A 1,105,349-nucleotide genomic window follows, 5' to 3' on the forward strand; every position below is an offset into this window, starting at 1 on the left:
TCCAATCCCCAGCCAGGCCTGGCTCTCAGGGTGAAGCCTAGAGTCTACATTATAAAGCTTATCAAGTGATTTTTATGAAAACTGATGATGGTGAACCCCAGCAATGGCAGACAGCCGGTTTATATGCATGAATAGTAATATCCAGAAACAGAAATGATCATGGGTCACATAAAGACAGTGACAGGGGACCTTGAGTGAGTTCCTAGTCACCGATGAGTTAGTCAGCCGTCCATTTTTACAATAAAATATATCAAACAGTCAGCCTGCAATAAAAACAAAGACTTATTTGGACTCAGAGTTGGAGAAGGTTTAGTTGTTGGGTGCTTAGCTCTATTTTGGGGGCGGGGCACATGGTGAGGCAGAACATCATAGTGGAAACACAAGGCAGAGAAAGCCATTCCCCTCATGGTGCCCAGGAAGCAAAGATACAGGAAGAGGCCTGAGTCCTCACATCCACTTCAAGGGCTCATGTCAGATAACCTAACACCCTTCCCACCTCCTGTATGTTCACACACACACACACACACACACACACACACACACACACGCACGCACTATAGTTCCATAGGCTGAGAACTAATCTTTCAATACATGAGTCATTAGGTGGTGGACACATCCAAGATCTACATTCTTATGCTGAAGTTTTTTAACCATTTCAAGATTTACAAGAAAAGAGCCTATAGTTACATACAGATTACCAAAGCAGACTTCTGTCACAGAAAAAAAAATCCAAACTTGCAAGAGCAGCACCAGAACATAAGAATAAAGCAAAAGTTTAGGTGACATCCAGATGTTAATAGTGAGATAAACCGGCTTCACAGGCAAACTGAGTTAGGATTGGGCCAAATATGAGTCACAGGATTGGGCCAAATATGCTTTGGAGTCAAACTAGACTGATGTTGAAAGATGGTTTCTACAACTAAAATATCAGGAAGGCTCATATATCTTGGGTCAGCTAGTACAGTGTGTGGTGTGCTGGGTCATGCTATACCTCGGTATTCTGACAAATGATTGGGTCTGTTTTTACTAATATCATTCATGGTTCTTATAAATATATAACTCCCAATAGTTCAATAGTTGACTCTTGTATAAATAGGTGGAAATTGTCCGTTATTTTGTTTTTATCTATTTATCTTTTTGTTTTTACTAAAGTTTCCCACCTAAAGGTTTCCCTCCCTCCTCTCCTCCCAGTTCCTCCTTGTCTCCCCTGTCTACTCCTTCTCCTCTGTTTCTCTTTAGATGTGGGCAGGCCTTCTATGGACACCAGCCAGCCAAGGCATATCAAGTTACAGTGAGCCTAGGCACTTCCTCTTCTATTAAGGCTAGATGAGGCTACCTGAAAAGAGGAATGGGTTCCAGAAGCAGGCACCTGAGTCAGAGACAGCCCCCGCTCTCACTGTTAGGAGTCTCACAAGAAGATCAATTTATACAACCACAACATATATACAGGGGGCCAGGTCAGGCCCATGTGGAGTCCCTGGTTGTCGGTTCAGTTTCTGTGAGCCCCAGTGACCCAGGTTAGTTGGTTCTGTGGGTTTTCTTGGGGTGCTCTTGACACCACAATCCTTCCTTCCTCTCTTCCACAGGATTCCCCGAGCTCCGCCTAATGTTTGGCTATGGGTCTCTCATCTGTTCCCATCAGTGGCTGAGGGAAGCCTCTCTGATAACAGGTGGGTGAGGCAGGAATCTATGAGTACAGAAGAATATCTTCAGGAATCATTTCATTGACTTTGTTTTTTTAAATTTTTTTGTTTGTTTTTTGTTTTTCTTTTTGTTTTTGCCAGCCATGTTTAGGTCAGTCTCCAGCCATCTCCTGTAACCAGGCAAGACTTCCAGTGGAGGAACTGAAATGCCAGCCACAGTCCTTTCGACCTACAATTTGTCCTATCTAGTGAGAACAATGTCACCAGCTAGGATGCACAGCCCCTCTGTCCACACAATTCCACCGTGGCTCCTTGCACTGAACCAACATAACTATTTCTGAAAGATACTAAGGATGCTCTTAAGGCAAGAAAAGCCAGCTTCCTTACTATGGTAGAAGTAGAAGTTGTCATACGACAGCATATGTATAATCCCTCACCAAAATTGGGCATACTATCACCCTGTTCTTGGACTTCCCATCCCTCAAAACTATAAGAAATAATGTAAAGCCCAAGCCATTCTGTCTGTGATAGTTGACTGTAGTTGCCCAAACTCACTAAACACCACAGCTTGAGATGAAACTAAGGTTTCTGCCACTGATATATCAGAAATGTTTCTACACATGTAACTGTCTTTTCTTAATGGCTACTGTGGGCACAACAACTGTTAGAATAAAAGCTTTAAATATAAGATTAAATGATGAGAAAAATTATATAAAATGTGCATTCCAAAACTGGTAAACAATTGTATCCTGTGTAAAATTTAAATACTAGGTTTATAAAAGATGCATTCCTTATTTTATATAATCTTAGCACACAATCAGATTAGATAACTATTACATACCTATTTAATTATAGTTTTAAAGTCATTGTTTCTCCAAGAACTGTTGCCTTACTGAAAAAGGTGAACCAAAAAATATGTTCACATAAATACATATTAAGGAAGTTCAGCCTACAGCAGCAATAATATTTGTATAAATAAAATGCTGTTTAACTGTTGTAATTTAACCTAATCCCAATATACAGCAATTGCATGGAGTATGGAGGATGTCATTTCTGTGTCTTGGATAAGAAGACTGTATGTCAGAAAGAATAAATAAATCAGAGAATCCATGCCGCTGGAAGCAAGTAGCCAGGATTTCAGTCAAAAGCTTACCCAATCCCATACCAAAGCTCATTTGCTGTGATATTGCTGATTAAATTTAAGTATTGGTGTTGTGCTTTTACAAGTTTAGATTTTCCTCTCCACCATTGCTCTCCAGTTCTCCAAGTTCATTCACCAAAGCACATTCAGTGTTGCACAGTACAACCCCAAGTAGCATCGGGATTCCGCATCTTTCTGTTGCCTCTTTTCCTGCCTAAAAATCGATTACGAGCAAGCAACCAAGGAAGAATTTTCAAGAAAGAGCTAGAACTGTTGTTCGTGGCAATCACTGGTGTCCTGGGCTTTCCAAAATTCCTTAAGAAATTTGTGAGAAAATAAGCCAAAGATGGAAACTAAGGCAGAATTTTCTCTTCCTGCGCCAGAGATTCTCAGCACTCATTGCATCTTAGACACAGATTAATAGCTGTCCACAAGTGAAGAAATGGAGCCCCACCCTACGCCAGTTCAATCCGACTCTCTGGAGGTTGCAACACCTTACAGCCAAAGTTACAAGTGTTACAGGTTACAACAGGTTACAAATGCTTCCAAAGTACAGCCAGAGAACCAACTACCAGATCTCAAAGACCAGAGCAAGGCGGAACTTAAATCAGCTCACAAAATATGCGACCATTACTCCTTCGAAGACCTACAGAAGAACTGAGCTGTGCCTAGTGCGGGGCTTGTGGGGAGGGGTAGGAGGATGGACAGTAGAATTAATGGACAGCCAGCCCAGATGCTTCACATCAGGGCTGGCAGCAAGTAGCGCATGGCGGAAGCATCCTTCCCCCCCCCCCCCCCCCCCCCCCCCCCCCCCCCCCCCCCCCTAAGTTCTCCAGTCCTGTTTCCTCCTGAACTCAAATTTCCTCATGCCCGCCATGGGTGAACTGCAGAGACACTGCTTGTTGAGGTGACTGGTTTATTGCCATCAACACCCCCCAAAAACAGTGGTGCAGTAATTCAAAGTTCATCATCAGTAAAGAATCCGAAAAGTAAAGCCTAATAACTTCATTCTTTCCATTCTATATTTAGATTTTTTTCTCTCTGAAATTTTCTTTTAGACATGTATTATTTTGTAATAATTAGCCTTCTTTATGTGTATAGAATACTTCAGAAATGCACATAACAAGCAAATACTGGTTTTTCACTTCAATTTTAGCAGTATAACTATAATTCTATTTCTTTTATCCTAACTGTGAATAATTGCAATAGCATAGAGATTGGAACATTTATTAAACTTTATTTGAAAATTTAAAAACTGACCTACTGGTTCTTGCTCCATTATCAACTCTAACAAAGAGGAAAGATCGAACTTTGTTCTTGATTTACATGAGTAAAAATATTGTTAAATGTAAAATAATTCTTTAGATGTTTGCAGTATTTCTCAAGTGAAGTTGTGGTTCTTACCACGATCCCAGGCATGTCCCACCCTTATAAAATATAAGTTATATATTTGAAAATCTCCATAGGAATTCTTTAACTCTGTGTCAACAGACAAAGAAATCATTCCTGAAATACATCTGATGACATGATAGACTGGTAAAGTCAAATCTCTCCAGAAGCAAAAATTAACTATGATTACTTGATGTAAGACATCACTCAAACCAATCAAATGTTATTTTGGGAAATCATAAATTTATATCCAGCGTCAGTTTGTCACTCATTAAGTTCTTATAAGAATGATTAGGAAATTATCTTAATAAGTAAACGTTACTCTTAATCTCTTCTTACTTTGATGGCTTAAAAATATAAGTTTATATCAATTCATTGAGTCTCACTAAAAGTCTCTGCTTGCTTGAAAGGTTATTTATTCTCCTATTAATAAACTTCACCCAGGTTTGTAAGGAATCCTTGCCTTGCTGCAGTCTGTGACAAATGCCTTCCATGTGTTTTGACAAATATCTACCATGTGCATGACTTTCAAAAGATGGTTTCACAATTAATATTAATAAATATGTATTGAGCACCTACTGTGTTCCATGAAGTATGTGAGGTGCCAGGGACGTGTGAGTCTCTAGTTACCATGAAGGTGTTCTCACACAGGCACACCCCAGGAGCAGACTGCAGTCTTGCCAAGGTGTCATTTTAGTGACTGACATGGATCACCACCCCCTGGCAGTCAACAATGACAGCAGGCAAAGCTGCTTAACAGGGAGTTACTGATCCTCCAGCTGTATTTGCTTGTCACTACTTTGAAAGATGCTTACTTTGAAGAACTCAATCATATGGAAGGGAACAAATCACAATGCAACTTATAAATCAAAGAGCAGAGAGGCTTTGAAGCCACAAGTAAATAACCTTGTCAGAGACTCAAGAGCTCACAGAGAAGGGGGGGGGGGTGAAAATACAAAAGGATTCCACAAAGATGATGATAAAAAAATAAAGCCACATTATCCCTCAATATGTATTTTCTAAACTAGAGTCCCTCTGCCATCCCTTTCCCAAAGGACCTAGGTGAGAAGAAGGAAGTCTTTGAGTTGTGTGGGGTCCAGGGAAGGGTTATAGTGACAGCCTCCCTTCAGTGGAAGGTGTGCCCTCCAAATTGCTCCCAGCATAAATGCCAGCACCCTTTTCCATCTTCATTGAGATTAGGAAATATGTCTGGTGTGTCACTGATAACTTACCAGTTCCCTGGACTGACAGTCACAAACATTCTCAGGTAGACAACAGATATCCATCTCTGGAAAGAAACGAATGCTGGCACCTATGAACTCTGTCCATGCAGCCACTGCCTCGTCCTCCATAGAAATCATACAACACAATGAGAATGTGATTCAGAAATTTACTCCATGGGGACAATAAAGACTTACAGTCAGAAAATACCTAAAAATTAAGATATTTATCCACTTTTAGTTTAGCTCAGTCCTTTGAAATTACATTAAAACCTCAATGATTTTGACACTATTTTGAATCCACATGGCGACACTGATATGTGAAATTATTGCATTTTGAATGCATTCTAGACCAACCGATCAAACTGCTGACCTCCCTTTACTCATCTGTTGAATTGGGACAGTCTTCTTACCCCTCTACCATTAGGACTCTGCTCCAACCCACAAGCATCTTGTTGTGAAGTAATAAGGAATAATGTGAAATTCCACTTACTAATTTGTTCTTCTGCCTCAACTTCCATTTCACCTGCAAATCCAGATTGTTATCTACAAAAGACCCAGAATGATTTTGTTAAAAATGAAGTAAGCATATATCACCCCTCTAATGACTTCCAACTTTACTCAAACATATGAACATCTTTTCATGTATGGTAAGGTCCACACATGTACTCCCATGCCCTGTCACTACCACAGATCCCATCAAGGGTCTCTTACTATACTCCTGATTGATTATTCCAGGGCCTCTACTTCCTCAAAGAGTCCATTCAAAGTCTGCCCTTCTTCCAAATCACATGACTTCTCTTCCCCATCTCCATTCAAGTATCACATTCTTCAATCAAGTTATTTAAGTAACAGTCTAGCCTGAATCTCACAGCTACCTCTTTAGATAGCTTTATCACACTTGTTCTTTATCACACTTGTCAGAATATGACTGAAAATATATCTTTTGTTTAATATCTGCTTCCACCTCCAATAGTTAATATCTAATAATCCAGATTAAGGTTTTTTCTGTCTTTTTTCACTGCTGTATCCTCCACATGGATAATAATGCCTGGTACAGGTAAATTCTCAGCAGGTATATGTTAAATGGGTGACTTCTTCTACTTAGTGATGTCTTTCATAACCTATCTCGGTTACTTAAAAATAATTACCTTATTAAACACCTAAAATTCAATGTTTTCACTCACTCAGATCTGATCTATGTTCATTTAGTCTGAATGAATGCAACTCCATCTTGAAGGATAGCATGTAGCCTTATAAAGACAAAGGTATTGTAGTTTATCTTTTTAAAAATCTTATAAGTAATATATTTTCTTAGAAATCAACCTAATTTGTTCTTTCAGTTTTATTTGAAGTCTGAGAAGATCCTAATTATGATAACATTGTTTAATAAATACAATAGCTCATATAGTTATCTAATACTGAAGTTTCAAGTTCCATTAAATTTATATTAAAGTTAATCACCAAAGTTAGATGTAGCTTTGAAAGGTGGCCACGAGTGTTGGGACACTCCTGTTGGAAGCCAGAGTTCATGGCCCACTTTGTTTGAATGTAGGAATGTGGAAGAACTTGTGACTGTCAGACTACTGACTTCTCAGGTCACAGTAGTTTATGCAACTTCCCCTTGCTTCCTGGTTGCTTCCTCTGGGGTCTGATTACTCTGGGACTGCCACAGTGAATCCTAGCGAAGTTTCCATCTGTCCTAGATTTGTTTCCTGTTGATGTGATAAAATATCCTGACCAAAGCAACTTAGATTTTAGATTACAGTCTGTCACAGCAGGAAAGTCAAGCAGCAGGACCTTGAGAGAACTGGTCACATGATGTCCCCAGTTAGAGGAACAGTGCAATAGATACGTGCATGTTTGTGCTTAACTAGCTATCTCCAAATCCAGGGAATGGTACCAGCAACTTTTAGGTTGGGTCTTCCCTTTTCTTTTTTTTTCTTTTTTTCTTTTTTCTTTTTTTTGGTTTTTTTTCGAGGCAGGGTTTCGCTGTGTAGCTTTGCGCCTTTCCTGGAACTCACTTGGTAGTCCAGGCTGACCTCGAACTCACAGAGATCCGCCTGGCTCTGCCTCCCGAGTGCTGGGATTAAAGGCGTGCGCCACCACCGCCCGGCTTTCCCTTTTCAATTAACATAATCAAGACAGTTTTCCTTTATCCACATGTCCATGGGCCATCTTGATCTAATCAATACTTCATTGATACTTTCTTTCAAGATTATTCTAGATTGTGTCAAATTGACAAGACTAACCATCACACCATCTTACAGCCAACATATACGGCCAGTCATTCCAATGTCACATTCCACTCCAGTCATCAGGTGGTGGCCTCAGCCTGGCTACCCTCAGGCTATGACCTTCCCTAAATTCCCAACCCATAGATAGCAATTCATACACCAGAAACATGAGCCGGGTTCCTAACATGTGTCACATTTATTTTGTTCATGGTAAGACATGATCTGAGTAAAAATGTAGTGGATTTTATAAGCATTGACTCTGTAAGCAGAGAACAGCTGATTTGAGTGTGCTGAAACACAGTGCCTCACCATTTGAGGGAAGTGACACGAGTCACAGACGCAGAGACCCAATCCATACTGCCAACTCACAGTTTATAGCAAAGTATATTTGGTTTTAAATTCAAAATGAATGCCTTCTTTTAAAAAATATTAGTGTTTGCAGTGTTAAAAGCAAAGAGATGGACTTTACCAGAGACTTAAAAATAGAGAGAATATTTTCTTTGTTCCTAGGATACATAACTTTTGGTTATATAATAGGTTAAATGAACTGACAATCAACTAATTAAACATTACAAAGTGGTGGTGTAATGTTTGTATGAATATATAAATGTGCATAGATTGCAATAACTATAAAATGCAAAATGCCAACAGTATGGCATTATTCTCAGTCATTTCCATTTAAACAATAGAGACTTTTGAAGCATTTTCTTTGAAAGATCATAAAATTATCCACATGTGAAAAATCCAAATTGCCATAAAGAGTAAAAAATTATCCTATTTCCACCTACAGGTAATTCAAAATTGCTGTGTAAATTTTCTTCAAACTTTTTGAAAATGAATTATCCAGAAAGGAATGTCTCTAAAGTTTCACAGTAAGAAGTGTGGAGACAGAAGACAGCTTCTCTATTCCACAATCTACAGAGCACTCACGCACAAATCTCCTACACATGGCCTCCTCACACTGTGTGTGCTTGTTGATTGGTCTAATAAGCTTTATTGCGTACAATTAGTACTATAATTAGTTGGAGTGTGATTTTGTGTACCATTATATGTATGTGGCCATCCTACCTGACTGTAGGGTAGCAAGATAATACAGCTGTGAGAGAAAATTTAAGAAGGCCTTAAAAATGGGACATTTTCATGTAAGAAAACACCAACCACATGACATCAGCAGAAACTGTCCTGTAGAGCAGGTTACAAATGTGTGTTGCTGTTAGAGATAAGAACAGGAATGGGAGGTGAGACCAGATGGATTCAACAGTACTCGCCTCTAACACAGAAAAATGTCGCTGGTGGTGGATAGCCCGCCCAGCGTGGGAACACACAGGAGAGAAAGATGGAGTAGATAAGGTTGGGTGACTAATTGAAAGTAATTACTGAAATTCGGAATTCTCTGCATACTTCAGTTTATCATTTTAAAGTAAATGATTATTTTAAAATATTTCTGAAGTTGCCTGGAAGGCTGCTGAAATTTGTGGCTGTTTCAGCTGTAATTAACAGTGGTTGGTGCTGTTATTTTAGTTCTGATGTAGAAGAAATTAGAGGCCTCACCATTAACTTTTACCCTCAATTGCTGGCAAATCTCTAGTTCCACTGTCCTTTAGAACCCTGAGAAAGACACCGTATTGATACAGTAGAATTGCAATGTCTCCAGGTAGAGAACAGTTCACCTGTGTGGCAGAAAGAATAGCCCTTCCGTACAGCAGTCCTCTGTGGAGGCCAGTGTGTGAGTTCAAGTGAGATGTGGCTACAGTTACCCTCAGAGGGTAAGGAAGGAAACTTCAATATGGCTTGAATATCAAACCATCAGTTCTATAGAGATGAAAATGATTAAGTCATGGGTAAAGCCAAGCCCTAGGTTTCCAAACCAATAAATAGCCAGCTTTTAATTCTGGCCTGAAAATGTGACAAGCATATAGCACATAATAGGGGCTGCTTATTTCAAAAGAAAAATACTTTTTAAAAATTTCATTTTTAGGTAGAAAGGATGGCAAAATACAAGATTTTAAAAAAATGGTAAAATACAAGATAAAAAAATAAAACCTACATTCATTCTATCGCTGCTTTCAGAGAGAGTAGCACTAGGCTTTCACACTGGCTATGACCCACTAGAAAAAACAAAAACTATAAGCCAAAGGAACCAAAAAGATCCAACTGCTTGGTACCCACAGCTCTCCCCAAGGCTCAGAGACCTGAAAAGTGAAACCTGGTCAGCCAAGAAAGGCACCTGACAGACAGGACAGAGGATCAGACTCTGGTGATTCATTAGCTTTAACTCTGAGCTTCCCTGGAGCCATCTAAATCCGAACACTGGGAATCCAATACCTTCTGCTATGGACATGGAGCCAGACAACCATACTTACATGATCCATTATCTCATCACAACCATCTCAATAGTTCAGTCAGAAGATCCAAGGCAACACCATCTGGGCCTCACCCCCAGCCACCCTCTGCTCCTTGCCTATAACGGAATTTTCCCAAGTACAGCCCTGAGAAAATCCCTCCCAGAGTCCTAGGGAAGACGCTACGTCCAGCATGGGGTATCTGACAGAAAGGAATCTACATATACCACGTCCTTTTGTCCATTTACTTTATTCCTTTATGACAAAACTCTGTCTACACAGCTTCAGTTCCGTCCCGAGTCTCAGCTCCTCTTTTTACTACATTTCCTGTCCCCTCACAGCCCTGGTGATAACTAAGTCCTTATGCTTTCGGTCTCATCTTCGTCCTCTGTTCCTTCGTCCTCCATCTATTCTTCCTGGCTCCTTACACCTGGCCCTGATAAACTCTACCAGAGATCTGCCTTACCCTCTACAGAATCTCTGTCTTCCTCTCTTCTCTCTGGCCACAGGATTCTGTATCCATCTCTGGAACTCCGCTCCAGTCCTTACTGCACCTGGTTATGCAAAAAGCCCCATTGTCCTCAGTCAATCTCTCTGCCATGCCCCTAGGCCTGGAGGAAGGGTATGGTCTGAGCTTCATTTGCACAAGAAACAAAGCTATGCATGTAGGAGCCAGGTTAGTTCAGGGGCTTCAGGCACCTATCAGGTAGTCTGATAGCAATTCTGTTCCTCACTTGTCCTTCAATGCTTTGTTTGGAGCTAGCCCTATCTTTGGATATAGCTAAAAGGAGATATTCGCAAAAGGCGGATACCCAATTCAAATGCTAAAAAGGGAGCAGGGAGCTCAGAGACAGAAGGCCCTGCCTAGTGACCTTGTCCAAGTATTGGCCCGAGCAGGATGCTCATACATACACGTTCTATGGAAATTATGAGCACAAGAAATTCATAGCAAGGCACAAGTGAATATTAAATCTGTATAACACCAAATATTCCATGATAAATGGCTTCACATTTGATAGACCATTGGTCGGTCAAAGCATAGCTTATATAGACAGCTGGACTCCCTATATCATTTCCTCGTGGCTCGCCATAACCTAGCCCCAACTCTACCCAGCCCAAGATAGGTTGGGTCAGCAGAAATTTTAAAAGAGGAAAATAATGACCCTTTACCTTCTGACAGGTTGTTAATTTCTTGATAGGTCATGTCATGTGTAATAATATTTTGGTTAAATACTGTGCATTAATGCACAGTTGTTTCCAAGTCTTTCCCTTAAAATGATGGTGATGATCAGAGTGACGACGATGACAATAACAGTCTTGTAGAACAATGTCCTCCTTCACTATCTTCATGGGGACACTGTAGCTCTCCTGGCTGCAGAAGTGAGTCCTTTCTAAGAGACTCGCCAGCTTTCTTATGTCATGCTGGAATTCACTGAGTGCAGCTCTGCTCTTGCCTCCAACAGGCACAGTCCCCACCTTCTCCTCCAGGGGCTGCTCCCAACAGCGGCCACCCTGCTCAGCCACCACCCACTCTTCACCCACAGACAACTTAACTCAAACTTCCCCACACCACACCCAACATTGCCAAACAAGGACCTTTGTTCTCAGTGTGTTTGATCATCAAAATAGCATTACATTTTCCCAAGAGAAATGCCATCTCAAGTAGTCTGATGTGTGGTAATGGGGGTGGGGATCAAATTTTGAACTTGAGCTTTCTGTTGTGACTAACGTTAATTTAAATATCCTGCATCAAAGAGCTATGCTGTGCCTCTGAGCTGCATTAAAACCCACCATGACATTTCGTTGTTTCTGAAAGCCACAACGCAATCTGCAAAGCATTATAAACTTTAAGCACAGAATCTTATCTCTATTTTCTTGTATGCTCCAAAATTCTCCAAAATGCTGATCAGAGACAAGGCCCACATTCCAAGACTAGTGCCACAAGTTTGGTGTAAATTGAGGGAGGGAAGAATTAAAGTAACAGATGTTTGGGTTGCCTAGTCCTGTTATTTTCAAAATTTCATCAACAATGCGAAGTTTTAAATTAGAAATGTACTATGGTTCTATTGTTCCCTATGGAAATTTATAACTAAAACCAGAGTCTAGGAATTCATTTTCAAACAAAAATTCTAACTTTGGTTTTGAGCAGGGAGGAACACATCCGCTTAGAAGAGAGGAACCTTCCGTCTGGTCAGACCCCCACCCCCACCCCTCACTCAACACGGCGGCAGCAGGGAGAAGATTCAATGGGTGGTAACTGCTCCTACAGACTTGATGACTCCACCAGGTTGCTTCCCAGGCTTCAGCTGTCTGAGGAGAAATCGCAGGGGCTGTTCATAGTCCAGTGACAGCTAGGAGGTTTCTGTGTCTGGGCCCATCAACCCTCAGAATAGCTCCACGTGAGGTATTCTTCCTCACTTCAAAGGCATAAGTGCTTGAGAAGCCCCCCCAGAAGGCTTGCCTGCATCAACTCAGCGATCCAGACTGTTCATCCCCTGCCAGGTTTTTCATGTCCTGTGAGGAAAGCTATTAGCTCCCTCCTGGCCTCAAAGGGAAGTGGGAACAGAGTCCTCACTGGCTCTCAAGTCTGTATCGCTGGTGGCTGTTGGCACCCATATTATAATATTTCAAAGTAGCACAATACGCAGAGCTTGAATTATATCGGATTGGGGAAGAGTGCTGATGAGGTCATAGGTGGAGTAAATGCTGATGAGGTAGAGCCAGGCCTTGAATGTCAATACCTTTTATTGCCTTGGTGCCTATAGTCCTTTTTGTACTAGAGCAGCCTTGGGATCCTTCGTGGGAAACCACCCCAGAATACTCTGGTCTCAGTGGTCTCTCCATTTTCTGTTCACTTAAAAATACATGCAGTATCTTCTGCCAAGTCAGCACTCTATTGTATATCTACCTGTTTTAGTCTCGGGACTGTATTTTTAATTCTGACTCCACAAATTGATTTTGAGTTTCTCAAGGGCAGACAGAATGTTTTCTATTTACTGCTAGGGCCTATCACAGGAGACGGGATCCAAGAGGACCATTTGGCACATGCCTTATATTCAAAACAGATCTCAAAGTTAGAGGGTTCCTTTTAAAGATTTTTGATGATATAATCAAATAAGGTTACATCTATACTTTTATCAACATACTTTCAGGAGTTTTAAAGAGAGAACTTTGTCCAAAACCTGTATTTTTGCACTTATTTGGTGTGTGTGTGTGTGTGTGTGTGTGTGTGTGTGTGTGTGCATGTGTGCTGGGGTGGGTGTGTGTACTCATAAGTACTTGCACAAGTGTGGAGATAAGAAGACATCTTGCAAAAGTTGGTTCCCTTCTTCTACAATGCAGATTCTAGGAACTGAATTCAGGTCATTAGACTTGGCAGCAAGGGACTTCTAACTGCTGAGCCAACTCACCAGCCACAATGACTTTAAATTTAACAGTTACCTTGACACTGTTTGGGCAGGATTTTACTGAAATTGTCTTTAAAAGCCTTAAAAATGTGTCTATCTTAGCTCACCTGTAAGTTTTGATGGCCCCTAGTACTGTACTGTTTACAAAAGATATGCTCAGAAAATCCTCCTCAGTGGTCAGCTAATACCCTGCATGTGAAAGAAACTCAAAGCTGGCATGATGTTTGGCCCGAGCACAATCAGAAGTCGGGTTTTTTTTTGCCTTGTTCTTGATTTTTGCTGATAGGGAAGTAATAAGTTCTGTTCACTGAACGTGTGGGATTGTCTTCCTTCTGGAACGTGGTGGAATAAATAGCATCCTCCTGTCCTTTGAAGTTGGGCAGAAACTTGCATCTTGTTTTGGCCAATGATTGTGATTGAAGCAGGAGTCCATCTGACTTCACTGTTCACTTGCCTTACCATCATGGGTCGTGAAAGCCCAGAGATGGGGCCTTCCTCCACCTCGACCCAGAACAAGAACTAAGTTCTGCAACTGAACACTGAGGGCTTTGCGCCATAGAGAAGAAAAGAGCCACCCACCCTCTTTTGCCTTTGTTCTTTTAGGTCACTGAAATCTTGAGAACATATCACCATGAAATCTACCTTATTGTTGATAAGAACTGTAATTAACTCATGATGTTGAATCTGCTCCTCCTCCAGTGGAACTTCCTTTGGGGATGCATTTTTATATCTCAGAGGATTATTGAAGCCACGGGATAAGAGAAGCACTTATTACCAGATTATGAAGCTTTACGGTAAAATAGAAGATTTCAAAGCATATCAGAAGCACAGGTGAAGAGGATACAAAGTATTCATCAAGGAGCTGGAGAGATGCTCAGCGATTAAGAGCACCCTCTGCTCCTGTACAAGGCCCAGCCTCTGTTCCCAGAACCAATATGGCAGCTCATGACTATCTATAACTCCAGTTAGGGGGAATCTGATGCCTTCTTCTGGATTCCATGGATGCCAGGCACATGAGTCGTACACATTCATGCAGGCAAACATTTATACACACAAAATAAAAATAGAAGTGGCCTGTGAAAAGAGCTTCGAAGAGAAGAGGAAGCTAGGAGTTACCCAGCCAGCTGACACAAGCCAGGATGACTGCTGACCAATCCGGCTCTCCCGCTTCACTTCAGACTGTACACACTGATGGCCTACCGTTCCTTCCTTAGGCTTCCAGGGCTCACAGTCATGAAGGAAGAGAGCTGGCCTCCGCAAAAACCACTCATCCTGACCCGCTGTCCACTTGCAGGTGATTCCTTAGAGGGCTAGCAATAAGGAAACTGACTGCTATCAAAGTGTTACCTAACTAAAGAGACAGACATCTAGCAAATATGCTCCTTTTCCTTCCCAATGCCTTAATTCATGTAGGTGGGAGAACACAATGATGACCAATATGTGCCCTTCCCCTCTGCATCCAGCTGCCATTTTCTGTATTGATATTCAGTCTACTCAGTTGTTTCCGTATTGAAGTTATTAAATATAAACTCTCCAGTACATATGTAGGAACACACACACACACACACACATACACACACACACACACACACACACACACACACACACACACACACACCTCAAAGGAAGCTTTCTGGTGTTAAACTATCTCTTCATACATCATATGGAACTGGTTGGGATCTGAAAAATAAATTCTCTGGTCAAGTTTGGGCCAAGTCATTCCTCCAAACAATTATCTAAGCAAAGTTTAAAAGTCACAATTATGTTTTCTTTTTAAAACTGGGACTTGGTCTTTTCAGGCTTCTTTGGAATTGTATGAACCCAATTTTTCAAGTTGGAGAATTCAAAGCAGATGAAAAGCAACCAGATTTTTTTTAAAGCAAAGAACATGAAAATCATAACCCACCCTCAGTCTTCCAGAGCTAATTATATGAATTTAAGATAGCATAATCTGAAATTCTAGAAGCTCTCTCGCCAACAATCTTTGTATCTATAAAAACAGCTTATGATAATTTCAGATCAATAACGTATAAATGTCAATACATAATTTCTAAGAGTTCTAAGCATGGCCAGTTTCTGGTGTAGTTCTTTAACGCACAGCACTGGGAGGCATCAGACCCTGTGAATTCTGTGTCACTCAATGCCCGAGGGCAGTAGTTCAGCCTCTTGTTAGCTCATTTTCTGTGCCCACGCTCTCAGAAAGCAAGCTCCTCCTGCTCTAGGGCTGCTCATCTGAGGTGAGGACAAAGCCCCAGAACTACATTTTTGTTCTCTTGTTATCATAACAGAAAATAATGTTTTCCTGGAATGTCCTTTGAGAGAAGTTTGTTCTTAGGACATGATCTGCCAAAACTCAGATTTGGGAAATTCTCTTATCTCCACTGTAAATGGAATACCCCCAGGCTGAAGCTCCGGGCTAGTCCCCACCTTTACCTGTCAAGTCTGCCCCCAAACACTACTCACCAGAGTCAAGGCTTCCTCCTGAGCAGCATCCTCAGCTACTTCTGCCTCCAAGCTGTTGCTCACATGGTTTTAGCATGTCTGTGACCAAAGTCTGTGGTACACAAATGCTTCTCTCAGCCCATCTCAATACTGTCCAGTTGTCATAGCCTACACTGAGACCCAAAGTCTCCCACAGCACTTTCCATATTCAGTTTACACTCAGTATTAACTCCCTTTCAGAATTCTAACAGCAGCTGTTTTATTGGCCTTCATTCCAATATGTAGCTTGAGTGCTTTGCAGCATCATGTAATTATTTCAGTGGGTATGTCGTAGGTCTTGGATCTTCGGTTTGGTCCAAAGTTCACAGAGAGGAACAAACGGATACAAAACAAAGAATAAAACACTCAGTTTTGTGTACAGAGAGTTTTGTTCAGACTCATCCTCTAGAAGAAGCACCCCAAAAGCTATTTGCCTTTAAGTTACATATGAAAGTGAAAGTTAGGACTTTTGGTCCTCCAGACCGTCCTAACAGGGACTCATCCACCAGGCTATTGAGCATCAAATTATTTTCTACTTAAAGGAAACTTGGTCAGCAAACGCAGCTGAAAGCGCCATGTGTGATACAACATTGCTATCTGCTGTTTTGTCTGATGCCTACCTTCTGACAGTGGCTGATATTTCCACTCAAGAGCCTGTATCACAATAAGGGCCACATGGCCCAAGCTTCTTTGACACATACGGGGGCCGGGATCTTGAAATGGCACACATATATCGTAACAAAATGCTCAATATAAATAAAAGGACAAAGCAGAAAACATTTTGAAAGGAATGAGATAGGATAGCTCTATCCACATCGAAATGATTTGACTGTTGGCCCTTATTGTGTTTCTGTGTATTAGATAACAATATTGTTGAGAGAAGAAGTCATTTAACTTTTTCAAGCATTTTCCAGGAAGGCTGATGCACGCATATATACACACATGGACACACACATACATAGGCACACACACTAAACTCACATAGTCTTCCAGGGACTTTGTGTTTGGTGTTGACATTGCAGTTAATATCCAGGACAGATGTTCATCCACGTGGAAGCAAAAGGCTACTTCAGAAATTGTCTCCAGTTTGTGCACGTTGTTTTCGGTCACCAACTATTCAGCAGCGATGATTCTTTGGGACAAATACGGAGACATTTCGATTGTCATGGTGGGAGTGAATATGTCACTGGAGTATTGTTAAACAATGGGTGGGACAACATGACGCAACAGGGACCGATTAGTTCAAAATGGCCAAAATTTCCAAAATTGTGCCGAGCTTGAAAATCCCTGTTCAAAAAGAAAATGAGGTATATAATTTTAGGGTTGCTTCTTGTTTGATGAAAATAACTTTAATGATTTGTGGTGGGGGAGCTTATTCCTGAAAGCCAAAATATTATTTTAAGATAGATCATTCCAGTCTCAAGGTCTAATGACAACTTGCATTAAACAGCATCTCTGTGGAGAACAGGATAATGTTAACTTTCTTTTAAATTCATCTGTTGGTGTGAAGAATTAGGAAGGGAGCCAGACATAGTGGCACATGCCCTGAATCCCAGCACTCGGGAGGCAGAGGCAGGCAGATCTCTGTGAGTTCAAGGCCAGCTTAATCTATATAGTGAGTTCCCAGAACAGCCAGAGCTGCGTAAAAGGAAGGAAGGAGAGAAAGGAAATGAAGGGATCAAGCAGTGGCCTAGATTTCCAAGGACTTTCCAAGGAAATTCCCTTCTGAAGGAGACAAGATGACCCCGGCAATAGATAACTCAGTGGGCCACAAGCTAAGTAGCAACGGACAAAATCAGCTTCTCCACAGTAAGCGTCTCAGATGGCGTTAAGGTTGGTAGGACTTGATCAGGTTGGAGTTTTCTTTCTTCAAATTATTCTCATTCTCTTATAATACTTTCAAGCCTTCAAAGTTTTAAAAAGTACAGCCTCCTGCCTGCTGTGTTTAAAAGTTGTGGATTCTGCACTCAGGAACTTCACTAGAGACCATGTAGATAAAGTGAAAACTCCAAGGGACTCAGGGAGGGGGCAAGAACTCTGTGAGGGGCACACTGAGTGAGTCCGGGGAAAGGGGCTGGGTAGCAGCATCTGGAACACCTCATAGTCTTCGGATGGTCTCGCAAGACAGTGCGGAAGTCTTCAAGCCCATCCTGTCAGAGAATGAGGGTGTCACTCCCAGGAAGGAGCCTTCCCTGGTATCCTGACTCCATCTGGGCCCTATAGCAAGCAGAAGGACAGATTTCGAAACACAGTAGCTCTTCCCTTGTCCGGTACAGTCCCTTTTTGTATTTAAAGGTCTGCCTGGTATGTTCTTTTAGCCCCTCACAAGATGCTTGTGTGGAGCTATTTCAGTGATGAGAGGACATGTTTTCTAGACGCAGGCTCAACCCTACTGTGTCTTGACAAGTCCTTTTTTTCTTGTCACTTGCACTCAGTCCTCTGCTTACTTGTTCACATCTCAATAAAACAGCTGCCACTGAGGACAGAAGTAAAGCAAAGGGTGACCACAGCAAGGGGAGAGAGCAGGTAGCTTCAGACACTGACCAGATCAAGAAGCACTTCATCCGGATGATAGCTTCCCCTGGCAATGGCCCAAGCCCCACTGCTGAGAACCCTGCCTCAGGGTACTTTGGCATGTCGCCAACCTCTGTCATGTAATGACTGCCAGCCCTTTTCCAGACTTAGAACTACTTTGTTAGAGACCCATCATTACCCACGAAAGAATGTCTAAGGGAAAATTGAGTTGAATAAATTATTAGCAATTTCATAATAAACTTCAAGTCATCTTCCATACATTTTCTTCAAACTGCCAGAGTAATTTATATATTAAACATTTAGATAGTACTATCCTTCCTTGTCAGCTCTCCCTGGTGCAAGATTCTTCAAAGTAGACCATTATATTCCAGGAGGGTTGAAGCTATGAAAGGCCTTGAGGCAGACGAAGCTGGAAGTCTTCTCAGAAGCTTGCCAGCTCTGAGAGTTTATGGTTTTATGGTAATGATGAAGACCTGATAGCATTCAGAAACTTTCCCCACAAAAGAAAGGAAGTCATCAGGGGAGCCAGCCTTAGCGATAGCTTTACAACTTGGGCAACAGTCCTCTAAAATACAGAAGATACTTTTAAACCCAGATAGTGGTGTTGGGCCTTTATTTCTTTAGTTATTTTGCAGGAAGTGGTCATTGGAAGGCAATATTTGTTTGCATTTGTATTCATTGCAAAGGCAGGGTGCAGAAGGACAGCTGAGCCTCAAAAGAGCATCATGAGAATTTTGGTTTGGATAATAGACAGAATTTCAAACATGACCAGCAGCTATTTTTCTAGTAATGACATAGAGTGAAGTTCATTTCTCTCTCACATCTTGCATGTATGCTTGCCAGACCAAATCTGAATAAGTAGAGTAACCTCCAAGAAAGTTAGTATGAAGTTTTCTTAAAACACCAGGGACATGAGAAATGCCCCCTCAGAGTGCTCTGCACTCTAGTCCATGTGGCTTTTGGTTGCTCTGAGAGTAAAATTACTGTACACATTGTTCTCATCTTCTTTATGAAGAATAGTAGAACACAGACATGCCATTAAACTCACAAACTGTGTGCATGCAATCTCTCTCTCTCTCTCTCTCACACACACACACACACACACACACACACACACACACACACACACACACAAATGCTCAGCTTGTCAACAACTTCAGCAAAGTAAAATACAAATGATAATTAGAAACATGTGTCCCTAGCAAAGAGGCCCAGAAACTAAAAGGTCATCTTTTTCCAAATGACCTAATTAGAAGAGCCTGGAGTGCTGGCTACAGTATAATGGTTTTACACAGCTTTTAACTCAGATTTCCTGTTTTAAAACAGTGCAATTTACTGCCCCTGCAGCAAATATGAATTGTCACTTAATGCCAACAAAATTAGGCCTCCCAACAACACCTGCCTCCAGCAATCTCCTCATTGTTAGGCCCATCGGCTGAGGATTGCTGATTTGCCATCCCAGAATGACCATTTAGAATGTAATGCTAGGATTACTGCCAAGTTGTGAACAACGATTTCATGTAGAAGAGAGCCTGCTTGGTACTTTACATTGATGCCAATTGAAATATGCATGAATAGACCAAAGGGAAAAGCAGTTGTTCTGAATCACACTGTTAGTGAATGCTTCTTCGATTCCCTTTTCTGGTCCCAGAGCTAGGATTTTGATGCTGAATAATTTTAATTGCCCAGAGACAACAGATACACAGTGGTTGAAAATGATGCATGGTGAGAACTCAAACAGACACCCAAATAGAATTGTCAATTTAAATAGATGCCGCGGTAAATTTGTATTTAATCTCTCTCATATTTATTCAATATGTTGTGATGTTTCATTAAGGATTCATTTTGCTTGTCTGTTTTGTTGCCTCGGTACTCCCATCTGAACACCTAACTAATGCGTTGTACAGTGATGTTTACCCAAAGTCACGAAGAAAAAAAACCTCAAGAGCAGCAATAAAGACCCAACTCTGCCCATATTTCTCAGCTACCTTTGTAGCTCAGCATCGCCATAGGACTGAGTATGAATCTGCAAGATAGAAGAATAAAGAGCTTCCAAGATGCTTTTCTGGAGACGGTCTACTTGCAATCTTTGTCTGCCTGTTGTTGGCTCTACACTGATTATTCAAGAATAGCCGTGGGTAATACACCTTACCCTTGAAAACCCTGGTTGACTTACATACATAGGTGCTCTTTCATGGGAGAAATTAAGTATCATTCTTAATATACTAGAGATTAAGCTCACTTTGGTATAGTAAGTTAACCTGTACCTTAACTAACAAACACAAAAGGGACATCAGGACGTTGACTCTGTCAGTGTGCAGTCACAAATGCATCACGACACAGCGAGCCAACAACAAACTGCACACTCAAGAGTGGCTATGCTGTGTCGGCCAGATAGGGAGACTAGATCATCACAGGTGTCCTCTGTGCTTCTTGAGCAATGATGAAAGTGCCCAGCTGAATACATCTTAAACTCTATCTCCACCATTAAGCAATGCATGATAACTACACCACTTCCTTAATATTTGTGTTCTGGCATGACTTATTTAGACATTGCACAGTTATTGCCCCTCTCCCATACATCGTGAAATACACAGATTAGGATACAAAGCATAGCACTTGAAGATTCCCCACAGCTCTGTAGTATTAGACTGTTTTAAAGAATCTCCCTGACTTTCTCTTGATTTCCATGGAAACACATCATTATGCTTCCCACCCTACTGCTCTGATTATTCTGTTCATTTACTAGGTTGATGTTGTCTCTCAGTGCTCCCTGATAAAGGTTTCCTCCGACGTTCAATACCAGGTGTTCTCTCTGTGTGTTTTCTCCTTTTGAAATAACATTAGATCTCTCAGCTTCAAAGACTGTCTTTGATCGAAATGATGCTCATCCATCTTTGTGCATGAACTTTCACACTGACTTCAGCTTCATGGTCACCTTTGTTCCTGATTGAGGCACTTCCTATAAAATCCTAACATGTCCAGAATTAAAATAAATTTACTTTCATTCTCATAACCCACCTAGAATGTTCCCCTGATCTATTCCCAAGTCTATGCACAAATGTTCTTATCTCTCTTTATTCCTGGACAAAGATGAAAGCAGAAGTTCCATCTGATATATAATAATATTTTATTATTATTGTTGTTGTTGTTGTTATATCTCCGTGGCTGCGTTAATTCCTCGAAGTTCAATCATGAAAGGAAACAGTCATTTGCCTTCTCTCGGAGGATGTTTTTAAATTTTTTTTTATGCAGGGAAAGGTAGGCAGGCAAGGGATGGAAGAATAACATAACCTAACATACCAGCACATCAGTTCTGACAAGTTGGAAGGAGGGCTGGGGATGTAGTTCTGCTGGTAGATTGCCGGCCTGGTCTGAATGAGGCCCTGGGTTCACATGAACCATATGTGGTTGTGCTCACCTATGATGCCAACATCTGAGACACAATGGCAGAAGGATCAAAGCTTCAAGGTCATCATTGAGAACATACAAGCTGGAGGCCAGTCTAGGCTATATGATACCTCCTCACAAAGAGAAAAAATTAGAAGTGTCAACAACAAAGTTCCCTTTCTTTTCAAGGCCTCTACCTTCCACACCTGTTAGTTATGTCAGACAGATTTCTTCAGTGTAACCCTTCTGCACTGTTACCCTGGAGCAAAATCAGTGCAGTATTCCTGGATACTTCCATTTCTGTTACTATAAAATGGGACACTGTAAGTTTCCTCTCCCAGCCTTGCATGTGGTTAATGTTAAGCCAACTGTCTATTGTTCTATTTCAGATTCTAATTTTAGTTCTTGGACTGTTTCTTATACATGCTTACACGTTTCAAAAAAGATACATTACATTTGTCTTCTTATGCTTCAGTTCTCACTCACAAACTTTTTCTGATTTGCTTCCTCAGTCTAGGTTCTCAGGTGTGAAGAGACATAAGAGGAAAGCGTATCTGCTGAGTCTCTAAGACTGCTTAGGGGTCAGGTTTAGCGGCCACTGAGGAGCAACGCTCACACCCTGCTAACACACTGATCAGCACAGAACAACATATACTGCCAGGGAACTCATGAGAAGGCATCAGAAATTGCTGCCCTAGAAGGCCATTTATCTCTGAAACCACCTTCACCAGGAAGTAGCTACCCATTGTGGAGCTTCTTTCTGTTGTCACTTCTGAAGTCTCCCTCAGAGCTTCAGTCGGTGATGACTCAGGTACATGACGGCCCCGCATTTATCACGGAAGCTGGAAACGTAAGATACTATCGTCAGGCCTAGAGACTGTGTCTTTCAGTCACGTCAGAAGTTACATCCATAAAGTCTCGCCAACATGACTGCCTAAATGAGACCTGAACAGGGACAACACTAGACAATGCCACAGTGGGCAGGGACGGCCTGTGAGCCCCAGCCTACGCAAAGTGGGCAGGGATAGCCCGTGAGGCCCCAGTCCTACGCAAAGAACTTCAGGCCACCAAGGAAGGCTGAGAGTGGGAGAAGCAGTCGTCCTGAGGGAAGAGCACACCAATTGGTTATCCAATACCAAATGGCCAGCCCTGAAAACATGCATATGAGTAACACTATACAGACTGAGCTTGTTATATTTAGGAATATATATATGTATATGCATGTAATAACAATTAATATAAAAGAGGCCGTGAACTTGAAAGAGAAAAAGGAAGGGTATATGGGAAGATTTGGAAGGACAAAAGGAAAGAGGAAAATGTTGTACGTGCATTAATCTCAAAAGCAGAAATATTATAAAACTAGAAAGCATATTAAATAAAAAGGATGGAAAATATCCATCACGTTCACTCCCTTTCTCCCCTTCCCAACATCTTTGTCTTTTCTGAAATTTTTGTCTTTTTGTCTCTCTTATCAGAGAGAAAGTATGTGTATCTTTTCTCTCCTTAATTTCCTGGCTTCAGCAACAGATACTTTGAAGTTGTCCACTGCATATTCAGCATATTACTGATGTCAGAAGGTTCCAGGAGAAATATAAATAGTGATTGAGCTGAAAGTCTTGAAATTGACATGTAGAGGTAAATAATTCTAGATATGTAAGGAATATTTAAACTAAGACCTATAATTATGTGTCAAGAAATCACAAAAGGAGAAATTCACAGATGAATTTAAAATTCAACTGGGATTTGAGTTTGGACCCAAGATGTGGATCATATACGTGAGTTTATCTTGAGCTTTGCTCAAGCCCTCACTAAAAAAGTAGTAATAAATGAAAGGAATGAACTGTAGTAAGTATAAACAGAGCATCGATGCACAGTACATAGGCACATGTACTCTAATATTTTTCCACTGAGAGAATGACCCACAACAATCCCATTTAACTGCTCAGGTAGCCACCATTGAATCTGGAGACTACATCAGCAGAAGAGACTTCAGTGAAACTATGGAAATGTTTAGCAAGCAGAGATGTGACAGCTTCGACAGAAAAACCCACAGAGGAGAGACTGAGGAACGCAGCTAATGACAGTTAATGATGTAGAGGACGACCTACTCCAGCTGTAGACCGACATCCCATGGGCCTTAGAAAGCCCAGAAAGCAGCTCTCTGGGAAGGGGATGAATATCTTTCCTGTGGAAAATGGAACAAGCTAGAGATAGGCTATCCACATGCAGGACTTCTGGGATGAGTGTCATAACTGCAACTAATAACCACAGAATCCCTCCCAGCACATAGGCCACAAACTTCTCATCCAACTTCTGGAAATTCTACTTTTAAATAATAGACTTGACCATCAGACCTGAGGAAAATGTTCTTCATGTGACAGAGTTAAGAATAAATGAGATATGGAACACCATAGACAGAAAAGTACAGATATTTTTCAAACCATGTAATGTATGTACTGCTTTTTCACATGGCTAAGGTGTTTTGAAAAAGTTAAGAAGAAAAAACAGAAATTGATACATAATAATGAAACAAAAACTTAAGCATTGGGTCAGAAAACAAATGCAAACTATAAAAAGATAAAACAAAAACTAGAAAATAGAAACACTGACAAAAATGTATAAAATATAAAGCTGTGGTCCCGGATATTCAATACTTAATAATAAAGAAAACAGAAAAATTGGGAAAAGGGAAATTACCAAAGAAAATAAAGTAAAATTTTCAAATATTATGCAACTGGTCTCTAGTTTCCAACACTCCACCAAAAGAACAGAAATATTATTTAAGAAATGAAAATAACCATGCTGAAGGAAGTCCTAGGAATTTTTCATGGCACTATGAATAATACATTGTTATGAATAAATGCATAGTACATATGCACGTGTACTCTAATATTTTTCCAACATGAAGGAAGACCCTTGTCTCTTACACAGAAGTTAAAATTATCAACACAACTCCCACACCTAGGGCTCAGGAAACACTACAAAAGAGGGGGTGGGAATCTTATCAGAGCCAGAAGAACAAAGAGTTTTCTGTAAGATTGTGTCTCTTAGTATTGTCAGAATTTACACCCATGAAATTTCCCCAACATGACTGCTTAAACACGAGCTGAACAAGGACAACACCAACAGACATGGTAGCTCTGACTGGAGGGACACCAAGAACTGCTGGCACCTAGGGTGTGCTGAGAGGGGAGGAACAGTCTTCCCCAAGGAAGAGCACACCCATCGCTGATCTAATAGCAAATGATCAGTCCTGAAAATACATACATATGTGAGTAGCATTGGACAGAGTGAGCAGGGTGTTAGGAGTGTGTGTGTGTGTGTGTGTGTGTGTGTGTGTAATAACAGTTAATGTAAAAGAGCTCATGAATTCTAAAGAAAGCAAGGAGGGATATATGGAAGGGTTTGGATGGAAGAAGAGGAAGGGAGAAATGAAATAATTTTTTTAAAAGAATGCCAATTCTCAACAGCACTAAAAAAGAAGGAATAAAAATGCTTCAAATTTCTGAGGCAAAGCAATGTCAAAACTAGTTTTTCTAAATGCAAGCCAAACTAGAAATAAAATATTTAAATATAAAGATTCTATCAGGCATGAAAGACAAATTCAATTTTCCTCAAACATATCTATCACAGGAAGTTGCTTGAGAAAGAGGAGAGGATGTAAAAGAAGCAACTCCTCAAACCAGGAAGGTAGCAAGAGCAGCCTGAGGTCACGATCTCATCCTAGGTTGGACAATAACCCTCCCACATAGAAACAAGATGATGAGTAGTGAGAACGCCAGCAGAAACAAATATCTTTTTTTTAATTAATTCAAAATTCATACAATATATTCTGAGTACGGTTTCCCCCCCGCCCCAATCCCCACCTCCCCACTCATCCAACTCCATATTTTCTTCAGAAAACAAACAGGCAAACTTAAAAAACAAACGAACAAACAAAGGTTTTAAAACCAGAATTAAAAATAAAACATAAAACAAAAAACAAAAAAGGGTGAGAAACACACATATACACACACTAAAATAAAAATCACAAAATTGGAAATCGTATTATACAAGCAAAATAACAGTAAGATAAAAAATTACCAAACAAAGCAATATGAGACAAAAAAAAATAGACAAAAACACCGTTGAGTTCATTTTGTGTTGGCCGACACGATTGGGCATGGGGCCTGCCCTTAAGTGTACTTTATAGACCTAGTGAGACTCCATCCATCGGAGAAAACTAGTTTTTCCTTTGTGAGTGGTTGTTAATTGGAGAGAGCTTCTTGGTTGGGGATGGAAGCTCATGTCCACATCTCTCTCAGCACTGGGACTCCATCTGGCGTGGACCCGTGCTGTCCCTGTGCATGCTGCACAGTCTCTGTGAGTTCCTGTGTGCGTCAGCCCTGCTGTGTGTAGATCACACTGTTCTCTTGGCGTCCTCCATCCTCACTGGCTCTTACATTCCTTCCACCCCCTCTTCCACAAAGCTTCCGAGGCCTGAGGGGAAGGGTTTGGTGGACGGACACACGTTCCATTTAAGACTGAGGGTTCCAAGCACTCTCTGATGACCATCCTTGTTTGTGAACTTGACTACATCTAGAGTTAACTAAAACCCCAAAATAGAGAGGATATCTGTGAGGGATTTTTGCTTAATTTGAAGTAAGAAAACCCACGTTTAATCCAGATCTTTGAGATAGGAAGATGCACCTTGAATCCAGATCATTTCAGCTGGGAAACCTCTAATCTGGGCCACACCTTCTGCTGGAAGTCTAAATAAGGACATGGAAGAAGGAGGCTTTTGTTCTTTGCCTTATTGTTCTCACCTTGCTAGCAAGTCCATTCCTTCACTGACATGAGAGCCCACTTCTTTGGCATTCCAGTGTCTACTGAAGACCAGCTGAGACATCCAGCCTCAGACTGAGCGACTACTGGGTTCTTCGACTTTCGGTTCATAGTCAGCTGTTGCTGGGTTAGCTAGACCACAGCCTGTAAGTCATTCTAATAAATCTCCTTTCTATATATAGATACTCATTCTATAAGTCCTGTTACTCTAGAGAACTCTGAGTAATGCAGTCTATCACTCTCAGCACATTGTTCAGTTGTGGGTCTCTATATTAGTTCCCGTCTACTGCAGAAGGCAGCTTTTCTGGCCATGGCTGAGAGAGGCACTGATCTATGAGTACAGCACATAACAAAATCTTAGGAGTCACTTTATTGCTATGTTCATGGAGCAGAACAAACGTATTTGGTTTTCCCTAGGCCTATGGCCTATCTAGTCTTAGGTTCTTGGCTGCCTAAAAGCAGTGTCAGGCATGGGCTCCATCTCTCATGGAGTGGGTCTTAAATCCAATCAAATAGTGGTTGATTAGTCCCACAATGCGAAACAAATATCTTAAAACATTTTTTAAAATTCCTAATTTGGTGAAGGACTTTTAAAATAAATTTAATGTCATTAGAAGGAGGAAGTAACAGAAAAAAAAGATAGGTAGGCAATAATAACCCATAGAAGACTGTAAACCGAGAACAACACTCTTTAGGGACCAAATAATATTCATATAATAGCAACAAAAGCTGATTTTATAAAATACGTTATTTTTATGGAGAGGAGGTAGATAGATGAGGGAAATGAAAATATACAATGCTTTCTATCGGGGCAGGAGGCAAATGAGAAATCACACTTACACAGCTTCACAGCTTCTGTGGTAGATTATTTTATCTGAGAAGGAGTGCTGAGGAGTTGGGGAATCAGGGAGAGATGAGATATTTTTAATATTTTTAACTAGGTTTTTGTTTGTTTGTTTGGTTGTTGTGTTTTTGTTTGTGTGTGTGTGTGTGTGTGTGTGTGTGTGTGTGTGTGTGCTATTCCCACTAGTACCATGTGTTTTGGTTAATATTGGTCAATATTGTCAACTTAACAAGATCTAGACCACTGTAGGAAGCAAGCCTCTAGGCATGCCTGTGGGGGATTATTTAGACTGGGCTCATTGAGGTGGGGAGATCCACTTTCACTATAGGTGATACCATGCCATGGTCCGGGATCCTGGACTGAGTCAGAAAACAAGCTGACTGCTCATCCATCTGTTTCCTGGCTGTGGATGCAATTTGACCAGTTGATCCCCTACTCTTATAGCCATACCCCGCCCCCATGCTGTGATAGACAAGTTCCCTAGAGCTGTAAGTCAAAATAAACCCTTCCTTAGATATTCTCTTGTCAAAAACTCTGCTCCAACAATTGGGAAAGTGACTAATATGGAAAGTTGGTGAGAGTGGGCCCATTCCCGTGATAGACCATTTGTTCTTTGGAATTAGCTTGTCAGAAAAACATGGCAGAGTTTGAATCTTTGGACTAGAAAAGCCTTTGTTTTTTTTTTATTAAGAAATTTTTATTCATTTTACATACCAATCACAGATCCCCCTCTTCCCTCCTCCCACCCCTCCACCTTCCCTCCCAACCCGCCCCCCATTTCCTCCTACAAGAAGGTAAGGTCTCTCATGGGGAATCAGCAGAGCCTGGTACATTCAATAGAGGAAAGTCCAAGCCCCTCCCCCTGCCTCAAGGCTGTGCGAGGTGTCCCACCATAGGTAGTAGAAAAGCCTTTGAATACTGTAAGCACAGTCTCTTGGGCCATTGTAGTAGGAAGGACAGGATACTGGGAGAAACGTCAACAGAAAATGTCCAACCCAAGAAGTTTACAAAGAAAACAAGGACTCCATAAAGAACTAGAACAAGGGTGGGCCTTTTGTGTGATATTCTGGCCAATCATCTAGCAGCATTTTGCCCATGCCCTGAGAACTTGAGCAAGAAAGAATTTTAAAACAACAAACTAATTTACTTGGTGGAGAAAATTTCAAAGTCAGGCAGTGTTCAATTAATGTTGTGATTCCTGCTCACTGCTCTCATCCAGGACTATGTGAGAGAGCCACAGACACTGCAGAAAGGTAAGAAAAATATGAAGTTTAGCAAGGAAAGGTGTGAGAACAAGCTTGAAGTTGAGACAAGAAGAATGCAGATGAAAAGCACCTGTAACTGTTAGAAAGATGAGTGCCTTTAAAAGGAAATTTGGTGTTTTAAACTGGCATAAGAGGAAAGGTGGCCTGAGGGGAAATTCTGAGCCATCAATGGTGACATCATTTAATGAATGAAAGATTGAGGATGGAGGACGAGGTCATAGGGTCTTGTACCATGGATCCAGATAGCTGCGGAAGCCAGCCAATATGTTACAGGGTCAGAGGCTCTCAATGAAGCTCTAAGGAGCAAATGAGTGAAGCTATGAAAGTGAAGTTTAAGATGTAATGGGGATCCCAGGATCCAAGAGATGCTAGATCAATGGGACGTCTGCTGAGAAAAGCCACAGTCATAGAAAGGAGTTGCCGGCATCATAGCTAGAAGAGGGGTTGGAGCCTGCTCCCACCTTTTTAAGGGTTCTTAGATGGAGGAGAGAGGAATGAGGAAATATCAGATAAAAAGAGAGAACTAGCTGAATAGAAGAAAGACAGAAACACAGGATATCTCCCGGAGGGCCTGGATCAAAACCCAACAGTCACTTCATTTATTCAAAGGGCTTTTTATAACAATGCCAAGGGGAGGTGCAAAAGACCTCCCCCTTGCAAGATCAAAGCACACCATACAGCCAATTGTAGACCCTTCCAAACACGTGGTAAACACACCCGTGGCCAAATCATCTCCTTACACAGCCCTGCTGGGTAAAGCAAGCTCAGATTCTCTGACCCTGAATAATTTCTCACTAGGAAGCCTCTGTGAGCTCCCACAGAAGAGGACTACTCAAGTGCTTTGGAGTCCAGATGACTCCATCATGAGTTCCAAATACCGGATATGAGGCTGCAGCATTTGGTGTCTTTCCTGCAGGGTTTTTGGCCTTGCTTTGGTCTGATCATTCCTTGCTATGCCTCATTCTTCCCTTCTGAGATGGGAGTGTTTATTCCATGCCATTACATATTGGTAGCATGTCACTTGTTGATATAATAGGGGCTCACAATTAAGAGCTTGCCTGTATCTGAGGTGATAGTCTGCTCTTATAACTTTTAACCAGTGTAGGAATTGTTGAAAAATAAGAGAAGTTGTGAAGTTGGACTGAATGAATTGTACATTATGAGATGACCACAAACCTACGGAGATTAAAGGTGTCAGGTTATGGCATAAGTATGGTGGGTTTGAATATCAAGTTGACAAAGGGTGGACTTGTGATAGTTAATATTGACTGGCAGATTGACAGGCTCTAGAACCAGGTAGAAGGCAAGTCTCTGGGCATGCCTATGAGAGGTCATCTAGATGCGGTTGATTGAGATGGGAAGACCCACCTTAACTACAGGTGGAGGAGCCATTCCATGGGCTGAGGTCCTGAACAGAGAAAAAAAGGAAGACAGTAAGCTGATCACCAGCCATGGTCATTCTCTGCTTCCTGCAGATGCAAGCTGACCTGCTTCTGCCACATGGCTTCCCCGCCGAGACAGGATGTGTCCCTTGAACTGCAAGCCAGACTAAATACTTCTTCCTTAACTTACTTCCCATCAGGTATTTTGTTCCAGGATACAAAAAGGAGTTCATATATCCTATGAGGACTAATTTTACCTCCTAATGTTTGCAGTAAACAAATGAGCAATGTGACTGTGATTCAGCAAGGCAGACAATATGAAAGCACACATCAGAAAAACTGAGAAGGCCTGAGAGGGCAAAACACTCTGGAAGTCTGGCCTGGTGCACAAACTTGGCCTGCCAGAATAGGGCTGTGGAAACAAAACAGAGCTTGATAGAGAAGGCAGCACTAGGTTTCTGAGGTCAGTAGAAGACTAGAGGTTCTGTAGACAGCCAAGTAGCACTTCCAATTTTCACAGAAACCATTTTAGAAGATCTGATTTGTTAGCTGGGTGTACACAATGCCAAAGAAGGAAAGATACAACTTTGTTTGTTGGTAGTTGGCGTGGGGGGTCATCCATGCACATGCACATTTGTGTGGAATCCAGAAGTCAACTAACTGTATTAGGGTTCTCTAGAGATATAGAACCAATAGAATGAATATATATCAAAAAGTGATTTATTAGGTTTGCTAATACAGTCTGGTAGTACAATATTGGCTGTCTTATATCTGCCATGTGTTCGGTTCATACGGCTGCATGCTTCAGAAGTCTCAATCCAGCACTGGAGGCCTGGAAAATTCCTGGATAGTCACTGGTCTTTGGTCCATGCTGGAAGCTGGAAGAAGCAGATTCTGATGTCAGCAAAGAAATGCAGCAATAGCAGCAATATAGTAGATGAAGTTATCAACATGAGTGAAGGCAAGCAGCCAAAATTTAAAAAGAAGAGAGAAATGAAGAAAAGAAAGAGGGAGAGAGGGAAGGAGGGAAGGAGGGAGGGAGGGAGGAAGGGAAGGAGGGAGGGAGGGAAGGGAAGGAGGAAGAGAGGGAGGAAGGAAGGGAGGAAGAAAGGGAGGAAGGAAGGAAGGAAGGAAGGAAGGAAGGAAGGAAGGGAGGGAGGAAGGAAGGAAGGAAGGAAGGAAGAGAAAGACTCTCTCATCTGCTTTATCTGGGTTGACACTGGAAAGTGTAGCTCACATTCAGGGTAAATTTTCCTACTTCAAATAATTCGACCAAGACAGTTCTTCTCAGGAGTTTCCAGAAGCTTGCCTTTTAGTTCACTCCAGATCCTCTCAAGGTTACAACCAAGATCAAACATCGCATGAACCTGTGGTTTCATCCTTAGGTGCCATCTGCTTTGTTTTTTGAAACGAAACCTCTCACTTACATTTAATGGAAGACTGGACTAGCTAGAGAGGCTAGGAGTAATAGGGTCTGCCTCTGTCTCCACAGCACTGGGCTGACAAGCGTCAACCACCATGCTCAGCTTTCACACGGGTTCTCAGGTCTTTATACTTAAACAGCAAACACTTTACCAGCCAAGCTACCTCCAAGCACCAAGACACAACTTTCAATATCTCCCATTCTCTACTACAACCAGTCTATCAAAGCTGCAAACGTATATTTCTCTCAGAACCATAAAGTACCACCATCAATCATTACACTCCTATCATTTCTGAACTGAAGCCAAAATAAGACAGCATTAGCAGCCAGGGATCCCCACAATCCAGAGCTGTGGTTGTCAACACCAGTTAATGTCACCTGTTACACGTTAAAAATATGTGACTTCTAGTCACACTTGGCTTTACTTCCTAACACTGTGTCAGGCTGGGTCTTCAGGGGACTCTGCCATTTGCAAAACACAGAAGAGCTACCTACTCTGCCATGTATCAGTTACAGATGAGACTTCAGAGTCAAGCAACTGACTGTGTGACGTAGTCAATCTAAGCCTCGATTCCCTTTCTGCAATGTAGAAATCACGCTTGTCTTGAGGGTTTATGGGAAGGGTGCACTAGAGGAGTAAGTTTGGCATATACAGGCTCAATGCAATACTTTCAACTTTTATGCTTTGAACTGATAAAAGAGAAATTAAACTCTTTGTTCCAGACAAGCCAATCTACTTTCCATTTCATACACCTATGTCTACATCATATTAATGATTACTTAAGTAGGCCTTTTCTCAAGAAACTCACAATTTAAAAGAGAACTAGTCATGGGTAGAAGCCAATAAAACTAATAAATGCTGGGAGCCACATTTTAAATTAAGTATTATCATGGTGGGATTAAGTTTTCCCAAAACTGGGTTGAAGAGAAGTTTACAGAGGATCGTAACTCGACCTTCACATGGGCATCACCACGCTCTAGCCTCAGCCTCCACTGCACTTGTTCACCCTACCTCTTTCCCACTCTCCACTGTTAGCCTCTCACTCACTTTGAACTCTGATCCATCAAGCGCCATGGCTTTTTTCATCAATATTTTACTTCTGGTCAAAATATCCTCTCCACTTGAGATCATTAGTTATTCTTAATTTACAGCAGCCTAGTTATACATAATATCAACATTTGCCTGTACTTTAGGCCCTTTGGCAAAGATGTGGCTTAATACAGTTCTCAGTATACTTCTACTATCTTGATGAGACTCAAAAAATGTGGAGACTAGATGTTGTTCAATGTCTACGTCATTGTGGTAACCATCTTATAAATGATCACACTTCTTATTAGCAGAATTGAATTAACTACTACACAGAACTCTTTATTACTCTCATGTTCCTATATCAAGTCACACATCCAAATCTTACCATTTTATATCTGCATAGTGTCCATCCAATTTAATTTCTTATTGAACCCAACTCCAGCATGCCAACACAACTTGAATCACACCTGTGGTGCCACTAAATTTCCTGCAGAACTTGAAAGAAATCCTATCATCCAAGTTCCTGTAGCAGAGATTATAATGCAATTGCTCAGGTGAGTTCTAAGCATCTGTATTTTGGGAAAGCATTCTAGAAGATTGTGGTATGCACCTGCTGTCCGGCTGGTCTATTTTCCCGGATTTCTGTGTCAGGGATTTATTTTTTATAATAATATTTTCACAGTCTTCTACTTTCTTGTTTTAGTAACTTGGACATACATTCATTAGTACAGAATATAACTTAATCTCTCCTTCAGGAAATTTCTCTCATTGTTCCTTTAATCTTCTCTCAATTTTCTTTACATTATTTGACATTCTCATGTATTGACACTGAACTTTGCATTACAAATGCCTCCAGGGAAAGCATCTGACATAAACTGTGTTATCTCCTTAGTTTAATCATTGTTTCAGATGAACACTTAACACAAATGAAGTCAAATTAATTTAAAAAAAAAACTAAATACATAAATACATACCAAGTATCCATTCCACAGAGTGTGAAGGGCCCTGGAGTGACGCAGCTTCCACACAGACCCGTGGGCATTGCTGGGGAGTTGTTTGACCTACCCGACTCTCGGTTCTCTGATATAAGAAGTGAGTAAGAACAAACCTGCCTCATTACACTGCTGTAAAGATTAAATTAAATAAGGTGTGTGAGAGACTCTAAAAAGCACCCGGTGCATAGCAAGCATCCACTTGATAAGTTTAATTATTTATTGCTGAGTATTTTGCCCATAACTCCTTTTAAATCAACTCTTTCTTGAAGAAAATTTACCTTTAAGTTTTTGCTTCAGAAATAACATATTCCTTTATGCTTTGTTTGGTATATCTAAAAATATTTCCTATAGAACTCTAACTTTTTATTAGTATATTAGAATATTCATGATATAGAATGTTCTGTGTATCTCTATGGGTTATGGATGTATCATTACATTACATGAAGTTGCCTACAATTTACAGATTTTTAATTTAGTTACTAGATACTAGGAAATTCTGATTAAGAATTTGCCAGAGGGGAGGAAACCAAATTGAAGGGGAGTAAAATTCTTATCAAGCCCCATTTAGCTGAATTAAAGTCAGCTTCCGTGGGATGGTTCTGAGAATGAGCAGACAGTTCTTCTCCAGTTCCTACAAACATTGAGCTGATTACCAACCAATCTACAGCTCCACATTTTCCTACTCACCAGCCATGACTTCAGAGCATTTCAGTAATGAAGCTCTATAGGGAGAAAGCATTCTTGATGCTTTTCCTTCACCGTGTGAAATCTCCCTCCACTATCCAGCACACACTGACATTGCCCCCAAATGTCACCACGGAGAAATACAGAGCAAAGGAAGCCTGAAGAGAAGGAGAAAGGAAGTGGGGATGGAGGACAGGAGACGGAGGAAAGATCACAGATCACAAATCATGTGACTATAAAATCAATACAAAGAATCCAGTGTAAGATAATATAGAAATATGCTTAGATTCATTTACTTTGCTCCAGAGTCTACCCTTCACTGAACTTTATTGTTTTGCTATTTAGAAAGTGCTGAGAGATTTCTGTAATGGAAGTACTTCATTGCTTTATTAAAGATTACTTTAAAATTGCATTGAGTAACATAGAAAAATGCATACTTTTGGGTCCAGGCAATCCATCCATACCTGTTAAAGGCTCAGTAAGTGATTATTGCTTCATATTACCAACTGCCACTGTGAAAACCAAACCATAGCAGCTTCCTGTTGCCATTGGCTCATGTTTCTCTGGGCGCTGTTTCTTGTCTCTCTTGAAAGCTGTATGCCCCCTTCCTTCTCTTGCCCAGTGCCTCTCTCTGCACTGTGAACCAGAATGCACTTCCCATTATGGACACCATGTGTCACATGTTTGTGCTGTGTTTAGCCACTGAAAAAGATTAAATATGCTTTGATAGTTTGGATTTTCGAAGTTCAGTTTTACATGTTTGCTCAGCTAATGAAACTTAAGATGTAAAAGTAGCCTAAGGTCCAAAGCTGTGTTCACCTCATCAAAGCACACAGGAAAGACTTGAGTTATGGCCTGTGATTAAGTTATTGTGATACCTTTGACACTCTAACTTTAAAAGAAGAAATAGCAAATATTTCACTGTTTTAAATCTTGGGGAGTTTTCTTAGGAATTTGAAGTAAAAATAAAAATAGCAGTGCTTGCTGCTTCCACCTGATAAGTAGCAGAGGTGTCAGCACCGCAGAGTTGATGCAAGGACATCACTTGTTGCTGCCCAAGTCTGGGATCATGAGAACACTTCAGTGTAAACACAGTTGACAGGACAAGGAGTGTGTGAACCACTGAACATGGGTCCTATGCAGGTGTTCTTTGGCAGACAGAAATGTCCTAAACTTTGTTTATGCCTGGAAACTTAAAAGAGACAGAGAGACCTTCACCTTTTAAAATGTGAGTTTAGGACACTTGGGTCATCATAGGAAAAGAAAGAGAAAGAAAAAAAAAAAAACCAAAGGAATTTTATTTGTTCCAATTGGCATGGAGTCCTCAATTTTCCCGTCATGCAAACAGACACAGCCAGTGGAAGATCCTCCTTTTACTTTTTAAACACTGACTTACCAGCAAACAACCCCTCCAGGCCTGTTTTACCCAGTGGCAGCGTTTGACCGTAGGATGCAGTATAGACATACAGGTTAAGGTTGTTGAGGGACCTACTTACCACAGAGTGACCAGCTAGTTTGTGTAGAGTTAACTTTGGTGCTAACATAGCAACACCTACTGGTACATTTATGAAGTAAAGTTGGAACCAACATAGCCAGAAATCTATTCCTCCATCTTAATGAGGAAAGGGGCAACACGGGGTATAACAACATAAAAATGATTGTCTCTAAACCAAAGAATTGGAAGGAAAATTGTCTATGTGGAAGAAAAGTAATGCTTTATGTTCCCTAAGACAACTGTTAGACTTCCCTGCAAATTGAAATTTCCATTCAGCCTGCTCCTAAAAACTGTGTCATAATAGTTCATGAATGAAGCACACCCACCCACCCCACCCCACCCGCTTTTTATAGGAAACAATTCCGGAAAGTACTGAATGGATTGAAATAAGCTGAGAGGCATCATGTTTATTTTTACCACAGATATGAAGTCTAGTCACCAAACAATGAATAATACAGCATATAATGTCATAGTCTGCCAGCTCCACTGTTGTCTAAACATCTTGACTTAGACAGACATTCAGGAAGAGTGAGCAGCATTTCAAAGCGGAAGAGGTGAGCCACAAAGAGCGTTACACCTGCCAAGAGAGGGACCCTCAGATCACTACAAATCCTGAGGTTCACTGGGGTTTTAGAACCATGAGAGTTCCTGCTTGGTGAAACTCCTATGCTCTAGAGTAATGCCTTTGGGGGCTGGGGCTGGGGACTAGCCCTTAGAAAGTAAATAAGAAGCGACATACAGCAAGTCAATCGAGGTGTTAGCTAGGAACATGATTGACCACCCCTCAAGAAAGTCACCACAAAGTCATCAGCCATGGCAAGCAGCCCCTGGAGAATGTGAGAGTTCTGTGTCATTCATGGTAAGTCAAGGCCCGCAGGAAAGCACAGAAGTCCCAACCAAGACAAGCCTTGTTAGTCACCCAAACTGTGAGATGAAGACCTGTTGTCTCTTAGAAAAGGTAGTCATTTTTTCCTTATGGCCTGAAAGGATTGTATTAAGCATCTGCTATTCTCCATTTCAGTTAAACTGGCCTCCATAGTCATTTTATTTCTTTAGTTACCAATGGGGATACATATGCATTCCCTACAACTGAAACTTAAGGGTCTCATTTTTTTAAAGCAATTGAGATTAATGAATTTCTGTGACTGCCCGGAAATTTTGCATTTCCTGATAGAGAACTATGTAGATTTTTGCACGTAAGTCTTCACCTCCCACAGCCTGAATACCCAAAGGCCTCCTCAGTGGCTCTTTCTGATCTTCAGTTTTCCTCCTGTTCTGCATGTAACTACTTCCTGTATTTGTTCACAATTTATCCTTCAGAATCGTGATCATCCTCAGAAACTTTAGTTCCTTTGCCAAGAAATGCCAGACTCTGTGGTTTAACGTTCCATTTTCCAGAGAGAGACTCCCCCAGCCCCAAATATCTTCTCTGTCATCTTCTCTGTCATGGTTCTCCCTATTCACTGGATTCTGATCTCATGATGCCCTGCCTGCCAAACTGATGAGTCACCCTAATCCCCCTCTGCCTGTGAAGGGCACATTTGTCTGTATTGCTGCCCTGTCTTAAGTAGTGCTGTCTGCTCCTCCACTCCTGTTACCGTCATGTGACCTACTCACCCACCTGCTCACCCACCCGCTCACCCACCCTCTCACCCACCCACTCACCCACCTGCTCACCCACCAGCTCACCCACCAAGCATATGCCTCAGTGTTTTATCCTCTATCAAAAGTCTTCCATCATGATGGATTTATTACTAAATTCTTACTGTTTTGGACATACACTATCTTGCAATTTGATTTTTTTCTATTTACATATTTTCTCCCTAACATAGCAGCAAACATGTCTAGCATAATTTTGTATGTTTGTTCAGCCTTTATAATGGTTATAATTAAGCTAAAAACATGGCACATGATATGGGTTAGAATGAAAAATAGTTCATATTGCTAGGAACTTTCATATGCATTTTCTTGCTTGATAAAGTTATTAAAATCTTAACATAAACATCAATGAATGTATAGTTCCCACAAAAGAGAAAGGACAAAAAGAAAGAAGAAAGGGAATGTGGGGAACCTATGACATCTTGCAATAACTCATCAACCCTCAAGAAGAACGCATCTGCTGAGCCTGTCATGGCATATCTAACTTAAGGTGTAACTGCCATGAGTTCTTGTTATTCTTAAAAATTTGCATATGCATATGTGTATATCAAAGATATATAAGAGCTGTTATGCGTTTTTGAGTGATTACCTTGTAATTTAGACTTCCTAGTTTTTCCTCAATGGATGTTCTTTGTTCAATTTTTCCAATAATTCTTTGCTTGGACCTTGATACTTAATATTAGGGACACATTGAGGATAGACCTATGAAGTCTTTTTATGACAGCTTTAGAAGTTATGGAAACAATACATGTGAAATATACTCTGATACATAATTCTCTAGTTTTATTGTTTGTTTTCATTACTGCTACAGTTGTTTCTGGCTCTTCTTAAGGAGTACATTTTTCTTTGGGGGTTTAGCGATTAAGCTATCTCATAATGAACTTTCCTTTTAAAATACAGAGGGTCACACTGGTGGGATTACCCAGTGGATAAAGGCACTTGCCACCAATCCTGCTGACCTAAGTTTGATCCCCAGGTCCCACATGATAGAAGGAAAGATCAAACTCCCTCAAGCTGTCCAGTGACCTCTGCACCTACTCCTCGACACACAAGTGCCCTCCACATACACAGTAAATAAATGTACTAAAATATGCTGATCACCCTTAGCCTAAGTTTTTCTGTCGTGACATCTCGGATTGTTGCTAAAGTGAAGCAAAACATTACAAATAGGCTGAGCATGTGTTGAACTTTCTTTTGGGTGTTCTTTTAATGTGGTGTTCCCTTCCAGTCAACGGTTTAAAACTAAAACACTTGGAGCTAACAAAGGGGCAAGAAAAAGGAGTGATCCTCAGAGTACTGAGACCTGAGGCCAGCTGCTCTCCCTCGAGTTTCCATAGACAGGGTTTATGTGCGGCGAGAGTGTTCACACCACTTAGTGTCTGCATAGACTACCGCCACAACAAAAGTAATATATCTAAAAGCTGAACGAAGTCAATACAAACGCTGTTTAGATACTTGGCATTGCAGAAGATAAATAAGCTCCCTGGCTATTGATCTAATGTCTGTCTGCCCTTCAGTGCTCACTTGACACACTACACAGTGCTATCTCCCTTCCTGATCCCAATGTCTTGATAGGAAACCTAACCAGTCATTTCCCACTAAAGGGTAGAGAATAGTTTTGTTAACATCTGTGTTTTTTTTTTCTTTTAAGGTTCTTTTATTTTTAAATTCCTGTGAAACTTTCTTGACCTGCCTACCAGGGAACTGGGGCATGCGCCGAGCGTCTACAGCCTAAATCTCTTTTGTCTTTATTTGTAGTGCAGAGTATTGATTTCGATTTTGGCCTATTCACACTCCTTTAAGCTTTCAAACACTAGCTATAATAGCTAGAGGAGATGCTTTGCTGAAGCTAGAATCTTCACCCAAGAGAACATATTCGGAAATCACATAGGCCAGAATTAGCCCTTGGCTCTGAATATACAGCTCCCGTTGAAGCCGGTGGAAGCAGAGCTCAGAGGATTCGAAGACACATTTTTCTTTACATTGAACATAAAAGCTGTTTGAATGGGTTGTGCTTGTGAGAGTTTCTGTTAAACACGCTGAATTAGCTCTTTGTCACATTACCAAAAAAGAGGCAACATTGCTTCTCCAATTTGTCTTCCAAAGGGTCTTTTGATATCAAACAAAATTGCACAGACACTCTTTTTTGTTTCTGTACACTGATTGTTTAATATTACAAAGGAGCGGGCACCATACCAAGAGCTTTGAGCCATATACAGCCCTACAACATTTTACTATAACAGTTTCTAATCCTTTACAGCCAAAATAACAATAAAACAGAATGATGTTTAGGTGGAGGAAATGGCGTTAAACAGCTACCAGCATGACTATGTGATGACTGAAAACACTGTGAGTTCTGGCCTCACCCAGTTATGCTCAAGCCTCTTCAGGTTCTGGAACATTCTTCCATTCTATAGTACATAGCATCACAGAGCAAGATCAGAATTATGAATGTTTCACTATGTATCTGATGTCACTACTGAATGTTTGTTTAATTTGAATCAACTGGCATCTACTTGCTCTTACCATTTAGATTTTGTGTGTTCTCAAAGCTGTAACTGGAGTAGGTTTGTTAAGCACAGAATATTGCTGTCAGCAGCACATGGGAGTCCCTCCACAGGATGCACAATAGTAGAGCACATGATAGCCCATCTTCCTGCTAACATCACTTACGAAACTAGTTAATTTCAATTCAGCCCAAAAATGGGATAGCTCCATCAAATCCCTCCCCTCAGAACTTGGAACTCTGGGGAAAAAGTGTAAGTGCCCGAAGGGATGGAGAGCACCAAAGGAACAAGGCCCCCTAGACACAGCAGGACCAGTGCACACATGAACTCAGAGACTGAGGCAGAGTGCGCAGGGCCTGCATGGGTCCACACCATATGGGGTCTGAGAGCTGAGAGGAGAAGCAGAGACACGGTCCCATCCCTAACCCAGACGCTATCTCCAGTTGCAAATGAGAATGAGTTTTCTTCAATGAAGTCTCACTGGGGAAACAAACCACTCTTAAGGGTAGGCCCCATGTCCAGCAGTAGATGACCAACATGAAGCTCAGCAGCGTCTTTGGAGGTTCTGTGTCCCGTGATGCTGTGTCACTGGGTTTTTTGTTGTTTGTTGTTTGTTGTTTGTGTATTGTTTTGTTTTTGCCTTACAGTATTTTTTTGTATATATTATGGCTTCCAGGTTTTTTTTTTTGTTTATATGGAATCTCTGAGTGTAAACGTGTGTGTCTCTGCATCTACATGTGGTTCTTATGCTTTTCCTTTGGCTCTTTCTTCTGTTTGTTTTGTCCTGTTCTAATTTGTTTTGGTTTAGTCTTATTTTATTATTCCTTAGATGCCTGTTTGTTTTCTAAGGAGAAACAGAATGTGTGTATTTGCATGGGAAGAGAGGTGGGAAGGAACTGGAAGGATTTGGGGAGGAGAAACTGTAATCAGAATATATTCTATAAAAAAATATATTTTTGGTTAAAGACAAAAAAGAAACAATTTACTCAATAGAACTTGTGCTGCTTTCCCACCTGACATCAAGTAACAATGCATATTATATAGCTTGACACAAAGAAAGACAAACCATGATTCACTTACAAATATTGCCTGTCTGTGACACCACCCTATGTGGAAGCAACTAACTAGTGTTTAACTTGAGTAAGTGAAAAATAAGTGATGTTAGATAGCATATCTTCTAGGTTCATTAAAAATAAATCTTGAGGGACTTTGAGATAATTCTATCTATTTGTGACGTAAGAATACAATAAAACCAAAGTTAAAAAATAAAAGACCTATTTAAGAACCATAGAAAGGAGAAACAGGCCTAATCAAGGCTCGGCGAAGGTTTCCTGGAACTATCAAGTCTTGAGTTGAGTCTTCAAAGTTGTAAAATAGTGTATATGTCTGTGTGTAAGGACTCTAAGCAAAGATCATGCTCAGGTTGAAGGACAGAGCATGAATGATGTCATGGATCTGGGAAGCTGTACCATCTACGAATCAGGCCCTGGAGAAGGATTAGCCTGAAGCGGCTGGCACAGATCAGAACATCAAGAACGTTACTTGGTCAAAACATCAGGAAAGTCCAGTTTGTCCTGTAATGTATTAAAGGCTGTAATGTATTAAAGACTTTAGTTTAGAGATGATATGGTCAAATGCATTTTAGATAAGTAACTCTGACTATTTTAGAGTTTCTATTGCTGTGATAAAACACCATGACCAAAAGCAACTTGGGAAGAAAGGGTTTATTTCAGCTTACATGTCCCTATCACAGTCCATCATGAAGAGAAATCAGAACAGGAACTCAAGGCATGAACCTGGAGACAGGAACTGATGCACAGGCCATAGAGGAGTGCTGCTTACCAGCTTGTTCATCCTAGCTTGCTCAACCTACTATCTAATAACAACAGAACCACCAGCCCAGGGGAGGCTTCCCACATCAATCACTGTTACTTGGATTCTAACGGCTCCCTCAGGGGAGGATGTGAAAAGGCATGTTGTCAATGGCACAGACACCAGGAGTCCATTGAAGGCAAATAACAAACTCATTTATTCAATAACAGGGAAGGCCTTATATACCCTCCTCCCAGCACCCAGTCTGTGTAGTCATTCCTCATTGGCTGGGCACAATCAGGAACTCTGGCATTGATAAGGAACTCTGACAGAGACTGTTGCTAGACCCTCAGGCAGACTTCAGGTTGGCTCATAAGGAGTACGTACGTATGTGCATGCCTTGGCAACTTGTCTGAGCCAATTTCCTCACCGCTATGGGCCAGTCCTACTACAAATCATCAAGCAAGAAAATGCTCTAGATGTTTCCAATGGACCATTCTGGTTGGAGCCTTTTCATTTGAAGTTCCCCTTTCCCAAATGACTCTTGCTTGTGTCAAATTGATATAAAAGTAGCCAGCACATTAACTCCATATCGGAGGATGGAGAACCAGCCTCAAGGTAAGTAAGAAGGTGTGTGGGATGTGACATACATTAATTCATATGAGAGGAAAATGAAAGTAATACAAAGGAAGTGGTAGGTAGAGGAAATGCTAAAAAAAATAAGGTCAATAGAATATCATGACTGATATATGATTACATGGGCAAGGGCAGGAGCAGATGGGAAAGAAATTGATACAAATGAATCAGAGGTTTATGATGAGTGAGTAGCTGGTGGCCACTGGTCCCATACGATAATGATGAGAATCAAACAAAGAAAGCAGTAAAGAATTTGTGGGAAAAAAATGTAAGTAAAAGAAGAGGGAATCGTGTCATGGAAAGCAGGAGAATAAAACAAAGACAGTATTGCATGCAATGAGCAAACCGGTCAAGCAGTCGCCACAGAGAACCAGTCAACAAGCCCCTTGATTTTGTCTCTGACTGTTCACTCAAGCTCACTCACAGACCACTTTCATTCTTTGCAAAACTCAGGAATCTTATAAATTTCCTTGTTTTCTGGTATTAGAAATGATAATCACTTTAGGTCATAAACATTTTAACCACCAACACTCAACTGGAAGACATTCCAAGTTCACTTCTCCTAGTTTCTTCATAATAACTCACTACAACAAATTCCAAAACTATTAAATTAGTATTGGAATAATATGTATACACTGTCCTATATTATTTTATCCCACCTAAGCTTATCTCTAAATAACCATTATTCTGCCACCTACCTCCGAAACTTTGTAATTGAAAACATTTTCATGTCACTTACTAAGATTGCTTTTTTGTCCCACCCAATGCAATGTTCTTATGCTCTATGGAAGAAGGGTTGCAGATGTAGTTTGTTCTCTCTTATTGATGAGCAATATTACATAATATGGATAATTCACAGTTTATTTAATCATTCACTCATCAAGGGGCTATTTTGGTTGCTTCTGGTTTTCTACTGTGACAAATGGAACTCATATGAACAGTTATATTCAAATATTTGTGTGGACACAAGTTTCCAGAGAGCTGCTGGGTCACATAATAAATATTAGTAAATGGGTGTTCAGTTTTTATTTCATGTTTTAATCTTGTGTATTCAGTCACAACCATTGTGAGTTCATATGTTCCTTGCTGTACCCCAAAACTGTGTCCTTATGGTAATCTACCACCTCTAAATCATACGGTCTTCCCAATCTCTCTTATGCAATGATCTCTGGGACTTTGAAAGAAAGGATATGATGGAGACGTTCCATTTAGGGGTGAGTTTTCCGCAGTCTCTTATACTGTGCAGTTTTGCTAGTTGTGGGTCTCTGTATTAATCACCATCAACTAAAGAATGAAATTTATGAGGGATGATAGATGCTCTCTAAGGATAAGTCATTATGAATCAATTTAACACTGTGCCCATGTAGCAGAATATTATACTAAGTTCTCTCCTAGACAAGCCTATGACTTGTCTAGCCACAGGTTCTTGGCTTTGATAATAGTGCCAGGTACACATTCCATCTTGTGAAACAAGCCTTAAGTCCACTCAGAAAATAGTAGGTTACACCTGTAACATTCATGCCATTATTGTACCAATGGACATGTCTTCCCAGGCCAGTCGTTATGGTAGTTCTTAGAGTTCACAGGTAGATATGATTGATGATTGCTTTTCTCTGTTGTTGTACATTGCACCTTCCATCCCCATGAAAGACAGCCACTAGGGACGGAGCTTCCAGATGAGTAACAAAATGATTTCTACATGTTCAATGACTTATGTGTATGATGTCTTGAGCAATCGGGTCTTACCATCAAGTTCTAAGGGAAGGAGGATAATCAACAGCAGGGTCAATAGCCTGTAATGGTTGGAGGGAGGTCTATGTAACCTCAATAACCAACAACTGCAAAAGAGGTGACTGATTCCTAGCCCTGAACTTTGTATTGGTTAGCCTGTGGGGGTCTAATAGGGACTTTGTCATCTCATTGTAAGGTAGATCTACATAAATTCTTTTTTTTAATGTATGATCTATATATTGAGGGAGCTCCTAGACTAACAGATTTCCATATGACTCTTTCAAAATATCTTTAGTGTTAGTTATGCCTCCCCATATTCCTCTGCATTACCCTCCCATCTCTACGCTGTTGAAAGCCCATTCCATGCCCCATGGCTCTTTGCTAATTTACTTATCTCCACGGATATTCCAAATAAAACACAAATATCTGAAGATTTAAAGGTAACATCCACAAATTAGAGAAAACTAGTGACTTCAACTTTCTGTGTTGGGATTACTTCACTCAGAATGATTATTTCCAGCTCCATCCATTTACCTGAAATGTTCATAACTTGGTTTAAATTAATAGTTGAGAAGCCAGGCAGTGGTGGCACATGCCTGTGATTGGGAGGCAAAGGCAGGTAGATCTCTGTGAGTTCAAGGCCATCCTGGTCTATGGAGTGAGTTCCATGACAGGCTCCAAAGCTACACAGAGAAACCCTGTCTCAAAAAAACAAATAAACAAACAAAACAAAATAAAACAACAACAAAAAACAGCTGAGTAATAGTCCTTTGTGTAATATGTGTTTATTGTCCATTTCTCAGTTGACAGATATCTAAGCTCTTTCCATTTCTTGGTTATGGTAAACAGAGTAGCACATTAAAAATGGATTAGAAAGTATCTCTATAAAGAGAGAATCCTTTTGGTAGACGCCGAAGGAAGATAGAATCATGAGGTAGATCTATTTCTAGACTCTTGAGGAACCTCCACACTAGTTTCCACAGTGGCTGAACCAGTTTGTGAAATGAAAAGTGTTTCTCTTTCTCTAGACCTTTGCCAGCATCTGTCACCATTTTTTTAAATCGTAGCCATTTGACTAAGGTAAGATAACAATCTCAAAGTCGTTTTAATTTGCATTTGCCTGCTAGCTGAAGATGTTGAACATTTGTTAAATGTTTCTCAGTAATTTATATTTCATCTTTTGAGAATTTTAGGCCCATGCCTCAATTTTAATTGGGTTATTAGTTTCCTTGAAGTTTAGTTTTTTGAATTCTTTGTATATTCTAAACATTAGCCCACTGTCAAGGCTACAGCTGGTAAAGTTGTGGTGTTTTTTTTCCCCATTCAGTAGGCTGTCTCTTCACTTGAATGATGGTATAAGATGATGTTCCCCCCATTCAATAGGCTGTCTCTTCACTTGAATGATGGTGTAAGATGATGTCCCCCCCCCACGTTCAGAAGGCTGTCTCTTCACTTGAATGATGGTGTAAGATGATGTCCCCCCCCCATTCAGTAGGCTGCCGCTTCATTTGAATGATGGTGTAAGACGATACCCCCCCATTCAGTAGGCTGCCTCTTCACTTGAATGATGGTGTAAGATGATGTCCCCCCACATTCAGTAGACTGCCTCTTCATTTGAATGATGGTGTAAGATGATGTCCCCCCCATTTCAGTAGGCTGTCTCTTCACTTGAATGATGGTGTAAGATGATGTCCCCCCCCCACGTTCAGAAGGCTGTCTCTTCACTTGAATGATGGTGTAAGATGATGTCCCCCCATTCAGTAGGCTACCTCTTCATTTGAATGATGGTGTAAGATGATGCCCCCCCATTCAGTAGGCTGCCTCTTCACTTGAATGATGGTGTAAGATGATGTCCCCCCATTCAGTAGGCTGTCTCTTCAGTTAAATGATGATGTATGATGATGTTCTTTCTGTACAGAAGGCTTGTTTTGTTTTGTTTGTTTGTTTCTTTGTTTTAAGTTTTATGAAGTCCCACACAACGTCTGGTATAGTCATTGCTTTTCTACTTTTCTGATGAGCATGCAATGGTAGTTTGCTGCAATTTTCCTTTGTATTTCACTAATGGCTAGTAGTGTTGAATATTTTTCATGTATTATCTAAAAATCTGTCCTCCCCAGTGGATTCTGTTTGTGCTCTTGTATATAATTGTGCTCTTTGTATATTTGTATACAATTGTGCTATTTGTATATTTGTATATAACTAGATTGTTTCATGTTTGTATTTTTATTCTTTTTCTGGGTATCAGATGTGGAGATGTTCAAATCTTTTATTGGGAATAGATTTTTAAAATGTAATATATTCTGATTATGGTTTCCCTGACCCCAACTCCTCCCAGATCCTTTCTACTTCCCCACTCACGAAAACACATACCTTTCCTTCCTCCTTCCTTAGGATACAGACAGAAATCTAGAAAAATAACAATAATAACAAAATAAAATTAGATAAACTAAAAACATACCAGAATAGGACAAAAGAAGCAAACAAACAAACAAAGCCCAGAAAAAAGGAGCCGAAGGAAAAGCTCAGGAAGCACACACAGCTGCAGACACACATTCACACACATAGAAACCCCGTGAGACACAGAACCTACGAGGAAAAAAAATCACTGAGGAGGCATTATGAGACAAAGAACCTCCAAAAATACCATGGAGTTTGTTTTGTGTTAGCCATCTACTGCTGGGCATGGAGCCTTCTCTTAAGAACTGTTTGTATACCCAGTGAGTCTCCTGGAGAAAACTAAGTTTTCATTTGTGAGCAATTCTCAATTGGCTACAGCTTCTATGTTAGGGATAGGGGCTTGTGTCTACTTCCCCTCTCAGAGCTGGGACCCCATCGGGTCCAGACCCATGCAGCCTCAGTCTCTGTGAGCTCACATGTACATCGGTCTGCTGTGACTAGAAGGCCTTATGCCCATTGTGTTCTCATCCCCTCTGGCTCTTACAATCTTTCTGTCTTCTCTTATGCAGTGATCCCCAAAGTCCTGAGGGGAGGAATTAAATGGATACATTCCATTTGGAATGGATGTTCCAGGTTCTTTCATTCTCTGCACACTGATCAGCTATGGGTCTCCATATTTGTTTCCATTTATTAAAGGAGGAAGCTTCTCTAATGATGACTGAGCAAGACATTGCTCTATGAATATAGCAGAATGTTGTTGAGAATCATTTTATTGCTGTGTTCCTTTAGCAGAACAGTAGTATTTGGTGTACTCCCAGGTCTCAGGTTCTTGACCACCCCAGGTCTGTTGGTTCCATCTCATGAAGTGGAACTTCAATCCAATCAGATAGGACTCATAATCTTTGTGCCCCTATCGACCAGCACATTTTGCATGAAGGGCTCCATTGTACACTGAAGGTTTTACAGCTGGGTCGGTGTTTACCTTTGTCCTTTGGTAGTGTGAAGAGTACCTCCCAGGACCATGAACTCTAGCCAGCAGAGGTGAATGCTCTAGGTAGGCACCAACTCGACTTCTCCTTGTTCAGTGAGTTGTATACCTGTTGTCTTCAGCAGTAGGACATTGCCATCAGTCTGTGGAGAGCAGCCAATAGCCTTAGCAATAACATTCACTGTTTGGGGGTTCCCATGAGGCCTATTTGGTGAGTAACTCGATTGTATGTAACCAATTCCTGGTACGGGAGGCTTCATTTGGTGATGACAGGTGTCCATTTGGTGTTCTATCTCCCTGCCCCATTATTTGGCAATTCCTAGATCATCTTCATATCTGTATGTGTTTAGGAAGCTTCTACTGTGTTGGCTTTCCATACAACCCCTCACATGGCCACTGTTTCAGCTGTTCCTCCTCATACTTCCTCCCTCACCTTCTTCACCTCCTCTTCCTTCTGCCTCCTGATTTAACCCTTCCATCTTAGTCCCCCACCCCCAATCCACCTATAACTATCTGTTCTATTTCCCCTTCCTAGAATGATCAAATCCTTTCTCCCAGTCCCTTGCTTTATACACAACCTGTGGATTTATATGGACTTAAGAGCAAAATGCTCATATAATCAATGACATACCGTACTTGTCTTTTGGGGTTTGGGTTATCTTACTCAGAATGGTTTTCTCCTAGCTCCATCCATTCACTTGTGAATTTCATGATTTAATTTTTAACAGCTGAGTGATATTCTTTAACGTAAATGTCCAATAGTTTCTTTATCTATTCATCCACTGATGAATATCTAATCTTTTTCCAATTTCTGACTGTTATAAATAGAGCATCATTTGCCTGCAAACCTCATGATGTCATTGTTTTTCTCTGCTGAGTAGTATTCCGTTGTGTATATGTACCACATTTTGTTTATCCATTCTTCAGTTGAAGGGCATCTAGGTTGTTTCCATGTTCTGGCTATTACAAACAATGCTGATATGAACATAGCTGAACAAGTGCTCTTGTGGTATGATTAAGCATTCCTTGGGTATATGCCCAAGAGTGGTATAGCTGGATCTTGGGGGAGATTGATTCCCAATTTTCTAAGAAAGCGCCATATTGATTTCCAAAGTGGTTGTACAAGCTTGCATTCCCACCAGCAGTGGAGGAGAGTTCCCCTAGCTCCACATCCTCTCCAGCATAAGGTGTCTTCAGTGTTTTTGATCTTAGCCATTCTGACAGGTGTAAGGTGGTATCTCAGAATTGTATCATCCTGAGTGAGGTAACCCAGACTCAGAAAGACAAACATGGTATGTACTCACTCATAGGAGGATACTAGATGTGGAACAAGGATGACTGGACTGCTACTCACATCACCAGGGAGGCTACCTGGAAAACAAGACCCCAAGAAAGACACAGGGATCGCCCAGTGATGGAGAAATGGAAGAGATCTACATGAACAGCCTGGACATGAATGGGGGTAATGAAGGGCGAGGGTCGAGGGAAAGAGAGCTTGGGGGAGCGGGAGATCCCAGCTGGATCAACAACAGGGAGGGAGAACAAGGAATAGGAGACCATGTTAAATGAAGACCACATGAGACTAGGAAGAAGCAAAGTGCTAGAGAGGCCCACAGAAATCCACAAAGATACCCCCACAATAGACTGCTGGCAATGGTCGAGAGACAGCCCAAACTGACCTACTCTGGTGATGGGATGGCCAAACACCCTAATTGTCGTGCTAGAAACCCCATCCAATTACTGAGGGATCTGAATGCAGAGATCCATGGCTAGGCCCCGGGTGGAGCTCTGGGAGTCCAATTAGCGAGAAAGAGGAGGGTTTATATGAGCGAGAATTGTTGAGACCAAGGTTGGATAAAGCACAGGGACAAATAGCCAAACGAATGGAAACACATGAACTATGAACCAATGGCTGAGGGGTCCCCAACTGGATCAGGCCCTCTGAATGGGTGAGACAGTTGATAGGCTTGATCTGTTTGGGAGGCATCCAGGCAGTGGGACCGGGTCCTGTGCTCATTGCATGAGTTGGCTGTTTGAAACCTGGGGCTTATGCAGGGTCGCTTGGCTCGGCCTGGGAGGAGGGGACTGGACCTACCTGGACTGAGTCTACCAGGTTGATCTCAGTCCGAGGGGGAGGCTTCGCCCTGGAGGAGGTGGGAATGGGGGGTGGGCTGTAGGGAAGGGGAGGGGGGCAGGAGGGGGGAGAACAAGGGAATCTGTGGCTGATATGTAGAACTGAATTGTATTGCAAAATAAATAAATAAATATACAGAGCATCAATGAACACAGTTGAGCAAGTGTCTCTGTAGTAGAATGTAGAGTTCATGGGTATATGCTCAAGAGTAGCATAGCTGGATCTTGAGGTAGATCAATTCCTATCTTTCTGAGGAATCACCACACTGATTTCCACGGTGGCTGTACAAATTTGTACTCCCACCAGCAATGGATGAGTGGTCACCTTACTCCACATCCTCAACAGCATGAACTGTCACTTGTTTTATTGATCTTGACCATTCTGACTGGTGTAACATGAACTCTCCAAGAAGTTTTGATTTACATTTCCCTGAGGGCTGAGATTTTGACCATTTCTCTAAAGTGCTCCTCAGCCATTGTGTTGCATCTTTTGATGATTCTATTTAAATCTATACCACATTCTAAATTTTTTTACTTGTTTTCTTAATATCCAGGTTATTTTTAGTTATTTATATATTTTAGATATTAGCCCACTATTAGATGTGTAGCTGATTAAAAACAAAAAAACTTTTGCCATTGAAAAGCCTGCCACTTGGTTCAAATGACAGTGTCCATTACCATTCAGAAGCTTTTCAGATTCATGAGGCCCCCTTTATTAACTGTTCTTAGTGTTTGTGATGTTGGTGGTCTATTCAGAAAGTCTTTTCCTGCGCCAATGAGTTCAATATTTTTCCCCACTTTCTCTTCTATCAGATTTATTATTCTATCAGATTATTGAGGTCTTTGATCCCTTTTCAGGTGTGAAGTACAGATTTATTTTCAGTCTTCTACATACAGACATCCAAGTTGACCCCCACCATTTGCTAAAGATGTTATCTATTTCCCCATGTGTATGTCTGACCTTTTTACCAAAAATCATGGGTCTATAGATGTGTACACTTATATCTGGATCTTCAATTCAATTACATTGATCAAGGTGTCTGTCTTTGTGCCAATACCATTCAATTTGAGATCATGGATGGTGATACCTCCAGAACTTCTTTTCTCATTCAGGATTGTTTTAGCTGTCCTGATATATATATTTTATATATATATAAATATATATATATTTCTGTATGAAACTTAAAATAGTCCTTTCAATTTCTTTAGAGAATTGTGTTAAAATTTTGACCGGGATTATATTAAGTCTGTAGATTGCTTTTGGTAGGATGGCCATTTTAATATGCTAATTCTACCAGTCCATGGACATTGGTGATCTTCCTATCTCTGATACCTTCTTCAATTTCTTTCTTCAATGATATGATACTATCATATCATCTTCAAGTAATGATACTTTGACTTCTTCCTTTGCAATTTCTATCCCCTTAGTCTCATTCAGTTATCTTATTGCTCTAGCTAAGACTTGACGTAGTACATTGAATAAGACTGGAGAAAGTGCACCTTTTCTTATTCCTGATTTTAATGAAAATATTTAGAGTTTCTCTCCATTTAATTTGATATTGGCTATAGGCTTGCTAAACTCCCTTTATTAAGTTGAGGTATGTCCCTTTTATCCATAATCTCTCAAGGACTTTTGTCATGAGGGGTGTTGGATTTTGTCAAAGGCCTTTTCTGCATCTAATGAGATGATCATGTGTTTTTTGTCTTTCAGTTTGTTTATATGGAGGATTACTTTTATTGACTTTTGTATATTGAACTATCCCTGCCTCTGGGATGAAGCCTACTTGATCATGGTGGATGAGCATATTAATGTTTTTTAAAGTATATCCTTATAATTGTCTAGATTTCCTCAGTGTGTGTTGTTACATCCCCCTTTTCTTTCTAAAGTTGTTAACTTGGATATTCTCTCTCTCCTTTTAGTTAGTGTGGATAAGGGTTTGTCAATCTTAACGATTTTCTCAAAGCACCTCCTCTTTGTTTCCTTGTTGCTTTGTATTGTTTTCTTTTTGTTGTTGTTTCTTTTTTTTATTTCAACCCTGATTTTGATTAATTCTTGATGTCTACTACTTCTGGGTGTTAATTTCTTCTTTTTGTTCTAGAGTTTTCAGGTGTACTGTGAAGTTATTAATATGAGATCTCTCTAGTTTTTTGTGTATAGGTGCTTAACACTATGAACTTGCCTCTTAGAATGCCTTCATTGTGTCCCATAATTTTAGGAAATTTGTGATTTCCTTTTCATTCAATTCTAAATTTTTTTAAAATTTTTTTTCATAATTTCTGTGTTGACCCATTTTTCATTCAGTAGTAAGTTAGTCAGTTTCCATGAGTTTGTAAGCTTTCTGTTGTTTCTATTGTTGTTGACATTCAGCTTTAATGAGTAGTGGTTTATAATGTTGTTTCTCTCTAGCATTTTCCTGTTTAGTTTTTGTCTGGATACCCTGTCTATTGTCTAGAGTGAGGAATTGAAGTCACCCACTATCACTGTGTGAGCGTTAATATGTAATTTTAGTTGTAATAGTGTTTGTTTTATGAACTTATTTGCCCTTGTGTTTCGTGCATAGATATTTAGAATTGCAAAATTCATCTTGGTGTATTTTTCCTTTGATGACAGAACATCTGTCCAGCCCTTTTGGTTGTTAGAGTCTCCACTGAGAAATCAGTTGTTATTCTAGCAGGTCTGTCTTTGAATGTTACTTGGCCTTTTTCCATTATAGCTTTTAATATTCTTTCTTCGTTCTGTATGTTTATTAGTACTATTATCATTATGTGTCATGGGTATTTTTTTCTGCTTGCTTGAGTCTATTTGGTGTTCCGTATGCTTCTTGTACCTTGGTAAGTACCTCCTTCCTTAAGTTAGTGAAATTTTTTCTATTATTTTGTCGAAAACATTCCCTGTGACTTTGACCTGTGTTTCTTCTCCTTCCTCTACTTCTATTATCAATTGATTTGGTGTTTTTATAATGTCCAAGATATTCTGGATGTTTTGTGCCCGAATTTTTTTCGATTTAACATTTTCTTTAACTGAAGTACCCATTTCTTCTACCTTGTCTTTAATGCCTGAAATTCTTTCTTCCATCTCTTGTATTCTGTTGGTGAGGCTTGATTCAGAGGCTTTACCTCAGTTTGTGTTTTCTTTATTCTTATCTTATGCTTTAGCAATATTCCATCTTGAAGATTCTGCTCTGCTAGGACTGCTGAACTATAGTGCAGAATATTGTCCTGGTTGTTACTGATTATGTTTTCATGCTGGCTTCTAGGCATCTGGATTTGGGATTATTGTCATTCTAGTTGTTGATGCTTGTTCTTGCCTTTGCTGTGTGGGTTTTCTGTTCCTAGGTTTTTGTTGCCCACTCTTGATCTTAGGAGTGTGTGGTGGCTGTGGGTTGCCTGGCAGGGAGTGCTCCTGAGTTCCTGACAGGGATCCCTGCAAGAACTTGTTTCTCGGTATCAGGAACAAGAGCCTGACAGAAGTGAGGAAAGCTTGGCCTGGGGTGAAGGTCTGTGGAGTCCACAGAGAATGAATGAAGAGAAAGAAGACAGATCCTGCAGGTGTTCTGCTACAAAACTAGAGATAAGAATTGGAGGAATTGAAATTGGAGGATGGGAAGAAGAGTGACAATCATCTACATGATTCTCTGGACAACATGGCCAGCCAGCTTCCAAGGAGCATAGTTTTTTATTCCTGAGTTTCTACATTCTTCATACATCCCAGATGTACATCATTTGTCAAAGGCACAGTTTCCAGATATTTCTACCAAGCCTGTCTTGCCTTGACTTTTCACCGTCTCAACAGTCTTTCACAAAAACAGAAGTTTTTAATTTTAATGAGTTTCAATTATTTTCTTTTATGGATATTTGTGGTGCCAAATCTAGAAACTCTTCACCAAGTCCAAGGTCACAAAGATTTCCATCTATTTTACCATCTAAATTTTATAGATTTAAAATTCACATCTAGGTTGGCTTAGTTGGTTTGGTTTTATAAGATGTGAGGTTATTTCCGCATTTATGGGTAGCCACTGAACCAACATTATTTATTTAAAATGACTCTTCTTCCTCCACTGCAGAGCTGTACACCTTTGTTGAGTACCTCCCAATCTTCAGACTAATACAGGATAGTTCTGAGCTGTTTATTCTATTGATCTGGAAGTCTGCCTCTCTTCCTGCCCCATATCCTCTTCAACTCTAAATACTGTGATAACGCTTCACGTCAGTTCAATCCTTCCTCCCACTTCAGCCTCCTTTCAAAACTGTTTAAGTTGTAATAGTATCTCTGCCTTCAATATGTTATAAGATTTTTGCATGTAGATAAAAACATAGAATTTGATAAAAAAAAATTTCACAGAGCTTTATAGCAGGTTGAGGAGAACCAGTGTTTTGCTGGGTGGAATCTTCCAGTTCATGAACACACTATTTCTGTTAATTCATGCTGAAATTTTTGTTCATGCTTTGATCCTTGTAACACAAGAGTCCAAAGCATGATTTATGGTATTCACAAAGTGTTTATTTTTAATAGTGTTTATAAATGCCATCATATTTTTAAATTTTGGTTTTTATGTGTTCATTCACAAGACTTGGACATAGGGCAGAGTCAGGTATATTGATTTTCTTATTTTGAACACTACAATCTTGCTAAATACCCTTTAGTTATAAATATCTTCAGCTTTTTTTCTTTTGTATATTGCTCACACTTATCTATATGACCTTTGCTAATGGGGAAGAAATAACAGTTCCTCGTATGCCACTTGGTTGGCTAGAATAGTCTTAAGACTCAGTCTTTAGACTGTGCCTTACCTGTGCTTTTGTGCAGACACTGGCATTTCTCTTATAGGGTAGAGCCATCAGAATCTACTGTGGAGTGTATGAGCAGAAATGGAGCCCAAGGAAATTATCACTATGGCATTCCTCAGGTCCAAAGTCCTCCACCGGTTTGGGTTTTCAGACATTCTTAGCATTATTTGGTGGTTTGGTTTTATAGACTGATTTTTTTTAACTTTAATTTTTATTTGTGTTTAGCATATGCATGTGGTGGTGTGTGTGTGTGTGTGCTTGTGTGTGTGTGTGCTTGTGTGTGTGTATGCGTGCATGTGTGTTAGAGTGGGAGTACAGAGGTGTCATAGACTGACCAGAGGACAGCTTTGGGAAGTCAGTTCTCTCCTTCCACCTTGTTAAGATAGGTTCCTGCAATTGTATCTGCTGTGTACATACCCCTGGCCACTGACTCACAAGCTTCCAGGTACTTCTCTTGTACCCACCTCCCAGAGGAATGCTGGGATTATGATGCTGGTCACCACATCTATATTTTTACCTGGGTTCTAAAGCTGAAACTCAGGTCTTTAAACATCCATAAGAAGTGTTTTAACCCACTGAGCCATTCCATCTTCCCAAATTGGTTCATATTTTTAGACAGTTTTATTATGTACCACTTATTAGCCTTGAAATCACTACATACCTCAGAGTGGCCTCAAATTGGAAACAATCCTCTTTCCTCACCTTCTAGAGTGCTGGAATTATATCTATAGCCTACCATGCCTGTTTATTTTATACCCAATGACTAGGTGATAAGGTGTTAGTCCTATTCAGTAAGATGAAAAGGGATAGTATGTCCACTCCATCTTTCAGAGAGCAGAGGTTCTTTAAGCTACACACCTTGATGTTTCAAATTTTTCAGCATTGTTGTTTGTTTCGTATTCTCCTGGGGGGCCCACCACCTAGCTCCCAAATAAATCACACAAGGGTGCTTATTCTTAATTATAAATGCTTGGCCTTAGCTTGGCTTATTACTTGTGAGCTTTCCTTAACTTTAAATTATCCTGTCTACCTTTTGCCTCTGGGATTTTGCCATTCTCTATTTTTATATACCTTTCTTTCTTACTCTGTGGCTTGCTGTGTATCTGGGTGGCTGGGCCCCTGGAGTCTTCCTCCTTCTCATGTGCCTTCTTTCTTTACCTCCCAGCTTTCTCCTTCTGTATATCCTCTCTGCCTGCCAGCCCCACCTATCTTTTCTCCTGCCTTGCTATTGGCCATTCAGATCTTTATTAGACCATCAGGTGTTTTACACAGCCAAAGTAACACAGCCTGCAACACAAACAAAAGTAACCCACCCTAAAATAGTATTCCCCAACAATTCAATTTGTCTTTCCTTTCCTTTTCTTTCTCTTTCTCCCTTCCTCACCCTCTCTCCATCCCTCCATATTGCTCTCTTCCCCTCTCCTTTCTTCTTTCTCTCCTTTCCCTCTGTTTCCATTATACTTTTCTTCCAGCTGAAAAACTGCAACCTCAGCTCCTCTGTGATATAATGTGTTGGGATTAAAAGAACAATAAGGATGGCTGAAACCATCATAAAGAATCATAATATTAACTATCTACCTAAAATATATATATATATATATATATATATATATATATATATATATATATATTACATAAGCCTGTGTAAAAGTATACATATATAGTTTAAATGATCTTATCTGGCTGACAGTACTCCCTCTCAGAGCCATAGACTATCTGACAAAAGCCCCAAAACCAGGCACAGGAAGCCCTCTTTTGAGTTGTTAGTCAGGGTTGCCCAAGAAATTCCCAAAACATTATAGGCTATTCCAATTGTCCTTAGCTGCCAAGCAGAGGCAGAAGGTAAGTCTTTATTGTGGAAACATTGCACAGTTCAGACACAGGACTCAGAAGACCTGGGCTGGACCTGACAGGACAGCTTCCTCCCTAAGGACTAGCTTTCATGGTACCAGAAGGCATTGTGCAAGATTCCAAAGGAGGGAAGCCACCAAGAGTCCCACCCAGTTATGATGCCTATACCTGTGAACCACAGTGACCACCACGACACCATAACACTAAAGGTGCATTGGGGTCATACATACATTAGTAGTAACCAGCAGCTCGCTAATGGAGATGGAGTAAATACCTACTCAGCAAGAGGGAAATCATGCCTGGTATTGGAAACTAAGCCACATGCACAGAGCTAATGAAGTCATGGATGTTGGTGAAGAACCTACAACCACTACTTTACTCAATCAGCACAATTTGTCCTTGTACCCACAGATTAATGTAGTCATCACCCCTCATCAAGGAAATTTATCTTTGCAACAGACAAAGAAAACAAATCAAAATGCAGTTGTAGTACTCAATCCCAGTGGATACATCTACAACACAGCTCCTGCACTTGAGACAAGGCACCATTGTATAAACAGGGCAGTAAGATTGTAAGAACTAGAAGAACAAAGAGTTTGCTGTGAGATTGTATCTCCTATGTATACCCATGAAGCCTCACTAATATGGCACCTAGACGTGACCTGAATAAGGAAGACATTAATAGACATGTTGAAGTGGATGGAAAGGTGTAGTGGTTTGAATAGGTATGGCCCCCATAAATTCATGTGTTTGATGATTGGCCCATAGGGAATATCACTATTAAGAGGTGTAGCCTTGTTTAAGCAGGTGTGGACTTGTTGGAGGAAGTGTGTCACTGTGGGGGTGGGCTTTGAAGTCTCATATATGCTCAAGCTACAAGTAGTACTCAGTTTTCCCTTCTGCTGCCTGTGGATCAGGACATAGGACTCAACTGCTCTGATGCAGTCCCCGCCAGCCTACAGGCAGGTAAGATACTTGCCTGCTGGCTGTGCCCCCACCCGCTCCACCCACTGGATGCAGTCCACCTGAGACCCACTTCATGATTCAACCCCAAGCATGAAAACACCATTCCCATGGCCAGCCTTTCAACACAACCCCTCAAACTGCAGAGGCACAAACCACACCAGTTTGAAAAACAGGTGAGTGACTGGCCTCTCAGCTGGACTGCCCCAAAGTCCAGATCCTAACCAAACCCCATGGCACATTCTGTGCCCCTCCCTGTCCCATCTCAGCACTAGCAAGGCAGCTGGTCCCTGGCCCCAAGAGGAACTCCACTGCTCTGGCGCAGTCCCCACCAGCCTGCAGGCTGGAGAGCTACCTGCCTCCAGGCTGTGCTTCTACCCCTGCCACCCACTGGACTTGTTCCTGCAAAGACCCTCTCTGCTGCCCAACACCAAGCACAGGAACACCCTCCTCAGGGCCAGCCCTCCCCAGTAAACCCAGTAGACTACATAGGAACAGGCACAAACCAAACGAGCTGGAAAAACAGCAGACTACACAGGCACAGGTTCAAAACACAACAGCTGGAAGAGCAGGAACAAGCACGAGCCACGCCAGTGGAAGAAAAGATGAGTAAACACTGCCATAAGAACACATTCAACAACCGGAAGAGCAGTATGGCACCACCAGAACCCAGCAATCGTACAACAGCAAAGCCTGAGCATTCCCATGCAGCTGAAACACAAGAAAATGAACTTAAAAATTACGTTATGAAGATGATAGAGGCTCTTAAAGAGGAAATGAAAAATTCCCTTAAAGAAGTCGAGGAAAAGACAAGCAAAATATTGGAAGAAATCAAAATTCCCTTAAAGAAAGCAAAGAAATCCAAGAAAAAACAATCAAACATGTGAAGGAAACGGTTCAAGAATTGAAAACTGAAATAGAAACAATAAAGAAAACACAAACTGAGGGAATTCTGGAAATGGAAAAGCTGGGGAAGCCAACAGGAACTACAGATGCAAGCATCACCAACAGAATACAAGACATGGAAGAGAGAATCTCAGGTGCTGGAGATATGATAGAGGAAATAGATTCATCAGTCAAAGGAAATGTTAAATCCAATAAATTCCTAACAAAAGCATTCAGGAAATCTGGGACACAATGAAAAGACCAAACCTAAGAATAATAGGGATAAAAGAAGAAGAATCCCAGCTCAAAGGCACAGAAAGCATATTCAACAAAATCATAGGAGAAAACTTTCCCAACCTAAAAAAGGACATGCCTATAAAGGTACAAGAAGTTTATAGAACACCAAATAGGCTGGACCAAAAAAAAAAAAAAAAAAAAGTCCCCTCGCCACATAGTATTCAAAACACTAAACATACAGAATAAAGACAGAATTTTAGGAGCTGCAAAGGAAAAGGCCAAGTAACATATAAAGGCAGACCTATCAGAATTACACTCAACTTCTCAATGGAGACTCTAAAAGCCAAAAGACTCTAAAAGCCTGGACAGATGTTTTGCTGGCAATAAGGAACCACAGATGCCAGCCCAGACTACTATACCCAGCAAAACTTTTAATCAACATAGATGAAGAAAACAAGATATTTCATGACAAAATCAAATTTAAACAATACCTATCCACAAACCCAATACTACAGAAAGTACTAGAATTTAAACTACAACCCAAAGAACTTAGTTATATCCATGAAAACCTAGGCAATAGATAATCTCACTACAGCAAAACCCAGAGAAGTGAAACACACACACTACCATCATCACCACCCAAACCAAAAAATAACAGGAATTAACAATTATTGGTCAATAACATCTCTTAATATCAATGGACACAGGCTAACAGAATGGATATGAAAACAGGATTCATCCTTCTGATGCATAAAAGACACAAACCTCACTTTCAAAGACAGACATTACCTCAGAATAAAAAGTTGGGAAAAGATTTTCCAATCAAATGGACCCAAAAAGCAAGCCAGTGTAGCTATCTTTATATCTAACAAAATAGACTTCAAACTAAAAATAACAAAAGAGATGGAGGACATTTCATATTCATCAAAGGAAAAATCCATCCAGATAAAGTCTCAATTCTGATCATCCATGATCCAAATACAAGGGCACCCACATTTGAAAATGAAACATTACTAAAGCTAAATCACACATCAAACCCTACACATTAATAGTGGGAGACTTCAACATCCCACTCACAGCAATGGACAGGTCTGTCATACAGAGATTTAACAGAGAAACAAGGGAACTAACAGATGCTATGACTCAAATGGACCTAATAAACATCTACAGAACATTTCACCAAAACACAAAAGAATATACCTTCTCAGCACCTCATGGAACCTTCTCTAAAATTTACCACATACTTAGTCATAAAACAAATCTCAACAGATACAAAAAATTGGAATAACCCTTGTATCTTATCAGACCACCATGGGCTAAAGTTAGAGTTCAACAACAACAAGAACTACAGAAAACCTACAAACTCATGAAAACTGAACAACTCTCAACTGAATCACCTCCGAGTCAAGGAAGAAATAAAGAAATTAATGACTTCCTAGAATTCATTGAAAATGGATGTACAACATACCCAAACTTATGGGACACTATGAAAGCAGTGCTAAGAAGAAAGTTCATAGCACTGAGCTCCTACATAAAGAGTCACACAAGTGACTTAACAGCACACCTGAAAGCTCTAGAATAAAAAGAAGCAAACTCACCCAGGAGGAGTAGAAAGCAGGAAATAATCAAACACAGGGCTGAAATCAATAAAATTGAAACAAAGAACAATACAAAGAATCAATGAAACAAAGAGTTGGTTCTTAGAGAAAATCAACAAGATAGACAAACCTTTATCCAAACTAACCAAAAGGTAGAGAGAGTATATCCATATTCAAATTAACAAAATCAGGAATGAAAAGGAAGACATAACAACAGACATTGAGGAAATCCAGAGAATCATCAGGTCATACTTCAAAAACCTATACTCCACAAAATTGGAAAAAACTAAAAGAAATGGACAATTTTCTGGATAAGTACCACTTACTAAATTTAATCAAGACTAGATAAACAACTTAAATAGACTTATAACTCCTAAGAAAATAGAAGCAGTCATTAAAAGCTCCCCCCGCCAAAAAAAAAAAAAAAAAGCCTGGGGCCATATGGTTTCAGTGCAGAATTCAACCAGAATTTCAAAGAAGAGCTAATACCAATTGTTCCACACAATAGAAACAGGAGGAACACTACTAAACTCTTTTTATGAGGCTACAGTCACCCTGATACCCAAACCACACAAAGACTCAACAAAGAAAGAGAATTATAGACCAATCTCTCTCATGAACATTGGTGCAAAAATACTCAATAAAATACTGGCAAACCGAATCCAAGAACACATCAAAGGAAATCATCTACCATGATCAAGTAGGCTTCATCCCAGAGATGCAGGGATGATTCAACACATGAAAATCTTTCAATGTAATCCACCATATAAACAAACTGAAAGAAAAAAAAAAACACATGACCATCTCATTAGATGCTGGAAATGCCTTTAACAAAATTCACCACCCCTTCATGATAAAGGTCTTTGAAGGATCAGGGATACAAGGAACACACCTAAACATAATAAAAACAAAATACAGCAAGCCAACAGCAACATCAAAGTAAATGGAGAGAAACTCAAAGTGATCCCACTAAAATAGGGAACAAGACAGGGCGGTCCACTCTTTCCATATCTATTCAATATAGTACTCAAAGTTCTAGCTAGAGCAATAAGACAACAAAAGAAGATCAAGGGGATATAAATTGGAAAGGAAGAAGTCAAACTTTTGCTCTTTGCAGATGATATGATAGTATATATAAGTGACCCCAAAAATTCTACCTGGGAACTCCTACAGCTGATAAACACCTTCAGCAATGAGGCGGGATACAAGATTAACTCAAAATATCAATAGCCCTCCTGTATACAAATGACAAATGAACTGAAAAGGAAATTAAGGAACATCACCCTTTACAATAGCCACAAATAACATAAAATATCTTGACATAACTTTAACCAAACAAGTGAAGAACCTGTATGACAAGAACTTTAAGTATCTGAAGAAGATATTACAAAATGGAAAGGTCTCCCATGCTCTTGGATAGGTAGGATCAACATAGTAAAAATGATAATCTTACCAAAAGCAATCTATAGATTGAATGAAATCCTCATCAAAATCCCACCACAATTCTTCACAGACCTGGAAAGAACAATACTCAACTTCATACAGAAAAACAAAAAACCAGGATAGCCAAAACAATCCTATACAATAAAGGAACCTCTGGAGGCATCACCATCCCTGACTTCAAGCTCTACTATAGAGCTATAGTAAATAAAACAAGCTTGGTATTGGCATAAAAAATAGAAACATGAATCAAGGCATCGAAGACCCTGACATTAATCCATACACCTATGAACACCTGATTTTTTACAAAGAAGTCAAATATATACAATGGAAAGCATCTTCAACAAATGGTGCTGGCAAAACTGGATGGCAGCATGTAGAAAAATGCAAATAGATCCATATTTATTGTCCTGAATAAAACTCATGTCCAAGGGAATCAAAGACCTCAACATAAATCCAGTTACACTGAACCTGATAGAAGAAAAGGTGGGAAGTAGCCTTGAATGCATTGACACAGGGGACTATTTCCTAAATAACACCAGTAGTACAGACACTGAGAACAACAATTAATAAATGGAACCTCCTAAAACAGAGAAGCTTCTGTAAGGCAAAGGACATGGTCAATAAAACAAAACAACAGCCTACAGAATGGGAAAAGATCTTCACCAGCCCTACATCTAAAAGAGGACTGATCTCCAAAATATGTAAGAACTCAAGAAACTAGGCATCAAAATACCAAATAATCAAATTTAAAAATGGGGTACAAATCTAAATAGAAAATTCTCAACAAAAGAATCTCAAATGTCCAAAAGACATGTAAAGAATTGCTCAACATCCTCAGTCATCAGAGAAATGCAAATCAAAACAACTCTGAGATACCATCTTAAACCTGTCAGAATGGCTAAGATCAAAAACACTGATGACAGCCTATGCTGGAGAAGATGTGGAGTAAGGGGAACACTCCTCCATTGCTGGTAGGAGTGCAAACTTGTACATCCACTTTCTAAATCAGTATGGCAGTTTCTCAGAAAACTGGGAATCAATCTACCTCATGAAACAGCTAAACCATTCTTGGGCATATGCCCAATGGATGCATATTCATACCACTAGGACATTTGCTCAACTATGTTCGTAGCAGCATTATTTGTAATAGCTAGAACCTAGAAACAACCTAGATGTCCCTCAACTGAAGAATGGATAAAGAAAATGTAGTACATTTACACAATGGAGTATTACTCAGCTGTAAAAAGCAATGACATCTTGAAATTTGCAGGCAAATAAATGGAACTAGTTCCTGAGTAATGTAAACCAGACCCAGAACTAGTTTGTACTCACTCATAAGTGGATATTAGACAAAAAACAAAGGATAACCAGGCTACAGTCCACAACCTCTGAGAAGCTAGGTAACAAAGAGGACCCTAAAAGAGACATGCATGGATCTCCCTAGGAAGGGGAAATAGATAAGATCTCCTGAGTAAATTGGAAATGTGGAGGGTGGGAGGTAAGAGGAGGTGGCAAGGGAACATGTGGGATGGGAAAGTCAACTTGGGGGAAGGACCGAGAGAGAACAAGGGAAGAAATATCTTGATAGAGGGAGCCATTATGAGGTTAGAGAGAAACTGGTGCTAGGGAAATCCCCAGGAACCCATGACACTGAAGTTTATGTTTAATAACCTACCATTGGCTTCTAGGAGCAACGTTATCTAGTATCCAGAGTACCGCCGTTCAAACTCCTCTTTACTTTTAAAAATTTGTTTATCCTTGTATGTATGAGTGTTTGCCAACATGGATGTGTGTGTACCCTATGCATGCTGTGGCCCTGGATGCCAGAAGAAGACAATGGATGTCCCAGGACTGGAGTTAGAGACAGTTGTGAGACACCGTGTGGGTGCTGAGATTGAACAGCAACCAGGGCTCTTAACCACTGAGCCGTCTCCCCAAGCCCTGCTTCTTTCCACTGTTTTTGTTAAATTATATTTTGTGGTTAACTTATAAAACATATGATTTGTTATGCTTCCTTAGTCTTGATTGACTGACCCTACTCCTATCTTTTTGCCTATCCTCTGCCCCGTTCCCATTCAAACCTTTCCACACCTATCACTCCCGCCTTGCTCTCACATTACGTGTGCTTTACTAGCCTCACCTTAAGGCCTCTCCATTTCCCCATCAACATGGCTCTTCACTCCAATTTAAACATAGAAATAAAAAAAAATATCTGACACTACAATCTACATGTAAAAGAGAACATGTGACATTTGTCTTCCACGCTCTGGCTTACATCATTCAGTATAATATTTTCTGATTTCATCCATTTTACTGAAGTTTTCATAATTTCACTTTCTTTGAGTGATGCATAAAATTCCATTGTGTATATGTACCACACTTTCATCATTCATTCACCACTTGATAGACATCTAGGCTGATTCCATTTCCTAGTTATTTGTAAATAACTCGCATCAGTTAACATGGATGTACAAGATCTCTGTCCTTTAGCAATATATCTAACTAAGAATGATATAGCTGGGTAATACTATAGGTCTATTATCAGTTTTTAAAGAAACCTCTACACTGACTTCCGTAGTGATTGCCCAACTTTACATTCCCACTAAAAGTCAACAAGCCTTTCCCTCTCCTGTTATCCTTGCCAGCTTTTATTGTCATGTTTTCTTGATGACGGCCAAATGACTAGAATAAGATGAAATCTTAACAACATTTTAATTTTATTTCCCTGATGACTAATGAACACTTAAAATTTTTTTTAACTATTTGTATTTTTTCAGATATAAGAAAGACCTAGTCTACTGTGTCTCTCTCAGCTTCAGAAAGAATCATAAAGCACTTGTCGGTCCTCAGGGAGGGGGAAGGGAAGAAAGCAGTAAGAACTCAGTTTATTCAGAAAACTTCCACTCACCAAATCCTCTCTGTTGTACTAATCCAAAATTGTCTTATAATAAAAACCCAGAGCAGATATCAGGGTAAATGCTGAAAGACTGGAAGAAACAAGCCACAGCCACTTCTTGTCTCGCCAACTCCTCAGCCTGAAGGGGAAGATGCTGTCTCCACAATCCTCAGACTGAATGCCCCCTGAGTCCTCAGCGAAAGGACTGAGTCCTTGTCTCCTCCCTTCTTATACGCCTTTCTCCACCCAGTCATATTACCTCCTGCCTCAACCTTCCTAATGCTGGAATTAATGGTGTGCTTCCTAAATACTGGGAGCAAAGGCATTCGATCCCAAGTGCTGGATTAAAAGTGTGTGCCACCACTGCCTGGCCTCTATGTTTAATCTAGTGGTTGGTTCTGTCTTCTGGTCTTCAGGCAAATTCTGTTTGTTAGAGTACAAACAAAATATCACCACATTTCCCTTTTTTGACTAAAATAATAAAAGAAGGTGATAACTAATATAAAAAACTGTATATAAAAAGTACAATAACTATATATGATATATACAGACATGAATTACATTAACAATGTTTAGTCCATAAACAATTGACAAATTCAGAGAAAATACTCCATTATTTATTCTATTTTGGTCAGTCCAAAGTATTTTACCTAATTCACTTTCTATCTAACTTGTGCTACCAACTGAAAACTCTCTTTTGATGTCTTTCAAACCTATACACTTTATACCTCTTTAGTGAGTATCTTTCCTAAATTTGTTAAAAACAAAAACTATAACTATAACTGTCTAGTTTTCAACTCCATCAGAGACCCGAGAAGGAAATAATATTAACCAAGTAAGCAGAAAGTGCAAACAAGTGACTTCCAAAAAATGTGAGAAATGACAGAAACAGCTGGCTGCCTGGACAGTCACCCAAGGTTTTCCTGCAATGCTGCACATCCACCTTTGGCCTACAGGCCTAACATATCTGATAGACTTTTCTATGAAGCAGGATGTTCTAAAGGGCTGTCCTATCTTGTCTTGGCAAAGTTTGGCAGTCCTTTATTTTGCATCCTGCTTGTCCATTTTGGACAGCATACTGTCAGCAGTCAAGGTAAGGACATTTTCTTGCCCATTGTCTAACTTTTGCCACAAAGGAAGTAAACTCCATATGAAGTTTCTTTGATGCCCATCATCTTCTCTGAAGTAGATTGGTACTGCCAGGAGCAGACATGTCTCATAGTCATAAAAAAAATCTATATTATAAAAACATCTTAAATGCCATATTCTACATGTCTCTGAAGTGTCTGAAGATGTCCTGTTTAATCTAAAATATCTGTTTGACCTGGAAAACATGCCTAACCTGACATGTTCCATTGTAATAGGTGACTACCAACTAACCTGCCTTTCTTTATATCCTAAATAGTTTGTAATAATAACTTTCAGGGACTAGCAATTTGCACTCCATTGTTAAATGAGCTGCATAGGTACAAGACCTTGAAGAAGAGTAGAAATATATATATATATATATATATATATATATATATATATATATATATATATAGTATATTTTAACAAAATTAATCTCAACTTTGTATTGATGTACATAATTTGCATACAATAAACAAAAACCCAATCCAATGCAAAATATTTAAAACTAGTAGTTGCTTTTTAAAAGTAGATTCAATAATCTACCTTTTTATCTTAACATATCCATATTATCCCTTTTAACTTTTCAGAGTAGATTCAATAATCTACCTTTTATCTTATCATATATATATATATATATATATATATATATATATATATATCCTTTTTTTCTTTTCAAAACAAGAACCTTGAATCTATTCTCCTTTCTCCTTTGTTTAGCTTTTTTTCCTGAACATTGCCAATAACAACTTGTAATCAACCACCAAAACAGTGACAAATATCCATAACTCATTGAACAACCAAAAACCACCCACCCCACCTCTTGGGAATGTGAGCATCTTGTTCTTAAATTTACTTCCTGTTGTTTGGGAGTGACAGTATCTTTAGGGGATCCTGAAATTAAAAATTTGGGTTAATTGTCAAGTCCTGGGAGAGGTAGCTATATCATTTGTTGTCCAGTCTCTGCATAATGGGAAAGTGCAGGGCTTGTCTCAAGTCCTGTCTAGAGTAGTCTGTGAGGCTGGATCATCTCAGCTAGTCAAATTGAAATTGTCCTAAGCAATTTGTAATCCAAAGCTGATCTTTTGGTGGTGTTTGTCAGCTTAGTGGCATTATCATAGTCCATGTGCTGTCATTGTTGTGGGGTTCCATCATCTTTTTGGAGATATAAGTGCTGTGGGATGTTCTGTATGGCAAATGTGTTGCTGATTAGTCAATAAATAAAACACTGATTGGCCATTGGCTAGGCAGGAAGTGTAGGCGGGACAAGGAGGAGAATAAAGCTGGGAAGTGGAAGGCTGAGTCAGAGAAACACTGCCAGCCGCCATGATGACAAACAGCATGTGAAGATGCCGGTAAGCCACGAGCCACGTGGCAAGGTATAGATTAATAGAAATGGATTAATTTAAGCTGTAAGACCAGTTAGCAAGGAGCCTGCCACGGCCATACAGTTTGTAACCAATATAAGTCTCTGTTTTTACTTGGTCGGGTCTGAGCAGCTGTGGGACTGGCAGGTGAGAGAGATTTGCCCTGACTGTGGGCCAGGCAGGAAAACTTTAGCTACATATAAGAGACCACATTAGGTCAGATTATTCCTTTTCTTGGTAATTTTTTCAGGATAGTTCTCCCTTCTTCTATGGGATGCTTATTTGTTCAAAGGTCTTTAAATTCCTCAAGATAATTGTTTTTATTTTCCTGGAAATACGGAAACAAAACCCTGACCCAACCCTAACTTTGGGGAAGTTCCAATTTAATCTTTATCAATTTTGATTTATGGTTTCTCCTGAAACTTTTGTTCTTTCTTCTATAGCTGTTTCATCATCCAGAGTTGTATGGTTTTTACAATAGGCATTAGGTTCTTTAATTGCCCTGGGAAGGAGTTTCTTCCATGATGACAGGAAAGGACTGAATGGAATTTGACATGGGTGCCTGCTGGAGGTCCCTCTAAGCATTTCCCAACAACAAAGGCAAAGGATTACCTTCTCTGTCCCTTGTTGATCTAATCTACATTTGTTAGTCCAATGTCTGCCTTTGCCACACCTTCTGCATAATCCAGAAGGGAGGGGTATTTGGTTGGGATTATTCTTAGCATAAACATTGTTTCTAGGTATACCCTGTTTACAATTCCTTTTTAGTGACCTTGTTTACTGAAACTGAAACACCTGACATTTCAATATTTCTTCAAACCTCTGGAAATCTCCTCTCTTATCCAAGCATCATCATGGTCATGAGATTCAATATAGATTATATCTTGGATCCACTCCTCCAAGGGTGCTGATCTTGCATTTAAAGGCCTAATTACCCTTTTGCATTGTGAATTAGCATTTTCAAAAGCCAGAGATTCAATTATTATGTGTCTAGCTTCTAAATTTGGTACCATTCTATTTACTGCTGAAGTCAATCTTTGTAAGAAATCAGTGAAGGTTTATTTTGGGCCCTGCATAACTTTTGTAAATGACTCAATTTTCTTTCCTACTTCTTCAATTCTGTCCCAAGCATTTAAGGCTGCTGTGTGGCATAAAGGCAAGGTGTGGTCATCATATAAAGATTGTCTTCCTACATTAGCATAGTCTCCCTCCCCAAGAAGTTGATCTTGGGAAATTTCAATACCTCTAGCCCTACTCCATTGTTCAATAGTCTTAGCCTCATCTTTTCACCAGGTCCTCCATTGTAATTGGGGACCAGCCTCCAAGAGGTTATTTGCTATAACCAAATCTCTCCAGTCTTGAGGGATAATTCTATTACAAGTCAACCATGAGTTTAAGAACTGCTTTACAAAAGGTGAGTGCATGCCATATAGAAATATAACTTCCTTGAATATCCTCGAATCTAACATTTGCACAGGAGTCCATTCAGCTTGTATACAGTCTGGGAGATATGTATCATTTGGCAGTTCCTGTAAGGTTCCTGGATAAATTAAGGTTGGCATTTGAAAGCCTTAGGTTGTTTCTCTGTAACCTTATAATGCAATATTGAGATTTGTTCTCCTTTAAATTCCTCTATCTGGGTCTGAATATCTCTATGATAAGTTTTTCTAAGACTTATACCTTGGCACTCATATCAACCAACTTGGCATTCATATAAACCAACTTTTTTAGAGATAAAACAAGAATGATCAAACTGATAATATTTATAATTGACATTATGTAAATCTCATCTAAGTTAATTATCCTCTCATTTAATTGTTCAATTTTCAAACTGTTTAGTGTATTATCAAACAGAGAGCAAACTCCTTCCATTGTAGTAGTGTTTCCCATTTTTAAATGTCAGAAAAAGCTCTGACTTTTTTTTGTATAACTAATTCCCCTTTTTAAGAAATCCCAATTGACTCACCAAATCTGCTGATAATGACAGTTCAGATGTTGGTGAACTGAGACAGTTACCTAGTGTGGCAGCAGCCTGAGGAATGACCCAGTGAAAGCCACAACCCACCAGGAGTTGTGAAAGATCCAGCTGTCTACATGAAGGAACATGCAAAAGCAGCTAATTCCTGTGGCTTTTGGAGCCCCAAAGCCTGTGGAGTCTGCTGCAGAGAGGATGCCACAAATCTTAACCAGCAGGGTAGGGGCTCCAGCCCAGGTAGGGTGGAGACTCCAACCCTGCATAGCTCTGGCCTGTGCCAGTGGTAGCAAAGCCACAGGCAAGCAGCTTTTTCATGAATTTGTGTGCCATATTGGGCACCAGATGTTGCACGAATCCTAATTGGTTTTATAATAAAAACCCAGAGCCAGATATTGGGGTAAATGCTCACCTCATCAATTCCTCAGCCCAAAGGGGAAATCCTGTCTCCACAAATCCTCAGACTGAATGCCCCCTGAGTCCTTAGTCGAAAGGACTGAGTCCTTGTCTCCTCCTGCCTTATATTCCTTTCTCCACCCAGCCATATTACCTTCTGCCTCAACCTTCCTAATGCTAGGATTAATGGCATATGTGCTTCCCAAATACTGGGAGCAAAGGCATTCGATCCCAAGTGCTGGGATTAAAGGTGTGTGCCATCACTGCCTGGCCTCTATGTTTAATCTAGTTGCTGTCTCTGTCTTCTGATCTTCAGGCAAATTTATTTGTTAGAGTACAAACAAAATATCACCACACCCCTCAAATTTTCAAATTTGGTCCTTTTTAAATTCTCAAAATAAGTAAAGAGTGCATAAGTCACAAAGCTAATCCTCAATAGTTCTGTTGAAAGCACTCTTAATCATACAGTATTTAAATCAAAATTTCCAGTTAATATCTTGTTACATAATCACAATTCAGCTGAATGAACATTATGCAATTATATCATTGACAACAGTTCTTTCAACTGATTAAAACAAAATTGTGAACTCTGGGAAGTTTCATTCCTTTCTGATCCACCCTAAGCTATCCATGCACAGGACACACAGTAGGCATTCAAATCATGAGTTGTGAAATTGAATTAGATGGAAGTACCTTTGTTGAGCTGAAGTTCAAGTAGCATGTAATGAATTGGCTAGCACACAGTAATCATGTGTTATTGAAATTGGTAATAATTTACTTAATATCTATGGTACACTTCTGAAAAATATTTCTCTTCACACTAAAAATTTCATCTTTAGCATTTGCTTGTCAGTAAAATTTTTACATCATTAATGTAACTTTTCATCACAGGCAGAATTGAATATTCATGCCCTACTCAAATCACTATTATTCTGGCCTGGTAGTTTCTACCCCACACACTAGATAGTTAACCCATGGTTTATAGGAAAATTTTCTCACAAGTTTCCCATTTATAGACTCCTTTACAGTCTGTTCTTTGTATGAACTGAAAACTTAGTAAGAAATTGCACTAAGTGGTTATAGAAGGCAAGGACCTTAGACATATATGAGTCAGAACTATATGCTTTCCAGACACTAAGAAAATGATTCTATATTTGCTATCTTGAATTCTTCTTTTCAGTGTTCCTCTAATGTTTTTCTACTACATGAATGAAGGACTTTAAAAAGAAAATAAAATTGGCCAGGGTAAGAATTTTTATGCATGTGTACAGGACAGACTGCTACGATGTCATACGAAAATATTTCCTCACCTGATAAATAGATTGGTACTTTAATCTTTTATTCAATTATGTTGTAGTAAATAGACTAGGAATTCTACAGCAGTATCTTTGGCGGAAGTAATGAAGTCTTGGCAATATGAGATTTTATGACAGTTCCCTATTAATAAATTTTACTGAGAATGAGAAAAGACTGCCAATGCTAGCTTGAAAATTATTGGATCTGCAGATTTGTGAGATGAATAAGTTGAGTTCTGCTATATCAAAAATATTTCCCATAATAATTTGTATGCTAAGTAGTTTATAATGACTTGGCCAGGAGCACAAGAAGCCACCATTAATTCATACTGATAACCCAGAGCTGGTGTGTTCCTTTACCAAGCAACTTATGAAAACAGGCCCAAATTCCTGTCAGTGTTTAATACTAATTAGGTCCCCTTGCCCTGTGGCTTCCCCATGTAACTCTCTGATGGTAAATCAACCGTTAAATGACTAAGTGTGGCCTGCAAGGATAAGTGCCCCACCACCGAGTGATACAAAAGGAGCTGGATTAACTGAATTCCATCAATACCCAGTTCTGCTTGCTGCTTACTTACTTCCATCCTCGATTCCAGCATCCATCACTGACATGAAGTGTTTTCAAAGAAGCACCTCCTAAATTGTTATTGATTGTAAATTATCAAGGTAGCCCTCCTTATGCTTTCATAGAAAAACAAAACTATATAATTCCCTGGCAAAATGTTATTATATTGTTAACCAAATAGTTCCTGCATAAATCCTCTAGACATGTAGAGGCTTAAGTCCTACACTCTAATCCACAGTGTCCACTTTAGATGCTTCTGTTTGTACCATTTCATCTCTATAACTTAGAACTCCTTCTCAGTGGTGATGCGGTTCTGCAGTCTCTCCTGTTGCCCAAGACCATTTTCCTGAAGGGCCATGACAAATCTTGTAGTCCCTGAAATCCTTTTCCTCCTCACTAACACTTCAACTCCTATACTTCATGGACCTCCTTCCTCTAACTCAGCCCTTTAAAAGTTCTAGCAGTCTCTCTCTCTCTCTCTCTCTCTCTCTCTCTCTCTCTCTCTCTCTCTCTCTCTCTCTCTCTCTGTGTGTGTGTGTGTGTGTGTGTGTATGCATCTCTGTCTGTGTGGTGGTTGAGGTGTGTTCTTCCTGAGGAGATGGCAGAAAGCTGCCTTCACTGTTCATAACTTGGAGTCAAAGGGATACAATACAATGAGACTTTTAAAACGCCAAGAGGCATCCTGAGAGCTATGATACAGAATCTTTGTCCCTTTCTTCCTTTTGTACTGTGTTATCCATGGCCTCCAACTGTTTTTCCTACTTCAGTCTGAAGCTGACCTGTATAAAAGCAATGACTCAAACCGGAGACAGGACCCAAGAGGGACTACACCCTGCTGGATATTGGTTAAGGAACATGTAACAACCCCTGGCCTCAAAAGAAAGCATTTGAAGACTACTAGCTTTGTAAATTTTGATCTTTCCAAAGGAAGGTAAATAATTTCCAAATAGTCTTACAATCTTTATGGTTAAAAGGTCTTGAGCTGTCATCCGGCCTACATTGGCCACTGAAAATACTCTACAGTGTCTTCCGTGGGTGTAGGGGACACTAGAGTGATCATCACCAGACAGTGCTACTCACCACGAACTGCAGGGAGAGCTGAGATGGGATAGCTCTACAGCCTGAAACACTACCAAGGGTTAAGCAAATAACTAACAGAACAGAAAGCTACGTGACTTTCTGGGACCTGGACAATTAAAAACAGAAATGACTACCAATGACAGAAAAAAAAAATGACCCAGTGTATGTAAACTTCAATTCCATCTCTAAGCCAGTGAAGCCTTCAGGAAATCTTGGCTGTAAAGTGATGGGTTAATAATCTACACTTTCAGGGATGAAAAAAAAAAAAAGCAAGAGGCCAAAATAACAGTGATTTGAGTGAGGCATGAATATTCAATTCTGCCTGTGATGAGAAGTTACATTAATGATGTGAGGATTTAACTGACAAGTAAACGCTGAAATGAAATCTTTAATGGAAAGAGAAATATTTTTCAGAAACCCATTGCAGATAATAAGTAAATTATTACCAACTTCAATAAAATATGATGATGAACGTGCAAACCTTTAATGTCTAACATTAGGCATTCGTGAACAATGGAGGTTTTAAGAAGATAAGCACCTTTAGCGCTGCTCCTTTTATTTTGAAAGTATCCACCTCTCCTCAAGATTTCTTTCAACTACTAATAAAGAAAAGCTGTTAGAGGGTTTTAAAGATAATCTTCATTATTAAAAGAATGAGGAAAAGTCAAGGCATCCTTTTTTTAAATTTTTTTTTTAATTTTTATTTTGCAATACAATTCAGTTCTACATATCAGCCACGGATTCCCTTGTTCTCCCCCCTCCCGCCCCCCCTCACCTTTCCCCAGCCCACCCCCCATTTCCACCTCCTCCAGGGCAAAGCCTCCCCCACAGACTGAGATCAACCTGGTAGACTCAGTCCAGGTAGGTCCAGTCCCCTCCTCCCAGGCCGAGCCAAGCAATCCTGCATAGGCCCCAGGTTTCAAACAGCCAACTCATGCAATGAGCACAGGACCCGGTCCCACTGCCTGGATGCCTCCCAAACAGATCAAGCCAATCAACTGTCTCACCCATTCAGAGGGCCTGATCCAGTTGGGGACCCCTCAGCCATTGGTTCATAGTTCATGTGTTTCCATTTGTTTGGCTATTTGTCCCTGTGCTTTATCCAACCTTGGTTTCAACAATTCTCGATCATATAAACCCTCCTCATTCTCGCTAATTGGACTCCCAGAGATCCACCCGGAGCCTAGCCATGGATCTCTTTATCCAGATCCCTCAGTCGTTGGATGAGGTTTCTAGCACGACAATTAGGGTGTTTGGCCATCCCATCACCAGAGTAGGTCAGTTGGGGCTGTCTCTCGACCATTGCCAGCAGTCTATTGTGGGGGTATCTTTGTGGATTTCTGTGGGCCTCTCTAGCACTTTGCTTCTTCCTATTCTCATGTGGTCTTCATTTACCATGGTCTCCTATTCCTTGTTCTCCCTCTCTATTCTTGATCCAGCCAGGATCTCCCGCTCCCCCAAGCTCTCTTTCCCTCGACCCTCACCCTTCACTACCCCCACTCATGTTCAGGCTGTTCATGTAGATCTCATTCCATTTCTCTGTCATTGGGCGATCCCCGTGTCTTTCTTGGGGTCCTGTTTTCCAGGTAGCCTCCATGGTGATGTGAGTAGCAGTCCAGTCATCCTTGTTCCACATCTAGTATCCTGCTATGAGTGAGTACATACCATGTTTGTCTTTCTGAGTGTGGGTTACCTCACTCAGGATGATTTTTTCTAGATCCATCCATTTGTCTGCAAACCTCATGATTTCATTGTTTTTCTCTGCTGAGTAGTATTCCATTGTGTATATGTACCACATTTTGTTTATCCATCCTTCAGTTGAAGGGCATCTAGGTTGTTTCCATGTTCTGACTATTACAAACAATGCTGATATGAACATAGCTGAACAAGTGCTCTTGTGGTGTGGTTAAGCATTCCTTGGGTATATGCCCAAGAGTGGTATAGCTGGATCTTGGGGGAGATGGATTCCCAATTTTCTAAGAAAGCGCCATATTGATTTCCAAAGTGGTTGTACAAGCTTGCATTCCCACCAGCAGTGGAGGAGAGTTCCCCTAGCACCACATCCTGTCCAGCATAAGGTGTCTTCAGTGTTTTTGATCTTAGCCATTCTGACAGACGTAAGGTGGTATCTCAGAGTTGTTTTGATTTGCATTTCCCTGATGATTAGGGATGTTGAGCAATTCCTTAAATGTCTTTCAGCCATTTGAGTTTCCTCTGTTGAGAATTCTCTGTTTAGTTCTATAGCCCATTTCTTAATTGGACTGTTGGGCATTTTGATGTCAAATTTCTTGAGTTCCTTATATATTCTGGATATCAGTCCTCTGTCAGATGTGGGGTTGGTGAAGATCTTTTCCCATTCTGTAGGCTGTCGCTTTGCCTTATTGACTGTATCCTTTGCTCTACAAAAGCTTCTCAGTTTCAAGAGGTCCCATTGATTGATTGTTTCTCTCAGTGTCTGTGCTACTGGTGTTCTATTTAGGAAGTGATCTCCTATGCCAATGCGTTCAAGACTACTTCCCACTTTCTCTTCTAGCAGGTTCAGAGTAGCTGGATTTATGTTGAGGTCCTTGATCCACTTGGACTTAAGTTTTGTGCACAGTGATAGATATGGATCTATTTGCAGGAAGGCATCCTTTTTTACCTTACTAGCAAATATTATTTTTAAGCAGTCTTTGGTTTTTTTCTTAGACCTGAGAATAAACAGATTTATAATTGCAGAACAATATTAATAAACAATAGACCTTCATCACATTAGACATAGACTAGAATTTATGTTACCTTATTTTAAATACAAAAGTGTCCAATTGCTACATTTGGCCAAAGGCTGTTACTGTTTTGTTCTCAGGGACAACAAGTAAAGAGAAATAAGCCTTTCAAGGGTACCTTGTTTGCAGTGCTAGTTCATGATGCAAAATTTGTTTGGGATCCACAGTGAGCTGTTCTTCTGGAAGAATAGTCAAGTAAAGGATTGGTTGGTCAGCTAGCTAGCGGGATGAGTTTGGGAGAAAAGCAATGCCTTTTTCTTCCATTCAGGGTACTGTATTGGTCTCTAATGAGAGTAGAAATCATTTTACCCGTCAGAATGAAGTTACAAAAACCCTTGCTGAAGGAGATTGGACAGGAATGTGCAAATGAGTAAAGAACCTAATTCCCAATATGCCAAACCCCTGAAATGGAATGGTAATAAAATATAGTTCTAAAGACATGGAACCTTAAACCTTAGGTGAGAATTATCAGGTATTTCTGGCCCCACAGCCTTTGAACACACAATCAGAATGGTAATAAAATATAGTTCTAAAGACATGGAACCTTAAACCTTAGGTGAGAATTATCAGGTATTTCTGGCCCCACAGCCTTTGAACACACAATCAGAATGGGTTATTCCCTCCAAATAGAGATCTATCAGCTCAGTAGAAGCCAAGGTCCTCCACCTTTGAACCTTTGTACCTAGTTTTCTGATGCCTCCATCTGGAAATAATGATCTGGAAGAGGTGAAAAAAATAATCAGGAAAATGGGTTCTCACTGGGCCCTCCAATGAGCTAACATGATTCTAGTACCTCTGTTAAATTTTACTATAAGAGTCACATCCAAAAATATATTGTTGCAACATGGAACATCATAGCATTATAGTCTTATATTAATGGATTTTAAAAGTCCATTTTAAAAAATGTTTACATATCTGTGTGTGCTTTATAAATGAGTACTTTAAATATATTTGAATATTGTGCCAGACATACTTTATTAAATACTGTTATGAGAAATAGACATGAGTTCTCATAGGCAAGATGAGACCTGTGTCAAGCTGCTGTGTTTCTGCTCACTCAGGATATCATCTGTTTTCCCATTGAATATTGCCATTCAAGTTGAATTTAGAAAGGAAAGGAGGGATTCTCAATAAAAAAATCAACTAGAATTAATGAATGGAATGATGGAGTTCTTGTTTTGTTGCTTGGAGTTTATTTTGGTTTCATTTTGCCTTATTGCTTGACTTTTGTTTGAGTCCGAGCTGTGTTATGTAGCCCAGACTGGCCTGAAATTCACTGAGCATCCAACCCAAGCTGCCCTACAATTCTCGATCCTCCTCTCCCGATTCCTGGGTGTCTGTAATAAAGCTACGTGCAGCAAGTCCATTTGAATTGATTTAAAAATGGAATTATAAGACAGATTATTAGTCTTGTTTTGAAAGATGTAAAAGCTGAATTGAAATGACAAATGTTCATGACAGCAGAAATGTGTTCAACAACCAGCAGGACATGGTGAGGATGGGTTCTTCTCCGTGATCACCATGTACTTGCAACTATATAAACCAAAAGCCCAGTTGATCTCCACATCATTATACAAGAAAGCCTCCTATTCATCCTCTCCACTGTTCAGCTGTCTCTGTGTTCCAACTTCTCAGTCAATTCCTCCTACCCTGCACTCTCTTTGGCTCTTGCCTTCCTAAACAAATGCCCTGGTTGTTGACTGCTTCATCCCTGAACTACAGCTACCTAAAACAACACCACCATCATACCATTCATGAACACAAACAGTATTTCTTACATTCATATCCACATCTCAATTACCTTGATAAATCAGAATAAATCAAATAGAATTCAGGTGGCTCTCTGTTCTTTGCATTAGATTCACTGTGGCCTCTTCAAAGAGCAGTCTTATTTATCTTATAAAGAAACACATTACAGCTGGAGCTCAGTGGTAAAGGTGTGTGCTAACCATTCAAAAAACCCTGGAGTCAGTCCCCATCATCAGCAAAACAAAAAAACTAACAAAAGAAGACATATGATCCCCAGGAGGCACAGGGGAAGGGGAACTTAATATAGCAAAATAATTTATTTCCTTTATTGGATCTCCAGGTAGCCTAACATAGTACTAATTTAAAAACTAAACTACTTGTCAGTCACCTTCATATCATAACTCCAACTCTTATACTCACCAGGTTGATCTCATGCAGTTACCTATCACACATAAGTAATAAGCATTCTTGCACAAGAGAAGTTACAGTTAGAGTTTTGCAGATTAGGAATAAAATGACAGGGAAAGTCATGCATATTAGAAACTGAGAAACTGAAGGAATATGAACTCAAACAACCTTAATTTCAAGAGAAATGTCATTTTGAAGCAACAGCTCTTTGTTCTACTTTATGTAAATTTATATACAAATATTCAAAGATTTCAAACTAAAAAGTAATTGATTAAAACAGCACATCCTTAAATTGTTTGGCTTACTGTTTTTATCTTATATCATGTCCTGTAAGGAATTATACAAATGAACATCACAGACTTTCAAATTAAAGATGTTTATACTCTGAAGGACTGTAATGGTGGCTCAGTGGTTAAGAGCACTACCTGCTCTTCCACAGGACCTAGGTTCAATTCCTAGCACCCATATGGAGGACCACAACCCCCTGTAACTCAAGTTCCAAGGGGTCTGGTACCCTCTTCTGGCATCTGCAGGAACTGCATGCACATGATACACAGATATAAACACAAACAAAACTCCCATTCACATAAAATAAAGGTGAGATAGTGCTCTATAAGTAAATACTATATTATGGATGAGAGGACATTTCATTATTATAGTTTCTAATACACTTGTGGGGCAAGGAAATAAGTGCATAGATTTTAACTAATAAAAATTCCACAAGTCCTTTATATATTACTGGGAGAAAAAAAAAACAAGCAATGTATTTCAGAGCAATTACTGGAGGAGATTTTCTACTTCATTCCGGTAAACGAGTCCTGTGCCTCTTCCAGTGATGGCTGCAGGGTTGGAAGGGAGCAAGCCACGCCGTGAGAAAGATGGGATATTACAGAAGTTCAAATCAAGTTCTCAGTCCAAGTTCCCAGCAGTCGCCCCAAGGCCCAGGTAGCACAAACGCTTAGACACAGGTGAATTTCTTCAGTGTTTGTTACCAGGACAAACACAATTTTTTAAATTTTGCCTGAATTATTGAAGTACTGTGAGGTCAGTGGAATAGATGAGAATGAACATTTGCTCTTTCCATAAAAGCAGTGTCATCTGCCGGGCGGTGGTGGCGCACGCCTTTAATCCCAGCACTCGGGAGGCAGAGCCAGGCGGATCTCTGTGAGTTCGAGGCCAGCCTGGGCTACCAAGTGAGTTCCAGGAAAGGCGCAAAGCTACACAGAGAAACCCTGTCTCGAAAAACCAAAAAAAAAAAAAAAAAAGCAGTGTCATGTAAGGAATGGTGAGGACTATTCTGACACTTTCTCATATCGGAGGATAGTTTCATTGTTTATTTTATAACAACTTTTGCCATTTTATTTTTTTATAAATTTGAAGGTTTGGTTAGTGGCACCCCACTGCCCACCCCAGCCCATGTCCTTGTTCTGGCTGGTTTTTGTCAACTTTATACAAGCTAGAGTGACCTGAGAAAAGGGAATCTCAGTGCCTCCATCAGATTGGCCTGGGGGTCATTTTCTTGATTCACGATCGGTGTGGAAATGCCCAGCCCTTTGTGAACAGTGCCACCCTTGGGTGGTGTCAGAAATCAGGCTGAACAAACCATAGAAAACAAGCCGGTAAACAGCATTCCCCCACAGTCTCTGTTTGAATCCCAGGCTCCAGGTTTCCACCTTGCGTTCCTGTTCCGGCATCCCTTTGTGATGGAACATAGGCTGTCAGGTGAATTAGTCCTTTTCTCCCGGAGTTGCTTTGGATCATGGCATTATCACAGTTGTCAATAGAAAGTCAAGTCGGTTAAAACCCGCCCCGCATTCCCTCTTCCAAACCAGCTATGCATCGAAGTGCTAGCTCAAGGGCGGAGATCTGGGGTAACATGAACTTTTTGTTTTCATTTGGCTTTCCTGATTTTTTATGTATACGATGCTTCCTGCCAAATAGCTGGACCATTAAAACCGTAGCCCTCGCCTGTAACACTGTAGGCTGCCCTTGAGTTGACCGTCTGCGCCAGTGAAAGGCACTGTTGTCAGCGCATGCCCCCTTGCCCTGACTTGCCATTTCGTGCCAGCGGACTGCCAGGGGTGAGGCTATTGGACTGCTGCAGCCACTGTGTTCGAGCATTTGAGTCATATTTTGGCTGAAAGCCAAACAGAAGACACAGTCAATACTGAATTCAGATGATTTTATTCTTCAATATTTCTAAAAGATACTTTTATAACAAGGATCTCGATGCAATATGTATCAATGTAATTAGTTATAATATCAAATAGCATAACACATGGCATTTGGTTTAAGTAATGTATTACAAGAAAAGAAGCCCTATGTAAAGTCCATTTCTTTTAACTTGCCATTGATGTTATTCCAAATTCATATGTATTTTCTGCTGGCAAAATTCTGGCCACTGTACATAGTAGTATCTATAATTAGGAACCTGGTAACTCACATAAAAATCAAGTATTTAAAAGAAATATAATATTTTCTTGTATGAAACATTAGCCAAGCCTTCAAAACTACAATAATGCAACAAACCAAAACATTTTAAAATAAAACTGAACAATTAACTGTGATATGTCAAGGGAAATCAAATGTGCTGTGTGCCTCACACATTACCATTTCTAAAGAAAAGGGAAGCTGTAATCCTCGAGAATTCCCCAAACCAGAGTGAGTGCTGCAACATTTCAGCGCTACTTAAATTTTTATGTGTACTTTAAACACAAATTTGAGAAATTGGTCTCTAAGCATTTGCTTTTCACAGACTTTACACTAACAGCTGCCTACTTGCTGTGTTACCTTGGAGCTCATTTCAAATCTCTGATCTGTTTTCTCATTTATATAATTGTTTTCACTTCATGTCCTATAGAGATGATTCAAAGAAAGCAAGAAATAAGTCCAATTTTCTTCCATTATCTATTCAGGTCCCAGAGTGGAACACCATGGAAAGACGGACTGGAGAGGCTTTGGAGCTGGCTTCTGGACATCTGAAAGGGACACAAAACTGAAATAGAAATGGTGTGTCCTGCACAAAAACAGGCAAAACTGAAGTCCTTTCAGCACAGATCCTTCCAGACAGATCACGTCGGTTCCAAAGTCTCACTGGATCAACCTGTCATGTTCTTCTTTTAAAGATTTTTCTGTTTGCTTTGTGCTCGGAGGATGATGATGACAACGACGACGATGACGACGACAATGATGATTTTAAATGGCTCATGGACACAACTGTGCGTGAATTTTATGTTGATCAATCACAGGCCAAACCCATAATCATCTTTGTCTGTGAAAACACAAGCAGTATCTTTAATATGCCTGGGCTTATTCACCTCATAAAGTTACTGGGGTTCTCAGCACAATACTGGATATATCAGATAGAAAAGGGAGTGGCCAACCCTGAGAATCTCAGGAACTCTGTAATTCTTCAGTAACACACATTGGTGTTATTTCCTTTGTGGCTCCATCTTCTTCACAAGTCATCTCTGTCTCGCTCTCTGTGAAAGTTGGTGTCGTTGTTTCATGTCCTCGTAATTAAATGCATGATCACAAACGTGGTTCATGTATGTCATTCTCTTTCTGGCTAACACTCCTCTGTCATCCCATGCCTCCCTGCAGGACTGGTCTGGAAATGCTCAATCTTTCTTCTTCTGTTATAAAGAGCAATCTATTTTAATGTAAAACATTGCCAATAGCTATTACTCATAACTTGATGGTAGGAAGCTGACTTTCTCATCCACAGATTGCCTGCGTGTGATTTCCAACAGCCACAGGAAACACAATTCTAAAATCTCCTAGCAATTTTGATTACCTATCCAACATTTATTCCGTCCATCTCTCATGTAGTCATGCTGTTTAGATTTTGATAAGCCTTCTTACTCAAGTGTGGTTCATGGGCCAGCAATTCTCAGTATCACATGGGAATTTACTAGGAAAAGAACAGAAAAACACAAAGCCAGGGCCTGTTCTGGCTAAGTCAGAACTACAGGTAACCCATCGAATAATCTTCAAGAATTCACATGGCATAGGGATAAGCCAGTCTGAGTCATAATTTCTTATTCTCAAAAATCAGTTTCAGAGCTGGCACAGTGGAACATGCCTTTAATCCCAGCACTCAGGCGGCAGAGGCAGACAGATACCGTGAGTTCGAGGCCTGCCTTGACTACAAAGTGAGTTCCAGGACAGACAGGGCTACACAGAGAAACTATGTCTTGGAAAAAAACAAAAACAAAAACAACAACAAAAATCATTTTCAAATGTGCAAAATCACAAGATGATTTGACCAGTGATACCTGGGATATGCTGTAGGGATTCACAGACATCCCTCCCAGCATACATCAACTAGGTACAGGGAGTCAAAGAAGCCTGCCCCTGACGCTGTCTTAAAATGGTGGCCAACTAAGCCAGAGCATCAACCTAGCACTGATCCATTGCTTATTGGATGCTGGGAAATAATGTTTCAGGTCGGAGATTTCTTCAGATTGGGAATATTTGTCTAGATTTTCTTCACTGAACACCACTCATCTGAACAGCTGGACTCCTGAGTTTGTTTTGGTTTGTTTTGGTTTGGTTTGGTTTTCAAACCAACAGTGCTCAAAAAAATTAGATTTTAGAACATTGCAGAGGTCAGATTTGTCAACTGTGAATGTTCAACTGTATCATGAGGCCTCAGAGGGTCACAGAAGCATGAAGCCAGACCCAGTGATCCACTGCCTTCCCAGACCATCTTAGCCTTTTAGAAAGCAAGTTAAATGTATTGTTTGATGTAGATGGGAACATATGACCAGATGAACAAATCTATCTCAGACCTGTGACTTCTCTCTCTGAGTCAAGAAAGGATTTGCACATTTTTAAAAAGTAAAAGGAGACAAGAAAGGATTCTGGGGAGAAGCTAGCATGAGAAGTGAGAGGGCTGTCTTTCTCTGCCCGGACCATCTGTGCACTGTTGAGTCCATTCAGTGTAATGTCTGTGGACTGCTCCAAGATATTACAAGCCTAAACTTTCCAGGAGAAGCTTGGAAGGTAAGCTGTGTTAACTGTAGCTAATTTGAGCTCTTAGCATAATATCCATAGCTAGAACATTAATAACTACATTTATAGGGAAAAATAAAAAGTAGCCATGTGCACCCATGGAAAGGGGCAGGCTCAGAAGAGAGCTGAGAGTGCCTTAAAGTTATACTGCAGACTTATTCTTGGTATAGAAGGACCCTCTAGCAATCAGGAAGTTTTAGCATTTTTTTTTTTTTTTTTTTTTTTTTTTAGTTTTTTTGTTTTGTTTTGCTTTTATGGGATTTTTTTTTTTTTTTTTTTTTTTTTTTAGACATGAAGTCTCACCAGTGTGGCTCCTAAACATGATATGAATAAGGGCAGCACCATAGACATGTTAATGTGGAAGGGAGAAAGCTCAGGAAGCCTCAACCCTAGACAAAGGACTACAGGCAAGTAAGGAATGCTGAGAGCTGGAGAAACAGTCTTCCTCAGTGAGAATCACACCAATTAGATACCCATTACCACAGTGATCAGCCGAGAAGTGAGTAGCAAAAGTCAGGTTTAAAAACAGTAAGTTCTAGGGAAAGAGGCAAAACCTGGTTTACATAGTTAACCTACTACTAGATTTAAATGGCAGATTATAAGCAAAAATGTTGCAATGACTATCAGTAAAGTTTACATCATTCAAAGAAGTAACACGAATCCCTGGCTACTGTATTTGGGAGGGTTGATGTAGATTTCCAGTGTGAAGATAAAAACAAACATCTTAAGGATGTTTGAACAATCACAGAAGGAGAGAATCTCAAACGAAGTGTATGAATAAAATGGAAGTAGAAAGGTTAAAAAAGAAAAATCCAAAATAAATTTGAGCTGAAAAGCATAAAAACAGATGGAAATTCACTAGAATATTCAAGCACAGATTTGACCCATCAGAAAATGAAGACAGGTAAATCAAGGGACACTATGAAGTCTGCAAAAATAAAAGAATACTGAACAAAAGTGAACAGAGCTAAAAGACCTGTGTGACAATAAATGGGTCAATAAATATACTGCGCGAATCCCAGAACAGACAAAGAACAGCGAATATTGGAAAGTTACTATAAAGGTCACACAAATACAGGGAAAGACTTGGATATGAATGCTAGTACTCAAAAAGTTCAATGAATTCCAAGTAATGAGAATGCAAGGAGTCCAACAACAAGACAAGTTATAATCAAAGAAAAGTAAAAAAAAAAAGATAAGGAGATAAGATAAGATAATGAAGAGTGTTGTCAGCAGTTAAAAATAAAACTATTCTAAGCAGAACACTGTGGTCTAACATAAAGAGAGCTATATGGATGGACCAATGAAATGGAATGGACACCCCAGAAATAAGAGTTCACAGCTACAGTCAGGTGTTTCTTCACAAAGGTGCTAAGACCATTCAAGGGGGAAGGCAATCCTTTCAAAAATGGTGTTACAAAACCTAGATATCTAAATGCCAAGGAGAGAAGTTAGATGCTTACAAATATCATATTATCTTCTGCTTAATTGAGCAAATTATCTCAAAATGAATCTGAGAACTAAATGTGAATTGTAGACCTACAGAGTTCTTAGAAGAAAATATATGGGGTGGGGAACTTCACAACATTTAATTTCACAGTAGGGCTGGAGAGATGGCTCAGAGGTTAAGAGCACTGACTGCTCTTCCAGAGGTCATGAGTTCAATTCCCAGCAACCACATGGTGGCTCACAACCATCTGTAATGAGATCTGGTGTCCTCTTCTGGCCTGCAAGGACACATGCAGACAGACTATTGTATACATAAAAAATAAATAATTTCACAGTAATATTTCTGTAACTGACATTGAAGAAATGGACAAATGGGACTCCATATTTTTTAATTGGTATGACAAAGAACAGTAAAAAGTAACTTATTAAACAGAAGAAAAAAATTAAATGTAGTAAAGTATTATTATGCTAAAATACATAGGTAATGCACAAAACAATAACATAAAGCCAAGCAACCTAATTTTAAAATGAAGGAGGGGTCCCTAAGGATATAGCAGGTGAAATAATTCTTGCTTAGTGTGTGCAAGGTCCCCAAGGTTTAATGTCCAGCCAGAAAACAAACAATAAAAACGTGAGACAAGATTTTAACACATATTCTGAAGAGAAGATGTACATGGGCAATAAGCAGTAATCACTAGGAATATGCAACACCTAGCAATTCTGCTTCTGAATGTATAACGAAACTTCAAAGCAGGACCTTGGTTTGGATATTAGAGTAATACTGGCTTTGTAGGAGTTCAGAAGTGTTCCTGTTTCTTGTTTGTTTGTTTGTTTTATTTCTTTAACATAAGAAATATTGGTTGCAGATTTGCTTTGAAAGCCTGGCTGAATTCTGCTGTGAATCTGTCTACGCTTGGGCTTTTTATTAGCCAGAAGACTCTCTTTCACTTTTTGCATCTACTTCTTTGTTATATTTGTACACACATGTACATAGCAGCAATTTCACAACACTTAAATCCTGGCATCAACTCATGTCCACAGACAGATGAACAGGTATGTAAACTTTGGAATACACGTTCAATGGAATATTACTTGGTCTTAAAAGCAATGGAAGGTTTGACAAATGCTCTAAGTCGAGACCATTCTACTAAGGGAAGTCAGCCACAAAATGAAATAAAAAGCTTTATAGAACCACTTATGTGAAGTGCTTAAAATAGCAAAAATCATAGAGACAGAAGGCAGGATGACATTTTCCAGGGGCTGAAGGTATTTGGGGAATGAAAAATGTTATTTAATGGGTATAGGGTTTCAGTTTGGGAAAATGAATAGTCATGAACATGATGGTGACAATTTCACATTTTATTTTTGCTGAAGAGGAGAGACGGTCTTTCTATGGAGCTCAGGCTGGCCTGGAGACATTAGATAGCCCAGGCTGGTCACAGGTTTGTAATTCTCCTGTCTTTACCTTCCAAGTACTAGGATTACATGCATGAGCTACCATGGCCAACACTGATTATATATTTTGAATGTATTTATAAGAAGGTAAATTCTGTGGTCTAGAAAGATGACTCATCAATTAAGAGCACTGTCTGTTCTTCCAGAAGATCTGGGTTCAATTCCCAGTACTCACATGGTATCTCACAACAGTCTGTAAACCAGTCCCAGGAGATCCAATGCCCTTTTCTGGCCTCTGAAGGCACCAAATGCATGTGGTGCACAGACATACATGCATTCAAGACATCCATACTCATAAATAAAATGGGGGAAAGATGTGTTTTGTTATGTGATATGATACTTAACACAATAAGAAGGACAAAACAAAGCGAGTGAAGGAAGAAGATGAGCAGGAGGCCGCAGAAGAGGAAGGAGGAGGAACAGGAGGAAGAGGACAGGACCCATAAAGTCTAAAGTATTTACTACTTAGCCCTTTTCCTGACCTAAATTTCTCAAAGCACACAAATAGATGGAGAGAATAAACAACTCTTGTAGCTGGAGTTTTATCTGTGTCCACCCGGCTCCTGCAGCTGCTCAGATCCAAGCAAACACATAGGGATTTATATTACTTATAAACTGTATGGCCATGGTAGGCTTCTTGCTGTCTAGTTCTTATATCTTAAATTAACCCATTTCTATTAATCTATAAGTTGCCACGTGGCTTGTGGCTTACCAGTACTTTTACATCTTGCTTCCTCTGTGTCTGCCTGGTGACTCCTGACTCAGCCTTCCTGTTCCCAGAATTCTTCTCTCTCTTTGTCCCGCCTATACTTCCTGCCTGGCTACTGGTCAATCAGCACTTTATTTATTAACTAATCAGAGCATATAGAGCAATATCCACAGCAAACCCTCTCCACATTTTTGTGCATGTAATTGTCCTAGCATTTCCTAGGCACTAAATGACAGTGTTTATTACTACTTAGGTTGTATAACACTATAAATAATGCCACATGCCAATCATACTAGTGTTGTTTAATATCATGTTTTTGTACCCACATTTTTTACACCAGAAAGCTGCATTGTACAGTCTAACAGGTATGAAAATAGGGCTTGGCTGCCTAGGACCTGATCCTGATCTACCCTTCACTAGCTGTGAGAATGTGGCCAAGGCAATCAACCTTCTATGTTTTATTTTCTATCTATGAGGATAATTTTAGCAGTATGGAATGTATTATGTTCACAAGACAGTGAGATGTAAAGTGTTTCTTATAGCATCTACTACATGGTTTAGAACAAATTAATAAAGATTATCATTTGTGTATCTCTCCTTTAAATTTTCTAAAATGTTCAAATATCAATCAAGATTCATATGCATGTAAGATAAATATGAGTAATTGTTTTTAAAGTGTCTACAACTTTGAGAAATAAAAACCAGATTGTTCCCATCTACAAAACTTCATAAGCTGTTCTAGGATTCCTTTGCTCAATGCTGTGTGCACATTATTCTTTGTTCCTGAGAATTTAGGGTTGGTGACCCCAAAATAGTATGACTATTGGGGAAGAAACAAGAAGAGAGACTGGAAAGTATCTGAAGAAATCGCTGTTCTGTTTTTTTCCTTTGCTGGTTTAAATGCTAATCAACCATTTCTGAGAACAAGAAATATCCCTGGGCACATTCTTTTGGACCTTTTTTAACTTCCCTTTTCTTTCCTGCTGGCTTTGTTTTCAGATGGGTATCGAACAGGAAATTCCAGTCCACTAAGAAATGGTGAACTTTTTTTAGAAAAAATCAGAGGGAAATCAATAGTGGACTGAGCTGAGGAAGGAGGAGTGGACAAATGGACTGTGGAAAGGATCATCTTGTTGCCATTTTCCCTCCGAAAAATGAAACGAGGAGCTTTCACGTGTACCTAGGCACATCTTCTAAAAACCACATACACATTAATTAAATCACAATTTCAAATCAAAACACCTGCAAGGCTGCAGAACACATATAGCCACAAAACTATTCTAATGCCTCAAAACCGGATGAACAAGGGTGTGTAAAGGAACGGAGGGGCAGGAATGGTTTCTCCACTTACTGCTGGGTGTTGCCAAATGTGTGTTAAGTACCTCATGTACTGGAAATACACTGCAAATTACCTTTCTTGTGTTGTGGATAGGAAGTGAAGCCTTTTCTTTTGTTCCTGTTTATATTATGTATTGATCACTGCATATTCAAACCTACCTCTTTTGCACTGTAAGCAATTGATTATGGGATGTACTCTATCACAGTTTGTACCTTTCAGATTTGAGACTAAGATGTCATACACTGTGAACATTCTGATGAATTTATTAGCCTAAATGTACTCTCAGCTTACTTTTTATAAGTTCAGAAAAGCTATTAAACAGAAAAACAAGAATGGCCTCAGACCGAGCAAAATCACAACCACCGTGATACCAACCGCAGCAGCGACAGTCATGGCAAACATGTAATGTCATCATGTAATGAACACAGACCTTGAGTTAGTAATGAATTTAGACTAAAGCTGGAACAGGCACCAAGATTTTTGCAACAAACTTTAAGGCATTTGATGACAACATACATTAAGTTGATTCTCAATCACCAGGTGAACTGTGGACTTCATTTTACAGATCAATGTTAGTAAGACTCTCTAGTACTGAGTTCTGTACGTTAGGTGATCAGGAAATGGGCTGTGTTGAAGGTGACATATAGCAGCATACAAAACTCTTATGAACTCCGTTGTCAAACTGGCATACTCACACAAGAAAAATAAAAATGGTCTATTAACTATAAAGTAGGTTTTATAAAATAAGTATCCTGATGGAACACTATAAAAAGATTTACTTATTTACATTTTACTTTATTGACTCATCAAATAGTGTGCAATTTTAGTACATCTTCTTCATTACTAGTATTTATTCAGAATAAAGCCCTTATGGTACAAAAGAAAGGCATCTAAATGTGATTCTTCTCTACTACAGACATCATCATAGAGGATGCTATTGCCAATAATTTATTGTGTCATGCCCAAACTTTTCAATACAATGGAGGGCGTGTGTGTGTGTATGTGTGTGTGTGTGTGTGTGTGTGTGTGTGTGTGTAATAAATGGAAGAATTATACTTTGACATTTTCTTAGTATTATCTATAAATTTCTGCCTGGTCATAGTAACCATACTAACTTTTCATTGCAGTGATCACTTCCTAAAATCTGCATACCTTAACAAAGGCACAAGTGATTACATTTGGCTATGTCTCTCACTGTGCCTTCAACTTACGTTGATGTATATTAAGGAAAAGAATACTTGTTCAGATGTGTAGGAGAAACACTTGTGCAGAGGTTTATTTAGAGGATTCTGCAGAATACTGCATTTCACAAAATAGTGTAAGCAAGGAGTTTTCTTACAGAGGATCATCTTTTGGGGTTGCTATTCCAAATAACACACTCTGGGAATTGTTAAGCTGCAGAATCAAGTTTAATCATCCTAAGAACCCTGTCAGAGAGGCTGTATTATGCTCATTTTACAAATTAAGGAAGCTAAGACATAGGAAGTTTAAGTGACTTTCCTAAAGTCACCAGCTGGTAAGTGACAGAATTGGCATCAGTCCCCAAATCTCTCCCCTGCTCCCTGCACCACACGGAGCTCATCATCCTTCAGCATCACTAACACTCACAGTATTAAGGAAATGTTCCTGTCTTTAACTGAAGAGGCTGAGCTCTAAAATATTTTGACAGTACAGATCTGAATGTCGAAAGGGCCAAGAGCGTGCTACATGGAGATGTGCAACAGGATTCCAGAGAAGGAAAAAATGGTGTGGCCTCAGGAACACAGAGAGGCCTTCATGTGTGTTCACCCACGCCACTCTGCACTTAACTACAAGTCTTCCTGGTAGGATTCCTATGGAGATAAACAAAATGCCATTAGTGCAACCACGACCTCTCAGCCGGAGTTGCTTCTTCTGGGCATCTCTAAATCTTTCCAATCTCCTCCCTTGGAAGTTTGCATTACTTGGAACAGTTACTCCTCCTGCAGAATCATGCCTTTCCCCGTGATTCTCAGAACTCTGCAGCTTCCTAGCATGGACACACACATACTCTTTTTGACAATATCTCCAAAACTGAAAAAAAAAATCTTGAAGAACTCTAAATCCAAAGTATATTTTTGAAATAAATACCTATCCATTTTAGTTTTTCTTCCTAGAATAGAAAAAAAGAGATGATAAATTGAAACCATTCATAGAAATGCGTGTCCTGGGCTTCAGAGGATGAGAGAGGCGGAACTTACAGGGCTAATGTCAGGAGGTGGGTCAAGGAAGACGAGGCAGACACCTTTTCCAGCCCTCTCACAATGAGCTGGGAAGCGATTCTGTGGGCAGAGGAGGTGAGGGGACAGGAAGAGGTGACAGGAAGGGGCACGGGAACGGCAGGCACTGCGTCCCGGTTCAGCATCAGCGGTCACGTGCACTGCCGTTTTCCCCGTGTAATCGTATTCACAGCCCCAGGCATGCATAATCTCGGGACACCTGCTTTCACTTGCACCCTGATTGTGAACAATTTTAATGACGTTTACCTCTTGAGTAGTCTTGATTTCTTACCTTACCATACTCTTTTTTGCCAATTACCTATGACCTCTTGGCTTTAGTAGAGACGATGACATTCCTCGAGCTAGTCAGCTTCTCACGCCAAGAAGATGAACTACCGCCTTCTAGTGAATTCCAATAACAACATGCCTTAACATAGTATCCGTTGTATACTACCTTGCTTGATGCTTATTTTACATAAAACTAATCTCCTGTCCACTCTTGCCAACTCTCAAAGTAAGTATCGAGGAAACCAACTTATAGCTCACGCATTATTAAAGTACTATTTAAGTTCTACGACCCTGAGTTCAGCTCAATTTTTACCTATTAAAAGAAAATATTTTAAACATCATTTTTTTCCTTATCACTATTACATTAATTCCTTGAGAATTTCATGGAATATCTTTAGAACACATCTTAATAGTTAGACCGAACACCTCTTATGCCCCTGTTAATTAATTTATTTATGTTTTTATTTGTTTACTCTGCTTCATCTTCTATCCCAGCTCCTGCTACAGCAGTGGTTCTGCAGACAGTTCAGCCGTGTCCAAACCAGTGCAGTCAGGACGGCCCTTGCTCTGACCGTCTCCGTGGAGAGGACCGCATGCTTCATTCCTCTCCCTGGTTTCACCGTGTTTCATATGACTCCAGAGAAGGTCCTCAGGATGAGCATGTCCTGCCCACGGGTATGACCAGCTCTGCGCCTCACCCTTGCGTTGCTTCTTCCTCCATCCTGTTCTTTCCTTGTCTTCTTGTTCTGATCTCTAAGATTACATTCCCACACACATGACTCCAGAGGAAGGCTTTTTGCCTTGGGCTCCGCTTTTGAAGGCAATCTGGAATATTGATCAGAGTCTGGTGAGGAAACAGAAACCACACAAGTAATTTGAACCTAAAAAAAGTAATATAAAGATTATTAACTAGTAAGGGAAGAGGATAAAGTACAGCGGACAATGGGGGAACACAGGTAAAGACTCCGCTTCCACTTCAAGGGCTAAGACAAAGTATCCAAAATGGAATGACCTTGGAAGACTCTCTTCACCCACAGCTGAGAGTCCGTTTTATTTGGGCCACTATCTGTAAAATACTTGTTGGAATGCCCCAAAATTCAGTAAGAGTTTGCCATAGAGAGTACCAATAAGGAATTTGAGAAAACCCCAACTGGGATTCCAGCCAGACTTCCTAGAAATCACTTGTTAGGGTGCTGCTCAAATATCCAAAATCCTACCTTGAAGACTGCTGGGAAATTTTGGTACTCCACCATTGTGGGCAAAACTTGGCAGAGAGCTGCCGTGGAGCATTACAAAACACGCTGGAATGTAGCCTCGCTGGGTGCCCGCAAAGCCAGCACTGGGGTGGGCATTCCATGTGCTAACTCCACACACCGCAGGATCAGTAAGGAACAAATATGCCAGAGAGGCCGAGAGAAACTCGGTTCTCCTGCAGTATCCTCCCAGCATTTCCTACTCATGAAGGTTAACTTGCTGTCTGTCAGCCAGTTAACCAGGCAAGTTTCTTGGTCCCAGTTGAAGTGGTACAAAGCAGAGTAAAGAGAGCAGATTAAGAATGGAGAGGCCGTAAGTGGAAAACCATCTCCCTGGGCTAACAGCCTTCTGTCAATAGTGTGCAAAAGGCTTTATTCCCACCTGCCTCTTTATCAACACAAGTAATGGTTTGGAAGGGAAATCTCAGCCATAATTGGCAGCAACCTTACGCTGGGAGCTGTTCAAACCTCCGACGGCTACTCTTTCCTCTCATTTGCTCAAGGTTTCCCAGTTCAGACATCATCCTCCCACAACCTCATCTGCAGTCTGAGCTTTCCTGGCTCTCATGATTTTGCTGTCCATGCATCAGCTCCTCAGATTCATGGTATGCTCTTGTGGGGCTTGGCAATGGCTTGGTTGGTAGAGAGTTTGCCGTGCAAGTATGAGGACTTGAACTTGCTTCCCCAGCTCTCATGTGAACGTCAGGACAGGATGGATGTCTGTAACCCCAGTTCTGGGAGGGTAAAAAAGAAAGATCCCTGGGACTTGCTGGCCAGCCAGAATAAACAACCAGTGAGCATCAGTGAGACACCGTCTCACACAAATGAATGAAGAATGATTAAGACACCCAACATCAATCTTTGGTCTCCACATGAGTATACATACACATGCAGGTGAACCCACATGAATACATACAACAAGAGAATTTAATATTTTTTAAAGAAAAAGAAAGTTCTTGTGTTCCCTCTGTGACCTTAAAGACCCACAGAAGCCATGCCTGCCAGCTGGCTTTTCCAGCAGGAAGCATAATTGTATAATTTAACATGCTTTTCATCTTATATGTTCATTGAGAAGCAGTCATTGTGCACATGGCACTAAGCAGCCCTTGAGCCCCAGTGTAGAAGAGTGCATCACGTCCCCTTCTTTTTCACTCATTAAAATGACCATAACATTTGAAAACTCTGGACTCTGCAATGATAATCTGTATTAATCAAAATACTTTGTTATGAATCCCTTTGTTATGAATGTTCATTTTAGAGTAAGACAATCAGTCCTCCAGTTTTGGCTCTGCCACCTACTAATTGTGCAGTATTGATAAAAAAAATTCAGATTTGTTCAAACCCTTCTGCAAAATGGAAATTTTGTTTGTTTTAAAAAATGATACTGAGAAAAAAAGAGAAAGAAAGAAAGGAGGGAAGGAAAGAAGGAAGGAAGGAAGGAAGGAAGGAAGGAAGGAAGGAAGGAAGGAAGGAAGGAAAAGACAAGTACATTTGCTCATCAAATAATTTGTTAAGCCCTACTATGTGTCAGAATTTTCCCTAAACACTCAGAAAAAAAGGTAGCATATATGAGACTATGGATCAATGGCAGGAGTCTAGAGTAAGAGGCCGGAGAATCTATGTCAATTTGAGGCCAGTAACACCTGGTCTACATAGTAAATTTACAGTGCCAGGCCTCCTGGCGATACTCAGTGAGAGCTCTCTCTCTCCTTTTCCTTTGTGATTCTTGACGTCAGTGAAAGCACAAAAGAAAAATTCATTATCGACTGCATTCATGCACTAACATTATTAAGGCTTGCTCCTATAAGGACACAGAGGTGACTTGCCTCATAGGAAGTTTCAACTTCTCATTATTGATTTAAGAAAAAACTTACCAGAGATGCTCTTCTGTGCAGTGATCATTATGGCTGTTAGTAGGCAGATAAGCCCTGTGTTACTCATGATAAATGATAATATGAGTGTCAAATGTCTTTGACATTCTTATTATTTCAAAGTTTTTTGTAAGCATGAAACAGTAACATGTGGTATATTGAAGGTCAACCTATTTCTCCAGGGACACTCAACGCCACGACATAATCAAGTAGCCCCATGGGTGTCTGGAGTGCTGGCCCTGCTCCTACTCTCCCTGGGAAAGTATTGTCTCACATGATGCCTACTTGCCTTTAACTGGTATTTTAAGAAAGCACACTGAAAAAAAAAACATATTACTTGCATTTCCCTCCAAATCAAATTAATCAGAAAATAAAATTAAAGTACATTTATTTAGCAGAAAGCTCTTCTTTCCATTAATGAGAATTTTATTAAATATAATAAAATATTTTGGGCAATTCCTTTCTTCCTGGTGCTTTTTTTGCTCCCTCTTCCTTTCTCAGATTTATTGAAAAGCATTTTTATTAGTGCAATAATAGGCTCCAGGACATGCAATTATATTGAGGTGCTGACACTTTTCTGTTAGTTGCAGCCTCTGGCCTGAGGCCAAAAGCTGAACCCTGGCATCTGAGTTCTCTGCAAGCAGCCTGGCATGCCACTCGCTCACGTTGTCCTCATTGCAACCTCCCATTTCTACCCTCCATAGAGAGGTAGCTGATTTCTCCTTCCCATTATCACTGATCCAAATAGATATTCCCATCTCTTTTATGAAAAAAGAAAAACAAAAAATCCTTAAGAGATTTTTGAGAAATACAGAGCCAAGGACAGACCTGATTAGAAGCTTCTGCCTTTAACAGAGTTCCATGCCATTAGGAGCTGTTTACAAACATGTAATACAAAAGTTATGCCTTGGTCATGAATTTTCCTTATAGGTTTCATTTCTGTACATTTTTAATTGTGAATCACCTTCTTCTTATACCCCACCCTAAAACATTTCATGATAAAAATATAGATGCCAAGTATAAACAAATACAGATCTACACCTCTGGAAATTTTTTAATTCTTGAAGCAGAAGTAAACTATCCTTCTATGGGGAGAGAGATGTCACTGGGAATGCTTCTCTATCTCCTCCTTACTTTTTGCTTAGAGTCTGAGTTCCAAAAGTTAAAAAGTTAGCTCTCTGGTCTTTGTTAGGTTCTGTGTGACAATTCACTTCCTGGAACCATTGTATGTGTTGTTAGAAAACTCACATGCAAACTTCACAACTTTGTAAGTTGGATAAGTGCATGCAAGTTGGATAAGTGTATGCATACACACATGCAAGCATGCGTATAAATGGAAGTTTCTTGTCACAACCGCCTATTCCCAAATAACCACTCTGAGGCTTATATGAATTGTAAATGCTTAGCCAATAGCTCAGGCTTATTACTAACTAGCTCTTACATTTAAATTAACCTATATTCCCTATTTACACTCTGCCCCATGGTAGTACTTTTAGTAGCATGACATGATCATCTCCTGCTCGCTCGACATCTGGCTGGTAACCCCTGATTCTGCCCTTCTCCTTCCCACCATTTGGTCACCATACATATACTTCCTGCCTGGGCACTGACCAATTAGCATTTTATTAAATTAATTTAAGTGACACTCTTTAGAGTGTACAAGAGGATTATTCCACATCATTTCCCCCTTTTGTCCAATAAAAAGGAAGATTTTTAACTTTAACATAGTAAGATTATATACAACAAAAAGAGTTATCAAATAAGAATTACATTTACAATATCTAGTCTATTTGTATTTAACAAAATCAGAGAAAACATTTAATTATCCATCCTATCTTGGTGAGTCCAAAGTTTTATATCTAATTTACCATTTTACCATAACTAAGAAAAATTATCACTATGACTATCTAATCTTCAACTCCAACAAAGACTCCAAAAGGATAAAATGTTACCTAATGACAGGGACATCAGGCTACCTGGAGAGTCACCCAAATTTTCTCTGCAATGTTGGGGCATCCATCTTTGGCCTACAGCCTAGCATGTCTGGCAGACTTTCCTATGGAAATGGAAATTTGAAGGACTGTCCTACCTTTTCTTGGTAAAATTCAGAAGGCCCTTTTTTGTGTGTCCTGCTGTTCCAGCTTCGACAGTAACTGCCAGCAATTGAGGAAAGAGCATTTTCTTTGCCCAAATGGCTAGCTTTTGCCATAAAGAAAACAAACTTCCTATGGAGTTTCTTTGATGCCCATCATCTTTTTTGAAGTAATTGGAGCTGCCAGGAACAATGTGTCTCATTGTTGAGAAAAGTCTAAGTTCTTAAGACATTTTAAATGCCACTTTCTGAAAGTCTTTGAAGTGTTTAAGGTTACCTGTGTCTCCGAAATATATCTCTGTATATCTAGAAAACCTAACTAACATGATTATGTTTGACTATTATAGGTGATTATTAACCTATATTTCTTAATTATGCATTACATTTTTAAATGAGTTGCATAAACATAATATCTTAAACAAGAGGAGAAATATACATATTAGCAAAATTAATTTTAAATTTGTATCAATAAACTAAAATCCATATCAATGTAAAATATGTAAGAATAATAGTTGTTTTTTGAATTAAAGTAAATTCAATAATCTACCCTTTTATCCTATGTCTATATCTCCCTTTTTCTTTTTAGAACTAGATCCCTGAATGTGATCTCCTTTGTTCAGCATATTTCCTGACCATTATCCATAATAACTTGTACCCAATGCCCCATAAAATAATAATAAATATCCATAATCCATTTTTTGGGGAAATGTGGGCATAGTTTTCTAGACTACTTCCAATTGATTGAGGGTGCTGGTAATCTTTAGGGGACTGCTGTGGAATGCTGTTCTGTATGTTGTGAATGTGTGTTGCTCTGATTGGTTGATAAATAAAATGCTGATTGGCCAGTAGCCAGGCAGAAAATATAGGTAGGATAAACAGAGTAGGAGAATTCTGGGAAGAGGAAGGCTGAGTCAGGAGTCGCCAGCCAGACACAGAGGAAGCAAGATGACAAGGCAGAACTGAGAAAAGGTACCAAGCCATGTGGCTAAACATAGATAAGAATTATGGGTTAATTTAAGTGTAAGAGCTAGTCAGTAATAAGCCTGAGCTAATGGTCAAACAGTTATAATTAATATAAGCCTCTGTGTGCTTACTTAGGGGATGCAAGTGGGAGAGATTTGTCCTGACCCCCAGCCAGCCAGGACACAGGAAAACTTCTGACTACAGGAGACCCTAAGAAAATTCAGAATTATGGTCAAGTCCTGACTGGAGAATTCTGTGAGGCTGCCTCATCTCAGCCAGCAGCCTTGAAGCTGTTCTGGATGCAGAACTCAGAGGAAACTGCAACAGAGGTACTCTGAAATGTTGGGTCATCTGGGCCATCTAATCAGAGATTTTTCAGGGGGTCTTCCTTGATCAAACCTGATTTTTCTTAACCTGGAATGAATCCACAGCTTTCATTTCCTGTGGAAACAAAAGCATAACCTCTCCCCCAAAGTAACATATATTTGAATTAAATTTTAAAGTCAAGATAATTTTTTAAAATACATAGGTTGGTTTAATATAGCAGTTTTCATAATCTAAGTTCTCCTAGCAGCCAAAAATTTTAAAGACAACACAATAATATACATAATCCACACTTTCTGTGTATGTTCCATCTTTATGTGGCTTATTATATTATTTATTACTCTGTTCATTTTTTTAAAACCTTCTCTACCCTTCTTCTTTTCTCTCCAAAGCCTACATATATATTTAAACACACTGTAACCCATTTAGAGAGGGTTTTCTTGTGTGTCTGAATCTGCCTTTGTTGCATCCCTCTACCTTTTGCTGACCACATGAGTCTTTAAACAGCTAAGTGGCATGGCTAGGACCAAAGAGGCTGGCTCTGCTCATTTCCTTCATTCCTTGAGAGCCTAGTCTTATGTTGGAGGTACGAGTTTACCACCAGCTCTGAAAGCCATTTTTAGTGCCCCAACTCTGGGTAGTTTTTGAGTCCATGCTGTCACCGAGGAGTGTGCCACCTGCTGCTCATAAACCCCAGTTAAGTGTTTGGTAGCAGGGCCTCTAAAAAGAGCCACATGGTTTTTGCCACTAATGCTGAGTCAGGAAGCCATCTCTTAAAGGAGTCATTTCTCTGCTCACTGCCAGCAAACAGAGCCTACCAGAAAAAAGACAGTTACCAAGAAGCTGCATTTGAATCCATTTGTGTGTGTAGAATCCTTTAATCTTTGTGAGGTTTCATGTGGAAATTTCAGCCTCATATTGGAACACCATGTGTATATGGAAGTTTCTTGTCACAACTGCCTATTCCCAAATAAGCACTTTGAGGCTTCTATGAATTGTAAATGATCAGCCAATAGCTCAGGCTTATTACTAACTAGCTCTTCATTTTAAATTAACCCATATTGCTTATTTACGAACTGCCACATGGTGGTACCTTTATTAGCGTGGTATGATCATCTCCTTCACCCTCTGTATCTGGCTGGTGACCCCTGACTCTGCCCTTCTCCTTCCCATCATTCTTAATTTGGTCACACCTATACTTTCTGCCTGGTTACTGGACAATCAGCATTTTATTAAATCAATTTGAGTGACAAATCTTTATAGTGTACAAGAGAATTATTCCACAGCACATGCACATGAAGAGACTGTACTCTCTAAATTGACTCCGTCTCGAATATATATAAAACAGTAAAGCTCATCACTCTTCTGTGGCCTGAACCAGCACAGTGCTGATGATCTTCAATTGTCATGGGTCCTGTGACTGTTTATGCTTGGAGGACCTCTTATGTGACACTTTCCCAGAAGGGAAACATAGCTTAAAATAGTCATCCTCAGCCTGGGCGATGGATCAGCAGGTGAAGACACTATCCATGTGAGCATGATGACCCTGGTTAGATCTAGTAAAAAGCTGGATATGATGGTTCACATCTCTAATCCCAGTTCTTTGGTGTCAAGATGGGAGTAGACAGGAGAATCAGCAGGTAATTTCAGACAAGCAAACCTGATGTATAATAGCACAGCAGCAGAAGCAAGAGAAACCCTACCTCAGCAAGGCAGAAGGAGAGGACCAGCTCCCCAAAGTTGTCTTCTGACAAACACATTTGTTCTGTGGCACACACACAAACACATGTGCACAGAGAATCAGCCAATAAGTCAATTGAGCAATATTATTTTTAAAAGAAAGAAATAGTAATCTTTCTGACATAAATTAGTTTTTTAATGATTTCATTGTTTATTAATTTTATTTATTATTTTATATCCCAACCAAAGTTTCTCCTCCCATTCCCCTCCTCCCCTTTACCACTCAATCCATTCCTCCTCTGTTTCTGCTCAGAAAGGGGCAGGTTTCCCATGGGTATCAACAAAGCATGGCATATCAAGTTGCAGTAAGACTAAGCACCTCCCCTTATATACTGGGCAGGGCAACCCAGTATGAGGAGTCGGCTCCCAAGAGCCAGACAAAGCATTAGAGACAGCTCCTGTTTCCATTGTTAGGAGTCCCACAAGTAGACCAAGCTACACAACTGTCACATATATGTAGAGGGCCTTGGTCAGTTCCTTTCAGGCTCCCTGGTTGTCGGTTCAGACTGTGAGTATCTATGAGTCAGGTTAGTGATTTCTGTGGGTTTTCTTGTGATGACTTTGACCCCTCTGTCTCCTACCATTCTTTCCTCCCTCTCTTCAGCAGAATTCCCCAAGCTAGACCTAATGCTTGACTGAGGGTCTCTGCATCTATTTTGATCAGTTACCAATAAAGGCTCTCTGGTAACAATTGGGGTAGTCACCAATCTTAACACAGGAAATGGCCAGTTAAGGCTACCTACCCATTGTTGCTAAAAGTCTTAGCTGGGGTCATCCTTGTAGATTCACGGGGATTTCCCTTACACCTGACCCTGATATACTCCTCTCTCCAGTCTTCTCTTTCAGTACTAGCCTCCTCCATCCACTCCCCAACCCAATCCCTCAAGTTCCCATCCCCACAGACCTCCAGTCCACCCAGGAGATCTCTTCTATTTCCCCTTTCCAGGAAAATCCATGTGTCTCCCTTGTGCCCTCCTTGTTACCTAGCCTCTCTGGGTCTGTGGATTGTAGCATAGTTATCCTTTACTTTACAGCTAATAACCACTTATGAGTGAGTACATACCATGTTTGTCTTTCTTGGTCTGGGTTACCTCACTCAGGATGATTTTTTTCTAGTTCCATCCATTTGCCTTTGAATTCCCTGATGTCATTTTTTTTAATAGCTGACTAATACTCCGTTGTACAAATGTACCACATTTTCTTTATCCATTCTTCAGTTGAGGGACATCTAGGTTGTTTCTAGTTTGGGGCTATTATGAGTAAAGCTTCTATGAACACAGTTGAGCAAATGTCCTTGTGATAGGATGGAGCATCTTTTGGGTATATGCCCAGGAGTGGTATGTCTGAGTCTTTAGGTAGATCGATTCTCAGTTTTCTGAGAAGCCATCATATTGATTTCCAAAGTGGCTGTACAGGTCTGCACTCCCACAGCAGTGCAGGAGTGTTTCCCTTGCTCCACATTCTCACCAGCTGTCACTTGTGTTTTTGATCTTAGCCATTCTGACATGTGTAAGATGGAATCTCAGAGTCATTTTGATTTGCATTCCCCTAAGGCTAAGGATGTTGAACATTTCTTTAGGTGTTTCTCTGCCACTTGAGATTCTTCTGTTGATAATTCTCTGTTTAGATCTGCACCCCATTTTTAATTGGATTATTTGGTTTGTTAATGTCTAGTTTCTTGAGTTCTTTATATATTTTGGAGATCAGCCTTCTGTTGGATATGGGGTTGGTGAAGATCTTTTCCCATCCTATAGGCTGCCATTTGGCCTATTGACAGTGTCCTTTGTCTTACAGAAGCTTTTCAGTTTCATGAGGTCCCATTTATTAATTGTCTAAGAGTCGGTGCTACTGGTGTTCTATTCAGGAAGTTGTCTCCTGTGCCAACGCAGTGAAAGCTATTTCCCACTTTCTCTTCTATCAGTATCAGTATAACTGAATTTATATTGATTTATCCACTTGGACTTAAGTTTTGTGCTTGAGTTTTTAGAGTGATAGATATGGGTGTATTTGCATTCTTCTACGTGCCGACATTCAGTATGACAGCACCATTTGTTGAAGATGCTTTCTTTTTTCCATTGTATAATTTTGACTTCTTTGTCAGAAATCAGGTGTTCATAGGTGTGTGGATTTATGTCTGGGTCTTGGATTGGATTCCATTGATCCATCTGTCTGTTTTTATGCCAATACCATACAGTTTTTATTGCTATAGCTCTGTAGTAGATCTTGAGATCAGGGATGGTAATACATTTGGCAGTTCTTTTATTATATTTTGCTAAAAATGTTTATCAGCTTAGGAGTTCCACAGTGAAATTTTTAGAGTAACTTATGTGTACTATCATATAATCTACAAGTAATGATACTTTGACTTCTTCCATTCAAAATTATTTCCCCTTGATCTCTTTTAGTTGTCTTATTACTCTAGCTAAGACTTGAAGTACTACATTGAATAGGTCTGGAGAAAGTGTAAACCTACACAATGTGTGTGTGTGTGTGTGTGTGTGTGTGTGTGTGTGTGTGTGTGTGGCACACATGCATGAGGTGTAGCACAGTGTCCATTACAATTTTTCAGCTTCTTCATTTTATTCTCATGCTCCCCACCTCTTAACACAAATCTACTATTGTACTCTTTTGCTGTTGTTTTTGAGACAGGGTCTCACTGGCCTGGAAATGCTATCTAGAGATCTGGCCTTGAACTTGTAGAGATTTACCTGCCTCTGCTCCAGTGTGTTGGGGTTAATGGGATATACTGCCACACTCAGTTCTCATAAGAATTAAGCAGTTTTACTTGAGTCCAATTTTTTCCCATGCACACCCACACCCAGGCTTCAGATATTTCATTTTTTTGTGTATTCTGCCCCACCCTCTCTTCTAACACTAGTTATTCCATGTGTCTTTGATTTGACTTCCTCCTTCCTAAACCAGTGTCTTAGCCTCTTTAGACTTCAATAGCTTGCCCTTTTCTTTAAATATTCTGCCAAGATAATCCCCATGTGATTCTGCCTTCATAACCCTCAATAAAAATACACATAACTTTCTCAAATTACTTGTGTTTTTCTTCAAGGCACTAAAATGACATAGACAAAAGCAAAATACATGAAAATACAATTAGCACATCCTCTCTTAATTTGTGATTTGAATAAATATGTAAATCATATTTAACTTTCATATTATAACAGTATTAATTTTGAGGCTGTAGTCAAAGAATTGTTGGAGGCAAATTGCAAACTATTCCATTTAAAATACTCATTTCATGGAATCTAGTTATGTAAAATATAGACTATTCAAACATCTGTGATATATTGTTTCTATTATCCATTAATTTTATGATGCTTAAGAACTATACACTGGTCACATTTTATATAGAGTATGAATGAAAACTTTGCCTAATTCAACACTCCTGCAATTCACAAATGACAAAGAATGGCAGCAATGCTCTCTTTATTTAAAATGTCATGCCCATGTAGAAACAAAGAAATAATTGCTTGGTCTACTTGACCCGTCATTTCACATTAATGACATGTTGGCAGAATATTTATTTTTAATTCAAAAGGAATCATTACTTTCTATTTTGAACATGAAGTGAGACTTCACTGATATTTGAGTAAATGTTCATTTCCCTGTGACCCTCAAATGAACAAGAAGGGGGCAAAGCCAAGGAAAGGAAGAGCTCACTTCCCTCAAACTTCAAAAGGGCTTTTCATCCCAGTAGACAGACAAGTCCCTTCACACTGGAGGTCAGTCAAGAGGACCCTACCGAGGCTACCTCAGCCTCCTATCTCCGGCTGTTCCTGCTCCATTAGCTGTGGCTAGTAGGAAGGAAAAAGAGTTGTTGAGCTCAGTACCCCTGTGAGAAAAGGCTATTTCAGCTCCCTTTGGGGAAGGGAAAGGGAGGCAAGCTTTCCTTTCACCAGACCTAGAGAAATTCAAGAAAATCACACAGGGGCTTCAAAGAGGCTAGAAAAGGGAGGCAAGCAGCTTGTCCTCCATGGACTGGTATTCTTGATCATTGACCTCTATGCCTGTTTAAGAAAGAAACAGATCTGCTCTGAGATTCAAGGGAACACTGAGGAGGACCAAGGCAGAGCTGATAAGTCTTCAATTCATGCTGAAGAGAGGCTGCTATCAAACCTGAACCCATAAGCAGGAAAGAGTAAGTGAGGCAACACCCACTCCTGGAGCTATTTGATTCCGTCTGGTGCCCTTAGAAGAGTCAGTGTTCAGGAAGCTTCAGTGCTGGGCCACTCCAATGTAAGCCATTCCAGCAGTGAGAGCTAACTGAAATCCAGATCGAACACATTTCACCTTTTCCTTCAACTTTCGTCTCACCCCTCTCAAAGTCAGGTGGGATAGACCTAGTACAAGAAGAAGCTAAATAAGACATCTTGGTGACGCAGGCTCTCAGTATGAGATCCTTCCTAAATGCTAGAGTGAGGACACACCTAGATTTCTTCTTCACTACTCTTCAACCATGGTAGAAAGAGGGTAGAACTACATTGTAAAACATCTGGAGTATTTAAACCTCAAAATGCAATGGCCCAAATTAACCCAGTAAGTTGTAGAAGTTGGTAGGATTGTCTTAGGATGCCATAACCCAGACAGAAATGGCCATGACAATATGTTTGTTTGTCAAAAATCAGGTGTTCGTAGGTGTGTGGGTTAATGTCAGGGTCTTCAATTTGATTCCATTGGTCTCCATGTTGGTTTTATGCCAACACCAAACTGTTTTTATTACTATAGCTCTATACAATGGAAAAAAAAGAAATAATCTTCAGCAAATTGTGCTGTCATAACTGGATTTCAACAGGTAGAATATTGCAAATAGATCCATATCTATCGCCATGCACAAAACTCAAGTCCAAGTGAATCCAAGACCTCAATATAAAACCAGTTACACTGAACCTGATAGAAGAGAAAGTAGGAAGTAGTCTTGAATGCATTGGCACAGGAGACCACTTCCTAAATACAACATCAGTAGCACAGACACTGAGAGCAACAATTAATAAATGGGACCTCTTGAAACCGAGAAGCTTCTGTAAGGCAAATGATCTCCAAAATATATAAAGAACTCAAGAAAGCAGACATCAAAATACTGAACAATCCAATTAAAAATGGACTACAGAGCTAAACAGAGAATTCCCAACAGAAGAAGCACAAATGGCTGAGAGACATGTAAGGAATTGCTCAACATCCTTAGTCATCAGAGAGATGCAAATCAAAATGACTCTGAGATACAATCTTACACCTGTCAGAATGGCTAAGATCAAAAACACTGAAGACAGCTTATGTTGGAGAGGATGTGTAGCAAGGGGAACATTCCTCCACTGTTGGTGGGAATGCAAACTTGTACAGCCACTTTGGAAATCAGTGTGGCAGTTTCTCAGAAAATTGGGAATCAATCTTCCTCAAGACCCAGCTATACTACTGTTGGGCATATACCCAAAGAATACTCAGTCACACCACAGGGACACATGCTCAACTATGTTCATAGCAGCACTATTCGTAATAGGGAGAACCTGGAAACAACCTAGATGCCCCTCAACTGCAGAATGGATTAAGAAAATGTGATACATATACACAATGGAGTACTACTCAGCAGAGAAAAACAATGACATCATGAAATTTGCAGGCAAATGGATGGATCTAGAAAATATCCTCCTGAGTGAGGTAACCCAGACTCAGAAGGACAAACATGGTATGTACCCACTCACAAGTGGATACTAGATGTAAAGCAAAGGATAACCAGACAACAAACACAACTCCAGATAAACTAGCTAACAAGGAAGACCCAAAGAGGGATGCATTGATTGCCCTGGGAAGGAGAAATAGATGAGATATTCATGAGTAAACTAGGCATGATGAGTGGGCAATGGAGGGTAGGGGATAGGAGATGAGAACATAAGGGGATGGAATGGTTGAGCTGGAACAGGAATAGAGTAGGAAAGCAATGAAAGAGATATTGTAATAGAGGGAAATATCATGGGGATAGAGAGAAACCCAGTGCTAGGGAAGTTGCCAGGAATCCCCAAGGATGACCCCAGCTTGAACTACTATAAATAGTGGAGAGAGTGCCTGAAATGAACTGGCTTACCCCAGTGATCAGACCAGTGAATACCCCAACTGTCATCACAGAGCTTTTCTCCAATGACTGATGGAAGCAGATGCAGAGATCCACAGCCAAACACCAGGCAGAGCTCTAGGATTCCAGTCAAAGAGAGAAAAGAGGGATTCTATGAGCAAGTGCATCAGGATCATGATGGGGAAACCTGTAGAGATGAGAAAACCAAACTAGTGGGAACTCATGAAAGTTGGATTAATGGCTGTGGAGCCTGTATGGGACTGGACTAGGCCCTCTGCATGGCAAGACAATTGTGTAGCTTGATCTGCTTGGGGGGGAGGGGCTGGCAGTAGGATCAGCATTCATCCCTGGTGCATGAGTGGGGTTTTTGGAGCCCACTACCTATGACGGTACACTGCAGCCTTGAGGCAGGAGGAAGGGCTTAGACTTGCCTCTACTGGATGTGCCTCCCCATGGGAGGCCTTGCCTTCTTGTTGGGGGGAGTGGGGGTGAGTTGGAAGTAGGGAGCTGGGGGCAGGAGAAGGGAAAAGGGAGATCTTTGATTGGTGTGTAAAATGAACGAAAAAATTTCTTAATAAAATTTTTTTAAAAAGCCAATATGCTTGAAGGCAAATTTCTTAAATGCTAATAATTTAATTGATTGAATTTCTGTGATGTAGTGCAGAGATTTCTTTTTAGATACCAAACATAAATTTGCTAGTTTGGATTTATATTAAATTCTTCCTAGGTATTTTACTTTAATGTGTGTGTGTGTGTGTGTGTGTGTGTGTGTGTGTGTGTGTGTGTGTGTATGATGCTTTAGAATATATGTTTGTGTGTGATCCTTGGGAACTCTATAAGTTACCACTATGTCTTGAGATATGATATGACATATTCTAGGCCAGCCCTCTACAGAGAAGTCTCTAGCCAGACCAGGTGACAGCCTAGCCCAGCTTGCATACAGTAAACTAAAGCCAGGCCTCAGCATGTAAGTAAAACTCTCAGAAGAATAACCAAGTACAATGAAAAGTTCCACTTAATATTCTGATAAAATCTGTCTTTGCTGCAACCAAAAGGCACTAGCCCAAGATTTTTCTTTTGTGAATTCTAGGCCAATGTCCCATTGATAATTCAACTGTGAGCTGACTTTGGAATAATAGAGCTACAAATAGGATCGCTGTCTGGCACAAACATGATTATTTTGGCTCTATCAACCTAACCTTAGATTCATGTCCAATTTGCTCAGATTTGGAAAGAATGATACATAAGCTCAATACCAACAAAAACAAGTGCTTCATTGTGACTGACTCTTGTGCTTGTGAAGATTAGGAAGCCTGCTATTTGAACCAGGGCCCTTAATTTTCCATGGTGTTAATAGCAGACAGTAGTACTATGAACATAGTCCATGAAAGCACCCTGCTGCCAGGAGCCACATTAAAACAACAATAGGTCAAGTAGAAAAAAATTAAACAAAGTACATTTGTCCAGGATTTCTTTCTTGAGCAGAAATCAGGAATGTATTTGTAGAATAGTACATATTGCATCAGCCTTAGAAGCAAAAATGAAAATTGATATGCCAATCTACTTAGAATATTGCCTGTGTAATTGTATTAACACAGGAACTCAAAACACAAAACTTAAAACACTATACCTATGTTTTATTTGGTAATAAATGTGTGATACTGTAGATAACTTATTACAAAGGACTTATAAGAATACTTATATATAGTAAGAAAAACTACACATCAATAACATTTCTATTATTCTAAAAGCAAAGACATCATGAAATGGCCATAATTGTTTCTTGTTTAATGTCACTTAAATCATGCCTTTTTACTATAAACTCATAATTTAGATTCATATGAGTAACCTCTATGCCTTAGTTTTAACTTCTTTTGTCTTTATTTAGAAGGAATGAAAGTATTGATGTGAATAATTTAACCCATTTTTTCTCAAAATAATAGAAAAAATGTTTTTTTACTTGCAACATTCCAAGGGTAAATTGCCTTATAATTGACTTATCCTATAAAACTGCTCTCATCAACTTTGTAAAGATGACAATGTGACTGTCAATTTATTCTAATGACTCATGATGTGAGCCAAATTTAGAGTTCAGCTTTTACTGTACACATACCTTATTTTGAATTAATCAAAAATAGAAGAGAAATCTGTTGTCCTGCCCTAAGCAGATACAACTAATTTACAAAAGCCAAATATCTAATTTAATGTGGAGTTTATATGCATTTAGTTTTCATGTACATTTATCTTAACACTGGCAAACAAGTGGGTTACAATACGTAAAAATTGTTCCTTCTTTCTGCTTTGATAAACCCAGGAAATATAAAACTCTAGAGGATACCCACTGTCATAAAGTTTGTGGTTTGATAGTTTTAAGAAATGTAGAGCCCCCACATTATTTAATTATTTAACTCAAAAATCCTTTCCACATTTCAAATGGAGGAAAATGAAGCAAGGGAGAGAGAGGGTGGAGACAGAAGAAAAATGTGAGATGCAAAGGCTAGAGTAAATTGTTAAACTAGGTAGTTAAGTACTGCCGATAGTAAATGCATATGTAGAAAAAAGAGAGGAGCTGTTGTTCAAAACATAGAGCCACTATAGAGAAATTCATGTTGTTAACAAATATTTATAAAGACCCTTCAGTGAGTCAGAAAGTGGTCTAAGGTTTGTTGAAGCACCAATCAAGCACCTAAATAAATGTCTTTCATTCCAGAGTTGACAAAATCACGGGAGAGGCCGATAAGGAGCTACATAAAGCCATGTGCACTTCAGTAGTCCGTAAAAATAGGAGGTGGGAACACAGACTTTTATGAGAAGGTGGGTCAGAGAAGGATTCCCTCAAAAGGCGAACCATTTGCAGAGATGAGGGGATATAGGGGATGAAAGAGCAAGTCTGGAGAAGATAACACCAGGAGGAAGTGGAGAGTCCCCACAGGGGTTGCCGTCTGCTGCTCACACTCCAACTCCTGGGTCAGAGTCTGCCAGATCTTCTTGATGCACTGATTTCTTATTAGCTTTTTAATAATTTCTTAGTAAAGAATAACTATGATGTCTATGCACTAAAATCCTACATTATATAAATATGTCCTCTTTCTAATAACATATGCTTAGAGACGAGGAAGAATCTTGGAAGCAAAGAGTCCATGTTCTCATTTTACAGACATAGAAACTCCCTACAATAACTGCTTACACACAGAACAAGGAACGGAACTAGATATTGCTCATGACCTAACTTGTCTCATGAATATTTGTATTTATCTTTTTTCTCCTACTGGACTCTCATTTCTTGGTATGTGTCCCTGCATCAGGGTCTAGTACGGTGTGTTACATGTAACTGGGAGTGATAAACATTTAGTGAATGGACAACCATCCTTCTGTGGCGGCCTTTCTCCTAGACTCTTCTTCCTTAAGCAAGCTCTTCTAACTTTTCTAATTCCTCCATAAGTTGATGGTACTTTAACAATTGTTCTTTAAGAACTGGCAGATTTAAGTGTAATTTTTGTCAAACACAGGTTAGAAAAGAAGGCAAAATATGAACACAGAGAAATTTGGCAACATTTTCACGTCAGGCTGGATATACTGCTGAATGAAATGAAATTTCCATGGGAATCATCTAAGGAAGAAAGGTTATGCTTCTTTTAGAGTTTTGCATACACTGTTGACTTGGTATAAATAATCAAGATTGGTACCAGCCAAAATTTGGACAATGTGTTCCCAATAAAACATCTCTCTCTCTCTCTCTCTCTCTCTCTCTCTCTCTCTCTCTCTCTCTCTCTCTCTCTCTCTCTCTTCTCTCTCTCTCTCTCTCTCTCTCTCTCTCTCTCTCTCTCTCTCTCTCTCGTGTGTGTGTGTGTGTGTGTGTGTGTGTGTGTGTGTGTGTGTATAATTAACTAATATTTTTACCAACAACATGAGGCTCACTTTTTTTATGCTGGCAACATGCATAAATCCAAACCAAAGCTAAACAGGACACAGGAATGTGTTCCCAATAAAACATCTCTTCATTCCTTCTGTATACTTTTCCAATAACAAGGTACAATTTTACAGCATGGGAATTTGTAACTGTGGAGCTGACAACATTTAAAAGAAAGTAAATTTCTCCTAAATTTCTTCTTTCTTTGCATAAACGATTTTGGAAATAAGAATTAATTTCTTACAGAAATGCAGCCAAAAAAGAAAAGAGAGAAAAATTGCCCTGGTTGTCCGTGCCTGAGTTCCCAGTACTTCTCAGAGCATAAGCTGAACGTCTCAGCTTTTCCACCGTGCCATTCAGAGAATGTGGTGGGAACAGGATGCAAACGCAACTCAGCTGGGAAACATCTTACATGAAATATTTTCGTCAAGGACTTTTCTCATGTGAATTTGGCCCTCGTTTGGTCTATACCAGTCACCAAGGCATGGCATCCGTTTTCTCTCGTGTCCTGGGGGCTTTAAAAAAAGAAAGAAAGGAAGTACACACGGGTCAGGAGAACAAGAGCAAAGGCAAAACAGCCATGTTTAACAGGAGCAGCCTCTGTCGGGAGGTCAGCAGATGAGAGTCGAGTTGTAATGCCCTCCAAGGTCCTTTGCTGTGATAAAACGACAGTAGGAAAGTTGCTTAAGGCTCTCTTCCTAGTTTCCTTTCTTCACAAAAACAGACACATTATTACACACAAGGATTCACTTCTATTTTTTAAAGATACAGGTCAAGTTTGATAGCTTTTTATTCAAAGTGAATAATAACCTAAATATTGAAAGTTTGATCTTCCCCAGATGTACCAATGCTCATCAGGTCTTCTTTTATATCAAGGGGAACAAGACACACACACAACTGCCTATCAGATTTCCATCGTAGAAAGTGGATATCCTGAACTAAACATCCACCGATCCAGTGTCTATCATCTGATCAAATATATAATACACACATACATACATACATACACACACACACACACACACACACACACACACACACACACACACACGGAAAAAAGGGAGCTAAGAGAGCTATATGAAAATGTACTGGCAGACAGTAGTCAGCCAGAAGTGAGTTAGCTCCTCAAAGAGTACCACCATCAGACAGTGAAAGGAGCTGGAGTAACATTCCAGACTCTCGCAGTAGGTACCACATATAGCAGAAAGATGCGCTGCCAATGTCAACAAATGACAATAGATTTTATAATTTGTATTGTGGTGACATTTTGTTATTTGGCTGTGCTGGTTAACTCTAACAGCTCTATGCAGCCTATAGGGATTTGAGAGAAAATCCTCAGTGGAGGCATTGTTGAGACTACCTGGCCTGAAAGCATGTATGGAGAGGCTTTTCTTGATGGGTCATTGAGGTAGGAGGACACGGGCCACCCTGGGCAGTACTGTTCCTGGGACAGGTGGTCTTGAACTATACAAGAAAGCTAGCTGAGCGTAAACCTATATGCTAGTTATCCAGCAGCGCTCTCTAGGCCCACTGACGTGCTTCCCTGGCTGCCAACTGAGCTCCTTGTTAGGAAGGAATGCTGTGTGGAGCTCCAAGTAGTTCTGCCTTCAAGTTGCTGCCTTGGGCGCCTCCTTGACTTTCCTTGATGGACTATGGGTTGGAATTGTAACCCAAATAAATCCTTTCCTCTCTCAGCTGCTTTTGGTCAGAATATTTTATCACAGCAACAAAAGGACACTAGAACAGTGACCCTATGGAATTGTTGTTAAATTGCAACCAATTGTTTAATGCGTAAATTAATATACTTTATATAAAGAAATCAAATTTTAACAAATTTATTTTGAAGCCAAGGAGTCCTGTGGATTTTATGTTCCGTTAGCCCATCTTGAATGGATATTGGAGAAACAACAAATGATAAGAAAGGAAACTTAATAGTCTGTAGGTGTAGCTGTATCCGTCGCAGTGTGCGGCAGCTTCTCACAAGGTCTCTTGAGTCTCTCCAAGGAGAAAGATGAGAACAGAGTGTCAAGGGGATGGGGAGTTTCTCACCAGGATTTCACATAACTTCTCGGTCATTTTTCTCTTACCGAATATGTTGAATCATAGAGTGGAGGAAGGAAGACTTCATTCACCCACTAAGAGATCAGAGAACACTGGGTGACAAAATCATTTACCTGCACCCAAGACTTATGACAAAGCAAATACCTGTCATTGCATTTATTTGGAGAAAACTATGTAGTTCAGATAGTGGATGATTTTAGGAAGTGGGAGTGTATCTGTACCGACTTTCAGTGAGTTATTTAATGATCGGCTGACTTTTCAAAAACACGGTTGCTGGGACATGGTTACTGCTAATCGTTTGCAAAGTGTTTGTAACTTACTTTATGGTCATTGTGTACAGTTTGGAGCTAGGACCAAAGAATATCCATTTTGTAGTTTTTTACCATTAACTTGAAAAATAGCAACATTTAGTTAGGAATAAAAAATCATGAATAGTGACTGCTATGTTTAAGTAAAATTTTTGAAAATGATGTTTTTAGTATTATATTTCATAAGAAAATATATGTATTGGGTTAATAAATTAAGTTTTATTTCCTTAGTAAATACTAAATGTTACTTGTAAAATTGCCAATAATACATTATACTTTATAACTAATCATCAAACAGCTAATGACTCAAACATAAAAGATTAAGTCTAATTTTAATAAAGAGAATATGCCTGAATTACACATCAAAATTATTCACAGACTATTGCATATGGTAGTTTCAAAACTTTATGTACCATTTTTAATCTACCTCTAAATATGGAAATTTAAGGTTCAGTTCTGTGTGTGTTTAAAAACAATCCTGTGTGGCTATGGAAAAATAGCTATATTTTCTTAATTAATAAGAATGGAAATACTTTTCAATATCTCAGAAACACCATATAAGAAACTCTTTGTATTTATATATAACTTACTGCTAAAATTGTAAGCAGAAATGGAACATAAGATTACTAAATGATAATCAATCTTCCATGTCAAAAATCACTACTAAATAATAATGATGGTTACAAACTTATGTAAATCTTGTATTGTACTTCATAATTTATACACAGTCTTTATATATTTTCTTCATAATTACATCACAAGTTGTCTTACCACTTTTGGGATACTTAATGATTTCCATCTTTGCATTAATTATACCAACTTTATGAAGCCCACATTTATTAAGGCTAATAATGCCAATCTACTTTTTTCTATTTTTATCAAACAGAAGAAATGTAATAGAATACTGAATGTAGTGATCACCAAGGATGACCAAGGAGGCATCACTGCTAATGTAACCTTCAACATATCCAGTTACGGATCCAGTGTGGACACTACAATTTGTCGTGAAATAGATGTCACTTTCTTATACAGTGACCATCAGCCATGGGGGACTCTATAAATATAATGTGAAATCATTAACCACTGTTAAAAATTCTAAGTCAGTTCCTTGGTCTCATTGGCCACATGGCAGTCCAGTAGCTAATGTCTACAACACTGGACTGTGAAAAGAGCATGTCTATCACAGAACGTTCCATAAGCGGAGGTGGTTTATAGATACCTCCATGCAGTTTAAAAGTGCAGGTATTTCCTCACTCTAGCCAATTCTTTGTCTTTATCATTATTTGTACATATTGTTTTACAAAGTAATCAGTTTCACTGTGCTCTTTCACGGGAATATAACATGCTTCAGTTCCTGCTACCCCTTCCCCTTCTCTCGTTCTCAGAACACCCACTGGCCTCCTCCCTCAAATAGTTCCCATTCTACTTCCATACCTTTTTTTAAAACCTAGATCCTGGATATGAGAAAACATTTGCTATATTTGTCTTCTTGTTGTTGCTTTCTGTTGTGGTTTGGTTTGGGTTTGGCGGGAAGAAAAGACTTTTATGTAATCCATACTCACTGGGTAATTGAGGCTGGCTTGAATTCCTAATCACCCTGTGTCAGTCTACCATATTCTGGAATTTGATATTTGTCTTTCTGAGTCTTGTTTGTCTCTCTGTGAGTTCATCTTTGCTTCTGTTCAGTGCCAATGCCATAGCTTTGTTCTTTTCTGATGCCAACACTGCTGTGGGATGGTCTGTATGTCAAGTGTGTTGCTGATTGGTCAATAAATAAATCACTGATTGGCCAGTGGTCAGGCAGGAAGTATAGGCGGGACAAGGAGGAGAATAAAGCTGGGAAGTGGAAAGCTGAGTCAGAGAGACACTGCCAGCTGCCACGATGACAAACAGCATGTGAAGATGCCGGTAAGCCACGAGCCACGTGGCAAGGTATAGATTAATAGAAATGAATTAATTTAAGCTGTAAGAACAGTTAGCAAGAAGCCTGCCACAGCCATACAGTTTGTAACCAATATAAGTCTCTGTGTTTACTTGGTTGGGTCTGAGCAGCTGTGGGACTGGCAGGTGACAGAGATTTGTCCTGACTGTGGACCAGGCAGGAAAACTCTAGCTACAAATGGCGTCCAACGTGGTGGCAAGAGTTTCCACCTAAAAACTTGAGAAAAGATTCTAAAATGGAGCTAAAAACAGCTTCCTAATTGTCTCTCTCAAATGAGCAGCAAGCTGCCTGTTTGAGCTACTGGTGGGTTCCTAGCGTGCACTCTCCACCTGCTGTATGGCGGGAATGAGGCCTCTGCAAGTGGCACATTAAGCTGCATGGTGGATTTAGCCTTTCCTAGAACAAAACAAAAAAAGAGGTTTCTGGGCTACACGCTGCTTGGATAAAAGCATAGACCCACGATAGCTCCCAGAGCTGGCGGAAAACATACTACCGCCATGTTGGGAAGCTGAGGTGGGCGGAGCCAACAGCCACAGCTGCTGCAGTTTAAAGCAATAGATTCACAATAAGACAGATTCAGATATAATAGTTTACAATGTGTGTAAAATATACGTTGGCTTGAAAGAGACAAAAAAAGGTGATATATACAGTTATATAAACAAATACATAGTTTTAAAAAATAAAGTCTTTAAAGAGATAGTAAAATTAATATAAAAAATAAGCCACATAAAGATGAATATCACACAGAGAATCTGGATTGTGTTGTCTTTGGGATTCTTAACTGCAGAGAGATATTTGATTGTAAAAGAAGCTGAGTTAAACCAATATGTATATTTTAAAGATACCTTGACTTCAAAATTTGGATGTAAGGATGTGTTGCTTTGGAAAGGAGACTCTGCTTTTGTTTCCACAGAAAGCCAGAGGCTATGGATTTGTTCCAGATTAAGATACATCAGGTTTGACCAGCCAAGACCCCCTGAAAGGTCTCCGATGACACCATGGCCCAGATGATCCAACATCCAGAACCGTTTCAAGGCGACTGGCTCAGACGATACACCCTCGTGAACTATTCCATAATCCTAAAATTTTCTTTGTGTCCCCATAAGATACAACGCCCCCCTCCATCAGGAAGTAGTAAGAGAAGCTACGCCCAAATTTACAAATTATATGTAATTTTACTTTGTTAAGGTTAAAACCTTCCTTTCTGAAAAAAAAAGGCGGGGGAAGTGCTGTGGGATGGTCTGTATGTCAAGTGTGTTGCTGATTGGTCAATAAATAAATCACTGATTGGTCAGTGGCCAGGCAGGAAGTATAGGCGGGACAAGGAGGAGAATAAGGCTGGGAAGTGGAAGGCTGAGTCAGAGAGACACTGCCAGCCGCCACCATGACAAACAGCATGTGAAGATACCAGTAAGCCACGAGCCATGTGGCAAGGTATAGATTAATAGAAATGAATTAATTTAAGCTATAAGAACAGTTAGCAAGAAGCCTGCCACGGCCATACAGTTTGTAAGCAATATAAGTATCTGTGTTTACTTGGTCGGGTCTGAGCGGCTGTGGGACTGGAGGGTGACAGAGATTTGTCTTGACTGTGGGCCAGGCAGGAAAACTCTAGCTACACAACACTTTGTTTCCATTCTCCCTAATGTTACCTCTCCAGCTGGAGATCCTACAGCCTGGGAATCCTAGTAACACGTAAATACTGTTACAAATTCTAGTCCCTCCCTTCAACTAACCCATCCGCAATCTGAGCTGGTTAATTTTCCTCAAACAACAGGCTACTGCCATCCCAGTCTTTGAGGGTTCTTTCTTGACAATGGATTCATGCCGAAGAAGAAATTCAGCTTCATAACGATCAGCCATCAGTTGGTGCCTTTCCTTCAACCAGATACTCACACCTATCAAATACCCCTAATTTCTCACAAGTATCAATTCATTGGTTGATATTTATCTTTTGCTTACTTCCGTGTCTGCTCATACTATTTTTACATGTAAAATTATTTGTAGATTCTATTCCTATACTTAGATGCTGTGCTATAATCCCACAAGGTCAGGTCCAAGTTAATCTTAATGCATCATACAACTATGTCCAAAGCTGGCAGTACTTCTTTGTAACTCCAAAAGTTCCCATTTGTTATCATGTTTTCTGCTATTCTTCATAGCTATCCTTTTTTTTTTTTTTTTTTTTTTGGTTTTTTCGAGACAAGGTTTCTCTGTGTGGCTTCGGTGCCTGTCCTAGAACTCGCTTTGTAGACCAGGCTGGCCTTAAACTCACAGAGATCCTCCTGCCTCTGCCTCCCGAGTGCTGGGATTAAAGGCGTACACCACCACCACCTGGCTCATAGCTATCCTTGTACTTAAGGAATGCATCATTTTCTTCTAGAGAGCATTATATAACCACAAACAATATTCAAGACCTGTGGGAGTTTTAATTATTGTTGTGTGTATCTCTGTTTGTCCCTCTGTATCTCACATTACTTACTGCCCATATTGCATGAGATATTTTTGACTGAGATTTTTATCTACAAAATAGTATGAAGGTGTGAAAAAATCATACACTTATTATAAAAACTAGCTGGATCTTCACAAATATTAAGGTTGAATATTGTTCACTCCATTTTACAGATTAGGTTCTGTGAAGTTAAACTGTTCTAGGTGCTAGCTTTAAAAAGAAAAACGAGGTGCCAGGCAGTGGTGCTGCATGCTTTTAATCCCAGAGCTCGGGGGACAGAGCTACGTGGATCTCTGTGAGTTCAATGCCCGCCTGGTCTACAGAGCGAGATCCAGGACAGGCACCAAAACTGCATAGAGAAACTCTGTCTCAAAAAATAAAAAAAAAGAAAGAAAAAGAGGCAGATTTAAGATTTTAAGACAATTGTGAAGTGCATACTATTTTAGCTCAATGGCAAATCCTTTTCAGAAGGAGCACATCATCTTCTTTCCCAGCCACGCTGCAGCCTGGTATTTGTTCCAGCTAACAGGTCATGTTCAATGTCCTCTGCTGAGACATAAAGATCTACTTGGTTCTCCCAATGAGTTTAATGAAGTCACCAATGTCAAGCAGATCCACAAAAGCTTATTAAAGATGGGAGGTCATCAAAAAGTCCATGGCTGCCCATTCTGTGGTTCACCACAAGGAAAACACAGGTCATTTGGAAGGGCAGGCACACGGGCTGTTGTGGAATGCTCTCCTTGAAGTATAGCATGCTCCTTGCTGCCTTGAAACCACAGCTGCTGTTATTACTCACACGGGCAGCACCAGATTAGACCTATTAACACTCCCTTGTGGAGGGGAGGATGGTGCTCATAAGGCTCATGGGGCAGTCCACAAGAGACACAGGAGGAAATTCACAAGATGTCTCTGCTACTCCCTTAAGATATATAAGCAATAATAATTGATGAAAGGAGAAACTTTTCAATAGTGTATACCTGCCAGAAGATTGTCCATGCTCCTGTGGATAAATAAAGTCATTTGTTCTCCAAGGTAGATGGGAGTGAAATTGTTTCTCTGATCTGTTGGTAATACTGTATCTGGGGTGAATAGACTTTTATTCATTTCTCCCCAAGAAAAACTAACTCAACGTGGACATAGGTGAGCGAAATGTTGGGACAAGGGAAAAGGTAACATGGATGAGGTAGATGCTGGTGCACAAGTGCACACATATAAATGAAGAAGGAATTTAAATTTTCAAAAAGCAAGAGAGCTCTCCCCTCCTGTCTGTACACAGTGGCCTCAATGATTATATCATCCAATCACGGAAGCAAAACAAACCTTTATCGGTTCTTCTGCCTTCTCCTGTGAAGCCTGTACTTTGGAATAATACTCACCATATTTCACGATTTCTATCTTTCTCTGTCTTTCAAGCCTGACCATAGGGAGAACATTTATCATGTCACTGCGTTAAAAGTCAGACAGGCCCTGTAACTTTCAGTCTCTTGTCAATAACACAAATTCCTTATATCTAAAGGATCATGTTAGCCTTTCATTCAGAAATTGTAATATGTAATCATATTAATTAACATTTCAGGTGTCAGTCACAAGCAAGTCTCCTCACTGTTGTCCGCTAAGCCTACAGCACACATGCCGCCTGCCTTCACTTGAAATCTCTCCTTTCTTTCTCTCTCCCACACTCAATAGACACTAAATGTGTGACGTCATGACAAAAGGACAAAAGAGACAGGACAGGTCTTACTTAACCACACTGTCATGCAAAGGCCCTATGTCCTTCCATCTTTAATAACAACAGAATTGTCTGCTTCCGGTACTTTTGGAGATTCTGTGGAAACTTTCATTCTGGGAACCTCCAGCTACCCTTGCCTTGACTGAGGCAGTACGTTACCCATGGTTGACCCATGCTATTCCTTCTGCTGCCTCTGACCTCCATGGTGTAGCCTGTAGCCACTTATTCCAGGGTGCTCAAATAAGGTGCAGCATCCTTGTTTCCAGAGCCTCTCATTTAAATGACTCCAGACTAAGATTTCTGCTGCATTTTTCCCCACGGCTTTAGCTAATGAACCTTTGTTCCCTAGGCAGAGTCACATGTAGAAACATTCCCGGTGTGGTTGTTTCCCTTAGACACTCTCTGACTCCAAGCAGAGCATCTGAAGCTCTCCGGGCTTCTGAATCTGTAAACCTTTGTTGTCGGACTGAAGCAAAGATTCCTCTCCAAGACACTCCTGCATTATCCATAAAGAAGGCTGCCCTCCAGGGTCAGAGATCTCTAAAATCTTTCCACAAATTCTGCTCTCTCCCAACTTTCTTCATCCTCAATAAAAGTTTCAAGGTTGTCTTTTGGGTCTTTAGATGAGGAATCAGCCTCATAATCCATTATTGCATGGAGCCCCAAGCATCTTCATTTCTCATCCAAAACTGAGAGGGAGTCCTGTTTGCTAGGAGAATACAATTGCCTCTGGCTGGGAGCGTCTGTGTCATGCATGTAGACCGAGTTGATCAAAATGTGTAACTTCTCTAAAACACCAGTTTTCTATGTGACAACCCATTCTGCATGCTTTCAGTTCCCAATCACTTTCTCTCATGGTGACAGAATTTCCTCACTGCTGTCATCACTGAAATCATGTATAAAGTCTTTCAAGTACTTAATTATGTTTTGTTTTACATCTATCTCAGGCATTCCCCCTTCCTTTCTTATTCTCTCCATCCTTCCTTTTTACCTAAATGACACCGTTTCACAAAATTCCTCATCTCTGCCCAAGCAGAAGCAGCATAAATGAGGCACCATTTTCTCTCCGCATCTGACTTCAGATCCGTTCCTAGTCTCACTGTGGAGTAATCTTCACTCATCCAGTTGTCTTTCACAAACAGAGCAAAGCAGAATCTGCTTCTAAGTTAAACAAAAAACAGAAATCAGAATGTCAAATTATAATTGGCATATCCCAGACATAATCAATATTGCCTTTTGCAAGTTCCTCCCACAGCTAAAGCAAACCCTGGTTAACGCTGGCCAAATCTTGACTAATTTGGCTTCAAGTTATTACCATACTTAATATCTCTGAATCAACAGTGATGACTAAGATGAAGTGAACTACAGAAAATGATCAGTCTTCAATGCAAAAAGTTTCCACTTTGTGCCAACGATTGCTGGTGCACCTGTTTTATGTTCAGAGTGGGAAAAGTATCAAAAAAGATGTGGCCAATTTTGAAAGAGACGGAATGTTTTCAGTATCTCAAAATAGCTCAAATATATAGCATTGCTTCTACTACTTATTCAAACTACAAGGCTGATTAAGCATATGTATAATGGGGCATAGAAATAGAAATTACCTGCTCGCATCTCACCTCACCCCCTCCCCCAAGGATTCAGATTGTTGCATGAGAATTGATGTTGCGTCCAGTAAAGATGAAGAAAGGCAGCCATTCGGCTACTATTTGTGGGGTGTACAAAAAGAAGTGACTCTGTAAGACTTTCAGTACTGCTGATAGCACACTAGCAAGAGGCTCTAGAAGTCCTTAGTCCAGTCCCTGCTTTCCAGATGGAGACCTATTCTGTTAGCTCAAATAGCCACCCTGTATGATAGAGCTGCTCTGATCCAAACCCTGAGAAACAGAGAGGAAATCCACTTCATATTTATTAGCAACGGACTATTCTAAGTCATGTTTGAGATCCATGAGAGGCTCACCAGTGAGTGATGAAAAGCTTGTTGTCCAGGTCACTAAAGTGAGTGACCAGACATTGCCTGGAGAGTCTGCACTGTGAGACTGGAAGCATGGAGATTCCTGTAGATTCATAGGATTCATGTTCTGGAGGAGTCTAGCTTCCCATCCTCCTCAGACTCAGAACAAACAGAGGCTTCAAGGCTTGGTTTAAGGAGGCAACTTTCCTCTGCGCCAATCAGGGAAACCGGTTGGTCAAGAGAGGGTAGGGGCAATGGAAACCGTTTAAGGGATGGACGGTGGCAGGGGGTCTTGGGAGCATCTATATTATTACAATAAATCCTTAGGAGATTTAGGACAAATAGCTGAAATCTCAAACTAAGCTTGAGATCTCAAGTGTGTACTCAAGACACATAGGGCAGAATGTGACTAGAGCCTCAGTGTAAGGCTACATCCTCAAAGACAATTCCACATCAACTTTCAGGGCAGTGAACGAGATCCTGAGGGTAAATGTAAGACACTGTCCCTCAATCAAATTTTTCATTTTGTTTAATCTCCAAGCAAAAGATTTTCTCTAACTGATATGCCATTTAAAATAATATGCCAATGTTTTCTAGAACTATTATGTCTCATTTTTTTAATTATTAGATCAGTGTTTGGGGCAACTTATTTTCAATTTCCAGTTATCTCAAAGGTCTTTAATGCAAAGTATTTTCCAAATATTTAGAACTAGATGACAGAGTGTAATTTTGAACAAGACACAGAATTATCCTAATAAAATTCATGACAGTGAAACTATCCCTCGAGCAGTTACAGATGTGTACTAGGGAGCTTCCCACAGATGAAGTTCAGCCTACTGTGCAGTCAGGAAAACTCTCCTCGAAAGCCAGCACATACGCTGATTTAATAAATAAATAGAAGTTACTGAGTCGAAAGTTTGAAGGTGGAGAGGGTGTGAAGATGCAGGAAGGTCTGACTGGCTCTCCAACAAATTTCCCAAACAGGGGACAAACCAAGGGGAGTAGCGAGCCGCTGCTGACGTAAGCCCTCGTTCACCTTCTGAGGATCTGTTGCACCTCGGCTGCGGTGAGGTGCTGGCGTGCTGATGGTATTACATGACCAACCTGCACATGACGCGTCTCAGAGCCTGCTTATTTTTCTGTTTCCATGAAGTAAACTTATAACTACTTATGACTGAGTTGGACAAACATTGGGGAACGTGGCGGGAGGTCACTGCAGTTGCGCTGCCTTCAGAACAACCATACCTCAGACAGCAGCATCCCACAGAGTGACGGGGACCGGGTCTAACACACCTGGGCTGGGTAGCATTTATCAAATTCACAAGGAAACCCTCAAACAGGGACACACATCTTTCCTCACGTCTTCCTCTACCGTTTTGGCAGAACCTCAACATATGGAATTTTTCCTTCTCCTTTAACGTGCAGTATGTTATCTGGGAAGTTCACTTGGTTAGAATAGAGGTAATATTTTCACTATATTTTGGGAGAAGAAAACTTCGGTTCTGAGATCATTAACTTACACACTAATTAAACAATGTCCACAAAAGCCCATGGAATTCCTAGGAGCACTTTTACATGTTGGCATTTTTAAAGAATACAACTGATCATTTCTCTGTTTGGGGATAATTTTCTTTGTATCAGTGTATATGTGACATATGATGTATTAAGTTATGTATATTAAAGTTTGTGATATTGATAGGCAGGGTTAACATATGCCGTCCACACGGCATGCGTCAGACCCACAGAGTAAATCTCTCACATTTCATCTTCTTCCTCCAACTTAAGGGCAGAATCACGTACATGGGGCACTTTGAGTCACTGGGAAAGTCCAACCTTCTCCATCAGGGTTCAGTCAATTCTTCTACAGAACATCTAAACTGTCCTTTTAGCCAGGTGTGATTGGCATGTGCCTATCATCCCAGAGTTCAGGAGGTAGACGTAAGAGGATTATGAGTTTTAATGCAGACTGGGCTGCAGAATGAAATGTTATTTTAAAGAAAGGGGACAAAGCAAAGATAATAGCCATGAAAATATAATGTCGTCTTTGAACAACACAGCCCTTCATCAGCAACAGGCCTGGACTCTGATCACATGTGTTTCTGTGTGAACCTCTCTCTTTTCCTCATCTGTACTCACTACTGTACCTACTCATAATTGCATATGATGTTAAGAGGTCTAATCCATCTTGAAATTTCTCATACTACCCTTTTTATACTGCCCTGAATATACCGTGACTCTCTTTCGACCCATTCTCCTGCTCGATAGCTCACTAATGGAAACAATTATTGCCAACGTACAATGAGACGATCAGGCGTAGAAATTCAAGCATAGAAATTGTGTAATAGCAAAGCACTGGACAATAATTTCACTATGGCAAAGAGTGACCCTTTAAGTGTCCTGGTCGGGGGAAAGTAACTAGAAAAAGGTATCTCCTTCCTAGGGACTGATATAATTGCACATCCCAGTACACTTTCTAGTCCAGAGCTTCCCGTGTAAACAAACTATGTATGGCAGCACTCAACACAGCATCCCATTGCATAATTCTAAGCAACAAAGCACATTTAATATTCTGCATCCACAGGAGCACTATTATATGACTCCAGGGTACACCATACATACGAAAATTTATAATGGTCCCCCTGGAGTCATGGCATGTAGAGGTATCTCTCCTCAAAATATTCTACCCAACTGTCAAATAACCTTGTGCAGAGTTAGTATAGTGGCATTTACTGACAAATAAGACTTTTTTCAAATCCATACCAACTCCCCATTGTTTGGTAGGCATCTGTCTATCAATTCTATCTCCAAATTCTGTCCCGAATCCCTGTCTTCTCTGTGTTCACTTTCTATTCTAGGCACCACACACTGTCCACCAGTCTGGTGTTGCTGTGGTTCCATTACATTCTCCATACCAGCACTTCTTCCACAGATAACAATGACATTATTCAAGCAAAAATCCTAATTAGTTCATACATTCTTCCTAAAAACCATCTGTGGTTTCTTACTGTCTTTTATTGTCTTGAAATGAAACTGATTCTCAAGGCCTGTAAAACCTCTATACAGGCTTTTCTTTTCCTCTATGGTCAAAATCTCTATCTTCTATCTATCTATCTATCTATCTATCTATCTATCTGTCTGTCTGTCTGTCTGTCATCTGTCATCTATCTATCTATCTATCTATCTATCTATCATCTATCTATCTACCTATCTATGTATCTATCTCTACCTCTATCTATCTCTCATCTATCACACACACACACACACACACACACACACACACACACACACACGCACACGCACACGCACACGCACACGCACACGCACACGCACACGCGCACACACACACACACACACACACACAAAGGGAAACATACCTACTTTCAGGTTCTTTAGATTGTCAAACTCTTTCCCGTGTCAAGACAGTTGAATGTGCTGATGCTTTAGGTGTTTAGTTTCATTCTTTATTGACTTTCCCCACCCAAATTTTAATACTGCTGATACAGGAGCTATGCCTGTTCTACTAACAAATGGAACCTATGCAATTGCGTGACACCTGTTCTATAAGGTGGCTGAAAAGGCACGTAAATAAGTTCCGAGGGCACAATGCTAGAGATAGTTCTGTAGAGGGTTTTAATATATAGTAAACAGATCAATGGCTGTAAAACATTTGTAGAAAGGAAAATATTCAGAAGCAATTCCAGAAATAAAAATCTCTACATGTGAGCAGGCTGTGTCCAAGCAAGTCAACGCCCCTACTTGCAATAAATTTTTGAGCATGTAACTATAGTGATGTTGGTGGCAGAGGCTTTGAAGGTAACAGTGACATTGGCAATAGTGATAAAGAGGAATCCTTATTTATTTGCTACTTACCATCCATCATATAATTTAAACACATTATTGTGAGTTCAAACTTTATCACAGCTGAACCCTGCTTCTCTAGCATAGAAACTGTGTAGAACATAACATCCTCCTCTTTGAATTCATAGCCAGCTTTGACAATATATTTGAATTCATTAACCTCTTAACTCTGGTACAAGTCCATATTCACAAGTATGACAATGATTAAGTTAATGAGTTAATCATTCCTTCCTAGTTACAGCCTTTCTTAATTAGTTGATTTAAATTGGGGAGTGGGAGGAGGAAGGGGAAGAATCTTCTGTAGAGACAATATTAATAGTGCCAGATAAGGTTTCTGAAGACTTGGATTTTTCTTTTTGTTGCATAAATATAGATATGTTTTCAATGTTAGTTATAATTTTTAATCCATCAAGTACCACTAAACTGATTATGGTATTTTAACAGAATAAATAAGGTGGCAAACACTACGTGTCATTTCTACTGACACCGTACCCTTAAATGGGCCCCACGGGGACAATGGAGAGGAAAACGACCTGGTCCACACAAACTGTAAGCTGGAGCTTCCTTAGTCATGGACCCAGAAGATGAGGGTAATAAGCCACACTTTCAGGATCACTTGAAACCCTTCATAAGCTTTTATTTCACATGCAGTACTTTGTTCCTAGATTTGTTTTAAACTGTCAAAATTTGCTCAACTTTCCCCACATGAATTGGATGAGGTCCCAACAGAGAATTACTAATTGATGCAGACATTGTTCAGATAATGTTCATAACATTTTCTTTTCTCGCCTATGACTTCATATTTAAGCTGCCTAAAGAGCTGGCAATTTTGTTTATCTTTTAAAAAACTGAACTGCTTCATTAATCTTTTGTGATTTTGTTCTGGTTGTTTCTTTGCTTGTTTGTTTGTGGAGATCAAAACCAAGCAAGGATACTGTAAAAAGAGACTATAAAACTCCTGGTGAACACAGGCCAAAAGTATTACCAAACTAAATTCAGTGGCACATTATAAAGATCATTCCCATGACTGAGTAAAATCCTTGCCAAGTAGGGAAGGATGCTTCAATATATGCAAATAAATAGAAACAGCCCTTCATATCAACATGACAAATGTCAGATGCTCATTTCAGGAGAGGCAGGAAAAATGACAAAATTAAACCTCTCATCATAATGACAAATTAAGTTTACATGCACCATCTTTCTCCCTAAGACCTAGAACAAGACAGGAGTGCCCTCTTTGATCATGTTTAGCAACACACACTAGAAGTTTTAGGCAGAGAAATTTAGCAAGAGTAAAAATAAAGGCATAAAAATTAGAAAAGGAATAAATTAAATAGTCTTTTTTTGCAGATGCATCTTATACTTTAAGAAACTGGAAAGAGTCCATCAAACAACTGTTTAAACTAGTTAATAAACAATTTCTGTAAAACTAGAAAGTACAAATCAACTCAAATCAGAAGGGTTTCTGTTAATAGTAAAGTTGGAAAAAAAAAGTCAAGTAAGAAATTCTTTTTTTATATTAATTAAATTTATTCATTTATTTTATATCTCTACCACAGTTTCCCCTCCCTCCTCTCCTCCTACTTCCTCCCCCCACCCCCACCCCAACCCACTCCTCCTCTGTTTCTGTTCGGAAAGAGGCGGGCCTCTCATAGGTATCAACAAAGCCTGGCATATCAAATTGAGGTAGGACTAAGCTCTTCCCCTTGTATGAAGGTTGGGCAAGACAACCCAGTATGAGGAATAGGTTCCTGGAAGTCAGCCAAAGCATTAGTTAGGGACAGGCCCTGCGCCCATCACTAGAAGTCCCACAAGTAGATCAAGCTACACAACTGTCACACACATGTAGAGGGCCTAGGTCCATCCCATGCAGGCTCCCTAGCTTGTCGGTCCAGAGTCTGTGAGCTCCTATGGGGGTGGGGGAGTGGCATTTGGAGATCAGGTATAAACCTGGTGCAAGGGGAAGTCCCAGAAATCTACAAGGAGACCCAGCTAAGACTCCTGGCAATAGTGGAAAAGTAGCCTGTACCAGCCTTCTCCTGTAATCGGATTGGTAACTACTCCAGTTGTCCTCAGAGAGCTTCGTCCAGTGACTAATGGAAACCTGGAAACCGATGCAGAGATCCACAGCCGAGCACTGGGCCAAGCTCAGGGAGTCCTGTTGAAGAGAAAGAGGAAGGATTGTACCAGCCAGGGGGTTCAATCAAAAGAGAACTTTTGTGGGTCATCAAAAGAGAACCCACAGAAACAGCTAACAAGTAAGAAATTCTATTTGTAATAGCTACAAAAGTTAAATACTTACAAATAAATACAACCAAGGAGGGCAAACTCTAAAACATTCATTAAAGAAATTGAAGATGCAGATGAATAGGAATAGATCCATTGTTTGTGGATTTGTTAATGTTTAAATGTGTATATTGCTGAAATTGCCCTGTAGTTTCAATGAAATGTTAGCCAAACTCACTATATTCTATACTGAAGTAAATAAGAAAAAATAAAAGCTGGAAGCATCTGACTCTCTGCTTCAAAACACACTACAAAGCTTGAGGAGTCAGCACTGCACTGTGCTTCATAAAAACAGACATGCAGAAAAAAATCTAGACATTGACAGTCAACTGGATTTTAATTTAAAAAAAAAGATAAAAATGCTCAATAAGGAAGAACAGTCTATTTAATAATGTTGAGAATGCTAGACAGCTCAACACAGAGCTACATACTGAAAGGAGACCTGGGTGTGGTGGTTTAAGTCTGTAGTACAAAACTAGAGAGGCTGAAAGAGATGATCTAGGAGTTCTGAGCAGCCCGGGTACGGGCTGACATCCTGACTGAAAAGCAAGGAATCTACGGGAAGAGGACCCATGAGCTTCACCACAGGCAGGAAAAACACAAGCAAATGAAAGTCTTCAATGTAAAGGCCAAAGCTATACAAAATAGTAGAGAGAGATATAAGCTTAAAGCTCCATGATGTTTGTCTGAGAAATAACTTTTTGAACATGACCGTTAATGTACAGGCAACAAAACCAAAAGACATAGAAAGTATAACTACATCCAACTACAAAGCTTTCGTAAAGCAGATTAAACAATCAGCAGAGTGAAGTAACAAGCGACAGGACGGGAGAAGGGCTTTGTGAACCAGTCATCTGGTAAGAGGTTAATGCTCAAAGTATGTGGTGAACTCTATCCAGTAGCAAGAACAGAAGGTACAAGATGCAAATGGGCAGAATATTCCAGGCTAAGCATTTCTCAAGACAGAAACAGCAAGTGATTTTTTTTCAGTTCAAAATCTCTAAATCATTGAAAAGACACAAATCAAATCCACAATGAGCAATTACCACATTTCATTTAGAATTTTTAGCGTGGAAAAGAGAAAAATAGATCGAAGTTGGGGGTGTGGCTAACTAGAGTGCTTGCCTAGCATGTGAGAGGTTGTATTCCATTCCCAGCACTGAAGAAGAAATAAAACAAGAAAAAAGACAGAAATGGTAAATACTAGTGAAAATGTGACCTACTACAGATACTATGGAAACCATATGGAGAGTCTTCAGAAACCTTAACAACTATCATATGATCTAGCAAGAACCCTGAGAATGTAGCCAAAAGAAATGCAGGGAAAGAGTATTGCACTCTCTTGATCCATGCAGCAATGTTTACAAAAGCCAGAATGTAGAACCTCAAGTCCAACGTGAAAAACATACATAAGCCAGGCGGTGGTGGCACACATCTTTAATCCCAGCACTCAGGAGGAAGAACCAGGCAGATCTGAGTTCGAGGTCAGCCTGGTCCACAGAGCAAGATCCAGGACAGGCACCAAAACTACACAGAGAAACCTTGTCTCAAAAAAAAAAGAAAAAGAAAAAAAGAAAAAGAAAAATGTACATAAGGAAACACTATTTCACCATAAACCCAAGAAATTCTGTAATTTTTGCAATATGGATGACTATAGAAGACATGAAATGCAATAACACAGGCACAAAAAGAAAAATGCAGGATCATTTTGTTCACGGGAGGGTCTGAAAGCCTTGACCTGACAGAAGCAGAGTGCGAACACGGGTGGGTGGACAGTGGGGAGGGTGGTTGAAAAAGATTTAGGTCAAAGATTACGTCCGTAACCCAGAGTAGAGGAATGAATCTAGAAATCTGGTGTGTGACATGGCAGCTATACATGAGTGAGGGTGTGTTCACTGGCAACGCATTGCCGATGGTGAGCACTGTCCCCACAGACTTGATCATTATGTGAAGCATTTGTTAACTAGAGTCAACAATTTCAGAATGTATACAAATATATAATGCTTATATCGTAAGTGTATAAAACTGTATCTGTTAACTCAGCATGTTAAAACTTTTAATTACAAACTACAAATTTTCTCATGTGACCTAAAAGTACTAGATCATAATCCCAATCTTCTCACTTTCACTATTTTTTATTGTAAGCACTCTTAGAAGTGCAAAGACGTTAAAATTGTTGCCTTTCTTTTTACACAATATACACAACTCTAATGATGTACACTCATTCTATACCTTGGGGGTTAAGAGACTTTTCGATTTTCCATTCTCATGTCTATGTCAGAAAAGCAAGTTATTCAATATCAGCGAACTAGCTAAGAACTTGGAATATAATAGCAAACTTTACTGACTCTCAAAAGAAGTTCCAGCAGACTTGCTTCGTGCTTCCTCTGCCTTGGGCTCCCTCACACATCTCTCCAGGATCAGATAGGTAAGAAGGTAGGTAGTATGTAGGTAGGTAGATAGGTAGGTAGGTAGGTAGGCAGGCAGACAGACAGGTTATAGATAGACAGATGGATGGATGGATGAACAGATGGATGGATGGATGGATGAACAGATAGATAATAGGTAGGTAGGTAGGTGGGTGGATGGATGGATGATAGGTAGATAGATAGACAGACAGACAGATAGATACAAGTATATCCTTCCCTTCTCTATTTCTTCAAGTCCTAAAGTAAAAATCATTTTCATTCCCACTATTTGGATGGAAACTTCGTACTTGTACACAGTGTGTTCTGCTCCACCCCACCCCATTTCCTTTCTCCCAGTCTATGCCCTATCTCTCCATGACCACCTTCCCTCCCAACCTCACTTGCTTCTTATTTAAAACCCACCAAGTCTGCTGAGTGCTTCCTATATGTTAATGGGTATAAGATCATCTGCTGGCGTGTAGAAACCTCTCTGGGGCTGCATCTCTGAAGAAAACTGACTCCCCCTTCCCCAGAAGCCCCATCAATTACCAAGAACTTTTCAACTAAGGGTGGGGCCTCATGAGCACCTCCAACATCCATGCTGGGATTTTGGCTGGTTTGATCTTGTACAAGTTTTGTACACGCAATCACAGCCACTGCAAGTTTGTGTATGTGATGGTGCTGTCGTGTCCAGCAAATACTGTTTTACTGCAGACATCTACTGTTCTGGCTTTCACAACCGTTTTCTTCAATGATTCTTGGGTCTTGGTGTGAGGGTATTACAATAGATGTCCATTGAGAACTGAGCACAACACAGTCTCTTGTTTGCTGAAAGTTGACCAGTTGTAAGTCTCTATACTAATAACTGAAAAAAAAAAAAAAAAAAAGCTTCTCCGGTGAGGGTTGAGAGATGCACTAATACTATAGAAGTATAAAGACAGGAACTTAGAGGGCAGTTTATAACTATGCCCGTCGAGCAGAAAAGCAGCATTAGAGCCTCCTGTAGGGCCTATTAGTTAGCAAGACACAGGCTTGGGGGATTTTCTTTGTTTAATGCTTATTTATTTTTGGTTGGAAAGATTGCTGTTTTTGTTTTGTTGCTAAAGGGACATAGTATCAAAATGGACTCTGCATTCTTCCCTCTGTTCCATAGATTATCACATTTCTTAAACCTCCTCAAAGAAGTTTCTTGGTGGAATGGATGCAGGGTTGTTGCAGAAACTCACATCTCGTCAAAGTACAGAGGACAAGTGATTATGTAATGTTCAGTCACAAGTGGCATCCCACCCCTCCCCAAACTCAAGGACAATCACAGAAAATGGAACAGGAAAGTTTTAAGAGCCACAGGTCAGGGAGGACTGTATTAAAACAGTGTCTTCTGGGTACGGGAGGACTCAGGTACTCACAGCACCTGTGGCTGTCCGAACAGGATCAAGCCAGACTACCTTCTAGCATGGGGTGGAAGGGGAGTCATGAGCTCCCACTCATAACAAGGAGCCATGGTTAGCTGGTGGTTTCTGGGGAGGGAGAGTCAGTTTTCTTTGAGGGGACGGCTCCTGGTAAATCAACCATGCTCCACTGAACAGCATCATACCCAGAAATATATGAACGGCACAAAACAAAGTTGATAGGTTGCTACATTTAAAAAAAAGGATATAAAATTAGGAAAGGTAGGGAGGCAAGTTGGGTCTGGGGAGAGTTAAGAAAAGGAGTCGGAGTGAATATTATAATATATTGTATTAAATTCACAAAAAAATAATAGAAATATTTATTGAAAAACTAAAATTTCTTTTTTCTACCATTTGGAAAAATAAAAAAATCATAATTTTTACTTGAGAAGGGATCTTAAATAATATCTAATTGTTTACAGATTCATCTTCACTCTGCGAACAGGAGTGTTTTGTATCTTTGCAAGTAAATCACCAGGTAGGGCGTGGTGGAGCACACCTTTAACCCCACCTCTCAGGAAGTAGAGGCAGGGAGGTTTGTTTGAGTTCAAGGGCAGTCTAATGCAAATGCAGAGTTCCAGGCCTACCAGTATGGCACAGTAAGACTTGGTCTCTTATCAGTTCATTATCATCATTCTATTTAGGAAGTTTAAGCCTGTTGTAATGAAAGACGTAAGCTCTACAGTGGCAAGGACTGACTGACAGCTAAATCCTTCCTGGAAAGGCCAGTGTTCCCACGATTTCCATCTGAGTCTACAAAAACGGTTATATGGTTTGGCTTCTGCTTGGTTAGGACCCTGGCCATGGCAGTGGAGAGGAATTTCAACATAACTCCTAGGACTCCTACAGGCCAAGGGAGAGAAGAGCAGGTGTAGAAAAGAGATGCTAGACACCAGACTTACCAAAGGGTTCTGTCACTTAGTTTCTCCTTTGAATTTTTCTATGTTCTAAAAAAACAACAAAGTAAGAATTATACTTAAGAATTCAAAAACACACTTACGAAAGGTAAGTAGCACCTAGTACTGTTCTCCTCAATGCAAGAGAATAATTACATTGTTTGCAGTTTTCTATTTATTTCTAATTACACTATGTGGTTCATGGTGCTCTAATCCTGTTTTTGTATCAGTTACAGGTGTCTTGAAGGCAGAGGCCTGGGCACAATCCTCACACTCACTCTCTAGGACTCAAAATGCACAAAGGATATAGGATCTCACATGCTAGGATGTAGCAGAGGCAGTTAGCAAAAGAACCTGTCCAGAAGGAGAGAATTAGATATGTCTTATTCATTTAGGAAAGATTAAATGTACCTACATTTCAGTAAATAATTTGAAAATCTGTTGAAATTTTTTTGATAACATCACACCACTCTTTCTTGTTAATCTATAACTTTAAAAACTAAAAATAACAGTATGATAATTCCAGCCTAATTTTGTGTGTGTATATACATAGTTATTCACATATCTACATATGTAAACATATGCACATATACATACATATTCATAAATATACATTCACTTATATAAGCATGCATATATATAAGGGAGCATGCAAAACTAGAGAATGTATGCCTATGTGCTCCTGTTGTGTTTGAACATCTGTCTGTCTTCTGTCTGTCTATCTGTAGGAGCAAGGGGAAAGAAGTGTTTCTGACCCCCTGTGCAGACATGTGGATAAAGGCGACTACAGCAGACCCAAGTTTCTTTCCGGAATGTCAAATAGCCACTCAGTCCCTGACCTAACACTTGACAAGTCACAATTCTATTGATTTGTAGCCTCGTGGTGACAGAATGCACTCTTGGTTGACACAGTGGTTGGCAAGTGGGGGAACTCATAGTCATCAGGTAACAATCCCAGCGGGGGGTTGGGGTGGGGAGTGGACCCACTTAGAAAAAGGCCATCACTAGACTTGGAACACACAAGAAAATTCAATCTTTAGGGAAAGCAAATTGTACTGTAATGCATCTGGCATGATCAAAGAAAGAAAAATGGGTCCCAACAAATAACAATCCATAACTCACAAAGCAGCTCCTGGAGAACACAGGATGGAGAATGACTCATCATTGCAAGAAGGCCATCAGAGCCACATGAGGAGTCAAAGTTCAGACCGACATGGGTATTTTTCATCCTGCTTTGTGTGGTTTAACAAATTCCACTATTTGAACCAGTTGCTTTAAGCAGGATGATTAATTTTACCTCCTGAATTCTTCTCAGATGTGTTAAAAATCCCATGCACATGGTCATTTCATAGATGACTGAATAAAATGAAATTTTTATTAAAAAAATAAAATGATTGAGTAGGGGGTTGGAGGTAATGTATGTGGTTTAAACACTGAACATGATCTTTAAGATAAACATGTCTATCTGCTTCTTTAGAACCGTCTCTGTGGTCTTTCCATGGAAGGGGTAGGGGCAGGTTATCTGGCCCATTGAACAAATCCAGGCTAGGAAAGGGACTCCTGGCCACAGCATCCTCACAGGATGTGAGAAGTCATTCCCAGTGAGAGGGACCACATTGGAATCCGATTGACAGTTTCGACTGAAAACAGCTTTCCAAGAGAGGAATCTTATAAAGTATTGCAAATGAGTCAGGACAACAGGGGGAGGCGCTCACCTGCCAGTCTCTGCTGCGCAGGATGAGAGCCTGTCTGCACTCACACATGCGCCGTCTTTAAAAAAAAAAATCACATAAAAAACAACATCTTTGCTACAGAGACGTTTTTAACAAGTATTACAGAAAGAGCACCAGCTACCAAAAAGAGTTGCCAGGGCCAGAAGGAGCCATCAATCGAAACAGTTTACATTTCAAAGTTTTTCCAAGAAGAGTGAAAACGTCTCCCCTCCTTGATGGGAAACGGAGGAGCTACAGCTGAGGAGGAATCCATGAGCTGCCTTCTCCCCCAGACTTCCGTCTCCAGAGCAGCCCTCTAAGCCTGAGCCCGGTGCCCACAGGTACAGAGCGGGCCAGCAAGACATACCTCTCCTGGGGTCAGTGCGTGCCCTGAGCAGCTTGCAAGGCCGAAGTGTTAGGATTAAATTCTTCTTCTTCCTGTGAGTTTCATTGTTCAGAGAGGAGCCTTTTCATTCTGAGGACTCTGTAGGAATATCGGGTCCCTTCATTTCTCCTGCCATGCTTCTTAAGTCGCTCAAGGGGCTATCCTACCCATTTCTACTTGACAAAGTCCAGGAATTGACCCTTGTCTCTGCCTTGTTTATGTCCTGGGAATGGATGCTACCAATGCTATATGTTAAGCAAAATTTATGTGTGTGCTTTAATTGTTATAAGATAGTAGGAAAAGTTTGCATACTCGTCTCTGCTGGGGAGGAACCATACCTCCTCCAAGATCAATTTTCAAAAGGTGGAAAATAGACACATACTTTTGTTTGAGATTTTCAATTTTTTATTCATTTTTTTCATGTTATTTCTAAGCACAAAATCTGATTTTTTCTGAATACACTGGAATAAAATGCCCATTTTTTTTTTACATGCAGTAACTAGAAGCAGGCAAATGCAAGTACAAAACCAAGAAGAAAATCAACTTCACAGTTAAGTCTTGAGGCAAAGGATAAGAACAGTGCAACGCTTTGCCACTGACAAATGTTATTGTGCATCCTCCTCCATACAGCATGCCCAAGATGCCGGCAACCCACCACATACCCATGACCAACAGGAAATTTGTGCAACCATAGCGAAGACGCAGGTGCCCCAATAACCCAGAAGTACTAGGGGCCTTTGTCTTCAGTTGCAATATAAACAGGACAGACGTGAGAAAACAAAAGGGTGGGCCTTCTATTTTTTGAGCATACAAATGCTGCTCATCATGTCTGCAAAAAGTCCAAGCACTTTCTTAGATTGACTTATTGATATAAATTACACAGTATCTCTGGAAATTGTCGACAATTTCTGTATCAACATCCTTTGCAAATACCACCGGGTCTGGGTGAACTCACTCTGACCTTCTGGTCCGAGGCCGTCACTGTGTGATGTACATAATTCTCTCAACACTGATCCATTACTTCTGCTCGGTGTTGGGGGTCAGGCCAATAGTGTAAAGTCAAAGATAATTAGCAGCCCTATCAATAACCAGCTGCAGGATTGCTGCCTAAGTGACAGGGCAGAAAAGCCAAGAGGAGGTAGCGATATAAAGTGGAAGGGAAGTGCCGGCGTATTCTCCGGTTCGGGCGGCTGCTATGGACTATCAGCATCACCAGGAGACCTCATTGCATTAGCATAAATTCAAATGACAAATGCACAGTGCTATTCAGAGACTCATTAATTTGCAGTGGGTGCAGTGCTCATGACATATTAGTGCAAAATTCAAATGTCTTTGTAGCAATGCGAATTTAGTTGTGAGACCAAAGTCGCTAAAATGAAAATGTGTGGGTTTTTTTAGCAGTTTATTAAATTATGAACTGTGATGACTATATCCGTGCATCTTTTTAAGCAGATGAGGTCCAGCGTGCTCCAGCGGCAAAACGCATGGTTTGTGTTGATATTTTCCTGTCAGACAATTTCCTAGCCTCGGATAATATACCAGACAGCTCTGAGCTCTGCTGCATACGGACTGAGAGCGCCCCCTTCTGGACAAATGGCAAGGACACTCGAAAAAGCGGACCAGACCATTTATTGTTTTTCTTTACGTATTTTTAACAGGTTTTGATACAAAGAATTTCAGTACCCACCTCAAACCCAAAGGAAACGACTTAGAATCACCTACTGTAAGTAGGAGAATGCGACAGCTTTCTATAAAATGTCAAAACATGACCACTGTTGAAACTGATCTCCAGTTATTTTTAACTGGATTCTTTTTAAAAATAATTTACTGATCTACATAGGATAAGAAAATAAACAACAAAATACTGTTGGTCACTAGATTCTTGCTGTTGCACAAAATCGTGGGGAAGTTTACAATTACTCGGAGTTGGTTATATTGGGGGGAAGCATATTCACAGAGTCTTTTCAACAAAGCAGCCAAGTACGCCTTGTATGCATCTCAGTTAACAAGATGATGAGCAGACAAGAGGATGAAAGGCTGGACCACACCTGGTCTACATGTGGATGAGGAGCTTTTTCTGTTTAGCAGAAGGAACCATCTGCCTGCTCACTTCATTTCTCAAAGCAGTGAGTCTCAAATACTAGCATATCCCACACACATAAAAAAAAACTACTCCAATTAGTAAAATAATGAGGTGAGGACAGTTAATTTTGTCTTCGTGGTTAATATAACAAAAACTTACAATATCAAACGGCTGTCTTTCCCAGGGCTCTGGGCTCTTGTTACAGAAGAGTCATACCCCAGGCTTATGAAGTAAACACTCAGGTTGATGTCTAATAGTAAGAAATATACACAGATAGCATTTCTCAGTGGAAACTCTAACTAGCCAAATCAAGTGACACACTTTTGAATAAATTGGAACTCATTTTACTACTTGAAAATCGCTTTTAGAATAATAAAAAGTCCAGAAAGATACTATCCAGTCATTTAGGGTAACTGACCTCCACTGGTATATAGAAGTCTGTACTACCAGACACTTATGAAAAATAAGCTTATCACTTCTTAAGCTTTAAATAAATTGCATAAAGTGAAGAGGTAGTTATGGCAAACTATTAGTGCTTACAGGCATAATAATGTACTTTCTCGGCATTTGGTTTATGATAAATGTGGAAAGAAAACCTTCCAAAGAAAGCTGTATACTTTTAAAACCCATTTTACAATATCATTAAAGCTGTGCACCATTTTCAACAATTAAAAGTAAGATCCTGGTAATTTATTCTACTTACTTGCAACTGAATTGCTCTTGAGTTATTTAGCAGGCTCATTTTATTTTATATGAGCTGCTACAAGGAAGATCTGAAGCTAATGAGGATTGAGAAGGATCACTGTGCATTAAACTCGTGGATGTGGCGTGTGGCTGAACGGTATTAGATTATCACTGTGACCAGATGTCTAGGCATTGCTTTTTCCTAATGAATTCTCTTTTACAGAGTAATTAGAATCCTAGACCCTGGGAATGTCAGAGCTGGAAGGCTCACTGTTGAGCATCCCTCATTTTCTGGATGTGGGAACCAGAAACTCATTGATGTTAAGCAAATTTAACAGAACATAATGACTAGTGGTGGATAGGAGGAAAGAATCCTTTTCTTTAGAACCATTCTGAAACTTGAACCCATAACAAAATCATTCAAAGGGTTGTGAAAGGATTGCTGGTCCATCTCCAGACCTCCTGACTCTTTACAACTGAGATAGGGCCAAGGAATTTGTATTTCTAACAAGTTTCAGGTGATGGTTTCCAGGGGATGCTGCTCTTGATGGCACCAGGACCTTCAAGATGTAAGAGTTTTTCTGATACCTTGTTTTTTATATATAAACAAAGAAATCTCAAGTTTCAGAGTCACCACACCTTTTTGGTGTCCTCTCCTCAACTCTCCAAAAGGACTGGGGTAACATCTACAGCATGAAAGACTGGAAGGGTGCAGAGCAACAGAATAAAAGCACAAGAGGCGAAGCACTTGTGTGGAGGTCTTTGGGAGTCACGGTCATTCCCAAACATCAGTGTTTCTAAAGAATAACACAACCCAGCTAAGTGCCAAGTACAAGGAAGTCGGCCTTGTCCTCCACTGCCTTTCCCCGTGAGCAATCAATACTTAGGTTAGTATGGGAGTTTGAGGCCTCGGCCCATCTCTAAAGTAAAATAGCATTTCTAGACCTGACAAATCAAAGTGCAAGTCATCAATGTCTATGACATCTTAGCAAATATGTCTTAAGAGCAGGGGAGAATGAGTGTCTGTGTAAACGGACTTGATTGAAGCTTTGGCTCATAGGAGCACGCTGTTCAAGATGGACTTCACCAGGGCACAGGCCAGCTTCAACCTACAAAGCAGAGTCTGGCAAACTTTTTCAGCACTCCAGCCACATGTTAGAAATCTGATTTCTTCCTTCCTTTCTTTTTCTTCTGGTTTGGAGAATGATTGTAGAAGATAACAACATATATATATATATATATATATATATATATATATATATATATATATATATATATATATATATATATAGTTATATAGTTATATAGTTATATAGTTATATAGAATATGATTATGTATAACATATATATTGGTATCACATGTATGTTTCTAGCAGCTTAAAAAAACAATTGACTGACATTGAAATGAATTTAATCATGTATGTCAACCCTGATGTTTTTGTGCCTTTTCCCACAGAGACATAATTATTTTCTTAAATTCTCTTGTATCACTTTCCCCCACAGATTTGATTTCACAGAATAGGCCATAAATAAAATGTCATTCTTCTGAACATTAAGAAGATATCTCCACAAAACAAAATTCCTATTTGGGGAGTTCTTGAATAAGTTGGTCCATTAAAAATGTGATTTGTTATGTTCGTCATTTCTACAAAGGACAGCTTTTTCACTTAAAACCAGGTTCAAATAATCCTGGGTGGCAAGCAGTTTTGAGATTTTCCTTTTATTTGGTTTTGTACTATTGTCCTAACGTGTCGACAAGCCAGCCTAGTCACATGAAGGACCACCATTGCTGAGGGAGCAAATGCGTGGTTGCCCTTGTGCCTACGACAAAGACCCCGACCTAACTTCTTCAGCATCCCCGCTGCCTCTCCAGGGGCTCCCATTGATTAGCTCCTGATCCAAACAGCTTTCCTAGCTTTAGGTACTTGCTCTTTCGAAAATTTCCCCTTCAGTTCTGGTAAAATAAATCTTACTGCTTGACACTTCGGAATTGTAGCGGAAGTCTTGGTTTTCTCTGTCTACATAGAGCTGTGTTAACTGCTCCACTCATCACTATAAAAGAACCATGCATAGCAAACATACAAGTGTCTTATTCAGAATGAAAGCCTATGAGAATGAGCCTTCTTTATAGGCAACAGAACACTTTGTCCTTTAAAAAAGTGATTAAGCACTATCAAACATTGTAGCAGCTTATTTGGTATCAATGGATAGGCTAGTCTCCTGTGAATAGAGTCAGAAAAATAGTAGCCTGCTAATTCAAATTATCTATTCTACAATTGGATTTTTATTTATACCTTTTCATCTGAAAATATATGCATATGCACTATTTTTATCCCTGGATAAAAATAAAGTGAGGTGTTTTGTGGTGTTTTATTAAGCAAGTCTATTTCACCTGTTTCTAAAACCTTCTCTGATACTTTTAAGACAGTTCTCTTAAACTAAGGCAATAAAAAAGGAGTATTTTTGTCTTGAAGAATCATTAATTAATGTGAACATTCTCTGCCCAATTTCATGTTCTGCATCCACTCATAAAATTGTACAGACAATTGTATTTTTGCATGTGAATCAAGTGGTAAATTTGATTTGAAGAAGAATTAGTAAAATATGCATATTATAAATGAAGAGCTTTGAAGTTTCTGGTCGCCGTTGGTAGTGTGAGCTTAGATTTCTGGGCTTGCTAACAAGCCTGCCTCTGAAGAAGTCACTGAAACAAGCACTCTGCTGCTGCAGGCAGTTTTGATTTTCAACTGCCTTTTCTTCCCCGCCCCCCAAGAGGGGGACAATTTCAGTAAAATTCATGATGCTTTCTCAAGGAAGGATCCCGTGTAATCTGGCCACCTAAACAGATCCAGATTTCCAGGAGTGAGTTGGTAAAGTGCAACATGCCCTGTAAAATTATGGGTTGGAGCATTCTCTATCCATCCGTACCACAAGAAGCACAAAAACAGCTTGGTGCAATTGCTCGGTGTTTCAAATTTAAAGAAATACCGAGTTGTACAGGGGTGGAGTGCAGTGGGGGTGGGGTGCGGTAGGAGTGGGGTGCCGTGGAGGTGGGGATAGTTCCTAACTCTTCTTTTCTCCTACAGAACACTGAATGTCTAAAACATGTTCAATCCTGTTAATGCTTGTCAAATATTTCACAGTTCAGCTTTGTTCGGATTTTTTTTCCTGACTATGAAAAATCAATTTGGTGGGATTCAGATTCAACGTTGGAAGCCTTGGGAGAGACCTTAAATAACCTTACTGCACCACATCTGTAGGTGCACGGCAGAGCCCCCAAGACACTGAGGTGACTTGACCAAGGGTTTTGCAGCAAGTCCAGCTTCAAGTCAACTCTGTGATGTCCCTTCCCACCACTCACTCTATTTTTTTCTTTCGTAATTAAGCAATTGAAATGCACTATACAATGTGATTTTACAATTAAGATCAAGCATCACAGGCAGGGTTACCAGGAGCTTCAGTGGCAAGGCCTTTCACTTGGCGGTCCGTCATTTCACTCCAATAGTATCATTATCTGTCCATTTCAGAAATCAATTTTAGTTCATTAGCAAAATAAAATGCTTGCAGGAAGTCCACACAAACTCTTCAAAGCCGTGAACTTCTAAATGTCAGGATACGTTTCATAAAAAAAACAAAATGTGACAAAAAAAACACTCGAGGTCAAACCACAGCTGTGCAAGACGTGGTGGCCTGCATGACCAAGAGCTGCTAAAAAGGCACAACTCAGAGGAAAGAAACTCTGTGTCATTGCCAACTGATAATTGCCATTTCTTGTTTCATGCCTTTTGGAACTTTTCCAGGAGACATTTGGATCTTAGAGTATTGTGGCACAAATATCGAAGCCTGGGTGTGTATATTCAAGCTTCGATGGCCTTGGGCTGCAGGACGGGAAGAGTAAATTAAGGTTCAGCCCTAAAGAGGATGACTATCAATGGGCAAAAGCAACAACCAGACCATCCAGTCCAGAGGAATGGTGCCAAGGTTTCCTGGCTCTCCAAACTGAGTGCCAGCTGAGCAGAGCTACAGGCAAAGGGTCACGATATTATCACGTCCTGGATGAAGCTAATGTCCTCTTAAAGCAACTCCGTTGATACATCTTGGAGGAAGTTACTGCCCTTAACACATTTCACTATTAGGAGGTTAACATTTAGAGTTTCTAAAATTATACAAATACGTTAGTGTTAAATTTTTGGAGTATATAAACTAGCAATATGGCCTATAGCTTTTCAACATGTTTTGACAAACATTTAAATTATTTATTGTCATTAAATTGCAGCACCTCAATGTACACATGAAGCCTATTTTTAATTGTAGTCACATTTTTTTCTAAAGAGGACAGAATGGTCTTTTTATACAGGATATGACCATACTGATATCACACAGGCATGAACACAGGTATTGATCAGGTTTTGATAAAGTAGGGTTTTACCAATATGGTTATATGTAAACCAGAATTTTAAATTGTGATTGTATATGTGAACCCTTTTCAATATAATAAATTTTAATATGTAATCAATCTTCTTTGTGATTGCTTTTCCCCTAGGACACAATTCTTGGAGTTATCAATTGCTAGAAATTCAGAAAGCTTGCCTTGTTAAACGGTTTGCTGCTTTAATCGAAAGACTAGATTTTCCTGCATCATACTAGACAAAGGGTAGCTGTAGTCAGAAAGCCTGGATAAAAAATAAAGCAGTCAAGAAAACAGGGACTAGGAGTGTCGTGAACATGAAGGGAGTCCACAGAAGAAACCAAAAGAGCAGAAGCAGACGAATGGAACAATCAGAAGATCCCTAAAAGATCAATGCAAGCCCTATTCCAGAGAGCAAGCTCCTGACTCAGAAGTGGAGCAGCCCTGTCTGACAGGAAGGAAGGGTGAAGAGGTAACTGTGGGATCGTTGCTAAGTAGACGCTGGAACAACTGTGGACTCCACCAAGGAGGCTTCCAAGAGAACTGTGGAAGCCATTTAAAAGGCCAGGCACTGTCAACCCCGGGAGCCAGCCCTGCCTCTGACAGCCCGAGGCATCCTCTAAAAGACTGCTAGAATAAGCAAGCCCACTGCTGCCCGGACCGGCCTATGAGGCCACAGCCCAACAGCAGAGGAACCCATCAAATGAAAGCAAACTCCAGCAGCAAGGGTTGAACTGATGCAGAAGCTCTTGTCGGGAGGGCTGGAGAAGAGCGTCCCTCTTCCTCGGCAGGTCAGTCTGCAGAATCCCTCCAGTTCCTGCGCAGTCTAGGAAACTGCTCAGCTCTTTGGTATGCACCATTGTACTTCTCACCAAGCTGCTTCGTGGAGTCCTGAGCCAGTTCTAAATTAACCCAGCAGAGAAAAAGCTAGTGACAGCCCTCGCAGGCCGAGCCAGAGGGCTGGTTATCCCAGCTACATAAATACAGTATTGTCTTGCTTTTGTTTCTGTTTTAAAAATACCATGAAGGGATTTTTAAAACGTGCAGGCGAAGCCTGAATCCCCACTGTATGGCTCTCTGTCCATTTTATGTCTCTCACTTGCAGACCTCATCGGTTAGACTGTGCTATTTACCACTGAAAGGCCTTATACCGCAGAAAGGAGTGTTGTCCAAGCTTTTGTTCTGATACTTTATTCCATAAGTGAATCCGTGTTATGAGGGATGCTGATGGTCAAATAGTCCTGAACGCTGCTGCTACATCTTGGACATCTTCAGCAGCATCCTTTTGCTTCCTAAAGCTTCCCAGCACTGCCCGTCATTCTTCACTTATATTCATCTTTCACAAAGAAAACAGAACTAAGGAAAAGCTTCGAGATATTTATGTTTTCTTTATTTAGCTTGGAGATAAAGGAAAAATACAGCGTTGGAGGGGGGCGCACTAGAGTGACTAGGAATAAAGTTCTCCATCAATAAAATCTTTGAGAGGAAAATTAGCAGGGCATCCGGAATAGCTTCAACATTCTGTTTAAGGGCAAGGGGCCAGAAAAGGTAACTTCTTTTTCAAGTGATTCTAATTTTCAATTTCTCACATGCCACATTTATGCATTCGCATTAAATGGCAAACATTAAAAATAACTCCTCTCAGTTGATCATCACCCCAATCCAAACCCAGATCTGCTCCGAGCAGAGAATCACTGTTGGCAGTTCCCAGTTCATTTTTCTAAACTAGTCCCCGTGTGTCTACAAAGATACATGGAAGTGCACATACATAATTAGTGCATCAGAACACCAGAATATAGTATAATTATAATTTGTTTGCTTTTCCATGAACTTTTAATTCTAGGGTGGCATAATTTAATTATTCTGAGCAAAATAAAACATTGTTTGGAATTATTGGCCTTTACCCTACCATTGAGTTTTGCTTTTGAAACAACAGACAGAACATACCTAGCTTCAGGCTTGCCTGAAACAAAAAAACCATACCATTATTTACACTCAGACTCTTCATAAATGTGTGGCTGACGACCCTCAAGTTGAGTGCACACAAGCCATTGAAAGGGTTGAACCCTGTACTGTCCTGCCAGGGCTTGCTGGGAAGAGAGCTGTCAGTATTGCTGTACTTGTTAAGTGAATTTGTGTTGCAGCTATTTGTGTGAGTCCCCTTGGAGGTCCTTGACCAAGGAGGTTTAGTCCATGGAAACTTCAAATAAATGGTCAGTCACTTGAAGACCGCCACAGTCTTGACCTTTTTTCAACTTCAAATATTTGGGGACCGCTCAGTATGATGGTTAGATTAGAAATGGGAAGACTTAAGGGAATGGTTGGAAAGGAGAGTGGATGGCTGTGTGTAGCAATCTTGTTTTCTTTACATAATGTAACACACTAATAGACGACATTTTTCTTTGCTTTCTGCTGTTAACTTTGAAAATAAGCAAGTTACTGTCCAAATCAGAGCCAAAAACACCACAGGATTTCTGGCTGTGAAGGGACACTTCATGCACAAATGTGGGAAAGGAAAAAGTTGATAAACAGCCAGTTGGGAAGTGTGAAGAGATTATTTTTATTTCATGGTGTTTTCAGTGTATAGTAGCTCAGATGTTCAAAAATGCATCACTGTGCCTGCAAGTTTACAGTTCCTATAGTCGATACAATCCAGTGTAGTAGAACGTAAAATGCTTATGGCGGCCCCTCCACCTTTCTCTCCCCTTGCCCACCTTCTCTGATCCTAACCTAATTGGGTTAAAACAGTTTCACCGAAGTCCAGCTTAGACAGGTTGAGGTTTTAATGAAAGAGTCTGTGACACGTGGTCCCTAAGACAGATGCTGAACCTCCGCTGCTCTCTCTCTCTCTGGTTATTTTTGTTTCTCCTCTAGTCAAAAGAGAGCGGCAGGATAATGTCTCCCTGACTGACCATTCTCCTCCCCACAGTGACCACCAAAGTATTACGATCAGACCTTGAGGTTTACAATGATAGTGTCTGAACAGGGCAGAGGGGGGAACTGAACAAATTACAGTCTGCATTCCCAATGATGATTCTGTTATCTGAAAAAGAAAAGTTGATATAAATGTACTCACGCCTTCTGATGTAAATCAGGCTAGATCTCTAAAACAGTAAAATATAAGGGCTGGCAAAAGACTTGAGCGGCGGCCTCTTTGCAAGGATCCTGTACGTGGTGGACAGAGATTTAGAGGAGCCCGACCTGCACCCGTCCTGGTCGACCGTTCTGCCTCTCTTTGTCACCGCCCCTAATTATTCTGTTAGTTAAGATATTGGCTTTATTACTAGTTATAGTCTGTGGTGATTTCACAACACAGAAAGCTTTGAAAATTACTGAAGGAAAATTACAATTGTCTTGATTAGCAAAGGTATGTTGCTTGTGAACCTAAAGGGAAGTAAATATTCTTACAAAACAAACGCCACGATAATGGGAAAATACTGGAAATAATCAAAGTTCTCCTTGTAAAGAACAGTAAGTTTCTTCTGATGTCCCAGAATGAAGGTGTATAGAAATATAATAAACCGAACTTAGGATAATCATGATCACAGATTGCACTTTTTATTATATTCCAATATTTTTGTATATCCAGCACCACTAACTCAGCCCAAAAACTGCTTTAAGCAAAGAATGTCTCACAGATGATATCAAAGGCGTTCAGATATATAGAATGTAGGCATATATTCTCAAAGACACTGTCATTTTTGTAAAGCTGGAAAACAATGTTAAAATCTAAATATGGATAACAATTTCTCAGATAATTTCTGTAGGTATTCCATGTTTGTTCATTGGACGACAAGCAAGAAAACCACCTTGTTTCTTGGACCCTCCACTGAAAAGAACCTAAACAAATTACAGAATTACCACTTTAAATCTGGATACTACTCAACCCTCTTCAAGCTTCTGCCACAATATTGATAAAATAGCCAGAATCCCATCTTTTCACTTTCCAGAGACATGTGGCTCTCCTGTTCCTAGGCAAAGGGGGCTTATTTCTAGTAGATAAACTATCTCATAGAAAAATAAAACTAATTTCACAAAAATAAGAATACTGTTCCTAAGTGGAGAAAGAATTGCACCAAAGCCACATTTTATCTAATATAATTTAATTAAAGCAAAATTATCATTGCCCCTTTTCCTTTCCTCCGTCCAACCCCTTCCCTTCCCTCCCAGCTCCCTTTCAGCTTGGTGACCTCAGTTTCTTTATTTTTGATATCGTTTGAGTCAGTGGACTCACTGGAGAAGTAAGGGACTGGATAATCAGTTTGTCTTCCAGGCTCTGCTTAGTGTAGACACAGTCAAGTCTACCCTGGTGGCAGCCTAGAGTGGCAGCTGCTTGAGGACATGGCTCTTCACGTGGACAGCTATCCCCACTCTCTGCCTTCATGACCTGCCTGAGGACACCATTAGAAGTATCCTACTTAGAAACTAACTCCACGCTTCCTCAGAAAATTAACTTAACATTGCTATACATGGACTAATGATCTTTTTTTAAAGCCATGTTTTTATTAGTTAGAGGTGGGACTTCGTGTCTACTTTCCCCTCTCTGTGCTGGGATTTTGTCTGGTTTGAGATTGTGTGGGTTCTATGTGTGCTGTCATGGTCTCTGAGTTCGTATATGTATCAGGCCTCTTGTGTCTGGAAGATACTGTTTCCTGGGAGTCATTCACCAGCTCTGTCTTGTAAAATCTTTCCACTCCATTTCCTCTTCCATATAGATCCCTGCACCTTGAGCAGTGGGGTGTGGTAAAAATACTTCATTTAGGACTGAGTTTTCCAAAGTCCCTCACTCTCTGAACATTGTCTAGTCATGGCTCTCTGTGTTAGCTCCCATCTACTGGAAAAAGTTTCTCTGGAAAGTTCTGCGCATGTATCAGTATGGCATTAAGAGTCACCTTGCTAATTTTACAGATATGGATGTTTTACTGGTGTGTATTTCTGGTACCTTTAGAGGTAAGAAGAGGGCAACAAATCCCCTGGGACTGGGGCAATGGATTCCTGTAAACCACCATGTGGGCGTTGGAAATCAGACCTGAATCTTCTGCAAGAGCAGCTGGGCCTTCTCTCCACCCCTTGGACCAATAATCTTACCCCTAGGTATATAGCTCCCAAAGTTAAAAATGTGTCCAAAGAACTCACACACAAAACATTCATAAACAAAATACTCAAAACTGACAAATGACGGAAACAAAGCAGAAGTTCATCAACAGATTCATTGGCAGCATGAAGACGGAAGACGCAGTGACGTGTTATTCACCCTGAAACATAGTGGAGTACGATGCATAATACGGACGCATCCTGCAAACAGTATGCTGAGGAAGAGTCGTGCATGCATAGTCACGTGGCATATGTATTCACTAGTACACAGAATAGGAAAACACATGGAGAAGCAAATTTAGTCATTGTGAGTAGCCGAGTAGCATGAGATACAGGCGACAGTTTCCCACTGCTTTAAGGTGATGAAGATGGCTTGTAACTGTACTGGGGCTGGTAGTTTCTCAGGGTTGTAGAGTCACCAAAAGCCACTGGAAATTATTAAAGTGGTGAGAATTTTGCCTCAACAACAGTAAAATGAAAGAAAGAAAGAAAGAAAGAAAGAAAGAAAGAAAGGAAGGAAGGAAGGAAGGAAGGAAGGAAGGAAGGAAGGAAGGAAGGAAGGAAGGAAGGAAGGAAGAAAGAAAAAGAAAGAAAGAAAGAAAGAAAGAAAGAAAGAAAGAAAGAAAGAAAGAAAGAAAGACTCATTCTAACACAAAATCTAATCGGGCCCAGAAAGACCAGCTGCAGAGCACCTGGGACGTGGCATCGGAGATGTCTTGCAAACCCTGACCTGCTGTAGTCCCTTGAAGCGGGATTGCAGGGCCAAAGTACATCCATCCATCATGACCCTAGACATAAACATGCTCCTATGAGGACTTTTATTAAATAAGGAGGAGGATTTCAGAATATTCCTTCCAAATCCAGAACTTTCTACCTTCTAGCTGTTTGGCCAACGTTCAAAGTGCATTTTACAGAGCAAGTGCAGAAGGGCTTCCTTATAAGGTAACAAATGATTCCGGTTTCCTGCAGACTTCCAGTTTGCATCCACCCACCTCATGTTGTTATCAGTAGTTTCCTCGTCACTCTCCTAAGTATCCCAGTATGAACCATCAGCAGCACCGTCCCTGTTCAGGGTGAATACTGCCACTCTCCCTTCCTCATCTGTGTGACGGGCATCTTGTCTGAGCAGGCTGTAACCCGCTTCCTAGCATGTTACACGCACTGTGTCCTCCTACGTGCTCCTGGTCCGGGCACCTGTCGAACCTGTCTGCAGTCTCACTGTGACCTCTGCTCTTAGTCATCCCCATCCCAAGGTAGAGCCAATCACTTACAAGAAACAAAATGTTAGAAATAGGTAACGTGCTAGGTGAAGTAGGAAAGCAGGCTTTTCTACAGAACATAAGTTGAACATAATTTGATCCAAACATTAGCTTCAGTTTACGTCGGGCAAACTGTGATGTTGCAACAATAGTTAATTTGTGAAGCAAATCAAAGTGATAACTTCACTCACATGTATGTGCTGCCATGAGTGCCGATAGAGATTTCTCGCTGCCTCCTGCGAGCAGGAACTTCATTCTGGGTAAATAGAAGTCATCTTATTCCTTTGACCCTATGTGCAGTCTCAATCTCATCTTTACAGTGAATGGATGAAAGAAAAATGAGCTGAGAAGGCTGAAATGGCCTGAGAGGTTCCCAGTGGAGACTGCCGCTGAACACATACCAAATTAACACATTCCTCTTAAACAGGAATGTGCCACCTGCTTCTTCCACCTGCCTTCTTCCTCCTGCCATGTCTCTATGTACTCAGATGTGGAATGATGGCAAGTGTCCATATTTGACCATCAAGTAATCCTAAGCAAAAACTAACAGTCAGTGTTTGAGCTGGACGCCTTCTGTTGCAGCTGAGGTTTACACAGGCCATGGTAAGACAAGAAGAGTTTGCTATGAGATTACCCATTGCCCAGAGGCTGGCTCCCTCTCTCAACCTCCCCTGAAGTGGGTGGTCTAAATCACTGCCCTTTGAGCTTATTCAAAATGTATGAATCTTCCAGCCTTGGCTTCCATACAGCTCACCCTTACGCCATTATTTCACCCTAGCATCCTATTTCTTTTTACTATCTTAATTCAAATAACTAGAAAATGTCAAATGGGTCCCACTGATCAACACGATTGTGTTTGGTGGTACCAAGGTCATGGCATCAACCATGGAATGCTGTCATTGTTTCAGATTCATTGCTCCTTCTCAACAGCCCGGTCTAAGACAAGCATCTCTTACCCATTCACAGGGGAGAAAGGCTGATCCTATAGTACAACAGAAATTCCTACCAGTCTCTGCCTCTCAAACAAGGGAATCTTCCTCTGAAGGTGAGATTTGTATTCCTTCTCATTCATTCCGTTCACTCCCATGAGAATACCTTTACTGTTTCCACTATAATTTATGTTGAACCAGATTGTGATTCACTCTTACTTTCAGCTACATAAAAAAGTATTTGGGACACCTCTCGTGGATGGTCAACTTGATTCTGCCCCCAACAGATCACATTTAAATTAGCCATCAGTCCTAGCTGATGGAGACAAAATGGGAACCTATCTGGCCTAGGAAAAGCAGGTGTGTCTTTCAAGCACTCCCCCATCCCTGATTACGTCCTGTTTCCATTCACTTGGCCAGCTCAGGATTTTCATGCTTCTCCATTCAGTTCAAATGAATACTCAGGCAAAATGCATTTCACGTTTATGTTTCCATAACATGCAGAAATTTTAAAAACTCTGATGTTGTGACATTTGCAAGTGTTGGTGCAGGCTTTCCTTTATGTTTTTTGTTTGTTTGTTTTTTCGGGGGTGTTTTTTCTGGTTTGATTGGGTTTTTCCTTTCTTTTTTGTTTGTTTGTTTGTTTTTAGACTATAAACAGGAAGATGCATCTTAAAGTTCTTTCTGTGGAAACAGAGGCCAGCCAGCTATCAGGGACAAAGCACATAACAGATCTGCCATCTATGCCTCACAGCCAGAGGGATTTCCATGCAGCTAAATACTAATTTACCACCTATCATAATACAGTACTGCTGAATAATGTTTCTTTAATTTAAAAAAAAAAAAACTATCGTTGTTGACCTCAAAGAGCCTATATCCAGTTGCTAGATTTCCCATTTGTTCAGCTTCTGAAGTTTTCAAGTGAACAACTCATTTGGAGACTGACAGAAAAAAAAAATGTGCATGAGCACCCTAGAATGCTTCTCTAGGCAGAAAAGAAATCCTATGAAACAACATTTCTAAAAATTCTTTTTTCCTATCTGTCTGCTTCCCCGGCAAACTTGTTGAATTCTCTGCCTTGTCTTTGTGAGGACTGTGTGAGCAGCCCAGGTTCAGGAGCGTGGTGGAGGCACAGGCCTCTTCTGAGACAGCGCAGAAATGCATGCACAGTGATCCAAAGAGTCACGTGTCTTAGTTCTTTTGTTCTCTGCTTGTGTTCCAGGTAAACATCATTTGGAAGATGAAGGTCTAGAAAACAAGAGGACATGACAGACACCAGACAAAGGACGGGAAGGGAGGCAGATACACAGCCTGGCACCTCAGAATAGTAGGCTAGCCCTTTTCCGAAATTCGAGGAAATGTCACACCTTCAAACCTATAATTAACTTATTAGCACTTGAAAATAATTCTGTGTGGAAGATACTGTTCAGGCACAAGCCATACACAGCTCCCAAGTTTATAATAAATTAAATTCTTAAAAAAAAGCTAGCTATCAATTCAAATGATATAATTGAACTTAGAATTTTCATAAAGGGACCATGATGGAGATGGACAGTGTCTTCTCTAAAGGCTGATCATAAACATTGTGGAGTCGAAGCAGAACAGTGTAATTCTCCCCACACACACACACACACACACACACACACCCCACAACCTGCTTTATATTTTTGCAGATTGAATACTTCTACAGTAGGTTGGATTTCATCAATATCAAGTATAAACGCCAGATTGAGATGCTCCAGACATGTGATGTCAACCACATTATCATCTCACAGTTTTCTCATCTCTAGAAAAATGGCACTTTTCTTCTGGAATATTGTAAGAATTTAACTAGACAATCTAGGTAAAGCACTCAGCAATGGCCGTCAGAGTCAACACACGCACTCAGCTAAAGTTTGTTGTGGTTACGACCATCAGGTGTGAATAGTAATAACCAGGTTTTCTCCTCACCCTCCCCACTAGTCTGCAGACATCTGAGTCATCACTTTGCATTCTACATGTCCCAGACAAAAACATCATCCAGTGCCTCCTCTACATCCTTCCAGCCATCATGTTGGCTCGGTCACTTCTCTGCTTGGCTTAAATCAATTCCCAAAACCAAAAGTTCCCTTTCCGACTTCAGCCTTTGTTCTGGCCCTGTCATTTAGCTAGAATCTGCAAAACCCGGGACATCCTTTGCACCACCTTGCCACTTCATTTAAAGGACTGGATTACTGGATTGCCATAACCCATCACCTAATTTATTCTTAGTATAATCCAGACATTAAAATGGGATGCCGCCGGGCGGTGGTGGCGCACGCCTTTAATCACAGCGCTCGGGAGGCAGAGCCAGGCGGATCTCTGTGAGTTCGAGGCCAGCCTGTTCTACAGAGCGAGATCCAGGAAAGGCACAAAGCTACACAGAGAAACCCTGTCTCGAAAAACCAAAAAAAAAAAAAAAAAAAAAGGGATGCCTTCATAATTTTCCATGGATTTAATTTACTACTAATTGCTGGATACTGTCACCTACCCAAACCTGTGGCTTCCCGAGGCCTCCCCACTCCCTTGGGTAAAACCATCTCTGTCACCCCAAACTCTGAGTATGGATGGAACTCTTTCTTTTTCAACGCCCCAAATTCAATCCATCATATGCAGGGCCCATCACTTCAACTTCAAAATACATGCCAAATATTTCCCTTTTTTTTCTCCATTGTGACACTCTTTGACTTTTGTAGAATCAACATCAGCATAGCCTTCCCACTTGCTTCTAGAGATACCAGATCAGGAACCCACTAGAAGAGTGCAGCTGAGGTGCACTTGTCTGTATTCTAACAGGTCCTTGGTATATTCTGCACCTTTCAGTCTGAGACCTACTGTTCCCTTCAAACCATCCCCTCACCCAGAACATCATAATACCATCTGACTCATCTGTCTGGCTCTATCTTGCTCCTCTATATCCCATTTCCATATGGAAGTGGGGAATATTTATTTTACTTAAAATACTCCAGTGACTGTCTATGTCCATTAAACTAAACTAATTCCTGGTCTACTTACAAATCCCCACGTGAACGGAGTGTCCCCTACTTTTCCATTCCTGTCTTCCTCCTATGACTTTAGGGTTAGTGGCACTGGTCTTTCTTGTTCCGTCACTAGAAAATGTCCTGGTGATGTCTACCCCAGGACCTCACATCATGTTATTCAATGAGATGCTTCTGGGCTCCAGAAGCTGATAGCCAACAGTCATTGTCTGCTCAGCACTTACAGCAATATCCTAGCTCTCCTACTGGACTGTCCAGACGGTAAGGACACTTTTGGTCATATTTGCCCTAAAACCAGAACACTCACTAGCAGATAGATACACAATTATGGACATGGCTAGTTAAGTATAGCAGCAGTAGCAGAAATACCTTTCAGTGGTGTCAGGAAGTTTACAAAATCTTCCTTGAAGAAACTGCGTCAAGTTACTCTGAAAGGAGATAGAGTAAGCCATCAGATCAAAAGTCAGATTCAGCAGCCTTCAAATTCCCGAACTGCCTCTCTCAGACTACCAATCTCTTCATCCCTCCCTCCTTCCCTCTTCCTCTCCCCTTTTCCTTTCTCCCTTTCCCTCCCTGTCTCCCTGCTCTCTCTCTCTCTCTCTCTCTCTCTCTCTCTCTCTCTCTCTCTCTCTCTCTCATTCTCTCTGTGTGTCTGTCTCTCTCTCATCTGTGTGTATGTGTTATTCAACTTATAAATCAAATTTTGGTCTTTTGTTATTAAGTGGCTGTTAGTGTTTAAATGTGAAATGTCCCCGACTTGGTCCCCGCTGGTGGCAATGTTTCAGAAGGTGGAGCTTGTCTGGAGAACTCTGGGTACAGTGAGGTGAATCTTACACCCTGCCCCTGATTCTAGCAGGAGGTCTCTGTTCCCTGGTCCATGAAAATGTAAGTAGCAAACTCCTGCCATGCCTCCCCCACCTTGATGAATGGTATTCCTGAATCATGAGCCAAAATGTACCTCTCTTTCCCTTTCCTGTTGGACACTTGGACACAGTGATGATAAAGTGATACGGTAGTTTGCTGTCTTCCTCTCAGAACTGTTGTTGAATTCAGTGATATAAAAAGGAATTTCATCTGTAGTAAACATGCATTGGAAATTATACCTTGTAGCTTTATAGACTATTTGGCATTCTTTAAAAAGCAAGTTCTATATTACCTATGACAAAACAATTGTAAATCAAAACAAAATAAAGAAAAACTTACTGTAATTGTATTACCTCAAAACAACAACAAAAACCTACTCTATCTTATCACTTTTCTTCTATATTTATAAAATAGTTTTATATAATAAAAATCCCAAAGGAGATTGAATTTTGTAATTTCATGCCTCCTTTGAGACTCTAACTCAGAAATGTCTGTTTTCTGTTTCCCTTTTTAATTTTCCACAAGCAGAGAAGTGATCACATTTCTAGTCTCCCTTGTTTTTGAAACTTGGGTTGTATTACCTGCCACCTTTCACTACAATCCTTACACTAGCAGTTTCTTCTTGCATTGGGAGATTGTGAAAGTCATATTTTTAAAATGCATGAACTAACTCCTTTTTTAACAAAAGCTCCTGGGTTTTGGTCATTTTTCCCAAATCCTTTTTTCTCAAAAATAGCTGATCTATGACTTGATTAGAATAGCAGTCATCTCAAAGGCACACACATCCATGGTTGATAATGAGTCTACAAAACCAAAATTCTTTGTTACCATTTGGGTAGGAATTGCTTGTAGGAGGGACAGGAGTAAGTCCTGGAGACAAATGGAAGTTGGGACACTCAGTAATGTGACAGTTGTTCATATCCAAGAGACACTGAGTTGTATGTACTGTTGAACCGTATGACGGTTAATCACAGTTATTAACTTGATTGGATCTGGAATCAACTTCTTAGTTATCTACTCTGTTACTACTTCTGCTGTTGCCATCCTTCTCTGAAGCTGGAACCTAGCTTGTTCAGCCTTTGGTGATCTTACCAGCAGCTCTCCAGGAATCCTCCTGGCCTTCGGCACCAGATTGGGACTGTTAGGTTGTCCAACCATGTGGACTGAGCAAACACCAGGCTCTCAACCTCACTAGCATGTAGACAGCCATTTTTTGAGTGCTGGGGTTATATATATATATTCAGTCAGTTCTCTTTCCTTCAAGAATGCTGGCTAACACCAAGTGCTGAGCGCTTGAAGTGACAACATAGATGAAGGAAGAGATGCGTTATAAAAGACTGTGCAAAGTAGACAAGTATAAGCCTGCATGTTTACACTCCATACAAACAATGGAAACTGATTGTTTACAGTACAACATGCTAGCTACTGGGGCTATAACAGTGACCTAAAATAAATATACAAACAGAGGTCTGGGTATGACTCAATGTCTACTAAATTTATAGTAGGAAATAGTAATGAATTAAGTAAGTGCAAATAAACATGCAAATTTATAACCAAAATTCTCATTAGGGAGAAAAGACCAAAGTAGCGTAAAATCCCAAGATATCTAGAATTCCTCTGAATCTAGGAATCAAAGAATGTCTAAGAGAGAAGCTTTTGAAGTTAGGCAAATTAACTCATATCTGTAATCATAGCCCTTGGACATGGAAGCAGAAAAATCAAGGTAGCCTGGGCTACCTGAGACACTGCCTCGAGCTTTTAAATATTTTTAAAAGGAGCATTTGAACTGAGATATAAAAGCAGACTTAAATTACACAATCATATGTGAGTTGGGAGTTGAAGAAACTGGGTATAGCAAGTATTTCAGAGAACAGCACATTCCAGGCCCTGAGTCAGGAGTAACAAAGTCTACTGGTAGAAATTGTATAAAGCCCATACAATGTTGAACAAAATATAAGATGCCACTTGGGGCATGTATACTCAGACCAGGAAAAGATTTCTAGTTCATCAGGATTAAAGGAAGTAGACGAGCTAACTCTAGTAAATCAAGCGGCACAGTGCCCAGCACAGAAGAGTCACTTATAAGTACTGCTCTCATCTGTTACTGTACCTTCTCACCCTTACAGTAGCTATTTTCCTCTTTTCTGGTACTATACAGAACCGAGTCAGGTCACTGATGTTCTTCACATGTATCACTGCCATTGCTTCATTCAAATCTGTTCTACACACTGAGTAATTTTCTTCTCACATGAAAGCATGCAATGATGTCACCTCAGGTTGGTTGTGTGATGTGATTTTGGAAATGTTTTATCGTGTTATACTATTAAAGGCCAGATGTTAATCTTATTCATCAAATATATAGGAAATATATCATTAAGATAGTGGTAGGGCTGCTGGAGAGATGGCTTAGCTGTTAAAAGCACATATTGCATCACAGCGACCCTGGTTTTGATTCCCACCACTCCCATATATGGTGGTTCACAGCCATTTGCAACTCCAGGTCCAAGGAATCTGATGCCTTTGCCTTCTTCTGACCTTCATGGGCACCAACCACTCACGATGCATATACATGTCTGCAGGCAAGATGCTCAGACACACAAAATAAATAAATCTTAAGAAGACGGTGGTAGGGATGGGTTATACAAATACGAAACGTAAGGAAGAGTTTAGGATTTAACGTAGAATTAAAAACCATCCAGGGTTTTTAATCAGCTAATTATTCTCCAATCCCACCAAGAGCTGCATGGACAGGAGAAAACAAGACCACACCTGCCATGCTGAAGATCATTGAGATGCTAGCTGGAACCATGGGCCATTTCAAAGTAAGCAGCCCTCAGTAAAGCCTAGCTAAAGTGAAGTGGCACAAAAGTCAAGGCTCTCCACTTCCTCTGGGTGTGGAACTCCAAACTAATTAACTCTTTTCTTCCCAGTTCCAAGACCTCAACCTGTTCCTCAACAGGGTGTGAGGGGAGAAGAAAGAAGCAGGCAGTAGAAAAAAATTCTACCTAATAACTCTCAGATGTCTTCTTGTTTGGTTCTCAGCTTACACCTGGATGTTCTGCAGAAGAAGAAAAAATGAGTGTCTAATACAAGGGACTCTAAACGCAGGAGTCTTCAAACTCAAGAGGAGAACATGCATGATGGAGTAACCACCTGACTCTACAGTCCCCCTAATTCCTCATTGCCTCCGAAGAAAACACAAACTATTCGGCACTCTATGTAGGGTCTTTCATGGTGCAGACCTTCCCTAACTCTTGCAACCTCATCTCTCACTGAACCGTCTATTCAATCAGCACTCCAAACAGTGAAAGCCCATGAAGTTCCGCTTACCTGTGAGCAGCCCTCCACCTGTGCCCTTTCCCACAGTCTCTTTTCTTCTCATTGCCCACTCAATTTAGAAATCACCTTCCCAAAGTGCCCTGTCCTGAATGCTACAGCCTGGGGGCTGTGTCCCTGCAAACTAGTCTCTCAGCACCTGACATCAGTGTTTGTCACGTTGGGCCATTGTCTGCTTCGCTGTTTTACCTTCCGAGCTGGATTATGACCTTCCTGAAGGAGAAGACAAAGAGGGAAGTCTTCACAGGTTTCTTTTTGACTCATTCGCCACACTAAGTGTTTTCCTTGTGGTAACAAGAAAAAGTGAAGCCCTGTCCTCATGAAGCTTATGTAGCTTGTTTACCTTGCATTTTTAGCAGGTGGCAGAGGATCTGTCAATACATGAGCAATTAAGTAGTAGCTGTTATTATCCTTCATTGACTGGGAAACCACTGCATATAACTGTACTCAGGACATGAAAGTTTAAAACCTATTTTAATCATAATATTTATTTGTTTACTTATTTATTTGTTGTCTGATCAGTGAAAAGAATACTCAGGATAGAAAATTCAAAAATATTGAAAACAATGAAATGAGTATTTAGTCAAGAGTACTTGCTCACATATATAATCTTATCTTATCACTCAAAAAACTAGGCTGGGAAGATTGCTGTGTGTTTGAGGACAGCCTGGGCTACACAGTGAGGATGAGGACAGCCTGGGCTATAGAGTGAGGATGAGGACAGCCTGAGGTATAGAGCGAGACTGTCTCAAAAGAGCAAGAAAAAATGTGAGTAGCAGGCCATTTATAAACATAAAACTTTTTATTCATGTCTTAATACATATTCTTACGGTAAGTTACTGTGCACGTGTACATGCAAAGATATACATACTTTCCATGGGCTCTAAGATAGAATTCGTGTACCATAAAATTCACTCATTTAATGTGTGTAATACATCTATTGGTGAGCCCACAGGGTGGCTCAACCATCATTGCGTTCTGATTCAGAACAGCTTCAGTGTTACAGGAGGACTCTCCTCAGCATTCCATTTGATTACTAAGTCCTCCCCACTCCACAACAGCCCATCTACTAATCTACTTTCCATCTCTATGGACTTGCAAGTCTGGGCATTTTATACAAATGGAATCAGATATTATTCAGTTTTCTTCACCTATACGCTGACTTGCTTTGTTCGCCTAGGGTAATGTTTCCATGTATCAGTTCATCAATATTTCATTGTATACATCTATCAGGTTTTATTGAGCCACTTATAATGTTATGAACATTCAAGTCATTAACAATATTTGGCTGTTTGAAATAATGCTTCTATTGCCAGGTATGGTAGGTAACACATGCCTTTAATCCATGAACTTGGAAGGCAGAAGCAGAAGGATCTCTGTGAGTTCAAGGCCAGCCTTGTCTACGGGTGAGTTCCAGGATACCCAGGGCTACACAGAAAGAATGTGTTTCAAAAGAGAGAAAGAAAGAAAGAAAGAAAGAAAGAAAGAAAGAAAGGAAGAAAGGAAGGAAGGAAGGAAGGAAGGAAGGAAGGAAGGAAGGAAGGAAGGAAGGAAGGAAAGATAAAAGAAATAATGCTTCTAGGAACATTCATGTACAAGTGTGTATGCATTTCTATATCTCTTGAGTAAATTCAAAGAATAGAAACGCTAGGTCTTTGTCAACTCTATGCTTAAGATTTTGAGCATAGGCCAGATAGTTAAGCAATTGTGTGTTATTCATACTTGTATGGGCAATGTATGAAAGTTCTGGTTTCTTCACTACCTTTTAAATTAAGTTCTCATTACGCGTAGTTTTTTGTCTTGCTTTGTAAACTATACAAATGCTTTCTCTTTAGAAGACTCATTTCAGTAGCTGTCTTGGTCTGTTCAAGCTGCCACAACAAAATACTGCCTAGTACGTGGTCTAAACAACAGAACTACGCTTTCTCAGAGCTCTGTAAGCTAGGGACTCTAAAATCAAGGTTCCAGCAGGCTTTCTGGTATGGTCTTTCTTTCTGGCCTGCAGATGTACGCTTTGTCCTTAAATGGCCTTTCCTGTGACCATCTGCTGAGAGAGGGAATGCTCTGGTCTCTCCTCTCAAAGAGTCTCCAGTCTCTTCTAATTTCATCCTATCTCCATAGGTGCATATAATGTTTATACCAACTTACTGACTTTGTGTCCAAATAGAGTTGCATATGGGTTAGGGCGTCAGTAGATGAGTCTAGGGAGTGTGGGATACAATTCAGTCCACAGTGGCAGATAAATGGTGCTCTATTGCAAAATCCTGCACGAAAATAATGCTCCGAAAGCAAGATTATAAAGTTAAGAAACTTTTTTCCTTAAAATACATTATTTGCAAATTTCCTTTAAAATTCATTTTGTTGTGTTAGCTACATACCCTTCACGTCCAAGTGTGGATAAAAGTGTCTTTCTGAAATTTCTCACCTGCATCTACTTGCAATCTGGAAGAACAGACTTCACACTCTTTCAAAAGATATTTAAATTTTCTGTGTAGCTCAAATGTTGTTGTCTCTAACTCCACTTCTCTGCTAGAGAAAATGATGCCTTTTACACCACTGAGAGCTGTGTAATCTTGAAAGTTTTCATTTGAACTGATGAAGGAAAAGAGGCCATCCTAGAGTTAGCTTTATTGGACGCTTCTACTAAGAAAAAAAAAAAAACCTTTAGATTTCCAAAGAAAACTAATTGGAACCCTGAAGCAGATGGGAAAAGCAGAAATTTTGGAACACCTCGGTGACCTCATTACAAGTATAATGAAGAAGGCAACGATGGAGTTAATTAGAAGAGAGGCAAGAAAAAAGATTAAATGAGAGTACAAAAACAACAAATGTAACTCCGAGAAAGAGAAGCATTCAGCAAGAAATAGAATATGCTGATCCCTGCAGAACTATTCAGAATGGAGGGAGATGGGAGCTGGAATCAAACAAAAGGAATACAAGCCAGGTGGCCACTGGGATGATAAGTCTGTAGAAAACAGAAAGAGCAGGCACCTGGGAAGGAATTACTAGATATCCACGTCAAGCAGAAACTGTACAACTGGTAGGCAGAGGAATTTAGCTGCTGATGCATGAGGAGCTGCTCTCTGGAAGTTGACAAAAATTAAGCACCTCTGTATGTGACAGATAAAACTCAAGAATGTAATGGACACAAGAAGCGTCCAAATTTGTCCTTTGCCATTGAAGACTACCTTAAGCAGTTCACATCTTATATTTGTTTTTGGTTTTTTTTGTTTTTGGTTTTTTTTTTCTGTTTCTGTGAGACCAAGTCTCACTCTGTAGCCTGAGCTAGGCTGATACTGTGTAGCCCAGGCTGGCATCAAATCCATCGCAATACTTCTGTGTAAGCTTCCAGGTGCTGATGATTACCAGCATGGGACACTCTGCCTGGCTAACTGTTTACATCTTGACCACTTTCTTCCACTTAGAGACCAAAAGCTATTTCATAGGATCATTATTTTCAGCAGCAGCATTTGCTCTTCCGTCATGAGCTATAGATTGTAAATTTTAAAACCAGTTCGCAAAAATACATTTCAACCTGCACTTTGCCCATTTATCTGCAACTCAGGTTCATATTGAGAACAGGAAGACATTTCCATAACCCAAAAAATTCTGGTAAAAGTTTATAACAAAGAGGATTATTTTGTTTTTCAAATATAGTGATGCCCACTGAATAGATTGATGGTTTTAAAATGTGTGCAATCATTAGAAAAAGGATTAAGATATTATTTAGTGGACACAAACCAACTTTTAGGAAGTCCATTCCCAAATATTATTTCTGAATTATGTAGCTTGACTAGTTACAGTGAACTCATGTACTAGAAACTTCTCATATATTTTCTTTGTCTGTATTTGAAATAATGCATGTCTACATGCAGCAGTTGAATTGAGCATGAAACCATAAAATATGATTTGATAGGGCTCATCTTAACAGCCCGACAGTGATCACTGTAAAGCCTCATATTCTCACTCACACATCCTTAGGGATGTAACAAGCATCAAGTTGTACTGACTGGTCATTTTTGCTATAGTCAAACAGAGCTCTGTATCAAGACTATAAAAATTCTCCAATCCCATGATTATCTCATGAAAAATGCAGAAAGTATATTTCTCACACATACCATATCTTTAAATCTCTCACAGAACCACAGTACATTATAAGGGTAAATGAAATGTTAATGCTACCCAATGTCTTTATGACTTAAAAAGAAAAAAATAAAACTGAAATGTAAGTGGATAGAAGGGTCAAATTACTTTGAATATCATTGTTGGAGGGTGGATTCTAAGCATAAAGAAAGCAAAGCCGCATCAGTACTTATTTAAGAGTTTATATTATTTGGGTTGTGGATGTAGTTCGATTAGTAAAGTGTTTGCTATGCAAGCAGAAGGGCCTACATTCAGTTCCCAGAACCCAAGTGAAAAGGCCTGGCAAGGTGGTGCATGCCTGTAGTCCCAGCTCTGAGGAGGCAGAGGCAGGTGGGTGGATCCCACACAGACAGGACTCTTCTGCCAGTATGTAACTGAAATGACCAGCTCTGTTTCCAGTGAGAGACTGTGTTTCCAATGTTAAGACAGAGAGCTATTGAGAAAGACATTAGACCATGGTCTCACCTCTGACTGGCATCTGCACATACATGTACACATGGGATACATGTACACAAACACATACAAATTAAACATAGGTTAAAAAATGATGCTGTAATAACCTACATCATTTACCTCCCTTGTGATGATTATTCCCTAGCAATTAGTCTCTGCTGCTAAATCAGAACCTCATTTCTTCAGCCATTCTCTTTCTAGTTCACTAATTTCTTTAATCACTCCAACTCAGCCACTCCAATTATCTGCCAAGCCAGCCCTCGAATCTAAGCCTGCTAATTGTTTACTTTCCTCTGCTTCTTCTGCCCTGAGACTGTTCAAGATTTCTGAACAGAAGTCAGATAACCACGCTGATTCGCCTCTACAAATCACTACCATATGTCTTTCCCCCAATTGTTTGTAACTTCCAAGACTGTAGTCAATGAATAAACACCAACAGCTGCCCACTTGTCAATCTGGAGTCTCTCCTGCCCCATCCCTTGATAACTGTTCCTCCCCTCTTTCTCCATTGTGATTTTTGTTCATTAGTAACCTTGGTCGTTGTGCAGATACTTCCTCTTCCTGGACTTTCTGGACTTGAGCTGTGGGCTGAATTGTTGTTATCTGTGCTTGGCATCTTTGATGAAATTCGTGTTTTACCCTGTAAAGCTAGGTCTCGGTCACTTTTGGTGCTCCATACTCATTGTGCTCGGAGGTAATCACTCAAAGGTATTTTGCACTTTTCACCAACTGGTAAGTTACTTCTTGATCAGGTGTGCTTTCTTCGTGGCTGTCTTCAGATTTCAAACATGATTCAGTCTAAGGCTTCAAAACTCATTTGGAAACTTTTACCAACCTGTTTGGATTTTACTAAGGTTCATCTATTTTCTCTCCCAAATAAATTCTTCTTTGGTCATCTTCCAAAGACTCTCTCACCTCTCCTTTGCAGTAGATGACCTAATTTATCAATCAGTCTCAAGTCAGTTCACAATGGTAAGGCTTTCACCTTCTTAAGAACTCATAGGCACACATCCCTTCTCTATAGTTGGATTAGGACCAGCATTGTGCCAGACCCATGCATTGTCCTGGCACTTGAAACCATCACAAGGTCCTTGGAATTATAACAGAAACAGAAATTGGTTCCAAACCTCAGCCATTTATCTGGTGATTTTAAAAATCAGATGGAAAACCTTAATGAAGGAAAGCATATGAAAGATTGAAGACATGAGGAAGGTAGATGAAGGGTACCAAGTTGTGCTCATAAGAATTCTCAAAAACTTTTAAAATACCAGTCAAGGTGTGAAAGCCACAATCAGTCACTCTGGAAAGACCGAAGCACACAAGCACCAGTGAGCAGAGCACAAATACCGAGGAGGATGACAAAGCAGTCGGAGGGTGGGAGTGGAGGCATTCCTCTCCTTATATGGGATGCACTTGCAGGCAGAGCAGAGCCTGTGATGACAGGGTAGAATGGATGGCATCGACTGAGCCAGGAAGCCGGAGCCAAGGCCTTTGCTCTCAAACACAGAAGAAAGGAAATGCCACCACATTGTTAGCAGAGTGTTCTTTTTTAAAAAGCAAGTCTAGGATTCCGTTGTCACACACACACTCTTATGCAATTCTCGCTGTGTTACCTCGGTGTTACATGCATGCAGCAGCATGCATTGATATTATCTAGGAAAGTTCTCCCACGGTAGGTACATTTGGTAACATGCGGGGCAGGTATGGGTAATAGTACAATAATAAAACTACTATTATATCTATCATTTCATCATAATGTTTATTGACAAAATGAGTGTTTAATTGTATAATGAGAAAAATTGGTGATACACAGTGTTTTATTATTATGTAGCATAATAATGAAAACTGTAAAATGCATTTTAACCTAATGTGATAGTCAATACTATAAAATAACATTTTTCATGAGCCGGTCAGTAAATTCCTTGTGTTCTCTTCACTCCTAATTCGTGACTAAGGTTCTGCATTGCTGGCTTCCCTCCTTGTGGCTAACGAAATTGTACCTAACCTACTCTCTTTAAGAACACTTTCCCCTCCGCCTTTGGCAATCTTGTATCCTTTCAAATTTTCAAATCTCAACAATTACAAAGTGGCCACATAAACAGAGACTAGGGATCTTAATCTTTTCATTCGGCTTCCTCAGAGCCACCCACTAAAGAAAGATAGGCTGTGACATCAGCAGTGCAGTGGTCCAGTATGCTTGAGATACTAAGATGACCAAGAAAGACCAAAGCAGAGCTACCAGAACAGTCTTCAGTTACAACAACAGGGGTGTTGGCATAAAAAGGAAATGGGCAAAAGAGGAAGGGAGAGTCCGACCGTGTTTACTTTGAAAACACGTACCACCTGTAAATAAGTGATCTTTACAAGAGAAGATGTTTGAAAGAAGGAGTCTTACATAGTTACTTCCCAAGTTACTTCTTCATTCTCATAGTCTTCATTTTCAACTGAGCTACGAAGATCTAAGTTGTCAACTAATAACATGAGCTTACCCAGATGCCATGTAAGGTCTGAGTCATGGAAAAGTACTATGTTCTATATTGGAGGATTTATCAAGGCAACTCCACATAGTTAAAAGGGAGGTTTATTGTGGGGGGGGGTAACTTACAGCCAGTAAAGGGGTTGGTTACAGGATCCAGGAGAGGTTAGGTGCAGTCCACCTGGGTTTTCTGGAGAATTATGCTGGGTCTACCATCCAGCATCCAAGATCATCAGGAACCAAGAGAGCTGGCAATCTGGATCTTGGGTCTTAAGGGCTCCCCTCTCAGCCCCACAGTTACCGGAAGCCTCACTGGGGGTAGAACTTCCAGGTCAAATGGAACAGCTACCCATTCTGGTCTGCTTTTCAAGGCTCTGGGTTTATTCAAGCAATAGGTATCTAACACAAAAAAAGTATCTGATGACTGCTCTAATACTACAGAACTATTGATCTTTTAGCATATAATATACCATAACTGTGAATTGATTAATGACTCTATACCATTCAGAATATGATCTACCCTGTAAAATGTTTCATATGAATATAAATGTATCTATGTAAATATAAGCAAATACATGATCTGTCTTCAGAAATATTATTGCTTAGTATTTTGAATTTCCTAATAGTAGGCATGGATTATATATCAATAGGACAGTTCTTTTGCTTTAATAAATTTTTGTTTCTGTCTTTACCACCTGTGGTGGCTTGAATGAGCTTATATGTTTGAATTCTTGGTCCCTAGTTAGTAGAACTATTTGGGAAGGATTAGGAGGCATAGCCTTGTTGGAGGAAGTGTGGTCTTGTTGGATGAAGTATGTCACTGGTGGTGAGATTTGAGGATTAAAAGCTCACACCAGGCCTTGTCTGTCTGCCTGCAACTTGCAGATATAACATGAGCTCTCAGCAACTGCTCCCACACCAAGCTTGCCTGCCACCAAGTTCTCTGTCATAATGGTTATAGACTAATACGCTGAAAATGTAAGCAAGCCCACAATCAAGTACTTCCTTTTATAAGTTCCCTTTGGCATTATGTTTCATTACATGGTAGGAAAGTAACTAAGACACGACCTTACTATCACATGATGTGTACAATTAAAACTGGAATAGCACTAATTAAGGAAGAATCGTATACTTCAAGAATAGTTAGCATGGAGCTATGACGTCAGTATCTCAGAAATATCAATGCAGAAACCATGGGAAAGCAGTATAGAAATGGGTTCAATACAATATTGACTTATGGGATTGCTGAGTTCAGAGTGAGTTCCCCTCTTGGTCTATCGATGCAGTCTCCATGTTCCTGGGACAGATACACATAGTTTAAGCAGAGTTCACTGAAGATCTAACATCACAACTTTTAACCTTAATAACTACAAGATGCTTTACATGTAGGTCACCAACAATGGCAAGACTGAACTCATGGGTGTCTGTAGACCACCCTGCATCTCCCTCACCATGAAGCAACTGGACCTGCTCTAACAGTCAGGTAACTAGATGCCTGTAATAAAAGCAGGTCAAAACTGAGATTGTCTGTCAACGCCTTTCACTAAGACAGCAGCAGAAGCTGTTTTACAAAAGCAAGTCTCAGTTTTGCGTTCCTTCCGGTCAGCCTCTTCCCACCACCAAAGCAATCCCTCCTGCCATGCTGCCCCTGTGGAGGGCTGCCACCCTGAATTCTCTGAGCAATTCCTGGGTCTGCTGGAGTTTGAATTTAAAATTTTCTAGAGGCCTGTGTGTCTTCCCGAAGAACTTATCTGTAAACAGACAGTAAGTTAAATCGAGGCAAAACTGTATCTCTCAGGAGGTTTTGTCTTAAACAGTTTCTACATGTTTTATTCTTGATAAAACTGCTTTGTCAGATACAAGCAGTAAAATTTTTAAATAACAATTGCAGACGACTGTAAATAAATAAGAAACAATAGAAACAAGTTCTTCCTCCAAATTAATAAATACACTTCGTGTTCCATTCCATCAGTTTAGTCACAGCTAAAAGATGCAGTGTCCAAGTAGCCATGAAAACAATAAGCATTCAATCTAAATGTGAAGCTTTTTATTGGCTACTTAGGGCTTTTTATTTCTTCTGGCTAATAAAGTGAAATTCAAATATTACGTTTGAAGCTAAATCATAAATCCATCAGAGAAGTTATTTCCCAAAATTCTAGCTTCCAAAATATATGGAAAATTGCCTAAAGGTAGACAAAGTTGTTGCTTTTATCACACTGAGCGTCTGAACCCCCAAGATGATTGATTTAACGAGGTTTGCACATTAGAAGCCTTTTCTTCTGTTACAATAAGAGGAAATCACAGGGAAGATTAATGCACTCCACATGGTGCCACTGTATTAAAATGTCTTTGAAATGTCTTCACTCCAGGAGCACTTCTTACTCATGCCAGTCGTCAGTGAAGTTGGTCTCAGGGTAAAGAATTTATTAGCTATGGCCGATGAGGCTGTGGTGTAGGAAATGTATACCTGCGATTCACCGACTTTCCAGAAGACATACAAGCCAATCAGTTTCCAAACAAAACTTGATTTCATGACTTGTCACAAGGAGAGCTAGCCTTTGAGATCCTTGCAAGTGAGGACACCCACTGGCCTACCACAATGTCTAGGATCTTGTCATAAACCGTACTGTTAGCAACTGGGAAGCAAAGTCCTACATCCTAGAATCCAAAGTCCTACATCGTGAGGATCCTCTCACACTTGAATCCTCAGGGACTCTGTCTCTGCTGTGTCAGTTTTCAGGCCTTGAATTCCCTCTTCTTCACAGGCAGAGAAAGAAATCATCTCAACACCTTATTTTAATAGCTGGGATGGTAACATATGCTGATTATATACCTCATTATCTATACCTCATTATGCCTGGACCTGTTCTTTCCCATAGCAGTCTGATTATATAAAAGAAGCAACTCAGAATATTTTATTAGCATACATTAGTTGTAACAAAATAATGGGCTTCACTTTGACATCTTCATGCATGCTTTTCACATGCTCTGATCACATTCACCCCATCATTATTTTCTTTTATCCTTCCTATCTCTGGCCCTCTTACTCTTCCCAAATAACCATCTTCTACTCTCATTCTTTTTTCCCATAGATTTTCCCCGTGAGAGAGAACACATGATATTTGCCTTTCTGGCCTTGCTGATTTGCCTAACATGCTGATCTCCAATCATTTCCCTACGAATAACATGATTTTGCTCCTTAAGCCTAAATATGCTCGCTCTCTCTCTCTCTCTCTCTCTCTCTCTCTCTCTCTCTCTCTCTCTCTCTCTCTCTCGTGTGTGTGTGTGTGTGTGTGTGTGTGTGTGTGTTGAGCTGTTTAGTTTGTGTCAACTTGACACAAGCCAGAGTCATCTGGGAAAAGGCAAGCTCAAATGAAAATAGGCCCATGTCAGATTGAGCTGTGAAGTCAAATCTTGGAGGCATGTTCTCAAGTAATGGTTAATGTGGAAGGACCTAGCCCATTGTGGACAATGTCATCCCTGGACAGTTTTTTTAAAAGTCCTGGGCGTTTTTTAAAAAGCAGTGTGGGTAAGCCATGGAGAGCAAGTCAGTAAACAGCAGTGTTCCACCACGCTGGTGAGTTTGTTGCTGCGGTGGTGGTGGCTGCTGTTGTGGCTGTTGTCGTGGTTGTTGATGTTGTGGTGGTTGTTGTTGCTGTTAACTTGAACACAAGCTGGATAATCTGAGAAGGAACCTCAGTTGAGAAAATGCTCCCATCAGATTAGCCTCAAACCTGCAGAGCATATTCTTGATTGACAGTTGACATAGAAGAACCCACCCACTATAGACAGTGCCATGCCTGGGCAGGTGGCCCTGGGTTGCATAACAAAGCAAACTGAAAGACAGGAAAAGCAAGCCAGGAAGCAGCATTCCTCCATGGCCTTTGCTTTACTTCCTGCTTTCATATTCCTGCCTCAACTCCCTACCCTGACTTCCCTTAAAAATAGGCTATGACCTGAGATCTGTAATAGGAAATGAACCCTTTCTTTTTTCCTTTGGCCATAGTGTGTTTATCACAATAACAGAAAGCAAGATAGAATATATATATATATATATATATATATATATATATATATGTGTGTGTGTGTGTGTGTGTGTGTGTGTGTGTGTGTGTTAGAATGCATACATTTCTGTGATATATATGAATATATATATATATATAATTTTATTTACACACATCCATAAAGGTCACATTTTTATGCACTCCTCCATTGAGGGGCATCTAGGCTGATTGTATAAATTAGCTATAGTGAAAAATACCACAATAAACAAGGATATTCAAGCATCTTTATTATGTGATAATGCTCATTTCTTTGTTTATATACCTAGAAGTATTGGATCTGGATCATATTATAGTTCCATTTTTAGTTTTTGAGGAGCCTTCATACTAATTTCTGTGGTAGCTTCTCTAACTACATTGCCACCAGCAATGTGGAAAGTGTGGAAAATTCTGTTCCATCCTCCACTCTCCTGCTTCCTACTCCCAACCACCACACCACTATATCTCCCCCATGTCACCCCCATGCCCATCCTGTGCCATAGCCTCATAAGTATTTGTTATTGTTTGTTTTCCTAAATATAGCTACTCTAACCTGGGACAGATGGAATTGCAATGTAGATTTGATTTTCTGGTGCCTAAAGATGTTAAACATTTTTTCATGCATTTATTTCCTATTGCGTGTCTTTTGAAAATTGTCTAATTTATTTGACAATCTAAAAAAAAAAAAAACCTTAACAACATGCATGAGAAATATTATTTTGAGTTGTAAGTCAAAGTTCTCCAAGAGACTCCCCAAACATCAGTCTGTTGCTATAGCCCTGGGTTGCCGCCCTCCCTGCCCCGAGACACGGAAGGTTAAGTCGCTGTTGCTGAAGACACCATGAACTTCAGACACAGGAACCAGGGGCCTTTGAGCAGAATTATTTTTTAAATCTATAAGGAAACACAACAGAAAAGTATGGTGATTAACACATAAACGAACACAATGAAAACAAGAAGTTGGAGAGATTGCTCAGTGGCCAAGTGCTCATGTGTGTGTCAGCACATGTATGTGTAACGCAAGGGATTTGTGTACATACATGTGGAGGCCTGAGGCTGCCGTAAGGAGTCTCAGTCACTCTCTACCTTACTTATTAAGGCAGGGCCTCTCAACTAAACCCTGAGCTCATTGATAAGGCTAGCTAGCTAGCTGGCCTGTTGGCTCCAGACATCTCCCCCTCCACCTTCTAGGCACTGAAATGATAAGCAGGCTGCCACGCCCACCAGACCTTTATTTGGGTGCAGGGAATCCGGACTCTGGTCCTCATACATGCATAAGCAACAAGTACTTTTACCATGAACCCATATCCCCAGCCCCACACGCAATTTTTTAACTACTTTCAAGGAAAAATCGCTACATCACAGACAAAACTAGTGTGTTAGCAGAGAAAGGCCATGCGAGCTATGTAGATCCTGAAATCACCTCATCTCCTTTTCCTTCATACGGCATCCCAGCCTTCCCCTTTATACAGTTATTTCTTCAAGCATTGTTATTACTTTACCAAGGTGTCCTTGCTGCCTAAGGTCTACCTCCAGGTATCATTTTCATGTACCCATCTGTGCTCATTGCCCCTGAGAAAACAGAAAGCAAAAATGCAAATAAAAAAGTATTGTCTTCTGTGTATAATAAAATGGACCATACGAAACTGACATGTTAGTGTGGGAAATACAGATACTTATTTATATTTAGATGCAGTGTGTATCACATATATGATTCATAGTGTATTTGTGTTTATCTTAGACTATTATAAATATATTTTAACTTTCTTTTATTTTGAACTTTGAGACTTCCTTTTGGCACCATGCAAAAGCCATATTCAAGGAGCCTGGAAATTTCTAAAAGAACCATAAAAGTGAATGGATGTGTGGATGGATATGCAGTTAGAGCGCATCAGCTGAAATCACAGAAGATAGCTCTTAAGCATAAGAGATAATTTACTGGAACTGGAGAGATGGTTCAGCGTTCAAGTGCTTACTTACTGCACAAATGCATGAAGCAGAGTTCCAACCCCCAACACCCGTGCCTGAGACCCCAGCACTTGGTGGCTGGATGGAGAGAACACCTCACTCTCACATACTCACAAAAAGAAGTAATTTACCTGAAGATTATTATACAGCATTTTGAAAAAAAATCAGAACAATTAGATCTTAGAAAAAGCATTAAGACAACTTCAAGATCTCATGAGCAAAACTGGCATCCTTAGAGGCCCCCCAAAGCATAGTAAACCCTGCATTCCCCTTTGAGATTTGAAGTTGAGATAATCTGACTAGCCTAGTGTAGCTCCAGGTTCTGTGAAACTCCATGCTCTTCAACTCTTCAAAGGCCTAAAGGCTAAACACCTAGTTGATCTATGACTGAGCCAATGTGAATGATGCCCTTGAGTTGAAAACTGTGATCTGATATTGGAGCCTGATGCCTGTTCCAGTAGAAAGAAGGGGTGAGATGAGGGTTCCCTCCCAAAGCTGGAGGCAGAAACAAAAGAGCACCCCAGAGCATGCATTTGTGTCTAGTGTTTAGGTGATCATGAGGTGATTTCTATGAGTAAAAATAACCAGGGAGACACCTATGTTCTTCACACTTACATTTTTTTCTCTTTGTGAACCCCACAAGAGAACATGCTTATAAGATCACTTCAGAGATGATTCTTACAATTTTTGTTTGAAGTATGATGTGAATACTAGCAGTCAGATCACAGGGATATTCACTATTTGTGGGGAAAATTATTCTCAGTGCTAAAAGGCAGCTCACATGCTTGTGTAGAAAAGCACTGGTCATATCCCCCACCGACCACATCCATTCATCAGTTACCAAGCTTCTCCCAGTCATGTATGTAAAACATGTACCCTATAGTCCTAACACTACTGCAGAAACCCTACATTTCAGGTAGATGGTGCCTGCCAGGGTAAAGTAGCTTTTATGAAGCTCCCACGCCTCCATGTCCACAAGTTTCGTCCAAACACTTGACAATGATAGGGGACCTGGTTTCCTGAACTTTCAGATCTGCCAATCCTTACCCCACAGTTTGTGAATACAACTAAAATAACCTAAATGGCTTAGGTTCAGACTATGATTTTTGCCTCTGCCATTGGATTACTACTTTTATGACCCTAAATATGTCATTTTTTCCTTTTGATATTGAAATTCTCTTATATGAAGAAGTGGTGGGAATAATGTTCCTGTCTCTCAGATTTACATGATTAAATAAGTTAGCATATACATACAATAGTAAAAAATCAACTAGATATCCTCCCAGATTCCCTGATATACATCAATGATGTATTTTACAATTACAGTTTTCACCCTTATCACATGTATACATATGCATGTGTATATTATATGGATATATGTATATAAGTTTCTCAGAACTTGGATTTTTGTCTTTCCCCCAAAATTGCATGTTTTACTGTCTTCTCCCACATAACACAACACATTCCCTTTGTTTAGATCCAACTTTTTTCTTCCTCACATACTTGCTTCACAGTCACTGTGATCTTTCATAAGCCAATCTTTTATAAGCATAAATATGTGAACAAACCAATGAAGAATCTGGCCTTAGGCTCTCAAGACATAACTCTTACATTGTGGCAAAAGGAACATCAAAGCATTAGGAGCATAAACTCACCCATCCTTTGAAGCTGTATGTAACTAGGGATTTAAAAAAAAATCCCTTATTCTGGAAAAATGATTTATCTATGCTAAAATTACTTTTTATGTATTCTTCTATGCTTACATCATATTATACAATTACCACAAAGAAATGCAAGTCACAGAAAAGATGACTTTGGTGTCAAGAGCTCTTCAACACATTCAGATGGGTCCTAGGGACAGTGTCATGAAAGGCCATTGAAGCAGGAGAAGGCAGTGACATGTTGAAGTCATATACAAGTCATAGTGTTGAGGTCACATACAAGGAATAACGGACTTGTATGAAATGTAAAAATACAGACTTAAAGAAACTTAAAAGTGATCAGAGTGCCAGTAAAGCTTAAAGTTTATGTGAATAAAGTCAAATAACTGATTAATGATCATAAATTAATGAGATAACGTGACATGAAGGTGGACAGTCCTGTTCCTGCTTCTTCAGTACAAAGAACATCTGAATTCATTTAAAAAAAAAAAACTAGTTTCTTCAACAATATAAATGAGAAGGTATTGTCATAGGTAAAAAGATATTTCAACAAATGTAACAAACAAAAATAGTGTGTTAACTGTGTCTTAGTTACTGTCCTATTGCTGTGAAGAGACACCATGACTAAAGGAACTTGTGAAAAGATGCATTTAAGTGGGGGCTTGCTTATAGTTTCAGAGGGTAAGTCTATTATCATCTTGGCAGGCAGCAGGAGGCAGGTATGGCACTGGAGCAGTAGCTGAGAGATTCCATCCTGATTTCACAGCAAGAGACCGAGAGAGAATTGTGTGATGTTTTGTTTGTGTTCTAACAGATAGAGCTCGCTTGGAGTCAGAGGGCAGACTAGCCACTAGTTAGCCATAGAGGTTTGGAGGACTGTAGAGAGAGGGACAGGAAGTGGTAAGGCAGGGCTGAGACAGAGGAACAAAAGAGGTAGGAAGCAACTGGCAGCTTTTCCCAGTTCTCAGATTTTTTAGGCTTTTACCCCAATATTTGACTCCTCATTAATTTTTTATTAATAAAGATTAATTAGATTAACGCTTCATCTGGCACTCAATGTGGATTGCCATATGTACACGGACATTTCCTGTCCTGACTGCCCTGTCCAAAACAATGAACTCAGAAGCTGAATATGAATTATAAATGCTCTGCCAATAGAATAGCTCAAGCTTGCTTCTAGCTAACTCTTACATTTTGAGTTAACCCATATTCCTTATTTACTCTCTGCCATATGGTGGTACCTTTATTAGCATGGCACATTTATCTCCTGCTCCTTCTGCATCTGGCTGGTGACTCCTGACTTCACCCTTCTTCTTCCCAGAATTCTCCTAGTCTGACTCTCGAGTTCAATCTCTTCCTGCCCAGCTATCAGCCAATCAGCTTTTTATTAGCAAATGAGAGTAATGCATATTCACAGCATACAGAAGGATTATCCCACAGCAGAGACTGGGCCTGGCATGGGCATTAGAACCTCAAAGCCCACCCCCAGTGACACATCTACTCCAACAAGGCCACACTTCCTAATCTTCCCAAACAGTTCCACTAACTGGAGACCAAGCATTCAAACATACTGGCCTTTAACAGTCATTTTTATTCAAACCACCACAGACTGAAATTTTTTTCCTTTAGCTAGTTAAAGAAAATTAGGCACATATTACTTCATAAGTAAGTCTAAGAAGCTGTATTTGACACGTGACAATAGTATTGTAGCTTTCCTTAGATGATAAAATAGCACCTTAAATATTATAAAATATAATACCTGATTTAAGATCCTCATGCAAAATAAAATTATAAAATAACTGTTGAAGCTGGATGGCGGGTACATGCTCAAAATTTTCTAAAACTGGAGGATTGTAGAGAGATGAAGAACACCTGAGATGAGAAATAATGTTGGCTCTTCTCATTTCACCTCACAGCATTGCTAAAGGTGTGAGGCACAGCAGAGAATGGAAGAGTACGGCAGTGATCCCATCCGGGCACCGCGTCCAGAAGTGTGAAGTACCCTACCTGGATTTTATTGTGCCGAGTAACAAGTGTCCCATCAGTTCATCTCATTTTAACATAGGCATTCTATCACAGCCAGTTACCACTGATACAACGTTAGAGAAATTATTTTATTGCCCTTAAATTATTGATTTTTAATTTAAAAAAGTAATTACAAGCCCTTTGAAACAAAATATTGTATGTTCACTATAAAGCAGAGTGGAGGGAACATATGGTCCAACTCATACTTTTCTTTCATGTCCCCATTTCCTCTTCTTCTCAAAGGCTGCCGGTATTAACACACATTTTTAATTATTTGGGCTTAAGTGTTTCTTGAACAGTTCTATTTTATATGGTGTTATTTGGAAGGACTTCTTAGTGAGTTTGTGTGGTGATGCATTTATTTGTACTCTCGTGTGGGACCTAATCCTTTTGGAAAAAGGAATTTTTTTTTATTTTAACCTCTATTTCACCAGACACTCCGTAAGCACTTATTTGTAGGTGACACTGATATTGATAAGAACAGCTGGACTCACAGAAACCTTTCCTAATTGCTCGCAAACTAAACTCCAGGTCTGCAAAATGTAATATTTTACCTTCCCCACCCCCACAGAAAATAACAATGGAGCACAAGCAAGGACACCAGCAGGTGTGCAGCATGCAAATGGCAAGCATGGGAGCTGAAGTGACTGACATTCTGAAGACATTTTCCAGCAAGATAAATTGTCAAAGCTGAGAACGTTGGAACAGCAGGGCACAGCAAAGAGGCATTACATCTTCACATTTCGAGTCATTTGGCTGTGCTCGGCAGAGTTCCTTATAAAACTTAGTAAAGAGAAATCTACATTAACCGTTGAGCCATCCATAGGGCTGCGTTTGGGAAGGAGAGAGGGCATATGTGCCCATCTGTTCCGGATCTAGCTACCTTCCCAACCTTGCCTCTCTTGTCATTTTTAGAATGTAAACATTTTGAATGTGGGGAGGAACCGGGTTCTGTGGTGTGTTCTGAACGGTTTCCAGCACTTTGAGCACTTAGAACATTTTTAAGGAATAACAACATTTTGCATTGGACTGGAGGGAATAGAACTTCCCCTTCATTTTCTAAAATGAGAATATCTTTTATTCACCAAAAGCTGTTCTTTGGCTGACCAATTTAGCAAAAGAATAAAGAACTCCCCCTCTCATGCTTAGAAGGGACCTGTTCTTAAACAATGAAATGGTAATTCAAGGAGACATGCAGTAGCAGTGAGCCAGTTTGTAAAAGGACTTTTCTGGACAAGAAAGAAGGTTTCAGAATGTAGGGGCTCAATTGGAAGCAGCCCTGATGCACATTCAGTGGGAAAAGTGTGCAGCTGGGCCAGGCATGGATAAAAGGAACAGAAATTGTTCTGGTTCCATATGCCTAAGTTTAAAAGTGGGCAGAGGTGTTGGTACTGTCTCCTGCAGTCTTCAAAGAAAGAGTTATAGTCGCTTCATTAAAAGAAAGTCAAGGTTTGGAAAGTCTCACTTGGCATTTACCCTATAGTTCTTGTCATTGAGATGTAAAGCAAAGGCAAGAAATAAAGTGACTGTGCATGGTTACAGCCAAAGACTGGAAACAATTCAAGTGGTCCCCAAGAGGGGACCAACAGAAGACTAACCTCATCCGTAGAGTAGGATGCAGTGGCAAAAGAGGGGGAGTTCTCTTCATAATCCTGGGACAGTGCGAATAGTGTGTTGCTAAGCTTACAAAATGGTAAGTGTAGTGGGAGGCTGGTTTCACAGCAAAGAAATATAAATATATTTCCACACATTAAATCCCTTCAGTAGCTACATGTTCGGGGTAAAAATTCAGGGACTGATCTTCAGGATGCAGTTATTCATAGCTTCTCGTTTTGGATTATGTTACCAGTAAAGTGTTTTTAATTAAGTCCCTTGTAAGCATTTATTAAAACTTGAGATTCATTAAGCAGGCCAAATTTCACCTTTAGAATAACTTTTTTAATGTCCTCTTCCAAGTCTTAGGAAAAGAAGGCAGTGCTATCTAAGCTGACTGCCTCTAAATAAACAAATAAAATAAAGCAGGTTAAAAATGTATATGTGCAATACACTACTTTTCCTTAAACAGCCAATAACCTGAATATATAAATATTTGAAATGGTGAGTTGCTAATGTAAAATGAAAGCTGTAACCTCAGGACTAGGGCTGAATCCACAAGGGAATGACTACAATTTGGAGGAATACAGTCCAACTAATAGGCAAAAAAAAAAAAAAAAAAAAAAGCATCTCCGATTGTGCCCACAGAGACTGTAAACAAGAAGTCAAGTTGAATGACAAACATTGTAAGCCCTCCACAGTGGAGGCTGCTTTATATGCTGCACTCCATTTGTGTCAGTAGCAGTCTTGTGCACAGAACATAGGGATGCTTCACCCAACAGCCCATTTCCACAGAAAATAAAAGTGTGGGAAGAAGGGCAGACATGCCAACTGCCGCTGGTTAAAATAAAACTGTTGGGAATTACGATCCAGTCAAAGAACCAGTACTACAGGCCTCCCGGGGAAGTTTAACCTAATCACTAAAACCATTTGTTGTCCTGTTTTCTGTTACTTCTCAATTATTCTGAAAGTCTGTGACTGCAGGAGCTGAGGAAATCATGATGTGTGAAGACAAAAGCCGTTCTCTTCCTCAGTAACAGAACACGAAATCTTCATAAACGTTCTTGCTTTCTTTTTACTCTATTGTTTTTAAAAGCTAAGGAGAGGACACTGCCTTTTATTATTTAAATGAAAACAATCCAATATTGTCCAAAAGAGTAATGGACAAATGATAAACACACTGGCATTATCGTACTGGTTATTTAATTTGTAGATGTTCGTCATGAATGTAAATCAGTGTAATATAGGCACTGTATTGTATAACAATGCATAATTCCATATTGTGGCCCACATAAAGCCCTTTCAGTCAGAAATAGCCTCTTTTAAAATTCAGGCAAAAATACCACTGGGAAGGTTGGAGTCTCTCCAAATGACTCACAGAAACATAAACACGCAATAATAATCTAAGTGTCACTTCAGCTCAGTGTCTGTGAGGTAGGAAACGCTAGAGTAAAAACAAGCAGAAAATGTGCTTTAACAAATTATTGTAAAATATCTTATTTTCTATGCACAACTTTTGGGCTTATCTTCAATCAATGATCTTTTATAGCATCCAGGCTAAAGCTCAGCACAGATGAGATCATTTCATTTGTGACATCATTATGTTTCGTATCAAAGTGCCCATCAGTAGTTACAACTCACAAAAAAGTAAAAGCATCGAGGTCTGGAGAGATGGGTCGGCTGTTAAAAGCACTGGCTGCCCTTTCAGGGGACCCCAGCTCAATTCCCAGTACCTACATGGCAGCTCAGAGCCGTGTGTAACTGTCGTCCCAGGAGGTCCAACACCCTCTTCTGGACCACTTGCACACTGCACACGCACGGTCCACAGACATACATGCAGGCAAAACACCTATGTACATAAAATGATATAAAAAAAAAGAGAGAATATTTTTCAGTCACCAAAGACATTTTTGTGATAATTTTGGTTATACTACTATAAGTGACAAAAAATCCAACAAAAATCCAATAAAAAAAAGTCAATGAGCAATCACACATCTTAATAGTTTGTTAGGACAATACCAAGTCCAGAACGGTAATTCTGGAGGGGATTTCTCCTTCAACACTTGCCGAATTCAGCCTGAAACAGGAAAGCTCTGTCAATGTAGGGGCATTAACAGCCCCTCTTTGTTGAGTGGCCCTAATTACTATGACTAATTACTCTTGCAATGGGTTTCTGCTTCCTACAGTAAGCCCCAAGCTACTAACAAGTGTTCCAAGGGAGTGGAGGATCAACTTTTCCAATCTGACAGTCTTCAAAATATCCAAAACATTGCTACCACAGGCCAGGGCTTAGGGGCTCCAAATCAAATATTTCACATCTTCGGAGTGTTTTCTTACAGCGTGCTTTATAGACTCCACAACCTCTCGAGTGCTTTTTAATTCTGTGTCCCAGTTAAGTTGGGACATTCAGGCCTCAATACAATACGAGTGTGGTCTAAGTGTGGGTAATGCCCTGCGTCCCTTGAAAGCCTGAATTTATATACCTTGAAGTCACATGACTTTTCCCCATGTTTAATTTATGATTAGACATAATGTGATTCTTTTTGTTTTTAGTACTACTTAACTCTCATAGGACTTTTTACATTAACACCTGAAAATTTTAATTGATTGTTTTTAGTTTTTTTCAATCAGCATTTATTCTATTTTTAATATAATCAGAAAATCATAAAGATATAGTACATATATTTAGGATGTGTGATCCTGTTTCCACAATAATAAAAATAATGTATCACAGAGTAAATGGAGTATTATGAACATTCACTAGCATTCTGAAAATTGATATTTTTCTCTGTCTTAAGTTTCACAGTAGTGTATAATTACAATTGATTATCACCAATTCCATGTTTTATCTTTTTTGTTTGTTTGCTTTTTGAGACACAGTCTAATTCAGTAGTCCTGAGCTGGCCTAAAACTTACTATTTAAGTCAGGCTGGTCTGAGACTCACAGTAACCTTCACGGCTCACCCTTCTGAACATTAGGATTTACGGGAATGAGCCACCACACACAATTTATCTTTTTTTAAAAAAAAAAAAATGGAGGTTGTGTAATAATCACTCGCTCTCCACTGAGCAATTATTCTCTCCCCCACCCCATGCAGCAATCCATGAAAGGAACAGAGATACGTTTAGTTGGGAAGGGCCTTCTGCTGTTAAAGACACGTCACTCCCTGGAACCTGCATTCTGGCTTTCCATGTCGTGCCCTGGACCACTTTGTCTCTGCTCAAAGAAAAAAATTTCCTTCTCCATACATGTAAACTCAGAATCTGGAATCCAACTGTCTTAAAAACAAAGTTTTTAAAATGTTAACATTGTTAAAGTTACTAAGGGTGGCCGTGGAGCTACACAGAAACCTAGTATAGTTTTTGAAGCCCCAGGGAGTATCTTCAGAAGTTGTTTGTTCTGTGATCTTTCTCGGTGTGCCTTCTTAGATCTTCCCCCCTGACTTTTAGAAAGTCACTGGGCTTTTTTTTTTTTTCACTGTCACCTGAATGGCAGTATTTACAGTTCCTGCCTCCTCTTACTGAATACTGTGAGCATCACAGAATTGCATTGCTGTTCCTGTTTTTGAATCACTTCCGGAACAACATGCAGGACTTTCAACAGAGAGTTGTTTGTGTTTGTTGTTTGTATTTCTTGTCCTAGCTCTCCTGTTCTGTTCATCAAATGTGACATCCTTAGTCCACCAAGGGCCAGGATGAGAGGTGTGTGGGCATCTCGAGCTACGGTGGCTCTTGAGGTCTTAGGATCTTTAAGGATTCCACTTCAATACCTTAAGTGACTCAATGATGCCCAAGATATCAAAGTCATACGTCGCTTCTTCATTTGTCCCTGGGAAAACAACAAAAGGAGTATATTTGTTACGAAAATCTTAAGGAGTGGTGCTTTAGAAACTGAATCTCCAAAGACCTACAATGTTCCCTGGGATCCCGTGGCAGAGTACGGTGTCTACAGATTTCTTCCCTTAAAAGGAAGGTTCTTTTTTCAGCTCTACATTTCTACTGTACCATACCTGCTTTCCATGTGGATGAGGGTGTGTGATAAGTCTAATTATTGCTCATAGAAGAGCCAGAAGATAGAACTACTAAAAATACTTTTATTGTACCAGCTTCAAACATGTGAGCGTGAACTGGACTTATGTCTGGGGATGCAGCCTGCAAAAAAAAACAAAAATATTTTTAGAAAGTCCTGTGCATGCTTCTAAGCATACCAGATTTGGAAAGGCTTTTACTACAGTGTTACAATTAACTCACTGATGATATAATTTAACGGTAAATACTGCTTTGAAAATAATCTGGATGTTCTGTTATGATCATTTGTAGTAAATTCTCCAAGAATATTCTCAGACTATCATTTCCTTAGAAATAAATAGGGAGAGGGTGATACGGGACCAGAGAAGCTGAATGAGGCAACACTTACGCTCCTGGGTGGAGCAAGCTTCTCTGCTCACCTTGGGTCTTAAAGTTCAGACTACAGGACCTTGGGCATCAAGACGTACCCAGAGGGTGATCCTGATTGTAGAAGGTACTGAAGTATATCAACACACCTGGAGCCAGACTGTTGTGCACATGGGATGGCCTGGGCCACGCAGAGAGGGGCAGGGCACTGGGCTGCACCTCCTCTCAGCAAATGGATTACACATCATGCAGTGTGCACTGAACTGTCAGGCTTCCTTCTCGGTGCACAAGCACGGGTGTGTGTGTGTGTGGGGGGGGGGGTGTTACAGTCTGGCGAATTTGGCCTGAACTGCAGTGCAATGATCACTCCATTTAAGATCCTGCATATCATCATTTGCCTCTGGTACAAGCAAATGGAGCAGAGAGGGTATAGCCAGCATCTCTTAAGTTTCATGTTTCTCCATTAGCTGCTCACGATGGAGCCAAACTGCCTGCATGTGGCCCCAGCCTTGAGAGAAGGGAATGTACTGAACAACCAGTGCTGTTTCTGTGTGTGTGTGCAAGGAAAGATGTACCAGATTCATAAGATTTAACCATCTTTCTGACGAATGACAAATCTCTGAGTTTCCTAACTCACTGGACTCCCCTATAAGCTACAAAAACACATTCTAATAATTTGTTAACATTTATCTCTCTACCACTATTGTGAAAAGGATCTAGTCTTCATATCCACCTTCTATTTAGTTGGCTTAAGTGATTTATTTGTGCATATTAATTTCATATTCTAATACCTTTCTGAGATTTCTAATTATTTTTCAATAGATTATTTTGGAATTTTCCAGTTTCCAGTGAGTGTGTGTCTGTGTGTGTGTTTCTGTGTATGAAGATGTGTGTGCATTTCTCTGTGTGTAGATGTGTGTATATACATACCTGTGGTGATCAGAAAACAATTTTGGGTGTTATTCCTCAGGACCTACCTTCTTCCTTCCTTCCTTCCTTCCTTCCTTCCTTCCTTCCTTCGTTCCTTCCTCCCTCCCTTTCTTTTTTCTGTCTTTCCTTTTCTTTGTGGGGAGGGAGGCCGAGAAGTGGGACAAGGTTTCTCACTGGCCTAGAATGGAACTCACCAAGTAAGCTAAGCTGGTTAGCCAGCAAACCAGGCTTCCTCCTACCTCCTGCTTCCCTAGTCCCCACCCCCACTTGCTTGTGACCATGCCCTCCAGGCTTTTCCGAATGAGTTAAGGAAATCTAACTCAGGTCCTTATGCTAGAAGGGCGAGCATTTTACTTACTGAGCCGTCTCCCTCGCCAAGAACTTTCTAGGTACTCAAATCGTTGCTTGTCTTCTCTGTTCCTAGTCTTACAATTTTTTCTTTTTTTTTTTGGTTTTTCGAGACAGGGTTTCTCTGTGTAGCTTTGCGCCTGTCCTGGAACTCACTTGGTAGTCCAGGCTGGCCTCGAACTCACAGAGATCCGCCTGCCTCTGCCTCCCGAGTGCTGGGATTAAAGGCGTGCGCCACCACCGCCCGGCTAGTCTTACAATTTTAAATCTTTTAGTTTGTCTTATCTCGTTGTTCTAGCTATTGCTTCCAATGCTAAGTGACAGTGGTGAAAATGAGTATCATTATAATTTTGTTCCTGACGTTAGTGAGAAAATTTACTGATTTTGTAAAATTGTATTTGGGTGATTGTGACACACAAACGTATGCTTATCTGTGAATACATGTATAAATATCTGTACATATACATCTCTACACACAGATGCAATGTATAGTTAATGCATCAATTCCCCCCTTTCTGATCTCTTAAAAATGGAGATTGGATTTTGTCAAATGCTCTTTCAGTGTCTATAGACATGGTGTAAGTTATCTCCTGAAATCTATATAAAATTTTACATGTCATCTTAAATTTATACTACGAATATCAGAACATCTTTGGGTAATAAAACATATTTGGTTATGATGCTATTCTTTTACTAAGTAACAGGGCCCCAGACCTTAGCACAACTGACTCCATGATGGAAGGACTACTCAGGCCATAAGACACAACACGTAGACAGCACCACCAGCCGAAATAGAAAACAAAGACCTAATTCCTTCAAGGTCTGTAGTTCTGGGAAAGTCTCTAGATGTACTGACCTGGTTTTTTTACTTCTGCTGCTCCATTTCTGGCTAACTGTTCTTCTCAACTGAAGAATATCAACCCAGAACATGGTTTTGTGCTCAAAAGCTCACCCTAAAAAAGGCTCAGTGCTACACTGGGATCCTGAACACCCAATGTAGTCACTGGCTGGCTAATAAAGACTTTTTATTGACTTAAATCCATGTCCAAGCAGTCTTCTCTGGAAGATACCCCACAACCCTATACTGCTAAATATTCTTTGCTTCTATTTCATATAATATAACTGTATCAGTATTTAATAGTGAAACTGGTCTGCACTTTTTTTTAGCTTTCATTGTTTTGATATTGCTATTGTACCCACTTCATAAAATAAATTTGGACATATTCTTACGCTTTTGTTACTGAGTTATAATAGTTTAAACAGCACCAAGTAGATTCTATACAAACGGGCAGTTTTAAAACCAGGTCCTGGTGACAGTTTAAGGGATACCTCCTTTTGAGAATTTTTTTCTATTTCTTCTCAGCTTCTCTTGTTTCCTCCATTTTCTCCACCATCCAATTCTAATCACGCGTTATTTTATAGTGCTTAGATTTGGAGTCATATAGAGGCTTACTTCTCTACTTCCCCATTTGCCGCCTTAAATGTTATTATTTTATGTCAGGACTGCTTACAACACAACTGTCAACCTTGTTTTCCCTTCGGCCGTCCCCCTCTCCTTCCAGCCCATGTTTCTCGGGTGTTCAGTAATAAGCATTTACAAGCCACACGTCATTACACACTGTTCCACTCTCATCCTCTCACACCTTTTCCTTGTTGCTCTGTTTAATCTGTGCACGACTTATCTTCAGTCATTTACCACGTCTTTCATCGTCTTCTATGAGAAGTGCATCTTCAAGATCAGAGACTTTCTGCTTCTCACCTGAAACTTCTGCCTACACAAGAGAGTTTGGCTCCTTGACTCTACTCTTAAGAGTACGAAGTTACACAGCACCCTGTAGGCATTGACTGTTACTATTTAAAAAGTAGGTCAGGGCTTTATTTTTTTTCCTGACCAATTACTTTGGTTTGCTTGGGCTTTTGTTTGGTTTGGTTTTGCCAATTTAACCAGATGATCTCACTTTATTCTTTGAAGTTTGTTTTACTGGTTTCTTTCCTTATGTTTTTTTAAAATAATTTTTTATTGATTCTTTGGGAATTTCCCGTCATGCACCCCAATCCCACTCATTCCCAGTCCCTCCATGTCTGCCCTTCACCCTTGTAGCATCCCCCACCACCAAAGTAAAATTGAAAAATAAATAAATAAATATAATATCTTAGATAGAACATATTAAGTATTAGATTCAGGTTCTTTAGGATAAGACACCTTTTAAAATGATCTTTGTAACATACCATTTACCTACACTCTAGACTTCTCTGGATTTTAGTATGTGTTTCTTGCTTAATATTGTTCACATTGATTGTAGTTCCATCTTGTCTAGGTCATTATCCCTCATTATTCCTGGACAATATTTGATAACCATTCCTTTGTATACAGTCTTGTATTAAGTTAGAACTTTCTTATTTAGACAAAAGGGGGAGATGTAGTGGGTAGCCATTCCAGCTTTGATCTGGAAGTTCCAACCCCCATTGAGGCTTCGGTAACTGTCACGCCTACAAGGCAGGGCCAAGAGAGGATTCTAAAGACCCAAGATCCGGATGCGCTGCCTTCTCTTGGTTCCTGGACCCTGGACACTAGAGGTAGACCAAGCAGAGTTCTCCAGAGAACACTGTCGGACTGCGCTACATCTTCCCCAGACCCTGCAACCTACCTATCCCTTCATTTGTAAGTTATGCCACTAAATAAACCTCCCTTTTAACTACGTGGAGTGGCCTTAATAATTTCACCAATAGACTCTGTCTCAAAAAGCTAAAACAAAAGCTGATTCCTGAGAGAATTGAATTTTTTTCCTCTTTCCTGAATTCTAGGGAGAGACGAGTAGAGGGAGAAAAAAACTTTCTACAAAACTTATCTGTTGTCGTTTGCTTTTGCTCATCGGTTTGTGGCTTTGTTTCTGGTTTTCTTGTCGTGAGAACACGTTCTCCAGGGGACTTTCATCCATCTGTTAACTCCTTCCTTACACCGTCTTTGCTTGACTGAGCATCACTACCTGTTCACAGTTAAGCGAGTCTCCTTCATTTGTGAGACTCACTTCCCGCAAAGACAATCTGGAAAATGGGAGAGAAGATGAGTCAGTTCTTGGCCTGTTTGGGCTGCAGTGACAGGGTACCAGAGGCTGGCATTACAGATGAAATCTGTTCCTCACAGCTCTGCAGACTGGATCTGAGACTAAGATGCTGTCAAGCTTGGCTCTTCAGGCAAGACTGCTCCCACTTCCAAGGAAAGAGCACCACACACACCCTGTGGTGGGCAGAATCAGAGGGCAGAGGCAGACTCCCCACTGCAAACCTTTTTGTAAGGAAACAATCTCATTTTTGAGACTTACTCAGCCAGCTCCTGAAGGCCACACTCTAATTGTTACATTACAGACTGTGTTCAAGCATGAATTTGGGTAACTCCAGAGACACTCCAATGCAGTCATTCCCTTCCTGATGTCTTAGTTCAAGGGGTCTGCCTTCTGTTGTGTCTGGACCTGGTCTACTTTTTACTTACACTTCTGAACCAAATAGATGGAGCTTTTTCTCACACAAACTAAAATCCAACTTCTCAAGGCACCAACGGGATGACCGACAATTGAACTCATCTCTGACACAAACTACCAATTTCCGCATAGATCTCAAATATGAAGGAGCCCAGTGTCACTGAGACTGCACACAGTATAGAAATCCTACATTCCCATAACCCCATCTCAGTTTTATTAATTTGCTAGAATTGCTCACAGACCTTGGAAAAATCCTTTTGTTCACATTTGCTGCTTCATTATAAAGGATATGACTTCAGAAGAGCGGACTGGAAAGGATGCGTGGAGCCAGGATGAGGGTGGAGGACCACACAACCCTTCTGTGCCCTTTCCACACAGCGCTTTAGTGTTCGCCAGGAGAAGCTCTATGGCGCCATCTACAAAGCTATGTAACAGTCTCGCTAGGTAGCCGAGAGCAGTCTAGTCCCTGTCCACTATCGATTAGCTCACCCTCCAGCTCCTGTCACCCTCCCCAGAGATTGATTAGCAGTTGGAGCTAACAGTTCCAAACCACTAATTATGCCTTGGTCATTCTGCTGGCTGCCTATAATCTCAGTGGCTACAAAAGACAGTCTTGCCAATCAAGAGAATCCAAATACTTTAGGAAAAATGTGACAGCATTCAGGGAAAAAAATGTGTATTTTTTTATGGCACCACGCTGTGATTGGTTTCATTTCTATCCATCTCTAACACCACTAAGGAATGATGCTCTTCCCTGTGAGTGTCCACGGACACAATCACAAAACTTCCCTTGTGGCTCAGGCTGCTGCCTCTGCAAGGTTAAATGTTTCCTGACTGTTCCTTGTGCCCTGCCTCTTCTAGCAAACCGCACCCTTACTTCATTCCTGTGCCTGCCACCCTGCAACACTGACACCCCATGCCATCCTTCCCTAGCTCGGATTTCACAGTGCGGGTGGATTGTGATCAGTCTCCTCTTTATTGAAGGCTACAGAAAGTTGAGATTTTGTAATTGCTTTTGTTGTTTCTGTTGGAACCCAGAACTCCTTTAGTACTAATTTCAAGTTATTACCTTTGTTGTTCTTGGTTGATAGTGTCCACGAGCCTTCAGTATAGTTTCATAGAGTAAAAAAATCTCTGGCAGTTATGAAAAGTTAAAGAGGCCTCTGTGATCACCCATGGATCCTATACAAGGCTTGGAGGGTCCAAGGCTCCTCTGTGACCACCCGTGGATCCTATAGAAGGTGTGGAGGGTCCAAGGCTCCTCTGTGACCACCCGTGGATCCTACAGAAGGTGTGGAGGGTCCAAGGCTCCTCTGTGACCACCCGTGGATCCTATAGAAGGTGTGGAGGGTCCAAGGCTCCTCTGTGACCACCCATGGGTCCTACAGAAGGCATGGAGGGGCCCTGGGCTTCATGGGGCAGGTCAGCCACTTCAGAACTTGAGTGTAAAGAAGATAGTATCTGCTCTTAGAGCCAGGTGGGTAAAAAGAAAACAGGATTTATTAATTATGAAACTAGGGAAAAGAAGAAGGTAAGTTGCAGAGATGTAGGCATTCTTTGTATCTTGACAGTGCTTATTTACATGAACATAGTTGTCAGTTCTAATCTAACTAAACATAAAATCTGCGGCTTTTACAGCTTAAGAAACAAGCCTCAGTGAAGAAAAGGGGGCTTGGGAGAAGACTCAGTTGGTAAAGTGCTTGCTGACCGAGCAGGAGGACTTGAGTGCAGACCCCCAGCACCAAGGGAAAAAGGTGGATGTGATGATACCTGTCTGTAATCTAGCGTCTCCTCTAAGTTGCAGCTTGAGACCCTTCCCTCAATGATGGACTTCAAGCTGTGAGGTGAAATAAAGCCTTTGCTCCCCACATTGCTTTGAGTTATGGCTTTATCACAGCAAACCAGGACAAGTATCAACATAATCTGGGTTTTGACATAACTTTATGTGAAATCACTTGATAGGCCATGAACTGGACAGCCTAGCCACACTGAAGTGACTGTTCCTCCCAGAATCCATCAGCTTTAACATGAAGATGCCTTAAGGTGATGGTATCGTAGCAAACTACCAGCTCAAAAGTAAGTTTGGCTCTCCCCTTAACAGAGGACTATAAAAACAAAAACAAAACAAAACAAAAAAAAAAACAGAAACTTTGCTAAGATCAGCAGTAACTGGTGGTCACTGTGAGTGGCTTGTGACTCAAAATATGCTAGAAACTCACTGCAGTTGTCTGGAGGGAAAGGAGAGGTTTATAGTATGATACTACCCCGCAGAGTTGTTACTTCATTTGCATTAAATATCCAGAAATTCATAGACGTGAAGCACAGTGTTTCCTTGGCATATCCCCACAAAAAAAAAAAAGTATGACAGATATTTGGCATAAAGTGAGGCCACAGGTCACCCTCTTGAGTGAGGGATGAAGTGAAGTAACACAATAATGGCCAACAATCACGAGACTTCACCAGATCCAAGCTGTCATAATCTTCCTGATACCAGCTGTGTTAGGCGTCATGGAGACCAAGGTACAAAGGAACAAGTCATTTGTCCAATGCTAACAGCTGGTAAATGACAGAGGTAGACCCTGATCACACAAGGTAGGTCCACAGCCTCTCTCAAACATCATATAATTTGGCGTCTTTATAGCTGGCCACTGAGTTTTCAAGACAGAATCTAGTTTGAAAATGGATGGTTGGTGTATCTTCACAGGAAGGAGAGGAGCCTACGCAGCGAGTGACCTGTTTCTACACAAGTGTTTGCTTAACACTCAGGAGATGCCGCGGGAACATGGCTCTTTAATGTACTGGTCAGTTTCTCTGCAGAACCCCAACGCAGAACCTAGTGAAATCCACAGCATCTCGCAGAACCTAGTGAAATCCACAGCATCTCGCAGAACCTAGTGAAATCCACAGCATCCATCAGGTGTGTGGACCTTAATCACTCACACTCACGAACAGGATTCGCAGGTCCTGGGGTTTTGTGTGACTGTTGATAACCATGCAGAGATTAATCTTGGTGGGAGGAAGGAGAATTAAGGGTTCTGCCCTTTGCTTGGATGTCTTGTCCCCTAAGCCAACATGGACATTTGAGAGACAGCTGAAAGGCTTGCATACTGTTAAGAAATGCTGCCTGGCTCCCTAGGCTACATCTAGGATTGATGAAGTCCAACACCCAACAACGCAGACCAAGAATACAGCCCTAGTTTCTGATTTCTTCAGTAGAATGACTATATTGCCTTGGGTCTTGTGTATTTCCTTCTGCAATTCTGAAGTCATCCATCTATTCCTCTGGTCAGTAGCTGAGTATTAAGAGAAAAAAACTGCTGTTTGTTAATTAGACAAACGCTTAAGTTTTCACATTGGCAAATGAGACACTTACATAAGGATTAAAACTAATTGCATTTCCATTTATAAATATACCCCAGTAGATTAAAATTAGTTGACCTAAACCCACACAAATGGTCTACCAAGATGATATCCAAAGTGTACCCTATTAGTAGCCTATGTTTACAAAAACCTAATTTGAAAGTGAATTAAATAACTATGATCTTTAAATCTGAACAGAAACATTATGTAAACTGACTAAGAAAGTCATCACTTATTAGGAAACAATGCATTTTGTTTTGAGAGAATTATATTAGAACAAGACTTTATTAATATTTTATATTTTGTTTTTCATGAGATGTTTAATTTTTGAGCATTTTGTATGTGAGTATTGTATTAACGTGATTTACACCCTCCTTCCCATACTTCCCACTTCTTAGATTCATGGCTGCTTACTCTTTAATTAATGTCACTATGCATATACAAATAAGTTTATGAATTCAACTTGCTCGGTCCCTTTCATGTTGCCTGTATGAATGTGTTTTTGGTCTAACCACTTGCTTTGGTTAATCAAACCACCTGCTATAGCCTGTATTGTTTTGGGAGTTGCTTGGACTCCACTGACCAGCCACTATAAATGAGGTTTCCCATGCCTGGCACTGGGGGTTTTGTGAGATATTCTATGGTGGTTTTTTTTTGGGGGGGGGCATTGTCACTCCAAGTGAAATAATCTATACTATATAACTATAGATAGCTACATATATGAATGCAAGTTTCCTTATGTCCTTTAAGTAAACATAAAATATCTGACTCCCTATGGCTTGTTCAAACATTCTTGTGTTATACATCCCTCCTCCCAGCCTCTCCCTCTATAGTTCCCCCCTGCTGCCTTCCTAGTTAAAGCACACCAAAGTGTTCCATTTCCCCTTTCGTAGTACCTCGGTCCTACTATCCATCTTTCTAGAGTTCTACCCCTCTCGCTCCTCTCACAACTCCCTTCCAGTGTCCTGGAGTCAGTGGTTACTCCAGGATATAGCTTAAAGATATAGATCCAGCCGGGCGGTGGTGGTGGTGGTGGTGGTGGCGGCGGCGGCGGCGGCGGCGGCGGTGGCACACGCCTTTAATCTCAGCACTCAGGAGACAGAGGAAGGCGGACTCTGTGAGTTCAAGGCCAGCCTGGGCTACAGAGTGAGTTCCAGGAAAGGCACAAAGCTACACAAAGAAACCCTGTCTCAACCACCCCCCCCAAAAAAAGATACTGATCCAAAAATAAGAGAGAACACGTGGCATGTGTCTTTTTGAGGCTGGGTTACCTCGCTCAGTATAGTCTTTCTGGGAGCATCCATATACCTGCAAATTTCATTATTTTATTTTTCTTTAGATCTAAATAGTATTCCATGGTGTGTACATACCATATTTTCATCACCCATTCATCAGCTGAAGGACATTTATATTGTTTCCAGTTTCTAGCAGTGATGAACAGAGCGTCAGTGAACATGACAGAGCAAGGATCTGTGGGGCAGGATGTTGAGAGCTTTGCGGAGATGACAAGGGGTGGTATAGTTGGGTCATGGGGTAGAATTTCATTTCATTTTTTAGCTTTCTGAGACTTCTCCACACTGCTGCCCAGAGTGACTGCACCAGCTTACAATCCCACCAACCACAAATGAAGGCTCCCCTTCCCACTCGCCTTCACCAGCTTACAATCCCACCAACCATGAGTGAAGGCTCCCCTTCCCACTCGCCTTCACCAGCTTACAATTCCATCGACCATGAATGAAGGCTCCCCTTCCCACTCGCCTTCACCAGCTTACAATTCCATCGACCATGAATGAAGGCTCCCCTTCCCACTCGCCTTCACCAGCTTACAATCCCACCGACCATGAATGAAGGCTCCCCTTTCCACTCGCCTTCACCAGCTTACAATCCCACCAACCATGAATGGAGGCTCCCCTTCCCACTCGCCTCCACCAGCTTACAATCCCACCAACCATGAGTGAAGGCTCCCCTTCCCACTCGCCTTCACCAGCTTACAATCCCATCGACCATGAATGAAGGCTCCCCTTCCCACTCACCTCCACCAGTTTACAATCCCACCAACCATGAATGAAGGTTCCCCTTTCCACTCGCCTTCACCAGTTTACAATCCCACCAACCATGAATGAAGGCTCCCCTTCCCACTCGCCTTCACCAGTTTACCATCCCACCAACCATGAATGAAGGTTCCCCTTTCCACTCGCCTTCACCAGCTTACAATCCCACCAACCATGAATGGAGGCTCCCCTTCCCACTCGCCTCCACCAGCTTACAATCCCACCAACCATGAGTGAAGGCTCCCCTTCCCACTCGCCTTCACCAGCTTACAATCCCATCGACCATGAATGAAGGCTCCCCTTCCCACTCGCCTTCACCAGCTTACAATCCCATCGACCATGAATGGAGGCTCCCCTTCCCACTCGCCTTCACCAGTTTACAATCCCACCAACCATGAATGAAGGCTCCCCTTTCCACTTGCCTCCACCAGCTTACAATCCCACCGACCACGAATGAAGGCTCCCCTTTCCACTCGCCTTCACCAGTTTACAATCCCACCAACCATGAATGAAGGCTCCCCTTCCCACTCGCCTTCACCAGCTTACAATCCCACCGACCACGAATGAAGGCTCCCCTTCCCACTCGCCTTCACCAGCATTTGTCTTCAGGTGTTTTCTTGACCTTAGTTATTCTCATGTGGTAGCATGAAATTTCAAAGTAATTTTAATTAGCATTTCCATGATAACTAAGGATAATGAATACTATGTGATAATTGGTTAGTTGTTTTTATTTCTCCTTTTGAGAACTCTCTGTTCACATCAGTTGTGCATTTTTAATTGGGCCATTTGTTTTCTTGACTCCATTATTGGAGTTCTTCATACCTCCGGATATTACTCCTCTACCGGTTGTATAACTAGACAGTGTTGCCTCCCATTCTGTGGGCTTCCTCTTCACTGAACTGATGGTTTCCCTCTGCTGGGCAGCAGCTTTTTACTTTCATGAGGTCCCCCTTGTCAGTTGTTGGCCTTAATTCCTGGGCTATCGGAGACCACAGCCTCCGCTTCCCCGAATGGCACGTTCTGATGTGGAAGCTACATGGACTTTTTATAGTCATAGGACAAAAGAAAGTCATAGTTGAGTGTCTTTACCAAATACTCTGGAGGACAGCAGGTAGCTGGGTTATAGCAGGGTGGAGAAACCTCTATTATAGTTTTCTTATGCTGTCAGCTGACATGCTAAGCTTTGGAGATGGTGGAAGTTAGTGACCTGCTAAATGAATACATTTAAAGAAGTTCAAACTGAGAGTTGAGAGGACGCTGTGTCAGATATAGAGGTGGGTAATACAGGACCACAGCAGGGACTAAACAGAATCCAAGGTAAGTTCGGCACTTAATCTGTAGCACTCCAACGGGCCATAATTGTGAAGTTCTAATCCACCTTGCAGACGCTTCAATTTAGGTCTGGCTTTTTTTTTTTTTTTTCTTGAGAAAAGCTTCAGTTCATAATATCAAGCACCTGTATGACTAGACCTGCTGTGAGAAAGATGAGAAAGAAAGACAGCCAAGAAGGAAAGACACCATTGAAGAATAAAGCAGGGGAGCCAGGGGAGGACCCCAGGATGTGCTCAATGATCTCAAGAGAGGCAAGAATATTGGCAATGATCCCAGCCTTTTCGCTGGAATCTGATGGTCCAGTCCTCCTGCCTGGACTTTCCAGATAAACCAAGAAGGAGAACAGGACAGAGAGTGGAGTCTTTGGTGAAACGGAGACAAAGGATGAGCCTCACCCTGAGAAAAGTTTCCCGTCCCAAGTGTTTCCTTTTGGGGTTTAGGGGTGACTGCTTTGAAGTCTCTGCCTGTTTTTCCCATCTCTCCCCTCTTGCCTGATCCTGCTCAGCCAGGCGCCTTCTGTTTGTTGACAGCCCCGGGTTTTAAAGTTAGTACTACCACCAGGCATTCCTGCTAATGGAAGAAGTCCAAACTCTATTTGGCCACGAACACACTCACACCCACAGAAGTGTATTTTTGCTCGCAGCTTTACTCCTCATTTTGCCAGGCAGGTAATTTATACAGAGCTAGAAAAAGATTGTTTGGGGCAAGGATACAGTACATCGCCACTGAGAGACGCAGCCTCTGTGTCTGAGCTCAAGACAATGAGCATCTCACAGAACTGGTCCGCTTTCCATTTTCTTTGGAATCTAAATGAAACTGATACTTCTTGGTCACCTACAGGGCAAGAAAGGTGTCATGAGGAAATTCTTAAAAATTCTCTCCAATATCCAAGTCAAAGATGGTTTGTGAGTACTATGTCAGGTTCTCCATGAATCCTCAACCTCATGAGACGTATTTGTGTGTGTTTCTTATTTTCAACAAACATAACCTTGAAGTGCAGCCATGGTCAGCTCCCTCAGGAAACTTGCCAACTAGGTACCGTGTTCCCTCAGACCACTCATCCACATGGGCTGGTGTCCATCAAACAAACCGGAGACTCTTCCTGTTTCCTTTATTTATTTATTTATTTCTGCTGCTTTAGTTGCAGACAAATTAAATTATCTCTCAGATGTTATCAGCAGCTGTCAAAAATTATCTTATATTCAGATTTCTATTTTGTATTCAGAAAACATAAAAGCATATCACACAGCCACTTCCACCACTTCAGTCATTTTGTATGTTCTTCGCTTACAGGTAAACAGGCAGCTACATGCCGATCATCAGTTTTTCAGATTATATCTGAGGGTGTTCCAGGAGTAGGTAACCGTCAGGTGACACACAGGATTTCAAGGGCTCTCACCAATCCCCTTTTCCCTAGCTGTATTTTCCTAAATGAATTCCCCGACGAATGATGTGAAAGGGCCCACTGAGCAGCTTAAGCGCACCCTGGTGCTCCACGATGGAGGAGAGGTGACAGTGACATTAGATTGGGGGAGGGGGAACTCAGAGCATGAAACCAAAGATGAAGGGAATAGACTCAGGGCCGGGGACAGACTAAAACGAGGCATGTGAGTTGCCATCTGATGAGGCAGCAAACGAAGAAAAACAGAAACAGTCCATTTCCAGGGTCCTCTACAGTGTTTGCCATTACCCTTCTTCTCGTGCCCAGCTGCCACCAGCAAGACCTTCTGACCCGGGGAATGTGCGTTCTTCAAAACCTGATAACTCGTGTTTAGGGTAGCAAGCGGCTTTCCTAGTTTTTCTCTGTGTTTTCCTTTCTTTTCTTTTTCTTTCTCTTTTTCTTTTTTTTTTTCCTCTTTGAGAGAAGGGAAAAGGAGACAAATGTTTTATATTTTACTGGAAACCACACAAGGGAAAAGAAAAAAAGTTCGATTTTCTGAACCTAGTTTTCATTTAGAATAAAGATTCTTTATTTCCTAATCAGTGAAAAAGTTCTATTTCCGATCTTCCTTCAGAGCAGACTTACTCAACCGCATGAGGTAATGTACACAAAATACTCTGAAAAATACAATACTGTGCAAGCACTGAGTGAAAATTAGTGTTTTCTATTTAGACTTTTGCTGTTATTCTCCCTGTGTCCATGAGGGTTGCCTGAACAGACTTCCAAGACAAATCTTCTGCATGTGTTTATACAGTTACCCACTACCACTTCCATAGGTGACTGTGTTCATCTTTGCCCGGCCTCTGGCAAGACATCACTCCATCCTGTGTGGCCAGAGGGAAAGAATAGTTCTGAATAAAAAATAAGGGTCAAGCATCCAATTGACATTCATCCCCCCTGGTCCAGTCATCTGTCTGGCATAAGCCTCCAACTATACTTGGTAGGAAGCACAAAGAAAAATAAACAGTCAGGAGAAGAAAAACCTGAGCAATCATTGAACAGTTTTTTGGTTTTTGCTTTTTTTTTCTGTGAGGGAACATTCCTCAGTCTATGTTTCAAGAAGGTATTTTTGTTAAGGATTTTTTTTGTAGCTTTCCCAATATATAACCTTTTGATGATGTAACCTGCATCTCTATAAATTATATACCATGTGTCAGAATCAAATGTTCTTAAAATATTATCAACTGTTGCTAAATATACTTTGCACATTCCTTCCTAATTCTATGTTATATAGTAATTGATACACAGCCCACAAAACATCTAAAAATACTTTTTACAGCAAAATAAATGCCTCCAGTTCCTTTCTACTCTATGGTAAATGTAAGCCGCAGAAACCAATGCAGGAATTTGTAACTACAGTTCAGGAAGGGAAGAGAGGGAATTATGAAGCAATGGTTTCCACAGCTCGGCATTGACTTCGTCTCCCCCTAATTACCGATGCACACACAGTTCAAAGGGCTGGAACTCACTGAGACCATGCCCTTTCAGCCCAGCTGTTGAGGCATTCCTTCTCTGGGTCAAGATACCGCTTTCCACTTGAAATGAACAAGCAGGAAGAAGCAGACAAGTTGTTTGGGCACACTGTTGTCTGCCTGTTCAATATCCACTCCCCTCCGTCTGTCCAAGTAGGTATCTACGCTGCCTTTCCAAGCTCACCACACTCTTTTCCAGAACTTCTTCACTTAGCAAGAAACATTAAGTAGGTCTTGCCTTTGGTCCTGGGTAGGACGTGCCAAGTCCTAAGCTGAGGGGATGAACTGGTTTTGTGCTGTGATAGAGGTTCACACTCTCTCCTGATGACTATGAAAAGGAAATCCCCATTATCTCACATATGTGTGGAATCTTGCAAAGTCAAATCAATGAAAGAGAGAACAGGTTGATATTGTCAGGGCCTGAGAGTGAGATGTACATAGAAAAAGGAGACATTGATAATGGAATGCAGTTTCTTTAGGACCCGACGGTTTGTTGTTGCTGAAATGAATTCAGTCATCTTCTACAGTGCTGTGGTGTTCATGGACCCTCAGACTGGAGAATTCTCTTGAGTAGTTTGAATATAGGTAAATGTACTGACAGTTTCATGCTCAAGACTCCACTGCACAGAAATAGCAATTTCCATTATACATGGAACTTTCAATAATAATAATAATAATTGCCCTTTTAAAGTTACATTGAACTGGAATACAGACCATTCCAGAGATTGATTACTATTTGAAACAGAACAAGGGACTACCAAAATAATATCATCACACCATGATTTTTTGTGTCAAATAATAATCCCCAAAATTCAATCACCATTTTAAAATGCTGCTCTAATATAGGACTTTTTAAAAATAGAATTTCTTGTGTGCCATTAGAAAATGTCAAAATTTTAATAGTATAAATTATAACAGAAGGATTTCATTTTGCCTAATTAAAGCCAAGAAGTTTTTGTTTTGTTTTTAAAGTAATATTTTTATTCATGAATACCAACACCCTAAAGAGGCAATAAAGGGTGTGAAGAGTAGACTTGATGAGATAAAGCAGAGCACTTATACTGTATCTCCAGCATATGCATGTGTCCTTTTTTTTACTTGATGCTTATTTTCACTCATGTCTATCTACTTTTCTAGTGATAACAAGATTTTCCCAGTTTGCTTCTGCTGAGAGATAATTATTGCTGTCACAAATTGCAACATAACACTTACTGAAGTTTTTAAAGGCCACTCAAGGTGCCCCTAAATAAAGACTCTCCAAGTAGAATTTATTAAAATAGCAGGCAGACAAACAAGGCAGGTGAACTCAGCTTCTCTTACACACTACTATTCCAGTTTACTCAGAGCCTGTATAATCATCACTCTGCCCCTGAAGAAGACCAAACAAGCAATAATTTGACTTTTATCTGGTATCCTAGCATCTGGGGTCTTAGCTTGTAACAACAGAAAGATAAAAAAAAAAAAGTTCTAAGATGGAGAGACACAGTGTTAGTAGCTAAGGCTAACCTCGTATAAGCCAGGATTGTGGGGATGGTCACATAATTACTGGGAAGATTTGAGGCACATTTTTAAAGATTTATTTCTATCGTTTTTAATGATAGGGGGATGTGCCTGAGCATAGACACCTGAGGTTCATAAACAGGTTGAATCATCTGCAGTTGGAGTTATAGTCACTTGTGAGCCACACAGCCGAGGTACTGTGAGCCAAACTTGAGTCCTTTGAAAGAGCAGTACTTGCTCTTAACCACTGAGCCATTACTCCAGACTTGCTGTTGTTGTTGTTGTTGTTGTGCATGTTTATGTTACATGGGAGGGAGTCACCTATAGAGGCTAGAAAGGGCATTAGACAGCTAATGACGCTGGAGTTACAAAGGCTGTGAGCCATCGGTAGTGAGGGCTGAGAACCAAATCCAGTCCTCTGGAAGAACAGCAATTACCACTGAGCCACACACACCCCGGCCCCAGTATTAAGCACACACACACACACACACACACACACACACACACACACACACACACACTTAAGCCTTCCTTAACTGGGATAGCCTATGCTGTCCTTGGGTACTTCTCTTTGTAGATTGACTCACTGAACTTTCTGATGGTGAACGCAGTAGCTTCCCTGTTTCCTATACATTGTGATGCAGCCAGCTTGTTGCTCTAATACTCCCAAAATAAACACTACGGCACGTGGGAGGGAGAGGCAGGATCTCTGAGTCTGAGGCTAGCCTAGCATACAGAGCGAGTCTCTGGACAGCAAGGATTGCACACAGAGAGAGACTCTGTCTCAAAATAAAATGGAATAAAATAAATATTATATATGAAACATTGGCCCTAGATTTATAGTTCTCCAATTCATTTTTAAAGGGAGAATAGATAGAAGAGAAATGCAGAAGTAGCCACTAGATTATTCCAACATAACAGAATGAAAGGGAGCTTCAAGATCACCCAACTGACCAACCTGAGAATGAGACCCAAGACAGGTGGCAGCTGAGGCCTATCTATGAGACCAATTTCAGTGTGCACCACATAACCCAGAAAGGTCATGTGGAGGGGGGAAATGGAAGTATTCGAAAGCTGACCTTTAAAAAGGAGAAAGGCAAGTTCTGATTACACTCCAGAGGGTAAAGGGGAGGGATACACCACTGGAATGAGTGGAGAGGAAGCTGAGATTAAGTGCTATAAGGCCCATCACTTCTGCAAAAGATGGATATTGTGGGAGCAGGCGGTAAGATGAAGTCAAAGAAGAACTGATTCAAAGATAAGCAATGCAAAGATAACCAAGAATGGAAAGAACAGTAGAGGTAAAACTTAGGAGATGGGAGGTATAAATGATAGCATTGGGTATATACAGGATGGAGTGTATAATACTCAGCTGTCCATGTGGATGGAGTGGTTTGCTTTTTTAGAAACTGAGTGAGGAAGAAGAAGAAGAAGAAGAAGAAGAAGAAGAAGAAGAAGAAGAAGAAGAAGAAGAAGAGCTTTACCTCAGGTCCTTTTCAGTGAGTAGAGGTGAGTCTTAGAATCAAGCCTCCCTACGCTTGCTAAGACATTAATGTCAAAACCTAATATTGATATTAAATAAATCACCAAATCTTTGCTAGAGTCTGTAATGCATAACTAGAAATAATTCTCTGAAAACGTGTGGATGAATGTGAATACTCATAACAGTGTGCTGTGAGCGCTGCTATAAGCACTCCTCTTTTGATATTTCAGTATCCAGCAGTGTGTAATTATATAATGTCAACCTGTTATGTTTGGAAATAATACCCCCACAGGGGTTGGCTTATATCACAAGATCTTTGAATATGAATGTAGTTACAAGAATTTTCCTTTCGATTATACCTGTGTTGAGGTAGTATATTGCTATAGGTTATTGTAATAACATTTCAAATTCTATGGCCCTTTCATCCAGGGATTGGGGGACATGTTACTAAAAACAGGAGAGCCAAAATCCAACAACTCAAAAAACACAAAACTGTGATTCTTTCTTTACTTATTGTGGAACATATTAAGGATAAAAACTTTTTGTTGTTGTTTTTCTTTCTCAAATTTTTTTTGGGAACACAGAGGATTATGTTAATATGAATATAATGACAATTACTTAAAGCATACAATTACATAATGAAGTAAAGTATATATAATAAGAAAAAAGCATATCTAGAACAAAGAAGGGCAGTAAGATTGCTTTGAATTGTAGTAAAAACACATTGCATTTTAAACGTGACAAAGGTGTGCTTCTTTCTTGATTGCTTTCTCAATATATAACTAGACTTATTTTTGGAGAAGAGTAAGCTATGTCTGACGGCCAGGTGAACTCACCACGAGCAGATGAATCTACAACTAGTTTGTCAACATTCCCCCACTGAGCAAAGACAGCACATTTTCAAGGCAAGGGACAGACAGAGGAAAGAGTTTTATAAATATATCAGAGAAAGAATGTGATCTAGTCAGTCAGGGTACAAATTTACTGCATAACTTGAATCAGTATATTTATTGATTATAATGAAAATTATGATGCTAGAGTATTATAATTATTTTAAGGAAAAAATACAATGCTATTTAATATCAACATTGATGCATCATAACTTGAAACTGATTATGTAATTACTTGTCAACCTAAAATATTCTTGTAACCCTGTAGGCTAAGGGCTCACCTTTGCATAATGTTTTGTTTTAATAATACATTCAAATAGAAGAAAATTCAGAGTACTCTAGGATCATAATTTCTTATCCATCCCATGAATTTTTGTCAAGACCTAGTGTGGCCCAGGTATCAGAATAAGGGCTGGAGTGCATACTGTGGAGATAGGCAGGTAATCCTGTGCTTCTCATCCAGACAATGTGGAAAACACACTGGAAAATCAAGTCCTGTACTCAGGAGCAGAAACGCTGGACACATGAGCTCACAGAACAGGATGGACGGAGGGGGTGCTGTGCAAAATAAACTCTGAAGGAGCAGTAGGAGGTGGGGTTAGCTAGGCAAAGGGAGCCTTCCCAAGAGGACCACCGGCATAGTCAAGAATCAAGAGCTGGGAAGTAGAATACCAAATTCAATGTGTGTGCTGTTGGGGTGGGATTCCTTTGCAGCAGTGAGCACATGAGCAAAGGAACTACACCGGTTTGGGGATCATTGTTCCTGGCACACAGTAGGTACCCAGGAATTAGTCACTGGATAAGTGTGCATGAAAGGCAGCTTGCGGGGCAAGTAGGGCAAAATGTTTCTACAACAGTAAGCAAGGAACAGAAGCTACAGGAAGTTATGGACATGTTCAGACAGTTCCATTTTATTCTTGGAACAATGGGACAGTATTAAAGTTTTAATGCGTGGCAGCCACACATTCATCCAGAAAGATGATTTCCTGTTATCCCATTTCATATCTCATGTACTATAAAATGCACTGGCCTGTGCAACATTAAAAACAAATGCCTCTCAAACTGTATTGGAAAATGGATTGTAAGGTTGTGAGGGATGACTCAATGGATAACATACTTATTGCACACACGTATGAATCTAAGTTTGGGTCCGAAACCCAATGTCCCAGGTACATTGTGATACCACATTGGTAATCCCAATGGACCTAGAGAGAGCAATTCGGCCAGCAGATCCCCGGGGGGTTGAAGACAGCTAGCCTATGTTATTCAGTGGTGAACAACAGAAGAGCCTGTCTCAAAGACCGTAGCAAACAAAGACCAATACTGAGGTTGTTTTTTGACCTCCCCATACACATGTTAGTACACATGCCCACACTTACACTTATAAACACACACACACACACACACACACACACACACACACGAGAGAGAGAGAGAGAGAGAGAGAGAGAGAGAGAGAGAGAGAGAGAGAGAGAGGGATTTTAATTAATTTTTTAAAGGACTGAGCTCTAGCTCATTGGTAGTGTGTCTGACCCAGCCTGTCTGAGTCCCTCAATACAATCCTCAGAGGTTATGGCTTTTTTTTTAAAGGGAGGGGGGGTCGACTGTAGAATATATAGTCTGATTTCAGAGATATTAAAATGCAAAAAAAGGTATAAAACTTTGAAAAATAGAGATGTATGGAAAGAAAACAGAGTAGAAGTGAAAGCCTGAGTAAGCAGAGAGTGCCTAGTTAGTGGGCAACTCTCAAGGTCACCTTGGTGTTTCAGTCTATTGCAAAGTATGACACAGCCAGGTTAGCGGCTGTTAGAATGAAAGTAACGACAGAAGTCAGACTGTCTAGGAAGGGCGGGGTCAAGTGAGGAGGTCAGAGACCCTGCAAAGCTACTGGTGGTGTTTACTGAGCTGGAAACACTGTGGAAACTATGAATCCCGCAGCAGACTGAAATTTGCAACTTATCAGCATTCAGGTGGTGAATGGGTTTGTGGGAGCAACGAGATTCCTTTCCCTAAGGGCAGCAGTTCTTCAGTCGAGGGTAATGAGTCCAGCTGCAACCTGAGGTTGAGCTGAAGAGAGAGGCCAGCGATGGGAAATGAGGAGGAGGAGGGTCTGACACAGACATCCTCAACAGTCACAAAAAGAGAGTCAGACAGAGGAAATCTGAAAACCAAGAGCTCAATGATCCAGCCACAAATGGAGGCAGAATCACAGGGTCTGGAGAAGACCATGGTGCCACTAACTACAATGGAGGGCAAGGAGCAGCAGAAAGAAGTGATGGACACGGAAGGAAATGAGCTGGGTCCAGGCTTTTTCCGTGGACCGTGCATGGGCTGTGGGATGTGCACACAAACTTGTCTACTCGTCAGGATACCACTCTGAACCCTCCCTGCAGGAACCTAGCACCTCCTACACACAAGTGGGTGGAGGGGCATCCTGACCTTTCAGGGGAAGAGGAGCAGCTCCCTGCCTGAAAACAGAGATCTACAGAAAGATCAGAATTTCAGTTTTTGCTCACTGGTTACTGACTGAAAGATCTTGGACAAACCAATGTATATATAATACCATTATATGACTGGCAATAAATATTAAGATATTTTTAAAAGATCATTTAATATTTCTGTATCTCGGTTTTCCTAATGGGTAAATTGAGAGAAGAGCTGGTTTCGAAAGGTGTTTTATGACTTGGAACGGTGACAAGGGCTTCACAGAGGCTGGTTATTTTTATTACCTGTCGGGGTGTACCCATCAACTCTGGAACAATTTCTTCCAGCACTCATAATTATATTTTTTTCCTTCTTCCATGGAGTATTTATTGGACCCTGCTATGTGGGAGGTGCTCGCAGCCATCTGCTGACACTGTATCTTTCCATTTCTTATTCTAAACATCTGAGCTACAGGTTGCTTGCTGTTTTCCTCAGCGTTTCTGTTTCCTGGAGCATTCATCTCCCTCTCCAGTGGGAGTTCAGCTCTAAGAAATCTTCACGAGCTCGTCCGCAGAGGGTCACTGTGGGCGTTTGAAGGAAAATGGCCTATTAGAAGGTGTGGCCTGTTGGAGGAACTGTGTCACTGTGGGGGCGGGCTTTGAGGTCTCTTTTGTTCAAGTTTCCCTCAGTGTAACAGTCAGTCGGCTTCCTGTTGCCTGCAAAATATAGGACTCTCAGCTCCAGCACCACATCTGCCTGCCTGTCATGATGATAATGGGCTAAACCTTTGAACTGTAAGCTGGCACCTCAGTTAAATGTTTTCCTTTATAAGAGTTGCAGTGGTCATGGCGTCTCTTCACAGCATTAAAAACCCTAAGACAGTCACACAAACTTTTTCCTGTTAGACTAAATGAAGAAGCCCGAGGGAGACGCCTGTGAGGTAAGGAAGAACAGACTCAAGTTTGAACTTGTGTTTCACAGAACTTGTGCATTTACAAAGAGGAAAGTTATGTACGTATCAGGGACAGCAGTCCTTCAATGTGACTGGCTCTCCTTCTTCTCTGGCATTTCAGGGGGCAATCACACCAGTAGCTTCCAGTCCTCTTTTTCTAGCATTTGCAGTTTTAATCCTTACTGGACCCTGCTTTGGGGACAGGCAGAATTCAATCCTCTTAAAAGCCTTGAAAGCAAAGTCATTTTGAAGCTCTTCTTGCCTATGTTTTTATTTACTCCCGCTTGTTTTTAACAGCAATTTCTAAATTCTTAGCCAGAGCTGGCTGTTGGAAATTGCCCTTACTGGAGAAGAGGTCGCTGCGATTTATAATAGATCTGCATGCGTATTCTTTCATGGTTTGAAGATTTCACTTTGCTTACTTGTTTTTAGAAAAGTCCTCGGTCTGTTCTTTCTGCTAATTACTCACTCGGCTGGTATGTCACTATTTTTTCTTTGAATCGGTTGCCTTTTTAAGAACTTTTGTCTTCTGGTGTTTACATGCCACTAGGATATTACAGAGACTATCCCAAATATCAACACCCTGCTTTGAGACAGCACAGCAAAGCCATCTGCTGCCTCAGGATCTGGACTGACCACCAGGCTCTCCTTCAGCCCTAATGCTTTCTTTAAAGAGCACACATTGAAAAATGAAAATATTAATGTGTATCTTCCGTTTTCAGGAAAACAACATTTATTTGGTGTATTTTTACATAAAGTCAGCATTTTAACTATAAGTACTAAAATCAATCTGGAAGAAAGAGAGTGGAAAAGAACTATTCAGAGATCACCAGAGAGAGACAGAGAGACAGGGAGACAGAGAGACAGGGAGACAGAAACAGAAAGAGAGAGAGAACAGAGTGTAAGTGTGTAAGAAAAGTCAAGCAAAATGAATATACAAAGTATTCAGAGGCAACAGAGTGAGTGAATGCTTTGATTTGATGGGGTGAAAGAAAATTCCTGGGGATAGAAATTTGGAAAGTAAGTATGTATAGCAAAACTCTTGTATACTGCTAACAAAATAAAATTAATTTAACTATTTAAGCAAGCAATAATGTAGAGGTTAAAGAGAAATGAAAAAATGAAATACTAAAAACCAATTAAACAAGTGGGCTGGTGTATAACTCATTCTCGATTTAAACATTGATCTCTGATTATCTGGGTATTTTTCTTGTAATGTTAATCCCAAAGATTCAAGGAGAAAGACCACTGACTCAAATCATTGCAGTCAAATTAATTAAAACAAACAATTAATTAAAACAAGCTTTTTTATTTGTGTAAATGGGCTGTCTCTCCCTAAGGTGAAGTTTAAGAGATCAGCATTGGACAGGAGGAAGGAAGCTTTTTGTAGCTCATGGGTAGGGGTTTCCAAGTGGGGGCTTTGGCAAGTAATATAGACGGGGTTACAAGAACAGAATATAAGCATAACAAAGTAGTCATAACCACCTTCTGAAACAAAGACATGATTGCAAGGTGGTTATAATAAAGTAGTCATAACAACCCTTTGAAACAAAGGTCGGGTTGCAAGATGGTTTTAAAACAAAGACGTGGTTGCCATTTCTTGGAACAGGCAGTACAGAACCCATGTAGTTAAAGTTACAGGTGGGGCATAGCTCAATCCTTGAGAAACAGAGGTTTAATCATAAACAGGAATGAACCTAGTTTGTCTTTATTATAAGATGGCTTTTAAGCCTAAGATGGAGGCCGGGGCATTCATTAGGAACTGTTTAGCAGATACAAACTATCCTGCCCCTTGAAAATAGGAACAAAGTACAAACAGAAGTTCTTGCCTAAAAGTAGATTATAGCTAGAAGGATCAGCATGTTCCTTTTTAGTCTCATAGAATGAAAAGAAATGTTTGAAATGACTGTAAATAACCATGAATCCCCTTCCCTGCGTCTTCTAGGTAGGGATCCTTTTCCCTTTCTTTCCCATACAAGATGGACATTCTTGTACAGAGATATTTTACAGAAACTCCCCAGTCTTTAAATACCCTGTTTGTGGCAGACGGTATAAGCTGTCTCTTGCAGCAGCTCTTAACTTGCTTCACAGGATCTGACTTGTTCCCTATGATAAAGACTGACTCATTGTGTGTGAGGATGCTTTACCAAGGATGTCCAGAAACCGGCCTGATGGTCTGCCAACAGGAAGCAGAAAGTCCTTCTGGAGAACCCAAAAAGAAACATATTAAGAAACTTTCTCCACATCTTCAGATTCTAGCAACAAATAACTCAAGGTTAAACAAGAAACTTCATTCTCTATAAAACAAAAGAGCTGCAATATTTTAGGAGGTAGAATCTTGACTTAAAGAAAAGTTTCAATTAGAACAAATTTTCTTCAGGCTAAGCTTAGTAATTTCAAATACAAAACAAAAAGCTGTAAAATTAAAATAGGCTTTTAAAAATTATAGTTTACTTTTGTAGGACAAGCACGTAAGAATTAACGGCTAAACAGAGAGAGTGAATGAATGTATATTATTGTGAATTTTTTTAATTTCAAGAATTATTTGGCTTTGAAAAAACTGAATTCTTCATACTTGGGGACAAAACTTAGATATTTAAAGTAAAAAGAAAAAAAAGGTGTTTTCCAAAATGAGGGCCTTTGCGCCAGATAGAATGAATTTTAATTCTAACTCTGTCATTTCCCATTTCTTCCACATTTCCCTCATCTATATTAATACCTGCTGTGGAAGTTTCTCTTGATGTACATAAAGCACCTGAAAATTCCAGTGAGGTATGGTGAACTGAACACACCTGCTTTATGTTTCTTTCCCTAAAATTCTAGGTTTTTTTTTAAAAGAACAAAAGTAAGAAATAACAAATCCACAAAGACAACAAAAATGGGAAAGAAAAACTCTGGGACAAGAGCTGAAGACATGGTTTAGAAACAAGTGTACAGACTGTCTTGACAACTCACAACTCGGAGAAACTCAAGTGTACGGGGTCAAGCCTTGCTGAAGGATGATCTGGAGTTGGCGACATCAGGCTGTCTTCCTCTCTAGTCCTGCTGCTTCCTGGAGATGGGACTCAGGACGCTCTGTAGTGAGGACGGAAGGAATGGCTAAACCGTGGACACGCACCAAGGTGAAGACAGGACTATTGCTGAGAAACCGCAGTTTGAACAGCCCCCACCACTGAGACACACACACACACACACACACACACACACACACACACGTACACACACACACACACACACACACACCTTTCCTCACTTGACTGTCAGAGAATCAGTACCTATACTATGGCTTCAGGACAAAAGAGTGGAAGGTTCTTCTCTGAATAAAATGAACCAGCTGGCCCAGGGGGAAAGGAAGACACAGGCGTGGAAATGAGAGAGGACAATGTCAAAAGTCAGGGGATCCATTCAGGAGGTCCAATATCAAAATATCAAGAGCTACAGATAAGAAAAAATGCAAGAAAACTCCCTAAACCCTGAAACTTAGGAGCTTGTGAACTATGTCATGAATGAGAAATCTTTACAAAGTTTGCCTCTATGAAAACTTAGCATACGCGACCATCAAGACAAGGAGAAGATATCACTAGCTTCAAAAGAAAAGAAAGTCCACATAAAGTGACTGTCAGTGTCCACTATTGTGGACACATCTTTCCTCACAAGCATCCCACCTGAAACATCTGGAAGCTGGATTACAGCAGCTGTTTCACATCACTAGACACAGTCAAGGCAGCCAGGGCTGGCCAACCACAGCGGAAGGGGAGATGCTTGGAGACAAACTACACCTTCACCAAACTGTACGCCCAGAGCACCTGCCGCTTTGCATTGTGGGGCACCGAAGCTATCTGAAAGGGTGGTCCGTAGATTGTGTTCAACTTTCGGGTTTAGGAAAGTCAAAACAGGGTTGGAGAGCAGCCCTGTATTTTCAGCAAGAACCACCTAAGGGTAAGAAAAGTGTGAAAATGGACTACTACCAAATGGACAAGATAAGGAATCTCTTCCTGCAGGGGGGAGGGGGATCTCTCTGGAAAAACATAAAATCTCTCAGAACCTCAATTATTTTTAATTTACCAAGTCCAGCATTCAGCAATACATTATCAGACAAGCCATGAATTGAACTGACCAAAAGCAGAGAAATGCAAACAGAAAATAGAAACACACTCATATTAGAGTTGTCAAAATAGTTTTTAAATAACTATAATTACATATTCAGGGAAAAGGATGGCAAGATGAAGAGTTTCATCTAAACTGGCATCTATATTTTCAAACACATCAAATGGAAATTCTAGAATTGACAAAATAACTGAGTTTAAGAAATCAGAAGATGAGTGTAATAAGAGATCAGATAAGTGTAAAAAAGGATTAATGACTAGGAAAACGGCTCATTAGAGAAAATAGTCAAAACTGAAACATGAGGCTGGAGAGATGGTTCAGCAGTGACGAGCACTACCTACTCTTGCAAAGTACCCAGGTTCGGTTCCCAGCACCTACATGGCAGCTCACAGTAAGTAGTAACTCTGATTCCGGAGAATCTCAAACCCCCTTCTGCCCTCAACAGACACTGCACAGAGGTGCGTGCTTACTTGCCAGCGAAACACACACGAAATAAAAATAAGTCCTTGGATATAAGGAAGATACAAAAATCAGAAAAGCAGAAAAACCTCAAGCACCAATGGGACACAGTAGAGAGGTGTGTGTGACAGATGAGTGACTGCCAGGAGAAGACCGTGTGGCTGCGTGACGAGCAGCCAGGAGGGAGGGAAGAGTACAGGCCTTGCTGCCACCGAGGACGTTATCACAGGTCTTCGGTGTCAGAGCAGCGGCTCGTAGAGGCTTGTAGTGACTTAATAATGTATGTGTGAAAAAGTAAGAACCAATAAAAAAAGAAAATTTTTTTCAGTGTTGGGGATTGAACCCCAGGGATTATGCCCCCAAGGAATTTTTTTTTTGTTTTTTGTTTTTGTTTTTTGTTGTTGTTTTCGAGACAGGGTTTCTCTGTGTAGTTTTGGTGCCTGTCCTGGATCTCACTCTGTAGACCAGGGTGGCCTTGAACTCACAGAGACCTGCCTGGCTCTGCCTCCCGAGTGCTGGGATTAAGGGCGTGCGCCGCCGCCGCCGCCGCCGCCGCCGCCGCCGCCGCCGCCGCCGCCACCGCCGCCGCCACCACCCTATCCCCCAAGGAATTTTTTATTTCAGAGAAAACAGTCATATTAGAAAGTAAATGAAACATAAGATAATATGTGGTTTCATTTATCTATGCTAAATAGGTATATGTTCATAAAAATGTGAACAAACTGATTTAAAACGATAATATGATTTCATTAGAACGATGAGAAAGGGTAATTTCCTTTATTAAAAACAAGGAAAGGAGAGAACTATACTATCTCTTTTTTTCCAATAGGAAGTAGGAATGAATAATGTTTAGAACTGACAAATCAAGAAATAGTACTAGAAGTTGTTACTTAGATAAAAACAATTATTAGAGTAAATAGCTAAAAATAGAGTGGTTGTCTCCAGAGAGAAGGAATTAGAAGAGAAATAAAGCAGATCTAGCTACTGTCTAATGAGTGTTGAAGTCTTGTTTGATTTCTTAAGCATATGCAAGTAAGGCTTTAATAAGAAAATTTTATGCTGAAATTTAAATGTAAAAATACTCCCTAGCAGCGACTGGCACATGACATGTTTAGTGGAGAGACTGTGGGACCTCAGGGTATGTGGTGAAAGAGAGGAGAGCTCCATTGTGGAACGGGGTCATTCAGGACGAACGAAGCCTGGCTGAAATTGTGCCCTTGAATTTTTTTTTTCATTTCATCCAAGGTCATAAATAGTCCAGCTCCTAGCCTATTGGTGAAGTCCCTTGGTTTTCTTTAGTTGATTATGAAATCCTCCAGAAGCTTCAAGCCCTAGGGTTTCATTATGCTGAGTGGTCCAGGTTGTGATCACAGTCAAGGAAGACTCTGGAGAGAAGCTGAGAAAGTTTATCAGAAAGGACCAAAACAGCCACAGTGCTCACAGCTCTCCTCAGAGTCACAACTGCGGCTGCTTAGGTGATTATATATCTGAAAATATATATTCATAGTACGGCAATGTACAGTGTCAAATGCATGCCAAGCCTGATAAGTACACTTAAAAACAAAGCCAGCACCCAGAAGAGACTTTGTAATTCACTGCTAGGATGGATGGGCTGATGGATGGGGGAGTGGGCGGCTAGATGGGTGGATACACAAAGATGTATATTTATTCAGGGGACAAAAATTATCATACAAAGAACAACTTAAGCATAGACATGCAGACTCTCAGATCACGACTGTGACAGGATACCTCGTGGACGCCTTCCTCCCCTTTCTGGATATAACTGGATCCAAACGGAGTTACCTTAGGTAGCCCCTGATCTTAGAAACAGCAGGTGGAGATGATTCAAGTGTCATTAATTGATAAGAACATAAAAGTGTTAAGACAGGGAGAATCTGGGGAGATGGTGATAACAGATGTGAGTTGTGAAATCCCCAACCCCAACTCCACCCTCAAGTTCCAACACAAAAACAGTGAAGAAATTAAAGAAAACAAACCCCCAAACCCACAGACAAGATTTAAAACAAGAGGTGATGAGTTAAATGACAGAAGTCCCCATTTAAACACACAGGACAAAGGCTCATCAGCGCCAAGGCTGTGTGGAATCAGCATTTGCGTATACAAAAGGGTAGAGGTTGTCAGTTAAACCGGAGGAAAGGGTTCCAGGCTAGAAGGCGGCTCCCTAATGAAAATGAAGTGCTGCTTTGACGATCTTGGTAGAATTACTCAACACCACAAAAGATGGGTGAGATGCTTATGAACCCTGGGTCGCAGAACACTGTATAGAGGTAAGTCAAAAGTTATAACACTCCATCAAGTTGGCAGTACTTTAAATTTTAGTTATAAAAATAAAAGAATATGATTGTATATGTGTAACCTTGTCTACATCAACATTCTCAAATAATCTTTCATTTAAGCAATTATTTTCATACTTTTGTCACAAAATATAGTGATTCTAGAAAATCAGTATATTGTAACTTTAAAATTGGCACAATGCAGCTGACCTTTCAAAATACAAATGTTTCAGCTAAATTCTCAAGTGCCCTTGTAGCATCAAGAATATTCCTCTCATCTTGGGAATATCAAAACTGCTATTTTTCCCCCTCAAAATGCATTAGAAGACCGTCTGGTGTACATTGATATGGTGCCCCGAGGATGTCTCTATTTATAATGGGAGACATCGCATGCACAATTCTGGTTCCAGGCAGTTGTGCTCAAGGCAGAACAGAGTGCTTTGTCCCCAGTGAGTTCCTCAGGTGGCCCCTACAATGCAAATTACACTGCCCTCGAGGTATCCCATAAATTAATTATAAAATCTAAAATAAATAACACAACACAACAAAAAAAAGTTTGTCTTACTAAACTCAAGTCTATTCCCCTCACTCAATGTTACTTTTAAATAGAGCCGAGGAACAGTTGCCAGAAGAAACAATGAGAAGGTTCACCTGGTCAAGGCACTTGCCACCAAGCCTGATGCCAGGAGTTTCATCCCTGGAACCCACATGCCAGAAGAGAGAACTGCTTCTGTAAGTTGTCCTCTGACTTCCACAAGCACGGAGCTGCCCATGTGCATGTACACATGTGCACGAGCATGCACACACACAGAGAGCATGCATGCACAAATGTTTTCTTTAATATGGAAAAGGTGGACTCTAGCACCCTGTAAAGCACTTTCTTGTGTACATCTCTGAGTTCTACATTAAGATGTTAGCAGAGCAATGGAATGGTGTAAGGATGGGTTTATCTGGTGTATCCCTGTTATCAGGGGACACATGACTATAGTTACAGAGAATCTCAACATACCTTTTCAATTCCATTTCTTTGAGACTTTGCTTCTGACTTTCACATTACTAATGAAAACATACTGTGAATGATTGTTTTCATATATTCCACAGCACAAAAGTGTGATCCTTAGGAGAAGAAACATGGCCTCCAGCATTTGCCCAGCTTACTATTCACAGCTCCTACTAGGCTGCAGTTGGGATATATCACCAGCAGCCAGAGAGGAAAGGATCTGGTAATATGAGAATTAAGACGTCTCCAGGCAGGCACTACCTCAGCGCTTACCTACACGCTACCCTGCCCAGCAATATTCAAGAGTAGGCTCCAGAGACTGTGATCCCTAAGCTGGGACAAGATGCAATGTTACTCAAAGAAACACAAGTCTAGAATCCAAACACAACTACAATATTAAGTATCAACTCTTCAACTGTAGTCACAGAAGGACGCGGAGGATAGAGGTGAGGGAATTAGAGAAGTGAATAAGAGGAAGAGAAAAACAGGAGTGTTTTTAGAATTGAACTTTGCTGAAATAAAAAAAAATAGCACCTGAAATCTACTGGATGGACCTAAAAGCAGAATAGACACCACATACAAAAATTAATAAAGGAAAGTGTGATAGTGTCCACACAAGTGAAGAATGCCCAGAACCAACTGGGAAAAGTCCAAACTACCTTTGAGACACCGTCAGTTTGTCCAGTCAGTGGTCTAGACCTGAAATCCAAGGAAGAGAAAAGATACTGAGGAAATGCTGGCTTGAACATCTCCAAATCTGACTATTGTTCTTGTTGTTTGTTTGTTTGTTTGTGTGTAATATCTACAAAAGCATTTCACTCCTGTGTTGGGAGAACCTAGTCCTTGTGGGCAGACTGAAAGTCAAAAACTCAAAGGCGATACTGGAAAATTCACATGACATCTGAATATTTTACCCAAAAGAGAGAAAGAAAAAGAACAGAAATAACAATTTTTAACTCACAGAAGTGAATTAAGGCTGAAATGCCATGTGGTATTTTAACCTCATTCTGAATTTCCTTGTTCTAATCAATCTAAATCAGACCTTAATGATATTTAAATGTAGCTACTTGTAATTCCCATAATAGGCAAACAAAAGAGAGGTTAAAATAATTCTATTATTTCACAATGATGAAACAGACTGAATATTTCAATTATTCTACTTATTATAGTACACATAGAACAACACTCTGTAATCTGCTTCCATATATATAGGCTCTTTAACCACACCACAGTGGGACTAATACAGTCACTTTGCTTGAGCTGCGCTAGCTGATTCAGTGTTGGAAAAAAGTACTTCACAGATTAGCTTAGTCTGCAGCGCTTAAAGGTCAGGATTTATTGTAATGTAAATCACAAAGCAATTTTATCTTGACAGAGATTACATACTGTTACAATATTTCTCGCTGAATCTAGTGATGCGTTTGCTTTTTCTTTGCAACTGCTGTGCAAATTGGACCGTAGCCCAGAAAAGAAAAAGAGATGGCAGGCTGGTTTGGCTTTTTAGAAACAACTTAATTCTCTCCATTTTTCAAAGTTCCACAAGGAAAAAAAAAAAACACTCTGAAAATACACATAAAATCCTACACAAATACTTGTAAACCTTTACAGAGCCTGAGCTCTAGTGCACACAGGCACCCATTGGTGGTCATCTCTCAAATGTTTTGGTGCGTTTTAAGAAAGGAAGTAATTGCTAATAACTGATTTCTGATTATCTTGCTAAACTATGTAAATCATCTCCATTTTCAGCAAATAAACAAAACCAATAGGAAGAGCTCCGCTTTCCATGGAAGAGATGGCAAACAAAAGAGGAATCGAGTCTAAACAAAAGAAGGTGAGGGTTCGGGAGGGCGGCGCTGCCTCCAAGACCAGTGACGAGAGATAGACGTTGGCTGGACCCTCCCTGTGCTTCCCTGCTGAGGGTTTGCCCCTAGCGTGAAAGAGGCTGGACCAGATATCAGCAAGAAATTTGATTTCCAGGGATCTAGAACAACGCAGACAGTGTGAGGACTTATGTCCCCAGATTCTCAGGAGCATGTCACTGTGTGGATTGAGCTGGTCGGTCCAGACCACTAGGACAAGTCACTCACTGACTGCGCATTCTTGGGACCCACTTCTGCTAGGCAGGAGCTGGCTGACTTCTTCACCCTTTCTTAGGACCAAGTTCCTTTCTAAAAGCTCACCATTCCACCATCCATAAATTCAGTTTTCAAATTCATGGGCCAAAGGGGCCAGAAGGCAGTGGCCCAGGGTGCCTCGGTGGCTGTTGAGTGACCAGGACCCAAGCTCCACAAGTCATGCTCATCTGAAGAGGGGTTCGCCTCTGTCACATTCCAGGGAGTCCTTTGTCCCTATCACAAACAGGCACTGACGGGCTCACTTGTGAGGTGCCTTTGTGTAGGCTGAGCATGTTTGATTTACCTAGAAAAGTTCTAGCTCTATCCTCCAGTAATTATCAATTACTCCTTTTCTCTCCCTCAAAATATCCCGGTTTGGATGCTACTCAAAAGGCTATATCAAGTCATTCTCTGGGAAACTGGACAGTGGACACGTTTCCGACTAGCCTTATTCCTGTCCGCTAGAGAGCTCTTCAGCAGAGAAAAATAATGTATTTGACCTGAATGGCACTTTAGACTTTATAACGTGCTGTCTTATTTAATCTTCTAAACAACTGTGGCTCTAAACTCAGAACTCTAAATTAGAAATGAGGAAACACAGTGAGTCAGGGAGACTCACGTGGGGCTCTTACAGCTACTCACTGCCAAATACGTTACAGCTCCCATCTGAGTCTTTGCTCCATATCACCTTTTTACGGAAAATTGGGGGAAGTGGGGGTCTTCAAAGGAAAAGAATGGGGTTAGAGAGGTAGAAGTAGTCTGATTGTTTGGGGTTTTGTTATGTTTTGAGAGAGGGTCTATGATGCTCACACTGTCCTTAAACACTGGATCCTCTGTCCAAGGTTCTAGAACTACCTGCCAAGAAACCTTCTAAGAGCCCATTCCCTTTCAATGATGTTACTGAGAAACTGGGACAAGAAATGGACATGTATGAAATGCTACTGTTGCCAGAAACTTTGGGGAGCCCCACACTGGATGTCATATGCTACCAGGGAAATTATGGATTTTCCCTTTGGGTTTTTAGTCTCATAAGTGGATTCAGTGGGAAGCTCCAGGTCAATTTTATCAGCATTTGAGAGAAAACAATTGGGCAAGCAAGCTACACCTCATGGGAGCTGCTGGGAGGAGGTATATGTCAGTGAGAAAGACAGTCATGGCTTTGGCTTAGACTGGCATGCTCAGTGATGGAGGTCAACAAGCCACCACATGGCAACAAGCTGCAGAAAGGGGGCAGCCCCCGAGAAGGAGTGAGAAAGCCCCAAGTACCAAAGAAAGTAGGTTTCGATTTTGGCCAGCATCTGAAGGAAGAAATGGAAAAGGGAAAGTTATGCTTTTCTGAGTTAGGATGCAGATAGACAGGCAGAGTGAAAAGAATGCATGAAATCTCTGAGCAACTGAACCAAAGGCAGCACTTCCAAGAAGGGAAGTGCATTGTCCCGTTAAGGGGGAATTATTCCTTCTACCTCTTTAGTGCAGCTTTAGGTGAGTCAGCCTGCTTGCAGGGTCATCTCTTGAGCAAGTGATTGACAGGCCCAGCTCGATTAACTGTTAAGGGAGGAGACAATGATATGTAATGTTCCAATCTTTAGAGCATATCAGAATGCCATGTCTCCACCTAGGGCCAGAGATATTCAATTAGGGAGTGCCCATCCTCCATGGCCTCTAAAGCTTCAGCCACATACCCCATCAAGAGTGGGGATCCTGAAATAATTTAGGAGAAGGGCTGAAATTTGGGGATAGTTGTGGCTGATTTACACCATCAAAGCCCAGAGGTCCAGTTCCAAAGCTCTTCACCAGCAGGAACTAATCTTGGACTAGTGTGTCCATCATATTCTCTGAAATAGCTTCTAAGCAGATGTGCTCCTGCAGGAGAAAATCAGACAAGGAACCAGAAAACAGGATCCTCTCCTGACACCCCTGGCTTCCAGCAAGGCCATTTCTGGAACTGCTGCTTTTGAGGTCCCTGTCCAAAGTTGACTATTTTCTGCCCTGTCTTCATTGTCACTCCCCTCCCAGGTCATGAAAAAGACACGTCTTCCAACTAACCCTGCTATAAATACCACTTTAATTACCAGAACTAGTCAACAGGTCTGTGAGTTAAATCAGCTTTTTGTTTAGCCCTGAAAATATAAACAAATTCTTCATTAAAAATTACATTTCTATCCCAGCCTCCCCTGCAGATGGAAAGGAAAGCGTGGGGAGGTGCAGGCTGCACCCTTGCGTAGTCTGGGAGACAGGAAGAGAAGGGAGAAGGACAGAGAATAGCCTGCCTCTCTGCACGCCCCTCCCCACTCCTGCGCCACCGCCGCCAACGCCACCACCGCCGCCACCGCCACCACCGCCGCCACCGTGAACATTATGCCAAACACGTCTACCCTCCCTGCTCACATGGGGGAGGGCCAAAAGCTTTACATCACACCACTGGTTTACACCCTGAGAAACGTCTTGTGAGCTGCAAAATACACTTTGAAGCAACTTTCTAAAAGGCAAATCTATATTTACCAATGTGTTCCACATGATTAAACTGTGAAATTTGTCTCCAGTTTGGCAATACCTTAGAGAGATGTTGTGAGGTTTAGAAAGAAAATGCCTGTGAAGTGCCTTAAATTCCACGGAAGGGAAGCACGGTAGACTTCCAAGGTGCTGTTACACTCCCCGAGGCTCCGTTGGAGCAACAACAAGCAAAAGCTCGTAAGTTATGATGTCACAATGTTGTCGTGCAGCATCATCCACAGTGAGACCGGGAAAAAGCTGTTTTGTAAGAGCCTCTGGCCCCTCCTCGGCTTGCTAAAGCATATGGTCTTCAAAACTAGTTCACAGTGAACTTCATCTCTGCCACTGCTGTAAATGAAGTTTCTTCTCAGGCAGATGTCAGTGCTAAAAGTTTGGTGCTCATAAATACCAAATTTACATAAAATCTATATAGCTTTTCGCAAAAGTCTTTTTGGTGGGCGTAGGCTGGTCGGCTGGGAAGCGTAGTTCACTTGCTTCTTCCTGTAGTCGTCATACATCTCACTAATTGGAAAAGCAATAACTTTGACTGATCCGGAGACGCCATTCCTAAAGCCCTCTCTGGCTTTAATGCCATCTGTCACACTGAAGGAAAGAAATGACAAGGAGCACCGACAAAGATTCTTGGACTGTTAACTTAGGCCTGTGGCTTCAAACTATGGGTCACTATTTATGAAAACTGCTTTACAGAATTCAGTGAAAATTGACCACATAGGTATTTTACTCCCATGAAAACAACTTCTTGATTAAGTAAACCAGAGTTAGCTGCTTGCAAAAGCAGGAGCCGCCACCAACTTAACTGGAATTGCTGTCTCAGAAAACAAAAGGAAACGCAAAGTATTTACGAATTGAGAATCTGGCTGAAGCTATAAATTGGGTGGGGCTTATAGAAAAGAATTTCAAACCAATTTTTAAAGAATAAACAGTTATTTGGTGTTGCCTTAATTGGCATAGTGTGGCCCCAGGCATGGTGGTATAAACCTATAATCTCAGAACTCTGGAGGTATTAGAAGGAGGATCATGAGTTCAAGTCCAGCCTGGACCTCATAGCTGGAAAAATTATGGTGTAGTCTAATATTTATAGAAGTTGGTTTTCAGAAACAGTCTGACATGAACAACAAAATTACTGACAACTCCTAACTTCCCAGGTAATCGTTTCCAGAATTAATAAAATGAAGTTGATGAAGAGGGTGGCGTGACAAAGTGACATTAGTGAAATAATGAAGTGACTCTGTGGATGGATGGGATGGCTGCCGGCTGCAGCACATGGCCATGAGTCCTCCTCACATTTGGAAAAGCAAGGCGCATCAGGAGCCTCAGGAAAGGATCCTCCTCGGTTGACAGTCCTCAGGGTCTCCCTCTGTGGCACCACCCTCCTTTACACCTTGTTGATTTTGCTGACTACCTGTAGATCACAGTCAACTCCTTGCCTGGTGAGGGTCCCTCTTTTTACTTATGGAGCACATCTTTCTATGTACAACATAGTCTAACACCCTTTGAGGAAAACCTCAAGTTGTTTGGAAACTTTCCAGGGTCATTCCCACCACAAAATGGGGTCAGAACACCACTCTGCTGAAATCTTAGGAATGCCTCTTTTGATGTCTGGATAAAGTTTAAACTGCCGAATGTCCGTCCTTGACAGTATTTCCAAATCCCACTCTAATGAGAGCACACATGGAGGCCATAAACTCTGCAGTTCCAGGTACTTGGCTTTCTCTTCCCTCAAGGTCTTGCAAGGCAGTGCTGTGTCTATTTGGACATTTTTTTCTATTGTCTTTCTTTCCTTCTTCACTGACTGAGAAGTTTAGAAGCTAAGAAGTCACTTCCCCTAGGAGATACCTTCCTATATTGGAAAACAAACTCTTTTGTCTCTATTTAAATAATTAACGAAGAAGATGTATTTGCTCTAAGCAGTAGCTCATGACTTGAAGTGGAATAAGAAGGCGGTGTACACACCAATGCCATGTAAGTGAGAAGTTCTTGGCGATAATCTTCGAGGCAGTTTCCAACGTCCCCTCCCAAACCTTACCACAACCCCTAAAGCACCAGGGGGAATCTAGGAAGAATAGCTCCTTTGAAAAATCTCCTGTTCATTTTATGAGATTGTTTCTGTCTTATTTCTCTTCTTCTTTTGTTTTTATTTTTATCTTATTAAATACAATTGAATGAAACATGCATTTAACAAGAGTTTTACACACACATACACTATACATATGTATGTATATCTATATATACACACATACATATATATTAACCAAGTGTGGTGACATACTCCTTTAATTCCTGCACTCAGAGCCAGGTTGGGCCAGCCTGGTCTACATAGGGAGTTCACAGAGACAGCCAGGGCTTTATAACAAGATCTCATCTTTAAAACAAAAAAATCATGTCTCTTTCCTGTCATTCCCTTATGAATCACACCCCCTTGTGGTAATAAATGTTTATAACTTAACCCTTCATATTTCTCTGTCAGAGTTTCTACAACCACAGCATAGAAATCACACAAAAACCTAAGTAAAATAAAGAAGGTGGAAAACGCGAAATTTTAAAAATGTGCTTGTGGCAAGAAAGAGCAAGAAGAAATAAAATCTGACAAATTCAAACCAATGTACATTCAAAAAGTCACCCTTTGCTTATGGTCAGATGATATTTTGAAAAATGCCTCATTAGGTGAGGTCTCCCATTGTGTGGACAGCTCAGCACATACTCATGCAACCCTACCTGCTCCAACAAACTAACAAATGTCACACCAGACTGACATGGAATGTTCATGGCATCGCCTCATGCTCCTGAGATGGCAAAGAGAAAAACAACAAACTTAAGAACAAGAAAGACCTAAGCATCAAGAAACGAAGGAAGCATGGATGTATAGAGCCGTGGCGTGTGTGATACAGCACATCCACAATAGAAAGGTTATCGAGTAGGAGCACACTCCAGAACAAAGATAAAAATACATTAGGGACACAGTAACTCACCAAGTATTGTTCCAGGGTATTTGATCACACTGTTCGAAGACATGTCTCTGTCCTTCCTCACTTGTCTAAGGCACCTTCTGATTAGTTTAATAAAAAGCTGAATGGTCAATAGCTAGGCAGGAGAGGATAGGCAGGACTTCTGGGCAGAGATAGGAACTCTGGGAAGGAATCTGATTTCGCCAGGAGATGCAGAGGAAATCGGACATACGGTAATGAGGAGAGGTAGTGAACCACATGGAAGAAGATAGATTAATATAATTTAAGTTTTAAGTGTTAGTTGGGAACAAGCCTAAGCTAAGGCCAAACTTTCATACTTAATAAGAAGTCTCTGTGTCATTATTTTGGAACTGGCAGTCCAAAGAAAATCTGACTAGAAAATATATACTGGTAATACATAATTGTGGACAGTGTACTTTTATAGGACTAGTAGGCTTTGTTTTCAGACCAGTCACCACCTGTAAGGAATGCATTGTGCTGTGTTCTTATGGTAGTGAGAAGACTTTTCAGCTCAGTTATAATCTTATGAGATCATTGTCATATATGTGGCCTGCCATTGATCAATATATCTTCATGCCTTTTATGACTGAAAGTTAACTTAAGTTGGAATTTTCTTTTAAGCACTCTGTTACTGAACTACTCACATCACCAATTTTGTTTGGTATTCTATTTTATTGTCCCTGATAAAACACATCCAACAATCTCTTAATGACAATTAGAACCAAAGCAGAAATGATTATTTTATAACATGTAACCTAATATCATGTGGTAAAAAGGAAATATTATTTCTAATGATATTCTGCTATACTCATAGATCAATGCATTGTCAAGTTGTCATCAGAGAGACTTCCTCCAGCAGCAGAAGGGAGCGAGTGCAGAGACCCACAGCCAAAAACTATGCAGAGAGAGAGTCCAAACTAGAGTTCTCCATCAGGTCCCTCCCTTCAGAGATTTAGGAACCCTGTGGAAGAGGTGGGGGAAAGACTGTATGAGTAAATAGGTATGGAGGACTCCAGGAGAACATGGCACACAGATTCAACCAAGCAAGACTCACATGGGCTCACAGAGACTGAAGCAGCAAGCACAGGGCCTGCATGGGTCTGCACTAGGTCCTCTGCATATATGTTATAGCTGTTAGCTTGGTGTCTTTGTGAGAATCCTAATAGTGGGAACAGGTGTATCTCTGACTCTTTTGCCTGCTCTTGAGACTCTTTTCCTCCTATTCAGTAGCCTTGTTCAGCCTCAATATGAGGGCTTTCACCTTGGCTTATTTTATCTTGTTTTGCCCTCTTTGGCCATTGTCTCTTGGAGACCTGCTCCTCTTTTCTGAAGAGGAAATGGAAGGGGAGTGGATCTGGAGCAGAGGGGGAGCTAGGAGGAGTAGAGGAAGGGGAGAATCTATTTTCAATTAAAAAAGGAAATAATTTCATAATTTTTAAAGATTTATTTTATTTTATGTGTATGAGTGTTTGCCTACATGTATGTAAGTGCCCACAGAGTCCAGAAGAAGGCGTTGGATCCCCTAGAACTCAAGTTACAAATGAATTATATGCCACCGTGTGGATGCTGGGAACCAAACTCAAGTCCTCTGCAAAAGCAGCAAGTGCTCATAACCACTGAGCCACCTCTTCAGTCAATTTCATAATTTTAATCAACGTTCTGTTTGCCTATTATAAAGATTACAAATAAATACTAAGTACTATATCCTCCAAATTTATTAACAGGAACAATGTCCAATACTAGAAAGGAAGGTTCCTGTGTTACTTTTTCCATTGCTGTTATGAAAATCAGTAGAACAACTTAATTAAGGAAGCATGGTCTCACAACTCCCTGCCTTTGGCAAGAACGTCATATGGTGAGAACATGAGCTGGAGTGCTTTCTTAACTTCTTGGTCAACAGGAAGCAGACATTAGAGCATACAGGAAGAGCCCAAGGTAAGATATGGTCGAAGAGTATGCCCCACCCCCAGTGACTGACTTCGAGGCCCAAGTTCTACTCCCCAACCTTCCAATAATGTCACCATATTATGAAGCCTTAAATGATTAATCCATTGACTTGGTCAGAGCTCTGATTATCTCACTGTCTCTTGTATATTGAAGACACACCCTACTATGCCTTATTAATCTTCTGGGACTGTCTTAGCATAGTGGAGTTGACCAGATTGGTCATCACTGTCCACTTGATATCCTATGACTTGGTAGTAGAGATTGGTAAATATCTAGGGGAAAATGAGCATTCTTTCACTTATGGCCTTGGACACAGGAGCAGGTCATGCTACCTCTCTGTGATCCTGATGGAAACCTTTATTTCATTTAAAGCTGACCATTCTCCAAGGAGGTGCATTAGCACACATTCCTGGCCTGACAATCTCATGGTATACTTGCAGCAACTCTTCTAAAGTTGCTTTGAATGCTCCTAAACCTTCTGATTTTCTTTACCTTTCCGGTTGACAGTGTCTTCCCACTGAGTAATCTAAGATACCTGAGGGTAAAGATATGTCTGCTGTATCCTGGGACGAGACTGAAGCATTTGTTTGAAGTACATCAGGAGTATAATGACTTGAGCAAGATTGTGTCTTAGTTTGCTACTTTGATGCATGCGTCCTTGCATAGAGAGATAGATTAGTACTGTCTGCTATGAATAGAAAGAACAACAAACTAAGCAGAAAAACACCTTTACTCATCGTCAAACTCTCTCAGAAAAACGTAAACACAAATGGGAATTGGAACATGACAAATGTCTTAGTCAAGTTAAATCCATCTCAAGCAAACGTTAGTACAAATCATAAAAGAAAAGAGCAGAAATAGGACTCGAAGCCTCTGTGTTGCATCCTAATGAAAACCTCATAGTTCAGGCATCATCTCCATTAAACAGATGAGGAACTTGAGACTCACACAGTTTTCTGAATTTGCTGTCATGATGCACCTATTGTGGCAGAAATGGAATGTACATTCAGGTTGATTTCAAAGCTAGTGTTTTTTTCTACTGTGCCACAACAAGAAAAACACCAAATAAAATCTGAAAGTACCAAAGTCAAAAAAGTTAGATGGAGTTTTAATTAGAACTAAAAGCAGAGCATAAAGACAAAAACAACCCTTCAAAGGCCACACCAACACTCACAACTACCAGCACTGGAAAAGGAGACCTGAGCCTTAGAATGCATTGTACTCCTTCATTCCTAATCTTGAATTCTTTTGACTAAATTTGCCTCTGAAAAATTTCCCAATTCTATTTCAATAAGTATAGATAACTTTATTGTATACAAAAACCACTTTGGGGAACTTGCTGTAGTGTAGATTCTTGGGCTCTGCCCCAAGACATTCCATGCTAATTTAGTAAGTATGTCCAATAGTAGATTTCCAAGACTACTCTGATTAAAAACATCCTAAACAAAAGTAAAAGAATCCATACCACCATGCTTTAATTGTTACCTTAGCATTCACACCTTGGAGTATTGGCCTTCTTCTCTGAGAAAAAGCATTCCATCCACTGAAAGATGGGTCAAGGAGGTGGATCGATGTACAGTGAGTGACCTGGTACCATATCCGAAAATTAATCAAGTAATGATTAGATGAATAGATGGTAGATGAAAGGTTTTCTAATAAGATTTTCTTTCTAGGAAGGTATATTTAGGATTAAGTAATTAATTTATTTCTAATGATGGTAAAAACATAGGTTATTGGCAAAATGCTGGTAGGTATGACAGTGGGTGTCTATGGAGGTCTCCTTTAAATTTTTGATAAAGTAGTCATAGAAGTTATTAGCTACAAAGAATGGACAATATTGTATTATATGGGGGAGTAGTTATTAGTTGATAAAAGGAATGCAAAGTATTCGAAGTATTATATGCAAAGGAAAGTGCAGAGATAACATCCATTTGCTCTCTCACCTCCTAGATTAGATACAACTATATATATTCATATGTATCATGAGGTCCTATAAGAGATTTGTGGTCTGGGAACCCAAAGGAAACTAGTCAGTTAGGTTGTGTGTCGTCTACTAGCCACATTCAGCTTCACAGTTGCAGGTCTGGAAGCTTGGATTTAAACAGGTCTATGGTTTTGACTCAGTAAGAACCATGAATCAAACAGAAAAAGGAAATTCTATGAAAGGATTTTCTAGGATGCATTATTGTTGTGGAATATTATTTTAAGATGTGTTAAATTTGTTTATGCTGTAGAACATTTATTTTAATGATGCAAAGATGTGTTTCATTCTTTTATGTTGCATTTGTTTAACTCTGTGAATCTGTGTTACTTTGCCTATTTAAAACACCTGATTGGTCTAATAAAGAACTGCATGGCCAATAGCAAGGCAGGAGAAAGGATAGAAGGGGCTGGTAGGCAGAGAGAATCAACAGAAGGAGAAAAAGAGGGATCAGGAAGAAAGAGAGATCAAGGAGCAAGAAAAGAAGGGGCCAGCCACACAGCCAACCATGGAGTAAGAGTGAAAGTAAGGTACACAGAAGAAAAGGAAGCCCAGAGGTAAAAGATAGATGGGATAATTTAAGTTAAGAAAAGCTGAGTAGAAATAAGCCAAGCTAAGGCCAGGCATTCAAAAGAAAGAATAAGCCTCCATATATATTTATTTGGGAACTGGGCAGTGAGCCCCCCAAAGAGTGTAAGAGTATAAAAACAATCAACAACAGATTATGGTGAATCTAAGTAAATTAACTGAGGGAAGAAGAGTAGCTGCCAAAATGATGTGACTTGACATGGTGGGAGAGTCCATGTCTTAGTGATATTAAAGGACTATTACAGTTATAAAGAGAAAAACAAAACAGAAAAAGGATGGTGTGTAGTTGAAAGTTTTCCTGTGACCCAGCTAGGCAGAAGTTGGCACGAATCTCTCCCACTCATGTCCCCCAAGTAAATACACAAAGGCTTATATTAATTATAACTGCTCGGCCATTAGGTCAGGCTTATTACTGACTAGCTCTTCCACTTAAATTAACTCATAATTCTTATCTATGTTTAGCCATGTGGCTTGGTACCTTTTCTCAGTTCTGCCTTGTCATCTTGCTTCCTCTGGGTCTGGCTGGCGACTCCTAACTCAGCCTTTCCTCTTCCCATAATTCTCCTTGTCTGCTTATCCTGCCTATACTTCCTGCCTGGCTACTGACCAATCAGCATTTTATTAAACCAGTGCACAAAAGCATTATCCCACAGCAATGGTGAGTGATGGTCAGAGAATGAAATTCATGAAACTGGTTTGCCATTATTAGTCAAGATCTAAGCTTAACTGTGGGAATTTTCTAGCCTTTGTCTTCAATTCCTAGAGGGTGGTCCTGAAAATCTCCTAAGTGGCAGGAATAACCTTGCTATTTGTCCATGAGTCCTTATGGCTTATACTAACTAGATGTGGTGGTTTGAATAAAATTTGCCCCCATAGGTCCATAAGGAGTGGCACTATTAGGAGATGTGGCCCTTTTGGAGTAGGTGTGGCCTTGTTGGAGGAAGTATGTCACTTTGGTTAGGCTTTGAGGTCTCAGATGCTCAAGCCATGCCCAGTGTGCTACTCTCTTCCTGCTGCCTGAAGATCTGGATGAAGAACTCCCAGTTCCTTCTCCAGCACCATGTCTTCCACAAGCTGCTATTATGTGCCATGAGGAAGGAGAGAAAAAACACTTAAGGGTGCCAAAGATTTTAATAATTCACCAGGTCACTGATTGATCAGGGCTGCAGGACAAGGACTCGGGAGCCTTGTTTCTCCTGACAGCTGCAAGCAGGGGCAGAAGTGGGGTTTATAAGCATAAACTTCACAAACATTTTTTTCCAAGTTACAGTTATAATTTTCACCCATCAGGATTTAGAGATTGGGGGCTTCCTTGAATGTTCCATCATTGTCAACCAATATATAATGCAATCCTTTCAGTCCAACTAGTCAGATTCACTTGTTCCTTCTGTGGTTGGGAACAGCCACGATGTCTTAGAGAACTAAAGATGCATAACAACTATTTCTATGGTTTAGGGAGGAGATTGATCAGCCATTGGAAGGTTCTCGACTTCCCTAGGGCTTGGGAACCTGAATTTTATTTCACCCTGAGGGAAAATTGAGTCTAAAGCCAAAATGGCAGTCCTCAGGCCAAGGTGTGTTTGCCTGCTCCTTTCACTGCCATGTCCCACCATGGTGATAATGGACTAACTTTCTGAAACTATAAGCCAGTCCCAATTAAATGTTTCCCTTTATAAGAGTTACTGTGGTCATGGTGTCTCTTCACAGCAATAGAAACCCTAACTAAGACAGGAGGTGACTGATAATCTATACCAATGAAATGATACAGAATTAGGCCTGCCTATTCCTCAAAAATCAATCCTGTAACTAGAGAGTTGGGGTTTTGAGACATGTGACATCAGCCTGATGGAAACAGACCCAGAGACGAAATTCAACCAGTGGTCAGTGACTCAATCACTCTGGCCTACATGATAAAACCCTAGTAAATCCTTTGAACACAAAGTCTTGGGTGATCTTCCTCGGTAGGCATTTTTCTGCCTATGTCAGTGAACATCATTGTGCCAAGGTGGTGGTTGTGTTTTGATTCCATGGGGTGAAGACACTAGAAACCCCCCACATGGAGGCCTCCCTACTGTGGAACAGTACCCTCCTATGCATCTACTCTTAGATGACTCTGTCTTTTTTTACTGCAATTAAACTGTAACCATAAGAAAAATCAAAACAAAACAGACCATAAAAATTCTAAGACTTTGAGATAACCCTTTGCTTGAAAAAGAAAAGAAAATGAAACCAGGGAAAGTAATAAAACAAACACACCAAGAAAACATGTGCAATCATAGAATGTCACCCCACAATTACCTTTCTTTGTAGATCGTCTATCACATTTGCTGATTTTGTGGCGTGTGTGTGTATGTGTGTGTGTGTGTGTGTGTGTGTGTGTGTGTGTGTGTTGTGTGTGTGTGTCATGTGTATGTGTGTGGTGTGTGTGTGTGTGTGTGTGTGTGTGTGTGTGTGTGTGTGTGTATGTGTGTGTGTGTGTGTGTGTGTGTGTGTGTGTGTGTGTGTACACCACAGTAAGCGTGTTGAGGAAGGGGACACCTTGAAGGACTTGGTTCTTTCCTTCTATTGTGAGTACAGGGATCAAACTGAGATTATCAGGTCTGGTGCCAAGGGCCTTTACCCACTGAGCCATCTTGCCCTCATAAATATATCTTGCCTAAGAGTTAGGAGTGCGACGTGTCTTTGTATATAGATGCCTTAGAGGTAAATAAAGCAAAGTATCTTCAGTTGGTCACAACTTACCTGAAATATAAGGATGTTATAATTTGGTGAGTAAACTGAGATCCATAGAATCACACTTAGAAACTGCTAGTTTAACATTTATTATTTAAGTAAATAAATAAAGACACTAAGCAGTCTCTATTTTCTTGGCCAAGGTTTGGAAGATTCTCCACATGATTTTTTTTTTTTTCTAAACTACAAAAGAACCCAGCAGGTGCTCTTCACCCAGACATGGGCAGCTTCATTTACAGGCTTTGCTGTCACAATTCTGACTGCAAGGATAACTCATGTAGCTGATAAGGGCCACAGAGAAAACTATGCTTGGAACTTAAAGATGCTTCCTGCCCCAAGAAAGGTAGTTACCAAAATGATAATCTGTTTGATTTGGAGATTTTAAAGATCAATAACTCTTTCTGACTCATTATTATATAATAAGCAGTTGAGTTTTTTTTAATTATTATTAAACTTACTTTAAAGAATATTTTGTTTAGTAATGCCTTGTGAATAAAAAGGTGTGTTTTTATAAATATCAAAAATCATAATTATAGCCTTAATTTTTGCATTGGAGTATATGAAAATAAAGCACTTACAAAGTACAGCAGTACAGAGCTGGAGTGGCGATGTACATCTGTAGACCCAGCACTTAGGAGGCAGAGGCAGAAGAATCGCTGGAAGTTCAAGATCAATCTGGTCTACACAGTGAGCTCCAGGCCAGGCAGGACTGCACAGTGAGAGCCTGGATCAAAACAAACAATGACTATAGGAAATAGCAGATTGTTTTTGAGATAGAGATAAAGACAGGAAGTTGGGTGGATAGGGAGCTGGGAGGATTTGGGAAGAGTTGGGAGAAGGGAAAGAATATGATCAAAATACACTATATGAAAAATAATAAAAAATAAATTGCAACATAATGCAACAGATTTAATTACTCCTGTGATAATTAATATGTAAGTTAATTGTAAAACCCTAAGATTGCCTTCTTCTTTTTCCTTGAGATGAGGTTTTACTTTACATAGGTTAGTCTAGCCTAGAACTTGCTTTGTAACCCCGTCTAGTCTGTAACATGTGATCTAATAGTCTCTGCTTTCCAAGTGCTGGGATTACAGGTGTGTGTCACCATACCTAGGCTGGGATTTCAATCTTAAATTACAAAGACATCCAAGCTTAAATGGGGAAGATGTATCCTAACAAATGGAACTTGATAAGTGACCCACAAGCTCTTGAGACTCAGTCTCACCTCGGGTTGACATATTGCTCTTTTCAGATGACATTAGTTAGAAAGTAAAGGGACTTCTGTCCTGCTACGTGACTGGAATCAGAGTGGAAGATGACTTGTAAATACACTATAGCATAGCTTGCATTTGCACACCTTGTAAATACACTACAACTTACATTTGAGCACTTCATTTTTTTTAAACAAGGTCTTGCTATGTAGCCCTGGCTGGCCTGGAACCAACTCACTATGCAGACCAGGCAGGCCTTGAACTCAGAACAATTTTCCAGGCTCTGCCTCTGAAGTCCTGGAATTAAAGGCATGATCCATGATACCTAGCCTCATGTTTCATGATAAGAAACAGGAAAGCATTTCTTCCTTCCCAGTTGTAGCTCAAATGTGGCTCAAATACACAGCACTATCTAACCCACATCTCAGTTAACTCAAATCAGAGACACAAAACAATCTACTGAGGTGCTGAGGTACAAAGGCAGACAATCTTTGAGAAGTCAGGCAGTCAGGGTGTAAGGAAGGAGACAGGCTTGCTTTTTCACAAGTTCCCACCATTTTCTGTCAGTTTTACATGTTTAAGTCAAAAAACATGTGTGCTCAGGAATTTCAGAAGGGGACTGAAAGTTTCAAGACAACTGAAAGTATTACAGACTCTTCTAGAGGTGCTTATTTATAGAAAAGTTGAGATAAATGTGGTAGGCTGGAGGTGAAGCTCGGCTACAGAACATGTGCCTCCTACGTACAGTACTTGGGGTAAATTTCCATCACTACACACATGTGCGCACACACAAATATATTTAGCACATAATATTTCCCACTGATGTGCATATAAAGAGACTATAGTTTAGAAGCATTGCAAACAGTTGCAGAGGCTGGAGGGAGGGCTCAGTAGTCAAGAGTACTTACTGATCTTTCAGAAGACTTCGGTTTTGTTCCCAACATCCACACGGCAGCTCACAACAGTTCATAACTCTAGTTTCAGGGTAACTGACACCCACAGTCCTGACTTCTGTGGACACCAGGAATATATGTGGTATACATATAGACATGTAGGCCACACACCATACACATAAAAGTCTTTTTATTTAAAATAAGATTCACCGGGCAGCAGTGGCACACACCTTTAATCCCAGCACTCGGGGAGGCAGAGCCAGGTGGATCTCTGTGAGTTCAAAGCCAGTCTGGGCTACATACACAACGAAATCCAGGACAGGTACCAAAACTACACAGAGAAACCCTGTCTCAAAAAAACAATAAAAATTAATAATAAAAATTTAAAAAGATTCAATGAAGACATGCATAGATCAAATTTGTATAAATATTTAAGGATTTAGAATAGTAATTTAGCTTAAAAACCTAATAATTACCTCAAAAATTACTAACATTTTTAGCATTCCTATGCTGTGGATATCGTTCTGTATAAATAAAACACTGATTGGCCAGTAGCCAGGCAGGAAGTATAGGTGGGACAAGGAGAGAGGAGAATTCTGGGAAGTGGAAGACTGAGTCAGAGAGACACTGCCAGCCGCCACCATGACAAGCAGCATGTGAAGATGCCGGTAAGCCATGAGCCACGTGGCAAGGTATAGATTTATAGAAATGGATTAATTTAAGCTGTAAGAAGAGTTAACAAGAAGCCTGCCACGGCCATACAGTTTGTAAGCAATATAAGTCTCTGTGTTTACTTGGTCGGGTCTGAGCGGCTGTGGGACTGGCAGATGAGAGAGATTTGTCCTGACTGTGGGCCAGGCAGGAGAACGCTAGCTACATTCCTATTTATTTTTTATTTTTTTAAAGATTTGTTTTAAACTACGGATATATGTGTGGGGTGTGCAAATCTATGAGTATGCACCTGCAGAGGGCAGAAAAGGGTGTTAGATCCCCTGGAATTGAAGGTGCAAGCACCCAACTTGGTGATGGGAACCAAGCCCAGGTCTTCTGCAAGAGCAGTGTGCACTTTTACCCCTGAGCCGTCTCTCCAGTCTGCATCTGCCGAACTCTGTGACACAAGTTACTCGCTTGTGACATGCACTAGGCCAGAACTTTATCTCGTTTGTCTGTGCATAACACCATCAAAATGGTGCCCGCACACAGGATGCGCTAGCTGAACGATGGGTACATAGCCTAAGCACTTTTCAAAATAACAGCATCAAAATGGTGCCCGCACACAGGATGCGCTAGCTGAACGAATGGGTACATAGCCTAAGCACTTTTCAAAATAAAAGTTTCTTCAAATGCAATTATTTCTATAGGAAGCTAAATCTAGTACCTATTGCCATGTTGGTGTGATTCAATGCTTAGCTGATTTGTTTCTTAGCAATACTAAAGGACTAGGTAAGCTTAATAGAAGCCCCTTCCTGGGAAGCAGAACATGGGAAGACACAAATTTGCTTTTCTTTCCAATTCCCCAGAAGCCTTATTCTGGGACATTTGGATTCCATGTTTTATTTGATGATGTTGAAGCAAGGAGAAGAAATCCACTCAACAGGCAGCACAATTATGTTTTCTTAAATCCTGGATAGGACTCAGATGCTTGTAAAGGACTGCAAGTGATACAAATATGTGTGTGCACATATGCATGCGTGCCCTATTAGCCACAATGACATGTCACATTTTGTCTCAGATTAACAATTTCTCATATTCTTCAAATTTCCTCATCCAAAATGCACACTATTTCCCATTTCTATGCAGAATCCCAAATGGCCTTTGACAAATCCTTTGGTTTTCTGGCTCCCTTTTCTCTAACAGCCCAAACACAGTATATATGTAGTAGTTTGATATAAAGCTTCTATGTCCCAGTTCCTAAATTAAGGCCTTTCACAGAGCTTTTAATAATATGGTCCATGCTCCTGGAATTATAGGCAAAGTTAAAAATCATCTCCCTTTGCCTTTCAACAAATTTCAGTTCTCGCCTCTAAACGGGTGCATGTAAATTCTATTAATGTTAATGGAGGCAAAGCTACTGCATTTGGAGTGGAGTGTGTCTCTAAATCACACTTTAATCTTTAGCTACATAACTCTGGCGTCTGTTCAAATGATACATGTGCCTCAGAAACATACTGTATGTCTGTTTTTTTCTATCTGTATATTAAAATTTATTCATGTACTTTTAGTAGCTATTACAACATTTTGGCCAACAAATTTTCTTAATATTGTTATACATGCATTGAGTTTTAACTGAGTACTACATGGGACCATAAATATCCTTGATTTATTGTAATACAATTAGAAAATAAATCTCATCACTGAGCAGGTTATATTTGTTTTAAATGATAGAAAATTTCTGTTGTTTTCAACCTGGTTGAAAATATATATAGTAAGGAAAAAACATAATGCAAACAAAATAAATAACAGTGACTTGGTAGATTGTTTCTGTGTGAATCATGGTTACATAATAAATTTTACATAATGAAAATGCATTGTAATGCATGCATCATAAAAACCCAGCTAAATGAGCTCATACTTGCCTTTTAGTATTCTAAAAATATATTCACTAAACATTTAACTTGTTAGGAGAAAATTGACTAGCTAAATAACTTTATTTTATTTTTACACAATCCTAAATGATGCTCTCTGAGAGCATGTATATCTAGTTTTTCTTGAAGGTTCCACAGCCCTCCATCTTCACATTTCTTTCTTTTTTCCTCTTGCCCAGTTACCCCCCCCAACAGTTAAAAAGACAGTAAAATGCATAAAATATGGATGATTCAAATATTTTGTAGTAAGGAAAAGATAGTCAACTCATTATGTTAGTGACCTCTGATTTTAAAGCCCATGCCAGTAGAAGAAACTCATTGGTTAAATGAACTCAACTTCCTTGTGTTTAAGCTCTGCATATTCAATCAAGGCCAAGTTCAAAGCCTTTGCTTTTCACTTCCTTGCCCCATTTCTCTTTCTTGAGAGAACAGAGTAGAGGAATTTTGATGTTTTCAAGCTGTACAAGTAAAAGGACGCCATTGTGGTTCCATGTGTTCTGTCAAATTTTGCAGCCTCTGCCTGTCTCCACACAGTCTGTGTTCTACAGGAACTTCAGTTACCTTGGATCCACCCACCTGGCTCCATCCCTTCAGGAACTCCAGATACCCCAGACCTACACACCTGGCTAGACCCCTCAGCCATCCTATCTCTTCCATGACACAGCCAGATGTGTTTGACTTTGGTCCAGTTCCCACACTGCTTGGTGAGCAATGCCTTCTAGAAACTCAGAGTTCCTGTCAGCCCGTCTGGCCCATAACACTCCTCTCAGGCTTGAAACCAGAGAACTGAGAAACTCATTTCCGGCCCTTCCCTTTTTCTCTCTCCTCCTCACAGTGAACGGATTGTTTTATTTCCCTCCTACCTGACCAGAACTGTCTCTATGACATATGTCTCCTTTCCTTTACCATGCATGCCCTGTGGTCTTCTCCTGGCTTCCTCTCTGACATGGTCATGATTTTGTCCTCTCTAGGGAAGCAAGGTTGTTCAGAGGGACTTGAGTCCCTATCTAATTTCAAAGAGGGAGATGTGTTCTGTCTGCATATACACCTGCAGGTCAGAAGAGGGCACCAGATCTCATTACGGATGGTTGTGAGCCACCATGTGGTTGCTGGGAATTGAACTCATGACCTCTGGAAGAACAGCCAGTGCTCTTAACCCCTGAGCCATCTCTCCAGCCCCACTCAAAGAGGGAGATGTAATTTGGTTTAGACAGACAAAACAATTGTATCACTCCGGTCAGCTGCTGTAAGAATGACCATAAGAGAAGGCACGTGGCGGGTGAGTGCTATAGCTTCAGGCAAATCGTTCCATTCTGTTTCATTTGTGTGTGCTAACTGTATAAAGTACTGTATTTCATTGTGATAGCTTCAAGAAACAGATCGTTCCATTCTGTTTCATTTGTGTGTGCTAACTGTATAAAGTACTGTATTTCACTGTGATAGCTTCAACAAACAAACAAACAAAACGAGGTCTCACTGTGTAGCTCTGGCTGGCCTAGAATTCACTATGTAGAACAGGCTAGCCTTAGTTATGTACCTGCCCTGGCATCCCAAGTGCTGGCACTAAAGGCATACACGATCCACCTGGCCTACAATACTTTCATACACGTTTATAATGGGTATAAGTTTTTACTTTTATCAAATTTTCTCCCTGCCTGCTCCATCCCATCAGTCCCCTTCCACTTCCCAAACACTTCTCTACTTTCCTGTCTTTCTTGACTCCACAGTGCCCATGACAAAAGACACATGATGCTCGTCTTCCTGGGTCTGGCTTATTTCATTGGACATGATAAACGCCAATTCCAACAATTTTCCTAAAAGTAACATGATTTTGTGCTTTATGGTTGAATAGTTCTCACATACATTTTATTAATTAATATATACATCTTCACATCGGTTCACTATTAGTAAGCACTGAGGATGTCTTGGCTGCTGTGGAGAGTCCTGTAGAACACACGTGTGTGCAGGTACCTCGATTGTATGCTGACTAAGGTCTCATCACGGACATGCAGACAGTGTGCTCCTCCCTGTTCTGTGTTGTAAGGGAAAAGACATGATAGCACAAATGAAAAGCCTCAACAGATTAATTAGAAGGGAATGTCGAGATCTCAGGAAGTAGAGAGCTAAAACAGAGAAGAGAATCATGTCCCATTCTTTCCTTGTAAATTCTCACTATGAAGGATGGCCAGTCACCCTTTCAACTCTAACACACACACACACACACACACACACACACACACACACACACACACACACAAACTGTATCTTCCTGTACTGTTTCATAAAATTTACTTAAATCAATATTGTGAGCATTTTGTCCTGTTTATTACATGTCAAACAATACAAAACATTATTTCTCACGAGTTTTCATTCCTCGTAGTTAATTATAGTCTTGTTTTTATTCTTGCAAAGTATTTTTGCATAACTGTTATTGATTTAACCTTAAACCCTCTGAAAATTATGAAATCTCCACTTGATCCTGCCAAAAGGCTAAGAAGCAATTGGAAATTTTTTAATTCCCCCCCATATTTCCTCACATCATATATTCCAGTAACTTTGTTTTATTGAAGTAATTTTTGTCAGAGCTTTCAGAGCATCTCCAGTTTGGACAAGTTATTCTCTAAGCCTAAACACAGGCATTGTCTGGTATCTTGCTTAAATATTATGGAAATGTTGGGTTGGCCTGGCTTCGCTTTGAGTTATAGTCTTTCAGATCAGGCACAGTACTGCATACCTATAATCCCAATACAGAGGAGTCTGAAGCAGGTAGACCATGAGTTCAAGGCTAGCCTGGGATACAAAACAAGACTCCTTTCAAAAAATTTTTCATAAACACTCTAACATTTTGGTATGTATGTGTCAGCGTGCACACGCACACGTGTGTGTGTGTGTGTGTGTGTGTGTGTGTGTGTGTGTGTGTGTGTGTGAAGCAAACCTAGGTCATTCAGCCTAGCTTGGCCTTGAAGTCACTCTCCTTGATCCTGATTTCTAATTCAGCACATGCAACTTATCTAATCTCTGGATAACTGCGGGTTTTTATTGTGACTACTAGTATTCTAAACTTTTGCTTTGAGGTATCATATCATGACCCATCATTGGGTCAAGCACTCAATTTGGAAACTTACATTCTCAAGTTCTGGAAATGTTATTTAGTTTGCTAAAAACTGCTTTCCTGCTCACATCCCCCATGACAGCCATTTCTCCGTTCATTTTGAATCTCCTTTATACAGATGCCAAATATTTACATCCTAAATGTTTTTTTTGCCCATCTTATCCCCCTATTTCCTAAGATTTCCTCAACTTTAGCATCTCCTAATTTATCTGCTGAGGTCTGTCATCCTACAATCATTTCTTTTCATTTCTGGAAGGTTTTATGTTATTTGAATGCTGATTTCTTGTTATTCTTTGCTTTTCTATTATGGATGCAATATAGTCTCTTATCTAGGGTCATTAATCTCTTTTCATCCTACACATTCTCTTTCTTAGGAATGAATTCTATTGTAGGTAGTTGCTGTGTCCAAATTTTCAGGCAGATGATTAATTGGGGAGTGTCCTTGAGAAAAATACCATTTTGTCATTGCAAAACATTTATTAAATCTGTTCTTACATAACTTCACACATATACACTGTGCATACTGACCATCATTAACTTCCACCTCCCTAGCCCACCAGTCACCAGATCTCCTCTCCATAAATTTCTCTTACATTCCTGTCTAAGGAATATTATTAAGGAAATGAGGGAGTGTGCCAGAAACAAATGAAAACTTAAACTGTGATGCAGCTGCCATAGCTGCCAGTGGGGGTGTTCTTGAACCTGACTTTCCTAATGCTCCCTAATTAAGACAAGCCAGGGCCCTGTGTTCCTGTCTCTGCCCTGCACCTCAATCAGGCAGCTTCTGAGGAAGGAAGCCACTTTGAGTGAGGTAGCACCATTCACTGTGAGCCCTCAGCTGCCAGCCTCAGCCAACAGCTGAAGGAAATACCTGGTCCTGGAAGAGCAGATCTTCACAATGCAGCATGTCCTCTATGGTCAGTCTTCTGTGTCAGATCAGATCTTTTTGTCAATTGCTTAGTGATTTTTGGTATTTCATATTTAAGTCAGGCATCCTAAAGTGGTTTTGGAAGCATTCAATACAAGCTGGCTGTTAGTTACCAGCTACTGTGATCTCTACTGTGGAGTGAGTAGAGATCATTTCATTGGTTCTCAGATACCTTTTCTCTAGACAGGCCAGATTCCATCAGGAAGCCTCTTCTGCCTGGACTGGATCACACCACTCTGGTAGTGAAGTGGATGGATGTGAGGCAGGGTCTGAACACTTGGTACACAAACACACAATCCATCACATGGTTTTCAACTCAATTTCAAGGGACTGCCCTTCTTCCCTGCCACTGTGTGTATGTTTCTCTTTTTTTTTTTTTTTTTTTATTTAAGGCACAGCCAGATGGACTTCCCTAGAGTCTCCGCTCTTCTTAATGTGATTGTTGTTTTGTCTGTATGTATGTCTGTGTAAGAGTGTTGGATCGTGGAGTTACAGACAGTTGTGAGTTGCCACATGGGTACTGGGAATTGAACCCAGGTCCTCTGGAAGAGCAGTCAGTGCTCTTAGTGCTGAGCCATCCCTCCAACCCTTCGTGTGTTTCTCAATTCAGAGAGTTTTTGCTTTTTCAAATTTTATCTACTCTGGAACTTAAACCTCTGATATTCTATCAGGTTAAAGAAGGAAAGTTGTCTGTCTATGCAACTGAGAATTTATTTAAATATTTCATATGATTTTCACCAATTATCCTAATTTTAGTTCTATCTTCAAACCCATTTCCACACATACCTGGAAATGCCAATTCCTGAACCGCATGGATATTTTGCAGTGTGAGAACATCTCAGATTTTCCCACTGTCAGCAAAGAATTTTGCTTCCTAGGCCTGCTGAGGTCAGTACCATTCATTCAAGTGCTTTCCAGCTTCCAAATTTTGCTTCTTTTCAACTCCTTTTGTCCTGTGGGTGTATGCTTTTTTGAAAAATCTAATATTATTTTAGGGAGCAAACATATAATCTTCTACTTTAGAATTAGTAAAACAATGATTTGCATATTCTCCCCTCATCTCTCATATTCACATTTTAAATAAGTAGAATGCTCTCATTGTTCTAAAGAAAACATTGTCTCTCACACCTCTCAGTTGCCTCTTTTGTCCCTAATCACAAACAGGGCCAGTATTTCTTAATCCTTTGTCCTTCAAGAAATTAAATACATATCCTATTGCTCTTTTTGTGTGAAAGGCAGCTTACAGTAAGACTGTTCAGCATGTTACAGTTTTCATCTAACATTGCTTGACACTCTACATGTCACCACAGAACACAGGCTTATTCTTTTTAGTTCCAATATGGTGTATTGTTTAGGCAATTTTCTATGGCAGGGGATCTGATTTATTTCCAATCTTTGCTCTAATGCACTTTCAATAAATAATCTTGGACAAGACTTATTTGACATGTATACAAGGGCTGTTTCAATAAACAAGTCAGGTCAAATGGTCTGTCTGTCGATCGATCGATCGATCGATTGATGTTGCCAATCCCTGCATGAGGGTTGCACTGATTCTTATACCTAAGAGGAAAACTGTATGTGGGTAGGTTTGTTTAATTTTACCTCCTTCCTAGCACTGAACAGAGTATCTCACAAAAATAAATAGGAAAAAGTGGTTTCCAAAACATTTTCATATTCCCTTATGAAATTTTTTGTCTCAGGATATATTTAATTTTGCTTTGCTTCAGTTAACCATTAAGGAAGGTGTATATTATGAATGTTGTGTATGAGTATAAGCGTTAGTTCAAATGTATCATTCCAACATTGTTGAGTCAAATATAGAATTACAGTATGTAAAAAAATCTCCACTACATCTAAAATACATGTTTATATTTAGTAAGGACAATGAAAATAATCAGAAATAAAGCAGTTACCAGAGCAAGGCATTTCTCATATACAGCGTGTCTGCAACAGCATACACACTCACATTCTAATTACAAGTTCACTAGTTAGCTTGGTTAGGAAAGCATGCTTGGATCAATAGTTAGTTTATATCTGGAATATGTCATTAATCAACTGTATACTTTAGAAGAATGCTGGCCTTAAAATCACAAGGCAGAAAATGTCACATTAGTCAAATAATGTGATCATTCTCTGCCCCATTTCCTTATCTGAAAAGTAGGAAAAGGAACATTTTGTTGTGCTTGCAAATTGTTCACCAATGAAACCACAACATAAATTTCTAATCAATAAAATCAGGATGGAAATAGCCACATGAGTCAGGTAAAAACACCTGTAATATAAAAGTTATAGTTTTCTCAAGAACAATATTTGAACAAAAAAAAATGACTGTTAAGAAAAATGAGTATAAACTAACAGAGTACTTGATGTTGAGAAACATGTGTAATCTGAAATCACAATAAAATGTCCTCATAACCAAGTGTGTGTGTGGGGGGGAGATGGGTTTACTCTTTTTGTGGTTACAGAACTTTCCCATTTTAGTCAGTATAAATGTTATAGTATGAAAATGTTTCAGAAAAAATCATCTTTGCATGCCAGACAAAAGGAAGAATAAAACATAGTGAATTAGGAATTTAGAAACAAATGTTTTATGAAAGATATTTTTTCTTGCTTTCTACATGTAATTATGTAATATTTTAAACATAAATTATCCTCAAAAGCTTACTATACCTCAATTATTCTACTTTAAAAGATTAATATTAACAAATAACAAAAGCCTCAGATTATTTGTATATCTAATTATATATTTTGTAGGGTAAAATAACATGAAATACCATTATGTGGAATATAAAGGTTTTTTTTTTCAAACAGGTGCACACATTTTTTTAAAACTAACATCTGTAGTGCTGTGCACTTGCCTAGCACACACAAAGCTCTTATTTCAATCCTCAACAACACAAAACACAAACAAAATAAAAACTATAATAGCATAAAACTGTCTTGCAAAATGCCAAGTTTTTTTCCTCTGATTTTTTTTTTTTAAGTTGCAGCAATAGGTCCCCCTGGTGGACATTAAAATATATGTGGTCTTTTTCTGCGGTTCCAAATAACTCTAGTGTGAGCATTTTGATTAAGTGCTGTTCATCTTTAACAACTGTATAGTGAAAGTTGTCAGAAAAAAGTACCTCATGAAAGGGCAGTAGGCAGGATACATGTAGATACTTAGCGTCTCTACATGTGAATTTGTACTTACAACCAATAATTGCAGAAATCAAACCCCCTTTGGCCTAAAAACTTCCCAAAACATAAAGCTGCAATTGAGAGTTAACACAATCTGCAATATACAATGATGCCTTTTAAAAACTAGATTTACAGTTTATGAAAATCTAGCAAAGATTCATTGTACTTGGTCTAACTCTTGTACATATAAGACAAACGATTCCTGAGGTGAGAAAGAACTATCATCATTCACCGAGAGCTCCCATGATAATCACCAAGAGATTGTGTGCGTTCTTAGGTTCCACTAGGTTGTCCTAAGAATCAGAGATGCATGTGCCGACATCTATGGATGAGGGGGGGAAAGTTCTGGAAGTGAAATCAGAAGCACATGTTCCTATTCAGTTTCATCAGTGGGTGCCCACCCAGAAGTTCGATCGCTTCAAAGCACCATGTAACTCAGGCTTCATTCTGCACACTTCTGCAAATCAACATGTGTGGCCAGCTCAGAGAAACAACAGACATTCCCAGGGCAGAATGAACTGCTTCTTGTATCCTAAAAGGTCCTGGAGAACCCAAACAGCCTTTATCTGTGTAAGGAAGTGCAAATCACTTGAACTCAGACCAGTAAACACTTGGCAGTCCTTTCTCAGCCACTGTCCTATTGTTGCTCATTACTTGCCAGCGGCTGCTACTACATCAACCCTAAACCTTCCCTTAGTCAGAGAAGCAGCCCTGGGAAGCTAATGATATAGTCAATCTGGAGCTTAACCCACCAGAAGCCCCAAGTCATACTTAAAGACAGGAGGCCAAATAATACATAATCTTAACCTATTTGGAGAGGAAAGGATTGAACTACAGTCAACCCTGTAGCTCAAGTTGGCCTGAAATTCACTATGAAGCCCAGACAGATCTTGAACTCAGCACTCCTGCCTTGGCCTGAGTACTGGTATCACCGGCATGAGCCACCATGTCTGGCTTATGCTCCAGTTGGTTTTTGAGGTATATCACTGAGCCATGAGTATGTGAATTGCACCCTACATGCATACTATAGGTCATATTCTAAACTAAGCTCTATTATCTCTAGGCTCTCACCTTTTCCCTAAATTTGGAGTACTGGAACAAGCTTATGGGAACACTACACCGCAGCAGAAAGGGAAGAGGAGCCCTCTGAAAGTCTACCGTTTGATTCTCGAGATCTGAAACAGATTTCTCTACCCTGAGGTTAGATGGAAGATTCCTTTACCTGACCTCAAATAACCAGTCTGTATTTGTTCTTCTTATTCTAGTGGGAATTTTTTAAATTCAATAATCCTAATACATTTGTGAAATTTGTCACTAGCCTATTTTTGAAAAAATAAATGTATAAATTATAAAATAGAAAATAAGTTAAGAATTTTCTTCATCTTTTTCATCTCAATCTTTTAAAAGTGGAAACCCTGATAGATGGTAGGAAGCAATAGGAGCTTGACAATTAAAAAGAAAACCTTTGGGCCTTAGTAACTACAAGTAGCTAGATATACAGATCCTAATTTTTAAGTTTATTTCAAATGGCTGTTAACACCATACGATTTATAGGGTTCCTCAGACTGTACTTCCTCCAAATGAATGGAGCACTTGTATGAATACTCAAAGAGATTCATCTAAACTTAAAATTCTTACCTCAAGTGCATCAGGGACCTCTGACACCAAGGTCAGATGCAAACCACTTGAGTCCACAGGCCTGTAATGACTTGGCAGCCCTTTTTCTGCTATCAGAGTCCCACCAGGCCTCCATGTTTCCCTGTGACCTCTACCAGTTCCCACTGTATCAACCCTCATCGACAGCACAGCGGTACAGCACCTACCTAGCGTGCACCAGGTGCTGGGTCTGGTCCCTAGTATGAAAAGAAAATAATGATAATAATAATTTACCTCTAAATAATATCCCAGCTATTCTGGGTCTGTATATTTAAAAGGTTCTGAGAGGCCCTGAAGATCCCAGACTTCCCAAGACAATTACAGAAATATAATTACAGAATTATAGGCAGTTGGGCTCATGAGCCAATAATTTAAACTACAGAGTAAATTAAATTATAACAGTTTATATTTGCATTTGTCTTTTCAATTCACAAAACATCTTTGACAATACAATTTTTATTCCAAATGAGATCTAGTTATTTTCTAGTTTAAAAACCTCTCGCTCTCTTTTTTATATTAATCTTTAGCACAGTGGTGGAGTCAACTAGATCTGAAATCTTACAATACAATCTTTCACCTTTTTCCCCACTAACTTTAAGAGAGTTACTTTGCTTTTATTGCCAATGTTGAAAAGGATCCCACTACCCCTTGGGACTTAGGTTCCCAACAATTATCACCCAGCAAGATTGCTGCAGAAGAAATCTCCCATAAAGTGTAGTCTGAGCCAGTTACTCAGATTTAATTGAACACTTAATCTTCATAGAAAATGAAAAAGGAAATGTAGATCTTGCTTAAAATATGGTTGCATCTACCTGTTTGGCAGAGACTTTAAATGCATGAACTTTGAGAATAATCGAAATGCACATTTTATAATGAAAGATTACTCCTCAGCAGGCCAACCCTAAACCTTTACCCTGCTGTTAAATTTGAGGTGCTTTCAACAGTAGAAAATCTGATTTGGAAATATTTTTATCACTCAGCGTTTAGTTGATGTACACTGCGTGGTTTTTATTCTCAAGTGCCACCTATCAGAAGTAGGCTTTCATCAGTAAGTCACAGGAACTCAGTTCTACAGCACACATATTTCCTTGCTGTCACGGTTGCATGGAGCTTTTGGAAGACCCTGGGGACAAGTAGTCTATGGTAATACCATACAGAGAAAATGATCGCTTTTTTTAGAGTACACAGTGGTGTGTTGGACAAATGTTACAAGCATATTAAAATAAAAAATGTCGACCTCCAGGGGTTCTATTAAGTATCCCTGATTTCTTTTATTATGGAATAAAGAAAATCTATTCTAAAATATTGTTAATTAAGTATACAATGAAGGTAACCTGCTGATCTTTGATTCTATAAAATGTCATCTTCCGAAAAATCACTGCATACTGAGAAATGGTTATGTAGTCTCAGTATAAAATTTGTAATTTCTGAAGTTCTAATAAAAAGGTAACTTAGATTTTAGATGCAATTACATAATACTAATTACACTTAATATTTTGAGTGTTCCTCATTGGGGCAATTTTCACACATGCCTCAAAGAAAATAAAGCCCTGGCTTTACTTGTTTGAACTACTCTAGCAGGCTCAAAGTATTTCAACTATCTCAAATTGTAATGATTTTCTTTTTGTTTAATTTAAAGAAAAGTTGCTGAAATTAACTACTCAATTTTCTTCTTAGGAGAGCTCATATAATCAGAACTGGATCACTGAAGATGTGCTAGGATACCATTTTTCTGTTACCTTCCTCTCATAATCCTTTGTTTACTCCTAACTTCAATAATGCAGAATGACTCATTAATACCTGGAGAGTCTATCTCCACTGTTTTTTGATACATCATGGGAAAACAAAGCCCACAGTATTTTCTAGGGCTTGCCACTTTCTCTTTTCCTCATTATCTTACCACATCAAAATCCAAAATTTAAATCTTTCATTTTGCCAAGAAGTTAAATGATTACAACTGTATTCAACTAGTTTAGTGAGAAAATATTCAAGCTCAACTTGTCATTACAAAATCAGATTTCTAAAACACAGTACAAAGGAAAGATGGGCCTATATGCACAGTCCATAATCCCTCCAAACCGAAGGACAGCAGCACTCTTAGGAAGGAATAGGAAGGAAACTGACCTATACTAAATTATCCTGTATTAAAATGTAAAATGTCAAGCTTGATGAACCCTTAGGTGATGCCCAAATGTTCTATGCTATTGTTATTTATATTTTCTGATTTATTTTCAAATACAAGTGAAAGTGTAAAGACAAAAGGTTTAAAATGTCTTCTACCAAGTATTAACAGATATCAGAAATCTAAAATAGAAAATTTACCAAACTTAAGATACTAATAAGTACTTTATTAATGAATGTCTAAAAAATATGTGCACCAAAATAAAAGCAAATAGCTAATGCTAAATTTAGAAGCTGCCAAATAATATATACCACATGATTTGAAATTTTTAAGCTTTATATAAACTTGTATTAAAAACATAAAGATAAAACTATTAATGCTAACAAGATTGCTCATACAAAGAAACTTAACAGCAGTGAAATTCAAATACAAAGGATGCTTAGTTTGGGTCCTTTTGGAGAAAGGACTAAGTTGGAAGTTTTTATTTGAAACAGGACTTCAGTCACAAAAAGGAAATATAGATGGTAACTGCAACATTTTGGTGTTGATTCTCATAATCCTTTATATGTCACCAGTCATAATAGCAATGAATTCCTCTTGATTTACTGTGACAAGAAAGACAATGTAATGGTCAGAAACACAGAAACTTTCTTTCCCCAAATATATAATCATTTTATAATATATTAAACTTTACAACACATGAAAATCTTACAAGTCAAAACATAACTTCTAAAATAAAAATATATGGATAAGCATTATAAATAAATAATATCATCACCTTAAGCAGGGACAACATATATGACATATCATTTGTGCAAAAACAGTTTAAAAAGTGACAGTTCTAGTGTAAGTAGTTTAACAACCCATCTTTATAATCTTTCCTTTACTAATACATTTAGTAAGGCTTCCTTCATAAGTAAGTCTGCCTATTCCATGAATGTGAACTAACAAAATTCTAAAGAATGAAAATACTTTGAAACTAGAAAAAAATGGCAAATTGTTGATTTTAAAGCTTATTTTGAAGACAGTAATAACTAAAACCAGTTCATGTAACCTCAAAAGGATCAATAGAAATACTAAATTGATAAAATATAAATTATTATATGGTCACTATAAAATAAGAAAAAATACAGGAAATAGTCACTTATAATTATTTGACACATTACTAAAATTATAAGTAAAATTTAGTAAGAAACTTTAATGTATAAAGTATATTCAAGACAACAATCTATAATAAACAGGACTGGACAATTGTAAATATGATTTTTTTAAGGGTCTGGATTTATTACTTCCCAAATATGATTTTTAAGAACTATACATCCCCTAACATATAGGAATGTTCAGAAAAGAAAGTTTTCTATATAAAGGTGAGTATATGCACATCAAGACTTATCAAGTCCTTTAAGGCACAAGCTATGGATGGCAATTTTTATGACAGCAAAAAAATACCACATTGAAAATAAAAACCTGGTTTCTAGTCACAGCTCTGTACAAACCAGTTCTGCATCTCGTCTTCTTCATCTGAAAACTAAACTGTAAGAGGACGTTTTTAGACTGTTTCTCTTTAAATCCTACACAGTGATTTACTGAATCAAACACTTTCAGGTTTCTAATGAATGCCAACACCACACAAGGTACCGTATAATGCGTCAAAACATATACATGGTTCCTATCCTATACCTTTGAATCAAACAGAAGAAGTGAATAGGTGTCACTACAAGATTATTGCTAATTGAAAGAAACAATGGTATCGTAAATCTGAAACACCTTCTTAGTCATTGCTAAAATATTAGAGAGTAATGTTCTTAATATGTGGACAAAGTAAAGTTACTTTCAAATGGCTTAGAAAGAGTAATCCCAGAGTTAGCTCAATAATTATGTTAGGTCTGAAACAGAGAACAAATGCTTGAAATATAAGATAATCTATTATAAAATATAGATCAAACAGTATTAGAAAATACTATTGTAGAAGAAATTATTAATGAGAAAATTATAGATATAAGCAAATCATGAATTGGATGGTAAAATACAGTATTTAGAAAGAAACTGGAAAGAAAGCCAAGGTGGAGAAATGCCATCACAAGCACAGAAAGAGAACACATACCTAGAAAAATAAACTGTGAGTTAGGATGAATGGGATGTTCAGAAGCAGGCAGACGCCCATGAACTCCTGTTCAGTCCTAAACACTCACAAGGCACTCAGGGAGACACAGAGAAACAGGATACAATCCTACACTACTCTTAAACTAAGTCAAGGACCTGAGAAATTGGGAGTTGTGACCTCTGTGGCTAAATAACAAGTCTGAAGAGCTTATGAGAAGAGGAACCACTCTTCCCCCAACTAAGAATTCAAATAGACAAGAATCCTACACCAGCGGACCCTTATCTAAAAACTCTTGGTTTAAACCATCTACACTGAGGCTTCTAGACCAAAACAGAAAGTATTGTCTTCTTAAGAAAGCAATAAAACGCCGGGTGGTGGTGGCGCACGCCTTTAATCCCAGCACTCGGGAGGCAGAGCCAGGTGGATCTCTGTGAGTTCGAGGCCAGCCTGGTCTCCAAAGCGAGTTCCAGGAAAGGCGCAAAGCTACACAGAGAAACCCTGTCTCGAAAAACCAAAAAAAAAAAAAAAAAAAGAAAGCAATAAAAGGAGCCTCAAAATGATTTGATTATAAATCACTGTAACAGAATTATGATTAAAAGACTCAAATTCTAAGAAGTGCTTGTTTTATCCAAGATTTTTACTTTTCTTAAAATATAAAATCTCAATAATCAAATTTCAAATTAAGCTTCAAATAGTAGTTCTGAAATCACAAAGTTTTTTTTATATTATTTACATATACTTTAAAGTATAAAAGCATTTAAAAATATTTTAACCTATTTCATGATTTAATGTCTAAAAACATAACACTTAAGTTCAAAGAGTAAAAAACAGAAGGTAACTAAGGGAATCCAACTAGCTACTTGACTACCAGAGAGGCTTCAGATGGTAAGCCAGTTCTTCTAAAGCAATCTTTCTGATAATCGAGCATAACACCGAGCTCAAAAATAACACCTAAGTGGCCAAGAAGATGGCTCAGCAAGTAAGAGTCACACAAGCCTGATGACCAGAGTTCAATCCCAGAACCCAGGTAAAAAGCTGGATGGGATGGTGCACATCTGTAGTCTCAGCATGCCTACAGAGACTGGCACCTCCTCACAGGCCTGCTAGCCGGAGTACGTAGTCCAGGAGCAGAAACAGGACAGTCATTACTCAACAAGGAAGGTGAGAAATCACACACACACACACACACACAGAGACAGAGAGACAGAGACAGAGACAGAGAGACAGAGAGAGAGAGACAGAGACAGAGACAGAGAGAGAAGTTGGAGAGGCCATCTGGCTTCAGGAGGAAAAAACAAAGTTTATCATCAGAAGCGCCAGTCAATACATTAATACACTGTTTCCCATAACAGGAGGTCTAGTTAACATTTTACTTTCTATCTCAAACAAAACAGTATGTTCTCTGTCATTTAGAAAACTGAGTTTGAATTCTCGTACCACCATGAATTAGCTCTGTGATAAAATTGGGCCTCATACCTTCATCTACCATATATGCACCATCGTATGTGTGTACAGCTGTAAATCTATATCCATTTTACGAAAGCTATTATGAAACTTGAGTAACACAGTTCACAAGCTAAAAACTACTTATATTTGCTTCTATATAGTAACTGCTAAATAAACACCGACCGGGCTGGCTAGTTTTATGTCAACTTGACTCAGGCTGAAGTCATTTGAGAGGAGAAAACCTTGACTGAGAAGACACCTCCGTAAGATCGGGCTATAGGCAGAACTGTAGGGCATTTTATTAATTACTGATTGATGTGGAAGGGCCTAACCCATGGTGGGTGGTGCCACCCCTGGGCTGGTCATCATGGATTCTATAAGAAAGCAGGCTGAGCAAGCCATATGGAACAAACCAGTAAACAGCAATCTTCCCTGGCCTCTGCATTGGCTCCTGCCTCCAGGTTCCTGCCCTTTTTGAGTTCCTGCTTGGCTTCCCTTGATAGACTGTGACTCAAGATATGTAAGTTAAATTCCTCCCCAACTTGCTTGGGTCATGCTATTTCATCACAGCAAGAGTAATCCTAAGACAGAAAGTGCTACCAGGATAGAGGTGTATTACTGTGAGAGCCCTGACCACAGCTGTTTTGGGAAGGATTGTGGAAGGACTTTGGAACTTTGGGCTAGAAAAGCCATTGAGTGTTCAAAGCTTGGTAAGCTATTCTGTGGTTGAATGAAGATAAGCAGAGGATGGAAGCCTGGCTTATGAAATTCCAGAGGGAAGTCTGAGAATCACCTGAAGACTCTAATGCAGTTGTTGAATATTTTGAATTAAGAATATGTGGTTCTGGTTAGATGGGGCTGGAGAATCAGCCCTGATCAACAAGATACCGAAACCACCAAAGTGAAATCACTAGATCACGTTAGTGAAACCTTTGCTCTGCTGGGAAAATAATGCTGGCCAGTTTAGTGGGGATTAAGAAGAGACCAGCATCCTAAAGTAAAGACTTCTAGAAACTGTTTCCTCAGAGTTAGCACACAGAAGCTGTGGTCCAGAGGTGGCCACGGTTGTACCTTATGCTGGCAGGCAGGCAAACTCGGACCGATGTAAGATCATCCAGGTGGTACAGGTTTTGAAGGTATGAAGGGGACATGGAGATCAGCTGGGGATTGGCACTGTGTGGCAGGGCTGGAGTCCCTAAAGACAGCTCAGAAGAGGCAACTGGTGAAATGTTGCCCAACTGCAGTAAAAGACCCCAGAAGTCTGAAGATGCCAGTATCATGGGAGGACCACCAAGAGCAGCCTTGGAGTGGAGCTGGCTTGAGCTTAGGAGACAATCTGTGTGGCTGACGATGATAGAGCAAGAGAAGTAACTCAGGCCCTTTGGAGGAACCCAGAAGATTCTAAGTGGATGGATCCCAGACATGAGACACTGAGTTATTGTACATAGTTGGGATTTTGGTTTGCTTTGTTCAGATTTTGACCGTGCCCTCCTAGTTCTTCCCCCTGGAAAGCAATTGAGCATGCCCTCTGCATCAGCTCCTGCCTTCAGGTTCCTTCCTGGTTTGAGTTCCTGCCCTGGCTTCCCTCAATGGACTGTGACTCAGGATATGTAGGTCAAATAAACCCTTTCCTCCTCAAGTTGCTTTTGGTCATGTTGTTTCATCACCGTCATAGGAACCCTAAGACACCAACCACCATTACCATCATTATTTAAAAAGTGGTCTACTATGGCTTCTTAAATGTTGCATTCGTCTTCATAAAAGCACATACTACATTTTGTTTTATATTACTTATATTGAGAGACTGGGGTGCTATTACTTCTATATTATCACATATGCCTATACATTTATGCCTACATTGTAGTATATATTATTTATCTTCAAATCCACATATACTGTCTTTATTACTTTAAGTCCATAAAGTTGAAAAAATAGTTATTCTTAAAAACTGGATAGCATTAAACTTTTATAAGAACAAATGAGTTACTAAAGGTCACAAAAAGGCAGCCAAGTATTTTTATCCTCAGCAGTTTAAAATGCAAAAAAATACAAAACTTGGTTTGCAGCCAAGAGGATCCATATTAAATATATTAAAGTATCAAAGCAGCTTGCTCCTCTAAATGCTGGAAGCCGTGGTGGAACCCTCCCCAACCACAGGCACCGTTGTAGAGGCTTTGAGAAAACGATGGTGCTTCAAATGCACTTGGTTGGGAAGTGGGTAACACTTCCACAGACAAATGGACAATCACCCTAAGACGAAGAAACAGCATGAGGAAAAGCGAACACAAACTGTCTTCAGGACACAGTGTTCTGTATGTGAGAGTTAACATAGCAAAGGACGACACAACAGAAATAAACGAGTACTAAGTATAGGACTGGCGTGGGGCGGCTTGGTACTTTACTCTGCAGGTAGTAAAGACTCTCTCTGTTCAGTGTCTGAACACAGAATGATAACATTATAGCCCACAGTTTAGGAAAAAAATGTTATCAATGGAATGAAGAAAGAGACTGGAGATTTCTAAGTCCAGAAGACAATGGGAAGGCTGTAAGAGACACCAATACAGCTGTGCGGGGCAGGTGCACACAGAACACAGGCAGCCAGGGACAGAGTACTGCAATACTTTAAATAGAAATCAGGGCCTGAATCAGAGCAGCAGAGGACAATTTAAAAAAAAGTGGTTGAAAGAAAATCAGCTAATTTAGTAATAGTTCAGAAGTGCAAGCTGGTTGAGAAAGAAAGCATTAAAATCTAAACTTTTAGTAAGTAGCTAACTTTTGGTGTTACTTCATCTTCAGAGAAGTGTGTAGATTTCATATTATAACTTATGTAGTTGTTTTAAAGACCTGCTTAGGTATAAACAGAAGCTCACAGAGTCTGACACCCAACTGGACTCCCATCTATTCAGGAGGTTGAGGCAAAAAAAAAAAAATTGTAAGTTCAAGATCAAACTTGAAATAAGTTCAAGAAAACATGAAGCTCATCTTCAACACAAAAGAGAATGAAATGGAGGGGAGAGAAAATTTGCTTGGAGTCTTGAAAATCAACATCAGATTTTAGAACAAAGTAAGGCACAACTTACTTTCTCCATCACCATCCTTATCAAATTCTTCTATCATAGCCCGGAGTTCTTCGTCACTCATGTTTTCACCCAGTTCTCTGGCAACACGTCGCAAATTCCTCAAGCTTATTTTACCTGAATCATCATCATCAAATAGTTTAAATGCTTTCAGGATTTCTTCATGTGGATCTCTTTCCAATATCCAGTCTGTCACTAGAGTTAAAAGAAACTTTTTAACAAAGCCTGTATAGTCAGAGAACATTCATTTGTAAAAATCAGTTCTTAAATGAGGTAACAGCTGTGAGTCTGACAACATTCCATCTAAGAATTAAATGTCAAGGTAGATCACTAAAACTCCAGAGATAAAACGTGAATTCCAAATCCAGACTTTAAATGGTAATCTTTTAGTGTCTATAAATATCATAAATGTAGGCAAAACTATACTGTACAAAGGCCAAAAAAGAGTACACACACACACACACACACACACACACACACACACACACACACACACTATTTAAAGCCCACTATTACTAAGCTAGGGACAGAGATATGGTTCAGCAGTTAGAAGCACTTGTTCTTACAGAGGATATGAGTTCAACTCCCAGCAACCACATGGCAAATCACAACAGTCTATAACTCCAGTTCCAGGGGATCCAATGCCCTCTTCTGACATAGGTTCCATGCACACATATGGTACAAAGACACATGTGAGCAAAACATAATAGTAAATATAACACATAATTAAGTTCATAAAAACAATTTTTGAAAAAGTGACTGCTCCACCTCTATCAGGCCACTGAGTTGAAGTGAACAATGAGCGCTAACCAGATGAGAGCTCTTAGCCAGTGTGACATCCTGATTCTTCCTCAAATTTCACCCAACTTAGCCATAGGGATTAATCAAAGATACTGCCATCACCAAAAAAGCTAACACAAGTTAGCACATGCAAACACTTACAGCATCTTTGTGATTAAGAGAGCCAGTTGACTTTCAGCAACACTGGAGATGGGCTAAAACAACTAAACCTCATCACAGTAAATCACAACCAACAGCTCTGGAAGGGGTCTAAATCATGTCTTCTTCTTCTTCTTCTTCTTTTTTTTAAGCAAATTAATAATTCTCAAACTAGTTCAATAGAAATGAGTCATTTCAGACTTAAAATATTAAATAAAGCCACATATCAATAAAGTAAGTATATATACTTTAACAACATAGGCCTTTAATCAGTAGTCAATACAAATTAATGTCTATAAAATTTTATGTTGCTTGATAGAATTCTCAAAATATCTAGGTAAACAGTTCTGAAGCAACTCCACATGCTGTTCTGCTACAAGCAAAGGCATTTATTATTTTCATTATACTATCAAAAGTAATTTGGTCTTATTGGGATCTATAGATTCATTTGAAAATTTCAAACGCCTGTAGCCAGAAGTACTGGAATGTTTAATGAGCCCAAAGTGAAAAAATACAATCTAAGTCTTCTACAAGTTGTTGTCTATTGCTATTTCATCTGTATTTGGCTGAATAAGCACCTAGTCAAGCTAATGGTCCATCAACTACACATATATCCAAAATTATCTTTTAGCCATTAATTTTATCCAAAAAAAGGTTTCCAAGAAACTAATTGAACTATATTACTATAAGTATGCAAATCAAAGCTCATAAATATTCAATAAAAAGAATTGGCATACCTACAGCCATAACACCAAAATAAAATACCACACTTAACTCTATGGCACACACTCAACTTATTTTGAAATCAGTCCCAACAAGAAAGCAGGACAAGAAAAAAGTGTTATGAAATATCTTCATCGATTAAGTAACATACATGACAGGTAAACCAGAAAGGCAGACTGCCGAAAATACTAATGCACTTAAAGAAACAACAGATGGGACGCCAAGATGTACCAACACTTACCCCACTGACACTCCATTAGTACTTCAGATAGATGAGTCTAGATCACCTACCAACACTCTCCCATAGAATGCAGCTTTCTTAGGACTTGTAACTGCCAGCTGAAGCATTACCCATATAAAGTATTTTACAATGACATTCCTCCACAACTTCACCTCCATTTCTGTTCTACAAGTACTATTTCTTCGCAGAAAATCTTCTCTCAATGGAAACAAACCAGGCATGGTGGCTCACACCTACAATCCAGTAGGACTTGAAGCAACTAACACACATGCAGTCAAGGAAATGTAAGGAAACAGCTAATGCATTCAAAGTAAATCAAAAACCATGAGAGACAATGTTAGAAAGTTCCTAGGCAAACATCCAATACTTACTTCAAACTCACAAATACTGAACCTTCACGTCCGTCCTTCGCTAGCTCCCTTCGGCTTTGCAGCCTCCTTGACCTCCACTGACTGGGGGGTAACTCATCCTTTCCTTACTCTGAAACAGTGGGAACATTTCCAAGTCTGTGAGGGTCACTCAGTATTGGATACTCCAGTTCTGAGGATACCATCCGTTTCACTCTCAAACAGAACCCTCCTTCTTTTCATCCGAGCAATCCTGACCATAAAGTCTACAGCTTTCTGTCTTCTCCAGACTCTCTTCGGCTCATCTTCAATCTTCTCATCAGCTACTTTTTTAAAAAAAAATTCTGCTGACTAAAGCAAATTTTAGTATGTTACTTAAGACTATCAGTCTGACCCAATTCTACCTTCTCTGTGCTCTGACCTTCTGTAGCCGAGGGGACTACATGACATCAAACTTCTCAAACATGCTGTACATTGAGTACCACTCTGCCTGGCTGCTTTCTCTGCCTGGACTGCATCTCCTCTACTACAATCCTGGCAATCTTAGATTCCTAAAGATTTAAACTAAAATTCCCCTTTGCAAGCACTTGGGTTCTCTGGATGAAAACCTGAGAGATACTTCGAGGAAAGGGCCAGCTAGAGACCATTTTAGGTTTTCGGAAGACTAAACCCACAGTCTCAGCTACTCCCTCAATCACAGTAGCGGAAGGCAGCATGAATAAATGGGTGGTAGAGAGCATGTGCAGTCAAACTCAGTCCCAGGGCTACAGTTTGACAACTTCAGCCCTAGCTAACAGTCTTCCCTCCATCCCACAGAACCAGTTTATTGTCACCTATACCTAAGTCCTGAGGACTTGACAACAATTCCTTGGTAATTTTCACTAACTCTCATTCTTCCCACCAAATGCAAAAATTCCAGTGTCAGATAAATAATCAAAATGAAAACAATATAATCTTTTATTTTAGATAGAATTTAAAATGTAAGTAGTACAAGCCAGGAACAGATGAGTATAAAAACATCTCACTTCTAATCGTACCTTAAAGGCAGCAGCTCCTGACACACCTGCTGCTCACTAGCCAGACGCTAACTATCCTGCACTGAACGTATTTAATGCTTCTTTCTTACAACGGGGAAAGCTCAGCAAGTGCCAGGCTCATCTGGAACTATCTGGAGGACAGTGTCTTAGGCAACAACAAAGAAAGCTAAGGTCTAAGTAGTATGGAACTCTGTTCTTAAGTACTAAAATATAAAAATTACAATTCTTAAAATGATGTTTATGTAAAAGTTGTTTTACAAAACTATGAATAATGTTTAAAGTAGCCTTTAACAATGAAAAATAGAAAATAAGACAATGCAAATATATTTCCAGCTTCTGAATTCAGCAACAAATAAAACAAAGGACTCATTGTCCGCCCTCTCTCTATGCAGACCAGGTTAACCTCAAACTCACAGAGCATGGACCACATCTGCCTCCTGAGTGCTGGGGATTATTCTTAATCATAATAACAGCATTTAGTAGCTCTACTGACATACTACAGCATGTAACATTTCCCATGTTACTCAACTGATATATTACACTATCCCCACTTTATAGGAGAACATGAGGCACAGACAGGTAAACTAACCAAGTTTCACAGACATTTAGAGTCAGAACCAAGATGGGAAGCCAGGGAGGGAATCTGGTTCCAAAGTAGTCTGTGCTCTATATGTGCCTCCATCACAGCTCTGTCGTAGACGCATCATTTCCACTATGTCCTGACACCTGGCTTCTATAAATGTCCCATGTTAACGCCTGGGTACTGTGATCAACCTCAGGAGACTACCTAGACTGAGGGAAAACAACTCTACAGATTAGAGGGGGAAAAATAAATCCACTTCTAAAGTGGACAATCTGTGTCTCTAAACAGTCGGACACTGGTTCCTAAGCTGAGGATCTTCTGTGTTGTGGGAAATGTTTCTTCCTCTTAGATTTGTCACTTTACTTCTGCCTCCTGTGCTTTGGGCATGAGCTCTTCAATGAGAGAGAAAGAGAGAGTATGAATCTATCTTCTCTGTCTTCTCATCACCTGTTATTTCTCCTTTAAGATTTAACTACTAAGGGTTTTGTGTGTATGTATAATTGTGTTAGTTTTCAAGTTTTTTTAATATATGAAAATAACTGCGTGGCATGCTTACATTACAATCCCTAAAGCAGTATCATTGGTTTAGAACAGTAGCTTAACAAAACTGAACCTAAATATTTATATAATCTACGTATAACATTGTAGGCAATATATTTAATTTACAATAGCCAATTCCTAGACTTGCAGAATCCTCTAGTGAAAAAGCCTTTTCTGTATATGAGTAACTCATTAAAATCAAATATCCAAAATTTCAGCCACATTAAGCTCATACCATCTCAAGTTCTCATGCTTCCAAACTGCCAAAGATCTCCCTTACAACGGCCTGTCCATCGCTTCAACTTCACAACAGATGGCGTGCAGCACAAAGATTGAGGTGTTAAAAGAGCAGAGCCTCATAAACTGTCCACTTAGAAGATGTATTCATCTCCCCATCTCCCACCAAGACACCCAGTCCTACTACTTCTGTCTTCTCCCACTTTACCAACAAAGTCACACAGCGCAAAAAAGTCTTCAGAAATATTTCCTCAACATTAGGATACTAAATTTTTTGCTTTACTGACAAGAAGTATTTTTTGGTCACCCTTTCGACATAATATTAATAAACCAGAAAAAGTAGCACAATAATTCCTTGTTAAAATCATCACAACAAAAGTCAAAACTAATTCTCACAGCATAGCTCAAAGTATTTTTTCTTAGAAAACAAATAAAAACCTTGTAATTTCCCAAAACTATGGGTTACAAAGACTACTTAAGTACACACCAACTTCATTAAAATCTTCAAAGGTGATTTTGCCTGTGGCTTCTCTGTCATAATCTTTAAGAATCTTCAGTACATCGGCTTTTTTCACATCAAAACCCAAGGCTCTCATTGCCACCTTTTGGATTAAAAGGGAAAAACAAATTATAAAACACTCCTTACAAAAGAAGCAATCACTGATTTCTAAGAAAGTTTTTCATCTTAAAAGATGACAATGAATTACTAAAGCACAATTATTTTGCATTTTATATCTCTAAAATAACAAAATGATATTATATTGGTTTTTCATTTTGAAATTATATAGAAATTTTTTTAATTAACATTTTGCTATTTTATATAACCAACTAATTAAAGAAGAGTTTACACAAAATAGATAAGACAGTGCACTACATACACAGATGACAATTCATTTGTTACCAAGGCATTAAAAACATGTCATAAATATTAAAAGGCCAACCAAGAGAACAAAAGCAGCCTGCCACGGTGGCGCACGCCTTTAATCCCAGCACTCAGGAAGAGGCAGGCAGAGCTCTCGGAGTTGGAGGCCAGCCTGGTCTACAAAGTGAGTTCCAGGACATCCAGAGAAACTACACAGAGAAACCCTGTCCCAAAAATTAAATATAAATAAATAAATGCAGTAAAAAACATAAAATTGCATGAACTTTATAATCTTACCACTCAGGAGACTGAGACAGAAGGATTGTCATAAGTTGAAACTAGTATGGGATACAAAAAGAAAAAGAGCCTTTCTCAAAAAAACTAACAAACAGCATTCCCATCGGAGCAACCATGATTAGCTATCAAGAAATTAGTTGGGAGTAATTTAAACAGAAGCCATTTTGCTGTTAGGAAAGGAAAGGAAAGCTGTGTCACTAGTTAGTGACGTCTTATGGAATCCAATCGTTTCTTAATCAGCAGGTAAATTGGTGGTAAGAATGTGGGATTACAATGAATGCCCAAACAAACACTGGGACAAACTGAGCTGGTTCCTTCTCTAGGTGGGAAGAGTCCGGGTAGAAGTCATTAGCAAGTGAGAAAAGCAGAGGGAAAAAATCCAGCATTCCAAAGAACAGGCAGGCAGTGGGAGCTCCACTCAGTGTGCATGAAGCAGCCAGTCAAGGTTCACAGCAATGAACATGCTCCAAGAATTAAAGATGCAAACTTAATGGGCGTTTGAAAGAAAGGCGAACCAGAAGTGAAGAAGCTCCAGCTGTGAAATAAAGTCCCAAACCATGGGAGTCAATGACGACGAATGGCTATGACACTGTACAGGAATAACTCGTGCTCTGTGGGGGAGGCTGGCGGCGGTGGCGGCAACAACAGAACATTGCTATGCTATGCGGAATGAGCTAAAGAAGGACCTCAAGAGGGCCAGGCCTACCACTACCTTTAGACAGTCTAGCCTCTCACTACATCGTTCCTGCCCCTACTTGGATTGCTTCAAAATCTCCTATGATGCTGCTAAATTTAAAACTACTAAACAAACATTTAAGGCTACTTAAAGACCTCAAAATGTTATCTTTCTTACTAGGCTGAACATAAGAATGTAAGACCAATTTCCCCTTCCATCCTTATTAGTAATTTTAAGTCTTAAATTTGATATGGTCCCTCAGCATGTATCAGCATTAGGCATCAGACAATTTACATCCTTTGTGGCAAAGAAAAGCAAACTAAGAATGTGTTAGTATTATCTTAAAAATTAAAAGCTCGAGCCAGGGCGGTGGTGGCACACGCCTTTAATCCCAGCACTGAGGAGGCAGAGGCAAACAAATCTCTGTGAATCTGAGGCCAGCCTGGTCTACAAAATGAGTTCCAGGTCAACCAGGTCTATTACACAAAGAAACCCTGTCTCAGAAAAATAGAAATAAATGAAAAATAAAAGCTTGAAAGACAACAGTTTCAATCTCACAAATGTCTGAGCAAAGGCAACATTCTCTGAATCTCAAAATTGTCTATGCTGCACTTAAGATAGCTCAGTGGGTACGAGGGCTAGTCCTGCAGTCATGAGGACTGGAGTCGGAAGCTCACCACCCACATAGACAGGCATGGCTGCAGGGGCCGGAACCCCAGCCCTGAGGGGTGGACACAGGTGTGATCCCCATGTTCACTCTCCAGCCAACCTAGGCCAAGTGATGAGCTTCCACTGTAGCGAGGTGATGAAAGACACCCAAACCGCTCTGCCCTCCACACGGAAGCTCTACACACTGTGGTGTGTGTGCCTGCACAAGCACGTGCACGTGCACACGCCACATACATGGCTTTTTAAAAATCGGAACTACACTGTCCTCCAAAAGAAACCAAAAATGGGAAGAATATGCTAAGAACTGTTTGTTCTTAACTAGGTGAATGAAAAAACCATACTTTCCACCAAAATGTGCTTTTACATTTAAATTCAAGTTTCTAAAAGCCATATTAGGGGTTTTTATTCAGTTTTATTTGAGCACCTGTAGGTGGGTGCTGAAAACAGCCTCCTGGTTCTAAACCACGCTTTTAAAATACTTGAAATCAACAGTCAAAAATGCATTCATTGAAACAAAAGGGATGTGTCATGAAGTACACTGTTACCTTTAATTCATGATAATCTATGGCGTGGTCTTTGTCGCTATCAAAGAGCTCAAACGCGTCTTTGATTTCTTGCTTCTGTTCTTCAGAGAGCTCTCTTCGTTTTTTCCTCTTTGTTTTGTCTACTACAAGCTCACTTCTATGACACAGAAAAATGGGTTTAGTCCACTTCAACCCAACTCACTTAGGACAAAGAATGAGCTTCTAAACTCCAAACAAAGCATAGTAGAGTAGTCTGGAGAATAAAGAAACTGTCCCTAAGTCAATGTCCCGTAGTCCAAATGTATTTTTATATACCAAAGGCCAAAGCACCATAGTTATTATTCATGTCACCTACCAAGAGCGTGGGGGTGGGGAAAAAAAAAAACCTTATGAAAGTAAACTTCATAAATGACAACCGCGATGTATTTGGTTTGCCTTGGACGGCTTATAATTAAATTCTCACAATTACTACAAAAAATTTTAAAAGGTAAGTTACTTTAGCACTGTAAGTTCAAAATGCTTTTAGAGTATACATTTCTAACAGTGCTTTTGTGGTTTTATTCCACGGATATTAACCAGGCAAGAATATAAAGGCACCTAAACATAAAACTACTAAACGCCCCAAGTAACAGCATCTGATGTTTGTGCTTATGTCTATGCGCTGTTTAAGACGTGTTGCAACGCTCCCTTCACAGATAAACGCTGGGTTAAAGGTCTTCATTGAAAAACTCTGGAGAAGCCTAAGAGAGCATCTAAAAAGGGGGCCTCTGGAGCCGAAAACGTCTGCCTTAAAGGCTGCCAGCGTGCAGGCGGCCCAAATGTTAGACGAGGGCGCAGCACGTGTCTCCTCCGCACGTTTGGAAAGAGGTAGCTCCGGGGCAGAGGGCGGGCTCGGGGCTGAGCAGGCCGGGACGGTGGCCGGCCCCGGGCCCCGCCACAGCCCGCCACAGCCCGCCACAGCCCGCCGGGGGCGTCGCCCGACGGACGGGGAGCCAAGGGGCGAGGGCCGTGGCCGGAGGAAACCGCGGACAGCGGTCCGCCCGGGTCGGCACACGCACAGCGCGCCCCCGGACCCGGGAGGGAGCCGTTCCGGGACCGTCCTAAGGACCGCACAGGCAGGAGGAAACCTCGCGAGACTTCACTCCCGGCGCGGCGGCGCAGTGCGCAGCCCAGGGCCGCACCGCGGTGGTGGCGGCGGCGGCGTCCGGGAGGCGGGGACGGCCGTGATGCTCGGGCTCCGCTCCCGGCCCGGCCTCCCTTCCACGCCCGCCCTGCCCCTCTGCGGGACGGAGACGCGGCCTCCGCGTTACCGACCTCAAGGCTAAACTCATGTTCTCTCCCGACAGAGATGGTCCGCTCGAGGACTTTTCCACGAGACCCGCTCAACAGCCGCCAACCTCCACGGCCTCGGGGACCGCCCACCCAACAGGAGGTTCCGGCCGCGATTGGCTGAAGACGGCCAAGGGTCGGCCCACTGGGGCGGAAGCCTCGCTGGCCCTCGGTTTTCATTGGTCACAGTTCCTGTCAATCAAGTTCACCTTTCGGGCTCCGCCGCCTCTCCGGCCCCTCGGATTGGCCAGATGCTGTCCGGGATCCTTTGCCTGTGTCATAGTCCCCACGCTGGCGGTCAAGGCCACGCTCCACGCGTGACACGGTGTGCTAGACACGCGCGGACAGCCTCGAGGGAGGGAAGGGGGAAGGCGTAGCACAGGCAGCCGGCTCTAAAAGAGGGAGCAGTCATTGGGGATCCAGGTCCGCGAAAAGATCCGCCGTTTTGGGTGGCCCGTGCAACTCAGAAACGTCAATCTGAAAGCTCTGTTCTCCAATCTTATTTCAGTAACTACCAAGCTCCTAAGCGTGCCCCCCCCCCTACAACTTTTCCGAGTGACTCCAAGAACTCACTCTGTAGACCAGGCTGGCCTCAAACTCACCGAGATCCACCTGCCTCTGCCTCCCAAGTGCTGGGAATAAAGGCGTGCGCCGTCAAGGCTAGGTTTTCCAAGGCAAACTGGACTAGGCTTATAATTATGTTGGTTTGTTGGTTATTTGCAATGAAACTACCTAAACCACCGTTTTCTTCTTTTGTGCGATTTGAGATGGATTTGCTTGCTTCTGCTCTGTATTTTCTGGTGCTGTGCACTGTTTTTTGTGTGTGTTATCTTCATTACCCACCAAGCCTCTTGACGCTCACTTGAATCATTCAGCTACTAAGCTGAATGTCTTCAAGGTCAAGATTCTACTTTCCGTTTAGCCGACTATTTGTACCAAATAAAATATCTGGTATTATTAAATATTAAATTATTAGATAAAGCTGAAAATAAACCATTTATATGAGGATGTTTGAAACAAAGGACAAAATAAACTAAATGAGAAGGAATAAATTACTGAAAAATAATATGAGATAATTTTTAAAGGAACTTAATAGAATAAATAAATTGGTGAAAGTATTCTCATTTAATATTAAGCTTATTCTTGCAACACATAAATTTCACAGACTTCTAGGAAGTAAAATAGGAAAGAAACAATTATTACTTAAAGTTAGTACTTCAAAGGGGAGGTTCAAATAGGCCAACAAGATAGTGCATTGGTTAAAGGCGTTGCCCATACAAGCCTGGTGACCACAGGGGGATCTCCACCCCCTGCAACCCTGCTAGAAACTCATAGTGAATGAGAGAGCCAGCCCCACGAAGTTGTCTTTGAGCACGTCACAGGTGCCATGGCTGTGGCAGACATTCAAACACACACACACACACACACACAAATTATAAACTTGATGCTTCTAATACATAGAATCAAAATGAAATCACTTCAAGGAAAACAACAGTAACTGAAAGTTGGAAAACTGAATTTAGTCAACATAGACAAAACTGAAAAACAAATTTTTGTGTCTGCAACTAAAAATTATTTAATCCACTTGGATTTTTATACAACACATTTTAAAATTATTGAGCTAATTCCTGTGCTTTAAATTCAATGCGTGGTGATTATGGAATTTTTATTTTGTAGCCAAGGTAGCGAGCAAAAGCCTTCAGCATTAAAAAAAAAAAAGTTTGCAGTCACTCAAATTCAGTGGTGTTGACAAGCAGCATGGTGTTTTAGCTGCTTCTCTCATCTTCTCTGGGAAGCTACCAAGACTTAGAACTTGCCTACCATGTTGTCTTTCCTTTAAACTAACAAAATTGCCTTCAAAAAAAGCAGGGAAACCTCCATCCTAGAAAGGCAAGGAGCTGATTTGGATTAACATTCTGAACAAGCAAATTCATCTACAAAGCCTCCAGAAAGGAGTCTAGCCTTGCACATACCTTTGTAGGAATTGCAAGATCCTAAGCAACAACTTACTTCAACCTACTAAAAAAGCTAATCCACAGAAATGTGGCGTCACCAGTAAGATTGTTTTAAGCCACCAGGCTTGTAGAAACTTGTTCTGGCAGCAATATTAAGTGAAAACATTTCACAAGTCAACAGAGGCAAAGGAGGATACAAGAAGCCTAAAAAGCTGTTGACCTAACACAGTTTACCTAGAGGAAAACTCTCAAGAGGAAAAACTGAATGGATTCCAAGCAATAGAGATGGAGAAACAGAAGGTGAATGCCTTCAGTGGCACGGTGAAGACAATATTTATTTTTCTGCCATAAAGGAAACCAACGATAATTAAAAAGTCTTAAAAATACAATTTAATAAGAATGCCATTTCTTCAAAAAGACATAATCCAAAATGATGCTGTATCAGGGCTACAGTAATGCAATGGAGTACCACTTATATTCCCTTTTTAGAATCAAAAAACTTATTCCTCCAGATTCCGAGAGTCCTGGCTATTGAAAACTCACAGTCAATTCCTCTTGGGAAATTGTTGTCCACAAAGTAGATGCCTTGAGCAAGAGCATACAACTTCCATGCAGGCAAAATGCATCCAAAGATTTTTGAAGGGGAGGAAGGCAATTGTTTTTGCTCATACAAGGAAACCAAGAGACTTCTCCAACTTTATGGTTCACTATGCAACCCTCTGACGCATCTGACTTAATTATCTCATGGTTCAACTTCTCCTTCTGCCCAATCTGCTCTGCCAGTCCCTCACAGAACTTGTTTCTAAGAATCTTTGTAGTCAACCTCATTTGCATAAATCACTTTCCTACTGTCATCCTTAGACAATCTATCTAAGCTACAGAAATCTGATAGAATATTTTTAAAACAGAATAAAAGAAATACATTGTTCAAGTAGAGCAAAGTAGTTCAAGCTTAGTCATTTATATGTAAAAGTGAAATGGTTAACTTACTGTGATGCTTAATTTTAATTGTCAGTTTGATAGGATTTAAAGTCACCATGGAAACAAACCTCTGTGTGTGTCTGGGAAGGAGTTTCTAGATTGGGTTAATTGAGGTGGGAAGAGCAGCTGTGGTGGTGTGAAGGAAAATGGCCCTCAAAGGGAGGGGCGCTATTAGGAGGGGAGGCCTTGGTGGAGGAAGTGTGTCATGCTGGGGGCAGGCTTTGAGGTCTCTTTCTTAAGCTTCCGTCAGTGTGACAGTCAGTCGACTTCCTGTTACCTGCAAGATGTAGGACACTGAGCTCCAGCACCACATCTGCCTGCACACTGCCATGCTCCCCATCATGACCATAATGAACTGAACCTCTGAAACGGTAAGTGAGCCATCCTCAATTAAGTATTTTCTTTATAAGAGTTGCCGTGGTCATGGTGTCTCTTCACAGCAATAAAAACCCTAACTAAGACAGCAACCATAAATGTAAATGGCACCATTCCTTGGGTTTAAGTCGTGGACTGGAAAAGAAAACCAGGAGCTGAGCATCGTTATCATCTTTCTCTGCCTCCTCACTGTAGATGCAGTGTAACATTTGTCTCCCGTCATGCTCTCCCTGTGGACTGTTCCCTCAAACTGTGAGCCAAAAGGAGTCATCCCTTCCTCTCCTAGTCACTGTTCTGTTGCCGTGAAGGGATACCGTGACCATGGCAACTCCCATGAAAGCCACCACACGTCCCTAAGATGCTTTCCTCTGGCATCTTGTCCCAAGGACAAGAAAAGGAACTAAGATACATTAAAGAAAGTGTATTACTCGGGAGGCAGAGCCAGGCGGATCTCTGTGAGTTCGAGGCCAGCCTGGGCTACCAAGTGAGTTCCAGGAAAGGCGCAAAGCTACACAGAGAAACCCTGTCTCGAAAAACCAAAAAAAAAAAAAAAAAAAAAAAAGAAAGTGTATTACATGGCTGGAGAGATGACTCAGTGATTGAGCACCTCCTGCTCAAAACTACCATGAAGTACCATTCAGAAATGAAGTATTCAAAGAGTTTAAATGTGTTACCAGATGCTGTGAAGGTTGGTGGGTGGGACAAATAGACTGGTCAATGGGCACAAAGTCACAATTACCAGGGAGGAGAGATTTCTAGTAATTTATTCCTTCCAAAGTGGCTATAACTAGTCATAATTATTGCACATTTCAAAGTAGATAGAAAGGGGGGATTTCAGTATGATACAGACAGAAATGATAAATGTTTGGAATGATGGAGATGCTAAGTACCCTGAGTTGGTCAAAATACTGCACATATGAACAAAAACATCAACTTGTACCCCCTTTTATTTGTAAAATAATCATGTCAACTAAAAGCAAAATGACTCTGAAACACACAAATTAACAACTGTTGATATGGATGTGGGACTGCAGGAAAGTTAAAGGATATAGTTAGACAAGGAAAGAGAAAGTGGCCCTAGTCCCTGAGATGCTGGTTTTTTGGTCACAGAAGACATTATGAGGAGAGACAGTAGAAAGGCCTATCTGAACAGGCCCAACAGGGGGAAAGGAGAGGACCCGTGGGCCTGTGAAACACCCAAACCAGCACCTGTTTATTACACTCCCAGCTTTAGGCTTGTACCAACCTGAAGCTAAAGCTCTGATTTTCTCATAGATCGTCTTCTGTCTTTCCCAGATGGTCAGTTCTCTGTCCATGCCAGGGAACAAACTGAGTGATCCCCTTAGACAGGCACCAGCCCCCTGTCAAAGGATTGCAGGTGGGAATATAAAATATTACTGTGAAAAACCATGGTGATTCTTAAAATAAATAAAAAATAAATCTACTTGACATGCCTCAAGGCTGCCCAAAAGAAATGAGAGCAGAAATTCAAACAGGTGACTGTACATCCATATTCATAGTAGTAGTATTCATATTAGTCAAAATGTGGACAAATGAATAAATAAATAAAAGAGAGCACATATATATAATAAAATATCATTTAGCCTTAAGCAATGAATCAATATATATCTAGAACATGGTTGATACTTAAAATCTTTGTGTTAAGTGAAATAAGCCAGGCACACAAAAAAGATATGTTTTATAATATTCTGCTTATGGGAAATACCTAGAAGAAGTAGTTCATAGAGACAGCAGATGGGAGGAGTTAGTTATTGTTTTACTGGCACAGATCTTCAGTTTGAAATTAATGATAGAGTGTGGTGGTTTGAAAGGAAATCCCCCCTCCCCCATAGGCTCACAGGGAGTAGCACTATTAGGAGGTGGAGGCCTTGCTGGAGTAGGTGTGGCTTTGTTGGAGGAGGTGTGTGTATCCCTGGAGGGCAGGCTTTGAGGTCTCAGGCACTCAAGCCAGGCCAGTGGCTTATTGTCTCTTCTGCTTTCTGTAAGATGTAGGACTCTCAGCTCCTGCTCCAACACCTGTCTGCCTGCACGCCACCTTGCTTCCCACCATGTTGATAATGGACTAAACCCCTGAATTGTAAGTCACCCCAATTAAATGTTTTCCTTCATAAGAGTTGCCGTGGTCTTAGAGTCTATTCACAGCAATAGAAACCCTAACTAAGACATAGAGGCACTATTCTTTTAAAGGCACTGTGAGGAAACAATGAGACAAGTCAAGCAAGTTAAGCATCCTTTAGGACATCTGTCATTGCCCCTCACCAAAGCAGAGTAAGAAAAGGGGATTGAGTTTGATTTTAAAAGAGTTAGGGACTATTACAACTCGAAAAAAGGCCTTGTCCTGGCTTAGATGCGAATTTTGACAAAGCAGCTGTAAAAGGCATTATGGAGATAATTGAGGAAATTTGTATATGAATGGGGAATTCAATTATACAAAGAAATTATTAATTCTGTCAGGCATTCTAATAATATTTTTGTCCACTTATGAAAATGTTCTTTTTAGAGACACAAACTGAGGTTTTTCAAGGTAAAAATGTTTAAAATGTCTGTGATTCACTTTAAAATAGCATGCAAAAAAGTAGTTTAAGAATTAAAAGGTACAATACAAGAAAACGAAATGAGAGAAGAGATGGAGATGAGCAGGGCCTGAGTGGGATAGATTTGTGAGTGTCTGGCAAAGTGGTACCTGAGGTGAAAGAATGACCTGAATGATTGCCACAGTGTCACACTCAGCCCCTACCCCAGGGGCATAAAAGAGGCCAAGAAATACTTGTGAAGGGGTAAGATAGAGCAAACAAGAGGCTGCTTGACCTCCAGACACAGTGCTGTTCTAAGACATGTGACAAAGGAAAGCAGGAAGAAATATTGAATCAGAACTTGGATGAGTAACAGGGTTATAAGGAAGTCTCAGTCCACAGCCAAACATTAGGTGGAGAGCGAGCCCAGATTAGAGGTCTCCATCAGGTCCCTCCCCTCAGAACTCGGGGAACCCCATGGAAGAGGGGGGAGGAAAAAGTGTAGGAGCCCGCAGGGCAGAGGACAGCAGAACACAGCCCACAGAAGGAACTAAGCGGGGCTCACTGGGCTCAGAGAATGAAGTGGCAATCATGGAGCCTGCACGGGTCTGCTCTGGGACCTCTGCACATGTTATGGTTGTTAGCTGAGTGTTTTTCTGGGACTCCTAATAGTGGAGTTGGAGTTTCTCAGACCCCCCCCCCTTTTTTTTTTCAAGACAGTGTTTCTCTGTGTAGTTTTGGTGCCTGTCTTGGATCTCACTCTGTAGACCAGGCTGGCCTCGAACTCACAGAGATCTGCCTGGCTCTGCCTCCCGAGTGCTGGAATTAAAGGCATGGGCCACCCGGCTATGTCTCTGACTCTTTAGTCCGCTCTAGGGACCCCTTTCCTCCTGAGTTGCCTTGCCCAGCCCTGATATAAGGGTATGTGCCTGGTATTATTGTATCTCATTGTGCCCTGTTCAGTGGATGTCCCTGGGAGGTCTGCGCTTTCTGAAGGGAAATAGAGGAGGAGTGGATCTGGGGAAGAAGAGGGAGATCTGGGAGGAAAGAAGGGAGAGGAAACTTCAGTCAGGATGTATTGTGTGAGAGGAATAAAAAAACATATAATGGGCAAAGTTTTAAAGTCTTACAACATATGTTTTGGTATGGTAAAAACATTTTATTCTGATTGTTTGACTTCAATTAGTAATATTATATTGTTATAAATTAATGACAGTTTATTCTATAGTATTACTATAGAATAAAGTGTATCATGCAGTTTAAAAAGAAGAAGAAAGAAAGCCTTAGTTCAGAAGGTGCCCCCAAATAAAGGTAACCCTTAGAGGAGGCGCACACAGGACCCATTGAGTTTTGACATCCCAGAGGACCACGGAAGCATTGGCTTATATTGTTCTATAATTAAATAAAACATGGGAGTCAGATATCAGGGTTAAAACCTAATTATCAGAAAAGTGGCGGTGAGATGACCAGTGACTTCCTATCTGTCTGTCTGTCTGCCTCTTTATCTATCTATCTATCTATCTATCTATCTATCTATCTATCTATATCTCCTTCTCCAATCCAAAAGGGCCACAAATTTTCTAAACCCCTCCCTAGTACTTCCTGTGTCTCTCTATATGTATCCTGGGTCCTCCAAAACCTCTATGGCTAATTCTGGTCAGCTAGTTGCTAACTCCGCCCCCTGATTCAAGATTAAACTTCATTATAGGTCTCCGAGTGTCAGTGGGAATAAATATCCTGCAACAGCCCATACACAGTGAGTCATCTATCACTGCCAGTGCAGGGTTGAATGTGGGGTGTTTGTGACCCTATGGATGCTAGAAGGCATTTCCTCTGCTCCTCACAGTGGAGTCTCATGAGGAAAGATCTGAGCAACATGTCTTCATTGTGCTCCCATTAACCTCTGGAAGGAGGCTATATCAAAAGGCAAAGACAAAGCCCTGAGACAGGAAAAGGAAGAAAAGTGTAAATAAAACATGATGAGCATAGTAAATGACACAGGAAATCAAACTGATAACTCAGTTCTTTTCATCTGGATCCTAATAGACAATGATGATGGAGGGAACGTGGATTTCAACCTGTTGTTATATTTTAAATTTAGGTTTTAAACCTAAATTTCCTTAAATGGCCATCTGTATCTCCAACGCTCTCATTTCCTCCCAACTCATGGCAAATCGAGCCTTTCCTTTTATCTGGAAAGTTGTGCTAGGGTATTGTGTATTGTTAGTTGCTAATCAATTGCTCCTTTTCAGTTTGCATCCCTGGGTTACACCGATGGGCTCCTTTGTCATTGTTGTTGTTTTATTCTTTTGGGGGACCTGCCACCCAGCTCCCAAATAAACACATGGAGAGTTATTCTTAATTATAAATGTCCAGCCTTAGCTTGGCTTGTTTCTTGCCAGCTCTTCCTAACCTTAATTATCCTGTCTACCTTTTGCCTTTGGGCTTTTGCCTTTTTCTGTTTTGTCCATCTTTCCTTCTTACTTCATTGCTGGTTGTGTAGCTGGGTGACTGGCCCCTTGCGTCCTCCTCCTTGATCCCTCTTGTTCTTGTTCTTTCTTCTCCCAGATTTCCCCTCTCATTTATTCTCTCTGCCTGCCAGCCCCTCCCATCCTTTCTCCTGCCTTGCTATTGGCTGTTCAGTTCTTTATTAGATCAGTCAGGTGATTTAGACAGGCATAGTAACACAGCTTCACAGAGTTAAACAAATGCAACATAAAAGAATGCAGCACATCTTTGCATCATTAAGCAAGTGTTCTACAGCATAAACAAATGTAACATATCTTGAAATAATATTCTACAACACTCCTTGCAACTGTTTTCCCAGATGCTTCTCATAGCTTTCCCTAGTTTCTTTTAATGTTGATTTTCCCATATCAGTCCCCCAAATGTTAACTCTTTTTCTTAAGTATCACCTATATGCTAATGATGACAATTTTTAGATATTTTTTTATAACCCTCTAGTTAGTTCACTCTTGAAACTTAGATTTCTATCTGTGGATCATATATTTGTACCTCAATAGAACCTAATATACCAAAACAAAACCTGTCATGTTCTAAAATTCCTTATAATGTATTCTCTCTTCTTTTTCCCTCTGTCATGAATAACAGCAACACCAGTCACCCAGTTCATGTAACCCCTTTGAATGAGGTTAAGTTCTCATAATTGTCAAAATACAATTTTCAAAATTTAAAGATATGTCAGTCATACAAATATAGAATGAGTGTTTCCAAGATCTATTTAACTATTTTAGAGGGAGACCAGAAAGCCAGAGCAGCTGATTCGCAGAAAAGGTAGTGGAGTCACAGCCAGTTACTGAAGGTCTGGAATAATTTTAAGCCTTAATGTCCTGTATCTTAACACTGTGCAGTCAAATGAACAAATATTTAGAGCTATAGTTTTTTTTAGTAGACAAAAATTCTTTGCAGCTCCTGGTCTACAGAGTGAGTTCCAGGACAGCCAGGGCTACACAGAGAAACCCTGTCTTGAAAAACATCTCTAAGCTACCATTTCACCAGCCTGAACTCTAACAAACAATAAATAACAAACCAAACCAAGGTGTGTTAACAAATCAAATAATGACATATTTCCTATAGAATTAAATAATAATTGAGTACATATGTTAGGCTATGCTTCATCCTTTGGCCTTATTTTTAAGTTTTAAGTAGGTTTTCTTCACTCCTTTACTTGCATCTGTAGTGAGAATGACTTTATGAAAATATTTTGCACATTCAAAGAGATTGCAATTTTTGCTGGATCTCACAGTCAACTTAGTAGTATACTTTGAGGTCTTTTAAGACTTGACCTGATATCCTGCTGTGTACTCATCCTGTTTGTTTAACACCCCTTCAAGAGAACAATGCAATAAGGCAGGGCATGATGGCACATGCCTTTAATCCCAGCACTAGGGAGGCAGAGGCAGGTGATCTTTGAGATGGAGGCCAACCTGGTCTACAGAGTGAGTTTCAGAATAGCCAGGGCTACACAGAGAAACTGTCTTGAAAACCCAAAACCAAAACAAAATAAAGTAAAACAAAGGAGAACAATGTAATAGCCCACCTTACTTGCTTTGGATTTTCCATGTAATCAGCTTTTACAACCTAAGCTATACATACCTTTGGTTTTAAGTTATGTATTCTTCCATGCCTCTGTCTCAGAACAATATGTGTGTGTGTGTGTGTGTGTGTGTGTGTGTGTGTGTGTGTGTCCATTATGGTAATCATTTCCTTAAAACAGCCAACAGGTAGAGAGCAACCTTATGCAGCAAATATCGACCATAAATGTTGAATACATCATATGGACATAGTGGATAACAGTTTATTTGTAATACTAAAACTTTGGGGTCAGTTAGACTCAATAACTTTATCCTTTGTAAAACTCTGTTAAATATCTCTGTAAAATATCCCTCATTCCTTCCCCGTATCAAGCTTTCTCTGCTTCTCAATAAATACAGAGCAAACCCCCTGAGTAAGCACACAGGTTACAGGGACAGATCATATTTAGAGACAGACTACAGACAAAGTCAGGTACCAAAACTTGCACACAGATGGAAATACAGGGAGAAAGGAGAGAATTCCCTTGGTCAAACTAACCCAAGGGGAAGTGCTGAGCTTTCTTTTGTCTAGTGTAAACTCAATGCATTCTGGTGCCTCTGAGATTATCTTTAATGCATTTAACCTATGCTGATTCCATGTCAGTATTTATGATGAGGAGTCTGCCCACTGCACTGCCCACGATGTTCTCCACAATGTGTGTGAGGGGTTGACAAGTTCGTGTAACCCACAAAAAAATGACTAGAATTATGAACCACGAAGATGATAGTTAAGAGAGTATGGCATTAGAGAAAGTGAATGAAACCATATCCATCATGCAGATGTGCTTAAACAACTACGTCACTGCAAACTCACCAATAGAATTCAATAAGGAAAAACAATGTAGGCATCAAGTACTTGTGATCTTTAGTGCTAATGGTCAACTTGACACAATGTAAGATTGCTTGGGAGAAGATCCTCTGTGCATACCTGTGGAGGGTTATCTTGTTTTCATTAACTGAGGCAGGAAGACCCACCCACTGTGGGTAGCTCATTCCCAGGGCTAGGACCCCTAACTGTATAAAACATAAAAAAAAAAAAATGAGCTGACTGCTTGCAAGCTTTCCTTCATCCTTCCGTTTCTGGATCGTGTGTGTGTGTGTGTGTGTGTGTGTGTGTGTGTGTGTGTGTGTGTTGACACTACTTCCACAGAGGCAAGAACAAACAGCTGTTCAACCCAGATAGGGAACCCTTGACAGATCAGATGCCAAGTTCAACTTGATGAACCAATGAGTTTTGTTGGGGTTACTTACAGAAGGATGGGTGAGAGATTGCTTAGAGGATCAGGAATGACTCAGGGAGACCTATATCACCAAAGCCCCCCTCACCATGGTTGATGAGAAGCTGAAATGACTCCAGACAGCTGTATCACCAAAGCCCCCCTCACAATGGTTGATGACTGGAGTACCTCTCAGTAGTCCTTACAGCTTCTCTAGGCATAGGGAAGGAGGAGCCAGTGAGTCTGTCTCCTGAGTTATTTGCTCCATCAGTCTAAGGTGCTTCCCTGTGGATTGGAGTGTTTCTCTCCTCCTCCTCCTCCTCCTCCTCCTCCTCCTCCTCCTCCTCCTCCTCCTCCTTCTTCTCTCTCTCTCTCACATACACACACACACACACACACACACACACACACACACACACGCACACGCACACGCACACGCACACACACACACCCTACTTAGAACAGTGATTCTCCACCTGTGCATCACAACCCCTTTGGAGGTTGAATGGCCCTTTCACAGGGATCACAAACCCTGCACATCAGAGATTTACGTCACAACAAACTGTTTCTTCATTAAGTTGCTTTTGTTAGAGTATTTAATCAAGAGGAAAGGAAATTACAATAGCTGAGAACACCAGTGATGTGAAGAGAGCCCGACCAACATTACCTTCTCCTCCCTCTGCCTGTCAATCATACTGTACATGAGTATGTACATGAGCCTCCAGTACATGCGTTTGGATCTTCCATTCTGTAAATCCAAGCTCCATTTCACTCGTGGTCACCCTTGGTTGCTGGAGTGCACACCCTATGGCACAGTCCTTGACATGTGGACATCTGAGAGATGACTCAGAGCCATATGGGCAGAGATTCTAGGTTCAAGAGTTCAAAGACAAAAGGTGTGAATTCATATTTCAGGTCCCCTCCCTCTTGTGAGAGGGTATGGGGCAGAGCACTCAGGGGCAGACCCCAAAAGAGACCACCGAAGCCGGGCCACTTGAGATCAGACTGAGAATAATTTAGCTAGTCACATTTAGGTTTATGATTGTCAGCACTTCTGGTTTCCAACAGTAAATGCAAGTAAACTCTAGTAACACTTAGACTAAAAAGAACACACACTTCAGGACCAGAATATGCTACAAAGTAGAACATAAATTAGAATATCTAAATCCTTATCAAGGGGTGTTTTTAATTTTTAAAGAAGCATTTAACTGTTTGAGTTTTTAATTTATTAGCTTTGTATGTATAAATTGTATACTGCTTAAATGGGGTTAAATTCATCTATCTCCTTGGCTATTTGTTTTTCTTTGTAGTGAGAACATTCAAAATATTTCCCTCCATTTTTTGAAATATAGAGACTCTTCATGTCATTCTTAGTGCCCCTACTGTGTAAGAAGTATTGCCTAAAACAGAAATGGCATGTTAATCTCAGCTTTATTCTTCAAATCAGACCACTCTGTAGCTAACCTAGGCCTGAAACTAGCATTTGTGAGGCTTGGATAAATAAAAAGAAATTCCATATCCTCTGTCTTTGTCTACTTTATATTTCTTACAATCAAGCAAGTTGTATTTAGATATTCATGTTTGTAGATTCACAAGATGTCTTTGAACTCAAATTGTGCTCTTATTACAACCATCAGAAACAAAGAATTCTACATTATTTTTTGATGAATTCTCATTAGTAACGAGGCACTAAACATGCTAGTGAATACAAGGCAGAGGAGAATATTAACAGGGTTATTTTTAGCTGCCACCTACACACAACATCAAGACAACATCTAGAGCAGGAACAAAATAATGGTTCTTTTAGTTTAATAAACCATAATGTTCCTGAAAAATCCTTCTCTTTGCTCCCCAAATTGGGGCATCTAATTATACAAAGTGATTGCTGTGGCAACAGCTTAGATGAGTCCAAAGGGTGAGGGGTAGAAAAAAAGAGAGGAGGGAGGAAGAGAAGAAGACAGACAGGGAGAGAAAACAGGAGTACAGAAAAAGAAGAGAGACTTCAGCTACCCAACAGAATATCAAACTTCAAAAATATTTTTCTGTAAAGTATGAAAACTTATTAAAGAGAAGAGAAACTCCAAAAATCTGGGGAAAAATTCTTTAAGGGTTTAAACCATCCATATTTGAGTATCAGAGTTAAAGTGAACGTACAAAAATGAAGCCATGAATCACAGGAGGAACTTTCATGGTTCATGATGAGAAAATACATAAATGCACTTGGAAAATTATGTAATAAACTCTACAAGAAAGATTCAGTAAAATGCAAGGTATATTATTTTATGAAATAAGAGGATATAAAGATTAGCCACCCTACATAATGTACACATACATATCATGTACTGCAGTGATACCAGTTTACAGATAACAGAATCTAGACTAACAGTACAGACCACTTAGAGATCTGTGACTAGCTTTACTCACTGAACCCTAAAAATAAGACAGATGCTCAAAATAAAACTACAAGACACCAGTTTTCACCTACTGGGTTTGCAAAGATATAACTTTGCTAATTAAAATGAACTGTGGTGGGGTAGTAGAATGAGGCTTCCTTCAGCCCTGTGCCAGCTGGACAACAGAGAAAGTTTTTTGGGAAGCCACGTAGGCTGGTAAACATAAAAATTGAAGTGCACACACCTTTTGAACCAGCTTTTAAAAAAATACTTAAAAATGGTGTGTGTGAGTGTGTGTGTGTGTGTGTGTGTGTGTGTGTGTGTGTGTGTGTCTGCCGCCTGGATGGAGGTGTCTCTAGAGGTGAGAAGAGTGTGTTAGGTCCCTTGCACTGCAGTTACAGGCATTGTGAGTCAGGCGTGGATGTTGGGGATGAAACTTCTGGAAAAACAACAAATACTCTTAACCTCTGTGCCATCTCTCCAGCCCCTGACACAGTTTCATACTTCTCAGGAACCATCTTTCAGAACATAAGTAAGAAGTTCTATATGAACTAACGTGCAATATGTCTTGAAAAGGTCATTAAGTGATCCACAGGCCCTCCTGATGCCATGCGGCTCAGATGGGCGGAAGACACCCATGGGGCAGCCTGGGTCCTCAAGTTTCAACCTGCTTGAAGCATCCACAGGCCCACCCAGCTCCTTGTAACACTGGGCAGGTGGGTGCCATTATGATGAGCAAGTGTACAGTGGAGAAATGGGAGAAAAGAGAGGCGGAATGGTTTGCGTGCTGTGGGAAGAGGCAGTCCTGAAGAATCAAGGGCTGTGAGGAATGCTGATGTTGGCAGCTGCTTCCCACCCTGGATCAGGGTGATATCCGGGCCTGGGCTGCTGCTGAGGACCCTGTCTGGGTCCATGGTCCTGTTGCAGCAGGGTTCTGTGTTAACTTTCATGACCCAGGTTGCCACCAAGGCCACAGGGATACCTGGGGTCTGGGCTGCCACCTGTGGCCATTTTGGTGTCTGAGGGCTGTGAAACTACTGGGGCTATGTTGATCTCAGTGGCCTGTGCTTCAGCTCAGAGCCATGGTGACATCTGAGCCCAGGCTGCAGGGTAGGGCCATATCAGGGTCCATGTCCCTACTGTAGCCAGGGTCTGGGTTGATGTCTGTGGTTCCTGATACCACTAAAGGCTGTGCAAATACCTGGGGCCTGGGTTGCCACCTGAGGTCATGTTGGTGTCTGAGGGTCATGCTGCAGCCAGGATCATACAGAGTGGCCTGCATACTACAAGGTGCCATAGTGACGTCTGGGCCCGGGCTGATGCTGTGGGCCATGTCTGAGTCTGTGGCCCAGTAGCAGCCAGGATCTGGATTGATGTCTATGGCTCCTGTTGCCATCGAGGACTGAGTAGATGCTCCGGGTCTGGACAGCCACCTGAGACCATGTTGGTGTTCTAGGGCCTAGCTGCCACCAGGGCCATACTGATCTGTATGCCCTGTGCTGCCAGTGGGGCCATGGTGACATGCAGGCCTGGACTGCTGCTGAGGGCCATGTCTAGGCCCATGTTCCTGCTGCAGCTGGGGTCTGTGGTGACACCCATGGCCTGTGTCACCACAGGGGGTCATAGTAACCATGCCTGTTGAAATCCGAGGGTTGTGCTGGGCTGGCCCTGCCCCTCACTGGTCTTGGGATATCTTGCCCTACTCCTGGGTGGACACTGCAGCAGGAGAGCTGGCCCCCCACACCCCCCCCATGGAATAGTTGGTCCCCCCACTCAGGAGAGCTGGCTCTGCCCCTCACCTGAGGGGGCTGTCCCAGTGGCCCAGACTGACCAGCTCAGCTACCACCCAGACCTACATCCTGGGCCTTGGGTTGGCCTACCCTAACATCTACTCCATCTATGACCTGCTGGAGTGCGTGAAGGGACTGGTCCTGTGGAATGATAACCACAGGATCTCCATGATTAAAGGCAACAGCAGGATCCTAGAGCTCCAGGATCGATGAGGGCCCAGTGATGATGGTGTGTCAGAGGCCTTGAACCAGACCAGTGACTCACTGTAATAAACATTTTGTGGGTGGGCTGATTGGACAAAAGGGCATACTGTGTGACACACCACAGCTCCCCATGCCACTAGGATGAATGAGGAGGTGTTGGAAAGACGGAGGATCGAGGTGAGTTTTTGTTTGTTTGGGTTTTTTTTTATTTTTAATTAATTTGGGGGTGGGATGCTGCAGTGGTAATGGGTGGATATGGAGGGACTGGGAGGCAAGCAGTTGGGGAGTATGATGTGAAATTCCCAAAGAATCAATAAGAAATTGTTTTTTTTTAAAATCATTATGCAAATAAGAGAAAGTAAAACAAGTAGAATGTACTAATCAAATTGAGTAAAAATTAATAGTAATACAAGTTCATACTGTCAAGGTTCCTTAGCCCAAATCCACCAGAATTACTTACAGATGAAGATGCTGAGTATGTATTTTGTTTGTGTTTGTAGGGCAAGGCTGCAGACATACCATGGAGTAACCACACAGTGGTTGTCTGTAGGAGTACGTGGCAAAAGAATTACCAGGTAATTGGCTTTGGTTGGGTGAGGGGAGAAATGGGCACAAAATACGATTACGTATGTAATAAACTTTATCTAAAGGAAGGCAGTCTATGAGGGGATAAGCTGGGGATTCAAGTACCTCCACCAGTCCCTCTGGCCAGGGTGAGGACGAGGCCATGACTGCTTTTGTAACAGTCAACTGGTCTTTCCTGGAGTATCTTGTTAGATTGATCTCTCTCGGTCCTTGGTTCGAGGAAGCTGGCTTTTTAAAAAACGCATTTTATGTTTTTGTTATTTGGGGTTTTGTTGTTATTGCTGAGCTCTGCCTGCGGGTGGCCAGCTTCTCCATCACGCATTCAGAATCTTTGGAACAAAAAGAAATACGCAGGGAGCTCAGCACCAAGTCCTTCCAATCCGTGAGCCGTTCACACTCCCGCTGCCTTTGCACAAGCTTGTGTTATAGATCGAAAGATGCCCAAGTTGTGTCTAGTCCAGCCCTCAGGATACGGAAGTGCCAAGGGGGTATACCGTGTGTGTGCATGCACGTGAGTGCATGTCTGTGTGTGTGTTTACAAAGCACAAATCATTCATTCCAATAAGGGACACCATGCTAATGTTCTATAGAGAGGATAACTGAAAGTAACAGAATAGACAAACAAATAACAAAACACAAAAGTCCTCTTCTGTGTGGAACCCCAGTGGAAACTGGACTTGATTAACTGGAACTAGTTCACAGCATTTCCCATGCATTAAATGCATCTTGAATTTTTTTTTTCTAATAATGAGAACCATAGACTAGGATACATTTAAAACCCATAGATTAACCTGGAAATGTGAGGAATAATTTCCTCTTCTAACCTACGTCTACTCTTATAATTCTATCCCTTCCTGCTTTCCTGTTTCTCTTTTATTAACAATAGTAGAGTTGCTGGGCCAGGGGAGTATCTCAGTGGTGCAGCACGTGGCTAACATATGAGAGGCCTTGGGCTCAATCCCCAGCATACACGCCCCAAAAGAAGAGTAATTAAGCCCCACCTTGGTCTAATATTCAAGCTTCGCAGTATGTCTGACACAGGAGTTCTAATATGGTAAAGCCCGGGAAGAAAATATTCTCGTCTTCCCGGGATATATGCAACCAGGCTGTCCCTGTTGAGGGTGGCTGAGCCCACAGGGGTTGAGAACACGATCTGCAGGTGGTCGGAAGTTTCCAGAAGGGATGGCTTTAAGACTGTAGTAGAAAAGGGAGACTGGCGTTTACCATGAAGAACTTATAACTTGAGAAGGTACATTTCCGAAGGAGCCCAACCCTGGGAGGTGATGGGGAAGCCCTGAGCATAAGCAGGGAGGGCGCACCAAGATGCCGCACGATGGCTCAGAAAGTCAGGCTGCCGCCTGCTGGGACCTCCAGGGAATACAGCTAATCCTTTTTGTTTCATGGTGTTTTCCCCATCCCGTGTTGCATATACACAATTTAATATATTTATTTATCTCGTGAGGTTTCTATCATAAGGGAAAGGAGACGGGAGGAGGGAGGAAGGAAGAGAGAGAGGGAGAGGGAACAGGAGAATCTGATGGACACGTGACCCAGTCCAGTTCGTTTTCCTGGTCACAAAGCTGGTTTAGGGCACCTTTGGGGTGAATTAGACACTTTTGGGAAAGCCACCCTACGTTGGACTGAAGAAGAGATTATCATAGTCTAAGAGGCCACCCACTGCCAAAGAAGACCTTAAAAGGGTATTTTAAAATACTTGGCTTTGTTGCTAACATTATAAAATCAGGAACAAAGAACAAAGACTCAGTTTTTGGCTTTTCTTAAAGAACCAAGATCGGCCGCACAGGCGCTGCGCCCTCACAGCCGAGGTGCTGCTGCCCCCTGCAGGTGGGAATTATGGTTTCCTTTTTGCGAGTCCCTTCTCCTGCTGCAAAGGTACTGTTTCATTTTGTGCATTACCGAGTATATGGGTATTTGAATTCATTTATATACTAATTATCCTCAGCCTGCAGTGTGTGGCGTGCTAGCATGGGTCTGATCAGGAAGAAAGGAGCACAATCTTAGGTTAGCGGGTCTCAACGTGATTTTTCCACCACATGTTGAGAACTGCACTCCAAACCATTTCTCCAGCAATTAATACCATAGTCTATGCCTACTGTAGAGTCTCTTGCAGGGTTTTCTTGTGCTGTAAGTGCTAATGCCACATGCATCAGTGGTGCGATAATAAATACTTAGAGATTCAGAGGAGGGCCCAATTGTTTCTGTAGTCATTAAGAATTTTAAAAACTGGTTTGAACTTTTCTCGGAGAAGGGAACACATCCTGGGCGGCAGGCAAGGCAAAGACAAATGTGTGAACTTAGGAAGCTCACACAGTTCCCACAGAGTGCAAAGTGGGATACCAGAGGCCACGCTGATTCTCCTTCAGCCACGATGCTGGCTATCTCAGGAGTGAGAGACCCACAGAAATACTAAAATAGGAAAAAAAAAACTGCATGTGAAACTCTCCCCCACCCCCTCAGGGGACAACAAAGACCCCAAGGAGTGAGGTAATTTGCTCAATTTCACACAGCCACTTAGTGAATCAGCTGAGATCAGATTTGCCTTCCAGTGTTTGTCTGCCCATGTGGAGGCATGGGAGTCATGGTCATGGACAAGGAAAGGAGATTCTGAGCTGCCAGTGAGTTTTAGATGTAATTTTTCTTCTTTTCCACTTCTTTTCATCACTCACTTTCATTTCATATTATTACTCAAAAAGCAAACAAAAAAAACCAAAACCAAAAACAAGAAACTGTTATGGGAGATGTGTGTGTGTGTGTGTGTGTGTGTGTGTGTGTGTGTGTGTGTGTGTGTGTGTGTGTGACCAGTATAGGCACAGATTAAGAATACTTGGTGAGTCAAAGCACTTTCCAAATGTGATTGAAGTTGACTGCCTGCAAAAAGTGATCTGCTCGGCTTCTCAGTTCTCTGTGACCGCCCTTCTCAGCAAAGGGGAGAAACCACAAGATGAGTTTTCAGCCGACTGAAGTGGGCAGGAGGAAAGGCATACGGAGCTCGCAGACACGCCTCTGGTGCAGCATTTATAAAAATGAGGGTCAGAATTTGAAAATAATAGTCAGTTTTGTGCTACCTTAAAACAAACGGACAGACAGACTGCCTCTGGCTTTCACACCATATCCACAAGGCCTACTTTACATCTTGGGATTTGGGCCTGGCTGTGTAGCTCAGTGTTAAGATCACTTGATTTGGATTTGAATCCGGGCTTTGGCATTTACCAGTTAAATGATCCAGACAACTGAATTAATCTTCCCAAGTATCCATCTGCACATGTATAAAATGATGAGAAGTTGCTTTTTACTGCTTTCTTTGGGTTGTTAAGAGATTTGCTGCCTTTATTTGAGGTTGCCCCAAATCAGATTCCAAGACAAGATTTGAGTACAAGTAGGTTGTTTGACATAGGCCCCCAGGAAACAGCGAGGCCATGTTGACGTGCGGCAGGCAAGTTCCACTAACAATAACAATTCCAAAAAACTAATAACAATAATGGCTGTGTTCACGGAGGCATCATTGCTTCCTTCAAAGGGCTAGGAATCAACGAATGGTCCACATCTCCAAATGGCACTCATGGGTCGACAGTAGTTCTGCGAGTCATCAACACCTGGACACTTCTTCCCTGCCCCGCACTGCCCTGGCTACAGGTTTGGGACATGTTAGAGTGCAGAGAAACCCTCCTACACAAAGACCCAGGCTCAAGGTTGAAAGCTTTGAGTTTCCATGGCAAGTGCCTCGTAAGGCTGCCAAGGACTCCTGAAAGGGCCCAGGTGGGACAGTGGTAGCCTCTGTTCTAGTGAGACGCCGTATTTATTATAGCAGGGCCTAGAACATTGCAGCACCCAACAGAGGATATCGCTCCTTAAACACAAAGTCCTTAGCTTGAAGATGGCGGAAGGAGAGCTCTCCACAAAGGGAGGAAACGCTGTTTCTCACGTGAGTGGATCCGGCAGCCACGCTTTCGTCTACCATCTTCCTTTCCCTCCCAACCTCCCTTTTTCTCTAGAGCCTTTTACCTCTCCCTTCACACCTCTCCCTTCCTTCTTGTCTTCTATGTTCTTGTCTTCCTCCTACCTTCCCCTTGACTCCTGAATCCCAAACCTAGAAGAGTGCTTGATATGTTCCACACTTTCTCATCATTCAGAGCCCTCGTCCAATTCTTTCCTATCTTTCCTCAATAATAGTTTTTAATTCAGAAATTCAAGGCACTATCAGCATCTGTGAGAAGGGATCCCAGGTGTCTTCCTTTTCTTGTGGTCTGACCCATGGTCAAGTAGTGTCTCTGTAAATGTCTTCACATTTACCACTTACATCAAGCATGGTGGCACATGTCTGTAATGACAGCACTTGGAAGCAGAAATCACTGCGAGTTCTAGGCCAGCCTGGGCTACATAGTAAGATGCTGTCTCAAAACAACAGCAGCAGCAACATAAACCTTACCACTTGCAATATAAATATGCATTTATAGTGTCTTGCTAATTACATCATTATTCTTTTTAATTAGAAGTTGAACATTTGCATTCTTTTTTCCCCACACTTAATGTTTATTAAAAATTGACAAACAAACAAAACCTGTACAAAAACTATCCCCCAATTCCTTATCACTTTGAAACAGTAATCTCGAAAGACATTATCGCCTAGGAACCCCTCTTCCTCTGCCGCGACCACGTCCTCTTCCTCAACCTCGGCCTCGACCTCTTCTTGCAACAGCTTCCCTTGTCTTAGACTTCACCTTAGGTTCCACATCCACAAGTAATGTGTCCAGAGGTAAGCTGTCTGGTAGAATAAAGTACCAAATGTTATTTCCTTGAATGCTCAAGGTTTCCAACTGTACAGGTTCTCTGTTCTTCAGGGTCATTTTCACAGCTTTAAGATGTGTATTCATGCTGACATCTACACCTGTGATTGTTCCATGGACTTGTGTTCCATTCTTCAATTCAGTGGTTACAGTTTCATGACTCAATTTCATCAAAAATCTCACGAGCTTCATCCTAGCAGCTCAGCCTCCTTCTGGTCTGACTGGACACGGAATTCAGGATCCCAAGACTCACAGAGTAGGCATATGAATGGCCAGAAGAGTGCACGGAGGCCCGCGGATCGAACATTTTTAGCTACAAACCTTCTGTGAACTTCTCAAGAACATTGATGTTCACAGAGGGTTTGTAGCTATGCTGACCTCTAACAGTCATTTGGTTATGCAACATGTTTCCTATAGCAGAGAAACCTTTTTTTGGAATTCTGGTGCCTGTCATCAATCCTACCATGCACTTGGTGCTCTATGGGTAATGTTTTAGGTAATAAAAACTGTGTTTAGAATATTTCCGCTATTACACAGTGCTTTTTACCAAGTTGCCACCTGTAGCAATAAAACACATTAAAAATTCATTTCCCATACAGATGGGATTGTAAGTGTTGAATCTTGTTGGTGATCTGCAAGTTCTGTACCTAAGTGGCCATTAAATTGGACCAGTTGTTCTATTTTTTCACCCTGGGTTGCCCTAAAACCTCTTCCAAAAAGGTCTTTAGTCTTATTATTTGTAGCCTGGAAGATTGCTTCTCAAAATCAGATGTTAGAATGGCCAGGGAGAGCTTTTCACAAACAAAGAGGCAGAGTGCTAATCCTCATTGTTTGAGGAAGGTCAAAGGTGGGAGGTGCTTTTGTTTTGCTTCTTTATTTTCATGGCACTGTGGGCTGAACTGGACACCTTGTACAGTGATGCCAGTGTTCTCCACTGAGCCTCATCCCCAGACTAAAGTTTAGTATTTAAAATAAGATCTTCAAGAAAAAAATTCATAACGAAAATATCTACATAGCATACAAACAACCTGGAGAAAGGCATTCTCCAAATGGATGCCACCCCTTATGTGCATTTCTACTTGACAGGAAAGTGACCTGTTTGAAGAAGTTATCAGGACACTTCACAAACAATTCTTAAGGTTTAGCAGTGCTTTCATATTTTAGTTTATCAACTTTCTAGTAATGTAGTACATGTAAATAAAATCTGTTGTCTAATCTTCTTCCTCCTCCTCTTTCTCCTCCTCCTCCTAGTCTTCTACTACTAGTAGTACTGCTACTATTGCTACTACTACTACGTTGATAGGAAAGTAGATTGCATACATGTGCTGTCAGCCACTACAGGGCATGTGTGCCCATGTGACGCCCATTCTTATCTTCTGCAACAATCTTAGCAGAATCTGCGAGGACAACTGAGAGGCCTACAGGATGAAGACTAGAACATATCTTTCTAGTCCATGGAAGCTACCCAGGAGTGTCAGGGCCTCTGCCCCAGAACTGTCTTCAGAACAGAAGGTACAGCTGTTTTGTGCAGGGTCCATAAACTGAGCTCTCTTACTCTGTTCAGTTCTTTATCTACTCTAGACTCTCAAGCCTGTCCTAGAAACTGTCATTAAAAAACTAGAATGTGTCCATCCCAGGCTGAAGTGGTACTATGGCAGTACTCTATGACTACAGTACTCTATGATTGTGACAATACTCTATGACTACAGCAGTACTCTATGACTGTGGCAGTACTCTATGACTGTGGCAGTACTCTATGACTACAGTACTCTATGACTGTGACAGTACTCTATGACTGTGACAGTACTCTATGACTGTGACAGTACTCTATGACTACAGCAGTACTCTATGACTGTGACAGTACTCTATGACTACAGCAGTACTCTATGACTGTGACAGTACTCTATGACTACAGCAGTACTCTATGACTACAGCAGTACTCTATGACTGTGACAGTACTCTATGACTATGACAGTACTCTATGACTGTGACAGTACTCTATGACTATGACAGTACTCTATGACTATGACCATACTCTATGACTACAGCAGTACTCTATGACTGTGACAGTACTCTATGACTACAGCAGTACTCTATGACTGTGACAGTACTCTATGACTATGGCAGTATTCTATGACTATGTCAGTACTCTATGACTGTGACAGTACTCTATGACTATGGTAGTACTCTATGATTATAGCAGTACTCTATGACTGTGACAGTACTCTATGACTACAGCAGTACTCTATGACTGTGACAGTACTCTATGACTATGGCAGTATTCTATGACTATGTCAGTACTCTATGACTGTGACAATACTCTATGACTACAGCAGTACTCTATGACTGTGACAGTACTCTATGACTACAGCAGTACTCTATGACTGTGACAGTACTCTATGACTATGGTAGTACTCTATGATTATAGCAGTACTCTATGACTACAGCAGTATTCTATGACTATGGTAGTACTCTATGACTACAGCAGTACTCTATGACTATAGCAGTACTCTATGACTGTGACAGTACTCTATGACTACAGCAGTACTCTATGACTACAGCAGTACTCTATGACTGTGGAAGTACTCTATGACTATGGCAGTACTCTATGACTGTGACAATACTCTATGACTACAGCAGTGCTCTATGACTGTGGAAGTACTCTATGACTACAGCAGTACTCTATGACTGTGGAAGTACTCTATGACTATAGCAGTACTCTATGACTGTGACAGTACTCTATGACTACAGCAGTACTCTATGACTACAGCAGTACTCTATGACTGTGACAGTACTCTATGACTACAGCAGTACTCTATGACTATGGCAGTACTCTATGACTATGGCTGTACTCTGTGAACATGGTAATACTCTGTGACTATAGTAGTACTCTATGACTATGACAGTACTCTATGACTACAGCAGTACTCTATGACTGCAGCAGTACTCTATGACTATGGCCGTACTCTATGAACATGGTAATACTCTGTGACTGACTGACGATGGCTGAGAAAGAAGCTCTATCCTGACTAATCCTAGGTAAGCTAGTATGCTTCCCAAACCCTAAAACTTGCTTGGAAAGTAGAGCTAAGGGTCTGGAGAGATGCTCAGAGGTTTAGAGCACTTGTTACTCTTGCAGAGGACCCTGGTTCAATTTCCGATGCCCACATGGTGACTCACAACCACCTATAACTTCACTTCCAGGGAATCAGATGCCCTCTTCTGCTGTGGAATAATCATGCTGTACATTGTGTAAATATATGACGGGTTTAATAAACAAGCTGACTGTCCAATAGCTGAACAGGATAAAGTTAGGCAGGAAAGTCAAACTGAGAATGATGGGAGGAGGAAGGGCAGACTCAGAAGAGTTGCCAGCCAGACACACAGGGAGCAGGAGATGAAAGTGCCATGTTAATAAAGGTACCACCATGTGGCAGAGCGTAGATAAGGAATATGAGTTAACTTAAAATATAAGCCTGAGCCATTGGCCAAGCATTCGTAATTAATATAAGCCTCAGTGTGTTTACTTGAAAGTGGCTACAGGACAGGAAATTCTACCTACAAATGGCACCCAAACGTTTGGCAAGAATTTCCACATAAAACCTAAGAAAGTTTTTTAAAAGGTTCTAAAACAGAACCACGAGCAGCTTCCTAGTCTCCTGGCTGCTGCCTGAGGGCTTGAACCTCCAGCACACTTCATGGAAGGTTCCCACAGACTCTCATGCCAGCCACAGTGCAGAGAAAACATCTCCCAGACCCTGCCTGTGGGTTTGAGCTGCCGCCAGAGCAAGCTCACCAGCGTACCATGAACGAGGCCTCATTGTGGGTTTAGGTTTTGCTCATGCAGACAGAAGTGGTTACAGATGCACAGTAAGGACAGATTGAGACAAAAAGAGCCTCTAAACAGACCACAGTGTGTTAGAAAATGTGCATCGGCTTGGGAGAGAGAAAAGAAAGAGTATATACAATCTTAGATTTAAAAATATAGTTTTAAAATAAAGTCCTTAAAAAAGAAATAGAGTAATAAAAAATATAATAAGCCATGAAAAAGATGGAAAGTACACAGAGAGTCTGGGTACTGTATGTTATTGTGTTGTCTTTAGATTTTCTGATTGCTGGGGAAGGAACAGCAGCTGCTAACACACATGGGATTATGACAACTGTTAGATTAAACCGACCAATATATATTTTAAAAATATCTCGACTTCAAAATTTAAGTCAAAAGGTGTATTGCTTTGGGGGAGAAGTTATGCTTTTATTTCCACGGGAAATGAGAAGCTGTGGATTCATTCTGGGTTAAAGAAAATAAGATTTGATGAAGGAAGAACTTTGGATGACTGTCCAGGCTGCCAGCTGTCTCTGTCTACCCTGCAAGACTCCCAAAAGTTGTTTGCATCCTTCTCCCATTTCTCAGGTAGTATTATATCCTTCTGAGATCTTTGATGTAGTTGAAGACTAGAATTATAATTTCCTCTGTTATGATAAAAGATAAGTTAGATATAAAACCTTAGACTCACAAATATAAGATAGGATATCTTCTTTAATTTTGCCAAATACAAATAGACTAGTTATTATAAATAGATTAGATATTATAACTGTAATTCTTGCTTGATAATCGTTTTGTTATCTATAATTTTACTATGTGAAAGTTAAAACCTTCCTTTTTGAAAAAAAAAAGAAAAGGGGGAGTGCTGTGGGATGGTCTGTATGTCAAGTGTGTTGCTCTGATTGGTTAATAAATAAAACACTGATTGGCCAGTAGCCAGGCAGGAAGTATAGGTGGGACAAGGAGGAGAAGAAATTGGGGAAGTGGAAGGCTGAGGCAGAGACACTGCCAGCCGCCACCACAAGAAAGATGTAAGGTACCGATAAGCCACGAGCCACATGGCAAAGTATAGATTAATAAAAATGGGTTAATTTAAGATATAAAAACAGTTAACAAAAAGCCTGAGCCATTAAGTCAAACAGTTTAAATAATATAAGCGTCTGTGTGTTTATTTTATAAGTGGGCTGTCAGACTGCCGGGGCTTGGCGGGACCTGGAGAAAAAACTCTCCAGCTACACCAAACACCACTGAAAATGGATGGCCCTGGTGATCCAACATCTCAAGGTCCCTCTCTGTTACAGTCTCCTCGGAATTCTGCATTCAGAACAGCTTCAAGGCTGCTTGCTGAGATGATCCAGCCTCACAGAATACTGCAGTCAGTACTTGACCATAATCTTAAATTTTCTTAGGGTCCCCCAAAGATTACCATGGGGACTACTTCAATAGGAAGCAGTCTAGAGAACTACACACACATTCCCAAAAAATGGGTTATGGATATTTATTATCATTTAAGCGAGGTTGGTTGCAAGTTGTTATTGGTAATGATCAGGAAAAAAGCTGAACAAAGGAGGTTAGATTCAGGGATCTCATCCTAAAAAGAAAAGGGGGATATAGAAATGATAGGATAAAAGGGTACATTATTGAATCTACTTTAATCCAAAAAACAACTATTAATCTTAAATATTTTACATGGGTATGTATTTTGGTTTATTGATACAAATTTAAAGTTAATTTTGTTATTCTGTATGTATATTTCCACTCTTGTTTAAGGTATTGTGTTTATGCAGCTCATTTTAAAATATAATATACAATTAAGAAGTACAGATTAATAGCCATCTGTCATAGTCAAACTTACAGTTATGTTAGATATGTTTTCAAGGTCATACACAGATATCCTATAAGAGCATGATAGTTTCCTCCACTAGAACCCTTGGTTCTGATAGGTTGACCTTCTGAACACTAGTTGTCACCTGCTGTATACTCCCATGGCCTTTTGCTACCAGCAGTTCTCAATAATATACTTAGATAGATGGTCTTCAAACACATCAAAAACCTACAGAATATGGTATTTAATATGTTTAATATTAAAAGGCTTTTCATGACAGTGAGACACGTCTGCTCCTGGCAGCACCAATCTACTTCAGAGAAGATGACGGGTATCAAAGAAACTCCATATGCTGTTTGTTTTCTTTATGGCAAAAGCTAGCCATTTGGGGGAAGAAAAACTGCCCTTGTCTCCATTGTTGACAGTTACTGTCCAAACTGGACCAGCAGGACACAAGAAAGGCAACTGCCAAACTTTGCCAAGACAAGGTAGGACAATCCTTCAGAATTCCCTGTTTCACAGGAAAGTCTGTCAGATATACTAGGCCTGTAGGTCAGAGCTGGATGCCCCAATGTCACAGAAAAACTTTGGGTGAGTGTAGGCAACCTGATATTCCTATTCTTAGGTAACATTTCATCCTTCTGGGGTCTTTGATAGAGTTAAAGATGAAATAGTTAAACATATAGTTTTCTTTAGTTATGATAGAAAGCAAATTAGGTATAAAACTTTAGACTCACCAAGATAAGATAAATAATAGAGTATTCTCTCTAATTTTGCCAAATACAAATAGACTGGATATTTTAACTGTAATTCTTACTTGATAACTTACTTGATATGTTTTGTTGTACATAATTTTACTATGTTAAAGTGAAAACTTTCCTTTTTAATTAGGCAAAAAGGCGGAAATGCTGTGGAATGATCCTTCTGTACACTGTGTGAATATATGTCACTATGATTGGTTCAATAAACAAGCTGACTGGCCAATAGCTGAACAGGATAAAGTTAGGCAAGAAAGTCAAACTGAGAATGATGGGATGAGGAAGGGTGGAGTGGAAAGAGTTGCCAGCCAAATGCAGAGGGAGCAGGAGACGAACGTGCCATGCTAATAAAGGTGCCACAATTTGGTAGAGTGTAAATAAGGAATATGGGTTAACTTAAAATGTAAGAGCTAGTTAGTAATAAGCCTGAGCTATTGGCCAGCATTTGTAATTAATATAAGATTCAGTGTGTTTATTTGAGAGTGGCTGCTGGACAGGAAAACTCTGCCTATACTCTTCTGACCTTCTCAGGCACAGACATACACATGTTGCACATAATACATGCATGCAAAACAGTTATACACATAAAATAAATCTTCAAACTTCTTTTAAAAAGAGAAAGAAAAGTGAAGTCAAAATGCTCACAAAGTGGGGGAAAGATCTTCTACTGAGTTAAAGATAATTTTTGGCTTTCAAGGGGAGTCTGAAAACATCTCCTTCATGTATTATGTCTCTGTGACTCCATCTGTAGGAAATTTTGTCCTTATCTCCACTCTCCATTAGAAATGAACTAGATCTATACAATGATTCTCTTTAATAGAGGGAAAATGCTTATATCCATAAGAAAGTAAATAATATTATCAGTGATTTAGCTGGACTTACATATTAGTATTTTATGGAAATATATATATATATATAGTTTGTTTTTTCAAGACAGGGTTTCTCTGTGTAACAGTCCTGGCTGTCCTGGAACTCACTGAGGTCCACCTGCCTCTGCCTCTCAAGTACTGGGATTAAAGTCGTGCGCCACCACTGCCCAGCTATATGCATTATTTTTTAAGGCTTACATGTCAAGCTTCTTAGTTACAGAGTACCTCAGAAGTATTTTATAATACAATTCAATAATAATATAATATTCAATGGAATATTATTTTATATTCACTCTTTTTTTTTTTGTTTTTTTTTTTGAGACAGGGTTTCTCTGTGTAGCTTTGGAGCCTGTCCTGGATCTCACTCTGTAAAACAGGCTGCCTCTCGAGTGCTGGGATTAAAGGTGTGTACCACCACCGTCCGGCTTTATATTCACTCTTGTTGCAATGAAGAATTTTAAAAATGTTTGTGTATCTCTGTGTATATGAGTGCATACGTACATGCATACATTCATGCCATGGCACTTACATGGAGGACAAGATGTGGGGATCTATAATTTCCTACTATTATGTAGGTCCTGGGGATTGAACTCAGGTCATCAAGTTTTGCAGCAAAGTGCCCTTACTACCCGAGCCATATTGCCAGCCCTAAGGAAGGTATTTAATAAAAATCAAAGTACCTTAACTGTGGAATTTCAGGAAATATTAATACATATATAATTGTTTGTATATCATATATTTTTATGTAATGTTTTAAAATTCTGTAACTATTCATTTGACCAATTTATTTTTTGTTTAATTTCCATCTTAGAATTTCTTCAGTTAAACATTATATTTTGTTAGTATTTTCAAATGTGAAGACTTTGTGTGTTCTGAATCATATCCTACTGAATTTAATAGGGAGTAAGGCCTGGAAATGAAATGAATGGTGGTCGTGTCTGAAGTACTGATTTAAGAGCTGTATTGATACTTGCTTCTACAAACATATGCTTTCATATTCAAGTCCACATTGAGGAAAATAAACCAAATTTGTGGGTGAAATAAAAATTAACGGAATTTCTTCACTTAAACCACTAGATGGCAATATCCTCGTTTCTTTTGTAAATCCACTAGCTAAATGGCTCCTAAGGAAATAACTGTATTGTAAAAGCTGTCAAATGACTTTCGTTCGAGCTAAGAAAGAAAGCTACAGTAGAGGGATTTCAAGCACTAAGAAGAGAATTTTATTGTGTTCAGGCTGTGGCACATTAACATCCTTTCTGATTGACAGACAGGTCACTGGGGTCACTGTGATGTAAAGAAAGCCTTCTTTCTCCCCAGAGCAGAGAAGCAGCTGATGCCCAAGGCCTGCCAGGAGACTCGCCCAGAAAGACATAGATGATCATTGCTCTCGGGTCTGTCATTTCTTTACTGCGGAATCTCACCATCTCGAAAACCTTAATCAGGACTTGGCATGGTGGGGAACACCTGTAATTTCAGCCCTCAAGAAGATGAGGAAGGAGTTCAAAGGCAGACTGGGTGACTTAGGAAGTCCAGTCTCACAGAAGCAAAGTTAACACACTGTGATGGAGATTTTCTCACCTTAGAAGATTTTACATGCTACACATTTCAAAATTGCACACAAAAGCTGTTTCTATCCCAGGCCATGCCACTCATTTTTGTCTAATTTAAACTTAAACATTTGATAGCCTATCTGACTTGCTTTTGAAATGAAAAGAATTTAAATATGAAAATAAAAGTATCAAACATTGTATTATTGAACTACAATTTTTTAATGTGTATGAGGTTTTACCTGCATGCATGTCTATGCACCATGTTCCCATCTATCGCCCTCAGAGGCCAGAAAAAAGCATCAGATCCCTTTGGACTAGAGTTACAGACGATTGTGAGCAGTCGAATGAGTACTGGTGATCGAACCCAGGTGCTCTGGGAGAGCAGCTAGTCTCTCTAGCCCTAAATTGCAATATTGTAAAAGTGAAAACAGTATGTAATCTTTATTTTCATGCGAATCTAAAATGAACACAGGTGAAAGATTTTATTCACCTCATTCATTAATTAGACTCTGCTTAAAGGCACCCACCCCACCTTGCACAGGGCAGATGGCATGGGCCACTACAAATCAATGAATGAGTGACGGAGAGAGGGAAAGATGGAAGAGGGGAGCGGTGCATGCACCGTGGAAAGAGGCAGAACTGGAGACAAGGCAGTGATGGGTGTGGGAGAGGGCTGAGGTCGACGGTGGAACGCGTTGTTGCCCTTTGATACACGGGGTGGTGTGCAGCAGCCTGGAGCTCATGCAGATGCAGACCAGGCCTGACCCCCCAGACACACTGCCCGGCTCTGGGCAATGATCGAGGCCCCAAGATGAGGAACAGTTCACTTTCTGGATTGGACCTCCTCAAGGGACCACTATGGTCCTCGGTGCCACTGAGGATACGTTAATGTCTGTGGTCCATACTGCTGTTCCGGCTGTGATGAAGCCTGAGATCCAAAGTGGATGAACATGGTCTGTGCCACTGACTGGTGTCCTCGGATTTTTGCAGCCTTGGGAGGCCATCCTGATGTGAGTGTCCTGTGTAGCCACCTGAAGTCACGTGGAGGCCTGTGATCAGTGCCGCTGCTGAGGACCATAAGTGGGTCTGTGGTTCTGATACCATGGGTGCATGTTGATGTCTGTGGCCCGTTTGGGTGCATGTTGATGTCTGGGGCTCATGGGGACATGTGTGGTCTGTGCTGTAACCTGAAATCATGTTAATATCGCCAAGGGGCCATACTGATCTGGGTGGCCTGCCCTGCCACCTGAATCCTTGGTGATGTCTGGACCCGTACTGCCACCGAGGGCCATGTCTGTGGTCTGTGCTGCTGCCAGAAACCGTGTGGAAGCCCGTGATTCGTGCTCCCACTGATTGTAAAGAGCAAGGAAGCTACTTTTGCTGTGATATCGATGACTGAGATGCACAGCCGAGAAAAAGGGACATGGAAGTCTTCTGTGACAACCCCCCCCACACACACAAAAAGGTGGGAGCCTAAACAGGAAGTCATTTAAGAAAACTCTTAAAACGTGTAATAAGGCTGCTGAAGTGTGGCTCTCTGCGTTTGATGGCTTCTGGCAGGGAATGTGGGAGGGGAAGGACCCGGTTCTATTTAAGGGGCAGGACATTGAAACTTTGACCACACTCCAGTGAGTATATAGATAACGCAAACTGGACTTGTTCATTTTTTTTTTTATTTTGTTGAGGGGGAGGTCACAAGAGGGGAAACTTCAAAAACATATATACACGTAAACACAGCTAAAGACGCTGAAACAGCTTTACTGATGAATGCCAGACTGTTTACTATCCTACAAAGCAATCTAAAGGGAACGTGTGGCAGCCTCTTCTCAAGTGTATCTCTCGTAGATAAAATTAACTGATTTGTAACACTATGTATAAATTTTGTGCAAATTAATTCCTACCCACACTGAACAGCAAAGTAGCCTCCTATTTCTTCAAGTCCATGAGGTCAGAACTAAGCAGTAATCTTCTTCAGTCAGACAATCTCCAGAAAGGCTACTCAACTCAATAGCCCCTCTCTTCCCAATTTCCAAATGGAAGACAAGGTTCCCCAAAATGTTTTTTTGTTTTTTGTTTTTGTTTTGTTTTGTTTTGTTTGTTTGTTGTTTTTAAATAATAGCCACACTGCCTCCTTCTATTTGCTGCCAAGCTAGGACCCGCCACAGGGAGGCACTGTTTGTGATCGATTTTCTCCATGTGCGCGAGTAGGCTCTGTCATTAAATCGAGGATGTTGTCCTAAAGTTCGGTCACAAAACATGCTAACAGTAGATTTCCTTAACTCTGGCAGCAGCTGTCACAGAAAATACACAAGGAAATTCAAAGAAAACTAAAAATGGCTCCGCTCTGACTTGGCTTGCAATTTAAGCACAACATGGCATCGCTCAATAGTCTCAAACCAGGGTGGGGGGGAGCGTGGGGGCACTCAATGCGACAATATTTGCCCAGCATATATAAGACTCGGGGGTTTATCCCCATTTTTAGGTCAGGTCATTGAATTCAGGAGTCATGAAGAAACTTGCAGCACTACAAGGTTTCTGAGCACACAACAACAACAAAAAGAAGTTCAAGATCAAATGCATAACGGACCCAAGGTGTTTCTGACAGCATAGCCTTGCACATCCATGTAGCACTGCACACACCATCAAGCCATGCAAGCAGTGTGCCTGAAACTCCTCTGCTCAGGTTCAGGACTATTGTGATGATGAGACCAGGAGATGGAAATGGCCAGGCAGCTGCAGGCGAGGAGGACTTGAGAGCAACTGTTTTCAAAGTGTTCTGGCTGGAGACCAGGAGGGCCAGAAGGGAGCTCTGGTTTCTTTCTTTTACAAATCGATTTTCAGATGTATTTATTTTTTAATTTTTAGAGACTATAATATATCATTCCTCTCTTCCCTTTCCTCTCTTCAACCCATTCTTTCAATGACGTTGGTCTCAATCACCACTAATTTCTCTGCTCCAGCTAACCACCATCAATTGTCCCGGCAAAGCCAAGGTTTCACTCCAACGGTGCAGGCCTCTTGTTAATCTTCAGCCCCTGACCCAAACCACAAAATCTTGATTAAAAATAGCAAATACGCAATGGCCCCCAGAGTGGATAAGTAATTCTGAAATTTCCCTCTGGAACTTCACAAGTTAAACTTCAATCATCGACATTTCTCTCAACACTCCTTTTTTCCAAGCTCCCACAGAACAGCTCATCAAGCTTTGAACACTCAATAGCTTTTCTCGATCAAAGTTCCAAAGTCCTTCCACAATCCCCCCCAAACCACACAGTGAGGTCTATCACAGAAGTACCCCACTAACATGGTACCAGTTCCCTACTGTTGTGATAAATACCATGACCAAAGCAATTCGAGAGGAAAAGGTTTATTTGGTTTACACTTCCACATGGTAGTCTATCTTAGGGTTTCTATTGCTGCAGTGATGAAACACCATGACCATGAAGGAAGTTGGGGAAGGAAGGGTTTATTTGGCCTACACTTCTACATCACTCTTCATCATTGGAGGAAGTCAGGACAGGAACTCAAACAGGGCAGGATCCTGGAGGCAGAAGCTGATGCAGAGGCAATGGAGGGATTCTGTTTATTGGCTTGATCCTCATGGCTTGCTCAGCCTGCTTTCTTATAGAACCCAGGACCACCAGCCCAGGTGTGGTACCACCCACAATGAGTTAAACCCTCCCACATCACTTACTAATTAAGAAAATTTTCTACAGGCTTGCCTATGGCCTGATCTTATGGAGACATTTTCTCAATTATGGTTCCTTCCTCTCAGATGACTATGACTTGTGTCAAGTTGACATAAAACTATCCAGAAAATCTACCAATGAAGATAACTTGAGTTCTTCTTTTTCTATCTATATTCCTTTCATGTCCTTCTGTTGTCTTCTTCCTCTAGCTAAGACTTCCAAGTACTATATTGAATAGGCATGGGAAGAGTGGACATTCTTTCTTGTTCCTGATTTTGTTGAATTGCTTTGAGTTTCTTTCATTTAGGTTGATGTTGACTGTGGGCTTGCAGTAAATCACCTTCATTCATTTGAAGTATGTCCCTTATATCCCTAATCTCTCCACAACTTTTATCATGAAAGGATGTTGGATTTTGTCAAAGGCCATTTCTGAATCTAATGAGGTGGTCATATGGGTTTTGCCTTTCAGTCTGTTTATGTGGCAGATTACATTGATTAATTTGTGTATGTTGAATCATCCATGCCTCTCTGGGATGAAGCCAACCTGATCAGAGTGAATAATATTTTTGATGTTATCTTAGGGTTTCTATTGCTGTGAAGAGACACCATGACCACAGCAACTCTTATAAAGGAAAACATTTAATTGGGGCTAGCTTACAGTTTCAGAGATTTAGTCCATTATGAACATGGTGGGAAACATGGTAGCATGCAGGCAGACATAGTGGTGGAGCAGGAGCTGAGTGTTCCTCATATTGATCTCTAGGCAACAGGAAGTAAACTGTGTTCCACACTGACTGTAGCTTGAGTAAAGGAGATCTCACAGCCCACCCCCACAGTGACACACTTCCTCCAACAAGGCCACACCTACTCCAATAAGGCCAGTTTCTCTAATAGTGCCACCTCCTTTGGGGGCCAGTTTCTTTCAAACCACCACAGACATGGTCTTGAATTTAGTTTTCTAGTATTTTATTGAGAATTTTCATTTATGTTATATAAGGGATATTGATTTATAATTTTTGGTGGACTTTTGTGTGGTTTTAATATCAGGGTAATAGTGTCTTTATTAAAAAATAATTAGGAAATGCTCTTCCAGTTTCTAGTTTGTGGAATAATTTGAGGACTATTGGCATTAATCTGTCTTTTTTTTAAAGTAGAAGAATTCTGTGCTAAAGCCATCTGGCCATGGGTTTTAATTATTATTATTATTATTATTATTATTATTATTATTATTATTATCAGCAGCAGCATTCCTCTTCTTTTGGCTTGGAGATTTTTAAGTACTGCTTCTGTTTCATTAGGGATTGTGGGTCTGTTTAAATTGCTTATCTGGTCTTGATTTAACTTTGGTAAGGGGTATGTATCAGGAAATTCATTCGTTTACTTTAGATTTTCCAGTTTAGTGGAGTATAGACTTTTGAAGTATGCCGTTATGGTTCTCTGGATTTCCTTGTTATCTGTTCTAATGTTCCCCCTTCTCACCTCTAATTTTACTAGTTTGAATCATCTCTCTCAGTGGTTTGGTTAATTTTGCTAAGGCTTTGTCAATCTTGTTGATTTTCTCAAAGAACCAACCCTGAGTTTGATTATTTCTTCCCATCTACTCTTTTTGGGAATTATTTTGTTTGTTTATTTTGTAGCATTTTCAGGTGTATAATTAAGTTGCTAATATAAGATCGCTCCAATTTTTTTTTTATGTAGGTACTTAAGTGTTGTGAACTTGCCTCTGAGAACTGCTTTCAATATGTCCTATAGGGTTGGGTATGTTGTGTGTCTAAAGAGGTTTTAACTTCCTTGTTGTTTTCTCTCTTGACTAATTTTTCATTCATCAGTGAATTATTCAATTTCCATGAGGCTATAGGATTTCTGTTGTTTCTATTGTTGATATCTAGCTTTAAGCCATGGTGGGTCAGATAGGATGTGGATGCTATTTCAGTTTTCTTATCTGTTGAGAATTGCTTTGTGTCCTAATATGTGCTTAATTTTGGAGAAAGTTCCATAAGCTACTGTGAAGAAAGTATTCTCTAGTGTTTGGGTACAATGCTCTGTAGATAGTAGAGGTCCATTTGATTCATGATTAGTCTTTGTCTGGATGACATGTCTCTTGGTGAGAGTTGGGTACTGAAGTCACCCACGATGACTGTGTGAGAGTAAATACGTGGTTTTAGCTGTAGTAGTGTTTCTTTTTATTAACCTGAGTGACCTTGTGTTTGTTGCACAAATGTTTAGAACTTGAATGTCCTCTTGGTGGATTTTTCTTTTGACAAGTTTGTGGTGTCCTTTCCTACTTCTTCTGATTAGTTTTAGTTTGAAGTCTATTTTCTCAGATATTAAAATAGCTACACTTGAGAAGACCAGGTAGACTGCCTGTAGACTTTCCCCACTCTATTACCCCAGACCCAATTCTCAGGGTCGCCCCTAGAACTGCGACAGAATACCAGCTGCAGCTTCCCCTACCCCCTGTGCACAACTCCTATGGATCCACAGATCATCTTCCACTGCCCTTCCTTCCCACCTCATCACTATGTCCCAGCACCCAACCTGGGTGGACACCCCTTACTCAACCATAGACCATGCATGTTAGAAGACCACACAGGCTCCATAGGACCTCCTGGGGGTCACCCCTAGTATTGCAACAGAACACTAGGGGGAGTTTCCCCTCCCTGATGCCCATGCCAAGTGTGAATCTCTCAGACCATCTTCCCCTGACCTACCCTTCCCTCAGTCTCCAACACACCAGCTGAGAAGACCAGTAAAACAGGCAACACTCAGCCAACACATCTCTGAAAATCCAGAGAGGAAACAGAACACTCACCCAACCAAGATGAATACATAGACCTATAATCCCCCAAAACCTAGATGCCTAGATGCCAGCATAAGAACACAACCAACAGCCAGGGCAGTATGTCACCACCAGAGTCCAGCTATCCTGCCACAGCAGGTCCTGAATATTCCAACACAATTGAAACACAAGAAAAAGACCTTAAAACCAACTATATGAAGATGATAAAGGTCCTCAAAGAAGAAATGAACAAATTCCTTAAAGAAACCCAGGAAAGCCTTAAAGCTTGCCAGCAATCTCAGACTGCACTCCCTCCCTGGGGTTCCACACTAAGGCCCACAGTTCTGATGCCAGAGTGGTCCTAGGTACCCCAGGGAAGACACTGCCCACTATTAGGGTCTTTGAGAAGTTCCACAAAAGACCACCAGACAGGTATGCAATCAACAAGAGCATTTAATTCTTGAGAATACAAAGTACCAGCATGCTGGGGCCATACAACTGACACAAAGGCAAAATGGTGACCCCAAGAGAAGCTTGCAGGCTCCTTTCATACACAGCTAAAGGAATTCTAGAAGCATTTAGGTCATCCTATCTATGATTAGCTTAAGCAAGTGGCAACTATGTTAGTAGACTTCTAATTGACTAGTCCTGGCTAGGGCTTCAGTTTTACCATCTTTGGGCAAGTTTAGTCAACTTCCTGGGGGTAGGGAGTAGATGATTTGTCCCAATTTGGCCATTGCCTTGAGATACTGTAGAGGATGGTCCAGGCTTGGTACGTGCTATCTCCCTTATCCCTGGTGTTGGGGGGCATTGAAGATTGATTGTCCATTGTTTGTGGTTCTTTCAGAAACTGTTTGCTTAAGTCTCAGGAAACTGAAACTGAGACCTGATCTCTGAAAGAAGACTGAGCAGCCTGTTATAGTATCTGCTCAGCTCTCTCACCCATTGCCTGCTAAAACCCTTTAAAGCCTGTCCAACCACCTCAGAATGCACATCCCCTGCATCACCCCCACCCCCACCTCCATCCAGCAAAACTGTCACACATAGAACCCCACACAATAATAGTGGGAGACTTTAACACCCCACTCTCACCAATGGACAAATCATCCAGACAGAAACTAAACAGAGAAATAATGGAACTAACAGAAGATATGACTCAAATAGACCTAACAAATATCTATAGAACATTTCACTCAAACAAAGATAAACTTCCTTCTCAGTACTGCATGAAACTGTCTCCAAAACTGACCATATATTCTGCCACAAAGGAAGTCTCAACAGATAAAAAAAAAAACTGAAATAACCCCCTGTATCTTATCAGACCACCATGGATTAAAGCTGGATTTCAACAACAACAGAAAGTCTATAAACTCATGGAAACTGAAAAACTCTCTACTGAGTTACGACTGGGTCAAGGAAGAAATAGAAATAAGTTAAAGACTTCCTAGAATTCAATGAAAATGAATGCACAACATACCCAAACTTATGGGACACAATGAAAGCAGGGCTAAGGAAAGTTCATAGCTGTAGTGATATATTGTGTACCCCAATAAAGGTTGCCTGAGGATCAGAGGACAGAACCAGCCACTAGATTAGACACAGAGGCCAGACAGTGGTGGCACACACCCTTAATCCTATTACTCTGGAGCAGAAATTCATCTGGATCTCTGTGAGTTCAAGGCCACACTGGAAACAGAGCCAGGCAGTGGTGGTACACACCTTTAATAGCAGTACTGGAAAGCACACATGCCTTTAATCCCAGGAAGTGACAGCAGGTGGAGAAAGGTATATAAGGCATGAGGAAACAGGAACTAAAGCAGTTCAACTGAGACCCTTTCGGGTGAGGACTCAGAGGCTTTCAGTCTGAGGATCCATGAAAACAGGATAGGCTGAGGAGTTGGCGAGGTGAGGTTGGCTGTGGCTTGTTCTGCTTCTGTGATATTTCAGCATTCACCCCAATATCTGGCTCTGAGTTTTTTATTATAAGAACATTTAACATTTGAACAACACAGAGCACTAAGTGCCTTCATGCAGTATTTGGAGAGACCCCCAGACAAGTGACTTAACAGCACACCTGAGAGCTCTAGAACAAACAGAAGCAAACACACCTAAGAGGAGTAGAAAGCAGGAAATAATCAAACTGAGGGCTGAAAACAATAAAACAGAAACAATGAGAACAATACAAAGAATCAGTGATGCAAAGAGTTGGTTCTTCGAGAAAATCAACAAAATATATAAACCCTCATTCAAACTAACTAAAAGACAGAGAGAGAATATCCAAATCAACAAAATCAAAAATGAAAAGGGGGACATAACTGCTGTTGTTTGTTTGGTACTCTTTTGGGGGGCCTGCCACACAGGTCCCAAATAAATTACACACAGAGGCTTATTTTTAATTATGAATGCCCAGCCTTAGCTTGGCTTATTTCTTGCTAACTTCCCTAAATTAAATTATCCCATCTACCTTTTGCCTCTGGGATTTTCCTGTTCTCTTCTGTAAATTTTACTCTTATTCCGTGGCTTGCTGTGTAGCTGGGTGGCTGGCCCTGGTGTTTTCCTTCTCTGGCTCCTTCATTTGATCTTCCTCCTCTCAAATGTTTCCTGCTATACATTCTCTCTTCCTGCCAGCCCCACCAATCCTTTCTCCTCCCTTGTTATTGACCGTTCAGTTCTTTATTAGACCGTCAGGTATTTAGACAGGCATAGTAACACAGCTTCACAGAGTTAAACAAATGCAACATAAACAAAAGTAACACACCTTAAAATAATATTCTACAACACATAACAACAGAATCTGAGGAAATACAGAGACTCATTAGGTCATACTTCAAAAACCAGTACTCCACAAAATTGGGAAATCTAAAAGAAATGCACAAATTTCTTGACCGATACCACTTATCAAAGTTAAATCAAGATCAGCTAAACAATTTAAATAAACTGATAATCTCCAAGGAAATAAAGGCAGTCATTAAAAGTCTCCCGACAAGAAAAAAAAAAAGTTCAGGGCCAGCTGATTTTAACACAGAATTCTACCAGATTTTCAAAGAAGAGCTAATACCAACACTCTCCAAATTATTCCACAAAGTAGAAACAGAAGGAAAGTTGCCAAATTCTTTCTATGAGGCCACAGTCAACCTGATACCCGAACCACACAAAGGCTCAACAAAGAAAGAGAATTACAAACCAACTTCATTCATGAAAACTGATGCAAAAATAATCTATAAAATATTCAAAAACTGAATCAAAGAACACATCAAAAAGATCATCCACCATGACTAAGTAGGTTTTATCCCAGAGATTCAGGGATGGTTCAAAATATGAAAATCTGTCAATGTAATCCACCATATAAACAAACCGTAAGGAAAAAAATCCCATGATCATCTCATTAGATGCAGAAAAAAAGCCTTTGATAAAATCCAACACCCCTTCCTGATAAAAGTCCTGGAGAGATTAGGGATACAAGGAACATACCTAAACATAATAAAGGCAATTTACAGCAAGCCTATAGCCAACATCAAATTAAGTGGAGAGAAACTCAAAGTAATCCTGCTAAAGTCAGGATCAAGACAGGGTTGTCCACGCTCCCCATATTTATTCAATTTACTACTTGAATTTTTAGCTATAGCACTAAGACAACTGAAGGAGATTGAGGGGATACAAATTGGAAAGGAAGAAATCCAAGTATCTTTATTTGCAAATGATATGATAGTATTCATAAGTGACCCTTAAAATTCCACCGGGGAACTCCTACAGCTGATAAACACTTCCAGACCAGTTAATGTTGCTGGACACAAGATTAACTAAAAAAAGAAAAAGAAAAAGAAAAAGAAAAGAAAAATCAGTAGCCCTCCAGTATACAAATGACAAATGGACTGAGAAAGAAAACAGGAAACAAAACCTTTCACAATAGCCTCAAATAATCCAAAATACCTTGGAGTATCTAACCAACCAAGCAAAAGATTTATATGATAAAAAACTTCAAGTCTTTGAAGAAATAAACTGAAGAAGATATCAGAAGACGGCAAGAACTCCCATGCTTGTACATCAGTAGGATTAATTTAGTAAAAATGGCCATCTTATCAAAAGCAATCTAAAGATTCAACTCAATCCCCATCAAAATTCCAACACAATTCTTTACAAACCTTGAAAGAACAATACTCAACTTCATATGGAAAAACAAAAAACCCAGGATAGCTAAAACAATCTTAAGTAACAAAAGAACTGTTGGAGGTATCACCAGCCTTAATTTCAAGTTATCCTACAGTCCTAAAGTAACAACCATTGCATAGTATTGGCATAAAAACAGACATGCTGATCAATGGAATTGAACTGAAGACCCAGACACAAATTCACACACCTATGGTCATCTGATTTTGGATTTTAAAAAAAGCCAGAAACACACTCTGGAAAAAGAAAGCATCTTCAATAAGTGATATTGGTCAAACTGGATGGCTGCATGTAGAAGATTGCAAATAGATCCATATCTGTCACTCTGCACAAAACTCAAGTCCAAGTGGTCAAAGACCTCAACATAAAACCAAACACACTAAACCTGATAGAAGAGAAAGTAGGAAATAGCTTTAACACACTGTCACAGGAGACAACTTTCTGAAAAGAGCATTGGTAGCACAGCCACTAGGATCAACAATTAATAAATGGGTCCTCATGAAACTGAAAAGCTTCTGTAAGGCAGAAGACACCATCAACTGAACAAAGAGGCAGCCTACAGAGTGGGAAAGGACTTTTACCAACTCCACATCTGATAGAGGTCTACTATCAAAAATACATAAAAAACTCAAGAAACTAGATTTAAAAACCAAATAATCCACTTATAAAGTGGGGACCAGATTAAACAGAATTGTTAACAGAGGAACCTCAAATGGCTGAGCAACACTTAAAGAAATGTTCAATATCCTTAGCCATCAGGGAAATGGCTAAGGAAATAAAAATGACTCTGAGATTCCATCTTACACTTGTCAGGATGGATAAGATCAATAACACAAGTGATAACTCATGTTGGTGAGGATGTTGAGCAAAGGCAACACTCCTCCATTGCTGGTGGGAATATAAACCTGTACAGCTACTATTGAAAGCAATATAGCAGTTCCTCACAAAATTAGGAACTGATCTACCTCAAGACCTAGCTACACCACTCTTGAGCATATACCCAAAGGGTGCTCCATCCCACTACAAGGACACTTGCTCAACTATGTTTGTTAAGGCTTTATTCATAATATCCAGAAACTAGAAAAAACCTAGATGTCCCTAAACTGAAGAATGGATAAAGGAAATGTGGTATATTTATACATGAGTATTACTCAGCTGTTAAAAAAAAATGAGATCATCAAATGGATAGAATTAGAAAAAAAATTATCCTGAGTGAGGTAACCCAGACTTAGAAAGACAAATATGATATGTATTCACTTATAAGTGAATATTAACTTTTAAGTAAAGGATAACCATACTATATATAGTACACAGACCCAGAGAAGCTAAGTAAAGAAGAGGGATATAGGACAGAGGCATGGATCTCCCTGGGAAGGGGGAATAGAATAGATTCTGTGGGTGGATTGCCAGTGGATGAAAATGAGAGCAAGAGGGATGAGATTGTAGGGGGGATGGAGGGAGAGAGCGTAGGAGAAAACAACTGGAATTGAGGGCATTTGGGAGATGGTGCTTGAGTCTGGAGAGACATTCCCTCTCAGACCTTTTTTCACAACCTTTAGAGGGATAGGGCCTCTGTAATCCTCCATGCAAAGCCTCTTTCAGAGCCCTCCTTTTAGACCATTCGAACCTGTTTATGTTGGCCCTTAGATTTATTACTAAGAAGGGGGAGATGTCAGGGACAAGGATAGAATCTCTAGTGAGTGGAAAAATACAGACCCCCATAAGACAGGGAACTAGATCATCTTACAGTCAGGTTGCCTAGCAACAGGACATTGAGTCAGAGCCCTTGACCCTTTCACCCTGTAAACATCCTATACAAACATCCTGTTAGCTTGCCCCACCTTATGCAGATGACAGCTTCTTGCTCCCCCCACCCTGCAGGAACTATATAAACCCTCTTGGAGAAAAATAAAGTTGGCACCTTGATCAGAATCTAGACTTGGTGTATTTCCTTTGTATCTCCTGTCCCTATCATTCCATCCTTAGGGTGGTCGAGAACCTGTTGTAGCCCTGCAGGCGGGGCAGGGTGTAACTTTGACTCTTTTGCTTGCTCTTGAGACTCTTTTCCTCATAATGGGTTGCCTTGTCCAGCCTCAATATGAGAGCTTTGCCTTGTCTTATTTATCTTGTTTTGTCCTGTTTGGCTGTCGTCTCTTGGAGGCTTGCTCTTTTCTGCAGAAGAAATGGAAGGGAAGTGGATCTGGGGGAGGATGGAGATGGGGGGAGGGCAAACAGTGTTTGGGGTATATTATATAAGAGAAGAATCTATTTTTCTTTTCAGGATCTGGTCCCAGTTTTTAAAATAATTTATTTTGCTTTATGTATGTACATGTGTGTATGTACATATGGTTCCCACAGAGGTCTGAAGAGGGCATTGGGTCCTCTGGGACTACAGTTACAAGAGCCACCACCTAACGTGAGTGCTGAAACCCAAACTCAGGTCCTCCAGAGAGCAGCAAGCTCTCTTAATCCCCGATCCCTCCTTCTCTCCAGGTCTGGTCCCTTCCCATCTTAATTATACTTCTTTTTTTTTTCCTTTTTCTTTTTTCATTTTTTTTTCTTAAAAAATTTTCTACTCACCCTACATACCACCCACAGATCCCACCTCCTTCCTCCTCCCACCCCCCAGCCCTCCCTCCCAAGCCAGCCCCTATCCCCACATCCTCCAAATCAAGGTCTCCCGTGGGGAGTCAGAAGAACCCGGCGCACCAAGCCAAGGCAGGTCCAAGCCCCTCCCCACTGCACCAAGGCTGAGCAAGGTGCCACACCTCAGGCACCGGGCTTCCAAAAGCCTGCCCATGCACCAGGGATGGATCCTGATCCCCCCCCCCGTCCCGGCAGGGTGTCCCCCAAACAGTTTGGGCTAAACAACTGTCTCCCATATCCAGACGGCCTAGTCCAGTCCCGTGGGGGCTCCACAGTCATTAGTCCACAGTTCATGGGTCTCCACTAGTGTGGCCTCTCATCTCTGCATGTATTCCCATCATGATCTTGACGTCCTCCACCTGCAGAATCCCTCTTCTCTCCCATCAACTGGATTCCCGGAGCTTAGCCTGGTACCCAGCTACAGATCCTTGCATCTGCCTCCATCAGTCATTGGATAAAGGCTCTATGATGACAGTTATGGTATTCACTAGACTGGTCACCAGAGTAGACCAGTCCAGGCACCCCCTCGATCACTGCCAGAAGTCCAAGGTGGGGTCATCCCTGTGGATTCTTGAGAGCTTCTCCAGCACCCTGCCTCTTCCCACTCCCATGATGTCTTCATCTGTCACAGTATCTCCTTCCCTGCTCTCCCACTCCATCCCAGCTCCAGCTGGACCCTCCCATTTCCCTATGTTCTCACCCCCCATTCCTTGCCCTCTGCCACCCCGTACCCCCAGCCCACTCATGCAAATCCCATTCACTTCTACTTCACTGGGCTATCCATATGTCCCTCCCAGGATCCCTCCCTGTCAGCTAGCCTCTCCAGAGCCATGGGCTGCAGTCTGGCCATCCCTTGCCCTACATCTAGTATCCACTTATGAGTGAGTACATACTCAGTTTGTATTTCTGAGTCTGAGTTACCTCACTCAGGATAGTTTCTAGTTCCACCCATTTGCCTGCAAATTTCATGATATCATTGTTTTTTACTGCTGAGTAGTACTCCATTATGTACATATCCCAAATTTTCTTTATCCATTCTTCAGTTAAGGGGCATCTAGGTTGTTTCCAGGTTCTGGCTATTACGAATTATGCTCATATGAACATAGTTGAGCATGTATCCTTGTGGTATGATTGAGCATTCCTTGGGTATATGCCCAAGGGTGGTATAGCTGGGTCTTGAGGAAGATTGATTCCCAATTTTCTGAGAAACCACCATTCTGATTTCCAGAGTGGCTGTACAAGTTTGCATTCCCACCAACAGTGGAGGAGTGTTCCCCTTGCTCCACATCCTCTCCAAAATAGGCTGTGAGAAGAATCTATTTTTAATTTAAAAAAATAGCTAAACCTGCTTGCTTCTTGGGTCCATTTGCTTAGAAATCTCTTTTCTCTCCTTTTACCCTGAAGTAATGTCTATTCTTGATAGTGAGATATGTTTTTTAGGTGCAGCAGAAAGTTAGACCCTGTTTTCTAGTACAGTCTGTTACTCTGTCTTTTTACTGGGGGATTGAGAGAATTAATATAGTTATCAATTGACAGTTTTTATTGATTCCTTTTATTTTGTGGTTGTGCTGTATTTCCCCACCTCTTTTGATTTACTATTCTTGAATTATTTATTCCTTGTGTCCTTTTGGGTGTGGTTAACCTGTTCAGACTAAAGTTTTCCTTCTAGTGTTACCTGTAGAGCAGGATTGGCATATAGAAATTTCTTAAATTTGGTATTAGAGTGGAATACTTTTTTTCTCCATTGATTATAATGGACTGTTTTGTTGAGTATGGTAGTCTGGGCTGGCATTTGTGGTCTCTCAGAGCCTGTATGACATCTGTTGAGACCTTTCTGGCTTTCAGAGTCTTCACTGAGAAGTCAGATGTTATTTTGACGGGCCTAGATTTATGTGTGACCTGGTCTTTCCCCCTTCCCCACAATTTTTTTCATTTCCTTTATTTGTTCCATATATTTAGTGTTTTGATTGTTACTCTGGAAAATTTCTTTTCTGATCCTGTCTATTTGCTGTTCTATATGCTTCTTGTACCTTCATGAGCATCATTTTTTTTTTAGAATGGAGAAATTTTCTTCAATGATTTTGTTAAAAAATATTTTCTGTGCCTTTATACCTACTATTCATAAGTTTGGTCTTTTCACACTGTCCCAGATTTTCTTGATATTTTATCCCTGGAGACTTTTTCTAGATTTAACACATTCTTTGTCTGAGGTATTGATTTCTATTACTTTGTCTTCAAAACCTGAAATTCTCTCTTCCATGTGTTTGAGTCTGCTGGTGAGGCTCACCTATGAAGTTTTTGTTTGCATCCTAAGTTTTTTATTTCAAGTTTTATTTCAGTTTGGATTCTTTTTTTTTTTTTTTAGTGATTCTATTTATTTTTTAAATTCTATTTTCAGATCTTTTAATGTTTTCATTACTTCTTTTTTTCCAAGCTTTATTTATTTTATTTTATTTTATGTGTATGGGTATTTTGCCTACATGCACAGATATGTGCACCACATGCATGCCTGGTCATATGGATCACCTGGAACTGAAGTTACAGACAATTGTGAGCTGCCATGTGAGTGCTGGAGATTGGATACTGGTCCTTTAAAGGAGCAGCCAGTGCTCTCAATCACTGGGCCACTGCTCCAGCCCACTGTGGTTATTTTATTAAATTGTTTTATGTTTTCACAGTCTTCATTAAGGCATTTATTCATATCTGCTTTAAGGTCTGTCTTAGGGTGTCTATTGTTGTGGTAACTCTTATAAAGGAAAAGATTTAATTGAGGTGGCAGTTCACAGTTCCAGAGGTTTAGTCCATTATCATCATGGCAGGGAACATGGCAGCAGACAGGCAGATGTGGTGCTAGAGAAGGAGCTACTGCATCTTGATCTTGCAGGTAACAGGAAGTGATCTGTTCCTGGGAGTAGCTTGAGCATATATTAGACCTCAAAGCCCGCCTCCACAGTGACACACTTCCTCCAACAAGGCCACACTTCCTAAATGTGCCACTCCTTATGAACTTATCTGGGCCAATTACATTCCAACTACCACAATATCCTTGAACATATTCACATTTGTTATTTTGAAGTCCTCTCATGCTTCAGCTAAATAGCTTTTCTTAGGGCCTATTGTAATACAGGTGGTGGCTTCCGGAGGAAACATTGTCTTTGCTGTTCATGTTTTTCTTTTTTGCACTGGAATCTAGGCGTCTGGAGTTATGTTTGTATTGTTTCTTTGTGTACATATCTGGTCTTGTCTTTGTTGGGTGGGTATTCTGTTCTTTTGCTGCTATTGCCCACTCTGGATCCTAAGTAAGTGTGGTGGCTGTGGGGTTCCTGGCAGATAGTGTTTCTGCATGTCAGTAACACAAAGAATGGAGATAAGCTAGTATTAGGAAAGTCTCAGAGGGGCAGCAGGAAAGAGGAGGACCCTGAGTCTGCACCAAGAGGCAAAGTTACCAAGGAAAGGAAGTGTGTTAGGAGGAGAGGCTCCTACAGGCAGAGGGCACCTTTTTAGTTGCGAGTGTATTCTGTGTCTATCCCAATATTCTAGAGTAAATTACCAGGTTCTCCTTTGAGAAGACACTTCCTATCTGCTTCTGGGCCAGATCTGCATCTTCAGTCTTCATTTCCAACAATGCGGAATGTCTTTTTTATAGATTGGTTGCCTTCAAGTCAGAATTGATTTGACAAACTCTGCTTCACTGACAAACACTATCGTTCATAATGGACTTTCATTAGTTTACTGAGTAGTGCCTGCCTCTCAATCTTAAAGAGTCCCACACAAACATCCTGCCCTGATACTTTCAAATAAATAGCATTTGTGTTCTCAGGCTCCACACCTCCCTCACTACAGGGAGTAGTGGTGGGTCCCTAGCTGCTGATTTACCAAAGACGTACCTGTTCTGCTAGGAATGCTCACACAGGCAGGGCCAGGTGCCAAAGGAGGAGGTGGCAGCAGTGGACTAGACAGAGGCCACACACACAACTTAGAGCATCTCCTTCATTCTTTGATCAATGATTCACTTGTCCTTTTCCTTTCTCCAGTGTCTCATTTTCCCAAACAACTTTCTAGGATCTCACTATAATTATTAATACAGAGCACACTTCCAACTGTTCTTTATAAAAATTCATTACTTTATTTATTTATTTATTTTGGTTTTTCAAGACAGGGTTTCTCTGTGTAGTTTTGGTGCCTATCCTGGGTCTTGCTCTATAGATCAGGCTGGCTTCAAACTCATGGAGATCCACCTGGCTCTGCCTCCCAAGTGCTTGGATTAAAGGCATGTGTCACCACCACCCGACTCATTACTTTATTGTTTCATTCAATACTGGGTAGCTGGCAAGTTTTAAATCAATAGGAAATGAAATTATAGAAGATATATGTATAAGTGTAAAACAACTTTTAAAAGTTTTTCTAGGAAAGTCTTATACTGGCAAGGAGTTTTATAATTACATCCAACTATGGCAACTGTGCACAGCTACATTATAGACAACTGAAATTTAGTATTGTTTTTCTATTAAATTATGAGTACAGCCATCAGAACAGCTTCAGTTTCTCCAACTGTAGTAAAAAATGTAGTAAAATTGTAGTAAAAACATTTCTTTGCACATGAGTCTTTACTATGTATCGGTTTTTACTATATACACAAGCACTGAAGTATACTGAGCTGCATAGTATCTATTGAAGCCTATTGTCACACTTACTTTTCTATTTGTTTGACCAAACACCATGGCCAAAGCAACTTGAGAAAGAACACATTTAATGTGGGACTTGCAGTTCTAGAGAGTGAGTTCATGATCATCATGACAGAAATCAGGGCATCAAGCAGACTTGGTGCTGGAGCAGTAGCTGAGAGCTTACACCTTCATCTACAAGCAGAGGCAGAGCGAGCTAAGTGGGAAATGGTGTGGGCTTTTGAAACCTCAAAGCTCTAGCCCAGTGACACATCTCTAGCAAGTCCACATCTCCTAACCCTTCTCAAACAGTTCTACCAACTGGGGACCAAGTATTCAAACACATTAGCCTATGGGATCATTCCATTTCCTCATGCCCCATAGATCATAATTCAAAAATGCATTTAGTTCAACTACATAAGCTCCCATTGTAAGGTTTTTATATATGCGCAGCTCCTTATTATGTCATCAGCTTGTGACTGCATCCCTAGCCTAAAAAGCGGATGTGCACTCCCAAGCATTCTCTCTCTGTACTCTCCCTCCACGCGGTCTCTCTGTCCCTGTCTCTGTCTCTCTCTGCATCTCTTTGGTCCTCTCTCTCTCTCCTTCTCCTAATAAAGCTCTAAAAGGTAACTATGGCTCGTGATTCCTCTGCTCTCTTCCACTGCCAGCCAAACTGCGGCTGCTGCAGTATCTAGCCACAGCCAGCCACAAGCGCTGCCCTATATCCTTTCAGTGGTGCCGTTCAGACTTGGGGGGAATCACCGAGGGTTTGTGACACTGCCCAAGTGCACATGTCCCCCACCCTGGAGCATCCACTGGACCTGCACACCACTTCTGCCGCTGACACTACCACCATGTTTGCCGCCATGTTTCTTCACCACAGTGAGTCCTCCGCTGTTCTCACGGCTGCAGTCTGACCTATATTCTTTGCAATGGACACCCCGGGGGTTGTCTTCTGTCTGTGCTGGCAACAACACATTTTTGCTCCTGACAAGAGGGTCGATGCTGTCTTGGTCCACACCTGCAGTGCATGCCTCAGCCCTTAGCTCCCCCTTGATGAAGCAGAGGATTAACCTAAGCTGATTCATAGATCTTTCTCCTTGCCCTGGGGACGCCTCGGATTGGAGTCTGATCCCAGTTTGTTATTTTAATTTTTTTTTTCTCGGCTGCAGCCATGGTACAAAGGGGCGAATACCACTTACATTGGTGGATACCGGTAAATCTGACCACATATCAGCTTAGCGGGAACTTCTGCCAGCAAATAAAAGAGTTACTTTATCCCCAAGCTTTCTGCTAAAGCTCTGAACCCTTTTCCCTCCCCATTTCTGATGTTTTCTTTTCCTTTGCCACGTGCAACTTTTTCTGTTTGACTTCCACTCTCTGGCAGTGGGCGGGCTCTGTACTGTTTTTTGGGCCGCTACAGCTGACTCTCACTTTAACGCTCCTCCCACTCATTTTCAAGCTTCCATGTGAGAGGCACAGATGGGTCTGGAAGTAGCTAAGATCCATGCAAGAAATTTTACAGTAGTCAGGATGGCTCTTAAGCCAGAAATCAGCTTATAGCCTCAGGCAAGTCTTCCAAAAGGATCGGTTTATAGTCTGCCCCCTGGCAGATCCTCCAAAAGCTGTCCTTAAACCAGCAATCATCATTAAAAAAAAAAAATTCAGGACATGGAGTAAAATCCGTCTCTTGTTCTCCAGACCTCCCTGACTAAAACTTAGGCATCTGGAGAGCAAGGCTCCTGACCCTACAGGCAAAAGGGTCATCTGTGGCATTTAAGGTGTGCCAGGGAAGAGATCAAAAGCCCAAAAACAAAACTGCCAAGTGCTGGCACTTTCTGACTCCTGAAAGTTGTTGGGTCCCTGTTTTAAGTGAGGAAAAAGGCCATGGGCTAGAGGGTGCCCTGCCAGGCCATCAATAGCCTTGTTGAAAGTGCTACCTAGAAAGACAACCAGTCAGCTGACTGCCCCCAGGCACCAAGATGCATGGAAACATCAAGCTAAGATCTCCAGCAGACCTAGCCTTGGCTATAGACATGGCAGGGAACCCAGAATGCAGCATGGAAGCGATCCATTTCTTTCCTTCTGGACATCAAAACCACTGACTCAGTACTGGGAGTTTTGGGATGCCACCTCTCCTCATTTCCCTATTGTCAGGGGAGGGAGGACAGCCTTACCCACCTCACCAGATTTAACTGCACTTTCAGAGTTACTTAATGGGAAAAGATTTACAGCTAAGATAGGAGCTCATTGTCTCACTCCAGATCCACTGCCTGTGGTTCTCACATGCACACAGACGGGGCCCTGATCTTTGCCTTGTCCCTAATTCCAAAAAAAATAAATTGTCATGCAACACAAACTTTTCTCTTCCCAGTTCCCTGTTCTAACTCACTGTTCAGCTAATGAGTTACAGGACCACCATAGAAGCAGAGTCCAGAGATCATCAAGTAAGAAATTATAATAGCTTAAAGGTATTTACACCCCCCAGACCCAAAAGTGTCTGGGATCTACAAAAACAGACTTTATTTTATTTTTATTTAATGCCGAATGCTGTTTATTGAAGGAGGGAAGAGGTCTTAAATACAGGCTTACAGCACAATGGGAAAACCCCAGAGGGCAGAAGTTCGCTACTGATGTTTTACAATCTTGCATCTAAGCTGTTAACGCCCATTATGCAGGATACACAGACAAGAAACTTCCCTTAAGCATTTAGGAGAGTGGAACCCAGCAGGGAATTAGCATAGGGAGGATATCAAGGTCAAGGTCAGCAAGCAAGGCAACAGTTACCCAAAACGGGGCCCAGGAACCTACAGGTCCCCCTTTTACTAGAAAATGAGCTTCTGACTTAGGTTGCGTGGGACGTCAGCAGGTCACCTTACCCGTCATGGAGACGCCTGCTCAGGCCACACAGGTGCTCTGTCTTAGGTTGGTGAGCGCCCTCCAGTTATTACCCGTCTCTGAATACTCATTATCATACAGGCTCAATCGTGTGTGAGCTGCAGAGTTAACTGCTGCCAAAGATCTCAAAGTGGCGCTGGGCTTGCAATCTGTGTGTTTGACACAGAAAAGACCAACAGAGGTCCTATCCCATCCATAGCCAGTAGGCTAAAGGCAACTGAGCCATTCCCTTCCTTAACGAGCCTTACTGTAAATTGGAGTCTAATATAACCATCTATTACTGTTAAATGCTCTCAACAATTGGTCACCTGTCTCCTGGATGCCAAACTAGTAAAGGAAACAGGTGCCTTAAAATAATCTGTCTCCAATAAAGCTTAACATGTTCCAGTCTCTCTGTCTCTCTCATTAACACTAACCAATATAAGCAGAGTACTAAACACCACATATGGTCACTAATCTCATGGCTGCTTCTTAACATGTTTCAAAATTCTTCCCAAGCTCCAGAAACCAGCTTAAATTCATCTGGACAGGCCAGATCTACCTCAGATAAGTGCCAACTCCCCTGGTCTGGGACCACTCCAATTATAAAATAAAATAATGATGATTCTTTTCTCTCTAAGCCTTTTCTGTGTCACCAGCATCTTGTCAGAGAAAAGGTTCCCAGCCACGGCCAAGAGCGCTGCACATCTCCAGAGCAATGGACAGCAGACAGCCCATCATCCCACAACACCTGTCTACCTCGGAAGACGCCCCCCTTCCCTATTCCACCCAAGAGCCAACTGACATCCACCAGTCAGCTGGAAGCAGTTTTTGAGAGGAACGACACCCCTATTCCCATCTACCTGCTTTTTTTATAATAAGCAAGAGTCTGGGATGAAAGGATTCTGTATATGCACAGCTTGGCACCTTATTACGTCATCAGCTTGTGACTGCATCCCCAGCCTAAAAAGTAGACATGCACTCTCATGTGTTCTCTCTCTGTACTCTCCCTCCGTGCGGTCTCTGTCCCTGTCTCTGTCTCTCTCTGTGTCTCTTTGGCGCACTCTCTCTCTCCTTCTCCTAATAAAGTTTTAAAAGGTAACCATGGCTCGTGATTCCTCCACTCTCTTCTGCCGCCAGCCAAACCACAGCTGCTGTGGTATCTAGCCGCAACCAGGCACGAGCGCCGCTCTATACCCTTCACCCACAGTCTTTCATAGTCTCAACACTGTTTAAAAGTACCAAGTCTTTCCTGAGGCTCAAGGCAATCTCTTCATTTTAATCCCTGCTAAAATAAAAAAGCAAATTACATACTTCCTGCAAAGGGCCACAAGAATATATTATGGAGATTCAGCTGTATATTAAAGCTATACCTAGAAAACTCAGAGCAATTTTCTAGAGGAAGCTATTTAACAAGGAATATTTGGTGTTATTCAGTTTTTAATATATCAGCTGTCTTCTGCGATGAAATTCTTGTGTGCCCATATACTACTAGGCATTATGGCAAACAATTTAGCTTCTCAGACCTGCTGCTGATGCACTAGGTAACACCCGCGCACAGGCTGTGGCTGCATAGACTTGTTTCTTGTACAAATGAAACTCAGTCCATTCCCTTCCTTCAGGCCTAGTAGCATTGCAGAGCTATTGACTCAGGACAATAGGGCTTTTTGTATAACCAGGTGTAGTAAAGACTGGAGCAGGGTTGCTGGAGGCAGAGCTGCCTGGCCAGGGAGAAGAGAAGAAGGCAGAGTTTCTCAGAGGTGGGGATGGGGTGGAGGGATGGGGGTTGTTGGTGTGGTGGTGTAAGAAACAAGGAAGGAAAGATGGAGGATGAAGGAACAGAGGACGAAGATGAGGTCGAAAGCATAGGAGCTTAGTTAGGTCTGTGACAGGGCAGTAGGTACAGAGAGGAGCCGTATGTGAGGATGGAGCTGAAGCTATATAGATAGAATTTTGTCTTAGAGAAATAAAGTAATGGATGACAGAGCATGGTGTACATAGATTCCTTTCCCTCAGATTACCCCCTGCAAGACACCGGGACCCTGGGAGGGATTTTCTCAGGGCAGGCCCTTGGGAAAATTCTGTTAACTTCCAGCATATAATGTCACAGAATACACATTCCTTTTCTAAGAGAGAGAAAAGGGGGTGTAGTGAAAAAATGCTGGACCAAAGCAAGCCTGAAATCACATAAGGCAAACTCCAAATTGTGTAGTTCTGTGTCTGACATCAAACAGCTTAGATGGCTCTGCTTTTCCAGCTTTACTGAGAGCAACACACTGTTCTTTGGTTCTGTTCTGTCTGCAGCCCTCCTTGGCAGACATCCCATAGCTCTGGTACCTCCAACATCTTGGGGTCTCTAATGCAGTCCAAGCACAGTGCTGAGGCAGTAGCTGAAACTTACATCTTGATCCGCAAACAGAAGGCAGAGGAAGCTAACTGGGGATGGGCTGGGCTGTCACAGCTGCATAAAAAGGCCTCTCAGGGACTCCCTTGCAACTCAGCTGGCCTCAGTGGCTCTCCTTAACTGCAGAGAAAGACTCCATAATCCCCTCACTAGTATACCCTTTGTAACTCGAAAGCCAGAACTGCTTGGCCAACGCTGCCAGTTGGGATGGAGTCTGGCCTCCTCCTTGAATTACATTTGCATAAACTTCGATCCATTGCTTTTTACAAACATTCCCTAGGACCTTTACATTACAAGGTTAGCTGGCTGGGGTTTTGCCTGGGTGCACCACTCCATTTATTCCATTTGGCATCGGACTTCTCCTTATAGCTTTCAGCACAAGCTTTGACTCCAACGTTAGAGTCCATGGTGATCTTTTTCTCCTCAAACTGTATAGTTTGTATTTCTTTTTGCCTTGCTTGCCCTTTTTCATTGTAGAATGGCATAAAAGTAATTACTAATAACCACGCAACAGAGTCAATATTAGACTGTTAGTCCAAAACTTTTCAATTTAGCCACAGGCAAATTCTTAGGGCAAGGGGCAGAAAACAGACATATTCTTTGCCAAAGTATCACAAGAATGGTCTCTAGCCCAGTTGCTAATAAGAGAAACCTCGTGAGCTGGGCCTCCATAGTCCACATTGTTCTCAGCACTATTGTCTAACTACTTGGAAGTGTTCACTTACATTGTCCAACTATTTTCTTAGTCCAAAGTTCCAATATCTTCCACATTCCTCTAAAAGCAAAACAAAGCAAACAACCGTATGGTAAGGCCTGTGATAGCAACAGTCCACTTCCTGGTATTGACTTCTGTCTTAGATACTTTTCTATTGCTGTGACAAAGCACCATGGCCAAAGCAACTTATAAAAGAAAGCATTTAATTTGGAGCTCACGATTCAGGAGGGTCAAATTCCACGGTCCTTATGGGGGGGGGGGCAGAGCATGGCAGCAAGCAAGTAGTCAGGCATAGTGCTGAGGCAGTAGCTGAAACTTACATCTTGATCCACAAACAGAAGGCAGAGGAAGCTAACTGGGGATGGAATGGGCTTTTAAAATCTCAAAACCCTCCTTTAAAGACTTACCTCCTTCAACATGACCACACCTCCTAATCCTTTCTAAACAGTTCCACCAACTGGGGACCAAGCATTCAAATATATGAGCCTTTGAGGGACATTGTCATCCAAAATACCACAATTATTGTTGTTTTTTTTTGGTTTGTTTTTTTTTTTTGTTTTGTTTTGTTTTTTCGAGGCAGGGTTTCTCTGTAGCTTTGCACCTTTCCTGAGACTCACTTGGTAGCCCAGGCTGGCCTCGAACTCACAGAGATCCGCCTGCCTCTGCCTCCCGAGTGCTGGGATTAAAGGCGTGCGCCACCACCGCCCGGCCACAATTATTGTTTTAAAGAAAGTATTCTAGTAATAGTGCTGCGATGGATGGATGGATGGATAGGATAGATAGATAGATAGATAGATAGATAGATAGATAGATAGATAGATATAGATGGGGTGGGTGGATGAATGGATGGATGGACAGATAGATAGATGGCGAGCAAGCACTTCGGTAGTTGATATGCTAGAACCCAGGTGAGACAGACTGAAGTTAGAAAAATGAAGGCAGAAGATTGAGTCACATCATGAACATGTTAGCATTTTTAAAGGAAAGTCACAATATCTTGTGTATTTGACTCTGCATACCCGTGAGAGAATTGGGAAAATCAAGAGAGTTGTGCTGTAGACGAAACGTTTGTGTGTTCCTAAATTCATGTTGAAACATATCCCACAATATGGTGATATAGCCTTTTTTTTTTTTAGCTGATTATGAAGGTCAGGGACAACAGAGAGTCCTCTTATGTTTCTGATCCTTGAAGTCACAGCAAGGAGGCAGCAGTCTAGGAACTACGAAATGAGCCTTCCCCAGATTTGTTGGCATCTTGACTGTGGAATTTGCAGCAAAGAGTTTGACTGGAGATTTCAACCAAAAACTTTAAAAAGAATTAAACCAAAATTCAAAACTTGTCCACCAAAATTGGAGAGATGGAACAAGTAGATTTAACCAGAGCAATTTATGCCACAAAATAAAATAAAAGGTGTCGAAATGTGAAGGAAAAAACAGTCCATTTGAAGACACATCATCTTACACTTATAAAGTGTGTAAGGATTCACCAAGTCAGTTCCCCACAGTTTGACATCTTCGGCCCAATTCTCTTTCGTCTTTACCATATATTCACAATTCATCATTCTTAGTTCAGTTTATAAGCCTGAAGCTTAGCTTTTTCTGTTGGACTTCATTTCTTTTCTTAATGTTTTAAGATTTACTCTATTTTAGAAGACTGGAAAGAAAGCTGGGTGGTTGGAATTACCTGTGCTTTTCTAGAGTACCTGCGTTCAGTTCTCAGCACCCACATAAGGCAGCTCACAAGTACCCCTAACTCCAGCTCCTGGGCCCTGATGACCTCTTCTGGCCTCCATGAATACCTGAGCACATGTGGTATATACATACACAGAAATAAAAAAAATTTAAAAATCATTTTTAATTATGCATAAATGTATGTGACCGTGTGGGTGAGTTGTCAGTGCCTTAAAAGCCCTGAAGAGGGCAAGAGAGCCCTCACTCAAACTCAAGTTACAGCTGGTTATGAGCTGCCCAGCCTGGGTACTGGGAACTGAACTCTGGAAGAGCAGCTGGTGCTCTTAAATCACTAAGCCATCTCTCCAGTCCTCTGTTTCTTATACATGAAGGGCTTTGTATATGTAAAACTATTCACATGAAATAAAACTGTATATTAATAAGTTTTATTTAATCAGAATTTTGTTAGTTTAAATCTTGAACTCAGCTATAGAACCTAAAAACAGAATAGAAGAAAAGTTTTCCTTCCCTATAGCACCTTAACTTTTTCTTATTGAATTGCAAGCACTCTTTATATGTTCTTGGGTTTTTTACTCTTTTGTGCTGTTAACAAAGTATAGAGGTTGTGAATTTCTTCCTCCTCCTTCTCCTTCCTCTTCTTTCCCCTCCATTATTACGACATATAATTTTAAGCCACTGATGATTTTGTTGGGATTCCTTTTTCTAAATGTAATGCAGCCCCTCCCTCTTCTACCGCACACACGTGTGGTTTTAGTTTACATGTCTGCATTTCTAATCAACTTGGGATTCGTTTTTATGCTGGCATGACCTTCTTCTCCCATGGGAGAACCTGTAATGGTATTGAATCCTCTGACTGGATTCGTCATTTACGAATGAGGTGTTTGGATTCTTCTAGGTTCTGGATTGCTTCCCCCAGACTTTACACTTTATTTGTTAGGAACTTTTGACACTTTCATTTAGTAAAACAAAATTTTACATGGTATATTCTTTCTAAGTTATTAAAAAGAAATTTGTTAATGTTATATAAAAAGCACCACTTATACACTGAAATAAATGGGCACTTTAATAGTTACCACACCAATGTTTACATACACTTATCAGAAAATTATAGGACAATTTGTGCATGTCACATTCATATTACTATCCATATAAGAACAAATACACATACCATTTATTCAACTACATCAGCATAGCACACAAGGTTTCAGTTTGTTTTAAGCTTTTCAGTTTAAAGGAGACATTAATTAAATAAAGAAAGTGAAAGTCCACGAGCTCATTATCAACAATATAAACAAGAAAATTTTTTTGAAATGTCTAACATTTTGACAACTTTGAGTTACATTTACAATATTCTATTTCCAAAAATCATAACTCTAGGGTCACTGTCAGGGTGAAAATATATTTTTGCATTTTCTAAATATGCTATTAGGATTTAATATTATTTGATTTATTCTTCACATGTGTGATGTATTGGAAAGTAAAAATATATGTGGCCAATTCTATGGATTGTGCAGGTTTAGAGAGGGCACAGTTTGCTAGCAGACATTGTTCCTAGTCCATGCTGTATGACACTGGTCAGTTACCCCCAGTGCTGGAACCAGGGTACACATTTACAACCTACCATGAATACTAAATGAGCATGAATTTACTTTCATATTTTTCACATGGTAGCAATACTGAAATATCACAATCTTACACTGCAATATAATTAGAAAAACTGAAAGATTAGGGAAATCAACAAAAATATCAACCTATACTGAAAATTGCACTTTTAATAAATAGGGAGAAACATCTTATCAGGAATAAATTTTTCCTAATAAAGTTTAACGCCTACTCTATCCTGATTTTAAATAAATACTAAAATATGATAAAATAGTCAATGATTAAGGACTTTTGGCTTTATTTTGTGCTGCTGATACAAAAATAATGACTATATTTAAGGCTTATTGACTGTAGTTGCCCTGAACCAATCTCAATTCTCAGTACTGTGTCATCAGTTGAAACAGACTCACTGTCTTGAAGACCATGACAGACTTCATGATACTCCATATCTGAGCCAATCATGGCCTCCTTTCTGACTCTAAGCAAAGGTTTACGTGGTGGCATGTAATCACTCAGTTCATATGCCTTTAAGAACATATGCATATGCAATCACATATACAATCACAAACCCATCTTATTCATGCTAAATACTTGGTACTAAGAATAAATGAGACTCCAGAAAATTAAATTTATATAGTCACAAGGAATAGGCTAATCCATCTAGCAATTCTTAAAACCTGAGGCTCATATCGTTCCCAGCTTCCCTCCAATTCTGACTCAAAAATCCCCTTTTCCAGGGCATTTCCCCGTACCCTACTTCACACCCTTTTCCTTATATCCTTTATATTTAAGCATAATTTATATTAACTTCAACTTGCCTAAATTATTTTTTGGGTTTTGTAGCCTTTAACATCCAGCTAAAATGTGTTTTTTCACTTTCAAACCTCCTGCATTGTTGAGCACAGTGCTGTGTATGTATGTGTGTGACTGTATGTATGTGTGTGATTGTGTATACGTATGTATGTGGTTATGTGTATGTATGTGTGAATATGTATGTGTGACTGTGTGTAGGTATGTGTATGACTGTGTGTATGTATGTGTATGACTGTGTGTGTATGTGTGTGACTGTGTGTATGTATGTGTGTGACTGTATGTATGTATGTGTGTGATTGTGTATATGTATGTATGTGATTATGTGTATGTATGTGTGTATATGTATGTGTGACTGTGTGTAGGTATGTGTGTGACTGTGTATGTATGTGTGTGGCTGTGTGTATGTATGTATGTGTGTGTGTGTATATGTATGTGTGACTGTGTATGTATGTGTGTGACTCTATGTATGTGTATGATTGTGTATATGTATGTCTGTGATTATGTGTATGTATGTGTGTATATGTATGTGTGACTGTGTGTAGGTATGTGTGTGACTGTGTGTAGGTATGTGTGTGGCTGTGTGTATGTACTTGTGTGGCTGTGTGTATGTATGTGTGTGGCTGTGTGTATGTACTTGTGTGGCTGTGTGTATGTATGTGTGTGGCTGTGTGTATGTACTTGTGTGGCTGTGTGTATGTATGTGTATGACTGTGTGCACTCACATTCGTGAATGTTTGCCTACTGAAAGAATAAAAAAAACCTGAAGAACCTGGGTGTTTGTAGGGTAAAATGTTACATAACTTGACAGAAATAAGAATTGCTGTTTTTTCCTAATATTAAAAGATCTGGTTTCCAAAAGTGGATCTGTTTGATCTAGAATATCAGTAATAACATGTCAATAATAAAAATGTAGTGGGAAACTGTTTTAAAAACTTTTATGAAATATTCCAAAAGACTTTTTGATAAATTATTATTAAAAGCACCGAACCCAAACACTTTACCTAGTATCACTGAATAGTGGTTTAATGTTTCCTATGATGTCTGAGCACAGACTTGTTTTAATTCATGACAAGGGACGCTGAGCAGGGACAGGTGTTGTGAATCAGGATAAGAAGGCCATTTGCACTAGTCAGTAGATAATACATACATGGCAATTCATTTAAAAATTCTTCTGTGGTACATATACATGTCATATCAATCAAAGGAATGGTTTACATTAAGATGTCATAGATATCCGGAATTGTTTTGGTACTGTAAAACATGACACAATACTGAAGTTGCTATTTAACCAGAAAAATTTTGTTTATATTAGCTATTAATACTAAAATAGGATATAATAAAAAATTATTCTCAATGTGTATATTTTCAAATTTGCCTGACAGTGTCCTTTTAAGAAATCTGACAATCTGAAGTTAGGTTACATACGTTTGAATTTCACTTTCATGACTGAAATATTACTTACACAATAACAAACAACAGACAGTAGTGTTTTACTGAAGCACTCCACAGTTTAGATTTAAAGCTTTGCAACAAGACAACAAAATTCATTGTACTGTTTGTAAGTTAAATTATATATCACGTTATGTCTTATACAAAGAATAAGAAAAAATAAAAAAGAGGCATAAAATCCAGGGTCACAAATATGGGATGTTTTAGCTGTCATCCTAATGCTAATTCATATTGAGTTCTACTTTATTTTTAAACCCAAGAAATTTTATCTTTAAATAAAACATGGACACAGAATCGGGTGTGAAGGGCAAGCCCAGAACTCCATTTGGTTCCCCCTAGGCATCCCGGGAAGTGCACCAAGGAGGAGCATGGGCAGGTTTTGCGCTGCGGTGAGTGCATCCCTGCTGCCCAGATCACCCCACAGCATTTACAGAGCAAACGCTCTGAAATGAAAGCACTGACCAGCTGGCTTCTTCCTTGGAAAAAAGAAAAACATACGACGCTAAGACAGCTACTTTTGTTTTTTGTTTTGTTTTGTTTTTGGCTTCCTCATTCTTAATCCTCTTTTTCTCTAATATACAATATGGTTATATAAAAGCACTTTTTGAAATGCTCACTATTAAATAACACAAGGGAACCGAGTTAATTTACACAGTTAACGCCAACAAAGGATCAGGACAGACACTAAGGGGAGGTCCTGGAGTTTGTCACACGGAGGGCCAAACTTGCCAGAGACCTCATGGCAAAAGTAGACACTTTGTGGCATATCCCAGCTTTTGAAATGTAGTTAGAAGCTAAACGAAAAAGCCTTTCAGCACCAAAGGTATTGAAGTGCCCGGGAAGCACCTTCTCCACGAGACCTGAGTCCACTAATTCTATGAGACGTTCACAAGTCCCAACATAGTCGCTTATCCTGCTGTACGGGAGCCAGTCAATCAGGGAGCCATCATACACCACATCGCCACTGAAGAGAACCTTCCGGTCTTTGTCATGTAAGCAAATACTGCCTCTCGAGTGACCTGGCATGTGCATAACAGTGAGCTGTCTGTCACCAAGGTTGATCACGTCCCCTACAAATAGAAACAGAAGATACCAATAAATATATCACAGTATACTTGACTTTCATCATCGAAAAAAAAACAAAAACAGAAGTGCATTAAATAGGTTTTGAGGAAATTGATGATGACATTAGTGCTGTGGGATGTCCTGTATGTTAAATGTGTTGCTCTGATTGATTGATAAATAAAACACTGATTGGCCAGTAGCCAGGCAGGAAGTATAGGCGGGACAAGGAGAGGAGAATTCTGGGAAGTGGAAGGCTGAGTCAGAGAGATACTGCCAGCCGCTGCCAAGATGAGAAGCAGATGTTAAGACACCGGTATGCCACGAGCCACGTGGCAACTTATAGATTAATAGAAATGGATTGATTTAAGATATAAGAACAGTTAACAAGAAGCCTGCTATGGCCATACAGTTTGTAAACAATACAAGTCTCTGTGTGTTTACTTGGTTGGGTCTAAGCGGCTGCAGGACTGGCGGGTGAGAGAGATTTGTCCTGACTGTGGGCCAGGCAGGACCAGGAAAACTCCGGCTACACATTAGCTTTACTTTCATTCCACAACGATTATGTTTCTCCATGCGATGGGGGGCATGGGTGTGTACCTGTTCATGCACGCATATGTATGTGGAGGTCAGAGGGAAATGTATCTTTATTGCTTTCACCCTTACTTTTTGAGACTGAACCTGGAGCTCATAATTAGGCAAGACGAGCTGGCCCATGCACTCCAGGGACCCTGCTCTTTCTGCCTCTTCAGTGCCAGGGTTATAGGCACATGGGATACTGGCTTATTTCACAGGTGTTGGGACCCAAACATAGGTCTCTAAGCTTGCATGCCAAGCCCTTCACTGAGCAGGCCACTCGCCAGCCCCCAGTACTTTGTTTCTTAATGCTAATTTAAAAACAGGTAGCCTTGGGGCTGGAGCAACAGCTCCGTGGTTAAGAGCACTTGCTGTTTTTCCAGATGACTCAAGTTCAGTTCTCAGTACCCATGGCAGTCAGTACCAGCTACAATGAGATCCCACACCTGTGGCTTCCATGAACATCTGTACTGGCATGCACATACCCACACGTAGACACACCTACACATAATTTTAAAAAATAAAAATAAATCCTTAAAAAATGGGTGACCTCTATTTTATTTCTGTTGTTTTATAGACTAGTATTTACCAGATTAGCTTTTGCCCAAGTTACTATTATCAAATGCTACCTCTGTAGGTTATTAAAACAAAATTTAAAAAAATGATTATTCTATGGCCAATTAATTTTGAGAATTCTTGCTTAAAAGAAAATTAATCATATTTCTTTTGTATAAGTTTCATAGAGCTGTTGATATGCCAACAATATTGCAGATATACATAAATACAGCTGTATACTTTTCCAAACTCCCTGGACCATGAAGCTTCCACTCTTCAGGAGTCGGTATCCTGGCTGCACAGGCTGGGAATGTGGTTTTAGTGAAGTGCATCACATTTTGCCCCTTAAGCTGTCCCGTGGGGTTGGGGCTTGAGGAAAAAGTACACATGGAGATGCTCTTGGTAATGCTATTTCTGTGAACAATGAACCGTTTGATAGGTAAACGGTGCTGATGACGTAAGACGCAAGACCCTGAGGAGTGAGGGCAGGATCCTAACCCCATTCCTTCTTGGTTCTCACCCAGGAACCTCACATCTTCTGTTGTTCCAATTGAACTTCTTCGGGCTTACCTGCTACCATCCAACTGGATACACTCTCAAATTCCTCACAACTATTGACTGTAAGGGGAGATGGAGGTATATAGGAAAATGGCTGTTTCACTGGGATTAAATCAAGTACTAACATATACACTCAAAAAGATTCTTACTGTAATCTCTAGTTCACATAAACTGTAGGAAGAAAATTAATGAACTATAGCTAAAAGTTAACTAAGGAATTAAATGGTATAAAAATCAAGACTTGATAAGCATAAAAGGAAAACAATAAAGACATGGAAGAAGACTAAAGATAACTAGCAGGACCATGAAAAGAGCAGATCTAAAGCCAACTGTGTCTTCGCTTGTGAAGGAAAAACCCTCTCATCATGGGCAGAGGTGGATTAAAAAAGCAAGATGGACAAAGTTGCCAGGAGAGGACCTTATAAACTCAGGGACATAAACCATGAAAAAGTTATGTAAGACAAAACAGATTTTTGCCTAGGAAATAAGACCAAAGAGAAGCAGATTTTATGAGGATTAGGTCAATACACTTAAAAAAATTATATATGTATACTGACCTAAAACCAACCAGAAAAGTGCATGATGGGAAAACTGAAAATTCAGCCAGGAGTGATGTCTCCTACCTATAATCCCAGCACTTGAGAAAATAAGGCAGGAATCCTGCTGTAACTCAAGGTTAGCTTGGGAAGCAGTGATTTCCAAGCTGTCCTGGGCTACAAAGTGAAAGCCAGTCCAAAAAGACCAAACTAATCAATAAATAACTTTATCTGCACAACTAAAAGTTCTTCTCTGAATAATTCATAAAACAAGAGAAAGTTAATCAGAGTACAGAAGACTAAGATAATACTTATTAATCAAGTTAATATAACTTGATATCTAGAGAGATAACATTCTTTTGACTATATATGGGATATTTATTTGTCTATAATGCTAAGACATAAATCATGCTTCAATAAACTTAAAAGGAATAAAATCATGCAATTGTATAAATAATAAAATAAAAATAATAATAAACATAAATAATCTGACAATATAATTAAAGCATTTTAGAAATAATTTATAGTACATCTTAAATAACTAAAAATAGTAATAAATTAAAAAATAGCAAAAATGAATATGGGAAATATCCACAGAAATAACCACCATACTTTTACCCAGCTTATGAAGTAAAAAGGTAAAAATTAAGTATCCTGGGTTGAAGTAAGTTGAATGAAATCAAAACACACCAAAATTTGTGGAAACTGGTAAAGCAGTATTTAAAATTGCTTTAAATGCTACTTTATAAAGTTTTAAGTACTGCGATCAATTTCAAAGATGTTCTCCTAAGAAAGTAAGAGCAAATCGAACACTAACGTGTATTAAGAAAGAAGCAATAGCTGGCTGGGGGCTGAATTAGTCACAATGCCTCCCATAAAAGTGTGAGGACTGGAGGCCGGATCCTCAGCACCCATGCCATAAAGCTGGGTATGGTTGCGTACACTGGGGACAGTGCACAGGATGAGTGGAGACAGGGAGGCTCCTGGAGTTTTCCAGCCAGCCAGCCTAGTCAACTGGTGAGCATCAGGTTCAGTGAGAGACCCTGTCTCAAAAGGTAAGGTGGAGATGAACTTAAGTGTTGACCTCTGGTCTCCATTCATACACATACATGTATACATCTAACACAAATACATGTGAAAACTTTTAAAAGAATGATAATGAGGAATGTAGGAAATGGGGCCAGAAGTGGTTAAACAATTAGGAGAACGTGCTGCCCCTGCAGAGGACCAGGGTTAGTTTCCCAGCACGAACATGGTGGCTGTAACTTTGGTTCCAGGGGAGCTGATACCCTCTTCTGGCCTCCTCAGCATTAGGCATGTAGAGCACATATATAAATGCAGGCAAACATTCATACACATAAAATGCAAATAAATCTTTTTTTTTTATAAAAAGAGCATCAGAAAAATAAAAAAGAAATGTTATTACAGAAAAATCAGGGGAGACAAATTGGATTTTGAAAAATGCAACAAAATTAGTATACTCTTGTCTAGGCAAATCAAAACAAAATTGACGAGAAGACACATTGCCAAAATCAAGAATGAAAGAGGGGAAAATCCTGAGTGTAAAGACAATAAGAGGAAGCTGTCGTCGTCGTCGTCGTACAATTGACAATATGTACAATATGTGAACAGTCAGGATGAGAAAAACCCCGTCTTCCAACAGGGAAAGAGGGGAAGTGCATCAGAATCACAGGAGGGGTGACGGGCAGCTGGGAAGCGTGGTGAGCACCGTGGGAAGTGTGGTGAACACCGTGGGAAGCGTGGTGAGCACAGTGGGAAGCGTGGGGTGAACACAGTGGGAAGCGTGGTGAGCACAGTGGGAAATGTGGTGAACACAGTGGGAAGCATGGTGAACACAGTGGGAAGCGTGGTGAGCACAGTGGGAAGTGTGGTGTGAACACAGTGGGAAGTGTGGTGAGCACAGTGGGAAGCGTGGTGAACACAGTGGGAAGTGTGGTGAGCACAGTGGGAAGTGTGGTGTGAACACAGTGGGAAGTGTGGTGAGCACAGTGGGAAGTGTGGTGAACACAGTGGGAAGCGTGGTGAGCACAGTGGGAAGTGTGGTGAGCACAGTGGGAAGTGTGGTGTGAACACAGTGGGAAGTGTGGTGAGCACAGTGGGAAGTGTGGTGAACACAGTGGGAAGCGTGGTGAGCACAGTGGGAAGCGTGGTGAGCACAGTTGGAAGCATGGGGTGAACACAGTGGGAAGTGTGGTGAACACAGTGGGAAGTGTGGTGAGCACAGTGGGAAGTGTGGTGAGCACAGTGGGAAGCGTGGGGTGAGCACAGTGGGAAGCGTGGTGAACACAGTGGGAAGCGTGGTGAGCACCGTGGGAAGCGTGGTGAACACAGTGGGAAGCATGGTGAACACAGTGGGAAGCGTGGTGAGCACAGTGGGAAGTGTGGTGAGCACAGTGGGAAGCGTGGGGTGAACACAGTGGGAAGTGTGGTGAGCACAGTGGGAAGCATGGTGAACACAGTGGGAAGTGTGGTGAGCACAGTGGGAAGTGTGGTGAGCACAGTGGGAAGTGTGTGGTGAGCACAGTGGGAAGCGTGGTGAGCACAGTGGGAAGCGTGGTGAACACAGTGGGAAGCGTGGTGAACACAGTGGGAAGTGTGGTGAGCACAGTGGGAAGTGTGGTGAGCACAGTGGGAAGTGTGGTGAACACAGTGGGAAGCGTGGTGAACACAGTGGGAAGTGTGGTGAACACAGTGGGAAGCGTGGTGAGCACAGTGGGAAGCGTGGTGAGCACAGTGGGAAGCGTGGTGAACACAGTGGGAAGCGTGGTGAACACAGTGGGAAGTGTGGTGAACACAGTGGGAAGCGTGGTGAGCACAGTGGGAAGCGTGGTGAGCACAGTGGGAAGTGTGGTGAACACAGTGGGAAGTGTGGTGAGCACAGTGGGAAGCGTGGTGAACACAGTGGGAAGTGTGGTGAACACAGTGGGAAGTGTGGGGTGAACACAGTGGGAAGCGTGGTGAACACAGTGGGAAGCGTGGTGAGCACAGTGGGAAGCGTGGTGAGCACAGTGGGAAGCGTGGGGTGAGCACAGTGGGAAGCGTGGTGAACACAGTGGGAAGTGTGGTGTGAACACAGTGGGAAGTGTGGTGTGAACACAGTGGGAAGTGTGGTGAGCACAGTGGGAAGCGTGGTGAGCACAGTGGGAAGCGTGGTGAACACAGTGGGAAGTGTGGTGTGAACACAGTGGGAAGTGTGGTGAGCACAGTGGGAAGCGTGGTGAGCACAGTGGGAAGCGTGGTGAACACAGTGGGAAGTGTGGTGAGCACAGTGGGAAGCGTGGGGTGAACACAGTGGGAAGCGTGGGGTGAACACAGTGGGAAGTGTGGTGAGCACCGTGGGAAGCGTGGTGAACACAGTGGGAAGCATGGTGAACACAGTGGGAAGTGTGGTGTGAACACAGTGGGAAGTGTGGTGAGCACCGTGGGAAGAGTGGTGAACACAGTGGGAAGTGTGGTGAACACAGTGGGAAGCGTGGTGAGCACAGTGGGAAGCGTGGTGAGCACAGTGGGAAGTGTGGTGAACACAGTGGGAAGTGTGGTGAACACAGTGGGAAGCGTGGTGAACACAGTGGGAAGCATGGTGAACACAGTGGGAAGTGTGGTGTGAACACAGTGGGAAGTGTGGTGAGCACAGTGGGAAGCATGGTGAGCACAGTGGGAAGTGTGGTGAACACAGTGGGAAGTGTGGTGAGCACAGTGGGAAGCGTGGTGAACACAGTGGGAAGCGTGGTGAACACAGTGGGAAGTGTGGGGTGAACACAGTGGGAAGCGTGGTGAACACAGTGGGAAGCGTGGTGAGCACAGTGGGAAGCGTGGTGAGCACAGTGGGAAGCGTGGGGTGAGCACAGTGGGAAGCGTGGTGAACACAGTGGGAAGTGTGGTGAGCACAGTGGGAAGCGTGGGGTGAGCACAGTGGGAAGCGTGGGGTGAGCACAGTGGGAAGCGTGGTGAACACAGTGGGAAGTGTGGTGTGAACACAGTGGGAAGTGTGGTGTGAACACAGTGGGAAGTGTGGTGAGCACAGTGGGAAGCGTGGTGAACACAGTGGGAAGCGTGGTGAACACAGTGGGAAGTGTGGTGAGCACAGTGGGAAGTGTGGTGAACACAGTGGGAAGCGTGGGGTGAACACAGTGGGAAGTGTGGTGAGCACAGTGGGAAGCGTGGTGAACACAGTGGGAAGTGTGTGGTGAACACAGTGGGAAGCGTGGTGAACACAGTGGGAAGTGTGGTGAGCACAGTGGGAAGTGTGGTGAACACAGTGGGAAGCGTGGTGAACACAGTGGGAAGCGTGGGGTGAACACAGTGGGAAGCGTGGTGAACACAGTGGGAAGTGTGGTGAACACAGTGGGAAGTGTGGTGAGCACAGTGGGAAGCGTGGTGAGCACAGTGGGAAGCATGGTGAACACAGTGGGAAGTGTGGTGTGAACACAGTGGGAAGCGTGGTGAACACAGTGGGAAGTGTGGTGAGCACAGTGGGAAGCGTGGTGAGCACAGTGGGAAGTGTGGTGAACACAGTGGGAAGCGTGGGGTGAACACAGTGGGAAGCGTGGGGTGAGCACAGTGGGAAGCGTGGTGAACACAGTGGGAAGTGTGGGGTGAACACAGTGGGAAGCGTGGTGAGCACAGTGGGAAGCGTGGTGAACACAGTGGGAAGTGTGGTGAACACAGTGGGAAGCGTGGGGTGAGCACAGTGGGAAGCGTGGTGAACACAGTGGGAAGTGTGTGGTGAACACAGTGGGAAGCGTGGGGTGAGCACAGTGGGAAGTGTGGTGAGCACAGTGGGAAGTGTGGTGTGAACACAGTGGGAAGCGTGGTGAACACAGTGGGAAGCGTGGTGAGCACAGTGGGAAGCGTGGTGAACACAGTGGGAAGCGTGGGGTGAACACAGTGGGAAGCGTGGTGAGCACAGTGGGAAGTGTGGGGTGAGCACAGTGGGAAGTGTGGTGAACACAGTGGGAAGTGTGGTGAACACAGTGGGAAGTGTGGGGTGAACACAGTGGGAAGTGTGGTGAACACAGTGGGAAGCGTGGTGAACACAGTGGGAAGCGTGGTGAACACAGTGGGAAGTGTGGTGAACACAGTGGGAAGCGTGGTGAACACAGTGGGAAGTGTGGTGAACACAGTGGGAAGTGTGGTGAGCACAGTGGGAAGTGTGGTGAACACAGTGGGAAGCGTGGTGAACACAGTGGGAAGCGTGGTGAACACAGTGGGAAGTGTGGGGTGAGCACAGTGGGAAGTGTGGTGAACACAGTGGGAAGCGTGGTGAGCACAGTGGGAAGCGTGGTGAGCACAGTGGGAAGTGTGGTGAACACAGTGGGAAGTGTGGTGAACACAGTGGGAAGTGTGGTGAACACAGTGGGAAGCGTGGGGTGAGCACAGTGGGAAGCGTGGTGAGCACAGTGGGAAGCGTGGGGTGAACACAGTGGGAAGCGTGGTGAACACCGTGGGAAGCGTGGTGAGCACCGTGGGAAGCGTGGCGAACACAAGAAAGCGGCAACGCCGTCGAGAAGCACAGGCACCTAGCACCCATTTAAACAGAGGAGTCTCCAACCTCAGCTCACTCCCTTGCACCTGGCTGGCTCCAATACTCAAAACTTATCAAACTGCTGCTCTTACACACTGTTTTCTGCTTTGCTGGTATTGTTGTCTTGCTACCTCAGCTTTTAAAACGTTGTTATTTCATGGCCTATGATCAAGACGCTAAACCTAAGAATCCATTAGAGAGAAGACAGAACTGAGATATACACTAAAGGCATAGAAAATCTATCTAGTGGTTTATAGCATAAAGTCCCCAAATCCAAATACATGGACATCCAAGCACAGTGGACACTTAGAATCTCAAGCAGAAATGATGAGAAGAACTCCTCTGTAGCCTATTATGGTCAAGGTGCCAAGAACACACAACAAGGAACAATATTAAAGCTGTAAGAGAAAGATGTCAACTGACATTCAAAAGCAAACACAGAAGAATAACATCAGGCCTCTCAACAGAACTAGAAGCCATAAGAGCATAAACAATATATTTCAAGCCCTGAAGGTGAATACTGTCTAACCAAGATATACTGCAAGGCTATCTTTTAAAATCAGCAGATACACGTGTTTTAAGACCTACACAAGTTAAAGAAATTCATTACCACCAAGCCAGCATTGCAGACTATATCTGAATTCTAATCACAGAGAAGGAGTACAGGATCAGTCACTATAACACGGGAAATAATACATTTACAACAGAAACCAATGAATGAAGACAAAATAGGCAATGATCAATCATATCCAAATTAGTCAACCCTCAAACCCTTAACTGATGCAGGGGAGAAAGAAAATAACAAACAACACAATCAACCAGGAAAACAACCAATGAAAGGATAGAAATTAGCAAACTCTATATAGTAAACTAAATGTGAATGGTTTTAACTCCACAATTTAAAGTTCTGTACTAGCTGTTTGGATTAAAAAATATGACTGAACTATTTGGACTAAAAGGAACACACCTCACTGACAAAGACACAGATGAGCGTGAAAGGCTGACAATCCAGTGCCCAGCAAACAGAAGCTGGCCAAGTTACTCTTGGATTGAATAAGACAGACCTCAAGCCAAAATTAATCAGAAGTGATAAAGCAGTTCAGTACATATCAGTGAAGGAAACAATTAACCAAGAAGGCAGAATCATTGTAGCTACATATGCATCAAATATTGGGGCTCTCAATTTATACAACAATTAACAGACATAAAAGGACAAGTGAATCCTGATAAAGGAATGGGGATAACTTCATATATCACCTATCTTTAGAGAGGTTATCAATACTAAAAGTCAATAAAGAAATGTCAGTATCTACACTATATGCCAAATGGACAACTATGAATATTAATCTTTTCTGCACACATTCTTCTAAGCAGCCCATGAAACTCTCTCAGACACAAATCACATTTTAGGTCATAATGTGAGTCTCCACAAATTAAAAAAAATAATTTTTGCATCTTATCAACTCATACTTGAATAAAGCTAGAAACCAGTAACAAGAGAAGACAGAGACTATGCAAACAGATGGAGGACTAGAAAACATGTTTTTAAATAGCCAGTGGGTTAATTCTAAATTGAGGTTAGAGAAATGGTTAAGAAGTTAAGAGCACTAGCTGCTCTTCCAGAAGACCCATGTTCTATTCCCAGAACACACATGGATATTCACAACCATATGTAACTCCAGACCCAGAGGAGATCTGATACACTTTCCTGTCCCTGTGTGTGTGCACAGACATGTATGTAGACAAGACACCCATATACACAAAATTTTGAATCTTAGAATTAAGGGCGGTGGTGGTGCACGCCTTTAATCCCAGCACTTAGGAGGCAGAGGCAGGCGGATCTCTGTGAGTTCGAGGCCAGCCTGGTCTACAAAGTGAGTTCCAGGAAAGGCACAAAGCTACACAGAGAAACCCTGTCTCCAAAACAAGAATTAAAAAAAATGAAAGCATAACAGCAAAGGAAGTTCTAAGAGGAAAGACTAAATAAACGTGAGCGATTACACCAAAGAATTAGAGATCACAATCATGTAATGATGCACATCAAGGTCTTAAAAAAAAACGAGAACAAGCCAAACCTAAGAGCAGTAAATGTAAAGAAACAGAAAAGATTGGGGCAGAAAATTAATGAAACAGAAACCAAAAGAATAGAAAGAATCCATTACACGAAGGACTGAGTATTTGAAAAACAAAATAAACACGATCAATTAACCCTTTGCCAAGTTAATCCAGAGAAAGACCTAAATCCATAAAATTACAGATGGAAGGGGGACATTAAGAAGATACCAATAAAATCCCCAAGATAATTAGGGAATAATTTGAAAACACATTTCAAAAAAACATAAATGACCCACCAAAAATTAATCAAGAAAATATAAACAACTCAAATTGGTCTATAAAACGGAGGTCAGAGCCATAATAAAGCGATTTCCAACACAAAAGCTCAGGACATTCACTGCTCATGTCTACCAGGCCTTTAAAGAAAAATTAAAGTCAACTCCTTAAAGTAGTCCATAAGATACAAAGGGGAAGAACACTTTCAAACTCACTCTATGAGCTAGTGCTACCCTGATACCCAAATCAGATAAGGACACAATATTAAAAAGTATAGATTAATTTCCCTGAGGAACATACATGCAAAAATCCTAAATAAAATACTTGCAAATCAAATTCAAGAACAGCTTCAAGGGCCACCCAGGCCTGGTGGCTTTCTCTCTGTCTGATGTGTGCAGATCAGGATGTAAAGCTCTCAGCTCCTGCTCTAGTGTCATGCCTGCTTCCTGTCATGATGACCACAGACCCTCTAAAAATGTAAGCCCCCAACTAAATGCTTTCTTTTATAAGAGTTGCCTTGGTCACGGTGTCCCTTCACAGCAACAGAACTGTACCTAAGACACAGGGTCTTATTTTGTAGCCCTGACTGGCCTGGAATTCCCTATAGACACCAGGCTGGCCTCAAACTCACAGAAATCTACATGCTTCTGCCTTTCAAGTACTATGATTAAAGACATGCACTGGGTCTTCAAAGAAATATTAATTGTGATTAAATATGAGACACTTTCAACAAAACAGCAGGATACAAAATTGACAAGAAAAATCAGCAAATTTTTATATGCTAATAACATACTTACGAAGAAAGAAATCAGAAAACATACATAATTTAAAAAGTAAAACACCTAGAAATAAACCTAACAAAGTTTAAAGACTTCTATAATCAAACTAAAGGAAAAAAAAACTGAAAAAGACACAAGAAAACAGGAAAAAAAAAGTCCTATGTGAGTTTCTTTTCCTGATGCTGTAATCAAAATACCCTGACAAAAGTAACTGAAGAAAAACAAAAGGTTTATTGTAGCTCATGTTCAAAGTCCAGCCTATCACAGCAGGGAACTCAAAGTAGAGATGTATGGCTGTGATTGATGTGATAAAAGTTGAACGGCCAATAGCTAGAAAAGAGGTTAGGTGGGACTTCCTGGGACAGAGAAGACACTGGAGAGGGGACACCAGGAGATGTGGAGGAATGGGCGGTATGGAGAGATGAGGTAACAAGCCACGTGACAGAATGTAGATTAAAATAAATGGGTTAATTTAAGTTATAAGAGCTAGTGGGACAAGCCTAAGCTAAGGCCAAGCTTTCATAATTAATAATAAGTCTCCATGTCATTATTTGGGAGCTGACTGGCAGGACAGGAAAAAGAATCACCACAGAGAGATAAATGAATGCTGTTGCTGCTGATCAGCTATTTCTCCATCTTATACAGCTCAGCATTCCTCAGCCCAAGGAATGACCCTGCCCACTATGAAGATGGACCTTCCCACATCAATGAATGTAATAAAAATAATCCCCCACAGGCATGCCCAGAGGCCCATCTCCAAAGTGATACTAGATTCTGTCAAGTTAATAGCACCAATTAGAATCTCCCAAGCTTAAGGACTGCAAGAGTCGTGATGATGGTTGTGTTATGAAGAATGACCTACAGATTTAATGTATCACCATCAAAAAACAAGTGGCATTCATCACAGAACTAAAAAGACAATTCTAAAATTTATATTGAAGCACAAAAGACTTTGACTAACCAAAGCAATATTAAGTAGGAAGACAGTATCCCATACATGGTTTCAAGTTACATCTCAGAACTATAGTAGCAATATCAGCATTGAATGGCAAAAAACAGATATCAGATCAATGGAAGAAAGCAGAAGATCAAACATAATAAATGGAACCATAGCCACCTAATTTCCAACACAGTTGCCAAAAATATACATGGAAAAAAAAGTCTCTTCAACAAATCAGGCTGAGAAAACAGGACAGTCATATGTTGTGTGACTTTTCCTGGAGAAACATGACCAAACATCTATTAGTCCTTAGATAGTCAAGACAGTGACCCAAAGAAACAATTCCATCCAAACTCAACCTGATGAACAATGAGCTTATTGAATTACTTACAGGAGCATGGGTAAGTCAAGACACTCCATCACAGGAGCATGGGTATCTCAGGACACTCCATCACAGGAGCATGGGTAATTCAAGATACTCCATGACAGAGATTAAGGATAATCCTGAAGGTCACTGACCTCCATTTGTTAACAGTTGCATGCCAGCTAAGCCTTTTCATTTTCAAAATCCTCTTCAAGCTGGTGTAATACATACTTTTCAGGAGTGGCTCTGTGCAACATTTATTGGCCTCCTGAAATTCATTTAGCCCCCTTTGAAGATACCTTAAAATTTATCAGCCTAAATGTAGCCTCTATAAGACCATTAGTTATGCTCCTTGTGAGCTGCCTGGTTTTTCTTTATGGTTCTTAGTTGTTCTTTTGCAGAGCTGCCTGATTAAGTCGTGATGGGATCAAGAAAAATGGGCCTTGGCAGTTCATGTTCCTGGAGTTGTATCCATGTCAGTGGATGCCCACATGCTCCAGAAGAGAATTTGACATCGCTGCTGCCATTGTTGCTGTTATAGCAGAGGCGGCCACCACTGCTACTGTTTCTGGGATTACCATTTCATAATTGCTTACTACAGCTAGGACAGTAGAGACCCTGGCAGCAAAAGTAGCTACCACAGTTAGTTAATCTTTCATTCTATTGGGCATGATAAATTTAATTCAATAGTTATATACATTTTGATTGGCTTTGAAAATTATAAATTTATAAACTCAAGTTCCATTTGCTTTTGGGATACCATCTTACAAGGACTCCAATTTGCAGTAAGGCTTGTTAAGGAAGGGAATGGCTCAGTTGCCTTTAGCCTACTGGCTATGGGGGGGTTAGGACTTTTGTTGGTCTTTCCTGTGTTGAACACACAGACTGCAAGCCCAGCGCCACTTTGAGATCTTTGGCAGCAGTTAACTCTGCAGCTCACACACGATTAAGCCTGTATGATAATGAGTATTCAGAGATGGGTAATGCCTGGGGGCGCTCACCAACCTAAGACAGAGCACCTGTGTGGCCTGGGCAGGCGTCTCCATGACGGGTAAGGTGACCTGCTGATGTCCCATGCAACCTAAGTCAGCAGCTGATTTATTAGTAAAAGGGGACCTGTAGGGCCCTGGCCCCCGTTTTGGATAACTGTTGCCTTGATTGCTGACCTTGACCTTGATATCCTCCCTATGCTAATTCCCTCCCAAGTTTCACCCTCCTGAATGCTTAAGGGAAGTTCCTTGTCTATGTATCCTGCACAATGGGTAGCGTCTGAACCTGCTAGAAGAGAAAGTAGGAAGTAGTCTTGAACGCATTGGCATAGGAGACCACTTCCTAAATAGAACACCAGTAGCACAGACTCTGAGAGAAACAATCAATCAATGGGACTGTGGTGGTATTTTACTTATACTGAAATGTGATTTTAATTGTATGTTAATAAATAAAGTTGTCTGGGGGTCGGAGCTATTAGAGTCAAGTCATAGCAAGTGCATGGCGGCGGTGGCGCACGCCTTTAAGGACCTGGAGGGCGGTACATTCAGACAGTGACGAAGCAGTCACATGTTTGGGTTTACAACCAATGAGAAGGCAGAACAGGAAGACTTTAAAGACAGACACACAGGAAGTAGGTCCTTTTCGGAGAGCTCTCTTGGCTGGAGAGGATCCCTGAATCAGGAAGGGTGAGGCTCTTAGCTCTGACCTCTTGGTTTTCTTCTCTGAATTGGCTCTGTGTTTCTTATTTGGTAAGACCGTTGGATACATCTACATGGGACCTCTTGAAACTGAGAAGCTTTTGTAGAGCAAAGGATACGGTCAACAAGGCAAAGCGACAGCCTACAGAATGGGAAAAGATCTTCACCAACCCCACATCTGACAGAGGACTGATATCCAGAATATATAAGGAACTCAAGAAATTAGACATCAAAATGCCCAACAGTCCAATTAAGAAATGGGCTATAGAACTAAACAGAGAATTCTCAACAGAGGAAACTCAAATGGCTGAAAGACATTTAAGGAATTGCTCAACATCCCTATTCATCAGGGAAATGCAAATCAAAACAACTCTGAGATACCACCTTACGCCTGTCAGAATGGCTAAGATAAAAAACACTGAAGACACCTTATGCTGGAGAGGATGTGGAGCTAGGGGAACTCTCCTCCACTGCTGGTGGGAATGCAAGCTTGTACAACCACTTTGGAAATCAATATGGCGCTTTCTTAGAAAATTGGGAATCCATCTTCCCCAAGATCTAGCTATACCACTCTTGGGCATATACCCAAGGAATGCTCAACCACACCATAAGAGCACTTGTTCAGCTATGTTCATATCAGCATTGTTTGTAATAGCCAGAACATGGAAACAACCTAGATGCCCTTCAACTGAAGAATGGATAAACAAAATGTGGTACATATACACATTGGAATACTACTCAGCAGAGAAAAACAATGACATCATGAGGTTTGCAGACAAATGGATGGATCTAGAAAAAATCATCCTGAGTGAGGTAACCCAGACTCAGAAAGACAAACATGGTATGTACTCACTCATAGCAGGATACTAGACATGAAACAAGGATGACTGGACTGCTACTCACATCACCAGGGAGGCTACCTGGAAAATAGGACCCCAAGAAAGACACAGGGATTTCCAATGACAGAGAAATGGAATGAGATCTACATGAACAGCCTGGACATGAGTGGGGGTAGTGTAAGGCGAGGGTCGAGGGAAAGAGAGCTTGAGGGAGCGGGAGATCCCAGCTGGATCAACAACAGAGAGGGAGAACAAGGAATAAGAGACCATGGTAAATGAAGACCACATGAGAATAGGAAGAAGCAAAGTGCTAGAGAGGTCCACAGAAATCCACAAAGATACCCACACAACAGACTGCTGGCAATGGTCGAGAGACAGCCCGAACTGACCTACTCTGGTGATGGGATGGCCAAACACCCTAATTGTTGTGCTAGAAACCTCATACAACTACTGAGGGATCTGGATGCAGAGATCCATGACTAGGCCCTGGGTGGATCTCTGGGAGTCCAATTAGCGAGAATGAGGAGGGTTTATATGAGCGAGAATTGTTGAGACCAAGGTTGGATAAAGCACAGGGACAAATAGCCAAATGAATGGAAACACATGAACTATGAACCAATGGCTGAGGGGTCCCCACTGGACCAGGCCCTCCGAATGGGTGAGACAGTTGATTGGCTTGATCTGTTTGGGAGGCATCCAGGCAGTGGGACCGGGTCCTGTGCTCATAGCATGAGTTGGCTGTTTGAAACCTGGGGCCTATGCAGGACTGTTTGGCTCGGCCGGGGAGGAGGTGACTAGACCTACCTGGACTGAGTCTACCAGGTTGACCTCAGTCTGTGGGGAAGGCTTTGCCCTGGAGGAGGTGGGAATGGGGGGGGGGGGTTGGGGGGAAGGTGAGGGGGACGGGAGGGGGGAGAACAAGGGAATCCGTGGCTGATATGTAGAACTGAATTGTATTGCAAACTAAATTAAAAAAAAAAGAAAGAAAGAAAAAAAAAAGATTGGGAACTCTCAAAAACATCCAATCAGACTACTGTCTTAGCTATTAAAAAAAAAAAAACATCTGTAGCGAACTTCTGCCCTCCAGGGTTCTCCCATTGTACTGTAAGCCTGTATTTAAGACCTCCTCCCTCCTTCAATAAACGGCATTCAGCATTAAAAAAAAAATGATACTCCATGACAGGATCATGGGTAACTCGAGACACTCCACCACAGGAGCACAGGCAACTCAGGACACTCCATCACTGGAAAGTCTGACCCAGCCTGGGTGTTGCTCTCACAAGCGCTGTATCAATGAGTCCCCTTCAAGTTAGCTGTCCACATCTTATAACTCTGTAGCCACCAAGACCACATGCAGCCATGTATGTGAATGCAGGAGTGGAAGCATGTGTGATGGGCAGAATCCTAGGTTAGGGATCTGGTGACTCTCTCTCTCTCCTTCTAGAAGAGAGATGAATGTCCCATCACCATCGCCACAGAACTAGCTATCACTGTATTGTCTTACTTATTTCACTGCAAACACAAAGACTATTTTGCTCCATGGTAGCTAACGGTCATGCTACACTCAGAGAAAACAGTCATTCCCCTACACCACATTCCCAACAATGAAAAATGGATCCCTGTTTTTTATTCTGTACAAAAATCATTCAAAATCATGGATGGGTCACTAATAGGAGACATAGAACTCTAAAACTGCTAAAGCGAAGTACAGGAAATAATTGTACAAACTGACCAATAATACTGCATGAAATTCAACAGCATTTGTACAAGAGGAACAGTTAGCAAAGTGGAAGAGAGAGCAAATGGTGTGGGAGCAAGTCTTGAACACGCATGTGTCACAGGATGAACATGCATGTGTCACAGGATGAACATGCATGTGTCACGGGATGAACACACATGTGTCACAGGATGAACAGCGAGAACCTATAATGAACGAGGTACTGAACACCGAAGGAACAGACCTGCTTACTCAGACACTCGGCACATTTCATTCTCTCTCTGAAGAACCCTCTCTCCCTACGCCCACTGCTGAGCCTGGGAACTAACTGAAAAGGCATGAGTATCTCAGTACTTCATCTCCCTGCTCCCCACAGCTGCCAGCACTTACAGCTTGCCTGACCTGCTATTTATCTCTTGAAAAAAAAGAAAGAAAAAGGAAAGAAAAGAAAGAAGAGAGGAAAGAAAAAGATGCTCCTTGAGCTTCCTTCTCAGCCTAGTTTTTCAATTCCTTTATCAGTAAGACTAAACCTACAAAGGGAAATCGCGCTAAAGGACACAAGCCAACCCCCAAACAAACTATCTTTTCATAAAAGGAATCAAGACACAGAAAAGCACTCCTAACTCTCCATGACAGATGTCATAATGAAACTTATTATTTCATATGGTAACTAAAACATTCAATTAAAAAGGGCAGTAAACTAGCACTGTTTGCAATTTTAAGCCTACCAAATTTCCAGCTTAGTTGAAATTGTGTATCTTTTAAAAGGCACAACTATTCAAAAGTACTACGGGGGGAAAGTCTGAATTGATATAAGAAGGTAGGAGGGTTCAATACAACTCAGTAGCCAGTGTTGGTTCAAACTTGGAGAGTCTGACTCCAAGTAGTTTATTTTAGGCATATTTAAGCATAGCAGAATTTGGGGGGAAAAATGTATGGTGATAATGAACTCAATCCCCATGTGCACAACAAAGCTTAAGACAAAACTCTTTGTAAAGTACTAGTGACATTTTCCATAGAGATGGGATGTGTAGATTAACTAAGGGAACAGGATCGAGATAAGGGTCTGAGGAAGGATAGGTCATTGACCAAGACAAACAGCTCAAGATAAAGGTCTGGGAGGACTGATATGGCCTCTGCCACAGGGTAGTGTAAAGGCCACCAGGCAACATCCATTCCCAGCCTTCTGGGCAGAAAAGTGTTTAACATTCCTGGTTTCCCTAGTGCTTATCTATAACTACTCAATAAAGAAAAAGCCAAAGCCGGTCGGTGGTGATGCACGCCTTTAATCCCAGCACAGGGAGGCAGAGGCAGGTGGATCTTTGTGAGTTCAAGGCCAGCCTGGTCTACAGAGCGAGATCCAGGAAAGGCGCAAAGCTACACAGAGAAACCCTGTCTTGAAACACCTTCCCCCACCCCAAAAGCCAAAGAACTGTGAGAAAGAGAAAGGTTGGAGATGCTATAAATCAGTGGTTCTCAACCTTTCTAATGCTGCAACCCTTTAATACAGTTCCTCAAGTTGTGGTGACTCCAACCATAAAATTATTTCATTGCTACTTCATAATTGTAATTATGCTACTGTTATGAATTATAATATAAATATCTGATATGCAGGATACCTGATATGTGACCCCTGTGAGAGGGTCGTTCAGCCCCCAAAGGAGTTGAGCTCCCTGCTATAAGGTATCAGGTGATTACACACACACATACACACACACCAAAACAAAATAAAGAAAAAAAAAGACTATATTTCTATATACTACAAAGAACAATCAGAAACTCATTTTAAAAAATTCAAAAGAGTACCAAAAAGAATACTCAGGCAAGAGAAATATGGTGGTCCAGGGCTGTGATCCCAGGCACCAAGGAAGGCGGGCTGAGGTAGGAATGCCACAATGCAAAGCTGGCCTAGCTTCCTGAGTAAGCCAGCCTGTAAAATTTGGTGAGATCTTGTTTCGAAATATAAAAATGAAAATGAAAAAACAAAGAGGAGCTGGGATGTAGGTCAGTGGAAGAGAATTTGCCTCAAATGTCTTAGGTCATAGGTTCAAGCCAAAGAAACAGAGATAAATTAAAGACCCACTGTTGCGTTAATACTGCCTTCTGCAATGGCTGAAACAGTCTATGGGGCCACCTGAATCTGAGAACTACTTAAAATGAGGTGCAATTTTAATCTGTTTTCATTTCAACTTGTATTATGACAGTCACATGTGGTTTGTGGCTGCTATAATGTTTAGTGCAGATTCACCACAATTTCAATGAAAATGTCAACATGATTTGTGGAGATGGGGAAGGCAGAGTGAGAGTGTATGTGTGTGTGTGTGTGTCTGTAGGTGGTGGGTGTCAAATAAGAGCAAAGTACTAAAATGTCACAGTAAAACTCATTTCTTTGTATGCTAATCGTAAAATTAATTTACAGAAATGAAACAGTTAGGACATAGACATTAGATCCTTTATAACTTTCTTTCCTATCTCCAACTTGAACAGGTTTTCTAACCGATCAGTTTGTACACTTCCCAACTGGGAATAACAACATTTCTTGCCTTACAGAATACTTGGTTTAAATGATATAATATCTGCAATTAGAGTGCTTCTCAGCACACCAGTAAATGTCAGTCACTACACCTTTACCACTGCCATCTTCCTCCTCCACCTCTCAAGCTAGATGCTTCTAGAAATCATTGTTACATTGGTTTAATGATACAAAAGTTGTGTCTTAGGGTTACTAATACTGTGATGAAACACTATGACCAAACTCAACTTGGGAAAGAAAGGGTTTATTTTGCTCACAGTCCATCATTAAAAGCAGTGAGGGTAGAAACCTGGCAGGAGCTGGTGCAGAGGCCACAGAGGGGTGCTCCTTATTCACTTGCTTCTCACTGCTTGCTTAGCCTGTTTTCCATAGAACCCAAGACCACCAGCCCAGGCATGAAACCACAGACCATAGGCTGGTCACTCCTCATTTGCCTTACAGCTTAATCTTATGGAGGCATTTTCTCCATTGAGGTTCGCTCCTCTCAGATGACTCCAGCTTGTGTCAAGGTGTCATACAACTAGCCAGTACAAGTTGAGTTGAAACCAATGATTTGACAAATGTACAGAAGAGAGTGGAGTCGGGCGGTTTTATGCTCAGAAGTACCAATGCAAGAATGGAGTTTATTCTTTAGTAATACCTAGGTGATACTCAAAATGTCTTAACAAAAAGAAGACAAAACCCCACCAGGCATAACAGACACCAACCACGGTAAGTCCTTGGTGCTGACTAGCATTTGCTCTGCTCTACCTCGTGGTTTAAAAATGCTTCCCACATACTGAAAAGTGCCCAGGTACAGCGTTTCATAGAAACCTCTTATGAGAAACGGTCACCTATGAAACCTTCCCTCTCTTCTCTCCTCCCTCCCTCTCTCCCCATCTCTTGACTTCTCAATGCCCTTTCCCATTTTAGCATCCCCCAACTCTTTTCTAATTGCAGTTTTTAATTTAAAAAAATACATATATTTGAAATAAGATGTTTAGGGCTTTAAAATGTAAGATATTTCTTTGCCCCATTCTTTATTGCCAGTATACCTTTCAAAGGTGACCATGTTAAGTAGTTTTAGCTCCTTCCCATAGTTAACTCTACAAAATATAGTTGCCTCCACGTAATGATTGTACTATATTTTTTAAATTATCAATTTGATATACTCCAGTGATGTCATGCATATTGATTTCTACATCTTACCTTTTCCTTCTCTGTCATTACATACATATGTATTCCTCATCTTCTCACCACACGGCCATCAGAAGTGCGATCCCTCTCTGCCTGTAAATGATTGCATCAGTGCACCCACTCCACTGTCCTGACGCTTGGTTTTGATTTTCCTTTCCATTAGATTTATGTTATTGTATTAGTGCCTTCCTCTCTGCTGGCTTCTTCCTTCCTTGTGAGGGGCGTATCCCTGTGGTTTCCTAAGTGACAGGATGTGGGAATGCTTTGCGAGCACGTCACTGACAGTGGGATGGATGCAAAGCTCTAAGATGGGGACGATTACTACTCAAAAGCAAAATGTCTGCTCTAATCCGGCTCTGATCCCAATATTTGACCCTTGTTGACCTGTCGGGTCTTCTTTGATCCCCACGTTACGATTTCTTTACTATGTACTTGACGAGGATGTGTTTTCATCCCTGAGCTGGGAATCCTGTGGGGGTCTTTCTGTCTGAATGCACATCTTATACTTGTGGGTTCTTAGATATGTTTTTGGGTTGCTTCTGCACTCACTGCTACCTCATCTGTATGTCCTGCACCTATCACCCCAGTGCTGGCCTTTCAAACTGCTCCCAACTTACCTAGTCCTCTCCCCGCCCCCCCCCCCCCCCCGTAGGTTCCATTTTATCTATCTGCTTTTTGTATCTGTATCCTCATCATCTACACAGTGAACTGTTATAGTCTAAATTCCTGAAACTCCTTGTGGATGATATTCTGTCATTCATCTTTAAAAACCATCCTTGTTGCCTCGAGAAAACCTCTCTAGCAGCTTTGCTTATTTTCAGACAATGTTGATGATAACTCCACCTCAACTTCCAACTTGATTTATGCTAAATGTTAAAATATTTGATCTTGTGTAAGCATCTTTGGACAGAAACCTTGCCAGAAAGATTCTGCTTGAGATACCCATCTCTTAATGAAAAGTATCTTTCCTATCACCTTCAAAGTATTTGGTCCAGCTTTCTTTTCACACCTTCCAATGGCTTAAAGCACCACACACCAATACTTTACATTACTTTTCCAGCTCCCAAAACATGAGGATTTGCCATTGACTGGGATGGGGAAACCAGGGTCATAATTTCAGTTTCTATTCAGCATAGTTGATCTCCAGCAAAAATCTTGGCTGCATGTTTAAGAGCAGAAAGGAAAATGACACTTGAAGCACTTGCATAGGGCCTCCGGAAGCAGGCTTCACAGTGGAGAGATCTGGCCAGGGGTGGCAGATAGTCTCCATACTGGCATCTTTAGTCTGTTCTCAAGGGGTCAGAGGTCCCAGATTATAATTCTCTAGTTTCCTACCCCAGGTGGGGAACTAGGGGGCTTGGCTCTCATTCCTGAGTATCTAGTAAGAAATGTGCACTGCACAGTCTCACACACTCATTCCCTGCTGTTCGCCATGCAGAATCCCTGAGCTCAACTGTACTGAGCACTCCCCAGTTAAGAAAACCCTTTATTTTCTATCCCTGGAGAATAAGCTAACTGAATGGGGGAAAGGCACTCCTTTCAGAAGGGCTCTATGGTCTTAAGAACTTCTTAAATGCTTACAACCTGTTTCACCTGTGTTAGTGGCATTACCGATGTGAACTGAATTGGCTCTTGAGACACAACTGTTCACCCAGTTACATCTAATTTCCACCACCCTTACGCAGTTTAGATTTATACTTCACGTCACAGTCTCCTCATGGTCATGCTAGTTCCATGTAGGAGGCATGTAGATCCCTGCAGGAATGTTAAATACACAGTTGTCCCTTCAAAGAGAGGGACATGTAACCTGTCTTCTGCCCAGGAGGCCGGGAACAGGTGTGGTTAACAGCCTGGTGCCCTCTGTGTTATCTGTGTGGTCACAGTGGCTCCCCAGACCCTCCTCTTCGTCTTGGTGGTCTCAACCTATAGTGCCACCCGCCCCCATCACGAGCTTGTTTATCTTCAGCCTGTTTCCTCTGTTAATCCCCAGAACGGATCCTTAAGGAAAATGCCACTTGTACTTTACAAGAGTTTCAATGTAGTCATTTCTTAAGCTTCATTGTGCACATGGCATTGAATTAATTATCACCAGGAAACTTTTCACCAAATTGTGCTTAACATGCCTAAAGTAAACTACTAGAACTTCAGACTCCGGAAGTTTGAACCAACACTGGCTACTGAGTCGTGTTAAATGGAACTGCCTTATCTCTCCCAGATGGACATTCTGCTGGCCTTGGTGGTCACAGAGACACCCACAGTTCCAGGAGGTCTCAGGAGGGGTACAAATTACATGTCTGTTCATCCTGTTCTGGTAGATGCAGTTTTTGTTTTTAACTTTGATAAATGATGTAAGTCCACCTGAAACCACTACTCTGAGGTAATTTATCTTGGTGACTTTAAGCAAACAGTTTAGATAGGGATAAGGAGGACAAAGGGACAAAAGGAAAAATCACTTGAAATTGAATCACTGGAATATTGTAAAAAACAGACAGTGATATGTTCTCGTTAAAAGGCCTGGGCTCTATCTCAGGTCTATTGTCCTCATCTTACAGAAAGATACTACTTCCCTGTTAGTACATGAATTGTTTTCTGTCAAGCCTAATGCACTAGATGAGATAGCTAACCTCTTTGACCTTCATTTAGAAGGTAGCTTTTATGTTAGAGATACAGTGCAGATTTATGCTTCTCCACGACAGCAAATCATCAATTCACTTAACGAAATGTAGTAAATGATTTTTGCCCACTTGTACTCTAACTAGAGCTGTTCTGTTACAGCTGCATGAGTGTGTGTGTGTGCAAATATATATGAATTTTTAATACAAATATCTTACATCTCCTTCCAGACATCTGGACTGTGTTAATACCCAGTTAGCAGCCCACATCCTTCAAAAGACAGGAAATTAATATTCCTGAGATGAGAGATCAGATGCTGCTCGAGGGGGAGGAGGCATCCATGTCTTAATGAGAAGCAGCTTTCCATAATGCCATCTTGTCACCCTCAAAATAAGGCTCAAAGCACCACACACCAGGAGTTTACAGTACTTTTCCAGCTCCAAAAATGTCAGGATTACCACCAACTGGGATTTGGGAAACCACCAGTTATAATCCCAGGGTCTAACCAGTCTAGTTGATCAAGGCAGGATATTCAGCCAGCCTCTCTTTGATGGAACAACAACCCTACCAGTCTTCACTGAGCTTATGTCTCAAGCTGTGTATGTGGCTGTCTACCTGCTGGAGTAGGGCTCTTTCCTCTACCATGGGGGACCCAGGGATCAAACCCAGGTTGGCAGGCGTGGCAGGAAGTGTTTTTACCTATCGAGCCATCTCATTGGTTCCCCACTGTTCTTCTTTTACCCTTGACTTCCTAATGCTGGCAATAATAAAAAGTAAACAAATAAAGTATTTCTCTTTTAAACAATTTAATATATTTTAATATTAGTGTAAAATCTTTGGTTTTTTTTTTTTTGAGACCCATTTCCTCTGTGTAGGAAGAGGGTATTTTTAATTTAAAATTCTTTGGTGGCTTTGAATTCCTGACCTCCTGCCTCAGCCTCCTAAGTGCTGAGATTATAGGCTTGTGCCACTTACCATTCAAATTATTTTCTTTTTTTTCTCTCTGGAACTCACTATGTAGAACAGGCTATCCTCAAACTCACAGAGATCTGCCTGCCTCTGTTTCTCAAGTGCTGGGATTAAAGGTATGTGCTACCACACTCAGCTAATGTTGGGTGCCAGCTTTTAGGTTGGGTGCCAGAGTTTACTTTGACTACCCGTCAAGTGCTTGGAAAATTTACCCCTGAAACCATCATTTTTAAGATGAAAAATAGTAATAAAAATTATCTAATGTAAATGTATATTTTAAATCCCAAACTGTCAAAGTAGGCTCCCCTCTAAAGCAGTTTTTAAAAAAGAAATCTTTAGACTTATGGTGGCGCACGCCTTTAATCCCAGCACTCGGGAGGCAGAGACAGGCGGATCTCTGTGAGTTCGAGGCCAGCCTGGGCTATCAAGTGAGTCCCAGGAAAGGCGCAAAGCTACACAGAGAAACCCTGTCTCGAAAAACCAAAAACCACAAAAAAAAAAAAAAAAAAAAAAAAAAAAAAAAAAAAAACAACTTTAATAAAGGGACCTATTAGTTGGGTGTAAAAGAATAGAATTTCATGCTTTTTAATATCATATATTATATCCCTTGGGATAAATGCATTTCTGTAAAGTATTTTATTATTTACATATTGTTAGCTCTTAGTAAGAACCATTATAATGAAACTGGATTTTTTTAACATTACAGAGGAGTGTGTAGGCAATTAAAATGATTAACACTGAAAAAGTGACTTGCATAATCTACTCACAATTATCATATCTCATGAGTAGGATTTATGTGTGTTCTGTTTGCTTTCCTCTGCCATGCCTTGGGTCAGGATCCAGCTTGGATCATGATTCTGTTCCATGGACTCGAGGCGAGACAATTTAATCGGGGGTCTCTGGCCTCACTTCACAAGTGTTATGTGGATAAAATTTAAAAATAAATCCTACAAAGAGAATATGAAATTAATATGCCAAGTACTGTCGCTGTCACTAATTGGTCCAATTACTGCAGTTCCTGCACGGAGAGAAGGGGGCTGGGGCCTGCTTTATTTTGCTCTGTTCTATCAATTTCATCGGACCAAGAGAATGAAGTCTGATTAGCACATACTGGATCCACTGGAAACGACTGCCTTATTGATCTTTCGTAGGCCTTGATCTCACGCAGACCAGACATTTGTAATAACCTGCTCTTCTACGTCTGTGTTCACTATCAAGCTTCTCTTTCTTCTTGTGGCACAATAATAGGGAAACAAACCCATCGGAAAGGTACGGATGGGTGAAATGATTCGAACCACGGCTCTCTAGCTTTCTAAGCCTACAGGTGGGACTCATAGGCACTCCGAGGCGAGCACGCACCATGAAGCAGCAGTTTTCGAAGCACAGAACATTAACACTCCGTTCACAAGGTGCCATTCCTTAAAAGCCTACTCGTTACAAAAGCTGGAGATGTTCGACCCGTGCTTGGGGAAGACAGGGAAATCTCCAGTCACAAGTCTCCGCAGTGTTACTACTGTAGCGGACACAGAGAATTGATGGGGGTGGTGCCAGCCACACAGTTGCAGAGCGCGACTCCTGGCAGAGAAGGCTGCCAGGGCCTTGGCTCTGCACAAACCGGCGTTCACCCAGCAAAGGGTGAGACACACTGTTCCCGCGCTGTACACCAACAGTGCCAAGGTAGCCACAGGAGGTCTACAACATGCGGCACACGCTCCCCAAGGCCCTCCCTCAGCGACGGCGCGCGCCCGCGGGGGCCCATTACCATCCTGCAGAATGAGGGTGGGTTGCACTGCCGGCACTCGGAACTGCCTGGCCCTCCAGCCGGGGCTGGGGGCCCGCACCACCTCGCTGTCAGAGAGCCAGGTCACGGTCTCAAAGTTGTCCCCGCGAGCCAGGGCCTCGGCCTCGGCGCGGTGCACAGCCACCTGGTCGAACTGGTAGAGGCCGCCCGAGTGATCGAAGTGCACGTGGGTGGCCACGGCCAGCAGCGGCCGGCGCCCCGCATCCTCCTTCGCCCCGCAGTCCTGCAGGAGGCCGGAGGAGTAGAGGTACTCCGGGAGGCTGCGCAGCCCCAGGCCCGTGTCGATCACCACGTCCTGCTCCGAGCCGCGCACCAGCCAGATGTTGGCGCGGTTGCCCGACTCGTAGAAGCGTTCTTGAATCCAGAAGATGCCATCGCCCAGAGACTTGTGGGCGTACCACTCGAGCGCGGACATGCTGCTGCGCAGGGGTGCGGCCGGGAGAGGTGGGTGTGCCTCCCACGGGCAGTCCCGGACCCGGCGCTGCCGCAGTGTGCGGCGGGCGGCGTACCTCACTCTCAGCCCCGGAGGAGGCGCGAACGAGGGGCGGGGATGCGGAAGGGAGCGCGGATAGGACGCGGCGACGCTGCCCAGATCGCCTGCTCCCGCGCCCTCTCGTCCGGTCCGCAGAGCGCCAAGGCTGCAGCCCGGGCTGCCGCAGCTCCTGCAGCCGCAGCTCCTGCAGCCGCAGCACCAAGGCAGTCCCGCAGGCCGCTGCAGTGGGGCCGAGACGCGGGGCGACGCTGCCCTGCTCCGGGGTGCCACTGCAGAGGCGGGGGGTGATGCGTGGGAAGCCCAGGACCGCCCCCACACGGGCAGCGGGAGCAGCTCACTCGCCACCGGAGCCCAGAGCGAGGCCCAGCCAGTTGGAGGCCGACTACGGTGCCTGCCAAGGGCTAAAAAGCTCCTCGCCGGGGGCGTGGCCTCGCCGGGGGTGGGCGGGGCTCCTAGGCTCGCAGAGCGCGGTGGCCGAGCGCCGCGGCCGCGTGCAGGACTCTGCGGGCTGCTGGGAAGGTGGAATCCGCGGCTCCTTGCTGGCGCGGCTGTCCGCACCCTTGCTGGCACCCCTGCCACCTCGGCTGCACAGCGTGCCCAAACCTCGAGACTTTGTGAGCAGGTAACGAAGTTGTCCCAGATCGGGCTGGAGGTGAAGAGGGTAGAAGGGAGTTGATGGGGCACGTGGAGAACGTGGTGGCCAGGCATCCGGAGCCAAAACTCATCAAACCACTGGAGTGACTTGGGAGGTAGCCTTACCTCTCCAAAGCCTGCTGCTGCCTTCCAAACCCTTTAAAGTCTTGGTAGCCAGATCTTCCAGCCTCCTCTTGGAGGTGTTCTTTCTTAGTGAGCTAGAAGGGAGTTTATGCTCTTGCGGATACTACAGAAGACTTAGCAAATCCGGTGATCCTGCTGTTCGTTCACGCACTGGTTTGGCGGCAGATTGCTGCTAAGGCATACTATTCGGCTTCTGTTTTAACTGTTGGCACTCTTGATAGTGGGGAAAGGGGTTGTTAATAGGATTTTTCTTTAAACAATTCTAAATCTCCGTCATGTTTTCTACGGTTCTTTGCTCTTTGAAGAGAGCAGAGAAAGTTACCAGAGCTTAACTAATGAAGGGCGGAGCACTTTGAGGGGACAGGAAAAGTGGATAAAGACTGGGTGTGGCCTTACCAGCCACCGAAATCACCCCTACTGTTAACATTGAGTCCCTATGCGCATTCCCCGAGCCCTAGCTAGCTGCATCTATTTAGGATTCAGAAATTCCCTTGAGAAGTTGACTAACCTTCAAAAATTACAGAGACTCACGGGACAGCATTATAAAGGATAATTAAGAAAATGCTTACTGTGGCATCTCCTAATAGACTTTCCTGGAGGGGGAGGTGTATTCTTCCTACACTCCTAAAGTCTCTGGTGGGAGTGCGAGCAGGTTGCTGCCCCTTTGAGTATTTTGCTAATCTCATCTAAGTAGAAGTTATTCAATTGTGCAATTGGGACCATTCTTAGCACTAAATGATGTGTGACAAACAGAATACTATATTTTTTAAAAAGTCTGATATAAGCCAAGCGGCAGTGGCACACGCCTTTAATCCCAGCACTCTGGAGGCAGAGGCAGGTGGATCTCTGTGAGTTCGAGGCCAACCTGGTCTACAGAGCGAGATCCAGGACGGGCTCCAAAGCTACACAGAAAAACCCTGTCTCAAAACAAACAAAGCAAAAAAAAAAAAAAAAAAAAAAAAAATCCTCAAGCGTGGGAGCCAGTTCTCGGGTTCCTCGTGGCTTTACCCAGCAGGTCCGCATAAAGGATGATTAGGACCACAGGCCTGAGTGCAGGTGTCTGAGATGGTCTGCACTTGGCTGTGCTGGGGGAGGAGGTCTTTTGCTCCACCCCTTGGCATCTCTATAAAAACCCTGGGGCAGAGATAGTCAGGGCCCGTTGGAAAAGGTTCCAGGCTCTCTCGAGGCTATCCTTTATTTTCTGTTTATCTCCGCAAGATTCTCCGCAATAAATCCTTCTATCTAATATTTCCTGCTGCTCCCACTCAAGAAAACTCTGGGGAACTGTGGGGGTGGTGGGTAAATGCCCCACACTCAAGAATCTGAGGAAGCTATTACCTGCACACAAATACTTGTAATATAAGGCAACATAAATGCAAAAATCGGGTGCTCGATGGGTGTGGCTGGGAGGGGCTGTTGAACAGTCGCACTGGCCTGGAAGGAGCCGGTCTCAGCCGAGAAACACAGTGCCCTGTACTGTCTGTGTTTTCCCCCAGAAGGAGCCCCCAGGTAAATGGCACAGAATCATTACTTGGCCATGAGCTCAGCAATAATTCGCCAATAATCAATTGGCTTGTGCCAGGCTACAGTCCCCAACGGTTCTCTTTTTCTACTTTTCAGCATGGCTCTGCTTCTCATCTTTGTTAGGTTTACGCCCGGATATTACCGAATGAGGCAGGACTTCTTCAACTGGTCTTTCTGGCCTGTTTCCTGCTCTTATTCCACACGGCTCACCCGTCTCTGACGGTTTCTGTGAAACATTTTGCCTGTTTCCCATACTTGACTGTGAACTCCGTCAGAGCAGAGGTGTTATTTTGTCCCCTCTGTATTCCCAACACAGAGGGTGGTTTGGCACAGAGGGTACTCCATGAAGACTCCATGGATGATGGAAGACCCTCCCTGGGGGACACAAGAACCACCAGCTGCTTGGTGAGAGGAGAGGCAGAAGTTAAGTCCTAAGCTCTGTTAAAAGAAGAGAATGGCACATCAGGATTGTAAAGATTTGCCTTCTATTAAAATGACTAGAGAGTGAATTGAAACCAGGAACCTGAACGTAGGAAGTCTGGTCTATTCGGAAGGTCAGATGGGAGATGCTAAGCCCTGAGCTAAAGCAGAAGGGAACGAAGGGGAACAGCAGGGAACAGCTAGGAGTCTTCTGCCAGTGAGCGGAGGACACAGCCCAGTGGAGTGAGTCATTCAGAGATACTGTGGCCTGGGTTCCATTGCCTCTCCTGGCTTCCTGCAACTTGGACATTCAGTCATCTGGTTAAATGTGTAAGGCAGTATACGACGGGAGGACAGCACATTTACATCACAATCATAACTCAGGACAGTTTAGACCTAGGAGGAGCTGCAGAGATTGGCTTGGGCTCTTCCAGGAGATTGTATTTAGAGTTGATGAGGATAGACTTTCGTCTCTTGAACAACGCTTGTTTTCAGACCTCTTGGAACAGTTTCTGAATGGAAGGGGCAGCGCTGCTTTGTTGATGTTGTATTTTAAAATTCAGATTTTGGGGGCCTGGAGAGATGGCTTGGCAGTGAAGAGCTCGTGCTACTCTGAGTTCAGTTGCTAGCTCCCACACCAAGTGACTCACAGCCACCAGTAAAGAGGACCTGAGTTCAGTTGCTAGTTCCCACACCAAGTGGCTCACAGCCACCAGTAAAGAGGACCTGAGTTCAGTAGCTAGTTCCCACACCAAGTGGCTCACAGCCACCAGTAAAGAGGAAGATTTAATCTGCTGTGATTATTAATTTGGCCAGGGAGCTGAGTGAGATCTTGGAGAGAGAGAGAGATCACTTATAGTAAATACAGATGCTAAAATAGTTTAAATGAATGGATGTTTTGAAGGAAGAATTGGGTGACTAATGTTTTAGTGCTCTCTGCTCAGTACCTGTCAAAATGCACAATGCTAGTTGAGTAAATTACTGAGTTAAATTGGGCCATTCTAAACAGATTTGGATAACAGGGAAATAGAGAAAACAAAATGTCTTCAAGAAGTTTGGAGGCTGGGCCTGACCTCTTGTCTACTTTAGATGCTGAAGCAGAAAGATTATGAATTCAAGGCCTGCCTGGGCTGTAGAAAGGTCTCAAGTCCAGTGTGCCTCAAAAATTAAATATGTAAATCAATAAAAATTAGAAGGCTAGGGCTGAAGATTAGTGGATGATTGCCAGTTCGTGAAAGCCCTGAGTTCAATCCCTGGTATCAGAGCAACACTTTCCCCTGAAAAACTTTGACAGGTTGGAAAAAAAAAGGATCAATGTATTGGATAAACCAAGTAAAGGATTTAAGTGACTCATGATGCCTAGGCGTCACTTGTGAACTTAGTTCCTGGTTACAGGGGAAGAAATGAATTAACAGCCCAAGTATTCTGTGTACGGGAGCTGTACCATGTCTGGATCAACAAACTGAAAAGAACAGTATGTGGGATGCCTAGTAATGAAGGTGTTTCAAGACCTAGGATTGGATTTTCCTCAGGTCACATTTTTGTTTTGTTTTTTGAGACAGAGTTTCTCTGTAGTTTTGGTGCCTGTCCTGGATCTTGCTCTGTAGCCCAGGCTGGCCTTGAACTCACAAAGATCCGCCTAGCTCTGCCTCCCAAGTGCTGGGATTAAAGGCGTGAGGAGCCGCCGCCGCCGCCGCCGCCGCCGCCGCCGCCGCCGCCGCCGCCGCCGCCGCCGCCGCCGCCGCCGCCGCCGCTGTCACCTGGCAGCAGGCCACATTTACTGCTATATATATGCCCAGTGACTGCAAGATAAAATAGGAAGTTGGAGGCTGCAAAGTGTATTTCTTGGGGGATATTCTATTCAACTGTGTTAGCTGATATTCTCTCAGAGTGAATTTTCCAAACTTGTTTCCAGGGCCCAACTCCAAAGATATTGGCTTATTAGGTTTGAGAACCAATTATTCCCCAGGATTCAATATGATTTACATGTCTCTCAGTTAATTTCCTGTGATCAGACAAGTTTGGCAAACTTAATCTTAATTAAAGATTAAGAATGAATCTTAACCTTTAATTAGTAACAGATCCTAGCCTGGAATGTAGGACAGCGGTCTTGGCCATGCCTGTTGGCCCGGGGGCTGCTTCATAGAGTAAAGGTGTAAACCTCTTACTCAGCAGTTGTCATACTTGAAATACCAGCTTTTTGTCGACTCAGCATGTTTCAGTGAATCAGCAATTGGAATGAGGCCATTTGGATATTTTACCTCTTTTTTTACAGTAGATAGATGGAATGAACTTCAATATTAAGACGAATTTCATGAGTGGACTTTGTTTTTAAGGTAACTTGTATATGAGAAGAATTAATTCCCAAAAGTAGAACTCCAACCAGCAAAATAGAAAAATGATGAAAATATATGTATCATTCAAGTCTGCAACCCTGTTTAAAAAAAAAGAAAAAGTATATCACCATTTTGTAATCTATAATGGAAGAGTAGATCTAGACAATTTGGTGAAACTGATTAGCTTCCTATACTAAGCAAGACAGACCAATAGTAACTAACTCAGGGACCATCCTGACTGCCACTAAGAGAGAGATTAAATGTACTCTGTTGTGATACAATGAGAAAAAGTGTATTTCTTAAACATCCTGGTGGGAAAGTCTGAGAAAGCCTCTAGTCTACCTGTTCATTGGACATAGTGGTCAGAGGAGTGCTTTAACAACTTAGGTATGTGATCTTTCACGCCAGAACATGGGAGGCTGTTGCTAATTTTGAGTTGTGCTCAGCTGCAGAGGTGTCTCTGGGAACGTGTGGTAGAAAGTCCTTAGGCCCTGCTCAAGACCAGCTGCATCAGAACATAAGTGTTTGCTTGTACCTTCATGTTCTGATGATGAGCGCTCTACAGGACAGCAACCTAGTCTTTCCCATAAATAAATGGTAAGGAAAACAGAACAGAGGAAGCTTTACAGTTGGGAAGAAATGTAAGAGACACATCATTCCAACTGCCATGTGAAGTTTTTGTCTTGAACAAAAGAACTGTAAACTCACTTAGGCGGTGAGGAAGTTTGGGTGCTGACTACATAAAAGATGATAATAAAGGACTAACAATTTTGCATGTGATATTATGTGGGTTTAAAATTTTTAATTAGCTCACAAATTAGCACGTTACCTTATAGTATTTTTATACGTACTTAGTTTTGGTTGGTCGTTCAAGCCCCTCTCCTGCTCGCCATCCCCAAACTCATCACCCCCTCTTCTCCTCCTCCCAGCATTCCGCGTGTGTTCTTCCATCTCATCCTCTCCCTTAGGCTCCCTTCTTCCCTCGTGGGACCCTGTCCAGTTTTCTGACCTGACTACTTACTATCACATAAATACACATATATCGAAAATCAGAAGCCATGATCTGCACATGAGAGTATAGACAGTATTGATCTTTTCAATCCTTGGCTACCTCAGTTAATAGAAGTATTTTCCAGTGCTATACATTTCCCTCAAATTTTATAATTTTATTTCTCTTTGTGGCTGAATATATTTCCATTGTGCATATGTACTGCATTTTCATTATCCATTGTGGATGGACAGCAGGCTCTTGATGGACATTTGGGCTAATTCTGTGTTCTTGCTACTGTGACTAGATATGGCATAAGTATGGATGTGCAAGTATCTCTGTGATAGTTCTTTGGGTGTGTGCCTAGGAGGCTGTAACTGGTGCATACTATAGTTCTTTTGAGAGATCTCCACATTGATTTCCACAGTGGTTTCGTTGTATTGTTTTTTTTTCTCCTTTAGTTCTCAGAGAATATATGTAATGAAGAGTTTTGAATAACCTGAGTCACAGGACTAGGAGAGCATAAAAAAAAAAGGAATTAGTCATATATTGATAACTATTGAAGCGGGATGGTTGGTAGGTACATGGGAGTCAATTGATCTGTGTGCCCTGCTGGTGTGTATGTACGTAGTACCGGAAAAGTCAGTTGAAGTAAAAAGACCACAGTTATGCTTTGCAGTGCCAGTAACAGGATTATATAATCATTTCTTAATGTTCAGGCGCTCATGTAGGAAAATGTCAAATATGTAGATGACAGATGTATAATGATGAATTTACAAAGTGTATAATGTACAATTGTTACTGAAAGTGTTTTGGGCATCAGCCATTACAGTAAGTCAAAGGCTGTGCTGATTGAGTGATTCACAGAAGAGAGGAAACAGTATCTCACCACTGATTGGATTTTTCTGTGTGTAGCTAGAGCCCTAGACATATGAGATCATTAACATTGACAGCCACAGAGCCTCGAAAAGTGCAGTGATATGGTACTGCTTATTCCCTGTAAATGAACTCACAGGTTGATCTACAGCATCCTGTGTTGTAGATGCGTGACAGTTCACAGTCATTTCATTAACGCTGTTTAAAAACAAAAGTCACTGAGGATAATTAATAAAATTTCAAGCCTCAGAGGTGGGCCTTACGGACATGCTTAGCCATGTTTTGACTGAACTGCTAGAGCATCCTCTCCGTAGTCTCAATGTGTGTTCTGTAGGATAGTCATCTAGAAAGATTTTCAGACCACTCTTACCTAATCCCCATGCCAAGTAATCTTGAGTGATGGTTTCAGTGACTGACAACCTTTCCCATGCGTCAGAACTACCCAGAGTCCTTCTTAGAATACAAACTCCCAACAGCAGCCTCCCCCTAGAGGTGTGACTACCTCCCTCTCACCTCCCTCTTGTTCCTCCTTCTCGCTCTTTCCCTCCCTTTTCTTTTTCTTCGTAGGACCCCGCAGTTTTCAGTTTCAACAGTTACCTAAAGGAGGCCGCTGTCTACGGCACTGTTCAGAAACTATTGCTCTGGATTTCTCAGCTACCCAAGTCCTTAGAAAGTGACTGCTAGGGTTGAAAATTGTGTTTATGTTGGCCCCATGAGGAAGGAAGCTTAGATTTCCAGGCTTTTGGACCAGGTTATCCTATTATAATCAGACTATACAAAGAAGTAGCTAGTCCCTTGTTTATTTTTGGAGGCCTTCCCTTATCATTAATATCACAAAAACAACAGGACTGACATTAATAGTCTTTGCCTCCTGACAAGAGACCTGGTTTGAAGTCGGCATCTGTGTGAGATACTGTTGCCCATGTGATCGTGAGAAAGGAGATTGCGTTAGGCAGGCAGAAGTGAAAGTTCCTCCATTCTTCTGTGGTTAAGAGGTCAAATCACTCCCCCGGCACTCCGGGTTAAGTGCTAGTCACTGTTATATCAGCAGTAAGACAGTGGCAGGAATATACATTTTCATAGTCACCACTGCTGAACATGGAATTCCACAGAAAGAGCCACCCCAGTTCTCATGCTGTAGAGCAGGGTCCCCTAAACTTCTCCCACTCATTGACCCCTGTTTACCTGAGAAATTTTACACAACCCTGGGTGTAGAGGTGTGTAAACATATGTATACATATTATACACTTACTGGAAATCATAAATTCAAACAACCCCAGGTATATAGGTATGTAAACATATGTATACATATTACACAGTTACTGGTAATCATAAATTCATTTTGAAACACTTGGCATACGTATATTTTTGCCATTCATTAAGAATGAAACAAATATGACTTACTATAAATTAAGAACTAAATTTTGCTGAGTATTTGATATTGCAGGATATAAAGCATCTTCAGAGATTTTCAGAGTTTTCCCCGTAGTTTAATTTTATAATCAGTGCTTAAAGAACTGTTTTACACATGGAAAACAAACTGGCAGAAATGTCTTAGAGCCTTTTCTGAAATTATTGGAAATTCTGTCTTAATCGCAAGCCTAGACCCATTAAACAAGGTTTTTGTTTGTTTGTTTGTTTGGGGTTTTTTTTTTGTTTTGTTTTGTTTTTTTTTTGTTTTTTGAGACAGGGTTTTTCCGTGTAGCTTTGCACCTTTCCTGGAACTTTTTCTGTAGACCAGGCTGGCCTCGAACTCACAGAGATCCACCTGGATCTGCCTTCCAAGTGCTGGGATTAAAGGTGTTCGCCACCACCTCCCGGCTAAACAAGTTTTTATGAAACTCGAGTCAGTCAGCCATTCAAATAGCAGTTTTTAAAATCAAACTTCTTAGCAATGCCATCTACTGTTTTTTGATGCATGCTGAAGGATGACTTGGAAAAAAGTAGAAGTCTTTGTAAAATATTGAAAGTATTTGGCTTTATAGAAGTAGAAAAGCAAAAGACTCACTGCAGTTTATGACACACAGTAGTTCTGAGTCTGAGCTGAGGTGTCCCCGGCAGTGACTGCCTGCATTGTGTGGTGGGAGGGCCTGCAGGATGCCCAGCGTGTGGTTTTCCTTCAGTGTGGTGATAGTTTGTTTGTACTCGAACAAACAGAATTTGCCTGAAGACCAGAGGACAGAGCCGCCACTAGATTAAACACAGAGGTCAGGCAGTGGTGGCACACACCTTTAATCCTGTCACTCATCTCATGCCTTTGCTCCTTGTATTTGGGAGGCACTCGCCATTAATCCCAGCACTAAGAAGGTTGAGACAGGAAATGATATGGCTGGGTGGAGAAAGGTATATAAGGCGGGAGGAGACAGGAATGCAAGCCCTTTCGGCTGAGGACTCCGGCGTTCAGTCTGAGGATTCATGGAGACAGGATCTTCCCTTTTGGCTGAGGAGTTGGTGAGGTGAGAAGTGGCTGTGGCTTGTTTCCTCTGATCTTTCAGCATTCACCCCAATACCTGGCTCCAGGTTTTAATTCTAAGACTAATTAGGACTTGTGCCACACTTCAGTAACAAGGCTGCAGTGATACCCCTGCAGGCGAGGGCTTATTACATATTGCATTTTTAATAAATTTTTGGTTGTTCATTCAGAAACCTTTTATTATTGCCAAGTTTTTTGGACACCCACAGTTCTACAATCCCATACAAGATCATAACCCACAGTTTAAGAATCTGGCCTTTGCATGGTAGTGGTACATGTCTCTCACCTCAATGCTGGGGAATGGAGAAAAGTAGATCATTGGAATTTATAGACTAGCCAGTCTCAAGCTCAGGTTCTGTGAGAGATCTTGTTTCAAATAAGGTAGAGAAGCAGTTAAGTGAGATGTCCAGTGGTGATGTCAACCTCCTTCTCCACACATGCCTTCTTAGGAGAATGCACCACACACACACACACACACACACACACACACACACACACACACACACTCCTTCTCTTCCTCCTCCTCCTCCTCCTCCTCCTCCTCCTCCTCCTCCTCCTCCTCCTCTTTATCTGAGATCCAGTTATCAAGCCATAGAGAGGGGGGGAATTCTGTCAGTTGGCTGAGTATTTCAAGCAGCATCTCAAAGAAGACAGAGTCAGCTCTGTCCTGAGGACCTGGGTGAAGGAGTGCCTTTCATCTTCATCTCTACATAGTGATGGCATGTTAACAGTTTACTGTCTTGATCACATTTCTTTTTAATTAAATTTTTTTCATACAATATATTCTAATGACACTTTCTTCTCCTCCAGCTCCTGCTAGATCCTCTCCACACACCCAACTCCACGCCCTTTCTTTCTCTCTCTCTCTTTTTCGAGACAGGGTTTCACTATGCAGTCCTGTCTGTCTTAGATCTCACTCTGTAGACCAGGCTGGCCTGGAACTCACAGGGATCTGCCTGACTCTGCCTCCCAAGTGCTGGGATTAAAGACGCACTGCCCTGGCTCTCTCTCTCTCTTTAAAGAAAACAAAAACAAGAAGCACACACACAAAACCCTTCACAAAAACAGAAACCAAATATGCAAGCAAAAACCAGTTAAACAAATTCCACAAAGCAATATGAAACAAATATTCTTTAAAAAAAATATTACCATTGAGTTCATTTAGTGTTGTCCAGCTACTCCTGGACATGGAGCCCAGGAGTATTTGTTGGTAATGTATCTAGTGAGACTCCATTGGAGAAAACTAATTTTTCCTTTGCAAGCTTGTATCAAATGTATTGTTTCAATGAGTTCCTGGTTAGGCGTGCCCCACCCCCCCATCTACTTGGTTTCTTTGTTACGAGTGAAGCTTGTGTCTTCTTCCCTCTCTCCGTGCTGGGACTCTGTCTAGTTTGAACCTGTGCAGGCCCTGTGTGTGCTGCTACAGTCTCTCTGAGTTCATATTTTCATCAGTCCTGTTGTGCCTGAAAAACACTTTTTCCTTGGAGTCATCCATCCCCGTGGGCTCTTCTAATCTTTCTGCTTACTCTTCTGCCTAGATCCCTGAACCCAGTTCAAAAAGTATTTTAAATCAACCACGCTATATAAAGGCTGTACATTTTGCTTTAAAATGCTTGTTTTCTCTGGTGTGTGATTCAGGAAGTCTTACCGTTTAACCCTGTCTTCCAGGGATTGTCCACACTCCTGCTGCAGTCGGTTCCGATGGCTGGTAATAAAGGAAGAGGACGTTCTACCTATACCTTTAATATTGAGGCTGTTGGCTTCAGCCGCGGGGATAAGTTGCCTGATGTTGTGCTGAAGCCCCCACCGCTGTTCCCTGTAAGTTCCTGACAGCTCAGTTTTCATAATGTATTTCTGCATGGTTTCGGGGTTTAGGGCTTGAATACATGGTTCTATCAAGATATCCTCATGTCTAAGAATAAAAGACCATGTGGCCTCTACCTTGTTCTCAAACAACTGGTTATTTTCAGAATCTGCCTGAGTTTTCAGACTGATTTCTTAAAATACAGAGAACAGAACTATATATGCCTTTCTACAAACAAGTACTGTGTGAACTAAGAATTATTTGAAATCCTTGTGTCTTCTACTGATGTTATTAATGTATTCTGATTGCCAAAATAATATTTTAAGTAGCTTTATGATGTCCCCTGATGTACCCAGTGATTTTCTTCATATTTTATATTTATAGAAAATAGTTTTGCTCCTTATACCACTTCTGTCTCATTCAAGTTTATTGCTCAGTCCCTTCGGATTTTGTTAATTTTTCAGAACAGAAACATTTCTGCTACATTAGGGATTGCTTCTAAACTTATGGACATAAGGCTGATGTTTCAATTGAAAACAGTAGCTTACATTTCCGGATGGGTATATGCTGCTGCTCAAAGCTGATCATGGATACAAGGTCCTCTGAATTAATTCCCTGCATTCACTGTTCCTATTTCAGATGAAGAAGTCCTTTGTTGAAGGACTTGTGGCCGTAGAGAACCCTGGACAGATGAATCCTTGTTCTAGACACTCACATAAAGAAATTATATTTTTTTAAAAAAATTATATATTTTGGATGTTTTGAGAATTTTATGCAGGAATACTGTACTTAAATCATTTTCACTCCTCCAACTCCTCTCATGTTCTCCTCACTCCCTTTCAAACTCACGACCTCTTTTATAATTATTGTTATTACATATGTACACTTTATATGTGCAGTAATGTGTATGTAACATGTATACCCCCACACGCAGCCTACTGGGCCCATTTAGTGTTGCTCATGTGTACATGTGTTGGCTCTGAATGTGAGACATTAGACAACGTCGCGGGGAACTTGTTTTTGGAGAAAACCTTTCCCCTCTGCAGCAATTGGTTGACTGTAGCTCTTTATCTAGAGCCGGGGGCGGGGCTTTGGAATTCCCCACCCACCTGGGCACGTCACCTGCTGTTGTCATTATGCAAATCTGTTGTGACAGCCATACTTGTGATTTCAGGGATCGACTTCTATGTGTGCAGAAGACGCTGTCTCACTTCAGGTGTTCAGCTCTTCTGCCCCTTGCATCATTCCACGCTTTTGTGATGGCCTCTGAGGCTGGGTGTAGAGGTTGTGTTCTTGATGTACCAAAAGGGCACCCCACCGTCTCTTACGCTACATTTTGGCCAGTTGTGGGTCTTTGTAAGCACCTCTGTGGGCTGCAGAAAGGAGCTTCTGTGAGGAGAGCTACATTTACCTGTGGGTATAAGGATAATTGTAATTAGAATACAGTTAGGAATTGTATTTGTCTAGGGAGCTGGTAGTAGTAGGTTTTCCCTGGGGTCTAGAACCTCTTCAGCCGTGAGTAGCTGGCTGGGTTTGCAGTATCAGGGATGAATCTCCTTTTGAGTGGGCCTTACATCCAGGTGGACAGTTATTGACTACCCCCAAGTTAGAAGTGCCGCCATTGCACCATTGGGGATACTCTGCCACTGGGTCAGTCATTGTTGCTCATAGACTGTACAGCTGGGTGGGACTCCTGACTGCTTTTCTCCTTTGGCAGTTCCCACAGCACCCTCCAGCTCCACAGGAGCAAACCCACAGGGAGGAGGCTTCCAGGTGGTGTCTTTAGCGTCTTAAAGCTCTGGGAGGCAGTGAAGGGCAGTGGCTATGCCCTGTGGGAGGCATTGAGGGGCAGTGGCTATACCCTGTGGGAGGCAGTGAGGGGCAGTGGCAATAGCCTGGGGGAGGCATTGAGGGGCAGTGGCTATACCCTGTGGGAGGCAGTGAGGGGCAGTGACTATAGCCTGTATTGTTTTGGGAGTGTCTTGGACACCCTGACCAGTGACTCAACCCACACATGACACTAGAATTTTTTTAGGCTAGTGCTCTTGTGGGGAGCATTATTATCCTGCATACTGTAACTCTGTTTAAGCTATATATATGAACACACACACACACACACACACACACACACACACACACACACACACATATACACAAGCTTATAAATAATGTTCCCTATGGCTTTTGTACACATCCTTGGTGTGATTTATCTCTCCTTCCTCCCTCTCCCTCTGTAGTACCTTCCTTCTCCTACCTACATCCTCAGGATGTAAGTTCTGTTGCCTAGTACACAGTAGTTGCTCAAGAAATAGTTTTGAATGCCTAAGTAGATTCAGAACCCACCTTTGGAAATATACTGTATCTGTACCCTCTCCAACCATATGCATCTTTGCCATGTATGCTGGGAGCCCACTTCTTAATGAATATACACATATGATCATATATTCATACAGCACATGCATATAAATATTGTATGTGTGGAATCTTTTTCCCACCTCTAAAATGAGAGTAAAGAAGGAAATGGGCTAAAAAGTTAGATTATAGAAGTTCAACATCTTTATCATTTTATTTTCTTTAAAATTTTTAGACAGTTTTACATTGCAGCCTGTGCTGTCCTGGAACTCACTCTATACCCCAGGATGGCCCTGAGTTGGAAGCTTTGAGTTGGGAGCCATAGCCTCCCAAGCGCTGAGATTACAGGAGTGGGCAACCTTACCTGTCTGGAAGATCAGTAGCTTTTGAGTTGATTGTCAAGTTGAGTGCTCATGCGGCATAATCTTTCCATAAAAGCATCATTGTCTAGAATGTGGATAAAAGAAATACCCAAATTCTCAATTTATTTAAACAGACTTTGTCTCTTAATGTAACTAGGACACCGATTACAAGCCAGTGCCCCTGAAAACAGGAGAAGATGAGGATTACATGCTGGCCTTGAAGCAGGAGCTGAGGGAGACAGTGAAGCGAATGCCTTATTTTATTGAGACCCCTGAAGAGAAACAAGGTGTGTATTGGGCTCTTCGTGAGGCAGCTTGGTGCTAACAGATGAGGCAGGGTATGCAACCAGCTTGAGAAAATTACTTATCAGAAATGTCAAAAGGACAAACATTCATATTTTATTGTATCTTTTTCTTCCATGAGTTTCTCTTTGCAAGCTTACTCATACTTTGTATCTTCCCTTTATAATGCAATAATATATTAGTCTTTTAAAATATTCTTAGTAGTCTTAGAAGATATAACCTTATGGTTATGTTATTCCATTATGTGGATAAAACACTAATTATCACTAATTTCCTGCTGATGAATAGAGTGCTTTTTCCATTTTTTTTTCTTAGGTATGCAATGCTGTGATTATTGCCACTATACATAACCTTTTACTGGATGCCCTGATTGCTGACAGTTTAGGCTAAAAAACATCAAAAACCCTGATTTTCAGTTTATTCCTTATATTCGGATGACATAAAATATAAAGTATGTGTTTATTCTTGATGTTGAGGCAGAGGAAGAATTACACTTTGAGAAGGGTTGGCCGTCCCCGGCTGGAAGGAGAAGTGGTTTTAGAGGAAGTGAGCCTCTCATGAGCAGTTCTTAAGTACAATAAAAATGTATTGATTGTTAGAGAGATCAATATCATCTTTGAGTTCTTAAAACAGCATCATTAAAACATGAGAAATTTGTATAGTATCGGCTCGTGCCATTAGTATTAAAGCTGTTCTTTTTTTTTCTTTCTAAGAGACATACATTGGCTGCGTCAAAAAGGATGCTGGGCAGTGGTGGTGCACGCCTTTAATCCCAGCACTCGGGAGGCAGAGCCAGGCGCATCTCTGTGAGTTCGAGGCCAGCCTGGGCTACCAAGTGAGTCCCAGGAAAGGCGCAAAGCTACACAGAGAAACCCTGTCTCGAAAAACCAAAAAAAAAAAAAAAAAAAGGAAGTGTATAGATGATGTTATTACATGTGTTTATAACAAGCATGTTGAACAGGTTTAATCTTGATGACTTATCTGTTTGAGCGTATATAATGGTTTGATTAATTTTACCTCAATAATAGAGGTTTTTTTTTTACTTTCTTGATTCTGTTGCATATTTTTGTCTGGTTTTAAAAATAAAATAAAATTTTATATATTTTTAAAAAGAACTAATAAATACCTATTTTTATTTTAAAAATCAACCATACATGGTATACTTTAATCCTATTAAAATCTGATTTTTCTTTAGATAGGAGACTTGTTGAGCTAATGGAATGTGTTTATTAAAATGCATGTCTAACTGAAAAGTATCAGCTCATTCAAGCAGTTACGTGAGTGTTTTAGGTAGGGTCATTGTTTTAGTTACTATTCTATTGCTGTGAGGAGACACACCAGGAGCAAGGCAACTTTTATGAGAAAACATTTAATTTTGGGGGTTTGCTTACAGATTCAGAGAGTTAGGTCATGATCAGTATGGTGGCAGGCAGACATGGTGCTGGAGTAGTAGCTGAGAGCTCACATCTGATCTGAAAGTTGCAGGCAGAGGGAGAGCTGGAGTGGGCTTTTGAAACCTCAGAGCCCACCCCCAGTGATACACCTCCTCCTCCAGCTAGGCCACAACTCCTCATCCTTTGCAGAGTTCCACTAACTGGAGACCGAGCCTTCAAACACGTGGGCCTATCACTCAAACCACCACAGTCATTAGGAACTGGTTATTAGTCTGTGGGAGTAAATGGTTTGAATCAGGATCAAGGGAGTACTTTGTCCTTAGTAACTATGTAATAAAATATAAAAAGATATGTGCTTACTTGCTTAATCTCATATGAAAATTCTTATATATAGGATTTTCCAAACTGATAGAAGTAGAAACTCTTCACATCGTCCTATCCGTTCCTCTTTCCTGATGTATGTTTTAAAAAGCACTGTGGTTCAAATAGTTTTAAATAAGGTGCATGCATTCATATGTATGTGTAGGAACACACACAGCACAGCAGCCTCCTCTCTCTATTCATGGGTAATATGTTCCAGGACATACCCACAAAGGATGCCTGAACCACAGATAGTACCTAACTCTGTGTACCAACACTGTGGTACTGTCGTTGATAACTGACGTGTGACATAGGCATGCTGGACAAAGGCATGAGTCATACAGCATACTGTGCATCTGTAGACAGACTTTTCTTTCCCACCCACCAGTTCCCAAATAGCCGATGTGGAGACTTAATATTAATTATAAATGCTCAGCCAATAGCTCAGGTTTATTACTATTTATCTCTTATAATTTAAGTTAACCCATTTCTGTTATCTACATCCTGCCACATGGCGTTACCTCTCTTTCATCTTGCACCCCCTGTTTCCTCTCTGTGTCTCCTCTGACTCTGCCCTTCTTCCCAGTGCCCAAGTCTGGTTTTCCAGCGTAACCTTATACTGTCCAGCTATTGGCCAGTCAGCTATTGGCCAATCACAGCGTAATTTACACAGTGTACAGGATTATCCCACAGCATGCATCTCTTAGTTTTCCTTTTTTTTTTTTTTTTTGGTTTTTCAAGACAGGGTTTCTCTCTGTAGTTTTGCGCCTTTCCTGGAACTCACTTTGTAGACCAGGCTGGCCTGGAACTCACAGAGATCCGCCTGGCTCTGCCTCCCAAGTGCTGGGATTAAAGGCGTGCGCCATCGCTGCCCGGCTAGTTTTCCTTTTATGTCAACCAAACTATTACATCAGAGATTATTTTTGTGCATTTTGTTATGTTTGTTTGTTTGAAATAGGGTCTCGCTATGTATCTCTGATATCCTTGGAACTTACTGTGTTGACCAAGATGGCCTCAAACCACAGAACTCTACCTACCTCTTCCTTCCAAGTTCTGGAATTAAAGATATGCACCACCATATCTGACTTACATCAGTTTTTAAGAAAATATGAAATGTTTGCAGAAACTTTCATCTTTTTATTTTAACACTCATTGAATAACATTTAGAATTCAAAATTTTGCTTTCTCCTTGTAAAATGCCAAAGGAAGAAAAGTTACAGAGGAAGATGTTTTACAATAATTAGTCATGAATCAGAATAAATAAATAAATAAATAAATAAATGCACAGAGGGGTGGAAGCTCCTTACCCCCTGATGGTAGGCAAAGTGTATGATCAAAGTGACTGAGTCCCCAGATAACAAGACCTTGGGTGGATTATCTCAGATATAAAAATCAATGAATATACAAATTTAATTCTTAGGAATTAAAAAGAAAGTATGCCTTCCTTATGCAGTAAATCTTTGAGAAGGATATCATCAGAAAATTTATAGTAATTTGATACCTTGTTTGCTAAAATACATGTGACCATGTTTTTTTATTTTTGATATTTATGCACTGAAATTTATCCTCTATGATTTGTAAATGGAGAAATACTGAAGCCAAACCAAAGACAGAGACAGTGTGCAAACAGAAGTAGATTATATAGAATTTTAAAAATTACTGGTCACTCATGCTTGTCATTTTATGTAAAAAAAAAAAAAGAAAAACAGGAGACAAGCCATTCCTATTCAGCAAAAGTGTGAGTCATCAAAGTTTTGTTTTGTTTTATTTTGTTGGTTTTTTGAGACAGGATTCTTTGTGCAATAGTCCTTGCTGTCCTGGAACTCACTTTGTAGCCCAGGCTGGCCTCAAACTCAGAGATCCACCTGCCTCTGCCTCCCGAGTGTTGGGATTAAAGGCATGCACCACCACCGCCTGGCTGCCAGTTTTTTATTTTATTTTATTCATTTACTTGTCTCAGGTTTTACAAACTAAAGAACAAACTCTGGGTCTTGCATATGCTGGGCAAGTGTCGTACCCCTAAGCGTCCCCGGCCTCATGAAGTATTTTTTTTTTAAATACTGAATTTTAATTATGGAAGTATAAGAGCTAAAAATACAGGTGATGATTTTGCAGAATCTATCAGAAATCCATCTGGAATCATTTAGATGATGTAAACATGAGAAAAGAACCACAAGCAATACATTTAAACTCATTAAAATATGTGTTTGAATTCTGAAGTCATGAGACGGGACCACGCTGCACAGTTGTCACACAGAGTCAGTGAGCTCCTATGAGCCCAGGTTGGTTGTTTCTGTGGGTTCTCTTGTAATGACCTTGACACCCCCCCCCCCACCCCCCCCCACCCCCCCCCCCCCCCCCCCCCCCCCCCCCCCCCCCCCCCCGGCTCATAAACTTTTTCCTACCTCTCTTCAACTGGACTCCCGGAGCTCGGCCCAGTGCTTGGCTGTGGACTCTGCATCTGTTTCCATCAGTTACTGGATAAAGGCTCTCTGATGACAGTTAGAGTAGTCACTAATCTGATTACAGGAGATGGCCAGTTCAGGCTACATATCCATTACTGCTAGGAGTCTTAGCTGGGGTCTCATTGTAGATTTGTGGGAGTTTCCCTTGCACTAAGTTTCTGCCAGACCCCAAAATGCCCCCCATATCAAGACATCTCTTTCGGTACTCCCCTACTTCATCTACTCCTGAACCAGATCCCCACTTGCCCCAATTCTACCCAGGAGATCTCTTCTATTTCCCCTTCCTAGGGAAATCTATGAGTCCCCATCCCTGCTTAGGCCCTCATTGCTACCTAGCTTCTCTGGGGCTGTAGATTGTAGCATGGTTATCCTTTACTGTATAGCTAATATCCGTTTATGAATGAGTACATACCATGTTTGTCTTTCTGGGTCTGGGTTACTTCACTCAGGATGATTTGCCTTCAGATTTCCTGATGTCATTGTTTTTAACTGCTGAGTAATACTCCATTGTGTAAATAAATGTACCACATTTTCTTTATCCATTTTTTGGTTGAGGGGCATCTAGGTTGTTTCCAGATTCTGGCTATTATGAATAAAGCTGCTATGAACATAGTTGGGTAATGTGCTTGTGGTATGATTGAGCATCCTTTGGGTATATACTCAAGAGTGGTACAGCTGGGTCTTGAGGTAGATTGATTCCCAATTTCCTGAGAAACTACCATACCAATTTCCAAAGTGGCTATACAAGTTTGCACTCCCACCAGTGATTGAGGAGTGTTCCCCTTACTCTACATCCTCTCCAATATCAGTGCTTTTGATCTTAGCCATTCTGACTGGTGTAAGATGGTATCTCAAAGTTGTGTTAATTTGCATTTCCCCTGATGGCTAAGGATGTTGAACATTTCTTTAAATGTATCTCACCATTTGAGATTCTTCTACTGAGACTTCTGTTTAGATCTGTACCCCATTTTTTAATTGGATTGTTTAGATTAAATTTTTATACGATATATTTTGATTGTTTTCTTCTTCCCCAACTCCTCCCAGCTCCTCCCTACCTCTCTACCTTCCCCAGTTTGTTCTTTCTCTTTCTCCCTCTCAAATCCCCTCCACAACCAAGAAACCAAACCAAAACAAAACAAAAAAGACAAGAAACAAACAAACAAAAAACTCCCACAAAGACACAAAAAGAAAAATCATAACAAACAGATGAAAGATCACTAAGACCGAAATGTTAAAACCAAACTGTAAGCACACAAAAGTACCAATGAGTCCATTTTGTTTTGGTGAACTACTCCTGGGCATGGGCCTGCCTTGGAGTGTGGTTGATACACCTAGTGAGACTCCACAGGAGAAAACTGACTTCTCCCTTGGCCAGTGGGTAGCAATTGCAAACATTTTCTTGGTTAGGGCAGGATCCTCTGTCCACTTCCCACTCTTGGGCCTGGAACCCCATGTGTCTTGAACCTGTGTAGACCTTGTGTGTGCAGCCTCAGTCTCTGTGAGTCCGTATGTACATCAGCCCTGTTCTGTCTGGAAGACACTGTTTGCTTGGAGTCATCCGTCACCTCTGGTTCTTCCAATTGTCCTGCCTCCTCTTCCTTATCTTTATTTGAGACTGAGGGGAGGAGTTTGCCAAAGACATCCCATTCAGGACTGAGTGCTCCACTGTGTGTGTGTGTGTGTGTGTGTGTGTGTGTGTGTGTGTGTGTGTGTGTGTCTCTCCCATTTGTACATTGTCCAGTTATGGGTCTCTGCTAATATATTGACTTCAAGAAGAGCCTCTCTGATGGTGGCGGAGTGAGGCACTGATCTATGGGTGTAGCAGTATGTCATGACGAGTCATTCGATTGCTATCTGAGCCCCTTTCACGGTGAGCCGTGCTTTCAGATGTCTGTGCTTTGGTTCTGTTTTCCAAGTTGTGTTGCTTGTGGAAAGGGCAAGGGTTTTATCAGGGTTGCCTGGCAAAGCTGACAAACTAGAAGCAAGACACAGCCGTGGCTCTGCTGATCCTGGCGCGTTCAGGTGCTATCTGTGTGTAGCCTGCGCGCATCACCACATCTGTAGAGCTTTCAGTGGTTTGTAGAAGGCTTACAGCTGACACACTGTATTCCCCAAACAGGTAACCTCTCACCACACTCAGCTTCCCTACCTCTGTTCTTCTTCCCAGTTGTGAAAAGTTGCCCGTTGAGGAACCTCACAAACTGATTATGTGTATATGAACTGCTAGAGGTGAGCCATCAGCCCTCCGTTCCACTAAGGTATTGATATACCACAGTTAGACTGAGTTAAAAGATCGGAGACTGGAGGCTAGTTGCACAAGAACATAGAAAACCCTGAGTAGATCTCTCTACCTTGGTGTGGAGGTGGCTTCCTGACTCTGAACCTTTGTGATGTCCTCACAGGCTAGGCGGGCTGTCTCATTCTGAGACAGGTTCAAGGCTGATGTTTCTGTTAGCCCACCCTTGCGCTTGCCGTATTTGAAACCGTGTTACTCCAACTGAGCTGGTCAACGGTGGTTCCATTACATACGTTGTACACAAATGTAGGAAATATATGAGAATAAAAGACGTTATCTAGGGATTAAGTTATTTTAAAGAATGGCTTGTGTTCTTATGTTTCTGATGAGTGCTTTTTTTCTTTTTCCCCCCTAGATGATATTGAAAGGTATAGTAAAAGATATATGAAGATAGACAAAGAAGAATGGATACCAGGTACTGTAAAACAGGCCATGTTAAAATACTTTTTAAAAAGCTTCATCTTAGTTTTATTTATGTATGTGTTCATGTGTGTCTAGGCCATGTTTGTGAGGGTACCATGGAGACCAGGAGTGAGATCCCCTGGAGCTGGTGTCACTGGAGCTCATGGGTGGTTGTGAGCTCCCTGCTGTGGCTTGAAACTGAACTTTTGATGGGAAGCAAGTGCTCTGAACCTCTGAGCCATCTCTCCAGCCCCTTAAAGTGCTTCTTAAAGACCACCTTCTCCGTCACATACCACAAAAAATATATTAGGCTCTTAGGTGTTTTCTTTGTTTAAACTATAGGAAAGTAGAGTCTTCTTTTCCTTCCTGTAATTAATTAGTAATGAAAATCATTTAGAAACTAAGAAAAGATTTTTATACTGTAACAAGAATGTCTTGGGCTGGGCGGTGGCAGCTCACGCCTTTGATCCCAGCACTCAGGAGGCAGAGGCAGGTGGATCTCCGTGAGTTCCAGGCCAGCCTGGTCTACAAAGTGAGTTCCAGGAAAGGCACCAAAACTACACAGAGAAACCCTGTCTCAAAAAAAAAGTCTAAAAGTGTGTTTTGTAGTTGTGTATATATATATATATATATATATATATATATAGAGAGAGAGAGAGAGAGAGAGAGAGAGAGAGAGAGAGAGGAGAGATAGTGTGTATGTTATACGTATAAAATATATGCTATATATGTAGTATACACACACACACACACACACACACACACACACACACATGTATGTTCCTGATTGATTTTTAGAGTTTTCTTTTTGTTTGTTTGTTGAGACACCATTTACTGTATATAGTCCATGACAGCCTAGAACTCCTGATCCTCCTGCCTCAGCTTCCTGAGTGCTCTGACTGTAGTGCTCTGCTACACCAGGCCATTCTTTTAGATTTTAGGCTTTTGCTCTGTTTTGTTGACAGGGTCTTGTGTATCCTAGGCTGACCTTTGACCCTTCTGTGTCCCCCACTGGCCTGCTTTATCACACCCAGTCCTATGTGGTGCTGGATGTTGAATTTAGGGTTTCTCCGTGGTATGCGAATACTCTTATCAACTGAGGTGCATCCCCAACCCTGGATTTGAGACTTTCTAAGGAGAAAGTAAATGCCCAACTTGAAGGATATTTTAATCAAGCTCGTGAGTCTTTTCTGTTATTCGAGGAGACATAGGCAGTAAGTTTTAGCTGCTCACATACTGTTTTAATAGAAACATACCCAACAGCTTGTGTTAGCATTCAGAAGTATTACAATCGACAGGACGGCTTTAGAGGAAGCATCATTCAACCAGTTTATTTTGTAAACAGAAACGGAATAGCCATCAGGTCTCTTGAAAGCGGAGCTGTCCGTCAGGCTGTCCTCCTTTTGAGTCTCTGACAGCCATGGTCATAGGAACGGCCCTTCGGAAGATGGGCGGACGTCATCAGCTCCATCATCACCTTCCCAGGGTGGAGTGCCTGCTCTTCCTGGTTGATCTTATGCTGTGGGATGAGGGTGCGGCCCTCTCCCAAGTCATTCTTTTTACATGCTTTCTCGTGATCTCAGTACTTTGAAACTAAAATATATTCAAAGCAAAATTTATCACTGCGGGTAAAATGATGAACGTTTGCACAAAGAACACTGGCATTCCTTTATTACCAGCCAATATCTTTAAATCTTTTTTGAATATTTTAAATTTTTTAATTTATGTGTTTGTGTTGTGTGCACATGTGTATGTGTGTGTGTTTACACCACATGTGTATAGGTGCCTTAGGAGGCCAGAAGAGGGCATCAGATCTCCTGGAGCTGGGGTTACATATGGCTGTAGCCCCCTAACATGGGAGCTGGAGACTAAACTCAGGTCCTCTGGAAAAACAGGAAGTGCTCTTACCACCGAGCCATCCCTCTGGCCCCTTTCAATCTGTATTTACATAGTTTCAGTTTTATATTATCTGTATTATTAAAAACTAAAAATGGGGGCAAGGATTTTAGAATGCTTGCCTAGCATATATGAGGCCCTATGAGACCCCAAGTTCAATTCCTAGAACCCTCCACAAATTAAAAGAAAGTAAATAATTCAAGGAATTGTTTAGTTAGTGCAACTGAAAGTCATTTATTGGAGAGAATTTACATATTCACAACTACTAATATTTTTAATTGAAATTTTTCAAATAATTATTGAAATTATTTTATGTTATATATATTGGGTTTGATTACATCCCTTAACTTTTGAAAAACATTGTTACATAATATATAGCAACAGACAACTTACAAAATACAAAGTAGCCAAATAATATTTAACAGAAACAGTTGTCATCCTGATCTTGACATCCATAAGGAATTTCCAGAAGACTTCTTTCCATGACACTGTATTGCAACATTTCTCTTTTATTGCAGTTTGATGAGCTCTCTTTCTTTGCAGGAGACACTGCGCATTCTCTCTGTGTTTGTTGGGTTCCAGGCTGTACAATCAGACACTAAGAGATGCTGCAGTCTTTGCATGAGCAGCTGCCATGGTGTTCTGAATTAGGTCCAGAGCCACCAAGGACACTAAGACTTTTCTACTCTTTCTTTTGTACACACAGACTGGAGAAGACTTCCAAGAGAGATAATGCCAAGGAAAAAGCGCAAAAAAGGTACGTTGACCAACTCGACTGTTGTCCAGGGTGGAAACGATTACTGCTGAAACTCTGTCAATGCAGAAGTCAGCCTGAAGTTATCCTCAGTATTGTAGAATCTTTTTCCTGAATAATGTCTGGCATTTGCATTATTTTACTGGAGCTTGGTTGCTATTGACGTTTTTGAACCTTCTATTTTCTTGAATTAATCTCATTGACAGTTGTTTGATTTCGCCAAAGAACTGTGATCATTCCTCTTCATCATGAAAAAAAAATTTATAGTTTATAAAAACTTGTTGGTACTGGCAGATTCTTATATGAAATAATCCTCTATTCCCTGCTGTTTTAGAATAACCCGAAAATGAAATATTTTGCTTTGAGTAAACCAATTACAGGTCCTAAAGCTGTTGAAACATTTCCTTTCGCGTATGTGAGGTGGCAAGTAAAGCATTTTGATCTTCCCTGTGAAGACAGGTCTCGTGCCCATCGAGCACAAGCTCTGTTCACTTCACAGCTGCTAGGTGCTGGCTCGGTTACGTGGACTCCCCTGAGGCGTGATGGAGAAGCCCTGGCAGGACCTCTACTTGTTATTCTGGCACTTCAGTCTGACATCACCTTATAGCAGATTTTCTCTCTAATGATATTAATTGTGAGACTGATGTTTCAGTACTTGGTTAACATATACCTGGTTGTAGTCGTTAAAAGTATCGTGTGAAGTGATTATATTTGTTTCCAGCTCGGTGAGGTGCGGTGATTTTGTGGGAGGAGCTTAATTTACGAAATAACATAGGTGCCTGGTAGGGGGAGAGCTCGGGGACCCAGCTGTTCCTCTGGAATATCGGTTAACAGCTGGTTGTTTCGTTGCAGCGGATCCGAAATCCAAAACGGCCAAAGCTGCAGACAGAGGTCCTTCACTCACTAATTCTGCAGATGTGTTGAAAAAAATTGAGGTAAGGTTATAATTACAAACATGAACTGGAAAAATATCAAAGGCTACCAAACTCCCCCAAGTGCCTGCCTTGAGGAGACTTCTATCAGAGTCCAGAACAGATGCACAATGACTAAGGATTCTAATCTGAGGGATATAAAATGAATCTTAAGCACACTGAGTTCTTTAGTCTATTCACTTTATTCTTCTAAGTCAAGTCTATCCACACAGTTTCTTTTATGTTCTCATAGTTAGCTCCTTTCAGTCCCTCCTGTTCTCAGTCCCTTCTGCTGTTCTCCCATCTCTATCTAGTTCTTTCCATCTCCGTCCTCATCTTTGTTCTTCTCCATCAATCCTCCCAGTGCTCTCGGAGAACCAGTATATAGACCCACACAGTAATTCTTTGGTAAAGCAATGCGAGGCTTGAAGTTTTCAGGGTCATAGAGAGAGGTGATAAGGATCCACACATAAAGCAATAAATGTCAGCTTCCAATTACAACCCAAAAGGGGAGTGACTAAAGGGGAGTTCTCTGGTAGGGTCAACTAAAGGCTAAGATCAATTAGGGAATCTGGGAACAGCACCTGGCTGAGGAGGAACTAAAACTTAATTTGCACAAGGAAGAAGCTTGGCACCTGTCACCTGCCTGGCCTTGACAATCTCTTTGGGTCAGTGGGAAGTAACTACCTTAACTCAGTAACTAGCAAATGGCTAAAACATCATCCCAGGAATGTGAGCAGTAAATCTCTTAAATTAGAGTGTTATGTAAATAACCCAGGGTGAAGGTAAGGAGTTTAGGATTTAATTGTTAGTGGTTCTTTTTCTCTATCTGTGGGTGTGATGAGCTAATGTTTATCTATATGCAGTTTTGTCCTTGGAAAAATGTTTCTTTGCTGAAATACTTTTGTCTGGAGAATGGCCCTGGCCAGATTTATGTTAATAAAAATAAACACAGCTGGGGACAGTTATCCAATTACTCCAAATGTATAGGGAAAGTCGTGCCCAAGAATGAGATGCAATTGTGAGATTACATGTACACATAACGTGGAGATGGCAGGGTAAATGGGGAGAATCATGGCTGTTATTGCCCAAGAAGTTTACAACTAGAGACAACCAGTTCATTCAAAAGGCAGTAATCCCATAACGCCTTGCGTGATGGTTTCCTCTAACAGAACCCTTAGTTCTGATAAGTTGACCTTCTGAACTCTAGTTGTCACTGCTGTATATACTCCATGGACTTTTGCTACCAGTGGCTCTCCATAAAAGGCCATACTTCTTCCTTTACCTTTCAGCCTTTTCTTTTTAATAATGGGGAGTTGGCAGAGGAGAGGCCAGCGCTTAAGTTAGGTGTGGAGGAGCGAGCCCCTCTGTGGTGGAGCACACATGGGCCCTTGTCTTGCCGCCTCTCCTGGGCTGCCTTTTCTTTTCTTCTTCCTTTTTAAGTACCGCCCACAACCCCAGGCCTTCCTTTTCCTGTGTCCTTAGCTCCCCCTTGTATTCGAGTGGGGCATGGGGGAGGGAGAGATCCATGAACCACTGGCATAATTAAATGGAATTCTTGAGAAACGTCCTCTTTCTCCCTTAGTCGATGTACATGTTCTGCCCCCTCCCCGCAGTGCTTTGCAGTAGATAGAGTAGACTCTATTGAGGCAAAGCTGGTATTCTGTGGAACTTATTTTTCTAGCATTAAGTAAAGTAAACAAAATTTAGGTTAGTATCTTAAAAATATGTTCTCTCATTCTTGCCCATACTGTTTATTCTTTGTTGTTAACTCCAAAAGTATGCATTTCTTACATATCCTTTCAGAAATACTTTGTGTGTCTGAGTGTTTTGGCTGCATGTATATATATATATATATATATATATACACACACATATACATACATGCATCACACGAGTGCCTGGTGTCTGTGGACATCAGAAGCAGGGTTAAGATCCCCTGGGACCGGAGTTATGAAACCTGGGTCCTCTGCTAGAGTGACAGGGCTCTTAAATGCTGAACCAAGTACCTAGCCTGAGTTCCCCCTTTTAGTAACAAAAATAATGTGTCACACTTCTGCATTTCTATTTTATTACTTAGTAAAATGTCATGAACATGGTTCCATAGCCAACTGTACAGAGCTCCCTCATTCCTTCTTTGGCAACCCTGTTAGAATGAACCATAGTTATTTAATAACTTCGTTAATCCTCTACTGAAGAATACTGTTTCTTCTAATGTTTTGCTATTATAAGTAATGCTGTGACTTTATAATAAGTATGTCCTTTCACACGAGTAGAGTAGTTTTTAGAAGAAGAGCTGTTGGGCCAATTATTTTATGTATCGTATAAACAGTTGATGATCACCGCATTGATCTCCATATACCGTGTACTCCCTTGTATTTGCATTGATGATGATGGTAATTACAGCGACACTTACTGAGGACTTGTACAGGCCAGGCAATTTGATGAGCTCTTTATGAACGCTCTGTCCTGAAGAGCATGTACGTAGCAGACAGGTAGTTGTCTTACTCCTTACAGGAGAAAATCAGCGGTTTCACGTATGCTCCTGCCGACCTCTTTGGCACATCTACTGGGTGGAAAGCTGCTAGTTTTACTGTTTTAGTTTTGTACAGTAGTTGAGCTGGATGATAATATGTCTAAAATATAAAATCTGGAAGATCAATGACGGAATAGTAATGACTGTCAGGTTAAATGAGGTGGAATTTATGGACCACAAACTCTGCCTGCCCGTAACGTTTGGAGTTCTGTAAGATGCACGTAAAGTGCTGCAGTGCTTTTTGGCTGTGGTTTCTCCTCAGGACAAACTGCTTCCTTGTTGCTTACATTTACCACCTTTTCCAGAACATTCTAAACAGAGAGATCTTAGTGTGTTTACAGTTGTAACAGAGCAATGGTTGTTTCTGGTTGTCACCAACAAAAGCAGCATCACATTTTATTATTACAGCATCTCTGGATGGAGGTAGCAAGCAGCATGAGGTTCACGAGTCTTACACGCAATCCTGTGGCAGCAAAGTGAGACACACGCCTTATTTCTGCATCACACCAGGGAGGCTCCTTGCATACATGGTGTCTGAGCTAGAAGACCTGTTCTGGGTCTGCATCTTAACTGTTTTCAAGAGGTCTATGTTATAACGGTCCTTTTCTCCTTAAACCTGTAGAGTAAGCCTAAGTAATAAAATCTCACAGAAGAGAAAACGGAGGCTACTAAGTGGGAGCTGTTAGCTTGTTGAAAAAAAATGACGTAATGACTCAGTATGTGTCCTTGACCATAGTAAAAGTCAGATACCTCTTCTAACTCAGTTCGCTGAAATGCTTCATGGGTTTGACTTGGGTGTATGTGATAAAGATAAAGATGAGGCTCTTTGCTTAAAGCTGTTTGATTTGGCAGCAATGGAAATACAGATTCTCTGGTCCTTACAGCACATTGAATGATGCTGTACTTTCAAAAATACAGGTTTGTTTTTGTTTTTATAAAACAATTTTGTTTCTAATTGTAAAATAATTAGTGGCTTTTTTTTTTTTCAGATAACAGAATATACTTTTCACAAAGTAAAATAAATAGACCGTTCCACCTCCATTATGATTGAATTTAGCTGTAGGCTTTGTTACTTATGATCTAGTTAAAATAGGAAAGAGACAATACCATATATTAATTAATATTAGTATAGCATCATATGTGTATGTATGTTTCTCAGATGTTTCAAAAGGTTGGTGAAAATTTTGTTCACTTGGAATTTTTGTACACTTGATATCATTGTAATAACTGCCAAGGCAACACGAGGTTTGTTATCAGGGTAAACTATCCTGTGAGTGTGGTCGTCTTGGTTTTAATTTGTTCTGCCTGAGTGAAGAGAACTGCCGGCAAGATAGCTTGAAATTTATTTTAAAATGGAGAGTTATGAGCTTGAGAGATGGCTCGGTAGATAAAGCATTTCCTACGCAGGCATGACTGGAGCTCCAGGCATGCACGTGCAAGCCGGGTGGGCCCGGCAGCTACCTGTGATCCCAGCGCCTGCGAGACAGAGAAGGGAGCCCTAAGGCAAGCAGAGGGCTGGCACAACTAGCCAGAACCTGTTTCAGTCAATTAAATGGGGTGCGACTGAGGAAGATATCCAATGTCAGTTTCCAGTCTCCACAGGCATGTCCACACACATGAGCACATTAATATGCCCACGTGCATTCACACACACATAGACATTCAAAATTAATTCATTTAAATTGGGTCTGTTCAGTGTGGTCTTTTCTTTGCCTTTCTTCATTTCAAATTGGAATTAAAAGAAATTTTAAAGTAAGTATTTAGGGAGTTAAAGAAGAGCTAAGTTGTAGTTTCTCTGGATGTAAAATATGTCTTCTGTTCGTGGATAATCGACGAAGTCTTAGCAATGCGGTGTCCTACACATCAATTTATTAATTACTCTTCTAATTACTGTGTTAAGACCTATCAGAAATTAGCTCTTGTGAAGCCTTAATTATGATGCAAAATGATTATTGGGCCGTCTCACAGGAACCCTGTGAAATTCTGTCCCTTATGTAAAGTGAGGGTCGTCCACCTTAGTGACCTGATAGCGACGGTGGTAAAAGTGGGTCACCTTCGTCGGGTGAAAAAGCGGCGGTACTGAGGCATTTATAAAGTTAGAATTGCGAGGTGGCAGCTTGGTGACTTTTCAAGAACCATCTGGCAGTCCAGGCCTCCCAACTCCATTTCTGTTGGAGTTCTAGAATTGCTAGAATTATTTCTAGAATTGCTCGTAACGGCTGGTGTCTTCAGTGACGTGTGTTTTAACCCCCCTTTCACAGCCTTCCAGATGTATCTATCCTGAAGAGAAATTCTTGGGCATGGGAAGTAATGAAAGACAAAGGGATGGGAAGGGGATAAGCTAAATCATGTACACATTTTAGGAGGAGGGAGGATAGGAATCATGACAGGAAAGCATTGTGGATTAGAACTCTAACCCCAGGTTAGCAAGGCCCAGTGATAAAGGAACAAAGGTGAAGAATGGCAGGGCCGTGACAGCATGGTGGCTGACCTGTCCCTGAGCACACTCAGTTTCCGAGGTGGGAGGCTGGTGGGCATGTTCATTGACCTAAAATGATCCATAACTCTTCTCTTTGGGCTGCTGGGTGTGTTACATTCCCATGGGAATTAATGGATCTCACTTCACCAGGAATTAGAACAGCGAGGGGACGGTGAGAGATCGGATGAAGAAAATGAAGAGAAGGAAGGGAGCAAAGAGAAAAACAAAGATGGTGATGGTGACGACGATGACGATGACGCAGAGCAAGAGGAGTACGATGAAGAGGAACAAGAGGAGGTAAAAGTCTGAGGGGAGCTGCTAACTATCCTCTGTAGCTAGAGTTTTCCTGCCTGGCCCACAGTCAGGACAAATCTCTCTCACCCGCCAGTCCCACAGCCACTCAGACCCGACCAAGTAAACACAGAGACTTATATTGGTTACAAACTGTATGGCCATGGCAGTCTTCTTGCTAACTGTTCTTACAGCTTAAATTAATCCATTTCTATAAATCTATACCTTGCCACGTGGCTCGTGGCTTACCGGCATCTTCACATGCTGTTTGTCATCATGGCGGCTGGCAGTGTCTCTGACTCAGCCTTCCACTTCCCAGCTTTATTCTCCTCCTCCTTGTCCCGCCTATACTTCCTGCCTAGCCACTGGCCAATCAGTGTTTTATTTATTGACCAATCAGCAGCAATCCTCAGAGATTATCTACGGTCTGTAATGTCAGTCAGCAAACAAAAGCGTGCCTGTAATCCTAGCAACTCAAGAATGAGGCGGGAGGGGTTTGAGGAGCTGGGGCTGCATGGTAAGACCCTGCCACCAAAACAGAAACCCAAGTTTGCAGACACAGAAATACATCCTTACCACTGGTATCGGCTGCTTGATGTATAAGGATAATAATACCAAATTCAAACCAGGAGATAAAAGTAACTCGAGTGACAGTTTTTGCAGGTCAGGAATCAAGAAAACTGATGAGAATAGCGCCGTTCATACTACCAACATAAACGTGTAAGGTAGCAGTTGAGGTTCTAAAGGGCTTAGGCACATACGTCTAGAAGGAAATCCCTGCAGGGCCATCATGTCTCAAGTTCCCAAGTTCCCATGGACAGAAGCAGTGTGACGGCTGCCCAAGTGTTGGTAAACTTGGTTGCTTCGCTTCATTTTTAGATACAGTGTGTCTCGTTTTTCTTCTGTTTCTTGCCCCCCTTTTTTTTTTTGGTTTTTCGAGACAGGGTTTCTCTGTGCAGCTTTGCGCCTTTCCTGGATCTTGCTCTGTAGACAAGGCTGGCCTCGAACTCACAGAGATCCACGTACCTCTGCCTCCCGAGTGCTGGAATTAAAGGCGTGCGCCACCACCGCCCGGCTTCTTGCCCCATTTTGTGCTGTCCATCATTCTCTTCTTTCTACTCTTGAGTATCCGCGTTCTTCAGGACTCTGTATTTAATGTATTGAATCTCTCCAGTTGCTGGTGTCCTTGCCCATAGTTACTTCACATCAACTGGCTCCTTTTTCTTTGTCGCTTAGCATACAGTGATTTTTACTTTGAAGTGTATGCTTGATTTCTGCTTGACCACGAGACTACGAGGATAAGAGATGATTCTCCCCTCATGGAGATTATTCTACACAGGAGACAAACAAGAAAGGCAATAGTTATAATACAGTGAATAATTCTGTGGTGTAGAACAGGATGCTATAAAGCACAAACCAGGCACGTGCTCCTAATTTCAGTATTTGGGAGATGGAGTCGGGAGGATCAGGAGTTTAAGGCCAGCCTGAACCCCTGTGTCCCACAACAAAGTAAGATAACTTGTAAGATCTAGAGACCACTCAGGCCGTTGGTCTCAACAGGCTCTCCAAAACATGCCTGCATCAAGATTGCTAACATCTCAGTGTGAACATTTGAGTCACTAAACATACTTAGAATAAGTACTCATGTCTAAAAGACAAGTGCTACTTGCTTGATTGGGAATGCCAGGGTGGGTTTCTCTTCCTTGCTTTGTGTGTGAGTTCATTTGATTATATTTCCTTACACACAGGGAGCCAAGGCCTGGTTTACTAGGTGGCTTCATTTGCATGCTCTGCCAGTGAGCCCTCCCCTGGTACCAAGGCCTCAGGCTTCAGCTTGGTTTCTGGACATTTGTGGAATTCTTGGTATCAGAAGCTAGGACAGCTTCATGGCGCTACAAAGGGATAGACTTGCAGAATTTAGGGAAGACAAAGTATTATAAAATACACAAATATACATATACATTTTAGATGTTTAAAAAGAAAACCTATAAGATGAAGCTGGGATTCAGAAAGCTTTCTTTTGAGAGTGCCATCTGTTTCCACTGTAAATAGTAGAGATGTGGAGATTTTGGGTAGGGTCAGGATTGAGAGAGGGTCTCACTATATATGTAGCCCAGGCTGGCCTTGAAGTCTGCAGCTCTTCCCTTCAGTCCTCTCAGGGATTACAGGTATGAGTCACCGTCCTCCTTCACTGCATGGCTAATCTTCCAGTGATTTTTTTTCCATATGTACAGGAGATCCCTGCCTGTCCACCCTTGTCCTCCATCCCCCATTCTACCCTGGGTCATAGTAAAACAAGCCCTTAGCACTGTCCTGTTTGTTTAATCCCTGTGTATCTCAGTGTGGACACTGTCCTGTTCGTTTAATCCCTGTGTATCTCAGTGTGGACACTGTCCTGTTTGTTTAATCCCTGTGTATCTCAGTGTGGACACAAACCTAAGGGCTCTTTAGCATCACAGGATCATTGCACTCAATATGATCCAGTATCTAACCATGTTTAAATTTTCTTTATAAAAATCTTTATTACAATCCATATAGAACCCACACACTGCAACTGGCTGAGACGTCTTCATCTGTGTTCAAATGGATTTGTGAAGTTTTGATAGAAGGCACACATATCTTTTGACTCATTTCCCGGCACGGTGGCCTTACTTGGCTAGAACTGAAACATTGCCAGAAGCTGAGAGGAATGTAGAAGAATGTAATGTGGTTTCCCGTAGGTTGGGGTTGGAAGGAGATTGTATTTTGATAGGAATTGAAAGTCCCTCTGTTGTTGCCGTTGCACTGGTTCTGATGTAATGTCAAGACTATTGACCACCAAGAAACCTATTTTCCATTGGTGGAATAAAGGATCAGTGTTTCAGCTCCTAAAAGCCTGAATCGCTCCACCAAGGAGTGCTGCCTCAACAGTCCTGCTGGGATGCTGCTGCCCCGGACAGTCCTGCTGCGATGGAAGCCTGGCCCTCTCTGTTCTCTTGGCTGGTTTGCACCTGAGCACTGTGAAAATGGTACTTAAAGAGACGCAGAAGTAGAAAAGTGAGAAAACTGCTTTTTAAAAGGAGAGCACTCACAAGCAAAGGCTTCCTATTCAAGTCTTCTCTGTTTTCTTTTCTCACTTCAATTTGGTATTTATAAATTCAAGGGATGTTATTTTTGTATTGTATTCTTAAATGTGGCTAATTCACTTTATTGACTAAGAAATATATCTTTTTCTCTTAGGAAAATGACTACATTAACTCCTACTTCGAAGATGGAGATGATTTTGGTGCAGACAGTGATGATAACATGGATGAAGCAACCTACTAGCCATGGACTTTCTCTCTCTCTTGTTCATACAGCTTCAAGCGTTTGGATCAGCCTACTTTATTTCTGATAATCCATATTTTCTGTTGTTCAGTGTTTCATTTGACAAAGTCTTACCAAGCTCTTCAGAAGCACTTTGCGTTTACACACACGAGACCTTACCCCAGCACCTCTGCCACCCCTCTGAGTATGTAGTGGAGTTGCAGGGTTCTTTGGTCTTTATTTGGACTTGAACATGCCTGAAGAGTTTTAGCATCACTCAGTGTGTTCATACTTGAAAAAGATCACTCTTGCTTACCTGCTGGCCTTTGGTAAAGCTGTTACTAGTCACGGTGGATTTCTATTGATACTGCACGTGGAGCACTTTAAAAACAAACTGGAAAATGATTTCTCTTACCTGGTATGTTCTGTATTTATCACGTCGTGACTGCATAGACTCACCTGAGTTCTTAGCAAGTGCAGACTCGGGATGAGGGCTGGGTGGTAGGAAACACGTCCAAATAATGATGGAGACGAAATAACTTTCAGTTTACATCTCAGCCAAAACAGAGGCTTTCACATGGATGGAAGGTCGGAAAATGCTTGGCTTTGGGATCACTCCATGCCTTACAGTGTGTGAATTAATGATTCCACTGTATGAAGTTGGACATCTTCGGTTTGTTGGGTTTATGGAAAAAAATAACTGAGACATACTGTTTAATTCTCTGCTTTATGTAAGTGGAAATAAGTCTTGGTTGTATAAACTTCATGATAAAATGATGTTTGTGAGCATGTTGAAGGGCGGCGCCCTCGGTTATATTCCACAAGATTCAGAAACTGCAAGTCAATAATAGATCATGGGAAATGAACTCAGGTCATTTTGAAATTACAATTGATTCTTCTTGTTTTAACTTACAGGGTGACTCCCTTGCAGTTTTTTGGGTTTTTTGTGTAGTTTTTTGTTTTTTGTTTTTTTGAGACAGGGTTTCTCTGTGTAACAGTCCTGGCTGTCCTTGAACTCACTTTGTAGACCAGGCTGGCCTCGAACTCACGGAGATAGATCCACCTCCGAGTGCTGGGATTAAAGGCGTGTGCCACCACCGCCCAACTCCCCTGCAGTTTTATATTTTGCAGGAGAAAATATCCAGAACCCTTCAACCTCTAAGGATTTTTAACATGCCAAAGATTTAAGGAAATGCATATTATACATTTCAAAACTAATATATTTAAAATTATCTGCTTAAAGGGGAAGAACCTGTTCTCCCCTTTGGGGAGACTTGTCCCTTCCTACCTTCTGACCCGGAAACTGGAGCCCTGCTTTTTCTCTCAGGATCCAGATAACCTTGAAATTGAGCTTGAGTTTGTGTGCCTTAGTTTCTCCACTTGTAAAGTTTCCTATAAAAATTCTTTAAACACTAACCAGAATTTACAAATATGCCATCTTTTACCTTACAGAAACAATCATGTCTTAAATCTGATTTTTGTCCTGTAGACAACTGTACTGTGGACTGTTAAGTTATAATTCGATTTTCCGATCTTGTATCTGTGTTAGAAACTTTAGTTAATTTGTATGGTCTGGAGAGATTCCAACATTCCTTTCTCAGGAGAAGGACTACCTTCAATGGCAATACTTCTTCAAATACTTCCAGATGGATGTGATGGCCCATGTCTTGTCTGCATAGTGCTGTGCTGAACACATGTGACTTACATCGGTTCCCAGGAGCTTATAAAAAATGTTTTGCAGTTCTAAGTGGAAACATGAAAGGTCTTTAAAACTCCAATGTGTTGGGAAACTTGCATGAAGTTTTTAGTAGTGATGGCAAATGCTGTATTTGGGAATAACAGGTACTTTATTCCCTTACACTGGGTACCGGAGCCAAACATGTAGTTCACAGATGCTCTGTTTGATAGTTGTTTCCTTCCTTCATGACACATCTGCAGATAACTGTTCAAATCAGGGAGATGCATTGACAGTAGCTCCTCCCTAGTGTCCGGCTCGTCGTCACAGCTGTCTGTGTTCCTGCCGAGGGGCACCTGGCATCTCCTTCGAGGATGTCCATCTCCCTTTGAAAGATCAGTTTACAACTTTAAACATACTAATTTCAGGTTGCTTGACTAGCATAAATGGTTTTCTTGGCTTAAGCTCTGAGACTGAAATTAATTTATAGAGATAACTTCTTAATAGTTAAAGTACTTCATAGGACTGGACTGGTTGGTTAAAATATCTTTAACATTATCTTAATAAAACTAGTTGCTACAATGCTGATTTTTCTGTATCTGTTTACACATATAAAGTTTAAAAAAATAAAATTTTGGCCTTAATACTAAGATGGTTTACAGTGAACATTTATTTGGTAAAGAAAACTAGTTAATTCTGATTTTTCTCTGCTAAAAAAACATCATTTATTTAGCAGAGATAGTTGTTGAACAAACCCCCACCACATACAACAAAAGAAAAGTCTTGCCTTGCATTTGGCAGGGAGCATGGGCTCACGGTTTTGAACAGTGTTGCTGGAAGGTGCCAAAGCATCAGAGGATTGCTGGCCATCTTTCCAGCCACACCTTCGAGTGACAAGTGTCAGAGGAAATGTAAGCACAACTTCCAGGTCAAGTCGCTTTAAAATTGAAAGACAGCTGGGCGGTGGTGGCGCACGCCTTTAATCCCGGCACTCAGGAGGCAGAGGCAGGCGGATCTACATAAGTATGTATGTAAGGCAGGCAGATCTATGTGAGTTCAAGGCCAGCCTGGTCTACATATGTATGTATGTATGTATACTTTGCATATGTGGTGTTCATCTAAGTGTTCGCACGTGTTTGCAGACCAAAGGCTAGGTAGTCTTCCTCTATTACTCTTCATTTGGCGGGGTCAGCAATCCGCACTAAATTGTCTGGCCAGCAAGCCCAAGGGATCTTGTCTCGGCCTCCCCTGCACTAGCTCAGGCCCCACGCCTGTGCAGCAAACACTTTCCTAACTGAGCCATCTCCTGAGTCCCGAAGATTTATATCTTGAAAAGCATTTTTGTTTTATAAAAAAAATTATAATTTACATATCGAGCATCTCATGAGACTGACTCGGCTCTATAAGCATGGCCTGGACTTACCAAGTCTAATTTACCAGGAACACATTTCCCCATCGCCATTTATCTAACACTTGTTGTTTTGTGTTCTACAAATAGTCCAGTGGACTTTGACTGTAACAAGGGAGAAATCTGAACGCATAAATGTGTGGCAATTTGAGTTTACACCCAGCTGTCAACTCCACCAACTCCACCAAAGATTTGCCGTGGCAGGACATGTCCATTAGTGAAATATTGGCACAAACATCATGGAAATAACCAACCACTTTCTAGTTAAGATTTAAGCCCTGTTCCACTAGATGAAACTCACACTTGGTATCACTTTTATGCCAAAAACCTACTGTGAAGACATGTCAGAGGTCCTAAGGGAGAACCTACTATTACGCTTGTAAATAGGTAGAATTCTAAACTGACTCCTAATGACTCTGAAAACTCATCTGAGAAAGCTATTTGCAGTAAATGATGATTAACTGGCCAAGGGGCAGATACTAAGAGACTGTATTGCACACACCCTCCTCCTAAGACTAAGGATCATTGAGGAAGTGTAGCATGAATCCTAATTTGTCTTAGTAATAAAATCCCAGAGTCAGCTACAGGGGTATATGCTGAAAGATCAGAGACAAAAGAGCAAGCCACAGCCACCACCACCTTGCCAACTCCTCAGCTGGGCAGAGGGAGGAATGGAAGGTGGGAGGAGACAGGAGCTCACTCTTTCAGGCTGAGAATTTGGCAAGGTGGTGGTGGCTGTGGCTTGCTCTTTTGTCTCTGATCTTTCAGCCCTTACACCATAGCTGACTCCAGGCTTTCATTTTTAAGACCAATTAGGACTCGTGCTTGTAGTAAGAGAAGGTGGAAAGATTCCAACAGCCAGAGACAGTAGGCGACGACTTGGAAACATCTGGACAGAGCAGCGTAGCTACAGGTGTGAGCTATTGGGACAGCATGTACAAGACGTGTGCAGGCTCAAGCCAGATCAAATCCCAGCATGGCAAGGGAAGTTGACCACACAATCTTACCACTAGCCATGAAGCAAATGGTAAACGATAGCAGCCCAGAGAAAAGTTAGTTTTTGTCAGAATGTATCTCATTGGTAAGTCAACCACTGGTCTTAATGTGTGTGTGTGTATGTGTATTAAAGGACACAAAGTTGAGTGCATAGGGAAGAGGTGGATCTGGGAAGAGTTAGGAGTGTGTGTGAATATGACAAAACACATACAAAACTTGAAACTCTTAAAGAACTAATGTGAAAAAAATGTATTTCAAGTAGCTTGAAAGAACAAAATTAAATGTTTGCTTTATTCAATTACATTCAACAACTTCCATTTTCAAATTAATAAAATAGAAACTTTATTAATATTTTTGCATATCCTTAAAATATGAAAAACAAGGCAAAAAGTTTAAAAACCAGTTTTACAGATGTACATGCTAACAATGGTTTAATACATTTGCAATTATATAAAATACATTATACAAAAGATTTATAGCTTTTGCATACATAAAATGAATTAAATAAACCATCATATATTTCTATGATCTAACAGTGCAATATGCACATACTTAGAAAAAAATACTGATTTCCTGAGCAACAATGTTGTAATTCAAAATCAGAAAGAGTCCCATGATAATGCAGTGTTTAAATAACCCTAATTCTAACACACTGAGACTGGATCTCCACTTCTATTTCTAACCACAGCCTTCATCTTTCCAGTGAGATGTTAGATCTCACCGCCAAAAAGCTGAGTCCAGAAAAAAGCTTTTAACAACCCAACTCCACTTGAGAATGCATGCTCCTTCCTAATCCATAACATGGCCAGCAGACCATAACTTTGCTTCGTTGAGAGGACAGTGATGATATTTAAGTAGGTATCCATTGGTTCAAAACAAACTCAACCACATCTAACTAGTCTTCAACAAGTCAAGAATGTGTCCTAATATCAGGTTTTTCTTTACTTGCAATTCCAAATTTTTAAGTGAACTAGTATCAATGACTATGACCCACTTCTGTTATGCTTATAACTGCATACACACAAGTACACACACAAAAATTAAAGCCTCAAAGCAAATTCAAGTAAGGGCTTGAACATGATCCATATTATCAAACAATGACAGTTGTGCTTGTGTTGTCTAAAATACAATGAAGTTGCCAAAACTTTGCATACATTTGCAAATGCATATTTAATATAGTTTCAAAAATCTATGAAATGCTAAATTTTTTTAAAAATGAAAGCATAATCCTACATATAGAATTATATTTGATTAGTAACTCTAAAATACATAGGGAAAGGAAATTGTGTGGTTGTTTCCTAAGGATGTGTGTTGTATTTCCTTCAAAGAGGATGCTCAAGACAGAAGTAATTTTAACCAGCAGGTGTACCTCCTCCTTTAAACATAAGTTATCAAACCCTTGATTACAATTCCAAATAAAACCAGAAAAAAAAATTACCAACTCTCTAATTTTGTTTGATGTAAACAAAGTCCTTCAAAGGTTATGTCACCTGTACTGCCCTCAAGTCTTCATTTTCTACCCTAAAATTTGATTTTTTTCAGCAGGCTTAATAAATATTATGTAAACTGGCTGTGTTAGCACTGAGCATATTTACAGATCATGCTCATTTCAAAATGCACATGGCTGTTAAAACAATTATTTTAACTAAGATATACAAAGGGAATTGATTCACTACAACTTTCCTATTATTAAATACTTTAAAGGTAATTTTCTAAACTTCTCTGATATATGTAAGGGCTTTAATAAAATGACTGACTTCTGTGTCTTTTTGTAGTGCTTTTTCTTCTCAAAGTATATAAACCCCAAATATAATAAATGTGTATTAATAATTCCTTGTATCAGGATTAGAATTTGATATAGAAAATGCTTAAAAAGCTGAAACATTGATTTAGGAATAATGTCCAGAAAGAGGTGATATATTTTAAGGTGTGCAGTTTATTATACAGAAAACATGCAATCCCAATTCTACCACCTGTACTGATATTTTAAAAACACATATTTAAAATTAAACACTGAAATCAGTATACAAATGCTTCTTAGCCAAACTGGTTGTCTCACAGTAGACTTTGAAAATGTCACTATTAAGCCCTTTTGACTAATTCACACTTTGGCCTGTGTTTCTCAGTTTGATAGTGCATATTAGGTGCATTTAGATCATCTAAACAGGACATTTCTTTTGAAAAGCAGAGGCCAAGGGGCCACCAAATACAGCAATCTGTTTACTGCTAACGTCAAAGTCCTGTTCACTCATTTTTTTCTCTGCAAGACATGAGAGGCAGATAGTACAAATCTGCTACATCATGTTTACTTGTGTTTAAAAGAGAAGACAAAGTTACAGTCTGTGGAATGACAGCCTATGGAAGGAAATCTGACAATGTTTCAAATTCAATTGTAAAGTGTGTCTGAGCTCTCGGTAAAGTAACATTATAAGGCAGGAAGTGTTAATTAAGGCATGTTACTATTTGTAACAGCAGTGATTAGTCACAGTATGTAAAGAGGAATTTGCTAAATATACTTTTCTGAATAACACTTCATCAAAGTGCTACAAAGTGCTTCCAATTATCAGATACAAGTTTTTTTTTTTTTATTTTAAATGATAAGTGAATGTGAGGCTGGAGGGCGCCTCATAAAGCATTCCTTTTTGATGGACTAGGTCTTGACCCATTTCAGTGTCCTTGTGGTCAAAGGGTAAGTTTCCAACCCTAAGACATTATTTGGGGGTCTTAAAATATTTAATCTATTTGTTAGCCTCTATTACAGAAATTATAAATTATGTTTCTATATCTGTTTCTACATTTGCTTTCATAGCACGTGTTAAAACATGTTTTTAAAGTTTCAAAATTGAAACCAGGCGATGGTGGTGCAAGACTTTAATCCCAGCACTCGGGAGACAGAGCCAGCCCGGTCTACAGAGCGAGATCCAGGCCAGGCACCAAAACTACACAGAGAAACCCTGTCTCAAAAGACAAAAAACACTTTCAAAATTGAGTGTTAAGTACTTGGTATCATAATTTTAGAATCAAAACTAGTATTTTGGTGGTATGGTAGCAAATTTTCTTTAGCTGTTAAGCATTTGAAAAACTTGACAAGAACAACCTTAAATTAAAAAATAATTTTTAAAAAAATAAATTTAAACACAACTAATCCTGAATAAGAAAAATGACAGCATTTTGCAAGTTAGAAATGTATGTCTTACACATACATTTAAGTTAATTTCTGCTTTAAGAACTGATACAGCAGATGTATTCTGACCAGTCTCAATATAAAGAAGCACATATGTGTGTTACAGACAATCCATTTGTAAAAGGCTTAGGGGTTCCTAGCAAGGTGAAAACAGCATCTTCGATGTCCCTAGATGCTGACTTCGAAGCAGCTGTTGGCTATCTGTGAATCGCCATATCCATAGGCACACATCAACGCTGATCAGAGCTCTCTGCTACGTTCTGTGTTGAGCAGCAGGTGATTGCGGATCTTGCCTATATAGGTTGTGGTCATCTTGTTGACTAACATGTATTCCTTTTGTTGGACCAATTCCATTTTCCATTTCTCTGTGCTGAGATGGAGGTGTGAGTCCTGGATGCAAATGTGAAGAGCCCACTGTTGAATGGTGACTAACATCCACTTTAGCTAAAATTTCATAATAGAGCAAATAAAATACTGGTGTTATTATACCCACTATCAGCATTATCACCACAGCTGTCCACCAACCAATTCCCCAGTCTGCTCCGTAGTACGGGTCCTTTCTGTGAGTGCTTCTGCCATCCGGTTCAAAGCGGCTCTGCTGTGCTGTTAAGGCAGACACCACCTCATTCAGGTTCTCCCTCTGGGTGTCTGTGCACTTCACTATCTGCTCTATGTCTCGATCCACTTCTTCCAGGAAACTGCCAGCTGACTCAGTGGAAGGCAGACAGGCACCAGGGGCCACAGCTTCCCGCTCTGGAGCACATGCGACGGGTGGAGGATGCAAACCTTGTCTTCCTTTCAGAGGATGAAGAGTTTCAGTCAAAGAACTAAACTTTTTAACTGGAATTTTGATAGACCTAAGGGCAAAAAAATCTTGATCACTGATGAGATTGTTAACTCTTTTGATATCTGCTACCTGCAAAAAAAGAAAAAAATGCAACATTCAACTGAATTCTAAAACTACACAAAACCTTCATCCATTCACTTACTTTGGAGGGAAAATAGTTGAATTTCCTTCTTACTATTAGTACTGGCACCCCACCCAGATTTTAAATTTCCTTGTATATGAGAATTCTAAGCACTAAATTTATCCAGTGTTAGGAAATCTCCACAACTGTGTATTGTTACCTGGATAGTAGTAACTCCAGTTAATACTCAGATATTTTATTCTTCTACTTTGTACATCATACAAATTTACCATGGGTAATGTATGTTGGCAAGCAATTTGTGAATAAACAATGACTGGTACTAATGAAATTGGAGTTTCAGCACATTAATTACCAGTTAAAAGGACGATACGTTAGCAAAACTAAAATGCCATCAACACTACAATGCACCATGATTCTAGTTATCTCTCAGTAGGAAAAAGCTGCACCAGATATATATAATAAAGACATCTGTTTACCACTAGTTAGCAGTGGGCACACAGATTTTAGACACAGTGGCTTTTAGTGCCTGAGATGTGAATGATGTTCAACAGAGGTGAAGACAGATGTCTGAAACTCAAATGAGAGGACGTGAGACCTGGACAGAGTCACTAGAAAATGTTCTGAGGGAAAACAGAGGAGAGTGCCCTGCACAATACCACCATTTGAGGGATACATAAGAGACCTGAGAAAGAGTGGATGGGAAGGCAGGATCACAGGGTGGTCGAGAACACATCTGTGAAGACAACTGCCGCTTTCTAGCTGTGTGTTTGAGGGTGAGCAGCCTTCAGCTCCTCCATTTCCATACCTGTAAAATGTAGAGTGACACTCCCTGCCTTAGAAGGCTGGTGTGAATACCAATGGGTTCAAATACATCAAGAGTACTTGAGTAGCGATCTACACTGTGTCACAGGATGTCAGCTTTTACTGAGTATTACGTAGCAGGAGACTCCAGTCTTCAGTGTCAGTCAAGATGAGTGTTTACCAGGGAGCAGTGAACAGAATCAGATTGGCATCTGTACTTGGACAAATTCTCTTGTATTTTTGGATGACTGCGGTAGAGAACTACAGACTAACTAGAAGGTGAGAGGCTAGAGGACTTGCTGCCTGTCTACTTCAGCCCGTTCTGTCTTAAAGCAGGTGAAGACTCGGGGCAAACCCCGACACGTGACCTCACTCCATTTTAATTTCTCTTGCTTTACTAAGAACTACTAGGGACTCTGAATCGGCATCTAAGACTCTGGGCTACTTCTCTAAATATACCGAATAATGTTTTCTGGGTTATGCTAACTTGGACACATTTAGGATTTCAGCCCCAGATTTTTCATTCCCCTCATCACTGTTTTGTAACAAGCATATTTTCAATATAGCAATAACGACTGACGGTATAAGCAACGGTAAGTTCATTTGTAAGCTAATGTTTCTCTGCAGGCTGAGCGTACGTTCGTCACAAGCGAGCACCATGAGCGTTCGTCACAAGGAAGCACCAGGAGCAACCCACTCTCCCCACATGGCCAGTGACTTCTCTGCTGTGTAAGTCATCAGCTATCAGCTTCCCTGTGTTGGTCCTTAGCAACTCCGCAGGAAAAACCAAGTGCCCATCTCTCTACCTCATCAAAAATATGCCAATAAAAACCCTCATTAATCTTTAAATCTAAAGCTATAATTTACTTGGACATACTATGAATAGCTGGATTACTCTGTCCTGAAAAAAAATATAACATAGGACCTCATGGCCAAAGAATTTGGGTTTTTTTAATCCTATTTAAACATACATACATACTACATACATATATACATTGACATAGCAAATATATAAAAATGTGCTTTCAGGGTTGGAGATTTAGCTCAGTGGTAGAGCAATTGACTAGCAAGTGCAAGGCCCTGGGTGTTCGGTTCTCAGTCTGGAAAAAAATGTGCTTTCTTACTGTAGAATAGTATAACAAGTCACCAGTAAAGAGATTTCAAGTATAAAAATATTTTATATTATGAAAAATTCTAGATGGAAACATTAAACAAGGATAGCAAAGAATGATATAGAATCTCACTTTATTAAAAAGAGCTCTTGCCGGATAGTGGTGGCGCAAGCCTTTAATCCCAGCACAGAGGCAGGTGGATCTCTGTGAGTTCAAGGCCAACCTGGTTCCAGGACAAGCTCCAAAGCTACACAAAGAAACCTTGTCTTGAAAAAAACGAACAAACAAAAAAAGAGCTCTCATGTTATCTGTTAAAACTAAACCAGGGCTGTAGGCACTGAGGGGTTAAATGCATGTGCTGTTCTTGCACAGGGCCTGGGTTTGGTTTCCAGCACCCCTCTGGGCAGCTCACAACCACCTGTAACTCCAGCTCCAGGTGAGCCAATACCAAATTCTAGCTGCTAATGAAGTAAGTCTATAAGGTTCTAAAGGATATCCAAAATACGAAAAATGCAAGATGCAGAATAATTTACAGTCTCTGCCAATTAAAAAGGTCATGTCCACAGGCATGAAAGATCTCTGTGCAAAGAAAAAAAAGCAAGGAAAAAGAAAAGGAAGGAAGTTGAGAAGACAAGAACGACTTCAATTCTGGTTGGGCTCATGAACAAATCATCTATTCTGGACTCCATTATACAAAACTAAATTAAATTAACTCTTACCGTACAACAGTACTGAAGGGCTACTGCATTCAGAGTGTCTCCTTCCTGTATGTCTTTTGTTAGCAGAATGATGTCATCAAGTCTGTCTCTCGATGTACTTCTTCGAACCTTCTCCCTTCCTCTGGACCGAAGCTCATACACTTCAGCATCTTCTTCCAACAGGTCACTGTCTGTACAATTTCCAAAGGTATGGAGCTGGCCACTGGCCTGAGTTCCTGGGAGGGAGACAGTTCGATTCTGGTTCCTCCCCGCCATGATGTTATAATCTGGAGGAAGAGAAGACAAGACCTTGGAATGTCACGGACCCATTTCATTATTTGCATGCATCTTACAGTCTAAATACTAATCTTTCAAATAATCATTGTTTTTAGTTACGTGGTAAACTGAGGTTCAAGTTCTGTAACTGTGGCAGTGTATCCAACAAGCTGACAGAGGAGACAGCATGGAAAGGGTCAGCTAACACAAGGCTTACACGCTCCACTCAGGACTCTTGTTCACCGAGACACTTCTACACAATCCCAGGTTTATAGGTATATACCACAGGTGTACAATACAAACATTTACAGACAATAATCAAGAGGAATTTCATTTAAAAACCATTATTTGGTACACATGTAATCTTGCCATTTGCTAAAGACAAAAGTAGATCTGAATACTGAGATGTTCTTGTGCTTGTTCCTTTCTCTACCCAAATTCAATCGGCCTTGTGCCCCTGAGGTGGCTCAGTGGTCAGTGGTGCCTGCTGCCAAGTCTGACCACCTAAAGTCACCTCTGACGCACGAGACCCACGGGAGAAGGAAAGAACCAATGTCCACCAACTGTCCTCTGACCTCCAAATCCATGATATAACAAAATCACATGAAACAATCAGTCTTGGCTGAATTTTTGGTACTGTACGACACAGATAATTTTCAACATTTTTCAGAGTTGATCAATGAAATGATTTAGAGTTGCCAATGCTTAGAATGCTATTTCACTCAAATGTGAGCCATTTCAGAAATTGTTCAAAATCTCAAGCCAAATTCATTTAACACTTTTTCATAAAACCCATCAACAACTCTAACAGAAAACCTTTTCTTATTAATTAATTAATTTATGGAGTGTGTGCTGCCATGAGTAGATGTCAGAGGACAACTCCGGGTACTTGGTTCTCTCCTTCCACCATGTGGGTTCTGGGATCGATCTCAGTTCACCAGGGGTGGCAGCAAGGACCTCTATACACTAAGTCACTTTGCCAGTCCTCTGAAAGCAATTTTTTCAACCAAACATCGTAATAAAATACTATCCAAAAATGTATTAATTTGATACCTATATGCTGAGACATGAAGTACAAAATGTGAAACATTCTTGTTTTATAATGGAAGCATTCTGTTTCCATAGAGTGGGGAACTTTTTCCTGAGAGCTGTTGGTCAGTATCATGTGATCTGATGGCATACAAAGTGCGCATGTGCAGAACCTGCTGCAGTGACTGAGCTCAGGGCTGAGCACTGCCAGGAATACCTCAGATACCTGATTGGCTGATTCTCAATGATTTTTGGTTATTCTGCTCTCAGAACCCCTTTACTCTTGTCAGATTTTTCGAAACCCCACATTCAGATGTGTGACCCCAGATGTGGTTGAGACCCTGTTTTAAGAAGCTGTGATGTCTGAGTGTGGTGACACACACCTTGCATCCCAGCAATGGGAGAGCAAGGACAGGTAGATATCTCCATGAATCTGGCCTATCTACCCAATGAGATTTCGTGTCAAATTAAAAAAACAAAATAAGCAGTGAGTCAATTAACCACATATCACAAACAGATACGGTAACCATATTGAAAACTAGAAAAATTACTGTACTTTTTATGTCAAACCATTAAGTTCTTATTCTATTACTATGAAGAAAATTAGAAAGTTCTGTTTAATTTCTTAAGAATTTTCAACTGTTTAAAACTTGTAGCTCTGAAGGAATCAAAACATGTGTTTTATAGACACACACAATACTCCTATGAATTCAAACTTTTCTTGTTCTGCATTTGATTTTACATGGGATTAAATATCTCTGCACTTCTAACTCACTGGATCACATTAAATTCAGAATTTATATGTATTACATACAGTTTAAGCTCTGGACCACGTTAAATTCGGAATTTATATTTATTACAGTACAGTCTATACTCACGGTTATAGGTCATAAGTTTCCTCCTGAACAGGGATGTTTCTTTGAAAGCTTTTATTTTAACTTAAAGTTCTCATTAAATTCAATTTATACCCCATAAAAACTGAATGGATTCTAGGCATTTATATTCACTTACACTTTAAAAAAAAAAACAGTCAACTGAGAACTGGGCTAAGTAAGAAGTATTCACCAATGAATATATCTCCTTTACTTCCAAAGTCACTATCAGCATGCTTTCATCAATTTGGTCCAACTCTCATTAAAAAGGAATAAGCACAAGATCCTAAAAACGAATTTCACATACAGTAGTTTGGCCTCAATTTAATCATCCATGTGATCGAGGATAGACATAATAAGACAGGCTTTCACAGACAAAAACAAAACAAAAAACAAACAAAAAAAACCTTTCAAACTTCAATGTATCTCAGACTTGAAGCATCCATTCCTGAATATAGTACCATTCCCTTAAGACATGGAAGACAAGAGGAGCTAGGCACAGGGATGGGTGTGACTGTTTTGCCTGTTAGTTTTGTCAATTAGACAGAAACTAGAGTCATCTGAGAAAAGGAAACGTCAGTTGAGAAAATGCCTCATAAGACTGGCCTGGAGGTAAATCTGCGGGGCATTTTCTGGGCTAATGACAGATGTGGGAGGGCCCAGTCTACTGTGGGTGGTGCCATCCTTGGACAGGTGGTCCTAGGATGTTTAAGAAAGCAGGCTGAGGAAGCTGTGGAAATCAAGCCAGTAGACAGCGTTCTTCCCGATGATGGACTGTGGTGGGCAGGTGTAAGCCAAAGGAACCCCTCCCCAAGTTGCTTTTGTTCATGGTCGTTATCACAGTAACTGAAATCAAACCACGTCAATTACAATGAATTCCTCTAAAACAGCAAAATCTAATGCTAACTACACAATCGTGTTATCTCGGTGAAGATCAAATCCTGCAGCAAGCATAGAAAAGGAGTGCCCAGGAGAGGAAGAAACCATTAAAATGTTACGTCATGGAATCCTAGAATGCAAAATGAAGTCTAGAAGGTTGTATTCCTGTTTTGGAGTCTATGGATGAGAAACGAAGTGGAGGTGGGGGCGGGAAGAAACAACAAAGACAACTGACTCCACATTCATAGATGACGAAAGGTTACAGTCTCTGTGAAAACATACCTGAGTTTCAAAAGGTTTCAATTAATTAAATCTAGCCCTTAAAATCCAGTTTCTGGGCTTGCTTTACAGCAACACTGTACTGCTTTAAAAATTCAAAGGTCTCTATTTAGATACTTATTAACTAATAGCTCTATACATTACTCACTTGATTCAATTGCTCCCACCGGAGCTACATTATTTATTGCCCAAAACTAACACCCCTAATTTGACAGCCCCAAACTAAAGAAAGCCCACACTTCACATCTCAGTAAGGCCTGTTTCTCCAAGGACAAGTTTTGTTTACACTTCTCCAGGTCTTTTCTTTAAAAAGTAACAACAACAACAATCCCACATCTTTAATCTAGGGAATAGTGTCTGTCAGTCTTGTGGAATCAATCAGAAGCAAGCTATCTACAAACGTGTATTACCTGGGGAAAAACCTGTTTCGTGTTCTCAAAAACCAACCATGATCAGAAAAGATTCCACATAGAGCGATGTATACATAGGTAATTCTGTGGCCCTAGGCACGCTGTCCCTGACATTCTTAGTACAGCTATGTGAAATTTACTGAGTAATGCCTAAAAGCCATTTGAGACAAAATTTACTGACATCAATCTTTTTCCTCACGATAGGTTCCCAGCTAGGAATCGAAAGCTCGCATCTTCACGTACTAACTCTCTTCCTCTAAAATGAAAGGGAAGCTGAATAAGCAACCTGGACACTCATATCTGACTAACCAAGAATCGGCTGTGCTGGTCTGTAATCCAAGGGCCAATCTACACTTTGCCCCAGGCAGATAATAACATGATCAAACAACTAAAGATTAGAAAGTACAGAGTATCCGAGTCATCGGGCTCGGTTCTCTTCACCTCTCTAAATTCTCTATGGAATCTGGCTTCGTAGAACTAGAACAAGTTGCAATGCTGACAAACGGCCTGAAAGTGATCATCAACGGATACAGGGAGCATGTTTTCATCCGCTCAGCCTATAACCGAAAGCGACCTCGCAAACCCCTAGGTACGACATGGTAACTGCTACTGGGTGTTGGGTCTTGACCTTAGGCAGGGCGCGACAGACGACTCCTAGGGGACAACCCAGTTCAGCACTCGGGACAGAATCACCCCGGTCCTATGCACCAGGGCCAATTCTAAACCAAAGCGACGACTACAAAACTTCCTCCCTGTCCACTGCACGCCTTTATTTTTATTTTTCCTTTCCCTCCGGGCGTCCCCTGCACGGATTATTACATCTCTTGATTTATAAGTCGCAGCATCGGCCTGGGACGCTAAGGCGGGGAAAGGGCTGCCCGGAACCGAGAGGCGAGCGTCCTTCCCGAGCCGGGCGAGCGCCCCGCGGTGACCCCGGCCGACGTCGCCCCGCCCCGCCCCCAGCCGCCGTCACCTGTCCTCTAGCAGGGGCGCGGCGCCACGGTCCCGTCCGCCACCACGGCCGCGGCCCCGGGGAAGCTCATGACCGACCCCGGGTTCTCGGCTGTCCCGGGCGCGCTCCTGCCGCCGTCGCCGCCGTCCCCGCCGTCGCCGCCTTCCGGACCGACAGCCGCCGCCACGTCCGCAAACCTGCGGTGCGTCATCGCGTAGAGTAGGCGGAGGTGCGAGGGCGCGGGCGGGGGCGGGGAGCCCGGGACCCGGGCGGCCAACCGCAGGCCCACGCTAGCGCGCAGGCGCGCCGACGCCGCTGGGGCGGGGCCTGAGCTCGGCCCCGCCTCCTGCCCCGCCCCCCCGGGGGGCTCCTGGCCGGGTTGGATTGCCCGCACTCTGCGGATCCGGCGAGCCCAGCCCGCCACCCGAGCAGAGAAAGACAGACGGAGAGGGCAGGATGAGGGGCCCACGGCGAGCCACTGTGCATTTCTTCTCGCTCGGTATCTGGAATTTTCTTCCCGATGGGGCAGAAGAAAGCACAAGCACAGGGTTAACGTTCCTGTTTTAGAAAATCCAACTGTGAGCCCACAGGGCAGCAAGACAGGCGCTGGAGCGCTGGGCTGGGAGCAGTCTTGGGTCCGTAGCTGAGCTGCCTGAGCCATCTAGACCCAAGCCAGGGAAGGGTCTGCCCTGGAGCTACTCACTGAATGGGACAAAGTTGTCAACAACTTGTAACTAACCTATCCCGATTTGAAAATTAACAGGGCGTCACTGGTAGTCACTGTTGCCCTATCTGATGTCCGTGACATAAGAACCCCATGTCTTCCGACTTAATTTTTACCACAAATTTACTGAAGGGGTAGATGAAATGTTTGTATCTATGCAAATGACTGTACGGCATTTTAATGGTGTGTCTGGTATTTTGTGTTGACTACAGACACTGCACTTCGTCTGAGTACTTACCCATTTAAGTCCACGTTGCTTGAACGCCGGATGTACCGCACTTCTCTTTACAGTCTGAATAGCTATTCCTTATGAAGCCTTTGGGACGGCGTTCCAAACCCTTTTCAAAGGGTTTTTTGTTTGTTAGTTTGGTTGGTTGGTCGGTTTTCTGGGTAGTGTCTCTGCAAGGGTTGGGGATTTTACTTACATTGCAATAAGCGCCTTTTATTTGAAGGGATGGGCACTGTGCACTGTGCTGAACAATGCTACAAAGACCTCTAAGCAAAGAAAACCGAAAAGAAAAAAAAAACACACAAAAAGTTTGCAGGAGCTGTTCTGTGCGCTGTTGCCCTTGTGACACCGCTTGTCTGTAACCATTTATCACGGAGACATTTTCTCATCAGGAGACAAAGGGTATATTCGTCCATGATGTGTAGGGCTTCAGCTGTTCCGCCCTCATGAATGTTAATGGAATGAAACCTTCTTTCTGCACGTAGGTTACTTTTCTTACTTTAATGTCAATAGGCCACGGAATCCTTGGAGAGTCTGTGCGATGGAATGAATTCCAAGCATTTCTTCAGGACCTGTTCACTTCGAAGAGACAGTCTACAAATGTTTGCAAAGTTTTTAAACAATTACTTACATCTAACAAAAAATTGAATAATTTATTTGTTTACAAAAAGGCCACGATGTATACATTTTATTATTAGACTCTACAAAAGAAGCAGTTAGCCATGAATTTTGGCTGAGTTCCAAAAAGCTGGCCAGTAGGAACAAGTATTTGTCTTTGGAAAAAGGATGTTCTCAGCAATCCACAAGACCAAAAGGATTCTTTGTTTTTTCAGATCTCATCTGATATGTTTTCCATTAAAATGCTGTAGTTGAAAGTACATTTGTTTCTAGGAATTTGTATTTTTGTAACTAACATTAATGTTGAGCCAGAGTAAATCTTGTGTGGCATAGAGTATAAATTGATACAACCAATGAAGAGGGCCATTTATTATTATGCATTAAAATTAAAAATGGAATTGGCTGGGCTGCAACTTTATTAAGTATTTACCTTAATTCATTTACAGATACAATTGAATAAAATTTGACAGATAAGTTCAGGAATGTTTACTACATACAGTAATGGCTACGAGGAAAAAAAAGTGTTCATCATTGCTAACTGGATAACTTAGGTTCATTCATCATTGCTAACTGGATAACTTAGGTTCATTGAAGCACTGTAATATTTGTTCAAAAGATTTAAGTTCATCTTTATTTACAGATTTTTTTCATTAATTTGTCTACAAACACTAGGTTAAGGAGTGTGTACAAGAAATGTATTTCAGTCATTGCAGATCCAGCTCCTTTTTTACAAAGACAAAACACTGGGCATGAGGACATGCCTTTGGAGCCCAACACCCAAATAAAAATCCAAGCATGCCTTTAATCCCAGCCTTCTGGAGGTAGAGGCAGGCGGATCTCTGTGAGTTCAAGGCCAGCCTGGTCTACAGAGCAAGTTCTAGGACAGCCAAGGTTACATAGAGAAACCCTGTCTCAAAAAAACAAACAGGGTGGGCAGCGGTGGCACACGCCTTTAAACCCAGCACTCGGGAGGCAGAGCCAGGCAGATCTCTGTGAGTTCGAGGTCATCCTGGTCTACAGAGTGAGATTCAGGACAGGCACCAAAACTACACAGAGAAACCCTGTCTCGAAAAACAAACAAACAAATGAAAACATAAAAAAAGCCGATGGTGGTGAATGCCTTTAATCCCAGCACTTGGGAGGCAAGCAGAGGCAGGTGGATCCTAGTGAGTTCAAGGCGAGGCTGGTGTATATTTTCGCGTTCCAGTTACACAGCGAAACCTTGTCTGGGGAAAAAAAAATCCAGGCATGGTTGTGCATATGCCTGTAATGCCAGTGCCAGGGGTGGGGGTGGGGAGTAGAGGCAGGAGGACCACTGGGGCTTGCTAGCCTCCAGTCTAGCTCCAAGTTCAGGAAAAGCCTGTCTGAAAGGAATAGGCAAAATGACAGAATAGGACACCCGTCAGTTAGGGCTTCTATTGTTTCGACCAAACACCATGACCAAAAAGCAAGTTGGGGAGGAAAGGGTTTATTTGTCTTACACTTCGCTATCACTGTTCATCACAGAAGGAAGTCAGGACAGGAACTCAAACCCCACAGTGGACTGCCCCCCCCCCCCCCACACACACACCAATCACTAGGACAGTGTGTTACAGGCCTGCCTACAACCTGTCCTTATGGAGGCATTTTCCTGATTGAGGTCCCCTCCTCTCTGATGACTTCAGCTTGTGGAGCATATATGACTACAAGCATGTAGAAAGATCTACATTTTAATGTTTAAAAGGTAAGTTGTCACATAGGAGATACAACGCATTGTCTTTTGGGATACAATTTAAATGTACCTCTCCCACTTTATTATCAATAAAATATTAAGAGCAGACACGTTTTATTTTTTAATAACTGGTCATGCTCCCCCAGAGCCGACTGTGCATGTCTGAACCATTCTTAAGTTGTTTGGAACTTTGTATCCAAGTGAACCAAATCAGTTCCTTTAGAAATCAAAGCCTTGTGGAGGCTTAGGCTTTCCTTCTTTTTACATTTCTTCCGGATCCCCTAGGGCTGGTTTCTTTCAGCTCTGTGTTGCCTCTCTCTGCTACTTTCTATAGCTTTTCAGAAGCAAAACTGGAAAGCACTGTTGTACATTAAAGAAATGCTGAAATGAATTTCAAATTGGATTATGGAGTGAATTTTCAAAAACCCTCATGTCTAATCTTCAAACAGTTTATGTACAGCAAACATTACTGCTTCTCTTCTTCAGACACCCTGAAGGTAGAAAATAAGCCACTGCTTGCTTTAGATCTGTTGTGCTGATGTAATAGACTCCTTACTCACTGCTCACCCTGTAGTTTAAAACACCGTGATTAGTATAATCACAGTTTTGCTACATGTGCATGAAAGAAGAGTCAAATGTATCGTGGGAATGTAGAGATGCTTATAAATGCTTATAAGTTATTTAAGGGAGGTTAAATATGACCCAAAATAACCATCTCCAATGTCTCCAGCTATCCAGATTTTATTAGATAAAAGCTAGTCTCCCAAATACTATTCTTAAATTCTTTAGTTAGGTAGACAGTACAGATAGACAGGAATAGTTATATGCTTGTAATTAAGTAGGCTACCTAGTAAAACCTTGTTTCTAATGGTCTTTATAGGAACTGTGGTCACATAGGCAAATCATCATATATGAATGCTCCTATATCCTGCAGCCTACTCATGTGTGTGTGCCTACCCTTCCCAAAATTTAGCCAAAATGGTCAGAGAGAATTCAGTTAAATAGCCAGGTGTGGTGGTACATGCCTTCAAAATCCTGTTGACCCTAGCTCATCTGCTCAGAGGTGCAGAGCTAGTGAAAAGAGAATGCAGAGGTGCACATCTAGCTAGCTGCCTTTAATCCTTTAATCCCAACACTCAGGAGGCAGAGACAGGAGGATCTCTGAGTTGGAGGTAGTCTGGTCTACAAAGTGGGTTCCAAGACAGCCAGGGCTACAAAGAGAGACCCTGTCTCGAAAAACCAAATTAATAATAATAACAATAACAAAAATAATAATAAAACAAAACAAACCAGGAAACAACAGCTTATTCTAGTCTAAACCTGTCCAGCTTGACACCACTGCTGACAGTCCTTACTAACAATAACTGAAAATTCAAGGCAAAAATTCCAAAGCAAAGTTGAAAGTTTCCATGCCCATATTAAGAATTATGGGGCTGGCAGTACAGGTGTAGACAAAATTCTAAACAGTCTTAGTAAATAAGAAACACAGAGCCGAATACAGAGTTAAAGCCAAAGAGATCAGAGCCAGAGCCACCTAGCTTTTGCTTCCCACCAGCAGTAGCTTCCCCCAGCGAGAGACCTTCTAATGTCTGACTTGTGTTTTTATTGCTTTCCTGTTCTGCTTCCTCATTGGCTCTAAGCCCAGCCACATGACTTCCTCATCACTGCCTGTCTATACAGACCTCCTGGTCTCTATGGTTGGTCCTGGGATTAAAGGTTCGTGTCACCACGCTTGGCTGTGTCATTGACCACACAGAGACTCTTGCCTGCCATGTGATTGGATTAAGGGTGTGGGCTACCACCGCCTGACTGCTGTCCCTGGCTCACTATGACCTCTGATCTCCAGGCAAACTTTATTTATTAACCTACAAATAAAATCACGTTTGGGCATAATTAAAATATCACCATATACAGGCCTAAAATCTCAGCTACATGTGGAATTGAGGCAGAGGGATTCAAGTTCAAGGCTATCCTGGGATGGGGGTGGGGCTTAGGATGGATCAAGGACAAGCTGAGCAATTTAAAGAAGATTCTCCCCAAAAATATTAAAAATGAGCTGGGTATGGCTGGATATACACTTCAGCAGTGAATAGCTTGGCTAATATGTGTGAGACCCTAAAAATTCTATGCCCAGTGCCAGAAAAAAGAAAGAGAGGAGGAGAAGGACATCACCATCCTGAGAGCTGTTGGAGGAACAAGAATGCCAGCTCTGGAGTGGTTTGCCCATGAGAAAAGCCAAGGAGCTAGGTTCAGTGCGATTTGAAGGCAGGCTTTTGCTCTGATCAAGGTGAGGGACAATGGAAAGGTTATGCTGAGAGGAGCCGGTAGGACTAAGGTAGAAACAGAAATCATCAAGTAGACTATCACAGTAACAGAGGAACACCAAATATCACATTGATTTGGATGAAAAACACTTGGCTTAATACTTTTTTCAAAGCCTCCTGTTTCACGAGGGTATTTAATCTCAGTACTTATTATATCTTTGGAAATTCTTTCTTCCAAACGTTGATAGTGATTCTGTACTTGGGTTTTCTTTTTGCTAGTAATTCTAAAACAAGACAGATTACCACTGGAGCAAGTGTTGGCTTTAGACCAGCTTTTCCTCTCCCTTCCCACCATGTTTTCTATTGCTTACATTTAAACTTGAGCTGAAATTCTACTGGCTTCCCAAACTTTAATCCTATCTGGCTTCTAAATCCCCTCAGAATTATTTGAAGCAAAGCATGCCTACTGACTTCAAAGAGCGTTTCACACTTAGATTTACTCAGTCGGGTGTAACAGGAGCAGGGAAACTTCCCTCCTTCCCAGTCAGAATAGTGTGTTTGGGAGTGCTGTAGGGAAGAAACACAGACATTCATTTGTTATTCTTGTTTTGGAAAGGACGTACTTTCTTTTAGAGTGTTTTTATTTGTAAATCTTATTTAAAAGGAGAGTAGATTTGTGTTAATTGAAATTTGATTCATGTTCTTGTTATTACTCTGTCCTTCAGACCATAGGCAGATTTGGTTTGGCATAATACAAATGAGCATTTGGTTTACACAGATTAATAAATCCTGTCTTTAAATCATGTCTCTGAAAGATAAAACTTTTACTACACCAGTTTGCTAGAAAAGAGCCCTCTGGTATTATTCTTGGTTTGTTGGAATGAGAGAATGTATTATCATGATAAAGAATGATTCTTTGTGTAAAAATATTGTTTGACAGGCAAACAATAAATCAATAAAAATCAATGCACAATCTGTTCCAGTAAAATAGATAAACTAGCGGTTTATTTTCTTGTTTTGTTTTTGCAAGAGAATGGTGAGAATTCAAAAAAGAATTTTTGGTATATTTTCCCCCCAGCTATTTCATTATATATTCCATGAACCACATTCAACTTCCTCTCAATATCTGCCTTAATTAAAATTAAAGTTATGGTGTCATTTAAAAAAAGAATGTCAGACTTGTGCATGTTCTATGTGAGTAATGAGAGCACCCAGATTCATTGCTCAGAGAAAATGTCGGCAAGGAACCATCAACCGGTGGTGGTGGCGCACACCTTTAATCCCAGCACTTGGGAAGCAGAGACAGGTGAATTTCTTTGAGTTCAAGGCCAGCCTGGTCTACAGAGCAAGTTCCAGGACAGCCAGGGCTGCTATAATTTAAGAACAGTAGGCGAGAGAGAGATTTACACCATGCGACAGAGCTCAAGTGGAGGGTTTATTGGAAGGTCGTGGAGGCCTCCTCTGAAGGAGAGATGGCGGAAAAGGGAACAGGAGGCAGACAGAGCATGTCTCTTAAAGCGGGGCATAGCCATGCGTGCACGGAGACTACAGTAGCAGCCATAGGACCCTGAGCCGGCCAGCATAGCTGCCTGAATACTGCCGAGCTGATGAGCGCCTGGGCACATGGGATGATCTCAGTGGTTGTAGCTGAGGACCCTGGGGGACAGGCCAGCGTAATGCCTGAATGCTAACAAGGGTGACACAGAAACCGTGTTTTCGAAAAACCAAAACCAATCAAACAAAGAATGGCAACATCGTCCTCTTCTAGTATTCATGAATTAAAGCAATCTGTGCAAAGTACTGTAATAGCCTTAACAACTGTTGTCCAAGTGTAATCTGCATATTCCTACCAATCCCCAACATTCCTGCACTGATCCTCCATTGTGGTAGTCTCTTTTTCTGAAAATAACTTGCCTTTGAAGTGACTAAACTTTTTATTTTTTTGCCAGTAAAGTTAATAATATGACCTGAGATCATTTATAACTATGTATATAACCTGCTGTCCTGCTGTGTACTCAGCCTGTTTATGTTTAACCTACCTTTAAGAGAACTATGTAACCAACCTTTCTATGCCTTGGATTTCCCATGCAATTAGCTTTTGCAACCCAAGATAAACGCATAAGTTTAAAATTAAACTATGTACTCCTCCATGCCTTTGACCCAGAATAATGTACGTGTGTTGTGGTAACCATATGCTAGAAGTAGCCAACAGGTTAAGAGCAACTTTAAAAAAACGAGTATCTCATAAATGCTGGAAGCAACTTATGGATTTATGTTGATGACGTCTGTGTGAGGTTTTGGGAGCCGTCAGTCAAGTCATTTCCTCCCTTGTAAAATTTCTGTTAAAGATCTTTGGAAACATATCCCTCATTCCTTTCCTATACCATGCTTCATGTGATGTCCAATAACTACAGAGCAAAGCCCTTTCTTCAGACAGGCAACACAGACAGGCAAGAGGGGCAGATCAGACACTATGATAGACAACAGACTACACAAACTACGCAGACAACCACAAACTACAGACCGCTGCACAGGGAGAGAACAGGAGAATTCAAATTTGGACTCGCTCTTGGTCTGAACTACTACAAGAGCAAGTCTATTCATTCCTTAATGAAACATTGGCACTCTCAAGTGCTTTCACAGTTCTTTACAAGACTTGGTAGGCTACCCCACCTTAGTATTACTCACTTTCATAGCTAATCCTTAGGGTAAATCAAGGTGGATTAACCAAAGTACATTAGTGTTCACTGCCCTCTCCACTCCTTCTTTTTCGTCAATAAAAAATAAATAAGGGATCTCTGAATATACCTCAGTGGTAGAGTGCTGGCCTAGCATGCTTGAGGTCCTGGGATTAATCTCTAGTGCCACTAGACTAAAAAACAAAAATATAAATGAAAAAAGCTTTTAAAAACATTGATGTTCACTTCTAATGTTCCTTGATTAAGCAGTTAAAAAAAAATCTACTGAGGGTTTGAAAGGTGACTCAGCAGTTAAAAACACCTTCACTCTTGCAGAGGACCAGTTTGGTCCTGAGGCTCACAACCTCTTGTAACTTCAGCTCCTAGGAATCTAGTACCCTTTTCTGTCTTCCAAGGGCACCTGCACACGTACACATATACATAACACACAGTATATAAATTTTAAAAATAAGATAAATCTTTTCAAAGTATCTATTAAATCTCAACCTTAGAGTATGTGGCTTTTCATTCTTCCTGATGAAACTGGAAATATCCACAAAGCCCTTCAGTTTTGTATCAAAGTATAGTGGTCAACAGGAAGAGAAGCTCTGGTACCAGTTCATATCAAAACTGAGCAACCCTTTTTCATCAGAAATCATTATTTTTAATAGAAAGTATTGTAGATGGAAGTTTCTGTCCCATCAGCAACTCCAAATACCTAACAGTTGCTTCCCAAATTACCACACAGAAGCTTCTATTAATTATAAAAGCTCAGTCAATAGCTCAGGCTGTTACTAGCTAACTTATACATTTAAATTAACCCATATTTCTATTTATGCTTTGCCACATGGTGGTACATTTATTAGCATGCATGTTCATCTCCTGCTCCCTCTGTTTCTGGCTATGACCCCTAACTCTGCCCTTCTCCTTCCCATCATCCTTAGCTTGGTCGCCCCAACTATACTTCAATCGCATTTTATTAAAGCAATTCAAGTGACAAATCTTTACAGTGTACAAGAGGATAATTCCATAGTAAAGTGTAACAAAGAAACACTGAGGGAGCACACCAATTGGTTGTGCCCAAAAGCCCTAAAAATATGCATACACGTAATATTATATGGACTGAACAGGTAATATTTAGGTGGTATGTATGTATGTATGTATGTATATATATACATGCAACAACAATTAATGAGAAAAGAGGCCATGAAATTTCAGGGAGAACAGGAGCGGTGTTTGGCGGTAGGGAAGGGAAGGGATGGGAGTAATGTAATTATATTATAATATCAAAAAATAAAATAAAATTTATAAAAAGAAACTGAGGATATTATCTGTATTTCTGGGGGGGATTTTGTTTGTTTGTTTGTTGAAACAGGGTTTCTTTGTAAATCCCTGACTGTCCTGGAACTTGCTCTGTAGATCAGGCTGGCCTCAAACTCAGAGATGGGGTGAATTTTTTTTTAAACATTTACATAATAAGTCATTTACTTCAGGAGAAATATGACAATACTTACTAACATTAATAGAATTCAAATTCTTAAGCCAAACTTGTATTTTAGAAAATTTTTATTGTCTGTGAAGTTGGTAGGCTCTCAAAACTAAAATAATTTTGTGAGGAGATTGACATTGGTAACAGGACAGCGATATTTGAAAAATATAGGAAATCTGTCAACATGTGGGAATCTGTACAACTTCAGTGACCCAATAATTTCCAAATAAATAATTCATTGATACTACAAAATCATCCACAGATAAAAAATCCAATCCAGGTGAAAGTTTAAGGTATTTCAGTATTGTAGTGGTTTGAATAAGAATGGCCCCAATAGACACAGATGTTTGGATACTTAGTCCCTGTTGGTTGAACTGTTTGGGAAGGATTAGGAGGTGTGACCTTGTTGGAGGAAGTGAGTCACTGGGGGTGGGCTTTGAGGTTTCACAGGTTGTCATCCATAGTGTGCTCTCTGCCCATCCCTTAAGATCCAGATTGGAGATCTTAGCTGTTCCTACCATCATTCATTTACTCTGACATCATGGACTCTAACCCTCTGGAAACATGGGCCAAATTAAATTCTTTCTTCAATAAGTTGCCTTGGTCATGGTGATTTGTCACAGTAATAGAAAGGAAACTAAGATGGATGTGACTAAGCAAAACAACCTTACTGACGTGGTTTCAGGTGCTACATTGTAATTGGCCTTTACGAAGTTACCATTTATTGAGTTTGAACATAGTATCAAAGAAGAAGATACAAAATTACATGGAAAACCTGTAACATTTCTTTCCTTATTCCAATTATAAATTCACATGAAGTCAGATTCATTTTATGTGTTTGAGTCAAAATAAGAGGACAGAATAATACAAAGCAAATCTAATAACATAATTATCAATAAAACATATAAGTGGCTGATTAACACAGAGAAATCACTGAAATTTCCTTACACTAATTGAAGGATTTGTAAGATGCATTGAGAAAGCAACTCTATTGGCAATAGCATCAAAATAATCAAATGCTTAGAAACATGGTCAGTTCAAGACTTGTACAGTGAAACTCTATGCAGTAATGCTGAAGGAAATTAGACAATTTCTAAATAACTGGAAAGACACAGTAGGTTGACCAAGACTTAAGATCACTAGCAGGCATTGCTTTTGAAAGGTATAGATTCAATATGATCCTTATTAAAAATCTCAGTGGCATTTTTTGTTAATTTTTAAAATGGATCACTTTTTCTATTTGACAATTTCATATATGGACTGTATTCTGATTACTCTCCCCCCCCCCAACCCTTCATATCTCCTTCCCATCCCTATGAATTGTCCCATACCCATCATCCCTACTGGTTACTTGCCAAGAATTATGACTTTTGGTTTTGTCTTATGACCTATTTTTTTTTTATTGGAGCCATCTTGAGACCTTTGGACTGGGGTTATTGGTGAGTATACACCTGAAAGCAATGATTTGTCCAACCCTGAATCTATCAGTAACAAACAATTCAGCAATAATTTTTTAAAATTTGCATCTATTAATTACATGTAAAAAGTGAATTTCACTGGCATTCCCATATATTCATATAATATGTTTTGATTATATGTATTCTCTAATACCCTTTGTGTCCCTCTGTCACTCCTGCTGTTTCCCTTCCTCTTCACACCCTTCTGTCTCGTGTGTGTGTGTGTGTGTGTGTGTGTGTGTGTGTGTGTGTGTGTGTGTGTGTGTGTGTATGATGGATGAATTCCTTACAGGAGAAGCATGGCCTGTGGCTACCCCACTGAAGGAAACGTCTGTCTCTCAGTAGCCGTCAGCTAGCTGCCTGTAGATGCTCAGGGAGGGGTGAGGCCTCATGAGCACCTTCCCCTGACTGACATCCCATCGAGCAAGGGAATGTCGATAAGCCTAGCCTTGTGCAGACTTGTGCATGTATTCACAGCTACTGAGAGTTCAAGGACGTATCAGCCACGTTATTCCCAGAAGACGGCTTTCACCACACTCCACTCCTTCCTCTGACGCTCAAGTTCTTTTCCTGCTTTTCCCAGGATGTCCTCTGAATATTGGTAATCAGCTTTTGAGAGAAAAAGCAGGTGACCTGTTGTTGAGGGCTAGATAGGAGGACCAGAAAGTGATTGTCATATTGGGGTGCTGGCAATATTGTAAACTAGAGAGCAGAGATGGTTGGACAGTGTTATGAATGTAGTTCATGTCATTAATATTTTATTGATTCTTGGCGGGCTTCATATCATGCATCCTGATTCTATTTATCCCTGATAAGTATTATGAAATATCCTCCAGTAGTGAGTAACTCCACCGATGTAATAAGCCAGATCAAACCACATTAATAGTCCAAATTTAATGAGCCAAGCATCCCTGGGTGATCTCAAGGGAAGAGAAGAAACCATGAGGCTGCTCCCAAGGAGGGGGCCTTAAATACCCTGCAGGCATGGTATTTGAGCAGCTCCAGGGGAGGAGCCAACCCATGGTGGGCTTTCTGAGGAGTGAGTCTGGAATGGGAAGAGTGCAGCTAGAAGAGAGAGTTCTGGCATCCCAGACTTTTCGGGTGTGTATGGGTGCTGGCTCAAGTCGGGCTATTTCCTGCTGGAAGGGGATGGTATAAGGAGGGGGAGTCAGGAGTTGGTGGGCTCATGCTCAATGGGAGGTATGAGTGAAGAAGCATCCAGTTAACTGCCATCCCAGAGACCTCAAGTATCTGTTCCTGGAGGAAGGGGAGAAAAGCCAGTTGCTAGGAGAAAACATAGATTATTCACATTGGCCCTATGAACAGGGCTAGCCATGGGAAGAGTGAAGACTGCCAGAAAGAATGGAACAAAGATGTGCCCACTTATCCTGGATAGGTGCCCACTTGAGTCTGGGAGGTGGCACCAGCACTGATGTCCCAGGAGCTTGGGGGATGGCATGTCAAGTCAGGGGATGATATGTACAATAGCAGATCTCTTTTCCAGGAACATGCAGGTGTCTGTAAGACAGCTGGAACAGATTTACAATGTGGTGTCATAGCAAAAAGCTTCTAGGCAGTCCTAAAACCTGGGACCAGTAAAATCCACAGAAATATAAGAACTTCTGAAAGCTGTTTGTAGTCAGTGCTCTATCAGTTTATCAAAAACTCCATTTTTCAATGATAAAACTCTGACCCTCTGAAGTTACATCTAAGGCCTGTTTATCTTTTACTGTGAAGCCAGTGAACAAAGCAAACCTGTCCGTATTTTCAACAGGAAACTTAACTAATGAAGTAATGGACTATCAAGGTGGGTGTAGCCTTGGGGTTTGGGGAAAGAGCTGTTAAACAGGTAAGGCTATCAGTACCCTAGTGCTGTGGGATGTTCTGTATGGCAAATGTGTTGCTGATTAGTCAATAAATAAAACACTGATTGGCCATTGGCCAGGCAGGAAGTATAGGCGGGACAAGGAGGAGAATAAAGCTGGGAAGTAGAAGGCTGAGGAGAGAGACACTGCCAACCGCCATGATGACAAACAGCATGTGAAGATGCCGGTAAGCCACGAGCCATGTGGCAAGGTATAGATTAATGGAAATGGATTAATTTAAGCTGTAAGAACAGTTAGCAAGAAGCCTGCCATGGTCATACAGTTTGTAAGCAATATAAGTCTCTGTGTTTACTTGGTTGGGTTTGAGCGGCTGTGGGACTGGCAGGTGAGAGAGATTTGTCCTGACTGTGGGCCAGGCAGGAAAACTCTAGCTACACCCTAGTCATCAAATGCCATCAGATCTGAGAAGGATAAATATCACCAGAGAAAGTGGAAGTAAGACAGCTTTCCAGCTACCTAGGCAACTATCCCACGTTTGACCGTGGTCCTTGGGGACAGAGTCTTCAGTACCAGTCTTCAGCTCCAAGCACAGAAGGTCTGACAAACTTCCCAGCAGGATAGGAATTTGGGGAGAGTGACCTACCTTGTCTTGGCAAAGTGGGGAAAACAATTCCCCAGTGTCCTGCTTGTTCACAGTCTGGACAGGGGCTTGACCCTCCGTGGCTGGCTTTGCTACATTTAAAACAGAAGTTCTTTCATGTTCCTTGGAAGAGGTACAGGATGCTGCCAGGAGCTGTCATGTCTCTATCATGAGAAACTTTTTTATTAAAATGCCATATTCTCAGATCCCTGAAGTGGATCAGGGATCATTATTTGTTAGGTATATCTGAACTAGACAGAGATTGTTTAGGCTTAACTCTGAGAACATATATGTATGGGCTAAATCTGGATATATAGTTTACCCAATTAGCTACAGCTTACCAATGTTAGTAAAAGCAAGACAATTAAAAGGAATATCTCAGTAATCATAATCTTTGGGAAGTAAAATCAAGTTTTAACATTGTAAACAATTTGGTGTTTTTAAAATTAATAATAAAGGGAATACAAAAATCTGGCTGCCAGCAAGATATATCCCTGCACATGAACTCATGGAGCATAGCCCCAATACCTCAGTAAACCAGCAGTGTTTTAAATCCTATCTTATATAAACCTTGTTTTTAGGACAGGACAGAAATTATCATATAAAATATATATTGGAGACCTAACATCTCCTTGTTGGGGTTACTCCATGTGGTCACGTTTATTTAAGATGGTGCTGAAATCATATGATTCCCTCTTCTCCATCCTTAGTCAAAATGGTGGCTGCCCATGTGTTGTACTTAATTAAGATGGTGGCAGACCATGTGTTATTTCCCAGAACAATTCCAATTTGGAATTACAAGTTTTAAGTTAACATTTTGCCATAGATTTTTTTCTTTTCAGAGACAGGGTTTCTCTGTCCTACAACTCACTCTGTAGCCCAGGCTGACCTTGAACTCACAGAGATCTGCCTGGCTCTGCCTCCCGAGTGCTGGGATTAAAGGCATGCGCCACTACCGAGTGGCTTGTCATAGATTTTTTTTAAACCATCTCCAATATTTAGCTGTTTATTTTAATAAGGTAGAACAGCCTAAAATATGAATGGCCAGCAAGCCCAGAGGCAAGTTCTGAGCCCGGGCAGCTAGTTGTAATAGCAACAGCTGAGCTGCTACTAGCTCACACAGAACATGTAAACCCAGGCTTTCGAAACCAGTCAGAAACAAACCTTCAGGGGCCACATGCATTTATACACAAGACTACATACAGTCCCATCCATCCATACAAAGTAGACAGGAAGTTTTTAACAAAGAAAAACGAAACTCTCCATGGGAAACCATGATAGATGCCAGGCATTGTCAGCCATGGTGCCAGGCTCCCAATGACCGTGCCACATGTACCAGAGCTCACAGGAGAAGGTGCTGCGGAGTGTGTCGGGGAGTGACAAACAGAGTACCAGCAGGCTGCCTGGTTGAGTGAGCTGGAACAGCAAGCGGAGGAAAAAGATTTTAGGAAAGAAGAAGGGGTAGCAGAGTTTATTGAAGGAGAATGGATTTGTGAAGGGCGGAGCAGGCAGGTAGAATTTTAGCATGGGGGGAGAGCCGGATAGGAAAGAGGGACCCCCCGTGGTGGGGGCAGCGGCAGTGGAGGCCAGAGGCAGGGAGGGAGGGGCAAGAGCCATGTGGAGAAGACACATTGTATGGTGGGAGAGCAGGCAGAAGCAGGGAGTGGCGGAGAGGAAGGGACAGCCCAGAGCCCAAAAAAGTCCTGGGTGAATTTGGATAAATTTTGTAAAAGACACCCGGAGGGTGATCTGACTTAGACCACCAGCTGAACCCGAGCTCTAAAGCAGTGCTTCCACTGCGACAGGCTTTTGGATCGTGTGGTTAGAGGAAGATCCAAAGCCTGAATGTCCTGGTGTCCCAGGGATCCAGAGAGGATCGGATTGAGTGGGAAGGGGTCAGGGTTGCCCCTGGTGTGGCTGCATCTTGGAAGGGTACTCCCAAATCAGGAGGTGTCCTCGACCCCTAAAGGCAGTGACTTGGAATGGGCAACGTACATACTTGGCAAAAGCTGATCCAATCCGGTGTAAGGAGAGGAGTGGTTTTCCCACGGGGCTAGGGGCTGACAGGGGAAAAGCTCAGCTCCTCCCCGGCCAACGCACCAGACGAAAGATTTCCATCCACCAATCCAATAAATCAGATCAGGCCAAATTAATAAGACCAGGTTTAATCTGAGCAAAGCAAGTCCTGGGTGACTTTCAGGGAAAGGAAGCAGGAGAGAAATAACATGGCAGGGCTAGAGACCGTGTCTTAAATACCCTGTAGGCGTGGTCTTGAGCATCTTGGGGGAGGAGCTGATCCTTGGGGGGTCTTTCTGAGGGGCAGGGTCTGGAACTGGAGGAGTGGGGCTGGAGCAGAGATTTCCAACAATCTCCACCCGCAGTCCCCTTGCTTCTGCCCTCTGCCTTTGCAACCTCCCCCCACCAAAACAAAATTTAAAAGTAATCCCCCCCCCCCAAGAAAAGCAAAAAACACACTCAAACTCCCCCAAACCAGACCAACAACAACAACAAACAAGCGAACAAACGAAAATCCTGGCATGGAAGCTGTAGTGTGGCTCATACATCTTCACTTGCTAAGTGTTCATTGCAATGAGTCACTGGTCCAATTCGAGGCCTCTGGCTTCTGCTGCACCCTCCACACTGGGCTCCTCTTGGATATCCTGTTGCTGCCTTGTGTCATGGAGGTCCTGCAGCTTTGGGTCTGCAGGTCTGGCCCCTTCATATGCTCCAGCAGATCATAGATGAGATGGGTGTTGGGGTGGGCCACCTCCTAGTCCTGGTTCTGGGCCTGGGTGGTAGCTGGGTTGGTCAGTCAGCCTGTCAGCTTTCCCTCATAGTCCCCACCCCAGTGAGCTCTCCAGCCCTGCCCCAGCTAGCTCACTCAATGTAGCAGGCAGCAAGGAACTGGGCCAGTTCTGCTCTCACACCCTCAGGTCCAGCTCACCCACACACACCACCAGGGCCAGCTGTACTGTTTCGCTCAGACAAGGTGCAGAACCTGCTCTCAGGGGGTAGGGACAGCTCTTCCATTCTCACACCCCCAGGTCAGCTCTCCTGCCTGTCACAGGTGGTAAGGGCTGGGGGAAGGATGTATTTCCCTTGTCTTTGCCATCCTATTACATATCAGGGAGGAGGCAGGGGCAGCTCTCCTGTTCTCATGTCCACAGGCCCAGCTCACCTGCACCCCAGCCAACAGGGTCAGCTTTAGTGTGCTGCCCAGGTGAGATGCCCTGCCCACTCCCATGTGCTGCAGCTGATGAGGGGCAGGGCCAGTTCTTCCATTCTTGTGACCTGGGGCCAACTCACTAGCCTGCCACAGCTGGCAGTGGGTGAGAGGAGGTAGGGCATTTTTTCCTCACCCATGCTGCCACATGGCAGATGAGAGGGGGTAGTCAGTCCTTCTGCTCTCATGCCCCCGACCTGCTGACCTGTACCCCCACCAATGGGGTCAGCGCTATTGTGCTACCCAGGCGAGATGAAGGGCCTGCTGTCCCTAGGGTTGCTGGTGGTGGGGGACAGGGCCAATTCTCCCACTCTCATGACCTCGGGGCCAGCTCTCCCACTGCCACAGCAGCAAAGGGCAGGGAAGGTCATCTCCTCCTCACCCCCTCCACCATATGGCAGATGTAGGGTGGGGCCAGATCTGTCACCCGCGTTCTTGTGCTGTGCCCCCAATGGGGTCAGCTCTACGACGCTGTCCGGGCTAGGTGCCAGGCCCACTCTTCTGAGTGCTGTAGCTGGTACCTTTGTGGTAACATGGACCACAGACATCAGCACAGACTCAGGCTTTGGTAAGACCACAGATCCAGACATGGTCCTTGGCAACATCCCAGGCTTGGATGTCATTGTGGCCCTAGTTGGCATTGCAGATCACCCAGACTGGCATGGCCCAATTAGCAGAATGGCCCCCAAATGCCATCATGTCCTCAGGTGGCAACTCAGACCACAGGTATTCATTCAGCCTTCAACAGTGACAGGAGCCACTGACACCAACACAGACCTTGGCTGAGGTAGTTACAGTCTACTTCCGCAGTTTGGAACTGGATGACACCCCATGGCCTTGGGTGGCATTACAGGCCACAGAGGTCTGTATGGCCCCCACAGAAGCTTGACCCTCTAAGACCAACATGATCTCACGTGTCCGCCTAGACTGTCAGCCTCTGCATGGCCCTCGATGACAACAGGAGTCATGGACTTCAACTCAGAGCCCAGCCACAGCAGGGCTGTGGAACCAGATATGGCTCTAGCAGCAGTCTGGGCAGGATGTCACCATGGTCCTGGGTGGCAGCACAGGAATCCAGGATTGGTATGACCCCCGTAAGGACATATCCCTTGGACACCAACTTGGTCGCAGGTAGTGGCCTGTACTCCAGGTGTCCACAGGGCTCTTGATGGTGAAGGGAGCCACAGACATCAACACAGACCCCCCACAGCTGCATTGGAGTCACTGACCAAGTCATGGACCTTGGCAGACGCCAAGACCTAGACATCTGGCCCTGGGTGGCAAGTAGGGCATCTGCCCCAGCGGTCCCTCACTGCCTTCACCTCTTCAGATCAGCCTCTCTCCCATTTTGCCATCCTGTACTCACTCACCATAATTGTGACCGATTGTCTGGTGCCTGGCAGGCTCATATATGGTGATACTTTATTTGTGCTGAAATGTGATTTTATTTGTAAATAAAGTTGCCTGGGGATCAGCTATAAGCAAGCCATTTAGCAGAAGTCCAGCGTGGTGGTACATGCCCTTAATCCAATCACATGGCAAGCAGAGTTTCTGTGTGATCAAGGACACAGCCAAGCATGGTGACACGAGCCTTTAATCCTAGTACCAACCATAGAGACCTGGAGGTCTGTATAGATAGACAGTGACAAGGAAGTCATGTGGCTGGGTTTAGAGCTAATGAGAAGGCAGAACAGAAAGGCAAAAAAAAAGACAGATCACATAGGAGAAGGTCTTTCTCTCTCAGGGGAAGGATGGCAGCAAGTAGTATGCTAAAGGGAGTCATGGCTCTTGCTCTGATTTCTTTGGCTTTAACTCTGTATTTGGCTCTCTGTTTCTTATTTACTAAGACCGTTTAGAATTTCATCTACATTTGGCACCCACGTGGCAAGAATTCATTAAAAACCATTGGTGGCCTCTTACAGGCCAGGGGTTAAAGGCTCCGGCTCAGCCAGAGCTTACAGGCCCCATATTGGTTGTAGTGTTAAGGCAACTCCATGGAGTTAAAAGGGAGGTTTATTTTGTGGGGTAACTTACAAGTGAAGGGATAGGTTACAGGGTCTGAGAAAGGTGTAGGGCAGTTCAGCGGTGTTCTCTGGAAAACTCTGCTCAGTGTACCTCCAGCGTCCAGGATCCAGGAACCAAGAGAGCCAGCACATCCGGATCTCGGGTCTTGAGGGCTCCTGTCTCAGCCCTGCCTTGTAGGCATGACAGTTACCAAAGCCTCAATGGGGATAGTACTTGCAGGTCAAAGCTGAAACAGTTACCTACTACATCTCCCTCTTTTGTCTAAATAAGAAGGTTCTAACCTAATACAAGACTATATACAATAGGAATGATTATCAACTATTGCCCAGGAGTAATAAGGGATAATGACCTAGATAAGATGGAATTACAACCAACACAAACAGTATCAAACAAGAGACACATACTAAAATCCAGAGAAGTCTGAAGCATAGGTAAATGACATGTTACAAAGATCATTCCAAAAGGTGTCCTAACCTAAAGAACCTAAACCTAATATTTAATGTTTTATCTAAGATATTATATATATATATATATATATATATATATATATATATACTAAGTTGTAACTATAACTGCTAGTCTTCAATCCCATCAAAGACCTGAGAAGGGATATAACAATACATGAGAAATGGAAGATGGATGCAAGCAACTTTCGGGAGTCTTGCAAGAGTAGACAGAGACAGCTGGCAGCCTGGACAGTCACCTAATGTTTCTCAGCATTGTTGGTGCATTCAAATTGGCTATAGGCCTAGAGCATCTGATAGATCATTTTCAGAAGCAGGAATTCTGAAAGACCATCTTACCCTGTTTGGCAGAGTTCAGAAGTTACTTTTCCTTGTGTCCCACTTGTCCAGAAGGACAGCACTCGTATTGTCAGTAGTTGAGGCAAGGGCAGTTCTTTGCCCAATAGGCCATTTTGTGCCAAGAAGACAAATTTCCAAATGAAAATGTCTTAGAAGCCCAACGTTCTCTCGGTATTAAATTGGTGCTGCCAGGAGCAATTGTGTCTCACATCAACAGAATTCTAAGTTATTTAAATGCCATATTCTCTAGGTCTATGAAGTGTTTGAAGATTACCTGTCCATCCGACCTATGTATCTGTAAATCTGGATAACCTAACTAACATAACTATAGAGATGACAAGCATAGGTGACTATAAATCTATGTCTTCTCTACCTAAATAAACTAAGGACTAAGGCTTCATGTAAACAAGTTAAACAGTCTATAAGCAAATGTACGGTAAAGGATGATGACTTCAAAATTATGACAATAAACAAGATATTTATAACAGAGGTAGGAATGTATAGTGTGATATGCAATATGACAATAATCCTAAATATATATTAATATACAAAATATCCTAAACAGAGGTAGAACATACATACAGTATGACAGATATAAATTTACATTTTTATCAATATACAAAATATTTCAAATAAGAGTAGAAATATATGTACATTTCAACAAATATAGTTCTGTATTTGTATCAATATACAAATTATCTTAAACAGGAATATAAAAATACACTGGCCCAACCGGACCTAGCAGTCAGCTGCATGTGGTCAGAGCTGTACTTGACCGTAGCTGCAGCTGGAGCTGCTTGAGGCCAAATCGCCAACTCATGTGATCAGAGCTTAAGGAAGTTGGAGTTCAGGCCCAAATCAACTCAAGTGGGAGCACGTAGCATGTAGCTTTTTTCTCTTCTCTTGGTAGATAGTAGGCTTGCTTGCTCACGCTCTCTCTCTCTCTCTCTCTCTCTCTCTCTCTCTCTCTCTCTCTTTCTCTCTCTCTCTCTGTAACCAGCTAGGTAGCTGTTTTGAAATTCCCTCAGATTTCTACAGTTCTATGCAGACTTGGTAAGTCAATTAACATACCAGATATGTTAAGAGGAAAAACTACTTAAAAGAAAATTTTTTCCATATTAAAAAAATGGGTAATATCTGTAAAACAGAAGGAAATTGGTCTTTGTTTGACAAAACATTAGGCAGTCTGAAAATGGAACAATTACATGAGAAGATTAATGTTGATGGGATGGATTTGTACATTACACCAATTATGCATATTATTAGTTTACTTATCCTTACTTTACAATTTAAAAAGATAGTCAATTTAAGTGCCAGAATAAAAGCTTTAGAAAAACCTGTTAAAATGAATTATTGAAAAATTCAGACTCAGACAGAAGAATTTAAGGATGAAATTATTTCAGGATTGGATTATAAGGTTACAGAAAGAAAGCCTGTTTTCAAACAATCAAACTTAATTTATCTGGAACCGTACAGCAGCTACCTGATCAAGTGCATGTACAAACTAATTGGACTCAGACTGAAATGTTAGATTTAAGAAGGTTTAAGGAAGGGGTTAGGGATTTAGCTCAGTGGTAGAGTGCTTTCCTAGCAAACGTAAGGCCCTGGGTTCGGCCCTCAGCTCCAGAAAACAAAACAACAAAACAAAACCAAACAAAACCAACCCCAACAAAACCAACCTTAACCCCAACCCCCAACCCCCAACCCCAACCCCAACCCCCAACAACATCCAACCCCCAACAACACCCAACACCCAACAACACCCAACACCCAACAACACCCAACACCCTACAAAACCCAAAACAAAACAAAACCTAAAACAAAACCAAACCCAAAACCAAACCCAAAACCAAACCAAACCAAATCTAAAACCAAACCAAACCCAAAACCAAACCAAACCAAACCCAAAACCAAACCAAACCAAACCCAAAACCAAACCAAACCAAACCCAAAACCAAACCAAACCAAACCCAAGGCCAAACCAAACCCAAAACCAAAACAAAACCAAACCCCAAACAAAACCAAACCCAAAAGCAAACCAAACCAAACCCAAACCCAAACCAAAACAAACCCAAAACCAAACCAAACCAAAACCAAAACCAAACCCAAAACTAAACCAAACCCAAAACTAAACCAAACCCAAAACCAAACAACCCCAAAACCAAGCAAACCCAAAACCAAACAAACCCAAACCCAAAACCAAACCAAACCCAAAACCAAACCAAACCCAAAACAAAACCAAACCCAAAACAAAACCAAACCCAAAACAAAAGGAAGGAAGCAATAGTCTCTCATGGCATGCATTCCCCATTTGTAAAGCAAGTGTTAAACTCATGGTTAACTTGTAATAGGATTATCCCTCAAGACTGGAAAGAACTTGTAGCCACTGTCCTGGAACCTGGAGCACAGCTGCAGTGGTGCATGTGGTGCCATGATGAGGCTAAGACCATAGAAAGTCAATGGAGGGCTAGAGGTGTGGAAATTTCCCAGGATCAGCTTCTTGGAGAAGGCTAATATGCTGAAATACAAAGACAATGTTTATATGATAACCAAACCCTAATTCTATGTCACATGGCAGCCATGAACACATGGGACAGAATTGAGAAAGCAGGAAAGAAAATTGAGTCATTTACAAAGGTTATACAGGGCCCAAAAGAATCCTTCACAGATTTCTTAAGACTGTCTTCAGCAGTAAATAGAATGGTCCCAAATTCAGAAGCTAGCCAGATAATAATCGAATCTTTGGCTTTTGAGAATGTGAATGCAGCATGCAAGAGAATAATCAGACTAGTAAAGGCAAGATCTGCACCCTTGGAGGATTGGATCAGAGACACAATTAATGTTGAGTCTCATGGCCATGATGATATGTGGATAGCAGAAGCAATCTCAAGAGGTTGGAGGAATGTCAGATGTTTTGGATGTGGAAAGCAAGGTCATTTGAAAAGGAACTGTAAACAGGGCATTCCTAGAAACAATGTTTCTTCAAGGAACAATGGCAACAGAATTCCCCTTCCTTCTGGAGTATGCAGAAGGTGTGGTTAGGGTAAACATTGGACTACCGAATGTAGATCAACAAAGGACAGACAAGGTAATCCTTTGCCTTGGTCCTCAGGAAACTCCCAGAGGGGCCTCAGGCAGGCCCCCACAGCAAATCCAGTTCAGACCTTCCCTGCCATCATAGAAGAAATCCCTACTCAGAGCAATTAAATAACCAAATGCCTATTGGAATAAACCAGGCTGCTCGGGATAATAGAACAGCTGAGGCAGAGAAAGTAGAAAATTCAGGAGAAACCATAAAGAAAATTTTTTTGGCAAACTTCTATAAATGAACAAAGACCAAAACTAATAATAAGAATAAATGATGTTTTGTTATCTGGCTTAGTAGACACAGGTGCTGACGTGACCATAATTGTACCAGAATTTTGGCATCCAACTTGGCCTCTTCAGGAGGTAAATGTTCAACTGTTAGGGATTGGAACATTATCTCAAGTGAAACAGAGTGCAAGATGGCTCGAATGTATAGGTCCAGAAGAACAGAGAGGAAAATCAAAGCCATATGTGGCTAACATAGCTATGAATTTAAGGGGACAAGATCTGTTACAACAATGGAATACTCAGATTAACATCCCTCCAACCTCAGAAACAAATCATAAACTAACACATGTTTCTGAGAGAAATATTGGAAGGCATTATTCTAATGAGTGGTCACCAGTCATCCAGATTGTACAAGAACAGGGCACAACAACTGATGATCTTCCAAAGACACCAACAGCTCTACCTTTAAAATGCTTAACAGACAAGGCTGTATGGGTTCAGCAACGGCCTTTAACAACAGAGAAACTCCAGGCTTTAGAAGAGCTGGTGGAAGAACAGTTAAATGCTCAGCATATTGAAGAATCAACCAGCCCTTGGAATTCTCCTGTATTTGTTATTAAAAAGAAATCTGGTAAATGGAGAATGGTAACAGACTTTAGCACAATTAACAAAGTAATTCAGCCAATGGGCTCTCTACAATCTGGAATTCCTTTGCCTACTCTGTTACCTAAAGGATGGCCTCTTATAGTTATCATTTAAAAGACTGTTTCTTTTCAATACTCTTACAAGAAAAAGACAGAAAGATTTGCCATCACAGTGCCTACTTACAATAATTCTCAACTGATTAAGAGATATCAATGGTATGCCGGGCGGTGGTGGTGCACGCCTTTAATCCCAGCACTCGGGAGGCAGAGCCAGGCGGATCTCTGTGAGTTCAAGGCCAGCCTGGGCTACCAAGTGAGTTCCAGGAAAGGCGCAAAGCTACACAGAGAAACCCTGTCTCGAAAAACCAAAAAAAAAAAAAAAAAAAAAAAAAAAAAAAAAAAAAAAAAAAAGAGATATCAATGGAGGATTCTCTCACAGGGAATGTTGAATAGCCCAACTCTGTGGCAATATTTTGTACAACAGCCATTGGAAGTGATACGTAAAAAATTTCCTAAATCTATAATTTATCATTATATGGATGATATTTTACTAGCTGACTGAAATGCAGATACTTTAGAAAGAATGTTTGAAGAAGTAAAGAAAAATTTGCCTTGTTGGGGATTACAAATTGCTCCTGAAAAGATACAAAGAGGAGATTCTATTGATTATTTAGGATATAAAATAAGTCTACAAAAAATTAGACCCCAAAAGGTACAAATTAGGAGAGATCAATTACAGACTCTTTATGACTTTCAAAGATTATTTGGAGACATTTCTCATCTATGAACTATTGTTGGGGTAAAAAATGATGAACTGAATAATTTTTTCAAAACCTTAGAAGGTGACAAGGACTTAAATAGTCCAAGAGAATTATCACCTTAAGCTGAGAAAGAATTGGCCGTGGTAGAAAAGAAAGTACTAGAAGGACACATGGATCGTGTTTATCTAAAGCTGGATTGCATTTTGGTTATTTTACCCTCTAGGCATTCTCCTACATGAATTTTAATGCAGACGAAAGATTAAGATATTATATTTAGCAGAAGTCCGGCATGGTGGCACATGCCATTAATCTGATCACATGGCAAGCAGAGTCTCTGTGTGGTCAAGGACACAGCCAAGCATGGTGACACAAGCCTTTAATCCCAGTACTAACCATAGAGACCTGGAGGTCTGTATAGACAGGCAGTGACGAGGAAGTCATGTGGTTGGGTTTAGAGCCAATGAGAAGATAGAACAGAAAGGCAATAAAAAGATAGTCACACAGGAGAAGGTCTCTCTCAGGGGAAGGACGGCAGTGAGTGGTAAGCTAAGGGAGTTGTGGCTCTTGCTCTGATCTCTGAACTCTGTATTTGGCTCTGTGTTTCTTATTTACTAAGACCATTTAGAATTTTATCTACACTCATAGATAAAATTCTTTCTACCCCAAGTCTAGAGACCTGATGTGGAGTTGTACTCACCCTCCAGAGTTTGACAGGCCTCGCAACACCAAGTGATTCAAATTTCCACATTTTAAAATGGTGACTTTTGGGTGGTATGTATTTTATTATAATAAAAAATAAATATAGGTATTTCTATAACACAGATATCTGAGAGATTTGTAAAATGATGCCACTGATTTCACTAAATATTTTTGTCTCAACAGTGCATTTTCATAAAAATACAAAATTTTTATTTCTATGAACTGGGTACTTTAATTAGTAATTATGTATTTTTAAACACATTTCTCTGTAATTTTTATGACTACTCATATTGGTGGATAGCTGTTAGTCATGACTTTGGGTTTTAGGAAAGCAACTGCATCTTAAGGAAGGACCTTGACAGTTACTGGGCTGCTCTGGAAAGAGCCACTTCAGTGTTATCAAGCCAAGGCACTATGAAGGTCATCAGGTTTAGAAGACTTTCTGACAATATAAGTCAGTGCTGAATACAAATGTTGCCACACAAAGTATCATTAGGACATAGTTCTCCCAATCGTATTAGTGAGTAAAAAGTTAAGTAAGCTGAGGGTGTGCTATGGACTGAAGAGGATAGAATTTGAACAAACGAAAACCAGAGGACAGTGGTTTAAATAGAAATGTCTCCCACAGGCTCAGCTCTTTTACCTCGTGGTCCCATCTGGGGGCGATGTTTGGGAAGGTTATGGACATAGGGGCTTGCTGGAGGAAGCACATCATTGCTGGTGGGCTTTCATATTTGGTCAGAGGAGCTTCTCTCTGAAGTGTGCAGTGATGACTGTGGAGACTCACCTGGTCAGGGTTGAGTGACTGTCGAATGCTCAGCCATAGACGAGACATCTGTTTCACCCCATCCAGAGCTCAGGAGGTGTGGTAGAAGAGGGAGGGGGAAAATGTAAGAGATGGAGGAAGGAGTGGAGTGTGAGGAAGAATAACTTCATCTCTGTCCCTCCTGGAGGCTTACAATCTGGAAGGAGTTCAAGTAAGCAAGGAAGTAATTCTTGGAGCTTAATTGGGAGGTGAAGGTTTGCTCTGTACTGTTTGAGAAAAGCATGTTCATGATTGAAAATGACTGTGGGGAGCCGAGCAGTGGTGGCACACACCGTTAATCCCAGCACCAGGGAGGCAGCGGCAGGTGGATCTCTGAATTCGAGGCCAGCCTGGTCTACAGAGTGAGTTCCAGGACAACAAGGGCTACACAGAGAAACCCTGTTTTGAAAAACATAAATAAATAAATAAATAAATAAATAAATAAATAAATACATAACATGAATGTGGGGAAAGAAAAAAAGGGGGAGCTGAGCGTAGTGGTCCACACTTTAGACCAGCACTCAGGAGGCAGAGGCAAGGGGATCTTTCTAGGCCAGCCTGGTCCACATAGTGAATTCTGGGATAGTCAGGGCTACATAGAAAGACCTTGTATCAAAAAAACAAAACAAAACAAAACCCAAAAAAAACCAAAAACAAACAAACAATAACAACAACCAAAAGAAAATGAATGTGAGGGACTGGAGCCAGAGCTTAGCAGTTGAAAGTGCTTGTTGCTTCTGCAAGGAAGTGAGTTCAGTTCCCAGTGCTTATGATGGCTCCCAAACATCTGTACCTCCTGTCCCAAGGGATTCATTGCCCTCTTTCAACCTCTGTGGGCCCTATGCCTGTGGAGCACACACATACATGTAGGTAAAACATTTCATACACATAAATACATCATAATTTTTTTAAAAGAAAATGAATGTGAAGCATGGGAATCTCCCAAGATCTCATGTTATCATAAACGACAGTGATTCAATCAGTCGGTTGGTAAGAAAGAACAGACTAAGTTAATGTAATAAACTGACTACTTAGGTATTGAGCAGCACTTTCTTAGGTTAGTCTTACACCAAATGCAAGCAAGAAACTTCCTCTGTAACTTCCAGAACGCCTCTAACCCTTGACTCCAATTTAGGAAGCTCTAGGGATCATTCTACTCCTGGGAGATTGTCCGGAGCTAAGTGCTACATGACTATGTACGCGCACACTCGTGTGTGTTAGATGACAGCCTGGAACTTCTTCAGTATTGCTGCCCAAATTCTCTCCTTGTAATAGGAAGCAACCACAGTTATCTCTCTCTCTGTGCGTCGGCCAGTCGTTTGAATATCAACACTGTTTGTGGCTGCTGAGCTCTGGAATAGAAATAATGCTTGTCTATCATTTGCCCCACCCACAACACTATCTTTAAACTTGGTTGTACAGGAAACAGGGGCAAAATTATTTTCCATTTCAGATGAGTCCATTCAGCCTGTCTTCCCATTCCAACTTCCTTCTCCCTCTTCCACACTGTTTCTATGATTAGCCAGCTTCTAATGGTTTGTTTTTGCTTTTTATTTACAGCACTGGCCTTTTTCCTTGAACCCCAGAGGAGACAAGAGGTTTCTGATTAGAGGCAGATGATCTGGCATAGATCAGATATGCCCCGGTTCTTACCGGCACCTGCTTCATTCAGTTCTGTTCCAGTGGCCTTCAATCATCTTCCTCCGACCCTCACCTCTCACTATAGGAACAAAACCTGCCATGGTGCTCCAAAGCATGAAAAACAGGGAGCCTGGCACTGCATCCGAATCACCATTTTGAGAAGTACAGTTGATCTTCTTCTTCCCATGTGCAGGAGTATTCTTCTACCATTATTTTAAGTAAACAGAGGTTCCCTGTAAAGATTATCATGCTTGCTAAGTTTAGTTTCAGGCAAGAGCTGGGCATTTGAGTATGTGCAACTATAAAAGTTTCCTTTAATTAGTGGAATGCAGAGACATTAACTGATTCATGTGTTTTATTGAATAATTTAAATAAAATAAAATAAATAAAATAATTTAAATCAAGCATATATATTGTGACAGGGTTTCTCTGTATAGCTCTGGCTGTACTGAAACTTGCTCTGTAGACCAGGCAGGTCTTGAACTCACAGAGACCCACCTGCCTCTGCCTCCTGGGATTAAAAGCGTGTGCCACCACTGCCCGGTACTGAGTGATGATGAAAATGAACAGAGTAAACCGTCATTTTAAATTAGTAAGAAAATGAAGCATTAGTTTGAACCATATGGAATTATTATTTAGCAATTTTGACGTTTTCTGATTACTTATCATTGGAAAATATAAGTTTCAAGGCTGGGCTTAATGCTGTTTTAAAGTCTTTGTTACCTTAGTATTTCCTTACTAAGGAATTCTTTTTTTCTTTCCCATGGTCTCAGTTACTTCACACTGCCAGTAGAGGGCGTTGATGCCTTGTGAGCTCATTGAAAAAAAACAAAAAACAAAAAACAAAAAACCCAAAAATCCACAAATACATCTGGTTATATACAGTTTCCCTCTCCTGCTCTCCACTTGGACAATTCAACTTGACGCTGCGTAATTCCGTTCTCTTTTCTTTCATTCTATATGCTGGCAGAACCACCACACAAAGATGAATACTTTCAGCACCTTTCAAGTCTGTCAAAGCGGCAGCTTTCCCGTTCCAGCCCACGGGTACCTCATTTGGCAGTGGACAAAGGGACGCAGAGTCTGCTCGTAATTAGTTTTGTTTGGGAAAGAGTTTCTTCCGAACTAGTGGCCACCCGTGATTTTATAATTATCAGAAGTTAGCTAGCTCAGCACTTCTTGCAGGAAATATTCACAATTCACTTTCTCGCTTTTGGAAGAAAAGTACAAGAGGGAAGGGGAAAGAAAATACCGAAGAGTATTAGGGAGCTCTGGTTTGTTTGAGACTACTTGCTCTGAGACTGCGGCGAGCAAGCCCGGGCTGAGCTTGTCTGCATGGCACTGTTCCCGGGACAGTCATAATCCTCTTTTTCCTTTCTCAGAACTTTACAAAGAGGGTCACTTAAATAACGAACTTCTCTTTTCAAAAAAAAAAAAAAAAGGAAAGTCTAGTGTGTGTTTCCTGATGGAATCCAACTTCTAACACCTGCAGACAACACAACAGAACTCTGGGGAGCACTCTTTTCATGAGTTTCAATATGAACTGAAAGCTGGAACACCCCAAACTCAGCTCCGTGTTACATGAACCAGGTACCCACATGTAAGACACAAACTGTACAAGACTCTGCATGATGCCTACACCCTTCCTCCTTTCTTCCTTTGGGGCTTGGTTTTCCCACCCATGTAGGAACAGACAGTGGGATCTTTGTTTCCAGGGGCTTTGATTTCAGTCACTGGTAAAGTAAACATTACCTCAGATTGGAGAAATCCTCAGTAGAGCGCAGGGGTCCTGGGAGAGCTTTTTGTACCCAGCAGTGATGATGTTATTAGGTTATCTGGCGTAGCTTGCTTGCTGAGGACAGTTTAATTGCAGCGCCCTGTGCAGATTTGGTAATCCTGTCCTGGGTCTTGAAGATGTAAGCTGGTTCGCTTCTGGAAGGTGACCCAAAGGACAAAGACAGAAGAGAAGCTTGTCCTCCCTCACTGTAGCCTGGCTCTCTCTCTAAAAACAAACTTAAGGCCCTTTAGGGTCTCATCAGGCACATTTGCATTTATACTTTAACTCAGTCTCAGGCTCCCACAGAATGGGTGAGCTCAGCTCTGACTTAATTCGGCCGTAATCAAAGATAATCGAAAAAGAACTCAGTAAGTGCTTTATTGAAAACCAGACCATTTTGTGGCCCATTGTAATGATCAAAGAAACATGTGATTATTAAAAAAAATAGCATTTTAAAACAGGAAGGTCCATTTTAAATTTGTTGAATGGAGACTGTATTGTTTAGTGGTAATGCCCGATGTAAATATTTACTATGTTACATGCTAATTCTGGTTCTTGTTAATTATGTTTCAAGATGGGATACATAAAAATGGAATTTAAAGAATCCTACATCAAAGATTTAGAGATTTTATTATTTACCAAAGTATTTTTATCCCCCCATCCCTATATTCCTATATAAGCTACTGCCAAGGAAATAAACTATTTAAATTCAGCACATGATACGTTTATTGCAGCACAGGAAGGTTTTTGGAAACTGTGATAGTTTTTCACTATATCACCAAGAACGTAAATGCAAAGTATTTCAAGGTAATTTTGTAGAGTGGAAGCCTTATTATCTGTCCTTGAAGAGAAAGCACAGACAGAAATCATAACCATGGCCCAACTAGAACTTGAAGTCAGGGGTGAAGGATTTCTTTGTCTCATTTCCCCCAACCTCAAGAAACAGACCTCCAGAGCTTCAATATTGATTCAAGAGAACGATGGCTGAGTCACTGCAGAGGGGCTGTGACAAGTGGGCAGACAAACGCTGCCATGGTGACGTTTTGATATGCAGTGTGGTTAGTGAGCCTTGATGATTTCCTATCCCTGCCGTTGAAGCAAAGTGACAAGCCATGGGAAGTGCCTGCCACCCAGCAAGCCTAAAGCAGAGGTAAGCTGGAGGAACGATTTCACCAACTGTTCTTGAGGGATTAAACTTTCCATAGACATTCATTTCTGTCTGATCCAGAGGGAAATTCATTTTTATTTTATTTTTTCCTACTTCTTAATTTTTAAATTAAATTTAAATTTTTAAATTAAAAAAATTTCTTTTCATTTTACATACCAACCATAGTCCCCCTTACCCCTTCCTCCACTCCCACTCCTCATCCACTCCTCAGAGAGCTGGTAAGGCCTCCTATGGGGAGTCAACAAAGCTTAGCATATCAAGTTGAGGCAGGACCAAGCCCCTCCCCACTGCATTAAGGCTGAGCAAGGTATCCCACCCTAGGGAATGGGCTCCAAAAAGCCAGTTCATGCACCAGGGATAAGTCCTGGTCCCACTGTCAGGGGCCCCTCAAACAGACCAAGCCATACAACTGCCACTCTTATTCAGAGGGCCTAGTTCAGTCCCATGCACGGTCCCCGGCTGGCTGTCAGTCCATGAGCTCCCACTAGCTCAGGTCAGCTGTCCCTATGGGTGTCCCCATCATGATCTTGACCTCCCTTTGCTCATACAATCCCTCCTCCCTCTCTTCAACTGAACCCCGGGAGCTTAGCTCAGAGCTTGGCTGTGGATCTCTGCATCTGCTTCCATCAGTTACTGGATGAAGGCTCTCTGATGAAATTTAGGGTAGTTACCAATCTGATTACCAGGGTAGGCCAGTTCAGGCACCTTCTCCACTATTGCTAGGAGTCTTAGCTGAGGTCATCCTTGTGGATTCCTGGGAATTTCCCTAGCACCAGGTTTCTCCCTAACCCCATAATGTCTCCTTCTATCAAGATATCTCTTTCATTGCTCTTCCTCTCTGTTCCTCCCCCAACTCGACCATCCTGTTCCCTCATGTTCTCATTCCCCATCCCTTCCCCTCCCCCCTCCTCTGTGGGAGCCCACAGAGGCTTCCTAGTGACAAATTACTCAGGGTCAGAGGATTGGAGCTTGCTTTACCCAGCAGGGCTTGATAAGGAGATGATTTGGCCACGGGCATGTTTACCAGGTGTTTGGAAGGATCTACACTTGGCTGTATGGTGTGCTTTGATTTTACAAGGGGGAGATCTTTTGCCTCTCCCCTTGGCATGTTATAAAAAACTCTTTTGAATAAAGGACAAGGCTATTGGGTATTGACCCAGACCCTCCAGAAGCTATCCTGTGTTTCTGTCTTTCTTCTCGTCGGCTAGGTCTCTCTTTCTATCTATCATTTCTTAATTCCTCTCTCCTCCACCTAAGAGCCCTTGGGAAAGTAAAGATTTGAACTAAATTTCATAGGACATAAAACTATGTTCAACTTCTCCTTTGGTCAATAGGATAATAAAATATTACACATGGCAAGTAGTAAAATAAAAGGAAATTTGCAATCAGACACTACTACAGGTGTAGGGGGTAGACTTGAGGTCATTTATTAGGGAGCTGCATGTATACGTGTCTGTTGCTTCAGCATGATTTCCAACTACATTCTAAGTATTTATCCTTATATCCACAGGTAAGTGCAGTTCTCAACCATTACTAAAGAAATGTTCCAACAGAGATCAAAATGCAGTGAACAAATGTCCGTGTGGTGTCCAGCCCTATTGATATGTCTACAACAGCATTTAATACCTTTAAAAACAGCATTTCTTTTCTTTTTTTTTTTTTTTTGGTTTTTCGAGACAGGGTTTCTCTGTGTAGTTTTGCGCCTTTCCTGGGACTCACTTGGTAGCCCAGGCTGGCCTCGAACTCACAGAGATCCGCCTGGCTCTGCCTCCCGAGTGCTGGGATTAAAGGCGTGCGCCACCACCGCCCGGCTTAAAAACAGCATTTCTGAAAGTGTATTTTGTGTAATAGAAAAAGGCTGGAAATAGTTTCTGTGATCAAATAAATTGATAAACAAAATTTAAACTGGCCTATTTTCTATAATGCTCAGATCTCTTAATATTTTATTGCACTTGGAGATGTTCTAAGAATACGTGTGATTGTTCCCTTTGCATTTTGGGGACTGGATCTGTAATAGTATTTTTAGAAACGCTGAGACAAATCCTTTGCTTGAGTGGTTTGAATTCAGAGAGGTTTGAACATTCATTGGTATTATTGTCTGTAGTCTTTTTTATATGCATGTATGCATCCTACATTAAATTTATACTGGCAAGCTCTATTATTGTTCTCTAAAAGTGAGAACTGATAGGATGAATTATATGCACACACACATAAATATAATGTATTAGAATGTCTTACAGGCTGTGGGTTAGGTAGTCCCACAATGGCTGTTTCATGACAAGAAGACAGAGAATCTGGTAGGTGTTCAGGCTGGTTCTCACCAGTCTCAATCTGGAGCTAGAGTCCTGGAGGTTTCCTGGAGAGCTGCTGATCTTCAGTCTACATTGGAATCCCAAAGAAGTTAGTTTTAGTACCAGTGAAGGAACACCTCAGCATCAGGATAGGTGGACTTGCCAAGAGTGAGGGCAAGCAGACAAAAACAAAAGCCTCCTTCTTCCACATCCTTTATATGGGCTGTCACTTGCACTGTTTCCCAGATCAGCGTGGGTCTTCCCATCTCAAATGATCCAATCAAGAAAATCCCTCACCTCACGGGCATGCCCAGAAGCTTGGGTTTTAGTTGATTCCAAATGTAGTAAAGCTGACAAGCAAGATTAACTATCACCCTAACCTTGAAATGTGTCCCCTCCATCAAGACATTTCTTTCATTACTCTCTCCCTCCATCCCACCCTCAACCCACCCAACCCCATCCCTCATGTTCCTAGGGAAAAACCTGGTACCAGGAAAACCCCCTGGAATCCACAAGAATGACCCCAGCTAAGACTCCTAGCAAAAGCGGAGAGGGTGTCTGAACTGGCCATCTCCTGTAATCAGATTGATGACTATTCTAATTGTCATCATAGAGCCTTCATCTAGTAACTGATGGAAGCAGATACAGAGATCCACAGCCAAGCACTGGGCTGAGGAGCTCTTGGAGTCCAGTTGAAGAGAGGGAGGAGGGATTGTACGAGCCAAGGGGCTCAAGGTTGTAGTGGGGGAACCCACAGAGACAGCTGACCTGAGCTCCTGGGAGCTCATGGACTCTGGATGGAAGCTAGGGAGCCTGCATGGCACTGACTTAGGCCCTCTGCACATGTGTAACAGTTGTGTAGCTTGGTCTGTTTGTGGGGCTCCTAGCAGTGGGATCAGAGGCTGTCCTGGGCACTGGACCTGGCTTTTGGCAACATATTCGCCATGCTGGGTTGCCTAGCCCAGCCTTGATGCAGGGGGAGGAGCTTGGTCCTGTCTCAACTTGATGTGGCATGCTTTGTTCAAGCCCATGGGAGGCCTGCCCCTTTTTGAAAACAGATGGAGGAGGAGTGGATGCGGGGGAGCAGGTAGAGGGGAGGCAGGGCTGGGGGCGGTGGGCGGGGGGGGGGCAGGAAGAAAGGAGGGAGGAGAAACTGAGATAGGGATGTAAAGTAAATGAAAAATCTCAATTAATGAAAAAAGATTAGCCATCACAGGTATAAATCTCTTTGGGGCAATATTCCATTCCTTTAATACAGTTCAAAACACCAATCTCAACTCATTGTTAGAATTTATTCCTCCTTACAGCAGGAGAGAACAATTTGAGGTGCACAGTGTATGTGTGCATGTATTAACCCCAGCTTTAATATAGCCATTCTCCTTTGTGTGCCTTTCCAAATGTGAATCCTCTGGATCCCGACAGCTGGTGGTTATTTCTAATAGTACAGTCTAGCTATCTCTGTGTGACTGATAGCTTGACCTTTTCAAAAGCAAGTGTAGGTTTTATGGTTTCAGATCAGGACTAGCGTACAGAAATGTGAAACACTCAGGGACCTTGTGGGATCAGAAAGCATGCTCTGATAAGAAAGCTTCTTCAGATTTGGGAGCATAGCTGTCTTCCTTTCTACGTCACCAAAGAATTCAGACATCATTGGCACATGTAAAATGTTTGTTGATTAATTTAGGATTTCTACATCAAAAAGGGTATTGCTAACTAAAATTAACTCTGCTCTGCACAGAGCAGTGATTAGCACACTGTCATTCAGCCGTTTCTGGCTCCATCGGTCACACTCATCTGCTTTCATTGGTTTGGGTACATTCCTATTACAGTGTGAGCTGGAGATCTGAATAGTCGTCACGGTTACAGAGAAGACATGACCCAAGAGACAGAAGCATTCACTGTTTGGACCTTACAGAAAAGGCTTTCTGATGCTGTTTTGACTTGATTCCTGGTGACTCAGTGTCTCAGTTAGGATTTCTGTTGCTGTGAAGAGACCATGACCATGGCAGCTCTTATAAAGGAAGCCATTTAGTGGGGGCTGGCTTACAGTTCCAGAGGTTTAGTTCATTATTGTCACGTCTGGAAGCACGGTGGCATGCAGGCAGACAAGGTGCAGCAGACAGGAGCTGAGAGTTCTACATCTGGATTGGCAGGCAGTGTGAAGAGAACTGGCTTGAGCTTCTGAGACCTCAAAGCCTACCCCCTAGTGACACACTTCATCCAACAAAGCCACACCAACTCCAAGAGGCCACACCTCCTAATAGTGCCACTCGCTATGGACCAAGTGTTCAAACGTGTGAATCCATGGGGGCCACTCCTGTCCAAATCACCACATTCAGTCACAACAGTGTTGACCTGGGCCCTACAGAAGGGTTATTAGGAATCTCTGGCTGGTATATCTAAAGCAGTAGTTCTCAACCTATGGGTCTCGTCCCCTTTGGGGGTTGAATGACGCTTTTACAGGGGTAACCTAAGACCATTGGAAAGCACAGATATTTACAATTCATAACAGTAGCAAAATTACAGTTATTAAGTAGCAATGAAAATAATTTTATGGATGGGGGTCACCACAACATGAAGAACTGTATTAAAGGGTCACAGCATTGGGAAGGTTGAGAACCACTGGTTGAAAGGATATCAGTGTCCATGGCACCAAAATAGGGCAGGTGTAAGAATGACATTTGAGGCAAGACCAACATGTCATCTCCTCTCTGTAACTCTGAACCATTTTTGTTTCTGTTTCTCTGACTGCACCTGCCTTCTTGTGCTTTGGATCTATGTCCTTTCCCCTACTCAGTGTGGACGACATAAGGTCAGAGACTGCTATTTTCTCATGACCATCTCTGAGTATCCATGAATGCTTTTGATTAAGTGAGTATTCAATAAAATGTGCACTGTAGCAAATAGGAGTTTTGCGGCATAGGAAGGAGAGGCGCAGGGCCTGCTGTTCAGAGACTCCCTGCTTGTCTGTCCTTCCAGCAGGGCAAGAGTGAACTGAAAACCATCTCAGAGCAGCGTTGAAGTGAGTGGTGGTGCCACGCCATGGCTCTATGTGAAACAACCCCCTTTCTGAGGCTGCTGGTTATTGTCTGAGGGTTCAAGAATCTGGATTGTATGACCCTCTGGAGTAGTACAGTTTCATTTGCATCACAGATCCTGACTCGATATCTGAAATTGCAGGCTTTTGATCATCTTTTCCTCAGTCATATAATTGATATAACAAATGTTTGATGTGTGTTCCTGTGTCCTGGCTGGTAGTGTGTCAGAACACAGTCAAAAGAATGACCTATGGTGAACAATGCCTTGGGGAACTGTGGGAGAAGCTCCAGGAAAAAAGGCAGAGGGCCTTTACCTCAGGTGCATTTTGTTCCCGGGACTGTTTTTGGATGTGATTTGTGTCTCCTGTGACAAACAGGTACATGTATTTATAAGATATATTTATTTTTGTTGGATGTCAGAACACAGCTATAGGACACAATCTGGTCAGTGTGCCCTGAATCTGGATATGCCCTTCTGCCTGGCTTTCCTGCTTCCCCAGATACAATCTATAGTATAAGCCAGGCAATTGTGTTTAAACTGGTCTGTCCTGAGAAAGCTCCGGGAAAGGACTGCTCTGTTAATATTTAGTATGTGATGTGCTTACTAGCATTTATTTACATGTTTTTCTGATCATGTTTTCCTGAACTCAAACAACCATCCTTGGATCACACTTTCTCTGTTTCATTTGTGTATAAAAGAACACTGAAACTGAAGTAAGCTGCTGCAAGCCGCAGGAAAACATAATGGAACTCAGCTACTATCACAAAAGCTACTCCTTAGAAAAGTCAAGGACTCTTCCAAAGGTCAAGCCATGGCTTAAGAAGTCTTGGTGATATTTTAGCTTTTGCATGTATATTAGCTGTTTCCTACAGTGATTTTCTTGTAATGCTATGCATGCTTCCTAGAACTCCTAACAGTGTATTTATCTAAAATGCCTATCAAGCATCCAAGGCCAAACGAAACAACACCTGTCTCCAGGTCAGGCAGATAGCTTTATTTCTTGTGCAACTTAGGGTGAGACCCTCCTTTCTTATACAACCTTACTAATAGACCCCTAACTCCTTACCTAACCACTTCTAGGAATGTAGACTGAGCACATAGATCCCCTTTTTGATATACTAACCGGTCATTAGCACTCAGTTGACCTCCTCTTTTACCACTCCCATTTTGGGTTGTAAAAGAAAGCCCGAGGGCCACTGCCTGAGGAAAATTTTCACCTACCTTTATGACCCAGTAAGCCCAGTAAAAATTCAAGCCTGATGACCTTGCTCTGGCAGAGGATCACTATTGCTTGGGTTTATAACTGAACACCTCAGAGACTTGAGAGGATCTAGAGGTATAAGGAGATGGAGAGGAAGAGAGGAGTGGAGAACTTGAGGATGGAGAACTGAGAGGGATAAGGAGGATTTTGACCGGAGAGAATGTGTGGATGAGATGGAAGATGAGGAAAAGCCGGGAAGTACTAGCTGGGTAAGAACGAGATGAGAAGGACCTAGACGAGGAAGAACTAACGAGAGAATAAGACAGAACCTAGAGGGGGCAGCAGATAAAGGTAGAGAGAAGTCAGGCAAGAAAGGAGCTAGGCTTGAGTACAGAACTGTGGCTGTGTAGACAGGATTTTATCTCAGAGGAATAAAGTAGATGGACAAAGAGCTTGTTGTACTTAAGATTCATTTCCCGAAAATAATTCTTGCCGTTTGTAGTTTTCTCGTCTGAGCCCCTGGGAAGTGTAATATTAAGGCTGGTCCTTTTACTATTATACAAGAGGAAGCTTGTCTACAGTGTTAGACTCTAGTCCATTCCATTCTCTCAGGCCCTCAGATCCCAGGTCCAGCGGACAAGATCTGCTCAGGTCAGCCAAAAGTTGACCTTAGGGAACTCGATTTAAGCTCTGTTTCTCTCCCATTTCAGAGTTCAAACACAGTAAACAGTAAAACTTAATGAGACCTTCACTCCCCTGCATGTGAGAGGACACATTTGGAGGGGCCAGCTACTTCATTTTCAGGTTCCAGGGAGAAGGATGGTTCTAAGCCTGCAAGGAAGCACGAAAGGAAGAGTCTCAGCTGTGGCAGGCTCTGGATCGTCCTTTTCCTGTGTAAGGAGCTTTTAGCACAGTTGGACGTGCTTGAAGCAATAGCCTAATTCTGCTTTGGGGGGGTAAAAGAAGACAAAAACCAAACCAAACCCTTCTCGAGCTTGTTCGAGCTGCTGTGCTCAAAGTTCTTCATGCACTTATCCTGTGAACAGCCCCCCAAGCCCCACACGGGGTTATCCTTTTCTGGAGCCTAAAAAGATTGACTGAGCAGAGTTATAGGGGTTATCTATTATGCAGGATTAACTAAATTGCAGTAGGGAAAGAACGTTGCATCATCAATATTTTTTAATGGATTTAACTGCTTTAAAGATCAGAGTTACTAAATTGATTTGATGAACACTAATATGGGGAAAAGGCCTATTCTCCATCAGAACTGCTGTCAAGCAGAATTGGGAATTCAGGCTTTTTGTCTTCAGAACTTCCGACATTCTTCCTCAGGGCTCCTTCCAAATCCCCACTGGTCCGCTTTCCCTCCCTCCTTCCTTCCCTCTTTCCTTATCAATGCAGGACACAAAGAACAAAGTCTCTGTAAGTTGTAAATAGTGGTTGAGGCTCAGAAACATGTTTAAATGGTGGGAACCACCCATGAGAAGATCTCCAGGAACAGTGCCAAGCAGAGGGCGAACCTTGTGCAAAGGCTCTGAGGTAGGAGTGATCCTGCTGTGTGTTGGGAATACTGTGAAACAGGCAGAGAAAGAGGCGGTGGGCTGGGGTACAGAGACACAGACGCACGCACGCACGCACGCACGTGCACGCACGCAGGGCCGGTGGGTCGATGTCAGGAGTGTGGACTGAAGTCCAGTGGCCAGAATGCTAAACATCACAGCTCTCCCTTGTGTTGTGGTTTGCTCTGTCTAGGCAGATAATGAGCTTCTAGGAAAACCAATATACTTCTTCTCATTTAGAACATCTGCTGTAGTTCGGATTTTGGATGTCCCCTAAGGCCCATGTGGCAATGACTTGGTCCCCAGAGGCATCTTCAAGAGGTGGGAGAATCTTTGAGAGGGTCTGCAGGGTCTCCTTGAGTCATTGGGAATGTACCTTACGGGTAAGCCAGCTGCACTGTTCTTCTGTTTTGTTCTCTGGTTCTACTGTAGACTTTTCTTTTTCTTTTTCTTTTTTTTTTTAAATTTTCTTTATTCATTTTTATTTTATGTGCATTGCTGTTTTCGCCTGTATGTTTTTGTCTGTGTGAGGGTGTCAAATCTTAGAGTGACAGACAGTTGTTAGCTGCCATGTGGGTGCTGGGAATTGAACCCGGGTCCTCTGGGAGAGCAGTCGGTGTTCTTAACGGCTGAGCCATCTCCAGCCCCTCTTTTTTTTTTTTTTTTTTTTTGCTGTGTGCTACCTTAACTTAGATCTAAAACCATGGGGCCAACAGATCATTGGTGGGAACCTCAGAAAACGAGCCCAAACAAAGCCTTTCTCTTTCTAAGTTGACTGGCTCCAGTGTCTTGTTGCCCTGGTGGAAACCTCTCGGACATGGTGGAAACTTCCTGGCCTGGGAAGCTTTTGGCTTTGCATTTTTTTTTTTTTTATCATATTCTGATTTTGAGTTGACTGAATTTTCACCTTTGCATTTCAAGGATGCAAAGCTTAATTAATTCAGTACCATATCTGTGATTGCTGTTTTTTCCCACAGTGCCTTCCAATTTCTTCTGTATCCTAAACACTCAATGATTATCGTTAGTGAATCACTTACTTCCTGAAGTAAAGGAATTAAGAGAATAAATTTTCATTTTGCTGTTAGGAAAATGTCATTCCCAGAGAAAATATGCATGTTGTGCTTAATGATAAGGCTTAGTGAAATAAGGACTAAGACTATTTGACCTACAAGGACCGAGTTTGAAACATTTTCAGTAATCAGCAAAACAAACCAAGCCAAAACAGTTTTCTAATTTTACTATTTTGTTTTGCATTATGATTATCTGGATAACAGCCATTATTTTAACTCTTGCTATTATGCTGCAGAACTGAGTAAGCATGCCTATCTGTGTCTGCTTCATTTGCCACTTCTAGAAGCAGTTCTAGTCTTTGTAGTGACGCCTATGCAAGGTCCTTCAGGAGCTTTGATATTCCAGGTTGCTCTTACTTTTTGTAGGGCCATGCTGGGGGCCATTTCCAGCTCCCACAGTTTGTGTACAAGGACTGTTTTGCCTAATGTTGCCTTTGATGAGTTTTGCAATCTTGAGATGAGACGCTCAGCAACAGTCCATAATACCTTAGTAGCCCCGGATCACAGTTTGTTACTTAAAGTTTATTCTATTTAGATTAATTGACAAGGCACCTAGGATCCTCGACCTGACTCTCTTTATATTTCACTTAGCCACTCAATCTGTTCTTTTTCTTTTTTCTTTTCTTTTTTCTTTTTCTTTTTTTTTTTTTTTTTTTTGGTTTTTTTGAGACAGGGTTTCTCTGTATAGCTTTGCGCCTTTCCTGGAACTCACTTTGTAGATCAGGCTGGCCTCACAGAGATCCACCTACCTCTGCCTCCTGAGTGCTGGGATTAAAGGCGTGCGCCACTACCGCCGGGCACTCAATCTGTTCTTAAATTTGCTTCTCTCATTGGGGCAGTGGTGGCGCACGCCTTTAATCCCAGCATTTGGGAGGCAGAGGCAGGCGGATCTCTGTGAGTTCGAGGCCAGCCTGGTCTCCAAAGTGAATTCCAGGAAAGGTGCAAAGCTGCACAGAAAAACCCTGTCTCGAAAAACCAAAAAAGAAAAAAAAAAAAAGAAAAAAAAAAAAAAAAAAGAAAAGTAGAGGCAGAGGTTTGGACTAGGGATCTAAGTTTTAGTGGTTTTAGAAAGACGCTGCATTTGTTCTAATAACGCCCATGGCTGATCAATACTCTGAGGCCTTCATGTCTAAGTCTGGGGGTTGGGGGGGGAATGACGACTTAAAACAAAAAACAAAACAAAAACTACGTGCCCCGTGTGCTGTAGAGATGCACTTCAGACATCACCGGATTCCCTTAATCCTTGAAGCGGTGAGGTAGGTGTGAATACAGTTTTCATGAGATGACGCAGATGTGGACCTGAGCCCTCCCTTCGTAAGCCTTTGCAGAGATACAGCTTTCATTGCTACAATTCACTAGTGAATGCTCAGAGTGAACGTCTGAGAGAGGCTTCAATCGATGGTAAAAGAAACATCCTTTTGGGAAGGGCGCAAGACTGGGCAAACACGATTCTCTTGGAAAGAAGACTCGCTCAGCCACTGGTCCTTGCACCCTAGGGGCAACTACAAAGTCCAGCGCCCTGGGATCCGCGGGGCGAGCACGGTGCTGGGACAGGCGCTCCTGCGCTCAGGCAGGTCAGCCTCGGCGCCCACGGCTGGAAGAGTCCATTAGCCATGGCCAAGGCGGGGGGTTCGCGGCGCCAGAGTGCGACCTGGCTGCCCGCTGCGCAGAGGAGGGCGCGCTGCCGTGCGCGGCCACCCCCGCTCGGCCGATCAGGTGAGCCCAGCCCCGGGGAGAAGTCCTATTGGAGCAGAGGAACCGGGGAGAGGGGTGTGTGTGGGGGAGACGGGGTGGGTGTGAAGCCCCAAGCCTGCAGGACGGTGCGGGAAAGGATTAGCGGCGGAGGACGGGGACACTGCAGAGGGGCGGCGCTGGCTGTGGGAAGGGAGGCCCGGCACTGGCGGGGACCCCAGAGCCAGGTAGGATATGACTTGGGGTTGGTGCCCCGGGAAATCCAGTGGGTCGGAGAGCGCGACAGCATCCTATAGGCGGTTCCCGAGCAGCCGCTGCTGCACCTGTTGCTGGAGGTGGGAGCGAGCGCCGGCGGGCGAGCGGGAGGGCGGGCGGGCGAGCCGGCGAGCGAGCTGGAGGGCGGGCGGGCGAGCTGGAGGGCGGGCGAGCTGGAGGGCGGGCGGGCCGTGGTGGCTCGGACAGGCTGGTGGCGGGCAGCGGGTAACGGGACAGCTGCCCGGTGCCTGCCGTCCACACAAGGCTGCGGCTTTGCATAGCTGCCCCCAAAGCTGCTATCTCAGAGAAGGGGAGCCTGGAATGAGCAGAGTGAAGTTTCCGTTTTTTCTCTTTCTGCCCAATTGAAACCTAAAGTCTAGTTTCAAAGTTGGCCCAGAAAAATAATTGGTCAAGAGCTGCACGCGGTCGATAAAACTTCTTCATGGAAGACCGAGGTAAATTTAAGGAGTCTTGCTGATGTTCCCAGATACTCACTGCATCAGGAAATTTCAGAAAAATATATTATTGTCAAGGAGTCTGAAATTAGCCTAGAGTGTAAAAATTATACATGTGTATATGTATATACACATATATCTTGTATATTTTAAATTTCCTGACTACTTTGTTTTTATTGGAGAATAACTTTAAAGTGCAACATTAACTTGTATATAACTTGTGTAAGCCACCTTTTTACAAAATCTATAGTCTTGTTTAAAAATGTACACAATGTGTTTCTAAGTAAGCTGCACATTCTTAGAAACTGGTATTAAGATTTTAATTCCTGACAGGAAAAGCGCTTAACTGGTTTAGCGCTGCTTGAAAAATTCCTGTGAGAGTTACAACCACCTTCTATTCCTGAAGTGAACGTTCTTCCTTTGTGTGCCGTTTAATAAAAGAACTACATCAAAGAAACAAAGAGGCGAAGACAGTAAAGAAGAAAAGCAGGAGTAGATGTTTACCAGGACGTGGGTACCAGAGTTGAGTGCTGGGCGGTTTCCTAGGTTACAGAGTAAACTCTCACAAGTTTACAAATACATTCTGAATTGTTAAAATAAATGCATGTGATTAGGTATTACATTCTGGTGCTACCACAACTTACAATCACTTTGGACATAAAAACCATGAAAATGTTCTTCTAGATCTTGGTTTCTTCACTTATAAAATAAAGTTATTGGAATAGGTGATTGCAAAGATTTAGTCCAGCTAAACATTACATCACTCAAAAATGTATCTTAAAAAAAAAAACAAACCAAGCAATATATAATGCACCCAAGCAAAATATGATTGAATGATTAGATTTCCATGATGGATATATGTAATATATATATATATTATATATTATATATAATTCTTTATTGAAAGACATTATATGGTGAGCACTGTGAAGTCCTTTATAAAGATCTTATTTGACCTATCACTATCATAAACTGGAGAGTGTTATCCTAATTCCAAGACAATGTCACTGAGGCTAGCTTTCAAGATCTCTGCTTCAAATGTTCAGTTATTAAGACCTAATCAATGGTCTTTCTTGAGTACTCTTCACACCTACATTATGCTGAATATTAGGAACAAAAGTTTAATCTGCCTATAGACTGAAGAAATTGGACTATACTGTGTGTCCACAGTGAGACAAAGTCTAACCATGTGAGAACATCAAGTCTTGATGGCCTCAGATGTAGGAATAATGTGTTAGTTAAAATTCACACTATTTAAGAAAATAATTTAATTTCATGCTAGTGAATTCCTATTGTATTTAAATGTCATAGAATAATAATATGAGATAGTATTTGGGGGTATAAATGTTCTTATAGAAATAAAAATAATTGTTAGAAATAATGTGAAAGAGCAGAAGGTCATGTTACACCAAAGAATATCAGCTGTCTTTCCCCTTGGAGGTGCCCATGCTCAAGACAATGAGGGACGCTGTGCCGTGGGAGAAGGGGAGTCACAGCAGTTAGCTGTGACTGAACGCTTTGTTTACATTCTCATGATGAATGGGGATGGTGTGCTGCATTTACCCCGCATGCAATATGCCAGGAATTCTGTTACACTCTTTAAACAGATTAACTTTATAATTAGCCACAAATTATGATTTTGACTTCCAGAAGTAACTAAGGCAGAAACATCTGTGTCGTGGGAGAATTTCTCCACCTGCTAAAATACTTTCTTGTCTTAATCTCTGTGGGAGGAACAGAGGAACTCCTGAAGCACCAGGAAAAGCCTTAGAGCCAAACTGGACAGGCTCCTTTTAATTTGTATGTGAAGAAAGTAGAACTCAGAAAAGTTGAGAACCAGTTAAGGTCACACATTCTATTTTCATTTCGGCCAACTGGGCAATCCCTTCATCTGTAAACTGACATGCCTCAATGGGTAAACTTGCTCATTAATTTATTGTCATTCACAGATGTCACTCCATGCATAGCCTTTTTATATTGATGCCCTTTTATCAAAAAAAAAAACTGTCAAGTTTGTGCCCATTAGAAAGAAAATCTTGAAGTGCAGCACCTGTTGTTCCGTCCTCTAGTATAGGGTGTGGCAAAGTTGTTCATCTGCTGAAGCAATGCCCTGCTGTCTGTCTGTCTGTCTGCAACAACGGTTTGTGCTTAGGCTGGAAGGATGAAACAGGCAGGGTGCAGTCACAGCTTTTGCTTTCTGGGAGGTGGGTCGTTGACTCACAGATGCCACAGTGTACTGAGCTCCAGCCATAGTTTTGTTAGGTTATACAATAGTCAAGACAACGTAAAATCATGTGGGAAGTTCAAACAGTGTAATGAATACAAGTCACCATAACCTGCCTCATTAAACACTGGAGAAAACCACTGAGATGCTATTCTCCTGCTAACTCCTGTTGAATCAGGGTGAGAGCACCATAATTTATTGAAAATCGTTTATGGCTTAAAGTTCAGTTTAGTCTTAGTGTTCTGTCGTTCCCATTCAGATATATCAATAAACGTTGGGAAATGAAAATAAGCATATTGCTAACAAACCGTGCAGAACAATACAAGAAATTGATTTCTCCATTGGCATGCACAAGCAACATCTTTGTGTATAGGGAGGGCTCCCCGTAAGCCGGGTTGTCAGGCCACACAGGAAGGAAGTCCCAGCACCCCAGCTCTGTTGGCCTGATGGTGGGGCAGCAGAGCAGGGTAGAGCCGGGGCCCTGGAAGCTTGCAGCACAAAGGCTGTGTTTTCTGACTCCACTGTGACACACTATCCACTTTAAAATGTACCAGACCAAGTCACCCCCAGCTGCTGGGCAGGTGGTCACAGGCTCTTTTCTTGTGCAGTCGGGCGGAAGTCTGGCTGTACCTCAAAGGGAGGGCAAGATGCTTAGAGGACACTTCTCACTCACTGTTAGTGACTCTGAACACCTAGAGTGAAGCCTTCACATAATAGGGAGATAGTGACTGTTGGAGTAACTGTCCATAAATGAAATTTGGAATAATACAAAATTATCAGGTTATAAAAGGAGGCTGGGTTCTCTAAAAGAGAGGCACTGAGAGCACTCTCCTTGTACCTACGAGTGTAATTACATTTAAAAAGTGTTTTAAAGATAGTTTTTTTAAAAATTAATTTCATGAGTTTGTTATTCAAAACTTTTCCCTAGGTAAAGTTTCTCAGTTTATGTCACATACTTGAGCACAGACTCCTTTCATGTTTTCTTTATTAGGGGCTTAACGTGGCTTTGAGCCAATGGTCTCTTCACATCTTGGCACATCCGCGTTATCTGAAGTGCCGGGCTGGCGGGGGGTGGGGGGGGGTGGGGGGGGGTGGGGGGGGTGTGGGGGGGACTAAGTAAATTTCCCACATCTTAAAGGTTATGGAAACAGCTACCTTTATGAATAGATTTCAAATAATTCCCAGCAAGCCAAGGGTACGGACGTGGAGTGAAAACGCATTGCACTCTCTGAAGCACAAGGTCCCCTGTCTGTCTTTGGTTTTCCTGAAAGGCAATTAGCATTTCAACTAGCCCATTTGGTTACATGCAATGAAGTAGTCGGGTTTATAATTTGCTGTTCTCTGTCTGTGGCCGTTGAGTGCTAGGTCTTATATAATCCTCTCCAAGTAGCCTTCTCTCCAGCATAGTTATTGTTGCTGGTCTTAAATAACTAATCAACCCAGAGTTTTCCTTGCCTTCAACTGTAGGGTGCCATAGGGCAAGGAAAATTAAATGTCAAGCTAATGAGGGGATAATTATAATTATAAATAGCCATCTTTATGTGTGGCATAGTTGAAAGATGTAAAATAGCCTTATATAAATTCTAACTCTAAAAGGGCACTTGTGTGTCATTGTTAGTTTATTTCTGTGTGCAGCATGCACCACACATAAAGGGGATGTATACTGCCACCATTGAGCTAACATGACACAATTGACAGTGACGAAGCAATTATTTGGTACTAAATTTACTCTCTTTGGGAAAGAGCTGTATTCTGTAAAGGGATATGAGTAAAAGGGGAAAAGATTCTTAAATGTTCTAACAAGTGAACTCATGCTCTGAGGAAATTTTTGGGAAATTTCAAGGTTTTGTGTCTCTGTGCTAATTGAAAATAGGATTTTGTTAGCTTCTTTGGTCATGAATTCTGGTAATTCTGTAATGTTACCATGCTTCACCTTTCTCCTCACACCCCTCTGTAGGAAACACTGCATGTATGGTGATCCTCTTGTGAGGATGATTGGGCCCATGTTAGCCTTTAATCCAAGTCATGGGACAACAGTTTGGTTCAGCTCATCTTTTCAGTCACTTCCTGCTTTTGCATGTTTATATTTATGCACATATTTGGAGATAAAACAATATAATTATTCTTCAGATATTGGCCCACTGAAAGGAGACAAGGGAGGTGTTTTAGTTAGAAGCCTTGCGGGCCATCAGGACAATTTTGGGAAACTCCATGAGATAGTTACCCATTCCCTGTATTGTCAATCTGTGCTTATAAAGCTCTAAGTGCCGCTTCCCTTAGAGCTTTTGTACGTCCTTCAACTAATTGCTACTGCTGATGAATGTGTGTGGTATGAAGAGGGCTCCCCGTCATCTGAAGACCGGTCAACTAGACTTGGGATAGTTCTAGAAAAAGTGTGACAGAGGAGAGACAGTACTGACAGGTCAAGGAGTGGGCTTGATGGTACCTCAGATCACAGGCACGGAAGCAAGAAACATCCAGGTCTTGTCCCAAACATGTTATTTACAGCTCACTGGATTGTTGAAGGAAGCACAGGGGAAGGAGAGAAGCACACATTTCTCTTTTAAACATTGAGATCTAGTTTACAGTGATTAAGTTTTTGTGTCTAGTCTCTGACACTTAGCATGTTTTTAAAGAGTCACCCATGTCCCTGCACTTTTTACTTAATGCCCAACAATACTCTACTGTATGGGTATAGCTTTCATTTATTATTTACCAATTGATGGGTGTTTTGTTGTTTCTACTTTGTGACTATTATGCTGCTGTGTAATATCTGTGTACAGTTTTGTGTGTGTGTGTGTGTGTGTGTGAGGGTATCCATTTTTCAGTTTTTTTTTTTTTTTTTTTTTTTTTCCGAGACAGGGTTTCTCTGTGTAGCTTTGTGCCTTTCCTGGAACTCGCTTTGGAGACCAGGCTGGCCTCGAACTCACAGAGATCCGCCTGGCTCTGCCTCCCGAGTGCTGGGATTAAAGGCGTGTGCCACCACCGCCCGGCGCTTTTTTTTTTTGGCACTTTTCAGCTTTTATGGCGATAGACTTAGGGGTGGTGTGCGCTTTGGTTGTTGATTGGCCTATGTCTTACTTTTTGAAGAGTTGTTGGCAGTTTTCAAAGTGTGTGCATGCCACTTTGCATTTGCATTTTTTTCACCAATGTATTAATATTCATTTCTTTAGTCCATGCTAAAAGGTTTTATTTTATTTTTAAATTTTAGCCATCGTACTAGGTGTAAAGTGTAATTTCTTTGTAGTTTTGATCAATTTCCCACATCAATAGTGACTTTTTTTTTCATGTGGCTCGTAGCTTCTTGGGAGAACTATTTTTATCAAGTCCTCTGCTATTTTACAAATTGGGTTATTGGGTTATTTTTATTGATTTGTAGAAGCTGTTGGAGAACTCTGGAGAAGAATTTCACACCAGATGTGTCACTGTGACTGTTTCTGTCACTGTACAGACTTCTACTTTTCCTTTCTTGATTGTGTCCTTGTCCCTTGGGAGCGCAGGAGGGAACTAAAGCTTTAATGAGTTGATTTATGTACTTTTTAAAAATTTCTTGTGTTTTGTTATCTTTTCTATGACACCATTCCCTTATCCAAGGCCACAGAGATTTATTACAAGGGCTTTCACCTTAGTTTTATAGCTTTATCTCTTACATCTTATTACAATTTTGTGTTAATTGTTTATGTGGTATGAATTTGGGGTTTACCCACTTTCATTTCCATTTGGCTGTGCAATGTCTATACATAATTGCTTGAAGAGATTATGATTTTGTCCTAAAAAAAGCATTTAAGAAACTTAGCTGTGACACTGTACTGCATTCTGTACTCATGTTTAATGTCATTATTGATATGATAGGATTAATGCCTGTCACCTACCCTCACCTGGTCCCCCTCTGCTGCCTTTTATTTGAAAAAGGTATTTTCCCAGAAGTGTCTCAGTCACACAGTTGCTCCCTTTATTATCTTGTTTTCATTTATTTTGTCAGTTGCCCTGGAGATAACCTGCAGCAATCAAATTCAGTTATTAATCTAAGTATGTGCAGAGCCCTGCATTCAACCCACAATACTGAAAAGAACAAAACCACAAACGTAGTTGAGCAAGTATCCTTGTATGATTGAGCATCCTTTGGGTATATATGCCCAAGAGTGGTATAGCTGGGTCATGAGGAAGATTGATTCCCAATTTTCTGAGAAGTCACCCATGCTGATTTCCAAAGTGGCTGTACAAGTTTGCACTCCTACCACCAGTGGAGGAGTGTTACCCTTGCTCCGCATCCTCTCCAACATAAGCTGTCATCAGTGTTTTTGATCTTAGCCATTCTGACAGATGTAAGATGATATTTCAGAGTCGTTTTGATTTGCATTTCCCTGATGACTAAGGATGTCGAGCAATTCCTTAAATGTCTTTCAGCCATTTGAGATTCTTCTGTTGAGAATTCTCTGTTTAGCTCTGTAACCTGTTTTTTAAATTGGATTGTTTGGTATTTTGATGTCTGGTTTCTTGAGTTCTGTATATATTTTGGAGATCAGCCCTCTGTCAGATGTGGGGTTGGTGAAGATCTTTTCCCATTCTGTAGGCTGTTGGTTTGTCTTATTTACCACGTTCTTTGCCTTATAGAAGATTCTCAGTTGCAGGAGGTCCCATTTATTAATTGTTGCTCTCAGTGTCTGTGCTACTGATGTTATATTTAGGAAGTGGTCTCTTGTGCGAATGCGTTCTAGGCTACTTTCTCTTCTATCAAGTTCAGTGTAACTGGATTTATGTTGAGGTCTTTGATCCACTTGGACTTGAGTTTTGTGCATGGTGAGAGATATGGATCTATTTGTGATCTTCTACATATTGACATCTAGTTATGCCAGCACCATTTGTTGAAGATGCTTTCTTTTTTTCCGTTATACAGTCTTGGCTTTTTTGTCAAAAATCAGGTGTTCATACTTGTGTGGATTAATGTCAAGGTCTTCAGTTCAATTCCATTGGTCCACATGTCGGTTTTTATGCTAATGCCAAGCTGTTTTTTTATTACTATAGCTCAATAGTAGAGTTCGAAGTCAGGGATTGTGATGCCACCAAGTTTGACTGCATGCAATAGCTTTATTGTAAAGGATTGTTTTAGCTATCTTGGGTTTTTAATTTTTTCCATATGAAGTTGAGTATTGTTCTTTCCAGGTTTGTGAAGAATTGTGTTGGGATTTTGATGGGGATTGCATTGAAACCATAGATTGCTTTTGGAAGATTGCCATTTTTATTACATTGGTTCTACCTATTCATGAGCATGGGAGATCTTTCCATTTTCTGACATCTTCTTCAATTTCTTTCTCCAGGGACTTAAAGTTTTTTTCATACAGGTTCTTCACTTGCTTAGTTAGAGTTACCCCAAGGTATTTTATATTATTTGTGGCTATTGTAAAGGGTGACGTTTCTCTGATTTCTTTCTGGCCCATTTATCATTTGTATATAGGAGGGCTACTGATTTTTTTTTTTGAGTTAATCTTGTATCCTGCCACATTACTAAAGGTTTTTATCAGCTGTAGGAGTTCCTTGGTAGAATTTTTAGGGTCATTTATGTATACTATCATATCATCTGCAAATAGCATAAGTTTGACTGCTTCCTTTGCAATTTGTATCCCCTTGATCTCCTTTTGTTGTCTTATTGCTCTAGCTAAAACTTCGAGTACTATATTGAACAGATATGGAAAGAGTGGACAGCCTTGTCTTCTTCCTGATTTTAGTGGAATTGCTTTGAGTTTCTCTCCATTTAATTTGATGTTGGCTGTCGGCTTGCTGTAATTTGCCTTTATTATGTTTAGGTATGTCCATTGTATTCCTGATCTCTCCAAGGCTTTTATCATGAAGGGGTATTGGATTTTATCAAAGGCTTTTTCAGCATGTAATGAGATGATCATATTTTTTCTTTCAGTTTGTTTGTTTATATGATGGATCACATTGACAGATTTTTGTATGTTGAACCATCCCTGAATCTCTGGAGTGAAGACCTCTTGAATATGGGGGATGATTTTTTTGATGTATTCTGCCTTTATATGTTACTTGGTCTTTTTCCTTTGCATCTCTTAATATTTTTTCTTTATTCTGTATGTTTAGTGGTTTGATTATTATGTGGTGAGGGGGACTTTATTTTTTGGTCCAGTCTATTTGGTGTTCTGTAAGCTTCTTGTATCTTCATAGGTGTTTCCTTCTTTCTGTTGGGAAAGTTTTCTTCTCTGATTTTGTTGAATATATGTTCTGTGCCTTTGAGTTAGTATTCTTCTCCTTCTTCTATCCCTACTATTCTTAGGTTTGGTCTTTTCATGGTGTCCCAGATTTCCTGGACGTGTTGTGCTATGATTTTGTTGGCTTTAGTGTTTTCTTTGACTGACGAATCTGTTTCCTCCATTGTATCTTCAATGCCAGAGATTCTCTCTTCCATCTCTTGCATTCTGTTGGTTATGCTTGCATCTGTAGTAAATGAACACATTTACTCAGGTTTTGTATTTACAGCATCCCCTCGTTTTGTGTCTTCTTTATCGTCTCTATTTTAGTTTTCAAGTCTTGAACTGTTTCCTTCACCTGTTTGGTTGCTTTTTCTTGATTTTCTTGATGTTCTTTAAAGGATTTATTGATTTCTTCCAATTTTTTGTTTGTCTTTTCCTTGATTTCAAGCGAATTTTTCATTTCCTCTTTAAAGGCCTCTATCATCTTCATAAAGTCATTTTTAAGGTCATTTTCTTCTGCTTCTTCTGCGTTGGGATGCTCAGGACTTGCTGTATTAGAATTGCTAGGTTCTCGTGCTGCCACATTGCTCTTTATGTTGTTGAATGTATTCTTAACACCGGTGTCTACCCATCTCTTCCTCCAATCAGTGCAAATGGTGTCTGTATCTCAGGGAGCTGCTCTTGGTCCAGTTGGAGCTGGCAGAGTCTGTGTCTCAGGGAGCACCTGTGGTCTCGGGGTGGGTGGGTTTGGGGGACTGAGTAGGGCCTTTAGATTACAGGGTCTGATGGGGGTGGTGGTGATCAGGCCTACGTGCAGGATTCTTGCCTGCTGGCCTGCAACTGGGGCTGCAATGGGTGGGGGACTGGGGCCATAGGTTGTACCCCTGGGCCTAAGGCCTAGAGGCTGCGGTTACCAGCTGGAAGAACAGTCACTCACCTCTTGGTCCATTTGGAGCTAATGGAATCTGTGTCTCAGGGAGCAGCTGTGGTTTCAGAGGATGGGTGGGTTTCCAGATTCTTGTAGTTTTTGCTCATCTGTGTATGTCTTACTTTCATCTTCAATTGAACGTGATTTTTCCTTATAGATTTCCTTATAAATTCTTCATGATCTGTTTCTTCCAGCACTTTAAGTTCATCAACCTTGGTTTTTCATGAGAAGACAGACGTAAATCAGGATCTTATGTGATTATGGGCTACTTCCTGCTTTCCAGTTCCTCCCTTTATTGATTTTGGCAGCTTATTACTAGTTTTATAGGTATACATGGGTCTCTTTGGGCTTGTTTTAGCTGAAATATTTTGAGCTGTTCAGGCATGTAGATCAATCAGTGGTTTTCATCAAATTGTGATGCTTCAAACATTCCCTAACATATCTGTTCCTTATCTTCTGGAACTCTGCTAGGTGTTTGTAGTGTGTTTAATGTTGTATGACAGGACTGAAGTCATTTATTTTTCTCCTTTTATTTTCTATTCTCAAGACTAGATAGCTTCACTAATTTTCAAGTTCATTAATTTGCTCTCCTGCTTTTAAGTTTGTAAATCAGCTTTTGAATTCCCCAAATGTTTTAACTATTTAATGGAGTTACTAGTTTTTTTCCCAACTCCAGAATTTCTGATTTTTCTTTCTTTTCATAAATAATTTTAAACTTTTTATTACTCTTCATTTGGCGAGTGTGATGGCTAATTTTGGTTGTCAACTTGAAGCACCTGGAAAGAGGGGACCTTGGAGAAATGCCTCCTCGAATTGACCTATGGGCATGTCTGTGGGGAAAGAGTCCAGCCCACTGTGGGTGGTGCTACCCCTGGGCTGTTTAAGGAGTGTAGCTGAACAAGCCAGAGAGAGCAAGCCTATAAACAGCATTCTTCTGCAGTTTCTGCTTCAGTTCCTGCCTTGGATTTTCTCAATGATAGACTGTGACTTGTTTAGTGAAATAGTCCCTTTCTTCCCAAGGTTTGCTTTGGCCAGTATTGTATCTCATCAACAGAAAGCAAACTAGTACAGTAAGAAATTATTATCCTACTCTTTAGTTATATAGACACGGCTTCCGAAGTCTTTGGAAAGGATTTAGAACTGATGTAGTTTTGGTATAGTCAGTCTGACATTTAGGTTGTTCCCTAAGGTTAGTTCATATTGATTACTCATCTCTGTCCTTGTGTGTTAGCTACACTTCTTATTTACGTCTAGTGGGTTTTGCTGTGGTTGAAAATTGGCCATTTTAAGTAATATAATCTTTGGCCTTAAGAATCAGAATGTGGACTTGTTGGTGGCCTATTTAGTGACTCTTTGAAGAAATTTCTGAAGTGTATGTTCTTTTTTATGTGTGATCACTATATCTTGTCTTGGTGGATTTTGCCAATGAATAATCAGACAGAGATTTCCTGAAGTCCCCCAGAGCAGCAGGTCTTGGGTTTCTGAAGAGTTCTATGAGCATGCTCAACTATGTAGGCACTTGACAGCTCTACCTGAGCCTTGCTCTCTCTTTTCTCACAAAGCCAAACAAAGTAAGAGGTTTGGGCCTTCACAGGTCTTTCACGAGAATGTGTACAGCCCTGTACCTGCGTGCCATCTTTTAGTTTTCAAGACTGTGTCAGAGATTTTCAACATTCTCAGGGTATGTGAGCACTCACATGCACATGCACACACAAATTAAACAAACAAACGTGAATTCTTTCACGTTCCTCTTGGGCCTTCTTCATGTGACTTCCATTAATCTTCAATAGCTTCACTGCTGACTCTTGTGTATTTCCCTCCCAGACATCAGTTCTCTTCTAGTAAACCTTTGTTCATTTTCCTGAGAAATGGTGTTAGAGACAAAACTCTGGGCATCAGTGACGCTTGTTACTACTGAGTTGTTGTTATTTCTAAGGCATTTCAATGGAAAAAGCCAGGGAACATTTTGTACTTGAGACAGTCATGAGGTGATAATAGTCAAATTTGAAGAGGCTTTATATAATTTCTTTTCTCATTTATAATTATTACTTGCTTGTAGTTGGAAGTTTTTCTATGGTCCTGCCTGGGCCCTGCGGTAAGGACAAATCTCTCCCACTCACATCCCCCAAGTAAGCACACAGAGGCTTATATTAATTATCACTGCTTGGCCATTAGGTCAGGCTTATTACTGACTAGCTCTTACATTTAAATTAACCCATAATTTTTATTTATCTCTAGCCATGTGGCTTGGTACCTTTTCTCAGTTCTGCCTTATCATCTTGCTTCCTCTGTATCTGGCTGGTGACTCCTGACTCAGCCCTTCCTCCTCCCAGAATTCTCCTTTTCTTATCGGGCCTATACTTCCTGCTTGGCTACTGGCCAATCAGCATTTTATTTATTAACCAATCAGAGTAACACATATTCACAGCACACAGAATGACATTCCACAGCACTTTCCCTTTTCTGTCTAATCAAAAAGGAAGGTTTTAGCTTTAACAGTAAAATTACATATAATACAACAGTTATCAAGCAAGAATTATAGTTATAATACTTGCTGGATCCTATAATATCTGAAGCTTCAAAAATACATAATGCAGTGAGCAAAATGTGGCTCTAAAATCTACACTCTAAAACAAATAATTTGATTTCAACATGATATTGATATTATTGAGGATGCTGAATGAAGTATAAGCTTCCTTTGCCACTGCATTTGCTGTTAGTAACACTCTATCAAAAGTATTAAATACTATATTCTAAAGCTACTAGAAATAATTCTTTTGTGATTATATCATCATTAGACGTACCCCCTTTGTTTTGTGCTGTTTGATGACACCTAGGCTCAGGCACACAACATCATAAAAACATCAATCTAGAAGTCTGTTTATTAAGTATTGTTTTCCGTCGGGAAAGGAAGCAGTAGGTGAATGAAAATGAGGAGTTTTATAAAGTTTTAATCTTGGAGCCATATCAATAAGTCATAATATCCAGAAAATAAAATTTAGATTAAAATGTTTTTCTAACTGGAGATAGCAAATAATCCTTTAGAGACCTGAGTCTGGAATGAAGTAGAGAATTTAAGCTGGAACTATAAACTGTGAAGACGGTTATAAAATAGAGTGTAGTGAATGGAGAGGTCAGGGCCAGAGATGAGAAAGCCTGTCACGTATGGCCTCCTTCCCTGTGGCAACAGTGCAGAAAAGGAGGCTGGCCACCTGCTCAGTGGGAGGACAACCCCAGAACAACCTGAGGACGACGGTAGCAGTGACTCATGGAGGTATGACCCGAGAAAGAGCAAGGCACCACCTGTCCTTTTGGGCCCTTTTTGTATTGCTGTCTTTTTTTTTATATCCTGGAAGTCTAGAAATACAATCTGAGAGCAGGAAACATGGAATTGAGGGAGCGTGACTACGAATTGGGAGAGTGAGCCCCCATTCTATGGGAAATTCAAGTAAATCAATTCACGTTAGCCCACCTAACATGGATAGAGCTATGGATTTGGGTGGAGAAGAAAAGGAATGTGTTGTTGAAATGATCCATGTGAGAAGTTACACACATCTTAGATGAGGGCCAGAGTGACCTTGCAATATCGGTTTTGGTGAACATCGTAGTTACTTCAGACATAACATGACAACTGATTTTGATTTATGTATTTATCAGTTAGTTTATGTTTAGTCTGCACCAACATTAATTATCCTGGCTAATACACTGGGACCATGGTTAGGGTCACAGACAATCTCAAATGTATTGTCAAGGAAGATGTGGCCATTGTCGGGGTAGAGAGCTGAGACGTGTCTAAGGTGACACAAAAGGGGGTCAGGACAAGATGGAGTTACCTTGGTCACTTCGTTATTCTCATGGTTCCAAGCACACCTAAAAAATGATAAAGGCCTTTGCTTTTCAAAAATTTTAATTGTTGGGCTTGGAGAGATGCCTCAGTAATTAAGAGCATGTTCTTTTAGAGAACCTGAGATTGGTTCCCAGCACTTACATGACGAGGTGGCTGCCTCTCAGCCACCTCGAACTCCATCTCCTTTGTAACTCCAGTTCCCAGAAATCCAGTGTCCTCTTCTGGCATCTTCAAACAACTGCACTCAAGTTCATACTCCAACACAGACACAAACGTTTTTTCATAATTAAAGTTAAAATATTTGAAAAAATTTTAATAGTTTAGCCTAAGTTTTAGAACCGAAGGAAGTAGCGATTATCAGGAGAGAAAAGGAGGGTGGAGAGGTTGCTGTAACTTCACTGTGTTCTGCTCCGTGGACCCGTTGAGCAAAGGCAAATAACAGTAGGGAAGGCTGAGGGACACATTGCTTTCTTAGCAAAAGACTCCTCGTATTTCAGTTTCTGATAAGAGCAGCTGAGGCAAAGTTAAGAGATGATAGATGTCACTGTGGACACACAATAAACAGCCATGCAGGCCTCCTTTACCTTGGGGGATATTTTCCACAGGTAAGTTAGGATATGAAAGCTTCCAAAGGAGCGTGTGGAATTCATTTGTGTGTGTGAAGGGGAATAACAGCTTATTCACACCAGTGATTATTGCAGCAGAGAAGAAGATGGAGCATGAAAGACAAGGAAGGCAGCAGGTAGGGAAGAGTAAACACGGGCCCAGCTGTCTTCCCTGTATTGTTCCCACTGAGCGATGCTTCTTCCTTTGATCTCATAAGAAACCTCAGGCTTCCCACTTTGATTGTAGATTGAGAATCAACTCATCCAATTTCAAGTATTACTGCAGTACTTAGTTTGGAACTAAGTTCTGAAGGTTTATAAACACAGTCCAAGTGTTAGAATAAACAGATTATGTAATCCTAGTTTTAAGAATTAGTTTCAGAGTTCTAATTTCTAATATTCTGGGGTTCAAAAGAGGACCATAAATAACCAATATAAAACATATTGAATTATGGAAACTGTGGAAAAAATTATATAGTAATAATTATATATTATATAGTAAGAATTAAAACGACATATATTGTATTTTATTTGAGGAATTAATACATATTAAAATAGTAGGATTTGAAATGGAGATTTGACTTAATTTTGTTTGCTTGATGACCCAATGCAAGATGAGTAGCTTACATTTATTTGTGGTGATCTCTCATCATTCTAGGGTATAAGGGGCTTAAGTGGGCTTTTCTTGCTTGGGGTCTGATCTGTCATAGAACCATAGCCCAGAGCAGCTGAAGCTAATGTCATCTGATTGCTTAATAACTCACATGTCTGCTATGTGAACTTTGATGTTATGTCTGAACATGATGTGTGTTTTGCTCCTAATTTGCTTTTGTATGAGTGTTTTATCACAACAACAGAAATGAAACCAAAACAGATTCTATAGAGTCTATGGTATAGACCACATAGTTTACTGGGAATTGTGGGAAAGAAGTGTCTCTGTCTGAAATTATGAATCTGCTTCCATGGGGTATTAACTAGAGGGACATTGTTCTCCAGTTGTATAATAAATAGATTTAAGCTGTCTGAAACTGGTATGCATGAAGTAAAAATCATTTGGTGAAGAGGCTGTTTATGGACCTGTGGCTTGAAGGCGCACTAAAGAAGTGGCCTAGGTCCTTCCATGAAGGCTCATCCTTAACTGCACCAGCAGCTGGATGCGGTGGGGCAGGTGAGCAACAGTCCTCAATAGCAGGTCTGGGCAGATGCAGGAGGTCAGCTGTGAACCTCCTTTAGGAATGCATAACCTCTGGAATTCTGCAGCATGTAAGTAGGTGAGCTGCAAGAAGAAAATGGGATTTCTTACCATCCTGGTACATGGTATCTTGAGTATTTAGTTTCATTGAAAAATTAATGAAACAGATGTTAAATGGGCACCATAGGTGGTGTGGACTAGTTCATACTTGTTACAGACCACGGAGGTCTAAAAATGAATACATAACTAATCATCAGTTTTTTTATCACATCATAGCTTGTACTCACATGGATGTAGGAGCATCATCTACTGGAGCATCAGTAGCCTTTTGGGGGCTATATCCCTGAAGATGACTGATTGACTTCTTTCCCTCAGCAGCCATCAGTTGACAATAGCTTCTTAGCTAGAGGTGGAACTTTATGAGCCATGGAGCTGGGGCGGGGAGGGGGTGTGTTGGAAAGAAGGGAATGGATACTGGATTGGATCAAAACACGTTATATGCATGTATGAAATTCTCAAACAATAAAAAATAATGAACAAAATCTGTCTAGAAAAAAAGGTAGTTATGAGGATTAGAAGAAATAGTACATGTAACACTTAACACAGGGTTTAACTTATAATAATCAGTAAGTGTGCGTGATTATTAACTCATCCCTGTTGTTTGAATCTTAGATGGTCTTTTAATAAAAAATCCAGAGCCAGATATCGGTGAAAGCCGAAAGATTAGAGAAGCAGAACAGCCAGCCACTAGTTCTTACCTCTAGGAAATCCTCAACTTAAAGAGAGTGAGTTCCTGTTTCCTCACACCTTGTATACCTTTCTTTGCCCTGCCATACTACTTCCTGGGATATTAAATGCTTGTGTGCTTCCCAAGCAAAGGCACGAGATTTCAAGTGCTGGGATTAAAGGTGTATGCCACCACTGGCTGGCTCTGTTCCTCTCCTATACTGGAGCAATCTCATGTAGCCCAGTGTGGCCTTGAATTCACAGAGATTCAGACAGATCTCTGTCTCCTGAGTGACAGGATTAAAGGTGTGTGCCACCACTGCCTGACCTCTGTGTCTAATCTAGTGGCTGGCTCTGTCCTCTGATCCTCAGGCAAGTTTATTAGGGTACACAATATATCACCACACATCCTCTTTACATTACTAAAAACATAACTTCCCCAAGGATGTTTCCAGAAGTAGGACTTTAAGTTGAAAGTATTTTAAGAAACTAAAAGGGAATTCACTTTAATTTAAAATGTATTTGTATTTTTATTTATTTATGTATTGGTGTGTGTGTGTGTGTGTGTGTGTGTGTGTGTGTGTGTGTGTGTGTGTTGTTATTGTTGTTGTTTGTTCCACTTTAGGCAAGCTGGCCCTTGAACTCCAGCGCCATTCTCCTGTCTCTGCTTCTTGACTTCACATCCTAAGGGGCTGGGGTGGGATTTGGGGATCAAACTCAGATCATCAGGCTTTGAGGCAAATGCTTTTAACCATTGGGACATCTCTTAGTTCATTCACGTTCAATGTACTTGACTAATGGTTATTTCTATCATCCCAAACCTAAGTGTCTAACCAAGAATAGTTAGGGTTGCATTTAAATCAGCACTTAACAGAAAACAAAAATGCAATGTCTTTTAAGAGTAGGAAGAGAAACATCTAATTTTAGGATATGTGTGGGCTGTAGATTATTAACATACACATAGAAATTTAAAGTAAGAAAAAATATGTTAACATGAATACCTCAAAAATATAGATATATTTAAAAGCATGTTTATGAAAGCCTAAAAGAGTTAACGTCAATATATTATTAGGCATTTGCTCTTCTGTAAAGAAAAGTTCAATAAAAATCTAATAAATGACTGATTTAAAATTAAAAATCAGATTTTATGAAATGGTGTTTATGTCTTTGACCCATCTCACTGATCACTTACTAATAAAAACTTCTAGGATTCCCTAGGCTGCAAATTTTTCTTGGTTTGGTAAAGTTGTTTAATATGAGCATTTTGATCCAAAAGAAGTTGGAAAGAGTTCACTGTGGAATTTGTGTGATTCGATGTGTGTACTTAACAATCTTTAATGAATTCATTAGAAACTGAAGTTTTATTAAACATTAATCAAAAACAGGTCTTAGCTGTGGTACTTAAAAATGTGTGTGTGTGTGTTTGTGTGTGTGTGTGTGTGTGTGTGTGTGTGTGTGTGTGTGTACACCTGTGCAGGACAGAAGAGGGCAGCAGGTCCCCTGGAGCTGCGGGCTGTTGTGAGCCTCCTGATGTGGTTGGGAACTGAGCTCGGGTCCTCTGGAAGAGTGACAAGTGCTCATAAGCACTGAGACATCTCTCCAGCCCAACGTCGTACTTTTTATCTGCAAACTACTGTGGCGTTGGGAAGACCGAGGTGCCTAATCTCAGGGAGGTTTTCTTTAGAGGTACAAGTGTGTTGGAAAAGTGTTGCAGCATGCTGAGATGGCTTGGTAGCCTTTCCTCACCTCTCCAGTGTGTGTGAGACAGATGGAGACATAAATGGATACATTATGGTCATTGCCTCAGACTTCCCGGGGTGGAAATGTTTGTAATCTAATTGGGTCTCATCAATTTTAAACTTGTTGGGTTGTAGAAGCTGGTGAGAGAATCGAATGTGTTCAGATGCTTTTATCTCACATCGAGGCTCCTGTTTTTTTTTTTTTTTTTTTTTTTTTGGTTTTTCGAGACAGGGTTTCTCTGTGTAGCTTTGCGCCTCTCCTGGAACTCACTTGGTAGCCCAGGCTGGCCTCGAACTCACAGAGATCCGCCTGGCTCTGCCTCCCGAGTGCTGGGATTAAAGGCGTGCGCCACCACCGCCCAGCCTCGAGGCTCCTGTTTTAACATGATTTTGTTGTCTTTGCGGCACTGTGGAAAACTGGGGATGAGCTAAAGGGATTGTCATCCAAACATTGTCCTGTTTACCTCAGGGGACAGTGCCTCACAGTGGCAATAGGTACTGTGGCACATGAAGCAGCGATTGGCTGGACCACCAGCAGGGTAGTGTGCTACCTGACTCACCTGGGTGTCACAGGCAGCCGGTGCAGACACCTCAACAAACTATGCACAGCCAAAGAACCAAGGTTCTTTTGAATAATTCCATTGTTGGCTGTGGTGATGCAAGCCTTGAATCCCAGCACCCAGGAGGCATAGACAGATTATCTCTGAGTCAAGGCCAGGCTAGTCTACAGAGTGAGTTCCAGGATAGCCAGGACTACACAGAGAAACCTTGTCTTGAAATACAAAAACCAAACAAACCAAAAAATCCATTGTTAAGTTCACATTATATAAAAATGGAAGGGATGACCAGAAAATACTGTAGTAAACAACAATAAATAAAAGACTACATTTTACTAAAACTAGAAAAATAAATTCGAAGAATAACTCCTATTTGGGAATAAAGAAAAATGCAACTCTTCTAAACAATCTATTTTCACATCAAACTTTGAAATTCAGAATATCATATGATCAGAAGCTGTGCTTGTTCAACATAGAGGTTATCCACAGCTATATATGGAACAAAGCCATGTTTTTAGTGGGCAAAGAATAATGAAAAGTATCGTAGTTCTTGATTTATGAAACTTAAAAGTACTACAGTGAATAGAACTGAATTGAGAATTGATCAGTGATTAAGAAAGGAGAACAAAAAACAAAACCATGGACTTCTGACTCAGTAGAGGCCAAAGTAAGCAGTGTATAAATAGGGAAGGGGACATCTTCGGCCCCAGCCTTCAGCCAAGCTCACAGGTCACTACATCATTCTATCATGCAGTTAGGTCTTCAGCATGAAAATTGGCTCTAATCAGTGACCTGTTTGAGTTTTGGGGAATAATTTAAAGAGCAGAAGACACTTAATAAATGATGTTGCTAGAGGTTTTGCACTTGCTATAGAAACCTGATTAAATAACTCCTGCAGATATTGGGGACAGAAGGGAATCAGACAGTAAGAAGCATCAGGATCTCTTGGGACGCTGTAGCCAAGGGTTGATCGGAAGAAACAGTGAGGAATGATGACACACAGGACTCAGGAGAGTTGGAAGAACAAAATCTGCAATCAGCAACCTTTGGGAACGTGTCTTCATGAACCTGTGGTCGTGACCCTGTATTCCCTTAGATGTATGTACATCCCTGCATCTTCAGATTAGATGCCACCATGAAGTCGTGCAGATTGTAATACAAGCTCAAAGTGATGCATCAAAGGACCTGGTGTGGTTCTTACTAAGGGCATGGATGGGAACATGAAGTGGACTGGAGGTATTTAAAAGAAAATAGTAAGGATTTAAAAAAAAAGTCTGGTGTGGGGAAAGGTGCTGTACATAGTGGCTTCTTTCCAGAGCATGGCACAGGAGGGGAAACAAAGCTAACTGCTGTGGAGAGCACTGAAAACCCACTCAACCAGCTGGGTAAGCTCAGCAGCAGCAGCATGTGGATGACATGCACCTTTGACAGGATGTGATGAGTGACCATATCACTGGCCTATTTGGCTTTCATCAAAACCCCAAATTCCAGTCTAGTTTGAGAAAACCATCAGAGAAATTCCAATTGAAACACACACTATAAATATGCCAGGATGCCACAAAATGGCAAAAATCACAAGAAAAAAATTAAAGAAACTGTCACAACCTTAGGCATCTAAGAAAACACGAGACCAAACAATATATCCTGGAACAGAAGGACACTAGGTAAAAACTTAGAAAATCTGAATGAAAAGCTATATTCAAGTTGCATTATATATTACTTCTTGTTTTACTTTGAAAATGACTAATGAAAATTTATTTTAAAATTTTAAATTAAAAAAAAATCCTTGTAAGCTAGGTGATTGAACTTGGGCAAGGCGTTGTTTTTGCCAGTGTTTGTGTCTCAAACAGTTTCGCTTGTTTTCAATGCCTGCCTCTCACTGGAGCCCTGGAAAAGACACACACAGATAGATACAAACTGCGGTTCCTAGCACTGACAAGTTTTGCCCTTCTTCTTTGCCATTGATATAGCTCAGCTTGGTTGTCTTCCTGACATACTCGGGGAGAGGGAACGTCAGTTGAGGAGATGCCTCCGTCAGAGAATGTCTGTAGAGCATTTTCTTGATCGCTAATTGTTAAGGGAGGGCCCAGCATTCCACTGGCAGTAGCATTCTTAGATAGATTCTGGACTGTCTAACAGTAGCTGATTCCAAGCCTGGAAGCAATTCAGTAAGCAGCATTCTACCATCATCGGCTTTAGTTCCTGTCTCTAGGTTCCTGCCTTGATTTCCTGTCTTGGTTTCCCTTGAAGGCAGATTATAAACTGTAAGCTGAAATAAACTCTTTTCTCCCCATGTTAATTGTGGCCAGTGTTTTATCACAGCAACACAAAGCCAATGAGGATAGCCAGGATGGATGTCACAGGGACACAGGCATTTCCAGTATCCCCAGAGTGCTTTCCTCTGGGTCTGTGTCTGCTAGGGTGCAGATATATATCTGATGCACTGACTTGAGTTAAGGGTGCCCATGCAATCTATCATCACAGTCTCTACTCTATTTTTTTTTTTTTTAATACAGGCTTGCATTCAGTCCTCTTCTGACCTTGTTCAGATTTAGTGGGCTCCCCATGCTTCTCATATACCTCAAGCATTCTGATGTTGCTATGATGGGTGTCCTCAAATGGGATGGTTTAGAATGCCAGTGATCTTTTCACTTAGTTTCCTGACTCTGGAAACTGAAGGTCTGGACCCTGGAGCCTGGAATCTAAACATACAGATCCTTGACTGTGCGGAGATGGATTCTCCTCTCACCTCGTGACTACCCGGGGCCACAGCTGCTCTTTGTGCCTTGTTGTGACAGTTGACAAACCGTAAGACCCAGCATGTGTTCAATGTTAGGAAGCTGGAAAGACGAAAGAACTAGATTGGAAGTCAAGGCTCACTCTGGGTCCCATCGTTGCCTCTTGTTTAGGAGGTCCCTAAGGGCTCAATACCTTGTGTATCAGGTAGAAGCTCCATGGCGTCTGTGGTGGGATGTCTTCTGAGGCCCTGCCAGCAACACTTCCATGTTCTGTGAAATCAAATTTCTGGGATGATGCAGAGAGGACATGGCTCACAAGGTGTGTGTGTGTGTGTGTGTGTGTGTGTGTGTGTGTGTGTGTGTGTACACATGGATGTCTTGTCTCTGCTTTTCAACCTTTGAGTGGTAAGATATGGAAAATAATCGCACATTTCTATGTGACCCGAGTCTGAGAATTCATTGGGAGGTTACAATGAGAGCAAATTCTCTGCCAAAATAACAGTGTGTCTTTGACACCATGAAAAAGTGTGGACCTTGACCGCCATAGATCCTGAGTTTACAAAATTTTCTGCAAGTATAGCCTTTAAGAGGTGATTCTTCACATTTTTCAAAAAGGATTTATTTATTTTTCGAATCTGTACGTTTATGCGTGTGTGTGTGTGTGTGTGTGTGTGTGTGTGTGTGTGTGTGTGTGTGTAGGCAGAGGCCAGAAGAAGGTCCCTTGGAGCTGGGGTTATGAACAGTTGTGAGTTGTGTGATTTGGATGCTGGGAACTCAGTTTGCATCCCCTGGTGGATCAGCAAGCAAGCACTCTTAACTGCTAAGTGTTCAGGGCCTTTTAAATCATGCAAAAAGTAACCTTTTAATATATAATGTGTATATATATATATATATATATATATATATATATATATATATATATATATATATATATATATATTTTTTTTGGTTTTTCAAGACAGGGTTTCTCTTTGTAGCTTTGGAACCTGTCCTGGAACTGGCTCTGCCTCCCGAGTGCTGGGATTAAAGGCGTGCACCACCACTGCCCGGCTGGTATATTTTTTATAAACACAGTTTGAACTAAAATGTGTTCCTCTGGCCTCTGGGTTGAAGCCTCCAAGTTCACCCGGCTTTTCTCTTCTCTACCTGCTGTGAGCTCAGCAGCTCCTCTAGGAGCCCAGGCGCCCATTTGTCCGTAGAACTACAGTGTCTCCAGTTCTGATGCAGGCGACTCGGGAAGCATTCCTGGAGGAAGCCGTTCCTTATATGTAGGTAATGCTGACTCTCGGGGAAGAAACACGAGTTTTATTTCACTCCAACTAATTAGAACTGTGCCGAATGACATCATTTCCAGAAAAATAAAAATGAGTGTGAAATTACAGGATTACCGTTTATGAAGAGTTAGTTATAGGTGAAAGACTTTCGACTCATAAGGCCTCTTTTCACAATGCCAGGAATTATTTTTTTAAATGCTTTGGAAGATGGAGTGGTGCCATCTAATGGTGATACAAGAAATCTTAAGCACTTGAATCGTATTTTTCAGAAGAATTATAAAGTCCATAGCTGGAGATGCTGTTGGAACTGCGGGCTGCCAGGGAGAGCAGTCTTCTTTCGGGGCGTGTTCCCTGAGAGATCAACCATAATCCAGTGGACTGCCTCACACCCACGAGTCCATGAACAGCAGGAATTGGACTTTGTGAGTTTAAAAAAAAAAAAAAGGCCATGAAGTTGGAGGTGGGGGTCAGGAACTGACCTGGGAGAGGTCAGGGGGAGGAATGGGGGTGGGTATGATCAAATGGATTATATGCATTTATCAAGTTATAAAGGAATTGATATTTTAAAAATTAATATTTTTTTTTAAAAAATTAAGTATATCTTAACTGTGCCTTGACAGTCAGATTTCTCACCACACAGACAAACTTAGATTTAACTAATTGCTTCTGTGTGTGCCTCAAAATATTTGGAGTAGTGAGACTTTCGTTTTCCACTTTGCAAAAGTGAAACAGAGAAAGTGTGGTGGAAGTCCATGGTCCTCAGAGCCCCACCTAGCTCTAGCATTGAAAGCGTCTGAAGAAGATGCAGGTGTGGTCCAGTTCTGAGCAGTGTGAATGGCTTTGCCTTTTGCTTCCCGAGGACTCATGCAAAGGGGCATAGATCGTAATATGCAAAATGTTAATCTTAAAATTGTGTGATGAAGTACAGACCTCAGATTTAAAAGAAATGTACTCAAGTCGTGCATTTCCTTATATTAAGTAGAACACTACTTTCAGTCTAGACAGAACCATTTATTCAGGTGGTGGTTAGAAGCTGGAAGTCTTCTCTGTGTCCAGAGGGAATTCGTCAGTCATGGATTCTTTTGGGGAAAAAAAAGTCTTAACATACAATGAGCAAAAGTTTACAAGCCTGACTCATGTGAAATAAGGCACTTGGAAGGCTTTCTCAGTTCGTTACAGAATGAAGTCACTCTCTATTAATCCTATTTCAAGAGTGTGTGGGAAGCAGAAGTGAACTCGACGTGAAGCTTTCTGGGTTAAGTACAAACTGGTTAGTGTCACACCAGACACCCCCAATATCCACAACCCACTGAGCATCTGTTACATTAGGTGAAACCTATTTATGTCTTTACCTTGGAAATTTTTTCAAATTTTCATGCAGCGTCTTTGCACTCTGTTTATCAGCAGTGAGCAAAGCTTAATTCAACAGAGCATGTTTCTCTAAACCTTGGTTGCACCCGTGTCCTCTTTGATACTCAAAATAGCCGCACACCACTTCTTTTTTGGAAACTGCAAGCTTAAATTCAGTTGTAGTATGGAAACAAGAAAAACCAGGTTTTTCATACTTGCCAAATACAAGCATCTCAGATTAAGAATTCTTAAAAGCTAAATAATTGATGACATGAATGATGAAACTTCTCTTGTTCCACAGGAGTAATTCTATAGTTTTAGAGTGCCCCTTAATAAATGTAATAGAATTCGAGTAATTCTAAACTTGAAAACCTTGCTCCATCAGGATCACATTTTCCGTCTTGATTACCTGGTGGTCACACTGTGGGAAGATGCTGTCTGAGGCACCCGTGGCAGAGGCTGAGGGCGGAAAGCACCGTGCACCCCTTTGTCTGCACTAGAGACGTTCATGTCTTTCAGGACACGTCTCTCACTTGCAGACTTTGTACAGTTGTTTTCCTCTGAAACTATAAAAGGCAGAGTTAGCTTTCAACCTGATGAAACACAATTTGGGTATGAAAGGCGAGCACTCCACAGCTGAGCCACGTCCACAGCACACATTTTTTTTTTTTTTTTTTTAGTTTTTCGAGACAGGGTTTCTCTGTGTAGCTTTACGCCTCTCCTGGAACTCACTTGGTAGCCCAAGCTGGCCTCGAACTCACAGAGATCCGCCTGGCTCTGCCTCCCGAGTGCTGGGATTAAAGGCGTGCGCCACCACCGCCCGGCTGCACAGCACATAATTTTTAAAAAAATGGAAATTGGTTCTCATAAAATTAATTGAATTCTTATAGTTTACTTTACACTCCTGTTTTGAGCCTTTATTGTGTTTCTTTATTTTTACCCGATTTCTTTTTTAAAGATAATGAGAATTAATTTCTTCTGGAACTATTTTGAGCAACACGACCCGGGAACACAGATTTAGGTTACCCTCAACTTCTATTTTTCAACATGGAAGCAGTTTTTATAGTTTTACAGAACAAAGAAAGTTGTAAATCAAGAAAAGTGTAAAATATATTGGTGGGGACATCAGAGCGGTAAAATGAGATGGGGAGAGTTTTTCTCTAGGTCCAAGATGCTGAGCTTTTCTTAAGTTTTTAAACCCCACTTCCTTATTCTACTATGCTTTTACAGTTATTGAGACTTTAACTAGAAGGCTGTTCTCATTTTCTTAGACTACACTTTACCTCTTACATTTCTTAAGATACTCATTAATATGAACAATATGGAGAAAGACACCAGCTTAGATAAACAAGATCAAACATTCAACAACAATAATAAATATGACATTTAGTGTTATGTGCTGAGTAATCTAAGCGAGAAATAAAGTCGAATAAATATTATTAAAAAGATCTAGAAGCCATTGTTGCTGGTAGACTTCCAGTTCCAACATATGGGGCTACATATCTGTTGCCCACGCTGAGCAGGGCAGAAAGACATACTCCTCCTTCCTACAGAGGGAAATAGAGTGGATGAACCAGGCCTTGCTGAAGGCAGACAGCCGACTCTGGGGACCTAGGCAAAGCCACTGTCTTTGGATGGCCCAGTGTGCAGAATCACTTGAAGAGCATTCTCTTGAGCCTGTCATCATGGCCCAAGGACTGCCATGTCCTACAGGATAAGAAGGATGAAGTAAGTTGAGGAATTAATGAAAGCAAAAACAAACCAGATCTTGCCTCAAGTTACTGTTTGCAGATTTCCATCTGTCTTCACATTGGCAGATAGAAACCTTTTTTATGAGCCTTCACAGAGGCCTGGGCACCTTTGGGAGCCGGAGCTGGAGCTGTGGCCTTGCCTTGATTTGAACCTTGGGCTTGGGTTGACAGAACAAATGACCCTTGGTCATTTTACTGGCTGGTTTTATGTGTCAACTTGACACAAGCTAGAGATATCAAAGAGAAAGGAGTCTCAGTTGAGGAATGCCTCCATGAGATCCAGCTGTAGGGCATTTTCTCAATTAGTCATCAGTGGGGGAGGGCCCAGCCCATGGCGGGTGGTGCCATCCCTTAGCTGGTGGTCCTGGTTCTCTAAGAAAGCAGGCTGAGCAAGCCAGGGAAAGCAAGCCAGTAAACAGCACTCCTCCATGGCCTCTGCATCAGCTTCTGCCGCCAGGATCCTGTCCTGTTTGAGTTCCTGTCCTGACTTCCTTCAGTGGTGAACAGCAATGTGGAAGTGTAAGACAGTAAACCCTTTCCTCCCTAACCTGCCTTTTGGCCATAGTGTTTCGTTGCAGCAACAGAAACCCTGACTAAGACAGTCATGTAGCTTCGAATCCTCTTCCCAAGCCTGGGGTGAAGGAGAAAAGCAAGGCCTCCGAGTCTGCGGCTGGAGCCCTTGGGCGTCTTGGGCTTAACCTCCTTCAGCTTCACAAGGGCCTTCATGGCCTCTGCACGGCACTCATCACCTTTGAGTTGTTGGCCTGCCTCTTCCTCAGGCCTCTTTTGTGCTTCTTGGCGAAGCGCATGTTCCTCAGGAACTTGGGGTCGACCCCCTTAGGAGATTCGTATCCTTGTGACTGTGGTTTCTTGGCGCCATTTCTGTGCCATTGTGAGGATTGGTTATGTGTGGTGTGGTTCTTGGACTTGGCCATGTCTGCATGGTAACCTGTGGCTCCCGAAGCTCCTGAGACCGGAAGAGAAGGAACAACTTGAGGAATTCTTCCTAGCCATGCATTCGAGGCGTCCTGTGTAAGACAGTGAAATGGGCAGGAACACAGTGTGGCTCAGCCCTGCTTCTGCCGCTAGAGGGAAAGGAAACATGCTCTTAAATCAATCCCCTCCCCCACCCCTGTGTGTTTTGGATGAGTGTGCACGTGCATGCCTTCATGGATAACATTTTTGAGTTTGTTTTTGCAAATATCAGTTTGCAGAACTATTCCAGTATAGAATTTTTATCTGTTATATGCATTCTGCTTGTGTGAAATAAACGTATTTATAAACCATTGGAAGCTAAAGGATCTGGAAAGCATGAGGAGAAAGAACTAACGCCAACCGCATGTAGTAAGTCGTTGCTGGGTTCCTTTCCGGGACTGAAAGTCACTGGTGTGTCCGGTTGTGTTTGCGCTGCTTCGAAGCCAGCTTTGGTTTATCCCGGGGTTCTGGTTGCTCATGTGTTGAGCTGAGCTGAGTAACGATGGTGGAAACCACTGCATGAGAAAAGGACAAATAGCCCATGCGGTGACCTCCGGGAATGCCTGGGGAAGACTGCTCAGGGTTGGTGATTGGGAGTGCACTCATCACCTTTATTTGTGCAAGTATAGCCTTTAAGAGGTGATTCTTCACATTTTTCAAAAAGGATTTATTTATTTTTCGCATCTGTGAGCCCATTGTGACGCGGGCTCACGACACCACTGGGTGGATATTAGTAGATAAATATTGATATTGGAAGTGACCAAGTTGAAACCAACATAGAAGACAAAAATATGAACGTTTACTTATTTGCATATGGATGTGGGTGGGAGTGTGCCTGCCACAGCATGCCTGTCGTTAGAGTATAGCTTGCAGTCATTGATTCTCGCCTTCTGCCTTGTGGGTTCCAGCGACCAAACCCTGATTGTCACGTTTATATCAAAGAGCCTTTACCCAGTGCACCATCTCACTGGCCCATAAACAAATGTGCTTTATTGTCATAACAGTTGAAAAATCCAGGGTAAGGCTGAATCCGAAAGCTTCATGTTGGTTACTGAGACATTGCTTCTTCCCATCTCTTGGCTCTGTCTTCATCTGAGCTGGCTTCGTGTCATTGTGAGGGACGATTGCCCCAATCATCACAGTCCAACATTGACACAAGCACCGTCTTGATTTTGATTCCCCACACCTGGCTTATGTGCCCATTACTGTGGTTATCTTGGAGTCTAGGACCAAGCCTTAAAAACTTTGGGTCCTCAGTGATTAGCAGAGGGATTATACAATGTAGAATAGTCTCTCAAAATACAAATCCTGTAGCGAGCTGTATGATATATTTCTGAAAGCATTCAATTTATATTTTAAGAGCTACTTAAATATATTTCAAATTTTACTTTTTATTTTTTTTCTGGTGGAATTAGGTGACTTGGATAGGATGAACATGATTGCTAGAACTGAACAACCTATGCCTTTGCACCTCTGTGTTATTAAGACAAGCCAAACATCATAGTTCCATCTGGGAAATAAGCAAGAATGAGTGTTAATTCTCCAGTCTCTGACCGTGGTAAGAGTTGTGTTGAGGGATGAGCCATCTATTGGCAGCAACAGTTATGATTTCCTCTGAGTCATACAAAACGAGAGTGGGAGGCATGAGGAGACATCGTAGTCGGGGATGGTTTGAATGCTCTAGCACTGTGCCATTATGGAGAGAAAGGAGGATGTCAACAAGGCTAAAATTGTTCTCTTACGATTGTAGCAGAATATGAATTATGTACTTTGTAGTCTTTAAACATATGCTGTTGAAAATCTGTTCCATAAGGAATTTAAAATAAGTATTCCAAAAGGGCATGTACAAATTTTTTATCAAACCTCAGAGGAAAAAGTGATCTGAAATATAGTTATATTTATAGTAATATCATTTACTAACATTTGGTCTTCTGAGTTTAATCAAAAGGGGAATTTTCATGTGTTCTCTTTATAGTGTGATAGCAGAAAATGTTCTTAGTTACTCTGGAACACATAGTGTTGTGCTTTAGAGTAATTATGCCTGCCTTCCAAAGGAAACTCCATTTTCACTGCTTTGGTTCATCTTTTATCTGTTCAGACGCCAGCTCTGCCCCAACACCCTTCCTTACAGCGTGAAAGATGAAAGCAAACAAGACGGGGTTACCAGTGAGATCATGCAGGTGGAGGCACTTCCAGAGGCACTTCCTGTCGTGCCTGTTTGTTCGTTTTGCATAATTTCAAAACTCTCTGACATGGACCAATTTAAAATGAATTTCCTGAGATAAACGTAAGATCTGTGTGCTCTAATTGCCTGGGAGGTTGTAAGAACCCAGTGTTTGAGTTCACTGGTCTTGATATGAAGAGGTGTTGTTAAATATTTAAAGTATTGGAGGGGACTGCAGCATCACAAACACCTCTAATGCTCATTAGACCAATAAGGGAAAACTTTCAGAAGGCCATGGCAGTTTGGGGTGATTTACATGACTGTAAAATATGTGGATGTTTGCAAACATGTATAGCACGGTCAGTCTATTAAGAAGGGAACAAGTAACTTTTAGGAACGAATTAAGAGGCTGTATAGAAAGTTTCTGGGTAGAGATTCTGGCCAGAGACTCCAGGAATAAAATCCTGCCTATCCACTGACTTAGCTGACTGACAGAGTATGCTAACTAACCCATAGACGAGGCTAATGGTTCTTGAATCTTCGTAGAGATACTGTGGGAACTGAATGCATTTATATATATAGCATTTATATATATATAAAAAGTGCTCGGGTAACAATGTATAGGTAAATATTTGTTGTTGTGATACTATTAGGTTGTTACAATTTTTAAAAGATACATGGAAGCTTTTTTTCTTTTTTTATTATTAAGAAATTTTCTGTTCATTTTACATACCAATCACAGGTGCCCCCTCTTCCCTCCTCCCACCCCTCAGCCTTCCCCCACAACCCGCACCCCCATTCCCACCTCCTTCAAGGCAAGGACTCCCATGGGGAGTCAGCAGAGCCTGTTACATTCAGCTGAGGCAGGTCCAAGCCCTGCCCCCTGAATCAAGGCTTTGTAAGGTGTCCTACCATAGGCACTGGACTCCAAAAAGCCAGCTCAGATGCATGGAATCTTAAAGTACAGTACCAGAATAGGTAGAAAAGAAACAAGGAGAAAGCATATGATAAGTTCCCATCTGTGGCTTGGAAAAATTCAGGAGGTATTTACAGCTACAGATGTGGGCTTTTACATAGCCCCACTAAGACCTATTCCTCACAGTTTATGCAGTGTGTTTATAAGTGTACCAAGTGTATTCTGCACTTGCATTAGAATAAATAAGGAGTATTTTAATAAATGATCAAGGACTCAGCCTCCATCTCTTGGATCAGGGTTTCTGAGTGAGAGCTGGCTTTGTACCAAGTTCAGGGGGTAACGGCTTTGAGAACTGCTGGGCTTGTGTGTGATGTCCTTTCCCTAGGCTGTCTTCCCACTTTCCCTCTTGCTCACCTCGGCACGCACGTGACCGTTTTAGTTCTGCTACTGCAGTCCTGGGATATCTCCTGTCCAAGGTCTGAGGTTTGACTCTCTTCCCATCATAAAGCTGCTCTTTCTCATCACACCTGGGGTGTGAGTTGCCCCTCTCCACCCTTCCAGTTCTTATTATTTTCATGACCTCTAGGTCCTTTCTTTCCCATAGTTTGTCAGAACTGCTCTGTGAAATCTCTCTGGCTTTAGAAGCTTAGGGACAGATTGAAAAAAAAGACAAGTTCCCGCCATCTCTGACCCCTGGCCTATGTCTGTTCTCTGGACTCCATTTGAACTCTGTGTCTCGGTTTGGGCGATTTTACGATTAAGTGGCATGTAAGACATGGCTAAGCACTCTGAGAGTGCTTGTCAGAATACACTGGACGGGGAATATATTCCAGTTAAATTCTAAAATATATGAAGGATTCATACATTTGGTACTCCTTACATAGAAAGTCATGTGCAGCCATGTAGAAATACCAAATGTGTGGAATTTCATTGCTTTTTGGCTAAGGAAAGATTAAAAGGAAGCATTTGGCTCCTGGAGTAGGTAATGCTGCGACTGTGCTTTAGAACACTGTCCTTTAGAATACACAAATGTGTTATGTTCGTGTGACTGGTCACATAGATCCATTGGAATCTTAACGATCCGTGAGATAAATAGCTCTCATTTTTAGAGGTGCATCTACATTACAAAACAACAGGGCTTCCATGAGGCCACTGCAGGGTTGTGCTTTTCAAAGCTCTTGAATCACATGCAGCTAAAAGTGGGAACAACATTTCCATCTCATAAACACATGAGTTGTAGTACAAAGAAAGAATGGGAGTTATGGAAAAGGAACACATTTGGCTGACTTTGCTTATTCTAAAGCAACTTGGACATTGTTCTAAGCAGGGTTGTAGTTTAGCTAATAAAATTAGTGGAAGAAACTTAAATCCTGGGAATTTACCTTTTTGGAAGGATTGGCAGCTTCAAATAATTATTTTTAAAACTTAGTCAAGGAAAATATAGACATTAACCAAGAAATCAAATCAACTTTAAAGTTTATCTTCAACTATTTAATTTTGGCTGTCACTTAACAAGTTTTATTTAGGAAAAATGGATTTAATTGCTTTTGCATGGTGTTGTTTAGGTTTTTCTTAGATGAAATGGTAAGTTTCAGTAAGTTAAAAAAGCAACTATTTTTCCATATTTTAATAAAAATAATTTGTATTAATGTGTTAGGATGTAAAATTTTCCTTTTCTTTTTCTTTGTTTTGATTTTTCGAGACAGGGTTTCTCTGTGTAGCTTTGGCTGTCCTGGCCTCAAACTCACAGAGATCTGCCTGCCTCTGCTTCCTCTCAGGATTTTGCTGGGATTTTGATAAATGTATACATTATATAATGTTTAAGTCAAGTTACTGAATTATCTTCCTTTTGGTGATATTTATCTTCCTTTTCAAAAATTTAGCTTTTAAATTTAAATAATATTTCTATTTTTTATTTTTTTTAATTATTATTATTATTTTTTTTGGTTTTTCAAGACAGGGTTTCTCTGTGTAGCTTTGCGCCTTTCCTGGAACTCACTTGGTAGTCCAGGCTGGCCTCGAACTCACAGATATCCACCTGCCTCTGCCTCCCGAGTGCTGGGATTAAAGGTATGTGCCACCACCACCTGGCTAAATTTAAATACTATTTTATTAACTGATAATTTTATACAATGTATTTTGATTACCCATACTCCTCAACTCCTCCCACCTTCTTTAACCTCAATTCCAGACCCACCACCTTCGAGTTTTCTTCCTTATTGTTTCCACTGTGTGTTATTGTGCTGCTCTTAGGAGTGGGGCTTGCTCTGGAGTGTGGTTGACCTACCAGGAGTCACATCATTAAAGAAAACAGACTTTCCCTTACTCAGCAGCTATCAAATGTCATTAGCTCCAGAGCTAACTGTGCGATTTCATGTTGACCTCTGTGCCTCCATGCTGGGATTTTGTCTGACTGGAGTTTGAGCAGGTCTTATGAACACCTAGAATGCATATGCACAACTGCCTTGTGTCTGAACAACACCATTTGCTTGACCCACTGCTTCTGACTGTTGGCTCCAAACAAACTTTCCTTTCCCTCTTTCCCAATGGTCTGCAAGCCTTGTGGGGAGGGGTGTGATATGAAAGTGCCGTTTAGGGTTGAGTACTCCATGGTATCTACAGGTTGACTAGTTGTCATCTACTGCAAGAGGAAATTTTCTCTGATGAAGGTTGAGAGATGCACTAATCTATGGGCATAATAGTAAGTCATTTGGGGTCATTAAAAAAACAGATTTAATTAAGTTGACTTTGTAATTATCTTGATGTAGAAGATAAATGCAAAAAGGTAGTTTTAAATAATAAAAAGAAAAACATAACAAATTATGATTTTTTTTAGCTCCTATCATCTCACATTGAAGTTGGATGTTTTAGTAGTTGATGTATTTATGCCTGTCTTAATTTCTTATTATTCTTTGTAACACTGAGAACAAAATCTAATGAGAATAGATTATTGAGCTTTATGACTTTGTTTCTTATTTTCTCTAGGGATGATCTCTTCATTTTTATTAGTAAACCTGTCAGCTTTGCTCATCTCTGTTGTATTTGGAGAAGCAGAAATAAGATTTGCTGGACAAACAGAATTTTTCGTTAATGAAACAAGTACCACAGTTATTCGTCTTGTCATTGAGAGGACAGGAAAGCCAGCAAACATTACTGCCATTGTGTCGGTAAGAAAAAAACCACAGCCCTAGTTTTTAAAAATGATATGCATGTGAAAATTATTGGTTTCAGTAGGAACAAAGTTTTTATGTGTTTGAGGTTCCGAGTCTGAGTTTCATTCTGAGAAATGATCTGGAGAATGAGCTGTTGTATCTAAGTCTGTCAGAGGTTCAGAGAATGCCCCGGTGTTACTATGGACATTTGACATGTGTATTTTAAAGATAAAGGCTAATTATCTTTATATGTCATTTATATGTTTATTTTAAAACAAAACTTTTATTTTGGGTAATTTGAATCATATAATTAGTCATTCATTGTGAGGTGACTTAGATAAAAATACATGCAATATTTAAAAGATACAAATGACAGGAAAGGAAAAGAAACCCTGAGTTCAGTTAGAGTCATTGTTGTTGGAGAAATGAAGTATATTAACTTAATTAAAAATTAAGTAGATTGTGTAAATTCTTTATTATATAAAGTTTGTTAGGATTGGATGTTTAATGTTATGCGTTTGTGTCTATTTTTATCCAGAAAGCAATGTCATATAACCAATAATGATATTGCTATATTAGAGGCTCAATGTACTTAAAACTTTGGGAGCAAAAGTAACATGTGTGTGTTTATTGCATGTTAGTTTGTGTGCACATGTACATATGGGTGCATATACACACAATTATGTGTGCAAGGGCCAGATCAATGTCACGTGTGTTCCTATGTATCACTCTCATCTTATTTTTAAAGAGAGGGTCTCCTACTGGACCTGCCACTCCCTGGTTGGCAAGAGTGGCTGGTTAGTTATCACCAGGGATCTTTGGTATCCACCCCTCCCACAGCACTAGGGTTGTAGTTGAGTGGACTGCTACCCTGGGCTTTTTACCTGATGCTCAACTGAAGTCTGCATGGGTACAGGGCAGGCCGTTTATCAGCTGTTCCATCTCCCAGCTCTTTCAAGTGATTCCTTAAGAAATAATGTTAAATTACGTTGTAAAATATTGTAAAAAGAAAAAGAAAAGAAAAGCTACTTATAAAATAAACCCAGGGTTATAATTTTTAACATCTTAGTTTCTGTTCAATTTGACATTTATGTATACATTTGCTGACTTCGTTTCTAGTTCTGGTGTATACTGTGTTCGACAGTCTTTTGATGCAGTTTACCTCTTCCAGGTTGCTGTACTTTGCTTTTCTTGCTAGATCATTGTATTCTAAACATTTCTCCATTGCTTTTCATTGGTGTTGCTTTCAGGTTTACCATCTATAGTGAATGGCATCTGGAGAATTGTTTATATAAATGACTATTTCCCTGTATTTTTGGTTGATTTTCACAGAGTAGATTAATGTATTTTTATGTATGCTCGGTCCCTCTTGATAATACTTTCTGAAAGGCTGCCATTTTCCATAGCAAGTTATAAGAACTAGTTATCCAACACCCTCTCAACACTTTCCAACTTATTTTGATTTCTCAACTATTTAAAACTTTTTTAAAATAAATTAGAACTAGACAATGACTAAACTTTCTCAAAAATATGTTATTTCTCATTTGTGCTAAATAATTTTCCCTAGAGGTTAAATTATTAATTTTGAGCTCTGGTGAAAGAAATGTCGTTTGAATTTGTACAATGAATTGTTCCTTTACAATATTGTAATTGCCACTCTGCTGTGAGTCTTACTAGCAATCTTGCATCCACAGATTAAAATATTAGGAAGGTTTTTAATGATTAATAATTTGAGATGCTAAAAAATTGCGTCTCTATTTCAGTTGCCGTGAATAATGTAAGTATAATTCCAGGTTGAAAGTTTTGGATGTAGGGTTTTTTTTAACCCATTGGGAGAACAATAGCATTTCCTTGAATTTACAAGCTGCTTCCCACCTCTCCTTTTTAAGAGTTTTAGCCATAATTTGTCCTGCTAGGCTGTAGTCTATACTAAATCAGCTAAGAGACAGAGGAAGAAAATGGCATTGCTTTTCTATTAAATTATTAGTGTGCAGTTAACTTTGATTCCACTATATTAAGAACTACTTTATATGTAATGATATATTTCTGTGATTTTCCTTTTTTAAAAATAATTTTTATATTTATTTATTTATGCGTGTCTATGGACACACAGGTAGAGGTCTGAGGACAAGTTGTAGAAGTCAGTCTCTCCTTCCACCATGTGAGTCCGGAATGGACCCCAGGCCATCAGGCTTGGCTACAGACACGTTTGCCCCTGAGCCATCTTGCTGGCCTGTGATGATTTTTCAGAAGACGAGTAGACCTGTTGCCGAACGCTCGTCTTTGACTATACTATTAGAAATGTCAGTGCCGCTTGATCTGTGCCTGTCCCCTCAGCTGCTCCCGGGAGGGTCAGTCTGGCTTGTCCAGATCCCCGATAAGTGAGGATGTTCTCTTTTGCACGTGGTAGCTGAATGGCGAAGACACTGGTGACTTTTTTGACACGTACGCTGCGGCGTTTATCCCCGCGGGAGGCACAAACAGGACCGTGTACATAGCAGTGTGTGATGACGATCTTCCCGAGCCTGATGAAACCTTCACTTTTCACCTGACATTACAGGTAGGTTCATTCTCCTCAACTTTGATTCATAAAACATCTTTTAACACTTGGAAATCTGTTCTGTTAGTGATAAGCCAAGGGATATGTATCACGGTGGTTTTCATAGATCTCTCTGAGAGGTGGTCAGCGGCGTGGGTGAGGGTTTGTTTATAGGAGCACGTGCTCCTTGCCAGTGGACATGTCACTGAAGAAAATCTCTACCTCCCCCAAAGCTGTTAACTGCCTATAGATTTTTAGAGAGGGGTGGTTTATTCATGCTCTTAATAATTGAAGACAGGAGTTCTGCCGAAAGATTATTTTTCTTCTAATATTTAATTTATTAATTTGTTTATTTTCACTTTAGAAACCCTCAGCAAATGTGAAACTTGGATGGCCAAGGACTGCTACTGTGACAATACTGTCCAATGACAATGCATTTGGAATTATTTCCTTTAGTGCGGTATGGTTACAGTGTGAAGACTGTAATGGTTGCAAGATACTGCTACAGTCGGTTTTCTTTTAACCCGTCTTTCCTGTTGTCGGCTAGTGCTAGTCTGTTATGATTTTTGATTAAGCTTGACACTAACTCTGTAGGTGCTCTGCATTCTGTGTATTTGCACTGCTGCACACTGAAGGGTATGTATGTATGTATGCATGTATGTATGTATTTATTTCCAATGCCACTTAAGGAAATCTGGCCTGTTTTCCAGACTCTTCTGTTCGTCTGGAATAACTGTGAAGGGAGAAAACTTACAGTAAACTTAAGATTAACCTGCAGATGTGATAGCTCTTCCAATTCAATTCGCATGTCAATTCATATTCTCTTATATTGAATATTCTCATATCAAGTCATATTCTTTTAAACTGCATATCCTAATATTCAGTTCTCTTATTAATTCATATTTCATGGAAGTTAAGACTCTGTCTCCTCTCCTAAAATTCTGTTCGGTTTACTGCCCCTCCTTCATCAAGTTCTTGTTCTTCTAGCGAATCCCATTTTCAGAGGGTTTCATTTTTAGAAACAAAAACACAGGACAGGTCTCTCCTAGAGAGAAAATGTTTCCAGCTCCTAAGCTGAAATTAAAGGTTGTCTTCAACACTACTGGATCTGGATAGCAAGTTAGAGGCTATAATAATCTTCCTGATAGTCTTTTTGAATTCTGTTGCTAAGCAACATCGAGAAATCTGATTCCACAGCCTCCAGCTTTTTATTCGTTTTCCATTTCGAACACTCCTGCACTTGTATGCATTATGTCATGGTTCTGTAAAGTTATCTTTAAAACAAGGCAAGCTGCGGATAAATGTGGTCTTTGTGCTTGAGTTATCTTATTAAAAGGGGTGTTTTCATGACCTAAATTTAGTAGACATTTGGTAGTCTACCATGTACTGTCATTCCTAAGTGTTGATTACATTAATTAGGACTTCTTGAGTGAAAGGATTGTCAGGGAACAAGTTCTCCGTCTAATTTCTTCACTACCCATGAGGCTCATACCGATTTGTTTGAAACTTGTTTCTCTTTTATTTTCCTCCTCTCTCCTCCCTTTTTCTCCTGACCTTATGCACCTTATGCTATGGGAATGAGTGCTAGTCTCTGGGGTTGGTTGTAGTGCTGCAATGCCTCCTCTGACGGACTCCATATGAGCTCCATGTCACAGAAGGTCCTCAAGGCTGCTTCCCTCTCTAGCCTTTCAACAGTTATATTGATAATGAACATGGCATTGGGACAATGGTAACAGCCAACAGTTATTGAGGACTCAGCATGTGTCAGGAAGCAGGAGAGACTCTTGATGTAAGTTATCTCATCGAATCTAATCACAAACCATAGAGACAGGTATTCCTATCCCCATTAACGGATGGCTATGACACTGTCACTCTTAGAGATGTCCACTGCTGCCCTAGTACATGCGCTTCCTTTTCCCCTCATCTATCCTGTGTTTCAGCCAACCTAAGACAACATGTTTCAACATCTGAAGTCTTCCCTGTTTTCCCTCTGAAGTGATTTTCTTTCTGGTTCTGAATGTCATTAACAACTGTCTGCTTTTCAGTGACCTTCTGACTAATTACGAGGCAGGAGTGCTTGAGAACAAGTGGCCCCAGAGAACCACTAGCTTGGTCTTAGAGCGTAACTTCCCTTTGTGACCTCCTGGGCTCTGTGAGCATTTTAATTTATCATCCTTTAGCTGGGTAGCCCTCAAGATTCCTTAGAACAGATGCTAGTTATGCCAGGAAAACTTGTTTATTGCATGCTTTGTTTTCTCTTTACACTGCTCTTCTAAATTCATTTTTTTTGTCATCTACAGTTTATCGATGCTAGAAATACACACTGTAAGAGTACACTCTGAATTGATTTGCATTTCTAAGGTAGTCATTTTTACCACCTCCTGCCTCTGATCCATGCCTGGTTGCCTTTGCTCTTCCCAATAGCCTTCATCAATCTCAGTGGCTGAACCAAGGAGCAGAAATGAATCTGTGCCCCTTACTCTCATCAGGGAAAAGGGGACCTATGGAATGGTCACTGTGACTTTTGATGTAAGTTTATTTTGAAATAATTTTAGATGATAACATGTTAATAGTCTGTATCAGATGATTGCAATTTAGATAACCAAAGTCTTCTGTATGATAAATATCACACTTACTTAAGATTAATTGAAGACAAATACTTTTGCTTTTATAAACTTCATGGTTGATAGTGAAGTGTTTCCCTTGCTGCTGGCATGTATTAAGTTCACAGGAAACTCCCCCCTTCCTTCCCATCCCTCCAGGCTTCCTATGCCCTTGCTCTCTTTCAAATCCATGGCCTCTGCTTCTTTAACTGTTGCTATGGTTAAATATGCCGTTTTGTTTAAGCAATTATAAGCAAAACTTGTGGAGCCTTTTGTATTGCCATATACTCTGTCCCTTACCCTGGTAACTGCTGCAATTCAGAGCCGTCCTGGGCCCGCAGCACTCAGCCTCCCTCATGACCTTCATTTTTTCTCTATAATAGCTACCCCCATGCTGTGCTGCGTATTATCGTTCTTGTCATTGTTGTTGTCTGTTAACTGTAAGTTCCACATGGGTGGAGCTTGTTCCAGCTTTTATATTTAGGACCTAATGATAAGGCACGTGCTGCTCACTAAACACTTTAGAGAACGAGGTTACACATTCTCCCCTCTCCCCTGCAAAGTAGATACTCTCTTTCTTGCTTTAAAGATGAGGAAAATGCTGCGCAGAGTTGTTAAGCAGCATGCCCGAGGTCACACAGCCAGTGGTGGAGCTGGAACTAGATCCCATTTCTTTAGGGAATTTACTGGTCTTCGATCTCTTTCTTCTCAGGATGACACGTTTATACAGCTTTCCCCTCAGGTTTATTATAACAGTTAAAAAAATCCCAAACCTTAGAAAACACAGTTTACTATAATCATAGTCAAGGCCTGTAATGGCATTACAGACCTTGACTTAATTAGAAAGGCGGTCTCTCGTGCAAGCTCTTAAGACTTTTGTAAGCTCTCCTTAAACTTCAGAATTTTGCCAGCTGACGTGACAGTAATGCTCTTTGCTTCTAGATGTTTTGTTTATATCTTTGCAGGTATCAGGTGGCCCAAATCCTCCTGAAGAAGATTTGAATCCAGTTAGAGGAAATATCACCTTCCCACCTGGCAGGGCCACTGTAATTCACACCTGGACAGTACTTGATGATGAGGTCAGACAGTATTGAATACGTAGAAGAGACAGGGTCTCTGATGGAGATTTCTAGAGAACCATTTATTTGAATATTAAATTGTATTCATTATTTGAAATTATTCAAGAGTGCAGTCTTTTGACACATTAACGTGTTGTACCCATTCATACTTTAGCCATGAGTTAGCAAGCTGTTATTTGGGGATGCAGCTTACAAATATTTGCCTAATTTATTATTTTATTAAATTAAGTCATATTAATTTGTGCCTACAGGGCTGGAGGTGTGGGGAGACACTTGCCTACCATGTGCAAATCCCTGGCTTCCATCCCCAGTGTCTTAAAATGAACTTGAGTATTAATTGACAACTAAATATAATGTAAAGACTGAAGAATTTTGTAGTACATGCTTATACACTTTTTATTAATCATTTACTGTTTGAACATGGATATGGGTGCTTATCTAGCAACCATGTTTCAATATAAGTTCAAGAAAAATTCTACTACAATTGATATTTTTTGTTTAGGTTAAAATATTTATTTACTAGAGTATGTGTGCATACATGCATGTGCGTTTTACACATAGTTTTAGGAATCAGTTCCAGGTTACCAGCCTTTATGGCGTCTTTAACTGATGAGCCGTCCTGATGGCTTCTTTCTCTACATACTTTTAGATTCACTGTCCTAAAGAAGATTTTATAGTCACAGTTCATGTGTGACTGAGGATTTAGATATATGCCATGACTCAGTTGCAGAGACAACCCTAAATCTGAGCAGTAGTGTACAAAGACGCTCCTCATGGCCAGTAAGAAAAAAAATAAACTTACAAAGGAATCCAGGTATTGTTAAAGAAGTGAAGACAGGAAAGACAGACAGAAATCTGTAACTGAAGCACCAACAATACTTAAAGAAGAAAATGCACTAAATACTTTAGCATGGTAGATTGCTCTGGAAAAACCTGAAATATTTGGTAGCATTGATGACCTTTGTTTTTCTAGTTCAAGAGATCAACAAAAGCTTTCTCCTCTGTGGTCCTAGAGCAATCATAGTTTATGATCTGTGTACAAGGAATTAATTACTGATCTTGTGCATCTAAAAGATTTAGTAGTATATTTTGGGAGAAGTATCTTTACTTTGTTGTATTGCTACTGATGGAGGTAAAAATGATGTGGATTTTCACTCTTATTCATAAAATATAATTTTCAGTGAATGCAAAGCTTGAACAGGAAGGCATACTGGAGAGTAGCGCCAGGATTTCTGTAAGCTATAAAAAACTATCCTCTTGAGTAATGTTAGTATTTTGTCAAGAAATGACTCTTCTGGGCCATTCTCCAGAGAGGCATGGTGTTCTCTTAATATCATAGAATTGACTCCTGAATTAGAATCACATAGAGAGATGGGAGAGAAATTCATACGCTGAAATGAAGGAACTATTTGATATTTAGTGTACTTTCCAGATTCTAGGGCATTGTTAGACTTTGAATACTCTTTATGACCCCACCAATGTTCTAAAATTGACAAGGATTTATTCCCCCTTTTACTATGTGTATTTTATAGTTTTCTCAACTCTGATCAAGACCCAAAGAAGCAAATATTCATCATTAATTCTTCATACCATTGCTTTATTAAGTTATTTTCATTTTCCATCCTAACTGAAAATAAATTAACATTTGGAAGATATTTTAGTATGTGAAGTCCAAATGATCCACTTACCATTTTTTCTCACTTTTACCTTTCCTATGTCTATGAAACACACTCCTTTGTAAAACTTGGGCCTGTTTGTAGGTGTTTTGCCTAATGATATTTTGTTTATATCCTGTGACAGGTGCCAGAAAATGACGAAGTGTTTTTGATTCAGCTGAAAAGTGTAGAAGGAGGGGCAGAGATGAACGTCTCCCGGAGTTCGGTTGAAATCACCGTGAGGAAGAACGACAGTCCTGTGACGTTCATCCAGAGTGTCTACTTGATTCCCGAGGATGACCACATCCTCACTATTCCAGTGCTCCGTGGGAAGGACAGCGATGGAAACCTGATTGGAGCCGATGAATCCGAAGTTTCAGTCAGATATAAAGTTATGACTGGGGATTCAACAGCACATGCCCAGCAAAATGTAGACTTCATCGATCTTCAGCCAAACACCACTGTTATCTTTCCCCCTTTTATTCATGAATCACACTTGAAATTTCAAATAATTGATGACACCATACCAGAGATAGCTGAATCATTTCACATAATGTTACTAAAGAACACCTTGCAGGGAGATGCTGTGCTGGTGGGTCCTTCTACGGTACAGGTCACCATTAAGCCAAACGACAAACCTTATGGAGTTCTTTCATTCAATAGTGTTTTGTTTGAAAGGCCAGTTATAATCGATGAAGATAAAGCTTCCAGGTATAATTTACTTTGAACTCACAACCATAATGACTTTATTGTACTGTTACATGATTTAATTTTTGTAGTGTTGACACAAGGCTGAGCTGTGAGAGCATGTGCCATTTCCTCTGTAACTGCTTTACTGATTTCTTTTTAATGTGATTTAATTATTAAAATGAATCCATATTATGATAGGTTCTTAGGCTATGTCCATATATTTATATTTTTTCCCATTAAAACTAATTAGTTTTTTTGTTGGTCTCTGCTTTTTTAGAGTGCATGATAGTGACCTTATGTGTTCTAAACAATTCTAGATTTGAAGAAATCACAGTCGTTAGAAATGGTGGCACCCACGGAGATGTTTCTGTGAATTGGGTGCTGACAAGGAACAGCAGTGATCCCTCACCAGTGACAGCAGACATCAGCCCCAGTTCTGGGACTCTCCAGTTTGCACAAGGGCAGATGTTGGCATCAATCCCTCTTACCATCATTGACGACGACCTTCCAGAAGAGGCTGAAGTTTACCTCCTTAAGATCCTGCCTCACACGACACAAGGCGGTGCTGAAGTGAGCGAGCCAGCACAGGTGGGGATTTGTCATGCTCCACTCCTGTCCATACCTCTGTGATACAAAAGCGCTGAAGAATTTCAGGGTACAGATTCAATGCATGCTTAGTTCTGTGTGGCAGGAAGAATTCTGGTTTTGCCAAAGGGGTGGTTACTTCTCTTCATCAACTGAATGTCTTCGGAAAATAACAAAGTAAAACAGCAACAACAAAATCCAAACAAACAATGGGTCCGTCCACTGTACCCATTGGTTAGAACGAGGGACTGTATGCTTCTCCACTAGCCAAAGCTTTTAACACTATCTTTAACCCCAGACATAATATTTTACCATCTAAAAAGTTTCAAAACTTCTATGCTCTGAAAAATTTTGAAACTGTTTTTTTTCTTTTACTCTTCTTCCTACACGAAGTGGTTGTTTAAGACATGGTCATTTAATACATAAATAATAAAGACCAGAGTCGTCTGGACCATCCCAGTTGTGAAACTCCTGCACTAACCATACCCTTTCATTTGTAGCTTCTGTTCTACATTCAGGACAGCGACAATGTTTATGGAGAAATCGCCTTGTTTCCCGTGGAAAGCCAGAAGATTGAAAGCAGTCCGAGCGAGCGGTGCTTATCCTTGAGTTTTATGAGACTAGGGGGAACCAAAGGAGATGTGAAGGTGATTTATTCTGCACTCTATATTCCCGCTGGAGCTGTGGACCCCTTGCGAGCAAAAGACGGCATCTTAAATGCATCCAGGAGAGGCAGCCTCATTTTCCCAGAACATAACCATCAAGTCACGACAAAATTACCAATAAGAAATGATGCGTTCCTGCAGAATGAGGCCCACTTCCTAGTGCAGGTACTTTGATGATGAAAATAATCTCCATTTTGGTTGTCTGTGTAATACAGCTAACAGTTATTCTGCTCTTATTTATGATTTAGATTCTCCTTGTTCTTTGAAACTACTTAGGGCTGGCATAGCGGTACACACCTGTAACCCCAGCACTCCAGAGACTAAGGCAAGAGGATGGTGAGGGGGAGGTCAGCCTTGGTTACATACTGAACTGTGGGAAAACAAACAAGAAAAAGCAAAACAAAAGACTCTGGTAGAGTGTCCCTTAAGAGCTGGCACCTCCCACAGCTCCCAGATCTGAATAAGGGAGGAGTCTGCTGAAATAAATATTTCAGCCAGTTGGTACTAACAATACACCAGTTGGAAATGCAAGGAGACTGCAATACATACAGTAACTGCACAGGCTGCTGAGCAGGACGCAGGAGATGGATTCACCAGAGCTTCGACCTGCTTTGGAAAATAGGACATGAGGATGGGATTTACGGAGTAAATATTTCTCATAGTGCATATTATAAGAGAAGCATTTCTGAAACTAAAAGCAATCAGAAAAGTTTTTTTTCTTTTAAATAGTACATTCAAAAATCTGTTTCTTCACTAAGTGTAGGTCAGATCTCTGGACCTCCCACAATTAAGAGCCCTGCATCATATCCTTCCAGCTCGTCACTCTTACTTTTCAACTTCTTTTTATTTTTATTTTATTTTATTTTTTTTTCGAGACAGGGTTTCTCTGTGTAGTTTTGTGCCTTTCCTGGAACTCACTTGGTAGCCCAGGCTGGCCTCGAACTCACAGAGATCCGCCTGGCTCTGCCTCCCGAGTGCTGGGATTAAAGTCGTGCGCCACCACCGCCCGGCCTTACTTTTCAACTTCTATCTGCCAAACACATTCTTTTTTTTTTTTTTTATATTAAAGTTAAAATGGCCACACTCATTTCAGATGGATAAAATCTCTGTATTCCACATATCTGATACGGACTGATTCTTCAGTTAGAAAACCGTGAAAGTTGTTTGTCAAATTTTGATGATATAAATAATTTAATACAGAAATAGGTAATGAGAATAGATTCATAAAGTTAAAATGGTATCTCAAGCTGAGCATGGTGGTGCATGCCCTTAATCCTAGCACTTGGGAGGCAGAAGCAGGCAGGTCTGAGTTTGAGGACAGTCCAGTCTACACAGCAAGTTCCAGCTAGCCAGGGCTACGAGGGGGAGACCTTGTCTCAAACAAAACAAAACAAAAACGCACAGCAAAAGAACTCTAGTCTCATTCCCATAGTGCCATTCACAGTGTATACCAAAGAAATGACATTTCTGTTATTTCTGTGTGTCGTGCTGCTGAAATGAGTTCGGCACTCGTACTCAGGCTGTATTTCCCGGGTTCTGATGGTATTCGTACTCAGGCTGTATTTCCCGGGTTCTGATGGCATTCGTACTCAGGCTGTATTTCCCAGGTTACGATGGCATTCGTACTCAGGCTTTATTTCCCGGGTTCTGATGGCATTCGTACTCAGGCTGTATTTCCCAGGTTACGATGGCATTCGTACTCAGGCTGTATTTCCCGGGTTCTGATGGCATTCGTACTCAGGCTGTATTTCCCGGGTTCTGATGGCGTTCGTACTCAGGCTATATTTCCCGGGTTCTGATGGTATTCGTACTCAGGCTGTATTTCCCGGGTTCTGATGGCATACGTACTCAGGCTGTATTTCCCGGGTTCTGATGGCATTCGTACTCAGGCTGTATTTCCCAGGTTACGATGGCATTCGTACTCAGGCTGTGTTTCCCGGGTTACGATGGCATTCGTACTCAGGCTGTATTTCCCGGGTTCTGATGGCATTCGTACTTAGGCTGTATTTCCTGGGTTCTGATGGTATTCGAACTCAGGCTGTATTTCCCGGGTTCTGATGGCATTCGTACTCAGGCTGTATTTCCCGGGTTCTGATGGTATTCATACTCAGGCTGTATTTCCCGACTTCTGATGGTGTTCATACTCAGGCTGTATTTCCCAGGTTACGATGGCATTCGTACTCAGGCTGTATTTCCCGGGTTCTGATGGTATTCGTACTCAGGCTGTATTTCCCGGGTTCTGATGGTATTCGTACTCAGGCTGTATTTCCCGGGTTCTGATGGCGTTCGTACTCAGACTGTATTTCCCGGGTTCTGATGGCGTTCGTACTCAGGCTGTATTTCCCGGGTTCTGATGGCATTCGTACTCAGGCTGTATTTCCCGGGTGCTGATGGCATTCGTACTCAGGCTGTATTTCCCGGGTTCTGATGGCTCTCTCTGGCGGTTCTGACTGTTCTCCTTCCCCGCTCTGATATGGGATCGCCACAGTGTTGAAAGTTGAGATTAGCTATAGTAACTGTTTTGTTCTGTCTTCTCCTGGATTGGGAAGTTTTTAAGAAACTCTGGGTTTTCTTAGCTCCTGGTGTTCCCCTTTTGGATTATGTTTTACTTTTGCCGTAATAGATTCCCCCTAAAATACATATGCAGAAAGTGTATATGTGGCATAAACTTCTGAGACTTTGCAGGGGTGAAAATGTGAAATCTTATCCTTAGAATGTTTGTTTGCTTGGGAAATAGTTGTAGTTTTAAACAGTTCCTTAATTATCACACAGAAGGTAGTCTTTTAGCTTCTAGAATTGCGGATGAGAAATTTAAAAGGAAGGGAATGATTTATTGCTAGGTAATTTTGTTAGTCTCCAAAAGCATGTAGTATTCTTGACTCCCTCAATGCCATGCCCTGTGTCCAGCCTTGCTAAGTACAGAGGGCAGCTCTTTCCTCCAGAAGAACTTAGCTGAGTGCTACACATGCCATAGGCTCGCATTCCAGAGGGACAGCTCACCCCGTGGCCTGGTGGGTGGCCTGTTACAGGACACGTGGTTTTCCAGTATGTGACGAACCCTTTTTTGATGAGTGCTTATCTATCCAGTGGGAGGTTTTTGTCATGTCCCTGCCATCACTGGTGATAGAAACACTGACCTTCGTCTTTATTATCATAATTTGTTGTTTCCTTCATGTGGGGAGATTTTGCTGGGATGTTTGCCCAAAGACAGTCCATTCTAAAGATTCCTAGAGGCGTTCAGGCTGCAGGTCTACTCCCAGCTGTGTGCCTGACTCTTCCTTGGTTTATGGCATGCGCTTGTGAGATGGCCAGCCCCGTGGCAGAGTGTGAGAATTGTTGAGTAGAGCAAACGGTTAAGACCAGAGCTCTCTGTAGCAAGGACTGAAAACCAGAACGCTGCCGTCAGAACGCACTTAGGCATATCTTCAGAAGTTTTTAAAAAGTTAAAAATATGTCATAACTTGTTTGGTTTTTAAAGCTGATTTTGTTCAATGAGATGCATACAAATTTACTAGTTCATACTTGGGATAATTTTCTCCAAATTTCCAAAAGTCTTTGGGATATAAGGTGTTGAGCAGTTTTAGAATTTAATAAAAGTTGTCTCCTGTTTGGTGTCTGGACTTTCATTCATCTTATGTGGTGCTTATGTCCTCTGGGTTCAGGGTGTTCTTATTAGCACATGCTTAAAGAATATTTTATCTCTGGCATCTCAGTGTTCAGTTCACCCTCCTGTCTGTCTGCCTTTGGTCTCACATAGGCTACAATTCATACGGAAACCAAATTATTCAAACGGATTTCAGAAGGGAAATATTTCACACTGTTGCTTTTGTTTTCATAGCATCCTGAGTACCTTTGTGATTCCAGAGCGCTCAGTGCTATGCTGTGACTAAGATCATAGAGCATTTAGTGATACCGTGTCACTAAGGACTGAGTCCCTTTGTGATTCCAGAGCTCTCAGTGCTGTGGTGTGACTAAGATCATAGAGCATTTAGTGATACTGCGTCACTAAGGACTGAGTCCCTTTGTGATTCCAGAGTGTTCAGTGCTGTGGTGTGACTAAGATCATAGAGCATTTAGTGATACTGCGTCACTAAGGACTGAGTCCCTTTGTGATTCCAGAGTGTTCAGTGCTGTGGTGTGACTAAGATCATAGAGCATTTAGTGATACTGCGTCACTAAGGACTGAGGATGCAGAGGTGTTATTTGGATTTATAGAGAATTTATCAGCTTCCATATCAGGTTTCTATTTTACTTTCTCTTGATTCTTCAAAACTAGCTTTTACTATGGATAGAGAGCTCTGCATCAATGTCATTATCGGTAACCCTGATACTAAATTATTAATATTTTCAAAATACCCGAAAACTTTTCACAGTAGCTACAGGTAACTTCCTTGTAGACAAGGCCTTCATAAGGCCTTTCTGAGGGTCAGCTATTCCTCAAGTTATTGTATCTTGACACACCACTGACATGTGACAGACTTTATGTTTTATAATACTTGAAAACTAAGGAAAAACTTGCAGTATGAGGACTAATTTTTGGTGATCTTCGGTTAGAAAGTTGTTTGCACTACTAACTGCAGACCCAGCTCTTTGTCTAGCTCCATATGCAGTCAGAAAACAGAAGCGGCCAAGTGCAGACAGTTAACACGGCTCCTGTGCAGCGGGAAAGGCTGTTCTCAGTTGGTGACATAGTTAGTTCCTTGGGATTAAACAGCTCGAGGCTCAGGCAGGCTGAGGGATAAGAAAGGGATGCATAGAAGGTGACAGAAGAGGAGAGTGCTGTGGAGGGTTGAAAGAAAGTGACTCCCCAAAGGGCGTGGCACTCAGGAGGTGTGACCTTCTTGAAGTAGGATGTGTCCTTGTGGGAGGAAGTGTGTCACTGTTGGGACAGGCTTTGAGGTCTCTTGCTCAAGCTTCTCTCAGTGTGACACACAGACCACGTTCTGTTGCCTGCAAGATGAAGAACTCTGTTACCTCTCCATCACCATGTCTGCCTGCACGCCACCATGTCCCACCATGATGATAATGGACTAAATCTCGGAAGTGTAAGCGAGCCACCCCAATGAAATGTTTTCCCCTAGAGGAGCTGCCATGGTCAGGGTGTCTCTTCACAGCAATAGAAAGCCTAGCTAAGACAGGTGTGCAGCATTGTACTGCATGGAAAGCTGATGGAACTACAAGAAGGGGAACCAGAAGCATGCTCTCCTCATGCTTCGCACCCCTCAGCCAAGGTGTCCTAGGGTACAACATTAGGAAGGCATGTCCTGTCAACAGCAGACATGTGAAGGCAAACATGGCCCCTTATGAATGCAGGGAACACCTTCATTTTGCAGATGTTTAAGGAACCATAGCAGCAAAGGCAAGACATAAAAATAGCATTTATTTGATCAGTTCATTGAATGATCTTTTTTCATCATCTTTTATATCATTCCTTTTAGTTTTCACAAGTACAAGCACTAGAATTAATTGTATGACCTTCTGATAAAAGTAGCTAAAATGACTTACTGCTTTTTCTTTGTAGAAAGTTTTGAGTAAAAAAAATATATTTTCTTTTTTTGATACTTTAGACCAGTGGTTCTCAACCTTCCTTAATGCTGCAACTCTTTGGTACAGTTCCTCATGTTGTGGTGACCCCTAACCATAAAATTATTTCATTGCTACTTCATAACTGTAATTTTGCCACTGTTCTGAATTGTAATGTAAATATTTTTGAAGATAGAGATTACTAATGGGGCCATGACCCACAGGTTGAGAACCATTGTTTTAGACAGTTCTAGCAGCTTAGAGATCTGTGAACAGCTGGGAATGAACGTGTATTCACAGATGACTACTTTCACATGACTGGAGATTTTAGTTACATCTTTACCTCTAACCAATGTAACCTCTTATCTTAACATTTCATTCAGATGTGCCTATGTGTTTTTTTTTTTTGTGCTGTTTTCTTTTCTTTTTAAATATAGCCCTGGTAGAGAAGTTTTTTTTTATTATTTACTTATTTTTTATTTTATGTACATTGTTGTTTTGCCTGCAGGTATGTCTGTGTGAGGGCATTGGATCCCCTGGAACAGAAGTTACAGACAGGTGTAAGCTGCTATGTGGGTGCTGGGAATTGACCTAGAGTCCTTTGGAAGAGTATCAGTGCTCTTAACCACTAAGCCATCTCTCCAGCCCTGCTATTTTCTAAGACTATAGCTATATATGACTGTGTACATGTGTTCATTTTCTCTGAGAATAAAAGTTATATGCAAGTGGTTTTAACTACATATTTGTCTTTACAGTTTATTTTATAAAGTCAATGTAGTTTACTAAATTGCCTGAGTTTGTATATCAGTATTGGACAGAATTTGTACTCTAATTTCTTCTTATTTTTCTTCAAATGAGTACTTACTAAATGTGGACTTCTTCATATCTTTCTCTTGTACATAATTTTCAACAAAAAAGCATGACATTTAAATGATGCATTAAATTGGCTCTTTGGGATGTTATGTTGTCTGTCACAAAGTATTCCAGTTGTGGGAGAACAGCTCAGTCCCGTCCATTTCTGGAAAAACCATACACACCACAAATCTCTGCTGTGGTTTCTTAGTGGCATCCTGTCAACATTTCAAAGCTTTGCAGAGGAAGAGATTTGGAATGCTTTGTGAAGTTGAAAGTCTCATGTGACCTAAAAGCACTGTTTTCTTTTATAGTCCTGTAATGACTAATTCCCTCAATTGAACAGTATGGACTGGTAAAGTTCCACATGTAGACGTTGAAGTTGCAGTGTATCAGTGACCCCCATAGAGCTGTTTGTCCTGGAGGAATGAATTACAAATGCTTATTGCGTAGCTGCCGCATTTCAGGTGTGTGTTGTGTGTGGGGAACATGCTGACAAGGACATAGATCCTCTAAGATCCCTAACAAGCAGAAATCTGAGATGTGAAGTGATGAACTAATGACGTGTGAAGTTTGTAGTTACATTAGAAGCTTTATGAGAGCAGTAGAGCTTCCAAAGGAGGTGGCCAAAGACAACTGGAGAATCCCAAGAGATCTTTGTAGGGAAGAGGGGACATTGAGCTGGTTTTTAAGGGCGTATACTTCAAATTGTGAGATGATGAAGGGAGGGCCATTCTCGGTGAGGAGACTACCATCTTCATCAACTCCTAGGAGACTAATAGTGTGCTGTATGTGCACTGCATTTCTTTAAGCATTAGGTTGCTCTGAGTATGGTTGGAGTTCTGAATGGTTTTCTTGCACTGATTTCAGGCTGGCAGAGAAGGGTAGTAGGTGGCTGACTGGATACATGAGTCGATGGAAACCAGGCAGAAAATGGGGAGAGATATTTTACATTTGACTTTTAAAACATCAATGAAGTTGGCTATGTGAGAAGGTGGAAAAATACAAAAAGGTGGTGGTGGGTAGGGCCTGGAACAAGGATAGTGATTTCTATTTGAACAATCTGTCTGTAAAATGTTTGTGTGACATCTGTGAGATGCTCACTAGTGACTGGTTATAAGGACTTGGAGTTTGAGGGAGATGTTCAGATATTATTTAAATGTAGGATGAAGTTACAAGTAAAAAACCCAGGGAGAATTCCACACAGTAATCATACCTGAGAATCAGAAGAGACTGGACTCTGGCAGTCACTTCAGGAGGTATAAGAGGGTTGGTGTAGGGGCAGGTCTTGAAGTTCTGACCTGTGACTCTTACTGGTGACCTGTGACTTTATCTATGTAGACATGTCATGCTGATATTTTTTCTTAATAATTTAATAACTATCCTATCTCTTGTTTTTGCTTGTGTTTTATAGTTGGAAGCGGTGGTGTTGGTGAACATATTTCCCCCAATTCCACCAGTAAGCCCAAGATTTGGGAAAATTAGAAATATTTCTTTATTGGTTACCCCAGCCATTGCGAATGGAGAAATTGGCTTTCTTAGCAATCTTCCAATTATTTTGCATGAACCCAAAGGTTCTACTGCTGAAGTGGTGAGTATGCATTTACTTATTGATGTGTCCTAATATGTCTGAGAAATGTAAAGACTTTTTTTTTTAAAATAGGGCTAGCATGTAGAGTTAATAGGATACATGCTATTTAGAATCAACCACTGACAAGCGTCTGGTTTTGCTATAATTTTTACTATTCTTGAGAGGTTGTGTTTATATATATATATATATATATAAATGTATGTACATATACATGCACAAATGTGTATGTAACAAATCTGGTAGTAGAAAAAGAGGCTATCGACTTGAGAGAGAGGGTGGCGTGGGAGGGTTTCTAGAAAGAGTAGGTGGGAGTGACTGGAGAGAGGAAGAGGGAGGACAGGAGGGGATGTAATGCTATTTCAATTAAAAAATTTAAAGAAAAGAATAGAATTAATTGCTCATGGTGAGAGTAGATTGTTTAAATGTGATTGGTTTTACACAGTGTCATGACCTTTGATAGTCAATTATGAATCTAGTTTTAGTGGTCATATTGTAGAAACAGAGGTAGTTTTGCGATTTATCCTCTAACCATTCTGTGTGTTACCTCAGGTAGAACTGAGGACTCAGAGGTAGCTCTGAATCCGATGGTTGATACCAGTTATGATGGTGGTAAAGTTGGGAAATGCTTAGTGTTAATATTCTGACCTGCTCCTTGGAAACCAATGTCTGACCCGCCTCTTTGGGGAAAGGCCCCTCCCTTCCCGCTCTCTCTTTTCCTCCCAGGAGGTGTGCACCCTCGACCCCACCCCCACCCCTTCCTCTCTGTTTCTTTCTCTTCTCTTCCTCTTTCCTATATTTCTCTTCATCTATTATAATAAACTCTTTCCAAGTAGAAGCAGTGTCTGGGTAGTGAATGAATGCCCGCCACCACTGCTGGCCATGCCCATATGGCATGTCCCACCGCTGCTGCATCTGCCCAGCGTGCCAGCATGCTTCCCTCCACGTGCGGGAGTAATAGGTCATAACACTGAGCCTTAGCAAACCGTGCGCCCATACACACACACACACACACACACACACACACACACACACACAAACACGCGCGCGCGCACACGCACACACACGCGATGATATATTTATACTCTGCTCCTTCCCTCCCAAAGGATGCATTGCCATAGCTGAAGCTTCCCTAAGTATCCTTCTGTTTAGGGATACCTCTGTATTGCTGTACCACAATCTGTCAAAGACACGTACCTCCACTTAGGTTGGATTTCAATTGGCATGAGGTTTAGGTCAGAAATGAAGGAGCTGCTTTTGTTATCAAAGTCTCACATCAAAGTATCTTGACTGTTTCCTTCATTTGTTACTAGATTTTGTAAATGGACAGTGAAGATTCACTTTTCAAAATGATTTTGACTTTATATATTTTCAAAAGTTTACTGTTTCCTTCTAAAATCCTGAAAAGCATCTACTTTGTCCCCAGGGAAAGCTCTGCTTTGTTTGTTTACTGTGTGAAGCTGAGAATTTACTGTCTCAACGGTTTCAGGTCTTAACCAGCTCCCTCAGGTGACTGGGGGCCACCTCTTCGTTATTTTTATTTATTTTTTATTCATATTCTTCCTAAGACTTTTCTTTTGCTTATTTCTCTCAGGTTCAGACAGTTGCTAGCCAGAACAGCAAAACAGACAGTGTTTTTTATATTTTTCATTATTCCTTATCTTTCTAATATATTTGCCTTTTATTAAGATAATTCCAAAGCCACATTTTTGGTGTGGTTTATATTGCAGATAAATTTGATTAGTAAAAATGTAAAAAAAAGTATCTAAAATTATTGTCCTGCTGCTTCAATTGTGTTTATAATGCCTCCTGATTGCTTCCTTCTTTATATGGAGTACACTTGGTCAGTAAATTACATTTGCTTGAGCATGGAAAGTTCGTGTTACTCATGAATATACATTTTAGCTAAGTCTTGTTTTTCTTCTTTTTCTTTTTCAAAATAAGGTATACATCCCCCTACATCGGGATGGAACTGATGGCCGGGCTACTGTCTACTGGAGTTTGAAGCCCTCTGGCTTTAATTCAAAAGCAGTGACCATGGATGACACAGGTCCCTTTAATGGCTCTGTTGTGTTTTTATCTGGGCAAAGTGACACAACAATCAACATTACTGTGAAAGGTGATGACATCCCGGAACTGAATGAAACACTCACCCTTTCCTTAGACAGGTAATAACTCATGGCAGAAACAGTGACTTTTGTTTGATTAGTGATTTGACTTTGTTTTAATTAATTTCTCCATAAGTTGTGAAAACTATGGGGAAGTGTTATTGTCAAATGTTTCTGTTGTATATGGATGGGCTTTTCTTGGACTATGAAGATTTTTATATATATTTTGTGACCCTTCCCCTTCTGTTTTGCTCTGAGGGAGTATTATGTAGAGAGTTATAAGGAGTAGCTGACAGTGGTGGGGAGTAGCTGACAGTGGTGGGGAGTAGCTGGCAGTGATGGGGAGTAGCTGAAACGTGTGAAGGATAGTCAGTCATGTGGCTCTGCTCAGGCGGGCAGCAGCAAGCCATCAGAAACGTTGGGTCACACACTCAGTTTCCAGTTTTCACTTTCAAGAGAGGGAAGATTATATCTTTATCAAGTGCTTGAAAAGACGAGATTGACCTTCATTCTCTTTGCCTGGGATTTAAGTAGTAAATAATTATTATTTTTATAGAATAAAAAAATCACATGAATTCATGTGTTAACCTTTCAGCCATCGTAATAAGAAATTACTTTGCATTTCTCAGAAGGTACTACAATCTCTAAGGGCTTTGTTATATTTTATTTATTTATTTAGAAAATTCAGAAAATACTTTCTAAAGAGGAAATGAAGCCTGATTAATTGGTGACAATGATGTTAGAAAGCAAAACCACACTAACCTTCTATGACTCTGTGGCTAGAGGACATTGCACAATTCACAGTTATAAATAGATTTAGGACTGACTTTGAGGCATTTTATAAGATGTTCTTCATGAGTGAAGCAGTGAAAGCTAATCATGTGATCTTTTTCTATCTGACTGTGAGTTCCTATACCTTTTGGTGATGGGGTGGGGGGGTGATGGGCCTGGTCTGGAACTCTGACCAGGCCTGGACTTGGACTCACAGAGATCCACCTGCCTCTGGAGATTAAAGTGCTGGGATTAAAGGTGTGCACCCCTTGTATGGTACAGTTTTTAAAGTGAATCAATAGAATGTAGACTACAGAGAGCAGATCTATTGAGACACCACTATTCATTTTGTTATCTTCAGATCACGTGTTTATTTTCTTCCTCCACAAAAGTAAAACAACAATAAATCCCCAAAGCCAAAACCCACAGTCTAAATGACACCGTCTTAATATGTTATAGATTGCCTTGTAGAAAACTGTTTCATTTGATAAAAGTTAGCAAAATTTAATGAAATCTAAATTGGAAAATTTTTTTTCATGGACCATTTCTGAGCACAATGAAGTCATTGGGCAGTTGTAAGGGATATTCAAGCGAACTGAACAGTAATTATACCTGGGGGGCTTGATAGAAGTCTTGTTAGCTTGGCTGACCTCAACTAGATGTTTGAAGAATAATTGGGATTATGTATACCTCTGCGAATCTAGTGACTCTCCTTTATAGTCTTTCAAATGTAACATGAACAATTGAAATGAATTAACTTTAATTTTCCAAAGCTTTTTTCTTTTCCTTTCTTTCCACATAGGGAAGAGCAAATCATAGGGTTCCTTTTTTTTTTTTTAATATTGTGGTACTTTTAAAAGAGAGCAAATCAGTCAAAACGTACACTAAAACGTCAGTTCAGTTAGTAACTAGTGTGCAAACAAGAATAGCCTAGTTATAGTCTTGCATCCAAAGAAGTGTTTAGATAAATAAATGAGAATGAGATTTATCATTTGAAAGTGATTGTGTCAAAGCAATCTCCCTTTACTTTTGCAAAGTCCTAACCAAACTTAAGCAAAATAATGAATGAACGAATGCTAGTATGATTATATCACAACAAAAATATGAATGCCTTATTAGGATGCATTTCACAATTTTCTCTTAAGGTCAAACTCAAGTACTTTATATTTGAACTAAATATAAACAAAAGTTGACCTGATACTAAACAATTAAAAGTAACTTCAATATAATACCTATTTAAAGTACTCTCTTGTTCAGTACTTTGCAATTACACGCATTTTTTGTCATTTTATTTCATAAAAATAATTACATGCTACATAACTCTCTATTTACAAATGATATATTCTACTTTAAAATTTGAACTTGAGAGCTATTTATTTTGGTGTGTGTACTTCTCAAGGTTATTTGAAGATGAAATACACTGGGAACATGGAAAAGTGTTTAGATTTTCTGATATAAAATTGCAATTGAAAGTGATGATGTCTTGTGACTCCTTGAACACATTTTTTCTGCCAACAGTGAAAGGCATAGATTTCTCTGCTACAAAGTTTTAATGATTTTTAATGCAAATTGCAGCTGGCTTTAGATCTGAGGATGGAAGTTTTTTTTTTTTTTTTCCCCAAACCTAATTAAAGTGAGTAAGTAATTATAAATAGGGCTGAATGAAATGTGCTCAGCCGCTGTGGCCTCTGAAGTGTACATCACTTGCAGGCATCTGCACTCTGGAGGGGGCCAGGAAGAATGTCTTGAATGGGTCGTGACATGCTTGCTGGTCATGGGGTCATCTTCCCTGAGTGGGACTGCTAGCATCTGTCAATAGCAGAGAATGCAATGTGCACAGTTCCCATAAACTGCAAATTACTAGCTCTGTGCGGCAGGGTGGGGGGAGAGTAAGTGTGGTTTCCTTAACTTTATTTTCCCCTTACACTCTAAGCTTTTCATAGCGAGATTTTAGCAAATGGTACGCTCGCCTCCTCCCCTTCCCCTTCCCACAGTTCTTTCTGTGTCGACAGGGTAGAAACGGAAAGATTTGTCGTGTATTTTGGGTAAGTGTGCAGAATAGTGCCTTGTTTCGAAGATTCAGTGTTTTCTTCTGTGAGTGACGGTTTTATGATGAAGCTGCTGTTCTGCATGACTTGTCTTGAGCAACGCTGCCTGTCCACCTGGTTGTGCATGTCCGTGTGCAGTTTTGTTCTTTAGTGACAATGGGATTTTATGAATGGTGTGAAATTTGTGGTCCTAAGTTTTGCATTATGAATGCATTTAAAACATTTAAGGAAACATTGAAGAATTGAGTATTGTCACATTTTGAAGAGTTTTAAATTTTAACTTCCCATATAGTTTACACCAGAGAATCACTGTAGTTTACATGTGAAATACTTTGAGTCTCATATTTAACAGAGAATATAAAATAAGTGGCTTTTCTGAGTATATCTTTGCAGTTTCTTGTTTTCATGTCTGTATTTTACAGAGAATTTTTTAGAATTTGCATCCTATGTTAGAGTAGCATATTTTAAGGAAGTCTAAAAATAACTGCTTATTTACTGTCTGCACTGATTTACATACTTTGCTTTTCATCTGGTTTTCTGTCTTCTAGCTTATGTGGACACAGGGATTTTAACTAATGACATTTATTGAAATGAAATAGAGGCATTGTCAACACAACGAATAACTGTTCTGGTGTTTGGATTACTTCCTCTGTGGTCACTAACATGTTAGGTATTGTTTGTGTGATTTCTAAAAGCAGAAGCACATTAGTTCGTGTTCCTTGCCTCATACAAACCACTGGCCTGTGCGCGTTTTTTTTGGATTGTTAGTTTCATTGTGATTTGGAGGTCAGATTATGACTTCATTTTTTGTTCAGTAGGAAGTGACATGTGGAGAGGTTGAGTCCAAATTATGTGACTAAGACTTCCTGAGAGCTAACTCCAAGTCTCAGAGCCTGCCATCTCTTTGATCATCTTAATTATATTCTAGCAAAAATACAGAAATTGAAAAATGTTTATCGCCGGGCAATGGTGGCGCACGCCTTTAATCCCAGCACTCGGGAGGCAGAGGCAGGCGGATCTCTGTGAGTTCGAGTCCAGCCTGGGCTACAGAGTGAGTTCCAGGACAGGCTCCAAAGCTATACAGAGAGACCCTGTCTCGAAAAACAAAACAAAACAACAACAACAAAAAGTTTATCTATCCACCTATTTATACACACACACACACACACACACACACACACACACACACACACACACACACACACAGAGTTTATTATAGCATATCAGCCTCTCAGATCTACTTTATTCCTTTTATTCTAATATATTTTACCTTTTTTTCCCCTAAAAAATGTTTGAGGTTAAGACTGGAACATATAGAAAGCACTTGAAAGACAAAAATTATTCATAAAAGTCTGACATAACTGTGTTTATTTATTTAGTTTTGGTCATTTGTGGTATGTAGTTATATAATTAATACATATCCTTATTCAAGTAACATAATCATATTTAAGGAGACTTAAAGGAAATTCACATGTAAGTAAAATTTAAAGTTTAAAACACATACATTGGAGAAGCAAAATACAGCAGCTACCAAGTTGTTTAAGAATATTTTCCCACTAATTAGAAAGTACAGTTTTCTAAAACTGCAATACAATTTTATAGGTTTTGATACTTTATATGGTTTCTCTATTCTTTGTGTACTTATACAGTGTTTTGGCCAGTCAAACTTAAAAAAGATATAAAGAATTCAGAAATATTTCAGTAAGTATTACCAATGAAAACAGTTTTGGTGTGAAGTGATTTAATACATGTAAACTGGCTTTGAGGTTTAACCCTTAGTTGCCTTTTTAATTATCTGGAAGAAATGTAAATATAAAATGTAAATAAAAAGCTTGAAAAACTCAGAATAACAGAGTGCTTCTACCCTCCTCACTTTTCAGCGTGAGTGTGGACAGTGAAGTCCTGAAATCAGGATACACTAGCCGAGACTTAATTATTTTGGAAAATGATGATCCTGGAGGTGTTTTTGAATTTTCTCATGATTCTAGAGGACCCTATGTTATAAAAGTAAGTGTGAAACTTCACTCTGTATTCGTAACTTCAGAAAAATGTTCTAGAAGAATTTGAACTTTTGTGGGTTTTTCTTTTTAAGGAAGGAGATGCTGTAGAGCTCCGTATTACTCGATCCAGGGGGTCCCTTGTGAAACAGTTCCTACGCTACCACATAGAACCCAGAGAGAGCAACGAATTCTACGGAAACACAGGGGTGCTGGAATTCACACCTGGGGAACGCGATGTCGTGGTCACCTTGCTCTCGAGATTGGATGGCATGCCAGAGGTACCAAGTTTTGAATTTCTCTTATGCTCATGGGGGAGATTGATAGTATCAGTACATTGAGAATAGAAATATGTTGAACATTGATAGCAAGACATAAGAAAGAATAAGTGTTCATGTCTGGAAAAACTTAAAAAGAAGCTTAAAAAGCAGAATAAGATTCATTCCACTTTGAGGAGTGTACTCTTGTCCCAAAACAAAAAATTAAAAAACAGTATAAGACTTTGATTGAGTGATCAGTTTTCTTCATTTATGGTTAGTTTTATTTTATGTTCTCTATATCAACAACTCTTACTGGTGTGGTTTTGAAGTAAAGTTTTCCTATAAAATTATTTTTTAGAAAGAAAATTATTCTGTATTCGAAGAATCAGATGTACTTCATTTATGTTTATACTGCAACCCATATGCAGCTTCCAAATTAATTTTATTTAAGTATATATGATAATGTATACTGATGTCTCCCGTCTCTCAGTTAGTAGGCAAATATTTTTAAAAATCAGGAATAGCATCGGCTCTTTTGTCTTTTTAGTGTAATGTGTATTCCTGAAAAGTTGAATATATTGATATCGTCAGTCCTTTACACATTCGGTTTGCTGTGGAAACATCAGCTTTACACCTTCTCTAATTTGGCTTGTGTTTTGCAGGTGGATGAGCACTACTGGGTGGTCCTCAGCAGCCACGGAGAACGGGAAAGCAAGCTGGGAGGTGCCACAGTTGTCAACATAACGATTCTGAAAAATGACCATCCTCATGGGATTATAGAGTTCCTTTCTGATGATTTGACCACGTCAATAAAAGAAAGCAAAGGAGAGGATCTCTATAGTGGTAAATTATTTTGTTTACTGTATTTTATTTCTGTTCACTGAAGAGGACACGAATCTCTTTTCAGCTTAATTTAAAAAAATATTTTCATTCATATGTGTATTTGTGTTGCTTGTGTGAGTTTTTGTACACCACATGTGTGCAGTTGCCCATGGAGGCCAGACATTAGTAGTGGTGAGGCCCCTGTGTGGGTGTTAGAACTGAACCCTGGTCCTCTGAAAGAACAGTAAGTGCTCTTAGCTGCTGACCCATCTGACCAGCCCCTTAGTTCATTTCTTTAGTAACTATTGTCAGTTTTCCATTCTGCCTCAGAAATTACATGCAATCTTTTAAAACTCACAATCAGGGTTGCTGTTTTCATTTCTTGGATAGCATTGTGATAATATTGAAGACTTCAGTTACAGTTTGATTTTAGCTAATACAGTATAGCTCATACACGTGGGAAGGAGTCAAGTTAAGTCGAATGGAGAGGACACTACATCTAAGAGTTACTGTTGAGAAACTATTGAAGTGTAGGGGGTGAGAATTCTGTTTTTTTTTTTTTTGGTTTTTTGAGACAGGGTTTCTCTGTGTAGCTTTGCGCCTTTCCTGGGACTCACTCTGTAGCCCAGGCTGGCCTCGAACTCACAGAGATCCGCCTGGCTCTGCCTCCCGAGTGCTGGGATTATAGGCGTGCGCCACCACCGCCCGGCGAATTCTGTTATTTTAAAAGCATTGTCTGGGTAATAAAATCACTTTGCCTGTCAAATACAAGTCAAGCTTGCAGCAAATGCTTTTGGTGGATCGACTCGTGAGACTTTGTAATAGTTGTACATAATTGATGACAATCCCATTTCTATGCCAAATGATTCTTAACATCCCAAGGTGCAATGGAAAATATTGTGCAGGCTCAATAAACACACACACACACACACACACACACACACACACACACACGCACATATGCATGCACGCACACATACACACACAGTTATGTCAACCTTGGAGTGTTTGCTAAGCAAGTGTTTGTGGGGTTCCCCTTTGTCTTTGAGGTGAGTTGGCCATCAGTCCATGAGATCACAGGGGCAGAAGTGACAACAGAGATCCTTGTATGGCATGTGAACACCCTGGAGACAGCCCTCCAGGAAAGACTTCAGTGAATCAGCTCAACTTTATTCTAGAATATAGGAACTATATAGGATTGGGGAGCCTGGGGACAAACCCTAATTTACACTAAGTGACTTTGTATGTGGCAGCAGGTTCCTGTGGTCCTATAGCCTCCCAGCACGTGTCTTAGTTGTGTGCAGCAAGGAGGCTTCTGGCAGGCAGCTGTGCCAAGGGTCACCCTAGAGATTAATCAGCATCCAGGCTTAGAGACAGCTTTCAGGTAAGGTCAGTCCTCTGGGAACATTCTCCAGATAAGGGCAGGTAGAGAGCAGGAAGTCTCACCGAGGGGGAAGGAATCCCCATACTGTCCAGCTTTTGTAAAAAGCTGCCAGGCCATGATAGACTGCAAGCTCTGAGCAGCCAGCAAGGCCTCCCAACAAGTGTTGATGAAGAGGTGTTTTATTCTGTTTATTTCAGAAGTTCCTTAGCTTATTTTAAAGTTCAACCTATGTTCATACGTGTATTTTCTAGCTGTTTATGGTGTAATACGAACTCGAGGCAACTTTGGTGATGTTAGTGTATCATGGATGGTTAGTCCAGACTTTACACAAGATGTATTTCCTGTGCAAGGAACTATTGCCTTTGGAGACCAAGAATCTTCAAAAACTATCACCGTTTACTCCCTTGCGGATGAAGTAAGTGTTGCCCATACAGCTCTTCACTCGGCTCCTTGTAATTGTTGACTCATACCTTTGCGTGTGTTGTTTGGTTGGTCTGTCTTTTGTGGTGCTGTTGTTCAGACTCTCCATATGGCATATGAGCATTCTAAATTAACAGCTCATTCATTCTTTTTTAAAATTAAGTAATTAAATACCTTGTGATACAGTTTGTGATGAAACTGTAATAGAGCTTCATTATGACTGTGACTGGATACGCAGTGAGAAAGCAATGCAGTTTGGGTGTCCCTTGAAGGCATTTGCATTTTTAAATCCTTACATTTGGTGAAGGTCAGTAACTCCATCATGTATCAAATACCAGAGATTCAGGCCTGGGGGATGTTTAGCAGCTGGTCTGCCTTAGGTACTTTGAAGAGGAGCCATCTTCTGGGCATCTCGTTGTGTACTTCAGCATCCCCACACTGGGCACAGGGGCTGTGAGCCAGCAGGAAAGACAAAGAACTTCGCTAAGACGAGGAGTGGACCTTCCTCGGGGCAAAGCTGTGAAGCGTGTCCCCTTTCCTTCAGGACTGTCCCCCAACAGACAAAATTCTCCCTTTTTTTTCTGTTATGGGATGGGGAGAAGACTAGCTCACACTGACAATGTGAAAGGGAACTAGAATCCACTGGGGGGATATAAGAATCAAAGAAATGGAAATCTCAACCTTCAGAGGACACGGAAGGAAGGATGTCTTTGGACCTCCTCAGGACCTTCCTGACGGTTTAAAGACACAGTGGAGAGCTAACAGCCTAGCAGCTGCCAGTGCTCTGTGCCGAAGGAGTTAAAACTGTTACATTGTTTTTCTGTTCTGTTTTTCCCTTACAGTTAATGTCTTTCCTGTTTTATAGAAATAATATAAGCTCTGGCATAGCCATGTTTTCCTTACTTAAGTCAAAATATATGTGTTTCCTTTGTACTTTATAGCTAGCCACAGTGAAATAACTATTTGAAAGAGTATTGAAATGATTTGAGGGGAACCCGAGTTTTATGGGAACATTTTAAGAAGCTTCTGCCTTAGAGATGAAAATGAATATTAGCAGTAATAACTGAGCTTTCAAAAATGAATAGGCACGCTAATTACACGTATGATTCACTTGACTTAAAGTATGTACCATTTTCCCGAAGATTCCAGAGGAGATGGAGGAATTCACCATCCTCCTATTTAATGCCACCAGTGGTGCTCAGACAGGGAACAGAACAACGGCCTTCCTGAGGATCCTGAGGAATGACGACCCCATTTATTTTGCAGGTAGCATTACTATCTTGTTTGAGTGAGTTTACGTACTTCCTAAATAGTATATACGTTTTAAGACATTTTTATTTAATTTTATGTGTATGTATGTCTTACCTGCATGTATGTATGTGTACTCTGTGCATGGCTGGTGCCTGTGGAGGCCATATGAGGACAATGGGTCCCTACAACAGGAGTTAGGATGGTTGTGAGCCATCATGTGGGTCTTGGAAATCGAACCTGGGTCCTCTGCAAGAGCCATAAGTCCCCTAAACTACTGGGTATCTCTCCAGCCCCAACATATATGTTTAAGAAGAATTATTAACTGGACATTTTTTTGTAGTGCAATCAATGTTATTTAAATATAATTTCAGGCCAGACGGTGGTGGCGCACGCCTTTAATCCCAGCACTCTGGAGGCAGAGGCAGGAGGATCTCTGTGAGTTCAAGGCCAGCCTGGGCTACAGAGTGAGTTCCAGGAAAGGCTCAAAGCTACACAGAGAAACTCTGTCTTGAAAAAACAAAAAACAAAAACAAAAACAAAACAAAACAAAATATAATTTCAGATTCATTTGATGATTGACTTTCATTGAGTTTAAACTTTTTTATTTTTAAGACCTCTTGAAACACAATGGAAATAAGAGAAGTCCCTTAGAAAACTTTGCTTGCTTCTTCTTTTTAATCCATGGCGTTGCTTTTGCTTTGGGTAGACAGGAGCATGCTTCCCCAGTCACTTCCTGACAGTGTCTGATGGATTCACGGCTTGTGTTCTGCCTAAGGGTGGCCACTTGTTACAGCAGCTGATGGGTAATGGACATATTAACTAAGGAGTCTCCATTTTCGCCATTTCACTGCTTTCTTCACATTTAACTTTTGCCCCCGAGGCATCTTTTAGTTTTGTAAATGAGACTTAATCAGATTTTTAATTCTCTGAACTCTCTTCTGTAAGATGTATATGGGTGAAATTGCTGATTTAGCAACACCTTGAGCCTCTTGAATTTTATTTATGCCATTCTTAGCCTTCAGGTACTATGTAGTTAGTGAGTTAGGCCTGTGCTTATCTTTTTTCCAACTGTCATTGGAAAAAAATGAAACAGGAGATCTATATATATTCAAGGAACTGATCTTTAACATGAAGTATATTAAACAGCAGTAAAAAATAAAAATCTTATGAGATTTTATTACAGATCAGCTGCTAGAGACACTGGGTACTGTGGGCATTGCGCGGGAAAGGACACTGAGGCTGGGGGTAGTCAGAGGGTCCTTGATCACAGACTTTTGTTGATAGCAGGGAGAAATAAGACATCTGAAAATGTGCTCACGGGTGGAATAGGCTCACGTATTTCTTTTCTACGTATATTTCAGAGCCTTGTGTCCTGAGGGTCCAGGAGGGTGAGACTGCCAACTTCACAGTACTCAGAAATGGGTCTGTGGATGTAACTTGCACTGTCCAGTATGCTACCATGGATGGAGAGGCTTCGGGAAGAGAGGGAGACTTTGTTCCTGTCGAGAAAGGAGAAACCCTTGTGTTTGAGGTTGGGAGCAGAGAGCAGAGTGTATCTGTCTATGTCAATGATGATGGAATCCCCGAAACAGATGAACCTTTTTATATAATCCTTTTCAATTCAACAGGTAAATAAATACTGTTCTGGCTGCTCTGTGGTTTATAACTGCTCATGAGGAAAAGCGTTGTTCTCTTGACTGGTGGGATGAGAAAGATAGCTGTCACTGTGCAGTGGAGATTAGATTTCTGTGTGATAAAATTCTGTGAAAATCAACTTATTAGAGGACAGATTTTGGCTCATGATTTCAGGGGTAATTGCCCATGTCTGTTTATCTGCATTGTTTCTACATCTGCAGTGAAGCCTGGCATTGAAATCAAGAAGATAATACCAGTACAAACTGTCACCTCGGTCATTATTCAGATTTCTTTAGTTCTCCCAATAACAGTGTTTGTAGTAAAATTACCCTTAGTGGAATTATGCATTTCATTTAATGTTAATGTCCCTCTAATCTTTTCAGTCTGAAGTAATTCCATAGTTTTTATTTGACTTTCATGATCTCAGCAAAACCACAAGCTTGAATATTTCTCATCTGAGTTTGCCTGATTGGTCTTTTTTATTTGATGCAAGTATTTTTATCCTTGGTAATAACATCACAGGGGTAATTCTGTGTTCCTAATTTCTTCTTGCAGGATTTTGTTTTGTCCCTTCATTATATTTGTTTTGGTACAATTAAGGTGATGACCTCCAAGTTTACCTTTTATTATAATTAATAAATGTTTGTGGCTAGTTAGCTTGAAATTATGTAGATGTTTTATTACTCAAAAACTCTTTCAAGCTTTCATTGACATTTATTGGAATAGAATCATATTCTGTTTAGTGATAAGGTTAGTTTTATTACCATCATTTACTTTTGTGGTTACCTTCATCCAAATTTGGCTAGTGGTAGTCTACTCAGCATGACCTTTTGCCATGTCCTTAGTATTATTCTTCCAGCGTTTCTCCACCTCCTTTCGCACCAAGCTGTTCAAGCTTAGTGTGTTATTTTCCCGCCACGATCCTGAAATCAGCCAGTTCTTTTGGAAGCCCTGCTTTTAAGAGTATTTTTCAGTAAATAAGATCTGGCTACTGGCTGTGGTTATTGCTACTGATGTTTTGTTATTTCTAGTGCCTTTTAAAGTACATGGTATGGGAATAAAGCTGCACACATGAATACTTTGGGTGTGTATATGTGTCTGTGCTCATCCATGTATCCACAATTGGAGGCCAGAGGATATTGCCAGGAGTTGTCCTCCGGCCTTCTCTTCATGCTTATGAGGCAGTGTCCCACTGAACCTCATTCCTGCCATTTCAGCCATGATGGCTGGCCAACAGGCTCTTTGGATCCAGCAGCCTCTGGTCTCCTTCTAGCTGGAGTTGTAGAAGCTCCTGTCTTTTACACAGATGCATGGGTCTGAATGCAAAACACACATGCAGCATGCTCTTTACCCTGAGCCATCTCCTTAGCCTTTTATATTCTTAGTTTTATATTTCTTTTTTTTTTTTTTTGGTTTTTCGAGACAGGGTTTCTCTGTGTAGCTTTGCGCCTTTCCTGGAACTCGCTTTGTAGACCAGGCTGGCCTCGAACTTACAGAGATCCGCCTGCCTCTGCCTCCCGAGTGCTGGGATTAAAGGCGTGCGCCACCACCGCCCGGCTAGTTTTATATTTCTAAAATATAAGTGAATAAAATGAGTGCATGTTAAACATTGTGTTGAATTAAAGGTAGCTTCTTTGTTAAATTACTTTGACTTTTTTGTGTTTAATTTAGGTGACACAGTAGTTTATCAGTATGGAATAGCCACAGTCATAATTGAAGCCAATGATGACCCAAATGGGGTGTTTTCTCTGGAGCCCGTAGACAAAGCAGTGGAAGAAGGAAAGACAAATGCATTTTGGTACGTATATTTGGATAAGGAAAGTCAAAACTGGATACAATACAATTTTAAGATCATTAAGTGTGTGAAAATTGAAACACTGTTAATCTATGCAAACAAAAATTTAAATGATATAAATAAATGATAACTTTGTCTATGCTCTGCTATAACATTTTTCATTAAATATCTAAGCATGAGAACCATCTATCTGCTAAACAGAACTTAATCTCCTTGCCCTTCCCCCTCCGAGTTCTATCTTCTCAAGACTTGGGGACCTCAGTTTTTCAGCCTTCAACTTGTGACTCCTTGCACCTAGTGTCTTTCTTCTTTTTTTTCAATGGAGAATTTTGATGTATTACTTTAAAAAATTATTCTTCTCTCATATATTACATCCTGACTACATTTTCCCTTCCCTCCTCTCCTTGCCGTCTCTCAAAACCACCCCTCTCCCCCAGATCCACTCCTCCTCCATTTCCCTTCAGAAAAGGGCAGGCCTGCCAGGGATGTCAACCAAGCATGGCATGTCATGTTGCAGGAAGACTCGGCACCTCTCCTCATAGTTCGGCTGGACAGGGCACCCCAGTTTGAGGAACAGGACCCCAAGAGCAGGCAAAGAGTCAGAGACAGCCCACTCCCACTGTTAGGAGGCCCGCAGAACACCAAGTTACACAACCATCACGTGTGCAGAGGGCCTAGGTCAGACCCTTGCAGGCTCCCTGGATGTCAGTTCAGTCTCTGTGAGCTGCTATGAGCCCAGGCTAGTTGATTCTGTGGGTTTTCTTGTGATGTCCTTGACCCCTCAGACTCCTACAATCCTTCCTTTCCCTCTTCAGAAGGATTCCCTGAGCTCCACCCAATATTTGGGTGTGGATCTCTGCATCTGCTCCCCTCAGTTGCTGGATGGAGCCTCTCTGATGACGATTATGCTAGGCTCCTCTGTACAAGTATAGCAGAATATCATTAGGTGTCATTTCATTGCCTTTTTTTTTTTTTAGACTGGTCATGCTTGGTTCTTGCAGGCAGGAAAATTATAGGTCTAAGTTTTTGTGGCTGGATTGGTGTCCCAAATCACTTGCCTGGTTACAGAAGATGGCCGGTTTGGGTTCCGTATCCCTCATTACTAGGGGTCTCCACTAGGGTCACCCTCATAGATTCCAGGAAGTTTCCACTGCACTAGGTTTGCGCATCGCCCTTGAATGTGCCCCCCTCTTTCCGGTTGTCTCTCCCAGTACTCTCTCCCTCCATAACCCTCACACCTGATCCCTCTTGTTCCCATCCCCATGACCCTCCAGTCCACCTTAATAATCTATCCTATTTTCTCTTCCCAGGGAGATCCATGCTTCCTCCCTTGAACCCTCTTTGTTGCTTAGCCTCTCTGGGTCTGTGGATTATAGCATGATTATCCTTTACTTTACAGCTAATATCCACTTATAAGTGAGTTCAAATCATATTTGTCTTTCTAGGTCTGGGTTACCTCACTCAGGATGATTTTTTCTTAGTTCCATCCATTTTACCTGCAAATTTCATGATGTCATTTTTTTTTTTAAATCGCTGAGTGATACTCCGTTGTGTAAATGTACCACATTTTCTTTATCCACTCTTTGGTTGAGGGGTTGAGGGCCATCTAGGTTGTTTCCAGTTTCTGGCTATTATGAACAAAGCCACTATCAACATAGTTGAGCACGTGTCCTTGTAGTAAGATGGAGCATCCTTTGGGTATATACCCAGGAGTGGTATAGCTGGGTCTTGAGGTAGATGGATTCCCAATTTTGTGAGGAACCGTCATATTGATTTCCAAAGTGAATATACTAGTTTGCACTCCCACCAGCAATAGAGGAGTGTTCCCCTTGCTCTATAGCCTTGCAAGCATGAGCTGTCCCTTGTGTTTTTGATCCTAGCAATTTTTTTTAACCTGTTTATTTTTTAGCATTCCTGAAAGTCTTTTTCTGAAACCTATTCAGATTAACATGTTTACAGGGAGATGATTCTAACATGGTTAGACTCAACCACCATCTTTTTCTTTTTTTTTAATTTTTATTTTGCAATACAATTCAGTTCTACATATCAGCCACAAATTCCCTTGTTCTCCCCCATCCCGCCCCCATCACCTTCCCCCCAGCCCACCCCCCATTCCCACCTCCTCCAGGGCAAAGCCTCCCCCGAGGACTGAGATCAACCTGGTAGACTCAGTCCAGGTAGGTCCAGTCCCCTCCTCCCAGGCTGAGCCAAGCGATCCTGCATAGGCCCCAGGTTTCAAACAGCCAACTCATGCAATGAGCACAGAACCTGGTCCCACTGCCTGGATGCCTCCCAAACAGATCAAGCCAATCAACTGTCTCACCCATTCAGAGGGCCTGATCCAATTGGTGACCCCTCAGCCATTGGTTCATAGTTCATGTGTTTCCATTCGTTTGGCTATTTGTCCCTGTGCTTTATCCAACCTTGGTCTCAACAATTCTCGCTCATATAAACCCTCCTCTTTCTCACTAATTGGACTCCCAGAGCTCCACCCGGGGCCTAGCCATGGATCTCTGCATCCAGATCCCTCAGTAGTTGGATGAGGTTTCTAGCACGACAATTAGGGTGTTTGGCCATCCCATCACCAGAGTAGGTCAGTTGGGGCTGTCTCTCGACCACTGCCAGCAGTCTGTTGTGGGGGTATCTTTGTGGATTTCTGTGGGCCTCTCTAGCACTTTGCTTCTTCCTATTCTCATGTGGTCTTCATTTACCATGGTCTCCTATTCCTTGTTCTCCCTCTCTGTTGTTGATCCAGCTGGGATCCTAGCAATTTTGAGTAGTGTAAGATGTAATCTGGGTCATTTTAATTTGCATTTTCCTGATGTCTAAGGATGCTAAACATTTCTTTAAGTGTATCTCAACCCTTTGAGAGTCCTCTGTTGAGAATTCTCTGTTTAGATCTGTAAACCATTTTTTAATTGGATTATTTGATTTTTTTGATACCTAGTTTCTTGAGTTCTTTATATATTTTTGGATATTAGCCCTCTGTCAGATGTAGAGTTTGTAAAAATCCTTTCCCATTCTGAAGGCTGCTGTTTTGTCCTATTGACAGTATCACTTGCCTTACAGAAACTTTTCAGTTTCATGAGGTCCCATTATTAATTGTCAATCTTAGTGCCTGCTCTGTTTATATTCTGTACAGGAAGTTGTAATCTGTGCCAATGTGTTCAAGGCTAATTCTCACTTTCTCTTCTGTTCACTGTTCACTGTATCTGGATTTATGTTGAGGTATTTGATCCACTTGGACTTGAGTTTTGTGTGGGGTGATAGATATGGATCTATTTACCTTCTACGTGCCAACATCCAGTTTGACCAGCACCATTTGTTGAAGATGCTGTCTTTTTTTCCATTGTATATTTCTGGGTTCTTTATAAAAAAAATAGGGGTTTATAGGTGTGTGGATTTATGTCTGGATCTTTGATTCTATTTAATTGATCTACCTATCTGTTTTTATGCCAACAGCATATAGTTTTTATTACTATAGCTCTATAGTGTAGCTTGAAATCAGGGATGGTGATATCTTTGGAAGTTGTTTTATTATTCAGCACTGTTTTAGCTATCCTGGGCTTTTTGTTTTTCCATATGAAGTTGAGTATTGTTTTTTTACAGTCTGTAAAGAATTGTGTTAAAATTTTGGTGGGGAATGCATTGAGTGAGTCTGTAAATTGCTTTTGGTAAGATGGCTGGTTTTACTATGCTAATTCTACCAATCCATGAGCATGGGAGATCTTTCTATTTTCTGATATCTTCTTCAGTTTGCAAGGATTTTATTGAGTATTTTTACATCAATGTTCATGAGGGAAATTGTTCTTCTTCTTCTTCAAAGAAATTGTTCTTCTTCAAAGACTTGAAATTCTTGTCATACAGGTCTTTTACTTGTTTGGTTAGCGGTACCCCAAAATATTTTATGTTATTTGTGGCTATTGTGAAGGGTGTTGTTCCCCTGATTTCTTTCTCAGCCAGTTTGTCTTCTGTATATAGGAGTTCTACTGATTTTTTTGAGTTGATCTTGTATCCAACTACTTCATCAAAGGTGTTTATCAGCTGTAGGAGTTCCCTGGTAGAATTTTTCAGTTTGCTTTTGTATACAATCATATCATCTGTGAATAATGATACTTTGACTTCTTCCTTTCCAATTTGTATACTCTTGATCTCCTTTTGTTGTCTTATTGCTCTAGCTAGAACTTCAAGTATTATATTGAACAAATATGGATAGAATGGACAGCCTGGTCTTGTTCCTGATTTTAGAGGAATTGCTTTGAATTTCTCTCCATTTAATTTGATGTTGGCTATAGGCTTGGTGTAAATTACCTTTATTATGTTTAGGTATGTTCCTTGTATCCCTGACTTTTATCATGAAGGGTAGCTAGATTTTTGTCAAAAGCATTTTTAGCATCTAATGAGATGATCATGTGATTTTTTTCTTTCGATTTTTTTTATATGGTGAATTAGCTTGACAGATTTTTGTATTTTGAATCATTCCTCAAATCTCTGGGATGAAGCCTATTTGGTTATGGTGGATGATCTTTTTGATGTGTTATTGGATTCAGTTTGCAAGGATTTTATTGAGTATTTTTACATCAATGTTCATGAGGGAAATTGTTCTGTTATTTCTCATTCTTTGTTGAATCTAGTGTGGTTTGGGTATCTAGGTGACTGTGGCCTCATAAAATTGAATTTGACAATGTTTCTTTATTTCTATTTTTGGAGTAATTAGAAGAGTGTTGATATTAGCTCTTCTTTGGAAGTCTGGTAGAATTCTGTAGAAAATTCGGTAGAAAACCATTTGGCCCTGGAGATTTTTGGTTATGAGACTTCTAATAACTGCTTCTATTTCCTTAGGGGCTATAGGTCTGTTAAATTGTTTATCTGATCTTGATTTAACTTTGGTAAGTGATATCTGTCAGGAAATTTGTTCATTCCTTGTAGTTTTTACAATTTTGTGGAATACTTGTTTTTGAAGTATGACTTAATGATTCTTTGGATTTTCTCAGTGTCTGGTGTCTGTTGTTGTGTCCCTTTTTGTTTCTGATTTTATCAATTTGGATGTTTTTCTCTCTGTCTTTTTGTTAGTTTTTTTAAAGGATTTGTCTATCTTGTTGATTTTCTCAATGAACCAACTCTTTGTTTCATTGATTCTTTTATATTGTTCTCTTTGTTTCTATTTTATTGATTGCAGCCATCAGTTTGATTTTTTTTTTCCTGCCATCCACTCCTTTTAGGTGTGTTTGATTCCTTTTGTTCCAGAGCTTTCAGGTGTGCTGTTAAGTTGCTAGTGTGATATCTCTACAATTTCTTTATGAAGATACTTAGTGCTATGAACTTTCCTCTTAGCACACTTTCATTTTGTCCCATAAATTTGGGTATGTTGCGCATTAATTTTCATCAAATTTTAGGAATCCTTAATTTCTTTATTTCTTCCTTGACCCAGTGTCAGTTCAGTTGAGAACTGTTCAGTTTCCACTAGTTTATAGGCTTTCTGTTGTTGTTGAAGTCCTGCTTTAATCCATGATGGTCTGATAGGATACAGGGGGTTATTTTAGTTTTCTTGTATCTATTGAGACTTTCTTTGTGTCAGAGTATGCCATCAATTTTGGAGACAGTTTTGTGAACTGCTGAGAAGAAGGTATATTATTTTCTGTTTGGGTGAAATGTTCTATAGATATCTGTTAGGTCCATTTGGTTCATGATCTCTTTTAGCTCCATTATTTCTTGTTTACTTTTTGTTTGGATGACCTATCCATTGGTGAGAGTTGGGTATTGAAGTCTCCCACTACTAATGTGTGAGAGTCAATGTATGATTTAAGTTTTAGTAATGTTTCTTTTACAAACATGGGGGTGCCCTTGCATTTGGGGCACAGATGTTAAGCATTGAGACATCTTGGTAGATTTTTTTTCTTTGATGAATCCTTTTTCCTTCTCTTTTGATTAATTTTGGTTTGAAGTCTATTTTGTTAGATATTAAAATGGCTACACCAGCTTGCTTCTTGGGTCCACTTGCTTTGAAAATCTTTGTCCTACCATTTACTCTGAGATAATGTCTGTCTTTGATGTTGAGGTGTGTTTCTTGGATGCCGAAGAAGGATGGATCTTGTTTTCACATCTATTCTGTTAGCACATGTCTTTTTATTGGGGAATTGAGTCCATCGATATTGAGAGATATCAATGACCAATGATTGTTAATTCTTGTTATTTTGTTGTTGTTGGTTGTGGTAGTAGTGTTTGTGTGTTTCCCTTCTTTTATTTTTTTCTGGTGTGAGATTTTTTTTTTTTATTTACTGAGTTTTCACGAGTATAGTTAGCTTTCTTGGGTTAGAATTTTCCTTCTAGTATCTTCTACAGGGCTGGATTTGTGGGTAGATATTGTTTAAATTTGACTTTGTCATGAAATATCAAGATATTTCTCCCTCTATGTTGGTTGAAAGTTTTGCTGGATATAGTAGTCTAGGTTGGCATCTGTGGTCCACAAGAGTCTGTAAGACATCTGTTCAGGCTCTTCTGATTTTTAGAGTCTCCACTGAGAAGTCAGGTGTAATTCTAATTGGTCTGCCTTTATATGTTTCTTAGCCTTTTACCCTTACGGCTTTTAAGGTTCTTTCTTTGTTCTGTATGTTTTGTGTTTTGAGTATTATGTGGTGAGGGGACTTTCTTTTCTGGGCCAATCTATTTGGTGTTATAAGCTTCTTGTACCTTAATAAGCATGTCCTTCTTCAGCTTAGAAAAGTTTTCTTTTATGATTTTGTTAAAAGTATTTTCTGGGTCGTTGAGCTGGGATTCTTTTCCTTAATTTTTTTTTCCATAATGTTTCAGATTTGCTGGATATTTTGCATCAGGAACTTTTTAGATTTAACATTTTCTTTGTTCAGTGTAACAATGTCTTGTATCATGTCTTCAACACTTGATATTCTCTCTTTCATCTCTTGTATTCTGTTTGTGATGCTTGCATCTTTAGTTCTTGTTTGCTTATCTACATTTTTCGTGTCCGAGATTCCCTCAGTTTGTCTTTTATTTAATTGCTTCTATTTTCACTTTCAGATTTTGAGCCATTTTATTCATTTCCTTTACCTGTTTGGTTTTTCTCAACTTTTTTTTTTCTTTTTAAAAGGGTTTTATTCATTTCCTCCCATTGTTTGTTTTTGTTTTCCTGGATTTCTTTAAGGGGCTTAAGTTCTTGCTACCATTTCCTTCCTTTACTTTACTTGGTTGCTCAATGGGACCTGCTGGCTAGTTTGATGATAAATAGAAAATGTATACTTTCAAGAGAGGATGGAATGCTTTTGCTATCGTTACATTCACCACACACACGTTTCTTTAACATAATATTGTTCTGTTTTCACTTAGGGTTTTGAGGCACCGCGGACACTTTGGCAACGTCTCTGTGGCTTGGCAGGTGTTTCAGAATGTTTCTCTGCAGTCTGGACAAGAGTTCTACGAAACGTCAGGGACTGTTAACTTCATAGATGGAGAAGGATCAAAATCAGTAATTCTCCATGCTTTCCCAGATGGAATTCCTGAATTCAATGAATTTTATACTCTAAAGCTTGTAAATATTTCAGGTGTGGGCTCTTTCCATCTCTTATGTTACCAACCAAAATCTTATAATTTATACTCAAATAAATTGCATACAAAGTCTGGTTGATGGTTAAGTGTATTATGATTGTCTGATTTTAACGTCAAAGTACCTTTCCTGGTCGAAATTGTTTTGTTTTGTTTTTGCAGTGCTGGGAGTCAAACTCTAAGCCTGTGTGTTAGGAGTGCTCTACCATTGAGCTACAACCCTAGCTCTTTTTTGTTTACCATTTTGAGACAGCAGGGTGTCTTTGGTGATGTACAGGTTGGCTGGGAAATACTATCCAGAGAGTTCACTGCTGGTTTGTTGCCAATGATTATTGACAACATCTCCAGAATTCTGGGGTCATAGGCATGTGACACTGTGTCTGGCTTAGTTTTTCTTACTTATTCATTGGTATTAGGCATAGAATCTGAGGCTCTATGCTAATTATGTGTTCTACCATTAAACTATGTCCTTAGCCTCAAACTGTTAATTTTGCATGTTTATTTTAAGGTCTTAGGGAGGTTCAGTTTTATGAATAGAGGCTTCCTTATATCTCACCGTTTTGGGTTTTCAATATAAAAGTATTGGGGGGGGTCTTGACTGATTATCAATATGAATATGCTAATTGATGTTATTTAATAACATTGCCCTGCAAAACGTGGTGAAAACAATGTGATGATTCCATTATTCACTGATAATGAATAAATTATTTAACTAGAATTTTTCCTGTCAAACACACTGCTTTTTTTCTTCGACTAAAACGTATTTAACTTCTGATTTTTTTAGTTATTCTAAATTTTCTCCCTACAGGTTCTGGAGGTCAGCTGGCAGAAACCAACCTTCAGGTGACAGTCATGATTCCATTCAACGATGACCCGTTTGGAGTTTTCGTCTTAGATCCAGAGTGTCTAGACAGAGAAGTGGCAGAAGATGTCCTGTCAGAAGATGATATGTCTTATATTACCAGCTTTACCGTTTTGAGACAACAGGGTGTCTTCGGCGATGTGCGGGTGGCCTGGGAGATACTGTCCAGAGAGTTCACCGCTGGTTTGCCACCAATGATCGACTTTCTGCTGGTAGGAATTTTCCCTGCTACTGTGCATTTGCAGCCACATATGCGACGTCACCAGAGTGGAACAGATGTCTTGTACTTCAGTGGACTAGAAGGTGCATTTGGGACTGTCGACCCAAAGTACCACCCTTCCAGGAATAACACAATTGCCAACTTTACATTTTCAGCCTGGGTAATGCCTAATGCCAATACAAATGGATTTCTCATAGCAAAGGATGACGGCAATGGAAGTATCTATTATGGGGTAAAAATTCAAACAAATGAATCCCATGTGACTCTTTCCCTTCACTATAAAACTTTTGGATCAAATGTTACATATATTGCCAAGACCACAGTCATGAAATATTTAGAAGAAGGTGTTTGGCTTCATGTTTTAATTATCCTAGATGATGGCATAATTGAATTCTATCTGGATGGAAATGCAATGCCCAGAGGAATCAAGAGTCTCAAAGGAGAAGCCATCACTGATGGTGAGTGTCAGCTTCATAACTAGAACATTGAATTTGAAAGTTCTCAAGTCTTCAATTAAAATTTTATTTTTACAAAAGAGCTAGCAAGTTTTGAAACTTGACTTTGCTTGTTTTTCTCTTATAAAGCTATGTGCCTACCAAGACCAAGATCAGGTTACAATGAATATTTCAGAAATGAAGGGTGCAAAGTCTTTAGCCTGGTGGAATCAAAAACAGGCTCCAGGCTAGAGATGTGCTGTAAAACTTTGTAGGAAGAAAGGAAAAAATAGGAGCATCACTTGTCCGTCAAGTTAGTGGTCAGGATGAGGACCATTTCAGCTTAGGAATGAGCAAGTGTCTGGAATTCTGAAGCAGCCTGTTGTGTCTGGAGAACTGTTTCTCCTTCAGTAAGATCAGAAGTGAAGGGTAATGGGCATTAGGAAGAAGAGGAGTCAGGAGAAAATATTCACTAAAATGATTACAGGCTCTATATTTATTAGTAGGTGAATGGATGAATCCTGTGGCTTGCTTTGAAGAGATAATCTTTGTTGGCTTTTTAGCCAAATCATATGCTCTCTCTTTGAGTAACTCACTGTAGACTGTATGTACTTGGGAGGCTGAGGCAGGACAATCATGAAGGAAAAGCTAACCTGGGCTACATACCAAGTTGCTGGCCAGAAGCAATAATGAGATCTTGTCACAAAACATCAAAAACCAAAATATAAAACAAACCAACTAAATGATAAATTGATGAAATCCTTAAAAGGCCTGTGAAGGTGAGATATAGCTGGCCTGTATGCTCTCACTAGTTTTAAAAGGTCTTCTAAGAACTGCTCTGTTTCTACATTCAGTTAAGTTTTAGACAAAAGGATATAGTTGGCCCATAGAAACCACCACTCCCCAGTTTATTTAACTGGAGAAGAATTTTTAGTCCTTAGAACTTTCAGGCTCTCTACGTGTATAATCTATAGTTTTAAAATTGTAACTGAACTAACCTATTACATTTTAAAATCAGTAAATAGTTTTAAAGTGTTATAGGACACATTTCTACTCAAACGAATATACAACACACAAGCATACATGGATGGATATATATATATATATAATGTATACATTTATTTTTATGTGCATAAATGATTTTGACAGACCGATATAAATTCCTTTGAAGAGCATCATTTAATTTCGAAGGTAGATACTGCAGTGTAAGATCACAAATCCCAGAAATTATTGTGCAGGTGTCTTTTTGTCATAACGAAAGATGATGTTTATTGATCTCATTTTACACCAAAAAGTTTTACTTATCAAAGATATATTTCTGTAGAATTGTCTTGCTTTCTGAATCACACTTAGAGCTTGTGGTAGGAGACAGTGGCTGTTGTAGCATCTAAAGGCATGTCTAATTTCAGGTCCTGGAATACTGAGAATTGGGGCGGGGATGAACGGCAGTGACCGATTCACAGGCTGGATGCAGGATGTGAGGGTCTATGAGCGGAAACTGACTACTGAAGAGATTTATGAACTCCATGCTATGCCTGCAAGGAATGATCTACACCCCATTTCTGGGTATCTGGAGTTCAGACAAGGAGAAAATAACAAGTCATTCATTGTTTCTGCAAGAGATGACAAGGAAGAGGAAGGAGAGGAGCTATTTCTTCTTAAACTGGTCTCTGTCTATGGAGGGGCCCAGATTTCGGAGGCAAACACTACAGCTAGACTGAGAGTCCAGAAAAGTGACAATTCCAACGGCCTGTTCGGTTTCACGGGAGCTTGCATACCAGAGGTGAGTAGGGAGCTTGGAGAATTCCACAGTAAAACATTCAGTGTAGGTGCATTTGTTTAGGGTTGAGCTAGCTGTCCAGAAGTGTGTGGTAGCTGTGTTTGCACATGCAAATCTCAGTCCCTGTTCCTGGTAGTTTTCAGCTTAAGTCACCTTCTTGAGGTGAAGGAAAGAAGAGCAAAAGAGCAAATAACTCTCAGCAATTAGCTTAAAAGTTGGTCACTTTAAAGAATGAATAATTATGTACCATATATAATATTGCTAATAATTTTGATACCATATATAAATGAAATAGTTCATACTGAAAGCCTGTGTGAATAATTAAAAATGAAACTTTATTTCAATTTGCTTTTTTTTTTTCTTACAGGGAACATTTTAAAGTAGTTGTAGAATTCTCCCAACTTGCTTGTAATTGTTTCTCATCAACTGTCTTGGCTGGCTTAATTCATTAGACCGCTTTACTGTTCTTATCAGTTCTTCCTAAGTTTTCAGAGACACCTGATCATCTCAGTTTCCTGATTAGTAATGCGAGCGCTCCTGAAACTGCCTCGCAGGTGTTGTGTGTGACAGCAAATGCTCCGCGTTCATGAATGCTGCCAAGAAACAAGAGCGCTGTTGGCTCCGCAGCTTGACACTGGTAGATTAGATGAAGGTGTATGTTAACTGAATGGTTAAGAAGAATAGCATGAGTTGAACTTGGAAAAGTTATGTGTCACAGGACTCATTGCAGCTTAAATTGGAATGCCCAGATCTCTGGAATTTCTTGTCATCCCTTGGTTTCCATGGCAACCACAAGACAAGAGCTCTTAAGTTGTTTTTGTTAAACTTCAGAAATATCATATATGCTAATAATGACTTTAAATTGCTCTTTCACATTTATTTATTTATTATTTGTTAACTTTGTGTGGGGGGGGGGGCACGTGTGTGTGTGTGTGTGTGTGTGTGTGTGTGTGTGTGTGTGTGTGTGTGTGGCACATGTGTGCCTGCTGTGCCTCTGAAGGTCAGAGGATAGCTTGTGTGAGATCTTAGGGATCAAAGTCAGGACATCAAATGATAGCAAATGTCTTGCCCCTGAGTCATCTCATCGGTGCCTTTAAACAGGCTACTCAGACATCAGCTTTTACATATTCAGATGTATGCATTTTTCTGATAATCTGTAAGACAGATACTTCTCATTGTAGAATCAGAGACAGGGCTACAGGTCTGAGAAATGACTATCCTAAGTTGAATTAAATCAGGCAGGATCAAGTCAAATGCCTGTTTACAGCTTTGTGTTTATTACATCTTAATGAATATCAATTTTGTTCTTTGCCTCTATTATAAAAGAACTAGAATCTGAGTCCATCTCTTGAGGTTCTTAATCCATTATCTTTCTCCATGTATCTTTAAATGTCATTATGCCCAATTTTGAAAAGTCGAGTAGTTTTTGCTGGGTTGTGAGAACCATAGTTGTACCATGCAATGTTATATTCCTTAAGTTACCTTCAAGATCTGGCCTCTGCCTATGATGCTGGCCTCATCTGTGTAAATCTCATCTTTTATCAGTGTGGCTCAGACGTACTTGCCTTGGTACAATCCCAGTGTCAAGACACAGCACTCACCAGCCTCCATCTTTGCAATCGTTTTACTCCAGGTCGTGAGTTGTAGTTACTCAACGACACTGTCTCCTATTTAAAGTCACAGATAACCTTCTCAAACTCATTGCTCTTCATCCACCCATTGTTTAATGCTTTTAACCTTCTCAAACTCATTGCTCTTCATCCCCTCAATGTTTTTGGAGCACTGATCACACTATCCATTTCCTTCTGGCCTTCGTAAGTCTACTTAAGTATTGGTTACATCTACATCTATCACACAGATAAACAGCTCTGAGCCACAGGAAGGTCTTGTGATTCATTATTGTATCAGTAGCACCAAAAATGGAGCATTGCTGGTGTTCAGAAAACCTGTGGGACCTTTTGAATACATTTGATATCAAAATGTGAAAAAGCACATAGCAGTTCAGATAGTGTTTAGTTTTAGTTAAGTACATGAGCAACCAAACTGGAAAAACAAAAACCACACTTCAAAAATACTTAAAATGAAGAGTAGTCTCTCAGTGTTCCCTAGTCTAAGCCATTGTAGTCAATCTTTCAACACTGGCTTGTTTCACAAATCCCACTGATGATCTTACTTGGTGACAGTTTACTCTGTAGTTACACAACTTTGCCTCAACAGATTCCACCATGCCCTTCACTGTGGATGGGAGAATTTGTATGCCTCGGCCACATGATGTAAACTGCACTGAAGTTACAGCTGGGATTACCAAGTCTGTGTGAGATGAAATGAATGGACCCTTTTTTGAAAGAGCAATGTTTGCTGATTAAGAGAGGAACATTGTTGAGTCTGAAAGATTAAAGATTGACAATTAATTTTTAGAAACATTACACAATTCTTATGTTTTAAATGATAGGAGAAACCTAAAACTCCTAATTTTTTTTATCATCATTATGAGTATCAAAACCAGGAATATTTATTCAGTCTTACAGAAACCTTTCTCAAAATGTGGCTCTAGCGTCCCTAGGTTTTCTTGAGATCCCTTCAGGGCCTCAACAAGGTCAAACTTAATTTTATAAGCAATAGTAAAATATTTTAGTTTTTCATTTTATTGACATTTTGTGCTACAAAAGCAAAAATGACCTGGACTTGTAGCTTCTACCTCCTTTGTACAAATTATGGAGGTGTTACCCACTCTGCTGCTTACTCACCACCACATAAAATAGTGTTAACTTTAAAGATATTTTATTGAATCAGTACAAGATTAAGTTTTGAAAGTCTCAAACTACAAATACATGTTGTTTTCTAATATTCCATGCCAAAATGAGAAGTGCAAAAAGGTATTTTCTGTTGCCTTACCAAAGCACGATGGCTGGGGAGCTGGAGAGATTGCAGCAGTCAAGAGCATGCGGAGGACCCAATGGTTGGCTCACAACCTCTTGTAACTCCGGCTCCACTGCGCTCTTCTGGTTGCTGTTGCCACCTGTGAGCAAGCATGTGTCACACACACACACACACACACACACACACACACACACACACACGCACACACTCACGCACGCACGCACGCATGCATATGCACACGTACATGCGTGGTTGTGGGGCTAGAAGAATTTTTCAGTGGTTAGAGTGCTTGCCCTTGTCAATGTAAGAACTCAAAACCCATGTAAAACTAAGTAGTCATGGCGAGTAGACCAACTGAAATCTGTGAGTCCTGCGTTCTGCAAGGCACCCTGTGTGAATAAATAAAGTGGAGCACTGTTGAAGTAGATACTAACATTACCTTTAGGCCTTCCCATGCACATGCATAGTGGTGTGTCCACCCTTGTGCAAACATGGATTCCCATAGGTACACTCACCACATACACATGCACAGACAAGACCGAAAGCCATGATCGGTGAGTGAAGAAAGGTACAGAAACAGTTTTGAATCATGAGCCGAATTAGTTGCTGATCTCATGGAACACTACATTTTGAAAAAAAAAAATGGTTGACAAGTTTTATTTATGTAGACTTTGGTATTTGGCACATATTTTCAGAAAAATGAGCTACCTATTATGAGAAAACATAATAGTTCTGGTTGGTGATTAAAAATAGTCAGTCTTTCACATGAGAATCTGAGTTTTGGAAATTTTTATCAGCCAAAGTGAGTTTGACAGTTTTTGAGCTCTTCAGATGTTTGAGATAATATTGCCAGTGATCTATATCCGTGTACTTGTTTTGTGTAATTAAATATGTTAGCACGTGGAAGATATAAAGAGCTCAGTAAGCTAGTATGTTCTAAATAATCATTGCACAGATAGCAGATTGATCCCCAGTGCAAGATGGGCAGTGGGTTACAGTGCAACAAAATATGTTTGCAGGTTGCGCTAAACTCCAAGAAGCTGCCACTTTTCAAACTTTGGTGTGGTACTGCAGTACCCATAGTTATCCTAAAAGTCTATGAAGACTCCATTGCTTTCCAGTTACATATGTAAGGCCGTATTTTCTATTTATACTTCAGCTAGAACTCGGGGAGGAAAAAACATACTGGTTGTAGAAGGATCTATGAAGTCCAGCTGCTTTCCACTAAACCAGACTTCAGAGCAGAGGTCCTCAACCTTCCTGATGCTGTGACCCTTTAATACAGCTCCTCGTGTTGTACTGACCCCCTACCATAACATTATTTTTGTTGTTACTTCATTACTATATTTTTCTACTGTTATGAATCATAATATAAATATCTGTGTTTTCCAATGGTCTTAAGTGACCCCTGTGGAATGATTGTTCAACAGAGGAGGAGGAGGAGGAGTGGTGGTGGGGGGCGGATAGACAGGAGGAGTGGGGAGGCGACAGGAAGGGAGGAGGGAGGGGGAAACTGTGGTTGGTATGTAAAATAAGTGAAAAACTAATAGAAAAAAAGATGGTTTGACCTCCAAAGGGGTCATGACCCACAGATTAAGAATCAACTGCTTGGAAAAGACATAAAAATAGAAAATGCTGCTTCTTGTTACTGCTTCTCTTCATTTTAGAATATATAGTTATTACTCAGAATACATGTTGTTTGTGTTGACAGGCTTATTGTTGTACTGCAATTAGTTAGTAGTCATTACTCATTTCATTGTTACATTTTTTAGTACAGTGGATAACAACGGACTTCACTAACATAGACAGAAACTGTTTGGACTTCTAAGTGATTTTATGAGTGCGCAGGTCTACAAAGAAAAAGATTTGAGAAGTCTTTGTTTACTTTGTGCCTCCTAAGACTGAATTTAGTAGCTTGGTTCATTTTCAGAAATATTGAAAGTGGCCATAATTATTTTGATGTTTCTTCTTTGCCCAGGTGCACTGTGTCCCATGAAAGAGCAGGTGCTTAATAGATTATAATAGGAAGAGCCAATAAACTTATGGGTAGATTGGAGTTCTGATAAGGCATATCAAATGATTGGATTGCAGTTGGGATCCGTGTTGAGTAGACCGCTGATCTTGTTAAACCCAGCATAGTATCCATGTCACCATGCTTTGTTCTTCTGTATAATTTCTATGTTATTTCTTCTTTAACGTACTTTATAAAATGGTGTACTCCATATAATTAATTGATGAAATTACTTTTTTCACAATAGTGCATAGAACTTGTGAGACTCACATTTTATATAACTAATCTTTTGTTTTATATTTTTATATACATGGCTTAAGAATCAATTTAGAAATGATTTGGGAAGACCATTGTGGAAATAAGATACTGTTTTCACTTAACTGTGTTTTAAGTACCTACTATATTATAAGAATAAATTCCTTTAGGGCTGTACCAATACAGTACAACTCCTCACAAAGCATTGCCCAAACATGAAACAGAATAAAAATTCAAACTGGATTTGTAATTCCTTAGTTTTAATTTTCTATTTCATAAAAGAAGCCCACTTCACATTTCACAGAACTGCCCTGTGTCTGAGCAAATGGACTTGACACCTCTCCTAATTGATCACCCTTACTTCTGATCCCCCATTGATATGAACATTTGCAAAATGCTGGCTGAGCACAGGCTGCTGAAGAGACAGCTCGGTGACTAAGAGTATGTACTGCTCTTGCAGAAGACCTGCGTTTCTTCCCAGTATCCATACTGGGCAGCTTCCAATTCCTGGAATTCCGGTTCCAGGGTCATCTAGCACCCTTTCTGGCCTCCAGGGTACCTGCACTTGTGTGCACGTACTTATACACTTTGTACATGTGATTAAAATGAAATAAACTTAGAAACAAAAGAGGGTGCAGCGTTGAGGACTACTGGCTGTTTCTAGTTTGAAATGGATAAAGGTGGCTTTGAGGCTGCAGGGGATCCGTTCACTGGCCGAAACGCTTGTGTCAATATTCTAAAGTCAGTTCAGGTAGATATGATGATATTAGGAAAAACCTTTACATGTATATTTTCTATCTCTTGATAGAATCCTGTGTCAGTGATTATACTTTGTAGTTTAGGGCTTTTCCAAATGTGTCAGAAATGTCAAATTTGTGTTACTAGGCATCCTGATGTAACCACATTCTTTCCCCCCATTTTTTTTTTTTTTTATCAGAGAGAGTGAGAACATGAAATTGGATGGGTGGAGGGTAGAATGTGGGAAAAGATGGGGGAGGGCAAAGAATGTGATGAGGATGACGTTCTAGGATCAGATGTCTGGTTGTGGGAGGGAACGTGAATAAACCTGAATTTAAAGTCCCTGTAGATGATGTACACCCAAACAGAGCAGCGGGGATAGTGGCTCATTGCCAGACTCCAGTAATTAACCTTTTCTCAGTATTGCTTAATCTGTTTGACCTCAGTATTTAAAACAACAAAACTTCAGGGGATGCCATTTGTTTTATAATATTTGTGAACATTAATGGTGTATTGTTTTAGCCAATCATCCTAAGTGATTTGTTCTTATGGACTCTTGACACCTAATGGAGTCTTTAACTGAATTTTATAAGATATGCTTTGCTGAATACAGCACAAAACCATTACATATTTCCATATAAACTTCATATACAGCATGCATTTGAATATACTTGTACAGCATGTCAGGAGGATTTTGTTGATGGAAGGTATAGTAAAGCTCTCTCCTAGTTCTAATCCCTCCTGGTCATGCTTTTTAGGTCTAAAAGGATCCTCCACACATTCCTGAGTAAGTCTTTGGATATATTTGCTCCCTGCCTTTTGCTGAAAGGAGGGGTTGAATATTTGCATATTCAAATAAATGGTTTATGAGCTTAGATTGTACAAAAGAAGTCATTCTCATTAAAATTTGGAGTGATGCGAAGTGATACCATGCTTAGGAGGAACTGGACAACACAATAGGACTCTCTCTGTGTGTGTATGTGTGTGTGTTTTATTTGCTTGTGTTATTTTTTTGTTTTGTTTAAGTTTAGTACTTTTTATTTAATCAGAGAGAGTGAGAACATGAAATTGGATGAGTGGAGGGTAGAATGTGGGAAAAGATGGGGAGTGGAAAGAATATCATAAAAATATATTTCTCAAATAATAAAAACATAAATTTGGAGGACAAATTGGAGTAAATCAATTGTCATTGTGTTGGAAGTTGAAATACAGAGGAATCCTTCTTTTCAGTATGTACATATTTATCTTTATAAAGTGAGACATTTTTACATAGCATTTCTCTTATAATACATGGGTGTCTATTTTTAAGGGAGGAAATACTTGTATATGGTAATGTATTACTAGAATCTATGTATAGTGCATGTTTAATTTCCATCCAAGTCCTGTAACCATTATGATTCCCTGTTTAAGAAGATTCTGGGAAGAGTTGATGAGCATACAAAGGGGCTCAGAACTCTGACCCTCGACCTTCCTCTTCCCATCTCCCATTTGCTCAGGTACATCCTGCCAGTGTGCAGATGTCAAGCAGAGCCCACAGAGGAAATCACGTGGGAAGTCATACTGTGCTCTTGGGTCTTTTTGCTGTTTCTTCTCCTCAGCCCTTAAGGATGGAAGGCCTTGCCTCAGGAAGTCATGTCTGTCACAGCACGCTGAGTGGCTTTCCAGAAGCCACCACAGTCACCAGTAGTGAGAACATTAAGCCCTTAGACAGGGGCAGGAGATAATAGCTCAAAAAACAATACCACTGGTGCTTAAGAGGAAAGATGGGGACTAACAAAAGTGTATACAGTAAACACTTAAGGCACCCTACAACAAGTGTGTCGTAGCCTCTTGCCTTGAGAAGGAACTTGTTTACTTGTAAGAATGGTCCTCAGAAGGTTGCAGATTAATTGATACCGGAAGTGATACAGGGATAGTTATTTAAAATCAGAAGAAAAACTGTAACACTAGAAATCAAGTGTGGATCCCAACACAAATGCTGAACTACTGCTTGTACTGTCTTAGCCTTTCTTTACATATCGCTTATCAAATTTTATGTGTATATGCTCGTTGTATATGGCCCTTGGTATCATGTATCATGTGGCCACATACCATGTGAAGGTCTGACAATGGGCACACAGTCATCGAAGTGAATGCACTTGAATGGCTAGTGAAAGACTCAGGCAAGTTGCTGGCCTAGGGACCGTCTCATGTAGAGCTGGAATGTTCTCCCCAGGATGTCCTATGCACATTCAGTGCTGGTATCAGCTTCTGAGTACTTTATAACTGAGCTCAAGAAGTTAGAAGCCGAAGTGAGACTTACCCTAGCTCCACACGACTTTCTGATTCATTGTCTCAATCTGTTTCCAACCTCCGTCCTTTACACACTGCTGTGTTAGATGTTCTACTCTGACTGAGTTTCTGGGGGATCATCTGACTGCCAGAAGATATACTCATGACTCCAGTGAACTCTTATCTGGTTGCTTCATCTTGTACCACATGGCGAGCAATCAGAGAACTGACCGTGTTGGCCCATGTGTGCTCCCTCCTGTTTATTTTGGAGCCAGTGGGTTCCTGCTGCTCCTTGAAATTCAGGATTTGCCGGAGAAAGTCCTGGATAGTCCATATGCATTGAGAAATCTTTCCATTATCACTTGTCAGTAGACAAGTTCCAAGTCAGTCTTCTTCGGTCCTGCTGTCAGCTCCTAACCTTAGCCTCGGGAGATATTTTTCTCTGCAGTTGCAGTTGTTGTCCATGAAGTGTGTTTCCAAACGTGAAAACCGAGTCAAACTGAGACCCTATGGAGAGGATGCAGATCTACTTCAAAAACACCAGACTTCCAGCTCCACATAGTTTTAAGTTGTTTGGATCAAATATTATCTTTTGAAAAAATGTACACAGATATGTTTATGCTTTTTACGTATGTGTAAAAAAGGAATTAAAAAGATACCAAGCATAATACAAAATGCCCTTTTCTGTTTCCTCCATCTGAGGCATTTATTTCTTGTCTGTCTATCCATCCATCCATCATTTATCTATCTATCTATCTATCTATCTATCTATCTATCTGTCTGTCTGTCTGTCTGTCTGTCTGTCTGTCTGTCTGTCTGTCTATATCTATCTTTCAATCTATCTATAGAATCTGGGCCTTACTGTGTAGCCCAGGCTGACCTGGAACTCATAGAAATCATAATCTTCTGACTCCATTTCTCAAGTCCTGGGATGAAGAGCCACCACTTCTAGGTAGACAGTTCTAAAATACTTTCCTTTGTGCTTTGTATCACTCCCGAATGATTCCACCAATATTTAAGCTTTTGTAGCCAATCCTAGAATGTTCTTGATGTTATGTCCAGCCTTCTGCCATTGACTCTGCCTGGATTTGGTCGGTCTACACTTCATCTTTTGTTACATTGTGAGACTGTTGCCTTCTTTGATTGTCCTTTATTCAGTGGAGGGTTGTGCATTGTTTTGGAAAAAAAGATCTTTTGTAGCCATCATACCTGGCATTGTGTCTAGCAGGCAGGAGCTATCAGTGAATGAGCTACTCACACAGTAAAGCCATTACAATTGCTTTTGCTTTGTACCTAATAAGCATGGGAAGAAACAATGCTCTCAAATACACTTCGTAAATGTAGAGGTCTCCAACCCTGTTTGGACACGTGGAAAGTCATAGAACTAGGATATACAAAGCAGAAGGACTCGGGAAAGCACTAACTTCTTCACTGACCATGCATTTAAAAATCATTTATGCTCAATTACAGATTACAGAGGAGGGGTCCACCATTTCCTGTGTGGTAGAGCGAACAAGGGGAGCTTTGGATTATGTTCATGTTTTCTACACCATCTCACAGATCGAATCGGAAGGCATCAATTACCTCGTTGATGATTTTGCTAATGCCAGTGGCACCATTACCTTCCTGCCTTGGCAGAGATCTGAGGTAAACTCTACCGCCTGGGTTTCTTCAGATGCTTCTGGGAAAGTGTTTCATCATCTCTTTATTTATTCATTGGTTAGCAATCCCTTGGTATTTAAGCATTTTAAACTATGTGGGAAATTAGGTGTATCTATTATTCTTTAAAACAGAAATAATCTAGCTTTTCTGTGAGAGAAAAATAAAAAGTTTCAATGTTAGTTTTATAAATTCTTTAATGCCAGTACAATAAAATTAATATAGCTTGAGGATATATCTTTCTAGATTTGTATTTTTATATATTTTACTTACTAATCTATTTTGAAACATGTGGCCAAGGTGGGCCTTGGACTTGTCATCCTCCTGCGTACTGATATGACGGATGTGTGTTACTATTCCTATGTGTTTAGATTGCTATCACACACTACTTTACATTGGGAGTTTAGAAACAGCAGCACGTTGCTGTTCACAGTGTGAAATCATGGGATGCTTAAGGGCCGGATGCCTGTAGATGCAGGGGCTGGGGAGGCTCCTTTTCTGCTTTACATCTGTGGTACCGATTCATTGTGTCATGTGGTAGAAGGAGTAAATGAGCGCCCCATGGCCTCGTTCATAAGGACACTGATCCTGGTCCTGTTCATTAAGTTTCTAATATCTAGTTTTCTTCTAAAGTCTCCACTCTTAACACACCACCCTGGGAGCAAGATACTAATATGCAAATGTTGAGGTAACACATTCAGTTTATTCAAGTAAACACTATTAAAGAATTAATATCCTCAGATCTCTTTTTATTTATGTATGTGCCTACACAGGTACACATATATTACAATGTGCAAGTTTGTGTAGAAATAAGTAATGTTTACTGACAATTTCAATCATACATGATTCAGTTGGCTATTTCCCCCAAGTAGTAACTACTGCTGTGCTTTTGCATTGAACAGGTCCTGAATCTATACGTTCTTGATGATGACATTCCTGAGCTTAATGAGTATTTTCGGGTGACGTTGGTTTCCGCAGTTCCAGGAGATGGAAAACTTGGCTCAACCCCCAGCAGTGGCGCCAGCATCGACCCCGAGAAGGAAACCACAGACATCACCATCAAAGCTAGTGATCACCCTTATGGTAAACCACTCTCGGTTGCAATTATTTTTCTCTTCTCTTGCCGTACTTGGTTTTATTAAGAACTTCTTATAAGTGAGTATGAAGTAGAACTCCTTTAAGGCCTCTTAGTGCTAACATCTCTGTTACTGTTTTGTAGGACATTGTTTATGAAAGAAAATGTAAAGATCAACTTCTGAGCTTAAGTAATATGTTTAAAGTTTAAAAATACTTTTATATGGTTATCAACATTCCTGTAATTAAAATATTTATGGTAATATGTTAATATTGAGGTAATTAAAAACTTTGTAATATATGTCTTATTAGGTTTCAAAACATGCAGTTTTCACTATAGTAGTTTGACTATTATACTAACAAGTGATAGTTTTAATTGGGAACTACCATGGATGTTGAAAATGTTTTTATTAAAGTGATATTTTGTGTGCAGATGAAGAAAGGACATCTTTAAGTGTCTGGGTAGAGAAATAGAGAATCTCTTACTCTGTTTTTAGAGTGAAATTTGAAAGAAATTGTTGCAGATTCTTTAGAGTTTCATCAGTGTGGCTGTATATCAATTCCAGAATTCAGAAATTTGTCAAATATGAGTAATTGTCTGGAAATACATATTTTTTAAATTCCCTTAGTATTTCTCTTATTGATTGTTCAGTGGGATTAAACAGATTTCTTTGACTAAAGACAAGGAAAATTAACACTTTAATGCTTGACATTATGAAGGCTTAAAAACATTCTGGGTGTGGCTTCTGACATTCCTAGATGACACAATCTCACAGGAAACTCCCTGTTCCTCTGACTCTTATAATGTTTTTGCCCCATCTTCTATAATGATTCCAAGCCTTTGGTGCAGGGTTTGTGTTACAGATATAGTAGTTGGGACAATTCTGCATTGCTGATTGGTTGTAGTTTCTGTAAAGGTCTCCATCTGTTGCATAGAGAAGTTTCCTTGCTGAACGTTGAAGACTTTATTTACTTGTGGGTATATGGACAAATATTTAGCATATAGTTAGGATTATGGTTTAGTAAAGTGGGGGTTGCAGGTTCATCTCCAAGATCCATGACTTCACTAGCCCTGGGTATTGACTGTGTTCACAGTACCAGGCATGATTTCCTTCTAGCTGAAGGGGGTCTTAAGTCCGATCACAGAGCTGTCGGTTACTGCCAGGGTCTGTATTGTCACTACTGACTACACTCAGGATTACTGTGCCACAATGGTCATTGGTATAGTTCATAGATGTCCGATCTGGGAAGTACTATTGGTTGCTTCCCTTACACACTAATATTCAACATTGTAGAGGCTTAAACAATTATGGGTGCAGCTTCCGAAATTTCTAGATAACACAGTCACACAGTTTACTCACCAACATGACTGCCTAAACGTGAGCTGATCAAGGATGGCACCAGCAGACATGCTAACATAGACATGAAAAATCTCATGAGGCCTCAGCCCTGCACAAAGAACTACTGGCAACCAAGGAATGCTGAGAGTGGGCAAAACAGTCTTCCCCAGAAAGAGCACATCAGTTGGCTATTGAATACCAAATAGTCAGCTCTGAAAACTTACACACATACAATTAACATTATACAGACTGACAGGTTGTATTTATGAATTTAAGAACATGTATTCCTATATACACACACATGTATGTACATAACATTTAATGAAAAAAGAGGCCATGAGTTTGAAAAAGAATGTATATAGGGAAGGCTTTGGATGGAGGAAGAGGAAGGAGAAAATGATGTAATTATACTATAATCTCAAAAATAAAAGAAATAATTTTTAAAAGTTATAAGAAAAATATTTGGCATCAAAAGTGTGTTAGTTAACTCTAAAAACACGTTTTATGTGAAGCTCCTCAGGATTTTATCCTGATGATAGAAATGATTATACAAGAGTGCTTCAACTGAGTAAGAAATTCTTCCACAGCTGACTAAGAACCCTCTGACTTTGTCTCTTAGGCTTGCTGCAGTTCTCCACAGGGCCGCCTCCTCAGCCTGAAGATGCAGTGAGTCTGCCTGCCAGTCGTGTACCACACCTCACCGTACAGGAGGAGGATGGAGAGATCCGTTTGCTGATCGTTCGTGCACAAGGACTCCTTGGCAGGGTTTCTGTGGAATTTAGAACAGTGTCCTTGACAGCATTTAGTCCGGAAGACTACCAGGTATACCACTAAGACTTTGATTTTTTTTTTTATTTTATGTGTACGGGTGTTTTGCATGCATGTGTGTCTGTGCACCATGTTTATGCCATCCCCATCAAGGCCAGAAGAGCACCTTGGATCCACTGAAACCAGAGTTACAGAGAGTTGAGAGCCAACATGTGGATCCTCAGGATGAGCAAGTGCTCTTAACTACTGAGACCTTTCTTCAGCCTATCACCATGCTTTGTGAAGCTGTTTTTGTCCATTGAATCTGAGCACAGCCCTCACGGAGGGTTGGAAGTGTCTTGCATTGCATAAGGAACCCATCAAACAAGAGAAAGCGCACTGGTTGTCTTAGGAGCTTTTCAATTTGTGTAAGTTGACAGTTGATTGCGATGGACCATGACACTGAGGTAGCTTCCGTACGGTGTGCCGCACTCCTTCCAAGTTTCCATGTGGAGTTTGTTATAATGGTCGGGTGCATTAAAAGATGATTCTTAACTATTTCAAACTCTCTAAGAAGGTCCAAGAGATAAAATCAAAATTACAAAGATATTATGTGTGCATGTTTTTTTTTTCAATTTTATCATTTTTTTTTTTCCAAAGGAGAAGCAATATGGCACTTTAGTATGAAACTAAGGATCTAGAAATGGACAGAACCCGGGTTTGGCTTGACCTCTACATGTGTAATGGTGGAGACTCATGTTTCCTACTCTTAATTTCTTTATCTATGAAGTCATGATGTCTTCATTGCGCAGGGTCACTCTGGAGATGAACGACATCAGTTTGTGTATCGTACACTGTGCATGGTGCATATGTAGTAACAGTCAATTACCATTACCTGTTTGCAGGGTTAACAACAGTATTTTGAGTAAGAACATAGTTAGAATTTCTTCTTGGGAATCCTTCTCAAAAAAGATAATGCATACTTCAATATTTATCGTTTCCCAGATAATTCTTTCTTTTAAGCTTTCAGTGTTAGATTCTTGTTCCTCACCATCCTCTTGCATAATATTTCGTATCTACTCTTCCTCCTGAGCCATAGAAGTCTTGGCTAAATGAATTTCATTAATTTCAGCTCTAGTCCAGTTAACTATGTATTCACAGATTTAGTCTTCCAAAAACTCTTTTTAGGAAATGAATTTTTTTTCTCCAGCACATATTGTATCTTTGATGAGACTGGTGTATGACATATTCCACAATGTGAGCCTTCTCGGTTTAAAGTGTTCTCTGCATTTTCTTAAAGTAATACTTGGGTGCTCATGTTAACAATCTTTAGTTTCTGAGTAGCTGAAATAACCACAATTTCTAATTTCATTATCACTTTCCATAATAAATGAAACAAAACAGGAAACCTATGCAGTCCTTTGTGACAGATAGGAAGTGTGTCCATGGAGACATATCTGAGTATTTTCAGAGGGCGTTGAAGTTCTGGTTGTGACAACATCACTTTTAACTACTTATTTACTTAGCACGGATAACTGGATAATGTTTGCCTTCATTACTTCTTACGATGGTCTTTGCTATCAAAAATAAATTTAAAATACATACGTGAGGAAAGATGCCAGGAGGGATCATGTTTGGAGAAGAAACAGCTGAATTTTAAATATTAATTGTTCTCAATGATTATTGTTGTTATGATTATTCCTAATTCTACTAACCAAGTAGCAAGTAATACCCACCTCCTAAGTCTTTCCATTCAGCTGCTTGGAGTTCTGTGTTTTCATTGTTTGTTCGTTTGTTTCAGAATTTCAAATATGAGTATAATGTGTTTGATCAAATGCACCCTGGCTCCCTCCTGGCTAACCTGAATCACTTCCACATTTCTCTCTCCCAACTTCCTATCATTTTTTTAACCCATTGAGTCCATTTAGTGCTTCAAGCATGTGCATAAGTGTAGGCCCATCCTCTGAAACATGGACTGCTCATCAGGGCCACGTCCAAGGTAAACTGACTCTCCCTTTCCCAGCGGCTACCAGTTGCCGACAAGAATGAGTTACGTGAAGCATACGTTTAGACAGTGGCAGGGCTTGTGATCTGTGAGGGGTGGCTGTGAAATAGGCTGGACCATCAGAGCTTTATGCTGAATTCTGAAGTTTAGGAGGAACAATGCAGCTGAAGCAGGAGGACACTGGTAATATGATAACGGTGTAGGCATCGGTCGGTGTTGGGAAGGAACTTCACGAATGCCATGTTCTCTGTGGTGTGGATGGCTAGATGTGGTGAGAGAAGACGTGGTCTGCACAGACAAGCTCAGTCAAACCCTTAGAGGTTTGACAGTTTGGTATACAGTAAACATTTTCATTTTGCAATTTTGCACAAAGAATAATTGTAGTATGATGGATAAATCTCATTTGTGTTTCAGAGTATTGCTGGCACAGTAGAATTTCAACCAGGAGAAAGATATAAATATATTTTTGTCAACATCACTGATAATTCCATCCCGGAACTGGAAAAGTCTTTTCAAGTTGAGTTGTTAAACTCGGGTGGAGGAGGTAAGACCGGTAACACATAGTAACAAATATTTGCCTGTCCGCCGACCACGCTGCCGTTAAGTAGTGCCAGTGCACGGCTTCCTTTTCATCACTCATGGAACAGCTTTACCCAGTGCCAAACGGCTGCTGCCATTCTCCTTACTGACCCCCAAACTGTAGGGCTATTATAGACCTGCTTTGTGCATTCTCTTAATGGGTCCACTAGCGCTGTCTCCAGATAGAATGCAGGCATCTATCAGAGCAGTCCAGAGAGATAATATAGGGAAGACAGGCCTGAAATATCTGATTATTAATTCTAATGATCAGAAAACTGTTTACCAAAGGTCTTTGAAGTTTAAACTCAATGCATTGACAACATTTTCCGTTGTAAAGTGAAGCTGTTCACCTTCACATTGCCACATCAGCTTCTCATGACAACAGCTTCATTAATGAAAAGATTAACATGTCCTATTTGAAGTCACTGTTTACATCACTTAACTCAAGGAATATGTAGGCACTAGAAAGAGAAAATGTCAGTGACTGCTACTAGTATTGGTTAATAACAAGTCAAGGGCCAAGTATGATGTCCCATACCTTTAATCCCGGCACTTTGGAGGCATAGACAGATGGATCTCTGTGAGTTTGGGTTCCAGGCCCCCCAGGGCAGAGGGAGACTCTTCCTTAAAAAAAAATCATCAAAATTTTGCAGTTCTGGGATTAATCCCAAGGCCCTGTGCATATCAGAGAAGTGATTCACCACTGAACTGCATCCCATTCCTTGATCATCAAATGTAACTGAGATATTTATCATCATAGTGATACTTAAGAGTTTATGTAGAAACATTGCTCAGACATTTAGACTAGGCAGTTGTATTCTAACTGGTGATAGATTCTCATTTGTAGTTTCCTAGTAAGAAGTAGTGATAGATAAACTAAATTTTCAGTAGTGAGCTGAAGGTAAGAAGAAAAGTAGTCTAGACATTGATGTTCCTCTATATTTATTGTTAGGGACTGTGTAACAAGTGGAACAGTTTGCAGAGCTAAATTCTTTGTGGGTCAAGAGAACACTCCTTGTGCCATACCGTTTGGCTTCTAAAGTTGATTGGGAATGCTAACCATGACCTTAATAGTTGTTTGATACTAACCGAGGTGTTTATGGCTTTGAACTTTACGTTTCTTTCATATGAATTCTAGACAGTGTGGGAGCAGTTATGAACTGTAGAGTTGCTGGCAATCCGTTCTGTCTCTGAGATGACTTTAGGTCATGGGTGTGCTATAAATTCTCATGCCTGGCACATTCCAGTCTCTATTGGGGGAAGGACAAAAACCAAGGCAGACCTTAACCTGGGCCTGTCCATCAAGGATATTCGATGTGGCTTGCTTTCCTTACTCTGCCTTTTCATTTTAGTCATCATTGCCCTGACTTTCTTTATAAATATTTTTAAAAATCATGGTTGGAGTAGAAGATGGATTAGATATCAAAGTGTAAATACTTCGTTTGTTATAGTTCTCCTATATTCCCCTGGCATTTTGTTACAGTTCTCCTATATTCCCCTGGCATTATATATTTTACAGTATTATTTTAATTATGTTTGTAAGCTTTGTAAGATTTCTGTAAAACATAGCACCTTTTGCAGGTGAGAAAGTTGAGACACCAAGGAAGTGAAGTGTTTTGTTGACCATTTACAACTGGTATCCCTTATAGACAGGGTTAAAATTGAATTTTTCAACTGATGATCTAGGACTTTTCCCACAATGTCAGTGTCAAATAGGCAATTAAGTTTGAGAATGGTAAATGTGGTAGGGTTTGAAATGATAGATACATTTCCCTAGTTTTGAATTGATCGTGATTGACAAGGTGAACTTCACTGGCGTGTAAGTCTAAATATATGATTATATACACAAATATTATCAAAAAATTTAAAATTCTATGGATTAAAATTACTGTAAAGGGTGAAAATTTCCAGATAAAATTATTTACATTATTGGACATGGAAAATATTAGTTACTATTTACTTGGAATTTTTCCCCAAACTAGAAAGATTTAGCAATTTTATACATGATGTTCCATATCATCATTCAAAATGACCTGTTGTCTATGGAAGAGTGTGCATCCTTGCGTGGTTGTTACTGCATTTTCTTCTTTACTTGGTATGTTTTAAGTGCTCTTAATTTTCTCCTTGTGTTGCTGTGTGTTGTGTGGCTGTCTCTGTGTGTCTCTTGTGAAGTGCCTGAACTCTTTAGGGTGGAAGGCAGTGGTAGTGGAGAAGGGGACGCGGATTTCTTCTTCTCGCCTGTTCGTGCACACGGTAAGCAGCTGTCCCGAGGTCCCTTACTAGTATTTTTATTTTAGCTTCTCATTTCAGAGGCAGCAATACTAATCACTTACTGTCATCTTTGGTAACTAGATGACCCTTTGTGTTTTAACTCCTTAACCACCACGGCAGCTTTATGAAGTATTTTCTCTCAGTCACAGAGACAGAAACACATTCTTGTCTGTTTCTGATGGCCAAGCACTCCTCACCACATGGACCTGCCATGGTTTGCTGATTCTGAATGGAGAGAAACTTTGCTTGAATGCCCTTAAAAACAAATCATTGTTGAAAACGCTTTACATGGCTTTGAATGCCTGTAAACTGACCAATGGAAGGAACATTTGTATTTTCAAGTTAAATCCATCCCACTTATTTTCTGTACAATAAGGAACATGAGTCTTTATACATATCATTTGATCAAGATAAATGAGAAAAATCAGATATAAAGGGAAAATAAGTTCCTAGTTAATTACCATTATACGGAGGTTTGTTTTGAATTCATGTACAATTCATATACATAGATTCATGTACAAAGGTCCTCCAGCTTTTTACCCTAGTTTTTTTTTTTTTATCATATATGCAGAGCATGTTTAGAATAGCTGCCTGGTGAAGGATCACACTTCTAACCCTCAAAGGCTCTCTTTCCTAATGTCAAGTTTTGCTGTTGGTCCCAGAGTGCACACGACTCACATTACCCCCTTCAGTTCTAACACCCATCAGTATATCACGCCATGTCTGTGACTGTTGCTTTTAGGATTGTACATTTTCTTGTCTGCAGGCATTAATAATGATAAAAAACACACACACACATTGAATGAGCCTTTAGTCTTTAGAATCCTTTCCGATATAGGCATGGATCATTTGGGATCTAAGGAAACTAATCTATAATAACATGATGGAAGAGTAGGCTTAGGGTTAATGCACATTAGAAAGCCAAGACTCTGCATTTGGATGCATTAAAATCCCGGGGAAACTGCTGTGTCAGTGAGGTAAGGGCTGTTTTGGCCCGTGTTCTTCAGAGGTCAGCAGAGCCGTGGGAGACCTTTGTGTGGGAGAATGTTCTTTCATGGAGAAAGAAAAGGAAGAACAAATCTTCCCTGTTCATCGCCAAGTGCTCAGGCAGCACTTGTTGCCAAAGCAGAGAAGGGTCATAAAAGCACAAAGATGTGTGGCCGCCATTTGTGTCACCTTTCTTCCTAAAACCAATGAGAATGCACTTCATGAACGAAAAGCCTTACATATTTTTCCAAAATAGTTCTTTATTGGCTTTTATGGTGGTTTGTAAAATAGTGATTAATATTTCTTTTCTGTTTGTGGGAATTTGTTCCTACAGCCAGTCTAGGAGCGGCTTCCCAGATTCTGGTGACAATTGCTGCCTCTGACCATGCTCATGGGGTGTTTGAATTCAGCCCTGAGTCACTCTTCGTCAGTGGAACTGAACCAGAGGATGGGTTCAGTACTGTAGTATTGAATGTGAGTACTTTCCAAGACACCTCCTAATCTTAAAATGATGTAGTACTAGTACTAGTAAGGCATGCTTTTCCTTTTCTTTTTTTCCTGTGTAGGTGGTTAAGAGCAAGCTTATAGGTAACAGGAGTGCAGATTGCTAGTCAGTGATTTGGTGTTAGTGTGTGGTTGCATTTACATGTAAATTCATTTTGTTATTTTGAGGGCTCCTTACCTTTTAGAGAATATGATGTATTATACTTGGATTGACGGAGGCAAATTGGAAACAAAAGGAAGCAGACAGGCATCTCAGGAGGCAGAATTCTTCTTTAATCAGAACAACAGAGACTATGAGCGTGTGGCGTGGGGCTCTTGGAGTTTTACAGGGAGGGAAAGGGAAACTTGGGGATGGAAGAGCCCATCTTCTGGTCTGCTCCCCTGTCCGGAGAGGTAGATACTGTTGGGTATGGTATGCCAGAGCTTCTCAGTCCACCTGAGGCTTTTAGGTCATTACCCTTCATGATGGACCTTTGCTATATAATTCTGTCGCATAGATTTCTGCATTAGTTCAGATAGACGGTGGCAACAAATGCTTCAAAATCTCAGCATCTTAGCACAAGAAAAAAATTGCTTCTGGGCCCTGGTGAGCTAGATGACTCCGCAATTAAAGGCACTGAGGCCCTGATAGCCTGAGTTCACACTGGGGACCTACAGGGGGCGGGGTATGAAAGAAATGACCCATCGAAGACACCCCTGTCCTCTGTACCCTCACTGTGGCACCCCCCAACAAACAAGCAAACAAACAAATGAATGGGAAGTTATTTTAAAGGAATTTTTGTTCGTGGTGTATATCCAACCGGAGTTGGCAAAAGGACTTGATTCATCAGTCACTTTAGGAGCCAAGGATTACTTACCTTCATAAAAGCCATGGTTGGGGGATGTGGGTGTTGAGAAGGAAGTGATTTATTTTATATCTGTGAGTGAATTGTGTGGCCATGTGGTCCTATGCCACCTCATATAGAAGAAAAGGAAATCCCAAAGATTTGTGGATAGTAAAATGACCACTAATAATGTTTAGTTTTGTGCCTGGCCTTCTGAGTTCTACAGAGACTGAGAAGGATTATATCACTAACTAACTCAACAGAGCTCACAGCTCACTCAGCTTCCCCACTTTTCATGTAATGATGAAGAAAGATGTGCAAATACATCCTTCTATACTCTTAGTGACAGATTTTTTTTTGTCTGTGTGGAATAATTATCTAAATCTGCTATGAAATTGATTGAATAACTTTAGAAAGAATAATTAATTACTTAGAACCAAAAATATGAAAAAGGATCATACTTTGATGAAATTATTGCCTCATTTTAGTTTGAGTTGAAAATGATAATTAAATAAAAATGAAATTATTATTAGGACTAACAAGTTAGGGTTTCTTTGGGACAATTTTAAGTTTTTATTCTTATATATTGAAGCATTTCTTCTAAATGTACTTTGTTGTACTTTGGGTCGAATATATTGAAAGTAACTTTTCAGAAAAATGTCACTGATTACAGAGGAGGCTCCATCTTTTTTAGTCAGTGTAGAGAATATCAGTGTAGAGAATATCCCGTGTGTGCGCATAAACATGCACACAGTCAGCCACATTAGTTTCACTGTTGATCTGGATGATAAATTCGCAGATGATAGCAGCTGTGATTTACTTGGAAGTTGAACATTGTGTGTCTAGTCTGTGGTCTTCTGCCATACTCACTTTTACACACCCTCCTCACGGAAGGTGCCCTGAGGAGTTAGGGAAAGGTAATGTTTGGCTCCTACCTTCAATGATCACATAGCCTTGAGAACTTAGAAAATGAAAATAAACGTTAAAAAACAAGTTAATGAAAACTTAAAATTCATTTTGGCACTATCATGTACTTAAACAAAATTCTTAAGTCAGTCTTCCAGCTTCTTTTTTTAATTCTTAAATATTTCCTAGGTTACCCGGACTCAGGGAGCTCTGTCCCATGTGACTTTGCATTGGAACATAGACTCTGATCCTGATGGGGATCTCGCGGTCACCTCTGGCAACATCACGTTTGAGATTGGGCAGAGGACTGCCGGCATCCCTGTGGAGATCTTGCCAGATGAAGAGCCAGAGCTAGACAAGGCACTCACCGTGTCGCTCCTCAGCGTCTCCAGTGGCTCGTTGGGAGTCCTTACTAATGCCACATTGACAATTTTGGCTAGTGACGATCCTTATGGGGTGTTCATTTTTTCTAACAAAACTAGACCTATCAGTGTTGAAGAAGCAACCCACAATGTTACATTATCTATAATAAGGTTGAAAGGCCTCCTGGGAGAAGTTGCAATCTCATATGCAACTATAGACGATATGGAAAAACCACCTTATTTCCCACCTAACTTAGCTAGAGCAAGTCAAGGAGGAGACTATGTATCAGCATCCGGATTGGCTCTTTTTAGAGCTAATCAGACTGAGGCAACAATAACTATTTCAATCCTGGATGATGATGAACCAGAACGGTCAGAATCTGTGTTCATTGAACTAGTCAATTCTACTTTAGTAGAGAGAGTGCAAACTCGCCCGAGTAAGTACCGTTAGTGTGTTATTATTATTAGAGGTAAGACTATGAAAATGAAAAGCAGTTTTGTATAGCAGAAAATTCTACAGGAAAGGTAAGATCAAAGGTAAGTAAAGTTACCTTTAAACAATTTTCTTATTTATGTGTTTGTGTGTGCATGCCTGAGTGTGTGCATGTGTACCACATGTGTTCAGATACCCAAGGAGGCCAGAATGGGGCATCACATCCCCTGGAATTTAGTTACAGGTGGTTGTGAGCTGCCCAGTGGGGGTGCTCGGAACCGAATTCAAGTCTTCTGCAAGAGCAGCGCAAGTGCTCTAACCATTGGGCTATCTCCTTAGCTCCAAGTGCTGTCTTTGAAAGCAGTACTTGTAAAGGTTTTCATTAAGACAACTGGAAATGGGGCATGCATTTTTCCTTAGAAATCAAACTGTAAAAAAACAGTCATGTCCCCAAAGTACATTTTAAGAACTCCTGTGTAATGGTTATGTAACTGACCCTCATATTGTTTTGTTGCTTCAAACTATTCTGCAATCAGTCTGAAAAGCCCATATGTAGTTCTTGTGGCAACACTGGGAGCTTCTTTCACACTGGTACACTTCTGACAGATTTCCTGATCAGCAAATGTGTGTAAGGTGAGGAGAAAGGGCTGTTGGACTGTAAGAACTGAGAATTTGTGGAATTACAAGGGATAGGATGTAAGGTTCCAAGACCTGCATGTTCTAATACACTGCCGTATGAATTAAGAACGCTTCTCAGTAAGTGTGCTCACCTTACCTGGGTAAATACTGTACGAGGTGAACAAGAGTCTTACTAGTTAAAGGTGAGGGTTACAGAAGGACATTTACAGATGCTAACATTAAATATTCAGGTTAAAATTTTTTCATGAATCATCTCTGCTCTTCTTTTAACATAGATTTAGGATCAGCTATAACAGCAAAGAAGTTAAAGCTAAATAATTTGTCTTATTAACTAAGAATTATAAAGCACATATTGTTTTTCAAGCAGTTCATAGTGTATTGAGATTGAAATAAAACCCTTTGGATGACCACATGTAACAGTGGCTTGGAGCTGTGTTGAAGTCGGATAACTTTGTTCCAATGTATAATAATAAGTTGTTGGACATGATCTTTGAAAGCCCTATTTTCCTTGTATAATTAGGAGATAATAGAAAAGTAAGTAATTTCTTTATTTATAATATATATGGGAGGATTACATGTGGTAATATATGTAAAGAGTAATACAGTGTCTGCTGTATTTTAAGCATTCAGTAATGGAGCTTATTGGTAGAATGGCATATGCTGAGAACCTTTGCCCTTTTGGGATGGGAAAAACAGTCAACACATCTTTTATGGAATAATACAGAACAGTTGTTATGTAGGCTAAGGAGTAGACAAGTAAGTGCAGAATTGAGAGGGGGAGGGACAGAAGGGAGAGACAGACTCAGATTTTAATAGACAAAAACCAAAGTGAGGTCTGGCAAGCTTTCACTATGAACGTAGTCATCCCTTTTTTGTGGATGTGAGCAGTGTAAGAAGACTTCGGCATAGGGTGCCCACTTGTGGATAACTTTAGGTATTACACATGGCTTGCTGAGAATTTTACCTTTGAGGAGGAAATGAGTGTAGTGTGTTTCTTAGTTATATCTGATAGGTACTAATATAAGATCTTAGGTAATTTCATTAACTCCTTGCTCCTTATCTGTAGAAATGTGTGTACGTGTCTGTGTATATGCATGTATTCATGCAATCCAAATATGTCAGTTATATATACAAATGTATCAAATATATTGGGCTGGCTAGTTTTCTGTCAGTTTGACACAAGCCAGAGTCATCTGAGAGAAAAGAACCTCAACTAAGAAAATGCCTCCATAAGATCTGGCTATAGTGCATTTTCTTAATTAGTAATTAATGGTGAGGGCCCAGCCCATTGTGAATGGTGCCATCGCTGGGCTGGTGGTCCTGGGTTCTATAAGAAATCAAACTGAGCAAGCCATGAGGAGCAAGCCTATAAACAGAACTCCTCCATGGCTTCTGCATCAGCTCCTGCCTCCAGGTTCCCACCTGGTTTGAGTTCCTGCTTTAGCTTCCCTCAATGAACTGTGACTCAGGATATGTAAGCCAAGTAAACCTCCCCAAGTTGTTTTTGGTCATGGTGTTTCATCTTAACAATAGTAACCCTACTAAGGCATATATGCAATTCAAATATATCAGCAGATGGATAGAAAAAAAAGGGCACACATATTATTATTTGCATAAAGATATTATTAATTGCGTAAAGAATGAAATTGTATTTGGGACAAAATAGATGGAATCGAAGGATGTTATTATAAGTGACATAAGCCATGTACAGAAAGATAAATAGTGCATATTCTTATGTGGAAGCTTAGAAAGTTTGTTTCAAAGAAGCGATCAGCACCGTGATTTGAGTGCTAGGAGAAGCAAACGAAGGGAGAAAAGATGGTTGGAGAACAGGCATCCAAGTGCAGAGTGATGGGGAATGAGTTCCAGCATCTGCCACACCGACAGGGGAAGGCTGGCTGCAGCTGGATTAAGGCTCTGGGGTCTAGTAGTTTCCTGCTCAATTTTGTGTTGGAATTCTGTTTTAGCAATGGCATAGCACAGACCTAATTGTGGTAGTGTAATTCTGTAGGCTCTTAGAATCCAATCAATGTTATATAAGTTGATGATTAATTATACTGGGATCATCAATGTCTAATGCTCATTAAAATATTCTTATAGTCTAACTGTTGCTTTGATAATGTTTTTAATCCCTAGAATATGTGTTAATTAAAAGAGAGCAGAGATTTCCTATTAACTTTATTTTTGTATTTCCAGTGCCTAGATTAAGGCTGACAGATAGACATATTTAAACTTTTAAAACCATAAATAGGGGGAAAGAATGAGAATTCTGTTAGGTTCTTGATGGCTGTTAGGTCTTAGAAATTGGCTGCTTTGCATTCTGTCTTCCAGTCCCGCATTCCCCACGCCTTGGGCCTAAGGTAGAAACCGTGGCCCATCTCATTATTGTTGCCAATGATGATGCATTCGGAACAGTGCAGCTGTCGGCACCAAGTGTCCGTGTCGCAGAAAATCATGTTGGTCCCATTATCAACGTGACTCGAACGGGAGGAGCATTTGCAGATGTCTCTGTTAAGTTTAAAGCTGTGCCAGTGACTGCAGTTGCTGGTAAGGAAAGACATGGAAGGGGCACTGGCGTGTGTCAGAGTGGCATGTGTCTGTGAGCAACAGCATCTCAAAAGAGAGGAAAATGCGCACACACACACACACACACACACACACACACACACACACACACACGAGAGAGACTTTTATTTTTTTTAGATGGAGTTTCATGTAGCCAAAGCTATCTTCAAACTCACTGTGTAGGTGCAGATGGCCTTGAACTTCTGATTCTTGCCTACCGTGTTCACAGAATAGGCATGTACCACCAAACTGGGTTTGTGCACTGCTGGAAATCAAATCCTGTGCTTGTGCTTGGTAGGCAAACATTCTACCAACTGAGCTACACCCTTGGCTCCCAATACTTAAGCCCTTTTAGACACAAATATGCATGATTTACATACCAGTGACACTGAATTTTTGAATTTGTGAAAACTGATAGTCAAAGTATAAGCAAACTGAGAAGCTCTGAAGAGCAAGAAATGTGTAAACTAAGGAAGGACACACTAAGACCCCATGACTTAGTGTTTCTGAAAGGTGGTCATGTGCAGATAAGTGCGGAGACACGCAGGAAGAAGTGAGACATAGCTCTCAGGGCTCGTCAGTTGTCTTCTCTCTGGAACCCATTATCTCCCTTGTTCATTTATTTATGAAGAGCATGGACAAGACAGTGCTTAGAATTAATGATTTTATGTATAAGGAAAATGATGTCATTGCTGAATAGAAAAGTTAGGCCACCACCTTTTTAGGAATGGCATCCCAGCTTATACAGGGTGATTTGTCTGAGAGCACCTGTTAGACCCTCTCTAGTGCTTAAAAATAAATCATCTGGACATTATTATTGCCTGAAAAATAACTCACCAGGCTCATTTTGTGTGTGCACAAAATGTGGTGAGCATCCCTTTGAAATGTGTGGCTGCCCTTAGGCAGACTCCTTTGTGACAGGGAGCAGTGATGAGTGCTGGGAGAAATTAGCCTCTAGGTGCTGATTTCCCTCCTTTCCCCACCCCAAGCGGTTCTCAGCAGCTGATTTAACCCAGCTGTGTCAGTGAGGCTGCTCACCTGTAGCATCTGGATGACTACAGCATGTCTTTCCACTGAGACCACGATTCCAGTTCTGTTTTGTTCTGACAGCACTGCACATATCTTTTAAAAACTTGAAATAAAGAATCATCACTTTCTCTTTGTCTTGCTTTTCATATGGTTTTATACATACATTATGAATTTCTCAGAAAAATGTTGTTATACTTAGGTGTGTGGGGACACACATCTTCATGAAAGTGAAGGAATGAACATGAAGACACAGGGAGACGTTTGTTATCAAATGCATACTTTCCTAGTTTGAAAATTAAAACTTTTCTTTTTCAAATGAATGTAGCTAACATCCTCCAAAAATATCTCTCCAAGTATGTCCATGAGGTTTGACAAAGTGCTTACCTGGTGTGTGGAATGCTTTTTGTAAAGGAAGTGTTGGCATTTACCATCACAGGTGAAGGCATGTGGAGTGTTTATTCTGAAGTAAGCTTTCACATTTATCTTTTTGTCTTTGCAGGTGAAGATTATAGTATAGCTTCATCAGATGTGGTCTTGCTGGAAGGGGAAACCAGTAAAGCGGTGCCAATATATATCATTGATGACATCTACCCTGAGCTGGAGGAATTGTTTCTTGTGCAACTGCTGAATGAGACAACAGGAGGCGCCCAACTGGGGACTTTAACGGAGGCAGTCATTACTATAGCGGCTTCTGATGACCCTTACGGATTGTTTGGTAATCAGACTAATTCGTTTATTTCTTTCATTCCCTAAGCCACCGAAAATGACCTTTTCTTTATTTAAGACAGATTTGAGTGAGGTGCGCATGCGTGCGTGCGTGCGTGCGTGCATGTGTGTGTGTGTGTGGTGGGGTGCTATTACTTATACATAAGATTCCTGACATAGGTTAGTGGTTACCTAGGAAATGAAATCAGACACCTGTAAGCATAGAGATAGTCATAACCTGTTTGATTTGTGTCATGTCTGGCTCCTAGATGTGTTCTGTAAATTTTTTTTTCTGAGCTTTGGGTGACAATGTCTTGCTACCTGTGATGACTGGGTTGTCTTGGAACTTGAGACTTTCCTTATTAGCCTCCTTAATGCTGGGATGATAAGCATGGACTATCATGCCCGACTTTGGCTTTTATATAATGCTTTTAAATAATTAATTAATTAAATTTCCACTCATATTTGGGTTGCTTAACTTTCTGTATAAGTAAGAAAAAAAATGGTGAAATCGAGCCCCTTCTCCTGCATAATGTCAGCCAGGAAGCAAAATAGCAACTGCTTTTGTAGCCCAGGCTGGCCCTACAGTAGCTACAGCACTCCCTGGGTTTATTTAACTCATGCTGGGTAAAAACCTGACCCCTGCAGACATCCATGATCTGCTTTTGCCACAATACAAGGTGACTGGGAAATAGGAGCAGTCCTGTTCACCTTGCACCACAGAACATTGCCAGACCTGCTCAGGGTGCCTAAGGGGAGAGCGCCTGTTCTCAGAGGTCCCAGCTTGGCTTTTGTTTGTCACAGTTTCACTTTGTATCTAAAAACAATCATTCTGTCTGCCCTTCAGGTTTTCAGAATACTAAATTTATTGTAGAGGAACCTGAGTTTAACTCAGTGAGGGTAAGCCTGCCAGTAATTCGAAATTCTGGGACACTCGGCAATGTTACTGTTCAGTGGGTTGCCACCATTAATGGACAACTTGCTACTGGCGACCTGCGAGTTGTCTCAGGTAATGTGACCTTTGCCCCTGGGGAAACCATTCAAACCTTGTTGTTAGAGGTCCTGGCTGACGACGTTCCGGAGATTGAAGAGGTGAGAGGACTAACTAGTATAGAATGACGTTGTACATTGTGCCTTGTCTTACGTAGTGACTAGAACAGATAAATGCTGCTGTGAGGATGACAAACGCGTGATTTCTGTAGGGATTTCACAGAACGCTAGTCTAGAGACGTTTCTTACAAAACACAGAAGCAGGAACAATTTAGGAATGCATGGTGCACAGGCCAGCTTGCCAGTTTAAGATTGTTTTTTTGTGTGGGCAAGTATGGTGTGTTTTAGAAAACATTTCCTAAGTGATTATGTATGTATGCATATCATAATTGTGTGGCATTTGTTTCATATAATTATGTATGCATATCATAATTGTGTGGCATTTGTTTCATATAACAATTCTGATTTGTATCCTGTTCCCATCTGAGTGTGTGCCAGTTGCAACCAAGTGTAGTTTTGATGTTCCACACATTCACTCCTGCCGTTCTTCTGCTGTTATAACAAGCATGCTAGGTCCATTTTCCTGGGATTTCTCATGATGAGCATGCAATATGACAAATAAGAGTAACTTTATTAATCACTAACACATTATCATAGATAATTTTATGAAGTTCAAATATTATTAAAATCTAGATCTCATATTCCTTTTAATAACAGTTCCATTTAACAGCATATGAAGTCTACAGCATTTACTTTATTGGCTAATTATGCCACTATTCACTTTAAAAATATTAATCGTGCATTAATACATGTAATATATTTTCTTTCCTTCTTTTGAAACTTAGATGGCGTCATGATTTTTTAAAGTTTTGCTGATAATTATTATTTAAGATATGGTGGGGGAAACCCAGAACAGATTTACTTAGTGAAATGGATATGCAATAGTTCTTCTCAGTAAGAAAGGCATGGGTTATGAAAGTCTATTATAACAATGATAAGCAGGATTTAAAAAATGATTCCCATGACTATCTAAGCAAATACTAAGTGATTTGAACAGCCTGTAATTCTTTTGTATTGTTGTGCTCTACTATTAAAAGTTGATCGTGTAGTATTTTGTTGTATGTGGGCTTCTGGGTATAGTTGGGGCAGGTTTTTTGGGGTCATTTATATTTTATTGTATTTTGTTCTTTTATGAGTGTGTTTGATGTTTTCCTGAATCATTCATATTTGGATTTCAGAACTGGGGTGCTGTTATTTATATTTCATTGTATTTTATTCCTATAAGGATGTGTTTGATGTTTCTCTGAATCATTTATATTTGGATTTCAGAACTGGGGTGCTGTTATTTATATTTCATTGTATTTGATTCCTATAAGGATGTGTTTGATGTTTCTCTGAATCATTTATATTTGGATTTCAGAACTGGGGTGCTGTTAAGGAAGTTTTCACTATGTTTTTAGGTTATCCAAGTGCGGCTGACTGGCGCATCTGGTGGAGGTACAATTGGGTTAGATCGAGTGGCAAGTACTGTTATTCCTGCCAATGATGACCCTTACGGCTCAGTAGCCTTTGTTCAGTCGGTTTACCGTGTCCACGAGCCTCTGGAAAGAAGTTCCTATGCTAACATAACTGTCAGGAGAAGGTACATGAGTGGGCTGCTGTGTCTGTGGGAGTGTTGGTCGGGGAAGGATCCTGCTGTAACTAAAAAATTACATTCTTATTTTTTCCATTGTAACATGCCATACATTATTATGTTAGTTGGATTCTGTGTACTGATAGACTTAATCATATTTATTAGAAGTACTGTTAATGAGATAAAGATATTTTTACACCATTTGCTTTCTAGTTACACAAATCTATTGCTTTACTATGTAGTATGTTCTAATTAGAACTTGAATACGGGTTGTTTTTAAGCTCAGATGTTGCATGAAGGGTGGACTTTTAGGGTCTTTTTCATGCATTTCTTTTGTAGGGAGCATAATGTTCACTGACCTGTTTCAGAAATAGAACACAGAAGGTTTAGGGACCTGTAGCAAAATAGTTATAGTTCTCTAAATATCTTCATTTTGCTGTCATTGGTATTCTTTCAGTGGAATCTAATAATTAAGGTTTTGTAATTATGTCTGGAAATTCTGAAATGTCTACAACTTGCCTACCTTGCAAAATATTTTCATAGCATGATTAAATGTAAGCACTATTTAGTTGAAAACTAGCCAGCATAGTTGACACTAGAAAATGAAACGATGAAAGACAAACGTAATTTAGAAATTGGTTGTGTTAGTACTAGTGTTTAAAATATTACCAAGAAAGCTTCTCAAAGCCACAGTCCCTGTTGTTCTTCTCTATGGGTGGCTCATGGAGTAGTGCGAATGCTTAACTGTTTTTCCGTTGTCCCCACATCTCAGCGGAGGATGCTTTGGCCGCCTCTTGTTGTTCTACAGCACTTCTGATATCGATGTAGTGGCTCTTGCCATTGAGGAAGGTGAAGATGTGTTGTCCTACTATGAATCACCGACTCAGGGGATGCCCGACCCCCTCTGGAGAACTCGGCTGAATGTCTCTTCACTGGAGGAGGCACAGGACACCTGTGCCACTCTGTGTCTCAGAGAACATGCTTGTTCTGCGTTTTCAGTTGTCAGTGCAACTGACGGTCCTCAGTGCTTTTGGATGACATCGTGGGCCAGCTTAACTGTGAACAGCTCAGACTTCTGGACCTACAAGAAGAACATGACCAGGGTGGCCTCTCTTTTTAGTGGCCAGGCAGTGGCTGGTAGTGACTATGAGCCTCTGACAAGGCAGTGGGCCCTGATGCTTGAAGGTGATGAATTTGCAAATCTCACTGTTTCTGTACTTCCTGATGATGTTCCAGAGAAGGACGAAAGTTTCCTAATTTCTCTCCTTGAAGTTCACCTCATGAACATCACAGACAGTTTTAAAAACCAACCAACCATAGGGCAGCCAAATACTTCAGCAGTGGTCATAGCGCTGAATGGCGATGCCTTTGGAATCTTCATTATCTACAGTGTTAGTCCCAATACCACGGAAGACGGCTTATGTGTGGAAGTGCAGGAGCAGGCGCAAACCTCCGTGGAGCTGGCCATCCACAGGACAGGAGGCAGCTTGGGGCAGGTGACTGTTGAATGGCGTGTTGTTGGTGGAACAGCTACTGAAGGTCTAGATTTTATAGGTGCTGGAGACATTCTTACTTTTGCAGAAGGTGAGTCATGGATAAGTGGATTTTAGCGTTTCTTGGTAAAGTCATCAGAGTCAGTATTATGCTAATGTTCATAAATATTTTATTTACCTGTGTATTCGTATTCATATAGAGATGCAATGTGGTTTTGGAAACAATAGTGATTCAGCTTACAAATGATTATCCTAGCAGACATAGACTAACAGGCCCTAGATATGTATGCTTTTAATTTTTAAAGAAGATGTTTAGGGAATATGTGAATGTAATCCCTCTATGCATGATGACAATGGCTTTCATATGTCATCAGCAATCACAAGGCAGGTTCTAATTTTACAAGGAAAGTTCCAGGAACAAGCAGTGTACCTATAACCAAATGTGTTGAAGAAGCAGTGCTACCTGAGAATATAACATTTTCAGATGCACTAGGTAAAGCAGGACAGAACGTCAGTGAAAATCTTTAAGTAAAAGTAGTCTGAAGTTTGACAGTTGTACTTGTTTTGAACTGATCATTGTCATAGATTAGCTTGCTACAGTGTTCTTAAACTTGTACAGGAGGAGTGCCATGGGATTTTCCATAAGTGATGGACGAAATGCAGCCAACAGTGTCAAATGTCGGTCATCTTCACTTACTCGATCTTAGCAATAGTTGATTTATAATATTTAAAATTTGCGAAGTTTCTAGTATATTTACTCAGTATAGTAAATGTAATTTTATTCAGGACATTTTTTTAAAATCTTGAGTTGAACAGTAAGAGATACCATAGTTCTTAAGTGTTTTTTTTCTTCTTTCCTGTTTGAAAAAGTTATACATACTCATGAGAACCTCAGAATATACACTGAATAAGTTTTAAATTATTAGCAATTCTATGTCTCAGAGCAATTCATTGCCTCTATTTATATTTTAATGCACACACATTTTTGAAACTAGTAACTATATATGTAATAGACTTAAAATATCTAATAAACATTGTGTTTGAGAATACAATTTTAAAATGCCATAAACCTGGCTGGAAATGCAACTCAGTTAGTAGAATGTTTGTCCTGTCATTCATGAAGCCCTGGATACGATCCCTAGCACCCCATAAACCAACTATGGCAGTATATACCTGTATAATCCTAGCACTCAGCTGATGGAGTCAGGAGCCGGAGGGCCCGGGATTTACCACCATCTACAGTATGTACTGAGTTGGAGGCAATGTTGGGCTCCAGTAGATAGACTATCTCAAAAGTTAAAATGAAATAAGAATAAAATGCTAGAAAACATTACTCATGAAACTGTTTGGGGGTTAAACAGGTAGCTTGAATCTTGAATGCATGCTGGAGGGAGGGAGGCTGGTAATTGGTGACATTTTCCCCTGTTTGAAAGTGAATAACAAAAATGTAATAAGATGGGTAAAGATAAAAAGTTATGACTAAATTTTCTCATGGCTTAGATAAATATAAATGACCATGTCATATAAAGCAGCACCATTATATAAATTATTATTACATTGGCTTAAATTTACTATTACATTAAATTAAAACTTTAGCTTTGCACAAAATAGACTTTATTTTGTAGCTAACTTAGATTGCTGAGTAATATATTGTCTCAAACCAAGGTCCTTGGTTCAATGCCCAGAACCATAAGGAATAAAACAAAAGCTAATGTGCCCTCCTGAGGCAATCTCGGGCCTGAAGTACTGATGGAAATGCCCTGGGATCTATCCTTTTCATCCTCTTTCCTAAACATGGACAGGAACTAAACTGATCTCCTTCGTGAGCAGCAGAAGCAGGCATGCTTCAGGACATCTCCCAGCACTTTCTCTGTTAACAGAACCCTGTGTCAAACACTGCATCCTCACTGGACTCTCGCTTTTTGTTACATTTCTCCGTTGTCTCCATGAGTCCTTGCAACATGGAAACTAATACATGACGGTGCCATCTCAACTATCCACCCCAAAGTCACCGTGCTCTTGCTGGTGCTTTTGCTCGGAACTTGCCCTTCCTCTGGGGCCCAGTTTGACTGCCGTTCCATATGCGCTGGAGGCCTTCAAGAGAGACATTGGGATGGATAAAACGATTCCCAGTAATGGCACAAGAGGAGTGAGGTTCTGTTTCCTTAAGGGAACTCCTGAACATGGCCTCAGCATTCTTTCCCAGGTAGACCAGTGTTTCCCACAAAGACCAGGGAGTGAACTGTGGCTCTTTGGAACAGGTCTCCTCATTGACTTTTCCACGACTCCATGTCCTCCACAGTCTGTCCATGTAGACTTTACAGTGCTTTCCATGTAGGAACACAGGTAACTGAGCACACTCTTCAGTTTGCTGTGGTGCTAACAGTGCTGCTCACAGCACTGGACTCTTGTGATTCACACGTTTTTACTTACCTTCTAAAATTAGAGGTTATATTTGACCTTTCAGGTTGGTATTTGACTGATTTAACTTTTAATTCCGTTAACTTTCTTATAGGTGAAACCAAAAAGACGGCTGTTTTAACAATTTTGGATGACCCTGAGCCGGAAGATGACGAGAGTCTCCTGGTTCGTTTGGTGCACACGGAAGGTGGAAGCAGAATCCTGCCCAGCTCTGACACTGTGACAGTGAACATCTTGGCCAATGACAACGTGGCGGGGATTGTCAGCTTTCAGACAGCTTCGAGGTCCGTCATAGGCCATGAAGGTGGGTCCCTTGTGTTGTTGGACACATTCTTTCTTATCCCCACAGATGTCATTTTCTTTGTCCTGTGTTTTGAAGTGTCTGTTTTTTTCTTTCTCTTGTTGAACTGTGTTTTTAATCTGTGCAGCACAGAGGACCACGTGGCGGGCATTGCTTAACTAGGTGTGGGAGCCTCACGCACGCTGTGATCTAGCTCACCTTTCCCCACCGTTCCCCATCGCTGGCAGTGCTGGGAGCCTCAAAGCTGGAATGCCTGGCTCTCTCATCTACTAAATCACAAAACATTCCATACTGTATAGAGTTCTTTGGGAGGAGTCAGTGAACTGTAAACTGTGAACTGATTAGTATAGCTTTTGGCAAGTGTAGTGTGTGTATTTCGGCACCTATTATTATTAAACAGTGAAACACCAAATTTCTGTGGAAATATTTGTAATTTCTGAATATTTTAGACTCAACTTTGTAGTTTTCTATGTTTTATGAACAGAGCGCCATACAAGAAAGCTTGATACAGTGTTCACTGTTTTAAACACTAGAATTTCTCTGCATCTTTGGTATTCCGTGTGTTCTACTTTTCATCTGATTCAGATATTACAGGGGTGGTATCTCTGAATAAGCCTGTTTTGAAATTAATGAAACATTACTTTATGTACTTTACCACATAGTTTGAATTCATTGTTTATATCTGAAAATAATTCTAATTTAAGGACTTAAGATATGAAAATGACATGGCTCATATATTTGGATCTCTTGAGAGGCAACACAAAGCCGAGACACAGATTAAGTTACTTACAGGGCCAAGGAGCCAGTTAGTGGCTGTGCTGGAAACCTGATGCGTGCTAGGGTGCACCTGTTGTCTCTGTACTGTATGCTTCCAACATGCAAGTTTGCTGAACTCATCTAAAACTATGAGTCCTTTTCTGACACTCTTTATATTTCCTATTGGTTTAGAATTGCATCTTGTCACTCAAATAATGAATAAAAGCAACTAATAAATTGTCATAAATCTACTGTAAAGAAAACTTGCTATCAAAAGTTATATGCAGTGCAGGAATCGTTAGTAATGGTGACAAGTTCATGGAGTGTTACCTGTGTGTCAGATCCACTCCCATTATTTCCTTATTTTAGTGGCAGTCTGACTGTAGGCCCTCACACACCCTGAAATCAAGCGAGAGCACCTGAGATCAGTGGTGGAACTTCCCCTCCCCGGTACTGGAACCCAAAGCTCATGTTCCTCAGCAGGGAAACTCCTCAATGGAGACTGTTTTGCTTGGATTTGTGTCTGCCACAGAACCTGACAGTGTAGGAAATTGTGAACATTTGAAGTGACTTTAGTTGCAGGACTACTAACTCTGAGTAGTGCTGTCTATTTGAAAGAAGGAAATCAGGAAGAGACGTTGCTCTGTCTCCTATTAGAAATGGAAGTTGGGCTGGGCGGTGGTGGCACACGCCTTTAATCTCAGCACTTGGGTGGCAGAGGCAGGTGGATCTTTGTGAGTTCCAGGCCAGCCTGGTCTACAGAGTGAGATCCAGGAAAGGCACAAAGCTACACAGAGAAACCCTGTCTCAGAAAACAAAACAAAACAAAACCAAACGAACAAAAAAAAGAATTGGAAGTTGGATTTTCATTGACATCATGGACCGAGGGGAAAAGCACATTATCGGGGTGGAGCAATGTGGAACAGCAGGCTAAGGTGCTGGAGAGGAAGACTGTGAGACAGGAGACGGTGCCGAAGAGACCCAGGAGAGAAACACTTCAATAGTCACCCAGTAGTTAGACGACCGTCATTGCTCCAAGGGAGACGCTACAACTATTACTCTGCTAAAGTACTAAGTGAACTCCTAGTGAATTGTTACACCCATAGATTAGTGCATCTCTCAGCCCTCACCAGAGAAGCCACTGTTTGCTGTCGATGGTGGTTAATATAGAGATTTACTACTGGCCAAGGTGCACAGAGGAAGAGATTGCTGAATGCTCAGCCCTAAAGGGACATCTGTGAAGTACTCCTTTCTCCTATGGCTCAGGGATTATTGTGGAAGAGTGGGCAGAAAGATTGTAAGAGCCCAAGCTAGTAAATAACTAAAACAAAAGTGTGTTCTGGACTCAGCAGGGCAGTTGCATGTATCAGTTCACAGTGGTTGTGACAGCATGCACAAGTATCAGTTCACAGTGGTTGTGACAGCATGCACAAGTCCTGCCTAAGCTCAAGTTAGATAAAACACCAGCATGAGGAGGAGAGGTGGGCACAGAGTCCCACCTCTGCTCGGAGAGGATGAATCAGTTTTCTTTATGGCTGTGTCCCCTGCGAGGTGGAACACGTTCTAGTGGCCACAGAATGGCTTGTGTGTGTGTGTGTGTGTGTGTGTGTGTGTGTGTGTGTGTGTGTGTGTGTGTGTATTGAGACAATGTCTTGCAATATAGCATTGGCCATCTTGGAACTCATTCTGTAGACCAGGCTGGACTTGAACTCCTAAGGATCCACCTGGTTCTGCCTCTTGAGTTCTGGTGTTGAAGTCATGTACCTCCATGCCCTGCTGGATTTTTTTATTTTTAAAGAAGACACAAAGCTGGGTGGGCAAGGGATGGGGGTGGATCTGGGAGGAACTGGAGGAAGGGGGCAAATACAACCAGAATACAGTGTATAAAATTCTAGAAGATTTAATTACAATATGTATTAAAGAGTACATAGGCACCCAGCATCTACTGATGGTGTTTTTAAACTGTAAGACAATCATGTCCTGCAAGCTTATTCTGTGACTGTTTAAGTAGTGATAGGAATGGTGGGTGGAAGACCCCTGAAGGAGCAGCATCTGCTGGTGGCTACCGTAGCATCTCAGAGAATCTGCAGAGCCCAGACCTCTATTCTTTTGGGGCTGAATGAGTTTCATCTGAAAGCATATTGTGGTCATTTTTGTTCTGACAGGCACAAGTCTTCAACAAATACAATGAAGAGGAATTAGTAATTAAACTAAATTAGTAATTAAATCCAGTCAGAAAATCCTCACTCTGAGACTGTGGCTGTAGATTTATGTGAACTGTATTAATTGTCATGGTTCCCCTCCATTTTAGAACCATAAGAACCTCCAGAAACTAGAATTTATTGCTGGAGTTGCAGTGGACAGAGCAGAGTTCCTACATTTTCATTTATTCACCATACTTATTTAATGAGAAAAATCTGTGTTCCTCTTCAGATTGTCTTCAACTTCATTTTTAAAATGACCTTCAAAATAAACACACACACACACACACACACACACACACACACACACACACACACACACGTACACACACGTACACACACACACACACGTACACAGTCACTCCTCTGGCTTTGGGTGGCTGTGTGGACTTCATGTTGGATGATTTTTCCAGTGTTGTATAGACCCTGGCAGGTGAGATCATGCATGCCTCAACAAGATATGGAAGGTTGTAACACAAATTGCTAAATTGGTCTTTCAAAAAAAAAAAAAAACCCTGAGTTGCTGTGGGATGGTCTGTATGTCAAATGTGTTGCTGATTGGTCAATGAATAAATCACTGATTGGTCAGTGGCCAGGCAGGAAGTATAGGTGGGACTAACAGAGAGGAGAATTGAGAGAACAGGAAGCTGGGTGAGAGGGACACTGCCAGCTGCCATCAGGACAAGGAAGATGTAAAGTACCGGTAAGCCACAAGCCACATGGCAAGGTATAGATTAATGGAAATGGATTAATTTAAGCTGTAAGAACAGTTAGCAAGAAACCTGCCACGGCCATACAGTTTGTAACCAATATAAGTCTCTGTGTTTACTTGGTTCGGTCTGAGGGGCTGTGGGACTGGCAGGTGAGAGAGTTTGTCCTGACTGTGGGCCAGGCAGGAAAACTCTAGCTACAAATGGCGCCCAACGTGGGGCACGAGTTTCCACCTAAAACCTGAGAAAAAAGATTCTAAAACGGAGCTAAAAACAGCTCCTAGTTGTCTCTTTTAAGCTAGCGGCAGCCTGTGTGTTTGAGCTACTATGGCGGGTTCCTGGCATGCATGCTTGACCTGCAGTATGGCGGGAATGAGGCCTCTATAAGTGGCACATTAAGCTGTGTGGTGGACTCTAGCTACACTGAGTCAGTCAGATATTGGGGTAAATGCTGAAAGATCAGAGAGACAGATCAAGCCACAGCCACCTCACCTTACCTCACCAGCTCCTCAGCCTGGAAGACCCTTTAGCTGAAAGGGACACTTCTGCAGAAAAGCCTTCAGCTCCTGTCTCCTCTATCACTTCCTGCCTCAACCTCTCTAGTGCTGGGATTAAAGGTGTGTGACTCCCAAGTGCTGGGATTAAAGATGTGTGCCACCACTGCCTGGCTCTGTTTCTCTCTTAGGTGGAGTCAATCTCATGTAGTCCAGGGTGGCTTTGAACTCACAGAGATACGGATGGATCTCTGCCTCCCAAGTGCTAAGATTAAAGGTGTATGCCACCACTGTCTGGCTTCTATGTTTAATCTAGTGGCTTGTTCTGTCCTCTGATCCTCAGGTAAAGTTTATTAGGGTACACAATATATCACCACAGAAGGTGGTTCAGGATCCCATGAAATGTTCATATTTGGATATCAGAGCATGTCCTCTCTCAGGGTTCCCTCCAGTTATTTGCCAGATTTGGAAGGCAAAGGCCTCCTAGGTCTGTTTCCTTTTTCCATGGCTGTTTTTTGAGTGTCACCTTGTGAAGATCACCTCCGACATATGAGTTCCTTTTCCCAGGAGGCAATTTCAGTGACTTTAGATCTTGGGAGTCTTCCTGAAAGAGGCAGAACCATGTCCTTCGTTTTCATTACAGCTTAGAAAATTGAATGGCAAGCTTTATACTGTGTTTCTGCCAATAGATCATTTCCAGAGCAGATGCTCATGGAGTAGTGTTAGACACTGAGTGTTACGTGGGGCAGGCTTGAAGGGAGGTTTTTACTGGTTTCCTCTTCTGTGCGTTTTATTTTTCTTTTCATCGCAGAATGGTGTCTTTATTCCCATATCTTTGTATACAACTAAACAGACTCAACCTTTTAGTAAGAGTAAAGGATCCCCGTCAAGCTGGACAGTCATTGACCTGCCCGTCTTTCTTGCAAGTCTTCTTGCACTTCTTGAAATTCTCAGTGTTTTTAAAGTAGTGTCAGGTTTGGGGATTTTGGAAAGTTTGCCCACCATGACTCTAGAAACCTTGTCATTGACACTACCCATAAAACATGTCAATAACTGCAAAGCTCTCCCTCTGCCTGCAGTACAGATACGCTCGGAAGGAAGCTCTCTGTGCTGCATAGAGGAGCATCTCTAGGAGTTCATGTTTGTGTTTGTCCATATGGATTATACACATGTAAACCTGTTAAATGATGCTTGGGCAACGGTAACTGATTGTGTACTTTCAGCTACTCTTAACTCTTTGAAGTATTCTCGTGATCATCAATTTTCCTATGTGTTGAACAAGAAAACAACCAAAAACAGCCTACTAAAGTAATGATGACTAAGTCCTTTTGTATTAAAATACTTAATATGGATTTAAAAATCTTTCTAGTGTTTTGCCTTATAATTCCTGACTGCCCACAAATAATTCATTTTAATAAAATTTTGTGTTTAGACTTAGTAGTACAATTTTATTGCAGTTTATTCGTAATTTGTAGTCTTTAAATGAATTGAGCCACAATATTTTAATTTAAGAAATTTATACTAGATATAATGTTTTGGGGCCTTAAGCTGTAGCTCAGTGTGTGCTTGTCTAGCATATCTGAGACCCCTTGGTGGGGTTTCTCCAGAAATACCAAAAATAAAAATGAAGAAATATGTGTTTAGATTGATTATGTTTAGAAGTTTAGAAATGTGGTAGTTTGAAAAAGATTAGAATGTGGTGTTCATATTTTATTTCTACTCTTATTTGAAAAGTGTTGGAAGATTGCTAAGATACACAAAAGCTGTTTTTTTAAATGGCATCTTAAGTGAATATTTGTGTATTTCAATTTTATTTTTGTGCTACAAACTACAAATAAAGATGTGTTCTTCAAACCTTTTAAAATAATACTGATTCCTGTTTCATTATAACTTCAATGATGTTGTTCATAGTGTACTGCAACTTATATTTATCATTATGCAGAATAAGCAATTTGAGCATCATTTTAGCAAGCCATGTAGCCATCAGCATAGTTCCAAATAGCCTCCTTTGCCCTTTCAGCAATTTGAAAGAAATGACTAGTAATTTTCTTAAGTTTTGTAAAATGTTGCATGTTGATAAAAGCCAAGAAAGGGAAATACTTAACCTGTTACTAGGGAATGCTAATGTAACTGTGCTGAAGTGACAGATGGACAGATTTGACTCCTTTCCTTGTATTTCCTTTTACAAAACAAAATCCTTGGTGATATATGTAAGTTACAACCTAAACAAATGTGATTTTGAGATATCTACAAGCATTTTCATGCATGCATTGTATTAAGTCACATTGTGTACTGGGGTAAGGAATTTGTGTCCTTTGGGGAAACGAAGAAGGAATTCCCTTGTGTCCTTACTAGTTTTGACTATAGAGTTGTAGTGTTACGGAAGACCGTGTTCTGCTGCATGTTTTGGAGTGCTTACAAGTTTCTTTCCCATTTTACCAGCTGCTTTCTCAACTTTTGTAATACATCTTGTATTTCCTGAAGTTCTACCCACAGAAAGTATTTGGAAGGAGGATCTCTGTGCTGATGAATAACAAGATGTGTAAAGCACCTGGAAGATTCACAACAGAACAGTTCTGTTATGTTTTTAGAAAAGGACCCAAAAGAGTTGCATGCTTGAGTTTGGGTTTTGTTGAGTTCAAACATTAATTTCATTCCCAGTAAGTGCTTATAATCTGCATTTTTTACTTGCAGGAGAAATTTTGCAGTTCCATGTGATCAGAACACCCCCTGGTCGAGGAAATGTCACTGTTGACTGGAAAATTGTTGGACAAAATCTAGAAGTCAATTTTGCTAACTTGACAGGCCAACTCTTTTTCTCTGAGGTAATATCATGAAGAAAAGTTTGCCATACATTTTTAGAAGAACGTGCAGCATTTTGAGGAAAACAGTAGAAATCGAACACCACTATACTGTATTTATCATCATTTTGTCCACCTTTTACCTACCTTGTTCTTCCTTGGTGCAGTTAGCTTTTGTCTTCGTTTCTGCTGCTTTGATGCAGAGCCGAAGCCATGTCCTGTCACCTTGTGCACTGGGTTGAGCATCTAATGACTGAAACCCCTCAGTATTTTTTTTCTCAGTTTTTTTTTCTGTCATCACTCCTACAAAGATCTCTTCATGATGCTGCTTTCTCATATACATCAGTCATTGATTAAGATTTAAAATGATTTGCTCAGTGGTCAGAATGTCCAGTTAGTGTCTCTATGCGTTAAACCTGCTTCCTCATGAGTCAGTGGTTCCTGTTTAATTAATTTCTAAGACAATGTTTGGTTCAAATGAAGCTATGTTTGACTGCACAGCATAAGCACAAGGCCAATGAAAGCAGGAGAGAATTTATGCACAGTAACAATACAAGCATGGTGTTTCTCTCTGTTTGGCACAGGGGACATTGAATAAAACAATATTTGTACATTTGCTGGATGACAATATTCCTGAGGAGAAAGAAGTTTACCATGTCGTTCTGTATGATGTCAAGACCCAAGGTAATTTAGAATTCATTTTTGAACTTTTCCTTGGTATTTTCATTTCAGAAAAGAGAGAAATGAGATAGTTTCTATCAGTATGTTTAACAGGTAGGTCTAAAGAATGTTACATTGGAGATCATGGTGCTGTACATCTGCGATCTCAGTGCTCAGAAGGCTGAGGCAGGAGGATTGTGAGATTTTGTCTCACATTGTAAGTGCCAGGCCAGCCAGAACTACAAAGTGAGATCCTGTCTTTTAGAAGAGGTTACTTTAAATACTATCTGTCCCACATAAATATTATACTGAAGAAAAAAACCCTTCTAGGATGGCATGTAAACACTTATCCTTATGGGCTGAAGGAAACTACTCTAGAAGTTTTGCTGCATAGGGCTGGGAAGATGGCTCAGTGGCCGATGTGCTTGCTGTGTGACAGAAGACCCGAGCTCAGATACCCAGAACCCAGCTGGACGTGGCTGTACATACCTCTAATCCCAAGCATCCCTATAGCAGGGTGGGAGACGGAGAAAAGAAAATCCTTGGGAGCTCACATGCTGGCTAGTCTGGCATATACAGTGGCAAAAAAAAAAAAAAAAAAAAAGACCTTGTCCCAAATAAGTAGAAAGAGAGGACCTAGATCCGTGGTTTTCACTGATGTCCACATGTCCACTGTTGTGGCACACACACACACACACACACACACACACACACAAACACATGCACGCACGAAAGAACCCACCCATAATCATACACAACACAAACAAGTATAAAAATGATTTTAAATGTTCTGCTGTGCAGTGGTTAGCTTTCTGAGACAAGGTTCTGTTACGTAGCCCAGGCTGGCCTCAACTTCATGGAGTCCAAGTTATCTTCAAACTCACGATCTTCTACCTCAGCCTAAGGAGGGCTGTGTGACATGCAGGATATTTATTTATTGAAGAAAATATATTTCTAAAGATAAAAGTTTATGAATTTGTTTTTATGTTAGAAAACCAATTTAGAGTTTTGTACCAATTACTGTTTATGGGTAATTTAAATTTGTCCATTTTTTAGCAAATTTCTCGAGTAGGATTTTTTTCTTGTCTATTAATTTCTGTAATTCAGACAACCAGTATATTCAATAATGACAATAACATCCACATAGAAGAGTTCACAGTTGGTTGAGTGGAAGGAAAATGGGGTGCATACTGTTTGCCAGCCTGGTGATTTCTGGGAGGGGCGTGGGCACTGGCTAGGCTTCACAGGCTCAGCAAACACACAGTGTTTTAAGAATTCTGAAGTTTCTGACAAGACCATTTGGCTTCCTGATGGGCTCCTTGATATGTTTAGGAGTCTTGCCCGCGGGAGTCGCTCTGCTTGACGGCCAGGGATACGCAGCCGTACTGACGGTCGAAGCCAGTGATGAGCCTCATGGCGTTTTAAACTTTGCTCTCTCCTCAAGATTTGTTTTACTACAAGAGGCTAATGTAACAATTCAACTGTTCATCAACAGAGAGTTTGGATCTCTAGGTTTGTATTCCTTTGGAATAAGTGGTAAGTGGGGTTCCTAGGCAAGGGCCTAGAAATTTTGTTTTATTTTTAAAATTCTATTTTAAATCCATGAAAGCAAATGATGTTCAGAACTTTGTAACTTCTTTATTTTTTACACAAGTTAAAGGGATTATCTGTTTTCACAGAGATGCTGTGGCCCAAACAGCCGTTCAGTCCCAGGGCAGAGGGCAGTGGGTTGCTCTGGGGTCTGCTTACTAGGATGGGCTTGGCCTATGTGGCTGTTCTTCATGCTTTTCATTATTCTACTGGGACAAGTAAAGGTATAATAAAGCAAATGAAAGTATGCCAGGCCCTCCGGGTATGGGCTTAAAATGACGACATCAGCACTTTTACCCTGCCCTGTTTGGCCAACACAAGTCCCATAGCCAAACTGCAAGTCCAGAGGCAGGGCCTGCATCTTGACGATAGTAGACCATCCCTGTGCTCTAACACATGTGGAGGTCGTACGCATGTGCAAGAGTGAGGTATGGGACTTACAATAAAAGGGAAGAGTTCACGGTGAGACAGTTATAAAGGTGTAGATAATCACAAAGTCTTTTTCTGACAATTTCCCTCAGGAGCTATCAATGTCACGTACGCCACCGTTCCTGGACTAGGGAGTCTGAGAAATGAAACAGAAGGAACGCCAGCGGAGCCAGAGGTTGACTTTGTCCCTGTGACGGGCTTTCTGGTTTTAGAAGAAGGGGAGACAACAGCAGCCATCAACATCACCATTCTTGAGGTAAACAGTGCTGTTTCCATCATCTTATAATAAGCCTAAATGATTACACAGAAAGTAGAAATGGATAGAACATTCTATGTATAACATAAACGGTGTAATGTGGTTAGCGATTTCTAGTAACTTCGTATTTAGAGGTAGCAATTTTCATGATGACTAAGATTATATAACACTTTTTAGTTGTCTCTATATTAAGTATCATTGTCTTTAATATTTGTAAACTTTCTTCAAAACTTGAAAGCTCTACTGTGGGTAGAGATTCTGAGACTCCATCTGTTTGGTCTCCCCTGCTTGTGGCTTTAAATCAGGTTATTGCTTTCCCTGATATTTTTTTCTTTCAGATCCCCCTCGGGATCTCCATTTGTGTTTAGACTGGCCAGTGTGCTGTTGTGCGTTTTATTATAGAAACATTGTGTGATAGATATTTCCAAAGTGGCTTTGGCCTAAGAGGTTCCGAGGGAGTATTTTGATAATGTCAAAGGATTCACTGAACCCACAGGTTCATGTAGATCATAGTCTTTGTGGGAAAGAATAGTTAAATCAGAGAATGGCAAACTCTCTAGAGGCTGATGGCAGAAAACAAGGTTATGGCCAGACTTCATCAGTGGTGACTGAATTGCACCGTCAATGAGTTTCATAGCATGAAATCTTGTGTCATTTGGGGATTTGGGTTCAACTGTGTACATGGACTTCTAGGCAGTCATGGGAAGATTGTAAACAGAAAGAGTGAAGATGGTATATGGTCTAGTGCTGAGAATGACTATGTATTTGGAAATACGTTTCTGTCATTTTGTATTTTCAAGTTCGATTTTCAAGCTTTTATTCTGTCAGGGGCTTTGTACAATATTATTAGTAATATAGGCTATATACCCTGTGACATTAGTTGTTATTTCCACTGCACTGTGGCCCATTGCAACACAAAAAAACTAAATCCAAGAATGAAAGGCACTCTCATGTCAGTGTGTAACAGGTGAAGGATCTGACAAAACTTCTAAACAATCATTATAAAAGCCTGATCTGTTAATGTAGCTAATTATACACTATAAATACACCTTATAAACACACACACACACACACACACACACACACACACACACACACACACACACACACACAGACTTGCTCCCTGGTTATGTGCGCTTTTAAAGTAAAAATGCACTCTCCCCCACCCTGCCCCCACCTCCAAGTCTAGTTTTGTGAGCAGGGATGCAGGGATGCTCCCTTGCACGGCCTTCTCTGTTTGCTCATTTTCAACCCTTGTTCTCTAAGCCGTGCTAGTTTAACACCGAGCAGGCCCGACATACAGACTCAGACAACTGTAGTCTGTAGATGTATCCAACCTTCTTATTAAATAAGAAACACAGAACCAATGCAAAGAAGAAAGACAAGAGGTCAGAGCTAAGAGCTAAAACCTTACCCTTCCTCCTGCGGTGGTCCTACCTCTCCGAACCAGAGCTACCCCTGTGTTAAAGTCTTTATATAGAGTTCCTGTCCTGCCTTCTCATTGGTTGTAAACCCAACCACATGACCACCTCCTCACGACCTGTCTGTATAGGCCTCCAGGTTTTCCATGATTGGTATTGATTAAAGGCATGTGTATCCAATAATGGCTGTATCCCTGAACACACAGAGACTTACCCAGCTCTGCCTACCAAGTGCTGGAATTACAAGCGTACGCTACCACTGCCCTGCTTTCCTATGACATGCTAATAGCTCTGACCCCCGGGCAACTTTATTTATTAACATACAAATAACATTTTAATACAAATAAAGTATCACCATATTTCCCCTTTTCTATTTTAATAAAAAGGAAAAAAAAGAAAAAGCTTATAACTAATATAAGAAAAACTATATACAAAAGGATAATAACTATATACAATATATACAAGTAATAAATACCTAAACAATGTCTAGTCCATTTGTATTTGACAAATTCAGAGAAAATAATTTCATTATCTATCCTATTTTGGTAAGTCCAAAATGTATCCTAATTAATCTTCAACTATAACTAACTAACCTTCAACTATAACTAACTAATCTTCAACTCCCTCAGAGACCCAAGAAGGAAATAATATTAGCTAACAAAAATAAAAACAGGAAGTGCACATAAGCAACTTCCAAAAAATTTGTGAGTTGACAGAAACAGACAGCTGTCTGGACAGTCACCTGAGGTTTCTCTGAAGTGCTGGGGCATCATCTTCAGCCTATAGGCTTAGCATATCTGACAGACTCATTTGTGAAGTAGGATGTACACAAGGTCAACAGTTCAACCTCACATTGAGTGAGAGTAGTCCATGTACCAGAAACACCTGAATTCCACTAGTGTCATGTCATGATTCAGGATTTTAAATTCTGGAAATTGTTGATGGTTTTTTAATTCAGCTGTCCATTCTTCTTGGCTGTGTATATATGGCTTCATCTCAGCATCCCATTCTTCTCCATATCCCTCTATCAAATGCCAGTCTACTATTGAGAGGCGTGAGCTTAGTTACTCTTCAAGAATAACTGTTTCAGCTGCTGTTCCATTGCACATCAGAGGCCATCGGCCCACTGCCTGTTCAGCTGCCTTCGAAGAAAAGGGCACTGTACCTTTTTCGAATTGCGAAGGCCACTTCAGGGATGGTGCCATATTGTCCTGGCCTCAGAAGATGCCTTTTGATAAAGCCATAACCACACTTGTTTTGGCAAGAATCAGTAATCCTTTGTTTTATGTCCTGTCTGTCCATTTTGTCCTGTTGATTCGAGGATACTTTGTTGTCCAGTGGCTAACTTTTGCCACAATGAAAGTTAACTCCATATGCAGTTTCTTCAATGCCCATATTTTCTCTGAAGTAGATTGGTACTGCCAGGAGCTGACATGTCTCATAATCATAACAAAAAGAAAAATTTTCTAAGTTATTAAAACATTTTAAATGCCATATTCTGTAGATCTCTGAAGGGTTTGAAGATAACCTGTCTATCTAAAATATATCTACTCAATCTTGAAAACATACCTAATATAACTACAAGTTCTATTATAATATCTAACTACTAACTTTCATTTCTTTATATCCTAATAGTTGGTAATAACATTCAAGGATCAGAAAATTGCATTACATTGTTAGATGAACGGTACAATTAGAAAAATATATATAACATTTTCTAACAATATCAATTTCAATATATATAATTTGTATACAATATAAAACAATCCAATGTAAAGTATTTACATTTTTCTTTTCTTTCTTTCTTTCTTTCTTTCTTTCTTTCTTTCTTTCTTTCTTTCTTTCTTTCTTTTTTTTTTAACAAGAACCTTAAATCTAATCTCCTTTGCTTAGCCTTTTTCCTAACCCTTGACAACAACTTGTAACCAACCCCCCTAATCAATGAAAATTATCCCAGACCCAAAACCCATTAAAAGACCAAAAAAACCAACCGCCCCACAGTAGGGTGTGGTAAGGGAGGGTTGCTGCTCATGTTTGCCCAGATCCTCAGGCCTGTCTAGAAATCAGTTTTTAGCTTCTTGTTTTCTCACATGGAAATGTCTCCAATAAATTGAAAAACATGTTGGTATTTATGTATTGATATTTTAGACTATCTGTTGTCTGTATCTATATGTCTCTATCTCTCCATCTCTCTACCTATTTATCATCTCTCTCTCTCTCTCTCTCTCTCTCTCTCTCTCTCTATATATATATATATATATATATATATATATATATATATATATATATATATATCTGTCTATCTATATATACCTCAGTTCACACACACAGTTTCTGTATAAATCTTATAAACATTAGCAGCCAGTTAGTCACTTCTGACATGGGTTTTACTTCTCCTATGTTTAGTGCATCTTCTTTGTTTTCATTGTTAATTGTGGGACTACTGATTAATAATCATCACTATCACTTTCAAAGGATTCCTTGAAGCTGGATATTCCACATACACTATTTTAAATCATTACCCACAAACAATGCCAGTGTGGTTATTATTTCTCCATTAAAAAGCACTGTAAATTTGAGGCCTTGGAATGTAAACAGCTTACCTCAAATTCCAGAGGTCGTTCTCAGCCTTCCTGTTGCAAAGCTTCATTGCTTCTACAACATCATTCCATTCCTCATTCTGAAGAGCAGGTAGTGGGGAAATTGACACCTTTTGCTTATGTTGTATTTAAAAGAATTAGGTTCATATAGTTAGATAGTTGGTTTGCTTATAAACTGTGCTTAAAGTGTTATAATTTTGAGGTGGTTTCATAGTGTTCAACCTAATAACTTCTATATAAGTTTAACACTATTATAGTTATATTTTCTAATTAAATACTTTTACTGTGCATTTGTTTTCTATAATATATTTGCTGTTTATACATATGCATTTGTAGTATAACTTAAAAAGCAGCTTATAAGGAATAATTCCTTTAAAAATAATTAAGGCTTTTTTTTTCAATGATTGTAACTTCTGCAGGATGATATACCGGAACTAAAAGAATATTTCTTGGTGAATTTAACTCATGTTGATCTCATTATGGCTCCTCTAACTTCGTTTCCTCCCAGACTAGGTAGGGTGACTCTCTTTTGTGAATCTTTTTACTGACTTCAAATGGAATGAAGTGACTTCATTTTAAAGTCAGAAGTGTTCTTTGTTATGTTTTCTAATTTTAGCTGTGTGAAATATGATGAGCATTTTAGACTTATTCTAATTTAGAGACTATTATTACAATTGTGTACAACAATGTAAAGGCAATAATTATTGTGATGCTCTTTGAATTTTACAACTATGTATAGCCAAATCTGCAATCTGCAAAGTAGTAGTACTTCTTTCAAAGTATTTTTCTTTCATTTTCTTTTAAAAACATAATTAGCTATTTTCATAAGCTTCCCACTTTATTTTTTTTTAAGTTAAACATGTATTTTGTGTTTTCCGCTTCTGCTTTTCTGACCTTTGATCTTTTTTCTTTTCACGCTTTTATAAAACTTAATTCATTACAGACTGAAAGGTAAAACTTGAACCTTAGTAGAAGCTTATTTAGACCCTTCAATAAGCTGTATCCCATGTCCTTCTGGAACATATGTGACGTGTGCGGGGTGGTAGTGAAGCATCAGGGTCAGTCAGTCCCACTGATCCTGCCATGGGCAGTATGTCTACAGGACAGAGGGGAGTGAGCCCTGGAGGAGGAGGCACAGCAGGGAGCTTGGACAGGGGTAGTGGCCCGAGGACTCATTTCTAAGGCTTAATGGAACAACTTGGAAAATAATAACCAGTCTTCTATATGTCCTTGGCTAATTCTTAGCTATTCCAATGACTAAGCTCTTTATGTCAAGCAGTGATCCAAGGTTGCTCTTGTTCACGCTAGGAGAGCCTCCCCAGCGCTGTGTCTTCCCGCGGCTCCTGTTCATGCTAGGAGAGCCTCCCCAGCGCTGTGTCTTCCCGTGGCTCCTTGTTCATGCTAGGAGAGCCTCCCCAGCGCTGTGTCTTCCCGCGGCTCCTGTTCATGCTAGGAGAGCCTCCCCAGCGCTGTGTCTTCCCGCGGCTCCTGTTCGGTGGCAGCTCGAGTAGAGCTCTTCCTGTTCCGTGTGTTAGGACTGCCGTCTCTTACATCCCCCATTTTGCATATGCCTCGAATTACAACCAGAACACGAAAGAGCTGTTTTTTCTTCTTTTAAGCTAAAAATTTAACTTTAATAATCTGTGAATTCACTCTCCTTTCAAAAATACTTATTGTTTATTTTTGAGATTGTAATTTAATTTTAAGATTTCTCCCTTCCTTTTCCTCCCTCCAGACCCTCCCAAATCCTCTTCCCTGCTCTCCTTCAAATTCATGGCTTGTTTCCTCAATTGTTTTTGCAAAAATATATATGTATTTTTAATACATATATTCACAAATATAACCTATTGAGTCCATATAATGTTACTTCTATATATATTTTAACAGCACACTGTGATTTTTAGGTGTCTGGCTGTAAGCTGGTAGTCCAGTGGATCTAAATTCTGATCTTATACTGTCTCCTGAACAGTATTGTTCTCTTCAGTGTAAAGACAATGGTCTTCTTACTCCTTTTTACACCTAAGCCGCCATGATAATTGTCCTTAACTAAAGGATACAGTATACACACACACACACACACACACACACACACACACACACACACACACACACACACACACACACGGGAGAATCAATGTTTTAAGGTAGAAGAGTAGCTATGTGTAGCTGAATGGATGGAATACAATACAGAGAAGAGAACTGTACTTCCGCCCTATCAAACCGTTTCCCTCGCCGTTTGCATTAATCTTCCTGCTGTACTTCCGCCCTATCAAACCGTTTCCCTCGCCGTTTGCATTAATCTTCCTGCTGTACTTCCGCCCTATCAAACCGTTTCCCTCGCCGTTTGCATTAATCTCCCTTGTGTGTCACTCTCTGACACAGGTATTTTTCTGTGACCATCTACCTTTCTCTTTCAAGGTTGTTTTTCTTTTCTCTTGTCTGGTCTGCTCTTTCCACCTGTACCATTTCCTCCCTCCTAAGATACAACAGAGATGTAAATACTGTTTCATTGATTCAAAACGAACCTGTAACACCTGTAGCTTGCGATGCCACGCTGCTCTTAGTGGAGTAGTTATACATCAGTAATTCTTGGTAATAAAAATATTTCTTTTCTGATGTCACCAGCACTGTTTTTTATTTCCTTAAATATTTTTCACTACCTACAATACCTATACATAAAAATGTATATAACTTCGTTCTTTAAATTCTGTGCCAGACAGTGGCTTGAACTATAGTTTAAATGACATTTATATTAACTTATATTCATTCAATACGTCTCTGTCTTATCAGACTCAGAAGGCTTGACTGCCCAGATCATCATCGATGCCAATGATGGTGCCCAAGGTGTAATTGAATGGCAGCGTAGCAGGTAAGCCCTGGGCTGTGTAAGTGCCTTTCTTAATCTGGGTTCTTCACAATTACCAAACAAGTCATGAGAGAAAAATGAGTCTATTCTCTTTATTCCAGATTTGAAGTGAATGAAACCCATGGCATTGTAACATTGGTAGCCGAGAGGAGCAGAGAGGCCCTTGGCCAGGTTTCCTTGTTTATGTATGCCCAGAATCTAGAGGCTCAGATGGGGCTGGATTACATTTGCACTCCACAGGTAGGGCTCTGCATAATCGATGATGGTCATTTACAATCACTGTTCTTCGAGAATTGTAGTGATGTAGGTGCATGAATAAATTAATCTTAGTAACTACTGTGTAGGCTACTCCACAGTGAGACAAGGCATAAGATCTCTATTCTATATAGTTCTCTCTGCTGTAGTAAGTAGTTGAATTAAGTTTTAATTCTGTTCTAAATGTTACTCCAAGTTCACTATATTTTGCAGTATTTAATTCTGAAGAATACCAGATCATATATTAAAAATGTTAATTATTAGACTTTCCCAGAGTGTATCAGATGCTTCTGGAAAATGTATGCTCTGCTCCATTCTTTCTTTGTTTTAATTTACTAAGACACTTCAAGCCCTTGAAATATCCTTTAAAAATCTTTGTCTTTTTATTGCCTTTGTTCCTTAACCAAATGCTTGCTTTCTTCTATTCTGTAACTTTCACTTGAAATATTTTCAATTTAAATTTAAACAAGGAGAGCATATAAAATTGTGTGCGTGCATGCGTGCGTGCGTGCGTGCGTGTGTGTGTGTGTGTGTGTGTGTGTGTGTTTGCATATGTACTTGCACACGCGTGCCAGAAGATGGTATCAGATATCTGGAGCTAGAGTTTCAGGAATTTACAAGCTGCATGATGAAGGTTCTGAGACCCCACTTGTGTCCCTTGAAAGAACAGCCAAAACATTTAACTGCTGAGCCATCTCGCCAGCCCCTAAAATAGCTCATTCTCCACACTAACAATTATATGGCATTGCTTTTTAAACATCTCATGAAAACTCAGAATGAATTCATGTACGTGGTCTTTTCTTTTATCTTTTTGATTAGATTCTTCATTTTGCTGATGGAGAAAGGTATAAACATGTGGATGTTGTGATTCTGGACGATGATATTCCAGAAGGAGATGAAAAATTTCAGTTGATATTGACAAATCCTTCTCCTGGACTAGAGCTGGGGAAAAATACAATAGGTAATTAATTATCCGTTTTCCACAGTCTCCTTTTCCCGTCCTGGCTTCTGCAGTGTGGAGGCAGATGGGATGAGCCTTCTCCTAGCCTCATAAGAAAAGCCCTCCAAGTGATAACGAGCGGACCCTGTGCGTTTGTGTATATGAAAACAGCAAGGGCAGAGTAGGTTGATATTAAAAGTAGTATTAAATGACTTTCTCAATGACTGCAGTTTTATTTAACATGTAAAAGTCTTTCTGTCAGAATCTGAGCTCTGCTCTGGTTTTGTGTTTAGCTATGAGAAGAACGCTGACGAGGGTCCTTCCAGTGTTACTGCGTGCTGTGAGATTTATGCACAGAGTAGGAGGTCCTGAAGTGTCAGACCATTGTGAGAGCTTTGGTTCTCTGGCTGGAATGGTTTGCTATTGTTTCTAAGATCACCCAGTCTCACTGTGGATTAGGTACTATGATGACTACTCAACAAAGGGAACAGTAATAAGAGAGAAAACCTCATGGATATACTGAATTTTGCGTAAGAAAACCTATTTGTATACTTGCTATAATTTTTTATTCTTTGAGAATTTCACACACATTTACAATGAAATATGATTGTATTCACCCACATTTCCCCCTCCACTTCACTTTGGATCCCATCTCCTCCAACATGTCTTGCTCCCAACTTCCTGTTATCACCTTCTTTTTCTTCCTCCTTCTTCCTGTCATCATTGTCCTTTTCCTTCTCCTCTTCCTCCTTTTCTTCTTCCACACCTTCCTCCTTCTCTTCTTTTTGATAACCTAACAAGTCCAATAATGCCATCAATATGTACATGGGTCTGGGGCTAGCCACCGAACATGGGACTAAACTACTAGTGGCTAAACCCACAGAGGAGACCGATTCTCTCCCCTGACATCTAGTGATTGCCAATAGCTCCTCTGGAAATGGTGGACACCCTAGCATCTATGACAGAATTTTGTCTGGCTTGATTTTGAGCGAATCTTGTGCAGGTAACCACTAGTTTCTGTAAGTCAATAGGTGCAACAGCCTTGGCATGTTCTGAAGACAACATTTCACAGAACTTCTGCCATTGGCTCTTACATTCTTTCTGCCTCCTCACTTACTGATGTTTCCTGAGCCTTGGCAGGTGGGGAGGGGAGGGAGCTTTGATAAAGAAATCACATTTAGGGCTGAGCACTCACAGCCTTGGGAGAACTTTTAACAGTTACTTCTACATAGGGAGGTAGTTCATTTGGTGCTGTGTTTGCCTAGCATGTCCAAGTCCTGGGTGTGATTCCCCAATACCACATATACTGTGCATGCTGGTACAGGCCTGTAATCCCAATTCTCAGGGGGTAGCGGCAGGACGATTATAAGTTCAAGGCCATCCTTAGCTTACATATGGAGTGCAAGGCCAGCCTGAGCTTCATGAGACTGTTTTTGAAAAACAGCGTAAGTAGCTGGGGCAGAAGCTCTGTGGAGGAGCATGCTTGACAGTTGCGAGGCCTATTACCCATGGTCAGGGTCTGAACTGGATTTTTCCAGGGTCCTGGCCTCTTATTCAAGAATTAAATAGAGTCACACATATTGCAAAGTAGCAAGGAAGCTTCATTCAAAAACAAAGTTATAGAACAGATCAGAATACAGTGTTAAGATTGACATCAGGTTACGTGAGTGAGGGTATTCACAGTTCTGGTTTCTGTTGGAGCTTCTGTTTATGGGGTTTAGGAGAAGGGAGAGTTTGGTTCCTAAGGGGCATAGTGAGAGTAGCTCTCTTTTACTAACAGATTAAGTCAGACAATCAATTCTCTACTGTGTATATCCCTTCTCATAATGCATCTGGTTTCTATCATATTTATGCCAATTTATACATAGGCATATGATAATAAATAGGGGATTCCCTAAAAGTTCACTTCAGGACATAACTTATGGTACACGTACCCAAGATCAGTTTAGGCTAGACTGACACACTGCCCTTACTTCACAGACTATATTCCACGATGTGTTTGAATAGAAACAGGATATTGTGGACAGATTTCTATGGGGTATAACTTGTTTTCATTGCATAAAGCAGGTGGGCTTCCTAAAAAGCAAACAGTTGTCTAGGTGCATTGTTCATAGTTGGGTGTATGGGTACAAAGCTCAAGACTACTAGAGTCCCAGGTTGCTAGGCTATTCCTTAAGCTTGCCTCAGACCTTAAGTTTAATCCTCAGTGCCCTCCCCACAAAGGTCACTTCAGCTCCCTCAGATGATAGATAACTCAGTGTGTTTGAAGAACCAAGTGGAGACTGAATCTCTAACCTGCTTTAGTCAATGGTAACTTCTGAGTTCATAAATTACTACTCTTGATATAAAAAAAATTATTTATTGAAAAACATTGAAAGAGTTTGTGTGTCCAAGACATGGTTTTAAATTCATTGCTACATTTACAGATATTATTTCCGAGTCCCCAGAAACTATTTTTTTCTTTAAGGATGTGGCTTTTGTTCCACATTAAGAAAGCACAAGTCTGGGATGAAATGCTTTTCTTGTCGAGAAGAACAAGTGTAAAGGATTGTAGGAATAGACACCATGTCTTTGCTTAGAGTCATTTATGCATATTCAATGGAAGCTTAATTAAGATGGATTTCAGCAAAGAAAATTCGTACGTTTACTTAACCACAGGGATCAGAGGCATATGGCTTTAGGTGAAGTTGGTTCTAATTACCGCTTTCAGGCCCCTGCCGTTCTTTCTTTCCTCCTTGCTGTTGGAATATTGGCCTCAGCCCAAGAGCACTGTTCGTTATTGTTGCAAGACGCTGCTCAGCATCATTCTTCAACAGCCATGCACATAACAAGAAAGAACACATTCAGGCTCTAGAGTTCCTAAAACAGCTTGAGAGAATTCTGGCCAGAATTACATAGGTTCTGTCTTACTTTGCCTTCTGTCACTGTGTTAAAACACCACGACCACAAGCAACTTGGGGAGGAAAGGGTTTATTTGAGCTTTCAATTGTAGTTCATTATGAGGGGAAGTCAGGGCAAGAACTCAAAGAGGAGACCTGGAGCTGGTAACTGCAGCAGAGGCCAGGGAGGGATGCCATATACTGCCTCGCTCCTGCAACTGCTTAGCTTGCTTTCTTATTCAACTCAGGACCATCTGCTCCTGGGTGGCACTGCCCACAGCAGCCTGAGCCCTCTCACATCAGTCATTAATTCAGAAAGTGTCCCACAGGCTTTCCTATGAGCAAAGTCCGTGGAGGCGTTCTCTCAATTGAAGTTGCTTCTTTCCGGATGACACTGGCGTGTGTCAGATAACAAAGATCTGACCACAATAGGTTCCATGTCTACTATTGTGAGCAGAAGGAAGTGACATTGCTGGACACTGTCTAGTTTACTTTAGGCTTTAAATCCCAAATTTTAAATATTAATATTTCTGTAAACACTAAGTCTTTTGATAATGGGTAATTTATTAAGCAAAGCCCACTTCATTGACCGTTAAAGTATTTCTAATCTTTTATAAAATATTAATAAATTCTTTGCATATAAATATTTTTGTACTGTTTGACCTGAGAATTGAACCCAGGTCCGTCACAACATTATAGATAAGAGGTTTACTACTTAGCTACATCCCCAGGACTCCTTTAACTTTATATTTTAAAATTGAATCTCATTAGGTTGCCTGGACTGGCTTTGAACCCACTTTGTAGTTCAGGATTGCTTTGGACTGAAAATCCTCCTGCCTTAACATCCTGTATATCTAGGATTGTGGGCTTCAACCATCAGACCAACTATAAATGTTTGCATTTGTAGACAATGAGTATTCTGCATTGAGCATAATGGGTACTGTGTGCAAAGACATGCTCTCCAACAAAGACTGTTTTTTCTTTATATCTTTGCCAGTAATTCCTTCACTCATTAAAGTTTTTCACTAATTCCAGTGAAAAGCCTGTGGTTTGTGGCGTTCCTTAGTATTTTTCTACATTTTTCTTTTATTAGTGGGTTTGACACTGTCTGCTCTTTCTTTGTGTGGTTTTGTTTTGTGCATTTCCATTTACTTTATTTTGTTATATTTAGGAATATTCTTCTGTTTGGAATCCAATGTGTCAGTTCTTTTGGGGGAGCACAGTGAACTTATTGATGGTATATGAGAGAATGGGGCTCCAAAGCTTTTACACTCCGTCTGGGGCTCTGGGATGGAAACTGGGAGGGGAGATGCTCAGTGTGTTGGGAGCTAAGTTGAGGCAGAGACTTCTTTTTTTTTTTTAATTTATTTTAATTTATTTTGCAATACAATTCAGTTCTACATATCGGTCACGGATTCCCTTGTTCTCCCCCCTCCCGTCCCCCTCACCTTCCCCCCAACGCCCCCCCCCCCATTCCCATCTCCTCCAGGGCAAAGCCTTCCCCACAGACTGAGGTCAACCTGGTAGACTCAGTCCAGGTAGGTCTAGTCCCCTCCTCCCAGGCCGAGCCAAACAATCCTGCATAGGCCCCAGGTTTCAAACAGCCAACTCATGCAATGAGCACAAGATCTGGTCCCACTGCCTGGATGCCTCCCAAACAGATCAAGCCAATCAACTGTCTCACCCATTCGGAGGGCCTGATCCAGTGTGGACCCCTCAGCCATTGGTTCATAGTTCATGTGTTTCCATTCATTTGGCTATTTGTCCCTGTGCTTTATCCAACCTTGGTCTCAACAATTCTCGCTCATATAAACCCTCCTCATTCTCGTTAATTGGACTCCCAGAGATCCACCCAGGGCCTAGTCATGGATCTCTGCATCCAGATCCCTCAGTAGTTGGATGAGGTTTCTAGCACAACAATTAGGGTGTTTGGCCATCCCATCACCAGAGTAGGTCAGTTCGGGCTGTCTCTCGACCATTGCCAGCAGTCTGTTGTGTGGGTATCTTTGTGGATTTCTGTGGGCCTCTCTAGCACTTTGCTTCTTCCTGTTCTCATGTGGTCTTCATTTACCATGGTCTCCTATTCCTTGTTCTCCCTCTCTGTTGTTGATCCAGCTGGGATCTCCCGCTCCCCCAAGCTCTCTTTCCCTCGACCCTCGCCTTTCATTACCCCCACTCATGTCCAGGCTGTTCATGTAGATCTCATTCCATTTCTCTGTCATTGGGCGATCCCTGTGTCTTTCTTGGGGTCCTGTTTTCCGGGTAGCCTCCCTGGTGATGTGAGTAGCAGACAGTTCATCCTTGTTTCATGTCTAGTATCCTGCTATGAGTGAGTACATACCATGTTTGTCTTTCTGAGTCTGGGTTACCTCACTCAGGATGATTTTTTCTAGATCCATCCATTTGTCTGCAAACCTCATGATGCCATTGTTTTTTTCTGCTGAGTAGTATTCCATTGTGTATATGTACCACATTTTGTTTATCCATTCTTCAGTTGAAGGGCATCTGGGTTGTTTCCATGTTCTGGCTATTACAAACAATGCTGATATGAACATAGCTGAACAAGTGCTCTTATGGTGTGGTTGAGCATTTCTTGGGTATATGCCCAAGAGTGGTATAGCTGGATCTTGGGGGAGATTGATTCCCAATTTTCTAAGAAAGCGCCATATTGATTTCCAAAGTGGTTGTACAAGCTTGCATTCCCACCAGCAGTGGAGGAGAGTTCCCCTAGCTCCACATCCTCTCCAGCATAAGGTGTCTTCAGTGTTTTTGATCTTAGCCATTCTGACAGGCGTAAGGTGGTATCTCAGAGTTGTTTTGATTTGCATTTCCCTGATGATTAGGGATGTTGAGCAATTCCTTAAATGTCTTTCGGCCATTTGAGTTTCCTCTGTTGAGAATTCTCTGTTTAGTTCTATAGCCCATTTCTTAATTGGACTGTTGGGCATTTTGATGTCTAATTTCTTGAGTTCCTTATATATTCTGGATATCAGTCCTCTGTCAGATGTGGGGTTGGTGAAGATCTTTTCCCATTCTGTAGGCTGTCGCTTTGCCTTGTTGACCGTATCCTTTGCTCTACAAAAGCTTCTCAGTTTCAAAAGGTCCCATTGATTGATTGTTTCTCTCAGAGTCTGTGCTACTGGTGTTCTATTTAGGAAGTAGTCTCCAATGCCAATGCGTTCAAGACTACTTCCTACTTTCTCTTCTAGCAGGTTCAGAGTAGCTGGATTTATGTTGAGGTCCTTGATCCACTTGGACTTAAGTTTTGTGCACGGTGATAGATATGGATCTATTTGCAGCCTTCTACATGTTGATATCCAGTTTTGCCAGCACCATTTGTTGAAGATGCTTTCTTTTTTCCATTGTGCACTTTTGGCTTCTTTGTCAAAAATTATATGTTCATAGGTGTGCGGATTAATGTCAGGGTCTTCAATTCGATTCCATTGGTCCACATGTCGGTTTCTATGCCAGTACCAAGCTGTTTTTATTACTGTAGCTCTATAGTAGAGCTTGAAGTCAGGGATCGTGATGCCTCCAGAAGTTGTGTTATTGTACAGGATTCCTTTGGCTATCCTGGGTTTTTTGTTTTTCCATATGAATTTGAGTATTATTCTTTCCAGGTCTGTGAAGAATTGTGTTGGTATTTTGGTGGGGATTGCATTGAATCTGTAGATTGCTTTTGGTAAGATTGCCATTTTTACTATGTTAGTCCTGCCTATCCATGAGCATGGGAGATCTTTCCATTTTCTGACATCTTCTTCAATTTCTTTTTTCAGGGACTTAAAGTTCTTGTCATATAGGTCCTTCACTTGCTTGGTTAGTGTTACCCCAAGGTATTTTATGCCATTTGTGGCTATAGTAAAGGGAGATGTATCTCTGATTTCCTTCTCCACTTCTTTGTCCATTGTATATAGGAGGGCTACTGATTTTTTTGAGTTGATCTTGTATCCTGCTATGTTGCTGAAGGTGTTTATAAGCTGTATCAGTTCCTTGGTGGAATCTTTGGGGTCGCTCAAGTATACTATCATGTCATCTGCAAATAGGGAAAGCTTGACTTCTTCCTTTCCAATTTGTATCCCCTTAATCTCCTTATGTTGTCTTATTGCTCTGGCTAGAACTTCAAGTACTATATTGAATAAGTATGGGGAGAGTGGACAGCCTTGCCTCGTTCCTGATTTTAGTGGAATTGCTTTGAGTTTCTCTCCATTTAATTTGATGTTGGCTGTTGGCTTGCTGTAAATTGCCTTTATTATGTTTAGGTATGTTCCCTGTATTCCTGATCGCTCTAATACCTTTATCATGAAGGGGTGTTGGATTTTGTCAAATGCCTTTTCTGCATCCAGTGAGATGATCATATGGTTTTTTTCTTTGAGTTTGTTTATATGGTGTATTATATTGACGGACTTTCGTATGTTGAACCACCCTTGCATCCCTGGAATGAATCCTACTTGATCATGGTGGATAATTGTTTTGATGTGTTCTTGGAGTCTGTTTGCCAGTATTTTATTGAGTATTTTTGCATCAATGTTCATGAGGGAGATCGGTCTGTAGTTCTCTTTCTTTGTTGTATCCTTGTTTGGTTTAGGAATTAGGGTAATTGTAGCCTCGTAGAAGGAGTTTGGTAATGTTCCTTCTGTTTCTATTGTGTGGAACAATTTAGAGAGTATTGGTATTAACTCTTCTTTGAAGATCTGGTAGAATTCTGCGCTGAAACCATCTGGTCCTGGGCTTTTTTTGGTTGGGAGACTTTTAATGACTGTTTCTATTTCATTAGGGGTTATTGGACTATTTAAATAGTTTATCTGGTCTTGATTTAACTTAGGTATGTGGTACCTATCCAGAAAGTTATCCATTTCTTTTAGGTTTTCCAGTTTTGTCAAATAGAGGTTTTTGAAGTATGACCTGATGATTCTCTGGATTTCCTCAATGTCTGTTGTTATGTCCCCCTTTTCATTTCTGATTTTGTTGATTTGGATGCTCTCTCTCTGTCTTTTGGTTAGTTTGGATAAGGGCTTGTCTATCTTGTTGATTTTCTCAAAGAACCAACTCTTTGTTTCATTAATTTTTTGTATTGTTCTCTTTGTTTCTATTTTATTGATTTCAGCTCTCACTTTGATAATTTCCTGGCGTCTATTTTTCCTGGGAGACTGTGCTTCTTCTTGTTCTAGAGCTTTCAGGTATGCTGTTAAGTCTCTAGTGTGAGATTTCTCCAACTTATTTATGTGGGCATTTAGTGCTATGAATTTCCCTCTTAGTACTGCTTTCATAGTGTCCCATAAATTTGGATATGTGGTGTCTTCATTTTCATTGATCTCTAGGAAGTCTTTAATTTCTTTCTTTATTTCTTCCTTAACCCCTTGGTGATTCAGTTGGGTATTATTCAGTTTCCATGAGATTGCAGGTTTTCTGTAGTTTTTGTTGTTGTTGAAATCCAACTTTAGACCATGGTGGTCTGATAGAACACAGGAGGTTATTCCAATTCTTTTGTATCTGTTTAGATTTGTTTTGTGGCCAAGTATGTGGTCAATTTTAGAGAAGGTTCCATGGGGTGCTGAGAAGAAGGTATATTCTTTTTTGTTAGGATGGAATGTTCTGTAGATATCGATTAAGTCCATTTGAGTCATGACATCAGTTAAGTCCTTTATTTCTCTGTTAAGTTTCAATTTGGGAGATCTGTCCAGTGGTGAAAGTGGGGTGTTGAGGTCTCCCACTATTAATGTGTGGGGTTTTATATGTGATTTAAGCTTTAGTAATGTTTCTTTTACATATGTGGGTGCCCTTGTGTTTGGGGCATAAATATTCAGAATTGAGACTTCATCTTGGTGGATCTTTCCTGTGATGAGTATGTAATGCCCTTCTTGATCTCTTTTGATTGATTTTAGTTTGAAGTCTATTTTGCTGGATATCAGGATGGCTACACCCGCTTGTTTCTTAAGACCGTTTGATTGGAAAGTCTTTTCCCAGCCTTTTATTTTTAGGTAGTGTCTATCTTCGAATTTGAGATGTGTTTCTTGTATGCAGCAGAAAGATGGGTCCTGCTTTCGTATCCATTCTGTAAGCCTATGTCTTTTTATAGGTGAATTAAGTCCATTGATATTGAGGGAAATTAATGACCAGTGATTGTTCATTCCTGTTATTTTTTGGTGGTGATGTGTGGGTACTTCTATACGTTGGGGTTTACTGCTGTGGCTTTATCTGTTGCCTGTGTTTTCGAGGGTGTATCTGACTTCCTTAGGTTGGAATTTTCCTTCTAGTGCTTTCTGTAGGGCTGGGTTTGTGGATAAGTATTGTTTAAATCTGGCTTTGTCATGGAATGTCTTGTTCACTCCATCTATGGTGATTGAAAGTTTTGCTGGGTATATTAGTCTAGGTTGACATCCATGGTCTCTTAGTGTCTGCATTACATCTGTCCAGGTTCTTCTGGCTTTCAAAGTCTCCATGGAGAAATCGGGTGTTATTCTGATGGGTTTGCCTTTATATGTCACTTGGCCTTTTTCCTTTGCTGCTCTTAATATTCTTTCTTTATTCTGTACGTTTAGTTGTTTAACTATTATGTGGCGAGGGGACTTTTTTGGGGGGTCTAGTCTGTTTGGTGTTCTATAAGCTTCTTGTATCTTCATAGGCATTTCCTTCTTTAAGTTGGGAAAGTTTTCTTCTATGATCTTGTTGAATATATTTTCTGTGCCCTTGAGTTGGTATTCTTCTCCTTCTTCGACCCCTATTATTCTTAGGTTTGGTCTTTTCATGGTGTCCCAAATTTCTTGGACATTTTGGTTCATGACTTTGTTGGCTTTAGTGTTTTCTTTGACTGATGAATGTATTTCTTCTACTGTATCTTCAACGCTAGAGATCCTCTCTTCCATCTCTTGCATTCTGTTGATTATACTTGCATCTGAAGTTCCCAATCGTTTTCTCAGATTTTCTATTTCCAGCATTCCCTCTGTTTGTGTCTTCTTCATTTTTTCTATTTCGCTTTTCAGGTCTTGGACTGTTTCCTTCTTTTGTTTCATTGATTTTTCTTGATTTTCTCTCAGTATTTTATTGTTTTCTTCCAGGACTTTATTGATTTCTTCTAATTTGTTTGCCCTTTCCTCTAGTTGTTTACAGCGTTCTTCACATTTTTTTGTCTTTTCCTCTACACAAGCCTCTAGCTTCTTCATGATGTCATTCATAAGGCTGTTTTCTTCTGCTTCTTCCAATTTCTGATGTTCAGGTCTAGGTGTTGGAGGAGGGCTAGGGCCTGGTGATGCTGTATTGCTATTCATTTTGTTGTATATGTTTCTGCCTTGACGTCTGCCCATCTCCTTGTGCTTCGTTACTGGCCTTATCCGCACACTTGGTTCAGCCAGACCAGTGTTCCAAAAGGGAAGTCCGGAGCAAGATGGGAGCTGGGGGCCGGCCTCTAAGTCTCAGGAAGAGGCTTGGGGCTCAGGCGGATGGGCGTGTGGGCAGGGCGTGGAGACTGCAGGGCCTGCCAGGGGTCTTGGAGAAGGGGATCCTTCCCGGTGGGGCTAGCAGGGAACCTGCCCGGTGGCCAGAACCTGGGGCCAAGTTGGGCAGGTCTTCCCTGGAGTGGCTGGTGCCCAGGGATGGGGTCCGGGGCAAGGAAGGGCACTCACCAGTTTTCCAAAAGGGAAGTCCGGAGCAAGATGGGAGCTGGGGGCCGGCCTCTAAGTCTCAGGAAGAGGCTTGGGGCTCAGGGGGATGGGAGTGGGGGCAGGGCGTGGAGACTGCAGGGCCTGCCAGGGGTCTTGGAGAAGGGGATCCTTCCCGGTGGGGCTAGCAGGGAACCTGCCCGGTGGCCAGAACCTGGGGTCAAGTTGGGCAGGTCTTCCCTGGAGTGGCTGGTGCCCAGGGATGGGGTCCGGGGCAAGGAAGGGCACTCACCAGTTTTCCAAAAGGGAAGTCCGGAGCAAGATGGGAGCTGGGGGCCGGCCTCTGAGTCTCAGGAAGAGGCTTGGGGCTCAGGGGGATGGGCGTGGGGGCAGGGCGTGGAGACTGCAGGGCCTGCCAGGGGTCTTGGAGAAGGGGATCCTTCCCGGTGGGGCTAGCAGGGAACCTGCCCGGTGGCCAGAACCTGGGGTCAAGTTGGGCAGGTCTTCCCTGGAGTGGCTGGTGCCCAGGGATGGGGTCTGGGGCAAGGAAGGGCACTCACCAGTTTTCCAAAAGGGAAGTCCGGAGCAAGATGGGAGCTGGGGGCCGGCCTCTAAGTCTCAGGAAGAGAGGCAGAGACTTCTTAGGAGCTGAAGGCCTCTATCTTCCCTTCCTGTTCTTGCTGGGGTGGCTGATCCAGGGCTCCATGCTCCTTGGAAGCTATATTGACTATAAGGTCTACCACTATATTCCTGGATCCAAATTCATTGTTACTGCAGTAAATGGAGCTTGTCGGAGTGTCATTGAAGGCAAAGCTACCGCAATCAAAATTAGAAGACCAAGTGTCACTGTTAAGGCTTCAGGAGACAACCTGAGCCTCAGTGTAGCCCAGGATGACCACTGTGGGTCCCGTGGCACCTGTTATATCACGTTACTGATGTCATCGTATCTGGCAGCTTTCTCTAGGCTGTGGTCACGTTTACCCACACACACTGAGGATAGGAACACGGAAAGCCATTCCAGTGAATATCCCATTCAGCTGTGCAATGTCCTTACCTACGTCCCAGTGGTTTCAGGAATAGTATCATGGGCACCGCTACAGCCATGATACTACAGTTTTCCTGAGATGCCAACCACAGTATTTTGGGTGGCAGTGATGGAATTGACTGTGGTCCTGAGTCCCTCCATAGTGCTGAAGTGGTCATGGAAAGGGATAGAGGTATGGGTCTAAGCACTTGGTGGTAAGGAGGCATTGCTATCCTCTTGAGTAAACTTTCATATTTCTCGTGGCCATGTCCATCGCAAACATGTGGACTCAGCAGGAGGACAAAGGTGATGACCCTTTTGGCTCTCCCCTTCAAGTGGGACCCAGCCTTCTCTGTGGTTGTGAAGACACCAATAGATTCTACTACACATTCAGCATGAATATCACCCTGTTTGATACTGATGGGATCTTGCTCCTGCAAGATGGAGACGGCCTTAAGTGACAAAGTTTTCCTGTTCTCAGCTTTGACTGTGAAACGTGGTTTTGGTGGAGTCATACTGGAACATGTAGATCATGTAGTTGAGGTCAATGCAAGAGTCATCAGTGGCAACAGTATTCACTTTGCTAGACTGGAAGGCAGGCCCAGTAACCAGGGAGACAGATGCCAAATCCACTCACTCCAGCCTTCACCATCTCGTCGTCCCGGATGAGGCTGGTGCTGCCTGAGAAGATGCAGCTGCACTGGAGTTGGGATGAGCAGATAGGCTCAATTATTAGACATTTTGTAAATGATCATCTGAGACTGTCCTTTTATGTTTTAAATTTATTATAGTGTCTTTTATTATACAGTTTTTAAAATATCAGTATTTTTGTTATTTTGAATTCTATTTGCTTTCTCTTAAAACAATGTGAATCATTTCACTATATTTTTATGAAATTTGTATAATTTTGATTTGTACATGGTTATTTTTAACATGAAGGAAATTATTTTTGATGATTATATGTGAGGTACAAATATGAATCATTTTTCTTCTAAAATATATAAGATACTAACATTATTTGTAAAGATGGACTTTCATTGGCTATTTATTTATTTATCTTACATCCCAACTTCATTTCCCCCTCCTCTACTCCTCTCCCTCTATACACTCCTCCTCTGTTTCTGTTCAGAAAGGGGCAGGCCTCCCATGGGTATCAACAAAGTATGGCATATCAAGTTGCAATAAGACTAAATGCCTCCCCTTGAATTAAGGCTGGGAAAAGCAATCCAGTATGAGGAATAGGTTTCCAAGAGCTAGCCAAACCATTAGGGACAGCCCCTGCTCCCATTGTTAGGAGTCCCATATGTGGACCAAGCTACACAATTGTCACATATTTGTAGAGGGCCCGGGTCGGTCCCATGCAGACCTCTTTGGTTGTTAGTTTAGACTCTGTTAGTTCCTATGAGCCAGGTTAGTTGTTTTTGTGGGTTGTCTTGTGATGTCCTTGACCCTTCTGGCTCCTACAATCCTTTCTCCCTCTCTTCAGAAGGATTCCCCAAGCACAATCTAATGTTTGGCTGTGAGTCTCTGCATCTGTTTCCATCAGTTACAGGATGAAGGATCTCTGATGACAATTGGGGTAGTCACCAATCTGATCACAGGAAGGGCCAGTTCAGCCTACATATCCATTATTGTTAGGAGTCTTAGTTTGGGTTATCTTTGTAGATTTATGAGAGTTTCCCTTGCATCTCATTTCTACCTGATCTTGAAATGCCTCCCCACCTTCCAGTCAACCTTTCAGTATTCTCTCCCTCCATCTACTTCCCAACCTGATCCCTCAAGTTCTCATCCCCACCTGGCCCCAGTCCACCCAGGTGATCTCTTCTATTTTCTCTTCCTAGGTAAACCCATGCATCCCTGTCACCCCTTGTGCCCTCCTTGTTACCTAGCTTCTCTGGGTCTATGGATTGTAGCATGGTTATCCTTTAGTTAGCAACTAACATCCATTTATGAGGGAGTACATACCACGTGTGTGTCTTTCTCCATCTGAGTCACCTCACGAGGCATGAGTTCTTTCTAGTTCCAACAGTTTGGCTGCAAATTTCATGATGTCATAAACAGCAGAGTAACACGCCTTTTTGTAAATGTACCACGTTTTCTTTATCCATTTTTCAGTTGCGGGACATCTAGATTGTTTTCAGTTTCTGGCTATTATGAGTAAAGGTGCTATGAACATTGGTGAGCAAGTGTCCTTGTGGTGTGATTGAGTATCCTTTTGGTACCCAAGAGTGGTATAGCTGGGTCCTGAGGTAGACCAATTCCCAATATTTTTAAGAAACTGCCATATTGATTTCCAAAGTGACTGTATGAGTTTGCACTCCCACCAGCTATGGAGGAGTGTTGCCCTTACTCCACATCCTCTCTAGCATGAGTTGTCACTTGTGTTTTTGATCTTAGCCATTCTGACAGGTGTAAGATGGAATCTCAGAGTCATTTTGATTTGCATTTCTCTGATGGCTAAGGATGTTGAACATTTCTTTAGTTTTTTTTTCTGCCATTTGAGATTCTTTTGTTGAGAATTCTCTATTTAGGTCTGTACTCCATTTTTTAATTGGATTATTTGGGTTTTTGATGTCTAGTTTCTTGAGTTCTTTATATATTTTGGAGATCAGCCGTCTGTTGCATATGAGGTTGGTAAACATCTTTTTCCATTGTGTATGCTACTGTTTTTTTCATTTTGACAGTGTCCTTTGTCTTACAGAAGCTTTTCAGTTTCATGAGGTCTCATTTATTAATTGTTGATCTTAGTGTCTGTGCTACTGGTGTTCTATTCAGGAAGTTGTCTCCTGTGCCAGCGCAGTGAAAGCTATTCTCCACTTTCTCTTCTATCAGGTTCAGTGTAACTGGATTTATGTTGAAGTCTTTTATCCACTTGGACTTAAGTTTTGTGCACGGTGACAGATATGGATCTATTTGCATTCTTCTACCTACTGACATCCAGTTATGCCAGCACCATTTGCTGAAGATATTTTTTCCATTGTATAATTTTGGCTTTTTTGTCAAATCAGGTGTCCATAGATGTGTGGGTTTATGTCTGGGTCTTTGATTCGAGTCAATTGATCCACCTGTCTGTTTTTATGCCAACACCATGCTGTTTTTATTACTATCGCTGTGTATTAGAGTTTGAGATACCTCTGGAAGTTCTTTTATTGTACAGGATTGTTTTAGCCATCCTGGGTATTTTGTTTTTCCATATGAGGTTGAGTATTGTTCTTTCAAGGTCTGTAAAGAATTGTGTTGGAATTTTAATGGGGATTTGTTGGAATTTTAATGGGGATTTCATTGAATCTGTAGATTGCTTTTGGTAAGGTGGTCATTTTTATTATGTTAATCATACAGATCCACAAACATGGGAGATCTTCTGATAATCTTCTTCAAAAACTTGAAGTTCTTGTCATATAGGTCTTTCACTTGCTTTGTTAGAGTTACACCAAGATATTTTACATGGTTTGTGGCTATTGTGAAGCGTGTTGTTTCCCTGATTTCTTGCTTAGCCAGTTTGTCCTCTGTATATAGGAAGTCTATTGACTTTTTTTTTTTGAATTAACTTTATATCCATCTACTTCACTAAAGGTGTTTATCAGCTGTAGGGGTTCCTTGGTAGAATTTTTGGGGTTGCTTGTGCATACTATCATGTCATTTACAAATAGCAATACTTTGATGTCTTCCTTTCCAATTTGTATCCTCTTGATCTCCCTTTGTTGTCTTATTGCTCTGGCTAGAACTCCAAGTACTGTATTGAGTAGATATGGAGAGAGTAGACAGCCTTGTCTTTTTTTCTCATTTTAGTGGAATTGCTTTGAGTTTTTCTCCATTTAATTTGATGCTGGCAAATGACTTGCTGTATATTGCTTTTATTATGTTTAGGTATGTCCCTTGTATCTCTGATCTCTCCAAGACTTTTATCATGAAGGGGTGTTGAATTTTGTCAAAGGTTTTTTCAGCATCTAACAAAATGATCATTGTTTTTTCTTTCAGTTTATTTATGTGATGGATTACATTGACAGACTTTCGTATGTTGAACCATCCCTGTATCTCTGGGATGAAGCCCACTTGATCATAGTGGGCGATCTTTTTGATGTTTTCTTGGGTTCCATTTGCCAGTATTTTTGTTGTGCCCAGAGTCTGGACCCCCAGAGACCATCAAGAGACCAAATTTGATGCAAAAGCAAAGAGTCTTTTTATTGTGAGTTAACTTGGGCCTCTCATCTGATGCAGCAGCAGAGCAGGAGAAACCCCAAGTATCAATGGGCAGGGTTTTTGTAGGGGATATGTCAAGGGGGATGCTTGGGGTCTACAGACTACATAGGAACAAACTCAGGATTGGTTTATGAGAGTGGCAATCATATTAGTAACTTTTAATTGGCTAGGGTTAGTTGGGGTTACAGTTACCCATTTTTGGGCAGGCCTGGACAAGTCCCAGGCTTTGTCCTTGAGCTGTTGTGGAGGCTGGCTGACCTAGCACGTGCTGACTGTGGGGGCTGGCTCAGTGGCCCAGGCTTGGTGTGTCCTATCTTGGTGTGTCCCTGCTGACAGGGGCATTAGTGATTGTCTTTTGGTCATGGCCCTCCCAGAAACTGCTTGCTCAGTTTCAGGAAACTAAAATTGAGGCTTGATCTCTAAGAGAAGACTGAGCAGCTTATTATGGCATCTCCTTGGTCCTTTCATTTTATGGAGTATTTTTGCATCAATGTTCATGAGGGAAATTGGTCTGTAATTTTCTTCCTTTGTTGAGTCTCTATATGGTATGAATATCAGAGTAACTGTGGCCTCATAAAAAGAATTTGGTAATATTCCCTCTATTTCTATTTTGTGGAATAACTTGAAGAATATTGGTATTAGTTCTTCTTTGAAAATCTGGTAGAATTCTGCATTGAAACCATCTTTCCCTGGACTGTTTTTCGTTGGGAGACTTAATGACTGTCTCTATTTTCTTATGGGTTATCAGTCCATTTAAATTGTTTATCTCATCTTGATTTAATTTTGGTATGTGGTATCTATCAAGAAATTTGTCCATTTCCTTTTGATTTTTCATTTTATGGGGTACAGGTTTTTGAAGTTTGACCTGATTATTATCTGTATTTCCCTGGAGTCTGTTGTTATGTTCCTCTTTCTCTTCTGATTTTGTTAATTTGGATACTCCCTCTCTGCCTTTTAGTTAGTTTGGATAAGGGTTTGTCTATCTTGTTGATTTTCTCAAAGAACTAACTCTTTGTTTCATTGACTCTGTATTCTCTTTATTTCTGTTTTATTGATTTCAGCCCTCAGCTTGATTATCCCTGTCTTCTACACCTCTCGGGTTGGTTTGCTTCTTTTAGTTCTAGATTTTTCAGGTGTGCTGTTAAGCCACTACTAGAGATTTCTCCACATTCTTTATGCAGGCATTTAGTGCTATGAACTTTCCTCTTAGCACTGCGTTCATAGTGTCCCATAAGTTTAGGTATGCTGTGCATTCATTTTGATTGAATTCCTGGAAGTCTTTAATTTCTTTCTTTATTTCTTCCTTGACCCAGTGATAATTTTGTGAGCTACTTCAAGGAATCTGAGAGAGGGTCAAGGGGAGACAAGGTGGCCACAATCGACATTTTGTGATTTTTCTTTGTGTGCATATTTCTTATATTTTCCCATTAATTTCTGTTAATTGTTTATTTTGAATGAGATCCCTTTACTGTTATATTTTCAAACAATGGCAACTGATATATAAAAATATTATGATGATGCTTAAGTTTGTAGGTCTTGGCTGGCAAGATGGCTCAGTTGGTAAAGGCGTTTGCCACCAAGCTTGATGACCCGAGTTTGATCTCTGGGACCCACATGGTGGATTCCCACAAGGTGTCCTCTGATTTCCTCATATTCGCACAATGTGACATGTGCTCTCCCTACCTAATGAATGGATATGAAAATGAGTGTAAGAATGGTAAACATCTTGAAGCTGACTTCCTGGCTTGTATCACAGTTCTGTTCCCTTCTAGCTTTTGAACTTCTATGGAGTACCTGTGTACATTCTGTCACAGGCGCTGTAACATGGGAATACTAAAAGGTGCTCCCTTTTGGCTATGGTGAGACCTGAATTAGTAATGATTAAAGAGTCAGCTGTGAGCGTACTGTCTTTAGGATTTCTAACACATTCAGTTACTGCTTGAATATTTTTGTCTTAACAGCTTTGATTACTGTCCTTGCAAACGACGATGGCCCTGGAGTTCTGTCCTTTAACAACAGTGCACACATTTTCCTCAGAGAACCAACATCTCTCCACATGCAAGAGAGTGTTGCAGTGTTAACCGTCATTCGGGAGCCTGCACAAGGTCTGTTTGGAACGGTGGCGGTTCAGTTTGTTGTGACAGAAGTCAACTCTTCAACACAGTCTAAGGATCTGATTCCTTCCAAAGGCTTTGTTGTTCTAGAGGAAGGTGTTCGAGCCAAGGTAGAGTATGAACCTTTAATTTTGTTAATGAGAACTAAGATTATCTTTAGTATTTAAAAATAATTTTTCTCAGAAATGTGCCCTAAGTTCTCAAGAAGCAAGCAAAGCAAAGCAAAGCAAAACCCTTCTTAAATGAGAGAGACAGTGGCACTAGTGTGAGGGGCTAGTGTCACCATGTTAGAAAGTGCACTCAGATGGCAAGTGGGAAAACGGTTAATATGGTTGAGGAATATGCAAGAAAAAGAATGTGTGGTTCACATTTCAAAATTTAAGCCCATTTGAGTGGCAGTCTTCCTTTATATTGTCTGTAAGAACATAAGCTAAAGGAACTTCCATCCGTGTCTGTCAGCCACGTTCTAGCTGAACAAACAGAACTGCTCGCTTTCACCTGCAGCTAGGAGAACAGGGGCAGTTCAGGTGAGAAAAAGGCTGGACTTGAGATCAGTTCTGAGTGCCATCTGTACTCAAAACCAAAACGGAGCAAAAGCCAGGGACCTTCCTCCCTTCCTGGTCTGTATGCTAACTTTTTTGTTTTGAGTACTCAGGTTTAAAGCTTGAGTTAAAAATTCTTCAGATTTATTTTTACATGTATGTGTGTTTGCACATATATATGTGTGTATATCACACGTGTGCCTGCTGCTTGTGGAGGTCGGAAGGGGAGGAGTTGGATCCTTTGGAAACAGAGTTACAGATGGTTGTGAGCTTCCATGTGGGTGCTGGGAATTGAACCCAGGTCCTCTGGAAGAGCAGCCAGTGCTCTTAATCACTTCCTCCATCTCTCCAGCCTCTCAACTTGGTTTTTTAGGTACAGTTAAACATATTTGGTCACATTAACTTGTGCGTTTTAGACCCGAATATAACACTAAATGAGCATACTTACAGTAACTGAACATGAGAGTTCATGTAGTAACCGAGGAATCTCCTGTTTTTCATGGTGTATGTTGGACCCAGGGCCCTGTGAATGCTGGCAAGGTCAGCTACAGCCTCAGTCCTCTTGTGTTCCTGTAAACTTCAGCGTGTTTTCCAAGTTCAGTATTTTTATATTCTTGAAAATCTAAAACAAAGTTTAATTGATTTGTTTAAAGATCCACCCCAATTTTGAAATGATATAAAAGTTTAAAGCATAAGTGCTTTGTGAATTTGCTATTACTTTGTTCGTATTTTTCTTCTTTTAAAAAGTATTCTTTTATATTTTAAATTATTATTTTCCTTAAACCTCCTTTTTAAAATAGTTTAAGATACTTGGATATATTCACTAGGAATATTAATTGTTAGAACAAATTAAATAAATTTTGAACAAACCTAACTGCTTCCCACATTTTAATTTTAAAATGTAACCTGTATGTTATACAGTCCTTAAGCATGTAGATAAATGGCTTTAAAGATATGTGTGCACATATAACCACCACCCAGAGTAAGACATTTAAGTCACTGCCATCCAGAGGCCTCCCTTTTGTCCTTTGCCCTTTCTAGAGAATGCAGCTTTCTAACTTTTCAAATTAAGAGTCCTCTTGCTGACTCATTGGCTCTGTGTAGATGGGATCGTGCAGTGGTTATGCTTTTATGTTGATGTCTTTCACACAGCATTCTGGGAACACATGATTGCTCCCTGTCAGTAGGTGGTTCTTTCCCGTTTCTGTGCTGAGACCACAGCCCTTTTGTTCTGCTGATGGCAAGAATTTAATTGGTTCTAGTGTGTACCCACTCTGCCTTGATTCTAGACAGTCATTTACAGATTGGGATGAGGTTAATGGAATTATGTAGCCTGGATGGGGCAAAAATGTCACAGAAATCAGCACATGAATTTAACATTGTAATCAGTTCTTGTTGTTTTGTTTTGAAAACTGAAAAAAAAAGATTGATTTTTATTTAAAAATCATATGTATGTGTTGGTCTATATGTGTCTGGGCACTTGAGTGCAGGTGCCCATGGAGGCCAGAAGAGGGCATCTGATCTTCTGGGGTTAGGGTTACAGGCAGTTGTGGGCTGCCTGATGTGGGTGCTGGGACTAAGTTTGGGTTCTCAGGAATAGCAGCAGCAACTCTTAACCATGGAGCCATCTCTCCATCTCCAATGAGTGCTATTGCCATCAACTCTTACTTTTTAGACACTTTAGGGTAGCAGATCACATGGTTAAAATCCCCACGATAGTATCTTGAAACAAATGTAGCAATCACATGATGTGAATCAAATGTAAACAGAAGTCATGTTTCAAAAATATGTTGTAAAAATGTTTAGTGAATTTCTCCACGTGTGTTTCAAAAAGGATCATATTCTATTAACTTTATTTTTTATTTTGTTTTCAGGCCCTGCATATCTCTGCCATATTAGACACAGAACCAGAAATGGATGAGCATTTTGTCTGTACCCTGTTTAATCCAACTGGAGGTGCTCGACTAGGGACCCATGTTCAAACCCTGATAACAATTTTGCAAAACCAGGCCCCTTTGGGACTATTTAGTATTTCTGCCCTTGAAAATAGGTATGATTTATTTATAACACATTAACATTTTGAAACAAAATAGGCAACAGGTTTGAACTGAGGAGATGTAGAAGAAAGCTAATATCTGGTTACTTTTAAAATGTCTGGGAGTGGACAAATATTTTTATATCTTAAATAATTAAGAGCTCTAACTTTATTTATTAATAGGCTAAAATTTCCTACTTCATATATTTCTTACCAGATATTTGAGTTCTGTGTGAAGAGATTTCACAATGGCAACATTGTTTGACTGTATATTGTGATGTGACAGATATTTAATCATTGTTATGATAAGAGTATTGGAGTGTGTCACATTTGTATTTTTTTATTTAAATTTTTTTTCATTTTATATACCAACCCCTGTTCCCCTCTCTCCCCTTCTCCTGCTCCCCCCACATCCCCCCTGTCCCACTCCCATCCCCTCCTCAGGGGGTAAGGTCTCCCTTGGGTAGTCAACACAGGCTGGCATACCAAGCTGAGGCAGGACCAAGCCCCTCCCCACTTCATCATGACTGAGTCAGGCATCACACCATAGGGAATGGGCTCTAAAAAGCCAGTTCATGTACCCAGGGTTAGTCCTGATCCCATTGCCCGGGGACCCACAAACACATCAAGCCATGCAACTGTTAACCACATTCAGAGGGCCTAGTGTGGTCCCGTGCAGGTTCCCCAGCTGTCAGTCCAGAGCCCATGAGCTCCCACCAGCTGGGATCAGCTGTCTCTGAGGTTTTTCATATCATGATCCTGACCCCTCCTTGCTCCTAAAATCCCTCCTCTCTCTCTTCAGCTGAACTCCAGGAGCTTGGCCAAGTGCTTGGCTATGGGTCTACATTTGTATTTTTTATTTTAAAAATATCCATAAGTGAATACTTTTGAATACTGTAGTCTAGTCTCTCCAATGCATAAAATTTGTGGTCTCATTGGGGTGTACAAACTTACAAGTATATTAAGTAATATTCTGGCAGTGTGATATGTATGTTAAATATTTAAAAATTATCCTTTTTTGCTCTCCAAAATCCATTTGTTTTTCTTTTAGTGCTACCTCTATAGATGTTGAAGAATCCAACAGGAGTGTATACCTCAATGTTTCACGAACGAATGGCCTTGATTTAGCTGTGAGTGTGCAGTGGGAGACAGTGTCTGAGACAGCTTTTGGCATGAGTACGTTTCACTTTTTTTTCATGAATTGTGTGTTAACTGGTCTATTACCCACAGAACAGGTACTTGATTCTCTTATTGCATCCACAATGTTTATTGTGTATTTCAGCGCACAAAGTTTAGAATTTACACATTGCCAGAAATAAAAATCAATTTGCATTGCTGTAGACAGATTTCTAAATGGCCTTATTAAATAAAAAACATGGAGCCAAATATAGGGGTGAAAGCCTCAGAGAGATCAGGGAAATATGGAAAGCCACCAGCCAACCTTACCTCACCAACTCTGCAGCTTCCAAAGAGAGCGACTTCCTGTCTATCCATGCCTTTATTGCCTTGCTGTTCTGCCATATGATGTTGCTCTCTGTCTAGCTACATCACTTCCTCTTCCTGGCCAGCTCTGTCACTTCATGTCTGTCACCTGGCTCTGTTCCCTAGTGTGGCCTTGAACACACAGAGATCCTGCCTGCTAAGTGGTAGGATTAAGGGTGTGTGCACCCGCTGCCTGACTTCTTTGTTTACTTAAAATGGCTTGCTATTTCCTCTGATCTTCAGGCAAACTTTATTTATTAAAGCACAAATAAAATATCACCACATTTCAGCACAAATAAAATATCACCACACATTGCAAATGATAATAATGCTTTAAAGGGGAAATTGGAAGTTGTAAAACGTAAGAGAGGGCAGAAGAGATGGCTTGGCAGTTAAAAGTGCTTGATTCCCTTCCAGAGGGCCTGAGTTCTGTTCCTAGCCCCATGTCAGGAGGCTCACAACTGCCTGTAACTCCAGATTCAGGGGATCTGACATCCTCTTCTGGCCTCTGCAGGTACCCACACACATGGCATATATTCAAACAAACATGCATATATGCACGTAAAATAAAAAATACTGAGTACTTTCAAGGAGAATCAATTATAGTTGGTTGTTTTTACTCTTTACTCTTGGGGGCCCTCCATGCAGCTCCCAAACAAATACACAGAGGCTTATTCTTTCTTATGAATGCCCAGCCTTAGCTTGGCTTGTTTCTTGCAAGCCTTTCTTAACTTAAATTATCCCGTCTACCTTTTGCCTCTGGGCTTTTACCTTTCTTTATTTCTGTGTATCTTTTCTTTCCTTCTTATTCCATATCAGGCTATGAGGCTGTGCGGCTGGCCCCTTCTTTTCTTGTTCCTTGATCTTTTCTTCCCAGATTTCTCCTCCTATTTATTCTTTCTGCCTGTCAACCATGCCTATCCCTTTTCCTGCCTTACTATTGGCCATTCAGCTCTTTATTAGACCAATCAAGTGTTTTAGACAGGTAATGTAACACAGCTTCACAGAGGTAAACACATGCAACATAAAATAATGCAACACATCTTTACATCATTAAAAATAAATGTTCCACAGCATAAACAAATGTAAAATAATTATTTCACAACAATCAATGTTTGAACTGAGACTGACTGATGAATGGGGATTGGATGAGAGAACTGGATAGGAGGAAGCTGGAGACAGCAGTGAAAGGCTGTCAAGGCTGGAGACTTGAGTCATGAACTGATATATAAAGGAAGATATTGAATGGACAGTGAACAGAAGAGAAAGAGGGAATACTGGTCTTGATTAGTTAGGTAGGCCAAATCTTTAAAGAATTTGAAAAATAGTTCTTGGATGCTAATGTTCATCCTAGGTTTAATGAAAAGCCTCTCAGTGGCTTAGGTATGAAGAATGGTGTGGTGTGACCATATTTATATTTTATAGATATTGTCCATAGTGTCATGTAAAGAATTGTTTGTACAGAAGAGAAAAAAAGGATGTAGAGTAATGAACAGGAGGCAGCAGGTTAGGTAGCTTAGATCCAGTAATGAACTGGATATGATGGTGAGATGCTGTGGATGACCCAAGTTTCTTGCTTACACAGTTGGGTAGAAGGTCATGCCATCATCTAAAAGAGAGAATTATGAAAGAGGTATTATTTGAATAAGGGACATGGACTAAGTGTATTTTGCATTTGAGTTAGAGTTGAGGAGATGTTTCTAGATTAAATGGAAGTTTTGGCACATATTGTGTTGAAGCTCATGAGAATTGAGAGACTAAAAAGAGAGAGCGTAGTTAGATTGGGGATAAGCATGCAGACCAATCTTTGAAAAGGCGCATATTGTGTGGCTAAGGACATGGTAATGACCTAAGAGAGGAGATTTGAAATAACTTGTGAGAAACCCAGTCATGCAGGATTGCTGACAAGGCCAAAGGAGAGTGTTTGAACTGAAGAGAAGCTGTGTGTGCCTCTTCAGGTGGGCATCCAGTAAGATGAGAATCTACCACAGCAACCATTACAGTTACTAATGTGGACCACACACATGAGCACAGTGAAGGTTATTTGTATAGGGGACAGGGACTGAGTAATTCTTCGAGTGGTGGTAGAGACTTTAGCTACATGCAGCTATTTCTGAAAGTCTGGCTGGGAGGATAGGGGTCTAGATAAAATATTGGAACTCAGAGAATTCCTACCTGTGTGGTTGGGAGTGATTGGAACTTACTACAGTGCTGCTGAAGAGGTCCAGGCATCAGAGAAAGACTGAAAATTATGAAGAGAAGTGGAAGTAGCAACATTGCCCAGAAGACAGGAGACAACTATATATACATATACGTATATGTTTATATACATATATATACACACAAACATATATATACACACACATGTCATATATAGGACAGCTATAAAAGACAAGGAAGATTTGCTTTCTCACTCAGCATTCTTTTCAATGCACTCCTGAGAGTGGGAAGTCCCAAGTGGCAGCTGTTTAATCTTTATTCCCATCTTCTCGAGTCCCAGGACTGAAGATTTGTCTGTATGTCAGTTCTACTTAGGACTCTTAATGAAAAAGCTGTGAACTTTTTTGAAAGGCTGCAAGATAAGAATGCAATTGGTGCATTTAGGAAAGTCTCTAGTGGATGCTGCATACGTTGCGTCTTCTTGAACTAAAAGTGATCTGATCAGTAATTCACCTAAGTTGTTGGTTTTGTTTTTCTTATTCCATATGTTCACATAACTAGCTAAAGTTTAAAAATAACTTACTTTGGGAAATAGTCATGACAATATATGATAGAACTAATATTTTTAAAATAATAATTCCTCATTAATTAGGGGTTTTCTCTTTTAGTATTTTTAAACAAAATTTTAGGAGATGTATAATATATAGCAATTTGATAAAATCTTGAAGTCAATTGAAGTGAGTCTGCACAGATATTCTGAAGTCTATAAAATAGAAACCGAGAAACCGTTGAATGAGCAGACATTTAAAAATGTGAGATTAAGTTTGATAGTACCATTAGCATGTTTTTATAAGATATATTTATCATTTTTAAATTTCATCTGTCCTTTGACAATCTTTATGGAAGTTGATAGAAGTAATTTTAGCATGTTTCTCTTCAAAACATATATATACTCTCTCTCTCTCTCTCTCTCTCTCTCTCTCTCTCTCTATATATATATATATATATATATATATATATATATATTTAATTTTTAATACACTTGGAAAAGATTGTAGGAGATAGATCAAAATATCACTAATTTAAAAACATTGGTATTTTTAGATACTGTTTTTAAGCTTCCTAGTGTCTATTCACTTTAACTTACAACACACACAGGCACACAGACACACAGACACACAGGCACACACACACACACACACACACACACACACACACACCATTATCGCCATCCTCTTTCTAATATGCTCTATAGTTTCACTGTTTAAATAATTATTCAAATGAGATAAGGTTCAGATGTGATTATATACACATACATAATGATTTATTTCATTGTTTTAGGGGGCATGGATCTTGTCTTTTCTGTATTTCAAAGCTTTTTGGACCAGACAGCACCTGGCTGGTGTTTCTTTACTTTTGAAGATTCAGTTTACGGTGTGATGCTCAGAAAATCATCGTTAGTTGTTTACCGATGGCAAGGGACTTTCATTCCAGTTGAGGTAAACATCACTCTTTGCTTTATGGTACACAAACTAAAATGTATGTGAAAAATTTGATATAGCACTAATTACTAATATCATCTGTATTTCCTAGGATTTAAATATAGAAAATCCTGACACTTGTGAGGCCTTTAATGTTGGTGTTTCCCCTTATCTTGTCATTACTCATGGGGGGAAAAACGGAGAAAAGCCTTCCATTAACAGTGTGTACACGCTCACTTCTGGATTCAAATTACTCCTGGTAAATTCTTCCTTTTTCTGTGGATTCTTTACTTAAGTGCAATTCAAATTCATAAGATTAATCAAAATGAAAGAGGATATATGTTCTATGTTAAAATAAAAAAGAACTTTTTTTGCAATTGATACACATAGTAGCAAGTATCTTAATTCAAGGCTATTTTTGTCTTCAAATGGCACTTAGGAATGCATAAGCTACCAATTAAACACATTCTCAGATCTTCAGCTAGGTACTAATGTGTGTTATTGCATTCAGTGGCTTCCACTGTTAAAGACTTTAAATGTTTATTACTACTCTTTTGCAGGTTCAGACAATCATTATTTCAGGAAGTTGTCAAGTACAACATTTCACCTCAGACAGTCAAGATTATTTCATCATTGCAAGTCAAAGAAATGATTCTGAGTTAACTCAGGTGTGAGTCTCTTAAAGTAAAATCCCCCCCCCAACATGCCAATGAGATCTGTTCCCATGTGGTCTATAGGATTTGTGTAACAAAGGCCATGATTTGATGGTGGTGATATGGAATGACTGGGCATCGTCAATTTTTTGAAGACTAATCTAATAATAGCACGAGCATCTGATTAGAGTCTAATTGGGTTGGGAAACACTGTGGAGAAAAATCACAGCTCAGCAGATGGTATCACTAAAAACTCATGATGGACATTGCCAAGTGGGCATTCAGGATCACATCACCAGTGTCACACTTTTCTAGCACACTCGTCTTGTCATCATGGTGCTTACTTGATGGTTCTTTGTCACTCAGGCTTCCGCACATGCCTGGCACCTCTTCATTTTCAGAGAATGACTCTCCTGCAATGAGATCGGCCAGAAGGAAGCTTACTCCTTTTTATAACACTGGAAACCCAGCCTTATTCTCCCTTCCCATCACAGTGGGGCCATGTCTCTCACACCATGCCCTTCTTGCCTTCTTAGACCCTCGCTATTCCCCCAAGCTACCAATTCTCTCTCAAGGAGGTTTTACAGTGGGCATAATGTTCAAGCACCGCCCAGTTTAAAAAGAAAGCCCTCCTCCCTGATATTTCCATTTTCTCTCTATTATGAAGACATCTCTCCTTACTGGTCTGAGTTCCATCGTCAACTTGACAGAATCTAGATAAGGCTAGCCACCTGCGGCAGGAGACCCCCCTTCCCTTCCAGCAGCACCATTCCATAGGCTGCGATTCTGCAGGAAATAGAAAAGTGAAAGTGAGTGGTGCATGCGCATTCATCTCTCCCTGTGTCCTGGCTGTGGATACAGTGGGACCCGCTGCCTTCTTTTCCCACTGCCCTGCATTCCCCACTGTCGTGGGCGGTGCCCTAGAACTGTAAGCCCAAATCAACTCCTCCCTCAGGTGCTTTGGTCAGAGTGCTTTATCCTAAAAACAAGGTAAGTAGTCAATAGGACATCTAACGCACACCAGTGGTGACTGGGCTGTTGGTCTTCGGAGATGTGTGTGTCCTCATTGTGACTGCGCATGGCAGTCGGCATTCCTCAGACTTGAAACCTCTTTTCTGTTCCAGGGATCTGTGTTCTCTGTCTTTCTTTTTTCCCATCTGTCAGAACCCTTCCTGCCCTTTGCCCCTCCCTTGCCCTCCTCTCCCCTCCTCTGCCTTCCCTTCATCTTCCCTCCCTCCTTATATCCTTCTTCCCTCCCTCCCTCCTTCTCTTCCTCTTCCTCCTTACTGCCCCATCCTTCTCAATCACTATTATTTCCCACTTCCTTTCTAAACTGAGATATCTTGGAGTTTTCTAGAACTCAGTTTAATTTGTTTTGTTCTTTCTCTGTACTCGCTCTGAGTAATTTTATAAGTCTGTGGTTTGACATACAAGCTGTAGGCCAATGTCCTCCAAATCACATATGAAGCCTTTCTTCTGTACTCTAGATTTCCTTGTCTATTTCCTTCCATGCCCACTTACATAGTTTTAAGCATGTGATACAGAACGTTTTGGTCTGAACTTAAATTTTCTCCATGCAGCTCGTTTCATTTTTGCTTTAATGTCAGGCAATAGCAGCCTCATAAAGAGGAATCATTCAAGAGTAATAATGGGATCTCCCTGCTTAATTATTCCTTCATATTCTTTTAAATCTTGTTACCATTAAGTGCTTTTTATGAATATCTCAATTATATTTAGAATACAGGCACATCTATCCACTTCTTATCCCCTTAAGGCTTCTCTCCATCATTTCACTTATAATCTCCCTAAGGAATCCCCCAATCATTTCTCACTGGTACAGTTAGAACCTGTCTCAGCCCATCTCTAGACTTCCCTGATCTTTGCAGAGCCAATCTCTGTTGAGAATTTGCAGTTACCTTTTAAACAGCATTGGTTTGTGTTATTTCTCATGTTAAACTGTTCAGCAGCTTTCAATTACACTTAGAAATTTTCCAGTTTTTGATATAGACTGTATGTTATACAGCATTGCCATTGTTCCTCATTTTCCAGGCCAGTGCTGCAGCATGCCCATTGTCTTGGTGGAATCATTCATACTTATTCTTCACTGCCTCAGAGACCCTCATTGGAACTGTAAATTATGTCATCACCCCAAAGAATATGCCTTACCTTTCTAGTCCCCCATTCCCTTAACATCCTTTCAAATTGGATTCATCTTTGCCTAGAACAAGACAAACTTTCTTCTTCAGAGCCAACATGTCTGACTTGACTCCCTCAGGACATCCGCTCTCTGTACTTCCCACCCTAATTGTCATGTTCGGTTCTGTCTCAGTGTGCAGTCTCTATTTATTCACTGATTGACAACTTAATTACCTTCTCTAATAATTGCTGGACTCTTAGAAAAAGCCACTGTATCCCTGGCTCCCAGCCTAATGCTTGGCCGAAAGTCCAAACTTTGACTAGTGTTACAACCCTTTGTAAAAAGTGACCAGGGTGTAGAATGAGCAGGTAAATTATGGACTTTCTTTTAAGGTTAACTCTGAGGATACTTATCCTAAAACCCTCCATGTCTTGCTATCATGAGGACAAAATATAGGACTGCTACCATAGGGCGAAGATATCTCTGTATTCTGTTGTTGGAGATGCTGGTGAAGACATCAAGAGATCAAGGATTTTGTGTTTTAGACTCAGTTCAATTCTCTTCTACTTTTGGATTTTTACTGCCATTGCCTTTCTATATATTTATGCTGATTTCTTCTCAAATAACTTCTCTTTTATTCATTACACACACACACACACACACACACACACACACACACACACACACACACACACACACGGGATGGAGGAGAGAGAAAGAGACAGAGAGACAGAGACAGAGAGACTCAGTTTCATTGCTTTTCTATTATATCACTACTCTCCCAACTGAACAGAAGGCTCCAGGAGTGTAGGTTGTATGACCCTGTTAGATTGTCTCAGGTGCTCAATTCCTGATCATAAGGGCTTTGTGTTTGGACTTTCCCTACAGGTCTTCAGATGGAGTGGAAGCGTCTTTGCCTTACACCAGACGTTGCCTGTCCAAGGTGTCCTGGGCATGGCCTTGTTCAGCAGAGGAGGCTCTGTCTTCTTAGCCATTTCCCAGGCTAATGTCAAACGAAATGCCCTTTTATTCACGTGGTCTGGTAGTCGGTTTACTAACTTTCAAGAAGTGTCGGTCAGTGGGATAACACAAGTGGAGGCTTTGTCTTCAGGCGATGATGTTTACTTATTTTTTGCCAAAAATACCTTTCTAGGTGAGGAAATATGGTGCTTGTAATGTATGTACAGTTACTATCAAAACCATATAGCATTATATTGTTTTTTTTATGTGAAATGTTCTCTGTTTTGAGGATTCATCGACTTTCTTGATTGAAAGTATTAATGTCAGTTAGAAATAGATTTTACCCAAAAAGAAGGCTTTATACCTGTGATCTTGTGCTGTGCTAAACTACCATTTCAAACTTATATTCCTATAAGATGAGGAGTAGATGGGTAATGTGAGAAGATGTATAAAGATTTTATAGTCAATCTTCCAAAAGTTATAATTTTATATGGCTCTACTTTAGGTATCATGAGAAATTTATAGAGCTGATAGTGTGTAGTGACTTTTGATAAAACTATTCAAATTACAATCTGTATAAGAATACATATGTCATTCTGTTCTCTCTTGTGTTGTGTCCTAGTGTGTGTGCTTCACGTGACAGAGTATGTCTTCTAGTGTGTCTTAGTATGTGTGTGTGCTTCATGTGATAAAAAACAGAAAGGGCTTGCAATGTTTCCTGCCAAGTTGAACTGTTTTTATATATATATATATATATATATATATATATATATATATATATATATATATATATATATATATATATATATATATAGCATATATATTGTATACATATTGTATATTGTATGTATACGTATATACATTATACATTGTATGTATATTGTATATATATTGTTATACACACACATATATAATGGAAAATTTTCTTTAATTGAATTTAATGTTTCACTATAGTTCTTTTGTGCAATTTTGTCATTTTCTTCATACAGCTTGTTGCTTTTTATTTCTTAATCACAGGAAATCGAAATTCAATTGACATTTTCATCTGGGAGTTGGGGAAGTCATCTTTCAGATATTTCCAGTCCCTGGACTTTGCTACTGTTAACAGAATCCGTTCCTTCACACCAGCTTCTGGAATAGGTAAGGAATTTTCAGTTGCTAGCCCATCTTAAGTGCAGTGTGGGAAGCAGACTGACTCCATTCTCATTTAATTTAGATAGAGCAGTATGTTCTCAGAAACTATTTTAGTAGGAATATAACATCAGATCTTTATAATAATCCACCCAGAAGTCCCAGAGTTTCAAAAAGACTGATACTTTCTGATTTATTTTATTTTATTTTATTTGGTTTTTTGAGACAGGGTTTCTCTGTGTAGCTTTGCGCCTTTCCTGGAACTCACTTGGTAGTCCAGGCTGGCCTCGAACTCACAGAGATCCGCCTGGTTCTGCCTCCCGAGTGCTGGGATTAAAGGCGTGCGCCACCACCGCCCGGCTGATTTATTAATTTTATTTTTTGTGCTTTGTGTGTGTGGTGATATTTTATTAGTGCTGAAATGTGGTGATATTTTATTTGTGCTTTAATAAATAAAGCTTGCCTGGAGTTCAGAGGAAAAAGGCCAGCCATTATAAGTAAACAAAGAAGTCAGGCAATGGTAGCACATGCCCTTAATCTTATCGCTTGGCAGGCAGGAATCTAGATCTCTGAGTTCAAGACTACACTGGAAACAGAGTCAGGTGTGGTGGCACATACCTTAATTCCAAAACTAGTGAACCACAGAGGTCTGTACAGACGGACAGGAAGTGACAGAGCTGTGTAGGAAGAGGAAGTGATGTAGCTGAAGGGAGAGAGCAAATCATGCGTGTTTTATTTCATATGTTTTGCCTGCAAGTGTGTGTGTGCTTGTTGCCCATGGAGTTCAGAAAAGGGCATTGCATCCTGTCCTAGGGTTTCTGTTGCCACAATGAAACAACAAACCAAAAGCAGCTTGCGGAGGAAAGGGTTACCTTCACCTTACAGCTCCCAGGTTACTAAGGGAAGTTAAGGCAGAGCTCTAGAAGCAAGAACCAAAGCAGAAGCTGTGGAGGAGTGCTGCTTACTGGCTTGCTCCTCAGGGCTTGCTCAGCCTGCTTTCTTAGACTGTCTTGGACCACCAGTCCATGAGCGGTGTTGCCCACAGTGGGCTGGGTCCTCCCACATCAATCGTTCATCAAGAAAATGCTCCAGCAGAATTTTGCTATAGGCAAATATTTGGAGATATTTTCTCAATTAGGATTCCCTCTTTGTGATATGTCTATCTTTGTGTCAAGTTGACAAAACCCAACCAGGACAGATCCCCTGGAACTGGAGTTATGGATAGCTCTAGGCCAAAGTGTGGACTATGCGTTTGTGTGTATGTAATGAAAACTCAAGATTTATTCTCCTAGCCTATTCTGAGTTTTCAACTCATGGTTAGTAGTACCATTACCACCCTGTACAATGAGCTCTCCAGAAATTATCAACAGCTGTAGATCTTATTCTTTGATTAGCCTCCTTCCATTTTCTTCAATGTAAGTTCCTGGCAACCACCATTGCAGTTATTTTTTTTTTATTTAAAGATTTATTATTTATTTGTGTATATGTGCACACATGCATGTGCCCTGGGGGTGAGCCCATGACACAGTTGCATGTGGACGTGCAAGGATAGTTTTATTTCCACTGCACTGTAACATGCTGAGTATGCAGAAGCAAGGCCCGCCCCCCCCAGCCCCCCCCCCCCCCCCCCCCCCCCCCCCCGCTTTTCTACATGGGACCTGGGGACTGAACTCAGGTTGGCAGGCTTATGCTGGGATTTTACATGCTGGTCTGTCCATTAAGGCCCATTGTAGGCTCTTTTTTGAAGAGTTCAAACTTTTAAGACTCTCGTGTAGGTTGAGTGCCCTTATTGTGAACATCTGAAATCTGAAATGATGTGACAAGTGAAAAATTATGCCCACAACACCTTGTTTTAGGCATAAAATTAAAAAAATATTGTGTAAGATTACTCTTACCAATATAAGATGCAGTGTGAATTTATGGTTTTTTTTTGTTTGTTTTTGTTTTTGGTTTTTGAGATAGGGTCTCTCTACATAGCTCTGGCTGTTTCTGGAGCTCACTCTGTAGACCAGGCTGGCCTTGAACTCACAGAGATCCACCTGCCTCTGCCTCAGAAGTGCTGGGATTAAAGGTGTGTACCACAATGGTTGTGATTTTATGTTTATACTTGGGATTAATTTCTCAGTACATTTTGGCCATGTATGTAAGTATTCTAAAATCTGAAAATCTCTGAAATCTGAAACATTTCATATAAAGGGTCTTCGCCTGGAGAAGAGGGATCAAGCATCGTCTGTCTTTCTGCATCTGGATTCTCTTGTCCCCATCTGCATTCATTCTTTCACAGGATAGCAGTCACATCGACTCAGGACACTTGCTGATGCAGGAATGAAGTGAAGTAGCCAAACAGCATCTCTGATTTGCTGTAGAAACAGTCTGGACCTCACAGGTTATCTCAGTGTCCCAGGACTCTTAGCAGTTCCCAGCTCAGACTCTGAGGATGACTGAGGTAGAGAAGTCCATAAAGGCATTTCAGAGGCACATGCTGAACAAAGCCCTTCTTTGACAATGTCCTCTAGCTTTGGTATAAGAAATGTGAATGAAATGTGTTGCAGCCACCTAGATCAACTAAAAGAACATCCTGAGGTGAAAGGGACCTCAGATGCACAGGAGTTTTGTAGACAAGACATATAGCAATGAACATTCATGAAGATTTCTGCTGAGTACTCAAATGTGGGCAGCAAAACTTCCACACTTTGGCAATTATGAGGCTACTGATACTGAAATTAAGAAAGACTGTAGGAAGAATTAATTTACTGGAAGCAATCAGCAGCTTGGTTCTAGGTGGCTGTTGTTGAAAGTAATGGTAAAACACTGAGGTGGTTAGAGGTGTGCAGGAGAATGGGGGGGAAATCAGAGGTTTAGATTTAGAGACTGATGCTTGGAGATAGGTGAAACTGCAATTAAGACATACAGAGTAAGTGGTAGGAGGCTGGAAGGATTGGCACAGACCGCAGGATTCTGCTTGTGCTTCCTTTTCTTCATGGAATCCTGGTTCTAGCTTTCTCTGTTAGACACTGTGGCTCTAGGCTGGGTCACACTGAGCTTCCTCAACCACTGGGCTTGAATGAGAGCATTTCCCCTGGTTTTGTTTGTTTGTTTTTACCAAGTTCTCTTACTGAGAGAAAAACACAATTTCCTTTGTTTCCGGGTTTCTTCCTCTTGGGCTCTGCATTTGTAGCATTCCCTCTAATTTTTTACTTGGTCTGTTGTATGGCTTCCCAGCCTCCACACTTGCCTCACTGTACCCGGAGGCCTGACTCATCCCTACCCTGCTCACACAGATGTGGACATGCATTGTGATGCTGTCCTGTGATGTACAGTAGGACTGGCTTTCTTATTCACTCGACAGTTGATTTACTGAATAGAACATCTTTCATTTTGTTTGTTCAGTTTTTTTTTTAACTTATCCTTTAATTTTAGGCCTTTAATTTCTGCTTTTCTTATACCTCAGGTTTTCAGATGGATGGACAGTCTACTCAAGTCACTTATTGATAGTCACAATGGTTGCCTAATGAGTGTTTTTAAGGAAGAAATGTACTGCACAGATGGGCTCTTAATTGAGGTTATAGAATTCCTTTTAAGGATTTAAAAAATATAATAGGTACACTTTCCAAAAGAATTCAGGGAAAATTCTGCCAGAGGTTTTATGAAGAGCCCATTGTGAGGTCTCTCTGTTTCTTTTGTTTCTGTGACTTGAAGTGGTAGAGGCATGAAAAGACCGTAGGAAATTATTAGAATAGCTATTATAAATCCCTGAAAGCTGAAAGTATGCATTAAAGAGTGTTCAAAGGATTTCTTATTTTGTATATGTCAAATGTTTTAATCAAAATGTTAAATTGGAGCCAAGGGCATAGGTTCACATATTTACGCTGTGGTTAGTTCTATGACTGATTTCTGAAAATGTAAGAGGAAAATGAATAGGACTAGTATTGCAAGGATATGTAGACTTGCTGCTTCCTTCTCTATTTTTGGCTCCTTTATTAGTTATTAGATTTTTAAAGGTGGCAGTCACAATGGCAAAGCCTGTGGGAACAAGGGCAGTTCAAATCACATGAAGTCTCTGTCTTGCAAAAATGTAGCATGTGGTAGGATAAAGAGGGGTGTGTGTGTGTGTGTGTGTGTGTGTGTGTGTGTGTGTGTGTGTGTGCATGCACATGTGACAAATACGACTATAACTATAACATAATTTCCAGGAAATAATTGAATAAAATACTGGAGAGAACTTGAGCCAATTATGACATACCTAACAAAGCTTTCTTCAGTTATCACGTGATTAAGAATTATGGGTTAAACAGGAGGCAAAGAATTGAGCTGGAGATGGGCTCTAGGCAAAGAACGCAAATGATACAAAGAGGTCAGGTAGTGGTGGTGAGCATGTGCTTTCCAGAAACAACCAGAAAGAGCCCAATGTAATCCAAGCACAAGCAGTGAGGAACAGTGGCAAGGGACATGAACAGAGAAAGATTAGTTAAGTCAATTAAATGGGGAATTAAATGATTGTGGTCTTTATCCTAAAACTTACAGTGCCTTTTGTGGGAAGGGATACAGGGAGGGAGAGAAGGATAAAAGGGAGACAGAGAAACTGAGAGACATAGAGACAGATCAAGAGATTCTTTTCGTTGACTACTTTAAAAGGGAAGCTTTTAAAATGTCATGTTATTTTGGAATGTCTGTAATTTTACAAAACTTTGTGCAAAATATTTGCCATTTAAAGATTCTAATATATAACATTTTTTTCCGATCTTTACCTTTATGCAATGCTTAGTTATATGCAACAGTACCTAAATTAGTTAATCTAATTAATACATTAACAGTGGCCAAACAGTAGTCACCAAGAGTTTTTGATGTGTGCGAGTCAGTGTGTAGGGTTTCCCACTGTGACCTGTGCGCTAGCATAGAAGAAGGTTGTTGTCAGCCTTTATGGATTCATGTTATTTTCATGCTTACTCAGTCTTGGATACGGTCCTGCCCCAGCGTGTTTCCGTCAGCACTAGAATTTGTGTATGTTTCTCTATGGTTTCCAGCCCCCCTCCATTTATGTCTGGAGAGCGGTTGGTGTTCTATGTAGCATGTGAAGCCACCCCTTTCTTAGCCTGTAGAGATGCACATGTATGCCGTTACTGTGAGCGAACAAAAGTATGAGTCCTGATAGCATCAAGAGTGCTCCAGCAGAGTATGTTCAAAGTGTCAGAAGCTTGTTCATATTCTTTGCATTAATTATCTTGAATAATTTGCCAAGTGAAAGTAAGTATTTTGCTTCTTCTTAATACTGAAAACTTCAAATGTTAAACAACAAGAAAATCTCAATCTATAGGAATTACTAAATATATTTAAGAACAGCTTATATAGATTAGAACTTCGATATTAAAATTAAAAACTTGTGTCGGTGAGATGGCTCAGTGATTAAGGCTGTTGCCGCCAAACCTGACAATCTGAGTTTCATCCTAGAATCCATGTGGCAGAAAGAATAAAAGTTCTAATTAATTATGGACTCAGATGATTTAGAACTTTTGTTTATATTTGTTACAACTGTCAATTATAAAAGTATGTGATGGTGACTAGAGAAGAAATATGAAAGTGAAACATTTGGTGGTGACACAATGAGTGTTGTTTGCTCTGACAAGTTACTTTTATGTAAGTTTAGATACGCACAAACAAATGCATAATCCATTTTCATTTTATCCGCCAGTGACTTTTCATTTCTTGAACAGATATGTGCACACTGTCAAGCTGAATTGGTCAATGCACAACACTCAAAAATTTCTTATATCCTGTCATTTCAAAAACAGGACCACATTTGCTTTAGTCTAGAACTCAGATGGTGCTTCGAGAGTTGGAAAGACTTTGCTTTGGAGCCCTGAAGAGAGCATGTGTGGGCACAGGATGCGTTTCAGCTCTGTTCTTTTTCTTTCCTTCTTCTAGTCCATGTACTTCTAACTGGCCAACAACAGTCAGCTCTTTACTGCTGGAATTCAGAGCGGAATGAGTTCTCTTTTGTTCTGGAAGCACCTGCTGCTCACGATGCAGCTTTTGTTACAGTGAAGTCGCTTAATTCAAGCAAAACTTTAATTGCTTTAGTGGGAGCTACTCACTCGCATTTCTATGAGCTGACTTACGTCTCCAGCCAGTCTGACTTTATTCCTAGGTAGGTTCAATGCTTTTAATCTAACCATAGCTTTGTATGGTACCAGATTTCTCCATCTCATTGACTGAGTTAATGCTTTACATAAAATGAAAGAGCTATTAATAAGCTAGAAATCTGTTTGTTATCCATACTTTTAGTATCTAGTCTACCAAGTTAATCAGTATTATATAAATATTTTGTATGAAAATTTTGCTTATGAAGTGTTTTGATCCTTGTAAGACCAGTATTATTCAGTGTTATAAGGATTTGGGGACTAATATATACTGTGTGTATCATCCATTGGTCATCATTGACTTATCTTAATATGTGCTTCTTATGCTAGTTTAGGTGAACTGATATTTGAACCTGGTGATAAGGAAGCAATCATAGCAGTAAACATCCTTGATGATACAGTTCCAGAGAAAGAAGAATCCTTCAGAGTTCAACTTAAGAATCCAAAAGGAGGAGCAGAGATTGGCGTCAGTAGTTACGTGAGAGTCAATGTTCTGTCTAATGACGATGCCTATGGAGTGATAGCATTTGCCCAGGTAAAAAGACTGAAGATTCTACACTGAAAAGTCAAAGTTGTTGGATTGACAAATTAGTTTTAGTAAGCGTTCAGGGAGTGAGTGACACTTGACCTGTTTTCGGTCTTTGTCCCTTGCCTTGCCTCGGCCTCACTCCTTACCCTGTCTTCTAAAGTGAATTCTATGACATTATGGTTTATAAACTCAAACACTAGATTCTCTGGGATACTATATCCTAGTTTGTTCTTGTTTATTCACTTGTCTTGAATAGAACACATTATTATTTGGTCTTGTCCTAGGATTTTGCTTTCAGGTACTATCTTTAAAAAAAGCAACAACTCAGCTGGGTGGTGGTGGTGCACACCTTTAATCCCAGCACTAGGGAGGCAGAGGCAGGCGGATCTCTGTGAGTTCAAGGCCAACCTGAACTGCAGAGTGAGTTCCAGGAAAGGCACAAAGCTACACAGAGAAACCCTGTCTCGAAAAACTAAAAAATAAATAAACAAACAAAAGAAGTAACAACTGTAATTCAGAGGGTAATAATGAAACAGATCTAGATACACTACACAGTGTATTTTTTATCACACATGTCACATATAAATATAACATCAAATGAGGGAGTAGTGGGGAGGCTTCTAACTGTACAGGCCTCCATCGTGTTACATGTAGATGCCTTGGCCTCATTCTTCTCAAGGAAGAACTTTAAAAATCTCCATATACTTGGACTTCATATTCCGTTACCACTGAGAAGAAAGATAGACACTCATATTGTGTCATTTATTCCTGTCTTCAAAGAGCATTCAGACATATTAACTTGTTATATCAACAGCTACTGTATCTTTCTCCAAAATCCCTCACATATAAGGAAAGTCCAGTTCAGATAGGCTTAACCACTAGGAGCACAGCCACGACAAAGGTAGACGTGGAGTTGGTGGGTTGGTTGCGTGTTACCGTGTGTCATCATGGCTCAGACTGGGCTGACACACCTCTCCATGCTGTCATTGGAAAGCTGAGTCCTCACTCTGCCTGTTTGAAAGCTCTTGTTACTGTTACAGAACTGTTTTCCTATTCAAGTTCAGTTAATGACAGAGAGATGCTTTCAGAATCCCCCTGACCAACTCCAGCTTCAGTGACTCACTGGGAATGTTCGCAGTACTGGTGTTTAGTCAGTCTTGTATATACGTGCACACATACATATACACACATATTATGCATATGTATTATATATACATATATTATTATGTATATAATATTTTATCATATACATATAGCACATGTAATATATTACATGTGTATATTACATACACTATATATGATATATGTAAAAATATTTATAAATACACACATATGTATACACACACACATACACACACACACACATGGAAAATAGTCTTGAGGAAATCCCAGAAGAAACTAGGGGTAATATTCCAAGAATTAATTATCCATGGAGTCATACAGAATGTTCCGAGCCAAATTTCTCTAGCACTGAGTTGTGTTGTTGCAACACTTGGAGAATTTGGCCACTCAGAGAACCTTAGGACAGGCTCAAAGCCAGGGTTCTCATTGCAAGCTGGCCAGTGGTCATCCTCCACCTTACACACGTCAAAACTTTAGATCCCAGAAGGAGAACTGATGCCAGCGTAAACCATATTATTTGTATAAACTATTTATACATAGGAACCACTCACCGGGTCAGGGAATGGAAGAGACCTCTTGAAAACCACATTCTCAGGTAACAGCTGATGGTCAGCCGTGTGAGCTTTGCTCTTTAGGCTAGAGTCAGACCTGCTCTGTTAGCACCTGGACAAGCCACTCAGTGGCAGCAGCGAATTTAGAGGTGTTAAGTGGCATGGCATTCCAGTCCATGACTTGCCTTTGAAAAGGATCACTCTAGCTATTGTATTGTGAACATATTCTAAGTGGAAAGTGATATTGATCAGAGGCCATTGTGACAATTCGGTAATTATCACTTGATGGATCTGTGAGCATAAATTTACCCTTCACTTCCTTAGGGACAGCTGTATGAAAAGCTGGTTTAGGAGATGATGTTTGTGCATGCATTATCCTCATCTGCCTGTAGGGGGCAGATCACACTGTTGCCCAATCTGGCCCTTCCCTGGAACAAATGGAAAAACCTTGACAAAGGCTGAATAGAAATAGAATGTGAGCATAAGAATAGTTTTATAGTCTTGTTTCCTAGTAGACACATTTCTGAACAGAGAAAGAAGAAAGGAAAGCCAGTTTAAGTAGTATGCTTTATTTAACCCAGTATATCCACAATGCTATGATTTCAACAAGTATAAAAGAGCATTGCTGAAATATTTTTACATTTTTTTACTCTTTGTCTTTAAATTGCAGTATACATTTTGTATTTAGAAATGAGCTAATCTCAAGCACTCAGTGGTCACTGTGAACAGGGGTCCCATGTAGTATAGGTCAACTTTTAAGATTTGTATTGTATGTAAGGGGAGATCCAGGAATAGAACCCCTCTGTACAAGATGCTTACATTTTCATTAACTTCTCCAGGCCTCTCTCCAAATGACACCTTAGCAGAAAGGGCTTGTGAGGTTGACAACTGGTGCCCACAGTCTGAACTTTCATGTCCTGCCTTTTCTTCTTAAGGACACTAAGGGTTGGGTCATTTATCTATTTCTTTTCATTAAAGTTGTAAGGTACATGAGCTGGAGGCTTCCATGTTTACAGCTGCACCACTAGGTAGAGCCTGCCATCCTGCAGGAGTGAAGATAATACTCACAGGGGCTTCTCCGTGCTCCCGAAAACTATGATGGGAAAAGCTGGGGGGAATGAGCTGAGAAGCTGAGAGGTGACAGACTCCATAGGCTCCTTCCACCCTCTCACTCAGAGTCTCTCTTCAGGAAGCTTGTCTAGATAGATAAAACCCCTGTGGCTTCATCCTTGCCTGTGGACAAGGTCTGGAGTTCCTGCTAGTCCTTCAGTAGAATTCCCCAGCAGAGTCCCTCAGTTCAGGTCACCTGCATCTGGACAGCCGCCTTTTAGAAGAGGCTTAGTAGAATTTCTGGTACATCTTCTGGCTGTATGGAGGCCTCATCTTATTAACCATCAGTAATGAAAACCATGGAGCCAAGGAAACGCTTGTCTTTCCTGAGTAAATTATGTGCATATTTTAAAATCTGATGTTTAGTGAGTATTTGATCACCTTGAGCACAATTTTGTTAGCCTGAAACATGTGTAACAACACTGAACAGCTGTATGAAATATCCTCTTCTGTTGGATCTTTATTCAACTTAACATTTCCATAAGCATTAAGGAGGTGTCTCTTCAGATGGTCATTGTTAAAAATACATGGGAAACCCTACGGGAAAGATTTTTTTTTAAAAAGCATCTTTATTCTCAGTATTTATGCCTTATTGAGAAATCGAGGATGCTCTAAGAAGGGATCTGTGTCCAACCTAGGGCTGCATGTCACTAGCTGTGAATGTGGCTGGATGCAAAAAATCATAAACTTACTTAAAACATTATGAGAGTTTTTTAGCTAGCACAATTGTATGATTCTTAAACATGGACTCGTAGATGATAAGTTCATGTCATGATGCCTAAAGGTTGATGTATGTGAAAGTATCCTTCTGAGGAAAAGTTCTTTAAAAAGCTAGTGTGAGGTGCTGCATGTGTTTGGTAGAGTGATACAGCGTGGTGGACATTAGAATCAAAACAAAGAAACACGACTAGGAAGGATGGGTGGGAAGAAAGGATTATGACAGAGCACAAAGGGGTTGTTTTTTTTTTTTTTTTCTGGCAGGAAGAACAGTTGCACAGACCACGAGCTAAAGAATAAAGTATCATCAAAAGAAATAGGTCAGCTAACTGAAAAATTCACAGGACATGGATTTAAGTGTAAGATACATTAGCAAGTGATCAGAGAAGAGTGTCTTGGTTCTCACGATGTGGTTGGCATTGGGTGGGGCTCTGGAGACTTCTGGGGCTAACTCTTAATTTGCTAATAGGAGAGGGAGACCTGAAGGGCCTTTACGCAGAGGCAAAGAATTTCCCTGCCATTCCAGTTCGTGTTCTTGTTATTCTACAGACTTTTCAGTGCTGTGTGCATTGCTTTAAAAAGAAATGTGTGCTAGGTATAAAAGTAACATATGCCCACTGAGCAAAATACGTCAGGAAGACAAACATAAAATCAATGCAATAAGGTGAATGGTTTCTTGTGGCTTTAGGTTGCTTATGTACTTACTTGTAGAGACAGTTGCACTATATAGTCTGGGCCAGACTCCAACTTGTTGTCTTCCTGCCCTCTGGACAATATAGGCCTTAGCACAACACCTTATACTACATCACTGTTCATAACTGTTATGTTTCACTTACCATTTCATGTTGCTCAGAGTCATGAACTTTGCAGATATGTAGTAATGCAAAACAAAGAAGAGATTGCTTCGGTATTTCAAGGAACATCTTGTGCCTTTCTGTGTATCTTTCAGAATTCATTGCATAAACAAGTGGAAGAAATGGAGCGAGATAGTCTGGTAACCTTGAATGTTGAACGCTTGAAAGGAACGCATGGTCGCATAACTGTAGCATGGGAAGCAGCTGGAAGTACCAGTGATATATTTCCTACCTCAGGAGTGGTATGTGATTTACAGAATTATAGAAGACACTTATAAATTATGATTATCATTCACTGATGCATGGGATCAAATCCTGCCTGTTGGAAGGAATATTTGAGTTTGACTGTGTAAACACTGGCTTCCTGCTAACCTCCATAGTGGGATACAATTTAAGGCTAGCTTTGTTATTTTTTTCCATAAAAGAAATACTTCCTCCAAGAAGATGGGGTTCTAGAGATACACTGGCTGTCCTAGCTTAGAGGCCTAAGGGTCTGGCCTGGTTTCAGTTATATAGATAGTGTCATTTGGGCTATTGGCCACCTCTGGTCCTGGTTGTGGGAGCTTTGGGGCGCCTCTGGCTATCAGAGGTCATTTAGATTACTCAGGTCTTGGTTGTAAGAGCTTGATATGGCCTGGCCCAACAGATAACACAGATCACCAGGCAGTTAATCATTTCTAATTCTCAGCTTTCTGGATGGAAGAACAGGTTTTTTCATCTTTCCCATTGGAAAGACATCCTGTATGTTTAACATTCCTGGTTTCTCTGGAGATCTTTGGGCACAAGGACCTTCGTGATATGCTCCCAACAGATCCACAGGCAATTGCAGTTCCAGTGGAGGTAGATTCTGGGGAAGAGTCCTGTGTCTAAGCTGGTCCTTGGCTGCCATCCCAAGTTCAGGCCTGATCCATTGGCATCCCTCCTTTCAGTAGTTATTAGTCCTAGGGTGCCTCTAGGTGGGCCTCATTGAGAACATTTGCTAAAGCTAAGGATTGACAGCCACAAGAAGGGTCTGGGCTGAGGATCACATCATTCATCTCTCAGATTAGCCTAAAATTGATGCTCTGTTTCAAATCTGTAATCAGAATGACCAAAGGGATGGTTGACTCAGAGAGGGTTTAAGGAGCCTTTTGTTATCTATTTGTGGGAAGGGTGACCTCATGTGTTTCTGGGATGTCATAGGTCAGTATTTTGCCCAAATGTTTCTCTGGAGAATTATTAAAGGGGCTTTCATGAAATTATCTCTTGGAAAAAAATGTGTGTAACAGTTTAGCATTTTTAGGTTCACCATTTCAAAGGTGATAGACACTTCAATGTGTTAAGGATGTCTTAGCATTCTCTTGTGTTTAACACTTAATTCTATGCAAATTACCAAAACCACTAGTTGTATCTCTGTTTCTGTATGCATTGAATTATATTTCTCTAGTTTATTATATGAATATGATTAAGATTTAAAATTTTTAATGACCTGTTTCCTTGACATTGTTTTTGAAATAATTATTTTTATGTAGTGTAGGAATCAGTAGATATTTTTTGTAAGGGTCATATAGTAAATGCTTCAGATTTTATGTACTGTTTGTTCTTTTTTTTTTTTTAAAAAAAAAAATAACTATGCTTTTGTAGCACAATTGTGCCAGGTGCTATAGAGCAGTTATTATAGGTAGTGACTGTGTTCAATCAAGTCTGTTTGGCTGCATCTCAATAAAACTTCATTTATGTAAACCAGGTTTGGCTCACAGGAGAGGTAGAGGCCTCAGCCTGCGATGACAGTTTGAATAATTGGTTTGGAAGTGGATATTAGGATGAATGATGTAGGAATATTATCCAAGCAGTGGGCAGATCCCTGTCAGCAAGGACCTCAGATGCTGTCAGCAATTTGAATTTGACATCAGACAATGGAGGCAGAAAGGAAAGAGGGAGCGTGTGGCCTGCATCTCTGTTGCCTTTTTCTTCTCTTTTGAATCAATATTTACCGCTAAATGATACCACCATCTGCAGTATCAATTACTGCAACAGCTTTGTAGATAAAAACATTGAAACTGCTGAACCACTTTCATTTTCTAGAGATTTACATATACTACCAATCACTGCAGTTCCTGAGAGACTCTGTCCTTTGTATTATAATGGAAAGTAGGCACCAAGACATGACAATTTGGCTACAAGTATTAACTCATTTTTGAAAGGTTTTACTTTTTTTCAAACAATCCTCTAGTTTTAATATAAAAGACAGTTGATTTGTTTGTAAAATCATATTATGTTGTAGAATCATCTTTGGTTTATAAATTGTGGTCCTATTAAAAGAAAATAAGAAATTGACATGTTTTATGACATAATGTTAATCCCAATGTAAGCAAAACTGTCTTTTTAAAATTTTACTTTCAGATTTCATTCACAGAGGACCAGGCGCTGTCTACAATTACTCTGACTCTTCTTGCGGATGATCTGCCGGAGTTATCTGAGGTCGTGATTGTGACACTCACTCAGATTATCACAGAAGGGGTTGAAGATCCATCAAAAGCTGCTACTGTTGATGAGAACAGAAGCAAGTCCATGCTAACCATCCTGCCCAGTGACTCGCCCTATGGCGTGGTTGGCTGGCATACTGATTCTCTTTTCACCAGAGTGCCAGAGCCCACAGGTAAGTCCTGGCAAACTTAAGCAAGACTTAAGTAAGACTGCTTAAGTTCTAATAAAAAGTTTCCTTGGACAATTTGATTATAATATTTGAAAGGAATGTGAATTTCTTTTTATATGACTTTTTTAGTTTTATAGTTTATATTCCTTTTAATTTATTTTAAATTTTATAATTATGAGTCACTTTGCAGTAATGTTTACTAAAGTGTTTTTAATTTCTTAGAGCATGCTTTTATAATAGAAATGTTAATTTTAAGCTGCATTAGTAGCAGGGATTGGATTTTACTTTCCCTTCTATAGTTTCTTTACGTGTTCTTATTCCACACTCGAATTTCCTGTATTTTTAGTAGATGTAGGGAATAGTCAGCTACATTGTGGGGTAGACTTGGTGCTGAGGTGTTAATTACATTACCCCAAACAGTAATTACAGTGATTTCACCCTGTGGTGTGTACTGTGGCCAGTCCTTACCTCCTTAGAGTGCTGAAATGTTTATGTAAATAACTACTCATATCCCTTGTTGAATAAACATTCTAATAGGTTATGATCAATCAACCTATTGAAATAAAAGGTTATATATAATGTGTATTTAGAATGAATTTACAAAATGGCTTGAAAATTTTCAGATAAAAATATGTGCAAACAGATTTCAGATTCCCTTTAATCACAGAGCTCATGGGAAAAGTGGTATGTAGTAATATTCCTGGGACCTTGTCTCACTGTATGCACAAGACCCAAAACAATAGACTTTAATAAAATAATGTGCTCAGTCTCATTCAATAAACATTTTTTTGTTGTTTTTTCAAGACAGGGTTTCTCTGTGTAGTTTTGGTTCCTGTCCTGGCTCTCGCTCTGTAGAACAGGCTGGCCTTGAACTTACAGAGAATCGCCTGACTTTGCCTCCTGAGTGCTGGGATTAAAGGCATGTGCCACCACCTCCCAGCCAAATAAACATTTTTAAAACATAGTAATTTGTAGGAATTACATTGTTCCTTTTGATAATAAACACAATCATTAGAATCTCTTAGACTGGTGAGGATATTAATAAACATTTTTACTGTCTTATATAACAAATTATTTTAAACTAAAGAATGAAAAAATAATAGGTTCTAGGAGACACTTTGAACCCTGTCATTGACACCTCACTATAGAAATGATAAATCACTCTTCTAATGATTAGTATTAATTTGTGACTGTGTATTTAAGTACTCATTTTTAAGAAGTTTCTGAGGACTTGGCAGGTTTCACCTCTGTTGTGCTTCTGTATGTCCACTTCTGTAAGGTCCCATCAGACTTACTTCAGGTGCATGACATGGAAAGCATGGCAGGCTACATTGTAGGGACAGAGGGACTAAAGTAGATTCATGCAAGAGTGGATGACGATTTTGAGCATGACTTTGGGAAAAAAGGAGACAAAACACAGAAAACTCCATAGGATGCGGTCCTTGTGCTATCTCTGCCTCCTTAACTGTCTAGAGACCACATTCCACCATGACTGCTTGCAGAACACAGAACAGCTCATTAACCTGAGGCACGTTTATCTCCTAGAGAACATCACTGTTCTTCAGTTACACATTGTTCGAGACAAAGGACTATTTGGGGACATTTCCATTCATTTGATAGCGAAACCCAATTTCTTACTGCACATCAATAATCAAGCTACTGAGAATGAAGATTATGTGTTGCAAGATGCAGTAATAATAATGAAAGAAAACATAAAAGAAACTTATGCTGAAGTTGCCATTTTGCCAGTAAGTATAGATTATAATAAATATGAGATTAGCTAGGATGCTTTTAACCATAAAACTGTAATTCAGTAGTTAAAAATTCCGCTAAAATATTTTATTATCAGATGGAAAAATGATAGTGTATTTATTGTATTTGTTTTAGAGTGAGAGTGATTTATGTGTCTGATTTGTTGGCCACACTACAAAGATAATTGGTTAACTGCTTTAATAATGGGATGAATTAAATCTCCAAGTCAGTCTAGTTATTTTTATTGTTGGCTTGCAAGGAGAGAATTTTCACTTCATGATGCAATGCTTTCAATAAGATGAGCATTTAGATGACTTAGGTCTAACATTTGCTGGCTACCTCTCATCACCTTGCCCTTTCTCTGTGTGAGGAGGAAAGGAAGCTAGCGATACAGAGACACAGAGGGACCACACAGGCAGACACACCTGAAGTAGTGCACAAGAATCAGAGATGCTAGTACTGCTCTTAGTGTCTCATAGCGTTGTTGTAGCATATAGTGATAAGGACTGGGGATTCGGCTCAGAGCTAAATTGCCTGCTTAGCATACATAAGGCCCTGCCTGGGCTTGACATGCAATGCCACCACGTGTTTAAGTAGTACATTTATAAATAATAACGTGTGAGGTTAATAAAGTATATATTAGACACTGTAAACACATCAGATGCCGTTCAGTAGATGCAGTGATATTTGTATTCCCGTTAGAAGTTTTGGTGATTGTGAGTTACCTGTCATGTGATGAGGACAGTAGGAAAGGCACGTAAGGAGGAAGAGAGTAGGGAGGGTGGAGACTTTCTTTTATTTTTCTGTATGTTGCTTCTACATCTTCATATATTGTTTATTACTTTCACACAAATTAAGTAATTTTTCAAAATTAACTGTAGTATTTCCTTACACCTAGATTTATATCTAGAGCTTCCACTTTTAAAATACATGTAAAATTTATCAAATTTTCCTACATTTATTTCAGGATGTTGTATATGTGTGATATAGTCAATAGAGTGAGGTCGAAATTGTGGGACAGGTTTTTTAACATTGTCTAATGCAGTTGTGGGTGCCTTGGAAAGATCATCATTAGTCTCGAGCATATCGTAGATTCTGAGGATGTCCTGAGAATGTGTTGGCTGTACTAAAATATTGACAAGAAATCATTTTTATGTTGCAGAGGCATCATGCCTGTATAGTAAGTTAGTTGTTTACTGAAAAATATCAGGTTTACAATGTAAAGGGAATATTGTTTAAAAATATCAGTTGGGTCTGGAGGAAGATGTCTGCAGCTCCAGCTGCTAAAGAGACTGCAGCAGGGTCACCCAGGCCTACATGTTTGAGACCAGCCCTGGGTAAAATTGCTAGGCATCATCTCAGGAGCCAAACAACTGAATAAAACATCTCTCTCCCCACCTCCCAGGATGAGGCTCCGGAACTCGAGGAAGGACTCATTGTTACCATCACCGCGGTGAGCCTGGTGAACCCTGACTTCCCTGCAGAGCAGCCACGTGTGCGGAGGCCAAGGATGGAAATAGCGGAGATAATGATCGAAGAAAATGATGATCCCAGAGGGATTTTCAAGTTTCACGTTACCAGAGTGAGATGAAATTTTTCATATTTATATTAATATAAGTAAGGCTGATCCTTGCTGATTTGGCTAGTGCCTTTACATTTTTTCTTTTTGCAAAGTAATTGGATTTCTTTGTAGACATATATACAAAGATAAATATTCAATTTGTCTGATGAATGATTTTTAGTTCTCTAAACCAATCACAGAATCAAACACTTTTTTTTTTCTATTACATTTTGCTCTTAGTTCTAGGCACTTCTTACACACGTGAGAATAATAAATTCAACAAGTTGTTGCTCAGGAGAGTTCTGAGCTTTGGCCTGCCTCTCAACATCTCTTCTTTTTGAAGGATGATGGTGGAGTGATTTCTGCTCATGAGCTGTCTCCTCCCTTGAACATTCTTCAAGTTCCTGTCATCCGGCTGGCTGGAAGCTTTGAGACAGTACATGTTTATTGGAAAGCAACACCAGACAGTGCCGGCCTGGAAGACTTTCAGCCATCTCATGGGACTCTCCAATTTGCTGATGGACAAGTATGTTCATTATGAACAGACTTATTGCTGTTTTTGGCTCTGCTTTAAGTGTTTGTGAGCATCTACCACCTAAAGATGCATTAGTGACTGCTAAGTGCATTCTAGTCTGTTTCTTTATCAAGTGAAGTTCAATTATTATTAATTACTGTATAGTGTATTAGTAATCATAGGAAGAAAATTCGTTTTTATAGATTTTAATGAAAAATGCATGCAATATATTCTAATCACATTTCCCCCTTCTCCAATGTCTCCCAGATCCTCCCTGCCTCACTCAACTCCACACTCTTTCTCTCTTTAAAAAACAACCAAAAACAAAAAGCAAGAAACACACACAAAAACACAAAATGGGAACCAAAGTATACAAGCAAAAGATGACAAAAAGTATGACAAAAATGCCTTAAGCATAATGAGACAAAAAGTTTATAAAAGTACCACTGAGTCTGTTTTGTGTTGTACAACCTCTCAATGGCATGGGGCCTACTCTGAAGTGTGGAAAATATACCCTGTAGGATTTCATTGGAGAAAACTATTTTTTCCTTTACCAGCAGATGACTTCTTGGATAGGGGTAGGGGCCTGTGTCCACTTCTCCCTTTCAGCTCTGGAACCCCATCTGGTTTAGATCTCTGCAGGACCTGCGCATGCTGCCACAATCTCTGTGAGTTCATATGCGCATCAGTCCTGTTGTGTCTGGAAGACACTGTCTCCATGAAGTCATCATAATCTCTGCCTCTGACAGTCTTTCTGCCTCCTACAGAGAGAGAATTCTAAGAGACAAGAACCCCACATCTTTTTGAACTTCTCTGCCATTTGAAATAGAAGCTATGTAGTAGGACATCAATAGAAGTCGATTATTATTGACTACAAGTTCTTAACAAAAAATATTTTTTAAGTCAGGTGGTGGTGGTGTACGCCTTTAATCCCAGCACTTGGGAGGCAGAGGCAGGCCTCGTCTACAGAGTGAGTTCCAGGACAGCTACCAAAGCTATACAGAGATACCCTGTCACAAAAACCAATATACATATACATATACATATACATATACATATACATATACATATACATATATATATATATTAATGTCTGATGCACTGGTCTGTTTTAGGTCCTTTATTTGTTTTATTTCTTAGTATTCATAAACTGATATTATTTCCTATTTATTTGCTTTTGATTTAAGATCTGAACAGTTGCAGATTTATATAGTGAATTAGTTACATTAATTACATAATTCTCATTAGTCACCCCTCCCCCTCCACTGAAACCTTTCCTCCTCCCCGAGTCCCACTACTACTTTCGTGTCTTTTCCTGTGTGTGACCACCGAGTTTACTTCGGTGGCTTGCGTGAGCGTCGGGGGGAGGTTATGTCCTGGAGCATGGGCTACTTGTCATTGGCTACACCGCCAAAGAAACCACTCATTCCCTCCAGTGCCTCAGGGAGGGTCGGACTTTAAGGGCCCTCTCCCATCCCTGAGGAAATGCTCACTGCCTAGTCTTGTGCACACAGCCCCATTTTAGGGAGTTATGAGTGTAATAGCCACGCCATGTCCAGCATCGTTCTGTGGAAGCCGTCCTTCTCCTCTTCCGGCATGCTCCCTGACCTTAGAGGAGGTGATGTTTCTGCTCTCTATAGAGCCACACCCTCTATTAGCATCTGTTCTTGTTGTTCTGAGCAGTCCTGAGTCCCTGACTGGCTGCTACCTGCCGCTGTAAGAAGCTTCTTGTGGAAGGGTGAGAGCAGAGGAACCCCTGGGTGTACACATGAGTACTTAGGAGGCAGTTTGACATGTCTCTTTAGCAAATAATAGTCATAGGTTCTCCTACTCACGGGCCACAGCTCCAGGCTCTCGAACAGCTGTACACCACCAGGCATGGCTTTCCCCTGGGAACGTGCCTGAAGTCTGATCAGGAGGCAGTTGGTTGGTTCTGTCATAGTCATGGCACTGTTTCATAGATCAGTACGGTGGGTCAGCTCTGCAGCTGGCGAGGCTTCCCTCAGGGCAGGGCTGTGGACAGCTCTTCTTCCCAAGTGCTCTGCATGGCACCTCTGGTGCTGTGAAAGCCAGCCGGAGGGCAGGGATTTCCTGCTTAGTGGCGCCTTGATTTCTCTGTTCTGTATCTACGGTGTGTGGCTGGCCTCTTCAATGAGAAGTTCGTACCACCAAGTCCGGGCGGGCAATCAGTAACAATGACAATAGGTTGTATTGTTTTAGGGACCTCCCTAGCCGACACCTTGAAGGGAGATAGCCCACACCTGGTCCTGGAATTTTTAATAACCTTTGGTGACTTCAGGGAGGCACATTGTGCACCCATACTGGATATCTCAATTCAAATTCTTCTTAAAATGTTACATCATCTAAGAAGCTTACGAAACAGTGGGTTTCCAGTGTTTTCCCGTATGTTCTGGCTTGGGTTGCTCCTCCCTCGTACACCTTCTCTTTGCACCCCATGCCTCTCCACTCTTAAACCTCCACAGCCCAGTCTCCCCAGCCTGACAGTCCATGTGTTCCCTTCTCCTTCGCGTCACATCCCCTCTTTAGTCATTCCTCTCTGTCTCCCTGCCTTCTACGATAGGCGCTACAGGTTAAACACACTGCTCTGAGAATTTGAAACCAAGATCCCACACATGACAGAGAATATGCAGAGTTCATCTTTCTGGGCCTGGGCAATCTCACCAGTACATTTTTAGTTCCATTTTTCCTACAAGTTTTAGAATCCCAGTTTTTGTCAATGAATAAAATTCCATCATGTTTGTGTTATACAGCTCCACTCTTCATCATTGATAGATATCTAGGCAGGTTCTATTTCCTGGCTCTTGTGAATAGAACAACAGTGAATATGGATATATGAGTAACTCTGTAGCACAGTATAGACAGAGCCTTTGAGGTGTATTCTCAGGATTAGTATAGCTGGGTCATATGGTAGAGCTCTTTCTAGCTTTTTGAAGAATCTCTACACTGATTTCTATAGTATGTAAACCAGCTAACACACTTGCAAACCGTATACACGGGTTCCTCTTTCCCACATCCTCACCAGTGTTTATTGTTATTTGCTTTTGTTATTATAGTCATTCTGATTGTAGTAAGATGAAACCTCAAAGTAGTTTTAATTTATATTTTTTTGTGGTTAAAAATGCTGAATACTTTAAGCTGTATCCCTTGTAATAAGTACGAATAGAACAGTTTTATAAATTTTTAAAATTTGTGTGTGCATGCATGTATGTGTGCATGTGTGTGTGTGTGTGTGTGTGTGTGTGCATGTGCATGTGTGTGTGTATGTGTGTGTGTGTGTGTGTGTGTGTGTGTGCGCGTGTGTGCGCCTGCGTGCAGGCAAGTGTGTGCCACGGAATGTGTGTGTAAGTCAGAGGACAACTTCACGTGTTTGTGTTCACCTTTCATCTTGTTTGAGACAGAATCTCTTCATTTACTACATATGGCAAACTGACTGGCCTGTGAGATTCTGTGGATTCTCGGTTCTCTGCCACCGAGTGCCTTGGGAGTGCTTGGATTCCAGGTGCATGCTGCTGTAACTGGCTTTACCTGAGTTCTGGAGATCCAAACTCAGGACGTCACGGTTGCATAGCAAGCGCTGTGCCCCCGGAGCCATTTCTGCAGCACACATTCTTAATCAGTGAACAGAAAAGCGTGTGGATCGCATGCATGCTTGTAACTTAAGACAGCAGAATCTACCCACAGTTAGCCCGAATTTGCCTGTACAGAGTTACATAGCCTGTACCGGTTCCTCAGTGGTCCCCAGCAGCTCTGTAACGCTAAAGGATACACACAAAGGCAAACTTCCCCCACACACAGACCGATATGGTTAACGATTAGTACAGTTAGAACTTTTAAATGTTTTCTACTAAGCGTGGGTTGAGGGCACCACAGGTAGTTGGGAATGTTTATGTTAAAGCAGTAGCAACAAAATTGGCTTTTCACTGAAGCAGCTGGACTCCTGGCATTTTGTTCCACGCGTGAACCTGAAGTCCCATCATTTACTAGCATTCTTTGTATTACTGTGTTTTCTAAACTTCCTGACTTGGGAGGGAGATAGTTTGTGTTGTATGGTACAGATTTGAAGTGTGGATTCTGTGACAAGCTGTTATATCTGGGTTTCTGCTTGTCTGAGTGTGATATCCTGACTTCTTGCTTTCCCCCATTGTTAAATGTTGTAGATAGAAAACAATTTCTTTCATGATCAATGTATCCAAGTACTGTACCATACCTGCAGGCTACAGACGAAGATGTTAATGTGATGATGGAGCCAGGGTGTTCTTAGGAGCACGTGTGAAATCGCAAGCTGGAACAGGTTTATTTATATTCATAAAAATGTTTATCATAGGCCCTGATGAGTCTGATTATAAATCCTGATCACAATCATCCAAAACAGCACATTTTTTAATCATCTCTTATCTTCTTTTAAGTTTGATTGAGACAGTCAGTGATAATGTTTCAAAAAGATTTGTTTTTATTTTAATGAAGTGCATGACTGTGTTGTGGGTTTGTGCGTGTGTCTGAGGTTCCTGAGGAAGCCAGATTAGGGCATCAGATGCCCTGGAGTTACAGGTGACTGTGAACCACCTGACTTGGGTGCTGGAAGCCAACGTGGACTCCCTCCAAGAGCAGTCTGTGTTCCCCATCACTGAACTGTCTCCTACACACAGGGATTGCTTTATGGTCCTATTTCCTATCATGCAAAATTAATATCAAGCACACTGGGTTTTATGCCTGTGTGGTGGTTGTTAGAAATTGCATACCATTTAGAAACTTTTGTTCAAGAATCCATTACCTGTTATATCACTAATAAAATAGTTTATTTTTTATTAAATATGTAATTTATCTTGAAAATAATAGATCTAAATTTCTAACTTTGAAGAACTATATATATCATTTTACGTGTATTATGGATATAATAAGCAAAACCCTGTTTTTTCTTTTCTACTGTGTTTTGTTTTATTCAACTAAAATAATTAAAATATATATATGAGGAAACATTGTTATTACATTATATATCTTTCCCTTCCTCTAATTCTTCCTCCCCTTCCCTCCCCTTTGTGTTTCATAGGTCACTGCACTGATAGAAATAACTATAATTGATGATGGTGAATTTGAACTCACGGAGACATTCAGCATCTGCTTGATGAGTGTGGCTGGTGGTGGCAGACTAGGTGACGATGTTGTAGTGACTGTTGTCATACCCCCAAATGATTCTCCATTTGGAATATTTGGATTTGAAGAGAAGACTGTAAGTTAAATATATCAGGGGACTGCTTTCCTCGGGTTTTCATGTAGTTTTCAGTAAAAAGTATCTTTAATCTTTGTTTTGAAGCTTTTCATTACCCTTCACTTAGTGAGTCTCTCTTCAAGATCAGTCTTTTGAGTAGGCTGTTGCCGTAGGAAACACTGAGATACATTGAGAGTCTGTCACATCAGGTGATTGTGACAGAAAACAACAGATTCATTTTTATTGTGTATGGTAGACCAAGATGGGCTTCTCATCCGTGTCTTCCATTCTGTTTGCTTTACTGCTGGTATCCTGTCCTTGTTGAGAGGGCTTTCATCACTGGCCTCAGGTTGCAGTTTAGGATGGGGTGAGTTGGTGAGTCTTAGTCCTAAACATTCACTGGGCTAGAGTTTTACCTTGGATTATATTGAACAAAATATTGGATTATATTCTCTGCTCCAAGCTTTGATAAACAAGCTTTTTCCTCTTGCTGTTCACTATCTGTTTTCTTCCAAGATGTGAAAGAAGAAATTCACTTGTCATAGATTTAGCCCTTGAGTGGAGATAAAAAGCTTAACCAATTGCAAGCATGAAATGTTTATGTAGCTCTTTCTGTTTGATGGCAGTTTTTATGTTATCATTCTCTTAAATATAATGTAGGATAATCTCTATCATAACAATCATTTGTGGTAGTGATATATAATTATTATGACTTTATCTCTTAAAGACAACTCCAGGATGAAATAATCGTAAATATCCTTAGGTAGTTCATATTTACTCAGAAACATTTCTGGCTCAGTGTGTCACCATTCACTCTTATCTACTGTATAGTCAGTAATTCATCATGAGTAATCTTTAGCTGCTCAAATGCTCCCATCTTTACTATTCTGTGTCCAGAGGACTAAAACTTTCCAAATTGTCTAAGAGATCTCAGTTTTTCAGATACTTGAAAGTTTAAATACAGCCTAAATGTTACCTAATGATTTTGTCAGTGTAATTACAATTTCACAAGAAATTGGGACTTTTAAGAGTACAATTTTGCTATAACCAAGTAAAACATTTTTTTGCCTGGAGAAAGAATCAAGTAGAAATCTTTGAGTGACTTGTAATAAACTAATGTCTAGGGGATAGGAAATGTATAGGAAAGGTGTTTTTATAAACTTGTATCATGAGATAAACATCATTATTATTTTGTAATAATTCTAATCACTTAGCATTTCTTAGAATATTGACATATATATAATAATATTTTGGAATATTTTAGTACACATAAGTATGTAATTTAATTTTTCAAATTTGAACAGGGCTAACTGCTCAACTATTCAATTTGTGAAAACTTATAAAAATACTTTTGCTTGTAACATTATCATACTTGAACTTGGACATTGAAATCTGTATTTGTAAGCCACCCCTCCTTTTATGGAAAATTAGCTGGATAAAAATAATTTCATGGTTTAATGTTCAGTTCCTCAGTTGGTGAAGACTCTTTGAGTTTGGGCATTCGGTTTATCTTAATTGCTTTTATTAACATCAGTGCTCTAAACCTAACTTAAGCATGATTGGAGAATTAATCTACTAGCCTCAAGTTACTATTTGTCTTACTTTAAAAGTAAGATTAGACACCCAGGTCCTAATGTAAGTTTTCTCATAACAACTACAAGGAATAAATGAGTTGATGCGTGTAGAGCACTCACATTTAGGGTTTGCTTTTAGTAAGTGCAGGTGACATTTTTACTCTTGGTAGACTTAGTACTAATTGTCACTCAACCCTGTACATTTGTTTTTATTATATCCTTTCTTACCACAAAGTACCCTACTTTCTAACATCCTTGTGAAACATGCAGTACTGTACACAATGAATAGTATTAGTTGGTGACAGATTAAAAAGAAAACTGAAAAACATTGAAAAAAGATTATTAATGTAAACCCATCAAAATAAAATGCTCACAAGGGCAATGTGTAAGAATATAGACATGTGGATATCTATGCATATTCCAAGCTAAGCAGAAAATATGCCTACAGGTTGTTTATAATTGATTCCTTCTTTCTTTATTAGAAAATATTTTTTGTGCCTAAAGAGTGGCATGAACAATATTTGGTGTGGAGTCAAAACACTTGAATTAGATTTGAGTCTTGTTTTACCCAAATATGTATACATATCTGATCTTCAAACTTCTCTCTCTCTCTCTCTCTCTCTCTCTCTCTCTCTCTCTCTCTCTCTCTCTCTCTCTTTCTCTCTCTCTCTCTCTCCTTGGCTTTTTGAGACAGGGTTTCACTGTGTAACAGCCCTGGCTGTCCTGAAACTCGCTTTGTAGACCAGGCCGTCCTCGAACCCACTGAGATCTGCCTGCCTCTGCTGGGATTAAATGTGTGAGACACCACTGCCCGACTGATCTTCAAATTTCTAAGAGTTCTCTGGGGCTTAAATAAAATAAACTGTGCAAAAATTAACACAACACAAAACACACAACACACACAAATATCACAATAAAAGCTCAATAAATACCAGTTATTTCCAAATCTCTGTTCTTGATTCTAACATTGAGCCTAGTGAACAAACAAACATAAAAACAAGATTGTACTGTGTTTGGTAAGTTTCTGTGTTCAAAATGGAAAGCATTGTGTTACATTTCACATCTACATAGCTGAGCTTTATACACTACACTTGGCCTTTGCTGCCTAAAGTGAACATGCATAATTAACTCATACCAGATCTTTTAATAAGGACTTCAGAATAAGAAGTGCTACTGCTGGTAAATTAATGTAGTGAGTTTCCAGTAATAAGGTGGCTCAGGAGAGAAGTCTTTGGGAGCATCTGAATTCAAATGCCAAGAGCCTACATGAAAGTTACACCTGAAGTAGGAATATCTGTAATCCCGATACTCTTATGGTGTCTTAGTTATTTTTCTGTTGCTGACGAGAGGCTCCATGACCAAGGAAACTTAGAAAAGAAAGCATTTAGTTGGGGGCTTGATTACAGTTTCAGAGGATGAGTACACAGTCATCATGGTTGGTAGTGTGGTAGCAGGCAGGCAGGCATGGTGCTGGAGCAGTAGCTGAGAGCTTATGTCTAATACACAAGCTGGAAATAGAGAGATAGAGACTGGACCTGGCATGAGCTTTTGAAACCTCAAAGTCCACCTCCAGTGACACATCTTCTCTGAAAAGGCCACACCTCCTAATCCTTCCCCAAACAGTTCTACCAACTAGGGACCAGATTTTCAAATATGTGAGCCTATAGGGGCCATTCTCACTCAAATCACCATATATGGAGAAGTGGGAGGTGCAGAAGAATCCCTGGAAGTTTGTTGGTTAGCTAGCCTAGTGTATGCAGTGGCAAAACAATGAAGAGACCCTGTCTCAAGCAAGGTGGAAGGCAAGGACCAGTGCTCAAGGTTGAACTCTGGCAGCCATACATACATAGTGGGACATGTACACCTGCTTTCACACACAGCAATGCACATACACACACACCACACACATCATACACTCAAAAAACCTAAAGAACGAAGAGAGAGAGAGAGAGAGAGAGAGAGAGAGAGAGAGAGAGAGAGAGAGAGAGAGAGAGAAACTATTGTTTGAAACCATTTTATTAATTTGGACTCTCTTCCATCCCCCTAATCAAAATTGCTTTTTAAGTATTTCCTCTTCTGATAGAGACAACCAGCTTAGTAAAAACTTCAATTCACTAAAGTTGGTGAACGACTGACCATTCAGAGGATAGTCTATACCTGGATATTCCTATTACTTAGGAAATCTATATGCTGTAATAAAGAGCCCCCAAATTTCAGTTCCTTTATCTTTAGTGTTTGCCTCTTTATACAAGAGTTTTATAGTAGTTTGCCCATTTTTCTGACTGCCATGGACCCCTCTTCTTCAACTGGCACCCCAGGCATAAGATTATTCCTCTCTCTGCTTATTAGCATTTTAATGGTCTTGGAGGCATCTTCTGTATTCACCTACAAGTGGGAAAACAGCAGAGGTGGAGGATTGTGGGGAAGTTTGAGTGTGCTAGCAGCTACAATCACTTCTACCAGTGACCTGTTGACAATGCAGCCACTTCGCTCCACCTAATTTCAAGAGAAATTTGAAATACCCAGTAGCCTAATGTATAGAAAAGGAAAATGGGTTTGAGAGAAACCTTTTCCCTCCTACATGTTAGTATGTCATGAATAGAATTTTAAATTCAAAACTACAATGATCACAAACAAATAAGATTATTTCTATTTTTAATGTGTTTGCTTTACTGGATTTTATTTCTTGTAGGTAATGGTTGATGAATCCCTTTTGTCTGATGACCCTGATTCATATGTGACATTGACAGTCGTCCGGTCCCCAGGAGGAAAAGGAGCTGTCCTACTTCATTGGGCTATAGACGAGAAGGCCAAAGATGATCTCAGTCCTTTGAATGGGACACTTCATTTTGATGAGGTACAGTCAGGCTCTCAGTTCCTGTAACTTTTTTCTTATTTTTATAGAGCATTGTGGTATTGTTTATGAATCCACATGCTAGTGTTCAAATTTTTTTTTTAAAATTCATGTGCATTGAGAGGAAATGGGAGGAGACAAGGAAAATGGAGGGAGAAGGAAGGAGGGATTCTAGATTGCAGAATCCAGACCCTGTCTCTGTAACACAGTCCAAAGTGACTTTCTGTCACATTCCCCGACTGCCTGAAAAGGTCGAGTCAGCCAGACAAACCAAATGTCGGGGTGTCATCCCTAATGCCAACACTTCTGCAGGCATTCCATACATTTTATCACCGAGTCTCATTTTCTGTTTTCTTTTCAATTTGCTCTTTTACTATCCTAAGTGTACAGAACTTTCACAATGAGTCAAAACATTGACGGTGAACAGTCTTTAAGACACTGTCAAATCTACAAACGTCCAGCCAACATATTAAATGCACACAATAGTCACATCATCTCAAGGGGAATCTCAAGCTTACAGACTTAGATTTTTTTTTTTTTTTTTTAAAGATTTATTTATTTATTATGGATACAGTCTTCTGCCTGCACATATCCCTGCAGGCCAGAAGAGGGCACCAGATCTCATTACAGATGGTTGTAAGCCACCATGTGGTTGCTGGGCATTGAACTCAGGACCTTTGGAAGAACAAGCAGTGCTCTTAACCTCTGAGCCATCTCTCCAGCCCCCCAGACTTAGATTTTTAAAGCCATTGACCTTTTGATAACATGGCTGAGATAATGTCCTAAGTATCTGCTACAGAGATGTGGGTTAGGGACACACCAAGACGACTGGCTCTGCTCTTGCCAGGGCTGTCTGTCTGTCTGCTTATCTTCTGTCTTCTGCCCATTCCTGCTGCCTTTGTGCCCCTTTCATTAGCACGGCACCCAAGTACTCACTGGTGTTCCTTTCCTCTCGTGCCTTTCCCTTAGCTGAGCGATTCTGAAGAACAGTTTTTAGGGTGTGCTGTGAGAAGAGAATCAGTCCTCAAGGGAAAGAAAGGAGAGAGGGAAAGGAAGTGTACTGAGGATGGAATTGGATTTTGGAGATGATGGGGACATATGCATTCTAACCTCTCATCCCTCTGCATCTGAGAAGGCAATGCAGCATCGGTTACACACTTGGGATTAGCTGACAGCTCGTCCCCTTTCATGTCAGGTCAGCCTCCACCTCACAGTGTGCGGCTTCATGGAGACTGGTTTTGCCACCGCATCTTTTAGACTACCGTTCCTATATAGATGTATGCAGTAATAGAGCTATTATAATGAACCCCATTTTACAAGATATATATATATATATATGTTGCTAGAGTTTTCCTGCCTTGCCCACAGTCGGGACAAATCTTTGTCACCCGGCAGTCCCACAGCCGCTCAGACCCAACCAAGTAAACACAGAGACTTATATTGGTTACAAACTGTATGGCCGTGGCAGGCTTCTTGCTAACTGTTCTTACAGCTTAAATTAACCCATTTCTATAAATCTATACCTTGCCACATGGCTCGTGGCTTACCGGTATCTTCACATGCTGTTTGTCATGGTGGCGGCTGGCAGTGTCTCTCTGACTCAGCCTTCCACTTCCCAGCTTTATTCTCCTCCTTGTCCCACCTACACTTCCTGCCTAGCCAATGGCCAATCAGTGTTTTATTTACCAACCAATCAGAGCAACACATTTGCCATACAAACATCCCACAGCATATATATATATATATACATATGTGAGAGCTTCTAGAAAAATCTGGCTTCTTGCCTGAGACCTTACCTGGTGTTCTCATGGAAGCCTCTAACTCCTGGGATACAGTGCTTTGCTCTCATCCCATCAATTTAGTCGTCTTCCGTCTGTGCCCCTGTGATGTCCACACATTGGAAGAAGGAAGGTCTCCTTCAGTCAACCCACTGTCACTCTAGCTCAGAAGTCTTTTCCATGCTTATGTGTTTAGTAAGTAAAACAAACAAAGCAACCATGTGCTCTTGGTATAAACCTCGGAAGTACAGAGGGATGAAAATTAAGTGAAATCTCTCCACTCCTCCTGTGATAACCACCATTGACAGTTTCTTTTATATCCTTTATCAAAACATATGTACCTGCTTCTTCCACACATGGAATTTGTGCTCTGCAATCAGTCTCTAACTTGCTGCTTTATATTACAATTTAAATCAAACATTTACTTTCCATGCTAACCAAATTGCATTAAAAACTTGGATAAAGCCTGGTGGTGATGGTACATAATTTTAATCCCAGCACTTGGGAGGCAGAGTCAAGCATGTCTCTGTGAATTTTAGGCTAGCCTGGTCTACAGCATGAGTTCTAGGACAGCTAAGGCTACACAGAGAAACCCTATCTCAAAAAACAAAACAAAGCAAAACCAAACAAAAAACAAAACAAGAACAACAAAATCTTGGGTAAATACATTCTTTTGCTCAGGATTTACTGCTAACACCTCCCCACTCCCCCAGTCTCTCTGTACCATCATGGTTTTGGTAGTTCAGAGATTTACATCTGTCCTTCAGTCCTTTCATGGCCATTTCTATACGATGACAGATTTCTTAGGTCACCCGTGTTTGTATTCATTTTATCTACTACATTTCCTTTCAATTGTGGTTCTCTTGTAATATTGGAAGTAACCAGGGACAAATTTTACATCCAATGAGACTAACTGAAACCTTCTTCCTACTTGGGATCTAGGTAAATTTATTTATGTTGATAATATTTGGTTTTCAAAGTACAAAACAAGAATAGCAATGTTTAACCAGGCAAGGCATAAGGACTGCAGGAATAGTCTTTGCAAGCAGGCTAATTTCCTGACACTTCAAAGTGCCTAATGAAAGAAATGCTATTTAAAAAGAGTTAATGAAAATAGCTGTTTGCTCTCAATGTGGTGAAGCTCATCTTTCCTACATCGTGTGCTTAAAATTGTATAACTTTGAAGTTCCATAGCAAGCAAATAGTTTGTATTTCTGTCTCTCTGAGACAGCCTGCAGTGGTAATTCCCAAGTTGCTGCTCCATATATATATGTAGCTTTTGTGCAGAATATGAATAATAAAAATTTTAAGGAAAAAATTTCCAGGATCAAAAATCTTTGAAAATTCTTGATTGAATTGAGGAGGATTTTTTTGAGGGGTTTGATGAGAAGTTTTTTTTTTTTTTTTTTTAAGACTCTTTGTACTTAAGTGAATTTTGAATCACTAGTAGAGGTTTTCTGAGCTCATCTCCCCATGAATCATTCCCATTACCTCTTCGTGCCAGAGTCCTTGTTATCATTTATAATCAGCATTACAAAACTGTTGATTTGGAGTGACAGCCTTTCCCTCCACTTACCAGCTGTTACTTATATTGAGAACTGGAGTTTCTGTGACATGAAAAGTTGCCTTGCATGTTTCCTAGCAGGCAGTGTGAATATACAGAATATAGTAGGTTCTTATGATTCATGGAAGGGTTGTTAATACTTCTGCATTTGTGGACTGCACCTACTCACTAAAATGGATTTGTATTCCTTTGCCAACATGCTTTATGCTTTCCTAGTCATTTGCTGACATAGGAAGAATGATGGAAAATTCAGTTTTCATATTTTGTACATTCCTTGCTGAGGGAAGACAGAGAATGGACTTGTTTCTACCTCACAATGTAAAGAAATGTGCTTTTAATATAGTCTCTTTAGAATGAGTTTTCTTCATTTGTGGGTTTGTGATTTCACTGCTTAAAGTGATTCCCAGTGTAGTGTTGCAATCTGGTGTTTGCGAGCATAAAGAAGGCTATGATATGATATAAACAGCAGATGTGTGTTAGATAAACTGTGCCCAGGTAGGAGTTACAGTGCTTATTTAACACAAAAACACATTAGAAAAACTCTAGGTTTGGAATAATATTCATACATTTAGTAACAGCCAAAAAGTTCCCCAAAGTTGTTTTAAGGTTGCAAATAACTTTTAGAGACCAGGTGAACTTACTGTTTAAGGATGGACACATTCTGGGGCACCTCAGAGAAATGTCTGAATGCACAAATAAGGATTGCAAGAATATTTGTGGTAGCATTTATTAAAATAGTAAGTAACCAATTAGATGAACATAAATGTGTAACTATAATCAATGGACCCTCCATAATAATCAAAAGACAAATCGAATCCACCGAGGGAAGCACGGATGGCATGGGCAGCATAGTATACCAAAGTATACAAAGTATATGTTCACCTCACAGAATGACGGAGGGGCAGCTTTGAAAAGCAAGAGTGAAATGGAGAGATAAAAGGAGACAAGGAGAATATAAACTGAAAGGCTATGTGCTCTCCAGTAGAGCTAGGGCTACAGACAAATGTAGGGCAAATGTAAGCTGTGTCTAGCGGGTACAAGAAAAACATTTATTGACACATAAAGTAAGTAATATTTGTGACTTACCATTAAAGATAAAAATACCTATCAGGAAAATGTAAAGTATCTAGGAATATGTTCAGTAAGAGACAAGTAAGACGTACATGAAAATAGAGAAAAACAAAACATTAAACCTGCAGACAAATGATAATTATAGCCTGTAACAAAAACACCAGCTTCTGGATACAGACGCCAGATTCTCATGGGTTAGGCCCCTGCTGTTGCCTTGAGGCAGTATTGCCAACCAGGTAGGCACCACCACCCTAACACTGGTGAAGCCAGGAGCTTGTCCAGAGGTCGTGGACAGCAGACATCTCAAGGCCTGTCAGTCACGGCTGTGAAATGGTCTCTCCTTTGCACGTAGCACACTGTGTCTTATGCAGTCAGCCCTGTGACCTTGGTCTCTTTGGGATGTGAACAATTAGCTCTACAAGTTTGAATTTTCAATGCTGGAAAATTTTTCAATAAATTTAAGAGTTGTGCTATTTTTTCCCCTTTCCCCACTCAAGAAACTAAACTAAAATTTGTAGTTAGAGATAATTTTTATATTGCAATTCTTCCTTCATATCATTCCTAACTGTATGTGACAAAAACAGATTCTTGAGCAGTTCATGCACATAAATCTTATTTTTCTAATGAGAACATTCAAGATTTGATTTTGTTACTTTTTTTTTTTGTTTTGAAACGGTCTTTCTCTTGTTTAAATGCCGTAGACTGAGTCCCAAAAGACCGTGACATTGCAGACACTTCAGGACAGCGCACTGGGGGAGGACAGGCGCTTCACCATCGAGTTGAGAGCGGCTGATGAGATAGAGATATCTCCAATGAAAGGTAAGAAAACTCATAGTTTTTGAAATTAAAAGTATCCAAAATAAGTAGTTACAAAGGTAGGCAGTGCTGGATTTTATAATTTTTTAAAAATGTGCTTCAATGTAAATATACATTTTTATCTATATTATAGACAAAGTTTTAAAAATTAAAATTATAATACAATACTTACAATTTATACAGTCATGGATCAAAGATAGTATACCACTAGGGTTTTTTTGTTTGTTTTAAAAGAAAACTGTTCATTATGGTGATGCTTATAAAATAAAATATAACAGCTACATGATTAAACCGTAGTAAGCTGTTAAATGTCACTATACATTGTAGCAGAAAAATTCTTCATTACACTAAAATAAAGAACAATTAATTTTTAATTTAAAAATTGTGATTAAAAATTGTGTGTGTGTATATGTTCATGTGGGTTTGTGCATGGGAGTGCAGGTGCGTATGCAGGCCAGAAGAATTGAATCTCACTGGGACTGCAGTTACCTTGAGTTATGAGCTGCCCTACGTTTGATGCCTCTGAGCTGGAGTTTACAGTGTTTGGTGTTGCTTGTTGTGGATGCTGGGACTGAGGCACTCTTAACTTCTAGATCATTTCTCCAGTCCCAAGAATTCTTAATTACACAGATAATTTCTGTGTTATGAAACTGGACTGCATAGCAATATGCTCAATATAATTCCATTTTGATATGTTTTTATATTAGATGAATTTCAAATTATTAACCTTGAAATGCTGATAGTGATGCTTGGTTGCCTATAATTTTAATTTATTTATAGCAACCATATAGTGCATAATTTTAAAAATTACCACACAAGGTGTGATTTTGATAGTCTATTTCTACACATTTTTATCTAAAATTAATCACTTGGCTGTTTTCATATTTCAAAATTAGGTATCCTAATTCTTAGATCTTTATAAAAAAGACGGGTCTTTAATGATTTCATCATGCTGTGAGTAATATAACAACAAAAAGGACAAGAAAGTTTTAAAATAGAAATTTGCTTATTGTCACACAGTCCTTTTATAACATTGAAATTCCATGCTAAACAAGGCTCCGGGACCACAGTGGATGCTGTGGCCTGGAACATTCTCAGAAGGGTTTAGACCACTGGGATGGCTGGTTACTCTTCCTGTGTATTAGCCCATAGTATTGACCCGCCTGTGAAACAGTCATGGCAAGGCACCATGTCCTGCATGCGTTTTAATTTAGATCAGTGAAATCTCATTAAAATGCCAGGGCTGATGTTGCATAGGATGATTCTGCACAGAATAAGAATATATCCATGGGGCTGTACATGAATTTCTAAATGGTCTTATTAAATAAAAAATACGGAGCCAGATATAGGGATTAAGGCCTAAGAGGGATCAGAGGATTAGGACAGCCTCAAGCTAACCTCACCTCACCAACTCCGCAGCTTCCAAATGCAAACGACTTCCTGTCTACCCACGCCTATATGCCTTGCTGTTCTGCTATCTGATTTGCTCTCTCTGTCCAGCTACATCACTTCCTCTTCCTGCCTAGCTCTGTTACTTCTTGTCTGTTTATACAGACCTCCAGACCTCTATGGTTAACTTGTATTGGAATTTAAGGCATGTACCACCACACCTGGCTCTGTTTCCAGTGTGGCTTTGAACTCACAGAGATCTAGACAGATCCCTGCCTGCCAAATGATAGGATTAAAGGCATGTGCTACTGTTGCCTGACTTCTTTGTTTACTTATAATGGCTTGTTTTTTCCTCTGATCTCCAGGCAAGCTTTATTTACTAAAGCACAAATAAAATATCACCACATGAGGCAAGGTAAACATTATCAACACAAACAAACTCTGACTGTATTTATGTCTCATTGTGGCATACTTGTAGATGACAAATCACTCTTAGTTTCATTAAGCCATTGTAAGGAATGCAAATGTACAACATTCTGTTTATGTTTTTTGATTTTGTTTCTTATGGAACTCCAACGTGTGCTTCTGGAAACGATCTTCATCAAATTATGGCTAAGTTTTTGTATGTATTCTCAAATTATTAGATAGTTTAGTTTACCTTGTAATAATAATAAGTAATCAGCTTTGTGAGTAGTAGTCAGGAAATTAAAAGTTAAAAAAAAAAAGGTCCTAAAGAATTCTTACTTTGGCCACAGAGACCACTGACAAAGCCACACAGTCAACAGCAAAGGATGAATACTGCAGGAGTCAGTTCATGCCCCTGGTAGAGGAGAGCTTGCTTACCATGCAGCCAACAGCAAAGGATGAATACTGCAGGAATCAGTTCATGCCCCTGGTAGAGGAGAGCTTGCTTACCATGCAGTGTGAGATGGGTTTTGCCAAGCTTCTCCTGGCTTCTTTTCCAAGTGTGATCATGGGAAAGTCTATAAAGGCTCTGGTGCCTCAGTATGCTTTGCTACCCTCCTGGTGAAAGGCAGGTAACAGCGCCTACCTGCCATTATTGCCTTTTGAGTTTTATTGGTTAGTGTGTGCACACATACATGGTTGCATCAAACTGTGCTATTTGATCTTAAACTCAGGTAGTGCATCAATAATCATTCGAGGAGATAAGGGTGCATCAGAAGTTGGGATTGCTTCATCATCTAGACACATCATTATTGGGGAACCCTCAGCAACATATAATGGCACTGGCATCATCAGGTGAGGATTTTATGTTTTTTTCTTTGTTTTATTTAAATGGCCTAGAGGAGGGGTTCTCAATTTGTGGGTCAAGATCTCTTTGGGGGTGGCATATCAGATATCCTGCTTATCAGATATTTATATTACAATTCAAGGCAGTAACAAAATTACAGTTATAAAGTAGCAACAAAATAATTTTATGGTTGGGGGTCACCACAACATGAGGAACTGTATTAAAGGGTCACAGCATGAAGTAGGTTGAGAGTTACTGCCTAGAGTACCATTCTCAAGCATACATGATACTCATTGTCATGTTACATACTGGTAAGCATTGTGTGGAGAACAAACCAGGCAGAAATTAAAAACTGTACCCAAGCTGTCTTGATGCTAGGTCACAAGTAGCCTTGCTCACTTAGGGGTGAGCCGCATAGTTCATGGGGCTAAAATTAGACAGCCCCACTCTGTCACTGCGTACACGAGGACTTAGTTCCTCTATAAAGGTGAAAAGTGTGCAACTTTTATCCCAATACTTGCACAGATCTCTGTGAATTTGAGGCCATCCTGGTCTAATAGCTGATTTCCAGGCCAGATAGGGCTACATAGTGAGATCCTATCTCCAAAAAATCCCAAATGTAGAAAAGATATGATAAATCAAAACAAAATTGCATTTATTTCAGGAGTAAACACATAGATTTATTAGTCAAAAGGTTTGCTTCATGTATTATTGGGATGAAAATAAGATAAATTCACTTAACTTTATTAATGTGTACAGAGCAAATATTTGAAAAATTTAGTAGCAAACCATGACTTAAGCAAAAATGCAAGACTTAACATTTTCAATATAGCACAGCACAGCTACAAGTTTTAAAACATTCTGTCTTAGATCAGGAAGAGTACCAAGATGCATAGTTTCCTTCTGTCAGCCCCTTTTCTAAAGGTATGAATTAGTTCAATAATGCCAAAATATAACACATGGTGTATAAGGATATTAAAGATGAAAATGTCCAATTATAAGTGGGGAAGCTTTATGAATGGAAAATCTAGAAAATTCAGCCCATGACATCATTAACCTGTTCATTCATTAAGATTATTAGGCAGCAGGTCTATGTGTAAGATTCTGCTGTGTTTCCAGATAATACAGCTAATAGAAAACCATTTCAAGTAAAAGTATTAAGAGCGTGTGCTTCTCCAGCCAGAGCCTGGCACGTAACTAAGCCAGCATGATTGTGGGCAGGTTTGTCTCCCCACATTGCCCACCGAGGAATGAAGCAACAGCCACCAGTGTCATAGCTGGGTTGGCCTGGGGATTTGATCTTGGCAACTGTCTGAATTCCATCCCTGGTATTGACTTCATCCTTTTCCACTAGTCTGCATGTGTTCTGTTCTTCAGAGGACTCGTTAGTGGATGTTAAATCCATAAATGCTTGTTTCTATCCCTTTAAACCTCCAAGTTTAGAGCTCATTTTTGTTGCACTGTTTTTGTTGAGGTAGTGAAATGTTAGCTTAGGAATTCTGACGTTACTATCTTGCAATTCTAAGACTTTTGCCTGCTTTACCATTGATTGGTAAGGTTATTTAAAGGCATAAGATTCTTGAGATAGTCAAAATTGGCTTAAAGGCACAGAAACTGTTTAGGACATATTATTAATTAAAAATGTACTAAATATATATCCATGTACTGTTGTAGCCTTGTTCGTGGCCCAGGGATCTCAGGGGAGATCATGGTGTACTGGAGGATATTTCCTCCTTCCATGGGGGAGTTTGTTGAGACATCAGGACAACTGACAATTCAGGATGGACAGTCTGAAGCTACTATAGTAATTCAGGTACCAATGTGATTGCCTTCTGTCAGCGTGTGTGTGTGTGTGAATGTGTGCATGTGTGCGTAAATGGAGGGAGGCTACAGATTCCGTGGCTGTTTCTATGGATAGGACTCACTTGTAGATAATGTTTTTCTCTCCGGGTCCCGCCAAGCTCTGGCTGTCCTGTAGCCCACTTATAAAATAAGCATACAGATGCTTATATTATTTAAAGTGCTTGGCCATTAACTCAGGCTTACCACTGTCTAGCTCTTACTCTTATACTCAGCCTATTTCTGTCAATCTATATGTCGCCATGTGTTCTGTGGCTTTACTTGCTGCCTTTACATGATGCTCCCTGGACAACAGGCTGGCGTTTCCTCCTCTCTGCCTTCCTGTTCTCTCAATTCTCCTCTCTGCTAGTCTCACCTATACTTCCTGCCTGGTTACTGGCCAATCAGTGTTTTATTTATCAATCAATCATACACAGCACTTCCTCTTTTTCTTTTTTTTTCAAAAAGGAAGGTTTTAACTTTAACATAGTAAAATTACATATAACAAACCAATTATTAAGCAAGAATTACAGTTATAATATTAAAGAAGATATCCTATCTATCTTATATTTGTGAGTCTAAGGTTTTATATCTAACTTATCTTTTATCATAACTGAGGAAATTTTAACTCTAGTCTTCAACTACATTAAAGACCCCAGAAGGATATACTATGACCTGAGAAACAGGAGAAGGATGCAAGCAACTTTCGGGAGTCTTGCAGGGTAGACAGAGACAGCTGACAACCTGGACAGTCATCCAAAGTTCTCTTGTAAAGTTGGGGCATCTGTCTTCAGCCCACAGGCCCAGAGTCTCTCAGTCACTTCTCTCTGTGTCCCGTAGAATGTCTGGCAGTTTCCTCTGTGAAGCAGGAACCTGAAGGACCATTTTGCCAAGCAAAGTTCAGTGGTCACCTTCCTATGGGTCCTTCATGTACAGTCGATCAAGCAGTCCAGGCAAGAACAGTTTCTTGCCCAAATGGCTATTTTTGTCAAGAAGAAGATAAACTCCATACGGAGTGTCTTCAATGCCCATCCTCCTCTCTGAAGTAAATTGGTGCTGCCAGGAGCAGACATGTCTCACTGTCCAGAAAGTCTAAATTTTTAAAACATTTTAATTGCCATATTCTGTAGGTCTTTGAGTTGCTTGAAGATTACCTACCTAATTAAATTATATCTATGTATACCTAGAAAACGACATGACTATAAGTTTGACTATCATAGAAGACTAATTATTAATCTGTATTTTTCAATTATCCATTACAATTTAAATGAGTTACATAAACATAATACCTCAAACAAGAATAGAAATATATATACAATATAACAAAATTAAGTTTAAACTTGTATCAATAAACTAAAATCCATAGCAATGTAAAACATTTTAAACAAGTTGCTCTTTAAAAAGTAGATTCAATAATCTACCCTTTCATCCTATCATATCTATATCATATCCCCTTTTCTTCTTTAGAAAGAGATCACATTTATAATCAACCTGTTTTAAATAAAAATATTGGTTTTTCTCTGTCCCACACCAGAGGGCTCTTTTGATATGGGACAAAAGAATTAGCTACAGACATTTCTTTACATTTTACACATTCTTCTGTGAATGGCCTATTTTTTTTTTAACTTTTCCAGGCTTTGGATGATGACATCCCTGAGGAGAAGTGTTCCTATGAGTTTCAGCTCACTGGAATCAGTGAGGGTGGAGTGCTGAATGAAGCCAGTATCACCGCCGACATCACCATGGTGGCCAGTGATGGCCCCTATGGGCGGTTCTCATTTTCACATGAGCAGCTTCGAGTCTCAGAAGCAGCGCAGAGGGTATGGCATGGGCTGCTTCAGCTCTTACTGTTTCTTTTGTTTCTAGTGTGCTGAGCAGCCTCTAAAAGGCATTTCCTTTTCGTTCCTTTTCTAAAGCGTTTCCCCCAGTGGATTAGTTTCTTCCTGGTATCGCTATTATAACATGTAATTTCTATAATTGTGTGGAGTTAAGTTTAATTCCAACATAATCCCAGTAAATAGACTCTTTAATTAGCGATGATTTGTTCAGTGGATTAAACATTCACATTAAACAGGTCAGCAATTTTCTCCTAGGTTAATGTCACAGTTGTCCGCTCAGGTGGCTCTTTTGGACGTGTGCGAGTCTGGTGTGAGACTGATAGCAGGACGGCCGAGGCAGGCTGGGACTTTGTTCCCACATCAGGGGAGCTCCTCTTTGAAGCCAGAGAGAGGGCGAAAAGTCTGCATGTTGAAATCCTTGACGACAACCTTCCTGAAGGCCCCGAGGAATTTGCTCTTGCCATTACAAAAGTGGACCTCCAGGGAAGGTAAAGGCCAGGAAATGAGGGTGTGGGAGGAGAAAGAAAGAGGGGAGACGTTGGGTCAGGACTGAACAAAGAGATTAAGACAGACTACAACTTTCATAATTTTCTAAACTTTATTCCCCTGCTTCCGTGCTGAGAGAGCATGGTCCTGTTATGTGCATCCATCCCGCAAAGCCAGGGAATTGATGATGGTATGACATCTCTCGATTCCTGTGGAGTTAGCCTGACTGTTTTCTAGGGAGTGGTCATCTGGTGGGTGGGGGCAAGAATTGCTTACCCCCTTTCTGGACCCCTGAACGAGTGTGAGTGGGAGGCAGCTCTCCTTGGTATACTGAAGTCTGTACTGTCTTCTCGGTGGGTAAATGAGATAGATGCTTGAGATAGCAGTTTAAACTGGAACAAAATTGAATGGTAGTTGACAAAACTGGTGTAGCATGTTTTCAATGAAGAATCAAAATCCATCATATTGAGGCTTGTTCCTTCCCTGGAGCGGCTTGACCGACAGAATAGGAGGCTTTACTAGCACAGTGAACTGCTCTTGGTTGAATCCCTGAGTCTACACAGGGTACAGGAGGGGACCCTCTCCTAGAATAATGCATGAATTCAGAGAAGACTGCAAGTTTTCTTAGACATTAAAATGTATGTTCATTAGTTACAGATTGTCTTAAGAGTTTCTGTTGCTGCAATGAAACACCATGACCAAAAATCAAGTTGGGGAGAAAAAGATTTATTTGACTTATATTCCATATTGCTGTTTATCACTGAAGGAAGTCAGGAACTCCCACAGGTCAGGAACCTGGAGGCAGGAGCTGATGCAGAGACCATGGAGGGGTGCTGCTCACTGGCTTGCTTCCCATGGCTTGCTCAGCCTGCTTTCTTCTAGAACCCAGGACCACTAGCCCAGGGATGGCACCACCCACCATGGGCTGCATTCTCCCTCAGCAATCACTAATTGAGAAAATGCCCGGCAGTTGGATCTCATGGAGGCATTTCCTCAACTGAGGCTCCTTTCTCTCTGATGACTCCAACTTGTGTCAAGTTGACACAGAACCAGCCAGTACACATATACATATCATGCTTCAAATTTTTCCCAACTCAGTATTTCACTCAGAAACTTGGGTAGAGTATGCATTATCTTACCTAGAGAGGTGAAACTGTATTTTGAGTTCACATAAACATCAAGAAATGATTCCGTATCTGGCCATGGCAATTAAGTTCCTCCCCTTGCTCAGTCTTGCTTAGGTGAATGCAGTTTGGGAGAAGTAGCTCCCCACCTCTGCCAGCATGTCTGTGCCTTTGATTAACTAGGACTTGTAGATTTTGCCTTCTTGTCCCCTCTTTCAGTTACAAATTTCGACGTGGATTCTGGGAAACAGTTTTTGCTTGCAGATAATTACTAGGCTTCCTTTGATATGAAAAAGAAGCAATAGAATTAAATGTGTTTCCTGTTTTGCCTCTTGCCTAGAGACCACTGCTTTGGTAGGTCTTCTGGTAACCTGCCAGTCCACAGGGATCTCAGGGTGCCGATTAGGAGAATTATTCCTCTCGTTTAATGTCATAAACTTTGGTTCTCCAAGTTTGCTCCACATACCATCTTATTTACAGCTTTCAATCCTTCTAGGTATGAATACCACGTAAGAATTTTGGAACTGAAGGAAGGATTGGAATTGTTTAGTATCTTTTAAAAAACTTTTACTTTAGGAATTGAAACGCTATAGAGGCCTGGAAGTCAAAGCTTGTTGAAGGCAGTGACATCAGTCTGAAAAAGTCTTTTGCAGAAATCTGTTGTTATCCAAGTAAGCGGAGAACTGGATTGAAGGATATTGATTATAATTAAATTATATTTCCTTGTAGTCTGATTATTTTTATTTTGTCCAAACTTGTGATTTTATATTAGACTTTGTTTCATGTAAGCACCAATACTTGGAAACAACATAAAAACCCTGCTTCACACAAGATAGCCTTAGTATCGGGGATATTTAAGGCCATTACAGTGCTGGGGTAGAGTGTTTGCCAGCATGCGTGAGGCTGTAGGTTCATGGTGCAGTACTTCAACATAAATGAATCAGTATAATACTTACTAGAACTAAGGCATAGGGAATAGAAAGACCACGTGTTCTTGCTACACAGGTGTATGTTTGTTATTTTATTATGTTTTAATTTCTGTTTCCTATGACTTTGCAAGAGGGTATGATTTTACCATCCAAGAGAATGGACTTCAGATAGATCAACCTCCTGAAATTGGAAACATCTCCATTGTTCAAATCATAATAACGAAAAATGATAATGCAGAGGGCATCATTGAATTTGATCCAGAGTACACTGCCATCTCAGGTAAGCTTAATTGGGTGTCCTAATGGTCACAGCATTTTCTGAATTACACAGGAATCTGAATTCTCATATGCATTTTTGCCTAATCACAAAAATATCCCTACATTAAGAAAGTTATTTTCAGTTACTTTTAGGTAGTCTTGAGTCTCTTGGTATTTCGCAAAGCCAAATGGTTACTTGATCTAGAAAAAACTGATGTTTAAACTTTAAGGATGACTAAAATAGGTCTGCTTACAGCATTGTTAAGGGGCTGGGAAGATGGCTAAGTGTCTTAGATTTCTATTGCCAAGATAAAACACCATGGCCAGAACAGCTTGAGGAGGAAAGGGTTTATTTCATCTTCTAGCTTGCAGTCCACCATCCAGGAGTCAGGGCAGGAACTCAAGGCAGGAACCTGGAGGGAGGAGCTGACCAGAGCCTTCTGCATCCTTTCTGAGGACGTTGGATAAGCCATAGCTTATCACATCAACTGTTTTGTTGAGTTTCAGTCCATGACTGGTAAAGTGATGCTGAATGTTTGCATCAAGAAAAAATATGATATTTTTCTATTTACTCATTTCTCATTAATTCATTGTTTTGGGGAGAAGTTTTAGTAATGAATACTTTTTAGTTTAAGATTTGAATTTGAATTTTTAAATTGAAATCAAACATTAATATTGATATTTTCTGATTTTCTAGGATTAAAAATATAATAGCTTATATGTGTAGGTTTAAAAATATTCATACAAGGACTATTGGGATAGCCTAGTGGGTAAATGAATTTGTTGTCAAGTGTGACAAGCTGGAATCAATCCTGGAAACCCAGCTGGTGGAGGAAGGGATCTGACCTCTAAGCACCACACGTGTGCTGTGTATGCATACATATACACACTAGTACACACACACACAAACACACAATATAAATGTAAAAAATACCCCATGATATAAATATCATAAGGCTCCCTTATGTGCACTATTTGTATTTCAGCTAAATATGTAGAAGTATCCAGTATCCTTTTATACACAACCTGTGCTTATCTACCACTGTGTTAAGCAAGCATCTCTTATTTGTACATAGCATGAAGAGGAAGAATGCCCATACTAATGACTGGATAGATTGCTTACATTTTAAAAAATTAATCACTCTAAATTTCAACATCTGGTAAACTATATTCTTCATTAAAAGATACGAGTGACAAAACTTTCACTAATTTTTAAGACTTTCATTAATTTAACTTATGAATTGTGCAAACCAGGAGTGAGTACTGGTTTGAATTGCCTAGTCCAGTCTAGCTGTATCATGTAAAAGTTGATTGCTTTTTCTAATATCCCAGCTAATTCTACATTCCTGTTACAGTGGAGGAAGATGCCCTTGTGATCACAGTCCCGGTGTTGAGGCTTCGCGGGACTTATGGACATGTGTCAGCTGATTTCAGGTCCCAGGGCTACTCTGCTGTTCCAGGAGGCTATGTCCTGCACGGTAGCTCAGTCGCCTTTCAGCATGGGCAGAACCTGAGCTTTATAAATGTCTCCATCGCCGATGATAATGAAAGGTTGGTCATACAGGACACAGAGTGGGCTTACATGAAGCATGGGTACCAGGGTCTAACTTTTACTCATGTTTGCACTGATGATGAACATTCCTGCTGAGAAACAACGCTTGAGAGAGATCAAGGGGACTGGGAAAGAGGATGGCACCGTGGTTGTATACCTCGTTTTTTCCCTCAGATTAAAAGAAAATTCTGTCCCTACGTGGTCTGGTACAGATGTGGCAGCATCTTTGTGTCCACACTCTGAAGCCTTCCACAGTTAAGAAGTCTAACGAGTGGGATGTGAGAGCCTCATGTGGAGTCTGCGTTTGTGCCGAACACCCTCTCCCTGCTGTGTGCCTGCTGGGCCTTGAATATGTATGGCCAATTTGGAAAATGACTAGCTATTTGGATTTTACAAGCATTTTAATATGTTTAGACTCACAGGCTGCTCCTTCTTGCCATGCAGGGAATTTGAAGAGCAGTTTGAAATTCTGCTTACTGGAGTGACTGGTGGAGCAGTCCTTGGGCACCACCTAGTGAGCAAAATCACAATTACCAGAAGGGACTCTCCATTTGACGTCATCAGATTTCTCAACCAAAGCAAGATTTCTATTCCTAACCCCAACTCCACAATGGTTTTACACTTGGTGCTGGAGCGGACTGGAAGACTCTTGGGAGAGATTCAGGTAGAGTCATTCTTCCTATGATGTTAAAAGTAATTCTGATGTGTTATATATGATGTTGGATTTTCTATTCCCCAGATGTGCTCAACTGTCTGTCTATCTATCTATCTATCTATCTATCTATCTATCTGTCTGTCTGTCTGTCTGTCTGTCTGTCTGTCTATCTATCTATCTATCTATCTATCTATCCATCTATAGTATTTACTAATTTCATTGTAAGTGTTAAGTGGCTTCTAAGATTGATGAAGTCTATAGAAGTGTATAAGCCATACCTCTGTTTTCAGGAACTCTTAGCAGCAAATTAGGCAGTGAATGAACGACTCTGATAAACATTAGTCAGTTCAGTAGGTGAGAACATGTTTGGAAATGACATGATCTCTGTTTTCACAGTGCTCACTTGGATAAACTTGAATAGTAGCAAACAATTTTTTTTAACAAAAGCATGATTGTGGTGATCTACTTATAGTGTTGGGATACATGGACTGAGTGACCTGGATTATCTAACATGCAATGGCTTGGGAAATAGGAATAATGGATCCTGCAGAGGAATAAGCCCGACCTGTTGGTAGGAGAAGTCCACATGGTTGGGGGCTTAATGAAAGGATCAGACAGTGCACAGGTCATTGATCATATAGGACCTAGGACTGATCCAGGGCCAGTTCAAGACATTATCACAAGTGGGAAGAGCATACCATTAAGGGAGACTTAGCCAGAGAATACGTGACCCTGTTTTCACTGGCATAGCTCACTTTTAGCTGCCACATGAAAGATGGATTGTCAAGAAGTCAGTCATGAGTGATGGAGATCGAGAGAACAAGATGTGGACAGTTTGTTGGGTTAAAGATGGAGACTGAAGAAGAGAGAAATCGTGGATGACTCCTAGAAGCAGCTGGACTGTGGTACCAGCCTTATGAAATTTCATTGCTGGAGTAAATATTTAAGAATTCTGCTTTTACACATTTTAATTTCAGATCCTGCTGGACAAGTCCCAGGAGGGTCACAAAGGCTGAGTCTGCTTGTTGTTAGGTGACTAGGGATGACAAGGCACAGCAGGTGTTTGTGTAGGGAGCCGCTGACCCCATGACCCTGTGATATAGCTAGCTTGTGCGGAATATAGAGCTGAGCTATGGGCTCCTGCCTTACAGGGATCAGAGGAAGGAAGGCTGGAAATAAAGAGGGAAGAAACCTAGGAAGGTGAGAGTCCTGTAAGCATCATGTGAGGCAAGAAAGAAGAGGCATGGTGTCTCCAGAGGGAGAGGGTAGTCCAGTGCTTCTGAAGTAGAAAGTGATAAGCGAAAAGAATCATGTGATCTTTTCCCTCTAAAGGATATAAAAACTATACAAATTAGAATTATAGAAACCCAAAGCTATGTTTGCTATAATCCAAATACTACTTTCTGATCAAATGTATGAACATTTGTACTCATTTTTACAACGGGAATTTAAGTATATTCAGAAAAATCTGCACAAGGCAGAATTTTCAGTTTTGGTGTCTTATTCTAGCATGTTCTGATTGGCAGGATCTAAGCACATGCTGGAAAGTGTTGGACTCATAACTTTACCCATGTTTGTGTGTTTGTAACATAAATATCTAAAATATACTTTTGTTTATCTGTGATTATTATAAATTACTAGGTATGATTTTTCATCTTTTTTTGAAAATACTATTTTCAGCACAGATAAACCAGGAATTAGCCCAATGTATCCTAGAATAGTTTCATATCTGTGTACTCTTAGTAATTGCACATGGACTGCAAAAGTCCCTTGCTTAAAATTGGTCATCTTTACTGAAACTCTATACACCTTGCAGGTGAACTGGGAGATCGTAGGGCCCAATTCTCAGGAAGCCCTACCACCACAGAATGGAGACATTGAGGACCCTGTGAGTGGGACAGTCTCTTTCGGAGAGGGAGAAGGCGGGGTGAGAACCATCATTCTTACCATGTGTCCTCATGAGGAAACTGAAGCTGAAGAGACTTTTGTTGTTCAGCTGAAGCCTTCAAAAGACGCTAAGTTAGACCCCAGAGCAGAAGCTGTTGCAATAACAGTAAGTCTGAATGCCTTCACTGAAAAAGTTTGGAATTTAATGGATTTATCAGAAAGTTATTTCTATTGCTTGAGACATGCTAATGTGGAACTGAAATACTAAAACCTTTAGAAGGCGCTGGGGATGTGGTTCAGTTTATGTACTGCTTGTCTAGCATGCATGAAACCCAGGGTTTGAGCCTAGCATTCCAAATACCACATGTGGTGATATGTGCCTATAATATAACCCCAGCACTGAGGAGGTGGAGGCAAGGTTAGCCTCTGCTACATAGTGAGTTTGAGGCCAGCCTGGTGTACAGAAAACCCTGTCTCAAAACAAACAATAACATGAAGTTTTAGTAATTCTCATAAGTCAAACATTCTTATTTTTATATTAGTTAATTACATAGCAGCTTCACTATTGATAATTTTACTGAAATTTTAATAGAATGTTAAAGTACTTATAACTAACATTTTATAGAAAATTTTAGAGAAAATAATTTTAGAGGAACTTTGGCATGTGGAGAATATTTGACATTTCTAGAGATGAGGTATTTATTATGTTGTGGTAAACAGAGTATCTTGTCATCAAACTTTTTAAAAATTATTAACTCTTTGTGAGTCAGACTAAAGGTTCTTTTCATGTGGCACAGTGGTTGGATCTGACCTGACTTCCATGTCTTTCATATGAACTACACAGTTAGCAGAGGGGAGGCTCTGGGGAAAATAATGCCTTCTGAAAACAGTACAGAGAAATGATAGATTTCATTTTTGAAAACTCTGTTTGTGGGTCTGGATATGTTAGTGGTTTTCTGAGAAAGAGAACCAAAGGGAAACACCCCCCCCACACACACACGCATGTATGCACACACATGCATGCACACACATATACACATGAATGCATGTACACACACATACATACATACATACATACACGCATGCACACACACATGCATGCATACACACACATGTACACACACACGCATGCACACTCATGTATGCACACATATGTAAGCACACACATACACACAGGCAAATGTGCATATATACCATGTATGGGGGAAGGGAAGAAAGAGGGGTTTACAGGGAAAGAGAGAGGAGAGGGGAAGGAGAAAAGGAGGAGACGAGGGAGGGATGCATGAATTTGGTGAGTAGGCAGGAAACATGAAAGAGTTGCAATGTTCTTGGTATTCCATGTGGCAGGGCCAGGGAAGTCAAGCTTGGCTCCTGAGTTCCAATCTTCCCTCTTTACTGTTCCATCTTCCTGCTGATTGGGTGAGATTTACCCACATTATCGGGGGTAATATGTTTCATTTAGAACAACTGACTCAAAAGCTAATTGTATCTACAAGTACTTTCACGGCGATATCTAGAATGGAGTTTCACCAGACAGTTTAACACCATATCCTTGCCTGTGTAGTGTACAGCATTAAACAGCGTGGGGGCTGGGGAGTATCGCTCAGTGGTGAAACACGCACTGAGCTTGATCCTCAGCTTCAGAAGGAACAGCTACTGCCCACAGGGCCTTTGTCTCTGTCTGCTCTGTATCATAGGAAGCATGCAACTGATGCCACGTGGCTAGATGGATGAGGTCTATGGTGAATAAAATGCCAGCATGAAACAGTTACCCCTTTGCTTTCTTTGAGTCACCATCTTTATTTGCTTCTATCTTTGGAGAATAAGAAACGATTTGATCTAGATCATAGTCAAGTGTAGTAAGGAAGATTTTTTTTTTTTATATCAAGTGGATTGGTAGGGTTATATTCAAGTACTGCTTCTGTGTAGAATTCCTTCTGGTTATGCTAAGGTTAACCTGTTAGATTGTTAACCTGTTAGATTTTGTCATCATTTTTCTATATTCTATTCACGTCCTGTTAATGTTTGTTAGGTACAAAAGTTTGGTGATCCGAACGGAGTCGTTCAGTTTGCTCCGGAGTCTTTATCTAAGAAGACATATTCAGAGCCAACCCCACCAGATGGACCCACACTCATTTCCTTCCATGTGACAAGAGCCAGAGGCAGCTCTGGAGAGATCACGGTATTGGCTGTTCTTTGATTTTCCTGAAGGAGTATCAGTTTGCCTCACATATGTGATTAGGGGACAGAGAAATCTTATGTTCTAGTTAATTAAAGATTATGCTGACTTGAAATTACTAGGGTTTTCAGAGGAGCTAAGAGGCTTAGTGCCTTTGCATTCTGCAGTGAGAACCGGCCCCGATGTGCTCTCTAAATTAAATTTGGTACCGTGAGCAGAGCCAACCATCTTCATTATTATGAAGGGCTGAGGTGTTTCGTGTTTTCTCGACTCCCCTTCTGAAGCCCCTCAGTGATTTTTGTAAATTGCTTATTATCTTTGTCAAGGGCTTATTTCTCACAGAACATTTCTATGGAAGCAAAAGTTTTCTGAAGAACTTTGTCCTGTGTTTGTTGGTGAATCTTGCTTTGGTGGTCTTGGGAGTCCTGATGGTATGGCTAACAGATAAGGTGGTCTGTTTGTTCAGACTGTCATATGTTTTACACTTTGTGAAATTTCCCTAAACACCTCATCTCTCCTTTGAACTGAAGATTAACTAGGCTTGTTAGTTTTTTATTTGAAAGTTTGTTATCTAGTGACAGCACATGTGAAGTAATGATTAACTATTATTTTAAATATTATTTTAATAAGAAAACACAAAAATAAATAATGAGTTATAAACTTATTTTGAAAACTTTTAGAAACTTTACTGTTAAACTTGCATTCAAGTAAAAACCATGCCAAAATTAACTTGACCCAAAGTCTGTTTGATTCAATTAACAGTTAAAACAGGCGTTAAAAATGGAAGCTTTGGAGCATCACACTAAATATTATACTTTCAGTTTCAACTATATTTTGTGCACTTACTGTCACCAAAATAAACAACAACAAAAATCTGTGACAGAATTAGAACTGGAGGAACAATTCGCTCTTTATCTTTTTTTTTATAATTAGTGACCATGACCATATTCAGTCCTTCCTCATCCCCCAATAATTAGCATTTCTTGTTTTTTCTTTCATGTTATACTGTAGCCCCATGTACTTTGGTTTGCATATATGCATATATTATTGGCTAGATTCCACATATGAAAGAAACCTTGTGTTTTTTTCCCTTCTTGAGCTTATGTGGTTTCTCTTGATATTGTACATTCTAAGTTCACCAATTTTCCTGCAAAATTTTAACTTCATTTTCTTTATACACACACACACACACACACACACACACACACACACACACACACACACACCCCAGAATTTCATTATCCAGTCATCTGTTAATAGACAACTAGGTTGATTCCAATTCTTTGCTATAGTGAACGAGGCAGCAACTTTTAGAAACTTTACTGTTAAACTTGCATGCAAATAAAAACATCCACAAATAAAAATGTGGATGTGCAAGAATCTCTACAGTATGGTCTGCAGGTCTCCAGATGTTATGTCCAGAAGTGATTTAGGATATATCATGTACTTATTGTTGGCCTTGAAATATTGTGTATGGTCCACACACTGATGTATGTGTGGAACTGGCTGGCACATTAGAGTTTGCCTGCTTCTTTTCAAATCATACTCTTATTTTAAAAGCAAGTCAATAATAAGATTAAAACACACCCTGTCCTTCATATTCTATATGAAAGGAGTTAATGTACTTTCCAAACTAGTATATACTTCCAAGTTTATCTAAATGTAGCAACATATAATTTCCATTTCCATTTTGCATGACACAGAGGAAACATAATTGGGAGGTTTCTTGTTCCACATGCCGAGTTATGGAACTGCTGATTTTCTTCTTTTCATCCCAGGTGCACTGGGAGCTCAGCAGTGAGTTTGATCTCACTGGAGACTTTCTTTTCACCAGTGGACTTTTTCTCATTGCTGATGGAGAGAGTGAAGCAAGCTTCGATGTCCATTTGCTGCCAGATGATATACCTGAGATACAGGAAGAATATGCTGTCCGGCTTGTTTCTGTAGAGGGAGGTGCAGAACTGGACCTGGAAAAATGCACCGCCTGGTTCTCTGTGTCTGCAAATGACGACCCACATGGTGTATTTGCCCTGTATTCAGATCATCAGTCGGTACTGATTGGGCAGAACCTCATTAGGTCCATCCAAATTAATGTCACCCGCCTTGCTGGAATGTTCGGTGATGTGACTGTTAGATTTCGAATACTGTCTGATAATAAAGAAGACCCCATTGCTTCTGAAAATGAAGAGAGACAGCTGGTGATCAAAGATGGCGCCAGATATAAAGTAGACTTGGTGCCTTTGAAGAATCAGGTTTGTAGCACTTCTTCAAATTCCTGAAAGTTCTAGCAGAACTCCCTTGGGAGAGCCCTTGTGTACCTCCTGATCCATTGACATGCTTATTTCAATATTTAAAGGTAATAAACTGCCTTAGGGCATTGTCTCAGTGCAAGAATGGTGAAGCCGTTGGGAGAACCCAAGTAGTTCAGAGACAGCCTGAGCACCAGAGTGATGCTTTCATTTGATCATGCTGGTCTGCCCATGTTAGCTAAAGGACTAGAACAGAGAGGCGAGACTTGCCACTTTGTTGAAGGTTCTTCAAGAAATGGCTAGAAGTGGCCAGAAGGTGGGTGGACATGCCCAGTTTTGAGGAGGTTGGAGAAGAATTGAAGAATTGTAGATAACATGACATGTCTTCCATTGTAGATCTATGCCATGAGTCAACCCAGCACTGTGGTAAATGGGAAAGCTTTAATGAGCATGAAGCTACATTTTAACTAATGCACACCCAGTCTTCTATATTCCTGAAAACAACAGCTTTCAGAGTTCCTTACAATGATGCCGAAAGATGATAGAAGGAAGCCCGTGAGACACTAGTGGGGAAACACAGTAATTTTCCATTCATGTCTTCCAAGTTGCATATAAATTTGTGATCCATGACAGTTACACCCCTTTACATGATAAACAGCATGCCTATTAAAAGAATTTGTACGCCGGGCGGTGGTGGCGCACACCTTTAATCCCAGCACTCGGGAGGCAGAGCCAGGCGGATTTCTGTGAGTTCGAGGCCAGCCTGGACTACCAAGTGAGTTCCAGGAAAGGCGCAAAGCTACACAGAGAAACCCTGTCTCGAAAAACCAAAAAAAAAAAAAAAAAAAAAAAGAATTTGTACTTACCGCATGTCTTAGTAAGGGTTTCTATTACTGTGAAGAGACACTGTGACCACAGCAACTCCTATAAAGGAAAACATTTAATCGAGGCTAGCTTACAATTTCAGAGGTTTAGTCCATTGTCATGGCAGGAAGCATGGTGGCGTCAAGTCAGACATGCTGTTGGAGAAGGAGCTGAGAGTTCTACATCCAGATCAGCTGGCATCAGGAAGAGAAAGGGAGACACTCTAGGCCTGGTTCGAGCATCTGAGAACTCAAAGCCTACACTCCAGTGACGTAATTCCTCCAACAAGGCCTGGCCTCCCCCAACAAAGCCATGCCTCCTGATAGCGTCCCTTCCTACGGGCGCATAGAGACCATTTCTTTCAAACCACCACACCATGCAACCTTTTAATCTTTTCCAAACTTAGCTCTTTATTTTTTGCTGGTGTTTTAATGAATGGGGAAAACTGAGACTTTTGGTTAGACATTGGCTTCGCAGTTGTTCCTGCATTTTTGAAGATTTGTGGGAAACTGATTCATGTATGGCTCTGATTTGTCAATTTTTAAATTCTATATCCTGTGCCTAAAAAAATATCAGGACTAGAAGACATAAAAGAACGTGGGAAAATGAGACCCATGTTAACTTAGCAGGTGAGGGGATATTTACAGGAGTAGAAATGACTCAGAGACAGCTGCATGGCCAAAGCTGGGAACCTGGAGCACACTGCTCAGCCTGCAGGCAGCTCCGGTGGTTTCCGAGGGTCCTTTCTAAGTGGCTCAGTTGACCGAAACCTCTTCCAGGAAGCTCAGCTGGTTCTGCTTCTTCCAGGCAGCTGTTGTACTAGTCTCAGAGTTTTCTCTGCAGCTTGGCTGGTGTACTCTTGGGAAGACGGGGCCCAAAGAAGCTGGTCAGTGTCAGGGACTTCCTAGGGCTATTTTTTCTTAATAATTTAATTTTACATATCAGCCACCGATTCCCTTGTTCTCCCCCCCTCCCACCCCCCTCCCCTTCCCCCAGCCCACCCCCCATTCCCATCTCCTCCAGGGCAAAGACTCCCCCGAGGACTGAGATCAACCTGGTAGACTCAGTCCAGGCAGGTCCAGTCCCATCCTCCCAGGCTGAGCCAAGTGTCCCTGCATAAGCCCCAGGTTCCAAACAGCCGACTTATGCAATGAGCACAGGACCTGGTCCCACTGCCTGGATGCCTCCCAAACAGATCAAGCCAATCAACTGTCTCACACATTCAGAGGGCCTAATCCAGTTGGTGACCCCTCAGCTATTGGTTCATAGTTCATGTGTTTCCATTCATTTGGCTATTTGTCCCTGTGCTTTTTCCAATCTTGGTCTCAACAATTCTCACTCATGCAAATCCTCCTCTTTCTCACCAACTGGACTCCTAGAGCTCCACCTGGGGCCTGGCCATGGATCTCTGCATCCAGTTCCCTCAGTCATTGGATGTGGTTTCTAGCACGACAATTAGGGGGTTTGGCCATCCTATCACCAGAGTAGGTCAGTTGGGGCTGTCTCTCGACCATTGCTGGCAGTCTGTTGTGTGGGTATCTTTGTGGATTTCTGTGGGCCTCTCTAGCACTTTGCTTCTTCCTGTTCTCATGTGGTCTTATTGTTTATCTTCCTTCTTAAGGAGCTTCCCTGCAGGAGGGAATATTTCAGTCTCAGAGGAAACCCGTAAACAACACATCTCTCCACATCACCCTGGACCAAGGGCCCAGGGATCATTGAGGAAGATGTTTGAAATGATTGTGAGAGCCAGAGGTAGTGGAGGACTGCTGTGAAACTGTTTTCTTGATATGATAGAGCCATTGCACACACAAACTCACAGCAATGTGATTATATACATCACAAATCTTACACATGATCTAGCCAGTCAAAATCCCAATGCAGATAGGGAAAGGTGTCTAAAGCCCCACCACTAGCTAAGGAGCTATTGACAATTGCTGGTTACTGGAAAGGAAGGGTCAGTTTTCTTCACAGTTATGCACACTGATAGGCTGTCCATACTTCCGTGGAGGATACTAGACCATGCATAGACTGGCAGCACTCAGGGGTTGATCTTCCAAGGAAGTGTTTGGAGCAAAGGTTTACAGGCATGTGAACCTAACACAGGACTTTTCCCGATGGTCATCTTCTTCCATATCACCTGCAATGCACATAATTCACTTGTCCTTAAAATTTGAGGCTTTAGGTGTAAGAAAGAGTTCTCACGGACTTCTCTCTGCTCTCCATCGCTGGGTGGAAGGGAGGGCTTTGGTCGAAGAAGCGCAAATGTTGAACCATTTGTGCGGTGGCTTCTGATCTTTAAGAGCATCTAAGAACAAGGAAAGATTCCATCAGCTTCTGAAAGCTAAAAGCATCCTTGATGTTGGTCTAACTCCAGGACGTTGGATTGGATTGTAGGATGTTGCTGCAACCGCGTTCCTTCGTGGGCGCAGACGGACACTGAGAGCCGTGGTCACACTGAAGGAGTTAGTCTGGTGGTAGAAGAGTGCAGGTCAGAATGCAGAAGCAGTTTCACCCTTCTGCTTGACCAGCTGTGAAGCACTAAGGCCACACCAGTTACTGTAAGAAGCTCCGCAATGACAGAGATGAGGGACTTTATCCCTACTGCTATGTGCTTCCGTCTGTGCAAAAGAAGTCCCACTGCCCTGGTTGTTTGTTTGTTTGGTTTTTTTAGCTGACACAAGATAGAGTCGATTGGGAAGAGGGACTTTCAATTGAGAAATATTCCTCCATAAGATTCCCCTACAGGCTCCTAGCCCTAGGAGATATGTAGCCTGAACTGGCCATTTCCTGTAACTAGGCAAGACTTTCAGAGGAGGGCTTGGGACCCCAACGCAGCCACATAACCTCTGACCTACATTTAGCCCTGCCTACAATATATGCTGGGACAAAGGTGGCACAGGAATTAGGGGAGTGGCCAACCAATGACTGGTCCAGCCTGAGACCCATGCTGTAGGAGGCAGCCCGCTCCTGACACTGCCTGGAAGGCCAGGACCCAGAGGATGGACAGTCCAGAGACCTAGGATAGAGCCAAACAGGACTGGCAAAAAGGAAAAAAAGCATGAATGAGATAATTCCTAATGATATTCTGATAATCTCATAGATTGGCGCCTAGCCCGACTGTCATCAGAGAGGCTTTATCCAGCAACTGATGGGAACAGATGCAGAGACCCACAGCCAAACATTAGGGAGCACTCAGGGAATCCTGCAGAAGAGGTGGAGAAAAGATTGTAGGAGCCAGAGGGGTCAAAGACGTCACAAACCCACAGAACCAACTAAGATGGGCTCACAGGGACTGAACCACCAGCCAGAGAACTAGGCCCTCTGCACATGTTACAGCTGTGTAGCTTGGTCTTGTGGGGCTCCTAGCCTGGGGAGCAGGGGTTGTCTCTGACCCTTACCTGCTTTTGAGACCCTTTCCTCCTACTGGATTGCCTTGTCCAGCCTTAATAGGAGAGGGGGTACCTAGACTTACTGCAACTTGATGGGTCATGGCTGGCTGACATGCATGGGAGAAAGGAAAAGGAATGGATGGGGGAGAAGGAGAGGAGAGGTTGGGGGGAGGGACTGGGAGGAGAGGAGGGAGGGAGGAGAAACTGTGATTGGGCTGGGAAAATTAATTAATTAATAAAAAATAATTAGCCTGTAAGCAAGTCTGTTTGGCATTTTCTTGATTAATGATTCAAACAGGAGAGCCCAACTCAGTGTGGGCAGTTCCATCCCTGGACTATTGTATAAGAAATCAGGCTGCAAAAAAAAAAAAAAAAAAAAAAAAAAAAAACTGCCGGGCGGTGGTGGCGCACGCCTTTAATCCCAGCACTCGGGAGGCAGAGCCAGGCGGATCTCTGTGAGTTCGAGGCCAGCCTGGGCTACCAAGTGAGTTCCAGGAAAAGGCGCAAAGCTACACAGAGAAACCCTGTCTCGAAAAACCAAAAAAAAAAAAAAAAAAAAAAAAAAAAAAAAAAAAAAAAAGAAATCAGGCTGAACAAGCCATAAGGAGCAAGCCAGTAAACAGGGTCCTGCATGGCCTCTGCTTCAGTTCCTGCCTCCAGGTCCCTGCCTGGAGTTCCTGCCCTGACTTCCTTCACTGATGGGGTGTGACCCACGAGTTGTAAGCGGAAATAAGCCCTTTCCTCCCCAAGTTGCTTTTGGTCATGGTGTTTGTCTTAGGAATACAAACCTTAACTAAGACGTCCAGCAACAGTTAATTACCAACACGTGGTCAAGCATTGTCACGTGCACATGGATATGATAGGATCATCAATTATTTGGTCTTGAAATGTTTGTTTATTTATTTTTAGTGTATGAGTGTTTTACCTGCAGGTCTGTCTGTGAGCAACATGTGTTCTGGTGCCCAAAGGCCAGAAGAGGGCATCAGATTCCCTGGAACTGGACTCATAGACAGTTTTGAGCGGCCATGTGGGTGCTGGGAATTGAACCTAGATCCTTCAGATGGGAAGCCAATGCTCTTAACCTGAGGCATCTCTCCATTATGCTCTTAAATTATTTTTATTTATTCATAATATTCATCAAATATGTTATATGTGTATAGATATAGATATATTCTCACGTGTGTGACCCTGACATGATTCATGTTCAACCTTACTGTCAGTTGGCCCCTGGGGCCTGTGTGTACTGAATAGGCCATCAGCAGAGGGCCTAGGCAGGAAGGGCCGAATAAATGACTTGGAACTTCAGAACAGTACTTGATCCTTATTCTTTATGAAACTGGAAGAAAAACATCATTAGCTGCCCAGACATTAGTTGACGTGCATGGGGATGGGACATCTGGGTAACACGAATTGTTAAACGGTCTTTTAATAGTTACTCCAGAGCCTGATATTCGGGTGAATGCTAAAAGATCAGAGAAGCAGAGCAAACCACAGCCACCACCTCTTACCTCACCAGCTCCTCAGCCTGAATGAGCTCCAGCTGAAAGGGCTTCAGCCGAAAGGAGTTCCTCAGCCACAAAGGCTTTAGTTCCTGTCCCCTCATGCCTTATGTACCTTTCTCCACCCACCATATCACTTCCTTTTTAGTGCTAGGATTAAAGGCGCGTGACTTCCCAAGCAAAGGCATGAGATCTCAAGTGCTGGGATTAAAGGCGTGTGCCACCACTGCCTGGCTCAGTTTCTCTCCTAGACTGAGTCAATCTCATGTAGTTCAGGGTGGATTAGAACTCATAGAGATCCAGGTGGATCTCTGCCTCCCTTTGAGTGCTAGGATTAAAGGTGTGTGCCACCACTGCCTGGCCTCTATGTTTAGTCTAGTGGCTTGTTCTGTTCTCTGATCTTCAGACAAGTTTATTAGGACACACAGTATATCACCATAGAAATGCAGTTGATAGGACTTACACTGTTATGGCTTGCTTGCTCACCGCTGACCTAAGAGTTCTGCTTAGAGAATGTAATCTTGAGAGAATGAGGTCTGTGCTTCACTCATGCTGCACGTTTGGGACGACGGTGCGTGTGTTTTGTGTGTTTAAGATCATGTTGAAGTAGTAAAAGGAGATGCTCCACAGGCATGACGGTTTGACTTCCCAAAGATGCAACTGTTTTAGGAATGTTCCTGGTTTGGAACTGTGTTAGGGCTGCGCCATCCTCAGTAGCCGCATTTCCATGAGAAGAAGATACACTGCAGGTTTCGGATAATTCTAGTGTGACAGCAATTTGTAAGTTCAGGATCTCCCAGCTTGCTAGTTGCTAAGCTTTTGACATTGGTGATCTAGCACATGCGCTAATGATTTTTATTTGCCCAAAGTGTTGAAGTAACAAAGGCTTCCATGTCCCCGTCCATGCTGAGTGCTATCATTGGCATCATTAGCTCAGTGAAGAGGGGCAGAAGTGGGGCTCCCTGGGCTAGCCGTCTGCACTCCACTGTGTGGTTTCCATCTCCTTGGCTCTGTGCACACTCCTTCTGGGGACCTCGGCATTCCTTAGGCCATTTGAACGAATATGGCACAGCTGTAAGTTTGTCTGTTTATTCTCTATAGCTACAGCTGCACACCCCACCCTCTAAAATCTGGTGGCTTCTTTGTAGACCCCGGGGAAGGCCTGTGCTGATGAAACCGCCTTCTACTCAAGGAACATAAACGGTGCTGTGACCCAGGCCACGGGCCTCTACTTTACTCTGAAGATGACTTAACTGTTCACAGGTCTTCCTGTCGCTGGGCTCCAATTTCACCCTGCAGCTGGTGTCTGTGATGCTTCTGAGTGGACCTTTCTATGGAACACCAACAATTCTCCAGGAAGCAAAATCAGTCCGTCTTCCTGTTCCCGAGGAAGCTGCCAATTCCCAGGTAAGCGGCTCTGGGTGTAGTTCTCTCAGCCAACCACAAGAGGGCAGCGCGAACAGGAAGCACTAAGGTCTTCAAGAATTATTATTTTTTAAATGTGTTGTGTTTTTTCATTCTTTGCGAATTAAATGCAGTGAATTTTGATCATGCTCATCCTCTTCTCCTTCCCCATAATGCCTCCAAGATTTATGCTTCACCTCCCCACTCATTCAATTTCTTGTCCCCGTTTTTAAAATTTAAAAACCCACCAAATTCAATTTGTGTGGCCCGTGTGTTCTTGGGGTGAGACTATCCCCTGGAGCGTGGTTGGCATACCAGGGAAAACACGGACAAAAGAGGCTTTGGAGCGGGCAGTGTGTTTGTTTGTTTTTGTTTTTAAGATTAACCACTTTCTCAAATTTAAAATAGCCCCGTAAATATCAAAGGATCCATTATATAAAAATAATTTGTCCACTTTAAATATTTGTTAGAAAATTTTTTGCCTTTTCAGCATTGTTGAAAGATTTCATCTTGTACAGCTGGCCTAGAATATAAGGTCCTTTTTAAAGGACTAGTCACCTAAAGCCAAAATTTCTGTGTTAATGTCAAATCTTTAATACTGAGGTGTTTAATTCTGAGTAATTAAAATTGGAATGAAGCCCTGTAGACATTTTCATTTTCTAACAGTGTTCATGTTTATCATTAATACCTGGGCTTTGGTTGCCCAGAGTTTGTGCTGATGTCCATCACTGTCAGTGAGTGGTCTAACCCGGGTCTAAGACGGGTGAGCCATCTAAGGCCTTTGTGGAAAAAAATTATTTCCAGTCACCTCACAGGCTCACAAAAACAAAACAAGACAACTAAACCCCTTTCCTTATAGGTCCTTTCCAGAAAAGAAAAAAAAAAAGTGCTGTTGGCTACAGCATGTGTTTGCCAAGCTGAACTGAGACATACCCTGCCTCACTGCTTCCTCAGGGTCCCAGTGGAGAGTGTAAGCCTGGCCTAGCAGGGATGTAGCATGCGGCAGATTACTGGACAGGCATGGATGATTTCAGGCCATTAGTGGATGCTCTTCAGCAGCTCCCTCCTGCACACCTCCTTCACAGGGAATGAATTTGTTCTGTCCCTAAAATGGGGTCCACAAACGTTAAAAACAAGCAAAATAGACCATCCATGGTGGCACACACCTTTAATCCCAGGAGGCAGAGGCAGGCGATCTCTGTGTGACCAACCAGGTCTACACAGTGAGTTCCAGCCCCAGGGCTGTGGTAACCAGCAACATCTTGAAGTTGCTGTTGCTCTTTGGCCTTCCAGAGCTCCAGAAGTGTCCCTCAGAAAACCCATGTTTTCAGATGTGCCTCATCAGAGCTTTAGAAGGGGAGAGATGTCTTAATCTACAATTGCTGGTTCAGTGGTAACTAGATTTCCATTGTTTAGGCCAAGAGATATAACCTGAGCTGTTCGTTCAGATGAGGGTACAAGACTAGGGATCAGTGTAATTGCTTCTAAACCACTGATTAGAACGGATTTCAGCTACAAATCCCATTCCCTGGAAGAGTTACCGTTAGCATGAATTCTCATTTGATGATTGTGTGGAGCGTAGTCCAACAGAACAAACAACAAACTTTCCCTGGAAGCTAGGAAGCCAAAAAAAAAAAAAAGTCAAGCTGAACGAAAGAGCTGGAGGCCTTAATATAGGGTTTTACTTTGATGAAGAAGGAAGGAAATGTGTTAAATCTACGAGCCGCCAATTTCAGTTCTAGACAGATTGGGTTCCAAACTCCAATGAACAGGTCACACTAAAGTCTCTCTAAGAATTGGTCGTGGTGGTTCATGTCTTACCCCAGCACTCTGCAGGCTGAGGCAGGAGGATTGGGAGGTCATGGTGAACCCTCAGCAATCTAGTGAGTTACCCTGTCTGAAGGATAAATAAATAAGTAATATTAATGAATAAATGAGAGACACACAGCCACGACAGACTTTTAAAGCCATGTAACTTACACTCTTTTGCTCTGCTTTCACTTAATTATTATTACATTTATCTATGGTGATATTTTATTTGTATTAAAATGTTATTTGTATGTTAATAAATAAAGTTGCCCAGGAGTCAGAGCTATTAGCAAGCCATAGGAAAGCAGGGCCGTGGTGGCATACGCTTGTAATCCCAGCACTTGGTAGGCAGAGCTAGGTAAGTCTCTGTGTGTTTAGGGATACAGCCAGTATTGGATACACATGCTTTTAATCTCAATACCAACCATAGAAGACCTGGAGGTCTATACAGACAGGCCGTGATGAGGCGGTCATGTGGTTGGGTTTGCAACCAATGAGAAGGCAGAACAGAAATTCTATATAAGGACTTTAACACAGAAAGTAGCTCTGGTTCGGAGAGGTAGGACCACCGCAGGAGGAAGGGTCAGGTTTTAGCTCTTAGCTCTGACCTCTTGGCTTTCTTCTTTGCATTGGTTCTGTGTTTCTTATTTAAAAAGACGGTTGATTACATCTACATTTATCTTTTTAAATACTTTATAATTCAAATAATTATGTCTTTTAAAAAAGAAATCTGAAGGAGTGGCAATATGAAATTTCAAATCAGATTTTTCTTAAGTATTTCTCTTCTGAATAGGTTATCATATGGGGGACTAAATTGTATAATCCGGAGAGGAATTAATGTTTAACCCATTTTTCAGAGACCAGGAAAGTTTAGACAGGAGTTGAGTCCTCTAAGCATATCTTTCTTTCTTTAGGTTGGATTTGAATCCACTGCTTTCCAACTCACGGACATCACAGTAGGCACCAGCCAGGTCCTGGTCTCCAGGAGAGGCACATACGGCGGGCTGTCTGTGGCCTGGACCACAGGGTATGCTCCTGGGTCCGACATCCCTGAGCCTGTTGTCATTGGCAACATGACGCCATCACTGGGTGAGTTGTGACTCTTCTAGTCCAGTCTGTAGAACATGGAGCTGTGCCACCCATGGCGGTCCGGGGTCATGCCTCCTATGGATGCTGAGCTATGTGAGTCCTAATGAGGTGCTCCCAGCTGAGGGCAGTGCTCCTCTGCATAACTCTGGTGATACGGGCTCCTTGGTGAGGAGGAGAGGAACTTTCCAATGAAATTGAAGTCTTCATACGCCATGCAGAAACGATGACAACCAAGCACACTGCTCTGTCAACTCTTAGAGATTTATTTGTTAGAAGTCATTTTCAGTATCCTGTCCAGCTGATAGAGCAACAAAAAGACACAGCTTTGTCTTTATTACATGTCCTCCAGCATTCCTAACAGACGGGCAGGTGTCACTTCACATACTTGATTTTTAAATTGATGTCAGCAGCTCTCTGAGGACCAGTAAGGTGTGGATGTTGGATGGTGTGACCTCAACTGTGGTGCACAGAGCACACTGCAGTTTCCCTGGTGGCAGTTGTGAGCAACTCATCTCTCTCTCAGAGTTTTCTACCCGCCCCCTTATTTGCAGTGTTTCCCTGCTCACCAGGCAAATGTTACTGTGAATCATAAATCTCAAGACTCCGATATAAGAGCTGAGACCCACAGTCCCTCAGATGGAATGATTATTTCCCCTAAGTTTCCCTTATCCAAGAAACTGAATGACCACTGAAGCCCTTTAGAAGATGAGAATAAAATAGAGACACCAAACATGACTGCAAGGCTCCCTCAACCGCCATGGCAGCGGAAGTATCAGTCAGGGTAGAGTAATTTGGTTTACTGCTTCGCTGGGTGATGCCATGGCACCAGAGCTGCCTTGGGCAGCGTGTTTCACATCCATCCCACAGGAACCCAGATCTAATGTGTCAGCCAATGAGATCCTTATTTTCTTCTTGCTCATCCCTAAGTTAAAGATCTTTTATTGTCTTTCTTACCTGCATTCTAGCTCCCCTGTTCCACACCTACTTATTGTTATTCTTCTATCCTTTCTGTCACGTGTGGTGATATGTCTGCCTCTGTACAATTAAGCTCTTACAGTCTATGTAGGAATCTTGTTCTTTATGTATATGTTTGTATGTGACTTTGCTTGCATGTGAATTTTTTAAATTGTTTAGTGAATAACTTTATTACACAAACAAGGAACTCACAGACAGTATGTATCTTCAAATAAAGTAGATTACTCTTTTGAGCTTTTATAATAACATTTAAATATAGTGAATAATAAACATGATTCCTAAACTCATGGACTAAACTTAACACTTGTAATCTTTCTTACTCATGACATTTTCTTCTGAAGTAATCTAAAGTAAAATACACATATTGTGATATTTTACCTCAAATTCCTCTTAAAAAGTGTTATGGCCAGAATTTTACCACAGCTCAACACCAAACTTACAGGAAAGCTTGCCTAACCTCATTATGGCCATTCTCTTTTTGATACTGGATTTGGTAATTGGAGTGAAAGAGTGAGGAGAAGAGAGAGGGAAGGAAGGAAGTGGGGGGAGGAAGTGAAGAGGGGAAGGGGGAGGGAGGGAAGGGAAGGGGAGAGGAAGGGAGAGAGCGGGGAAGGGGGAGGAAGGAAGGGAAGGGGGGAGGAAGCAGGGAGTGAGAAACGGCTGTGTGGTCTCAGGAGATTTCTATAAACGTATTTATTTCTTGTTCCCTCTATTAAACATTATCTTTTTGGAACCAAGTCAAATTTTGGAAAAGAGATCACTTCGGCATCAAATGTGTGTTAGCATCAAAATCCAGTTTAAGAAACACAAGTGTTCAGGGCAGATGGCTCAGTGGTTAAGAGTACTGGCTGCTTTTCCAGAGGACCTGGGTTCCATTCCCAGCACCCACAAGATCACTCAGAACTATCTGTGACTCTGGTCCCGGGGGATCCTATGTCCTCCCCTGGCCTCCGTAGGCACTGCACACACATGGTGTACAGACCTACATGCTGTGAAACACCCATGCACATGGAATAGAATTTAAGAGACCGAAGAGAGAAGTGATAAGTGACTTTCCCCATCATTCTTCTTCCAGGGAGTCTTTCTTTTTTGCACGGAGAACGGAGGAAGGGGATGGCGCTACGGACGTTTCCCAGCCCTGGTCAGCCCGAGGCTTTTGTCCTTCATCTGTCGGGCCTGAGGAGCAGTGGCGCTGGTGGAGCCCAGCTTCGGTACGGCCAGGATAGCTTCGCCATCTAAGAGTCATGTGCAGTGTTTCAGTCCGACCTGAACAAGACACCATGGGCTTCGCTGCTGCCTTGATTCAGAGGCAAATGCAGTTCTGGTGTGGAGCAAGGCGTGGCTTGCAGCCCCAGACAGAGGAGAGTGCTTTCAATAGGGGCCCCACCTTCTCTGCCTTGCAGTGAGCTCTCTGCCTTGCCCTCCAGCCTCAGAGCAGATGCTGGGCTTGCAGCTTCACTAATGACACAGTCTCCAGTTTTCAAAGTCCTCTGCGGAGGAGCTGTGAACTCCTATTTCCCCACACCTTTAAGAATGTGCAGAAAGGAGGCTGGGTGGTGGCGGTGCATGCCTTTAATCCCAGCACTCAGGAGGCAAAGCCAGGTGGATCTTTGTGAGTTCCAGGCCAGCCTGGTCTACAGAGTGAGATCTGAGATCCAGGACAGGTACCAAAACTACACAGAGAAACCCTGTATCAAAAAACAAACAAACAAACAAACAAAAGAATATGCATAAAGAATCACAGTTAACTAATGGCGTTATTGGTTGAAATCAGTGGCTCCTTTCTGTATAATTGTATTTACATTGTTATTTATCTGTAATAACTGTTTATATGGAACCCAGTATATTTTCAGATAGCTAAACACAGTTGGCTTTTCTCTTATTTGGGATGGGCTTTGCCATAATAACAGACAGGGACTATGCAATGGACTAGTGTCGGTTCAAGAATGTCTACGTACATGTTTGTGGATGGGGAATGGTTATCTGTAGAGCTTAGTGTGGTTTGATTATACATATCCCATTTAAAATAATATTTGTTCAAAGAAAATATTTCAGGTGACAAATTTAAAGGTCTTTAACAACATCAATGACAAATAAGTTTACAGTGCTCACCCTATTTCTGTAAGCCTGCCCTGCTCTGCTACCTCCAGTACCAATGGTGTGCTTAGCATTATATGTCCAATTATCCCTGTGTGACGGACATCGGAGCTCAGATGTGCACCTTCCCTAAGCTGCTTGGTCCTGTCTCTGTTGCTGCAGCCTCTGCCTCTGCCTCTCTTGAGCTTTTACTTCCCAGTGTGTAAAGAAGGTCTTCTGGAGTTTGAAGGAACATAGTGTTTCTAGAATGATTCTTAGAAATGAGCAGCATTTCAAGTATTGAAGAACTCCATAGTGGTATTCCTGTGCTAAAACCAGTCCTTACGGTTCAATTTCTTTTCCAGACCAGGTTTCACTACTGCTGAAATTGAACCCATGGGAGTCTTCCAGTTTTCCCCTAGTTCAAGAAATATCACAGTGTCGGAGGATGCACAGACCATCCGAATACATGTGCAAAGACTGTTCGGGTTTAATGGTGATCTGATTACAGTCTCCTACAAGACGACCTCGGGAAGCGCCAAGCCTGGGGAAGACTTTGAGCCTGCTCAGAATGGTGAACTTTCTTTTCAGAGATTCCAAGCCGAGGCTGATTTTGAAATAACCATTATTAATGATCAGCTTCCTGAGAGAGAAGAAACTTTTTATATTAATCTTACTTCAGTAGAAAGTAGGGGGCCGAGAAAGGGCGATGTGAATTGGAGACCTCGTCTAAATCCAGATTACAGTGTTGTAGTGGTCACCATAGTGGACAATGATGACCTAGCTGGAGTGGGTGTCCCCACAACAGCAGTGATGGTGACACTTGACAGCACTCTCCCTGCTGTAGAAACTGGTTCCACCACACGCCCTAACACAAGCAGGGTCACTGCCATTCCATACAGCACTGAGATGTTTGCCGCTGTTACAGAGGCAACAGGTGTGCCTGTCACCTCCGAGAAGCCTGCTACCCCTGAGAAGCCTGCCACCCCCGAGAAGCCTGCCACCCCTGAGAATCTTGTCACCCCCGAAAAGCCTGTCACCCCCGAGAAGCCTGTCACCCCTGAGAAGCCTGTCACCCCCGAAAAGCCTGCTACCCCCGAGAAGCCTGTCACCACTCACGGTGCTGTGTCTGAGAAGCCTGACTTGGCTCCAGAAACTGCTCATGCTGCGGTCTATGGAATACTCAGCCTTGGACCTCCCACTGTTTATGTGGCAGAGGAAATGACGAACAGCACATTAAGCACCGCAGAAATCCTTATCCAGAGGACTGGTGGGTTCACAGGCAATGTCAGCGTAACAGCGAAGACGTTTGGTGGAAGATGTGTTCAGAAGGAACCAAGTGTATGGCCCTTTCAGGATGCCTATGGAGTTGCCAACCTAACGTGGGCAGTCGAAGAAGAAGACTTTGAAGAACAGGAGCTCACCCTTACACTTCTAGATGGGGAAAGAGAACGGAAAATATCGGTTCAGATTCTGGATGACGACGAGCCTGAGGGGCAGGAGTTCTTCTATGTGTTCCTCACAGACCCTCAAGGGGGAGCGCAGATTGTGAGAGGAAAGGACAGCACAGGATGTTCAGCCTTCGCTGTCGTCATTATCACAGGTAATGACAGAGCAGGACGGAGATGATGTATGCACTTACAACGCAGTGTTTTCAACAATGTCTGAACTTCAACCTAAGACAGTCACTTGACTCACTCATAATAGTTCATTAAAAATGGTCTTCCTTTAGGATGGGCATGGTGGCACACACCTTTAATCCCAGCACTCAGGTGGCAGAGGCAGGCAGATCTGTCTAAGTTCAAGACCAGCCTGGTCTATACAGTGAGTTCCAGGTCAGCCAGAGAAATATCGTGAGACCTGTCTAAATAACAATAGCAGCAACAACAACCAATTGTCTTCCTAAAGTAATGAGCCATAACATGAGTTCATGTTGTTTTTAGGTTAGACTACAATTTAATGTATTATAGATGTTACATAGAAAAGAGTCAGGTACATGGTCTGTAAATCTGTAGTTTCACATAATAGAGAACAGTCCTTAAATCCACATTATTTTTCTAGAAAAATGCTGTTTTTGATTTTCAAACATAGGATTGTTTATATTGTTTTGGAACCTTATTTTAAATTTTGAACCACTTTCAGTAATCAGTCCTCAAGCAAGATGTCATTATCAAGAAATTTCCTGTATGTGTTATGAATTAAACCAAAAGTGTATCTTTTATTGTTTTTGACACAACACAATTTATATAATCATTGTACTAGTTGGATACACACACGTAAATATGTGTGCATGTATGAATGATGTACATGTGTATGCATATGTATATACACACATATAAACACAGAGTCCTGTACATTTATGTTACAATAGTTTAAATTTTTCTACTGCTTTTGATCCAGAGCAAATGAACAGTCATTGTATTGCAGCTTCTCTCTCCCACTCTCACATATGACATATGTGTGTATATCATATTTGCACATATACACACATGTGAAACAATAGCTTCATTTTTAGTTATTTTAGGGGATCCTTACACATCTAGATTTGGTGGTAACTTGTAGTTTACTTCTGGATATATATTTCATTAGATAAAGTAGATCAGATTGTCAATAACTAACTAAAGTAGTAATAAGGCCATTTCATGATTGTGTTTTATTTTGACTATATGTTATCTATTTTCATATCATGGGATGTGATTTATGAATAAGTAGTCAGATAATTAAATCAAGCTAACTAACTTACATATCATCTCAAATACTTAATGTTTCTGTGGTGAGAACATCTGAGGTTTGTTCTTAGCAATCTCAAAGTGTACAATACCATGGTATTAACTACTCACACGCTGTGCACTAGATCTCAGGACTCACCATTAGAGCACGATGCTTCCTCATATTTATGCTATTTTAATCACCCATAGTGTGTCATAGTAACTTCCTTTATAGTGTTTCTCCTGCTTATGTTACCCTACAAATTTTCACTAATTATAATTAATACCATTCCTAATCCAACAGTTTATTTGGAACATTGTAAATTTTAATTCATTTATGCAAGCTTGTTACATTGGCTTAATGTAATTCGTATATTTCTACTAAAATTAATTTGGAATTAAGCATTGCCCTCACTTTCTATGGCTTAAATATTTTATTACAGCCATTCAGATATGATCACAGCTGACAGCCAAAATATCTATCAATTAATGTGGAAATAAAAACAGTTCCTGGAGGTTCCTCACTGTTCCAAACAGTGCTCCATTAGTTACTGAGTAATGGAGAGGACTTGAGTCCTGGTTAGGTTGTTGACAGAGTGAGTGCTCTTTGGTGATCAGGATGTTATTTGGCACAAATCTGCTTCTACATTTCTCAGGCAATGTGACACACCAAAGCCTGCCCAAATATCAGCTTTTTGCCCTTCAAACGGCTGAGCAGGTTCTCCATCATTTGTATAGGATGCAATAGACTCCAGTCTATTGATATCATGTGTCGTAGCACAGCTGATACCATCAACCATCATGTCCCACATGACTGCATTATTTTAAGGTCCCTTATTCTTTTATTCTGCCTGAATATTCCATCTTGTCTTTCATACAACTGGCCTTTCCTCTTAATAATGTTTCTGTTTTAATTAGATCATTAACTTTATTGATTCCTCTGATCTTCAACCAGTCTTCATAATCTTTTCACATTTAGATGTTAGAACCCACTTTAAATAAGCCAGGTACTAAATCTATCTGGTACACTGGACATCCAGAATCACCTTGCTAAAAATGTAGCTCAAATTTATTGTAGATGTGACAAGAGAATTTTAAGTAGACCCCATCAGTTATTATTGCCCTACAAAAGAAGACAGGAAACTAAACTACCAAGAAACAAGAGAAACAATGCTTTGGAGGGAACAATTGTTACAAGAGAGAAAATAATTAACGTAATATTCTGATGCTCGGCTAACACGTGATTGTAATGATTCATTGATGAAATGGAGATTTGAAATGTTGCTGATAAAAAAGCACACAGGAAGAGTGAGGACAAATGTAGTAGTCCATCACATGGATGTCCATGACACATGGTGTCCACGTTTTCTTACATTTCAGAGCTGGGAGATCAACCTCAGTTTGTTTTTGAGGCTGATTGCTTTAGGACCATTCCTTTTGGGATCACATTGAAAGGCTGGGACACTCAGAACGAGACAACATGTACAGGAGTTTAGATACTTGCCTTACACATTCACTCATGTGCTTGTGGACACAAAGGGACTGTGTTAGCATGCTCTAGACTCCAGGTTGGACCCTGCTTAAGCTTCTTTGAGTTTGCATATGTGTGTGTGTGTGTGTGTGTGTGTGTGTGTGTGTGTGTGTGTGTGTGTGTGTGTAGTGGTTCCTATAACCTCCTATGATCTGGACTTCTAACACTCAGATGCTCAGGATTTGCTTAATCATTCTCTTTTTTTTTTTTCTGGGGCAGAGAAGTAAGTGTGTGACATCAACTGTCAACACTCTTAGAGGAAGGTGAATTACTTACATAGTTCATTTACGTGACAGTACTTACTAAGTGCCTGCCATGAGCTGGCACTCTCCTTGTCCGGGGACAGAGCTGTCAAAAAACAGTTGTTGCTGTGATGGAGCTCGTGTTCTGGGGGATGTAAAATGCCAGTGGCTATGAAATGTGCTGTGGAGTCGCTTTAGAAAAACGCGTGTCCAGCCTCGGTCTGAGGGCTTTTGCCTTGTCTTAATGTATCTTGTTTTGTCCTGTTTGAGAATGTTTTTAGAAAAAACTTATTAAAAAATCATAGCTCTCACCTCCCACTTGTTAATTTCTCATTTATATTCTCTGGGCTATCAAGACGACTGTGGCACTGGAGGGCTCATAAATTCCTCAGTCTCTTATAGCCTTCCATTTTCCTTTCCAGGGAGTGACCTCCACAATGGCATCATAGGCTTCAGTGAGGAATCCCAAAGAGGCCTGGAACTGAGGGAAGGAGCTGGTAAGAGCAGACAGCGCCTAGTTATCACAAGGCAGCCAAACAGGTAGGTGTGTGTGTGTGTGTGTGTGTGTGTGTGTGTGTGTGTGTGTGTGTGTGTATGTGTGTGCGCATATGCTTGTGCATGTGAGCATGTAGATGTAACATCCTGAAATTGTACACAGAACTTAAGACTCATACAGAATGATGAAGGTAGAGTGAACGTTGATAGAAGTTATTCTGCAAGCTAGGTTTTCAGTATTAATGCATCCTTTTAATTAAAAATATATTTATTATTATTTTTTTTTTGCTGTGGGGGTCATGCCTCTATGATGGTATGGTTGGGTCAGAGGACAGCTTTTAGTTGTTACTTTTCTTCTCCCATGGGTCTTAAGGATTAAATTTGGGTTGGCAGGCTAGGATGGCCAGTGTTTTACTGGCCAAAGCACCCCACTATCCCAGAGATACTGTCGTTCTCCAGCTATTACTTAACACATTGGGTTTTGAACCATAACAGGATTGCCTACTGTGTTTTGCATACCATGCAAATCAATCACCATAACCACTCTGAGATGACTGATTGTAACCACTGAGCTCCCGGGACACTGGGAGTATCAGAGCTTTCCTTGCAGGTGAATTTTGTCGTGAGTCTTTGGGAGTTCAGTACGTGTCTGGACTTGGTATGTCCATGCACATATGTATGGGTTAATACTTCCACTGCGGCCTATTCTGTAAAAATGTACGACATCGTTTGCCTTTAAATGTTATCATTATAGCTCTTTTTTTTTTTAAGGAGTAGTGTCTTTCTCCAGAGAAAATATTGTAAAGAAACAAATAATACCCATTTACTTGAGGTCAGAGATTATCTCTGCCTTTTGTTAGTGCATTTTTGTTACATTGGACAGAAAGAATTTTACTTAGCATTCCTCACTGAATGTCAGTTCATTACTAACCAGTGTGTAGTCGGAGAATGCCATGGAGACCATGAGTCGTAGTTTTCTTTTTTCCCCCTGGAAGCGTTCCTCACTCTCAGCACTGTCTGTCATACAGTAGGTGCTGCCACTCCGTCGAGGACGAGGGACAGTCAGCGTATCTGCCAGGCTCTGTGAGTCACTCTGTCACTGTATTGCATGGGCTTGTTTTGTGCACAGGGCCTTTGAAGATGTCCAGGTCTTTTGGCGAGTCACACTTAACCAAACAGCCACCATTCTCCAGAACGAGGGGCTAAACCTAACAGATGAGCTCCGGTTTGTGGCAGGAGTTACAACCTGCAGAGTGGGTCAAACAAGATGCTTTATCCACCTTGAGCTCAATCCGGAGAAGGTACGTGCTATGGACAGCTAACCATTTCTTTAGAATTATTCACCGCAGAGCATTATTATTGCAACTTACACATTATGTGGTAATTATGTCTAGCCATAATGTCAAAACCTCTTTTTTAGACCAAAGATTTAAGAGGTAAAATTTATGCCATCGTCAATTTTTGCTGAGAGTGTTTTCTGTGTTTCTGTTTCTTGCCATTCCTAGGGTACCTTTGGCCCAGCTGCTCGCGTGTGTCAGCCAGATTAGTATCTCTAACTGACTCCGACTATTTACAGTTTTGCTCTTATCGCATTCAAAAACGTTTCTTCTTCTGTTTATACATGAGGGAATCTTTATTCTCTTTCACAGATTCTTGGGTTGTATAGTTCTGATTTATAAGAACAGGCACAGAAAGCCTGCTTGGTACATCCTCAGATAAATGAGCACTGGTTGGGGCTACACGTGGCTCTGGGAGGCAGACACTGACCCCCTGCCAAGACAGTCTGCATCATCAAGTGGTCTTAGTCACAGTGACCCAACTGAGCTAACAGGGTGTTTAATAATCATGGGTAGCTGTTCTTCTATCGACTCCTCTGGGGATTTTAATGCTTAAATGCCTAAAGTACACCCAGTACTGTTTATTCTTGGCTGCATATTTATTAAATGAAAATATCTGATAAAAGCCTGTCCACCAGATTATGACATGAATGTTCAAAAGCATAATGGCTTCTTTGCATGAGCCACAAACGTTATGCAGCAGAGGAAGCACACACAGCTACACCTGCCTTGAAGCTGTTCATGATGCTCAAGACTGTTTTAAGATAACATCACTGTAGATTTCAGTCTTTCACTTCTCTCCTTGGTTTTTCACCTTTAGAGAATGCCGTCATAATTTTACTAATCTTGTCGAATGCTGTCTCTGTACATATTTTCCTATTTTGTGCAGTTTTTGTCCTGAAACTGAGAAGGACCACTTGTCACTGATCACTGAAGCTTGAGTGCCCTTGGTAATTGCCACTTTGCTTTTCGTGGGTTGTGAGACCGAGTTCCTGCCTCTAGCTGTTTCATATGAGAAGTGCTGATCAAGAAATCCACTTGGTACACTACGATATTTTTTATTAATTCATGCCTTCAAGGGTAATTTTCTCAGTACCCTGTTTCTCTCCAGAATAATTTATTCTTTAAACTTTGCAGTGCCAGCAAAGTTTGTAAAAGTCCTGTTAGAACTTGTGCAGTGTGAGGTTGCTTTTCTGTCTCCTTGTATCTAGCAGGGCAGCCTGGAGGGTGGGAGAGCAGGCCGCTCTTCTTCACCCCAAGTGCGCTGTTGTGTTAAAGACAACTGCTGCCTTCATCGTGGCTGGTCGCCTTTGCGTCACAGGTGCTAATCACTTATTTCTATTTTTGGTATAGTTTTTGCTTTTCCTAGAAATAAATCTTTATATGCAGTCTTCTTATTAAGTCCTAACTACTTAAATGCAGAAAGAGCAATGATGAGTTTATTTTTTTTAATTTTTCTTTTTTTTGAAAATAGATTCTCTTCTCACAAAATATATCCTGACTACACTTTCCTCTCCGTCTCCTCCTCCCAGCTCCTTCACCTCCTCTCCCTTGCAAATCCACCCCTTTCTGTCTCTCATTAGAAAACAAACAGGCTTCTAAGGGAAAATAATAATATAATATAGTAATATAAAAGATAGGACAAAAACTAACACATCAGAATAATACAAAACAAACAGAAGAAAAAGGGTTCAAGAAAAGACACAAGAAACAGATACAGACACAGATACACACTCATTCTCACACTCAAGAATCCCATAAAAATATAAAACTGAAAGCCATAATATATACACAAAGACCTGTAACATAAAAAGTGGAAAAAAAAATCTACTGCTGCACATGCAGCCTACCCTTAAGAGTAGTTTGTTTCCCCAGCGAGACTCCCTTGGGGAAAGCTAAATTTTCATTTGCAAGGGGTTATCAATTGTGGATTGCTTCCGGGTCAGGGATGGGTGCATGTATCCATTTCTCCTTTCGGCTCTGGGAGCCCAGCTGGTGCAGACCTGTGCAGGCTCTGTGCCTGCTACCTTAGTCTCTGTGAGTTCAGATGTGCATTGATCCTGTTGATTTCCAGGGCTTGTTTCCTTGGTGTCCTCCATCCCCTGTGGCTCTTACACTCTTTCAGCCTCCTCTTCTGCAGGGCTCCCTGGTCCCTAAGGGGAGGGATTGGATGGAAGCATCTCATTTAGGGCTGAGTGCTCTGAGGTCTTTCACTCTCTGTATATTGTCTGGCTGTGGCTATCTAGTTTCAGGTTCTTGGTCACCCAGCAGTGTTGGGAATGGATTTCATCTTGTGGAGTGGGCCTTAAGTCAAATCAGATACAGGTTTGTGGCGTCTGCAGGCTTTGTGCCACTATTGACTAGCATATCTTGCAGGCAGGACACCACTGGGTTGGTATTTACATTCCTCCTTTGGAGTGTGCAGAGCACCTTTTTGTACCAAAGATGCTAGAACGTAAAGGTGAAGACTATGTAGGCACCAGCTAGGCTTCTCCATGTTCAATGAGTTGTGTAGGTGTGGTCATCAACAATGGGGCCTTATCATCAGTTGATGAGTCTTGGCGACAGCATTGGTTATTTGGGGGGATTCCATGGGACAGATCCCTTTGGCCAACAACTCAACTAGTTGTAGCACATTCCTAGTACTGGAAGCTTTTTATGGTGGCAAGAGATGTCCAGTTGCTCTGTCTCTCCTGTTATATGGCAGTGTCTTTTAGGTTGTTTTCATATATGTGTGTGTGTTATGTATGCATGTACACACACACACACACACACACACACACACACACACACACACACACACACGGAAACTTGTACCATATTGGCTCTTAATTTTAGCTGTTCCTCCCTATATTCTCTCCCTCATCCCCTCTTCTCTTCCCCTTTCCACTTGATTCTCACATTCCAGTCACCCCTGTCCTGATCTGTCCATAAATATTATAGTTCCGTTTCCTAGGGAGCTCTACCTGTCCCCCTAGTACCTTATCTATATGTAACCTCTGTGGTTCTGCAGATTATACCTTGGTTATCATTGATTTAGCAGCTAATATCCACATATAAATGAATACATACCATATTTGTGATGACTGTTTTGTAATAAGTGAACACATGTTTAACAGAAGTCCTCAATATCTCCATATTTATATTCTACATGTTAACATTAATAAAACAGTAAGTATTCATTGATGCCCCACAACTTTTAAAATTTTTATTTGTTATTGCTGTATGTCTGGATGATTGGGGGGCACATGCCACTCCACTAACCTGCAAGTCAGAGAATATCTTTGTACAGTGGAGTCTCTCCAGCTCTGACCTTTTCACTGGGTTCCATGCGGGGCACTCAGGTGCCAGGCCTATGTGGCCAGTGCCTCTACTTGCTGAACCTTCTCACCCACACGCACAACTATTTTTTTTATACTTTAAATTTTTGATATTACTGTAGTTTCTTTTTTAACTAATTTTGCTTACTAAGCTGTAGATTTTTTAAAAATTAAATAATTATCTTATGGCTACTAAAAATATCATTAGTTTTTGTCTTTGTATTACTTTATAGTAGTTTCATATTTCAGAGTCATCCTAATTTTTATTTATTTATTTTTTCTTTGGTTTTTTGAGACAGGGTTTCTCTGTGTAGCTTTGGAGCCTGTCCTGGAACTCACTCTGTAGACCAGGCTGGCCTTGAACTCAAAGAGATCCTCCTGGCTCTGCCTCCCGAGTGCTGAAATTAAAGGTGTGCGCTACCACCACCTGGCCCTAATTTTTCTTAATCTAATATATTTAATCAACTATTGCCCAAGGTTCAAAAAAAATTGATCAGAAAGCATTTTAGAGATTGATGTTTATGAATTACAAGTGAGATGGCTTTGAGCAGATGCCCGGCTACTATGGCTGATTCAGTTATATTAGAGCTACAAAATACTGTTTTTACAAATCTAGAACTCTCTGTTTTATGATTTTTCCGTGCTGTAAATGCATTTCACCTTGCTCCAGTGAGGTTTTCGCCAGCTGCTAACATAACACTGTGTCTCACTGGCAATAAGAAGCTCATTCCTCGTGATTCAGAACGCTAGCTCATGTACTGTACTTGAAAACACTTAAATCCCATTCATCCCTCTAACTTTTCATGGCTGTGCCCACAGACTGAAAGGGAGGAAGACAGGAATGTGAAAGGGCTGGTAAGTTACGCAGAGATTGGTTGCTCTGTGCTTGTCCTCTTTGCAGGGGTGACACAATGTGGCAGATGATACAGAGAACTCTAACTGCATATAGCTTTTCTCCTGACTCAATGGTTCTCAACATGTGGGTCTCAACTCCTCTGTGGGTTGAACGATTTTTTAACAGGGGTCACCTAAAACCATCTAAAAACACAGATATTTACATCACAGTTCATAACAGTAGCAAAATTACAGTTATAAAGTAGTAATTTTTCAATAATTTTATGGCTGGGGGTCACCACAGCATGAGGAACTGCGTTAAAGGGTTGTACCACTAGAAAGGCTGAGGACCACTGTCTTAACTGGAGCAACGCTGCAAGACCATATTTAAATGTTTTAGATAGGTAAGAAAGAGAGCATCTTCAAAATATTACGTCTCCATTGTCTTCCCACCTATTAAATGGCAAGTCAGAGGCAAGGATAGCATATTCTTATTCAGTCAAAGAAAATTTAAAACAAGGGAAAGCTGAACGTGGAGACACAGATCTTTAATCGTAGTACTCCAGAGACTGAGGTGTGCGGAATGCAAGTCTGAGGCCAGCCTGGGCGTTAGACCCTATCTCAGGACTAAAGGATGGGAATATGATTGTGTTCTTAAGAAGATGAAAACAATAAAGCACTGTAACCTTCCATGTATTTTCACGAATGTTATTACTTACAATGGGTTTGGCTCCCCAAGTTTGGATTCTTTCTCTTTCTCATAAACTGAGAACTAGGAGTATATGTCAGGAACCAGCAGCCATGATTATTTGTGATGAGGTTTGAGAGCCTGTGTGGATCTGTCCGTGGACAAATACAATTAGTCCTAACCTTTTGGCCTAAGAACTGTCTGCATTTGTTGCCAGAGAAATGGTTTCAATCTTGTTCAGCAGTCCACACGGTAGGCGGTTCAGAGTTTTAGCTCTGATGACAGAAGTCTTTGGTTCAAATCTTAGTTTGTCCAGTAATTAGTTAGGTAATGCTGGATAGGTTGTTTAGCCTTGATCAGCCTCTGAGGTTTAAAGGGGTTAATAAAAGGGCTATTTAGGAAGAGTAAATGTGATGATGACAAATGCAGGTTATTAGCCCAGTTCTTGGCAAGGAATTGACCCTAAGAGATGATTGACAGTGCTATTGCTAAGAAGGGGTGGGCCTGGAGCCTGAGGGGATCCAGACGTCTGCAGGAGCTGCATCAACGCTAATGGAGGGCTACAATATTGCGCACACACAGAAAACACATCTGTCCATAGAGAGACGCACAGATGAAAGTGGCATCTCCCTCGGTCTAGTTTCTTGATCCTCAACTTTAAAACTTTTTACTCCATTTTTTTTCCTGTTGTCAACAGCTCACTTATTTAGTAACTTTCATTTTCAAGTTAGGAAGAATTTAACTGACTTGCCTAATCAATTTCTTGGACAGGTTAGAACCCATCTTTTGAATTTTAGTCAACTCACCCTTCCCCGGATGATTTATCTCATGGTTCTCTAGTAACAAAGCATACAAAATAAGGATTAGCTCAGGAAGTCGGAGAGTTGTGACTGTTCACTTGACGTAGTGTATGACCTTAGAAGGTCGTCTCAGTGAGCAGTTGTCTAGATTAGATTGGCACGTAGGCGTGCCTGTGAGCGGTTTTCTTAATTGTGTTAACTGAGGTAGAGAGAACCACGTGGAATGTGAGCAGTACCATTTTGTAGGCTGGTCTGTAGACTGAGTGAAAATGAGAGAAGGTCCTAAGCCCCAGTGTGCATGCACTAATTCATGCTCTCTACCTCTGACTGTGGCTGTAACGTCCCTAGCTGCTTCAAGTTCTTACCTTCTTGACTCCAGCACAATGATGGACCAATAACCCCTTTCATCCTCAAGTTGCTTTTCTCAAGTTAATTTATTATAATACCAGAAAAAAAAAACTAAGACAGCAGGCACACTCTTACCCCACTAAATCTATTTAAACTAAATGAAGCATTTAGACATTGGTGCAAATTTCCTTTAGAAAACTATTTAGGTAAGGTATTGTTTTGTTTTGACTTTCCTGCTTCTGAGCAGTTCTGAGCCCAGAGAGAGTAATTTTATACTAGTTAGGGCAAAAGGCCACCCTGAGGTGCAAGCTGCCTCACGTGGAGAGGGGCCACTGCAGTTCCTCATGCAACAGGTTCATGAGAGGTCTCCCATCATGTTTGGGAGTCTGGGGAGGCTCCGATAGGCTCTCTAAGTCCTCTTTCTCAATAGACTTCAGGCACATTGTTTGAACAGAGCATTTCTTTGTCTGACGGCAGATTCTTTTTGTCTCCGCTCTAATTGTAAAATGTAGGCACCCATCTGTACAACTCAGCTTTCAGCCAGTGCTTTCCTTAGACTGCAACACGTTCCCTTGACAGTAAGTGGTTAAGTAATATTCTAATCATCATCACAATGAAAAGGAATATTTTACTGGAAAATAAAGACAAGAGTGTCTGTTGGAACTTAATATGCCCAGATCCTCAGTTTGCAGGGACTGTTGTGAGTTGGAGCTCCCCCAGCCAGCAGGGAACATTAGCTCTTGAATACAGTTGTCCTTACCTTCTCCACTGCTCCAGCTTCTTGCCTCTGCCAGCTATAGCTTCTCCAAGGGGAAAGAATACACTTATTCCCACATTCCAGCTTTTACTGACAGTGTATCAGCAGAAGGGGAGAACTTTAGGTGCTGCTGGGTAGCTAAACACATTTCTTTAGACACTGAAAATGAGATTAGAACATTTACTTTATGACTAAGATGGAAATTTTTTGGGATAATACTGAAGGATTTGATGTTCTGTTTCATGATATCATGATTATCATTTAAATGATCAACAAAACTAATGATGGATCAGGCTCTTGCTGGCAGATAAAAATATGCCTAATGTACCGTGAGGCAGCGACACGTGCAGCTGAAAACACATCAAGTCGCTTTTAGCAGGATATGCCAGGATGCCAGCAACACGGCTGAACATTCAGATTTCACTTTGTAAGAATAAACCATGTGTAATAACAAGTGATTGACAATGTGTTATGAAGAGTAATTCAGGCTTCAGAAAATGAGTGATTTCAGGGAGAAAAACAGAATGGAGCACGAACAGAGTTAATTTAGATTTGATACAATGATTTTTGAAAATTATATGAAATTGCAGAGTTTGTTACCAAATATCCTTGTACTTGTTTAAAATTTTAAAACCTTCAAAAACAATCTTGGGCTGAAGTTGTAGCTCAGATGACGGAGCACAAACGAAGCCCCGGGTTTGATCCCTTACGCCACGGAAGCTGGACGTCTCAGTGCGCACCTGTGATCCTAGCACTCGAGAAGCAGAGCAGAAGAAAGATCAGGAATTCAAGGTTATCCTTGCAAACCCACTGAGTTCGAGCCTGTGCTACATGAGACCCTGTCTCAAAAGAAACTGTGAATAAGTAGGTCTTATGAAGTTGAATTCTTCCCCCATTTTTTTTCTTGCAATCTCCAGTGTTATTCAGCTCCACACTCTGCCATGGTTTCACCTGATGTCAGTGTTGAGACGTCTGCTGCCATGTGTGATGTTTTGTTTGAGTTTTGAACATTTATGCAAATATCTTTTGACTACATGAAGTAAACATCGTATCATTTTTATTTCTATACTTGGGTAACATATATAGGGTAACATAAAAATTATGCAATCTTTATCAAGCCTGATGTTATCTCTTATTGCCATATTTTGAGATCTACCTATTTTGAAAAATATTTGAATAGTTTATTGCTTTCATTGGCTTTTAACTAGCTGGTTGTGTGAATACATTTTATTTATATATCACTTGCTTATTGAGTTTAAGTACATTATCTTTGGACCTTGCCTTTGTCAAGGTTCTATTGCTGTGAAGATGATCAAGGCAACTCTTTTTTAAAATATTTTTTATTTTAGTTTTTTTTTTTCATTTTACACACCAACCACAGTTCTCCCTCCCTCTCCTTCTCCCGATCCCTTCCTCACCTCCCTCTCCTCAACTATGTTCATAGCAGCATTATTCATAATAGCCAGAACCTGGAAACAACCTACATGCCCCTCAACCAAAGAATGGATAAAGAAAATATGGTACATTTATACAATGGAGTATTACTTGGTGGTTAAAAAAACAAACAAACAATGGATTAAGGCAACTCTTATGAAAGAAAGCATTTTACTGGGGGGCTTGCTTACATTTCAGAGGTTTAGTCCATTACCATCATGGTGGGGAGCATGGTGGCATGCAGGCAGATACTGGAGCAGTAGCTGAGTGCAACATTCTGATCTGCAGACAGAAAGAAAAAGCCTAGGCCTAGCATGGGCTTCTGAAACCTCAAAACCCACCTCCAGTGACATGCGTCCTCCACCAAGGCCACACCTCATCATCCTTCTAATCCTTTCAAATATATGAGCCCATGGAGGCCATTCTTATTCAAACTACCGCAGACATTTATCTTCCAGAGAGACACTCACTATAAGAAAATGTACTTTTAAAGAAAGAAGTAAAAAAAAAAAAAAAGTCAGGCACCAAGCAGCCCAGGGGGGTGGGTGCCCCAGGTCTGTGGTGGAGAAATGGGAGAGAAGGAAAAGTGGAGCAGTTCATGTGCTGTGGAGGGAAGCCAAACTGTGAGGAACGTGAGAGATGACAGTGAGGAACAGGCCGGTATGGGCAGTCTACAGCTGCCACCTGGGGCCAAGGGATGTCTGGGCCTGTGCTGCTGCCAAGGGCCATGTCTGGGTCCCTGGCCCTACTGCAGCTGGAGTCTGTGTTGATGACCATGGCCCATGTTGCCATTGAAGGCCATATGGATGCCTGAGTCTGAGGGCCATGTTGCCCCTGGACTTTACTAATCTGAGTGACTTGCACTGCCATTTAAGGCCATCATGACATCTAGGCCTGAGCTGCAGCGGATGGCCATGTTTGGAAGAGCTGGCCCCACCTCTCACCATCCCCGATGGCTTGGGCTAGGGAAAAACTGACCCTGACCCTCGCCTAAGGAGGATGGTCCTGGTGGAGGTTGGGCCTACCAACTCAGCAATAGGCCCATATCCAAGACCTTGAGCTGGCCCACTGAGGGAGACCTGCCTCCACTTTTCCCCCCAGGATACTCTTGAGCAGGGAGAAATGAGGAATATGCAGATAGAAATATAGAGGAGAGAGACCTTAGGAACATAGGGTAGCCTCAGGAGGGCCTGGATCCAAACCTTCTGTCTCTTCTAAACAGCTTTTAAAGGAATGTCAAGGGGTGGAGCAAAAGACCCCCCACCCCCCAGCACAGCCAAGTGCAGACCATCCCAGACCTGGTGACCATGCACATGGTCAAGCCATCCCCTAATGCAGGCCTGCTGTGTAAAACAAGCTCAGATCTTACTAGGAAGCTTTTGTGGGCTCCCATAGCCCAATCTAACACCTACACCCCATCTATGAGCTGCTGGAGTCCACGGAGGGGACCAGTCTTGTGGAAACATAGCTGCAGGAACTCTGTAACTGGGACAATAGTGGTATATTGAAGAGAAGTTTCTATGAGGGTCCAATATTGATGGTGTACCAAAAGCCCAAGGCCTTGAACTGGGCCAGCAACTCTAAAGAGAACACTGTGTAGCACACTGCAGCTCCCAAGGCCACTACCAAAAACAAATGTGTGATGGAGAGGTGGGAAAGATGGAGGAGGGAAGTGTTTTTTCTTCCTTTTTTTTATTCTTTTTCTATTTTAAAATTGTCTTTTGTGGAGGGAGGATACAAGGGTGGTGGGCAGACATGGAAGAACTAGGAAATAAATGTGACTGGAGTGCATGATGTGAAATTCCCAAAGAGTCAATAAAAAATTATGTTAATAAAAAATAATAGTTGCGATAGTGATTTAATATAAGAATTTAGTCCTGTAATTATATAAAATGTGTCAAGTTTTATTTCTTTTTAACTGAAATAGAATTATATCACTTTTCCTCCCTCCACCCCCTTGTGTTCCCCTCGACTCTCAAGTTAATAGTCTCTGTGTTCTTTGTAATTCTTGTTACATACACATATATGTAAGTATGTGAATACATGCATATATTCATTTCCATAATGCTGTAGGTGAACTATAGCATGTCTGAGTGACAGAAATATGTAAAAATGGAGTCGATTTGTAATAGTGAAGTCTTTCTTTTCGTCGCTATCAGGTGCCTCAAGTTGAAGTGCATTTTTTTGTGGAGCTGTATGACGTCACTGCTGGAGCAGCTATAAACAACAGCGCCAGATTCGCTCGGATTAAAGTTTCCAAGACTGACGCACCTCAGAGTCTCCTCTCCTTCTCTGTGGGTTCTCGGCTGGCAGTGGCTCATAAGAAGGCTACTTTGATCAGTTTGCAGGTGGCCAGAGACTCTGGGACAGGAAGGATGATGTCTGTCAACTTTAGTACCCAGGTAGGCATGAAAAGTAAAGCCATCTATGTTCAGATTCTTCTCATCCATGAGGAATATCAATAATCTAAATAATCAATAATCTAAACAGTATTTTCTGAGGATACCGTGACAACCTGCTGTAGCTAGAGTTTTCCTGCCTGGCCCACAGTCAGGACAAATCTCTCTCACCTGCCAGTCCCACAGCCACTCAGACCCAACCAAGTAAACACAGAGACTTATATAAATCTATAAATCTATATCTTGCCACGTAGCTTGTGGCTTACCGGCATCTTCACATGCTGCTTGTCATGGCGGCGGCTGGCAGTGTCTCCTTCTGCCTTCCTGTTCTTTCTTTTCTCCTCTCTGTTAGTCCCGCCTATACTTCCTGCCTAGCCACTGGCCAATCAGTGTTTTATTTATTGACCAATCAGAGCAACACATTTGCCATACAGAACAACCCACAGCAACCTGCTGTTTATTTAATGTATTGTTTTACCATTACGTCCGGTCAGTTTTTCGCTCATCACTAAGAAATTGTGTTTTTGTTTTTTGTTTTTTGGTTTTTTTTTGGTTTTTCGAGACAGGGTTTCTCTATGTAGCTTTGCGCCTTTCCTGGGACTCACTTGGTAGCCCAGGCTAGCCTCGAACTCACAGAGATCCGCCTGGCTCTGCCTCCCAAGTACTGGGATTAAAGGCGTGCTCCACCACCGCCCGGCTTAGAAATTGTGTTTTAAAATTGCGGTTTTCTGTTCTGATTGCTCTGTTTGGCAGAGCTGATTGTCCGGCGCAAGCATCACGTTGATCTGCTCCGCCATGTTGCCGGAGTCTTAGCACAGCGCTTCCTCCTCTGTACTCTTGGAAACTTGAACAGGAAGCAGATATTGCCTACACCTCGTATTCGAACTAGTTGTGATTGTTTTCCTTCAGATCCTTAAATGCTGACTGAAATTGTGCTTTGAACAGCGCTGGCCTTGGGTGTCTGCACTCTCTGCCCTTCATCCTTTCATGTGGTGTCCAGTGAAGGACTAGCTGGGTTTATGGAGGTCTGGAAGAGGGACCCTGAGCACATGAAGAGACCAGAGCCTATGTGCTCATACACCTTTCCAGCAGCTGGTTTTTTGTCTTTGTTTTTGTTTTTTTGTTACTTTGTTTCACCAGCAAAATTCTAATATAGTAAAAAAAAAAAAAAAAAAAAGCAACTAAATAAACATGTGTGATCCATTCTGCTTGAAGCATGCTTTGTGCGATTATAGCTTGCCCACTTTAGCCCTCTGGGTTTTTTCTTTTATTGTTGTAGTTCTAGGAATTCAACAAATAGGACACTAGAATTGTGTACAGTGTTGTGATTTACCCCATTTTAAGACTCCAGATCTGGCGACCTAGGCCTCCAAGTCTATTCAACATTCTTTATGGTGTAGCTATTGTGAAGTAGTGTGGCTGTTGTGAAGTAGTGTGGCTAGTGTGATGTAGTGTGCCTAGTGTGAAGTAGTGTGGCTAGTGTGATGTGGTGTGGCTAGTGTGATGTAGTGTGGCTAGTGTGAAGTAGTGTGGCTAGTGTGATGTGGTATAGCTAGTGTGATATAGTGTGACTAGTGTGATGTAGTGTGGCTAGTGTGATGTAGTGTGGTTAGTGTGATGTGGTGTGGCTAGTTTGATGTAGTGTGACTAGTGTGATGTAGTGTGGCTAGTGTGATGTAGTGTGGTTAGTGTGATGTAGTGTGGTTAGTGTGATGTACTGTGGCTATTGTGAAGTAGTGTGGCTAGTGTGATGTAGTGTGGCTAGTGTGATATAGTGTGGCTAGTGTGAAGTAGTGTAGTTAGTGTGATGTAGTGTGGCTAGTGTAATAGAGTAGGGTAGATTTAGAATCATGGGTGGGGAGCTACCCTGGAAACTTGATAGGAGAGATCAGCTAACAGGAGACAATTCTCTGCTGTGTGAGACCCTAAAAATAAACTCTTTTATATAGTCTTACAGTACTACAAACACAGAAGGAAGCATCCATGTTGATATTTTAGTGTTTCCTTTAGCATGGTTATGACAGAAAGAAAAGTGAGAAAAATATGTGCTTTATGCTCATGCTTCTCCCAGGAAACATTTCACTATCAGGGCATGAGTTTGTAGGATAGACAAAGGGGAACTAGAGATAGGAACATATAATGAAGATGTCTGAGGCACTTTATGAACAAGCTCACCTGCCCAGATGAAGGACGTGAAGAGTCAAGAGCTAGATGGATATATATCTATCTCTATCTCTATCTATCTATTTATCTATCAATCTATCTATCCATGCAGACACAACTCTTATTCCAATTTCTATACACACTGCCCTGTGCTTACAGACTCAGTGCTGTGATACCAATGCTGTGTTAACAATTTTAACGTGGAAGTGAAAACTGGCATCTGAAGCTTTTCCTATAAATGTGGATTTTGTTTCTGGGAAGTTAGAGTAGATAAGCTTTTACTGCTGAGTACTGGGAATTATGTATGAAATAATATTAGGTAACTCTGAAACCACAGGGGACCAAACAGATGGGTAGGGATTTGGGCCCCAAATGGTACATGAAGAGGTAAGTTCCACAGTTCTCTTTTGCCTCATATCCAAGATTTTGAGCTGAAGAACTTGCCATATGGACGCTCTAATAGGAAAATAAAAAGCTAAAGACTATATAGATATGCTATCTGTAGTGCAAAGAACAAATTCCCCATACAGATACAATGTTTAGAGTGCGAGAGCAGGAATACCCCATACAATTATGCTATCTGTAGTCCAAAGAATGAAACCCTATACAGATATGCTTTCTCTAGTGCAAGGAACAGCGAAGGGACAGCTGAGCAAGACAGAAAGCTTTTAGTTGAAAATCTTGTATATTCTCTAGTCAAACATGCCAGAAAAACTTTACCTCAACTTTATCCACATCAGCAAAGTGTGTGTGTGTGTGTGTGTGTGTGTGTGTGTGTGTGTGTGTGTGTGTGTGTAGATTCATATCCTTTCCAGGAGCACCAGTCTCTGCGCATTGTGTCTAAGGACCTAATGTAGAGTTGGGGCTTTGCTTGCTGTCTGATAGTAAAAGGTCCCCAGCACTGACACAGTTTTAGTGGAGAACACTGGATGGTTGTGGAGAAATTCTCACACACCCCTTAGCCAGCAGATATCTGTGGAGGTGGTTTTATTGGCAAGATCTCACTCCACCTAACAATAAAGACAATTCTCTCCCTCCAGTGTCTCCAGAAACCAGTGAGGAAAACTGCCCTTTACCTCTCAGGAATGAGGTGGTAATTTTCTTTCTTTGGTCATAGCAGTGTCAAAGGAAGCCAGAAGAAAATGATAAAGAATAAACAATATCCAGAGACTCGTGAGATAAGATGCAACAGGTTAATAGTTATCTGTCATATCAAGAATAGGGATGATCTAAAATGGAATGAAAAATAATAATAAATAGATGCCAGTAGTAAGATGAGCCGAATGTGAGAAAGAATCAGTAAAATTATAACACAGACACCACAAAATGCTTTAATAAGTAAACAAGTGAAAGAAAGAAATTGTGTCAATAAGGAAAGAGGAACTCTTAGACAGTAAGTAAAGGACACACAGAACAGCAAACAGGAATTCTATACATGGAAATACACTAACTAAAATAAACTGGATAATCCCAGAAGCAGAATGAAGAGACAAAGGAGACTGCATTCCTTCCATACATACTGGCCTTCTAGTTCCTCCCATCATTTTATAGGGTTGTTCTCACCACAGAGCCTTTAAATTGCTATTTTCATTGCCTGGAATTTTTCTCTTTAGATCTAGAATCTGTCTCCTGGGGTTAGCATGTAGACAGTCCTTTAATGAGGCCTCTGTTGAGATTCCATGTCCAGCCTGGTTTATAATTGTGCCCTTAATATCCCCTGTGTTCCTGTCTCCACTTTGTCTTAGTTCCCTTCATAGAAATGCATGTAGCAACACACCATTAATTGCATAGTTTCATTCTGCGTGTCCTCTGCCAGAACCATGGGTTCTGGGAGTGTAGGTATTATGCTCATCAATTCTGCATCCCAATATATGTGCTGAAGTATACTAGGAATCTAGTCCTTAGTCAGTACTAAATAAAGACACACTATTTTGGCTTTTCCTTGGCTAAAGTATTCAACCTGAACTTTCTAAAACCTCTGCGACAACTATAATTTGAAAAGGTAGATGTGTATTACTTGGAAAACCAATCCAATAGCACATCTCCATACTGAAGGTTAAGAACAATCCAATTCCTTCTCCCCCTTCCCAATTTTTGCTCTTAGATCTCTCTGCCCATAAATTTCTACGTGAGATTAAAACATAAATATTTCCTCTCATCCTCATGTTTAGTTTTCCAGCATTTGCTGTGTGCATACCTAAAGATTCTTTTCTAGACAACAGTGTCATTTCATTTCTAGTTCTTTTCCTTGATTTGTCTCAGTGCCGAGCCCCTGTCCCTACCCTCGTCATCTCTGTGGCTTATTGAAGGCAGTTAGGAAAAGTATAAAGCCCATGTTTAGTGGCAGTGTAGTTACTGCCTGTTAGTTGACTGAAAAGAACGGGAGTTTGTTCAAGAATTAAGAATGATTTAGGATAACATTAGAGGCATCGTAGTCTCATTCTCCTGTCTCGGTTGAATTTTCAGGAGTTGAGGAGTGCTGAAACAATTGGTCGTGTTCTCATATCTCCGGCTGTTTCTGGAAAGGATTTCGTGAGAACAGAAGGCACACTGGTCTTTGAACCTGGCCAGAGAAGTGCCATGCTGGAAGTTGTGTTGACACCGGAGAGCGCGTCTTTCAATGCATTTCCTAAACGCTTCCAGATTGTGCTTTTTGACCCAAAAGGTGGTGCCAGAATTGATAAAGTGTATGGGACTGCCAACGTCACTCTTGTCTCTGATGTGGATTCACAAGCTATCTGGGGGCTTGCAGACCAGCTCCATCAGCCCCTCCATGAAGATGTTCTCAACAGAGTGCTGCACAACCTCAACATGAGAGTGGCCACAGAGAGCACGGATGAGCAGCTCAGTGCTCTGATGCACGTAATGCAAAAGGTAGGGCATCCTGGCAGCTGTACGACATGGCTCCGTGAGAGGGTCATAAAGCCTAAATCAGCGCAGATACCACGTCTGCTTATAACTCTCATTACTATGAAATTAGGATAAAATATAATCTCTGTACGTGAGAGTGGAATCCGTCCCACCTGCCACTGTACTTTCACTGAGCATCCTTGCTCTTAAATTGGAGAACCATAAGCAACCTGTGCAGCCAGAATCCAACCAGAGTTTGAAAGGCAGCAGCTGCTGGAGCCGATAGGTCCTTCCTGACACACCAGAGACTGACTTTTTTTTTTTTTTTTTTTGCCATTTGCTCATTAGTATTTGGAGTTCATAAGAAGACTCAGACTGGACTATAACCTATATTAATCCTCTCATGCATGAAGCATGAGCAGTCACTCCTCTGCTCTGCTCTTACTGGAAACTAACAAGTATTTGTTGAAAAGGAAGAATAAGAAATGCCCAGATAATATTAGGCATCAACTTGCATGGCCTTGCCATAGTCAGCTATTATATGAAATGAATTATTTATTTACCTGTCTATAAAATGTGTAATAACATAGAGATATAAAGTTTAAGATTGTAAATGGAAAATGATATCTAAAAAGAATTATTATTGAGGGGAAAGTTATTTATATAAATAATGTGAATATTCTTATAATATAAATATAAGATAAATAAAACAAATAATATAAATACTATTTATTTCCCATAAATATTACATATTCCTTTCATATGGAAAATGTTTGCAGTGTGATCTCAAAATATCATGCCTATTCTGCATATTTCTCAAAGCACAGGGCATGAAGGGTAGAAGAGAAAATTATAAAGCCTATCAGGTAAGAAGAGGCTATAACAAACCTTTGTAAAGCACAGAGAATGATTACCATTTTATGCAGAGTACACTCAAGATAGAATTCATGCCAAGGAAGAGTGATACTTAACCTTCTAATAATGAAACAGATACAATAGTAAATTGATCTTGACCAAGAGAGAAAAGCCATTTGTAATGACTACATTTTAGAGTAGAAAAAAGAAAATTTTAGATATTTTAGAGAAAAACAATGACGAAATGGAATTCTGATGCTCTTTTTTCCTCAGTAAGTTATATATTAAAGCCATGTTTTATCTTCAGTCAAAAGGCAACACTTAAAATGAGATATGGTGTAGGGCTGGAGAGATGGCTCAACAGTTAAGAGCATTGGCTGCTCTTCCAGATGACCACGGTTCAATTCCTAGCACCCACATGTGGCTCACAACTGGCTGTAGCTCCAGTCCAGACAATCCAATGCCCTCTTCTGGCCTCTGGGCACCAGGCACACATGTGGTACATAGACATGTATGCAAAGCACTGCTATCCAGAAAAATAAATAAATAGACAGACAGACAGATAGATAGATAGGTAAATACATAGATAGATAGATACATAGATACATAAATAGATACATAGATAGATACATACATAGATAGATACATAGATGCATAGATGCATGGATAGATAAGGGAGCACATACTAATATTCCAACATTCTAGAAGTAGAGGCAAGAGGTGGAGGCAGAGTGCAGAGGCAGATGAGCAGTAGTTTCAGGCTAATCTGGACTGTAGTGAGACTGTGTCTAAAAAAAAAAAATCAATACTTAAGTCAGTTTTGGTGACTCATGCTTATAATTCAACACTTATTTCAATAAAGTTTTCAAATAGCCCAATAGTATATGGTCATTACTTTATTTTGAATATTAATATACTTTATTACATAGGCAATTACCTTTGCTGGATAAAAGTTTGAGTAACTAGAAGTCTTAAATCACAGCTTCTAATAGATGGCTCATAGTGAACACCTAGTGAGTATTGTGTTTTCGAACAGCAAATGGGAACATTTGCACAAATATATGTGTAATTTGAGGTTTGTTTCAGCATTATTAGAATAGCAAAAGTTGGAAAAATAACAGCGATTAAAGTGGAACTAGTGGTTTAGTCAGCAACAAGTCGTGCGTACGATAGTGTTTTCACAACATTAAAAAGAAACTCCAAAAATGCTATTGACTATCATTTCTGCTGTACCTTTTCTATGTCTGGATATATAGATGCCCTATATACAGTTCCTGCTGTATCAGTGCAGCAGCGTTCCCTGAAGATGTGCAGCCTAGGAGTGACAATCAGTGCTACACAGCCTGTGCATACAGAGGCTGAACCATGGAGGTTGGGGAAGCACACTGTGGTGTCTTCTTGATGACAAAATCAGAATGTGTCCCTTTTGATACACTCAGGACTATATGTCCAAAAATATATTTCATGTTTTAGACATAATTATATAATAAGACTGAAGGGGTATTGAGTTAATAACGGACATGAAGATGACCACATATAAATGAGGTCGTGACATTTAGCAAATGAAAATAAAGGTTGATTAGTTATTTATGAACTTCAGGTGAGTAACACAATCTAAGTGTGATTTTATCATCATTAACACTTCATTTGAGATGCAGTGAGAGCCAAGAGTTACTGTTTATTGTCTGAAAGTCAAATAGAACCAACTGTACTTTACGCTGTAACCACCATAGGAAGTTGAAGAAAAAAAAATAAGCAGAAAACAGTCCAACCTCAACTTCAGTACAGACTAAAACTTCCATGTGCTGAATAAAATATTATATGACCTTGTATTTTAAGTGAATATATTTGATATTTGAGAGTTTTATTCTCTCTCTGGTTCTAAGCTCTTTATGATGTATCTGTCCTACAACACTTTTCTTTTGACGAATTGTAGATGGAAATTTTATACATTGGAAGTAGCTGCCAGTTTTTGTTTGGATGAGACAATGTTATTCTATAAAGAATAACATCTTTAGAAGATTCACTACAAAAATTTTCCAGATAGGGTCCATTGTGGGCTCAGACAACCTTTGGTATAACAATATTCTGGCCCCTGACTTTCCCAGCTGTGGAACAATGCAAGCTATTTCTGGTGCCATTGGTTGCCTTAATAACAATCTAGACTTTAAGACCCTGTGGGATTTGATATTCTAATTTTTTATTTTATCAGGTTTGTTTTCCTGGTCATTAGACCTTGGTAGAACTTGAGTCAGGAGTTCTGACTTTGTATTCTGGAACGTCTGTAAAAGCACAGGAACAGCATGTTCTCTGAAGTCTGATAGAGTTCTCCCCTTACACACATCCAAAACAGTTTTCCATTTTAATTGCAATCCTGAGAACTTCTTAGTGTTTCCCCATGTGAAGTTCAGGTCTTCTACTGATTTGCAAATGAATCTTGATAGTTTGGGATTTTCTGTTATTTTCATAATATGACCTTTTAGAGCCAGAGTATTTATCATATTCTTCTTAATAACGTGTATTTTCTACTGCAGTCATTTCTACGTATGACTTAGATTGTGAACACACTAACATTGACTTACAGTTCACTTAGTTTTACAGACTTACCAGTGAACTAACTCAAGTTGTGCTTTATATTCTGCCACGTAAGTAGGGATGCTGCAAGCTAGTGCAGATGCCTGGCAGGCATGTCTTGAGCTCAGCCAATCACCAAGTTTGGGTCCTGGGTCAAGTTGGTTGTTCTTGTTCTGCCTCAGTTTCTCTTTCTGGAAATAAAACAATGACAACAAGATCTCTGCACATGACTCTTGAGACTAGAGAAGTTTTGCCAAGTGCTGAGTAGCAGTGAACCTGCACTAACCTAGTGGTAGAGGAATGCATTTTGTTGTCGTTCTTGTTTTACTTAATAAACTTTTTGTTTTCCTTGAGCGTAAATAAGAGTTTGAGTAGCTAATTCCTGGGTATAAACCTTCATGTAGCCAGAAGTTTTCCTGTGTCCCACTTGTCCTGCAGCCGCTCAGAGAAATAAACACACAGAGGCTTATGTTACTTACAAACTGTATGGCCTAATGGCTCAGGCGTCTCGCTAGCTAGCTCTTATATCTTAAGTTAACCCATTTCTATTAATCTGTTTTCCCATGTGTTCCGTGGCTTTACTGGTCTGTTGGCATCTTGCTCCTTGGGCGACAGGCTGGTGTCTTCCCACTTCTGCCTTTCTCTTTCTGTCTCTCCCTTTAGATTTCCCACCTGCCTCTAAGCTTGCCATAGGCCAAAACAGCTTATTTTTTAGCCAATGGTAGCAACACATATTCACAGCATACAGAAAGATATCCCACTGCACCTTAATTCTTAAAATTCTACACATACAGCTCTTCTGGCATTTCCTTTCAGTAATGTTGAATGTCAAGCTGAACTTTTGTTTCTCCATTTCTGATTTCTTCTTGTCTATCTCCCACTGTAATTTTATAGCTCTGGGAGTAATATTATATATTATCTCTCTGTTTCTATTTTCTCAGCTATAAATCAGTTTCTGCATCTGTAAACACCAATACTTGTGCTACCCATTGTGGATCTGTTATCTTCTCCTCACTGGCTTTGATTTGCTGGGCCCTAGGGTCTATTGGTCTTAAGACTGTCTTGTGTGTTAGTTACCTTTCTGCGTTCTAAGAGATTCTCCGGAGCTTGTGTGTCGTTTGTCTTATGTGGTCTCCTTGCTTCTGTACCCAGTGGGCTATGCTCTGTTCATTTGTAATTGTACTATCAAATTCATATTGTTATTTTTATTATGCTTTCCCTGTGAAATGTTCTCTTAACTTTGAGATGGATAGTCTTATAAATTCAGATCTTGAATTTGGGTGTGAGTTTGAAACTACTAGGTTACAAAGTTGCAGAAATCGGAATAACAGGAGCTACTCCCTTACTAAGCTTATCTGATAGGAAAAAAAGGCAATCATTTCAATGATATCATGAGTTTGTTACTAGAGATGTTCAGTGAACCACAGGGGCTGGGGGTGCATGTGTTGGCAGGAGCCACAATGGATGAACTGTAAACTGATGACTTTGGAGTCTCGATTTCCCAGGTATATTCGAATATAAAGGAACAAAAGTATTGTCCTTGTTCTTCAAATAGCAACTCAGTCCTTTAAGGTAGGAAGTCACATTTTAAAAGGCAGTGTGCCAGGATATCTTGAGCATTCTTGATTGAACAGAACTTTCTCATTCGGTGTGCTTTTGTTCTTCAATGTTAGATGGTGGCCACTATTTGTTCATTGCAACACAGACAACTCAAAGTAATCTTATTTCCGTTACAAACCTATTTTTGAAATATTTATTACTTTATTTGTTCATCAAAGAAATAAAGAATTCTTGGGGTAGATGTAAAATTGTGACTTATTTTAATTCATGATGTTAACTATTGTAGCTAACTTAAATGATAAATGTTACCATTTGGGACTCTAAGGAATCATTAAATGGAAAGTATTTTAATGCTTATTTCTTTTCTTTGTCAGTGATTACTCATGCCTTTTAGATGGAAGTGGGTATATTTGAAATATAATTTTGATATCATTTTCTCTTCAGTTCTTCATATTTCCATCTTTGTTATTGTTAATGATTATTAATGAAAAGCATATAGAATGTATATATTATATGTAATCCAGGAAGTCATCTATTTAATACATATTTTAATACTTAGATTTTTTTCCTCCAGATAACAATGGAAGGACAAAATCAAGCTTTCAGTATCAAAACCCGCACCCTTCTGTATGAACTCCTTTGTGCTCTCATTAACCCCAAACGCAAGGACACTCGGGGATTCAGCCACTTTGTGGAGGTGACAGAGCATTTTGCCTTTTCTCTGCTGACTGATGTTACCTGTGGGTCTCCTGGTGAAAAGTAAGTCCTTTGTAAAACTGTCAGTTCCCAAAATGTATTTCCTCATGGCTTCCAAAGCAGTGCTTGATACCAGCTGACCCTGAGATGGTACACAGAGTCAGTACTTCTCACCACAGCAGTGTATGGTACACAGAACGTGTGGTCAGTACTTCTCACCAAAGCAGTGTATGGTGTCAGCCGACCCTGAGATGATACACAGAGCGTGTGGTCAGTACTTCTGACCACAGCAGTGTATGGTACACAGAGCGTGTGGTCAGTACTTCTGACCACAGCAGTGTATGGTACACAGAACGTGTGTGTGGTCAGTACTTCTCACCACAGCAGTGTATGGTGCACAGAGCATGTGGTCAGTACTTCTGACCACAGCAGTGTATGGTGCACAGAGTGTGTGGTCAGTACTTCTGACCACAGCAGTGTATGGTACACAGAGTGTGTGTGGTCAGTACTTCTCACCACAGCAGTGTATGGTGCACAGAGTGTGTGGTCAGTACTTCTGACCACAGCAGTGTGTGGTGCACAGAGCGTGTGGTCAGTACTTCTCATCACAGCAGTGTATGGTACACAGAACGTGTGGTCAGTACTTCTCACCAAAGCAGTGTATGGTGTCAGCCGACCCTGAGATGATACACAGAGCGTGTGGTCAGTACTTCTGACCACAGCAGTGTATGGTACACAGAGCATGTGGTCAGTACTTCTGACCACAGCAGTGTATGGTACACAGAACGTGTGTGTGGTCAGTACTTCTCACCACAGCAGTGTATGGTGCACAGAGCATGTGGTCAGTACTTCTGACCACAGCAGTGTATGGTGCACAGAGTGTGTGGTCAGTACTTCTGACCACAGCAGTGTATGGTACACAGAGTGTGTGTGGTCAGTACTTCTGACCACAGCAGTGTATGGTGCACAGAGTGTGTGGTCAGTACTTCTGACCACAGCAGTGTGTGGTGCACAGAGCGTGTGGTCAGTACTTCTCACCACAGCAGTGTATGGTGCACAGAGCGTGTGGTCAGTACTTCCCATCTGTTGCCAATGGAAGAGACTGTTGGAGGGAAGCAGCAGGTCCAGCAAGAGAAGTGACTGTGTGCCACCAACACTATGGGGCCGTTGTTTCAAACTGTCTTTAGAGTAAAACACAACATCATCTTGTCTTCTCTTGCTTTTATTCTGTCAGTGGAAAGCATATTCTGAGGAGGAAGGATGCTGATTCCCAGCCTCCTGCTGTGACTTCTGCTGCCCCAAAGCCCCAGATGTTTCTTCCACTGGGAGGCAACTCTCAAACTTTAGGATTTCTTTTTTGTGACTGGAATTCCACAGCAGGAAGCTAGCAAGAGGAGGAGAAAATAACCTGGTCATTATTAACTGCATAATTAATTATGTAGCCATGTGTTAATATTTTGTGCATAATGATACAAGAAATTACATTCACATTTAAATTGTGTTATTGTAGTTCAAAAACCACAAAATGTTTTATTTGTATTTGAGAGCCAAAATCCACTGATATTAGAACATGGGCAGAAGTTAAAATCCATCCTGATTTTCATGTTGTTCATATATGCTACCTAAAAACAACAAGTATCATTTTATTACTATTTAATGAATATTTGGTTAAGAATATTTATATAAACTTTATTTAATCATTTATTTTCAATGAAAGTCATCATCCATATTTAGTAAATCATGATATATGGGTCATTTCAATAATGAATCTGTCAAACTAACAAATCAGTTGATTAAATCAAACTTTGAATATTAGTTCTTTGGTTGCAGACACATGAAGTTCAAAAATAGTAAATTACATATAAAAGACAAGGTGTAAAATACAGAGAACATTAATGATATTAATTATATCCTTGCTATATCCAGACTGCATTAAATTGAATAGTATGGATGGATATTTTATAGGTAGAAACAGTGTGAATCTGAAAATTTTATAAGGTTCAGCATAACCCTTCATGCAAGTTGATATATATAGTATATTACTATATATATTACAAATCATCATTTTAGGTAAGCTATTGGAAGTTGGATTAGGGCTTTTATTATTTGTATTTATAGATTCAGAAACTGAGGTTTAGGGTCCTGCTTACCTTGACAAGGTTCACACGAATAGTTCATGGAGAGTCTCATGCGCACTCATAGGCCTGCTTAATTCCATAGCCCCTTCCAGGCACCATGCTGTGTGGTCAGAAGACTGCATTAAAAGCAACCTTACAGCCCGAATTTTCCTTACAGATCCATTCCAGGGTGTGGTGAATGTAGCTGGAAGTTTTCTCTGGTCCTGCCCAGCTCCATGGACCCCCCCAGCCACTTATAAAATAATCACTCAGAAGCTTATAGTAATTAAAACTGCTTGGCCATTAGGTCAGGCCTACCACTGACTAGCTCTTACATTTAAACTCAGCCCATTTCTGTTAATCTATATGTTGCCACGTGTTCTGTGGCTTTACCTGTGTGCCATTACATGCTGCTCCCTGGATGATGGCTGGCGTCTCCTCTCAGCCTTCCACTTCCCAGAATTCTCCTTGTCTGTCTATCCCGCCTATACTTCCTGCCTGGCTACTGGCCAATCAGCATTTTATTTATCAACCAATCAAAGCAACACATTCACAGCGTACAGAACATCCCATAGCAGGTGAAGTTAGGAAACATTTTACATCTGCTTACACTGCTGTGAGTACTGATGGGTCCAGGGGACTGATATTTTCTTTTTTTTTTTTTTTTTTTTTTTTTTTTTTTGGTTTTTCGAGACAGGGTTTCTCTGTGTAGCTTTGCGCCTCTCCTGGAACTCACTTGGTAGCCCAGGCTGGCCTCAAACTCACAGAGATTCGCCTGGCTCTGCCTCCTGAGTGCTGGGATTAAAGGCGTACGCCACCACCGCCCGGCGAACTGATATTTTCTTAATGGGAAAATCAGCAAAGAATCAGAAACACCTCACAGAGCCTCTTTCAGGATATGCTCTCACTAGTCCTTACCACCTGTGATTAATGCTGTGCTCTTCAACCCTAGTGCCATTTATGTGTCTCTCATCCTGGCTACAGAAACCCCTGACACAGATTAATTGCTTGCATTGAGACCACAGAATGTATTTGGAATTTAAAGGAACCTAGAAGCGTGGCACAGTTAAGGCCATTAGACAGACGTCCATAATAGTCATAAATTGCAGGTGGAAGAGAAGCGGCCGTCACATCTGGTTTGCTTTGCTGAAGACTCTAAGTATGTCAAGCATTTTGCTTGCATTCTCATTTTGCTTGCACCACCGTAATATCAAGTGTGTCTGCTGAGAGGGGAGGATTTGGGAATTGAGCAAGAATATTAGTGATGGGATCTAGAGCAACCACTTGGAAACCAACTAAAAACAATGCAATTAGCACTGAGGATGTAAAGGGGTGCCAATTAACATGTAGCCCCCCACTTTAGTCCAGGTATGTAGCAGATGATGGTATTAACAAAGTGAGTACATTTGGAGGGCAAATATGTGATAAATAGGTTAAGGTGTTGTGGTGTGGGGGGAGTTTGGTTATTGGCAATTAAGAGGGGTCAGAAATTTGAGGTGCTTGTGGGAGTAAGACATTATGTGTGTTGCTGGCTTACAAAGTGCAGGACCTACGAGGTCTCTGACTAGACTGAATGTCTTGGAAGTGGGTTATGAAAGCGTTAGTCAGCTGTGTGGCACAAGTTCTCTGGTTTCTGTGGCTTTGTGCCTAGCAAAGGGCTCTGTGGCTGAGCTATAACAGTGTTTCATATGGGGGGGCTGAGTGAAGAGAATAAAAAGGGGATTTTGATAAGCTATTGTTGACATATAGGGGGCCCATACAAATTGAGGTCTTCACATAGGAGGCCAGAGACCAAGCTATGGGGGATCAGCCCCCACATTTATTTACCCCAGGGACCCTTGAGGAATGAGGAATAGGAGACTTAGTTAGAAATAGAGAGAGGAGAGAAAACACAAGATAGACTTGGGTGGATCTGGACCCTTATCCACCAGCCCAGAACTTTATTCCCAAGGTCTATTTATAACAATGCCAAGGGGTGGAACAAAAGACCTCCCCCTTGCTAGTTACTGTCACCTGGTACCCAGGCTCGTGGTCCAATCAACCTCTTATGCCGTCCTGCTGGGTACGGCCACTAGGAAACCTAGTGGGCTCCAACAGGTCCCTCTTCTTTATATTTTAAAAGAAAAAAACTCTTGATGTAACTGCATCAAACTTAACATAATAATTCTAACATAAACAGAACTATACAAAATTATATTTCCTACTCTCAACCTTCCTATGAACCTACTCTCAAGCTACAAACCTACATTCAAGAACAATTTCTTAATAGAACTATACAAAACATAATATTATTTCACTCAAGTAACACGAAAATATTTTTTAAATTAAATAAACTGAGGAATATTAACTCTCCCTTTTCCTTATATTTTAAAATAAATCTCAAGCCTAGTTAGAAAACCTAAATTTCTCTATAAGCAGTTCCATTTTACATAAACAGTTCTTAGGTCATCACTGTTGATAGAGTCTATATGCATAAGCAAATTCAAACTTGTTCCATTGCAATGAAATCATTACTGTCCATTTCATTTCTTAAGTTCAAAAGTTCAGCAAGAGTTCTGGTGCCATTCCTAAAAGTTCCTCTGAGCGTTCATCATCACGGCCTGGCTTGTCAGCTGCCCTTAAGTCTGTGTACAGCTGTCAGAGTCGGAATGACTCTGAAGCAAACAGTTCCAAATACGCAAAGTCCCATAACCAGAACTTTTTGCAGTTCAATCAAGTCTCTTTGAAATGTTTGCTTTGAGCTACCGCTGAGCTTTGCAGTCTGTCGACCTCCGCAACCAGACCGCTCCTGGGCCAGGCTAGGGAGCTTCACTGCATAGCCACACTGGCTCAAGGCTTCTTCAGCTGCCATGAGCTGGAACTGGCCTTCCCACGGCAACCCTGCCTTTGGGAGGAAAACCCATTACCTGCATTGCTGATGGCCCAAGTGCTCAGCAAACCAGGTCCCGGAATCCTCTGTTCGCTGTCCTGGTGTATGATGAATGTAGCTCAGGGCAGCTCCATGATTGCTGTCACATCCTGTTGCTCAGAGCTCGGGCTGCAGTCAGTCCCAGCAGTTCCCGCAGAGCCTCAAGCTGGCTGTTCAGCCTGGAGTAGGTTCTCAGGTCCACAACTTCCTGCTTTCCAGCTCATCTCAGCTGCTTGTCCGGCACTGACACCATTCTGCTCTAGGCCTCCGGAAGGAAGCAGTCTGGTCTCTGCTGTCTCCACTGTTCACCTCTGCTCTGCTCGCTGGTCATCTTTCCTGCAGCAGTGTGGCATCTCTGCAGGGCTTTCCAGACTGCGGCTTGTCCTTCGCCCCTCTCATGGCTTAGCCTCAGGGCCGAAAGCCTGCGCACCCTCGCCGCTAGTGCTGCCTCTGCCTTCGCTCTTGGCGTCTGCTGTGTGGGAAGCTATGACCCTCCATGGGTCTCAGTAGTAGACAGTACTGTCTGTTGACTTCTTGAAGTTAGCAGTTTCTGGAGCTGCTTCTTGCCATTATTGGCAGTTTCTGGAAGTGCCAAGTCTGCTGTGGATATTGTTTTCCCAGGTTGGGAAAACCTACTCTTCATATCCTTAGACCTAAAGCCTATATATTCTAAATCTACATTTTTCTGACTAAATTTTAAACCTAAATTCTATAGGACTACTTTATAAACCTTACCCAAGTCTTATTCAAGCCTACATAATAAACTTACATTCTATAGGGCTACTCTAGTACTTTTTCAGATATCTAACTTAGCAAACACCTAAAAGAGATGTATTACTTCTTACTCTTAACTAACTTACACTAGGAAGAATCTCTTAGCAAACTCTCTATAGGGCTCCCCTAAACCTATATTTATAAACCTTACCTGTAAGTCTCACTTAAGCCTAAACCTTACCTAAGTCTTAGTTACATTCTATAGCTCTACTTTATAAACCTTAACATCTAGAAGAGATCTCTTAACTATTATCACTTTACATATAACAGAACTAACTTAACACTAAAGCAAACATCTATAAGATATTTCTTTTAACATTTAGAAAAGATTTTTTTCACTAAATTATGAACAAGACCAGAAGTATGCAAATCATTTCCCAAAGTTCAGAGTTTATAGTAGTCATTCTGAAAGTTCTTGAGAGTTTGAAACAAGATTTGTCAGTGGCTCTTTCAACCTTGGGATTTTAGTGAGTACTGTCACTACTGGGTTGTAACACTTGTTGCTAGAGAACTGTAACATTTTTGGAACAAATGCTACTCCCCCAAATCACCTTTGCCAAGCTCTCTCAGCTGTTCTGGAACCAGCAGAAATACTCAGCTGTGAACAGTTTCTAACTAGAGGCTGTCTCTTTACCCAAATCCAGAACAGCTTCCCTGTGCCATAATTCAGACAAACGCTTCTGTTACAGCAGAACTTTCAGTTTGTTCTACCGAAAAGCTTCACTTCAGACTGAGGGTGAAATTATTGTGTTGAACTGCCACAAAGCTCTTAGCAAAAATTCCTTGTGCGACCATATAAAGCACTGTTTCAAACCTGCATTGATACTACATTTCCCTGAAAGCCTTCCGGGTATGCTAGCGCGCTTGCCGGTTCCCTTCACAGGGTTTCACTTCTGTAACGGGAGATTTTTCTTTCTTGAGCTTGCTTTAGGATGCCCGTGCCACCGTTGAACAGGTAGATCTAAGTAGATCTTTCACCCGACCCAGTTCCCCAGCTTTTCCTCCGTTTGTCTCCACACTCAGGCTGCGGCTTATTGCCTGAGAAAAAACCCTTAGGGCTTCACTCCCGGTCAGTGAGGCAAACTGAAAACATTTGTTTCAGAAAGGTCCTTTCTCTGATGGAAAATAGAGCTGCTCTCCTGGATAGCTCCCCGTCCTATCCCATCCCACCTCCTTCCCCAGATAGTGTCCCTGGTGCTCAGCACAGCTGCTCATGCAGCCACAGCCCGGCTTCTCTGCCTCATCAGGCTCTTGCCTCAGGATTTTCCCATCCAGGTGAAACTCAGTTTTAAACTGAGAAAGTTCTGAAAGCCTTTTTAGCTTATTTTTTTTCAAGAGAGAGAAAGACCAGCACGTTTTTTAAGAGAGCTTTTAGTTTAAGAGAGAAAGATTAAGTTTTTCCTAAGATGTCTGTTCTCTAAACTTTTTGGCTTCATGGCCAGGAGGGAACTAATTCTGAGGGTAAGATGTTCTACTGCTGACAAAGCAGAGGATTTTTGTTTCTGTCCGCACCCACTGCAGGGGAAATCTCTTTCCTCTGCTGTTTTTTTCTTTTTGTTGTTGTTGTTGTTTGTTTGTTTGTTTGTTTTTACATTTTAGCTGTCCCCAGGCCAAAATCTTCCGTAGGAATCCCCTTTCTGCCTGATACGCTCAAAGAAGAGCTTTTCTCTGCCCGTTAAGTTCAAACAAGATAGATTTTCCCCTAGGATTTTGCGTTCATAACCCCATAGTTAGGTTTATCTTATCCTTCTTTACCCTAAGCTTTTAATTTTCTATATTCCTAATTAACTCTGAAGGTCTGTCTTCCTGCACTGTATTACCCATTCTACCTTCCTTAGTTTTTATAGAGAGAAGAAGGAGAGGGAGAGGGGGAGGGGGAGGGGGAGGGGGAGGGGAGGGGGAGGGGGAGGGGGAGAGGGAGAGAGAGATACCTGTATAGAGAGAAAGCTAATGCTGCAGCCTGTGGTATATCCTTTACCACCTAACCTATACACCCGAGAATAAAATACCGTTGCCTTCATTTTTCAATTCCTTATTGGAATACCTACACTCATAACATCCCCTTCAATCCTTTCACCAAGCTCTAGGGTTATTTTTTTTCTTTATCTTTTCCTTTGTCTCTGTTCAGGCGCCATCTGTGGAGGACCAGCCCCCACATTTATTTACCCCAGAAACTTTTGAGGAATGAGGGATAAGAGACTTAGAAATAGAGAGAGGAGAGAAAACACAGGATAGACTTGTGTGGGTCTGGATCCTTATCCACCAGCCCAGAACTTTATTCCAAAGGTCAAAGGTCTGTTTATAACAATGCCAAGGGGCGGAGCAAAAGACCTCCCCCTTGCTAGTTACAGTCACCTGGTACCCAGGCCCATGGTCCTATCAACCTCTTATGCCGTCCTGCTGGGTACGGCCACTAGGAAACCTAGTAGGCTCCAACACCTAGCATCCTGGATATGATAAAATATCAAAGCCACTGACCACTGCATTTATTTAGTTAGTTATTTTCATTACATTATAAAATTATTTTTAAATTTTTTCATATAGTATATTTTGATCATATTCTTTTTCCTCCCCAAAGTCCTTCTAGATCTTTCCTACCTCCCTACCCACCCAACCTCATGTTCTTTTTTCTCTCTCAAAAAGACCCACCTCCTCAACCAAACCAAAACACAATCAGAAAAGACAAAAAACAAAATCACAAAAATCATGGCATCTATTTATTATTGGTCAGCTACTGCTAAGCATAAGGCCTGCCCTGGAGTGTAGTTGATACAATTGACACTGAACACTTTAAATGCTATCATTTAAGCCTTGGAAGAAACTTCTTGTAAACATGACATACAGCTAGAAGAAAAGGTTCCCTTTGACTCTTTCATTTCTCACATCTTTCATTTAACATTATCAGATTCATTTCTCACATTACAGGTCTTAGCAAGGTATCTTTTTTTGATACACTAACTATATACTCTGTGTACACTGTGGCCGGTAGAACCTTTAAGATTGGACAGATACATTTCTGTCCTAATACAGTGTCAGATACAGTATCCTAATAACCTCTACACTGTTCGAAGCAGGGTTTGTATTTCCTCTACCTTGGTATCTGCTCCCTATGGCAAAGATGATGATGCCAGAGACAACTCACTGAAGCTTTAGGGGAAATGGTTACGTATTCACATTCCTTGAACCGTAAATCCGCTCCCCATGTAAGGATCTGCCTTAGTGAGGCTGGAGTGCCACCTGTACTTTAAACCAAGTCCACATGAGTTCAACTCACATTGAGGTTTGAAAGCAATTTAGCTGAGTGTAGAATCTTATTATTCCTAAGAGGTGTGAAAAAATAAAAATGTCAGAAGCATCAAGACCATTACTCAGATCTGTTTTCTCGTAAGCTGGATTATTGTATTAGAAGGCTCTGATGTACTGGAAAGGCATGAGGGACATCTGAGACGGAAATGCAGCTGTAGATGCATGTGCTCTATGGTTTTAAATTTAAAAAAGGTCCCACTCTAGTGGGAATACCCTTTCCTCAGCCTGTCCTATCACAGCCTGTGACTAACACAGAAAAGTACATTCTAAGCCACAGACTGCATTATGATAACTGTGTAACAGCTTCCAGATACTCCTGTTTTAGGTTACAAGAGAGACCAAGCAAAGGGGTGTGGAACGATGTACTCATCACTAGGAAACAGAAGGCGGATGGTTATTTAGTGTTGGGATTGTTCTACATGAAGAAAAATCCTCCACTTAAATATTGAAGCAAATACAATTGGATATGTTGATACAAACACCTGCCAACTCAACACAGGCTTGTTTTCTTCCTATAGAAGCAAAACCATCCTTGACAGCTGCCCATACTTGTCGATCCTGGCCCTTTCCTGGTACCCTCAGCAAATCAATGGACACACGTTCGAAGGAAAGGATGGTGATTACATTCAAATTCCAGAGAGGTTATTGGATGTTCCGGATGCAGAATTGTTGGATGGGAAAAGAGCATGCACATTGGTCCAGTTTGTGGAGTACAGCAGCCAGCAGTGGTTCCTGGCAGGAAACAATCTTCCTGCCCTGAAGGACAAGGTAATCTCTCATTTAAAATTATGTGATAGTTTATCTTTTCCCTTTACCAGGCAAACTCAGAACACATCAGCTTAGCTGTTCTTTCAGGTGCTACCCATGAGTAGCAGGAAAATTACTCTCTCTGTAAGCCGTTTGTAGTTTTTTTGGGCTTCAAATGTAGTTGGAAACGTTTCCCTTATGTTTTGTGGAGTATGTATGTGCGTATATGGACAAAGTGTAACACTATAGCTTTCCCTGCTGTGATGCCTCGGCATGTACCTACCTTCTCAGGAGGCCAGCCAGGGATACTTAGAGTGGGTGTTGTCAGCTAAAGACTGAAAGTGAGTGCGGTGGGGTTAGGCTGTGACAGTGGAAAACCAGTCAGAGTTGCATTCAGTAAGAGAGCAGCTAATGGTGCTGAAGAAAACACTAGAGGTATTAGGTATTAGAAAAACAAAGTCCAGCTCTGACTGGGAGACTCAGTCATATCACTCATTGGAAAATTACCGTTAAATGTTGTGTTTCTTTTTGACATTATAGGTGTTGTCCCTGAGTGTGAAAGGTCAGAGTGCACAACCCTTGCCTAACAACAATGAGGTTCTCTACAGGATTTATGCAGCTGAGCCTAGAATTGTTCCCCATACATCTCTCTGTCTCTTCTGGAATCAGGCCGCGGCCAGGTACAAACTGATAAATCTTAAGAAAAGTGTTTGGTGCTTCCCAGCCAGAAACATTGCACCTGCTTGTTTTAAACATAGATGGTATTTATGATATATGACTCAAAATACAAAAAAAGAAAAGCTGTGGAGGAAATCATAGGAAAGCATATGCATTAGTTACTGGTCTATTGATGTGATGAAACACCATCATCAAGGCAACTTATAAAAGAAAACATTTAATTTGGGGCCTGCTTACAGTTTCAGAGGGTTAGAATCCCTGGTTGTCATGCCAGGGAGCATGGCAGGAGGCAGGCAGGCATGGTGCTGGAGCAGTAGCTGGGAACTTACATCTTATTTGTAAGATGTAGGCAGAGAGAGAGAGTGAGACTGGGCCTGGTATGGGTTTTTTAAACGTCCAAGCCCACTCAGGGTGACACACCTCTTCCAACTAGGCCACACCTCTTGCAACAAGGGCACACCCCCTAATCCTTCTCAAAAAGTTCCACCAATTCCAAGCATTCAAATATATGAGCCTATGGGGACCACTCTTATTCAAACGACCATAGCATAACAAGTAATTTGTCTGGTGTTGTGCAAACTACAAGACTTTTGAAAGCAAGAGGAGAGGTTAGCCCTACACACAGTGGCGATTGTATTGGCTGATTTTATGTCAATTTGACACAAGCTACAGTCATCAGAGAGGAAGCAGCCTTTGTTGAAAAAAAAAATGCCTCCGTGAGATCCAGCTATAAGACATTTTCTTAATTAGTGATCAGCACGAGAGGGCCCAGTCTGTTGTGGGTGGTGCCATCCCTAGGCTGGTGGTCCTGGGTTCTATAAGAAAGCAGTATGAACAAGCTATGGGGAGTGAGCCAGTAAGCAACTCCTCTCCATGGTCTCTGCATCAGTTCCTGCCTCCAGGTTCCTGCCCCCTTTGAGTTCCTGTCCTGGCTTCCTTTGTTAATGAACAGCAACATGGAAGTATAAGATGAATAAACCCTTACCTCCTTAATTTGCTTTTTAGTCATGGTGTTTCATTGTAGCAATAGAAGCCCTGACTAAGACAGCCATGCTGTCGTGTGGGGATCCACACAAGCCGTGACTATGATGGTCTGTTGGGATCCACACAAGCCATGACTGTGATGGTCTTTTGGGATCCACACATGTCATAGCTATGTTGACCAGTGGAAATTTTTGAATGACAGAAAAGACCAAATTTGCTTTAGGATAGGTAAGGCACCATTGCTGAGAAGGCTAACTTCTTTGGTACAACAAATGCTCTGGCAGGTGTGGTTGGTATTTACACTGCTTCTTAAGGTGTCTTGACGGAAACTGTTGGGTCATGTCCTGGACAAGATATTCCTTCTAGTGTTTCTTCTGGAAAATGTAGTCTGCTTAAGTCTTGAGTAAAGAACACTTAATTTCAGCTAGTTATTTTTCCTTTAAAAACAACCTGAACACATTATTGCAAGAACAGTGACTATTGTGTTTTGTTCTAGCTGGTTGTCTGACAGCCAGTTTTGCAAAGTGGTTGAAGATACTTCGGACTACGTGGGATGTGCCTGTTCACACTTGTCTATGTATGCTGTTTACGCCCAGACTGACAACTTGTCATCATACAATGAAGCTTTTTTCTCTTCTGGGTTTATATGCATTTCAGGTCAGTGGCAGGGTTTTCAAGTTATGAATTTTAAATATTTGTGAGAATGAAACTTTCCCATAGTTCTTTTGTGTGTGTAAGATATGAGCATGCTATGATTCATCATTTGCCCATCTTAATCATTAATACATACAGCAGGTATTTATGGAGGCTCAACTCTGAACTTCTTTGCAGAAGAAGCCATGTTTTCATGAAGAGCATGGGATACAGCATGAGACAGAGGCTAGATAAGAGGAAAGGGAACCATTTGTGGTGTATTGCACTTTAGAGCAATAGGTTCTACAGTTAGAATATTGGGATCATATAAATCAATGCATATAAAGATTTTGTGTTTTCATTAAAATAAATATTCTATCCCATCAGTTGGTCAGTTGTCTACAACTTTGGCACTTTAAACATATCAAACCCAGCCGGGCGGCGGTGGCGCATGTCTTTAATCCCAGCACTCGGGAGGCAGAGTCAGGCGGATCTCTGTGACTTCGAGGCCAGCCTGGGCTACCAAGTGAGTTCCAGGAGAGGCGCAAAGCTACACAGAGAAACCCTGTCTCGAAAAACCAAAAAAAAAAAAAAAAAAACCATATCAAACCCTATGCTAAAAATTATTTTCTACTCAACATATTTATCCCCTTTTTTATTGCAGCAATAGGAACTTGGATTTTATCAATGTCTGTCTGTTTACATACACCATAACTAGGAATGATGTGCTATATAGATAACTCTGTGTGAGATATTAACTATAAATATAACCTTGTAACCAGACTGTCTTAGTTCAAGTCCTGATTCTGTCATCAGCTTTTGGGAACTAGAGTAATATTCTAGTTGTATGTGTCAGGATACTCAAAATTCCTACCCCCAATGTATGACTACAAATCATGTCTGCATCTCAGGCCAGTTAGTCTGCTTTAGTGGTGACTTGTTTGTTATTGGGAGGGATTGTCTCTCTAAATACGTATACCAACAATCTGCCTAGCAATCCTCATCCACTAGGAAATCTTTCTGGAGATGGAGTCAAGTAACTAATTATTATGCTTGGTTCTGATTGTTAAATATTCCCATTATAATTCAGTTTTACATAGTTACAATTTTTCCATAACGTATCTAAATTATGAGTCTTGGGTTCCATAGCAAAAGTTAAGAATCTCTTATTCTTAATAATATCTTTCATAAAAGATGGATGGCATTTCTTATCCAATAAATTCTTCTAGGTGAATATAATTTCAAAATCAGAGGGAGACTTGTTTTATTTCAATGGTGGTATATTTCATGAGCAAAGAAGTTTCATAGAATAATGGAATAAAAAGTTATCATATTGACTACCAAGTGAGTCCCAGGAAAGTCGCAAAGCTACACAGAGAAACCCTGTCTCGAAAAACCAAAAAAAAAAAAAAAAAAAAAGTTATCATATTGAAATAAAATTTGGATATTATTTTACAAACAAATTCAAATGCTGCTGTGACCCAGAGGAATCCTCTGCTTTACAAAAACATTGAACATCAAACTAGAGAGTTTTCAAACTTAAAGCATGGTGTCTCTGATTCCATGTAGAGGCAGAAGAATCGTAAGGTACATCCTAGGAGAGTTATTGGTCATTCTATATTTTCTATAACTTGATGCAGAAAACGTTACGCTGACCTGCATGGGTGCTTGAGAACTTAAATGTCATCATCCACATATAGCTGCTACATCCACATTTGTGCCTTTGACTTGGGACCAGTGTCAAGACTTTGAAATTATAATTTATTTTCTGTTTTATTCAAGATATTTTATAAGTAAGGACTCTAAACTCCTGTGTTTTTGCCTCAGTTTTTATTTCATGAGAGAACCAATGCCCATTCCTCTGATGGTCCTTCAGGAATTAGAAAAGATAACTTTTTGTTTCTTTCTTTCTTTTTTTTTTTTTTTTTTTTTTTGGTTTTTCGAGACAGGGTTTCTCTGTGTAGCTTTGCGCCTTTCCTGGAACTCACTTTGTAGACCAGGCTGGCCTCGAACTCACAGAGATCCTCCTGGCTCTGCCTCCCGAGTGCTGGGAACTTTTTGTTTCTTATATATATATATAGTGTGTACTTTGGGTCAGACCAATGGGATAGCTCTGACTTGATAACAGTTAACTAGTCCTTTTCACGAGTGTAATGATGTACATATTCATAGGAGCTGGCCTCTTTGTTAGTTCTGCTTCCAGTTCGAGAAGTGGGCGAAAGAGGATAAAGGCTGAGAAACCCTCAGTTCAGAGAGGTGAAAGGAGAGAGGGTTACCTGGAAGATCCTAGGTTTGCCAAATACCAGAAAACGAAACTGAGGCCACTCCTTAAAGTAAAAAGGATAAAAAAGAGAAAGGTAGTAAAAGAGGGCTGTGTGCATTCTCCCGCCCATGACAGGAATGAGTTGGAAGAAGTGTAAATTAAGATGGCTTCATCACATACCACAATCTAACCTAATTACTAATAAGATCAGCAAGGCTTGAGGTGTGTGCACACTATTTCCCAGAATATGACTACAAATCTTCGGGGCTTTTCTCTAGGATACCATCCCATCAAAGATGACTGTTGGGTTGGATTTTCCCCAACTTTGACTCTTAACACAATTTTATAGTCTTCTAACCGTAAAGACAACCTGTTACCTTCATCGTGTAGTTCCTTTCCGTGTTACCTTAAGTGAATGAAATTAAGTGAAAGTTATTTTGTTGCATCTGTAGTTCAGTTTCCTGTGGCAGAAGTGATTTGACACTGTTAGAGGTGGGCCTGTTCTCACATTGGAATCACTTCCTTCTTCTTACCACGAAGAAATCCTTTAACGTATTACCCAAACTAAAGTGTTCTTTACTAATTAGCTAGTTATCTTATCTACTTAAAAAGAGAATACTGTGTGTAAATGCCTATACAATGTCAATCTCATAATAAATAATAATTTGTAAGTGACTAATTGCAGGCCTTACAGGTTAAGAAAGTTAATAAAAATTATTTGAGGATGATCATCTTTTGTTCAACTTTTTATAAAATGGCAAACATTTTAAGTTATGCCTTTTTTTTTGCTCCCCTGCAAGCTGAAATGCTGATACATTTTTCAAAGTAATAATAGCTGGCCAACCCTGAAAAGATTTCTAGTAGTAACAAAAGTCATTATGAAGCACCTCCAAGCACACATAAGTCTGTGTATAAGGACAGGGTGGGGTGGCCAGAGAGACAGAGCCTCAATAATTAAGGAAGTAAATCTGAGCACAATTGCATTCAACTCAACATTATTTTTTAAAGTTATTTTTGAAACTTTTGGTCAACTTCCTTTAGAAACATCAGGCTCGGGTTTTCAGAAACCATTGTCCTGGGGGACCTATTATGATTGTGGAAGAGTGTATTTTCAAAATAATTCCATTCTATCAAATGATGTGTTATCCCTGAGGAAAAACATTTTAAATGCTTAGAACTTTAAAAAGAAGAGTTTGAAGGGATAAATGTAGATAACAAGAAGTCACTTAGCCCTAAAATACGTGTGCATAGCATAAAGATGTTGAGTTTATCTAGCAATATCTGCAAAGGAATTTTGTTTGGCAAGAATTGGGCTGCACATCACAGAAGGGCACTCTGAGTGTCTTCCCCAGACTTAGTGCCCAGGATGAACAATTGGGCACAGTAACAATGCCCCTGCAGCCCGACCTCTTCTTCTTTTTCTGCTCTGCTTTTCTCACACCGTGGGTGCCCTTTTGTCTTGTCCTGGTGTGGTCTCAGCTGCCTGTAGAGCCTTGAGCATCAAGCTGGCAGTGTCCAGGTAAGCCAAGGCAGACGCTATGCTAAAGCAATGGAAACTCTTGTAAAAGACACCTGGAATGCTGCCCCAACACCTCTTTGCCCCAAACCATGTTTGGTAAACTTTCATAAGCCAGTCACTTTCTGGCACATGAGACAGGCAAAGTTGGACATAATCACTGTGAGAGCAGCCAGTGTCCATCATGTTGAGTATTACTGGACACAGCACCACATGTACAGTACTTTCGATCCTGTTTCTTTTTTTAAATGATTTATTTTTTTTTTACATCCCAACAACAGTTTTACCTCTCTCCTCTCCTCTCCTCCAAGTCCTTCCCCCTGACTTCCTCTCTGCTCTCCCCAATCCACTCCTCCTTCATTTCAATTCAGAAGGGGCAGGGCCTCCCATGGATATCAACCAAAGATGGCACATCAAGTTGCAGTAAGACTAGGCACCTCCCCTTGTATTAAGGTTGGATGAGGCAACCCACTATGAGGAATTGCTGTGGGATGTCATTCTATATGCTGTGAATATGTGTTGCTCTGATTGGTTGATAAATAAAACACTGATTGACCAATAGCCAGGCAGGAAGTATAGGCAGGCAAGCAGATGAGGAGAATTCTGGGAAGAAGAAGGACAGAGTGAGGAGTCGCCAGCCAGACACAGAGAAAGCAAGATGACAAGGCAGAACTGAGAAAAGGTACCAAGCCATGTGGCTAAACATAAATAAGAATTATGGGTTAATTTAAGTGGAAGAGCTAGTCAGTAATAAGCCTGATCTAATGGCTGAGCAGTTATAATTAATATAAGCCTCTATGTGTTTACTTGGGGGACGAGAGTGGGAGAAATTTGTCCCAACTGTGGGCCAGGCAGGACAGAGAAAAACTTCCAACTACAAGGACTAGGTTCCCAAAAGCCAGCAAAGGAGTCATAGACAGCCCCTGCTCCCACTGTTAGGAGTCCTACAAGAAGATCCTGCTACACAATCATAACATATATACAGAGGACGTAGGTCAGACCCATGTGGGCTCCCTGATTGTCAGTTCAGTTTCTGTGTTTCCCTAGGAGCCCAAGTTAGTTGATTCTGGTTTTTTTTTTTTTTTTGTGCCATTGACCCCTCTGGCTCCTACAATCCTTCCTCCCCTTCTTCCACAGGATTCTTCCAGCTCTGACTAATGTTTGGCAGTGGGTCTCTGCATCTGTTTTTATCAGTTGCTGGATGAAGCCTCTCTGATGACAGTTAGGCTAGGTACCAATCTATGAGCATAGCAGAATATCATTAGGCATCATTGCATGAACTCTTTTTTTGTTGGTTGTGTTTGGTAATATCCTAGGTCTCTGGGCTATCAAGCCTCTGGGTCCTGGTGCTCAAAGTAGTATCAGGGTGGGCTCTCTCTTATGGCATGGGTCTCAGGTTGGACCAGTCATTGGTTGGCTACTCCCACAATTTCTACACCATCTTTACCCCAGCATATCTTGTAGGCAGGTCCTATTTCTTGTTAAAGAAATAAATAACACACAGTATATTTCAGACCAGATGTGGTTTTGTACAATGTGCCAACTTTGGACTTTCAAACCATATTATCTTAGTCACTTGGATACAAATTCTTCTGAAATACAGTGTATTCTTTCATCACTCAGGAAGAATTAACAGTTCTCTGCAGTATGGCTTTCTGTGATGGTGACAATATTTTATACTGTCTAATATGTGAGATACTGGCCATATCTGGCCATGCATCCTTGGAATATGACTGAAATATAGTTCTATTTAACTTGTGACAATTTACATTTAAACACCTTCCAATGGCTAGTAGCTGATGTGTTCAGGATCAATTCCTTAATTATCAAGACTCTTGACTCTGGCAACATCACCCATTCCCTAACACATGGAGTTATGTGCTCCAAGGTGATTCATGCTGCCATTTGTTCCTACTGGAAATCTTTTCAGTGTTGACTGCTTTTTCTTCCCACCCTTACTGTGTTAGTAGCAATAAGCCAAGCACATTGCATGGAGGGAAAACTTAAAGACGTATCAGTTCAGCTGTGGTTTGTAATCAAACAGTAGAAACCCTACAACCACAGGTAGCATGATGTAGAAAGACAAGAAGAAACAAAGAGCTCATACTCAACTTAGTCATGAAATAACAGTGAGCTGATTTCATGTGGATTTATCTGGAGGAAGCAGGTATAAATAGAGTGATAGACTGACACCTTAAAACACAAAATTCATAAAGAAAAATTTGTAGAAAATTTACTCTCATCTGTCTTGTGTGGGGCTAAGTTACAGTTACATGGGAACATTTCCCACCTGTAAAATACGCTGAAGAACAACAATGTCTCCCAACTCTGCCTACTCACATGCAAACATCACACATATTTATATTCACATAAATACTCCAATATTGTATGTATCCATACAATCTGTGGTCTGCTTCAGAGCTGTATCCTCACTACCACATGTCATTAGTGTTGTTATTCTGTGAAGAGAATCTTCCTTCTCTCTTTTAAATGTGTAAATAGTCATTTGTGTCAGTGGGTTAAACGAAGATTCTTTCTCCTCCAGTTCAATCTGTAATCTGTATAGGGCTAGGAAAAAAAGAATATTATCCAGACAGCAGATTGTTTCTCTAGAGAATTGCTAAGAAATAAAAATTTAAAGACTGTAGAGTGCATATTTAGGTAATATATGGAGTTGTTACGGTTTGTTTTACTTTATTTTAGAAATTCTATCATATATTCTATGTTTTGTGATTTGACTATTTATAGTAAGGAATTTGAGCTACAGAACTGCAATTAAAAATATTTCCTTGTAAACGTTAAGTATATATACTGAACATAGGCACTCATTTTCTAGACTGAGGAAAGGTTATTTTCCTAAATTTGGATATTAGTGTATAGTACTTTGGATACTTAAATTTGTATGTAGTGATTTAGAAACTTCATAACTAAAATATTTATTTCTTTAAATCTTAAGTATTCTATATCCTGTCCAAAGCCAGATGGCTTTGCCTAGTTTAGAGCACAACTTGCTTGAATTCTCACCAGAATTCTCCTTTCAGTGAATGAGCCAGTGCTCCAGTTGGCTTCTGACTGCTGTGGTAAAACATGGATCTAAAGCAATTTAGGGAGGAAAGTACTGATTTCACTCGCAGCTCAAGAGTCTGTCATGAAAGAAGTCAGGGCAGGAGCTCAAGGCGGGACCTGGAGGCAGGATCTGAAGCAGAGGCCATGGAAGAATACCGTTTACTGGCTTGCCTTCCCATTGCTCACTCAGCGTGCTTTTTCATGACCTGAGATCACCTGCTCAGGGGTGGTACTCCTCACAGCGTGCCCTCCCACATCAATCTCAGTCAAGAAAATGCCCCCACAAACTTGCTTCCAGTCCAAGCTGATGCAGACATTTTCTCACTTGAGGTTTCCTCTAGCGAGATGACTCTGACTTATGCCAAGTTGACATAAAACTATCCAGTGTGGCCTGATAACGATGACGCATTATGCTGAAACACTAGGACAATCCTGACCACTTCCTGCCTCTGCATTTGATCCCAGGGCATCAACCAGGGGCCATGGTAGCATTTTAATGAAGCTTTTCATACACAATCACGTTTCTAAGCTGGTCTCATGTAATCGTGCTGGGTTCCTGTGCTGGAACAGGAATATGATGCTGAATGGATTACCAAATTAGGGGGGAAATCACTGGATAAATTCTTTTGAACTACAGTGAGTAGGAAATGTGTGTGTTCCTCCTTTGGCCAGTCTTCAGCCTTTGCCTTGCACTGTTACCAGTCATTCCGGGAAACTTGCAGGAAATCCATATTTGTGATCATGTAGTTTATACTGAGAAGGAAATTGTGGTTAGGGCTTGCTTTTAGGTCAGTGTATTATACACACACATGAGCACACACCTCTAAGCATGAGTTCAAGCAACTTATGAATGTCGTAGAGACCCAAAGGACAAATTAATGAGTTGTCAGCACCAGTGCCAGTAGAGGAGAAGGTAAAGGTGCAGAAGCAGGCGCAACTGCCACATCTGTAGGAAACACCATCACCCGTGTAGGTGAGTTTGGAGGCAACCCCAACACCGACCGGCACACCTGAGGTGTGAGTGCCATGGCCCCTGTGCTAAGAGTGGGCTGCTCCAGACTTCCCTGCGGGGGGCGGGGGGTGGGGGGCAGGGGGGGGTTTCTAAACAAAAAGCCCATCCCCCCTTACAGGGAGCTCCTTCTACTCTATTGAAATATAAAACATAATTGAACTATTTTTCTAAAAAGAATTCTGAGAGGCATTTCTGAACAGAAAACCCGTGAGGAGACCCCATGGAGGCATTTTGTAGATGGTTAATGCTCTTACGCTGACATGCAGTTTACTCTGAAAGCTCACCGCACAGCTTCGGAAAATACAATGGAGAACGAAATGTTAAATCAGTGCAATGTCTCATGTTTGTCAAGAGGGCATTGGCATTAAATGAGGTAATATATGGAAAACACATGGCTAAGTGGTCTGTGCATGCCAGCATTTGTAATGCTTCAGTGACTCTTACACAAAACAATCCAGTCCACAAAGACGTGTGGTAAAAAGCTCAAGTGAACAAATAAATGGTCACTGTTTATTAGACTACTATCTGAAAAATTTAAGGCATAAAATATTCTTAAAGTATCCTGCCTTCAAGTTCTGGTTTAGTGATGCATGACATAATTCCAGCACTCAGGAGCCCGAGGCAGAGGGACTGCAATTTCAAGGCCAGCCTGGGCTATATAATGACAATTTATCTCAAAATAGATACGCAGGTTTAAAGATAATGCCACTTACAATGGAAATTTTTATACTTAATTTCTTTGTGGAAGAACGAAAAAAATATTCTGGTTTTGACATGCAGCAGCTGTGGGTTGGCTAAAAGTTCATCATTACCACTGCTGTTAGCTGAAAATGGGTAATTTGAGCATCAGTTTTGGAGGATCATTCACAGTTTCTTGCCCAAAAAGTTCTAGTCACCTTTATAAATATTTTTGCTTACTCAAGCCATTCAATCTAAAAAAAAATAAATAAACCAGATTTAAAATTAGGATGGAAAAGCATTTTAAACAGTAAAGTTGACTAATAGCAACTTAGAAAATAAAAGTCTTATTAAAACTGTTAATGTTATTTATGCCTTTGCTGTTACATAGCAGATAACTTGAAAATAATTGGAAAATTAAAGTTATCCTTTGGGTTAACTGATAAATGTGGAGATGGTATAGATCATACAAAAGGGATATGTATGCTGAAATTTCAGCATAATCTTCTCCAGAGGTATTATGTTATGCTGTATATAGGCTGGGCTTTTGTGCTTAACTGTCCCAGAGATTTTTCGTTCTGTACACATAATCTCTTCGCGGATTACGAAACCTGACTGGGATCTCTTGTTTCCACAGGTCTCTGCTTGGCTGTGGTTTCACACATGTTCTGTGACAGGTACTCGATGTTTGCAGCTAAACTTCTGACTCACATGATGGCAGCCAGCTTAGGAACACAGGTAGGAGACGGACGGCGGTTCTGACTCATCACGAGATGTCCGTGTCTCCTTTTCTAAGATCCTTGAAAATAGCTTCTCTCAACTTAACTGTTTGCTTTCCTATCGGAGCAATATAGAGAAGGGAAGCAGACAAAAGCGATAATATTAGGCCCAGTGTATTTAGAAAATTGTTTTATTATTTTGAAATTGTAATATAGTTATATCATTTCCCCATTCCCTTTCCTCTATCCAAACTCCCCCACATACTCCTCTTTGTTCTCTGTCAAGTCCATGGCCTCTTCTTTTCAGTTAATGTTTTCAATCCTGACCATATGGTATTGGATAGCCAATCAACACTCTCTTCTGTGGTGAAGGCTATTTCTTGTGTTCTCAGCATTCCTTGGTTGCCTGTAGTTTTTTGTGTAATGTTGAGGCTTCCTGAACCTTCCTCCACCCACATGGTTTATTCACAGTAAAGTGTTGGTATAATCCTTATTTTTTTTTCATTTAACACAGTGAAATGTAGTTTGGAAGAACATTGTCATATGAAAAACAGTTCATTTTTCTATAGTAGGTGAAATAAGAAAAATGAAAATAGTCATTGGCATTCAACTTAAAAGATATACATTTGAAAGCATCATTTAAAGTACAGAAGGCTGATCAGAAGGTGAAATTAAATACCGTTCCTGTCCTTAAGGTGTTAACTGTCTAGAAGAGTAGTTTGCCATTGTAGAGGCTGCCAGATTCTATGTAAATGTCTGTAATTCAGTGTTACATAAGAACATAGATTATTTGTAGAAGAGTAGTTTGCCATTGTAGAGGCTGCCAGATTCTACATAAATGTCTGTAATTCAGTGTAACATAAGAACATGGATTATTTGTAAGCAACTCTGTGAATGCCACAGATAAGAGCATAATTTGTTATTTTGCAAAGGTCATAGACATCTTTGTAGAGGGTGTGAGTCCATTCACATTGCCTATGAATAAAGGAAGCAAAGGGCATAGAAGCGAATGAGACAGAAGGAATAAATGTACAATCATGTCTACCCTAAGGCTGAAGTAATTTAACCCTGACTCTTAATAACTTTCTTATGAATGAAATTTTAGAATATTTTTCTGTAAAACACAAATTGTTTCTGAGATTCTTATAGATCACTGGGAATGACTGCTTTCTTGGAAAAAAAACTTGAAGTTTTATTTATTTATATATTATTTATGTAGATAGTGTGTGTGCGTGTATATGCACAGGTGTGTTGTTGTTTTTGTTCTTTTTTGGGGGGCCCACCACTCAGCTCCCAAATAAATCACACACAGTGGCTTATTCTAAATTATGAATACCTGGCCTTAGCTTGGCTTAGCTTCTAGCCAGCTTTCCTTAACTTAAATTATCCCATCTACCTTTTGCCTCTGGGCATCTCCTGTTCTCTTACTTCTATAAATCTTACTCTTACTCTGTGGCTTGCTGTGTAGCTGGGTGGCTGGGTGGCTGGGTAGCTGGGTGGTTGTGTGGCTGGGTGGCTGAGTAGCTGGGTGGCTGGTCCCTGGGCCCTCCTCCTTCTCTGGCTGCTTCCTTTCATTCCTCCATCTCTTTTCTCCTCCCTCTTCGCAGATTTCTCCTTCTATTTATCCTCTCTGCCTGCCAACCCTGCCTATCCTTTCTCCTGCCTCGCTATTGGCCAATCAGTTCTTTATTAGACCATCAGGTGTTTTAGACAGGCACAGTAACACAGCTTCACAGAGTTAAATAAATGCAACATGAACAAGAGTCACCCACCTTAAATAATATTCTACCACACAGGTGCACACATGCCATGCATGAATGTGGAGGTCAGAGGGCAGTTTCCCCACACTGGCTCACTCTTACCACCTTGTGCATTCCAGGAATCTAACTCAGCTCATCAGGTTTGCATAAAAACACGTTTACCCTCTCAGCCACCTGTGGACTCAGTGACTGATTTCTTTCTCTCACTCTCTTTTTAAATTGAAAATAATATTTTCATACAACATATTCTTAACACAGTATCCCCTCCCTCAACTTCTTCCAGATCCTCCCCACCTCCCCACCCCATCCAACTCAATGCCTTCTTTCTCTCTCTTTAGAAAGCAAATAGGCAATAAATAAATAAATATAAAGAAAAAGCACAAGAAACACATACACACAAATAAAATACAAAATTGGAAACCATAATATACAAGCTACAGAACAGTACAATAAAAATACCCAAACAAATCAATATAGGACAAAAAAAGTCTACAAAAATACCATTAAATTTGTTTTCTATTAACCTTCTACTTCTGGCCGTGGGGTCTGCTCTTAAGTGTGCTTTATATACCCAGTGAGACTCCATTGCAGAAAACTAATCTTTCCTTTGCAAATGGTTGTGGATTGGAGGTGGTCTCCGGGTTAGGGATGGGGCTTGTTTCCACTGCCCCTCTCAGTTCTGGGGCCTCGTCTGCTTTGCCTATGCTGCCACAGATTCTGTGAGTTCATATGTGCGTTAGTCCCATTGTGTCCGGAAGGCACACTTTCCTTGGTATCACCCGCCTGCCCCGCACTTAAAATCTTTCCATTTCCTCCTCTGCATAGCTCCCTCAGCTGGGGTGTAGGAAGTGGGGTGGGAGGTGGGGGAAGTGACAGCCCATTAAAGACTGAGTGTTCCAAAGTTCCTCACTCTCTGCACACTGTCCAGACATGCAATTCTGTATTAGTTCCCACCTACTGCTGGAGGAAGCTTCTGTGATGATGACTGAGTGAGACGCTGGTCTATTGTATAGCAGAATGTCATTAGGAGTCATTTTATTGCCGCATTCCTTTAGGACAGTGGTTCTCAACCTTCCTAAATCTGCGACCCTTAATACAGTTCCTCGTGTTGTGATGACTCCCAACCATAGAATTATTTTCATTACTACTTCACAACTGTAATTTTCTACTATCATGAATTGTAACATAAATATATGATATGCAGGATATCTAATATGTGACCCCTGTAAAAGGGTCATTCAACCCCAAAGGGTCATGACCCATTAGTTGAGAACCACTGCTTTAGAAGAACAATCGTATTTGGTATTCCCTTAAGTCCATGGCCTATCTAGTCCCAGGTTCTTGGCCACCTAGGCAATGTGTCATGCAGAATGACTGGTTTCCTGATTGGAGGGTGGTTATATTCATGGACTCAACTTGTATAAAATTTTCATTGCACACTGTTACTTAGCGAGCTAAAATGTGCTTTATTGATGTACTAGAGGGGCTGAAATGGAAAACTCTAGAACATTGGCATTCTGTTGCATTTTTGTTTGTTTCAGGAATGACAATGTCCTTTAAATTTCATTATTTTTCAGAGAAAAATCAAGGGTTGTATTCCAGATTATGTTTTTAAAGTACCTATAAACTATAGAAAGTGGCAGCTGTTTCCAAAAGGGGGTGCACTGAATTGACAAGGCTGTTTACATCACCAGGAGCCAGGCATAACTGTCTGATCTTGCCTTGGCTTCTTGTATCTGACACAGTAAAGAACCCGCCTACTGTAATTAGAGTTTGCTTGGCTGTATTCACCACCCATTTTGGTGTTTTTTTGGCAGCAGCATTTACATAAGATTTAATTATAGCACCGTATTATTATAGGCAATTCTTCAGCATGCTAGCAGACAAATTTGCTCATGTCTGGCGATGAGAAAGAATGAGCAGAATCTATATGTTAGAACGTTGCTTGCTGATTCACATTGTGCTTCACACTGATTTTGAAGAAAAGGATTAGTCAAGTGCACACATTTCCAGAATATTTTTAGAATAGACAAAAAAATATGGGATAAAAATCATGTAAGGAATGACTCGTGGCACAAAATAACTAAAAAAAAAAAAAATATGGCTTAACAGCTTATTTTCACCCAAGATAATGTTTTAGTTATTTCATGTCAGAAGTCATATAGTATAAAATTGGTATAGTTTTTACAGAAATACTATTTTCTCAACATATTAATCAGCTACTTGGATTTTTAAATATGCTATCTAGCTTAAAGTGAATGTTTTTCTCACTTAGCTAGGCAAGTACCTTTTAAAGATTTATTTTATTTTTATCTCCTAAAGACTGAAGTGGCAAGAGTGGGGCCTGCATGGTCTGCACCAAGCCCTCTGCCTGTATGTCATGGTTGTTAGCCTAGTGTTTTTGTGGGACTCCTAACAGTGGGAGCGGGTGGTCTCTGACTTTGCCTGCTCTTGGGACTCTTTTCCTCCTGTTGGGTCGCCTTGTCCAACCTCAGTATGAGGGTTTTCATCTGGTTTTATTGTATCTTGTTTGGTCTTATTGGCTGTCTCTTGGAGGCCTGCCCTTTTCTAAAGGGAAAGGGAGAGGAAGGGGGAGTGGATCTGAGGGAGATGAGAGGTGTGGGGGAGAGAGAGCTGGGAGGAGTAGAGGGAGGGGAAATGTGGTCTGGATGCACTGTATGAGAGAAGAATCTCTTTTCAATTTTAAAACTATTTTATTCTTAGTAATGTGCATGTATGTGGGGGTTGATGTGCACGTGTACAGCAGAGAGAAGAAGGTATTGCATTCGGGGGAACTAAATTTACGGGCTGTGCTGAGTCACCCAGCATGAGTGTTAGGAACAGAACTTGGGTCCTCGGCAAGGGCAAGAAATGCTCTTAACTGCTGACCTATCTTTCCAGCTCCAAATCTAGGACTTTTCAAAATTTTCAGATTCTCCAAAATGAGAAATGGAGATGTCTACAGAAACATTGACTTCTACACATTGCAAATTTTAAAGGGTTTGTAGTCCAAGTTGTAGAATTGTATTATTGGGGTCATTGCAGTCCAGTCATGGTCCTCTCATTTTGGACCCTCCATCCTTGCCGAATAGACATCATTGGAGCTTAAATTAACTGGAGGAAAAAAAAAAAAAAAAGCAATGGTCTTTGACTATGGTTCTTGGTAAAGGAGTGAAATGTCTCCAGCTACCCATAAGAGTTTTATTTGTGAATACTGGGTATACAGGCTTGCCAAGATGTTTCCTCTTTAAGACTTAGTTGAGTGTGTGTGTGTGTGTGTGTGTGTGTGTGTGTGTGTGTGTGTATGTGTGTGTGTGTGTGTGTGTGTGTGTGTGTGTGTGTGTGTGTGTAAGAGAGAGCAGAAGTGCCTGTAGCACAGGCTGCCTTGAACTTGCTATGTAGCTGGGGATGACCTTGAACGTCTACTGTTTCTGCCTCCACCTGTAGCATGCTAAGATTAAAGACTTGCATGTCCGTGCTGGTTTATGTGTTCCTGAACCCAGGACCTTGTGCATGCTAGGCAAACATGACCATCTGAACCATGTCTCATCCCTCTTGACTTCATTTTGGAGTAGTACAGAGCAATGTATTTGTGAATCGGGCTGTCAGAAAAGTGTGCTTAAGTTTGGTTGTTCTCTATTTTTAGAAACATATACAATATTATATCACCGATTCACTATATATTTATTATATCCAGAACTGGAGGAAGATACACAAGAATCAATAGATTGTTCCTGTATTGAAGTTTGAAGGGTAAGGAGGTGGAGAAGAGAAGATGGGGAAATATGGTCAATATATATTTTTTGAAAAAAATTTAACTAAAAAAGTCAAATGATAATACTTTAATCAGTGTGTTATCATATCTTTGAGGATCATTGACTCTAATATGCCAGCAGGTGGCAGTAGAAGATTTTTTTTTTCCCCCTAAAAAACCAAATCAGTCAGTGTTGCAGAGTTGGGTTTAGAATACTCAAGGATACTTTCAAAGGTTTCTTTGGATGAGCTGCAGAGTGTTTACAGCGTAGCAGATACACACATGTGGTTCCTGGCTTGGTCTTTTTGTCACTTGTATTCAAATTTGGAGCAAATGCATCTGTGAGTTAGGAGCAGAAAGCTAGTATCTACCTGTCCTTGGAAATACCTTCCTACCACCCATCAGTGACTTTAAAACGCAGGGCCATAGGACTATTTCTCCATCATTACATTTATGTTAATAGCAATGTGCCTACTACTGCTACAGGAAATTGTATTTCTTGGGATATCACAGCACTTTAGTAGTTTATCAAAAAGAATGTATTTTCCTCCAGTGTCAAGTTGTGTTTTTCTCATTTATCTACAAGAAAATGATTAAACGGCAAGAAGGTGTGGGAGCGCTGACTTCCAGTGTGATGGAAACACAGCCAACAGACTTTCACGGCGTTGACAGATATTCCTGGGAAAAAAACATCTGGTTCTATCTTTGGAACATTTATCTTAGAATCACATTGCCCTGTGTGCCCTGAGCAGGCTTGTGAGCAGCAGGGACAAAGGGCACCTTTGCTGTTCAGGGCTCTCAGGTCCAGGGGTTCTATTGGGAAAAGCAACTCCCCAAATCTAAAAAAAGAACAGAAAGATAACACTGTGTTTACTCAGATGAATAAAACCTCCCGACAGGGAAACATTTGATTTCTCTGTTTCTTTTCGTCTGTTGGCTTTTCACCTCATCTTCTGAAGCGGAATAACAAATCTGTCTAGAGAACCTTTATGTGAGTGAATCCGGTTCCAAGTCCCACTGAGCCTCTGTACTGACTCACATTGGCTAGTGAAACTAGTTTAGAAGATGAAATACCTCAGTGATTTCTTGTTTGATTTTTTGGTCAGTCAGTCATTGGATGTGCATTGATTTTAGCTTTGTCTTTCTTCTCCTCATGAAGGCAGAAGAGGATTTTGTTAATTCTGAGGACTATTATTTAGAATTCAGCAAAAGTTGAGCTGCTTCTTACTCTGCAACACTTAGAACTGTTGTTGAACAATGTCCTCCCCAGGAAGGATCCAGATTGCACACAACTGCTAAGAGACTTCCCTTTAATCTAAGCCTTGTGTCTTTTTAACTTTGAGTATCTAACTCCTGTGAGAGTCTCTGAGGATCACTGACTACATCTCTGAGGCCAAAGCCATGTGATCCCAGAACACTGTTTCCTTCTGGTAGGATGGGGCCTGATATTTTCCAAGCAACTTGACCTGTTGTGTTGAAACTGTTACTAACAAAAAAGACATCCTGCAATTAGGGCCCTATATCCTATATCTGACTAGGAACTCTGACTGTCTGCCTGTCATCTATGTATGCATGTGTGTATGTCTGTCTATCTATCTATCTATCTATCTATCTATCTATCTATCTATCTATCTATCTATCTGTCTGTCTTTATCATCATAATCATCATCTGGCTGTCTGTTATCTGTCTGCCTATCGGTCTACCTATTTTAGATCAATTGAAGCAGAATGAGATGAAGGGTTATTAGTAGAGCTGGTTTTCCCTTAGTTAGAACTTTTGACGGCTCACTAATCTGACTGATTTTGTTGTCTTTACTTTTGCTACTAAAAAGAAAAAGTTTTAAGAGTTTAAATACTAGGATCAAAAGTAGATCTTGCTTTAAAGCCTGGGAACTTGAACTGTACCAAAGATTGTCGTTCAGAAGAACATTGATCAAGCATTTCCTAAACTGTGGCAGAACCAGCCTGTTCAAGTTCAGACGCTGAACCAGTAGTCAGAGGGGCCTGGTCCTGTTTGTTAGCAGACTGGAGCAGCCAGGAGTGACCTGTCTGTGCCTCTGCTGGTCGCTGCTGCTTCTGCCATCATCATTACTGAATCCAAGATCGCAACATCTCTTGTGCATCAGGAAATTGTCTTAAGAAAACCCATTAACTTTTAATTTTATTTAAAAGTAAAAAAGAAGTAAAATGTCTTTAAAACTTAAAACGTTAGCCATTTATCATTACCTCATCTTTGGGGGAAGGTCTCTTATGTTAACTTATTTTTCCTGTGTATGCATTTATAGCATGCATGTGTGTACTGTGCGTTTTCCTGTGCACATGTGTGTGCACATGTGGAGGACTTAGGCTGAAGTCACCCATCTTTCTTGATCCCTGTTTCACATTCAGCGAGGGAGGGCCTCTCAATCCAACTCAGAGCTCCCCTATAGGGTTAGTCTTGTTAGGCAGCTTGCTTCCTCTGGGTATTCCTGGGTTCTCCTTCCAAGGCAGGAATTATAGGTGACCTTCATGACCGGATGGCATCTACGTGGGCTCTGGGATGGGGACTCTAGTCTTGCTTACACAGCAGGTGTTTTATCTGCTGAGCCACCACTCCAGCCACTAGCATTAGATTTTGTCTTTTAATTGATACGTGATTTTTGTTCACATTTGTGGGCACAGTGTGATTCAGTGCACGTACATAATGTGTAATAGTTAGGAGATGAGTGTGAATCTCCTCTGCACATCATTTCTATGTGCTGGACTCTTCAGACTTGCCTTTATTAGTTTGAAATGTGTAGCAAAATGTCACAGACTGTCATTGCGCTACGATGCTATACATCACTAGAGCTAATCCTCCTCAGTTACCTGCATCTTGGTACCTGTTATCCAGAATCTCCTCAGTTTCCTTTTCTGCTCCTCCCCCTGGCCTCTTGTGGCCTTGCCTCTGTTCTATGCCTTTTTAGGCTTTTTTCTGTTTTCTTTTAGTTTCTTTTCTTTCTTTTTTTTTCTTTCCAAGTCAAAAATAGGGATAATTCTCTAAGCAAACTAATACGGGATGCATGAAGTTTTGACTTGGGCCTTCCTCATAAAATTTCGCACTTGGAGGAACTTACTAGTTCTTTGCTACAAAATAAACCACTAGGCTAGGCATGGTGGCTCACACACATAATCTTGGCATTTCTAAGAGCTGAAGCAGGAGGATTCCTGAAAGGTTGAGTCCAGCCTGTTGCCATTATTATTAGGCTGGGCCATAATGTAAGGCCCTGCTGAACACTAGCCAACAGTGGTAGAAAGCTGGAACTGGTTTCTTTCTCCGGATCTTCCTTCATTTTGAACGGCTGGGTCGAGCCCCACCTTTTTGTACAAACTTTTTAGAGATATTTAACTGCATTTTTCCTTTATATAAGAGCTGGGTTAGTAGACATGACAAATAGGAATACATGTTTCAGTTAGGTTTATTATGCTAATTGTCTCTTAACCTAGCTATATGCATCTGTTTGGCAAAAAGACATCACACACATATTTAACAATCTAGTAGTGAAATTAAAACCAAGAGAAATTGAGCAAGTCCTTATCCCCAGCCAAGATCACTATTCATCTGTGACGTCACCACATTCAGCCAGTTTTCTATATGGACAAAATTGAGACTGTGTGGTGAGGGATGTCAAGCAATCTATGCCCACATGACACATGAAAGTAGCAATCTGAGCTTAGCCTCGTGGCAGGACTTAAGGGTGTGGGCAGTGGGAAGACAGTGCTTCCTCTGTGGCACTGTGTCCAGGGCTGCCTAGGGTAGGGAGGAATGGCCTCTGCTGGGACAATGCCTGCAGTGGAAATGGAACCCAGCCTGGGTGCTAAGGTGCACGGATGATTTGGAGACAGAATATGACATAGTGTAGACAGAGAAGAAAATAATAGTAAAGTATGGGACTGTAGTGAACAAAGCCCCTGGAAACCCGTGAAAAACATGGTGGGAAGTAGACAGACTGCAGAGAGAGTGAATAGGCCGTCACACCAAACGTGGGAGAACTCTGACTGAGGTGGGAAGGAGCTCTGGAGGACAGAGGAGGAGCAGCAGCAACTGGTCCTTCTGCTCTGCCTCCTCCTCCAGGATGTAAGAAGCTCATTGAGGGAAACCAGCCCCTCCATTGGTCACCAGTGGGCAGCTCCACACTACCTCGATGATAATTTCTAGACAAATGATCTACAGACTCTCTGTGAAGAGTTATAGAAACTAGTAACTTTCTCTTCACTCCAGCATTTCACTCATACAATTTTATCACTTTAATTTTTTAACCAAAATATTATACCAAATCACTTCCTACTTGCGTGCCAAGTCAACTTGTGTGCCATTGTAGCTACGAGAAAATTAAAGCTATGGTAGTTGCCCCAATTCTCGAGTCCAACTTTCTGTGATTGTGATGGGTATTGTGGTGCCTCTCTGTGACTTTATCAGTCATGAGGCAGAGACAGGAGGAGACCCTGACTCAAGACAAAAGACAAAAACAAGAATACATTTTTCAATACTCCAACATTTTTGTTAATATTATTTGTTAATATTTTGTACAGCTTTTATAACAAAAACACTATGTAGTATGTTTTTGAGAATTATGATGCTTCAGGTAAAAAATGACATCAACTTGAATATTGATAAAAGTCCTATTTTTCAAGAAAGAAATACACACACACACAAACACTTTATCTTTGTGTTTATCTTGAGTGTACATTTTCCTTTTTTACATCAAGTCTGTCTTTTTCAGAATGTTTCAATAATAAAATCCAGTTCCCTTTTCTCAACAAGCTTTGAAAATTTAACTCAAAGAGACTGTTCTCACTAAATTGAAAACAAGTGGACACTGAAGTTATAAAAATAGTACCATGGTCACACTACTGGGAAATTCAAACTTTCCCAAGTGCTGAAACAGCAAAGCAACAGAAAGAGTGAGTAATACTCTGAATGAGGCTACAGTGACATTATCGTGTTTGAAACATGGCTTTTGTTACTAGGAAAATTCGTGAGGCAAATCCAGACTTTACCAGAAAATACCAGTTTGGAATCTTCTATTACAGCCTCAGAAACATAAACTATCCTTGACTTTTAAAAGACTTCTTTTGATGTCTCTAACAAGACTAGAAAAAAATGTTTTGTGAACTTTTAATGATAGCTTTAAAGGACTTTAAATAACAAATATGCAAGTGTCTGGGGTTTGGAATTAGAAGGACACATGAGTAACATCTCTAAATTGAAAAACAATCATTGGCAAATAGTGAGAAAGCCCATCTTGCAGAGCCATTAGGGAGACAGACAGTAACTCTTGTCCAGTTAACCATAAAATAAGACCTCAGAATGGCGGGCGGGATGGTGGTAGAGCAGCAGGGACTGATTTCTGTGCCACTCACCTGCGGCGGCCTTTGGGGTTCCCCTGTACCCCGGCACCCAGAGGCACTGTGTGTCCTCTTGGGGAGCTAGAGCCTGCTTCTCTACACTCAGTGTTTTCTTTAATCAGATGCAGTAGTTGGGACAGGGTTGTAGCTCTGCCCCCCCTTCCTCCCTTCATTTTTATACTGTGTGTAATTAGACATTACTCGTGATTTTGTTACCCTTTTCAAATAAGGTGTTTCCCTCTAGTCAGAGTATCTTTCATGTGTTTGTGTCCTTATTGCTTGTGTTGAATTGTTTGAACTTTTAAAATTGGTTAGATATGTATAATAGTCCCTTCTATTAAAGTATGTATGTGTGTGTACTGATGTGTGGAGTGGGCTTGTGTGTGTATATACACATTTGAAAGTTGAAATAAACATATTTTTTTAAAATCCAGAGACATGCATTTAAACATTCAGTGTTATTGAAAACTATGAAAAACATTTAATGTGTGTAATTCCATGTGATCTTTATAGTACTCTGTGAGACAAAATGCTGGGCGAGGATTTTTTTCTGTCCATGTCCATAGAACAATTACAGGTTTTTTTATAATCAGTTATTTGCTGCCCTGTGCCTCTAACCAGCCCTTCCTTTTAATTGATAGGATCTGGCTCCCTACTTTTCACCAGTAGCCCTGACATTGCTGGACTCTAGAATTCCTTTTTACAAACCTCAGGAAGCTGAACTATCCTAACTTATATGCTCTGCCAAGGGAGAGTCCTGTGTGTAGTTGGCTGTTACCTCGTGGGAATTTAAGCTCCTGAGGGAAGAGACTACTCCTTTGTATATCACATACTATGCCAGAAGGTAAAAAACCAAAATAACAAGTTGTAAAAATAAAGCAGACTTTCCTATAGGCCTGCCACTCTGGCTGAGCCCAAGCATGTCATCCCCCAGGAACATACACTCTGTGTTCTGCCAGGAGGGAGGCTCTTGGTTTCAAGCACCGTGTTTTGGTCCTAAGGGTGGATGTGGCTGCCAAACTGAAACATTTGTAACTTACATGTCAACAACCAAGAGGGGTTTGGGCCAAACTTCATCCGCAGATGAGAGCATATGCAAATGATCTTAGGGTTTCAGCTTGAGGAGGAAGAAATGCCATAGTTGGCCCAAGTCTATTTGTTCTCATGCCCTTCTAGTCAACGCTGAGTGGAAGTAAACATCTGAGGATGGATTTCTCAATTTTTGCATGCGGTTAAACCTTTTTGGAGTAGGATTTTCTTTTAAAAGCACATATTTGAGGAGTTGAACCATATCTGAGAACTAACTGAGCTTTCTTTGTCCTTGCGGAGTGCAGTCTAGTCGTGTCTGTTTCTCCCCATCTCCACCACTTTAGATTCATCTAACTCATTTCCTTTAGAACAGCCTCCAAACTGTTCCCTGTGTTTCCGCTCTGGTCTCTCTCCTTCCGTCTTTCCTCCCTCTCCTTCTCTTTCTCCTCCTCTTGTGTGTGTGTAAGCCTATGGAGACTCATCACTCTCCACCTTATTCTTTGAAACAGGGTCTCTCACTGAACCTGAAGAACACCAATTCAGCCAGGCTACTTGCCTGTCGAGCTCCAAGAATCCTCCTGTCTCTGCTTTCCCAGTACTAGGATTAAACTCAGAGCTTTAAGATGGTGTCTGGAGATCCACACTCAGGTCCTCACATGTATGTGTAAGCACATTCCTGACTAATTTATCTTAGTTCTTCTGTATTCCGTTTTTGTAGACCTTTTCCTTCTCAGCATCTGTAGGGATCTCTTTAAAGACAAAAATCAACTGCAATCATTGTCCTCCCAGAACTCTCCTGTGACCTCCTCCTGCACATAACAGAAGAACCTCTGGTTTCCAACCACATCAGGGACATTTAGTGCCATTTATGGAATCACATTTTCATCCAGTTCCATCTTGCCTCAGGTCCCAGCAAGTCCTGAGTCCCAATTTCTGAGTTGCCCCTAAGCTACAAGGTCACATTGCTGTTAACTTTAGTCAAATTATATGTGAAGGTCTGTTTTGTCCTGTTCCTGTGTTGAATTCTGTGTTCCTTCTTCCTCTCCACTTTCCATCCTCTACAATATCAACTCCACTAGATCAAAAGTTCCTTGCCTTTTTTTGCTTCTGTGTTTCTAATGCCCACAAAAACAACAACAACAACAACAACAACAACAACAACAACAACAACAGCACTTTCTGGAACATAATAAACTTTAACATTGGCTGGTGAAATAAATTAGAAAACTGTGAAGTTAAAGCATGTTACAGGCTTGTCCTTCACAATCTCCTTCAACAGCCTAAACTCAACTATCACCATTTTCTCAAGAATACCCATCCTTCTTCTCTTCCCAGTTCCTTGAAAGGGCAACTTAAAACAACAACTTTAAAAAGGAAATTATTCTTACTCTTAAAGCAGCGCTGTGATCTACATTTAATGAACAAGTTGTATTACACATCTTTAAGTTAAATGGATTTAATCCAAAATTAGTTTTGCCAGAAAAAAAAATTATAAAAGAAAGCTAACTTGCCAAGCCAAGGCCCGTTTATCTCCTAATCTGTCTGATGTACGATTGCGGATGTTATTTGTACTTTGTAACTTCTTTTCATGTTAAAACACATTCTAAATTCTGAGTGGAAACCTCCAGAGCATCACTGCTGTTCTCACAGACTCTGTTGTAGGGCTCCACCCCATTCAGAAACCCATACGAGCCAGTGGCAAAGGCCCAGGCCGATGGCGGGTGGGGAAGTGTGAGCTGGAGGGAATGCAGCTGACCCTGAAACCAGAGTCTTGGGTTCAGGTGGATGCTGCTGCAGTTGAATCAAGTGGCACATGTTAATATTTCTGAAGCTTAATGACATAGACTGTGCATAGAAATTTTGTTCTTAAAATTGTTGAAGCATCTTTAACAATTCCTTATTGATGGCCAAGGTTTGAGAAGAGAGAACAACCTTGGCAGCATATGGAAGACATTTTCCTAAAATTTCTCTGTATTTCATAGCCATAAAAGTTGTGTGTTAAGAGTAGACATTCATGATGAATGTTAATTACCTATGTGTAATAGGTGATTCTGATAAATGACTAGCAAATGTCTGTCTGCCAAAGTAATTAATATAGGCCATTAAAGTAAGGAAGTAGAGATATGTTAGAATTAGGGCTGATGTTAAATATCCCAACATACTATAGTATGTCTAGACACCATGAGCAAACCTGTTATGTTGCTGTCATATTTATATTTGTGAATTTCTTGAGTTATTGTGTCTAATGTCACTTTCTGAAGTCTTTTAGCCCAGGAGTAGCTGAAAGCATTCTTTATGATGACTGGGTTAATGATATATAACAATCATAACTTTCTACTACCAACCTGAAAATATTTAAAAATTTAAATATTTACATTGAAGTAAAATTTCATTCCTTGGAAGTACATGAAAACTGGAAGTGTTGAGTTTCTTTGCTACTTTGAATTTGTCTAGGGAATTGATCAATAAATATTTCTTTTAGAAAGGCAGCAAAAGCATTAGCTATTACATAACTTCCGTTGTACAGGCACTAATAGCACAGAATCTTCATTCTATAGAGGACCAGGGCTGTAGGTTTCTGAGAGATTGACCACAGGAACTCAGACTAGCCAACCAAGAGTTTTGGCTTGGGTTGTTGCTATCATCACACCCACTAGATACTCATAAGACTCCAATAAAAATGTCCTGTACCCTAGATGAGGATTGGGGTCAAGAGAATTTTGATAATGATGAGAATGCTTAAGCTCTATTGAAAGATGAGATGTCTTCATTGGGTAGAATCTATAATTAAAATACAGACATTAGTAAAGGAAGAGATATGGAGTGTATCTGGTAAGATACGTGATGCAGAGGGATTGTATTAAACTAGATTATGTTCTGTTTGGTTTGCAAGGATGCACTGATGTTTCAACTAGTTAAGAGTTGCTGAGGGAGGGTTCTACTTCTGGTCTACACTTGGACGTGGTGTTGAATAGTCTCCACACCCGAGCAGAATTGATTTAGGGGAAAGTAACACAAGATAAGAAGTCCTTCCAGGTATTCTTGGTAAGAGTTTGAGCCCCACTGATATGTATATGTGTCTTAGAAATGCATTAACTGGTTTAAAAGGCCCAAGTGCCCATCCTAACATGCTACCCATCTTCTGGAAGCTTTAGAGCTTTCCTGTCCGGTGTGAGTAGGCTGACAGATTTTTTTTTAAAAAATTTTCGTTCTTTATTGTTGTTCTACGTTATCTATTAGAAAGTAAGCATTTATTATACATTGAGATGTATATTATCTATTTAAATAGTAACATCTTACAGTCCCCAAAAAACTCTTTGTTACAAGTTCCAGTGAAGAAATAGGAAAAAATCAGGTATAAGCTAAATATTTTTAAATGCTACCTCAAATTCATTCTACCAAAATCATGTACCAAGGACCAACAAAAACATGTACATGTATGTTGGTAGCAATAATTAATGAAAAAGAGGCCATGAAATTGAAAGAGAACAAGAAGAGGAATATGAGAAGGATTGGAGGGAAGGAAAAATAAAAGAATTAATTTTTAAAATGTGTACTTAATGCAAATAAATAAATAAAAAACCCACAAATGCTTAATCAGTACAGCTTTTACCTTTTGTCATATTTAATGGTCCATAAAATAATAATTAAAAATAATTTTTTTAAGTCCTTTATTATATAAGCCCTAGTGAAAAAATTCAGGAAGAAATACAATGAAACTGTAAAAGCACTAACTGTATATATAACTGTGGAAAATGTATCATGTGCATGTTTTCAGTGGGACTGCTCTGTCAACTCACCGTTGAATTCATTTTCTTGAGGTAAAGACAATTCATAGTACACAAAACTATGGTAAAATATCACAGGAAGATATCTGTGCTCTAGTTTAAGCTTCTCCATGTGTACTTCTTTTTTTCTAAGTTATTAATAGGCTTGAGAAAAATAATATAAGCAGTTGGTCCTAAATAGAAGCAAGTTTGAGAGAACAGACTTCCTTCAGAGCCGGCTGCTGTTTTGGAGAAGGGAAGCTGGAGTCAGATAGTTTTGTGAGAAACTGGGAGAGAGGAAACAATTCAGCTTCACAATCACCACTGATACTTGATTTACTCTTTTTGGAGTTTACCAGTGGCTGCCAAGTGGCCTCTGATGCATGCTGTGTAATCCTTGGAGGCCTCCCTCCTGGCTGATGTCTGCGTCAGTGGTGGCCATGAGAGAGGAAGCGACTTAAGAAAGATTGTTTACTACTTACTTGAACAGGGAACTAAAGGTCTAAAATAAGCAGTTCAGGGCAACATTGAAAAGCTGGGTTTTGGGGGAGGGGGAGTTGTTGTTGTTTGTGTTTTCAGAAAAAAAAATAAATTCACGACTCCCCCAGAGAGATACCAAGCATGTAATCCCAAATGTTAATTAGAATGCCATTCTGAGCGGCATTTTTTAATGACTTCTTTGAAGGTCAGTAGGAAAAGTCAGAGGCCTGCTTTTAAAATGACTTCCATCTTCACCATCGTTTGTGAGTCTCATGTGAGATTAAACAAACAGACAGACTAACCAAAAATTACCTCAGTGTTCACAGTCATTTTATCAGTTCCATGTGAGATGATTAGACAAACAGCCTGAGTAACTCCAGCCCAGTCCTGATGTCTGCATGAACACAGTGATCTGAGGAGTACTGAGGGGATTCCATGAGGCAGGGGTAAACAGGGTGTGTGGAAAGGACTGTGGAGAGCCAGGCAGCTGCCTTGCAGCCTTTGCTGCTGCAGACTTACTCATTTGCCCAGTTAATGGGTTATAATTTCCTTGAGGGTAGACTCTCCATATTTGTTTGTCAAGTCTCTTCCTGTTGATAGATGGGAACAAATGAGAGGAGAAACCATTGAGCGGGCGGCAGCTTGTAATTCCTTCCCTGGGATAAGCCTCCTTCAGCTGCTAAGTGGAGACTGGCCCTGGGAAAGGTGTTGAGGAAAAAAGGTCACAGACTCAGCAGTGTGTGGAAGGAGGCTTTTGTTGGCTCCTTCTCCTTTGCATGTAGAAGGGAGTGATGGGAACGCCCACGAGAACAGCTGGCTGAAGGCTCAGCTCCATTTTCACAGCTCTCTCTACAAGAGTGGATTCCCAGGTACCTACCATATTAGCACCATCTTTCCAGAAGTAGTTTGAGAAACACAGGAAAGGAAGTCCCCGAGCCTCACACACAAACCCACTCATCATTTACATTTTAGAAGCGATCATCTGTACACTCGGAAAACAGAGGAAGGCTGGGTAAACAAAGAGCATTGTAAGGTTTAAAGTCGTAAAAGGAAAGAGCAAGCCCATCAGGCCTCAACTGTGACAAAGAGCTGCACGGGAAGTAAGGAATGCTGTGAGTGGGAGAAATGGTCTTCTACAGGGAAGAGCGCGCCAGTTAGTTACCCAGTACCAAATGATCAGCCTAAAAACATGCAGACAAGTAACACTATGCAGTTTGAGGAAGTTGTACTTACATATTTAAGAGTACACACACACACACACACACACACACACACACACACACACACACACACACACATATATAATATATATATATATATATATGTAACAACTAGTAAAGAAAAAGAGGCCATGAATTTGAGTGAGAGCAAGGGGTACATGGGAAGATTGGAGAGAAGAAAGAAAAGAGGGACAATTATGGAATTATTAATTACATAATAATTAAATATAATCTCAAGAAATTATTAAGAACATAAAAGAACAGGTGACATTTACTATAGGAGCAAAATACAAATTATTCTTATTAGTTTAGGTTTACTTCCTTTTTCTTTAAATGTGTAAGTTATAGTTGTTTTTATTATGGGAATGGATTCCTCTCACCAAAAGATGAGCAGCTTTTTCCCATTTCCCTCTTAGTTTTTATATTTCCAATTTTCTTCTTCATTATGCTGTTTTTTTTATTGTTTTTATTTTTTCTTTCATTTTCCCAAAGGGTCAATAGCATCTATTTAATTTCAAATTTTAATTCAATTAGAGTGAATTATTTTAAGATGTTGTTTAAGCCTCTTGAGTCCCAAAACATCGTCATTTGGGATTTATAAAGTTCAGGGAATATTCAATGTACCCCTGAGTGGAACACTGTGACTGATGCTGTCCTCTTACTGAGATCATTGGGGGAAGCTTGGCAGGGCAGGTTCAGATTGGCCCAGGAAGACTGGGAAAGCTCAACTTGCAAGCTGAGGCTTTCCCTTCTGAGCACTGAAAGGTTTGGCCAGGGACATGACATCACCAGAAGGTTCCAGGGGAATCACATCTCAGCCTTGCTCCTCTGAGCATTCCAGAACTGCTAACCTGAGGAGTGTGCTAATGACAGCCACCACCTCAACTTGTCATCCTTGCCTGAGAATGTGCTAAGAAAGCAGGGTCATCTGCAGTTGCCCGTGTCTGATCGACCACTTCATTTGTAAGTCAGCCACCAATGCCCAACAGGCCAACCTTAGAAATGACCTTTCCTGTTCAGTCCATCTGTGACCAGGGACCACTCAGTGTTCAGAGGTGCTGATAACCTCTGCTTTCAGAGGAAATACTGCATCCTCTCTGTTATACAACCTCACATTCACAGCTAGACACTTTCAGCTGCACTATATATAAAAAAAAATGACCATGAGGGTTAGAAGCATCATTGTGTGGTACCTTCTCTTGATAATTTGTGGAAAATTTTGCATTTCTTACATCCTACCTTATGCCCAAAGCTACTGGAGCCTACCTGTGCAGTTCTGGAAAAGAAATTAAATGATGAGTTCCAGGAAGGGCTTACACTTGCTTGTTATTTCTGGTTTAATCAAATTAAAAGGGAAGAATAAAAAAAGAACAGTGAAGTCCACCTGTATCCAGGGTTGCTGGAAATTGTGACCTTGCTAGTTGGACAGTTTTTATTAAAGGGTCTAATTATCAAGCTGTTAATAATCTTAGCTAAGTACTCATTAAATGTGCTACCATTGAATAGGCTTGCCTGATAGAAAACTTTCATTAAAAGTCTTAGGAAAGGTTTTTTTTTTCTTTTTTTCAATCTTGTGTTTTTCCACTGAATAGTTCAGGAGAGATAGACTCGGGCCAGATGATTCCTGTGAAAGATAGAGAGAGTGAGCGAGAGATTTACAGTGTTTAGAATTTCTCCCAAGGTATGGATGCAGATGTTGAAAAACAATTATCTCCAGAGTGATTAGGAATGTGAGAGAGGCAAGAAACTTAAACTGGTGGGATGGCTTTTTTTTTTAAACATTTGAAGATAAACTTTTGCACTAAAGAGGAAGACAACAAAAACATCGAGTTCCTGTGTTCAGGGAAGTGCCTCACTGGTTTAAGGGACACAGCTTACATTAATGTATTCTCTGTCCATCAGGCCGCTGTGATAGACCTTGAGGTCAAATTTGATGTTTTTGCCCTCAAAAGTTTTAAAGAATTTTACTCCTTTCTGAAACTTGTTTTCAAGAAAGCTTCTTGTTTTGTATCTCTCTCATCTCTTTAAATCAGAGAGGAAATAAATGTTATTGACCATCTTGTTAAAAAACAGGGATTGTAGTTTGATGAGAGCTTCACAGAGATGGACATGAATAACTTGCCCAGTTTTCTAATATAAATTCAGATCATTGATAAGCTGGCTTTTCCACTGTGCACATTCCTTACGCTTTTCATTATGGACTCTGTGATAGTTCCCATTTAGATATTTGGAGAATGTTCTGCTTGGTGAAGCTGCATCTGTGCCCAGATGGAGGTTCCTGGTGTCGGCATATCGCATCTGGGAAGTGAATGCCTTTTATTTTTCTAAAGGATAAGAAACAACATCCAGAAATGCAATGTAGAACTAATAAATCATTTTTAATGTGAACATCCTTTTATTTTAAGATGTTACTTTTAGCTGGGTTATTAAGTGATCTAGGACCCCCCTCTCGTCTTTAACCCCTTACATCTATGATACACATTCACAGTATTGTTCTGTGTGAAATGTTACAAAGATGTGCTAGCAATGTCCTTCGTGTGCCTGTGACAATCAAATGCCTTCCCATCACTTTAGCTGCTGTTTGGAGATGTTTCAATGATAACTATGTTTTCTCTACATGCTGCCTGGTGTTGGTTGGTTGTTTCAAGTCAAACATCAAATTTCAGCATTTGGTTATAAGTGACCCTGTGTGGTTGTTAGGTTTTGCTCCCAAGCTCCAAGCATACAGCAGATTCTCGTCTTGTTGAAGGTGACCACTTGTCCCCATCTGCCTGTGTCTGTCCTCCTTTTAGCACTGATAGTCCTAGATCCTGGTCAACCACTTACTTTGGGGACATTTGGGACAGCTGAAAATCCTAATTAATATTTCCTCTATTTCCTTGACAATCAGTGCTGCTTAGCCTGTGGTAATTTCTGTTGCACGATGCTTTGAAACATTTATCACAGTCTTGTGTGTTGGGTTTGGCTCATAGAGGTGGTATGTGTGACCTCACAGGATTTCTCAAAGAAATGAAGTTGAATGCTTGCCATTGACCTCTGGGCCCAGTTTTCGTCTATGTTTGACTCTTCCACATATTTATGTTAATTGCTTTATACTTCGCTGTCTTTGATTTGTAGCCCCTTATGCAAGGACTACTTCTAGCTCTATTTGGTGAAGAAAGTATTTGGCTCTGTACAGACTTTTCACAAGGGAAACTCGTGGATGTACTTGCTCAAGATTTCTTTCAGCTATTATGTAACATGAAATCAGCTTTCTGTAGCAGTTTACAATCTCTTGGCAGTCTGTTGTGAAGTTTACCTGCTCCTGGGTGACTAAGACAGACTTCTTAAGCTGCTCTTGGGACTTCACAAGTGGGACAGATAGCAATCTGCATGGTGTTGATTCAGGATTATAAATATTATCTTCCCCATCCTTAGTAGATCTTCTCCACAGAGATAGAAGGTAACTTAATGATAGACTACCTCCTTCAAATTAAAAGTTGGTCACTGCAGAAGGTTTTGTTGAAGTTCTGAACCTGTCAGAAATGATGAACCATTTTTGTGTAAGGGTCTGCAGCATCAAGTGGTTCTTACACAAGCCTGGATGAAGTGTGGGGAACTTTGAGAGGAGATTGAAGCTTGGACGACAGTCAATGGTGTCCCCTTAAGCGGTTACAACAGTTTGGACACCTGCTGGAAAGGATTTGGTGACAGAATTTAAGGTTGAAGGAAGACGGAAGTGAATCTGCCTCATAATGTATTTACTTTTCTTGTCTTAGTCTTAGGATTTCAGAAGCTACTAAGTCGTGGGGTCCCGCAGCTTTCTGCAGGCAACATAAAGGACAAAAGGAGTGGGGTTCCTCCTTTCATGCTCACAGTAGCCTTAAAGTTGGCTGATCCAGATCCCACTAAATGCAGCACAGACAATGCCCATCTCAAGGCCCTCTCTAGGTTTTGTACAGCAGTATAAGTAATTGTACTTAGGAGGTACAAACAATGCTGTAGCTAATGGGTAGTCATTTTTTGCTCATAGTAACAAGGCACAAAGTTGAAGAGCCATAAACACATGCACTGGTATTGTCTAGCATCATGCTCTTGGCTCTGTTTTAGAAGAACTTGTTCCAAGGGACTCAAACCAGAATTTGACTAGCAATGCCTAATTGTCAGATTCCTTTTATTTTCCTCTTTGATACAGTCACAGAAAATCATAGATTTATTCTCTCCAGGTTGATATCTGGCTTCAACATTGACATTTCTTTTTCTGATCAGCTACCAACCACTACAACTTTCAGTTCATGCCTGGGCTTGCTCCTGTTCCTCACCATACCAGGATTTAACCAATGGGATAAGTCTCATCTTGAGAGTTTAATAAAAACACATTTACAAAGTCGCCATCAAAAACCTATTGAATCAGAATCTCCTCAGGAAATGTTTCTACAAACAGAAATTATAGGAACATTACGCCACAGTCTCTCCATAGGTGATCTCATCATTCATTAGCCATAGCTTTAAGCTTTAACTGTTTTCCTATGCTTTATGACTTGCAAATTTTTAGCTTTGCTGAAGTTCCCTCTTTGAGGCTCTGGCCCTGTGTATGTTCTTGCTCTCTGATAGCTCCTCTTGGATGTATGACAGGTGTCTCCATCTTACACATGTCCTAACAGTGCATTTGAGAGTCCCTTGGAACCCATCTCCTGCAAAGTCTCCATCTCATCTCTTAGTAATCGGGGCCATCATTCACAGGGTATCTTCTGTGCATGCCCAGCCTGCTGACAATACTTATCTGGTCTTTGAAAGTCTTGTTGGTTCTGCCTCTAGATTAGGCCATGACTCCATTCTCTCTTTCTAAATCCTTCTCTCTTTCTTTTTTTGTCTGCATGGCAACATACCACAGATGACTACTGAAGCAGACTTCTGCTCAGTCATATTTGTTTCCTTTCTCCCTGTGGATTTGATCTGTATTTATGAGCCATTGTCATCTTTAAAAATGGTATGCACATCCTCCATTCAAGCATTTTATTCTTTCATTTTCAGTATACAATTTTGAGAATTTTATAGAATGTTCCTAGATCATTTTCACTACCTCTTCCAAGATCCACCCCTCTCTTTTCTACCCACTCAACTTTGTGTCTTTTGTGTGGATATATATGTGTTTTTAAACATCAAGACCAATTTGTGCTGCCCAAATATACCCGGATGTGTGGCATTTCACTGGAGTATGGTTGACTTAGCAGGGGCCACACTCTTAGAGGACATTATCTCTCCCTATCCCAGCAACTGTCAGTTGCTCCTCAGCAGAGAGCGAGAACTCTTGTCTAACTCTTATCTTAATGCTGGGATTTGGTTGGGCTTGAACTTGCACAGGTCTTAATACATGCTGTCACAATGTCCGTGAGTTCATATATACAGATTCCCTGCTGCGTTCATAAGACACTGTTTCCCTGTAATCATCTACCACCTCTGGTTCTTACACTTTCTGCTTCCTGTTTCTCATCGATCCTTGGGTTTTGGGGAGAGGGGTTGCAGTGTAGATGTTTAATTTAGGGCTGAGCATTCTGCAGCCTCTTATTCTCTACCCCTCAGCTAGTTTTGGATCTCTGTGTTGATTATCATCTACTGCAAACAGAAGCTTCTCTGTTAAGAGTTGAAAGCTATATAATATATGGTTATAATGATAAGTCATAGTGGTAGGTTCTCCACTGTGGTCTATGATTTGTCTAGCTATGGGTTCTTGGCCCCCCAATGGTGTTAGGTTTGGATTTCGTTTTGGGGAGTGTAACTTAAATATGGTTATAAAATGGTTGGTTACTTCCATGGTGTTTGTGCCACTATTGTATTGGTGGGCATGCGTTGCTAGGCCGTTCATTATTGTAGCTCACAGGGTTCATAGCTGCTAAGACTCTTGATTACTTTTTTCCTCTGGTGGTGTATATGGCACCTCCAGCACTATGAAAGCTAGCCAGTAGTGATTCAGTTACCAGGTGAATACCAGCCTGATTTCCTCGTGTTCTATGACTCAAAACATGGTGTCTTCAGCAATAGGATCTTACCATGAAGTTCTGGAAGGTAACCAAAATAATGGTCAATAGCCTGTAATGCTTGGGGGTCTGTGGGACCTCATGGCCAACACTTCTAAAAGAAGTAACCCATTCCTGGCACTGAAGTTTTTATTGTTAACCTGTAGTATCTAGTAGGGACACTGTTACCCTATTGTAAGATAATAACTCCATTTTAACTCACCCCCCTCTGTGTATGTATGTATGAATGTTTCTACAGTAGTAGGTTTCTGTATGATTTTTTGCAAGATTTTTTTGTGTTATGGTCCCTCTCTGTATTCCTTCCTCTACTTTGCCCTTCCCCCACCAACCCAATTAAACCTTCCTATTTATTATTTCTCTTTAACTCGTTATGCCACTGTGAGCTATCTCCCCTCCCTAGAAAGATTCCCTAACCCCTAACATGGCTACTTAGGAATATTCTAAATGAAACATACATATTTGAAAATTCAAAGCTAACATCCACAAGTGAGAGAAAATATGTGGTTTGTCTTTCTGGATCTGGGCTACCTCCTTCAGAATTATTGTTTCCCACTCCATCCATTCTCCTATGAATTTCATAATTTTGTTTTTATTAACAGCTGAATCCTATTCTATTGGGTAAATACTGCACAGCTTCTCACCATGTTTTAAATTCGATTGAACATGCTAGTGTCTCTATTAAGACTGAGTGTGGCGAACTCCACTTGTCCTGCCTGGTTTGCGTCCACTTCCTCCAGGGCAAGGGCATCCTCATACTATTCTTACCTTTGTTTCCTGGAGTTTCCCTATTTTTGTAGCTGAGGTACCTTTGCCTAAGCCTTGGCTCTTTGTAATACATTCACCTCCTAGCCTCTAAAGGGATTATTCGATGCTTCCTTTCATAGTCTTCTTATTGTAGTTTACTAAATCCTTCTACTTCCTCAACACACCATATTTTCTTGAATCCTTTTTCCTATCTTCTACAGTATTCAGCATGCTGTAACTCTTTATTTATACACAGTTTATAAGGGCAAAGTCTGAGGTGGTTTTCCTAACTGCTGTACAATCACTTCTACAATAGTACCCAGATAATGATTAGCACTGGATGCTTATTTATGAAAGAATTAACTAATTTCAGTTACATGGTTTATCATTAATGTAAGATTAATAAGTGCTGTGTGAGAAGTAGAATTTGAGTGAGATTTCACAGAATAACTGATTTGTTACTGAAACTATAAAGTCTGAAGCCAGACATGGAGTTGCAACAATATTCAGCCCAAATTCATGCTATCCTTTCTCTCTTATGCTCATGTAAAGATTACTATAAATATTAACATTAATCATCCAATGTACCCTTCCTTTAGTTGGATAATTGGAGGTAGAATATGTGTACAACAGTTTGAAGAAAAAAATGTTTCTTTGTTCCTAATACAATAACTTTTTTCTCTTTTGTGTATATGTCATATATTTGTGTCGTGTGTGTGTGTGTGTGTGTGTGTGTGTGTATGTGTGTAGAACCACATGACAATGATCACTCACTCAAAAGCCAAAGTAGGACATCAGGTAACCTCCTGTGTCACTTTCCACCATGCATTCTGAGACAGGGTCTTTCACTAAGTCTGCAGCCTGCTGTTTGGCTAGGCTGGATGGCCAGTGAGATCACAGGATCTCTGTGTCCACCCTACCAACCCTAAGGTTGCAGGCACTCACAGTCTTCCTTGCTTTTACATGGCTGTTAGGGATCTGAGTTCAGGTCCTTTCCCTTTTGGAGAGCAGGTGCTCGTATCCCCGAAATCATCTCCCCAGCTCCATTTCTTTATATTAAACAAAACAAAACACAAAATCACACAACGTTGACCTTAGATACAGAGATAAACCAGGCATGTTCTCACCTGAGGGAGAGTGTAAAAACAAATAAAGCTAATTGGTGTTCTTGAAGTTTTGAAATTTGTGCTCAAGATTTTATCATGTTGTGTGTTCTCCTCTCACTGAGGTTCTGTGTGATCATATATGTGTGAACGTCATTATATTATCAAACTTAATGCACATGGGGTCTCATTTCTGTCAGACAGGGAAATTGGATGGTATTAAATCATCTTAACTTGTAAAAGGAAAGGTGACCTTGGAGTGAAAACTGGTTGTCACACCACTCGACAACATGATTTCATTGTTCAGAACCCATGCTTTTTGCTCATTACTGCATGTGTGAACTCTTACAGAGCAAAAAGCCCTTTCAGTTTGCACCAATATTGCATAGAAATACAGATTGGGATAAGCTTGCATTCAAAGGACTATTTTCATCAAATATAAAATATCAATCTCCAGTGGTAGGTCAAAGTGTGTAGAATATATATTCTTGGAAAAAAAGCCAGAGGGATAGGTTAAAACTTGCATAAATATGCTTCTGGACCTTGGAAAAACCAAGTCTCATTTCCTGGAAAAGAGCGAGTTGCTTGATGATGGCTATTGTGCTTCCGTTGTCGGCTTCAGCAGTTTAACTAGTACAGGTTTGTGTGGTTTGCCCATCAGGGCCTCTGTTTCCTCCTCTCCATCTGGTCATTCACCTTCTAAGATGGGCTTATTTTGGTTAAATGGTGCAAATATTGAGAAATATTTATTGATGTTGGCACATGTTCCCCAGTGCCTCTGCGGCCTTTCTCCTCATTACCCCACTTGACACCCGTCCTTCCCCTCGTCTCACTAAACCAATGCTACTTTCAGTCCTCTGGCCGCTGGTGTTCTCATGGTAGAAGCTGTGGCTCCATCTTGGATATCATTAGCAAGTTAAATGCTGAATATCACATCTTGGATTGTGGCCTCGTGAGTCATTTGCCTTTTGAGCAAGGTGTGTCCAATGTTGGAATGAAATCATAGTAAGGTCTACACCAGAGTGCCAACAAGTTTTCAAATGGGGTTGCCACACCTAAACCTAAAGCATTTTCTCAACAGTTAAGATTAAGAGTAATTAACATTTAATATAAGCCCTACTTGTTTGTTCATTAGTTTCCATGAAAACTAGCCTTTAGTCCTGTATGTCAGTGCCTACATCAACCTTGATCGTTTGCACATTGCTCTTAATCGGATCTGTCTTTTCCCAACAGAGAATTAAAGAAAATATATTAACTGCTTTTTAGTAGGAAGCAGTGCTACTCTGTAAAGCACTGTAATGATCTCAGTGCACAGCATCAGCATTGTGGTCCCTTATTCATTGCACAGGAAAGACCTTTTGCAGCATGAGGAAGAACTCAACACTATTATCTTTATACAACTTGGTTTTGTAGTAGGATTTCCCTAGGGTGACTATTCCTCTTTAAAATGGTTGCTTGGCTGTGCATTCCTTAGCAGTGCACCTTTCCTGTTGCCAGTCTACTTCAGCTACAGGCATGCTTTGATGGTAGACTTATACTGGAGGGCAGTAGTGCTCAGTTTTCACTTTTTCCATTTACTCACCCTTTTCAGTCATGTAAAGATATTCAGATTTTCAGATTTTTATATATTCTTCAATGAGAATTTGTGATTTGCAATTTGGTGTTAGTAACCATCCATGTACTTGAGAGCTGTGTATAGTATAATAAAGCTCAGTGGAGCCTTGATACTATTTGTGTTATACATTTCTATGTAGATATAGATACAGATACAGATATATACATATAGATGTATTTGTAGATAGATATTTATTTTATTATTAAGTGTGTGTGTGTGTGTGTGTGTGTGTGTGTGTGTGTGTGTGTGTGTGTGAATGCAGCTACCTATACAGGCTAGGAGAGGTGTTGAGTTCCCCAGATCTAAGGTATAGGCTATTGTAACCTGTACCATATTGTTGCTAGCAACCAAATTCTGGTTCTCTATAAAAGCAACTAGTCTTCTTGATTGCTAAGCCATCTCTCTAGCCCCATGTGATACTACATTTTTGTTTAATCTGACAATAGTTGTCTTAAGTCAGAAAGACAAGCCTACATATTAGAGAGGAAGCCTGTGGAGAGAAAAGGTGTGCACTATCCCCCTCCCCCTTAGACATTTAAGCAAGGTGGTTTCCTTTATTTGAGATCATGCATGCTCACTACAACTGCAAAGCCATCCCCACCCCGGTGCTCACTACAAATTCTAGTCTAGATGAATAGTCTGAGTTCACAGTGTTGATACTTTCTATGAGGTGTTATTAATCCCTGCCCCAAGAGATCTCTTTCCTTGATTTTGATTCTATATCTTTGTTTATATAGCCTAAGATTGATTTAACTATTTTAGCTGCAGGAAATCAAGGCTAATTTAAGTATCTTAATTTTTTATTTTTTTTAATTTATGCCATGCTAAGTTGTTCAAATACATACAGTCATTCATGTGTATGTCTTTCATGTTCTGTTTCATGTGTCTGCTGTTCTGCCCTGTGTGAGCATGCTATGACAGTGTGTTCTTCCTGTCCAGATGGACTTCCACCTTTGAACTGAATTGCTTGTGTTTGTGGCTCTCAGCTACCAGTTAGGCACCTTTGGCAAGGCACAAATTCTGTACCTGGGTTTGCTCATGTATTAAGTTGGGTAGGCTTTCTGGGAAAGGGGCATTTCAAAGGGAAGAATAATAGAGTAAAAATGTGAAAGACTTAGAATAATGCACAAATGTAAACTATTGTATTTTTTAGCATGACTCTTTTACAGCCCTCTCTACTGACACAAGTTCATGGTTGGATACCTAGAATGATAGTCTCTAAACCACAGAATGGGAGGATCTTCAGTTTTACTCAAAATTAGTCTCTACAGATATTGCCCTATGCTACTCTGTAAAGTATAAGTGTTTTATGAATTCCACTCTACCTTTGCCTTTGCCCACACTCTGTATTTGTGGGCTGTTAATTACTTTCATTGTGTGAGTAAAAGGCTATCTCCATGGTATTTTAATTTTCGTTCTCTGATAAAGAGTAAAGCTGAAAATCTTTTTAAATTGGCTTTCTGGAAATGGACAAATAGCAGACTTTCTTACAAACAAATGAATGCCCTGGAGATGAAATTAAAATATAAAGAAACTCAATTTTAATCTCCAGCAGGAATAACAAGGATGCAGTGAAAGATGGAGATTTAGCTTCAGTAATATATTTCTTTAAACACCACCCAAAAACTTAAAACATATAGACAATTAAGATTATACAGACTGAGCAGAGTATATTTATGCATTTATGAATATGTATATATATATATGTGTGTATGTATGTATGTATGTTTGTATATATTTAATAATGCTTAGTGAAAAAAGAGGCCATGATTTTGAAAGAGAGCAAAAGGGATAGATAGTAAAATTTGGAGGGAACAAAGGGGAAGAGGAAAGATAATATAATTACATTATAATTTTAAAAATAGATCATTTAAAAAATTTTTGTTTTAGGCACCTCCAGAAGAAAAAGAAACTGTAGAGTTTTTTTTATTGAGATATGCAAGTAGCTGCCTGTGTATTACTTTGTCCTTTCCATAATTTTAAAGTTTTAGAATTTTTTAAATAAATATGAATCTAAGTTTTCTCATGAACCCCAAACCCAGCCTTGTTTTTGATTAGGCACACCCCTGCACCAGCCTTGCTTCGCTTTACTGTTTTCCTAATGCCTTCACAGTACCAAGTGATAGACATGTGTCAAGTAGCAGTTACCACCTGTCACTGGGAGGGCAGCTTTCTCTGGTTAGTAAACTCCATCCAGTTAAGAAAGTCAGTATGTGCATGTTACTTTATGGAAACAAATTGTTTATAGCAAGCATTTAATTGTTAAAGCAGTGAAATTAAGATAATAATACTATCCAGTTTATTTGGACAGATGTAGATGGGGAAGGGGGAAATTACTTTTCTTGACAGTGAAGGATGAATCATTTAGTGAGAGCCTCACTTCAGATTCTCAACTGTGCTCTTTAGTTTCATACCACGTGTTAATGCTGTTCCGTGGCAGTGAGCTCTGGCCTCCACCAGCCAGGAGTCATGACAGTGAGTAGCTCTGGCCTCCACCAGCCAGGAGTCATGACAGTGAGTAGCTCTGGCCTCCACCAGCCAGTTGTCATGACAGTGAGTAGCCAGACCTCCTCGGTGTGCTGTGTTACCAGTGCCCCTCTGTTATAGTCAGTAAATCACTCAAGAGAGCTAGGGCTTTATGGTAAGAGGGGCTTTGTGTCAGGTAACTGTGCCCCATGTGGAGCTAATGAAAGCTGCCCTAAGCATGTTTAAGGCAGTGGCTCAGCTCTGGTGTTTACTAGGTTGGATGCACAGGACACCTTTTTAAGTTTCGTTCTGCCTGCTACAAGTTTATCAGGACAGCATCTAAGTCAGGAAGCACCTGTGTATCAATAACACTTTCCTTTGATGTAATGTAAAAGTACCTTGCTTCTCAATTTGTAGAATGATTTTTAAGAGAGTATCATTAAGTAAGTTAAATGATTTTGACAATACAAGGAGGCAAATATCATAAACCCCAACTGCTATTGATCATAAAGCTGCTTCCATGTGTCTATGCAGTATTTGATTTGGTCAGACATTGGTATATATGTAAAAAATCATCATAATGAATATAAAAATCTTGATTATAACATGGCCAAATTATGTATGTGCTGACCTAAGTTATGTAACTTTTCCTTAGTCTATATTGAAAAGCTAGAAAATTAGAATTGCAAGTTAGATTTATCTACCAGGATTCTAAAGGATTTATGAAGAATAATTTCCCTAAAACATGGCTTCCTACTTTAGGGGAGTGGCGTGGACTTTTTCATAGACTTAAGTTATTAGTTACAGGTCTAACCACTTCTTTTGCTTTGAAATGTTTGTCTCTCTCAGTATTATAAGACTCCATATGAAAGTAAAATCACTCCTTTTAATCATTTTTTATAGAATAAATTATTATTTGCTTTGGAAACAAATCTGACTATTCAGTTACTCTTTGGTTTAAATTTTCCAAAATGGTAAAAGTTATCTCTTTTTCAATGATATAGAGATAGAATATGATAAAAAAAATTGGCTTCTTTATTTTCTATATACCAAAATAAAGGTAACCACCATTTAGACCTAGAAATTTGAAAATTAGGGAAACTGTGCAATAATAAGTTAGGCTTTTAAAAAAGTTTCATTTGTGTGCCATATAAAAGCAAAATGTGCATATTTAAAATGCTTGACCTGATAAATTTTGACATAAGTTTCTAACTTCATGATGAGCATACCCACTGCTCTTAGAAGCTGCTCTAAGCCTTTGTAGTCCTTCACTCATATCCAGGCAGTAAGCCATCTGCTTTCTGTGGCAAAAGGTGACTGTTTTTTTTGGAATTCTATGTATGAATTTACACACACACACACACACACACACACACACACACACACACACACACACAAACACACACACATCTTGCTTACATATATTGATATAGCAAGGACAACTTCAAACTAAGTTTCCAAAAATGATATAATAATTCCCAATAACATTTATATATCTATTCACATCTTTAAGAAAAGTCTAAAGCACAGTTTACTTCTAACTGTAACCTTTACAAAGCTAAACAGTTGATGTTAGTGCTGGTAAGATATTAGGGAGAAGCATTACAAGAATTTGTTTGTGTAAATCATCTACTGCTGCACAAAAATTACACCAAAATGTCAAATCGGGAATGATGAATATTTATTTCTTCACAGGATGGTAGAGGTAGAGATACCCAGGAAAGGCTTAGTGGGCATTTTGGGCCTAGATTGGCTTTTAGTCTTCTAGTGATTGTGTGACTGCTTGACTATGCTATAGACCCCACAATGACTTACTTAGCTGATAAGTAGCCAATGGTTTGAGTTGCTTGCTTGCTTTATTGCCAGAAGGTCTCAGGGTCTTTCCCTCTACACTTTTAAAAGACAGCATCATGCTCTCTCCAGTGTCAGAGAATGTTGAGGCAGACTGAACATGGGGATTTAAACAATGTTCATTGGTCTCAAAGTCACACAGCATCCCTTCCATATTCTTGTGGTGTAGAACAATTTGGTGTACTCTTGGGAAAGACGACAGGAGTTTACCAGTCCAGAAATAACTGGGGCCATCTTAAAGAATGGCTACCATGGTATGTTTGGCTATATGGTAAAACTATTCAGCAAGTTTTAATACTCTTGTGTTAATAAGTAGTTAATAAATAGTATAGATCCTAGATGGATCTATTTACCTTTAATTATAAGGTGATACATAATAGTTTTACAAAAAATTAAATAATAGTTCTTCAAAGTAAATTTTTAACACTTTTCTACTAGCAGTTGAAAATAATCTTGTGTTTCCTTTGAGTGAATTGGATAATTTTTGAAGGAATTTTGTTTAATCTAAACTTTATTTTTGATGTATATTGAATTACTTATGAGACTTTCATAGGAAAAGAGAATCACCTGAATCTATTGTTTACTCATGAGATCTACTCACAAGAAACTAGCTGTGGCAGCACACACCTGTAATCCTAACAGTTGGGAGGCTGAGAAGGAGAATATTGACATTGAGGCTAGCCCAGGCTACAATATAGTAAGACCATGTTTCAAAAAAAAAGAGAGAGAGAGAGAGAGAGAGAGAGAGAGAGAGAGAGAGAGAGAGAGAGAAATGATTCCTTGCAAGGATTAGTAACAAACATGAAATTAATATTAATTTAGTATTTATTTTCCAAGACCTTACAGTAGTGCAATGTTGTACATTCTGAAGATTACTATCATGTTGTTCACACTGTTCAATGTATTTCCAATATTCTATGTATAAACATATTTGAAAAGTTAGTGTTATTTTAAAAATTGGTATGAGGAGATATAAATGGAGAATTTGGTGTAAAATTAAATCTGCCTACACATACAACATCTTTTGATACAATCTTAGAAAAGCTGAACTACAAGTTAGTGCAAAACTCTAATACAGACTTAAAATATTAATAGATGTTCTCACAACTTAACTGTAGTGGATAAAATATTAATAGATGTTCTCACAACTTAACTGTAGTGGATGGAGTGTGTTACTCAAAGTAAGCCGCCCCCTAATACAAACAGTGCTAACTAAATTGAACACAATATTAAAATTCCTTATACTTTGACACCATAGATTTTGGGTTATTTCTATGCTTTTGTTTTAATTTAATCATTTGCTGTGCTTTAAAAATCAAAAACCTCCAACAGAAGTCCAGTTTTCTGATGTAAAAGTCTTCAAACATGGCATTACTAGCTGTATTACCTGATGACAGCTGTTCCTTCTCGCTAAGAGCAGGCAGCTTTTGGCCTGGGCATGTGCTAGTCTATCCTTACACATGCCCACTGGCTGCCAGGCCTGTGTTGGCATCTGAGTATGTAATCTTTCTTTCAAAAGGAAGATAGTTAGAATTAATGAGACAAGGGCAGAAGAGATTCCTACTTAGTCTCCCTATTTTCCCCATATGGAATTAAAACATGCCCAAATTTATGAAGACATAGATGTCTTCCACACTTCCTTCAGTAAGTCTTCCCATTTCCCTCGGTAAGTCTTCCCTACATGCTGAGATTTGGTTACAGTGTGAGTCATTACTCTTGATGCGTCTCCTCAAATGGAGCACTATGGTCATTCCTGGTTATCCATGGCTGTCTGCCCAAGGCAAAAGCATCATCATCGCTTGGCCTCATGGTGCTTTAACTAGCTCAAAGACATGGCTCCAAGTCTATTACACATACTTCCTTTACTTACTGTAGATAGTCATTAATGTAGGATATTTCAGGGCAGTTTGCTTCACTTTCATTCTTGGTTAAGAAGATGTCTAATGCCAAATTCAATTTATCAGATACAAGAATTAAATTCAGTCAAATGTGATGAATTCACCAGCCATGGTGGGGTATCATATTCCCAGTCCCATATTATTTCTGTTGTCTCTATTCTTTTACACCCAAGAACCTCTCCCTCAGGAATGAGTATGAGTCTGTTTGACTTTTGTTCAGGTTATTTAGCTATTCAACAATTTCAATTGGTGATTGCTTTGAATTTTAGCAGTTGAATACTACTTGTGTTTAGTGTGTCAATTTTTGTAAATTAGTACTTAGGCCCCTCTGCATGGTCTATGCTATGACTATGAACCCTGCTCCACCCCCACAAACACACAAACTTATTATTTCAATGAAGCAAATGGGCTGGAGGGTGGTCAGAGTTTGAAAGCATGCATGGCCCTTACCAAGGACCAGACTTGTTTCCCAGCATGTACACTGGAGGCTCATAATCTCCTGAGTCTAGCTCTAGGGGATCTCATGCTTTCTCTGGCCTCTAAGGGCACAGATACCCTTGCACTGCTCATACTAACATGCAGACATAGTATATACAAAATAAATAAAATATCTTTTCAATGAGATAAAACAGCGCAGCACTTTGCTGTGTCATCTGGTATTTAGTTGATGTCTATTAAAATATCCATTATTCTGACAGTCTCGTAGATGAAATGTCACTCTGTGACCTATTCTGGAAGCCTTGTTGACTCTAATATATCATGGGTAGTTGCTTTCTTTTGTTGAAAGTACATGCTGTTTTATATGTGTTAGAAAAGAACACTAAGATACTGTTATCAGTTTCCTCTTATAGAATGTGCTCACCTGCAACCATCAGCTGCTTATGGGATTCTAAATGTTCAGAGAGCGAAGAACACATGTTCTTATTGTCTTAACGATGAATTATAAACTAAGTTTGTTATGTAGTTATTTTTGTTCTGTAATCAGATAAACAACTGTTATTCCCATATATAAAATTATATAATTTTACATAATTCAATTAAATGCAAATTCCCCTAGCTGAGAGAGGACATGTGACTTAAAAGTCCATGGCCAGGTCTGTCCTGCATGAAATAACTGTTAGCTAAGATTTTGTTTGAGAATCAGCAGAAAACCCAGGCCAACTAGTCAGGGGTCAAGAGGGCCAGAGAACATAAGGGGGTGAGTGGAGAGAAGTGGAGCCAGTCCTTAGGAGGTTTAGTAGCTGGTGACAGTTTCTGGACTATTCCGCATGTGATACATCAGTGATGAACTGCAAGTAGATACAGGAACCCGAAGATCCTGGGATTAGGAGGAAAGGGAGGACAGTGGTGGTTTGAACCAGAGCATTTGCAGAGGACAGGAAGTTTCAGGTTTGCAATATATTCTAAAAATGAAGCTGACAGCATTTGCCAGTGGATCAGATACATGTGGCAAAATAAAGAGAGTAATACACAGAAGAGTCCTGGTTTGAATCTTGAGTCACTTTATCCTTGATTCTTTTCCCCCTCAATATATGTTATAAAATTATTTCTATTTTAAGAATTCCACTTTATATAATTCCCCTCTTATTATGTTGCTTCCCACCATTCTTTCTCTTTCTCCCTGTTTCTTGTTATCATCTGTCCATGGAAGCTTACAGATCATACCTGTTTGGTGAACTTTCTACCAGATGTTGAAATTCTTGTTCTTTCATTAAACTCTGATTGACCAAAGACCAGACTATTGCCACATCGTTGAATCAGTTGGAAGGCAGTCCCGCGAGCTCTCTGGCCCAGTGCAGGCAGCAGGGACACCTGCTGCCTCCTCAGTACAGTGTCCTGAACCTTTGTTGCAGAAATACTGGGGCCTCAGTTGTCATAATATGTTCTACAAGTCGCAATTCCATATTTCAATCCGTACAAGTGTCTGCCTTTGATACTAAGTCCCTAGGGGCCAGTTGCTGCTGTGTGCTAAATAAATGTTTTAAATGAAGCTAACCTTTCTATTCCAATGTAGTCACTGTGTTCAACAAGAATTTTAATCACCTTTTGCCAGTAACCTGGTTCTTTTCATTTCACATTTAAAGGAACAACACAGTATAGTTCCAAACACCTTGTCATTTCACAGTGGAGCAGCCTGTTTGTGTGTGAAGTGCTGGCCTCTACCACACAGGCTTCATCAAGGTCTCCACTGTAATGACATTGTACTTTGTCATTCTAGCACCCAGACCATACAGCTCCAATGCTTGGAACCGTGTGGGACAGGACGGAGAACCCCTGTGGTCAGAAGTAGTCGCCATTCTGCTGGAGCAACACATCCAGAACAACATCTAGAACTCTCATTCCGTTGACTTCAATGTTGTTTTTATAAGCCATGGTTAGCAACGAGAATTCATTTCCTATGAGTATCATCATGAACTTTTGTAAAGCATCAGTGATTTATTTGCTTTGTGTCTAAGATTAACCAAGTTAAGAATGGAAAAATCCTATTAGATCGTAAGAGACTGGTCCTTTCCCTGATGCAGGATTATGTGCTAAAGTGTATTTCCTAACCTTTGTTCTTTTTTTTTTAATAACATTCTCCCTGTATTCATTGGGAAGACTTTGCTCCAAATATTTCCATGAAATTATGTCACACATTGATTTTAGATGGAGACAAAACTGTTAGGTTTGTTTTATCCTACACACTGAAGTTTGTTAATATAAACATGTTTACTTCTTCAAAGAGTAATTATACTATTCCTCTAGAACCTTAGGTCATGGCTGTCTTCCCTTTTATTCAAGAAACATTAACTATTATTTTTGGAACCATGCTATTTTGTTTGGAACATGCTCTGAACTTTTGGTCATTTGTGATGTATACTTTGCTTTATGGAGAAGTTAGAATGCAACTTCAACTAGTGGGCAAGCAGATCAGAGTTATTTTCCATTGTTTGAATGTCAAAAAGGCAGATTCAAAGATTCGTGCTCCAGAGACATAAATAATTTGAATAATGACACAGTGATTTCTGTTCTCCAGTGCCTTGCAGTTGTATATCTAGACCAGGTGAGATGCAACAGGAGAATTCTGTCTGTGGACTATAAGAGTTTGCAAGTTAAATGATTCTGAAAAACCAAAATAGGTAACTTTGAAAGCAGAAGAATAATCTCTAATATTGGATTCACATATTTCTTTAGTATCAGTCTGAAATTAAGCAATTACTTAAATTAATAAATATTCGGGTTTTTGTTGGTTTGTTGGTTGGTTTTTAAGGAACGCTGGTTGAGTCTACTGATTTTCTCTTTTAACATTTACCGTGGCCCATCCGTATCTCCAAGATGATTTGTAAACTTTTTAATATGATGTATGCTTTATCTGGAAGCTACCTTCTGGTCCTTCCCCCACCTTTTCTCATTCCTCCTGGTTCAGCCTCCCACTCCAGGTGTTTCCTGCACTCACCTCTGTGGAGGGTCCCAGGAAAGCTTACATCTCCCTGTCTTTACTGGTTTTCCTTCATGCATACTGTAGCTAGTTCTCTTCCGCTTCTGCTGGAGCTTGGCGATGTCACAGGGATGAAATCTTTAAGAAGTTAGGTCTCATGCAACACAGTTTTCTCCCAGGCACTCCACCATCATGAAATTATTGTTGGGCTGGGACTGTAAGTCAGAGCCAGAGTGCTTGCTGAGAATACACAGGGTTCAAGTCCCACTACTGCAACAATGAAAAGGATGAATATTTTCATGTGGAAGTGGGTCAGATTTCCTGGGACTGGATCAGTTCCCATAAGAATGCATTGTTATAGTGAGCCTGCTCCCCCCACCCCGAATTTCTCATCCACACATACCTGTTTCCTGTCGGCCATGTGTTCATGCTCTCAGGAAGGCAGTTCCTGATGCCATGCAGTGGCCTCCAGAGCTGTGAGCTAAGCAAACCTCTTTTCTTAGAGACTTCTCTCCCTGAGGTACTTTTATGACCACAGAAACAGGCTAAGACAATGCCCAACCTAAAATGACTGGACATCTTCTCTGAACCTCATTAGATATGGCTGAACTGTTTTATATTTTCTGGGGATTTTTAAAGAAAGAGATGATGCTCTACTTTTGTATTTATCTCTTCCTCTAACATCTTCCCCAGGATCTGCTAGGTATGCAATAGTAGGAATATTGTAGATAAATTAATAAATGAATGCCATGATAATTCACCTATGGATAGATAGTAATGAATGTTATAATAACTAGTATGCAATATTTCTTATTCTGATTCTTCATATCTCACATAAGGGAAGAGAGCACTCTCTCTCTCTCTCTCTCTCTCTCTCTCTCTCTCTCTCTCTCTTTCTCTCTCTCTCAGGCTGTCAGACTGCTGGGGCTTGGCGGGACCCAAAGAGAAAACTCCAGCTACACACACACACACACACACACACACACACACACACACACACACACACACACATATATATATATATATACATACATATATATATATGTATATATATACACATATACATATACATGTATGCACCTGTTGTATTTTGATCAGAAGCCTTTTTTCATCACTATTACTTTGACCTCAGTTTGAGTAGAGTTTGATTCTAATAATCTAAGATAAATTATATAATGTTATATAACTATATACTATTTGCTGACATATTATTTTGTGCATTTGCCTAAGTAAAGAGTTATTATTATCCTGAGGACTCTTGGGAACATTTAAGCATGCTAACATGTATGGCATAAATACACATCTCTGGGCGATGGAAACATGATACGTGATAATGTTAGAAACACAAAGAAGTGTCTTGGCAGTGGTGGCACAAGCCTTTAATCCCTACACTCGGGAGGCAGACACAGATGGCTCTCGTTTGAGGCTAGCCTGGTCTACAGAGGGAGTTCCAAGACAGCCAGGGCTACACAGAGAAACTGTCTTGAAAAACCAATAAGTAAGTAAGTAAGTAAATAAATGAATGAATAAATGAATACAAAGAAAGGAAGGAAGGAAGAAAAAGAAAGAAAGAAACAAAGAAAGAAACAAAGGAAGAAACAAAGAGAAAAGTAAAAGAAACAGAAACATGTAACGCTGTATGCAGTTGCATTAAAAAGCTTCGCGTATATAGTAATTGCTCTGGAAATTCAGGGAGTGATACATTGAGAAGGACTAGGAAAGAAGCAGGATTCCAGTGGGTGACAGGGACAGGAGATCCCAGTAAAATGGTGCATCACGGCAGTGTACAGGTTATCAAGAGTCATGTTCTCCGGAGTCAGGAGTCTTTCCTTGGTCTCCACGTGTCACTTTCCTGTTCTCTGGTCATTCCTCTTTGCCTGCTGCTTTGCCCAGGGTCACACTAGCTGAGTCCTGGGAAAGAGTCCAGTGGGAAGCATGTGAGAAACTTCCTGGCTGTAGCAGAAGATCTCTGCAGTGTGGAATTGCTTTGTTGCTTGGGCCTCACATCTGTTTCCTTGTCCCTTCACTAGCCCGGTGCTAAAGTGCATCTCCCAATTCCTGGCTCCTTGGCCTTTTGACCATTCCTGAAGCCTTGTCACTGTGCTTCCCCCTGGCCTGCACGATTTCTCTGCTTTTGATCTCTGAATGCCTGGGATCTGTAGGTTCTCATTTCTTCCCAGCTGAGAATCCAAGCTTGTTGGCCTTGCTTCTGCTACCTGGCTTGATTTGTAGTTGGATTATTCTGTATCTAGTGCTGACCTATTGTGTGGATTTCTCTGTATCTAGTGCTGGCCTACTGTGTGGATTCCTCTGTATCTAGGACTGGCCTACTGTGTGGATTCCTCTGTATCTAGGACTGGCCTACTGTGTGGATTCCTCTGTATTGAGGACTGGCCTACTGTGTGGATTCCTCTGTATCTAGTGCTGACCTACTGTGTAGATTCCTCCGTATCTAGGACTGGCCTACTGTGTGGATTCCTCTGTAGCTAGTGCTGACCTACTTTGTGGATTCCTTTGTATCTAGGACTGGGCTACTGTGTGGATTCCTCCGTATCTAGGGCTGAACTACTCTGTGGATTCCTCTGTATCTAGGGCTGGCCTACTGTGTGGATTCCTCTGTATCTAGTGCTGGCCTACTGTGTGGATTCCTCTGTATCTAGGGCTGGCCTACTGTGTGGATTCCTCTGTATCTAGGACTGGTCTACTGTGTGGATTCCTCTGTATCTAGGGCTGGTCTACTGTGTGGATTCCTCTGTCTCTAGGACTGGCCTACTGTGTGGATTCCTCTACATGTATGTTGACTTACTGCACTGGTGACATTGCCAACCATAAGACATTATGATCTCAGTCTTCTGCTGGGCTTCTTGTTGTGTCCTATCAGCTGGTTTGCTTGACCTAGCATGTTCACTGTGGGTACTGGAAATATCTATAACACCAAAAAGAACTGAGAGAAGACTGGACTGGAAGACATTCAGGAAAGGTTGAGGTTTGTATTTCATTCTTTAGATTAATGATCCTCAAAATGAATAATTTAGATCCAGAGCTAAACAAGATGATTCATAGGAAAATGGAAAGTTATTATAATGATTGAGTCAATGTGTTCAAATTTTCAGAAAAAATAATATTCTCACTTAAAATACAAAGGAAGTGAAAATGTATTGAAATACCACTATTTAAATTAAGAACTGACCCAACTTACTCTTCATGCCAGAAGGTCACTTGCTGAGTTTGGTCATAGGCTTCTGGAAAGAGCTAATCCATGACCTGGTAGGGTCGAGAGTGAGGACCTTATTTGTTTGTTCACTTCCAGCATTTCTGAGCAATTGTAGTTTATGTGTGCTTAATTTTGCAGGTCACGTTTTTAGCTTTATCTAAAACAGCACTCAAAGAGTAAGCTTGTCTAGTAAGAAAATTCCCACCCAGAACCTAGAATTGAGCTGCTACTCAGAATGCCATCATGAGGTAGACCTTGTACTTTTTGATCCAAGAGCAACTCTTCAACCAGTTTGAGCAAAAGGTGATGGTATTTTAATGAGGTGCAACAAAACTAGTAATTCCCAAGGAGACTGTCAGAAATGGAAGGGCATTCAAATGTCTTTGACAAAGGACCTGGCCATTAGTACATAGTCTACTTATTAGCACATGAGTATCATGATTACCTGGCCATTTATATGCAGTGGTTATAAATGCCAGTTTCACATTCAACCTTTGAAGTCCACAATTACCATACTTAGACATCTATGTAAATATTGTTATCCATGCAAACAATATCCACATTGACCAAATGATCAAAATATTTTAGTAACCAGGGTTATTGTGTAGTCATCTAGTTAAAAATGTTTAGATCACAGATCATTAGTAATGGGTTGGTTCCCTATGTGAATGACAAGATGGATTTAGAGTTTTCTGAAGTAACTTCTGAAGAAGATGATGAAAGAATAGTATTTATTTGATGTTTAGCTTCTTACTTGAAGGAAAAAACTACCAAACTTTCTAGTGTAAAAGGCTCAGGTCTAGTGGACATTTCCTTAACATACTGAGTATGAGTGTAGGTAAATGAGTTCAATTTTAATTGCTAAGGAACAAGGGAGACACAGACACACTCACACCACTCTCTCTCACACACTTGTCTCACACTCACACAGGCACACATTTCATACTTTTGTCCCTGTCCCTAATAACAAGAATGACAGTTCCCCCATTCTTAAAGATCCAGAAATTTTACTTCTCACTGGTGCTATAATGTGACAGGCTTTTTAGTGACAAGAGTTCCTTTATCAGTGTTTCCATCTACTTCTGCTACAATTATTTATGTATTTGAACTTGGCAACTCAAATGAGAAGAAGAATAACATTAACTTGTCTGAAATGGTCAGAATTCATTTGTATTAAACATAGAGTTCAAGTAACAGTTTGTCTACCCATTCTACAAATAAACTTAGGAAGGAAGTGTTGACAGAGAACTCAGGCATCTCAACACATGGGATGGTTTACCAAGAAAGTTATGAGAGCTATAAATCCGTGGAACTCTACTTTAAGTGAAGTGCTTCAGGAAAGAGGGGTAGGCAAAAGAATGAGAATTCTATTTTTAACTTGGGTCTGTTCTTTAACGTGTTGACAAACTCTGACCCTTTTGAACAGACAACCAGGCATGTAGCTTTTGGACCCTTTCGTATTCTGCAAACATTAGGATACAGCTCTGTGCCTCCTGATCTGACCCATTCCGACCTCACGTGCTGAACCCGTGAACATTACACAGTGTTCATTAAAGGTGTGAGCTGGATTCATTGCCTATGTGGTTCCCTGGAAACTAAGACCTTGTTTGACTGGTTTGCATGGAATGAAAATAACATTTTTTTCTCATGGTAATTTTTATCAGTATAAGCTCTAAAAAATGAGCCACACAAAATTAGAATTTGAAACTTTCATTTGATTTTATTCCCAATAGGACTTTTAAACTTTAAAATTTTAATATAATTTTTACAAACTTGTCCTTTTAAGTATTTATTTTGGCTTCCCCTATCCTACCTTCCTGCATCTCTGAATGTTTATAAACTTTTGAAATCAGAAACAATGTCATAGACTTTCCCTCTTGCCCCCCAGGAAGTTGATTAAAATAGTGCTCCTGGTCCCCCAGTTTCTTCCCGTATCTCAGAGGGGAAGGACAGATTGTACGTAGAACATGCAGGAATAGCAACATCTGCTGCCTGTCAGTCACATAACAATCAGAGTACAGTCTTTGATGTAGGCAACTGACTTCGGGAGTCCATAACACACACTCAGTCTGGGCACTGAACTCAGTAGACGTCGTCAGTTCCCGAACACGGTGCTTGAGTACTTCCCGAGAGAAGCCACAGTGGGGAACCGTGGTAAAGGGGCGTTTAAGATGGTGATGCATGGCCAGAGCTGAGAGCAGAACGCTGCTGAAATGCGGGTGCATCCGTGTGATGGAAGAAGCAGGAGTGGGGGTAAGGAAGGTTTGAAGCAGCTGGCTGTTAAGTGACTCCAGCCAAGGTCCTCCATCTCCATACTTCCTGTTCTCAAACTTAACTAAGTCCACTTCTCAACCTTGTATTGTCTGCATTTACTTCTCTGCAGTAGAGATTTGGTTTTTGAAATAGATTTCCATTCTGCATGTCTATACTACTATTGCTATGGAAAGCAAAACTAGACAAATGTAGATCTTGAAAAAAAACTTGTCTAGATTGAAGGATATGACAACAATTGTTCTGAGACAACCTAAAATAAAATAAAACAAAGTAAAAAAACCTCTTCCTTACCTGGAGTTTGGGTGTTTCATACATACATTATTAACAGTGGTGGTTAATTACTTATCCACCAGGCACTTCAGTACACATAAGCTTCTTTAATCCCTACAACTACATGAGGAGCTAGTGGGCATTATTATCATTTTTTGCATGAAGACACTGAGGCAGAAGTTAACTTTCTAAGCCAAATGCCACTTAGCCACTTGATAGGTGGTTCTGCCCCAGAGCACATGCCTGAGTGACTGTCTCTGCCACCCTCTCAACCCTGTTCGGTGTTAATCATATCTACCAGGGCTGCTGATTATTTGTGTAAATGTTATGTTCCAGTGGGCCAGGGCTTTGTGTTTTCTGTGGGTAATTTGCCCGCCTCCCCCCGGTAAACTGCTCACATTCTAGCTGAAGAAGATAGGAATAGCTGGGCGGTAGTGGCGCACGCCTTTAATCCCAGCACTCGGGAGGCAGAGCCAGGCGGATCTCTGTGAGTTCGAGGCCAGCCTGGACTACCAAGTGAGTTCCAGGAAAGGCACAAAGCTACACAGAGAAACCCTGTCTCGAAAAACCAAAAAAAAAAAAAAAAAAAGAAGAAGATAGGAATAATACAGCAGGTGGGAGCACACTCAGCCCCTCCCCCAGCTCGGAAGTGGGAGTGTTACCTTTGCACTCGGAAGTGGGAGCGTTACTTTTGCACTATCCACAGTTACACCAGCACAGGAGAACCAAATAATAGTGATGATCCAAAGCATAAGCTTTAATTTCTAGGGTTTATTGAGCTTCTCTTGTGTTAGTATTTAAACTATTTTCTTTTGGGGAAGTACTTTCCTTGATTTGTAACCAGTTAGTATGTAACCAGATAGTCTTACTAAAAGTTTCACATTAAAAAGTGGTAGTATGAAATGTTTTAACTTAATGATTGACACACACACGTGGAGTTGCAAGGTGCCATTGCCAGTTCCGCTAGGCACTGATGTTGATAATAATTAAGCTGAATAGCAAAGTGCAAAGAAATATCTTTGAGTTCTATTTTTACTTTATTGCAGTAAATTTGAGTTTGATGTGGAAACCTAGGTGTGCTCTCCTGAGAGTTATACGTGTAGTTATCACAGCTCCTACATCTTTTCCCGTGGCTGAGTGGCTTTCTAAATATAATCACAAAGGACAGGCTTCCTTTCCATGAAACTTCATTCTGAAAGGAGTTTCGTGAGGGTCCACAGGGCAGGACACGGCCATGGAGAGTGGCTTTCAAGGCACCCACACGTATTTACTCTATTGAAAACACATTTCATTTCTTATTGTTATGTGATACTTTCGCCCTGCCTCAGCAACATGAATCTTTGCAAGTAAATCACTTTGTAGAATTTTGTCACCATGGTAGAAATTTTAGGAATTTAGTAAAACCTTCTCACCACGCTTGACTTGACTATGAAAATCAAATCACTCCTTGGCTGTTGGGGCAGTGTAAGGACTATGTCCACATGTCTAAGGTCTATATGAATAAACACTGTATTTTAAAATGTAAGTTTAAAATTATTTATTTATTTATTTATGTATCTATTTATTCTGCAATATATGGAGGTGAGAGGACAGCTTGGAGTGTGCGCGTGTTCTCTTAGTGTACAGTATAGTTCCCAGGAATCAAACTCGGGTCCTCCAGTCTGGTAGCAAGCTCTTGCCACCCCCAAGCCATAGGAAAGGCCCTAAATCTGCTCTTAAGGGAAACTATGTTTGGTGCCACCTGCTTTACTAAATCTTTCAGGGAGGCACTCCCATTTAAACCTTAAACAGATCTCTGAATGATTGTGCCTGTTTAAAAACGAAAGGCCTTTTTTTGTTGTTATTTGTCTAAGATTATGTATGTATTAAATAGGAATAAATACTTAGGTCTAACACCAGAGTAAGAGTTTTGCATTTTATGCAGAGTGAGATGTAACTAACTATAAAGCAATGTGTGGGGACATATGGCTGTAACACAGTAATCTCAGGAGGATGGGGCAGGAGGGTCCAGTTTGAGACCAGTCTTGGCTAAATGCTGAAGGAGGCCATCCCGGCCTAACTCCCCACTCTGTCACAAACAAACAAAATTATATAATAAACACATTGCTGAGTAAAAATAATCTAAAGTCTTACAAATATTATTTTGCTTAATTAATACTTGACCCTTAGCAATAGCAAGGTTTTTCACTTATTTTTATCTACTAGCCGCCGTCAACTCCTGTTGGCTACACTCGGATGTCAAGTGATGATATCTAGATAAGGACTCTAGGTCTACCATCTGAATTTATTAATCACACAAACAACAACTTGACATCAGGAATTCTCTGCAAATAACGTTACTGCAGTACCACACTGGAATACATTTTAATTACCTTCAAGATCTCTTAGGAACCAGTACTCTTAGGTGATGCTGGGGTTTATGAGCAAAGTGATTTGATTGTCTCTGCTCAGGTGTTCCCCTCAAGTCTGGAAGAGCTGTGATGTTTGTGATTGTTTTCCTGTGTTTTTCCATTTTAACTTTTAGGAATGAATAAAACAGATATGACCAGAATAAACCATTTTTCTCACTGCTTTATATTCTCCCAACTTTTTGCAAAACCAGACTTTTTTGATAGTAATTATAAGCAATAATATGTGGCAATGGTTATGTAGAAAATGCTTACTTAAATACAGTTTATGAAACATAATTTTAATTATAGTTTATATGGCCTTGTTTATCATTGTTGAACAGTAATTAAAAGTTAAAAATAACCAATAATCTGGTTTAGAGGAACTTGATACTAAAATAATGATTTTAACTGTGGATTTTGGCTTACGAATTCAGTAGCTGTCTAATCTATTGCTGACTTATTAATTATTAATTAATTATTAATCTCTGTGCCCTTTGGTCAGAAATCTGGGGAAGAGCCACATGAGCTGAGCATGACGAGGTTAATGACCTTGTTTACTTTTCCTTTGTGTCTGAGACTAATCTCTTTTGAAAACTCAAAACATCTTTCAAAAAGTAACATTGACTGGGATTGGTAGGAAAGGGAATGGGAAGAAAGTACAAACTATGAATTGGGTTCTAAACCCTGATATGTGTGCTGCCAGTGGGGGCTGCTGGGAACTGGCTGGTGTGTGGAGGCTCCCCACCCCAGTCTTTGGCTCTCTGGATTTTCCCTTGGATAGTGGAACACGTTAGGCATGCCTCATCCTCAGATCAAGTACTGAGATAAGTGACTTCCAAAGAGCAGATCGGCTGACTTTGGTTCATGAATTCATATGTAATATGTGTAAACCTGGAGCCTATGATGCTAAGACTTCTGGCTATGTTGACCAAAATTACTTATTCACATATTCTAGTCCTTGAATTAAAAAACCTCCATTTGGGGTAGAAGGTTGGATTGAAATAACTTGTTTTACAGTGATAAAATTGTAAATGCCTCTCTTGGCATTGGTGGATTTCTTTAGGTGTGGCCCAGAATCAGGACCTAGGGAAATGGGAGACTGCGAGGTATTATGGTGGGTTATTTGGCTAGAATGCCATTGGCCTCCCACTGAATATTCCTTGTCGCTGTCATCTGTCTTCTATATATCCACAGGATTCCCTCCTGAATCCCATCTCAGTAAGTTAGTTGCTAGTAGGCATTATATTTAATGGAGCAGTGTTGATTTTTTAAAACATGGATTAAATGTAGCAATTTTTAATTTCATTTGAAATGACAGTTATATGATAGTTATATGATTTAGCAATATTAAAAATATATAAAGATACTTTAAAATTTGTGGCATCATTATACTAATTGAAGTTTAAAAGAAGTTTAACTTTTCTACAGTCTTTCCAATACTTGAGGCACTTCTATGTCGAGTGATTAGACAGAGCCTTGTGTGTTATAGCTCTAGTTCTGATTTTTAGGGATTTCTGCTGGTGATTCCATGTACATGTGGCAAAGAAACATGTTTTATAAAGTTTCAGCAACACTGTAGATAATATGTTATATTTATTTTTTCATTCTTATTGTTTTAGCTTCATAACATATGCCTTCCATGCTTCTTTCTAGTTACAATTGCTTCATAGGTATGACTCAGTATTTGAGTATCAGAACTTGTTACATCTTTCATGTAGCATTGAATATTTAATTTTAAGTCAGTTGAAAACAGTGTGGCTGTAGTACTAAGCTCTCTTGAGTCTTTCCAGACCAATCACAGAGCGTGCACAAGCCTGCTGTTCCTAGCTGCCCCTGCTTTTATAAGGGATGTAGCAATGGCTGCACTATCAAGAATCAGTTTTCTTCATCAAACTTCCTTGGAATGAGAATTATCATTTGCTAAACACATTTTAAATCTTTATTATTTCCCAGGCTTTTAAAAAATGAGGGTGATGGGATTCAGCAACTAGCTCAATTTCTCCATAAAACCAAGGCAGTTCCTTGGAGGTGATGCTCACAATACCATGCATAACACCACCTTTGTAACTATACAGACAGGTTAGTGACTCTCTAAATCATCAGCAATAAGTTTTAAAAATGTGAATTAATCTCAACAAGCTAGAAAGGATAAAAACAAACTACCAAGCTATGAAAGCCACATGCCACTCAAAATAAACAAAGACAACTGCAGGGCCTCCAAACAGTTGTCAATAAACAGTCCTAACCCACTTCACTTTCTAAGAGTCGATGTTTCCTTGGTTTGAGAGAAGCAGCTTGTTTTTTGTCTATTAACCCTTGGCTATAGGAACCCTTAGCAAACCCAAACCAGGCTTTGGCCCACAAGTACCGAAACATCTGGATGCTCAGCTTTCTTGCAGGTTTTTGAGTGGGTCTCTGTTTTCTCCCAACTCTGTCCTGCTTGTATCACCATCACTGCTGTTGATAGCATCTACTGTAGCAGAGCCTTTGTGAAGTGCTTCCTCCAAGGAGTCATCTGTCTGGTGTGTATTACTTAATCTTCCCCATAGCTCTCAGGGAGGGATATTTTACTGTTCCATTTCTCAGATGTGGAAACTGAGATTGGAGGGGAAGTGTCACTCTCAGGAAGCAGACACTGGAGTTTGACTGAGGTATCTCGGATTCCCAGCTCTGAGCTCTAACTCTGTAGTGGACTTGCGAAGGTTGGCTGTGTCTGTTCTGCTGACACAGTTCCAGTCAGAGCTGGGTCAGTCCAGTCACATGGTAGGTGTTAAGTCTTCTAGGTGGAAGTCGTCCAGAGTGTGGACAGCTCTGGTTCTTAAGGTCAGACAGGAAGCTTTCCTTCACTTGCAGGAAGCCTGCGGTGTTTTTATGGCTGCCTGTGTCTATTCAACTAAACAAAAGCCTGCTCCAGCGAGAAATGATGTAACCATCTATTTCTCAGAGGCTAGAGTTGTTTTTGTTATGCTTGTAATTATACCATCCAGTTTAGAGTCTTCATGTTCTGCTCTACGCTTTCCCCTTGCTTCTTCTATACCCACAAGTCACCAAGCTCAATATGAGAAGTTCGTAGCAAAGACTAATGGAAAAATTATAGATTTTGAATGGAGATAAAGCCAAGTTTGATAGATATATAGATCTACCAGTTACTATTTTTCTAATTTTGTACCAAGATACTTACTCTCCTTGTGTCTTGATTTTCCCGTCTTTAGAATGTCTTATAATAATGTTTACATGGTTGTTTTGTAATAAATAAGATCAGTGAATGGAAGTACATTTATTATATTTGATGTATTTGCTATACCATGATACGATGCCCAGCACTGCTCCAAGGATAGATCCAATTGGGGCATTGAAGGAATGAAGAAATGACAGACAGATGGACAAATGGACAGAATGTTGGGATCAGGTGGTCTGGGCCCTCTGCTGGAGAATCTTTAGGACCCTAGGAGTGCAGTGTATTTATTCTATACATTTGAACAGGGGGTGGTGTTCCTGCATACAGTTGAACAGGGAGGCAGGGTTATTATATACAGAAAAATAGGCAAAGTTTATGGTATACAGCTGGATCAAGGAGACAGGCTTAGCTAATCTAGGTAGGAGCAGTGTTCAGGCCCTAAACATCTAATGGAGGAAGCTGTGTTGGACATTTTCTGCACACACTATCAACATCCACCTCAGACCAGAGGCAGGCTTTGCCATTGCCGCGGGCTGAGACTAGGGTACTTGACATAGTCATGTATGTGTCAACAACACACATTCGTTCGGGACTTCTCACACTCAGGACTTCCTCTTTCCCTCTCCCCACACCATGGCTACTTAAGCCAGCCTTTCATATTTCTAACTTTATGTTTAGTTAACATGACTCACAAAGGCTCCTTATTTTGCCTCTGTTCATTTTAGGAAATCACAGTGTTCTTGACCCTGGGACCTAACATGATGACGCTCCTTTTCTCTGCCTTTCTGTGAAAGAGCGTCAGAAGGTGTACTCTGACTACACTTCCCATTCCTGACCTATCTTGTCATAATAAAACAGGACGTACTTTCCAAGATAACTAGTTTCTTATTCTTATAGCCTGCAAACTCCCACTTGTCCTTTTAACCATGTCTTTGTGCTACAGTTTAGGCTTTTTAGAAAGTTTGTAATATTTTATTTTAAAATTTTATTTTAGTGGGTTGTGGCACCTGTAACCCCATTACTTAAGACTATGGTTGGAGGATTGCTATAAGTTCAAAGCCAGCATAGGCTACAGAGTCAGCCACTGCCTAAAAAATATGACTTTGAAGGAGGTCCCTAAAATTGGGCAGTACCTTCCAGTGCCTCAGATAAGCGGTTACGATTCCACAGACTTCTCCACTCGGCCCTTGACTACTGACTGTGCTGGGCAGTGATGTCACCTCTTGGGTCCTGGGTCATACTGTTTCCTCCTAGGCATCCCTGCACACTGATTTTGGACAAGCCTAAGAATGTTACCTTCTGGGAACATTCCAATGCACAGACTTTTCTAGAGTGGGGCCTTGGGGAAAACTCGAAAGGTCCACAGAGTTACACATTTACCTTTTAAAACTGGCTGGGACCATTTTTTTTTTTCCACACTTAGAATTTTGTTGTTTTCTTGTTTTTGGCTAAAATTTACTCACCTTAGTTTATCCTTTGTTTTCTGACTACAGAAATCAAGCTGTCTACCCTAGATATCAAGTCCAAACTTCATTTTCTGGTTTTTAACATGTTCAGCTTCTAATGGCATCCTTCTGGTCATCCATATTAGGAACTAGGGCATAATAACAAACCACAGAGCTGACTGGGTGAGCTGTCCCCATTTTGCCTGAATCTGAACTTTACTCTTATTTTGTTTTGTGCTTGTACCGCAGCAGGATCTCTACATCTGTAAACAGTGGGTGAAACAGGATATCTCATGTTAGAGTGGGATTGAAATTTCCAAATGAAATAGTCAAGCATATCTGCCCCTACATGTAATCTGTTTAACAGCCTATTGATCTCTTAGCATTTACATGCTCTGTGGGGCAGAAGCTCACTGTGTGCCTCTGGCTGAGCTAGAGCGTGTGGTCCTCCACTTTCAGCTTCCTGAATGCTGGGATTACAATGATGTCAGGCACTTGTGGTCTTTTAAATAAGAGGGAAAATAACTGGAACTAGAAAAATTAAAGTCCATCATTCTAGTAGTCTGCTTTCTTGTTAAAGTCACTATCATTATGAGACTGAGATGAGATTTCACTGCCTGAGTGTATTCAATCATTGAATACAGATAACAGCTCAAGATCACAAGCATTTGCATCACTAAAAAGGAAAATATTTTAAAAATAGATTATTTTGCAAGGTTTTCTTAGTCTGTGGTGATGCTATAACAAAATACTATATATTTTATGTGGGTTTGGCATCTTTTAAAGAATATGATTTTAAAATATGTACATTTTTAATTCTTTGAGAATTTCAGACAGTATATTGTGATCATATTATTTACACCTCCCCCGGCTCCTCCTATATCCACCTCCACCTTCTTAGTGTCCTTTTCTTTCTTTCTTTTTCTTTTCTTTTTTTTTTTTTTTTGAGAACACTGAGTCCAATCTGTACTGTTCCTGTACTCATGGGTGGGGCCACCCACTTGAGCATGGTTGACCCATCAGGGACCACACTCTTAAAATAAACTGTCTTCCATTCCCAGAAGACTTTAGCTATCAATAGCTTCTCAGCTACAGGTTTTGTGATTTTTTTCAACACCATCCATTTCTCACATTTCTGAATGTTGGAAGGTTCTTGATCACAGTGACAGTGACAGTCTGGTGAAGGCGTCTTTATGTTCTATTAGTGTCTTCTCTACCATATCTTCTCTGATGGCAGCTAAGGGGAATCTTCTTTACCTTTTCCAGGTACACCAAAACCATTCATGAGCAATGCCCCTCCAGTAATTTTTATGGGAAGTGATTAACATTTTTAAAGTATTTTTGAAATGGGCCAAGCCCATCAAAGAATAGGTATTTTATCAGGTGAACTAGACAAGTTAAAACCCTGCTAATTTTCCTCATCATTGTTTTCTGAAAAGCAAATAGCAGTGGAAATGTTATAACATTTAGAAAATAAATGCATTTATTGAAAAAAATCTAATCCAAGTTACCATACACTTTCCAAGTTCCCTCTTATGGATATCATTAGTAAGTTGTTTCCTGGTAAATTACATAATAAATTTCCATTTCTTATCTATTTTTGATGCCATGTAGCATGTCCTACCTTGTAGAATTGTCTGTCTACCTATAGATAGATCTGTTTTCTAGCATTCAAATTCTATTAAGAAACCATGTAAACTCTTTTAAAAGTGAGCCATCATATACACCATCCTCATTTCATAAATAAAACACATCCTCAGAAGAATTTGTGTGGTCCTTCCTGCTCAAATAGAGGTAGCCGTTATCCAGCACTGGGTGTTTTTACTCCCTGAGCATCTTTAATGTGTATGTCCACTCCTGGGGCTAAGTCATATCATTTTTAGATGTTTATATAAGTAACATCACTGCATGATCACGGTCTGTACCTCCTATTTTGCTTTTCTGTCTGACATAGTTTCATGAGATTTCTCTCCCCTTTGTGTTTTGGTTTTCTGGAGCCTTGTCATCCTGGACCTTCTCCTGTTACTCACCCCCCTCCCTAGGTATTCCCTGACTCATGTGGCTTCTGAGTCCACATTTGTTTGTCTCAAAACCTACTAAATATCTCCAGCAGGATATCCTCAAGAACCATCAATGTTATCCTTAAAAATGGGAGTTTATTATCATCTCCCCTGACCTGCAATTTCTGATTTGCTGTTAAATTTAGTCCTTCTGGTGTTTTTGATCTTTTATAAATGCTTCAGTGTCCAAATCCTTCAGAGGCTAAAAGTAAAAACAGAGATGTTGGAGCATGAAAAATACTACATATACATGATCAGAGGAACAAACCCACAAAGTTTTAGCTTGTCTCGATTGGTTTGCTTTGGGTGTTTTCTCTTGCAGGAGTCTGAGGTGTGTACTTGAGCTCAGTGGACCGCTCTGCTCTGAGAAACACTTCAATGATTTAGAGTACACTGTGTCCTCCATCCTCAACAAATGCCCTGCAAAATTGCCCTTATAGCCAGCGTAAGGGGGGCAGTGTCACCTCACAGTCAAAAGAGGACTCTTAAGCAAAGGCCAAATGGTTTGCTTCATTTCTAGTCACGCTGTGCTGGATGCAAGGGATCTCATAGCCATGAGCTGTAAGTGGGAGCCCCCCTAGGTCACGGCTCTACACCACGGAAACCTGTAGAAAGGACTTAAGTGTTCTTTCCTGTGTCTGTCCCACATGTGGCTTCATTGATTGAGTTTCAGGACTTTCTGCCCTACCTCACTGAGCTGCCATGGACTTCACCAGCCCTTCCTTAAACAACTTCAGAGCCCATCATCCGGTTTCATTTATTTCTTCCAGTGCGCCCCTTGTAATATCTGAATTATCTTTCTGAAATATTATTCTTTTATTTAATTTCAGGAAAGTGAAAATATTGCTCGGCTTGCTAAACTTAGTAAAAGGGTGTTCTCCATGATACGTGACGACATGGAAAACAGCCGCAGTGTAACGTAGGTTACGTTTCTAGCCACGTCTTCAAACACCGTGAAGTGTGCCATGTCACTGACGCTTTGCCACTCAGTGTGCTTATGTTACTCTACACCTTCATTCTTTTTTTTTTTTTTTTTTTTTAATTTATTTTAATTTATTTTGCAATACAATTCAGTTCTACATATCGGTCACGGATTCCCTTGTTCTCCCCCCTCCCGTCCCCCTCACCTTCCCCCCAACGCCCCCCCCATTCCCATCTCCTCCAGGGCAAAGCCTTCCCCACAGACTGAGGTCAACCTGGTAGACTCAGTCCAGGTAAGTCTAGTCCCCTCCTCCCAGGCCGAGCCAAACAATCCTGCATAGGCCCCAGGTTTCAAACAGCCAACTCATGCAATGAGCACAAGATCTGGTCCCACTGCCTGGATGCCTCCCAAACAGATCAAGCCAATCAACTGTCTCACCCATTCGGAGGGCCTGATCCAGTGGGGACCCCTCAGCCATTGGTTCATAGTTCATGTGTTTCCATTCCTTTGGCTATTTGTCCCTGTGCTTTATCCAACCTTGGTCTCAACAATTCTCGCTCATATAAACCCTCCTCATTCTCATTAATTGGACTCCCAGAGATCCACCCAGGGCCTAGTCATGGATCTCTGTATCCAGATCCCTCAGTAGTTGGATGAGGTTTCTAGCACAACAATTAGGGTGTTTGGCCATCATGTTTGTAATAGCCAGAACATGGAAACAACCCAGATGCCCTTCAACTGAAGAATGGATAAACAAAATGTGGTACATATACACAATGGAATACTACTCAGCAGAAAAAAACAATGGCATCATGAGGTTTGCAGACAAATGGATGGATCTAGAAAAAATCATCCTGAGTGAGGTAACCCAGACTCAGAAAGACAAACATGGTATGTACTCACTCATAGCAGGATACTAGACATGAAACAAGGATGAATTGTCTGCTACTCACATCACCAGGGAGGCTACCCGGAAAACAGGACCCCAAGAAAGACACAGGGATCGCCCAATGACAGAGAAATGGAATGAGATCTACATGAACAGCCTGGACATGAGTGGGGGTAATGAAAGGCGAGGGTCGAGGGAAAGAGAGCTTGGGGGAGCGGGAGATCCCAGCTGGATCAACAACAGAGAGGGAGAACAAGGAATAGGAGACCATGGTAAATGAAGACCACATGAGAACAGGAAGAAGCAAAGTGCTAGAGAGGCCCACAGAAATCCACAAAGATACCCACACAACAGACTGCCGGCAACGGTCGAGAGACAGCCCGAACTGACCTACACCTTCATTCTTAAACTGCGAATCTTTGTTTCTGCAAAACTCTATCTCCCACTGCCTCTTTGTCTGCTTTCCTTTCCTTTTTCCCTTTCCCTTTCCCTTTCCCTTTCCCCTTTCCTTTCCTTTGCTTTCCTTTCCTTTCCTTTCCGTTATTTTGAGAGAAGGCCTCACTCTATAGCTGAGGTTAGCCTCACTGTGTAGCTCAGGCTAGGCTGGAACTCCCTGGGAACCACCCTCCTGCCTCACCCCCCGAAGTGTTGGGGTTACAGATATGAGCCACCCTTCTGTGCTCAGGAACTCTTTTTCCTGTGTCCTGTGCAATATTTACACCTACCAATAGCTTCCCGAACATACTCTCATCAAAGCAGTTAGATGCTTTTAACCTTTGCTCTTTGTTCTGTGGTCTGCAGACCGGCAGCACATGCCCCTCAGAAGCCTGTTAGAAATACAGAATATTGGGCCCAACGTCATGTACTAAGTCTGTGTCTAGACATGTAACAGATTCCCATGGTCTGACATTGCTGATGGCTCAGGCATTAGACACAGCCTTTATCACAGGGGCCTCTTTTTTTAATCACACTTGATGCGGCCTTTTAAAGACTCTAAGGTTCTAATGTAGGAACAGTATTTTTGAGTTCTCAAGACCTTCCAAAAAGCATATGCTATGGGCTCTTTATGTGTGTATGGGGTGATCTAATGTGTATTTCATCATTTATTCTTTAGGCATACTTGATCTTCAACAAAATCACATTTAGAATCTAAATGTTTTCAGCCCTAAATAAACTTACTGTTTTGTAGAGAAACAGAAGTATTCCCGCCCTCTAAGCCCAGGCCCTTTTAAACACAGGAGTGTTACAGTGCATATTTCCCACAAGGTGGATGGATTATTTGTAGTTTATGATCACAGTTTTTGATATACCTATAAAGGACCCATTAGATGAAAGAACTTTTTCATAAAATGCTAAAAGTGAGATCTGTTAAGATGTTTATAAATGAGGATAAATCAGTTTAATGACAGAAGCTAGCTTTGGATTTTAATAATCATTATAAAATTATACCAGAAGTTAGAAACTTCTCATGAAATCTATTTTAAAAGAATTTATTAAAAACAGTAAAAATAGATTCAAATATATACTCAAATGTAAATATAAAGGGAGGGGTGGAGAGATGTCTCAGTGGTTAAGAACACTGGCTGGCTGTTCTCCCAGATGACCCAGTGTTCAATTCCTAGCACCATCATGGTGGCTCACAGCCATCTGTAATTCCAGTTCTGGAGTTTCTGATGCCTTCTTCTGACAGCTATGGGCATGCGTGTGGTGCTCATAAAAATATTCAGGTAAAATAATCATATGTATAAAAAGAAATATAAAAAGATATAATGTCAATGTTAGTAAAGTGTAAATCTAAAATTTTAATATGTTATAGCATATATATTGTACTTTTCATTTGTTATATATGAGATGCATATTTTTCTAAATAGCTTTCAATCATCACTTGGGCCAATTTAGATTATATTGCATTGCATCTATTTAAGTTGTTAACTTATATATCAATAAGTGTGTATTTCTCCTTGTACAATCTTAAAAAACCAGTTTGATAATTATGGGATGTAGGATGCTTGAGAATTTTTTTTTTTTAGCTAGAGGACGGTTATATTAGAGTTTAAAAGGAAAACCCCAGGGCAGGCGATCTGTAAATCTCAGCAGCTGTCTAGAGGAGGAAAATGAAGAGAAGAAGGACAAAAACTGTGTCACTTGAGTTGAAGCACAATGGAGGTCAGCCATGGAGTGACAGGCAGGCAGATGGCAGGGAACAGAGCTCTAGAGAAAGGGTGAGGAAGCCCAAAGTGCGTGGAAAGCAGCTCAGAACACAGAGAGACAGGGAAAGTTATGCTTTTTAGAGTAATTCCAAAAAGCAGAGAAACTTCCTTGGAAGAATGACTTTATTATATAAGAGACTGACAAGACATAATTTTTAAGGAAATAATCTTTAGATTATTTGCTCATCCACATTCTGTTTTATAATGGACGAATTTAAAGAAGCGAGTCTAAACTTAAAAGATGCATTGCTTTCAGCCCTGGATGTTGGCTTTCCATCCAAATGGTCTGCCCTGTTAAGACCCTTTGTTGATTGTTTCTTCCTTCTTTACTATGGCTCACTGGGAAAAGCTACAGTGGAGGAACAGTGTGTCAACAGTCCCATTTTGTGGACAGAGATGAGACTTTTGCTGAAGCAACTTCTTGATCAGCCATTCAGTTTCCTTATTAGAAATACTGGTGTTATATTTAGGAAGTGATCTCCTGTGCCAATGCATTCAAGAGTACTTCCTACTTTCTCTTCTATTAAGTTTAATGTAACTGGATTTATGTTGAGGTCTTTGATCCACTTGGACTTGAGTTTTGTGCATGTAACCCACAGAACCAGGGAGGCTATATAGCAGGGAGAACCCTAGGAAGACTGTGGATTATAGTAAGTTTTGGTTTTACTCAATTACTGGGCAAGCCTCAATGAAACATTTCACTATTAGGATAAGAATTTATACTGTATCAAGTTGATAATAGAAAAATAAATAAATAAAAATTAAAAAGAAGAAATACTGGTGCCAATATTTGCATTGATTGCTGGTCTAACAAAGTGAACACATTGTCAGAGTCATGTGTTGGGTCCTTTTTATGAAGTATGAATCAAGAACAAACAGATACAGTGACTGGAAGGGCCCACTTCGTTGTTTTCATAGCCTCACTGACTAGGCTCATTCTCACCCTCTTCTTCAAGGTGCATGTGGATGCGTCTTTCAGTGTGCAGGTGGGTCTGCAAATAGATTTTCATAATTCAATACCCAATGTATCAATCTTCTCAGCAAGTTGACATGTTTGTGTGGCTAAGTGTTTTAAGTTCTCTTAATCATTTAAAAGGGAGATGGATGCTGCCTTCATTGCATGATTGTAAGTTTTCTTGCCTTATTCAATTTGGTCTTGTGCTGACCTAACTGGCCACATCTAATGGAAATGGGGAGACACTGTAGTTTCAAGTATGGAAAGTTTCGACTTGGGTTTTAGTGTAACCTCTCTCAATAGAAGAGTAAATTCATAAGCATATTCAATTCTGTAAACACTCATGGCACACTCCCCCATGGACTTGCAGTATGCTGGAACTAGGGAGAACTGTACCTGACTCTGAGAACACAGGAAAGTGTATCTTTGTCAGGTGTCAATTTTAATCTATAATGTGTGAACTTAAGCAGTGAGAACTCAAAGAAAAGGGTCTCTTCCTTCATCCCAGAGTGGCTGACCCCGAGATGGACACTAAAGGATAGCACTGTTGTTAGGTGAAGAAATATTTGAGAGAACACCCCTTGCTGAGCAAACAGCATTAGGAAAGAAGGCTGCTTAGACAGAGATTTTCCTGTTTATTGGGAAAATAAAATTGAACATCAGCGTAAGAGGCTGAAATGTAAAGCAAAGTTTGAAGAGTGTGGGATGAGCCTGGTGTGATAAGAACTAGAGCATTGGGGCCTATGCTGGTGACCTAGAGCAGAGGGATAGCAGGAGGGGTGGATCATCTACCTAAAATGTCAGGATCCAAGAATGGACCTGTTTCATGTAATGGAGACAGATGTGTTCTGTCAGTTTTCTTTCCAACTCTCTTTTCTTAGTTCAAGTCTCCCACAGATGCTCCACTTGATGTACTTCTCTAGGTGAGATATTTGCTTTCCTCAAATCAATAACCGCTTCAAAGTTCTCAAGTCACTTGCAGTCACCAAGTTAAGGAAGAGCCTTTTTGTTACTATACCAATGCAACTGAAGTCTAGAGAACAGTGCTTACGACGTGAGGGTATAATCCCCATCCAGGCTCCTAAGAGGAGTGATCTGACGATTTTCCCATTCCTGCTTCACTTCTAGTTTATAAGTTAACATATTTCCTAGAGAATTAACTGAAAGAAATCCCAGTCTAGTTGGGTATATGCTTGAAAATCATTTGCTATGTATTGAGACCGAGAAAAAGGGAAATCGGTTTCAAATAAATTTGGGCACTGAGATCTCAAAACCGGTTTGAATGCTTGGTGACTGTAACTGCCGCACAGGATCAGAGGTGTAAAGCCGCAGTGGCAGGGCTGTGAAGACAGCCAACTTCAGGTTTTTTCTTTACTCTTTGTTTTACATGATTGTTTCATTTTCCTTCCTCATATAGTTGTAAATTTTCCACTGGCTAGAAGGGACTTCGCAGGCGTTGCAGGGTAGTTCAGTTTATTTTCCTCATGGATAAATCCGTGTGTAATTATTTTAGCAGGTGCGAGAATTCAAGGAAGTGGTGACTGGTTAGGAAATGAGTTTGCAAGGCTGTGAGTTTTTTTTCATTAGTGGCATAATTTCCCAAGTATCCCATTTCATCTTCACGTAAAAGGTAATTTTCCATTTCCTCACGTCTGTATAAATCTGACCACTAGACGGTACTCTTCCCAAAGGCTCTTTCCCACAGCAGCAAGACATTTCCCAGGAAACCTTTCAGGCACTTACCTTGTTTTGTTTCTAAAGGTTTTTCATTTAGCTTTTATTTTCTGCCTGATATAGTTGTTTTATGTTGTTTATAGGCAAACAAACCAAGCAACTTTGAAGAATTTTCACCCATTTCTCCAGGTAATTTTGGACAGAGATGCTTTACTTGTTAGAAAAAGCATTTCATATCAAATGTCAGCTAAAAGTTCAGCTGGTCTCTTTATTCTTATTTTTACATATCTCATATGTAAAACATGCAAATCTTGAGTATGTCAGTTGTGAATAATTGAGAATATTAAGTCACAATAAAATGTAGTTCTAGAGAAAGCAGACAATGATCTTTGTTAGGGAAAGCTTTCAGATTAAAAGCTCTCAGAGAGGTGTTAGTGTGTGCCATTCTGTGTGGTGATCTCTCTCTCTCTCTCTCTCTCTCTCTCTCTCTCTCTCTCTCTCTGTGTGTGTGTGTGTGTGTGTGTGTGTGTGTGTTTGTTAGGGGGAGTATGCACACATATGCATTGTATTAGTTATTTTCTGTTGCTGTAGTCAAACTCTGATACAAGAAGCAGCTCAGGGAAGTTTATTTTAGCTTATGGTTCTGGAGGGAGAATTTTTAGTGGGAAGGACACATGGCAGCAGGCAGCTGGAGCAGGATGCCAAGTGATCGCATCTGCAATCAGACACATAAAGCAAAGAACACAGAGCAGGGAAAGGCTGTAAACATTCAAAGCCCTCATCTGAGGATGTGTTTCCTCCAGGAAGGCTACACCTCTTAAACGTTCTATAAACTCCAGTCTAGTGATGATGTATTCAAATACCCAAGCATATGGGGCACTTGCTTGATAACCCTCACACACAGACAGCAAAGGCAAGATGACTAAAAGGCCACTATTTTTAGTGATCCATGAAAATCAGTTTGACATTGCTGGCCACATAGTGGTATTTAATCCCATGTACATGATCCTTAAACAAAAGTAATCTGCAGTTATTACTAATGCCAGAAATAATCATATTATGGATATTTAAAATATATTTCCAATTGAAGTTGTTTTTCTTAGGAAAACATGATCTTTCAAACTCGTTATGTTGGCATTTGAGGTTTGTTCCTGCAGTCCAACTCTCTGAGTAGTTACTATTCTTTGAAACCCATTTGTTACTTCCCTTGCAGGATTGGCACTGTGCACAGAAACCCTTTAGTAGTGGCTTTCATGCCTGATGTAGTGAGAGGCAAGGATGCACACCAGGAGGATTAGGTGTTTGGTGAAAAGCTAATGTTATTGTAAATGGACAAAGAGAACTGGAGACACTTTAGACAGGGATGCAAAGGAAGTCTTTCTGAGAAAGTATTGTTTGAGGTCTGAAGGAAAGGAGAAAGAAAACCATGAGTGTGCTCTGGAAGAAATATCAGACAAAGGGACAAGCAAGTGCAGCCCGGAGGTTTATTCCTGGGACCCCTAAAGACCATGGTGAAGAATGTAAGAGAGAGCAATGTCCGGAAAGTCAGTGAGATGCAAGGGGACCTCAGACTCCTCCTCCAGCAGCACAGGATACCAGCAAGCTCTCTGCAGAAGAACGGGCCCCTTAGACTCTTGTTCAGAGAGTTGTTGACTGAATGGAGCCTAGGCTGGATAGTGCTGGGATGGAAGGTGAAAACTCATCTAATAGGTTTGTAATTATCTAGACAAGACATGATGGCTCTACCTAAACCTGAGGAAGTTGCGCTTTGGGAAGGCTCCTTCCCAAAGCTGTGGGATGCAGTGTGGGAATAGTCAGAACTGTGTATCAACTTGTTTTGAGGACCAGATGACAGAACATGATGGGTCCATTGGCCAATGCTTTGTGAAGCTGACTCACTCAGTTGCCCACATAAGTAAGAACATCTGTTGCACCCAAGTGAGACTGTAGCTCTGGTTATTACATGAGTTAACATGCTATTCTCCCAGTCTATACTGTCCAGTGTCAGCCACATTACATCATTACACCGTTCTCCATGTGTGTTTTTCCCCTTTTTGCCTGTACACCTAACCTCAAGTCACAAATCTCTGGGGGTCTCTGCAACCTTTCCTTTAATTAGATCTTGTGGATTTGGCATTCAAAAGCCTCACTAGTTCACTTCGCTGGTTGTTTCCTGAAAATGTCCTCCAGTTTAACCTTCTTGTGTTTTCTCTAGGGCCCTCTACCTGGAGTGTCTTTTCACTTGTTGAGGTGTGAATTATAAGCAATGCAGAGATCCGTGAACAATGTAAATATTTAGCCATTCCTGACAGAATGAGGTCTATTCTGTTGGGGGCTGGGAACAATCTCAATTTTTCCAGAGCTGTTCTGAGGTATGCAGGACTCAGAACTGTACACCAGCTGAGAGAGGTTGAAGCAGCTCTCAGGCATAATGACAAACACTATGTCGCCTTTTCTACTCCAGAAAATGGTCTAAGAAATGTTGCCATGGGTCCTACCTGTCCTGGGGTCTCTAAACCTGCCTGGGTTCCGTCCATGGCCCCTGGGAACTGAAAAATCTTTCTTTCCTCTCTTTTCTTCTTCCTCCTCAAAGTCCTAATTTAAGGTGGCTGTTTTGCTCCTGCTGGATGTCAGTCCAGAGCTTTGATCTCTTAGTTATCTTCAGCCTCCCTTCTGACTGATGCCCTCCTGGGCAGTTAATGCTGCCCAGTCTAGCTGTCATTTGAAGGGGTCAAGCTGGGTGGAGATGACAAGGAAGTCCAGAGAGGGAACAATCCTTGGTTATTTCAGAACCTTGTAGCGTCACATACCCTTTCAAGTCTGATAAATTGTACATGTCTTCTCAGGCCCATCTTGCTTATCAGTTGTGTAACCTGTTGGCATCCCTTGATCCCTTACATCATGGGAGATAAGGGCTCTCTCCTCCACTCCTCAGGCATTTTGTATGTGTTCTGTATTCTGATTCATCATCAGGTATTAGATCACTTCCTGAACAGTTGCTCCAGCTCTCAGGTACAGGGACATTGAGAACACAGGCCACAACTTTCTTGTCCTTTGCTTACCCTGCTTTCTTCGTGATGGTGCATATGGCTATTGTTGTTTTCTTGATTATCAACCTAAGCATAATAAAATACTGACAGCTGGGGTTTTATCAACTGGAAGGCATGTCAAACCAATCTGCCATCTGGGAAATCCAAGATCAGGGCACTAGCAAGACAGATTTTGTTGTGAAGCTTTTTCTCCTGGCATGTAGCAGCCAGCATACCACTATGATTTCACAAGACCTCTTTGTACACACATACACACACACACACACACACACACACACACACACATGCACGCATGTACACTCACATGCACACACATTGTCAAGCAAGCTCTCTGCTGTGGGCACCAGTGCCCACCAAAAGTGCCTCACTTTTCTGACCTTTCTTAGATGGCTTGCTATTATAAGAGTCCTAGGGTGCTATAGAGATGGCTCAGTAGTTAAGAGCACTTATTGCTCTTGCAGAGGACCTGTATAAGTTTCCAGAACTCCCAAGGCAGTTCACAGCCCTTAGTAACTCTAGTTCCAGAGGAACCAATGTCTTTTCTAATGTCTGAGGGCTTATGCACACACATGGTGTACATACATTTGCTCACCACACATAGACATAACATACAATAAATATTTTTTAAAAAGGGTTTTGTGTATCTCAGTGTAGCCATAAGGCCACCACAGAACAGAATTGAGATTGTTCACCCCACCAGACTACCTCCCAAAGACCCTATGTTCATACTGTACTCTGATGTTGAAACTACACAGTGTGAACTTTACAAGGCAAGCATTTGATTCATAACTTTCATTTTGTTTTCTTTCACTTTAAGGGTTAGTATTCTTGGTGGTTCTAATATCTTCTACCACAATGAACGTTGAATTAATAAGTATATCCACTTGGGCAAGAAAGCTCTCATAGTCTTGTCAATGATCCTCAAGGCATCAGAGCCAGAATACCAGACATTTCAGCTTGTTACCAAGTCAGAATTAGGAACTCCTCACATCCCATCATTTCTTTTTCAGTCCTTTATATGTAAAGAAAATATAGAAAATATCATTTTATTTTGAAGTATTTTTTTTATTTTTAGTTGTGTATGTGTGAGGGGGATATGAGCTTGTGAGTGCATGTAGAGGCCAGAGGCCCTGGATCCCCTGGAGCTAGAGTTACAGGTAGTTACAAATTGTCTGATAAGGGTCCAAGGAATGGGACTTGTCCCTGTACAAGAGGAGAATACACTCTTAAGTACTGGAACATCTCTCCAGCCCCCAGAAAATATTATAATTTATCAACATCAATAGTGAGGTTGTTCAAAGAGAAGGATAGTATTGCTGGGGCTTTGTATCTCTCTGCCACCTCCTCCCAGTCCCCTGGACCCTTGGACCCCTAGCTGAGAGCAGCCAGCTAAGGGAAGTAGCTGGACCCCTGCCTGAGAGCAGCCAGCTAAGGGAAGTAGCTGGGGACTCCTTGGCTGACTTTTGCTCTCTAAGACAGGGGAGAACTCTTGACTATACTTTTAGAACTTAAAGAAAATTTTCATATTCAGATGTACATATAGTGTGAGAAACAAGTTTGAAAAGATGAGCCTGCAACTCAATGGTATTTTTGTGGACTTTCTGTTTCATTTGCTTTGTTTTGGTATTTTTTGTCTTATTAGTCTTTTGTTTATTTTGATTTTCAGGTTTTTTTAAGGGGCGGTTGTGTTTCTTGTTTTGGTTTTGTTTCTTTTGTCTTTTATGGGTTTTTTTTTTTGCTTGTTTACTTCTTTGAAAGGGAGAGACAGAACAAAGTTGTGTGTGGGAGGGTCTGAGAGAAACTAGGGGAGGAGAAAAACGTGATCAAGACATATTGTAGGAAAAAGTTTTAATTAAATTAAAAGGAAAACATTCAAGGCCATCCTTAGCTACATAGAGTTTGAAGCCAGTCTGGGATACTTAGCATTTCACCTCAAAAAGAAAAAGAAAGACAGAAGGAAAGTGGGCCATGGGAGACTTCTCAGCTTGTCAAACGCTTGCCACACAACCAGGAGAACTTGGATTTGTATCCCCAGGACCCATGTAAAAAGCCAGGCACTGAGGCATACCTGCAATCCCAGTGAGGAGAGGCAGAGACAAGAGATCCCTTGGGCTTGCTGGCCAGCCAGTCTTGCTGAATTGTTGAGGGGCAGGTTCAGTGAGAGACTCTGTCCCCAGAAAATTAAAGTTGAGAGTTTAAGAAGACACTCCACTGTAGCTGGAGTTTCTCTAGTCCTGCCTGGGCCCTGCAACCTCACAGTCCTGCAGCCACTCAGACCCAAGTAAACACACAGAGGCTTATATTACTTACAAACTGTATGGTCTGTGGCAGGCCTCTTGCTAGCTAGCTCTTCTATGTTTCTGGGCCTGGCTGATCAGAAGCTTGATCTCTGACAGTTTCTACTCAGGTTTTCTTCCAGTGTTTTCAAAGGCTTCAGTCGATCGAATAAGAGGTTGGCTTGCATTTCCATGTCTTTCCTTTTCCGTCCAGCCAACGGAGTGGTCATTGTGGAGTTACGCAGAAGGTCATTTGTCTCCTGTACTGTGGCATTCACTCTAACAGGTTCACTGATGTGTTGAAGACCCTTAGGCTTAAACCCAGGACGTCCTCTGATGTCTTCACGGCACTCTCGTTGGCGGCTGTGGCCAGCTCTCTGGCTTTCCTTCCCTTCTCTTTCACACTTCCAGGAATTTCTCTCAGGATCCAGAGGGAGTCGTTGGTTTGCCTCATAATAATATCCGCACTCCCTTGAAATTGACTTGTCAAATTTTTCAACTTATCTAGCTTCAATGTAATACCTTGCTGCTTCCTTCTGGCACTGATGCTTTCTTCTAGAAATCTGGAAGGGTGCTGCAGAACTGCTTTCCCCTGAGAAACCAGGGATTCCGAGACTGAGCTTGTTTCATTTGCAGTCTTGTGAGCATGAGCGGCCAGTCTTTCTGCTTCTTCCATCATGATCTGGATGTTGGCGTGAACGTGTGCTGCGCTGGTGGTGTTCACGGACATGTTTTTAACATTTTCAAGGTCTCTGTCCAAAACACCTGTTAGGTTCTGCAGCTCAGAGGCATGGTGCTCAGCTCTCCACAGAGACTGTGGAGACCAGGTCATGAGCTCTTTGTTTGGACAACTGCATGACCAGCTCATCTACATGGCCTCTGAGCTTACTGTTCCACAAAAGGAGCTCATCTCTGTGATGCTCCAGCTGTGTTAGGGTGTCTTGTACAGTATCCACATGAGTAGTGGCAGAATCTACCCATTCTCTTCCTTAGTGATGAGCTTTGAGGTCAAGTTCTGTTCTTCTGGAACACTCAGCTTTTTCTCACTGAATTCTCTCAGGTTGGCCTTGACAGGAGCAGCAGGCGGTTGCTCTGTTTCTGGTCTCATGTTCCCTCAGGAGTTCCTCGGCAGCCTGCAGTTCTTTGCTGTGGTTTGAAAGGAGGTCACTGGCTACCTCCTTCTATGCCTTCAGCTTTTCCTGAGACCTATCTCAGAAACAAGCTGATGGCATTTGGCAGGTTCCTGAAGTGCACAGTGTCTTATGACATCCCAGTGGAGACAGTCAACAGTGACCTCATGTCTCATGCTGCTGTCATCATCAAGGGAAATAGGCTTACTCTGAGCACACAGGCTGAGGGCCTGTCCCTGCAACCCTACGAGGAGTACTTCAATGTGGTTAGACTGGTGCCTGAGAACTTCCGGGACTTTAAAGCCAGAAGGGAGATTGACCATGACCAGCTAATGACCGTCCTGGCCAATATGTTTTTTTTTTTTTCCAAAGAAGAACCTTAAATCTTATCTCCTTTGTTTAGCCCTTCTCCTAACCATTAACAACAACAACTTGAAACCAACCCTCCTAAACAATGAAAGTTATCCTAAACCCCAAATCCACAGAAAGACCAAAAACTACCTGCCTGGCTTGCAGACACATTGCCCAGATGCTCAGTCATAGTCACTGTGGACAGAGACTCCACATTGACCTCTGGCCTCTACCCAACACACTCACATGCACATGTGCACACGAGAGAGAGAGAGAGAGAGAGAGAGAGAGAGAGAGAGAGAGAGAGAGAGAGATGTAAGCACACAAGCAGCTCCACTGTGCAGTGTAGTCCTACAGGACAAGAAATGACCAGGGCAGGAGAAAGGCAGTAGGAAAGAAAAAAGAAAAGATGGACCATGGACCCATGGCTTTCTGATAGTAGATGTGTTGCTGCCATTTAATTGTTTCTGTGGCTGTGGCAAGTTTTATTAGGATCCCGGTGCTCAGCATGATGAGGGAGGTGTACTGAGTGTCTGCAGATGTGTGGCTCAGTGTCAGGACTGGAAAACCAGCATTCTCAGAAGATGAATGTTCATGCCAGTCAGGTTTATCTCTAATGCTTGCTGTGTGTGAAGTTTTTCAGAATTTTTGCTCCTTGGATGAAGCAAAACAATCTCCATTTATACTGGATTTCTAGAGTGAATTGTACTAAACATATGAGTCACTGTTTTCGTGGTAAGGACAGATAGCAATGTGTTGTGCAATATTCTTCCAAGCAACTCTTAATCTCTTCTAGGTCAAGAGGGGTTGGATTCTGGATTCATCTTAGTAGAAATTATTACTGGATTGTTTTGCTTTTTATCTTCTGTGTAATTCTTGTATAAATCAGGTATTCTTTTTTTCTCTCTCTGACACACATGCCCACACTCAAGTCTAAACATAAATTCGTGTATCTATTACTTTCAAGTTTATATGTACAAAATTGTTCTTTGATATTCTGAATGTCATCCGTTGAACTTTAGAAATCTTTCTTATTTCTAAAAATATTTTTATTATTTGTGAATTTCATATAGTGTATTTTTTTCATATTCACCTCCCCCTTCCTCAGCTCCTTCCAAGATTCACCCTCACCTCCCTACCCACTCAACTTTTTTGTCTTCTTTTTTTTTTTAACCCATGGAGTCTAATTTTGGTGAGCCAAAAAGCTCTCGGTGAGGGAGGGCTCAACCCCTGGAGCGTGGTGGACCTCCCAGTGGTCACACCTTTAAAGAAAATTGACTCACCCTCCCAGTAGTTACCAGTTTCTAGTAGCTCCTCAACTAGGGCTGGGAATTTATGCCAGCTTCCTTCCTGTGCTGGGATTTTATCTGGCCTGAGCTTGCCTGTGTCTTACGGATGCTGTCACAACTGCTGTGAGTTCGTGGACATCTGCCTTCTTGTGTCTGGAGAACACTGTCCCATTGCCTCTGACTTTACAGTCCTGAAGCCTTGTGGGAGGACGGTGATACAGATTTCCCACTCAGGGCTAAGCACTCTGCACTTTCTTATTCTTTATACACTGACCAGTTAGTTGTTCATCATTTCCTGCAGAACGTTTACTGAAGATTTACTCATTTTATTGATATTTTCAATGAATAAACTGAGGATTCTATTAACTGCCTTTTCTAGTAAACACTATCTTTTCTTCATATTTACTTATTCTATACTATACATTTATCTCCTGTTTGTTTAGCTGATTGCATTTTTATCTCTTATTTTTGGTTTTGTTAGTAAGTACAATTTAGTCTACAAATTCATCTTTGTTCATTACTGTGTATGCTTTGAATTTTTTGTATTTAATGCTTCCATTATCATTTAATTCTACATACTTTATTTCATGCTTAATATTTGAAATTGGATTATTTTAGAAGTGCATTCAATATTTTAAAAATTTGCCATTTTTACTATTTTTACTGTTGATTTCTAATTTAATAGTATTAAGTTAAAATACAGTGTATCTGATTTATTTTTCAAATTTTGTCTTGAAATTTTAGATGGACTGTAATAGCCATTTTTGTGTTTTCCATTGGTTTCTCAAATTATTATGTCTTCAAAAAATTTCTATTACTTGTGTCTTATCTTCTCAACCCATGAGTATCTTAGGGAGGCAGTTGAAATCCTTGTTCTGATTAGCTGTTATCATCTTCTTCCAATATCACAAAAGTTAGTTAAACGTATTTGCAGAGTACAGTGATAACATTGCAATGTAGTATTTATGTGTTCCTGTGTGTGTGAGAGCAGGTATGTGTGCATGTACATGTGCACATGTGTGTACCTGCTGCATATAGAGGCCAGAGGTCAGCATCAGGGATCTGCCATGTGTCTTTCCACCTTTGTCTCTCACTAAGAGTAGTTCTTTATGCACGTGTGTATGCATGTGAGCTGCATACTGTGCTGCACATGTGGGTATCAAGGACAGTTTTCAGGAATCAATTCTCTCCTCCAACAATTGGATCCCAGGGACCAAAATCCAGCAACCAGACTTTGGCTGCAGGTGCCTTTCACCACAGGCCCAGCACCTTGACTTCTGAGACAGGGTCTCTCACTGAGCTGGCTGGCCAGCAGCATCCAGGAATCCCTCTGTCTCTGCCTTCTCTGCTCTTTGATTACAGGCAGGCACCGCTGCACCCAGCGTTATAATGTGGGTACCAGAGATAAAGCTCATGTCTTCATGTCTGCGTGGCAGTCCAGTTTTCCAAGTGATCTATGCCCCAGCTCCTGGTATATCACTCTCTTTATTCTCTCAGAGCTTTTTACCATGTATATGTTGTCTGATATTCTTGTTGCTAAGATTACTTTTGTTACTTCTTTTTAATAGAGTTATATGGTGCATCTTTTTTGTACTTTATTTTCAATCAGTGTATGTTTAAATATAGATGATTTGCAAAGAATTTATAGCTTCTTTTATACTGAATGAGAATTCCATGCATACATATAATATATTTTGATCAAATACATTTAATCATGTGTTCTCCCCCCTCCCTGCCCTTTATGCCCACTGAGAATGCTTAGTATTGCTGGCATATGCCTGAGTACAGGTGTATGAGCACAGAGTACCGGTTATGGCTAGCCTTCTCAAAAGAAAACTTTCTCTCTCTGTCTCTGTCTCTCCCTCTGTGTCTCTGTCTGTCTCTGTCTCTGTTTCTGTCTCTCTCTCTCCTTGTCAATCACTCCTCAGAAAAGGGTGAAAATTCCTGATGACTTCCTCCCACCCCATACTGGGCTTTTGCATGGCTTGACCTTTGCAGGTCTTGTGCATGCTGTCACAGCCCCTGTGGGTTCATATATATGTGCAACTGCCCTGTTGTTTGTGGAAAACACTGTTTCACTGTAGTCATCCACCACACCTGCCTCTTACACTCTTTCTACATCCTCTTCCACTATGACTTTGAGTTTGGGGAGAAAGGGTGTGATACAGACATCCCCTTTCGGGATGAGCACTCCATAGCCTCACACTCTCTGCATATTGGCCCCTCCTGGATTCACATGACCCTCTTAGCTCAGGTCACCCTCATAAGCCAGGTTGTCTACAAGGCCTACGTCACCAGTAGCCACTTCCTGCTGCTGTTGCTAAGTCTTGCTCATGTTCAGCCTTTGTTTCCACATCAAATTCCTCCAGGCCCTAGTAGCTGGGTCATAGGGGTGCTGCTGTGTCACGTCTGGAAAACTGCAGAAGCCAGATGGGCTTGACAAAGGCTGTGCAGGTTGAAGCCCCTCTGGTAATTTTTAAGGTCGTTTGGTTTCATTACAATTTGTCTAGGTCAAGGTTTGTTCTTCTATGGCCTACCTTTTGTTCTACTTGGTATTTAGGTGCATTTTTAACTTAAAGATGTATGATTTTTTTTAAATTCTGTAAAGTTCTTAGCAATAATTCTTCATACACTTTTACTATTTCCTCTTTTTGATGATTTGTTGGGATGCTTCCCTATATCATCAGTATTTTATCATAAATTAGATGCATTCTAGGTGACTCCCTTAGTGTCCACTACCCTTTCATTAATTCACTTTTCTTCCAAAGCTATTCCAAAGCTTCCAAAGTTATTATATCTGTTATTTTTTCATTTAAACATCTATAATATTTAAGTTTCATGATTTGAATATTATTATTTCACTTCTGGACTGTGTATATGTTAAAAACCATGAATCTTTTTACTGATCATTCTGTTTTCACTAATCTCAGGCCATCATCAGCATGTCTTAAGTTCTGTGCCAGAGTATTTTATGAAAGGAGCTTCAGCAAGGCATGGTAGAATGTGCCTGTAATGAGTTTGAGTCTAGCCTAGGGAACCAGGTGAGACCTCACAAGAAAGTGGGCCAGGGAGAAAAAAAGAAAGGGAAGAAGCAAATCCATATGGAGGGGATCTATATTCCAGTTGTTTGTATATTTGATAATTAATTTTTTTATTATTTTATTTTACAATACAATTCAGTTCTACTTATCAGCCATGGATTCCCTTGTTCTCCCCCCTCCCGCCCCCCTCCCCTTCCCCCCAGCCTACCCCCCATTCCCACCTCCTCCAGGGCAAAGCCTACCCAGAGGACTGAGATCAACCTGGTAGACTCAGTCCAGGCAGGTCCAGTCCCCTCCTCCCAGGCCGAGCCAAGCGGTCCTGCATAGGCCCCAGGTTTCAAACAGCCAACTCATGCAATGAGCACAGGACCTGGTCCCTCTGCCTGGATGCCTCCCAAACAGATCAACTTCGCAGTGTATTGATTTTTGTTCCATTTCCATAAACATACTTTATTGTACTTGGCCCTAGGTGCCATTTTCCTCCCAACAATTTTTTAACCCACTGTCAGTGTGTATTTCAAGTGGGGTTTCCTTCATGGACCCACTGTGCATCTAGAACTGTAAGTCCTAGGCAGTAGGACTAAGCAACAGCCGGAAACAAAAGTAGCCATGCGGGCTGTCACTCAGTAGTTTTCCCTGTGAATTACAGCAAATCAGTTTTTCTGCTCCTTCTGGTTTTGGCACTTCCTGCTCCGAGAACGTTCACTTTGGTTAACTTGAATATTTCATATTCTGACTGACTCCGTTAGGGAACCAGTTGCCTTTAATGTGAAGTGCAGTGAACAGTATACTTTTCAGAAGGAAAAGGCTGCAGTGAAGCTGGTAGTGTGTCAGTGTCAAAGAAGCATCAGATTGTTGAAGACTTCCCTGCTGGGCACACGCATAAACGTTTCCTGTGTCTGGTCCAGATCTGACTCTTCTTGCTCATTCAGAACTTCTGCTTAATTCTTCACGCTCTTTCATTCAAAAATCGAGGGGAAAGCTCAGTTGGAAGAGAATTTGATGCACAAACATAAGGTCCTGCATTTGAATCCTTAACACCCACATGAAAGCCAGGCATTGAGGGATGGAGACGGCTCCCAGGAACTCTGTAGGCCAGCCAGCCTGGGCTGAAAGGCAAGCTTGAGGTGGAGAGTGTTAGAGGAAGATGCCAAAGCCCTCCTCTGGCCACTGCATGCACGTGCTCAGGCTTGTGCAGCTGCACATACGTGTGTACACACATGCATACACCATGTATACACACACCGCGCACACACACATCTTTTAAAGTAATGGTGATATGTCAGGTAATGTTGCGTTCACTCGATATATGGCTGCAGACACATCACAAAATACGTTCTCTACTCTTTGGGGAGTCTCCATTGCAGCGTATGGTAGGAGTAACTGTTGAATCAGATAGAGTTCTTATTAGTCATTAAAACAGTTACTAAATGTAGAATCCTGGGATTATATGTTATGCACAGTAAAGGTAAGAGATGTACGATGGTGATTCTACTAACCACTTATATTACCTTTCCACCTAATAATCATATATAAAGTTACTCAGCTTATTAGAAAAACACACTCTCTCTCTGTCTCTCTCTGTCTCTCTCTGTCTCTCTGTCTGTCTGTCTGTCTGTCTCTCTCTCTCTCTCTCTCTGTGTGTGTGTGTGTGTGTGTGTGTGTGTGTGTGTGTGTGTGCATTTCCCACTCTGTTTTATTTAACAACTTACTCTGAAATTATAGCTATGGATTTGAAATAAGTATGGGAGAAAATTGATAATATATTTTGCTTGTCTGTAGTAAAAGGTACCAGTTGTAGAAAATGCATTCAAATCTTCTAACTTAGAAGCAAGTTAAACTAATGTAGTTAAAGTGAAGCAAATTGTTCATTTCAAACTCAGCATCATGTTGTAAAAAACAGTAGCCGAAGACCATGCTAATTTTTAACTAAGTACTAGATGTAGACTGGAGGTCCTCTCACTAATTAGGTAGCTCTGAGGAATGACTCCTAACTAACATTTGTTTGTATTGATGTATTCCTTTTTTTCTGATCTGCTGCTGGGAAGAATGAATTTTTGAACAGTAGTGATTAGGTTAATTTGAATTCATTGTTCAGACACCAGGGCCTAACTGATGCAACACTAAACTGAAGATCAGGAATGGGCACTCCATTCCAGGCTCTCTGATCACCGTTTATGCACTGTGAATGTCCTTCTTCTTTGTGGGGACTGATGCTGTTGTGGTTAAACTGTCCTCAATGACAAGGATATAAAGTTCTCTGAAATCTAGTGTGGAAAAATAGGATAACTTTTTAAAAATCTCTTCCATTCACCTAGACATAATATTAAAAATCCGCAGGAAATTTTTACAGTGGAAATGTTGGTGTGCTCCAGATGCAAGCCTTGTGTTGTTTCTCACCTCATGGAATAATAATGATATCTGGCACCTGAATAATGATCTCAAAGTATGTGTGCCCAGTCTCATGCAATCCTTATTCCATGAAGGATTCTATCTGCCCCTAGAGTTAAGAGCTGTTAGGTGCATTTATCCAATTCTGCAGAGCTGGGGCAGTGGAGTCTCCATGTAAGTAGGAGACTCTGACCCCCACCTCACTTCTTAATGTAGTTCAAAGGTAACATATTTCCCAAGCTTACAGCATGGCCTCTGAAGATGTCTTTGTTGACTTGGTTTTATCTTTATGACATATCCTTGCCAATAGTTCTGAGCATTTATTGAAAACTAGCAGAACAGCAAAGGACCTGCAATTAATTGAGGTAAGAATGTGAAGGGCTTAAGGTCCCATTGCTTGTCTTTTAAGCACTTGGATGAAAATCTGATTCTGTCTTACCCAAAATGGAAATGACTTTTGTTTCCACATCAGAGCACACTTGGTGTTTAAAATATCGCACAAGGAAAATCCATCCTCTAAGTGGTTTTCTGCTTTTCTCTGGAAATCCCAGATAACTCCTAAGGCAGTTACTCTGAATTTGCACGTCAGCTGTGATTGTGATATTTCTTCTTATCCAGGCTTGTCTGTAATTGGCAAAGGGACAGTGCACAGGTGAGTTGGCCGAGTTTCCATGCAATGTTCTGTTTAACTCTAAACATCTACACTGAGTCTGAATAGACTGCAAGTTCCCGTGCAATGTTCTGTTTAACTCTAAACATCTACACTGAGTCTGAATAGACTGCTATTCTGCACACATTGTTATAACTGGGCCACCGTAAAGTAGCTTTAAAAAGGAATCTCTAAAACTAAAATGTGTGGAGAGCTGAGATGCATGCTTCAGGGTATAGCAAGGAAAGGTGTCTAATATAGCTTAGCCTAGATTCTGAAGGGAAAGCTCACAATTTCAAAGGCTCTCAGAGACTGGTAACACCATAAATGTGCAGCTGAAGACCAATGTAAGACAATAGGAAGTGTGGATGGTGAAGACATGAATACAAGCCCACCCTTCCAGTCACTGACCAGCCAATTAGATCACAGGCAGAGCCAGGTTTCTAGGATGTTATAAAGCCAAGTGCATTCTCTTTGCTTCTTAGCTTCCTAGAGCCTGTTAGAGTTGTTAAACATGGGTTAGTGAAGTATTGACCCAAAACAGACTCACCCTCTGACATGGCTTTCATCTTTTTCCTATTCCTATTCTAAATTCATCAACATAGACAGTCATGCATGCACACACATAAACACACACACACATATATATCCATACTTAGGAATATAATAGTCCGAGGACACAGCTTCACTCATAACAGGCTGTCAAGTCTTTAACACTGAAAGGCACACTACAGGGAAACTAGAGTGGAAGCTGTTTGGTGAGTTTATAATGTTAATTTTTATTTCATTAAAATGTAGTATTTTTCTGCCTTAAAATTTGTAAATAGAATGCTGTGACATAAGCACCCAATTCAGAGCTAAACATAATTCTAAAACTAGCATCCACTTAAAAATGTGAGTGACATTTCCCATGTTTCCCTTTGTGCATTTATCTCAAGACCATCCTATTTAAACTTCCTGACTGCCCAGTGGAAAACAGAAAAAGTCTGAGATAATTAAATGAACTTCTCTTGGATTCTCATCAGATTGTCTACAGAAATATTTATTAGAACTTCACAAACAGGAAGAATTGTTACACAGAATAACAATTAACCAAGGGCTAAAGTTACTGAGCTGCCACAACTGGACAAGATACATGAAAACAAGTAAGACAGCATGTGATTCTCTTCACTTCAGATCAATATTAGAGATGACTAAGTTTATTAGTGGGTGTTAAATGATACGCTGTAATGCACTTCAGTTTGTGGGTGACTGCACACTCCGTAGAGGCGAAAAGCCATACTGCATCCTTAGCAGAACAGGAGCAGAAGAGCTGGTGGAGCAGCAAGAAAGTTGAAGGGAAATGAGTCTGCTTCCAACTGGAGCCAGCTGGTGGGAGCCGGTACTAGTTAGCAATGACGGGGAGGGAGGAGGTGAGGCCCACAGAAGGGAGGAGGAGCTGCCAGAAGAGGAATTGCACTCTGCAGGAGAGAGCCTCCTTTCAAAGTTGTTGTAATGACCAATCAGAGACTCTTTTGGATGTGTGGTTCTGGGCTTAATGCTCTCACAAATTTCTTGTTTTCCTAGGAGAGGGACACAGAAATAGCTGCCTGCTATAGCTGAGCTTCCCACATTTCCCCGGAACTCCCTCCCCTCCAGGATATAATGTGGGTACGAGGGAAAAGCATTCTCCTTCTCTGTTTGTTTGCTGTTATTTTTTCCCATAGTTTCCTGAGGGAAAAGAAAGAACGAAATGCCCCAGCAGAATTTCTATTAAGGTTGTGCAAAGGAACAATAATTCTTCTAAACGTTCTAAGCAGATAACTACTGTGCAGTTCAAAACCTGACTCAGACTAATGTCTAATTGTAAACTCTAGAGTGTGCACAAAGGATCTCTATTTGCTTGAAATTACCAGAGAGAATGGACATTAGTTTTAACGATCTGTGGAAATTAACCTCAAAAGTTTGGCTTAACACTGTCTGAAAGAAGTGAACTTATTCATATTGTATGATCAGTCTTGTGAAGATTTGCAATACATATAAGCATTTCTATTTTTTCTTTCTTTTTTTATTATTAAGAGATTTTTCTATTCATTTTACATAACAACCACAGATTCCCCTGTCCTCCCTCTTCCTGCCCCCAGCCTTCCCCTCCCAACCCAACCCCCATTCCCACTTCCTCTAAGGCAAGGTCTCCCATGGGGAGTCAGCAGAGCCTGGTACATTCAGCTGAGGCAGGTCCACGCCCCTCCTCCCTGTACCAAGGCTGAGCAAAGTGTCTCACCATAGGCACTAGGCTCCAAAAAGCCAGCTCATGCACAAGGGACAGGTCCTGATCCCACTGCCTGGGGGCCTCCTAAACAGTTTAAGCTAAACAACTGTCTTGCCTATTCAGAGGGCCTAGTCCAGTATCATAGGGGCTCCTCAGCTACTGGTCTACAGTACATGCATTTCTACTAGTTTGACTAGTTGTCTCTGTACTTTTTCCCATCATGGTCCCAATGTCCCTTGCTCATAGAATCCCTCCTCTCTCTCATCGATTAGACTCCTGGAGCTCTGCCTGGTGCCTGGCCATAGATCTCTGGATCTGCTTCCATCAGTCCCGGATGAGGGTTCTATGATGACAGTTATGGTATTCAGCCATCTGATCACCAGAGTAGGACAGTTCAAGCACCCTCTGGACTATTGCCAGTAGTCTATGGTGGGGTCATCCTTGTGGATTCCTGGGAACTTCCCTAGCACTCTGTTTCTCCCTATTCCCATGATGTCTTCATTAATCATCTTTCCTTGCTCTCCCACTCTGTCCCTGTTCAAGCTTGAACCTCCCGTTCCCCTATATTCTCATCCCCCATCCCTTGCCCTCCATTACCCTCTCTCACCCCCAGTTTGCTCATGTAGATCTCATCTACTTTTCCTTTACTGGGTGATCCATGCATCCTTCCCAGGGTCCTCCTTACTAGCTAGCCTCCTTGGAGCTGTGGGTTGCAGTCTTGTTACCCTTTGCTTTACATGTAGTATCCACTTATGAGTGAGTACATACCATGTTTGTCCTTCTGAGTCTGGGTTACCTCACTCAGGAGGATATTTTCTAGTTCCATCCATTTGCCTGCAAACCTCATGATGTCATTGTTTTTCTCTGCTGAGTAGTACTCCATTGTTTATATGTACCACATTTTCTTAATCCATTCTTCAGTTGAGGGGCATCTAGGTTGTTTCTAGGTTCTGGCTGTTATGAATAATGCTGATATGAACATAGTTGAGCATATGTCCTTGTGGTATGATTAAGCATTCCTTGGATATATGCCCAAGAGTGATATAGCTGAGTCTTGAGGAAGACTGATTCCCAATTTTCTGAGAAACTGCCATACTGATTTCCAAAGTGACTGTGCAAGTTTATTCTCCCACCAAAAGTGGAGAAGTGCTCGCCTTGCTCCACATCCTCTTCAACATAAGCTGTCTTCAGTGTTTTTGATCTTAGCCATTCTGATGGGTGTAAGATGGTATCTCAGAGTCGTTTTGACTTGCATTTCCCTGATGACTAAGAATGCTGAGCAATTCCTTAAATGTCTTTCAGCCATTTGAGATTCTCTGTTTAGCTCTGTAGTGACTTTTTAATTGGATTGTTAGGTATTTTGATGTCTAGTTTCTTGAGTTCTTTATATATTCTGGAGATAACCCTCTGTCAAATGTGGGGTTGGTGAAGATCTTTTCCCATTCTGTAGGCTGTCATTTTGTCTTATTGACTGTGTCCTTAGCTCTACAAAAGCTTCTCAGTTTCAAGAGGTCCCATTGATTAATTGTTTCTCTTAGTTTCTGTGCTACTGGTGTTATATTTAAGAAGTGATCTCCAGTGCCAATGCGTTCAAGACTTCTTCCTACTTTCTCTTCTATCAGGTTCAGCATAACTGGATTTATGTTGAGGTCTTTGATCCACTTGGACTTGAGTTTTGTGTATGGTGACAGATATGGATCTATTTGCAATCTTGTACATGCTGACATCCAGTTATGCCTACACCATTTGTTGAAGATGCTTTCTTTTTCCATTGTACAGTTTTGGCTTCTTGGTCAAAAATCAGGTGTTCTTACTTGTGCAGATTAATGTCAGGGTCTTCAATCCGATTTCATTGGTCCATATGTTGGTTTTTATGCTAGTACCAAACTGTTTTTATTACTGTAGCTCTATAGTAGAGCTTGAAGTCAGGGATCATGATGTCTCCAGAGGTGGCTTTATTGTACAGGATTCTTTTAGCTATCCTACGTTGTAGATGTAACCGACCGTCTTATTAAATAAGAAACACAGAACCAATGCAAAGAAGAAAGCCAAGAGATCAGAGCTAAGAGTCTTACCTGCCTGCTGCAGCTAGCCTCTTCAGCCAAGAGACCTCTCCGAATGAGACCTACTTCCTGTCTGTTTGTCTTTATATAGACTTTCTATTCTGCCTTCTCATTGGTTGTAAAACCAACCACACCACATGACTGCCTCGTCACTGTCTGTTGGCTGTATCCTTGAACACACAGAGATCTACCTAGCTCTGCCTACCAAGTGCTGGGATTAAAGGCGTGCACCGCGAACCCCCAGCTCTGCTATGGCTTGCTATTAGCTCTGACCCCCAGGCAACTTTATTTATTAACATACAAATAAAATCACATTTCAGTACAAATAAAATGCCACCATACTAGGTTTTTTGTTTTGCCGTATGAAGTTGAATATTGTTCTTTCCAAGTCTGTAAAGAATTGTGTTTGGATTTTGATGGGATTGCATTGAATCTGTAGATTGCTTTTGGTAAGATTGCCATTTTTACTATGTTAATCCTACCTATTTATGAGCATGGGAGATCTTTCCATTTTCTGATATGTTTTTCAATTTCTTTCTCCAGAGACTTAAAGTTCTTGTCATAAAGGTCCTTCACTTGTTTAGTTAGAATTACCCCAAAGTATTTTATATTATTTGTGGCTATTTTAAAGGGTGATGTTTCTCTGTTTTCTTTCTCAGCCCTTTTATCATTTGTATACAGGAGGGCTACTGATTTTTTTTGACTTAATCTTGTATTCTGTTACATTACTGAAGGAGTTCATCAGCTGTAGGAATTCCCTGGTAGATTTTTTGGGGTCACGTATGTACACTATCATATCGTCTGCAAATAGGGAAAGTTTGACTTCTTCCTTTCCAATTTCTATCCCTTTGATCTCCTTTTGTTGTCTTATTTCTCTAGCTAGAACTTCAAGTACTATATTGAATAAATATTGGGAGAGCAGACAGCCTTGTCTTGTTCCTGATTTTAGTGGAATCCCTTTGAGTTTCTCTCCGTTTAATTTGATGTTGGCTGTTGACTTGCTATAAATTGCCTTTATTATGTTTAGGTATGTTCCTTGTATTCCTGATCTCTCCAGGACCTTTATCATGAAGGGGTGTTGGATTTTGTCAAAGGCTTTTTCAGCATCCAATGAGATGATCATGTGTTTTTTCTTTCAGTTTGTTTATATGGTGTATTACATTGACAGATTTTCATATGTTGAACCATCCTTGCATCCCTGGGATGAAGCCTACTTGATCATGGTGTACAATTTTTTTGATGTGTTCTTAGATTCGGTTTGCCAATATTTTATTGAGTATTTTTGCATTGATGTTCATGAGGGAGATTGGTCTGTAATTCTCTTTCTTTGTTACATCTTCATGTGGTTTGGGTATCAGGATAACTGTAGCCTCAAAAAAGTTTGGTAATGTTCCTTCTGTTTCTATTGTGTGGAACAATTTGAAGAGTATTGGTATTAGCTCTTCTTTGAAAATCTGTTAGAAATCTGCGCTGAAACCATCTGGACCTGGGCTTTTTTTGGTTGGGAGACTTTTAATGACTATTTCTATTTCCTTAGCGGTTATTCGTCTATACATATAGTTTATCTGGTCTTGATTTCACTTTGGTATGTGGTACCTATCCAGAAAATTGTCCATTTCTTTCAGATTTTCCAATTTTGTGGAGTACAGGTTTTTGAAGTATGATCTGATGATTCTCTGGATTTCCTCATTGTCTGTTGTTATATCTCCCTTTTCATTTCTGATTTTGTTTATTTGGATGCTCTCTCACTTCCTTTTGGTTAATTTGGATAAGGGCTTGTCTATCTTGTTGATTTTTTTCAAAGAACAAACTCTGTTTCATTGATTCTTTGTATTGTTCTCTTTGTTTCTATTTCATTGATTTCATCCCTCAATTTGATTATTTCCTGGCACAGTTAAGTCACTAGCGTGAGATTTCTCCATCTTCTTTATGTAGGCATTTAGTGCTATGAATTTTCCTCTTAGCATTGCTTTCATAGTGTCCCATAAGTTTGGATATGTTGTACTTCCATTTTCATTGAATTCTAGGAAATCTTTAATTTCTTTCTTTATTTCTTCCATGACCCATTGGTGACTTATTTGGACATTATTAAGTTTCCATGAGATTGTAGGCTTTCTGTAATTTTTGTTGTTGAAATCTAACTTTAAGCCATGGTAGTCCAATAAAATACAGGAGGCTATTCCAATTTTTTGTATCTGTTGAGATTTGCTTTGTGACCAAGCATGTGGTCAATTTTAGAGAAGGTTCCATGGGGTGCTGAGAAGAAGGTATATTCTTTTATGTTAGGGTGGAATGTTCTGTAGATATCTATTAAGTCCATTTGAGTCATAACTTTTGTTAGGTCACTTATTTCTCTGTTAATTTTCAATCTGGCAGATCTATCCGGTGGTGAGAGTAGGGTGTAGAAGTAACTGTCTTATTCAATAAGAAACACAGAGCCAATACAGAGATGAAAGCCAAGAGGTCAGAGCAATAGCTAAGAGCTAAAAACCTCACCCTTCACTGTCGCTGTTGCACTACCTCTCCGAAAGAGAGCTACTTCCTGTGTCTGTCTTTTTTTATAGAGTTTCTGTTCTGCCTTCTCATTGGTTGTAAACCCAACCACATGACCTCCTAGTCACTGCCTGTCTGTACAGACCTCCAGGTCTTCTATGGTTGGTATTGAGATTAAAGGCGAGTGTCTCCAATTTTGGCTGTATCCTTGAACACACAAAGATCTACCTAGCTCTGCCTGCCAAGTGCTGGGATTAAAGGCATGCACCACCACCGCCCAGTTTTCGCTATGGCTTGCTAATAGCTCTGACCCCCGGGGAACTTTATTTATTAACATACAAGTCACATTTCAGTGCAAATAAAATATCACTATAGTGGGGTGTTAAAATATCCCACTAATAGTGTGTGGGGTTTGATGTGCGATTTAAGCTTAAACAATGTTTCTTTTACAAATGTGGGTGCCCTTGTATTGGGGGCACAAATGTTCAGAATTGTGACTTCATCTTTGTGGATTTTCCCTGTGATAAGTATATAATGTCCTTCCCAATCTCTTTTGATTGATTTTAGTTTGAAGTCTATTTTATTAGGTACTAGGATAGCTACACCAGCTTGCTTCTTAAGTCCATTTGATTGGAAAGTCTTTCCCAGACTTTTACTCTGAGGTAGTGTCTGTCTTTAAAGTTGAGGTGTGTTTCTTATATGCAGCAGAAGGATGGATCCTGTTTTTGTGTCCATTCTGTCAGCCTGTGTCTTTTTATAGGCGAAGTGAGACCATTGATATTAATGGACATTAATGACCAGTGATTGTTAATTCCTGTTACTTTTTTTTGTTGGTAGTATTGTGTGTTTTTCTTTGTTTGTATTTTTTGGTGTGGGATTATCTATTGTCTATGTTTTCATGGGTGTATCTAACTTCCTTAGGTTGGATTTTTCCTTTTTGTTTTTCTTCATTTGTGTTTGTTGGTATGGGATTATCCATTGTCTATGTTTTCATGGGTGTATCTAACTTCCTTAGGTTGGATTTTTCCTTTTAGTGCTTTCTGTAGGGCTGGATTTGTGGATAGATATTGTTTAAATCTGGGTTTATCATGGAATATTCTGTTTAATCCATCTATGGCGATTGATACTTTTGCTGGATATAATCGTCTGGGTTGGCATCCATGGTCTCTTGGTGTCTGCATAATATTTGTCCAGGACCTTCTGACTTTCAGAGTCTCCATTGAGAAATCAGGTGTTATTCTGATGGATCTGCCTTTATATGTTACTTAGCCTTTTTCCTTTGCAGCTCTTAATATTTTTTCTTTATTCTGTATGTTTATTGGTTTGATTATTATGTGGCGAGGGGATTTTTTTTTTTTTAGATTCAGTATATTTGGTGTTTTGTAAGCTTCTTGTACCTTCATAGGCATTTCCTTCTTTAGGTTGGTGTAGCTAGAGTTTTCCTGCCTGGCCCATGGTCAGGCAAATCTCTCTCACCTGCCAGTCCCACAGCCGCTCAGACCCAACCAAGTAAACACAGAGACTTATATTGGTTACAAACTGTATGGCCATGGCAGGCTTCTTGCTAACTGTTCTTACAGCTTAAATTAATCCATTTCTATAAATCTATACCTTGCCATATGGCTTGTGGCTTACCGGCATCTTCACATGCTGTTTGTCATTGTGGCGGCTGGCAGTGTCTCTCTGACTCAGCCTTCCACTTCCCAGCTTTATTCTCCTCCTTGTCCCGCCTATACTTCCTGCCTGGCCACTGACCAATCAGTGATTTATTTATTGACCAATTAGCAACACACTTGACATACAGACCATCCCATTCTTCTATGATTTTGTTGAATATATTTTCTGTGCCTTTGAGTTGGTATTCTTCTCCTTCTTCTATCCCTATTATTCTTAGATTTGGTCTTTTCATGGTGTCCCAAATTTCCTGGATGTTTTGTGCTATGACTTTTTTGGCTTTAGTGTTTTCTTTGACTGATGAATCTGTTTCCTCTATTGTATCTTCAATACCAGAGATTCTCTCTCCCATTTCTTGCATTCTGTTGGTTATGCTTACATCTGTAGTTTCTGTTCATTTACTCTGATTTTTCATTTCCAGCCTTCCCTCAGTTTGTGTCTTTTTTTATTGCATCTATTTCAGCTTTTAAATCTTGGACTGTTTCAGTCACCTGTTTAATTACTTTTTCTTGGCTTTTTTAAGGGATTTCTTGATTTTCAATTTTTTGTTTATCTTTTCTTCGAAATCTTTAAGTGAAATTTTCATTTCCTTTTTAAAGACCTCTATCATCTTCTTAAGGTCATTTTTAAGGTCAATTCCTTCTGCTTCTTCTGCTTTGGCATGTCCAAGTCTTGCTGATGTAGCACCACTAGCTTCTGATGGTGCCATATTGGTCTTTATGTTGTTGACTGTATTTTTGCACTGGTTTCTACCCATTTCTTCCTCCACTCCATGCAAGTGGTGTCTGTGTCTGAAGGAGCCTCTTTTGGTCTGATTTATATTCTTGGTCTAATGGGAGCTCTCGTTCCAATTGGTGCTGATGGATTCTGTGTCTCAGGGAGCAGATCTTAGTGCAATGGGCACCAGTGGGCTCTGTCTCAGGGAGCAGCTGTTCCTAATTGGTGCAGGGTGGGACCTGTTTTCTCAGTGAGGGAGTGGGGGAAGAGGCAACTGGCCAGTGCCTGGGACTCCAATGTTTTGGGGGAGGGACACAGAATGTGCCCCTAGGGCCTAGGGGCTAGGGACCTGGTCTGCCCAGTCCAGAGAATGGGCTTTACCTGTTCCCAGTTGGTGCAGGGTGGGTTTATGACTCCAGTGGTCACTGATGTCACAGGGGGCTGTTTTCTTGGCAAGGGAGTGAGGGCCATATAAGCATTCCTAAAAGATGATAATATCCTTCAGGACTGAGTTGCATTGGGTGAGCATGAGGGCAGTAATACTGCTTCTAGAATGTTCCAAATTCATCATTCTCAAATCAGTTCTGTCTCATTAATTTTGATTTTACTACTACTAGGTAGAAATCTAATACCATTTAAAACTTTCTATCTAGATGGTTACTGCTCTAGGAGCCGTTGCCAACCCAGACCCCTTGCTGAAAATACAGAAACTGGAAACAAGTAAGAGAATGTGTGACCTAAGCACTTGGCCATACAGACATCCATAGGAACTGAAAGATTCAGCAACGTTAGGGAAGACCCTCATTGGTGCATGTGAGATGAATTATGTAAATTGTTATTTTTCACATTCTATGTCATAGAAGCCATACAGGATTAACTGTAGTATTTTTTAAAAAGAATGTAATGATGTATCTTCAATTTTCCATGGTAATTATGTTCATGGAAAGCCTGGAGACCTTAATAGTTGTTACCATTGTCTTGTGCACCTCTTCTCATGATGCCTTATATTAAAGAAATTCACAAGAACTCTATGCTCTATTTTCTTAATTCTTTGATTGGCAGCCAATGAGTCATGGATTGCTGGGAATAAGAGGTTAAAACAAAAGAACTAATCTAATTTTTAAGTGAATAGAATCACTGACCTGCCAACGTTTCTCTACTGATGAATGATTGACATCATCATTGTCCAAATAGATTATGAGAGCTAAACATGTATATTGTAGTTCCTAAGTGCTAAGATGATAGCAAAAACATTTATGAGAATCTTAATGTTTGGTCAAACATATATACTTAGCAAGTAACTGACAATGTCATGCAGTATTGAAAGAAAACTCTGAGTAGCAAACCCAATAAAAAAGATTAGTTCTGGAAAAATAGTACAAGTGTATCTAAGTAAAAGATTATAACTTGAGTTATTCTCTGGAAGAGGGGTAGAATTGGATTGAAAATGAAATGAGAGGGAACCAGTTGGTATATGAATAGAAGATTGCCTTAAGGCTAGTAGTGGGTTCTGAGTCTGACACAATTACAGAGATTGAGGTAAAGGTGAAGACTGCAAGGTTGATCCTTGTTGATGAATGTTCGAATACCCAAATGTCTACAAGAGTCAAAACAAGCTGTTTAAGATAGGCACCTGGCAGAGTACAAGTGGCTGAAGCTAGTGAATACGTGCCCTTTCCAAGAGGAAACCATTGTTCAGCCTCCACTAATCATCCTCTATGGCATGGACTTGTGATTTTTCTAGAGATACTGAGTATCTGAACTGTTGTGTGAAGTACCTAGAATATTGAAATGGTCGAACAAAACCTCTCTAGAGGATGATTTCCTCTCGTGGCATTGCAACCAAATTAGGGTAGGAAAGGGAAGCATTCAGCATTTTATTCAGGATAGAGATACAAGAAATAGTCTATGATTGTGGTAATTTTGAACAGGAAAGACCAGACCTGCATATTTCAGAAAGCCTCTTCATCCCTTTCTTCAACTGGGAGCTGAAGAGATTTGCAAATATGCAATAAGATCTGGTGGCTGATTAAATTGGTCCTTTGCCATCTTTCTGTAGGCTACTTTAGCTAAAGAGACCGGCTGTCACTCTAATTGTAGCCTGCACTATTTTTATCTGAACCACTTGCCCTATACACACTGGACGTTTAATTGTCTAGCAAATTGAACAGTGTGTGTGTGTGTGTGTGTGTGTGTGTGTGTGTGTGTGTGTGTGTGTGTGTGTGTGTTTGGTTTCTAAGGATATTCTCATAACTGGGAAATAATAGAAAAGTTCTAGCATCTAGTCTTGCAATCCAAAGATTTAAGAGGAAGTCCAAATTTGCTACTTCCTGCCTTAGAACCTAGGATGCCTTCTAGAACTGACAAACACTTCATCAGGAGACTTTGGCACATTTACTGTTACTTTTGTTTTCTTAAAAGGTCAGCTAGAATGCCACTTCTTCAAAAAACCTTCCATGACCTAAGGTTCCTAAGGCTCTCCCATGACTTCAGGTTTCTTCCGGCTCTGGAGCACTCGATGCTGCTGAGACAGGGTGCTGTGCTCCAGGCAGCTGGGTGTCGGATCGAGGTGCTGTCAGAGTCAGTCTAGTCTGAAGACTTCTGAACAAGGTTCCTTCCTTCATCATCAAATTCCTGCTTTTGGAGGAGACCAGAAATCCTCAGTCTTACTTGAGTTACAGCTACAGCCCTCCTGCCTCTGCACATTTTCACATGGCTGGAAGTTACTGAGTTTACAGCCGCCCGTGTCTAAGATGGCCTCATCTTAACTAATGACACCTGAAAAGATTCTTTCTAAATAAAGTCGCCTTCTGAGGTTTTCAGTATCCATGAAATTTAGCATGACATCTCCAGCCCAGCACGTGTCCTCTAGTGGAGGTGATGTAATCCTCCCCTTCACTGGATTACCCTTTTGTAGTTGAATATTGAATTGTTGATTTACCTTCCTAACGTGGAACTCCTGGGTCGGGGGAAGCTTCAAGTCTATTCTACTTATTTCTACATAGTGTATGTGTGAGTTTTGACAGCTAGAAGTTAATTGTGGTGGTCTGAATGAGAATGGCCCCCATAGGTTCATATGTTTCAATGTTTGGTTTCCAGTTAGTGGAACTGTTTGGGAAAAATTAGGAGATGTGGCCTTTGTTGGAGGGAGTATGACTGTAGGAGTGAGGTTTGAGGCTTTAAAAATCCAGCCAGGACCAGTGTCTCTTTCTCTGGCTGCTGCTAGAGGACCAAGATGTAAAGTACTACTGATCCAGCACATGCCTGTCTGCTTCCCACTCAGGTGATGATGGATTAACTCTTTAAAACTGTAAGCAAGCCCCCAATTAAACACTTTATAATAGTTGCCTTGGTCATGGTTTCTCTTCACAGCAATAAAATAGTAACTACAGCACTAGTCAAAAAGTATTTTTTCTACAAATTAAGACATGCCCCAAAGTTTGTTTAAGTGATCATTTATCGTTTCCAGCTAACAACCAATATTAACCATCACAATTATACCCCTTTCCAGTTTGACCTGCAAGCATGTCAATATTAAGCCATAACCTTCTGACTTCTGTTCCCATAGGCTCATGGCCTCCTCATAATGCAAATGCGTTTATCTAACCTTCAAAGCCTCCATAGTCTTTAGCAGTTCCATCAGTGTTCAGACATGTATGTACACAGCCTTCTGACACTCAAGCAATCTCTTCACTGTGAGCTTTTATATAATCAAAAACAAGTCGCACACACTCCAAATATATAATAACACAGAGTAGACATCTTCATCCCAAAGGGTAGGGGAATCAGAGCACAGCAAGGAGCGATTGGACCAACGCAAGACTTAAAACAGGTAGAGAAAATGCCAAATCAAGCAGTTCCATGTCGGGCATTTACTATAAATTCATACGGGCTGCAAGAAGATAGTCCACTCCTCCATGTCTGTCACCCCCTGCACACATCGCCGCTCTCTTAGACTGACCCCACTTAGTTCATGCAGCTTTATTTGACAGATTTCCTGCAGTCTTGACACCTTCAGCATCCAGGGTCTCCTTTGCAACTTAGGCTTCGCTTTCACAACTTTCCAGAGGGGACTCGCAGGGTCTCTTGGAGGGGGCGCTCTGATCCTGCCATACATTACTAGCTGCAAAGGCCCTCTGCAGCTGTGGAATAGGCTCTTGCATCCACCAGGCCTGTAAATCACTGTGAGGCTTCTCTTTGCTTCTGATGTGGTTTTCACAGCTCTTTCACTTTGCACTTTCAGCTCCCCTGTCTCCGTCAGTGAGCTGATGAAGACCCCCTCCCTTTCTCTTCCTGGAATAGAGTCTGGCTTTTCTTGATGTGATCCTTCTGAGTCACATAGAGGCAGCTTTTAGCCCACTAACCTTACCCGGAAGTCTGTACCTCATGTTTATTTAGACTCTACCTGAAGAAGAAAAAGGGAGAGAAATATATATGACTTTCAAATACCAATTATGTTTCCTGGTGTTAATAAGAGAGTTAGGAAAGAAATCACCAAATTCAGATATTCTGGTTATTTTACATGCAGTCAGTACTCATTCTGGGTTATGCTGTGTGACTAAACATTTGTAAATAGAAATCTAAGTATAGTTTTCACTTTTATGTTTAATGACTAATGTCATAAAAGGCCTTTTCACTTCAAACAAACAGCATTTTCCCACAGGGGTATAAGTCATATCTTTTGAATTTAAGGGCAGAACAATTATTTCTTATGGAAGCTAACTTTTCCATCTGAATTACTCAGGTAACAAACTGCTAGCAATTTGTTATGGGTTTTGACACTTTTCAACAATATAATGCTGCTGAGGCATCCTCTTTGGAGACATTAAACACTGCCAGGAAAACAGAAAGAAACCACACAGTTCTGCCCCTAAGAAAATGAACACTTCAGATGAAAACATGATTCTATTTGCATTAAGTTGAGGAAAGAAACTCCAAAATTCCTAGATACTTATAATTAGAAAGAAAAATGGCTATAGGATCAAAATGGGGAATAGCTGAGTATATTAATAATTTTGGTGAGTATAAAAGCTTGGTAATGTGGATCTAGCTGGGGGTATGGCTCAGCTGGCAGACTGCCTGCCATACACAGAGCGATGCCATCCACACACAGTGTAAGTGCTAACGTGGTGGCACATGTCGGGGATTCCAGCACTCAGGATGGGGAGGCAGAGGACCAGATGTTCAAGGGAAGTACACAGTAAGTTTGGGGATAGCCTGGGCTGCATGGGACCCTGTCTACAAAAATGAAAACAAAACGAAGAGTTTCTTAATCCCTTTATGTTGTTGTTAATATCATCTACACAGTAATGATGTGTGAAGTCCAGATGTCCTTGGCTGTTGAAATATCTCCGTTGAGTAAAGTGCTGTCTTATAAGCATAAGGAGCCAAGGTTGATTTCTGATTCACATCCCCAGAACCTATATTAAAAATGCTGCATGTGGCCCACGTCTTTAATCCCAGCACTTGGGAGGCAGAGGCAGGTGGACCTCTGTGTGTTCGAGGCCAGCCTGATCTATAGAGTGAGTTCCGGGACAGCCAGGACTGTTTCACAGAGAAACCTTGTCTCGAAAAGTCAATAATAATAAAAATAATAATGCTGGGTGTGGCAGAATGCACTAGTAATCCTACTGCTGGGCATGAAAAGTCTTCAGATGCCTGGATACATTCTAATTATAAAACCGAACATCTTACTACAAAGGCAGATCCCTCCTTCCTTCCTTCCTTCTCCTTCCTTCCTTCTCCTTCCTTCCTTCCTTCCTTCCTTCCTTCCTTCCTTCCTTCCTTTCTTTCCTTTTTTCTCATTTAGCCTTATAGTCCAATCATTCCAATAGGAAGAGAGGAAGCTGAGCCCTAGCCACGAGGCAGAAACAGCTGCAGCCTACTGTCCGCCTTGCGTACCCTTTGTCTTCTCATTCAACATGGCTGTGATTCAAGGCAGTCTTCTAAACTAACAGGACCCAGCATCACTATGGATGTTGGATCCATGTATCTGATCAACTCTGAGGATGAGTAAAAATTTTCACTGAAAGAACTTTATCCAATCCATAGTGTTCTGTAATGGAGTGCACTCTGAATTTATAGCCAAAAAACCCCCCATAAAACAAACAAACAAAAACAAAAAACCCACAAAATTAACCCAACTAGGGAGGGGGCTAATGAGAAGAGACAGTGGTGTGTGGTAGATGATCCTTCATTTCTTTATCATATTTTGGTAGCATCTACTCTGAGTCAGACAGTGTGCTAAATGCTAAGGTTACTTATGATGATACTTAGAAATTGTGTTGAAAGCCATGAGAGAAACATGTAAGCTGGTAAGACATAAAAACAATGTGGTCAGGGGTCTGTCTCCAAGGAAATGACATTTGAACTGACGTATATAAGATGGGCAGGAACCATTCAGAAGAAGGATGTTCTGGAAAAGGGGACTGTGTACAAAAGACACACAGCAAACTTCCTGATTTACTGATGGATTTGCACAGAGGCTGAAGTTCTGAAACAGCCCAAGGAGCAGGCAGAACAGTGTAGATAGCAGATATGGCAAAGATCATATGGGGCACTGCAAGACCACAACCAGAAGGTTTCATTACAAGATAAGCATTTCTCCAGCAGAGGAAAAGTAGAGGTAGAGCTTTTGTGGGAGGAAAAATAATGAATTGAGGTCTGGCTATAGTCATTCTTGATTATCTGTGGTTTTTATTTGCTGTGTAGATTATTTAAAATGTCAGTGTGGATTTCAAGAGAGAGAATGAAGCTAAAATACAGATTTATGAGGCATCATTTTTTATTGGGAGATGGAAATGGAGTTCTGAGAGACACTTGGAAGGAGACTTAGGGCAGCAGGACATCAGAGAAGAAGTACAGAGAGAAGGCAGGTCCAAAGCAGGATAAGGAGGTGATGAGCAAGACGCTCTGCCTGCAAGTTCGTTTTCTTGTCAACAAAGCTATACATATAGACCAGAGAGGTGATGTTACAGGGTAAAAGAGCACACACGTGCCCTATCTCCCTGCATCACCAAGCACTGATGTTACTTTATGGCATAACAAAATTAATATCTAGGTTGATTTAAATATACATGGTGCAATTGAGTAACATGAAATTTATATAAATTTTTAAGATTTGCTGTGACACACCCAGATAATATATTTTTGCCAAGGATACAACTCAAGACTTCCTCCAAATGTAATAAATAGTCATGTTCTCCCCAAATATCTCCTTAAATCAGCAGTTCTCAACCTGTATGTTACAACCCTTAGGGGATCAAACAGCCCTCTCACAGGGGTCACATATCAGATATCCTGCATATCAGATATTTACATTACAATTCATAAAAGTAGCAAAATTACAGTTATGAAGTAACAATAAAATAATTTTATGGTTTGGGGGTCACCACAACATGAGGAACTGTATCAAAGGGTCGAAGCATTAGGAAGGCTGTGACACACTTCCTTTAATAGAAAAGTTTGGCATGTACTAGACATGTTAGAACTTACTTTTCACAGTTATCCTATAGGGTAGCTATTATTAGTTTCAATTTAATTATATAGATACTAAAGTTCAAAAACTTAATTAGTTTCTATAATACTATTATTTTAACTACTGCTGCTGTTACGATTTAAATCTGGGACTCTGTTGCTAAAGCCTGAAATCTCTATTATGTTGTGGAAGTAGTTGAGCTATGGTTCGGTGAAGAGATCCTGTCTCAAAGGATAGGATGGACAGCTACTGAAGCGGAATTCATCATCAACCTCTGTCGTTCACAGGTGCACACAGAGGCTCCCACACACATGTGCACAAAGATGAACACTTTCACACTCAGATGCTATACATATGAACATGAACATATGCAAATGACTTAAAACTAAAATAGTTATGACATTTATTCATTGCAGACAGAAGGGAGTCCAAGCAGGTATAGGAGTAGGAGGTTTGGAGAGACTGGCTTAGTCAAGAGATGTTTCAAAGTACATCAGACAGAATTTGAGAAGTAATTGCACAAGATGAAGGAAAAAGGAGGCACCTCCTTCAGTAAGTTCATTTTTAAATAAAACGATAGGGCAGTGGGAGAATATTAGATGGAGAGAGAGAAAAATCTATCCAGAGCTTTGTAGAGAGTATCAGTGATTCAGGATGTATCCATTAGAAGTTCTCATAATCATTAATTCATAAGCAATATCCTCTTATTTATGTATCTTTTCCCCATGGATAATGCAATTCATTGAGAAATGCTGAGTATTTTACTGACATCTAAAGTGAGAAGCCTCATTCCTCTTTTATATTTGTCTTACATTTTCATAACAAGCAATAATCATAACATTTATGATTAAAACAGAAGCAGTGGGAAGAGGGGAGGTGAGCATATGCTTCGGTGTGGCATGCTCATGGCTGCATGAGCCCACTCCTCCCGAGTAGGAAACGTGTCCTCTACAAACTCCTTAATAGTTATCTGTGCCTGGGGAAAGAGCCAGTTTGCTAACATGGTATAGGAGGTATGAGAATTATAGCCTATTCAGTTTTGTGTTGGGACAAGTATTACAGATAGTTTTAAAAGGGAGACCAAGTTTGAAGACTCCTGTGCCTCATTTTATTGAGAAAAGAATGAAGATTTGTAATTATTGTGGGCCCTTAAATATTGGAAGCTTTGCCTTCCTTGTGGAGAACGTTCTGTTGCTGTGACGAACACCCGAGCTAGGTAACGTACAAAGATAGGTATTGTCTGGGCTCAGGTTGCCTGCGTCAGCTGCTGCTCTCTTGGTGGCATTGTTTTGAGCTTGTGGCAGCACATCATGGCAGGTGAATGTGGCTGGGACAGAATGTTCACCTCGTGGCTCAGAAGGGAAGAGGAGGAGGAGGAAGGGGTAATGTCTCCATCTCTTTGGAGGTCTTACATCTTCAAGGTGCCACCAGCTCCCAAGAGCACTACTTTGGCAAATAAATGTTTAATACATTAGCTTTGGTAGATATTTAAGATCCAAACTAGCATCATCTTAAAAATCTTTTTTTTTTAGGCTAGCATATACAGTAAAGAGTTTCATCATCATGTGTCCATTATACTTTGTTGTTCTTGGTCCCCACCCCCCACCTCCATGCCCTTCTGCTGATCTCTTTCCATATCCACACTTATTGCTACACTATTCACAGGAGCTAATGAAACCAGCTTAGATAACTGGATAGATAAAATGTGAAACATATACTCTGTGGAATTTTATTCAGCTGTAAAGTAAAAGGAAAGTATAATCTTAAATTTTAAGTTCATTACTTGTCACAAACGGCCTACAGACTATTACGTCACCCTTACCCTATTACTCATAACTATTAGCATTTACAGTAAGTTCATCCAATTCACATTTTCTTAGAAAACAGAACTCTTAAGCAGTTGTTCTATGGTTATTGTGCTTTAAGCAACAACTTTTAGTGGTGCCAGTAATACAATGAACAGGTTGGCAGTTCCAGCTAAGACTCAGGGAAGAGCACAGAAGAGGGGCCGGAAGACCGTAAAGCCAGAGGACCAGAGTGCTGGCATTGAGGATGTGTCTTCTACACAGGGCAGGAAAGCTGCACCCAGCAAATCTCCGCAATGGGTAACCTAAAAAGACCTACACAATGGAAGCACCAGTTGACATGCCAGTGTAGATGGGGGAAATCACATAACACCCCACCCCTACATGAAGAACTACAGACAATTAATGACTACTGAGAGGGAGGGTCAACCTTCCCCCGGGATGTACACCCTAACTGGTTATCCAATGCCAAGTGCTCAGCCCTAAAAGCCTATACATTTGAACAACACTAAAAGGACTCAGTTAGCTGTATTTATATATTTGTAGGTATGTATACATGTAATGAGGCTAATTAAAGAAAAAGAACTAAGAGTATAAATTTTTTAAAATTAAACTTAAATTTTAAATCCTAGATTTGTGAATTTTTTGATGATTTGGTATTCTGTATGTGTGTGTATATAATGTGTAGTGAATGATTATCCAGTAATTACTTGTTAAATTTTCATGCGATCTTAGACAATGTGCTTTTAGGAAGACATCAGTAAAGGAAACTATGCAGAAGGACAGTCTGTAGATATGCAGGGTTTGTAATATGACCAACCCTGGGACTCTGAAAAGTCTTCACTTTGGGAAATAGTGATTCTGACTGAGGGGAATTAGACTTAGATCTGTATCTGGACTTGGATGAGCTCTGTATAATGTTGGTGGGAGGTAGACGGGTGCAGGTCTGTCGGAGGCCTCCTATTTACACTCAGGAGCGGACTGCATGGAGATTTTGACTTGCTTATATTTATTTGCATCTGTTTTTAAATTTTTTGAGATGTATTCATTTTTATTTTGTGTGTATGGGTGTTGTGCTTGTGTGCATATCTGTGCATTGCCCATGGAAGCCGGAAGACAATGTTAGAACCCCTGGAACTGGAGTAACAGGTGGTTGTGAACTGCCATGTGGGTGCTGGGAATTGAACCCAGATCCTCTGAAAGGGAAGTTACTGACTTTAACTGCTGAGCTTTCTTTCTAGCCCCATCATGTGGTTTTTCACTTTTTTATATAGTCCTCCTTTGTGTCATTTCATGCTTCTGAATTTTCTATAGCAGAAATATTTCATTAACTTCTTAAAGAAAGCCACTATATTGTCTATTGATAATCATCTCACCTTTCTGTTATTTAATAATATAAGTTTTATTATTCATATAAAATAAATTAAAAAAAATTTATGACATATATTTGTTGATTAGAAATCCAATGAACCGTAGGCCTGGTGGCACATGCCTTTAATCCCAGTACTTGGAAAGCAGAGGCAGGAGGATCTCTGTGAATCTGAGGCCAGCCTGGTGTACAAAGCAAGTTCCAGGACCAAGCTATGCAGAAAACCCTGTCTCAAAAAACAACAACAAAAGAAACAAAAACAAGAACAAAAAAAACCAAACAAACAAAAAAACAAGGCAAAACAAAAATGCCAATAGTCATCACTAGGAAGGATTTTCAAGTACAGGGAGAGAGAAATATAACAGCAATTATCTTGAAATGTAAGCGCAAATCTCAAACTCTATTTCCACATTCAAGGAACTAATGGCAGATGTTGCTGAATGTCAGCGTTATTGATGCAAAAGCATAAAGGTAGCAGAGAATGGCAAGTGTCATGGTGTATGCCTGTAAGACCAGCACTAAAAGGTTGAGGCAGGAGGCAGGAGGATTGGGATGAAACCCAGGAGAGTATGGGCTATACACTAAGACCATGTCTCAAAAAAAAAAAAAAAAAAATCGAAATAAACCCAACAGGTCAACAAAGAAACAAAAATAGTACAGGATCAGGAAAAGGGGCTGAGTCGGAGTCAGGGAAGCCCAGGCTTTGTCGTCTGTTACCTGTGAGCTTGTCGCTTTAGCAAGGGCAAAGCAGAAAGATTATGAGACTAAGTGAAACAGGCTCTGTGCCGAATGCACGGAACGTCTACTGCCACACTGTACGGACCTGTAAGGAATGGTTGCTTCCTTCCTTCCCCGTGCATTGTCAAGTGTGCAAAACACTGCTAAATGTGCATACAATAGTTCACAGTTTGTGACAGTTTGGAGTTCACATTCCCATTTTTTGTAATTTTAGAAAAAAACTGAATTTTCTAACAGACTACAGCACATTGTTAGCAAACTTTTAATAACTTAGATACTTATAAGTGTCCTGACAGTTCTTACCCAAGAAATGAGCCAAAGTTAAAAGGCAATTCAGACCTATCAAAAGGTCAGAAATTCACAGGAGGCTGCGACTTAATTTGATAGCATATAATCCTATAAAATGTGATTTTTATGAATCCCCAAATAATTTCCTAGTTGGAAATAAGGGTAGTTTTCTGTTGCTAGTTGTTCCCTCGCCTCACCATTTCATATAACAATGACACCTAGTTTAATGACGTAGCGTGCTTCCAGTGGCAGACAGTGGGTCAAAGTGTCACACTTTCTTGCTTCTTCTAAAATATTTAAATATACTTACTTATTGTTACATGGATTTATTTGTGTTTGTGTATGTGTGCATGTGTGTTATAACACATCTCTGAGCTCCACAGGCACTCAATGGTACATGCATGCACACATGCACATACCAATAAATAAATAATTGTGTATGTGTATAACAGGAAAGGAATGAAAAAAGAGATTCTAAAGAAAAGTTGCTCTTGTATTTAAATTTTATATATATAATTTATAATATATACATATATATATTCAGCTAATTTATCTTATTTTGACCCCCTTTATAGAGTACTATACTACATTTGTGCTTGAAATTTCATCTCACACAAACAGTCAAGCAACAAAATTAATATTTGGTGTTTGTGACCATCTTGGTCAACTCTATTGGATATGCCAGTTGGGAATTCTGGGTTATATTTTCAAACATGAGTAGAATGAGAAGGGAGTGAAAATCCAAAAGTTCAAACAATCATACCCTTGAAATTAAGGTGCAGGAAAAATACATCTTGTTTATTTAAACATATAATACCAGTATTTTTAGAGGTGATGTACTGACCTTCACATTGCTAGGCAGAGGAAGCATAAACTTTGGTGTCTGTGCATCAAGGTTTGTTCTGGCCTTTGAGTTAATGGACACTATAATTAGAGTTATATCAAATTTTATTAGGATTCCTTAGCTTTCCTGAAATTCTACACAGTTCTATTTCCTTTCAGTTTATTTTTTTAAGTTCAAGAATTCTATGAAAAGTTGAGCAAAATATTTTCATTTTCGATCAGTAAATCTTCAAAATGATAATTCCTCATTATATATTTCAAGTAAATTTTCATATAATTTTTAAATGACTTCTACATTCTTGATTGAGTTATTTATCTAAGAGATTTGGAGGTTTATACATACATACATATATTAGTATCAAAAAATTAAATGGAAAATGAATACAGTTTTATTTCATTAGTGATTCAACAACAGCAAAATCATATATAATGTGAGTTTTCCGAATAATGCCTCAGTCTCATATGGAAAGTATGTTTCTTAGTTATTTTCCTGTTGCAGTGACAAAACACCACGATTAAGGCAACTTAAAGAAGAAAGCATTTAATTCAGAGGCCCAGGGTTCCAGAGGGCTAGAGTCTATGACCATTCTGACAAGGAACATGGCAGCAGGCTGGCAAGCCTGGCATTGGAATAGCAGCTGACAGCTCATATTGTGGTCCAAACATGAGGCAGAAAAATAAAAAGCTAACAGGGAATGGCCTGGGCTTTTGAAGCATCAAATTCCACTCCCAGTGGCACACCTCCTCCAAAAATGCCACACCTCCTAATCCTTCCCAAACAGTTCCACTGACTGAAGAGCAAGTATTCAGACATATGAGACTATGGGGACCATTGTCATTAAAACCACCACAATACTGAAGCACAAGCCTCGGTGTCCTATATCTATATGAGGAGTTTCATTGTGTGGTCTACAGATATAGAAAATTGTTTTCTACTGAACTTCTAAAGCCAGTCATTAAATAAGAAAGAAATAGAACTTTGAAAATTCAAGACTGCATTTAAACTTCAGTTGAATCTTTGTGATATTAAAATCATCTTGTTCATTATTTCACCCAGCCTCTCTATGTGTTCGTTCTTCAAATAAAGGGATTTAATTTATTTCGTGAGAGCCTCTTGTACAAACAGGAAGTATGTGGTCTTAGTGACGTTTGGGGTACAGGCTAGCATCATTTAAGTACTAGAAGTGACTGGGAGCACAGGCTTTGGAGTCAACACACTTGACTCAAGTTCTGGGTTCATCATATCTTAGGTCAGTGACCTTGGACAGTTTATTTACTTTACTAAGTCTTGGTTTCCTTTACCTAAAGTGAAAGCAAGGGCCTCTAAATTACGTAGGTTATTAAAGGATAAGAGGAAGTAATGGCTGTAGGGCATATAGCACATGAGACTACCCACTACAGCATTATTACTTCTGTGGATAAAAATAAGTTAGCACGTCATTGCGTGTATCCCAGATAGAGAAACCTAGTCTTAAGTCTTTTTGAAGTTAATAATGACTCATAAAGATCCTTCTATTTTTCCAGAGAGGAAATTATTTCTTAAAGATAAAAGAAGAAATAAAACCTCAGAAAAATACCTCCAGAAACATATTTGAAGAGACCTTTGTGGTTTTTTTTTTTTTTTTTTTTTGTAAAGTTAGTGGTTGTGCTTTGTAAAATCACCTTTAAATGTGTCTGAATTTGTGAGTGGACGCTGTTACGAGCACCCTACAAAAGAGGAGCTGTGAATCTATGGGCACATGGTTGTTATAACGAGGGATGGCAACGTTTGATCGGCCGACTTACCTTAAGCCATATACTAAAACAAACTTGTTTATCTGACCCTGTACTACCTAAGGGAACACCCCAATATCTCCGTGCCTCTGGCACTCAGTTACAACTACGGATTTGTTTATTGTGTGCATCTGTGCATTTCCATTGTCATGTGTGGTAAGAAGACGAGAAACAAGTCTAGTGTCCTCACAGTGGGCACTAGGAGGAGGCCATTGCCCTCTCTTTATTCATATGTGCAGAGACTGACTTCAGGGACAGGAGTGAGCAGAGTGTGCATTTGAAAACTGCTGCTGTGTTGAATGGTTCTTGTGCTGTCTTCACCACGGCAACTATGAGCAAAGAACTACCATCAAAAGCTGTTCAATGGAGTTCTGTTGTTTAAAAGTTACCAAACACTACAGCATCGCGTACAACAGCTCCCTGACACGCCTACCACACTCAGAGCCCTGCTCCTTTTAAACTTCGTGGGTCTTTAAAGCTCCTTGGTTCTTCTGAATATCATAAAGCAATCCCTGTTGAAAATACAGTAAGATGAGATTTGTTTTAGGAAAGAGGGAAAGAAGGAAGTGAAGGGGGGAGGAAGGGAGACATAAAAGTAAAAATAACAGATTCTGCATCTCTGACACGAATACCACAGTAGGATAGCCAAGTATACTTCAGGTTATCTGGTTTATGTAGGAAAACAATGACTAGCCATGTGAAATCAGTGCAAACAGCTACACTGTGTATTTAGCAAAATGTTGCCAGTAACAGCGAAGTTGAGATCTGGTGTTGACAGAATATTGCTGCCCCTAAAATTCTCTCTAGGACAGATCAGAAATACAGCTGAAGAAGATGCTTGCCCAGCATTGGAAAGAATAATAAACATTTTATGTGCCCACCAGGTAATAAAAGAAAGAGAAAAGGGATTAAGTGTGACATTTCCCCAGGTAATTTGCTTGTAGGAACATGTGTTGGCCACTGTCTGAGCTGTTAGGTAAAGGAAAGCCTGAAAGACTAAGAACTATTTGAGGATGGGGAGCCTCACCCTGTTACATAAGAAGTTAAAGATTGACCCTAAACTCTGTTGATGATTTATACTTCATAGTTTGTTAAAGGTCTTTATATAGCTTTCAATGTTTCTTCATGAAGTTGTGGCTGTACAGAGAAAATGTTGACAAAATTTTAAACGAAGGGCAACCCAGATGCATTAGAGTCCGGGTAATGCCATTACACCCATACCTAACATCAGTGGGGACAAGTTTGACAACTGAAGTAGCAGCTGGGAACAGCCTTCATTTTTAGCATCATATTAAAGTTGTTTGCAGCTTCCTTATGGAAAGGATGCTGTAGACGTAAGTGACTTATAACAAGTAACAAAGGATAGTTTAAAGGTCAAAAATGTGATTTTCTAACTTAAAAATTTAGTTTTGTCATGGAAATTAATATTTAGAACCATTTGTTTATTAGCTAACATTGAAAAAATATAAAATGTTTTGTGATTAATAGAAGTCAAGTAGTTTAGGAGATGTGAGTTGCCACAATTCACAAGTAATGAGCATGTAAATAATTATTTGGTTCTTTTTCCAAATCAAAACACCATGGAAATTTTCAATATTTTAGTTAAAATATAAAATACTTAAAATCCAAATTAATAAATAACTATAAGATTTCTGCTTTGAATCTAGGTGAAATACAACTACTGGATTTACTTTCCAAAATATAAAAAAAAATAATGAGCATTTGACATCTGTCAATGAAGGCAAGTGATCTCTGATATATGCTAAATAAAGTAGGCTTAATTTCCCTGGACACCTTCAATTTAAGAGTTTTCCCCCTGGTGATGAGATTAGAATCTATCCCTGGTGCATGAGCGGGCTTTTTGGAGCCCACTACCTATGATGGGACACCTCTTGTAGCCTTGAGGCAGGGGGAGGGGCTTGGACTTGCCTCTACTGGATGTGCCTCCCCATGGGAGGCCTTGCCTTCTTGTGGCGGGGGAGTGAGGGGTGGGTTAGGAGAGGGAGGCTGGGGGGCAGGAGGAGGAAAGAGGGGGATCTTTGATTGGTGTGTAAAATGAATGGAAATTTTTTCTTAATAAAGAAAAAAAGAGTTTTCAGGCTTTGGCAGAAGGAAGCATGATGTAGAAGCTGGCAGACTCAAACCTTGAGATTAGATGACAGTCGGGCAAGCCCAGGTGGTCAGGCAGGAAGCTCATCAGCAGATGCAGATTCACAAGTGCACAGAGAAGGGTCTTGCCCCAGTCATAGGGAATAATTAGCCTCAGGCTAAGCACAGCGGGCCATCACAACAAATAGTAACAGCAGGTGTTGAGAGGAGTCCAAGTGAATTGTTTTATAGGAATCCAAGTAAAAGAACCAAAGGATATCAGACTACCAAGAAGCAGGAAAATATACCCCATAACATGACACATCAATGAATTAATTGATACTGAGTGTTGACTGATGTTGGAATTGGCAGACATATGTTGGAATTTAACATAATGACAGCTGAATTCGGTGTTTTAACAATATTTAAAATGAATCAATCCCACAAATGAAAGTTACGACATGTGACCTAAATTTAAGTTTAAACATATACCATGTAAAATTAATAGATTAGAAATAATGAAAGAAAAATCAGCCAACTTGAAAGCACAGTAGTATAATTTTCTAAAACCAGAACCAGAAAGAATAAAAATTGAAGAGATTGAGAGATATCAGTGAATTGTAGGGAAAATGAAAGGATTTGGTATGTATGTGTAATTGAGGTCTCAGAGACTCCTGTAAAAGAGAGTGTGAATGAAGAAAAAACCTCCCAGCTTGCTGAAATTATAAACCCACAAATCAACCAGTAATCCACAAGTTGAAAAATAAAGGAACTATATGAGGACTGTCGTGATAAAATTGCTCAAAGTAAGAATTAAAGCTGATTTCCTTTAAGAAAAATGCAGACAAGGAGATAGTGTAGTTACATGTTTAAGAACTGAAGGAGAAAAAGGTTGTTGACCATTGTTGTGGTCACTATTATGACTATTATTATGGTCAACATAATAATCTGAAAGATATTGTTTTCAAACGAAAGTTAAATAAAGATGTTTTCAAACATATGAGCACCGGGAGGTATTGCCAGCAGTATCACACTATGGCAAATACTGAAATCTTTCAGGTAGAAGGCATTCTGCCAGATGGAATGTGGACTTGGATAAGCACATGAGCAGCACCAGAAAGACTAACCAGAGGGTAAATGCAGAGGAAATATTATTATCTAAGTATGTGTTAAAGATAATTGTGTCCAAACAAGGGTTGTAACAATGAAATATGAGACTTGTGTGGTCTGTAAATATAAAGTGTCTGCTAATAATGACAGAGGTCAGAAAAAAAAAAAAAAACTATTAACTAGACTCCTGTTGGAACCTTATGCTGCCAGGGAAGGGCTGTCCTGTCAGCCGGTGCCCCTCATACACCAGTGTGAACCTCCTAGAGCAGTCTTAGTAAATCAAGAGCCTAATGCATCACAACAAAGGGATAGCTATCCAACAGTGGAAGGTTGATTTAGTGTTCAAACATCATTGTAACTTACTGTATTAGCAAACTAAAATAGGAAATAACAGCAATCTTTGACAAATTTCAATAACTATTCCAAGAACAAAATTCCCTCTACAGCAAGGATGTAAGGGAATAATCTTGGTCATTCTAAGAGAGAAATGTGTTTGGTGAGTTTCTGGTGTCTGCAGCCTTGATCACGCCTGAGACCTCTCTCCTTGGTTTTGGCTGGTCCCCATCTCCGCATGTCATCACATGGCCTTTTCCTAAGTGTGTGTGTCTGTGACCAGGATTTCCCTCTTCTTACTAGCAAGATAATTTTCTGAGACATTACTGTTTTCTTCACATAAGAATTAAAATTTGTGGGCCATTTGATCCTCGTATATTGAAGAAACATGGAGAACTGGAGTTTCTAGCCAAGTGGCTGAGCACTTGACCACTTTGTGTGTGTTGGGCATCCACAATGTTTGTTTGGTTGACATAAATAGCCATGAGTCCACGACAAAGCTGAAAAACTGCCTAGGAAAAGATGAGAAAGAAATTCTAGGTAAAATAAGGAAAAACCAAGAAGCATGTTTGGAAACAGTAAGTGCACACAGTGTAAAGTGTTGCACTGGGTGGTATGAGTTTAAAGGAGGATAAGTAGCAAGCAGACAGGATTTAGGATCGTCTCTGGACAAGTCCTTGAGTCCTGCTCACAGAGCTAACCATTCTCCCCATGCCCCTCAGATTTGCTCTGTTCTGTTAAAAGCACTTAGGACATTTTTATTATGTTATGCATGTAGCTGCATTTCATTGTAGACAGCCTACTACAAGAGAGAACAACACTTGGTGGTTTAGTACCTCCCTCTTAAAATGGGAGAATTTAGAAACCGGCATGATTAGTGTAGGCTGGCCCATCGAAACTAAGTAGGTTTGGGACAGGAATTCATGAGAAAAGTAAATCTCCACAGTAAAGAGGGTGAGGAAGAGGACATATCTCAAGGAGTAACAAGAATTGAGATAAACAGGAAACTCAAAATTTATTATTAGATTTTATTTAGCAGCATAGGAACACATATCTTTCTCTTCCCCCATTGGCACAGCAGAGCTGTCATCCACCAGAAGAAACTGTTTTATTTCATTTTAAATCAATGATATACAAGACACTATAGCAGGCCTCCTCAGACCGCCAGCTCCCAAAATCATGACATGGGGACTTATTATTAGTTATGAATGCTTGGCCTTGGTTTAGCCTTGTTTCTGGCCAGCTTTTTTTTTCTAACTTGTGTTAACCTGTTTCTCTTTATCTATGTTTTGCCGTGGGGATTTTACCTTCCTTCAGACTGGCCGACGGCTGCCTGGCTGACTGGCCCCCAGTGCTTCTCTCTCTTTCTCCCTTGTTCTCTCTCAAGCCTAGACTCCTCTTCTTACTTATTCTCTCTGCCCTCCAGCCCCTCCTATCCCTCTCTTGCCTAGCTATTGGCCATTCAGCACTTTATTAGACCAATCAGGTGCCTTAGGCAGGCAAGATGAAACAAATGCAACACACCTTTACATAATTAAACAAATGCAACACACATTTACATAGCTAAAGTAATATTCCATAACAAGATACTCTTCCAGGTGATTGTATTTTCCTTTGTCTTCTGTTATGATGTGCATATGTTATAACAATGGAGAGATGAGAACAGCAATGGCCAATATGCCATTTGGCATTCTTTCCGTTACCATTAGGAACCTGTGGTAAGCCATGAATTAATACCAATGAGAACCAATAGAATTGCAGCAGTTGGAGATGAGGCTTGCATCTGGTTCAGCCGTGCAAAAAACATCGTGCCATTTTAGGAAGACTTAAGTTGTGGGTCTTAAAATATCAACACCAGATTCTGAATTCCACTTTGACTCTGAAAAACATCGTGCCATTTTAGGAAGACTTAAGTTGTGGGTCTTAAAATATCAACACCAGATTCTGAATTCCACTTTGACTCTGAAACATGTCTAATGATCTGCAAATGTGTCAATTATCCCACAGGACCCTCTTTTATTTTTTTATTAATTTGTGATAAAAGCAGTATAATGTGACATCATTCATAGGTAAGTTTTCTGTGTATGCACACGAGATGGAACATGGTATCATGCCGGTACATAGTCACCTCTGGCACTGTGGGTACTCTTCTTGGCCAGCACAGTGCTCTAAGGGGAACAAGTATTCAGGTACAGCAAGGGTCAGCACATAAGGAACTGAGAACCTCTGAAGATCACTCCTTTTCCTTTACAATGTTCCACTGAATTGGTCTCAAAGGGCAGCTATGAAAATAATCTTTATCCTGGTATCTCTTAGTGTGTTATGGAAAGAACAGTGCTAAGAGCCCATCTGTTCTTAGTAACATAGTCTTAAGGTTCTGTGAGATACTCATGCATGAAGATTATGTTTCATTTTACTTTGTTTCATTTCAGTATTTAAATAAATTATCTGGGGGTATACCTGTTCATATGACATGTAAGCTTTTTAAGTATTTTGAGCTCATCTTGGTTAAAAGTTGAGGCAGCTGATTTTTGTATTGCAGACTAATTTTCTTCCACATAGTGAGAAATAATTCTCAGTATTCATCAGAGGGCAGATTTAAACAGCTTTTATGGTTCACAACATTGTACTGGTGTTCTTAGAACTTAGGAAGATAGATTCAAATCTAAAATATTTGAAGATAGTGTACCCTATGAATGGAATTAGAGGTATTAAAACTATCTTCTGGAAGCAAGGGCAGTTTTAAACAATAACCTACAGTGATTCAGTTGCTTCTAAGAAAAATATTAGGAAAACAGATTTTTATTAGCATAACACTTACAGTTGTACACAATCTTAAAACTAAATATACATTCTCAGTTATAATTTGCATGGCTGTTTTTCATAACAAACTGTTCAGGTTGAGTGAAGAAATTATCAAATTTCTACATAGTTCTATACCTTAGAGTTTAAGATTGTTGTAGGTACATTTATAAAGACTCCATGGAAAGAGATGTCACTGTGCTTAAAAACAAATTGTCACAATGATTCTCGGGGGTGGAGGTGGAGCTCATACAGATTTTGCTTCTGAGGATTTTTTTGATGCCAAGTTCCATTTTCAGGACCTAGAAGGTGTTCAATAAGGTTCTGTGGAATTTACAAGGTTAAATTTACAAAATATGGTTTTTTTTTTAATTCGGATGCTACACAGAAGCTGAAGTCAAGGAAAATCTAACCGTGCTCTAAGAACAAGCCATAATGATTCAAAGACTACCGTGTGCTGTGTTCTGGCAAAGTGAGGTTGTTGCTTGTTTGGGGGGCACTTCTTTCTGCTAGATTATTAAAAAACAATGCACAGTGAGTTTGTAATTTCTACTTTATAAGCTGGCATCTGCTGGGTTTAATAGTGTATAGTGAAGATGCCAAGCCCAGGACTAAATAAACAGAAAATTGAGTTAGGAATCTTCATTTTTACCAATAATTCTGAAATTGTAGAATAAAAAAGGGCTGCACTTTACTTTCTGCCAACTTTGCTCTCACTGTTGAGGAAATGAAGCATAGCATTTATTTGTTCAGATGTTAGAGTTTTATATGGTTGCTCCAATCTTTCTTTTTCTAACAGTATTTTCCATTATAAAATTTGATATAATAGTCTTATATGAGAAGAATACATAATGATCTTCTACTGGACTTGATCGTTTATTCAACAAGTGTTTATTGAGTTCTACCAGGTGCCAGCTACCTGGTGTTTGAAATTCATCAATGAATCAAAGAGTAAAAATTTCTGTCCTTATACATAGTATGTTCTAGTCAGTGAAATAATGATGATGATGATGATTTCACAGTATGGTAGAAAGTGATGAGGATTCTGTTTATAAAAAGAATTAAAATTCAAATGTGTAGGGAAAGAGACAATAGAGATGTAGTTATGTAGTGTGCAACCAGTCATTTTCGATGCAAGGGCAACTTTGAACACAGGCTTGAAGGTGATACTAAACCCCACCATTTGGGTAATTTTGAGACTTGAAATTCTGAACATACCTGCAGCCCATTTGTTCTGCACGTCACTGCCTGGCAGGAGGTGGCAGACGAGAGGGAAGTCAGAGGTTCTCCTGCCCTCCCTGTCCCATTGGCTGGGAGTGGCAGTTCCACGATGCTTCCTCGTCCCTACCATGCTGTAGTAAACGGCTCTCACAGCTTTGGTTCTGGTCTAGCAGTGACAAGAATGCGCTTTACTTCAAGAATTCGCTCTTGAGCTCCTTAGAGCAACACAGAACATAATGTTATATCTTTTATTGGTTCTTAGAAGTACAGAAGTTCACACACTGCCCCTTGAGCTTGGTGCCTATGTGAATCTGGCAACAGGCCAGCCTTGCCTTTGACTCACTCAATTATAGATTCAGATGGGAAAGTGGCTTATTTTGTGGACAATCTTCATTAATCTTAGCACGACTTAAAAATAGAACTACCTCTTTCTTCCAGATTGTGTTCCTGGCTTCTGCATACACAAGTCCCCAGCTCAGCGAGGAGAGCTGTTCTGCTGTGGCTGCTGTGGCACATTACCTGTACCTGTGCCAGTTTAGCTGGATGCTCATTCAGGTTGGTTGCTCACTCACTCCCACACCACTGCTCCCCTCGGGTGACCTTGGGTGAAGCGGCTTGACTGCCTGATATTCTCCATACTGAAGCAGAAATAATTCCAATAAAGCCATCACAAGTCTCCTAGGGTGTAAACGTAAGAATATACCTAGTAACTTTGCAACACCAGAGAGCCCAGTTTGGAACAACGAGGCAAATCTAGTAGGGCTGAAAACAAAAGGGTGGTAGGAGGAGAAAGTTGGAATATGGGTCCCGTAGAATAAGAACTTTGAATTGTTTTCTCCGGATCATCATGGAATTTGTTAAAGAAAGGGAACGATGTGAGTAGATTCAGATTTTAGGAAGATGCTCGCTCTTGTGGTTAATTGAAGGTAGGAAAGAGTGGTGGGGGCTGCCAATTACTAGTGTTAACTGTACCAGAGGATGGCGGAACATTCCTACCAAACAGACCAGTGTCAGTAGAAACACAGTAAAGAACTTGGGGTATTTCTGTTTGGTAACGCAGACTTCACGATGTAGATTGGCTCTCAGAAAGGCAGGAGATGGCAGTTCCTGTCTTCCCCACATCTGGCCTGAGTAGCTGATGGAGAGGGGCCTCCTGTACTAAGGTTAAGAGCAGTGAAGAGGCAAAGGAGTTTCCAATAATTAGCAACAGTAGATGTGGCAGTGGTGTAGAGAGTGACAGAGGGGGATTCTTGGAGTAGACCTCTGGCTTTGTCCCTCTCTACACATCTCAATCAAATTATTACCTCCCTCCGAGGGATGCTTCCGAATCTGCATAGGGGATGATCATTTCTACCTCATAGAATTAGTGCTTCATAGATCTTTCAGCACCTCCAATCATGGAAAATATGTCCTTTTCTCTAACATCTCTGTCAACTGGTTTAAAAGTAAGTCAAAAAATAAGCCATAAACAGAGAACAGAATGTCTCCTGAAAGTTGAGTAAATTTGTTAGATCTCTGATTGCAAGGTTACTTTGGGGTTTGATCTAAGGTGAAGTTTTTGATACATGACTGCAGGTGGTTATCTGGCTGCCTGGACTGAGTCTGCAGTGCTGTGCTGAAGGTCTTTGTCCCTGTCCCTGACATATTCTCAGTTTCTGATTAATGACACAGATGAAAACACAGGAAGCTGCTTATCAGATCTGAAGATGTGCAGAGATAACAGGATACTCACAACAGGAAGCTGTCTGTGTTAGACCACAGGAAGAACCGATACAAGAGCTGCACTTAGAGCCTGCATACTAAAGAGACAATATCACTCATGAGATATAATATAAATGGCTGGAAATTTCACTTCAACATAAACCCAGCGCAATGTGAAGTATGACCAGAGTACCACACAGACCTAGGTTACATAAGTAACAGTCTGAAGGCAACCGTGGCTGCATTATAGTCTATAATGCACTATTCATCTTCGGGACACAAGACTACATTCACAGTTCATGTACTAGCATGTGGGGAATCAGAAGGTAGTCTCTTGGACGGGTTTGGGAGGATGCTTCTGTCTTTGATCCCAGGAGAGATGCTGCAGGAGAGAAAGCCTGGGGTCTGCATTTGGCAAAACCAGAGGAAATGGATCAAATATTAGGAAATGAAAATGTCATTCAAGTTAGAGCATTCACAACCATACTGTGGGAGCTGAGAAGAATTTTCTAGACACATAGTGAATCAGTGAAGCATATTCAAATGGAGAAATGACTTCCACATGTACTTCAGGTAGAGTCCCTGCTTTGGGGGTACTAAACCAGATGCTGTGTAAGATTTAACCAAAGTTCATGGGAATCAGTTTATTCCTTGCCTGTGTTTCTGGTCAGCAAGGAAATCTGATTGTGGCTGATGCATATTTAGTAGACTAATTATGCTTCTGTGTGGCTCATGGTTTAGGAAAACGGTTGCAACTGGAAGTGAAATGTAATGCATTTCAGATGGTGCACCACACATCCTTCATGGTTTGTGGTGTAACCACAAGGGGAAAATCCAATAATTTCTGAATTTTCAGTAGGTTACTTTTAATAACTTATTTTATGGTCAGACGTCATTTTACCAACCTGTACTTTCCATTTATAAAATGCTGTGTGCTAAAACCATTTTTTAAAATCTGAATCTGTCTTAAAAACCACTATGTAGTAAGATAGGCTAATATTAGTCCAATCCTGTGAGTCAAATTTGATTAAAAACTTGAAAGAGCACGTACATACTGTACAGCCATCCATGCAGGCAAAACGCTGACACACATAAAATAAAACAAAGTGAAAAATTTTTAAAAATCTGGAAAGAATGTTAACACTCTGATGAGTCTATTTCACATTTTTTATCAGTACAGGAGAGAATCGGATGCTATATATGAGTAATGTGATGGCAACGAGCTAGTCATTAATCTCTAGTCACTGGGTTAAGAGCACCAGAGTTATCGGGGTGGGCTGGCGAGTCGGCTCAGTGGGAGAAGTGCTTGCTGTCAAGGCCGACAGCCCAAGTCCGATCCCTGGGACCCACACGCTGGAGGGAAAGAAATGCCTCTAACAAGTTGTTCTCTGACCTCCACAGATGTATACCCTCACACATACACACATCAATACACACAGAAATAAAGAAAGTAAAAAGATCTCCCTAAAACAAACGTATTAAAATCATGGACTGATGTTTATTTTATTCGCATCACATTTTCAATGTCAGGATAAACATACTTAAACGACCTGGCTTTACTTTTCTGTCACATGTTTTCAACACCCTATGGTAAAGTTAGATTACATTTAGACAGCCAGGAGAAACATCTCATTGATGAACAAGTTATATAACCTTGTTGAGCCTAGCTTGCAGATCAGGTTACAGTCATACCATCTTGGAAAACTGTGAAAATATAAAACTAATTAATCCCTTCAGGAAGTCGGCCCTGTGCCCAGCTCAGAGTTAGTATAGTATGCACGTTCGCTTATCATACTGGTGAGCCCAACATACATGGCTAAAATAGCAGAGATCTTGAACTATATTCATTATTCTACTTTTTCAATGTAATCCATTTCTTTTTTTGGAAAAGGGGAGTATGTTTGATATATAGGAATAGGCCGATTTTAAGAGAGACACACACCAGCCTGAGCTCTTTGTTAGAATGCAAGCCTCCTCAGCTCTGTGGCCCCTTCCGTCTCCAGGCTTCCCTTTCTCTCACTGGGAAGTTACACAGTATATGGCGGGAATGTAACAACAGCAAAGTTTGCTTATTTGAAACAAACAACCCACAGATTCCGTGTTTGGCCAAGGATAATTGCCCTGCCCTTCTGTTTGTTCTTCATGTACGATCACTCAGTGTGAACGCTGAAATCATTTCCCACTTCCTTAAGACACCAGGGTCATGTTTGCGCTAAGTTAGAGTGACAGTGAGGATTTAAAATGCTTAAATGTCTTTCCTCTATGTTGCTGGCTAGTTGTTTTGATTTCCTTTCATTTTAGAGATAGCATATGCTAATATTACAAAACAAAAGCACTTCAGAGTGACGTCAAATCAATTGTACATCTCTTTCTTGCTATTTTGTATATTTGCAATTTTTGCTTTATCCACAATGCCATGTGCAAAGGTAAACATTGCTAATGGTTTCCTGTGTATGCCTCCACAAATACCCCATGAGTAGACAAATATTTGTAAGTCTATAAACAATCACACATGTGCATCCTTGTGATTGTATATACTTTTTATATATGTATATATTTATGTTTGGAAATCTTTACTTTTACAATGTTCAACTGCACTCTTTTCTATGCTACAATATAGTTATTCTGCAATTTATTTTGTAGTCTCTAAATAATTCTGGTTAGTTTTTTATTATAAACAATATTTGTTTGCTTAGAGAGTATCCATAGAGTTCCTAAATATTATGCCTTTATTATGTATGGTCACACAAGACATACTTCCAATTGGATTACCAGATCATGTGTTAATTGAAGAACTATAATGTAAACTGTGATTGTTTGCAATATCCACATAGAGTAGAGGCAAATGGAAATGTAACTTTGCTTTTGTGTTAATTTGGCTCTGTTTCCTGATCATTCTCATCGCCATGTTAGATCACTGTAGAGCAATCTGCTTTAGTCACAGAAAACATGAGAGTCTTGTATTGTCTCTACAATCTGTTCCTCTCATTCCTAAGGTCACAGCTTAATCAAAGTCAATGTTTTAATTTGAAAGTAAAGTTTCTTTGATGAATATTTTCTTACATTGGTAGAATAGGCTAAAATCACTTAAACATATGCTTGAGCATTTATATCTTGTGCCTTAAGTTCTCCAAATAGCCTGACTATGGACAAACAAACTTACAAGTTCTTAATCTCTTCGTAGAAAGTGCTGGAGCATGACAACAGGAAAGGGATGCTAAAATTAGCCATGCTTTTCCTTTGTCATTGATTTAATTTGACAAGACTTCAAAAAGATTGAAGACAACACACTGATAATTACCAAGATAAAAATGGCATACCCAGGAAATACTGAATTATCAAGCCTCAAAAAGCCTTGCAATTCTTTTAATGCAATAAATAATAAGAAAAGGGAAGGAGAAGGACATGTGGGAACATTTCTTAGATTTGCAACTAAAATGAATGATTAAGAACATATGGTGATGGATAGAATTAGTAACCTGTGTGATTGCTGCTTATATGCAATGCTATATATCAGTTCAGTGATTTGGGCCAAACAATTAATAGTCAAGTATTATACAACAGCCTGGATACAATCTTTGTTCAGATGAAATTTATGGAGTTCAAATAGCCTATTTAGCCTAAAATAAATGGTATTTCTCCTTTATGTTTTACTAGTATACTAACTGTTACATGAAGATGTAGTAATGAACTGATGAATTTGTGTTTATAGAATATATAAAACCATAATTCTGCCCTATGATAATCAAAACAACAAGATGTGTGTTTGATTTTCTTATGTAGATACTTGTCTGTGCAGTAATGTAACCAATGTGCTTACAGATACAGTCTTTAACTTATTCTCATGTCTATTTGATCTAGGTAGTTTCTTTGTACTTTAAATGGAATCAATTTAAAATTTTGCAGTCCCAGTTACTAACTCTAGAAATTTAGTTTTTATGTGCTGTTTTCTTCTTCCTGTAAGAGGAGTGAAGACAGAGAGAGACAGAGACAGAGAGTACTAAAATAATACAGCACAAAACTTGCTTTGATTAAATTAGACTGATGTTCAGTAACTCATGGTCTACATTTATTATTCAATAAATATTGTTTAAATTCATGTTTTGCATTTAATATTTTTAAGTTTTCACTAGTTAACTTGTGTTCCTCTTAAAAGGAGTTTGATTAAATAAAATCAAGTCTTCTAAAATTCCTTCTGAAACAAGGTTTTAAAGTACACACACACACATAGACACACACACACACACACACACACACACACACACACACACACTACTTTAGAAGACAAAAGTAAACCAAGTTAAACAGATTGAAACAATTTTGAACCATGACAATGGTACGTATATAGGATTCCTGCCTCAGCCAAAGCTGGGAGTGCAGTTTGTCTGTCCATCCTTCCCTGCAGTCACACTTTCTCTCTAGACAGCTGCTACAGTTCATAATTCCCCTTATTTCCATGGACACCTTAGATGATCATGGGATTGCAAGGTGATTCGGTGAAAGAAATTGGTCCAGACTGGTCCAGACTTCCATCCCTGACCGAACCAGCTGTGACCAGCTGAACAGGGTCATATGATATGATACATGCAGCTGCTGAGTCAATACTGTGTATGGTTAGGGGAGGTGAGAGGCAGGGCTTAGGAAAGAGAGTTCATGACCTAGGCATGCATCTCAAAATATACCTACCTAAATACATTTAAGTAAAATTTAAAGTAAGTGTGACTCTAATATCATGCCTTCAATACCAGTACTTGGGAGGTGGAGGTAGGAGGATGAGGAATCCATGACCATCTTTGACTGTGTAGCAGGTTTGAGGTCAGCCTGCACTACACTAGACCCTACTTCCAAAAGCCTTCCAGTAGGGGGCTGGAGAGATGGCCATGTGGTTAAGAGTATCTGTTGCTCTTGCAAGAGGAGCAGAGTTCAGATCTCAGGACCCAGTAACTCCAACTTCAGAGGACTGAATGCCCTCTCATGGCCTCAGCAGGCACATATACACATATGCATAACTAAAAATAAAATATCATTTAAAACCTTCCATATAAACAAAGAAAGAGAGAGAAAGAAGGAAGGGAGAGACAGACAGAAATAAGGAAGGAAGGAAGGAAGTAGGAAGGAAGGAAGGAAGAAAATAAATTCAGGAAAACTTGAATGAGTTAGAGAAAATTTTATATGTGGACCACATGATTGTCTACAATAATTAAAATATTTTTACATAGTATTTCCATTCTATAATGTCAAAAATGGTACATAATGAGAAATTCTTTCTTCATAGTATATTTCAGTGGTTAGATCCTGTTAGGAAGACATTTGCATTTTTTCAAACTGGCGAACGTTTATGACATGGAGCTAGCTTTCCTGAATCGTGTTGTTGAGAACCCAGTGACACTGTTGAAGTTCTGCATGGATGAACTTAGAAAGCACCTCGTCCTCTCACCTTTCTCTTAGCTAAGACTGTGTCAAAAGTCTAGCCACGGCTGAGATGTTACTGGGAGATTCAGTTATCCTAGCTGAGAATCACCATCTGTATGAAAGCATACATTAGAGAAAACCCCAAACTTTACCATGCTGAATCACCGTAGAAGTCACTCACTAACGCCCCTCCATCCGGTCAGACGTCCCTTCTGCAATGCTGGTTTATCTCACTATACAGATGTGCATAGATACACTCTTTACTAGAGTGTATCTTACACAACTAGTGCGTCTGTAGTGATCTTTAGTATGGGTGACATTTCATCTTCCAATAGCCAGCATTGACTACTTCATCGTCCAGTACTCAGCAGTCTGCTGGTTTGAGTCTACACCCTAAGAAAAGTGTAGAGGGGGGGGGGGGGCTAGTAACACAACAAGCTTTGACCTTAATCGCTTTTAAAGAGGAGTTAGAACAAATTTGCATAAGCAACAATTCAAAACATGCTTTATAATTACAGAGATATGCAGATGTGCATAAAGATAAGGAAATAAATTCAAAGACAAAAATCTCCAAGAAACCAAATATTTTTACTCTTCCCAAGTTTAGCCTAGTATAATCCCTCAAGGCTGAAATGGTCCAGATAGGATCTTGCTCAGAAGCCTCAGTAAACAGCATCTAAAAACCTTCCCACAAGCATTAGACACACTTATTTTCCACTCAAAAGGGCTTAAACTACATCATTATGACTTTGGGGCATAAGTTATTGATTCTTTCCCACATCCTTCTAGGAGATTTGAGGAATCTGATCGCATTTTCCAGTGGTAAATAGTGTGTGCTCAGCACTTTGCATGTACTATCCCTTACTTCATCTTTCTAATAGCTGTGTATGTATGCATAAGGAGACAGAGACTGCAAATGCTGTTACTTTCCAAGTTGGTCCTCCTCATGGAACATGACTATGAGTGAAATTCATTTATACACACACTCCACCATATTAACTTGAGGAGGATGAGTTTGCAGGAAGTAGAAATTAATGGGATGATGGGACAGCCAGTGTCATTACTATTCTAAATGACAACTGAGGCATTTGGGGAAAGAAAATGATAGAAGATAGAATATATAACTTCTAGATTTGGTTTTGACACAAGCTTGATTTTGTATTTGGGGCCAATAATAATATTTACAAGCTTTGTTTTCCTCATTCCAGCTACCCAGTCTGCTCCTACATCCTCCTAACTCAAGGCACATGTCCCTTGTATACTTTCATCCTGAAAACTAGAAGATACATGATAATGGTTTGAATATAAAATAAACGTTTCTCTTACTCATTTGGTGCCGCCTTGTTAGAATCTATGATTGAAAACAGTAAATGTCATCCCATCGTTTTCAGTGATATGTCCTTAGTGGCTAGCCTGATCGCTGATATTTACTAAGTACTTGGTAAATATTAGTCAAGTGAATGAACAAGAAAGCACACACAGACAAAGCAAAACAGACCACAGTCTTCCTCGATTGTGGTCTTTTTCTCCACTCATTGTGTTTTTGAATCAGTAGTCCCCTCCCACATATACACACAGTTGAGATGGAGCCTGGCCCTCCCATCTATTAGGTGCTCATATATAAAAACTGTCAAAATTCATGAAAGCCCAGACACATTTATTTCTTTACCCTCATCATGAATTTGTTCATGTGGGAGGTGGTTTGGATGAGAGTGTGTTTTTTCAGAGGCGTATTTACAGACACTCTCAGAAGATTGTAACAAAGTTTAAGGCAGAAGAGAGTAGGGAAAAGAAAAAGGCCTTTGAACTAAATAGTTCCTCACATTCCCAGAGTTTTAAAAATACCCCAGATTTCTTGAGTAACTGAAATAATGGAATATTTTAGCTAAAAAAAAGAAAAATCCAACTCAACCTGTTTTTATTAAACTGGTCTTCACCTTCGTTACTGAGTGACTCTTGTCTGTCTACACCAGCAAAGTTTGTGTCTTGTACCGTTAACCCAGAGGCTGCTTACACCAGCAGAGTGTGTGTCTTGTACCGTTAACCCAGAGGCTGCTTACACCAGCAGAGTGTGTGTCTTGTACCGTTAACCCAGAGGCTGCTTACACCAGCAGAGTGTGTGTCTTGTACCGTTAACCCAGAGGCTGCTCATGTTGCTTTCTTCTCTAGTCCGTGAACTTCTGGTACGTGCTGGTGATGAGTGATGAACACACCGAGAGGCGATACCTGCTCTTTTGCCTTCTGAGCTGGGGGCTGCCATCTTTCGTGGTGATTCTCCTCATAGTTATCCTGAGAGGAATCTATCATCAGAACATGCCACAGATCTATGGACTCATTCATGGTGACTTGTGAGTACATCCAGGCAACACGCTGCTGCTGTCTTAGGTTTTTTTTTTAACTTTCACTGGTAGCTTTACTGGTAGATGGTGGACATGGCCTGAAAGAGGGTTATGAGTGCGGGCATTTTGGGAGATCTTTGCTTTCCTGGTGCACTTTCTGAAGCTGTCCTTTATAAACTCATTGCCTCTAGAGTAGCAAAGTTTTCTCTGGTGAGAGGTATTAAGTAGCCGGCAGTAGATTATATTTTAGCCTAACAGTTTATCCAAATTAGACAAATAGTAATATGTGACAAATCAAATCACTGTGAAAATTTTGATAGTGAATCAATGGAAAATTCTGGCATAAAGCTCACATGGAAAGGATAAAGCCCATTTAGTTTCTTCTCAGATGGAGTTTTCCATTTTCCTTTGAAGTAGACAGTGTTTATCAGTACCATCTTGGTTTCTCCATCTACCAGACCCTTCAGGTAACAGGTTTGACATTTCAACTGCACAGAACACAACACATTTTTAGATTTTACAATAAAAATATTTGCAATTGTAATTTCTTGAATCAAGTATCTACCAGACTCAACATTAAACTATGCAAAGGTCTTACTCTTTGAGCTAAAAAAAAAATCTTCTCTTGGTTTACTTAAAACAACAATATATCTGGTATGAATTCACAGAAGGTTTACAAACAGCAAAGTAAACTGTAGAAGTACTGCATTTAAAGTATATATTTTTTATCATATTTGGAAACATTTTCTCTTCTTTTTATATTGTTTTTCAAAGTTTTTCAGTGGTCTGATGTTCATTGTTGAATGGACAAATTTTAAAGTAATGATGGTGAAGTTCAAGGATGGTTTATACAGACCCATAAAAGTTTTCTATGTGGGAAGAAAAGAACAAAAGTCCTGAATTCTGCCTCTGGTTTGAGTCTTAATCTAGGAATTAATCTTTTTTTCTAGCTTCTTCAGTACATTCAGGGAAGTCTGCTGCCTCTGTCTGTGGAATAATTTTACTTACAGAGTTGTCTGTATTTATTTAAAACAAGCAAAAACCAATCAGTATATAAGCATATATTGAATAAGGGATGGTGTGATGCATTATAGATTCCAACAAAAGCAGGGAGACATGGACAGATTAAGAGGTGAGATGGCTGGGGAGGGTGCAGGTCCAGGGGACAGCTGTACCTTCGTGGGTAGTGCCCAGCCCTACCCTCCAGCCCCAACTCCATCGGCCCTTCACGTTAAAGACCCTGAACAAGAACAAAAGTATAGCTTGGGGAATAGAGGAGAATAGCAGTTACGTCATTGGGGAAAATGGTTACATCACTGTCCTGATCTGTTGTCTTCACATGGAACATCTTCAACAGGACGGGAGAGGCTGACAGAGCAGAAGAGGCAGCAGGCCAGCCTTACAAGGCCCCTTGCAATGCTGACTCCACTCTTGGGAACTGGGGGGAGGTTTTTGAAATTGACCTCCCTGCTGGTGTTGTAACCAGCCCTTCTAGTTACCAGCTTCACGCACTTCCTTGAATCTAGCAGACTTCTCTCCAAACAGCCTGTTCGCACTTTCCAATACTAGTCTCCCGAGCACGTGTCGGTTGTAGGCTGAGAGTATAGACGGGTGGGTGGATGGACTTTGTCTCTTGTTTGTGCTCTAACAGAAAGAAGAGGTTCTCACTTTAGAACACAGCTCTACTATCCAAGGAATCCTGAAGCAATAACACTTTCTCAACACAATATAGTGTTGCACTCATTCATGGTTTTCTAGTTTAGAGTTGTTAAGAAGAACAAAGAAAAATTCTGCTGTTGAATGTTTACAAGGGCATTAGAGAGTAGTGGGGACCATCACCCCATAGATGCCTAAATACCAAAGACATTATCAGAACAAGGAGAGGATTTATAAAGCACATGGCAACAAGGTGATGTCTTTCCTAGACATTCTTGTTAACATTCTTTAATCTTAAAATCAAATACTTTTACAGAGAGAGAGAGAGACAGACAGAGAGACAGAGAGACAGAGAGACAGAGAGAGAGACAGAGACATCCACACAGAGAAACACACACACACACACACACACACACACACACACACACACACACACACACACACATGCATGACTTGTTTCTGAACCTGATATATTACTTACTGCTTTGAAGACTACTCAGCCCCTTTTATTGACAAAACCACAAAACAAACCCTTTGTGATTATAAAGCTTAACTAGCTCCCTTACTCTAATGAAAATGAGAGAAAAAGTAAAATTCTAAAAGAAATAGCCTACTTGCAAGCTTATGAGAATGATATTACTCATTTATCATATAAGTTTCTGTGAAAATACCAGTTACTTTGTGGATATGGAAGTGTTTGAAAGATGAAACACAATATATGCAGAAGTCATTGCAAGGTCATTGTTGCTTCTGAACAGTTAAATAATTAATGAGTACTTGTCATTGATTTACAAAATTCGTTCGACACATGCACAGCCATGACACAAATGTGATGGCATACTTAGCCAAAGGCTAGCCATGTGACACATGTTCAAACACACAGGCACACACTGGCATGCTATTTGTATTTATAGTCATATGTGTCTTCTTATTGAGTCAAGAAGAACCTCTCATACTGATTACTTTATGGTATTGTGTTTTGTTTATGTAAATTCTAGAAGATGGCAATCAGTGTCACTTCAAAATAAGAATGCACATATTTTACTGTTAAATTTTGAATGGCTAGTAAATTTTTTAAGTTTCTGCATCATTCTTTGTTGAACACAAATGAATCATGAGTCAAGAGCTGGCAGCTGGTGGCCTGTGGCTGGTAGCTGGTGGCAGCTCCTTTCTTTTGTGAACTCTGGCAGGACAGGGCTTGTTTAGGGGAAGTTTTAATAAGTAATGACATATCTTCTCAGCCTTGATGAGTGGGAGCCCACGAGAAGCTCTTTTGCTGCTTCTAAAAGGATTGTCCCAGAAGTAAGAGCTACACAAGAATGCCCACATGAACTTACTCTCAAAAAGCTTTCCTCCTCAAAAAATGTCTGTCAGCAGCTAACTTGTAGTAAGTGAAAAGTACACTAACTTCTAGCTGGCTTTGATACTACAGAATTAGTAGACCCACAGTGGCTAACCTTAATATTGTAATTCCTTTTCTCCCTAATTCACATACTACTTTCCTCTTTGTTACCCGAGGAACTCAAAATTCAGAGAATTCTGTTTTCCCATAGAACTCCAGTCCTTATGTAAGGGTAGAAATTAGTTCTTATTAGTATGAAAGCATTGGAAACCTGCATCATCATATCAAACATGCCCTCTTGAGGTCTCTACGTAGAAACTGTGGTGCGTGACATGCTTAGCAGTTACCCACTGAATGGTGGTGGCTTGGCAATTATACATGTCTTTCTTGCTTGCGAGATCTTTTCCCCCCGCTTTTTTTTTAATTAAGAAATTTTCTATTCACTTTACATACCAACCACAGATGCCTTCTTCCCTCTTCCCAGCCTTCCCCCCCAACCCAGCCCCCATCCCCACATTTTCCAAATCAAGTTCTCCCATGGGGAGTCAGCAGAGCCTGGTACACTCAACTGAGGCAGGTCCAAGCTCCTCCCCCTGCACCAAGGCTGTGCAAGGTGTCACACCCTAGGCACTGGGTTCCAAAAGGCCCACCCATGCACCAGGGACAGATCCCAATCCCCCTTCCTGGGGGCTCCCCAAACATTTGGAGCTAAACAACTGTCTCCCGTATCCAGAGGGCCTAGTCTAGTCCTATGGGGGCTCCATAGCTATCAATCCACAGTTCATGGGTTTCCACCAGTGTGGCTGGTCATCCCTGCATGTGTTCCCAGCATGATCTTGATGTCTCCTGCCCACAGAATCCCTTCGAGATCTTTGTAATTAAATCTTTAATGCTTTAGTATGTGAAAACTGCTGATTTTCTAATATTTTGTAGAACTGAAGGTCATGTTGATTTTGTAAAATGGGAGGTTTGATGTCGTCTTCCTTAGGATGTTGGAAAACAGTGCATGTGGAACTATCCACACCTAAGATTTTCTTAGCATGAAGGCTTTTAATTAAAGTTGCATTTAAAAAAAACTCACTATTCATAGTTTCTCTTTCTAGTTTTTTTTAGAATTTTGTAAATTGTCATATCTCTGTGAATTTTCCATCTAATTTAGCTAATGTTTATAAGCTCCCAGAAATCTATCCTTTCCATTTTTGATATTGATAGGTAATGTATGTATTTGTGTAGTAATGTACTGGTTAGTAACACACATTGATTAAGGATAGCCCAAACCAATTTTTTTACTAAATAATTTAGAAGTGAAATTTTAATGAAGGATGATATGGTGAATAACTGAAAATATCAGTATTCTCTGACTAGGTTTGTTTGCATATCTTCAGAATCATTCTTAACTACTATTGTGATTATTTTTATCTTCTGTGATAACCCCCTGTGGTTGGCTTTCTTTCTTTTTTTTTTTTTTTTAGCCTAAAGCTAATGCCTCTATATCATACTTTCAGGTATCTGATAAGTGTATTTTTCAGAGAGATGCAAAGCTATCCATTATCTAGAATTTTAAAAAAATGAACCCTTAGACACAAACAGAAAAACAAACAAAAAGAAACATAAATCAAGTCTATGCGGAGATTTTTTTTTCCACTCAGAGCAACCAGAATGGCCATCATTAAGAAAGCAATCAGAACAAATGTTGCTGAGACTATGAGAGAAAAGGAACACTTTTGCATTGTCACTGGAAATATGAATTAGTTCAGTAACAATGAAAGTTAGTTTGGAGGTTTCTCAAAACTTAAGGGTAGAATTACCGTGCTATCTGGTTAGCACACTCCTGTGAATCTTCCAGAAGGAGTTGATGTCAGACGAGGGAGCGGCAACGGCATGCCTGTATTATTACTGCCCTGTTCGCAGCAGACAAATCATAGGAGCAAGCCAAGTGCCTCTCAGCAGGTGAACAGATGAAGCACATGTGCTATCTAGGCAGAATGGAACGTTAGCCATCTCTAAAGAATGAGTCATGTTATTTCCAGAGAAACATATAGAAGTAGGGATGATCATTTTCAGTGCAAGCCTGATGCAGACAGGCAGGAGTCATGTGTTTGCTCTCACAGTAGAAGCTAGTGATGAAGGGATCCTAAGGTAGAATGGAGACGATTGGAAGAGCAGAAAGAAATGAAGAGAAGGGGGTGGCAGTGAGGGAGTGGGGGTAAAATATGGTGAAAATACATTATATCTATCTGCAAGAATATCATAATGAAACCCATTAGTTTGCACAACTAATATATATACCAGTAAGACTCCATCCTCAAGAGCCGTTGACCCACATGTTCTGATCAAGGTCCACTTTCCCTCAGGCAACCAGTATTTTAACCTGAAGCTGTGGCTCTTCTTGCCCACATCCTACAGTCATGAAATATTTTCCAGTTCAACTTTTAATTTCTAACCTTTTCCTAACGCATGTCATATTGGAGTCTTTATCTCCTATTGTATACTGTTGCGGCTCTTTGGCCTCTCTTTGGTGTGGCGGGCTGCCTAACACACTTCCCTATTCCTAATGCCTTCATGTTGTAATAATCTGCTAAATTGTTGGTGTTTTAATCTCAGTTGCTTTTTATAACTTTCTACGTCATGGTTCAGTAGGTCTCTTCTGCTGGGCACTGCTGCTGATCCTGTTTCTTAAATTATTTCTCCAAACCATCCCCCTTTGTTACCCTTTGCAGATGAATTTCTTCCTGTATGTTACAGTCTCTAATGTTTACAACTCTAATAACTCAAATTATTTTCCTTCACTTAGTACATCCTTATTTTTCTTCAGAGTCACAACTTAAGTATCAATTTAGTGAGAACCTATTTTCAGGGTGAAACACACCTCCTATGGTGTACACTGAGTAGACTCATATCCTTTCATGAATCTTGTGACTGTGTCAATGATACTATACTAAAAATGTTTGTGTCAGCTTTGCTACTTGAAATTCAGCCTGGACATCTGTAGCACGAATCTTAAATAGTCTTATTAATAAAATCAAACGTGAGGCCAGTTATTGGGGTGAATGCTGGAAAATCAGAGAAGCAGAACATGCCACAGCTACCTCACCTCACCAATTCCTCAGTTGATCCTGTTTTCTCAGACTGGAAGATTCTGTATACTCATCCAAATGGATCTCAGCTGAACTGCCGCTCCAAAGCCTGAAGCTTAACCACCTAAAAGCTTCTAGTTTTTGGTCCTCACGCCTTATATACCTTTCTGCTTTCTGCCTGGGATTAAAGGCTCACTTTCTGGGATTAAAGGCGTGAATCACCATGGTTGGCTGTATCCTTGAACACACAGAGATCCAGAGGGATTTCTGCCTCTGGAATGCTAGGATTAAAGGCGTGTGCTACCACTGCCTATCCTCTATGTTTAATATTGTGACTGTTCTCTTCTCTGACCCCAGATAAGTTTATTAGCGTGCACAATATTTGGGGAACACAACACCACCACAGACATCACTAACTAGCTATTTAAAACAAACATACAAGCAAGCAAACAAACTTCATATATGCTTCATATTTCTTAGTATGCTTGAACATGGTCTGCCTTAGAGAGTGATCAACATAATGGGTGTCACAATATTAAAGAAAACTGACTCTCCCTCTCCCAACAGCTATCAAATGCCAATAGCTCCTTGGCTAGCATGAAGTTTCCTGACCACCTCACCCTTTCCATGCTGATATTTGGTCTGGCTTGGCCTTGGGCAGGTCCTGTGCATGCTCTCACAATCACAGTGAGTTCGTATGTGCATCTCCCGTGCTGCGTCCAGAAAACACTGTTTGCGGCAGTCATTAACTGCCTCTGACTCCTAGAATCTCTTGGTACTCTCTTCTGTCCTGATCCCTGAGCCTTGACTAGAGGACAGGGTGGAGATGATACAGGTATTCCATTTAGGGTTGAACACTATACGGTCTTTTTCTCTGCATTTTGATCAGTTATGGGTCTCTGTAATTGAGAAGAAGCTGCTCTGGTGTGAGTCGAGAGATGAACTAATCTATGAGTATAATTATGTCGTTAAGAGTTGTTTTAGTACTATGTCCATTCAGCAGATTCTCACCTGGAGTCTGTAACCAGTACAGCCACAAGAGATTGGTTTCAATATTTCTTCCTCTAATCAGCAAGCATGTTAATAAATATCAATAATAGTAAAAATAATGCAATAGCAGTGATAAGTTGTTTTGTACTTTCAAAGTGCTTGTTTCTTCTCTTTGGTGCCAATTGACATTCAATAAATATTTACTGAGTTATGTTTACGTGCAAAGTTCCTAGAAACTCATTTCTTGATCTACTTGAGATTCTCTTAACAAATCTTAATTTTAACCTTCCCTATTTTCCTGCTCCTGAACTGAATTATCTGTCTTATAAATCATTCAGTCCTCAGAAACAATCTAATTTTTCTAGCTGTATTAGGAAAAATGTTATTAATATAGTGTATACATCTTCATGATCTAAATTAGAACTAAGTAGAAGTAATTGTTCTCTATAGGAAATACGTTATCTTCTGAGAGTGTTTTCAGTAAACTGATTAAAAGTGAGTCTTGAAAAATGCTAATAAATGCAGGGAGCCTGTTTTGCCTGTTTCTACAGATTGAAAAAGCAACTATCATCTAAGAAAAGGAATGCTGTGAGCACCTCTTCCTGCATCGCTGTGCTGAGGGATGTCCTGGCATCTTTGAGTGTGCACACACCCACATACACAAGCACACGCACACACACAAACAGGAAACTTAACTCGCACATCCCACCCATTCAGGTTCTAAAATAAAGAGGGATTTTGACTCCCAGAATGTTTTTCAGATTGTTTTTTAAAGGAGTCAAGAAGTCAACTCAAGGAAAATTGTGACTACTTTCCAAAGACACTCAGTATAAATTAGTTAACAGAGTGTGATTTCAGATACTTACTGAATTTGATTATTAGTAGCTGGTCCCTACAGAACCCTTGGGTTGGGAGCATCTAGCTTGTTTTCCTGAAGAGCAGGCACATCCGTCAAGCACAGCATGTTTCAGATCATGCAGCAAAGACCTGTAGCTTCTTGAACTACTCACTTGTAAACATGCTCAGTGTTTTGGCCTTTGTGCAACTGCAGCTCATTTCATTCTGCTAATGCTCCTGTTCCCACACCCTTTTCACAGTCCCAGTCCCTCAGCAGCGCCCTCTGCTTCCCCAGCTGCCCATCTGTCTCCCTGAGAAACATCCCAGCTCCAATCTGGGCTTATGTCCCCTGGGCTGCTCTTACTTCCTGGATCCTGCTTTTTACAAGCAGTCAACAGGAACTTGATCAAGTACCACACCCAATCTCAGGTCTGTGGAGAGCCTTCACAGCATTGTCCATTCATTCAAGCATTCACTCATTCACTCACTCACTTCATACAGTGTTCGCTCATTTTGATTGAACCCCTTTATGATATTTTGTTTATTATGAAGGTCGTGGATTCTGTATGCAAATTGTTTGCCCTTTATGTTTCTGGTTGTGAGCCTAGCCTTTAGTGACAGAGCCATCTCTCCAGCCTATTGTTTATCCTTTATGAGGTTATTTTATTTAATGTTATTGAGCTCCTGGGAATTTCTAATGATACACCTCTATCGTCTTCAATATGCATAGACTTTTCCCTCACCTGTTCTTAGTTTATTTCTCTTATATGATTTCATTGGCTAATACCTCTAGTTCACACAGGAAGAGCATAAGAGCATCCCTGCCCCATTCTTCATTTAGTAGCAATGACTAATATTTTCCACCTTAAATAAGATAATAATTTTATAATATGATATGCATGTGTTGTTCATCTAATGAATATGACTTCAAGGGGACTGAGGTATATAGTAAAATTGTGTTGTGTCTTATCTAAGTCCACACAGCAGAACTGAAATATAATTCAAATAGCTGATTCTTGGTGATCTGAATCTCTGAATTAGTCTGTATCACTGTAAAATAAAGCAAGTAAATAGAATGGAGGAATGTCTTTTAAGTGTTCTTTTGTGTTTCATTGCTAATGGATGGTGAATTTTGTGAGAGCATTTCCGTCCACGTTGAAGCCAATCGTTTGATCTGTCTCATATATATTAATGTGGTATATGATAATGTTGAATGAAACCACCTAGCATTCCAAAATACCAAAGTTCTTCTTTGTAAAATGCTTTTTACAGAAGTCAGTGTACATTCACAAGACAACACTGAAGACAGGAATTAAGAAAGTTGTCTCAGGGCTGGAGAGATAGCTCAGAGGTGAAGAGCACTAGCTGTTTTTCCAGAGGTCCTGGGTTCAATTCCCAGCAACCACATGGTGGCTCACAACCATCTATGAGATTTGGTGCCCTGTTCTGGCATGTAACATGCCAGAACACTGTATACATAATAAATAAATAAATCTTTAAAAAAAAAAAAAGAAAGTTGTCTCTTTTTCATTAAATCTTTCAGGTACTTTCTTTAGTTTGGAGACATTTAGGCTAGCAAGAATTAAAATGCCTGTGTTGTATTTCTTCGTTGTTGTATAATATCTTCTTCATGTGAGGTAGGATTATTTTTACTTATTGCTTAGTGTTTCCACACCACTGTTCTCGAGTCCTTTTGGTCTGTGGTTTTCTTTCATGGTGCTGCCTTTTTTATTTTTTGCTTTACATAACAGTGTTTTATTTGCTTTATTAAAGTAGTTGAAGTTTTCTTCTCTTCTATAGAGCATGGTTAACATTCCTCTTGGGTCTGCTACCTTTGTGGAGCCCCTTAGAATGTCTTTGTTCTTCTGTGCAGTTCACTCCCTTTAAACTTTCTAAATTAAGTAATAGAAACCATTTTGTTCATCTGTTTTTACCCAGAATCAAGTCCATTTCATGTAGATGTTGTTGATTTGAGTAGAGAACTGAGAACATCCAGTAGTCTTTTGTGAGAGGATTGCAAACAGGAAATTTCCCACAAAGTGACCCTGCCAAGAGCGACCTGGCTTAGCTAATGTCAGAACAGCATGACAAGTTCCTTGTTAACTGCTGGTAGCCATGGCTGCAAATAATGAGGGGACAGCTTTGGGCAGCTCAAAATTCATCTCGTCTATATTCTTCCAACTCCAGTTTTTGTAATTCCAAGGGTCTTTGTAATCTCTTCCTGTGCTCCTGTGGTAGTTAAAATGCTAGCATAGTGGTTCTCAACCTCTGAGTTGAGGCCCCTTTCACAGGGTCACATCAGAGATATCCTGCATATCAGATATCTACACTGCAATTCATCACAGTAGCAAAATTACAGTTGTGAAGAACAAAAAACTAAGTTTATGGTTGGGAGTCACCACAACATGAGGGACTGTGTTGAGGAGGTGCAGCATTGTAAGGAGGTTGGAACCACTGTGCTGGCATGAGAAGGCAAATGTGAGACTAACTTGAGAATGATTTAACACTCCAGGTTAGTAAATATGTATCAGCTCACTAACCTAGCATAATTACTAAAGAGAGTCTCCTGCATTTGGTCTCTGCATTAAACACTTCTTCATTGAACACTTATATTTTTTTTAACACAGAGTCTCAAGTAACCCAGCTACTGTATAGCTGAGGATAATCTTGAACTTGCAAATCCCCCTGAGTCAACTTCCTGAGTGCGGTGAATCAGGCATTTTCCCCTAATGGCTTCCCAGAACACTCTTTCCATAGGATGTCAGGCTAACTGATTCCACAATATCCTGCTTTTGGGTGAAGATTAGGTATAACTTAGCAATTATTTCATCATTCCATCTCCAAAATCCTTCTCTATAAATAGGTTCTCATGGCAGAGGTAAGCCTGAAATTTTCTCCACTTTTTAGTATGTCATACATTCAATGGGTTCATTAACTAGAACAATCATGTACTGATATGAAGGGAATTAAATGTATACTTCAGTGAGTATCTTTTGCTAAATATATATTGGGATGTGACTGTAAAATTTCCTTTATTGGGCTAAATGGCTGTGCATTGTTTAGCAGAGTTTGGGAGGTAGACATACAGAAGTCAAATACTGACCCTTCATTGTCTGTGTGTTGGAAGGTCTGCATCTGTAGAATAGGCACAGCAAACCTGTGGCATGAGCCTGTCCTATAGACTAAATGAGATGGTGCATGTTGGGGAAGTGCCTGGCACAGAGAAGAGGGTAATAGTTGAAGACTGACTGTAGAGGTCTGTGGTGTGTATCTGACATGCAGTAGTAGTTGTATGTAACTCACCAGACACAAGTTAAACACACTGGCCCTATGGGTTCCTGAAGAGTTGCTTGCTGTTTTAATTTCTCCAATTATTCTGAAACTTTAATGTCATCTTTAGCCTTTTCTTTTGCAAGGATCTTCGTCATTTGAATTGTAAACATATTCTGATGCTTCTAAAACTGAGAAGCTTCCATCATCCTGACTGCATTTCATTTTATTATCGTAAACAGAAAGGGGAAATGCTTCTAGAATTGCAGTATTTAATTCTACTGTCTGTGGGTAGGAGGTGGTGGCTGTGGCTTGATCTGCTTCTTTGATCTTCAGGTAGATTTTGTTAGGGTTCACAATATATCACCACATCTGTCTTAGTTCAGAGTGGTTGATGGAATGCCATAAAATAAGTATCTGTAAACATTGTTTTTCCACGGAATACCACTGTACTATTTTGAAATGCTTTTTATTTGTTGGACAATTTTCTGTATTATGTATTTATATTATGGTGCCCTTGTGTTTTTAAGATCAATTCGTTTATAAATTTTGATATTTCCAATTTCCCTTTATAATGTGGTAATGACTATTTATATATTTTAACTCATTGTTAATGATTACTAGAAAATACTCAAGAGGCTAACTTTATAAGTATACATGATATATATTGTGCTGTATAGTGTATATTTGTTTTACTATTGAAAATGGATATTATCAAATGTTTTTCAAAAGAATGAACCTCTTACACCCAAATCATTAGTTATGACAGAGTCTCTTTCCTCACATTGTTGTGAACTCTGCCATATTTTTAAATACTTACCATGTAATATACTTGTTATATACTACATTCATAGTTCCATAAATGTTCATGTCTTTCATTAATAGCTGTGCTTCAACAGCTGCACCGACCACGTACCAGAGACCACACTAAGTACATCTTCTTGATTATTCTTATGTAATCCTGTGAATTTGAATAACTTTGCATTGAGTTAATTAGCATTTTCATTTCTTCTTTTAATTAATTATTCAGCCCTGTACATTAATTTTTTTCAGTGTTTGGACATGTTTTTCAAATACTTGAAACCTGGAGTAATTTGAAAATTATTTGAATTCCTCTTTTGTGTTATTTTTATTATTGGGTGTAAGTTGATAGGCTGTAGTAAGATTATTTTTTTTCTTAAATTTTCACTCCTTTATTGACATACCTGTTAGAGAAACTTTACATTTTACTGTATAAGATGAGCTATCAAACTATTTTAGAGAATTGTTAGGTGTGCTAATTAAATTTTCATCTGTAATGATAGCACAGTTAACATGTTGAGAACATTTAAATTGGTTTCCTTGCAGTCAGAATGATAAAACCATGTGTTGCCTAAGAATCTCAGTCTGTGTTCCTTTCTTATTATCTAGAGCAGCGTCAGGTAGATTAATGATTGCTTTTCACTTCAAAGTGCTAATTTCATAGACATTTGAAACACAAGTGGAATAGAGCATTACAAAACAGGTAATTGTAAACCACAGGAGGCAGGCATGAGGAAAGAGATGTTTGTGAGGTCCTGTATCTGATTTTCCTGAAAATCTTTATGGGTAAAATGAAAAGTTTAGGGTTGGGGATTTAGCTCAGTGGTAGAGCGCTTGCCTAGCAAGTGCAAGGCCCTGGGTTCGGTCCTCAACTCTGAAAAAAAAAAAGAAAAAGAAAAAGAAAAAGAAAAGAAAAGTTTAGCCATCTTTCATTTTCAGGAACTCTACAACAGACAGTATTTTGCAATCAGAGACCCTCATTTGGAAAACCAAAAAAGCTCATGCAACCACAAACATTTAAGTGCATATCATTTAAGAAGCAAAGGGGTTGTTTATACAGGAAATTCTGTTATACACGTCTATAATACGAAAGGAAACGCACACAGATACAAACAGTTGGCCAAGCAGGATGTGATACAATTCAAGCCGAGCGCTGCTGAGTCACAGGGTTCCCTGACTGTGGACTTGGGGCTGCGCTACCTCCTGTGGCTGCGCAGGAGTCAGTGTGGGCCAGCTGTTCCTTCTCGAAGGTTATGCCATGCCCTTGCTGACAAGGGTAATCAATGTTTGCTTTAGAAATTGTTGAAAGAGGAGAGGATATAATTTTTAAAGTAAGAATTAGATATGTCTTCGTCATTCAAGCCTCAGCAGTTCCCATCATTGGATCTGCTTGTCTGGTTTTATGGGTTTTGCTTTTTGAAATAGAACTGGGATAAAGGAGTTTCATGTCCTTTTTATTCTGCCTTCTCATCCTAATTATCAGTAGAACGATGTCAACATGTCTAGTGAGTTCCCCGCATTCTGTCTCAGTCTCATGATAGAATGAATCAAGTGTGCTGTACACTCTTCTTTGCACACTTTCCATCCCTGGACACTCTTCTTTGCACACTTTCCATCCCTGGACACTCTTCTTTGCACACTTTTCATCCCTGGACACTCTTCTTTGCACACTTTCCGTCCCTGGACACTCTCCTCTGCTTCCCCAGTTCTACTGTTTACAGAGGCTGCAGTACATTTGCTGTTACATGTGTGCATCAGATTCCTTGAGTGGAGGTTATAGATTGAAGCACAAGCCCTTTGGAAATACTAAATTCACCATGTTAGCATCTGGACACAATAAGCCTTTTCAGTCCTGGCAACAGTGCAGAGCCAGGCTGCCTAAGCTTCTCGTTAGCTTTGTAACTTTGCTGAGTAAATGTGATGGGTCTGTCAGGGCTTCAATGGGAAAGGCCAATAGAATGTGTCTATGTGTGAACAGAAAGAAATTTGTTACAGGACTTGGCTTCTGCAGCTGTGAGAACCATCACTTCTGGCAATCCACCAGGTGGGTCAGCAAGCTGGGGACCTAAGAGAGCAGATGTTAAAGTTTAAGTTCAAAAGCAGGTCAAAATAATGTCTCATGTCAAAGATGACAGGTAGGAAGGGTTCTCTATTACATAGGGAATCCTTTCAAAACAACAACAACAACAACTTTAACTGAGTTCTACTTATGCTTCAGCTGAAAACCTGCTTTACTCAGTTTGACAATTTAAATGTTAATCTCATGCATGCACCTCTTGCAGACATACCCAGAACAGCAACCAAGCCAACATCTAGCAAGTTAGGTTGTCTTGTTTCTATTTTTCCTGTTTATAGAGCTCTGCAATGAATGTTTCTTGCTATATTTCCAAGTGACTAAACAAAGTGGCTACCAGACATGCATATGCAGGCCTCCTTTTGTGCCAGTTTTAGAGGATCAAGGGGTGTGGGTACTTTTACATGTGTGTTGGCTAGGTTTCATTTTCTTAACAGTTCTTCATATTCTTCACTTATTTTATGCTTTTGTTATTGATTTGTGAGGGTCTCCTTATCACTTATGCAGTCCTTGAGGAAAATAATTGCCTCAGCATGATTTACATTTTTGAATTATGATAAAAACTTATCCATCTTTTGCTCTATTTTTTATAGGTATGGTCCAGAAACTTAAACTTTTCTAAAACATCATTTTATCCCTTTATATCTTGAAGGATTCTGTATTATGTTATATAATTGTATGTCATATATGTTGAAGGATTCTGTATGATGTTATATAATTGCGTGTCATATATGTTGAAGGATTCTGTATGATGTTATATAATTGTGTGTCATATATGTTAGTATATTTAGTATTTTCTGAACAGCTTGTTTGACCTTGCTTTCTCTCACTTTATATTATTTTCATTTTATTTTAATTTGTAAATATTCTTCTTTCTTCTTCCTCAATATTTCCTACTTGTTCCTAGTTCAGTTGTAAGCTTCTTTGTTTTATTCCTTATAATATTAAATAACGTATTATTTATTTTGGCTATTATCTTTTACATAAAAACTTAGGCATTTTATGTTACAAAGATTAACTTGATATTAGTTTTCCATTAAGTTAAATCTCATCTTTACCTTTTTGCATGCTTGAATATCTTCACATTTTCCTTTTATAATGTAAAAACTTAGTTTGAAAAAAAAAAAAAAATATATATATATATATATATATATATATATATATATATATATATATGTCCTTGGTGAGCTTTTAAGTCTACAAATAAGGTGTGTTCTGTCCAGTAAACTGTTTCAATTTTACCTAGTTTAATATAATTCAAGCAACCCAAAGGAATGTATTTATTACCATACTTTAGTTCCCACATCAGTAATAATCAAGAGTGTGTGAGTGTGTGTGTGAGTGTGTGTGTGTGTGTGTGTGTGTATGTGTGTGTGTGTGTGTTTCTCTCCACTTTCCACCACGCCCATCCCAGCTTCTCCAGGTTCCCTGCCGTGTCGATCACTGGGATTTTCTGGGCCGTGGTGGCACACGCCTTTGATCACTGGGGTTTTCATTGCCGTTCTCCTCACCTCTCCCAACACAGCATCCACTGTTAATTGTGTCTCCCTCTTTCCTTTTGCCTTTTAGTTGAAACCATCACACAACTTTTGCTTATTTTCATTATTTCTTATTTTTCTTAGCTTATTCACTCACAAATATGAGTGTGTGTGTATGTGTGTGTGTATGTATTATATTCCTTATTCTTTCTTCCTCCTTTTAGCGATCTTCTTCTCAATAAGTTCCTTCCTGACTTGATGCATTGTCTGTGCCTCATTACATTTCATTAGGGCTACTTTCGTGAGTATTGATGGAAAGTCATTTTCTTGATCAAGGTCAACTGAGCAGTGATGGCAGCACTGAGGACTGTGATTCTCTCTCCCCACAGAACCCACTTACTGCATCTCCTTCCTCTGGGAGTGATGAGGTCTCACAAACCCTCCTGTATCCAGGGCGGACTGCTGATGGGCCTGCAGTCCCATGTGGGAACCACTGTTGCTGTGAGTTTGTGGGTACACAGGCTGTATCAGGTCTTGAGGACCACGTTCACAATACTCCTTCCCACCTTCCAGCTCTTACATTCTTTCCATTCCCAATTCCACACTGTTCCTTCAGCCTTAAAGGAGGTGATACCTATCACAAATATCACAAAATTTACTTAGTCCATTTAAGACAAAGCAGTCAACAGTCACTTATTCGCATCACTCTGACAAGTTGTGACCAGCATTAGTACATCCAAATTTAAACCCTGTGTGTTTGGCTACTCCATAGATCCATAGCTACTTTCAAACCCACACTGGAAATTCTGTTCTATTTGAAAAAAAGTAACTGGCAATATTTTGTTTGAGTATTTGAAAATCTCTAAAATTACAGGAAGAAGTAAAGCAGACAACTCACATAATTTTGTTTAGTTCTCAAAAGAGAGTTGAGGAATTTCCAGTAGTAAATGCAGTTGTCCTATGGAATCTGTGATAAACATGGTGATTATGTTCATAATTCATGTGCGCACTGAAATTCAAGTATATCAGTTCTGAAACAATATTTCACAAACATGGGTAATGAGAAGCAAATGAAAGATTCAAAAATTAAATTCAAATGGAATTACTGAAAATTATTTTAAAGAAGAGGGGGAAATTGTAATCAGCGTCAGTGTGTACCTTGCGGATGAACTCAGCGTGGACAAACAGAACATAAGAAAGTGTCACTAATATGAAAACAATGGCTAGTGTCAGAAAAAGAAGAACTTAGAACTAAAAATGATAAACTGGGAACTGGAGGGGTACCACTTAAAATGCATGATCCAATTGAAGTGTACTCAGCAGGATGCCAATGGAGAGCAGGACAGAAGCCTACGATGGGGGTGTCAGTGGAGTACATGACACAGATGGGTGGAAACGCTGCGAGGAACCCATTATCGTTTTATCTTTATTTGTTTCCTCTTGGCGTATATTCATGGTCCACGATGAGTTTCATGAGGACATTGAGTATAGTGCCATGCGCTGATCTTCTCACCCCTTCCCTTCTTTTTCTCATCCCACTGTCACTGGTTCCCTTCGTACCCCACCGTGTGGCATCTGTTTGGTGATTTTATTTTTAGGTTTCTTTATAAAGTCTAAGACTCACAGATGATGGGCTTCCCCTGTATTCATTTACTTGCTGACAAATACTCGGGCTGATTCTATACCATGGCTGCCCAGTGCTGCCAAGAGCGTAGATTTAGAGTCCTTCAGGGGTGCACAGATGTGTAGCTGGGTCACACGGTGGCTCTACTTTCCGTTCTAGGAGGACCTCTCCGCTGATTTTCATGGTGTTTGATCTAACTTATGTCTCACCAACAGTATACTTTCTCAGAAACTTTTTCTTAAGAGGGGCATCTGACTAGAGTGACATGGGCTCAGAGTACTTCTAATTTGCACTTAAAGGTCCATTTGTACTTTATCTTTTGAGAACTATGTCTTTTCATTAGCATTTTTATTGGAGCAGATTGTTAGATTTCTTGATATTTAGTCTCTGTGTTCTTTATATATTAAATATCAGTCTTCAGCCTGATGCATATTAACCTAGATTTTCTTCCATGCTCTGGGGTGATTTTTGAATCTACTTCTTTTGTTATGTGAAAGCTTTTAGATTTTTTGTGGTCCTATTTGTCAGTTCTTGAACTGATGCTGGGCTGTTGCAGTCCCTTTCAGAAAGTCCTTCCAGTGTTAGAAAAAAGGATGCTTGAAGTCCCACATTGCCCTGTGGTTTGCTCTCAAGCAGAAAGAATCTTTTGTTGGAGGGGTGAACTGCAAAAGATTTCAAGTCTTAGAGAAGAGAGCTGATGAAGGAAGTATGTAGTGATCTAAATATCTTTATTTTTCTTTCATGCATGAGTAATATTGATATCCAAGAGAACTGGCTGAAGTGATGTTAAATAATACCAAAAGTCGTACAGTTTGACAATAAACTAAAACTAAAACTAAAACAAACTAAAAGCTAAGCAAGTATTCCCAGTTTCATAAATTTAATTGAGTCCTCCTTATGGTAATATTTTATTTGTATTAAAATGTTATTTGTATGTTAATAAATAAAGTTGTCCGGGGTCAGAGCTATTAGCAAGCCATAGGAAAGCCGGGCGGTGGTGGCGTACGCTTGTAATCCCAGCATTTGGTAGGTAGAGCTAGGTAAGTCTCTGTGTGTTCAGGGATACAGCCAGCATTGGAGACACACGCCTTTAATCTCAATACCAACCATAGAAGACCTGGAGGTCTATACAGAAAGGCAATGATGAGGCGGTCATGTGGTTGGGTTTACAACCAATGAGAAGGCAGAACCAAAAGTCTATATAAAGACTTTAACACAGGAAGTAGCTCTCTTTCGGAGAGGTAGGACCACCGCAGGAGGAAGGATAAGGTTTTAGCTCTTAGCTCTGACCTCTTGGCTTTCTTCTTTGCATTGGTTCTGTGTTTCTTATTTAATAAGATGGTTGGTTAGATCTACACCTCCTGCCCTTAAAAAATAAATCCTAAAATAGCTTACTTACTAAGTTTCTTGGGAGTACTTAGAAAGAAAATAAGGATAAAGTAAGATTGTACGGGCTGTTATACAACTCCTCACATGCATGTGGTCCTGATGTAATGAGGGTGCTGTAGACACTGCAACTTTCATCATACTCTTTCCTGGGTTTCTTAAGGATAAAACAGTGAAATCGTTATGGCTGAGTTGATTTCTGATTGGTTAAGGAAATATATATAAACCCTATTGATTCAACAGCTCATCCTTTTACTCTAAAGCTAAAGGTAAGTACTAGAAAACGGTGGGGACTCAGGAGGAGAGTGGTCTGAGCTGCCTAGAGAGAGGCTCTTCTGTAGAAATTGAGTAGAGCAGAGAAAGAATGGCTTTCTTCAGATGAATGTGGGTGTAAAGGAGGCCCGGGAGAGGCAAGGGGAAGGGGCAAGGCTTGGCTAGGAGTTGAGGGAATGCTAAAGTCTGCTCAAATTGTATTATGTAGGCCCATAATTTAGATTCTGCAAACCCTAAATACTGATATTTATGTTTCAAAGGAAGTATTAAAAGTACTGCATTGAATCTTATATTTGAGGTGGGTCCTTCCTATGTTCCTTTAAGTTCACTTCAACTTTCAACTTCTCTGTGTTGTATGTCCCTCCAAATTCATTCATTCTCTAAGATTATCCAGGCTGGTTTTAAAGCAATGCTCAACAAACTGTCCTGGTGACCTATTTTCTTTGATTCCAGTTAACAGATAGGGTGTGGCTCGGTGGGAGAGTCCTTGCCTACTGTCCCTAATCAGAGAGAAAGGAAACAAGAAGAGAAGGAAAGAGAAATTTCTAGTTGTTACTAAAATATCACATGAAACTTGATGGATAATTCAAAATTCCCTTTTACTAACAGAAAAAGCACAAAATACCTTAAAGATTTAATGGAGATTTTTAAATATGTCTTAAAATTATATCAGCACATTGTCTTTCCAGCTGGTTTGCTGTTCCTGTCTACTGTTGTGAATAATCTGATGTGTGTTGATCTTTCTCCTCATCAGCAGCCATGCTCCTCTAGCGCCCAGGCAGATTACCCACAGTTCACCGGCAGCTCCCTCACCTGCCTGCTACTTCCTGTTAGGCACTGGGCTGTTGATTCTTGAGAGAGCACCTAAAGTCTACTTCTTCTCTCCTGTCAGTTCTCATCCCACAGATGTCCAGCTGAAGCTGTGGAGACAGACTCTCAGCTATTTTATCATTTGCTTCTCATACTAATCCTTTTCTTATACATCATAAAAGCTTCTTTGATGCTTAAGAGTCTCAGGTAGCCCAGGCTGGCACTGAGCTTGCTACATAGTCAAGGATGACCTTGAACTTCTGAGCCTCCTGCTTCCATCTCTTAAGTACTGTCTGCTACTAGGATCGCAAATGTACCCCAGTACTCTCAGCTTAACAATTCATTTTAAACACAAACCCACTTAAAACTCCCCAGAGACTTAAGGTCCCTTGAAAAAGTTCTCAACCCTTATACACAGCAGCCAATCCATTTTATTGCTCCCAACCAGTGTTTTTCTAGGCCTTAACAGCCACTTATACTCTGGATGTGTATGCTCTTCACCTGGACTACCTTAGAGTGTCCAGAACAATTGTGTCACAGGACACATGGTTCATCTTTCTGGAAGTGTTATTTTATTTAGATGTTTAAGATCCTTAAAAGTATTACAGTTGGCAAATGTGCTTAAAAGATTTTATACTGGGCACATGGTATTATCCCTGTGATATTTGTATAGAAAAAAAAGGACAGACAGATGCAGGCTTCAGAGGGACAGGGACTTCTATTACTTGGAGAACCAACCATAATAAAAGATATACAGAATCATAAATTTGAAAGTAGATACAAAAATGAATATTTTTGTGCAGAGGAAAAAAATCACAACAAATTCTACATTTAGCAATCTAATGAACACCACAAACATACAAAATCCAGGAAAATGGCTTGATTTTCTTGGTATTATCTGTCAGGCACACACATAAGTTTTTCTCTGTGATTTTTGCTCCTATGATTTCTTCCTATTAAAAATTTTTATTAATTATTTTGAAAATGCCATACATGTATACAATATATTTTGATCATATCTAATCCCCTTACCTCCTTCTAGATCTGCCTCCATTCCCACCCCAGCCTCCCACTTTGTGTCCTCTTTTTATTATATAATATGGATTTGGGAGATATACATATAAATGTGTGTGTGTGTGTGTGTGTGTGTGTGTGTGTGTATGACACTCCTACCAGAAGCCATCAACTGTCAACAACTCTTCAGCTAGAGGTGGGGACTCATGAGCCACTTCCCTTCTGTGTCCAGATACTGATTGCTTTGATCTGTGTGCCAGTCTTGTGTAGGTTCTTGAGTGCAACAGTTTTGTCATCTCCAGAAGACACTGAATACTTCCAGAATGGCCCCCGAGACTTGAGGAGGAGTGTAATATAGATGTCCCGTTTCTGGTCATTCCACTGGTACTTATCTACTGCACTTCAACCAGTTGTGAGTTTCTGTGTTCATCATCATTTCCTGCACCAAGAAACTTCTCTGATGAGGTCTGAGAGTTGCACTCATCTGTGTTCCTAAAGACGTGAATTCGGAGGGCAGTTTTATACTATATCCATTTAGCAACTGTAAAGGGTAGTTCTATGTCAACTTGACACAAGTTAGAGTTAATCTGAAAGGAAGGAACCTCAATTGAGAACATGCCTCCATAAGATTTCATTGTAGGGTGTTTTCTTGATTGGTGATTGATGGATAAAGGCCCAGCCCATGTTAGGTGGTGCCACACTGGGCTGATGGTTCTGGGTTCTGTAAGAAAGCAGGCTGATCAAGCGATAATGAACAAGCTATAATGAGCAAGCCGCACTTCTCATGACTTCTCCATCAGCTCCTGCTTCTAAGTTCCTGCTTTGCTTGACTTCCTGTCCTGATTTTGTTTTATGATGAACAGTGATATGGAAGTGTAAGCCAAATAAACCTTTTCCTCCCTAAGATGCATTGGTCATGGTGTTTCATCACAGATATAGTAACCCTAACTAAGACAGCAACGTCATAGCATAGGTTTATTCCTAGGCCTATGAGGTTCCTACATGGGTTCTTGGCTAGATGTACAGTATCAAGCATATGTTTCCTCCTGTGAATGGGCCTTAAATCCAATCAGAAGGCAGTTGGTTACCCCAGCCACCTGCATAAAATCTTACGTTACTGTGAAGTCTAGCCAGCTAGAAAGAAGCTCCATGGTCAGTACCACTTTGATTTCTTCATGCCCTGTGACCAAAGCATGTGGTGCATTCAACAATGGGGTCATACTGTCAAGTTCTGGTGGCAAGAACAGTGGCAATTGCTTATTGTTTTGTGGATTTCCAGTACAACTCTGACCAACAACTCAGGATGAGATATTGCTTATCTGGCACTGGGCTTTTAATGTAGAACCTATGGCTTTAGGGGAGAGCATTATCCCCTGTGCAGGCTAATTCCAAATAAACTTTCATATGAACACATGCATGCACGCGCCCGTACACACACACACACACACACACACACACACACACACACACACACATACATACACTCACCCCTCCCCACACACGAAGCTTATAAAACAGTAAGTTTTCACAAAGCTTTTCCAAACATCCTTAGTCTGAGCTCTCCCTCCCCGACTCCTCTTCCGCTACCCTCCTATTCTTTCCTCAGCTTAAACCGCCTTTCCTGTTATTCCTCGGCCCCCTTCACATCATCTGTGCACTACACACTATTTTTCAGATCACATAAACCTTTCTCCTCTTTTCATGCTTTCTTATCATCTCTTAATATTGCTTCCATTGATCATACATTGCGTAGAGAAACTTGAGTGATGTTCTCATCATTTCTTATAGCATACATAGTGAAGGGAAGTTGATCATCACAGATGTCCTCACAGTTTGTAGTACTGTTACAATCTTTGTTTAGTAATGCAGAATTCTCACCAATTCTCCTCCTGTGTGGTTCTGCATTAAAATAAGTAACTAAACATTTATTACTGTATTCACAATATCCCTCTGACAGAAGAAGATCTGATAAGCAGAAGCAGTTTTCCAGGGTCATCTTCTGGCTCTGTGCATCCTAAACCTGTTTCTCTTCCATGGCCTTCTATGCTAGGCTTCACTGGGCATTTTCATGTCACTCTATAACTTCTGGCCCCATTCATCCTCATCACTGTTGCTTTGGGAGTTGGTACAGAAAGTAGTGACACTCAATGACCGTCAATGGAAGTGTCAGCACCTCATATGAATATATCTCACCTGCTCTAGCAAAAGTTATTTGAATCTGAACTTCTTAGTCACCACCCAAGTTACTAATTAGTCCACCCCCACCTGTGGCAGGAAAGGTGACAAAGGTAATTTGGGACTGAAAAGACACTGGCCATGGTAGATAGCAATGAAAATGTCTTAGTTTTCTAAATTTATCAAAAACCTATGGCCAGCCTGGCGGTGGTGGCACAGGCCTCTAATCCCAGCCCTCGGGAGGCAGAGCCAGGCGGATCTCTGTGAGTTCAAGACCAGCCTGGTCTACAAAGTGAGTTCCAGGAAAGGCACAAAACTACACAGAGAAACCCTGTCTCAAAAAAACAAAAACAAACAAACAAAACCTATGGCCACTTGAGCTGAGTGCTAGGGCCGCTTCCAGAGCCAGTGCTGGTGAGTGTCCCTTCCTGAGCTTTACGGTGCATCCACTCTGCTCATGCATTTTGAGGAAGACATGCTTTGCTGGTACTTGATCACGAGTGTATGTTCTCATTGTGTAGCCTTCAGTACTTGGCGTCATCCTAAGAATGTCTCCTTCTTTATCTCCCTTATCTCCATTGTGGCTGTCCCTGATCTGAAATGTGTCATAGGGGAAGTGTTTCAGATTTTGAAATATTTCATTGACTTCATCAACTGAGCATCCCCAATCTAAAATACAAAGTATGACCAAAAAAAAAAAAAGAGTGTCATGTTTTGGGTTTCAGATTTTCACTTAATTTATGCTTGCGTTTATATCACCCCTCTCTGCCCCACACTGTTCCTGTCACTGTTACTCATGGCAAAGATGCTTATATATCTCCCCATCGGGGATGTTTCTGGTGGATCCTTACATCCTTAGAGCAGCGCATGTATGAGAAGCACAGTGTTGTCCCAGGTAAGGCTGAGGTCCACCACCATAGTCAAGAGGCCGAGATGGAGGAAGGTGGGAAGGCACAGACCTGTCTGAGCCAAAATGCGGAACTTGGATCGTGGGAATACAAAGTAACTCATTGGGTAAACGTAAAGAAACTCAATCTTAACTAAATCTCCACATCAACGGAGTTAGCCTTTAATTCTCCCCCATAAATATTTCAGAGTAGAACATCTGCAGCGCACTGCTCTGGGTTCTCCCTCACACCGACTGTGAGGAGTGCTGCTCCACATGGCTCCCTGCAGGTTTTCACTCAGCTCTCAATGTCTAATCCAAGGATTGCCTGTTCTCTTAGTCCTCTTTGAAAAACAAAAGCAAAAGTCTTCTGTAACATTCCCACTGTTTCATTTATAAGATATACTATAGTTAAGTATTTGCCTGGTCCTGAGTAGTTTTTGACTTGGTTTTTGTTGTTTGGTTTTTTGGTTTTCAGTTTTGGGGTTGTTGTTGTTGTTGAGAAAGGGGCTGATGAAATGTGACCTCAAACTCTTCATGTAACAGAAAATGACTAAGAACTTCTGATCCTCCTACCTCTCCCTTCAGAGTACTGGGGTTACAGGCATGTCCAGATACACCTGGTTCATGGATCCTGGAGATGGAACTCAAGGCTTCATGAATGCTAAGCAAGCACTATACCAGCTAAGCTACATCCCCAGCCAGGATGTTATTCCCTGACATTTGGGGTCTTATTCTGGTATGTAATTCTAGGCCTGACCCACCACTACCACGGATATGCTGTTGTTTAATGTCTGATTGGTGGTAGTGGCAAAGAGCAATTGATTTGTAAGGTAAGTTAATTTCTATGTTGTCATACCACACAGTTGGCAATTTCAGGCTCCTGAACACAAAGTTGGAAAGAAAGGCATGATGGTGTATGTTCTAGGGTTTTATACAAAATAGAGTGTACATGTGAGAAGTAATAAAATGGAACAAAATCATTGGGAAGTGGTGAGTGATATAATTCAGTGTGATTAAACAAGTAGAAGTCTGTATATTTTCAGGTTTAGGAACAGCTGTGAAACTAACTAACTAGCTTTCCTGAAAACATGAAACAGCCAATGCCATAAAAGTACCGTTTGGAAGCTCCTTGGAAATAGGTGTAGATAAATCCCAATAATTAAATCCAGAGGGTGGAAATGTCACATTTGTAATGGTACTGACCCTAAGTCAGTGCTGGTATAACCCTCATGTGGGTTACTGCGTTTGCACACAGCTGCCTGACTCTTGTCTCTTCAGGTCACACAGAACTGTAACTGTGCTGTCCATAGAAGCAAAGCACAGACTAAGACACAGAATTCTGTCCGTTCCTCGAGGTCCCTCCAGGCATGGCTCTTTCCCTCATATCAAGGAGCAGCTATGACTTCCCGCTCTTAAGATCTGCAAAATGATTGTTCATCTGTGATGTAATGAGGAGCAGAGGTCTGGAGTCCTAACTATCAGTGTTTCCTCTGATAAGGTTGCAAAAAGCCCAGTGTTAGAACTCAACCATAGGCATGGGCTTCGCTTAGTGACCCTACTGGAAAGAACTGGAATCGGGAAAGGCCTGTCCTAGAGATCCGAAGTGTTGTAAGACTCCCTCCCTGATAACACCCTTAACATGAAATAAGTATTCCTGAGAGAGTTCTAGGCAAAGTGTATGTTTTTTCTAAAAGTGCACACAAGCTAATATTAATACTAAAAAATATTTGTAAATTGTCTTCTGTGAAAGCTATAACTTTTGAGCTTGTTTTCTAAAAATTAACTGTAAGGGTTTTTTTTTTCCCATTTTGCAACAGCAAGTGAGAGATTGATAAGCCATTTCTGTACCAGAGTTAGATAACTCATATTTATAAAGCTGTGCTCAATTCTTAACATATTAAATTGGGTGGATAATTTCATATATATATATGTGTGTGTGTGTGTGTGTGTGTGTGTCCGTCCCTTCAGGTATATGGAGTCAAGGAAAAAGAGAGAATAAAAATATCAGAATTTTGGCTGGGCATTGTGGCACACACCTTTAATTCCAGCACTGAGGAGGCAGAAGCAGGTGGATCTCTGTGAGTTTGAGGTCTTTCTGGTCTAAATAGTAAATTCCAGAGCAGCCAAGACAAGATAGAGAGACCTTGTCTCAAAAAAAAAAATCAGAAAATTAAGAATATATATCCATAATTTTCTGATTTTATATATGTGTGTGTGTGTGTGTGTGTGTGTGTGTGTGTGTGTGTGTGTGTGTTTTAACAGGTTAAAGATAGTTACAGGAATTTTAAATCCACATTTCACATGATTCCAGTCTTTCTAGTTGTAAGCCATAGCCTTTAATGGCCAAACATCTCTCCAGCCCTCATAAGTATCTAAAACTATAAGTCGCTTGGATTTCTGAGATCCAGTAAGGCAGTATAGAAACAAAAGTATCTTGATTAGATCAGGGTCACCCTAATAAGACTATCAACATCTTACCATTTCTTTCATAAATTGGCCCATGGTGGGTCACAAATAAAATTATTTTTAAATATGAGTTACGAAAAGACTTGTCCTCTGACCTCCATCTACACATCCCCCATCCCACAAAATAGAAACTGCAAAGGCTTGCTGGTTTGGGAAGTTGATGTCAGTAGAAGAGCAGCGCTCATAGGCACACATAGAGCTGAATGCAGCCTGGGCTTCCTGAGCGGCAAATAATGATCTCATTCACTGTTCCTGAGAGGTGGAGGCTGCCTAAGCCAAGCTTGGGTGGATCAAAAGAGCCATCTAAATCTGAGCACACATCTTTTAAGGAAGAGGAAGCTCTGGCCGCACACAAAGGCCGGGTTAGGACATGAGTTTTCTTCTCAGAGATCAGATCATCTTTGAGGCACAATTTCACTGACTCGTGTGACTGTATTTCCTCTGAGTCCCGAATTATGTGGAAATAGGGCAATCGTGTTACATTTGTTCAAATATATTTTAGTGGGTCAACACTAAAAAATGAAAGACTTTAGGCCCAAGATATTATTAAATAAATATCTGAACTCCTTGAAAATTAGTACTTTAAATGTTGTTCATCCCATAATACAAAGGCACTTTCTGATCTATGTGAAGATGCCGACTCACTGACTCACATTCTGCTTACATTGGAAGTCTTCTCTAGAAGTCCACAACTCTGTAAAGCAATCAAGGCTTATACCAGGATTTACTTTTCATTCTACTGGACTCTATTAACTGTAAATCCTGAAAGCGTTCTTGTCTTTTAAAGTTTATTTACTAGTTCTTAAGTAAAATAATGTCTCTAAGAATGCCCTGAGCTGTTTGTAACTTTTGTAAAACAGAAGTGTCAGATACTGCTTAAGCCGGATGTTCCTAGTGCATTTCCGCTCTCCATTCAGTTAGTGGAGCCTTTCCTAGGAAGAAAGGCACATTGTAACGATTAAATTTGTGTTCCAAGCGTAAATATTCCCAGAGAAAAACAGCAGCATCTCTCTCCCTGGGGAATGAGTTGGGATGGGCTGTCAGGAGCCCTTCACTTTGTCCCTCCAAGCTCTCTGGTTGTGTTTCATACAAACGGGAGCTACACATGTTTTGACCCAAACCATGGTCTCTTAGAATTTGTAAATGGAAAAACTTGGCAAACATTGCTTTTTAAATGTCTGCTACATTTATTTATTTATTCATTTATTCTGCGTGTGTGCACAAATGTGTACATGTACAACAGAGCATGTAAATCTCTATTTTGAACTTATTGAGGCTTTTCACTAAATTATGTTACCTTATATTCTGTATCCTAGGGAAGAGAATTGGATTTTAAATATTGGTCTTATTAGGAACCCATTCCTTATATTACCTGTGGGTCCAGGGACCAGACAGACAGCACAAGCAGGAGGAGAGAGCCAGGGGAGTGCCGCCGCCACCATCCCTGTCGCTGGGGTCTGGTGGGTTTTGACTTGAGAGGGCTCTGCCCTGTGCTCCTGCCCTGAGAGACTGAATGTTCTAAATCCGTACGCCACCGGAAGTCCTTCCTCCTGCAAGTTGTTCTATAGGTACCTTGTCACAACAATAAGGAAAAGCAATTCAACTACATATTGTCATAGTTTGATACGGAAAAAAAGTCTTTTATAGTTCTTGTTTTTGTTTTTTTTCGTAGTTTCAACTTTTCTTCACAGTTTTGTGCTCATCTTTTATTGCATAAGTAACTTTTTCCTTTAGCCATGGTCTTCCTAATATACCGAAACTTCACTGCATTTATGTTATAGGAAATTTCACTCACTGGTTTTTCTTATCTTTTTGAACTACTGTAACATTCAGGATATATGCTTTCATGAACCGTTTTCTCAGTTAGCATATTAGCATGGTGGTTGCTTGTCCAACACTTCTCATCTGCAAAGCTTGAACACGAGGAATCTGAGCTTTGTCTGTTCTCCCAGCAGCCTCATTACCAGTTTATCTCTGTAACGACTTAGCTTCCTGTTCACAAAGGGATTTTCTGTTATGACTTGGTAAAGCGGGAAGTGGGAGGGGAGTAGCTGTACTCACAGAAACGGTTTCACACTTGATAAACCTGTTTTATTACTTTGGAATTGCATTCTGTTGGCTGTGCTAGCAATTAACTGATTTATTCATTTAGACTAAAATGCTTTCTTCTCTGGGAAATGAGCCACAATTGCCTCCAAAAGCCAAGAATTCCCCCAGGTGTCTGGACTCACCTGACCCCGATCCCTGTCCCCCACGCAGCGCGGCTAACAAACGTTTTTCATGCCTTCTCTTTCACGGTGTTCCTCGCACGGGGTCTATCTGTTTCTTCTCTTCTTTCTCTTATCATACACTTGTGTATTTGGAGTAGTGAAATACTGACAGCCTTCAATTTTTCTTTATCAGAACCAGGACCCTAGGCTTCTCTTGGCCATTCTTGTGGTGACCAGGTTCCTACTGATTACCCAGTGAAATAGCATTCCGTTCACAGCACCTAGAAAACCTCTCAACTCATCCTGTAACCGGAAGACATCCCATCTGTTCTAGCCGAGTTGAAATGTGTATTAGTATTCTTTGAACACCTTTCACTTTTCTTTCTGTACTTGTTTATATTATTTGTTTTAACAAATTACAATTAATCTTTTCTCAAATTTCTTTAAAAATCTTGCACATGCTTTGAGATTGAATTCTGTGAGTTCTAGACCCCCTCCTTCATTTTTGTTACAGTCGGCTCTCTCCTGTGCCTTGCTTTCTAGTTAAACAATCTTATGGCAGCTGTCATTCCGTGTTATCGTTTATGTACCTTTTCTCTCATATGTACCTTATGACTTCTTATTCTTCATGTGTCAAGGAGCATGATGACTGTCTTAGTTAGGGCTACTATTGCTATGATGAAACACCATGACCAAAAACAAGTGGGGAAGGGAAGGGTTTATTGTCTTACACTTCCACAATGTAGTCTGTCACTGAAGGAAGTCAGGACAGGAACTCAAGCAGGGCAGGGTCCTGGACACAGGGGCTGATGCAGAGGCCATAGAGGGGTGCTGCTTCCTGACTTGCTCATCATGGCTTGCTCAGCCTGCTTTGTTATAGAGCACAGAACCACAGACCAGGGCCTGAGCTTTCCCCCATCAATCACTGATTAAGAAAATGCCTTACAGCTAGATCTCATAGAAACATTTTCTCGATTGAAGTTCCTTCCCCTTTTCAGATAACTCTAGCTTGTGTTGTTTATATAAAACTTGCCATCATTACCAGGAAATAATAGAAAACAAGAAGTGATTGATTCCAGCATGATATGGTGTCTGGGATAAATTATATTCATAGATGTGTAAACTTGCTCTGTCTCTGTCAGTCTGTCTGTGTGTGTGTGTGTGTGTGTGTGTGTGTGTGTGTAAAAGTCTTTAGAAGACAAATTGGTTGATGACAGCTGTGCCTTGCCTCCACAACATCAACAACAACAAACTGTTGAATTATTGAAAATGTTATTATATCTATTTATATTGAGTCCCAGGTATTGTGAAGTTGATTAGACTCTTCCAAAGGGTTCCTTTTCATCTGCAGTCTAGTCCCCACTGAAGCACTCATTCCCACTCAGCTCTGCACACAGGCACTCACTTGAACACAGAGAAAAATTCCTTCTTACCCCTGAAACATAAAGAAAAATTCCTTTTCTTGTCCCCTGAATCTCTCTTTTGGCCTTCCTTTCTGAATGCATTTCCTGTTAGGCTGGGGTAGATAGATGCTAATGAGAGAGCAGACAGGACAGAGGGGTTGGTGTCACTTTAGACTGTAGTGTGATTGCAAGTCCTTGGCATATTCGGGGCATAATGTAAGGATATCACCATGAAGGCTCTTTTGGAAAGTTTGATTGGGTGCAGTACCACCTGTCATTCCCTGGGAAGTGATACACAAATTCAAATGCCACAAATGTGCCTTGCACAGTGGACGTGTGTGTGACTTGTGAGGAGCCTTGTTTGTCACAAAGACTGTTGCTGAACTGTCGTCTGTGATGAACTCTTGTCATGAAGAGTTTTCTCTCTGTGCGCGTTGACCTAACTATCAAACCATATGGATTGCAAAGTGTGTTCTATGGAAGCCAAAAATATGTTCCGTGGAAAGGAAAATAGCTACTTCTCTGTGGTCCTATGTCAAAATTAGAGGGAAAGTAAATACGCGCACGATAGCATGAGTGATTTCCAAACTGAAAGGTGTCTGTGACTGTGTGTCTCTGTGTAGAAGCTGCTCTAGTCTGCTCACGTTGTGCTCCGCTTCAGCCGAGTCACAACAGTTGGTCCTTCTGGGGCATGGGCACAGGTGATGGCAGACAAAGCAAGCAGCTGCAGTAATTATTGGATAATCCTTTTACTTGTAGGGTTCTTGATTTAAAAAAATATATATAACAAAAGCATCAAGTTGTAGAAATACCCTAGAAGTGTCAATTGTTCTTCATTGGATTTAAACAACACAGGTAAATAGGTACTTTGGATGTGAAATGACCCTTGAGATGTTTGGCAATGTGTGGTTTTCCTGGGACTGACTTCAATTGTAAATTCTGATTTTTGGATCCCACTCCAGAGGGTCTGATTTCTCAAGTCTGAGGAAATCATCAGAGAATTCTAATGCAATTTGGGGTTTGAAAACTGTACCTGAAAACCTAAAGTTCTCTTTCCGTCGGTCAGTCAAACTAAATTGTTAGTGGTAATACAACCGTAAACAGTACTTGTTCAGAAGTACAGAGAGAGCTCCTTCTGTGGGCTGTGCCACCAGAGAACCCAAGATGGAAATGGAGATGGTGGCACAGTTGGAGGATGGTGTTTGGGGCAGCCCAGGAGAGGTGTGCAAAGAAAAGTGGAAGCTTGCGGTACTCGATGTCTCAACCTCAGCATGTTTTATTTGGGTTCTTAAGTGTGAAAGGAAGCTTTTACCCTTCTGAAGAGGATAAATTTATAAGTCTTTCCTACTACATTTGTTGCTAAATCAACTAAAGGGGAAAATGCAACCATTTACTCGTACAAATGCACTAAGAAGTTAATCTTAACCACCTTATGAAAGAATCACAGGAATTCCCTTACAGAGCAGTCTTTCATAGCACATTTATGGCAGTTCCGGGTGTCTTCATATTAGTGAAGTGAAATTCAATTGCGTAGCGTTCATGTGAACATGAATGCCGGAAATCCAACCTGAGCTGGCTTTGCTTAAGCTTTAATCATCAGTAGTTTTGTTGTGAATGGCTGGTTTCAGTCATTGTTAAACTTGGAAGTTCAAGGTGTCACTGTGTTGTGACTTATCTCAGTGTGGCCAAAGTCATGAATTCCTCCACTTCATTTCTGTACGTTGCTTTCCTCAGGATGGCAGCATGAGAGCAGGCGACATCGGGATGGGGATGGTTGCAGCTTCCGATCTTACACGATAGGTTTTCTCATTCCCAGAGTTCCCAACAAAAGTCTCAGTGGAAGTTGTGCTTTGAGTCACTATCTGGCCATGAGAGTTCTTTTGTGTCATTGGCTACATAGTAACAGGTTTAGTGGCTTGAATATTTATGCCATTAATTTCCCCAGTGTCTTAGTTTACATAGCTGTAACAAAATCCCTGAATCTGGGTAATTTATGATGTTAAAAGGTTTAGTTGGCCCACAGTTCTTGCGACATAGCACCATTACCCTGACAAGTGCCTCTGGCTATGTTACAACATAAAGAAGCAGAGATGGAACCTCGTGCAGACATGTGCAGAAGGAGCCTAAGCACGAGGTCGCTGGAACAGCCCATTCTTTTAAGAACTAGCCCCCCATCCACTTTCAGAGCATTAACCTCTCATGAGGTGAGGGTCCCTAATTATGCTCTCCTAGTTATCACCTCTTAGGGGCTCCACTGCACTTTGTACTAGCTTCCAGCATGTGAATCTTCAGGAGTTAAAGAGTATCCAGTGGTAGCACTCAAGTTATTTCATTTCTGTGTAAGGAGATTGGATGTTATGCCAAAGATCCCCTATTTTTGTAGGAGTCTGGTAACTTTATGATTGATTGTAACTAGGATTACCCAGTAAAGGATGCCAATCAAACAAAATGGTTTATGGAAAAAAACAAAACAAACAAACAAGAAAAAACGTGTGTCTAGACACATGTTCCTTAAAAATGAATTTTTTATTTAGTCTCTCAGTTGCTTGCTGTTCACTTTTGTTGTGATTATTAGATCTACCCTTATGTCACAGAACATCTCCTCATTCATTTGTCTGGATATTCCCTTTGACCTGTCCCTTTTCTAACCCCCCAGACCTCCGGTTCTTTCTCCACGTATAATTATAATTTGAGCAGCCAAAATCTTATAAATCCTCACCAAGTATCTGGTCATCAGTACCTTGGTAATGAAAGTATCTACCATGTCTTTAAAACACTGTAAAGTAAATATTATTGTAATATAAATTTATGTGCCTTGTAACCACCGCAAGGTGATATCACACAGTGTCTCCCCCGTGGTCGTAATGACCCCACTCCACTGTCTCTTTTCCAGGCAAGCCTCAGTTGCCATTGCTTTCATCCTGCTGTTGGCATGAGCCTTCACAAGCTGACTCTGAGCCAACAGTGTCTACTTGCACTTCTCAGTCCCCGAAACTACGTGACTTTCTCAATACCGATACACTCACTGGCTTTCATCATGTGCTCAGCAGGTCACTAGAGAAGTGCAAACTCACACCGCATTTCACTTCCTATTTTAGAAAGTACGTTCTTGCACATTGTGCCACTTTAATCCCTCAGTGAGGGAACTTTTACTTTTCGATATCTGCCAGTAAAAAGTAGAGATAGGGATTGACAGTGACGGGTTAGAAATGGCACTGTCAGGCCTGTGCTTTGGATCGAGCCTATTTTCCCCTCACTCCATTTCCTGGAATTCTTCTGGACATTTGCAGACTGTGGAACAGAGCTAAGTACATGTAAAGACAGGCTGCTATTGTACACATCCATCATGAAGGCCTTAAAGCCAGAGCATGTGCAGGCACCTGAATCTGCAGGTCTCGAAGCCTGACAGGGGTTGAGACGCTAGGCAGACCCTCAGAAGAAAGATGGAGCAGCAGGAGGATTTGAGAGGATATTGAACACCACTGCCTCGACACCTGAATCTTTGAGATATTATTTAAGATGCACCGACTTTTAGTGTAAGCTAGTTCATTCTCAACTTGATTATAAGTCATATCAAAGAAATATTTCTGTAGATGTCACGTGGTTAGAAGTAGGTAAAACTTCAATAATTATCCCTAGAATGAAATTTGCCTTTTCTGTTTGTTTTGAGAACGTTTTATAAACTTTCAAGTTTTGATGCAAATTTAGTGCAGTTTTCTTCCCGTGGCAGAAAAAAAATCCAAATCAATGGTTTGGGTCACTTCAAGTAGTTATTTAAGTCTCTAAACATACTGTTGGGACACAGACACAAGGGAAAGAGTTTTATCCAATCTCACTTTGGCCCGATTTTAACAATGTCAGTAACCATCCTCACAGCCAGTATTTTGAAGCTCTATGCCATAAAGCCACAAAGTGATGAGTTTTACTTACCAATAATAAGATATGACTTGAAGTCTAACTGAAGCCTACTCTCTTTCCTTGATGTTATGATGCTGTATTTACAAAGTTAAACACAGAAAATCCAACTTGAGTGCCTGGAAACAGATCAAATGATTTAATGAGCTCAGCTTTATTTATGTTTGGTGGAGAAATCAAAGCTGAGACTAATAATTTCTTTGCCCATAAATGCATGAGAGGCCTAATTAAAACCACACAAAATGGAGACCACTTATTACACGTCATGGAATGCTCCTCGTCTAGTTCATCACCTTCCTTGTTACCAAGGAGGCTTGCCATAGGATGAATCCTCCAGTTATTCTGAAGAAAGCCAGCAAGTAGAAGTGATGTGAAAACCCCACAGACCATTGTATCCTGTGTACTGCAGACCATGATGGACCTTGCCCTGGCTTTTCAGAATATACCCAGGCGAACAGGTGGTTTATTTTAGGAGTAGCATGTAGATAACAGGCATGGTCAGACCTGCATCTGAATCAATGACATTCTGGAGTTCAAGTCTGCTTCAGATTTGATTTGGGGACATAAAATCAGGTCCTCCCATGTACTTTAAGATTTGGGGATGCCTCAACTATTTTCTTAGTGTTGAAAATATTTATATTCTTATATGTGTGATCCCTGTAATCAAGGCTCAACGCAAACATCCGAGTGTTTGCTTGGCCTGTGTTTACTTGAGCAGACAAACACCTGCTCCGGACTCACAATCCCTACACATTTTGTCTCTACCCTGCACATTTGGCACACACAGCCCCCTCTTGGGGGCAACTAAAATTGGGCCGCAGGTAAGCCTGCTTACTCCTGGGGAAACATCTTTTTCCAGATGGGTATAGTAATTTAGTTTCCCTTAATGTGAGAGAAGTGTTTGCTCCAACAGGCTCACAGTTAATAGTTTTAGCCTGAAGCTTCTCATAATACTATTTAAGATACCACATTTAAAGAAGACAAAAGAGCTAAACAATAATTAAATTCCACTGTGAAATCTCGGGACCTTTGAAAACAAATTTGGGGGCCTATTGATATTTTTATATTTTTTATGTTGTCTATTATTTCCAGTCTTGCTTTCTTTTATGTCACTTAAAATAGGAATAACTGGTTTGTATCTGATTGAAAACTCTACAGGGTAGCTTAAGGATAAATGACTTAAAGGAGAATTGATGTTTATGTAGAAACCTTCCTTATAAACAAGGTATATGTGAAATTTTGCAAATGATGGATTTTATTTTATGTTTTAAATATTAAAACACTCTAATAATTTAAAACACTGAACTATATGTGACTAAGTTTAATAGGATCTGTGTATACTCTGAGCATGAAGCGTGATCACAGGTGTCCACAGTGAACTAGAGATGAGACCCTGTGATACAGCAAGTGACAGAGGAAAGACATAAGAGGGTGCCCCGTGGCAAGGGAAGGGAAACAAAGATGTGACAGCCAAGACAAAGTTGCTACACTTTCCAACTAAACATCTAGGGATTCTCTTCCTGCCTTTTGTTAGGGTTTTGAATCAGGGTTCATTTGCCTGAACGGCTTGGAGTCTAGTTGCCAGAATACTGAGTGAAAGACATTTTTGGATATGTTCTCTAGTATCCAGTGTGGAAATATAGGTCACATATCTTTCTTTGCACAACTTTTGTCTCATAATACCAAAGGATCTTGGGCCACTTCATTCTGCAGGGGTGTGTTGGTAAGCAGGGGTGCAGAATTCTAAAAGTGCTTTCTCCAAGCGTGAGAAGGCTGTTAGAGCTGGTTCTATTCCTTAGTTTTGGAAAATGCATTGTAACAAAATGAATAGGATTTCAAAGATGTTTGAAAAATATTTAATGGCCTAAACCTAATAATATATAGTGCTTTCCCATGATTAGACTTTGTGAAATAAAGTTTACCCTTTTTTGATTTTCATTTATACAGCCAGTCCTTCTCAACTTTAGCAACACATCAGATCACATGGAAAGTTTTAAAACTAATGCTGATGCATAGGTGATCTGTAGCTAGAGTTTTCCTGACTTGTCCACAGTCAGGACAAATCTCTATCACCTACCTTTCCCACAGCCGCTCAGACCCGACCAAGTAAACACAGAGACTTATATTGGTTACAAACTATATGGCCGTGGCAGGCTTCTTGCTAACTGTTCTTATAGCTTAAATTAATCCATTTCCATAAATCTATACCTTGCCACGTGGCTCATGGCTTACCGGCGTCTTCACATGCTTCTTGTCATGGCGGCGGCTGGCAGTGTCTCCCCTTCCCTTCCTGTTCCCTTAATTCTTCTCTCTGTTAGTCCCGCCTATACTTCCTGCCTGGCCACTGGCCAATCAGTGTTCTATTTATTATTATTGGTCTGTATGACCAATCAGATCAGCAGACTTGACATACAGACCATCCCACAGCAGTGATCCCTAAAGCAATTCGTGAGCATACCCCTTAAGGCTCAGGTATGAGAATGCCCCCATCCCTTCCCAATGTATGTCAACACACGCGAGCACTGGGTTCCTAGTCTCCAAACACACAGACCCGGAGTGGCTCTTAGCCTGCACTGATTGAGTTCCTTGATGATTTTAGTCCTTGCCTCCAGTGTGCTTCCAGCCTTGTCAAGGGGTCAGTGGTCCTACACTGGAGGAGAAGAACACTGAAACTGAAGATCTGGCCATTCTCAGCCTACAAGACAACAGAGTGAATATTAATAAATAATACCTTCTTCTAGAAATGGAAGTGACTTGATTAACAACCCCCAAGGGCTGGCACCTCTGCTTCTCTGATCTTTCAGCATTCACCCTTATATCTGACTCCAGCTTTTTATTATTAAGAGCAGTTAGAATTCGCACTACGGGAATTTTTATATCCACCACTGTCCTTACCCTCCTGACATGGAAGGTCTGAGCACATTAAACTGCTCGACACATCTTCTATAAGCCAGCAACGCTTTGTTTCCTTCCTGAGCCTTAGCTAAAATCAGTGCTGGAATGAACACACATTTAAACAATGTGCTACATACAATGATTAAAACACAGAAAGTAAAACTCTAATGTCCCTGAATGTGTTTAATTATGAGAGGTACTTTTCCACTAAAACTTTCCGTTTGGTAAAGATACACATTTATATATAATTAACTGGTCCCAAACTATACCAAGAGAGCTTTCCATGGGCTTTAGAATTTTACTTACTGCATAATAGGCTAAGAAGGTTAAATCTTTCCTTTCAGTAAGAGGCATGGCCTTTGCATTTCTCACCAGGATAAATGACATTTCAGGCAATTTCCATCCACTAAGATTTCAGTAACTTGATGCAATAGCTTTGGCAGCAAAGTTTTACCAAATGAAAAGCATCAGATTGCCTGCAGTCCTTGGGGCTCCCCACTGACTTCCCTTGGAACGGAGCCAGAGTTACAGACTAGGGTTTTCCATCAGCAGCTACCAGGTTTGCAGAAGCTGGAGCTTTTGAGCTCTTTTTGTAGGGCAGAGAGGTTGGTTTCCTACAGCAAGTATCTCTGACCCAAACCTTAGAACAAGAAAGGAGAACGAGAGAGCACATAAAACTGGATGGGTAGAGAGGTGCAGAGCATCTACAAGGAGCTGGCGGAGGGCAAAATGATCACAATATCATTATGAACAAAATTTAAATGAAAATAAACGAAGAGATCTCCCATCCATGAGTCAGCACGTCCCTCTTACTCTACACAGCTCTTCTTTTCTTTACATTCCCCTACTGTACTGTACTGTTCTGAATTACAGCTCCCAGATTTCTCCCACTGCAGGAAATAATTTACATAAAAATCACTCATTTAGGGGTATTCAGGAGCAGGCATTCTGAAGAAACAATAATGTGACCTAAGGCAGAAGGAAGATTTTGAAGTCATGATTTAACTTAGCCAGACAGTTAAGCATGTTCACACAAATTATCAAAATGGATGCCTAAGTAGCCAAAAAGAACACACAATTTGACATAAAAAAAAGCCTTGCCTTTGTGAGCATATAATTGAAACAACAAATATAACCACTCTGAAAATATAGTATCTTTGATCTTCTGCACAAGAGAACAAGGAAGAGCAAGTTATGAGGATGGGTTGTCTTAGCTGATTGTTGGAAAATCTGCCACAGGCAGACCAAGCCAGCAATGTCCTCTTTCCCCACACTTCCGCTCTCAGTTCAGGGACAGCCTGGGACAAGAGGCATCAGCAGTGATTAGTGGTGAATTGAGATGACAAAATGCTCACATCTTCACAGGGTGTTTCGTCAAAGTTGCTTCTCTACGGTAAAACAAAGTCCTGAATCTAAGAATGTGCTGCTAGAATAAGGCATCGTGTGCAGAGGAGTGTGGTAGACTCACTTCAGCGTACACAGGCACTCACGTTTTCAACAAGATACAGGTGAAAATGGTATCAGTTAGGTATAATGTAAGATGATAACCAGGGAAATGCTAGCCAACAGTACTTACTCCAGGGCACACTATTAAGTGTCAGCCTTAAGAAGACGCCCTTGTGTTGTGGTCAGCTATTACGTGTGGGAGGTTTCAGAAGGGAGACATCTGACCCACAGAGCACTTACGTAAGATGCATACGAAGTCGCACAGCTGGAAAGTTGCTGCCTGGGCTTTAATCCAGCTCTAGGGTCAATGCTGTAAATCACCCTATGGTTCTGTCAGAAAGTCCCACTTGAAATGTGTATGCCTTACAAGCAACATTAAACACTTGCAAATACTTTAAATTAGAGTGATAAACCAGCAGATGAAATACACACTATTTTTGACAGAGCACAAAATAATGCCTTTTTAAAAACAAGGCAAAAGTCATTTGACTGCTTTGGGGTTTTGTAAATATTAGTTAAGCCATTTTTTAAAATTATGTGGATGTGGATGTGAGTGCAGGCGCCTTAGAGGCCAGAGGCTTCAAATCCATGGAAGCTAGAATGACAGGCAATTCTGAGTCACCTGACCTGGGTGCTGGCGACTCAACTCATATTCAGCAGAGGAAGTAAGCAGTTTGAACCACTGAGCCCATGAGCCGTTATTTTTTAACTTTACCATTTTATTATATAATAATAATTTTCTATTTTGGTTCAATTCTCTTTCCCTATATTGAAACAGAAGATCTAAAAAGGAAAAATGTCCAGGTCAAATGCTTGGTTCAGACACTGAAGCAGGACGTAAGTGTCTATTGCCTTGCATTCACTTAGTATGACTTCAGACTGGCCCCTCCCTGGATTTCAATCACGGAGAAGAAGGTGCTTGACAGGGAGAGGTTTAAGGAGTTTGACTGGCACATTGAACATACTTATTCCTGAGCTCAGAGCTGACGACCCTGCATGCTGAGTGGATATTGAAGGGTACCAAAAGGTCTGGCACGTAACAGAAATGGAGCCTTGTAAGTCTCAGTTAAAATTATTAAGATATAAATAAGAACTGATGTTCTCATAAAGACAGTCTCATCTCCTCTTTTACACTATGGTAAAGAAAGGATGAGAAATCCACTAGACAAGAAATCGGTGCTTTTTCTACCTGCTTCTAACTCAAGGAAAAGAATAGTCTCTAAGGTCTGAATTTCCAACCCATAAAGCAATCAATGTTCTAAATAATGGTTGCTAACCTCTTTGACAACCCAATAAAAACTCAGAACTCTCTCTTGAGCATTAGGCACACATAAATACAATTGAGTCCTCAGATTCCTGAACCTCATCATAAAACCCTCGTTAAAAACTTATAGATCAAATCCCTGAAGAGCCTGCATTGCGAAGTCTGTTCATTTGTAATCCTAAACTATTGAGACACAGTAGGTTTATCTTCTGCTTGGGGAGGATGGCAAGTCCCTTGCAGAGCATGGACATCTATCAGGACAGCAAGAGGAAGGTTTCTGCTGTGGGATAATGCTTTTGTACACTGGTTTGATAAAATGCTGATTGGCCAGTAGCCAGGCAGGAAGTATAGGCAGGATAAGCAGACAAGGAGAATTCTGGCAAGAGGAAGGCTGAGGCAGGAGACACCAGTCCATCCAGGGAGCAGCATGTAATGGCATGTAGGTAAAGCCACGGAACATGTGGCGACATATAGATTAATAGAAATGGGCTGAGTTTAAGTGTAAGAGCTAGTCAGTGGTAGGCCTGAGCTAATGGCCATACAGTTTATAAGCAATATGAGCTCCTGTGTGTTTATTTGGGTCTGAGTCGCTGCAGGACTAGGCAGGACAGAGTAAAACTTTCAGCTACAGGATTCTATGTCTAGTCTGCTCATGCATTAAGTGGGAATGAGGTAGATGCTAGAGAGATGGCTGTGCATGGGGCTGAACAGGAACTGAGAAGGACTTGACTAAGAAGGTTTACTGGGGAGGCGGAGGGAGCAGCTTGATGTTGCTGTCCTTGTGGTTGCTGTGCTGTATACATTGGTCCAGAACATTTGGTTGGGATTTCACTAAGGAGAAGCTTAGCATTGTTTGAGTTTCTTTTCCCACAGCAGCGCTAAAAGTGAACAGCCACAAAAGATAAACAAGGAACATTGCTTTTCCTGTATTGTACAATAGTAAGTTTAATCTGTTGACAGTAGCGCTGCTGGTGTAGATACTGAATCTTCCAGTGACCTTTTGTAGAGCCTGCTGGCTTCTAAACTTTTCCAAGCCTGCAGACTTTCCTTTGTTGCTAATAGAATATTTTCTAGATCAGGATTTGTTAAATGGCAGACTTTGTAGGCTAGGGGACACAAGCCATCCACTGACTACTCTGTTTCAGATTTGGTTTGGTGTAGCTGGAATTCTTTAACCCAATGGATGGCTGGATTTCAACTTTACTCTGCTTTAGTTTCTTATTTAAAGAAGGAGAAAAGATAGATTTCAGTGTAGCGAATAGAGCTAAAGAATGCTGCTTTTCACTCTCCTTGAGGCCCTCTAGTTTAAGAATGGACCCCACTCCAACCCCTGAACCAGTTCCACTCTTCTCTTCTTCCTGTCCAGCCATCTGTAGAAACTCAGACACAAAGCTTGCTGTTTTGTGGGTGACTCTGGCTGCATTTCCCAGAGACTTCAAACTACCTTTGAGCCCCTCAAGTCTGGTTTGGTATTCTTCCATACCCATCTGTTTGACCTAACCCATACCTGCCTCTAAACTTCCTAGTAAGGACATTCATTTTACATGACCGTACCTGCCTACCATGCAGACCAAGCCTAACCTACTTGGTGATGTCTTACCAATTCCAGATTAAGTATCGCTAACGTTGAAGTCTGCCCTTGCTGAATATAACCGGAGCCAAAGGCCAATAGTGAAAACTAAATTAGACTTTTCAAGCCTCCATGATAGTGCTGCATGTTACATAGATTGTTGTTTATCTTTCTTACCCATTTTAATCTTCCTCATAAGCTATATTGAGTATAAATTTATGTGTGTTTACTTATCCTTTTATTGAGTAGTCAAAAAAATATTTTAGAAATTCCAAGCAATACATTTACCATTAATTCATACCAACTGCTATCTGAGCCCAAATCTGAATGCAAAGCAGACACTACTCTCATTTATTAGCTAAAAGCAGATACATAGAGGTTTTTTTCTGAAAATTTTGTAGTTAAAGACAATGATTGAATAACCACATTGCAAAATGCTATGTGCAGTTTTCCAGATCGTGTAAGTAACAAGGAAATTGCTGTATCTCACACAGAGACACTGTAAGCAGTGGAGACTGTCAAGTTCCTCTGGACAATGGTTGCAGTGACTTATAGAAGCCTGTCCCCACAGCTTCACTAACATGTGGCTCCTGTTGCTCCCCACAGCTGCTCTTTCTCTGATAGATTTTTTTTCTTTTACTGATTTATACGTTTATCTTTCTTTAATGAGTGTGATCACTTGTCAGTTATATGTTTCAAATGTCATTTACTGATTTATACGTTTATCTTTCTTTAACGAGTATGACCACTTGTCAGTTCTATGTTTCAAATGTCTGTTTCTAGTCTCTCTTGTCCTTTAAATTCTTTTAAAGTATTAGATGTGTTAAGTTTAATGCCATCATAGTAACCAATGTTAGTCTTAAAGCTTGATTAAGAAATCATCCATTCCAATGTTGCAAACATTTATAGTCCCTTCCAAAAATGTTTAAAGCTTTACTTTTCATTCTCAGACAAGTTGTCATTTGAATTATAGTTTGTGAACAGTTGTCAAATAGGAATCTGTTTTCCAAAAGAGATTTCTTCACCAGCACTTGCCAAGTAGTATCTCCACATTGATGTGTTGGGGGCTAAGGTTCCCATCCACGCACGGACAGAATCTTCCTTTTATTTGACTGGATTCTCCCTGCACCAGCCTGCTCTTGGAATTGTCATATTATGACTAACTTTAATATGTTAGTGCTCATATTATATTGATAGCTACCCTAAGAATAAATGATCTTTGAAATCTTTCAGTAAATACTGCTTACTGGAGTGTATGCTTGGATTCTGATTACTAATATTGGGATATTAACCATAAGAATGATTTGTTTATGAATGGTTCTATCCCATGCATTTTTGGTATTTTGATATACCGTTGTGGTAGCACCAAGAAGTGAGATGCTGCAAACTTGTAAAATCATCTTAAACAATTTTTATTAGTTACATAATGTTTTCACAGTGTTTGCCTGCCAGATCTTACTGACTCTGGATATGGAGCAGATTTTTGCTATAATTTCTTTAATGACATAGTTTTTTTTTCTATGTCATTTTCTAAAAAAAAAATCTAGTTTTGTTTTCTTTTTTCTTATTGAGTCACTTGAAGTCTTTTGTAGAAATATTTTATTTCACTAAGTATTCAAATTGGCATAACATAATTCATATTATTTTTATGGTTAAGGTAATACTCCCTTTCTGTTCTTAATGTTACTTTTTGCAATTTGTTTTTTTTAACAGTCAATAATACCAAGGATAATTAATGTTTTGCTAGCAAAGAAGCAGCTCTATAAACAATAACATTTCTTTCACATAATCAACAACTTTAGTAGGCAAATGACAGATTGTAGTCTATGTGGTTGGAAGGAGAGAGGGAGGACGAAAGAAAAAAAAACAGACCCAAGATCCCTGGTCTTACAGTGTTTACAAGGCGTTGAGGAAGAAAACACAAATATGAAAGTGAATTAATTACATGTGGCAAAAGTACGATATTAAATGGATCAAGGTGAGGGCCTGCTTCAGGACTCACAAGAGTTGTCGTTGAGAAATGAGATTTGAACAGATTTAAAGGAAGTGAGAACACTAGCCATGTTAGGTATCTTGGAAGTAATCGTCCTGTCAGAGTGCAAAAGTCCTAAGCAAAAGCATGCTGAGTGTGTCTGAGGACGGCAAGAGGTAAGTGCAGCCTGTGCACGGTGAGTGGAAGAGGAGGAGAAGGGCACAAAACTATTGCCCCAGACAATCCTGAGCCTATACTGAGGACTGGTGTCACTTAACTTAGTGCTCCAAATGGAAATGGCATTGATGTGGGAAAATCAGGCAACAGAAACACAGTGGTAGGAGATGATGTCACTTGGAGTGAGGTGGTAGCCATGGCAGTGCAGAGTTGGACTGGGGGTCATCTGGGTCTGCTCCTTTCATTTTATCAACGTTGGTTTCTATCTTTATTATTGTCTTGTTCTACTACCGTTAGTTAAATAATCAATAAGTTCTTATTTTTTGCTCTGTTAGTTATAGTTAAATGTATTTGGTCGTGTCTTTTATTTCCTTACTAAATTTTTGTTTCATTAACTTGATCAATCAGTTTCTGAAAAGTGGAAAATGATTTTCATATTGGTAAATGTCACCTTATTCTTCACACTTTTACATTTATTACCATTCAAAATTACTTATATTGTTTCATATTTGTGATACCACCTTATACATGGTTCATTTAAGATTTACTTTATTTTTATTTCTCGCCACCAAATATTTCCATAGTTTTATACAAAAGAATAGTTTGTCACAGCAACATTCCCAACTGACCACAGGTTTGTTAGATACTCATTTTTTTTTACTTTATATTTCATGTTTGGTTGGGTGCTAATATCAAATTATAGTTGTTTTATATTCTCTAAATCTTCCAAGGTGTAGCTGAATACCAAATCTAAGGTAAACCAAGAGGTTACCTAAAACTTGTTGAAGCTTGTGAAAACCAGGCAAGATCAGTCTAGGAAGAAACATCAAATTTCAGTTCAACAAGGTCTGTCTTACAGCCATATTCCGGTTATAATCTGCATAATACTGACTCATGGGAAATATCTTTAAGGGCATGACAAGGCAAGGTTTTCCCACACTGGAAAAGAGGAGGCTCACGTGGGTGGTGTGTCCTGGTAGGTTAACATCCGTTAATGTGTCTCCAGGACAATTGCCTTCTTAAGCTTTTGTTATCGTGTCCTTCATGCCTTAGCGTTCTGCAAGCTTGGTGTGATTCCCAGTCACGGAAAGGACAGGAAGCGGGTCTGCACAGTGTCTGTGAGGCAGCTTGTGCCCTCCTGTTCATCCTCATCTTCTCTCCTACTCCGTTTACCCTCCAGCTTCTGGAAGATGCTTCCCTCTGTGCCTTACAGACACAGAAACAAAGCACACACTCTTTTTGATTTTTTGTGTTCTTCAAAGTTCTCCTGGCACAGGTCAGAGTGGGGAGCTGACGAAACAATGTGCTTTGTGTTTTGTTTGACCTTGAAACTTTTAAAGGTCAAGAGATGGGGCTTGAGATAGCAGCTGCATCATGCTGACAGTCTTGGTCAATAGTTCTCTTCTACCCTGACCTTTCATTCTTCAGTCTGTCCTTTCTTAATTGTTCCCAAGTCCCTCCCCTGGCCTCTTCTCTGCCCACCCCCATGTCCTCAGCAGCTCTTACTGCATGAAGAAGCTTCTTGGAAACCTAGGACCTTGTAATCCAAGTTCAAAAGTCAAAATAAGGGATACAGATTATTTGTAACATGAAAGAACAGGATAGAATATTGGGAATTAGAGAATTAAGCAGGAGTGGAGGAAAGGAGTATGTGGGGGTGGTCAGCCAACATTCATTTGAAAATAATAATAACAACAATAATAATAATAGTAATAATAATAATAACTTTTCTTTAGTTTCACCTTTCCTTCCTTTAATGTCCACTGTTTACCTCTGAAAGGCCTATCAAGGAACACTCACGGGGGCTGACTGCTGGCATCGTGACTGGTTCTCAGTGTCCTAGTAACCACTGCAGATGAAGCTTCTCACAATAGGGTTGGGAGCAGCATAGGTCTATGGGTAGAAACATGAAAATATTTGGAAGGCAGTTTGACACATTCATTTAGCAAAACATTAGTAGCATCTGCTAGGACCTATGGTTTCCCTAGGCATGAGTTTTGACCATGGTTACAGTAACAGACATGAATTTCCTCTTATGGATAGGTCTCAGATCCAACCAAGAGAGCGAGTTATTACCACCATAAGCATTTTTCCTGTTGTCCCAGTTGGTCCATCTTGCCTTTTAGGTCAGGGTTATAGCACTGGGTAAGGCCATTGATGTCTTTTCTCCTTTATCAGCCTGCAATAGCAGCACCTGGCACAATGAAATCAGAGAGCGAGCTCACTTCTCTGTCCTGTATGCAAGTGAACGGTGTCTTTCGCAACAGGTCCTATCGTCTAGTTATGGAGGGCAGCGGAGAGGGACAGTGATATCGGGTGGTGTTGTGTTGCCTTTGGGGCCTCCCTGACCAACGTCTCATAGGGAGGTATCCTGTGCACAGCACTGAAACTCTTATATAATAACCTAAGTCCTCTGGGAGGAGTGTTGTTCGGGTGGGGTGCCTCTATTCAGATTCCCCTTGCAGTTTTTGTTAAGTTTTTAATTAGCTTATAAACTAATGGAGCTTCAGAAGGTTTCCTTGTACACCCCTAGTTTAGGTTGGCTAGATCCCTCCCACACAGCTCTTCTTTCCTCCACTCCCCTGGTCCCCACCCCTGCTCAGTTCTCCAATCCACAGCATTCTGTCCTTTTCGTTTATATTACAAGTGTTCTGTATCCCTTATTTCGTGTTTTGAACATGGATTACAAGACCCTAGGTTCCCACGAAGCTTCTTCATACACATTTCATTTTGTTAGCGTTCCCTTGGCCCCTCATCCCCCATTGGCTTGAGCCCTTCTGCTCCCGGTCTTTCTCGGGAAATCAAACAACGTGTCCAGGAGGAAATGGCATTCTGAAACAAGGCCTCACAGCATAGTAGGAGTTAATTTGGATAAGAAATTCAGTGTCCTGTGGAAGAAAGGCCCTATTGAATGAGGGATCACTGTGTTATTGGACAGACTACAAGGCTACAAACTACTGGAAGGTCAGAGCAGCAGGAGCCACAGGATTTAATCTTCATGACAGTGCAAGGGAGTTGAGACTTATCGGAAACGTTCTGACCTGTATGATTATTTTCAATCACTGTGCAATTTAAATTTGGACATAGTGTCATTATTGATGAATGCCCTTTTGTTCATTCTAGTGAGGCGTCTGTCCTTTTTTGTACTTGTATTTCCTTATTACCCATAGGCATTCTGACTGGATAGTTAATACTCAAGCATGTTAAATATTTATTGAGCCTGATGTCCCCAATACATATGTTATTCCAGGGGATTAAGAAAGAAGCCATGAGAATCATCTTTTCTGAGAATTAAAAATGAAGTCGACAAAAATGTAACTCAAACTAGCATAAGAAATACATACTATGCAATAAATCCCTCAGAGTAGGGTAAGTTTTAGGAGACCCAGGATACAAAAGATTTCCTCGGGAGATAGCCTCACCCTGCCCCTGCTTTCTGGAGTCCTTGTTACTTTCGTTATTAGATAGACTTCCTGCTGGAACCAGGAAAGGAAACCACCGGCAGTTTCAGGCTAGCCTGGACCCTCAGCTCTGCCAGCCCCAAGTAGTGCTGCTCTGCTAAAACAACAGGGCACACTGCTTGAGTTCTGGACTCAACTCAGCCAGCCACGGCGCCCACAGCCTGAAAGGCTGGCTGTCCATGAACTCACCTGTGGGCTACCTCTACTCTGGATAAACTGGTTCTCCCTAGTATGAAAAGGAGGTGATCTCAGAACCAACAAACAATGAATCGATTCAGAAGGCACCACAACAACCTAGAATGATTCCAACTGGAGGGCAAATATTGAACTGCAAGCCTGGAAGACTCAACAAGACATATAAATATATAGTAAAGGGAAGGCAGCCATGCACTAATAATACACACAGCAGATAGAAGGAACATCATCTGATACTTGTTCATTTGGTGGCAGTGTTTTATAAACAAGAAAGTTTCCAGATGAATAAAAAGAATGGGCTCCATACACAGTCTAGAACAATGGTTCGATTTCAGTAGTTTACTGCCCTTCAATGAAAACCTTGTATCTGAGCTGAAATTGCTCAGCTGATGAGAAAGACTGAAAGCAACAGGAAAGGATTCAAAACAATTCTACAAAGAAAAGTAATGGGTGGAAAATGAAAATGTAAAACTAGGAAGCAGGTATGTGCGGCTCTGTACAGCTTGTTAGAGAAGATGAAGTTATTATTGGAGTAGAAGATAAAGTCAACGTTGAATATGCATTGTTCTAATTCAGACAAAACAGTTTCTCTCTCTGCATCTGTACTCAAGAAAAAAGAATATAAATTCAAGTTGGCATGTGAAATATCTGTATTAGGGATGGGTTCTTTCTTAGGTGAAAGTGCTAATAATGAAATAATGGAATGAATTTCAAACTTGCTGTGGGATCTCCTAAAATAGAATCTATCCTCTTGCTATCGTCATTGGGGGATGATGCACTGTACTGCTCGGAATAGAGTGATCAGTTAGAAGACTCCCAGCCTTCCTGGAGAAAAGCTGCAGGCTGTACAAATTCAAATTGTCTGAGAAGACAATGCATAATGTGTTCTGAAGCACTTGCTGGGAGTGTGTGCTGGTGCCCACTTGTGTATGCGTGCGATCAGTCGTTATCTGGAAATGGAATCTGTTTGGGGATCTACCAAATGTTTTCCTTATCCCGCACTGTCGTCATGGCAGACTCCTTGGCTGCCAACTTCCGGGCTGTCATGTTCTCAGTAAACAGAATCTAGATGTGCTAATCATTCAAGTAAAAGACAATGCCAGGGTGAAGTATGGCTGTAATGTCCAATTCTCTGATAATTTTTTAATCATCTGATTCCTTCAATCATTACTGTCAACTAAGAGTCTATTTTGTTAGGAATCATGAAATATGGAGTTTATAAATGCCATGTTATACTGAGTACAAAGCCCAGAGACCTTTAGGAACAGAATCAGTACTGAATCCGATGGGGAAGGCTGCAGGAGGAGGGGCTGAATAAAAACAAGGTCAAATGTCAGAGATGTTTTAAACGCCCCAATGAAACCCATCACCCAAACATTGAATTTGGGTTAAGAAAAGAAACGTAAGGTTCCTCTTCTACCCAACTCCACCAATCGTCATATAACTCATGGGATGCTTAGGTTGAAGCTCAGCTACCATCGTTCACTGACTTACCTAATGCAAACTGTGTACTTTATTGTAGAAACTGGACAACCTAAAACCTACTTCAGTCTGAATCTAAGGAAAGATTTCAGAGGCCATATTAAAATTATTAACTTTACTTGGTGTATGCCATTAAGAGATGTCATTGAATGGGTGTAGTGACACACACCTGTAATCCCAGAATTCTGACACGGGCAGATTGCAAGTTGTTGTCTACCCAGGGCTACAAAGAGAAACCTGACGAGTGGGAGATTGATTAGCCATTTTCTTTTTCATGATGCTTTGAAAACAAATTAAATACGTGACATTAAACACATGCTTAATTGCTTAGTGTATTTCTTTTCCCTATATCTTCGTGTAAATTAGGAAAGTATGACCACAATTAGCTCTCCATTGGGAAGTAATTTTAAGGATGAAGAAATTTAGGCATTATGTAAAGACTGCACACATTTTTTTTTAGTTTGATACTCTTGGGTTTCCCTGATCTGCTTGTGCTCTAAGCACAATGTTTCAGGCACCACTAAGCTAAGGAAGATGCATTTACTCAGTTCAAATCTCTCACCAAACCCTGCATTGTCTGTTCAAAATTGGTTGAGTAGTTAATACTCAGCTTTGTTCCATAAAATATTTTATTTTAAATAGTAAATTTAAAAGTTGATAACTCTCACTGTTTTTAATGAATTTGAATAGCCATCACACTATACTTGAGACATAAAATTCAACACCTTTCCAACAACATCCAAAGTCATTTTTGAAACTTACTGCTGGGCCAGAGCTGTCCACATAAATAGGAGGAGGCATGCCTATGACCTTGCATATCCAAACAAATCTTACATTGCTTAAGCAGTTATACATTTGGGGCTTTAGCAAATCCATTTTCAGAAAGCTATCTTTAAATATTAAATCAGAGTAATTTAATCTGAATAAAATTTCAGCATTTTAAAATATAGCAGCCTTTAAAAAATAATACCCTACACATTAGCAAACAATCTTGGTCTTGTTTCCTTTATGCAGTCATAAAATGATGTATGTCAGGGCTTTAACAAACTTGCCCTTGTGGACCCATAAATGGGAGGCACCCCAGAATGCAGCCTCCATGATGGTTGTCATGTGATGCGGGGTGCTGAAAGGACTCACTGTTGTGCTCCAATTCTTTATTGAGGGCCTTAAAATTTGATTTCTAGATTTTTTTTTCCTTTCTAAAGAGAACAAACAAACTATAGTTTGAGTGAATGGAAATCCCAAGTATTTTTCTCAGTGTTTGCTCAGTAACAGTCTGAGCTTTGTATAGTTGCTTTCTTCCCAGTCAAGTGTGAATCTGCAATTTCCTGGTCCCCATCTGGGGAAGGCATATGCCATTCCTATGAGGTCTCCATTTCTTCCGTGGTGTCTTCAGGGTCTGAGGTTGTCTCTTCCATCTCTCTATTCTTTTGGCGAAGCTTGCCCCTGTGTTTCCTACATTTTTCATCTCCAGTTTTCCCTCAGTTTGGGTTTTCTTTATTGATTCTATTTCCACTTGCAAGTTTTCAGCTGTCTTCTTCAAGTCATTCCACTGTTGGCTTGTGTTTTCATGGCTTTCTTTAAGGGATTGATTCATTTCCTCTGACATTCAGACACGTTCATAAAGGCTGTTTTGAAATCCTCGTCTTGTGCTTCAGCCACATTGCATTGCTCGACGTCAGTGGAGGCATACTGCCCTGACTGTTACTGGTGGTGTTTTAATGCTGGCATCTAGGTTTCTGGGTTTGAGATGATTGTAAGTCTAGGTATTCTTAGAGAAAACTATCACTCCCTTTTCAAGCAGCTAATAATTACCAATAGCTCTACGGCTGGGGGTGAGATGATGTGCCCAAGTCCCATTCATGCTGAGGTTTGGTCTGGTTTAGGCTCACACTGACTTCGTACATGCTTTTGCAATCATGTCCGGTTACTGTGTGCAGCTGCCCTGTTGTGTCCGTTCTTGCCATCACTGCTCAACATAATGCTTGAAGTATTAGCTACAGCAAAAGATAAGTGACGGACATAAGGCAGACAGGACTGGAAAGGAAGAAGTCAAAACATCTTCATTTGTAGATGGTATGATTCTGTACAGAAAAAAAAAGACCCTGAAGAATTCACCAGAAAACCCCTCTATCTGATAAACACATTCAGCAACACATCAGCAGGGTCTGAAAGTAATGCACAGAATCAGTAGCCTTCATATATACAAACAACTAACACACTGAGAAAGAAATCCGGAATTCAGGATTCTAAAATATACTTTGAAATAAATCCAGCCAAGGGAGTGAAAGACTCGTACAAGGAAAACTTTTAAGACACTGGAAAAAGAAACTGAAGAAGAGACCACAAGATGCAAAGCCCTCCCAAACTCAAGGATCAGCAGGCTTAGTATTGAGAAAATGGCATCCTTTCCTGCTCAAAGATGCAGTGCCCGCAGCAGTGAGGGGGGACTCAAGTGAGACCCACAGCTCAGGCCTCCAGCAGCTCACTCTTTCACCTCTGTGCCCTGGCTTCCTCCGCCAGGGAAGCAGAGATGCTAATGTTCATAATTCCCTCTCCAGATTATTCTGGATTAAACATTCAGGTAACTCTGGAGTGCTTAGCACGCTTGGATTTCCTATAGTGTTTCCTGTCTCAAAGCCTCTGTACTTGCTTTACCTTCTCTCTGGAATGTTCTTTCGGTCATTCTTTTTTTTTTTTTTTTTTTTTTTTTTTTTTAGTATTGAAAATATTTTTTCATACAGTATGTTCTGATCATGCTCTTCCACTCCTCCAACTCCTGCCAGGCCCTCTCTGCCTCCCTACTCACTCAAATTTAAGGCCTTTCTCTCTCTTTAAAAAACAAACAAAAGAAACAAAGAAAATTCCCACAAAACAGAAACCAAATATGCAAGCAAAAGACCAATGAGACAAAAAAAAAATGCCTGAACAAAGCAATATGAGACCAAACATCTACAAAATACCATTGAGTCCACTTTGTGTCAGCACCTACCCCTGGGCACAGGGCCTACCCTTAAGTGTAGCTCACACACCCTCTGAGACTCCACTGGAGAAAACTAAGTTTTCCTTTGCAAGTGGCTATCAGTTGTAGACAGCAGCTCCTTAGTTTATGAAGAGGGCCACTTCCCACACTCAGCACCTTTCAAACATTCTTATAAGAAGTTCTCTGCAAATGTTGCTCTTCCTAGGGTCTTTCCCTGGTCTTCACTTTCACCCTTGATTCTTCTTTGCTGTTTTTTAAGATGTAGTTTTTAGGTGCTGCTCAACCTAACATTTTACCTTCATGCCCTGTTTTCTCTCTTCTCAGGACGTACTGTCAGGGGGTCTTTTCTGTAGGGTTGTGTCTCTAGACTCAGAGAAGTGCCTGTGATCTAGATAGAAGGCACTAAACAAATGTGATGGGTGAAGAAATTGTTACAGAGGGGTGTGTGTGTGTGTGTGTGTGTGTGTGTGTGTGTGTGTGTAGCAATGTATTTCTACAGCTCCCTGAATCCCTGAATGTTTCTGTGAAAACTCTGCAGAGCACAAAATAATCACAATTTCCCCACAACAAATTAGATGCTAGTTTGAGGGTCTGTTTGTAATGAATCAAGAGACACTAAAGCTCATAATCAACACTAAAGAGTGATTCATAACAAACCCCGCCTGTCAGTTTCTCAATGACAATTTTGCTTCCAATAAAAATAAAGCTAAACATGTACTTAAAACAGTAAGCTAAAATGGTATAATTTCAAAAGTTTTAAGAAATTTCTTCCAACAAAAACAAGGCAATGGCCTCTATTACTGGCAGAGAATGACATTTTAAGGCTCTAGTCACTTAGCAGGGGCCCCCGTATTGCAGCTGAGAAAAGAATGTCTCTCTTTCGATTTCGCACCTTTCCACAATGAGTTCTCAGAGCTACTGCTTTTCTCTGGAACATACCTCAGGGTAGACGGAGACAAAGGCTCTTCAATCTACACAAGTTATGGAAAAATACGGATATCAGAAAAATGAAGGCGCTCTTAATCCACACCAGAATTGCAAAGGTTTTGATATTGTTATTTCTGGATTTTTTTTTCAAATAAAAACTAAATTGACTTTGCCTTTTGAAATTTCATTAAAATACAGATTGTCAGTGCTTTCAAGATAAAAGAACAAATATGTCTTGAGTCGTCATCGTGTGCCAATATGCTTTGCATGGAGCAATATGCTTTGCATGGAGCAGAAGAGAAAAACACTAACGCTGGAATCTTGTTTTTGAAAAGCTTTTTGAGAAAAAAAAAAGAACCCTACCAATATGGTGAAAGGTCAAAGCACACAGTGAGTTCCTCAGTCTCTACAGAAATCCCGATGCAGGAGAGGTCAGAGTGTGAGGGGTTGAAGTCAGGGAAGAACCCAAGGAGACAAGCCTGGGAAGCTGTGGGCAGGCACTCAAGGAACGAACGCCGTGCGCTAGAAGCTAGGAGAGAATGGACCAGCCCATCCACGGAGCACAGCCCAAGCCAAGCCTAATGCGGGCAAAGGAGCTCCACCGAAAGCCAGAGCAGGACCTTGGAACGAAGGGTTGTCCAATGGCCAGGGTGTATCGTGCCTGCTGCTTGCCATCTTACAAATATAAGGCCTTCCTCTAATTGGATTCTTACAGCTGTGTTTTCAAGCTTTCCATGATAGTGGACATGCATATTATTCGGTTGTCAGATACTTATCTTAAAAGAATACAGTATTTTGCAACAAGATAGGCCATGTTTGGTTGATATCCCTGGGAGGCCTGCCCTTTTCTGAAGGGAAAAGGATGCAGAGTGGATCTGGGGGAGAGGGGAGGTAGGGAGAGGATAGAAGGAAGGGGAAACTTCTGTCAGGAAGTAATATCTGAGAGAAGAATAAATTTTTTAAAATATACATTTTTAAAGAAAAATGCAATATTTATATACTCATTTAGTAAGCAATCTTTTGGTCAAAAATTAAAGAAATCTCTCTCTCTCTCTCTCTCTCTCTCTCTCTCTCTCTCTCTCTCTCTCTCTCTTTCTCATACTCTATGGGGTCTCTTAAGGAAGCAGCCAAGAGCTCATGGAACCCATAAGCAAGTAACCACGACACAGATGCACCTGAGGCCAAATTACTTTAGTAAAATTCAGTGGGAAAAAAAAGGCCTATGTTAGACTTCTTTGGTCAACATTTCTTGATCAAGGAACAGTAAAATCGTCTGAGAGGTCAGCAGTAAGGACTGGTACTTGGGTTTCCATATTTTAAAAATATATAGACAACTTCCACAGCAAATAGTACCTTTTTCCTTAAAAAATAGGGTAACATTCACTCCGGCCATCTACAAAGGGAGAGAAGATGTGTGAAAGTGCTCTGTAAACCTAGAGAAACTATGAGCACCCTTTAAGACAGTTAGTCCCCTGCTGACATCCTTACAGGACGCTAAAGGACAGTGTCTCAGACATACACTCAGCTGGTAACCAGGGCAGTCGAAGCTGAGTAACAGGAGTAATGATCCGGGTCTTTATTTTTACATCTCAATAGTATGCTTGATTGATGAAGTCTAATCATAAAGCAATACTACAGTTACTCCTGCTTTATTCAAGATACAATATTTTTATTAATTCTTTGAAAATTGTGTACAGTGTGATCATACTCAGTTTCCTCTCCTAGACTCTCTTTCTTCATAATAGACTCAATAGAAGTCTCTGCCCGAAAAGCCTCTTCTTAGTAGTTGCTACCTTAGCCCATCTCAGTTACTTGCAAGTCTTGTGCAGAATTATCAGAGCTGCTTCTAATCCATTGCAATGACTGCTCTTCCCATGGCTAGTACTTAGCAGTGAGTATGAGCTTGTGCATTACTTCATTTTCTCTACCTTCTCTTTAGCTCTGTTAACTAATTTTTATTTCTGGCTTTCCAGGGTTGGAACGCGAGGAGGAAGAATAGAAAAAGCAGGCAGGAAAATGCTGGCTATTTATTTCATTGGTACAGTCTTCTAGAGATTTCCTTCATACTTGTAGTCTCTAGCAACTTAGTAATAGCTACAGGCTCTCTCTGTTACAACCTTCCGGTCCTTCTAGATGGTTCTTTTGGGAACAACTAGAATAATTTCATGCCAGCTTTCTCTTGCACAATGTACCACAAACATGTTTGTGAGACTTTGCTCTAGTAAACTTTTAAAGTGTAGGTTTACTCAACCTAACTACCTTCTCCAGCTTTCTGCAACACCAGCCTGCCAAAGTGCCGGGAGATTTCCCACTTAGTAGGAGGCACTGGAACCCATCTTGCCCCTGACTTCAGGGCCTCACTGAGTATCTGCAGGTAGTACAACACAGCACCCTTCTCTTCTCCCTCCTCCCCTCCTTTCCTCCCCTCCTGTCCCTTCCCCTTCCCTCCCCCTCTCCACCCCTCTCTTCTCCCTGTCAGTACTCTCCCCTTCCCTCTTCTTCTCTCTCTTCTCCCTCTCTCCCCCCTCTCCCTCCCTACTGTCCCCTCCCCTCTCCCTCTCCTCTTCCCTCTCCCTGTAGGAAAATGAGATCGAATTTATTAAACTCTCCCCACTCTAGTCTTTGGTTCTCCCTCTCTCTGACTGTCCTGTCTAAGGCCCTTGACACATGAAGGTTTTACATCCAGTCTCTTGAAGGACATGTAGTTTCAAGCTTTCTGCATGTACCACAGTGTCTCTGTATCAGTATCCTTGGTGTTGATGCATCATGCTCATCAACAACAAACAACAACAAAATTCTGTGTAGACCAGTATAAATAAATAAAAATCACTAAAAGCTACAACTCTTTTAGTTTCTTCTATTTTTCTCACTCCAACACAGGATTATTTTATCTGAGGGCAATTCAGTTAAACCACTCGGAGATGAATGATATTGACTGGTTTATAAGGAAATTAAAATATCCAGGCTTCTTTATGTGGCTTTCACATTGCAATACACCTTTGTGGGACCTGTTGCCTTTCTGTCATAGAAACAAAAACAAAAACTAACACTAGACCAAGAGAAATTACTGAGCTGAATCAACTGATATTCGTCAGTATGCTGAGAATAAAGTCCAAGGTCCTGTGCATGCAGGCAAAGGCTATCTACTGAACTATACCAGGAGCCCCAGGAAAATGGATTTTGGGGAGACATATGCTTTAAATACTTTAAAAAAAATCTTGGGAAATTAATAAGTTTTTCTCCCTTAACAAAGTGTGTACATGACACAACACTAGCTTATCCCTATGAACCTTAGTAGTAAGCAATAACTAAATTATCCTCAACTTTTCACCCATTTGATTGCTCTTGATAATGGTGTCACCTCCCTTACCAACACTGTGTGAGCATTTTTCAGTAAGAGAATGTAGGAGGTGTGTTCGTTTGGAGGAAGCCATAAGCTGACCTTTAAAAGTTTCTGTAAAATTGTTTCTGAGGGCTTATTAAATTATTGAAATGGAATACTAAATATAGGGCCTGTAGGTGTTTGGGGGACATCAAAAATCCTAAAATGTCTTTTTGAGATGGCAGTGATGCATAATGGACATGGGGGTAGATGCTGGATTCTTCTGCTGTTTACAATGTGGATTGGGAAGGTCTTTCGGTTTGTGTCCAGCTCGTATATTTCACAGTGCTTCCTGAGGATGACTCAGAATTCATATGTTTGCTTATCATTTCTAATGGAGAAGTTGTAAACATCCATGCTGAGTGGATTTTTCTCATTTAGGACCCCAGCAAATTAGTCTAGCATTAAAAAAAAAAGTCATATTTTGAAACTTGCCACATGGTGGCCTGCTTAGAATGAGGTAACCCATTTGAGATAAGTAAATTAGCTAGTGAATTAAATGCACTCATGTGACACTGGATGGTCATGTATGAACAGCTAATATTCACTCAGAATCATCAGAAGTATTATCATTTAGAGTAGTTATAAATAGCTTCTGCCTAGGCAAATCCTGAGATTTGAAGACAGTTATAATGAAAGAAAATGAACTCAAATTGGAAAAATGTCAACCTCAGGCAGATATAAAATTCAAATCTCTGGTGCTTCTTAATTATTTTTGAAGCGAATTTTTGTTTTGTTTTGTTTTGTTTTGAGACAGGGTTTCTCTGTGTAACAGTCCTGGCTGTCCTGGAACTCACTTTGTAGATCAGGCCTGCCTCTGCCTCCCAAGTGCTGAGAATAAAGGTGTGTGCCACCACTGCTCTGCTGAAGGGAAAATGTTTTAAGAGGAAGGGACAAATTGAACATCAGAACAACAATACAGTATGTAGTAATATTTTAAAAGCCATAATAAAAATCTACTGTCATCAGCTGTCAATCCCACCTGGTCCTCCAGCATCTCATGCTCCAATGCAGGGTGACTCTGGGTGACCCTTAGACCTCACAGGCAGTAAACGAAGAACACGACCACTTGTATCAGTAAGGGAACACGTGAGGACAATAGGGTCTTTAGGTTTGAGGAATAAAGTAGTACGATGCTTTTTTTCTGAATTTTTTAAAGCTATTCCCTTGAGTCCTGTCTATCTTGCCATCTCGGGGCTACTATTAATTTGTTGGTGATAATAGCACATTGGAAGAAATAAAAATAACACTGGTCTATTAAACAAGCCTGGCTATTTCTGCAAAGACATTTGTAGTCTGGCTCATCATCTGGTCAGGGATCTCAAGTCTCAATTTGGTTTCTAAATAGGAGACTTGTTTCTTTCTGACCTCTCTCATAAAATGAGCTATTCCCAGCACTTCATAGTGACCTTATTTGATTTTGTTTCTGTCATAGCATTATCAATCATCAATACAGTGTATATTTATTTGTAAACATTGTCGTACTATCATTCAAGTATGTGTGCCGGTGTCTAGCTGTAGTCCCAGAGGAGGGTTCATTTGCCACACTCGTTCTAATACCATGCATCAGTACGAGGATAAATTAAAGAGACTTGAGAAAAGTGGTCTCATATAATGTGGGTTCTGGGGACACGCACTGTGATTGGGTAAGGTTTCACTGTTCCAGCACACAGCTTCCATCAGTCTCTGGCTTTCACTTGGTGTTCAATTGCTGCAAGCCACAGAAAAATGCAATGGAATTCAGCTACTATCAAAAAAGCAACTACTTGGAAAGTCAAGCCATGGCTTAAGAAGTCTTGGTGATATTTTAGCATATATATATATATATATTCCTAAATGATTTTCTTGTGTGCACCCAGAGAACTCCTAACAGTGTATTTATCTAAAATGCCTATCAAGCATCAAGGCCAAATGAAGCAACACCTGTTTCCAGGTCAGGCAAATAGCTTTATTTCTTGTGCAATTTAGAGTGAGACCCTCCTTTCTTATATGACCTTACTAATAGATGCCTAACCTCTTACCTAACCACTTCTAGGAATGTAGACTGAGCACATAGATCCCCTTTTTGATATACTAGCCAGTCATTAGCACTCAGTTGACCTCCTCCTTTACCACTCCCATTTTGGGTTGTAAAAGAAAGCCTGATTTCCTGCCTGAGGAAAATTCTTGCCTACCTTTATGAGTCCATAAGAATTCAAACCTGGTGACCTTGCTTTGCCAGAAGATTACTATGGCCTGGGTTTATAACTGGATTCCTGGGAGACTTGGGAAGAACTGAGAGAGTCGGAGAACTGAGAGGGAGAAGGAGGATTTTGACTGGACAACTTGAGGATGAGACAGAGAAAAGAGAACAGAAGAACTAGATGGGTAAGAACTGGAGAGGAACAAACTAGATGGAGAAAAAACTAGATTAGAGGGCTAGAAGAGAGACTAGAGGAACAAGATGGAAGATGAGGAAGAGCCAGATGGGGAAGAACAAGATGGGAATGAAGGAGATGAGAGAGGAGCCGAGATGGGAAAGAATGGAGCAGAACTAAGATGAGAGAATTAACATAGAACTTAAAGGAAACAGCAGATAAAGGTAGAGAGAATCAGGCAAGAAAGGAGATAGGCACGAGAGCAGAATAGAAGCTGTGTAGAGAGAGAACTGATTCAGAATAACAAAGTGTATGGACTAGAAGTTTTGTGTACATAGATTCATTTCCTATCATCAAAGATTAATTATCAGCTGGTTGTAGATTCTTCCTGGACCCTGGACCCCATAGTCACCGTTATTCAATAAATGATCTTTAAAGAATATAGATAATAATTTTGCTTTGTGGATTTATCATAAGAATGGATTACTTTTGGTAAGATTGCCATTTTTCTATGTTAATCCTGCCTAACCATGAGCATGGGAAATCTTTCCATTTTCTGACATCTTCTTCAATTTCTTTTTTCAGGGACTTAAAGTTCTTGTCATATAGGTCATTCACTTGCTTCGTTAGTGTTACCCCAAGGTATTTTATGTCATTTGTGGCTATTGTAAAGGGTGATGTATCTCTGATTTCCTTCTCAGCCTGTTTGTCAATTGTATATAGGAGGGCTACTGATTTTTTTGAGTTGATCTTATATTCTGCTATGTTGCTGAAGGTGTTTATAAGCTGTATCAGTTCCTTGGTGGAATCTTTGGGGTCACTCAAGTATACTATCATGTCATCTGCAAATAGGGAAAGCTTGACTTCTTCTTTTCCTATTTGTATCCCCTTAATCTCCTTATGTTGTCTTATTGCTCTGGCTAGAACTTCAAGTACTATATTGAATAAGTATGTGGAGAGTGGACAGCCTTGCCTCGTTCCTGATTTTAGTGGAATTGCTTTGAGTTTCTCTCCATTTAATTTGATGTTGGCTGTTGGCTTGCTGTAAATTGCCTTTATTATGTTTAGGTATGTTCCCTGTATTCCTGATCGCTCCAAGACCTTTATCATGAAGGGGTGTTGGATTTTGTCAAATGCCTTTTCTGAGACTGCTGGCAATGGTCGAGAGACAGCCCAAACTGACCTACTCTGGTGATGGGATGGCCAAACACCCTAATTGTCGTGCTAGAAACCCCATCCAACTACTGAGGGATCTGGATGCAGAAATCCATGGCTAGGCCCCGGGTGGAGCTCTGGGAGTCCAATTAGCAAGAAAGAGGAGGGTTTATATGAGTGAGAATTGTTGAGACCAAGGTTGGACAAATAGCCAAATGAATGGAAACACATGAACTATGAACCAATGGCTGAGGGGTCACCAACTGGATCAGGCCCTCTGAATGGGTGAGACAGTTGATTGGCTTGATCTGTTTGGGAGGCATCCAGGCAGTGGGACCGGGTCCTGTGCTCATTGCATGAGTTGGCTATTTGAAATCTGGGGCCTATCAGGGTCGCTTGGCTCGGCCTGGGAGGAGGGGACTGGACCTGCCTGGACTGAGTCTACCAGGTTGATCTCAGTCCTCTGGGGAGGCTTTGCCCTGGAGGAGGTGGGAATGGGGGGTGGGCTGGGAGGAATGTGAGGGGGGCGGGAGGGGAGAGAACAAGGGATGGTGTGATATGTGGCTGATATGTAGAACTGAATTGTATTGCAAAATAAAAAAAAAAGAATGAATTAAATTAAAGATTTTAAGCAAAAGTACCTATCACAATAATTCACATAACTTATAGAATGCAACATCCTGAACAACCCCATTTAGCACCAACTTAAAAACTGAGTGTTTGAACTTCAAGCCATGCATAAGAACATGCTGGCTACTTGCATGTGTTAATATATATGATTTTTGAAAACTGTGTCCAACATCCTTATTTTTTTCTTACAGCAAATGAATTTTATGCAATGAATCTTATAAATTAGCAAGTGATCTTATCAGTGGTTCATGAAAGTATTCATACAAAGATGGAAAGCTGTTCTAAAACACAAATATAATCACACATGAGTGCATGTGCACACATACACACACACACACACACACACACACACACACACGATTGTTTTTATTTTCTTTTATGTTTTGGTTTGTTTTTGTGGAGACACGGTCTTGCTCTTTTGTGCAGGTTAGCCTTAAGTATCTGGTTCAATCAGTCTTCCTGATTCAGCTAGCTGAATAGCTAGGACTAAATAACCTAACCATCTTAACTAACAGTAGGCTGCAGACTGCTAGTAACTTCATTTGTCTTGATACTATTCATTTGATAATAATTATTCCCAAAGTACAGAACAATTTGCCAGGTTTTCCTTTCTCTTTTCTTTTGGAGCTTTAAGCAAGTGCAAATGTTAATGTCAGTTGGTTGGCATTGGAAAGGTTACTTTAAAGAATAAAACATTGAATTGTGCATATGTCATAGCCTATATAGCTACTATATGTTTTTTTTTTTTTTTACAATTTCTCCTAAAAAGAGAACACAGTGGACAGTATAATCCCCCAAACTGTGTCACAGTGGCATTTACTGAATGAGTTGTGGTGTTTTGTGTTATCTTTTGTTGATAATGTGGTGGTTTGAAAGAAAATGGCCCCCAACAGGAGTTGCACTATGAGGAGGTATGGTGTGGCCTTATTGGAGTAGGTATGGTCTTGGAGGAAGTGTATCACATTGGAGGTGGGCTTTGAGGTCTCCTGTATGCTAAAAGCCATGCCCAGTACACAGATCACTTCCTGTTGCCTGCATAAGGTATAGAACTATCTGCCTGCATGCCACCATGTCCCACTATGATGATAATGGACTGAACCTCTGAACTGGAAGCCACCCCAATTAAATGTTTTCCTTTATGAGAGTTGCTGTGATCATGGTGTCTCTTCACAGCAATAGCAGCTCTAACTAAGACAGATACCATTGAAAAATAAGTATCATTTTCCTTTACAACATAATTGCATGGCAGTGGGTACATTCTCTGTGTTGTCAAGAAAGTCTAGCATTAAGATCTAGGTCTTTAACTGTGTCTTCTTAAAGAATTTATGTCAAACTCTAGTTGTAGTTGAAAAGTAATCTCTATTTTAAAAGAATAGACAAATACTTGAAGTCTTTAATGCACCCCACCTACCCAAACTCTTGTGTCATTGGTGTTACTCAGTGTGATCCTTTTGTGAAGTGTTAGTGCTTTCTTAGGTTGGTAAGTTTGATTCGTTAGAGGTTAATAAAGGGAAGCAGGGGTGAGGGGCAGTGAGCTGGTTTCCTTCTGTGCATCCTGAGCTCTTCCACTCAGTTTTGATCTATGTTTTGTATCTTGTGTTTTCATCATTGGGTTGAAGGGTCCTGGAAGAAAATGTTGGCTCAGTAACTGCTTCCTTCCTGATAGAACTGTGATCACAAAATTGTCTGGGCTCTTTTGAAATCCTCGTGAAGTAGCTGTCGGGCTTTCCTCCAGGGTTATCTTTCTTATCCACACTGCACTGGGGATGATACAGAGTAATGTGCCTTTCTCTCTAGGCTCTCTTTCTAAAATTAGTAAGCTATACAGTCCTTGGATCTTTTGACCAATCTTGCATACATTTTAATTCTGTGTGTTGATTAGTTTTGGCCCCTGCCTCCAACCTCAGTATACACATACACAAATCTTTGGCCTTGAAAGTTTTATGGTCCCAGAGGAACAAAGATTAATCATAATTATATTATCTTCCTGAAAAATCTTAAGCCCTGCTTCCCTTTTAAAGTGTGCACCACAGATGATTCCTGAACCAACAGGAAATAAAGTTGAATATTTTTTTGACCATTATGCTTCCTTTGTCATTGTCTGGGAAACAGAACACAGTGCTCCCAAGTCTGTTCAACCCATTTTCATAGAGGCTGTTAAAGGAGCAGGTGTTCTCAATCCTATTTCATCTTTACTTGACAAATTTTGATTTTACCATCTACTTTCTCTATACACAGTAGGCCCCTCATTCCTTTGGTCATTCCTATGGTACTTCAGGTAGTTTTATTACCATACTTAACACACTGCATACAAATGCTGATCTTTCCTAGGCCATGAAGCATGTCTTACCCAACTCTATACATACAGAAAATAGCAGTTAGCATGCTTATAAATGTTGTTTACTGAGTGAATAAACAGCTAAATAATAACCACATGTCAGAACTCCTTGTTATACAAGTAGGAGATTAAGAACCTTGCCCATTATGTCTCACAGGAATCACAGTTCTCTCACACTGGGAAATGGAGGAGTGGATCTGAGGGAGAGGGGATTAAGGGGGCTGGGAGGAGTGGAGGCAGGAGAAACTGTGATCAGGATGTAATGTACAAGAGAAGAATAAATAAAAAGAAAATGGAAAAATTATTTAGCTTAATAATAACCGTTTTTAAAAAGAGAAGAGAAAGGCATTGCATGTTGTGTTGAGGGAGGGACTGCTGAGATGAGCAGATGGAGATGAATGTGAGATGCATTTGGTGTTTTTGTACCCCACTTCTGGTTCCATCTTAGTTCCTTTTTCTTTGCTTCATTTTCCTCATTTTAAATTCACTGTATATATTGGACTTATATCTTTATAAACATCCTGAGAAGTTACAAGTTTATCTAAGGAATAAAGGAACCTAAGGAAGAATCAGGACCTCTTTGCTGAAGAGGAAAGTGGGGAAGGAAAATACCACAAAGGTGCTGTTGCTGTTGCTCAGATACTGAAACAACATGAAAGGAAACAATCTTTGTCTGATTGAGCTGCTAAGGCAAAGTATAGAGTGGATTGCTTAAGCAAGAAACATTTCTCATACTTTTAGAGGCTAGGAATTTCAAAACCAAAGCATCCAAAGGCTAGATGTCTAGTAAGGGCCCCCTGTGTAGTCTCTACAGCAGTGGTTCTCAGTCTTCCTGATGCTGTGACACCTTAATTTAGTTCCTCATGTTGTAGTGACCTCCAGCATACAGTGATTTTCGTTGCTACTTCATAACTGTAATTTTGCTGCTGTTCTGAATGGTTATGTTAAACACCTGTGTTTTCCAATGGTCTTATGTGACCCCTGTGAAAGGGTTGTTGGTCCCCCAAAGGGGTTGAGAACCACTGCTCTAGACAGCTGTTTTATCATTATAGTATGGTAAAAAGAGAAAAGCAACTCCCTGGGGTTGCCTCTGTAGTAATACTTTGTTCACGAGTGTTGTGCCCCACTGACTCATAAAGGCCTACCTTCAGTTACCTTTGCCTTGTTGAAAGGGTTGAAATTTCATGTGCTTCCCTACACTGTAACTGAGCAGCCCAAACAAACACACCTGACCTGGGCGGTGGTGGAGCACGCCTTTAATCCCAGCACTCAAGAGGCAGAAGCAGGCAGATCTATGAGTTCAAGGCCAGCCTCGTCTACAGAGCCAGTTCCAGGACATCCAAGGCTACACAGAAAAACACTGCCTCAAAAAAAAGAGAACTTGTAAAAACTGCAATGAACATACCAGACCAATTAAATAAGCAATAGCCAAATACCAAACATTGTTCAATGAAAACTAAAAAGAGGCCATGAATTTGGAAGAAAGTTAAGAGTGGTATATTGGACAATGTGGTGGTTTCAAGGTATAGCCCCCGTAGACTCATGTGTTTGAAGGCTTGGCCCGTAAAGAGTGGCGCTATTAGGAGGTGTGGCCTTGTTGGAGGAGGTGTGGCCTTGTTGGAGGAGGTGTGGCCTTGCTGGAGGAGGTGTGGCCTTGCTGGAGGAGGTGTGTCATTGCGGAGGCGGGCTTTGAGGTCTCCTATTTTCAAACTAAACCCAGTGTCACTGTTCACTTCCTGTTGCCTGTGGATCAAGATGTAGAACTCTTGGCTCCTCCAGCACCATGACTGCCTGTATGCCACCATATTTCCTGCCATGAGGACAATGGACTAAACCTCTGAAACTATAAGCCAACTCAAATTAAATATTTTCCATTATAAGAGTTAACATAGTCAAGGTGTCTCTTCATAACAATAGAAACCCTAGCTAAGACAGAGGGTTTAGAAGGAGGAAAGGGAAGGAAAAATGGTATAATTACATTATAATCCCCAAAACAAAAGAAATAATAAAAGTTGATCAACATTTCACCTTAGGAATTAATATCGGCAGTTTTGAAGGACAGTGGTAGAATCAAGCAGAGATTTAAATACACATTTAAAATTTTTATTTTCAGATGACACATAGAGCTCACATTTAAGACATTGCTAACTCTCCAAGACACATGTGGCCTATCCTAAGAAATGGTGCTGGGTGCCGGGTGCCAGATCAGAGGTAGTGATGACTGGGAGCGTCTGGCAAACCTGCTGGTTAAAAACACAATATTAAATAAATATTTGAATGCCCTATGCAAAGGAATGTGAATGCAGTTGTGTTATGATTTCTGGATGTGAGCAGATGTGACAGTGTTTCAGCAAATCTCACGTGAAGGTTAATGTCTATCTTGTCTTTTCCATGTGTTAGGTACTGTGATCAACACTTTGCTTTGTGTATGTTTATTTCATGTTTATGCAGTGATTCTTCATTTAACATATCACAGTGTGCTGAAGCTTTAGGTGACGCTTCAGTTCTTTGAGAATTACATATAACTTGTTTTGATCATATCCCTTTCCTTCCCTCAGCTACTTTCAGATCCATAGCTTCCCTTCCCATCCAACTTTGTGTCTTTTTCTTTCTTTCTTTTTTGCCCTATCAAGGCCAATTTGTGCGTTCCAAATATTCTTGAAGTGTGGCGTTCCACAGGAGCATGGTTGACTTCCCAGAGGCTACATTCTAAGAGAACACTGACCCTTCCTCTCCCAGCAGCCAACACTGGTCAATAGCTCCGTGAATAGGGGCGTAACTTCATACCCATTTTTGCTCTCCATGCTAGGGTTTGGTCTGCTTTGGGCTTGCACAGATCTAATGATGCCGTGTCACCCTATGTGAAATCCTGTGTCCAGCTGCTCTACTGTGTCCAGAAGACACTGCTACCTTGTAATCATCCACTGCTTCTGGCTCTCACAATCTTTCTACCGTCTCTGATTGCTTTATGTTCCTCCCAACAAACTTAGGGAAAAACAAGTTCACATGACCCAGACAAAGTTTAGAGGCTCAGAAAGGTAGATTACATGGCTACTCAACAGTAGACAGGGTCTAAAGGCAGGCCTGTCTGCATCACAGGTTACATTCGTAAGGCTACTTTCTTTCTAACTATCATTTTGTGAAATCATTGTGTTCTTCTGTCTTTAATTCAGGATGCCTAGGACAGTGTGGGTTGGGATGTATTCCTAACCATATGCAAAAGCAGTTAGGTTACCTTGTGTAAAGGGGAGCAGGCATTAGAATCTTCAATCAATAATGGATAGACCCAGAGGACATCAGTTTTCCAGGCCCTTAGCCACACATATCCAGGCAGTGAGTCAGGAAAGGCCACCCTGACATTGGCGAAGATTTTATAATTAAAAGTGCATGGCATCCTCCCAAATGGCATATGTGTAAGATTAAGGAGTTGGCCTCAAGTGAGAACTTCAGCAAATACCACTGAATTAATATTGCATCATGATGCATTTTGTAAGGAGAAGAAAGTAAGGAAGTCCACGAAGAAGCAGGCTTTAGTTTTAAAGTAGAATTTCACCATGTGAACTTTGATCATATGTTCATGAGGTCGCTTAGAAATCATGCTACTCTGATGTTCCAATTTCATTTCACTGCCCTCAAATCATGTGGTTAAAACTGCAGGACTTGGAAATAACAGGAATATCCTGTTGACAAAAACGAATTCCGTATGATAAAATATTGTTTGAGCAAGGCCAATGTGGGGGGAAGCATAAGTGAGACGGGGTAGATGGGTGGCAGAGTGTCTGTTTGGAATCAGTGTTCCTTCTGTGCCCCTTCATTAGATCTCTAACCAAATGAAATGCATGGCTTCATGTGAGTTTTCTATTTTGCAAATATGTAATGTGTCAGTAAAAACTGTTTCATGGGAGAAGCAAGCATGGTCTGCGTGAGGTCATTAACACTGAGGATTAACCTCGGAGGCATTCCATGTTGAGTGTTTTAGTGTATGATTTATTACATCTGATAGCCCTTGAGAATTCACATTCCAAGTAAAATAAAGCATGTGGAGCACTTTCTTTAAAAGGGTTTTAGATTGTCAGTAGACTGTGGCCCCTTTTCCTGCTTTCTCCATGGAGTCTGACTTGTTCCCCAGAACCCCATGACAGCTCTGGCCTGGGAGTTTAGAAGGCAGGGACCAGGCAGGCTTCGGTGAACCTTATGTCTTTTGTTTGTTTGTTTGTTTGTTTGTTTGTGAAATTGTTACTTAATTACATTTCTTCCTTACCTTCCCCTCCTCTAAATCTTTCCCATAAACCTCCAGGCTCTCCTTCAAATTCATGGACTCTTTTTCACAGGCTGTTATTGACCCATGCAGGTATTTGTAGAGACCTATATATTCCTAATATACCCTATGCCGTCAGTGTAGTGTTGCTTGTGTGCATGTTTTCAGGGCTGACCATCTGGCACTGGACAGCCAGTTGGTGTGCCCCGCCCCGGGATGGACACCCCTCCCATTCCCAGCTCCACGAAGTTGCGTGAGGCTCTTTGTGTAGGGTTGAGGCTTCCGGAGCCTTTCCCCTCCAGTTTGGCTTGCTCCTCGGTGTCATCCTTATTCAGCTCATGCTTGGGTGGAAATGTTGGCACACGTTTTGCAGCTATAGCTTCTAATGTTAGAAGGAGATGCAAACTCATATCCGAGTCCCTGGTCCTCTGGCTCTTACAATCTTTCTGGCTCCTCTTCAAAAATGTTTGCTGAGCCTTAGGTGTGGGAGTGTTTTGTATATATAGCCATTGGAACTGGGCTCCACAACTCTGTGTTTTGATTGGTTGTTGTTTTCTGCAGTGGTCTCCATTGCGTAGGGAATTTTCCTTGATGAGGGGTGAAGACTGCACTTATCAGTGGGTATATTTGTTACTCATGAGCAAAAGTGAAGCCAGTTCTAAGATGTGATTATTTTCTTTCCTGAAAGAAGGACACACCATATTGTTCTGAGTGCGGAGCTCAGGGCCACAGGAGCATCTGGTGCTGGCTTGCTAGCAGTCAGTTCTGAGAAACATCCAACAGTAACCCCTCAAAGGGCACTCTTCGGGAAACCAGCCCCTCTCTCAAACACCTTTTTGTCCTCTTTGGAGGCTTTGGACTCAAGGGTTGCAGGATGGGAAGGGGATGGGGGCATGGCAGCCATCAGCTCAACTCACTAGAAAAGCCAGTGGACTGAGAGCTGAGCCCTCCGCTGCTGACATTCCTGGGCCAGACAGCGCAGTCAGTGTTGGTGTGGCCAGAGTGTGCTGGTGTGATCAGGGTGGGTTGGTGTGATCAGGGTGTGTTGGTGTGATCAGGGTGTGTTGGCCTTGCTTCTTTCAGCGTTCCATAACTGCCCTCACTTTTCACGTTAGAAGCAGGTTTCAAAGTGGCTTTTCTAGAAACCCATGAGTCATATGGAAAGCAGCAAAGGAAGATCTTCCCCCTTCCCCTGCTGCAGAGGTGCTCTGGACACAGGCAGATGAGTCACTCCTGTGGAGCATCTGATGATGGCTGGATCTGAGGAATTCAAGACTGGAAGCATGAAGCTGTGAAGGGTGTCGGACTCTGCTTTCAGGAAGTCTACCTTGATCAGCTCAAAGACTGTTTTTCTGGCAAATTCGTAGATTTCCACTTTCCTTAACACACAAGCAAATGTGAGAGAGATTCACATTCCCTTAGATGATGATGAATATCTTTTCAATAATGCTTAATTCTAGTCAATAAATAAGGACATTTCCTCTTGGTCAGAGGTGGTAATGCAGACCATATTTATATTTTACAGAGGGCCTCTGGTGTTGATTCAGTCGGTCTCTGAATCACTCATTTGGTTCCGACTACATGTCTATCAGGTAGATGATGCTATTCTCTTCATTTTATATTTTGGGAAACTGAGACATGAAAAAGTGCCAGCCCAAATCACAGAGTTGATAGGAGGTCCAAGATTATTCCAAAGCGTCTGACTCCAAAGCCTTTGTATTGAAATTATCTTCCTGTAAGCAGAAAAATCTCACTCTGTCAGTGGATTAGTTTCCTTTGTGGTGCTGTAACCAGACACCTACAGAATCATTTTTCTGAAGAAAAGTTTTGTTTGGGGCCGTGGCTGGTCCCTGAGAGTCCCAGCCCACAACTGCTAATAAGGCCATGCAGAATGGCTTGGTGCATGGTGCCAGAAAGAATGGAGCAGAAGACCATGGTGGACCATCCTCACCTACCCACAACCCAGCCAAGAACACTGGCCAGACCCAGGAGCACCTGTAACCATTAACACTGGCCCTGGTGACCTGTTTTCATCATCCAAGTCCCCAGACAGCACTACCAGCTGATGATCAAGTGTTCAAACACATCAGCAGGTGGGGGACACTTTAGACTTACACCAACAATGAGTAAGTAAATATTTCTGCCCATTCCAGGCTGTACCCTCAGCAGCAAGATCATTTCCTTTCTATAGATAGAGAGAAAGGAAATTGCTCGGTGTCTGTCTTGTTATATAGTATCTAATTAAAGCCGTGCACCTTGGGATTTTTAAGTGTTACTTCAGTATCTGCGTGATTCAGTCTCTTTGGTATCCTGGCCCCAGGGAGCACACACTGTGTTGCTTCTCCTCCACACTAGGCTTTTCCCAGAAAGTGGATCAAACCTCAGCCTCCATCGTCTTTACTTTCAGTTTCACTTTTGCATTCTGAAATTAATACATGACATCTACTCAGATATCCCCTAAGTGCTCTGATACACATTTTAACCTATTTGTCATCCATTAGATACTCCTCAAATGCTGGAAGGGTATCATCGCAATTCATAGTATTCTCTTCCTGTTAGAATGTGGTTTTTGATCCAAGATCAAAAGGTCTAGTTGATGGTTCTGGGAAAGCTGTTTATCCACACATCGAAGAATGAACCCAATCCCTGATCTCTCATGAGTGAGGAAAATCAACTCAAACTGCAGTAAGTCTTCAGTGAAAACCCAAAACTCTGAAAGTGCTCAGGGAAAAGCCGAAGAGCCCCCACACAGGAAAGGAGAGCACAGTGAAGAGACACCCCACTACATGGAAGAAAACAATTCAGCTATTCATCTTGCAGGGATTAATAGCCAACATATGTGATGACTTAGCCAATAGCCAAAAATCATCATCCAGTTTTAAAATTATATTTGTAAAAACTTGAATAGGCATGTCTAAAAGAAGACATAAAAACATTGTGCAAAGGGTCAGTGTGTGTTTGAGAAGCTACCCAATATCAGTAATCATCATGAAAAAATCAGAACCATGATGACGTATCAGCTGGCACCATTTAACAACTGTTAAAAAAAGTACAAGAAACAATAAATACTGGTAACACATGGACAAGAAGAAAATCCTATACACTACTGAAGCATGAATGCTATTTGATCTTAATAATGAAAACCCAGAGTCAGATATCAGCGTGAAAGCTGAAAGATCAGAGAAGCAGAGCAGCTAGCCACTAGGAAGACTTCTTCCCTCTAGGAATCCTCAGACTGGAGGATGGCTGAGCTCCTGTCTCCTCCCGCCTTATATTCCTTTCTCTGCCCAGCCATATCACCTCCTGTTTCCACCTCTCTAGTGCTGGGATTAAAGGCATGAGATCCCAAGGGCTAGGATCAAAGGTGTGTGCCACCGCTGCCTGTCTATTTAAGACTGGATCAATCTTGTGTAGCCCAGAATAGGCTTGAACTCACAGAGATCCATCTGCCTCTGCCTCCTGAGTGCTGGGATTAAAGGTGTGTGTCACCACTGCCTGTCTTCTATGGCTAACTAGTGGCTTAGCTCCATACTCTGATCTTTAGGCAAGCTTTATTTGTTAGAGCACAAACAAAATATCAGCACATACTACTGGCAGTGAAGTCAATAGTATAGCAATTATAGAAAACAATATGGACGTTTCTCAAAACCTAAAACTAGAATGCCATATGATGTGGCCATCTCACTACTCACTATATATTCCAAGAAAATGAATTAGTATAACGAAGAAACAGCTTCACCCTCACATTTTTTGTAGCACTATTCACAGTAGCTAAATTTTAGAATCAACCTAAATGTTCAACAGTACATGAGTAGATAAAGAAAACAGAGTACTATTGCATTTACTTAAAGGGATAAAATCCTGTCATTTGCAACAGTGTGGATGGATATGAACATTGTATTAAAAAAAACTTAAGCAACAAATAGCATACAACATCCTCATGTGGGAAGTCTAAAGAGTAGAATCCCAGGTACCAGAGACTGGGAGGGAAGAGTACGGGGGAAAGGTAGGTGTGGCTTGTCAGTAGATGTAGACTTATAAGCTCATAGAAGGGGAAGATAATGGTGTTCTATGGTACTGTATAGCAAATATAAAACACCAGTGTGTTAGATATTTCTAAAGAGTCAGAAGAGGATTTTTAGTGCCTCCCATGAAGAAACGATAAATGGATACAGTAAGTAGCTTTTTGTTGTGCTTAAGAAATACTGGAGCAGGCTACTTAAGAAGAATTTACTTGACAATTACTTCTGCAGGTTCAGTGTCCTCACAGCATAGTAAGGACTCTGTGTTAAGGACCATGGCAGAGAGCATCAGTGGGGATGCAGGCAGGAAACAGAGAGAACTGGGTGAGAGGGACTTGCTCCTCTTATTCTCAACCCAGAACTCAAAAGGTCACATAGTAACTAGCTCATATCCCCAGTGACATGTGGGACTCCCCATACCTCTTACAAGCCTGTGAAAACCAAGGCTCAATCACAGCTAACCTTTGGGAGACATTCAAACTGTACAGAAGCAAGGTTTGGGTAATGGGCATGGAAATCACTCACTTGTTCCTTGCACAGTACATATCATTATTGTGTTACAAAAGCCAGAGAGCTTTTAAAACCCATAATGTCAAGTTTGAAGTAAATTAGAATGGAGCTGACTAATACAGTTGAGACTTAACTGTCTCATTTCACCCTTAAAATGGGTAAATATGTGCTCAATCCTTTGTGGAGTGCAGTGTAAATAAGCCAGAGGAATTCAGAGGGCTAATCTCACAAATATAGTAATATGCTTCCTAGTCAATAAAACGTACCAATCAATTAATACATGTAGAATTAATTACTAATGTAAAATTATCCTTCTACAAAAGGACTCCTCCCCTCTGAGAAGTCAACACGTTCACTCTGGGTTGTTTGCTCCTCAAACATACACATCAGTGAGTGACACACAGTGACTCTCTTGGAAGTTCAGACCCACATACACTTCTTTCTCAGTTTTACAGGGGCTCTAAATAAAGTATTTACAAGTGGATCTTACAGTGTATTTGATAAAGATGACTCCAAAACCTACAAACTTTTGATTAGAAAAAGGAAATAACATTTTTGCTAATGTGTTGCATGGATCTGTTTCTTCTAAGCCGTCCTTAATGAGTTCGTTGAAATCCCAGGTTTAAAGTCAGAGAACAAAAACCAGACCAGTAGTAAAAGGATTTAAAAATGTTGAACTCCAAAAGTCATTGCATTTGTAACATTAGCCTGAGATTGGAAACTACTAGACCATGCCCATGCCCAGTGTACTTACCTCACGCAAAGCTGGATGAACGTCATGTGTAGAGGCTTGTGATCCACAAAGACTTCCTGAGAAATTAGATGAGGTGGAGAGGAGCATGTGATGGATGGATGGATGGATGGATGGATGGATGGATGGATGGATGGATGGAAGGTAAATAATAGAGATAGTTAGATATTTTCAACATTAATGTCCTATTTCCACAGCCTTATCTGTAAATCATTTTCACAAAGTTATGAAGACCTACCGTTTTACCATCATCAGGTTTAAGAAAGTACTATGGTTATTTAGGAGTTTGGTAAGAAGAGGTAACAGAAGGGCACCATTGAATGCTCTAGGACAATGACATTTTCCAGTGCCAAATTGTTTTGTTTTATGAGAGAACATAGAGCATTAGTACACGCAAAAAAAATAAATAAATAAGAAGTCAGCTTGACCCTTTTCCTGATGAAATTCTCAAGGGGCCTGATTCACTGGAACCTACCTGGGGCAATGTTGGCAAGCTCTGTCCAATGGATTTGCTCAATGTCATCCCATTTAGGGTCAGTTTGCTCAAATCTGAGTGCCTTGGGAAGCCTTTTAGAGCATCATGGTTTTCAGAGTGCTTTTTATCAACTACTTTTAACCTGTTAATGCTTCAAGTCTGTCACCCATCTGTGGAACTATCTGCACTTACGTTTTACTTTGTACTGAGACTGATGTGGGCAATTCTGTTACATACATCCATATCTTTCTTTCTTTGATTTTCCAAATACTGCAAACATGAGTACATGTTACACATGTAAAAATGAGTTTGGGTCTTGTCCTTAGGACTAACGGCTTCTTTCTGGGATGGCCGTTAATGTGGTTAGCAACAGTAGCCACAGAACAAAAGCAGGCAGGGTGCTAGTGTGCCTCTGTATCTTCCATATTGTTGTTGTATTTCATTTGCTTACTTATATTTAGTGTTGTTTTGAGTGAGAGTTTCACTAGAGTCTGAGCAAACCTCACACTCACAGGCCTTCTTCCTAAGACTTCCAACTGCTGGAAATAAAGGCACATGCATCCCCTCTCCTTCTAGGAAGAGCAATATCTTTTAAAGAAACATTGTATGAGCTTGGTATGGAGGCTGCTGTCTAAATCCTTGTATAGAGGTTGGAGCAGGGGTTTGCTGTAAGTTCAAGGGAGGTCTGAGCTACAGAGTGAGACCCTCTCTCAAAAACCAACAACAAAATTATGTATTCTCCCGCCGAGCTGCCTCGTGATGTGTGGGCCCCATGGCCTCAAGTTCCTGAATCCTGTGGAGCTGCATCTGCCACACTGTGCGTCTGTGACTCCTGACAGTTCGTCTTTTGCTCTAAAATTATCTGACTCCTCATCGGGTGACCCTAAAACCTGGAAAAACAAGTGCCATCCTGGAGATCCAAATTACCTTGTTGAAACCAACTGTGTTTCTGTCCTGATTGACCACTTTTAGTTCTTAGAGTGTAGGAACCGTATTAAGCAATGTGAAAACATGGACTAAACTTACTAAATCTAAATGGAACCATGAGACTGAGTATTATATTTTCTTAGAATTTATACTGCAATTATTAGTATTAAGCATTTGTTGGAACTGATGAAGGTTAGTGAGCATGCCCCTGAACCATGGTCAGAAACATGCTACAAGCTACATGTCATCGAGTGAAGAACTGTCTGGCATCGACTGGCAGACTCTTTCCTGTCCTTTTCATTGTCTCTTCGATCCTCACGCCTCTGCCCAGCTACCCGGCTGACTGTCGGCAGGCTCCGACATGCTCCCTCTTTCTCTCTTTGTTGCTTACTCACTGGATAGGTTTTAAGGATTGTCATTGTATTACATATAAAATCCCACCAAAGTGAGTTAAATTGTGGAAAGAGGGGAGGAGTTAGAGAATTGTAATCTAGGCATTCATATGATGTTCTAAAAAAGGAAAAAAATCTAACATCCTGGAGTTGACCCCTGGAATCAGGGCTGCCTTCTGTCTCTCAAATGCATTCCTCACTTCTGGGTTATTACAAGCATCTGCACTCCCTCCACTTGCATTATCCCCCCCGATTTTCTTTTCCCAAGATTTTTCTGTATATCAGTTGTATATTTAATCCAATACAACCATGTTCATTATTTTACGCTAGCTTTAGTGTTTACCAATCATGTGCAGTTTTTCCAAGAGCCAAAGTTTGATTGGCTCAGCCTGTTTTTATAGTAGAGTCCAATGATGTCTCCAAGGCAAGGTAGACGAATGGCCGTCTTTGGGTCAGGTATTTGTTTCAGAGCTGGCCATCAGTGCATGGGCGTGTAAAGAGAGAGGCATGAAGCAGAGAGCTCACTCTTGCCAGAAACGATGAGCTGTGTAGGGAAGGGTGAGTGTGTCTATTGTACTCACACACGGAGAAACACCCTTCAGAAGCTGTGAAGCTGTGGGAAAGATGAGTGCTGCCTTCTTGTGTGTGCACCAGGCCCCAGCACCACTTCCCCTCAAAGCCTACCACTCTGCGTCTTTCATATGCTCGCCAGTTTAACGTGAGCTTTCCTCTTCCTTCAGTCAGAATGCTCAGCCTGCAGTTTTCAGCCTCTTTGGTCTCTGCTTCTCTTCCTGCTGCTTTCCTTCTTGGTTCTTGGGGCTGTTGGAAGTACCGTGAGCTCTGGGACCCCCGTGCTTACACAGTCCCTTGACTGCTATGTCAAAAGGAGGGAATGATTAATTTATTGACTGGAATTGACTACTTCATGTCCCAAGAGCGTACTAGCAAAATACTCCTCAAGCTTTTATTTTACATCTACATCCACATCGATCTCTATGTGTATGGAAAGAGAGAGAAGACGTACCTGAGGACCCTGGGGAAAACTGGAGCTAACTCAAAGCTCTGTGGGGGCCAAGTGCTGGCATGTTTCACGAGTTTCCAGTTGGTGCTGATACTGCTGGTGGAGGAGACTAGGTTCAGAAGCACTGAGCATCTGTTGTGCTTATGGTCCCTTGATGGACCATAACTTAGCCAGCTTTATAGGCTCCTCCATTGCCAGCAATATAACTAGCATGTGGTTGACACTGACATATTGGTTGGACTTTTTTTTTTTACTTTGATTCTTTGTGGATTTCACATCATACGTTCCGATCCCACTTATCTCCTCATCTCCTCAAGCCCACCCTCTGCCCTTGTAACCAACACCCCAGCCCCTGAAACAAAACCAAATTTAAAAGAAAAACCAAACAAAAGGAAGAAGAATCTTGTCATGGAAGCTGTAGTGTGGCTCACTGAGTCACACAGTTTACCCTTTAGTCCATTCATCTTTACTTGCCAGTTCATTACCATGAGTCATTGGTCTGGCTCTAGGCCTCTGTTTTCTGCTACACCATTAATAATGGGTCTCACTGGGGCTCCTTTTGGATATCCTGCTGTCCTGTGTCATGGAGATTCTGATGTTTTAGATTCGTAGGTTCATCCCCTTCACATGCTCCAACAGTTCACAGATTCATTGGATGTTGGGGTAGACCAACTCATAGCCTTGGTTCTGGGCCTGGGTGGTAGCTGAGTTGGACTTTTATTGGGCTGAGCAGATAAGAAATAAAGACTTCTCTCCACATGTTTTAAGTGATCGGCTTTCAAAGCATGCTAAGACACAAGCAACTAACTGTACAAAGCTCTCTGCAAAATGTAAAAAAAATAAATGGCTCATGTCCTTAAATGGGAATAGTGAGTATATTTATCACTGTCTTTATTGTGGCTTGTAACTAGTTTTGAAATTTCACAGGTAATAAATAGTGAGCCTGTTAATGCTACAGACAAGTTGACCTTGGAGAAGGTCGGTGGCATTTCCCTCATATATGCAGTACAGCCCATGAGATGATCATGATGCTGTTTTGTGTCTGATTCGTGGATGCAGTGTCCTGCCTGTCTGTAGCAGTGACGACTATCAGTGGTAGTGGCTGACTAACATTTAAACCAGTCTCAGGTGTGCAACTACTTCAGGTTAGGAAGCTCCGTTCTACTTCATTCCCTCTACCCTCTGAAGCCCATCCGTTATCCCAATGATCAACTACTTCAGGTTAGGAAGCTCCGTTCTACTTCATTCCCTCTACCCTCTGAAGCCCATCCCTTATCCCAATGATCAACTACTTCAGGTTAGGAAGCTCCGTTCTACTTCATTCCCTCTACCCTCTGAAGCCCATCCCTTATCCCAATGATCAACTTCACTGTGTAAGGCTCATGGGAACTTGAATCCTAAGATGGTTTTACTTTAAAAGTCAAACTTTCTGCAAGCTGTGGGAATGTACACATGCCATTGCAGCACCGGGAGTCCTGCGCAGGAGGATCACACGCTCGAAAACAGCTTGGGACACAGTGAGTTACAAACCAGTGTGGTCCACAGAGTGAGACTCTGTCTCAAAGAAAACCCAAAGGTGAGGCACCACTCAGGAAGCAGAGGCAGATAGATCTCAGTGAGTTCGAGGCCAGGCTGGTCTGCATACTGAGTTCCAGGCCAGTCGAAGCTTCATAGAGAGATCCTATCTCAAACAAAACAAAACAAAACACAAAAACAGAAAACAAAACCAGCCGTGGTGGTGCACGCCTTTAGTTCCAGCACTCAGGAGGCAGAGGCAGGCCAGCATGGTTTATAGAGTGAGTTCCAGGAAAGGCTCCAAAGGTGCACAGAGAAACCCTGTCTCAAAAAACCAAACCAAACCAAACAAACAAACCACCCAAAATAAATAAAGCTTAAACATTAAGTAAAATCCATTTTAGAATTAAGTTGATTGTGAAAATTGCTGTATGCTTTACAACAGAAAGCCAGAGCAATATATCTCCATACTTTACAGCTACTGAAACATAAACTACTGTTTCCCTAACTCTGAGCTTTCATCAATTTATTTCTTTGTCAAGGGTTGGGTACAGGATGAAATAATAGGTAATATGTTAGAGTGTTTCTATCATTTCTCATTTTCTCCAGTCATTTCTGATGGTCTGGGAAATGGGTACATCCACATTAAGATATGCATTCCTACATGCATAAATCCACAGGTAAATAAATGTATGCAAAAATAAGAGCATCATCTTTGGGAAGAAAATAAGTTGGCCATGAAAGCAGAGAAACGTTGAGAACATAAGTATTGACTTTAATTTTATTTACAAATGATATGCCACTACATGGTAGATAACGTCTTTATTCTTCGACTGATAAAGCCAGTGATATTTTCTATACAAAGTAGAAAAGTTTTCAATAAAGATAATGATTTATCCTTATTGAAATATTGACTATCCTTCTTCTGGATTGATTGTACCTTCTGTGAATTTATAGAATAAATGGACAGGTCATCTCCATTACTTTCCAAATAGAGTGTGGCTTCATATGAGTTTACATGTTCAGGAGGAAAAGTTGGTGGAGACAACAAGTTGGCCTCTTGCTGTGGACACCATCTCTGAAGACGAGCTACCCAAGGAAAGCCACACATGAGCCTGCAAGCATCACTGACATGCAGTGGAGCACTTAAGAAGACTTTGGAGACAAACACTTATTGCTCTTACACCTCCTACATCCTGTTTCATTACCTATGTAGCCCAGCTGTGACCCAGATGTCAGCCAGCTGGATGTCTTCAAGATCCCCAGCCGGCCAGGGTCAGCTTGTTCTTAAAATATAATTTAAGTGAACTCAAACCACAATCTTAAGTACAGTGAGTTCCCTGTGTTCTTCCAGTGGGTCAGTGATGCTGAGCAGTATGTCTCTTCTAGGTGCTTCTGAACCCCTCTGCTTCAGTTGATTTCATAGGGAATAGAAGTGAAAGACCCCATGCCACACACATATATTTTTGTAAGAATTGAGTTAGGTGGCACGGGTGAAAACATTTCATAAAGCAAAAAGAGCTGCTGAAATAGCAAAACAGTAAAGTGACTGTAAAAACCTAAAACCTAGAAATGTCCAGTGCTCTCAGAGGAAGGGCCACCAGAATCCTTTGAAGCTGGTGAGCTGGGAATTCTAAAAGCATGCTTTGCTAGCCCTTTTTAAGGAAGGACACGCACCTAATTCCCTGGGTTCTGCCAGATCTGTTAACACAGTAGTTTCCAGCGTGTTAATCAGTTGCCCTGGTGTGCACACGGCTCTCAGTCTCCTAAACCTCACATCCCGCTCTCTCCAGAAGAAGCTGATCCCAGCTTAGTTCAGACAATGTTCTGCTGCGACACTCACACAGGTCCTATTGTCCCACATCACTTTCATGTGACCAAACACTCAAAGCTACCAGATCTGGTGCTTATTCTGTTAGAGTGGAAGCAATTCTGATTGGCGAGACTGGTTTTTGAAAGGGTGGGATAAAGTTCATTTATCTTTGGCCCTTTAAAAATATATGTTATAAATTTTCTTATAGCCCAGCAAAAACCCCATTCATAGAATATTGCACAGAAAATTAGAATAATGCTTATTTTTAACAAGTTAAATGAGACTTTAAAACAAGAAATTAAGACTGTGTTATAATCTGGGATGTACAATGACCTGGCCTGCCCAACCTCTTCCCACAGGCTGAGTGACATGAGTGCCAGGTCCTATCTGTCACATGCTACTGTCTCATATCCTGCTTCATCTGCAAAGGTTTGTGTGTCAGAAGTACTGCTGTATCCCCTAATCCATACACATACATAATTAAAAATAAAAATAGATCTTTAAAATTAATAACAGTTTAAACTAAGCTAACATTGTTAAGGACCTTACTCAAATGAACATGAGCCACTAAGAGGATGTAATAAACAAGACACGTTTTAAGATATGTTTCCAAACACTCTGCATTTGCAAAAGAGTGTCAGAATGATGAATTTACTTCTTCTGGAATTTAATTTGGGTGACACAGACCCAAAATCCTCTGTACCTTGCTTTATGCACTCAGATCTATTTCATCTAGGTCAAAGACCAATGATGAAGTAAAACAAGAAAATGCTAAAGGTTTGATGTTGAACACATTTCTGGAGTAGAAATTGTGGTTTTGTCTTCTTTTGATTTTTTTTTAAATGTGGGCTTCCAACACTTTCAGTTGAAGGACAGATCACAGATGTAGAATTCAGATACTGATGAAGGACACCATATACATGGGTTTCACTGCCTTACTTTTTACTTGAAAAATGTTTTCACAGTTGAATTTAGGAATAAGTATTGAATCTATGGTGGTTTGAGTTAGGCGTGTTTCATACAGAATGCCATGGCAACACCCACACTCCCCTGTAGCAGCCAACAGATATGCTTAGCTCTCTATCTGCAGAATTTCATAAGAATTTTTTGGTCCTTAAAAACAGACCTCTAGATAACAATGAACATCTTGTTTCATTGGTCCACAGGAAAAGTGGACCTCCAGAAGGTCAGAGGTAACTGGGCATGTCTATAGCACTTCTCAGGAGGAGAAAAGACTTCACTAAGTGTCACTGCTCTGAGACATCTCCTTTGCTGGTCTTCTTCCTCATGTGACTTTGCTGTGATGGTTCATTCAGCTAAAGGGTCAAAACAGGGCACAATCCTAAAGCTTTCCCTTTCTGTTTCTCAGAATCGCATCACACATGACCTGCCATGATGGTAGGTTCCTGACAGTGCCCACACTTGTCACCCACGCAGTCAGTGTGGGCCTAGATTTTTGTGGAGGAGTTCTTCGGTCCTCTGACATCTGATTGGCAGCTCTTCCTGCTGTCCACTCTAATGCGGTCTGCACTGTTTCAAGACCATGCCCTGTGCACACGTTTGTCCAGTGCGACATGACCCACCTCCCTTCAAAAAAAACAGGTGCTTGCCTCACTTGAGTAAGACTCTTAACAATGGAGCTTAGCGTAAACTCTGTTATTACTTATTTTAAACATTTATTTTTACTTTTAATTACGTATGTGTATGTGTGCCCGTATCAAGTGGTGGGTATTTCAATTTGCTTTCTATTGCTGTGACAAAATACTGTGAGTCAAAGCAATTTGGGGAGGAAAGGGTTAATTTCCCCTTATAGGTTACATCCTTTATGAATGGAAGTCAGGAGAGAAGCTCAAGGCAGGAACCTAGATGCAGGAATTGGAGCAGAGACCATGGAAGAATGAGCTCACTGACTTGCTCCCAGGGCTTGCTCAACAGCTTTGGTCCACGATCCAAGACCACCTGCTGAGGGGTGGTACAACGCACATTAGTCATTAATCAAGAAAATGCCCTACCTATTTGCCTACAAACAGTCTAATGGAGGCCTTTTCTCATTTGAAGTTTTTCTTCTCAGATAACTCTAGCTTGTGTCAAGTTGAGCAAAAAAGAAGAAAAAAGAGTGTAGGTGTCTAAAGACATCAGAAGAGGACAATGTACCCTCTGGAGCTAGTGTTACAGGTGGTTTTGGTAGTAAGCAGCCCAGCGAGGATGCTGGGAACCAAACTTGGGTCATCTGTTAGCAAAGTACATTCTTCCAACTGCTCAACCATCTCCCCAGCCTCTTCATTTCAACTTCTAATAAAGACATTTTTTTCCTCCAGTTGCAAGAATGAGTGTTTAGCCAACTATCCCGATTTTGTAGTTTGAGATTTCCTTCTAAACATATTTTTCCTTGACTTTTCTTCAAAGTTTACTATGGTTACAATATAACATAGGCTTTCAAATATTATGCATTAAAAAACAAAGGAGGTTGGTAAAAATAAAAGAGACATACTCATAATATCTGAAGAAATTTTCCTCCAAGATGAAAGGTTTTCATTTCACAGGAAAGTGCGTCACAACAGAAGCACTAAGAAAGGACAAAACTGTCAAAAACCAACATAGTGTCTGTGGCAGGGCAGAGCAGCCTCAGATTTGTGGTAGGCAGTGTGTGAGTGTGAGTGTGAACATGTGGAAACCAGTGGCCATCCTGAGTGTTGTTCCTCAAGTCCATCTTCTCTTTTGAGACATGGTCTCCTGTTGGCTTGCAGCTTGCCAATGAAGCTAGGCTGGCCGACCAACCAGGCCTAAGGAGCTGCCTGTGTCCTTCTCTCCAGGGCTGGGATTATAAGCAGGTACCCCCATACCTAGCCTTTATGTGTGTTCTGAGGATCACAGATAGGTCTCCATCCTTTCACAGAAAGCACTTTTCCAGGTACCTGAACCATCTCTCCACCTCCAGCCCTCATATCCCAGCATGTGCCTCAGGGGCTATTTAGCAAGATGGAGCTAGTGAAAGCAAGATAAATGTTGTTTCTTAAGTCTAGAAACGTGGCTTAAGAAAATTTTTCTAGGTGTGTAGCAAACTAATTCAGCTAATTTTCGTAACTGACTTCTATTATGGATTTTTTATTGTAATTTTGATTTTAAAGATAAATGAAGGCATAGAAAGGCAAACTATTCCTAAAAATCTATTTAAAATGTAGTGTTAGACTTCAATACCACCCGAATTCTGAAGTCCAGATACACTGACTCTATGCCATCCCCCACACACTTTAACATGACATATGTGCACGTTGAATCTCTGAAGTATATCGGACGCAAATGTCAGATTCATTTGGCAGACTTGTTTGGAAACTCACCACAGAACCTCCTCGGTGAGGCGTAGGTAGACCTGTGCCTTCTCTATGACAGCTCTAATCTGTTCAGATATAATTTACTTTTGCCAACGTCTACATTCAAAGAGCTAGTGCGAGGCAGTGAGAGGATGAGCTACGAACATGCGCCTTGGTCTTGTGCTTGTCTGAGTTAATGTTTGCCTCCTTCCTTCCAGATGCTTCATTCCAAACATCTATGCTGCTCTGTTCACGGCTGCTCTTGTTCCTCTGATGTGCCTCGTGGTGGTGTTTGTGGTGTTCATTCACGCCTATCAGCTGAAGCCACAGTGGAAAGGTTATGACGATGTCTTCAGAGGACGCACAAACGCAGCAGGTTAGGAAAGAACTATTTTTGCATTTTAGAAATGGGAACTCCTCAAGGGGGGAAAATTCCATGGAGGTTTTTGTGTCCTGGGTTTTTTGCTTGGTTTTGTTTTTAAAGGAAAGGGAAGGATGAGATTAGGTTCAGCTTTCAGCACTGAACCCTTGGGTTAAACTAAGCTCTCTGGTGTCTACTGCTTGGTCCTTCCTGGCAGCTCTCCTTCTCAGGGCCTGTGGGTTTTATTGCTGTTTCCAGTTTCCCTTAAGGTGTCACGGTCCAGGCCAGTGAGTCACTGGCTTCGGGAATCGCTTCCCAGGCTTTCCCCAACTTAGGCAATAACCACCTGCATTCAACCTGTGAAGTCACTTCACTTCCTGCCCATTCTGAGACTTCAGAATCAAGCAAACCTTTGTGGTGCTCAGGAGCATTGGGTTTTGCATGCAGCTTTCTGATTCAAGCCGACAGATGCTTTAAAACGTGTGTAATCGGACAGCCTCATAAGTGGCTACACATGTCTGCTTGCTTAAGAGGACAAATCTTTCCAGCTTGAGCTGGCTTTCACTGCGGCTCAGTTTTTCCCTTTGAATCATGCTCAGGTTTTTATGATCGGATTCTCTTTTCATTGTCCTTAAAATAGAGTTTCCTAGGAATTTCCTTGACTAGGAACAATAACAGCACACCTACAGACAGAAATGGTTGCTTAAACACTGTGTGGGTACCCAAGAGACTGGGGGAAGACTTATGAACTGGAAAGGGGCACCTCTTGGAACAGTGATTGTCTTCTAAGCTTCTGCAAATCTAACCTCAAATGGGTGGCCATCTTGGGGTAATTAATCACAATTTAAATGCTTGTCAGAATTTAAGCAGGATACCATACATGAAGTCCCTGAAATCGTGTCTAATACATCATCAAGGGTTCAGTAGATATTTTCACTCAAAAGATGTGAGTGTGATAGGAGAAAGCTTTCTAGCCCCTATAAACTGGATCAGGGTGCAAAAGCATTGTTTATGAACTGCTAAGAAGGGCACTCTCGTGAGGTTTATTCAGAAGAACTGCAGGGTCTGGCATCTTATCCCCTCTCCTCCCATCTCTCATCTGCCATGACAATGTGTGGAGAAAAGTGTCTGTAATCATGAGCAGCCTTAAATTTATCAATACAAAAGTAATATTTATTATAGAAGTCCTACTTTTTCTTAGTTCCTGGAATGTTTTCATTCAACTTGTGATTCGTTGTAATAAAATGGCCATTATGTTTTAAAGGAAAAGAGGGTTTTTTTTGTTGTTTTGTTGTTTTGGTTTGTTTTTTAATCAACTGTCTTTTGTTTAGTCACAATGTAAAAGTGCCAGTGTTGTTATGTGTAGTGGCACATGCCCTTAATCCCAGCACTCAGATCGCTTTGAGTTCAAGGCCCATCTGCTCTACATAGTGAGTTCCAAGCTATCCAAGCCTATGCAGGGATCCTGTCTCAAAGGGAAAAAAAGTGCCAGTGTATTAGTCTATCCATTTTAGCCATGGTAATAATATGAAGACCTAACAGAGCCAGTTAATCCTTTAAAGACTTGTCTCCCTACACGTCTCAGATTTGTTCCATCACCAAGACAATGCTCTGGTTATCAGAACATAGATCCCTCACACACTGAACATGATGGTAGGTGTACCATCACAGATGTATCTCAGCTACAGAACCCACTCTACAAGGAGATACTAACAGAAGGATGGCTTCATCTATCCTTTCTGAAGCAAAATATTCATGGCGTTTCTGGTTCCCTTCTTTTTGTGTGTTTGTGTGTGTGTGTGTGTGTGTGTGTGTGTGTGTGTGTGTGTGTGTGTGTGTGTTTGTTTTGAGACAGGGTTTCTCTGTGTAATAGCTCTGGATATCCTGGAACTTGCTCTGTAGACCAGAGAGATCAAACTCAAACTCAGAGATCCACCTGCCTCTGTAGCTAGAGTTTTCCTGCCTGGCCCACAGTCAGGACAAATCTCTCTCACCTGCCAGTCCCACAGCCACTCAGACCTGACCAAGTAAACACAGAGACTTATATTGGTTACAAACTGTATGGCCGTGGCAGGCTTCTTGCTAACTGTTCTTACAGCTTAAATTAATCCATTTCCATTAATCTATACCTTACCACATGGCTTGTGGCTTACCGGCATCTTCACACGCTGTTTGTCATCGTGGTGGCTGGCAGTGTCTCTCTGACTCAGCCTTCCACTTCCCAGCTTTATTCTCCTCCTTGTCCCGCCTATACTTCCTGCCTAGCCACTGGCCAATCAGTGATTTATTTATTGACCAATCAGCAACACACTTGACATACAGAACATCCCACAGCATGCCTCTGCCTCCCAAGTGCTGAGATTACAGGAGTGCGCCACCACCTCCAGGCTCCTGATTCCCCTCTTGGGCTCCTGATTCCCCTCTTCAGCTCCTGATTCCCCTCTTTTACTGATAATCTAGTCTGAGTAGTTAGTGCCTCATGTCTGGGCTTGTTACGTCTTTCTGATCAGTTTCTCTTTATCTAGTCTCTTTTTTTTTCTCCATTTCAATAACTCAGATGCCTGTACTTCAAAACTGAAGCAAATATCTTCACTCTCCAGCTTTGAGGCTGAGTTTTCTCAGGACCCAATAGTCCAGTTTCTGTTGTCTACAAGAGTCCCCAAAACCCACTGCTCACCCAGAATTAGTACTATTTGTCCTACATCCTGACCATGTCAATCTACTTACCTTTTCCTAAAATTGTCAGATACAGCTCTCTATGCCCTGTAAGGAGCTCTGTTAAATGAGATGGGGACTTCTGAATGAGATAAAGAGGTAAATGTGGTTTATCACACTCCCAGAATCTTCACTAACTCCTAAAATAACCCTAAATCCAGTTTAAAATGGTGTAAACACAAGTTGATTTCTCTCAGTCTCACTCTTATAGAAATCCTGAAGTCCTTCAGCATCACACTTTATCTGTGAAACTCTGGGATCACCTCTTTGCAGCATCACTGCAAATGGGAATCACTCCTTCCCTGTGCCTTGATTTGTGTAGTAACTACAAATGTCCTCATTTGTGTAGTTACTACAACCCTTGTCATAGAATGGGTCTGTGGCTTGTTGAACTTTGTGTGGTTAACTATATAAATCATTCCTTGAGAACAAGGAATATTCAAGACTCATTTATGTATCCCTGGCATCTTTCAGAGTACTCATTGGATAGCAAGAACATGGTTGATATTCTAAAATAATTGAATAAATGAATTAAGGTACTATAAATCCTATAATGGTAGTCATGGGTACCCTATGGAATATGTCACAAGAACAGGTACTGCTACGTCATCAAAAGTGGAATTAAAATGATCTGTCTTGTTGATCTGTTTGTCCATTCCATTAAAAATATTGTGTAATTTGCACTCTTTTTTCCCGTCCTTTCCTTCTGTGGGTCTCAGAACTATGTTTGAATTTACTCTTTAATAGCGCATTTGAAACCCACTGTTACTCCACTTAATGTGCCCCATATACTGCAAATCCAAAGAAACAAGTCTTTCCTACTCTAATCAGGAACATTTAATACTTTACTTGAATCTTCTTGTTAAAATTGGATTGTGCTGACCTTTAAAATATCCAATTAAAGTGGCACTGTAAATTAGTGTTTTATCTCTCTACCCTACTCACTATAGATAGTAGCTAAGAATAGCATATTAACAAAAGAATATTAAAAATAAGATGAATATATCTTTGTAGGTCAGAACAGAGCAGAAGCATAAAATGGTGATCTGAGCCCCGAACCCTAATATTTCCTGAGATCAAATAGATGTGGATGCAAACTCTCACCTGCTCTGGTGGTGAAATGGAGCCTGTAAGATTCTAATCCACTGTGGGAAAATATGGACAATGGATCCCTCATGACAGAAGCCCGGGAGAGCTGCTTAGGAGTTTCAGATTTGACTTAGAGCAGTGTGTCAACCCAAGAAGACAATCACATCCCATTAAACACGAGTACCAAGCTCTTCAGAGTTAGAGCCATAATGTCACCATGGAAAATGAAGGACCAAGACATCAAAATACTCCCTGAGGGCTCTGAAAGCTTCAGGAGTGTTTGGGGGAGGCAACCACAGAACCATTTCAATGGTAAAGGTTGAGAAAAAATAGAGTGGATAGAGAAACAAATGTTTTCTATTCAAAAAATAAGGAAAACTAATCAGCATAGACCTTTAAATGTAACAAAAGGTGACTTTAAAGCATGAATCTGGTCCGACGTGGAGGTCTGTAAGAGATTTAAAATGAATGAGTTAATGTCCCTGAGAAGTAGGAAGCAGTGAAAAGGACCCTGCAAGCCACTGGGCAAACCACTTCCGCATTTTATCTGTTCACTCTAGAAAGCTTTGCTGAGATGTAGTTTATACACTGGAAAGTTCCTCTGTTCAAATTGTCCAGTCTGATGAGGGTTAACTTGTTCATACAGTTATGGAACTACACCATAGTCTAACTTTAGAACATCTTCATGACCGATAAGAAGCCTCACACTCATCAGTAACCCCTCCCCATGCTCCACCTTCTTGAGCTGCAGATTCCCAATAACCCATCTTCTCCCCATCTCGGTCTCCATGTCTACTCAGGATGCTTTATATAGTGGGATCCTAGAACATGTGGTTCTGCGTGTCTAGCTTCTTAGATAGATGTGCTCCAAGTTCATATCATCACACAGACCTTTTTTTTTGTTTTGTTTTGTTTTGTTTTTTTTGTTTTTTTTGAGACAGGGTTTCTCTGTGTAGCTTTGCGCCTTTCCTGGAACTCACTTGGTAGCCCAGGCTGGCCTCGAACTCACAGCGATCCGCCTGGCTCTGCCTCCCGAGTGCTGGGATTAAAGGCGTGCGCCACCACCGCCCGGCCCACACAGACCTTTTTATTGTACCTAGTATCTTTTAACTGCCAAACAACAGTCCACTGTAAGGACTCTCTAATAAGTATTTCCATTAGTTGAGGGACATTTGGGCTGGTTTCTCTTTGGGGTTAGTAAAAACTGTAATTGTATGAATGTATGTGTGTAGGTTTGGCATTGATAAGTATCTTTATTCCTCTTGGGCATATGTGTAGAAGAAAACTTGCTTGGCCATAAGTTAACTATCTGATCTGCAAAAAATGTTTTCCACAATGGCTGTGGTGGCCTGTTTGTTTGGTTTGTTGTTGTTGTTGTTTTAATTTTTTATTCATTTTATATAGTAACCACAGTCCCCCCTTCTACCCCTCCTCCCACTCCCCCCTCCCTTCTCTACCCCCGTCCATTCCTCCAAAAGGGTAAGGCCCCGGTTTCTCTTTATTTGTTTGAGATGAGGGTCTCAATGTGTTGCTCAGGCTGGTCTCAAACTCAAATGATCCTCTGTTTCCACCTGCTAAGTGCTGGAATCACAGCAGCCTATTTGGCCTTTTTTCAGATATGGGTTTTGTTTACTTTTTGTCTATGTTTTCATCAGACAGAGTTGAGTCCTAAGACTAGGCACCTGGCAGATAATAACTTATTCAGTACCTGGATCTTCTGATGTGAAAGATGACATAGTCATGGGAGTACTTAAACACAGTCAGTCAATCAATCAACAGTGAATGCAAATGTGACATGATTTCAGAAATAAGGAGTTGTATACTGCCCAAATGGTAACGATGTGAATATTGAGATAAACTCTGAACACAGCAGAGAGGAGACAGCTCATGAACAGATCCTAAAGGAAAGCTCCAGAATCATAAAGGAAACATACAAAAAAAGAGAAAACACAAAAACAAGCTGAAAAGACATAATGATAGATCCACAAACAGAAGATAGGTATATCAGAACCACAAACAGTACAATCTGAAGAGATAAAGCTTCAGAATTTTATGGAACTGTATAAATACATATGAAATGATCTTTTTATAAGAGCTGAGAGGCTTCCCGAGAAGCATTGTGTTATGGAGATACTAAGAACATTTTGAACATGTGTGCATCTGTACTTTAAAAACCTGGATAGTGAGCATCTTTTCTTGGCTTCTGATATTCTGGACTCTTCCTGTAAGTAGACCAGTCCCACTCAAGACTTACGAAGCTGTGGTGTGAGCAAATGTGCTTCTTGCTGAAAACCTAAGTTTCAAAGAGCACAAAACCTGGCACCCTCTTCTCTTTCTCTGAGCAGCTGGTGCTTTTTACACCCTCCTGTCTACTGCATGCCAGAGATGGAGTGTAGTGGGATCACTCTCCAGGAGGCCCAGCACAGCCCACTACAATTCTAAACATGCAACTCAGACAGTAAGAGTTTAATTGCATTTCCCCGCATTGTATAGTGAATCCCAGATTCAGACATATTTGAGTAACTGAGGGGTTACATCATTTCATTTGGCCTACAGTCTTCCACAGTCTGTAGAGCTGCTCTCTAAATCACTCCGTTCACGGGATATTTATGCCTGAGAAAAGGAACAACTTCCCCAAAACATGTATTTGTCCCTACTGAATATAATATCATTTCATATCAGTTCCTCACGTCTTACACTTTGGGTGACTGTTTTTGCGTCTGGCATCCCTTAATTTCAAGCTGCATTTGAGTAAACTCAGTGAAATCTAAAGGAAAGGTTACAGGGAGAACTCTCAGGAAGTGAACCACACTGGGACCTGCAGATAGCCATCTTCTCTATCTTTCCTCATGAGCTGCCCTGGAACAGCCTAACGGCGTGGCCTCGGGGCCCTGCGGTTGGCCTGTGTGAGCCTGACTCTTGAAGGTCAGTGGCTGTCCGGGAGACCCCAGCTTCCTCCCCTCTTCCGTGGAGTAGGTGTGCTGCAAGAATGAGTCATAAGTGTATGCCAGAGTGAATCTCAGTGTCTCAAACGGCATTGCAAACAAAGCCTATAATTTTCAGGTTTGGTTTTGATCTCGGGCAATGATAAACTGGTCTTTCCTTTCAAACTTATTTTAAAAGTTGCTGACTCCTTTCTGATTCATCAGTCAGTTCTTATGTGATGAAAGATTCATGGAGCAGAGAGAGAATATTAATTGGAATGAAAAGAGGAAGTAGGTGATTACAAGTCCTTTTGTTATAAAAGTTCCCACATAGGTTTTAGTATTTATACAAGTCTAAGGTCACACTAGCCTGAACATATTTGATATGGTCTGCTCCCAGAGGCTAAGCATGCTTACGGTTAGTACTTAGATGGGAAAGGTGGCTTGAGCCCACTGGTCATGCACAATGAGACTCTGAACTGTTTGTCCCTAGTATAGTAGTGGCCAGTTTAATTGTTGAGTGGGAGCATCATTATGACAGAATGCTACCAACCTTCATAAGGCTCATTCTCTTTATCCTTCATATAAACAATAATAGTTAAGATAAAGTTCCATTACTGTGATGGAAATCACTGAAAATTTGTGATGAATGTAAAACATTTTATTATATCTTTAAATTAAATGACATTTTTATTACTAATATTGAAAAAAACTCAAATTGAGTTTTAGGAAACTCACTGAAATCCAAAAGAATAAAGAGAGTAAAGAAATAGCTCCTGATAAACGAAACATTCTCCCATGTTGTCATCTTCAAGATGGCTGACTGCTTGTTTCTCTCCTTTTGGACATGGGCGCCCCTTTTCATAGCAAGGGGTAGACTCTTCTTCCCCTCCATAAATCTGGGTTGCCTTTGGTCTTCCTTATACCAATCTTATGGAAGCGAGGCTGTCACACAGTGGGTCCAGCTTGTCAGAGGACTAACATTTTAGCTGTCTTTACCTTGGAAACCAGCCACCATATGCTCACTTATCCTAGATGACCCAACACTAGTAGAAGGACCACACTAACCAACGGGGAGCGGGCCCGTGGAGAGACATATGTAGCCATCATGCAGAGGTTTGGGGGCATCTGAGCCCTGGTTCTGGATATATGAGTGAAAAGGCCATCTTGTAGGATCCAGCCACATGGAACAGAAAACCTGCCAAGGGCCGCTGCAGGAGTGTGGAAATAACTTGATTTTAAATGACTGAGTTTTGTGCAGCTTTGTTACAAATAGTTGGAACATCAAGAAGCCTCATGCTTCTCATTTCAAAATTGTGTATTGCTGCCACTTTAACTTTTGCTTGCAGAAACCTTCTTGATGTATAAGTAAAATTTCAAAATTATCATCTGATTTTTTTTTTTTTAACTCAAGCAGTGTGGCTCGCACTAGAGCAAAGAGAGTCATCTTACCTAGAACAGAACCTGTATGCTTGCCTGGGATCCAGAGTGACCACCTCAACAGGTTTTCCACGGCCTTGGCAGCAAGTGCCTGTTTGCAGTCTCCTCCCCATTTTACTGCTGAGACAAAAATGAAAACACAATGCCTGGAGGCCTGCGGAAAACCCCAGAGCTCTTCACGATACAATGAACGGCTGTTCACTTGAGTCTTTGCAAGCGCAGCTCAGCCTTCCCACATCTTGATAGTGGTGGTGGGGGAAATCCCGAATGTTCCAGGAAATGGATGCTCCTCCTCCGTGACCTCAGTCTTCAGAGATTCGAATCAGAAGACTTTGAACCCCAAATAGGATGCGCAGTTAATGCTTCCTTCTTTGTGTTTGCACTTGGAATTTGATATTAATAGCTAAAGACTGCCAGAACAGGGTTGGGGGATACCTGGGCTGCAGCGGACTCCCTATCACAGTCCCTGGGTTTAGTCCCTAGCATCATAAACAAGCAAGCCCAACCTCTTAGAATGATAGTCTCAAGAATTCCCTATTCTTACAAAAGAAAGAGTTGGATGGTTAACATTCCGCCCAAACCCCCGATTTATACATGTAACCAAAGAAGAAGAGGGGCTGGGTGGGGGCTGGGTCTTTCTAGAACTCACAGTTCCTGAATATCCTTTTATTAACCAACTAAACAATTGTGTTATTAGTGTTTTGAGAGATTCCTAGCAAGTGTTTAGTCTCCCCGAACTCTTCCCAGATCCACTCCCCACTCTCTACCCACTCAGCTTGTTCCAGAATATCTTTGCCTCAGGGTGTCTTTATCTCTTTATCTCTTACCCACTCTCACTTACTCACTGATGACTGAGGAAGGGAGCTCACTATCAGATAACCAAACCAACATCTATTCTAGTTATGCAGTCTTCATAAAGCCTGCAAGAATAGTTAATGGACTGTGCCTGCCTCTAAGTGACAGGTATGAGTTTCTGATTTCCTTGTCCTCTTCATGGTCATCATTAGCATCATCTCCACTATGATTAAGATTCATCTGCCAGGCACTGTGCTAAGAAGTTAAGTACAGAGAAAGCTTTCATCTCAGCGTTTACATGAATCCCATGAAAGAAAAAATGTTGTTTCTATAGTCAGACAAAAAAATCCAGGCAATGGAAGCCTGGGGACACTTCTATCGAGACAACAGTGCTAACGCATGGAGTTGGGATGAGAACTACAGGTGATGTATGAGCTCTATAGAGCCACTGGCTACCAACACCTATACTGACTAATCCCTTAACATTTTATTGTCGAAAATTTCACTGATAATCCCAATCTGAAGACTTAATTTTAGAAGCTGTCCATCCATATAAATAACCATTAGATTCTGTTCCCACAAAAGAGCTTGAAGGGATCTTGGCTGGAAAATTATTCTTGCATCTGCTACTTCATTTTTTATTTCTAACAAAAACCTCTCCCTCTCACTGAAATACCCAGTTTTTCTCAGTATTCTCCTAGTTGATACAGCTGCTATGCTACTGCTCTATTTTATGGGATTGTTTGATTGATAAAATGCCTATAAAATCTATAAGTGTTTAATAAGCTCTCTAGACTGTATTAAGGGCTTGAAATTTGTTCTGTTTTTTATTAGTTTAATACCATTCAGTATGTAATTGGCATAATGCCATGAGATCCTTTCTTTAACACACTTTCTAAAAGTCTCTCAGATATTCCCTTCCCTTTCTTTCTTTGTGATTATGCCTGGTGATTATGGCTGCCATGCAGCATACCATGGGCTGTAGATCTAGAGAACTTGCATTTATTTCTCACAGTTGCTGGGGCCTGAAGTCCACAATGAAGGTGCCAGCTGATTTGGATCCCAAGGACCATCTTCCTGCTGTGGTCTCACAGAAGAGCAAAAGAGATTCCTCCTATGTCTCTCCTTCTAAGTCATTAGCCCCATTGTGAGCTCCACTGACCACATGATCCATCTAGTCACCTCCTGGAGATGCAGCTCTAGGTTCCTATAATGCTTGGAGTTAGGCTTGCTCCATGTGAATTTGAGGGCTAGAAGACACATTCCATCCCTGATACCTGGATCATGCCACCCATCATTTCACAGTTAAGACTCTTGCCACTGTCTTGAGACTGGTGTTCCTTGATTCTTATTTATCTCTTTTCTATGCCGAAGCATTCTAATATGCAAATTGACCTTGCCATTTGAAATAATGTAATGGTGGCAATCCTGGGACTTTAAAGGAAAACCTTACTACTTTCTCAGTGAACTTCACACACTCAAGCCATTCTTATAGCCTTGATGCTGCCTAGACGCAGTATAATTTCTAGTAAGTCTGGATTTAACAGCTAAGCACACTCTTGCTTTCTGAGTTTGCTTATGGTGGTTTCAGGAGAGGATAGAGAGTGGGACTGTATCTAACTTTTTTAAGTGGGGCAGGGTATTGTACTCATACATGTACCTAGGCCATGGCATGTGCATGGAGATCAGAGAAAACTCTTGGGAATTCGTTCACTCCTGTCATCTTATGAGATCTGGGTATCAAACAGATTGTCAAGCGTGTGCACAAGAACCTGTACCTGCTGAGCCGTCTCACTGGCCCGGGAACTGGCTTATAACTTGATGCCCACCTGTATGAGGCTTTGGTGGACAGTTAATGGAAGATATAGTCTATGTGGTACAGAACTGAAGCCAGTGTCTGTGACTATCAAATCGTTTCATGGCTGAAAATGATTTAGTGTGTATGCCAGCTCTTATTGACATGACTGCATCCTTGTCATGCTACATCATGTTTGACCAGAGAACCAGTGAAGTATTCCCCATTGTTCACAATGCACTTACTGACTTTCAGTGTGTTTCCTTCTTGCTCATCTCCAATTTAATAAAAAATTTAAATTTCAATTTTCCTGGTGGCATTCTCCACCTTTTGGAAGGATTTACTCTTCTTCATTTACCCTTCTTTACTTATCTTTTAAAAGTTACCAGTGAGTCATTGCTTTCTAATCCTTTGAAAACTCTATAAAACAGTTATTCCTGTTTATTGCTTTTATCTGGAAGCAGTTTTTAATGGATGACGGCACTCTTCCATTTAATTCCTGGCTAAGGAAAAGACAGTTCTTCATTTTTAAAATATGTCTCTCCAGAATTAGAATTTACGCTATTGCCAATGAACATACATAAAGCTCAACTAGACAGTAGAAACATCAGGCTTTTGAGCCTGTTTTATCTTGGAGAGTTTGTATTCTGACATGGTAGTGAACACTTCAGGTGGCTTTTCTACTGTGGTCTGTTAATGCATGACTCTGCCAGCTTCTTAGCTGAAGATTCCATTGTAACTTTTTCCAGTGCTTTTTATTGCCATTATTATTATTTCAAATCCTTTCTACTCATGAGTCAATGTTTACATTGCTCTTTGTAGACATAGGCTTTGAAATGATGGTTTGTGTGGAAAGACTTTAAATTGATGGACTAATAAAATATTAAAGAACAGATCTAAGAATAAAGAACACCAAAGGGGTAGTTATTACTAAAAAAATAAAGTAGAAGCTGGGGATAAATTATCTGGGAAATGAAGAACTGAATCATATTGGGGGCACAATGTCTGTACTCTATATATCTATCATGCTCACTTTTTATACATTATAATACTCAGAAAATCAAATAGGGAAATGGCATTTTTGCAACACATTGTTTTTAAAGAAAAGTCACTATACTAATGGTGAAGTGTGAACTTCACTCAAGGCAGCACACTCTTTCAGGAGCCTTATTTTAAAGGAAATAGGAGATGCAGTGGCCCCTTCCTCCAGATGACTGCACAAGACCACGTTTCCACGTCACAGGATTCAGAAAATGGCTTTTCTTCTAATGTTCTAAGACACCGCAGCTCTGCCTCCAGATGTCCCCTGTTCTCCGATCCCTCCGTTTGCTACCATCCCTCCCCCTCCACACTGTGGCAGGTGCCTGCTTTCACAATCACCCTCCATCCTTATCACCATTTTTCTTCCACACCTCACTCATCGCAGCCTCTCCATCATTCCTGCTGCTTATTCCTGTTTGCCCTTGGCCAGCTCCGTGACTCTCTTTTCTCTGGACCTTTCACTGTCCTCTGAGAGTCCATTGTAATTGGAGATTTCAAGGGTATCTGCATTTGATCCTTCGATTTCTTCACCAACTTGCCAACTGCCAGTCTAGTCTAGGCACAATACTCTTCATTTCTCTTTATTTTGGCCAGGACCTCATAGAGATCCACCTGCCTCTGCCTCCCCAGTGCTGTGATTACTGTGATTGAAGGCGTGTACCACCATGGCCAGTGATGAATGGACAGTGGCAAGCCTTCATACAGCACATGTGCCAGACCGCTCTGTGGTCAGTTTTATATTCTTGAAAGCAGCTCTATATGTGGGTGTGATATTCATTTTCTAAATTTACAGACATAGTTATTTAATAACAGAAAGAAATACAGAGTACCAGTAAAGAATAAAGTAATTAAATGAGAATAATAAAAAATAAAGTATTACAGAAAGTAATTGTCAGCCAATTAGTGGTACTCGGTAATGAATACTAATTTATTCTAAGCAACTTTAACTGGGCCGTATCAACTTTCCCGAAACCTTTGGACTGTCTTTAATTGGTTCCCAAGTAATCTTTGAACAAGAGCCAGCTGCCCTTACGGGTTGCATTTAATGCCTTCTGTCTGTACAAGAAATGAACAGCAACATGGCGCTGCCATCATCCGTTGCCCTCTCTTCATCCGCCATCATTCTGGGTTGTCTCCTGTTCCCCACGGCCCCTCCCTTCTGACCTAAGCCGCTGCTTCTCAGGAAAGCCAGTCTGCCCATCTGTGTCTGCCATCTATTTTCCTCCTCGTGGGACTAGTTTTTGTTGAATTTTCCACAGCTGTCTCACAGCTTAAATCCCAGTCCTCTGGGCCTTACCCCCAATCTAAAGACATGAGTCACTCTACACTACCTAGAAGAGCTTCCTCATACTGTTGCTGCCGTATCAAGTTCCCGCCCTGCCTCTCTCCCTCCCTTCACCAAGTTCCTCCAGCAGTTTGTACCCATCACCTTCTAGTCACTGCTCCGCCATCAATGTGACTCATTCCTCACCCATGCCCTTGCACACCAAACCCAGCAGCTCCTCTCTCATCCGCTTCTCCTTAATCTCTCCTGCTAAAGTCAGTACCGATGGCCCTCCCTCTTCAGAAGACCCATCTCCCTAGTGGTGGTGACATTTTCATTTTCCTACTCACTCCCTGCTAATGGTTCTTCCTTGTGAAGAAACTCTAAAATGTGTATGTTGTCCAGGGATTACCTCTGCTTTCCATATCATGGTAGCTAGTAATTTTAAAACCTGCCAACTCTATCCCTGCTGTGTTTCCACTTACACACACACACACACACACACACACACACACACACACACATTTTAATACGCTTTCAGGATATATCTACCTCAGTTTCCCTCTGATAGCTTATCTTCAAGAAGTATGAAAAAGTCTCACCCGTCTTCATCTGCCTTGCTCAGTTCCTCTGAGCTCAATGTGGTTGACATTTCTCATTCTTTTCTGTCTTTTAGTTTTCCTATCTAAGACACCTGCATCATTTCTGTCACACTATAGTTAGAGCCACTCAGATCACTGGTTATCAGATCTGAAGCGTCAGAACCTCTTGGACTTCAGGAATTCTGGTCTCATGAGTCTGAATAGGAATCTTTGGTGATGAGTTCCCACTGTCCACCTTCTCTTCCTGATTTGGGGTAACACTGCAGTTCTGTCATTGTCGTCCCCCTGACACACACACTTCTTACACTGGAGGAGGTGCTCTTGCCTCAGGCCTTTGCAGTCACCCACTTAGACTGCCACCATGGTTCCTAATATACTGGCCCTGTCCCTGCTTCCTCCCCTCAGCCTGCCTGCTTTTCTGTGAGATTAAGCTCTCTTTCATGGGATACCTCTTGTTATCGGAAGTGTTAAATGGCTCTATAGTTGATGAAAAATCATTCCACATTGCTGGCCCACTACTGTGAGATTTTTCTTATTGCTCACTTCTGGGAACTTTGAACTGTAGCCAAAAGGAACAATCCACTGGGATTTATAAATTTGCCTTTTCCCCTTTCTTTATGCTGTTCTTGTTCCTTTAACCTCAATATTTACATTTGCCTGCCTTCAAGGCCAAGGCTGAAGATAAACTTCCTTCCTCACAAACGCTTTTCTGACTCTACAAGATCCAAGTACCTGCGTGTGCATACACACACACACACACACACACACACACACCAAACAATAGCATCTGCCTTCCATACCTGTGGGCCAGTCTAGCCATGCTTTAAATTTCACATGAAAAATTCAAGAGAATGGGGGAAAGAAATGCTAGAATTAGAATCTGAAAAAGAAAATGAAGGGTACCTGTGGCATTGGCATACAGAGAAAGAAACGTTTAATGACCTATTATGGGACGCTGGTCATTGTGTTCAAATCATCTACTTCCTAATACACAAACATTGTCAAAACAAGTGTTTGTTAGGGTTTCTTATTGCTGGTCTTTTTGTTTATGTTTGTGTAAGTTGTTTGGTTTTAATATTTTTATGTGTAAGTATTTTGCCTGCATGTATGTCTGTGTACCATGTGCGTGCCTGGTGCCCTTGAAAGCCAGAAGAGGGCACTGGATCCACCTGGACTAGAATTACAGATGGTTGTTAGCTGGGACTCAAGCCTGGATCCTCTGAGCTGCCAGTGCTCTTAACCACTGAGTCATCTCTTCCACTTCAAGTTTTTGCTTTGTGTTTTTGAAATAAGGTCTCACTCTGTAGGATGGCTGTCCTGGAACACGCTATGTAGACCATGTTGGCTAAGAACTCAAGAGATCTTCCTGCCTCTGCATCCCCAGTGCTGGGATTAAAGACATGCCCAGTGATTTATGATTATGTTTTACTCCACTGGCTTCTTTCCCATTAAACCATACACAGGGGGTTCAATTTGGGACTTTTTTTCTCAACACTAGTGTTTCCCCTTTTTATTCTCTGAGACTGCTAGTAAGAATGAGCAATCAGATATTAGTTCACTCCTCGTACATAAAGATCCCTGCCCCATTCCTGTGTACTGTGCCATTGGACAATGGCAGGCCTTTATGTAACACAGCTTGCTCTGTGGTCAGCTGTACATTCCTGAGGACAGCTCTGTATGTGGTGTGATGTTCATTTTCTGCATTTACAGACATAGTTATTCAACACCCAAGAAAGTAATACACCCAAACCTTTTGAGAAATACAGCATTATTTCTAAGGAGAAGCAACTTCCCTGTAATCTAATAGCAAATGGGAGAAGAACTGCAATCAATCACACTGAAAAGAGACAAGGTGGGGGTCTGGTAATTCTCTCCTTTGATCCCAACACTCAGGTAGAGGCAGGCAGATCCCTGTGATAAAGCAGTAGACATTTAAATAATACAATTTAAAATTGTGGTTTCTAGTAGGGTGGCTAAGTTACAAATTTAAAGGAGAAAGTAAGTTTTGAGGTAAACTGGCCTTTATCCAGACTGAGGCTATGTCAGAAAACAGTCCTGGGAACTGGTATATACGACAACCCACACATAGAATTATCATTAGTGTTCATTTTTATGAGATATTTTATTACTTGACTCAAGACTTTGGCACTGAATTTGAGCCCGTTATCCTAATGGCTGTTCTGTGATGTACAATCAAACTATGTACAATATTTAACTCATTACTAGTAAGTGCTTAGTTAGTAACTTAATTTCTAGATATTATGAGGCCATCTAGTAAGATTCAAAATAAAGACATGTTGTACATTTCTGGTGTTCTGACAACTGAGTGAGGAGTTGCTGCCCAGTGCCAGTGCATCTTCATAGAGTGTTTGGGTGGGAGCTCCACCTCAACCCCTGGCACCCTGGCATGCCTATACTCAAAGACTCTGGAATGTTCTGGTTGAAGATCCACCTCAACTCCCCTCCCCCCAATTCTTCCCCCCAAACCCGCCTCTTCAAAGCCCGCCAAACACAGCTCCTCCCCCAGAGAGGCTCAAGACCACTCCTACAGGACATTTAAGCTGCATCCCCTGAAAACAGACACATGGTTTTCCCGTCTGTTGTCCCCATCTCCTCTCTGGGGGGTTGGAGAACCTCCCGGGAATGCTTTACCCATTAAAACAGGGCTTTTCTAATTCAATCTGATTTGGATGTTGGTGGAGAGGCTTATCAGGGTGCAAGAAACTTACCATAGAGGAGCATTTCAAGCTCTTTTTTTTTTTTTTTTTAAAGATTTATTTATTATGTATACAGTGTTCTGCCTGCATGCCAGAAGAGGGTGCCAGATCTTCATTACAGATGGTTGGGAGCCACCATGTGGTTGCTGGGAATTGAACTCAGGACCTCTGGAAGAACAGCCAGCGCTCTTAACCGCTGAACTATCTCTCCAGCCCGCATTTCAAGCTCTTTAACACCGAGTAAATGGTCACATTATAGAACAAGGCTAAACCAGTCTTCAACTGTTTCAAACTCTTTAACTCTTTAAATGGTGATGTTACAGAAATAGGTTAAGTTGATCTTTAATGTTTACTCAGCTGGTTTCCTGTTTGTTTTAGAACTCTGATGTCTAAAAACTTTCGTCACTTTTATTTGACAAAACATTCATAGAACATTACTGTTTCAGCTGTGAACCCAAATGATAATTTCCCTTCCCATACTTCCAAGGCAGTTTTGTCTCAGAGGAAGAAGCACAATGTTGCACCTTTCCTTGACAATCACAGACATACTCAACAACTCCATCGCCACACAGCACTATGTTTTCTGGCAACACTAGAGTACATGTTTCAAATAGAATTACTCTAATAACAGTTTTTGCAAGGTCAGTGTGGGTATGTCTCATATAACTTGGTTATTCTCCTTAGATTCAAAATTATAGCCTGCAAATTGAAAATTATATATAGCTTCTGCAAGGCAAGACCATAATTCTAGGCTTTCACCATCTTTTCAGTCCATATAAATCACACTCAAAGCAGGAGTGACACTGGGCTTTCCTTCAGCATCCAAGCAAGCCCAAGTCTGCAGTTAGCAAAGCCCAGATGGTGAGGTTCTCAGCAGAGTTTGAGACCCTGGGGAACAGACTCACATTCCTTCAACCCTGCCAAATACAGTAGGAAATAAGCTGGTATTGACTTCTGTCCTGGGGTCCAGCATATCACCTGCACAGCTCCTTCCACACCATCCTTCACACATCCGTAAGTATCAACTATCTATGTCTGTAGATGCTAGGTGTAGGCCTACATTACGGATATGATCACTCAGGCTTCCTTTGTTTAAGATATACGATGATCTCCGTCAATTCCCATTGAAAACTTTATGGACTGTGTGCCATAAGCCACTGGTAAGTCCCATTATCATATTTTAAGGGGAATGGGATGAGATAGAAAGGAGTGGTGGCATGACATAGTGTAGAGTGGAAGAACAGAAGAAAACAAGTTAGGATTTATGATGCTTTTCTCTCAAGAAGGTACAGTTCTGAGGGGTGGTACTTGGGAGGCAGAGGCAGGCAGATCTCTGTGAGTTCAAGGCCAGCCTAGTCTAGAGAGTGAGTTCCAGGAAAGCCAGGACTACACAGAGAAACTCTGTCTCAAAAAAAAAAAAATGTGCAGTTCACAACCATATTGCTTTCTGTGATTTGTGGTAAGTAAAGTTCCAAGGTCAGGAAACTAGGGCAGATCTAATTCCTTCGGTGGTCTTGGAATTGGCATATGATTATGGAAATCTTAAATAAAATGGACTGATTTGGGGAAGTGATCAATGCCTGTAGCCCCCTTTCTCTCTGTCTCTCCCCCCTCTTCCATCAAAATGTAAGTAATTGGGCTGGTAAGACGGCCTAAAAGGTAAAGGTACTTGATGCTAAGCCTGAAGACTGAGTTCAGTCTCCAGGCTGTCCTCTGATCTCCATATGAGCTGAGAGCATGCACCTACCTCCCCCCAAAATGAATAAATAAGTATAATTTAAATAAACAGTAATCACAGGGGTCTGTCATTGGGGGAATATCATTAACAGGTGGCTTTGCCCTATAAACCACAACCATAAATTTTTCTGCCATGTTTTCTCTGCACCCTAAAGCCTCCCCGCCCCCCCCCGTGTTCCTTTGCATTTCAGTAAAAAGTGAGAGAAATAAATACTAGGCAGGCAAATTTAGCTGTCAGTTCTACTTTTAGCTGTATTCTAGCTACTCTTACAAAGACTTGAACTAGAATTTGGCTTTTGCTTACTAAGTTAACTAAGTTTGAGCCCCTCCCTTTGTAAGCAAGGTGTAGAACTAAGCACTTGAGAGTGTTTTCATGGGCTTTGTGCAGCAGAGGATTTCACAAGGTACAAATGTATTTAGGTTATCCATAGAAAAAGAACCAACAGGCATTATATATTCAAAGATACATAGAAGATAGGTAGGTATGTGTCTTATTTAGAATTTCTATTGCTGAGAAGAGACATCATAACCTTGGCAACTCTTATAAAGGAAAATATTTAATTGGGGGGCTTATAGTTTCAGAGGTTTAGTCCATTATCATCATAGTGGTACATGGTGGCATGCAGGCAGACATGGTGCTGACTACATCTTGATCCAAAGGCAACAGGAAGGGGTGTGAGACCTGGGCATAGCTTGAGCATATATGAAACCTCAAAGCCCACCCTCACAGTAACTTCCTCCAGAAAGGTCAAAAACAAAGAAACAGACAAAAAAAACAGGTCATATATTTCCAATATATAATGGCATAGGATGTACATTACTGTTCCAAAATGGAGGAAAGGGATCATAGTGAAGAAATACTGGACCAAAGCAAGGCCAAATACCATCTGGGCAAACTCTAAACTCTGCATCTCCATGTCTGATGTCAAAATGCTCTTCAGATCTCCAACTCCTTTCAGCTCTGTTGACTGCAACATACTTTCTCTTGGACTGGTTCTCACTGCCCTGGCATCTCCAACATCTTGGGATCTCCAGGCTTCACCTTCACAGATTCACACAATGGTCCCTCTCTACCTTTTTTCTTTGTGTAGACCCTCAGTGGGTTGGGTGATGTCCTCTCACATTGAGGAAGTCTATCTGCTTTATTCACAATTCAAATGCTCACTTTTCTCTGAAACATCCTCAAAGACACACCCAGAAAGTTTAAGCAGTTATTGAGTTTCTCTTTTCCAAGTCAAGTTAACATATAAAGTCAATGATCACATAACTTACATAATAATGCTATGAAATTTTAAACATAAAATCAAAAAGAGGAAGAGGATAGAGAAGAGAAGCTACTGAAAGATTATTTTTAGGTATTTTAAAAGAAATAATAGTATTTTAATTATTTCCTTAAGGATTTCATACAATGGGCTATTGATCATATTCACCCACCCCTCTTCATCCCTCCCAGAGCTGCTCTTACTTCCCTACCCTGCCCCAACTTTGTTTCTTTTTAATTTATTTTTTTAAATAACTCATCAAGTATAATTTATGCTACTGGCATATCCCGACCACTGGACTGTGTTCAACCTACCAGTGACTGCACCCTTAAAGAAGACTGACTCTTCCTTCCCAAAAGCCATCAATTCTCTACAGTTCTTCATTTAGCAGTAGGTTCTCAAGAGTCCCCCCAACATACATACACACACACACACACACACACACACACACACACACACACACACACACACATGCTGAAATATTGATTAGCTTATTATTGTACACATCTTGTGCAGGCAACCACAGCGGCTGTGAGTTCATGAGTGTGGTGGTCCTGAGGATACTGTTGCTCCATTCCACCCTAACCTCAGGCTCTTGCAATATTTCTGCTTCCTCCTTCCACTATGGACCCTGAGCCTTGGGGTTAGATGATATGTATGTCCCATTTGTGCCTGAGTATTCCACGGATACTTGTGCTTTGTACTTTGACCAGTTTGAGTTTCTCCATGAACCACCATCCACTGCACAAAGAAACTTCACTGCTGAGGTCTCACTGCACTAATCTATGTGTACAGAGACAGGAATTTAGAGATCAGTTTGATACTCTGTCCATTTAACAGAATAATATTAATTAGGTTTATCCCTTGGCCTCTGAGCTCCCAAACCATGAGTTGTTGGCAAGATTTACAGTGCCAGGAATGGCTTTCCTTCTGTGGAGCAGGCCTTTAATAGTTGGTTACCTCTATAACATTCATGCCACTCTGGCACACATGGGTATTATCTTGCCACAAGGGGTCTATTTTTAAATAGGTTGGACAGAACATTTTTAGTTGCAGTTTGAATGTGATGGAGCTTCTCCAAAATGTTTAGGATTTTGCTGCAGAAGTCCTGAAATGAAAAGGAAATTCTAAAGTTAGAACCATGTTTAGGACTTGTGGTTAAAGAGTAAGAGTATGGGCTGACCAAATATGGTGGAGGTTGTTTCTGTAAACAATTTCCAAAGCTCACCCATAAGTGTTATTTTTAACCTATTCCACATAGTGGCCTAATACTGATTGGCCAGTTCTGGGACACAAATGCCTTGCACTTTTTTGTAAGCCTATATGCATCTAGGAATATTTGAGAGCACTAGTGAGTGCTTATATGTTGTGGAAACAGTGCTAATAGAGTAAGAAGGCTCAGGGTACAATATAATCTCACCAAAAACTGAATCAGATCACAGAAGCATCCTTGTATCCAAATATCTAATAATTTCAGAATAAGAACCATGCTTTAGAAAAAGATCCTTTGATGCCTCTTTTTTTCAGTGTACCTATTTTTCTACTTTAAATGAGTGCTCTGGTGGAAAAAAACAAAAACAAAAAACCATAACTATCTTAAATCCCCATCATCTCACTGTCGTGCTCCTGGTTTTATGTTGATGAGTCTGTTTTAGTAGCACATCCCAAAGTCTGGAGGTCAGTGGGGTAAAAACTGTAAAAAGCGCTTTAGATTGCAAACACATTACACACTCCAGCCTCACAGGAATGAGTTGTTATTTCTGTAACAAAGCTCTGACTGCCGTCAGTGCAGCATAGCTTGAGGGGTGGAATATCAAGGAAACGGTTAAGAAAGCAGTGGGTGTTCTCTACAAACCACAGTTAAATTCACTGAGATCGCACACCCCCATCACCACAATTCAACACAGAATGTCAGGAGATGGGATGTCATCCATCAGCACTGACTTGAGGAGTCAGCTTCCTAGTGACAGCAGTTCCAACATAGAACTTTCTGTGTGTTCCCCTTTCTACAGGTAACTTCTTCTAGAAAGCTTTGAAATGCTTTGTTTTTCACATTAGTAATATCTTGTTAACTTGAGTATTTCAGTACTTTAATAATTTGATTTTGTCTGTCTAAATGGCTTCTATTCTTCAGAAATTTCATACATGAATGCATGTATTTGGGTCTTATCTACCACCTCTCCCCACAACCAACTTCTCCTGGACCAGCACAACCTCAAATCCTCCACCCAACTTTATGTCTTCCTCTTTTCTTTTTCTGTAACTCACTGAGTTCAGTTGGTGTTGCCCATACGTCCATGGGTGTAGGATGATTCACTGGAACACAAGCAGCCTACTGTGGGCCACACAGGTGAAGAGAACTGACTACCTCCCTTAGTTCCTGTCAGTTGCCAGTAGTTCCTCTGCTAGGGGTGGGGCCTTCTGTGTCCCTTCCCAGTCAGCTGGAGTGCTGACTGGCTTTGTGCAGGCAGTCACAGCTGTGACAAATTCATGACTGCAACGGCCTTGTCATGTTCAGAAGACACGACTGCACAGTAGTCCTCACCAGCACTTGCTTTACAGTCTCTCTTTCTGTCTCTCCTCTGTGTGTGTGCGTGTGTGTGTCCACCTGTCTGTGTGCTTTATCAAACACCCACAGAGTTAGTTATCTCTCTTCCATCTTCTGTCCTACCCTCTGACCCCCTCCTCATTTAAACCTTCCCCCGTCACTTCCCTTTGCTTCTTCATTCCACAAGGATGAAACTTTATTTTCACACATAACTGATTTAACAATCTTTTCCCCTTTTTGTAATAATTATATATAATAAATATATATGTAAATAATAAATTTAGTACTTAATAAAGATGTATGGATTAAAGGGTATACTGTGTGACTCACTGGGCCTCTGAGATATTTTTTTTTATTTTGTTCATTTGGTTTTGGGGGGAATTGTTTTGTTTTTGGCTTTACTTTTAAATTTTGTTTAAGATGGGATGTTACAAGGACAAAAGGCAGAGGAAGTGGGGGGAAGGGGAGATGAGTGGGATTGGGATGCATGATGTAGAATCCACAAAGAATCAATAAAAGTTTTGCTGTGAAATGTTGTTCTGTACGCTGTGAATGTGTGTTGCTCTGATTGGTTGATAAATAAAATGCTGATTGGCCAGTAGTCAGGCAAGAAGTATAGGCAGAGTAAGCAGACAAGGAGAATTCTGGGAAGAGGAAGGCTGAGTGAGGAGTCACCAGTCAGACACAGAGGAAGCAAAATGACAAGGCAGAACTGAGAAAAGGTACCAAACCACGTGGCTAAACATAGTTAAGAATTATGGGTTGATTTAAGTGTAAGTCAGTAATAAGCCTGAGCTAATGGCCAAGTGGTTATAATTAATACAAGCCTCTGAGTGATTATTTTATAAGCAGCTGCAGGACTGTGGGTAAAAGAGATTTGTCTGGACTGCAGGGCCTGGCAGGACACTGGAAAACTTCCAGCTATGAAGTTTTTTTAAAATTTAGCACTTAAATGTTTTCAGCATCCACTTAATTATCATTAAGCATCATTAACTATACAGTTAATTATCACCAGCTCCCACCATGCTATGTAACCATTAGCATTATCAAAATATCCTGAAGCTTTTTATAATCCCAAACAGAAACTCCGTGTCTGCTGAATAGTAACTCTTCCCTTATTCCTCTTGGCTCCTGGTAGCCCTGTGTACTTCCTGTCTATCAATGCGTTTACTACCTTGATGCCAGTGAAATTATTAATCCTTTTGTGTCTATATTATCTCACTCAAAACATTTTGCCAAGAGTTCATTAGTATTATAAGTTTATAGCACAACCCCATTCCTTTCTAATCCTGAGTATCTTTGTCTTAGCAAAAATACCATACCTTACAAACAGCAAAGTCTCAGCTGCTGCCGCCGACAGTCTGGTGTTTGGTTCATAGCTGATATCATCCCAATGGTAATGGTCATCATGTGGAGCAAGGAGCAAGGCAGCTCCCCAGAGCCTCTGTGATGAGAATTCTAATCCCTTTCATGACTCTCTACCATTGCACAGGTGATATTATAATACACCTAAGGTTTTGTTTATGGCTGGTGGACATTTGGCTGCTTCAATTTGGTTATTGTTGCTGATGCTGCTATGAACAATGGTATACAAGCATTTCCTCCCTTACTTTCACTTCTTTGGGATAAAACTAGGCCTGGGATTGTTGGAGCCTATGGTAACTTTCTGTTTAGCTTTTAAGGAACCACAAAACATTTTCCACAGCAGCCACACATGACATTCCCATCAGTGGTGTTCTCATTTCTTCCCATCTTCCCACTTACTGTTTTCCCATTTCTCGGTAACGGCTATCACAGTGAGTATGAATTATAGTTTGTTGTAGTTTTGGTTATTTTTTCCTGTGGCTAGTTATGTTGAGTATCTTTTCACATGTTTATTGGCCATTTATATAGTTATTTAGAGAAACAATCTTTCTCAGCCCTTTGCCCATTTTGGAGTTGGAGTGTTTGGAGGCTTTGCTGCTGCTGTTAGGGTATGGGCATTCTTCATACACTGTGTGTGCATTGTTGTTTAAATAGAGCTCCTCATTCCTCGGATAGAATACTGTGTTTTTAAGGTCTCTTTTTATGGCAAACATTGAAATTATTCTTGTGTTATGTTAACAAAGCTATCTCTAAATATCAGTTGTCTCTAACATTACCAATGATAAGTGTCTTCTTTGATAAACATTGACATACAGGCAAGAGATAAGTTACCAGTAATTTATTATATGGAAAAACCCAGCTTGGTAATTATGAAACAAAAGTTATTTCCATTAAAGAGAACAGTAATGTCCAGCTTGCCAAATTAAATTAATGGTAGCATGGTAGCCATTTAACAACATGCTTCTCAGCTTCCATTCCCATCCCCCATTCTCCTTTCCCTGAGGCTCCAGAGAATTTAAAAGGTGCCTCTTCAGAGGTAGACTGACAATAAAGCTGTGGAAGCTTAAGTTTCAGAGCCTCTCTCTTGGATGGGTGCCGTCTGAGATGCGTAGCCCAATTATAGACTTGCAATTTTTGTTTTTTAAAGAAGTGCCCCCTCCTCCAGTTTTATAGGCTTAAAGCCCACAAAATCCAGATGTGCCTCTGGATGTTTCTTCCATCTGAAGCCCTTGTTTAATTACTGCTGCTCTGCTGGAAAGCCAGAGTGAGTCTGCTGCTAAGTGCAGAGTTATTTATGACGGGCTTTCCTCCTTGCAGGGTTTCTGCTCTGGAGTGCCAAGCTACCACACTGCTTACAGAAGGAAATGGGCTGTGGGTATCTCCAGGCAGCAGCCCCGGCATGCTCTGTTGGCTTGCACAGAGTTCTGTCAGCGCATAGTGCTTGCTTAGCTCTAGGGACTTGGAAGAACATGTCGACCAAATTCTGGAACTGTGGATCCTAGTTGTGCATTTAAAACTGTGCATAGCCTTTCATGCTCCACACAGAGCCACAGATAGAAACTTTTGTTTATACAGTAGAAACTAAGATGTCGCTTGTAGAGTTGATGATAAATCTTTGACAATTAAGCAGCTGCCTAGGCTCATCGGGGCCTTCTGACTCTTTAACTGAGAAGGATTTCATTGAGAAAATAAAAGAACTTTGGTTAAAATTTAAATCAGAACATATTCTCTCTTGTTTAGCTGCAAGACATTATTGGAAAAAGAATTATTCATCTATATAAATGTATTTTATATTATCTTATTTTCCCTAGAAGTTATAATAATTCAGATGGTTTATATGAGTATATATATCTAAGCAAAATATCAGCAAAGCCCTCTGCTAAGGCCTCTCTCTTTATAAATAAATCTGATTTTTCTACCTCTTGCAACTTCTCTTTTTCTTGTTTGCTTTTTAAAAAAATTAAATAGTATTGATTTAATGATATGAAATGTTATTCACAAAGAAGTTGGTGATTTTTTAGTAATCAGTTAATTTAACTTGTTAAACATAATTGCAGAAATTTTATTTCTCTAGTGAATTCTTCCTAAACTGCTTAGTATTTGAACATATAACATTTTAAAAAATTTTATTTATTCTTTTCTCATACAATACATCCTGACCACAGCCTCCCCTCCCTCCACTCCTCCCAGTCCCCCCACTTTCCCTCTCCCCCAGATCCATACTCCCTGTTTCCCCTCAGAAAAGACCAGGCCTCCCAGGGACATCAGCTCAACATGGCACAAGACACAATAAGACCGGGCACAAACCCTCACATCAAAGCTTGGCCCAGTAGGAGGGAAAAGGTCCCAAGAGCAGGCAAAAGAGTCAGAGACACCCCTACTCACACTCTAGGGGTCCCCCTCCCCCCACAAATAAAACCCACCAAGCCAGCAACCATAACATATATGCAGAGCACCTAGGTCAGGCCATGCAGGCTCTGCAATTGCCATTTCAGTTTCATGCTCTCCTAGTGTCTCAACACCTCTGGCTCCCACAATTCCTCCTCCCTCTCTTCTGTACAAGTTCCTCTGAGCTGTGAGGGTAGGGACCAGATGGAGACCTTCAACCTGGCTCTCTCCACCTAGTACTTGGCTGTGGGTCTCTCTTTCTGCTCACATCTTTTTTCTTTTCCTTTCTCTTCCTCAACAGTTCCACCCCAAATCCTCTAGTTGGTTCAGAGCAAGGTATGCATGCACGAAAGGGTACCCAAACATTGGCTACCAGAACCCAGTCACTGCTAGGGTCATTCGAGTGAGCAGTAGGGTGCAGCATAGACTCCAGAGTGAGTTTGGAAGCTCTATATACATGGGTAAAGACGACAGCATCAGGAGCTGGAATCCATACAGGGAAGTGCATAGAACATTTAAGATTACTGAAAACAGTTGGGGAATGGACTGTCCGTTGACAGAGAACAGTCACAAAATGTGGAAAGGGAGAAAACCGGAACTAATGTTTGTGATGTTGGCAAGTGAAAGTATTGATGTGAACTGAGAGATGCCATTACTTAGAGAGATATGAACACTTAAAGTTGTCAGCCCTCCCAGTCTCTCACTTTCCATTGTACCAAAACTAAGTCTGGGAATGAACAATTCACTGGTTTTAAGTCATGCTGTAATGTTCTGCACAGGCTGAGACACAGTCGCCCTTTGTCCAGCGCATCCACACTGTATGCACTATCTGTCCATTCGCTGCTGAAGAGCTACCAGTCGACTTTTGGGTCGACTGCTCAACTACTACACTTCTTGGGTTCAAGTAACACTTAATGGTGGCCCAAAAGTGCGAGAACAGTGATGCTGGCAATGTTAATGTACCAAAGGGAAGCCATGGAGTGTTTTCTTTAAGTGATAAGGCAGGGGTCATCAACATTATCATAAGCATGTAACATGAAAAACGTAACATACTATGCACATTTTCAGACATGCATCTGAGAATGTGTCCTCTGAGAACCAGAAGAAACAATATCATTGAATCATGAAATTAATCTGAAATTACCCACTAAAGTTAGCCTCTACCACGGGAAAAACTTTATAATCAATAAATACCTTGTACAACAGGAAACTGCTTTAGGTGTGAGAGGAAGTGAATGCATGTACGATTGAGTGTGTGTGTGTGTGTGTGTGTGTGTGTGTGTGTGTGTGATAGCTATTGACTACTGAGACACCTTAGGAGTACCAAAGGCAAGTGAGCATGTCTAGCTGTAGATCATACAGATCATGGTATCCAAATACTATTGTATCCTAAAAGAAACCAAAACTAGTGTAGAGAATGTCTAAAGTATCTTGGACCCATAACTTAGCAAGTGCCAATAGAATGGTGAGGACACAGGGAACAACACAGAAGCCACCTGGAGAGAGCTCCAACTAGGGGCGATTTAGGCAGCAAAATAAATATTAATGAATGATAGACCCCTAAATACAATAGGAATCCCTGCGTCCATATTATAAAAGTGAATAAACTAAATATTTGGTAGTGAAAAGATCATTTACATAGTTTCCAAGTAATGCCACACAAGATACTTTTTAATTACAAAGGCTCTCCTCTTAGAGGAGGCTAATTTTAGCAGAGACTCTCTGCAACCCTCCCAGACTTGAGTGACCAGAATGAGCATCTTCATTAACGGGACAAGCTGAGTTCCTGTGTTATCACTTGCGATGCCTACATTTACAGTTCAAATCTAAACATGGAAAAAAAATAAAACCAAAAACTATGGTCCTTGTTCTGGTTTCATTCCTGTTGTTGGGATAAAATGTCCCAACTAAAAGCAGCTGGGGAGAAAGGGTTTATTTTAGCCCACAGTTTATCCTAGTAAGGAAATAAAGGTGGCAGGCACTTAAGACAGCTGCTCACACCACATCCCCATGCTCACCTGCTTACTTGCTTTCCTGTGTTCAGCTTCATTTCTCTACTTGTATACCAGTGGTTCTCAACCTGTGGGTTGCAACATTTTCGCAGGGGTCACCTAAGACCCTTGGAAAACACAGAGATTTACATTACGATTCATAACAGTGGCAAAATTACAGTTAGGAGGTAGCAACGAAAATAATGTTATGGTTGGGGTCACTACAGCACAAGGAACTGTATTAAAGGGTTGCAGCATTAGGAGGGTTGAGACCACTGTCGGATACAGTCCAGGCCCCTTGCCTTGGGAATGGCGCCACCAGGAGTGGGCTGGGTCTTCCCCACATCCTCTGACACTAGTAATCCAGACACATCTCCATGGAAACATACACAGACCAACCCAATATGACTAATCTCTCACTGAGAATCTCTCCCCACGTGATTCTAAATCGAGTCAAGTTGAAATATAAAGCTCGCCATTACCGTACTCTATAAGAAAAACTACCTGGAATCAACACAAATGTCAAATTCCAAGATTTTCTCAACGGTTTTGGTTAGGGGGATTACGGAGATGTCAGCTGTACGGTGCTGGCTGTTCCACACGGAGGGAACTGTTGGAATAGCTAAATGGTGTCTGTGAGGGAGCTCAGTGTGGAGAAGTGCTTGCCACGCAAGCCTGATGACCTGAGTTCGATCCCCAGAACCCACTGTGAAAGGAGAGAATCGACTCCTGAAAGTTGTCCTCTGGCTTACACATATGCTGTGACAAGCATGTGCCCTTACTCAGGCACACACACAAAATACACACACACATACATACATGTATACATATATACATATAAAAATACACAAAGCACATATGTTCATACACAAATAATAACAAAAATTAAAAATAATAACCGAATGGAACTTTAAGGTGCTGGTAATGTTCCAGTGCTGCCTTCATGGTTTTGGAAACTGTGTCTATAGAGGAAAATGTTGGCATAGAAAATGCAAATCATAGTATTTGGAGAGGTTGGCAACTTCCAGACTTTTTAAGCCCACAAGGCCTTGTCACCACACTGTCCTTACAATTCTTCTGTTAGCTTGAGGTTGTTTCAGAACAAAAGGGAAATTTTAAATTGCTAAAATCGTATGTAACTATTCAAACCCACACAGGGTGAGGACTCTCTGTGCTTCTGGTGGGTCATCTGGCCTGTCCTGAGAGTCTGTCCTAATGCCTTTCAATAGCTTCAACATAGATTTATTTATGGCTGCTTTAAGATCTCATTCAATTTCTAAATTGCACATAGACTGTTATATCACGATTAAGAGCTCTTCTGTGAAGACATTTGAGAATTCAAACAGTCTCCCCACCCCAAAATCAAAGGAGACAGTGGAGATGACAGTCGAGTCCTGTGACCCAGAATCAATCCATCTTGAAAACCACCGTCAGAGGAGCTGAAGAGGCGCCTCAATTGTTTAGAGCACTCCTGCTCTTCCAGAGGACCCAGGTTCAATTCCTACCACCCACATGGTAGCTCCCCACTGTCTGTAACCCCAGTTCCACAGGATCCAACACCCTCTTTTGGCTCTCCCTGCAAGTGAGGCATAGACATCCATGCAGGCAAAACCCTCACATACACACAAAACTAGTAACAAAAAGAATATGTTAGCGCCCCTGTGGCTTGGAGACCTTTGTGCGGGGCACTTTATATGGAAACCGTTAAACAACTTCAGGAGAGCCTGATGGGCAGCTCCAATGCTCCCTGCTGGTAACTGTGAGTTAGTCCCTTCATCTCCACTCTGAACCTTCACAATACGTTTTGTTATCTCAGGGATCACACAAAAAACTTTAAAGCTTATAATTTAAGTGCCGCGTTGGAGCATGCTCATTGGGGAGCTCAGGCCACCCCTCACTCTTAAGGAAATTTGGGGAGCATGGTACTTGTCTATGCTGCTTCCCACACAGTCCAGCAGGTGGTAGCCTAGGCAGGGACAAATCTCTTCCTTCCCCTTCCCCAAGTGACAAGCAGACCTATTTGAAAACCAGGAACTATATGGCTGTACCTTCTCTTCTCCACGCAGCAGAAGGATTTCCTAGGTTGCTCTCTGGATGGGTGTTAGGATAGACACCACCCACCACAAAAAGGAGGCCAAAATAATTCTGTGTTCGGGTGTGATCATGCAGTATTCCGAACCTCAGTTTTTTTTTTTTCTTGTTTTCTTAATGTTTTCCAGAAATTCCTCTGATTTTATACCTCTTTGCTCTGATTTCTGTGACATGGCTTTGGGGAGGACTGCATATGGCCTACCGACACTTCTGGATGCTGGTTCTCTTCGTCATTTTCAATAGCCTGCAGGTAAGCCAAGCCTTACAAGGCCACATGCATTTAACGAATGCCAAACCCAAGTGTCAATGTTCAAAAAGTAAGAGTCTACATACAGATGAGTTTGGGTGCACAATGACATACAAAGTTTTAGAAGAATGTGGTGGGGGCCAAATAGCTAACATCTGAAATATGTCTGGAGTTCCAACTTACCCATCATCCACACATGGAAAGGAAAATATTTACTTGTTTCTTTTCAGCAACATTAAGCAACTGCAAAAATATGTTCTTTATGGATAGTTATAATCAGATAGCAACCATGTAGGACCGATGCACATATATGGGCCGTAGCTGTGTCTAGACATTAGGTCAACGAAGCAGTGAAATGGATGTTTAAACAATTTCCTCTTAAATCCTAATGTTTAGATATAAGAATATTTCAGTGACTAAAAAAATGATTTGACCCTTTCTTGAGTCCAGTAATGGCAAGTTTAAATTAATTTTACAAATATGCTTGGGTAGTATGACTAAAAGCTATCAGTGCTTCTTAGTGCTTTGGTTAAATGGGAAAATGTTGCATCCTGAAATTATCAAATGGAACAAATGAGTATATTTTTCTTATTTTCCAAAGTGAAAAAAATCCCTTAGACTAAAATAATGTAATGAAATTGCCAAGAATACTTTTCTGTAATCAATATTTTGTAATAACTTGTAAAACATGTATATATGCTACATATATACATACAGTTAGAGTCATAGCACATAGCTGAAATATGATCCAGTGGTAGAGCATTTACCCAGCACACACAAGACCCTTGTCCAAACCTAGTCTTAAAGCAGAAGAAGGGAAGAGGAGGGGGAGACAAGTTCTTTTATCAGAATAGAGCTTACATGATGACATTTAATCAAAGTACATTTTCTGGTTAGGAAGGGAAAAATATCAAGTGACCTTAGAGTTTGGAATCAGGTGGAACACGGGCATCTCTGTGCAGGCCCGTGGAACACTTACTTAAACTGCCAGGCAGTTCACTGGTGCTGCCAATATTTAGAGAAGATGGCCATGCCCCTGTGGGACTGGTGATTGAAATGAGTAAGCAATTAGCTACAAGTTATGCTGTGGCAGGTGACATATAAGTGGAGTGTCGTGAGAGCTGAGTTAGGGTCATTTCCCTCTGCCTGTGCCAGCATGCAATCCATGTGACGTGCACAGGTAAGCCAGTAGGTCAGAGGCCCTGCCTTGGCCAGCTTTGGACACCTAGAAATGAGATCAAAGTCCACATTGACAGCCTACTGCTATGTGACAAAACTTTTCCTGGGGAGACAAAACACACTCATCTACTCACCCCAGATAGGCAGCCCACAACAGATCAAAGCGCAGATACCACCATAGTCTAACTTGGTTGACCAATGAGCTCTCTTGGGGTTACTTAAGGAATATGGGTGAGGGGTCATTTACAGGAGCAGAAATGACTCAAAGACAGCTGCATTACCGAGGCCACCCCAGCATGCGTGACAGCTCACCACAGCTGGGAACCTGGAGCACAGGGTACAGCCTGCAGGCAGCTCAGCAGGTTGGAGAATGCCCTTTCCAGGTGCCTCCAATGTCTAACCCTCTTCTAGGCAGCTCGGCTGGTTTCTGCTTCTTCTACACAGCTGGTCTGGTCTCTTTTGAAGCTGAGCTTATATTCTGGCGTCTTTTTTGTAACTGGGCTCCATATACTCTGTTGGGGAAGGAAGGGCCTCGTGGATCTAGTTAGTACCTGGGCCCTCCTCAGTCTGATTTTTAGGGATGTAGCTACCTGTTTAAGGCACTCCCCTGCAGGATGGAATGTTGTGATCTCAGAGAAAAGTGTTAAACAACACCGGCACAAGCATTTTTTTGGTGGCTGCTCGGTGGTACACAGGAGTGATTCGATTTTCAAATATTTGCTGCAGACCTTTAAAATTGAGAAACATTAAAAATCTGAATTTCTGACTTGTTACAGAGCCATGCTTGCATGGTGGTGGTTTTCAAGTTCCGATAAGAAGCCATGTTTGTATAGATAGAGTATATGAGCTCATGTTGTCTGTAGTGTGCTTTATTGCTTCTACCGGAATCCATAACACCCCGCATGCTTTTTAGACAAATGAAGAATGTGTAGCTATCAACAAGCTATTTCAGGCTGAGAAAACAGTGTTGGCCGAGGTTGTAAAAGAAGAAAATAATGAACAGTGTCTAGATTAAGAAAATGGTTGACAGTGGGGGGAAAGGTGAGAAGAGACAGAAAGGGCAGGTTGACTGAAATACCAGCTCCCCGTGCGCTCTCGGGATGGTTGGCAGCAGCCTCATGCAGGGGGAAGCCTTCAGGCTTGGGTGTTTTGATTTTAATCTTCTTCTCCCTTTGAAAGGCATGGCATGCTCATATACTCATGCTTAGCCTTTCAGAGAATATCTAGAAATGTTTAGGAGGGAATACTCAAAAGAGACACTGTGAGCAGGCAGGCTGCTGTCATCTGAAAGATGAGTATTCTGACAGTGTCCTAAGGTGAGGGCCAGTGACAGGTTTTAGAACTGTTGAGGTTTGTTTAATGATTGAATACGCGAATGTAGAGTGTAGGAGAAGAACATCATTGAGAAATTCCCGACTTGAGTGCTGGGTGGACGCGGACATCTTAGATCACATAAAGACCATGGTTCTGGAGAATATGCAGTGAAGCCGGTGAGGTTTTGGAGACACTGTTAACTTCAGCAACATTTTTGTGACTGGGTATGCGGAGATGCCAAGTGACAGGGATTGTTAAAGTGTGATCGGAGAGCACAGAGGAGAACCAGGCTAAGAGTTTGGAGTCGCTGTAGAAAAGAGAACTTCAACAAGATGCTGTCCCTATTCCACAGCTGTGAAGAAACCAATGGGAAGGGAACATAGGAGCAATGTGACTTCATGGGGTGGCTCCAAAACCTTTCTATGCATTCACGGTCCCACTGTTACAGGAAGGGGGCTACCAATCATCAAATCATTAGGCCTCACTTCCAGAGCCGCCTTACAGTATCTGGGTGAACTCTGAAACTTTACAGTTCTGACAAGTTTTTGAGTGATGTCGAATCATCGGTTTAGGGGCTACAGTTCGAACGGAGGAGGCAGGAAAAAATGGGGCAGGATTATAGTTTTGGAAGAAAGGATGGTTCACAGAGGAGGCTTTGGAGCCTTGTGAAAAAGAACCAACAAGGGAGAGACTGTGTAACACAGGTGCCATGTAAGGTCAGTCTGAGGCAGGAAGAGCAGAAGCACAGGGCTTCTCTGAGGAGGTGAGGAGATGTGCCTGCCAGCTGGAGATGAATATCTCCTCCTGTCAGTGGTAGATAGGAGAGATGCTGCAGTGGAAAGATGGGATTCGTGTCTCACAGTCTCTCAAGCCGAGCAGCAGGGTCGTGTGTGGAGAGGAGTGAGTTGAAAGCTTGAGGTGACCTGACAGAAAAATCGGGCAAAGTAACTCAAGCTGTGTCGGAAAACGGTCAAGAACTGAAGTCGACGTGCTTCAGTGGGCTTTACCTTTGTAATGGAGTCCATGGGAAGTCCTTAAATCAACCCTTCTCAACCTTGGGGTCACCACCCCTTTGGCAAACCTCTATCTCCAAAAATATTTACATGATAATTTGTGACAGTAGCAAAATTACAGCTATGAAGTATCACCAAAAATGATTTTATGGTTGGGGGTCACCACATCATGAGGAGGGGTATTAAAGGGTCTCAGTATTAGGAAGGTTGAGGATCACTGCATCAAATCAACACAAACTGTAAGGCTATAGTAGGAGCCTCTACAATCTACTGAACTACATATTAGGGGCTAAGCTCTGAAACAATATAATGTGCTAAGTATAATGTTGGATTTCATTGGAAGATAGAAAAATTACTATCTCTTCTTTGAAGTCCTTATTATAAGCAAAGAATAAGTGAAAACTAAAAATATATAAGACGAATTGCTAAATGGTCTTATTAATAAAAAAACACGGAGCCAGATATTGGGGTAAAAACTGAGAGACCAGAGGAATAGGACAAGCCACAGCCAACCTCACCTTACCAGCTCCTCAGCCTCCAAAGAGACCTACTTCCTGTATACCAATGCCTATATGCCTTTCTGTCCCTGCCCTCTTACTTCCTCTCAGCCCAGCTACATCACTTTCCTCTTTCTGCCTAGCTCTATTACTTCCTGTCTGTCTATACAGACCTCCAGACCTCTATGGTTGACTACTGTTGGAATTTAAAGGCCTTACTACCAGTATGGCCTTGAACTCACAGAGATCCAGATGAATCTCTGCCTCCCCAATGATAGGATTAAAGGCATGTGCTACTATTGCCTGACCTCTATGTTTAATATAGTGACTGGCTTTTTCCTCTGATCTCCAAGTAAGCTTTATTTATTAGAGCACAAATAAAATATCACCACAAAATATTTCAAACTCGCATTTAATGAGCTTAATTTCCTCTCTGTGGCATTACCGAAACAAGGACTCTGTGTGACATGACTGGTATCCAGCGCCTAGCATGTTCCTGACACCAGGGACTCAGTAAAGCAGTCTTCAAAGTCATGGTGCCACTTAAGGAGCATTTGGAAATGGTCATTTCTCTGGAGTTGCTTGAGTTAATTTATGAACTGCCTTGGGTCTTCAAACTAAGCCCTTCCACATAGTACACCTGTAGAATGGTAGAATCTGCCAGGTATGTTCCATGATTTGTGGTTAATTTTTTTGTTGGGTTTTTGTGACCACAAAATTATATTGTGTATTTGTGCTTGCATTATATATTTTGCTCAGGGGTTCTTGCCTTATCTTTTTAAATCCAGATCATTATGATGCCATGGGTCCTATGAGACCAATGATTTAAAAATGTATTTCTTTATTATATAGTTTTTGTTTTTTTGTTTGTTTTTTTGTTGTTGTTGTTGTTTTGGCTTTTTGAAACAGGGTTTCTCCATGTAGTTTTGGTTCCTGTCCTGGATCTTTCTCTGTAGACCAGGCTGGCCTCGAACTCACAGAGATCCGCCTGGCTCTGCCTCCTGAGTGTTGGGATTAATGGCGTGTGCCACCACCGCCTGGCCTTGTTTGATATATTTTAAATAAGGAATCTTTACCACTTGAAATACTGTCAGAAATGCATTAATTACTGAAAGACCCAAGTTGGACTATCACACTACTAATAGAGTTGAGCATTTGGGAACATATTCATGTAAATTTATATATTTTAAAGTGTAATAAATAAATACAAAAGCAAGGTTAGAATAAAAGTATCATTCTAACTATGTTTATTATTATGTCTAATACTCAATCACCCATGAACTGTAAGAAAAAAAACCAAAAACCAAACAAAATAAAAAAAAAAAAAACAGAAATTTCCCTAAGAACTAAAGTCTTGTTCAAATTCTTATTGGTCTATATTTATTAGTTATATTCCTTGGGCTTTTTTGTGTCTTGGTTTTTTTTTAATCCACTGGGTATTATAAGCAAAATACACAGAATAAATATAGGAAATGCCTTTTAAGTTTGGATCCTAAGAATTTTTTTCCTTATTTCAGTAGCTAATAGAAAAGATGTAAGCATGATCATATCTGATCTGGCTACCTTCCCATGATACTTTTGATGTACTATGGATAGACCCTAATATCTATTTTGCTTCATTTCATGTCAGGGTAGGGCTCCAAGGCTGCTAAACAGGAAGCAGTATTTCCTTACTTGTCTGCCATGCTCAAATCCCAGGACCCTTTCTTTCATGTTCCTGGCTGGGCTTTCTCAGATCACTGATCATGGTGTCTACCGTCCGACTCACCTCCCAACAGCTTTCCAGCTCTAGTAAAAAACAGAACTTCTTCCTTAGCAATGTCGGGAAGGACCATGCTGCCCCAACCTCACCCACATCCACATAGGAATCAGTCACATGGTAGCCCAGGCTCCAGCCAGGGTCCAGCTGGTTCCGTGTACCGATTCCGATGGTGGAGAGAGTCAAATGATCCTAAAACATGGTGGTGGATTGAGCACCAGGAGAAAGGATCTTCTTGCCAATAGAAGAGATCAGGCCAAAATAACAGATGTCCACTGTACATGCTTTCTAAAGCTCCTTGTTCATTAATTCCAGTTTTGAGGAAGCCAGGGACAGCTGTTGTCAAACTACTCTAGGAACTTCAGTGTCTCTGTGTTGCTGCCAAATTCCTAATAGACAACATTTCTTTAATCCCCCATTACATCATTGCAGTAACTCCCATTTTAAAAGCAAAATGAATTGACTTTGACATTTCTTTTTAAAAAGTTTTTTTTTTTAATTATGTGATGTCAGGGGAGGTCTGAGCATATAAGTACAGGTGCCTGAGCAGACCAGCGTGTCGGATCCCCTGGAACTGCAGTTACAGGCAGCTGTGAGCCACCTGAGGTGGATGCTGGGAACTGAACCCAGATCCTCTGCAAGAGCAGTATGTGTTCTTAACCTATGAGTCATCTCTCCAGCATGAGTTTGTCATTTCTTAGTGGATTCACGCTACTATTTATAGATCTGGTTTCTTGAATTATTTAAGCCAAAGTATATCCAAATTTGTTTAACAATGAAGGAGAATAATTACCAGGCTGATATTTGGCTGGGAGGCATAAGTAGGACCCCATCAATCATTAAAATACTGAAATATTACTACCCAAAACCACTGAATCTGTTCCATGCTTCTACAGATCTCATAAACATCCCCAGATTTCAGCCACAGAAAGGCTAACACTTAACTAGTCTGGGAACTCATGGTGCTTCTCCTGCACAAGACACAGTACCGCTTGGATTGGACAACACCCAGACCATAGTTATCGTTTAATATTGCAAATCACGGCAGGGATCTTCAATATGGTTCTGTGTTTAATCAGAACCAGTCAGTCTGATGTACATCATTTAGTTCAGGTTTTCTTCTGTTTCTTGCACTGTCAAAATTTTACTAGATGGTGGAAAAAAAATAAACTAATGAGATACAAAATTGAGTCTCCCTCCCCAATCCTTGCTTTGGAATCCCCACTTAGCATCCTGTGTAGCTCACTGCAGGTGTCTGCTTAAATACAGTGCACATTTAGTTTTAGCAGCTTTCTTTGGAGGATAAACAGTTCTTGGGAAATGCGCATTGTTAAAATAATCAGTTACAGAGAACTAATTGTTTCAAGACACTCTCTTCACTATTGCCTTCCAATAGCCAAAAAGCCAACAGTAATAAGAAATGTCACTTTGTTTCCATTAGAGACTAGCATATGAACTATTCATGAAGAGTGAAAAAGCAGTCTTCCCTCTTCCCAGAAAACCCTGGAATAAACATGTAGAAGCCAGGGGAGGCTGGGACTCTTCATCGCTTCATTGATTTATCCCAGAGCTGTGTCAAGTTCACTGGGGTGGGGGAGGGGGATGAGGCTGGGGATGGGCACGGACTACATTTGTTTTGTAGAGAAGACTGAGAGTTTAAGGAACGCCTTCTGCACTCTTCAAAGCACCCTGAACATCTCCATGACTTCTCAAATAAATACACAGAAGCTGAGAGGAGCAGGTGTATTTTAACATCTCTCAGCCACTTCTCCCCAAGCTCTCCAGGTTTTGGTACCATATGGTCTGATGGAATGTCTGTTTATGTGAACTTCTCACTCCTTCTGACAATGAATGACACTCTCAGAAAGCTGCAAGATTTCTGCTTTGGCAGGAGCTCGGTTTTCCAGGTATGCACTTCTGAAGCTGATCTGCCAATAAGCAGCATCCAATCAAGTAGTGGGATCTGTGTCAGGTGGCCACACAGCAGGGACTTCCTGAAGCTGACTCTGGCTTTCCTAAACAAGTGCCTCAGTTTCCCCTGCCCCAGCGCATCCATCCTATCCGTTAGCTTGTTTCCTCATGGTATTGTTGGTTTTTTGTTTTTCCTTTTTTTATTTTTTGGGCCCTCTTATACCCCCCTTTTTTCAATTCACATTAACCATGTAGCATGCTCCTTGAGTGTTTATCTGGGAAAGCATTTAGCATACTGTAACACACAAAATTGCAAGCTTACCAGATTTGCAATAACCAAGATGCAAATAAATGTCATCTTTAAAACAGTTTTTGGAAAGCAGAGCAAGCAGTAATGTATGAGACCAGTTTTTATGTAGTAGAAAGATTCTTTCTCGTATTGTTGATATGTGTTTTCCCAGGGTCTAAAATTTTATTATCTTTTCTATTCTTTAAAATTCTAGTGTGGGGAAGGATTGTTTTTTATACCATTTTTTCTGCACATGTTTTGTGGTAACCTTCTTTAATGTTGGGCTGTCAGGTCCCCTAGAATGAGCATACAATTGTCAAACAAAGTCAGTTCTACCTCATCACTGGGTGTTCAGAGTTGAACAAATGACTTCAGGTGTCCTTGGCAAATTCTCTACTGTTGATCTGTGTACCCAGCCCGAATGGCTTCAGGTGTCCTTGGCAAATTCTCTACTGTTGATCTGTGTACCCAGCCCGAATGGCTTCAGGTGTCCTTGGCAAATTCTCTACTGTTGATCTGTGTACCCAGCCATACCCAGCCCTGTAACCTTAAATCTACTCGTCAGCTTGACATCTCTGAGCCATAGTTGTCTTTTTTCTAAACAGGTGATGATTCTGGTCCTAAGCTGTGTCTTTGTAATAAGTTGTGTCTTTGTAAAAGTAATGTGTAAAATATCTATGTGTGTGTATGTATACATATATATATATAAAAGTTGTAAACTGTGTAATGTTTTATTAATGTAAAACTCTGTGAAGAAATCCGTGAACAGAAAGGTTTGTCTCATGAGCTGCATAGACAAAGATGAGGCCAAGGAGATGAGCTCACAGTCGTGGTCTTCCAAGTCTCCCACTGGAGCACCGGTTCTCCATCTGAATGAGTTCATTGTATTCCCTTCACACAGATCCTATAGGCCCATCAGTCTCGGCTTATAACACACAGCTCTTGTGTGTTACTGTCTGTGGTGCCTTGGGACCCAAGCACGTGATTTCTAGAGCTGAAATGATCTTGAGCAGTGACTGCCGGGGAAGAGGACGGAGCTACCCCAGCCTCCACCTGCAGCGTTAAATGCCGAGGGAAAAGTAAACCCTGAGTCAAGCAAAAGCTTCTGCAGTGTCAATTCCCACAGCTGGCAATTGATGTGCAACCTCTGGAAAGAAATGTTTTAATTTCTTTATCACAGTCGAACTTAGTTTTCCTTTAGAAGACTTGGACCTACCGCCTGATCAGTAGAAACTGTCTTTAGGCTTTGTGATGGTAACCTAGTTTGTCCCTTCTCCTGGGGACAAACTCAGGTGAAAGTCTAGTCATGTCTTCTGGAAACTTGCTCCCTGGCAGTCCCTGGATGTCATCTCTTCTCAGCCTTAGGAGATTCGTGAATTCTTTAACTTACAGGCAGCTGCTTTCTGCCCAGTTTCCTAGCCCTCCCTTTCCGGCACACAACTTTAGCGATGCCACATGCTGTTGTAGTTCTGCTTTATCTGGAACTTTCTTTCCTTGTGTGCACTCTTAGTTTCTTGCATCCTGTTTGGAGGGAGAAAGTCTTGTAGTTATTGCAGAGTGCAGAGTGCCACTTTCTGTTCATCAACCAGGCCTCTAACTCAGAACTGGAACATTCCCTGGAGGAACAACAAAAACAAGAGCAAACAGCAGTAAACAAGCCTGTCCCGTTTAATGGGCTTCTTTCTCTCTAGGATTTTGGCCCTCATGTACCGGCCATTTTGATTGCTCTATGATGCCTTCCACCCACCATTTTGTTATAGTATATATGTGTTTAAAACCACCCCTCCAGCTTGCACAGTTCTATTCAGTGATGTTAATCTGATATTATCTACTCTGTCAGAGCCAGCAAAAATCTAAATGGATTTAGATCAACAAATATCTCATAAATTTTTAACTGAAACTAAATGCATATTAATAAATGGAGCTACACTGCAATTTATCAGGCATTTAGTGACTTCTTTTAAGACAAGTGCACTGACTGAACTGTAATCCAAGGATGTTTGTGTGCATGCAACATTGTATAGTCAGCAGATGAGGTACACTTAATACCTGGTGTAACATCAAAATTAAATACACTACTGGATAAGACCTTAGACTCTATAATCAATCACAGATTAACATTTAGAAACATATTTGACTATAAAATGACTACATTGCTATTTCAAAAAACTAGAAAAAAATATTAGAAGGGGTCATCAAGGTGTTTGAATAAGAGTAAGAGCACTTGCCACACAAGCCGAAGGACTTGAACTGAGTCCCTGGAGCGCACAATGGAAGGGAAAATCTATTCCCAAAAATTCTACTCTGACCTCCATAAACATGCCATGGCACATGCATCCCCATATTCTCAAACACACATCATATATATGCATACAATAAGAATCAATAAATGGCTCTATGGGTATGAGCCACCTTTCCTGAATAAATGTAGCTCTCACACCTCATCAAAGAAGTCTCTCATCACAGCAAATGGAGACCTTTACAGAAAACCACAACTGGACACCATGCAGAGATCAATGGTGGAAAACCCAGCCCCAGTAGACACATATGCACCATAGGTCCTGTATCTGTTCAGGGAACATCGTGCAAAAGGGAGCAGAAAGACTATAAGGGCCAGACTACCTGGAAGTCTGCTGTGGGACAGTCTGTAGTAGCAAGCTTTCTTGTCTGACTGTCTTTGAACCGCCAGCACACAAGTAATGACATGGAGACTTCTTATTATGAAAGCTTGGCCTATAGCTTAGGCTTGTTCATAATTAGCTCTTATAACTTAAATTAACCCATTTATATTAACCTACATTCTATCACGCGGCATTACCTCTCTTCCATCTTGCACTTTCCGTGTCTCCTGGAGTCTCCCAGGTGCCTAGATTCCTCCACCTCTTCCTTTCTCTCCCCGGAAATCCCGCCTATACTTCCTGCCTGGTTATTGGACGTTCAGTTTTTTATTACACCAATCATAGCAATACACCTTCACACAGTGTACAAATATCCCACAACAGTCTGTCCTAGAAATGGCTTCATGAACAAGACCAGAACAATAGCAGTATTGATGGACACGTTAACATGGAAGGGGAGAATTTTTCCAGTATATTACCCCTAGATAAATAACTATAAGCAGCTAATGGCTACTGGGAGATGGAGAATTACCCTCTCCCAGGGATGAGCCCCCTTATGTTCAATGCAGAGCAGTCAGCCCTGAAACCATATAAACACAAACAACAGAAACAGACTAAGCAACACACACACACACACACACACACACACACACACACACACACACACACACACACACATATATATATGTATGTAACAATAATAATCAAAGAAAAAGAAGTTATAAACTTCTGAGGGGGCATGGGAGGGGCCGGCTTGATGGAAGAAGGGGAGAGGGAAAGTGATAATATTCTATTTCAATTAAAAACACTAAAAATTGTAAAGGATTATATTTTCAAATTATAAAGACCAATAAAACTAAAATTATACAAAATCAAGCAAGAATAAAATGAATGAATAAATATTTTAAACCAATAGAAAAGATAAGAGTATCACTGTGAAGAGCAGCGTGGGGTGCATGCTTCCAAATGTTAATGTACCTGTAAACAGGTCTGCTTTCTCAGCCTGGAAACAGTTCTACTGAAAAAAGAAAAAGATGAAAAGGCATGAATTAAGATTAAACTGATTCCTTTTGAAACTGCATTAGATGTTTGGGTCAAGGAAGATTTGTCTTCAGTGCTTCACACTAAACCAGTTCTGCATCCCTGTTTTCCTTTGCATGGATTTTAAACATTTCTCTTTACTTTGAGAAATGCATGAAGTAACAGGTTAGACAATGTTGAGTTAATTGTAAATCCTTCTCTGTTAATTTTAGCTTTATGAATGTGGGCAGGTTATTTGGTTTCTCGGAAATGAGGATAGCCCTATCTGCTTTACAAAATGTCTGTGAAAACAAACTAAAAAAAATACATTAACCTTTCCAGCACCTTGATAGGTGTGTAATAACACAACAGCCTCTTCCTGTCCCTAAGGTGATGCTAGGGTTGCACAGGCATTTTAGTATAAGGTGATTTCACACAAACAAATCATCAGAGCTTCAGTGCTTCACAGCACGCCACTAAGATCAGTTAACAGTGTTTCTCTAATTGCTAATTATCCAGTCTGTTCTGAGGTACTGTTGTATCACATATTCAGCAGATGACCAACACAATAATCCCATCAAAAAGATGACAAGGCCAATGCATCATATACATGTGATGTCAACACGAAAGCCAGCAGAGAGATTTTGTCCTATAATGAGTTTTTCTCTGTCCCACCAGCCAGCTCCTAAATAACAACATGGAAACTTATTATTAATTACGAAAGAATGGCCTTTAGCTTAGGCTTGTTTTTAACTAGCTTTTTAAACTAACATTAATCCATATTTTTATTAATCTACATTCTATCACGTGGCTTTTACCTCTATCCCAGTCTATGTGTCCGACTTGTTCAGCATCTCCCCTGCATCTTTCTCACACAGAAATTCTTCCCCTACTTCCCCTCTCCCTGCCCAGAAGTCCCGCCTGCCTAGCTATTGGCCATCCAGCTCAGTACTGCGCATTGTCTGGAAGCTGCAGCCTCATCATCTAAGCTGTCTCCAGGGCAAATGATGGACGTTCCACAGGGCACCATGCTGCTGAGCTATTATGTTAATCTGTAATGGACACATCTGGACTTCCAGTTTAGGTTGGGTTTGTAGGAGTATAACTTCATCCCAGGTCAAGAAGCATCCGTACAGTCAATCATGGCAAAGGGGGTAGAAGACAGTTGATTTGAAATGTGATACTTAGAAAGATGTGAACCTCATGATCGGTTCACTACTTTGTTAAAGATTTTTTTGTTTTTAAAAAATATACATTTTTACTAGTAGACACTAACAATAAACTATAATGGGTTCTATGGTGACATTTAAATGGTGTTAATATGTAGTTTGATCATATTTGCCCACAGTTCCCTCTCTTGTGTCCAGGATGTTTGCATTTTGTTTCCATGCTGGTTGCTTTAATAACGTATTCACAGGGAGACACTACATAGTACTGCGTCTCCTAGAAACAAAATGAACTGCTAAGATTACTAAAAATAATATGTGGAGAAATGGCTCAGCAGTTAAAAGCACTCGCTGCTCTTTTTAGAGAACCTAAGTTTGGTTCCCAGCATCCATATCAGGCTTAACTCCAGCTTCAGGGTATCCAATGTCCTCTCCTGGCCTCCTTGGGCATCCCATGCCTTGATGTATGTTATAATAACAATAACACTGCTAAATCATAAAGTTTATTGTTTGCATTACAACCTCTCATTACAATTTTCACTCATAGTGAAATGCTCCTGCAAAATTACTTTATCATTTATAAATTTCCTGAATTCTGTAACTTAGCTAGTCTTAATAAAAGTAACCTTAAGCAACAAATCAAGTTAGTGAATAAATTTCCTGTTACCCACCCACTTGTCCCACTGTCTGTCACTGAATGTTCTAAGTGTCTGCCCCTTCCTTGCCACTGCCACCAAGTACACTGTGGAACTCACTAGACCCTCTTCTTTCTTCTATACTTTCCATCTTCATCTGTAGACTTGTCACTTTTCAGACACTTTATCCAGAATTCTGAAACCCTGTAGCCAGAAGTTTTCTCTGGTCCTGCAGCCACTTATAAAATAATCACTCAGAGGCTTAATATTATTTACAAACTGTATGGCCTATGGCAGGCTTCTTGCTAGCTAGCCTTTTCATCTTAAATTAACCCATTTTTATTAATCTATGTTTTGCCACTTGGCTGTGGCATTACCGGTCTGCTATCAGCTTGCCTCTCCTTGGGCAGTGGCTAGGCGTCTTCCCAGACTCCACCCTTCTTCTCTCTGTCTCTCCACTTGGATTTCCCACCTGGCTGTAAGCTTTCTTGCCATAGGCCAAAGCAGCTTTATTTACTAACCAGTGGGAACAGCATATATTCACAGCATACAGAAAAACATCCCACAGCACACCAAGAACATTTTAATCATTGAACTAGATTCTCTCTGGCTTTATGATCCTAGGTCAGTGAGATTATTTTACAGACCTTAGTTGGAATCTGACCTTCTAAGTCACTTCTCAGTTTTTGTTTTGTTTTGTTTTGTTTATAGTTCTTCTAATTTGGGGCAAAAATAGTCCTTGAGGAAAGATTGCTATACAACATGACAAATTTATTACCATATAGTTCAAAGATAAGCAAGTAAGTATGGAACCTCCTAAGAAGTGAACTGTGCTCATGGATTTGGAGAACCTGTGATCAGAGAGGCAAAGTCATCACCTAAGAGCTAGGAAGCACAGAACCTGGCCCTATCATGTTGTGTGACCTGGGCCCAGATCCTAAGGCTTTCTCCATCTGGAAGTGAGCAGAATCAAGCTCACTCACCTGGAACTTTATACATTAATTATAAAACTTCAGAAAAGTAAACAGGAAAAAAAAGTTAACCATGCCTTGCATCAGTACCTGAAAAGGTTTTGTGAACACTAATTTCTTTCTTTCCTTTTTCTCTTTCTTTTCTTCTTTCTTTATTATAAATTTTTCAAATTTTCCAAATATGAATGTTCTCTAGAATTCTTGTTTTAGGTTTAAAGACTGTGTCCTGTGGGAGTCCTAGGCATCTCTAGACTATCAGGCCATCAAGGGCAAGGGCTGGGGCTGGGAAGTAAATCTTGGATTTCCAGCAGCCAGTGGTCCCTGAAAGCTTCTGGGTCATAATTCTTCAGTTGTAAATGCTCCCTATGCAGGTGTTCCCTAAGCCTTTCCGTGCTTTGTCTCAGATTTATTAGGACTAACAGAACACATTTTGTATTCAAACTTTAACTTTTATTTTTACTGAAACTGCTTACTCAAAAGCTACATTTATAATATTTTAATAATTACACAATAAAACAGCAAGTCAAGGAAGAATAACTTAATAATTAGATGCTTCCTTGATCATACTGACAATAATTCTCAATCACTAGTTATCATTTGGAAAAGGGCCAACTTTCTGCATTCCTTTGTCTCTGTGTGAAAAATAAGGGGAAAATAGTATCACTAAGCAGACTGAGTAATATAAATAATTCATATACTGACTCATGGTGGGGTCACAACCATGCATTAAATGTACCTAAAAAAACTAAATACTGTGGCAGGATCTGCCTCACCTTCATTACTTTAGGAAAACACTTATGTTTACTTACAGTTGACAAAACCACATAACATAGAACTTGTTTTATAATGAAGTGTTGGTTATCATATGTGATTTGTTAAACACATAAACTGTAGAACATGGGTCATTAATTTTGAGAACACATGGTTTCTGAGGTCTCAGCTTCACCGTCACTGCCCCACACTGTGGGTATCTCCTAACCGTGCATACTGCAGTGGGAAAATTAAACAGAGTGTGGTAGTGTTAGTCAGACCTCCATTGCTGAGGCAAAATGGGCAAAACAACTTAGAAGTGAAAAGCTTTATTTGGGTTTACGTATTCAGAGGCCTTGTTCCCTCCTGACAGGCGGGACACAGATCAGATGAGCTCGCTTCCCAGCAACCAGGAAGCAGGGCTGGGGAAGCAGGGCTGGGGAAGCAGGGCTGGGGAAGCAGAGCTGGGGGAGCAGGGCTGGGGAAGCAGGGCTGGGGGAGCAGGGCTGGGGAAGCAGAGCTGGGGGAGCAGGGCTGGGGAAGCAGGGCTGGGGGAGCAGGGCTGGGGAAGCAGGGCTGGGGGAGCAGGGCTGGGGAAGCAGGGCTGAGGTGCACCCACTGGCTGTCTTTCTCCTTTTTCTCCTTTTATTCTATCCAGGCCGCCAACCCATGAGATGAGGCAACCCACACTCAGGGAGGGCCTTTTCCTCCTAAACTAATCCTCCTAAGGAAAATGCCATCGAAGGCCCTCAAAGGTGTAGTTTTCTGATCTCCCAGACAACTTTTAATCTAAGCATTCTAACAGTCACAATGGTTCTACCGAATATGAGTTACATTCAAACTGTTGTAAAGGTGAAAACTCATGAGTGGAACCATCTGTGCATGTGAAGGATGGCCAAGTGTGTGGAATGGGACAGAACTCTTAGCTACTCTCACTGTGAAGGTGGCTATATCTTGTGTCATTTGTATTTATTGTTAGATAATGCCATTAACATGAAGAATTAATAGGATGATCAAGAAAACCCACAGGCGGCTTCAGGAAAAGTGTGCTCCTTGAGGAGAGCTGTAGAAGTCATGGGATGGGAGAGAAGAAAGTCGTAGAAGAACAGGATAGATAAAGGCGTGAATAATAGACTTCATAGTTCTTTTTTACTGACGTGTAGACTGTATAGGAAAATAACACTGAAAAAACCTTGGACAGGGAAGGGTGACAGGAGCAAGCATTGGTGTCACATTATGATGTGATCTATCAGAACAGGTTAGAGAACTTCGTAAAATTTCTCGGTGAATACCTCTCCCATTGCAATACTGAATGCTGGCTTCTTGCATTCCATCTGCTCTTGCTCTTTTCCCTAATATTGACTCTGAAGAGCGCGCATAGAACAATGGGAGGAACTTTCTGTAAGTAAGTAGCACATAAGTTCATAAAACAAAATTGTAATCTGGGGTGTGGTTTTCTTTAGAGTGGGCCATAGCTTAACAACTTCCTTGAGCATCTCGCCATCATGGCACCTCACACAGAGCTCAGAGCCTGCAGGATGAGATGAGCAGGGGAACTTTGGGTCAGCACGTAGCACCAATGGGCACTGATGTGAGAGAACCTGCATCTTTACAGTGCAGGAAATGGTAGTTGGAAGGGCGTTCTGAACTTGACAGTGCATGCCTCCTCAGTCTAGAATTACGGGAAGTTCTCTTCTTCTGTTCCTATCTCTGACTCCATTTCTTCAACTGAAACCCATCATTTTCTTTTCCTTTCAACATCTATTTTTCTGCTGTATCCTACTATTCTTATTTTTAAGATATTTTATTCATCATGCTGTTGTGTGTATGTGTGTGTGTGTGTGTTGCATATTTGTGTAGGCGTGTGTGTCCCAGGGCATGTGTAGAGGTCAGAGGACAACTTCTGAGAGTCAGTTCTGCCTTCCACCATGGGATCTGACCAGCAGGTTCGCATAGCATTGCTTTTACCCAGTGACCCATCTCACTGGCCCTACCATTTCCTGTTTTATCTGCTTCCACCTTCCATCCTGTCACAGCCATCCTGGGATCAAGAAGCATGCCATTACATCTGGCTTGAAGTGGGCTTCAGGGGACCCAAACTTTGGTCCTCATGCTTAAGCTGTAAGTTAAGTGCTTTACCCACTGAGCCACATTCCCAGACCAGAAGATACTTTTTAATTTAAAAAATAATTTATCATAGCATTTCTAGACTGCTTGTATAAAGAAAGTCTGTGTTTCTATAATGTCACAGCTTTTTGGATGGTCGAGTGTTTCTGAGTACTATAAGAAATTTACAGGGACATTTTTGTTTTCGGACAGGAACCTGGCCTTGAATGTGTGATCCTCCTGCATCAGCCTCCTACGTGCTGACATGACAGACAGATGCCACCATGCCGAGTTGCCAGAGACCTAAAAATAGTGAGACTGGAATTTTAGAGTTCTAGAACATAATTTTAAAAAGTTACAATGCAGGGTTCTAAATCTTAATATTTATTTAACACCTTTATGATGACAGTATTCATATACTACGCTATTATTTTTTATTTTTCTTAAACACTTCCTGTTTCTTACTTTTATTTCACAGAAATTGTGCATCACTAGTACAGACATGCAGAAATATCCCCCAGAGTGACTCCGTTTTCCACCATTGCTCTGCTCTCTCCCATGTTTTATGTATGGCACTGGGTCAGTAATTACTAGAGAATGAAAATCATTCCACATGGAAAACAGATCTTGAATGAGTTGTTGCTGTAGCCACCTCAGAGGTATAAAAACAGAGGCTCAAACAACTCAATTACTTGCTCAAGTCCACAGAACCAAAGTGAGAACCAGGGCCAGTTTTATGTAGAGCTTCCGGGTTTTGTTGTTGTTTTGTTTTGTTTTGTTTTTCCCTTTTATTATAAACAGCAAGGCTATCTGATAGGTTATTATACAAATACACTCTTGCTCTGTTCATAGAAAATGTACCATAAAATACAAACAGGAGGAATGAATAATCAAATAATAATGACAAAAGGCTGAACAACCTCGTGGCACTGAGCAGCACAGTTGGAGTAAACATGTGCTGCGGTGGGGCCTGTCTCTCCAGTCCTCAGAAGTAGCAGACTGCAAAGCAGGAAAGCGCCGAAAATTGTACCTTCCCTGGGATCGTGTTCTCAGGAACCGACAGTGAGGAGTGGTGGAGCGTCTGCTGACAGAGCTGCTGGACTCTTCACAGAGCACGTTCGCTATCTGGCCGAAGGGAGTCATAGAGGTCCACTTAAGCTGTGTGGTGCCCAGTGAAATCAGTAGAAGGCCCAAGTGGATCTGTTGATTGTTCGAAATTCTAATACAAACAGCGTGATTAGATTTTAAACAATGCCATAAGCAGTTCCTCCAGGGTGCACAAAGAACTCTGCAGAACTGCGAAGCTGGCTTCCTTCTAGCAAGTTCTAGAGTCAGTGTGACTTCAGGAAGGAGGTGGATGAGGTTGTTTGGGCTCTGAATCAACACTATGGCAGTCTGTTGATTGTGAAAGCATCCCAAATTTTTATTATGAAAACAAATAAGGATTAATTGGTTCGGGACAAATCCTGGTGCTTTCTGTGAAACCAGCTTCCTGATTTCGTGTCACGAATTCAAACTGTCAATCCAGTTTGCTATTCTTTCATTTGCAGGTCACTGCATTGACTAGTTGTCCAGCCAAAGAGCTACTTTTCTTAGCTATCAACTCTGTGCATGGCCTCTTTTTATGATAACTCACATCTCTAATAAGATTAGTCCTCTTGAGCAAAGCGAAGGCTCAGCAGCTTGATCACTACCTACAGAGTAAGTCCCAGGGGTGATGAACAGCCCACCACCGTGGGCGGTGACAGCAGGACTTCCATACTGGGAATGACATCATCATTGGCTGGAGGTAGTCACTGTCTCCTTACTGGAATTTGGAAAGCAGGAAGTTGTGCTCCACGGAACAGGCACCTGTGGCTCTTCTGAACACTGAATGCCTGCTCTCTGGTGTCAGGGAATGAAACTGTATCCTGCGTGTGTGCGGCTGACTGCTTCTGAAAGAGGCATGTCCAAACTCTGCCTGTCTCTTGCTGCTCCCAGCCCTCCGTTTCTTTTCTGTCTTTTAGTCCTCACTGTTTTCTCCAGCACTAGCACAGAAGCGGCAGCGCCAAGTCACAGAGCGATCCTGTCTCTAGCTCAGCCAGCGTTGCAAACAGTTTATGTCATGCATTGGACTTCTTCCACCAAAAAAAAAAAACAACAAAAAAAAAAAAACCTTACAAGAAGCAAAGAAACTTTTCAAAGCAAACATGCGGCCCATGACTGACGGCATTTGGCACAAGGAAAAATATGTACTTCCAGTAGACCTGGTGGGCTAACTGAGGCACCGACTTCACTTTCCGGCTCAAGGCCTCCAGACGGTCTTGGGGCTGACCTCATTTCTCCTCCTAACCCCACAGTCAGTCTATGATTTGAGTCAAGCATGTAACCTTTAGCTAGTTCACTAAGTGGGACAGTGCCGCTGGCTATCAGCACAGTTCTTAGGGAAAATGTTGGATCACTAAATGTGTTTTTAATATAAACATTGTTTTGGTAGTACACACTGGAAAATGACGAAGCCTGTAAATAATCTGAAAATGCTGTCTTGAGAATGAGGTGCTAGAACTTGTCATTTCAAGCCGACATTTCTGCAAAGCAAGAGAATTTGTAGGAAAAGAGTTGGCATTGGGAGGACTTGTAGGAGAGGAGTCGGGCATTGGGAGGACTTGTAGGAGAGGAGTCAGCCACTGGGAGGACTTGTAGGAGAGGAGTCGGGCATTGGAAGTTTCAAATAAGAGACTGAACTTAACAAGACTTTGCTGAGGACTGTGCACTGGCCCTGTAACTAAGATTTATGGGCTTTCCTAGCAGAACAAAGGAACTGGGAGAGTGGGTCTTCAGGGAACTGGTTAGGGAACAGCCCCCGGCAGTGGAGAACAAGTGCCAAGGGGAGGAGGGGGGCGGAACACGGTGCTGCTGGGCTGGAACCAGAACAGGTTGTTGTGAGTGAGCGAGTGCCCAGGGTCAGCAGGAAGTGGTGGGCTGAAGCTGGATCCTGACCAACCAAAGAGGAGATCTGGAAGGGTTACACCAGAGGCGTGACAGCATGGCTGAAGGGGGGTGGGAATAGAGCATCCACCCCTACCACACATGAGCATGAGCACAGTATCGGGCCGGCCAGCCAGCATACCTTGAAATACAAGTTTTTATAATTTGTTGATCTGCTTTACACTAAAAGTCTTAACAGAAAGTGACTTTAATCAAAATAAATCTAGAGAATTATTTAAGATGATCAGGCTCTTCTCTCTTTTCCCTTCTTCCTCCTTCTCTTCTTCTTCATGCTCTTCTCTTCCCTGTTCTGTTCCTCCTAAATAACAAAGCTACTTTTTTTTTTTTTTTTTTACCATGTGCTTGCTGTGTGCCAAGCACGGGGCTAAGCACTTCATGCATGATTCCATTTACTAGGATTTGGGGTGTCACTGTACCTGAAAGTGAATGGAGGCCTTTGACCTAAGGACTTAAGTGTCTGCTGCAATCATCTGTGGCTAGCATCTGGATTCCCTCAGGGCCTAAGGATTTTCAACCCATTCTCTGCGATCAGTCATTTACCCCCAGTAACTCTGTGGTGTGGTGGCCCTAACTGAAGGTTTGACCGCATCTCTGAGGGCAGAGAGAGTTCCATCCTTCCGCGGGTTTGTATGTCGGGACTCAACCAATACAGCAAGGAAATATTCTTCCCAAAATGTAATGGTACTGAACACAGTCATACTTCCCTTCTTGATATTATCCCCTAGACAAGGTAATAACAAAAGAATTTACACAGATTCCACCTTGGATTAGGTATCGTAAGTAATCTAAAGGTGATATGGAAATATGGGAGGCAGTGCATCAATTATGGGCAAACACTTTCAAGAAGAGCTTGAACAGGTGCCGACCATAGGTGCTCAGTGGGATCTTGGAACAATCCTCCACACACAGAGGGATGACCATACCTTCACGGCTACTGTTTATGTAAGCAGTATTGCCCTGCCTGACCCATCTGTTCTGGTTAACGACTTCAGTATCTCTCAGAAGTTCGCATGTGGAAGGCTTGCTCCCAGCTGGTGGCACTATGACAAGGACTGGAAGCTTCTGGAGCTGGGGCCACTCTGGGCATGCCCTAGAAAGTTACTGTTAGCATTCTGTCTGGTGATGTCCCTCTGCATTCCCTAGCTGTGATGAGGTAAGCTGGTTTCTTTTACGGTGTTCTTCCACCATGGTGTATTACCTTCCACAGACATTAAGAGCAGTCAAGAAAACTAGCAGGATCTGAAACTGTGAACAAAAGAAAACTTTTGTTTGTTTGTTTTTTTTTTTTTTTTTTTTTTTTCGAGACAAGGTTTCTCTGTATAGCAGCCCTTACTATCCTGGAACTTGCCTTGTACACCAGGCCAGCCTCGAACTGGAGTGCTAGGATTAAAGGTGTGTGCCACCTCACCCATCAAAATAAACTTCCTTGTGAGTTGAGTGTCCCAGGTGATTTTGGCACAGCAGTGGAAACTTTACTAACATTCTCAAAAGGAAATGATACTTGATTTTTAAGATTTATTTATTTATGTAGTTGTGTGTGTGTGTGTGTGTGTGTGTGTGCTATGTGTATGTGGGTGCCAATGGGGGCCAGAAGAAGGTGTCAGATACTCTGTAATTACAGCTACAGGGTTTTTTAAAGCTGTCTAACATGGGTGCTAGGAACTGAAATGTGACCCTTTGGAAGAACAGCCAGTACTCTCAGCCACTGAGCCATCTCTTCAGCCCCATGCATCCTTTTTAAAGACAAGTATTTTCACATCTTGTTAGCGGCTCACAGTTCGAGAGATCCTCATACAGCCAAAGGGAATGTTTATAACTATAATCCTCCACTTTGAATAAATCAACAAAGGCAGGACCTGCCCACAGAGTAAGCCTTCTCACCTCAATCAGCCTAATTACCCAACCTAGATACTCCCTCATAGGCATACCCAGGAACTTGTCTCTTCAGCAATTCCAGATTCTGAAAGTTACCAGTCAAGATGCCCTTCACTGTGGCCTTCTCAGAGGGCTTCTTTGACCACCTCCTTACGTAGCCAACACGCAGGGTTGTCACTTCCCTGGCATTCATCATCTAACATGCTACAGAACCTTCTTGTATTTATTTGTGTTTCCATCTGCTCTTTCCACTTCACCTACATTCCACATTCTGCTAGAATTTCAACTTTTCAGAAGCAGACATTTTTTTCAGTTTGGTTGTTTATACAGAGAAATAAATGAGTTCTTCAATATGATGAGTGGATGGATAGATAGATGAGAGGTAGATAGGAAGAAGATAGATGATGATAGACAGACAGACAGACAGATAGATGATAGATACATAGATACATAGATACAAAGATACATAGACAAAAGATAGATAGATAGATACAACGATACATAGACAAAAGATAGATAGATAGATAGATAGATAGATAGATAGATAGATAGATAGATAATGAAGGAACTTATAATTCTGATAATAGTATTTTTATAATTCAGGCAAAGGAAGAGTACTTATAAGTTAAGTCAGAAAAAAAAATGAGATTTGTAAAATGTGGATTTGTGTCCCCCCACAAGTTGAAGGAGTGAGCCTGTAGCAGGTGATTCTGTGTTGAGGGCTCCACTGTCCCGAGTGGGGTTAGTGCACTGTAAAGGCCAAAAGAGTCTTCAGCCTCTCCCCCTTCTAGAGCAGACAGCACCTCACCAGAGAGGTGGGCTACTGGCACTTGGACCCTGGTAGTCCCAGATCTGTGAGCACCAAGTCTGTCCTGTTTAGAATCTACCCATCTTAAGGTATTCTTGGCCTGAAAAGCCTAAGACAAGGATAGTATCAATAATACCACAACTAAGGTCGTCGACTTCAGTAGCTCCTATGTGTGGCCACACTTTAAAGTGGTTCGTGCAGCTCGCTTTGTTCAGTCCTCACCACAGGCTCTTGAGACACCTGCCATTGTCTTCCGCACCTTACAGGGGAGGAGGAGACACAGGAATGTTTGGAACTGGCCCTGGGTGACAGAATCAGTGAGTTACAGAGCCAGGATTTGGACCAAAAACTTGGAGAGCTTGTTGTTCCGATTCCCAAGGCATGTGGCTCATGAGCTTTGCTGTGTTCACTGTCTCTCCAGAAGCACAGGAGCCAGGGACAGGATCTCTCTTTCTCTCTCTCTCTCTCTCTCTCTCTCTCTCTCTCTCTCTCTCTCTCATCCTGGCAAAAGTCGTGTCTGAAATCTATTCTGTGAAGCCCTCAGTAGGCATTCCCTGCCAGTCAGGACACAAGCTGGGGGGCTGGAGAAGAAAAAGACGGGGCGACAGTGAGGAGCTGGTAAAGATGAACTTCTGCATAAAATGTCACCACCACGTGTTCTGTCACTGATGACAGTCGCGCCCCGGCCTGTACTTCTCAGAATTCACAAGCAGATAAGAAGATGCAATTCAATAGACATGTATTGTTTCATACTGTTAAGTCACGCTTGCTTATACTTCATTTGTTTGCCTCCCTGTGCTGGGAGGCTGAACTCAGCGTCTTGCTCATGCGAGGCATTTCCACTGTATTTTTCCACAAAGAAGCATGAGATCTCAGCACACTATGGCCAGAGCAAACTGTGCTACTGACCAGCAATGGCTTGAACAAGCTGTCCCTTCTCTTCTTCCTCTGGGTGTACGTGTGCTGATGCGTGATTGGTCAGTCCTCACAAGTTATAAAAAGGAGCCGACTTCTCTCCTGGACGAGAGAGCTCCTGGTTACTGTTTGGGAAATGCCACTGTGAGATGTATTCATTGAGAACTTTATTTCCATAGTTACAATCTGCTCAAAAATGTGCAAGGGCAGTCAGAGCATAAGAGGGAAATCGTGACCCCCCCCCCAGCACCCCTGTGGTCTGCAGTCAGTGTCCATGCACAGAGTAGTCAGAAACAGGCTGTGAAATGGGTTCTTCCATCTTCCAAGGGACAAGGAAAGGAAGGAAGGTCTTAACTGCATTGTAACCTCATCTTTATGGTTTCAGAGCTGCAGAAACATTCTTAGATTCAGTTTACTGGTGAATAAAACACTAATGAAGTTCAATAACAAGTCAATGGGCCGAGTTTGTTGGTGTTTTTTCCTTTTTCTTTTCACTTTAAACCGTACTGACCTTTATAGAAGCACAAGAGTAATGTTTGACATTTTGTAGAAAATAGAGAGACAGTTGGGCAATTTTTAACCAGTTGCTGCGCACTGCAGCTTTAGCTTGCTCAACTCTTTCCAGACACAAATGTCTTCACAGTCGGCTTTGTCTTCCTCTTCAAATCACAAGTAAATAAACAATGTTAACCACAGGAGTCTGCAGCTCAGAGCCTGGGGTCATCTTTTCCTCTCTGGGGAAAAAATAGCCACTAAAGAAAGAAAAGAAACAGGAGAGGGAGGTGGGAGAAAGGAGAAGAGAGGAGAGGAGAGGAGAGGAGAGGAGAGGAGAGGAGAGGAGAGGAGAGGAGAGGAGAGGAGAGGAGAGGAGAGGAGAGAGAGAAAAGGAGGAGGAGGAGGAGGAGGAGGAGGAGGAGGAGGAGGAGGTGAGGAGAGAGGGAGGGAGGGACGGACGGACGGACAGACAGATGGACACAACTGCCCCCAGAAAGGCAGGATTGTTTTTGTCCTAAACACTGCACATTTCTGAAATGGAGCTCAGATCAAGCCAAAAGTGCAGGCCCTGGCTTGGTTCTTTAGACTTCTGGCTCAACTCTCACTCCATAAAGAAGAACATACCCATGAGCTTGGGGGAGGCGGGGGGAGGTGATGGGTTCTTTTAAATTGTGCTGTGTTTTTATCTGATAAATTTGGCTTCTTCTTGAACAAAAATAGCCTGTTGTCTCCATCTCAGCCACTGGACACCCGGCTGTTTGGGGTAGGGATTCCTGGGAGCCTGGTGTAGGCATGGCGCTGAGTGTGGGGGGAGTGTGGGTGGGGGTGTGGGGTGGGGTGTGGGGGTGTGGGGGGAGGTGTGGGGGGTGGAGGGGTGGGGTGGGGTGTGGGGGGGGTGTGGGAGGTTCTGAGCCGCCTCCCTGCTGTGCACAGCTGGAGCTTGCACTCCTGACGTCCAGGGCTTTCTCTTCCTGAGCATCGAGGAAAGGGCAGCCTGTTGTCCTCCACACCCGTCTAACTTCCCTTACCTCCTCTGTGTCCCACAGCTCATGCCCGTCTCTGCGTGGCCACATTGCTCCACCAGGCACAGCTGAGCTGTTTCTGGCCTGGCTTACCGCGCTGTTTCCTCTCCCTATCTCGAAAGCATGAGTAGAGCTGTGCCTGCTCAGGGCTTGTGTCTCTGAGGGATTTGAAGCTCCGTGGTGTGTTCTAGTCCAGAACAAGCCCAAGAGTCCAGCCTCTGCCTCCTCCCAGCTCAGACCAGCCCCAGACTTGAGGGTAGATCATTTGAGGCCACCCTGGGAGCTGGGGTTGATTCCAGGCTCAAAAAAAAAAAAGTGTCAAGGAATCTTAAAACAAAACAAAACAAAAAATACAGTGTAGGAAATTTGTAGAAGGCAAAGTCAAGAAAGTGTCATTTCCCGGATCCTCTCTCTTCTGCTAGGAAAGCCAGAGGTAGCAAGCTGGCAGCTGACGAACTGCCTGCCAATCAACTTTAATTGGCCTGCACAGTGTATAAAGGTTGTCCTTAAACATAAGAACTTTAGCAAACTAAAAATTTTCACATCAAACTTTGATTTCTAACTTCATAAAAATCAGAGTCTGTCTGACGCTAGATCTGTCTAGAAGAGTCAAGAGCTGGTATTCTTAGACAAGGTGAGTTGCTGACCTTAAGCTCCAGGCTGAGCCCTCAGCCCTGCAGGCCCAGTGGGACGCCCCAGTGCACAGAACGTGGACTGTGAGGCAGGGCGGGCGGGCTTCCAGAGCAGCAGCAGGTGTGGGCAGTGTGTTCTCGTCAGAGCTGGTCAGCAAGCCTTGGCTCACGCTCTTCCCTCACTGACCCTCATCCTACTTGCTGCCCTGAGGCTGGGTAGGTGCTTGGGAGTCAAAACCATTGTCAAAGGGGTCAGTAAGGCCCCGCAGGGGGAAGGTGTCACAGCAGTCCACTCTATGCACTCCAGCTTTGCCGTGTCTGGACGCTTGAGTGAGGATCGTAACTCAGCCAAGAATCTGCCAATACAAAAGATGCAACACCATGCCAGTGGAGAGATTCAGACAGCCAAAGAAGTGTGTGCATGGTGCTTCAGTTTACCTTTTCAAGTCAGACCCCAAACCAAACAGCCAAGTTGGTATACATGAGGCACGATGCTGAAGTCAAAATCCCAAGAACTCTAAAACGCTCTCTTTGTTTCACCAGAAACTGCAGAGACAGCATTCAGACTCCATCTTTGCAGTAGCTGCCAGCTCTCCATAAAACAGCAGAGACTAGCTTTGGTGACCTACAGCAAGACAACCACTGGAGGGCTATGTGATAAGCCGATAACAGTGGCAAAAGACAAGGGCGACTTTGAAAGTGCTTGGGGGCTACAGCTATAAGCTCCCTTGTCTGCACAGTGGTGGTGTCTACACTTCCCATCCTCGAGCAGATCTGTAAGCGAGAGCAGTCAGCTCTCGGCTGACCGTAGAATACAGTTGTCTGTGTGATTCTTCACAGTAACTGCCACTATGAACAGCTACTGGAATGTGCATTGATACTCTGAAATGGCACAGATATGGATCATTCTCAATCTTAAGCTTAAAAATTAACCATGTCTTCTAGAACAACAAAACATCCTTACTGAACCTTACTATGTGGGTGTTTTGGTTTTGTGTGATTTTATGTGTGTATGTAGGTGTGTAGTGTATGTGATGTAGATGAGTGTGGGGGCGGGGTGGGTGTACAAGGAGCCAGGGGACATCAGATCTTATACTACATTACTCTTTCCTTTATTCCTTTGAAAAAAGATCTCTTGTTAAACCTGGAGCAGGCCAGATAGCCTGGTGTTTGTGCCAGTGAACAGCAGACCCTACCTTAAGGTTGAAGGTGAAGACTGGTACCCAGGTTGCACTCTGACCTCCACATATGTGCTTTGGCTTGCATGTGCCTGCACACAAAAGCGGGGGGAGGTACACCCACACATAATTAAAAAAAAAACTCTGTATAGCAAAGGAAACATTCAAGAGAGTGAAGAGACATAGGAAAAGATATTTGCCAAGTGTATATTTGAAAAGGCATTGTTATCTAAAACATATATGAACTCATGAACTGCAATAACAAGATAGCAGGAATAACAGCAATAATGACAACAATCTGGTTGAAAACAGGCAGGAGACCTAAATAGACATTTCTCAAAAGATGCACAAATGACCAACAGGTCTATGAATGTTCAACATCCCCAGTGATTGAAGAAATGGAAATGAAAGCCTCACTCAGCAGGAAAGGTTACTATCCATACTGCAGATAATACATGCTCATGAGGATTGCTGAAAGGGGAGTGCCATGCAGAATGCTGATGTGAGGATAAACTAGTCCAGCCATTGCGGAGCACAGTTACAGGGGCTCCTCAGAAAACGAAAACTACCATATGGTCCCCAAATGTTTGCATATAAGCAAATAAAATGAAGTAAAAATATAGAACATCTGGATTCCTATGTCAATTTCAACACGATTCATAATAGCCCAGAAATGGAAACAATGCAACTGTCTTTGAGCTGATGAACAGATAAAGGAAATGCGGTAAACGCTGTGTAAGTCAACAGCTTATCAAGGAAGGGGGAGGGGCTCGTGCCCCCCTTACATGCAATGAATGGTGGAGGGAGAGACATTTTCTTCAGTGGTGTAGCGTCTGGTAAGGTGCCCACACTCCTGTAAACAAGCTCTCACCCAAGTTCAAGCAACTCTAAAGAAACTCATTTGATAGTATACAAAAGAGACATGGAAGTGGAAGGGGCCTCTTGGGAAGGAGAAGTGGAGTCAGTGGGTATGGGTGCATTGGGGATTAACAGGGAGTGAATGTGATCTAAATACATTATGTACATTCATGGAAATATGACAATGAAATTCATTATAATATATAATTAATGCATGCTAATAAAACAGCTTTAAAAGTAAAATGTGGCATGTGGCAAATATATATAATAGCATATATGAAACCTTGTCATTAGCAGCAACATTGAAGGGGCTGGAGGCCATTACATTAAATAAGGCAGACACAGAAAATAAGTAACATGATCTCACTAATGCAGAATCTATAAAGTTGATCATACAGAAAGTACAGAGGTGTCACCAGGACTAGGGGCCTTAGGGAGAGGGAGTTCAGAAGACTTACTGTGTAACATGCAAAATACTACTCTCTTCCCTATATGAGGCAATGCTCATTTTCAAAATCAGAAATTAGATTACTTTAGACCTAACTTTTGGCTCCTCCCATAAGAATGTCTAAGAACTCAAGATAACTTATTTTTTCTATCACTGTATAGATCCTGTTTTTGTTTGTGGGATTCAATTCTCTGCTTATGACACTCTACCCCAGAACAACATCAACAAATTCACAATCCCTAATATCTGATCTCTGTGCATAGCTCTGCATCCTTGCTGGATGTTACACTGAAGACAGCTCAAACCCAGCAGGGACAAAATAAGACTTATCTGTATCCTTTAATCTCCTTATCTTGGGAGTTTCATTTTCCCTATCCATGACTTTGTCCTTAAATGTCCTACCTCCAACACTGTGTTATCCCTAATCCAGGTCAGCCTCACCTCCTTGCTCCAGAACTCCTTGCCCACCTTTCCCCAACCTCTCTACTGCATTTGAGCCCATCTTGCCTCATCTACTCCCCTTTATCTATCTTTCCTGCATTTAACTTCTGCCCAGTTCCAACCATACTGAACTCTCTTTGCACTCAAGAATAAGAGGAAAGTAAACATGTCTGTGAATGAGAAAAGGAGGACATGACCACTCTAGGTATGGTTGAGGAGGTTTTATTGTAAATATGAGGGAAATCACAGCAGAGACATCTGGAAGAGTCCAGACTGAACTGGGCCATGGTGGTGGTGGTGGTGGGGGGAGTGAGAGAGGAAGAGAGGGGTGGACAAGCAGACCAAAAGAGGAGCCTTAGACCAAGAGGCCACGAGTGGACCAAAAGAGTGCATAGCCAAAATGTCTGAGTTATGTAGGGATCAGAGGATAGAGTCTGGTTCTCTTGAAAGCCATTTCCTGTTGTCCTTTCTTCCTGCCCCTGTGTCTTTCTGGAAGGGCTATGTCGGGCTTTTTCACAGTGGTCTTCTGTGTTGGGCCCCAACTCTGAGTTCTGGCAATATGATTTTTTATTTCATCACAGCTTTATGTTACAATTGAGTTATTTTTGTCTTTCTCTCACTGAATTAGTATCTGCTTGAAGACAGGTATACAGGCTTTCTCTCAGGTTCCAAAGCACTCCACAAATGAACTAATACTAAAAATGAATGCTAAGAATCATGAAAGGCCTATTGGACCCTTACAAAGAGTTAGCCTACCCTAAGTTCAAATGCCTCTTCTCTACCCTCCCACCACCTCCAGCTGAGTCCCCTCCACCCTGTAAATAAACTCCCTCAGAAGACATGTAGGGCATTCCTGTTCACTTAACAGCCTGAGAACTGCCATCTCATGTCCCATACTTAGCACTTGGATCACTTTCATGCATGGTGTAGTCTCAAGCAAGCTGGACAGCCAGGATTCACTGGGAAACAAGTGTTTTCTTTTAAGTTGCCGGAGGATTATTATTATAAAGGTGACATCCTTTAATGTTAGAAGAAACAAAACAAGACATTTTTAATTAAAACCAGGATATAGATGGAGGAAAACTATAGTCAGCCTAAAAGAGCTAAGGAGTGGGCTTAAAAACACAATCTGTGCCACTTAACAATGGGTATATGCATGATGTGAGGGTAGGTCATCAGATTTCATTCTTAGTACATGTGCAAACTAAGACATCTGAGATGTCCCTAGCTAATTAATTTTTCCTATATGGTACATTGGTCTGCTGCTAACCAACATACTGCCCTATGAGGCTTTGCTGTGGAGGAGTGTTCCCCTTGCTCCACATCCTCTCCATCATAAAATGTCACTTGTGTTTTTTATCTTAGCCATTCTGAGAGGTGTAAGATAGATTATCAGAGTGTTTTTATTTGCATTTCTCTGATAGCTAAGGATGTTGAACATCTCCTTAAGTGTTTCTCAGCCATTTGAGATACTTTTGTTGAGAATTCTCTGTTTAGATATGTAGCCCATTTTTAAAACTGGATTATTTGGTTTGCTGATGTCTAGTTTCTTAAGTTCTTTATATATTTTGGAAATCACCCCTCTGTCAGATGTGGGGTTGATGAAGATCTTTTCCCATTCTGTAGGCTGCTGTTTTGTCCTATTGATGGTGTCCTTTGCCTTACAGAAACTTCAATTTCATGAGGTTCAATTTATTAATTGTCGATTTTAGTGCCTGTGCTATTGGTGTTCAGTTCAGGAAGTTGTCTCCTGTGTCAATGCACTCAAGATTATTTCCCACTTTTTCTTCTATCAGGTTCAATGTATCTGGATTTATATTAAGGTCTTTGATCCACTTGAATCTAAGTTTTGTGCATGGTGATAGATATGGATCGATTTACCTTCTTCTACATGCCAACATCCAGTTATGCCAGCACCATTTGTTGAAGATGCTTTCTTTTTTACATTGTATAATTTTGGCTTCTTTTTAAAAAATCATGTGTCTATAGGTATGTGGATTTATGTCTGCGTCTTGGATTCAATTCCATTGATCCATCTGTCTGTTTTTATTCCAGTTCCATGCATTTTTTATGACTATAGCTCTGTATTAGAGCTTGAAATCAGAGATGGTGGTACCTCTGGAAGTTCTTTTATTGTACAGAATTGTTTTAGCTATCCTGGACTTTTTGTTTTTCCATATGAAGTTGAATTTTATACTTTCAAGGTCTATAAAGAATTGTGTTGGGATTTTAATGGGGATTGCATTGAATCTGTAGATTGCTTTTGGTAAGGTGGCCAATTTTACTATGCCAATCCTACCAATCCATAAGCATGGCAGATCTTTCCATCTTCTGATATCTGCTTCAGTTTCTTTCTTCAAAGACTTGACGTTCTTTCATACAGGTCTTTCATTTGCTTGGTTAGAGTTACCCCAAGATATTTTATAGTATTTGAGGCTGTTGTAAAGGGTGTAGATTCTCTGATTTCTTTCTCAGCCTGTTTATTGTTTGTATATAGGAGGGCTGCTGATTTTTTTTAATTAATCTTGTATCCAGCCACTTGACTAAAGGTGTTTATAAGCTGTAGGAGTTTCCTGGTAGAGTTTTTGGGGTCACTTAATCATTAGGTCATACTTCAAAAACCTGTACTCCACAAAATTGGAAAATCTAAAAGAAATGGACAAATTTCTTGATAGATACCACTTACCAAAGTTAAATCAAGATCAGATAAACAATTTAAATGGACCAGTAACCCCTAAGGAAATAGAATCAGTCATCAAATGTCTCTCAACCAAAAAAAGCCCAGGGCAAGACATTTTTAACATAGAATTCTACCAGACATTCAAAGAAGAACTAATATTAATACACTTCAAATCATTCCACACAATAGAAACAGAAGGAACATTGCCAAATTTTTCCTATGAGGCCACAGTCACCCTGATACCCAAACCACACAAAACTCAACAAAAAAAGAATTACAGACCCATTTCACTCATGAATATTGATGCAAAAAATACTCAATAAAATACTGGCAAACTGAATCCAAGAACACATCAAAAAGATCATCCACCATGACCAAGTAGGCTTCATCCCAGAGATGCAGGGATGGTTCAACATAGAAATCTGTCAATGTAATCCACCATACAAACAAAGTGAAAGAAAAAAAAAAAACACATGATCATCTTGATAGATGTTGAAAAAGCCTTTGACAAAATCCAACACCCCATCATGATAAAAGTCTTGGAGAGATCAGGGATACAAGGGACATACCTAAACATAATAAAAGCAATTTACAGCAAGCCAAATGACAACATCAAATTAAATGGAGAGAAACAAAGTAATTCCACTAAAATCAGGAACAAGGTTGCCCATTCTTTCCACACTGATGCAATACAGTACTTCAAGTTCTAATAGAGCAATAAGACAACTAAAGGAAATCAAGGGGATACAAATTGGGAAGGAAGAAGTGAAAGTATCATTATTCCCAGATGATATGAAAGTGACCCCAAAAACTCTACCAGCAAATTCCTACAATTGCCCTCATTTTTTTTTTAAAGCTTGTGTGAAGTTAACATGAAGCTGGCCAGCACATCCACTGCTTACCAAAGTCTGCAGGATGGGCAGTCAGTTATCTCGTGTTGACTTGTAACTGAATCAAGACTGAGAATAGAGAATTTAAGTTGCAGGTCATTCCTATGTAAAAAGAAGCTGGCTTTAATGTGGATTTTGTTCAAAGTGGGGGGGGGGGTAATTGACAGTTGTTCTGCATAAACTTAGATAGTATGGACAACGCTGAGCCTTTGGTGAGCAATTGCTAGTCTTCCATGCAGATCATTCAATGTGTGTGTGTGTGTGTGTGTGTGTGTGTGTGTGTGTGTGTGTCAGGGGTCGGGGGCGGGGGGAGGTAAAGAAAGATGCTGACTCATCACACTAGCCCAGGAATCAGAAGCAAACCAGAATGGCCACAGGCAAAGTAGAATCCAAGGTCACCCTAGGATTTGCTCAGCTAAGATCCAACCTTCTGCCTGACTTTCTTTTTTAATGCTTGTACAGAAAAAAGATGTCCTCACACAATTAACAGGTTTTTGAATTAAATTAAATTAAACAAAATGTAGTTTAAGGAATTTTATATTTAAGATTGAGTGTGTACTTCTGAGTGTTAAGATTTACTGTTAAAAAATCTTTTGGTCTCTGTATTTTTTTCCTCTTTCCTTTTTGTCAATAAACATGAACTTAGTTTGCCTCAAATTCTTTATATTTTTAATGAAAATACTTATGGATTATTCAAGTTTTGCTAGTAATGACTCCATAAGGCATCTACAGAATCCCTGTTTCACTGATAAGAAAATTGGAAAAAAATAACATCATTTGTCTCTACCAAACAATTTCTTCATCATTAGATGTCAGCTGATTAAGATTTTTTAACAAATAATATTCTCATAATATAATATCCTGGTTATTAATTGGGAGTTCTTGTTTATGTGTCTTGTGTATGGTATCTCAAATCAGCAAATATCGATCTCCAGGGTTCTAGCTTAAGGACTATTTATCTGCTGTTGAAACTTTCCAGCCGTCTCCTCGGACTGTCCATACCTGCTATGGCAGCCGCCCTGTGCTGGTGGCTTCCTGGAGTTTGTCACTGTGTCCAGCTGATCCATACCGGAATGTTGAAAAACCAAAGCCTTGAGTTGTCTTTGGTATTTAATTAACCACACTGTCATGAAATCCATGATTTCTTTAAAGCTCATTTATATGATTCTTTTCCTTTACAAAGCAACAGAAAGGATTTGGAAGCCCAGGGCATGTGTCTTTAGCAGACTTTCTGACTGCAGCAGCTTTTGTGATGGAAATCAGTCATGAGCACCATACCGAGCATTTCCATAGGTACATTTCCAGCAGAGAAGGGGTAAAGTTTCTGGGAAGACATGCCTAGAGTGCTCTTGCGATGCAGAGGACTGGGGATGCACACGATGCTCTCAGTGTTTCCCTTCAGGTGGAGAGCCTGATTCCATTGGCTGTACAGTCTTTCACTGTGAATAAGAAAAGGAGTGACAGAAGGTGGTAGTGTAGACACGAGTGAAACCCACAAGTGCCCCTCAGGTATCACACCGAACACAAGTGCCCGTCAGGTATCACACTGAACACAAGTGCCCCCTCAGGTACCACACTGAAGGATCTAAGATCATGCATGAGTCAGGCTGTGCTCCTAACCTAAAGATACCTTCTTATCAGCACTACAGCATATTACGTGTTTTAGCCTCCCATCCTCAGCCTGTCTGTGGTCACTGTGTTCTGCCCAGCGGTATCAGTTGCACCTGAAAAGATGCCTTCATTCACTTTCTCTTGATGTCTGTTTTGACAACACAAAGTGCATCCTGCCTGCGGAACAGGATCTTCTTTGCTTCCGTACAGTCGTGGCTGTCTTCTGTTTTGACTTGCTCCACCAGTTAGGTGTCCCTTGTTTATGTCACTGGTTAGTCTTCCTGCGATCTTCTCTGGCTCTTCAACCCTGAGTTCTCAGCTGTTTTCTCTGTGGAGTGCTTTCCAAAAGCAAAACAACAACCAGCTCTTCACAAACCTCATGGACTCATGTGGCTCGGGTGCCCCTACCACACAGCTGTCTTCCACACAGAGGCCTCTGACCTTGCTCACTCTCCTCTCTTCCATCCTGGCACGTAAAATATGTTAGATGTCTTTGCTTCAAACATGTAAGAAATTTAGTCGGCTTCCGCTGTCAGTGATCTCCCCGCTCTCGTCTCCACTGGCACCAGGTCATTCAGTTTTCCCGACTGGTCTTCATAGTGGCACTCTTCTCAGGTCACCCACCACTGTCCGTTCACTTCACTGAATGACTAAGTGGGAGTCTGCACACTAACCTTTGAGGCCTGTTTTCAAAGGGGCAACTTGAAGGATGATGGTGATGATGGAAACTCCGTTTAAAAGATTCAGGCTGAGCCGGGCGGTGGTGGCGCACGCCTTTAATCCCAGCACTCGGGAGGCAGAGCCAGGCGGATCTCTGTGAGTTCGAGGCCAGCCTGGTCTCCAAAGCGAGTTCCAGGAAAGGCGCAAAGCTACACAGAGAAACCCTGTCTCGAAAAACCAAAAAAAAAAGAAAAAAAAAAAGTTTCAGGCTGAACTCCTGACAGTCATCGTAACATGTTCGAGGCTGAAACAGGAGGGCTTCATATTTGAGGCAGCCTGGGCTACATAACAATATCCCGGCTAGCCTAGACTTCTTAGTAAGACTCTGTCTGCCTTGGTCACTGTTACATTGCTCTGAAGAGACACCATGACCAAGGCAGCTAACCAAAGAAAGCATTTAATTAGGGGCTTGCTTACAGTTTCAGAGGGTGAGCCATAAGCATCATGGTGGCAGGCAGGCATGGTGCTCGAGCCGTAGCTGAAAGCTCACATTCTGATCTGTAGGCAGCAGGCACAGAGACAGAGAGAGCCTGGGCTTTGCATGGGCTTTTGAAACACGAGAGCCCACCCCCAGTGACACACCTTCTCCAAAAAGTCCACACCTCCTAATCCTTCCTAAACAGTTCACCAACTAGGGAACTAGACATTAATACATATGAGCCTTTGGGGGCCATTCTCAGTCAAACCACCACACTGCCTCAGGAGAAAAAAAGTCCCCAAACCTATTTCTAAGTGGACTAGAAAGATGACTTAATAATTCAGAGCCATGATTAAGAGCACTAGCTGTTCTTCCAGAAGACCTGGGTTCAGTTCCTACATGGTGGCTCACACCCATCTGGAACTCCAGTCCCAGGGGCCTGAACGTTCTCCTCTGGCTGCTAATGGTATACAGTCATATTTGCAAGCAAAATGTACCTCATAAACACAAGATAAATAAAAATTTTAAAATTGTTTAAAAATGATTTATACGGCTCTCCAGGACAAGGAAGAAGAGAGCTGGGGGTGGGGGAGCGGGCAGGAGAGCACAGAAGGAAAGGGACAGGAAGAAGCAAAGCATAGGCGGACGTGGAAGTGTCACAGTGAAACGGAGGATTTGTGTAGTTAATAACTGCTAGTTAAACAGTACTAACATTTGAACGGTCACAGTACAATTGGGGATTTTTCCTCCTTTTCAAACTCTTTTCCCTAGGAATTGGTTAGTTTAGGACAAACATTTGTCTAGACCTGGAAAGTGAAGGCCTGCTGTTGACCAGAGCCGTGGACATGCCTGAAGCTGGTTGACTTCTTTTTCACTGCTCTGGCTCTGAACTGAAAGGCCCTTAAACTAGAAGCCATTATAGCGGAAGTGGATGGAAACCCAGTGCGTAGTGGGTAGTACTGTGAGAAGTGTTTGATTACTTATCGCCCCCTAGATGTCTAAGTTTCAGTCACACTGACCAATCAACAGTCCTCAGAATGGACTCACATGTACAGATTAAACTAGAGATCTTATGAAAAGTATAAACACTAACAAAATCAATTTTCAATGTAAAAAGTAAGAGCTTCCAAAGGAAGAAATTAAAGATGAGATTCCTACTTGCCTCATGTGAATGCAGGAGTCCTGTATTTGTGTCTCATTAGACTTCGGGCTTTACCATCGGCCCGAAGTCTACCCTCTTTGCTGCAGGTGACTGGTGAATCAGAATGCAGCTGCTTGGAGCCCTAGAGCAGTCCCAGGCTGGAAAGAAGGGACTTCTGTGTTTGCCAAGGGGAGACGCACAGCAGAAGGCCTTTAAGAAAAGTCACCCCAGGAATGGACAACAGCAAACTGCAAGCCTGGTCCAGCAGAAGGCCAGAGGCAGGCGGCCTAGCACAAAGCATTGTGCTCCCAAGAGACGCCCACCGGAGGAGCCCAAGACCCCACCCCGCCCTGACCGTGTGCTCCTTCTCCCGGGAAGACGGCCTCCGCACAGGGCATGAAGAATGGAAAGACTGAACTGCAGAGGAATTTTACCAAGCCACTACTGAATGGTCCAGCCTTAGTTACACAAGTATCGGAGGACTGAACCTAACAGATACCTCAGGCCCGCCTCTGTCCTCACCTCTTCCCATTCTCTCCCACTGATGACAGTCCAAAACTGTGGGCTCTGATTTATCAACTATTTCTAAAGTTCCTCCTTCAAGTCAGAGACCATAGTATAAACCATAGGTTCTCAACCTGTGGGTCATGACCCCTTTAGGGGTTGAATGACCCTTTCACAGGGGTCACATATCAGATATCCTGCATATCAGATATTTACATTATGATTCATAACAGTAGCAAAATTAACAATTATGAAGTAAAAATGAAATAATTTTGTGGTTGGGGTCACCACAGCATGAGGAACTATATTAGGAAGGTTGAGAACAACTGTTATAAACAAACAAAACACAGCAGAGAAATGAGCATCGCCTCTTACTTTCTAAGAACTTGCAGTTGAAGCGATTTCTTTAATATCCTAAAAGTATGAGTTTAAGAGAGCCTGACTCTGCTGGCGGGGGTGGCGCACACCTTTAATCCCAGCACTCAGGAGGCAGAGACAGGCGGATCTCTGTGAGTTCGAGGCCAGCCTGGACTACAGAGCGAGTTCCAGGACAGGCACCAAAACTACACAGAGAAACCCTGTCTCGAAAAAAGTGTGTGTGTGTGTGTGTGTGTGTGTGTGTGTGTGTGTGTGTGTGTGTGAGAGAGAGAGAGAGAGAGAGAGAGAGAGAGAGAGAGAGAGAGAGAGGAGAAGAGAGCCTAATTCTGACGGCGCTATCTTGTCCGGCCCTATCTCTGAAGGAAGGGGAATGGCAAGACTTCACATAGAAACCTGAGATGTCCCTCAGCCAGGAGCTTTTAAGCCTTGAAGAAGTTGGAGAAAGGCCTCAGAAGAGAGGCCACCTCCCACCTGCCTGCTCTTGCCAGTTCTTTCCAGCCATGTCTTATTAACTTGTGAACTGGAAGCGAGGGACTAACAGAAATGGTGGGGCCGACAGCAGAAATCCCTCCCTTTGGCTTCTCTTCCGCTTTAATGTGAGAATGAATGCTGGGGACTCCTCTCCATGGTCAAGCACCCCCCCTGCCCCCCTGCTCTTATAGAAGACCTGGATTTGCTCCCTACCACCCACATGGCAACTCACAAACCCCTGTGACCCCAGTTCCAAGGGATCAACACCCTCTTTTTACCTCCTTGGGTTCCTACATGCATGGAATGCAAATAAATTCATGTAAGCACATATGAATAATAAGTAGATCTTTAAAAATAGAGTTATGAGAATGTATAATCCTTTAGACAATATGATTTCATTTGTGGCTCACTGAATATTGGCTAGTAAGTTTAAATTCCTAGATCAAAAGAAATATGGAATGGAGCTTAATGTTATAGTCAATCCAGCTATAAACAAATTAAAGATTTTTAAAGCATTTGCATGACTATAGGACCATCAAAATAAAGCAACCATTCACAGACAGAATTAGCTTCCCTGTACACTTACCGCCTGTAAATGACAGGAAGTACAGATGCCTGGGAACTGGTGCACATGAACTTGATACTTGGTGGGGTAGGCTATTGCTTTGTTTGTGAGGAGTTGGAGAGTAAGAACCATGCATGCCTCATCCTTGCACCTCAGTGCCTGCTAATACACACAATGGGTACGAAACATTCTGCAAACTGAGAATCTGGGTGCACTGTTGAAAGCGCTTCACACAGCACTGTAGCGGGGTACCTGAGCTCAAATGCAGTGTTGGGAGGGGAACTTGTTTTTACTCTGAGGTCAGAAACTCCCACAGCTGAGTACTTTGGATAATGGAGGCCCCTTTTCTGTATTTGCACAGCTTGGCCCAGACCAAGCAAGAGTCATTTAAACATAATCTGCATTTAAACATCCTTTCCTTTTGACTTCAACCATGTTTGTGTTTCCTAGGGCACGTCTAAAAGTCTCAAAATATTTACTGTATACTTCCATGCTTTTAAGGGAAAAAAAAAATGCAGTTATGTTCAGCAGGCGGAGCGTTTCCTGGCACACGAAAGGCTGGATGTGAAAACAAGCAGGAGAAAGAGAGTGCAGCTTAGCAGATGGGTCCTTAGAGATGGCTCTAAAGCAGGGCTGTGTTTGCTTACCCAGCTCTTAACCTGTCGCTTCTCAGCACTTACAGTGACCCTGAGATAAATCAGTAACATTTGCACCATTTTTAAGGCTGACACTAATTTTTTTCCTGTTTTGTCTATTGCTGTGGCCAATGAAATTAGATCATAGTCATGTGAAAAGCTAGTTGTGTGAGAAAAATGTTGGATGAGCGTGACTGTTTTCAGGAAGATTTTGTTTCTATTAATGTGGGCTTGAAACTAATTCACTGAGCCTATGTAATTTAGAATATTAATGTCTCTCCCAAAGAACTGACGAACCAGATTCAAAGGGAATGTATGTTTCTGCTTGCTCTTCTAAGATGATTACAGCAATTAGTTTAAAAATATGTTTATCGTGCACACCATCACTTTTTGGACATGCTCTTAGTTATGGAGACCAGTAGAAGATCAGTCTTGACTCTCACAGTCCTCCAAGACATCAAGAGATCAGATGCTGACCCATGTAGCATTGCATACTGGCCCCTCAGTTCCCTTAAGGAAAAAGTTGCTTGTGACTGCTGGACTGTGGTGTTTCCTAAGAAACATTTTGCTATTTATACCGGTATGTAGATGTTTCGGGTTTATACAATTTCTATTGCTCCAACACCCTAGAAATGTTAGAACCATGGCGAGTACAAATTTTACAAATGGCTGACACTTATTTACATTTCTGGAAAATGTTTTATGTTATTCCATTTCTTCTTTAAATAGCTGAGTATCTTTATCTTTATTGATTAAGACTTTTAATAACAGAGATTCTTCCTTGCAAATAAAATTTTAAATACCAAGAAACACAAAGGACAATTTAAGGTACGTTACTGTCTAAATGAAAACGTCAGAGTCTTGGTTTTGGAGAGCAGTCATTTAGTAGCAGGTGTGGAAATCCTGATGAGAAAAGAGTGTAGTGAACAGAATACAAACAAAAACCTGTCCCTTCTTGTGACGGAAGCAGAGTAATTTTCAGGAGTTTGAGTATGTTACTGAGGAATTTAAAGGGCTAACAGCTTTTGAAGAATGCACAAGATAGCTTTGTTGCTCTTGTGTAACATTTGTGGAGAAGCGTGGAATGCTAAATCTTAAGCAGTCCACAAAGTCCCTATGCAATGATTTGGTTCCAAGTAAGATAAGTAGGTGAGATGCACACAGGCTGTCAAGTGGCAGTTATTTGGCTCTTTCCAGACACACACAAAGTGAGTGGAATACCTCAATCAGCTAAATACACATTAAAGGAGATGAATAAAAATGGTTGCTTTTTAAAGGACAAGATGAATACAGCTCAATAATACATTTCATGTGTTGGGTAAGCTACATTCAGAGTTACTTAATATATTAAGAAAAAAAACAACTAGGGAGAGCCCAGTCTTTCTAAGCAGCATTGATAAGTGTTTTGTGACTTGGAATCTGCAGTGACCTCTTGCCTGACTGCTGGCATTCAGTCACTCCTAGATTTGGGTAAGATTGGAGCCTCCTGAAGATGATCAGCTAGACTTAGTGCTGTCTTTATGCTCCAGCTGTTCTGGCCAGACTTCCTTTGACATACTAACGTGTTTTTCCTTTTTATAGGGTCTTTATGTTTTTGTGGTTTATTTCATTTTACACAACCAAACGTGTTGCCCTGTGAAGGCCAGCTACACAGTAGAAGGGAACGGTCACCCAGGGCCCAGCACAGCCTTCTTCACGCCTGGGAGTGGCATGCCTCCATCGGGAGAGATTAACAAATCGACCCAGAACCTCATCAACGCTATGGAGGAGGTGTGTCCCCGACCCCACCCTGATTCCCTCTCTCTCCTACTGACAAGCCCTCACTTGATGTAGAGTATAAAACACCAGATGCTGGCTTACTTCAAACCCCTTCCTCTCTACAGTGTCATTGAGGGATCTTAACTAGTTATTTTTCCATCCTGTGAGCAACATGGACCAGTCATTTTTATTGAGAAAGCAAAGCAAAATGTGTCATTTCCTTCAAAACCTTCTAATTTGATATGACAGGAATCGAATATGTCTAAGAAATGCTTTTTAAAAATACCATTCTTCCTAAAATCACACTCATAGCTGTTCTTATTTGTCCATCCCCTCGTACTTCTTCAATCCCAACAAAGGAGAAAACAAGCAGGTACTTCCTCAGTTTAAATACCACCAAACATTCTAAAACTAAGACTTAGAGGGTGCTTTTGTAGCACTCTTAGAAAATCTAGGCAGGATTTCCTCTACAAAATCTGCCTCCTGCTGCTGGCTATATTATTCTGTCCATATAAGTTTGATTTCCTGAGGCTGACTCACATGCCCTCCACCCTTTGGCAACAGATTGGAAGGGCCACTGTTCAGACTGTAAAGCACACCTGAATACATCTGTCCCAGAAGAGGCAGTGATGCACAGCCCTCACAACTGTGCAGGCCCGGGATGTGCTTGGCTGCCATTTCTTATGAATGAAGGAAGCAAGGAAAACAGCATTTGTGTTTGCTACCTAAATATCTATATCTATATTTATACCTATATCTATATATATATGCATGAAATTAAGAAACATTTTATTGAAGAGGAAATCTTGATAGGATGATAGATGGATAGATAAATAGATAATGATGGGTAACTGTTAGATGGTTGCTAAATAGGGATGTGATAGACAAAGACAGACAGACAGACTGATAGATAGATAGATAGATAGATAGATAGATAGATAGATAGATAGATAGATTGGTAGATAGATTGGTAGATGATAGAGATAGATAGATAGATAGATAGATAGATAGATAGATAGATAGATAGATAGATAGATAGACAGATAGATGGATAAATAGATATCTACTTGCCCAGAGATACCTTTTGTCTTCTCTGACAATGTAGGATGTACTCTCATTTTAAAATTGAAGCAAATGATTACAATGCCATTACTGTGTATACCCTTTTGATTTGAATGAAAGAAATTACTATGAAGAATTATCAACTCATAATGGATAAACATACAGTAGGTAAGTGGTTGTCGGGGCCTATAGTAGGAGAAAAGTAAAGGTGTAGATTAAAAAGAACGTATTTTGGCTGTAAAATGTGTAGGTTTAAGAAGGATGTTTGAAAACTGAGATATGCCAGAGTCAGAGAGGTGGCTCGGCAGCTAAGAACATGGCTGCTCTTACAGAGGACCCTGCTTTAATTCCCAGCATCCTCCTGGTGGCTCACCGTCATCTGTACTTCAGTTCCAGGGACCCAGTGATCTTTTCTGGCCTCTGTAAGGACCAGGCAGGCACATGGTGCAATACACACAGGCAGGCAAAACACTCATACACATAGCATAAAAATAAATAAATCTTCAAGTTTTGTAGAAAGAAAAATGTTGAGATATGTCTTTAGTACTTTGAAATATATTTAAATTTAGTACCATTTTATATGGCAGATATTTTTTAACTGAGCTATTTTATCATAATTAGTGATTAAAAAACCCAATAGGAATGTTTTTAAGATCCATCCGTCTTGTTGAATGGTTACCAATTTAACATTTGTCTAGGTCTGACCTGTCTTGTTGAAATATCTTTTAGCTACATGTGGCTGAATTAAAGATCATTACAGATCTAGTGTGTCATTTGCTCAGCCACACTGTAAATATCCCAGACAAATGTGCCCAGAAGCTTCAGTTTTGAAGAACTTGGATATGAAATATTCCTGTCCCTGGAAAAAGTTCTGTAGAACAATGCTGTTCTCCATGCCCGGACTCATAGTGATGGTCACCCTGAGGTTTCATCTTCTCTCATGTTCATCTCTGAGGATCTTAGTATACTTTCCTCAGTATGAAGTGTCCCTGAAATCTCAGCAAACCTTACATCGGGAGGCAACAGCTGTGACCCTCCAGTTCCTGGGCTGGAGCCATTGCTTGAGTGTCCCTCTGGGGTGTTGCACAACTGCATAGCATAAAGTCTGTCTGCATTCCTCAGAGGCTCAAAATTGGCCTGGATCCAGCTGTCAGTGAGAGCCTGCAGAGACGGTCGGTCGCGAAAGCCAGCAAGAGCAGGGAAGGCCAAGGAAAAGAGGGATTAAGGGCTCATTTACCACTAACCTGGTTCGCCAGTAACCTAGAAAGACAGGACTGCAGTTAATCATCTCAGGACAGAACTCTTTCTGAGCATTAATCAAAAGCAAGGAGGGATTTGAATAAACTCCTTTTAATTCAGTATGTTCTTTATATACTGATGCTATTTAAAACACATTTCAAATTAAGAATTTGGAGCATTCTTCTGAATTTTCTTAACTTACATTTTACAAATAAATAAACAAACAGTTTTATCTCCCCATACATGGCATCATAGCAATCTACTGTGACTCTGAGAAACTTTTAAATAATCAGGTTATACTAACTTGAGGGGAGGTGTGCTTTTCTGAAGAACAACTATAACATGCAAGCTCATAAACGCAATTCAATAGGCCATTCACGGTTTTTATTGAAATATAGAAATATATTGCAAAACTGGGCTTCCAAATGAATATGTACATTCATGTTACCAACTGTCACTTCCTTCTGCTCTTACCTCAACCCAAAAGGTACCGTCTGACTGGGAGAGAGCATCCTTCCAACAGACCAACCAGGCAAGCCCTGATTTGAAGACAAGTCCCCAGAATGGTGCCTCATTCCCTTCCTCTGGAGGATATGGCCAGGGGTCCCTGATAGCCGATGAGGAGTCCCAGGAGTTTGATGACTTGATATTTGCATTAAAAACGGGTATGTACGAAACCCACAAATGACATTAGAGGCAGGCAGTCCTGGGAGGCTACTTCGTGTCTCCTTCCGTGAATGTGCAAAAGCGCCGTCACCCTCAGTACATCCTGAGTCTCATGACCCATTTCGGAGCCCAGTCAAGCCCTAGGAGATTCTGTTCCTAGCATTAAGTATAACGCAGCCTAAAAATAATTTACAACTTGCATTTAAGAAAGAAAACAACGTACTCTAACTAAGTGTAAGTATCTGTGTCCTAAGATCTGGCTAGAACACCAAGACCTTAGTAAGTTACATTCAGTATAAGGAAGCTCACTGAAGGAGTTTACCTCTGATCTGCAAAAAAAGGATGTCATTCATGAGGATGTACTTCATATGCTTTCAGAGGCAATGTAACAAACATTGTATGTGTCTACAGTTTCCAAAATGTGTGCAATCACTTGCAGTATTTCATTGACCTTGTGTGTGAGTGTGTGTGTGTGTGTGTGTGTGTGTGTGTGTGTGTGTTCAGTTCTACTCAATCTGTAACCCTAGTGAATAATTCCTATACACAGAGAAATAAGATCCTAAAGACCCCAGTTCAGTAGCACATCACCTAGAAATGGAGAAAGTGAGAAATCTGATTGAAGGTCACATGCTAGTGGAGAAATCATTAATGAATACCATCCTTTTTAGTGTGTAAATGTCCACATTAGTGGTGGTGTGATCCTTCCATCACTGACAGTACATGAGTGAAACATGGAAGGGATGGTTTCTTTCGGCTCATGACTTTAGAGGTTTCAGCCTGTAGTCAGGTGGCTCCATTGCTTTTGGGCCCATGACAAAGGAGAACTATCAAGGAAGCGCCAGAGAAAAGATGGCCACTTCCTGGTAACCGGAGTATAAAAAGAGTAGCAAGAAGGGGCCAGGGGCAAACGTCCTCTTCAGAGGCATGCCACCAACAGCCTTCTCTTCAGTGCCACCTCCCAGATCTTCATTCAGTACTTGAAAATATCAATGAATTTCACTGCTGACTAGCCAGAGTGAGTCCCCTGACTTGAAAATGACCTCACAAAAACCCTGAAAGGCACACTTTCCTAGGGGACTAGGTCACCTCTCAGTCAGTCAAGGTGGCAATCAAGTTTAGCCATCACAGTAGTATAGGTTAGATACTTAATTTGTCATAACTCTATTGTGAATATTAATCATTCTAGAGTTTTTTCAAGTCCTAAAGAAGTTTTTAAACATTTTCTTTTTCAGAAAAAATTTGAGCTGTTACTATTGTAAAAGTTGCAATGACCATTTTAAAAACCAAGAAGCCAGATTCCCCAAAGAGGAAGTTTTTTTTAATGCTTATTTAAAAATGTTTCATTATAAAATAGCGTGATTTTTCTATGAAGATATATTACTTTGGTAAAACATTTTTGTCCTCACAAAGTAAAATTCTTATATCTTAAGAATGACTTCAAAAACCCAGGGCCTACATCTCATTTTGTATTTCATATCAGAATCTCGTAAGTAAGAGATGGTGAGGTCACAAAGCACATCACTGTCTCCCAGCCGCTCCCTATGCTCACACCCAGAATGTCACACTGCCCTCGAGCACTTTTGAGAAATGACAAATCCTACTGAAATGAGTAAGAACTCACCCCTGTATACAACTGATGCTGATACCCAAATTTCTGCAGAAGGAACTTTCAAAACATGGATGATAGGATGGATGAAAATGTTCAGATTTCATCTGGGACTGGTGGGGAGGAAGTTAGCAGGAGTTAAGGAAGAATAAATAAATAATCAAGGAAGTTGTAGAGTTTGGGGATCAAGGGACGAAGCTACCTCAGTTGAAGAATGTGTAGGGTTTAAACAGGAAAGGAATGGAGGAAGGGCATTACACACTCAAGGAATCTAAGGAAAACTCTCAGTCCAAGCGTGAAGCTTGTTTGTGGAGAGCGGCGTTAGGGTGGAGGACGAACGGTGGACCGAGTAGCCTGAGATAGCCTCACAGGTACTTCACTTGCACTGTCAGTAACTCAGGGCAGTTCTGCAGGTGAATGACAGTGAACACAATCCCCTGCAGGGCGGACTGGGGAAACTACAGATTCACAGTTCAAATGATCATTTTAACAGTTCTAACGCAGTGTAAAAAGACCCACTTTATTGAATGTCACCTTGTATTTCTGTAATATAGTCGGTTGCAATTTCTTTTTGGAAGTGAAGCCCCCTTGCTGGTGTTTAGCACAATGTTAAAATGCTGTTTGTTTGGCAGTCATAAGTAGTTGAGCATTTATAGTGGATCATGGAGGTTTTTTGATACAAAATGACTTTTACAAAAGTATTAATAGTAAATTATAAACAGAAAGACTGGAAATATCTGAGAGTGGGCCAGGGTCATGAGGCTAAGATCTCACATAGAAAAGGTCAATGAGAACAGAAGAGGGCAGTCGCTGAGAAAGAACAGAGGACTGATGGAGACTTGCTTCTCACCTGAGCAAGTGGTACAGAGCTTCCTTAGTGTCTTTGCTGAGGGAAACTGGTGTGTCTTGATGATGAGCATTCCTCCTGAGTATTCATAAGGTTCGAATCTTAGGCAAAGTACCAGGGTAGAAGGTAATTTTTTAAATACATCGAGGCATAGATTTTATTGGTAGCTATGAGGATTGTTAAATTTGAATTAGGAGGGTGGAAGAAGAAAGGAAAATAAATGAAGAGAGAAGTTGAAGAGAATGGGAAGGAAAGAGAAGGGGTGGAGAACAGGAACATACTAGATGATGCTTGCATCTAAGTCGGAAGGGAGGAGGGCCCCACAGAGAAACTCTAGCAAATAAGAAAGGTTGCCAGGCGGTGGTGGCGCACGCCTTTAATCCCAGCACTCGGGAGGCAGAGCCAGGTGGATCTCTGTGAGTTCGAGGCCAGCCTGGGCTACCAAGTGAGTTCCAGGACAGGCGCAAAGCTACACAGAGAAACCCTGTCTCGAAAAACCAAAAAAAAAAAAAAAAAAGAAAGGCAGCTAAAGACAGAAAAGGATTTTAGGGAGAATGAAATGACTAACTACATAGCACACGGAGCAGAGTTGGAACTGAAGGGGTTTACAAATTATGATCTGGACACATTAGGTTCCCTAATGTGTTCTGTGTGCAGTGTCCTTAGATCTTTGTGTCCAAACACAGAAGTGAGATGAATACTTGGAGCATAATTAAATTAGATCTGTGGGCTATATATATAGCAAGTACTGAGTGCATTTGGTTCAGGAATGCATGGAATGGCTTGCTTGGAGATTTAGCTTGGCATTCCTTAGAGTTCCCTAAACTCATTGGGAAAAATATTTAAGAGATCAAAATAACAATCTCTAACATTGGTTCTCTGTATTATTAGAAAAGATTCTATAATAACCAAGCATCAGCCCCTGGACACATTCCAACATAGGATAATGATCAAATAAAGGAGCCGACCACATGCTGTTTATCTACAGCAGAATTCAACATTGACCTAAGGTCTGGATTTGGCCTAACAAAGTGTTTTGCTTAACTCACAAAGCTTTTTAACAGTTTTTGAGCCAATATTAAAATTGTAGAGATACCGTATATAGGTCTAGAAAAAAAAAGGTTCGACAACATGAGCTTCAAAATCATTGAGGTGTTAGCACACAAAGAAATGGACTTGTAATATTTTTATCCACATGTATCATTAACTTTGTTCTTATCTGCCCCATCTCTTCTTCCCTCACAAAGAGTTCCTCCCTCCTCATCTACTTCCATGGCATCATATATATATATATATTCCATCCTCCTTTGTGTTCTCTCCTTTCTGTATACCTCTTCCTTCTCTCTCATTTGTCTGCTTCCACATCATATACATCGACGGACATTTATATCTAGAGTACACATGCAAGAGAAACATGCAATGTTTGTCTTTATTGTTCTGACTTTTTCCACTTTATGTAAGAATCTTGAGTTCTATCCATTTTCCCGTAATATCATTCTTCCTTATAACTGAGTAAAATTCCAATACTTGTATGCACCTCCTTCTCTTTATCGATTTATTTATAGATTAACATCAAGGCTGGTTCCATACTTTGCTATTGTGAGTAGTGCTTCAATAACCATGGATGCACATATAGAAACATGGTGTGCTGACTTAGAGCCCATAACTGGATTGTATGCTAGAAAATTCCTAGGTGGAATACACACTTCCAGCAAAGTGGCAGACTACAACATCAGCGAATAGAAACAAGGAGCCTTGCTATATTCCAGTAATAAAGTTACTGAGGAAAAAAATCCATTCATAGTGGTTTCAAAGTAAATAAACTAATGAAAAAATATATGAATGCAACTAACCAGAGGTAAAGATACTTACAGTGAAAGCTTTAAAACATCAAAAACAAGAGAAAGAAATTGAAGAAGATACTAGAAGATGGAAAAACACCCCAACCTGTGTTCAAGGACTGAAAGAACTAATACTGTGAGAATGACTATGTTACCAAAATAGATGCACAAATTCAAGGCAATCCACACCAAAATTCTAATGGCATTAGATATGAACCATTTTTTAAAAACCCTATTGTCTCCTACCCATGCATATACTGGCATTACTAATTAGACTCAGTGGGTTAAAAAAAAGTACATGAATTTGGGTCGGAGACTGGTAGGAGTTGGAAGGAAGAGAATAGGAGGATGGATTGCATCTAAACAGATTGTATACATATACAAAGTTCTCAAAGAATAAATAAACATATATTTTAATCTTAAAATTCATATGGAATCACAAAGGATATCGAAGAGTCAAAGCATTCCTCAGCAAAAATAGAAATGCTAATGGCTTCACAATACTTGATCTCAAATTACACTACAGAACCATAATAACAAAACCAGCACAAAACTAATGCAACAGACGTATAGACCAGTGGAATAGAATGGATGACCCAGAAATAACTACACACAGCTACAGCCACATAGTATTGACATGTATCAAAATCATACATTGACAAAAAGATAACCTTGTCACCGAATGCTGGGAAAACTAGATGTGTGTATGTAAACAAAACTAGAGCCATATCTTCACCCTGCACCAAAATGAATTCAGAATAAATCGGTGACCTAAATGTAAGACCAGAAGCCACTAGAAGAAAAACTATTCAAGATAGAGTCCTTTCGAGTCAGGCATAGACAAAAGCCATCTAAAATGGACCCAACAACTGACAAATGGATTGGCATGAAATAGAAGCTTCTGCCCAGCAAAGGAAAAGGTTGCCAAAGTGAAGAGATAGCTACAGACTGGCAGAAAATGTTTGTCAACTGTTGGTGGAGTTTCTGTCCCACTCTCAAATAGCAACTCAGAGGCTTATATTAATTACAAATGCTTGGCCAGTAGCTCAGGCTTGCTACTAACTAGCTCTTACAACTTAAACTAACCCATTTATATTACTCTATGTATTGCCTTGTGGCTTTACCTGTCCTCCAGCATGTCTTGCTCCCTCTGCATCTCCTGGAGACTCCTCTGACCCTGTCCTTCTTCCTCCCAGCATTCTCTCTTTGGCTGTCCCACCTATACTTCCTTCCTGACTACCGGCCAGTCAGTTCTTTATTAACTAATGAGAGTAAAACATATTTACAATATACAAAGTTTGTTCCACAGCATTTTTGTAGGTGGAGTTTCCTGTGCTGGCAGCCACTCTCAAATAACCACTCAGAATCTTAATAATAAATGCTCAGTCAATAGCTCAGGCTTATTACTCTTACTCTTATTAGCTCTTACAACTTAAATTAACCCATTTCTATTAATTTTTGTATTGCCATGTGGTTCATGGCTTTACCTGTCCTCCAGCATGTCTTGCTCCCTCTGTGTCTCCTGGACTCCTCTGACTCTACCTCTCTTCCTCCCCGCATTCTCACTTTGGCTGTCCCACCTATACTTCCTGCCTGGCTACTGGCCAGTCAGTTCTTTATTAACAAATGAGAGGAATACATATTTACAGTGTATACAGCAGCCAACTAGACATTAAGTAGATTAATATCTAGCACCTATAAAGAGCTCAAAAAAATTAAATACAAAACTATCATCCAGCCATCAAATGGTCTAATGAACTGATTAGACATTTCTCCAGAGAGGAAACACAAATAGTGAAGAAATATTTGAAAAAAATGTTCAACACCCTCAGCCATCACAGGAATGCCAGTCAAAACTCCTTGATATGGTCTCACCCAGTCAGAATGGCTACAGTCAAGAAAAGATATTTCTTTTCTGAGAAATATCAAACCCAAGTACTATTCCTAAGATGGCTGTCATGATCCATGTCTGCAAACCCCACATTCAGGAAGCACAGACAAGAGAACCATCATTCCAGACCAGCCTAAAGTACACTTTAGGACCCTTTCTCAGAACACAAATATACAAAGACACTTTATTATTTAGTTTATTCAAGGGTTTCTGCATCCTATTGAACTTTAGTTGGTTCATAACTAAAGGGTAAAATTAGAGTTTATTAATGTTTTCTATGTTTTTTTTATCTCAGAAAGGGAATGATCTTTGTATCATTGTCTAACTGGAAAGAAGCCAGATAAATTGTGAGTGGGTCACAAAATCAGAAAACCCCATGTTGAAACCTTAGGAGTTTTCATGCTTTGAGTCTTTGGCAAGGAACTCAGCTTTTCCATTTCCTCATTTACCAAATAATGTGTTTTGTGGCATTAGGAATTGTCTGTGTAAAGCACTGATCAGAGTGGCACAGCCTAGGTCCCCTAAGGTCAGGGATGTAAACTACTAGCTGGGCTCCCTTTATTGTTTGGCTTAAAAGCTAATTTAGGGGCTGGGAGACAGCTCAGTCAGTGAGGTGCTTGCTGTAGAAGCTAGAACCTGAGTTCTGTCCTCAATCCCACATGAAAAGCTAAGCACAGCAGGAAAATGAACTCCAGTGCTGAGAACAAAGACCAGAGGGTGCTGGGACTTGCTGGCCAGCCATTCAAGCCAAATCAGTGAGAAGCCCTGCCTTGAAAAAGAAGGTAGAGAGCTATAGGGGAAGGCACCTAGCATTGACCTCTGGCTACCACATGCACACATGTGTATATGCATACTCCCACACAGGAGTGTATGCACACAATAAATTATATTTTATAAATTCATAATATAGTCTGCTAACACCTGGTTGTTGATTGCACCATGACCATGATGTGACATAGAAGTTAGGGTGGTTTAAATTTGTGCCAAGAGGCCTGCCCAGTCCCAAAGTGATAGAGGTGGGCTCAGAGCTTGGGTTCTGAATACAAACCAAAAACATATACCAAACACCTATCATGCACTAAGTACTTTCTATGAGTGTGAGCCAGAGGAATGACAAGGATGTGATCCAACAGGAAAGGCAGACATTTTGAAAGAGAACCATGGTGTTTCTACAGGCATTAAGGGCAACACTTGAACTGATGCCCATAGCGAGGCACAGGCAGCAAGATGAAGAAGGCAGAGAACGTGGTACAGAAAGGGAAGGACACCAGACCCTGCAAAAAGGGAAGGTCATCCAGACCCTGCAGCTTTTATATCCATCTCCTGTAGAGGTCCCCAGTACCTAAATAGTGGGAGAAGAGACATGAGAGAAAACAGACCCGGTCTGGAAAGAGCTCCAGGGTCTGAGCAGGGGTGGGCAGTTTATGTGATACAGAAATACAGGAAGGAATAAGGCAGAGGTGTGAAGGACAAAATCAGGAGAGGCAGGGCTTGGCTAGAAGGAGTGCTCATGGGCTCCTGGTTCTTTCTCCGCACAGATTATTCTGAAGCTAAGCAGCCTCCTTCCCCTAGCTACCAGCGGAAGACTTGGCAAGGACATCAGGGCTTGACACCCTTTCCACAAAGCTGAGTGGCCAGGAGAGGGGGAAGCACAGAGAGTTGATACCTGGCCATTGGTAGCAGCACACTCTGTGGCCACATCTGTATTGTCTCCCTCACTGTGTGCATGTGTGTGTGCCTGTGCGTGTGTGGAGACAAAGCACAAGAGTACATCCAGTTCCCACATTACAGAGGAAAAGAACCCACTATAGTTATAAATTATGTGTGCTGGGGAGGGGAGAGTAGTGCCTCATAGAAAATCTTCAAAACAGGGGTTTGAGGGGGTGCATGCTATTAAGAACAGCCAACTTCCTGGGTTTCCCATGAGAATGTTTGGCACTGTGTTATTTGCGTGTCCTTGTCTTGGGCTCAGTCTTCAGGGCCAGTTTCCTCAGGGCCCTGATAGGATGCCATGTGTCCTCCCCCTGCAAGCCTGCCTTTCTTCTCAGACTAAGGGCCAACACTGAGCTTCCCCCAGGGGGCTACCGGACTCAGTGGAGTTCCAAGGGTTGGTGGATATGTTCTCTACCTCACTGATTTTCTACCCTGCCTGATTTTCTGTTTTGGTAAACCCTTCATTGATAAACCCTGTTCTCTACTGCACCTGCCTATCACACGGCAACAAGAAAAATAAAGAAAGCCAAGTGTGGCAGCTCTCCCCTGTAATCTCAGCACGCAGGCCTCATGAGGCAAGAGATTGGCTGTAAATTTAAGGCCGGCCTGGACTACGCAGTGAGAAGCTGTCTCCAAATAAAATGAAAATATGAGAAACCCAACGTTTTATCTTTGGAAATCAGTTTCTACCTTTAAAAGCTACAAAAGTAGCTTCACTTTAAATTATAATTCCATAATTTTAAGGCATTTGTTGTTTATTCCAAATAAATGGCCCAGACTTTTACTAACATAGAAATAAGATGTTTTGGTTTAATGTAACTAAGTCATTAAGAATTTACTGTGCGAATAGCGTGGACTTATGTCTGCTCATCTTCCATTCCAGGTGCTGGTCTCAGTGTCAGTGACAACGAGTCTGGTCAAGGCAGCCAGGAGGGAGGAACCTTGGCCGACTCCCAGATTGTGGAGCTCAGGAGGATACCCATCGCTGATACCCACCTCTGAGAGCCTCGCTGGCACTAACCGTCGGAAAGAGGAGCATTTTCCTGTTTGCCTTGGCTTCTGTGCTAAACTCTGTAAGCACTCACAGCCATGTAGTAGTGGTGTGTCAGTCACACGGAATGAATAACCCAGAAGTGATTGTTATGGTTGGAATATACATTGCTTAGTATTTGTGAAACTTAAGAAGTGACTGTTATGATAAAAGATCAGAGCATTCCTGTAAGTTACAAGGATACACATAGTCCAAAACTATTAGTTGTTTCTTAGTCATCCTAACTTGGCTAACATTGTTTAATGAAAATAATAATCAATAAAAGCAATAGAATCCAGTTGGTATCATCCAGACTCCTTATTTATGAATAAATGTGCATGGGCAAAAAGACTAAATGCGTATCTAGATGATATCAGACACCTGTCTCTTCTAGCAGTGGTTAAAAGGGATACACTTCTCTCCATCTAGACTTTGAGTCCTGGAAACTGTAATGTGTGGTCTGTGAAGGATTCTGCACGTGAGTGTGGATGGGGCAGTGAGGTTGCGATGGCCTTTTTCATCAGCAAGATAGATTTCTGCTCTCAACAAACTTAAGGTTCTGAACACTTTCCAGAATGAATGTTCTGTCCCCAGTTAAAAATAACTCCGCCGCACTTGTTCACGAACCTGAGAGGAGGTTCATTCAAACAGTACAGTTTGTTTTGGAGAACATTTTCTTGGTTTGTGATTTTTAGTCTTTCTTTGTCTTGGAATGAGAAATCAGGAAATCTCTCCCAGAACACTGTTGTAGTCAAGATGATTTCATTGACTGTGTTTCCAGAAGACATGCTGGAAATAGAACAAAGTTGCTCTGAGGAATGCTTTGTGACCTTTAGTTTGGAGTTCTTACTTATTTTTTGAGAAAACTAAGCATCATCCCAAAGGAAAATGTGACATTATTTTAAAATTTGAAGAAACTTTGTTCTGTTAATGATTTCTGTTGAAGCTCCAATTACAGCACCAGCGTGCTCCTTCTGGGCATCAAGTATGGTGTATGTGATATGAAACCCGTGTGGCACTATTTCTCTTGATTGTCCTTTGTTTTCCTTTCTTCTCAAAGCCCCCCACATTCTTCTTACAGTGAGCTCTGACAAGCAGATTGTCTCATAAATAGAAGACAAAAGCTCCACAACAAAATCAAGGAGGGTATGAGGCAGAGGCGACATCTTCGGTTGACTTACAGTCCCTTTTAGGAACTTCAGAAAACATGGTACTTAAACTAAAGTTCCCTGAAGTGACAAGTTTATGACCTGGAGCATTGCCCAGCTGTCTGTCTCACGACAGTATGAAAGCAACTGCCAAATACAGTTTAAATACATAAACCAGTAGGAGAGATGCTCCAAGTTAATGATCATTTCAATGTTACTGGACTTTATTGAATTTGGCATTGGGCAATGAGGGCTCAACATCGCTAATCCACCACTCATAGCGACATTTTCTATCAGGTCCCTAGAACTCAAACTCTCTCCAAAGGCAATTACCAGTAACTATTTTCATTTCGACATGCTCTCAGATTTGGAAAAACATAGATATGTTATATATGTGCGTGTATGTATAAATGATATGAAGTGATGGTTGAACAACATGGCAAATTATACTATGGATGTCACCAGTGCTGCTGAATTCTGCTTTAATGGATTATGTGTCAATTTGACACTGGAGAGTGGGGAAGGGAGGGAGAGGGAGCAGGGAAGGAAAGAGGGAGGAAGAGAGAGAGAGAATAGCTCCATTGTGATACTCCTGACTCTTGGTCGTTGCCCACAGTTGAGCATGAGTCTTTAATATAATAGAAGTACAGAAACATAGCTTTCAGACACCAGGTGTCAGGACACAGAAGTCTCATATGACAATGGCAGCAGCCATTCACAGTGTGCTTCGTCCCAGCACAGTCTGAGCTGAGACCTGTGGGCCGAGCACCTGTTGGAAGAGGCAAATCAAAGTACAGGTGAGCGTGAACACTGAGAGACAGAGACTCTCTCCCCTGTCACCTACAGCCTTCCTCTTTCACATTTTATCCCCATTTCCTTAACAGTTTTATTGAGATAAAATTCACATTCTGCAAAAGCTCATTCATTGGAAACATGTAATTTAGTGACACTTGGTATACTTTATTATGGTTCTAATAAAATGTGCTAGTACATCAGAGCACTGAATTTGTCTCATGACCTGTCCAAAGTGGAGAACTCAGTAGCGTTGATGACATTCACAATGGCATTTTAATGTTACACAACCATCACTTCTTTTTCCAAAACATCTGCAGCACTTTAAACCAGATGTATTCCCCATCTCTCTCACACTTTCTTTCCTCTGCTAAAAGATGGGTAGCATCTCTGTGGCAGCGCCTCTGCTGCTAGGGTGCAGCAAGCTTTCTTGTTGGACTATCTTTGAACCACTAGCCTGCAAATAATGACCCAGAGTCTTATTATTAGTTATTAAAGCTTGGCCTTAGCTCAGGTTTTTTCCCAACTAGCTGTTTTTACTTAATTAGTCCATATTTTTTAATCTACATTATCCCACGTGGCTCTGTTACCTCTTCTTAGTATGGCACATCAGACTTGCTCTCAGTCTGCTGGCAAAATCGGGCACCTAGATTCCTCCCCAGAAATCTTGCCTATCTGCTCCTGCCTAGCTTTTTGTCATTCAGCTTTTTATTACACCAGTCACGGCAACACACCTTCACACACTGTACAAACATTCACAACACTGGGGTTTGAGATTTAACTACCAGCACCCACATCTTTTGAAGTTTTGCACTTTGGAATATTAAAATGGGAAAGTCTTTTCCTAATTTGGATGCAAGTGAAGAAAGGAATGAAATGTGGCGGAGCCAGTGACGACACAGGTGGAGTCCTTACTTACACCGCAAGAGACGGTGAGCGATGAAACCCCCCTTAAACAGCACAGACACCCTCCCTTTGCGTGTGTTAGCAGGGTGAGTCCAGACGTTATAGCATTTCTCCTGTCTCCCAGTTCTGACCACAGCTGCTCAAACACACTGGAGAGAAACTTTAGGAATGTGACTCCCCAAGCATTTCCCCGTGTGCTGCACTTGAGAGTCTTTGCTTTTAGCCCTGAGGAGTCTAGGTACTTCTGTGTGGAGGTAGGTTTCAGTCAGATAAGGAAATGTTGTTGACCTTCCTAGAGTGGCTGGGTGCCAGAGGAGGTGTCCCCTAGACAGCTTGACCTGGAAGAAAGAACGTTCAGTGGCCCTCCATGTCTTCTATTTTAATGGTTGTGGGCATTGACTCCATCTTGCCAAGCTTCCCCAGCAAAAAACAGTACAACACAGCAACATGGGTGAAGAACCTCATGCCCAAGAGTTGTGCTGAAGGAAGGGCTGGACTGACCAAGCGAGGTTAGGCTTCTGCCAGGCCTGGAGTTTCTTACAGTTCTTCACTGATCAATGGACTAAAGTACAGTTCAGATGAGTGATATTTTACTGATAAACTTAGTTGTACACCGACCTTATTCACACTCAGTTTTTCTCACTTGACTAAATTGTATCCCATAAAATTCCATATAACAGTTTTTATGAAAGAACTTACTTTTATGAAAATTTAGAAAATCCCAGATGCCTTTAAGCTGCCACACACACTAGCTAGCACATACACACCACTGAATGCAAGTATTCTCTCCCTCAGAGGTCTGTGGTCTGCCACTTATTCAAATAACCTTGACAAGTCAGGCAACTACCTTAACTGGGACTTTACTCGACTCTCTCTCCATTTGCTTAAAACCAGAATTGTTTCCTACGAATTACGTGGAGAGAGAACACCAAGCCAAGGGCAAAGGACAGCAAATGTCATTTGCCCTTCATATCTCCTCACCATTCTATAACCTATTAGTCACCAGTAGGGAAATGCGCACAAATCTACAACCTTCCTACTCATCATGCCCCTCAGTGAGAGGCTCCAGAGGTGTGTGTGTGTCGTCTGTGGTTGATCCATGCTGCCTGTGCCCAAAACATCACACTCCACATTAGATAACATACTATTTTAAATCAGTGAATCCAGACAGCATACACAATCCCCAGGGCAATAACTCTCCTGTTCATGATCAAGCAACGCTCTGTTGCACGGTGTTAGGAGCAAACGATGATTCTCATCAAGACCTTCCCGTGTCCAGCCGCATTTCATTCCTCAAAACGATCTAAAATATCAACATCCAGCAGCCACCAAGATAAAGACTAACGGGGAAGTAGGCCTTCCTTTTGGCAAAGGACAAATATTTGGAAAAGCACCTAAATTTTTTTTAAGTTATTTTCAATTCAGAAAAAGTAAATAAAATTCTAATCACAGTTGACTGCTTCAGACTATCGCTTGTCAGCTACTGGAACTAAAGGTTAATTTAAATAAACTCTCTTCATCCCCTGTCGTTCCTCTTGCTTTAAAAAAAAAAAAGATTGGTTTGTTGATTTAACTTGGTGTGCATGGGTATTCTGCCTGGGCCTGTGTTTGTGTGCCGTGTGCATGCAGTGCCCACCGAGCAGCACTGGGTCCTTGGGCTGGAGTTAGGGATGGGTTTTAGCCGCTATTTTGATGCTGCAAAACAAACTCGGGTCCTCTGCAAGAAGAGCAAATATAAGCCACCTCCCCAGCCCCGTTCCTCTTCCTGTTCCTCTTCCTGTTCCTCTTCCTGTTCCTCTTCCTGTTCTTCGTGTTCGACACCTCTGTTGTTTTTGCTGTAAACTACTGTTAAGGAATGGAAATGTGTGTTTAATCCTGTACAAAGTTCCCTGGAAAGACTGCTCACACAGTAAAAACAAAAGGAAAAACTTGAGGTCTTGCTTCCCTTCACTCTGTGCTCATTTTCTCTTTTTCATACTTATTTTAAAAAAGATTTACGAGAAGATCTTATAGTTTTAAAGATTTTTTTTTTTTTTTTTGTAAATGTGAGTGTGTGTGTTTCTGTGTGTGCGCCTGTGTGTGTGTGAGTGCCGCCTGGGTGCAGGTACTGGGGAGGACCAGAGGGGATGTGGAATCCCATGGAGCTGGAGTTACAGGCAGTACTAAGCTGCTCAAAGTGGGGGCTGGGCACCAAACTCTGGTTCTCTGGAGAAGCAGAAAGGCATCTATCTCTCCAGCCCTCAAATCATAGTCCACATATATCCTTCACACTGTGTGGAAAATGCAGACATTTGTTTGGATTTTCAACAAACACAAAGATCAAGCTCTCTTTTGTTAGTGATCCTGTATGAAGCACCTTCCTGTCTAAGAACAGAGGGAGCTGTGTGAGGTATGGCAAGACACTTGGTCTTTGTAAGATGCCTTGAGCAGGAAGAAGGAAACGACATAATTCACAAACACAAGTCCTGAACATGAGTTACCCCAGGTTGCTGTCCTTGAAAGGTCAAAGCAGAAGATGGGTCCTTTGGTGCCTTGACAGCTGTGAATCTCCAGTGCTTTGGGAAAAGTGACCCATTTCAGGACAAGCTGCTTCATTCTTTTTGGGGCTGGTCTTGGCAATCTCAGGGTGACAGGTTCAGTCTAAAGCACAGGCCTCTTGTGATTCTTAACATTATAAATATGGATTATAATATAAGCTTGACTGTACTAAGGTGAAGTTCATCTGTCTACTTATTAGGAGAAAGAAATAGCAAGAAAATTAATATAATTTGTGCCATTTGCTCCAAAGCCGAAACCACAAACTGATCCCTGTCTATACGAGGACCTGGTGTTTACTCACGTGCATACCACAGACTACTGTCTTGTTATTGTTCTATTGTATGAAGAGACACCATGAGCAAGGCTTATTAATGAAAGCATTTAACTGGGGACTTCCCTACAGTTTTCAAGGACTAGTCCATGATCATCATGGAGGGAGGCAGACAGGCACAACACTAGAGCAGTAGCCAAGAGCTTTACATCCTGGTCCCCAGGTAACAGGCAGAGAGAGAGAGAGACGGACAGACAGACAGACAGAGACAGAGACAGACAGACACACAGAGAGAAACTGGGCTGAGCATAGGCTTTGGAAACATCAAAGTCGTCCCCCGTCCCCCGTTCCCCCCCCCCCCCCGTCCCCCCAGTGACACATCTCCTCCAACGAGGCCACACCTCCTCATCAGTTCCAAACAGTTCCACTAATTGGGGGGCACCAAGCATTCAAATATGTGAGCCTTTGGGGGCCATTCTCATTCAAACAACCACAACTGCTGTCTAGACAGGTGGGAGGGCTAGTGCAGTCACGAAATGTCCAGGGCTTGTTCCATACTGGTGGCCACTCCGAAAGTCCTGTTATAAAACTCTTTGATGCAGAGACGGTGACAAAATATGGAGATGGTCACTAAAATAAAGGCATTCTGAGTGCCAGTCGCACTAATGTGTCTGCATGGGGGGGGACCTTCTGTCGGGGGCAGTTTGTAAGTCTGTCGGGGGCAGTTTGTAAGAATCCTCCCTTCTGCCTCAGCCCCACCCCCATGCACACGTGGGTGTAGCAGGCTCTTGGGAACGTCAGTGAGAGTAAAGGAACAGCTGCACGCGCTGGTCAGAGAACACTAGTGAAACACCAAAGCCGGGGGCTGAGGAGGCAGCTCCGTGGGGGCCGTGTGGCCGCCCAGCACGGGGATCTGAGTCTGGATTCTAAGCACTCACATAAAACAGACAAGTCCCTAATCCAAGTATTGTGTGTGTGTGTGTGTTGTGGGGGTGAGGGTAGAGAGAGATTCAGGGATATGCAGCAGGTCGGGATGGCTGGCAAGCTGGTCTAGACAATCAGCAAGATCCATGTTTGCTGAGAGACCCTGTTTCCAAAGTCATGGTGGTGTGAGCTAGAGGAAGACATCTGTGCTGGCTGGCTGTGTGGGTCAACTTCATACAAGCTAGTCATCAGAGAGGAAGGAGCCTCAGTTGAGGACGTGCCTCCTTGAAATCACGCTTTAAGGCATTTTCTCATTTAATGATCAATGGGGAAGGGCCCAGCCCATGGTGGGTGGCGCCATCCCTGGTCCTGGGTTCTATAGAAAAGCAGGCTGAGCAAGCCGTGAAGAGCAAGCCAGTAAGCAGCTCTTCTCCATGACCTCTGCATCAGCTCTTGCCTCCAGGTCCCTGCCCTGTTTGAGTTCCTGTCCTAACTTCCTGCAGTGATGAGCAGCAATGCTGAAGTGTAAACCAAATAAACCTTTTCCTCCCCAACTTGCTTTTTGGTCATGGTGTTTTGTTGCAGCAATAAAAACCCTAACTAAGACAGCGTTGAACACTGAACTCTCCAGTAGTGCAGACATCAGGACACACATGTGCACACATACATATCACACACACACACACACACACACACACACATACACACATGCACATGTGTGCAAATTTTAAGTAGATAAAAATAAAACTAATTTTTTGAAAGGAGGCAAAGTACTACACATTCTTCTGGTAGTTTTAGTGCACATCTGTTTTACCTTTGACCTGGAACTACATGATAAATTTCCTCACACTACCCCCTCCCAGGTTCTGACTGTTGAATAGTGAAATACAGAAGATTATAGATTACACATTAAATATCAGAATTTTAGAATACCATTTGATACCCAGGTCTGTTCCTGCTTTAAGACAGTGGAGAATAGTCAGCATGTTTGGTCTTCCAGGATTTCCAACAGCTGTGTAAACATGTGTAAACAAAGATGAGGTCGAAAGACTCCCCGTAGGCGTCTCAGTCAGAATGCACTTATGGCAAAGGTGGAGAGAAGCTTGTTTTTCCAGACTTAGATGACCGGTGTTGGTGGAGACAGGTAGTAGGAAGGACGGGATGAGCCTTCTTTGTCTCACTCAGCAGAATCCAGATATTCATTCACTCTCATAATCTCTCCCCCCCTTCCTCCTTCCCTCTCTCTTCCCCACTACCCCTCTTGTTCCTTTTCTGCCTCCCTCTTTCCTTTCTCACAAATAGTAAGCAGTGGACTAGGAGTGAGGGTCAGTTGTTAGAGGGCTTAGCATGCAGGAAGCCCTGGGTTTGATTCCCAGCACGATGGCATATACCTGGAATCCCAGCACTTAGGAGGTGGAGGCCGAAGAATCAGAAATTCAAGGTCATTCTTGTCTCCATAGTGAGTTGGAGGCCAGCCTGGGCTGCATGAAATACTATATTTAAAAAAAAAAAGTTGTTAACAGCCAAACAAGCATTCAGCTTCCTTTGAAATTCAGACCAGTAGGCAATGCCTGCTGATAACTAGGAAGTCCTATAAAGGAAATTACTTCCCTGGATATAAAACAAAGGCACTTATACAAATAAATATGACCACTCATGAACTCCACAACTACAGAAAAATGTAGCTCATAAAATAGACCTTTATGCATCCACTATCCATAAAAGGCTAAGTCTAATCAGTGGACATTTTATTCTGAAGTGTTATAGGCATATGCAAGGACTAAAAAGCAAGAGCTGAGAATCAGGCTTGGTGGTTGGTTCCCACTTGAGATACTGGTACCGGAAGACTGGGTCTGGAATACTACTGCAGGTTCAAAGCCAGCCTGTACTACAAGATGAGCCTGTGTTAAGGAAGAAAGGAGAGGGAGAGCGGGAAGCGAGTGCTGTGGGATGGTCTGTATGTCAAATGTGTTGCTGATTGGTCAGTAAATAAAACACTGATTGGCCATTGGCTAGGCAGGAAGTATAGGTGGGACAAGGAGGAGAATAAAGCTGGGAAGTGGAAGGCTGAATCAGAGAGACACTGCCAGCCGCCACCAGGACAAACAGCATATGAAGATGCTGGTAAGCCATGAGCCACGTGGCAAGGTATAGATTAATGGAAATGGATCAATTTAAGCTGTAAGAACAGTTAGCAAGAAGCCTGCCACGGCCATACAGTTTGCAACCAATATAAGTCTCTGTGTTTACTTGGTCGGGTTCTGAGTGGCTGTGGGACTGGCAGGTGAGAGAGATTTGTCCTGACTGTGGGCCAGGCAGGAAAACTCTAGCTACAAGCGAGAGGTGGGGAAGAGAGGGGTAGAGGGGAATAGGAAAGGACTTGAACAAGCCTCAAACACAAAAATAAACAAGGAACTTCTTCAGTACTATAAATATTTAGGTCAAGGAGACAAGGAGCAAGGATAAAAAAAATTAAAATAGGCGACAAAATTAGAACAGGCTAGAGTTACTGAGGGATTGAAGTATTTGTGGTACAACTGTCGAATTGTATCTACCTAGTTCACTGGAAGCTTTTATCAGGAGCCTAACACGTCACCGAGCAGTTACTCTGGAAAGCTCCCTTTGCCAGCACCCACTATTTTTCCAAATCCCACTAAACTTAGCATGCCATGAATATATAGGTGCAAATTCAAATTTTCTGCTGACAAAATGCACACTACATGCTGCATATTTTTCTTGGTTTCTGGGCACCACACTGTGATCATGTGGTTCTATCCAAAGTTTTGTGAGTTTTGTACTTTGTTTAAAAACTATCTCTAAATTACAAGGCCATCCGTTTAGAATGTTAAGATCCCTTCATTTTGCAGAAATTACACTGTTTCATTGGTTTTTATCTGCTTAGAGAACAACTGTCACATGATTTTGATGGTAGTCAATCAAATCTCAACCCCAATTCAGAAATCTCGGAAGACATCAAGCCTTTTCTCATTAGTGTTTTGTGCTTAGTGTCCATGCTCCTCCCAAGCATGTTTACTGAATACCACACCTTCAAAGAAGACAAATGCCAATTGCAATAGAATCTATTCCATGGACTTTGTCAACTTGACTCTTGGTGCCACGGGAAAGCATGTAGAGCCCAAGGTTTGTATAATTCCTGGAATGAGCAATAGTTATTTTCCCTCTTAGAGCTAAACCTTGTAACGTGAAACAGAGGCAAAGGATTGCTCTCTGCTGCCTGCTTCAAGGCAAAGTGAAAATTCAGCTCATCATGCCATCACATACTTAGTAGTGACTTCTGTGACTTCTGTGACATTCCTAACACAGAGGTGTGGAGAGTGCCAAAGTTTCCAATGAAATAGGAAACCAATAAAAGATTCCCTCTTGTTTGTTTGTTTTGTTGTTTTGGTTTGTTTTCATTGTTGTTGTTTGGGGTTGAGTTTTTTGAGACAGGATTTCTCTGTATAGCCCTGGCAGTTCTGGACCAGGCTGGCCTCGAACTCAGTGATGAGTGTCAAAAGCATAACTTCTCCTGTGGGCTGGGGTTCCATGCAAAGAACATGGAGCATAAGGTTAAATATCGTTCCATGATGCTGATTAGAGAGAGTGCGAAGTGCTCCCTTCTAGCTCCAAAGCTTCATTTACAGAGCAGGAGACACATAAACAGAAGCTATCATGGGAAGATAAACAGATCCCACACACATACATCCTTCTGTGGTAAGCCTTTTTGTAAAATGAAATTAATTTAGGAAAACAATTCTTATGAAGACATTTCAAAGAGAATGTTTTTAGAAGTTCTTAAAACTAGTGTCAATTAGGATTGCTCAGCTGCTAAGAGCACATAAGAACACATACTGATCTTATAGAGGACCCAAGTTCAATTCCTAGCACCCACATTGGGTAGCTCATAATAGTCAAGAACTCCAGCTCCAGGAGATCCAATGCCTCTGGCCTCCACAGATACCTGCACTCACATGCACATACCCACACAAAACACATACATATAATAAAAATTTCTATTCCATTTCTCTGTCATTGGGCGATCCCTGTGTCTTTCTTGGGGTCCTGTTTTCCGAGTAGCCTCCCTGGTGATGTGAGTAGCAGACAATTCATCCTTGTTTCATGTCTAGTATCCTGCTATGAGTGAGTACATACCATGTTTGTCTTTCTGAGTCTGGGTTACCTCACTCAGGATGATTTTTTCTAGATCCATCCATTTGTCTGCAAACCTCATGATGCCATTGTTTTTTTCTGCTGAGTAGTATTCCATTGTGTATATGTACCACTCTGGTGATGGGATGGCCAAACACCCTAATTGTTGTGCTAGAAACCTCATCCAACTACTGAGGGATCTGGATGCAGAGATCCATGACTAGGCCCTGGGTGGATCTCTGGGAGTCCAATCAACGAGAATGAGGAGGGTTTATATGAGCGAGAATTGTTGAGACCAAGGTTGGATAAAGCACAGGGACAAATAGCCAAATGAATGGAAACACATGAACTATGAACCAATGGCTGAGGGGTCCACACTGGATCAGGCCCTCCGAATGGGTGAGACAGTTGATTGGCTTGATCTGTTTGGGAGGCATCCAGGTAATGGGACCAGATCTTGTGCTCATTGCATGAGTTGGCTGTTTGAAACCTGGGGCCTATGCAGGATTGTTTGGCTTGGCCTGGGAGGAGGGGACTAGACCTACCTGGACTGAGTCTACCAGGTTGACCTCAGTCTGTGGGGAAGGCTTTGCCCTGGAGGAGATGGGAATGGGGGGGGGGGGGGCGTTGGGGGGAAGGTGAGGGGGACGGGAGGGGGGGAGAACAAGGGAATCCGTGACCGATATGTAGAACTGAATTGTATTGCAAAATAAATTAAAATAAATTTAAAAAAAAAAAAAAGAAAAAAAAGAAAAAAAAAATTTCTAATTAATTTTTTTAAAATTCCCAATTAAAATAAGAAACTACCTATAGTACAACCCAAGGTTTGCAGTTACCAAATACAAATGTAATGAAATTAACATGAATATAAATGTTTCCACACAGTATAAACAGCATCTTCTCTTTAGCTCAGTCAGCTTCTAGCTGTACAGTTATTGCTGGTGAGATTTCCAGCCTGAGAACTGTGGGCTCCACAGTTCTAGGCACCAGGGACTTACTAGTGGAATCTGTCCATGCTGATAAGGTGAGCAGGATTTGTATACTATGAGTCTCAGGACTACCCATGCTGAGGGTGTTGCAACCTATGGACCCTCTACCCATGAACTTCAACCAGTTGATTTTGCCGGAAGGTTTCTTTGGTCCTGCCCAGCCCTGTGGTCCCGCATCTGCTTATAAAAGAATCATTTAGAGGCTTAATAGTATTTACAAACTGTATGGCCTATGGCAGGCTTCTTGGTAGCTAGCTCTTTCATCTTAAATTAACCCATTTTTATTAATCTATGTTTTGCCATGTAGCCATGGCATTATGGGTCTGCTGACATCTTGCTTCTCCTTGGGTGGTGGTGGCTAGGCATCTCCTTCACTCTGCCCTTCTTCTCTCTGTACTCCACTTGGATTTCCCACCTGACTGCAACCTTTCTTGCCATAGGCCAAAACAGCTTTATTTACTAACCAATGGGAACAGCATATATTCACAGCTTACAGAAAGACATCCCATAGCAAGCTGAGGGTGCTGCAGCCTATGGACCCTTGACCCATGAACTTCAACCAACTGAAGTGTTGCAGCCTATGGACCCTTGACCCGTGAACTTCAATCAGCTAAGGTGTTGTAGTCTATGGACCCTTGACCCATGAACTTCAATCAGCTAAGGTGTTGCATCCTGTGGAACCTCTACCTATGAACTTCAAACAGCTTCCTACAGACATCTGTGATGCTGTAGAAAAGGAGAGAGAAAGGGGAACCTGCATGCCACAGGGAATGCCACATGAGAAGCAAAGGGGTGCCTTGCCCCTAATTGGTGAGTGTCAACATGTTGGTGTATTCAAAAGCATGCTGTGCATGTGACAGGTAAAGGGAATCTGTTGTGGAAGAGTGAACATTTAGGGCGTTGCTCAGACTCGGGGATTTATTGCACATTTCAGAGAGAAAAACTATGGTACATTGCAAAGCAAAGTGTAGCTTTAAAATTTCCCTTCAATGATTCTGTAATTTCAGAGAACTGTTCAAACCTATCACTACATTTTTCTCTTGTGTCATAGAGAGTGACACCTGTGTTTCTATGTTTAAGCACTAATAGACCAAGCCTGTTTCCTGCTGCTGTTCCTCCGAGCTGCAGGCCAGCATGACCCCATTTAATTACACGCTGTCCAAGCATTCTCCACACACAGTGCCCATCACTTCAGCGTTCCTCCACTCAGCAAACCCAAGGCTCCAGGCCTCTCCTAGTTCCCCCCATGTTTATGTGTAGTGTACTTTAGTGTTCGAAAAGTCTCTAGATAGATGTCTATTTGGCGATTTATATTAGAACTTAGTGGCTGTCTTTTCTTTTTATCATTCCTAATAAATTAATGTACCTCATTTATATGTGTACAATAGATAATGGCATGCTTTAATTACAGTTGTCAAAAATAAGTCAACCTACTTTTATGCCAATCAAGGCACATTTAGAGTCATCTTGCTCAGGGCTAAAATTAGCTCAGCACATCTACAGAATGTTTCCCAACTCACAAGGTCCTCCATACCCAGGGCCATCTGTTTGCTCTTGTCTGCCCACCACTCCCCTCCTGTTGGGTAACATTTACCTTTTCTGCATTCCTCTATTTTCTTGCTAAAATAATGTCAAAGGCAGCAGCATGCCACAAAGGATACTACATTGTCTGGGACAACTAGTTCTAGACCCTCTAATGACCGAAACGCAGCTTTCAGCGGCTTCACACAGTCCCCCACACTTTCCTGCTGTCCCTTACTCTGAGCACTGTCTCCTCCCATTCTGTGGCAGCAGCATCCTTGAGGCTCAGTAGCCTTCATGACTTGCAAGAGGACTGAGGAAGAATGAACGATTGGAAGCTTTCGTGCAGCGCATTTGGACAGCATAGTCCACTGGCAAACAGTCACAAAGGCACCATCCATATGCTAGAGGAACTAGGAAAGGTACTGAGTTCCAGGTCCTGTAGATGAACCCCAATTACCTCTATCGTAAGAGACACCTCCCACCCTTTTCTCTACTATTGCACTGCCTAAGGTGAGCACCTGAACCCAGAGCATGTTTGGATGCACTTATGCTCCTTTTAGCATTCCAGCCATCCTGCGATCTCTGCCTTGTCTCTCTGGCATGTCTTTTTAGCACCCCCCCCCCCCCAACACACATACACCGCTGTTCTCACGATCCTATTGTATCATTCCCTGCTCACTCTTAGCACACTGTCTTAAGTGCCAGGTGGAGATATTTCTGTCCTAGCTTGCTTCTCTGTTGCTGTGATAAAAACATCGTGACCAAGAACAACCAGGGAGGAAATGGTTTGTTTCATCTTATACTTTGAGATAACAGTCCGTGCTGTGGGACGGTCTGTATGTCAAATTACTCTGATTGGTCAATAAATAAATCACTGATTGGCCAGTGGCTAGGCAGGAAGTATAGGCGGGACAAGGAGGAGAATAAAGCTGGGAAGTGGAAGGCTGAATCAGAGAGACACTGCCAGCCGCCACCAGGACAAACAGCATGTGAAGATGCTGGTAAGCCACGAGCCATGTGGCAAGGTATAGATTAATGGAAATGGATTAATTTAAGCTGTAAGAACAGTTAGCAAGAAGCCTGCCATGGCCATACAGTTTGTAACCAATATAAGTCTCTGTGTTTACTTGGTTGGGTCTGAGCGGCTGTGGGACTGGCAGGTGAGAGAGATTTGTCCTGACTGTGGGCCAGGCAGGAAAACTAGCTACAAGTCCATCATTAAGGGAATTCAGGGCAGGGATGTGAAGTCGGGAATGGAAGCAGAAGCCGTGGAGGAACACTGCTTGCTGACTGGCTCCTCATAGCTTGTTCAGCCTACTTTTTGTATCACCTAGGGCCACCAGCCTAGGGGTGGCATGACATAGAAGGGGCTGGGCCCTCCCATGTCAATCCGTAATAAGGAAATGCCCTACATGCTTGCCTACAGCTTGATCTTGCTGAGACACCCTCTAAATTGAATTTCTCTCCTTTCAGATGATTCTAGCTTGTGTCAAGATGGGGGAGAGGGGGAGCCTAGCCAGCATACAGGGAAACCTAAGCAGAAGCTCGGTGCAGGAACTGAAGCAGAGACCATGGAGGGACACTGCTTACTGGCTGGCTCACAGGCCCATAGGGTTCAGCTCAGCGTTGCCCAGTGTGCTAGACCTTCCTGTGTTAATTAGAAATCAAGAAAATGCCCTGCAGACATGCCCGCAGGCTAATCTGATGGAGGCAGGTTCTCAACTGAGGTTCCCTCTTCCCAGGCACTTATTGACAGCTGAGATAAACCATCACAGCTTCCAAAGTTGGGAAACTCCAAAATGTCTCCCAAACGATCATGTTTTGTCCCCAATCTTGTATGTTGTTTTAGATGTCTGTAGGACCTTCAGGAGATGGGGCCTGCAGGATAAATGTAGGTCACTATGGAGACAGTCATTTGAAGACTATCCAGCCCTTTTCTCTACCAGCTCCTCTGCTGTGCTGTGAGGAGTCTTGCTGTGTACTTCCATCATCATGGACTCTGCTATATTTTCCCACCACGAAGGGCTAGACTTTTCTGAAAGTGTGAACCAAAATAAATCTTTCCTTATGTAAGCTCTTCCTGTCAGGTGCTGTGGTCACGGCAACACAAAAGTAACTAATACAAATGTTAACATCCTTGGGTGTCCATCTCTCTGATCTTTACAAGAAAAGAAAATCGAGCAGGAAATAAGCCAACAAAATGGTGACTGTCTGCCTTCTGCAACTGCTCCCCGGCCAGGTGTGATGGTGCAGACTTCTAATCGCAGCACTTAGGGGACAGAGACAAGCAGATCTCTGGTGAGTTGGAGGGCTATGTGGTGAGACCCTGTCTCAAAAACAAACAAAAACCAAACCCACCCACTGCCTCAAAAAATAAGCAAGCAAAACTATTCACTATCAGGTGTTAGAAACAATACAATTGCTACAGTAAAGAAACTTCTAGAGAAAGTTTATCCTAAAAAACTATTTTTTTCATAAAAATGAATGTAATAGTTTCTTGGAGTGATGCAGATTTAAAATCATTACCGATTTCCCGAGGTGAAAGTATAATCACTCTGTACTCCTACACACTGACAAGCCGCCTCAGTGTGGCGTTTAGAGTCGTGAAGTAAGAGTGCTACAAGCATCTTACAACTCTCAGACCTGAGGGGAGGGCATAAGAGACAAGTTAACCGTGAACGAACAGCAGCTCTGGATACCTGCATAAGGACCATATGGATACCTGCGCAGGGCCATATGGATACCTGCGCAGGGCCATATGGATACCTGCATAAGGGCCATATGGATACTTGCGAAGGACCATATGGATACCTGCACAGGGCCATATGGACACCTGCATAAGGACCATATGGATACCTGTGAAGGGCCATATGGATACCTGCATAAGGGCCATATGGATACCTGCACAAGGGCCATATGGATACCTGCACAAGGGCCATATGGATACCTGCACAGAGTCATATGGATACCTGCATAAGGGCCATATGGATACCTGCACAAGGGCCATATGGATACCTGCACAAGGGCCATATGGATACCTGCACAAGAGCCATATGGATACCTGCACAAGGGCCATATGGATACCTGCACAAGGACCATATGGATACTTGCACAAGGGCCATATGGATGCCTGCATAGCACCATATGGATACTTGCACAAGGGCCATATGGATACCTGCATAGCACCATATGGATACCTGCAGAGGGTCATAGGGATACCTGCACAGGACCATATGGATACCTGCACAAGGGCCACACAAATCTAGGCCTTTCAATAATCCATCACAGACAGAAGAGGTACCCACCAGGCCCCTCCCCTTCCTGAGGAGCTACAGGCAGTGAACTGTTGCTGGGGGAGAGATGTGGCTCTCTTCAGTGCCATAGACACTGGGAACTTGCCCATGCACAAAGAACTAGCCCCCAACCTGCATTCATCATCCGGGAAACCCTAATCAGACCCAGTGGGCCCAAAGGAGGACGAGAAACGAAGTAGGAGGGAAACCAGTTGTGAAGAGGGGTTCAGAGCAGACGGAAGGAGAGTTAAAGATGAGTAAAATTATAACACATTTTCCTGTGTGTGTTATATTGTCAAAAATTAAATAAATAATGTAAAATTAGAAAAGTCCTTGAAAATGCTGGATAGCACTGGACCTAAAACAAGAGAACATAGTCACCGCATAGACGTGTCTCTGCTCCTGGAACTCAGACTGTCCACAGCAGCCCTAAAAGACAATGGGCTGCTGGGTTTCCGCAGCTGCTTACATGCAGCCTGTAGTCATACACGGAAAGGCACGTCGCTCCTACTTGACGTAATTAGAGTAGGACACACCATAATCAGGGGCACGCTGTAGCTCACAAACTAATTTCACCTCCTCCTTCTCTGTCTCCCCCTCCTCCCCCCTTCCTTCCCCCTCCTCCCCCCTTCCTTCCCCCTCCTCCCCTCCTCCTTCTTCTTCTTCTTGCAATATTGGGGGATGAACCCAGTTCTTCATTTGTGAAAGGCAAACAGTCTACCATGGGGCTCTATCCTTAGCTTTAGGTTTATCAACAAGCTTGTCCTAGATGTTTACTCCACCCTCCCTACCCGGTGCCCTGATTCCATGTTGATGACTGAACCCATGGCCTTGAGCATGCTAGGCAAGCACTGTACTATTGAGTTGTGTCCCCATCCCCATATTTTAAAAAGTCTGTGTATGTTTTATGCCTGTGTGTGCATAAGCCAGAAGAGGATGCCTGTGTGTGAGTGTGCACACACTTGTGCGTGTGTGTGCAGAAGCCAGAAGAGGATGCCTGTGTGTGAGTGTGCACACACTTGTGTACATGTGTACAGAAGCCCGAAGAGGATGCCTGTGTGTGTGAGTGTACATACACCTGTGCCTATGTGCAGAAGCCAGACGAGGATGCCTGTGTGTGAGTGTGCACACACTTGTGTACATGTGTACAGAAGCCCGAAGAGGATGGCTGTGTGTGTGAGTGTGCACACACTTGTGCATGTGTGTACAGAAGCCAGACGAGGACAGCGAGTGTTCTGTTCTATGACTCTCGCTTTGTTCCTCTACCACAAGGTCTCTCATTGAATCTGGTTTTCTTTCTTCACTCCTGTCCCACCAGGCTTGCTGGCTGGCCAGTCTCAGTGACCCTCCTGTGCCTCCACTGCTGTCCCTTACACCGGTCCCTGGCTCCTGTGACACCAGCCAGCTCTTCTGTTGCTGCGGGCACCTGTACTCGGGCTATCGTGCCGGCGCAGCAAACACTTACCCACAGGCTCTGGCTCCACCCCACACCACCTCTGGGGTTTGGGGGAATTTTTCAATTTGAAGTCAGGCTTTCGCATTACCTAGGCTGGGCCAGCCGTCGGTTTTCCTTTCCCTTACACCACATCGCTGCCGTCACTGGCACTCACCATCATGCTCCGTTTAATTCCTTTTGGCAGAGTTGGGGCGGACCCCATCTTGTCCATGCTAGTGAGCTGCTCCACCACTGAGCACACTTCCAGAATCCTCTGTATCTTTATAGGAATGGACAGTCCCTTCAGTCTAAACTACACACATGCTGTCATTGAAACATTTTAAAATAAAAATTAATTTAAAGCTTTATACTGGGTCAGGTTGTTCTGGTTGGATGAGAATAGTAGGTGTCATAATTAAAAGTTAAGAAATCATTTAGAACAGAGAAAAAAAACTCCCCTGGCTTTTTTACTTACAGGAAATTGTTGATTATTCTTTTCCAAAGGTTAAAAAAAATCCTCTGTGAGTAATAGGACAAAATTTCACACAAATAACTAATAACATGAGCTGGACAGATGTTGTGTATAAACTCTCTTACTTGTGCCATTTCTCTGGAAAATTATTCAATTTTGGAAAAAGAAAATCATTTAAGCTAAAAAGAATCCATGTTTTTCCACTAGGACTTCAGTACTATATCCAACTGGTAAATTTCAGATCACTATTAATGTTAATAAACTCAAACTTAAGCTATATGATAATGACATGTTTTGGGTTATAGTATAGGTCCACTTTTAACCGCTGTCAGCCTTCTCTCTATAACAAAGTACCTGAGGCGGTTATCTTCCCGAGACTAAAGGTTTACTTTGGCTCACAGTTTAGTGGTTGCAGTACAAGGGTGGATGAATGTATCACTCTTAGACACCTGATGAAAATGCCAAAAAGCAGATTGAGGAAGCAAGGCCAGAGCAAAATGGCCACAAGGAAGCACAATGAGAACTGTGTTAAGGGCCCCAAATCACCTACTAGGGCCCATTTCCTAAAAGTTCTACCCTAGGGACATCACCTTCAACACACAGCCTTTGAGGGATATTCAAGGTCCAAACTATAGCACCAGGTCTCAATTCTGATTTTTTTTAGATAAATCTCGGATTGCTGCAGATTTTTTATTTGAATTGGGGTTTTAGCCTCTAATCCAATCCATGTTTTCAGCACTGGGTCCCTTCAAACATATGAAAATCGGAGCCACACTTCTGATACAAGTGAAGGAAAACAAAATATACAGCCATAAAAAATGTCAAGAAATATATTCACAAGAAATTCAAGAATAGAGAGCTGTGGGTGATTGATCTGACTGATAGGATCATGCTTTGGTGGCATGTCACACACAGTCTCAGTGCTCCACTGGAAGGTCTGGGTTGTGTGTGAGCTCGGCGCTGGCTTCCACTGTAGGAGGAAGATGCCTGAGCACCAAGCAGCACTGAAGTCTTCTCGCTCTACCTGTCAAAGTCTGCCAGTCTTTAAGCACTCACAACTACAGCTTAGTTATTACTCACTGCCAAGCTCACAGGGCTACCTTGAGAGGGGAAAGTATTTTGTATATTCCAAATATGTGAATTGCCTGGCTCCAAGGCTCAGTTCACTGAGGAGTTTACCGCTCATTCTTCATGTACTGTGACATGGGTGTGTGTGTGTCACCCGTAAGAGTCCCACTGCACAGTGGTCCTGTGGATCTGATAGGACACTGAGAACCTTTTCCAGTTAGATTTGTGTTTCTGTGCACGGAAGCTAGCTTTCCAACTACACTGCCGACTTGTGGAAACCAAAGCTAGGCCAAGTGGCATAGGCCTCTAATCACAACTACTTGAGAAGCTGAGGCAGGAGGATCACAGGTACAAAGCCAGTATGAACTACATAGGGAACATGAATCCAGCTTGAGCAGTTTAATGAGACCTCATTTCAGTGATGAAAACAAGCAAATGATCTGGGGGGACTGGCGATTACATGGTCTGTATTCTGTCCTGGGTTTAATTAGAAGCAAGGATCTGTGGATGTCAGGGTCTGGGGTCACTGGTAGTTATCTGTCATTGCATCACAAATTCCACCAAAATTTAGCAACCTAAAGCCACAAACATTCATTATCTTACACAACTCTTAAGGCTTGGGAATCTGGGAGCAGCCCAGCTTGGGGAGAAGGGCGGTCATGCTGTCACACCAGAACTCCAGCCTTAGGAGAGTCACCTGGTGACTCAGGAGCCTCTTCCAAGATGGCTCAATCGGATTTTGTTACCAAAACACCCCTCAGTTCATGGCAGTGCGGGCTTCTCCACAGAACCTCTTAAATACCCTCAGGGTTTAGCTGCTGCTTTCCCCGGGGATCTGTCGCAACGTCTCCCACGGCTTCAAAGTCATAGACTACAGTCTCTACAATATTCTGTTGGTTAGTCAGTCGTCAAACCCAGCTCACACTCAAAGAAAAGGGAGACGAGCCTCCTCCACCCTCTTCACGGGGAGGAGTATGCAGGAGCCCGGAACGGCTCTCTGGGGCCGCCACAACTGGTTGTCGATTGCATCTTCATAGCCGCCTTTCAGCTAGTGTAGCAGTCAATATTTTTGTTTGATTTGTACAATACTGTAAAAAAAAAAAAAAACTGCTAAAGTGACATATGGACTCAAATCAAATTCACATCTTAACCTTTCCCTTTTGTTTTCCTTTCTAGCAGAAAATTCATTACCGATAAATTATTACACTCATTCTTTCTTAGAATAACAATTGCATGCCCTTTACTTCATTTAGCCATTGCTAAATAGTAAAGGACATTATTAAGTGGGCACAGTCTCTGTCATTGTATCATAGAATCGCCCTGGAAGGATTCTTAAACGCCGATTGAACCCAGGACAATAAAATCAGTCTCTGGTACAGTAGGGCTTAGTGCTGGCATTTTGCACTGTTCTTCAGAATTTGTTATGTGAGAAGGAACTTAGCAACTGAACTAGGTATTTTAAGTTTCTTTCCCATGATTTGTCTTCCATAACGATATTCTGACACTGAAGATGTTTGTTTACGGTACCTGTATAATGATAGAACTATACTGAACCCAAAGCGGTTTGGGAGACAGCCTGGGAAAACTGTACATGGGTTTCTTGATCCCTTGGCACACGGTGTGTGTGTTCGCTGTCTTACAATTAAATTTAGATTAAACACGGTATATGAAAACTATATACCCACTGCCAGTATTTTCTTGACTGGCAGAGAGAAAAACCCGGGTGTCGCCTGCACCCGCTTCTCTTGCTAGTTGTGACTGAGAGTGTAATAGATGGAAGGAATAAAGACATCAGGAAGGTTTCCTCAGGACTCACAAAGATGGAGGCCTCTCACTTAGTGTTTGACCCTTGCCCATAGGCCTTCAGAGTAAATGGTTGCCTGCTCCCTAGAAAACTGTGCAAAGGGTAGAGGAGGAGGCACCACCTTCCTTCTCCCCTCCTGTGTGGACCAAAGTCACTTACTTCTCTCTGGCTGGCTACAGACTCTTCTTCACTCTGGGTGGGGCAGAGCTCAGTGAAAACCAGTATGATTTTAAAGACAGGGTACCTGTAATTGAAGAGATTTCTCCAGGCGTTTGTGATCTTTTTCTGGTCATTGTATTTTTTTTTTTTTTTTTTTGGTTTTTCGAGACAGGGTTTCTCTGTGTAGCTTTGCGCCTTTCCTGGGACTCACGTGGTAGCCCAGGCTGGCCTCGAACTCACAGAGATCCGCCTGGCTCTGCCTCCCGAGTGCTGGGATTAAAGGCGTGCGCCACCACCGCCCGGCTGGTCATTGTATTTTTACACCAGCCCCAAAACAAGCCAGTTGCATCCAGAACTGGAATGGCAGCTGTTCCAGACTGGCATCAAACGAGCCCTGGGACTGAGGGCGTGGCTCTTCAGGAGGGTCAGTCAAACTCATAAGCCCATCCCTGCCCACTCTCTACTTGTCTCCATTGCAAAGGGTCCTGTGTTATTTGATGACTCATGCCATCTTTATTGAAAAGCAAGTCAAGGATGATGATAACAGACTCTCTCTCTCGCTCTCTCACTCTCTCTCTCTCTCTCTCACACACACACACACACACACATACACACACACACACACACACACACACACACACACACACACACACAGAGAGAGAGAGAAAGAGAAAGAGAGAGAGAGAGAGAGAGAGAGAGAGAGAGAGAGAGAGAGAGAGAGAGAGAGAGAGAGAACACCAGACTCCAGACTCATTATTGACGTCCAGCACCCCCAATCTCTTTTACGTATCTGGGTCATAACACACAAAATATAGTAATCAGAGGGCAAGGACCAGGTTATCTCTGTAATACGCTTTAACAAGCCTGGGATTATGATTCTCTCTCTCTCTCTCTCTCTCTCTCTCTCTGTCTCTCTCTCTCTCTCTCTCTCTCTCTCTCTCTCTCTCTCTCTCTCTCTCTCTCATTTTTCCTTTTCAAGATAGGATTTCATTGTGTAGACTTGGCTGTCCTGGAACTCACTCTGTTGGCTGGCCTTGAACTCACAGAGATCTGCCTGCCTCTTCCCACTCCCCTCCCCAGTGCTGGGTTTAAAGGTTTGTGCCACCACCATACAACTTATCTCTCATTTTTTAAATAATTAATTTGGGAGTTATCTTTGACCAAAAGCATATTGATGCAAAAATGACTTGAAGATTGAGTCTTTATATTTCTATGCTTTTGTCTTGTGTTATAGTATATTAATTAACAGATCTGGCAGAAAACATGTTCAAAAGATACCCTTGTGCTTCTCAATCAGACTGTTAAGACAACGAATCCTAAAGATAAAGAAATTCTCACAGAATCCCATACTGAGAGAAATAAATGACCATCCAAAGTTAGAACTTATCCCCCTGGAGAGTGATTCCCACAGTCCTAACAATGTGTAGACATCTTACAGGATAGGACTGAATCCCAGACACTGATGGGTCAGTGATGGAGGGACCTCACCTGGCCCATGACCAGGACTGCTTAAATGCATGCATCCTTGGCTATTTAAACTCTGATCTTACTTCAGGATCCTGGAGGTAGACTTACAGGGTTCACTGGCTTTCTTTGTCCCTCTTTCAAATGTGGCCACATTGAAATCTCCTTCCTTTTTTTTTGCTTCCCACTTATAATTTGGCTCTTTTAACTGGGTTAGTGAGAACTGGTGGATGGACCCAACTTGGGGCACAAGTTGTGACCTCCAAATCTGATAACATTAAAAATGAAATAATTGGTCACTTATAAATTGCCAAGCACTGTTTTCTGTACTTTAAATACTTTACATGATAGAATTGCACTAACTTTCCTAAAGGCTGTTTACTGTGATTGTCCCTGAGTTTCATGAGTAGGAAACTGAACCACAGGAAACAGAAGGTTCTAGACCTTCCTGTGCTAGCCACCCGCTCCTCTCCCAGCTTCTTTGTGCTCCTTTACTCTGTCTTGTTTTTCACCTTCGTTTTCTTCCCACTGTTTCCCTCTTTGCAAGAACAAGAAGTTCAGTTTTAGAAACATGAGAGAGAACTAGAGAAAAGACGAGGAAACTCGGACAATGGGCAACGTACTCGCTGCTCAGGGCTGAGGAGCTGAGTCTGGATGTCCAGCACCCACACTAGAGTTGAGAAATCGCAGCATAGGGAGGCAGAGACAGGAGGACGATGGGCGCAATGGCCCACCAGTCTAGCCAAAATGCTGAATTCATGTTCAGGGAAGACCTTGTCTCAAAAAGTAAAAGGAAAGCCATAGAGATAAAGATACTCCAAACACTGACCTTCAGCCTCCATAGCACACATGCACAAACAGTGCCAGACAGGGCATGCCTATGTGTACATGTGCACACACACACACACACACACACACACACACACACACACACACACACACCCCTAAATTTAAAATAAAATAAAAACAAAAGGCAAGTAGAACCGGAGTTGGCTTTAACATGCTGCTCAAAGGCAAGGGGTGCAAACCAAGGATTTACTTTTGACCAACCCTTATGCCTTCTCCACCGTTCCCCAGAACTGGCTGGCTCACTCATGACACCCTTGCCCCATCTCTTCCCCACTTAGCTAATGCCAAGGTTGGTGAACCTCACCTGTCTGAGTCCACTGGTCTCATTGCACATCGGTTCTCAACACCTTACTACCTAGGGGCCAAACACCCTGAAGAATTTGGAAAAGTCAGATGCTTCTGTATTTCACACATAAAACCTTCCGTATAGTCCTTCACAGATGTCATTCTTACAAGACAGGCATCTCATAAACCAGTTATAACATAAGATTAACACGCTTCTCTTAACCCTACTTAGGGAAGTTTTGTTGGGAACCATATTCTCAAGCATCCTGTGTTTCTGCCAGAAGGCCTGGCCCATCTCAGAAGTCATTTCTAGGGGATCTCTCAGATACAAAGAATAAAATGTTAATTCTTACTAAGTACTGGCTCTTAGAATCCAGGCAGAATTTTTCTCATTATATATAAAACAAGGTTAAGAAGCCTGAATAACTCCTAGAGACAGTACCCGTTTAGAAAAATAATTTTTTTTGTTTTTGAGTATGAACTTAGCTTTTGAAAATCAGACAACTTTAATCAATCACCATATGAATGATGTTCAACTAATTTTACAGACATCAGGGGTAATGACTAATTTTGGTCTCAACTGAACAGCGTAGCATCACCTGGGAAGGGAGTCTCAGTGAAGAATTTTGAAGATTGTGTTGGCCTGTGAGGGATTTTCTCAGTGGGATTAGTTGAGGTAGGAGACAGGCCTGCACCAGTCTGTGGCTGGACCTGGACTGAATGAAAAGGAGACAAGGAGCTGGGAACAGTATGTGTACGTTCTTAGTCCATTGCCTTCTGCTCTTGACTGTGTATGCCGTGTGACTAACGCCGCTTCAAGTCCCTGCCACCTTGACTTTCTCACAGTGACAGACGGGAACCTGGAACTGGGAGCCAAACAAGCCCTTTCTCTACTAAGCTGCCTTTGTCTGGGCTTTTTTTTATCACAGCAACAGGAAACCGCACTAAGCAGTAATGTAAATATATGCCTTTTAACTAAGATACTTGTCCTGTGATAAAGTATCTTAGTAATAAAATGACTCCTACAGACATTCTGCTGTACCCATAGATCAGTTCTCATCATCGGAGAAGTTTCCTCCAGCAGTAGATGGGAACTAACATGGAGAACCACAGCTCAACAATGTGAGAAGAGTGAGAGACTGTGGAACACTCAATCCTAAAGAGGATGTCTTCACCAAACCCCTCCCCTCAGGGATCAGGGAGTTGTGCAAAAGAAGAGGCAGAGAATCCTTCAGAGCTGGAGGGGTTGGATGACTCAAAGAAACAAAGTCCTCCTGACACAGCAGAGCTGAATCGCTTAGGAAATCACAGAAATGAGACTGGCAGCATGGGCAGGTTAAAGCCAGACATGGTTCCAACACTGAGAGAGAAGGGGAATGTACTCCATCTTTGTCCCTAACTTAGAAGCTATCTGCAATTGACACCTCCTTACAAAGGAAAAGTTAGTTTTCTCCAATGGAGTCCCACTGTGTATATTAACCACAGTCCAGGGCAGGCCCCAGGCACAGCCATACACAGCCAACACAAAGCACACTCAGTGGTACTTGTGTAGACTTTTGGTCTCATATTGCTTTATTTGAACATTTTTTTGTCTTATTAGTCTTTTGCTTGTATATTACAGTTCCCCATGTTGTATTTTGCGGGTAAGGGATTTCTTGTGGGTTTTTGTTGGTTTGTTTGTTTGCTGGCCCACTGGTTTTTTAAAATACAGAGAGAAATAAAGAGCTGGGGTTGGGTGGTTGGGGAGGCAGGAGGTTCTGGAAGGAATCAGGGAGGGGAAAAGCAAGATCAGAATATGTAGCATGAAAAAGTTGCTTTCCGTTAGAAAAGAAGGAAAGAGGACACAGCAAACAATGACACAAGACAGTCCATAGAGACATGAACTGTCTAGGGTGTGACAGGATGTGTGGCCAGTCCACCCACGGGGAGTATCTGAAAAGTTCCTCAGTGTCTCTCATAAACTTTTATTACATCAGAGTGTAGCAAAAACATTGTTCACTTTCTTTTTCTGTTTAGACTCTCATCATGTATTTTACTTTATCACCTTTTAAGATATTGGGTCTTGTCATGTTGCTCAAGCAGGCGTCAGACTTCTGAGCCTCAGCCTCTCATAGCTGCGATTAAGGGTGTGTACCGCTGTGGCTGGATCATCATCATCATATAGCTTATTTCACGTATACTATGAGGTACATTTCTACATATCTAATTGTCTGAATCCTCCAGAAAAATACTTCAAAAATACCTGTAGCCCAGCAAGATGGCTTAGCAAGCAAAAGCTCTTGCCACCAAGGCTGATGGCTTGAGTTTAGTTCCTCCACCCCACGTGGTGGGATGATAGAATTGACTTTCACAGATTCTCTAGACTCCGTGCATGCACTCTAGACACATTTACTATGACAGGGTGTTGTGGAATATTCTTTTACACTGTGTGAACATGTGTCGCTGTAATTGGTTTAATAAAAAGCTAAACGGCCAATAGCTAGGTACGAGGTATAGCAGGGGCTTCTGGACAGAGAGCTCTGGGAAGAAGAAAGGCAGAGTCACCAGCTAGAGGCAGAAGAAGCAGGAGATGCAGGAGGGGAGGTAAAAACCATGAGTCATGTGGCAACATGTAGATGAATAGAAATGGGTTAATTTAAGTTATAAGAGCTAGTTGGACAAGCCTAAGCTGTAGGTCAAGCTTTCATAAGTAATAATAATCCTCTGTGTTGTTTTTGTGAGCTTGTGGCCCAAAGGAAAGACCAATTATACAAGGGAATTTAGATGCTCTTCCAATGGAATCGTCACTTAATGAGAACCCTACTATGTCTGACATACTAGAGTTATTCTAGATGTTTGAATGTTCCATAACAAAATATGCTTTGGTGAGATTAATTTGCCAATGAAAAAAATAACAGCTATCATCATTTGCCCTTTCTGAGTCCCCTATAAATTTTAGATCTACCATATCATCGAATCTTCAAAGGGGTCATTCATGAAACAGATACTTCCATCATGTTCACTTTCTTGAAAAAGACACATAAGCTATTTGTGTTAAAACAACTTCTAAGACTCATGAAATTAGTAGTTGGAGCTAAGAGTCAAACCATGCAGTGTGGTTCTAGAAGTCTCTAAGTGCCTATCAATAGCAGACTGGTTGAGAAGTGATGGTAGAAGCAGGAAAACCACTTGCTGACTCCGGTGGACATCCTGACACAGGAACAGGAAGAAGGGGACGTCACAGAGGCAGAGGCAGTGAGATGGTGACGTCCTGGGGATTTGCCGGGTTGTTTGGCTTCGTCAACAGGACGAATGTGGCTAACAGCAGTTGTTTTTCCAAAAGGGGAGACTGTGAAGAAGTTGACAGCTAGTTTATTTTGACCATTTTGAATTTACAGGGCATCTGAACTAAAGAAATTAAGCACATTGGTGTTGTCTACAAAGCAAAATAAAACATGGAGATAAATATTTTTTTGTGTTTTTCCACTTTATTTCACACTGTTTCAGAATATTATTTTAAGGTGTACTACTTTTTTTAAATGTTGCGTTTGTTTATCTCTGTGAAGCTGTGTTACTGTGCCGGTCTAAAACACCTGATGGTCTAATAAAGAATTGAGCGACCAATAGAAAGGCAGGAGAAAGGATAGAAGGGGTTGGCAGGCAGAGAGAAGATATAGAAGGAGAAATCTGCAATGAGGAAGATCAAGAAAGTAGCCAGAGAAGGAGGAGGATGCCTGGGGCCAGACACCCAGTTACGCAGCAAGCCACAGAGTAAGAGTAAGATTTACAGAAGTAAGAGAATGGGAAAAGCCCAGAGGCAAAAGGTAGACGGGATAATTTAAGTTAAAGAAAGCTGGCAAGAAACAAGGCAAGTTAAGGCTGGCATTCATAATTAAGAATCAGCCTCTGTGTATGATTTATTTGGGAGCTGGGTGAAAGGCCTCCCAGAAAAGCAAAAAAACAAACAACATCACATCCTTACAAAATCAATTACTTGAGTGAAGGCTGTTAACAAGAAAAAATTTGCTGCAGAAATGAAAAGCAGACTCTTGATATGTTTTAATATCTTGCTCAATAAGACACAGTTTGCAAACAACCAACACATTTTGTTTCTTTGTGTGTCAGAATTCTCTTCACCCACGATTCTGAATCTTTATGGGCAGAGAGCTCAGAGCATGTAGACATGAGAAAATGAAGAAATGATGCAACAGATAAGGGAGTGACCACATAGATAGGTGACATGTGAAATTGAAGAACAGTCTCTACCCTGACTTTCCTGGCCCTTCAGTTAAAGAGTATAAGTTCTGTTGTGTACCTACCTTCTATTTTATTTTATTTTGTTTTACTTCCTTTTATTTTATGTGTGTATTCTTGGGGTTTTGTTTGTATTCTAATGCTGAGGATTGAAGATAGGACCTTGTTGGGCTGGAGAGATGGCGCGCAGGTTAAGAGCACCGACTCTTCTTTCAGAGGTCCTGAGTTCAATTCCCGTCAACCACATGGTGGCTCACAACCATCTGTAATGAGATCTGGTGCCCTTTTCTGGCCTACAGACATACATGCAGGCAGAACACTGTGTACATAATAAATAAATAAATCTTTATAGATATAAAAAAAGATAGGGCCTTGTATGTAGCTAGAGTTTTCCAGTCTGGCCCACAGTCAGGACAAATCTCTGTCACCTGTCAGTCCCACAGCTGCTCAAACCCAACCAAGTAAACACAGAGACTTATATTGCTTACAAACTGTATGGCTATGGCAAGCTTCTTGCTAACTGTTCTTATATCTTAAATTAATCTATTTCTATAAATCTATACCTTGCCACATGGCTCGTGGCTTACCGGCATCTTCACATGCTGCTTGTCATGGCGGCGGCTGGCAGTGTCTCTCTGACTCAGCCTTCCACTTCCCAGAATTCTCCTCTCTCCTTGTCCCACCTATACTTCCTGCCTGGCTACTGGCCAATCAGTGTTTTATTTATACAGAACGATATTCACAGCACTTGTACATGCTAACCACACACTCTTACCATATGATTTTTACTGATGGATTTTCTTTATATGATTGGAGCTGGAGAGATGACTCAGTGGGTAAACTTCCCTTGCAAACATGAGAACCTGAGTTTGAATCCGAACACCTATGCACAAAAAAAGTGGGGTGAAGACTTCAGCACCCCTCTAACTCCAACACTATGAGGGAGGGAGACAGGAGAATTATTATGATTTGCTGGCCACCAGCCGAGCTCCCAGCTCAAGGAGATGCCCTGTCTCAAATGAATAAAGTAGAGAATGATAAAGGCACATTATGTTCTGTTGTCTCTGTGTCATACACATAGGCATACACACCTGCATATACATATATATAATACCCTAGTTACATGTATATACAACATAGTCCCATAAATACCTACAAGCACACATACATGATGCAAAAATAAATAAATGCTTTTTTTCTGATGCAAACATACTTGCTTTTAGTTTCTGTGATTGGTGGGAGGGAGTTTTTGTTTTTCAAGCAATCCTTAAAACATACAGACTATATCCTCAAGATATTTCTGCTAAGAGTCAATGCATGCACTGAGCTTGATCTCTTTCAGAACTAGGTCTGTCCTAGATCTTTGGGCAGCAAACTTCAGTCTGTCCTTCAGTCAGAGGCGCTTACTCAGCTGCATTCTATGGCTTATTAGCCAGTAGGTCTCATGCCTTGCATGTTACTTTGCTTTTGTATAAATGTTGGCTTAGTATTTAGCTTTTAAGGGACTGGTTTGGAAATGGAGAGTTCTTCTTTTTAACCATTTTGAAAGGTGAATTTCTCTTTGCTTGAAAGAACTTTAATTTTTTCCAGAGAGGCATTAATTTATCTCATTTATTGAGCAGAAGTTATAATTCAACTGTGTAAGTAGAGCAGTGTGTTCTTTTCATTCTGACAGATTCACAATCACTGGAGTACATCACCTTCCACAACAGGTGGTCAGCTCACTAGGAAAACATGAGGATTAATGAGGCTTCAGCAGTTTATACAGTTTTGAGACTCTTACTGGGAGAGCACTGTGGTGGCTGTCCAAAGTAGATCTTTATGTTCAGGCTAAGTGTCTGCCTTCATGAACGCAGCTTTTCTCTCTCTCTCGAAGGCAGTGTCAGCTAGGAACGAGTTGTTTCATGAGGCAGACCAACAGGGCTTCAAGACCAGTTTCAGGTCTAGAATGATTCAGCATCATGTAAGTTTCTGATTCCTGGGGTGCACCCCGAGAATGCATTTTCAGTGTTTTTCCAGAAGGGATCCCTCCTGGATACCACACTCAGAACCACTGCCCTAGCCTGAGCTCTCACCCCAGAGGGTCTGAATAAGCAGCAAGATCCAAAAGAAGTTTTGGAAACCTGTCTAGACGGCTCAAAGCATGGGCATTTTAATTGTTTGGATTGCTTTCTCAGCCCTTCTCTGTTTGAAAGGGGACGGTGAAGAGGACAGTGACTCTGGTACTCTTGCCTAGATCTGGGGTTACTTGGATAAACTTCTATCAGTGCTCAGATCTCAACCCAGTGCCTCTATTTTTACATCCTTTCCCTCTACCCCAAAAACAAACTAAAATTCTAAATTAGGTGATATGATCTCTTACCAGCACCTAAAGAGTTAACATCATCAACAGGCCAGCTACTCAGGCCCAAATGGTAAACCAGCGCTTGGAAATGAAGGCTGTGAGGACAGTGGGAATTTAAATTGTGGAAGAGGCTGATGAAATTACAGAGGGAAAATTTTCTGTCCAAGGCTCAGGTTGCCAGGGAGCTGTTTTAGGTTGCTGGGGACCCACCCCTCCCAGCTCCTCCGTGACTCACTGTGTCCCTGTGAAGGCCCAGACTCAGCAAGCTCATGAAATACTGGGCCCAATGCTTCAAAGAGCTTTGGTTTCCAGAACATGGGTGTTTCTGAGCACACACCAGCAGAGCCTGCGCTCTGGTTCCTAGAAGTCTGCCTGGTTCTCCACTATGTGGGAAAGTGGAGAAGGCACACAGTGGGCGACAGGTCCCACTGGTACAGCAGGCTCAGGGGTCGGGGACGGCTTGACATGTCCTCAGCCGCTCCTGCCCTGCTGCTGGAGTTCCTTCAGACCCACTCACTCAGTACTGGATGCCCCGAGCCACGCCCCCTCAGGTAGAAGCCACCACACCACCAATGAAAACGCTGTTTCCTCGGAGCCCCTGTATCCCAGCCAGCTCGCACTGTGCACTTGCCAATCCAAAACCAACACCAGCCAGAGGCAAGTCATTTTTCTTTCCCCACTGAGAGAAGCACCTCATGCTGCCACGGTTAGTCAAACCTTGACTTGGTGCTTCTCACGCTTGAACTGGGAGTGTTGCTGAAGGGCAGTGTAGCCATCTGGCTGGGGGCTGACACTCTGCATTCCAGCCAGCCCTTCCAGCCAGCCCTTCCGCGCCGCTGTGGAAGCAGGCTTTACGTAGCAGAGGGCTCTTTTTCAACTCTGGATACTTCTTTGCGGAACCACCCATGAAACTATTGGCTATTTGCTTCTTTGCTGTTTTTTTATAAGATCTAGGGCTGGTTTTTTGTTTGTTTGTTTGTTTGTTTACTGGATGGTAGTATGTTCTAATACATATTTTCTTGAACTTTCTAAAAAAGGCTAGGCCACCAGGACCGAAAACAAGTCAGATTAATGTTTTTCAAACTGTGAGTGATAACCACTACTGTTCAAAATCAGAAATGATATTTACAGTTTTCTTTAAATGAAACTAAAGTTGAACACAGGAAAGCTTAACGTAATAGTATTAGTTTTCTAAAGTCTTTCAGCTCCCTGGGTGCATCCCAGCATTTAGGAGGCAGAGGCAGGTGGATTTCTGTGAGTTTCAGCCTGTTCAACATAGTGAGTTCCACGCCAGCCAGTGCTGCATAGCAAGATACTGTCTAAATAATAAATTATATGTAAAACCATCATTTGTGAAAATATATAAATAGGAAGATTACAGCAAAAATTCTTTGGAAGTCTACTGGAACTATTTCATAGTTTGCTATACTATAGCTATAGTTTGCTATAGTATAAAATTAGATATAGGCAATATGAAGGTGCTTGCTCATGGTGGGAAGAAATGAGTATTCACATACTTTTTACACATCCCCAAATATTTTCTGATGGTGGCTTTATAACCAGTTAAAAATGTAAAGCCAGAGTCGGGTCTGCAGCTCAGCTGGCTGAGTACTTACCTGGCATGCACAGCGCACTGTATTCCAATCCCCATAAAGCAGGAATAGGACACACTCCTGTAACCAGAGCACTCTGAAGGTGGAGGCAGAAAGATCCAAAGTTCAAGGTCATCCTCAGCCACACAGTGAGATTGAGGCTAGCTGGGGATATATGAGACACAATCTCAAAAAAAGGAAACTAGTTTTGGCTCCTGAGCTCTACAGCAAACAGCAGCCTAGCCAGCTTGGCCATGGAACCCACGGCTCCCGGCTAGGCTGAGGTGCTGTCCTGGGCAGCTCGGTCATGGAACCCACGGCTCCCGGCTAGGCTGAGGTGCTGTCCTGGGCAGCTCGGTCATGGAACCCACGGCTCCCGGCTACGCTGAGGTGCTGTCCTGCCAGCTCGGTCATGGAACCCACGGCTCCCGGCTACGCTGAGGTGCTGTCCCTTCCTTTGACCTTCAATTTGTTGTGATCTGTTATAACAAAAAACCCAGGATTGGTTTCCAAACTGGATACTGTAATTGGCTGCTCCTTCACTCATATTTTGATTTCAAATACCTGAATTTAGAGACGAGGGCATTTCTGCTGGTTAGTAATAATATAGCTATTGTTGTTAAAAACAAAATAGTATTTGGGGCCTCTAAACATGCATGTTGAAGTCTCGTGTTTAATGTGACGAAGTATTCCGGGAGGCGGTTAAGTATCTGGATGGCACATGTGTGCGGGGCACTCCACAGCGCTCTGTGTAGCAGCCTTGTACTTCGATAACAAAATCTCACTCTTCCATTAATAAACTGTCAGCCGGCCATAAGGAGTAGGATTTTTAAACGTATGTTTTTATAGATGAACAACTGATCACAAGCACTTGTAAAATACAAGTGAGTTCCTCACATGAAAGCCTAAGTCTTTCTTACTACAATTCCTAAACGGAAAACGGATCAATTTCCACGGCTAAAGAATCCTTCCCTTTGCCAGGCTGCTTGGTATACTTCACTTTGTGGTAACTTGTTAGAGAGTTTTATTTCATTTTAAGCTGTTTGAGAGACCTGACGTAAAAGCCACCTGTGATTTGAGGGTGTTATGGGAGATGGGTCCATTTATTTTAATGATAATAAATATTTATTAAATTCTTGCTGCACACCTGGGATTTAGTTCTTAAAATACAGCAGCTGAAAATACAAACTGTGACTTAAGAATTTATGGAACTTATAAGATTTTAAACAGATAATGACAGAGGCAATTTTTGCACAGTGGGAGAGAACTCTGTGATGTAAACCAAACGTAAGGACTAGAGAGAGTGCGTCAGGGGAGTGAAGTATTTTAACAAGGTGTTTCACAGATGTCATTGAGAAGTGACATGCTAGCTGGGGCCTGAAATAAACAGACACTATTCAAGACAGGCAAGAGGGACAGTCTCCGATGGGGAAGCTGGTGAGTGCTGGGAGGCCGATGGGAAGAGAACCCAGACAGACAGAAGGAAATCAGCACCTGCTAAGGCAGAGGAAGGCAGGGCCCCAGCGCACTGGGGGCAGAAGGCCTCTGAGAGATACCACATTCCATTTTCAGATCAGTGAAAACTAACCTTCAAGGGTTCCTTGTAGGACGGAGGCACGGTGGCCATGCCTTGAATCCCAGGACTTGTGAGGCAGAGGCAGAGGCAGAGGCATGCTGATCTCTGTGAGTTTGAGGCCAACCTGGTCTATGTTTTAAATTCCAAGCAAGACAGGGCTGCATAGTGAGACTCTATTAAAAAGAAAGAGGTGAAAAAAGACTTTTCTACAGGATGGTTAAATCACATATTTGTGTCTGTAATAACCAAGGAGGTTAAAAAAAAAAAGTTGTTCTTCAAATGGCTGCACATAGCAGGATCCAACATCTCTATTAGCATTAAAATAAACCACACGGTATCACTCCAGTCACTACTCAGAAAACAGACAAGGGGTGTGCAAAGAACGAAGAGACAGGAAGGCCCGTTGGAGAAGGTCGCTGACTCGCAAGGCAGGCCGGTCCAGGAACCGGCTATATTCCAATTTTCTCGTCGCTGTGACTGAAGTGACTTTAGGTTTATTTGGGCTCGGTTTAAAGTAAAGGCAGGAAGGCATGGCAGCTGGGGTGCTCTGGAGGGGGTTTTAAGGGGGGCTTCTTACAGATGCTGACCAGGAAGTAGAGAGGGCTCAATTCAGAAGCAGGCCCAACTGTACCCCCTCAAAGGCCTGCCCCAAGTGACTCACCTTCACCAGCCATGCTCTGCACCCCAGAGACTGCACAGCCTCCCGAGCAGCAACATCAGTTGGGGATCAAGGGTTCAAACACAAAAAAGAGCCTGAGTGGGCCGCTTAACATCTAAACCATGACAGTGGAGAAATGAGACAGGACTAGCAAGACCTGGTTATTAAGGCTGTTAGGACACAAGAAAGGAGGAAATTTAAAGTTATTGTCAGAATTTACTTGAACCATTAAGTGAAGGAGAAGGTACGGGTTTTCTGGGATAAATGAAATGATTTGGAAAATTGTGTCATTTAAAGTATCAATTAAGCAGTGAATTGTGACATCAAGGATGTGGTTGGGCATATAGATCTGAAAATCAAGGAAGAATACTAGGAAACGTACAATGGAATATATTAAATACAAACGGAACTATAAATGAAGGTGTACGGTGCATGCGCATGTCGCCCTGTGAACAGGGGAGTTAGGTACCCTGTGTAATGTACAGAGGAGTCGTGAGGTGGGAAGAGGTGAAGATCCAGAGCGCGGCAACAAAGACAGGAAGTAAGCAACACCCTACCCATTCTTGAAAGATTTCTTAATTCAGTCAAAGTGATACGGAAAAGTTAAAACTCTACCGTCTAGTGAGGAGTGGGAAGATCCCTCAAAAAATCGGAAAGAATTCCTACTCAAAAGTTATATTGCCACTCTGGGTTGTATTGTGTTCCCAAATTTATACACTGAAGTCTTGCCCCACCCAATGGTTTTGAGAAATGAACACTTTGGGAGGTAGCTGGCTTTAGGTGAGGGAGTGTAGGGCCTCTGGATGGGACTGGTGTCCCTTTCACAGAGAGGTACTTTCTCCTGTCCTGCTCTGTGAAGACACTGACAGAAAAACGTCCCGTCTGAACCTGCCCTTACAAGAACCTCCATCTTGAAGCCCTAGCCTCCCAAACTGTGAAAAGGAGTTCCATCGTTTAATCTACCTGGCCTCTGATATCTTGTCCCGCAGTGTGAACGGACTAATGTAATTGGAGAACAAAGAAATGATCTGCAGAGGGGGATGGAGACCACGAGGAAGGCGTACTTTCTCGGTGAGCCTCGGTGCTTTGCAGAGTTCTGATTTCTACTGAGACCCACAGGGATGAGTTTGCGTGGGAAAACAATCCCTCTGGCATCTAGTAAGACTCGGCTCCTGAGCCATGCACACAAAAGAACAGCTGAGAAGCGCTGGCAACTTACTCTCTTCCTCACAGTTCCCTATCATATTCAGTTACTGTCTCTAAAGAAGCCAAAGCAAAATGCACAGGGAGCAGTCTACAGGTTGTGGGATTAGTCATTTCTCCGAGGAGACTCCAGCTCCATCTGCTGCTGTTTATTAGAGTCCTCTGCGCTGTAAAAACGCAGCGGATGAGTGGTAGCCAACAACACGCCATTGTAACAGAGATCCCGTGATAGCCGCACCGTAAAACGGTTAGCCATCATCACGGCTGTGTTTCAACTGTTACTCAGTGCACCGGGAACATTAAAGGCTGGCTTCCACCCACCAGGCAGAATTTCAGTGCTCCAGCTCCGAGAGGAACCCGCCGGGAGTGAAGGGTAATATCACCATCGCGATTGCTGCCTGGAGAGGGACCTGCCTGCACCATGTGCCAACTCTTCCTGTGCTGGGCCGTGGAACAGAACGGGGCCAAATCAAACGGAAACAAAATCGGTTACCTCTAAATTATTTAAATTTCCTAACCAGGCAGCATTACAAGTTTTGTTCTGTGACCCTACTTGGGGGGATAGCCTTCAATATGGCTGGAGTGAGGTGTGGATTCATCTATATTCTAGACTACTTCTTGGACACCTTTTCCACAGCAGAGCACTTGGTGGTGTCTATTTTGTCTGAAGCTGTAAAAACCTGGAAAGGATCCCCTGGAATCTCAAATCAATCTAGTCTTGATTTTCATTCCACATCCCTGAAGGAAAATGACCTTCCTCTGCCATATTAACGAATTACACTGACTTCCAGAACCTCCCAGCCTGAACCAAAGAATCATTTTGGCTTCAAAGAGAGGTATTATCAAAGCTGCAGCCCAGACCCATTGGCCAGCTGGTCACAGTTCTGGGGTTGCTGGGAAGCACCAGAGTTTCCCCAAGGGTAGGATTCTGTTCAGCATTTTCAGTCCTGGCACACTCCCCACCAAACCTGAAGGAGGCCTGAAAGGCAGAGCCAGAGACCATCTTCATAGTCCAGAACCCAGAATTACACTCTTATGCCCTGATCTCTTGTTTCCCATTCCTTTAGCTCGGGAAAGCCACTTTCAGATGGAAATGAAATCCTTTCAGAATGCTCCTAGTCTTAAAGCTACAGCAGAAAAGTTGCTAAGATATTTCAAATACTAGTTTTGTTTTTGTTCTGAATGAGATTTGGGGCCATATCCCTGAAAAAAACTGACTCTCCCTCCCCCAACATTATACACATGCATGAAAGCCTTGAACAGTTTTTAAAAGGTTTAGGTTAGAGAAGAGGCCTTGTTAGCTCTCCACAGTCAGCCATGTGCTCTCACAGCCCGTATTAGTCAGGGTTCTTTAGAGCTAATAGCGTAGCTATATAATGAAAGCATTTGTTCCTCAGACTGGCTTATATGATGTGGGGTTGAACAATTCAAAGACATCTCTCCACACACTAGAGAGCCAGAGAATGCAGAAACTGCTTAATCTGAGGAGTTGGGAGCCTCAGAAAAGAGGGATAAATGATGCAACCCAGACTGAGGCCAGAGTCTAGAAGCTCCCTGGAGAGGTGATGTAGTTAAGTTTGTGTGTGAAAGCTGAAGTCACCAGCCTGAGGTCCACAGGCCACAGCAGCAGTAACAGAGAAACAGGCTCTGGAAGCACAGACACATTAGTCCTAGAAGAAACCATCTTTACACATGCAAACAAAATGACCTTCAGGAATAGACCAATAGGCAGGCAAATCCCTATAGTTAAATGCATTAAGCATGATGACTTACCAGGCAGTAAGCTGAAATGTGGGAAACACACAAAAAAATGTACAAACCACTTTCAAGAATATTGTATGGAATATCAGGAGTATTTACAGGGAAAGCAGTTAAATAATTGGCTTTTATAAATGAATGCCAGTTATGGGGGAATCAGCCTTAGACACAGATAGCTCCCCCAGACTTCTTGGTCTGTGAGGGGGTACAATCAACCAGGAGCACTGTCATATTAAGCACCACCAGAGGTCTCTAGGCATGGGTATGGGAGAGAGGAAAGGCAAGAGCTCCATGCCATGCCTTGGAGCTTGGGCGGACAGTACTCAACCAAGACCCTGTGACCCAACCAAGAGCCCTGGCACTGGGCGGGCGATCAGGCACCATTGTGGTAGAGAGTACAGGGTGGGGAGGTGGAAGAGAGACAGAGTGGTTAGTGGGCTGGAGAAAGAGGCAAATCTGGAGAGGTGAGGGTAGCAAGGAACGGGTTGTCGTGGATGACCTGATACCCCAGCCTGGTGTATGGTCTAGGGCCAGGACTTGAGCTGGAGCCCTGGAGCAGCGAGGGGGCATGTTGTAGCACAAATCCTAATCGGTCTTAACAATAAAAGCCCAGAGTCAGATATAGGGGTAAATGATGAAAGATCAGAGAGACAAAGGAGCAAGCCACAGCCACTTGTGGTGATATTTTATTTGTGTTTTAATAAGGTTTGCCTGGAGATTGGAGGAAATAGCAAGCCATTTTAAGTAACCAAAGAAGTCAGGCAGCGGTAGCACACGCCCTTAATCCTATCACTTAGCAGGCAGGATCTCTGTGTGTTCAAGGCCACACTAGGGAACAGAGCCAAGAGTGGTGACACATGCCTTTAATCCCAGTACCAACCATAGAGACTTGGAGGTCTGTACAGACAGACAGACAGACAGTGACAGAGCTGTGTAGGAAGAGGAAGTGAGGTAGCTGGGCTAAGAGAGCCAATGAGAGGGCAGAAAAGCAAGGCATATTAAAGCCTAGGTAGCCAGGAAGTCATGCCATTTGGAAGCTGCAGAGTTGGTGAGGTGAGGTTGGCTGGTGGCTTTCCCTATTTCCCTGATCTAAGGCTATCACCCCTATATTTGGCTCTGTGTTTTTTATTTAATAAGACCATTTTAGAAATTTGTCTACAGCCACTTCTTACCTCTACGGAATCCTCAGACTGAAAAGGGCCGAGCTCCTACCTCCACCCTGCCTTATCACTCCCTCTCTCCACCCAGCCCCATCACTTCCTGCTTCCTCCTCCCAAGTGCTGGGATTAAAGGTGTATGCCACCACTGCCTGGCCTCTAGTGGCTGGCTCCACACTCTGATCTCCAGGCAAGCTTTATTTGTTAGAGCACAAACAAAATATCACCACAGCATGTTTTGATGTTTATGGCTACCATAGCTGCTGGGGGCTGTGCAGGGCTTGTGGTCTGGGCCACCACTGGGGGCCTTGCTGGTGTCCAAGGGCCATGCCACCATGGGGGCCATGCCAATCTGGGTGGCACAGCCACATGGGGCCACAGTGACATCCTGGCCCAGGCTCCTACCTAGGACCATGTCTGGGTCCGTGGTCGTACCATAACCAGGGTCTGTCTGTTCATGGCCCATGTTGCCACTAAAGACCACATAGAAGCCTGGGGTCTGGGCCACAGCTTGTGGCTATGAGAATGCTGGAGGGCCATGCAGCCACCAGGGCCATGCTGATTTGAGTGGCCTGCACTGTCACCCGGGGCCATGGTGTCATCTGGGCCAGGGCTGCTGTCAAGGGCCATCCAGGGTTTGAGCTGATGTCCATGGCTACTGTTACCACTGAGGTCCATGGGGATGACCAGGGTCTGGTAGCCACCTGAGACCAGGTCAGTGTCCAAGGACCATGCTGCCACCACGGCCATACTGATTTGGGTGGCCAGTACTGCCACCTAGAACCATGGAGACATCAGGGTACAGGTAGTTGCCTAAGGCCACGTCTGGGTCTGTGGCCCTGTAGCGGCCAGGGTCTGGGGTGGTGTCCATGGCTCCCGTTACTACCTACAGCCCTGTAGATGCCCAGGATCTGGTCACCCACCTGAGACCATATTGGTGCCACCAGGGCCATACTGGTCTGGGTGGTCTGTGCTGTCGCTAGGCCATGGTGATGTCTGGGCCCAATCTGCTGCCAAGGGCCATGTCTGGGTTTGTGGTCCTGCTGCAGCTGGGGTCTGTGATGATGTCTATGGCCCGTGTTAGCATAAGGGCTCATTGGGAGCCGTGCTGTGTTGAGCCAGACCCCCCCTTCACTGGCCCTGGGATAGCTGACCTCACCCCTCACTGGATACTGCAGCAGAAGAGCTGGCCCTGCCTCTCAGGGGAGAGCTCGCCCCCCTTCCTCCCCCTACCCCCCATCCCCACTCCCACCCCCACCCCACCCCACCCCACACTCAGGAAAGATGACCTCACCTCCTCACTACAGACATGCACTTCACCTGGGAAGCACACTGGAGCTGACCCTGTGGTCAGGGATGCAGGTGAGCCCCACCCTGAGTGAAAGCAGGAAAGATGACTCCACTCCCCACCCCACCCCCCAGGACCATGTGGTGGCATGGATGAAGGAAAGACGACCCTCCTGTGGCAGGCGAGGGAGAGCTAGCCCTGGGGACCCAAGAGTGGCGGCACTCTGGCACTTGTTGGAGTGGGCACTGGTTAGCCAGCCCTGAGAGTGTGAGAGCAGGAGAGCTCCATAGGCCTCCTACAGCCTACAGCGTGCACGCGCACGCTGGAGAGAGAGAGAGAGAGAGAGAGAGAGAGATCAGGGAGAAGGCCCTGCATCTTGCTGGCCCTGGTGGTGTGAATGAGGGTGAGCTGGACCCCAGGACCTGAGAGCAGGAGATTTATCCTGCCTCTCCCCGCCCCATGCTCCTTGCTGCAGGCTGCTGCGTTGAGTAAGCTAGCTGAGGCCGTGGAGAGCTCACCTGGGTAGTGACGAGGAGGGAAAGGTGGCGGGCTAATGCACCTCCCACACTACCTCCCAGGCCCTGAACCAGGGCTATGAACCACCTCAACTGTTGAAGCATGAGAAGGGGACCAACTTACACAGATCCAAAACAGCAGGGTCTCCATGACACAGGACAAGAACAGGACGTCCAAGAGGAGCCCCAGTGAGAGCCCATTATCGGTGGTGTAGCAGAAACCAGAGGCCTGGAGCCAGATCAGTGACTCATGGCAAGGAACACTCAAAAGTAAAGATGAGTGGACTAAAGGGTAAACTGTGACTCAACGGGCCACAGTAGAGCTTCCATGACAAGATTCTTCTCCCCACTCCCTTGTTTGTTTGTTTCTTTGTTTTGCTTTTTCTTTTAGATTTGGTTTTGTTTTTGGGGGGTAGATTGCAAGGGCAGAGGGTGAATTCAAGGCAACTAGCAGATAAGTGGGATCAGAATGCATGATGTGAAATCCACAAAGAATCAATAAAAGTTATAAAAAATTATGGGGAAACCATATCAGGAGAGTCTGAAGTATAGAGGTGAAGCCTTAAGACCAAGCAATGTGGTAAATGCTTTTTCTTTTCTACCAAATTCATACACGTGTCCTCTAGTCCTAGAGAATGTGACTGTATTGAGAGATATGTCTTTCAGGGTAGTCAGGTCAGTAAAATCCAATGTGAGGAGTGTCCTTACCATAAAAAGGTGGAGATGGAGGAAGGGAAGTCCACGAGGAAACACAGGGAGGAGACAGCCATTGATAAACCAAGGAGAGCATCCTCAAAGAAATCAGCCCTACTAATATCCCACATTAGTTACTTTTCTTGCTCTGATCAAACACCAGAAAGGAAGCAACTCAAGAAAGGAAGAATTTACTGCATCTCCGCTGAGGAACAGACATGGTCCATGGAAGGCATGGCTACAGGACCGTCGGGCAACTGGTGAGTCTGCAGTTAGGAGGCAAAGAGAAGAGGAAATGAGGTCAGCCTCTAAAACTTGAAGATTCACGTCCAGTGACGCACTTCCTCCACTGAGGCTCCGCCTCCAGATGTCACGTAACCTTCCAAATCAGCCCCACCAGATGGAAATCAAGCGTTCACATGCATGAGCCCTTAGAGACATTTCACATCCAAATCACAATACACCTTGACCTCAGACTTCTAGTACAAAGAATTGCAAGAAACACATTTCTATTGTTTAAGCCACTTGGCTAGTGGTGTTTATTATGTCAGTCAGCAAACTAATGCAGGCACAAATTTCTCCAAGCAGACTGAGACAGCTGTCTGTCCTACATAACTAGAGTGAATTAAAGTAAAACAGAGAAAACGAACATTGTATATGTAGAAGAAAGTAGGAGGTGGCTGTCCCTAAAGATACCAGAAATTATAATTGCATGGTCAAGTTCATGAGGGTCTTTATTCTCTGATGAGAAATTTCAATAAAACTCTGCCAGTGATTTGCAAATTGCATTACAGATTAGCTTAAAAAACCTCCAGGGTAGGATCCAGATACTAATAATCTTAGCAAGCTTCTAAGCGATTGGGACCAACAAGCATCAAGTCTGAAGGTGAGCGCTCTAAGCTTGTAGAGCTACAGAACAGAGGATTTGCATTTGGGGGAGCGGACAAGCAGATGCTTCAAAAGAGAAGGAGTACTTCGTCTTGGATATTGTCCTGCCCAGAATAACAGAAGCGTGAAACTGGGGGACTTGAGAGAAAGCAGTCAATGTTAAACTCAGTTCATCCTGGAATATAGAAATTCACCCCCACCTAGTTAATGTGCATTCTTAGTGAAAACTGTACTCATTTTTCTAAATTTTTTAAATCCATATAAAAAGTGTTAGAAAATAGGTGCATAAACCATTTCTGATGTTTGGCTTATCAAAATAACATTGAATGGAAATGGCAGAGATAGAAGAGTGATAGATAAATTCTACACTGTTTCTCTTTGGGAAGGCAAAAATATCTTGAAGTTGACCGTGGTGATGGTTCCAAACATCTGTGAATAAGCTAACAGCCTTGTATACTTTAGATGAGTGAGTTGTATGGTATGTGAACTATACTCAATAAAGCTGTTTCAAAAGTAGACATCTTTACAGCTACATCTGCTGACCCTTCTGCAGTCATTATCTGAAATATGTAACCTTTAAAATGATTAATAATGGGAATTCCTAAACTTAAGGGGCTGTACATCTTGCATACAAATACATATTTCAATGAATACATCTAAAATATACAAATATGAGAATGAGTGTTTCTTCTCAAAATTACTAATGTTAGGCTTTGATTTACCATTTTTCATTTTACTGTTCTGAATAATAAAATACATTTTACTTATTGCTATTATGATTTGTATCATACCCTGTCCTTGTTAATCACCCATGCTTACTTTATGTTTAATTTTAAAAATATTATTTTCTAAGATTACTTTGAATTTTAGGGAAACTGTCCCAAGTCTTTAAAGAAATACAGCTGTAATATTTTCAAGAATGTATCAATAAAATAAATAGTTGTAAAAGCAGCACTGCTCCACCAATTCTAAAACATCTTTGATTTGGTAACACAGTAGGATTCTTCAGCATATTGAGGGATGTGGTGGTAATCTGCCATTTAAGACCCATAAACTAGAGAAAACTAAGCTCAGTGAACTAAGGAAATGGTGAAAAGTAAAAAAAAAAAAAAAAAAAAATTAACATTGAGGGGCAGTAGTGGAGCCCTTGCCTATCAGGTAGAAAGCCCTGTGTTCAATTCCCAGCATGAAAGTGACTGAGGGAGAAGAAAGGATGAGAGAAAAAGAAAAGGTTAATTCAACATATCCCAAGTTAGCACTACAAAGTAATAAACTTGATTAGCTCACAGCAAAACTAATCAGAAAGGGAAAATTAATAACTAGAATCAAGAACAAGATGGGGTACCACAGCAGACCTGTAGACATTGAGAAGACCACGTTAGCATGCTCTGAATGATGTCATGCCAGCAAACTGAAAGATGTCTATGGGATTAAGATTCCTTTTTAAAACACTGTTTACCAAAACTGACTCAAGGAGAAACCAAAGAACTACAACCTCGCCTCTACTCAGATTTATGATGAACCTTTCCTAAACACAAAGGCCTGTGCCCACATAGCTTCACTGGTGAGTGCTGTGGGATAATGCTTTTGTACTTTAATAAAATGCTGATTGGTCAGTGGCCAGGCAGGAAGTATAGACGGGATAAGCAGACAAGGAGAATGCTGGGAAGAGGAAGGCCGAGAAAGGAGATGCCAGCCTGCTGTCCAGGGAGCAGCATGTAATGGCACACAGGTAAAGCCCTGGAACACGTGGCAACATATAAATTAACAGAAATGGGCTGAGTTTAAGTGTAAGAGCTAGTCAGCAGTAAGTCTGAGCTAATGGCCAAGAAGTTTTAATTAACATAAGCCTCTGTGTGTTTACTTGGGTCTGAGTGGCTGCGGATCGGGCGGGACACAGGAAAACTTCTGGCAACAGGTGAATTATACCAACAATTTAGAAAAAAAACAACATCCTTCTGAAAGCAGAAGAGAGGATTAAGCATAAAATGAAACAAAGGTGATAAAGTTGTCAAGGTCAAATCTCTTTGCTATGGACTTGAAGAAAACACCTGCCACATAATAGCACGTGCTTCAACAAAAGACTTAAAGAAAGTCTACAAATAAGGATAATGCAAATTATTTAAATACTGTATTTTTCTAATGAAAAACTTCCTAATGTTAGAGATGAAAATGTAGAAGAAACATGTATTTATAAATCTGTGAAATGTGGAAGAATGTAACTTTTGTAGAATAGTCATAGTAGTCAAAGTGTAAGTAGCCCAGTGTCCACAGACAGGCAAATAAAGGACTTGTAGTGTATACACACAATGGAGTATCACCAGCTTAAAAATGGAGGAAATTCTGGCATATGCAACAATGCAGGTACAACAAAGACATGCTAAGTGAAACAAAGTCAGTTACAAGAAGAAACAGGGGACTGGAGAGATGGTTCATCAGTTAAGAGTGCTGCCTGCTCTTTCAGAGGACCTGGGTTCAGTTACCAGCATGTACATTGTGCAGTTCACAACCTCCTGCAATTCCAAGTCCAGGAAAATCCATCTCTGGCTTCAGTGAGTAACTTCACTGTAATGTGCATACCCCAACACACACACACACACACACACACACACACACACACATACACACACACACAATTTTAAAATAATAATAATAATAATAATAATAATAATAATAATAAAGGAGAAATAGTGTATGAAGAAGTAACTGGAAGAATTCATTCCATTGAGAAAGAAAAATATGGTGGCTGCCCAAAGCTTAGGAGAGCCTGCAGTGGGGAAGTAATATTTAATGAGTGTCTTAGTTAGAGTTTCTATTGCTGTGAAGAGACACCATGACTGCAACTTTTGCAGAGGAAAACATTTAATTGGGAGGGCTTACACTTTCAGATGTTTACTTCATTATCATCATGGTGGAGAGCATGGTAGCATGCAGGCAGACATGGTGCTGGAGAAGGAGCTGCTGCATGTTGACATGCAGGCAACAGGAAGTAGACTCTCTCAATGGATATAACTTGCACATATATGAGACCTCAAAGCCTGCCTCCATGGTGACACACTTCCTCCAACAAGACCACACCTACGCCAACAAGGCCACACCTCCAAATAGTGTCACTCCCTTTGGGGGCCATTTTCTTTCAGACCACTACAATGAGTATAGAAGTCCAGCTAGGGAAGAGAGAAAAATTCTGGAGATGAGAGGGAGTGAGGGCTGGGTAGCAATGTGAACGGACAGGTACTTAGTGTGCAGAACAGCAAACTTACAATGCTTACAGTGGTAGTTTGTGTTACACACACACACACACACACACACACACACACACAGCAAAAAGAAGAGGAATTCAGGGGGAAAAGTCACTGCCTATTTATATTAGAGTCCAAATCTGTATCCATAGCTCCCCAAACAAAACCAACGTAAACAATAAAGAGCCAAGTGGGTTTTGAAGGAGCCACTTGGTGGTCACCAACTCATGTTGGTCACCAACTCTTTCCAAAGCTAGTGAAATCACCAATGAGCTCTTCGTCCCACTCTGTGGTTTTCAGACCTTAGAGTGGCTTACAGTTCTTTTACAATTCAAAAGCCTACCTCCAACGTCCTTACTTCATAAGAGAACATCTACAATTCCATGAAGATGGTGGTGTGCAAATATTTCCTTTTAATCCCAAACAGCAGAGTACCACTAGTAGCTCAGAAGCAGCACAAACAGTACCTGAGGGGTGGAGCTGGAAAAGACAACCAATGGGTCAGTTTGGAAAGATGAGCATGGTCATGATGTGCAGTGTCCCTTGGAAGAGGTGAGATGCAGTCCTTAGCACTCCAGTGAAAACCCAACTCTTCTTGGGAAAATGAAAGCAAGCATTTGGCATATATGTGTGTGTGTGTGTGTGTGTGTGTGTGTGTGTGTGTGTGTGTGTGTGTGTGTGTGTGTGTTTGTATACACATATATATATATATACACATATATATACAAACATGCATATATATGTGTGTGTGTATTATACACATTTACATACAAATGAAGTAAATGCACAAAAATTGTAGGAAAAGCTCCTGTACTAGGAGTAAACTATTATTTTAATTTAGTTCTGGAATAGATTATTCCTAAACACATAGCCTCCAGACAAGCCCTACACCTATTGTAATTGTGTACTGTGATAACAGCCAGAATCATTGTTTGAGTGGCAATCATAAACTTTTTGATAGAGCAAGAGAAATTTCTCAACAGGTGCTTATTAAGACCCTAACACATGACAAACTGCCCAGTGCAGACATTGCCTTGCCCTCTGAAAAAGCAAACACAGAGACCACAGGCAGTGAGAGAATGCACAGATAATGAGTAAGTAATAAAGAGAGGAGATTAAGTGTACACTGTGTAAAGATCAAAGTTCATGTGAACTCTTGAGGCAGCAAGTGTGACTGAGTCGACTCTTTTGGTCTAAGTGGAAATAAAGCAAGGAATTTCATTGTTCAAAGGTAGATTATCATTTATGTAAGAAATGCACATGTAAAATACAAAAAGCTGATATGAAAAGGTAATTAATTTCTTTGGATGAGTGTGCTCATCTTTTTATACTTCTTTTCTTTTTTTCTTTACTTTCTCTCTCTTTCTTTCTTTCCTTTCTGTCTTTCTTTCCTTTTTTTTCTTTTTGAGAGAGGGTTTTCTGTGTAGCCCTGGCTGTCCTAGAACTCTCTCTGTAGACTAGATTGATCTTGAACTCAGAGATTCACCTGCTTCTGCCTCCTGAGTTCTGGGATTAAAGACATGTGCTACCACCCCAGGGTTATTTTCTTACATCTTTCATGAAGTCAGTATTTCTCCATGAATGATAGAAGTTGTTCAAACTGAACGTTTTTTCTGAGCCTCAGAGTCACTAATATCCCTAGAAAGAACCAAAAGAAGTTTTCTTGAAACTAACTCAGCTTTGCCAGCTAATTTTTATTGTTTATCTGGTAAAATATATTGTAAAATTACTTGTATAAATTCAATTGTTTTATATCAATTAATGTTATTATCCATTGATTTCTATTTAGAGCTGTAGAAATCTAATGTATTCATTATTTACATACTTTTTTTGCAGATACTATCTTTTATTAGTTCAGTGAAGAGCTATATTTATTACTTATTATTCCTCTGATGTAAGGATTCATTTATTATAAGATGAATCTGGATCTCAGACATGGGAATTGAGTTCTTTGAGTTAGATTCCTTATTGTTTCCTGTTGAAAGAGTCAGAAGTAGAATAAACTCATCGACTGTCCACTCTGTGGAAGCAGGTAGCTGGGAAGCAGCCTGCAATTCTACACACAGAAAGGTGAAGAGAAAAGAAAACAGTTCTTATTGACTAAAACGACCAGAAAATTTTAAGTTTGGAAAGATAAAACATTTCACTTTCTTCAAAGTGTAATTCAGTCAAAGTTTTATTAGAAAATTATTTGACAAGTAGAAATGGAGCAACATGTACCCACAGACAGTCAAAAAATAACTTTACCATTAATTCCTAAAATATACATATAAAACATAATTGATTTACATCTCTGATATTTATTTTTGATATCTGTGTAGAATTGAAGAAGCAGAAAAAAGTACATTATTGTACTTTTTAACCCCTAAAAGTCTTCATAGCATTAATTTCTCCCACATTAAGCTCATTTAATTTCAAATTTTGAAATCATGTTCAAAAAATTGAGTGGGTAGTTAACGAAAGCAACATGAGCCTATAGAATCTAAACATCTATCTCGTGAGCTGTTGCTCTTTATGCTTCATGCTAGTGGTCCTGTGGGCTCTGCAGATTCCAAAACGGTTAACCCTTGTAAGTTACTTTTCCCACCACCAAGGCCAGCTATTGGACAGAAACAAGGTAGGGGAGAAAGGATTCACTCATGGTTCAGAGACTAGGCTAATGGTGCAGAGGAGGCATGGTGGGAGCGCACTGCACAGAGGCAGCTGGACTCAAGCCAGCTGGTTATAAGCAAAAAGCAGTCCTGAAGCAGCAGGACTTCTGGTCAGAACAGTACTAGGCCTAAGACACCCCACCTACCCACCATGGTGTGCTCCAGTCACTCAGTTCCTCCACTCGGCTCCATCTTCAAAAAGTTCCACTACCTCCCAGAACAGCATCATTATTTTTGCCTTGGGGGCCTGTGTGCATTCCTTCCCTCTTAGCTTCTCTTCCATCTAGCCAAAATTCTGCTCACATGCCACCCGTTCTGAACCTGACTCTCTAAGTCATCCTCTGAACTTGAATCAAAACATGCAGTACCACCCTCATACCAATTTACTGTAGAGTTATTTTTAAAATCTATTTCCAGATTGATAAAATGGCTCTGTGGTAAAGGCTCTTGTCACCAAGCCTGCCATCCTGAATTGGATCTCACAAGGTGGAAGGAGAGAAAGGACTCCTGAGACTTGTCCTCTGATCTCCACATGCAGACTTGCACACATGCCTCACAAAATTAAAGTCAAATCTCCTCTGTGTAAGAATGGGGTCTTCGCTGAGGCAGTGCTACCCATAGCGGCAGATAAACTCCTACATTTGAACAGCTGAAAACCACAGTTCACTGAGTTTCCCACAAGAAGTCCAAAGCAGGAGTTCCACATTACCAGGTTGCACCACACCAAGCCTGAGTCAGGATCTCAAAATTCTTCTTGTGCCTGAACCAGTTTAATACATTTCATTTTGAAAAGGAGAAAGGAGGGTTTAATAAGCCATGTCTGTGGGGGTACACAGGGCTTCTGCACACCAGCCATCAGCCCCAGGCCCATACATTACCATCTCCTTATGGGTACATCATAAGGAGACTAGGAGAAGTAGCCAAGTATGCACCTTGAAAGAAGGGGCCTGGGGAACAGCTACTCAGGCTCTGTTAGAGGCAGGCTCTGGCCTGTTACACAGTTCATGAGGGAAAGACAAGCAGTAGATCTTACAATTCCCAGTGTGTAGCAGGCTAGTAGACTACTCCATAAACCAGAAGCCACTCAGAAGACAGAAGGCTTAGAGAGGGTATGATCATACAATCAGAAATTAGGTGGATCTGCAATGATTAAAAGGTTAAAGTGTTCTTCTGGGAATAAAACAGCATGAGAGAAAATATCAATTAAGTTCTTAAAAATTATCAGTCTAAAAAAGATATTTTACAGCCGGGCGGTGGTGGCGCACGCCTTTAATCCCAGCACTCGGGAGGCAGAGCCAGGCGGATCACTGTGAGTTCGAGGCCAGCCTGGTCTCCAAAGCGAGTTCCAGGAAAGGCGCAAAGCTACACAGAGAAACCCTGTCTCGAAAAAACCAAAAAAAAAAAAAAAAAAAAAAAAAGATATTTTACAAAACAAGATAGGGTAATCCTTCAAAATTCCTGCTTCACAGAAAAGTCTGTCAGATATTCTAGTCCTGTGGGCCGAATATGGATGCCCCAATATTGCAGAGGAAACTTGGGTGACTCTCCAGGCAGCCAGATATTTCTGTCATTTCTATAGTTTGGTAAGTTGCTTGACCTGCACTTACTGTTTACTCAGGTAATATTATGTCCTTCTCCAGTCTCTGAAAGGCTGAAGAATATATAGTTTTAGTTTTATAGTTTTCCTTGTTACTAAATTTAGAAAAAAATTACATGAGATATAAAGTGTATAAGATTTAGATACATAAAAGCTTAAATTGTTTATCTAAGAAAATGTTTTGAGTTCTAAAAAGGTAGTTTTAGGTTGGTAATACAACCTAAATGTGAATTTAGTGAATTAGGTGCAAAATTTTGGACTCACCAAGATAGGATAGAATTTTTTCTGATTTTGCCAAATACAAATGGCTGGACATAGTGAATGTAATTCTTACATGATAATTGTTCTTATTGTATAGTTTTACTCTGTTAGAGTTAAAACCTTCCTTTTTATTTAGACAAAAAGAGGGGAATGTTGTGGGATATTTTGATCTCACTCTGACACTCTCAAGACTGACATTAAAGTTTGCACTGACTCAGAGGGTGGAGCTAGCTACCAGCCGACCAAATTAGCCATAGAGGACTGAGGACACATAGAGAGACACAGGGAACAGTAGGGTGGGGCTTAGATGTTTTTCAGATTCTACATGCTCTACTCAACTTTTCTAGTTTATTGTTAAATATTTTATTATTGTTGTTTAACTGGGATGTCTCATAAAAATTAATACTTATTTTAATTGAATTTTTTAAATTGGGTTTGCTGAAGAAGGTCATCATAAATAAATCTCAACTTATACCTCATCTATGGATCTTTAAAGACATCAAGCAGAAAGAGGTTTCCCTTTTATGCTTTTTCTATTGTAGAAAAGGAAGTTGACTTTTCAAATAAAAAATTCACACCAGAAACTTGACAGATGGCTTAGCAGTTAAGAGCACTGATTGCTCTTCCAGAGGACCTGGGTTCTATTCCCAGCTTCCACAAGGCAGCTAACAACTGCCTATAACTTCAGTTTTCAGGATACACAATGCCCTGTTCTGACATTTACAGACACTAGGCATATACATGGTACACACACGCACACATACACACACACACACACACACACACACACACACACACACGATAAAAAACAAACTTTAGATAAATAAATAGTCATAGTAATGAATTAAAGTGTCTGATGGGTGCTGGGGGATTCCGAAGAGATGAAGGATGGTTCACTTCTTGGGTCCTAACTGGAGGTGATCTCTGTAGCTACATGCAATAGCTGAACTTCCTCCTGTGGGAAATGGATTGTTTTTTTTTATTTTGCAATACAATTCAGTTCTACATATCAGCCACGAATTCCCTTGTTCTCCCCACTCCCGCCCCCCTCACCTTCCCCCCAGCCTGGCCCCCATTCCCATCTCCTCCAGGGCAAAGCCTTCCCCGCGGACTGAGATCAACCTGGTAAACTTAGTCAAGATAGGTCCAGTCCCCTCCTCCCAGGCTGAGCCAAGCGATCCTGCATAGGCCCCAGGTTTCAAACAGCCAACTCATGCAATGAGCACAGGACCCGGTCCCACTGCCTGGATGCCTCCCAAACAGATCAAGCCAATCAACTGTCTCACCCATTCAGAGGGCCTGATCCAGTTGGTGACCCCTCAGCCATTGGTTCATAGTTCATGTGTTTCCATTCGTTTGGCTATTTGTCCCTGTGCTTTATCCAACCTTGATGTGTGATATCCATCTTTACATGGCTTATTTTTTATACTACCTTTACTGTCTCTTTAAAGTTTTTTTAATTATTTATTTATATAACTGTCTATATTCATTTTCTTCTCTCTTCCAAGCCTACGTACATTTTTACACACACTGTAAACCATTTAAAGTCTTCTTCCATCCAAATCTGCCTTATTGTGAATCTCTTGCTTTAAACTGCAGCATGACTAGGACTGAAAGGTGGCTTTGGCTGCTGGCTCCGCCCACCTCAGCTTCCCAACATGGCGGAACTACATTTACCACCAGCTCTGGGAACCAGGCTCAGTGCCGACTATGTGACCCGGTGAATCTATGCTTCCATTATAGCAGGAAGCAATTTTAAGAACTTGACACCCACATTCCCAAGAGGTGGGGTGGGGCTGGTGGTTTTTGGTCTTTCATTGGGTTTCGGGTTTGGGATAGTTGTCATTGTTTAGGAAGGTTGGTTACAAGTTGTTGTTAATGGTCAGGAAAAGGGCTTAAAAAAAAGGAGATTAGATTTAAGGTTCTTGTTTGAAAAAAAGAAAAGAAAAGAAAAAAGAAGATATAGATAAGAGGTAGATTATTGAATCTACTCTGGAAAAAAAGAGATATAGAAATGATAAAATAAAGGGTAGATTATTGAATCTACTATGAAAAGAAAAAAGAGGACATAAATATGATATAGATAAAAAGGTAGATTATTGAATTTACTTTTAAAAGACAACTACTAGTTTTAAATACTTTACATTGGATTGGATTTTTATATATTGTATACAATTATATATATTGAAATTGATATTGTTAGAAAATGCTGTACATATATTTCTAATCTTGTTCAGGATATTGTACTTATACAGTTCATTTAACAATGTAATACAATTTGCTAATCCTTGAATGTTATTATTACCAACTATTAGAATGACTATTATTACCAACTATAATGACATGAAAGTTAGTAGTTAGACATTATAATCAAACTTGTAGTCATATTAGGTATGTTTTCAAGGTCAAGCAAAGATATATTTTAGATAGACATGTCATCTTCAATCCCTTCAGAGATCTACAGAATATGGCATTTAAAATGTTTTAATAACTTAGAATTTTTTTCTTTTTTTATGACTGCAAGACATGTCTGCTCCTGGCAGCACCAATCTACTTCAGAGAAGATATGGGCATTGAAGAAACTGCATATGGAGTTTACTTTCATTGTGGCAAAAGTTAGCCACTGGGCAACAAAGTGCCCTTGCATCAACTGCTGACAGTATGCTACCCAAAGTGGACAGACAGGACACAAAACAAAGGACTACTGATTACTGCCAAGACAAGTGTGGTTGCAGTTTTGGTAACAGGTATCCTCTCAGGCCAGGACAATATGGCACCATTGCTGAAGTGGCTTTCCAATTTGGAAAAGGTACAGTGCCCCTTTCTTCGAAGGCAGCTGAACAGGCAATGGACCCATGGCTTCTGGTGTGCAGTGGAACAGTAGCTGAAACAGTTATTCTTGAAAGAGTAACTAGGCTGATGGAGTCTAACCTCTCAATGGTAGACTGGCATTTAATAAAGGAGATGAAGCTACCCACAAGCCGAGAAGAATGGGATGCTGAGAGGAAACCACCCACAAGTCGAGAAGAATGGGATGCTGAGATGAAGCTATCCACAAGCCAAGAAGAATTCCAAAATCACCAGCAATTTCCAGAATTTAAAATCCTGAATCATGACAGGACACTGGCAGAATTCAAGTTTATCTGGTACATGGACCACTCTCACCAAATGTGAGGTCGAGCTGTGGGCCTTGTGTACATCCCACTTCACAAATGAGTCTGTCAGATACACTGAGCCTGTAGGCTGAAGATGATGCCCAAACACTGTGGAGAAACCTCAAATGACTGTCCAGGCAGCTGGCTGTTTCTGTCAACTCACATTTTTTTGGAAGTTGCTTGCATGCACTTCCTGTTTTACTAGGTAATATTATTTCCTTCTTGGGTCTCCGAGGAAGTTGAACATTAGATAGTGGTAGCTACAGTTTTCCTTGTTAAGAAATTTCAGAAAAGAAACTCATTAAGCAAGTGTAAAGTGTATAGATTTCAAAGACATTATAAGATAGTTTTCTCTTGGTAATACAAGTTAGGACAGAAAGTGAATGAAGTACATTTTGGACTCACCAAAATAGATAGATAATGGAATATTTTCTCTGAATTTGTCAAATACAAATGGACTAGACATCGTTGATGTATTTATTGCTTATATATATTATATATATAGTTATTGTACTTACTGTATATAGTTTTTCTTATATTACAACTTTTTAATTAGACAAAAAAGGGGGAAATGTGGTGATATTTTATTTGTGCTGAAACGTGGTAATATTTTATTTGTATGTTAATAAATAAAGTTTGCCTGGAGGTCAGAGGAAATAGCAAGCCATTTTAAGTAAACACAAACGTCAGGCAGTGGTTGCACACGCCCTTAATCCTATCACTTGGCAGGCAGGGTCTCTGTGTGTTCAAGGCCACACTAGGGAACAGAGCCAAGTGTGGTGACACATGCCTTTAATCCCAGTACCAACCACAGAGACCTGGAGGTCTGTACAGACAGGCAGTGACAAGGAAATGAGGTAGCTGGGCTAAGAGCCAATGAGAGGGCAGAATAGCAAGGCAATAAAGGCACGGGTAAGACAGGAAGTAGCTCACATTTGGGAGCTGCAGAGTTGGTGAGGTAAAGTTAACTGGTGGCTATTCCTATTTCCCTGATCTCTAAGGCTTTCACCCCTATATTTGGCTCTGTGTTATTTAAAAAGACGGCTTAGAAATTCGTCTACAAGCCTAGTCTACAAAGAGAGGTCCAGAACATCCAAGGCTGTTACACAGAGAAAGCCTGTCTCAATAAGTAAACAAACAAACAAATAAATAGCTCTCAAAACTTCCCTTACTTTCCTATGAAATCAAGTATACATTACAAAGAATACTTATTGCATTTTAATGCACCATTCTAGGGGTGTTTTGGGATATACTGCATTTCCATTTTTAAAAAATTGTCTTGTTTTATATACTCAATTAACTAAAAGAAAACATTTTGTAAAGAACATTATAAAATGAGTATTAATATCCGTGGGGTATGTACTACTGTAAACAAAAGTCATGAAAAAGTAATTCAAATGATTAAATTATAACTTAGGAAACACGATAATGGTGATTGTAGTTGCAGCCACACAAGGGGAATATATTAAACAACAGAAATGTCTAGTTTTTCACAGGCCCAGAGGCTAGCTGTCTGAAGATATCACTGGAACTGGTTCCTTCAGAGGGCTGTGAGGGACACCGTACCTCCTCTCTGTTCATTGCTGGAACATTTCTGGGGACACCGGCCTTCCTTGGACTCTGCTACATCACTGGATCTCTGCCTTCATCTTCAGGTAGCATTTTCCTTGTGTGTTTGTCTGTACCCAAATTTTGCTTTTTTATAAGAACATCAGCTACATTAGATCAGAACCCACCACTGTAGTGTGATCTCATCTTAACTGGGATTATGACCTTGACATGAGTCTGTGGGAAACAGTGTCCATCTACAACTGTAGAACTTACAAAGGTCAGACATATTAGCCTCTCCATTTACCCTTACTTTGAGGTGAAACTTTAAAAGAATCCCACATCCTGAGTGCATGCTTGCTTGTTGCGGAACACCAGGCTGACTCTGAAGACCCTCGGCATCTGCAGAGGCATTGTGGGAAGTAAAGCAGCGGCAGTCTCAAGTGCACGTGTCTTTAACACAGCAGCAAACTAGGAATTTCCCTTCCTAACTCATACTGAGTTCTTAGAAGAAAAACATTTCTGTAAGCCAGGTTAGAGTACTTCACTTGGACTAGAAAGCCACTGTTTCTATAGGTCCATTCCTTTTCTTATATTAGCTCTTTAATTTTTGCAGTTAAAATTACATCATTTCCCTCTTCCATTTCCTCTCTCCAAATCCTTCCACATACCCCTCCTTGCACTCATTCAAATTATGTGCCTTTTTTCATGCGTTGTTGTTACATGTATATACTTATATATTCTTGAACATAACCTGCTCAGTCTGCATAACGTTACTCATAACTATATTCTCTCTCCCCCTGAATTTCTATCAAAATGCAAGTATAGATATGTGCGAATAATGTGCAGGTCTTGTCTTTGCAACAAACATATATAAAATATTTTCTAACAATTAAAAAGTCACATTAAAAATCCTCCTCATCTTTAATCATAAATGGCATAGTAATCAAAGAGCCTTCAAAAACACTAACTGAAGCAAATGAGGTATTTTCTCTTCTTCTATAGAATTTCTATGAAATGCCTGCCTGACAGGAGAATTGATGAGCTTGGAGAAGGAGTGGAGACCATTCGGTTCAGAGATTTCTGGTATGCTCAGCAAAGCCCTGGGCATTCATGGGCATGGTGAAAGGACCAAGCAGATGCAGTAACAGGCTGCTCAGTCTTCTCTCAGAGATCAGGCCTCAATTTCAGTTTCCTGAGACTTGAGCAAGCAGTGTCTGGGAGGGCCATGAACAAAAGACATAGTCCTTGCAGTAGCTCCCTTTCTGCACGTACTCTGCTCAAGCTTCAGTCACTTGTTTACTGTCTGGGACCCCTCACCAACTTAGAGCTACGTGCATGAGTCAAGGACAGAGCCTGCACCACTGAGTCAGCCCCCACAATCAGCACGTGCTAGGCCAGCCAGCCTCCATGGCAGCCCACTTGCACGAACCACTCCTGATAAACAATATCTGTGGGCTCCCAATGTCCTTCTGATAACTGTTGTTGAAAAATTCCTCTGGACCCCAACCAGTGAATCCAAAGGTTACACACCCTCACCCAATCATGTGACGCAAAGGCTTGTACCACCCTGCTTGTGGTTTTTCCCTTTAAAAACCCCTCATTCTGAGAGCTCAGGGCCGTCCTTCTCCACCTGCTGTCGGAATGTTGGATGAGGACCAAGCCCGGGCTTGCTTGTTATCAATAAACCCCTGTGTGTTTTGCATCGGATATGGGCTCTGTGGTTGGGGGTCTCGAGACGCGGGCACAACAACGGAAGTAGAGAAATCTGAACAGGATGAGGCAGGTCAAACAGTGGGGCAACGGGAAAGGATTCTGGTCCTGACCACCAGGTCCAGCAGGGGCAGTCTGTGTTCATCTAACCTGCATGTTGCTGCTTTGTTCAAAGGAAGGATTTAACAGAAAGACCATATGTGTTCCTACAGGGCAGTGGAAACTCATGGGAACATGGAATAAAACAGTGGTCTTTGTGGAGAAGGGAGAGGGCACAGGAAGAGGGGGACGAGAAACACCAACACTTATTTGTTCTGCTTTCTACAGCACAGAAGGACAGCTAGTGGTTACACCAATCTAGGACAGTTCCAAAATGAACAGAAAAGGACTATATGAGAGTTTCCAGCATACATACAAAGTTAAGTTTGCACCGCCTAGCCAGGCTGTGGTGGCGCACGCCTTTAATCCCAGCACTCAGGAGGCAGAAGCAGGCGGATCTCTGTGAGTTCGAGGCCAGCCTGGTCTACAGAACAAGTTCCAGGACAGCCAGGGCTGTTACACGGAGAAACCCTGTCTTGAAAAACAACAACAAATGTCTTCATAGATGGGGTCCAAGCCTTCCTAAAACTCTCCCATGCCCAAACTGGAAGATTTTTTTTTTAATTCCCCTCTCTCAACTAGCAAGGAATTTTAGGAAGGTCTGACTCTCATTTCTGAACTATGTATCTTTCAAGTTAATTACAAATCTGGACTCTAATTCCTCATTTGCAATTCTTTACCTCTCAGTTCAGCATTGGACATTTGGAGCTGGTGAGACTAGACAAGTGTTTCATCAGGGAAAACATTACCTCAGGTTAAATTTCAAAGAGAATCATAAACATTTTCATTTGTTAATTATAAATGCCATCCTACCAGCTCAGAGATGTTCTTAAAATTCAGCATACTTAACAAGTGGACTGATGAAATGCACGTTCTCCGCCTGGTACATTTCACTAGAAGCAGTCAGTTGATTTCATGCACCCAGTCATTGCTGGGAACGCCATCTCTGTCCTCAGTACTCATCTTATCAAGGGCAAAGATGAGTTTGACTCAGACAAACACAGGGAGGGGAAAGGACCGACCCTGGAGGCAAGAGCAAAGAGTTGAAAAGGGCCAGGGATTTGGAGAGAAAAGAAATCTCTTAATTCCCCTACAACCCTGGACCAAGAAAACCCAGGCAGGGGAGAGAGTCGGGGAAGGAAGGGCAAATGGGGAGAGGCTGTGGGAGGAGCAGTAAACATGGAGTGTGACTCTCTGTGTCTGACCCGGTAGTTTAGAGGGGATAAGCAAATCAGTGTGTGTGTGGCGTCACCTCCACCTAGGGCTCAGTGTGCTCTGTCTCCCGCTCTCAATAAGCTATGCTTCAGTCTCTTAACGTCCTGTTTCTCACAGTTCTGTTCAGACTACTTCCACCAGGGTGCTTGTGGAAAGCATGCAGGCACCTGAGCCTGATCCAGATCTAGTCCAGATGTTTTACGTGTTACATTCATTTTGGAGACTGGCTAGAAAAACTCATTGCTAAAAAAGTCTTTCTAGTGAAAAATTTACTCTGAATTTCAAATAATCTTTCAAAAATTTGATCTTGCCTTTCTTTTTTACATTTTAATTCCTGAAATAAAGGTATTCAAGACAACAAATAAAATCATCAATGATAAAATTACATAGTGGTTCCAAGATTAAAAAGACATTCCACTTTGAGAGGAAAGAGAACTACTATGATAACAGTAATATGTCGATTGTTTTTTTTATTGTGTTGGATTACCACTTTATTCAGCCACAACTGCTACAGGACTGAAAGGGACTGGGGAGACCTGTGAGCTTCACCACGGTTCCTCCTCTGCACACTGGGTTCTGTTTTCCCAGCATCAGCTTCATAACTCCAGCATCCCTCCTCCTCACAACTGCAGGAAACCTCATCCCACTGCTGGCCTCCTGTAAAAGAGCCTCATCCATAGGGAACACAAGCTGCTTCATCTAACCTGTCAGCACAGGCTCTTCTCTGACCAGGTCCCTTCCTGCTCCCTTCCTCTGACACCCGCCTTCCCAAATCCGATACATAAGTCCATGGGCAGACACAAATCAGGAGCATTTGTCTAGCTGTAAATGTGGGTACAGGAGATTTAATAACTGAAAAGCAATGAGAGCAGTTAATTGTGCCTTAAGTCAAAGATGGATGGATGTGTTAAAGAGAAAGGTACAAATTGCACAATAAATTTTAAGGAGAGAAAAAGTGAGTCCTCACAAAATTTTTTTTTAAGACCTCCAAGTTCCTAATCTCAGGCACATTATTAACCTGATATGTTTTGTTTGTTTTGAGACAGCTTCTCTCTGCGTAGTCCTGGCTGTCTTGGAACTTGCTGTGTAGACCAGGCTGGCCCTGAACTCACAGAGATCATCCTGCCTCTGCCTTCCCCATGCTGGAATCAAAGGCATGTGCCACCATGACACGCTCAGCTTGATAATATGTTAACAGTTCAGTTGATCTTGAATATAAAGAGATACATTCAATGACTATACAAACACCCATTTAAACAATAGGAAAGCACATGAAAACCAGATTGGAGATAACATTTCTTCTTTTCTCTGTCTAATTTTAAACTCAAGGAACCCTGAGGATCTCTGATTTCCAATGGAGCTAGGTGGGAACCAAAAGAAAACAATTTCATTTTTAAATTAAGTGTATTGTTCAGAAGATCTTCAACAAAGTAAATAGCCTGGTTTCATAATAAGTTCCTCTTATGATGACTGGCTCTAACCAGTCCTTGGGAAATGTGCTGACAGACAGATATTACACAATAAGTTTAGGAGACAGTACACAGGGCTATGGTGGCTGTGCCAATGATTGTATGCCCCTTGCATATCTATACGGATAAAGGAATCCAGCAAACAATGCCATGCACTTACTTGTTATTGGGATTCAGATGATGCCATCCAAAGAGCTCACGGCATTCTTCATAAAAAACGTGAAAGTAAACAATGCTGCTCATTCTTTTCTGACTGGGCAGGGTGAAAAGTGCCTGGATGGGGTTTGGCCGTATAGACACACAGCTAGAGAAGACAGTTGCCCACACAATGTGGTTTAAAGGAAGCCCCAAGGTCCTGCCTGTTGGAAAGGATTTTCTCCTTTGGTTTTTTGGAACAGCCCTCCCTGTTTTCCTGGTCTCCATTCCCACCATTAGTCATCAGTGAGTTAGATGCTAAGAGAAGAGGTATTGTCTCCATAAAGCCATGGTAGAAATGTACATAGATCATTTTGGGCGGGGGAATTTGGCTTTTTCTCACTTGTACAGCAAAACACATTGACAACCATTAGTTTGCCTGGATTGCTGGCTGGAGCAAACATGAGGATTCTAGATGCATGGGATGTAAATGCCCCTGCAGGCTGCACAAGAGTCCAGCACGTGAGTTTCAAAGTTTCTTGCCCCATACCAGAACTAGTTGGGGCCCAGCAAAGGGCACCCCAAGGAATCAGCACACGGGGACTAGATGCTTAATAGTGGATCCGGGTGTAGTAAAGTTAGCTTTGTTTCCTCATTTATAAACTTTATGAAGCCAACCCTAAGAACACTGGACAACTTTAATGTTGATGAGTGCCCAGGAACAGTATGTTACTTCTGAAATCCTCAAGCGGCCAAACAATACCTTCCCTTCCCCTCTCTCCCCCTCCCCTGACGCTTCCCCTCTCCTCTTCCTTCCTCTTCTCCCGTAGCAGTCATCTATGATTCAATTGCCTCTGGTAGAGTAAGTCACTTTCTTTCCCCACCCCAAAAATGCAGCATCAAGGTGATATCCACAGAAAGCCCAGGAAAGGTCGTTAGAAGGACGCGGAGGGGAGTCGGCCTGATGCACAGGAACAAACAGGCTGCAGGACGACATCGTCCTGACTGTCCCATGATGTAGAACATCACAATGCCCACCCAACTCCCTCTCTTAGACTGGCTGCTTCATAGCTGTGACATCTTTATAGATATCAACAAACAGAACCAGATCTGTTAGGTCTGAAAGTGGGAGTACCCTCTCTACAAATCATACTGAATAGTTCCAAGAAATGCGTGGAGCTCTTTCCATGTACACAGTGACAGTCCCAGCACAGTGCTGGCTACATTTATAGGAGAAGAATGGAGTTTTGAAAAATTACTAAAACAAAATGAATAACCAATGGTAACCTAAGGGCCCACATGAGAGTACAACATACCTTAATATAGTAACTATTTCTGTTGCCAGTTTCCACCTTAAAAAATACGTTGAAATCATTTTCTTTAACAATGATCTTATGATATAGCATGAGTAAATACAAATACACTGTATACTTTTATTTTTCTTTTGACAGTATTTTGCTATGTAGCAATCACTGGCCTGAAACTCACTATGTAGATGAGGCTGGCTTTAAACTTGAAGCAATCCTGTTTGCCTTTTCCTCCTAAGTGCTGGGATTACAAATGGACACCACCATGTCTAGATAAAAGTGTTATATTTTGATGAGTCAAAAAAAAGAAAGAAAGAAAAAAATGAAGGGTACAGGGATAGTCAAGGCCTAGAATTGTCCATCTCGTTATACTCACTACCTTTTTGCACTGAAAATTTTCAAAGGACTTGAATAATGATAGGTGTTTAATAAATGTCAATGGAATGAAAAACCCAACATAGTAGCTAGGTGTGAACAAGGATTTAGGAGATAGTTCAGATAGAGGTACAAGGAAAAGGGCAGCTAAGGGAACTTGATTCATGCAGTGTGTGTGATCGCATTCAACACTGTGATGAATTATTAGAAAGAATTTCTAAAGCGTGCCATTTGCCAGAGAGCCTGTACCCAGAAACAGGCAATCTAGAAGAAACGGCACACAACTGGAAATTTAGAAAATTTGTCAGAAGGTAGAAAAGTCTAGACCCTGGACTGGAATTGGGGAGAGAGTGTGGTCATTGAGAAAGCATCCCCATGAACAAAGCAAAGGCCAAATAGTAGGCTCTGAAGTCGTTTAGAGAGCTGGATTGGTCCTGAAGTGGAATTTTCCAACCCCAGATCAGAAGGAAGAGAAAGAAGCCTTACTTTGACTAACAACACATGCAAGAACAGCAGTCCAGTAGCAGGCACCACTGGTCTGCTCGCCAAGCCAGGAACCAAGACTTGATGGGAATAAGCAACTTGGTCAAGTCCGTCTAGCTATTATGTTTTTGGTCCTGTTAGAAAAACAAAGCCTCCTTAACTCCAAAGTGAACATCTTCCCTCTTCTTGCTTTGGTTTGCTCTAGAACGTCAGTGACTGAAGCTGGGTAAATCGAACTGGGTTTGTAACTTGACGCTGTGGCCTTCAAACATCCTGGTGCACTGGGATTGAGTTCAACTGTTAGGATTCCAGAGCTAGAATTAGAGATGCTTCCACAGCGGTGGCGATTCTCAAACTCACCTGCACACTGGAATGATCTTTGGTGTTTACTGAACACCACTGAGGTGATAATTTAAGTGATCCTGAGCATGGCCTGTGCATCAGGATTTTTAAACCACCCCTACAGGATTCTGACATGTATCTACCCTGGACACTACTAACCATAGCAGAAGTCAAGACAACTTAGCTGTCTGCAGAGGAGAGCGATGCTGGCTGTACTTACAGGTTCAAATGTAGTAGGAAAAATACTGAAGAGCTCAGGGGTTCATTTTTTTGTTTCTCCCAGACAAGTGGACCATAACCTACGCTTTGCTTTTCCAGTTTAACCTCCTAGAAAATATGCCAAAAGTAAACAGGTGAACAATTAACCTTGCAAATCAAATGACTCCGTGTTCTTAGATTCCAAGTTCTGGCTGCTGTGACCAAAGGTGAGGCTTTAGAACTGGATCTCTCAAATTGCTCATTCGTGTCCCATGCTTGGTTAAAGCTCTTACATCACCCTACAATGGAATGTGACCCAAGTTAAGAAGAAAACAAAAACATTTGCATTGCTTTCAAGATTAGTAATGGAATTAGAGAGGTGAGGTGGGAAACAGTATGTACCTTCCCCAACCTAGTTGAGACCTGACTGTGTTCTAATCCTTACAAACTCAGTGATTTAGTGAATGCTCTTGTTACATGCATTCTAAATACTTTATTTGCTTGGACTAAATCCAAAGTATAGAACTTGCTTATTACTTAAGACACATACTTAGTATAGAAAATTTAAGGCCTTGTCCCAACACCCCTTGCCAGAATTCTTGCCCAATTTACTAGGAAACAAGTGTGCTTTTGTTTAGGGTGGTTGTCTATCCTCATTGGGGAAAATCCTAGTTCACAGCTGTTTTTCCAGCATAACTATAGCTAGTACCTTCTCTCATTCTTCAAAATACCTCAGTTTAGGTAGTCAATCCTCCATATAGCTTACTCAATCTGTCTTCCCACTACAGACGGCACAGGTAACCTTAGGATTGAAATGTGATCCATTTATATTCATAATGCTCACATTGTTGAGGAAAATAAAGCCACTGTAATATTAATTAGTTAAATGTTCTTCTTTAGAGACCCCTATTAAGATAGAAAATCCCATTAGCCAAAAGTAAAAAGACCCTTCCTCCACAGGAAAAGGCCTGACCTTTATCTACAGGGTAGAATCTAACCACGTGACCTTGGACAAGATGTTTACTTTCTGATCCAACTTTTCTTCTTTGCAAAAATAAGAGGTTGAACCAAGTAGTTGCTGTCATTTTTTTGTTTGTTTGTTTGTTTGTTTTTGGTTTTTCGAGACAGGGTTTCCCTGTGTAGCTTTGCGCCTTTCCTGGAACTCACTTGGTAGCCCAGGCTGGCCTCAAACTCACAGAGATCCGCCTGGCTCTGCCTCCCGAGTGCTGGGATTAAAGGCGTGCGCCACCACCGCCCGGCAGCTGCTGTCATTTCTTGAGTTATAGTTCTGTGGTCTGGATTTCCACTGTCTCTAAGCACTTCATTTTAACAACATTTTTTTCCATTCTCCATATATGCACCTTTTGTATTAAAATGAGCTCACTAACAGGTAAGACAAAAATCTGTTTTTATTATATCCACCTAGTTCACTATCACAATCTATTCATGTGGTATTGACAGATTATTGAAGAAGATAGCATTGACTCTTAACAATTTTTTGAAATATTGACTAAGCCCACAGATACTCTACTACTTAACTTTTTACACTTAAATTTTGATTTGTTTAGTCATAATTCTAGTGGTAGTATTGTCTGTGAAACATTAAAGTCATTTAAAAATACTCAGTTATTTTTAACAGTGACAGCATATTGCCTGTTTTGAAGCATGTATCTGCCAGTTATCAAGGCCTTAAAGACAAATACAGAGTTTGATGCTTAAGCACAAAGGAAAACGGTCGGATTTATGAACTGTCTTCCTCAACAACTGTGTTTTAAAGACCCAGCACATACCTGGGACTATAGTAATCTCTAGGAACACAAAGTCAAATACAGCCTCTCCCCAGTGCCTCAGAACCCAGGACGTCTGCATACTTTCCCTGTACCTGGAGCATCAGTAACTGTGTAAAAACGGCATGTGGATTTTAGTTAACGATGAGACTGACAATAGTCAAGCACAAATAAAATAACTAAAAAGTAAAACAGTGTTCAGAAATGAGGACAAAATTCCCAGACATCCCACTGAGTTCTGAGAAGTGTCTCCAAGAAATGTGTTCAGTTCTGGGCTCCACCCCAAGTTTTCAATTAAAAAAATTGATTTTCACATTGATATGTTTAGGAATCACTTAGGTTTCTTCTGAGGTTGTTGAACATTGCCCATATTTCATACTATGCACTTAATTTTTAATTATGGATACGTGTGTGGAGGTATATGCATATGATTGCAAGAACCCACAGAAGCCATAGGTGTTTTATCCCCAAAGCTGGAGTTACAGGTATTTGTGAGCCATATGACAGGAAGCAAATTTGAGCCCACTGTAAGAGTAACATGCACTGTTCACAGTGAGCCATCATCTCTTCAGACCCCAAATTAACTCTTGAAGGTCAATGTTCTCAGATGAAGATGTGATGAAAGTCACAGAGGGCACAAGAATCAGTCTAAACTGATGGTTGACATTGATTGACTGAAACATGCTAATAATGGTTTCTCCTTGGGTTTATATGTGTAAACTACATAACACAGTACGGATTTTTTTTTAAAGGTTACATATAGTCCTAAAGTTTTAAGTTCTTTATGTTTTATGGGACTAATAATAGTACTAATATATGTTAACATCTGCTAAGTCAAGGATGCATTATGTTGTAATCACTAGGGAAATAATTAAAAGAAGCAACAAAATGTACATTGATAAGCTAATAGAAGAATTAAGACTTTAAAGACATTAATCTAAGAAAAGTAATGAATTGAGGACAACTCAAATACAAAGCAAATAGTAAAATGATGAACATAAACAAGTCAGTAATTACATCAACTCTAAGGAGGTAAAACAGTTGGATGTTTGGAGACTAACAAAGTGATGATAAAACTGAATCCCTTTGGGCATAAAATGATGGTGTGTGTTAATGTGGCTCCATGGTTTTCCCCGTAACAAGAGGGATGGGAGGAAAGGGAGGGAGGAACGGATGGGTCGAGAGAGGCAGCCTACTGTGTCTTATTTACTTCCAAATTCAAACACTGATATTCTAGCTATACTAGAAAGATAGGTCCCAGTTAACAATTTACGAAGTTGTAGTCGCTATTTCATGATATAGCTTCGCGTATTTTTTTAATCACTCAAACATACTCTTTCACAGAAATATATTTGTCTGCACTCTAGTAAAAAGTAATAGAGAAGCAGACAAATGAGAACATATTGGTAGACAAGTGTGCAAGGTAAGATAGTAAAGGTTCTGGAAAATATGTTTGTTATCTGAGAAATGGCTGCAAAGGCAAGAATTCTAGATAAGTGATACACTTTTCGTAATACTGACCTCAAACACCTTTTGTTGTTGTTGTTTGTTTGCTTGTTTGCTTTTGGAGACAGTTTCTCTGTGTAATATTCTTAGCTGTCCTGGGACTCACTTTGTAGACCAGGCTGGCCTTGAAATCATAGAGATTCGCCTGCCTGTGCCTACTGAGTGCTGGGATTAAAGGCATGGGCCACCCAGTTCTCAAACACTTTAAGGAGTGTCATATTTCAATGGGAAATAACAAATGCCATACTCCAGAAAGCAGAGTAGAAGACAGTATTTTTAAACACAAGGAAAATAATTTAATTCAATAGAAAAAAAAAAAAAGAACCTTTGCACCATTGGCAGCAGAACAGGTCGCTAAATGAAAGACACTTGACAGCAATTAGTGCAGAGGAGTTTGAATAGGCCAAGCCGTGCTGAGAACTCAGGGCCTTCAAAGGAAATGGCTGCTGTTCACAGCTGACAATCACCTCCTTCCTCCTCAGCCTCTGCTAACAGCATCTTTGCTGCAGCTAGAGCCAAAGTCATTGCAAGATGCAAGTGATGAATGAGCACATGATCCTAACAGGAAAATGCAATGACATCTACGTCTTTGGTTAAGAACGGGTACGGGGTCCATGCTAGAAAGATTTAAATCAGTTGTAACACTCTTTAATAATCCACTGGAGGAAAGTCGCTTTCTTCACAAACTTGCTGGAAGGATACGACTGAGCTCCGAGGTTCTTGCAACCACCTTACTAGCATTAGGTGAAGCTAATGAGTGTGAAAACAGTGGAACAAAACACTGCCAAGCAAGTGCAGACAGAGGTAGACTGAGTCCTGGGCTTTTGGAAAGCTTGTCTGTCAGTTTAGCAATGTTTAAATAAAGATTAGTCCTGGTGATGCCAACACATTAACTTTTTATATTTAAGTCAGTCTGAATTCAGTTTCATTATTTGCAGCAAAAAGAGTTGCCGGGCAGTGGTGGCACACACCCTTAATCCCAGCACTTGGGAGGCAGAGGCAGGAGAATCTCTATGAGTTTGAAACCAGCCTGATCTACAGAGTGAGTTCCAGGACACCCAAGACTACACAGAGAAACCCGGTCTTGAAAAACAAACAAACAAAACATTGAGTCCTGAATAATATGGACTAATAAGTGTCTTACTTTGCTTCCTGTTGCTGTGATAAAGACCGTAACAAAAAGCAACTTGGGGAAGAAAGTATTTTTCTGGTTTATGTATCCCAATCATACATAGCATATTGATTAGAGATGCCAAAGCAGGAACGGAACTCAAAGGAAGCGTGAACCCGGTCGCAGGAACTGGAACAGACACCATGGGGGAAGCTGTTTACTGGCTTGTTCTCCATCGCTTGTTCAGTTTGCTTTCTTACACAACTCAGGACCACCATCTCAGGGAGTAGCACCCCCATGGTGGGCTAGGCCCTCCCGTGTTAACCATTAATCAGGAAAATGCCCCACAGACTTGCCTATAGGTCAATCTAATGGGGGTATTTTCTCAATAAACCTCCCCTCTTCCCATATGACTCAGTCTAGAGTGTGTCAAATTGACAAAAAACTAACCAGCACAAGAAAGAAATCTTAATTATATGGCCACATCATCTACAAATCTAACTTGACAGGCTTCTGACCACTCCTAGCCCTTCTTGTAACGCCTTTACGGTATTTAGCTGCAGTGGCTGTTGACTACACTTGGGAACAGTGAGGCCTTAGTCCTTTCAGATTTGGTCTTGTACATTGGCATAGTAATTTCTTTCTCTCACCTCACTTGAACTGATGAATTTTATTTTTACAAAATATATTTTGTTTCTTATCTTGGTGACTCTCAAAATTGACCTCCTAGAAATAGTGATACTAATAAATATGCATAAAATAGTAAATAAGTAAATACACTTTGCTGAATATTAAGTTATTTTAGAACATGTGTATAAATGACTTTTATGCACTCCCTTTTTAGTTAATAAAGAACTCATAACAGTGGTGAAATATGGAAAATTGCCTCAACAAGTGCTATACTGATTGGTGTTCATGGTTTCTGGAAACTCTAGCTATAACTATGCAAAATGGAAAATTATTGAAAGGATATTGAATAATTTGCAGACTCACTGGAAGAGCTGCAGAGCCCCACTTCAGGCTCAGAATGCAAAGTAAACTAAAGCTTAGCTCTTTTCTCCTAAGGAAACAATCACTGTCATTGCCATAGTCCCAAGCAGCAAGACCCCTGTTCTGGGCTCCTGGCATCACCAGTTCTGGACAAAACACGGGTATAAACTGTCTCCTGACTGACTGACATCCTTAAGGGATGCTATTCTGCATCTAACATTCTCAGCCTGTAGAGAAAGTCTTTCTTTGCCTCACACCGAGATCTGCAAGTGGGGAATTCTCCAAATATAGAGAGGGGCTTAACTGTCATGTGGCCAATATGAATCATAATAAATGCTATAAGCTTTATTTCTGGCAGCCAAACATCAACTTGTGAACTCCTCCCCATAAAAAAATGATAATAATAAAAGTTGTCTCTTAACCTAAAGTGACTTTCTGTCCTTTCCCATATAAAGAGAACAGCTGAAGTCTTTCCAGACTGAAATTCAGGTTTTCTGGAAGATGTCCAGTTCTGGAATTATGCCACAATCTTGTCTTAATATTCTATAAACTCTGGACTAATATTTAAAATAAACCATATTAAAGTATTCTGCATAAGAAATAGAAAGTGAAGAGTACAGGAAAGCCTGCTGTATATGTAAATACACGTTAAAGAAAACATGGGTAGTTGTGACAGTCTCATTTCTGCAAGGGTTCTGATGATGCATCAGTACTGACGATCTGTCATCTCTACTGTCAATTTCGATGGATTCAAAGGGTGTTGGACAGTGTATAGACTTATTGAGAGGGTTGGAGAGACTGATTTCAGGCTAAGAACACACTGGAAGCATTTCTGTTGAGTACCTGTAGGCGCGGGCCCAGGTTTACCCATAGTCGTCTTGACAGAGGGTCTCTTGCTCACTGTTGGCTAGCACCTTTCTTTCCTGTTGGGTAGAGCACTCGGCAGCATTAAGAGCATAACAGATTAGTTCGCATTTCCTTCAGTATCTATTGGTGAAATTATTAAGGCCATTTCACGTAGTTAAAAGGGGGTTTATTTAGTGGCGTAACTTACAAATGAAGGGATAGGTAGGTTGCAGGGTCTGGGAAAGACGCAGTGCAGTCCGGCAGTGTTCTCTGGAGAACTCTGCTCGGTCCACCTCCAGTGTCCAAGAGAGACAGCACATCCGGATCTCGGGTCTTCAGGGTCCTCTCTTGGCCCCACCTTGTAGGTGTGACAGTTACCGAAGCCTCAATGGGGGTTGGAACTTCCAGATCAAGGTTGGAACGGCTACCCACTACAAATATCCTCTTGAAGTCACTGTATAACAGCAGTATTTCCCCACCCCTGGGACCCATCCTTCTTGTTATGTCGTAAACCTCTATTTGGACTACTCACCCCCAGCTTCTAACTCAGTTAAGACAGTTTTCTTCTGTTCTGAAGAAGCAGCCTTGCCTTGGTGATTGTGAGGCCTAACCTTACCAACCTGACAGAATTTAGAAACGTTTGTGAATAGTAAATGCCAGCTTTGGAGTGCATGTGGGGGCAGCCCAGAGGGGATGGATCTATGGGGAAGATTCACCTTGAATAGAGTGGTTCCTGGAGAGAATAAAAGGGAAATCAGGCCCAGGGCCTGCTTTCTCCTGCCTCCTGGTTTGTCGTGGTGTGACCCTCCAGGGTGGTCTCTAGAACTGTAAGCAAAACCAGACCTTTTCTCCTCAGTTGTCTCTGCAGGTGTCCAGTCACAGTAGGAGTGACTGTATCTGGCATAGTTCCCAAACCAGCAGAGACTAAAATGCATGAGAAGTGACTCCCCAGCTCCGCCCAGAAGGAAGAGGATTATAGAAATCGATGCTGTAAATTAGGCACTCAGAACACATGCTGTATAGACTGGTGGACTGCTACACCACATTCACAGAGTGCTGCCTCCTGGCTGCCACCATAACGTGGGTGTGACATCGCAAAAGTCCATAAAGCACACAGCAAATGGATAATGAGTTAGATGGTAGAGCTGGTAACTACTTGACCATTAATCCACTTTCTTACTTCTTCCTGCTTAAAATAATGAGCCCCGCCACAAAGTACCACGTTACACAGCACATCATAGGAAGTGGATGAGAAAAGCAAACTGAAGTGCTAATAATCACCCAGTTATCAGTTACTGTGGGGAGCGACTTGACTTGTTGACTTGATTATGTTGAGGGGTTAGATAGTTCCAGTGCCTCAGCAGAACCCTTCCTTCTGCTAAAAAGAAACTCAGGTGCTTTGGCATTTGACGAGAGTGATGGCTGTGTTGATGGACTGTGCTGACGGACTGAGGGAAGACCAGGCCCCACTGTGGCCGGGCACCACCCAGCCAGCTGGTAACCCAGACAAGGTGAAGGCAGGGTTTGGCTTCTTTGTTCTTGAGCCAATTGTCTGTTGCTTGTGTTTTCTCATGCTGTGAGTGTCTGAACTTTGAACTCTGGGGCCGCCAATACTGGAAACCTTTTGTGATCTTGGGCTTTTTGCCCTGGGGTATCACACTATTATCTTCCTTAGTTATAAAACATTTAGACTTGGAGTGAGCCATAATACTAGCTTGCTTGGTTCTCCACCTTCCATGTCAACCTGTTTGGGTCTTCTTGGTCTCCATAATCAAGTGAGTCAACTCTCCAAGTGAATACATTTTTTTTGACTGACTGGCAGATGTATGTGGATCATAGATAGATAGGTAGATAGATAGATAGATAGACAGACAGACAGACAATTTCCTCCCTGTTCTGTGTCTCTGGACAGCCTGACTAAAACAACCACCTACTCCCAAAGTGCACTTTCTATTATGGAAAGAGCTCAAATGAAAATTGAAATGTCAGTGGTTCAAACCCAGCTAAGAACAATTTTATCTCAAAATGTATTTAGTGGTTTCCTTCTTAAATTCAGTTCAGGCTAAGTCAGGTTCCTCGGTTTCCTGGTATCTCTGAGAGCTGTCTACTTGCTACTGGACCACCTAGTTGAGCTATGGCTAATTTTAGGAGCGAATAACAAAGTGATAGGAAGTCTTCATGAAGTGAATGACCCCATGAAAGTTGGTTGTGAATAAGCATCCCGCAAAATTCTCATCTGTCTTTTCAAAATCTCTGTGTGACAGGAAAAGAAACATTTGCATCTTAACATGTCTGAAACACAGCTTTTGATTCCCTTACCAGTCCCCATTTTTTCCTCTTAATTCATGACATCACCATACAGTCTGGTGTTCAGACCCCAGACGACGGTCTTTTCTTTCTTACTGGCATTCTTCCTTTCATCTGCAAATGGCAGTACTTTCTGTTCTCTTTTCAAAGCACAACAGAGACCCACTCATCATCCCCTTTCTACATTCTTGCTCTACTCAGGCCTATTACCTACCCTCTCTTAGCTGGACCATTGCCTTGGACTTACAACCAGTTTTTTGTTTTCATGCTTTCTCCCGTATGACCTATTCATCACACTATAACCAAAATGATCCTTTATAATTTTGGGGGGACAAAGTCTCACTACATAGACCAGGCTGGCCTCAAACTCACAGAGATCTGACTGTTTCTGCCCCTGAGTGCTGGGATTGAAGGATGAGCACCACACTTGCCAGGGGATTTTTTCAAATTTAGTCAGATCATATTACTAACATTATAGGCTACATATTTGTGTCCTCAAAAAATGTATACATTGAAACTCTAATCCCAATGTAGCTGTGTTTGGAAATGCTGACTCCATAGAGATAATTAAGACAGATGAAGGTATCTGGGTAGAACCCTGATCTCAAAACACAGTGCCCTCTCCAGAAGAGAAGACCAGCCAGCTTGTTCTGTCCATGCACACCCACTGTGAACGTGAGAAGTAACTCTGCAAACCAAGAAAATGGAGCTCACCAGAACCTACTTGTGCTCTAATAACTATGGTGATGGGAACATACTATTTTGTTGTTTTAGCTATTCAATGGGTAGTATTTGCTGGGGTAGCCCAAGCTGAGTAATGAAACTCCCCCATGACATATAGAATAAACTCAGAATTCTAAAGAGCCCAACATGTTGGGCCCTGTGAGCTTTTCTCAACATAGCACACTGGCCTTCTCGGTGCCTCTTAAAACCCCATTCACAGCTGTCTCCAACCCAGGGCCATTATGACTCCTCTCTTGCTGTGACCAAACAATTTAAGGAGGAGGAGTTTATTTGGGCTCACAGTTTGAGGGTCTCATCCACTGTGACAGGGACACGGAAGCAGTAGCCTAAGGCAGCTGATCACCCAGCAGCTGCAGTCAGCAAGCAGAGAGAAATTGTTTTCTCCTTTTTATTCAGACCAGGACCCCAAGCCATGGAAGGGAGCTTCAGGGTCACTCCTCCTCCTCAGCAAAGCAGCATTCTCAGGCTGCTTTCTAGGGGATTTTCAGTGCCACCCAGTTGACAATTAGTACCAATCTTCACAGCCATGGATTGCTTCCGCTCTGTGTCTGCTTCTCCACTCTCCACGTTTCTGCCTCAACCTTTACCCTGATCTTTCTATTGAATCCTCTCTTGACAAAGGGCTTCCCTTGGTCTAAAGCAGTAACATCCAGCCCTGCACAAACCCTACCACTCGCTCTGTTCTGTCATTATTTTCTTCATAATGTGTATTACCACTTAACATTGCATTATATATGAATATCGTTGTTTGTTTTCTAAAATACTCACTACTGGAAGATAAACCCAAAGAGAGAAGGGCCTCATCTGTCTGTGAGCCACTGTGTTATAAATGCAGGCCTGGGGTAAAATGTGGCCCTTTGGTGGTTTGAATGAGAATGATCCCCATGAGTTCATATGTTTGGATGCTTGGTCCCAGTTAGTGGAACTGTTTGGGAAGGATTAGGAGGTGTGGCCTTGGTGGAGGAGGTGTGTCGCTGGGGTAGGCTTTGAAGTTTTAAAAGCCAATGCCAGGTCCCGTGTCACTCTGCTGCCTGTGGATTATAATGTGAAGCTCTCAGCTACTGCTCCAGCACCCTGCCTGTCTGATGTCATGATAATCATGGACTAACTCTCCAAAACTGTAAGCAAGCCCCCAATCAAACACTTTCTTTTATAAGAGTCACCTTGGTCATGGTGAAGGTCAGGGGTGATGGTAAGCACAGCATCTTCACAGCAATAGAACAGCAATTAAGGCAATTGCCCTCTAGACAATTTTTTTCAGCCCTATGAGGTTCAAAACAAACTTTTCACAGGAAATGGCAGGCAAAGATCTTTAAATTGAATAATAGAATAATAAAAATCTTTCTTGGAAAAATCAATAGTGTGGTAAGTTAAATAATGTGCTAAAAACACAAAACTACAAAGTAATGGGCATCATGAGAGAGAGAGAGACAGAGACAGAGAGAAAACTCAGCTTACTGGTTTTTTTCATTTAAGTTTTTTTTTTTTCATTTTAGGTACCAACCACCATTGTCCCTCCTTCCCTACCTCACATTCACGCCCTGCCCTACCCCCACCCCGCCCCTATCCACTCTTCAGAGAGGGTAAAGGCCACCTAAAGAACTCTTAGTAGGCTATAAAATACATATGTTCATGAAAGCAGGAGGCAGGACTATTGGGGGGAGTAAGTGGACCAGCAAGGGGAGAAAGGAGGGGAACCAAATGACAATGGAATGTGATATGTTTGTTATGAAAATGTAACAGTGAAGGTCAGGGGTGATGGTAAGCACAGCACCCACTAAACTGAGGCAGAATTGACGTGAGTCTAAGACCAACCTGAGCATAATGAAATTCTCTACTTTGTATGCTAGCTGACAAAAGTTAACAATTTGAAAAGAAAATAGACGACAGGAGATGCTCAAATAAAGTTGCTTTGAATATTTTTTTCTTGGTTTATTGTAGCTTCTAAGCATCACCCTCATCCCAAGAATTTTCATTACTAACAATAAAGCAACACTTTAGTTTTATGGAAAATGGGGTGTATTTGTTACCCTCAGGGGACATACCTGTGACCCTCTGGGTTTGCAGTATAATAAAGACTAGCCTCTGGAGACAAAGGAAACCCTGCTAGTGGTGGCTCTTCTCTGGAAAATTCTCTCCCCCACACTGACTCATGGCCACAGTGAGCGAGCTGAGTCAGCTGCTTCTGCTCACAGCTTGGCCAAGAATGGGTAGCTCGCAGCCACCAGGAAGACAGGTTTAAATTGGCAATGTCGTCTCCCTGCTTCGCCCTTGTGACTGGAGTATCCTGCTTTGGGATTTGGGTCAGTCAATCAGCAGGTATTTATCCAGTGCTTTCTTTGGACCCAGAATACTGTTAACTCAGCAGGATACCAGAGGCAAAGGCAAAATGTCAGAGGCAAGGCAGAGGAAAGCAAATAATCAGGTACAGCATTAAGCACCATGCTGAATTTCTCTTCTACTCTCCATAGACCATCCTCTTGGTGCTCTGTGCCTGGCTGTCTGTTAGAGCCAAGCTCCACAAAGCCTGGTCCTCAGTCTCTGGTCACCTGTCCTTACAGTCCAGTTTGGTTCCCAGTCCCCAGCGATTCCCTCCCCTTCTCAGCTCCTCACACTTTCTTGGCAAAGCTCACCAGTGGCTTTCCTCCTGTCAAATTCCTTACAGCCATCCTCTTCTCTCTTTAATTAAATCACCTGCTCTTTTCGCCGTGGGTGACTTCCGTCCTGGAACTCTGACCACCACTTTGTTTCCAAAGACACTGACTTCTCCAAGAACTCCTCTCTTCTCCATTGGTGCTGCTGTTCAGCTGCTGGTGTTTCTTCCTTTCTGCCGTCTGCTATTTCCCTAAGACACTGCTCCGGTAACTCCTCGGTCTACACAGCCTTCTCTTCCTTTTGCAGAGCCAGCTCTTACCGAATGCACGTGTCTTTTCTTTTTATTTTAATCTTCATCATGAGGTCCCAACTAAGTCAAATCCAACCTGTCCAAGAGGAGCTCCTCTTCCACTCAAGAGCCCCTCTTCGGTATATTTTCCTTGTTTCTAGCAAATGTCATTGCTGTTTTTATAGCAAACGGTCAGGTGGTTTTTTTACTTTTATGTCTCTTTCTGTTGTTTATTTGGTTGTTGAGACAGGTCTTGTTATATAGCCCAGGCTGCCCTTAAACTCAAAACAATCTTCGTGTCTCAAGGCTTTGCATGCTGGAATATAGACATGAGCCGCCACACCCAGTCCTTCCGTGTTCTTTGTATCTGTGCTGTTCCCTCTGCTAAGTTAGACTTTTGTCATGCCTGTCTCCCGTTAATGCTTACTCATTGGCAAGCTTGACAATTACAAATCCCTTAAGGCATCACCAGCCAGGTGTAAATAACTATTGCTGGTACCCATGAAGACCTTGCAAGAATGTTTACAACTGTATGTGTACACTGAATTATAATTACACCTCTCTCTCTCTCTCTCTCTCTCTCTCTCTCTATATATATATATATATATATATATATATATATATATGTGTGTGTGTGTGTGTGTGTGTGTGTGTGTGTGTGTGTGTGTTTCAAACAATTGAAAGAGCCTTATGGTGAAGAGTCTGGGGCTTTTGAGGGACCACAAGACTCTCAGTAAGGCTGGGGCACTGGGGAGTCAAAGGGACAGTGATATAAAAACAACCAGTGTGCTATTGACAGAGTATTGCTCTAAATATCAAAAAGCCCCGAGCTTTATTCCCACCACCACATAAACCAGATACATGCCTATAATCTCTGAACTCAGGAGACAGAGGAGGATCAAGAAGTCAAGGTCACCCTCAGCTACATAGTGACTTCAAATCCAGCCTGAGCTACATGAGGCCTTGTCTTAAACGAACAACTCAAAACCAGAGAAGTCAGGTGGGGTTCCAATCAAGAAGGACCTACATACAGAATATGATGAAGGGGTGTGTGTGTGTGTGTGTGTGTGTGTGTGTGTGTGTATGTGTCTATAAGCATGTGTGTATATGTGTCTATAAGCATGTGTGTGTATGTGTCTATGCATGTGTGTGTGTGTGTGTGTGTATGTCTATAAGCATGTGTGTGTGCCCACACATGTGTATGTATGTGTACAAAAGTCTGTTTAACTACAACAGCAAGCCAGGGACATTTGTATGGTTGGCAATGGCAAAGTCCTATTTAAGCTTTAAAATGAGCTAGCATAGCTAAAAAAACAATGGCCACTTGGCATGTGGTAGGAGAATACAGGAGGGAAAACAGAGTAAAAATTTTTGACACATTCTTTCTTACAAGCAAACAAATCAAACAATTCTGTTTTATTAAATTAATAATCTGTTTCAGGATGTTCCATGGTCATTACTGGCTGCATCCTGTGACCATCTGGAGGCCAGAATGACCAGCCAAGCCCCATGTCTTCATGCACACACACAAATAACTTTTACAAAATTCATTGGCATACTTTACAAAGTTTGCTGTGTTCTTTGAACTCTTCTGACCGTGGGGAGAAAGTTTGCATACAGAAAACCTTTCAGCCAATTGTAGCTGGACTCTCCTTAAAGGTCACATGCTTTCTCACATTAGTAAGATTTGTAAATTTCTATTTCCTTTACTGGCTCCAAACTCTACATTTTTCTCAGAGAACAAAGAGCAATGAAGACCCATGAAACAGAGAAATAGAGATCATACTGGAAATAAGCCTTCTGATGGGACAGTTACCATCCTATGTATCAGAAATGATTGGTCTCAGGATGTCCTCCTCCATCTCTCCACGAGCACCAAAATCACAGGTGCTCAAGTACCTTGTATAAAATGGTTTAGTACTTGCAAATAACCAATGCACATTCTCCTATGCACTTTAAATTCTCTCTAGATTGCTTATAATGCCTATCACAATGTATTAGTTTCAACCAAAAAGTCTGTTCATGTGCTGTATTCATATGTTTTAAAAAAATTTTTGATTGGAAGTTGGTTGAATTTACAGGTATTAAACCCATAAAGAAACAGGATAAGTTGCACGTGGGTGAGAAAAACTGAAAGTACTCATTTGTGGTACAGAAATACATCTGTGAGATATAGGAAGACACAAATAAGTAACTATATACAGAAAACTTCCATGTAATTAGTGTGCCTCAAAGTATAAGCAAGCAGAAACACAAAAAGCAAACATCCAACAGTTCTGTCTACACTGCTTACATACTCACACTAACATAGAAAATAGTCCCAAAACAAAAGTTGAGAAATTTAGACCTAACAAAGAATTGTAATTATATATGGTTGATTTGTTTCTTTTGAAACTTAAATGGCTTGGCCAGTGATTTAAATGGCTTTTAACTTTTCTGGTGTAGAAAAGAACCAAGTGCTGGTTTCCTCTGCCCCCAGAAAAAGGTGAAACTTGAGAGGGTTGAAATAACCTAACAAATATGGGTTAGATCAGGCTGAAGTGTGTGTGTGTGTGTGTGTGTGTGTGTGTGTGTGTGTGTGTGTGTGTGTGTTTGTGTGTGTAGCTTTAAGAGATTACAGGCTATTAGGGAATATATAAGCTAAAATGATCTTCACTGTTAGTAATACTTTAATCAATCTCACTGTTCATCAAATCACCTCCTACTAAAACTGTGTCTTTGGAGGAACGGTTGTGAGTGCTAGCTTTCAAGGGAGTAAGCTACAGACTTAGTTGCAGGGAAGCTTAGCTTTAAAATCAGTTATGTAATGATCATTCCATAAATATTTATTGAGACATAATGCTGTTTCCATACTAGATGTTAGGGATGACCAAGCCAACACCGTCCAAAGAACCATTAGATGGAAAATTCTGTTAATAATTTAACAATTTAAGTCCCATATACACACTTATGTGTGCACACAGAATTTAGAAAGTTCAATTCTTAAAATAATCATACAAAAGAGATGGGAATAAAACTTTTTGTATTACTAGTTTTATATAATGGAAGCCATGTGAAACAATACACTATTTTTCAAATAGACTTTTAAAAATGGCATGTTATAAGTCAAAATAAAAGATATGAGTGGCTCCATATCAGGTCTCTCATCTCTTTCAGCACAAGCTTTTGCTCCAGCACTGAATTTTCTGGTGCTCTTTCTTCCTCAAACTGTATCTTTTGTATTTATTTTTGCCCTGCTTGCTCCTTTTCATTGTAGGCCCGAATAGACGCCATCACCCACAACCATGCAACAGAGTCAGTACTGGGCAGAAAGTTAATTAGGAATAATGTGAGCTTTTGAAACCTCAAAGCCCAGCCCCATGAACATACCTCCTCCAACAAGGCCACACGTTCTCATCTTTCCCCATACATTCCAACTTGGGACCCATATATGTAAATACATGGGGAAGAGACATCTTCCATTACACCATTACAAGTGACTGGGTAGAAAGTGACTTTTTTAATTAGTAGACAATATTGGCAAGACATTTTCTTAAGTCTTTAAACAAAATCGAGACAAAATTTTTGAAATATCCCTTTGATGCATTAAAATTAATGATGTTATAAGTGGCAGTAATGAGAAACTTCTCTTTTAAGCGCTTTATTTTATGTCTGTGAATACTTGCCTTGTATATATGACTGCACACCCCAAAGAGATCAGAATTGATTATCAGATCCCCCTGGAACCTGAGTTGTAGATAGTTGTGAATTAACATGTGGGTTCTGGAAACCAAACCCAGGTCTTCTGCAAAAGCAGCAAGTGACCTTAACCACTGAGCCCTCTATCCAGGCCTGAAGAACTTTATAAACATTTGTACATCTTGTCCATTTTTATTTCTTATACCACATAAAGTAGAATCCTGAAATAGGAGATTGACATTCTCCTATCAATATTCATACTAATTAGCTCACTCACTTATTCAGCAAATACTCACTGAACATGTATATCATGTCAGTTGCTATACATTAAGTATACAGCAGTGGGGCAAAGCAGAGAAGAATCAGAAAAGGCCCTGGGTACCCAGGCCCACACAGCATAATGGATAGAAATTGACACTGTAAGAACCATCACGTGACATATGGTGATAAGTGCTCAGAGAATTAAACAATACAAGGAGGATATAGAATTTTGACTCATAACAATATAGTAATTACAAGTTGAGGCCCATTATTATCTGGATACCATGGTGGCTTCAGAGCCTGAATAATACATCTAGTACTTGAAGATGTTTGTAATAGACAGTAGGCTGATGAGTTTATATTATATTAAAAAACAGCTGGTTCTATATTTGGTGCATAATCATCAAATTACACATTGGTAATGGGCAATAACCACAAGGAGTTTTTCTTTGTACAGTTAAATTGTGGAACTCTTAAGTCAAGCCAAATTATGTCACAGATACTTACCTGCTTGCCTTAGTCTGATATAAAACTTGTTTTAGCTGTATCTACAAAGTAGATATGTAGCAACCTAGCCCTGCCTGTGTGCACACCAGCCTGCCTCCTGCAGCTGAGGGTCTTTGTCCTTCTTCATTGACTTCTCTCATCGTCTAGAGAAGCCTGTTCTTGTTTCCATTAAGAAAGTCTAAATCAGATTACAACCTAGATAGTTGGCTCAATACTCATTTGATTTTGTGCATGGTTCTTTGATAAACACAGATTCTTTAATTTTTCTTATAAACTAGTTCTAAACTTTCAAAATGATGTAATGTCACAGAACAGTAAATTATCCTTTAAACAATTTTTTTTTAAAAAATGGGACCGAAGAGATGGCTTAGCAATTAAAGAGTGTATACTGCTCTTACAGAGAATTGAATTCAGTTCCAAGTCCCCACAATGGGTGCCTCACAACCACCTGTAACTCCAGCTCCAGGACATCTGACATCTTCTGCTGGAATTCATAAGTAAATAGACATACACACACATATGCACATAACTAAGAGAGAAAAATAAATTTTTAAATAAATACGTAAAAAGTTGAATAACATTTTCCAGTTGTAAATCAGACAAGTCACTTAAATTGATTTTCAATTCCATAACATTCCTATAAATAAAATCGCGTTCATACTTCCTTTTCTTTTTTCTACCCCTGATATAATGGTATTTTGGTAAATGTTTAACAGATGGCTCCTCAGGGTAAGAAGACATGATGTGTAGTAATTTCCCTTTCTGTGGTATAGCTACTCTTGCTATGACTAATTTTAAATTATCAATATAGAACTGGGGTATGACTCAGTATGACTCAGTGATAGAGTGCTTGCCTAGTATGTGTGAAGACTGAGGTAAATCTCCAACACTATGAAAAACCAAATACAAACTATCAATGAAACAGCACCAAATAGCCATAATTATTCCTCACAAGTCAGTTTATACCAAGCACCATCGATACGCCACACCTCCTGGCATCCCACAGCAGGGCATACGGAGTTGGCCTGAGGAAAATGTATCTAATTTTTATATGGAGATCCTCAGAAGGTTCACAGTAGAAGCCTCTGAGTGGTGAGAGCAGGGGGTGCTTTGGGCCTCTGTGAGGTGGGCTGTATGGGGAGGTCCTTCCGCTCCAGAGCATACTTTGAAAGAGATTGTAGAATCGGAGCCTTCTCCCCCTCCCAGTCCCTTCTGATTCCTGACACGATGTGAGGACTCACTCTGACACTCACCATGACTGCTCACTCTCACCTTCCGACCGCACCATAGCCCAAGCCACCTGGGACTTGAACATCCAGAACCACGCGCTAACATTCCTTCACAGGTAGCAGGTGCTAAGGATTTTCCTGGAGTGGCACAAAGCTGATCACAACATGTAAAAGGAACAGTGGGGTTTACAGCTGGGGAAATTATGGATGAGTTACTTGGACCTGGAATTTATTTGGTCGAGGGAGGAACAATCTTTGTTTTGCAATCCAGTCTACCATGAACTTGTGATCCTCCTGCCTCAACCTCTCAAGTGCTAGGATATACAAGCATGGCTTCTCGTGTGTCAATGAACAAAACTGTTTTTAGAATTTTATTACATTTTTATTTATTTGTTTGGGTGGAGTTATGCATGCCATAGCACTTTCTTGGAGGTCAGAAAATAGCACGCAGGAGTCACGTGAGTGCTGAGGACCAAACTCATGACGGCAGGCTTGGCTGCAGGGTGTCCTGTCTTTGCCTGATGAGCCATCTCACGTGCCCTCACTTTGCTAATCTTCACCATATTGGAGAAATGGTGTAGGGGTTGGGGGAGTTGTGTGCGTGTGTGTGTGTGTGTGTGTGTGTGTGTGTGTGTGTGTGTGTGTGTGTGTGAAGAATTGCCAAAGATCTGAGATTTTATTTTACCTGAAATTTAGGGTGCCGTAGTTGGAGGGATCCAAGCCGAAGATACAGCATGGCTAAGTTAGGGACAAAGGACATTACTACAAGCGTGAGAAGGAACGTGAACTTCACAGTGCCCTCAAAGACTGCTGAAATGGCCTGGGGTGGTCCAGTAGTTACCATCTGTGGTGGTTTGAAAGAAAATGGCCCCCATAGGGAGTGGCCCTGTTAGGAGGTGGGCACTATTGCTGGAGTAGGTGTGGCCTGGTTGGAGGAAGTGTGTCACTGCGGGGGTGGGCTTTGAGGTCTCCTATGTTCAAGCTTTGCCTGGTGACACAGTTCACTTCCTGTTGCCTGTGGATCAAGATGTAGATCTCTCAGCTCCTTCTCCAGCACTATGTCTGCCTGCATGCCACATGTCCCACCATGATGATAAAGGACTAAGCCTCAAAAACTGTAAGCCAGCCCAAATTAAATGTTTTCCTTTGTAAGAGTTGCCATGGTCATGGTGTCTCTTCACAACAGTAGAAACCCTAACTAAGACAGCATCAAAAGTGAGAAAGTCCTGAGTAACCAAGCCTGACCAGCCTCCGTCCCAGACAGACACAGTGTAGTTACTGTACACAAACCTGCCTCTCCTTGCTATACAATGTTCATTACAGACAGTCTGAAGCAAAACTGCTGCTCCTTGTGCTCCCAAAATATGCAGAAATGTGAAAGAGCCATGGAAACCTGTCTCTTGACAATACTGAACCTTCAGCAAGTTGGGCCTCTGGTATATTCCTGTAATGATGGCACTTGAGGCTGAGGCAGGATGATCAAGAGTTCAAGCCAAGCCTGGGCTACACAGTGAGAGCATGTCACAAGAATAACGACACCAACTGGGAAGATGGCCCTGCAGGTTTCAGTTCCAGCTGCACAAGCATGACAAGCTAAGTTTGATCCCTAAACCCGAATTAAAAGGAAAAACAAACACACAGCTGCGGCGCTAGCACCATTAACGCCACAGAAGCTGGTGGGCCAGCTAGCCTGGAGCCTGCAAACAGCAGCAGAAACAGGAGAGACCCTGTCTCAACAAGATGAAGATGAGAGCTGATGAGCAAACGTTGTCCTGTGGCCACGTGTGCTGTGCAGCGTGCACACACACACAGGAACACAATTTAAAATTTTAAATATAACAAAAATCACAACAACAAAAGCTTCATGGGGTGCAATGGGCATTATTTTGCTTAATAAACATGCGTTATGGAAATGCCCATGTTTTAGTTTCTTTTCCTGATGCTATGATAAAATGTCCTTACAAAAGCTACTTAGCAGAGGCAGGTTTTTATATCACTTTACAGTTTGAAAGGGCAGCCCATTGTGCAGAGAAGTCAAGATATCAGGAATTCAAAGCAGCTGGCCACATCACACCCACAATCAGGAAGCAGAGAGTGATGAGGCCTATGCTCAACTTGCTTTCTCCTTTTTATTCAGCCCAGAACCCAAACCCAGGGAACATCACTGCCAACTTTGAGCATGGGACTGCCCATCTCAGTTAACCTAACCAGCGTAACACCTCACAGACATAGCCAGAGACTAACCTAGCAGAGATAATCCCGCATAGGCTCATGTACCTGTCTCCTGGTTGATGCTGGAGGCCTGTCTCCTGGTTGATTCAGGAGGCCTGTCTCCTGGGAGCACCTGGAGGCTTGTCTCTTGGTTGATTCTGGAGGCCTGTCTCTAGGTACACCTGGAAGCCTGTCTCCTGGTTAATTCTGGATCATGTCAAGTTGACAATTATGACTGTCAAGTTGACAATTAAGACTAGCCATGTTGCCTTTCTCATTGTTTCCTTCTCGAATATTTGACCCTTTATCAGAAATTATTTTCTCCATCATCAAGAAGAGTTTTCTTCTTGGTAGGAGTTCTGGACATTCAGTTATGTCCATTATTGCCGAAAATCAAATGCTATTATTTCATCTTCATATTGGAAAGGGTTTTTTTTTCACTGAATAAAAATTATAGATTGATTACTTTTGATTCTTGTTTTTGTTTTGACCTTCACGGCTTCTTTTGCAAATGAATACATCATCTCACTGTTTTGGCTTGGTAGTCTGCCCTTTGCCTCTGGCTTCTTTCAAGGCTTGCCTTATTATCGTAATTATTTATAGCAGTTTTACGAGAGATATGATAAACTATCTCCTTATCAGCCTTGGGATTATTGAAGGCAGTTTCGTTATTCCTTCTCAAAGTTGGAAGATTTTAAGCTACCATTTCTTCAAATGTTGTTCCGCATTTGTATTTGGTGTTTTCTCACTGTGCTCTCCACACGTCTCTGCTTCCTTCTGTCTGCGTTTGCTATGATCCATGATTCAGTCTATTTCCTTCTGCCCTGACAGTCAGATCCTGCATTCTCTCTTCAACTGTGTTGGGTCTACTATTAAATCTACTCTTTGAGTTATTGTTCCTAGTTCCTAAATTCCGTAGGTCTAGCTTCTGCTATCTGGTCCTTTGTAAATCTGATGTGACTTATTTAGTTGTTTTCAGTTCTAAAACATGATCCCAAATTTTGTCTTTTACTTCTGTGAGTAGAGAAGGCATAGTTTCAAAATTTCCCATTTGATGATAAGACATCTGAAGTCTCTCCAGGATGATTTTTATATTTCATTAATTTCTGCTTCCCTGTGTTCCTGGTTATTTTTTTTAAATTGTGCATCAAAACTTGCATTTTAAAATTACTTGTTGGCATAATTTGTGAATTAGGATAATGTTAAATTTCTCGAGAAAATGTTTACCTTTGGGTTATTCAGGGTCTGTAGTCCTCATTTGCTACAGTTTCTAGTGATAAATGTAATTTGGAACTGGCCTAGCACCTAGAGAGAGAGAGATGCCTTCTATTTCACTCTTACTCTTAAATGTAGCTCTTTGGAGTTCCAACCTCATGGCAAAAAGTCCCCTAAGTCCCCATGTGGTGGTATTTTATTTGTGCTTTATAAAGTTTGCCTGGAGATCAGAGGAAATAGCAAGCCATTTCAAGTAAACAAAGAAGTCAGACAGCACACGCCCTTAATCAGATCGCTTAGCACACAGGGTCTCTGTGTGTTCAAGGCCACACTAGGGAACAGAGCCAAGCATAGTGACACATGCCTTTAATCCCAGTACCAACCATAGAGACCTGGAGGTCTGTACAGACAGACAGTGACAAGGAAGTGAGGTAGCTGGCCTAAGATAGCCAATGAGAGGACAGAACAGCAAGGCAATAAAGGCGTGGGTAAGACAGAAAGGAGCTCACATTTGGAAGCTGTAGAGTTGGAGAGGTAAGGTTGGCTGGTGCCTTTTCCTATTTCCCTGATCTCTAAGGCTTTCACCCCTATATTTGGCTCCATGTTCTTTATTTAGTAAGACCATTTAGAAATGCATGTTACATCTCCACTTGGGAGGGAAGAAATTGTTACAAGCACAAAACGTCTTGTGAGTTGTTAAGTCTGTGTTCAGATTTTCAGATGCTGCATGGACAGCTGGTCTCAAGCATAGGATACATACCTTTGTATTTGTATTTTCTTCTAAACATTGGAATAATTTCTCCTACTTTTTTATCTTTCATATTCCTGAAGTAGATTCCTGCCCATGTTTTCTACTTTAACTTACTAGAAAGTTTGACCTGATCTGTTAGTTTGTTACTATCAGATTACTTGGTTGTGGGTTAATTAGAATGTCTAGTCATCATTAAAGGACACATGATGAGGATCATCTTTCCTGTGATGTTACTTGTCTCTGCCCAAGTCACAGCACACATGACCATGTCCAGCACTATCCTAACAAGTAGTGTGATTTCACTTGGGATTCTAGTCACAGCTTTCCCACGATAGAGCAGTGGGAAAGCTGATTGGAGTCGACAGGATCGGCGCAGAAGTGGCAAAGGGTGAAACTTGGAAACGAAATTGTGTGTCTGTGGGGGACTGTCAGATGTGGTGTTCGTCCTATACCAACGACCTTGTGCTATTTTATATGTGCTGGAGGGGATAAGCAAATAGGTGTGCTCCCCCCTCCTTCAGGGGTAACGCCTCAATAGACCAAGTTCTTCCCCATGGTCACTGCTTCAACCACTGTCCCCCAAAGTGGCAGTGCTGTTCCCTTCCCCTTAGAACATTAAGAAGGAGACTAACATTGGAGCTGGGATTTCCTCATTCAACGGAAAAATCCAAGCTTATCACCACAGCATTGCAAGACTGCTAGATAGAAATGTAGTTAAAGGACACTGGCCGGAAAGTGGACCAGTATACTTTGTTCTAACAAGACATTAGATTCATGTCAGATCAAATTTGCAAAGATTTCCATTTTAAGGATTGCCATTTGTGCAGCGTTGAAGAGCTAAATGCGTGTGTCTGGACTTCAAGCCCGCTGAAAACATTCCAGCTGCCAAGCAGAGGGCGTGAATGTTTTGTCAGCAGGCAGCTGAGGGGTGAGTGAGGACAGCCAGGCTGGTCCACCGCCACACTTCCGTGTGTATGTATGCTCAACTCACATCATGGTTTTCTTTTCTCCCAGTCAGCTCGATCTGCCCCCAAACCCTTTTTCTTAAGACTCACTATATATTTACATTAAATCGCAATTTCTTTATAAGTTTTGTATGCACTTACATATGTTTTATATCACTTCTTAAAAATAAAACTTGTTAAGGGCAGAAATCATGCCTTCTTCCTTTATAATGAGGTGTTCCAACTCACAGTGATGTGGAGCGTGGAACAGGGGGCTACAGCGCAGATCCATGAGATGGCTACCATCATTGAGGCTGGACTGAATAAAAGGACCGTGTGCACGGAGAAGTCCATTGAGCTGCAGTTGTGACTGACCCACAGTTATTGGGTACCATCTGTTTCTGAGACTGAGCCAGATTGTACAGAGTGAGCACAAGAACACTCCTCGATTCTAGTATGTTTAAGGAATGTGGCCTTATAGTCAGTTCCACAGTCACATAAAAAAATAGTGATATCATCAAAGGTACTTGAAAGTACAGAGAAAACACGAGCCATTCAGTCTAGGCTACTCCAAGGAGACTTTTTTTTATATACCATATGGGTTTTCAGTGGGGCAAACCTATCAGGAAAGCAAACAGCAAGAAGGCATTCCAAAGATGGAGAACAAAAACATCGTTAAGCAAGAGAGGGCCGGGCATGGGGGCATACAACCCGTCCCTTCAGGGTTGGGGAGGCTGAGGCCGGCAGGTCATGAGTGAGACCAGCCTGGGCTACAGAAAAAGCACTGAAGAAATAATAGGGTCAGACCTTCAGGGTTTAACCACATCTGCTGACAGGTCCCAGGTAAGAAAATCTAAAAAAAGAAATGTACCTGACTTTTGTCTGGATAGTTCCCAAGCCACCATCATATCAGCTCCCAGAGGAGGGTACCACACATACGCAAAGAAACTGGAAGGATAAGAGGGATGCTGGGGGAATCCCGGCACCACGTGTCTCTGTTTGAGTCATATTTGATGTCAGACTCACATTAGATGGAGTGTGGATTACGTGGCTGATTTCTTGTTCATTTTTTAATTTCATTAAGCAAATTTAGATTTTTGTTTTTGGCAACAGATTCTCCAGCATGCTCTTCAGTCACATGGATACCACTGAGCTCACCGGCTCCTCCCCTCAGACCTTGGGAACCTTGTATGTTTCCTTGATCGTGTATCTTTGATCTTGTATGAATTCAGGGGCTGAAATCTGGAAGTATGCTCCTTGAAAGCATCCCTGTGGGGAGCCGTTAAAGTCCCGAGTATTGTGAATTATTGACATGACCACGGCCATGTCAAAGATTCCAGTGCCTCAGATCCATGGGGACAGCAGAGCCTTCCCCAGGTCAGGCTCAGAGGGATGGGAGAACCAAATGCTGGGAATGATGAACCTTCAGCCAAAACCAGAGTCCGCAGAAACCATCAACCACAGCTTCCTCCTCCCTGGATGGCGGCAGCCTAGGATTGCTCACCTACACAAGAAACCTCTAGCCATCAGCAAGGCTTCCTCCCCGCCCTTTACCTCGATACAACAAGCCTGCCTGCTCACACCGCCTTGTGCAATGAACAGGCTGAGTGTCTGTGCTGCTGGTGCATCTCCATCCAAGAGTGTGGCTCACCTCATCCCAACTTCTCTGTACGTGTGTCTGTGTGTCTGTCCTTCCTTCATTCCCTCGTTCCCTCAGTCAAGTCAACCCCACACTGTGTAGGTTGTGGCACATCCCTCTTGATCCTACCGGCCCTCCCGTGTAAGACAGTTTCGTAATATCTTAAGTATTTCTTATCTGCAAGGTTCAGGGAATAGTTGTGATCAAGGCTATCACAGCAAAAGCAGAGGGCGTCAAGGAAATGTTTCATATTAAATAGGACATGCCCTCCTTCCTCCACTAGCATTCTGACGAGCATTAGCAGCTATGTTTACCAGTGAAGCACAGAAATGGAAGACCTCCTTCTGGAGGAGGTTCCCAAGTGTTGAAACACCACCCCCCAGGGTCAAATAGTTTCCCAAGAAATCGATTTAGCCAACGCCTCACAATCTCCTGGCCATCGCTCCATCTGTGGACATAGAGCTCAGTCATTAAATACGAGCAGACACCAAGGACTGAGGAAATGCTGCAGAATAGGGAAAAGCCAGTGAAACACGTAGACATTGAACAGCCAAGAAGACAGACCAAACAGAGGGGAAATGTTATTACTGACACTTTCAGACAGAAAAGAACAGGATGCTTTATTAGAAAAGCAGAGTGAAGAAGCATTAGAAATTATAAATATAGTAGAAATTGTAAATGAAAAGGCCCAAAGATAAAGTTAAGAAAATCTTTAGAAAGTAGATAAAAAAGTTAAAGAGCTGTAAGCTAAAAAATTTTAAAGTTTGCCAGGTGGTAGTGGGGCACAGCTTTTGGATATCTGAGGCCAGCCTGGTCTACAGAGTGAGTTTCAGGACAGCCAGGGCTACACGGAGAAACTTTGACTTGAAATCTTCCCCCCACCATTTTAAGTTGGGACATTATCTCATCATGTCTGATCCTTAAATTATAGTAAAGAGCATGGAAAATACTCTGAAGAAACCTATTGAAAGAGTAATCTAATACCATTTTATAAAGCAGAAACTCATGAATTCCATATGGGAAGGGCTGTTAGAGCACATGGCATATGAATAAAATGCCAAGGATCATTTTTAGGAACTGTCAAAATACTGGGGACAAAGGTTTTCCATAGAGGGGAAAATCAGGTTGAATATGCTCCTATAAGGGATTCTGGCCTCCATTCATGCAGTCATATACCTGCATACACATGTGCACATCACACACACACACACACACACACACACACACACACACACACACACACACACATTGATAAAATAAAAATCTTGGAGAGGCATTCCAACTACTGGGCAGAAAGCCTGACATAAATGGCTTAAGGAAAAGAGGGTTTACTTGGGTTTTCAGTCCACAGGGGGATAGTCCATCAGGATAGGAAAGGAATGGAGGTATGACCAGGTCATATTCACAGTAGCTAGAAGCTGCTTGCCCACATCTCCTCAGAGCAAGAAGCAGAGAAAGGGAAACAGTGCATTCACCTGACTTTCTTTCCCTAACTTATCGGCCAGTGACCTAGCCCACAGAGATGGTGCCACCCACATTCAGGATGGGTCTAACTTTCATAATTAGTCCTGTCTGGAAACGCACAAAAAATGCTCTTACAGACAAGTCCAAAGGAGCGGCTCACTAATGTCCTGGTGTAGTGTAAAAGAGCCAGCCAGAAAACAAAACAAACAAACAAAAAACAAACAAACAAACAAAAAACACCCTGACCCTGAAACTAGAGCCAGTGAAAGAAACCCACCCTGACCCTGAACCAGAGTCAGTGAAAGAAACCCACCCTGACCCTGAACCAGAGTCAGTGAAAGAAACCCACCCTGACCCTGAAACCAGAGTCAGTGAAAGAAACACACCCTGGCCCTGAACTGGAGTCAGTGAAAGAAACACACTTTTGCCCTAGAACCAGAGCCAAATCTGCCCCTGACTAATGGAGCATGAAACCAACCAATGAAACCAACCAATCCCTGAGCAGGAAAACTAACCAGTCTCTGAACAAGAAACCTAGGCAGTCTGAGCTTGTCCAAGCTTACGGGGATTGAAATCTGACCGATTCCCTCCCTGAAAATCTTCTTCCTGGAAAAACTCCGCCCCTAAGAAGCCCTATATAAGCCCTGTGCCTGTTCAGTTAGCAGCTGCGCTTCTCCACCCTGGCAGAGGCCCGCACCCTCCTGGATTCTTCCTTCTCAAATAAATCTCTTGAAAGAGATTTGGGTGAAGACCTTCTTTTGTGGGGGCAGAGCCGAATCCCTGGTGGGAAACTCCCCAGTGGAGTGGAACAGACAAGCAGTGGATACCTCTGGGAAACTCCCTTTGGGGAGCAGAGCAGAGCTCAGCTGTAGCAGCTCTCTCTGGAAGAGGAGCAGGATTATCACATCCTCTGGGGAGACCATCCCCCACTGGAACCCAGTTTTGGGTACCTTTCTCTCCAGAGCTGTAACACTTGCACCTAGGCATTCTTAATCCTGTTAAATTATCAACTGAAATCAACTATTGCGGGGGGGGGGGGGGGGGGGGGGGGGGGTAAAATAATTTCCAGATTAGAATCTTGTGCTCCATGAGGATATGAACTACTAGGGAAGGAGCATGGATCTCCTAAATTAGGAGTAATGTTTTATTGTTTGCAGCTAGAACATTTGCTTTATTATTTCTTTAAAAACGTATAGATTTATTCACACACACACATATATTATGAGTGTTCTGCCTACATGTATGTGTGTGAGCATGTGTGTCTGGTGTCCACAGAGGCAGGAAGAAGACATCAAATCCACTAGTACTGGACTTTCAGGTGGTTGTTAATCATTATGTGAGTGTTGGGAACAGAACCTCGGTCCTCTGCAAGAGCAACAAATGCTACCTGCTGAACCATCTCTCCAACCCCCTGTTTTATTATTTCTTAAGCCATAACATTATCATCTATATTTAACCTGGCATGTAATTTAAGAATAGAAAGAAAATAATAACGAGCATGGCAAAAGGTTAGAACTTGGCAGAAGACGGTCATGAGAACCTGTCTATGTGTCTGCACACATTGATATATTTTATAACGACAACCTTTAATTTTTCAAAACAATACAGGTCAGGCCAGGAAGTGGCATCGAGACCATGAGAGGATGGTGTCCTTTCTTGTGAATTGTAAAGGTGTTCTTCATGGCCAACTCTTTGTTACTGTTCTCCTCGCTGTGGCCTGGTGCTTCACAGAGGCGACGGGAGGGAGGACAGGTCTGTTTTGGCTCACAGTTAGAGCCTATCCTGGCAGGGAAGGCATGATAGAGTTCACAGTGGTGGGAACATCTGGAGGCTGGTCACGTTGAGGCAGGGAACAGGAAGCAGAGAGGATGGTCAGGAAGCAGAAGCAGATATCACTTCTAAGCCACGCCACACCTCTGTCAGGGAGGCTTGAAAACATCAAGACCAACTGAAGAGCAAGCCCTCAAACACAGGAGTTTGTGGGGATGCTTCACACTCAAACAAAACATTATCATTTTTATAGACAATCCTAGGCAGTTATGCTCAGTGAGCAATCTGTCCCATTTATAACCACATCTCTATTTTTGCTAGATAGTAAACCTATTAGTCGATATTACATAGTCTACCCTAAAACTAAGCAGAGTGACAGGACAAGTCCATTGCCACACTAGTCTTCCTGCTTGCTACCTCAAGGAGACTTTGGGTCCAGACTGGCTGCTCCAACCATACAGTTTTGCACTAGGCAAGTTTCTGTGGTCTTTTCTAGTCTTCCCATCAGTAGCTGAGGAAACAATTGCCCCTGCCTTGAATGTTTTTTTCAAGGGGAGCTTTTAAAGAACTATTATCATTTTTCTTATTCCTGTTTACAAATACCAGGGTTGCATTGTCATAAATTAAAAGTGGTCAGTAGAGCTGGCCAAGATGATGCCCACTAGCACTTGAGAGGCTGAAGCAGCATGATTGCTATGAGTACAAAGCCAGTCTGGACAACACAACACACATGAAGCCTCCCGGGAAACATAGCAAGACCCCATCTCCAGACAAAGCAAACAGAAAAACACCAGTATTTTCCCCAGTCCCTCTAACACTGACAAGTAGGTACAGGATTTTCACTTCTTAACTTTTCTTTTCTTTCGGGTTTTCGAGACAGAGTTTCTCTGTGTAGCCCTGGCTATCCTGGAACTTACTCTGTAGACAAGGCTGGTCTTGAACTCAGAGATCTGCCTGCCTCTGCCTCCCTAGTGCTGGGATTAAAGGCCTGTTAACTTGAATACGAACATAATCACAATGAAAAGAGATAGATAGCATGGTGGAGAAGCTAGCATATGCTTGTAATCCCATCACTGGGAGGTGGAGGTCGGGGCACATGAGGTCAAAGTCATTCTTGGCTACTTGGAAAAGGGACCAACTTGGGTAACGTGAGATTGTTTCAACACTTACTCCCAGCAATGAGGATGAGAACACCACCTTAAACGGATAGCACTACAGATGGGTGGACAGCAGTCCGTTAGGGCGTCTCTGAGCTGCGGAACTATTCGTTTCTGTTTAACATTCTCTAAGTGTTTTCTTCAGTCAACACTCTTGATGCTTTTTAAGGTGCAAAGTGCTTTGGATTAGGAAAATAAAATAATGCAGTGCAAAAAAAGGAAATAATGAAGATGATGTTCTTCTTTAGAAACCAAAATTGTAGTCATTGCTGTCAAATATTATCTGACAAAAGACTGGTAAAGCAAAGAAAGGGCCTGAGCACTGAACTGCCATGTTAGAGTTTCCCTCACTTCAAAGACTGCAGAGGTCAGAATGCTTTTTAAGAAATGACAGCAAACCCAGTCTTTAAAAGAAAGACTTCAGAAAATCACGCTGTGTAGTATTGAAGCATACCATAAATCCATATCATCTTCTGATTTATATGGGAAGGTATATATACCCTTTGAGCATCAACATAAAATTCCCTCAAGTCAGGCTGAGAAGCCAAGGCTACCCTTGGCTAAGTGCTGACTAGGTGTGAACGGCTCGGGGGGGGTGGGGGGGGGGGGGGGGGGGGGGGGGGTGTTGCTCTGGGGAAAGGGCTCCCTTTACCTGGGAGGAGGTTTAAGGATCTGGGAGCTCACGCCCAAGCCAGCAGGTCTGAGAGACACCAGAGCAGTGCAGACCTAAGGGGGGTATTGCTTTTTTTTTTCTTTCATTTTTCTTTATTAAGAAATTTTCTACTCACTCCTCATGCTATCCACAAACCCCCCCTCCCTCCTCCCACCTCCAGCCCTCTTTCGCAAGCCACCTCACATCCCCACATCCCCCAAATCGAGGTCTCCCATGGGGAGTCAGCAGCCAGGGGGGTATTTCTTAACCACCTAGGCCAGGTCTCTGTGTCTGTTGGAACTTAAAATAGGTCAACCCCTGCAATCAGTTTCCCAAAGAAAGAAACAACCTCAAGAGGAGAGTGGAGGAACAAAAGGTCGTGTAGGAGAGAAATTACAAAAGAAATCGTGTTTATAGATGAAAAATCAAGAAGCTACAATTAGAATATGATTAGAAGTATAACCCTCCCCAAATTACCTTCAACTCTGTTTGCCTTTTAGTTTCTAGAATTTGGCATCTTTTCCATATTCTTTGGTTTTACGAGTTTGTTCTTCTAAATTACATTTTGATGATTCCATCCATAATCCTCTTCACTAGTCACCATTTCTAACAGCAAGCATTCCAGAAGATGGAGGTGTTAAGAGTGTGTGAAATGTCCAAGCTTAACACAGCACTGTAATTCCAGCATTTGGGAAGCCGAGGCAGGAAGGTCATGAGTTCTAGGGCAATGTAAGCTACACAGACAGACACTGTTTTGTTTTTTGTTTTTTTGAGTTACCTTTAAAAATGGTTTAGGATGGGGCTGGAGAGATGTCTCAGCAGCAGTGAGAACTGGCTGCTCTTGCAGAGGTCCTGGGTTGGGTTTGGTCCCCAGCACCCACGTGGAGCAGCACATCACGGCCTATGCCTCTAGGTTCTTCTCTTCTGGCACCCAGGCACATGTGGCTGACACGTGTGCACATAAACAATAGCAAACCTGGGCTGAGGAGGTGCCACAGCAGTTGAGGGTGCTTCCTGCTTTTCCGGAGGACATGAGTTGGCTTCCCAGCTCCCATATCAGGCCGCTCACAGCAGCCTGTAAATCTTGCTCTTGGACAAGCGCACACATGTGGCATATACATACAAACACATAAATATAAAAAAGAATAAATATTTAAAAATAGTTTTAGTTGAGCATATATATATGTAAACTATGAAAACAATTTAACTTTTAAAGTTTATTGACTACTAACCACTTATATTGCAACTTAGGTGTTGCTTAAATTAACTCAGGAAAAAATAAAACTTTCTCCCAATTCTCAAGGGTCTAAAAAACTGAGTATTAATTTACACAGCTCTCCGTGTGTGTGTGTGTGTGTGTGTGTGTGTGTGTGTGTGTGTGTGTGTGTATGTGTGTGAACGCAGGTGCCCAAAGATTCAGGAGGTGTAGCATCTCTCTGCAGCTGGAGTTACAGGTCGTTGTGATGTGAGCCACCTGATGAGGGTCCAGGGACTCACACTCAGATCTTCTAGAATAGCAGTACACACTCTTCAACACTGAGCCAACTCTTCAGCCCGTGTTTTCTATATGTTGACTTTCTTATTTGTGGTATAGAAATAATGACAAGTCCTAAAAACTATAATTCTTCACATACTTCCTATTTGATTTTAATAAAAATAAAAATTGTATTAACTTATGACCATAAATTATTCAAAATGCCTAATAGATCGTAAACATCTGAACATAACAAACAAGTTAATATTCCCTTTTTTGTTACTTTCTATGTCTGCCACAGAGAACTGCAGGACTACACAGTGAGCGCAGAATTGACATGTAACTAGTATTTCAGCATGACGATCACACAGGATGACCACACATGATGATCATACATGATGATCGCACATGATGATCACACATGATGATCATACAGGATGATCACACAGGATCACATATGATGATCACACACGATGATCATACAGGATGATCACACATGATGATCACACAGGATCATATATGACGATCACACAGGATGATCACACACGATGATCACACAGGATCACACATGACGATCACACAGGATGACCACACATGATGATCATACATGATGATCACACAGGATGATCACACAGGATGATCACACATGATCACACAGGATGATCACACACGATGATCATACAGGATGATCACACAGGATCACACATGATGATCACACAGGATGATCACACAGGATGATCACACAGGATGATCATACAGGATGATCACACAGGATGATCATACAGGATGATCATACAGGACGATCACACAGGATCACACATGATGATCACACACGATGATCACACAGGATGATCATACAGGATGATCATACAGGATGATCACACAGGATGATCACACATGATCACACATGACGATCACACAGGATGATCACACATGATCACACAGGATGATCACACATGATGATCACACAGGATGATCACACATGATCACACACAATGATCATACAGGATGATCACACAGGATGATCACACAGGATGATCATACAGGATGATCACACAGGATGATCACACATGATGATCATACAGGATGATCACACAGGATGATCACACAGGGTGATCACACATGATGATCACACAGGATGATCACACAGGATGATCACACAGGATGATCATACAGGATGATCACACAGGATGATCATACAGGATGATCACACACGATGATCACACAGGATGATCACACAGGATGATCACACATGATCACACATGATGATCACACACGATGATCACACAGGATGATCATACAGGATGATCATACAGGATGATCACACAGGATCACACATGATGATCACACAGGATGATCACACAGGATGATCACACATGATCACACATGACGATCACACAGGATGATCACACATGATCACACAGGATGATCACACATGATGATCACACAGGATGATCACACATGATCACACACAATGATCATACAGGATGATCACACAGGATGATCACACAGGATGATCGTACAGGATGATCACACAGGATGATCACACATGATGATCATACAGGATGATCACACAGGATGATCACACAGGGTGATCACACAGGATGATCACACAGGATGATCACACAGGATGATCACACAGGATGATCACACAGGATGATCACACACGATGATCACACACGATGATCACACAGGATGATCACACATGATCACACAGGATGATCACACATGATCACACAGGATGATCACACAGGGTGATCACACACGATGATGTTTTGTTTTTTTTCTAAAAACACTATAGAAAGCAGTGTAGATTCTATAGAAAAATCAGAAAGATGAGTGGGCAGAATTCCCAACAAGGTTAAATAACAGCCACGTTTTATTTTTAAGCCTATTTCCTAAAAGTTAATTATTTTATTTAAGCACTTGGCTCGGTGCTGCTTTGGAGTGTGTCTGTAAAGGACATTGAGGATCTCCATGAGCATTATCTCCTGTGTTCTTTGCCAGCACCAGGAGGCAAAATAAACATTGGCTCCCTTGCCTGAGGATGAAAAGGTTCACAGAGAGCTCGCTGGCCAGGACTGCTCTGCTGGCATGTCTCTAACAGGTACACTGAGTCATCCCAGACTGAAGAAAACAAAGAAACTTGGAAGCAAATATTTTCATTTTCATACATTTGCTTCAGGTTATCTACATCCCCAGAGAACTGAGTGATTCTGACAAAATGCGATTCCCTAAAGAATGATGTCAGCCAGGCCTGGCAGTGGCTCATGGCGAGAATCGCAGTCCAGGGGAGAAAAGAGGACTGTCGAGAATAGAAGGCCAGCCGAGGCTAAATCAGAAGTCCCAGGCCAGCCTTTGGGACAATGCAAGACCCTCTCTCCAAAATGCAAAAAGCAAACAAAATAAAATGTAAATTTAAAAATGTATCAGTAAGCGTCCAGGGCAAGGCATGGTGGCACACACCTTTAACCTCAGCGTTTGGAAGACAGAGGCAGACAGTCAGGTCTGCATAGAGACTTCCAGTCCAGCCAGGGATATTAGTGAGACCTTGTCTCAAAAAAACAAAACTAAACTAAACAAGGAAACAATCCTCCAAACTTTGCTGGCCATTCTAAAGTGAAATAGAACTGGATTTGAAGTTCTTTAAGGGCAAAGACTGTAGCTAGAGTTTTCCTGCCTGGCCCACAGTCAGGACAAATCTCTCTCACCCGCCAGTCCCACAGCCACTCAGACACGACCAAGTAAACACAGAGACTTATATTGGTTACAAACTGTATGGCCGTGGCAGGCTTCTTGCTAACTGTTCTTACAGCTTAAATTAATCCATTTCCATAAATCTATACCTTGCCACATGGCTCGTGGCTTACCGGCATCTTCGCATGCTGTTTCTCATCATGGCGGCTGGCAGTGTCTCTCTGACTCAGCCTTCCACTTCCCAGCTTTATTCTCTTCCTTGTCCCGCCTATACTTCCTGCCTGGCCAATGGCCAATCAGTGTTTTATTTATTGACCAATCAGCAACACATTTAACGTACAGAACATCCCACAGCAAAAGACTGTTTTATGTATCATATTTTACCACTTTAGACCACAGATGAGCATAATCAGATGTCTGAGAACTTGTTTGCTTAACAATTGATAGGAATTTCCAAATGGTCCTATCTCTTGCAGTTTTGAATGGATTTTATTGAAAACTGCTGTCTAGGCAATGTTAACTTGTGCTGCTATACTGAGGTAGAACTATGGTTCCAATTTCTACTGTTTATGGTGTTTTCTGAATTTATTTAGCAAAGTATCCAGGGCAAGACATGGTGGCACACCCCTTTAACCTCAGCACTTAGGAGACAGAGGCAGGAAGATCTCTGTGGAGTCTATCAGCCACAAATATTTTTTTAAAAAGTCACTAAAGAAGCTTGTCTGCTTGCTATTTATTTATTTATTTACTTACTTATTTTTTTGCTTGATCTGATATTCCATGATTATGTAAATCCAGAATATATTTGCTTTGGAAAGCCTGGATTTTATTCCAAAAAGGAATCTTTCCCACTAATACCTCATTCCACTTTCAGCTTATACCAGTACAGAATGTGCATTTGGACTGTCTCCAGCTACAAATACAGATAGAACATAAGCCATCCTTCTGAAGGAACAATGCAGAAACAAAAATGTTCAGGGTGCACTGATCTGTAAACATTAAAGTTACAAGTCGGGGTCTGGTCCTCATTATCCTGCTCATCGGATTACACCACAGTTGACATCTATGCTTTGGTCTGGAAAATAGAAATAGGATTGCTTACCGCCTGTGCATGCTTTCAAGAACTAGCTAATGTGTTAGATTTTAACATTAAAATGCCCATGTGTGTACATCTGTATAGAGTCAGGCCTGAATACGAAATATTTTTAGTCATCATATACATTGGCACATTATTAGGCATTAAAATGCCCATGTGTGTACAGCTGTATAGAGTCAGGCCTGAAGATGAAATATTTTTTACCATCATATACATTGACACATTATTAGGCACTGTAAAGTTTAAAATTTTCAACTTTAGAAAGAAATCATTCCCCTTTAATTCTCCTCAAAACTTGGTAAAATTTCTTCTTTCAAAATTGACATCATGTAGTCTTAAATACTTAATTGTACACAGTAGACCATATCAAGTAAACCAGGAAAGTTTATGGTAATATTAGTGTGATAAATAATGCTTCCAGAATTACTCAACAATCTAGTTACCATGGATATTATCAAATATACACAGATACTGTGGGGTTTTTTTTTTAAGTTTTTAAAGATTTATTTATTTTGCTGGGTGGTGGTGGCTCAGGCCTTTAATCCCACCACTCAAGAGGCAGAGGCTGATGGATCTCTGTAAGTTCAAAGCCAGCCTGGTCTACAGAGCGAGATCCAGGGCAGCCAGGGCAACGCAGTGAAGCCCCGTTATGAAAAAAAAAAAAAGATGTACTTATTTTTGTCTTACATGTATGAATGCTCTGACTGTGTGTTTGTCTGTGTTCCTTGTGCATGTGGTGCCCCAGATGTCATAAGAGGGCATCAGATCTCCTGGAACTGGAGTTATGGGGAGTTGTGAGCCACCTCGTGGGTACTGAGAGCCAAACCTGGGTCCTCTGGAAGAGCAAGTGCTCTCAATACAGAGATGATGTGTTTAAGAGTGACAAGTTCGCCGGGCGGTGGTGGCGCACGCCTTTAATCCCAGCACTTGGGAGGCAGAGCCAGGCGGATCTCTGTGAGTTCGAGGTCAGCCTGGACTACCAAGTGAGTTCCAGGAAAGGCACAAAGCTACACAGAGAAACCCTGTCTCAAAAAAACCAAAAAAAAAAAAGAGTGACAAGTTCCCATTACAGCCTAATTACAGATGCTTGCTTTAGACATTTCAAAACATTTACAGTGGAACAAAAGAGTCTGTACAACCCAACTGCCCTTGTACAAGTAAATACCATCGATACTCCTTGCTTTGGTTTATTCATTTTTATTTTAGGGGAAACGAAATATGCTCAACACCATGGAAGTGGAAACACAGTTTCCAACCAGCTTTGTTTAAGTGTATTTCCAATGTTCTTTCTGTGTGGATTTCTAAACTACACTTACCAATGAGCAACAAACATATATTTGAACAGATTTTTACTGTTGCAAAATAAGTGGGAAGAAAATATATACAATTACAGCAGCATTAGACATTTCAAAGTGCTAATTAGCGAAGGTCACAAAGATGTCTTAAAAGTCAGTTCTTCCCATAGACTTCATTGACCTATCTTGTAGTGGACTCAATTAATTTAACAATGTGACCATCTGTTGGTGCTTTGGGTTATTTGCCATGGGTATTAAAAGTGTTGATATTTGATATCTTTACATTAGGCCAAAAGTGGGCAGCTTTATGTATAAGTCAATAACTGATCAAATACAATGTATTAGCTGTAACTTCAATCAGTATATGAAGACTCATTGCCTTAGAGGGTTTATATCACTGTGATGACACAGTGACCAAAGAGTAAGTTGAGGGAAAAGGGTTGTTCTGCTTACCCTTCCATGTCCCTGTTCATCCTCAAAGGAAGTCAAGACAGGAACTCAAACAGGACAGGAACCTGGAAGCAGGAGCTGAGGCAGAAGCCATGGAGGGGTGCTGCTTACTGGCTTGTTCATCATGGCTTGCTCAGCCTGCTTTCTTGTAGAACCCAGAACCACCAGTCCAGGAATGGCACCACCCACAATGCGCTGGGCCCTCCCTCATTGATCACTAATTAAGAAAATGTCCTACAGGCTTGCCTACAGCCTGATCTTATGGAGGCATTTTCTCAACTGAGGCTCCTTCCTCTCAGATGACTTGAGCTTGTGTCAAGTTAACATAGACTAGCCAATACATCCAATAAGCACATGAAAACCATCCTGATCTTCAAGAGACTTCTAATAAATAAACAAACAAATTTACTCACATAAACCAACCATCTTTACATGAGTATTTTGCCTGAGTGTAACGAAAACTGCATAAACTTACAACTGTCTGTAGCAGCCTCACACATGGGAGCCTCAAAAAAGACGTAGTCCAAGTGTTCATCAACATGCAAACAGATAAATAAACTATGATATACCCATAAAATGGAATGCAATGGAGGTTAGGGAATGAGGTATAGACACACGTAACAACAATGAATCTCAAAAGGTGGATGCTGTGCAAACAAGCCAGCCCTGAGTGTACACACTATTTACAAGAAATACTAGAAAGTACAAAATGAACCTATTGCTGTGATTTGAAGAGAAACGTGTCCATGGGTGCATGTGTTTGAAGCCTTTGCCCCTGGCTGGTGTTGCTGTCTGAGGCTGTGGAAGCTTTACAGGAGGAGTCTTGCACGTCACTGCAGAGCTGGCTTTGCCACACTCTCCCCTCACTCTGAATGCTTCCTGCATGTGGTTGGGAAGGTGTGACCTCTCGGTTTCCTGTTCCAGTCACGATGCCTGCCCTCTGCTGCCATGCCTTCTGTTGTGTGTTACTGTGCCCCAATCCAAACAACTCCCTCCGTGGGTCGTTCAGCTGCAACTCCTTGCAGAAGGGTCATCCCAGCTGTACTTGGTGAGTGTTTACATCCGCTGAGGAGGGGAGGAGAGATCGGGAGCCTCTCACCCAAGTATCCAGTTGTTCCCTACAATCTGTTACATGCTACTTTGCCTTAATAGTACATGGCCTCAGGAAGGGGCTATAGTATATAGCCTAGTGTCTTAGTTAGGTTTTTATTGCTGTGAAAAGACACCATGACCATGCAACTCTTATAAAAAAAAACAAACATTTAATTGGGGTGGCTCACTTAGTTTCAGAGGTTCAGTCCATTATGATCATGAAGGGGAGCATGGCTGTGTGCAGGCAGACATGGTGCTGGAGCTGAGAGTGCTACATCTTGCAGGCAACAGAAAGTCAACTGACAGTCACACTGAAAAAAGCTTGAGCAAAGGAGTCCTCAAAGCCCACCCCCGCAGTGACACAAGTCCTCCAACAAGCACACACATCCTAATATTGCCACTCCCTTTGGGGGCCATTTTCTTTCAAACCACCACAGTTGGGGAAGTAGGGACCTCCATCTTTGTAGCTACAGGGAAGCACTGATCTTTACTTTGTGCAGGCTTTCAGGTGTGGCCAGCTAGCAGGGAAGAGCACCCACATCCCTGTAATAACCCCCCAGCCATGTACTATAAGGAAACCCAATAAGCTCATTGGTTCCCGGGGTGAACGAGTTCCTCCATTTGCCACTGGGATGTTAGGAAACAAGCAAATGTTGCTTATGTCTCCCCCTGGGGAGGAATTTTACTGACACCTCTCCAGTATGATGGTCTCTATTCCTTTGGAACCATAAGCCTAAATAAACACTTTTGTCTGTAAGTGGCTTTGGATTATGGTATTTTATCACAGCAACAAAAAGTCACTACTACGGTCCTTTTTTTTTTTTTAAAGTCAATTGCTTACAAATGGGTAGAGGTAGGATTGACTAAAGAGGGTCATTGGTGAGAGCACGCAGATTTGGGGACTTGGGGTTTACTTGAGTATACTCAGTCGATGTTGGACAGTTAAATTGGAGGCATCTTATTGCAGGTTTTTATAATATGACTTCAAATAAAAATAACATAATCCACGCCAGAGAGGACTGCACTAACGACAAATCTCAGTAGAGAAGGGGAAGATCACTGAGAATATTTTTCTTTTCTTGGAGTGCACTCTGTATTACAAGTTTACAGAGCCAGTACAGGCATCCTGGCCAACACCACTCCAGGATCCCTGTGAGGTTTACATGCTAATAAATAAGCCCTGTCCCCCCAGAGCATAAAAGCTGAGTTCTGGAGATACAATCTCCACAGAAAACAAAACCAAAGGACTAGGGGCAGGCGGGATGGGGCCAGTACTAACCTGGCTTCTTTGCCGGGAACTCTTGTTATCTTGTTCTGTATTTATCCAGTGCTGTATTTAGAAAAGATTAAATCAAAACTGTGAAATTAAAACACGATGAGTGACAGTTCTGAGGGACAACAGCTGTGGCATTAGATTTTCATCGTGTCAGGCCTGAGATCTGGATTTCAGGTCACTGTTTTCCATTGGCACTCGTCCTGAGGGCAAGAATTATCTTTCTCCTGGCGATTTTCTAAGCCACCTGCTGCCTCCGTGGGGTAAAAGATTAATAGGGTTTAAGTGGAAACCGGCTATTTCAAAGGTCTAGGTTGAATGGGATTCTCAGGGAACACCCACCTTCAGAATATTTTGATAAAGCAAAATATTACCTGATGTCAGCAGTGATCATCCTGTGTGCTGTATTCCCTTGTAAGTGGAAAAAATCTTTTGGATCACACAATTCAAATGTATACCACACACAGAGAAAAAAAAACTAGAATGAATATCTACTGTTTCCTAAAGTGTGTGACCAAGTAGTTCTTGAAATAGTTATGTTTAATATATGTTCAGATAAATCTAAAGTCACTGTAGAATTCAAGAGTTAACAGGAATTCATTTTATTTTTTCTTCATTTCTTTTTTGCTTTGTTTTGGTTTTTGTTTTTTTCAAGACACTTTGTTTCACTATGTTTCTCTGGCTGTCCTAGACCTTAGAGAGCTGCCTGCCTCTACTTCCCAAGTGCTGGGATCAAGGGCGTGTGCCTCCAGAACCAGCTTTCTCTTTCTTAGTAAATGCGAAATTTTGTTGTCATGGAGTCAGTTTTGTCTATAAAATAAAGTAATTTCTATATGGCTTAACACTGATAATGAATGAGCTACTGGCATACCCTACCCAGTAAAATGCTGTCAACAGTCCTAAGTGACAAAAGTCGGAGCATCTCAAATGCTCTATACTAAATGAAAGAAGCCAATTCAGAAGGCTCCGTATGCCTGATACCATTCACATGACCTTCTGGAAGAGGTAAAACTATAAAGGCAGAAAATAGATGAGTGATTTCCAAGGGCCAAAGTGGGGATGGGGCTTGAGCAGTAAAGGAATGCCTTTATGTTATAATTATGGAGTAGGTACATACATCACTGTGGGCAAGAACTGCTGTCAAGTGGATTAAAATTACTCTATATAAGTCACATCTTAATTTTAAAAAGCCCAGTATTTTCCAGTAAGTGTTGTCTGACTCCAAATCTGTTTTAAAGTGAAGGAAGAATTAAGGACCACCACAGCATTGCCGATTTGCAAATCCCCGTTAGATTCTGAAGGTACAGTGAGTCATCGGACTCTCCTATTAACAGCAGGTGACCTGTGTGAGTCACACTAGTTCAGTAAGGTTGTGAGCCTTGGGAAGAGTCGCTGGCCCCACTGTCATTTTCTGTGTCTGTTTTCAGATGCAGCAAGAGAGGCACTGGATGTTTGGAATTTTGTTTTTACAGTCAGAAAACCCAGATACATGGTTGAACGGAAATCCTACATTTTCACCACTCGATTGCGGTTTACTCTGTTTACTCTTTTAGCTACATGTCAGAAGTTGGTAAAAGTCAACAGGCCTTTAGCTTGTGTCTATGAACTCTAAGTTTTCTAACCTAAAATTTACACATATTTTATGTAACCTAAATATTACATAACTTACCTACATATCTACTTACCTACTATTTGACTATAATCTAGTCTCACTCTTATTAGTGACACATCTGCAAAATGGGCATTATAACAATATTTCTTGGGGATGGCATTTAATATAGTATCTGGTAAAGAAAATCAAGAAAGAAGTCAAGCCTCATCTTGTGTCTTACTTTCCTTTCACAGTAACAGATGATCTGGAATCCTGGAGTTATTCAGGCTCAAGTCTGGAAGCTACTTTTTTCTTTCATTTTCCACCATCTCCCCCACCACCATGCATTTGCCAGGGAAGGGGATGGGGTTCCCATTTCTATTCTGTCTGGTACAGTCACTTTCCCCCAGTCACCATTACTTCTTCACGCTGCTCAGACCTGGTTGTCTGTATATGAGCCAGGGGATGGGTTTTGCTTGCTGGCTGGCTTGCTTGTTTGCTTGAGCAGAGACTCTGAGGCTCCATCCAAGAGGAGCAGAATCAGGAGCCCTGGGGCAGTGCACAGGAATCTGTGTTCGGGTGCTTCCTAGGAAAAGGCATAAGAAAGACGTTTGCAGTTTCCAAAGTGACCTTCTGCTCAGAGCCTGACCTGTAGGAAAAAGTAGCAGGAGAAGTGAAGTAAAATTATCCAAATAAACTGAAGATCTGAAGAGAACAGAGAACCACATTCCCCGCCTCCATTTCCCCCACTCAGTGAACACACTGAATATGAGGGACTGGTCTCTTCAGGAAATCTGAAGAGTCTCTTCTAAGGTAGTAAAAACACATGAAGGAAACAGTGGTAGCTGGTAGATTCTAAGTATTGACCTCCCAAAATGTTGTGTGATGTTTTGTTTGTGTTCTGACAAGTAAAGCTTGCCTGGAGATCAGAGGGTGGAGCTAGCCAACACATAACCATGAAGCCAGGCGGTGATGGCTCACACCTTTAATCCCAGCACTTGGGAGGTGGAGTCAGGATAAGGCAGGGCGGACACAGGATCTCGGCCCTTTCAGTCAGAGGATCTGGAGAGGTAGGAAGTCACTGGTGGCCGCTCCTCTGCTTCTCTGATCTTTTAGGTTATTACCCCAATATCTGACTCCTGGCTTTTATTGATAAAACTAATTAGTTTCACGGTTCACCAAAATCAAATTATTCTGGTATTAGAAGAAGTGGAAGCCTAGTTACTCTACGCCTATCCTCTCTTACCTGGCATTTTTGCTGTTTTGATACAGGGTTTCACTATGTATCAAAGGCCGACCTCACACCAGAATTGTCCTGAATACTGGGATGACAGCTGAGTAACACCACACCTGGCTTCTCCCTCTGTTGATAAACTATAAACACTTAAGCAGATGTGGTGTCGTCTGCAACCCCAGCATTCAGGAAGCTGATGCAGGAGAGTTTGCAGGTTTGAGGTTAGCTGAGGATGCTTGAGATCATCTAAAGAGGAAATAAACAAGTAAATACAACCAAAATTATCCCAAGGCATATGACAAAAACTTGTCAAATGCATCAATAGAAAACTTAACACATAGAAACAGGTAATAAAGAACAAAGAACCGTTTTTTCAAGTCCAATAACTTTATAAGATAAATCTAGGCAGATGGGGGTTATAAAAATGTCAATGATAAAGTCTCGATATAATGAAAATACAATAGCCCAAATGGAAACATAAATAGGATTAGAAGATATAAATCAAGGAAATTCTTCCAAATATTCAGCAAAGCATAACAAAATGTGGCACAAGAAAAGCTATCAGAGCTGGGTGGTGGTGGCCCATGCCTTTAATCCCAGCACTTAGGAAGCAGAGACCAACAGATCTCTGAGTTGGAGGCCAGCCTACTCTAAAGATCAAGTTCCAGGACAGCCAGCGCTACACAGAGAAACCCTGTCTCAAATCACCACCAACCTCCTTACCCCCAAAAAAAGAGAAAGAAAGAAAAACTATCAGAATAATACAGAATTGACTTAGAGGTCTAAGGTCTAAGAAATGCCATTCTAGAAAGAAATGGACAAGAAGATAAAGACAGGAACATCTCAAGAGTTGCCAGATGCAAAGCCCCTGGTAAGGAATGAGTAGAACGTAGATGGCCTTACAGAGGCAATCTCATGAGATTTCAGAGGGCTAAGGCTAGGAAGGAGCCAAGCATGATGGGACATGCCTCTAATGGTCTCACTGGAGGCTGAGGCAGGACTGCTTCTAGTTCAAGGTCAGTCTGGGCTTCATCATAAGTTAAAGCCAATCAAGGCTACAGGCTAAGACCTCGTCTAAAACTAACAAACAAGAATAATGCAAGAGACTCTGATGTTAGAGTAGGAAAATGAACGATTTAAACCTATGCTTTTCACCGGATTTCTCAGTCATCAATATTGTCAATGTCTATAGAGCAAGGCGGTCAGAAAGGTTCTGAGGGAAGGTGGTTCCAGGCTTGCAGAGTCAGTGACAGTGGAGGGAACAGGTAGCGATGAAAGCCTGGAGTCTGCAAGACAGTGGCAATGCCCGAACATTATATTACAGGCCGGGGAAGCAGCTGGGTCACCTACTCCGGAAGAACTGCGGAGGCTGGGCCTCTCAGAAAATGGCGTTCTTATAGGGCAGGTGGGAAACTGAGCAAGAAAGTACAGGAAATAATAGGGAAAGATTCCTTCTAACTTAGAAACTCTAGGAAACATAGTCAATCGTAGGCAAGTTTATATAACCACCTCATATTTTATGCTGGGAAGAATGTTCATATAGTATTAATAGTGCAAATATTGTCAGGCATGATGGTACAGGATTTTAATCCCAGCACTAGGGAGGAAGAACAAGAACCAGGTGGATGTCTGTGAGTTCAAAGCCAGCCTGGTCTACATTGCAGGACTGACTCTCCAAAAAAAAAAAAGAAAAAAGAAAAATTTACTATCTTTTGATTTGCAGTATTAACTATGTAACTATTGTCTATTCCAATACGGTCGGGGGGCAGGTATGCAGGTGAGAGAATTTACCTGGTATGAAGAGATAAAGAGGGACATAAATATATACCCTCTTGTAAGTATTCTGAGTATGTGTGATTGGACTTAACCTTGCTGTAATCCAGCACTTGAGAGGCTGAGGCAAGGGATCTTAAGTGTGAAGCTAGCCTAGGCTACAAGTGAAACTCACTTAACAAAATGAAACAAATCCATTAAGGGATGGACCCCAGGCTCTCTGTTAGAGTGTGTGCTGGGCATCATCCCTGGGCTAGCCTGGGCTAGGTGAAACTCACTTAACAAAATGAAACAAATCCATTAAGGGATGGACCCAGGGCTCTGTGTTAGAGTGTGTGCTGGGCATCATCCTCATCCCTGGTGGAGGGGAGGCTGTAAAGGCTTAAATACATTATTTAAAGCCATTAAAAAGATAAACTTTTACCTATTACAGCAAGTAATCTATGGATAATATAGTCACAAACAGAACATCCACTCAATAATTGTCTCTTCATTTATGTTGGCCAAAATCCACAAAAGTTTTTGAGACTTTTTTGTGTTTTGAGACAGCCAAACTGGCCTCCAACTCGTAATCCTTTTGGCCCTGCCTCTCTGGTACTTCGTGGCAGCTTTGAGGCACCACGCACGCGCAGCCACTGTGTCTGTTATGTCAATCAGCACATTGGTAAATTAACGGGACATTCTGGTGCTTTTCTTTAATAAACTTAAATATTACAAATACAATGAAAACCCCAGCAAAAACAGGGACAGTATGAAGATTATACTGGTGTCGACAAACAGCGGAATAAGGGGTGGCCACACGGCTCCACAGTGAAAGTGCTCGCTGCCAAGTGTGATGACCCGAGTTCAATCCCCAGGACTCCTGTGTGGAGGGAGAAAACAGACACTCGAGTTGTCCTCTGACCTACTTGAGCTCATAGCAAGAGTAAGCCCTTCCTTTTGCGCATCTGGGTGGTTTGGCTGATTTAGAAAGAAGGGATGGATCAGCTCGAAATACAGAGTGCGAGGGTAGCTGGTTCAAATCAAAACAAAACAGAAAAGAATTATTATATTTCAAAGTACACATTTTATTTAACTGGGGTGCAAAATACTGTTTCATGTTGTCCTAGTGAATATTCAATATATATTCTCACTAATATGTATTTTTATTATTATTGTGTACATGTATGTAGGGAACATGTGCCACAGAGTGCGTGTAGCTCCACAGCGGAGCATGTGACTAGAGCACTCAGCTCCATCCTCACCGGAAACGACTTCATCACAATGAGAGTACGCCGATAGTTTGTGTGATCATCTTATATTTTACTTTTCCGATAGTTCAGACAGAAAGTGGAGTAGGCACAGCAGAATCAACAGGCCTGCTGGCCTGGAGCTGGTGACGCTTATATTGCTGTTGAGAATAGGGGTGTTTAAAACTATTCGTAGACTGACTCAGAGACCTTCAAAACATAAAATGACTTTCACATTCCGAAGTGGCATTTCTTTAGGCTCAGCATCTGACCCAGGAAGTAGTTTCTCAAGGCCTTATAGGTGATTTCCAATACTGAATATGTTAGGAGCAACGTTGCTCTGCTCTGACATAACAAAACTGCACCTGATTTATTCATTTATTTATTTATTTATTTATTTATTTATTTATTTATTTATTCGTTTATTTGCAGTGCTGGGGTCAAACCCAGAAAGTCCTGCATGTTATGCAAGGCCTCTGCCCCTACACTGTATTCTCGGCCTTGATTTTATTATGTAACTAAAGTTATAAATAAAAAGAAAGAGATCTGTGTGGAGCACACAGGCAAAGCAAACACACACACACACACACACACACACACACACACACACACACAAGATCAAGTTTAGAAAGTCTGTTGGCCTTCCACCAGAATTCAAAATCAGTTTCAGAAGAGGGTCTGTGTGGTCAGCCTCTGTCCTCAAGTCTAGGTGAAATGCTTCCCTCCGGTCCTCTGGGAGGATTTTCAGGTGACAGGTGCCTAAGAGTCGCTGGCAGGTGGCTGGTTTCTAGTTTGATCCAGGACATTCTGCAGCTCCAGTTTGGAGTGAAATCGCTTCTGGGACAGTCGGTCCAGGCTGCACTTGGAGAAATGCTTGTCCCTTGTTCTCTTCACTTTAAACTCCAAGGAGGAAGCAGTGAAAGTGGCCACTATGAAGACAGATTTCAACAGGCCATCCAGATCCACAGGATCTCTCCAAGGGCAAGGCAGCTCATCAGCTCCGGAGATGACAGATAGGATGTCGCGACGGAGGCCCTGGTTTTTACAGTAAGTCACTGCCTGCACACCATGCCAGATTCCAACCTCACTTGCGTCACCACCGTTGTGGGTTTGTGACAAGATTAGTTACCAAACATACTGGAAAGATAACCTCACGAAACGGAGGGCAAAACGTAAGACAGAAGTTTGGAACAGCAGAAGTAAAAGCTGAACGGAGGTCACCTCAAAGTCACTGTTCAAGGTCAAAGTCGGGGATTTGTTCCAAGCAGCTTCTTAGAACAATTTGATCTCTAGACCGGTGAGCCCTTAAAAGCAAAGGAAACCACGTAGGCAGTTAATGCTGGGCTTGGTCGGAATTCAAAGTAACGTGTCCTGCTCCGGGAAGCGACAGGGCTGCGGAGCACGGAGGGCTCGGCGTGCACAGAGAGCCGGGCAGCGGGTGGCCGGGCAGGGCGAGCGCGGAGTCCCCGGGGAACAGTGACTCAGCGCTGAGTCAGACGCGCGCTACGTGCGGCTGCCAGCGCCGGCTCCACAGCAGGGGGACCCGGGCCACTCACCGGCCGCACGCACGCACGCACCGGCAGCCCGGTGCAGCAGCCTAGAAGGGCCCCGCGTGATCCCCGTTTCCAGGGCTTAGGCTGACGTTTTCACCCCCTGTGTTTTCTCAGATCCGAGATTCCACTGGCTGTGGCGGGGTTTTTTGTTTTGGTTTGGTGGGGTTTTGTTTTGTTTTGTTCTTGCGTGAGCCCCCCATTTTCCCGGTAGGGAAGTGACATGCTGATAATATATATATATATATCCAATCTTTTAAATGAGGCACCTGATGAATGAGTGCATAAAACAAAAGCATGTGTTGCAAATGATGCGTCAACTCATCGCACGACTTTGAGGCTAAATTAATGTGGCCGCAGTGGAGGTTCTGAACAGTGGGTAACCGTGGAGAGTCTCTAACTGAGTTCTGATTTGCTGTGTTAAAGAAAGCAAATCTTTGCTCTTTGTACAACCACTTTCTAATAAAGGACTCTGAAAGCTGGAGACATTTTGATAGTGATTCGTTACAGAGAACCGTGGTGCTGCACCGGGTATTTGGGCCCTCTGTCATCCTGTTCGGATTTTGCCAAAGCATGGTGGTGATGATTACAGTGTTGCTGCGTTGAGTGAACTGTGGGTATTGCATAGTTCAAGGTAGCTGATCAACAAGAAAACCCAGGGACAGGTCGAGTAATAATTATTTAGGGACGCCTTTGGGCTGATTTTTAAAACAATCACACTAGGTCTTTGAAACCCGTGCCAACTGTTGCCAATTGTTCTGCAGGTTTAGGAGGAGGAGTCTGTCTGTCCCTCTGTATCCCCGTCCATGTGAGATGATGCACAACTGTGGAGCAGCCTTCTGTTCGGGGTGTTTTTCTTGCATGAAGAACTTCGAAGTTGGATTGACTCTCCAAGCTTATGCACAGGCATGACTGCCTGATTTTTTTAAAAAATCAAGTCAAAGACCCTAAACTGAAATTGGAAGAAAGGAAGGGGGGAGGAAGGAAAGGGAGGGAGGAAGGGAGGGAGGAAGGTGAAACTATAAGAGATGGGAGAGCTGAGAACTGGAATGTGATATATTCAACTACTAATGACGGGGGACATTTAACATATTAGGTTAGTTAGCCTTTGAAATTTTGAGAATGTAAAGAATATTTAAAATACAATTAATTATATTTGTTGGCTGGTGTTTGAAAACGGACTTTTTCTAAGTCATTATTCTTACTTCCAAATTTATACTTTGATGCTTTCCAGGTGAATTATTTTAAAGTGTGACCTTGGGCCTATTTATTAGCTTATCTAAGCCTATTTTCTCATCTGAAAAATGGAGAGATCATTATCATTGGCTCATCAATTTGTAGACAGTATTCGGTAAGAGGATAACTAAAACCATGGAGCACAATGCAAGGCGCGTTTGTAAAAATCATCCAATAAATTTGTACCTTGTCATTATTATTAAATGTGATTAAGCAGCTAGTCAGGTGGTTAAAAAATTGTAACCTTACTGGGGGTAATAAAGGCTTTGGGAATTTACATCACGGACGTGGTGGTTAAATGACCTTGGGCAGATCCTTGGATAAATTTGAAAGCGTCTGTCAGGGCACATCTTCTTTCATCATTGGAATCAAATAAAGGGGCTCTAAACCAGAGAGTGCTGCTAGCCACCAGCTAGCTGGAGTAGTGGTGACGTACAAAGCAACCAAGCAAGAACCCCCTTCCTGCATCCTCCCAGAGAGCTCGGGCCAGAGGAGCAGAGCAGTCCCTGGAGAGAGGACATCGCCTCTCTAACATACAGATGTTAGAGACCAGCTCCCTGGATGTGCAGCAATTCTTTATTCCCCTGAGTCAGGAGCTTGCTTCTTTCCAGGTGTAAGGCTGATGAGCTTAACTGTAGACCAAGGTCAACGGTCAATCTCCCGTCAGCTTCTCCAGCAGCTCACGAGAGAGATCGTCTCTTGGAATACTGTAATGTGTACTTGTCTTCACCAGTTCGGGCCATAACAAATACCACAGACTGGGTAGTCCTGACTGCAGACAGTGTCCCACAGTTCCAGAGGCCCGTAGTCCAAGGTCAAAAGGAACGATAAGGAAGGTCTCATTCCAAAGCCTCTTTGATCATCTTGCAGGTGGAGGCTCTTGCTGTATGCTGAAGTGACTTGTTTGCACAAGTTAGTGTGTGTGGGTGTGTGTGGGTGGTGGCGGGATGTTCAACGTACAAATTTGGGTTAAAAGGAAAAGTCACAATCAGTGTACTTTAGAGTTCTAGTTGTCTTTCACTTGGGATTCTAGAATAAAACAAACTGTGCTTGACCAGGCATAGGGCAGCAGGGGTTTGGGCAGGAAGAAGGGAACAGGCCTGGAACCACAGTGGACTGATAACTTCAGTTAGGTTACTCCAGGCGATTTTTCTGGTAAGGGTGTGAGCAAAGGGGACTTCCTTATTACCATGATTTGGTTGCCTGGGCCCTTTCCAGTTCATGGCTATGGATCTCCCTTTTCCAGGAAAAACCAGTCTGTTGGGTGTTTATCTGCTCTCTTAACATTTCAGTATGTGACACAGCACTGATAACTCCACTTGGGTTTGATCTGTCAATCAGGGCATAGTATGGACGTTTAATCCAAAGTAATATCCACGAGTTCGAGTAAAGAGGGAGGACACAATCCAGGCCACAGTAATATCTTTTAAATGTTCTCCTAAAAGAAAGCAACTGCAGCTGGGTGGTGGTGGCACACGCCTTTAATCCCAGCACTCAGGAGGCCGAGGCAGGTGGATCTCTGTGAGTTTGAGGCCAGCCTGGTCTACAGAGCGAGTTCCAGGACAGCCAGGGCTGTTACACAAAGAAACCCTATATCGAAAAAACAAAACAAACAAACAAACAACCTCTCCACCCCCAAAAGAAAGCAACTGCTTTGAAAATTATTTCAGTTCTGCTAAGACCTGATCAGAAGTGCATTTTACGTGGTACATTATTTGCTGTAATGATTTTCATATATCTCTTAACTCATAAACTCATTCAGTAGTCTCTGCAATTTTCAATTTCAGGTCACAGAACCTTCATGGTGATGCTGGCCCTTTCCTCTCTGTGTGCTCAAACACAACTCCATCTCACTGCGCAGGTAAATCCCTATTTTCTCTTGGAGGCCAGCCTAATGGCTCTCACTCCACATAGGACTAGTAAAATACATCCACTGTCTGCGTCCCAGTGTTTTTTCTAAAGCATTACACTTGTTGTTATCATTTACAATATTGGAGAGTTAACCCATTCATGCCCAGTAGGCAAGCAGTATGCCATTCCTAGCCTCTGTCTAATTCTTTTTGACCCTTGAGCTAGCCAGCCTTTCTAGGCAGTTTGTTGGAAAAAGTAGTAGGATATAATCTGTACCCTCCCCTGTTAACCAAATCAACAAGGAATAATGACAGTTCATACCATCTGTATCCAAGAATGAAGAAACATGGCCTCCCTTTTCCAGTTCAAATTACTATTTGAATTTTCATTGAATTCAGGGAAGGAGGAGGAGTAACCCATGAAACGTGTGAAGGAGCAGCCCTGGACTCCTGCCTTTCAGAATTTCTTTTCTACTTTAAGAAACAAAGTCAAGAGAGGAATTCCAGGCACTGTGGGACTATCTACAACTGTCCCCAGAAACATCCTCTCTGGGTGCCTTGTTGGATCAACCAGATCTTGACCCATTAAGCTAATGAATGACCCTGAAGCCCTGAGTGAGAAAGAAACCATCAAAGGGACAAAGAGCATCACCAGATGACAGTGGTAACGACCTAATCGCTTGTCCCCACCAAGATTATTCTTAGATGTCCGCTGGGATTTTCCACAGTCAGACCAGAGGCTCCAGCTACCGTTCATTCCAGTAGAGAGGCACTTGTTTTTAGGATCCTTAGCAACTTCCTGGATGCCGAAGACAATTGAGTAATATAAAAACATCTTTCCCATGTCTTCAAATGTCCAAGTTGTCTTAGTGCTGAAGACGGTCCTTTATGACTACACGTTTATTCTACAGGTATACCCAATTCACGTGATTCTGAGTCCAGGATAACTTACCAAATCTGAATTTCCAGATGAGTTCTGAAGAACACTGGAAATGTTGGATAGGCTATCAGCAAATGCCACAGGGTATTTGTTCCCGACGGCTGCATGGACACGGTATGCCTGCTGGAATAGCTGCTAAATGTTGGTCTGCACATGGCTTTTCTTCTTAGTAAGGTACTTGGCTTGAAGGAGAGATCTGTGTGAACTAAGGCAGGCCTCATTTACTGACATCTGGCCAGGTATATTCACACTTTCTCATGTAGCCAAGTCAGGCCTGCCTCCAGCTAAATTTTTCCCTAGGGAAAACCTACCTTCTCCTGGAAAAAGAAGATAACTTTCAAGATCCAGGAATGACAATTCAGGAGATCACAGCGAATCTAACAACGATCTTGAAAAATGTAGAAGGCCCACTGTTAGTGTGTTGTTAGATACGGGTTGCATTAGTATGGGGATGGCTGTAGTGAACAATAAGCCATTGGCTGGGTGACTAAAACCAGTGTTAGTTAATGACACTTACAGTATTTGCATGGACTTTGCTCTCCCACGTGAGATCCACAATACCTCCTGAGGCGGGCTAACACAATATCATCCATTATTCTCCCAGTTTAGATGAATTAACTGTATCAGAAGATTACATGCTTTATTGAGCCACCCAGAAAGGAGGCCAACTTTAACGCCTCTGTAGCCAAACACAGCAAGACCACTAAGGATAATGACTGGATTTTATGACCCAAGGGCAGGCACTCCCACAGCTTTGCATTTTGATGGTATGGGGATGGAAACACGACTGCACAGTCACTTTTTTTTTTTTTTTTTGAGATACAATTTCTCTGTGTAGACCTGCTTAGCCTGAACTAAGTATGTAGACCAGGCTGACCTCAAACTCACAGAGATCGGCCTGCCTCTTCCCCCCAAATGCCACTATGCCCAGTCTGCCCAACCACTCTTGAATAAGAAGTGAGAGATGCTTGGGTCAGAGGTTATTTTGTGAGTATTTTGTCTAGTGAATCACTTGGACCAGAAGGAAGCACCCAGAGAATTTGCTGTTGATAGGGATTGCTACAACAGTAAACACTTGGTTATTGTGACAGGGATGAGTCTGGCATGGTAGCACACACCATTAAATCCTAGTACTTTGGAAGTTGAGACAAAATGATAGTAAATGTGAGGGCAGCCCAAGCTACATAGTGACATGGTCTCTGTCCCCTTCTGCCAAATTAACTAATTAAAGTTAAAAAAGAAAATGGATGTTCCATAATAAACCTATGTGGTGGTATTGCGTTCCCCCAAATATTGTGTACCTTAATAAACTTATCTGGGGTCAGAGAACAGAAAAGCCACAAGATACTTAGGCTAGAAAATGTTAGCACACGCCTTTAATCCTAGCATTCCAGAGACAGAAATCCCTCTGGATCTCTGTGAGTTCAAGGCCACATTGGAAAGGCCAGGCATGGTGACTCACGCCTTTAATCCCAGAAAGCAGCCTTTAATCCCAGGGAGTGGTGGTAGAAAGCAGAAAGGTATATAAGGCGTGAGGACCAGAAACTAGAAGCATTTGGCTAGTTAAGCTTCAGGCTTTCAAGCAGTAGTTCAGCTGAGAGCCATTGGGATGAGGACACAGAGGCTTCCAGTCTGAGGAAACAAGACCAGCTGAGAAGTTGGCCAGGTGAGATAGCTGTGGCTTGTTCTGTCTCTCTGACCATCCAGCATTTCACCCCAACAACTGGCCCCGGGTTTGACTTTATTAATAAGACCTTCTAAGACTCGTGCTACAGCCTACTTTATGATCGGTTCTTCTACAGGAGCCCTGGCCAGGTAGCATGCTTCTAGCAGAGCTCTCCAGTGCGAAGTAGGGTAAGACTCAAGCATAGTGTGCTTCCATGTGCGTCTGGAAAGAGGAAGAAGCTTCCAGGAACCTCTGGGCTGCTCACCACCCTTCCACCTAAGTGAGAGACAATGCCTGGGAACTGGCTTGCTTTATTCAAGATGCAAATTTCTATCTTGGATCATGAGAAACTTTGCTTTGACTTTCCTCAAATCCAGATGTGCATAACCCTTTATGAGAGCACATCCTCAGCAATAAACAAGTAAGCATATACAAATCAAAATGTAGCCAGGGACAGTGGCTATGCCTACAATCCCATCACTCAGTTTGCCTGGATTTGAAGTCAGCTTGGGCTACGGTAGAATACCTTGTTCCCCAAACGTAATATATTACATAAATATTTTCCTAGTTAGCTTTAACTTGACATATCCTAGAGTCACCTGGGAAAGGACCCGCCATTGAGGGATTTCCTAGATCCCACTGGTCTATGGACATATCTGCAGGGAATTGATTGTCTTCATTGTTAACTGATGGAGGAGGGCTCAGCCAGTTGTGGGTGGTACCATCACCTAAGCAAGTAGTCCTGAGCTGTACAAGAAAAGCATCTAAGCATGAGCCTGCAAGCCGGCTACCAAGTACTCCTCCACAGTTTCTGCTTCAAGTTCCTGCTCTGACTTCACTCTGTAATGAACTGTCACCCGTAAGGTGAAATAAACTTGCCCTCCTCTGAGTTCCATTTGGTCAGAGAGTTTTACCACCACAACAAAATAAAACCAGAACACACACACACACACACACACACACACACACACACACACACACACACACACAGAGGTCCACATTAACTACTCAAACTGACAACCTCTACATGAACATCTCCTTGGCCTCTAAACACAGTAATAGGAGCTGGATGTGACATACATACATACAACAGGTAATTATATCAATCAGAAGTTCAGACAGTCAAATTTTTGCACACACAGTGGTAAGAATGGTTTATTCATCTAATAATTATAATAATTATGATGACCACACTGGTGTGGCTGATCTTAAATAGTATTTACTAAATGCTTAATGGTTTTATATCTCATTTAATCATGACAACAATATTCACAGCACTGCTGTTCTTAGGTTACAGAAGTAGAACCTCAGACTGAGGAACTTGCCCACGGTCATTCAGCTGCTAAGTGGATGAGCCATGATTTAAGCCCAGGTCTGTCTTCCTCTCAGGTCTGTCATACTGTGGAAAGCACACAGACAAGGCACTCAGTCAGTCATGCATTGTCTGTGCATATCACAGTGAACAAAAATTCCCACCTAAGACCCAGAGGGCTGTGGCTTGGCTTCTCGGTTGTTGATTTTATGTAACCCAGTTCAAGAGTCCAATGTGCATTGTCAGTAAAGACGTGTGTTTTATTCAGATCTCATTCTCATTGGGATAATTTTTACTTTGAGTTATTCTTCTCGACTCTCTTGCTGCCATTTGGGGAATGTGCTTCTATGGAAAAAGGGGAAAAAGAGAAAGAGCGAGGAGCAAGAAGATGGAGGGTGCTAATCAAAACGAGCATGAATCTTCTTGGAGCCAAGTGGGCACTAGGGCACCTGGCTGGCTATACGCTTGATCCTGCTGGTCTAAGTGGCCCTGCTGACCTCTGATGCTGATGCCCAGGCTGTAAGTTGTAGATGTACCTGTCAGGGCTAGGCATTCCGTGTCCACCTCCCACGGGCTCCTTTGGGCCCGTGAGCTGCTCTCATTCCCAGTGCCCCTTAGAGAAACTGTAGGGTTATTCGGGTGCAGAGACACTTGCCTGTAATTCCAGTTACTAGGGAGGTAGAGGCAAGAGGATCAAGAGTCAGAACCAGTCTAGGCAAGATAGCAAGACCTGTGTCATCTCTAAATAATAAGTGAAAAATAAGTCATTAATTATATTATAAAAATAGACTCACCCTGTGGAAGAGTATGGCTGCCTCAGATCCTCCCCTCAAATTATCCCTCATCCCTAGGTGTACCTGGAGGATGCTGCGTCACCTTGCTGAATGTGTAATTTCTCTGACCTGTGTCCCCTCAGGCTGTTCTCTGAGAACAGAGAACTTCCGTGTTCTCCATATCCAATCCTAGCATTGTGGGAAGTTTCCACAAATGTTTAGATTGGAAACAGGTAGCAAGGAGGCCTAAATAGGGCTCCCTTTGAACCTTTCCCCCCCTTCAGACTGGAGAAATCTTCATCTCCGTCAGTGCTAGAGAAATGAGCCATTTTGCCAAAGCTGGTCTGTGACAGAAACCCCAGTGCCCTGGCCTCTTCAGGCGCTCCATCTTCAGCAGCTTACAAGCCCCTCGTCTCTTGTAAGTGATGGCTTTCAAGTTTCTCCTCTCCATGCTAGCCTCTCCATGCTGCTGAGTGTCTAGCCTTCATTCTCTGCCCACACCTCCTCTTCTGGGGCAGTATGCTCCACTACCCTCCTGGTAGATGTGGATGCACGGAGAAGTGTAGGAAAGGAAAACCTCAGCCATTAGTTCTGCTTCTTGTTTCTGGAGAGAGAGAGGTGTATGTTGTGTGAACTGTTTTTCTTATTGTCTTCCATGGGGGCAGTGTAGGAACCTCAACTGTCCTCATAAATATTCAAGTCTCGCAGTCACTTTTCACCAGCATTGAGGGTGTGTTGTCTCTAATGGGATGGAGTTAGCACGGGAGGGATGCTATGCTTGAGGATTTGCGGTCACACTTCCATTAGCAGAAAAGCAATTAAGAGGTGTGAAAAGCACCCCTTTGTGCGCGTGAACAACTAATCAGGCTGTCTTTTTTATTTATTTATTTTTTTACATAAAGGGCTAATTACCTTTTGTGCTAATAGTGATATAAATGTAAACTATAAAGTTTTCGTCACAGGAAAATTGAATTCCAATTTCCATTGAAGTTTAATCATTGAAATATTCTGCTGACTCGTGTGGCCTTGTTAAGGGTGTGGAACACGAACACCTGAGTCACAGCTGCACGGTCTCAGTCACTTTTTATGTCACTGGTTACACCCTCTCTGCCCGCTGTAGGTCCTGCAGATGACACCCAAGGCTTATTTTCCTTCATGAGATCACAGAATCCCAGCACAGGACAAGCCCTGGGGAAGAAGGCAAATTATAGCTGATCCCTCCTCCAATTGCAATCTGCACTTACATTTTTGAGAAATATTTCATTTTAGTACAAAGCAAAGAAAACACACACACACATTTACAGCATACCTCTAGAAAAGTTGCTTTTCAGCAAAACACATCATCAGAGTGTTGACAGTCGTTACTTCTCAAGAGTGAAGCTGCAGACAGCAGGAGGGGGTAGGTTTTGCCTTCAGTGTATACAACCCAGCGCTTGTACTCCCGTCCCCAAGTCTGCTACCCTGGTATGAAGTGCATTTGCTCTTTGCCCTGCTTCTGATAACGAGGCTCCTAAAACCCATGCAATTCCCTGAGTGCTGGTGTCTTCTCCCTTTCAAAACGTGTGCGGTATACTGTTCTCAGCCCCGGTGTTTCCTTCAAAAACTGTAGGATTGTTCAGGTACAGACGCAAGTCTGTGTGGCCCAGGGGAGTCAGGAATTCAAGGTCATCCTCAGTTACAGGAGGAGTTTCTAGTCAGCCTGGGCTTTAGACTTCTTTCTAAACCCCGTTCCCAAAACGAAACAAACAAAACTGTGCCTTTTAGGCAATACTTGGGTTTATGGTAATGAGGTAGAGTAGGGCAGGGTTACAGGGACCCTCGGGTTGGGGCCAGACACAAGGAGATCTAAGGATCACAGAACTGAAGGTTTAGAATTGTAGGCCCCACCATTCAGTTTCCAGGAACTGGGGTGAGATGTGTCGGAACACCCTACAAAAATGGCTCAGCACTCAAGAGCACTGGCTGTTCTTCCAGAGGACCCAGGTTTTCGTCTCAGCACCTCCATGACAACTCACAACCACATGCAGCTCCAGTTCCAGGAGATTCAACGCCTTCTCCTGGCCTCAGAGGGTACCAGGCACACATGTAGTGTACAAATACATGCAGGCAAAGCACACATACACATAACATTTTTAAAGGGGGTGGGTGGGGGAACCATCAAGCAAGTTTTGAGACCCTTCTGGGCCAGGGAACTAGGATGTGCTGGGTGGTTATGCCTAAAGAGGAAGTGGAGAGTGTGTGCTCCCTCTTGCCCCTCCCCCACCCACCTCAGTTGTCTAGCTGCTTGCCTATAACCTTTATAAAAAGCCAGGAACTTGAAATGCTTTGCCTCCCTGAGATGTGTGAACAGTACTAACAAATTACTGAATGCAAAGACCAGGCTGTGTGAACCTTGGTTTGTAGTCTGTTCCTCAGAAATACAGGTTACAACCTTGAACTTCAGCCCTGAGCCTGAGGGATTTGAACTAGCTCCAGGTAGACTGCACCCTAGTGAACTGCACCAAGGGTCACTCAGTTGATGAGTGCTAGAGAATTACTCCATGGGTGAGAAAAGCCCACATCTGATCATTGATGTGTTCTATGTGAAGTCTGAGAGTGGAGAAATGAAGGGTTTTTTTGCCCCTTTGACATCTGTCAAAGGACTAATTACAACAAGTGAATGATCCTAATTGATTTTATTGTCCATCTTATGATTGCATAACACTTGATTCCATGAGTTGTTGAGCTGAGCTCAGCAGAGCAGTTTGATTGTAGGAAAAGAGAAGAGCTAGGAAGAACAAAAGCCAAAGAAGAAGGAGCAGGCTGGACAAGGTGGACCACATTACTGTCCCGGTACCCGGGACACAGACCCTCCCTGTGTGGGCAAGACCCTGTCGCAAAAATTAAAAGAAAAGAAAAGAAAAGCCAGTGGGTCATTTTAAGTTACTTCCCCTAATTGCTTAACATAAAGTTATTTCAAATCATTTCTTTTGTGTAAGAATTAGCTTAATTATCAAGAGTTAGCTTAATTATCAAGGCAACTGAAAATTACTTAGTTAAGAAATCTCTGTTCTCTTTCTAAACCTGGTTTCTCAGAAGGTCAGATAAATGGGTTCTTTGCAGTTTGGTGACACAGAACTTCAGTGTGAGTGACTCCCTTTGATTTTAGCCTGTTCTGTTGGACCACAGTATGAGAACTTAACCCAGAGAACTACCCTCCTGTAATTTCTAAAAACACTGTGACAGTAGACAGAACATCAAATGCCAGCACTGCAAGGGGGCATTTGGGGCATTCATGTTGGAAGGTAGTTTGGAGGAATTTGCTTCCGTCTGATGCAGGGATGTGGGAAACTCTGAAGATGCAGTATTTGGTTCTGCAGGGAGAAAAAAAAAAGAAAGAACAAAGGGAGAAAAATGTGAGGTCTTTGCAAGTCTTACAAAAGAAAATGAAAGAAAAGGAGGAAGGAATGAAGAAAGGAAGGAAGGGAAAGAGAGAAAGAAGAGAGAGAGAATAAAGGACAGGGAAGGGGCGCGTCCTGGTACTCTGAGGAAGGTCTGGACTCCTCAGCTTCACCCCGACTCTCACCCAGCGTGTCCTTCCTAAAGTTGACCCCTCAGACGCAGCAGCATGAAAAATCATATCTTAATCCTACCTCTGCCCGCTGGCCAGAAATCCGGCATATTAATGAAGTGAAGGCTTTGTGGCAAGTCCAGTTCTGTGGTTGGGACACTGCCCTGGCACCTTTCCTGCTGACATGTGCCACTCCTGGAGTGCTGGGTCACTCCACCCTCAAACTAACTCCTGGCTGAACTGGGGGCACCCTGGCTCCTGCAAAAGAGACGCTTCAGTCCTGGTTTTCTCACTTGAACTTTTGGTTCAGAGTGAAAGCCAAAAAGTGCAACCTATCTGGAGCACCAGCCAGGATATCGATGCTGCCAGGCAGTTTCTGGCTCGCTGGACCACTGCCTCCTACTTCTGGATCCAGAGGATACACGAAAGACCAACCTCCTACAATGTCGACCTTGCTAACATGCCACTCATCCCAACAGATTTCTTCCTTTGCCTACATTTTTACATGGTAATGAGTTTTTATACTTTGCAAAATATATTACACATTTAGACTAGTATGATATAGATGAAATGTAAGAAAGAGATATAATATTCACTTTTAAAAAATGGCCTTGAGGAGAAAAAAACTAGAGGAGATTTAGAGGAGGAGGAGTTGTATTCTTAATTCCAAACTCTACCAAGCTTAAATATTCACTGAAGTTGCTACTGACATGCGATTCATTGTGTCATTATCACAGTTCTAGTATCCTCATGTTCTTTCTCTGCATAGAACTGTCATGTGCATTGGCTGTAAAATGATGTGAATGATTCTTAATCTGTACAGAATGGGCTGTGACTGAAAGTAAATAAACATGTTTATAGTTCCCATTAACACGATGTAGTATAGGAAAACACATAGTAAATCTAAGGATATTGACAAAATACATAGCAAAAGACCCCACAGGATGTAGATTATCTCAAAGGCTTGCTTCGGGAACTGACAATAAAATCCTAAATTTGCATTTTACTTCCATATGATCTGTTATTGTCACTTTACATTTAGCTGGCAAATTTACTGTTAAAAACACTGATGAGTCTCAGTTACTCTCGCCTAGCATGCACAAAGACCTGGGTTCCATTCCTAGCACCTCCCAAAACTGGGTGTTGTGGTGTTGGCCTGTAATCCCAACAGTTGGAAGGCAAAAGCTGGAGGATCAGAAGTTCAAGATCACCTCAGCTGCATAATGGGGTCTAGGATAACCTGCGTTGTGTAAGCCTTGTCTCAAGTAAAGTAACTTGAGGACTGGAGCTGGGTCCCCTGAATCCATGTAACTGTTGAGGAGGAGTGGAAGCCTATTGCTTGTAATTTCAGTGCTTAGGAAGCAGTCAGGGGATCCCCAGAGCAAGCTGGTAGGTTAGACTAGCTAAATCTGGGCTCAAGTGGGAGACTTTCTCTCTATGTATAATGTGAAGGGTGAACAAGGAAGTGATATTCACCTCTGGCCTCCACACGCACACGGACACACACACACACATGCACACACATACCCCACGTGTACACATACAAACGTAAGTAAACAGAGACAGTGAGATGGTTTAGTGCTGCCTGAGTAAGCATTGATTGGATCACCCAAACTCACAGTGGAAAGAGTACCAAAAGCCAAATTGTCCTCTTACATTTATGAGTGTACCCTTACACATGAACCATAACACACAAGAAATAGAAAAAAATGAAAAATACAAACAAATCAATACATGGATAAGTAGATACACATATCTCTTTTAGTCTTCTTTTTAAATTCACGAGAATGGACTTACCTATAATGCACAGGCCCTAGGTACAATCTCTAGCAGTCACCAGCAAGCTCGCAAATAATGTCTCCCAGGGATGGAACGGCACTTGCCCGTCTGTGGTCCCACCACTCAGGGAGAGGAAGGAATAGGAGTTCAAAGCCTTGCTCCCAAAAGTAGCAATAAGGTGAGATTAAAAACTCAGGAGTCAAAGAAAAAAATACGATAGCCCTCGTAGGGAGTGGCACTATTAGGAGGTGTGGCTTCGTTGGAGTAGATGTGGCGTTGTTGGAGGAAGTGCGTCCCTGTGGGAGTGGGTTTTGAGGTCTCCTGTGCTCAAGATGCACCCAGTGTTACAGTATACTTCCTGTTGCCTGAGGATCAAGATGTAGAACTCTCAGCTCCTTCTCCAGCACCACGTCTGCCTGCATACTGCCATGTCCTACCATGATGAAATGCACTAAACCTCTGAAACTAAGCAATCCCAGTTAAATATTTTCCCTGTAAGAGTTGCCATGGTCATGGTGTCTCTTCACAGCAACAGAAACCCCAACCAAGACACCCTCTAAAGTTTATCCAATAAATACTACCAAGACAAGTTATTTCTTCTTTTTCTCCACAGGGTCTCACTCTGTAGCTCAGGTTGGCTTCAGATTCAGACACCTCCTGCCTCAGCCTCTCAAGGGCTGAGATTGTAGACGTTTGTCACCAACCTGGCAGCCAAAGAGACAAATTCCAAACCAAGTATGAAGTTTGTTGAAGTGACTCACCTCCAAAGCTGATGTTTCCAGACAATTGTGTTTTATTGTCCATATTCTTTACACATTCAAAACTTTAAAAAACAAACAAACAAAGAGGGAGCTGGACAGATGGCTCAGTGGGTAAGAGCATGTATTCCTCTTACACAGAACTAAGTGCCGTCCCCAGCAACCATCCAGGCAGCTCACAACCACCTGCAACTCCAGCTGCAAAAAAAATCTGATTCTTCTGGCCTCTGAGAAAACCTGCAGTGTATGCATATCCTCCAACACACACACACACACACACACACACACACACACACACACACACACACGATTAAAAATAAAATCTTAAAAAATGTTTGACATTTGTATATTTGGTATGCACATATCAAAATGTGTTTGAGGTCAGAGCACAATTTGCAGGAGACGGTTCTCTCCTTGCACCATGGAGGATCTGGTAACTAAAGTGATTGTCAGGCTTGAAGGCAAACCCCTTGCCCCACTGAGCCCAGTGCTGACCCCATTGCTCCAATTCTCAGTGCCATTTTAGAACTTTGTCTTCTTCTAACTTGCCTAGTGTAGATGAAATGTCAACACTCTTCCAGGGGTGCGGACTAGAGGTGGGAACAGACATCTGTAAATAAGGAGTGGAATAACTGATAAGTACCAGGGGAGGTGTTCATAGGTGGCTGGGAGAAAATAAAGAGATGGGAATCTGTTTGGTTTTGTTTGGTTTTGTTTTTCTCATTGGTTTTCTCATACGGACCATTTCACAACAGAAGAGCACAAGTTTCAGTTATGATTGGCAGCACAGGAGGTGAGTGACCTCGCTTCTCCAGCTCTCCAATCTGAGCAGTTCCTACTTCAGCTCCGGAAGTGCGCTGCAGCTTCTTGCTCTCAGGCTGGCCATGTCCCTGCGTGCACTGACCACATAAAGGACAAACCCTGATGAGGCCATTTGAACTTCCCTTCACTTGTTCCCAATTCGACTGGGGAGAAAACTGAAAGTTTGCTTATTAGATTAGACTTCATTTATGCTTAACTGTTTGGATGAAGCAAGCTAGTAAACCTGTCAGAGAAAAATTTGCATTTCTCAAGACTGAATGTTGATTCCAGCCAACTTCTCATCAAGGGAAATGAATATGAATGTGGACTCACATTTAAACTCTGCATCTTTGTTCCTAGGATTTCAGGCTTCACTTCATGTGCTTGTTGACACACGAGAGTCTTCCTTTTTGGATGTCCAAGTAGACTGAAAAACAAATTGCAAAACCTCACCAACACTAAGAAATATTGCATCACTCCACCCGGCCTCAACACTTCCCTCCTGCTGTTGCCCAGGAAGATTTCCTCACATCTGAGCACATCACCAGTGTGAACTGACATTAACACTGGAGGCCTTTAAAAAGCACTGCCTCCCCACGAGCTACAGGATGGAGCCGCTGAATCTCAGTGCGTTCATCTCACTCCACCCTAAACAGAATGCAGAAGAAGAACTGACAACTTCTGTTGTCATTAAAACAATATGAAGATAGCATGTCTTTGATTGCACATATCTTTCTAGTATGTCAGTGAGCGCTGAAAAAAGTACTGTTTAAAAATTACTGCAAAAAAGCAGGGCGGTGGCAGTGCACGCCTTAAATCAGCATTGGGAAGCAGATGCAGATGGATCACTGAGTTTCAGGCCAGCCTGGTCTACAGAGTCGGGTCAGGCAGGGCTACACAGAGAAGCTCTGTCTGGAAAAAACAAAACAAATAATCAAACAAAAAGCACAATGTTGTCACCTCCAGCAGCTTTTACAAGAAAAGTGAGTTTAAGGCTATTCTCATTGGTGGAAACATCACCAGGCAGAAGGGGAGGCCAAAGCGCCCCCAAACAGCACTGCAAAATAGATTATTTGTGTGATAATAATGGATGTGGCCCCAAAGGAAAAGCTAGTTCCCTCCAGATTTTGATGTTTTACCACCCTCACCAATAATGATCAGTATCTTTTAAGCTAGCTATTATTATAAACATTTCTAGCTTTAAATATTTTGTTTCTAATTCTAGTACAGTGATCTTTGGTACATTGAAGGCAATAATCAGTCAATAACTGTTTATTGAATGAATGACAATAAAGAGATAAGAATTGCTACTTAAGGAAAAACAATTTGGCTTTTGTTTTGCTATGCAAAAATATTCCTTTATAACTAGCTGTATTTGATTTATTTTCTTTTAGACCTTGCTTTCCCAAAACATTGCTTTTCTCCTCTCTCTTTTGCTTAGAGCTAGTAGGGTGAGCCCCTCAGTTTCAGGCTGATTTTGAATTGTTTTATTTTATGAGCCAAGGTCTCGTGTAGTCCAGGCCAGCCTTGAACCTGAGGTATAGCTGAGGATGACCTTGAACTCCTGATCCTCCTGACACCTCTCAGGTTCTGTAAGTACAGACATGTGCTACCTATCCACAGATATCTATCTGATGCCCAAATCAGTAGAAGCTCAGGACCTTTGTGTACATAGCATGGTATTTGCATGTAGTGTATGCACATATGCTCCTGGTAACTAGAAGGGCTGATACTGTGAAACAGTTATTACGGCATATTGTTTGGAGCATAATAACGAGGGTGAATGTCTGCACATATTCAGTACAGATACATTTCTTGATGTCTTGGTTTGGTTTAGTTTGGAAGCAGAGTCCGTGGTACAGAGGGTGGACCAAATGTGCCTTCCAGCCAGGGTAATCTTTCCAGAACTCTTGTTGACAGCAAGAGCTTCATAGCTCTTTATTGTTGAAAAGCAGGAAGACTGGCAGTCATTGTTTCTCACTGGGTGACTGAAATGTGTGGTCCTGAAGCTGGCCTTTATCTCCAGTTCGCTTCTGTTTACCCATCTGGAAAGAAGAAAAACAATACTCACTGGTCTGGTATGGAAGTGATTGCCAAGGACCTTGTGATCCACACAGGGAAGGTGACACCAGTTGCTACATCTTACAGATGTTTTCCTGTGACTAATAGGTGCTCAGTACGTTTGGAGATGCTGAGCAAGAAAAGAAAAGCAGAAATAGATTTCTAGATTTTAGTAAGATGTACATGTTTCTTCAATATGTTAGCAAACAGTCTTTAGCCTGAAATTTCAGACCATAGGTTCATTTAGTCCAGTGTTTCTTAGTCAGGGTGTGTCACACTCCTCTGTGGAATCTACAGATGCCCTGGCTTCTTCTTATTTACCATGGTACAGAAGCAGCCATTGGGTCCAAGTTTTTTCTTTTTCTTTCTCTTTTTTAAGTGAAGAAAAGGGGGGGAGGGGCAAGGTAAGTGGAAAGAGGAACAAGAGAAAGAGGAAGAAGAGGAAGGGAGTCGGGGGTGGAGGAGGGGAGGGAAAAGGGAGAGGAGTGGGAGTACTGAGGGCCAGCTGGTAAGCACAGCATCAGAAATGAAGTCTTTATGCTCTAGCATCTTCTGACATGTTTTTGTTTCCAAATGATATTAGATCTTTAAATTATTAAAGATATGTCTCAAGGTCACTTTCTCTGCATAACATTGCAGTAGGCACTAGCCTGTGCCATTTCACAGTCTCGAATGAGTCCCTGGTTCCGTTTCTTATCTAATCTATAAAGCACCTTCAGATTAGTCGGGTTCCAAATAAATTCAAACCCTTGTAAATTTTCAAAGAACTATTAGTGTTAGGCTGTATTGTGTTAGAGCATATATCCTTTGGTATGGTTCTGTATTAAAACAAACAAACAAACAAAACTTTGTCTTCCTGTCTGCCATTTTCCAGGCTCTGAACTCCTGGAGATAGAAGTCAAGAGGCTTGTTTCTGCAACAATACCAACAAATAAAAGTCTCTTTGTCATCAATGTGCTGGACTGGTGGTCGCTAAACTCTGGCTTGCTCTTGTCTCTGTTCTTACTCACTTCCAGAGGACTAGGCTGGAAGCAAGGGTTTGTGTTCTGCTTTATTTTGTTAGGCAGGGTCTCCAGTCAGAGCCCAGGCTATCCTGGAACTCAGTACATAGGTGAAACTGGCCTTGAACTTATCCAGGATCCCTATGTCTCGGCCCCATAAGCACTAGGCTTACAGGCATAAGGCACCTTTTCTGATGGAATTCTGCTTTTCTAATAAAAAGAAACTCGGGTAGTGGGTCTTGGGGGAAAAAAACCTTCATGATTTCCACTTCAAAATCTGCTCCTTCAGCAGGAGGGGGCCACTACAAGTTGAAAGGAATAAAAGGAACTTTCTGCCTGACAGCCAGTGTAGTTTCTCCTCATGGCCTTGTCAGCTCCCCCGAGCACACAGGAGATAGTGAACCTTGAGATGAGAGGATGGCTAGGGTCACTTGTGATCATGGTCAACCAAACCCTCTCCCACCCCTCCTATAGCTCAGTTACAGAACCTGTATCCTGCAGAGTACACTGCAGTTGGCCTTCCCAAGCTTCAGCCTGTTCCTCGTCTCTGTGTAGCTGGCAGTTTGGTTCCAGAATTGTCCAGCCTCTGAAGTAAACTCTAAGTCATCCGGACTATTGGTGACAATGCAAATCCTCGAGGCTCAGGAAGCCCCGCCCACTCCATAACTACCGTTGTGGACTTAAGCAACTGACCAAAGTGAGGCTGTGAAAAAGGAGAATTTTTCCCACTGTTTGCAGAGGGATTGCTACTGCATTGACTATATTGACAAGGAAGCAGTGCCCTGCTGGCAGCCACACTACAGAGGGGGTTAGCATTACAAAGAATCCAACCCTGAGTTTCAAGACAGTGAAGAGTCCTGGGAACCGTGGGACACTGTGGTGTATTGGTGAAATTATGAAGGCCACTCCACGTAGTTAAAAGGGAGGTTTATTAGTGGCGTAACTTACAAATGAAGGGATAGGTAGGTCATGGGGTCTGGGGAAGGTGTATCGCAGTCCAGCGGTGTTCTCTGGAGCTCTGCTCGGTCAACCTCCACCGTCCGGGGTCCAGGAACAGAGAGAGAGCCTGGCCCATCCAGATCTCGGGTCTTCAGGGCCTTCTCTTGGCCCCGCCTACAAGGCGTGACAGTTACCGAAGCGTCAATGGGGGTTGGAACTTCCAGATCAAAGCTGGAATGGTTACCCACTACATCGGTGTCACTGGTCTGCCATTTCTCCAGACTCCCAGTTACATGGGCCAATTAATGGCCTACAGTAGCTGAGTATGGCAGCTCAAACCTTTAATCCAAGGACTCGGGAGGTTGATGCCAGAGGATGTCCATGAGTTCAAGGCCAGCTACATCACAAAGTCAGGTCTCAAAAAGACAAACAAACAAACAAACAAAGGGCTGGAGAGACAACTCAGTAAAGCGAGTGTGGGACAAGCATGAGGATCTCAGGTTGAGCCACAACCCCCACATGAAGGGCTACACTTTTGCCCAGAGCTGGGAGGCTACACTTTTTACCCAGGGACAGGGGCATCCCGGGGGATTGCCTAGCATGACCATGGAGCCCCAGGTCCTAGCCAGAGATCCTGTCTGAGAAAACAAGATAGATGATTCCAGAGAAGCAATGCCTGAGGTTGACCTCTGACCTTCACACGTATGCGCGCGCGCGCGGGCGCACACACACACACACACACACACACACACACACACACACACACACACACCCATACAGGGTTTCGAATCTAATTCAAATGTCAACTAATATCAGAAACGTTACAAGGCCTACACAACAAACATTCGATTAGTGATTAGATCACAGTCTCCTCAGACATTATCCCTTCTTTACCAAGAGCACAAACGACGTTGAGTGCCAGTTAGTGTCTGACTGAATGTGCCTTTGAAAGTACCCTTCCCCCACACAGGGTTTGAAACTATAGGAGGCGAGTAGCACTGTTAAGGAGGGGGACTTGGCTGTCACAGTCTTGGGATCTATGGAATCATGGAGAACAGAGTGGGGTAACCTTTAGAAAGGACAGTAACAAATATTCAGCAGGTGTTGACATCTCTAGTCAATAGCTGAAGAAACAGATTTCAGATGAGGGGAACTTCCCCAAGCCTCACTGCAGAGCTGGGCTTCACCCAACCATGATGCTTGTTTCTTGATATGGACGTCTCTTCTTTTGGTTGTCCAGCAGAACATCCTTTCCTCCAGGGCACTGCTACCCTCTGCATCCTTCAGGGCACTGCCACCACCACATCCTTCAGGGCACTGCCGCCACCGCATCCTTGAGGGCACTGCTACCCTCTGCATCCTCAGGGCACTGCTACCACTGCATCCTTCAGGGCACTACTACCACTGCATCCTTCAGGGCACTGCCACCACTGCATCCTTCAGGGCACTGCCATCACTGCATCCTTCAGGGAACTGACACCACTGCACTAAACATGTGATTCTCTTCAGATTGCCAAAAAAATATTTTTCCCTTTTTTATTGTCTAGGTCAATACAGAAATCATTGTTTCTTTAATAATTATAATCATTGCTTTACCCCAAACATTGGAATTTTCAAAATGTTAATGAAAGGAAAGTAGAGAGTACTACTTAGTAGCTCATGCCTGTAATCCTAACATTCAGGAAAATGACACAGGAGGATTGCTGTGAGTTTAAGGCCAGCCTGAGTTATGCAGTGACTAGCCTGGACTTGAGGGTGTAACCCTGACTCAAAAGGGAAAGTACACAAAACAGCTGCTGGTTGTCTTCAATGAACAGTTGCAGGACAGTTTTTTTTGTTAGGGTCTGGGATACACCGACCATCACTTTAGAGAAGAGCACATGAATATCATCCAGGGGTGTAAAGAACAGTTCCATCTGAAAGTTTAAAACTCCACAGTTTTGAAGGTAAATGTTAGAAGGAACAGGAACACGCAGACCAGTAGATACACCTGGGACTGTCTGGTACTGTGCATGCCTGGGTGTGCACATGTGTGTCTGGGTGTGTGCCTTATATGTATCTCTGTATGTGCCTGTGGGTATCTCTGTGTGTATTTCTGAGTGTGCATATGTTTTGTGTGTTTGTGTGTCTCTGTGTACATCTGTGTGTATCTCTATGTGTGCATCTATGCGTCTTTGTGTGTGTCTGTGTATAGCTGTGTCTCTTATATGTATCTGTATGTATATCTCTGTGTGTCTCTGTATGTATCTCTGTATCTCTCTCTGTGCATTTCTGAATCCCTCTATGTGTGTCCTTGTGTATCTCTATGTGTCTGTGTGTCTGTATCTCTATATTGTTCTTTCTCTGTATTTCTGAATCTCTGTGTGTGTTATCTTGTATGTCTGTGTGTATCTCTATGTGTCTGCATGTATCTGGGCGTGTGTATCTCTGTGTCTGTGTGTTTCTATGTGTGTGTTTCTCTGTGTGTGTATATCTCTCTCTGTGTGTATGTGTTTCTCTCTCTGAGTGTGTATTCTCTCTCTGTGTGTATGTCTGTGTGTCTATGTTTCTCTGTGTATGTGTGTGTGTTTCACTGTGTGTATATCTCTGTGTGTCTGTGTTTCTGTATGTGTGTATATCTCTGTGTGTCTGTGTGTTTCTGCATGTATGTGTGTATGGTTCTGTGTGTCTGTGTGTTTCTGTATGTGTGTGTCTGTGTGTTACTGTGTGTATGTGTTTCTCTGCATATGTATGTGTATGTGTGTTTCTGTGTGTCTGTGTGTTTCTGTATGTGTATGTATCTCTGTGTGTCTGTGTGTTTCTGTGTATGTTTCTCTATGTGTATATCTCTGTGTATGTGTGTGTGCGTGTGTTTCTATATGTCTGTGTGTGTGTGTGTTTCTCTCTATATCTGTATCTCTGTGTGTCTGTGTGTGTGTGTGCAAATGTGTTGGTGGTGATTTCTCTCATTATCTTATTCTTGGCACTCACTCACTATTCAGGAAGACCAGATTGAAAATTTGGAATCTGTGCCGGCATGGATTGAAACTGGCCTCCAGTCACTAAGGAAAAATCAAAACAAAACACACAAGAATTTAGAGAGGACATTTTTCCTGCCAAAGAGCAATTTTTCCTTGATGTTATTTCTTACCTGAGCCAATATTCCAATGGAAAAACTAGGCTGGTCAAGAGTTCACTATAATTCTCTGTGACATTCAACAAAAAGTAACAAAAAGAAGCATTAGGAGGCCGGGGATGTAGTTCAGTAGGTGGAGTGTGTATCTGGCAGGGAGGAAGCCCTGGGTTCCATCCTGGGCACCACATTAAACCAGGTGTGCTGCCGCACACATGTGACCTCAGTGGCTAGTTCCAGCTATGTCATGAGTTTGAGGCCAGTTTGGACTACATGAGACCTTGTCAAAAAGGTTAATGACAGAAAATCGTATTCTTTCTGGATGATATGTGTGTGACTACTTCATAAGAAATGTTTAAAACAAAAACATAGAAAACAGAATAATCAACAGGTTTTTTTGTTATCTGGAGAGTTAACTCTGAGGTTTATTAATAAAATAACAACATTTCCTATAGGTCAGGTGTTACAAACTAGATACAGGTGCTTGGGATGATTGATGAAAACAAAAACTAACAAAATTGCACATGCAGATGAAGGTTTCGATATCATCAGGCTTCTAAGATTATGGCAAACCCATTTACCTCCTTGTATGGTTGCCACGAGTCCTTAATAAACAGTGTTTAGAACGTCTCGATTTTGAAAGCACAGGCTAAAATGGGGTCTGTGTTCTCTGTTGCGTCAGATGACAGGTGAGGAGAACCAGAGTGTACTGGGTATTAAAGTGGTCTGAGAAGAGAGGGATAGGTTCCCTCCTTTATGTCAGATGTGTGGACAGTGGCCTTGGGACAAAGAAAAGACTGAGCTAGTGGAGGTCATATATACTTTTGAAGATGCTGAATATTATAATTTCATGCTTGGAAAAACATTGCTCACATATATTTAATTGTTAAGCACTTTGTATGTAACTTAGTATCTTTTAGAC

General features: G+C 41.0%; 6 protein-coding genes and 3 long non-coding RNA genes across 21 annotated transcripts; 4 read left to right on the forward strand and 5 right to left on the reverse strand.

Annotated features, from left to right (window-relative positions):
- The first annotated feature begins 130,845 nt into the window (after positions 1-130,845).
- Positions 130,846-146,328, forward strand: LOC128113767 (uncharacterized). Its single transcript, XR_008219654.1, has 2 exons — positions 130,846-132,857; positions 138,445-146,328. It is a non-coding gene; the product is annotated as an uncharacterized LOC128113767 (long non-coding RNA).
- Positions 146,329-164,154: 17,826 nt separating this feature from the next.
- Cetn3 (centrin 3) lies at positions 164,155-251,359 on the reverse strand. 5 transcript variants are annotated; one of them, XR_008219643.1, is made up of 9 exons: positions 251,231-251,359; positions 249,938-250,073; positions 247,376-247,490; positions 242,245-242,436; positions 181,389-189,327; positions 178,484-179,885; positions 174,938-174,996; positions 172,905-173,016; positions 164,155-164,814 (listed from the first exon to the last, which is right to left on the reverse strand). XR_008219643.1 is itself a non-coding variant. In XM_052743665.1 (5 exons), exons 1-5 carry the CDS (start codon positions 251,245-251,247, stop codon positions 236,176-236,178), a joined length of 504 nt encoding a protein of 167 aa, XP_052599625.1. In that variant the 5' UTR covers positions 251,248-251,358; the 3' UTR covers positions 235,820-236,175. The 5 variants fall into 5 exon arrangements, 1 of the variants encoding a protein (XP_052599625.1); XR_008219642.1 differs by having other exon boundaries at positions 175,178-179,885; XR_008219641.1 differs by having other exon boundaries at positions 174,938-179,885.
- Positions 251,360-254,188: 2,829 nt separating this feature from the next.
- LOC128113765 (uncharacterized) lies at positions 254,189-281,209 on the forward strand. Of its 9 annotated transcripts, none has more exons than XR_008219648.1 (7): positions 254,189-254,552; positions 256,564-256,654; positions 265,371-265,510; positions 267,289-267,363; positions 273,430-278,317; positions 279,782-279,860; positions 280,777-281,209. It is a non-coding gene; the product is annotated as an uncharacterized LOC128113765 (long non-coding RNA). The 9 variants fall into 9 exon arrangements; XR_008219652.1 differs by having other exon boundaries at positions 273,570-278,317; XR_008219646.1 differs by lacking the exon at positions 265,371-265,510 and having other exon boundaries at positions 273,430-277,379; positions 278,096-278,317.
- On the reverse strand, positions 269,291-273,437 carry LOC128113764 (small nuclear ribonucleoprotein Sm D1-like). Its single transcript, XM_052743666.1, has one exon. It carries the CDS (start codon positions 272,368-272,370, stop codon positions 272,059-272,061), a length of 312 nt encoding a protein of 103 aa, XP_052599626.1. The 5' UTR covers positions 272,371-273,437; the 3' UTR covers positions 269,291-272,058.
- Positions 281,210-307,690: 26,481 nt separating the features above from the next.
- Positions 307,691-337,920, reverse strand: Mblac2 (metallo-beta-lactamase domain containing 2). The gene is made up of 2 exons (XM_052743667.1): positions 337,053-337,920; positions 307,691-311,579 (listed from the first exon to the last, which is right to left on the reverse strand). The coding sequence occupies exons 1-2, from the start codon at positions 337,504-337,506 to the stop codon at positions 311,194-311,196; spliced, it is 840 nt and encodes a 279-aa protein (XP_052599627.1). The 5' UTR covers positions 337,507-337,920; the 3' UTR covers positions 307,691-311,193.
- A 181-nt stretch (positions 337,921-338,101) lies between these two features.
- On the forward strand, positions 338,102-373,187 carry Polr3g (RNA polymerase III subunit G). Its single transcript, XM_052743668.1, has 8 exons — positions 338,102-338,206; positions 348,647-348,796; positions 351,654-351,783; positions 358,670-358,729; positions 361,319-361,369; positions 362,219-362,301; positions 367,443-367,589; positions 370,803-373,187. Exons 2-8 carry the CDS (start codon positions 348,680-348,682, stop codon positions 370,887-370,889), a joined length of 675 nt encoding a protein of 224 aa, XP_052599628.1. The 5' UTR covers positions 338,102-338,206; positions 348,647-348,679; the 3' UTR covers positions 370,890-373,187.
- A 2,023-nt stretch (positions 373,188-375,210) lies between these two features.
- Lysmd3 (LysM domain containing 3) lies at positions 375,211-386,561 on the reverse strand. Its single transcript, XM_052743670.1, has 3 exons — positions 386,390-386,561; positions 381,693-381,958; positions 375,211-379,047 (listed from the first exon to the last, which is right to left on the reverse strand). The coding sequence occupies exons 2-3, from the start codon at positions 381,945-381,947 to the stop codon at positions 378,385-378,387; spliced, it is 918 nt and encodes a 305-aa protein (XP_052599630.1). The 5' UTR covers positions 381,948-381,958; positions 386,390-386,561; the 3' UTR covers positions 375,211-378,384.
- A 41,291-nt stretch (positions 386,562-427,852) lies between these two features.
- Adgrv1 (adhesion G protein-coupled receptor V1) lies at positions 427,853-974,775 on the forward strand. Its single transcript, XM_052743671.1, has 90 exons — positions 427,853-427,944; positions 460,605-460,786; positions 463,182-463,331; positions 463,675-463,770; positions 465,735-465,839; positions 466,879-466,992; positions 468,793-469,358; positions 469,655-469,925; positions 470,423-470,752; positions 478,377-478,553; positions 480,495-480,718; positions 485,358-485,484; positions 485,570-485,755; positions 486,397-486,577; positions 488,192-488,355; positions 489,503-489,626; positions 490,973-491,239; positions 492,918-493,044; positions 500,383-500,597; positions 501,407-502,138; positions 503,524-503,897; positions 513,520-513,696; positions 514,611-514,791; positions 516,742-516,944; positions 519,289-519,418; positions 521,626-521,706; positions 523,046-523,185; positions 525,135-525,744; positions 528,711-528,926; positions 530,473-530,688; positions 531,526-531,770; positions 533,129-533,310; positions 534,074-534,885; positions 537,310-537,519; positions 544,372-544,502; positions 545,063-545,162; positions 546,471-546,650; positions 547,250-547,413; positions 551,854-551,947; positions 554,225-554,303; positions 554,402-554,540; positions 555,375-555,516; positions 573,155-573,417; positions 575,724-575,899; positions 576,936-577,060; positions 580,868-581,025; positions 581,120-581,266; positions 581,568-581,675; positions 584,686-584,950; positions 585,775-585,897; positions 591,811-592,033; positions 592,356-592,560; positions 597,004-597,150; positions 599,291-599,546; positions 601,089-601,291; positions 602,701-602,877; positions 603,200-603,382; positions 608,439-608,618; positions 612,864-613,028; positions 618,140-618,257; positions 620,783-620,903; positions 622,570-622,708; positions 624,369-624,554; positions 624,828-625,060; positions 627,243-627,391; positions 628,725-628,920; positions 629,366-629,585; positions 631,393-631,629; positions 633,496-633,645; positions 635,421-635,894; positions 642,907-643,050; positions 645,771-645,945; positions 647,996-648,131; positions 649,362-650,599; positions 653,900-654,017; positions 655,102-655,273; positions 665,650-665,892; positions 670,519-670,926; positions 676,466-676,650; positions 686,211-686,460; positions 686,980-687,119; positions 688,598-688,758; positions 697,907-698,007; positions 801,619-801,735; positions 810,463-810,641; positions 891,770-891,927; positions 921,805-921,926; positions 962,406-962,594; positions 965,371-965,548; positions 974,331-974,775. Exons 2-90 carry the CDS (start codon positions 460,607-460,609, stop codon positions 974,447-974,449), a joined length of 19,002 nt encoding a protein of 6,333 aa, XP_052599631.1. The 5' UTR covers positions 427,853-427,944; positions 460,605-460,606; the 3' UTR covers positions 974,450-974,775.
- Positions 677,548-681,779, reverse strand: LOC128113772 (uncharacterized). The gene is made up of 3 exons (XR_008219655.1): positions 681,611-681,779; positions 678,738-678,825; positions 677,548-677,971 (listed from the first exon to the last, which is right to left on the reverse strand). It is a non-coding gene; the product is annotated as an uncharacterized LOC128113772 (long non-coding RNA).
- Positions 974,776-1,105,349: the final 130,574 nt, after the last annotated feature.

This window comes from Peromyscus californicus, unplaced genomic scaffold (assembly GCF_007827085.1).
Source record: "Peromyscus californicus insignis strain IS unplaced genomic scaffold, ASM782708v3 Scaffold_18__1_contigs__length_77618521, whole genome shotgun sequence".
NCBI lineage: Eukaryota > Metazoa > Chordata > Mammalia > Rodentia > Cricetidae > Peromyscus > Peromyscus californicus.

Bases quoted from the DNA above. Each gene is read 5' to 3' on its own strand.
- Mblac2 (XM_052743667.1), bottom strand. From the start codon at position 337,506: ATGTCCGCGCTCGAGTGGTACGCCCACAAGTCTCTGGGCGATGGCATC. The intron at 311,580-337,052 runs GTAATGGGCCCC...TTCTATTTGTAG, and splicing joins CACCCTCATTCTGCAGGATG to GGGACGTGATCAACCTTGGT.
- Cetn3 (XM_052743665.1), bottom strand. The intron at 247,491-249,937 runs GTAACAGTGTAC...TTAATCCAAAAG, and splicing joins TAGATTATCATGAATTAAAG to GTGGCAATGAGAGCCTTGGG. The intron at 242,437-247,375 runs GTGTGTACTTAA...TTTTAACTCTAG, and splicing joins TGAAGATTTTAATGAAGTTG to TGACAGACTGGATATTGGAA.
- Lysmd3 (XM_052743670.1), bottom strand. From the start codon at position 381,947: ATGGCGGGGAGGAACCAGAATCGAACTGTCTCCCTCCCAGGAACTCAG. The intron at 379,048-381,692 runs GTAAGAGTTAAT...CTTTTTTTGCAG, and splicing joins CCCTTCAGTACTGTTGTACG to GTAGCAGATATCAAAAGAGT.
- LOC128113764 (XM_052743666.1), bottom strand. From the start codon at position 272,370: ATGAAGCTCGTGAGATTTTTGATGAAATTGAGTCATGAAACTGTAACC.
- Polr3g (XM_052743668.1), top strand. From the start codon at position 348,680: ATGGCTGGTAATAAAGGAAGAGGACGTTCTACCTATACCTTTAATATT. The intron at 348,797-351,653 runs GTAAGTTCCTGA...TAATGTAACTAG, and splicing joins AGCCCCCACCGCTGTTCCCT to GACACCGATTACAAGCCAGT. The intron at 362,302-367,442 runs GTAAGGTTATAA...TCACTTCACCAG, and splicing joins ATGTGTTGAAAAAAATTGAG to GAATTAGAACAGCGAGGGGA.
- Adgrv1 (XM_052743671.1), top strand. From the start codon at position 460,607: ATGATCTCTTCATTTTTATTAGTAAACCTGTCAGCTTTGCTCATCTCT. The intron at 650,600-653,899 runs GTAATGACAGAG...TTTCCTTTCCAG, and splicing joins CGCTGTCGTCATTATCACAG to GGAGTGACCTCCACAATGGC. The intron at 654,018-655,101 runs GTAGGTGTGTGT...TTTTGTGCACAG, and splicing joins ATCACAAGGCAGCCAAACAG to GGCCTTTGAAGATGTCCAGG.